The 1,145,531-nt window shown below is 45.1% G+C and overlaps 38 protein-coding genes, 3 long non-coding RNA genes, 3 other non-coding genes and 3 pseudogenes across 103 annotated transcripts in view; 20 read left to right on the forward strand and 27 right to left on the reverse strand.

Moving 5' to 3' along the window:
- Nucleotides 1-42,133: 42,133 nt before the first annotated feature.
- Nucleotides 42,134-50,542, reverse strand: LOC148109715 (uncharacterized). The gene is given in 6 exon segments (XM_087863205.1): nt 42,134-42,430; nt 43,320-43,483; nt 43,879-43,939; nt 45,343-45,408; nt 49,207-49,728; nt 50,477-50,542. Coding segments are annotated over 6 exon segments (1,176 nt in total).
- Nucleotides 50,543-50,843: 301 nt separating this feature from the next.
- BABAM2 (BRISC and BRCA1 A complex member 2) lies at nt 50,844-459,536 on the reverse strand. Of its 2 annotated transcripts, none has more exons than XM_045809160.2 (12): nt 459,190-459,536; nt 449,909-450,060; nt 414,373-414,449; nt 364,694-364,788; nt 330,248-330,442; nt 307,114-307,188; nt 229,268-229,377; nt 136,630-136,729; nt 133,539-133,609; nt 130,567-130,649; nt 85,095-85,248; nt 50,844-51,166 (listed from the first exon to the last, which is right to left on the reverse strand). In XM_045809160.2, the coding sequence occupies exons 2-12, from the start codon at nt 450,034-450,036 to the stop codon at nt 51,103-51,105; spliced, it is 1,152 nt and encodes a 383-aa protein (XP_045665116.1). In that variant the 5' UTR covers nt 450,037-450,060; nt 459,190-459,536; the 3' UTR covers nt 50,844-51,102. The 2 variants fall into 2 exon arrangements, with proteins under 2 accessions (XP_045665116.1, XP_045665117.1); XM_045809161.2 differs by lacking the exon at nt 459,190-459,536 and adding an exon at nt 453,396-453,534.
- LOC148109716 (uncharacterized) lies at nt 96,891-98,525 on the forward strand. Its single transcript, XR_015725305.1, has 3 exons — nt 96,891-97,028; nt 97,513-97,843; nt 98,362-98,525. It is a non-coding gene; the product is annotated as an uncharacterized LOC148109716 (long non-coding RNA).
- On the forward strand, nt 453,769-541,276 carry RBKS (ribokinase). 7 transcript variants are annotated; one of them, XM_045809164.2, is made up of 9 exons: nt 453,769-453,984; nt 469,097-469,229; nt 479,906-479,969; nt 480,897-480,959; nt 483,626-483,790; nt 491,397-491,488; nt 497,159-497,347; nt 539,778-539,869; nt 539,998-541,276. In XM_045809164.2, the coding sequence occupies exons 1-8, from the start codon at nt 453,896-453,898 to the stop codon at nt 539,844-539,846; spliced, it is 864 nt and encodes a 287-aa protein (XP_045665120.1). In that variant the 5' UTR covers nt 453,769-453,895; the 3' UTR covers nt 539,847-539,869; nt 539,998-541,276. The 7 variants fall into 7 exon arrangements, with proteins under 7 accessions (XP_045665120.1, XP_087719881.1, XP_045665119.1 ...); XM_087863755.1 differs by having other exon boundaries at nt 540,003-541,276; XM_045809163.2 differs by having other exon boundaries at nt 539,778-541,276.
- Nucleotides 469,470-499,927, reverse strand: LOC123799889 (uncharacterized). 3 transcript variants are annotated; one of them, XR_015725303.1, is made up of 7 exons: nt 499,336-499,927; nt 484,705-484,848; nt 478,350-478,466; nt 477,845-477,984; nt 474,814-474,875; nt 472,316-472,445; nt 469,470-472,153 (listed from the first exon to the last, which is right to left on the reverse strand). It is a non-coding gene; the product is annotated as an uncharacterized LOC123799889 (long non-coding RNA). The 3 variants fall into 3 exon arrangements; XR_015725302.1 differs by having other exon boundaries at nt 469,470-472,445; XR_015725304.1 differs by lacking the exon at nt 474,814-474,875 and having other exon boundaries at nt 469,470-472,445.
- On the forward strand, nt 472,364-472,436 carry TRNAR-CCU (transfer RNA arginine (anticodon CCU)). Its single transcript has one exon. It is a non-coding gene; the product is annotated as a tRNA-Arg (tRNA).
- MRPL33 (mitochondrial ribosomal protein L33) lies at nt 536,018-544,927 on the reverse strand. Its single transcript, XM_045809167.2, has 4 exons — nt 544,784-544,927; nt 543,908-543,926; nt 542,091-542,197; nt 536,018-536,318 (listed from the first exon to the last, which is right to left on the reverse strand). The coding sequence occupies exons 1-4, from the start codon at nt 544,803-544,805 to the stop codon at nt 536,269-536,271; spliced, it is 198 nt and encodes a 65-aa protein (XP_045665123.1). The 5' UTR covers nt 544,806-544,927; the 3' UTR covers nt 536,018-536,268.
- LOC123799887 (small ribosomal subunit protein eS4-like) lies at nt 540,005-541,276 on the forward strand (annotated as a pseudogene).
- Nucleotides 544,928-610,544: 65,617 nt separating the features above from the next.
- On the reverse strand, nt 610,545-643,004 carry SLC4A1AP (solute carrier family 4 member 1 adaptor protein). The gene is made up of 14 exons (XM_045809168.2): nt 642,140-643,004; nt 641,728-641,920; nt 640,038-640,160; nt 638,970-639,030; nt 638,509-638,648; nt 628,573-628,733; nt 627,738-627,807; nt 626,961-627,147; nt 622,395-622,506; nt 620,099-620,336; nt 618,024-618,110; nt 614,543-614,610; nt 613,061-613,130; nt 610,545-610,885 (listed from the first exon to the last, which is right to left on the reverse strand). Exons 1-14 carry the CDS (start codon nt 642,800-642,802, stop codon nt 610,836-610,838), a joined length of 2,223 nt encoding a protein of 740 aa, XP_045665124.2. The 5' UTR covers nt 642,803-643,004; the 3' UTR covers nt 610,545-610,835.
- Nucleotides 643,005-643,077: 73 nt separating this feature from the next.
- Nucleotides 643,078-655,470, forward strand: SUPT7L (SPT7 like, STAGA complex subunit gamma). 4 transcript variants are annotated; one of them, XM_045809169.2, is made up of 6 exons: nt 643,078-643,387; nt 644,161-644,261; nt 644,881-645,488; nt 649,364-649,688; nt 650,742-650,979; nt 652,202-655,470. In XM_045809169.2, the coding sequence occupies exons 3-6, from the start codon at nt 645,076-645,078 to the stop codon at nt 652,462-652,464; spliced, it is 1,239 nt and encodes a 412-aa protein (XP_045665125.2). In that variant the 5' UTR covers nt 643,078-643,387; nt 644,161-644,261; nt 644,881-645,075; the 3' UTR covers nt 652,465-655,470. The 4 variants fall into 4 exon arrangements, with proteins under 4 accessions (XP_045665125.2, XP_045665126.2, XP_045665127.2 ...); XM_045809170.2 differs by having other exon boundaries at nt 643,078-643,346; XM_045809171.2 differs by lacking the exon at nt 644,161-644,261.
- Nucleotides 655,439-675,140, reverse strand: GPN1 (GPN-loop GTPase 1). 3 transcript variants are annotated; one of them, XM_087863761.1, is made up of 14 exons: nt 675,006-675,140; nt 673,901-673,994; nt 670,954-670,993; nt 670,069-670,135; nt 669,332-669,369; nt 667,595-667,673; nt 667,285-667,379; nt 666,296-666,341; nt 665,519-665,665; nt 664,317-664,399; nt 662,803-662,842; nt 661,876-661,966; nt 657,436-657,543; nt 655,439-656,140 (listed from the first exon to the last, which is right to left on the reverse strand). In XM_087863761.1, the coding sequence occupies exons 3-14, from the start codon at nt 670,959-670,961 to the stop codon at nt 656,055-656,057; spliced, it is 888 nt and encodes a 295-aa protein (XP_087719887.1). In that variant the 5' UTR covers nt 670,962-670,993; nt 673,901-673,994; nt 675,006-675,140; the 3' UTR covers nt 655,439-656,054. The 3 variants fall into 3 exon arrangements, with proteins under 3 accessions (XP_087719887.1, XP_045665130.1, XP_045665131.1); XM_045809174.2 differs by lacking the exon at nt 675,006-675,140 and adding an exon at nt 674,673-674,823; XM_045809175.2 differs by lacking the exon at nt 675,006-675,140 and adding an exon at nt 674,646-674,797.
- CCDC121 (coiled-coil domain containing 121) lies at nt 675,054-678,161 on the forward strand. The gene is made up of 2 exons (XM_045809173.2): nt 675,054-675,400; nt 675,872-678,161. The coding sequence occupies exons 1-2, from the start codon at nt 675,054-675,056 to the stop codon at nt 676,833-676,835; spliced, it is 1,311 nt and encodes a 436-aa protein (XP_045665129.1). The 3' UTR covers nt 676,836-678,161.
- A 2,874-nt stretch (nt 678,162-681,035) lies between these two features.
- ZNF512 (zinc finger protein 512) lies at nt 681,036-711,867 on the reverse strand. Of its 6 annotated transcripts, none has more exons than XM_045809178.2 (14): nt 711,715-711,867; nt 711,133-711,191; nt 701,560-701,741; nt 700,805-700,900; nt 700,430-700,513; nt 699,650-699,774; nt 698,981-699,067; nt 698,469-698,567; nt 697,683-697,850; nt 695,133-695,327; nt 688,285-688,386; nt 687,310-687,372; nt 686,061-686,159; nt 681,036-683,051 (listed from the first exon to the last, which is right to left on the reverse strand). In XM_045809178.2, the coding sequence occupies exons 1-14, from the start codon at nt 711,742-711,744 to the stop codon at nt 682,743-682,745; spliced, it is 1,698 nt and encodes a 565-aa protein (XP_045665134.1). In that variant the 5' UTR covers nt 711,745-711,867; the 3' UTR covers nt 681,036-682,742. The 6 variants fall into 6 exon arrangements, with proteins under 6 accessions (XP_045665134.1, XP_045665133.1, XP_087719886.1 ...); XM_045809177.2 differs by having other exon boundaries at nt 701,560-701,744; XM_087863760.1 differs by lacking the exon at nt 697,683-697,850 and having other exon boundaries at nt 701,560-701,744.
- Nucleotides 711,868-712,284: 417 nt separating this feature from the next.
- SPATA31H1 (SPATA31 subfamily H member 1) lies at nt 712,285-729,263 on the reverse strand. The gene is given in 3 exon segments (XM_087863763.1): nt 712,285-712,332; nt 712,334-712,360; nt 712,362-729,263. Coding segments are annotated over 3 exon segments (16,962 nt in total). The 5' UTR covers nt 729,249-729,263.
- A 19,305-nt stretch (nt 729,264-748,568) lies between these two features.
- Nucleotides 748,569-772,753, reverse strand: GCKR (glucokinase regulator). 3 transcript variants are annotated; one of them, XM_045809182.2, is made up of 19 exons: nt 772,586-772,752; nt 772,141-772,296; nt 771,872-771,940; nt 771,175-771,243; nt 770,715-770,788; nt 770,298-770,364; nt 770,061-770,114; nt 769,006-769,100; nt 766,604-766,709; nt 765,286-765,404; nt 764,540-764,638; nt 764,196-764,293; nt 763,792-763,868; nt 763,330-763,426; nt 763,035-763,132; nt 762,853-762,936; nt 751,914-752,063; nt 749,414-749,548; nt 748,569-748,958 (listed from the first exon to the last, which is right to left on the reverse strand). In XM_045809182.2, exons 1-19 carry the CDS (start codon nt 772,643-772,645, stop codon nt 748,788-748,790), a joined length of 1,878 nt encoding a protein of 625 aa, XP_045665138.1. In that variant the 5' UTR covers nt 772,646-772,752; the 3' UTR covers nt 748,569-748,787. The 3 variants fall into 3 exon arrangements, with proteins under 3 accessions (XP_045665138.1, XP_045665140.1, XP_087719890.1); XM_045809184.2 differs by lacking the exon at nt 770,061-770,114 and having other exon boundaries at nt 772,586-772,753; XM_087863764.1 differs by lacking the exons at nt 771,872-771,940; nt 772,141-772,296 and having other exon boundaries at nt 772,586-772,749.
- Nucleotides 772,754-774,289: 1,536 nt separating this feature from the next.
- Nucleotides 774,290-777,382, forward strand: FNDC4 (fibronectin type III domain containing 4). Of its 2 annotated transcripts, XM_045809186.2 has the most exons (7): nt 774,294-774,669; nt 774,861-775,005; nt 775,085-775,200; nt 775,428-775,632; nt 776,085-776,174; nt 776,479-776,603; nt 776,769-777,382. In XM_045809186.2, the coding sequence occupies exons 2-7, from the start codon at nt 774,885-774,887 to the stop codon at nt 776,802-776,804; spliced, it is 693 nt and encodes a 230-aa protein (XP_045665142.1). In that variant the 5' UTR covers nt 774,294-774,669; nt 774,861-774,884; the 3' UTR covers nt 776,805-777,382. The 2 variants fall into 2 exon arrangements, with proteins under 2 accessions (XP_045665141.1, XP_045665142.1); XM_045809185.2 differs by lacking the exon at nt 776,479-776,603 and having other exon boundaries at nt 774,290-774,669.
- A 1,848-nt stretch (nt 777,383-779,230) lies between these two features.
- Nucleotides 779,231-811,951, forward strand: IFT172 (intraflagellar transport 172). 3 transcript variants are annotated; one of them, XM_045809187.2, is made up of 48 exons: nt 779,231-779,425; nt 781,917-782,060; nt 782,287-782,399; nt 782,838-782,877; nt 783,174-783,239; nt 783,450-783,529; nt 783,725-783,812; nt 784,715-784,929; nt 785,809-785,932; nt 786,331-786,426; nt 787,842-788,003; nt 788,366-788,419; nt 788,665-788,768; nt 788,943-789,028; nt 792,359-792,471; nt 793,304-793,471; nt 796,273-796,409; nt 796,577-796,684; nt 798,093-798,177; nt 798,483-798,575; nt 799,056-799,133; nt 799,359-799,607; nt 799,789-799,867; nt 800,082-800,202; nt 800,379-800,523; nt 801,038-801,127; nt 801,717-801,814; nt 801,990-802,125; nt 802,210-802,326; nt 802,645-802,787; nt 803,951-804,044; nt 804,157-804,221; nt 804,401-804,581; nt 804,827-804,936; nt 805,051-805,180; nt 807,415-807,513; nt 807,686-807,795; nt 807,924-807,987; nt 808,102-808,188; nt 808,486-808,602; nt 809,155-809,265; nt 809,441-809,560; nt 810,287-810,382; nt 810,638-810,697; nt 810,782-810,880; nt 811,207-811,360; nt 811,498-811,589; nt 811,798-811,951. In XM_045809187.2, exons 1-48 carry the CDS (start codon nt 779,387-779,389, stop codon nt 811,885-811,887), a joined length of 5,250 nt encoding a protein of 1,749 aa, XP_045665143.1. In that variant the 5' UTR covers nt 779,231-779,386; the 3' UTR covers nt 811,888-811,951. The 3 variants fall into 3 exon arrangements, with proteins under 3 accessions (XP_045665143.1, XP_087719892.1, XP_045665144.1); XM_087863766.1 differs by lacking the exon at nt 781,917-782,060; XM_045809188.2 differs by lacking the exons at nt 779,231-779,425; nt 781,917-782,060; nt 782,287-782,399; ... (3 more) ...; nt 783,725-783,812; nt 784,715-784,929 and having other exon boundaries at nt 784,983-785,932; nt 787,817-788,003.
- Nucleotides 811,952-812,024: 73 nt separating this feature from the next.
- Nucleotides 812,025-813,699, reverse strand: KRTCAP3 (keratinocyte associated protein 3). Its single transcript, XM_045809191.2, has 7 exons — nt 813,567-813,699; nt 813,245-813,429; nt 813,095-813,154; nt 812,715-812,921; nt 812,453-812,587; nt 812,232-812,344; nt 812,025-812,111 (listed from the first exon to the last, which is right to left on the reverse strand). The coding sequence occupies exons 1-7, from the start codon at nt 813,592-813,594 to the stop codon at nt 812,105-812,107; spliced, it is 735 nt and encodes a 244-aa protein (XP_045665147.1). The 5' UTR covers nt 813,595-813,699; the 3' UTR covers nt 812,025-812,104.
- A 326-nt stretch (nt 813,700-814,025) lies between these two features.
- On the reverse strand, nt 814,026-824,952 carry NRBP1 (nuclear receptor binding protein 1). Of its 2 annotated transcripts, none has more exons than XM_045809189.2 (18): nt 824,803-824,952; nt 821,367-821,596; nt 821,053-821,175; nt 820,509-820,610; nt 820,023-820,112; nt 819,830-819,870; nt 819,387-819,481; nt 817,824-817,907; nt 817,582-817,640; nt 817,335-817,433; nt 815,836-815,968; nt 815,558-815,663; nt 815,364-815,414; nt 815,131-815,266; nt 814,861-814,914; nt 814,712-814,775; nt 814,398-814,453; nt 814,026-814,321 (listed from the first exon to the last, which is right to left on the reverse strand). In XM_045809189.2, the coding sequence occupies exons 2-18, from the start codon at nt 821,574-821,576 to the stop codon at nt 814,217-814,219; spliced, it is 1,608 nt and encodes a 535-aa protein (XP_045665145.1). In that variant the 5' UTR covers nt 821,577-821,596; nt 824,803-824,952; the 3' UTR covers nt 814,026-814,216. The 2 variants fall into 2 exon arrangements, with proteins under 2 accessions (XP_045665145.1, XP_087719893.1); XM_087863767.1 differs by lacking the exon at nt 824,803-824,952 and adding an exon at nt 824,015-824,392.
- A 16,484-nt stretch (nt 824,953-841,436) lies between these two features.
- PPM1G (protein phosphatase, Mg2+/Mn2+ dependent 1G) lies at nt 841,437-860,198 on the forward strand. Its single transcript, XM_045809193.2, has 10 exons — nt 841,437-841,744; nt 854,743-854,812; nt 855,301-855,386; nt 855,711-855,843; nt 856,520-856,935; nt 857,639-857,773; nt 858,115-858,349; nt 858,736-858,865; nt 859,164-859,266; nt 859,587-860,198. The coding sequence occupies exons 1-10, from the start codon at nt 841,625-841,627 to the stop codon at nt 859,791-859,793; spliced, it is 1,635 nt and encodes a 544-aa protein (XP_045665149.1). The 5' UTR covers nt 841,437-841,624; the 3' UTR covers nt 859,794-860,198.
- Nucleotides 860,199-860,518: 320 nt separating this feature from the next.
- Nucleotides 860,519-864,206, forward strand: ZNF513 (zinc finger protein 513). 2 transcript variants are annotated; one of them, XM_045809195.2, is made up of 4 exons: nt 860,519-860,675; nt 861,217-861,378; nt 862,357-862,944; nt 863,036-864,206. In XM_045809195.2, the coding sequence occupies exons 2-4, from the start codon at nt 861,354-861,356 to the stop codon at nt 863,860-863,862; spliced, it is 1,440 nt and encodes a 479-aa protein (XP_045665151.1). In that variant the 5' UTR covers nt 860,519-860,675; nt 861,217-861,353; the 3' UTR covers nt 863,863-864,206. The 2 variants fall into 2 exon arrangements, with proteins under 2 accessions (XP_045665151.1, XP_045665150.1); XM_045809194.2 differs by lacking the exon at nt 860,519-860,675 and adding an exon at nt 860,776-860,966.
- Nucleotides 864,207-864,316: 110 nt separating this feature from the next.
- On the reverse strand, nt 864,317-870,030 carry SNX17 (sorting nexin 17). Of its 2 annotated transcripts, XM_045809197.2 has the most exons (15): nt 869,833-870,030; nt 869,290-869,364; nt 868,161-868,278; nt 867,563-867,627; nt 867,172-867,282; nt 866,984-867,074; nt 866,754-866,841; nt 866,445-866,514; nt 866,064-866,156; nt 865,768-865,971; nt 865,507-865,638; nt 865,267-865,344; nt 865,046-865,120; nt 864,916-864,957; nt 864,317-864,823 (listed from the first exon to the last, which is right to left on the reverse strand). In XM_045809197.2, the coding sequence occupies exons 1-15, from the start codon at nt 869,893-869,895 to the stop codon at nt 864,710-864,712; spliced, it is 1,419 nt and encodes a 472-aa protein (XP_045665153.1). In that variant the 5' UTR covers nt 869,896-870,030; the 3' UTR covers nt 864,317-864,709. The 2 variants fall into 2 exon arrangements, with proteins under 2 accessions (XP_045665153.1, XP_045665154.1); XM_045809198.2 differs by lacking the exon at nt 869,290-869,364.
- Nucleotides 870,031-870,171: 141 nt separating this feature from the next.
- On the forward strand, nt 870,172-874,983 carry EIF2B4 (eukaryotic translation initiation factor 2B subunit delta). Of its 4 annotated transcripts, none has more exons than XM_045809196.2 (13): nt 870,172-870,310; nt 870,680-870,723; nt 871,048-871,183; nt 871,583-871,789; nt 872,066-872,148; nt 872,328-872,419; nt 872,660-872,774; nt 872,984-873,060; nt 873,240-873,342; nt 873,593-873,720; nt 873,862-874,039; nt 874,434-874,614; nt 874,736-874,983. In XM_045809196.2, exons 1-13 carry the CDS (start codon nt 870,280-870,282, stop codon nt 874,933-874,935), a joined length of 1,575 nt encoding a protein of 524 aa, XP_045665152.2. In that variant the 5' UTR covers nt 870,172-870,279; the 3' UTR covers nt 874,936-874,983. The 4 variants fall into 4 exon arrangements, with proteins under 4 accessions (XP_045665152.2, XP_087719896.1, XP_087719894.1 ...); XM_087863770.1 differs by having other exon boundaries at nt 870,263-870,310; nt 871,052-871,183; XM_087863768.1 differs by lacking the exon at nt 870,172-870,310 and having other exon boundaries at nt 870,571-870,723.
- Nucleotides 874,984-879,069: 4,086 nt separating this feature from the next.
- GTF3C2 (general transcription factor IIIC subunit 2) lies at nt 879,070-901,274 on the forward strand. The gene is made up of 19 exons (XM_045809192.2): nt 879,070-879,332; nt 887,516-887,786; nt 887,967-888,288; nt 888,890-889,175; nt 891,421-891,515; nt 891,930-892,007; nt 892,129-892,227; nt 893,305-893,532; nt 893,742-893,853; nt 894,051-894,159; nt 895,235-895,260; nt 895,441-895,570; nt 897,842-897,986; nt 898,092-898,253; nt 898,450-898,537; nt 898,947-899,075; nt 899,533-899,685; nt 899,832-899,939; nt 900,228-901,274. The coding sequence occupies exons 2-19, from the start codon at nt 887,540-887,542 to the stop codon at nt 900,444-900,446; spliced, it is 2,736 nt and encodes a 911-aa protein (XP_045665148.1). The 5' UTR covers nt 879,070-879,332; nt 887,516-887,539; the 3' UTR covers nt 900,447-901,274.
- Nucleotides 901,275-903,764: 2,490 nt separating this feature from the next.
- On the forward strand, nt 903,765-913,692 carry MPV17 (mitochondrial inner membrane protein MPV17). Of its 14 annotated transcripts, none has more exons than XM_087863778.1 (8): nt 903,765-903,806; nt 904,310-904,384; nt 910,683-910,763; nt 910,989-911,081; nt 911,176-911,271; nt 911,489-911,521; nt 911,777-911,829; nt 912,751-913,692. In XM_087863778.1, exons 2-8 carry the CDS (start codon nt 904,315-904,317, stop codon nt 912,964-912,966), a joined length of 642 nt encoding a protein of 213 aa, XP_087719904.1. In that variant the 5' UTR covers nt 903,765-903,806; nt 904,310-904,314; the 3' UTR covers nt 912,967-913,692. The 14 variants fall into 14 exon arrangements, 10 of the variants coding, with proteins under 10 accessions (XP_087719904.1, XP_087719900.1, XP_045665160.1 ...); XM_045809204.2 differs by having other exon boundaries at nt 903,799-903,913; nt 910,648-910,763; nt 912,751-912,968; XM_045809202.2 differs by having other exon boundaries at nt 903,799-903,913; nt 910,648-910,763; nt 911,923-912,893.
- LOC148109717 (uncharacterized) lies at nt 906,302-910,637 on the reverse strand. The gene is made up of 2 exons (XR_015725309.1): nt 908,544-910,637; nt 906,302-907,595 (listed from the first exon to the last, which is right to left on the reverse strand). It is a non-coding gene; the product is annotated as an uncharacterized LOC148109717 (long non-coding RNA).
- Nucleotides 913,693-914,842: 1,150 nt separating the features above from the next.
- Nucleotides 914,843-915,382, forward strand: UCN (urocortin). Its single transcript, XM_045809207.2, has one exon. The coding sequence runs from the start codon at nt 914,849-914,851 to the stop codon at nt 915,227-915,229; it is 381 nt and encodes a 126-aa protein (XP_045665163.1). The 5' UTR covers nt 914,843-914,848; the 3' UTR covers nt 915,230-915,382.
- A 370-nt stretch (nt 915,383-915,752) lies between these two features.
- TRIM54 (tripartite motif containing 54) lies at nt 915,753-935,762 on the reverse strand. 2 transcript variants are annotated; one of them, XM_045809200.2, is made up of 9 exons: nt 935,265-935,759; nt 919,979-920,151; nt 919,611-919,782; nt 917,751-917,846; nt 916,885-917,118; nt 916,665-916,687; nt 916,431-916,555; nt 916,223-916,303; nt 915,753-915,904 (listed from the first exon to the last, which is right to left on the reverse strand). In XM_045809200.2, exons 1-9 carry the CDS (start codon nt 935,430-935,432, stop codon nt 915,888-915,890), a joined length of 1,089 nt encoding a protein of 362 aa, XP_045665156.1. In that variant the 5' UTR covers nt 935,433-935,759; the 3' UTR covers nt 915,753-915,887. The 2 variants fall into 2 exon arrangements, with proteins under 2 accessions (XP_045665156.1, XP_087719899.1); XM_087863773.1 differs by lacking the exon at nt 915,753-915,904 and having other exon boundaries at nt 915,986-916,303; nt 935,265-935,762.
- A 166-nt stretch (nt 935,763-935,928) lies between these two features.
- On the reverse strand, nt 935,929-939,597 carry DNAJC5G (DnaJ heat shock protein family (Hsp40) member C5 gamma). Of its 2 annotated transcripts, XM_087863783.1 has the most exons (5): nt 939,483-939,597; nt 938,970-939,183; nt 938,460-938,601; nt 937,891-937,956; nt 935,929-937,685 (listed from the first exon to the last, which is right to left on the reverse strand). In XM_087863783.1, exons 1-4 carry the CDS (start codon nt 939,593-939,595, stop codon nt 937,904-937,906), a joined length of 522 nt encoding a protein of 173 aa, XP_087719909.1. In that variant the 5' UTR covers nt 939,596-939,597; the 3' UTR covers nt 935,929-937,685; nt 937,891-937,903. The 2 variants fall into 2 exon arrangements, with proteins under 2 accessions (XP_087719909.1, XP_087719908.1); XM_087863782.1 differs by lacking the exon at nt 938,970-939,183.
- Nucleotides 939,598-951,716: 12,119 nt separating this feature from the next.
- SLC30A3 (solute carrier family 30 member 3) lies at nt 951,717-959,450 on the forward strand. Its single transcript, XM_045809199.2, has 8 exons — nt 951,717-951,966; nt 955,367-955,548; nt 956,250-956,396; nt 956,492-956,645; nt 957,230-957,428; nt 957,675-957,780; nt 958,044-958,178; nt 959,088-959,450. Exons 1-8 carry the CDS (start codon nt 951,872-951,874, stop codon nt 959,234-959,236), a joined length of 1,167 nt encoding a protein of 388 aa, XP_045665155.1. The 5' UTR covers nt 951,717-951,871; the 3' UTR covers nt 959,237-959,450.
- Nucleotides 959,451-968,768: 9,318 nt separating this feature from the next.
- CAD (carbamoyl-phosphate synthetase 2, aspartate transcarbamylase, and dihydroorotase) lies at nt 968,769-990,953 on the reverse strand. 2 transcript variants are annotated; one of them, XM_087863784.1, is made up of 45 exons: nt 990,660-990,953; nt 990,267-990,406; nt 988,266-988,395; nt 987,237-987,379; nt 986,922-987,063; nt 986,561-986,732; nt 986,170-986,355; nt 985,875-985,987; nt 985,395-985,540; nt 985,001-985,132; nt 984,628-984,861; nt 984,274-984,495; nt 983,887-984,075; nt 983,504-983,628; nt 983,199-983,329; nt 980,603-980,715; nt 979,907-980,151; nt 979,459-979,705; nt 978,967-979,065; nt 978,555-978,779; nt 978,295-978,477; nt 977,870-978,088; nt 977,397-977,564; nt 976,588-976,770; nt 976,353-976,457; nt 975,693-975,932; nt 975,366-975,447; nt 974,914-975,080; nt 974,592-974,756; nt 974,286-974,417; nt 973,898-974,099; nt 973,352-973,542; nt 973,105-973,245; nt 972,781-972,882; nt 972,220-972,316; nt 971,929-971,979; nt 971,597-971,641; nt 971,323-971,492; nt 971,137-971,211; nt 970,386-970,598; nt 970,083-970,208; nt 969,736-969,891; nt 969,548-969,649; nt 969,245-969,339; nt 968,769-969,136 (listed from the first exon to the last, which is right to left on the reverse strand). In XM_087863784.1, the coding sequence occupies exons 1-45, from the start codon at nt 990,739-990,741 to the stop codon at nt 969,034-969,036; spliced, it is 6,729 nt and encodes a 2,242-aa protein (XP_087719910.1). In that variant the 5' UTR covers nt 990,742-990,953; the 3' UTR covers nt 968,769-969,033. The 2 variants fall into 2 exon arrangements, with proteins under 2 accessions (XP_087719910.1, XP_045665164.2); XM_045809208.2 differs by lacking the exon at nt 971,929-971,979.
- A 212-nt stretch (nt 990,954-991,165) lies between these two features.
- Nucleotides 991,166-997,345, reverse strand: ATRAID (all-trans retinoic acid induced differentiation factor). Of its 2 annotated transcripts, none has more exons than XM_087863785.1 (7): nt 997,268-997,345; nt 995,601-995,722; nt 993,066-993,137; nt 992,782-992,853; nt 992,560-992,681; nt 991,733-991,830; nt 991,166-991,508 (listed from the first exon to the last, which is right to left on the reverse strand). In XM_087863785.1, exons 1-7 carry the CDS (start codon nt 997,277-997,279, stop codon nt 991,404-991,406), a joined length of 603 nt encoding a protein of 200 aa, XP_087719911.1. In that variant the 5' UTR covers nt 997,280-997,345; the 3' UTR covers nt 991,166-991,403. The 2 variants fall into 2 exon arrangements, with proteins under 2 accessions (XP_087719911.1, XP_045665171.1); XM_045809215.2 differs by lacking the exon at nt 997,268-997,345 and adding an exon at nt 996,422-996,745.
- SLC5A6 (solute carrier family 5 member 6) lies at nt 997,222-1,008,556 on the forward strand. Of its 3 annotated transcripts, none has more exons than XM_045809210.2 (16): nt 997,222-997,363; nt 1,000,964-1,001,501; nt 1,001,879-1,001,944; nt 1,002,280-1,002,331; nt 1,002,713-1,002,780; nt 1,003,078-1,003,232; nt 1,003,632-1,003,772; nt 1,003,974-1,004,103; nt 1,004,679-1,004,767; nt 1,005,195-1,005,307; nt 1,005,628-1,005,695; nt 1,006,105-1,006,191; nt 1,006,340-1,006,521; nt 1,006,709-1,006,812; nt 1,007,035-1,007,153; nt 1,007,571-1,008,556. In XM_045809210.2, the coding sequence occupies exons 2-16, from the start codon at nt 1,001,109-1,001,111 to the stop codon at nt 1,007,721-1,007,723; spliced, it is 1,920 nt and encodes a 639-aa protein (XP_045665166.1). In that variant the 5' UTR covers nt 997,222-997,363; nt 1,000,964-1,001,108; the 3' UTR covers nt 1,007,724-1,008,556. The 3 variants fall into 3 exon arrangements, with proteins under 3 accessions (XP_045665166.1, XP_045665169.1, XP_045665168.1); XM_045809213.2 differs by having other exon boundaries at nt 1,007,035-1,007,150; XM_045809212.2 differs by lacking the exon at nt 997,222-997,363 and adding an exon at nt 997,370-997,515.
- Nucleotides 1,008,557-1,037,583: 29,027 nt separating this feature from the next.
- TCF23 (transcription factor 23) lies at nt 1,037,584-1,045,876 on the reverse strand. The gene is made up of 3 exons (XM_045809216.2): nt 1,045,541-1,045,876; nt 1,044,562-1,044,804; nt 1,037,584-1,042,742 (listed from the first exon to the last, which is right to left on the reverse strand). The coding sequence occupies exons 1-3, from the start codon at nt 1,045,757-1,045,759 to the stop codon at nt 1,042,563-1,042,565; spliced, it is 642 nt and encodes a 213-aa protein (XP_045665172.2). The 5' UTR covers nt 1,045,760-1,045,876; the 3' UTR covers nt 1,037,584-1,042,562.
- Nucleotides 1,045,877-1,048,756: 2,880 nt separating this feature from the next.
- LOC123799724 (small nuclear ribonucleoprotein-associated protein B pseudogene) lies at nt 1,048,757-1,053,076 on the reverse strand (annotated as a pseudogene).
- Nucleotides 1,053,077-1,060,299: 7,223 nt separating this feature from the next.
- On the forward strand, nt 1,060,300-1,061,969 carry PRR30 (proline rich 30). The gene has a single exon (XM_045808897.2). It carries the CDS (start codon nt 1,060,644-1,060,646, stop codon nt 1,061,844-1,061,846), a length of 1,203 nt encoding a protein of 400 aa, XP_045664853.2. The 5' UTR covers nt 1,060,300-1,060,643; the 3' UTR covers nt 1,061,847-1,061,969.
- Nucleotides 1,061,970-1,064,520: 2,551 nt separating this feature from the next.
- PREB (prolactin regulatory element binding) lies at nt 1,064,521-1,068,394 on the forward strand. Its single transcript, XM_045809217.2, has 9 exons — nt 1,064,521-1,064,903; nt 1,065,497-1,065,689; nt 1,065,880-1,066,100; nt 1,066,285-1,066,365; nt 1,066,465-1,066,589; nt 1,066,791-1,066,964; nt 1,067,108-1,067,180; nt 1,067,377-1,067,536; nt 1,067,705-1,068,394. The coding sequence occupies exons 1-9, from the start codon at nt 1,064,769-1,064,771 to the stop codon at nt 1,067,797-1,067,799; spliced, it is 1,257 nt and encodes a 418-aa protein (XP_045665173.1). The 5' UTR covers nt 1,064,521-1,064,768; the 3' UTR covers nt 1,067,800-1,068,394.
- Nucleotides 1,068,395-1,068,418: 24 nt separating this feature from the next.
- On the reverse strand, nt 1,068,419-1,073,949 carry ABHD1 (abhydrolase domain containing 1). The gene is given in 10 exon segments (XM_087863787.1): nt 1,068,419-1,068,630; nt 1,068,757-1,068,879; nt 1,068,882-1,068,921; nt 1,069,019-1,069,067; nt 1,069,226-1,069,399; nt 1,069,531-1,069,643; nt 1,069,797-1,069,842; nt 1,070,041-1,070,225; nt 1,070,766-1,070,924; nt 1,073,564-1,073,949. Coding segments are annotated over 10 exon segments (1,215 nt in total). The 5' UTR covers nt 1,073,678-1,073,949.
- Nucleotides 1,073,950-1,077,383: 3,434 nt separating this feature from the next.
- CGREF1 (cell growth regulator with EF-hand domain 1) lies at nt 1,077,384-1,091,406 on the forward strand. Of its 2 annotated transcripts, none has more exons than XM_045809223.2 (6): nt 1,077,384-1,077,538; nt 1,088,947-1,089,043; nt 1,090,074-1,090,139; nt 1,090,217-1,090,287; nt 1,090,424-1,090,548; nt 1,090,764-1,091,406. In XM_045809223.2, exons 2-6 carry the CDS (start codon nt 1,088,964-1,088,966, stop codon nt 1,091,205-1,091,207), a joined length of 786 nt encoding a protein of 261 aa, XP_045665179.1. In that variant the 5' UTR covers nt 1,077,384-1,077,538; nt 1,088,947-1,088,963; the 3' UTR covers nt 1,091,208-1,091,406. The 2 variants fall into 2 exon arrangements, with proteins under 2 accessions (XP_045665179.1, XP_045665181.1); XM_045809225.2 differs by having other exon boundaries at nt 1,077,443-1,077,538; nt 1,088,953-1,089,043.
- A 1,218-nt stretch (nt 1,091,407-1,092,624) lies between these two features.
- On the reverse strand, nt 1,092,625-1,103,424 carry KHK (ketohexokinase). Of its 3 annotated transcripts, XM_087863786.1 has the most exons (9): nt 1,102,853-1,103,424; nt 1,099,537-1,099,653; nt 1,097,371-1,097,505; nt 1,097,049-1,097,183; nt 1,095,160-1,095,232; nt 1,094,418-1,094,564; nt 1,093,300-1,093,388; nt 1,093,005-1,093,162; nt 1,092,625-1,092,913 (listed from the first exon to the last, which is right to left on the reverse strand). In XM_087863786.1, the coding sequence occupies exons 1-9, from the start codon at nt 1,102,942-1,102,944 to the stop codon at nt 1,092,828-1,092,830; spliced, it is 1,032 nt and encodes a 343-aa protein (XP_087719912.1). In that variant the 5' UTR covers nt 1,102,945-1,103,424; the 3' UTR covers nt 1,092,625-1,092,827. The 3 variants fall into 3 exon arrangements, with proteins under 3 accessions (XP_087719912.1, XP_045665177.1, XP_045665175.1); XM_045809221.2 differs by lacking the exon at nt 1,097,049-1,097,183; XM_045809219.2 differs by lacking the exon at nt 1,097,371-1,097,505 and having other exon boundaries at nt 1,102,853-1,103,421.
- Nucleotides 1,103,425-1,103,797: 373 nt separating this feature from the next.
- On the reverse strand, nt 1,103,798-1,111,515 carry EMILIN1 (elastin microfibril interfacer 1). Its single transcript, XM_087863788.1, has 8 exons — nt 1,110,921-1,111,515; nt 1,109,871-1,109,996; nt 1,109,197-1,109,417; nt 1,106,177-1,108,111; nt 1,105,687-1,105,803; nt 1,105,246-1,105,263; nt 1,104,956-1,105,093; nt 1,103,798-1,104,563 (listed from the first exon to the last, which is right to left on the reverse strand). The coding sequence occupies exons 1-8, from the start codon at nt 1,111,088-1,111,090 to the stop codon at nt 1,104,226-1,104,228; spliced, it is 3,063 nt and encodes a 1,020-aa protein (XP_087719914.1). The 5' UTR covers nt 1,111,091-1,111,515; the 3' UTR covers nt 1,103,798-1,104,225.
- A 134-nt stretch (nt 1,111,516-1,111,649) lies between these two features.
- On the reverse strand, nt 1,111,650-1,116,705 carry LOC148109718 (uncharacterized; annotated as a pseudogene).
- A 471-nt stretch (nt 1,116,706-1,117,176) lies between these two features.
- Nucleotides 1,117,177-1,131,130, forward strand: OST4 (oligosaccharyltransferase complex subunit 4, non-catalytic). Of its 2 annotated transcripts, none has more exons than XM_087863792.1 (2): nt 1,117,177-1,117,313; nt 1,129,886-1,131,130. In XM_087863792.1, the coding sequence occupies exon 1, from the start codon at nt 1,117,177-1,117,179 to the stop codon at nt 1,117,288-1,117,290; it is 114 nt and encodes a 37-aa protein (XP_087719918.1). In that variant the 3' UTR covers nt 1,117,291-1,117,313; nt 1,129,886-1,131,130. The 2 variants fall into 2 exon arrangements, with proteins under 2 accessions (XP_087719918.1, XP_045665185.1); XM_045809229.1 differs by lacking the exon at nt 1,129,886-1,131,130 and adding an exon at nt 1,117,997-1,118,227.
- Nucleotides 1,117,265-1,135,857, reverse strand: AGBL5 (AGBL carboxypeptidase 5). 6 transcript variants are annotated; one of them, XM_045809226.2, is made up of 16 exons: nt 1,135,700-1,135,857; nt 1,134,277-1,134,536; nt 1,133,877-1,134,048; nt 1,133,397-1,133,560; nt 1,132,660-1,132,837; nt 1,132,222-1,132,400; nt 1,131,340-1,131,796; nt 1,130,672-1,130,841; nt 1,130,219-1,130,354; nt 1,129,365-1,129,567; nt 1,128,521-1,128,735; nt 1,121,147-1,121,302; nt 1,119,965-1,120,071; nt 1,118,999-1,119,129; nt 1,118,502-1,118,622; nt 1,117,265-1,117,375 (listed from the first exon to the last, which is right to left on the reverse strand). In XM_045809226.2, exons 2-16 carry the CDS (start codon nt 1,134,489-1,134,491, stop codon nt 1,117,265-1,117,267), a joined length of 2,715 nt encoding a protein of 904 aa, XP_045665182.2. In that variant the 5' UTR covers nt 1,134,492-1,134,536; nt 1,135,700-1,135,857. The 6 variants fall into 6 exon arrangements, 4 of the variants coding, with proteins under 4 accessions (XP_045665182.2, XP_045665183.2, XP_087719915.1 ...); XR_015725310.1 differs by lacking the exon at nt 1,117,265-1,117,375 and adding an exon at nt 1,119,619-1,119,665; XM_045809227.2 differs by lacking the exon at nt 1,121,147-1,121,302.
- Nucleotides 1,135,858-1,136,224: 367 nt separating this feature from the next.
- On the reverse strand, nt 1,136,225-1,136,297 carry TRNAA-AGC (transfer RNA alanine (anticodon AGC)). Its single transcript has one exon. It is a non-coding gene; the product is annotated as a tRNA-Ala (tRNA).
- A 337-nt stretch (nt 1,136,298-1,136,634) lies between these two features.
- Nucleotides 1,136,635-1,136,724, reverse strand: TRNAY-GUA (transfer RNA tyrosine (anticodon GUA)). The gene is given in 2 exon segments: nt 1,136,635-1,136,670; nt 1,136,688-1,136,724. It is a non-coding gene; the product is annotated as a tRNA-Tyr (tRNA).
- A 5,634-nt stretch (nt 1,136,725-1,142,358) lies between these two features.
- Nucleotides 1,142,359-1,145,531, reverse strand: part of TMEM214 (transmembrane protein 214) — an 8,201-nt gene continuing 5,028 nt past the window's right edge. Inside the window, exons 11-17 of one of the 2 annotated variants that reach the window (XM_045809231.2) lie at nt 1,145,413-1,145,461; nt 1,145,105-1,145,218; nt 1,144,821-1,144,938; nt 1,144,176-1,144,272; nt 1,143,819-1,143,987; nt 1,143,533-1,143,678; nt 1,142,359-1,143,307 (exon numbers count right to left, since the gene is read on the reverse strand). In XM_045809231.2, coding sequence (XP_045665187.1) covers nt 1,143,181-1,143,307; nt 1,143,533-1,143,678; nt 1,143,819-1,143,987; nt 1,144,176-1,144,272; nt 1,144,821-1,144,938; nt 1,145,105-1,145,218; nt 1,145,413-1,145,461 — 820 coding nt within the window. In that variant the 3' untranslated portion in view covers nt 1,142,359-1,143,180. Of the gene's footprint in view, nt 1,143,308-1,143,532; nt 1,143,679-1,143,818; nt 1,143,988-1,144,175; nt 1,144,273-1,144,820; nt 1,144,939-1,145,104; nt 1,145,219-1,145,412; nt 1,145,462-1,145,531 lie in introns of those variants that run through there. The other variant, XM_045809232.2, reaches the window with a different exon arrangement.

The following is a 1,145,531-nucleotide window of genomic DNA, read 5'->3' on the forward strand; positions in this document are numbered from 1 at the left end:
TTTTCCCTGCGTGGCTGGCTGCCCACTGCTCCCCCCCACACACACACACCCCGAACACACACACACTTTTTTCCCGGCCCTACAATTAATTTGTTAGGAGTAGCCCTGAAGAAGAAATTAACCAGTCAAGACAGTCCGGCCTCCCTCTGTACGGGACAATTCGGACGCATCTAATAGTAACCGGGCGTTAGAAGCTAGCTCGACTGTTAAGAATTAAAAAAAAATAAAAGAGCGAGGGAGGGAGGGAGGCCCGAGGAGAGGGTGTGCCCCAACGTTGTCTTCAGCTGTTTTGGAGGGAAGTTCAGCGAGCAAAGAGTCTGGACTCCTGGGTCTTCCCGCCTCGCCTGGTGGGGCGGGGCGAGGTGCGGGTTAAAGAGCACAGACCTCGGAGTACGAACGCCAGGCTGTGCTATTTATGAGCTGTGAGATTTTGGGCGAGTCCCTTAACCATTCTGGGCTTCGGTTTCTTCCTATAAAATGAAGGGGTTGGGAAAGATGACCCTCTAGGGCCCTTGCCAGCTCTGGAACTTCAGTTCTTCTGCAGAGACAATCCGGAGGAGCACTGTACTAGGAGTCAAGGAACTTGGGTTCTGGTCCAGACATTGTTTTAGTCTCGGTTTACCCAGCCCTTAAGTGGCGCCGTCTGTACCCCCACAGGGTTCTTGTGAAGACTGTGAACACTGTGAAGCGCTGTGCTTTCTAACACGTCACAGATCCGGTCCTCAGTTTCCTTATCTGTAAAGTGGGGGAGTTGCTAGGAAAGAAAAATAGAGCCGGGAACTCAAAGCTTTCCCGGGGCTCTATATAAAGCGCTGGCGTTTCCGGGACGGCTGGCGGCATCTGGCCGCCCCAATGGCCCCAAGATACGGTAATCCCAAACAATACTCGGGGTCATTGTTTACAGCTATAAAACACATTCTGTCCCGAGCTCCATCCCCAAGGACGCGCGCAGCGAGGCGAGGCTGGCCAGACTCCTCGCACCTCCGCCCGCCGCCCTCCGGGCAGAGTCCCCAACTCCGCTGGCCCGGGAGAGGTATGCGGCCGGCGGATGTGCACACCGGTCGCGGGCACTGGGGGGTTTTTGTTTTGTTTGTTGTTATTGTCGTTTCATCCCTGAGTCCTGCCTGCCTGCGTGTTTACGCGCCTCTGCCAGCAGGACTGAGTAAATGCAGTTCTTTGACGCAAAACCGATCAACCCTTTCCCCAGCGGCAGTGGCAAAACCAGAAAACTGGGGGTGGGGACGGTGTCGGGGAGAGCGCAGGAAAAGAAATCGTGACACTTTCTCACTCGCCTCTCTGTCCTCTTCTGCGCCACACGCCACCACCCCCCCCCAAGTGCCTTAGCGAGATCTTGGGGGGGCTGCAAAGCGAGGAGCGGCCAGGACCCTCCCGGGGGCAGCCGCGTGCTGAAGCGGCGCGAACAGATGCACTTTTGGTTTTCCTTTGAGCACCAGCGGCTGCCCGGCCCTCCCCCACCTCGCGCTCAAAAATCCGGGTGCTTCTGGGTCTCTCCCACACAGTCCTTCCAGTAATGCGGGGGGAAAAGAGGAGGGGGAAAGGGAGCGGGAGCTTCCTCCGCGGCCTCCGCCGTCCCGGGCGCGCCCAGGCCCCGGCCGGCGCCGCCGGGAGCGCGCGGGCGGGCGAGCGCACCCTCGCGCCCTCGCCCGCCCCCGCCCTGCGTGCTCCCCGGCCCTTTCCTTTCTTGTGGGTTCCCGTAAAGCCCAGCAGCACCGAGACGTCTGCAGAGCATCACGGAATCTGTGCTGATGCAAGTCGCTAGCCTCCCTTTGGTGAGCCCGGCCTGCCTCGGAGCGCTTTGATCCCGGTCTTCCCCAGCTCCAGAACTTGGGCTGGCTCCCTCTGGCCGCCCGGAGGCCTGCGTTCTACGGCCTGCCCTCACCTTTCAGTCCCCGAAGCGCGAGACACCAGAGCTACGCCCCGGTGCTGCGGAGACGGGCCCTATGGTCCCGTTAGTGCCTCAGCCAAACTGTGGATGCCAAACTGAGAATTCAACCTCCAAGCCCAGTTTATTGCCTCCTTCCTGAGGAATCATTTCTGATCACCCGGTTAGAAAGGGTCCTCTGGCTCCCTGGAATAACACACTAAGAATAGAGGCCATCATCCTTCACGGAGCCCTTACCAAGAGTCAGGCACCAGGCCGATTACTTTAAGGGATTGTCTCATGCAGTGCTCCCAACAAATGTTTGGCGTGGGTATGATTCTTTGGTTGCAGATCAAGAAAGTGAGATTAAGTAACTTGTCCAGGAGATTTGGTTAGTGGGTTAGTGATCTGGTTGGAAATGCAGCTGGGCCTCTGCAACACCCGGTTCTTCCTCTTACCCAGGACACGGCATGACCTGCCTCCTACTGGCATGTCCGTTTCTCTCTTCCTGGTCTCCAGAAAGCATAGACTTCACTTGGTGCATGACTTTGTCCTACACTTAGCCGTGCTCCTTAGTTCTTAGCTGAATAAATAAACAGCCTAGCATCATGGTTCAGCTTAGGGAAAGGTCATGTCGGGTGTGAGAAGCAGAGGAGAGAGAAAAGGGATAGGGAGAAGAGGATTGCTGGGGGCTCTCTTCTCACTGTCTCTCTGGGACCTCCCTGCTGGGTGGTGACCTTTCCATCTCCTCCTTTATCCCTCCAGCCCAACGTTTGGTCCCTGACTTGAATCCCAGAATGGCTGCCTTCTCTGGGCTGCACTGGCCCACACATTTGAGCACTGGACAGTTCATGAAACCTTTCACATACATGGCCTCACTTGTCCTCACACAACATCGCTGCCAGGGACGTGACAGCAATGGGGTTGACTCTGGATTGCCAAAGAGGAGGCCAAGGAACAGAATGGCAAGGCAGCCTACTCAAGATGTCCCAGGCTGTGGGTGTCAGAGCCTGAGCTCCGAGCCATCCCACCTGACTTTACACCCAGTGCTCTGCCCGTCACCTACGCTCCCAGCCTCGACGGGCCAGAAGCAAACTCCATGTCTTAATGATAAATGGTCCTCTATGCATCGTGCCTAAGCAAATCTGCCATCATTTCTCTGTAGTAAGCCATACATTTTGATGATCTTTGAACATTTCTGAAAGCTGGTGCGTCTTATATTCAATGACTATTTAATATGGAAGCATTTGAGTTCGTCCAAAGATCTCTGGATCAGTGAGGAGTCTATCAGGAAACAGACTTGGGCCCAGCTGGCTCAAAGGTAGAGGCTTTTATGGAGAATCTCCTCCGAATAGAGATGAGGGCAGGGCTAAGAGAACAAGGGACCTTGGCACCCAGAGCCTGGTAACAGCTGGAAACTGTGACCACCCCTAAGATTGAGAAGCGGAGGAAACAATGTTATTAGAGGCTGGTGTGCCCTGGTGCTGAGGAAGAGGGCCACCAAGGAGGACAGAGAGAAGCAGCCACCGCCAGAGAGTCCTGCAGGGGGTGGGGTTAGGGAGGGAGGCCAGACCCCTCTCTCTCATTCCCTTACCCCATCTCTAGCCAAAGGCAGTCCACTGAGGTCAGCCCCCCAGGACATACAGAAGGGCAAAGAAGGGTGAACAGTGGGTCGGGTGGGGGTGGGGAAGGGGGAGGCACACTCAGCAAAGTGGGGAGTAACCATATGAAGATGCTGTTAAGCCCAGGTGTATCTTCTCATGGGTGGCATTTCAGGATGGGGGCGGGACGCAAGGCCATCAATGGGTCCCACGCCTCCCCCTGAGTGGGGTTGAGCTTCAGAATAGGCTGCACAGTCTTTTCACACTGCACCTCCCCTCCCTTTAAACCTTACAGATACACTGAGCCACGAATCCTAAGGGAATGTGTCCTCTCCCTCAGGTGTGGGGGCAGAAGACAAGTGGGGAACTACGGATTGAAAAGCGATCAGCATCTGGGGGAAAGAGCCGAGTGAAGAAGCGATGCTGGCTCCCTCCCCTGTGGCCTCTTTTAAATTCCAAGGAGGACCCTCCCAGCCTGAGTGTTCTGAGAGGTGGTGGCCGTACCTGTGCCCACCACGGTTCCCATCTCGTGTGCAAGGCATGCGCTAATGAGAAGAAATGAAAGGACGTCCAGACACCCTCAGTCTAGAGGCCGGCATAAATAGTAATATCGAAACTGCAGTGTGCTGCATCGGGCTGACCGTCCCACGTTAAAAATTCAAGCCCTACCCTAAGAGGAGGGCGCTGTATTCACTGTATTTTTACCGCAATAACACATAAAAGCAAACAGCAAAAGCTTTTTGTTGCTTTAGCCCACCTGTGGAGTTATACTGAAGTTTGTGCAAGACTTTTCAGAAAGCGTATGGAAAGGAGGCCTTTCTGGCCACCTGCTTATGGCCCCGGAAAACTCTGAGTAGTCAACGCCCCAGAAAGACTGCAGCAGGAGGAGGGTACCCCCCAGTTCGTATTTTGTTAAGCCGGGTCCATTCCAGAGGTAAAGCATGCGGTGCTATTATTCAGAAATTATCTTCAGGAGTTAGAACAGAAGCTACTGTTTGTGGGGTCCGCAGAGGAGGAACAGGAGAACTTCCCTCGCTGCTCGTTCCAGGTCTCAGAGCTGCGCAAGGAGAGGCAGCTTAGGGTTGGGATCCCAGCTGGGCAACGAGGCCCAAGCATGATGATGCTGTGGCCACCTGTGTGACCTGGAGTAAGTCTCTTGACATCCCCAGACTTCTGCTTCCTCATCTGCTACCCAGAAACTGGACGGAGCATAGGGTCTGTCTTAGGGCAAAGGGGAGGTAGAGAAGTCCTAAAGGGGGAACCTCTTTGCCTGCCACTCCTCTGTCCAGAATGAGTCTCCTGCCAGGCTGCTTCGAGGTCTGCTCGGGAACATATCTTTCCACCCTCCTGTTCTAAGGACCCAGAAGTCCAGGAGAAAGGGGCTATTTGGCCCCAGCGTGAGCTCTCCTCCATCCCCTGCACTGTGCCATTCCCAGGACAGAGAGGCTCCAGGGAAGTTCCACCCACTTCTAATCTGATCTGATCGGAGCCTAGGACCCTGCCAGGCTGTAGCAGCCATCCACTGGCATGCTGGGAAAAGGAGAGCATAAGACAAGCCTGAAGCCTGGATGGGCTCTGCCCTCAGGCGGCTCCCAATCTAGCGAGAAGAAACAGGAGACACACACACAGTAGTGGGGGCCTCAAGCAGTCACAATGGGGACAGCTATAAAAACCTTTTATAGGGCTTACCTTGCACCAGACAATGTTTTAATTGAGTCATGTATATTAACTCAGTTAATATTCACAGGTACTCTATGAGGTGGTTATAATTATTATTCCCAGTTGACAAACGAGGAAAATAGAAGTCAAGAGAGGTAAACTCACCCAAATTTCCAGAGCAACACAGAAACAGAGCTGGGATTTGAACGTGTGTATCCAGGCCCCAGACTCTTGGTACAGAAGATGTTAATGAATCTTCCTGATCACATGGCACTGGGCCATTACAAACCATCTCTACACACACGGACACGTCACCCACTAGGGTTTTATCTGATCTCAGCGGTCTATGCAGCAGACAGGGCCCCCATTACCGGTCCTCTCTTCCAGATAAAGAAACTGAGGTTGAGGTAAGGTAAGTCATGGGCTCAAGGTCACACCAAGCTTGCATGTGGAGCAGGGGGTACCCAGGTCTCCTGACTCCCATGGGTCAGGCTTCCTGCTTTACTCCTCCACGTACTGGGCCCACAGGGGATATAAGTGGGGCCCAGAGAAAAGCCAGAACCAGGAGACCTAGTTACTTGTTCCAGAGCACCTGAGTTGGCGATCTGTAACTTGTAACTGAGAGAGTTACCTCACCTACCTGTGAGCACAGAGAGCACCTACTGTGTGCACTTACTCTTTGCCAGACATTTCAAGAAAAAGAAAGACAGACAAGGAAGTGGCCGTCCTCCAGGAATTTGGAAAATGATGAGGGATGAGAAAGACTCTCAAACAGCTTTACTACAAGTCATAACACAATAAGCCCCCAAGGGAGCTCCCAGGGTTCTCTAGTTAATGCAGAGGCTGAGACTGTTATCAGATGGAACACATCCAAAAAGGCCTCATGAAGGTGGTGGCCGAGACCCTGCCCACAGGTGTCTGATGGGATGCCGCCAAGGTGAAGGTTGGGGAGGGAGCAGAGCAGGAGCGTTAGAAGGGTCTGGGTTCAGGAAAGTATGTGTAGGCTGGAGCAAGAAAAAGTTGAGACCAAGGGAATGGCCTGGACTGTAGTCCGGGGGGGTGCTCCAATATCGGCAGGAATTCCCTGTGGAAAAAGAGCTGGGCTTACGGCTCTGCCCTATGGCCCCAAAGAGGAGGCTAGGGCTAAGGGCTGGTGTTGGGGGGGCAGCGTTGCCCCCAGCCTCAGGGGCAGCACTGCCTGTGATTACCACGGGAAGTCTGGGGGAGATGTTCAGAAACAGGCCGGGACCCAGTGGGTGTTGCAAAAGGGATTCAGAAACCAGATGGGAGTCTGAGTCAGCTGACCCTGATGATTCTGTGAGCTCCACGAGGACTTGGAAATGTCCCGAGGCTGGCCTTGGAGGGGTTTGGATTTCGTTCCAGAGGCGATGCTGATACACACCAGCCTGCAGAGTGAGGAAAGGAGGCAGGAGCAGGGCTGGGGTCAGAGCTTCACCTGCACCTGTGAATTTCTTTTATAAACACACAATTTAGTGTAGGAGATGGGTCGTAGAGGAGGCCTAGGATTCTTGTACAATTTTTTTAGGTTGGATAATGGCATGCATTGTGCTTCTCTAAGATAATATCCATATTTTTAAAAATCCCTATTAAAGAACATAGGGATGAATGACAATGTTTGGGTTTTGAATTAAAATATTTCAGCAAGACACTAGTGGTGAGTATATTGTAATGTATGGAGTTGTCGAATCACTCACTATGGTGTGTACCTGCAACTGGTGTAAGCTTGCACGTCACCTGTACTTCAGCTCAAAAGAATGTTCTCGGGGCACTTGGGTGGCTCAGTTGGTTGAGCGTCTGCCTCTGTCTCAGGCCATGATCTCAGGGTCTGGGATCGAGCCCCACATTATGCTCTCTGCTCGGGGGGGGGGGGGGGGGAGCCTGCTTCTCCATTTGCCTGTCACTCCTCCTGCTTGTGCTCTCTCCCTCTCTCTGTGTCAAATAAATAAATAAAATCATTTTTAAAAATGTTCTTAAATATTTCAGCAAGAAAAGGGGAATTATATATTTTTCACACACACGTATATATGTACACACACACACACACACACACACACACAGAGTCAACAAGTATCATGTTGATCAAAAGAAACCAGAGACAAAATGATACCTACTGTATGGTCCCATTATATAAATCTTTTTAAGGCAGAATGAGTCTCTGATGTGAGAAGTGAAGACAGTGGTTGCCCTCACGGGGTCAGGCAGACGGGACGGGCATGAGTGCCCTGGCGCTGGCCGGCTCCGTCTATGGGCTGGAGCAGACTGACGAAGGTGTGCTCACTTTGCAAACACTCGGTGAGCTGTGTATACCGTGTGTGCGCTTGAATGGATGTAAGTTTTCTATTTCAATAAATTTGCCCCAAAATACCACTCCCCCCCCACACGTATGAGAGGAAAAGAGATTGAATTGTGATATATACGAGACAGAGAACAATCGGGAGTGCGCATGAGTCCTGCGTGGGCAGTTCTTGGGGAGAGCGAAGATGTCCTCTAAGGTATGCCTTAAGCATGAGATTTCAAACAATTTTGAATGCTCCCCTCGGGGTAGCACTTTTCTCCCCCCACGAATCAAGGGAAACACACCATGGGCTGCAGCCCTGTGTTTGAAAAATCTAACGTAGCTCATCACCCCGGTGGCAGGGGAGAGGATGGAAGGGAGCAGGAAGGACCCAGGGTGGAGACACAGGGAGAGAGCTAGGGAGGGACCACACAGGCCAGGGGATGGGAAGATAGAGTCCAAGTTCAAGGCTTCCGGCTGAGGGGTGCCCACCACTCACTCCCGCTGTCCAGGGTGTGTTCCGACGCAGAGGGCAGACCTGCGGACTCAGCCGGACACCCCAAGGACAATACTCACAGAAGCCCTATTGAGCACTGGCCTGGGTGTCAGCACGCATGTGTCACCCGGCACCCCACGGATCAGCTGCTGTGGGTCACTGGGCACACAGGCTGCCTTGATGGACCACGCCTCTAAAGACACACAGAGCCTGTGGAGTGGAGGCTCTGTTATCGGCACAAGTGAGCACATCATGCCATTTCCTGGGGGGGGGGGGGAGGGGCATGAAAGCCCTTGAGAGGGCAGGGGATGTTCCTGGAAAGAAGGAAGCGAGGGAGTGGGGGGGGGGGGAGGAAGAGAGGGAGGGAGGGAGGGAGGGAGGAAGAAAGGGAAGGAAGGGAGAGAGGGAAGGAGGGTGGGACTCCAGTTTTTTGTTTTGAGGTTTTTGTTTCAAGGCAGCTGTGATGTTTCCAGAAACAGCCCTGGGTCTGTAGACAAAAGACAAGGTTTGATGCCGGGCTCTGCTACTCAGAGCTGCCAAACCTTGACAAAGTCACTTCATCTCCAGACACTGAGTTCATTCACCTGCAAAGTGGGGTGAAGGCGGCTGATTTGTGCATAGCTCAAGGTGACGGAAAGGGCCATGGGCTTAGATCAAAGAAACCTGGGTTCGAATCCTGCTTCTTCTGAGAGCCAAGGGACCCTGGCAGTTACTAAATCCCTCTTCCCTTGTGATGTGGTGACAGTAATAACCCCAGGGCCGTGGGGAGGGTTCTGCGTGTATGCCTTTATATAAATATCCATCCACCATCTATTTATTTACACTCTGCCTTACTCCCAAAAGGGTTTCTGAGGCTCTGGGGAAGATTCAGCAAACAACACGGGAAGGGCCCAGCACGTGGTTAATGCTGGAAGCATAGCATTCCTTTCTTCGCCAGTCTCACAGGGCTGCAGTGAAGCGCAAATGGGATAATATTTCTGAAAAGGTCTCACAAACTGGGAATTTCCATACGGGTGGGAGCTAGAGAACGTGGGAAAGAAGGGAAGGGTTTGGGGAAACTGAGGCAGGAATGGCCATCTAGCCACCACACAGAGGAAGAGCTTGAGCTCTTGGAGCCCAGAGGTCTTGTGCCCACCAGCTAGGGGCCCATACGCTTAACGCATAAAGCAATTCCATGGCTACGGGGTCCTGTACTGTCAGAGCTGGAAAGAACACGAGAGATCGGGTGTGCCCCCCACCCCTCCCCAGCAGCCATTATACAGATGTAGACACTGAGGCTCAGAGAGGGAAACAGGCTTGCTTCAGGTCACCCAGGGCGGCGGCGGCAGAGCTGGGACCAGACTTGTTTTCTGATGCCAAGGGCAAGGCATCGTGCCCACTGCCCCATGAACTCTGGAGCCTGGTGCATTTCCCTCACTCTGGTCTGCTCCCCCCCCCCCCCCCCAAAGGCCAGTCTGCAGGAGCCTCCCTTCCCAGGGTGAATTCTAGGAGCTTCAGACAGGAAGGCTTGCTCCCCTCCTCTGCTAAGTATGCCCGGGACCCCGCCCCGGATGACGTGCCGGGGGCTCCTGAGAAGTGGCTCTAGCCAATGAATATGACCCACAGCCGAGAGCAAACACAGAGCCTTATTGTTAGGGACACTGATTACTGCACTGGGTTGGGCATTTATTTATTATCACATCTATTTCTTTTCATTAACAGAAGGCAAACATTCCCCACCCCAGTACCTGGAAGACTACTACCTGTACCAGAGGAAGGATGATGTCTCTGCAGGCTGGGCTGGGAGCAGGTCCAACTCATTTCCGTGGTCCTTCCGTCAGATCCAACTCAGGCAAGGGTAGGAGAGACTCAGGTCAGACTAAAGGAAGAACTGCCCACACCATCAGGATCCAGAGGCTGTGTTACTAAATAACCACAAACGCTGTGGGGTGGGACTGGGAGCCAGACAGAGCTGGTCCTGGTCTTCACTTTGCCTCTTGACTTTCGGCAGCATACGAAACCTCCCTGGGCCTCAGTATTTACACCTGTAGACTTTTAGGGGCTGTGAGGACTAAGTGATAGACGTGTGAGAGCAGCTAGCATCGTGGCTAATTCACGGGCACTTAATAAATAGTCCCAAAGCCGTGTCTGAGAGCACAGTCCCCCTGTCAGCTGACGGGCTTTGTACAAGCTGGATCCCAGCCGGGTTGCTCCTTCTGGGGTTTTAAAAACAGGAGAGGATAGGGGCGCCTGGGTGGCACAGCGGTTAAGCGTCTGCCTTCGGCTCAGGGCGTGATCCTGGCGTTATGGGATCGAGCCCCACATCAGGCTCCTCCGCTATGAGCCTGCTTCTTCCTCTCCCACTCCCCCTGCTTGTGTTCCCTCTCTCTCTGGCTGTCTCTATCTCTGTCGAATAAATAAATAAAATCTTTATAAAAAAAAAAAACAGGAGAGGATAGAGGCCCAGGTGTATCTCACCTGGAGGCAGGGGAATAAACCTGGTGGCCTTTCAGTCCACCCTATTCCCCTTCTTTACCTTTCATTTCAACGTTTCTGTCTTTCTCTTGGGCCTGGAGTTGGAGCTCCCCGCCCCCACCCCTCCCCTCCTCAGGCTCTCTCCTTGCCCTTGGGACGCCTCCTTCAGGCTCTTCTCTTCCCTGACTAGGAGCACCCTTCCCTGGGGAGGCCCAGATTGACTTTTTGCTCCCATTTCATAAGATCCAACCTCTTTGAGATTTTCACACCAACACCCTGCCCCCCCACCCCCCGCCCCCGCACCAAGCAAAGTTAGGAGGGATACAGTTGGGACCGTCAGCAGAAGCTGCCGTGGAAAAGTTAGGTTCAGAGGTAGCGTTACCTAAACAGGGAGGGAGGGCTGAGCAGGTGGGGTCTGAGGTCGAGGTGAGGTCTGGATCCTGGGGGTGAGCAGGTCCCACGGGGCAGAGCAACAGAGATGCTCCTTCCTCCCCTGGCTTCCTCCCGCAGGCCCGGGTCTTGGTGGTGCTAGGCAGGGACCAGAGAGGCCTGGAGCCCCTGGGAGGAAGCCATGACCCACAGCCTTGGCCAGCTGTCTGCGGCTTGAGGGAGGGGCCTCTCATGTTCCAGATTCTTGCCTCTCATCCTGTAATGGATCGTTCGTTACCTCCCACAAAGTTCTTAGCAACAATTCTGGGGATGGGAACCAAAGACCATGAACTTGAACTCAACGGTTTGGTTTACCTTCCTTTGTGAAAGCTGGAAAAGACCCCCAGGCATCACAGAGACCGCAAAGCAGCCTGGAAGTTCTGCAGGGTGATAAAAGATGGTAGTCGATAAAGGGACTCTATTTTCAAATTAGTTTGGAAAACACTGGCTTGAATGGGTACCTCTACTCAAGGCTTCTTAGAGCCTTTAATATGCCAGGGCAAGTTCTGAATAGCCAGGATGCTTTTCCCAAAGGTGTCCCATGGAAAGAGTGATACAGCCAGCTCTCTGGCGTTGTGGAGAGGAAACTGAGGCACAAGGTCCTAGGGACGGAGCCCCCAGTGAGTCCAGGTCTCCTGACCCCAGAGTCTGTACACTGTCCCTGACATCAGGACTAAGCTAGCTCATACTTTGTCTGTGTTTTTATATTGCGATCAGGGGCAGGGGGTGGTAGGAATAGCAAATTTAGTTGTTTTTTATGTGCTCAAAGGCCAGAACTAGGACCAATGAGTAGAGATTCCTGCTGAGTAGAATTTCAGCTCCACCCAGTAAGAACTTTAAAATAATTAGACCTGTCTGGACGTGAATTGAGCCAACTCATGAGGTAGTGAGCTTCCCACCACTGGAGGTATCCAAGCCCTCCCCGGCTGACTGAGCACTGCAGAGGGTTGAATAGTGCCCCCCAACCCCCGCGCCCAAAAGAAATGTCCACCGCTGAATCCCTGGAACCTGTGAATGTGGTCTTATTTGGAAAAAGTGTCTTTGCAGGAATAATGAAGCTTAGGACCGCAAGATAGGGAGGTCATCCTAGGGTATCGGGGGAACAAGTATCCTCATGAGAGCGAGGCAGGGGGCGATGATACACACAGGCGGAGAAGGCGATGACGTGAAGTCACCAAAGCTAAGGAATGCCAAGCCACCTGAAGCTGGAAATGTCCGTGCTGACATTTTGATTTCGGACTTCAGATCTGTACAACTATGAGACAATAAATTGCTGTTGTTTAAGACCAGCACATGTGCGGTAATTCGGGACGGCAGCCACAAGAGAAGGGTGGAGACGAGGATGCTGTCAAGGGGAGATGAGCACAGGTGGCTAAGGGTCGCTGTGTGGAATGATCCTCAGGTTCTGTCCTGACCCTCTGCCCACCGGTCATCACCCCTCGGGACACCTGCGATTCCGTACTGGGAAGCCCGTGCCAGGCTTTCCCATCTGTCCCGGGCAGGGGGAGCCACTGGGGTGGAAGACCCAGATTAGGAACAGCACATGGAGGTGGCTTAGTGGCCACCTGTGGCTGGTTCTTCCCGTGGCCACCAGCGAAAACACCCGTGTTGGCCTCCGAAGCAGAGTGTCCCTTAATGTCAGGGAACCTGTGAGCTGCGTCCACGCCCTGGTGGGTCAGATCATCTCCGCTGAGTGAGCAGATGGCCTCACAAGCAGGGCCATGTGTCCACCAAGCTGGGTGTGCCATCCGTCCTCAGGGCCCCTGCCTCAGTGACAGATTCAGTCTATTGCGACCCCCACACACACATGCAGCCCCACGTACAGCCTGCCCCCTCGCTGGCTACACGCGTGCACTTCTCCATGCACACAGGGCCTCTGTCGCAACGGCCGGTGCCCAGGGACAAGCGAGAACACGCCCGTCTGCCCGTCTCATCTTGCCTCGGTCCCTGGCAGAGCGAGGTCAAGCCCGAGTTGCAGGGCAGGGGAGGGGGCTGCGTTCGACGGTCTCAGCAGCAAGCTGGGGAGGCCTGAGGACAGGAGAGAGAGGGGCTGAGCCAGTGCCCCCCGCAAAGCGGCCGACTGCCCAAATGCCTGTGGTCCTTCATAAAGCCAGTCTCAGCTGCTTTGTCCTCAAAGCCAAGCCCCCAGCCAGTTGGGTGCATCGGAGCGGCTACCTTCCTCCAAAGCACAGTGAGCTTTGCCCACCCGGGCGAGCCAGGCCGGGTGCTGGGCCAGAGCCCCAACCCTGGCACACCTGTGTGTGTGGTCTGACTGGCTCACCCAGAGCCCAGCTGGCCCTCACGGGCGGGAAGGGCTCCCAGCTGCCCAGCTCTGGTCACAGCAGAAGCCCTGCCAGCCCCCAACCCCCTGACGCCCCCACATACCCCAGCCCCGAGACCCTGGACAGTCTCGGCGGTGGCCCTACTTTACTTCCTGGTTCCTGTTCTCCACTCTCCAAATTCTCCAGACCCCCATATCCAAGTTCAGGGCGAAGGGAACATGGCGTTCTCCCCTTTCTAGGTCAGAAATGTTTTGTAACCAAGCCCTCAGGCTCTGTAAATGTTTGCTCGCAGGGTTGTTTTGCTCAGCTGGGGCAGGGTTGGGCTGAAGCCCCCCTGTCCTCGATTGCCTTTGCCCCCCCCCTTCACCACCCTAATTTCAGGCTCAACTGTGCACATTTAGGGCTTAATTAAACTCTTGTCTTGCTTTCAGAAGAGACATTTTCTGCCCCAGGGAGTTGCTACCGTGCTTTGCGAGGAGGGCAGGTCTGAGCAGGCTCTTGGGTAAAGATCTGCCGGGAGGGAGAAAGAACATCGCCTCCTGGAAGCGGCAGAGCAGTGGCCAAAGGGGAACCAGCAGGGCAGGAGGCACGGAGGCCCCCAGCCTCGGTGAGGCCACCTGCAGGCACAGAGGGGCCTCCCTGCCGCCACCGCCACCGCCACCCGCCACTGCCACGGCTTGCCGCTCAATTATCACAGGTCACACTGTCCAGGTCATGCTGTTCCCGGTGCCCGCCCTGCCCTGCCCAGCCAGCAGCAGCCTCCAGCACCTTCCGCCCACTGCTGGCCGCACCCTGGACTCGCCATCTGAGATTCCTCCCAGGAGGCCAGGCCCCCACCTCGAGGAGCCTCGGCTGGAGGAGGAGGTCCAACAAGTGGGCTCTGTGATCTGGGCCCTCAACCCCGAGGATGGGCCTGCCTTGCACTGATTCGAGGAGGGGCTCTGTGGTGCAGAACTTTCTAGAGAAGCATGTCTCAGAGAGATACATGGGTTGGAGGCCTGGGTCTGCCACTTCCTACCCAGCAGATGATTTCATCTTCCCTCGCCTCCGTCTCCTCATCTGTACCTTGGGAGTGCTGTATCCTCCCACAGGTGTGGAGGGGTTGAAAGAGGCCACGTGGGAGCGAAAGCTTTTCGCTACCTCAGGTAAAAGGTTACACACATCTTAGTGTTTCTGTCAAGGCTAAGCAGGCTGTGAGCAAAACCACTAATGGAGCTTTTGGCATTTTCCCCCAAAGATCGCTCCCCCCTCCTCTCCCCAAGCCCTGCACCCCAGCTGTTCTAGTCCATGAGTATATCTCTCTGCATGCTCACCCCCTCACCGTGACAGAAGCTGAGCTTGCCGGTCCCTGCATCCCTTTCCTCAGGCTCCAAAAGCCCCCTCAGGTGTTACTCCATTGGCGTTTTTACCAACAGGGGAACTGAGGCCATTGCTCAGACCATCCAGCATGTTTGGGAGGGTCAGGGGCCAGAGCCAGGTCTCTCGACACCCTGCTGTTGTCCCAAAGGTCCTGCCACTGTCACTGGAATGAAACTGCTTTCTAACGAATTCTCCGAGCTCATGCAGGGGCAATCATTAAAAACAGAAAAGATTCTGGGGAGTGTGGTGCTGAGTCAGGGGGTTGGGGACTGTCGGAACTGGAAGGGACCTCAGAAGTCTTCAAGGTAATTCCCTCGGAGAACTGGGCCCAGGAGAGAAACAGTAGCTGCCCGGTCCCATGACCTGGCCTCAAACTCCCCCTCAGCTTCACGGGCGGGGAGGTTCACTGCTCAGCCTTCTGTCCCAGGAAGCATGGTTCTTTCCAGAGAGGCCCCCAGGCAGGACATGGGAGGCTGCCCCAGAGCGCAGAGGGAAGTCCATGGGGCCACTGTCCCCAGATGATACCCAGTCATCCCAGGTGACCCTGCTGTTGCCATGCTTCTGAGAACTTCCCTATGGGATGACACGGAGCCCAGGACAGGAGGCTTTTCATCTTCCCCTGGGCTGCTGCCTCGGGCACTTCAAAGCCCTTCCTGACATGATCTCATTCAACCTCGGCCTGCCCATGGGGGGTTGGGAGGGAGTCAGGGCTGCTGGATGACCTGGACTTGGGGGTGGGGGAAGGGAGAAGTTGCTGAAGAACATGACTTGTCCAAGGTCACACCCCAAGGTCACACCCTTGAGCAAGTCAGTTTTCCTCTGTGTACCTCAGCTTCCTCGGCTCTGAAACCGTGGCCAATGATACCTAATGCTACCTGGATGGCTCGTGGCATAATTACGGGCAAAGAAGGCAAAAGCACGTCATTTGGTCCACGGTAGGTGAGAAGAAATGGTGGCTTCCTCAACCAGCCAGTTTGCTCACCTGTGAAATGGGAACAAGATGTCCTACGTCACAGGTAGGATGAGACTAAATGACAAAAGTGCCTTGTACAGGGTCTCGGCCTACGCTGGGTGCCCTAGAAATGTTGCCTCTCTTCCCCCATCTCTAGGCCAAGCCAGCAAAAGTATGCCTATGGGCCTCCTTGTATTTTCCCAAGTCTCTGCAGAGCTCAGTGGCCCAGACTCCCCTCAGCAGACAGGCAGGCTCTGCCGCTGCCCCACCAGCTTCCCCGCCAGGCGGGGTGGAAGCCCGTGCTGTCTGAGCTGCTCCCAGGGGCCGGGGGCTGTGAGTTCCAGCCCTCGTGGGGCTGCCAACTTATTGTGTGGCCTCAAGCCAATCTCCCAGCTTCTCTCAGTTTCCCCACCAGTAAAATAGGGCTAATGACCATCAGCCTCCTGCACTGGGGTGTTGTGAGAATTAATTAAGGTTTGTAAAAGGCTTTGAGATCCAGGGATGAAAGGCACTGGAGAGGGACAGAGTGTTATTATCCATTATTAGTACTGTTATATTCCATCCAAAGATCTCAAAGTCTCTTACAGACAGTAATTAGTACCTTGCAGGGGTGTTTTGAGGGTGATTAGTCCCATTTCATATATGGGAAAACCAAGACACAGAAGTTAAGTCAGAGCAGGGCAGAAGGGGTAAGAATGACCTCACTATTCCTAGAATCTGTTGCCACCATGGCCCTTGTACCCCCAGCCGTCTGGGGTACACTCGGGCATCTTCCTTGAAACCAGTCAGCCAGGGGCCACGGGGGTTGGGGGGCGTCAGAGCTGGTACCCCATCACCCGTTTCTCTGATCCTTCCCTCCCCATTGCGCTGTCCCCGGGGAGCATGCTGGGGCAGCCTGTCACCAGAAGCTGGCACTGGGGTTGGGGAGGGCTGGAAGGAGGGCAGCAGGAGGCAATGAAAGCAGAGGGCATGAAGGGACGGGGAAAGTCAAGAGCAGAGAGCAGCTCACTGTGGCAGGTCGCTAGGCACAGACTCTCCCTTCACTTCCCAAACTCCTCTTGTCACCTTGGGGGCAGGATCACATTCAGGCTTGGGTAACCGAGGCCAGCCGAGCCTTCCAAGCTATCCCTACAGGGACAGTTGAGAGGGGGAAGAAGCACAAGGCTCCAAGACTGACGAGGTGGCTGGTGCCAGATTGTCAGACCCACTGAGGGCTCCACGGACGAGAGAGCCCACAGTCCGCCTTTTCTAGAGGAGATCCATTATGCTCTCTGGGGACAATCAGGAGCCCCTGGTATGGTGGTTGGCTCCCTCCCGGGTGCTCTGCTATGTGGATACTGTGCTTATTCTTATTATTTTTTTAAAGTGCCCCAGAGCTAGTAATTTGAAGAGAGGTTGCAATTGTTTGCATCATAAGCCCTAGTTCCCAGTAAAATCAATTCATGAATGTGACGAGCCGCAGAGGTGTTCGATCGCAAACCCGGTCCCCCAGCCTGAATCCCCAGCAAGGCTGCCGGGCACTCGTCCTGCTTCACAGCCCCACTCCCTAGGACCCGTAGCAGCAGACGAGGGACACAGGTACTCAGGGGTGTGCTGGTATCTTTAATAACAAGCTCTCAAAACACAAGACAAAACCAAAAGAACCCGACAGGTAGCATTTGCCACCTTCCGTGCTGGAAATCCTTACCATGGCTGACTTCAAACTACCCATGTGGCATTGACCGGCTCACAAATTCTTAAAACTCTGACACGGCTGACTCCTTGAGCTGGTTCAAGCCAGCTCCTGCACATTGCTCTCCTCTGAGACCTGTTTCTCCAAGGAGAGAGGGGCATCTGCTACCACAGGGAGGGAGCGGGGAGGTCCCTCCATTGGTTTTTCTCAGGCACGAGAAATTCCTATGAAACCTTTGTGCGAAACAGAGCCCTGACATGGATGGAAGGAAGGAGGACCCAGGTCCCTGTTCCAAGAATTGGATTTGTAGGGGTTCTTCTCCTGGAGGTTTCCTTGAGAGGGGGTAGCAGGTTGCTAAGGAGATGGGCGTAAGCCAGGTAGGTTTTGATGAAGGGAGGGGAAAATAAGGGGTTCCGGGGAACTGCCAAAGCAAGAGGCCTTGGGACAGAGGCTCTGGCTTGAAGCCTGGCATTCTGAGCCTGCCCCTGGCTCAGACTAACAGGAGAAAAAAAACAAACAACAACAACAACAAAAAACTAGGAAGGGAGCATGAGAAATGTCTGTCAAATGACCCATCATATTCAGAAAACTGACAAAAGTTTACTACACCCACGAAATAAGAACAAGATGATATCAAAAGATGGCATTGGAAAATAGAGAAGAGCTCTTTGAAATGAATTGTGCTGGAAAAGCTTTAAAAATCCAATAGAAAAATCAGAAGGTAAAGTTGAGAAACTTTCCCAGAAAACTGAATGGAAAGGCAAAAAGTTAGAAAAAAGGAAAAATCAGAAGATTAAAAAATTAGAGAGTGAATCCCAAAGTTCCAACATCCGCCTATAATTAACTCCAGAAGAAGACAGTGGAGAAATTGTAGGGGAGAGGTAATAGAAGAAATAAATAATACAAGAAAAACTTCCCAGGACTAATGACACGGGTGACCAGTATGAAGGGACCCTCCCCCCACAGCCACCCCTCTATCAAGTGCCTAGCCACCTGCACCAGAGTGCATGACTGCGAAATTTCCAAATGGAGACAAAGAGAGGAACCTAAAAACTTCCCGAGTGGAAAGAAAATAGGCCTGTGCCAAGGATCAGGAATTAGAATGAAATCCAACTTCTCCACAGGAATGTTGAAAGCAGCAGGACAATGGAGCTATGCTTTTAAAATTAAGAAGGAAAATGATCTCCAGCCTATACTCAGGCAAACTAACAATGAAGTGTGAGGGTAGAAAAATATATACAGAATCTCGGACATGCCAGATCTCAAAAGAGATGACCTCCAGTCAATCCTTTCACTGGGAGCTGTTATGTAATGTACTTCCCCCAAAACAAGGGGAAAAGGAGGGATCTAGGAAACCAGGGAATTAAACAGGTGCATGGTAGGGGTGCCTGGGTGGCTCAATAGGTTAAGCATCTGCCTTCAGCTCAGGTTATGATCTCAAGGTCATGATCTCGAGGTCCTAGGATCGAGCCCCACATCCGGCTCCCTACTCAGTGGGGATCTGCTTCTCCCTCTCCCTCTGTTCCTGCCCCACCCTCTCCCCCTCTGTCTCAAATAAATAAATAAATAAATAATCTTTAAAAAAACCACAAACGAACAGGTGAGTGAAGAGAAGTGATAAGGGAATTGAAGAGACCCTTCGGGATGGCCTATGATCTCTCATCTGACAAAAGGGGAGGGGGAACAGACAGCCAGAGGCCCGAGCCAGTAGTGAAAGTTTGGCATTTCTGTCTCAGGAATGAAAGGGGCAGTTCACTAGAAGTCAAGAACACGTGAGCATCAGGTCTGCGAATTTGCAGGCCACCTGTTGGCAGATCTCCGTGAAAGCTATCTGACGGGTAACCAGGGGTTTTAGGTTTATTCACTGATAATTTATTTTGAAATAACTTCAAACTTATAGAAACAGTTCAAGAGCTGTTACAAAGAACTTCTATATCCCCTTCATCCAGATTCTCTGTTAATATTCTCGCATATTTACACATCTCTCTGTGTGTGTGTCACTCTCTCTATATATGTAGATACACCTTTTCCCCCCCTGAACCCTCTGAGAACAAGGTGTAGACCTAGGATGCCCCATGACCCTGAAATACCCGTTTGTATTCTCCCCAAACAATACCCTCTTGTCATTACTATCATTCAACCCTCCAAATTAGGAAATCAAAATTAGTGTAATGCCATCACTCAATCCATGGACCCCATCCACACTTCTCCAAAGGTCCCAACAATGCCTCATGTGCTTTTCTGGCCCAGGATCCAAGTCAAGATCCTGAATTGCATTAGTTGTCATGCGTCATTGGTTTCCTTCAGTCTGGAACAAGTCCTCAATCGTTCCCTGTCTTTCACGACCTTGACCGTCTTCAAGAGCACAGGCCATTCATTCTGCATGATGTCCCCCACCCTGGGTCTCTCCAGTGTATCCTCGTGCCTGGCAAGAATGCACCAGAAATGACGCTGTCCTCTTCTCAGGGCAGCACATCCGGGCATGTGTTCCCGACACATCCTACGAATAGTGATGCCAACCCTGGTGACCAGGTCAGGTTGGTGCCTGTCAGGTTTCTACACCATGAACTCACCATCTTTTCCTTTGTCTTAGATAAGTCTGTGGTGGGGAGACACTCCAAGACTACACCAATATCCTGTTCCTCGTCAAATCTCCACCCACCAGCCTTAGCGTCCTTTGACGACTCCAGCCCCATCCAGCCACAACCATGATGGCTGCCAAATGGTGAATATCTATTTCCATCACTCATCCTACATGTATTGGTTGGCATTCTACTGTAAAGAAGAGTTTTCCTTTCTCTGTCACTCATTCACTCATATCAGTATGGACTCATGGATTCCTATTTTAATCAAAGGGTTATGATCCGTTACCATAATTATTTATTGTCATCCTCACGCTGTCTCAGATCCAGCCTTCAGGCAGACTCCTGTGTTGTTTTGATATGTCCCCATTATTCTTTGGGACAAAAAAGATGTTTCATTCTCATTTTATATTTTCCCTGTTCTAGCCCTGGGATCAGCCATTTCCCTGGTTCCTTTGGGTGGAGAATGGTATTTTAAAACTAAGATCTGGAAAAAAAATAAAACTAAGATCTGTGTTTTTGTTTTTTTTTTTTTTTAAAGATCTGGGGTTTTGATGCCTTATTGCTACTGGGGCACCATTGCCTCGAGGTAATTGCCTCTAGCCCACAGCATTGATCGTCAGTTCCAGAGTAATGCTAAAAACAGTGGCGAACCTGGGCCCCCTCTTCCTGTGCCCACTTTGATAGCAATATCACTAGGTTTCTGCATCACACGTGGTTCTGGCTGTGGATTTGACATAGATATTTTAAAACCATATTAAGGAAGGATTGTTCTATTTCAATTTTGCCAAGTTTATTTTTTAATAAGCAGGTATGGATATTGAGTTTTATAAAAGACATTTTTTGGCATCCCTCTAAACAGCCAAGTTGTTTTTCCTCTTTTGATATATTGATATGACTTACGATATAAAATGTAACAGTATTAAACCATATCACTCTCCCTGAATAAACTCTGTTTGGCCAGGGTGTACTTTTTATCATATAGTGCTTGAATCAGTGTGCTAATATTTTATTTAGAAATTGTGTATCAATATTCATAAGGGGAAAGAGCCTGGCATTCCCCGTCTGTTACTATCTTGGTTGGATACTGGCGGTGTCAGTGGGCTGGAAACAGAATGCAAGGGAGTTTGTGTGTCAGAAGTGTGGGGTCCTGGAGCTCCAGGGAAGAAAGGAAAAGAAGTGGGAGACAAGGAGGTGGGGGGGGCCCCACGAGGCATATGGGAGAGGGAGATCGCAGTCTGTTGAATTTGAGGGGGGATCTTGAAGAATGGAGCCCTTCCAGGTAAGGTCAAGTCTCTGATTTTGGCCAGGGGGTGGCTTGCTGAAGAAAAGCTGAAGTCCCGGGGATTGGAGAGGTCAAGAAAGTGTGAGGCAAGGATCTGGATGGACCGCCCACCTGGGTGTTGAAATATCCCCAGGAGGAGGCTAAGAAGTGGGCAAAGAGTCAGTGCCAAGGCCACTGGGGTCATGGCCTGGAGGCTGGTGTGGCATGCTGGGGGATGGGTTGGCCAAAACCGCTGCCAGAGGGGCAAGAGGGACAGCTTTTCTAATCCTGACCTAGGACCGATTCAGTTGCATGAATTACTGGCCGAGCCTGGCACAAGGTAAGCCAAGAGAAGCACCGCTGTTATTATTTGCACCAAATAATTCGATGTTCTTCAAGTAATGCTAAAAGGCATTTGCAGTCACTGCCCAAGAGACGTGATTGACACATTTTCTGCTTACAGGCAGAACTGGGTATCTTTTCCCCCTTCCTCCCTCTCCCTTCCTCCTTTCCAGATCCTTCAGGCAGTGCCCAGGCATGGAGCCCGGAGCCCTCTGTCAAGCTGCAGGGACTTGGGCAAACTTGTCTGGAAAATGGGTAACCACACCTCCCGGAGTTGGAGAAGGGCATCCGTGCTGAAACCACAGGCCGTCGGAATCCTGCCAGTGTGATCGGCCCAGGACCGCCCAGCAGGACTGGTGGCTGCTCGAAGGCTCAGTAGATACCAGGGCAGAAAGGGGAAGAGCAAGGGGTCACCGGTCCAGGCCTGGATTCCTACAGCCCAGGCAGAGAAGCAGGAAGGAAAGGGGAGTGCAGAGCTGGATTTTCTGTCCATACGGCGGTAATCCGTCATCCAAGATCCAGAAGCACTATCCAGACACTGGGAACTTTGCGGCAGAAGAACACGGAAAGGCAGAGGCCCTTAGCCTGTGGTCAGGTGGGTGGTCTCTGCAGTTCCGCATTTAAGTTGGGAACCAGGCAACCAGCCACTACCACAGGCCTTCATCCGGCCCATTTCCGGCCATGGTCTTCCTCCCAAAGGCCCCTCCTGGAGGCTCGCGTGGTCACAGGTCCTTCCCAGGGTCCCTGCCAGGGCTGCCTCTCCCCTTGGGAAGGACCCTTACTCCTCAAGGGACAGGGCATTCAGGGAAAGCCAGGGTGAACTGGGAGCCTTGTTCCAAAAGCACCTTGTCACAGAGCTGGGGAGGGAAGGGATGGAGGACAGGAGAGGTGGGACTCCCCAGCATGAGCAGCTTCTCCTGGGGGAGGGCTTCCGTGGGGGGCTCTGGCGAGGGGCAGTGAGGACGTTATTCATACTCCTTCAGCATCAAGCATGTCCCTGCATCCAACCCGCACTTTACAGATGAGTAAACAAGCTCGGAGAGTTTGACTTACCGAAAGGGACAGAGTTGGTCCGTGTTGGAGCAGGATTTGAACCCAGATCCCTGGCGCAGCAGTGCTGGTGCCTCAGTCCCCTCCACATACAGGGCGGCCGTATCTAGTGAGCAGCTGAGGCGAGCCCAACGCTCGGCCAGGGGTGATGTCAGGCAGCTGAGCACAGAGGCCGGGCTCCATCCCAGTTTGACCGCAAACTCTTGGGGGTCTGATGTGAGCTACTTAATGTCTCTGGGCCCCGGGAGCTTCTGGTGGCAAATGGGGATAATAGTAGTTCCCACAGGGAGATGTGAAAAAAAAAAGAGCAAACCAGAAATTGTAGATGTGACCCAGAGTCAGCCGGGCCCTGCAGCATCCCCCATCCCAGGTCGATGCAGGACCGGTGTGAAAGCCCAGGCTCTGAGAAATGCAGGGCCCTCCCCAGGATTTCTGCAGACCCCCCAGAGTAGCAAGGTGAGACAGGGCCCTTCAGCCTCTGGCCCTGCCTGGCCTTTCTCTCTCCGAGCCACCCTGTAATAACCCAGGCCTGGCACCTACCCCTTCCTCTCTCGCCATCCTAACTCCTCTCCCGTTCCCAGAGGTCTGGGGCAGCAGGTGGAGGTCCTTACTGCTGAGTGGACGGGAGCACACAGGAGCTAACAGCTGCCACCTGCGGGTAGCACCCTGGGTCCTTCAAATGCCCTTCCAGTCACTTCCCTGTGGGGAGACTTGCACCTGCCCTTCCCTCTCCTGGCCCCCAAGTCCCAGGCCTCAGCTTCACAAGGCTCCTCCAGCCCCATCTCCCCTCTTCCCTTCCCTACCCGCTCCCTTCCCCTGAGCGCCCTCCCCTCTCCCCCTTCCCTGAGTGCCCTCCCTCCTCCCTCCCCCCCCTCCCTGGGTCTTCTCCCTTTCCACTCTTCTGTTAGGCAGTCCACTCAGCTTCCCCATCTCCTCCTGCCTGACTTCTCCTAGACCCTTCTCTGCACATCCAAGTCAGCCAGGTGCTCCCAGGACAAAATGCCCTTCTTCCAATGGAACCACCTTCTTCAACGGCAGTCTGGGTTCTTCTAAAAGGTGGAGGGCTGGGTCCAGGTAAAGTGATTTGCCTTTCCCAGAGCCAGCACGCTTCCTTGCTGGCACTCCGCCCTTAAGACGTTTATGGTCAAGCGGTGTAATAAAACCGATCCTTGTGTTGTTCTTTGTTAAGACCATTTGGAAATAAGATAAAATAAAATACAGTTAAAGGCTTAATGTAAACTCAGGGAGGGGAGCAATTTAGAGAACACAGGACAACCACTGGGCTCCACCCCCTCGGGCAACTCTCTCTGTGGCCTCCGCTTACCGCTTACCGCTCACCTTTGAGAGGGGGAAGGGGCGGGGCCAGTTAAAGGGGCCTCAGAAGGGCCTTCTGGCTGCTCCTCGGCTCCCTGCAGAAGCCCCGGGAGGGGCGACTGCACCAGGCCCTGTGGCACCTGCTGCCCCTGCTCTCAGGACGCCGTGCAGAGGGGGCAACCGTGCGCAGAGGCGGCTAGAGGCCGAGGGCCTGCTCGCTCCTTAGACGAGTGCTGTGAGCTGCGGTTTACGCTGCACATGAGGAAGGCCGAGGAGAGAAGTGGGTCCCGCTTCCTGGCTCAACCACTGACTGTTACTTTGAACACGAGCTTCCTCTCTCTGAGTCTTGGTTTCTCATCCTCGAAGAGGGAGGGCCTGGCTTCTCAGGTGGGGCCGGGCTGGGGGCTGGTCCAGCCAGGGTTCCAGCCAGCATAGCTCGCTGGGCCCAGGAACCTGTCGGGGCTGGGACATGGGGGGCACCACAGCTGTAGGAAGAGCTGCCTGGGGAGGCAGGAGAGAGGCAAGAAAGGAGGCTGTAAAGGCTGAGCCAGCCTCCAGACTCCACCCTACATACAAAGAAATCAACAGAAAATTTTATGGCCTCAGGAGCTTAAAGTTCTTAGGACAAACTATTGAAACAGTGGCCCCCAGCACCCTAATCAGCCACTGATTATTCCACACTGTCTTGGACCTGCTCAGTGCCAGGCATTGGGCAAGGCCACCCCACCTACCCGATCGTACCCAACCTGACTACAGCCCCTCCAGCGCCATCGTGGTGTTTCTATCATGCTCTGATCCCACCCCCAACCACCACAAGGACCCTCCTCCTGAAGGACTCCATCAACTCAGACCACCAGGCCACCTGACTGCCCCACATCAACCTTGGGTTTTGAGTGAAGGAATGTTTTCAACAATGAATAGTATGGTGGGTGCCATGATGGCCGCCCAGGTCCCCTCTGGTGAAGGACTTGTTGCCCCAGCTGCTGGCAGTGTTGGTCAGCCATCTGCCCCTCCAGGGATGGTCTCGGCCATAGAGACCCACCTCTCCCCCGGGTTCACTCTTTCCCAGGGCAGTGCAGACTCAGTGACGGATGGATCCAAGAGCTGAAAGCCCAAGTGGATGACTCCTAGAGCCCATCTGGTTCCCGAACTCCCATGGTGCTGTCTGAGGCTGCTCTCGGGCCTCCCTATGCAGCTTCCCTCTGCCCAGTCCTGCTTCTTTGTCTCCTTGTCCACGGGCTTGATCCCAAGGCCACTTCCTAAGAAACACCTGAGTACTAGCTTCCGTCTCAGAGTCTGCTTCCAGGGAGCCCAGCCTGTGACCCAGACGAGAGAGTGGGCCTTGCGCTCAAGAGTGCTCGGTCCAGTTCGGGATAGAAACAACAGCAATAATCACTACACAGAGCTTCCTATCCATCAGGCGCCATACTGCGCATTCCACACTCCTTACCCCTACGTTGGCCAGGCCTCTCTCTGTTGAACCAGACAGACACTGAGCCAAAAGGGCCTAAGTAAAATTGAGAATATACCAACTCACGTAGACCTCTTGCTTCAGCCACCGCACGATCCAAGCGTTGTCACAGGGCCAGGAGCCTGAGTCCCTGGCCCTCCCGTCCCCAGTGTGGGCTCCCATCTCAGGCACAGTCTCTCCATTTGGTGGCTGCATTCATTTCCCGGGGCTGCTGTAAGAAATCACCACAAACTAGGGCAGCTTAACACACAGAAAGTTACACTCCACAGCTGTGGAGGCCAGAAGTCTGAAGTCACGGCATTGACAGGGTCGGTTCCTTGCAGAGGCTCTGAGGCAGAAACGGTCCCGGGCTTCTCTCCCGGCTTCCGGCGGCGACTGGCAATCCTTGGTTTGCTTGTCTTGTGGATACACCACTCTCACCTCTCCCTCTGTTGTCATATGGCCTTTGCCCTGTGCGTCTCTGTGTCCAAATTTCCCTCTTTTTATAAAGATACCAGTTGTTGGATTAGGACCACCCTGATGAGGTATGACTTTGTCTTAACTTGCTTACATCTGCAAAGATCCTATTTCCAAATAAGATCCCATTCTAAGGGGCCCAGGACTCGAACATACCTTTTTGGAGGACATACGTGGCTAAAGGCTCTAGCTAGTAACTCTGAAGGAGAGAAAGTCTTAGTAACTGTAGCTGAAGTCCCAGTATGAGTCCCACTGGCCTGGTTTGACGTACATGTCCATTCCTAGGAACCTGTTTCTTTGGCCAAGGCCATGGAATATTCTCAGTGGCCAGGCCTGGGTCATGTATTCACACTGGAACCAGAAAGTAAGGCCAGCCCTATCTGGACCACATACCCAACAGCAAATCCAAATACTATCACCCAAAGAAAGACGAATGGACGCTGAGAAGACCAAAATAACAGATGGTCCTCCACCTCATATCCTCCTGGGTGTCCTGCAGGCTAGACCTTATGACCGTTTACTGAGAGGAGGATGGAAGCTCAGAAAGTTACGCGACTTGCAGCTAGTTAATGGGATTAGTACTGAGCTGGCGCTCTAACCCAGGCCTTTACGGCTCCAAAAGTGAGCTCTTTACCCAACGAATGAATGTCAAGAGTCCTCCTCTACCACAGTGGGATGGTCAGGCAGAGCCTCAGGGAGGAGGTGGGACCTGGGCAGTGCCTTGAGGAGAAGGGCGGGAGCACTGTCCGGAGGAAGGTGAGGCCTGGCACCCGAAGAGCCATGGTTCTCTCTCTGGTTGAGGTACAAGGTTCTCTTAGGGCATGGTGAGAAGGGTGGCTGGGAAGTATGGCTGAGGTCGACCACAAGGTCTTCTGTTTTCCACAGACAATGGGCAGCCATTGAAGATTTATGAGCCAGGGAGAGACTTGGCCCTTGATCAGCTCACAAGGCATGTCTAAGGGTCCTCCAGGAAGCAGGGCAGCGAGGGTGGGAGGAGGGATTAGAGGTGTGAGGCTTGGGCAGGGAGGCCCAGAGGAGGCTATAGCTACAGTCCGGGTAAGAGGTGATGAGGACCAACTAGGGCTGGAGAGGAGGGATTGGTAATCCCACCCGCCACCCTAATTAGCCCCAAGCCCAAATCCAACCCTGTCCCAACCTGGACCCCATCCCTGCCCCATTACCACCCTGCCTGGTGATACCAGCTTTAAAAGATGGGTCCAAGGACCAGCTGGGACTTCCCTCACACTCATGTCTGGCCTCTGACTTCAAAAACCCCTCTGGGCAAACTGTTTCATGACTAGTGTATGGGCAGACCTCCTCGTGGGCGAATCATATGTCCTGGCTGGTTATGATTCTGTCGCCAAAGGCATTTCCACAACCAAGAGGGAGAGCTACCAGGCCAGTGCTGCCAGGTTCCCTGCTTCCTCCAGCTGATGTGGGGAACAGGGATGGGGGGGCTGGGGGCAGCTGCACCCCAGAGCTCCAGTGGATGGTGGTCCTGGGAGGGGTGCACTTTGCTGAGAGCTCCTCAGCCGGCTCTCTGCAGTGAGGAACGTAAGCAGGGAGATTCCTCCCACGGCACAAAGGCCCACAGCTAAGGATAGAAGCCCACAGGCTGCTGGGAAAACACCCCAGAGGCCTGGACTGGGAAGGGGTACATGGGTGTCCCTCAGGTGGAATCCTGGGGTGAAGGGGTGGGTGAGAGTTGGGGCTCCACAAGTCTTTTACCAGAGAGGCAGAGGCTGATGGGACAGGACAGGAAGGAGAGTCTCCCCGTTCCAGGAAGCAAGCAGTATGCCCTTGCAGGCACGCTGTGGGGGCTCGGGAGACAGGCGAGGGGGAGCCCTCAAGGCTCCCTTTTCTGGTGCTAAATCTGTGGAGATGGTCTCAGGCCACACCTGGAAATATGTTCCCCTCAGGGGTTCTGGAGAAGATGGAAGGAGACCTTTCTCCGCCGGGTCCCCTCGTCTTCCCAGTGACTCAGTATGGGGTGAACCTTGCTCACCTTTCCCCTGGCCTGCGGGAGGAATCCTCCTGGCATTTGAGAGAAGGGGAAGTGTGTGGGCAGCCCTGGGATTTCTCAGTTACCATTCCCAGGCCCCCCTCCCCGGGGCACTTACTGCTCTGGCTGCTGGGAAGTGGCCCCTGGGAGGGGGCTCACTTGCATCAGAGGGAAGGCCCTTCGTGTCTCGGTGACCTGACTTTTTCCCAGAGTTCCCACTGGTGCCAGAAACTGCCACCTCCAGCCCCCTTTCTCCTGGGACCGCTGAGGGCTTAGCTTTGGTGCGGAGGCTCTGCTTCCCCTCTTCCCAGGCTCCTCAGGTTCTCGAGGTGGGAACGGAATCGATGAAGAGGAGATCCTGAGTTCCTCAGGGGTTCATTCAAGAACATGGACGGGGGAGGAAATGCGGCCAAAGCGTGTTTCACGTGCTTATAAAGTCTGAACCAGAAAAACCTATTCTCCTGAAAAGCTGATAGGCTCCCTTTGATCAGAAAAGGGGAGCTTGACCGCAATACCGTTACCTTGTGGACCAGCCTGCCAGGAAGTCACGTCCAGGTGTAACAGCCCCTCAGCGCAGGGTTCTGGGGCAACTCTCTCCTCCTCAAACCCTACTTTAAAGGCCTATTCTGTCTTTTCCATTGTGAGTCATCTCAAATCGTTCTCGAGACAGACAGGGTAAGTGAATGAATGATAGCATTTACTGAGTACTCACATGTCAGGCCCTGTTCCCAGCACTTTAGAGTATCGAAGACATAGTTAAGGCCCCAACATCCCTGGGAGAAGAGTTATTAGTATCCCCATTGTTACTGCCAGGGGACAAAGGCACAGCAAGAATAAGTCTTAGGCCCCCAGGGTCTCGCAGGCTGATGGCCTCCAGCATCTTCCCCACTGGCTGCCTCTGGGAACGAGTGAGTGAGAAAAGCCCACGAGCACCAAGGAAAAGGAGGAGTGCCAGCTGGTGGGTCAGAGCTGATGCTGGTGCCCGTGGGAGCGGGGGTGCCCGAGGGGGGGCGTTGAGGAGTCAGGCCTCCCTCACCTGACTGCTTCCAGCCCCCCTCCAAGAGGGTTCCTTCAGGCGCTAACGGAGGCAGCTGGTGCGAGAAGAAGGTCCTCGTCCTTGGTTTGCTTGGGGCCTGGGATAAGTGCCTTGCCCTCACTTGGCCTCACTCTGCTCACTTGGGAACCAGTCAGCGGGATTCGGGGATTTGGGTGATTCTGCTGCTGATGGAGCACAAAACAACGAGAGTTCTGAAGGTCAGGCAGCCTGGCCCCAGCGAGCCTCGGAGGGCAGGACAAGTCGGGGGGGAGGGCTCCAAACCCTGGCAGTCCTTGGGGCTAGGAGTGGGGCACAGGCCCAGTCCAACCCACCTGTCCTTCCCAAGAACAGCCAAGGCCGAACCCAACTGGGAAGAAACTCAGGTCATCTGATCGGACTTTCCATCTTACGGACCAGGAAACCGACTGATGATGGGAAGGGGAGAGAAGCCCAGGGCCTATGCAGGGCTGGGCCCCGCTTGCCCGCCCTTCTCACTGCCTACGGCTCTCCCTCCTCAGAGTTCCAGCCACCAGGCAAGAGACCCCAGAGCAGCTGGTGGAGCCGGTTAGGATCTCTAGCTGGTCCCTCAGGGCTTTGTGGCATCCCAGGCCATGAGTCAGAAAAGCTTCATTGTGATACCAACCCAGTGAACTACGACTTTTGGGGTCAAGCAATTGCTATGACTAATCCTCACGCAAAGGTGCCGAGTCGGCTCTGGGAGATGGTGAAAGAGGCCAAGTCTCTCTGGAAGCCTTCCCTGCCTCCCCGGGACACTCCCTGAGCTCCATACCCACACACCAGGGCTCCTCAACCCCAAGCTTGCCCTTTGCTTGCAGCTGGTGGCAACTGGGAGAGCATGTGCTGGGAAATTCGTAGTAGGATGGTAAGAGCAGTGCCGGGGAGGGGAAGCCCCGTTGCAGAGCTAGGGTGGCCTGGCTCCTTGCTCCACACTGCCGTCCACTAGCTATGTGGCCATCAACAAATCCTATCCCCTCTCTGGTCTCCGTGTTCTGCTCTGTACAATGGGAGGCTTGTGCTCGGTGTCTCTAGGTGTCTCTGCACCCTGAGAAGATTAGGAGGTATGGCCTCTCCTATGGGGTACTTGCATCATAAAGAAAAGAACTAGAAAGGGCAAGCCTTAGCCCAAACAGTGGTGGCTCCAGGGAAGAAACGTCAGGGTCAGGCCTCGGGAGCCCTGTGGGGGCAGGAGTTGGGCCTCCTGCCTGAGATGCAGCCTCTGCAGGCCCTCTGAGCAGGTCCGAGCCCGAGCTGTGGCCCTGGGCTGAGGGGAGGGGCCGGGGCCTGGGCCAGGCCAGCGCGCATGGACAGTCTCGGCCGTAGGATCAAGGATCTCGCCCACCCTGGTGGGCATCAGGCCTACCCTTACACTCCCACCCAGACACACAGAGAACTTCCTTCAGGTGCCCCCACCCCAACCCAACTCACGTGGCCCTTGATTCCTGAGAGAAGCAAGGCTCCTCCTGGTCTCTCCAGACAGCTATTCAAGCTGTCCTCTGGCCCCTACTATATAGAGCCCCCCCCCTCCAGTCCCACCCACCAGCCCACCTGAACCAGGGCCTGGGCCTTCTCTGGAGCCAGTTTCCTCAGAGAAAACTGCTCAAACATTGACAAAATAATGAATAATGGCATGAGCCGGAGAATGGGCTTCACCTCAGGAAACCCCTTACCGCGAGTCACGGCCTTGGGTGGACGAGGAAATGGGGCTTGCAGAGGGAAGGGGCTGCCTCCAGGTCACAGAAGGTGGGGTTGGGGCTAAAATCGGGGCCTCGGGGCAAACACCCAGCCTCTTGGCAAATAAGCTTTGTAGTTTTGAGGTTGAAAGGCCAGAGCGGAGGCCCCCCAGCCCCCTCCCCCTCATCTGCACATGGGGGTCACACCGTCCTCCCGGGGTCTCATCTCATGGGGTGCTGTCGAGGAGCTCCCAGGGTCACGGACCCACATAAATGGTACTTATCATCAGTACAGTTGTCATTGTTGTCACTTCTTACGACAACCACAGTAAACAGCACCCTCAGAACCTCAGGTGCCCAGCCCGGGACCTCCTGAGAGGTGAGCAGAGCGGCCCCACCCAGCAGGTGACCTTCCCCAGTACCCAGGAAGCCATCCTGCCTGGGCTCTGACGTTTGTCCTCTCTGGGAGCCCTCTCCTTTCTTGTGGTTCCGTGTTCGAAAATCTCCCTCTGTCTTCCCAGCCACCCTCTGACCAGAAAGGCCCAGGCTCTCTGCCCCTCTGTGCACAAGAGTGACTTTTGCTGAAAAGCAAACATCACTGGGGCACCCGGCCTCGTGGTTTCAGGCTGTGCGGTTTACCTCATGACGTCATCTTCCTTCCTCCTGATAAACCAGAAGAGACTTCACTGCTCCAAGTGTCTCTGGTCCGGGGGGAAATGAAGCCTGCCCGGACTCCTCGTCCGAAGGTTCAGAGAGCAGCTGGGCGGCGGCTCCACCACGGAAAGCAGCCACAGGCCTGGCCCACGGGCGGGGTGACCTCTGACGGCTGGAAGGGGTTTTCTAGCCCCTCTAGCAGGCCTTTGGTTAGCCTAGGCTCGGACATGGCTCTCTAAACGTGGGAATTGGGCATGGCTCAGGAGCTGGACTTCACGGGCCCCGCGTGACAGAGCACCCAACTTCAAGCCACCACCCACACAGGGCGGGGGGACAACAACAGCCCGAGCCTGGGGAGACGGCACCCCTTCCTCAGATCAGGGCAACGCCCCCTCCCCGATCTCTTTTGCTGCCGACCAGACAAGGGGAGAGGTATGCCAGGGCTAGGGGATGGGGAAGGGGCAGCTTATGTCTGTTGAATACCCGCCTTGTCCCAGGCTCTGTGCTTTGATTATTTCATTTAATGTTCCAACAAGTCTTTGAAGTAGGTAACGCACAGAGTACTCAGCTGACCGATGACAGACCCAAGGCTCAGAGACATTTGGGATTTGCCTGAGGCCCCATTTAGCAATGGGTCTGGCATGCAGTTGGTGTTCAGGAATGTCTGCTCCGTAGAAAGGAGCCAAGATGCTACCTGTCCTCAGAAAAGCAGAGGTGTCTGGGGCACAGAGGACAAGACTGTTTCCCTTCCAAATGCATGGCACCCATGGGGAAGGGGCCCTGACGGAGCCAGGGCCTCCTCAGGAATTTGGCCGTCAGGCTGGGGCTGCGGATGGCCAGAGCCACCCAGAAGCATTGCCATCCAGACCCCTCCACTCCTGCCAAATGGATCCAGTGGGGCCCATGTCCTTCTGTTTGATCCAAATTCTTATTGGGCCTCTACTCTGCCCCAATCATGCTTACTATGCAGGGCTGTTTGGGGAACAGAGAGGCTGGCCAGAGGGGAGAGAAAACAGAGACAAAAAGACAGGGTTCCTGTCCTCAGGGAACTTACACTCTTTTCAGGAGTAGTGACAGGAACAGTGGCCCCCCCTCATACCCCCCCACAGTGTTCTTAATCCCTGTATTTGCCCTATGGTGCATTCCTATGTACCAAGCCTGTCACACACGTCTCATTTAATGCCTGTTCAAAACAACCTGTAAAGTAGCCATTATTCCCATTTTATAGATGAGGCAACTGAGCTTCGGTCTCTTGCCCAAGGTAATGAGGTAGGAAGTGGCAGAGCTGGGATTCGAATCTGGGACTGTCAGATGATAGGACCGTGGTCCTGACCCCAGAGCACCAATAACTCAGACCCGAAGCAGAAGGACCCACATTCCCAAACAGTGTGCTGAGTGGCTGAGTGTGCCGAGAAAGGGATGTAGGGGGGCCGGGGCCCTGTGAAAGCCAGGCGGGACTTAGACCGGCACTTACGAGACGAGGGCACGTTCAGCGTGGGGCTCAGGGTACATGTAGACTCATGAGGAGCAGCAAACCGTTCCTTTGGGACAGAGCCCAGGGCTTTGGGAAGGGGGTGCTTTTGGAGACAGAGATCAAGGCCAGAGAAGGGTGAATTGGGTGCCGGGTGATAACTGCTGTACCGTAGTTCAAGCTCGGGCTCCTCTCGGAAGGCTGTGTCCTTGAGGTCAAAGGTCACTGCAGGCGGCAGCCTTCTCTAGCCCTGTGCCACCCTCCTCTGCTCTCCATCCACCTCGCATCCCTCCTGGGGTCCAGATGCCTCCCTGGATCAGCTGTTGGGACCGAGCCTTCTAGAGAGGAAGGCCTTGAGTGGCTCAGAGACTGCGGGGTTTGTGGGCGGAGCCTGAGACCTGGAGAGGAGTCTGGTCTGATAGAGCCCGTGTGGGTGGTCTCCCTCAGAGTCCCGGAGGGGGCCAACAGGGCCCGCTCTGTCCCTGGCCTGGACTCCTGGAGCTCAGTCCCTACTAGCCTTGGTGTCCGTGTTGCAGGCGGGGCTGGCTGCAGAGCCTCCACAGCCCCCAGACGCTCTCCCCAAAGCCACTGCTGGTCACCACGAGGCATTCTGAGGTGGCCACAGCTGCTGGCCTGCCCATTCTGCCTGTGCTCCCTGTGGGGGTGGAGAGACCTTCCCTACAGCCCTGGGGTTCATTCCACAGCCAGAGCCCTGGCAGCTCCTCTCTGCCTCTGGCCTCCCCTCCCCTCTCTCCTCATCAACCCGTCTTCTGCTCCTCCACCATCAGGAGCTGGGCCTCAGCTAAGTGGCTCCCTGGGAGCCCAGAGTGGAGGCAGGCAGCCCCCTGAGCTGGACCGCCAGGCCCGAGGGTGGCTCAGAGGTGGAGAAGGGCCAGGCCAAGGGCAATGAGCCTTAAGCAAAGGCGCTGGGGACGGTGTCTGAGCCCAGCTCCCCCTTGCTCACGCTCCTGGCAGGAGGCCCAGGCTTGGAGCCGGCCTCACAGGCTGATTCGTGACTGAGAAGCTGCCTCCTGGGCCCTGCTCTGGGTGGGAGGGGCCTGGGAAAACCGAGCTGTCGAGCTGTGGAGCTGTCGGGCCTCGAGGCCCTGTGGGGCCGCCCAGGCTGTGTGTGGCGGCTCAGGAGGCACGGGAAAGCCATTTTCTTCATTAAGCAGCTGGGTGGAGACTGCAGGGATCAGCAGGAATGCTTTTCCAATTATCCAGACTCGGGCTGGTGGCCGGCCCCAAGGGAAGCAGGTTTGCCTCCCTCAGTCCTTGAGAATGCGCCCTGCTCTCCCTCCTGGCCTGGTCATTGACTGGGGCTGCTCAGGGAGGTGGGTGGCATTTTCCATCCTGCCCTGCCTTCCACCTGCCCAGCTGCTGCCCCTGGCTCTGAACCCTGGCATGAGCAAGATCCCCAGGACATCGTGGCCATCCCTGCTCTGGGCCAGCTCACAAGCCAAGCATGGCTCGCACAGGAGCCCGAGATGTGGGCAGCCTCGTGTGCCGTGGCCACTGTGGCTGCCACGACACCCCTAGGTGGCCAGGACGGTCACCAATGAGCAGGCCCTTGACCGCTCCGAAAGCCATCCATCCCAGCGTTCTGCGTCCCGGCTGGACTGCTGCCTGATGCCTGTTCTCAAAGAGCATGACGGCCACATGCAGTGCCCTCCCTGGGCACTGCTCCCGGCCTCACTGACCCAGCTCTCAGCCTGGGAGCCCTGGAGGCAGGGCCTTGTCTGTTCACCGCATCAGCCTCCGAAGTGCCGAGCCCGCAGCCCACCTAAGAGTCCCTGTGTTGTCTTTGCGAAGTGCGGGCCCGGGGTGGGTGAGGGCGGAGTGGGCAGTGCCAGGAGCTGCCGGGCCAGGCAGGGCCAGGAACGGGGGTGGCAGAGAGGATGGGGCCAGTAGGCAGATTTAGGAAGGGGAATAAATCGGACCAGGGACTGGTGGGGATGTGGGGATGAGAGACAGTGTGGGGCTGTCTCTCGGGCCGCTTAGGGGTGCCCTCAACCTGGGCCTGTGCTCTCACCTCGCAGCTGTGGACGCTCCCCGACCCCGTCCACTTCCAAGGAGAGAGGAGGGAGGTCCTGTCTGCGTGGTCCGATCGCTCTGCAGGGTTGGAGCTCTAGAAACTCACACTGTCTCTGCGTGGAATGAAAATCATGAAAAAATTCAGACACCCGAAGAAGTTAACGCAAGAGTACCACGACCCCCCATGAGCCCACCACTCGGCCTCAACACAGCAGCAAGTTCTAATCTTTCCTAATTCCCATCCCACTTTCTTTTTTTTTTTTTTTTGTATTTTAAAACAATACCAGACATCAGATCATTTTACCCATAAATACTTCAGTTTTTTATCTTCAACACATCGTGCTTGTTTGTGTTGCATAACCACGATGCCGGGGCTTAGCAATTAATGAGGATTTCTTCACATGACAAAAAACCCAGCTCAGGCTTAGATTTCTCTGGTGGTCTCGTCCTTCTAGGAGCAGTGCCCTGATTTCTAGGGCAGGGGAGATTGTCATAACGGGCCACATCATAGCCTTCAGGTCAGCTTGGCTCAGTAGTCTCTTCCTAAAGCTCTCAGCCCTGTGCCAGGGGCCGGGCTACCTAGGTGACAGAGCCAGTCCCTGCCCCCGAGGAGCGTGACGTGGCCACTGCCAGGAGAGGAGTCTTCCCAGACCAGGCTGGCTCCAGGAAGACAAGAAAAACCTCTCCTGCCTCCCAGCATCCTCAGGACCAACTCATGGGGCCCGGAGGCCCTTTAACAGGGCCCACGCCAACCCCTGGTCCCTTTCTCACCGCTTGCCCTCTCTAAGCGCCCTGGGCACCAGCCTGCTGGAGGGACCGAGCCTGTCCCTTGGCCCAGAATGCTCCTTATACTCCCTCCCTCCAGGCTTCTCCTGCTCATTGCCTCTTCTGTGACCAGCCCGTGGTCGCTCCTGTGTTCCCAGCATCAACCCCTGTTCCTGCTGAAATGACTGTTCAGTGTGTCTGGGGTTTCCCAAAGGGCAAGACTGTGACCCTAGTGTTTCATACACAGCCAGCCCTGCATGTTGGAAGTTCTGTATGCGTGCTGGATGACCTAGGGGTGCAAGGGAAGGAGCGAATTTGAAGGAGAACGAGTCAGGAGAAGAACAGAGGAACAACCAGGAACATGTGGCAAAGAGGGGTGCTCGCCCAGAGTGCTCCATCCATCTTAAGAAACTGGAAAACAGTTGGAGCCAGCGAGGGCTGGGGCCACCTCGCTCCCAGTAGAGACGAGATCTCCTGCCCCTTCCCATCAGCGAGGCCTGGACTGCCAATGGCTCTCTGAACCCCCGGGGCCATTTCCCTCCCTGGGGCAGGCCGGGAACAGGCCTGGGGAGCTCAGCGCATGCCCAGACCCTGCGCCTGCCGGTGGGGTCTGTTTGCACATGGTCATCTGGTTTCAATCCAGTGAAATCTTTAAACTTTCCACGGGAACGTCTTCTATTTTCAACTCCTCCCGGATGGGCTGGACAGACTAACCAGAGCAGGCGGTGAGCTTCTGAGCAGCTGCTGGGGGAGTCGCTGCCCGCAGCCGGCCCCATCAGCAGGGGCAGGCCCCACCCCACCTCACACTTGCGGGGGACCCTGAGCCAGTGCCTTTCTCCTTCTGGGCCTGAATCTCCACGTCTATGCAAAGCAGGATTAATATCAGGCAGCCAGACTGCCAGCCTGCAAATCCCGACACCCCCCTTGTGACTATGGGGCTTTGGCAACGCGACAGAACCTCCCAGTTTCGGTTTCTTCATCTGTAAGATGGAAATAAGTTGAGTGGTTGGGATGATGTAAGTCCATACCGGTGAGGTGCCTAGCGTCGTGCCTGGGATACTGCGAGGCCTCCACCAAGCACCGGTTAATACCCAGCCATGATCTCTTATCTGAAACCTTCGGCCATTTCTGTTTCAGAGATTATGTTTGATCTGAAACCTTTGGCCATTTCTGTTTCAGAGATTATGTTTGTATGTTTTTGAGTGCTTAGAAAGGTAATATCACGCATATTCCAGTATCACATCCAGGGGCGCCCGGGTGGCTCAGTCCTTAAGTGTCTGCCTTCAGCTCAGGGCGTGATCCCAGAGTCCTGGGATCGAGCCCCCCATCGGGTCCCCGGATCCACTGGGAGCCTGCTTCTCCCTCTCCCACTCCCCCTGCTTGTGTTCCCTCTCTCGCTGGCTGTCTCTATCTCTGTCAAATAAATAAATAAAATCTTTAAAAAAAATATATCACATCTAATCCGGGGAGGTCTTGGCAGCACCCTATGATCAAACACATGAGTATTTCCTCATGAACAACGATGAATATTCCCAAGTGGGAAAAAGAAAGACTACAGGCAGCCTGATGTTTGCTGGGGCCACGTTTTGCTGCCAAGTTATTTAAAAAATAAGTTACTTAAAAAATTGGGGGTTTTTAGTACTTTGGGGAGTTTGGAATCATGGACAAGGAATTGGGGGACCTGTATTGTGACGACAAGGATTTGTCGAGGAGGAAGTGCAGAAATGTGTCCCATTGCTCTGGGGTGGCTCTGACGCCAGGGCAAGCCCGCTGGGGGGTGGGGGTGGGGAGCTGGGCATCTCCTCCTGCCCGGCTGGCCTGCTCACGGTAGCCTGTCCTGGAAAGTGTCCCAGGCAGACAGGGCCTCTGCTAGACACCTGGCACCTTTGCACGAACTCAAGTAAACCACGCCTCTTTGCAGGCTCAGCACCCAGAGATAAGGCTTGGCAAGGAGAGAGCAACTCTGTATGCAGAAAAGGGGTCTCTTCCTCTGGAAGGGAACACCGTACCAGCAAAGCGCCAGCCTCGCCGGGTGGCCCTGCTGCTGATGGGCCACAGTGGGTCCGATGTCCCCCTGACCTCATCTGCATGTGCTCTGAAGGTCTGCCTGGGTCTGAGAGCTCATGCGTGACATAAGGTGCCCATGGCACGGAGCAGAAGGAGCCCCTTCAGGTCAGGTTATCTATCTGGAGATACCGGAGGCTGATTTTTGGACCCATCTGCCCCTCTCCTCCCCCAGTTTTGGCCACTTGGGCCAAGAGGCACAGGCTCAGGGCTGTGTGGGGAAGAGGAAATAAATTCCTTTCATCTCAGAATCCGAGTGAGAATCCCAGGCTGACATCCCCATGGGGTCACGCAGCCCCTGTCCTAGAGGTGGGAACCCCACCCTGGACATCTGCCCAGAGTTTCAGCATTTACAGATCCCTGCCACAGACCCCGATCTGACAGTCACGGGGGTCTCATTCCCCTGCCTCACGTCTCAATAAAACCAGGCTCAGAGGTGAAGTGACTGGTCCAAATTCACGTGGCAGCAGGGGGCAGAGCCCAGATTTCCTGCCTCTGTGTTTAGTGTTCTCCGTGCCACAACTCAGTCCCTCTGGGTCCCCACCTCACAGCTGTCAGTGGCCTTCCCGGGACACCTCCCCAGCAGGCCGTCGTGGGTGCTGGGGGCAAACTCCCGGCCAAAGGCAGGTGCTGGCAAAGAGGTGGGCCCCAGCCCAGGTGGGACCCGGCCCCCAGGTCCCAGCCACGCTGGCAGGGGAGGCCTTCTCTGTCTTTCCACCTCTGGCTGGGGAATTTCCCCTCCCTGGGTGCCCGAGGCTTAAACACAACACCTCAGCTAATAATAAAATATAAAGAGCAAACAAGACAACAGCCGGGGTGGATAAAGGAGGTTAATGCTTATAAAAGTGCTTTGAGCCCCTGGAAGAAAGGAGACACCAAACACAAAGCCTCATTCCCCAGCCTTCAGTCACTGGTCACTGTCAGGCGGCCAGGGCAGCTCTGAGACTCACGGTCAAGGAGGGAGGGGAAGGGCGAGAGCAGAAGCGAGAGAGAGGAAGAGATGGAGGGGGTGTCCAGGTATACGGGCCGAAGACAATCACCTGTCACACCCACAGCCCATGGCATCCTTCGAGGAAGAAGGTGGGCACCAGCACAAGTGAAAGGTCTTGCCCAAGGTCACACAGCTGGAAAGCAGAGGGAGGCCAGCAAGGCCCCACACGCTTGGGCCAGGGCTGGAACATGAGGTACGAACAGCAAGTGGGGAGGCTAGCAGGTCCGTGGGGGCTCAGAGCCAGGCCAGAGCTCGGGGAGGTGAGCCCTGGCCCACTGCGGCTGAACAGGTGTGGCAATCCCAGGCACAGGGTAAGGGCAGCCCCCGTGGGGGGCTCTGTGTGGGCCACGGCCAAGGACCAGGTGGGAAGAGGCAGGAGCTCAAAGCTGGTGCCAAAGGCCCTTGCGGGAATGAGCAAACACGAGGGAACACTTCCGGGGGCCAGACCGGCCTCTGGAAACAAAAGCAAGAATCTCAGCTCCCAGGCCAGGCAGGAGGAAAGAGGACGTCAGGCCAGAGCAGGGCCAGCAGCCTGGGTGCCCCAGCCCCCTCCTGCCCTGCCCCAGGCAGAGGGGCTCTCTAGCAGTCTGAGTGCAGCCCCTACCCCAGCTGGCCAGTGATCCTTTCCAGAACTGGGGCGGGGGGTATGCATCCAGGTTGCAGGTGGTCCCTACAGGGCCTGTGAGCAAATTGTAAAAAGGTGCCCCCATCTGGGCAGCTGTAGCCCTGGGCACAGGCTTGCTGAGGAGATGCGAGCTGGGGGGATGCTTTAGCCCCCCCCCCCCACTGTACAGGGTGATTCTGACCTAGATGGTCCCCTGTAGATCCAGGACCCTTCTGCTGTCATGGGGCCTCTGAGGTTTTCATTCCCGCCTCATCCCCACCCTGGGCCTGATGGTGATGGGCCCTCCCGCTTGGTCCCTTCCGCAGCTGAGTCAGAGGCCGATGACGAAAACACTGATTTGGGAATCAGATCAGGTTTTAGCCTCATCCTGGATCCCTGTACCTCTCTGGGCCTCAGTTTGCCCACTGTGTCAGCCTTGGACCACATGGCCTTGGTGGCCCTTAGAAGCCAGGACATTGGGTGACCCGTTGACAAGAGCCAGAGTAAAGGTTGCCCAGGGCCCGGGTAAGGCTCTCTACCACTGGCCTTTCCCATGGGGGGGCGGGAGCAGAGCACTGGCCAGGGGAGAGGCAGGAAGGGGGGATGAGGGTGTGGGGAGTGTGGGAAGGACTGGGCTGCAGGCCAGACCCGCTGCCTGTGTCTCCTGTGTCACAGGGAGGTACCTCAGAGAGGGCTCATGCTGGGGGGGACACTGTGACTCTTCCCAAAGTGGATGACAGCCCTGGATCTTGTGGGTGTGGCTCCTCTCCTCTTGCACTCAGGCCCTGTCCCCCTCACACACCCCTAACCTGTGGCCTGGGCGAGGGAGCCTAGCATCCTACAGTTTGGGGGATGAGACCCGAGTTCTAGTCCCAGTAGTGCCTATTATGAGCCTGGGGGGGGGGTGTCACACTTTGGGGCTTCCATTTTCTTGTCTGTAAAATGGGGATAAAAACTTTTACCTCTTAGGGTCGTTGTGAGGGCAAGGATGGTGCGAGCAAGGGTCTGGCCCGGGGTAGAGCGCTCACCAGCCGGGAGTCAGCAGAGCATCCCGCCGCTGGGCCAGGCGCGGTCCTTAGCCGCTTCCCCTGCCACTGTCTCCCCCTGGGAGGCTCCTTCCTGGCTCCTGCCAGTCCGCAGCCGTGGGGTGGACAAGGGACACCTCTCCCCAGTTACCTTTTCTGATGTCCTAGCTGGAATCTGTCTCAAGAGCCCCTTTTACCTCCACCATAGACGCTCTGTCTTTCAGAACATCCTTGGAACACAGCTGCCTCTCTGTGGGTGTCAGAGATAGGCGGGCTGTGAGGCCTCTTGGACGTGATGGATGTCTCAGTGCCCAGCACAGAGCCTGGCACATAGTAGGTGTCCTACAAGAGAGGGAATACCCCAACACTGAGGCCTGTGGCCGGGCCCTTCCCAGGGGAAGCTCCGGAATCCTGGCCAAGGGGCTGGGCCTGTGGCTGGTGCCCTGGCCCCGAGTGAGCTGGCCAGTGCCGAGGTCGTAAGTCGCCCCCTGCCACCTCCCACGCTGGCCAGGTGTGGCTGGGCTAGACATGGGGTGGGCCGAGGGCTCCTTGATGACAGTGCTAATAGCAGGAGCAACTCCCATCCGCGGCTGCTCCTTATATCACAGGCATGTTCCGTCCATTACTCGTCCAATCAGCACAGCCGGCCTGTTAAATAGGTGCTATTATCATCCCATTTTACAGACAAAGAAACCGAGGTTCACAGAGGTGAAGGTCAGGCAGCCAGAGTGTAGCTTAGTGAGGATTTTTATTTCTGGCTCCAGACGTGGGCCCATGACCCCAAATGGGGGTTCTGGACTGTGTTCAGGTCAGGTCCCCTGGGTCTCCTGTCAGCCCTGGCGGGTAGGAGGCTGGCAGAGGAGGGCATCGACCCCGTTCTCTGAGGCCCCGACGCCTTCCCTTTGGTCTCGGAGCTCCTCCTACCTCTGCGCCCACACGTCTGGACAGACGCAGGTTTCAGGGCTCTCTGTGGGTGCCCCCCACCCCCCGCCAGGCCTGCCCCAATGCCACCTGCCCAGGCTGCTTCCGTTCCTGGGGCTGGAAGGCAGGCGGTGAAGGCAGAAGGACTCTGGCTCCCCGCAGCTCCCCGCTGCGGCCTGGGCATCAGCAGCCCGGCTGCTCCTGCTCTGTGCCCGCTGGTGTCAGAGCTAGAGGGGCTGTCATCAAAGGTTTTCCCACTTGCCATCTCTATTCTAGTTCCCAACTTCCCAGAACCGCCTCCTGCTCCCGTGCCCTCCCCCGCCGCACCTGGAGGTAAGATTCCTTCACAGGTTCCAGCTTAGGCTGCCTCTGCCCTTTGACCTCCGAGCACCACACTGATGAACCTTCTTGAAATACTGTTTTGAACCTATCCCTCCCCCGGTCACAAGCCTGCAAGGTCTCCCTCTTCTTCCTGCAGCAGCTAGACACCTCGGCCTTCCTGAGCTGTTTCTATGACCCCCTCACATCTCCTCGCGCCCCATCTCAGCTCAGCCTGGAGGCCCATCACCCTCCTCGTTGTCTTACCAAAGGCACCTACCTCAGTGCTTCCTCCGCTCCTGCCAGATTATTCTAGAACATTCTCCCATTTTCCACTGCTCCGACGTTTGGGGCATGAACTGGCCCATCCCCACACTCATCCCCCCCCCCCCCCCCCGTTGCTCGCTAACTGGCTGCCCTGCATTCGGTTTGCCCACGTGCCTTTCCTGGAGTAGGTTTGAGTAATTATTCACAGAATATATGCATAGGAGGGAAACTCATGAAATAGTTCAAATGGCCAAAAAGAAGGGAAGCGGTATGTGAACTACGGAGGAATAGGACATAGATATTCCCAAGATGGCAACTACTGAGGAAATCATATTTAAAAGCCAAACGGTACAAAATTGTTTTATATTGTTTTTGAACACGTTAAAAATGAATAGCTGGGATATCATTTCCCAGGTACAAACAGTAGGTACAAAATATTTGTTGCCCACTGTTAAATACACATTGAACATGGTAGAGTTAGGGGGATGGGTTGTGGGTGATTTCTGCTCTTTGCTCCTTTCTTGGTGGGAAACAGCAATAGCCACAGTTTGATGGGAGTGACAGGGGGTCTGGAAGCCTGTCGCAGGCTCTGGCGCCCGTGCAGGTCACACCCACCTCGGGAGGATCCCGATCCGAAAGGCAGAGCGCTCGGGCAGGACTCACCAGGGGCTCTTCTCAGGCACCGCAGGGGACCCCGTTCACCGACCGTGCCCGCCGGGGGTCCTAGCGCTACGGGGGAGGAGAAGGTGGCCTGTGCCCTCCCCCTCGCAGGTCAGTGCCAGGGCGGCTCGGCGGCGGGCGGCTGGCGGGGAGCGCAAGCAGGACGGGCAGCGGCACCCATTTCCTGTGCAGTTTGTGGCATTTTCACCGCGTCCTCGGGGCACCTCCCCCGGGGCCCTGCCCGGCAGCGACAGGGCCTCTGCAGCAAATGGTGGCCGCAGCAAACGGCTCACGCCGCTGTGACACGCTGCCGTTGCCAGAGCATCCCCCAGGCCGCTCGGCCTTGTCATCGCCAGCCCGCAAGGGCTCATTACGGCACCGAGGAGCGAGAGTTCGCGGCCCGCGTGACCCGAGGGCTCAGCCCTGCCTCTTGCTTCGCGGCTCTTCGCCTGTCACGTCCGCATGCTCTGGAGCCAGGGACCCACTCCACCGGGGGCCCACGGCCAGCCCTCGCTGGGGCCTGGGAACACAGCAGGTTCTGGGAGGGAAGGAGGACGACCGTGCCTTGCCCCTTTGACTCGCCTCCTTCAGCTCTTCCCCAGCCCCCCGGTGAGAGTGCACCCCCACCCCGCCTGCTTCACACTCACCGTAGCGCACACCCCACCGCGTGCCGTGTGTCTCATTCGTGCTCTCTCCCCCGCTGGGAAGGAAGCTCCACGAAAGCAAACATCCCGGTGCTTTAGTCGCTGCTGTTATTTCCGGCGCCTAGAACAGTGCCTGGCAGCAAGTAGGTGCTCAGTAAACAGCTGCACGCATGTGGGCGCCGGGGCGGCTCAGTCGGTGAGGTGTCTGCCTTCGGCTCAGGCCCTGATCCCAGGGTCCCCACATCGGGCTCCCTGCTCAGCAGGGAGTCTGCTTCTCCCTCTCCCTTTACCCCTCCCCCTCGCTCGTGCTTTCTCTCTCTTTCAAATTTAAAAATATTTTTTAAAAAGAGTAACTGAAAGCCTGCAAATGAGGCACCACGTTCTCCTCGGCCCGGCTGGAGAGCCCACCAGGAGGCCCCACTACTGCCACCAGGCAAAGGGATAAAATCACTTTGGGAGCCAAGAAGCGCAATCTGAGCCCAGCTGATCCCTCCTCTAGGAAGCCCTCCCTGATTTACCTGGGCTGGAAGTAAGCAGTGCAGATCTGCTGCTCTCCCACATGGCTTATCACTGCCCCCCATCTGCCACGAGCAGTGGGAGTGTGTACTTGCCTTATCTTTCTGGCTCTTTGGGGGCAGGGTTGGTCTTATCGTGTGCGCAGTCCCAGGGCCAGGAACAGAGGCGGTACTCAACAGATGTCTGTTGAATGCATACATGAGATTCGATCCCTGCTGCTCCCTGGAAGCAGCTCCCACCTCCAGGCACACAGAAGGTGCTCAATAACATGCGGAAGGGCCGGAGGCCTGCCTGGCTCCGTACTGCTTTTCTGCTCTATTTTACACCTGTTCCATCTCTCCTAACTGGAGTCCCGTCTCGTGGGCTCACCTGTGTCCTGTTTGCTCTCGGCCCATCTTAGTCAAGGCCTTCTGGCTTGGGATGGCTCCGCTGTTTCCTCCTCTAGCCTCTGCAGGCCTGGCCACCTTTCCGCAGGTGTGGGACACTCGATGTTTCTGGATGACGCTACACTCTCCAGCCCTAGAAACCTGCTTCCCTCTCTCCGGGCTGCCTGTCAAGACCCGGTCCGCACCTGGGAGCACGTGGAAGGGAGGCGTACCGGGGAGGGAGCTCCGCGTCTCCCGCAGCTGCGGAGGGTTAACGCTGGGTGTTCACCCTGCTCCCGGTAAACCGCGAACACTCCACGGCCCTCAGCCCAGGCTTTCCAGCCAGAGGCCTGCAAGGCACGAAAGGGGGTCCATGACTGACAGTCACGATTTTTAAGGAAGGCTAATGTTTATCATATGTTTCCCAGGGAGAAGGAACCCCTGGCTAATAAAATGTTCTAGTTTTGTCTGGAAACATGCCCATTCAGTGAGGTAATTTCCAGTCCCTAGCGCTCTTTGGAGTCCCTAGCAAGCAAGTATATGTCATTGGTTAAAAGGGGGGAAATGATTACTTAATAACTGTAGTTTAATAAACAAAACCTTTGGAAAGCAGGGGTCTTGACGGAAGTGAGGAGCTGGGGGGCAGCAGGCTGTGCTGCTTGGCGCAGGCTCACGGAGGGGCCTGGGGGGGAGGGGCGTGGGGCTGGAGGCACTGGGGGAGGTGCGACAGCTGGCAGCAGGGGTTTCGCAGACACAGAGGACGGAGTGCTGTCTACATGCCTGTCAGGCAGGGGCAGAAAAGGATTTTTTCTGTGGTCAATTGAAGCTTAAGAGCTGGGATCTGAAAGGGAAAGATGTGCTAACGAGGAGGTCAGGCTTAACCCGGGCAATACCTAAACAGTAAGACAGACAGACTTAAGACAGACTTCCTGGGCACTCACTACATGCCGGTGCTGGTCTAAGCGTTTCATGTGTCCCAAATCACGGAGAGCTTCTGCCAGGCCCGGGACGTAGGCAGGAGCCCCATTTTGCAGAGAAAGAAACTGAGGTCAAGTGGCTTGCTCAAGTTCACGCCTCTAGTAAGTGGTGGAGGCAGCCTTTGACTCAGGCCGGCTGGCTCCAGAGCCCACGGGCCTCATCTCCCACAACAAGCCAATTAGCCAAGGGCTTGGTTTCACCGAAGCGGGCTCCAGTCTGGATAGTTCTGCGATTGCCGTGTGGCTGCCGGCACTTGGAGCAGGCAAGACTGGGGGGCTGCTGGCTCTGGGGGGGCTAGGGTGACAACAGGTGGGGGTGCCCCAGGGAGGCAGTGCGGGCAGGAAGGTGGGGGAGACAGGTGGAGGCAACTGTCTGGGTTGTGCAACCCGCCAGCCCACGTAGGCCGATAGCCTGGCTGTGGGGACGACTCCTCACCCCACCTGGGCCTGGGCTAGGGTGTCAGGAGTGGGCACTGAGGCAGGATAAGGGGCATCAGAGTCATCTGAAGCCTGGGCTGTGTGTGTGAGTGAAGGAATAAGCCCCTGAGGAGTCTTCCTCTGGATCCATCTGGCCACAGGAGGCCGACCCTTGCCCCAGACCTCGTGTCCCCAGGCACAACACCAGCCCCCAGCTGGGCTATGAAGTGAGCGCAAGGTAAAAATCCCTCCATAAACCTATTGGTACTTACGCACCCAAATGACTCCAAAGTTGTACCCTGGGAAGACAGCCCTCTTATTCTGCGGGCACTGTTGTACTCAAAAGAGTTTTGGCCTACCCAGGAATGGCCCTCAGAGGCCTGCCGCCTGCCTTTGGCTCTCTGCAGTGGTGGCCTATCAGCTGTCTGAAAGGGCCAGGGGACCAAGACGGTGACGGGTGCACAGGACCCAGAGCAGGGCCTGGGATCTCATGCGTGGTGCTCAAGAGGGCTTCCGTCACTATTGACACCCACCCACCACCTTATTTCTGGGGCGCACCTGCTGCCTTCCTAGTTTTTACTCTATTGGCACCTGCCCAGACAGCCAAAGGTCATCAGGCGCTGGGGAGTCCCGTTTTGTGGCAAAAGTGTGATCATGGAGTAGAAGGGATGGATTTTCTTGGGTAGTCCCTAAATGGGCTCAAAGGGAACGTTCCAAAGAGAATCTTCAGAATGGAGAGACTTCTGTAGAGGGAGTGCTCCTTGGTGGCGTGAAGAATCGGGTGGTGGGCTCTGTTCTGGAGGAATGCGTATCTGTCACACCTTCCACACGCCGTGGCCCAGAGCAGGGAGGCTCATTCCGGTCATTTCCGGGTTGCCTGTGGGGCTACTTTGATTACCATGATTAGTCATAATTCATCAGGAGCCCAAGCATGACCTCTCAGACTTGTAAAGTGTGGCTCTTCCAAAGGGGTCAGAGATGACTGGAGGAGAAACGTAGGTGCCCCGAAGAAGCAGCACATGAGTTATGTTAGGAAATAACCCTTGGAGTTCCTTCGTATTTGCTGTGGACTCAGTTCATGGATCCTGTGCCTTTGGAAATATCCTGGTGACCTTCCTTAATAATTGCCACGACCATTTGCATCCCGTTTTCCCCAGGTATTAGGCCATTATTCCAACCAAGTGTGTTTTGGACTTTCACCTGAGAATATGGCACAGAGTTTTTGCGACTGTGGGGTTGGCCCTGGCTCACTCATCTGAAAACCAGTGGGTATTTATGTATATTTATGTAGCCACATAGATATAGGCCTATCTGCCTATACAAAGACTGCTTCAAAGCATCCTTTAATTGAGCGCACACGGACATGCAGAGCCCTCTGTGGTGAAGTCTAGCCTTGGAACCGGCAGACCTAGGCCTGACTCCTGCTTCCATCTGATCTCGGCCCAGCCCAACTGCTCCAAGCCCCTCTCCTCCTGCAGAAAACGGCAAAAACCAGGATATGAATGTCTTGTATACAGCAGATGCTCAATAAATCTCCCTACATTTGGAGAAGCTGGATGAGGGAAGTGGAGAGAAACAGAGAGCCCTGGGCTCATTGCCTTTGTGTCATAAGGAAAAGGGCAGGGAGAGGGAGGAAGGGAGGAAAGGAGGCAGGGAGGGAGAGAAAGTAGCCGGGATGGATGCGTAGGTAAATATACCAGCTTCCTGGCCTTCCATAAGTTATTTCACCTCTTTGAGGCTCAGTTTCTTTATCTATAGAATGGGGATAAGAAGCTACCTCATTTAGTTGTTTTGAGGGTTGAAAAAGACAATGTCTAAAAATAGCTAGCATGGAATTGATGACCATAGCTTGATAAGGGGGGCTACCGCCACGCCCAGCCACCCAGCACCCGTTGCTGTTTGGCATCTGGTCTACTCTCCTTTTACTCTACTGACACTGCACGTAAGCATCCCAGGTGGAAAAGCAAAAAGGTGAGGTTTCTTCTCGTTTTCATCTTAAAGAGCCCCAATGAATTGATTAGGATGCCGTGAACAGTATTAGACGCCGTGTGAGCCCGAGATGATGTTTCAAACATTGGCGCTAAGGAGAACCGTGGGTTGGGCCAGTCCCCGCGAACTAGGGCAGGTTCTGGGGCTGGCACTATTTATAGGCCCAAGCAAGAGGCAAACCGAGTGTGGTTATTTCTCTACCAAGGCTTTGCCTCCAAAACAAGAGCCTGTGGTCGTCAGGAACTGAAACTGAGAAGCAAAAGTGACCTGAGCTGCTCTGATTTTCCTGTGAGGGAGCAGGTGCTGGGGTGAATAAGCAGGTCACTGGGGTGTTTGCTCCCCGGCGTCCCCAGAGCCTGAAGTGCCACAGCCGGCATGGGGGGTGGGGGTGGCGGGAACTCCCACTAAGATTTCTCCTCTCTAATTTGCTAAAATCCAGGTGACTCATCATTTTGTCTTCCTAGTCATTCAGACAGGGTCACTCTTCCAAAGGCCACATTCATTGGCAGGACTTCTTAACAGGGACATTCTGACTTTTCAGAAAAAGGCCAAAGTCAACATCAGAAAATAATTTTTCTGGTCTGCAATAAGAATAGCCCCTATTTATCCAACTTTCCCGCGCGCCAAGCACCCTACTTGGTGCTTTATGTACAATTCTGATTTTATTCTCCCAACCCTACCTAGGTGGCAGATCTTTACTCCCATTTTACAGATGAGGAAAACAAAACGGACCCAGATTAAGTGAAGGCCCTCCCCGGAGTTGGCTCACCCCAGCGGGGGCTCCCACAACCACCCTCCCTGCTCTTGCCAGGCTTGCACCCCGTGACCTCACGCTGGTCGCTGGAAATCGGTCACAGTGGGAGTCTTTACAGCGTGGAAACTGGCCAACAGTTCGAATCGGGCCCCTCCTGTTTTTCTTGTCCTTTTTTAAACCGCCGAGGAACTGCTTGTTGAATATTCACCAGCCACTAAGTGGGCAGAGCCAGGATTCAAATATAAGTCTCTCTCCTCAAGTTCATGATCTTTCTAGTTCATTCCCAGGAGCAAAGCGGCTCTCTATCGAGGAGCCAGGTCCTCAGGGAGCCGAGCGGCTGGGAGAGGGCTCAATGCTGGCTGCCCAGGGCCCTTGCGCCTCCGCCCCGGGACCCCCAGGAGGTGCCCAGGTATCATTAGTCAACACATCGGAGTCCTTCTCCTTGTCTGTGCTGAGCTAAAGATTCACCTGAAATTACAAGGGCTGACGAAGCTGGCGACAGGATTTACGAGGTAATAATCATGCGCTCTCCCATAAGGCACTTTTCTTCTTCAAAGCATTTTATAGTCATTTACTAATTAGTCCTGGGCTGCACTCTGTATGAAGGTACGATGCTCGATGATGGGCTGAACGAGCAAGGAGTGTTTGAAAACACACAGGTGACTGTCACCCATTTACAAGCACTACTCGCTTCTGTGGCTGGCGGTGGAGGCGGGGGGGGGGGGCAGCTCAAACTTACAAGGGCTGGTTTTGAATCCGTGGCATTGGAAACACGAGGCAGCCATTGTCCACCTTCTGTTGCTTGATTTCCTTCTAAGAAAATCAGCCCCAACCCTCCTCCTGTGTGGTAAGGGGGATGAAGGTCTGTTTCAAATTCACATCGAGAAGAGTCAGTCTATTTTAGGACAGAGATGGGGACATAGCTGAGCAGCAGCGCTGGGTCTAGAGCCAGGAGCCTGGGCTGAATCCGGACTCTGGCACCGAGTGGCTGGTGGCCGTGGGTAGCTCGCTTCACCTCTCTGATCTTGTTTCCTCGGCAGTGGAACAAGGGCCGCCCCGGCCGCTTGCTTACTTCCCAGGTCGGCTGGGAGATGCTCTGAGACCAAGTGGGTGGCAGCACTTCCCGGCCACCGTGCCTGCTTTGCACCGTGCAGGGGTCTCCCCGCCGGCCCGGCCGGCCTGAGCATGTGCGCGCCGCTCGAGGTGGGCAGGGCAGGAGGGCCAGCCCCAGATCACACTGCCCGCTACTGGCTGCCGTCACGACGGCCTGACTATTCGAAATGCCGTGCAGGTCCAGGGTCCAGGCCGTGCAGACCTCACCCCGTCCCCACATCCGCCAACCACCCTCGGCTGGAACAGGCGCTGGACTCCCCTACTGGGTCTGAAACACACCCTGATGCCGTCAAGTCTCGGCTCTGTGGGCCGTGAGCCCCATCCATGCCCCTCCATGGGGGAGGTGGCCACAGCAGTCCTAAGTGACAGTGTCATGGGGCAGAGAGTGACACTTGGCACATGGCTGTGCCGAGGTAGAGCGGGCCGTCGGCTGGCCAGGGTGGTCAGCTGGCTTAGGGCTCAGAAGACTCACCTGGCGAGTGTTACCAACACCTGGATGTCCCAGCCCCAGCCGGTGAAAAACCGAGTCAGCAGAGCTGCAGGGGCGGCCCAGGCAGCAGCGCTTGAGACAGCTCCCCAGGGGAGCTGAGCCCTCGTATGACAGAGAAGGGACCCACTCGAGGTCACAGAGCCGGCTAAAGGCAGAGGTAGGGTGTGGACACAGGGCACTGGGCTTTTCTCTGTCATGGGAGTTCCCAAGCTTCCAGGGCAGGGGGCCAAGTACCCACACCGTGTAAGAACCCAGAGCTGGGCAGTCGTCCGGCTGGTAGCCAGCAGGGAGGTCTGTCCGAGCTGTTCTCCTGCCTCCTGGAAATATTCCTGGGTGCTGGAGGATACAGGAAGGAGAGGTAGCCCTCCTTGGTCCCCACAACGGCCCTGAGCTCGTTCTCTTTCAGGTTCACGTGTAAAACCGGGTTCCAAGAACGATGAGGGGAACCAAGAGAATAGTGAGAGGCCCGTTAAACCCGACAGGTGGGCTGGGACGTCAGCTCTGCCTGGGAAGGCAGGTGGACTAAGGAAGTGCATGGGCCATGCAGGCCAGGTGCTTGTTTCTCTCACCTCTGCGCGTGCATCCTACTTCCCTACGTGGGAAGCCTCCAGGATGGGACAGTGCTAAATGGAACTGTAAACCTTGTCAAGGGGTCAGGCTGGCTGTCCTCAGCTTATAAGCTAAGGGAAGCCGTGTGATGGTAATGGAGAGGCCTGGCCCCCACCTCCAGGTTTACTCCCAATTTGCCTGGAGAGTTTCTGCAGCTCTTGGGCCTTACTTCTCTCGGTACTCGTCAGGGAGCGGCAGGGGAGAGGGCCGGGGGTGCAACAAGGGGAGTTCTGAGACCCCGTCTGGCTCTGATAATCCGTAAATACAGGACAAACGGAATTTCCTCAGGGTATCTGCCCCGGCTCTGTTCCTGGATGGCAGCAGAGAAGCCTGAGCCCGGATGTCACAGATGCGCCGGTGACGGCCCACAAGACCCAACCTTAGTCTTCCAGGTGTGGTGCGGACAGGGCTACAGAAGCCCGAACAGCTGGCCCATCAGCCTAGGGAGGGGTGAGTGACGTGAGAGAGGGAGGGACGGATTCACTGGCCCATTCCGCACACCTGAATGACTGCCTCTACGCACACGGCGCATGCATACACACAGGGAGCTGGAGGGGTGGGGTGGGTGGGCGATGCTGGACCCCCGGTCCTGAGCACCAGCCATGGGCCCGGCCGGCTGGGTGGGGGAACCACACAGGGTGGTCAGATTCATTCAGGCAGTGCCTTTTCCAATGGAGAGCTGCCCCAAGTGGGAAACGCTGGGGAGACACACACACACACACACACACACACACACACACACACACACACACACGGAAAAATAAATAGGGATTTTTCAGGGAAAAATAAAAGCAAAGGGGGGGGGTTTCATTTGAAAACTTAAATGAGGTTTCAGAGACAAAGGCTTTCCTGGAATAAGGGTGTGTGCATTTGTGATGTCTTTCTTTCCCTGGAAAAGTACTGTGTCAGAATTTGCGATTTTATTTCTTCCAACTAAGAAAGATACTGAAGGAAACAAAGAGGGAGCGACCAGAGGTGGGGGCTCGAGGATCCAGGTTAGCGCCAGCCAGCTTCAGTGTGGGTTCCAGGCGGGCGTGCAAAGCTGCTGTGTGAGCAAAACACTGCCATGAAGGCATTCCAAGCAGCTTCCAGGAAGCAGCCATATGTGCTGACACGCATGTGGACAGAGCAGTCTGGCTGGCCACCTCTCAAGACTGGTGTTTCCTAGAGCTTTCCATTGGCAAACGCTGCCTCCTGGAACTGAGGGACAAAGGTTTTGAAATAAGCCCTGGTGGGAAAGAGGGGGAGAAAAAAAAAGCTGCGGTTAGCACAAACAACTTGAAAAAAAGTGCAACTCAGAGCTTTCAACCTAACTCAGAACAGTTGTTATTTATTGTTCATGCATCTTGGGTTGGATTTCCCTTCCCTGCTGATGCAAAACCCTCTGGATTTTTCCAAAGGAGGTACAAGCAGTTCACTTCTGTGTTACTGTGCACGGATCTTTCAAGGGCCTGTATGCAGACCTTCAAGGCTGCCAGGTCCTATTAGAACATCAGTACTGGGGCTCCCTCTGCCTCTCCCAGGCCAAAGACAAGGGCCCGACCCCCACGACAAGCCAGAGAGTGGCCAAGCCAGCCACCCCGTCGTTCCTGTGACCTGAAATATAAAGAGAGCTGTACTCTTCACTCAGTTCGATCTTTGGATTCATACAAAGAGGGTCTAATAAAAAGGATTTCCAAGGGTTCCATGTCTCCATTTATTTCCAAACATATGTGTTGTTTGGCCTACTGGAAAGAAAGCCAGGCTGGGTATCCAGAGAAGCTTCCTTGGCCGGTCACGGACGGGTGACACGATCTGGGGCGGACTGTAGAATGGGCTCCACATTCTACATGGGCCCGCCCTGCTGGCACGGTATGAGGGGCCAGGGCCTGCCAGCGGACCTGGATGGGGCCCCGCCAGGCAGGAGATCCCAGTTCAGAGGAGGAGAAAAACACATCAGTAACACCAATCGAGGCAGTGAGGGCACACATGGAGGTACCACGAGGCGCTGGGCTGGCCCGACCAAGGAAGGCCGAGGTGGAGCAGACATTATGGGTGTTCCAGGCAAGAAACACAGCAGGAGGGGGGACTGGGGGCAGGGGCAGCCTGTTGTGAGCTGGGAACTCGAAGCTCTGCGGGACGACAGCAGGAGAGGTAGAAAGTAGAGGGGCGGGGGGGGCACCCCTTGCCCCTGGTCACCCTGGCTTGCCACCTACTTCTCTCGGCCCTATGCCGGACTCACACAAGGCCAGAGTAGTCACACCTTACTTATCCACAGTGGCTCACTCAGAACGGTGACATGAAGCAGGAAGGGCCACCAAGAGGCCCGGTCACCACCAGTACCAGAAAGGCCCCCAACAGGGCTCCTTCGGTGCAGGGGTGAGTAGCCCCCGCACAACTCCACAGGCCCTGGGGGTCCCACAGTGCAGTTATGTGACACCTGACTGCCTGCCCGCTGCCCCAATGCCAAGTCAACTGAAACCTCTTTCACACGTCACCCCTTCCTCTGGCTTTCGCAGCCCTGGCCTCCGCCGGCTCTGGGCATTTACATGCTGGCTCCTTTCTCAGGGAGCTGTCCTCCCGGGTGACATTCCACATCCTAGGTCTACCTTCCTTCTCCTTGCCATGCCTCCCGATGAGCTCTCTCTCTGGAACCCTCCTGTCTTGCCCCCCATGACCCTCATGTGTGGCGCTCTTCTCAGGCTCAGCCCCCTTAGCACAGAACCGCCCCATCTGGCCTCCAGCCCTCCTTTCACCCCCGAACTTCCAGTCCCACATTCCAGCCACCGGTGGGACTCTGACCTGGATGTCTCTGTAGGTTAGACAAGTGTGCTCTAAATGACGGGGCTCCTCAATGTTATGTCTTTGAATGTGCTTTGGCCCAGTCGAATTTCTGTACCAGAACCCTGTTTCCACCTCTCCCTAAAGCCCTGTGGTGAATTCATCCTGAAGGTTCTTCCTCTTCCTCCACAATGTCCCTCTATCCTTTGTGACACCCCCTGGCTCCTGGCCTTGTCACCCTCCAACAAAACTGCAGAAGGCCGTTTCTCCCCCGGATAGAGGCCAACTTTGCCTTTCTGTTGCAACTAAATGCACTACCTTTGAGCGTGGGTCTCTGTCACTACCCCAGCCAAGACCCTGCATGTTCCCCAGACGTGCAACCTGGCACTCAATGATTTTTCACTATCTGGCTCCAACATGTCAAAAAATTTGCTTTTGTCCTTCCATTACATTTTTAGGCTCCTGAACCCCACCCTTGAAAAGCTAAGAAAGCTAAGAATCTTCTCCCAGAGAAAACCTGCAGGTAAGTCTCCCCCCACTGAAACTGGGGGGATGTCACAGACCCCCCGAAGCCCATGCATGGTCCAGGATGCAAGGCCCCCACTCCAATCTGGCCACCTCCTCTTTTTCACACATGCCACCACCTCATGCTCAGGCCAAATGCCCTGGCTCCTATCAAGTCTTCCCTGGTGACCAAGAGGTTCTCTCCCTGCCTCCAGACAATCTCTGCGCTTCTCCCAGAGTGTCTGTCATATACGCATGTGTGGTACTTGCCAGGCTGCATGGTGGGCTCTGGGAAGCAGGGACCCCACAGGCCAGCCCATGGACGGCACTCAGCAAGACCTAAGTGGCTGTCATGGACGGACCTACCGATGGCCGCTGGTTTGTAAAAAAGAGTTAAGGCATGTCCATGACATGCTGCTTAAGGTGAGAGAAGGTAGCCTCACAGAGCAGACAAATGTGGTATTTAGGTACTGAAGATGAAAATGCAGTCCACTCGCAAACTTCAAATTAAACCAACGGTTAGAGAGAAAGAAAGAAAAAGCACCCTCTCCCATCCACATCCTGCTTGACACAGTCCGGAGCCGCTCAACGGTCGCCATCTCTGAGCTCAAAGCCCTTTCCTGCCGACTGCATGGCTACGCTCGTCCTCACGGCCAGGAGGCACCGCGACGAGGCCCAAAGAGCCACAGCCCTAGAGCGAGGCTGCCAGGGCAAGGGAAGCCCTGAGCTGTGTTTCCCCCGGTGAGCAGGGGTGATGAGCCCACCCTGACGTGACGCTGGCACGGGACCGTGTGGGAAGGGACCCTGCCAACCGTCTGCCACCCCTCAGAAGTGTGGGCCATGCACTCCTCACCCATGTTCCATCTGCTGCTGTTTGCCCAGTGACACGCGTGTGTTCGCTGGAGGGGAGCTTGGTGGCCCATCCTCGAGGGTCAGTGACAGATAGGCCACTGCCAACGTCCACTGCATGTGCTCTGCTGCTTGAAGTATCCTGTGGAGGCGGTGTCCCCTCCCCAAGGTACAGGCTGGCCCCGAAACAGGCACCTGAGGAGGTGAGTGAGCGGGGCTGGCTGCTGCTGGGACAGGCCTGGGCCCTGGGCAGGCAGCTCTCCCCCTCCTCCTCTCTCGCTTCGGGCCCAGAGTCACATGGCTCCTGAAGCAAATCTGATCAGCTCAGTTTTTCCTTGGAAACTTCTGGGGTAGGGGCTGCAACAGTACCAGCTCCTTAGACCAAAAGGTCTTGGCAAGAGGGAGCCTGTTTTAGAGCAAGCTCTTTCCTTCTTCAGAAAGTTCTGAAGTTTCCTGTTCTGTCCTGGGCTTTCCCTGCCAGGGCGAGCTGTGTGACGCCAAGGGGAAGCAGTGTGGAGGAGGGCTGTTCAGAGGCATGAGGCCACCAGCTGCTGTCAGTGAGAGCTGCTCCACCGGGCTCTTCACGAAGTCGCTTCAGGGAGAGGGAGGAGGAGGAAGGGGAAAATGACAACAAGCTCCCACCCATTTATAGATTTTTTTTTTTTTGAGTGCTTTTTTCATTTATTTCACTCTTTATCAGAGAAAACAGAGACCTGCCCAGCGTATAGCTTGCCAAAGGCACTAGTTATCCGTCACCTTTTAAAAAACTCTTTGACCCAAAGACAAAATGGACGGCAAGCTTTAAAGTGTAAGTGGGCTGCGGGTGGGGTAGGGCCGGTCTCCTCACCTCCCGCTCACAGGCCAACAGGACTCGCAGGGAGAGAGGCCCTGAGTCAGTCAAACTCATCATTCTATCTATTCACGCTGGAAGGGAATTTATTTTTAGACCAAATTTGAGCTAAATATGCCTCAGGACAAAGTAAGGCTCTGACCCTCTTCACTGGCCTCAGTCCCTTTGCTCTAAAATCACAGCTCAGGCCACTCCCCGAGTCTCAGGTGAGAAGAATAAAACATCAAGAACTGACCCCAGGCCGAAGCGAAGCTGGGTAGGTTTTCCACGAACTCAGAGCAGGAGTGGCTCTTGGCCAGGCCTCGGCTCCCAGGCACGGCAGGGAGCGAGGCAGACAGACCCCTCCGACCAGGAGTCAGGGGACGGGGTGCTCAGCGGGGAATCTCTCCCCTGCTCCAGGCGTCGGATTCCTCGTGTACCAAGCAGGGCGCTGAGCCCGGTGGTCTCCAAGGCCCTGTCGGCTGTGGGCTGTGAAGGACAAGCTGGAGTGGGGTGTGCGCTCTGGAGCCTGCCACACCTGGGCTCCTGGCCCGGCACTGCTCCCGGCTGTATCGCCTGGGCAAGTGACTCACCTCTTTAGCTTTAATTTCTTCAACTATAAAACGGGAAAAATAACCTTCAATTGCCTTGAAGGGTAATCCTCACGAGGATTAAATGAGGTGGTCCAAGTCAGCCTTGGCCTGGTGCCTGGCTTAACAGATGATCAATAGATGTCAACTGTTTCCATGGGGACCAAGCCGGGGCTGAGGGCAGAGGCTCTGAGTCTGTGGGAACAGCCCGAGCATGTGCGGCTGCAGGAGAGGGGGCCCCTGTGTGGAAGAAGAGGGCTTTGGGTCCTGCCCTCAGTTCATCCTTTCCGCCGTGGCGTCTTGGAAACTCGTCAGGACGCCGAGCATCCCCTGAACTCCAGAGCAGAGCTGCTAGCGGCACCCCTGGGGTAGGTAAGGATGAGCCGTGCGCTGAGAGGCACCTGCAGGCTCTGCTGTCTTCCGCCCAAGCTGCCGGCTGTGCTCCTGCGCCAGGCTCCGGTCAGAGGCTTGGTCGGGGAGGAGGCGACAGCTGGGAACTAGAGGGATGTTTAAGAATCCCGGGGCTCTGGTTGCCCATGATGGGGGTATCAAAGTGGGCTGGGTCCCCCAACAGATCTTCTGTTCAGGACAGTATGTATTGTAAGAAGAAGTCAGTCGGTGGGTCAAATGAAAAGAGTATTGAACCACAAAGCAGAAGACATGGGCTCTAGTCCAGGCCTTGGCTCGTTGTGTCCTCTGGAACTGACACTCAGTTTCCTCACCTGTAACAGGAAGATTTATACTTGACGATCTCTTAGTGTCACCCACTTATGATTTTGAGATATCCATGTGACCTTGAGCAAGCCACTTAACTTCTGGGTCTTGGTTCTTCATCTGTTAAGTGAGCGCCCTCGCCAAGCCCAGGGCCCAGCACGTCGCAGTGTGGTGAGGCGGCAGTGGTGGCTGTGACTATCCTCGATGCTCTTTCACCAACAAGACAGGGTCAGCGATGAACCCTGCAGGGCTCCGAGATGTCTGGTGGCACCACAGGCAGCTCACGAGAGGGACGGAAGGCTGGTTCCTCAGCCGTCCCTCTGTCCTCCCACCAAGGGGAGGTGCCATCACCAGTTGTTAATCATCAGTGTGTGCTGCAGAAGGGGCTCTGGAGACCCTGAGAGTTATGACAGAGACCATCAGGGAAATCCTCAGAGGACTTCAGGAGAAGGCAGTTAGGAACTCTGCCCAGCAAGGGCTCATCCACAGGGGTTTTCCCTCCTGGAACTGTAGTTCCGTATTTATTCAAGGGATCTTTGCAAAAGAACAGAAATCCACGAGATCAACATCTGAACATCTGAATTGATACAGCTGTAAGAAAATAAAAGCAGGGGCGCCTGGGTGGCACAGCGGTTGAGCGCCTGCCTTCGGCTCAGGGCGTGATCCCGGTGTTATGGGATCGAGCCCCACATCAGGCTCCTCCGCTATGAGCCTGCTTCTTCCTCTCCCACTCCCCCTGCTTGTGTTCCCTCTCTCGCTGGCTGTCTCTCTCTCTGTCAAATGAATAAAATCTTTAAAAAAAAAAAAAAAGAAAAGAAAAGCAAATATAGACATAAAGCCCGAAGAGGCTGGGGACTCTGGAGAAAGGGAATGAACGACATGAAGCCGGTTAAGCATGGCAAGCGCTCCCAGTGTGGCAGGAAGCCCTCTCTCCGTTTGCAGGCAAGAAAACAGAAGCTTCGTGAATTCAGGGAAGGCACCTGCCCAGGGGTACCTGGTCCCAGTGCCAGTGGAGTGGGTCTTCCCACCCCACGGCCACACAGGAGGCCACGCAGGAGCCCCTGTGGCTTTGCTGCCTTTAGCCTCCCTTACTTGGGACTTTTTATTTTACAAAAGCCTAAACAATCATCTTCTTCTGAAACAGAACACAGTAATCTCTTTCTGGAATTCAAAAATACTTTTCTCTGGGCACTTCGTGCTGTTTGCCGGAGTCAGACCAGCGCGGCGGTGGAGTGGGGGCGGGGCGGGGCAGGAGAAGCGGTTTGGGGACACGACCCTCATTGTCAGTAAATCAAGGAAATATAAATCAAGTCAGAATTCGTTTTTGCAAATAGAGGCAAGTTCCAAAACATCTAAGGCTCATTTCTTTTTCCACTTTTCCTCTGCAGCTGTGACTTCCATTGGCACGTGTTTTTAATCAGGCCTATGAAAACCGATTGTGGTCTGAAAATCAAAGCAGTCCTGTAAATAGTGTGAGGCAAGTCCTGCTAATCATTTCTTGGGGTCTTGCCTTGTCCTCGCTGTCCCGGGCGGCCGCTGTAAATACAGACTCATTGGGGGTTACTCGGGTCGCAGGGGTCATCCCTAAAATAGGATCTCTACAAAGAGACCTGGTTCTACTCCAATGCCCTTCACCCCAAATCCTGCAAAGGCCCCTGTGAAGACTGCCCAGCCCACTCTGGGTGCCTTGGTGGGCAAGTGACTGGCACGATGGAAGCTAATTTTGTGGCTGTGCCCCAGGCGACGTCAGCCTGGCTCTCTGGTGTGGGCTTTGGGAACAAACAGGCGGCTGTGACTGGTTCCCATGGTCGCCCTAAATGTGCCAACCCCTGAGCACGCCTGGTTCATTTTTAGGGGGTCCAAACTTGCCAAACAAGAAAATCAACACGCCTGAGATGCGAAGGCTTGCTAGCTGGCTGGGCACGCTGCCTCGCACGCTCACAGCCTCACGCGGCAGCCCTCACCCTCAGCTGGGATCAGTCGCGCCTGCACTGGATTCCGTGGCACACTGGGCCTCCGGCCTCAGGCCCAGCCATGGTCTGCCTCGAGTCTGGGATGTTTAGATCGGTGTCTAGACGACACCTAGTACAGCTCGGGCTCCTCGCCTGCGGGACTGCCGACGGCTGGGACTGCCGTCCCAGTATGTGTTGAATTAAATCGAAATGCTGTTTTAGGAGGACTGCAACAACCAACCAACCGGGAACCATTTCTAGACATCAAAGTATTGGGATGAAATCTGGCTCCTTCTAAAATCACAGGGTATTTTTAAGTGCTTACTAAAATGATCAAAATTACCTAGTGGTTCTCTCTCCTTCTGAGGCTCTCCAAGGAGGCCCTCTGGAGCCTGGCCAGTTCCTCTGGGCTACGGCAGCTTGCAGCCGGCTGCTGCAACTGCAGGGGTGAGGCCTTGCTCCCAGGGGCTGCAGGTGTCTCTGCCCCCTTGACGTCCCTGAGGGCAGTGTAATGAGAAGGTGGGGGAGGACAGGAGAGGCCAGCTGGCCAAATGACAGGGAGGGACGGGTAGTCCTTGGGGCTCCTGAGCCTTCCCCATCTCTGCTCACATCTGTCATATCCCAACCATTCTCCCACACCCACCATGACGGCAGGCCCACGGTCACATTCATCCATCCTTCCGTCCCAGCTTTGCGTCTAGGGCTCAACACAAAGCACCTCAATAAATATTTCTCAAATCAATGTACACATTTGGCTTAAAGATGTACTTTAGAATTATAAAATTTTGGAACAAAAGGAAGTCCTAGAGGTCATATAGTTCAGTCATTACCGGGAAGGGAAAACTCAGGGCCAGAGAAGTTAGTGGTTCCTCTAACACAGCGTACGATAATTACAGCTGTTAGCACAGATCACCTCTGTAAGTCAAGGGCAGAATTTGGGGGTGGTTCATCCTTAGTGCCCAGTGGTGCTCACCTTCCTTCGGGCTTCACAGCAAGCGAATGCCAACTTGGTGCAGGAAGGAAGGAAGGAAGGAAGGAAGGAAGGAAGGAAGGAAGGCCGGCCCCAAGGCTGACTAGAGGCCCTGGAGCCAGGGGCAGAGTCTGGAACAGTTCTCCCTATCTCATTCCTCTCAGCCTGATGCTGTCTCCATCCTGAACCTACTTGATGAGAGGCTGGGAGAGGGTGCCCGTGTGGCCACTGTGGCTGGGCACCCATGTGGGGGGGTAGGCTGAGATGAGGGGGTGTACCTGGCTAGGCAGAAGCCAGACAGTGGGTGTGGGGGGCTAAAGAATGTGGTGCTACCTGGGACCCCAGAGCAGAGCCACAGCCCTGGGCTCTTCTTGTCTCCTGATCTGTACTTGCCCACCGCCCCTCAGATGGCAGGTGCCTCGGCAGCGGGCACCAGTCTTCTGCTTGGTCTGCCCCGGCTGTACGAACAGGAGTTGAGCCCTGGCTTCTGCGGATGCCAAGAACCCTCCATGGGCCCGGTCAGGGCAAGGGCTACTCTTGCGCTCACCTGCGCTGGGGAGAAGCTGACAGCCTGTCTGATGGCCGTGAGTCACTGCCAAGGTCACAGATTACCCTCCCCTCTTAGTCAGCGAAGGGGGAAAAACCAAAGGATAGACCTCAAAGAGGAAGTGCTCAGGGTCCCAGCTGAGCTGGCCGTGCCGAGCGCAGGTCCCAGGCCCCAAGTCACACTCCAGCGGGCATTGCCCAAGGCTCCCGCTCAGCACTGCCAGGCATCAGCCTTCACAGAAGAGGGCCAGAGCCCCAAAGGACTGGAAAAACGCTTAGGAAATCAACTCTTTGGGGCATAAAACAATCCTGTCCTCCCCAGACAATCTCCCTGGGGCTTTAAAGTGATGTCTGCCTAAATCTGGGTTCTCCCACTTATACTCTCAGCATTCAGAGGCTGCAGTTCCTGTCTTCCATGGCTGCCTGGGCCCCTGCCTGCTCTCTGGGTATTCGCCCCCCACAGCTGGGTATTCACAGACAGATCCCCCTTGCACACCTGGGGAGGGGCAGCAAAGATGGCCATGGGCCCTCTTCTTTCCATTCTCATCCCCCCTGCCTGGCAGCTGAAATACTATCCATAGACATCTGGCTCTTGGGGCTTACAGAAGGAGGTGCAGCAATTCCAAAAGAAGAAATTATTCAGTGGGAGAGGACGCCTGAGGCCTACCCTCCCTGCTGGGCTGCAGTGGCCTTCGCAGAAACTTCAGGTGGGCTATGCTGGTTCTCCAGAAGCTGGCGGGAGGCAGAACTCTAGCAGGCGGGGGGCATTATGGGTCCTCTCCGTCCTGCAGAGGTGCCGCAGAGGGCCGGGAGGAGCACAGGTGGAGGAGCTCACGTGCTCGGCAGGGCTCTTTCCCTCTGCACCAAGCCCAGGGCCCTGCCATGCTATCCCCAGCTAGCTCTAACCCCTGTGCCAGTTACAGACAGCAAGGACAGGAAGGAAGGACTGGAAGGAAAGAAGGACATACATACAATGTGGATAAATGAGACCCACACATGGTATGAAACAGGCTGGTTCCAATGACGGGTATAATGGTTGGAATGGGTTGTAAAATCCATTTAGTGGATCCCGACTGGCATTAAAATGAAACAAAATAAATTCAGAGTGTGTGGCAAGGGGAAATAGTTTTTCATGAAACTCCTGCTCGAGTTATAAAGACTGGATGAAGATATAAAATAAATGTGTTTCTGTGGACTGCGGGAACTCTGGAAGCTGCAAGTATACAGGAGGGGGTGCCTACTACCTCCTAGACAACGTGCTATTTGCTTCCATCTGTATTACTTTTCATTGACTCCTTCTCCTGGTCCTACTGCCAGGTAGGCCTTCTTATCTGTCCTTACCAATGAGAAATCTACGATTCAGAGACGCCAAGTAACTTTTCTAAGATCACACAGGTCATTGGTGGCAACGCTTATAAATCCAGAGCTGCTTGACTGTGATGTACACGTTCTTTCCCCACGCATGGTTTCCAGAGGCAAGGGAGCTGCTGATGTATGGGGGGGCCAGGGCTCCAGCTCGGGGCTGCTGCAAGGTGCTGAGTCTCTGGGACTCTTGTCTACGGTGAGGGGGTGTGCTTGGGGACTGCTCCATGCTTTGATGTGCTGACCCTCCCCTCCCAAACATCAGCTTGGCTATATTTCCATCTCCTCCATGAAAACTGGAATTGCCCACAGCCCAGTAATGAATTTAGAGAGCTACTAACTGCCAGCTCCCATTATACCTACATTTGTTCTTGCAAACCCCCCTACTTGGCCCTCCCTCTTACAGGTTTATGTGTCCAGGGGTGTTGACTGGTCACTTCAGTCCCCCTCTGGGGACCTGCCCTGGGTGGCTTTGCAGTAGAATTGTGACTGCAATAACAAGGGACAAAGGGATGAACTTGGCCTCCCTCTCGGTTGTCCCTCTGGCTCCTGGGGGTACTAAGGCTCCCTAATGAAGAATGAGGCCTACTCTGAACACCCACGAGAAGGCAAAGACAGAGCGGAGCAGGACACGTGCGATCCACCCAGGGGCACATGACAGGCATCATGAACGTTCTCTAAATAATGAGCCCCAGAAGATCAGAGGGCAGAAGGTCCTTTAAGATTAAGGTCGTCTGGCATCTTAAAACTCTTAAACATCTCCATCTTAAAACTTAAAACTTGAGAAGCACTACGTCTGTAAAGTGCTATAAAATGGGAGGTATTATTATCTTGACATGATTGAGCTGTAGACTAGGAATGGGGAGGCCTGAATTGTGATCCTGGCTCTGCCTCTAACTTGCTATGTGACTGGGGATGGGCCACCTCATCTCTCTGAGCCCCAGATGCCTTCTCTGTCAAGTGAAGGGATGGCTTCTCAGTTCACGTCCAGGTCTAACACACTATTATCCATTATTATTATTATTACTATTATTATTATTGCTCTGGTAGCAATCCAACCACTTTAGACAGAGACAGTGTCTTAAGTGGAAACAGTAATTAATAAATGAGCTCGCCCTCTGCTTTGCTAGAGGGGTTCTCTCAAAGCCTTAATAAGCATCATCGGAGACATCACACATATCTGAGGTTTCTAGATCTCTCCCTTGTGTCTCCAGATCTGACATATGACCCCGGGACTGGATGGCCGGCATCTATCCTGGCCGTCTTCCTTCCATCCTTCAGACCCACAGACAACCGAACATTCACTCCTTCGTGGCTAGCTCCTGCTCGGGTCTCGGCACTGGATCGTGCAGGGATCAAGGAATGAATCTGAGCATGGCCCCGGCCCTCGGACGCACACGGCCACTTGCCTCCTGGAGCAGAGAGCTGCATGCTAGTTCTGGTGGGGAGCCGGGTGGCTTCACTCTCAGAGTGGGGCCAAGCCCTCCCTGACCTGCTCTTTCTTACTGTGATTGCTCTGGAACAACCAGAGCAAACTTGCTGCCCGGAGTTGGCTCTCATTTCTGCTCAGAGATATAGCAGGGCATTATCCAGCAGGCCAGACATCTAGCATCTTTAATGACAATAATAATAATTTGCATTTGTACAAGGTCTTTCATCGGGGAATCTTAAAGTGTATCACAAACAGTAATTAATTCCCCTTTGCAACTCTGGGAGCCAGTTAAGTAGGCGCTCGTCTGCTTTGCAGGTAAGGGGAACTTTCCGGGACCATGCAACATGTTGGGGGCCTCCCTTCCTACCCAAATCTACCCACCTTCCCAAGGCCGGGCATAAGCACCAGGCCCTCCGCAAAGCCTGCCACCGTCACCCCCAGTCACGGCCTCTGTCCTGCCAAGTGTGGAGACACTCATTTGGGACCAACCAGAGACACAGTGGAGGAGATCTCAGGATCCGGCCCAAGGCAGGACTTGCCCTAACAGTACTTCTGAGGGGTGACCATCTAGCCCTGGCGCGAATACCTTTCACGAGGGAGAGCTCATCATTTAAAGGCGTGTCTACTAGTTGTAATGTTTTGCCTTATTCTAAACTGAAATCTGTCCCCTGGGAACCCCCGCCCATGGGTCCTACTTGGGTTTTCTAGAACAAAACATCCTACCCCAATTGCTTGGGGTTTCAGGTTGATGTCTCTTGTATACATGCGATCACCCTTGGGTGAAGCATGGTGGCTCACGTACAGCTGAGGTTTAGGGGGGCCTTGTGAATGCAACAGTCGGGGCGGCTGAGCCTCCACCATACGCTCTGGGCCCCGAGGCCAGGCTGCCTTCCCTGGTGCTGCCGACTCTGGAGCCCTGGGTCTGCCCAGCTTTGAACGCAGCTCTTCAGATTCCCTCCCACCTCTGGTGTAGCCACTGGAGACCTGTGTTCATGTCGGGGGACTGCACCTCAGCGACACGGAAATACTCTCATTTTCTGGCAAATGACTGACGAGCAATGAATGAATATCCTTTTCCCCGAAACCTAGTAAGTCTAGGCAGTAACTGCCAATTGCAGGGACTGGTGTTTGGAGACCAAGCCAGACGATAACCTTGTTCATTCTTTTTCTAAGCCTTCTTTATCAGAATAAATACTTGGTGCTAAACTTCAGAAAAGGATGCAGCAGTCGCCGAGCAGGCAACCGACACAAGGACAGGAGTTCCATGATCCCCTGACCTCTCCAAGGAGTTAGAGGCAAGAGAGGCCTCAGGATGGGGGCAAATGAAATCCTTTGCTACATTAATTTCCAAAAGCTAGCTCTCCTGGGGAAATCAACAACTCCCTCGAGTGATTTCTGGGTCCTTGCTGGAGCTCTAGGCCTGAAAAGACACCCACCCTCCCTTTGCCAAGAGTATATTGCTTGGGTGAGATTCTTCTCACCGGGCCTCACCATGGAAGGAATTTCGAGCATGCATCAAAGGCTGTTGTTTTCCTCAAACCTGCCCCTTGTGAACATGAAGTTTGGCTGGTGGTGATACCATCTCATCCCGCTTCGCTTTCACACGATTCCCACTTTCTGGCCTAGCATCAGGAGTGATCGTTGTTGGCTAGGATTTGGCCTGAGTCATTGATCTGGGGGATATTTGGAGAAGAAAAGTCCGAGAGAGCAGAGAGAGAACCTAACCTGCTAGTGTCGTTCTGTGGCAAGGGGAGCACCCGGCAACCATCCCTCCGTGTGGATTTTGGAGTCGGAGAGAACCGAATTCAAATACGGATCAGTCACTTAGCACCTGTGCGTCACTGGGGAAGCTGCTTAACCACCCTGAATCGCGGTGTGTTTCCCGTAGGACTCAGCTCATGTGGTTGTGATGAGGAACCCGTGCCAGGCACGTGGTAAGGACTCAAACCACGCTGGTTTCCTTTCCTCCCGCCCTGCACTCCCACCACATGGCTGCAGAACACACTCTGAGCACATAACTCCTGCTTCACTTGAACTCAGCAAACACGGACAGGCTCGCTTCCATCTACAAGAGGGTCTGGAACACCTGGGGGACCACCGGAATAGTGCCGGCCTTGAGGACGCGTTTAATATTTGCTGCATAAGGAAATGAGCTAACTTGCTACTTGGTATTTGATAGTTCATAACATGCTTTTAAAATACCCTCGTTTTAACCCAAGCAACAATCCAGTGTATGAAATAGACACGTTGCTCTACCCCTCCCTGGTCACTTCCTGAAGGGACCGGCGAGGAGAGCGCAGGGATCCCGCCCGAGGTCAGCTGTGCGGTGAAGGCAGAGAGCGGTCCGGGTATAGGCTAGTGCCTTGCGACAGCACAGCGCTTGCACGGGAAGGTCTCTGTGCCTTCTGCGGCCACAGGCTTGGCTCAGGAAGGGCATGACTCTGGGGCACATTCCACGACCGGGCTTTCGGGACCTACCCACGGTCCACTGGAAGGGCCTTGCTCAGAGCTGCTCCCAGCCCACGTCTGCACATGGCATCTGCTGCTCTAAGTGAGGGGTGTTATCATGAGCCTGGGGATTTGAAGTCCTAAGTTTTAAAAATCAGAAACATTTGCTAAGTGTAAGCTTTCTTTCTCTCAGACCATGGACCTCTGGTCCCAAGCTAACTATAGGGTGATTCCCCCGTGCCAGCTTCCCTGGGCTGCCATTACCCGTCCCCCGCAGGGTGCGGTAGCGAGGATGCCCACGTCCCACCCTCTTCCTCCCAATGGCATCTTTCTAGGGCACAGAGAGAAGTGCTCTCGGACACGGGACTGTTCCTCAGTGTAGTGCTCTGCACATTTTAAGGGGCTCAAAACAATAATAAACTACGTTTCCTCTTGTTCCCGGTAGCTTTTCAGATCCAAGAAAGGGGACAGGAAGTAGATATTAAGTCCTGGGCTACTGTGGGCTCCTGGCTTCTCCTTCTTCCCAATCGTCTGGCCTCGAGCTGCTGGGAACCACGCACGGCCAGATGCGAAATGAAAAGGGTAGGGTAGGAATCTTTCAAAATTTGCCCACACGGCTGGCCCAAACACAATTCCTAATGTGAGCTGAGAGCTGGAAATCATATCTGCCCACAAAGCCATCTCACCCACGGGGAGTTCAAAACCACCTCCTGAAAACCACTCTGACAACACGCCCTGCGGAGGAGGGGTGTCCCGCTGGAATGGCGTCACTGCACACACCGGGCGACGTGTAACCCAATGCCTCGGGAGTGAGGTCAGCTCCCACCACTGTGAGCTTGTCTGTCCTGGACCTCTTAACGTACTTCTTTGTGCTGCTCACATCTGACCTCTGAGACAGACCTCTGGAAAATCGTGTGCACTCCTGAAGCCGAGAGCCAGTTCCAGGTCAGAAGTGGGCAAAAAAGCGCCAGGACATGGGCTCTCCATGGCAAGCACCTAAAGTAGGTCAAGGTCTATGGTGCCTGCTGGGAGGGGACCAAGTCTTCGTGCTTCTGGCCGTGGGGCACCCCTCTTCCCACCCTGAGACGCTGGGCCACCCCCGCCACGCAGCCCTGCTGGAGGGGACAGGTAAAAACGGGCTGCCGTGGTCTCAGAAACCAAGGCCAAGCAGTGTTAACGTGGGGCCCCTGTGAGAAGGCCCCACAGACTTCCAAGATACCAGGTGTCAGCATGGCTGATACAGTTGGGAACGTAGCTTCTATTCCGCACAAGGGCATCGGCCAAGGGAGCAAGTAGGGGCCCAAGATCGCCCCCGCTCTACCCGCTAAGCTGGGTGCTCTCCCAGCCCTATGTGCCCCACAGAAACAGACAGGTTTCTTTTTTTCTTTTTCTTTTTTTTTTAATACCCAAAGCTATTAGTTGAACTCTGCTCTGCACCAACCCAAAGGGGGCACCTTTTCTAGTTAGCAAAAAAGTTCTTTATAGACCAGAGTGGCCCTGAGTAGAGGGGACCATTCATCTGTACTTTGGATTCTCTATTATGCATCTGGAACATGCACAGGGGATCCATGTCACTAGGACACAAACTTTATAAATTAGAGTCTTGTTTGGATTGCTAACGGGGGGAAGAAGATGAAAGAGATTAGTTCTTTCCTAGTCTCTGAATTTTTAAAGGCATCTTAAGGACCTGCTTCTATTTTTCTGACCGCAGCGACCAACCCACCCCAGCACTCTGGGCTACTCCTGCCCCATCCCACTGCTCAGACTCAGGGACAAACACAGACAGAACAGGGGTGTGGTGGGTGTGGACAGCCACACAGGTTCATAAGGCAGCATCTGGCCCCCTTTAACTGCCACGGCGATCGAACCAACAAATCGGTGTTCTCTTCTGTGGGGGTACAGATGGTGTCCCACCTTGAACCATGCCACTGAATGCAGTCAGACCCGCACAGCCGGGGTGTCTTTTTTCCAAAACTGGTGAACACCATGGATGCCAGAGCCAGCAGGCCAATAAACACAGACATGTAGCAAAATAAACCATAAAAACAGCAGAATAAGTCCCCATCCTCTGCAGATTTCAACCATCTCAAAGCATGCTTTGTGTCCTTACTGCTACAGGGAGGAGAAAGTTAAGCCCCTTATTAGTTACCTCGGGAACTCTTGCTATAAAAAAACTGCCTGCCACAAGTTCAAAAGTCAAAGAAAGTTGGATCTGAAAATCCTAAAGATCATCTAGTCCAGGGATCAGTGAACTCTTTCTGGAAAGGGCCAGATGATACTTAGTTTCTATCTCTACAGTTTGACTCTGCCGTTGAGTGATAGCAGCCCAGGACGATATGTGAATGAACAGGTGTGGCTGGGTTCCAATAAAACTTTATTTATAAAAACAGGCAGCTGACTGTGGTTTGCCCATTCTTATTCCAGTCCAACCCCGGTATTTTCAGAGGAGGAGTGAAGTGACTCCTTCACAGTCACGGGACCCATCCAAGACCATCCAAAACGGAGACCTGCATGGTGCGGGGGGGCGAACAGAGATGCGGCAGCAGGCTATGGAAGGCCAAACCGGCCTCTGGGGTAACTGGAAATCTGACACTCACGTTTAACTTCAGAGAGGCCCAAAATGCAAGTGGAAAATCACAGGTTCGAGTCTAATAGGACTGGGAAAGACAATCCACATATCAAGCTCGGCTGGCCGAGACGTAACCACTGGTTATACCCTCCTAAGTGTATGTTGCTAAGGTTCACCAATGAGACTCCGGCCCAGTCTTAGGTGTCTGGTGAAGGGCTGGGAAGAAAACGGAAACAAGGTCCTGTGAAGCCACTGGCACTTGTCTGTGAACCATGCGAGAAGAAAACAGCAAATTCATTTTTTCCAGTCAGCAGCTAGTCCAACATCTAACAGTACATAAATGGTCAGAGAGGACAAACCCTCTCGTCCAGGGCTTGAGAACAGGTTGTTTTGGCTGTCAGGCATTTTCAAAACAAGTTTTCTTGGTCTCATGACAGGTTGTGGCAAGAAGAAGAAAATGAAAAGAGTGGAAGATCCCATGATCGCGGCTCCGGGTCTCCACGTGGGCCAGCCCCGCCTGCAGGGCCAGGTCTGCTTGCAGAGTGTGCAGATAAAGCCGGTCTTAGGGCTAATACCACCTCACCAGTGACACCATTTAATCAAGTGATTCCTCTAAGAACTCTCTGGCAGCTGGATAATCATTCTGGTCTGGGAGGAATAGGTCAAAGTCACTCCTAAGCCCTGGGGCGTTGTGCGGCTCAAACCTACGCCCTGCGTTGTCTTAATTTTCACCTCATGTTACGTGGACAAATTATGCCTCTGAAACCGAGGTTAAAAGCCATCTGCTCTAAGGTGGATTTTTCCATCTCAACCGCAGAGCACTTGGGTCGGGTGGGGCAGAGAGATCAGCAAGGAGGCACCAACGGGGAGGGCCAAGATCAAGCTGGTCTTAGAAAGTGCATTCACTCCCTACCAGTAGTGATCTCGCTCTTAGGGGCTTAACAAACTTGGCCTCAAGGAGGGGGTGAGTCAGGCGTAAAGCTGGCTATGGCGGCACCAAAGGCCGCACAGCCAGATGGAGGTCTGGAGACCACTGTTACCAGGTAACCCAGGGAAAACGTTCAGAATCAACTAGACAAATGTGCCGGGAGTTTTCAGACCCCCTAAATTAATATGGAAGAGCCTAGGGTCGTAGACCCAGACTTCAATTCAGACTCAAATTCTGAATGGTTGTGTGACCTTGGGCTTCTTTTCTTGGGTCTCCTTTGCCTCACTTCCAAAGCGACGCGGCTGGATTGGACTTCCAGCTCCAACGCTCTGGTCCTCAGACTCCCCAGAGCAGGGAGCATTCGGTCAGTTACCATCACGCCTGCTACGGCCATCTCAAGTCACACCACAAGGGACAGCTGAGGTTCCCACTTTCAGCACTCCTCCTGAAGGAAAAACTCTGTGGAAGGGGGCTTGCATTTATTCCATGAGACAAGTTATCAGAGGCTGTCTTCATTCTGCCAACTGTGCAGGAATGGGTTTCTTTTCTGAAGAAAGAGGGTGGGGATATGGGAAGACTGGTGCAAGACAACCCATATCACCCCGACTCCCACCCCCAAACACACCCAGGGACACCCCCCAGCATTTCACATCTCTGCCCAGGAGGTGACTTGAAGGCACTGCCTAAAGCCAGCTGCACAGAGCTTCTGTTGCCCAAGAGAGAAGCCTAGCAGAGCAGGGAGTTCCCTTTCCTCCAAAAGCTGATTCTTGGGCTGTCCCTCTGTACGGGATACCCAGTGAAATTTAAATGTCAGATAAACAACAAGTAACTTGTTAGTATAAGTGTGTCCTAAATATTGCATGGGATTTACCGAAACTAAATTATTTGGTCTCTGAAAGCCCTGGGCACTGAAGGGCAAAGAAGGGGTGAAAGGACCCAAGGCAAACATTCCTTTACAGTGTTCCGCCAAAGTGACCATAGAACTTAGTTTCTACTGCCTTTGCGACTGGTTCCCAGGCTATGAAAGATCTATTAGGATTTATACATCTACTCCCAGGCAGAACACTGTATCAATATGCAATTTATGAATTTAAGAAAACCCTCATTGCCCACAGAAGAAAAGGTCAAATGTCTTAGCGCGGCAGTTAAGAACCGCGGTTACCATTAGCCGAACACCAACAGTACACCAGCAGTTTCCCATCGAACATTCACAATCCTCTGTGAAAGAAGACTGCTACCGTCACATGCAGATGAGAACACCAACGTCTACAGGGGTAACAAACTACTCCTATACAGAGGCAGAACGAGGGTGTGAATTCCGGTTGGTCTGATTTCAGAGCACACGTCCCCTCCACCCCGCAGAACTGCTATCTGCCTCCTCTACCGCGGCCCTCTTCAGGGCGTCCTGGCCTTCCCAGAACCTCCTGCTTCCTGGCCTCTGGGCGCTCTCTTCCCTGTGGCAGGAACATCCTCCCTCGATCGCATCTGGCCCATACTCCAGTGTCAGCCTTCTCGATCTCGGGTAACAGATCTCATTTCTTCTCTGACTGCGTGTCCCCTGCACATGGCGCGTGCTGCTGCCTTGGAAGACAGCTATTCATGTAGCATTTCCACCCTACCCCTCGTTCACTGAAGGCAAGGGTGGGGTCCCACACATCACTTAATCATGGTGCCTGATATCTACTCTGAATGCAGTAAACATCTGCTGGCTGGACGGATGGATGGATGGAAGGGTGCCGGTGATCTGGGGAGAGCCTAATCAAAATATCTGCAAGGCGATCTTGGGGCACTCCGAACCTGGGTGTCAACCAAGGCCAAGAGCCTGGAGACTCTGCAGTTCTAAACAGAATGCTGAGCTCAGTTCCCTGGCCAAGTTGGGAGAACTCAGGCCATCAAGGGGGAAGAGAGGCGGGGCAGTATAAGAGCAGAATGCAGTCAAAGAGCCGGGAAACCCGAGGTATATTCTCCGTTCCCATGCTGCTACCCTGTGACCTTGGACCAGTCATTTTGCTTTGTAGGGCCTCAGCTTCATAATCTGTAAAACAGGTGTAATGGCAGTATTGATCTCAGAGAGTTGTTATGAGAATTACAGGAATTGAGAATCTACGAAGCATTTGGAGCTGTGCTGGTACGGTACAAGCACTCGGTACACATTTACCATCACCATCACCATCACCATCACCAATCAGATGATCAGGAAAGACTGGGGGATCCACTGTCATTTCTGTTGAGAAAACAACAGTCGTGCCTTTACAGATAGGTTCCTGTAAATGTCACTTTTCTGGACAACTAGAATAATGACCATTTAAAGACTATCTGATCCCTAAAATGATCAATAATGAGAAATTTTGGTCTAAATTTTGATTCCGATTTTTAGAAGAGCGACAGAGCTCCCTACTTTGTAATTCTGACTCATACCCAGTGCACTAAGTAGTTAAACCACGGATGGCCCCATTGTCAGAATGGAATGTCGATCAGTGATGGACCGTCCCCAAATCCATCAGCAGGCTGTGTAGCTGGGGCTCTTCACTGGGTGGCTGTGGTCCTTAGTGCTTCGCGCATACTCTGTGTATCGTAGCAGGCTGTGTAGCTGGGGCTCTTCACTGGGTGGCTGTGGTCCCTAGTGCTTCGCGCATACTCTGTGTATCGTAGCAGGCTGTGTAGCTGGGGCTCTTCCCTGGGTGGCTGTGGTCCCTAGTGCTTCGCGCATACTCTGTGTATCGTAGCAGGCTGTGTAGCTGGGGCTCTTCCCTGGGTGGCTTGGTCCCTAGTGCTTCGCGCATACTCTGTGTATCGTAGCAGGCTGTGTAGCTGAGGCTCTTCACTGGGTGGCTGTGGTCCCTAGTGCTTCGCGTATACTCTGTGTATCGTATAGATCACCCTTAGATGTCTGCTGAATGAATTACCAGCAATAACTTAACTGCAGAAGCCACCGTTACACTTGATTCTTACCATCATGGCTGCCCTGAAGCCTGTTCTCCTGACAGCCACAGCATCTCTACCTGGCAACTTGGCCCCGACGGGCCAGGGTACACCAGGAGGCAAAGCACTTGTTCTCCTCAGAAGTGACTTTGGATCAAGGACGACCCTAGAGCACTCCAGACTCACTTCTGCTTTCTTGGCTTCCATTTTCCACTAGGCATGACTAAGTGCCAGGGGTTCTGTCTGTCTGGGAAGATAAGAGTCACTGGAATTTTTCATTCTCTACTCCATGTGCAGCCTTCCTGCTCGTTTGGAGGCTGGGAAGCAGCGGCTATCCTTTGGCCCACTCCATCAAGACACCCCCTTCTTCTTTTGCTCACTGATTCTAGTGATAAGTTCGGCCACAGGAACGTTTACTTTCCCTTCAAGGTACTCAGTGCCAGGTCTCTATACTCCCAGAAGAGCTATTTCTGCTCGAGAGTACCCTGGGCTTTCCCCCATGGCCACAGCAGCCCTCAGCCTCCCAGGTGAGCCACCAGGAAGACGGCCAGGCCACACACCGGGAAGGTGGATGGGTGTGTGCATGCAGCGAGCAAGGGAGCGGGAAACAGGCAGAGTAAAGGTGGGAGGTCAGAGGTGGCTTGGGTTGGACCCTGGACCAGTGAGCAGAGGCATAGTGTTCTAATCATGGTACTGTATGGCCTTGAACATGTTTTTCCAGGAAATGAAAATGATGAATTGAATGTCAAGTCTATGCCAATTGCTGTGCTAAGGGTCTTATGCCAATTATTTCATTTAATTCCCAGCACAATGGTTAATGCTTACTATACTCGATCTTGGCTGTACTAGATGGTTTCTAAGGCTCCTTCCAAGCTTCATGTCCCGAGACTGGTCCCCACTGTCACACCTACACTTCTGCTTGGCCACCCAACTTAGCTCTGCTATTGGCTATTTTGACGGTCTCCAAGCAGAGGTAACTGCCCCGATATCTGCTCCTTGTTTCTGCTCACCTCTATAAAGCTACATTTCAACAAGTCATGAATTTTGTTCATTTTCACAGGTGCCCCCTATGCCAAACGATCTGACAACACACAAGACAGAATCCCATTTCTGAAGAAACAAGGCCTCTGCTTGTCATTAATGATGTGCACAGAACGGACGGGCCTATTCTTCGCTGCTTCCCTTTTTCTAGAACTGATGCCTTAATGAGAAGTGATAGAGACAAGCAACTTGGCCCTCCTGCCTTGGCTGGACTCCACAGTACACGTGACAGCCCTGAGCAGCCCTGGCGGCACCTGTCAGAAACCAACACGTACATCGGAACAGTGAAGCCTAATTCCCAAGAAGCTGTTTTAACTTGACATCTGAAAATGTATTACATCTAGAAGTATTTTACTGGGTGTGTGTTCAGGGCATATGTGTGCACGTTCTGCAACTGAAGTCCTCTATAAATACCAGATATGGGTTGTACAGAAAAGCATCACGTACAGAGCGTACTTAACTCCATTTAGTAATGTTTTCAATTTGCGTCTGACCTCTGGCAACAGAGATGGAATTTTCTCAACATGAATAAAAAAGCATGCTGAGTTACCTTACACACAATTTTCACTTAAAATCTCCAAAATGTACAGGAACTTAGTGACCATCAGCTACTAGCCCAGTGCTTTTAGATGAGGGCACTAGGCCCGAGGTGAAGTTTCTTTCCCAAGATCACATGTGCATTAGTAGTCGTGCCTGGATGAGACCAAGGTCTCCTAACCCCCAGGCACTATTCTTTGCATTGTGTTCACTTACCGTTACGTTTCTTCTTCCAACAGCTCAAAGGCAACTCTGATTCCATTGATAAATGTATGTTTCTACTTTGGTGTGCTATAAAAATCCCAAACCAATTCCCCTAGCCTTTTGGCTCTATAAGACATCTGCCTATTTTTCCAAGAAAGAGAATAAATGACCCTAACTCACAAACGAGGAAGTAGCTGTATTTGGTTATCACATTTTCACAGTGGCTGGGAGGGATCATCAGAACCCTCCCCGGAGCGCTTGGCAGCTTTACAAGGGTACAACTCAGTTCATTTCCACAACAAAGATGTATTGATTTCCCAGCTACTCTTTTCATGTGTGGTTTCTTCTGGCTTACATGAGTAAAAGTAAACCCTCACCCTGTTTCCCGCTGAGAAAGCAGGAGGGCAGGTTGGATGGGGAAGGGGGCGTGAGGTTCAGTCCTTAAAGCAGACCTCGGAAAGGCCAAAGAGTGGAATCGAAAGAAGCCAGGGACACAGACGCAGCACCTATAAAGGAGGGTCTGGGGGGTCCTGCCCAAGGGGAGTGAGAAGGCTGAGTGGGGCTGTAAACGCTCTGTGCCTGGTACGGCCTGGTCGGTGTGGGCTGGAAGGATGGTAAGCAGCTCTCTCGGGATGAGGGCTGTATTAGCAGTAATGGATGGCCAGGCTTTTTAAGGGAGCTTATCGTTTCACAGCAACAGATGTCAGGTTCTAATAAATAACATGTTCTCTCTGACCTACGCAATTTGGAGAGGATGCCTGGATGGCAGCAAAGCTGGATTCCTCCCCATCTCAGTTGCTCTCTGTTCTGAAAGGAAAAACAAACCAAATCCCTTGAAGATACTTTTCAAAATGATTCTCTTGGAGAGTTCAAGGGCCCAATCGTTCCATGTTATTTATTTGCTTTACTTTTCTCTTCACAGCTTCTATAGTTCTAAACCCGGGGAGGGACAGGCGCACTTGCCCACGCAGGAACCCAGGGCATGGGGGTGAGGGGAAGGCTTGGGTGACCTTGGCCTTCCCCAGTTCCATCGTGGTTCTGTTCCCGTCCTCCTGGGGTACCCTGATCGCCCAAGTTGTGCTGGCTGGGCCAGAAAATTTCCTCTTCTCTCCAGAAGGGAGTACAGCTAATATGAGGTTGGGATTTTTTTTTTAAAGGGAATTCTTCCTAGGGAACTTAAGGTAAAATAAAATTATAAAGAAAACCCATGAATCATAGCAGCATTGGAACTGTTGGTTCTATCACTGGGGCACAGCTTCCTGGGAGCCCGAATCTGGTGGCTTTGCCTCCCTCAGTGCCTTCCCTTCTGCCAAGGACTCTTCTGGCCCAGAGTGGCTCAGTTCTGTAGCTGCCCCCTCTCGCAGAGGGGCTACCTGGGGGCGAGCAATCACAGCTGGCCACAATTCTTACCTTCCCGGACATCTCCCTAACGCTTGGGTGCAGAGGGTAGAGGGTTCCAGAAATATCACTATAAATGGGTGACTGGATGGGGGCCAGGGAGGTGGGGGGGAGAGGGGGAGGTAGTGGTCCAGAGAGAGAGAGAGAGGGTGGCAAAGTCCCTGTCAGGGGTTTCTGTAACACTGATAGGTTCACACATGTCAGGATGTCCCTCTAGCCAGCTGACCGAGCACGGGGGCCGCAGAGGGAGGCCGGACTCTGCAAGGAAATCTCAACAGGAACAGGGCACAGTGTGAGCTGCCTGAAGGAGCTACCAACGAGGCAGCAAGGAAGTGAGTGACTGAGTTCCGGAGAGACAAACACATACACAGGCTCACATTATAACCACTTACGCTCCATCAACACCTCTTCCACAGCCCTCCCCTAGTCCCAAAGAATTCTCGGCCCTCAGGGCTCCTGTGACCACACTGTGAACTACCCTTTTCGAAATGGGATTTCCACGCTGTGCTCCACAGTATCTGAGGGACCCAGAGGGGCCTCGGAGCCACAGTAAGGGTGGGGATGGGGAGCAAATCAGGGGGGGACATCTAACCCCCTTCTCTGGAATCTAGGAGAGGAGATCTATTTTAATCTGTTTTCTTCAGAGGGCTAATACATAAGCCTGGATTGAAGCATTTGGCAGCTAATGACAAATTTGGAGAAAACAGTGTCTTTGGGATACCAAGGTATTAACAATGAAAGATAATTGAAATAGTCCAGAATGCAGATAATTTTTTTAAAAAAACTCTTGAAAGAGGAAATTATTCTCCAAAGACAACTGGATGACAAACAATAAAAGCGTGCGCGGCGAAGAACATACGGGGAATTACGGACTGCTTTGGGAGCGTCTGGATAGGTTCTAAATAAGAAAATAACATCTCTCTCTGACCTTGAGGCAAGAAGGGAAACAACAAATGGTTTTAGGAGGTTCATGAATTACTCCCATGTGTTGACTGAGAAGCTATTTTTTGAAATGTTCTTCAAGTGATTCCATTTATATAATGGATTGAATTTGTGACAAACCATTGCAGGGGTGGTTTGGGGTTAAATCCTATTCTAAGAAACTACTTAGGCCTCTAGGCTCAAGCTGATGTTTCACACAATGAAACTCATGGAAAACCCACTCCATCTATTCACAGATTTATCAGACTAGGAAGGATTACAAAAAAAAATCATCTGATCCATTCATCCAGACAGATCTCAAGCTATACAAGATGCCAAGGGAGGTAACTAGTAAGTTCAGATGTTTTTCAAAGTTGGTAGCTGGCTTATGTAGATTAAACAATCGAAAGATGGATTTTTCCAACTTTCTAAGCCGGCTGGGCTGGCACCAAGAAGACACAACTCCAGGTGACAGTGGCCACGGATGGGGCAGGCCAGAACCCAAGAATCTCTGGCCAGGTCACTGAAGTTAGGGGACTGTTTAGTTGGGTGCAATGCTGACTCTGCTATCCTTTAACTCAAACTCTTTTTCCCTCCAGGGATAGTGATGATGACGGTGAACAATGACTGACTGACTGCTTGCAACATGCCAGACCCCACACTGGACAAATGACTCTGTGTGGCAAGCACAATTCTAAGATGGCCCCTGAGATTCCTCACCCAAAACCCAGGCCTGTGAAAATGGTGGATTTCATTTCTATAATTGGGATTGTTATGTTACATGGAACAGATGACTTTAAGAAAGGGAGATTAACGGTAGGCCTGACCTAATCAAGTGAGCCCTTTAAATCTGAGTCTAGAAGTCAGTGACACCAAAGTCAGAGATTAGACACAGGAGGATTTGATGTGCCACTGCTGGCTTGATGTTGGAGGGGCCACGAGGCAGGAAACAGCCCCCCCCACCCCGACATCCAGGAAGGAAACCAGTACCTCAGTCCTACAGTCACAAGGAACCAAACTCTGCCAACAACCTGAATGAGCTTAAGCGGAAGAGGCCCTGGGCTGGGCCTCAGATGAGAGAGCAACCCCAGTCAACATCTTTAGTTGTTTGGGACCCTGCACGGAGACGCAGGAAAGTTGTCCTGGACTCCCAATCTGTGCTGTTTTAAGCTGTTAAGTGTGTGGTAGTCTGTTAATTAACAATAGAAAATAACAATAGAAAACCGGGGCACCTGGGTGGGTCAGTAGGTTAAGCATCTGCCTTTGGCTCAGGTCATGATTCTGGGGTGTTGGGATCAAGTCCCACATTGGGCTCCCGACTCAGCAGGGCATCTGGTTTTCCTTCTTCCTCTGCCCCTCCCCCCATCCGTGCACATGCCCACACGCGTGCGCTCTCTCTCTCTCAAAAAGTCTTTAAAAATGACAATAGAAAGCCATACACACCATTTGATACTCATAATAACCCTCTAAAACTAGCTTCACTATTTAACAGAGAAGGGGACAGACTCAGGGAGATTATGAATTTGCCCAAAGTCACACAGCTAGTGAGTGGCAGAAACAGGTCTCAACTCAGCTGTCTTGACTTTAGGGTCAGTGCTCTGAACTACCACATGCATTTCCTCTCTGTATTTATGTTATCCAAGTGCCAGGCCTCTGAGGAGGGAGGTTCAGACAAGTGGTAAAGAGAATGGGGAACTGCATCTGCTTGCCTGCGGACAGATGTGCAGAAAGTCAGAGGCCCTGTGTTGTGCCCTGACTACTAGAAGTTATCTGTGTGCCCTTAGGAAAGTCACTTAATCACTCTGAGCCACAGTTTCTTTATCTGCATGGAGGGCAATGAGGATTTCTACACTGTACCCCACCCGGGGCTGCAGTGATGATCCCATGAAGGTGTGCGAGAGTGCACTGGAAATGGTGACATGCACAGGGCAGACGACGATGCCTGGCTATCATGCAGGCAGAGCTTTCTTCTCTTGATGACTTCAAGTCTCAATGTCTTCTGCATATAGGGTGGATATGGTTTTCTGATGGCTTGTTCCAAGGAAGACATTTAAAAATTAGTGGGGCTTTTGGGGGAGGAAATGAGTCTCCTTGTCCTTTCTTTGGGAATTACAGAATAAAGTGGAATGTGATTTTTCTCTTCTTAATTCTTTAAAAGTCAGTTCACTATTAAAAGCCAAAGTAATAACAATGTATTATGGGATTCACAAAATAGGTAGAAGTGAAACATTTGCATCTAATAGCACAAAGGACAGTAGAAAGTATAAAGAGAATTAAGAGTGTTTTAGGTTTTTACACTGTATTTGCAGTATTAAGATATTAATACATGGTAGACAATGATAAATTAAGGATGTATTTTACCATATTAATAACTCAAATATGACACAAAGAGCTGTAGCTAAAAGGACAACAGGAGAAAGAACGTTACACTAAAAAATAAAAAGGAATATTTGGAAGGGAGGAACAAAGGAATACAAAAAACAAACATAAAAATGAAATTAAATAACAAACAATAAGATGGTAGACTTAAACTCAATCAGTTCACTACTTACATAAAAATGTAAATAAACCAAATACTCTAATTAAAAGGCAGAGATTATCAGACTAGATTTAAAGAAAATCAACCTACAAAAGGTTTCCTTGAAATATAAAGACACAGGATGAAAGAAAAAGGATGAACAAAGATAAACCCTGCAAAAAATAAGTATAAGAAAGCTGGTACAACTATATTAATATCAGACAAAGCAAGACTTCAAGTCAAGGAGAGTTACCAGAAATAGAGATAATCATTTTATAATGATCAAAAGGCTAATTTACCAAGATACAATAATTCTGAATATGTATGTACCTAAGTAACAAAACTCCAAATCCGAAAAGCAAGAATGGACAGAACTAAAAGGAGAAATAAACAGATCCAAAACCACAGGTGGAAATTTTAACACTTCCTTTCAAAATCTGATATAATAAACACAAAAAAGTAACAGTAAGGATACAGAAGTTTTGCATAACAGTAAGAAATAATTTGACTTAATTAATATGTATATATAATACCACACCTTGAAAATGTAGGACACACATTCTTTTCAAGTTCACACGGACTATTTACCAAGATAGACCATACTGTGCCACAATACAAATCTCAATAGATTTCAAAGGCTTGAAATCATACCGATTATGATCTCCAACCAAAACAGAAGTAAATTAGAAATCAGTAAAATATCTAGAAAAATCCCCAAACACTTGAAATTCAAGTAGCGTAATTATAAACAATGCATGGTTCAAAAAGAATTCACAAGAGAAATTAGAAAATATTTCTAACAAAGTAACAAAAAATGTATCAAAATTTGTGGGATGCAGCTAATGTAAACCTTAGAGAGAAATTTGTAGCTTTAAAGGCTTATATTAAACAAGAAGGGATTAAAATCAATAACCTAAGCTTCCATTCTAAGAGGCTTGAAAAAGAAGAACAAATTAAACTAAAAACAAAAAGAAGGAAGGAAATAATAAAGATAAAACCATAAACTAAAAACATAAATAACTTTCTTTGGAAAGATAAGTAAAACTGATAAACCCCTAGCTAGACTGTTTTAAGGGGAGGAGGGGACAAAAAAACAGAAACTTTCACTATAAGGAATGAAAGAAGTTATATCACTATAGCCCACAGATATTAAAAGGAAAACGAGGGTATATTATAAACAATCTTGCACCAGTCAACTCAACAACTTAGACGGGATAACTTGCTTAAAAAAACACAACTTGCTAAAACTAACACAAGAAAAAATGATGAGTAGCCCTATATTTAGTAATGATTTCTTTGAATTTCTTTCCATAAATAAAACTCCACTGAACATAAAAAAAATACTGCTGAACCTACATAAACTCAGAAACAGAGGTGGAAGGAAAATTTTCCCGTATGAAGCCAGCATGGTGTGTTTATCAAAATCTGACAGGATAACACAAGAAATCTCAGACCAATATCACTCATTAAAATAAGTGTGAAAATACAAACATCTTAACACAACATCAGTAAATCAAATCTAATAATATAAAGGATACACATCATGACTGAAGAGGTTTATTTATTCCTGGAATGCAAGGTTGGTCCAATACTCAAAAACTAATTAACGTAATTCACCACTTTAATAGAATAAAGCAAAACCATAGGATCAGGCCAATAGATACAGAAAAAGCATTCTACAGAATTCGACACCCATTCATGACAGAAACTCTTAGCAAAGTGGGCATATAAGAGAACTTCTCCAATGTGATAGAGACATCTGTGTAAAACCTACTGCTAACCTCAACCTTAATGTGGACACATAAGGCAAGATGCTTCTCTTACCACCGTGTACAACATTATACTGGAGGTCCAAGCCAGTGCAAGCAGGTAAGAAAAAGAAATTTAAAAACACAAAAATAATAAAGATGGAAATAAAAAAGCCGTTAACAGATGATATGACTGTTTATGGAAAAAACGCTAAGAAAACTACAAAAAAGCTACTAGAATGGAGTAGTAATCATGAACTTAGCAATGTCAAAGGGCACCAGATCAATACAGAAAAATCATTTGTATTCCCATATACCAGCAACAAGTTGAAAATAAAATCTAAAAAACTATCATTTATAATAAAAGCAAAACCACCTTAAAAATGCACGACTTGCACACTGAAATCTCAAAACACTTCTCAGAGAAATTAAAGAAGACCTAAATAAAACGCTGTTCATTGATTCGAAGATTCAATATTGTTAAAATGTCAATTTTCCCCCTTGTTGATCTATAGATTTAATGCCAACCAAAATCTCAGTGGGCTTTTTTTTTTTTTTTTGAGGGGAAGTTGGAGTTGGAATTGACAAACTAATTCTAAAATTTATATGGAAATGCAAAACACCCAGAATAGCCAAGACAATCTTCAAAAAGAACAAAGTTGAAGAATTTACATTTCCTGATTTTAAGAAATATTGGGCTTAGCATACCAACAGAAAAATAGACCAATGAAACAGAACAGAGTATCCAGAAATAGACCCACTCATATACAGTCAATTTATTCTGACAAAAGCATGAAGGTAATTCAACAGAGAAAGAAAAACTTTTTTCAACACATGTTGCTGGCATACCTGGATATATGTAAACAATTAACTTCAGCGGCCATCTCATACCGTACACAAAAATTAATTTGAGATGGATCAGAGACCTAAAACGTCAAACCAAAATGAAAGCTCGTAAAACAAACAAACAAACTTAGAAGACTCTCTTTATGACCTTGTGGTAGGCAAATAATTATAAGGCTACAAAAAGCATTAACATAAAAAGAAAACACTAATAAAATCAATTTCATTAAAAATAAAAATTTTTTGCTCATCAAAAGACACCGTTAAGAAAATGAAAAGGCAAGTCACAGATTCAGAGAAAATACTTGTAATGCATAAATCTGACAAGTATATAAATACTTAAATCTTAAAACTCAATGATAAAAAAATCAACAACCTAATTAAAAATAGGCAAAATTTGGACAAATACTTCTTAAAAGAAGATATACCAATAAGCACATGAAAAGATGATCAACATCATTAATCATCAAGAAATTAAGATTAAAAAACACAATGAGATCTCATTTCATCCCTTCTGGAACAGCTAAAATTAAAAGACTGACAATACCAGGTGTCAGAGAGGACATGGAACAAATGAGGCCCTGTATATGGCCAGTGGAAGTGTAAGCTGGTATAAAGACTTCAGAAAAAATTTGTCAGTTTCTTATAAAGTTAATCATACACATACTCCCCCCCTTCCCAGTTATTTACTTACAGAATTGAAACTGTATGTCTATAAAAAGGCTCATATAAGAACATACTCAGCAGCTCATTTCATAAAGTCCCCAAACTGGAAACAACCTAAATATATATAAGCGGATGAATGCATTAATAAATTATGGTATATTCCTGTAATGGAAATTCCTCAGCAGTAAAAAAGGAATACTAGAACAGATAAATCTAAAATAATTATGCTGACTACAAAAGACACAAAAGCGTACAATCTGTATTATTCCATTTATAGGAAGTATCTAGAAAATGAAAAGCTAAGATGTGACAGTGTCTGTCCTGGGGATGAGGAAACTAACCAGAAAGGGTAGAAGGTAACTTTGTCAAAACTCCATCAAAAGATATACTGAAATCTGTCCACTTCATCTTTGTAAATTACACTGCGACAAATACCTTTAAAAAGATAGATATGCAAAGCCCCTGCCTTCAAAGAACTCACAATCTGATTAAGGAAATGAAATAACATAAAGATGTGAAAAAGAACAATACAAGAGATTTCAAAGCAGCACACCCGGTCCTTGGCTTACAGCGCTTCCACTTAATTTGTTGACTTTACGAGGGTGCAAAAGCAACATGCATTCGGTAGAAACCGAACTTTCGAATTTTGAATTTTGATCTCTTTCCGGGCTAGTGATACGTGGCAGGATTCCCGAGATGCTGGGACTGCAGCTCCCAGTCCACCGCGCGATCGCAAAGGTGAACAACTGGTATGCTTACAACCATTCTGTCCTCAACCATGCTTTCTTTCACTTTCAGCACACTATTCAGTAAATTATGTGAGATATTCAATACTGTGTTACGAAATAAGCTTTATGTTAAGTGATTTTGCCCAACTGTGGCTAAAGTTAGGTGTCCTGTGCACATTTAAGGCAGTGCTATGCTAAGCTATGATGTTGGGGAGGTTAGGCGTAATAAATGCATTTTCAGATTACAATTGATATTTTCAATTTATGATGGGTTTCTAGGGACATAACCCTTTCATAAGCTGAGGAAGATCTGTACGTGACAACTGTCAACTGAGACGAGGAAGAGGGGAAGAAGCTGCCTGCACGTAGGCATGGATGGAGAAAATCGGACGGAAGAACGCTGAAGGATTTGAAGGGGCAGGAAGGCGGGGGGGAAGGCATGAGCAAAGGCACTGTGGGACAAAGCAGAAGGTCCATTCACCGACCCTTCATTTCAAGCCCATGCACTAGCGAAGAGTATAGTCTTGTTTTATAGGATCGAGTTCAGAAAGGTCAATAGCCCTGCCCAAGGCCACAGAGTTTATTGGATTAGAACTTGTGATAGGAGCTGGGCATGGGCTTGCGTGACCCCAAAGCCTGTGCTCACCCAGTAGAGGGCATTTCACTTGTGAGGACAGAATTTGCTGGACAACCATGAGCAAGAAGCACATGTCATAGGAAAAGCTCTGGTCAGTGCCAGAAAGTGTCCTTCCTGAGTTCACATGTTTAGAATTTTGCTCTAGAGGAGGGAATAAACAGCTGACTCCACTCAAAGGGCTCTACTGCTGTTCATAAACCGTGAGAGTGTTTATGTCATGGGCAGAGCTCTCCAAGTGAATTATAGCCTTTTACGCACTGTGCACATACAATATTTTCACAGGACAAAGAAACAGGGCGTGTAAGGAATGCTGCAGTTGACCTTTCTCTCTTTCTGTCCTTTCTCTCCAACCTTCTCCACCAATCTCAAGCCTGCCTGCAGGACAGTTCTGATTGTGTTTATCCATTACCTGGCTTTCTGACACAGCCCAGGGAAGTTAGTTGGTTCAATTTCAGAAGAGAGCTTTTAAACTATTTCTTCTTCCTAGCCCAAGCGGCTGGCTTTCTCTTTTATTACATTTAAAATGAATCCATCTTCACTACAGTAGAAAGCAGATTTTTTTAACTTTACTTCAGATGTTTTCTTTAGACTGGTGTTAACATAAAGCAAATGTCTCTTGCAACTCTGAACCAATCTGTTAAGATAAACAGGCTTCACTTACGATATTCCTATACTGAAATCACAGGCTTGTGGTCTGCAGCTCCTTAAAGACTCAATTCATACATGCTAAAATGTCTAGTTAAGAAACACACGCACACACACGCACGCACACACACAGTTTTGCCATGGAAACCACAAGGACATGTCTGGTTCAGACTCCACAGCACATACCACAAATAACAGCCCATCTTCTAAGGGCAGATCTTGTATATACAAAGGGAAAGCCCAGAAAATTAAACAATTGCAATACCCCAAACATAAAACTTATTTTTTAATCCCTTTTTTTTTCAAGTCTGTTTCAAGATATGTAAGTCTTAATCATTGTTATTAGGTACATTTGCATATGTCTGTTGTTTTCCTTAAATAGAATTTCAGACTTGGAACTCATGGATAAAAAGGGGAAATGCAGGGAGAAAGGGCACACTGAAGTCTCAGATGCTACTTCCGGATTCTACAGATGAATGTGGAAAGGTCTGTGCTACTACAGAAGCAGCCGGTCATTACTGAACAGAGCCCCAATCCTGATTAAGTGAAGGTTTTGGACCTACAGAAAGTACAGGAGATGCCAGGAGGCCCCCTGGGAGCGAAAGAGGTCCCGGGGAGGGGGAGGCAAGAGCAAGAAATCCTACTAATCGAGAGCATTCTAGGTCTGGCAGGCCAGGTTTTGTTAGTACTTAAAACTGTCAGAAGTCTGGTATGATAAAGGCTTTGATCTCTCCTGCTGGGCTATAAATTCCAGGAAGACATGGACAACTTCCAACGTGTTTATCACTCTACCCCCAGCACAGAGCTCATTGCCTGGACCATGGGAGATGCTCAATGCACACCGAATGACTGAATGAAGAGGATTTAATAAATACCCTTCGTATCTGTGATTCTGTGGATCTCGTCATCCTTCAGCTGGGATCACAGGCGTGACCGTGGGGCGGTTCAGACTGATAAAGTAATGACCACCTGCTACTCCAACCATAACTTATTTTGGGAAACTATGATTTTGATCCACTGTTGCTTCAATCTAGGAGGCCATGGTTCATGAAGACTGGTGTTCCAGACACTAAAGTCCTACCCCTAAAACACCAACATACTTGCACATTTACCTATCCCACAGGACTTGTGAACGCCTTCCACAGATAGGTTCACGGGCAGTACTAAGCTCCAAACTCTAGCGAACTACAACCTCTATCAAATTCCCAGCCTACTTCCGTACGGGTTCCAACAGTTCCAAGCTATTTGTGTAGCCATTTATTCAGACGAGGAAGACACAGGCCCTATTTTGGGCAATGGCTGTAGAGATGCAATGAGGTATATTAATCAGTTTGTTCCTTCACAGACGTTACAGCTCCACATGAAAAACTTGGTACTGGACCCATGTATTGACCACTAAGCAGAAATTCTATTTGTTTACTGTCAGCTGAAATTCTCCATTAAAAAATACATATACATGAAGTAGCTGCCAATGTTTTCACCATCAGCACCATTTATCCACAACTCTAATTCCTCTAGTACTTTTTCTCTAATCTAAATAGACTGGTAGATTTCAGGTAACTCCTATAACCTGTTAAAAACAACAATAACAACAACAATCTACCTGATGAGTCTAGATAAGGGCTTGGCAAACTTTTTCTGTAAAGGGCCAAACAGCAAATATTTTTAGCTCTGCAGGTCGTGTGTGATCTGTTGCAATTTCTCACTCTGCCACGGTAGCATGAAAGCAGCCATACAAAATAAGTAAAGAAATGGGCGTGGCTGTGTTTCAATAAAACTTTATTTACAAAAGCAGGCACAGGATAGGATTTAGCCTGCAGGCAGCAGCTTGCCAACCCCTGGCCTAGATAAACAAAATGCTCTTACTTGTAGGAAACAGCAGTGGATTCACTTACTTTGCTCTTTTGGCCATCTCATTTCCATCCCATCTGGGGCTGTATGGATAATTTTTTTGGGCCTGGGAATAAAGCTGTCCACTGTTGGTAAAATGATAGACGGACTGGAATGTGAGAGTCGGCTGGTCTCGAGGGAAAAACAGGGGCAGGTCGACTGCAAGACAAAAGAAAAGAAACAAGTTAGGGCTTAAATGTATGGGCTAAACCTGGATGCTGCGGACAGACTATCTGAACCACAAAAACTGTTTGAGGCTTAGGTAAAAGGTATGGAGAGAGGGAACAAGAAATACCAAGGTGCCTTCCTTGACTTCAAGTAGTTTACAATCTAGGCACAGAAATGAAAACCACACATAAATAAGTTTAACCAATATGAGGCATGATGCATGGGTGCTGACCGAACGCTATGAAGTGGTCACAAAAGCCAGGCACTCCCAGCCATGTGAACTCCTCCTACGGCACTGACCTTGTCCAGGATTCCATAGAGAAGTCAGTTGATTATCTGTTTTGAGTCTCTATTAAATCAGAAAGTCTTCAAAGGTTGGGCAGTACCTTCCTCATCTAGCATTTGATGGAGGGGGTGGGACGGAGGCTGTCCTTAAGGAACGGATTAGGAACGGGGAGCAAGAGAGCAGGTGATAATCTTTCTACTTTATAGGATACAGCCACTGGACCACCAGCAAAAATAAAGTTATCACTTCACTTCCAATCAAGCAATGAATTCTGATACTCAGCAGTTTGAAGCTTCTCCAGATGTGTTACCACATATAGTTCCTAAACCAGTGGGGGCTCCTTAATGGAACGCAACAGGGGCTCATCTGAACACTGTATTATGTCTGCTGCGGGAGTGCAGCCTGATTCCAATGTTTAACGCTAACCAGTATTATGGGCTTGTATCTATTCATTTTGGGGCCCTTTAACTCAATTTTTAAAAATAAAATGACTCCTTCTTTTTTAGTTTGAGGCAAACGGACATTACAAACACAGACTGTTTCAACAGCACACTCCTCAAGGCATATAATGTTTATTTGTGTGGGTGTTATCACTTCCAGGGCAAAGAACAGGCACATTAACTTAGGAAAATACAATAATGAGAAAAAAGTGTGTACAGAATTTCCTAGCTTTACAGAGTACTTTTAAATATTTTCTCTAATTTGAGACTTACAATTCCATGAAGCAGACATTCTTTTTACCATGCGCATTTAACAGACGAACAAACTTGACACTCCAAAGAGGTTGACTAACCAGCCCCTGCCCTAGCTAGGTGGAGGCAGGGCTCAAATCTAGACCCATGGTGTAAATTCTGAGCTCCTTCTATTGAGCCCCACTGTCTCCTGCTCTTCATGATACTGGCACAACCTGCTCACAACACATTCACTGTGTCATCACCACGGTCTAGGAAGCTAAAGTCTCTACGGTGAAGAATGTACAAGATTCATCTTTCTGGCTACATGAGGCAAATATATGAAAATACACACTAGCTAGCTGTGTATGTGTCACCATGCCAGTATAGGGTGACATTTGACTTGGGCTCGGCCCTCTAACCGTCCAAAATGATTTCATGAAGGAAAAGTCAGGTTCGTAGCAAACTTTTAAAAAACCCAAGCAACAAGAAACAGAAAAACTGTCCAGTGGCAAGACCTCTTAGGCCACAGAGCCTATCTGACTCTGACTCAGTCCTGCAGGGGGTTTCTGCATATGAATCACCACAACCCCCAAAAAGTAGCAAGACTGTGAATGTCCACTCGTAAGTCACATTTTCCACGTGCCTCAACGCAGTTTCAGCACATGCTTATTTGTGCCAAAGCAGAGATTTAGTAACATGCAGGAACAATACAAAATATGAAAAACAGACTGACTCAAATTAGAAATAATCCAATTCAGAAAACCCGCTTGAGTCCCTTTACATTACAAAGCATGATTTGTAACATCTTCAGTCATCTTGAATAAATATTGCTTTCTAAAATTAAGTTTCTATCTTTCCTTTTTTTTTTTTAAAGATTTTATTTATTTATTTTACAGAGATAGAGACAGTCAGCGAGAGAGGGAACACAAGCAGGGGGAGTGGGAGAGGAAGAAGCAGGCTCATAGCGGAGGAGCCTGATGTGGGGCTCGATCCCATAACGCCAGGATCACGCCCTGAGCCGAAGGCAGACGCTTAACCGCTGTGCCACCCAGGCGCCCCAAGTTTCTATCTTTTCTGATTAGTCACTGCACCTCCTCTAATTTTAGAAAAAATGCCCATTCGCATACAGTTTAACTTGACTTCAACTGTTTATACTACATGTTAAGTTTCCAAATATAAAACAAGATTCACGTTAACCCCCAGAGCGGTCATGAACAGCGCTGGTGAAAAGTATTTAACACGTAAGCTTCCCTTCAAAAATGCAGTCATTTTGAACAATAGAATTCAATTCTAAAGTAAGTACAGTCACATTCAGTATCGAAGTAATACAGAGAATACCACAGTACTCGTGACTGTCAAGCTACCAGCTTTTTCTGGGCTTTGGAATACATGGTATTTTTTTGTTCCTGTTATTTTGTTTTGTAGAAAATGAGCCGCCGGTATTTTGACATGCTGAAAGATGATTTTCCCACCTAGTTCTGAACCATCCACTTTGACCCCCTAAATGCCCAATTCAGATCAGAAACGATTCAAAATGTGAATGTAAATTTATTTACCCAGGCAAGTGAATTGTTCTGATTAAAAGAAAAAAAAAATTGCCAGCCAGCTACATGCTGATATGTACCGTGATCCCAGAAAAACATTGATTGCATGATTATTTCTCCATGGAGCTTTTTCTAAAAAAGTAGAGTCGAAGCCAATATTAAAATTTGAGCACGGTAGCTAGAGGATCAGCAAAGCAGGAATGGTCAGAGTACCAGAGAAATAAAATCGGTAATCTGCATATGAGAAAATAAAATTAAAAAAATACAAATATCTTATTCAACTTAACTAAACTGGATCCTATCTCTCTCAGTCAGCAGTCAATAAAAGGATAGATTCTTCAAAAATGTTCTGTGTAAGAGAGAGTTAATAACTAGAATGTTTATGAGAAATACTTCGCATTTTTCTTGTAAGAATGATTTGAATGGTACAAATTAGTCAGAATTAAAACACACACACACACAAAGCCTGTTTTCCTTATCCCCAAATGTTTCTGCCACTTAACGTTTGCCTATAAAGCTAACTCGTGATTTTTTTTTTTAAGGTTTTATTTTTAAGTAATCTCCACACCCAACGTGGGGCTCAACCCAACCCTGAGATCAAGAGCCGCTTGCTCTGCTCAGCGAGCCAGCCTGGCGCCCCTCACTCATGATTTTCTGACACAAAGTAAAACAATGGCCGCAGGCCTTCAAACAGCTAACTTGCTCTGAGGTGCCCCCTGGGTTCTAAGCCTTTTGGCCTCATAGCATCAGCTACATCAAAACGGAACATTTTAACCATTGGATTCCTTCGAATACAACCCACCTACCAGCTCCAGTTTGATTCCCAGGGGAAAATCATTCCATTTGGTTCAGTTACTCATCGTCAGTACTATTTTGACAACTGCTTCCTATTTCCTTCTTCCTGTAGACAGAGGCTGAATTTTGGTCAGCTCTGCATCCACGGAAGGGATGGTCCTCACTTGTTCGGTATAATTTCAATAACCACTGCCAAAGCATTACTTTCTTCAAGAACTTGTTGAAACAAGTCCTTGCCGAACACCTGCAATTCTGCATGACCTGGGCATCGCACAGGATCCGCTCACGGGGCCCTGCTGCCCTGGCGGAGGGCCGGGATCCTGAGCTCTGCACCAGCTTGCCCCGAGCTGGACAGTCGCTGCCGGGAGGAGTCCCGTGGGTCACAGTCCCAGACCTCGTGCTGGTTTTCCAGGCAACTGGCAGCCATGCAGCTTTGACAGGGAGCCGGATATGGATCAATACACTTTGCTGCCTCTCTCTACACCACGCTGGGATTCAGACAGACAGATGAAGGTTTGCTTTCTCTAGTAAACAAGCTTAACTGTCCCCAAATGCTCATCCTTTCACCATAAGATGACTTTATTAGAGTTGTATCTAAATTCGTAAGACTCTCTAGAAATCTGTCACTTCTTCAAAGACCTCGCGATGGAAAAATGGCCCTGAGCAGCCAAAAGCAAGGCCACATCACGTAGGGGATGCGCAGGACAGCTGTCGGATGCTCACTCAGAACATTTCAGGCACAGTTCTCGCAAGTTTGACCATAGGATCTTTCCAGAAAAAAAAAAAATCTAATTATGGCAAGATTGGGGCAAGGTACATGAACAGTAAGTAATGGTAACTAGCAGTCTGGCACAGAGGAAAAAGAGAGAATAATACATAAAAGTAGACTTAGGAAATCAAAAATAATCCCAGTCTGGGGCCGTTCAGCATAGAATGAAAAGCCCAATCATCCCTCAAGCTATCACCATACCGTAAGTGAGGTTCACTCCCAATCCTGGTAACCTGGCAGACACTCTTGGTTCCCTGACAACAGCCATCCATTCTCCATCTTTTTTTTTTTTTTTTAAACAGAGAGAAGGGAGGAGGGACAGAGGGAGAGGGAGAGAGGGAAAATCTTAAGCAGGCCCCACACCCAGTGCAGAGCTCAATCCAGGGCTTGATCTCATGACCCTGAGATCATGACTGGAGCCGAAATCCAGAGTTGGACACTTAACCAACTGAGCCACCCAGGTGCCCTTCCACCCTTCTTTTTTATGGGTAGAGCCCTCCCCCCACTTCAGAGTGCAAAAGTGCTGGGTATTCAATCTCTCAGCCTTCCATAAGACCAGGGGATGGAAATGTGACTCAGTCCTGCCAATGAGACCCAAGGGGAAGTTGGCTAGGGGTCTTCTGAGAAATATTTTCCTCTCTGAGTAAAGACAAGTATAAGGAGAAGCCCCCATTTCATTCTTGCCTAGGTCTTGTCATGTGAGATCTTGAGGCTTGGAGCTGTGTACCCACCTTGTGACCATGAGGGGAAAGTCAGCCTGACATTACTGAGCTATTGAATTCATCAGCCCTGGAATGCCCAGCTCTGGATTCCTTGTTATGTGAGACCACAGCGAGTACTAACTACTTCAACCTCTTTTAATCAGGGCTCCTCAGAGTTGCAGTCAAAGGCATCTAAAGAAATGTTATTTCTTGCAGCTTTTGTTCAATAAGGCAGGATAATTGAATACCCAATTTCAGAAGTATTTCCACCAAGCATGGTTGAAAACATTCAAGGCACATAAATAGGAAAGTCTGAGTTGTCAGGAAAATGCAGTTCTGTGGGACAGTTCAATACTTGAAAATGCCAAACAAATGAGGGGTTAACCATAATTGCTTCCCTGGGAGTCACATCATCGGATATTTTCATCCTTATTCACAAGTCAGCCGTTATTTCATTTCTCCAAACCTTCCAAGTGCTATATTGCCGTGTTCCTGGGTCAGCAGGGAAGATACTCATGCCTTCGCTTTGTGTGGTTACGGTGGTGTTTCCATTTTCAGTCCTCTGTAGACTCTCCAGTTCCTCGAAGCCTCATTAGCAGAGTTTTAACCCCATGTTGACTTGCTGTAAACGCCCCTCCAACGATGACTCCATCTGAGGTCAACTCTCCCTAAAAGCAGTTTGCTCAGATCTCATCCCCAAGCTTCCCTCACAGTGGGCACACAACCACCCAGCGAAGTCTGCCGCTTATTAACTGACCACCCCTTACTGACACCATCTTAGTAACTGCACACAAAACCTTTGAGACACATGAGTCTAACCATGAGAAAGTGAAACACCACACACCCAAAGCACTCGCCTACAGGAAATATAAAAGGAAAGTTTTCCAATTCAGAAGTATCCTGACCCAAAGCATTAAAAATCAAATAGTGTCTCCTTTTACCATCTCTGTCTTACATTTAAGTGACAGGGGAGGCTAATCACCAGATTTTGTTGAGCAGGCATTCAAATTTTCATTATCTTTTGTGAGATTTGATCACATAGACAAGTTACCTGTGGGGTTTTAATATTACCAAACTAAAGCCTGGGCCTTGAATTCTGCTGTACGTTCTAAACATCTTAATATGGGAGGAGATCGTGTGGTATGGTGGGAAAAAGCACAGCCTTTGGAGTCAGATAAAAATGGGTTTAATTCCTAGCCCCACCATTTATTAGTGGTGAGGCCATAGGCAAAATATTTCATCTCTCTGAATCCTGATGTTCTCATCTACAAAATGAGGATAATTTCTTTCTCAGCATTGCTGACAAGACTGGACAAAAGCAGAGCAGGTCATAAATAAATATGCATTCCCTTCCTCTTCCCCCTCTTTCTTCTTTGTTTGGTTTTCAATCTGGCTTTATCCACTGTTCCACGTATGTGAAATTTCTAACTGTGGCACAAACACTCATAGCACGTAAGTTTTAACTATTTTGATGGCACTTTCTAAACTCTGGACAGACCTTCACATCTCAGCATATATGGTATACTGGAAATAGCTTAGCCTTTTCTTGATGACAGAAAACATGTGAAAAAAAATCATTTCTACATGATGGCCTCCAGTGTTAAGGAAGACTTAGCTTGCTCTTTCCCAATGCCTCCTACCTAAGGGCCAGACCTCTTAAACTGTGCATGGGTAAGAGGTGATGTGCCCTCAGAGTGGCACACTGAGGTCCCCAGGGCTTACCAGGGAGTGACATGCTGTCTGCCCCTGATGACAAACTTTCTCTACTTCGTTCCCTTTTTCCAGCCAGCTCCTTTTTGTTTTACCGCTTCTCATCAATGCCAACTCTCAATGTCATCTCTCTTTCTTCCCTCTTCTCTTTTGTTTACTTCATTCCACACGTGTCTCAGCTTCTGAAGAGTCGGTGTCACCGACTGTCCTTCCCGAGACCAGAACACAGCGTGAAGCCGGTGCTGCATGGATAGGAGGTGAGGTGGTGTGAGCTCCGGGGTGCCTTCCTCCAGCCCTGCTCAGTGAGCGTCTCCTCCTCCTCCTCTCTTTTCTGTTTCCTTCCAGGTTTACAGCTGTCCCGGATAGCTGGAGTTACGGGAAATCTGGTCTCGGCTTCTATTTTGTTCAGCATTCGCTTTTGAGGTACTTTATAGATACAAATGAATCATCCCAACACCCCATGAGACATTCACATAAAACTGCAAGAAGAGCCTCAAGATAAAAGCGATGCCATAGTGCCGGCCAGTGAAGAGTGAGGCTCTCTCACCCTGCCCACAGAGACGAGCCCAGACTGAAGAGAGGAGCTTCTCCTCCCACGGGACCAGAGGTTCGCAGCTGGAACTAAGCATCGGCATCATCATGGAATCAACAGGGCGATAGCTTGGGCCCTACCTCAGACCTCTGATTTTTGAAAATGCACCTTAAGTGGTTCTGATATTTCTCCCCAGGTTGGAATCACTTAGACTGTGAGCTCCTAAGGGTGAGGGTCAGGGATTAGTTATTTTAGTATTTCTACTATTTAGAAGAGTACATGACACCAGAGAGACTCTTCATAAATGCTTGCTGAACTGGAGGAAAGGAGCACGTAAGGGAACTGCAAAGTAAAACCTCAAGGCCATCCCATTTCATACCCATTAGATTGACAACAGTTTTAAAAGCCAATAATGCTCAAGTGCTGTCAAGGCAGTGGGAATTCTCGTTCACTCATGAGAATGCAAATTTCTATAACCTCTTGTACAATAAAAGTGAAGAGGTACGTACTTCATAACTCACCAATTCCACTCCTAAAATACTATCACATGTGCATAAGAAGACACATAGGAGAAAGTTTACTATAGCACTGTTTGTGATAACAGAAATGGGAAACATCTCAAGTGTCTAGCTACATGAGATGGGGTAAATGCACACTGTGGTACAGTCTCCAGCGGAACACCTTACGCTCTATATATCCAACTCAGAAAAGCATTTCCTTACGCCTGGCTCCTTGTTCAATCCCTCAACTGGCTCTTGCTTTTCTTACAGGAAGCCTTCCTTGCCTGCTCTGTTGCTCAGTGATTTCTCCATCCTCCACGGCCACACAATCCAGTTGTGGCTGGACTGCTAACAGTTCAGTGTACTTGATATTTTATATCCTGCACATGTGTAACACTGGGCTGGACGCACAGCAGCTGGTTGATATATAACCAGTGATTGACTGGCAGAGATCATAAAGTGAGGGAACGTTGATTGCACTAGACATGTAAAAAAGGAAACATGTTTTTATGAGATGCAGAAAGAAATCAAGCAACAGAGAACACCATAAATAGCATTTAATACTGTTTTAACTTCTATCTTTAAAAGAACTTAGTCACCAAAAAAAAAAAAAAACAAAACAAAAAACCAAAAAAAACAAAAACAAAACCCTTAGTCACAATAAATAAACTCCTGGCCTGGGAGGATTAAAAAAGAAATCTGGCTAAATTAGGGAAGAATGTGATGAAAAGGATCCTTAAATAAGTTAAAATACATTCAAATGCAAAGGCGTTGGCACTTAAAAACTAGGCAAAGTCTTTAAAGAGCCATAAGCTTTTAATTAAAAAGAAATTCATGGACAATGTACCAAATGTAGATGATTAGAAGGAAAAGGACACATTCAAAATAGTTAAAGGAGAGGGACTGACACTGGTCAGTTTCAATTCCAGTCTTGCAAACCTGCAACACACTGCCAGGTACAAATTTACAAATATTGTGACTACTCCAGAGTAAAGGATGACTAACAAAGCCTTAGGAAGAAAAAAAAAGTCTGAAACTAATCTTGTTTTATTAAAGGATCTAGTTATGAGCTTTATATTCTAGAGAAAACAGCCACAAGTATCCAATGTGATAAGCATTCCTGGAGCATTGACTATGAGCCGGCTCTAGGGAGGACGCATGACCAAAGCTGGGTCGTCCTCTCGACAGTGCCAGCACGCACTCGACTCTCACTGCCCTTGGGAAGGGAGACAGCAGTGAGGCTTATAGTAGAGGTAGTAACCACCATGGGGTATGGGGTAGAAAGAGAATCTGTCTAAAAGCTTCCGGAAGCCTTGGGGCGCCTGGGTGGCTCAGCTGGTTAAGTGTTCAATTCTGGATTTCAGCTCGGGTCATGATCTCAGGGTTGAGATTGAGCCTTGCGTCGGGCTCTGCACTGGAGGTGGTGCCTGCTTAAGATTCTCTCTCCCTCTCTCTTTCTAAAAAATTAAAAAACAAAAACAAAAAGAAGCCTTATTAGATGGGCAGAACCTTGAAAAACAAGGGGGATTCTGACAGGTGGGTGTAACAGAAGGATTCTGACTGGGAGGGGAGGGAGGAAGGGAGGGGATCCAGGCAGAGGGAACCGTATTGGACAGCCAGAACAGAGAAGAGTATGTCAAACTGTGCAAGGCAAAGGAATATGGACACTTTTCTATAAGCAGTGTTAGTCTGGAACATTCATAGAGGAAGTAGCCCATGCCACTCACTCCAGAGGAGAAGTTTTCCTATAACTTAAATACCCACAGCACAGTATAAATCCTCCAGAATGGAAAGGAGAATGCACAAATCACTTTATTATTAGAGGAGAGCAGCTGTGTACTCCTCAGTATGGGGATTGATTCCTCTTTATAAAACATCTCTTAAGACTTACTTGTGCGTCCCTTATAGTCATGGGAGGCTCTGAGGGAAAAGCCTGACGATAATGGGCTGTTGGCCATTTATGGGAGCCCTCCATTTTCTCTTAAATAACTCTGACTTCCTATGTGGACAATTCATACAGTAGGGCCTGAGATTTGGGACTGGATTTAAGATTGGGATGGGACATAGTTTAAGTCAAATATCTGGCAGTGCTTGGAAACCATGCCTCTCAAGAGCAACTCTGTTTCCTCATAAGACGGGGTTAGACTCCCGGGTCACCATGTCATTCTGCTCCACAGAAACCTCTACTAGCCTATTTTTTATTTGTGCGTTGCACTTTCCAAGCATTCTCCATTCTGGATTTATACTGTGCTGAGATGTTAAAATGACAGAAAAATGTCTGACCTGCTAGATTAGGGGGTATGGGGTATCTTCCCTAGAAATGTTCGAAGACGAGCCACTGCATTCTTTGGTGGCTCTAGGTGCAGTTCCCACTGGTGAGGTGGACAGGAAACAGCTGATTTAGGTGAACTTGAATGTTTTTTCAGGTGAAGAAGGCACGTGCTCTGTACGTGGCAAACTAGGCTCCAGTTAGTAGCTGTACAACTTTGGCATATTAACTGGTCCCTCCGAGGCGCTCTCCTCATCCATCAAACGAGAAAACCTCTAACCTCTGGGTTGGAAATAAAGCATGTTGATATAGTATCTGGAGCCTAAACGGAATCAAGAACAGGACGGTATACTGGAAGGAATATGATCTTTGGAATTTGACAAATCTGGGCTTGATTCCTGCTCTCCCAGTTAACTGCGTGGGTGACCTCAGGCAATTTACTAAACTCCCTGAGTCTAGGTTTTCTAATCTTTAAAATGGGATAATACCTACCTTGCAAGGCTGTTGAGTGCTTTACACGATATAATGAATATACAGAGACTACTTGGCACATAGCAGATATCCATAAATGAGACCTATGATTACTCACTTTCTCTCAGAAGCAATTAAAACAAACAAACAAACCTGAGTCTATATAATTTACTTTTCCAACCTGACTTCCAGCCGAGAAAATATAACCCATAGATTAAAAGTAGCCAAATTCTTTGAATTAAGCTTCCAACTTAGTTCTGCCCATATTTCTATTTGAGGCAAATTCAGGAGTCCTTTGGAACGCTTCACTTTGAATTCTACAATCTTCTTCCTTCAAATAAAAAAAAAAAAATCTGGAGAATCTCAGGTCAGATGGGGTTTTGTAGCAAAAGTTGACCACGGCCCAGAGAACAGCTGAAGACAGAGGAAGCCTGGTGAAAACGCGGCCAGACGGTTTCCTTTTGTGCTTGGATCCTGCATCTCTTCATTCGCATAGGTGCTTCCTGTAAGTTAGAGGCTTCTTTTTTTTCTTTTTTTGCTCAACTATTTATTCGTAAGCGGTTTTGTTCGTAAGCGGTTTTGCTCTTTGGAAAAAAAAAAAAAAAAGACCAGAAATATAATCAGTCTTCATGTATTTAAAGATTACTGTTTGGTCTGTGAATTTCCATGTTTTTGTTTAGTGGTTACCGTTTTGGGGCCAGCTCCTTGGTCATTATTTCTTCTGTGAGGATGGGTGGGGGGTGCAGGAGGGAACGGGAATTCATGTTCTTCCTTGATAGCAATTCTCATCAGAAATGTGGTTTGAGAGGAAGGTATGACTGCTGCTGAAAACGATGCTTCTAAACGGTCCTATTCTCCTATGTTACTAACTCAAGAACACCTGCGTCAGCTGAGGCGATCCCGTGCGCAGCCAAGTCCTTGAGCTAACTGAGCAGCTGGCCTGTACGTTCAAACGTGACGGAGTAAGAGCATATTCACGCCAAGGCTGGACCCAAAGGCTGGATCCGTGTGACCTGAGAAAGGCATATTCATATTCAGTCACCGAGCCTTTATTCTTCAAAGCTCCAAAACTGTTCTCTTTTTTACTGATTTTGATAGACAGCCTTCTGAAGGAGACTTCACGTTTACTTCCCTCATATCCCTTTCTAAATGTCTCAAAGTGAAAATTGTAAATATTAGCTCTCAGAGTGGGCCCCACAGTTGCGACATCAGGCATGAGCAAGCCAGCCCTGATACTGACGTCTGACACCTGCTGTCTGTCGTCTCTCGGTTCCCTCCACCTCGCTCCCAGCTGCAGCTATTTGGTCTGTACACCTGTACGCTACGGACCATCTATGGGCACTTAAGCTGCTGGAGGCTTGGCACAAGCGCGCCAGCTTGTTAGAAGGGATAAGAGCCAGGCCTGGAGGGCTCCCTGTGAGTAAAATACACAGACTTTGTGACCCCTCTTTAGCCAACTCCGTTCCTCTCGGCTGTGTTTTGACAGGTGTGCTCGCAGGGTATCGCTGAGCTGCAGATAGGTGAGATATTTACTTTAAAATCTCCATGTCTTGTCAAACAGAGGACACACTCATTAAACAACAGTACAGAAAGGGGCCTTGGGAATCATCTGTGTATTTGGTAACTGAACAGCTTGCGGGATGGGGGGTAAGCAGCCTGAGCAGCTGCCCCAGGGACTCCAGGGCTCCTGACCCCACGTCCAGGGAGCTACACTGGCCACTTGTACCCGGGGGCATCTCCCAGCAGGAGCCAAGTGGCTGCAGCTCCTTTTATAGTAAGACCCTGGGGTCTTCATTACCCCAACTCTGAAACATCTCATGCCACAGACAACATTTAGGCGTAGGCAATTTTTTGTTTTTGTGGTAGTTTTTAGTTTTGTGTTTCATTCTAATAAATACATTTTTTTAATGCTAAGAACCAGGAAGGAAATCAACATTTATCAGACACCTACGATATGCTAGGTACTTTCTGCCACATGATTCTCTCTTGCCCCTTTGTCTCTAGGGAGCAGGCTTGTCCCTGGGGCAAGCCCGAGGACTTACTTGCAGCCATGAAGAAGACGGGCTACTCCCCACCCGCCTGGGTCTGAAGTCCATGTTCTTTCCACTGCAAGTGCTACCAATTATATTTACTGCTTGTTTCTGACATTCTGGAAGGAGTTTCTCCTCGGGGGCAATTCGGCTCCTCTGCCGTCTCAGCCAGGGGCTGCTGTGGGCAAGCAAGTTCTCTGGCCATTGACGAAGAACGCGTACAGGAGAGGGAGCAGAGGGCTGGCGTGTACGGTCACAACAGATCCCGAGGAGGAAAAGGAGGAGGTGTTTGTCTTTCAGACCTTGTAAGTTATGCTCAAGGGTACAATGATCTCAGACTTTCAGGACTTTTTATTTTTGATGTTTCAATTTTCTTGTTTTCTTCCTTTTGACTGGGAAAGTCTTTTATGTTCATATCTATGGGGTTTTAATGGCATCTGACCCTGTTACTCATTTCTGTTCTTCTCCCATGGTTTCCATAACACTATCGATCTGCTACTTCCTTTCCTTTTAAAATGTTTACTGTCTTTTCTCCATCTGCTTAACAGCCCCTCATTCCCAAAGCTCAACTGAGGGACTTGTTAACCCTGAAGGCTTGGCCCTCAGCTTTCCTCTTTTAGAAAGTCCCAGAAAGTCCCAGCTATCGATACCGTCTGACGGCTTCAACATCTCCATATCCTTCCCTGACTGCCCGCCTGCACTTCAGTCTGATAATGCCAGGCGCCTGGTGAATGCCATGACATACGTTTTATGGCTTCAATATGCTTTCACATATACTATCTCATGTGTACTTTTCAAGCAGGGCATATTACTGCATTTACAGGTCAGAACGCGGACACTCAGAGACAGCAGTCTGTTTAGAACTACAGTTACGTAACAGCGCGGGACCTCAGATCCAGGCCTTGAGATTGTGAACCCGGCCCTTCTGGTGCCATTAGAATGTTCTGCTATTGACTGGGGAAGAATCCTACTGCATGTCTGAAATAAAACCACTGCTTGCTCCTCATTTGCTCACATCCAGGTTGGGTCTAATGTTCTGCCAGTATTCTGTCACCTGACACTCTTCCTTCTGTTTCCATCTCTGGACAGGGTCACTGGTGACAGCGCATCCTACAGGCACTGTCCTGTTAGGAGGGGACTGGCGGGGGCCGGGGGCCATGTCTGCTCCCACCATGGAGAAAGAGGAGTGCGGACGGATGTTTTTAAAAAACAGCACCCTACTCTACACAGCTGAATACACTCTGTATTAAGCCTCCCACGCCCGCCATTTTAGGTCTGCTGCAAATACTAATCATTCACACCTGAAGTAATTCAATATGCTCCCTCTGCCTCCAGGAATTGCTTTTCTCCCTGCCCTACACCCTGACGCCAGCTTAATGACCTTAATTGCACCACCCCCCCCCCGTTCTAGCCCACACAGACTAACCAAGGTCTGCAGGATAAAGGAAAATTTTTTTTGAATGCTAGTGAGGGCAGCTCAGATGAGGCCTATCTAGCTTTTCCTTCTAAAGAAGGTGGGGCACGGCCATCAGGCTCCGGTTAAAAGACTAAGACTCGCACACAAAAGTTGAAGTTCATATGTGCAGAACACTTGGGGACAGAAGAAAAGAATCAGACAGGAATAAAAAAGAGAGGGAAGTTCCAAAGAGCTTTAATACGAAGTACCTTAAACTGGTCACACCTCAGTGGAGACTGATACGGACTCGACGGTTAACCTTCTCATTTAGCCTGCCTGCTGCCCTTACGATAGAACAGCTAGTCTTACCTGCCGCATCTCCTTCATGACCCCTTACCAATACTCTGTGTGATGGAAAACTCTGTTTCCAGAAGCCAAATGGTTCACTTGAGATATGTCATTAATTGGTTTCGTGGAAAAACAGGTTTGATTCTTTAAATGTTCAACTTACTAAGTCAGCACTCAAACTTAGCTTATGGAAAAATTAAACAGAAATCTGCAAAGGAGTGCATGAGCAGGCGCCAGTAAGTGGAAAGAGAATCGAGGAGGAGAGGTGTGGCAATCGCAGGTCTAGAGGAATGCTTTAACAGGTGGTACCATGTCTCATGTGTGCACGTGCACACACACACGCACCCCTCTATCTAAATCTATACATGTGTGTATATGTGTATGTATTTGGTTTAAGCAGCAGGGCAGTTTAAGACTTGTAGAAAAAGAGAAGAGAGAGCTGCTTGTCTGAACCTCAAAGACGGTGACCATGAGCATTCCTGACCATGGGACTGGTCCTGGCCAGTGACAGATAAGGCATCTCTTACCATTAGTTTGACCTATGGCATTTTAATGACTTAAAAATCAGTTGCGACTTGGTATGAGAATAGGACCAAATGCATGATGATCAGTCAAATAAGAAAAGAGTTTGTGAGTTTGTACATCGATTTACCAAGACTCTGAGTTGCCCTGACTGACCCCTGTGCCAAGGGAAGGGGATTTCGAGATGAAGGAAAAATGAACTCTGCCCTAAAAAGTTCCTCACTGGGAAAGGTCAGCAAACCAAATATTCACGGTACAGTGTGAGAAGTCGGGAGTAGGAGGCTGCGTTACAGGGTCTGGGGTTCAGATGAAGAGAGACTGCCTACCTACTACTTCAGCTTTGTTTTCTGTTTGTCTCATAATGCGCCATTTTTCTTTAGCAGGTAATAAAAAGTAGATCGTGAGATCAACGGCCTTGTTTGCTGATGCGCATCCCTGCTGAACCACCCTGAGGTTTCTGGCTAAGCCGCAGGTCCAGGGACAACTCTGTTTTGTCTCCCAAGCGGCCCGTGCACCTGGCCGTGGCAGAGAAAGTCAAGGGCAAACCCCACAGTGGCTCCGAGGGGCCGCTTGCGCAGGGCAGTTTAGGGCCACCGGCTGAGTGTTTTACTCTTGTCTATGTTTTGCTCACAAGGGGCCAAACTCTGTGGCCAAGAAATATTATGTTTAGACATGCTGTGCCGGTTACTGGCTCTGCAGGACCAGAGCAGGGCAACAGGCCTCTGGGCCTCATCTGAGAAGTGGGCAGTTTCTGCACCAGGGCTCAGGCTGAGGTAGGAATGCTGGAGAGCTGTGCTTCCTAAGTTCGCTGAGGTGAAGGGCCAGTTTTGTTTTGTTTTAATTTCCAATCTGTCACGGATAAAACTGAGTAACTGAAAAAACAATTATGTGATTGGCAGTGGCAGCAAGGTCAAACTGCCATACGGGTTTCTAAGTGTTTCCCCTCCACGTCCGGGTCTCTTCAGTCAGCTCCTAAGCAGGTCTGCAGCCCACACTTGGAGCCTCCGGGGCAGGTCTCCTGACACACTCCCGCTTGTGCTACCGCCCAGCGGGCAATCTGGCCGCGGGGCTAACTGACTCCCTGAGGGTCTGTCCGAACAGTGACAGGTTGTCCACCACACCTTTCCGTGCAGCTGGGGCTGGGCCTGTGCAGACCCTGCGCACCTCTTTTCTCCTCTACCTCCTCCCTAGCTGAGCAGTCCCTCACTTCCAGTGAGGCTCACTGCTGTTAAAAAAAAAAAATTGCCCTTCTGACTCTTCCTAATGCCCTCTGTCACCTCTTAGGACACACACCCCGTCTGTACCACACCCTGGTTACCTCTGCTTCTGCTCCAGGAGTCCCCTTCTCACTTCCTCTCAGAACGTTCCTGCCACCTCCTGTCTCAAGTGAAACCTGGCTTTCTCTCGTGACCACCCCTGAGTAGAAGCTACCCGTTTTCCCAGACCTGCCTACACACTCAAGCCTCCCCTCCCATTGGAAGCTCCTACCATTTGGCCGCATCAGCTCTGTCCATCCTCTTTGCCGTCGTCTATGCGGGCTCCTGGGTATATGCTAACTATACCTCTACGCCTGCTTCAGGCCTGCTCGCCACTCTGATCTCTGTAATCATCCAGTGTCGCCTCATCATATACAAGGACAACCCACCAGCACCCACGTCCCTGGAGCCACACCCCGAACCCTCTCATCTATTCGTGCTCCAGTCCCAAAGTAATAACTTCTGGAATCCTTGTCTCTGGCCCAGTTTAACAATTCACTGATTCCGAGAATCAGAGCTGTGCACGCTGCTTACATTCCAGCACTGTCGGGGGCTAGTAATACGGAGATGCGTGAAACACCTCTTGGTTTGCTGTGCTGGCTCCGAGGACCATCCCAAAACTTCCCGTCTCCCTAAAAACCCTAATCTCACCCCTGACAGGAGACAGTCCTGCTTCCACCTACTTAGAGAAAATGGACACGCAGGGGCAAATATCTCTGTTTCTGGCCCTCCCTGCCCCCTCCCCCCACCTCTTACTGCGCCCTTTCCTCCCGTCTGAGGAGGTGAGCTCCTCTTTGTGCAAAGCTTATTCCCTGTGTCCCAGGTTCCACCCTCCTGAGCCACGCCTAGGATTTCACTCTTTCAACTCTCTTCTCTCTCTCAATTTCAGCTTCCTCCACTCGTTCTTTGTCATCATGCTGAAGAATCCCTCATCCCCCCAAGCACCCCCTTGACCACCACCCCTGCCAGCAACTTCCCATTCACTCTTCTCTATTTTTCCAAACTCTGTAAGAGGACGGGCTCAACTTCTTCACTGTTAATTCACCCCCAATCCACTGACACCAGGCTTCTGCCTATGCTAACGCGTGCATGCTTCCTTTCCTACGCTAACTCTGTGCACCGGGACGTCGGTGACCAGAGCAAATGCTCTTCAGCCTCAGCTCACCTGCTGCCCTGCCTTCCCAGGGCCCCTCTCACCCGGTTCTCACCCTCTCTCCCTACTGCGTATCGGTCTCCACCGGGTCCTCTCCCATGACACACATGGCCAGCAGCAGCCCACCACTCCCAAGCCACGTGGCTCACATGCCTGCATCTGCCAGGACAGCTCTCCAGCCTCTGGCTTTCGGCTCCTTACTGAATATCTCCATCTGCTTATCCCACAAACACCTCAAATGCAATATATTCAAACTCATTGTCCTTCCCCCATGGTCTGGTCCTCCTCTTAATTTTCTGCTCGCCACTCTGCTAGCCTCGCCAGGAATTCCATGGGCTTCTGCAATCCCTCCCTCTCCCTCCCTCCTGAAGCCTGTGTGTTCACTGAGGCCTGCTGATGCTACCTATGACGCAGTTCTCCCTCCCTTCCGCCTCGCACTGTCTCCGTACCTCACACATGACCTTGTCTGGACTAGTTACCCCAAAGGGTTTTCCTACCCCCGGCTTTCTCCCACTCGAATTCCTCCTCCCCTCTGCCAGCAGACCCACAGCCTCCCTGAGATGAGGCCGCATGCTTAAAATCCTTGAAAGGCTCTCCAGCAGTAACAGGATATACTCTGAAGGCCTCACGTGCAGAGCTCTTCGTAACCAGGCACACTTTCCCCGCCTCATCTCCTGCTACTGCCTTAACTCATACACCCTAAAGATGCAATTTTATGAATCATTCCCTGTATCCTGAACGCACCCCGTCCGTCCAGGAGCACACTGTTCTCTCAGCCTGGGACATCCCTTCCTTGTTACCTCCAAAGCCAACTCCAGGTAGCACTTCAAGACCTAGCTCTGGGACATTTCTGTAGAACCCCGCAGAAGGGGGTGGCACACATCTGAGGTACAGCGTTTCCACACAGCAGCCGCATTCATGTATTTGCATACTTGTCTCCCGGACCTGACTGCCGACTCCGCACAGCACACCCACCCGTTATGCAACTGCAGGGCCCCACCCGGGAGCTGGTCCATCGGAGATGCTCTAGTGTTTGCTGAGTCGACCTGAGTGTACCAGGGCTTTTTCTCTTTGACAACAGAACCAGGTTTTCAGCTTCTGCGTGCCCCGGTGTTCTTAGTGACGGTGCTACATACACAGCAGGTGAGGGATGAAATCGTTATGGGGCTGAAGGCCCACTGACGGAAGTAGGTCGGAAGACCGCTGTGCAGCAGGCACGGGGCAGAGTACTTTTGCTTTTCATAGATGTCTTCCTGGAATATTTGCTTTTGCCACCATGTTCATGTTTCTTTGATAAAAACAATAAATATAAAATTCTTTGCTGGTTATGAATAATCTATTGCTATGTCTACGAACCGAAAACTGCACCTTCTATATATTTCAAAGGACAGCTCATGTTCGGAGGGCTTAACTCCAATCGGGCTGCATCATCAGCGTGTGCCAATGACCGGGGGCGAACTTGGTGTGAGGGGCCACCTGCAGGGTCACTGGTCCTCAGAGCCCACAGCAGCCCTGCAGAGAGAACACATTGGCTTCGACAAGTTTGCCTCCTTATAGAGATCATTCTTATCAATGTACGTAAAAACTTTTTTTTAAACTAAGAATATACTTCAAGAAAATGTGATTTTATTTCTTCTAATTCCCTGACATGGGCACGGGAGCAAGCCTTTGAAAGCTCTTTCTGCCAGTTCATAAAATCCAGAATTTAAATACAGTAGGCTAAAGATTTTCACAAACATACATGAACGTGTGCTCACACACACACACACACACACACACACACACACACACATTCGGTTAAAGGAAGTGGACCTGAATGCCGGACATCCTAGTGCAGGAAGTGTGAAGCTGAGATTTCCACTGAGGACAGTCGTGTGCCAGAGTCGGAGACCCAAACATCAAGAAGGTGCCACAGCAGTGCATGACAACAGACTGAAGGGGCATCTTAGCCAGCGTGGATCACAGAGAGATTCTTTCAGAGGCCAGAGATAAAGGTACATCAATCCTTGCTAGAAACATCCGATGGCTCTGTGGTACAAAGACATATTTTGCTGTGGTATGTAATTTCCTCGGTACTTAACTATAAAAGTGCACCAGAACTGAATTCTAGTGCTCTTTCTAAATGGGCGCTGAGTCACAGGTACCTCGATGCTGTGTCTGCAGTCTAACGTGGGTGACTCACGTCTGTAAAATTCTGAGAGAAAGTACCAACCGACCCGTTGCTTAGTCATCTTTGCATGGATGCTGGGTTCATGAGCTCTGTAAACTATAATGAGCGATCTAGCCTTTTACCATCTCTTTATTCTTTTCTAAACAGTACAAATTACATCTCTAAAAATAACTTCATCTATGCAAGTGAGTCACTTCGACCTGACAAGCTTCCACAAGTTACCCAGCTAAATTGTAATATTTACTTGTGAAGGGACAAATCTTACTGTCATATTAGCCCCATTTTTTTCTTTTTTTCTTTTTCTTTTTTTTTTTTTTGAGATCAAAATTTGGTAGACTTAGGGAAGGGAGGAGAGTTTCATCAAATGTTTTAATGAAAATATGGTTTGCTCTTAACCTCTGACATGGGCAGGGGTTTGAGGTAGGGGCAGGAGGAATCCTTTGAAAGCCATTTCTAACAGCTTATATAAACAAAAATTTTGGGGGCGCCCAGGTGGCTCAGTCAGTTAAGCATCTAACTCTTGATTTTGGCTCAGGTCATGATCTCAGGGTTGAGATGGAGCCCTGGTCAATGCTATCCCTCTCCCTCTGCCCCTCCCCCCATCCCCACTCACACACTCTCAAATAATAATAAAAAATAAAAATGAAAAAAAAAAAACCATGTTACTATTTCAGGTTAAAGATGAATCGAAAGTCTCTGCGCTCTTCTTTTCGTGAGGGGGTGCTTACAGACTATTGAAAGAGAAATATCAGTAATCTTATTTACTTTAAAATCCTGAACTGTGAATTTATGATGTTTTTGACAAAGGAACCAGCCACGCTAGTAAATGCATAAGTATTCAACAGGAATCTTTACTGTCCCAGGGGCTGATTTCCCTCACCACGCCCTGGATTCTCTAGCTCTATAACTCAGCTTTGGTCTCCACCCACTCGCTAGGTAGCTGTCCAACCCTCGGGCCTGCCTGCTGGTCTTCGGCGAGCCTTTCTGGGCCTGGTGTTGCCAGCCTCACCAGCCCCACCCCAGGCCCGTCCCAGTTAGGCAATAAGCACAACGACTTCAACCAGTGGCAGGAGTGGGTTACCTGCATGGAGCTTATGCCTTCATAAACCAGGCAGCACTACTGAAATGTCAAAGCATTGTTGATTTGCTCTCTGGCTGAAGCCAGAGAAGACTGGAAGGGTTTCTTTTCAGTGCTGGTCAGGAACAGAATTACTGCTACCTAGAAAGTTCCCGGTGCTGTTTCAGCTTCTCCTTTAAGAGATCAAACCACGTGGCCTCAGTCCGAGGGCCCCATAAACAACAGCTCCCAGGGAACAGAGGTGCTTTAGAAGACAAAGATGAAATCACCGGTCCATTTGAAAATTCCCCAGGAAATGGCCTGCCAAGCCCACTGCCTGGCTCCGACCAGGGCAGAGGCTGAGTCACCTAAATCCTTCCTGACTCCCTGACTCCCGCTCACTTGCCTTGTCCCCAGAAGGCCAGCTGGAGTCGCCTGCACCCTGCTCTTCCCCCTGGTGAGCGGCCAGCCTGGTAGCAGTGCCCACCGCAGCCCGTCCGGCCTGCTCACTGCTGCTGGGTCTTCACTCATTCAGCCTCAGCCCCGGCCCGGCCAACACCACCAGGAGCTTCCCTTTGCTTCCACACCCACCTGCGGGCTCTGCCACACACACCTGGCTCCCCTGGAGGGCACAGGGTCTCCTTGTCTCCCTTCCCCCCCAACAAAACTGATGTTATTTCACCTAAGCCTCTCTTCTCTCATGTGAAATGGGGTGAATAACCACTGCCTTCCAGTGTAGTGATGATGAAAAGTGACCCAGGAAGTGAAAGTGTGTCATAGTCTGCAAGTGCCCTCTGACTGCCAGGCTCCCCCAGCCCAGGCCCAGCACGTGGCTGCGGAGCCCCCTGCCTCGTGCCTAACCCCATGCGGGGCACTGCACATGATCACGTCACAATGGAACGCATCGCTCAGATGTCGCCTTGGAGCTTGGCAAGCAAATGAACTAGAATAATGAAGCAAATATACATGACAATTAAAAATAATCCCAGAAAATGCGCGTTAAAGTCTCATAATTATGTGATTTGGATCAAGATGGGGTGATCAGGTTAGAGAGAAAACTGGGGAGAGGCTTTAAGAAATGGTACAAGAAAGATAGGGAGGTCAAGGAGAGACCACAAAAACAGGACAACAAAGAGGCCAAGGCCGAGTGAGAGAGAAAGTCTGATGGACAAGGCGAGCTTGTCTACTGAGAGAGGCCAGCGGGCGCTTCTGAGCAGAGAAGACAAAATGGAAGTGGTGTTTCAATACGATAATTTGGTGGCAAGGTGCGGGGGCAAGAGACAAACCAGCTGGCCGGTGAAATAGTCCTAGAGTGAAGTGCTCGGTCGTACCCTCTAGGGTGGGGGCATGGGAGTGACAAACACAGGGACAAATAACCCCTTACATTTTTACAGCAGTGATGGAGTCTAATTTGCGTCCATGTGATCTATTCCTCACAAAACCCCAGTGACATGGGCAGGAAAAGCACCGATCCCATTTCACAGATGCAGAGCAGTCTAGGGGCCAGTATGTGGTGAGTATGGAAACTCCAGCCACGTTTTCTGGGTGTGAGGCACATGCCCTCCACTGTCCGCGCAGTTGTCCAGCAAGACTAACCGTGCCTCACTTATCTAGGAAGCTGTTTTTAAAATAAAGTTCAGCAACCACCCCCCCACCCCCCAATTCTGACTCAGTAATGGAGAAAGTGATGGGAGAGGAGAAAGGCAGGGAGGTGTGGAGGCGGCAGGCCTTTCAAGGTTCTGGGGGTTTCTGACGTTGAGTTGGGGCTGGAACCACGTGCTAGACTGTGCTGTATCATGTGGGGCCCTGACGGACAAGGGGGGTAAAAGAGAAGGAGAAATCACATACCACACCATGGTTTGGAGGCTCAGATCATGGAGTCTGGTCCTGTCATTAAAAGCTGGGTGAAGAGGATGTTCAATCCAGGGAATCGGGGAAAAACTATCTCCTACGCTGGGATGTTATATCAGCTCTTATCTTTTATCTTGGCCAGCCAGAGTAAAAGAAGTTCTACGGCATTCCAGAAGATGTGTTGAGAGCAGCGGCTGGGAAGATGACTTCCTGTGCTGGGGGCCATCGCTCTCCCAGCTCAGAGTGCACATGGGTGCTGCTGGGCCCTCCTGGTCTCCCATCTCCAAAGCTCTCATTACTCCACGTGCTGCCTCAGCCATGCCAGCCCCCGCTTCGAGTGGCTTTGTGAAGCCTTCTCCAAGCTTCCTCAGAACTTTCTTCAATGTTCCACAGAACTTAGCAGTGTCTACCCCACTGTGGGCTTTCTTGGTCTCACAGACTTCAGTGCTAGACAGCGAGCAACTGGACGGCAAGCACCGTGGAGTATCATCTCAGATTTCTGACTCAGTGCCTGTTTATCCTGTGTGGTGGCCCCTGAGTCTGAACCAAACTGAATAAACCTCAGTCCAGTTCTCAGCTTTTTGCTACACCCCCAACCGGCCTCTGGAATAAAAGTAAACGTCTATCAACCACACCTGCATTTGATTGGTCCTACTTACACTGAGGGCTGAATCCTTGGGTTGAGCCTAGTTAGCCTTCCACTTTTCTTTGAGCCTTTGCCTTCGCAGTAGGGTGCCCCTTTATTATATCGGTTCACCCTCTACTCTACTTCCTTCCCCAAAGCTACAAGTTTTAAAATAGTTTGCCGTAATGACCATGTTCCCAGGAGATACCCACATTACCAAACCAAGCTGACACAATTCTAAACCAAAGCAAAAAACTTGCTATTTCATTTAGCTTGTACAACTTTATCAGGGATAAGTGTTTGATTTTTATTTTTCTATGTGCTTAATGAATGACAGCTCCAAACATAGTTTGGTCATGGACCTCCACCACTGCTTTTGTGAATAGTAAACGGGACTAATTACTAGAAAGGATCTCTTGCTCTCCTGTTCATCACACCATAATACCCTTCCTTCACTGTGAAATCTTAAAACCCCTTACATGTTTTCCCAAGAGAATTATCCCAATTCTCTAACTGGCTAACACAGTTAGCCTTTCTCCTCCCCTCTTAAAATGTATTTGTATCTATGGTTTCTGTACTCTCTCTACACACATGCCAACTGAAAGTTAATGCCCTTAACAGCAGGAATCACCTCTAACATCAACCAAGCTCTTAGAATGGGACAGGCGACCATCTAAAATTACTAAACGTTACTGATTAGCACAAATGTCATAAGCCCTGGCAATGACCAAGCTTGAGCACGCAACTGTGAAACTCGAAAAGCCATTTTAAAGCTGTCATTTTCAAACTGACACGCAGTCTTCCAATATTACATTGTATTGTTAACTTGCATGGCTGGCTGTTTCCCTTTTAACTAATGGCTCCAGAAAGGCAAGCTTTGGGGGTAACGTATGCTTTTTGTATTTATCTAAAATCTTTTCCAATACCATAGGGTTGCCTCCGTTTCAATATGTTCATGGAACTCCTGCCATAAAGAGCATGGACATTTATCATACAACCCAAAGTGATGTATAAATTCAATGCAATTCCTACCAAAATCCCAATAGCATTCCTTACAGAAATTATTAAAAATCCTAAAATTTAGGGGCACCTGGGTGGCTCAGTTGGTTAAGCATCTGCCTTCAGCTCAGGTCATGATCCCAGGGTCCTGGGATCAAGCCCTGCATCGGGCTCCCTGTGCAGTGGGAAGCCTGCTTCTCCCTCTCCCTCTTCCCCTCCCCTGCTTGTGCTCTCTCTCTTTCAAATAAATAAATAAAATCTTTTAAAAAAAATCCTAAAATGTATATGAAATTACAAAAGACCCTGCATAGTCGATTGAGCAAGAGGAGAAAAGCTGGAGGCATCACACATTCTGATTTGAAAATAAATCACAAAGCTACAGTAATTAAAATAGTATGGTACTGGCACAAAAACAGACATGTGGACCAATAGAACAGAAGAGAGAGCCCAGAAGTAAACCCATGCATTTACAGTCAACTGGTCTCTGACAAGATCACCAACAACATACAAGGGGGGAAAGGACAGTCTCTTTAATAAATGGTGCTGGGAAAACTGGACAGCCACATGGAGAAGGAAACTGGACCTTTATCCAATCATATATAAAAAATCAACTCAAAATAGATTAAAGACCTGAATGTATGACCAGAAACTGTAAAATTGCTACAAGAAAACATGAGGAAAAATCTTCTTGACATTGGTCTGGGCAATTATTTTTTTTAGATATGACACCAAAAGCACAGGTAACTAAAGAAAAAACAGACAACTAAGATTGCATCAAACTAAAAATTTAAAATAGAACTACCATATGATCCAGCAATCCCACTTCTAGATATATACCCAAAGGAAAGGAAAGCAGTATCTTGAAGCGATGTTCACTGCAGCATTATTCACAATAGCCAAGATAGAGAAACAATCTAAATGTCTGTCAATAGATGAGTGGATGGAATATTATTCAGCCTTCAAGAAGGAAATCCTGCCATTTGTGACAAAACAAATAAACCCAGAGGACATTAGGCTACAGGAAGTAAGCCAGATACAGAAAGACAAATACTGCATGATCTTACTTATATGAGGAATCTGAAATAGTCAAACTCATAGAAGCAGGGAGTAGAGAATGGTGGTTGCCAGGGACTGGGTGGGGAGGGGAAAATGGGGAAATGCTGGTCAAAAAGCACAAAGTTTCAGTTATGCAAGATAAATAAGTTCCGGAGGTTTAATGTACAGCGTGGGGATTATAGCTAACAATAGTATATTATACACTCGTGATCCGCTAAGAGGGTGGATCGTGTGTTCTCACCACCCATACAAGCATAGGAAGGAATGGTGATGGGCATGTGGCCAGTCAGCTTGCCTGGGGTCATTTCACAGTGCATACGTGTGTGTACTCATCAAGTCGTCCACCTTAACTACAGCTGACCCTTGAACAACGTGGGCTTGAACTGTGTGGATTCACTTGTATGCAGATTTTTTTCAATAAATACAGTACTGCAAATGCACTTTCTCCTTATGATTGTCTTAATAATATTTTCTTTTTCTAGCTTAACTTATTGTAAGAATACAGTGTATAATACATAAAACATACTATGCATGTTAACTGTATCAGTAAGGCTTCTGGTCAACAGTAGGCTATTCGAGTTTCGAAGGAGTCAAAAGTCATACGTGGATTTTTAACTGCGTGGGGGTCAGCTCCGCTAACTCTGCATTGTTCAAGGGTCAACTGAATATGCAACTTGAAATGTTCAATTACAGCTCAAGCAAGCGGGATAGAGGGCACGGACATAGAAGAGGCCTGTTTCCTTCGCAGTGTATCAACAGGCTGAACTCTCAAAACTTCTTGGAAAAGAAAACCAGGAACTATTTGAAGACTGAGACCAAGTCACATCACTGCAGCTGGAAGCACAGCCATCCCCGTGGGGCCCATGTCGTGAGGAGAGGAGGTCATGTTGGGTCACTGCCTGGGTGGGTGAGCCCTTGAAGGAACAATCTCCCCGATGCACCAGGAAGTGGCCCTGGTGGCAGGTGGTGGCTCTGGTCCAGCTTGAGGCCCAACCAAATCAAACACACGCAACCACCCTGCACTTAGAAAAACCTCCCCCAGTTAGATGATGGGTGGAAACTCTGAGCCCTTCGGTCTGTGTTCTTCTGAAGAATGCCATACGTGTGAAGCAGCCTCTTTTATCTGGGCACTCCACGGAGATCTAGCTGTAGATGGCCATCGTCTGTCCTTCCCATCTTTTAACTGGAAAAGCCAACAAAGATGCCCTATACCCTTTTCTGCACCCAAGGCTCCGGAATATTATATGTATATGTCAACTCTGTGTTCATGCACCCCCTGCATAACTGACTCCCAAACCCCAGGGAAACGGGGCAAGATCACATCACTGTAAGAATTAAGAGATAACAGCATTCTGTCTCTGTGAAAGATAAAGCAGGGCAGGGAAGAAAGGGCTCAGAGTTAGAACACTTGGGACCCGATTTAAATCATTCTGCATTTATCACCTGTGGGATCTTAGGCACGTTACTACACCTCTCCGCTTTCTACCTGTTCATTTGTAGAATGGCAATCATGATTTTTATCTGGCCAGGACTGTAAGGATGACATGAGATAATGCGCATGAACTATCTAGCGAAGTGACTGTCTCCTAGTGAGTGTTCCATATATGACAATGATCAGTGTGATCTGAATTGAGGGCCGAGAAACCTTCTCTTTCATAGAAACAGCAGAAGGTACCAACAAATTGAAGTGATAATGGAGCCATCTGGGTGAACAGCAGGATGACTCCTGGTTCAGGAGCAGAAGACAAAGGTGGCATCTGCTGTAGGAACAATTAAACACCTGACCAAGAGCAGCCGTGGCCCAAACCCCCTCCACAGCGGAAAGGCCGCAAAGGAGGTGCCAGACACCACCACTTAAGAACCTTGCTCCTCGATCTGGCCCTTTCTTAGAGAAAATTTCTGGAAGAGTAAGATGTATTGATGATTTTCTCATTTTAAGTTCCATGAGGGAGGGACTGTATCTTATTCACGTACCTGATACTGTGGCTGGCCTAACACAAGGGTTCAATAGTTTAACTGAATTAAAATAGGTTTAACTCAATAGTTTAATTGAATTAAAGTAGTAGGAAACCCCTGTTTTCTAGGGCAGAGTAATGGCAAATGCTATCAGTAACACCAAGGCAACATTCCTTCCAGCACTTTGTAATCTGTATGGTTAGCCAAGTACTGCTAAGTCCTGCTAGTCAAGGTTCTGTTGGAGCCTGTAACGTGCTCTTCGCTGTAACAAAGCGACAAGAACAAAACGCAAAATATCTCAAGATTACTTTTAGCGAAGAGCCTAGGTTTGTTTTTAATCTTTCCACAGCCTGTGTTCACATCTGTGGCCTCCCGTCTGGGGGCTCTGGAGCTATAAATCTAAAAGGAGACAGATAAGGTAGAAACCTTGTTCAACAAACTCCCCACCAAAACGACAAACATTCCAACAGGAGTGGCCCGCCTTTATCTCATCACCACCCAGCTTGGAGTCTGTTCGCCTTTGAGAAAGGCTTTGCTGTCTGAGAAGTGAACATTTTGCTCAGGAGACCGAAGTCACTCCCCAGCCAAGTAGTTCCCAAAGGAGCTGGACTGTATGTTCCAGTGTTCGGCTCTCGGGATTGCTAGAAAATGCCTTGATTCTGATCTAGGGTTGGACAGATTGGGTTTTTTGATAACCTCGGTCCATTTCCCTGGAAATGTAGGTATGTGTCCATAAGCTGACTCATTCCAGGTGCAGGGAGCACAGGATCCCTTCCAGAAGAGGAGAAGGCAAAGGCCAAATCTTGGGGAGAAGAGGAGAAGCGGGAGAGAAAACAACCCCCCAGAGAACTGTTCTGGATTGATTATTTACAGACAGTTTGACAGCAGCCAGATAAGGAACAGATCCTGGCTGGCAACTAGGACCGTAGTGCTTCCCTTAGGTCTTTCATTCGGAGATAAAGAAGAGGTGGCATGTTGATTAAGTAATTTGGTTGCTCTGGACGGGACTATGTACCTGTGGGGTAACTGGAGAGCCTGAGCCTCAGCTTTTGTTTCCTGAAATGCTGGATCGGGTTACATCTTTGTAGGTATGAGATACTTTTAAAGGAACAGTATTTAGTAAATTCAGATACATAAAACTTGCCTCTCATTGGGAAGGACCACACTGTAACTTTGCAGGATTTCTCTGCAGGGAATTACCTCCATGGCAGACATCATCTCACACTAACGGTATGAACACGACGGAGTCAGTGGATGAGGGTGGCTGATTTAACAGAAACTGTAGGGGAAATTCACAAAAACTGCGGGGGAACAGGAATGGACCAGGGCGCCAGGAATCCTCCTGGGGTTGGAGATGCCCTGCACCATGTAAGTGTCAGTGTGAATATCCCGGCTGTTGCCATTGTAATACAGTTGTTCAAGATGTAAGCACTGAAGGAAACTGGATAGCGGGTACACAGTACCCCTCTAGAGTCTGATTACTTCTTACACTTACGTGTGACTACACAGTTATCTCAAAATAAAAAAATTTTAAAAAACCACGAAAGACTATGCGGTAGATATGGAAAAGTATTAACAAAACTATGGAAGGCAGTTTCTTTTCTTGTTTTTGGAAAACAGGAAAAGGAGCATTGAGTACAGAGAATGGCCCTTAGACCCAGATATGTGACCCAATGCACACCCTTTACCCTTTATTTCCTCACCTTAAAAACAAGGATAATACCTGCCCTACCAACTCCATGGGGTAAGAGATTCAAATTAAATGAGATGGTAAGTGGGAAAGCACTTTGAAATATTATAAAGTCTTATACCAAATATTGAAGAGACATTTCTAATACCCACTTGAGAGTGACAGAAGCATTATATAAATCCCACCTAAACTTACAAGAGCTGGAAGGCTGCAGGTTCTGAGCCTTTATGTTAACTCAGTAACCACGACTGAGGGGAGGTTAGGAATTGCACATCCGTGGTAACAAGACATCAAAAGTACTTGTTCCAGGCGCAGATTGGGTGTGTAATATGCTTCTTTTCATGAAAGAGAGAAGAAAATTAAGCCTATATTCTTACTTTTATCTGCTGAAGAAACTCTGCAAGGCTGAATTTTAAAAAAAACTAATAAAGTGCCATGAATATGTTCTGCACCTGAAACTACTATAGCACTGTATGTCAATTATACTTCCAAAAAAAGTGACAAGAAGAGAAACAGGATGGATGGAGCAGGGGCGAAGGAAGATTCTGTCATAGTGTGTATTTTTTTTTTTTAATTAGGTGACTATACTGCCTATTCCAACAACAAAATAAAAACTTTAAAAAGGAAAATTCTTAGGGAGGGTCCCTGTATTTTGTGTGTGGGGGAGGGACAGTTACTTTTTGTTTTTCTCAAAGTCGTAGCTCCAGGAGTGTTAAGTTAGCTAAGTATCATCACTGAGGTGCGTGTGTGTGTGTGTGTGTGTGTGTGCGAGCGTGTGCGGGCACAAAAACAAGCCCACACGTGCCTGAAGATTTTGGCCAAGCCCTACCTGCTTCCTACTCTCCAAAACTGGAAATACCCAGGAGTCGTGCAAGGTGAATCACCACAGTAGCTACCCCTGCTTTTCAATTTTCTGCTCCTTAGCTCGCTTGAAGAACAACAACTGATTTAATTATATTATTACCTTACGGGGGGAGACTGCGCCGACCTAACTCACTTGACAGGACAAAACGGGATCAGAAGTAGACACTGAGGTCTTTACTCCCACTCAGCCCCATAGCCACTCATCAGTACCTCCTCGGTTCATACGTGGCTTAAAAAAACGAACATTCTCAGGGTACCAAAGTGAAATCTGGGTTTTTCAGAGGACCTTCTGGTTGTTAAAAGAATCAAATTTGGAAAGCCGACATCAAGAAACCATTCTTTTTGATTGTGTTGGGTTTCTGCAGCCCCCACAATCTCTGGAATAATGGAAACAATGGATGATGTTGGAGTAAACGGCCTTTGAACATTAGAGCAGACGGTCTCTTTTTGTTTACTCTCTGTGGAGTCCACTGAGTCTGCGATCTTGGGCTGTTCGTCTCCCAGAATAATGGGTCTTTTGAAGTATTCTGTCCTCTTGGTGAGAGGCCAACTGAGCATGTTTTCATCTTCTTGTAAATAGTGTTCAAGCGCTGTCCCCTCAACCAGGTTCTACCTTCTCATTGACTAACTGCGGCGGGACAGTCTGAACTGAAGGTTTTGGCCCACTTCATTCTCCCGACAGAAAACAAAGGCTACGCACCATTTGGAGATGCTTTGTTCAGACCACAGTTGATTTCTGAGGTCTCAATCAAACAAGAGCTTAAGGATAAACTTTGCAAATTCTTTTTAATTTGTCTGACACTGGAGACAGTTTACAATACATATGAGGTTTCCAAACTACAGCCAAATGAAAAATAAGAAATTTTAGCAAAGCCAAAGAGATCTTTCTCTTTCTTTCTTTTTCTTTCTTTCTTTCTTTCTTTCTTTCTTTCTTCCTTCCTTCCTTCCTTCCTTCCTTCCTTCCTTCCTTCCTTTCCCTTTCTTTTCTTGTCTTTTCTTTTCTTTTCTTTTCTTTTCTTTTCTTTTCTTTTCTTTTCTTTTCTTTTTTGACAATCTTCATTGGGAAAAGCCTCACAGAATCTGAGTACATGAGACTGTGAGTTTCTTTAGAAAAGGAACATGTCCCATCTGGCCCTAGGTCTTTAGTATTCAGAATGGTGCCTGGCACAAAGAATATGCTTAAATGTTCATAGAGTTAAATGCACCTGTCACCTGGGAGTACATAAAAAGGCAAACCCCAGTCCAACAAATGTTCAGGACTATAAAGCTGGATAAGACTCTGTCTCTAACCTGAAAGACTAACTGGGAAAATGCAAGGAACTAAATTTGTCTCTGTACCGGGAAACAAACCCAGTGGGAACAATGGTCTAGGTCAGAGACTGCAGAGGTTTGTTTAAAACGTGAACGTTAATTCCCTGGCCTCAATCACACTCACGGATTCCTTTTTGCAATTATCTTCACTAGGCTCACCTGTATGCAAAGTTTGCTGATCACTGGCAGGCACTATGGTTTCCCAGGAGACAGAGAATCCTAATCCACCTTTTCAACACTCTGGGGTGCTCAAAAGACTCAGAGGACAAAGAGATTCACAGCTGGGCACATCAGAAGTAACACTGGAGAACCCTGTGGGACCTTGCTTGCAGAGAGGAACTAGGAATTAGGATCTTTACCCACCACGTAGACTGGGATCGGGATTCTCCTCATTGTACACATACCTAGGGTCTTCTCCTTGTTTTAGAAAAGACAACATAGTGTTACACTGTGCTCCCCAGCTTCTTCCAAATCATGGCATCATCAGAAAAATGTGTGATTTATGGCACCTGGGAAAAATGTATGAGGCTGGCAGAGGTTGCTGACAAGGGATCCAGCTCCCACAAGAACTAAAGCGATCAGTAGCCCATCTGTAGCCTCTTCCCAAATCAGTGGTACGCCCCAGCACGTGGACTAGGAAGCGCCAGTGAACTGTTAAGAATAAGAGTTATACAATGAAAATGTCCTAGTTCTAATGCTGTTTCCTTCAACTACTAGCTATGGGACATCCGGCAAGTTACTTTATTTCTAGGTGCTCTAGTTTCCTCTACTGTAAAATGGAGATAAGGAGCTGTCTTATAGAGCTGTTGAGAGAATTATATGGAATCATGAATGTAAAGTACTTAACACAGTACTTTGCACAGAGTGAGCACTCAGCAAATAATATCATTTATATATCACAATGGCATCATCATTATTATTGCCTATCATTAGAGGTCACTTCTTATCACCAGTAACCTCTGATTGACAATGAATTAGAGAAACACACCATGTTGGCTGAGACTGAAGAAAGTTTGCCAATAAGATGTCTGCCTACTAATGAATTGTGTCTTTTTATGTTTCCATTTTTTTATCATGGTAAAATATACATTAACATAAAAATTCCTATTTTAACCATTTTTGAGTGTGCAGTTTAGCGGCATGAAGTCGCACATCCACTCTGCTGTGCAACTGTCACCACCATCCACCTCTGGAACTTGTTTCATCTTCCAAACGGAAACTTGTAAACACAGTGTTCCTTCCCCTCCGTCCCTTTTATGACTGTTCTCATTCAGGTCTAATCATCTTTTGCCTAAATCATCTTCTACATAATCTACCAAAACAGTCCCTTTTTTAAAAAAAGCAAATATATCTACCACTTCTCTACCGAGCATACTTCAGTAACTGCCTGCTCTCCTCGGGATACAGTCCATGCTCATGAGCCTGGTGGACAACACTCTGAGTTCTGGGCTCTGCCTGCCTCTAGCTCAATCTCTCACAACTCCCCAGGATCCAATACACATTTGAGAAATCCTCAACGACTCACAGTTTCTCACTCTTGTTTTCCCCCTCAGTGCCTGTTTATGCCAGCCCCTCTGCCTGAGATGCTCTTACAGCCCTCCTGTGCTATGGTTGGGTGCCCCTTCTCTGTGCTCCCAAAACATCTGGTGGATGCCTAACTTTGCATTTGAAATGATTCACTGTTGTTTTTATACATTCTTACTAGATGGAGCCATTTCAGAGCCAGTGGCATTCATCCTGGTATCCTTAGAGCCTTGACAGTGCCTGAACCAGGGCAGGTGCTCAGCACATGGTGCATGAAGGACTAAATCAACAAACAGTTAAACTATTGCACAGGTCAGGTCTGGAGGCCACAGGGAAGAAGAAAGGAAGAAAGGGAGGGAGGGAAGGAGGGAGGGAGGGAAGGAGGAAGGAGAGAAGGAAGGACAGAGGGAAGGAAGGAAGGAAGGAAGGAAGGAAGGAAGGAAGGAAGGAAGGAAGGAGAGAAGGAAGGACAGAGGGAAGGAAGGAAGGAAGGGAAGGAGGAAGGACAGAAGGAAGGAGGGAAGGAAAGAAGGAAGGAAGGAAGGAAGGGAGGAAGGAAGGGAGGGGGGAAGGAAGGATATACATGTTGGAAAGGAAAAAGTAAACCTGCCTTTATTTGCAGATGACACGATCATGTACATAAAAATTCTAAGGAATCCACTAAAGGTCAATATACAAAAATCAACTGTACTTCTATATGTTAACAATAATAATCAGAAAATGAAAAAATTTAAAAAGAACTCCATTCACAATAGCTTAAAATATACTTAGGAATTTTAACAAGAGATGTACAAGACCTGTACACTGAAAACTATTAAACATTGTTATGGGAAACTAAAAAAAGATCTAAATAAATGGAAACATATAACATGTTCATGAATTGGAGGACTCAATATTTCTAAGATGGCAATTCCTCCCAAATTGAGCCACAGAGTCAGTGCAATCCCAACCAAACTTTTAGTGAAAAAAACTGACAAGCTAATTCTAAAAGGTATATGGAAAGGCAAAGGATCTTAACAGCCTAAACAATTCTGAAGAAAGACATATAAGATTAAAGGACTTGTACTCTCTGATTTCAAGACTTGCTATGAAGTGACAACACAGCATGCAGATCAGTGGGATTGAATATAGGGTTACAGAAACAGATCTACACTTTCATGTTCAACTGATTTTTGACAAAGGTGTCAAGGTAATTCAAAGGGGAAAGGATAGTCTTTTCAACAAATGGTGCAGAAACAAATGGATATTCGTATAGAAAAAATATATAAACCATGTCCCTTACCTCACACCATAAACAAAAATTAACTTGGAATGGAAATTGAGAGAGCTAAAACTATGAACTCTGCAGAAGAAAACAATGTAGAAATTCTTTTTGAACTAGATTAGGCAAGAGTATTTTCAGCAGGACACTAAAAGCACATCCCGTAAGAATGCAAACTGTGCAGCCACTGTGGAAAACAGTATGGAGTTTCCTCAGAAAATTAAAAACAGAATTGCCGGGGCGCCTGGGTGGCTCAGTTGTTAAGCGTCTGCCTTCGGCTCAGAGCGTGATCCTGGAGTCCTGGGATCGAGCCCCACATCAGGCTCCTTTGCTGGGAGCCTGCTTCTTCCTCTCCCACTCCCCCTGCCTGTGTTCCCTCTCTCGCTGGCTGTCTCTCTCTCTCTCTGTCAAATAAATAAATAAAATCTTTTAAATAAATAAATAAATAAATAAATAAAACCAGAATTGCCATATGATCCAGTAATTCCACTACTGGGTATTTACCCAAAGAATATGAAAACACTAATTCGAAAAGATATCTGTACCCCTATGTTTATTGCAGTATTATTTACAATGGGCAAATTTTAGAAGAAGCCCAAGTGTCCATCAATAGGTGGATAAGATGTGTACACACACACACACACACTGGAATACTACTTGGCCATAAAAAGAATGAAATCTTGCCATTTGCAATGACCTGGGTGGAGCTACAGGGTTCAATGCTGAGTGAAATAAGCCAGTCAGAGAAAGACAAAAACCAAATGATGTCATTCACATGTGGAATTAAGGAAACAAAACAAACGAACAAAGGAAAAAAGAGACAAACCAAAAAACAGACTCTTAACTACAGAGAACTGATGGTTACCAGACGGGAGGTGGGAGAGGGGAATGGGTGAACTAGGTGATGGGGATTAAGAGTACACTTATCCTGATGAGCACCGAGTAACGTGTGTGGAATTGCTGAATCACTATATTGTACACCTGCAACTAATGTAACACAGTATGTTAACTATACAGGAATTAAAATTTTTTTAAAAAGCACAGCTATAAAATGAAAACATGATAAAACGAACTGCATCAAAATTAAAATTCTTGCTCTTTCAAAGATACAGTTAAGAAAATGAAAAGGCGTGCCACCGACTGGGGAAAAATGTATAGAACATATAACTGACAAAGGGCCTGCACCTAATACGTATAAAGAATTCATGACTCAGAAATAGACAACGATCCAATTAAAATAGGAAAAAGATTTGAACAGACATTTCACAAAACAACTTACTTGGCAAAAAGCACATGAAAAGGTGTTCAACATCACTAGTCATTAGGGAATTGTACTTTAAAACCACAGTGAGATACTATTACATACCTTACAATGGTTGAAATGAAAGGGATTGGTAATAGCAAGTGTTGGAGAAGATATGGAAGAACTGGGACCCTCATACACTGTTAGTGAGAATGTAGCAGGTTACAGCCCTTTGGAATATAATATAGCACTATACTACTGAGTTAAACACATATTTACTCTATGATTCAGTATTCTCACTCATAGAGTTTTACCCAAGAGAAACAAAACATTATGTCCACACAAAGACTTACGCTTAAATTATGTTCACAGGAGCACTACTCTTGATAGACAGAAACTGGAAACAAATAAAATGTCCATTAACCTAGTAAAGGGATAACCAGTGGAAGGGAAAAAGGGAATACTACTCAGCAGCAAACAGGAATGAAATATTGACACACAACATGGATGGATCTCAACAACACTGTGCTAAGTGACAACAGTCAAATGCAAAAGACCATATACTGTTTGATTCCATCTTTATGAAATTCTATACACTCTATAACAGAATACACTAGTAACAGACAATGGTCAGTAACTGAACCCTGAAGGTCAAGAGAGGGGATCCACTGCAAAAGCACACGAGAAACCGTGTAGGGTGATGAAAATGTCCCACGTCCTGACTGGTGCTAGTTCTGTGACTGTATGTGGTTGCCAACATTTATTAAAGTATTCACTTAGAATGGGTGAGTTTTACTATAAGTTACAGTAAAGTTAGAGTAAGTTATACCTCAAAAAAGATAGGGGAAAAATGCCCCATGGACTTATAAAAGCTGAACTTGTGCAATTAGGGAGCATATATTATGCAAAAGGAAGCTCATTAAACCTTAAATCTGAGCATTATTTTCTGGTATTTTCCTTACGTTGGACATTCTCAGTTCTTCAGCCTAGTGTTAAGATATCAGCAATACAATACTGACCACATACTGCTACAAAAGCATTTACCTTTCCTTTGCCTAGGAATCTCAGAATCCGGCCATTCAAACATAGGAAAAATGCATAATTGGATTGCAGGAACTTGGCTTCTGGTCCTATTCTCCCCAAATATTATGCATGGCATGGGGTTAGGTACTCAGCCACATCCTATCTCTAATCCAGGGAGTTTTCTGACATTCTCAATCTGAGATCCACACATCTCGCTTCACCTCCCACTCCTCAAGAGTCCTTGGATCAAATTTGGGCATCTGGGAACTTGCAGAGGAAAAATGTGTATCTTTATATTCACTACCTTTACCCGAAATTTACCATTGCTTCCAATTACGAACGTGGGCAACAATCTACAGCAGTATTAGCAGTACCTTGACTTTGTTATCAAAAGAAATTACAGATACTCCTGTATCACATTGGGGGTGCTGCTCATATCTTAAAATATTCTTTATGCTCATCTCTACTTCAAAGTTACAAGGGTTATTAGATCTGCCACTGGATATTGTTATTCAAGGTGTCATCAAAGAAGCCCATATCTCGTGTATCATATGTTTTTAATCATATGATTAAATCATTTTTAACGATTTGATAATAGTCTTTTAATAGAATTGGCTTCCATTGTAGTGCTATATATTTTACTTCATGCATTTTAAAATACCGTTCAAAGAATGGATCCACAGGCTTCCCAGAGGGGTCTTTGGCACAAGAACGTTAGAAGTCCCTGGGCTAGATAATCCCTAACCGTTCATTCTAGTGCTAAGAATTCTATTCAGAACTGACACAGAGACTCAATGACTCATATTTTAAATGTGGTAATTAAAAGCACTTTGAAACGAAAGTGATAAACAAATGTCAGACCTTGTCTTCTATAGGCTCATGGGTGAAGTGATGTTTTTAATAATTTCACTCTGTATTTTTCTTAACTAAATTATGGGGAAAGAAATTGGATAGTGACATCCATTATTTCGTTCCACATCTCTTCTTTTCTAAGGAAAGACTCTCAAGATTCATGGGTCCTGACTTATTTGGATTCTGATTTGAAAAAAAAAAAAAAAACCTGTTTGAGACAAATGGGGAGAGGTGAACAGAGACTGGTTACTAGATGATATTAAATAATATCATAATTTGTTATTGTATTATAATATTCTAATAGCATTGTTTTGGATACATCTTTAAAAAAAATCCTTATCTATTAGAGATACACATTGAGTATTTATAGGTGAAATGGTATTTCACATTTGCTTCAAAATATTCCAGAAGATCTTAAAAATTAATTTAAAAAGGAGGAAGGGGGGGTGCGCCTGGGTGGCTCAGCCTGTTAAGCGTCTGCCTTTGGCTCAGGTCAGGATCCCAGGGTCCTGGGATCCAGCCCCACATCAGGCTCCCTGCCTGGTGGGGAGCAGCTTCTCCATCTCCTTCCTGTTCATTCTCTCTCTCTCTCTCTCTCTCAAATAAATAAATTCTTAAAAAAATAAAATAAATAAAAAGGAGGGACTGATGAAACAAGGTAGACAAAGCTGCAACATGGGTGATGGGCACAGGATGGTTTATCATATTTTCCTCTCTACTTTTGTGTTAGTTTGACATCTTTATAATAAAAAGTGATTTTTTCCCTTTTTTCGTTTAAAAATTTTAAAAAATTTATTTAAATTTAATTAGCATATAGTATATTATTAGTTTCAGGGGTAGAATTTAGTGATTCATCAGTTGCGTATAACACCCAGTGCTCATTACATCAAGTGCCCTCCTTAATGCCCATCACCCAATTACCCCATCCCCCTCACCTTCCCTCCAGCAACCCTCAGTTTGTTCCCCATAGTTAAGTGTCTCTGACGGTTTGCCTCCCTCTCTGTTTTTATCTTATTTTATTTCCTTCCCTTCCCCTATGTTCATCTGTTTAATTTTTAAATTCCACACGGAAGTGAAATCATATGGTATTTGTCTTTCTCTGACTGACTTCGTTTGCTTAGCGTAATACCCCCTAGTTCCTTCCATCCATGTTGCTGCAAATGGCAAGATTTCATTCTTTTTGATGGCTGAGTTTTATTCCATTGCATAGATATACTGCATCTTCTTTTTTAAAAAGATTTTATTTATTTATTTGACAGAGAGAGAGTGAGAGAGAGAGGGAACACGAGCGGGGGGGGGGGGGGGAGAGGGAGAGGGAGAGGGAGAAACAGACTTCCTGCTGAGCAGGGAGCCCAACGTGGGCCTCAGTCCCAGGGCCCTGGGACCATGACCTGAGCTGAAGGCAGACGCTTAACTGACTGAGCCACCCAGGCACCCCTATACCTTATCTTCTTTATCCATTCATCTGTCGATGGACATCCGGGCTCTTTCCATAGTTTGACTACTGTGGACATTGCTGCTATAAACACTGGGGTGCAGGTGCCCCTTCAAATCACTATGTTTGTATCCTTTGGATAAATACCCAGTAGTGCAACTGCTGGGTCATAGGGTAGTTCTATTTTTAACTTTTTGAGGAACCTCCATACTGTTAAAAAGTGTTTTTTAAAAAGAGATTCATAGGTCACCAGGATAAATCCAGGGCACAGAAATGTTTGGATTATATTCCGTTTTAGGGGGGAAAAAATCAAAATCACGTAAAGGAGCATGCAGCTTGCCAAAGTTCTTACCACTCCTTCCTGTCTTAGAACCTGGGCAACTCTCACTGCTATTTGCCTCCAACTTCGTAGGTTTTGCGTTTGCAGGACTTTGTATATGACCCATTATAACTGGCCACATTCACTATGTCTAAACAGGTTAAATCTAGTTTTTGATCATCAATAGGTCGTGATGCTTTGGTGAATCCATTAGTTTCGTCTTTTTATAGCCACAGACTGAAACCCTACTCCAGCTGGTCTATTTGCGCTGCTGGGCAGGGGTTTACAGCTGGACAGCCGTCATCACTACTGAGGAGTGCCGCCAGCTTCACGCCTCACAGCCTTCAGATCAATGCCATCTTTGGTGAGATGTCCATTCATGTGCCCGAGAAAGGAGAGGGTCTACACATCTCCCAGACCTGGGTGAACACTTCCATTCCTAGAGCTTACGGCTTCCCTGGGAAGCTCCAAAGGCTTTCCAAATTCATCACATACTTGGGGATATTGCCAACCAATTATCTGAAACAGTACAGTAATGCAGTTTAGCACATGGGCTCTGGAATCAGTTCCTGGATTTTAAATCCTAGCTGTCACAGTTCTGTGTCACACTTTTATGATTTGTAAAAGGCAGTAATACTAGTAATTATCCTCAGAAGAATATTATGAGGCTTGTATAACACAATATCGTATATGCAAAATACTGAGAGCCGTGTCCAGAGCACGGTATATAGTCAACAGCTGTTAACTACTGTTACTATAACTATTATCTCCAACAACAGCAGAAGTTTTGCACCAAAATAATGAAATAATGCTCCTGTTTCACCAATGTCAATACTACTTTAAAATTAATTCTAAGAAAAGGTTATACTGAACTGGATCAATACTATAAAAGTTATTCTTTGTAAACAGCTTCCTTTCTTTCATTGAGTTAGATGCCTTCTTGGGTTACAATGTGTTAATTTCAAAGCAGCTGCATACATTTTTAAGTCAAAATCACTGCATTTTAATGCCCCCCTTTTTTTTTTTTAAGATTTTTGTTTATTTATTCGACAGAGACAGAGACAGCCAGCGAGAGAGGGAACACAAGCAGGGGGAGTGGGAGAGGAAGAAGCAGGCTCATAGCGGAGGAGCCTGATGTGGGGCTCGATCCCATAACGCCGGGACCATGCCCTGAGCCGAAGGCAGACGCTCAACCGCTGTGCCACCCAGGCGCCCCTTTAATGCCCTTTCTTTGATCAGATAAGCTCACTTTAGCAACTACTTTGATCCAATAATTACAACTGAAAGGAATCACACAATATATATGAGAGGGTGCAGGCAAAGAAATCACCACATGTTATCATGCATCAATTTACAACCTCCTTCCTTACAAGAAGTCCTTGAAGGTCATTAAAAAGGTGTCACATAAATCCAAGGTACTACAATGAAAAGAATATTCCCAAGAACATTACGAAGATTAATGAAATAAATTCTCAAACCAGTGTCAGAAGCTGCAGAAAAAGACTTTCTAGAAGTAGACTCTAAAGATGAAAGAGGAGTTTCAGTTTGAATCAAAACAGTGACAGTGGTCGCTCAAGTCCTAGAGCTGTTCGGGTTGTAAACCGTGAACAGGGCGCACTTGTGTGTGGGATCAAGAGATGAACACGCTTCACCCAGCAGAGCTAACCACTTTCAAGGAAGTCCAGGATAAAGATTAACCAAAATGTTTAAAGTATCTAAAGGACCAACAGTTCTCATAATCAAAGCAAAAAGGCATTTTAGAAAGTAGATTTTCTTTTATCTTTTTTCCACACTCTTTTATCTCTTTGAACAATAAAGAGAACTGATTAGTTTCACTTTTTATTCACAATCGATTTTAGTTCCTGCTGCTTTGATAGCTATTATTCCTACTAGAAATGACAAAATTAAGCCACAAATTTTATATATGCCTCATCTGAGGTAATCATATGAATTCTTAAATAATATTACACTTTTTATAGATTTGCTTTGAAATGAATTCTAATATATAACATTGGGCTTCCTGATTTTAATCACCTTAATGATTCTGATTTGTTCTTCAAATCTATTTATTTATATAAAAATGTGATTTGTATCCAAAATTCAGCAAGTTTTGAAAAACCACATAATTTTGGTTTCACTGAATTATCTAGTAGCCATCTTGCCTGTTGCTGCTAAATAGTCTACAAGACGTTTCTGTGGCAAGATGAGCCCACTCCCCTCCGCTCAGGAACTAGTCTTCCCTGCGACCCAACACCACCTTCCCTCACCGACCCAACACCACCTCCCCTCAGTCTCTTTTGCAGCCCCCTGCTTTGTTCCGTTATGGTATCTGTCAGCACTTGAAATTTCTATATTTGATAGTTTACTTCTTTATTGTCTGTCTCTCTCATTAGATCCATTAGGGAGGGTCTCTCTCCTTTTCTACTTCGCTCTCTTACATATAAAACGCATGCAGTTCTCTCTGCCCTATGTCTCTTTGTGCCTGGCATATAGCAGGCAAGCTCAAAAACTGCTTTAAAAAAATGCATGCCAGGGGCGCCTGGGTGGCTCAGTCATTAAGCGTCTGCCTTCGGCTCAGGGCGTGATCCCGGCGTTCTGGAATCGAGTCCCGCATCAAGCTCCTCTGCTGAGAGCCTGCTTCTTCCTCTCCCACTCTCCCTGCTTGTGTTCCCTCTCTCACTGGCTGTCTCTCTGTCAAATAAATAAAAAATCTTAAAAAAATAAAAAAATAAATAAAACATGCCTGCCACTGTGATTCACCATTATCTGATCTCCATTCTCATCAACTAGACCTGGGCCTGCACACATTTTTGTCAGAGGGTCAGAGAGTTGGTATTTTAGGCTTTACCATATCTGTTGCCTATTCTTCCTCCCGCCACTCCCAACAACCTTTTAAAAACACAGAAACCACCTTTAGCTGGAGGGCCAGCTGAAAACAGGCTGAGGGTGGGATTGGGCCCGCAGGGTGTAGTTCGCCAACTCTTAGTTAGACTCTAAGTGTCTTAAGGTCAAGCCTGAGTTATTTACTTTTATCCCCTGGGACCTTTCATAGTACTGAGCACATACAGGTTCTCAATAAACCCAGAACCCAGTTGAACTGGGTTAAAGTGACTAGGTTAGGGGTAGAGAGGATACAAAATTAAATGGAAGAGCCCCGAAGGTCAGATTTAGAATAACAGGCATTTTGCCACGGAGATACAGCCTCTGGTCCAGGCTGGATGACTCAAAGGGTCACTTACCAAGGATTTATGGGTGATGGGAAAAGACGGAATGTCATACAATGACACGCTCTCTCACTTGCCTTAGGAGTCACAGATCTCAACACCCTCCACTTTGAAGCAGCAATCCTGCTACTCAGGCGGCTGCCGCCTCTCATACCGACTTATGGTGCAACTGACCGGGACCGTGAAAGCTGATGTTTCTCCCAGTGGTTGCTTTTGTTCTGTGTTACTGTGCTTTGCTGTCTGGTTCTCTTATCACCCAGCATTCTGAAAAGGTGCTGGCTTAAAGATAACATCTCCCTCCAGAGCTTGGCAAATATGCCTCCATAGCCACTACAAACAGTTGTTCGATGATGGCCAGGAAACCTTCCTGAAAACACTCCCTGATCCTTGCATGGTTCCAAAGTCTTGCAGTATGTTGATCACGGATGAAGGAAGGAAAGAAAGAAGGAATAAATGGATGAAAAAACTCCATGGCCACGATCCCCACTCCTGAAATCGTCAGAATGTTGGAGGTTGCAGTGTCTCATGAGAGATCCCAGAATACGTACCATGTTTTCCCTGAGGGCATTCTTGCTTCCGCACACTCTAGCAAAGTGTGAGGTCAGAGCCATATGCCTCGAGAGAGGAGTGCCTCTTTCCTCTAGCATCCAAAATGCGCAGAATTATTACCAACACCTGCCCTAGTGACAGTCTTCCTCCCGTGCCTGGGAGAGGTGGGGGAAGGAAGGAGAGCAGGGATGTTATCTGGTGTCTGCTAGGTGTCCACTCTCCATGGAGCAGTGGAGCCAGCCCCAGAAGCCTGGCTCCATCTCTAGGCACTTCCTTCCTTCTTCACGTTCTTGACAACTCAGAATATTTCACTGCAATGTGCTATTGTTAAGTCTCTGTCAGCCCATATTTACTCACCCATCCTCATGGAAAGAAAAAAAGGAACAAGTGGTCCCTTGGGTGTTATAACCAAGCAAGCAGATACTTCCAAAGGAAAGTGTCAGATGCTTAACTAGTTGATAGAATAAGACATGTTATCCAACCAGGCTTCACTCTGATGCAGCAAGTCCTATATTTCAGATAGAAGAAGCAATAGGGTGGGAATAATTTATTTAAAGACAGTCTGTGTGTTAATGATGGAGCAGGAAGCAGCATCAAGCCCCCTGATTAACAGACAAGGTCATATCTGCCCAAGAGCCATGAGTGTAGACAGTGAGGCTAAGAGACAAGGGGCAAGCAGCCTGGGGAGGAAGGGACTAACAGCCTGAGGAAACATTGTGGAAGAAGTAAGTTAAACAAATCCCAAAGTCCTTGGAGTTGTTCTAAAGAGTGCCTGTGGGTTCTACATTTCTGGAGAAGGTAACCAAAACTAGGTGAAAATACGACTTTGGGTTCGCATGTTACATGTCTGACTTGGAAACGCTAGGACAGGAAGGTGGCGAAGGAGCTCTAAGAAATACTGGACACATGGCACCAGGGGAAATATTTTTTGGGGAAAAGACCTTCCAAAGAAACAAGAATTGCTGTAACGCCAAATGTACTGAGAAGGGAGGGCAGGGGCTGAGAGGGTGAGCGCTCCTTTATCCCCGTGCGTCGCTCTGGCTCGCCACCTCCAGGGAGTGACTCTGGACTTGCATGTGGAAAGCGCCGGTGAGAATGAGCGACGCCAAGAACATCTTTTTTCTCTTCTACCTGATGTGATCTGACATCAAGATTTCTGAAAACAGAATCATGGCTAGAAAACCAAAGTACTTTAGTTCCATTTAAAGAGCTGAGATTTCACGCGACTTTGGTCAAGCATTCCTCTAATTGAACGTTTGCAATTGTCCTTCTGTGTGTCCCACCTTCTGTGTCCTTCTCTCAGAGCCACGCCGGGAGGCTTCTGACTCTCACCACCACCATTCGAGGCAGGGCACAGGCCCCTCTTGCTGAGCTGGCCTGGGGGGTCACACCAACCAGATCACGCAGCCAACTGTCCAGGGTTGTGAGAGACAAAGCAAGGAAGCAATGGGGATCTGGGGACGCGTCACCGGGCTAGAGGCAGAGTCACTGGGACCAAGACGGCGTGCAAGGTGAATATGGCAAGCAGGAAATGAGGTCTCATTAAGGAATTAAGAACGAAGAAACAGAGCAGCAACACATAAGGTGACAATCAAAAGTGGTGGCTGCAAGTACCAGTAGGGCCACATGAGGCAGCAGGCAGAGAGGAGACCGGCAGGAGGCCGTGACCGTGACGCTCCTTCTTCCACCTGGCCCTGTGTTAGGGGTTAAGCTCCACATGTGAACATCTCCACGGGACTTAACCAGGTCCCCATGTACACAGGAGGAAATTCGAGTGGAGGGAAGCTTGTCCTAGTGATCTGAACAATGTCATGTAACTAGTTGGAGGAACACCCAAATTAAAATCTTCCCTCTCCAATTTTCTTTTTATCTGTGCACATCATTAATACACAGCAATATGCTTGCATTCTTCAGATGCACTTGAAGAGATGGTCCCAATGTCTGACTCGCTACAGAGCAGAAGCTCAACAGGAAGCTCTGTATGGCAAGGTGTTTCTTATTGGGAAACACCTTAAAAACACAGCCAACTCTCAGTTCTCTCTGTGCAGCTTATCCCATGGTATAGAGGCTTTCTTTCCTACTGTCTGGTGGTGTGAAACGGGGTAAGACAGATGAATTTCAGAACCATTTTTTAGCCTAAGCAAATCACAGACAAGAACGTCAGTCTGCTGGGGAAACAGAAACCCCCAAACCAATGCCTTTACACCGTCTGATGGTGTGGCTAAATAGGGCCAAAGCTCCTCTTCCAGCACTAGTTTATTAAAGGTCGAGGGTAGTTCTCTCCACTAAGTGAAGTCAGAACAGAAGGAAGGCCCACTGCTTTTCTGTAACCTGACTTGGGAGAGCTGAGACATCTGTGTCTTCGGCTTGAAGACCGGGCATTGTGCAGATCAAATTACTAAAGAATAAAGGTCTTGGTTGACTTGCAACTGGAACCTGGCACCATGGGTCAATCGTTCTTAAATAACAAAGAAATAAACAGAAGAGAAAGCTGGACCAGGGGCGCCTGGGTGGCGCAGTTGGTTAAGTGGCTGACTCTTGGTTTCAATTCAGGTCATGATCTCAGGGTCCTGAGATCGAGCCTCACATCGGGCTCCACGCTCAGTGCAGAGACTGCTTGGGACTCTCTCTCTTTGCCTCCCACCCCCTCCCTCTCTAAAATAAATAAATTAATTTAAAAAAGAGAGAGGGAACACTGGACCAAAGTTTACTGACTCACTGATTAATGTAACACAACAAGTATTTAAAAGATGCTTATCTATGGAATAAAACTGAAAAGTGATGCTGGGAATACATTTAAACTTGTCTCACCTTTTAAATATTTATTATACTATTATCAAAGTTGTAGTCTTTTTCCTTAATAAGGATGATGGCCACATGATCAAAGCAAATATGTTTTGAATAATCCTGACAGTTTTGGAACCTCATGCTGGAAAGACGCTGTGAAACAGGAATCTGGCAGCTGGGACACAGGGAGGGTTTCTTCAGCTCAGCACTACTGACATCTTGCACTCAATGATCTTGCTGTTGTTGGGGGGGGGGGCGTCCTGCAACATCCCTGCCCTCTACCCACTAAATGCCAGAAGCAACAACCCCCACTTCCGCCCTGCTCAATCATGACCATCAAAAATGTCTTCGGACACTAACAAACATCTGCCGAGGGGCTAATTATAGCTGGTTGAGAACCACTGGTCTAGAGGTATTTTCTCTCTAAGACCATGTGGTACATATACTAAAGTAAAAGGAACCCCATCGGGACACCACAGGTTTTCATAGTCATTACTCCATACGGTTGAGGACTTTGCAAATGCATGCTGCCAGGCTCACAGCACAAGTATACTCACTGTGCACAAGAAAACAGAAATCTTTCCACATCAGCAGCAGAGTGAGTTTTGTAAAGCCTTCTGCATCATACTCCACGACGCCTCTAGGTGACAAACACACACACACAAAGAAAAAACCCTCATCAAGATAAGGCATAAGAGAGATGGAACCCAGTAAAGAATATATTCATAAAACCACGGTGATTGAATCCAAGATGCGTTTACGGTTAAGTGAGTGTTACCATAGGAAGGACATGGCGTTTGGAATGACAGCATCTACATTTAAGTTACGGTTTTGCCATGTACTATAATGACCTCAAGCAAATCACTTAACCTCTGGAGCCTCAGTTTCCTCATCTGTATAACAAATATAATAATATTTTTGAGCTTCCTCACAGGATTGTGAAAAACAAATAAGATAAACCATAAAATGCTATGCAAATGCTGGTTACTAGTTATGAGTAAAAGGACAAATGAAGCCATCAGGTCAGCAATGACACTATTTTCTGTGTGGTTAAGACTCACTTTCACCTAGGCACTAAGCAGTCATGAGCAATGACAACGTTACTAAGTTTAGGAGTCTATATTATTTTCTTTCAAAGCACTTGGAATCCTTTCACTTGTGTCCCCTGTCCTCCCCACCACGCTCAAGACAAAGAAGCCACATTAGCTGGGTGAGTGCTGGTTCGGATGGGAGACACACAGGGCACGTGTCATGTGTCAAGGAGAACAGCCCTGGACCATTGAGGGGCCTGGGCAGAATTCTGATAGGCTTGCCTCCCCCATTTTCCAGAAGAGCTGAGTGCCTGGGAGACGTCACCGTAATATGACAATACTAACCACACACTGAGAACAGACATAATTATCTCTGTCATCCACCCAAGGAGGCGTCTGCAGTCTCTCTGGCTGAGTCAGGCCAATCAGACCGTCAATCCTGATGTCCTCCCAGTTTCAGTAGGAAGGGGGAACTCATTATAAAGGTAAAGGAACCAAGACACCAAAGGCTGACTGATATGCTCAAAGACTGTTGGTGTATCATTCAGATCTTCTGACCTAGGGCAATAATTTTATTCACCAGTTTACATTTCTTTTCATGAATTTGAAATCAACTCAATACGCTACAACACTGCTATCTAAACTTTTCGGATCGTGCATGCTATCAGTAAAAACAAGCACAGAATCCTTTTTATTATGCATACGGTACAGCAATATAGTAGCATCTGTATATGATTTAGTAGTTGTATACAGATACTACGACATTACTGTATTACATGCATAGTAAAACATACACAAAATGTATATTAAAAAAGAATGAGGGTTTTTTTTTTTTTAATTTTCTTTATTTATTTGAGAAAGAGAGAGAGAGGGAGAGCATGAGCTGGGGGGAGGAGCAGAGGGAGAGGGAGAAGCAGACTCCTCACTAGGCAGGGAGCCCAAGGGTGCAGAGCTTGATCCCAAGCCCTGAGATCATGATCTGAGCGGAAGGCAGACACTTATGCAACTGAGCCACCCAGGTGCCCAACAATGAGATTTTTAAAAAGATGTAAATGCAATTTTCCTATTTTTCTTGTGTGCCAATGGAATGGCGGGGGGGGGGACACACACACCCCTCAGGTGTGTGCACCTTACTTGGGAGGTTACTGTGGTAGCGCCTTCATTTTTAATTATACATATTAAAGATAATCTTCCTCAAAAACCAGAAGACCAATGGTATCATTTATTAACCATTATTTGTATCCTAAGTACTTTCTCAAAATGTTCATAAATAAAACTGAAAAAACTGTATTAAGGACTCATGTGAGAGACAGTCACACTGTTTAGATATTGACAGTTCTATTTTGGAGGCATAAAAATTTCCACTATGGATAATGAGAAAATTTCTTAAAACTGTTTTTGAGGAGTCAGAAATTCTGTCCATAATTATGCCACAGTTTATAAAATTATATCCCAGGGAATGGCCTAACTTATTCTTTATTTCACCTACTCTTTCCTAGTCCCACTTTTTTTGTCCTAATTTATTCATTTCCTTATTTAAAATTTTAATTTTGTGTTACTATATATATCTTTTGATATTTATAAACCTTCTCCAGAATAAGGTGGGATATAAGCAGACCACTAACACCCTCAGTGCTCAGTCCCCCTGAATGGGTAGAACGTTCCACCTTTTGAAAAAGACCGTGGGGAAAACACGTTTCCTCTGACACTGGGCTAAGCCCTGAGCAAAGCTCAAAGAGGCCTCTGACATCATCTAAGGAAACAGAGCTGCAGAACAGCAGGGCCACTGGCAATCTGCAGGGAAGGGCCAAGGCGGGGAGGGGGGGAGGGGGAGTGGGGGAGTGGGGGAGTGGGCAGCAGCAGGAGGAGAGGCCCCCTATACCTCCAGTCACATGCCTCCCCTCCCCTCTCTGTGCCTTCTTCCAACTCCTAATCCCAAGTGGGAGTCACTGTTTTTGGGTCTAACACTGGATTTCGGCCCCAGATCTGGGTGGCAAGTTGCGAATAGGAGTCCTGTCGGACACCTGAGTCCTGAGAACCCAGGCTTCCTCTCCCCCCTGGCTCTATCTCTGCCAGGCGGGTGACTTCCCTCGGGTTACTAGGCTTCTCAAAGTTTCACCACCTAGTCAGTGGTGCCAAGACTGCCCGCCTGGCTCACGCATGACTCCTAGGAGCAGATGGAGGTGAAAAGCGCCATGCAAACTGTAAAGAGCTCAAGAACAAGCCGGCCGTGCTGCCCCTGTTGCTGCTCGGCCTGGGGTTAGTCATGATGCTGCTCCAAGGAAGATAGTTGTTTCTGGGATTTAGCAAAGGATCCTAAAAACTATCTTCCTAGGAGCTTTAGTGTAAGCAACATACCAAAAAGAATCAAAACAGCATCGAAAAGCTAGTCTGTCTGTAGAAGCACGAACTGCCATTTTCCTAATCAAGCTCTCACGTTAGGGTCCTCAGGACATGAGGGCGTTGCTGGCATACGGTTTAAACAAGGAGGAACTTACGTGCCGAAGTGACTGAGGAAAGCAGCAATATACTCCCTTCTTTTGTGGTACCCTTGAATCACATACTGCACCTAGAAGAGGAACCCGAAGAGGAGGAGAGGGAATTCTCAAATGCTTTCTTACAAACCATTTCCAAGACTCAGAGAAGTAGAGCGGTAAAATGAATACCCGTGTGCCCATCACCTACATGCAACGACTGTATTTTGTCCAGTTGCTTCCTCCAGCCACCCACCTCCCTATCAAGCTGTCAATCTTGCTGAAACACTTCAAAGGAAATTAGAGACCCCATGGCGATTTGCCCCTAGATACGTGAGCGTGTATCTCCAAAAACCAAGACATTTTCCTATAGAGCCACAATGTCATTATCATACCCAACAAATTGAGCAATCATTTTCTGACTTCATCTAAGTATCCTGTGCATTGTCACAATCTCCAACTGTCCCCAAATATTCGTTAAAAAGGCAGGGTATAATCAGGGGTATAATCAAGGATCAGGCATTTAATCCAGGAAGTCTTTTAATGTAGAAGAAGAGTACCTCTTGGGATGTGTACCCGTGTCCGTGTGTGTGCCTGCACACACATATATGAGATTGACTTTCAGAGAGACGGGGCTCGTTGTGCATTCTAGATTCTCTGGTTGTTTCCTTCCTTTTCCCTCTACTCCCTGTATTTCCTATAAATTGGAAGTTAGACTAAAGGTGCGATTAGATTCAGATTAAATATTTTTGGCAAGAAAACTTCACAGGTGGTAGTGAGCTTGAACACTGGTTAAGGTGATGACAGCAGGACCCCCCCCAATTGTAAAGGGAGGTTTCCCCTTTGCCACCGGGAGGGACCCGTGGGCATACTTCACGAAGCATGAAGATCTAGTCCCCTCTCAACCTTTCACCTCATGGTTTTAGTATCTGCTGGAGATCCTTGTCTGAATCAATTATTTCATTAGGAGATGGAAAATGGTGACTTTTTGAATTCTCTCACCCCTTGTGCATTTATCAGCTGGAATGGTCTATAAAGAAGAGCTTCCTCTTGTCAAATGGGGGCTATTTTATTCTTAACTACAACTCTTATTGAAAAGGCAGGGCAATGCTTAACTCTTTCTTTTTAAATTCCTAATATTCAGGAAAGGAGTGTTACAATAGGGAATTTTATTTGGCCTTTTTACATTTCCTTGTTATCACCAAATGACAGTTTTTATACAAAAAAAAATTGTGAACTTATTAAGCTGGATATCTGAAAGTTAGTCACTTACCCATCAGCTACTAACACAAAAATACATTCCTTCTAATGTCCTCGTAATGGCTCAAAGAAACAGTGGAGAAAGAGCCCCCCAAATTGTTTATATTGGCTGTAGCCACAATGAGTTTCCATGGCTAACAAAAGCTCGAGATAAAGTGCTTGAAATAACCTTGACACAATTGGTAGTGATAGCCACTTTGTACCCTTTAAAAGTAAAACAATTCTATTTATATAATAGGGGTTTATGTCAATTTATAAAAACAGTGCTTACTTTGCAGGCTTAATGCAGGATCAGAAATGTTATTTTGGGAAAAGAAAAACAGATGATAAGTTTGCTTAAGTGGCTTTGTTTAAAAAGGGGATGAAAACAGTTCTGTGTACTTGATTTTAAAAACAGAAAACCATTTTAACAGAAACCCACAACAAAACTGGCTATAAAGATAGATTCCAATGTAATTATGGAAATTCATTGGAAGAGATTGTTTCTAAAAGCAGCCCATACTGTCCTCGTGTGTAGCAAGCATAAGAACATCAATTTTATAAGACAAGTAAAATTAATGAAAGGGAACCAGATAAGAAAAACAGACTGATTCTTATATTTCTGGGAAAATGGTAAGAGAATCTTTTTTTTTTTTTTGAGGCAAATGTATGACTAGAAATTAATCTCAACTGGAGAGCTTTAAAAAAAGGCTTTTCTTCTCAGTTCTGGAAGACCAAATTTGCATGTTTCTCTATAATACTGGGACACAGATTTGAAGGCAGTGCAAAGTCCCACAATGTAAATAAGATTTCTATCCTCCGATCCGTTTTGAAGGAGGGCAGAGGCTGGAGGGAATTTGGTCCAATGAGAAGCAACCACTCCACGAGAGTTAGATGCCCTGGAATCCGTGCCAAGCCCACACAGACTGCAGACTTGCCAGATTCTCGATTCTCTGACATTTAAAAAATAATACTGAAGCCTTTGAAATATTATTGTACTTTAAAAACATTTCCTGTATAGAGATGAGCTATCTTTTGAAAGAAGGAGACAAACAAAAGATTTCTTTTCCAAGCCATCTGAATAAGTCCATTGGAGCATAGAAAACAGTACTTTGGGAACTGAGCGAATAGAGTCAGTCAACGTGGGAGAAGAAAGTCAGTATTGCTTGTGGACGAACATCTCCACTTTTTGGCACACTACACTGGCTGGATATTAACAAGTATATACTTACACTTTTTAGAAAAATCTGACAATAGCCATTAATGTAAACTCAGCTACTCGCCAATGTAGTGACTCATTCATGCAGCTAAGAGAAAGCTTTAGATAACCTGATATGCCTGCCTACTGGACCAGCTGACCTGGAAATCTTGCCCCCTAGGAGCAGGACTCTGGCACGCTGCTCCTAGACAGGACACGGAGAATCAAGCACTGACCGGTGAAAAGTGAGGTACACAAAAGCAGGAAGAGGTGAAGGCAGCTCTAGTGAATTACCTTGATACTAGCTAGTGGCACACACACACCCACCCACCCACCCAGGCATGCATGTACCAGATAACTGGGAAATGCAGAGTTCAAAGGTGTAAGATCTAGCAAAAACTTAGGACAGAAAGGAAATTTAAGAAGGAGGGGGTAGAACTTTAAAAGATGAAGATTAGACTGGAACAGGAGGTCAGAATCCTTAGGAAAGGAAGAAGGAGCGCAAAGATCTAGGGAGAGAAACGAAGTAGGAAAGGCCAGGGGCAGGTGGCAGCTGAAGCTAAGATGGGGTGCAGAGGACGGGCCTGCAGGACAACAGGACAATGCGGACAATGCCAGGGCGGGGCTACGCTGGAGGGAGGAGCCTCACGAGGGGAGGGTCAGGAGACTTGCTTTTACCTTGTTGGTGAGTAGGTGGCATACTTGAGGCACATAATCAATGAGACATCCTCCTCCTGGAAAAGCTGGGATATGAAGAGCTGAGGAGCCTCCAAGTGCACTGAAAGGACAAGAGTACAAGGGACACTTCTCTTAGGGCTCCAGCAATGTAGGAAGTGATACCCCCAAACAGACTCGCCTTTTCTTATCAATGTCTGCCCACCAACTGCTTGAATTAATGAGGATGGGAACATGGGCTTCACTTTATGATTACATTTCTCTATTTTTATCTGTTTTGTTACATCAGCATGTTCAGATCACCCATGACTACCAACTAATGATTCTATCACACCATAGGACAAATTAGCACATTTTGATGCCTTACCAACATTAATGGGTTGGACCTCTGATGGAGACGCATGTTTTCATACTCTCCATTACGTGCTGGGCAAAGAGAAGTCACTTCTTAAACCCCTATACTGAACTGAACTGAATTCCTTCAGCACCGCCACGGCACACTGGAGGGGCTAGCTCTGGCCCTTACCAGCTTTGTTGCCCGGGGCAGCCTCCTGGGGCTTTAGCCTCCTCGTGTTTAGTGGGGGGCCCGTGGTCTAGGACAGGGGCTGCAGACTCCAGGCTCCATGTGGCCCAGACAGCTGATAGAAACAAGCACAGAGAACTGGAGAGTTTCTGCCCAGTGGGAAGGGCTCTGAACTGCTCAACTCCAGCTGGTCTCTGCCATGTTGGAAACACAAGCCTGGTCTTTGCAGACCCTTATTTTTCACGTGAAGTCAAAAATCCAGGCGATTTAAGGTCTCAAGTTTTAAATGGTGGCAACTAACTAAACATCTTCTGAAACACTGTGCTGCTCAGTCCTGTGTCTCTGGGTCAATATGGGTGAAGTCTGCAACGAGTCCAAGTCAATGCTGACATTCAATTCATCGAAACAAGAATCGATCCAAGCACTAAGACACAATGCTGATCCAGAAATAGTTTCCAAGACTTTTGTGGACATTCCCTTTCAGTTTAAATCAACCAGCATTAGATTACTAAAGAAACCGTTCAGAACTTTACAGAATACATTTCGTATCCCATTCTTAATCTTCATTTCATCTTCTTCCTATTCTCACTTTCCTTGTGTCCTAATTTGTTTTTCTTATTTGAATTTTATTTTAATGTATAGGCTGCTTACTGTAAAAGCCCCTTAAACCACCTCTGTAATATGATGGGGTATAAAGAGACCCCTAAGCTCCGTTAATATGATTATTCATTAACCAAATCCCCAGTTACAAGGCTGTAAATGGAAGCAAACTGCCTCACAATAACAGTCTAGAAAATCATTCCTAAATAGTTTAGAGCAGACAGACTTGGCCTAGGGTTTGTGATACAGGGAACAATACAGAGAACAAGGAAGTACTGAAAGGGTCCCAGACCAGCCTGTCTCCCTATTGACCACAGATTTCTGAAATTAGTTTTTCCAGTAGAAATGGATATTATGTTTATTTATTTATGGAATGAAAAAGCCCTAACACATGAATAAAATGCCGGGTGATGTGAGGAAGTCAACATGGGGTAGAAATATTTGCTGTTGACTTTTTCTACTCAGATGAGGCCTAAAAAGCACAACAACTTTTGACAACTGAGAAAATTATGAGACAGCATTTGACTAACTATGACATTAATGAATCATCTACAGTCTGCAACTCACAGAATCAGCAGGAACATCACTTCCGTTTGCTACTCTCAGAGTAGATATTGGAGGAGATTTAGCCTAAACTCTGAAGGAAGCTAGGAAAATTCCTATGACTTCTTGTGAACTGGAAGGTGGCTTTTTGTCCCTACTTTTGTATGCAAAAGTACACAGAGGGCACACTTCTAACCAGAAGGTTCTAACAGTTCCATTAGGATGGAAACTGATCAAGAAGAAAATTCTGTGGTACAAGGGAAAGAAATCCAACACTCTATCTTGTCATTCCTGGGGGAAAATATCTGTATAACATAGAAGTACCAAGATCCAGGCTTCTCACAGCATACTTACAGGAACAATCTTTACCATCACAAAATTCCAAAAAATAAAATAATTTGGATAGTTTCCTGGAATTGATTATAATGGGCTCTGACCTGTATATAATATTACAGGATAAGTTCTTATTCATTAAATTGAATACAAAAACATGAAAACAGTCTGTGGGTAATCCTCTAAACCTGAGACTCCCTCTGCTTCTGAAATATAGCCATTAAACAAGAATTACCTAAAATGATGGAAAGCAGCAGAGGTGTGGAGAAGTCCAAAGATTGGCTGCTTGGCCACCAGGCCCATCTCTCTGCACTTTGCTTCTGTGATTATCGGGAACTAACACTTGTTGCTAACTGCTTTCTCATTACCTCCCCACAATTTAATCCTCCCCACAATTCAGTAAAGTGAGAATTAGCACTGTAATTTTACAGGCGAAGAAACTGAGGCTCAGAGAGCGGAAGAAATTTCCTTGCGTTCACACAACTAGGAGATGGTAAAGCCGAGATGTGAACTCAGGCCTGCCTGTTGCCAGAGTCCACGCTGTTACTGCTGAATTACGTGCCTCCCTGACAGCAGGGGGATTTTACTCTTGAAAGGGCTCCAGGAATGGGAAGAAACAGAGGGTGTGGCTACTGGTGAGCTGGGTCGGGACTGCAGTGATGCGAAAGGGCTTCCAGAAGCGTCTAGACCACCACTGAAGCAGGCACTGTGATGTACAGCTCGTCTCTCTTTACAGTTTTGCACACAGCAGCAGAGCCAGCATTCCTGTCCATTTTGTGCACACCTCAGTCTCTCCCACCCCAACCATCAGACAACAACATCAGCTGGATCTCGGATGTGACGGGCCAAGCCCTCTGCCCGGTCTAATTGTGAGTGAGAATCTGAGTCGGCTGCACAGCCTGAGCCTCGACGTGTGAAGCACTTCAGACACACGAAGGATTGCTTTAAATGAGAGTTTATTTTTAAAAGGACACTTACTGCACCCCTTCTTGAACCAAGTAGTTCCTTAGCTCGTGAGGGTACTGAACCTGACTGCCAGCGTCATACACTGATAAGCGCTGCTGATTCATGTATAAATATCCGCCTCGTGGGTAAATATTTAACAGGCCTGCTATAGCCTGAATGCTGCCCTGATCGTGCTGAACAAACAAAGTCAAGTGCCATGAAATAAAAAAGCTATTATGTTTTTAAAGGGTGCAGGATGGCGCTCTGGCCTGGTGATCTCTGATTATTGAATATTCATGGCTCAGAAACGACTGGGTGGAGCACATACAGCGCACAGTTCAGCATGTACAGAGACTGCAGGGCTCCCTGAGCGCTTCCCGGGAATGCGGGGCTGGCTGCAGAGAAGGCAGGGCTGGACTGACCCCAGGGCAGCGGGGAGGGCAGGGAGGAGCAGGGAGGGGTGGGACGGGGGAGAACGGGGTGGAAGGGCCTACTGCTATGGATTCTTCTGATCTCCAGACCGGTGGGGGGGCTGGGGCAGGGTAAAAAGGGAGGAGAAGTCAACTAGAGCAGCGGGGTCTCAGGCTAAGATTGGGAAGACAAAGGGGTGAAGAGGCTGTTTTGATGAGAAAGTACCTTCTGTCTCTTTATGGACTGAAATGAGACATGAAATTAGCTGCTAATTCTCAGACCTGAAACGGAATCTGTGGATATAAATTAGAAGGACAGGGCCAGAGTCTGAGAAACCTTCCCAACAATGGAGTTAAACAGACCAAATGGAAGCCAGAAACACACATCCAAGTCCCTCTCACTGGATCTAAAAGTCAAATACAAGGATTGTCTGCGTTCACTGTATTGATGCGACTGTTTTCCGTGCAACTACAGCTAACAGAGCCCTTTGGGAAACGGGCTCTGTCTGCAAATATTCAGAGCACTTCTAATATTGAAGACTTGACTTGGCTACCGTGCAACGGCACAAGGGAAATATTTTTGAGCATTTCGACATGGAGACACGCAGGGAGTCAGCTGGTCTGAAGGCCTCACTTGGGACAATGGGGTTTGATTTTAATCCATTATGGAATGATAACTCCCTCCTCTCCATGTGGGGTTTTACCTCACTGGCCAAATAAAATGAGCAAAACATGACTTGGCATTGGAGACAACCAGAAGGGCCCGTGATTTTCAATTATAATTCTTGCTTCCGCCAAGTTTGTTCTGTTTGGTTCTACTTGATTTTCTCATCGGTGCCGTGGGATAACACTACTCTCAGAAAGACTCATCTCTCTCAAGGGATAAAGCAACAATCAGAATTACAGTAATACGGGGGCGCCTGGGTAGCACAGTCGTTAAAGCGTCTGCCTTCGGCTCAGGGCGTGATCCCGGCGTGCCGGGATCGAGTCCCACATCGGGCTCCTCCGCTGGGAGCCTGCTTCTTCCTCTCTCACTCGCCTGCTGTGTTCCCTCTCTCGCTGGCTGTCTCTATGTCACATAAATAAATAAAATCTTTAAAAAAAAAAAAAAGAATTACAGTAATACGAAGAGAGCACCCAGCACTCTAAGAGAGACTTTAATCCAAAATGTCTCCTGCTTATGTACGCTACAGTCAAGGGTTATGCCAAGGCCCCGTCGGAGACACCTGGATCAGCGTTACCATCCTGCTTTGCCTCCAAATCGGGTTCCGAGGGAGAGGAACATGACCGGGCTGCCTCCTGCACAGGGTGATTCAGGCGAGTGTTGGGGGGTGAAGCACCGACAGGGGGCACTTCCAGGATGGTAGATGGACTCGGGCTGCCATGAGCCCCCAGGCTAAGAGCCATCCCAAGGAAAGGTGAACTCTCAGTGCAACTCAACAAACACTAACTGCATGCCCAACTCTGTGTAAGGACTTGGGTTTCCCGTTCTGGATCCGTCCTAGGGCACCCCTGCTAACTGCCTTCAAGGGAGAGGAATGCCAGGGCCCTCAGGAATCTGGGGCACTCTGTAACGCCGGAGTACGTTCCTGGGAGCCTGCCAGGGGAGCCATTACAGCAAAACACAAGTCACTGTTATATATTTATTGAGCGTCTGCTTTGGCCAGGCACTCTACTAGGCATTTCATTATCTCTAAACTCCATAAGAACCCGGCCAAGGAGACCTAAGTAGTCCAATTTACAGAAAGGGACACTGAGGTTCTAAGGATCTAAGTATCTTTCCAAGGTCACCCAGCAAGTAAGCTGCAGAGATGGGCTCGAAACCCAGTCTTCTTGGTTCCAAGGTCTACGTCCCTTTTTGTCATAAATTCTTTCAATAGAAAGACAGTGTGAAAAATTTAAAATTATCCTCAAAAAAGCTTAGATCCATAAAGCTCAGCACTGTGTCATCTTATTTGTTCTTGGCTTTAGATATCATACGTCACAACAAGTTAACTTGCAGGAAAGAGAAAGAAAGTCCAATCTCGCCTCTGAAAACTCAGAAGTGAACAGACAGTAGTACATTAAGGAGAGACTCTGGTCTGTTTGTTTCCCCCAACTGGATTTTCGCTGTGCTCGTAAAGCATTTTCTAGAGCTGCTGTTAGCCCTCATCTCATTTCATAGATTCAACTCTGAGCCATCTCAAGAGCCTCTTGATACCTCAGTTAAACAAAACCAGGGTCTAATTTAAAATTGAAAAATCTCAATGAGTATAACAGGAGGAAAAAAAAATGAGAGATAACAGTGACAAGTTTACAAGTAGAAGAAAATCTGGGGAAGTCCAACTGGATGAGGGGTTCACTAAGAACCAATGGAGGCCTGGCCATATTGCATTTGTGACTAATCCAATATTCCCATTACACATGTTTCACAGTATATAGTAGGTCTCTATTAGAGTACTGTATCCCATTTCTTGTTTCCCATTTTTAGAGGGACATATGAAAATGGAAATGTTCTGAGGCCGTGATAAATATGATTAAACACTGGGGAAATGTTCCTCTGGAGCAAAGTCTAAAGAGAAGCTGAAATTGTTAAGTGAAATCACTTAGCCAGTTATGGAATTATTAAATAGAGTGACTTAAAAGTGTGAAGATATGCTCTTAAGGACCATTTGAATCAGCTGTTCCTTGCTGACGCACAGTATACATGAAGAGTTTAAAATACGATGGATTTCGTTGGTACAGTGAGTGAATCTTCCACAGGCTGGGACAGGAAAAATAGTTCCAGTTTAGAAGCACTAGGTCTCAGACACTATGCTAAGTGCCCTCCTGTATGACATCATCACTGCTTCATACGAACCTGGGACAGAAGTGTTATCCCATTTTACAGATGGGAAGGTTGGCGCTTAGAGAAGCTACAGAACCTCTCGAGGGTCACATAGGCAGTAAATGGCAGAGACGCACCTGAATCTGGGTGTCTCTGACCTAAACCTACCCCTCGCCTCAGGTCTTCAGGTACCACTTTTGTGATTTCTGATGCAAAAATCTATCTGCAGACCTGACATCTGGCTCCACATGCATCAGGTTCACAGGCTCCTTGTGGCTTGGGGAGTTCAGGCTGAGCCACGGAGGCTGTTTCCAGGAACACTTATGAAACTGATTCAGGTACCTGAACTGAAGCAATGAAGGCCTTTTTCACTCTAGGCAAATGAACCCCAGGAAACCCAGAAGAACTCTGAGGGCCAGAGGACCTGATGGGCAACCCCCAGCACACAGGAGGTGGCACGCAAGTAAGGAAACATGACATTTGAAAAAATACTAAAGATGGGAATATTGTAACTGCAAACAGAATATGTCTCAGGACATGAACACTAACCAAGTTTTTGTTCAGAAATGTGTTTTTTAAGTTGGTTAACATCTTTAAAAAGCCTTTAAGGGACAGTAATCTTAACAGATGTTCACCATCAGCATTCTGTTAGCATGTGGAAAAGCATTTAAAGTAAATCCCCCAAAACAACAATGGACTTAGCAGATGTTCTATTAAGGTTTGGGATGAACTACTTATGACGATGCCTTGGCCGCACAAGACATGAACAGGCGGAGCAAGAGGAAAGCTCTTCCCCTCTGGTTGCCTTTTGAATCCTGGCCTATTATCTGCCATTGATTCCACCACAATTTCTTTAAGAAATGGAACTATTTTCAAATATCAGGCATTGGGACTGAGTACGTTTAGTACGAGTTTGTTAGAAACGTACAACTCTGAGGCCCCGGTGAAAGGCTTTACTGCTCTATTATCCAGGTACAGGTTACTTTTCCTACGAAGCACTTTTATAACACATTTACTGGAAAAAAATCAATACAGACATATATCAAACTGTCACACTGTATGCTTTGAATATCTTACAACTTTGTCAGTTATACTCCAGTAAAGCCAGTAAAAAGTCAATGCGTACCATAGTTACCCTCAGCTAAATGCACGAGCATTTTTATAACTCCCTCCTCATTGCACATCGGTTTTAATGGTCAAAGGAAATGCAGAGAGTGAGGGAAAAAAATGCCTCTGCCTTTCTAGGGCAGAGAAGGGTATCCACCTGATTCCTGTTTACTGTTATTTACTAAAGCCTCAGGCACACAAACAGCATTAGGCAACTTCAGGGACACATTACTGGTCTCTGTGCTCCAAGAGCTAATTTGTAGGAAGCTGCAGTTGGGCTGGCACACACAGAAACAAGCAAAGATACCAGAAGATGAGATTAGCCAGGGTGCCAGTACATCACACTTTATGATTTGTTTCCAAAGTAGGTAGCAAGTCTTACTACGCCCATTGTAGAGACGAGAAGACTGAGGTCTGAGATGGATGACTTGCCCAAGGTCCCTCAGCTGGAAACAGTGAAACTGGGCTTATGATCTTTTCTCTGCACTAGTAGTTTTCATGACTGTGTGAGAATAACCCGGGGAACCTGTTAAAAACTCAAGATACCCAGGCACCACCCCAGAGAAGCTTATTTATTAGGTTTGAGATGGGACCTTGGAATCTGCATTTGAAGAGGTTCCCTAGTGGATGCAGGTGCAGATGGGCCTCACACCATTGCTCTGTTCCTCACGCTGAGGGTGCACACCTGGGACTGGGAATGGGGAGCGGTGTGGTAAAAGCAAATTTACCTCCCATCCCTGGGGCACTAGGTCACTGACAATTTGAAAGGCACTGTGGACCAGAAGGTGAAGAAAACAGATACGCTCTTATGGACTAAGGCCTAGTATGGGAGTATAAGATACTTATGGAAACATCTAGAAAAAAGGCGATTACCACTGAGTTTATTCACGGGCAAAAGGCAGTGTAGTTATATGCAGGTAACCAGAAGACAAGGCGAGGAAGTGGTCAAATCAAGACTGGGGACCGAAGTGAGGAGACCACAGATTCTACTTAAAAAAGCTAGGGACTCTGTGGGCAGCAGACCATGGATCCCGGACCACAGCGAGCAGCTTCTGCCCCCATGAGAAAAGCATCTTTCACACCTCAGCTTGCCCATTTGAGCTACCGATAAAAGGGCATCTGCCTGGAGAGGGAGTAAGAAGATACAGTGGGAGATCCTGATGCATGCCAGTGGTGACCTGGGCAGGAAAGAAAATCTGACGTTAGAAAAGAAGTTCTGGAGACACCTGGGTGGCTCAGTCGGTTAAGCATCTGCCTTCGGCTCGGGTCATGATCCTGGGGTTCTGGGATTGAGCCCCGCATCAGGCTCCCTGCTCAGTGGGGAGCCTGCTTCTCCCTCTCCCTCTGCCTGCCATTTCCCCTGCCTGTGCTCGCTCTAGCTGACAAATAAATAAAAATAAAATCTCAAAAAAAAAAAAAAAAAAAAGAAGAAGCTCTGTTTAGTCAGAGAGTGAGAGATGTCCTGGAGAGAAGGAAAAGTCTGAAGTTGGAGACTGAATCTCAGCCAATCTCAATGCTTCACATAGCTCTTTTACACTGACAACTTCCAAATTTATACTCTAGCTCAGACCTTCCCTTAACTTGGGACTCAGAGAGCCGACTGCCTGCTGGCTGCCTCCATGTCTAAAGTGAACGCCCACCTTAACCTGCTCACCAGCAAAGCTGGCCTGCAAAGCCTCGCGCTCCTGCCCTCACCCCGTGGCAGCCAACGGCAGTGCCAGCCCATTGGTTCCTCAGGCATCCCCGACTCTTCTCTCTCGCGTGCCACGTTCAGTCAGCCTTGCCCCGTCTCCTGCAACTTCTCATCTAGATTCCTGCCTTCAGGGACAGGCCGGGACTATCCCACCTCAGACAGCTGACCCAGTCCTTCTGTTCTTCTCTCGGCCTGGAACGCTCTTCCCAGCCACCCCCAGGGCTGGCAGCCCCACCTGCTTCAGGTCCCCCTCAAATATCACCATCTTAGTAAGACTTTCTGAACTAGCTATTTATAACAACCCACCTCCATCCCAGCTATCCCCTCGTCTTTGTTTTACCTTTTTTAGGGCATGTGTGTCCAGAAGACACTCGACGTGTGGTGTTTGTTTACTGTCTCCCCCCAGCACCCTTCACTAGAATGGGGACCTCTGTCTGTCTTGGTCACTGCTGTAACAACAGAAACAGGAATAACGCCAAGTTCATAGTAGGCACTCAATAAATATTTGTGGTATTAAAGTCAAATGAATGTAGGGAAACTTACGGGAGTCAAATTTCCAAAATGGACACTGAAAGTCAGTAAATGTATACATCTTTTCTGAAACAGTCATTGTGAAAGGGCCTAGGACAGGGGTCAGCAAACTTCGTCAGTAAAGGGCCAGGCAGTAAATGGTGTCGGTTCTGTGGCCACAATGTCTCTGTCGCAACTGCTCAGCTCTGACGCTGTGGCATGAAAGCAGCCACAGACAATAAGTAAACGGGTGACGCACCGGGTTCCAATGAAATTATTTATGGATGCTAAAATGTGGATTTCAAACAATTTTTACAAGTCACAAAATATTACTCTTTTAGTGTTTTTCTAGCCATTTAAGAAATGTGAAACATCACTCTTAGCTCACGACCCAAACAAAGTGGGCTAAAGTTTGCTGGCTCCTGATCTAAGATCATAGGATCATCTGACAATTCTAGGGATGCTGAGGATAGGGATGTATCCAGGAAGAAACAGAGGCAAAGAGACCTGGAGTAGGTCAGCAAAAATGAAAAGTAGCCCCTTTGGTCAAACCACTTACAAACTATATTTGACCAGCAGGGCAATCGCAAGCAAGGGTGAGGTGGGCATTAGGCACCTCGAGGCACCTCGTGGACTGTGGGAGTTCTCATTATGATACTGGATTGGAGCTGTGCAAGAGAGCTATTTATATCATCTCAAATGAAGCTTGAGGCATATTCTGGTGCTTTCTACTTCTATGCTAGGTGAAAAAGCTGCCTACAAAAGCCTTCCTCCCACCCAAAATACTAGCTGTTAGTTGGTGACTGATCCTCAGAAATATTAAGATGAATCATATATGCTCTTTTCACAGTGCAAAAAGAGATAATTTTAAAACTCAGAAAATGTCACTTTGGGTAGTCACATACCATACAATTAGAAAAGCTGCCCAGCCTGAAGATTGTAAATAAATAAAATCCTGTTCTTGCATGGAAACCTTTTTCCTCATTTAGATTCCGATGCTTGTCTTAGGACTTGCCTCCAAGATTGGCTGGTGTTAAAACGTGTTCAGTCCCATAATCTGATGATGGAAGGCGGCCTTTGTTCTCCACCCCTCTTCCCTGGGGCCCTCCCTGGCTAACCCTGCTGTTCTTGGTGACCCTCGGCACTCAGCTCTGACTTTCTCAGGCTGCTGCAATCTTCTCACCTATAGGCAGCTTGTGGCCTCCTGGTCTCCTGCTCTGGGCTGCCCTGAAAGGCGCCAGCTGACAGCAGGCTCGGTCTGGACCCAAGCACCGGGAAAGGAATCCCGTGTTTCTTTTCTTTTTCCTGCTTTGAGAAACAGGTATTTTTGTCTTTGATCCCTAAGCTCTGTTTTCTTTCTCTCGTTACTAAACAGTTCACTCCCTATCTCCTCCTGGCCCCTCCCTTGCCCTTTTCTGCAACTTCATCATTTTTCCGCACTGCACCGTCTGGCACAGGAGAAGGAGGGAACCACATCAAATAAAGGAACGCAACCACAAAAGCTGCCTTGAGAAGCAAGGCCCTGGATTTTTTTTTTTTTTTCTCAATTTACCGTTTTTGGACTTGTTCTCCCATAATCAAATCCTCCCTATCGTGTTAACAATGTGGTAGTGTGTCAATACATTGGAATTTTGCTTCAATCAGCAACCCAGAGCTTAATAGGAAAATGAAGCAACAAAATGCTGGTCTTACTGCTAACCTTAGGCCAGGCCTGTACTTAGGACGGGGATGTTGGCTTCTTGATGGTGTGCGGGCCAAACCTTCAACGTTTTGTGAGGAGCTCGGGGCTGTCAGCAGAAGCCTAAGGCAATGTCTTGGGCATTACTTAGGCATGCTTCTGCCATCAGGAGAGGGACAAGCATTCCAAGGACACTGACTGAAGCATGGAACAGCCCAAATTTTAGTAAGCCAGAGAAAGTTTAGACTGAATTCACCTGCAGAAATTTAAAAAACACATTCGGGGGAGGAACAGACTGGGTACAGAAAATGGGCAATAACTCAGCAATCAAAAGTAACAAAATATTCAATATGAATGAATGAGTCAATGAATGAATGAGTGACACGTTCAGCTTAGTGGCAGCCATTCCTGGGTGTAACTCTGTGATACTCATGATGTCTACAGTTATCACAAAAGGGCTTATGTAAAGTTAAAGTGTTGTTTTGTTGCTGTTCTTAATTAAGGAGGGCACGTACTGCATGGTGCACTGGGTGTTATATGCAAGTAATGAATCATGGGACTTTACATCAGAACCAGGGATGTACTGTATGGTGACTAACATAACATAATAAAAAATTATTATTAAAAAAAAGTGTCCAACACATAAACCATTTAGGTACAACAAGAAGGTGCTGCGATTCCAAAACTTTTGGAAGTCACTATTCCATTTCCTTGCAATGTATGTGTTAGAGTCAATGCTTCAACAGTGGTTAATAATATTCATCATAAATGAAAACATCAGTTAGAGGTTGAATACTTCTGATGTGGTGGTTTTACCTTTTGTGACTAAGTTGGTAAACTAAACTGTCCCTACCATGAAGGTAAGTACTTTTGTTGTGATCTTGGTTTGGTTCACACGGACCAGTCACATGCCACTGTGGTGAACGCTGGAAATGAGCCCATCTTGAACATCGTCTAGAGCATATGTGGGGAGTCAACAGACGGGCCACTGGGCAGTGATTCTCCACCTTTATCTGCCCCAGCACATGCACGTAACATGGCATCCCTCCAGCGATTCTCCTGGGGAGAAGGGAAGGGGGAGAAAAAGAAGTATCTTCTCTCATCGCCATTTCAGGGTAGCACACTAGAATCTCAGGGTGAAGAAATGTGTGATCTGAACCAAAACAAGACCCTGCAGCTGGTTCTGATACGGACTGATAGTACAGATTTTTCAACCACCCCCAACCCAGCATGAGAGTCACTGCCTCGAACACATAGAAGTTGGAGTCTTCTGTCCCCAGGAGCTGAAGCCCTTCACAGGTAACAGGTGACATGCTGGCCTTCCGATTTTGGCAGCGCTCAACCTGGCCTCCGCTCCACTTCAAGAGCCAAAGCGCCCACGTCATTTCCGATGCCCGTCGATCTTTTTGCGCCCTCTCCAGCCCCCCCCCCCAACACCACGGCTGCCCAAGATGACCGAGATGACCGAGAGCATGGTAAAGTGAAGGCGGTGGGTGATGCAGAGAAGCGCGGGCTGCGGGCGGGCCCTGGCTTAGAAGCAGCCCCGCTACTCTGCCTTCTGCCGCCAGCTCCCGCCCCAGGAAATGTCCTCAAACGTGCGGGCAGGATGTCACCGGTCTACCAAAGCAGGTCGCAGACAGTGGACGGAAGCACGGCTACCGTCCCCAGAGCCATGCCCCAGCTGCAGGCGGTATGCTGCGAAGTCCCCCGCCCCGCAGAGGGAGCCACGTTCTGGAGCACGCTGGGGAGAGGGAGCTGAGGAAACGATGATGATAGGGGACATCTGGGAATCTGCAGAGATGAGGGACTGAGGAGGCTATGAGCACAGTCAGAATTCTAACAGAAATAACATGCGTTCAGTAGATGCCTGCCATTTAAAAAACATTTTATCTTACTAAATAAATTGTTTACTTACTAACGGAGAAAGTGGGAGTTCAGTTCTGTTAATATCCATCTGTGCAGAACCGGGAGGCTGTTTCTGAATATCACAATTTATTTACCTGTGTCTTTTACTTAAAAAAAAAAAATACATATCCACTGGTTTAAGCACTATTTTTTATCAATTTCTCTAAAATAGATGATTCAAAACAGCCACGACAGTAACCAAGGGCCTGCGCAGGCCCAGACAAAGCCTGCAGGGCCGGCCTGAGGAGAAGCAGCGGCAGGCCCGGGAAGCATGCGCCGCTCCAGGCCGCTCAGGGGCATCTGGGCTTGCGGGGAGCTGGATTGCCCCACAAGGCAGATGTGTTTGCTTCTTTAACCCAGTGGCACAGATGCAGCAGAAGGAGAGAGGCTGAGTCAGGAAGGGAATGGGTTCTGGTAAACGTGGACAAGGATGACGCCAATCTCACCGGCCAAATAGAATCGGGTTTGGCCTAATAACTCGTTTGAAACTCACTTTCTTGATTGCTTCAGAATTTGGATTTTTCTTAAGCTTTCCAAACTACAACCCTCAAAACTTAGTAACAGAGCAATAACAGCAGAGAGGGGAATGCAGACATGACTTATTTAACTGGCTGTATGGCTGAACCACAGCCACTCGATCCTGACTCTGTCTCAGAATTGCATCGGGACACCGATGGACCCGAAGTGATTTCACCCAGACCCACATGGAGGAAGGACACGCTGACCGGACCTCTTGGTGTAAGGACGCAGGTCCAGATACTCTTAACTCTAAGGAGCCCTGATACTCTCCCAAACTAACAACCCCACCGAAGTCCTGTGGACATTTACAGTCTTCAAGGAGAAAGGCAGGGAGGGGTCCACAATGCCTGGGCCACCGGGCAAACCCTGGGCATCAAAGTCTGCAGGGCTCAGCAGAGCCTCGAGTCACTCAGGGGATCAGCACCCCTCTTTCCCAGCCAGTCAGGGAATGCTTCTCAGTACGAGCTGCGCGAACTGAGGGCAACTCACTTTCGTGGGCGCTTTCTCATTTTGCTAGGAACTACCCGGGGCTCAGGGTCACTTTAGAGCAGGGGGAGCCCTGAAGCCCCCTCACATGCCATCCTCAAATCCACACGGCAGCCACGCTCATCAGCTGAGCAGCAAACCCTCCAACTGTCCTCTAGACTCAACCCATGGATCAGGCGTATTTGTAGATGGGAGCCTCCTCAGAAGGGTGAGGACCGAGCCAGCACTCCGAGAGAATGTATGACAAGTTCACACGGGTAGAACCAAATCACAAATGGAAGCGAGTTTCAACATGAAACATCTGCCCATCGAGGAGAGGAACACTTGAGAGTGAACCTTCCAGCGGAGAACCGCATGGCCACCAGGGAAGAATGAGCGTGACCTACAGGTCATGGTTTAGAAAAATGACCATGATACATTGTTAAAGGAAAAAGCAAGTTGCAGAATAGTATGTATCATGCTATTTTTACAGCTAAATGAAAACAACAACAACAAACACCCAAAATGAGCTAAAAGGAACAACACTGTGAAAATATTACATCTACATGTTGTATGTTTTCCAGTAAGTCACATTTCCCCTCTGCCTTTTCACTGAGGTGCGGGCTCGAGGCTCACTGCACCGAGGAAGAGGGTGGCACCACGCAGGTCGGAGACACCCCCAGCATGGGGAAAGGAAGGATATAGCACTGAGGAGCACAGTCCTCAGACAGGAATGGAAAGACACAGAGGTGGAAAGGGGACAGAGTCAGAGAGAACAGGGTCTGCCTGGGTATCTCAGAGACCTTCTTTGGGCATCACAGGGGAGAGCAAAAGAGTGAGAACAAGAACCAGTGGTGATGAAAGGATAGAAGTTCTAGATTAACTGAGGGAAATCCAAATGGAGAGGGGTTTTTAACTCCACTGCCCACTTGGAGACGAGGAGATCATGTTGTTAAGTAATCTCCAGGGTAAGAGAGAGTTGCTGGAAGACAAAAAGGACATTTTACCTTACGTACTTTGTTCTTTGGTGGTATCGGAATTGGTATTGGTGGCTATAATTGGCACACATTACCTTGGTAGTAGAGAGAAAAAGAAAGAGAAAGAGAGAAAACCAAGGTATAAAATTAAGTGAACGCAAAGCATAGAAGGTCTTGAACCTGGTGAGCGAAGGTGTAATGGGAAGGGCAACGACCGACCAAATGGATGATGTCCTGAGTGGTATGCAGAGTTCTCACACAGTTTGCTTCGGGGACTGGGACCCTAAAATTCCCAAGGGCTATGGGGATTCCACATTATTGATCTCAATTCTACTACCATATAGACGAACAGCAGTGAGGGTTACCACACACTGAGCACTGAGCACTTCACATGAGCCAGGCACTGTACTGCAAGTCTCCATGTGTTAGTTTCATTCACTCCTTACCAGAGCCCTCTAAGGCTGCCGCGTTTTACAGATGGACAGTAAGGCCTGGTAGGTAAAGTAACTGACTCAGTTAACTCGTCTAGTAAATGACAGACACCGGATTGAATCCAGCCGCTCAATTCCTGAAGCCACATATCTCCCCACTGCTCCATACCTGCCTCAAACCACAGACCCTCTGGCTGTGGGGGCTTCAGTGACCACTTAGCTCTCCTGGTATTGTTTTCTTATATGCACGGTGAGGATGGGCCCAACTGACTCTCAAATCCTTTTTGGTTCTATCATTGTCCCCTGGTCTAATGCAGCAGTGTAGACAGGCAGGTAGCTTTTTGGATTCAGAAACCTAGGAGCCTATCTTATTAAAGAAAGCTTTAGAAATCCTGTAACGACAGAGATCCAATCGTAGTATATACACTTTCCTGATACAAAATTAAGAAAGAGTGAAAGCACGTGATTAAAACGCAGGAGCGCTGGGGGCTGTGAAAAGGGAGAGGCCACATTCAGGAAACAGCAGCACTGAGCCATGCCTGTCCAGCGTATGTGATCTTTCTCCCCAGCCCTGCATGCGTGGGAGCTCCTGCAGTCAACAGTACCCCAGTTTCATTCTGCAACAGGGACACTTGGACACTAAGCCCCACATGCTTCCTTGGCGCCTCCGCAGCCTGCCCAACCCTTCAGGCACTGTTGTTGAGGCCCTGCGAATACTACAAAGTCTTCTCAGCCCCTACTCCAGACTACAAGCCTCTTCCTTTTAACCAAATATGAAACAATCTCTCACTGAATAGTTTCTTTGCTTATAATCCTCTGCCTGATGTTTTCTCTGATTACATAGAAGCAAGCCCCTACCATAAGCCTGGAACAAGGGTAGGCATTGGCAATGCAGAATAATGGCTCCCGAAAGACGTCTGAGCCCCAATCTTCTGAACCTGTGAATATGTTGCCAAACACAGCAAAAAGGCCTTTGCAGAAGGTTAAGGCCCTTGACATAATTACCCTGGATTACCTGGGTGGGCTCAATCTAACCACATGAGTCCTTCAAAGTAGAAGAGGAAAACAGAAGAGTAAATAAGAGACGTGACAACAGAAGAGACAGAAAACACGGGAAGCAAGAGGGACCTGTTGCTGGCTCTGCAGACAGAGGAAGATGGTCACAAGCCAAGGGATGCAGGCAGCTTCCGGAAGCTGGGCGATGCCCTCAGCTGACCTTCAGCAAGGACATGGACCTCAGTCCTCTGACCGTAGGCAACTGGATTCTTCTAACAACCGGAGTGAACTAGGGAACAGATTCCCCACTAGAGCCTCCAGAAAGGAATAGAGCTCCCTAACACCTTCTTTCTAGCCCAGTGAAACCCGTACTGGACTTCTGACTTACAGAACTGTAAGACAACAGATCTGTGTTGTTTTAAGCTGCTGCATTTGTGGTGATCTCTTACAGAAGCCCTAGAACTTTAATACAGCACTCAAAATACAATTGTTTTTTGGAGGTGAGGTTACCTTTCTTTATACAACAAAATAATGATAGAAATGGCGTACGTCCCATTAAATACAACAGAATCAGTAAGTCTTTCTGATACAAATAGATAAATGGATAAGCAAGTAAATGAGGGAAGCCCTTCTTTACAACCAAAAGCCAACTAATAAATGTAGAAGGAAAGATGAAATCATCAGTGGATGTTAATGCTAGTGGGTCAAAGTCTGATGAGGATATTTACATAGTCTCAACATATCTCCCCATAAATTTCTTATTAATTACAAAGAGAAAATTAGTAACATTAAAAAAATCCTGGTGGACACCACCTTAACCGAGCGATCAAAGTTAACATCACCAAACCTGGGGCAAACTGGTGTCACCTGCCTCTTGGTATGAAGCACTCAGGACACACATCACGTGTGTGCGCTGCTGCCAAAGATTCATCACTTGAATCTAATCATCAGGAAGCATCAAATGGACCCAAATTGAGGAACAAAATAATTGGCCTGTACTCTTCAAAACTGTTCAAGGTCAAGAAAGATACAGACCGAGGAACTGTTCCAGACCAAAGAAAAATAAAGAAGCATAACAACTAAAGGCAATGTGTGATCCTGGCTTGGGTCCTGGACCAGGGTAAAAAATAGCTAACAGGGATATTATTGGAACAATTGACAAAATTAGAATACAGATCATGGCTCAGATAATAGTACTGTGTCAATGGTACATTTCCTGATTTGATAACTGCACCGTAGCTGTAAGAGAATGTCCATGTTCTTAGGAAATACTTTCCGAAGCAGGTAGGGTAAAGGGCGTGTGGGCCCAACTTATTCTCAACTGGCTGAGTTAAAAAATAACCATGATATATAAATATAAATACAGAGAATGACAAGGCAAATGAGGCAAAATGTAAATAACTGGTGAAGCTGGGGAAAAGACACAAAGTAGCTCACATTCTATTCTTGCAGCTTTTTTCTTCAGTTTAAATATCAACATAGAAAGTTACCCAAAAAACCCTATAAATTATCCTTTAAATTACTATGCTCATATCTGCTGTCCTATGACACACCAAGACAATTTTAGGGGAAGAAAACAGGAGTTCAATGAGTTTAATTTTCTCTAATCGAATGCAATATATAACTGGTTAGGTGATTTTTCAATTAATGTTGTTAATATGCTATATAATACCTTGTCTATAGTAGGCAAACAATGAGTACCTGTCGACTAAACACCAAGTAATTCAGTTTTAGAAAGAAAGTCAGCATCTCAAATAAAAGCATGGAGATATATAATATGATACAAAAGAAAAACTTAACAAAAATTAGCCTAAAGTGTGAATGAGCCAGAAAAATGAGGTGGTTAAGAGCTCTTGTCCTGGAATCAGACGGGCCATGAGGATCTGACATCCAATTTGGCTGCTCAGAACTTCCCTAAGCCTCAGTTTGCTCATCTATGAAATGGGGATCATAACAAAACTCCCAGGGTTATTTAGTGAATTAAAGAATCATGTAAGGTATTTAGCAAGTGCTCACACATAGTTTCAATGCTACTTCTTACTACCACTGAGTGCTAATACTTAGGTGTTTCATTGTTTCTCTTCCAAGAAAGAGAATCAACACTCAGGGCAAACTACAAAATACATTCATTTAGTGGGTATCTACTATCAAATGCTTGAAAAGTCACACTTTTCATGAACTTAAAAAACCAATTTGCCCTGGAGGAAAGTGTAGCTAAAGGGCTCTTTTTAAACTTTCTAGGTCACTGGTCTCCAGGGCCCCTCCTTCTCCCCACCCACCACTCCCGCCCCAAGACTCTACAACTTTAGACATGTTTCTTCAAATAGAGAATTGCTTCCGCATGGGAGACTTCCTGGTTTTTTGTCTACTTCAGGCCCACTGTTTATTTTCCTGAATGAAGGATGGCCCCATAGCTCTTGGGCCAAACTGAACTGCTGCCTTAGCATTCTGAATTCCATGTGCCCAGCTTCCTTCCACTTCCTCTCCCAGGGTGCCTTCACTCCAGGTCGGCTGGCCGGCCAGTCAAAGATGCTCTTATTGATTATCTGAATGATTATAGACTTCCACCCAGCACTTCTCAATACAGGTAATGCCTCACACATAAAATGCCTTCTGGCCATTACTCCGGCCCAACCACGTCCGTCACCCAAAACACTTAAATGAGTGCCAGTCCACAAAGCCTTTCTTTTCTTTCTTCTTCCTTTTTAACCACTTTATTATTTTTCTGTTTTTCAGTAATGCATTATTTGGCAGGGGGGCTTTTTAGAGAATTGTACAATAAGCAAGTGATTTGCTGTTGATCTATTAAAAATAGAGAAGGATAATTGGGGGGGAAAACTATGCTATTTCACCTGCTGAGCACCAAAGGCGATCTGGAGCCGTTCTTGACCACCATGATGTCCAATCACTCTCCTCTTCATTCACTCAACAAATATTAATAGATATGGCAGGGAACAAGACAAATACCACTCTTGCCCTCATAGAATTTCTAATAAGAGTCATCCTAATAAGAGAGAAACAAAGCAATAATAGGGGTGTCTGGGTGGCTCAGTCGTTAAGCATCTGCCTTCGGCTCAGGTCATGATTCCAGGGTCCTGGGATCAAGCCGCACGTCAGGCTCCCTGCTCACTGGGGAGTCCGCTTCTCCCTCTCCCTCTGCTTGCCACTCTGCCTGCTTGTGCTCTCTCTCTCTCTCTCTCTAATAAATAAATTAAACAAAACACTGCAATGATAAAATGATAACAAAATAACTGAAAAGAACAGAAAGCATGAAGAAGGAAACAAAATACAATGTCAAAGAGCATGACTAGGGATGTGGGAAGGGAGTAGGAGGCAAATTTACTGCAATCACGAAAATTTAAATAGAGCCAAATGATGAAGTGGAGCCAAATAAGTAAACATTTGGTGGAAAAGAGTCTTTGCGGTAGAGGGAACAGCATGTGCAAAGCCCAAAGGTGGCAATGAGCCTGGAGTGCTTGTAGTTCAGGAAGAGGTCGATGTGGTCCAAACAAAGGGCACGAGGGGCAGGTGGGAGGAGAAGGGCCAAATGTGTTGGCAGGCACTAGATTATGAAGGTGATGGTGTCTGGATTTAATTCTATCTCCATGACAGAGTTTTATGCTGTTTCTTTCTTCTTATGTAGATATTTCATGGGTTTATATAAACTCTCCACACAATTGGTGCTTAATAAATGCTTGCTAGGGGCATAAATTAGAAAAGAAGCCAGGAGGGAAACGGAGCCAATATTCCAAGATCTTGGATGGTGGTTTCTGTCACCAACATGTACATGTGCTCCATCAACCTTAACTTCAGGTCAATAGGTCTGTTATACTGCAGGAAAACAGAGTTGTCATGGCAACTCTAATTAGATGGTTTTCTTTCCAAGGAGGATGAACCAAGTACTGCACTTACAGGCTAGTTTGGTTCTCTAAAATATCTCAAAGAACTGCAATCCTCTACAAGTTGGAACATTTAGTACAGGGAGTGCCCCATTTACCAACAGAGTGGGTTCCCAAAGTTGGCTTGTTTGTGAAGTCAGGGGATGCATTTTCCTTTAGAAGGAGGTTATACTCATAGACCAATCCACTAAAGCTTTTAAAAATCCACAGAGTAGCAGAAATCCTGTAAATTTGCAATGAGAAAATAATAGAAATGAGTTCTTTTGAAATGAAGCAATTAAACAAAAATTAAGTTGGAGCTTTTAATTTATCTTAGTGCTCTTATCTGAGGAAAAGGAGGTTTAATTAGAAGAAAATGAGGAGAGAAGTGGAAAATTTAGTGCAGATTCTATTAAGGAATTCTGGGCACCATCAAGGCTTTTAGAGGTTAATGTCACTAATTTTTAAATTATTATTACTTCGGATTCAGGTGTCTCTCAGAAAGTTTAGTCATAATCATGGTCATTTTGGGCTCAGAAATAAGAGAACAAACCATGAAGAGGAGCTGCCCTGAGGTTTTCAGGCTGTCCCAAGATTCTCTAAGGAAACAGAAGAGATTAAAGAGAAAAATGGCCCAGAATTAGGGAAACTATGAAAACCTGAAAAAGTAAAATGAAGGAGAAAGAGGAAATAATCCCCACAAGAGTTGGCAAGAGTTGGGGGTTGGAAACTGGTTCACCTAGGACAGCTTGATTGTTCCTAAAAACCAGGAAAGTGTGGAAGAGAGAGGAAAAGGGGGAGAGTGAGAAAGACAGGACAGGTGCAAAGGAGCAGGGATGAGAAGCTAAGGACCAAAGACTGACTGGTCTTAGATGGGTGGAACAGAAGAAAGTTCTCATTCATTTATTCGAACATATGGGATGTTTTAAGTCGAATGGCACATTCTCCTAAGATTGAATCAGCACTTCATATAACCCTGTCTCATCCAAAATACCCAGCACAATGCTTTGGATGTTAGAGAGTTTAATAAATTATTGTTAAATATATGGACGCTGCAACAACTAGGACAGCAGCAGCGACACTATTAAATGCCTATTATGTGCTGAGCATTTTATATGTATTATCTTGTTTAATCTTCACGACAACATGAGATAGTTATTAGCCCCATTTTACAGATGAGGAAGCTGAGGCTTAGGTAAGTGGTCTGCTTAAGGTCACACACAGTTAGTAAATGATGAAGGCCACACTAGAACAAAGTTGGATTCCAAAGTGCATACTCTTAACCTCTCTGCTCTATACCGGCCTCAATAACACAGCAATGCTAGAAAAGGAAAGGACTTCAAAGGCCAGATTCTCAACCAGTATCTCATCAATTCCTCTTGATATTCATCAATGCAGAATTAACAACAACATGAATTCATATCCCAGACTGCTTTCTCTGGAATATTCCTCTTCTTTAGCTTACTTCATCTAACCACTGGCAATATGGGGCGTGCAATGAGTTGTTTGGGGAAGGCAGCAGTTCAAGACAGATTTCAATTGCCAAGCCAAATAAACATATCAATAGATGCAGAAAAAACATTTGACCAATTCCAACAAGCATTCATGATAAAAACTCTCAGCAAACTAGTATTAAAGGAGAATTTCCTCAACTTGATAAAGAACATCTAGAAAAATCCCACAGCCAACATCATACTTAATAGTAAAAGACCAAATGCTTCCCCACCTAGGATCAGGAACAAGGCAAGAATGCTGCCTCTCACCACCCTTACTCAACATAATACTGGAAGTCCTAGCCAAAGCAATAAGGTAAGAAAATAAAATAATAGGCATACATATCAGAAAAGAAAAATAAAACTGTCCTATTTGCAGATGTCATGGTTATCTACGTAGAAAATCCCAAGTAATCTACAAAAAGCCAGTAGAACCAATATACAAATTTAGCAAGATTATAGGATACAAGATCACCACACAAAAATTAATCATATTACTATTTACTAACAATGAGTATATGCAAACCAAAATAAAAAGCACAGTACCATTTAATCATTCCCTCAAAATAAATACCTACCTACCTTCCTAGGTATAATGCAAAAACAAAGAGCACAAACAAGCTCTTTTGCAGTGATACAACAGCCCTGGCTCATGACTGTGATGGTGGTTACATGAAACTACATAAGATAAAATTACACAGAGCTACACACACACATGCACAAAAACACGCAAATGAATGTAGGTTAAAAAGAAGCTGAAGAGAGGATAGATGGATGCGGGGTGTAACAAAATGTTGTTAAATATGAAGGATGACTATCTGGAGTCCATTATACTATGTTTTCTGGTTTTGTATATGCTTGAGTACCATATTTTTTTCTTTTTTCTTTTTTCTTTTTTTAAAAGAAGGCTCTACACCCAGCATGGAGCCCAATGCAAGTCTTGAACTCACAACCCTGAGATAAGACCTGAGCTGAAATCAAGAGTGGGACACTCAACCAACTGAGCCATCCAGGCACCCCTTAAAAAAATATTTTTAAGTCCCAACCTAGCTCAACATAAAAACAGCAGTTTCCAAAACCAACCCAACTATTCTCCATTTTGATGACCAACAGGAAATTCAGGAGACATGAGAATGAATTTCTGTGGTACCCTCTGAAGGTTCTGTCTACTATTTGGTGAGGAGATGCTAACTCATTTTACTATTGATCCAAAAAAAGTACCATGTGGTAAACTTGGAGCTCCAAATTATATAGACTGTATTCTGAAAACAGATTTAAAATATTTGAATTGTCTTGTATCACTGTCCTACATTTGTATAAGAAATTAAGAGTTAACACTGGGATGAAATAACTTTATGTCTTTGTTCCAAAATTTCTGTTAAGTGTTCTGCTTAAATGTTTAAAATGTTTTGTTTAGAAGAAATATAATTATTTTAAGAAATCTGCTTTGAGGAAGTTTTTTTTCCTTTCCTTTTGAAGACTCATTTCAAAGGGACTGGCCAAAATGATTTAATGACTAAGCTTTGCTACTGTACTTCAGTTTCACGGAACACCTAATCCAGGAGCTTCAATTGACACTATTATGAAGATGGAAGCTTGCTTGCCTTGCTTTTCCTTTCTCTTGCATTTTTTCTCTCTCTCTCTCTCAAGGGGAAAAAGCAAAAGAATTCCTTTTTTCATTGAAAAAAAAGTCACTGTAGTACATGCTTTTGGCATCTTTCTCTTTTCTTGAGCTATAAAGGTGAAATACTGTCTCCTGCCACCACCTTTGCCACCTGGCAAACTCCACGGCCTTCTTTAATATCTAGCTCAACCATCATCATACTTTGGTGAAACCCCTACGCCCTTTCAGGAAGTTACTAGCACTCTGTTCTATTCTTCCAGTGTACTTTGTTCATAACTCAAACACAGCACTTTCCACAGTATAATTTACCGTCTCATATGCTGTTCTCCCTCCCTAGAACGTGAGCAGCTCAAGGGTGGAAACACATCTTTCTTATTTATCTTTGTAGCTACAGGACTTGGCTCCATTCCAGGCACGTAATAGGTAGTGAATATCTTATAAATTAATAATAGACAGGAGAGCAGGAAGAACCAGAGAAAAGAGGCTTTCCCCTACCCTAGCTCCCCCTGCAGGCTTTTCTTTTTCAAGAGACTTCAGTGTTAAGGAGATGGAATGACATTATGGGAAGCTGCAGAGCCAATGAACCATGGATAAGCCCAGAGATCTCTATATTTAAGGAAGGAAGTACAAGAAAAGAACGGTGACACCATGGAAATGAAACCACAGGGTTAACAATTAGAACAGTTAAAGGTATGTGAATAAGGTACTTAAAATTATACCAAGACTTCTGCTTTCTTTTGGATTTCTCTATATCGTTTACTTTAAAATAGAGATCTCTCCCCTTAGAATTCAAGATTAATTATTTTATGAAGTACTTTAATTTCTATAAAAGAAAATCATATTGGAATCTTTATCTCAAGTAAACCATGTTTATATCTCAATCCCTAGGAATGGATTATGTAGCATGATCAAAAAAAATCACTACCTTCTAAGGGCAGGAAACCCTAACTGTAGGCCAAATATCTAAGAAAAACAACAGTCCTCAGTAGCGGCCCTGAGGAATAAAGAACCCACAGTGGCTAGACGGGTATCTGACACATGGCTGTTCAGTGAACGCATGCTGAATGAATGAATGAGTAAGGTGACAACAATAACAATACAATTAGAGCACATACATCATCTTCTACTCATCTGGCGGGCCTTCCCTCCTGTCTCTCGGTTGGCAATGCTTATAATTCAGTGTCTAGAAACTTAAAATTTTTTACTATTCCTTATCAAGGTAATCCTTTTCCTCCAGGCCACACCTTCTGCAAGGAATCTGAAGATCGGGCTGAAGTCCAAAGTTTCTATTATTGGCAAAGTCCCCACCCCCAATTTGTGGGATGCCAATCTTAGCAGATTGCTAATAGGTAATCAGAACCTTCTCCACCCAAGGCAGCTACCACAGAAAGCAACACTGCCTTGCAGATAAACAGTCGCCATTGTACCAACTCCACCTCCGCTCTGAGGAAGAGCAAGGAGAGACATGCTAACTCCTGTTCTGGTGCCCACTGTGGGCCAGAAAAGGCTCCCGAGCTGTGGGACTGGGGTGTGACGGCAACTGTGACCAACTCAACTGGCTCTGACTATCAAAACTTACTATCGCAAAGAACTTATTAGGCACCCTCAGACTCACTTTAGCCTCACTGTACATTTCAGGAATCCAAGACCAGACACATTAAAAGACTTTCCTGAGAACACAGCCGGTGAAAGCAGTTATGACTAGACCCATCTACTCCATGTTTCTGGTCTCCCGGCAAAGAAAGGGGACCAAGAAACAAAGAAAAATAAGGGGTGAAACCTATCATCAGTTCATCGGAAACCGATGCAGCTAATACACGTGGCTGGAGGTTGCTAACCCATCACCCCACTTGTGGGCTCCAGAGCCCTGGCTCACCCCGGTAGGTCCGCCAAATCCTCTGCAAGGACTGACAGGATAAAACTGGCGGCCGGATATAAATGCTTAGGAATTTAAAAAATGGTCTGAAGACTAGAAGACAAGAGTAAGCACTCGAGGAAAAAAAATCGAAATTGTAGGAAAGATACAATAAAAGAAGAATTTGTCTAGAAGGCAGTGCCTCAGGGGCCCCTTCTGGACATCAGAAAGACTAAGTAAGTAAACAGAGGTCCACCAGGCTGGATTCTGATTCTAAGTTGTACAAACTGAGGTTGGGAAAGGGGCTATTTCTGCTAACTTAAAACATTTTAAAGGTCTCAAAACCATTGTCCTACAATACTTCTAAACCAAACTCAACGAGTCCTTTTTTTTTAAAATAGCAACACCCAGTTAGGAAATGTTTCATAAATGTAAATGGCCCGCTAGGAACCCATCTTGAGCTGCGCTCCCTGTCCCACTGGGAGTCTGTCCTGATTATAGCCGGGCTCTCCCGGACTACCACAAATCCCAGGGAGCAGTATCTGGAGCTAACTCCCTGCCTACAAGTGTCTTCCTACCGTAGCTCAATCAAGTCTGCCGCTGCTGAGTGATCCCATTCTCATAGGTATGTGTGTGTATGGCCTTTAACACCTTCCCTTCCCCTCTCACAATTTTTGATAAACTGTCTCAGGAAAAATGTGTTCTCTCTCTTTGCTCCATTTGTGAAGCAAAGAAACAAAGCCAAACAGAAATGTAAACAGTAGCAGCAGAAACCAGGGACCTCAATCACAGAGGAGAAGCCTACCAGTAATACAGGTGGTGAACTAGACATATATTCATGGTATAGAAAAGGAAGTGCAATTAGATCTGATTAGAAGTCAGCCTATCCCACCAAACTTAAGCTCTCTTGGGAGTGTTCAGAAACCACTATCAGAATTTTCACAACAATTTTTATCTACTTTTACAGCGTCCTCTAATTTAACCTCCCCCTCTGCTAAGTGCCAGCATTCAAGATGGCTGCATGTACAAACCGTGTGAAACATTTGCTGAGCACCCACCATGGCCGAGTACTGGACAAATGCTAGCCCCTGCTCGTTTGTTGCTTTAGCAATCTGCTGTTGTTGTTTTATTTGATTTCTAACAATGCAGCAATTTTGTTTTCTGAGTTACTTCGTCCTTAAGTATTCAGGGGAGAGCTAATACAGTGAGTAAGTCCTCGATTTGGAGTCATAAAGATGGGCTTCAATCCCCATTCTGCCACTTCGGGAGCTAGTATCAGTACCTGCCCCACAGGGACACGACGAAGATCAGATGATCACGTATGGACACCACCGAATACCATGCCTGGCACACAACAAGCTCTCAAGGAATGTCAGATGTGATTCATTTCCTCTCCTCCCTCAAGCTAGTAGTAGTCGGGATAATAGGGGTAGCTGTTGTAATCGTAGTAAACAGCGCAAAATCTCACCGGGTTAGTAGTCAGGCAGGACTGGAGTCAAATCCTAGTGCTGCTGCCTATCCCGGCCTTCTGCAAGCACCAAAGGAATCTTTGTGCAGATTATAAAAAGACATACCCCCTCTCCCTTGAAGATGAATGACAAACAGATGCCCCTTCCTCTAAATGGAGGGATGTGCCCAAGGGCACTAGCCTGGCAGGAAGAGCAGCTGGGCAAGTGGGGCACTGGTGGGGTTTCAGGTCCCACTCACCACCTTATCGCCACCAGCAGCAGCATCACCATCACCATCACCATCAGGAACCCAGAAGAAAAATGGAGACTCAGAAGAGACATCAACAATTCTGGTGACTCTAGATCTTTCTCTCTAATATTCCTGAATTCCATCTGTCTAAGTGAGTCTTGGTCCACCGCTCCGATCAGGTCATCCTTATAAGAGACTCTTGGCTCTCTACTTCTGGCTAAGTTACATACAGATTCCTTGGGCTGGAACTCAAGGTTCTCTACAGTTCCTATCTACCTCTGAGCTGCATTTCCTCTATCGCCACCTGGAAACTTTGCAAATACTTCTTTCCTACCTTTGCTAGAATATAAGCACCACAAGGATACAGATTTTTATCTGTATTGCTCAGCTATGTATCCCAAGCACCTAGAAGAGTGGCTAGTATACAGTGAGAGCTCAATAAATACTGGAAAATGAATTCATTTGCTTACTGTAGACCCCTTCACCTGGAAACCCTTTCGGGCTTCATCATTTTTTCTTTCCCTCCATGTCTGTCCTATTTCCTGAGTCCTACCTTTTCCTTCTACGGAATAATCTGATCAAACTGCCCAATTTAAAAAGAAGTCACCAAGATAATTTTGTATCATTTTTGAAAACTGAAGTGTTGGCAAAAAAATTTATTCCTCTAGAAGTAGTCAAATTACTCTAGTGCACCTTGGGGGAATAAATGTGTATTTGTCCGTTATGGCTATCTATAAGTCAGGTATGTATACATGCCTCAGATGGTAATGTCTATTTAACTGAAACAAGCAAAGTTACTTAGCTTCACTCTGCATTCTCTACAAAAGGCTTGGGACCTAACCCAGCTTAAATTCGGGATCACATTAATTTCACAGGAAGAACTGAGCTGAAGCTAAGATGTTGAGCTTTGGAGTCAGACTTAGGACCTGAGAAATAGGGACAAGTTAATCTCTGTGCCTTCTTCACCTATAACATGAGGGATAATATTAGTACCATACTTGATTAGTTAGGATAGGTTAGGCAGTGCTGCACATATAACAATCCCCCACGTTAGTGTCTTATCATGGCAAAAGCTCATGGAAAGTTGGCTCCACGCATGAGTGACTATCCTGGGTAGCCGTCTTCAATTCAATGCTCAATGATGCACATTGGCTGAAGAAGAGAGGGCCTGGACAATTTGTTCGAAAAAAGAGTTTTGTTTTTTTTTAAAAACAAACAAATGAGTTGGTTTTTATTTTTTTAACCAACACAACCCAAAGGAGGCACTGTCAACTCTGTTCATGTGTGACTGACAAGAAGTTGTTCCATGGTTCAGGTCCAACTAACACAAGATCTTTATACTCAAAAATCTCCTATAGAGTGAAAATCCAGTCTGAGTTAGAATTTAACATGACCTCTCTGCACTTAATGACTATTTAACTGAATTAAATGGGCATGTGAAATGACCCCGTTCCCAAGCACGCTGAGGAAAGATATTCCAAAGAGCTGGGATGATCCCCACAGACGATTCAAGTGCTGGTCCACACTGTCAGTGACTGCTGAGCTTCCCCACAACCCTGTGATCAGGCTTCCTGGAAAGTTCCTCGGGAATGCATTCTGCATACTGCTTCAGTCTCAAAGATCAGGCTGGTTCTTGTGTTCTCTAAACATTGGCCTAAACACTATAATTTTCATACCATCTACTGCCAATCTCTAGTGTAATGCAAACACAAAATTATTTTTTTCTGAAAAAGCTACAAAAATTAAGAGGAAAGTTTTTTTTTTTTTTTTTAAGTAGTGGGGCTTGAACTCATGACCCTGAGATCAAGACCTGAGCTGAGGTCAAGAGTCAGACACTTAACTGACTGAGCCACCCAGATGTCCCAGAGAGGAAAGACCTTAAACACATAAAGCCTAGCGAACGTGAGAAACAGAATGAGAACCTTAGCATATCGCCTATGTAAATGACAAACATCCCGGGAGGTAAAGTCCACGAAACAACACTACACATTTTTAAGGGCATACCCAGAACAATATTAAGGGTAATGGAAACAGAACAGAGATGGGAGGTGAAGAAATAAAAAAAGAAAGCAAAAGCAGGGCCTTGCCCCGACCGGTGGTGATGATAATGTGCTGTATTAGCTAACCCGTATGACGAATTCAAGACTCCCCCAGAGGTTCCACAGATAATCACACCCTCACAAAAAGGTAGAAAATCTTTGGCAGTAATTAGTTGTTACTCATCCACAAAATTCTTCCTAAAATTTCACAATGGACATATGTAGACAAATGTAAGAAAAGAGGCTCTGGAGTGACGGGGATCTAAACGGACTTTGAGGCAAATCAAAAATACTGCTGTTGTTACTTGCTCTTTAACTGCCAGAGTAGACCAAAACTGGTTCACAGGAGCCTTTAGAAGTGAGCCCTCTTTGTGTAGAATTAATTGATAAATGTTCTGGAGAAACCCAGATCCTAAAATATAAGGCAGCCCTAGCAGAACACAGTTGCAGAGACTTAGAAGAAGTAAAATTAAGTGAATTCATTATAAAGGTCAAAGTACTACCTGTCACCTTGCCTCATTCTGACACTTCATTCTGACTTTCCCAATTTTGGTACATGTTAATTTTGGCACATCCTTACCCTATACATGAGACAGGATGTGTCCCACAATGACTCATCAAACAGAATGTATTCCCTCTGCGGGGGTGTGTAAGGACACAGGTGAGATGAGGGTACAAAATGCATGCTGATACTCTGCCACAAGCAGCTGCAATAAAAAATGGGAGTAGTTTTCTCCCATGTTTAAAGCACTAAAGGCATATATACTTGTGTTGTGTGTTTTATAGACTTTATCTTATATTACCTGTTGAAGACTTTTATTATAGTTGCTTTTTTTTCTTTTTCTTTTCTTCTCTCTTTCATCACATCTTAAGAAAGGATGGAAGTCCTGATTATTTGTACTCATACATTCAACTTTGGGGGGGATGTTGAAAGATAATGTTATGGACAAGGTAACTAACGCCATGTCCTACTCTTCCCCCAGCTGCATGTATTAAATTAACAAAAGCCCCCACTAAAATGTTCCTATCACATAAACTACAGCAATATTACCAAGTCCAGCTTTGACAAATTCAATTCACCCTGTCTTTTTGAAGTCACCAGATGCTGAAATTGAAGTAGAATTTTCTGTCCTCTGAGGAACTTCGTACTCAACCTTGTAAGAATATGAGCAGTCCTTGATAAATTTACTGGAGAGATAAGTTACTTCTTCAATCAGAGGAGTAGGGAGAGGGCACGGGGAGGGGGAAGAAAAGGGAAGGAGGGGGCACAAATGGGGATGGGAAGGAAGAAGGGAGAGGAGGCACCAGGAAGCAGGGGACAAGTGTGGAAGAGGAGGCGGGGGTGAACAGATGGGGGTCAAAGTCGAGGACGACTAATAGAGCAAGGCTAAAGTGATGAAATATTAGGAATATGGCAAGCACCCTGGTCACGAACCGTACTCCATAAAGTAGTACTTAACCAAATCTCTGTTATCTTCTCTAGGATTTATTCTCATCCTCTGACCCAGTAGTGCTTTTCCCGCTGGTCTACAATCCGTATCAGAGTGGAGGTGTGAACTGCATCCAGAGAGGGTTCTGAGACTTCTGAGTACTCTCAGTCCTAAAAGCTTTTAACATCCTCTGGCAAAGGATGTTTGGCCTTTGCCCTTGGCCTGCCGCTCCCAACGGCTCCTCTGGCCAACTGGGCATGGTGGCCCACCCTCCATGACTCCCCAAATGGCAGAACATCCCGTCTCTGCATGTGAACGGTGACCACAGTGGTCTTTCATTGTTTGGGGCTTCGGCGGCTCCATTTTGCGGCCTGGCCTCTATCAAGCCTCCATGTCTTGCCAGAGGCTTTGTCTTCATTTTGCAACCTGTTCCTGCTGATGCACTGCAGTTGCTTGCCAGCATCTTCGCAAGTCTTAAGACTTAAGAAATCCCTGGCGAGAAACTGGGGAGGATTAGTCGAGGCTACAAAATGGAGATGAAACTCCTGATAGAGCCAAATCTTAAAAGTTTGGCCACATCTGTCCTTGATTTTTTTTTTTCCCTTCCCTTCATACTGAAAATCCACAAGAGTAGAGTTTTTAAGGAAAATCAGCAACGGTCTCTTGGTGACAACTACAGCCATAAATCAAAGGGTGTTCCTTCAGCACAGAGAGACTTAGAGTGCCAGCCAACACCTAGGCCAACATCACATCCACTGCGAGTGGGCACCGCTTGCTCAAACGTATCATCTCTCTTGGCATCTTACTCAAAGCTCCATACGTTAAAAAAGAAAGAAAGAAAGAAAAAAGAAACATAAATGAAAATGTGTGCATAAGGCAGCAAACACTTGTGGAGGAGATCGGGTCCACATTAGCCATATGGTATTTTTGGGTAAAAACAATCATTATGTGATATTAGAACCAAAGAATATGAAATTCAAATTCATCTCTGAAATCTGGCATCTTGTTTATTTCTGCTACCATGTTGTATCCTAGGATTTCTCTCCTTATAGTTAAATCCTTAAACACAAAACAAAACAACAAAAAAAAAGATGACACTTTAATACAGAATAGCATGCTGGTTGGTTTGTTTGTTTTAATGGAACATAAGACCTAACTCCTTGGTTATTCCTGAAATTTATTCCCCACCCCTTAAAAAACTCACAAAACTTAGTAAATATGTAAACAGCTTGGAGGTTTTAATCATGAAAGACAAACTATGTAGTCATAGTCTATTTTTGGAAAGGTCAATGATGCTGTCTATTGTTTGAATTTGATTGGCTGTTTCAGTCAAATGAGCAAGAAGAGGAAGTTATTTAAACTATTATTTATAGATGATGAGGCTGATTAATTGCTTTAGCAAACTCCCAGCTGCCTACTAATATGCACTTGGCCCTCTTACTGACTGAGTGTGTGCACAGTGTGGTCACAAACGGGGAGCTCATGGTGCTTTCTTCCATCTGAAATGACAGAGTGCTGTTATCAACAGGAGTGAAGAAGAGGGTTAATATCTATGGATAACATTGTATTTCATTCACTTCTCAAACAAATTAACCTTGTTAGCCTTCCATTAGTAGAGGGTAATAAGGTACAAACACCCTCAACAGAGACACTTAGACTTAGCGAGAGGCCAACAGCCAATGATGATCCACGAAAAAGGAATACAGACGACTCAGCAATTGCTAATGAGGGAAAGAAATTTAGTGCAAAGATCCAATCTTTGGTCCCGCCTTCCCCTCTTAGTATTGTTCACTGTCAACGGCATAGTAGCTAGGAAAGGTTTTCGGAAAGTGGATACTGATTCAACTAGGAAGATCAACAAGAGTGAGATGTGTACTGTATTTCCCTAAAAGGCACATTTCACACGTTTAGGAGCGAAGATACCAGTGCAAACTGTGATTAGCAGCTCACTTTTATTAACACATACAGAACAAACAGGAGTTCCCTAATATTTCCTTTGCAAATTAACAGGGTGTTAGGAACTGCCCAGCTCTACCCATACTCTGCACGCATGTCAATCCTAGATAAGGAGCACTTACTTGGGTCTTACCGTCCGTGGGATTTGGCTCCATACCTGCTGACAATGGCTCTCAAATCTTGGCCAGAAACTCACCTGTCCGCAGGCTCTTCAAACTTCAGCTGCTACACACTGCTACCTCTCTACAGCTCAATCTGCCAACTGACCCAACACGCTAGTTGGCTCTCTGCCCCTCCCCTGCTTCACTGCCAACTAAAGGGACAACACAACTCCGACTCTTCGTCAACCCTGCCTTACAACACCAGCTCTTTATCTCTTTGCTAATACCTACTCTCGGTTTTATCTTCTGGACATTAATTGCAATCTGTACAAAATAATAATTCGTTCAAAAAATTTACTGAGCATTTACTATTTGCCAAACAATTCTAGGAGTTGGGTGCAGGGTAGTGACAAGGTCATTTGTGAAATTTTTAAATTTAGACGTAAAGACTGTCATCAGCTAGAAGAACCCACAGCCAACCGAACAGCAAATACAGGCTTAGGAAAAGGAAGAGCTGGGTGGCACGTGCCTGCGCCAGCCTAGCCAAAAATGTGCATATAAAACAAGCAACTTGCGACAAGCACGCAATAAAAGAGCAGAGGTTGTGTCAGCCAAGAAGCCAATTCAGCATGTAATTTAACACACGCCACCTTGCTTCTGGGATTACACCAATTGGCACAATGATTCCAAAATCAATTGTTCGCCCTCGATGCTGACCCAGCAGAGGGATTAGCACTGCATTATAAAAATGACTCCAAGAAGCACAAAAACAAGGCAGGCACTAAAAGATGTGCTGGGACAGAACCATGGAAACAGGTACACAAATTCAAGCCGACCAAACTCGCTGTTTACCTTTTCATGATCTTACCTAAGCAGTAGCATTCTTGAATCTGCATTCCCAGGGTACTTGGTGGGACAGGCCCTCGGGGGAACCCTAGGGCCCAGTTACCAACCTTCTCCTTCTTTGGCTGCCCTAGGGGTCTCACCCTGATCAGATGCTCCCTTCTCAGTCCTGCGGCCCAAATCACCACACTTTTAAACCACACCCCCTGACCTCCATCCCTAAAGCCCACAAAGGGCTTGCTTTAGGACTGCTTTTGGAGGGGAGGGTTGTTATGGTTAGGACTGATTTTTAACATAGTTAGGGCATAAAAAAGTTCTCTCTTCTCTTCCCCCCCCCTGCCCACTTGTATGCCACAGGTCAAGACCAATGACTGTGGGTGCCATAGTGGGTCTCTGCTTGCCCAAAGGCCTGAGGTAAGGCTGATGTTAACGAAGAGTATTTCAGCCGACTATAAACTCTAGTAACTGAAGGTCAAAAGAAGACCCAGTCTTGGGCTTTCCTGGTATTTAGTCACTGGGACTAAAGGAAAGGAAGGTAAGGAGGGGACAGGTGCTTTGGATATGGAGCAAAAAGGCAGCATGGGTACCCACCATCCAAAACTACCTTAAAGAAGACTCTGGCTGAAGGTTTTCAGACCCTCGGACAGTGTGAATGCAGATGGTAAACTTGCTTGAAGGCTGCCTGTGGTTGTGAATTCTTAGGAGGGAACTTTGGCTCCCTTCTAGCTAACACCAAGGTCTAGGCAGGCATGTTTCTTTGCTGTCCCCTTCCGTAGTATAGATTCCTTTCCAATTTTTCCCTATATGGAGGGTACCACACTTAAGGGTCCCAATTTTATATGAATTCCTTCTACTGGACTCTCCTTGGGCAAAACCTTGGATTTGGCTCCTATTCTCAACATCAAGTTATGAGAAGCTAACCCTAAAGACATCACAGTTAAGCAGATGTCTTTGGGTCGAAAGCTGACTTTAGCCCTAACCTACTCCTGCCTACACATTATTTCTGGCCTTTGAGGCTGTGTTACTTTCTTTCAGCTTTAATTTTCACTTAGTGTATTTCCAGAGTTTTTTGAGAGTTTTTGTTCAGGTACTTAATCGTACACACTGGGAGAAACAGAAGTTGAAACATATATTTTTCATGAGCAAGTTCCTCAAATGATTCCGACATAGAGTCGGGTTTGGTTACGGCGCTCTAAAACTAGGACTGCAGCAGACATAATTTCCTGATTCCTGCTAACAAAAACAGCAATCAGCTAATTAATCTCTTTCACCCCGTCTTCACACCCCATGTAGGTTCAAGGGTAGGGTATGCAGATAATTGTAAAGGAGAAGCGTTCTATGCCAATGCGCCATGCCGTTCTCCATCACAAGTGTTTTTGGTACTTATAAAAGGGAGAGAAGCACATTCTAAGCATTTGTAAAGCACAAAGTGCTCCGTTTTGTGATTTCCCATATACTATTTCTTCCACTTCTTTCAGCCTAGCAAACTATATATCACTAAGTTGTACTTTTATAGTAACGTTACAAGCTCAGAGAGGCTAAATAAATTGGTCAGGGACACATATGCATTGAAGTTTTGAATCAAAAGTCAGTGTGACTCAAAACAAATGTTTTCTCCTTCACCTATGATGTTGTTTCTCACAAGCATAGAATACAGTCTCATGTCCTCCTGGGGGGACATTTCCATTGGTAAACTGGTATGCCAATTCGGAGATGAAGAAAATGGGGTTAAAAAATAGTCAACGACAAGCTTACAAACACAGGTTAGGTTACGGTGGAGTAAGCAGAGTGTGCATACTTAACCTTAAAAAAGTTAAAATTTGTGTGTGAAAAAGTCTTAATTTTGGATCACTCCCTACCGTGACAGCACAATGCCCACTATGGGCATGACACTCACCGATAAAGTATGCGAGCTCCCAGCGAACCACGTTCTAACTCATTAGGCGTTAGCGACTTATCTTTGGAATACAGCATGGGGTACTGTTTTTTGCTTGCTCAAACTAATATTTTATGTGTGCGTTCGACTTGTCCAAAGCTACCTCCATACTATCCAGACTTGAATTTTCAACTGTTTTGTGTAAAAAATGTGTTATGTTCAAGGTGGCACTCCCATTTCTGCTGCTAATTTGACTAGCGGCCTGTGTCAAATATGCTTGCTGAGACCTTATGTCCAATGACAGCCACTTTTACGCAACAGGCTGTTCACGTCTGAACTGTACTAAACAATATTTTGTTCAGTAACAATCCACTAGTGTACCTGAAAACTCTGGCCTTCTTGACAGACGCCCCCTGCCCACAGGAGGGAAACGGCTCCCATGCTAATAGGGCCCTAGCCCCTTGCCCTTCGGAATTTTCATGTTTTAGAGATTTTTTTTTCAGACAGAATTCTGAATATAAAAACAAATAAACAACAAACCATCCTGGCACCTGGGGAAAATTCTGTAAAGATTATACGTTATTATTAGCTGTTAGAGACCAAGGAATCTGAAAAGTATAGTGTGAGATGTTGTCCAAAGAAACCTACAGCTATAAAATAGATAAAAGGACGATCGACGCAGGTACAAATAAGCAAAAACTGCAGACACGCTCTTAATAGTATCCCTGCGGCCTGCAAAAGCTAGCACACCTTCCCCAAGTTGTTTTAAAAATGCCATTGTGACATTTGAAGAAAAGGGAACAGAAATTAATTATCCTTCTGTTAAAAAAAAATCTTGTTGCATTTGACCTCAGAGAGTTTCCCCTGTATTCAAATCTTTCTGGTCTTTTCTGATCGAGCACAGTTTTCTCTCTGGTAGAGAATCCCCGTTTAAAATGTCTCTGTTTCAACCACACAGCAAACTGAGGGAAACACTGAAAAATATGTTTTATTAACCACTATAAGTAATAAGTCACTATTTACTTGGAAAGGTTTCTGTTTTCCTCCAAAAAACAACGTAAACAAAGTCAGTTTGGTTGCTTAAGTTCTATCCAAGAAAACCTCGCCATAAGCTTAAGTTCTATCCAAGAAAACCTCGCCTAGACGGAGGTCCATGGCCTCCCTCACCTTGAGGACCAGCAGCAGGACTTCTCGGGGAACCCGGGAGCTGGGAGCTGGGAGCGGGAAGCCTCCTGCAGAGTCAGGGAACCGGCCGATCGATCCTGCTTACCCCCCACCACGGCTCCTGCCAGCTCTTCCCACAGCTTCCCAGGCTTCAACACAATCTCAGAAAGCCCCCGACTCCACCTCTTGCCTACTCTCCTTCCCTCTAATCTCCAGTCACACTAGGCTCTCTCTACAGCCCCGCACATGCTGTTCCTTTGGAGTGGAACACTCCTTCCATTCTTCACTTGGCTAAATCCTCATTTATTCTCAGGTCTCAATTTAGACGTCCTTTCCCGACTCCCCAAATCTGGGTAAGGAGTCCTTCCAGGTGCTCCAGACCTCCTGTTTTTCCTCTCATAGCACTTATCGAACCACACCACAGCTCCTCACTGGAATGTCAGCTTCTCGAAGGCAGTGACTCATCTGTTTTCTTCCTTGTTTTATTTCTGTTGCCTGTAAGACCTGACACCTGGCAGGTGCTTAGCAAATATCTGTTGACTAAATGAAGGAAGAAGCAGAGGAGGGAAGAGAAAAAAGGCACAAGAGAAAGAACTGCTTTTGAAGGAACAGGGTGGAGTGTCCACTGCAATAGTGTCATACGTTTGAGTGACGTCATCTGTTTCTACACAGAAGTAGTATTATGACATAGTGTTCTTTTCCTTCTTGTTAATTACAAAGATTATGTAATTTGGTTCTCTTGAGCAATGACTAAGCAGACAATGAGATCCCGGGCAAGACACCAACAGAGGGAACAATAACGCCTTGCATTTTTATGCCATTTTGCAGCTTTTCAAGAGTGGTCATGTAACTCATATCAATTCTGGAAGGCAGGCAGGTCAGGTATTATTATGACGCTCATTTTATGCATGAGGAAGCTGGGACTCTGTGACACACGACTTGCCAATGTCATGCGTTTAGTAAGTGGCAAAGACACAGCCAGAGACCAGGCCTTCAGACTCCTTGTTGAGGGCTGACTTGGGTCCACTTGGCACAGGGCATCAATCCAGCACCTTGCCTAACACCTGAGGGCCAAGGGCTCAAGAGAGCATAATTATGAGCTTCCATCTTGAACAAATTAAAATCTAATCAAAAGGTAATTTTATAATGCATCTAATTTATTCTCCAGAGGTGCCATAAACAGAACTATTGCTCTAGAGCAACTTCTTTGAAACAAAGGCAAACACAAACAAAAAACAGGAGCTAGAAACCCAGTCAAGTTAATGACGACCCACAAATTGTGATTGCTTTAGCTTTCTGCCTGGCTTAATGGATAATCTCCTGCCAACAACAATGGGACGCTGACTCCTACTGGAAATATCTCCTTGACTGATGTTATCAGTCAAATGAAAATGACCATATTAAGCAATCAATACTTTTGTGTTTTACAGCTTTGAGGAATAACTGACATACAATAAACACATCTTCAAAGTGAACAGTGTTAATGACTTTTGACATATGTATATACCTGAGAAATCATCACCAAAATCAAGATAATGAACGTATCCATCATTCCCAAAAGTTTCCTCTTACACTTTGTCATCTCTCCCTCCTGCAACGATACCAATGCTCTCCCCAGGCAACCATTGATCTGCTTTCTGCTGTTAGAGATTAGTTTGCATTCTCTAGACTTTAATATAAATGGGATCATATAGTATGTACTCTGTTTAGTTTCTTTCACTCAGCATGATTATTTTGAGATTCATCCACTGTTGTATGTATCAAAGATACTTTCATTTTTATTGCTGAGCGAGTAGTGTTCCATTGTCTAGGTATAACACCCTTGATTTATCCAGTCACCTGTTGATGGACATTTGGGTTGTTTCCACCTTTGACTATTATAAAGCTGCTATGAAAATTCATCTGCAAAAATTTGTGTGGACCTATCCTTTTATTTCTTTTAACTAAGTACCTGGGAAGAGAATGACTGGGTCATATGGCAGGTGTATGTTTAACTTTGTAAGAAACTACCAAATTGCTTTCCAAAGTACATGTGCCATTTTATATCCTCATTAACATTCTAGTTCCTTTATATCCTTGTCAACACTTGGTTTGGTCAGTCTTTTTAATTTTAGTCATTATAGGGGGTGAGTAGTGTTATCTCACTGTGGTTCTAATTTGCATTTCACTAATGACTGCATATCCGTTCAAGTCTTTTTAGCCTATATTTTATTGAGTTGTTTGTCTTCTTATTCTTAAGTTGTAAGAGTTTATTGTATACTCTGGATAGAAGTTCTCTGTCATACACATTTTGAAAATGTTTTCTCGTGAGTCTGCTGGTTTACCATTTTGCTTTCATAACAGTGTCTTTGAAGAGCGAACATTCTTTTTTTTTTTTAAGATTTATTTATTAGAGAGAGAGAGTGCAGGGGGAGGGGCAGAGGGAGAGGAAAAGAGAGAATCTTAAAGCAGGCTCCACCCTTAGCCCAGTGCCCGATGAGGGGCTTGATCTCACAACCCTGAGATCATGACCTGAGCAGAAACCAGGAGTCTGATGTTTAACCAGCTGAGCCACCCAGGTGCCCTGAGAGCAAATATTCTGATGTGGTCCAATTTATTGATTTTTTATTTTCTCTTTCATGTACTTTTGTGTATCATACTTAAGAAATTTTTGTCAAACCCAAAGTCACTAAGAGTTTTTCCCTGTTTTCTTCTAGATGTTCTATGGTTTTAGCTCTTTCATTTAGGTCTATAATCTAGTTTGAGTTAATTTTGTACATGGTATAGGGAAATGATAGAGGCTCATCTTTTTGCTTATGCTATCCAGCTGCTCCAGCATCATTTTCTGAAATGATTATCTTTTCTCTGTTGAGTCACCTTAGCACCTTTGTCAAAAATCAGTTGTCCATATTTATGTGGATCTATTTTTAGGCTCAATATTCTATTCCACTGATCTATTTTTATCACTTTACATGAATGCCACCCTGCCTCAATTATAATATGACAGTAAGTCTTGAGATCAAGTAGTGTAAGTCCTTACCCCAACTATGCATTTCTTAGAAATTATTATGCTGTTCTTGATCCTTTGCATTTATATACATATTTTTAGGACTAGCTTGTCAATTCCTACCAAAAAAAAAATCTGCTGAGATTTTGACTGGGATTGCCTTCAATCAATAGACCAACTTGGGAAAAACTAACATCTTACTATTGAACCTTATAATCCATGGATAATATATTTCTCATTATTGAGGTCTTCTTTAATTACTCTTCTACAGTTTCTAGCAGACAGGTTCTATGCCTCTTTAGTCAAATATTCCTTGAATACTTCCTATTTTTGATGCTATTCATAAATGGCATTAATAAAAACAATCCTTTTTCAAAGGAAAGATATGAACTTTTCCTTCTATTCTGTCCATCTCTAATCTCCTAGCCTTCTGTTCAACCAGAATTTTCTGTGTAACTGCTGCATGCCAGGATCTGAAGACTCTGGCCCATGATGCCCTCTCCCCCCTTTGCTCTCACTGACTGTCATACTTACACAGCACATTTACCTCTGACTGTTTATCCCACAACTTCAAGTTGTCACATATGCTGCTGTGTTCTTTTATTGTTTCTTGTACATGTCTTATCTGCCCAACTACATCAAGCCCCTTGGGAGTAAAAACTATAATTTATACTTATTTGTAAATCCACAAATGCTTAGAATATTGATAAACAAACAGGAAAGAAATCCTTTTTTAATGAAGGGACTCATAAAGTTCAGCTAACAAAACCCGTTTGAAACTCTAGTCTGTCTGCATTCAATACTAAGAATTAAGCAATTAAAAAACCAATATTACATATGTGTTTGTTGTGTTCAACTGTAGCCCAGGGACTCAGGAGTTCAAGGAATGGTGGATTTGCTTCTCTGTCCTTAGAGAGCTCACCAGGAAGGAAAGCACGGCAGAGACCATGCCCTCCATGTCTAGCTGGCCCCTCTCAAAGGGCCCCGGGCCTGTTGCTGGGGGAAAGCCTAGTTCCATCATGGCTTCTGTCCACTTTCCATTTCAGTCCCTGGTATGCACGATTCTGACAAATAGCTGTTAGCATTTGATCGAGTCTGTTTACAAGATACAGGCAGCTATTTATAAGACACGGGCCAAATTCTACCTTTCCATATCCAAGAATTATTTTCAGTGATTTCAGGCCCATTACGGGATTCTGGATTCTGGCCCTAACCATTTTTTAGTATAGTTTAAGACCATAACCAACTTGTTTTCAAGCCCCTGAATGGTAGGGTTCCTCCTCCCCTCCAGAAAAAAAAAAAAAAAAAAGAATCACTCTCAAGCTTATTCACCACAAAGAACACAAACTAGTTTAAGGAAGTTGTCAACAGTGTATTTTAAGTGGCAAGCCAGTTAGACGGCTGGGATGTTCTGCTGCTGTGACAGAGACGGATGTGGAATGTGCAGGTAGAATGGAGAAAGGGATGCATGCCCAGAAATGGTCTCATGAGAAGCACGAGGAGCAGATACACGAGATGGGCACTGTGTTGTGGATCCTACATGGCGTATGTCTCAGAGTTCACAGAGTCCAGAGATTAAAACATCAAACTTGCAAATAAGGTACTTCGGATCTGGTCTATGTTTGCAATTTACCATCTTAAGCACGTTTCAACTTTTCTGAGCTTCTCCATGTCAACCATCTCAATCCACATCACAAGCTGCAGAGAACAGAGTGTATAAGTGAAGGGCTGTGGCGGTCAGACGGCTAGCTGCCCAACCTAAGCCCACTACAGAGTGCTGGGGGTATCCCATCCAGTATTCCCTGATAAGGGAAAACAGAAATATATAGTAATGACAGGTGTAAATGGGAGAAATAAACAGTGCCACCATAGCAAAGTTAATTAAGAAATATTAGTTCAACATCCACCAGGCCTCATTATAAAATCTGCTAATGTTTATGGACCCAATGACATGAACAATCAATGGTGGATTTGCATTTTATTTCTGTTACCAAGCAACCCTCAGGTTCAATCTGAAAGAATCCATACATATCTACTGCCTGGTAAAAGGATTATCCATCACGATCAAGTGGGATTCATACCTGGGATGCAAGCGTGGTTCAATATTCGCAAATCAATCAGTGTGATACATCATATCAACAAGAAAAGACTCAGGAACCATATGATCCTCTCAATCGATGCTGAAAAAGCATTTGACAAAATACAGCATCCTTTCCTGATTAAAACCCTTCAGAGTGTAGGAATAGAAGGTACATTTCTCAATCTCATAAAAGCCATCTATGAAAAGCCTACTGCAAATATTATTCTCAATGGAGAAAAGCTGGAAGCCTTTCCCTTAAGATCAGGAACTCGACAAGGATGCCCACTCTCGCCACTATTATTCAACATAGTACTAGAAGTCCTTGCAACAGCAATCAGACGACAAAAAGGGATCAAAGGTATTCAAATTGGCAAAGAAGAAGTCAAAATGTCTCTCTTTGCAGATGACATGATACTCTATATGGAAAACCCAAAAGAAGCCACTCCCAAACTATTAGAAGTTATAGAGCAATTCAGTAACGTGGCAGGATACAAAATAAATGCTCAGAAATCAGTTGCATTTCTATACACGAATAACGAGACCGAAGAAAGAGAAATTAGGGAATCCATCCCATTTACAATAGCACCAAATACCATACGTTACCTTGGAATTAACTTAACCAGAGACGTAAAGGACCTATATTCTAGAAACTATAAATCACTCTTGAAAGACATTGAGGAAGACATAAAAAGATGGAAAGATATTCCATGCTCATGGATTGGAAGAATTAACATAGTTAAAATGTCCATGCTACCCAGAGCAATCTACACTTTCAATGCTATCCCGATCAAAATACCAAGGACATTTTTCAAAGAACTGGAACAAACAGTCCTTAAATTTGTATGGAAACAGAAAAGGCCCCGAATCTCCAAGGAACTGTTGAAAAGGAAAAACAAAGCTGGGGGCATCACAATGCCGGATTTCGAGCTGTACTACAAAGCTGTGATCACAAAGACAGCATGGTACTGGCACAAAAACAGACACATAGACCAATGGAACAGAATAGAGAGCCCAGAAATGGACCCTCGGCTCTTTGGGCAACTAATATTTGATAAAGCAGGAAAAAACATCCGGTGGGAAAAAGACAGTCTCTTCAATAAATGGTGCTGGGAAAATTGGACAGCTACATGCAAAAGAATGAAACTTGACCACTATCTCACACCATACACAAAAATAAACTCCAAATGGATGAAAGACCTCAATGTGAGACAGGAATCTATCAAAATTCTAGAGGAGAACATAGGCAACAACTTCTACGACATCGGCCAAAGCAACCTTTTTCATGACACATCCCCAAAGGCAAGAGAAACAAAAGATAAAATGAATTTATGGGACTTCATCAAGATTAAAAGTTTCTGCACAGCCAAGGAAACAGTCAGAAAAACTAAGAGGCAGCCCACGGAATGGGAGAATGTATTTGCAAATGACACTACAGATAAAGGACTGGTATCCAAGATCTACAAAGAACTTCTCAAACTCAATACACGAGAAACAAATAAACAAATCAAAAAATGGGCAGAAGATATGAACAGACACTTTTCCAATGAAGACATACAAATGGCTAACAGACACATGAAAAAATGTTCAAAATCATTAGCCATCAAGGAAATTCAAATCAAAACCACACTGAGATACCACCTTACGCCAGTTAGAATGGCAAAAATAGACAAGGCAAGAAACAACAATTGTTGGAGAGGATGTGGAGAAAGGGGATCCCTCCTACATTGTTGGTGGGAATGCAAGTTGGTACAGCCACTCTGGAAAACAGTGTGGAGGTCCCTTAAAAAGTTAAAAATTGAGCTACCCTATGATCCAGCCATTGCACTACTGGGTATTTACCCCAAAGATACAGACGTAGTGAAGAGAAGGGCCATATGCACCCCAATGTTCATAGCAGCAATGTCCACAATAGCTAAATCGTGGAAGGAGCCGAGATGCCCTTCAACAGATGACTGGATTAAGAAGTTGTGGTCCATATATACAATGGAATATTACTCAGCTATCAGAAAGAACGAGTTCTCAACATTTGCTACAACATGGACAGCACTGGAGGAGATAATGCTAAGTGAAATAAGTCAAGCAGAGAAAGACAACTATCATATGATTTCTCTCATCTATGGAACATAAGAACTAGGATGATCAGTAGGGGAAGAAAGGGATAAAGAAAGGGGGGGGTAATCAGAAGGGGGAATGAAGCATGAGAGACTATGGACTATGAGAAACAAACTGAGGACTTCAGAGGGGAGGGGGGTGGGGGAATGGGATAGACCGGTGATGGGTAGTAAGGAGGGCACGTATTGCATGGTGCACTGGGTGTTATACGCAACTAATGAATCATCGAGCCTTACATCGGAAACCGGGGATGTACTGTATGGTGACTAACATAATATAATAAAAAATCATTAAAAAAAAAAACATTAAAGACTACACACACACACACAAAAATAAATGTTAAAGAAACCAGTAAAAAAAAAAAAAATATCTACTGCCTGGGCTAGGGGTGGGGTGAAAGGAAGCATGTCCTTTTAAATTACAAAGGTAGTAAGGAAGCACCTTTAAAAAATAATCCCAATGGTCCTGTTATGTAAGAATGGTTGTAACGCGTGTTTCAATTCTGTTGGTAAAAGCCAGAGGCCATTATCAAGAATCTTTTTAGATTTCAGACAGACAAATAGGATAGATAGAATTTTATACTAAAAGACTCAAAGCACAAAGAATCCCACAACCTGTTCCTGTGGGTCTGCTCTGTCTTTAAAGCACTCTGGAGGGGAACTGTATGTGGAAAGGGCTCTACAGACAGAATTCCCTCATTCAACAAATACCTGCCGGGCACTGTGGAAGTCACAATAGTGCCACGCAAATCAGACGTGGCTCCTGCCCCCAAGATGCTCAGGCTAGTGGCCATCCTCCACAGGGCGCCTAGGAGCCTCGCGTCTTGTCACCATCACTTTCCTAGGCAGGACTGGGGCTGTGACGCAGAGATACTCATGACAGAGAGGAAAACAGCCAACAATCAAGGCTCACGTACTGCAGAGCCAGCAACACGCACAAAACCTAGTTCTCCATTATGAAAATGATCAAGCGCTCATGATCCATGATGTTACCATAAATAGCAGAGAATAATGGGGCAGGCTACCACCTTTCCTCTCAACAGTTCCAATCTCACCTGCCTCTCTTCCCCTCTTCTTTCCACTCTTTCTCCTGTCTCACACCTCCCTTTTGCTCTCTCTGCGTGACAACAACGCCCTCTACAACGTCCCCCTAAAAGACACACATTCCTACCACACACTTTTGGATTTGCTTTGAAATAATCCAGTGGGGGACGGAAAGCTGGGACTGGGAAGGGAGGGGGAACAAGACTCCCACAAATAGAAGCAGCAGGGTGACGGGGGGCCTTAGGTTCATTATACTATTCCACTTCTGTATATTTCTGAAGTTGCTCATAAAAACTGAAAATAAAATAAATCACTTTTCAAACGCTTACCACATCAACCTTTTGCCCTGAAAATATGGTGGTAGGCTATGGCAGGAATTAACCATGGATTTGCACACATGACAGAAATGCCTTAATGTGCATTCATGAGTCACTCTCTTTTAAAGAAAGGAGGCCCTGTCTTCAGCTCTCCTCCTTTCGCCCTCTTTACCATTTCCCACACTTAACCCTACCTTGGGTTATGCACCTTTAAAGACAGAAATCAGTGATATTCCACATAAGAGTGACTCATTTAGTGGGCACTTAAATTGTCCCATTTTAAACTAACTTTTATGAAAAAGATATGTTTAAAAGGGCAAAAGAATGCTTCAAGTATTCAAGATCAATACTGAAAATAAAAGAAATGTGGTGAGCCAGACAATCTGCTTTAGTTTCTGAGTAGCTTGCCTACTCTTACAATCACTGGAAAGACCTCACGCACTGACCCCCGCCCAGGGGATTACCTGGGTACCGAGATGCATTCAGACAAAAGCTTCGGGCATAGGGCTGGAAGGGGAGACCCAATAAACTTTCAAAGTAACAAGTTTAATATTATGGGAGTCCGAGTCAGTTGCAAAACTGTGCTTAACGATGTTTCTGGCAGACGTGCATTCTGGATCATCCATGAAGCTATTTAAAATTGCCTGACATGTAACCACGACAGATTTTAAGGATCAAAACACAGGTGTGTGTCCGGGTTGCACCATTCTGCGGTAAGAGCAGAACATGAGATCATTCCACCTAGAAACGGACCCAAACACAAACACCCACTGGGGTTCAGGTGTATGGCTCTGTCTGCAGGCAGATGAAGCTCTCTCTGGAGTTTTGTTCTAATGTAAGCATGTTCTGGTAAGAAATGAGGTGTTGATACATTCATGTTAATTTCAACTGGGTGGGTCTTTTTAGCTGACAAGCACCTTATACACCTGCCTTTATGTTCTTTTTTTAACCTATTCAAAGACCCATTGCTCAACGTAAAGGAGTTACAGTCACCAATGAGCTAAATAGCCTTATTTATTCTTTGCGGCCTCAATAAACCTAAGAGAGTAGCACAAAAGCTTCAGGACAGTAGAGGCGTAAATCTCTCCCACCTCGTTATGAACCGTGAAAGAAAATTATCAAGATAAAGTCTCAAGAAAATAAGCGACTTAATCAAAGCCACCTCACAAAGTAGCGTGTGCAATACATCCAATGACTGATTTAATATTGAACATCTCTTGCATGGAAGACATTACACACTAATTGTTTCATGAATTTTGAAACTCCTTAGAATCGGGGTGGGGGGAACTGAATAGAAGTCTGGGTAATCCTCACGGGTCATGGCCCTGGATCTTTGGTTAAGGTTCCCAGGAACCCCGAGATTTATTTCATTTCTAAAAGAAGCCTAACAATAGAAAAGGAGTTACTGATCCAACAGAGCGAACGTACACTTACTTCCTGTGCCCAGATGCAAACCATTGCGCAACAGACGAGGAGTGAAGTTTTGTGCGAATAAGAACACAAAGGAAAGAGAGTTATGTGTGTGTCTTTGTGAGCAAAGAACTACATTGTGACTCTCTGAGATTAGGCTTTCCCAAGAAAAACAACTCGTCTCGTTAAAACACACGCGCACCCACAGCCACGGGAGACGCAGTTGGTACATACACCGTGTGGCTAACAGATGAGACGCGGTTGGTACATACACCGTGTGGCTAACAGATGACGGCGTCTACCCTCAGCGCTCACAAACAAATCAACGCACTTGATTTTTGTGTAGCATCTTCTATCCAAAAGCAACATGAAAAGCCGTGTGGCTGGGTTGCCAGTGTGTCTGCAGAATCTGTGGAAGACTTAGAACGGAGCGAACACCTGTCAGGCTTGTTGAGATGCCGTCTGAGCCGGGGACGGGCTCCGTGGTTAGGCGGCGGCCGGGCTTCTCGACCGTAACGCCGGGCACCATCCTTTGCCATCATGTGTTGCTACTGCTTGCTTGCTTCATGCCTCATCCTACGACCTTCACTTATATTGACGGAAGAAGTGTATTTTAGGAATTTTCTTGATTCGTAGGAGTGTTTTGGATTAATGGGAACCATAAATGACGTTTTTTGTTTTTTTTTAAAAACAACACCAAAACGATACTCCCTTTTGGATCCACAAGAACCAGGATCTAGTCCCTACTTCATTGCTGACAATCTCCTGATTTCAGTGTTCTAGCCCATAACGTAAGTTGGAGGGTTGGGCTAGATTTGCCTTTCCCAACCTTTTCAAGCACGAGGCACATTTTAACACCTCAAAAACCTCTCTCAGACTCATCAAATGACAGCAGTTATATTTTAAGAATCTGTGCAATTAGAAAATACACAATGATAAAAAGATACTTTTGAGGCGGTGACAGCTGAAAACAAAATTCCAATTGATTAATCACAGTGGAGACTGCATTGGTTTTTAAGGTAATGGCCTACAGATGTGAGACATTTATTTAGTCTGCAAACAACAGTTGGTGTACATATGAGTTTGCAGTCTTTGTAATAACCCCATAGCAGATCCCCTTAGCCCAACCTGGTCCTCTGTGTAAAGGCTGGGAACCCTGAACTACGATACAGATGCCCCAAATCCTTTCTCACGCTGACCCTCCATAGTCTGAGTCCTACCGCCACCATTCAGTATGCCGTGTGACTCTGAACACGGGAAGGATGTCTCCGTTCCACAGGTTCCTCACCTGTGTGGGGCTGCAGGGGTGCCCTAGCGATGTCTCGACATAGCACCATGAACCATGACTCTATGTGTGTCATGTTTTAGAAACTTAGAGACACTCAGGAGAGAAGCCCTACTAAAGTGTAATGGAATCACCCCACTCTTTCAGTGCCCTGGAATGTGCTTCTACACAGACCCTGCAGTACCCTCTAGTAGAAGGAGAACCCCTCTCCCCAACTGGGAGGTCGTCAGCTCTGACACATTCCCAAACATCCCACCCTCGCCCAGAGCAAAGAGGACAACCTCTCTGAACCTGAGACAACATCTCGGGGCCTTCTCCAGACAACCTGAAACTGTGGGTGATACAAAAAAGGCTGAATGGAGGAGTGAAGAAGTTGTTATGCAACTCAAAGCAGGTTTACAATGGTTCTTTCTTCAACAGTTCACAAGAGGTTCTGAGGTTCCCAATATCACTGAACCATGTGAGGACCTAGAATAATGAGGCCAGAAGGAGAGTCCCAGATCAACCCAGATGGCCTTCATAGTCGTTGGGAACTATATTATTAGCATCAGTATATCTAGATACTATCAATAAATCCGTATTTATTGTCTAGACAAGCAATACATAGTGACAAATTCAGTTATGTCACAGCCATCTTAATGGACTAATTTCTCAAAAATGACACAATGCTGGATAAACAGACGCTGTTTTTGCCCTGAACAAACTTTTACAACTCAACACCTATTACTATTACTCAAAGTTCTTTAGATTGTTACAGGCTCTTTTATATGTCAAGGACAATTCTTTGGAAATATACTCCTAATCCCACCCCCTTAACCAACCCACCAACCAAAACCCATCAACAGGTAATTATGCAAACAACCCAAATAAAAAAGTGGGCCAAAGACCTTAGCAGACAGATTAGAAGACCCCAAATCCAGAGCAGTGACAAGATGAAATGCAGGGGAGGATGTGGGGAAACAGGAACTCTCATTCATTGCTGGTGGGAATGCAAACAGTACAGCCACTCTGGAAAAGAGCTCGGCAGTTTCTTGCAAAGCTAAACACACTGCTACCACATTATCCAGCAATTCTCCTTGGTATTTACTTCAAAGAGTTGAAAACTTACGAACACACAAAAACCTGCACATGGCTGTCTAGACCAGCTTATTCATAACTGCCAAAACTTGGAAGCCACCAAGATGTTTTTCAGTAGGTGAAAAACTGGTATAAACTGGTATATCCAGATGATGGACTATTATTTAGCACTAAAAATAAATTATCTATTATGCCATGAAAAGACATGAAGGAACCTTTTTTTTCTTAAGATCTTATTTATCTTGAGAGAGAGAGAGAGAGAAAAGAGCAAGAGCATGAGCGAGGGGGAAGGGCCGAGGGAGAAGGAGAAGCAGGCTCTCCACTGAGCAGGGAGCCCGATGCGGGGCTCGATCCCAGGACCCTGGGATCACGACCTGAGCCGAAGGCAGACGCTTAACTGACTGAGCCACCCAGGCGCCCCGTGAAGGAACCTTAAATGCATATTACTAAGTGAACAGATATTATCAAAGGTCAAAAAGAGACCTCAGTGCCATGTATTTAATGCCTTTGTCCTTGGATTATAAAATGCACACAAGATACCCCCAAATTATAGAAAGAACCTTTAAGAAAACCCACAAATTTAAAAGAAAACTAACATCTTTGAAGGTAGTTATCCCATGAATATCCTGGGTAAAATATTTAACAACCGTGACCATCAAAACGTCATTATTTATATGCAAACCTAAATCTATCCTGCTGCAAATTGGCTTCTTTTTCTGAAGTCACCTCTGTTGATTACACGTCTTCTTATCTCCCGTAATTGTTATGTATTCTCCTCATATAACTGAGCTAAAATATAGTAAAGGACAGAACTAAAAGTAAAGTAAAATCTCGAAATTTAGGACTTCTCTGGCTGGATCAGGCCAGACCAATTTAACATATCAGGCTATATCCTGGCTCTATCACACACTATGGCCAGCTAATCAAAACAGACTGCTAGAATGAAAGACAGTCCTACAGACTAAGAAAGCAGGAAAAGTCTTGGCACAAAGATAAGATAATAAGGGTTGACAAATTAAGGCCTATGGGCCAAACCCAGCCTGCCTGTGTCTGTGAAGCTTCACCAAACACAGCCATGTTTGCTCATGAACACCTTGTCTGCGGCTGCTTTTGCACTACACGGGCAGAGCTGAACAGCTGGCCCACAAAACATAAAGTAGTGACTATATGGTCCTTTATAGTGAAGTCTGCCGGCCCCCGACTTAGACATTCACCTTCGCCCCGAGCTGGCTGCCGTAGGAGCTCCAGGGTTCGGATCCGGTCCTGCCTTCTCCATCTCGCACTTGCTTGCTACAGAGCTCATCTAGGGTCGAGACTCTAAGTGGTACCCATCTACCAACAACTCTCAACGATGCGTATCTTCAGGCCAGACCTCTCCCTCGAGCTCCAGATTCACATATCCAACTGTCTAACTGGCATGGCCACTTGGAGTGCTGACAGACATCTCAAGCTTAATGCACCTAAAACCTAACCCCTGATCTTCCCCAGCCCCACCCGACACCCTAACCTGCTTTACTCATGGTGTTTCTGATTTCGGTAAAGGACAACTCCATTCTTCTGGTTAAACATAAAAACAGGGGCACCTGGGTAGCGCAGTCGTTAAGCGTCTGCCTTCGGCTCAGGGCGTGATCCTGGCGTTCCAGGATCGAGTCCCACATCGGGCTCCTGGGCTGGGAGCCTGCTTCTTCCTCTCCCTCTCCCCTGCTGTGTTCCCTCTCTCGCTGGCTGTCTGTCACATAAATAAATAAAATCTTTAAAAAAACAAAACAAAACAAAACAAAAACATAAAAACAAACCAACCAAATGAAAACTCTGGAATTAACCCTCGTTCTACTCTCACTCCACATCCAATCTATCAGCAAATCCTCAACTGCCTCAGTATATTCAGACACCCGCCATTCATCATCACTTCCACTGCTATCATTCTGCTTAAAGCTACCACCATCTTTCACCTGGATTTTGTAGAAGCCTCGTAATTGGTCTCCTGGCTTCTACCCTTGCCCCTTTCATCTATCCACATGATGGCAGTCAGAGTCATCTTGTTAAAATGACAGATCACATCCTTCATCTTCCCCACTGCCACTCCAGCTCCATCTTCCTACCCCCAACACATATTCTACTCCAGCCATACTGGGATCCTTGCTGATCCCTGATCACTTTTAGTAAACTCCTACCCCAGCCTCCATCCTTGCTGATTCTCCTCCCCTAGATATATGCATGGCTCACTTTTGTACTTCCTTCTGCTCAAATGTCACTTTCTCAGTGAAGCTTCTCCCTGACCACCCTGTCCAAACTAGCAACTTCATCTTGCGCCCCCACCCCCACCCACGCACCATGTCCCTCTTCCCTGCTTTCTGTGCACATTCTTGTTTATTTTATTGTCTGTCTCCCCAGCTAGAGTGTAATCTCCGTGAGGACAGGAATTTTTGTCCATTCTGTTCACTGCTGCATCCCCAGTGCCTAGAGTAGTGCCTGGTACAAAGTAAGTGCCCAGTAAATCCTTGTTTAATGAAGGACTAAATGGGTCAATAGGCCTTCCCAAAGATTTAGAATACAATCCTATGGAAAACCACATTTCTGACTTTATTGTGAAGATTAATGGGAAAATTAAAACTCGTTGGTGAAATATGCTTCACAGACAAACTGGCTGGAAGATATTAATCTACTCTAAAGCAAGGGATCCTGTCCCTCAATAATTTGTTTTCCCCTGAAAATACCTGTATATAAGGGGTTTATAGTTAATCTTTCTTTTCATCCTCCTAATTCTCTTAACCTTTATAAATCCTATTTCTCAATCCTGTCCTCATTTTTTGTTTCTTCTGGATTACATCCAAGACTTGCAAACCCAAAGGTCATGTACCAACCTGTACCACAGAATGCTTTCAGCTGCCAGAAATTTTCATTGGCAATACAGAGCTGTCATTGATTTCTTGGCAGCGCATCATCAAATGATGCACTTATAAATCAAACAGAAATGACAATATCACGTCAATCCAACAACCAGACCTGAGTCAAAAATCTAAAATCAGCCAGAAAAGATCAGGGACGCTGTGGTCCCAGCATGAAGTCATGCAGTCCCAGCTGCACACATTAAAGCCACACTCGCTCCCTGCCGCACTCAACAACCTGGGAGCCAGATCACCGGAGCTGTGCTGGGTCACTGTGGCTGCTTTTCATGACTCAAGTGCACCCTCCCACTGCTCTGAACCCTAGGACAGCTCAGCTAATTTTAAAAAGTCTCACTCCTTCCTGGGGCTGTCTGGATCTGGGGGATGTGGCATCCTACCTGGTTCTTCCCTTAAGTCTTGTGAGGCCTAGGGGCTTGTGAATTGTACACACCAAAGGGGGGTAAGAGTAAACAGAGTCACATATTTATATATCATTAGTTTTTGCTCAACTAGGGCCTTGTAATATGTAAATGATAACGTGTACCAGGGCAAGCCCCACAAGGCTAACTCAGGCAGGAACCGAATGTCTGTGTCCCCCTCAAATTCATGTGTTGAAGCTCTAATTCTCAATATGCTGGTATTTGGAGATAGAGTCTTTGGGAGGTAATTAGATGAGATGAGGTCATAAGGGCAAGGCCCGGGTCCGAGGGAATTAGCGCCCTTAAAGAGAGATCTGGAGAGATTGCTCACTCTCTCTGCCATCTGAGGAAGACAGCAAGAAGGCAGCCATCTGCAAGCCAGGAGGAGTCTTACCAGAAACCAACCACACTGAACTTGTGGACTTGCCAGCCTCCAGAACTGTGAGAACTTAATTTCTGATGTTTAAGTCACCCATTCTTTGGCATTTTGTTACGGCGGCCCCAGCTAATACATGAGGTTTTAAGTTTTAAAAGTTGCTTTAAATTGTCAAGTCCCAGAAAACACACTTGGAATGCTCTGTTGATAACACTCGAAACTTGATTTCTTCTTCTACTTAATAAGAAAGTACAGGAACACTTGTCCATTGCCACACACACACACACACACAGAGTGATCTGAGAGCAGCCACACCTTGCTGAGACAAGGTTTTCTTTGCAAGGAAGTATAAGCTGATAGAAAGAACAGACCCAGGATGTCCTGGGGAAAAAAGACATGTCAAAGCAGAGCTCCACAGCCCCGGACTTCTGGCCCAGTTCTCTTCCAGTGTTCTTCCTGTCCAAAGGAGCCAATGAAGCAGAACAGGGAAGCAGACACACGTGGCGTAGGTGCGTTGGGGCTAAATGTGGGTAGAGACCACGGAATACCACTGCATCTTCCCTGGTCTGTAACCATTCAGAGGAGAGCCTCCAAATTCTTATAAAAACCTGTTCTGGTCTTTTTGATAAGAAAAACTGACACAATGAATTTCAAGCATTAGAAGTAGGGAGAACAGACCCATGCAGATTATCACAGATGTTGTTCTCCAAAGCCCTGAAGAAATGTACTCACTTGATCATACTATGAGATGCCAGGAAAAAAAGAATGGTCAATTCCATTAAGGGTAGTATGCTGGACACTGTAAACACACAACTCAAAACAAAATAAACACAGAAGAGGTAGGTAATCTTTAGCAGTGTTTCATGCCCTGAGTTTCGGTGACTTTTCCATTCCCTTTTTGATCACATCCCTGAACTAAACTCTGAAGAGCATGTAACATGTTAAGAAAGTCCTTTGTTCTAAAATTACCCACACACAAAAAATCAAGTAGCCATTGTTTCTAAGTTAACTGAAGAGACGAAAATGAAATTAACTCTAAAATCTGAAGAAAACAAGGTCCCAATTTATAGTTTTCTCTGACATGCCTCTTAAAAACTCAGTGAACACTCTGGGTACTATACACAATACCCCACGAGAGCCAGCTGCGGTATCGATGACATAATTTATTAATAAATATGGAACTGAGAAGCGCCCCAAGCAAGAGGTAAATGAAATTCTCAACCAGAGCAGTCCAATTAAAACTGAGCACAGGGCACTAACATTAAAAAACAATTAGAATACAATGAGATTTCCCTCCTCTTTCCCCTGTCTTCAGTCAGTATTGGTAAGAAAACACCAACTGCCAAAACACATATGCCTTTATTATGGGAAGACCTATGGGACAGGAAAGCACGAATGGACTGTCTCTCCTCTCTGCAACCTGGCCAGAAGGCACCCTGACAATTCTGTGAGTGACCTGGTCTCTACGGCGACCTTGCAAATGCATCTGATGCTTGATCACCTCCAACAGTGGAGAACTAGCCATTTGTGAAGGCAAACAAGGGAGGCGAATAAGGTAATACAAAAGAAAAGCCTTGAAAACTATCAAGTACTATAGGAATCTGAGAGTCCCACCACCACCTCTGATTATCTGACAGATGTGACAATTTTAACAGGACTCCTCAGTGTAAGCACAAAGACATTCCTGTTCAGTGATAGTGGCAAAAGACTGAAAACAAAAACAAAAACTTGCATGTTCATCAACAAGCATGTGGTTAAATAAATTATGTTATAACCATCCAGTGGACCTACCTGGCTTAATATGAAACAATTCCATGACAGTATTTTTAAGCTAAAAAAAAAAAAAAAAAAGGCGGCTACGGTATACTGTGTCTATTTGATACCATACAAGTGACAGGATACATTAGTATACCCTTGTATATTCCTGAAGGACACACAGACTTGTCAACTGGCTGTTTTGGGGGACAGGGGCTACAAATCTAGGGAATCTGGGGTTGTATAAATGTACTTTGCATGGTATATTCTTTTATAACTTTTATTTCACTTAAATGTCTTTTTAATTTGTATATCCTTTAATGGATATACTGTTTGATTTTCAACAATATTTTAAAATTGTGAGGGAGAAATAAATTTCTTACAAAGATAAATTCTTTTCCTTTATTGCTTCTACTCATGAATCTTTGCTCAGTTGCTTAGAACAAAAAAGCTCTCTAATCTCCCTTTTACATTTATATAATTCTGTTGAAGTTCATATGATTCTGTTGTAGTTCACAAACACCTAAAAATAACTTCTAGAAAATGTGAAACTATCAAATAGAAACATAACTTATAGCTATAGAGAGGAATATTTCTTATATTTTAATTGTTCTTTATTTTCAGCATTAATATTAGCTAAGTTAATTACTATAATGGCAATTGGTGGATGGAGTTAATGTTCCTAGCTTTTTATACACACTAGCTGTGATACTTTGGGAATCAGAGAAGTCAAGATAGTGGCTCTTCTTAAGTATTTAACGCTTTTCTGAATAGAAAGTAGTACAAGTTTGTTGTACAAAACTTGAGAAATAGAGAAAAGCATAGAAGAAAATTAAAACAATTCATTATCCCACCACTCCAGAGAAAACCACTATTAATTCTGATGTATAGCCTTCCTTTTTTATTTCCAATGCATACAAGTATCTATTTTTTTACACAACTGGAATCAAGAAAGCTGCACATACTGTTTTAAAAATCTGCTTTAAGCATTGTCCACAATAGCTAAATCGTGGAAGGAGCCGAGATGCCCTTCAACAGATGACTGGATTAAGAAGTTGTGGTCCATATATACAATGGAATATTACTCAGCTATCAGAAAGAACGATTTCTCAACATTTGCTGCAACATGGACGGCACTGGAGGAGATAATGCTAAGTGAAATAAGTCAAGCAGAGAAAGACAATTATCATATGGTTTCTCTCATCTATGGAACATAAGAACTAGGATGATCGGTAGGGGAAGAAAGGGATAAAGAAAGAGGGGGTAATCAGAAGGGGGAATGAAACATGAGAGACTATGGATTATGAGAAACAAACTGAGGGCCTCAGAGGGGAGGGGGGTGGGGGATTGGGATAGACCGGTGATGGGTAGTAAGGAGGGCACGTATTGCATGGTGCACTGGGTGTTATACACAACTAATGAATCATCGAACTTTACATCGGAAACCGGGGATGTACTGTATGGTGACTAACACAATATAATAAAAAATCACTAAAAAAATCTGCTTTAATAAATTATCACCCCTACTTATCATGTTTTATAATTTTTGTGCTTATGACTATAAAATATATATTACATATAAAATTTCAAATTTTTAATTTTAATTTTTTGTTGCAGGCTCTCTGACAAATGTTAACTGAAACCAAAAAAATAAAAACCACCCTAAATTCACAAACTGAAATGTAAAAGAAATTTTAAGAATTAAGCTTTGAAGTGATTTTTTTTAAATTTGAAGCATTTTTACTTCTGAAGTTATTACAGCTTAACACTGCACCAAGACTTCTGAATGCCCTATATTAGAAATATATCTCCAGGCCATTTATTACTTAAATGGCTGACAGCATTCTGCTATACTGATATGTCATAACACACTTATCTAACCCCTTGTTATTGGACATTCAGACTCTTTCTTTGAAGAGATCATAAAGACAGGTGAATAAATGCCTTACACCAAGAAGGCCCCACCCAGGTTAGAACTGTATTAATTCTAGAGCAAGTAGTATGAATTTTTTCAAAGTTTTTAAACATATATTGTCAAGTTATCTTTCAGAATGGTAATAAGCAACAATATCATTGATATTGGGCACACTTAGAGTAAAATAAAAATGTCTTTAAAAATAGAAGTGATTCTTTTCCCCCTCAACCAAAGACATCCGCAATGATAATTAAAGTAACAGGTTTCAGGTTTACTTTGTTACCACAGTTTGAAAGAAAATCTCATTCAATATTAGGCTCCAATGGGCCCTTAAAAAATGACCCAAAATCCTTACTGGAGTTTAAAAAAAATAAAGTTTTAAATAAACCCATAATAAAATACAGTTAGGCCAATCTTCAATATAAGTAGTAAAATAATAAGAAGTCCACACATTGGAGTTAAGCTAAATCTTTACTCAATTTCCTCAGAATCTATACTATAGTGTCGCTATAAGGTTGGTTGAATCAACGATTTGGGGAGCAGAACTGAGATTAACTATCCTGGACCACAGGGGAAGTTACCAGATCTCAGCCAAGATAAGACATGAAGGAAAAAAAAAATGTGAGGATACTAATATCTACCTGTCTCCATTTCAGGTCTGACTTGAAGCCATTCAACTTTTAAAGAGGTCTTTCAAATCCATTCAAGATACTAGCTTCAGAGATTAGAAACTTGCTCAGATTGTTTCTCATAGTCCACAAACTGAGGGCTTCAGAGGGGAGGGGGGTGGGGGAATGGGATAGACCGGTGATGGGTAGTAAGGAGGGCACGTATTGCATGGTGCACTGGGTGTTATACGCAACTAATGAATCATCGAACTTTACATCAGAAACCAGGGATGTACTGTATGGTGACTAACATAATAAAAAAACACTAAAATAAAAAAAAAAAGAAACTTGCTCAGAACTACTCTTCTTGTCCTCTGAGAAACATAAATATACTGACAACTGTCAACAACGCACTGAACAAAAAGGAAATAAGGACCTTGGGCCATAAACCATTTCATTTCCGCATGCCCCCAAACCTTTCAAAACCTCCAAAGAGGAGAGAATTAGAAATGAATGAAAGGAAAAAATTTATAGCCACTAGGAGTGATCATTACCTGTTCAAAGCAGACCAGCAAACTCCCAAGATACCACACCAAGCCACGTGCAGACTTGCAGACGTAGTAGGCCACGGCTTATAAAAGTACTAAATGCACTCTGATCACGCTTACACAGGCTGGTGAGTGATGGCCTTCCAAGGAAATCAAATTCTGGCGAAATTATTTAATTCGATACAAAGGATACAACTTTTATACTAGCCAAAGACAGAAAGGATATAGTTTATCCGTCCTATACGGGCAATTCCGGCCCTTCCTAATAAAATGGTTTAACTCCGTGTAGGACCTTCCTTAAAAGTATCTTCTGAGTCCAGACCACAGAAGCACACCTTTTAGGTGTAAGCGTGCTGCACTGGGTTCCTTGAGTTCTTCTGTAACAAAAGCCCAGGAATGGGGTCCAAGAAAGTCTTCCCATGTATTAATGAAAACTCTCATTTATTCAGATAAATAGAAGCATTTGGCTCTGACATTCACTAGCTGTGTGGTCTTGGGAAAATCAGTAACTTCTCTAAGCTTCTGTTTCAACATTGGCAACGAGGAAGATATTAATGGTACCCACCTCATGGGGTAGAAACATGGATTAAATAAGACAGTGCAGGAAAAACAGCATCTGAACATTGTTATCTTCTTGATTTTATAGGTACGACCGTTTAACTACTTCGGAATATACAGAGTAACTGAATCTCAGCCAACAAAGAGTTGTCTACCAAAGGAACTTAGCAAACTGGGTAACAAATAGATAAAAATAGCCTGTCGTTAAATAACACGGACTACTTATAAATAAATGTATTTCTGAGATCCTTAAGGATACGGTACTTAAAAATGTACTTAAAAATTGGACAACCTGTTAAGCTACCTAAATATTCTCTTTAAAATTATTTCACTAATCACTGGCTTAATGAACAGAACTTCATTTTCTCACAGTTCTGGGGGACAGGCGTCCGAGATCAAGGTGCCCGCAGGGCTGGCTTTTCTCGAAGCCTCTCTTTTTGGCTGGTAGATGGCCTCCTTCTCCCTGTGCCTTCACTTGGTCTTCCCTCTGTGTGTGTCTGTGTCCTCATCTCCTTTTTTTTTTTATTATTAATATTATATTAGTCACCATACAGTACATCCCTGGTTTCTGATGTAAAGTTCGATGATTCATTAGTTGTGTATAACACCCAGTGCACCATGCAATACGTGCCCTCCTTACTACCCATCACCAGTCTATCCCATTCCCCCACCCCCCTCCCCTCTGAAGCCCTCAGTTTGTTTCTCAGAGTCCATAGTCTTTCATGCTTCATTCCCCCTTCTTACCCCCCCCCTTTCTTTATCCCTTTCTTCCCCTACCTATCTTCTCTTTTTTATAAGGACAACAGTGACACTGGATTGGCTTATCCTAATGACCTCTTTTTAACTGAATTAACTTCTTCAAAAACCCTATTTCCAAATACAGTCACATTCTGACATATTAGGGGTTAGTTCTTCAACATATGAATTCTGGGGAAGCATAATTCAGCCCATAACATTGTGTGTGTATTTTCTCTGCTTAAAAGCCCTTCACTGCCCCCCCACCCCGATTTTCTGTAAGACAAACTCTAGATTTCTAAATGTGGCATGCCACGTTACTCTCACTACCTGGCTGCCCATCTTATTTTTCCAGCTCCGTCTTCTCTTTGCACTCTAGATACTGAGCCCACTGAACCAACTCTCATTTTCCAAACACGCTTTCATACCTCCTTGTTTCTGAATGTGCTGCTCTCTCTGTCTGGAATACTCTCACATGTCAGGTACTCTGAGAAGTTATTTTTGATGCCTGAGGCAGGGCCAATTACACTCTTCCCACTCTTCAAAGAACCTTGAGCACCCTACTTTTATTGCATGTATCTCCCTGAACTGCAATTAATTCTTTACATGTCTCCCCCCACCCCCCTCACCACCATACTGGTTATTCCCTGGAGGCAAAGGACCATGTGTGTTCTGCTCATTGCTGATTCCTCTGCACCCAGTACAGGCCTGGCACACAGTAGAAACTAAAAAAAATATTTCTTGAATAAAGGAAAAATGGAAATGCAAACAACCAATGCATGAGAAAAGAATTCCATTTCTCTTTTCATACCTAGTACAGAGCCATGGTATTCAGGTATGTGCTTAATAAAGGACTGAATAAAATACTGACTGAGCCATAGGAGAAAACCTGCAACAAGGAAGGGATCTGGAGTTACTTATGCTCAGAAAAGTTATGGAAGCTGATCATCTTTGGGGTAGAAAGGAAATGGATTCTAAAAAGCCTATAAACTGCAGGAAAGAAGCGCCAAGATCCATGTGACAAGGCAATCTGAGCTCCACTCCGATCCAAGAACAAAGGGTTCCTGGTTTAAGCTATGGAATGGCCTGTTCCAGAAAGCAGCTGGGCAGAATTTCCTCACACGAATAGTCCTTAATGTATGGGAAAAAGAAAAGAGCAAAGCAAAACAAGCAAAGGCAGCAAAAGGGAATAATTAGTGTAAACAGTTTTTTTTTTTTTTAATGCATTGGACAAACCCCAAGAAGAAAAATGTTGTGGGATAAACATCTGTTCGTTCGGAACATGACAGAGCCCTTGACAGGCTCCGCGGCCTGTGCGTGTCCTCATGTGCCCGAGGTTTATATCTGTGCTCCCAGAGCACAGGCAGCCCACAGGGCAGCCCAGAAAGAGGCCTGTTCCAGGCCGGATGTGCTACGTGAACTCCAGTCGGGGCTGTGAGAGGTAACTCTCCCTCCATTGTGTTTGCCACAACGAGAACCACAACGAAGAGAAGAGTGAATACCAACCGTCCGCCCGGGGCAGAACCGCCCTGCTCTATTTGCCACGTTTCCACCAACACTGCATTTTCACTGCTTGCGTGAAGGTGGCTAGACATGTCACATGGAGAGGGATTTACATTTGTTTTCCATCCCTGTGATCCCTGGTATCAAGATATGAGGTCCAGTAAGTTGAAAGCGTCTGTTTCCTTGTGCCAGATGTGCCCTTGCAATCAGTCACTGAGTCTAGGCCTTTCTGTTAAGAGGAGATCTCCAGGGAAAATTCTGCTCCAATCTTGGGCCTCGCTGACGGAGGAGAGGTGAGCAGCTGTGGGCCTAGAGATGAAACTAGGGGGGAATGACCTAGCAATTTTTAGAGGGAAACACCCTCAAGGGGGTGGCTGGCCTTCATTCTCCTTCTCATGGCTCCAGATCACCTCAACTTAGAGCCTCGGGCCATGTGGGTCCACTTGGGAGCCCTCTGGCCAGCTCCATCAGCCCACCCCGTCCAACCCAAGTTGCACTCTGCTCGGAGTACACTGTGTCGGGTGGAGACGGACTCTGCCTCTCCCTTCATCTTTCTTTCTGGCTGCGGTCAAAAATCCTCTTGCTCTGCCCTCCGATTCACTTCCCTTTTCCCTTGCGAAGGCCCAGCAGTGTCAGTGTTTCACTCTTCTCACAACATTAACGTCTAAACATGGCACCTGGCTAACCACCAGGCCGGGGTGACTGCCTTACGCGCCTTTCCTAGACCTCTGCTCCTAGCTCTGCGTGATCTACGCAAGGACTGTAGGTTGACAGAAGGGATGCCTTGATCATCTAAGTCATAGGTGATTATTTTCCAGATGTGCATTTTTTGTGACCTGCCTCAAGTCCAAGAAAATGCTCTTTCTTTCCCAGGGGTGTATAAGCTCTTCACATCTCTAAAGCCCCCCAGATAGCTAGCCATTGACTTACCCTATACAACACAAAAGGCCACGTTTAACACAATTATTTTGAGAGTGGCCAGTTGGGGCCGTTAAGGAAACTAATTATAAAACTTACCCTGGTCCACCTACTGAGTTGGCTGGAACAAGAACCAGGGCTCAGAGCTTCACATTCAGATGAAGGTCACTGAGAAAGCAGAGCAGCTACGGGCTGAGAAGGCATGGGGTAAGAGCAAGGATTTCACCAGGGGAAAATGCCATCAGCTGGTCAAAAACCACAACTCTGACACCTTTTCTTTGGGGCATCCCACTCTATCCGTCCAAACACGCACAAGAACAAAAATGTACGTAAGTAAAGATATTTGGTACCCGTCCTGACTCTCTACAGCACTGTGACTGAAAATGCAATTTATTCTCATGGATTGAGTGGTTGCCCCACAGTTTAATTTTATCTGAAGGAAAAAAAGAGCTGACATCTAGCAGCTAAATAAGTCTTTGTCACTAGAGGCCTGTGACACAAATCTCAATGATATTTGATGGGAACATGTATAGCTTTTCTTCATTTGTGGCTATAATTGCTGCTGGAGAAGCCCCAACATGTAAAGGTTGATGTTTCTGAAAGTGCTGAAAGATGCTGGAACCAAACCATGCAATGACAGCTATCAAAATGTCACCGATGCAGTGTCATACTCAGTCAAGATGCTTAAAAATCACGTGTTTGACTAACGCTGTTCAAGCCGTGGAAGGAAGAGGATTACCTGGCTGCGTGGTGGGGAAAACGAGCCGAGGAACGTGCGTCACAGCCCCCCGGGAGGAGCCCGGCCCCGGGTAGGCCGGCCCAGGCTGAGCTCCCTTTCCCCCCGTGCTTCCTGCGTGGAGCTGAGTCCGCCAGCTGCGACTCATGGTGCCGCACTAGGTGTAACTCACGAGTCCTCACAACTGTCCTCGGGGGACAAAACGGACACACAGAGAGCTTAAGGAACTTGTCCAGTATTGCCCAGCTAGTAAGGATCGCAGGCAGGATTCAAACCCAGTTTTGGCAGCCTCTGGAGTCCACACTTTAACCATGACGTAAGCTGCGGTTTCTCACAGGTGCCCTTCTGCAGAAAGTGAGGGGACTCCAAGGGCCCTTTATGCGTGAGTCATGCACTCGGAGCCCAAAAATGGTACTTTCTTCATCTGGGCCTGAACACCTATTAGAGGGAGCAAGAAAACAGGCAAAAGTATGACGTTTCACATTTCTAAATAATTTCTACTTAAACAACTGCAACTCCTAGGCACTTGACCGTTAAGTTCAAAAGGCTTTGGTGGGGCCGGTACTCATTTTAGGAATTAGTAATTGGCCCGAAGAAATGGCTGCAGTGGCTAAAATTTAAATTTATGCTAACTAAGGGTACAGGAAACAGTATAATCTAGGGAACTATGTCTGAAATGGAAAGCAAAGAAAGGATGTCCACATGTTTGGTCCTGGTTCTAGCAGAGTCTATCTCTGGCTTCAAATGAAATAAAGGTCTCATCCCTCAGTTTACCCCAGTACCTCACTCAACAGATGACTGGTTAAATTAGCTGCAGCTGTGCCGGCTTGACATTGAGTAACTGCTGTGCAAGATTCTCTGACCGCAAAAGAACAAACTGGAGGGGGACAAGTGCCAAAAAGGACACGCCCACTCGTGTTCCCTTTTATACTCTGAAGGCAGGGCTCAGCCCCGCTCACGGGGTTTCAGGATAGGGTCCTGGGCAGGTCTGGCATAGAGCTCTGGCTAACCCCTGCTTGAAAAGTAGGAGTGTCTGCGTTCTAAGCAGCTCCAGAATAAAAGGAAGAAGGCCCTTTGAAACACTTTGGGAGGCTGGGCCAAACCAGAGACTCCCTGAGAATGAGGAAAATAAATGGCTTAGCCTTATCTAATGTACATCTAATTTCTCTCCAACTCCCGGCCCAACTCTGGTCCGCATCCCCATGCCCAAGCTCTGGAGTCACGGCACTACGAACCTGCTCAGGCCCTGATAGGCTCGCTGGCTTCCTCCAGCACCAACCTAGATCCCGGGAGCACCACCCCCCAGCACCCGAGGAGTCACACAGAAGCCCTGGGGAATCAGGCGATTTAAAACAAGAATGTGCCAACCAGTGTCCCTCCCCAAAAAAGGACAATGGTTGGACATGTGCTCTCTGCCCCACAATGGCATTTTTCAAATGCTTTATAAGCCACTTCAAAAGGAAACTGCCTACCCATAATTCCCTGACGATGTCTCGCTGGTTGAAACAATTCCTCGGTTATGAGCCTTTCCTCTAATGGGAATCTGTTGAAAAGCTGGCTCTTCACAGATGGAAAACTTGGGATCATCAGGATTATAAACCACCATTAACAAATTCAAAGAGAACCACACTAATACTTTTAACGTTGTAGTAATCTCCAAAAACTTGACTAAGTAACATTACATTTAAAGAAAAAAAAAACCATGGATGGTAGAAATCTTTCATGTGCCCAATTTGGACACGCTTAGACCACAAGTCTCTCCACTTTCCAGACTCCCCGACTCACCACTGTCACTTTCTAACACCCACCAAATCACAGCCTTTGCTCACTTGCCCACACTGTTGCATTAGGAGGTCCCACCTACCTACTTTTCTTTTATAAAGAAAGCAATTTATGGTGCCCCTTTCTATGTTCACTTAATTCAGTTCTCTGGATAAATGTGCTTGTAACATTTGCGTGTGCTAGATGCTAGTGCTTGTGCCCCAAAAAGCCATCAAATATTTAGAAAGTGCCTTGCAGGGGCTCGACTTTTTATTAGGAATAATGGAAGGAAAGACAAAAGAGCACATTTGCGTGACTGTGTGTGGGTGGTAATCACGCGTAGGTGCATGGGTGTGGGCTCCCTTAAATCACTGCGTCTGCAGCCCAGCACGGAGGCTGAGGGAGCAGGGAAATGCTCTCAACATCACGTGTGGAGAGAACCGTGAACAGCCGGCTTGGGGGGCGGGGGCGCGGAGGGACCCGGACGGGCACCCACTACAGCCTAAATACACCGTCAGCTCTGCACAGGATCCAGCCACAAAGAACATACTAAAAACCAATGCTTTTCTGTTTTGTCTCTCTGGATGATATGAAATCCTTCTGGATCATCACCTTTTACCTAACTAAATTCCAGCCCCTGATTGAGCGGCAGCCAGCAACGCTCACGAGTAAGCATCCACATTGCTCCACTCACCACGCTAGGCACACTCTTGCCTCTGGGCCTTGTTCTGCCTGGAATGCCTGTCCTCTCCTTCACCTCCTGGAAAAATCTCATTCTTCTTTCGATACCCCTTCTGTGAGCCCTTGGACCCTCGGTAGACAGAATTCATAGCGCTCTCGGGTGGCCCCTCTGGTTCTGTGTGCAGAGCTCCGGCACAGAAGTCATCCCTGGCCCAGCTAGTAACTTCTCTGCTTGTCTCTACCAGTAGACTGCATTCTTCTTGAGGGCTGGCTGTCCTCACCCTTATTCCACGGCTCCCTACCTCCACCCCAGCAGTGTTAGGAGAGTGCCAGCCTGTGACAGGCACTCCAACGATGTTGGCTGAATGAATAAAGAACTCTACTTGGCATTTTCTTCATCACAAACTCCTGCCATGCTTTGCCACAGATCAGTTCCCTTGGAATACAGTAATTTCAGATCAAATGCTTTCTCCTCCAGCCATTCAAATGAAAAGAGAATCTTCTTGAGGATTCCAAAGCTCCACAAATTGCTTTCCATACCTGTGTAATTTCCAGGCATGAACTAAAGCAGAACTAAGGCTGCCAGACAGCTTAAGGCACAGGTGATAACTTGAAACAGAGAAAGCAATGACAAAGGTAGTAACAGGGAATGAACAAAAATGTCCTGTTCTGCCAACTTTATTATTTTTTTTCCTATTTTAAAAAACCTCCCACAATCTCTGGGTAAAAATTCAAAGCGTAGTCATGCAATAATAGCAGTAATGCCGGCGCAGGGTGCGTGGGGCCAGTCAGGCCAGGAGGGGAGGTAGGAGTCTCCAGACATGCTACCCTGCCCTTCTCTAATGTTGAAAGAGTAAGATTTCGGCTTCCAAGTAATGGAGGCCGAGAACCAAAAGGTCCGAGAAATGGGGAATACAAATACAAAGTGAAGACTGCCGGTCCTGAGAGAGGACGACTCCTGGAAGCTCTTACGGGGGTCAGAGGAGCAACACAGAGATCCAGAATGGTGACGGGGGTCCCTTCCCAGAAACCACCTTTGCTCCGGATGGCGTTAGGGCCGCTGTGAGCCGTAAAGTGGGAGCCACCTTGTCAGGAGAACAGTGTGTATACCAGCATTTTTGAACTTTCCTGCTACGGTGAGCATTCCCACAAGCAGTCACTCTGTTTTTCCTTTGGATTTCTGTCTTTTCTCCCCAACTGAGCTTCTTCATTTAGAGCTTATTTGTGTAGTTTTACTGTCCTACTGATTTAAAGCTGACGCAAGTATTGTGTCGTTTCAGTTTTGAATTTGGGGATCATTAGGTGAGGGTGAATGTTCCATATTCATTAGTTGTCTTATTTCTGCTTTGGGAAACGAAATGGCATTATTCTTTATCCTTTTACAACAGGATAAAGTGTTCTTCCGATCAATTCTTACAGGGAAAAAAAATGTCAGCTTTTGTTACATTTGTGATAGATATCTTTCTGGTTTGTTTGTTAACTGTTTTCACGGTATTTTTGACACAGACGAAAAGCTCAGTTTGAATGGTGGGTAAATTGCTCATGATTGTGTCATCAGTAGGAGGTATATGAGTCTAGAACCCGGGCCTGTCTGGTGCCACAGCCCACCTCCTTAAATAATCTGCTTAACGGAATTAATGGATTTGGGCACAAACTCTACCGATGGTGTGGAGCCACCGCTGAAGAAGTCAGTTAGCATACTGTATTTTTGGTTTTTCCTGCTTTGTATGGCCGTCTTTTTGCTGCTTTCAAAGCACATCTATCCACAGCAGCCTGCCTACCTTCTAACCTGTTGTCCCATATATGCTATGGGTATAAAAATAGCCTAACCAAGTTTCCAGGTCAGTATAAAACAAAACAGCTGAGTGCATTTTTAAAATAGGTTTTGCGGCTCCTCAGCCTCCTTTTCTCTGACTGCCAGGATCAAAGCTCTTTTCCAGGGGGCTGCTGGGAGTCTCACCTTTGGATAAGTGGGGTTTTTCCAAGGAACTGGGAATATGACCTTCCCCTAGCAGGCACTTGATAAATGTTTGCTGAAGATGATGAAATACTTTTTTCTTTAGTTTTCTAAATCGCCCTGGAGAAACTTTTCCAGTCAAGATTAGAGAAATGGAAATTTTCCTTACACAGGGAAATAAATGGGATGTTATTTTTACAAGGAAAAGTCTTACAGTTTTCTTTAAGTTAAAGAGCTATTTTCATTCTCACAGAAGTCTAAAAATTTAGACAGATATGTTTGTTTTCTAAAGAGAAATACATAGTTCACTTTAAAGAAAAGTTGGCTGTAAAACAGATTTCTATCACTTGAATTGATTGGAGTGAATCACATTTTCCCATTAAGATCCTCTTAAAAATTTATAATATAGAATCAAATTTGGCCTACTACTCAAAGATGTCCCCAGACTGACTTAAACTCGTTTAAGGAAAAGACCTATTTTTTTTTCAATTAAAGTAATAAGAAAATGCATTCCAAATAAGCCACAAAATTAAAATTCCAAATAAGTCTTAAAATTCCATACATCTGCTGCACTAGGAGCAGACCTAAAGTAAGATAAGCCTTTCATATTGCATGGTCCTTGAAGCTAATCCTCTAACCCTTTCCCTCTTAAGATAAATGCTTCTTTCTAAAAGTTTTCTAAAATCAATTATTTTGTAAGCTGACTCCTGATAGCTTATTTATAATCCTGGGGAAGACTTCTCAGTAACTATTAATAACTTAATATTCAATAGACAGCCTATAAAAACTATAGTACCCAAATATTCAAAACTTGCTTATTCTGTGTCTAATACCTGCCAGGTTTTGCACTCAGTTTTGCACTTAGCAGCGGATATAGAAATAGAAATCATATATGGTCTCAAGAATCCCCTAATTAGTGGCAGAGATAATATCATTAAAAAAAATAATTCAATGAAATAAGAACCATCATGGAGCATGAAGAGCCACGTAGGAGTACTAAAGAGGGCATTCTTCACTCTGTTTGGTAAAAGGGTGCCAAGAAAGATTTTGAAGAAGAGGGGACATTTGAGCCGAGTCTTAGAGTAATAGGAATTAACTAGAAAGTCAAGATTACAGGCAGAGAAAACAGGAAATAACTTTCCTCATACTCTCTCTTAACTCTGGATACATATGCTCAGAGAAATATATCTGTACTTGCCCCCAAACTAAATTTGTAAGTATCAGAAAAGAAAGAGCTAATAGTAAGTAGCACCATTTCATAAATCTAATCAAGTTACTCTAATTTTCTTCTCAGACAGAGGGGGTAAAAACAGTAAAGGGAATATTTTGCCTACCATACGGGTGCCTCATGTTGTGCATTACCCATATATTCAGCAATTCGTTTCACTCCTCCTCCCCCTACTATCCAACAGGAAGCCTACTGGAAGAGCAACTGAGCTGCCTATGGCTGACAGCCCCATCTGGTGGCTAGTATGGGGAACTACATGGTCAGTGTTTCCATCACCACTTTTCTTCCCCAGAGAAATGAATGAATATGCTACGTTCCCTACTGTTTCTACCTTTCTCTCTATAGCTCAGTATCTCCAGCACCTGGTCCTTAGTACACTAATACTTGTTTTCTAGATTCCCAGTATTATTTATAGAACTGAGCTGTTTTGAGTAAGAAATCACAAGGCTTTGCATGGCCCCTTCCACCTCTCCCAAGCATTTTCACATGTCCTGAGTACCTTTAGCTCAGTCATGTGACCACGAAGAGGAAGAACAGTACTGCATAAACCCCAGGCTTCTCATCAGTCTGCATTAAAATACAGTGTACTCTACAAGGAGATGATCCCTCTCTATCCATCAAATGTTTGATGAATAAATGATTAAATTTCCTATCCTTTTCTCTTCAAATTCTTCATCCGTTATCTTAGAAACTGTTCTTCATTTTATTTGTAAGACAAATAAATCACCCATAAGAGCAGTATGGTTATGCATACACTTGTGCCTGAGCAGATGGAGGCCACTAAAGATTGTGATAATAAAGAATTCTAAGTTTCTACAGCTGTTGGAGTGCTTAAAAAAACAAACTCAAATATTCCAGAAGCCTCCCAGTACTTTCTCTTTTTTCTTTATCTTTCAATTAAGTCTGCCTTTTTCCAACGTGTTGGTCTTTAGCATTTTTAAAAACTTACTCAATTTTATTTTTCTGGGATATTTAATTGCTAAGTTGCAACGGGATTCATTCACAAAAGCAAAAGAAAGAGAAAAGAGGAAGCATACAGAAAAAAGCAAATGGAGGCAAAATGAAAAGGCAGCAATAGCAAAGAAATACCATAGGATCAAAAGCTGAGGTTATAAAAAGAATATAAAAGAAAAAGAAAGAAAAACGAGAAGACAAAATGGTGATAACTAAACAGGGTCTCTGAAAGACCTGCACTGAGTCTCAACTTTAAACTGTGTTCATTTAATATATATTCCAGCTCAGTTGAGAGAAGATCCACAAGTGAACACACAAATGTACGAACTCTGGAAGCAGGGCAGAAAAGTGGTTGCCAGGGGCTGGAAGGTGGGGGAAAGAGGGAGAGGTCAGTAAAAGGGCACAAACTTATGTTCTAAAATGAACAAGGTATGAGGATCTAATGAAAAACATGGTGACCATAGTTGTTAACACCACAGTGAATAACTGAAATTTGCTAAGAGAGTAGAACTTAAATGTTCCTCTCTCTCATACCCAAACTCTGGGCCGTTTCGGGGTGTCCTTTACTTCATCTTTTTCCAGTCTCAATTATCTTGCCCTGTAAGACAAAGGGGTCTGAGGATAAGATCTTTAATGTCCCTTCTAAAAGGTTGTTTGTTTGTTTAACATTCTCTGACTCTATAAATGATTAAAAAATAAAGAGGGTCGGGGAAAAAAGGGTGGATAAAGGGGCCAGAAAGAATATGGGACTTATAAAATGCACAGAAAAGCTAATAAGGAAAATGAGGGTGTTTTCTAGCTAAACACCTCTTGTTATTAATGGCATTAATTAAAGTAACCAAAAATGGGTTCTTTTCACCCAGGATATATCCTGGAATGCCAAAATAGCTACCACCCCACCACCACCACCACCTCACCTCCCACTAAAATCATAAATGCTTCCTTTGAAATATTCCCATTTCTGCAAGTTGGACATGCCATTATCCAAGAGAAGCGTCCAAGCAGAACTCCTGTATTCAGCTGTAGGCTGTATACTGTTTAATATGGCACTTTAAGGCCTTCAGCTTAAAGGCACTTGAGAAATACAAAGTGTCATTACTTTAATTACTATTATTATAAGGCTCCAGTGCTTAGATTAGCTATAGTCTAATGTCTAAGGTACCAAGTGGTCCTCTATGACCCAGGCAAGTGATCTTCAAGCACCATGTGCAGGGGCCATTGCTCCTGGACGCCTCCAAAGCACCACACACAGTAGATCTGCGAGAGTCCAGCTGCCTTGAACTTTGACAACAGTGTTGGAACCCAGTATTCTCTGCAGCTCTGCTGAATACCAGGGAGAGCAGGACCCTACTCCTTCCTAAGACTATTCTTCACAGAATTCAAATCAAAGAGAGGTTGTACAAAAACCAAAACTCAATCGTGTATGTCCTGGAGAAATTTAGGTAATAAATCCCAAATAAGTGAGTGCTGAGCCAACTTCAAGGCAGAAGTTCTCAAACTCTGTGTGCGTACAACCACCTATAAAGTTTATAAAAATGCGGGTTTCTCAGCCATCAAGATTCTGATTCAGTAGGTCTGGGGTGCGTTCAAGGAATCCACACGATTAACAAGTTCCAAGACTGGTGAGGGTGGTCAGCTGACCACACTGTTGAGAAGCACTGCTTTGGGTTCCAGAAAGCCACCTAATATAAGAACAAAATTCTGATTCGACACATTCAACGTAGATTTAGAGGTCTCAAAGATGACAACACAAAGTGGAACGTATCAATTACTTTTCAACACAGTTTCAATGAAACAGCAACCTAAGTGTCTTTAAGATCTGGACTGCTCATTCTGAAGTCTTGAATAAAAAGAAGCTGAATTGAGGAACTGTTCCAACAACGCAGTATCAATCCACATGTAAATGAACAGAAGAAAGCAGAAGGAAAGACTTTGAGGCAGCAAAGGTGTTGTTACACACTTTGTAGTTTCAAAACCACGAACTAGCAGCTCAGGGAACAGGTGTGACAATGGACCAATGTAATGCGCATTAAAAGAAAAACTACGAGAGAAAAAAAAAAGCCATTTGTGAATAAGCCTCTGTAAGGAGGAGCACCCAAGAAACAGGATCCAAAATCCTAATGTGTCTTTACATTCTTAAATGCTAAAGTCATGGGGGAGAAAAAAAACAACTCCCAGTGAAATGTTATGAGGTGTTAATGTTTCAAAGTGTTACCCACTAAGAATAACATACAAAACTGCTCAAGTGATTCCTGGAAGCTTTTATTACAAAGACAAGTAGAGGTAGAAGAGACGTGGCTGAATGAAGCAAAGAATGGCTTTGCAGAACAACAGAACTACCTGTACACCCCACCCCCCTACTAAATTACAGACTGAACTGTCGGCAAAGATCGCATATAAACTTTACGTTTAACTCCTGGTGTAGCCACCGGCCAAATCAACTGGATCTGTAATTAGAGCTCACTAACTAGTAGCTGGTGACTGGCCTTTAAGACTCAGCTCAAATCACACCTCTTCTGTGAAGCCTTCCCTTCCTTACCCTAGCAAGAGAAATCTGATTAGTAGTGATTACCATATTGGTTTTTGGTATCTGGTATCATACTATTTGCACAAAGCAACACACCGCTGTTTCTGTCGGTGCATGAACACGACCGCAGAGTGGGGGAGCAGCTTCATTCATCCTGGGTTCTCTGCAATTGTTGCTTCTCTCCAATCGTTGCCCCGCCCCTACTCTGCCTCCCCAACCACTCACCTCAGACACCTTCACTCCTCCTTACCACCCAGCTCCTGCAACTTCCCTGCCTCTGGTCCAAAACAAAAAGGTCCAGGCTAGACATGGGGAAGGGGAAAGATCCCCTAAAGCTGAGGGAGCTCTTCCCTGGGCAGAGAGAAGTGGAAGCTGGTATCAAGGCCAATGGCTGGAGCTGAGAAGCTGCCAGTGTACAGCGGGGTTCCTGATAGCTCCTCCACTCAGAAGCATTCAAAACATGACAACAAAGTTCCAAAGCCCGACTTGGCAGTTCCAGGATGCCAGGGCAGAGGGGCTGGGGTCAAACCCCCGGGGTCCGTGGATCTTCATTCTAAACTGTTTAAAGCAAGAGTTTAAACCCTTATGGGGAGGAGGGGAATTGCTAAATCTAAGTGTGGGTCTTCCGAGCACACGGAGCAGTGATGCTGTGTGTGGTACGTTACAGCCAAAATGCCTCGGGACGCGTACCTACTCGGAAAGCTCTTATATATTCTAGCATGAGAGATTCACCTGGATTTCTTCTTCTAAAATCATTTCTTTTTAAAATAAAAACAGCACCCGGAAGGATCCGGTTTATCACTTACTCACAGTGCCGTGTAAATAATCTGGTCATCACACCACACACACCGCACACTCTCTGCTGAGGTGTTCAGTGCTCATGAAAACTGAGGACAATCTGTGTGTGAAAACCACTGATATCTAAAACGCTCTGATGTCCAAGACATAGGACCTGGAAGCTCTTCTCCCCAAGAAAAGACCTGAACTGAATATTCCACTTAGGGAAACCCAGAGGTAGATTAAGTAGCAAAGGTTTAAAATTGTAGTTTATTAAGGAAGGGACCAACCTGTATCACAGTATTTTGAACTATCTTGCTCTAAATCACAGTTTTTTCTATATTTGTTATATAAATATAAGCCTAGTCATTAGTTTTACCTCACAATTTAGGAATTATTGTAGAAAAGAATTATTGTAGAAAAGAATTAATGGAAAAGTCTGCCATTGCCTCAAAAGCAGCCGCCCCGCCTGGAGGATGCAGGCATAAAGAAGGTGTCACAGGTCATCTGGAATCGGCCAAAATGCTGCAGACACAGTGTCCAAGAGAAATTTCAAAACCTACGTATGTTTATTCTAGAACCTACGAAGTAAAACCATAAATCACAGGTTCCCTTATATACCCTCAGCACTATTCACCAATCATTTAATAATCAATAACTGTCTTACAAATCTGATTACAACACTACCTTCTGAGGTAGCCCTTTCAAAAACTGTAACTGGCGAGGGCGTCGCGTCGACGGAAGTTTGCCATCATCATTCTCACGGTCTTGTTTTCTAAGGACTCTTTTCCTACTAACATGACAAGGAATCTTCCATGGATGACGCTAAAGCTACAGATGCGGGGAGGGACATCTGCTCAGTTCCCATGTTTTACAGGTGACGGAACTGGAACCCAGAGAGGTGACGTGACCTGCTGACATAAGGTCACACAGCTAGAGTTAGAGGCAGAACGCAGGGCCGGAACACAGACCCCTGACTTCCGGCTGCTCGTCCTTCCGGGCTCTCACCACCTCTCCGGGTGACTTTCTGGCTGCTCAGCATGGGTGAGGTCTACGAAGGGGCTCCCTCAACGGCCCCTAAAACACTGAAAGAATGCTCTCAGTTTACCTCAGTTCAACTGAGTTACCAGGTCACACTTACATCAGAGCGTTTGTCAACAGATCCGTGATGTTTAGACCAAAGAGAAAGGAGTGAGTTCGCTCCTTTCTGGTGGCAGTCAGGAAAAAGAAATGACTGTAACTCCAGCTTCTCCCTCCCCGCCCTGTGTCCAAGGTGGGCTTCTGTTCGTTACTATAAGGCCCAGAAATGGTGCTCTTTGCCCAAGAGAAGATGCGTGGTCCAGCAGCTCTGATGCAAGCCTTGGGATCAGAGAAGGCCAGGTTTTAATATTCCCTCTTCTTTTTACTTGCAGTGTAAGTGACTCAGCTCGTCTGGACTATTGTTTCTTCACCTGCAAAATGTAAAACGCTACCGACTTCATAGGGTTTTTGCAAGGATAAAATGAGATCATAAATTTAAAGCACTTCGTGCAGTGTCTAGTTCACATGAGCTCCTCAAAGAAATTCGTTTCCTTCTCCCCTTTTCTGTTACTGTTAAGATTTTAGATAAGCAGCAGCACCTAGGTGGCTGAGTTGGCTAAATGTCTGACTCTTGATTTTGGCTCAGGTCATGATCTCGGGGTTGTGAGATCAAGCCCCAAGTCGGGCTTCGCGTTGGGCATGGAGCCTGCTTAAGATTCTCTCTCCCTCTCCTTCTCTCTTAAGAAAAAAAAAAATGATTTTAGACAAGCGATTTAATTAGTTAACTTCCCCTATATAATGGGAGATAATACATGCTTCTGAGGAAAAGACACTATATAAAACAAAATATGATTATTAAGCACCCAGGTGAATACCTGAAGGCATTAATTCACTTTATAAAATATGCAAAGGTACCAATTCACTAATAAATATGCTACAGCAAGAGCTTGTCCTAAGGTGCCAATTTGCTGAAGTAAGAGGTACACTAGGGCCAAAGTGCCAAGAACACTGACCAGACAGCCAGAGCGGGGAGCTTCGTTCTCTGCTAGAGATGTTTCTTTCACACCGAGGGGGAAAAAAGACTCTGAAGAGAGCTACCAGCAAGGACTACGCAGAGCTAAAGGAGGCAGCCAGGGTGCGGGTGTCATGGAAGGGGCACGGGGCGAGGGCCCCCGGAGGCCTGTGTTCCAGCTGCTAACCCGTCGGGAGGGCTGCCAGAGCTGGGCAGGTCCTTTAAGGTACCTGAGTGTTGACTTTAACCCTGGAAAACAGGAATGACATTACCAGCCCTACCTAGCTTGCAAAGGGAAGAGTGGCGAGCGTACTTCTAATGTAGGCAACGCGATAGCAGCGTCAAGTTAAATGATTGCTACTAACCAGCACACAAAGATGGGCAAGAAAAGATGCAAATAAGGATACCCCGGAAGGTTGATGACCAGACAGGAGATGGCAGCCGGCACCCTGAGCAGGAGGCCCCAAGTGAAGATTCCAAAGAAGTCACACCGAAGGGCTGAGTACCACGTACCCAGTGCCTGGCAGGCCGACGGCAACCCACCACGCCAGGGGCCGGGGCAGGTGAGAAAGTCTCGATAAACACCGAGGTTACACTCAGCTTAATTTGAACAAAGACAATAAAAACACGGCAGCAATAATGCCGCTACCATTCCTGTGTTAAGAACAGTACAATGGGCCTACTGTTCTCTCAATTCCTATCTTTACTGTAATAAGTGACATATAACAGGGAAATGCTTTGCAATTAATACTCAAGGACCTATATCATAGGGTAATAAGCTATTGTGGAAAGGCCTCCTGCCCAGTTTAAGTTGGTTGGCCTTCCCTGGGTGACCACAGGGTCCACACAGGCGACTCACGGAGACAATCGTGTATTGCCAAGGCACTTGAAAACGTAAGGAAGAAAGGATAGTACGTCATCCACTCTGTGCTCACTCTGCTCCGGTTCTCGGGCTCTGGGATGTGGGGCGGGTTTCACAAGCCATGAGGGAAAGCTGCTCAGCACTGCTCAGATTAACAAGCTGGAACCGAGTGACAGCTCAGGTGTTGTTTGCTCTGTACTCATACTTTGTAGAAAGAAGATATGCCGGGGTTCTGGGGACCCCTGGGTAGATGGACTTCTTTTGGGTGAACCAAGCTTGCCCTAACTGGCATGGCTGGATCACGGCTGGCTCCCTGCCATCCCCCAACAAGGCAAGTGATACAACCGCAGCCTCCTTAGAGAAAGAAAAAGGGTTGGGTTCTGTCCCTCCAAAGGTGAGGATATATGAGGCAGGCACTATGGCTTGAAGGACTCCTTCAGTACATCTAGTTTCCTTGGTAACCTAACTATGTACTGAATGGTTTCCATGGCAAAAACATGTCCCAGAGTCTAAATAATCAACATACACATACCGTTTGAAATGTAACCTATTAGTGGGGGCTGCCCACCCTTGAAAAAATTTATTAAGCTTAGAGAACAGCCCTGAAAACCTGACTGGTGCCAAAGCAGGTGTCTCTGTGCAGCCAGATTCCAAGGGCACTCTATCCGGGGAGGGCCAGGGGAGCCAAACCTACCGTGTGCCAGCTCAAGCCACATGACACTTCTTGCAGTAAACTACACTCTGAGGGATGAGACCCTGATCTGAAACCAAGAGGTCAGACAACTACAGAGTAAGAGTGAAGTACTTCTGGGATTCCTAGAAATCTCTTCGAAGAACAGGAGTAAGATTCTCACATAAACATATAGTAAGAAGTTCGGTTTGTAATCTGGCACTCAAAGGAAAAAGGGCAATTATTTTCTTTCTCAACTGGGGTGAAAGCGCCCCCTCAGGGGGCATATGGAAATGTATGGGGACATGTTAATGGCCCCCATTAGTGAGGGGTCATTCATGCAGCAGTTAGGGACCAAGGATGCTAAGTGTCCTGCACTGCACAGGACAGCACTACACAACAAAAGGAGTATAACATCCATGTTGGAGAAAGGGTCATATCACCAAAAGGATTTCCTAAAGGGAAAATGATCAGTTTTTAATGCATTGCCACTTGTCCTTTCTTCTTTAAAAACAAAAGATAAAAAGGGAGGGGTAAACAAAAGCCAAGCTTTGTAAAGTTCTTAATCTGTTTAATGAGGTGTTCTATCCCAAAGATGTGAACTTAAGCATGTGATGTAAAAGAAAATTTTTCAATGATTTGTTAAAATGAAAAAGAAAGCAACTTTTATTTCTAAGAAAGGACGGTGCTCCAAAAAACAGGTGGGCGAAGAGGCTCCATGCTGGCTCGGTTCCATAGGGTAAATCTGCCTGGGGCTACTGTAATATTTGAGTACGGAACCCCCTGGTCCAAAGTTGGGGTCTAAAGAGGCCCTCTTCTCACTCTGCAGCCCACTAAGACTTCCTAGTTATCTTGCAAATGAGTATGAGTGACAACGTAAAGGACAGTCATTAAGTGCAAAATCACTCCTTTCAGATATCCAGAAAGGATCCAGATGTTTAGCTCTGGGATGAGCAGACCCTCCAGATGCTGCTGCAGATCCAAGACAATCTGCTAAAATGAGAAGGCTTCCTTAGTCCCTGGACTCCGTGTGCGTGGGGGGGGGGGCGGTTCTTGAACACCTTTAAAAATGAATTTAAAAGCCTATACTGGCTTAACATTCCTCCAAATGCTGGGAATTTAATCAATATACACATTCTAAAGATTAGGTTCCAAGCCAGGATCAGAATGGCTTTACTAGGGGGCTAAAGAATTTCCAAGGCTTTAGGTCTTATCAAAAGCCCAGTTCAGTCTTAAGGTCTCAAGGGCTGAGCAAAATCCACAGTCACTCAATAGTTCCAGCTACTCAACAGTCTACAGTGGCCCACTAATATTTGTTCATATTTTATTAGTCATCCATGCTTCCTTGTCTGTGAAGTGTCTGTTCGTGCTTTTTGCCCATTTTTCTATAAGATTTTTTTTTTTGGGTGCCATTTTCCTATTAAGTTCCTTATTCTGGATATGAATCCTGTATTAGTTATTTTCGTTTTATAATTTGTATGTTTAAATGTTATAAAATGAAGAAATGGCGATTTGGATCTTCAGGGAGATAAATGATCAAATGTAGAAAAGGTTGAAAATACGCATGTGGGAAAACTATAAAATATGATTATAGTAGGAAGTAGATAAAAATACTAGCCAAAAGGAACTTTAACAAGTGGCTGACTTCAAATGATACCGACAAGAAAGTGAAAAAACAACCCACAGAATGGGAGAAAATATTTGTAAATCATATATCTGATAAAGGTCTAATATCCAGACTATATAAAGAACATTCACAATTCAATAATAAAAAGAAGAATAACCCAATTAAAAAATGGAGAAAAGATCTGCGTGAATGTTCTCAAGGGAACTGAAAACATTCATCCACACAAAAACTTGTAACATGAATGTTTGCAGCAGCATTATTTACAATAGAAAAAAAGGTGAAAACAATCCAAATGCCCATTAACTGATGGATGGATAAATAATTTGTGTCCACACAATGAGTGTTATTAATCAGTAAAAAGGGATGAAGTTCTGGTACATGATAAACACAGATGAACCTTGAAGACATGACGCTAAGTGAAGGAAATCGGTCACAAAAGACCACATATTATAGGACTCCGTTTGTATGAAATGTCCAGAACAGGCAAATGCACAGAGACAGAAAGATTAGTGGTTGCTGGGGGCTGGGGGAAAGTGGGGAGTAATTGCTAATGAGTATACAGTTTCTTTTAGGGTGATGAAGATGTTCTAAAATTGTGGTGATGGTTGCACAGCTCTGTAAATATACTCAAAAAACGCTGAATTGTCTACTTTAAATAGATGAACTGTATGGTGTATAAATTATATCTCAATAAAGCTGCTATTTTAAAAACAGCAAAGCAAAGTACAGGAAAAGAATAACAAAGCAAGGCAAGTAAGCCCAGACAGAGTAGAGGAAAAGAATGACAGAATGCCTGAAACTCAGGGTGACAATTTCAGGTTTCAGACATAGTGTATTTCTTGCGAGCCTTAGGAGGGGTAAGTATCATTAAAAAGTAGAGAGAAAACACAACTTTTAAGAAGTGATGAACGCCAGGAAGAGAAGGTAGTGTAGGAAGCCAAAACTGCAGCAAAAGAAAGGTTGGACTAAATTAATTGAAAACCACAAGGGTCCAGATTAAGACAGCCGGGATCGAGCTAAAACAAAAGCAGTATTTAAAGATAGGAGCACATGCAGGGCATACTCTTCGCTCTTTCTGTCTGCCCTTCAAATGAGTCCTTTTTTCAGTTCTGTTCAGTACTCTAAGCCACATGGTACTGGAATGACCAGGGCTCCCAAAATATTCAGTGGGCCTAAGAATCACCTGGTACTTGTTAAAAGCACAGGTTCCCGAACCCACCCCCAGACCTTAGAGTCAGAACGTGGGTGGCCTCAGGAATCCAATTTTAACCAACTCCCAAGCTCCCGTGGACGCAGCGGTTCTTCGGACCACACTCGGAAGCACAGCACTCACTGCCCTCGTCTGTGGCCCTCAAATGAAGCATTAGGTAGCAGGTAAGAGCAAAGGCTGTGGAAAATGACAGATCGGAGTGTGAGCCCTGTTGCTGCCACATACTCACTGTCGGCCTTTGACGGTTACTTAACGGTTCTGTGCCTCAAAATCCACACGAGCAATGAGAGCCAGCAACTCCGACCATGCAGATTGAATATAATACTGTTTGTAATGTGTGCGGCACAGTGTCTGTCACGGCCAGTGCTCAGAGGCTGCTGGATCGCTCTTGTCTGTGATTCCTGTCCTTAGCCAGCTTACCCACTGTGGTAGCCAGTGGCCATCTCGCTGGTTGGTATCTCAAGAAGAAACTTCAGAGAAAGGACGCTTAATTGAAGGTAGCAGATCCCTGAAGGGTCTGGGCTTGTACAGAAGGAAGTCGGCGGATCCTCTGAAGAATATGCAAAATCATCTGGAGTAGGAGGGGCTAGGGTGGTCCTCGCTGTCATGGGGTTCTCAAGTTTGGAGCTGCTCCCTTATAGAAATCCTGAGTTCATTTCTGTCTCTCATTTCAGATGTCTGTTCTCATGTTTTCTCCACTAGCTTACCCTAGATGAATCCAGGGGGAACGGTACCTTAAGGACCTAGTGCCTAGCACCTGGAATGAAATTCTCAAAAACTGGGGTCTCTGAACATTACAGGAGGAGGAGGAACATGAGGATGATGATGATGATGATGATGACGACGGCAGCTGTAATAAGAACAGCAGCTTACCGTGGATCGGGGGTTAATGGTGTGCCAGGCACTATACTGAGCACTTTATACACAAACCTTCTCTCATTCAATCCTGACAAGAACTCTGTGAGGATTACAGATGAAGAAACTGTTAGGGAGGTTAAGTAACTGACACTGGGTCACGTACCAGAGATTGGCAGGCAGACTTAATCCCAAACCTGTTTTATTGCAAAGCAGTGCTCTTGGCCAATGCCTGCCCTTGTGTGCCTCTGAATACTTCATCTTGGTGGGGGGGGGGGGGGCGGTGGGCCAGGATGTTGCAGCTGTGGAGAACAGGGGTGAAGATTCTGCTTTTGGGTTCTCTGCATTTATCTCCCGAAGGTTGGGAACTGGGGCAAAAGGCAGAATTGGGCTTTGTGCCCTGTTGATCTTTGAGATATATTAGTTCTTTGGAACTAAAATGGTGAGGGACCCTTCCAGTTAGGTTATAAAAATCAGGCCAAGAGTGTAAACGTGCAAAACTGCTCCGATCACCGAAATCTGTGAGGAAACTCAGAACTGACCGGGACACACTCATCTGTGGAATGGAAAGCAGGGAAAAAAAATCAAAGACACAAATGGAGAAACACACCTTAAATATGGTACCAGGTAGAGAGCTGTGGTCCTTCTTCCTGAGATTAAGGGAAGACAGGAGGTAGATGGTGACTTGGAGAGACCCTAAAAGCAAGTTGGCTGTACAGCACACATGACAGATGTAAATACTAGAGGCTTTGAGTTTAGGGGTAAGACAGGAATTGGGTAATAACTGAAGAGTACTGAAGGATCCATTATTTCAATTCCTAATTGTTCTGCATGGCCTTGGCATGACAACTGTTATATAAACTAAAGGAAAACAGTTTGATGGTGTGAAGGAAAGATATTTCTAAAGCTCAGCACAGGTACAGATAGACTCTTGAAGCTTCCTGCAATGATAGATGATAGACTGGTGGTTCTCAGCTGGGACTGATTTTGCCTCCCCCGCCACCTTTTGCCCAGAGGATACCATTGACATTGTTGACTGTGGTGACTGGGGGGTTGGCGGGTGCTACTGACATCTTGTGTGCAGAGATCAGGGACACTGCTAAACAACTGTGAACAGGACAGCCCCCTACAGAAAAGAACCAGCCAGCCCAAAATGTCAACAGGGCCAAGGCTGGGAGACCCTGTATTGGATGACAAGGATCACAGCATAGTACTTAAGACAATTACGAAACGTTCAGAAGCCCACTAAGAATCACACTGATTATATGCAGAACACAAGTTCCACCAGAAAGTAAGTAAGTCATCAAATACCCAGTAAATTTCTTCCAATCAGACTTTTTTGATTTTTTCAGAATTTTACCTTCGTAATTAAAATGCCTAGATACACACTGAAAAAAAATCAAAACGTTACCAGTAAGCTAAAGTTCCCTTTGATCTCTACCCTCAGTCCTGTTAGAGCCAAACTGCCTACGTGTAAATGGTAGTGCCACGACTTGCTGGGGCTGTGACTCAGGCAAGTTTCTGGCCCTCTCTGAATTCCAGCCTCTTCATCTATAAAAGAGGGACAACAGTAGTAACCCACTACGATTATAGGGTTGTTGTGAGGACTGAATGAGTTAATGGGTAGAGCGTACTTGAAACATGTGACGTAAGCGCTCACCAAGTACCAGCTATTGCTAGCATCCGGGGTACACCCCCCCACACACACACACTCCCTTGCAGAAAATACGTATGATGGTTTTGAAGGCTAGCTTTCTTTTTTAACATAAAAATGTGTAATTCTGCTCATCTTTCTGATATTTGTTTTTTCTTCAACTCAGAAACCTGCCCATATGAGTACGTAGGAATCTACCTACTTCTTTCTCACTCCATTCTATGCCAAAGTATTTTAAGTCACGGCCCTACTGAGGACCAGTTCAGTTGTTTCTACCATTTGGACTCCTAATGTTAAATTCTCCAACAACTGAGACCAAACAGGCCCAGGTTTATCTGTGTTTTTAAGAAAGAGTATGCAAAGAATAAATGAAGAGTGAATAACCCTAACAGAGTGGAAATAATAAAGTTCAGCCACCAAAACAAATAATACCCACAAATATTTTGAAGGGTTTCCTTAGTGTATGAACAGAAAATTCTACAATTTTAGAATAATTACATGCTCCATAATCTGCTTTTTTCCAAAGAATCATATATGGTATTACAGTTATGAAAACTTGAGAGCTTTCAAAATAATTTTCTACGGCTTTAATACACATATTGGATTGGTCACGTCGAACTCCCAACAAAGTCAGGAAAAAAGTAGTAGGTCAGAGGAAGAAATGAAAACATGGAAGTGTTATCACCATTTGGTCATAAACTCCTCTTCCCAGAGAAACATGGCTATAAAAATCTGTTCCAGGATGAAAACTTGGCACAAAACAATCCAATGTTACATCATCCTTTTTAAAGGTTGGGGTGGAGTAGGGAGGGGAGGGATTAAAAAGTAGGAGGGGAAAGTTCTTCATATGTAGGAAAAAAAGAAGAAGAAAAAGCCTGTCAGTAAAATAAGTTTTCCACTGGTGCATAACTTCTTCAAATTAATGGTTTGGTTTAGCTGAAATCTGGCAAGGTAGCAGATTTTAGTCTTTTTCAAGAATGGTCTCTACTTTGGTGAAGCTGTCTATAAAAGATAATGTTCACAGACAGGATGTTCATTCCCTGTTATGCTCCTATTTACAATATTATGTTAACTCATCATTTGTTTTGTTTTAAACTAAAGGCTTCTCCATTCATTAAAGTCATTAGTGAAACACAGCGTGTCTGAATTTTAATAAGTACAGAAAAACTCCAAATAATTATGAGCCTTATATTATGGGAATCAAAATCAGACATACCAGGATCAAATTATATGCTCTTTAATAAAACTTCACATAGTAAAATCTGACAACATCGCTGCTGTTAGACCTTTCCTCAAACAACAGTATAAGGGGTTCCACTTTATATATGAATTTTATACATTAAGAGCCTTAGTTAGTCATTACCTATTTACACCAAACACTTGTAATCAAGAACCATGCCAATACTTTTGGTACTAAATAATTACCCTTTGAAACCGTGTTGTGGACGTAACAAACTATATACTTTTTTAAAGACGAAAATGAGGCAAGATGACTTTTTTTTTATAATCCCACTGTCACATCCCCGACCCACATCCCCACTCCGCTCTGAAAATGAATCTGTTGTACGACTGTAATAGACCGATTCAGAGATCACTGTGTAGCTAGAAACGTACTGGTCTGAGAAAAGAGTGGAACATCTGAGAACTAGGAGCCCTAGAAAAAGAAGTGCTGTGAACCACAAGGGCTTCGTGCAGGTCAAGCCCAAGCACAAGAGGAGAGCTCCAAAGTCTTGGTTTCAATACCCTGGAGCCTTGCTCCTCCTGGAGTTCCTCTGTCCTCACCGTGAGCGACATGAAGAAACCCAGGTATTTGTGTTGGGCAGAGAGAAGCGAGAATGGCCGGGCTCTTGGTGAATCTGCCATTCCAGCAATAAGGTTAAAAACTGCTTCTGAACATAGTAATTATGTTAGCTATTTTGAGAGCAAGAAATAAGTTAAAATGTGCTTTTATTTAAACAAATATCAACACACAACAGAATTCGTGGCAAGTGGTCATTTATTAAACATGCCTTGTTACTAATGTTTCCAATCTCCTGGCTTCAGGACACTATGAGGCCTTATACTGATATAAAAGGTTTACTAATTTATTGGCTACCAAGCACCTGAAGACTGAAAAAATGTCATATGTGTAATATATCACACATACAAAAACAGACACATGAATGTGTGTATACATATGTGCATACACACACCTACAGCACATGCAAGCATATACATGTTTCCATTTCTCAAATATGTACACACGGAAGTGATTAATAAAATGCATGTTCATTTAAAAGGCATTTGGTTTATCATTTATTCACATGAAATACTAAGAAGTATTTTTTATCTGTACAGATCTGTGACACGTTTTTCAATTTATTTTTTAACCACAGTAAAATTTACTCTTTGCAGGGGCGCCTGGGTGGCACAGCGGTTGAGCGTCTGCCTTCAGCTCAGGGCGTGATCCCAGCGTTATGGGATCGAGCCCCACATCAGGCTCCTCCGCTATGAGCCTGTTTCTTCCTCTCCCACTCCCCCTGCTTGTGTTCCCTCTCTCACTGGCTGTCTCTATCTCTGTCAAATAAATAAATAAAATCTTTAAAAAAAAATTTACTCTTTGCAAATGCACAGAGTTGTATACCCACCACCACAATCATGATACAGAATGAACAATTCCATCAGCTAAAACAATCCTAAAAACCTCCTTGTGCCGTCCAGTTAGTCAAGCCCTCCTTCTATCCTCATGGAAAAGGTGTTTTTGTTTTTTGTTGTTGTTGCTGTTTTGAGAGAGAGCACGCGTGCATGGGGTGGGAGAGGGAGAATCCCAAGCAGACTCCATGCCCAGTGCAGAGCCCATCATGGGGACCGGAGCCAAAACCAAGAGTCAGAAGTTCAACCAACTGAGCAATCCAGGCACCCCCTCATGGAAGAGGTTTTGAGTAAAAACTAGTCCTCACACTTGCAAGGGATGGGACTAAATGCCACAAAGTATTGAGGACCATCTTTTTCATAATTTTATGTCCCCCTTTTTTTTTACATATTAGTCTCTACTTCTACCCAGGGTTTGACAGAAAGGATTAAAGGGGAAGGAAACTGAATTAACAGGATAGGAAGAAATAAAGACTTGAAGGAATTCAGACTTCAAGACAGTATGAAGGAAAAAAACAGTAGAACTTGATGAAAGACTACAATAGGTAGTATTTATACACACACACACCACACACACACACACACACACACACACACACACACACGTGCGCGCACCTGGGAGATACAGGAGAAAACCTTCAGTGGGATAAAGCTGGTAAGTGATCATTTGTGAACAAAAGTAATGAACCTTTTTTTTTTTTTTTTTAAGAATGATGAGATCTGATTTGTTTAGGAAGCCCACTTTGCCTGCAGTCTGGCAACTAGTTAGGAGTGGGGAAAGAGCGGGCATGGAAGACCAGTGAGAAGAGTATTTCAACAGTCCAGCTAAGAGACGACAGTAGCTCAGATTAGTTATCTCAAAGGGAGCGATTTACTAAAAGCCACAAGAAGTAAAAAGAACAGGAAAGGGCAGCAGAATATTATGGAATGTCATTCAAAGAACATCTACAATCACAGTCAATTCTTGTGGAAAACTAGAACAACCAAGACACAATGCAGCGTATCTCACAATAGGGCCTGCGGTCCTCCCGCTACAAAATACTGAACTATGTCGGATAAAAAGTGTTAGACAAAGATAACCGTACTTCTAAAAAAAGTGAGGAGAATCCCCAGAAGCGCCTATCCCCGGTTCCGTCACCTAGGGTTCAGGAGTCTGGGATCCAGGGTATGCAGGCAGCTGTGCGTGTGCTGAGCCCTGAGGCTTCTCAGACAGGACGCCAACACGCAGTTTGCTCCGCCATCTTGAAGAGAGGCACTAAGAGTGTTTCAGCAAGGGAGTGACATGGACTGAGCTCTGCTTTCAAAGGACTGATGTGGCAAACAGTAAAATACACAGGCTTGAAACCAGGCTGGGGAAGGGTGAGCAGATGAACATGAGATACCATGGAGGCAAAATCAGCCAGCAGTCATGCAGATACAGGCAGCCATGGTCAAGGGAAGGTCAAAAATAGGGTGCCGAGGTTTCATGGCTGTGGGCACGAGGCTAGTCAAGCCATTAATGAAGATAAAGAACACAGGGGAAGTGCAGATTTTGGAGGAGGGGAAATGGGTAGTGTGGACCATAATCTACTCTTTAAATATTAAATCTGAAGCCTCGGTGATTATTCTAGCATGAGAGGGTATACAAGGCATTAAAAATGCAGAACTGAAATCTAGAACAAGGATCCTCAAATGAGGTTTGTGAATTGGCTTCAGGGGCAGGTGTGTTGCTCTCAAAACTGTATTTAAAACTTTCTGCGTCTGTACATTTTTCTGGGCTCCAGTCCATGAATTCTCATCAGATTTTCAGAGGGCTGTGTCAATCTGCAGTTCCTTTAAACACAGTGTGTCTACTTTGGATACTTTTTATCTTTGGTGTTCTGCAACTTCAGATGATGTGTCTAGGTGCCCATTTCTTTTTATTTCGCCTGTTTGAGATTCACTGTATTTCCTCTACCTGAGGATTGGTATCCTCCATCAGTTCTGGAACGTTCTAAGCCATTTTCTCTTCCACTTTCTAATTTCTCTGTTCCTTCCTATAACACAGCCTAATGTTTTTGTTAACTACCACTCTACATCTCAGACCTTCCATTGAGGAATATTTTCCTACTTGTGAATAAATACAAATGAACACTGCATAAAAGAGCACAGAGTTTTGCTGTTGAAATACAGTGTAAAATTGAAAATAATAAACTCATCTTTATTACAGAAAAAAAACACTGCACAAAATCCTTGAGATGTTTAGCAGAAAGGCACTAGGCTGATTTTTTAAACGAAGACAAGTTACATCTTATAGTTTAAAGCTAATCACTATGCTGTAGACCGGAGAATAGCACTTACGAGAAACAAGGCACAGAACTGCCCACAGACACAAAATAAATATAAGACAGAGCTTCAGGGGCAAACAAGTTTAAGAAACATGTACCCGTGAGATCTGAGTTATCACAGACTTATTGTATATATCTTCCTTCTAAATGTATATTTTTCTGCCTAAAAAGAAAGCTAGATAAAAACATTGATACACCACCAACTCAGGCAGCTGGGGAGGTGGGAGTTCTACACCAGAATGTTTCCAAAAATATGCTATTTGGGGGCTGATTGATTTTCTCCCCCAACTAAATTCCATTCTGGTTCTTTTTGGTAATGTTTCAAAGTGCAGGCTGAGCTCTTGATCTTTTGGGAGGCACAGGCAAGACAAAAGGCCAAACTCACTAATGAAAAGTTGCTGAACTTACTTTTCAAAATTCCATTCGAAGTCACGAAGAACCCTTTTGGCCCTTCTCCCAGACTAGTAAAACGAACATCTCAAATCCCTAGAGGCTAAGACAGCTCGTTCCACTAAAACCAAATACACATCTTCTCTTGACAGCTGGTTGTCTTAGCATACTCAGGACTATATATTTATCAAAGAAAAAAAAAAACTCTAGGAGCACAATATTTATTATAGGATTATCTCAGTGACTCAAGTAAACATGAGTATGGCTAAATTAAACCATGTTTACTATGACGTTCTATTACTTAAATCCTGACACAAAATCACCCCAAGAGATCTGGGGTCTTATTCCTTGAGACAACTGATGTAGGTCAATAAAAAGCGGGGGGGGGGGGGCAAGAACTATGTTTTCTTTAAAATCTGTGTTTAGTTATATAATTTTTCCAATTTTTCTAAAAAAATCTTTTGAGCATCTAAAACAAAAATTTTCCTTCCCGTCAAGATGTTGAATTCAGTACTAAATTTAAATAAAATAACAAAATATTGAATTTGCTCACTGCTTTAAAAACTTACTTTATCTGATATATCCAAATTTAATATCCATAATTTCATTAAATTTCACCCATAATTCTGAGTAGTAGTATTTTAATTTTCAGCTCCTCCCAACCCTTTTCCTAGGCCCTTTAGACAAGTTTCAATTTATTCCAGCCTTTTTGGATTACAGGCTATCCAAACGTTCCAAGTGACCATGTCTGTGGCCAGGCACACTGTGGGGTAAAGGCAGGGAAAAGAGGGCTGGAGAGGCCAAAACAGGAGGAGATGACAGGTCACATAAGATCAAAAGCATATTTACCACCTTTGGGATTCAGCTGATAAGCCACTCCTAGGAAATAAAGCCACCTTAGGAAACATGACCAGGGGTCCATAATGGAAATAAGCCTGCTGGCTGGGCCACAAGACACATGCACTTTGGAGACCACTTGTCTCTGTAGCACAGGGATCCAACAGGCTCAAAGCCTTCTGATCCACCAGGGAGTCCAGTCAGTGGGAGCTGTGGCTGAGCCCAGGCAGGGCCCAAGGGCAGGGCCAACTTGGCTGAACATGGGCCATGGCTCACCAGCTCTCAACTGATGGAAACAGTGCCACCCTTAAGGAGTGTATAGTCCAGGGAAATAGTCTGACAACAGAGGCACAAACACAGGTGGGGAAAAGCGTAGTCTGGCTGGGGAGGCAGGTGGTGGTGGTCAGGAAAAGTTCCATAGCGGAGGTGGCGACTGAGAAGATCTATGAGGATAGACAGAACTTAGACAGATTCTACAAGAAAGGGAAATAAAATTCAACGTCCTCATAGAAGCAGCAGCCCAAGCAAAGGTATGGAAGTGAAAAAAGTACAAGGTGTGTTCACAGGAAATCCCAGAAAACCAGCTTTGGCTGAACAACAGGATACGCACGGAACCCAGATCGGGGTAGAAAGGTCACCTGGGATGACAACAGATAAAGCTTTGGATGTCACACTGAGAGATGCATACTGAATTCAGCGGGTGACAGGGGGGCACTGATAGTGCTGAGCAGGGAAAGAACATTATATGACCCGAACTTCCTTCAGGAAGACAGTGACAGCTCCCTGCTGGATAAACTAACACAGGAAGAAAAGTTAAAAGGCCATCAGGAGACATAGCAACTGAAGGACTAAACTAGGAAATGGCAGTAGGAATGACCAGAAGGACAGATACAATGGAGAGAGGATTTCTAGTACAAAACGGGGGTTGGCTAATACCATTCGGATGCAGCAGCTGGACGCCTAAGAAACTGAGAGTGTCCTGAATAGAAACAGGGCCGTGAGGAAGAAACCTTGGTTTCCTGGAGGAATGAGGAGTTTGGCTACAGACACTTCCAATCTCAGGTGTCAACTGAACACAAGGACAGACATATCTACCAAGTGGCTAGAAAAGCAGATCTGCAAGCAGGGAGCAAAGCTGAGATTAGAAATGGGATTAAGGGGGGCATCTACAAAGAGGGAGGGCTCTGGGGATGAAATCATGGGAAACATAATTTAGCATAATTTAATGGGTTGAAATAGGAAGAAGAGTCAGCAGAGGAGACCAGGAAGGGCCTAAGAACTCCCAGCTATAGAGGAAAAGAGACATATTCTAGAACATGTTAGGGATACGATCGTGAGGATCAGATGGGATGGTCAAGTGAAAGCAGTTTACACATTTGAAAGTACTAAACAAATACATTTTTATGATTTTCATAGCAGCGCGTTTAATCTCTAGAAAAGTCACATTGTGCTGGCAGAGCCAAGCTTCCCAAAATCTTCCACAAGGTCCCTTCTCCACTGAGCCAAATGGAAACGTGATCTCGTCCTGCCCTGAACTCGCACAGAGCTTAAGAAGTCTAATTTCGGTATTCGTATAACTCAAGAAGTGCGACCTGAGCATCGTCCGAGTGCCAACGCTGCAGGAGTGCTTTCCTGTGAGTCCCCCTTGGAGGAGACGAAACAAAGTGAGGACTGACCCACCTTTGCAGAGGATGACATGAGCGAGGCTCCAACAGGCTCAGTATCTTGAGCTGAGACTGCCGGGTAGTAAGGGGAGGAACTGGGGGCCTCTGAGGCCAAGTCTTATCTAAGTGCCTTTTCTACTGAAACACGAGTTGGGACTTGCTGTGTCTGTTCTTATTTCCCTTACAATCAAGAAACTAATAAGGGCACAGCCGTATCTCATTTATCTTGATACCCTCTGAAGCACCCAGCCAAGGGCCTGACACTTGGTCAACTCTTGCGCTTTTGTTGCCTGAAAGTATTTGCGGGCACACGGGCCTCCCTAATGGTGAGCGTTTGTGGGCTGGTAAGCTTTGAGGACTTATTTCTTAAGGCGGACTGTAACTTAACAACAAAAAGTTCTAAAAACAAATTCTGTACTTGTGAAAGATGCCACCTGGTCTGCCTCAGGGGCTGAAATCCTCTTTTTATGCACCGAGTGGGAACAGCACAGGGAGTGACAAGCTGGCTTTCTTCAAACCACTCCCACCAACGGGCTCAAGCCAAGAAATGGGCCCACACCTTTCGGGAAAGAGAACTGCCCGTTTCACCTCTGGTGTCACTGCTGGAACTGCCAACAGTCTGAGAAGGAGGGAAAGGTAGAGCAGGTTTGGTGCCAGCTCTGATGATGTAACCTTATATCCAGCTTGTCTGCCAGGAAAAAAAGGCAACTGGTTTAGAAACTAGGTTTTTTTTCCTCTCTTAATATTCAACCAAAGTCTATTTTACATAACTGACCACTAGCTGTTCTGTTTTGTTTAACGAACTGTACTTAGTGTCTCATTTACCTGGCTGGTTCGGTTCCTTGGGGAAAAATGTATGGAGAGCCTGCAATAAGTATAGTTCATAAATGTCCCACGTGGGAGAAGAACGCACAGTTCTCAGAAGCTCTATTTTGCAAGCCATCCGTGTGCACAGCGGGAAACCAGGAATACCATACATCTACACCATAAAGGCACACGGTCAGGCTCCAGTGTCACCAGAAACACCAGAAACTCTTCCAGGATCCTGGGCAAGGCAGACCTCTGAAGTGGGATTCTATTTTAGAGCTTCATTCATTATAACACACTTGGGACTTTTCAACCCCATGTCTCTGACAGATGCTCCCTTCTGTGGGGATTGTCTAATTTAGAGACATTTGGTAACCATGTCCCTAGAAATCTTTAGGGTACAGCAAATTGATCTCTCTTCCCACACGTGAAGACAAGACCCAAAGTAGCCTTTTCCTATTTCTAAGACTAGTTAGTGTAAGCATAATATTCCTGCCCACTGCATGGACAAGTTGGGGCAGAGGGACATTAGCCAGACTGAAATGAGGTACCTTCCAGGCTCGAGATACCTTTCCATGTCCATGGAGAGCAGACAGAGAGAGTGCAAGTCTTTTCTTGCCCATTTTCACCTAATGTGGATCAAGCCATTGATCTACATTATCATTGACCCACATGGATCAGGCCTGGACCCCTGCCTGTCCAATGCACTTCATGGGGCTTGGAACTTCCTAGAAAGAGCCATTGCAAGAGCCAAAAAGAGTACAAGCCTCAGCTTAGGGCAAGCGTCTGGCACTGGCTTTGGGCGGGGCCACACAGGATGCTTTCGCCATGACTCCTGAGAGCACTCCCCCAGTCTGAGTCTATAATCAATGCTTGGATGGCTCAGAGTTGACAGGATAGTATGAAACACAGAAAACAAATGAGAGCTTAACACAGTGTCAAAGACCAGTACCAACCTCTCCTCATTCAGTTCTTAAAAGCTATCCTATAACCTTGGCCTTACTGAAATGACATTACCTCCGTTCCATAGGCTGAACTCTGCACGAGTTAACCAAAGATATTAATAACCTTAGTAACTATGTAAGCCCTTGGAAAGTCATACCACAATCTGACCACTTTCCATTTTAGCCTTTTTACTGAAACCTCATTTTTAAAACTTCTACTCAAGGATGTAAGAACTTTCGGCAGTTTTCATTGGTATTACAAAGGCAGTTCTACTAAGCGAATCTGTATCAATCAGGAAAAATGTAAGACTTCTCAGTGCAGTGTTTTCCAGTTTTCTTGTAACAATTATTTATTGACCCAGAATACTGCCAACCAGGCTCCTACTCCCCCTGCACTGCATTTCTGTAAGACATTAACATGCCCTTGAGTAGCCTACAATTTAGTAAAAGACGGGAAAACAATGCATCACTAAATCTGTGATGAGCAGATTCTAATTGATACAAACTCAGTATTGTAAGAATTCACGGGATGGCTAGAGAAGGCAGCCCAACGGTGCTCAGGAGAAATGGGAGGGACAGGATTTGGAAAGGTCTATTTCAACAGGAAAAGGGTGTTAGAGAAGGCATTGCACACGGAAGTAACAGCTTTAGCAAAGGCACATGGGCAAGAGCGCACAGGTAAATTAAGAAATGTTCAAGTGATGGAGTCTGGCTGAACGACAGACTGCTGGAGGGAAAAGCATAAGAAACTGACCTGGAAAAGTAAGATGTGGCCGGTTCTTAACACACACAAAAAAGAGGGAGGACATGTAGAAAGCTAGATTTTAGAGGAAATAACTTTTCAAATATAACCTTCACTGATAATTTGTCACATCATATCTCAGATTTTAGAGGGAGAAATATTTTATTAGCAAGTTTATTTGCAAACGAGGTGCAGTAAGTTCCAAGAAAAACAATGTGGGTGCTGGGAAAATCATTTTTCCAAGCTAGCAAATTCCTGTCTGCAGCTTAACTAATAGATCCGTATTACCTACATCTTGCGATGGTTTCATTGAGATCCCTCTTTTCTCATCACCCACATACCTTCTTAATTTATTGCGTATATACCGAGTGACTACTTAGAACTAGTATCTGCTCACTTATTTACCCATCCTCTCCTTTTCTGCCCCAACTTGTCCTAACCACTCACTCCCTCACGCATTCTTCCCCTATGAACACTATCAATAATGACAACATGAATAGCTCCTACTTGCTATAGTACCAGGCACTGCAATTAATGCTTTAAGAACTGTGTTTAAATATAATCCTCCAAATATCACTATAAAATAGGTATTACTAGCCCTATTTTGAAGCAAGTTGAAAGATGTTGACGATTTTACCAACTGGTAAGTGGCAGGACCTAGGTTTAAACCAGATATGCTCGACCTGAGAGCCCTGGCCTATTTATCATCAGTTCATCATACTGCCTCCAACACTCTTTGGCGTCTTACCAATATGGGTTAGTATTTTCAATTAAAAATGAAACATTCAGTGAACACCTGCTACTGTAAAATCCTGTCGTGGGTGCTCTCAGAGGCACACAGATAAATGAGAGAACTCCTACAGATTGCTGATGTCCCTAGTCATCCATATGTGACAATGAACACCTATGTCTTGTATCAGTGTGGAAGACCGTGTGCCCATGATTCATGAAGTTGAACAACTAGGGCCAAAGGGAGCAAAAATGACTCAGTATATGAATGCTGGATGGTGACCACATCTTACAGACAGAAATCAGCCAACCCTACCTGACTGACAGAGATTTTTAATCATACATTTCAGTCAGAATCTGTAAAAACTCTCTCTGCCGATGAAAAATCTGTCCTGTCCAGAAGTTCCCAACCAAATCTGCTTACAATCTATTTTCAACGAACCTCAGCTTCCTTTGAAGTACAATAAGCTTCTGAAGCATTTCAGCCAACAATAAGCACACTGTGAGGCCAGCCCTAGTAAAGTTCATTACCACGGGTAAAGTTACCTGGTTAAAACACAAATGTGGTATCAAACTATCTGGACCCGAGAGCCTGAAAGTCGTGTAAAATTATATAGCACTATTTAGACGCGAAGAGAAATTCAAATGTGTCATCTTTTTAAGCTACCTGCTTTTAGTATCACCATTACTAACTTCAGAATAAGTTTTGCTAATATTTTCAGGAGACAAGTTACATTTTTACAAATAACTATAATACTTAACAAAAATGTAAGAAATTGGATAGGACACTGTTGAGCAGTCCTCTTTAGGCTACAACCATATGTACCCAGGGAACATTTGGAAGGAGTCGCAATTTCGGATTCCGCCTGCCTACTCATCTCTCTCTTCAAAGGTACAGTATTCATATCACAAGTTGCACAACTAAGACTCATCCAAAGATTGCAGTGGCAAATACTAACTGCATTTACTCTGCAATCTAAACTCCTGATACAACTCATTTTTAAGAAAACGAAAGTCTATAAGGAGAAATCACTTTAAGAGTTCAAGAGTGGCAAAAGAATTAGCAAGACATGTTTGGCTAACAAGGAGAAACACCAGGCTACGTAAAATTAATGACGTTGATACTCACTGTTCAATTCGGGGTGACAAGTACAGCTTGGGATACACCTGAGTGGCTTCCGTGTCCTCAAAACTGACAGAAAGGAGGGCCACATCTTCTCCAGGGTCTTCATTTACATCCTTAAGCAGGGAGTGAAAAACACAACGTCATCAGTCCCTGCTCTCACACCATCTTCCTGGTGCTGAGCTCACAGCCCACCGGCACTGAGGCTAGAGCGTGTCAGGTACCTGGATTTGAATTGAGCAGCTCTGTGCGTCCTTTGCCACATGCCAATCACTCCGCTAGAGTGATGGCTTTCAAACGTTCCGACCAGAGCCGACCACAGTGAGGAGAAGACTCCCACCTATTTCAGTTATTCCCCTATTCCAAGAGGGGAAAAGTCAATCTGGCGACAACCAAGAGTTAGTCAAAAGCATAGTTAACAAATTGCAGTAAACACATTGTTAATGATATAGGTAATGTCTTATAATTTTTTAATATATATAAATGGCTTATAATTTTCTTTTTATAGGAAGACTAGGAGTTATCAATATGATTTATATCATAAGACAACAACAAAATCTTAAAATACCCAGTAATTTTATTACATACACCTTGATAGTATGTGGTTAAGTTACTTAACAAAAATTCCCAGGAAACATATCGTTATGAACGGTGTCACCATACAAGCAAATGGCAGGGGTTACGTACACACTGACTTTGCAAAACAGTTGCACCTGATTGATATATGAACCACAAGACATACATATCTTAAAAGCCTGGTTATAAGAATATTATAAGACAAAAACACTGTTGATCTGAATACGTTCCAAAAAAACATTGAAAGGTTAACGACACATAATACACTAACCTGGTAATGATAAAGCTAAACTTCCTGTAATTTATAATTTAAAAGTAAGAATAGTGATAATCGAATGTCATAACCAACGCAAGCCAACACTGATGAAGTGTCCTGAGTCAAAACTGGGATTTATAGGTTCACGATCATTGCCAAGCACTGAATGTTTGCCAGACTTCCAAATAAAATACTGAATTAGCATAAATTCTAGTAGCATGATGGTTTTACTTTGTGAATACCAGATTTTAGTAACCCTTAATCATTTTACTTTTGGCTGGTAGTGGCTCTAAGTCAAATATAAATTTTTTGAAAACTTAATAGGACCGCACATCTTTCACCCATAAGGACTGAGAGGTAAGAACTGGCCTATATTTCTGGATTGGTTCACAGGTCCTCTGGAGGGCCCACCTGCCATCCTAGGATGGACCCAATCTAGACTTTAAGAATCACTGCCCATGAGCACTGAGAACCTCAGATATGAGGTCCTTGCTTCTGTCTAAAATTAACCTCACCCCTTCCTTTCCTGTATCGTGGGAAGCTGGTCATCACACTCATCCAGCTCAGCTCTGAAGTCATCCGCACTCTGCCTTCTATTGTGCCAACAGGATGCACGTGTGCAAGTACACAGACGTGCAAGAACCATAAGTCTCTCCCACCTTAAAAAAATAAAAACTTAAAAGGGGCGCCTGGGTGGCTCAGTCGGTTAAGCATGTCTGCCTTCGGCTCAGGTCCTGATCCCGGGGTCATGGGATCAAGTCCCATGTAGGGCTCCCTGCTGGGGAGGGGAGGGGGGGAAGTCTGCTTCTCCCTCTCCCTCTGCCTCTGCTGCTCCCCCTGCTGGTGTGCGCGCGCACACGCGCATGCTCGCTCTCTCTCCTCTCTCAAATAAAATCTTTAAAACATAAAAAATAAAATAAAAATTCTAAAAAGAAAGAAAAGAATCATGCCGGTCTCTACACGGCATTCTCTCTCATCTCTCTCCTCACCTTCACAGACTGCTTGAAAAAGCTGTCTGCACTTCCAGTCTCTACTCCCTTCCCTCCCATTATCCCTTAGCACAGGAGAACGACCTTCTGACCCCACTAGGCCATCGGGATTGCCCTCACCAAGGCATCCACAAAACACAGCAAATGCCTCTCTGCTTATCTTACTTGATCTCTGAACAGTATTTGCATGGATGATCTCTTTCCTCTGGAAATACTCTGTTTCTTGCTCCTAGGAAATTATACTCTCCTGATCTTCTGTCTCTGGGACCACTTCCCCCCTCCCTCTTCATGCTTTGTGTTTTGTATCCTTTTACTTCTCAATTATTTTTTGTTTTTACATGGCAAAATTTCGGCTTGTTGTAACAAGTCAAAGCCATACAGAAATTTATAAGAAAAAGCTCTTCTACCCCCCACTTTTAAAGGTAACCAATATTAACTGCGTATGGAGCCTCAAACAGCTTTCTCTATGCTCACAAACACATACACACCCTTGCATATAAATAGCTCTTTAACCTTCTGTTTTGTTTTCCTTAATGGAATTGTATTATACATATAATTCTACCAACTGCTTCCTAGATAGCCACATCATATTCCATGGCATGGATTTATTATTATTTTTTCTTAACCATTCCCCCTAGCAACAGACATTCAGGTTGTTTGTAGTTCTTGGCCATTTGATAGTATTACACTAAATAGGCTCATAGAAAGGATATATATGCATCCTTTACTAGTGGGACTTACATTTCCGAATGGATAACTAAAACCGAGATTGTTGGATCAAAGGTTATGAACATTTTACATTTTAATAGTTTACGATTATTTTCCTAAAAATTGTACAGCCATTCACGTTTGGACTCCTGAATTTGCATCAGCAGGACAGAGAGCCTGCTTTGTGCGCATCCCGAATAACCTGAGGACACCAGCTGTGGTCACTCTGCAGTTCAACATTGGCGGTCTGGCTGCCGAAAAGTGGTGTCTCAGCTGAGATTCAGTGACTAAAGCTGAGCAACTTTTCCCTTGGTTACTGGTCATCTCTTCTGTCACTTCTCTGATCAAATCCTTTGCCCTAAAGACTCTTGGACTTGTCTTGTTGTTTTTTGGGCTTATTAACCCTGGCTATCACATGTGTTATAGATATTTTCTCTTGGTCCAGTTTTTGGCTTTTTACTTTGTTTGGGGTCTCTTCTGACAGCACAGAAAATTTAGATTTCTACAGACTTAAATCTGATCAATCACTCTGAGGTTATTTACTTCCCTAGCATTTCATCTAACATTTTATTTTTACATGTAGACTTCTCATACCTCTGGAATGTGTTTTTAGGAAGTATGATTTAGGAAGTATAGTGCCTAGAACACAGAAACCACTCCATGTTTGCTGAATGAGTACAACAGTAAACAAATTAATGCTAATTTCTAACCCTTATTCTCCACACCTAGCACTTTTCAGGAACCTGCTTTACAAAAGTGGCTTCGGCAGTGGTACCTGGAAACTCCGTACTGACTTCATGCTCCTGTCCCCATAACACACCAAGGTCCCTAGAACTAGTGGTCTCAAAAGGAGAGTCAAGATTGGGAATCTGAGTTTATCGCTCATTTCTTGATCTTTGACAGATGATAAAGTATTCAACCTTGAATGTTCCTTTCTGCAAAATGAGGATGGAAATTGTAAAAAAAATACTTAGGTCTCAACAAACAGAAACTATGTAATTCTATAACACAACTCTAAAACTCACAAAATATCTAAAACTAAGGTTGAAGCTGAGTTTGAAAATATTCACATTCAGAGAGACAATTCCATTTTCTAATCCAAGTATAGAAGTGGTCCTCTTTAGTGCTAGATTGGTCACCTTAAAGTAAGATAATAAAAAAAAGAACTAACATTGATTTTCAGATACCTTCCTCCAGTGACTGAGTTTCCTTGTTAAAGGTCAAGGCTCTGACCACAAGGCACAAAACCTGGTTAAAAACAAAACAAAAACAAAAACAAAAAACCCTGAAAAAAACAAGAGGCCACTGAAAACCTTTTTAATTAGTAGCTTCACTCCATATACCTATGGATAATGTATAATTATTTCCTTTTCCTACTTTTTAACTTATCATTTCACTGCCATTGAAGCAAAGAACAGAAATGCTCAGAGACAGTCCTCTAAACAAATGGAATGACCCTGGTTTATATAATCAACATTTATCATCTGGCATCCTGCAAAGAGTACAAGAAACATTAGTCTGAATAGGAAAATAGTTGTTTCCAGGAGTTCCTTTTATGAACTACTTTTAATATAATTTACTTGCCTTGGTGTGACACACGAGTTTCCCCTGAATTGATATTTGATTTCTAATGGATACCTAAGTTTGACTTTGAGTGCTTAAATAAGCCCAAAGAGTTCCAAAAATACAAATCCACACAGTACTGTTTCCAGTTTCTGCAATTCTAACAGGCTTGTACATGTGTTCCTTCCCATCTGGGGAATTATAAAAGAAGCTCTTGTACTGTGGTTCTTAGAAGCTAGCATTACAGATGATTATTGTAACCACTAATGGCAACATTTGGAAAGCAGAGGGAGGTTATAGTGTAGTAGGGGACATTTAAAAATGCACAAGTATACATTTTCAAGGCTTTCTATCTGTACCATCTAAAACTGCAGCAGGCTAAAATGGGGGGAAAATGTCGAATCTGCTGAAGCAAAAGGGTACTGCCTCCCACTTTTACAAAAGTGTATCAGCGCTGACATACACATGGCAAGGCAACAATGGCCATGATATTTTGCTGAGGTTTAACAATGGATTTGGCTCAGCACTTGGCTGTAGAACAGAAAGAGGTTCCTATGGTTTATAGTGAATATTCACTAGGTGGTAAGTTCCTTGCAGGCTGGGAGCTTTTCCTGTTTGTTTTTGTATACCCAATGTCTGAAACAGCACATATATGGCAAACTGGTTGAAAAAAACAAACTGAATTCATGCTGGAAAGATTGTAAGAATGAGTAAATTATGGAGTTAAATAGAAAGTACTTTCAGTTAGAAAGATTCTCAGTATTTATCTCATTTTCCCTTTAATCTATGACTACTTACGATTTTGTTAAAGAAAACTCAAGTCTGAACCCACAAATAAGCCAAAAATGCACCTACGAATAAGAGTTAACATTCTGTGCAGGTCATAATGGCTTATTCATGTAACTATTCTCAATTGGGGCTCTTTACAAATATCAAAAGGGTGTAGGAAAAAACAACGATTAGCCTTGGAAACGAATGTAAACACAAGCACAATTTATCATTATGCTGTACCCCTTTGATATGCAAATTCCATGTGAGGCTGGCAGCCATTAAACAAGCCCCTCTATGTTGAATGTCAATACAGGTACAAACTACCAATTAACTATTGTTGATAGACATGAGCTGAACAATAAATATTACAAACTACAGGTCACATAAGAAGGCTGTAAAAAAGCCACTGTATTCCTCAATTCAAAAGGCTTAAAACAAAGCTATGACCATTACTAGCAAAACCAGTTTGTAGACATAAGGACTATAAAGAAGCCACTATACAGGATGACAAAAGTCAAGTAAGAACCATTTTGAGTTACACTTACATGGCATTAAACTAGACCCAGGATTAATCGTGATTCCCAGAGTGACTAAAAACTAGGTCTCAGTAAGCACCTCATTATACAAAAGCTATCAGTTTTTGAAAAATTGTAAGCAAATTAAAAATTTCCAAAACAGGGGCGCCGGGGTGGCACAGCGGTTAAGCGTCTGCCTTCGGCTCAGGGCGTGATCCCGGCGTTATGGGATCGAGCCCCACATCAGGCTCTTCAGCTATGAGCCTGCTTCTTCCTCTCCCACTCCCCCTGCTTGTGTTCCCTCTCTCGCTGGCTGTCTCTATCTCTGTCAAATAAATAAAAAATCTTAAAAAAAAAAAAATTCCAAAACAGCTTATCTTTAAAAATACTAAGTGAGAATCGTACTTTAGAGGCCCCAATATTTTGATACTACAGATTCAACATCAAATTACATAAATCTAGATTTTTCAAAGTCAAGTTTCTTCAAGTAAGAGAACAAGACTCTCACAGTGCTACCACTGATTCGTGCACTTAACAAAGTAAGACATATATGGAATGTTATAAATGTTATGGAGAAAAATTAAAGCGGGGAAGGGGGAAAGGAGTAAGGAGGGAATGGAAGATTAAAGAGAGTGGTGAAAGGGAGTTTATGGACTCAGCAGCGGACTGTCATTAAGACAGGAGACTCGGGATAGAAAGACCTCTTGATCTCTTGTGTTGTCTATCAGTAGAAAGCAACCTGACCAAAATTGGGATTTGGATTCTACTGGCATTAAGACATGACATTGAATATGCCAGAAATGGAACTAAATTTAAGCAAAAGAAAGACTGAAGAACAAGGAAGATGATTTATGTAAGACCTTAGTCTCTGCTAAGGGGTCTCTATCCAATAATGACACTGGTCATTTTAGAAATCAGGTCACTTCCTCTTCACCAAAGCGCTGGGAAATGTACAAGTGCCAGGGAAAGCAGTAGAGTCAGAAAGTCAAAAGAATCCAAGAGTAAGGAAGCTGAGCCAGACAGACGAGGAAGAGAAATAAGTGGGTACCATGTCTGCCTCTTTTGCCTTTGGCGTGGCTTCCAACCCTGAGCGCCCTCCATTCCATGCAGAACGGGGTGCAGCACAGAGGGAGGGGTTCCGAAAGCCTAGTTACAGTCAATCTCCACCAAATACTGAGTTCTGGGCTGAAAACTCCTTTGATATTTTGATATCTCTGATGAAGGCAGCATTCAAGAGAGTTACGTCTGATTTGGTTTCTCCAAATGGAAATGGGAGTAAAACGAATCTCCCAGCGCAGCCTAGTCAAACTGGTCCATTCCCCATATATTTTATCAGATCTTGACTAACACTTCGACACCAGCCATCCCCTTATCAAAAAGCTCTTTCTCTCCTTTTCATTGACATGGTTTTAATTTCTTTAACTCTCATTGTAAGTTCACTTGCTCCATTAAGATTCCATTCAACTGCAAGGTAATCTATGCCTGCCCTTGGCAGTTCTCATCATGTTCTTCATGAATTTCCCTGTTGTTTAAGCAGTATGTAGTTTATATTCCAAACAGATAGTGAATTTCTTGAAGGCAGGGCAGAGATCTCCTACTTCCTATTATGCCTAATAATAACAACTGATATTTATTCATTGTTTACTCAGTAGTCATTTTGCTTAGGGCTTTATATGCATTACCTCACATAATAATATAAGAACCTTAAAGGTAGGTACTATTATTATACATTGCAAATAAAGAAACTGAGGCTGAGAGAGACTAAATGTTGAAGATGAGTTCTGAAGCCATGTATCTTGACTTTGAACCTGGACTCTAAACCACAACTACCCCCTGTCGCATGCTGCTGGGCACAAGAATGGACTCAGTATCAATGCCCAGAGAAAGGTATACACAACTTGAAAACCCATATGCAGAAAAGATATACTCTACACTTACTTGGTTCTCCATTTAGTGTCCAAATCCTGTATGTTCCAAAACACCATGAGCATCCTAAGGAACCATTATTCCCTTTGTACCCAAGTAGACGAGCCGGCCTACACCAGGCACACAATGGGTATTCAAAACAAATTAAGAAGCATAGCTTTATGTGATTTAATGTTTACTTTTTATTTTTTATTATTTTTTAAAGATTTTATTTATTTGAGAGAGAGAGCACAAACAGAGGGAGAGACAGGCAGAGGGATGAGCAGACTCCCCGCTGAGCAGGGAGCCCGATGCGGGGCTCGACCCCAGGACCCCGGGATCATGACCTGAGCCGAAGTCAGACGCTTAACCCACTGAGCCACCGAGGTGCCCCTAATGCTTTCTTTTTAAAACTATGGAACAAGAAATTAAAATCCTTAAGAGCACAAAAACTAAAAACTATAAAGGTCACTAGGCCAAATAAAACGTATTCATTTGATGTCTTTACACAGACCCAGTTAAGAAGGAAGAATGGCTTCTCCGAGAACACTGAGGAGGCCTGTGGAGTTTTAAGCCATAATATCAACCTTCCTTCAATTATGTATGGGTAGGCACGTTCTATGATTAACTAACTATACTCAGTGAAAATAGGCAGAGCTGATTGTCAGGTCAGGAAAGGGAAACTGCCATGTTCTTGAAATAGCCAGCTCTCAGAGGGTGAGTCTAGGACACCAGAAAAGAGCTGTTGTCACCTACCCATGTTTTCTAAAAGTGACATCTTGAGTTCATCACTACTAGATGTCATGACACAATATGGGGTTAGGGTTGTTTTTTTTTTTTTAATTTATATCTTGCTTATTATTTTCATAAACAAAGACCATTTCATTGCTCTCGTTTATGCAGGAATCTGCTTGCGAAGCTGTACTTACCCTTAACATGTTGGTTATAGCTTCTGTTTATAAAGCTAAATTGAAACACATGTTGTACAAATAAACTTTGGGAGAAAAAAATCCTGGCTCTTTTAAAATAATAATGATCAAGATTTCACTGGTCAAATCCTGTCCCCTCAGTTATCATACCTAACAGATGTAGCCTTGCAATCCACCAGCTTTCTTTGACTAGCCACAGCATCGTCACTCTAAAAGGTGTGTGAAATGGAGCCTTTTCTCCAGAAAATGGGGGGGGGGGGAAGCGGGGAAGAGCCTCTGCAGTAGAGCCAGGGTCCTCATTAGAAGCAAAGGATATCTCCTTGCTTCTACCTCCTTCTCTACTCACCAACATTTTTAGAGGAAGAATCTGGAATGTAGGATTTCCTCTGTTGTCCTAACAATTATGTTCTTAATGAGTCCAATAAGGAGCTGAGCTTATTTAAATAAAGATCCATTTTTGCAACTGTTTTACAAATCATACTGAACCACATCTTCAGACATCCTCTGTGTTGGGATTTTGCACACACCTACTGATACAAACCTTGTGCCAGACTTTGATCCAGGAGCCCAAGAAAACAAGAGAAAACAACAGTGAGTTTTACTGAAGCACGTATGGAACAAATATGAACACCACTGACCACATCCCCTGTATGTCTCCACAACTTAAAGAAAAGGCAGATACAGCTTTTACATAAATAGTTTCCATAGCTCTTTATAAGCAATAGAAGTGCAGATGTAAAGTGGTAATGGATATAATGGACATCTGTGACAAGGCTTGCCTGGCACCTTCTCTTCTCCTGCGAAGCCCCTCTCTCCTCTAGACCCAACACTTAGTCCTCTTGACCAAGCTGCCTGTCCCTAGCCCCTGGAACAGCTGATGGGCCCAGGGAAGGGCCAGTCCTTTCCTCAAGATCTGTGAACCTGGGAGCCAAGTACAGACCAGGCCCTGTGCAGAGGCAAAGGAAACTGTCAGTAGTCACATTCCCCATACATGGAAGAGGCGAGGCTGTAGTGTAAGAGAAGAAAACCAACACGTGGGGAGAAGTGGGGACCAAGGGAAGAGAGTCCGGGCACAGGAGTCACACCCTTGGTTCCCGGGCTCTCGGTCCGGCTGTGTCCTGCTCCTACTGTATTTTGGCTACTCTACCTTCTCTGGGCTTTGGAAAGCTAATAAATTGCCCTATCTCCTTAAGCTGGTTTGAAGTGGTTTTCCTTTACTTGTAACTAACATTTTCTCTTGTAAATTATTAAACTAATACAGATGATAACCATGGCAAATCAAAACCTACAGAATTAAGTGCTGAGAAGAGACTTTCACCCCTGGGTTATGTGAATACTTTTTACATACTATGGAATACCAGGCCCTGATTGGAACCCAGGAAGGGCTTTTAGGACAAAGCTGAGTGGCATGCCTCCGCACATGCCAGAAGAAAGCTTTGCTAGAACAATCTGCTGCAGCACCGGGCTCTGGCTGCAGCCAGGCTACTTCTCTAGACTTAACTGCTTCTCATGCTGATGGACATTAGCCCATTCTGGGTTGCAGATGAAATACTTTGCACTCTGCTCTATACCCCCCAGACCTCACCGATGAACAGAAAGGCAACAGGGGTGCCAATTCTAGAGGCAGAAAATCCAGAGCAGTATGCCATTTGAATACATGAAGTGTTTTGCAACTTTGTCAGGCAACTTAAAAACTGCATAAAAAGTGGTGATTTTTTTTTTAGTGGTAGAAATAAAAATTTTTTGCAATGAGTTTACATGTTTTTGTTTTTTCCATATGATATGCTAAATGTAGATATTATGGAAAGCAACAGGTGTCCACGGCTTTGGCAAATGTATGTGAAAGTGCCAAGCACAGAAGCAGGCAGGAAGAAGGTGCTCAATAAATGTTACTTTCACTTTTCTTCCTCCTTCCACACTCTTGGCCTGATAGCATTTCCATTACCATGTTACTCTTCTACCATTAAAGCTACACCCTACCCCTTCCTCTCCAAGTTGCTTTGAGTTAACACAGTTTAGAGATTCTTCCCAGGTGGTTCCGCGTGTGGGGACAGAGGGAAAAGGCACCTAGAAGTGCATTAACACCTTGCACCCACCCACCCAGCAAGTCACTTGGCTCAAACTGCCTGGTGCCCATGGCAACTAGGCAATCGGTTACTTCCAAGTTCTTTCAGCCACCTGGCACCACACCCTCATTAACTGAAGACAATCGCAAACCACAGGTGTTAAAACAGAGAATGGAGCCTACCAGCAACTCTCTCCTTGAAGTACCCACAGATCTTCTGATTTGCATATTGGTGTTACCTACAGAACCTAAAGGGCAGAGAGGAGCTCTGAGAAACACTTGGAAAAAGCTTGGGCCCTATCCCTCTGGAACTGGCCAGAGGAAAGGCTCAGTGGAGAAGATGAGCTTTGAGAAGCAGAGAAAATACTACACCTTTCTTCCGGCCTCCAAACCCACCTGCATCTACAGTGGCCTGGCATTCAAGCCCCTCCAAGCTGTCCTCCCCCTCCCCCTGCTGACACACACTGACTGCAGCAGGTGCCCATATTCCACGCCATCTCTACTCTGCCTCTCAATTCTGAATGCCTTCCTCCAACCCCCCCATCTCCCAATTCTACGTATTCCTTCCAGTGCCATTTGGATGCCATGTCCTGCTGTGAGACTTCCTTGACCCCACTCGCTGATGTAACAGTTTCTCCTCTGAAATCCTACAGGTCTTTAGCTACATCCTTTATATGGTAACATTTCATGGTTTCTTTTGTATTTTAATTCAAATCAAAACCACACTGAGATACTACCTTACGCCAGTTAGAATGGCAAAAATAGACAAGGCAAGAAACAACAATTGTTGGAGAGGATGTGGAGAAAGGGGATCCCTCCTACATTGTTGGTGGGAATGCAAGTTGGTACAGCCACTCTGGAAAACAGTGTGGAGGTCCCTTAAAAAGTTAAAAATTGAGGGACCCTATGACCCAGCCATTGTGCTACTGGGTATTTACCCCAAAGATACAGACGTAGTGAAGAGAAGGGCCATATGTACCCCAATGTTCGTAGCAGCATTGTCCACAATAGCTAAATCGTGGAAGGAGCCGAGATGCCCTTCAACAGATGACTGGATTAAGAAGTTGTGGTCCATATATACAATGGAATATTACTCAGCTATCAAAAAGAACGATTTCTCAACATTTGCTACAACATGGACGGCACTGGAGAAGATAATGCTAAGTGAAATAAGTCAAGCAGAGAAAGACAATTATCATATGGTTTCTCTCATCTATGGAACATAAGAACTAGGAAGATGGGTAGGAGAAGAAAGGGATAAAAAAAGGGGGGTAATCAGAAGGGGGAATGAAGCATGAGAGACTATGGACTCTGAGAAACAAACTGAGGGCTTCAGAGGGGAAGGGGGTGGGGGAATGAGATAGGCTGGTGATGGGTAGTAAGGAGGGCACGTATTGCATGGTGCACTGGGTGTTATACGCAACTAATGAATCATCGAACTTTACATGAAAAACCAGGGATGTACTGTATGGTGACTAATATAATAAAAAAATATTATTATAAAAAGATTAAAAAAAATAAAGTTATTTACATATGCACTCTTATTTATCTCATTGAGTTCCTTTAAGAACAATGACTGTGTCATTCCTTTTTTTTTTTTTTAAAGATTTTATTTATTTATTTGACAGAGATAGCCAGCCAGCGAGAGAGGGAACACAAGCAGGGGGAGTGGGAGAGGAAGACGCAGGCTCACAGCAGAGGAGCCTGATGTGGGGCTCGATCCCATAACGCCGGGATCACGCCCTGAGCCGAAGGCAGACGCTCAACCGCTGTGCCACCCAGGCGCCCCTGCGTCATTTCTTTTTGTATTCCCAGTGCCTAGCATGGTGCCTACCACAAAAATAGGCACCAATAAATATTTATGAACAAATGTATGAATATACATGTGAAAGAATAACTACATGTGCTTGCCAGTAAACTACTGATCCAAACATGGGTTCCCCAAGTCGATTTCCCTAGTAGAAAAAGCCTATGTAGATTATTAACTTGACTTTCTAATATTAATCAGTGGGAGTACATTTGGGTAGAATGAGCCATTAACCCTTGGGTTCAGATCACCCCAGGAATAAGAGGAAAATTCAAGTTCGAACACTTAACAGAGAGATCAAAACCTGCAGAACAGAAAAGCAAAAAAATCTTTTTTGGCCTTTTCTAATAAACTTCCCACAATATACCACGTGCTGTCACTAAGGCAATACTCATTTATGATGTACCTAGCATGTACAGACACTTTGAGAGACACAATAAGGAAAAAAAAAAGAATCTCAAGAATCAGTCCTGCAACTCAAAGAGGCAGACAGAGGTAAACACAGGAAGGTAAGAAAACATTTTTTCTTCTCCTTCAATAAGAGATCCTGTAAGGTGGTGCATGATCAATCGTCAAAAGCCCTGTAAGGAAAGGCTGAAAACTCATCAGTTGCTTCTGTGTATTGAGAATAAATCCATCGGACTCTTTCCTGACATTAGGCTTTTAAAAGAGAGGAGATACAGAAAGTAATGGGCAGGGGCGCCTGGGTAGCGCAGTCGTTAAAGCGTCTGCCTTCGGCTCAGGGCGTGATCCCGGCATACCGGGATCGAGTCCCACATCGGGCTCCTCCGCTATGAGCCTGCTTCTTCCTCTCCCACTCCCCCTGCTGTGTTCCCTCTCTCGCTAGATGTCTCTCTGTCACATAAATAAATAAAATCTTTAAAAAAAAAAAAAAAGAAAGTAATGGGCAAATCAAGAGGGAAAATGCAGACCTTATCAAAGTGATAAAGGCAGGGAAAGAGACTTCAGCCTCCCAGCCTGCAGCTCTGGATGCTTTCCAACGAAGACAGTTCACCCTCTTCGATATCTCAGACTATCTAGTTCAAAACGCATAGGGACAGAGGGCCAGGACCAGGCTGGCAATGCAGGTGTGGCTTCACAGGTGTGACCAGCAGGCAGCTGAAGCCTGGATGAATGGAACCTTGCTACTCAGACCAAGAGCGTCAGTTTCACCTGGGGGATACTAAAATTCCTAGGTTCTTTCTTTCTTTTTCTTTCTTTCTTTCTTTCTTTCTTTCTTTCTTTCTTTCTTTCTTTCTTTCTTTCTTTTTGAATTTAAATAAAAACTTTATTTTTAAAATTTAAATTCAATTAATTAACATACAGTGTATTCGTTTCAGAGGTGGAGGTCAGTGATTCATCAGTCTTATATAACACCCAGTGCTCATCACATCACGTGCCTTCCTTAATGCCCATCACCCAGTTACCCCATCCCCCACCCTCTCCCCTCCAGCAACCCTCTGTTTGTTTCCTGTGATTAAGAGTCTCTTATGGTTTGTCTCCCTCTCCGATTTTGTCTTGTTTTATTTTTCCCTCCCTTCCCCAATGATCCTAGGTGATTTCTATGAATGTTCAAGTTTGAGAAGCACTGGCTTCAAGAACTGGCACCTAAGGAAAAGAAAAGGGGTCAGAAGGTGAAGACAGAACTAAAAAGCAATGGAGAGAGAGCCATCCTGTGATTCAACAGGAGGAGAACACCAACTGTGATGTTTCCACTGGGTGAGGAGAGTAGAAGTTCTCTTAAACAAATAAAAATAAGTATCTAAGACATCTTCCAAAAACTCAGGGTTAAATGGAGGAGAGAATGGTGGTGGGAGCTGAAAAGTACAAATATTCTTCTAACCAACCACATCTGTATCTGTGGAGGAGCAGAGGACGGAGGACAGAGCCGGCACTGCTGGGACTGGCCCCTGGAGTCCCTCATGATGGGGAAAATGTGCCGTAGGTATAATGACATGAGTGAGGGGTAAACAAAATCGGAGTACGTTAAAGGTAAAAAGCCCCTTAGAGGTCCGATCCAGTGGTTGTTACCCTGTGTTCTAGGGAAAACTAGGGGTCATGTGTACCTTAAGAGTTTATGTCTTAAGAGCAGCTACTAATTCTGTTTTTGCGTACTGGGCACTCGGAGAAAGACTGCATTTGTAAAACCGATGCCAGTATATCAAAAATAAAGCTTGTAACCATTGATTTCAACACCCACACTTCACAGATTTACAGATGGAGAAACTGAGATAAGGGAAGTGATTCGTCTAATGTGCAGAGCTAATTAGTCACAGGGCTGAAACCAAACCCCATGACTGCTGATTTCGGGCCTCAGTGCTTTTTTTTTTTCACTCCATCATTCTGCTATATCCAAATTTGCTTTGAAAACTCTTTGTCACTTACTAAATGAAGCCTGTGTGAATTAAAAAGGAACTGTAAGATCCCAAAGAGGAGGGAATTATGAAGAGTGGAAAGATTCATATGAGGAAGAATATGTTATATTAAAAGTTCCCAAAATGTAAAACTATAAATGTTAGATTTAGCATAACTATTGAGTAGGTGGCTTTGTAAGAACTTTCTAATTATAGAAGTACTGATGACCAGATTTAGAAGAACTATAAACTGAGTTAGACTTCATCACTGACTTGAGTTAGTGAGGAATATTTCTTTAATTTCTAAACTAATAACAGGTTTACAATAGACCAATTAACGAACATTTACCGCTTTGTGCTTATGAACAGAAATTGTGACATTTCACAATGCATAAATGATGACGACGGTACTGAAGCATTCCAGCAAGTTGCAATTCTCCAGGGAAGCTATTAACAGCTTACCATTTCTAGTTCACATTGGAATGTGGATTCAACTTACTGAAAAAAGTTTATACTAAATAAGCATGCAAGAAGGCAATTAAGATAGCGGACCACACTGGGCTTCTTGGGTTTCCTGGGTCTATTACTTACTGAATTAAATGTTGGTAATGTATAAGAAAACGTGTGTAACAACCCAAAATAGGTTCCCTGAACTATGTTACAAAACAACACAAGAGCAGAAAAACTTCGCAAGTCTTCAACAAACTAAACCAGGCCTTTCCCCCAAATAAACCACGGCTGGACTGCTGCTGCCCGCGCAGTGTGGACAATGTACGCAGATTTCTAAAAATGTTCTTCTGTCTTCAATTACTTCCATTCCCCTACTATACTGAGTATATCTTTGGGACTGACTGACCTTGGAACTCATTCATTCGTTCATTCTGCAAACTTGTATTAATGCCTCACTGTGTGTTAGGTACCACCTAGAAGGCACTAGGGAACACATGCCCTCAAAACTTTGACAGTCAAGTGGAAAAATAAGCAAATAAACCGACCATTACATTAAAACGGTTACAATAAAGGTGTATTATAAGAGAGGTGAGCACCTTTGGCAGGACGACAGGGGAACATAAAGAGAAGGCAGAACTGGTTGTTACATAAGACTGCTCAAGCAGGAGATGTTTTTTGTTGAAAGGAGTCCAAGTGATCGAAAGGAGAAAAGAATAAGAGCAGGTGGCACATTCAGGGCACTGTTTGGGGAGGGTGGAAGAGTGGAACTAGTGAGGAGAGGTCAAAGGTGAAGCTGGACAGGTCTGGAGGCCCGATCATCAACAATCCCGACGCATAGAAGGCAAAGAGCTTGTTTTAAGAGGAATGTGAAAAGGGCTTACAAACAGGGTGATGCCACAATCAGATTGCTTTAGAAAGAGTATTCTAATGGCCTGGGAAGGATGGATTGAAGGGGGCAAGGCTGAATGTGGGGTAGGGGGAGAGAGGTCTACAGTGGTCCAGAGTGGAGGGAGGAGGACAGTCCCACAGAAAGGCAACCTGGTGCAGGTGTCAGAGCCCAGGCAGAATGAGGAGGGTGCCCACACGGGGGAGTGGCAGCAGCAACAACAGGAGGTTGGTTACATACAGGGGGATGGATGTAATATATATAATGCGTTATGATACATGTAACATATATAATGTTTTAAGGGTTATTAAAAATGATGGGAGCTGGATCTATCACATTCAGAGAAGGAAGTTGTAAGTATGTAAAAAGAGAAAAATAATAGAATAAACCCAGTGTACTCAATTAGAATTGGAGGTACCAGTACGAACATGGTTGTGCATCAGACAGGCAGAGAAAGAATACTGAACATCAAAATAAATGATAGTAACTGACTATAATCCATTAAATAAAATGGGAAATCATGAGTCCATACTGCTATTAATACATAAATTTAAAGTTTGATGATAACGGGATATTTAAATAATTTCAAAGGACTACCCCACAAAATATGTACCAATACAAAGGGGAAAAAAGGAACTTCAGAGTGAACCTTACAGACACCACCTGAAACAAGCAGTCCACGTGAGCACATCATCAGTGATGAGTCAGACAGGGTGAGAGCCATCTGAGAGTGCGCAACGAGACAGAGACAGCATCGCTCCTGTGACATTCCTGCCACAGACACATAGTCAAATCCAATCATGACGAAGGGGCACCTGGGTGGCTCAGTCGGTTAAGCATCTGCCTTGATCTCAGGGTCGTGAGATCAAGCCCCGCTTCGGACTCCGTGCTCAGTGGGGAGTCTGCTTGAGATTTTTCTCCCTCTGCTCCTACCCCCTGCTTTCTCTCTCTAATGAATAAATAAATCGTTTTTAAAAAAATCCAATCATGATGGAACACCAGCCACACCCAAACTGGGAGCCATTTTATGAAGTAACTGGCCTATAATCTTCAAAAATGTTGTAAATGGCAAGGAAAAACTGAGGAACTCTCAGAGACTGAAGAGACATAATGACTGAACGTGACCCATGATTCCAAACGGAATTCTTCTGGATCAGGGAACCCCTGGAGCACTGGTGAAATGTCAGTGAGGTCTCAGAATTGGATGGTAGTTCTATAGCAATGTTATCTTCCTGTATTTAGGACTATAGTATAATCATGTCAAAGAATGTCCTTATAAGAAATACATGCTAAGTATTTGCAGGTGACGGGCATCACATCAACAGCTTACTCGGAAATGGTTAAGGAAAAAAAGTGTTTCGTACTGTTCTTATAGTTCTATTGTAAATTTGGTACTGTTTCAAAATTAAAAAAAAAAGAAAGAAAACAATTGGAAGATGATAAAATCCACATCTGACTATATAAAGAACCTGCTCTCTTTGGAATAAAAGGAAAGAGAGAAGCTGGAATCTGAAATCAGAAACCCATTAAACATACTTAGAAGTTCTACGGTACATATTTATACTTAATAGTATAATAAAATGTGTGTAATTCTCAAATCATAACATGAGTTTAATAATTCACCCGAAATTACTATTTTCCTCCAACATTGCTATTTTCCCCAAGTTTAAGAATCTTGCTAGGCTTGTCTATAGCTATCTACCTGGAATGGCTGGCCTCCACCTGATGCTGGTGTCAAGATCTGATGCCTAAAATAGTCAAACCTAGGTCAGCAGTGCTCCTTAACAGAAAATGGCTTACTAAGGCTTCTCTGTGCCCAGGTGCCTTATATCACAACGACACTGACATCACCCACAACCCTTTCGGGCAACCCTTTCTCCATTTTGCAGATTTAACATTTTCTAAAAGACACTAAGCAGAACGTCCACAGTCTTCAACTAGTAAACAGAGCATCAGCACACAAATTCAGTCTTTCTAGCTCAAAGCCCAGGCTCTTCCCACGGGGATCCAGCAGCTCCCTAGGCACGTGGCACCACACCATTCACTGTGGGAGCGGCAAGAAGAAGGAGACCCGTTCTCAGAGAACGGACCATTCCTGCCCGGCCCCTTTATGCTGTAGTCGGCATCTTCTGCCCCTTACCTCCTGCCATGACTCTCCCACACACCGGTTTTCATCACAACTGAATGTAACACATGATGAACTCAGGGGCACTATTTATTCTACCTTTTCCCTCAATGAAGAGACACCTTCAGCAATTCTGAAGATGTACAAATGTGTCTGCGAAAATAAAGGTAAAAAGATGCCCTCTTAATGGACTGTGCTAAATGAGCTTACTGAGTACATAATGACCCCTTCATGAGCTGAAATTGGAAAGGACAAATGACACAGAAGGAGGGTAAGGAGAATAGTATTGCTTCTGAAGAGCGTGGTGTTGGATAGGAAAGCCAAAGACCAACTCAGGAAATGGCAGGAGTTCTAGCAAGTGAACTGCTTACTCCCAAACTTTAAATGTTTCAACTTGGTGGAATAGACGGCCTGAGAAGCTCTCCGAAACCAGAGCCAGGCCCCTGACTAGAAGCAAGGGAACTGCTGCCCTCTGAAGAAGCGATGGGACCTGAAGGCTTTGGTTATCTCTGTCAAGAGCTGCTTCACTGATGGTGAAAAAGAAACGGGCTCCCAGATGAAAGCAGAGGGAAGAGAGTAAGAGGGCAGTTTACTAAGTCAATAACAACTTCCCTCGACCATGATCGTAACACAAAATATGATCTATTTAATATTTCTGTGACTCTGATTTATCCATCTGGAACACTGGATAGAAGGTCTTGGTAGAATTTTGAGAAGCTTGTATGTACTGAGTAAATTTTCCCCACACAACAAATATTCTACAATTAAAGATGTCACATAAGGAACCATGTAATTACTTTCAAAGTTTATGGAAAAGGAAAAAGGAAACCCTTTCCATAAAAAAACAAACAAAAGTATAGGCTTGTTTATAGATTACTCAAATTAATGTAACCCAGAAATGATTTTAACACAAAAACTTATAAGAAAACTGAACGCAGTTATATGTTTCTTGTTGTTAATACTACGTCAGAAAGGGCAGTGGCTTTGGTTTACCTCCAGTGGTCTCTCTTAAAAACTGACTGAGCCTATTCCTGGAATTGCTCTAACCTCCCCTAGCATTTCATTCTTTCACACACAGTGATGCACGGGGAATAGTGGTAATAGCTGAGACAAGTTCAAAGATCCCGAAGTGGAAGACATTGTTTTCCTGCATCCTACCTACTGTAACTAAAAACTGGGAATTTACTGGAATTGAGGATTTATTATGAGTCAGATGGTTGATAGCCTTTCCAACCAAAACATCTGCTCTACAAAGGCACAACTGCTACAATCCATTTCCTCTTGGATCTGGAGAATGACCAAGTTGTAGCGTGGCCCTTTCCTTAAAGACACAGGGACATGAAATGAGCGATGAAATAAAAGTAGATCTCTACACCACCTTCCAACTTCCACTACTTTCTTTGATGGTATTAAAATACAATAAGAGAATTAACATTATAATTTTTGAACATGAAACAACTGCAGTCAGTTCGGTGGACGGCCATGGACGTCATCAGAGTGTTCAAACTGACAGCTGCACAGCTGAAACTCATTCATTCTTTGGTAGTTGAGGAAAGAAGCGACATGTATAGCCCAAAAAACAGTGGGAAAAGGGTTTCACGATTCATTCATTCATTCGACAAATATTTCCTGAGCGCTCCTATGCGTCCAGCACTATTCTAGGAACAAGTGGTGAACTCCTCTTGGAGTTAACCTTTCAACAAGGGATAACAAACAATAAACAAGCCAATTCAAAGCACTTCAGATTTCCAAAAGTCTATTTATAACAACTGGCACTAAGATTTGTTCCAGCAACTACACGTATAGTTTTGAGGGACCATAATAGTGGTTCAAATTCTGGCATTTGTTAAAAATCACATTCCTGGACCCTACCCCTGGAGATTATGTTTCAGTAAGTGTGGGTGGGTCAAGGAAATCTGAGCTTTTTTTTTTTTTTTAAACATACCAGGAGACTGAGCTGCCCAGCCAGATTTGGGGTCTATTGCCCTTGAGTACTGACCTCCAAACATTTAAAATCACACCCCATCAGGGAACCGTGTTTGAGCTCCCATCAATATGTCTGCATGTATCCACCTATAAGCCACATACATGGACTGGGCGCTAATACATTGTGAACATCATGAAACATGCACCAACAGCAGAAATTCTAAGAGAGTGAGATAAAAATAAAAAATACTTTTCCCAATCTGGGTGGGCACCCGCACAGGCTATAGGATACTACATGGGGCATTCCAAGAGGCCTACAGGTTCCTTATACGGATGAGCGAGTACCCACAGGGGAGGCCCTGGGATTCACGGCCAGCCTGGAAAGGCAGACTTCGTCTCAGCCCGCACACTGCTCCATAAACTTCCAAAAATATCACTTCTAGCACAGGTGAAAGAATTAGGCAGAGAAGTAGAATTTAAATCTCAGGGACAGGAATCTGAGAGACCCTGCCTCACTCCACCTGCCAACACAGACCTGCCAGTTCTTGTCAACACGGACTGAAGAAAGTATGGAAAAACCAGACCTGGAAAACATACCACCTCCGTCCTAGGTGCAGCAGCTGTAACCCTGCTGTGTCAATCGTCTGAGTCACGTGTCAATGTGTCTGCAGGGTAGAGCCCAGGCAACGTGGTTCAGTAGAGAGATCACAGGCTTCGGAGTTAGACTAGTGAGAATCATGGCTCCACTGCTCACTTGCTATGTCAACCTGGCTGGGTAAATCATTTAAAACCTGGATGAGCTTCTGCTTCCTCAACTGTAAAATGGGAAAGGTTATAAAACTACTGGATCAGTACCAACATGCGTAAACGGCGGCTGCCACTACGGCCACCTTCATGGTCATCATAATCTCCGATCACCTTGGGATATCTGGCCCACCTCTCAATGCACACTGAGCCTGGCCCATCTCCCTGGAAATGCTACCTGTCTGTTGCCGTCTCTGTGCGTGAACTCTTTGCTGCCAAATCTTGACTTGCCTATGCAGAATCGGTTTCTCATTTGGTCCCTCTTGTGATAAACGAGTGGCACCACAACTGTCACCCCCCTTAGAACACACACCCGGCTTGGCCGGCCTACACGCAGCCCCTGGACTCTGAATTCAAAGTCACAGACCAAAAGACATCATCTGCCCTTTCATTTGGCAACTAACTTCCTGGCCGTTTTCCTGCTGGCACAAAAATCCCAACAGGTAACAGCTTTTCTCTTCCAGGCAGTCTCCTCTCCAGCCGTTCTTGGGCTTCCTATCATTACTATTCACATAGTTACATGGCATGAAATCATCGGAGTCTGAAGATCAGAAGGCAATACTGACATGATTACCCCTGACTTCACGAGTGGCCACCACACACATACCTCCAAAGGAAATGTTTTCGACTAATAGGACATTTTTTTTTTTTAGATAATTCGGCAAGCATCTTTATTTGAATGATAACTAATAGGGTTTTTTAAAGTTAGGCAGCCATCTTAAGGAAATCAGGTCTCTTACAAAAGATTTTCCAACGGTCTAGATGACTGAGGAAAGTAAAAAAACAACCAAGAATCTCTCTGAGGGGCACCCGGGTGGCTCAGTCGATTAAGCGTCCGACTCCTGATTTTGGTCCAGGTCTCGATCTCCAGGTCATGGAACTGAGCCCTGCTTCAGGCTCCGCCCCCAGTGGGGAGTCTGCTTGAGATTCTCGGTCTCTCTCCCTCTGCCCCCCTCCCTGCTCACTCTCTGTCTCTCTCAAAATAAATCTTAAAAAAAAAAATGAATCTCTCTGAAAGAATCTTTACAAAGAGCAAAGAAGCAATAGCAAACTAAAATTAGAAGAGGCAAAAAATAAAACTAAGAGCAAAAGAAACATAACAAACGAGCTAAGCACCTACGAACACCCAAAAGAGAGAAAAATCTATATTATTAAATCAGAACTATTAGTTAGAAAATAGGTTTTTCTTTTAATTAGGGCATTATAAATTTTAGTTACATGCTAATAAGCTTAGTAATTAAATGGAAACATAAAAATTCAAAATTATAAGAGAATAAAAGAGAAGTATCAGGATATAGCAAACTTAAATGAACAATTTCCAACAACAAAAAGAAATGTTTTTATTAAGAATTACTGTTTTTAAAAAATGCCTATAGGGGCGCCTGGGTGGCACAGCGGTTAAGCGCCTGCCTTTGGCTCAGGGCGTGATCCCAGCGTTATGGGATCGAGCCCCACATCAGGCTCCTCTGCTATGAGCCCGCTTCTTCCTCTCCCACTCCCCCTGCTTGTGTTCCCTCTCTCGCTGGCTGTCTCTGTCTCTGTCAAATAAATAAATAAAATCTTTAAAAAAATAAAAATAAAAAATAAAAAAAAAATGCCTATAGCCAGTGAGTTTGTTGCAGAACGTTTCTAAACTTTCCAAAAATAGGTAAGAATATTGTGATTTTCAAACTTTCATTAGGCAAATATAATTTAACACAAGACATTCACAATGGGTTTTTTTTTTTTAAGATTGTTTATTTTTAAATCATCTCCACACCCAGTATGGGGCTCGAACCCACAACCCTGAGATCAGGAGTTGCAAGCTCCACTGACCAAGCCAGCCAGGTGCCCCCACAATGGTTTTTTACATAAGTTTGGCTCTAGTAACTAAATGAAAATCTTATTAAAATACAAGACCACACTGAAATAATTTTCCAATATGAACCAGCAGAATTTATACTTGGACTGCATGACTGGCCACAGGGAAAAAAATGTAATTCATCACATAAAGAAGAGAAGTAGTAAGAATCATATTATTATTGCAATAAGTGCTCACAGAAAACTAAGATAACCATCGCATGCCCCTGGCAACACAAACAGTACCATGGGGTTGTCAGGCTCTCTCCAAGAGGCCTCAGGGGTGTAGTTTATGGTCTTTGTGAGCCTTCTGAGCTCAGAAACACTTCTGTTTGCACACCGACCGCAGAGCCACTGCCCAAGGGTAAGTGACATACAACCAGAAGGCTAACTCATTAGTTCACTATAGGAAATTGATTAGGTACTAAAATATTCTAAGTTCAAATGGTTAGTGCATTCTTTCCCACGATATCAGTCTATTACTTTGTAATTATAAATCACAGTCACAGGGAATGGAATATGCCAAGCCCCTAAGATCAGTGTGTTCATTCTCTTTCTATGAGGAAGATCTGTGTGAGCTGTTAGGTGAGCAAAGGCTCAGAAGAAGGGAAGTTAGAGGAACTGCATTTTAATAAAGCCTGATACACCAGTCTCACTCTTGGGATAACCTTGTAAGTGGGACCAATGAGGATACCAAGAGTACTTACATCTGAACTACATCCTCTTGCATCCACCTCCACTTTCAGATTATTCAAAATTACTGGTTAACCCATCCTTTATTCTGGGTAATGCTGGAATAGTTACTGCCAAACTTTAACTCTACAACATTCTTTTTTCCTATTCTTTCCCTTGCTTTGGTTTGATACACTCCTTCTTCAGACACACGAACACATTCAAACAGGCCTAGTCTTGCTCACCTGGGATCCATTTCATCTCCCAAAGAGAATATCACATGTTAATATCTTTATCCATTTATGTGCTGGCTGCAACTTTCACAGGGTAATCTGATTCCCTTTTTTCCTAGGTTTTAGCGAAGCAAGAGTAGTTCCTTCACTGAATGGGCAATCAAGTATTTGAGAAGGAAAGAACTAAAAGGTATAACCACAGAAAGGAAACAAAATATATTTTATATATGAAATAGTTCTATGTCATTAAGTTATAAAGTTATACGCTTATATAACTCCGTAACATCAATTTTAAATAGTGTTAAATGACTTCAGCAAAGTTGCAGGGTAAAAATCCATTTCAAACTACTACAAGCCTATGTACCATGGGCCACAGCTAGAAAACACAGTGGAAGAGACCCCGCTTACAATGCTGACAAAAAAATTCAATAAGTGGATATTAATTTAAATCAGAAAATTAGAGGCTTATTCAAAGATGACATTAAAGTCTGATGGCAGAAAGATGGATAAATGGAGAAATATAATTTGCTCCATGCTGGGGAAACTAAATATAGTAAAGATGACAACATTCCTAAATTATTATGTAGATTAAATAAAATACTGATTTTACAGAACTTGATGTTGGCTTCCTTTGAGAAACACAAATGATATACTTCCACATTTGAACACTGATCGGTGGATTCTGTCCAAAAGAAACCGTGAAAGAGCAATCACCACCACCACTACTACCACCACCACCACCATCATCATCACCATCAAAATAATCCTGACAACACTCTCAAAAGGTTCCTCTGAGAAGTGTGAAGGCAATGAAGAAAAACAGTAATTTCTAGTTGTCTTCAATTCTGTGCCATCAAACAATCAGCATGAAATAGAATCAATGCTGAGAATTTCAGAGCAACATTTCTAAACATGTGGGGCATTTCTAAACTGGGTGGCTCAGTAGGTTAAATGTCCGACTCTTGATTGGTCATGATCTCAGGGTCATGAGATCTAGCCCCGTGTTGGGCTCTGCACTGGGTGTGGAGCCTGCTTAAGATTCTCTCTCCCCCTCTGCCCCTCCCACCCCCTCTCTAGAAAAAAACCAAAAAACATTTCTAAGCGTGTGTGTGCAGCAATTAGGGTGCTCGAGTCAAATGGTAACTCACCCCTACCCCTTGTAATTTCCTGCTCTGATTGTGTGATAAGCAGCATTTATCCTGGTACAAGGAAATACGAAATTACTCAAACCTTTAAAAAAAAAAAAGTACTTGAAAGGTAGAAAAAATACCCAAAAGACAATGAAGTTATGATACCGGTTTCATACTATCAAATTTTAAATTGTTACAAAAGAAAAATTACTTTTTAAAAAAGATACAATATTGGTTGAAATAAAATAAACTCAAAATAGAATTCATAAATAAATACAAAGTGTTAGTACAAGATAATCCAGAAGCAATCTTACTGCAGAAGAAAAAGTGCGAGTGAGAAACTGAAGAGTGAACAGCGATGCAGAGAAGTAAGTTCGAGCTTAAGCTCGTACCGTATGTGTGCGGCTAAAGAGTGAAGATAAATGTACAAAACAACAGGACGGCATATTTATCCCAACTACGGAAGAGCCAAAAAAAAGTAGAATATCATCATAGATATTTTCAAATATAAAAACATCTATCCCCCCAAATACATCAAACAGTAAATATCTACCAATATAATATAATACAAAATATCTAAAGGACAGAGAGAGCAGAGAGAATAGGTAAATGTAATATAATGCTCCTATCCATGGAACATAAATAAAAAGAGTCAATAACCAGATTTTACTTGGAAAAGTGCTCCAAGAATATGAACCCTGGAAAAAAGCGCAACTTGACAAGGCAATAAAAAAAATCATCTTAAGGCATTATTATCATATAACTATTAACTTAGCAAAAATAAGTAAAAATGACAGACATCCAATTAGGCCAGGGCTGGAGTACACAAAAACTCTGCCTCCTATTCCCAAACCCCCAGCCATCTCCCCAGCTAGTCCCAGATCTTCTGGTTATTTTTGTGGGTATGCCTGGTTACATATGGTGAACAACATACCTTCTAGTTGTTATATATAGTAAATATATCTGATTTTTATCTTCCTGACCCTAGGTGCTTTGCTGCCAGGCATCACAGAGCTTATACAACTCTGGCCCCACCTTCCTCTTGCCCATGCTCTTAGGGACTGAAATAAAATATCCATTATTGTCATTAGTCTCTCTTTCTGCCAGCTTGAATGCCTTGAAGTTACCTGGTACTGCTACCTTCCTGGATTACCATCCTACCCAATGGATCGGTTTAGTTTCCAAGGCCAGGACCAGACCCATCCCACAGAAAACCAAATCGTAATTAATCATGGAGATAATTTTCACACTGTTGGAAATATAGTTGAACAATGCAGCAGCTGGGTGCCAAACCCTCACGTGGCTGAAAACTTATGTATAACTTTTGATTCCCCTCAAATTTAACTACTGATAACCTACTGTTGACCAGAAGTTTACTAATAATATGAATAGTCAATTAACACAAATTGTGTATGTTATATGAATTATATGCTGATTTCTTACAATGTAATAAGCTGGAGAAAAGATAATGTTACTAAGAAGATCATAAGGAAGAGAAAATACATTTAAAGCACTGTCCTGTATTTATCAGAAAAAAAAAATCTGCGTGTCAGTGGACCTGCATAGTTCAAATCCATGTTGTTCAAGGGTCAACTATACTATAAATTGGTATAATCTTTCTTGAATGCAACCTGGAAATATGTAACAAACTGTGCTTATCCTTCCTTTAACCCAATAACTTTACTTTGGGGAATTATTCCAAGGAAATAATTCAAAAGAAAATAACAAATTTAGTATAAGATGTTCAAGGCAGCACTGCTAGAAATAAGAAGAGAGAGAAAGGGACGCCTGGGTGGCTCAGTCAGTTAAGCGTCTGCCTTTGGCATAGGTCATGATCCCAAGATCCTGGGACTGAGTCCCACATTGGGCTCCCTGCTCAGCGGGGAGCCTGCTTCTCCCTCTGCCATTCTCCCTGGTTGTGCCCTCTCTCTGCCAAATAAATAAATAAATAAAATTTTTTAAAAAAGAAAAAGAAGAAGAAGAGAAAGCCAAGGAAGGAATGAAAGAAGGAAGGCTGAGTAAGACGGAGGGAGGGAGGAAGGGGAAGATGGGAAGAAGGAAAGAGAATTTAAGTATCTAATGGTATAAGAATTGCTGGTAAAACTATGAAATAGTAACATAACAGAATGTTCTAGAACTATTTTAAAATGGCAACTATGTAAACCATATATACATGGAAACAGTTGGAGGAATGGTTCAGTAATATCAGAAGTGAAAGGATTTGGAAACTAGTTGCCTGAACCCCCATACTCACCCCAAAGCCTAGACTACCTAGTATTCTTCTTATACCCTCCCCCAACCCCACCAAGGAGGAAAAGTTTTTCTTTTCTCCATCACAGTTTAATTTTTTTTTTAGATCAACGATACCTAAAAATTGTAACTTTCCTGCTTCTAAACAAGTGTCTTAACTTACGTCAATTGGGTTTCCAAGCTTTGTGTAGTTCAATTTTTAAAACAATGGCATTTTTGACAGATGTCAGACATTCAACCTCAGCTTTGCCTAAATACTTTCCTGTTAGGCCCCATTTACTCTGCTCCCCAAGCTGTGAGGACTACTACTAGGTTCAAACCCACCTAGGCCCTGAATCAATGGGAGACTGGCCTGGCATATTCGGAGGCCCTTTACTACTCAGTGAACAATGTACAGCAAGGCAATGAGTGCAGGGAGTAAGAACATAGATCTGGGTTTGAATCCAGACTCCACTATATGATACCTGACTCTAACAAGTTATTTAAGTTTCTTGATTTCACAGATTTCTTATCTATAAAAAGAGGACGCTAGTATCTACTTCTTTGGACTACCGGGAGCAAAATGCCTAGCGCACAGTAAGTGGTCAGTAAGTGATATTCTTTCTTAATTACTCCTCTTATTATTTGCATCCAGTATTCAATACAGAGTTAGCCTCTGATATCCACATGGACATCAGACTACACTTAATCTGTGCAACCTTTCACATATGTGCCAAGGGCATGACTGGTTCTCATGCTAGTTACCTCCTGAAACTAAAACCTAGCTCTGAACCTCAGGTCATTTGACAGGGGTGCTGAATTCCTCATTTGGAGAACCTGACCCTATTTCCAACATCTCTTACATTTCCTCAGAAACTCTTTTCTGACATTGCAACCCCTTGGAATGGACTTCAAAGAAATCAACACTGTGCTTCTAATAGTCTCTCCTTGGAAAAGAGATCTCTCTCTGGAGGGGTACAGTTTTTGTGTTAACTAAGCTGGTCCCCACTTTGCACAAGTTTTGACAAAGGCCAAAGCTTTTGTCACATTTCACAAGGCATTCACTTTTGGACTCAATCATATTGAGTTAAAATCTGCAAATCCATCATTTTGACTAAATAGCTCCAGTTCTCCCCTCTGAAACTACAGAGAAAAACCCTCTGTTCTTTATGAAGCCCTTCAAAATACCTAAAAACAGAACACCTTCCTTCAGCTGTCTCTTTTCTTACATGAATAGCCCTAATTCTTCAAACATACTTGGTAGAAATTCAGATCTCTCACTATCCTGTTGACCTTCCACTGTTAGTCAATTTTCCTCACCTATATACCCCCTAGAATGCAGCACCCAGAATTACGCTACTTAGCACCCCAGAGACAGCTTTTGGAACTACCACCTCCTTTGTTCTGGAAACTGCACTTCCATTAATGAAGTCTTGTATTATGTAAGGTTTTTGACAGCTGACTCCCAAGTTCTTTACATATGAATCCTAAATGCCCTAAATCTTTTTCACATGAACAGTTCTAAATATATCTCCCTTATATCCTACATCTATTTATATAGCTGATATGTTTTTTCAAGTTGATTTTAAGAATGTGAAATGGAACATAATGATCACTGTACTATGAATCAGAACACCTAACTTGTTTCCATTCATTCAGTCAACAAATATTTATTAGGAACCCACTCTGTATCAGGCCCTGTGTTAGGTACTTGGGCTATACTGATAAACACATAGCTAGGAAGACAGGTAAATAAACCAACAATTACAATGAAGGGGATAAAGGCTTTGTTGGGAGGACGTAAAGGGTATTACAGGAGCATGGAGGAAATGCATCTGATCCAAACCTGGTCTGGAAAGACCTCCTAGAGGCATGTCCTCACTTTGCCACTCATAATAAATGACTTAACAAAGCGTCAGTTTCCTCACCTACAAAATGAAAAGACTACTCTGGAGTAAACTTGGCAGTGCCCATCAAAATTACAAATGCATTTACCCTTTGACCTGGCAATTCTACTTCCGGGAATTTGTCCTACAAATATACCAGCAAACACAGAAAATAATGCATATACAAGGTTATTCAACCACAGCACTGTTTGTAACAGCCAGAGTCTGCAAACAACCCAGCGTCTATAGAGGATGATTAAACAAGCTATGGTATAATCACAAAATAGACAAGTAGGCACTGGAGGAAAAAAAATAGAAAAGAAAGAGGGAGCTACATAGTGGCATGAAAAGACTGTCAAGATACTTTTGTTAAGTAAAAAAGAAAAAAAATCAGAGTAGTGAATACAGTATATGTATAAGAGGATATATATATAATATATAATATTATATATGTATATAATATATAATAACTATATAATACATAAGAACATAATGATATATATGTTTATGTCTATATTATATAATAATATAGAATCCGTATATTATATTATACAATAATATAAGCATATAGTATTTATATTATATATTTTTATTTATATAATATAAACACACATAAGAACATAACATACACACATTTGCATATAATTATATAATCATATAAACACATATATAATGCATAAAAACATAATATATGCACATTTGCGTAAAGAAATTCTGGAAGGACGGATATATAAGAAAATACTAAAAGTAATTACCTAGAGGTGACCAGAAGGGAAATGAAGTACATGGAAATGGAATGGGAATGAGTTTTTTCCAACGTATGCCTGTTTACATATTTCAATTTTTGAATCATGTAAATGTATTAGCTACTTATTCACATTAATTTTAAGGTTGGACTAGATGATTTCTGAAGCTCTTCTACTCTCACTAGTCTATAATTAATGACTTAACCTACATTTAACTTGTAATAATATAGTCAAATATTCATTGCTTTCTTTGCTTATTTGTAAGGATGTTTACATTTGTAATTTTTAAAAACTGAATACTCAGGTCAGACTAACATGCATATCTTAAACCCTCTATTCTGTGGCCAGCACAATCTTCTCTATCTATATTTAAGTGTTTCAAATGCCTCTAAATTTATTGAAATTCAATAAAGATTTATTGAGCACCTACTCTGAGCCAGGCACAGCCATGGACAAGAACCAAAAGGTCTCTGAATCAATAAAGCATTCATTGCATTTATTCATTGCATAGAATGATTATGCAATGAATCATAAATCATCCTTATACAGATGTTCATACTAAATTTAAATAAAACTTTATCATTTCTTTCTCAACATACAGATATTTGTGTTGTTTTAATCTTTTTATAGAAAATTTTCTCAAATCTAATTTAAAACTTTTAAATTAAATTTGAGGAAGGGCCAGACGATTGTTCTGATAATCCAACCTGGGCCTATCCTGAACAGGCTAGAAAATGCTATTGGCTACAACAATGTGTCCCTCAACATGGCTCAGGAGAGATAAGAATTTGGTTATTAATTCACAAATTAGCCCCCCCACCCCCTGACTTCCTATATATTCATACTACCCATCTCTCACAACAGTACTAGTGTTTGATTCTTATACTGGGTTCAAATATTTCACAAGATAGCACGTACTTTTGTCTTAATTTTCATAATAATTGATGTCTTATCTGTTTCTCCACTAACTATAAGCACTTTGAGAGCTCAGCCCCAGTCTTATTCAATGCCTAAAATACATACTAGATGGTCAATACACATTTGCTGGAGGGATAAAATAATGAATAAGTGAACAAAGAAATGATTAAATCACCACGAAACTAAAGGATAAATTAAAAACTGAAAAGGAACCAAGAAACCAAAAAGAAATTAACGTTCTATATTTATTCCCATTGCAAGTACACATGGTAGCCAGCTCCAGGCATCAAAAGCAGGGTATGGCCACGCAGAGAACAGAGGGGGCAGAGTACCAACACTATGCTGATGACATGCTGTTTTCAAAAGAGAGGCAAATGTCTCAACCAAGAGGGCAGTGAGTGGTGTGGTGCAGTAAAGAAAACTGAGTTTGAAATAAAAAGACATGGGTTCAGGGACACCTGGGTGGCTAAACTGGTTAAGTGTCCCACTCTTGATTTCAGCTCAGGTCATGATCTCAGGGGTTGTGAGATCAAGCCCTGCAAAGGATTCTGCACAGAGTCTGCTTGAGATTCTCTCTCCCTCTCCCTCCGCCCCTCCCTCTGCTCGCACTCTCTCCCTCTCTCAATAAATAAATAAGTAAAATCTTACCAAAAAAAAAAAAAAAAAAAGACATGGGTTCAGGCCCCACCTTTACTTACAAGCTATGAAACCCTGAGCAAGCTGTTCAATATTTCTGACACAGTTTCCTCCTCTAAAAATGGGAAAAACAAACAAAAATACATGTGTGTGTATATACACACACACACACACACACACACACACACACACACGCACTGTCTACCACAGACTCCTGTCTACCACATGGAATTGTTGGGATGACCACATAAAACATTCTTCATGAGAGTCTTAGGATGGTATACAAATTTAAAGGATAAGACTGATTATTCTTCAAATCTGAATCAAAAATTTGTTAATGATTAAAACTCAGTAAGATTAAATACAATAAGGAAAAATTACATCTTAACAAAAGTGTCAGTTCCTCAAAAGCTACCTTTCGATACTTTGATGGTAACCATAAAGAATGACCTGAAGATAATACCAGCAAAAAGGCAGTGATCCTATGTAGCCTACCCCAGGCCCACATGCCAGAGACTATGCCAGATGTTGAGAATATGAACACAAAGACATGATCCTATGATCCTAACTCCTGTAAGGACTCAGTCTAGTGAGGGTGGCAGAAATAAGTACAAGTGATAAGGTGTGTGTGTGTGTGTGTGTGTGTGTGTGTGTGTGTGTGTAAAAGAAAAGGTAAGGGAAAGAGGAAGGGAGTGGGTAGGGGGAGACTGGATATCATTTGTTAGGTACAAAATACTATATGGGAGAATTAAAAACCCATTCTATCCTATTCTTTAACCAGGACCCTGTTTCAAACCATCCTGGGGGTATTTTGACAATTCCTGGGCCCTACCCCATAGTATTATTTATCCATTTACTATGTCTGTATTTTTCTTCAGTAATATATTATAGATTCCAGTGTAGAGATCTTCCACATCTTTTATTAAATGTATTCCTAAATATTTTATGTTTTTTGATGCTATTTCGAATGGTACTGTTTTTAATTATTTTCCAGGTTTTCTGTTAGTATATACAAATATAATAAATTATTCCTAATACTCACCTTGTATCCTGTGCCTATACTACATTTCCTCTTTGTTCTTATAGACTTTTTGTAGATTTCATTTGATTTTCTACATATACAATTATAATGTCTGCAAAGATATTTTTACTTCTTCCTTGCCAATCATTATGTCTTTTATTTATTTTTCTTGCCCTATTGCACTCGTTAGCTGTATACAATACAACCCTGAATACAAGTGGTAAGAGCAGACATCTTTGCCTTTGTCCTGATATTAGGGAAAAACATGGTCAACATTTCATTAGTAAATATGATGATCTTATGGGTTTACTGTAGATTCCCTTAATCGGACTGAAGACATTGACTTCTATTCATAGTTTGCTTAGAGTTTTTCTTTTCTTATACTATGAATGCGTATTGAATTTTGTCAAATGTTTTTCCTGTTTCTTCTAAGGTGGATATGATTTTTATTCTTTATTTTACTAATGTAGTTAATCATATTGACTTTTGAAAATTAAACCAACTTTGCATTCCAGAGTAAAACTCCACTTGATGTATTATTATTACCTTTTTAAATATAATATTCAATTTTATTTGCTAATATTTTATTAAAGTTTTCTACATCCATGTTCACACTTGAGGGATAATGGTTTATAAAATTTTCTATTCTTGCCGTATCCTAGATTGGTTATTTTGAGGTCAGAATGACTAATATCAAACCTGTCTATTGAACTACCCTGATGGGCTAAATTTGCAGCTGATTTTAGAAATGTGTAGACTGAAAATGCCAAATCCAGATAAAGGTTGCTAAATTTTTTGAATAAAACAATTAGAGAAGTTATTATATAAGCAATCATATGCAAAGTATTGATTGACAAAATATTATTTTCCCAAGTTAGCATGAGAAAACTAAGCCATATTTCACTTTAACTCCATATTCCAGGGTGCTAATCATTTACCTTTCAGAGACAAGGAGGTCATTTTTGGATGGTGCTAAAACATTTTTCTTTTATATCCTTATACTTCCCTGATTCTGAGAAAGAATACTACCCCAAGTTTATTATTATTTTCAGTTTGGTTACAATTACCCCACCTTCCCTTGATACTCAGTCACAGACTCAATGAAGTCTAAAGCTGAAAGGAGCTTCGGAGATCACTAATTTTAACACCTTCAAATTTCAAAAGATGGATAAATAGGCCCCAAAGGGAGAAATGACTTTTCCTACATCATCCAGCCCATACACAAGTAGAGATGGAACCTAGATCTCTACTCCTTCCCATCCTTACAAACATCCAAACACTCTTTTCTGGCTGCCCCACACACCCCTACCAGGGTAGTCACCCTGACCTTCCTATGCAATGGAAAACTGTGAAACCCTGAGCGAGTAGCACATAAGCGTCACGTAACCATTTGGATAAAAGACCCTGTATTAAAGGAGCTAGTATTTTGTTTTCCTTTTTAATCAGAGCAAGGTCCTGATTGGCATAAGGCTCCATTTTAATTGTTTTAGGGTTGGAAAACAAGAGGTTCTGACGGATGTTAAAGGTAATGGGAAAATAAACTGACTTTATATAAAATCTCAAATTGGAAAATTAAATTTATAACAGTAGTAGAAAAGAGGAAATATATTATTAAGGCTCAAGAATGAGGGGTGCCTGGGTGGTTCAGTCAGTTAAGCATCCGACTCTTGATTTCAGCTCAGGTCTTGATATCAGGGTCAAGAGTTTGAGGCCCACACTGGGCTCCACACTGGGCATGAAGCCTACTTTAAAAAAAAAAAAAGGCTCAAGAATGAGGAAAATAATATTATCATTATGGTTGATGAAAAAACAATGATATCTATTATTTATATAGCACTTGGCAGTTAAGAATATGTTTTACACATGTCTCATTTGAGTCTTCCAAAGCCCAGGAAAAGGGAAAGATAAAAAGTACTACCCTAATTTTCATGGTGAGAAAACACATTCAGAAAGCTAATGGCAAATGGCAAATCCGGACTTTATCCTTGTCCTCTACCTCCAGATAACAAAATCACTCTACTCTGCCACGGGCCCTTTGGTTGGCTATATATATATATTATATATATATAATAAGTCCAGAGGTAAACCCGAAGATAAATCGATCCTAAAGAATAGACCTTAAAGAAGTATAACCCCCTTGCAGTGACCCTGAGCTGGAAGCATACCTACCTATTTAAAGCCCCAAATTAAATATTCTGATTGGTGATACCCACAGGAAAGACAATAAAGACATGAAAATAACAGCTGGAACAGAAATTACAAGAGGTAATTTACTTTTCTCAGGGACCTACGTTCTGAGTACAGGATATAAGCAACCTGTCATTTGGCCATCTCTTGATTACTATCTTGTACTCATGCATTAGTAGTTAAGAAGTTTTAAGTACAATTCTTGTTAACAAAGACAGGTGAAAATTTTCTAAGATTATCTGAAAACTGGGGACTGAAAAACCCAGCCTAATGTGTCATATCTGTGGCTCCGCCAACTAACTCATTGAGCACACCTTCAAGGCTCCGTATCTTTCTAGAAAACAATGCTAACTCATTACACACACACACACACATACACACACACACCCAAAACAAAACAAATTTTTTAAAAATCCAGTTTAACAATGATAACTGGCAGTAATTTTAAAACAAATATTAATGGCAATGAAATTACTTTATAGTGACTAAAGTTTTTAACAGCATTTAAGTTCACTGCATGAAGTACAAAATCAACCCGGTCTGCTATTACATAACAAGTGGAATATTAACCCTTCTCACTCATAAGATCTGAAGTCAGAGGACCCAGACCAAAGTCCCAGCTGCGCTACTACTGGTTTATGAGCCCGAGCAAGTCGCTCAAAGTGATTAAAAGTGTTTCCTTGTCTGTAAAATAAGCACAATAAAAATATCCATTTTTTTTCTCATCAGGTTGTTTACTGTAAACTTCAAATGTAATTGTAGATTACATCATCTGTTATAATACCTAGAAATCTATCATTTGGCCTCTGGCCAAAAATCTAACTGTGAAAAGAATGAAAATCAGGCCCTAAAGTTGTTCTTGAAAACTACTTAGCAATATCAGAGAATGTGTGGAACTCATCTCGGGGCTTCCCGCAGTAACAAGAGGGACTGAATGACAGAGATGGGAAAGACACATGTGCGGAACGGAAAAGTGAACAAGGTGGTTTTCACTTTTGTATTGAGACGTTTGTTATTTCTCTGTAGGTTTGGCTCTCCAAGCTTTATGTCTTTCTAGGCACAACGCCTGTGCAAACCATGGATAATCACTATACACACACTACAGGAATGAAGAAGAGGTCTTTCCTCATGGGGGTGGGAGAGTTCTTAAAAATCAAGGACTGCAGAATGAGGTTTTGACCATTCAATAGTCATTGCCCATTTCCAGTAAAAAGAGCTGAATTCATTCATTTCACAAGTATCTCTGGATAATCTACTAGAACACCAGGGACTGTTCTAGACACCTGGGATACAATGATAAACAGAAGAAAAAGACTGCCTTTCCTCTTAGTGCTTAAGATGTGTCACATGAAGGCAGACGCACACACAAACACACACACCCAAGTGTGCCCTGATAGTCACAGGGCACGAAGTGTCTACAGAATCCCACAAGGTACATATTTTGATTATAGTAAGCACAGAGATTATTTTTTCAGGTTAGCCCTGAACATCCAGATGGCTACATAGGAATGAAAACGTTCAATTTGTCCTTTAGAGCAGTGACTTGCCATGCTAGCTGTAATCACTGGAGAGTTTTACAAAACTCCCTTCCCCAGAGATTCTGATTTAATTGGTATGGAATGCAACCTAAGTACTGGGAATTTTTAAAGCTCCCCAGCTACCACCAAGGTTGAGAGCAGCTCAGAATTTCCTGGGAATTCAATAACCACCTTGTCCTACAAAAGTCTCCTCACCTGGGAGAACAGAGTAAGCGCACAAGCCCAAGGGCCATCTGCACTCACACCTGCAACTCCAGAGCAGTTCAACTTAGAGCCCTAGGATGAGGCAGGGGACCCCAACAGTGAGCCTGCAGGCAGTCCCGGGGGTCCTGCTATAAAGAACGACTGCAGTCACCATACTACACATTCAAATGGCAAGTTTCACTAGAATGCTAGATGTTCACTACCCTAGACACATAGATGAAAGCTGGAAAAAAACAAACAAAAGAAAGCCTTTTAAGCAGTAGTGAATAATTGCAGGTACATATTCTGTTGGCTGCATTCTCTGACACATCTGTCTGTAGCATTAGAGAAACATTTGAAAATAGAAGAAACCCATCTCACACAGTCTATGATCTACGTGTGTGTAAGTCATGTATTTTTTAGAAAGAGAGATCTACTATATATTCTCCTTTGTCACGGGCCATTTTCAGGCAATAATATACCGCAGTGGAGACGTCCAGCTAAGACGACAGATGAAACTGCAGAGCTGATAGGGATAAGAAGTAAGTTCACATTCACTTTTTCACACAGAGAAAGCCCCCAAGGGCAAGACAGAGGTACTCAGTTCTGTGGAAGTTGAGGCCAGGGGAGGCTCTTTGTGTGTATAAGCTTCTAAAACAGTGAGAGAGTCCCCTTCTATGACTGTGGGCTCCAGAAACTTCATGTTCTCAAGAGCCCTGGCTTCCAGAAACTCACGAAAATTTCTAGTTTAATTTTCTACAAACATCCAGCGATTTTGTCTCAGGTTGGCCGACGCTTATAGCGTGGGTCTCACTGAGGGCCTCTGTCTCTTTCCGGATTTGGGGACAGCCTTTTGTTCTGTGACTTCAGTTCTTTGAGAGTTCACAAAAATCTGTCTGTCCAACTGTTTTCTTGTGGTAAGGATGGGACTCATGTTGTTCCAGCTCTTTACATCACAGAGAGGAAACTGGAAATTCACTCCTAGAGTGTAAGCAGCCAGGCCTATATATCTTATACCCCACCCTCTATCCCCAGGCTAGAGACCAAAAACTTATTTTCTGGAGAATTTTAGAATCCACCCCCAGGAAAGACCTCCCGATACTGGCAGTTGAGGATCTTCCAGTGAAAAAGACAGCTCACTGCCTAATCTTCCCATAGTTAGGCCCCCAGTTGACAAGCACTCTCTACAACCCACAAACACACAATCTCGCTCCCTCTATCACACACACAAACACACACACACAGCTTCTATCCAGACTTTTAGTATCTCACTCCTAAATATAAAAGAACCACCAGACTTTTGGGGAAAGCCTCCAACACTAAAAAGAAGAAATTCCAAGAAAACAGAGAAATATTAAATTTTTAAAAATTAACATATTAAAAATGACAGCAAAATTTTAAAATTCAATGGAAAAATTGAAGATAAAGTCAAAGAAATCTTCCAGAGAGCAGAATCAAAAATGCAAAGAGGACCAGGGGAGGTAAAAAGAAAACAAAGGCAAGAATTCAAATCCAGAGTCTAATATCAAACAAAATGGAGTTCTAAAGAAAGAGAACAGGGGCGCCTGGGTGGCACAGCGGTTAAGCGTCTGCCTTCGTCTCAGGGCGTGGTCCCGGCGTTGTGGGATCGAGCCCCACATCAGGCTCTTCTGCTATGAGCCTGCTTCTTCCTCTCCCACTCCCCCTGCTTGTGTTCCCTCTCTCGCTGGCTGTCTCTATCTCTGTCAAATAAATAAATAAAATCTTTAAAAAAAAAATAAAGAGAACAAAGAAAATGGAATGGAGCAAATTTTCAAAGGAAAAATATCATTTCCTAGAACTGAAAGACAAGAGTCTCCACCCAGAAAGGGTCCAAACCATCTATTGACAAAGTCACCTGCTGATCCACACTAAAGAAGAAAAAAGTTAATAGGCAGATAGACTATAATGAATTACATGAATAGCTGTTGTTTTTTCTTAACAGCAAGGCTGCTTCCCTGATAATTAAGATTTGCTTACATGGATATTAAAATTAACTTTGTATTCTTGAAACAAAAATGTATCAGGAGGCTGATGAAGTATGGTGGCAGAGCAGAGGAAAACCAAGTCAACATAAACATTTGTTTTATCCTAATTTAGAAGGTAGGTGATTAAGAGTTAACTCTCAGAGATATTTTGAAGACTTATGAAGCCATTAGAAACAATTCAGGAAACTACATTGGAATCAAGGAAGATGCATCTATTCGAGAGTTTCAGGAGCATGTTTGTGCTTAAGAACCTTTTTGAAATTATTAATTTGAAGAGGGAAAAGTACACCTTCAGTAAGTTCTTATATTGCTATTTTTTTCTTTTTTTTCTTTTATTTTTTTTTATTATGGTATGTTAGTCACCACACAGTATTGCTATTTCTAAGTGAAGTTTTATAGTAGAGTAGTTAAATAACAGAATCATAGTACTAGAAAAATAGAGTAGGCCCTTGAAAACGTATTTAAACATTCTCCTTTCTTTAGGCTAAAGAATACCTAACTCAGCTACAAAAGTAACTATATATTATGCTAGACTCAAAAAAAAATTTTTAAACCTGGAAACAGGTGTCCACTTGCATGACATAAGTATTTATAGATAAACTTGTCAATCTGTAAAGTGAAAACTGTAAGCTCCTCTGAGACTGAGGCATGTTTCCTTTGGGGTCTAAATAAACTCACTGTGGTTAAGAAATAATAAAATAAATTAATTAGGGGGGAAAAAAAAAACCTGTTCTATGAACTCAGAAGGGTTTTTAAGCCGGAGTCCAGTTTTTCCCCGCACTTGGGGACTGTGTCAATGTATTGGGACACCGGTGGGTCACAGACCAACCAGCCTATTCTTGGACGTGAGCTTTACACAGATTCAAAATTCTTTCTTCTACTTGTCTAGGCTCTAAAGCTTTTTTTTTTTTTTTCCCTCTGCACTTGGGCACATCCTATCCACAATTTACAGATGGACACGCTCATTTGAAAATTGACTAATTAAAATATATTGATCATAAAATATGTACTGTTATCTTTTCTCCTTAACACATCCTAAAGCTAATCTTAGTTGAAAATGTATATGTGCTTATCCTTGTACAGCACAAGACAAGAATATAATTCAATGAAACCTTTACAAAATGTCAGATTAATTACATTTTTTCAGTGCAGATGGATTTAAGGAAATCATCTCTGAAAACAGTACTTCATTTAAAGTAAAATAAAGACATAATCTTCCCTGATAAGTCAATGTGTAGGAGATGCCAAAATATTAAAACTGCCATATATTAAAGATGCTATGATATGAATTTTTAAAGCAAATACAAGTAGTTTGTGATGATGCCATGGTAATGTCCTAGAAACACTAAGGTTCTCTTTGCGAGCCCAAAAGGAAGGATTGATAACATGCTGCACAAGAAATCAAGTTTCAGTCACTGGGACTAAAAATCCCAAATTTTAGAGGAACCACTAATACATAACTCGAGTAATGTGTTAAATATTCATTTAAAAAACATTTACTGAGTATCTTCAATACCCAAGTTTTCAACTGTATCTACAACTCTTAAAGTCAAGTTGGAATGAAGTTGATCATATGGGCAAATTTTACCTCCCGCTCAGCACAGGTCAGCATGACATTTCTCTAAAATGATTTCTTCATGAGGTTTTGAAATTCAGTGCCATAAAAGTCAGATGCATAAATCTCTTCTGGAGAATACGCTTATAATGTACCATGCATTGTGCAATGATTCATGTTTTGGTGGACTTAAGAGATTTACTGTTGCTTGAGTTAAGCAGTAACAGAGACAAAATATTTATCTCTTTGCCCAATAAAGCTTAATATGCACCTTAAAACAATTTATATTTATGTATTTGTTGACACAACACAAATAATGTTCTATTCATCCCAAACTGAAATTTGGTATTTAAAACATTCCTCATGTTATGTCTGATTATAAGTGACATTTAAAAGCAGTATTCAAGTTAGGAAATGCATAAAGGAGAGGGACTGGAAAGTGTTATTCCTTGTAAAAATGCTTTCCTTTTATTGTTTCTACTACTATTATCCTTCATTCTGTAAAAGCAATCTTTTTTTTTTTTTTAAATAAAAATAAAGAAGGAATTAGTTTCACTTGCTTCTAACACTACACTACATGAAGTGACACGAGGGAGTGCCTGAATGCATATTTCGTCCTTTTAAATAAATTATATGGGACTGGTATAGCATCAAAAATAGGAATGCTTAAGGTTCCCCTAAGTTTCTGTCTTTACCATGGTATCCTAAGGATACCTACCAGGAGAAGGAAGAAGGGCTCCTCAGGTCAAGTTTTCATGGACCATGGACCATGGACCCTATTGCCCCAGACCTGTCAGAGGCCACAAATTGGCCCCCTGGATTCCTCCAATGAATCAAATCTCTAGGATTATTCTCTCTGGCAGTACACTGAAATGCTGCCAGCACGTGTATAAGGCATCAACACTATCTCTTCAGGAAACTACCCACAATAGAGACATCCAAGAACCTTCTGCATGATAAAACTCTTTCCTTCCACATACCCATTGGCCCTTTCAAGGGCCATAACTACAGAAAGGAGGAAAGGAATCATGTGAGTCATAGATCCCATCCAAGTTCTACTTTGAAATACAACTGAACACAAAAATAAAATGACGGGCAAATTCTATGTATAAGCTTCTACGATCATTGATATTTACATTTTACTCTAGAGAAATGCCCTGGGCCCTCATCTCTTATCAAGGTCAAGGCCAGCTCCCAGGCTGTTCCAGCCAAGATCACCACTTATATCCCTGAGACGTTCTTTGCACACTACCTCTTCAAATGATACTTCTCCCCTCCAAGCCCAGCTTCGATTTCCCTCTTAACGCACCCCACTGAGAGGCCTTTTCAGGCCTAATACTCTAATCAATTTCATAACTGCTACTACTCTTCTGCCTTTAGACCCCTTCCAAATCTTTCTTTAGCATGAGTATAAAAATTCTGAATGGCTGCCAGTGTGTCTCTATCACTCACATGGATAATACAGCTCTGGAATCAGAAGGAAAAGACAGCCATGCTACCCATCAGGCTGCACCCTGCTCTACCCTACACCACAAGAAAAGGCAGGACACCTTTAAGGTAACCAAATCTATGGTTAGAACCAAGTGCATAATGATTAAGTTTTACTTAAATTGGGCAGGTTTGTCTCCTTCATTATCAATTCGGAGAAAGGGAGGATGGGCTATGTGTGTTACTCTCTTTCTAACTTTCCTTACTATCTGGTAACGTAAAGACTTGATCAGACGTCAGGGACACAGTGCTGCTGTGCAACATTTTGTTCATCGACTTCCTAGGGACAATGCAAGTACATGCACAGCAGCAGAAAACATCAATGATCTCAGTAAAGTAAGAGGGAAGATCACCTCCCAAGAGGGAGGATGACCTAGTCAGGACTGGAAGTATAGGGAAAATAGAAAATATTTATTAGTTGGTAAGAAAATGTGCTAAGGAATTGATAAGAAATTACTGTTAAGCCGTACTAAGGGCCTAAAATGAAGTCAGAATCACAAATTTGTAGTGGACCAAATCAGTAGGGTTCTAGGACTTTCTTCTAAAATACTCTATCATCAGAGTGCAAAAAGAGAAAAAGCATGTTGTGACTATCACAGTGGACCAAGCACGTGGTTAGGAGGGCCCTGGAGGGGGCACCGAAGCAGCAGGTCTCTAGGACGAGCTAGGCAGGGCACCAGCAGTGTCTAGAAGTGGACGGTTCAAGGCAAAGATCCAGCTGCACAGACCTGAATGCAAGAGGCAGCAGCAGCTGAGGACTCTGCAAACCAAGGACAGTACTGAGGTCCTAGACGCAGAGCAGTGATGAGGAAGCACCAGGAACACAGAAAGGGAGAGGTGGAAAGAGCCTGGCGGGCTGCAGAACAAAGAATGCATCCTCATCTCACACACCACAACCGGTAAGGAGGAGGGCAGAGGATGGAGAAAGAACATCCCAGGTACTGAGGTTGCCTGGTAAAGCAGGTATGAGTCCTAGGATGAGAGAGCAATGATTACTTGAAGACAACGATGCAAATGGACAAATGACTAGTTCTAATACTTTCTCAGTGAATCGGAAGAAGTGGGGAAAGTGAGGCCTTCACAGAAGAGGGAGGAATCAATTTTCCCTAAGGACAAGAGAAGAAGCTTTATGAAGGAATAAAGATATGACTTAAGATTGAGGAGATATGTGGCCAGATGAAATCACAAAGAAAATAACCGACTCTGGGTTGTCTCCACAGTGTTACTATTAACCCAATACTAAAAAGCACAAAAAAAATTCTATATTATTACTTTAATTCTTATATATAGTATAGAATTGTTTAAAAATTAAACCATGCAAAAACGCTTTTCGAAGAGCATTTGATAAAACATATTCCTGTAATGTTGGCTGGATTAATCAAGCTTCGAGTCTATTAGTAAAATACTCTAAAAGCGTTTAAAGGTACCACAAAAATAGCAACTATCAAATGCCTCAGCCACTACTCTAGGAGGCCTTTATATGCACTAGGCACTAGGTGAAATGGTACACGCCTTATTTTATTTCATTCTTACAACTGGACCATGAGAAAGGTGCTGCACTCACTTTAGAGAAGAGGATTCTAAGGCATAAATGAGTTAAATACGTGGCCAAGGTCAGAGTCGGTGATAAAGCTGGGACTGGAACCTAGCCGTGATCCGACAGCCCTTGCTGCTCCTGACCACTCAGAGAATTCAGATGGTATAAACTCTTCCCGCTTCCCCTAGTCTGCTCTTCACTCCTTTATCTTTAAAACATTTCATTTCAAGCTCTGCCATACAAATCCTCAGCCACATCAGAGATCCAGTAGCATGTATTTATTTGCATTGTACTGAGAATGCAAATCTGTAGCATCTTCCCAGGGATGCAACACTTTTAACCTCAAATTGAAAGATCCATTAAGCTGCAGAACGACTGCTCCCCACTTTCACATCACGGGTATCACCGTGAATGGCTAGGGCCTTCCTTCCCTCCACAGCAATATGCCACGGCCACGTCGTGAGATTATATTATGTATTAGTACTTTAATGCTTCTACACAGTACAGAACCCTTTAAAAATGAACCTGCCATGTAAAAACATCTTTACAAGAGCATTTGATAAAAACATATTCCTGTGCTTTTTCGGTAGCAGTGTCATTTCCACACCCAGAGAATGAAACACGTATGGGGCGCAAACTAAAGAAAGGATGGGTCCCTTTTAATTTGGCTTAAAAAGTTTCTGTTTAGCAACCTAAATTGTTTTAGGGATGAAATGAGGGAGATGCTAGGAAAAGGAATGGGGGTAGGATAGTATTAAAAATGAGGGAGGGCCCAAGGGTGGGAAATGTGGGCTCTTCAGAGGTGTGAAGTGTGACAACCACTGTAGGCTGTTCTCGAATCCACAGTTCCGGCGCACCAACCTTATGTAGTGGTGATGCTCTACCATGTTCAAGTTACCACTGGAGACACTAAACGCCACATTTTCTGTACTGAGTAATTTGCCTCACAGAAAACATCTCAACACAATGGATACTTCTACGGTCTTCGCCACAGACTGGCAATTAGGGAAGTTGGCTGTAGCCTGTCTTCACCAATTATCTGTACCACAGACTTTGACAAGTTTCTCTTTTAGAAGAGAGGCAGCTCCTCCTTGGCCTCTCCCCCCCTCAGCGGGCTGTGGGAAGGAGCACGGAACGGCACCGTGGCCAGGAGAAAGTGCCCATGGGCAGACAAGAATCTGGCTGGAATCCGGCGAGGCAGGGCCAGCCCTCCAGTCTGTGTGACTGCCCTGCGCTTCCCTGCTTTCCTCTCCCACCACTATATAAGATTGTTTTTGAGGCTCATTATTGCTTCACACACTGCTAGGAAGGAAATATTTCTATGCAATAAAAATTCTTTTGGTGTTTTTTACTCCCTTCTCATCCATGCAAAACAGGAAAGCATGACACATTGCCTTTTATGGTTACAAAAGATCCAGACGAAGGTTCTTAATGTTCTTAGACAATTGTAATCACAACATCACCACAATACTTCCCTAACTTAACGCTGAGGGGGAAAAGATGCATTATATGCTCCAGGCTTAACACATCTTCAGGGAAGACCTATCCTGACAAACGTTTACTTAGGTCACTAATCAAATAAGGAGTTCAATGAAATAATAAAATTAATATGCTTATAGGGGGCTACCTAAAATGAGAATGTCAAGGTAATTTTACATGGGTTAAAAGTAATTTTTCTCTCTATTTGAATCATGCCTTGAACAATGTGGTCTATAAAGCACTGAGCACTGAAGGGTATGGGTTGCGCTCTCGTACCATGATTACTTGTTCTGTTCACTATAATCAACAACTGTCACAAAAAGTGCTGAGGAAACTGGATAGTCACATGCAAAGAAATGAAGCTGGACCCTTACCTAACACTGTACACAAAAGTTAACTCAACATGGACCAAGAACCTAAACGTAAAGACCTAAAAGAATAAAACTCTTGGAAGAAAACACAGGACAAAAAGTTCACAACGCTGGATTTGGCAATGATTTCTTGGATATGACACCAAAGGCACAAGTAACAAAAGAAAAAATAGACAAATTGGGCTTCATAAAAATTTTTAAATTTTATGCACCAAAAGATAGTATCAACTGAGTAAAAAGGTAGCCCACAGAAGGAAAGGAAATATTTGCAAATCATATGTCTGTTCAGGAATTAATGTCTCGAATATATAAAGAACTCCCAAAATGCAACAACAACAAAATGAACAACCCAACTCAAAAAGTGCAAAGGACTTGAACAGGTACTTCTCCAAAGCAGATATATGAAAGGCCAAAAGCATTAATCATTAGTGAAATGCAAATCAAAGAGATACCATCTCATACCCATTAGAAACCCTTCTACACTGTTGGTGGGAATGCAAAATGGTATAGCCACTGAGCAAAACAGTATGACAGTTCCTCAAATTACCGTCTGATCCAGCAATTACACCACTTCTGCGTATATATCGAAAAGAACTGAAAAGAGGATATATGTAAGCCTACGTTTATAGCAGCATTATTCACAATAGCTGAAATATGGAAGCAACCTAAGTGTCCATCGATAGACGAATGGATAAGCAAAATAGGATATATTCATACAATGGAATAGTATCCAGCCTCAAAAAGGAAGGAAATCTGCAACATGCTACAATATGGACAAACCTGGATAAGAGCATGCTAAGTGAAATAAGCTAATCACAAACAGACAAATATATGACTGCATGTGTATGAGGTACTAGAATAGTCAAAATCATACAGACAGAAAGTAGAATGATGGTTTCCAGGTGCTGGAGGGGGGGGATGGGAAGTTATTGTTTAATTGGTGTAGGGTTTCAGCTTAGGAAGATGAAAAGAGTTAGGAAGATGGATGGTGGTGATGGTTGCACAGCAATGTACCTGTATTTAAACCATGAAACTGTATATTTGATTAAGATGGTATATTTTATGTTATGTATTTTTTATTACAATGTTTTTAAAAAGCCATCAGCTGACAGCTCATCTAAAGCAGTGCTCTCTCCCCATTATTTCTGGAGATGTTTTTCCCCTTAGGTTGAGATAGGTGGTCTGTGGATTCCTCTGCCTTATCCAAGCAGTCTGCCCAATAGACAAATCTATGTTACTCTTTTTTCTTTTTTTAATTTTTCCCAATGTTCTAATAATACTGCTTTCATTAAAGGATACACAAGTCCTTAAGAACTTTTTTAAATGCTGTATGGTACAGTTATTTTTAAGATGAGCATTACAGAATCTCAAGGCCGAACCTCAGAGATTATCTAACCTAATTCTGGAATTAAAGATAAGAAGGCTGAAACTCAGAGAGGTTTCTTAACTTCCCTAGAGTCACATCATTAATCAAGGACAAATATGATAAAGGGTAGCCAATGTTAACTACTTTGAAAAATCTAATCTAAAAATCTGAGCTTACAAAAAGTTATTTGCTCTATAAAAGGGGTTGCCTGAACAGTTTCTTAAAAAAATGAGCTCCCATAATTTAAGAATTCACTATGCAAAATAAATGTATACTAAATCTATAGAAATATATCTATAGCGTTATGTTAACTATAAGCCTAAATTCATGATTGATTTTTAGGGAACATATTTGTAAAATAGCATGAAAAAACTTTTACTGTTTATGCCACTATCAGTAAAACAATAGAATAATTCTGCCTTCTTCAAAATGGGTCCATTTGAGAACAAAAAAGTAAACAGTTTACCTTCTAATGCCTTTGACACTGCTTCAATCAATAAAATAAAATCCGCCCACCTTTACTTCAAATTAAAGGTAATGCTTACATTTACAAAGAATTATATGGCTTAACAAGCACCATAAATCCAAATAATATAATGAGACTCTGAGTTTCCCATGAAAAGAATCATGAAGGAAAAATACCTAACCAAGGGGATACAGCTCAAAAAAAATTTTTTTTAAGATTTTATTTATCTATTTGAGAGAGAGTGAGCAAGAGACAGAGAACATTAGCAGGGGGAGGGGCAGAGGAAGGGAGATAAGCTGACTCCCTTCTGAGCAGCGAGCTCGATACAGGGCTCGATCCCAGAACTCTGGGATGATGACCTGAACTGAAGGCAGACATTTAACCGACTGAGCCACCCAGGCGCCCAAGAGCTCAAAATTTTATTTAAAAACATATACAATGCTCATATATTATCGACAGTAATATACTTATATACTATTTACCACATAGAATAAAGTTTACACAAATAATACTGTAATTCCATAATTAATCATAAAACCTTTCTGTAGTAAGCTACATTTCCTAGGAAAGGAAGCAAAGAGCTTTTATTTTTACCTCTTTCTAATTCCTGCCTTACTTGTACTATCACAAAAGGAAAATGAAGAAATATTGTGATTGGAGTTATCAAATTCTGATGACTTTCTCAAGAGATATGTGTGTTTTCTTTCATGAAATAGTCCAGACAGATATAATTAATACCAACCTATCCACAACACAGATAAAGAAAGACATTAAACACAAAGAAGTGCCTGTGGGTTCCCTACTGCATTACAACCCCTTCCCAATTATCCACCATCCTGAAATTTCTGTTCTGAGACTAATTTGGCACACTTGATGGCTTTTTGAGAAATGCTTTTTATTGTCATTTTTTTCTCTCTCCAAATGTCTCTTAGAGAAGTTGAAATCCAACTATTCCCCAAGTTATTTGAGAGTATATGTTAATCTGCATTTTCAATTGACATAAAAATGAAATGAGATATTGGTTCATGCTACCAATATGAATAACTATAAGATCTAAGTTGAGAACCACTTGTTAATGAATACTGATAAAGAACGAATGAATGAATGAAGAACAAGCAAGCTAGCCACCACACTTTCAACACTGTTTTCCTCAGTCAGTGCTCAGCAGCATTAGACACAGTTGACCATGCTCTTCTCTGGAATATCTCTCTTGGCTTCTGCAATCTACTCTCTCCGGTTTTAATACCATTTCAACAATCATCTTTGTCAGTCTCCTTTATTGACTGCTTCACCTCTATATGACCTATAAATATTCCTCAGGCCTTGGGGCTCTTCACTGTCTTCCTTCTCCTCACGTGACCTCAGGCATTCCAATGGCTATAAATAATGTCCTCATGCTACACACTTCCAAGTTTACATTTCTACCTCAATCCCCCTTCTGAACTCCAGACTTTCATATCCTATCTACTGGACATTTCCACCAAAATGTCTACTAGGCAGCTCCAAGTTAACAGGTCCAAGATGGAATTCTTGATCAACGCTTCAACCTGCTCACCCAGCCCACACTTGTAACTCTCTCCAGTTCCTATCCTTCCCATCTAAGTAAATGGCACCGCCATCTACCCAGATACTCAAGTCATCAACCTCTCTGTTAATATTTAATTTTCTTGATATAAAATGGATTTCTTGAAAACTACATTTAACATTGTCCTATCTTCCCAAGATTCTGGCACTCTAGAGAACTACAGAAAGGAAATCTGTTAACATGATATGATGCCTTTGTTGTATTTCCTGAGCCTTTGCCTTGGGGTACAGTTGAGGGAGTGAGAGGGAGGTTAAGAAAGGAATTGAAGTGATATGATCATATTGCTAGACATTCTGGGCGTTCACAACAAACCATGCTGAAAAATACTTGTTCTTCAAAACCAAAGACAGTTGTCCTTAAAACAAAAGAAAAAAGATATAAATTACCTAGAAAAGAACAGCCCTTATTTTTAGAAAGTAAGCTCTAGAATCTTATGTGAAATTTTTTTGTGAGATAAACAACTCTTCCATACACTACCTTTTCTGAAGCCTGTAATCAAGGATAATTATACTACAGAATAAAAGCTAAAAGTTACTATAATTTTAATAGCATCTTATACACTCTATAAAAATATTTTAAATTCATAAAACATACAGGAACAAAGAAAAGCAGTCTTCTCTTAAAACTTCAGTCCTTAAAGAGGAAAAACTTTACTTACACAGGCTGTAAGAAGACATTCAAATATAGAAGGTTGTGCTCTGTTGTTACAAACATTTATGTCCTTTTATAACTAACCAGTCTCTCCACCCCCATTAATTCTATTGCCAGTAAGTAGGGAAAATGCTGGATAATTTTAGTGTTTGTCTCTAAAACCTAAAGGCTAAGAGGTCTGCTTAGGCTCTTTAAAATGAAGGATGATTGTCTCTGAAAGACTATAGATTTTCTAAGTCGTTTCTCCCACTACCAATTTCCAATTAATGAAAGACTATGTCAAGTTGATGAATATTGCTGATCACCTAAATTAGGTATTGATGATACAAAGATGAATAAGACACTGAATCTCATAGTATACAAAGTAAAAAAAAAAAAAAAAAACAAAAAAACAAAAAACAAAAAACTAAGATGATAAAATTCTGTATTAAAAATGTTAAGTGGTCATCTAGAATTTAAATGACCTCAAACCTGAAATAAAATTCTGTATTAAAAAACGTTAAGCAGTCATCTAGGATTTAAATGACTTCAAACTATATGTTAAATTACTGAAGCAGGTTATTTTCACAAACATTTTTAATCTAAAATTTTACAAAAACAGGGATGAAATTTTCTACCTCAAATAAATTTAATTATATCTAATAATCTACATATACAACTTGTACAATATAAAGTAAATATACATATAAATATAAAATTTATACAGTAAAGGAGGGAAAGTACATGAGACAATATAAAATAGTTTTATGCAAATGAAGTAAAAATAATTATTCTATTATAGGAATTATAAATGCTAAAGAACATTCTATTTGAGTTAGCTGCCTATTAGCGATCTCTGAAGTATAATTAGCAAACGCTGTACACTGCATTCAAATAATTAGCTAAAATGACTATCCGTACCTGCCAAAAACTTCAGAACACAAAGACTTGTACGGTAAACGAAAGCAGGGGATAGCCCCTAAACAGATACCCTGTGTATGCACGCGCACGCACACACATACTCAGAGTCTTTGTTTGACAGTAGCTATAATCTGAAATGGCAATAGGAAGGTATAACGCTCTGTCAAATTTAACCTTACTTTTAACCTTTTTTAACTAAGTACAAATTTTCCCTGCCTAGAAGGGAATGCCATTATGAATTAGGGAGCCACCGTTCACTACAGGGTGGGGCCCCACAGTTGTACAGTTCCATCCCCAACTTGTTAGGAGCTTGAAGGCCAATTAATCTGCATTAAAAAAAAAAAAAAAAAAGCAGCCCTCTCAGCTTTCAAGCAGAGGTGTGGTCCAATCCAGACAACTCTGTGTCCCAGCAAACAGCTAGATCCAAACAGTTTCCGTTGTCATCAAGAAAAAAGCTTACTTGTTAGAACTTGTCTTCGCTGTACTGGGCGCACTTTATATTAGAAGTGGAGGCAAGCAAAGGCAACAGCTGGCTTCTTCACTCAGTGGTATGGAAAATCTTCAGGGTTCAATGCCGATGTGGTACCAACGGTCCATGAATTGAGATTTGTGACGACTACCTTAGGGATTGCCTCTGGGGGCTTCTCCAAAAATTGCTGTCCTTTTTCCTGGTCTGTGTCAAACTTCCTATTCCCAAAAAATCTTGGAAGAAGCATGGTCTCAAATATCTGTTTAGTTAAATGTGCACTAGAAGTATAAATAAAGTTTACTATTCAAGAACAATTTACATCTCGAACAAGAGCTTGATGTTCCAAATTAATCCAAATCAATGGAGAGACTCTGGGTGGTGAACAGGTACCTTCCACCGTTCTAGGTGTGACCGTGGCTTGGGTGACCATCCCCCTACTAATGTCATGGAGGGCAGTAAAGAAAACAGAGAGTGCAAAAGTCCACAGAAAGGGAAATCAGTCCACTGAAGACTTACAAATAGTATAATGGCACTGTTTCTTTGGAAGAGTTAGGGAAATCAAAATCCTGTTCTATCCGTGAACATACGCATGAATCTACAAAGGGCTAACTTTGGATTTGCTCCAGAAGCCCTGGCCCTAGCCTTTGCTCTGAGAAGTAAGGCACTCTGTATCTGTTGAATGAAGAAATATAAATGTTACCAGTGGCATCTGATATTAGAATAGAGATTAGAGAGAACTCGGTGTGCGCCAAGAGATGTTAACCTGAGCAACAACAAGTTACTTGAGTTTATACATAACTCAATAAAGAGAAAAGCAGACTTCAAAGCACAGCTGACTATCAAGTTTCTGACGGTGGAACAAGGAAGAATCTGAAGGTCAAGGGGGCTTGATCATTTGGGAACACCACACGATCAAAGGCACAGCCTTTCACCTAGCTCAAGCACTTCCCGAAGTTGGTTAGTGGCTGTTCCTTAGAAAATGTATTTGCAATCCTAAATCCCAAGTATCAACTGAGCTGAAGCAAGGGCTAGACTGCTGGAGAGGAAATCGGGGTCAGAGAAGGACTCTGCTGTCATGGCTCCTGTAGCAAAAGTACTGTTGTGTTAACAAATGATTCCTATTTCTTTACATACCATTTCAAACAGGTTTGAAAAGTACAACTGACAAAATGCAGTCTGCTCAATACAACATTTAAGATCTGGTCTCTATCAACTTCACCAGCTTGAACTCCAATGGAAACACCACATATGCAATTTTCCAAAAGCTAAAATAAAGTTTCAAGATTATGCATGTTGAATTCATTTGTGATTGGGAGGGGAGAAAAGGAGGGGGTTAAACTCTTCAGTGAAATCATGGCCAGATAAAGAACCAGCAAAGGGCCATCACAACTGGAGTAAAACGGGTCCTCAGTGCACTAAAGTGGACAAGGGGAGGACGGCAGACCCCACAGCCGGCTTCACAGAGGGGGCCACAGGCGTAACACAGCAGGGCAACGCAGCCCGGGTTAGAGAATACATTAGGTTGTCAGTGACCAAAATGGAACAAAAAAACACTGTGATTCATAAACAAGTTTTCAATATATGCTATTTCCCACAAATTGTCTTTACTGGTAAAGGAATAAGGCAAGAACACCCATAGTTTTACCAAAGGAACTGAACCCAGACTGATTTCCCCCCCTCAACCTACTGTAACAAGAAAGAGAAAATACTTCTTAACTACTTTACAGGAATTTAATTATTGGTATGCAGAGACTATGAATTAAATTTAACAAACAGATTTCCATTATAAAAACAAAATTAAGGGAAAAAATTCAGTGGTTTTTCAACCTGAAGCAATTTTGCCCTCCAGGGGACATCTGGCAATGTCTAGAGAAATTTTTGGTTGTCACAACTGGGGGGCAGGAGGAGAGTTCTACTGGCATCTAGTGGGTGGAGGTCAGGGAGGTTACTTCACACCCTACAATACGCAGGACAGCCCCTCACAAAAAAGAATGATCTGACAAAAATGTCAGTAGTGCTGGGGTTGAAGAACACTAAATGGCAATCTGTCTCCATAAATCCAGGTCTACTCTTTATGAATAATTCACCACCCAACTCCTAATGGTCCCAGCAATTTGCTCCCAAGTGTAACCAAGCCTTAGAGCACCAATTGTAAAATTAGAGGGAGAGTAAATTGATACAATCTTCTGGAAGAAAAAATGTATATAATATAAAATAGAAGTAAATACGAGTATTAAATATTAAAACTATGAATTATATATAGATTCTCTTTCTCTTCCTCGTATACTCCTTGAGCCAGCAATACCACTTTTAAGACTTTATCTGAAATTAGTAATTAGATAAATACATACGTGCTCAGAGATTTTCACTGGAGCACTAAGAGGCCCACCCTGAAAAAAATTAAAACAATCTTACTACCTAGCCCTGGGCCATTAGTTAAATTATGACTTTTTTTGAGAAGATGGAGGATTCGAGAGTCTAAGTGCCACCTGCTAAGTGGCAGAGCTAGGTTGGTAAAAGAGAGCTCAACTTCACAGAAGAGAAGGAAAGACAGAAGATGGCATAACAAACCAAACATGAACTAGAGTGTTTATAAGTAAAATTACATCAAGTATGGGATTTGCTTCCAAATAATCCAGCGTGGGGCACTGGAAAGGAGGAGAACAGAATTAAAACAGATCAGCTTTCTGTTTGTAATTACTGAAACTAGGTAATGGGTTACATGATGGTGCTATAAATACAGTGTCCTCTTACCCTTGTGTACATTTGAAATTTTTCACCACCGAAGTTTCTTAAGCATGTTGAATATCTACTTCCTAGCTCTGTACCACGAAGAGGACTAAAAACTATAGTCAACCCAGCAGCAATGAATCCCAAGAGCCTAACATGAGAGTGAAATATTTCCTGCTAAAAGAAATCAGAATTTCTTAGAAAAATGGTTGACTTCAGATGTGGGTCAGAAAATATTCAAGATGAGTCTCAAACATTTCATTCTATCAGACATCAAAGACTACTACTAAGGTCATGTCGAAGGGACTCGGGAACCAACCTGTAAAGGTTACTGCTAGCCAGAAATGGGACAATTTGAATTTCAATCCATCAAATACATTTAAAGTCATAAGTTCAAAATGAATTTGAATATAGAATGAATTAATGAGTCAACTTCTAAGAGTGACAGACCAATTCATTATCTTAAACTCTGGGCAGATAATAAGAAAGAATCAAGCATTTACCCTGCCTTTCTTGTATGAACTGTACCACTGGGATAACCAAATAGTAGATGAGAGAAATCATCTCCTTATAAAATTATTCCAGCTAATAAAAAAAAAACAGAATGATAAAATCATAGTATCACCATTTTGTAACCCTCTATGAGTTAAGGGATCTAAGCATGAAGCACCAATGCCTGCTAACATCATGGAAAGAGTGACAACCAGACATTCACCTCCCTCATGCTAAAAGAACACACCACCACCATAGTCTTGCCAAAGGCACCGAACCCAGGTCTGATTAAGCCTTCCCGTTCCGCTGCCAGTTTGCAGGAAATACACAGGAACATCTGAACTGCACAGCAAGTGTGCCATCAGCAAAATCTAAGACTAGGGGAAACTCTTCAAGTAAAGGACCTGGGTTCCTCAACAACTAATTGTAAGGAAAAGAAAAGGAAGGAAAGGAGGAACCTTAAGATGGAAAGAGACTTCAAAGACACATCTAATTTTAGAACAATAGGTAAAACTCAGGTATAGTTAAGGGATGTACACTTGGATAATGAAACTACAAACAGAATCTCGGGTTTCTTTCTAACAGTCGGGGTAGTGGGAGAAAGGCAGCTGTGATTCGGATGGGGCATGCGGAGTCAAGACAGAACCCTAACACGGTGACATCTGGGACAGAGATGACGGTTCTCATTTTATAATTAAGGAAACTGAGGCTTGGAGGGGTTGAGCAATTTGCCAATGTTACATAATAAATGGTGGGTGTGTAGTTCTGACACAAGCAATCTGACTACGAGCTTAAACTCTTGCCCAGAATTTAACTGCGATTTAACACCTCTTTTTCCTTGAGGTATAAGTTAACAAAAAGTAAAGTGCACAGACCTTGAGTGTAAGTTTGAGGGTAAAGTTCAACGAACTTTACATTTGAAATACTGTTTTGCTCTGATGGTTTTAAATGTCCACATAAAGAGAGAAATGTATAATCTCCTTAAGATAACATCTTCGTCAGTGCCAAGCCAAGGAAGGTACTTCAAGGGCTGCAGTAGTGAGCTTTTCCTGGAACTGAGGATAGGAGAGTCAGGAATGATGCTTCCTATCGTGATCTAGTGCTTTGCTTTGCTTTTATTTACCGACCAAAATAAAAACTGCCCTGGGCATTTCTGAAGAGAGCCAAGGTATGGCCACGGGAGGTGGGAGATGACCAGCAGCCTCTCTCCAAAGAAAAAGAGACCACGCCTGGGGGATTAGAATAGGAGGCCTCTCAGTAGATAAAACCTGTCAGCATGGCTAACAAAGGGGAGAGCCTGCACAGCACCCCAGAACCTACAGGAAAAGACACTAAAAGTTTTGTGCCAACTGAAAAATTTTCTTAAAGCAATAAAGAAAACCAGATCGCAAAACTAATTTGACTGTAGTTAGGCTTAAGGAAGCTATTTGAACCTGGGCCTTAAAGTAGGTCTAACTCTTTTAAGTTTATTCCATGTAACATCTAGGCTTGGATTTATTGTGTAAATCATAATAATTAGTCATAGACATTAGTATTTGTCCTGTTATTTTAAGAATTAATTCTGACACAATCACAGTAACAGGAATGATAACAGATACCATTTCCAGAATGCTCTGTGGTAGTCACTGGACTAACTGGAGACATGCATTAACTCACTCAATCTTCACAGCCACTCTCAGAAGTAGGTAGTTAATATGCTCGGGGGTTTTTTTTGTTTTTTGTTTTTTTGTTTTCAGATGAAGAAACCAAGGCACACACTAGTAAGCAGCAGAGCTGAAATACTGACATTCTGTTTGCATTTATCCACTGCTTTGCAGTTAATCTTCCTGTTCAGCCAATCCTGCTCTAAATTAGCACCACAGTTCCCAAGGCGTCGGGACAATCTTAATGGAATTTAGGAGAAACGAAGAGCTCTCTAGAGGGAGTATCAGTTCCCCTTCAGGGAAGGAAATATCAGAGGTAGACTTGACCTGTAAACCTGACCTACAAACTTAACTCGCTGTAATTCTTTGACCCATTGTATACCAAAGACATCTGGAAATATACCAGACAGGATCCAGTCTGTAAACTCTTAACGTTCCTCTAGTATAGTGCTTGGCACATAGCCGGTACGCAATATTTATCAAATGAAAGTAAAAATGAACACATGAGATAACCTCACCGAGCATTCGGACATAGTATATAACCTACTTAACACCAAGGAAGCAAACCAGACGATCCCTAGTGGCCCCTTTCTAACTAGTACTTGAAACGTTTAACTAAAGAAAGGGACAAGAAGAGGGATTCCCTGGAGAGAACAGAGGGAACGAGATGAACAAATGCAGGGACCGTATAGCTGAGAGAACCAATAATGAGGATAATAGACAGTGATGGCAACGTTCTCACTAATGCATAAATTTACTTGGATATTTGTCTTTATTTGCAGTTTGCTAGGAGCCTCTATTAACCTGAAAGGTGAAAATACATAGGAGGTACCCCTTCATCACCCCTGTACACAGACACATACACACTTACTCCATTAAAGACATCCTCAGAAATAAAAAGTGAAAAAAAAAAAATCAGAAGAATTTTTTAAATTCACACTTTTTTTTTTTTTGGTTTTTATCAACCGAGTTATTTTGGGTTGCTATTCACTAAAAACTATAAAATATGTCAGTGTCGGGGCCATATGTTGAAAGTCAACGGGATTCTTCTTCTTCTAGCATTCTCTCTTTTATTGGCAGGTTTTCTTCGTAAGATCTGTCATCTGGAAGAGCTCATTCTGAACAGTTGATGATTCTCCATAGGTTATGTTTTCAGGCTGAATCATAATCTTTTGTAGCCATAATCTGCTGAAATTCTCGGCACATTCATATAATATTTAAAACATTTTGTTTTTCTCAAAATCGAATATGAGTTTTCCCCCACCTTCACAATTAAACCAATATCAAAATGTCTTGGAAGAATTCGTTATGGGGTGGGGGGATAATTAAATTTTAAAACTTAAAACTCCAAATCTACCACAGTTATAAACTTGGTATTTTATGCATTCTTAACAAAGGTTGTCTGTATCAGCCAAGCGAGCTCACAAATGTTACATTGCGTGACTTGATTCTGATTTACTGTTAAGATTGTTAGAACTTGTATTTTGTGCCCTTGCTACATATGTACATTGTAAATATTGCATAAGAACATTGGAATGCAATAACCATAAAAATAATTGCGGGCTATTACATAATCAGAAGTCTGTTTCTATTCTTTATTGGGCTAGTCTCATCATACCAAATAAAATATAGGTTCTGAATAAAAATAGATTCACTTCTAGAATTATATTTCCTTTTATGTTTTCTTCAGATTTAGGATTACTGTAATTGTGGATTATGTTTCTTTTTTAAAAATCAGCTGAAAAAGTAGGGTTCATCTGAATGATACAAGAACTCATCTATACTATCATTCAATCATTTTTTATGTCCTATACACACAGGCATGTATCAGTTTTTACAGTGAAATCTTACTGAGCACATACTATGTTCAGGGCACTGTGCTATACAACACACAGAGCTTCAGAGGTGACTCAGACTAATTCTGCCAGCAGGAGTTTAAACTTTTACAGACATCAGCTCTTCCTTCCTATTTGCACTGCTCCCAGTCTATCACTCATTTCCAAACTACCGCAGTCTCCTTCAACCCCTGCTCCCTGCCTCCCCTGCCAGGGCCAGTGAAACCTTCATTGTGTCTTGCCTCGGTTTTCAAACTGTACGTGACGCTTTAGCGTGTACTAAGGGAAGTGCAAGCCCTCTAATCTGCAATCCCTCCTCAACAATCTGGTTTTTCCTTGAACAGGATTCAAACTTGTCTACTCTAAGCCCTTCCTCAAACACTCACCCCTCCCAGACACGACAGCAGTATAAAGCCACATATGATGGGTAAGATTTTAACAGAAATTGTAATGTAAAGTATTCCGGATTGAGGGAGACACAAAACCAAGAAAGAGTAAGAAGAGTTCTAGCTAATTTTCTAGGAAGGCTGAAACGTAAGGTTAAGGTAAGTAAGTAGAGAGATACAAGGATAATGTACTGCTTGTGAGCTTTTAGACCCTAGTAGTTATCTTTCCATCTCTCGACCTATTTACCTACTTACCACCTGTGGTGGCTTTAAAGTGTGTCTACAAACTCTTTGATACTCCTGCTTTCAAAAGGAAAGCCTAATTTTCTTTCCCTTGAGCGTGGGAAGGACTTAAGCCACTTCTAATGAAGTGAACAAAAGGAAGTGGCCTTCAGACACTAGATCTTAAAAGGCACTGCAGCTCCCTTCTCACTCACGCTCCCTGACTGCTTGCTCTGGAGGAAGTCAGGTGCCATGTTGTGAGGATACTCAAGCAGCCGACAGAGAGGCCCATGTGATGAGGAATTAAGCCCTCCTGCCAAGAGCCAAGGCATAAGCCATCTTGGATCCTCTAGCCCCCGTTAAACCTTCAGATGACTATAGTCGCTGCCAAGACCCTGACTGCAGCCACATGAGAAACTCGGGAACCTCTCAACTAAGTTATTCCCAAATTCCTCACCCAGAGAAACTATGACATAATGAATATTTATTGTTTTAAGCCACTAAAAGCTTTTGTAGTAATTTACTATGGAGCAGCAGGTAACTACTATGCTACCTATCGATAAATGTCTACAGTAAGAATGTCAATGGCTTCAGATATAAACCGTTATGACAATATTCCCAAACAGTATAATAAAGAATAAATAGTCTTTCAATTTGTGGTATCCCTGACATAATTAAAAAACACAGTGAGGACACAGATCACATCATGTTTATCATATATAAATACATATGATATATTTACACACACACATACACACACACACCCCCCATACATATCCTCAGCATCAAGTACCGTACCTGACTCACAATAACAATTCAATAAATATGTCCTGAATGGGGTAATGGACTCCTTTCTAAGGGTGGCTCTGAAGGAGATCTTCTTACACTATTACAGCTCTCACAGCCTTGGGTTTCTTAGCAAAAGACAAGACTAAGGCAGAGCAAAGAGAAAATATAATTCCCTAAAACTCTCTACAATCAATACATTGTTTTTATTTATATTATTTTACCTTTTTAGTGAAAAATACAAATATACAGAAACCTTTGCAAAAAATATCTATAGCTTAGTGAATTACTAAAAGACAAACAGCCTGGAAAGAACCCGTATTTCCCTTCCTACACCTGACATCTAAGAAGGGAATGAACCAGACTACTTAGCCCTAGAAAACAGAGAGGAGATTCAAGGAGAAGTAGTTTTGAAGGGGATTCTTGTCATGGCAGGATCTCACGAGCAGGGTTCCTAGGACACCAAGAATTGGATGCCAGCTGTAGTAACTCTAGGTGAGAAGCAAGAGAGGTACAAAAGGACCATGAATGGGGAGATTCTCAATGTGAAGCTACCATCTTTTTTTTTTTTCTTTTAGCAAATGGAATACAAGAGGTACAGATGGAATGTTTGAGTGAGAGGGGTGGTGGGGATGGTAGGTTCAGACATCAGTCTTGTAAACCAGACAGCACACTTGCTTTATAGATTTTAATGTGGGGGTAGCTTTCTGTTACACCGCCCAGGTAAGTTAAACTGCCTTGAACTGTTACTGTTTACTAATGAAACATCTGATAGTATGCTAATGAGGTAAATAAACCAACTTGAACTTTGAACTATGCACCATCAAGTACAAATTTTTTACTGCAATTACGGATTGCCTGGGTGTCCTAGCATAAAACCTCAAGCCTCATTCATGTTAATTCTAAGCATATGGGTTTATGACAATTTGCTAAAATGGATCAACTATCAACTCAACATCTGAGTATTGTAATAATTCAAAAGAATGATTCTGAAATACGGAAGAGCCTCTTGTTGATTTCCAGTTTTTTGCAACATCTTTTATAGCAACTAGAAAAGACTGAATTATTCTAAACTTATGAGAACTTGCTTAACTTTATTCAGGGTGGAAAACAGATCTTGGCCTTAACAGAGCTCATAAACCTGCTCTTTAATGATGTAATTGTTTAGAGGTGCTAATAAAGTTTCCTGGACAGGTTATAATGTATTTCAAATGAAACAAGGTTAGATTACTCCACCAATCTACAAGGTAGCATAGCACGGATGTGGCCACAAGATATGCAGGACTGAAGCTGGTTCCACTTACTGCCAAGTGACTTGCTGAAATCACTTTTTAGAAAGGGGTGGAGGTAGAATGTGTTGACAGGACTACTATGCATTCCCACCAAGAAGTTCCTGTCAAAAAAGAAGTATTTTTGTAATTCCATTATATCAGAAGCTAAAAAGAACTATGTTGGGCATTGCATGTGTAAGAGTAAAGTTCCATCCCCTTCCCCAGAGCAAAGGGCCTGCTCTATACCTCACTTCCACGGCAATCTCTTGTGGTAGAAAGTGCATGAACTTGTGAGTAAGACAAACCTGGTCTGAAACCCGTGCCCACCAGTCTACAATTAAGATAACCCTGGGTAACCCATTTAACTTCTCTCAGCTTGTTTCCGCACACGCACACACACACACACACAGAGATAAAAATGCCTTCCTACTTACACATGACAAAAACCCAAATCATACTCACTTAAGCTAAAAAGCTTATTTCTTGGAAAACTATGGGAGAAGCTCAGACTCCAAAGGACAGCTGATAGTGGGAGTTAAAACCAAGACAGCTCCTCAAAATTCAAGGACTAAAACCAAAACCTCACCACTGACAGTACCCTTTCTGTCTAAATCTCTTCTCTCTCATCTTTACCTCTTTTTCTGTGCCGGCTTTCCTCACTCCCCTGTGTAGAGCTGCACTGTCCCATATGACAGCCATTAACCAAATGTGGTGTGGAGCATAGGAAAAGTCTAAATTGCGAGGTGGTACAGAGTAAAATATTCACCAGATTTCAAAAAACTTAGTACCAAAAAATCTACCTGTCTATATACACATACATATATCTAATATCTCATTAATAATTTTAATTTTGATTACATATTGAAATATTTTGAATAGCAGTTAAATAAAACACATTATTAAAACTAATTTCACCTGTTTCTTCTTAGTTCTTTTAATGTAACTAAGAAATCACGTGTCTCTCCTGAGCAGTGCTGATCTAGAAGCTTTCCCACATGGTTAGGAACATGGCTGCCTACAGTTACGGACTCAATTCATCCCAGCTTACAAACATCACAACACAGAAAAAGGTTTTCTCTTCCTACTTCAATTTTCAAATGTTTTAGGGAAGACTCTGACTGGGCCAGATTGGATAATGTTCCTAGCCCTTGGACTAATCCCTTCCAGGCAAAAGAGGAACTGTAATGCACAGCCCTACTGGAATCGCAGGGATGGCATGGGGAAAAGAAGATGATCGGGGAATATGATTACAAGAAGAAGGGGAAGAGAGATACCAGGCAGCAACAACAGATATCCACTATGCCACCCTGTCTGGGAGCAGTGAGGATGAAATATAAACTTATGTAACATGCCCTATCAGTGGCAACATTCTGACCAAAACTCTTCTCTAAATGCTAGCTGTAACATTAAACCACATGCTCTTTGAATAAATAGGTGGCTCTGAGTCATAACAGAAAATGGCAAACATACAAAAGGGGGTAAGCTCTGGATCTCTACATTGGAGTATTCATCGAATGTACCTACACCAACCACAGTTTTTGCTAAACCTGTTTTTGCTGGCAGTCTATGAGCAGAATTGATTTTAAAGAGCAATTTGTAACAGTCTCGGGTTTACTCTACATTGGTATGAGCTGACAATACTTTTTTAGTACGATTATCATGACTGATAATGCAGAAGTTTTATGAACCATGTTTATATTATGCTATGAATCCAGTAAGAAATACAACAGGCTATAAAGCTGATATTAGCAGCAGTCCTCAAGTATTTTGGTCTCGGGACCCTCTTTTCACAAGTATCAAGAACTCCAAAGAGCTCTTGCTTATGTGGGTTATCTATTTTGATCCTTAGTATATCAGAAATTAAAACAGAGATTAAAAAAAACAGCTTTATTGCAGTTTTATCATATTTTTTTCTAGAAATTTTGTAGTTTTAGGTTTTACATTTGAGTTGATCCATTTGGAGTTAAATGTTGTATGGTTCAAAGGTATGGATTGAAGTTCCTTTTTGGTATAGATGTTCAATTGCTCTAGCACCATTTGTTGGAAAGATCATTCTTTTTCTTCTGAATTGTCTTTCCACATTTGTCAAAAATCAGTTGTCTATGCATGTGTGAGTCTATTTCTGGATACTCTACTCTGTTACATTGATCTATACTGATCTATTTGTCTTTTTAAAACCATTACCACACTGTCTTAATTACTGCAGCTTTTGCATAAGTCGAAATCAAGCAGTGTAAGTCTTCCAATTTTGTTCTTCTTTTTCAAAATTGTTTTGGCTATTCTAGGCCCTTCCTATTTCTAAATAAATTTCAGAATCAGATTGTTAAAAAAAAAAAAAAAAAAAGCTGGCTAGGTTTTGACCTGCTAGGATTGGGTCAGATCTATATATTCATTTGGGAAGAACTGGTACCTTTATAAGGTTTGAGCCTTCTAACGTATGAACGTGGCATATCTATTAGTTAAGGTCTTCTTTAGTTTCTCTCAGCAAGGCTTTATAGACTGGGTTTGTTTTTTTTTTTAAGATGGCACTTTTTTATTTCAAGTTTCTATTTAAATTCTAGTTAGTTAACATATGTGGTAAAACTGGTTTCAGGTGTAGAGTTTAGTGATACATCACTTACATACAACAACCAGTGCTCATCACAAGTGCCCTCCTTATACCCATCGCCCATTTAGCCCATCCCCCACCCACCTCCCTGCATCACCCCTCAGTTTGTTCTTTAGAGTTAAGAGTCTCTTACGGTTTGCTTCCCTTTTTCTTTTTTCCCCTTCCATTACATTCATCTGCTCTGTTTCTTAAATTCCACATATGAGTGAAATCACATGGTATTTGTCTTTCTCTAACTTATTAGCATACAGGTCTTTCATATCTTTTGTTGATTTGTCCCTAAGTATTTCCTATGTTGATGCTATTATAAATAATATTTTTTAAAATTCCAATTTCAAATTATTTGTTGTTAGCATATAAAAATACAACTGATTTTTTTATGTATCGATTTTGTATCCTGCAACATTAAAAATTCACTTATTGGGGGGCGCCTGGGTGGCACAGCGGTTAAGCGTCTGCCTTCGGCTCAGGGCGTGATCCCAGCGTTATGGGATCGAGCCCCGTGTCGGGCTCCTCTGCTGGGAGCCTGCTTCTTCCTCTCCCACTCCCCCTGCTTGTGTTCCCTCTCTCCCTGGCTGTCTCTATCTCTGTCAAATAAATAAATAAAATCTTTAAAAAAAAAAATTCACTTATTGGGACATCTGGGTGGCTCAACTGGTTAAGCGTCTGCCTTCGGCTCACATCATGATCCCAGGGCCCTGGAATTGAGCCCTGCATCGGGCTCCCTGCTCAGCGGGGAGCCTGCTTCTCCCTCTCCCTCTCTCCCTCCCCCTGTTGTGCTCTCTCCTGTGCTCGCACTCTCTCTAGAATAAATAAATATAATCTTTTTAAAAAATTCACTTATTATTCACTACAGCTTTTCTGTAGAGTCCTTGGGCTTTTCTATATAAATAATCACACCACCTGTGAATAAAAACATTTTTGCTTCTTCCTTTCTACTCTGAGTGCCTTTTCTTCCTTTTTCTTGCCTTACTGCACTGCCCAGAACCTCCAGTATTGAATAGAACTGATGAAAGTAAACATCTACTAACCTACCAGCTATTAACCTTAGGGAGAAAGCATCTGATCCCTCATCATTAAGTATGATACTGGCCATAGGATTTTTACAGATGCACTTAATCAGGCTGAGCAAGTCCCTTTCCAGGTCTAGTTTGCTAAGAGTTTTCATCAAGTGTCAAATGCCTTTCTGTGTCTATTAAGATGATCATGTGATCTTTCTTTTTAGTTTGTTAATACAGTGAATCATACTGATTTTTAATGTTCAGTCTACCTTCCATCCCTGGGATAAACCCCACTTCATCGTGATGTATCATCCTTTTAATACAATATTGTATTGAATTTGTTAAGATTTCATTTTGAATTTTACATCTATATTCATGAGAGAGAGTCATCTGTAGTATTCTTATAATTGTCTGGTTTTTGTTTAAGGCAATGCTGTCCTCATTGCATCAGTCAGAAAAGTATTCCCTCCTTTTTGATTTTCTAAAGGAATGTGTGTATAATTTGCATATTATTTCTTCCTTAAATGATTGGTAAAACTTACTAGTGAAGTCATCTGTGCCTGAAGTTTCCTTTACGGAAAGGTATTTAACTCTTTAACTATGATAGATACAAGACTATTCAAGTTATCCATTTCTTCTTGAACACACTTTGGTAAAACTGAGAAATTTCTAAAATATGAGGATGCACAAGCAAATATGCCATTGGCCATTAGAGTGATGATGACATACTAACATACCACGTAGCTTCTGCAAAACTCCACTATTCACTCTTGAAGTAAAAAATTCTCAATTTAATTTTGAAAATAGTTTTCACTTTATGGACCCTCTGAAAGGGTCTTGGAGATACCAGAGTGCCAAGACCACACTCTGTGAAGCTCTAGTCTATGGAACAGATCACCATCAGTATTCCAGGATTTTATGTGAAAGTGTATGAAGTACCCACATATTGAACAGACATTGGGGGCACTGTGGACTACTTTTAGAGTTAGCACAAAGCTTGAAAAACCTAAGTCATCATCTTATCCTGCTCCAAGAGAGCCAAAACCTTTTATAAGCAACCCTGGAACAGAGAATGACACCAACCTTATTTCTGGGTGTCACCCCTTCCAACAATATGGTCAGAATGTAAAAACAAGGCCACAGTAAATGGATTCAAGAAAGGAAATGGGTCCTCAAAAAACAGAAGAAGATGAGAATCATTGTGACATTATTTTATCACGAAACTACATCAAAATATAAGTATGCTGTTAAAATTTGTTTAAAATATATTACAAAAGAAAAAATCCCTGTCTTCCAGTTCTATGTTAAACAGCATTCTAATCAATGGCTGTAAGTTCCTTCTCCTACTCCAAATCCTGGGAATACATTTATAATGAGAAAAGGGGGAGAAGAACACCAGGTAACAGGGAATACAAAACCCAGCTCAGCAAAAAAACAAAACTGAAAACCCCAAGGATACTTAAAAGACTGTTGTGTCTCAGGATAGGGGAGGCAATGCCAGCCAGGGGCCACAGAAGACAGGCTTCTAAAACTACCTACGGTGAAAGAGCAGTTACTATTTGTTGGCTTCATACAAAACAGTAAAAATGAGTTATTAGAAAAAGAAAAAATTTTAAAACATCAAAATGCAAACCCAATATTTTTATCATTCCAAGACAACAGACATGATTATTCTGTCAAACTGCTTTAAATGTTTCTAAAGACTCTCAATTCTGTACTTATCTTATCATTAACCGAAAGAGTTACACTTCCGGTAGCACTGACTGGAAGGTTCCGTCTGCACCCTTTCGTCTCCCTCATTCTCCCAGGTTGATCGTTGAGCTAGGTGAGCAAGCACTTCAGCTACACAAGTGAGAACTTCAGCAAGTCTGAAACATGGGTCACCTGGAGCTTTAATATTCAGTTTCAAATCCTTTGAACCCTATCAGCCCCTTTTCCCAGGCATGTTATATATTGTTTCCTGGCAGATTTCTCTTCCTAAATACAATCCCAATCACAGTACTACTAAAAACAATCATTACATCAAAAACTAAGGATATACTGTATGGTGACTAACATAACATAATAAAAAATTATTATTAAAAAAAACAACTATTAAACTCCTTAGCTGAATATTTAAGGCACTATCTGTATCACTGTAGCTTTAAAATGCCTTTCCTTCCTTATCTCCCATGACTCTGGACACATGTTCTATGACTTAGACAAACTGCAGCACTGCTCTGCTTTTCCCCAAATGTGCTACTGTTGTGAGCCGAAATCATGCTCATTCTTTGTCTCTAGCTTCTATCAATACTAACAATCTTTCAGGGCCCATCCCAAACGTCACCTCCTTCCTAATCAGATGTAATCTCTCACCAACCCACTGAAAGAACTTTGTACTTCTCTTGTAGGACTTAAATCATTATGAATCGCATTACAGTTGTCTGTGAAGTCATCTTATGCCCCCAACCAGATTTTACTTTTATTTTGAAGTATAAGGCTGATGATTGATGAAAACGGATTCACGAAAACAGGAGACAGCGATAAACTGAACTCTTTCAGATGCCAAGTGGTGCCTTTATGATGTGGGTAGAGAAAAAACCATCATAGAGAAAAACAACTCCAGATTTAAAAATGGTTACCTGTCATGATCACATCCCATAATCCCTGTGCTACCTGGTTCCAATTTATACCTCCCTTTGTGATTAAAGGTGGCAATACCTCCCCCATATACAGGCAAATTCAAAAACACATCATGGAATTAGTATCTACTTTGCCTTAAAAAAAACCAACTGCATAAAACAGGATTAACAAAACAAGGAGGTCTGGGTTTTTTACAAACTCAATAAATACTAACTAATGGTGAAGAGTTCTAATGGAACATTGACCTGATCAACCCTATCTGAAGTTTTGTGCTTATCTCTGGGCACCACAGTTTAAGAGAGATGCTGGCAATCTGGAACATTTCCTGAAGAGAAGCATGAGGATAGAGAAGGATTTAAAACCTATAATATATATATTGAGAGTGTAAAGGATTAAGAATGCCTCGCCTATAAAAGAAGAGAATCTCTAGTTGAAAATACAAGTGTTTCTGTTACAATGCGATATATTCATTCCTTTAAAAAAAAAACCTGCATTCTAGCAAATTACATATTAAGAATAAGAAGTTGATGAGAACAATATGGTAAGACTAGACCTTACTTTACAGTTGCCTGTATAACTTTGTAACCAGAACATTCACAAAAACCAAAGTAACTCCAGTTAAAAATACTGACATACTTAAAATGCCATGCCATATTCCTAATGAATAAGAAATTATTACGGGGGTGCCTCGGTGGCTAAGTCGTTAAGCGTCTGCCTTAGGCTCAGGGCGTGATCCCAGAGTCCTGGGATCGAGCCCCGCATAGGGCTCCCTGCTCTGCTCTACTGGGAGCCTGCTTCCTCCTCTCCCACTCCCCCTGCTTGTGTTCCCTCTCTCACCGGCTGTGTCTCTCTCTGTCAAATAAATAAAATCTTTAAAAAAAAAAAAGAATTATTACAGTAAATAGAAGACTCCTGAAAATACAAAGATAACTTAATGAAAGGGACTACAAGGAAAGGCTGGACTGCTGAGTTATAGGAAAGAGTTGGGGGGACATCATCACAAGCTACAATGGAGAAGCAGGTTTGGGACAAAATGTAATCATGCCAGAGAGGGACAGCTGTGGCTCACTGTCTTGAGTTTGTTTCTTTTCACAAAGATCAGGGGAAACCATGCAATAAATACATAAATACAAGGTGTATGGCAAAACTGAGCCAAGTGGAGGAATATGGCGTGAAGAGACCTTGTGTGCAACCCCACAGCCCTCCACAGCTTGCTGTGTTCATCTGCATTAGCATACTTGGGGTTCAGCTGCTGTTTTTAGTGGTCAAAATATTGATGTGATAGGAAAAATCAACTATGAACCATGGCAACTTCTGTATTATACTGACATGCTTCTACTACCAATCATGTAGGAACTGAGTCATGATACTAAAGCCCTGCAGCAGAATAGACTGTACTTGAAGGATTATCGCCACATATGGGGACAGGGTAGCAAAGCAGGTCAACTGATGATCATTTGAGATACGTCAATAGTCTAAAATTCTAATTTAGAAAACACAAGCACACCATAAAAAATACAGGCAAAATAAAACTATAAAAGAACACCCAGAAAGAAAAGGAGTTCACAGAAGCCACCTGTGATTGTTCTTCATTTTTAGGAGGAAAATACACTATTGTCAGAATTACCACAAATTATATCTGGAAATCTGGGGCAAGAGTAAATTTGGATTTTGAATTCTAGATAGGGAAAATCAGGAAAGAGGAAAAGAGAAGCAACAATTATAATTTATCGTACTTTCAGTGGAATACTTTCTTCCTAGTCCACAATAAACTCAATACTTTGAAATACAAATTAAAGACTCAATAAAATCAAAACCATTTCTATTCTGCCTCTACTCCAAGCTCAGACATACATTAAGAACCATAATATTCATTGTCTCATTAATATCTCCCAAAATTTTGTGGATGTGCGTAGCTTGACCATGTTCTAGCAGGGACTCTAAGACTTGGAAGAGAGGATAGTAAATTATATGTTATGAACGGATTATTTGAAAATAAAAGAGAAGATGGAATAAAGGAAGGAAGAAAACAAGGAAGGAAAGGAAACATGGAGGAAGGAAAAGAGGGAGGGAGTCTTCAATCACGTGGAGGATACTAGTAAAATACAAACTAGGAGACCACAGTATAAAAACCACTCATCCTCACTGAACCAAATCCCTTACCTTTCCAGGCTGTCCCCAGGGCTTTGTGAAGAAACATTCCCCTCCATAGTCTAGAAAAGAGATTGGCAAACAACTGCCAACAGGCCAAATCCAGCCCAATGCCTGTTTTTGAAAATAAAGTTTTATTGGAACCCAGCCACACGCGTTCATTCACATATTGTCTGTAGCTGCCTTCATGCTGTGACAGCAGAACTGAGTAGTTGTGAAAGAGACCATATGGCCTGCACGCCTAAAATTTTACTATCTTGCCCTTTAGAGAAGACGTTTGGGGCCCCTGATTTAGAGTGTATTTTTCCCTAAGCCCTGCTTCTCTCTTGAGAGGAGGGAGGTGCAACAAGGACAATGAACTAAAGCAGCTAGGGGTCCCCTACTTCAGGAAGGAAGAAAGGGAAGTTCCCTGCAGAGTACGTTTTCAGACCATCTCACTACTTCCTTTGTGATTAAGTCTCAAATGCTAAATTTGGCTCAAGGTTCACAATGATAAATCAGACTTCTTACAAGAATACACAGCACCCTACTTTCACAGCACTTTCTTCCAGGTACACACTCCCCCTTTTATGAAAGTATGCCCACTCCTATTTGACTAGACAGAAACTATTTCCTTTGAGATAAGATGAGGGTTCCCTGTGAATTCTTTATGGTCTTTCAAGCACCAGACAACTGTTTTGCTTTAAAACCAGATTTCACAAGAATGAGTTAAAGCAATCTTTATTGCTAAAAACGCGACTCTTTTGGATCCAAAAAATTCCCTAAACTAAAAGGTCTCAAAATCTGAGGCATCATTTAATCTGTGGTTTAGAGGAAAACCTTTGTGAGGTCAGTCTTTGAATTTACAGTCATCTATCAGGATCAGAAAGCTTTTTAATGTTTGCTATCTTATGCATGCTGAGGAACAACTATAATCAATATATATCACCCTAACTAGCTGGCTGGATGTCAAATAAAGAGAATATTTTGGGGAGACTATCAGTTTCCTTCCTAGCAAATATGTAAAACTAAATGGACTTTCAAACAATTCCAAAGGGTAAGGGACAATGCAAGAATTCATAAAAAAAAAAAAAATCCCAGGGAAATTAATTAGCCTAATTCTCTTTTTCTGGGTGCACAGAATGCTAAATCTTCCCCTGTTCCTAAGGGAAGGTGAGAAGAATGAGAAATTTCAAAACTGCAAATTTACTAAAACTCGATCTTTGATGACAAGTCACAAAATGTGACTGTCTCACGCATTTTTGACACTCACGTCATTACCTATTTTCCATGACTATACGAAACAACCAGAGCACCACTTGAAATGGGTTTCCCCCGCAACATTCCCTTTAAACTTTTCAAAGACAGAACAGCAGTAAGATTATCACATATCAAGTCCATCATGAATTAAAGCTATTTCTTGAAAAGCCTTCTCTATGACTGTTTTGCCAGTATGCTATCATTTCCGTTGTTCTTAACAATTTAACTTAATCATTTCAGTCCTTCAAGTTTCCATCCTATTTCCACAATTCTTTTTGTCAAATACCCACTGAGTATACTTCCTCCTCACCTACGTTTTCATGAACACCAACAATCTGGTCTCTCCCTGACCATAACACTGAAATGTTTCCTATTCTCACCATCTCTATGGCTCCAGCCAAATCAGATGTGCCCCCCCCCGCCCCCAGGCCTATTCTTGTTCATTCAATGGCATTTGAGCATTGTCTTCTTCAATAACATTTTAAAATCTGTGGCTTACACAGATTCTGCACTCCTGAAGTCCTTCTACCTAGATGACAACTCTCTTCCATTGGGTCCTCCAAGTTCGGGCCTTTGTTCTCCCATAGTTGTATGTTACACTTACTTCCTCACTTTGGTTTCATGATGCCCTTCTTCTCCACTTTGATCACTTAGCTCCTCTCTGGTCCCAGCTGCCAATAATTAAGACTAGATATTCTGTCAACAGCTCCAAATAAATACTTAAGAGTCTTGGGCAAGTAACTGGAACTTCGTTGGGCCTCCCTATATTCTTATGTCAGTTAAGTAAATTCTCTGGGAAAAGATGAAAGAGTAGGGGTTTCAGAGCTGTGAGGGGGAACATAAGCAAACTGACAGCACTGGGAATTCTCACTGTACTGGCAGGACAGAGAAGAGAGCTGCCCATTTCAGATTACGAGCACTTGTTGGGGGACATTATAAAATAGCGGTGCATGGATGGGCAGGCTCTGGAAACAGGATCCAAGAAGAAACCATTATTTGTTTCAAGAGAAGATTAAAGGAGACTACTCTAGCAGTAATATTGCAGAGAAATTGGACAAGGGAGGGCATGAAGCCAAGGAAATGAAATAGGAAGCTATTACCACAATAATCCAGGTATAAAGAGATTAAGACTACCTGCTTAACCAAGTCTAAAATCATTCTTCAAGCACTCAAGATCTTTCTAACTCATCTTTACAGCTTTCTCTCTCATTATTCTCTGCAAGAAATTTTTCTACCAGGGGAGCCTGAGTGGCTCAGTCGTTAAGCATCTGCCTTCAGCTCAGGTCATGATCCCAGCGTTCTGGGATCAAGCCCCAAATCGGGCTCCCTGCTCAGTGGGAAGCCTGCTTCTCCCTCTCCCTCTCCCCCTGCTTGTGTTCCCTCTCTCACTGCCTCTCTCTCTGTCAAATAAATAAATAAAATCTTTAAAAAAAAAAATTTCTCTTCCATTCTAGATTGCTCCCTGTGCCCTAAATCAAGTACACCCACAGTCCCACCATGAATAACTTGATCAGCCACACCTTAGCTGTCCCTCTTCCTTTTCCAATCTTTAAAAGCTATGCCTCTTTAGGGGTCTAGTTTATGCCTAAACTTGGTCACAAAGGCTTCTCTAACCATTCCAATCCATAACAACCTGTACAATTTGAAAGACCTACAATTATCCTTATATCCCTTTCTTTTTTTTCTTTTTTTTGGGGGGGGGGCTTGTCTAATCCTCAATAGATTCCATTATCACTTTAAATCAAAATCAATACTTCAAAATCAATATTTATCTATTTAATACTTCCACACAGTACTACTGCACTGAAGAACCAAGTCAAACCAATATGGTCAGGGTCAGGGTTGGGCTCAGGGTCAGGGTTACCGTATTGATGGATGGATGGATGAATGGATGGATGGATGGATGGATGGATGGTTAGATAGATAGATACGTACATACATAGACAGACAGGAAGGATGAAAGCAAGCCTGTTCTGTACATTCTGTAGCAGTTGTAAATAGCTAAGGATACTGGGGCAGGGGGCAGGTGGGCTCTGGAGCTACCTCAGTTCAAGGTTCTCCTTCGGTCACCCACTGGGTCACTGAGATCCCCCTTAACATCACTCTACAATGTGAGTCAAAAGGAGAGAGAAGAAGGGCCTGGATCCCGTCTCTGCCTCCTCACTAACTTCTGAGCCTCTAACCGCTCCAGCGTCATCCCCATTTCCAGCCTGACCTCCTCACTTCAGTTAAAATGACTCCTGTATTAACACAATCAACTCTCCTACAGTGGCAGGGAGTTTCAGCATCCCTTCACATTTCCAGCCATCTTGACTGAGAATTACACACCACAAAAGGCTGTCTTCAGCTCCCCCACATTGCCTTCACCTCTTCGCCACTGTCACCACCTGACTCCTTTCTGACTACAGTCTCTCTCCTTTGTGCTGTCCCTGGAGTCCCTGTGCACTGCATCTCCCACTTTGATCCGATTCAGTGCCATCCACATCACCCCCCTCCTTTGTCTGACCCATTTCAGGGCTTCACAGAGCACATCAACACGTCGCCTCTGAAAAACACTCCAGACAGATCTGCCTTGGAACACAGACCACTGCAGCTCTCGCTTGAGTGTTCTTTCTCAATCTCGTTTATTCTTTCGACTTCAGGACAGATCTAAGGAGCCCTAGCTTCCCATTCTAGCTTCTAATCTAGCAATACAGAGTGTTTCTTGCTGCAGTGTGGTGTGCCAGAAAGACCACTGGCTTTAGAGCCAGGAGTCTGCATCCAAATCCCACTTCCACAAATTCTCCCCGGATCACTTACATAATGGTGCCTCCAGAGTGCTCATCTATTTAAAAACATGGAGGGAAAAAATTACCTTGCAGAGTTGTTGAGACTATTAAGGAGAGAGCGTATAGAAAGCACCTCGTCCAGTTCCTACAAACAGTGTATATTCAATATCTATAGTTCCCTTTCCTCACTCCCACCCTTCTAAGCTTCGCACTGCCAGGCCGCTAATAAATGAGGCTGGAAGTGCTACAGCGGGCTGCAGTCCTGCCATCACTATGCCAATAAATCCATTTACATCTGAGTTTATTGAGCCAAAGTAGAAATCCATAGCTTCTACTTAGAGCAGCAGTTCTTAACCCTGGGTGTACATTAGAATTACCTGGGGGACTTTTAAAATAAAAGAATATTTGGGCTTTACTGCCAAAGATTCCAGTTTCATTGACCCGAGGTAAGGCCAGGTTATCAGTGCAGCCCAGCATGAGAACCACTGATTAAAATTAACTGGCATCACCCAGAGTTAAATGGAACCCAAGGGCCCTTGGCACTCGTGGCCCACTGTTACAAGATCCCCCCAGACAAGACCATGCATAGATGCAATCTCCCCAAATTTACTTTGGTTGCATAGACTCTTAAAATAATCTCAGGGAACCAAGCCACTTCATATGGATCTCTATCACTTGATATGGCAGCAATCAAGGTGGAAAAGTATCCAATAAATATGTAAAAGAATTCAGGAGTCTCAGACATCCCAAAGGAAAACACAATACGCACCTCAGGAGATAATTTTAAAATATACTTCTATGCCCTAGAATACCTGAAAATCTAGGCCTAAACTGCTTCCTGTATGAAACTGTACATTAGTTATCTTTCAGTTAGTGGCTCCAGTCACGAATTCACCAGCCTTATGAACAGAATGTGTATGTGATGGTTAACTTTGTTTCAACTTGTCAGGGCTAAGCAATGCCCAGAGAGCTGGTAAAACATGATTTCTGGTTGTTCCTTTGAGGGTATTTAAGGAAGAGATTAGTATTTGACTCAGTAGACTGAGTAAAGAAAATCCACCCTCACCAACAGGGGTGGGCATCATCCACTCCTTGAGGGCCCAGACAGAACAAAAGGTTGAGGATGAATATTCTCTCTCTCTCTTTCTCCTTCTCCACCCCCTCCTCCTCTCCCCTTTTCCTTCTCCTCCCTTGAGCCAGGAAGTCCATTTTCTCTGCCCTTGAACAGCCCTGGTTCTCTCGCCTTCCCGCTCCATGACTTACACCAGCGCCTCCTCTCCTCCCCTGGTTCTCAGGCCTGTCCCGGCTCTCCATCCTGCGAATGGCACGTGGGGGACTTCTCGGCCTCCATAACCTTAGGAACCAACTTTGTGAGGAATCTCCTCTTATACATGTTTGATTTTTTTCTGTTTCTCTGGAGAACACTGACAAACACAGATTGGTTCCCTGGTTCAGAATCAGCGTCTGCACCTCTGAAGGCAAAATGCAGTGTCAGTCCATCCACTGCTCTCAGAGCCCAGCCATCAGGGACCGCCCTGTGCTCTGGGGAGCTGCACCGTATCTACCTGAGAAATTCTTCAGAACACCCTTCTGCAGCCCACCTGGCTACCAGACGGCCATGGCCAACACACACAGGCATTCTGTTTGGTCAGCAGTGTTTTAAAAAAATATGTATCCATTGCCATCACTTAAAAAGCAGCCATTTTTTCATATGCAAAACCCCCTGAGATTCCAGGCTCCCTTTAATAACATCTGCATACGTGGCACCATGAGGCCCCTCCCTTCACGTGGCAGCCACTGTGGAGCTGCCGAGCGGCTGCGCTCCAGCTCCAGCCCAGGCCCGCCGGCTCCCCGCAGCCCTCACCAGCTCCTAAGGTGGTTCATCCAGCCAGAGTCCCTCCTTCTCAGGACCCGCCTGGCCCCGCGAGCACCTGCGGTTGCTAACGTCCGTGTGACCGAGGAGGCAGCTCCTACGTGGGATAACCTCAGCTCGTAAGTCGTCTTAGAGGTTCTCCTCCGGGTTAATGACCTTCTTAGGGCACATGTGATTCCAATCTGGATATCTTCCTGACACTCTCCGCCTGTCCGGGCCCCTGAACCTATCCTGATAACCTGACCTTAATTCCTGCTTTCGGCCTCTGTTTGACACAGGGACCTGCATGCCACTACTGTGCCCTCGAGTGTGCCCTGCCTGATCAGTATAGCCACGGTGGCTTCTGAAGAAGGATGAGAAGGCTGAGAACCTCGTCTCCTGACACAGATGGCCCACTTCAGCTTTTCACCTTCAATTTTTCCATACTGTGTCATGATTCAGATACCACAGTGGGACTAAACTGCAGCAAGCAGTCCTTCAGACAGTGTGAAGTTAAACGATGCCAAGAAGATTCCTGTAGAAACTAGAGTCCAAGTACTTCAGTCATAGTAAACTGGTTACGGTCCCACCTCGGGACTGGGCTAGGGCACCATGGTACCAAGTAGACCACTGCTATAACATATAGCAGTATACAGACTATACAGTGTATAGACTATTGCTATAAAATGAATTTTTAGGGGTGCCTGGGTGGCTCAGTGGGTTAAGTGTCTACCTTCGCCTCAGGTCATGATCTCAGGGTCCTGGGATCGAGCCCCACATGGCGCTCCCTGATTGGCGGGGAGCCTGCGTCTCCCTCTGCCCCTTCCCCTGCCTGTGCTTGTGCTCTCTCTCTGAAATAAATAGATAAAAGCTTAAAAATAAAATAAAATAAAATAAAATAAAATAAAATGAATTTTTGTGTCCCCCCAAGATGTATATGATGATGCTTAATCCCCAAGGTGACAGTATTTGGAGGAAGGGCCTTTGGGAGGTAATCAGGTCACGTGACTGGAGCCCTCAAGATGGGACTAGCAGAGACTTATAAGAAGAGCCTTGAGAGAGAAGCTCTCTCTCTTGGCCACATGAGGATACAGCGGGGAGATGGCTGTCAACAAGCTATGAAGCAGGCCCTCACCAGACAATGGATCTGCGGGTGACTTGATCTTGGACTTCCCAGTTTCCAGAAATATGGGGAATAAATATGTGTTGTTTAAGCCACACAGTCGACGGTGTTTCTGTAGAGCAGCCTGAATGGACTAAGACAACTATATGCACAATTATGGTTTTATCTAACAAAGAAAAGTTAGCACTGATATTTTTTAAAGGTTATGTTTGTCACATCTACTATCAGCAGGAAATGATTACGATTTAGCCCGCTAGTGCAGTGAGATTCTGCCATTTTGCTAGATATTTCCATACGATGCTGCCGAGGGGGGGTCCTAACTGTAAAATTTTAACTTGACTATATTCTGAATAAACTGGCTCATTAATTTAAGAGGCTGCTTCACATAAAACTTTGTTTACAAGTAAGCTTCTCCTCTCCCTAAAACACTGTATTCCGAGCTTCTAAGTACTTCTTGCTCCGGTGATAAAAAATTTTAGTAGACAACTAGAACTTTTCCTTAGTTATCTCACTACGGAGTATACTTTTCCTGAAGAAAAAAAAAATGGTTTCCCAGCATCATATACTCAGGTTTAATAATTCTCAGAATAAGAATAAAGAAAGAATATGTATAAGTCAATTTTCACCACATCCTGAAGAAAGTCAAGGGCAGCATCTTCTAATGACATATGATTCAGCCTCATGACCAGTTCTTCAAGAAAAAACGTAATAGGTATAAAACAATCTTTCTCTGGTTTAGTAACTGTAGTGACTCTTAGACTTTTGTCATTTCAGTAATCCCCCTTTATTCTGGGGACCACAGCTTCTCAACATAAACCTACCAGTTGGGAAGTTCATGGGTGCAGACCTGGCCCAAGTGGGACAGACCCGGGAAAGCTGATCTATGCCTGTCTGTAGATTATCCAACATGGGATCCGTTTCCCGCTATATGGACTATGGAAGTGGAGGATTTGAGCTACATTTCCCATTTCATTTATAGTACTTCGTGCTGGATTTCCACCACCCGCAAATAAAGAATCCTAATTAATACAGAAGTTATTTTTTTTTTTTACTGACTGAGTTCTTATGTAAATGATTTATCTAACCCACTGACTTACCTCATCCAAGAATAAAATTTAGACACTGAAGTCCACACTCATTTTCAGAATAAATTCACTCTATTCTACATAAGAACCATATATGCCTAAAGCATAATATTAAGTAAAATCATATTGCTGAATATTTAATGGTTTTTCATTCTAACATCAAAAAATTCTATTAGTGGATAAAAGACGTATGCTTGGGAATATAAGTGGATAATGGCTTCATGATGGAATAATGAAATCTCACTGTGGCAAATCAGGATGCAGTCAAACTCCATGCTGTTCCAATATTTAAAAGGTCTAGTTCACCTTTCATTTCTTTGGGATGGCCACGTAGAACTACACTGATGCTGGTGAACAATATCCTCATCCTAGGAATCTGAAGAGTTTATTTTGGGACTGAGACTATCAGTAGCAGCCTGATCATCAGATTAGGAGCATACAAATGCTAATAATATGTAAATCAGTTCCTAATGCGAACTTAAGTTTTCAGAGTAGTATAGCCAAATGTCCCACGGTTATGATACAACAACTTCAGGAACTTAGATCTTAAAACTTTCAACAGGTATTGTGGATTCCTTCTGGGACACAGGTATTTTTTTCCTGGTTGTTTTGTGCTATACAAGAGTTTCTTTCTTTTCTTTCTTTCTTTCTTTTTCTTTTTCTTTCTTTTTTGTTTGTTTGTTTGCCTTGTTGCTTTACTCTCTTTGCACAAACTAAAGGTCCAGAAAGACATCAGTGCTTCAATGTAGGCATTTCATCTATAATAGAAATGTCATTTCATCGTACTTTGGGGGGTGTGGGGGGAACGCTTTCCATTTTCCCAAATAGGTTCCACTTTTTTCCTGTCTGACCAGCAAGGAAAGTAAGGACATAATAATATAAAGTTAGAACTCTTAGAACTACAGAAAATACGGAAATTTGATTTTGAAGAGAAAAAAAATTAGATTATAATTCCAGAAGGATTTTTTTCCTTTGACCTTCAAGAACATGAGCAGAGGCAACGTTAGGTTCAAATAAGACAACCACTCAAACCAATAAAGCCCAACGAATCAAAACAAAGATACCGTAACTGTAAATTTATGAATTAAAGAGATTATATAAATAATGTATTCTTATATACTTCTGAATTTGGTTTTAAATGAGCTGAAATCGAGTTTTAACTGGAATACATGGAGGTCAATGAGTCTGCGATCTAAGAGTTACCAAGGAGACAGCTTGCCACCCTAATAGAGCATAATAATTGCTAAAACCAAATTAATTATGCTTGGTAATCACAGATCTCATATGTATATTTTCCACAACAGGAGTGTGGAGAAACTAATATAAATTGCTGACTTCCATTCTCACTTGGACTTCATAACCCTTGGATACAGAGTGGAAAACTAGTCAACTAGAAGCTAAAAATAAAAGTTTAATGAGGCACAAAAATCCCATGTTTTACTTAGGGGAAAAGAAAATAATTTCCCCACCTTGAGCAGAATGTATTTTAAAAAGTGTTCCCTAATCTCTTCTATAGTCTATAGTGTATATTCCAGCAGACCATACTCTCTGAACAACATCAAATTAAGAAGGTAGGAATTTTTCTTATATTAGACTAAAGCTATATAACTACAGGTTGAAATATGGGGCTGAGGACAGCTAGCCATATCTTAAATCACAACCAAAATCCTCATTTGTGATGAACCTAGGCCTCGGGTTAAGGCTTTCTGTTCAGAACCTGCTCCCTGGTCCAGGTGGCTTCCCTCACACTAACCGTAGCCTAGTCACTTGGATTCTGCCTCTTCTGCGCAAAGCATGTGCGGACCCGGCCCCAAGATGGCTGCTCTCCCAGCCACACCCTGCTTGCACCATATTTAAAGGAATGCCATATACGCTGGTTTATATCGATTCTGGACACCCCAGCTGTGAAGGTGCCTGAGATCAACTGCTGACACAAATAAGGAAAATGAGATGCCCCTTAGCACAGCATAGTTAATATGTAATCCTACCTAAAGACAGAAGGCCTATTCGATAACTTCCATTAGAGTCTTTCCTCCCCATAAGACTAACAATGATTTTTCCCCCAAATTTAGTTTACTTATACTAATTGTATCTTATAAGGAAAACTCATTTTTACTTTTAGGGCTACTATTTTAGTTTTTAGATAACAAATACAGTGAATCTTCATATAATAAATAATTTAAATAAATCCACTATCTGAAAAAGATGCTGGCAAGCCAATCCTACAAATATTCAGAGTTAAATAAATTACTTTAAAAACTCATTTACATTTAAATAATTACATTTAAAAGCTCATATGTGGTATCACATATTTTTACCTTGAGAAGATATGTGGGAATATTGCTGAAATCCACTGGCAACTTCAAAAGGAAACGAGCTGAAAATTCACCAGTCTGTAGGACAAAAGGTATAATAATAAAGATTAAAATAAGAAATTGATTGTGAAGTGACAATTATAGCCAAGGCCACAAGTTCAACCTGTTCAAACTGGAGGCATTTTCAATTTGGGTTTCCTAACATTAGCAAGAAAAGAAGGTTGGAAAAGCAGGGAAAGATCAAAAAGAATTCTTAAATTATTAGCTACTAAAAGCATAATTAGAATTTTTTAAATCTGCACTTTCAATGTGCAATAAAATTATAATGTCGCATTACCTTTTTGGGTTTTTTTAAGTGTAAAAGAATACATGAATGTGTGATTCTTTTTTTTAGTCCAAGCAATAGAGACAGACCTCTCCCTTTGATTCATTTCCTTTTTATTCAAGCATTCAGACCACTAAGATTTATAACCCACAAGCGACTGACATACATCACTATCCTTTACAGTGTGTCTGGGAGTGCATACAAAGGTCAAACTTCTGCTGAGCGAAAGCAGTCTATCAGTAGGTACCCCAAATAAGATTCTAATTTCCTGAACAATGTATTAACACATTATCACCAACTAATATTTTTCAGTAATTCTATGAGCATAGTCTCCATAGGAAAGATGTACAGAGGTTTAGAGATTTAAAACACTTAACCAAGCCTAAATAATGACTTCTACTTTTTTTAAAGAAAAAAACAACTCGTGTAAAAGAAAAAAGTTTTCCTCTCAATTTATGATGATGGGAAATCATAAAGTTGTTTTTATGATGGGCATGGCTAAGGCATCATATTTTTTTAAAAAAAACTTTGTCATAGTGTGGAGAAGGGGCTTTCCAGCTGGGCTATCAGACACCTAGGGGTGCCAAGGAACCTCTGCAAAGGCCACAAGGAAGGGTGCTGAGCTGGTGGGGTCCTGGCTCTTCCAACCTCTCCCCCTGCAAGCCTGCAGTTCAGCTTGGGATTTTGACATATTGGGTTTCACTATGACATGCTGTTTGCACAAAGAACTCCAGGGATGATCTAGAACTAAAGAGTGGATCTCTCTCATCTTTTATTTTGGGAACACTGAAGAGCTCCCAATATCTCCACTGTCTTCCCCCCTTAAACACACACACACACACACACACACACACACACACACACAAAACAAGCACCTCCAACCCCTAAAACACATGCTTAAACACAGCAAGCATTTACAAATATTTTTTTATGGATCGGTGGATGAAGGCACATAAGCATACCTACACACCTCTTACAGAAGATTCCACATCAATCACCACGACTTTCTACAAATACTCTAACAACTGGCTGCTATTTTTAAACTCTGACCTAAAACCTTGAAAACACAAACAGAAATATAAACCTTGAGCTCAAAAGATAAAATTGGTAACTACCATCTGCATGGCGGATCGTCGTTTTACTGCTTACAACATCTTTTAACTCACATCGACCTCTGGTTAAGGACAGAACACTTCCTCATTGCCACAAGCCTAACCCCATGACACAAAAAGCAGAAACGAGAGAACTGAATGGACAGACTCAACGCTGAGGCAAGCCAGACAGACTCACAGAAGCCACTGTGCCACCAGAAATGCCAGTGGTGAGAAACAGGAGGCATCACGGGAGCTGAGCAGCTACAGTCACAGGGCACGCCCACCCATGCAGGCTACTTGAAAGGGTAGGTAAGAGCCGCCTAAGGATCTACAAACAGCTCACCACAGTGGGATGGGAGGAAAAGGTCTGTGAAAGAGCCTCAAAAAATTCTTCCATTCTATCACAACCCAAGATTACTAGAAGGTATGGTTTTGGCGTTTTGTTAAGCTCCTAGAGGATTCTACAACTAACACCACCTTTGAGTGTGATGCTTTCGACCTAAGTACAGGGGCTCATATATTGAAAGAGGTGAGTATAGGGACAACATAAAGCACTACAGAATTATATGTGAGATTATAAGAGGGGCATATAGCCCAGTGGGAATTTGGGGGGTGTGGGAAGAACAGAAAAGTCTTCCTTGCGTGCTGGTACAGTTCTACAGAGGAAGGAACGCTCATCAAAGAAGACAAATTCCACCATTGTCCCCATTCTTGCTCCTATATAATCAATTTTTCCCTCTTTACCCACTCACCAAAAAGTCTTCCTTAACTTTCATCAGGTCCCATCTCACTTCCCTGTTGTACTTTACAAAACAACCTCCTGTAAAGAACCAGTCTACATTTGTCCTTTCACTATTCTCTCTGAAGCCCTTTCCTGACAGCCTTCACGGCCCCCCACCCCCCCGCACCAGTCAACCCCAACCGCTCATCAAGGTCACCAATGACCTCCCCACGGCCAAATCCAACAGTCATTTCTCAGTGCTCATTTTATTACTTGTTCTCTCAGCAGCATTTTGACATAGCTGATTACTACTCCTTTCCTGGAACATTCTCCCCTTGGTTTCCAGGATCCCACTCTCTCTTGGTTTGACTTTACTTCACTAGCCCTCCCTACAGCCTCCCCAGCCTCGGAACACTGCAACACAGCACCAGGGCTCAGCCTCAAGACCTCTCTCCTTTCCTAACACTTCCCAGGTGACCTCATCTAGGCTCCAGACTCTCTCAATACCATTTATGTGCTGATGATTCCCAAATGTTCTATCTCTGCCCAGACCTTTCCCTAACTTGTTTCATTTATCCAACTATCATGAATGAAACCAAACTCCTGATTTCCTTCCTTTGATATTAGTCTTCATTTTAGTAAATGGCAATTCCATTCTTTCAATCCCTCAGGCCAAAAACCTCAGGTTTTTGCTCATCCCACGTTCAAAGTGGCAGCAAATCCTGTTGATCCTACCCTCAAAATAGATCCTTAGTCCAACCACCTCTCACCACAGGACAACCACCTGATCTGAGCCACAGCTATCTCCAGCCTAGGTCACCGCAATCAGCCCCAAGTGCTTCAGCCACTGTTCATCTGGAATTCTGTTCCCGTCTCTGTAGGCACAGCAACCCTTTCAATATATTAGCCAGATTATGATCCTCCTTTGCTCAAACCTCTCAAATGGTAGGAGTTTAGCTCCTTTACAGAATAACCTGACAAGACAGCAACTGAGCAGAGATGTGAAAGAGGTGAGGAAGAAAATCATGTGGAATGTGAAGGAGAAACATCCCAGGCAAAGAGAACACAAAGTATAAAAAGGGTTGATGCAGGGGCAGGACTAGATGTTCAAGAAAGAGCAAGGACGTCAGTGTTACTGGAGCAAACAAGCACTAATACCGATCACTAATTCCGAGGTCACCCCAAAACTCTCTTTTCCTAACCGCTGTAGGATGTGCAACAATCACTCAGTAACATTAGTAAATACCAAAATGACGACTGCATCTACATGGAACATTTGTTAAGTAATTCCAGGGGATATTGAGAGAGGTTTTCTACAAGTACCAAAGGGTTAGGAGAGGTTGCAGAAGGGAGTTGGTTGGACAGACAATAATAAATCAAACTCAACTCATCTTCATTTTCAATTTAGAGACGCAAACCATCTACAATCAATGAACAGCCATTTCTACCCACTGGTATACAATGTCAATCGGTGAGTTAAAATGGCAATCTCAAAACACTCATGTTAGACTCAATGGCTCTTCTACATTTTTTTTGGAAAACAATAAAAGGAATAAAATGTGGAATTTAAAAATTAAAACAAGCCTTGTACATATAAGGTAATGGGAAATATAATTACGTATTTAGCACTTGGACTCATGTGAACTGCTAGTTATTTTAGTCCACGTACTACATTTTAGCTCTTTTTGCCCTATTTTAGTTTGTACAATATATTTTTATTCTACCAGCTATTTTAGAAGAACATTCCTTTAAAAATGCTTAGACAATCCCTACTTTATCCCCTCTCAAAATGTTGATCCTAGAACTAATATAAATTTATGTTTATTGGCAAAAGAGTGATTTCCACAACTAAACTCATAATAAAAGGCAAGTTGATCCAAGGACTAAGGGGAGTTTGTGTTTATCAGCAAAGGACTGATTTACACAACTAAATTTCATAATATGAGAAACTTTTAAGACTATAAAAGGAATTTGGTGCTCTGGAAACCATAGAAAGTACTTTCCAATAACCAAATTTCCAGCTGACTATACATTCTTTGTTTTGCCATGAGAGAATAAAGAAAACTCAGCACTTGTTTCTAACAGTGTTGGAAATGCTGGAAACCGACTCAAGAATTCAGTTTTCAGTTCTGCCACTGATTTTCCTTGTGACCTGGAAGTAATCTCCTTCTGTGTAACTAAGTAAATGCTGACTTAAAACATGTCTTAATATAAAACTTAAGCTATAAATTACATAAGGAGCAAAACATAAGTGAAAAATCCATTCTGAGTTCTACCTCAGATGACTTTTTCTGTTTTTATATTCGAAGTTCCAACAGTTATTCAAGCAATTTACGGTCACTCTGTTGTAACGTCAAAGATTGCTTCCATAGCAATCTTTCCTGTAAGCTGAAAATGAGACATTTAGATGCAGCCAAGTGAACAGAATAATTTGATTTTTTTGTCAGTCCTTGGTCAAAGCTTCTCTTGGATAGATGTAGAAAATTATCTGACCTATGACTGTTAAAATGTCAGCCATTCTGCCAACTGCCTTAATGGCAATTTCCCCGGCTTAGCAATAAATATGTGCATCCTTTCTTTTTTCCAAGTTATAGTACACTGGCAAGTAACTTAAACTAACAAGACCCTGAGTTTTGGCAATTTATTAGGTCTGAGCTTTTCTCCTGGCAATAGCAGCTGTGTCATGTGACAGGTAGTGACAGGTAGACATCTTGTGCAGAATGGGCTCCAAACCCAGGTTGCTTGGTAAAGGGAAATTCCACTTTCTTTCTTAGAGGCTGTTCCCTTGTCAACAAACAAGCTGTCATCCAAAACTGACTGCTTCTACCGCTTGGATAGCTACAAGTGAAGAAACACTCAAGAATGACTACAAATGTAACAGGGTGACAATTGGATAAGGGTGATTCTTCGAATGGATTCTAACAACGAACAGCCCAAGTCTGCAGACTGTTCCTTGGCAAATGCATAACTACCCATTACATATGAAAAGGAAAGCCAAAGTCAGTCTAACTAGGATTTCATAACATCTCACACTTCACAAAATGTTTTCTAAGCTACATTATTTAATTATCCCAAAACTCTGTTCAATAGATATAATTCCCTTACACCTATTTCAGAAATGAGAAAACTTGGGCTTAGAACAGTCAAGAAACTGCCCACAGCCACTGAGAGAGTAATAAAGACAGCTCAACTTCAAGACTCAAGATCCATCTATCCTATTCACTACTATGAATTAAGAGCCTCAAATGTGTCTGTCAGGCCCTAGATGAGGTATTGCAAGTATAATGAGTAAAGGAGACAGCCCCTGCCCTCTTGAGGCTTATCATCTAGTGGGTGAGTCAGACATTCACCAAAATAATGCTCCTATAAATTACACCCTGTGAAAAATCTATCCAAGAAAGAGCAGAGTGCTCTGATATTTCAGGAAGACTGGACCTGTCTAGGCTTTGGGGTTCATTACTTTGTGGGAACTCTTAGAAAGCCAAGTCATAAGACCATGTGGAAAAATAAACAATTAACACCAGCCAGGAAAACTTCAAAGAAGCATAGCAATGGGGGGGGGGGGGCTAGCTATACCAGAGAGTAAAGACAAAGAAATTACAGGAGGGTAATACTGGTACTAAATCAACAAACAGAAACCTAAGTCCAGAAATAAGGCCAACTACATTTAGTGTATGATTGATGATGTGGGACAACTGCATTGTCATCTAGGAATAAAGTTAGGTCCATATTTCACATCATATATGAAGATAAAGTCCAAGTGGATTATGCATTTCAGTGTATAAAATTGAAACCATAAGGAAGAAAACACTGATGAATGCCTTTATAACCTTGCAGCAGGGAATGCCTTTCAAATAGGACTCCAAATTCAGAAGCCATAAAGGGAATGAGGGGTAAATTTGATGGCCTGAATATAAAAATTTTGTGGATGGCAAAAAACCACCATCGGCAAAGTCAAAAGACAACTGACAGAGGAAAATGTATTTGCAACCCTATCACAGTCTTACTGAAAAAAAGATTTTTAAAACCCAAGAGGAAAACAGGCAACAAATATACAGAAAAGAAATACAAATAACTCTTGGACATGAAAAAATGTTTAACCTCATTCATAACAAAAGGAATACAAATTGAAATTAAACTGAATATCATTTTTTACCAGACTGGCAGAAATCAGGACTTTAAAGATATCACTGCACTGTGTTCACCTCCACTGTTTCTGATGACAAGTCAATGTTGACTCAAATAACTGCTCACCTACAGATAAAGTGTCATTTTCCTGTGATCACTTAAGATTTTCTCTTTATGTTCAGTTTTCAGTATTCTGACATGCATTTTTCTTGGTTAGGGTTTGTTGAGATTCTTGAATCTGTAAATTTATGTCTTTCACCATATTTGGAAATATCGAGGCATTATTTCATCAAATATTTCCCTGCTCCCTCTTCTTCTCCTCTCCTCTCCTTCCAGGACTCTACTTTCACATATATTCAATGTTTTAATTTTGTCCTGTAAACTCTGCCTTCCCTTCTTTCAAGTATCAACTTCTATCCAGTACCTAATTGCTTTCAATCACTATCCAGCATCTTCAGGCACATGTCTTTATATTCTGTCCAAAGCTTAGAGTTGTTATGTATGGAAGGGTTAGTGCAGACGCTACCAGGCCATTATGCAAAGTGGAACTTGACAGAAATCTACAAATATGTCAATATACTGTTTCAACATTGTGGAGAAATAACCACTCTGATATATTGCTGCTGGGTGAATAAATTATTAGTATGAACTTTATGGAGGGCATTTTAGAGATAAAATTATAAACACACATAATCTTTGATCTAGCAATTCCTCTTCTAGTTATTTATCTTACTTGATAATAAGACGTACTTGAACACATGCAAAATGACAGGTACAAGAATGAAGGAGCTCTCTATATTTGGGGGGAAAAAATCCCTAAGCTATGTTAGGTCAAAAGCAAGATGCCAAACATGGTGTATAATATATGTTCATTTGCATTAAGAGAAAGGAATATATATATATATATGTATTTGTATTTCCCTATATGTGCATATTGAAACTCTGAAAAGCTACACTAGAAAAAAGCTATACCAGTGCTTACCTGGGGTGGAGGAGGAAAGAAAGGTGGCTCTGATTTGGGTGGACACAGGACAATGACGGGAGGGAGACTTTTCACTACATATATTTTAATAGATTTTGATTTTGGGGCGCCTGGGTGGCACAGCACAGCGGTTAAGCATCTGCCTTCGGCTCAGGGCGTGATCCCGGCGTTATGGGATCGAGCCCCACGTCAGGCTCCTCCGCTATGAGCCTGCTTCTTCCTCTCTCACTCCCCCTGCTTGTGTTCCCTCTCTCGCTGGCTGTCTCTATCTCTGTCAAATAAATAAATAAAATCTTTAAAAAAAAAAATAGATTTTGATTTTTCAGCAATATGAATATATTACCCACTCAAAAACTTTTAAAAAGGAATTTGCAGGGGCGCCTGGGTGCCTGTCGGTTGAGTGTCCAACTCCTGATTTCGGCTCCGGTCATTACTTCAAGGTTGTGAGGCTGAGCCCTGCGTCAGGCTCCGTGTTGAGTGTGGGGTCTGCTTCAGATTCTCTCTCTCTCCCTCTCCCTCTGCGCCTCTCCCTGCTCACACTCATTCTCTCTCAAATAAAGAAATAAAATCTTTTTAAAAAGGAATCTGCAAATAAAAGTGTACATAATGAGATGCTCATAATTCATGCATTTGTTCATTCATTCATCCATTCATTCATTCATTCAACAAACATTTACTGAACACCTATTGTGCCAGGTGCCAGGTTAGGTGATGATGGAGATCTTAAGACAAACAAAATACAATCTCTGTTCGCGTGGAGCTTAAAGTCTACTCTAAGTAGACGAACAAAATATTATGATGTGATGCTCTGACAGGGATAATCAGTGGATGCTTCTGGAAGTAACTGAGCTAGGACTCTGCATTTTAGGTGACAGAATTCCATTTGAAATTCACCTGAGCAAATGAAAGATAATTTCTTAAAAGGATATGAGCTATCTCATGGAATCTAAGACTAAAAACACAGCCCAGCCTCAGTTCGAAAGACTTGAATACCCTCAGCAGTTTCTCCTTATCTCTGCTCACTTTGTGCTTCATCTTACTTTCTCTCTACCTACCATTTTTCTGATTCTTTTGACTAGATAATATGAGAAAAAATTTATGTATGACACACCAGTTACTCATAAGGAAACCAACCTCACTTTCTCAGTGCTAACTCCAAATTCTCAGGCAAGAATTCTGTTTGGCTTCCGCGCCTTCTGAACTAGTCAACACTACCTCCATGCTTCTTTACAGTAAAAGTGTTAGTGGTACCATAAATTCACTGAAAATAACTGAAAAACTAGGAAACATTTTTTAGGAAGGGGGGGAAATAAAGTTGTATGTACACTCTCCCAAAGCCATAAAAGAATCTGAGGGGTTTCCCGATAGAACGCTTCAAATACAAGATTCTTCACCTTTTTCCTCTTACTACACAGAAACAAAGCATCTGGTCCTTTGCAGACCCTTGTAGCTCCCTTTCACGCTGAGAAAACTGTGTAAAGGGTGCTCCCTAGATCTAAATGGCCACCTAGGAAATGGGGCAGGGCACCCAAGGTTTCAGAACACGTGGCCTCACAAACAGAGGGGCGGGGGCAGGATTCCAGTCCTTCCTCAGACCTGCTCTCTAAGGTGCAGCCAAAGGAAGCAGAAAGGATTTCCTTTGTGTTTCATATGCCTCCATAAAACCGGGTCTTTTCCACTTGATGCACCCTGCTGCTAAAAGAAACGTGACTTTCCTACTGGTATTTCTATTATTTGAAAAAATAATAAATTTCCCTTTAAATGTCCGTAACACTGAAAAAGCTATCCTATTCACCTTTAAGGTCTTTAATTTAGGTGTACACACTTATGAATGGAGTCAAAATCTGAGATATAAACTACTGCTAGAAAGATCCTAAGTACTCCTACTGACATACGGGTCATGACATACGGGTCAAAATTCGATATTAACAAATCCATTACAAAAACAATAAAAATGTGAGCCCCTGTCGTGGGTTCATTTATTTTAAATCATGTTCAACTTATAATAGTTCCATGTGGTTAACAACAAAAACAAACAAATGTGTCCGTTCTAGAAGAGCATGTAACACAGCTGACTACCACACTACACCCTTTTCAAAGGAGCAAGCACAAGTTTATCCCTGTCCACAAGGCAAATGCCTTTAGGGCATAAGTCCTAAGCAGCGTAAACTCGACACGGATTATGAGAGAAGCCCCTCAGACTCCCTGCTACGTAAGGCTCACAGGCAATGCCAGAACACCTACTCCATCCTCACAGCGGGAGGTAAAAAGGCCACATGTGTCCAGACTCTCCAGGTATTTTGATCCCTCTCTTAGCACTCTGGCCCTCCTCTCCCACCATTCATTACAGACCAGTGCTAGACAAGAGAAAGATGATACAACACACAAATGGAAGCCACGCTTACACATGTAATTAAAGATTTTTTTAATATTTTCTAATAGCTGCATTTAAAAAGCTAAGAGAAACAAGTGAAATCACTTTTAATACTATATCCCAATATATCCAAAATACTCTCATCTCCACGTGTGATCAATATAAAAATTGTAAATGAGATCATTTTTTGTATGAATTCTTTGAATTCGGGTGTGTATTTTACATGTGCATATATCTCAATTCAGAGGAACCTTGCACGCGCTCGAGAGCCACCCGTGTGTGCCTAGCAGCTCTTGCACTGGACTGCACGGTTCCAGACATTGTTCCATTAATTCCAATCTCCACGTTCAGTTAGATACTCTCTGTCACAAATACCCCGAACCTTCCTTGAGCTACCAAACACCATGGACCTGGCACACTCCTCACAGAAGGCGGATACATGCCATCCGGTTAGTGGAGGGGTGATCATGGGACCCCACCGCTTCTTCCAGACAATACGGTTTTTCCTTCTTTCTCCCAAAACTGTCTAAACCTACTGTCTTTACTTCGTTTTCTCCACCTGCATTCCTGACACCCTGCAATCTGCTCTCCCCAGCTGAGAACTCCATCAGAACTGCTCCTGGAAAGACCAGCACCACTTTCTCCCTCTTAAAAAGTAACTTTCCCTTTCACCTTGCTTTCCATTCCTTATCTGCATTTTAGTGACATCAACTTCTACTAATCCACGTATGGTACCTTACAATTAACAGCACTTCCAGAGATAATACAGGAACAACCACTAACCTAGAATTTATGGAGCCCTTACTGTCATAATTCACTTCAACTATTTACAAGAGAAGGCTAATGATACTAATAATACTTTATATTACATAACTCCATGTTTGCTTAATTCTGTTTGCTTCCCACACACAGGATCTCATTTATCTTTGTGTCAAGGGTGGATGACAGGGGAGTTACCTCCAGGAAAGGGACACAGGGAAAACCTATAGCTACACATGCACAAAACTGATGACAGAATTGGCATCTGAAGCTCCCACTTCCCAGATCACTCTTCCTCCAATACATTTCCTATGTATCCAGGCCGCTGCTCCGAAGGACTTTACACTCTAACACAAACTACTATAAAAGTAACCAAACAAAGAGACCATCGGACTGAGGTGGCTCACATGCCTTGGTAGCTGATATAAGCAAACTGAAATCTAAGCCAATCATTTCCTATAAATGCCTCAAAATTAGGAAGAACAATCAATCACAAACAGCCAACTGGGCTTTCCTAAATAATGCAACTACTTAGGCTACAGCCAGTAAGTCCCCTGCTTTGTTTCTGTGGCTTCTCTACAAAACCCTGCCCCCTAGCTTTTGTCAGTAGAATGCTCCTAACCACTTCGAATTGATTTTGCTCAAATTCTTAAAAATTTTAATATGCCTCAGTTGTTTTTTTTTTTAACAAATCTCGTATACTTTCCCCTCAAATGTAACATCACAGCAGGATGAGATGACAGAAGGCTAGGTCATTAACTCAAACGAGGAGCTCCTCATGGAATGGCTGCTTTCTTTTCTGCACAATATTGTTAAATGCTGCCAGAGCTTAATTTATAAGCCATAGATTCCTAAAAGCTTACTGGGATTTGGGGTCAACTACAGTAACAAAAAAAGATAATTGCTTCACATTCTCCATTATATAAGTATATGTCATTATTAAGAAAATACCACAAAAGGAAAAAATATGTTGCCAAAACACTGCTTTATCTCATAGATCACCCACTGGTATTCTTTAATATGTAAAAAATGTGAAAACATGTGGTTGTGGAACATCTCAATACATTCACTTCATAGCAGGAAAGAAAAATGTCTTTGATCAAAATCTTAGGTATGATAAACTAACTTTGAGTTCTGGGAATTAAAAGCCAAAGAGAAAAATCACAAGTTTCTTTACTGTGCTTTGTTACAATTCACACACACTGGTTCTTCAGATACAACAGACCCATGCAGGAAATGCTGGCAAGGCAGCTGATATATATAATATAAAATGAGACTTAGCCTTTACCCATTGAGAAAACTTTTAATGTACCCTTATTTTGATGTAGCGTATCAAAAGAGTATATATGATTTTAATACCTGTAGCTTATATTGTGGCATTCAACAAAATTAACATTCTCATCTTAAAACTAACTCTGCTCAAAAAGGTAGCAGGAGGGAGGATCTTTGTGGTGATGGAATAATTCTGTATCTCGATTGCAGTGGTAGTTACAGGAAATGATGCATGTGGTAAATGGCATACACATACATTGTGCCAAGGTCAATTTCTTAGTTTCCATACCGTACTACCATTATGTAAAATCAACCACTGGAGGAAATTGGGTGAAGGGTATGCATGACCTCTGTACTATTTTAAAACCTCTTTGGTGGGGGCGCCTGGGTGGCACAGCGGTTAAGCGTCTGCCTTCGGCTCAGGGCGTGATCCCGGCGTTATGGGATCGAGCCCCACATCAGGCTCCTCCGCTATGAGCCTGCTTCTCCTCTCCCACTCCCCATGCTTGTGTTCCCTCTCTCGCTGGCTGTCTCTCTCTCTGTCGAATAAATAAATAAAATCTTTAAAAAAAAAATAAAACCTCTTTGGTGAATCTATAGTTATTACTAAATAAATAAATATACCTTAAAAAATAACTCTGACCATGCAGGTACATAAGAATTGTTCATTCTGAACATATAAGCTTACATTCCAATGTATCATCTGTTTTCTCCAGATTAAAAAAAAAAAGAACAGTGCTTACTAAAAATTACAAAACCACCACAGATCAAGAATATAATGTTTAAAACTAACATCTACTCATTCAAGGAGATGGGCAAAGCAATAAGACAAATGACTTCATAAAAAGATAAAGGCAAGGGGCGCCTGGGTGGCACAGTGGTTAAGCCTCTGCCTTCAGCTCAGGGCGTGATCCCGGCGTTACGGGATCGAGCCCCACATCAGGCTCCTCCACTAGGAGCCTGCTTCTTCCTCTCCCACTCCCCCTGCTTGTGTTCCCTAACTTGCTGGCTGTCTCTCTCTCTGTCGAATAAATAAATAAAATCTTTAAAAAAAAAAAAAGATAAAGGCAAAAAACAAAGGGTTTTTGCTGGTTTTCTTAAAAATGTTACTTTCAAGTGTGCATTTGCTAAAACCTTCTAGATGGGAGTTTGGGGGAAATAAGAAGAGTGACTTTGAGGTGGTATGGAGAGAACACTGATTTTCAAATTAGCAGGCTTGTCAGAAGGCAGACAGGAGATCAGTACCCTCTTCCTCTTCTCCATGGCTACTAAAATTTTCCTTTTTTATTATTATTATGATATGTTAGTCATCATACAGTACATCATTAGCTTTGGATGTAGTGTTCCACAATTCATTGTTTGCGTACGACATCCAGTGCTCCGTGCAACACGTGCCCTCCTTAATACCCTTCAATGGGCTAGCCCATCCCCCTACCCCCCTCCCCTCTAAAGCCCTGTCTGTTTCCCGGAGTCCACAGTCTCTCATGGTTCGTCTCCCCCTCTGTTATCCCCCCCTTCATTTTTCCCTTCCTCCTCCTAATGATCTCCCTGCTATTCCTTATGTTCCACAAATAAATGAAACCATATGTAATTGTCTTTCTCTGCTTCACTTATTTCACTTAGCATAATCTCCCCCAGTTCCATCCATGCTGATACAAATGATGGGTAATCATCTTTTCTGATGGCTGAGTAATATTCCATTGTATATATGGACCACAACTTCTTTATCCATTCATCTGTTGAAGGGCATCTCGGCTCCTTCCACAGTTTGGCTATTGTGGACAATGCTGCTATTAACATTGGGGTGCATATGGCCCTTCTCTTCACTACATCTGTATCTTTGGGGTAAATACCCAGTAGTGCAATTGCTGGGTCATAGGGTAGTTCTATTTTTAACTTTTTGAGGAACCTCCACATTATTTTCCAAAGTAGCTGTACCAACTTGCATTCCCACCAACAGCGTAAGACGGATCCCCTTTCTTCATATTCTCTCCAACATTTGTTTCTTGCCTTGTCAATTTTTGCCATTCTAAATGGTGAAAGGTGGTATCTCAATGTGGTTTTGATTTGAATTTCCCTGATAGCTAATGATGTTGAACATTTTTTCATGTGTCTATTAGCCATTCGTATGTCTTCATTGGAAAAGTGTCTGTTCATATCTTCTGCCCATTTTTTTTATTTGATTATATGTTTTTTGGGTGTTGAGTTTGAGAAGTTCTTTATAGATCTTGGATACCAGCCCTTTATCTGTAGTGTCATTTGCAAATATCTTCTCCCATTCCATGGGTTGCCTCTTTGTTTTGCTGACTGTTTCCTTTGCTATGCAAAACCTTGTTATCTTATTAAGTCCCAAAAGTTCATTTTGGCTTTTGTTTCCCTTGCCTTTGGAGACATGTCATGAAAGAGGTTGCTGTGGCCGATGTCTAAGAGGTTACAGCCTATGTTCTCCTCTATGATTTTGATGGATTCCTGTCTCACATCAAGGTCTTTCTTTTTTTTTTTTTTTTTAAAGATTTTATTTATTTATTTGACAGAGAGAGACAGCCAGCGAGAGAGGGAACACAAGCAGGGGGGAGTGGGAGAGGAAGAACCAGGCTCCTAGCGGAGAAGCCTGATGTGGGGCTCAATCCCAGATCGCTGGGATCACGCCCTGAGCCGAAGGCAGATGCCCAAAGACTGTGCCACCCAGGCACCCCTCACATCAAGGTCTTTCATCCATTTAGAGTTTATCTTTGTGTATAGTGTGAGAGAATGGTCAAGTTTCATTCTTCTGTATATAGCTGTCCAATTTCCCAGCACCATTTATCGAAGAGACTGTCTTTTTTCCATTGGATGTTTTTCCTTGCTTTGTCGAAGATTAGTTAACCACAGAGTTGAGGATCCATTTCCGAAGTCTCTATTCTGTTCCATTGGTCTATGTGTCTGTTTTTGTGCCAGTACCATGCTGTCTTGATGATCACAGCTTTGTAGTATAGCTTGAAATCAGGCAATGTGATGCCTCCAGCTTTGTTTTTTTTTTTTTCAACATTTCCTTGGCGATTCGGGGTCTTTTCTGGTTCCACACGAATTTTAGGATTGTTTGTTCCAGCACTTTGAAAAATGGTATTGGTATTCTGATCAGGATGGCACTGAAAGTATAGACTGCTCTGGACAGCATAGACATTTTAACTATGTTTATTCTTCTGATCCATGAGCATGGAATGTTTTTCCATCTTTTTGTGTGTTCTTCAATGTCTTTCATCAGTGTTCTGTAGTTTCTAGAGTATAGATCCTTACCTCTTTGGTTAGGTTTATTCTGAGATATCTTATGGTTTTTTGTGCTATTATAAATGGAATCGATTCCCTAACGTCTTTTTCTTCAGTCTCATTGTTAAGTGTATAGAAATGCAACTGATTTCTGTGCATTGATGTTGTATCCTGCCACATTACTGAATTGCTGTATGAGTTCTAGTAATTCGGGGGTGGAGTCTTTTGGGTATTCCCCATAAAGTATCATGTCATCTGCGAAGAAAGAGAGTTTGACTTCTTCTTTGCCAATCTGAATACGTTTTCTTTTTGTTGTCTGATTGCTGTTGCCAGGACTTCTAGTACTATGTTGAACAAAATGGCAAGAGTGGGCATCCTTGTCGTGTTCCTGATTTTAACAGAAAGGCTCTCAGCTTTTCCCCATTGAGAATGATATTTGCTGTGGGTTTTTCATAGGTGGTTTTTATGAAATTAAGGAAAGTACCCTCTATCCCTACACTCTGAAGAGTTTTAATCAGGAAAGGATGCTGAAACTATCATCAACAACTATACACCAGTAAATTAGGCAACCTGGAAGAAATGGATGCCTTCCTGGAAACCTATAAACAACCAAGACTGAAACAGGAAGAGACTGCCATCCTAAATAGGACAATACCCAGTAATGAGATTGAAGCAGTGATCAAAAACCTCCCAAAAAACAAGAGTCCAGGGCCTGATGGATTCCCTAGGGAATTCTACCAAATATTCAAAGAAGAAATAACACCTATTCTCCTGAAGCTGTTTCCAAAAGTAGAAACAGAAGGAAAACTTCCAAACTCATTCTATGAAGCCAGCATTACCTTGATCCCAAAACCAGGCAAAGACCCCATCAAAAAGGAGAATTACAGACCGATATCCCTGATGAATATGGACACCAAAATTCTCAACAAGATCCTAGCTAATAGGATCCAACAGTACATTAAAAGGATTATCCATCATGACCAAGTGGGATTTATTCCTGGGATGCAAGGTGGTTCAACATTCCCAAATCTATCATTGTGACAGAACGTATTAATAAGAGAAGAGACAAGAATCATATGGTCCTCTCAATTGACGCAGAAAAGGCACCTAAAATTTTCCTTTTGTCAGCTGACAGTAACATAGAAGAGGCATCTCAGGTTTTTAAGAGCCTCACACTTTTAGAACAGAAATGGACAGTTAAGAATATAAATATATGTGGCAGAAAGAAATATTCAGTGAAGACAAGCAGTCGCCATCCTCTCAAAAGAATATGGGATTTTGTAATCCAAAGGTACTAAATAATTACGCACAGTCTTAGATTCATCGCAGAGAGTATTTCCCAGATGGACCAGTCGGATCGGGAGAACCAAAATAAATGGATTTACATTTAGGCCAGGAATAACATACGGATCGCACGGTGTTTTATTTGGAGAGCATATTAATGTCTTAATTCATAAAGATCAATTTATTTCATATAAAAAGTCTTCATGCTTCGATATTCCAATAAGAGATAACAGATGTGGGGAGCCTGGGTGGCTCAGTCAGTTAAGCGTCCAACTCTTGATTTTGGCTCAGATCGTGATCTCGGGGGGGCCCTGAGCCCCACATCTGGCTCCGAGCTCAGCGGGGAGTCTGCCTGAGGGTTTTCTCTCTCTCTTCATCTGCCTCTGCCCCTCCCCCTGCTTGCACTGTGCACACTCGCTAAATAAACAAATAAATAAAATCTTTAAAAAGAGAGAGAGCGATAACAGATGTGACCTTACTGATAAGTAAACCAGTCATATATGTGTGCTTACAATTCTTGCTCCCCATGGATGCCATGCCCCTAAGTTATTCTCCAACTGCTACCCATGCCCTCCTCTACCTATCATGCTGTGTGCACCCTCCCTAAGGCCTCACCGGTTCTGTTCATCAGGGGCAGCAGTCACTAAATTCTACTGGCTGTACTTGCACTTGAGACAATCTACCCGGCACTGCTATTTCATTGTTTTACAAATGTGTAGGGAGTCTCTGCAACTGGATTTTAACACCTTCAACAGCAAAAGCTGTGACTGGCCTACTTTTTACCCAAAACTTTTTTGGGTTACCCTTTTTGGGGGGGGGCGGAGGTTTACCCTTTTTACCCAAGACTAGCAGAGTAGACTTTCCATAAATGGACATCAGTCCTGCACTGGCTTAACCCTATCAAACCACATCTTGGGGGTTTGCTGCAGCATTCCAGTGCATAAAAACATAAAAATAACTTTAAAGGGATTCTGTAGTCTTTCACAGTAACTACCTTTTCAAACTCCGTGTTATCAGAAAATTTGAAAAGCTTTTCGATGTCCTAATAAAAGAGTGAACAAAAACAATAGGGTCAAAAGAAAAGCCCTGTGACATTCCACAAGACACCTGTTGGCTGACAAGAGTTACATCCAATTTGTTAGGTGTAGCTCTTCCACAGATTCCAACAACCAAGAAAGGAACATACAGTCAGGAGAATCCTAAGGGAGAATGACAGAATACTTTATCGAAAATGAGATAATCTAAGTCAATGGCATCCACCTTCCTTACAAGGGTAAAATAAACTGCCTTGTCTGTTTCTGGGTTACCCAACTGTCCTTCCACCTGACTGCTGCATTCTTATTTAAATGTTTGCAAATCAAGGGACGCCTGGGTAGCTCAGTTAAGCGTCTGCCTTCAACTCAGGTCGTGATTCCAGGGTCCTGGGATTGAGCCCCACATCCATTGGGCTCCCTGCTCAGCGGGGAGCCTGCTTCTCCCTCTCCCTCTCCCTCTGCCTGCCACTCCCCCTGCTTGTGAGCACACTCTCTCTCTCTCTCCCTGTCAAACAAATAAATATTTTTTTAAATGTTTGCAAATCATCCACGTAAAGACCTGAGCATAATTTCTTTTAAAAATCTCCACATTTTTCCTTTCTACAGTCTTCTGGGATCTTTCTGCTTCTCTACAGTTTCTCAAAGATACCTCCGAGAGCACAACTGCCCGTTTCTTCAGTGCCTGACACAGTCTCCCCTGGAGCCTCCAGATGGAACACAGCCTTGCTGACACCTTGATTTTAGCCCAAGGAGACCCATTTCAGACTTCGGACCCCCAGAACTAGGACAATAAGAAATTTGTGTAGTTTTAAGCCACCAAGTTTGTGACAAATTTTTACAGCAGCAAAAGGAAACTCATAGTCCCAGATTCAAAAAATCTTGGCTCACAACTCAAAATCAAGTTCCTTGCTTTCTGCCAGGGTCCTGTGTTTATTGTCCAGATTCTTGGTCTAGTGTTGGATTCCATTCGCAGACTGCCCTTTAATGCATTCCTGAAACAGTCTGCCAATATTGAATGTGTTTCATTCCTCAAGACACCTTTATATTCTGTTCCTTGACCAGTGACTAACTCATACACCTATCTTTTCACTTCTGTAGTCTCAGCTCCCATTTCTACTAGGCCCTCACTAGCCCTACTCTGCTGGAAGCTTAACCTCTAACTGTCCACCTTGCCTTGTTACGGGACTCTCAGTTTCTTCACTTCCCCTGAATCCATACCCATTGCCCTAATCCTTACAGATTACTCAATAGTAAATCAAAATAAACTGGGTAAGTATAGCAGTAGTAGGCTTTTTAAGTAAAGAATGAAGAATCAGTTAACATAAAATACAAAGTTTTCAAAACACTATAAATTTTAACTATCTAGCTGCTTAAAATGAATTTGAACTTCAACATCTAGATGGTCTACAAGTCAAGAATTAGCTGAGCCAATGAATATAAGGTTGACCCTTGAACAACACAGGTTTGAACTGCATGGGTCCACTTATGTGGAGATTTTTTTCAATAAATACAGTTCAGGACTATAAATGTATTTTCTCTCCCTTAAGATTTTCTCAACAACATTTTCTTTTCTCTAACTCACTTTATTGTAAGAAAACAGTATATAATACATATAACATACAAAGTATGTGTTAATCGACATTTTATGTTAGCAGTGAGGGTTCCGGTCAGCAGTAGGCTATTAGTAGTTAAGTTCTGGGGAAGTCCAAAGTTATACATTGAGTTTTGACTGCATGATGGGGGTGTAAGGGGGGGAGATGGTGCCCCTAACCCTGTGTTGTTCAAGGGTCAAATGCAATTTAAAAACTTTTTAGATCAGAAAGGTGCCATAAAACTGGATATATTTAAATTCAGCCTTAATATTCAAAGGGTGAATTGGGTGGGAAGGAAAATCCTAAAAATTAAAGACCAATTAGTTTGACAGTGATTCCCATTTTCAAATGAGTCTATCAGCACTAAATGTCTAAAGCACTAAATGTCTAAAGACAACACAGGTTCACCAAGAAGTCATGCCAAATTAACCTAACAACTGTTTTTGAGAGGAGAACTAAGATGATTATTTAATAAGAAAAATGCTAGGATGAGAGGATAAACTAAGTTCAACAAAGTTTTCCTTATTATTCATATGAACAGATTCAAGATGCAAAATCATCAAGAGTTTAAAGCCTTAAGCTCTTCACTGTTGGTGGAAACTGAAAACGGTGCAGCCACTATAGAAAATAGTAAAGAGGTTTTTGAAAACTTAAAAATAGCACTGATGGGGGCGCCTGGGTGGCACAGCGGTTAAGCGCCTGCCTTCGGCTCAGGGCGTGATCCCTGCGTTATGGGATCGAGCCCCACATCAGGCTCTTCCTCTATGAGCCTGCTTCTTCCTCTCCCACTCCCCCTGCTTGTGTTCCCTCTCTCGCTGGCTGTCTCTATCTCTGTCGAATAAATAAATAAAATCTTTAAAAAAAAAAAAAAATAGCACTGATGATATGATCCAGCGATCCCACTCTTGGGGATATAATCAAAAGAATTCAAAGCATGATCTTGCAGATGTATTAGCACACCCTTATACAGTGCAGCTTTATTCACAATAGCCAAGAGGCAGAAGCAACTCGAGTGTCCATCGACGGGTAAATGGATAAACAGAATGTGTACACACTTACAACGGAGTACTCTGCAATCTTAACAAGGAATGAACCTTGTTCATTCACATACACATACTACAACCTGCGTGAACCTCAAAGGCACTATGCTAGATGAAATAAGCCAGTCACAAAAGGACAAACGTTGCATGATTCCACTTATTGGAAGACTCTAAAAGACTCAAAATGACAAACAGAAAATAGAAAGGTAGTTGCCAAGGGCTAGAAGGCAGGGGAACTGGTACTTAATGATACAGCGTTTCAAATCTGCAAGATGAAAAAGTTCTAGAGATATATTGCACAACAATGTGAAGATACTCAACACTATTGAACTGTATACTCGGAAACGGTGAAGATGGTAAATTTAATTTGATGTGGCTTTTCCCACAATAAAATAAACAAAATAGTTTTTAAAAAATTTGAACTGAACAAATAAGATGATTTGTAACAATAAATTTTAGACCTACTGATTCAAATGCATTAATCATGTATAAGACCTTGGGAAACATGTCCTTTAAGAAAAGGCTGAAGAATAAAAGGAGAGGAGGCATATTTAACTTCAGAGAAGGAAGACTAAGTGAAACCTAGAAGAGTTAAGACAGAAAAGGGAACCTAAAGTTATTCTATGGTTAACTAGGTTCATGTTTATTCATTCATTCATTCATTCATTCAATATTTACAGAAAGTAAACGATGTGGCAGGCACTGTTCTAGGTGTTTCTGATACAACAGTGAACAGGGCAGAGACACCTGCCGTCCCGAAATTTTACATTCCAGTGAGGAGACACACACAAACAATAAACATAATAAATGAGTGTGGGAGGCTGCTTCTAAGTGGCTCCCAACGGTCCCTGGTATTCACCCTCTCACGTAATTCCTCCCCTGCATAGGGACTGGACTTAACAGAACAGAGCGAATGTGATGAAATGTCACTTCCAAGATTAGATCATAAAGACTGTGACGTCGGCCTTACTCACACTCTCTCTCCTGCTTGCTTGCTCTGGTGAAGCCAGCTGCCACCTTACGAGCTACCCTGTGGAGAGGCCCTGTGAAGAGGCAAGGAGGTGAAGGCAGCCCCAGCCAACAGCCAACAGCCAGCACTGAACTAAGACCCTCAATCCAAAGGCCCACAAGGAACTAAATGGTACCAACAGCCACATGAATTAACTTAGAATGGATCCATCTCTTTTGAGCCTCGAGGAGACTGCAGCCCTGGCCAACACCTCGAGTTCAGCTTATCAGAGGGTCTATACAGATTCCTGACAAACAAAAACTATGATAATAAATGTTGTTGTTTTAAGCCACCAAATTTTGGAATGGTATTTTGTGCAGCACTATATATTAATACAACATGCTAATTATATGTATGTAAAAACAGATGCCAAAAAATATAGAGCAGAGTAAAGGTGGGGGTGTGAGAGATACGATTTTTAAAAAGGGTGTTACGCAGGGCTCCTGGGTGGCTCAGTTGGTTAAGCATCTGCCTTCAGCTCAGGTCATGATCTCAGGGTCCTGGGATCAAGTCCCCACATCGGACTCCCTGCTCAGCGGGGAGCCTACTTCTCCTTCTTCCTCTGTCCTTCCCACCTCACCCCCCACTGCTCATATTCTCTCTCTCTCTCAAATAAATAAATAAAATCTTTTTTAAAAAAAGGGGGGGCTGTTACAAAGACTTGCATATGAGTGTTTGTAGTAGCATTATTCGTAATAGTTAAAAAGTGGAAACAACCCAAATGTCCATCAACAGGTAAATGGATAAACAAAATGCAGTCTGTCTATACAATGGAATCATTCAGCCACAAAAAGAAAGCAAGCAGTGACACGTGCTACACCATGGAGGAAGCTCAGACATCTTATGCTAAAAGACTACATAATCAAATGACACCATTGTATGAAGAAAATCTATAGAGAGAAAGCAGTTTAGTAGTTCCTAACTACTTTCTCTTGGGATAGAAACGGGAAGAGGATTAACCATAAATGGGCATGAGCGAGCTTATCAGGGTGACAGAACCATTCTCAAACTGGATTGTGGTGCTGGTTGCTCAGCTTGGCAAATGTATTAAAAATCACTGAATCAGACACTTAAAACAGATAATTCATGGTATGTAAATTATACCTCAAAAAAGTTGTTTAAAAAAAATGGGGGGTGTCGGGGCGCCTGGGTGGCACAGCGGTTAAGCGTCTGCCTTCGGCTCAGGGCGTGATCCCGGCAATCTGGGATCGAGCCCCGCATCAGGCTCTTCTGCTATGAGCCTGCTTCTTCCTCTCCCACTCCCCCTGTTGTGTTCCCTCTCTCGCTGGCTGTCTCTCTCTCTGTCGAATAAATAAAATCTTAAAAAAAAAAAAAAAATGGGGGGTGTTGAGGCGCCTAGGTGGCTCATTCGGTTAAGCAACCGACTCTCGATCTCAGCTCAGGTCTTGATCTCAGGGTCGTGAGTTCCAGCCCCACCCTGGGAGCCCAGCATGGAGTCTACTTGAAAAAAAATATTGTGGGTGTTAACACAGGCATCACAGAGAATATAACACATGAGTAAAAACTAAAAAGGAAGGGTGTCAGCCATGAGAATATCTAGGGATCTATGCCAGACAAGGGAAAGCTACACAGAGCCCCGAGGGCAGGAGCAAGGGCGCTAGCAGGGTGAAGCTGGAAATTTTTAGGCAGGAAAGTAAGAGACGAAGTGAGAGAAGCAATGATGGGTGAAGGGTAGTGGTGATGGGAAGCACACAGGGCCTTTCTATGCCACTGGAGGGACTCTGGCTTTACCACGGGAGAAAAAGACAGTATCTGTAAGTTCTGGGCAGAGGAGAGATGTGATCCGACCTGCGTTTTTAAGAGATCCTACAAAGTCGAGAAATTACAAAGAGATTATACAAGGCTCCATACGAGCCAGCTACCTCCAGAGTGACTGGCCTCTCTTATCTGACTGGGAGGCATTCTACACCGAAATAGACAGGGCGCTTGTCAGTGTCTCAAATATGTGACCTGTGTGACCTGCATCAGAACCTCCAAGGGACCTTGTTATACAGGCAGGTCCCGAGGTTTCACCCCTGACTTGTGAACATCTGGGGCTGAGGACAGGAGACTCCAAATTTCACAAACTTCCCCAGGTGATCGTTATGAGGAACAAACTGAACCAGATGAACATTCAAGGCCCTTCAAGCTCTAAATTATGAGAAAGTACACAGGCAACCAAAATCATATTTGTCTAAGGAAATGGCTATAAATGAACATCTGAATTATTTTATTACAGATGAAGCGCCTTTTCTTCCCATTCTCAAAAAACCTTACCCAGTTGTTTTTCTTCCCCGCGTAAATTTCCATGTTCTCTCCATACTGTGGCTCTTCCAGTAACGTCTGGTACTCAAACATGAGGCGGGAGCTCTCCCGGAGACGGCTGCACTGGAACTGGTGATATTGCTGCACGAGTTCCTTCACCACAAGTAACAGACATTCAGGATTTGAAGGATTCCAGGAGGCAAGGTTCTGTAGAAGTCAGAAATAAAAGGCCAGTTAAAAAGGAATTTTCCTACAAATCCAGTATCACGTTAGCCCATCAACATAGAGGAAAAGAGTTATAAAAATCTAAGAGGAACAGATTACTCTTAATTAACAACAAACTCAGAACTGCAGTTAGAAGGGCCTTTTGAGCTTGGTGACTTCTCCTGCCTTCTACAAATCCTTGCAGAAAATCAAGGTGGAATTTCATCATGAGGAGACAGAAAGAGTAAAGTGTAGAGCAGGGTAGGAATAAGACAAGAAACCCAGACATCCTAGAAGACCATCATTCTAGCCCTGGAAGACTTAATTTCCTTCTTATTCTTTTACAATTTTATTTTTTTTCAATCTGCACATAAATCCAGCATTATATGCTAACATCATTCAACCCAGAACCACAGACCATCTGCACCTGTAATAGCATATATAAATAAATGCTCTGTAAACACTGGAGCCCCACAGAAATATAAGCACACCGGTGATGGTTTGGCCTGGAAATGATAGGAATGGAAGGAGTAGAGAAGAGGGGAAAATAAAGCATAAAATGCAAGGTTCAGAGAGAGGAAGGAAATGGCCATGACAGCTTATGAGCACGAAATGAGCTGGGAATGGGGCAAGATCTGGTCAATACCCAGTCATTGTGAAGCTCACATACGTTCGTTCATTCAACAATAGCTAACAAATGCCCATTATTAAGCGTCAGCCACCGTTCTAGGCAGTCAACAAAACAAGCCAAGCCCTTGCTCTCCAGGAGCTTACATTTTAGTGGGCCAAAATAAACCACAAAAATGAAACAGATCAGTAGATGGTAATAAATGCTACCGAGCACCATACAGCACGCATCCCTAGGGAAGGGAGCGGTTCAAGGAGAAAGAGGTGACCAGCTGTGTGAAATGGTGTTAACGAGGTGAGTTAAGGAAGCCTGCGAGCTGACCACGGGGCCCACTGACATGCCCGTGAAGAGCATCCTCGACAGGTGCTCTTTGGTAACGCAAGACGTGACTGTCAAGCGTTTCAGAAAGGATGCGCAGAAAGTGCACAGAGCTAGGACAAACAATTCAAACTGGTAACTAGTGGGGAGTGTGGGGTCAAGGGAAAGTTTTGCTCAGATGTTTGTAGTCTGGGGGACTGTGTCCATGTAGAGAAAGGGGGGGAAGTAAGGCGGGGGTGGGAGGCAGAATCGCAGGAGGAAAGAAAGCAAATAGGTAGATAGGGATGGGATCTCTAAGAGGGCTGGCCTTAGAATTGAGCACAGAGAGCCCATCCACTGGAACAGGAGGAAAAGCCAAATAAATGAGTGTTAAGTGCAGGCGGGTTGCTCCGTGTAGTGACAGGAGCATGTGGCAGTTCTCTCCGGAGAGCTTCTATTTTCTCCTTGAAACAGGAAGGAAGGTCATCAAATGGGAGTCAGGAAGAAGGAAGGATATTGGAAGCTGGAGAAGAAGGTATGAAATAGTCATTTAGAAGAGTCATTTAGTAGAATAAATGGACTGGAGAAATGTAGGAGGAATTCCAGATAGCACTAAAAGCCCCACTGAGGTTAGAGAGATGGTTTTTAAGTGAGACCAATTAGCATAAATTTCGTTGCCTGGGTGCAAATGTGAAGTGAGAGGAATTTGGATTTAACAAAGCTTGGGACTTTGCCAGGAAAGCACAACAGAAAGAAAGAGAGGCAAAGATCTTAGAGGGTTTGCAAAAGAATAATTATAATTATGGACAGTGGACGTTAAACCAGGAAAAAGCCAAGCAAGTTTGTGAGGGGGGGTGAGAATTTGTGAAAGGGTGGCAGGACCAAAGGTCCTGAGTTTGGGTCATTAGGTATTACTACATGGGGGAAAGGCTTACTAATAGGGAAAACACATAACCTTGAACTAGGGCTGCTGCAAATTCAAGGACAGTGAATAGAATAAGAATGACCAAGGTGATAAAAGCCTGGTGGGCTGATGCTCATTGGGGCGAGATCTGCTCCTCCAATTAGGTCAACCAGTAGGTGTCCGGCAGTAACAGGGCAGTTAATTGTAAGGTCAGTGCTACTGGATGAATAAAAAGACTAATGGATTTGATAACTAGTAACAGATAACTACTAAGAAGAATAAAACGGAAAGACGGGAGGTGTGGTCAGAGAACAGGACGGTTACAACCGAAGGAACAGAGGTGGCCTGTAACAGGGACTGACAAGGTGTGGAATACCACCAAAAGCATGCCTGGCTTGGAAGAATCATTTATATGCATGTTAAATCATATACGTAGAGAATGTTGGGGAAAAGGGAACGGCAATTTCCTTGGTAGCAGCACTGAAGAGCAAGGAGAACACCTACATACCTCCAGGCACGATGGTATAAAGGGTGTAAGAGAGAAATCAGCTCCTATTTACTGGAGAACATGGAGGGAAAGGCAGAACCTCCAGGCAGAGGCTCAGACTTCAGAGTAGTGCTTACCAGTCTTTGCAATGGCATCACCTAGAGAGCTTTAAAAATACTAACGCTTGGGCCCTACGCCCCACCTCCTGATTCTGGTTCAATTGGGTTAATCTGAGGTGCATCTTTGAGGTCTTGGGTATTGGAGTGTTTGTTTTCAATTAAAGCTCCCCAGGTGATTCACATGCACAGCAAAGGTTGAGAACCACTGACTTGGAGGAAAAAGGATTATAGAAAAGGTTGTGGATACAGGACTCTACTGATAACAGCTGACCATGTTAATGCCTCCAAACACCCAATCTCTGGAAAGTTAGAAATTCAGCATCAATAAAACAGAACGCATGTTACACTGCCAATGTTCAACAGGTGACAATTACATAGCTTGCCAAATGCTATATAAATTCTAAGAACTTTTCATATATTCAAGTTAATCCATATCACAACCTTATAAAGTATACTACTACACCACTTTATAGACGAGAAAAAGTAGTTCAATACCTTGTTCAGAGCTATTAAACAATCAAGCTGAGTTTCAAACTTCAGCAATTTGGCTCCAAGTCCCTGCTTAAGCACTACACCAAGGGTTCTTACACATTTTGGTCTTGGAAAACTTTTACACTCTTTAAAAAAAAAGTATTGAGAACACCAAAGAGCTTCTGTGTAGATGAATTATAGGGATTAAATTTACTATATTAAAAATGAAAACCGAAAAATTTTTAAAATATTTATTAATTCATTTTAAAATAACAAACCTACTACGTATTAACATAGAAACATTTTTAACAGAATCACTAGGATTTCCAAAAGAAACAGAGCACGGCATTGTTTTACATTCTTGCAAATCTCTTTAATGTCTGGCTTAATAAAAGAGCTGAATTCTCATATCTGCTTTTACGTTCAATGTTGCAATATGTTGTTTTGGCTGAAGGATATGAAAAAAATCCAGCCTCAAATATGTACTTTAAAAAGAGAGGAGTGTTTTAATAGCCTTGTCAAATAATTCTAGATATATTCTTCTTGGATACTACACCAAAACTCAACAAGTGGAAGTTTCTTAAAGGTTAGCTGCAATGTGGAATCTGAAACTATATTAATAAACATTTCATATACTCTTACATTAAATTCTACTCATCTATCCTGCACTTTAAATGTATTTTCTACTTCATGTGTGGTTTTGTGCCATCATGCATTTGGTCATTTAGAAAATACTGGGGCGCCTGGGTGGCACAGCGGTTAAGCGTCTGCCTTCGGCTCAGGGCGTGATCCCGACGTTATGGGATCGAGCCCCACATCAGGCTCCTCCGCTAGGAGCCTGCTTCTTCCTCTCCCACTCCCCCTGCTTGTGTTCCCTCTCTCGCTGGCTGTCTCTATCTCTGTCAAATAAATAAATAATTAAAAAAAAAAAAAAAGAAAATACTGATTCACGGAGTTATGCAGATCTTCCGAACGTTGACACGTTTCATTTATATAGTACCACGTAATCACATTCATTAATATCATAACTAATCTCACGAGAAAAGTCTTCTACCAAAAGAAAACAAACAAAAGGTAAAAAGAAAAAAAAAATGCATCCTTTCAAAGGACAGCAATTACTCTGATCTACTAAGTGGGTTGATTTACAGGCACCAAATGACAATGGGGAAATCATGAAATGCTCTCTTATGTACAGGACAGACAAGTCTTAAGTGATGTTCAAATAAAGATTTGATGAACAGAGGAAAAAGTAAGTAATGAAACACAGCCCTAGCTATGAAATGATTTGATAAGAAGAGTACAAAAGTCCTCACTGGCAAACCTCTTGACCTCAAGATTCTGAAAATTCCTTTTGAGCTACTCAAGGCCACAAAGTATCAATAAGATATAACAACATAGGGTGCCTCGGTGGCTCAGTCTGTTGAGCGTCTGCCTTCAGCTCAGGTCATGATCCTGGAGTCCTGGGATCGAGCCCCACGTCAGGCTCCCTGCTCACGGGGGAGTCTGCTTCTCCCTCTCCCCCTGCTCACTCTCTCTTGATTTGTCTCTCTCAAATAAATAAATAAAATCTTCTAAAAAAAGGATATAGCAACACAGTACAGAACTCAAGATGGTCATTATGTAACTTGCTATGCATTTCCTTCAGAGATCATCATTAAACATTAATAGGAAAAATATACAATCTTCCATCTCTTGGTCAAGTAGTCGAGTCCCTGTTCTAGAACAAAAAGAAAAAAGTTTAGTTGCCTCAACTTTTACTTTTTTAATTCTATCATTTCTCTTTAGCTATTTGGCAAGTTACCAGCCTATATCCCACAATAAAATATATATATAAAAGCATATAAGCTGGCAAACATCTCTTACCAATCTGAATTCAAGTAATTCAACCTAGTTGTTAAGTGCATAAAGATATGCCACCAAGTCCCTTCCCATTAAAATACAATCCCCCAGTACATGGAAATACATCTGACCTCTTTGGCCATTCAGTGCACACTTAACCGGGAAATGACTTAGCCGAAAAGCATCCCCATCAGGGGAGGTACAGACAGGCTCCACAAAATAAAAATCCCCCCACTATTGCTACATACCACTTTCACTTCCGTAATTTGTGGTCTGAGCCACTTTGTTTAGAAGGGGAGAACAGAGAAGATATTACAAGATTGTGATCGCTTCCTAAGACTAGGACATATTTTTAAAATAGTCTAACAAGGCAGATGTTGGAGCTTTCCACTCTCTTGGGTAGAGACAGAAAATGTTCAAAGTTTCTTCAGGGAAGTGTACAAGCGAAGATGGAGCAGGGGTGGAGAGGTGGGGGAGAACATAAATTAAGAGGCCTCTTTAGAAAAAAGAGAAAAATAAGTATTTCCCTCTATATTACTGTGTATATTACATAATATGTGTAATATTACAATGTATAATACATAATACGTAATAATATATTACACATGTATTATTCTATATATACTAAGTTCTATTCTACTTATTTTTTGGTCATGCAAGAAAGAAGAAATCTGAAATGAGGATGGCCACAAAGAGTAAGCACAGGACACATATTACCAAAGAAAAGAAAATAGAAAAAAGATTTTCACGGGATGTCTGGGTGGCTCAGTCAGTCAAGCGCCTCCCTTCAGCTCCGCTCATGATCCCCGGGTCCTGGAATCGAGCCCCACATCGGGCTCCTTGCTCAGCCGGAGGTTTGCTTCTCCCTCTGCCTGCTCCTCTCCCTGCTTGTGCATGCTCCCTCCCCCCCCCCAGACAAAAAAATAAATACAATCTTAAAAAAAAAAAGGGAGAGATTTCAAAAATGAGGAATGAAACACACATTAGAAGAAAGTGATAAAACCCAGTAAGAGGAAATAAACAAAAGCAGAAGATGAACAACTGCCATGAAACTTGACTCCCACTACACACTGATGAAGCAGTTCAGGGGTGTCACGTTGGTTCATTTTAAAGACTGGTTAACTAGAGCGGTTGAAGAACTCTGTTGATACGCAAATGTGGGTAAGTGACAGTATAGAATATAAATCTGCCAATCCTCTCTTCAGTTCACTGAAATGCCAGTTTCTAACCAAACAACGGGCACCCGCCTCTCTACAGCCACAACATATCTCACACCTAGCACTAATTCTGGATTCCCGACTTGGGCTCCCCTGCCAAGGCTGCCTGACTTAAGGGAAGCTCCTGCTTCTGGGACCCTCAACCCTCCCACATTTCTCTCTCATCAACACACTCCACCACACATGTGGACTCCCAAATCAACAGCCCCACAACCTTGAACATGCCCGACCAATCCTCAGTTCCTTGTCAGCTTCCTTATGTCAGAAACTTAGTGAGGGACACTGTTTTCAGAGGCCTCGCTCACCCCCAATTCACATCTCGCTTACTGCAAACATGGCTTCTGAGCCATACTGAGGCAAATGTAGACACACGCAAGGACACCAATCCAGGAAAAAAGCTGGGAAACAATGTACTAAATTCATATCTTTGGGGAGATTAAGGAGGAAAATAAGCAAATTAGCAAATGAGCCCAGGGACCCATCACTGCCTAATAATGAGGAGAAAAGTAATCTAAGGGGGATAATTTTAACAAAAACAAATCTTATAAGAAAAATTTTCCATTAATAAAAGGAATGATCTGACACTTCATACCACAAAATTTTACACTGTCTGGAATTCAGATAAAATAGAAATCAAAATGGATTAACAATATGTGAAAGGCATACAACTTTACTAATAATCAAGAAATGTAATTTCTTTGGTTTCTTCTTTTTCATAAACTAACTTTTCGTTGAAGAAATAATATATAAATGGTAAAAGAAACATCATTTTTCCAATAGCATAAAAGAGTATCAAGAGCAAAAGTAAGTCTCCCTCACAACTTATATGAGATACTCCGTTCCCCAAGAAGACTACTCTTATCCCCCAGAAAGAGCCACAATGGGACTGCGTAAGGTGCCAACGTCTGACTCATCTTGGGTATTTCTAGATCACCTCTAGCTTTGCTCACTCTGCACCTTCTCCCCCACTCTGAAGCTACATACTCTGGCTCCCATGGTTCGACTAGCCTCCCTTGAATCAGGTGTTAATTTGAACTCAGTAGCCTGACTTTTACTCCAAAATGGGGCCTTGGCCCCACAAATTGTCTCTTGCTCTCATGGGACTCATGATCTGGCCAGCTCCTCACTTTTTAAGGAAATTGCTAATGCTGGGGAAGATGCAGTTTCATGAACACTTTTACACATGAGAGTGAAAACTGATACAAGCAGTTTATGTATTCTTTTCAAGAATCACAAAAATGTTCATTCTCAAAACCCCTTAGAAGTCCTATTTCTGAGAATCTAAGAAAAAAGCAAAAAAGGAGGGGAAAAGCACCTTTGACAAAAAAATGTACAGTCATTTAAAATATCACGGAATTGCAAATAACCTAAATGCCTGATAATAAGAAATAGTTGAAAAACTGTTACAGTCACTCAACGGGATAATATGCAGCCAGTATGTTTACAAATACTGGGCAATAGCATAGAAAATACTATTAAATACTGACAAAATATTAAATGAAGACAGATATAAAACTGCATATACATTATGATCTTAACTTTGATTATTCTCATTCCTTCTAAGCTCATACACCAAAAACATCTATGCATAAAAAATTACTAGAAGAAATATCAACAACTGATGTCTACAGTTGTCTGTTTACCAGAGTTCTCTTTTCCTTCTTCCTAATATTTTAGATTTTCCACATTTTCTAATTGTATTGTTATATATATGTATGTATATATGTGCACATACGTAATAACACATGCACATATTTTCATAATAGAAAACTATAAATTTTTAAAAATAGAATAGCATACTTCAAATATTTCATTCCAAACTGTGTTTCAATCTCAAAGTTTAAGAAACTCCACTTGCCATTTACATATTTTATAAGGTCAGACTTCAATTGTCTCTTTTTATCAACTCAAAGCTACCCAGTTCCATAGCCTTCTGGAGAACAAATCTTGCATCACTTAACCCTAAATAAATATGCTTTAAGTAACCTTGAACTGTTTCTTAAATTCCAAACCTCACAGAACATTTCCAGAAAGCTACTTGCAATATGCCATCATGTAATGGCAACAGTTGTAGGAATTTATTACACTTCTCTCAACCAAAACTCTTCTGTGTTACATTTCTCTGAATGGAAGTCTTAGGAAATGACCGATGACATTTTACATTTCTAACAGAACTGTAACTGGACAGCATGAAATTTTTAAATGCCACTTCATCTAGGAAATACAAAAGATAAAAATGAATTTGCTAACTGACCTATTTGTAAGAGGACCAAGCATTATCAAAAATGAGTAACCATGCTGTACGTTATAACCCCCTAAGGCATCACCTAAAATAATTTCAACGAAATTATTTTAAACCTTTTTTATACTTTCTTAAAATACAGCAACTTCTTAAAGTAGAGTTAACATAACATAAAATGTAAGGGTAGGTGACAGGAAAGCTGAATTAAGAGAAGCTAACTTTGGGACTCCTCAGAGCAAGTCTACTCCCACTTCCATATAACTACCCTCCACACATTTATAGTCATGCCGCTAACAAAAAAGACAACACAGCACTCCCGAGCATGTCCCTTACACTTAGCTTGTAGTTAATGTTTTGGGATTTTATTTTTGAGAAACTTCAAGTGTTAAGAACAAAATGGAGTGTGTGGAAGGGGAGAGTACACCACAGTTGTGTTCCGTTCCACTAATATGTGTAGGGTACTCACAGAAATAAATATTGGTAAGGCAAAAAATTAAATAGGGTCATTTTGTAATCCTCATTGGCTTTATTTTCAAATACTCTAATAATTATCTTCATCCTTATAAGCAGGGCCTAGTGAGTCTGAGATCTGAGATCGTTGCCATGATGTCTGAAGTTGTTGTTAATTACAGTCTTTGAAAGCTCAGTGGGTTCTGGGAAGCACAGAAGCTAATTGGAAAGATACAAATCTCTGACATCGAAATGAACAGGTAAGGAGACACCCAATATAAGGCCATTTCTGGAATCAATATGGGCTAATAAAGGTATTCCTAGAAGTAGTTAGATTAGATCTTCACACCTACTTGGGAACTCTGTCTGCCAAGTAAATTGAATGTGCTCTGCTGAAATGTGGTGATTTGCTGCCTGTGTTCGATGGCTACTGAGGGAGCCAGGTGTAATCTGAGTAGAAGGCATTCCAGACCTCTTAAATCCTGCTTTCACCAGAACACCTCCGCTATTCTGTTTTTTATTTGGTTTGGTTTGGCTTTGGCTTTGGTTTTATTGAAGTTTTACCTAAGATGTCATCGGAAAAAAAAAACAAATCCACTGGAACAATGGATCTCGTCTAATACATGATGAACACTTCAGTGGAATCTTATGCTCCTCTGCCCTTCTTGTTTGTGACCATCTTCATCTTGGTACCAGAAGCCTGGATAAGAGGAATCCAAACTCATAAAATGATCTAGAGGACCTACAAGATGTGCTGAAAAAATGCATTTTCTCTAGTTTAAGACATTAGCCCCAAGTCACCAATTAGTCCACAAATACACAGCTCATACTTAGAGTAAAAGGGATTTGTCACCTTAAATCATACATATCTTGACAATAAGCAAAATGGAATTGGCATCTTCTCAAAAATCTAGTCTATTTGGGCCAGCCATGGAAGCTTCTGGCTGTGATTTCTCCCCCAGCTTGCTCTTAGAGCTCTCCAAGGTTCTGACCTGCCTCCCAACCAAAAACCAACTTCCCTGATTTTTGTTGTTGTTGTTAACTTTTTGTGACCTAGGATCTTTCTAAAAGGACCCTGTGTTGCCCTGAGGATCAAATACAGCAGTCCATTCTGTGGCTTACAATCAAAATCTCCTGGTTACTAACGGTAAAGTGACCCTGACTGTATGTCAGTACAGAACATGACAATTACCTATCCTTGAGAAGGACAAAGGTAATGTCCGAACAAAATCCACAATTAACCTTAGTAGCCGAAAGACCACTTTCCCACATGATTTTCCCAGTGATAGAATTGACAGACTCGTAATAGAAAAAAAGGCAAAACAAGGAATCTTAAATCCGAACTTTTTGAAATGCCATTCGGTAGGCAGCCTCACCCACAGTTGCTAGGTAAGCAAAACTTCCAATTAACAGAGAAGATCTGGGCAATTTTCAAATATCTACAGAGGGATGACCCACCGCTGGCACATCACACGAGAATTTTTCTATCACCCCAATTTTGTGCTAGGGTGTCAGAATCATTGGAACCGGTTTACTTTGCTTATTGAGTTTCTTCCACAGGTAAACATGCTTTTAACTTAGAATATACAAAAATATCTAAATCTGTACCTTTGGTTCCATTTAGAAAATTCAAAAAATTGTAGTCTCCCTTCTGGGCCATCAGAAGTTACTGTAACATTACCTTTCAGTTCTTCTTAAAAGGTGACCAGCACGCAGCCCCATGTCATGTCAAATAGGTCTCTAGGGCCACCCAGCGCATTTCTAAGTTCTGTCTTTTTCTTTGGAATTGGGGGTAGATAGACGATAGGACACAACGGCTGGAGGGAGTAGGGAGGGGAGGAATCTTAAGCCCCATCCCTTCCTCCAGCCTTTCTTGTTTATTAAGAGGAAGAAAGCAGAAAGCAGATTCCTTTCTATCTTGCAACCCCCCTCAGATGCAATGGGGTTGAAAAGAAGGGAAAGAGTACCCTCCACAGAACCTTTACTAGCCTTTCTTCTCTCAATGGCATAACCACTTAAAGAACAGGAATGGTAGCTTTTCTATGACAGGGATAAAAGGACTAAGACTGGGAACACCAACATCATTGAACGGAAGCACTTTGGAGGATGCGGACTTGAATAACTAAATCCATTCTAGTTCCTCTATAAGATCATGTCTATATCCACACAACTTAAAGGTGTTATCTTTTGAATATAAAATCAAATCTATTGGGGGCCAAAATGCTCAGGTTTTATACCTCCTGTTCATCAAAAAAGTATGAATAAGTAATATCAAGTTCAATTTTACATAAAATGCCAGTGTAGACTAAAATTTGATTAATAAGCCCAAAGCATTACAAATCCTTTTGTGTGGCCAACAAAGTGTTTGAAAGAACATAAATTTGAATTCCTTTAAGCTGAGTACGCATCCAGCTCACCAAGACCCCATCAATTACCACACACACACACACACACACACACACACAAATCGTTTGAGGCCCAAATTAGTTGTGCCACTGAAATGAATGTTGCTATTTATCTGAGTCACTAATGCCACGCACCTTCTCAATCTTTGCTACTCAGATTCTAAGAATAAAAGGCAACACGGCAATAGCAGAAAGAAAATTGGCAGATATGATTTCTAACTTAATTCAAATTGTTTTTCCTGGGATGTATTTAAATTGTCCAGGTTGCTCGAATATCATCCAGGGATGTGATTTTGCAGGAGACAGCTTGCTACTGGTTTTCCTGGCTGTACTACAAGAAACAACAGTGTGAGCTTATTTTAACTTAATGTGTGCTTCTGTGTTTCTTTACAAGAAATTAACTGCAATCATTTAGTTAAAGCAAACACTTTGTTAGGGTTTCGTTTTTCATTAGAAAATGTCTTCAGGAGTCTTTTCAACTTGGAGGGTTACGAATCCCAACTTCTACCCACAGATTTTGAGCTTGGAGCCAATTATTTACATCACGGTGAAAAATCATTCAAGCCTAGTGATCCTTTGTGGCACTGAGTGGTTTTTAGCCATAGGTGAGTCACAACATCTTAGGAGTCCTACCCATTCGCCTGAATCGAATGGTAATTCGTTGCCTGCCTCAGCCAGGACCAGACCTCAGGGTAAATTCTCATTTCTTTCCAACCATGTAATCACAAGGAGACCCACAGGAATGGGCAGTATGGGACAAGACAGAACAAAGAGCTTCAACCAGGTTATTTTTAACTAGAGAAACACCTGCAGGCTCTGGCACCTGGCTTCTGACCACTGCCCCAGAGGATTTCCCTGGCTAGACTTGGCCTCTGGGTCACAGTGATTGCTATCATACAGCTGCTTCTCCTGACCTTAGCTGAGCTGCTTGGACTGAATTCCGGACTTGTGGACTTGCCACATCCTCCTCCTCTTAGTCAAAACCCCAGTCTTGGGCCTTCCTGGCCAGTGGTCTCACAGTCACCTGTGTCTTAGTAACACAGTTTGTGTGTAAATGAGGAGGGGAAGCATCAGCTAAAAAGGAGGCTACCCCACACTGTTTCTGTTAGTCCAGCCACAAGCAGCTGTAAGAGAGAAAAAAAAGCAATGCAAAGTAACACCAACTAAATGAAAAGATAGCCACAGAATACAATATATGGGGTATAGAAGCTTTCAGTGTCTTTACACTTCCCCCTAAAAACTCTACCTCCTAGCCTCAGATCCATATAACGTCATTGCTCTAAATCCACGTTTAGTAGACATCTATTGTTTGATGTCCAACAGCCATTTCCCTCCTTCTGGTAACACAGATTTCCTTTGGGAAACCACTCCTCCCCATTCTCAGGGGTGGGTTTTGAGTAAGAACCTCCACTCCAAGCCCCATGGGTCCTGACTGCCTAACCCTATCGACATTTCCTGCACACCTAGCACCTACCCAGTGAGATAAATGAAGACATCAGCTGAGACTTCTGTGAAATAAAAGCATTCTTCCTCTCCACGGGAGGAGAATATAAAGTCTGAACTGGAGTAACAACTCTGTGTTCACAAGAGAAGGGACTGAGCTGCTCGGTGGATATGAAGACTAAGAATAAAATCAACACAGTGAAAGGCAGAGCAGAAAAGAAAAGAAACAGAAAGAAACTAGGTTCTTAAATTACATTATTTCAGCCACTGGACCAAGCCTTATCTAAAGCCTACCTCTGGTCTTTTAAGTCCTATAAGCTGATGAATTCTCTTTACTGTTTAAGCCAGTTTCAATCAGACATTTGTGAAAGAGGAAGAAGAGTAGGAAGAGGGAGAGGGAGAAGAGGAAGAAGGAGGCAGAATCAAAGAGTGCTGATACACCACAACACTGGATCTCCATTTTGCCTCCTCCCGAAAGAACCACAGAGAGAGAGGCGCATGAATTCTTACTGGGCCATGTAACAATTCAAGAGACCTATAATCCAAAGTATAGATTCATTGTGGGTCCTGATGCTTTCTGCAAGAGAAAAAAATTAAGAAGTTCCTTAAATTACCTGCAGAAAAATCTACATAGAGGATTAATCTATTTCCACTAACCCAATAATGATTACAATCATTTCTCTTACAGGAAAAATAAATAACAAGGAAGAAAGAAGGGAAAGATGGAAGACTCTACCCTTGTCTATTACAATTCAATGAACTTAAGATAAAATGCATCTAAGATAGAGCTCTTCAAACACCAGTATGGTTTTGGATTGGGGAGGGCGGGTGGTAATAAAGCAAGACTTCTATAAAAGCCAACAGTCCTGCTGAAGGGTGTAGAAGAGAAACACGAACAACCATTCTAGACCAGATAAAGACACTGTGGTTCCGGACATGGGTTTGGGGGCTGTATTTGACAAGCCGCGGCACAGCACCTCATCCACACTGAGCTTGGAGAGGTCTTCTCTGGCTTTATGGTCCTGTAAACAGGAGACGTGTTTACCTTCGCTAGGGTTGACTGAAGCATCACGAGCACGTACCTGCTGTCGTGTTGTGGACGGTGTGGTGGCTCACGAATGCCGGCTCCATGCCAAGCTTGAAATGCGTACCTTTGGCTCGTAAGCCTTTATGTCTTTTGCACACGTTCTCTCTCCAGAGAGACTAAAACAGGGCCCCCACCAAGCAGCCACAGGTGCCTGCCTTTGAACCATTTGTAAACTTAGCAATACACGATTACTCAGTTTTATCAATTTTCACTGCCTTAAGCTCACCGTCCCTCTCCAGCCCCCAAAGCTGTTCCTCCTCAATTCTTTCAAAGCTGTGGGGCCCCTCACAGCCAACTAAAGAAAAGCATTTGTTTCAAATGTACCATCTAAACAGCCGTCCCTGGATCTCAGTTAGGGTAAATACTCATGTGTACTCCTCCAACGAAATGCCTCAAGAACCTTAACAAAGCTCTAATATACCAAGCTACCAATTTCTATTGCTGACAACTCACTATCATCCATCCAACAGAATAGAGTTCTTTTTATCACTAAACACCAATTTTTTAAAATGCCCTTAATAGAGGGCTGTTCAATATGCAATCTTCATTGACCAAGAAAACCTGATACCTTCCAGCAAGTATATGAAAGCTTCTCCACCTACAGCTTCAGTTCCCATCCTGGCTATCATCAGAGTAACCGCGGAAGTATCTTAAAAAGGCAGATTCCCGGGTCCTACCCGCTGAGACACTGATTCGGCAGACCTGGAGCGATACATTTTCCCTGGCCCTAGAGAATCTGTTTCGTGATTTTTGGAGTTGCATTTGGGCATTCTAATGCAAGGCAGAAACCCAGAAAATCTGATCATCTTTCTGATGAATTTTCTCGGTGAGATCAAAGAACCAAGTCACATAAATTCATTAGGCCTTCATATAAGATCTACTGTCTAAATGATGGTGAAAGGCTCTATCTAACTAAAGCTTCCCATTAAAGTTGCCTCACACATTTCCCAGGTATTAACAGAATGTGTCTCCAGACCTCTGACCTACCTCTAATAATTAACACCTGGAATTCAGGGTGCTCCATATCCAGAAAAAAAAAAAAATCTTCAGCAATGGGGAGCCAACATCATTCTTCCTAATTTCTGTTTCTCCAACACTAATGATTCCCCTAACTTTGATCCCCTCCCCTGCCTAGATCAATAATATCTTCCGGGCTCCTCCTAGAATTCCATCATCCCTAATTTAATGTCACCTATGCCCCAGAAGAAGAGCACCAGATAGATTACTACGGGGTGTGATCATTCTTAAATTGGATGTATTTAACTTTAAACCACCATCTTTTCCCTCAAATGTTTTTGTGATGCTTCCATTAATATTAAGGAATTATAGAGGGGTTGCAAATTGGCAGCCTCAGACTGGAGACATGCTTTCTCTGAACCACACCAATTTTTTATTTTAACATCTTTAGACAAAGCATACACGCTTCAGTAGGTCACAATCCCCACCAGTTACAATGCCTTTATACCTATGTTTTTCACTCATTTTTATTACTTGGCTGGCTCCTTCAGGCATCTGAGTTTGCAACACCTGAATTAAGATTTTAGGGCATTTCCTAAAGATATTTTTAGTTCCCTCCATGGTTCCTTCATTTGTGGTAGATACATAAGGTGTTTATTGGTGTAAGCAAAATGCAACAGAATAAATGGCTAAAGTTTCTGAGGCACTGAAACTGAAGGATAAAAAGAAAGTTCGCCTGTTCAATGTGCCCCCTAATGTTTGTAAAATAAATGACTATCTGGGTGATACAGTTATTTCATTTTAGCCTCCCTCTATTAGACCATAAACGGTCTGAGAAGAGGGACAGTACCATTCATCTTTGTGCAAGGGCTGGGCTGGACACGGGCTATTCAACGTGGACACTTGTCAAGTGAATGATCACAACTATTCAATTCACTATAAATTAAGTTAAACGTATTAAAGGATTCAAAATTTTTCCAGGGTCAAGAAAGATACTGGCTCCTGGGAGCTAAGCTGATTAGCATTTTGAGCAGAAGCAGACAAGGGAGACTGAAGAGCAGCTCTGAAAATACAATATTGCAACGTGACTAATTATAGTCAGCAATCATGAAAAGTTTGAACAGTCTGAAAAATATTATCTTACAAGCATTTCAAGATATCATTTTGTTCCAAAGGTTAGCACACTTAAAATAAGCACGTAAAAAAAAAGAAAAGAAAAAAAACAGTTGTAAAAACAAATTATCATGGCTCAATAGACAAGGTCTAAGGGATACAAAATAGCACATTAAATCAGTTCCCAATTCAAAAAAACCTGCATGAGATGTTGATCTTCCTGTTTTTCATAAACCTTATGATTGTGTTCCAGAAAACTACCAAGCATCTGCCTCTATGTAGCTAATTCATTTAATCTTGGAGCTCTCACAAGGAAATAGAGAGTGTACGGTGCCAGGATCACTATCTTCTCTAGCCAAAATCATAATGCCTTGGAGCCAATTTCCTCTTGGTAAATTTTGATCAAATTCCTTCAATTTGCAGCTTCCTTAGTACTGGTAATGGCTGCACATGTCACAAGTTATTATATACGTGTGTGTGTGTGTGTGTTTAACAATATACATCATGAAGTTAACAGTAACATACAGACATGTGCACAGAGGTGAACATACCCGTGTATGCAGCCACGCATACGGGTTCCTATATGCCTCTTTATTTGACAGTCTGTGAATACCGCGGTCATGAAGCCCACTCAGACTTCCTTAATCCAGTAATAATTCTCTGGTAATTAACACCACTTTGGAAATCTGCATTAACCAACTTTACTATGTAGCTACAACATAATGATAATGAAGGCTAAGAATAATAATTCTGAGGGGATAAACAGTCCCTTAAAATCTTCTGAATCATCAAAGATCAGATTATGTTCTACTTTTAGTGGAAAGGGTATTTTATCAAAATACAATTATTTTAAAAGAACTGGTGATCCATTTACGACTTATCCAGTAAATTTTTAGAGTCTTTATATTTGATTCATCAGTATACCTTATTTCCCAATTATTCCTGATAGAGCAGAATTTCTATAATTTTTACCATACGGCTCCTCTAGTTCATGCACACATATTACGCGCACTCACAGGGACTGCAGATTAACCGCTACAGCACATTTTACAACTATGATCTATAATTCTTCAATCCTTGAAGGGCTGAACTGTTGACTCTCTAGTTGTGGTTGTTACTCTTTAAACCTAAGCCACATTAAATATAATTCACCTTTCCTAGTGAATCAAGGTCATTATTATGAGAATATATTATACTGCTGCCTTTTTTTAAGAGTGGTATCATTAGGGGCTTTTTAAGTAAATAGGGCTATCTTCCTTAAATAACTCTAGGATAATGCCCCTTGAGAATCTTTCTGTTATTTTTGATAGTTCTTTTCAAATTACTATCACACATTTGTCTCCTTTTGCTATATAACCCGTGTCATTGTAGATTTTAATCTTTAGTCACACATTATACACAATTATCTAAATGAAAACTAAAGATGCCTCTGTATCTCATGTATAAAATAAAGCACGTAGTCTCTGTGGTGGCAGTTACAAAATTAAGAATCTCTTTTTGGGGGGGGGGTAATTTTTCATTTGTGACTATGACCAGGTGGCTAAAGGTACATGAAATCTGAGACATGTATCTACCTACCAATTTATAGGAAATTCAGAGGAACAAAGGAGCACGTTAAGCTATGCCATGGGCATATAATCAACAAAATCCAGTCTGTGGTAATTTCATAAAACAAATGGCCCTGCTTCTTCAACCATAAACTGCAGAGGGCAAGAAAAGGAAGAAGGAGAAAGCTTATCCGCTAAAAGAAACCTAAAAGACATAACAATTAATCATAATGTATAGAGTTTGGTTCAGACAAATTGAAATTGGAACACTGACTGGTTATTGGATAATACTGGGGAATTACTGGTAATTTTTTAGGCAAGATAATAGTATTTTGGTGATGTCTTTTAAAAGATTCCTTATCACCTCACACCTGTCAGAATGGCTAAAATCAACAACACAGGAAACAACATGTGTTGGCAAGGATGTGAAGAAAAAGGAACACTCGTGCACTGTTGGTGGGAATGCAAACTGGTATTTCCACTGTGGAAAATAGTATGGAGGTTCCTCAAGAAGTTAAAAATAGAACTACCCTATGATTCAGCAATCACACTGCTAGGTATTTACCCAAAGAATACAAAAACACTAATTCAAAGAGATAGCTGCACCCCTATATTTATAGCAGCATTATTTACAATAGCCAAATTATGGAAGCAGCCCAAGGGTCCACCAATTGATGAATGGATAAAGAAGATGTGGGGGAAATATATATATCATATATGTAAATATCATGATATATATATAATATATGTATATAATGGAATATTATTCAGCCATAAAAAAGAATGAAATTTTGCCATTTGCAATGACATGGATGGAGCTAGACCGTATCATGCTAAGCAAAATAAGTCAGTCAGAGAAAGACAAATACCATATGCTTTCGCTCATATGTGGAATTTAAGAAACAACAAACAAGCAAAGGAAGAAAAGAGACAAATCAAGAAACAGACTCTTAATTATAGAGTCTAACCACAAACTGATGGTTATCAGGGGGGAGAGGTTGGGGGATGGGTTAAATAGGTGATGGGGATTAAGGAACGCACTTGTGATGAGCACAGGGTGTTGTGTGGAAGTGCTGAATCACTACACTGTGCACCTGAAACTAATAAAACACCGTATGTAATACTACTACTACTAATAATAATAACAATAATAAAAGATCCCTTATCTTTTTGAGTAAATACTGAAGTATTTACAGATGAAATGACATAACGTATGGGATTTGCTTCAAAATAATATGGTAAGGGCACCTGGGTGGCTCGGTGGGTTAAGCGTCTGACTTTGACTCAGGTCATGATCTCAGGGTCCTGGGATCTAGCCCCCACATCAAGCCACCAGTCCCTCGGGCTCCATGCTCAGCAGGGAATCTGCCTCTCCCTCTCTCTCTGCACCCCCCCCACTTTTGCACACATGGCTCTCTCTCAAATAAATAAAATCTTAAAAAAATATATTATGGTAGGAGATAAGTGAATGTGGATACAGATGAAACAAAACTGCCTGGGGATTGATAATTCTTGAAACTAGGTGACAGACCCATGAGGACTCATTATACAAAACTGTCTGCTTTTGTATGTGTTTGAAATTCTTCATAACACAAAGTCTGAGGCAATTTTATAGTTATAAAGAACATTGTTTTTGCTCTGATTACTAAAAATTGCATCTAAGAATTATGCTTTCATTTCTAAAAATGGCCAGTTATAAATTTATAGACATGAAATGATGCTTTAAAGCTGTATCATTAAACTAATCTTAACTTTTTGGTCTAGCTAAAAGAGTTTCTCAACTTTCAAATTTTTCATTAATCCTTTACCTTAAATTTTATTTAAGGCATTATTTTCTTAGAAAACAAAAATTCTCATGGGACATGTTGTAACATAACACAAAAGTTTAGATTACAACTTTAATGGCTATAAATAAAAAGGTCTAAAAAAGTACTAACAAAAGTAAGAAATGGTTCCTAGGCTCTCTTCAGGAAGTTGAAGTCATTAGGTTAATGGATAGTATTTCAACTGTTTATTTTTAGTCTTAAAAGTTTGAAAATTACCATTAGAGATTTTCTCATTCAAAAAATACTAAGGGTGGAGACGCCTAGGTGGCTCAGTCAGTTAAGCGTCTGCCTTTGGCTCAGGTCATGATCCCAGGGTCCTGGGATCAAATCCCACATGGGGCTCCGTGCTCAGGAGGGAGCCTGCTTCTCCCTCTGCCTGCCGCTCCTTTTTTTGTGCACACACACTCTCTCTCTCTCTCTGACAAATAAAAAATAAAATCTTTAAAAAATATTAAGGGAGCCATGATTTATTCGCTATGAGTTAGAAAAGATACATTTACAACATAAATGTATAGCTAATATCTAAAACTTATTTCTATTCAATTCTACTCATGTATCAATATAAACATACAAACTCAAACATTTGAAATAGTTACTTCATCTTTTCCTGACTTTACGATACTTTTAATTAATGTGAGTGGATTTAGTGAATTTGGGCTCAGGAGTAGTACCTGGGTAGGGGCTGAAAGTAAAACAAATGATTAACTTACACTTTTAATAAATTAGTTTTTAAATTAAACTCAAACTTCCTTGGGGCAGATTTTGCATTTTTAAAATAATTCCTCCAGGGGCTGACTGAGCTAAAGTTCGTGTTAACCTTGCAAACAACTCCAAATCAACAAAATAAATAAACTTTCTAAAATGTACCTTTAAACACACAAATTACATACAACTGTTATATTAATCACTATTCTTACTAATTAATTTTTTCAAATCTCCTAAAGGACCCCTTTGATTTAAAATGAGTGATGATCTCTGGTAGACTATTTTTTTAGTATTTTTTTATTATATTATGTTAGTCACCATACCGTACATCCCTGGTTTCTGATGTAAAGTTCGATGATTCATTAGTTGCGTATAACTATTTTAGATAGTAATTTAGATAGTAAAGGCAGTAATTATCTGCCTTTCTTTTAAAAAATCTATAATAGGGGCGCCTGGGTGGCACAGCGGTTAAGCGTCTGCCTTCGGCTCAGGGCCTGATCCCAGCGTTCTGGGATCGAGCCCCACATCAGGCTCTTCCGCTATGAGCCTGCTTCTTCCTCTCCCCCTCCCCCTGCTTGTGTTCCCTCTCTCGCTGGCTGTCTCTATCACTGTCGAATAAATAAATAAAATCTTTAAAAAAAAAAATCTATAATAATCCAGAGTTTTTACTTTTCAATATGGCTGCTTCATAAATATTCCTGAAATACAGTCAAGAAACTGCATTAAATGTGTTGAATGTTTTGCTCATAATAATATTGTTCTTCTATGGTATTTTCACAATCCCAACAATTTAAAAACATTTTTTTTAATGTATACAAGGTCTACTGAGTCATTGTCAGTTCAAGGCTACAAACTATTCTGTGGTTAAATGATTACATCAGACCAGCGTAAGGGTTGAGCTGGCACTTTGCAGGTTTAAATATCTTGGCTCTCCAAAGCTTGTGTGGGGGCTGCAGTTTGGCATAAAATTCTCAGCCGGATGCAGATAATTTCTCTGAAAAATGTTTTTAAATGGCTAAGAGGGTTTTTTTTTTTAAGCATTTTGAAAATGTTGGAGAAAGCATACATTAGAACCAGGTTCAAATTTATAAGGCTCTTTTCCTTTTTAATGTTCCCATTCCCATAGATAACCCAAATACAGCAAAATAATCCCAAGCCTAAAGACTTTCAATAAGTACAAAACCTCACATTTATATGAGTTTAAAATGTAAACTCAAAAATCAGAATAAGCTGCTTCAAATTATATAGGGAAATTAGAAGACTTCTTCGAAAAATACAAATATTTGCTAAGCCCTCTGGAATTATAACTATATGTTGCCTGTGGTCATTTTGGTTTCCACACCTCCAGTTTTATTTCTATTTTTTCATTCAAATGTTACTTTCTTTATTCTGCCACAGCCTTATGAGATTGATACTAATATTAACAGTTTTATCAATAAATATATGCATAGATACTAAGTACCTTGGCCAGCATAATCCACCCAGTAATCAAAAGAGCTGACCAGTACTCCTCCAAACTGTCAAGGTCATCAAAATCAAGGAATGTCTGAGAAACTACCACAACCTACAAGAAGCCTAAGCAGACATGAGGATTAAATGTAACGTGGTACCTTGGATGGGATCCTGGACAGAAAAAGAACATTAGGGAAAAAAAACTAAGGGAATCAGAATGAAGTATGGGCTTTAGTTAATAATAATGTATCAATATTGGTTCATTAATGTTCACATACAAATCACAGAAAGGTAAGATGTTAACAACAGGGGAAACCAAATGTGTGTTATAAAGGAACACTCTGTATTATCTTTGCAATAATTCTGTAGATCTAAACCTAAAAATTTGAAAACTAAAAGTTCTAAAATTAGAGTGTATCAAAGCTTATTCACTCATCAGGCCCTGTATACCAAAAGCCCACAGAGTAAGCTAGTTGTGGGACCAGCCTTTGAACCAATGGAGAATGTAAACTTACCCATTTGCAGATTGGGAAGGAATATAATCAACAATTAACTGAACATTTTTCTTTAAAAATATATAATAAAAATTTGACTCCTCTGAGAAACTAAGGTGCACACATGAAGTTCTTAACTATTTCCAGAAGTGTACCTAGCAGCAGGTGGCTAAAAAGTAAAGGTACCAAACATTTCTATAATCCTCAATACCACAGGGGAAAAAATATTATCTTCAGATCATGAACACCTCACAAAAGCTTCAGTGTCTTGGTAAACTGTACTTTAAAAAAAAAAAAAAAAAGGAAAACAAAATCTAAGGCTGCAGCAGTTCTTAAAATCAGAGCCTAAACTAGTAATGAACAATCTTTAGCTCTGCACTCCAAGCCCCTTAACAATGTCCCCTCAGTCTACTTCCGTAACTGTATTTTCTTTTTTTTTTTTTTTAAAGATTTTATTTATTTATTCGACAGAGATAGAGACAGCCAGCGAGAGAGGGAACACAACAGGGGGAGTGGGAGAGGAAGAAGCAGGCTCATAGCGGAAGAGCCTGATGTGGGGCTCGATCCCAGAATGCTGGGATAACGCCCTGAGCCGAAGGCAGACGCCTAACCGCTGTGCCACCCAGGCGCCCCTGTAACTGTATTTTCTAATATTTGCCTGTGCAAACTCCCCTCCCACAAAACCGGTTTGCTCAGTGCTTCCAATATGCTACCCTCGGTCTGTGATGCTTCTCTGTAAGCTCTGCGCCCTACCTGCAGCGCCACCCCCCTTTCACCTTCTAAGGCCCACCCCCGCTTGAAGACCCAGCTAAAACCCTCCCTCCTCCGTGAAGCCTCAGACCACCACACGCTCAATAATCACTAGCTCATCACAACTCCTGGGAATTACTGTGGTACTTAGCACATTCATTCATTTCAAAGAAAGAACGCTAGCGTGTGCTTCCGAAGTACCTACACCACAAATAAGTGCTGGGGAACGGGGAGATGACTAAGATACGGGCTCGGCTTCAAGGCGCTCTGGGAGAAGACAAACGCTGGACCGCACCATTACTACTACACAAAATAACAGTGGCTCCAGAGGCAGGAGAAGGTGCCATGACCACGTACTGCCATTTGCTACAATACTTCTCTTTTTTACATTTAAGTCCTGTTTCTCCAAATAAGCCAAGGTCCTTCTGAAAGGTAGAGTTCTTCATCTCCTACTCAACAGTGTACGGACGCCAGCCAAAAACAAGTTTGATGTTGTTCTACTAAAATTTCATGCCATCCTTGTTTTCTTAAGAGAACCATGGGTAGAATCTCTGCTCACAGACATCAGACCTACAATGATGAATTAAGACTGCTTCTAGTACGTTATTAACCATAACCAACTATTAGTTATTAAGAATTCACAAATTACCACCATTTCACTTAGTTAACAGCCTTAAATGGCACTCATGTTTGTTTGTTTGTTTTTTCATGAGAAACAAATTTAAAAATAAAGAAAAAAGGATTGGTTTGAGATACATCTTTTATTTGCCTGGGGAAGTATTAACCATCAGAGACAGGTCAAAAGTACAGAAGCCAATCTTAAAAGCTGCTTCCAGTGAATCCGTAATGTCATCAGAGACATGCTTATGATAATATAAAGTAAAAACAAATAGTGACAACTGTAGAGGACATATGTGCATATGACACAGACACAGAACACTGGGAGTAAATACATTAACAGGGTAACCATACTCATCTCTAAACTGGGTGCGATTATTGATTTAATATTTTTGGCACTTGCCTATATTTTATGTGATTAGTAATAAAAATACATTATCATAATTTTTAAACCCAACTCTTTGAGGAGACTTCAAGAGAGGATAGGAGGTGATAAAGACAGGATGACAAAGAGAGACACCCAACCAAAGACAATGCACAATCCAAAAGCGGATCATTAACTCCTCTGGATAAGCAAATTCTTGAGCTGAAATGCTTCACATGCAACTCTGTACCTCATTTTCCCAAAAGCATTTTTACAAATTCAATCAAGTAAATCAAAACTGGTAACATCTGCTAAATGTTATATTTGCCATTGGATTTCAAAAAATAACTTGGTTTGCCTTTTTTTTCATTTGTCTTATGAGAGTGAACGTTTTAAATGTCCCTTGTTTGTACTTTCAAGATGTTCTGTTTTTTTACAACTGTGCTTTTAAAGCCTTGTTTATAACACATGCCTTCAAAATTCTATGTGTGTATACACACGTGTATATATTAATACTCCTCTCCTTAATCTACAACTGGTTATAATAGCAACACCTTTGGAAAAGTAGATGATACCATAAGTCATCGTCTTTAAACCAGGGCCCTCCACTGTCTCCCCTAGGAAGTACATTTTACAAAGAATAACAACATTGACACTCTTCCTACCTCATAAAATGGTTCCATGACTGATAAGTAAAAACAGATAATGGTAGAAGTACAAATAGAGTTTTTAGTTCATCAGCACATAAACCAATTTTGCATCAATTTCCAGTACTTGGATCATACATTGATGCATCCTCTGAATCCAAGCTGCATCCAACTCAAGAGAACTAGAGATGCCACCTGTAAATAATGTTTACCCTTATTTCTAACTTAGAAAAATCTACTGGAACTTAAAAATCTAGGTTTTCATAAAAAAGGAAGAAGTACACTGTTTTCAAACATTTTATTAATGCTATTGAATATTTTTATGAACATCCAACATTTTTATTAATTAATAATTTTTATTAATTCTGTATTCTTGCCAACAAAGCAAGTAGTATTTTTTTTAAAGGTTTTATTTATTTTTGCAAGAGAGACCGAGAGAGAGAGAGAGAGAGAGCCCATGAGCAGGTGCGGCGGGGCAGAGAGAGAAGCACACTCCCCGCTGAGCATGGGCCTGATGCGGGTCTCAATCCCACGACCCTGGGATTGTGACCTGAGTCAAAGGCAGACACTTACTCAACTGAGCCACCCCAGGCACCCAAAAGCAAGTCGTATTTTATGGTCCACTGAAGTTCTTTATGTTTTTGCTATGAAAGTAAAGGGCAAAATTGTATGTTCTCAAAAATGTAAGACAACTGACTTCTGCTTTTACCCTGGGACATTTGCAAATTCCAGGCACAGGAGGGAGGCTGAGAATCCAGGCTTTGCACACTCACAAAGCAGCAGCTGGACTCAGAAAAATCATTAGAACTTTTGGCAGAGTCTCAAGAGACCTCAAACAAGTCGCCAGCTACCCTCAAGACAATCTGATGAATCCTGGGGCAGCCCATGGGCAAGAAACTAAAATTAAGCAAGTCCCTCTGAAAAGCAGAGCAGAGCTATCAGCAGTCTTACAATATAAAATTTATGATTTCGAATCTATCAGGGCAACAATCCACATTGTTTGGGCGTTTGAATATTTGGTAAGTGATGTGGAATTCTTTAGAATATTTTAGAGGTCAAGGCACTTAAACATGCTAGGAACACTGGCCACTCCAGACCTTCAGGGAAAAGCCCTGAAGAACTCTGCCTCGGAAATCGTACTAAACCACAGGTAGATGACCCTTACCAAAGACATAAGCCAGCCTCAACCCAACAAAGCCCCCGTCTGCATTAAGGTGATCGATTAACACTCTCTGGCTATGACGGAGACAATGAACCCTCTCTCTAGAAGACGACTGCATCATCTGAAGCCTCTACAGTTTTTTTAACAGGAATATCTCACATTCACTCAAAACTATGAGAAACGCCAAATACAGAACCACGTGATTGATAACCAAAGAAAAAAGCAGGCAAAATAAATAGGCCCCGGGACATTCCAGGTATTAGAACTGGCTCACAAAGACTTGAAACTAAATATGATTAGCATGTGCAATGAAATGGAGGAAACTACAGATGAAAAGACAAATTCACCAAAGAACTGTGGAATTAAAAAAACATAGGGCCTAAAGGTAAGAACTCACTAGAAAGATTTCAAAGCAGATAAGACACCACAGAAAACAATGACCTGGAAGATAAGCCCGGAGTTATCTAGTTGTGCTAGTTATTCACGGATTGCCGCTCATCTTCCAAATCTACTCTTCTGTGTCCTGTTTATGAAACCGGGACTGGACCCTGCAAACACTTGTCCTTTGCCAGCTGGTGCAACGTTTAGCTTCTCGACAGAAAGTGATGGAGGGGCAGCGGACTTTTCAAAGCTGCCCATACAATGCAACCGCCTGCGGCGTGCAGGAGACCCAGGAGTGCTCCCCCTCCAGCCCCTTTGCTGGCACGCAGCCACACTGGCGCACGAGCACCCAGTAGGCCACACCAGTTCTGCCCTGCAGCGCCCCCAAATGCAGGTCTCCAACATCCAGTGGGCTGCAGCCATCCCCGCTCCAACAAGGAGGACCTAGTCTCAACTTGGGGCCTTCCGAGTTGCTTCCCTCTTGGGTTTTTTTCTCTCAGCCACAGAGTAGCTGCTCTCTACAACCGCTATGCTTACATTCTTTAGAGTTCTCTTCTATTCCTTTAAGTAGTTCATAACTCTCGATAGCCAATTGTCCCTATTCAAGTCACTGGTACGGTTTTCTGCCTCCTAACCAGACTCCAACTGATAACCTGGTGAAGTTTCGTTTTAAGCGTATCTGGTGTGTACTTCCAAGAGGTTCTGTTTTTCTACACCTGTGCTTTTAAAGCCTAGTTTATCCCACATACCTTCAAAATTGTACGTGTGTAGGCATACGTGCAGGTACCGACCCTCTCCTTAGCCCTCGACACCATGTGGCCCAGCAGGTCCGCCCTCCAGGATACGCCCCTCCGAAACGCACACACATATTCACTGAGACACACACGAGAACGCTCACGGTAGCACTGTTCACAACAGCAAGAACCTGAGGAGAATCCAAACGTCGGTCAGTACTAGAACGGTCAAGTAAACCGTGCTCTGCTCCTGCGATGGAATGAGCGAACAACAGCAACAAACCACGGGGGGAAAGCTCACAGATCCATGTGGAGCGAAAGAGTCCGTTTGTAGACAGATCAAAACGAGGCAAAATTAACCGTGGTGATGTAAGTCAGCACAGTTTACCCTTTGGCAAGGTGGTCACAGAGATGGAAGGGGGCGTGAGTGGGGCTTCTGGAGACTGGAAATGTTCTGTTCCTCATCTAAGCGCTGGTTACATGCCGTGTTTGCTTTACGGAAATTCTCCACGTACCACACTTGTGATTCGTCTGCTCTCCTGCAGATATGCCACTCATCCGTACGGATTATAAACAATCAGATGCTACGCTTCGAAGTCTCACACGCTTACTCTCCATGGAGCTGGTAAAGCGCGCCCCCCGTGTGCCCCCACAGCACCGCGGTCATCTTCCTCCGTCCCCGCACACAGCACCTCAGGCTGCAGCTCCGTCCGCTTCTCTGTCTTGAACATTAGGTTCAGCTTCAGAGCTGAAGATGAGTCTTAAAGGTCTCAAATGAGGCATTAAATAAATACTTGAAAAATGACAGAGAATTCTTCTTTAAAATGTACTGTAGGCCGAGGCACGGGGCAGTGTCTAGAACAGGAGCACCGCACACCTGGCCAGCGTTATTCTGCAGCGGGCCGAGCAGTCAGTCCATCTCAGCGAAGTGCATTCTTCACATATACCTCATGTACGCAGGGAACGGGCACTGTTTTGCAAGGACACATTCCAAAGATGTCCTTCTGGAGGCAGCACAGTGGACAGCAGGGCAGGAGAAGTGACAAGGTGTCGGCGCGATACTTCTTCCTACACTAACATTCCATATGAGCAGAACAGAACCAGTGAAGGAACTGGTAGCATTAGACTCCTACCCTGAAGATGCTTGTCCCAAACCCAAAATCGCCCTCACCTTCTTCAAACTAGGAAGTCAGATATCAGTGGTTTCCAATTCTGCTATAATTGCAACATGTCCTTCTCATCTAAATTTATGAACCACCCTTCCTCCTTTATGCAATTTTATTTTAAATTAAAGTGAATTATCACTATTGCTTTTGGGGAAAAGAATTTCACAATGCCCTTTGAGGTAGCCAGACATACCACAGGGCATTGCAAAACCAAGGCTGAAAATCACTGCTTCGGAGATTCTGTTAACTGATTTTTATCTCCCAGTTTCTCTAAAACTGAATCTCTTCTCCTATTTTGAAATTTTCATCTAAAACATATTTTCTAGTCTTGGAAACCAGCAAGTCCCTTAAGAAATACACAACCTTAAAGGAAACCTGCTCACCTAACAAATACATATTGTGCAGCTCGACACACCAGGCACTCTTCTAGTTATTAGGACATACCGGTGAAGAAAACAAACTCACTCTCTCATGAGGCTTCCATTCCAGTGAAGAAACAAGGGTAAGGGGCGCCTGGGTGGCACAGCGGTTAAGCGTCTGCCTTCGGCTCAGGGCGTGATCCCGGCGATCTGGGATCAAGCCCCACATCAGGCTCTTCTGCTATGAGCCTGCTTCTTCCTCTCCCACTCCCCCTGCTTGTGTTCCCTCTCTCGCTGCCTGTCTCTATCTCTGTCAAATAAATAAATAAAATCTTTAAAAAAAAAAAAAAAAAAAAGAAACAAGGGTAAGCTTCCATCTCAATCTACCTGGGACTATCCAGTTTCAACACTGAAGGTACTACATCCCAGAAAACCCATCAGCCGCAGGCAAACCAGAGCCATTGGTCACCCTGGCAGAGAGATACCAAATAAGGAAGGAAAAATTTATCAAATAGTGGTAAATGAAATGAAGAAAACAACACATGATAAAAAATGAGCCAGTAATGGGGAGGGTGTTACCACTATTTTGTATAGGGACACCAGGAAAGGCCTCTCTGATACAATGCCATTTGAAGAGAAGAGGAGAGCAAGCCATTCAGATAAATGGGGGAAGAGAGTTTCAGGCAAAAGTGAATGAAAATGGTGAATAGCAAATCTCTAGCTGAAGCTACAGATTGAATGCAATTCCTATCAAATCCCAGATGGATTCTTGGCAGAAATTGGCAAGCCGATCCTAGGGAATGCAAGGGACCCACAATAGTCAAAGCAATCTTGGAAAAGAACAAAGCTGGAAAACTCGTATTTCCCAATCTCAAAACTTATTACAAAGTCAGGGCAAACAAGACAGTGTGGTATTGGTATAAGGTTAAAAGATAGATAAAAGTGATAGAATTGACAGTCCAGAAATACACCTTCACATTTATAGTCAACTGAATTTCAATAAGAATGCCAAGACAACTCAAAAGGAAAAAATAGTCTTTCTAATAAATTATGTTTAGACATCTGGATCTCCACTTATAAAACAATGAAGTGAGAGGCACCTGGGTGGCTCAACTCCTGATTTCGGTTCAGGTAATGATCTCATGGGTCATGGGACCAAGCCCCGCATCAGGCTCCAAGCTCAGTGGGGAGTCTGCCTCTCTCTTTCTCCCTCTCCCTCTTCCCCTCCACACACTCTCCTTCTCTCTCTCTCTCTCTCCCCTCCCCTAAAATAAATAAATAAGTCTTTAAAAAAAAAAATGAAGTGGGGCTCCTACCTCACACCATATACAAAAATTAACCTAAAATAGACCAAATGCCTAACAGTAAGAGCAAAAATTATAGGAGTTTTTAAGGAAAGACAGTAGGTAAGACTTCATAACCTTGGACTAGGCAATGATTTCTTAGATATGAAATCAGAAGCATATGCAACAAAATGAAATATAGGTAAGTTAGATTTAAACTTTTATCCATCAAACAATACTATCTAGAAGTGAAAAGACAATCCACGGAATGGAAGAAAATTCTGGCATATACAGAGATACGATATACAAAGAACTCTTCTTATACCTCAACAATAAAAGGCAAACAACCCCATTTAAGAAAGAGCAAAGCCTTTGAATAAACATTTCTCCAAATAAGATATAAAAACGGCCAATAAGCACATGAAAAGATGCAAAACATCATTAGCCATCAGGGAAACAGAAACCAAAAACCACAATGAGATACCACTTCATAGGCTATAATCAAAAAGACAGATAATAACAAGTGTTGGTGAGGATGTGGAGAAAATGGAACACTTGTATGTCGCCAGGGATGTAAAACGGTATAGCCACTTTGGAAAACAGTCCGAGAGTTCCTCAAGAAGCTAAATATAGTTACCATTTGACCCTGCAATTCCATTCCCAGGGATATATCTAAGAAAAATTAAAACATGCCCACACAACAACAGTATTTATAATCGCCAAAACATGAAAACAATCCAAATATCCATCAACTGACAATGGATAAATAAAATGTGGTCTATGCATACAATGTAATATTATTTAGCAATAAAAAACGAAGTAGTGATATATGACACATTGAAAACTGTAGGCTAATGAAATTGGTCAGTCACAAAGGACCACATATGGTATGATTCCATTCATATGAAATGTCCAGAACAGGCAAACATACAGAGACAGATGTAGAATAGTTCCTGCTTAGAGTGGATATGGGTAGGAGTGGGGAGGAAGGGGAAGTGACTGCTAATGTTCTAATTTGACTCTGATGATGGTAGAGGTTAACTAGACACTGCAGTGACCATTTCACAATATATACAAATGCCAAATCATTATGTTGTACACTTAAAAGTAATATAATGCTAAAATGTCAATTATGCCCCAATTTAAAAAATTTAAATTTAACTGTGGTGATGGTTGCACAACTCTGTGAATATATTAAAAACCAGTGAATTATATACTTTAAAATGGGTGGATTATATGGCATATAAACTATGCCTCAACAGAGCTGTTAATTTAAAAAAAAAAAAAAAATGGAGCTGTCCCCAAAATGGAAAATGATACTTCAATGGAAATAATGTCAAAGACAAGTGGGCCTTCTGTCGGAGATGTTACTATAAAAGATGGGTTCAATTAGTGATTCTCAATAGCAGTTCACAGACTAATACATAGAAATGGCCCGGGGCGCCTGGGTGGCTCCGTCATTAAGCATCTGCCTTCGGCTCAGGTCATGATCCCAAGGTCCTGAAATCAAGCCCCACATCACTCTCCCTGCTCAGCGGAGAGCCTGCTTCTCCCTCTCCCACTCCCCCTGCTGGTGTTCCCTTTCTCGCTGTGTCTCTGACTGTCCAATAAATAAATAATTTAAAAATTTAAAATATTAAAAATAAAATAAAAAAAGAAAGAAATGGCCCAGAGAATTTAATGACTCTTCAGCTCCCTAATGGGTCTAATTAAGATTCCAGTGGGATCCAAGAATCTGTTTGTTTGCTTTTTAAGTATTTTATTTATTTATTTGAGAGAGAGAGCAAAGAGAGAGAGGGAGAGGGAGAAACAGACTCCCTGGTGAGTAGAGAGCCCAATGCAGGGCTCCACCCCAGGACCCCGAGATCATGACCTGAGCTGAAGGCAGACGCTTAACCAACTGAGCCACGAAGGTGCCCCAAGAATCTATTTTTTTTTTTTAAAGATTTTATTTATTTATGTGACAGAGAGACAGCCAGCAAGAGAGGGAACATAGCAAGGGGAGTGGGAGAGGAAGAAGCAGGCTCATAACGGAGGAGCCTGATGTGGGACTCGATCCCGGTACGCCGGGATCACGCCCTGAGCCGAAGGCAGACGCTTTAACGACTGCGCTACCCAGGCGCCCCCCAAGAATCTATTTTTAACAGGCTTCCTAAATTATTCTGATGGTTAGTCAGAAGTGGGAACCACCAAACAACTACGATTATAACTCAGTGATTTTATGATTCTCCGGTATCTATGAGATACCCGTCTCTGGTATTTATCTCATATTTACCTGGATCTGGTATCTCCACCTAGTATTTTCCATTCATCTGAGGATTTTTAAAGTTCTAGATGAAACTCATCTCAGTGAATGAAGAGTATGAGTTGAGAAAGAGGTGGTTTCATCTGATGGATTAGAACACCTCACATATTTTTATTAAACTTACGTGTATCCTTTATTTAAGTTACTTCATATCCTTTCATAGAAAGAAGCTGATTTAAATAAATTGAATAAATAAAAGATTACATATATTCTCAAAAATTGTATTTCTCAAACTGGGACACATTTTTTTCTCAAATATGTATAACTTAATACACTTTTTATTAAAAAGCACAGGTATGTTATAGACTCAAATGCAAAATACTTTCTATTAATTTTTAAAATAAAACCCAGAAGATTCAAGGAAATTCCATATTTGCCATAGCAACTACTTTGGACTATGGACTACGCTTCCAGAATCTAAGGGGACATATTCATTCCCTCCTGCAGTTAGTACTACTTCAGGGGGAAAATCAAAAAAATCTAGACATTCTGCTCTCCACTACATGGGTGATGAAACACGGAATCCCCCCTTCATTCAGACCAAAATGGACTAATCAGGTTATTAGTGAATGTGCTCTGTGCATTTCAGGAAGGAAGGAAGGAAAAAAGTCCGAACGGAATTGAAGAACTAAACCACAGCCTGTTAACTGCTGAGTGAAAAGTCCTTCGGAGGCATGCTATCTCAGAGAAACATCGGCTGACATGTATCTTGTCCTAGTGTTTTAGCCAGATGACAATGAGCACCAAGGGCACCTCTAGGGCTGAGACGACCTCACCAGCTGATGGAGGGTGCACCCTGGTTGCTTTACTAGGCTTGCCCAAACCACTGGTCTTGGGTAGCCTGGCTGAGTGCTCAGACTGACTACAGCTAAAGAGAAAGTATTCCCCTAGACTGGTAATCTTTCTCTTAGATATAGTCCTTCGATTTTTTTTGGCTGTTCCTCTTCAGCTAATCTCAAAAACATCTGTGGAAACTTCACTCGGGGACTAAATATCAGAAGAATGGAGTTGTAATATCAAGTGTGGCACAATTATATAATTCTAGGTCAATTTTCTCAATACTAAAACAGAAAAGCAGAATACGCTGAGCCTCATGGTCCTTTTTTGGCTTTTACATTCTATGCTCTCAGAATACTCATCACCATTGAAGATGTGCCTTGCAAATTTGAAAGGCAATTCCAAAAAAAAAAAAAAGTTGTAAACACATTTCTTATCCTTTCCTTCATAGTACTCCCCTTTTATATCATCCTAGCCCAAATCCCTCTCCGGATTTTTGCAACAGTCTTCAATTCTGGTCCTCAATTTTTCTTTAATCCATGATGCTGACCACATTGCTGTAAGATGATTCTCCAATTATCATCTCCTTCTGTGGCTCTTCACCTAGAAGTCAATGTTCTTCAACATCTTAGTCCAATTTCCTTCTCTAACCTTTGCTAGACCTGCCTTGTATTAACTTACACTTCAGCAAACCTGTCAGTACCTTCTTCTATATTACACAATTCATTTGTTTATGTCACTCCCCCTACTTGAAATTCTCTCTGCCGTATTTCCCACTTGGGCTCCATTCTTCAAGAATGAGTCCAAGTCTTACCTCTACTACAGAGCCTTTTCTGACAACCTTCTCTAAACTCCTGGAGCACTCAGCCTATAACACATCTTTGGCATCTAGCAAATGCTACCCTCCACTGGCAGCTTTCACACAGAAGAGGTCTGTAGAGATACTTCCACCTCCTTTTCTCCAGGTAAGACCCTCAGCTTCAATATGGGGTGAATGTGTAACACACAGCGTCTAAAGGAACCATGCTTAAACTACAAATTTTTAAAAATCAACTAACAGTTTGAGTGTAATTATTAGAAATTTTGTAACGAACCCGTCCTACTCTTGCCAATTGCATTTTTACAGCTGTGTTCTAAAATTTAAGATCGTTCTTTAGGTTTGGGTTGATACTTCCTGTTTAACACTTCCCTTTTTAAAAAGGGAGGGGGGCAAGATTTCACAGTCAGTCATCAAAATTTTTAATTACAAACTTTGAGACAAAAAAAAATGTCCAAAAAACAAAACAAAGAACATAGATTTGAACTACAGCATAGGCATCATAGCAAAACTAAACTTGAGAAGGGAAAGAAAGAGACATTTTGTCTGGTCAGACCTTTTAAACAAAATGGCACATGATTTTCTCCACCAGCAATGTGAAACACACAATTTTTTATGTAAACCACATGTGCTCTGACAAGTACCACCACTCCTTTCCCTGCTTTAACCCCAGAAACATGTTACTTTAACTACAAAGTTTTTGGTCTTGCTTAAATAAAGAACACTTAATCTGGTCTTTACCCTTGTGATAATAATACTGAGATAATACGGATACTAGTCCACATTTGCCACTTTCACTTCTATAAAAAAAATGGCCTCTTAGAGAGCCAAGAAACACTCCCCTAACAAGCTCTGTGATGAAGTGTTAGTAAACATTAAAAAATTGATCGCAGGCATGAAATATTAAATTAAAATAAAGAAATGTCTTCAACATGTCTCTTTAAGCTGGAGTAAAAATATTTTAACCAATATGCTAGCGATTTTAATTCAAAATAGTCTGAAAGTAAAATTGCAATGAAAAAAGAAATCTTTTCTTTAAACGATTTTGGCACATGAAGAGCTATACTGATTTCAGAGGACAGAGGAAAAAAGGGGGTGGAAAAAGCCCCACATGTTTGGCAAATTTATCTGTCAAGCAATTGTCAAAAACTAATTTTATTTTTCTTCAACAAATAAAGATCATCCGAAACGAGGCTGCAGTTACTCACATGCAGAGCCGAGGGATCTGGCAGGAATTCAGCATCTTCTCCAAAGATGAAATCAGGGGGCAGCTCTGGGTATTGGGCATTGAAAATGATATCCCCTGAAAGAAAAGAAAACATGAGGCCCTGATTATTTCCTTGATAATTTACGAATGTTCTGAGGCATGCATCAGAAACACTTCTAAAAGAAGTTTATATTAGTTTAACAAAAAAAAATTTGAACAGCGCTCCCTGAATGCTTAATTCCTCAAATGAAAGAACTATATCATCTTTTAAATTAATATCTACAGGGGAACCTGGGTGGCTCAGTTGGTTAAGCGTCCGACTCTTGGTTTCGACTCAGGTCACGATCTCAGGGTTGTGAGATCGAGCTCCGACCCATAGGGCTCCACGCTCAGTATGGACTCTGCTTGGGATTCTTTGCCCCTCTCTCTCCCTCCACTTCTGCTCCTCCCCCTTCTCATATGCTCTCTCCCTCTCTCTAAAATGAATAAATAAAATCTTTAAAAATAAAATAAATATCCACAATACGCAATCAAAAAAGTTTTCTCTTCCTACCACACTATACATATAAATACCCACATAGAAATAAAGCAGCCACATCCAAAGTACGTGCAGATTTTTCTATAGGAAATGTGACTGTCCAATCACTGCCTGCTAATTAATAAACCTTTACTGGGAACTATTTCTCTAAAGATAAAGGACTTACCTTGATGAAATTAAACATACAAACCTTCGGTATAATGGAAAGAATATCTGGCTTGGAGCCAAAAATGTCGGGTTTATATCCACAATGTATCCTAATTATTTACTGGCTCAACTCATCTTGGGCAAATTTTAACTTCTTTAGACTTCAGTTTCTTTTATCAGTAAAAGGGGATCTAATAGTGCTGATATCACAGACTTGATGTGAGGATAAACAGAGCTAGCATGCCAATCACAGTGTCTGGCACACAGTAAGCACTTAGTAAGTGATATGGGAGCACCACTAGTCATTACTACCACCATCTTGAAATACAAGACAAATTACAAAGTCTCCTTAGCAAATTTATGTTTTAAGTTCTTCTACCTCTGTTCCTTTCCTGTCTCCTTCTTTAGCTTTTTTTTTTTTCCCCTCCGCTCACCCCAAGAACCACTACTCATCATTCTAATACCAACCAGCAGATTAGTATACCAACAAACACACATCTTCGGTTCTAGCATATGAGTATGTACACGTGTGTACGTGCATACACAATTCTATCAGTCCAATCATTTTTCCTGCTCAAACAATATCTTCATAATATATCCAATAATTGATACACTCAGACTTCAGTTCTCATCTGAGCCTTTCTTCCCTCAACTACATACTACGTATTTCAATGTCAAACTCAGCAAGTCTAAAAACATGTTCATGACTATCCCTTTTCCCACTCCTCTCTTCCCCTAGCTGATTTCCCTATTTCTAGGGATTCCTTAACCTCCCATGCTGTGACTTTAGTGTCCTCTTCGACCTTACCCCCACCCTTTACACTCTTAGAAAACAAGTCATCTCAGTTCTTCCTCCAAAATGTTTCTCATAAGGGAACTTCCCACTGCTAACAGCTCCATCCAGGCCCAGATGACCTAGTTCATACATTCAGGCATTTGATGAAAAAAAAAAACTGAACCCTGCTCTAGCCATGATGCTAACCACTGATGATCAAAGAAAAAATTCTGTTCTTTAAGAGTTGACAGACTAGAAGAATTCAATTATTATCGTACCCTCTTAAATGGTCTCCTGATACAAGCTTCCCTCCAGCCCATGATATATATTATCACCACATAAATGTTCTTAAAGTACAACTTTGCCCTAAAACTTTCTGGCTCAAAAAATGCCAATGATTCTCTAATGTCAAATGGAATAAGGGCAAACCTTTCAAACTGGCATTTAAGGCCTCTGAAATATGATGTTCCTATTTATTTGTTCACCTGTCTATGTACAAGCCAATACCAACCTTGTGTTCTAATCGGTATGATCCACTCACTGCCTCCAAACAATGACACCTACTTGAAATACTCTTTCCCCTGGCTCGGTTCTTACCTATCTTCTATAAGTCCACTTAATTACCTTGTCTTGCACGAAGACCTTCCTAATAAATCCAGTACACACTGATCATCATTACCTCTGACATTCAACAATACTGACTGGCTACGCCATTCACTTGAGTATTTCGTTGTAGTATTATATTGTTTTTCCTACTCTATTAATTTCAAAAATCCATAACAAACACATGGTCTACGTGAGGCACTGTGATACACACTGTGTCAGTACGAAGATGGTTCTCCTCAAGGACCTTACATTTAGTTAGGGAGACAGGAACATACGCACAGAACCACAAACGCAGAGCAGTACAAGATAAATACATATACTTGATCTTCCTAAATATCTTGCAAGCACGCAGAGAATAAACATGCTTATACTTATTTCATATTTCCAATGGGGAAAGTGTGACATACAGAATATATTCAAGAAATGGTCTAATATGTGAAAAAATTCTACTCTCTGAATTTTGGTTTTCTAAGTACTGACAAAAATCTACAATTAGGAATAAAGTTCAAAAGATTTACTTCTACCTCTTTCTGTAGAGAATAAATATGAGCAAGAAAATATACCCTTCATATTTACCCAAAGAAAACAAAAACACTACTTCAAAAAGATAATATGTACCCCTATTTTTACTGCAGCAGTATTTACAACAGCCAAGATATGGAAGCAACCCAAGTGCCCACGGATAGATGAATGGATAAAGAAGATGTGGTATATATATACTATGGATTATTACTTAGCCATAAAAAAGAATGAGATCTTGCCATTTGCAACAACATGGATGGACCTAGTGGGTATAATGCTAAGTGAAATAAGTCAGTAAGAGAAAGACAAATACCATATGATTTCACTCATGTGTGGAATTTAACAAAACAAACAAACAAACAAAAAGAGACCAAAAAACACTCTTAATTATAGAGAACAAACTGGCAGTTGCTGGAAAGGAAGGTAGGTGGGAAGATGGGGGAAACAGGTAAAGGAGATTACGAGTACCCTTATCTTGATGAGCACTAAGAAATGTAAAGAATTGCTAAATCATTATATTGTACACATGAACCTAATGTAACACTGTATGTTAATTACACTTGAATTTAAAACAGGAAAAAATATATACCTTTCAGAGGTTGGATGTAGAAATAAATTATCAAAAGTAATAATAATCACTGCCTCTCCCTTATCTTACCCACTAGCATTATCTCCGGTTTCCACTTTATCTACTACAAATTATAAACTTACTTCAAATGTGCTAACTACAAAGCATTAACCCAAACTAAGAGTAGGAAGCACTAGTAGAGACAATATAAACATCCTGATTACTCATTCTTATTCAACTATACTCAGTACACACAATTCCTTGAGAGAACATTTACATTAGAGACAGGTTGGCTTACTTTCATGAAATTTAGAAAATAAACTCATAAAGCTAACAGAGGAAAGGCATCAAAGTTTTGGAAAAAGCCAAGCTAGAATTATTGCGCATATTAATGTTCAAAAAATAAACAGCATGCTAAATTCCAATGGAAGTTTGGTTACTTTTGTTACTACAAGAGGACATAAAACTGGATTTTCAAATTCTCAAAGGACCATTGTCAGTAATGCATATTTCCAAAACACTAAACATTAAAAATATGATCCAAGGAAATCCATTCTTGCCAATTCTACTCAACATTGGACTGGAGGTTCTAGCCAGAGCAATTAGGTAAGAAAAAGAAATGAATGGCATCCAGATTGGAAAGAAAAAGCAAAATTATGTCTGTACACAGATGACATGATCTTGCATATAGAAAATCCTAAGAAATCCACACACATACACACACACAAATCAAAATAAACAAGTTCAGCAAGGTTGCAAGATACAAGATAAATGTATAAAATCAACTACATTTCTATACACTACCAACAATCCAGAAATGAATTTTTTTTAATTCCATTTATAATAGCATCAAAAAGAATAAAATACTTAGGAATAAATTTAGTGAAACGAGTGTAAAATTTGTACACTGAAAACTATAAAACATTGTTGAAAGACATGGAAGAAGGCCTACATAAATGGAAAAACATCTCATGTTCATAGACTAAAAGACTTAATATTGTCAAGATGGCAGTACTACCTAAATTAATCCACAGATTTCACGTATCCCTATCAAAATCCCTACTGGCTTTTTTTTTTTTTTTTTTTTTTTGCAGAAATTGACAAACTAATCCTAAATGTCATGCAGAAATGCAAGGGTTCCAGCATGGCCAAAAAGCAATCTTGGAAAAAAACAAATTGGAAGACACATATTCCAATTTCAAAACTTATTACAGAGCCACAGTAATCAAGACAGTGTGGCACTGACATAAGAACAATGGAATAAAATTCAGAGACTGGAAATACTTCCACATTTATAGTTAATTGAATTTTTTATTTTAATTGAAGTATTGTTGATATACAATATTAAATTAGTTTCAGGTGTACAACATGGTGATTCAACAATCACCATACATATTATATACATTACAAAATACTCACCATGATAAGTGTATTACACTATTATTGACTATATTCCCTCTTTTATGCTTTTTATCCCTGTGACTTATTTATTTTATTATAGTGAACTGATTTTTGACAAGGCTGCCAAGACAATTCAATGGGACAAAAAGAGTCTTCTCACCACCTCAAACTCATAAGTACTACTATTAAAAAAAGAGATGACTACTATTTAAAAGAGAGAGAGAGAGAGAATATAACAAATGTTTGTGAAGGTATGGAGAAATGGGAATCCCTGTGCACCACTGATACGAATGTAAAATGGTACAGCTGCTATAGAAAACAATATGGTAGTACCTCAAAATTTAAAAATCGAATTACCATACGATCGAGCAATTCCACTCTCTTGGGTATATATTTAAAAGAAGTGAAATCAGTGTTTCAAACAGATATTTGTACACCCATGTTCACAGCAGCATTATTTACAGTAGCCTAGTGGAAACAACCCTAGTGTTCACTGACAGATAAATAGATAAACAAAATGTGGTATATATACAAATGGAATTTCATTCAGCCTTTAAAAAAAACATTCTGACTCATGCTATAATACGGATGAAACTTGAGGATGCTATTGTTAGGTGAAAATAAGCCAGTCACAAAAAGACAAATACTTTATGAGTATTTGAGGTATATGAGATACCAAGAGTAGTCAAATTCATAGAGACAGAAAAAAAGAATGGTGGTTAGCAAGAGCTGGGGAGGTGGGGAGAACTGGTTGCTGTTTAACTGGTACCAAATTTCAGCTTTTATAGATGAAGAGTTATCGAGAGTAGTGGTACAACAATGTGAATGTTATTAACAGTACTGAAATATACACACAAAATTATTAAGGTGGTGAATTTTATGTTATTTTTACCACAATTTTAAAAACTGTTAAATAAGATACACAAGCCAACTCTTATCCAGAATAAAGAGACATATAAATGAAAATACATTAATAGTAGGGGACCTCAACACTCCACTCTCAGAAATAGACAGAACACCCTGGCAAAAACTAAGCAAAGAATCAAAGGCTTTGAATGCCATACTCGACGAGTTGGACCTCATAGATATATATAGAACACTACACCCCAGAACCAAAGAATACTCATTCTATTCTAATGCCCATGGAACATTCTCAAGAATAGACCATGTTCTGGGACACAAAACAGGTCTCAACCGATACCAAAAGATTGAAATTATCCCCTGCATATTCTCAGACCACAACGCTCTGAAATTGGAACTCAACCACAAGGAAAAATTTGGAAGAAACTCAAACACTTGGAGACTAAGAGCCATATTGCTCAGGAATGACTCGATAAACCAGGAAATCAAAAATCAAATTAAACAATTTATGGAGACCAATGAGAATGAAAATACAACAGTCCAAAATCTATGGGATACTGCAAAGGCAGTCCTAAGGGGGAAATACATAGCCATCCAAGCCTCACTCAAAAGAATAGAAAAATCTAAAATGCAGTTTTTATATTCTCACCTCAAGAAGCTGGAACAGCAACAGAGGGACAGGCCTAATCCACGCACGAGGAAGCAGTTGACCAAAATTAGAGCTGAAATCAATCAAGCAGAAACCAGAAGTACAGTAGAGCAGATCAACAGGACTAGAAGCTGGTTCTTTGAGAGAATCAATAAAATTGACAGACCACTGGCAAGACTTATCCAAAAGAAAAGAGAAAGGACCCAGATTATTAAAATTATGAATGAAAAAGGAGAGGTCACGACGAGCACCATTGAAATTGGAAGGATTATTAGAAATTTTTATCAACAGCTATATGCCAATAAACTAAGCAATCTGGAAGAGATGGAATCCTTCCTGGAAACCTATAAACTACCAAGATTGAAACCGGAAGAAATTGATTCCTTAAACAGGCCAATTAATTATGAAGAAATTGAGTCAGTGATAAACAACCTTCCAAATAACAAAACTCCAGGCCCGGACGGTTTTCCTGGGGAATTCTACCAAACATTCAAAGAAGAAATAATACCTATTCTCCTAAAGCTATTTCAAAAAATAGAAACAGAAGGAAAGCTACCAAACTCATTCTATGAGGCCAATATTACCTTGATCCCCAAACCAGGCAAAGACCCCCTCAAAAAGGAGAATTACAGACCGATTTCCCTAATGAATATGGACGCCAAAATCCTCAACAAGATACTTGCTAATAGAATCCAACAGTACATTAAAAGGATTATCCATCACGATCAAGTGGGATTCATACCTGGGATGCAAGCGTGGTTCAATATTCGCAAATCAATCAGCGTGATACATCATATCAACAAGAAAAGACTCAGGAACCATATGATCCTCTCAATCGATGCCGAAAAAGCATTTGACAAAATACAGCATCCTTTCCTGATTAAAACCCTTCAGAGTGTAGGAATAGAAGGTACATTTCTCAATCTCATAAAAGCCATCTATGAAAAGCCTACTGCAAATATTATTCTCAATGGGGAAAAGCTGGAAGCCTTTCCCTTAAGATCAGGAACACGACAAGGATGCCCACTCTCGCCACTATTATTCAACATAGTACTAGAAGTCCTTGCAACAGCAATCAGACAACAAAAAGGGATCAAAGGTATTCAAATCGGCAAAGAAGAAGTCAAAATGTCTCTCTTCGCAGACGACATGATACTCTATATGGAAAACCCAAAAGAAGCCACTCCCAAACTATTAGAAGTTATAGAGCAATTCAGTAACGTGGCGGGATACAAAATCAATGCTCAGAAATCAGTCGCATTTCTGTACACGAATAACGAGAACGAAGAAAGAGAAATCAGGGAATCCATCCCATTTACAATAGCACCAAAAACCATACGTTACCTTGGAATTAACTTAACCAGAGACGTAAAGGACCTTTATTCTAGAAACTATAAATCACTCTTAAAAGACATTGAGGAAGACATAAAAAGATGGAAAGATATTCCATGCTCATGGATCGGAAGAATTAACATAGTTAAAATGTCCATGCTACCCAGAGCAATCTACACTTTCAATGCTATCCCGATCAAAATACCGAGAACGTTTTTCAAAGAACTGGAACAAATAGTCCTTAAATTTGTATGGAACCAGAAAAGACCCCGAATCTCCAAGGAACTGTTGAAAAGGAAAAACAAAGCTGGGGGCATCACAATGCCGGATTTCGAGCTGTACTACAAAGCTGTGATCACAAAGACAGCATGGTACTGGCACAAAAACAGACACATAGACCAATGGAACAGAATAGAGAGCCCAGAAATGGACCCTCAGCTCTTTGGGCAACTAATATTTGATAAAGCAGGAAAAAACATCCGGTGGGAAAAAGACAGTCTCTTCAATAAATGGTGCTGGGAAAATTGGACAGCTACATGCAAAAGAATGAAACTTGATCACTATCTCACACCATACACAAAAATAAACTCCAAATGGATGAAAGACCTCGATGTGAGACAGGAATCCATCAAAATTCTAGAGGAGAACATAGGCAGCAACCTCTACGACATCGGCCAAAGCAACCTTTTTCATGACACATCCCCAAAGGCAAGAGAAACAAAAGATAAAATGAATTTATGGGACTTCATCAAGATTAAAAGTTTCTGCACATCCAAGGAAACAGTCAGAAAAACTAAGAGGCAGCCCACGGAATGGGAGAATATATTTGCAAATGACACTACAGATAAAGGACTGGTATCCAAGATCTACAAAGAACTTCTCAAACTCAATACACGAGAAACAAATAAACAAATCAAAAAATGGGCAGAAGATGTGAACAGACACTTTTCCAATGAAGACATACAAATGGCTAACAGACACATGAAAAAATGTTCAAAATCATTAGCCATCAAGGAAATTCAAATCAAAACCACACTGAGATACCACCTTACGCCAGTTAGAATGGCAAAAATAGACAAGGCAAGAAACAACAATTGTTGGAGAGGATGTGGAGAAAGGGGATCCCTCCTACATTGTTGGTGGGAATGCAAGTTGGTACAGCCACTCTGGAAGACCGTGTGGAGGTCCCTTAAAAAGTTAAAAATTGAGCTACCCTATGATCCAGCCATTGCACTACTGGGTGTTTACCCCAAAGATACAGACGTAGTGAAGAGAAGGGCCATATGCACCCCAATGTTCATAGCAGCAATGTCCACAATAGCTAAATCGTGGAAGGAGCCGAGATGCCCTGCAACAGATGACTGGATTAAGAAGTTGTGGTCCATATATACAATGGAATATTACTCAGCAATCAGAAAGAATGAGTTCTCAACATTTGCTACAACATGGACAGCACTGGAGGAGATAATGCTTAGTGAAATAAGTCAAGCAGAGAAAGACAACTATCATATGATTTCTCTCATCTATGGAACATAAGAACTAGAATGATCAGTAGGGGAAGAAAGGGATAAAGAAAGGGGGGGTAATCAGAAGGGGGAATGAAACATGAGAGACTATGGACTATGAGAAACAAACTGAGGGCTACAGAGGGGAGGGGGGTGGGGGAATGGGATAGACCGGTGATGGGTAGTAAGGAGGGCACATATTGCATGGTGCACTGGGTGTTATACACAACTAATGAATCATCGAGCCTTACATCGAAAACCGGGGATGTACTGTATGGTGACTAACATAATATAATAAAAAATCGTTATTAATAAAAAAAAAAAAACAAAAAAACAAAAAAACAAAAACAAAAAAAAAAAAAAAAAAAAAACAAGAAAAGACTCAGGAACCATATGATCCTCTCAATCGATGCCGAAAAAGCATTTGACAAAATACAGCATCCTTTCCTGATTAAAACCCTTCAGAGTGTAGGAATAGAAGGTACATTTCTCAATCTCATAAAAGCCATCTATGAAAAGCCTACTGCAAATATTATTCTCAATGGAGAAAAGCTGGAAGCCTTTCCCTTAAGATCAGGAACTCGACAAGGATGCCCACTCTCGCCACTATTATTCAACATAGTACTAGAAGTCCTTGCAACAGCAATCAGACAACAAAAAGGGATCAAAGGTATTCAAATTGGCAAAGAAGAAGTCAAAATGTCTCTCTTTGCAGATGACATGATACTCTATATGGAAAACCCAAAAGAAACCACTCCCAAATTATTAGAAGTTATAGAGCAATTCAGTAACGTGGCAGGATACAAAATAAATGCTCAGAAATCAGTTGCATTTCTATACACGAATAACGAGACCGAAGAAAGAGAAATTAGGGAACCCATCCCATTTACAATAGCACCAAAAACCATACGTTACCTTGGAATTAACTTAACCAGAGACGTAAAGGACCTATATTCTAGAAACTATAAATCACTCTTGAAAGACATTAAGGAAGACATAAAAGGATGGAAAGATATTCCATGCTCATGGATCGGAAGAATTAACATAGTTAAAATGTCCATGCTACCCAGAGCAATCTACACTTTCAATGCTATCCCGATCAAAATACCAAGGACATTTTTCAAAGAACTGGAACAAACAGTCCTTAAATTTGTATGGAACCAGAAAAGGCCCCGAATCTCCAAGGAACTGTTGAAAAGGAAAAACAAAGCTGGGGGCAGCACAATGCCGGATTTCGAGCTGTACTACAAAGCTGTGATCACAAAGACAGCATGGTACTGGCACAAAAACAGACACATAGACCAATGGAACAGAATAGAGAGCCCAGAAATGGACCCTCGGCTCTTTGGGCAACTAATATTTGATAAAGCAGGAAAAAATATCCGGTGGGAAAAAGACAGTCTCTTCAATAAATGGTGCTGGGAAAATTGGACAGCTACATGCAAAAGAATGAAACTTGACCACTATCTCACACCATACACAAAAATAAACTCCAAATGGATGAAAGACCTCAATGTGAGACAGGAATCCATCAAAATTCTAGAGGAGAACATAGGCAACAACCTCTACGACATCGGCCAAAGCAACCTTTTTCATGACACATCCCCAAAGGCAAGAGAAACAAAAGATAAAATGAATTTATGGGACTTCATCAAGATTAAAAGTTTCTGCACAGCCAAGGAAACAGTCAGAAAAACTAAGAGGCAGCCCACGGAATGGGAGAATATATTTGCAAATGACACTACAGATAAAGGACTGGTATCCAAGATCTACAAAGAACTTCTCAAACTCAATACACGAGAAACAAATAAACAAATCAAAAAATGGGCAGAAGATATGAACAGACACTTTTCCAATGAAGACATACAAATGGCTAACAGACACATGAAAAAATGTTCAAAATCATTAGCCATCAAGGAAATTCAAATCAAAACCACACTAAGATACCACCTTACGCCAGTTAGAATGGCAAAAATAGACAAGGCAAGAAACAACAATTGTTGGAGAGGATGTGGAGAAAGGGGATCCCTCCTACATTGTTGGTGGGAATGCAAGTTGGTACAGCCACTCTGGAAAACAGTGTGGAGGTCCCTTAAAAAGTTAAAAATTGAGCTACCCTATGATCCAGCCATTGCACTACTGGGTATTTACCCCAAAGATACAGACGTAGTGAAGAGAAGGGCCATATGCACCCCAATGTTCATAGCAGCAATGTCCACAATAGCTAAATCGTGGAAGGAGCCGAGATGCCCTTCAACAGATGACTGGATTAAGAAGTTGTGGTCCATATATACAATGGAATATTACTCAGCTATCAGAAAGAACGAGTTCTCAACATTTGCTACAACATGGACAGCACTGGAGGAGATAATGCTAAGTGAAATAAGTCAAGCAGAGAAAGACAACTATCATATGATTTCTCTCATCTATGGAACATAAGAACTAGGATGATCAGTAGGGGAAGAAAGGGATAAAGAAAGGGGGGGGTAATCAGAAGGGGGAATGAAACATGAGAGACTATGGACTATGAGAAACTGAGGACTTCAGAGGGGAGGGGGTGGGGGAATGGGATAGACCGGTGATGGGTAGTAAGGAGGGCACGTATTGCATGGTGCACTGGGTGTTATACACAACTAATGAATCATCGAGCCTTACATCGGAAACCGGGGATGTACTGTATGGTGACTAACATAATATAATAAAAAATCATAAAAAAAATAAAAATAAAAAAAAATTAAAAAAAAATAAAAACTGTTAAATAAAAGAGTCTGCTATAGACTGAATGTATCCCTTCAAAATTCTTATGTTGAAACCTAAACCCCAATGTGATGATATTTGGAGGTAAGGCCTTTGATAGGTGATTAGGTCATAAGGGCAGAACCCTTATGAATGGGATTAATGCCCTTATAAAAGAGACTCAAGAGAGCTCCCTTGCCGCCTTCTGCCATGTGAGGTTACAGTGAAAAAACAGACTGTCTATGAACCAGGAAGCAGACCTCACCAGACACTCAATTTGCCAGCACTTTGATCTCAGACTTCCCAGGCTCCAGAACTGTTGAGAAATAAACATTAGGTCACCCAGTGTATGGTAATTTGTTACAGCAGCCTGAACAGACTAAGACAGAGTCTTTTCAACAAATGGTGCTGGGCCAACTGGATGGCCACATGCAAAAGAATGAATCTCGGTCCCTAACTCATACCATATACAAAAAATAACTCAAAATGAATCAAAGACTAAGTGTAAGAATAAAAGCTATAAAACTCTTTGAGGAAAATATAAGAATAAATCTTCATAATTAAGCAATATTTACTTAGGTATGAAATCAAAAGCACAAACAACAAAAGAAAAACTAGGTAAACTGAATCTCAGAAAAAACTTTAAACCTTTGTCCTTCAAAGGACATTATCTAGAAAGTGAAAAGACAACCTGCAGAGAAAGAGGAAATACATGATTGGGCAAATCATGTATCTGACAAAGGACTTATATCCAGAATATATCAAGAACTCTATACCTCAGCAATAAAAAGACAAATAATCCAACTTAAAAACGGGCAAAAGCAGCATTATTTACAATAGCCAAACTATAGAAGCAACCCAAGTGCCCATCGATAGATAAGTGGATAAAGAAGATGTGGTGTAGATATACAACGGGACACTATTCAGCCACAAAAAAAGAATGACATCTTGCCATTTGCAACAACATGAATAGAGCTAGAGAGTATTAGAGAGTATAATGCTAAGTGAAATAAGTCAGTCAGAGAAAGACAAATACCGTATGATTTCACTCATGTAGAATTTAAGAAACAAAACAAATGAACAAAGGGGGAAAAAAGGAAGACAAACAAAAAACAGACTCTGAACTACAGAGAACAATCAGATGGTTCCCAGAGGGAAGGTGGGCAGGGGGATGGGTGAAATAGGTGAAGGAGATTAAGGGTACACTTACATTGACGAGCACTGAGTAACGTATGGAAGTGATGAATCACTATATTGTACACCTAAAATTAATATAACGCTGTATGTTAACTATACTGGAATTAAATTTTAAAAAAAAGAAACACTAACTTTCATAAATTAATTAATTAAAAATTAAAATGGACAAAATATTTGATTAGACATTTCTCCAAAGAAGATACAGAAATGACCAATAACCACACAAATAGATGCTCAACATCATTAGTCATTAAGGAAACCAAAATCAAAACCACAATTTAAGGGGCGCCTGGGTGGCTCAGTAGGTTAAGCATCTGCCTTCAGCTCAGGTCATGATCCCAGGGTCCTGGGATCGAGCCCCTTGTCAGGCTCCCTGCTCGACAGGGAGTCTGCTTCTCCCTCTCCCTCTGCCCCTCCCCCTGCTCATGCGCACACTCTCTCTTTTTCTCTCTCTCAAATAAATAAATTTTTTTTAAAAAACCACAATTTGATACTACTTCATACCAACTATGATTGCTACAATCCAAAAGACAATAATATGTGTTGGTGAGGATGTGGCAAAATTGGAACCCTCATATTCTGCTGCTGGGAATATAAAAGGGTGCCATCACTTTGGAAAATAGTTTGGCAGTTCCTCAAAATGTGAAATATAGAATCACCTTATGACCCACCAATTCCACAGCTAGGTACATACCTAAGAAAAATGAAAACATATGTCCACACAAAAGCTTGCATATGAATGTTTGCAGCAGCACTGTTCACCACAGCCAGAAAGTAGACCCCAAAGTCTATCAACTGATGAATGCAGAAATAAAACATCGTATATACATGCGATGGAATATCACTCAGCTACAAAGAAAGAAGTATTAACACGTTACAATATGGATGACCTTGAAAACTTTATACTAAGTGAGAACAGACACAAAAGTCCACAAATAGTGTATGATTATTGTATAATTCCACTTAAATGCAATGTCCAGAATATGTAAATCCAAAGAGATAAAAAGGAGACTAACGGTTGCCAGAGGCCAGGACAGGGGCAGCCAGGAGGGACTGCTAATGATAATGAGTACAAAGTTTCTTCTGGTGGGGATGAAAATTAATGTTGGAATTAATACTGACAGTTGGACAACTTCGTGAATATACTAAAAACCACTGAACTGTAAATTGGATGGTATGAGAATTCTATCTCAATAAAGCTGTTTTGTTAATCTGATGCAAAAATCTGTTCCACTTTAATCTTAAACACAAATGAATTAGAAAGTGTTTACTCAATGGTTATGAGTAAATTTATTTTTTATAAATAAAATCATCTTGAAAATACAGCTGGAGAGTTTCTATTTAAAGAAACTCTACAATAAGTCCTTTTTAAAAGCAAAGAATATTTTTATAAGATGAATACTAATAAAGATCTTTATTCTTCAAGAAGGTACCTGGGAGAGGCTCAGTCAGTTAGGCATCTGACTCTTGATCGCAGGGTAGTGACTTCAAGCCCCGCCTTGGGCTCCATGCTGGGCATAAAGCCTACTTAAAAAAAAAAAAATTCCTCCAAATGGTCCTTTTGTAAAGGAAAACATTGGAGAATGTTGATTTTTTTTTATTTTTGTTGATTTGTAAAAATTTTTAAAGTAGCCAAAAGTATTTGGATATACAATAATTTTTTAAAAAACAAACAATGTGTACCAGTTAGCACACCCTCAACTAAAAAGATCTCTTAGGCGAGAAAGAGGGAGATTACTATATTGCATATAGTAAAAACATTACAAGTATCTTTCAAAACAAGGAAGTAATTTAAGTATCTTTCAGAATCTCACACTCTTACATTTCAGAATTTCTCAAACACTTAACTTCAGACCTCAAAGAACTCCTGAAGCACTTTGCCTCAATACTCTATAGCCTCTTTGGAATAAAATGTGACATTGTTTTCTTGCTATGGTGAACAGTCAGTAAATCAGTCGAGAACATTTATTAAAAACCCACCATGCACAGATGCACATACTGGACACCTGGGGAGTTATACAGGAAGTAGGAAACATAGTACCTGACCTCAAGGCAGAGATGGTGGGGAAAAGACCAACACAAATCATAGAGAAGAGCAATAACATTGTACTTCCTTTATTTCACCCTGGAGAAGATGATACGAACACAGAGTACACACTACTTGGATACTGCTTACTTCAACTTTTCATAAAATGGAAGAGTAGGCAAGAGAACAAAGAAATAAAAATAGGATCAGAGGTGATATAAGGTGAGGTTAAAAAAGGAAGAAGGAAAAAGTAAAGAAACAATACACTTAGGATGGCTAGAAGTGTTATGACCGCCTGATAACAAAATGGTAGTTTCGGGTCTTATTTTTCATGACTCCCTAAAAATTGCCAGGCTACCATCATGGGACCAATGGGGCAGAAGCTCCTCCCTTTGAAAATATGTACCTACTGTGGCTCATGGTATTACATATACACAAAATCACAGAAATTCCAGGTGCAAGATAGCTTTTATTCACATGCTTATACCTTGGCAGCTGGCAATCTTTAGAAGCGATCAGCAGCATCCCCAAAAGGCCCAACCACCAGATCTACAGGGTGGACCAGATGTCCTGCCCCACAGTTACAGAAAGAACACAGCTGGTCCACAGGCTCATCTCCATATTCTTACACCAGTGAAATACTATCGTGTTAGTCTGTCGATCTTAAAGTTTAAATAAGTGCCATGAAAACAGAGTTTCAAAGAAACAACTCTAACGGTAAATAACTGGAATTTTCCCAATGATCAAAGAATTATTCCTACCAATTGTTGCATAAAATGATAATTTACTGGAACTCCAGGTATAGGAAGTAAGAGTCAGACATGCATGTTGTGGAAATGCCAGTGTGATGGAGATTGTCAATGGAAAGGTAGGTTCAAGCAGTAGTTTTACAAAAGACTTTGGAGAGGTGACTCATTTCCAAGAGTTAGCTCCAACTCTTGATAATGTTTCCTTACACTTAAATTTAATTCTCTTTCTCTCCAAAAATTCATCCACTGGATCTTAAAAATTTATGGAATGATTCTAGTTTCACTTTAATATCATAGCCCTTCAACTATTCGCAGGCAGTTTTTGTGACCTCTCTTTCAACCCCACCATGAGTCACCTCTTGACCAGGCTAAATATTCCAGTTTCTTTCACCGGTGTGGCCTCAATTTCCTTTATTGTCCTCTCCTCTCTCTTCTCTGCATGTGTACCAGTTTGTCTGTAGCCCTCTCCCAGGATAATAACCCAGAAGGAGACATAAGATTCCAGGTGTGCTCTAAAGAACACAGAATCAAGTAAACAAATCCATGCCTTCATTTTCGATGCTAAACTTCCATTAATAAATACCACTGCAAACTGAAATCGCTTTTTTTGGCAGCCACATCAGTGTTGATTTGTATTGTGCTTCCTATCAACTAAAAGGCCGAAGACTTTTATATACACACTATTGCTAAGCCACATATCTCTCCTTCTTAATTTGGAGAGCTGAATTTCGGAATCCATTTCAGGATTTTAAATTTATCCCTATTATATTTCAATCCTGTTACATTTATCTCCCTATTTACAGCCTGTTATAATATTCTTAGATTTTATTCCAATTTTGGGTTGGCACTCCCAGTTCTGAGTTACAAACAGATATAAGCATGCTTCTGGAAAACTCCCTCTCTGGCAGCCACAGTTCAATTAATCAGTACCTCTTGGGTACAATCATTTAAATAATATTTACCCAATAACACCACGAGACTAAACATTCATCACAAGGATATCATGAAGAAATTTATCAAGTGCCTCAAACATATACTCTCTTTGCCCTACAAATTCAGAGATAGTGCCAATGACTCCATTGTACAGCACACATTTTGTCTTGAGAGGTAGAATTTCTTTTCCTATATCAGGGAAAACAGACTATAAAGAATTATCACATCTGAGAGTTGGCATAATTTGCATGAAACATATCCTCAAAAACTACCTGTAGAAGAAAGGATAGAAGTGGGGGCAGATGAAACAGGTCATTTAAATTGGCCTCCTTTCTTTATGAGACTTCCTTCTGTCAGATCCCTATCTCTAGATTGAGACATCTAATCCTTCTTTGCATTCCTAAAGCTGTGCTATACAACAGAAATATAATACGAGTCATGTACCTTATTTTAAACTTATTAATAGCCACATGAAAAGAATAAAAGGGTGAAATTAAATTTTAAACTATTTTGTAAAATTTTATATATAGTACAATTCTCCTCTTTTGTGTACAAGCACATGAGTTTTATGACATGCACAGATTCTGCACATAGGTCTGTGTAAACCACCAAAACTAGAATACAGAACAATTTTATCACCCTCCCAAATTTCCTCACGCTATCCCTTTGTAGTTAAACTTTCCCACCATCCCACGGTCCCGGCAACCTCTGATCAGCTCTCTGTCCCTTCAGTTTCACATTGTCCAGAAAGTCATACAAATGGAATCATATAGTATGTAATCTTTGGAAACTGGCTTCTTTTCACTTAGCACAGGTATTTAAGAATCAGCCAAATATGCTAATATATTGAAGTGCATGTATCAACAGTTTGTTCCTTTTTATAGCTGACTAGTGTCTCATTCTATGGCCGTACAGTCTGTTTATCCGTTTACTCAATGGATGACATTTAGGTTAGTTCCAGTCATCGATGGTCATGAACGATGCTACTACAAATATCGACGTACAGGTTTTTGCGTAAACATAAAATTTCCATTTCTAGAGAAATGATTATCATTTCTGGATACCTAAGAGTGGAATCAGTAGGTCATATGAAAAAGTGTATTTTTAACCCTAACACAAACTACCAAACTGTTCTCCAGAATGGCTCTTTCATTGAACAGTCACACAAAGCATGAGAGTTTCAATTGCTACACATTCTCACCAACACTTGATGCAGTCAGTTTGTTATTGTCGCTGCCCTTGTCGTTTTTAGTCTTTCTACGAGGAGTGTCATGGCATCTCAATGGTTTTAACTCACATTTCCCTAACAAACGAAGTGGAGCATCTTTTCATGTCCTTACTTGTTATCTCTATATCTTCTTTGGTGAAATTTCTCTTCTGTCAGATACATGATTTGCAAATATTTTATCCCACTGTGTCTTATCGTTCAAAGCCTCAAAAGCATTTTCAGCAGGGGCGCCTGGGTGGCTCAGTTGGTTAAGTGACTGCCTTCGGCTCTGGTCATGATCCCAGGGTCCTGGGATTGAGCCCCACATCGGGCTCCCTGCTCTGCGGGGGAGTCTGATTCTCTCTCTCCCTCTGTCTGCTGCTCCCCCTGCTTGTGCTCTCTGTCAAATAAATAAAATCTTAAAAAAAAAAAAAGGCATTTTCAACAGAGCAAAAATTTTTAATTTTGATGAAATCTAATTTATCAACTTTTTTTGAGGACTGGGTTTTTGATGCTGTATCTAAGAAATGCATTGCCTACCTCAACTCATAAAGACTTCCTGCTATGTTTTCTTCTCAGAGTTGTATAGTTTGAAATTTGACATTTCAGGATGTGATTTGAGTTATATTTTGTACATGGTTTAAGATACAGGTCAAGATCCTTCTTTGGGGGCAGAGAGGGCATATGAATGCCTAATTGTCCAAGCAACATTTGTGAAGAAGACTAAACTTTTCCCATTGAAGTGCTATTGCATAACTGTGAAAAACCAATTGACCATATTTATGTGGTTCAATTACCAGACTTTCTTTTTTGTTTTATTGATCAGTATTTATTCTTTTGCCAATACCATACTGCCCCTGAGAATCCGTCTTAAAATTTAATAGTCTGACTCCTCCAACTTTGTTCTTCTTTTCAAAATTACTTTGGTTGTTCTAATTCCTTTGCCTTTCAAAATAAATTTTAAAATAATATTTATTTTTTTAATGATTTCATTTATTTAAGAAAGAGTGAGAGAGACAGAGAGAGAGCACAAGCAGGGGGAGGGGCAGAGGGAGAGGGAGAAGCAGACTCCCCACTGAGCAGTGAGCCTGACATAGAACTCTATCCCAGGATTCTGGAATCATGACCTGAGCCAAAGGCAGGCACTTAACCAACTGAGCCACTCAAGCACCCATATTTTTTTATTTTTTATTTAAATCCAATTTAGTTAGCATATAGTGTATTATTAGTTTCAGCGGTAGAATTTAGTGATTCATCAGTTGCATGTAACACCCAGTGCTTATTACATCAAGTGCTCTCCTTAATGTCCATCACCCAGTTACCCCATCCCCCACCCACCTCCCCTCCAGCAACCCTGTTTGTTTCCTATAGTTAAAAGTCTCTTATGATTTGCCTCGGTCTCTGTTTTTATCTTATTCTATATTTCCTTCCCTTCCACTATGTTCATCTGTTTTGTTTCTTAAATTCTACATATGAGTGAAATGATATGGTACTTATCTTTCTCTGACTGACTTATTTCGTTTAGCATAATACCCTCTAGTTCCATCCATCATTCTTTTTGATAGCTGAGTAATATTCCATTATATATATGGACAAAGAAGATGTGGTGTGTGTGTGTGTGTGTGTGTGTGTGTGTGTGTTCATCTTTGATGGACATCTGGGCTCTTTCCATGTTTTGGCTCTTGTGGACATTGCTGCTATAAACATTGGGGTGCATGTGTACCTTCAAATCACTATGTTTGTATCCTCTGGATAAATACCTAGTAGTGCAATCGCTAGATCATAGGGTAGTTCAATTTTTAACTTTTTAAGGAACTTCCATACTGTTTTCCAGAGTGGCTGTACCAGTTTGCATTCCCACAGTGTAAGAGGGTTCCCCTTTCTCCCTATCCTCGCTAACATCTGTTGTTTCCTGAGTTGTTAAACCCTGCTGGGATTTTCATGGGGATTGCACACAAAACTGCAGATCAATTCAGAGAAAATAACTTAAGTATACTGAGTCTTCCAATCCATTAATATGATATCTTTCCATTTACTGAGGTCTTCAATTCCTTTCACCTGCGTATAGATCCTGAACATACCTTATAACTAAGTATTTTTTCTTTTCTTTTCTTTTTTGTAGGGCTATTATAATGGTACTATTTTTAAATTTTTCTTTCTAACTGTTCTTGCTAGTATAAAGAAATGGGATTTTAAAAAAAGAAACAGGATTGACTTTCTTATGCTGATCTTGTATCCTACATCTCTGAAAAACTCACTTATTAGTTCTAGAAGTTTTTTAAAAATTCCTTCCGATTTTCTATGTAGACAAACATGTCATATGTGAATCACGGCAGTTTTATTCCTTCCTTTCCAATCTGTATGCCTTTTATTTCTTTTTCTTGCCATACTACACTGTCTACAACTTCTAGTATAATGTTACATAGAAATTGTAAAAGTGAACAGCCTTGCCTTGTTCTCAATCTTAGGAGGAAACCATTTAGTCTTTTACCATGTATGATGTTAGTTGTAGGTTCATTCCCAGAATAAAATCCACTTGGTCATAAATGTTATGCATTTCACATACAATTTTTTTTCTGCTAGATTCTACTTGTTAATGTTTTTTAAAGAGTTTTCCTCCTCTTCAAATGAGGGATATTGATCTACAGTTTGTTTCATTTTTCTTGTACTTTCTTTGACTGGTTTTGATATCAGAAGAATGCGGCGTTATAAAATGAATTTGGAAATTTTGTGTCCACTTCAATTTCTAAAGGGACTGTACAGAATTGGTGCTATGTCTCCCTTAAATGTTTGGCAGAATTCATCTGAGATAATCTGGGCTTGCACTTTTATTTGCGAAAGACTGTTTTTAACTAGGAACTCAATTGTTTTAACAGATATAAAACTATTCAGATTATCTATTTCTTCTTGAAAGAGTTCTGATGGAGGGGCACCTGAGTGGCTCAGTTGGTTAAGCATCTGACTTCAGCGCAAGTCAGGATCCTGGGGTCCTGGGATTGAGCCCCATGGCATGCTCCCTGCTCAGTAGGGAGTCTGCTCCTCCCTCTTCCTCTAACCCTCCCCCCTGCTCCTGCTCTCATTCACTCTCGCTCTCTCTCAAATGAATAAATTTTTAAAAACTTTAAAAAAAAGAAAGTTCTAATGGTTTGTGTCTCTCAAGGAATTTGTCTACTGCATTTAAGTTGCTGAACGAATTGGCATAAAGTTAGGTTCAAACTGAAAGTGCTAAGCCATCTTCTGCAGACTTGGTTCAAATGTCAGTGTAGTTTTCAAAGTCATTTAATGCCATTCTGGTTTTCCCCAAGTGTATGTTACCCAGAGACCACTCTGGGATCCAGGCACTGGTCTACACTACAGGTCAGTTCTCAAAGCCTTTGCTATATTGATTCTGTCCAGTTCCATTCTGTGCAGCTTGAGGATAAGCCTGAGACTTTATACTGTGTATGAAGGATTAAAGGATCCTTTTCTCCAGCTCCCTCCCCTCTAGGACTTTCCCCTACATAGTCTCTGGATCCCAGGGGTGTCTTCTCCTGATACTCTGGCTAGAAAGTGGGAGTTTCAACCTCTCCATGCTCTTGTGTACTTCCCATGACTGTGTCCACCTAGCGGTAAAGTAACAAAAGAAAAGTTTGAGAGGCTGCTGAAGGAGAAGTCCAGTTTCATCACTGGAACTTGCCTGAGTTAGGGCCAAGAGAGTTAAAAAAAAACAAAAACAAAAACAAAACTCCAGCCTGAAGGGCCCCTCCCCCTCTGGTCTTATGACCCAAGAGAAAGGGTGTTCACTGGAGCTTTTTCTGTCCGTGCCTACGAGTTCCAGGATCTAGGGTGCCCTACGGTCTAAAAGAGGAGATATGGGAGGAGGGGAAAGGGGCAGGACACAGAAAACTAACCTTTATATGGGTCATTCTTTGAGTTCTGATTTTTGCTCTTAGTATGTCTGCTATTATTTAATACTTTTAAGAGGACTCAGGTATTTGCTATAGGTATTCTTCAGGTACTCTAGGGGTTTTCATTGCAACCGCTGAGAGAGATAGGGTGTAAAGTGTTTACATCTTCTTATCTAGAACAGATCATTACTCTGAATAAATAAATATTTAAGACATAATCATATAGAAGAATAATTAAATAATTAATACATTTATTTAGTCAACAGATATAACACAGTACTGTTTCAACATGTAATCAATATCAAAGTAATTAGTGAGATATTTTACACTATTTTTAGAACTAGGAGTTCAGAACCTGATGTGTCATATAGCTCATCTCAATTCAGACTCACCATATTTCAAGTACTACATTGCCACGGGCGGCTAGCAGTGACCACGCGAGGCAGCACAGATCGAGAGGAACAAATGAAAAGAAAGAAGAGAACAAAAGGAATGAAGGAAAGGTCATGCAACCTTCCATGACTCCTTCCTGGTGAAATGTACTCACTACTGCATTAGGCAGCACTTTCTGTTGCTGGGCAATTATGAGTGGATGGAAAAAATTCTTTCATATGTTGAAAATATACATATGCCTACAAATCACTTTTACCTACTAAGAGTACTCCTACCCTAAGCATTATTCTATATGGCAGTCCCCAAATCCATCTGCAAATGATTGTTCTTTTAGTCTTCTCCAAGTTAAACATGCCCGGTTATTTCAGTGGTTTATAATAAAAGACAGTTCTCATGAAATTAAGCTACACGATTCTTAGGTATGTCAGAGGGAATTTTCTATGTTGCTGATTCTTAGAAACTTGGGCTAATTAGGAAAGGGTATAAAGCCCCATCTTCAGATGTTATGTTTTAAATGAACCTTTAACCTTGTATTTTTGTATACTCATTTCAGTCCATAAAATAACAATATTTTAAGCCAAATGCTATGAATTAGCATTACTTTATTGAATAATAAATATTCTACTGCAGAAAATTTAGTCCTAATAATTTTCTAATGCATATTCACAAACTGTTTCATTAATATAATTTATTACCAATTCCTTTTTAATGACTGTAATGCATTGACACCATAAAAAGAAAATACACTTTCTCAACCTTTCTTTTTTCTTTTTTGTAGTTTTAAAAGGTAGTTAGGAACTAAAGATACTTTTAAAACAAATCAGTAATGATGACTTGTCATGACATTGTGAGAAACTCGGAAAACAACAATAAAGGAAAACTTAGCTAATAATAATAAGCTTGATTTTCATATCTACATCATTAATTTAGGTGTAGTCTCTAGACGACCATGTATTTACATTTCACTTTCTCTGAACTGTCAGGGAGATGGACAAAAAGGCTGGCTTAAATGTACAGTGTAAGCAGTTTTGCATTTATAGAGAAGAAAAAGAGACATTGTCCTTTAGAGAACACTATGGAAAAACTCCTGAAGTGTGAAGCAATGCAAAGTCAATGCAAAATGGTAACGACTACTCCAGACTTGAGGAAGCTTAAGAAAAGGAGCACATGACTGTAAAGATTTGGGTTAAGCTGACAGGATAAAAGAAGACTTTTCTCATTTTCTAGAGAGATAATCTTCACTTACTAGTTCATTCACTACCTCAAAAAAAATATGCAAATATGCATATGCAATAATTCCATGCAGTGCCAATAACAGAGAAAGAATTAAGAGATTCTGCATCCAGTGAAGCTCGCAATCTAGAAGATACGATCTTAGAGGTAAGACATTTATAAAAATAACTATGAACACCAATAAATTATTGATTCAGGATAGGATCATCAATGGATACTAAAACGACTCAACAAAAGGTTACTGGGGAACAGAATACAGTCTCAAAGTATCACCCCACAGATTACTAATAAGTTACAATAGAAAAAAGTATCTTTACAATGGAGAAAGTTGGCAGATACCACCTTAATTTAACCACAGGGTCAAACTTGGCAACACCCATAATGAAACAAACGGACACCATGGAGCTTGTGATGACTGCACAGAAGACAGAACATCACTTATTTAGAAAGCCTGACCAAATGTTTCACGGAAATACAACCATGAAGAAATTAATCAGACCAACCAAGTTATGGGACATTCTACAAAACAGGCCTTGACTCTTCAAAATCATTGATACCATGAATGACCAAAAAAAAAAAAAAATGGGTAAGAGAACTGTTCTAGATGTTTAAAAATTCGGTACATATGAACAGGAAATACAGTGTATGATCCTTAGGGATCACAGACCAAGGGAAAAGAGCTAAAAGGACATTAACAGACAACTGTGGAAACATAAATATGAACCACTTACTAAATAATCTTATTCTAACACTGTTGAGTTTCTTGAGTGTGATAATGGCATTGAGATTCTGCAGAAGAAAAATATCCTTTTCTTGGGAAATATATACAGAAGTATTCAGGGTGAAGTATAGAAATGTTTGCAACTTACTTTAAAATGGTTCAGCAAAAATATTTTTATATGTAGATAGAAATATCTATATCCGCATACATGTGCACATACACGTGTGAGTCCAGAGAGAGAGAAATAAACTGGCAAAATGTTAACAGCTGATAAACTAGATAAAGGGTTTACAGATACTCGTTGTGCATACAATTCTTCCAAAAAATTTTATCAGAGGAATGTTATTTTTAAAAATAACAATTTGAGAGAAAAAATAGTAGAGAGTAGAAATTGATTAGTGCCGCAAGAAATGTCACAAATGACATGCAATGATAATTCTGAAAATGGGAGTGATTAGTAAAGAATGTAAGAGACCGCTTCATCAAAGAGTGGCACTTGAGCTGGATGTCAGGCAACACAAAGAATTCTAACAGAAACAAACGGTACTGATACTCTTTTATAAAAAGTGAAAGAATATAGAATATATACCCCAAACATTAAAAAGGATTTAGGAGTGAGGATATGAAGGGAAAGCCATGAGCAAAAGCAGAGTGGCAGGAGACCTAGAACAGATCCATGGAAGTAGAGCAGATGCTTTGGTGGCCCAGCCATTCTCCCTTGGTCCACCCAACCCAGTGGTCACCTGCAGCTCTGAGTTCCTATACGTCAGAGTTTCTCAAAATCAGTACCACTGACATCTGAGGCTGGATAATTCTTTGTCGCAAGCAGCTACCCTACCAACTGTAGACTGTTTAGCAGGATCCCTGGGCTCAACCCACTACATGCCAGCCAGTAACACTCTCTTCCTCCCTCGGTTGTGACAACCAAAGCTGTCTCCAGATATTGACAAATGATCTCTGGGGAACAACACCACCTCCTCACTCCGAACCCCACTCCCATTCCCCTACCTCTCCTCCTTATCCCACTACATCCTACCTCACCCCTATGCACTCTCACCCCTACCCTGGCCATAGCTATAGACCAGCGGCCACGTAGCTCAGACAACTTTATCTATCTGGCCTAAAAGGGCGCTTGGTCAGCAACAAGGGGAAAGAACAACAAAAAAGCCCCAGTGCCTGACTGTGAATGACACAAAGAACAAAAGATGAGCGTGAATATATAAACAATTTGCTTGCCTTCCTTAAGGCAATGCTGAGATGAGTTATACACAGTTGGAAAGTTGGAAATAGGATTTAACCCCTCTGACCCACTTTAATAACCCCATTAATAACCCGCTCATTTATGTACTCTTTTTTGGCTTTCTCCCTCCCTGTCTCTCTTCCCCACTCCCTCCTCATGCTTCCAGGGATCACCTCCCAAATAAGCTATTTATACCCAAATCCTTGTCTCAAGCTCTGTGTTTTAAGAATCCAAACTAAGGCAAAAATCTGGGTTCAGTAAAGAAATATATGCTGCTCCTGAAGAAATGACACATCTAATATCGAACAGTGGCTGTGTGTGATTTCCCAAAATCTCATCTCTGACAGTTCTGCTTGATCAGTGATGACCTCACAAGAAGGCAGCACTCTGTATGGGCCGCTCAAGTTCAGTGCCATGAGACAGAGCTGCCATACTTCCATTTCTATCCTACAGCCAATAAAGAAATGCAGCACCCAAAAGGCAAGAAAAGGATAAAAGATGGAACAAACAAAATTATTTCAAATAGAGAACAGTTCAAGCTATCAAAGCTGCCTGATATGCCAACTTAATCAAACCAAAGCATAGTTTGAGACCTGAGAGAAACTGGCTTAGAAACTCACTAGACAAAGGCACACAACTCTGCGAAACGCAGCAATTTCATACAAGAAATTGCTTCCCCACTTGTTCCCCAGAGGGCAAGGAAGAGTGATGAGGCTGGCCTGAGGCCCAGAATGAAAAAAGCACAAGATGAGCTTGGAACATCTGGTCATGCCAGAAAGCACAAAAGCTATCAAAGGCTTTTGGGGTCATATCAACAAGACTCAGGAACATCACGAAGAGGCTCTCACTAGCCAAAGATGGGTCACTTCAAACATCAATAACAATAATAAGTGTAATGGGGTAAAACACATCAAATTTTAAACCCATGAGTTAACAACAATACTTTAAAAAAAAACCATAGTTAGAGTTGTGTTTGGAAGATACACAGAAACATACTCAATATGTGGAAACCGAGGCGGGGGGAAGGAATCAAGGATTTATTCTCTCCTTCTAAAGAACTATACTCAGGATTACCAAACAGTTAATCAGGAAAAACTTCTCTTTATAGAATATTTCAGCTAATAAGTAAGGAAGAGATAACAGACTATCACATTTGACCACTCTTAACAAATGAATGGATCTAAGTCACGACCACTAAAGGCTATGCTACATCCAAGGACAACCAGACATTACAGGCCTCCTAGTGGAAGGACGTGCGACCCTATGAAATATTCTTGCCAAAAAATAATAAATAAAATTGAATCTGATTAAGCCTCTAGATCGAATTACCAATTCCTACAGGATATACAGAAGCAAAGGAACATATTACAATCACACCACGGGGCTAAAATCATCAAAATTCAAAGTGGGGGAAACTCTATAGGACAAACGGCCCAGTGTCTTCACAAATAAACTGAAAACAAAGAAGAAAAAGAAAAGAGGAAAAAAGAATGAAGGAGGAAGAGGAGAAAAGGAGGAAAAAGAATATAAGGAGGAAAAGGAAGAAGAGTAGGAGGAAAGGAAGAACAAAAGGGAGCACAGCGGGTTGAGGCGACTATAAATAGGAGAACTAAATAATGTATCAACTATTGCAATGTGCACACTCTGAGTATTGAAATTAACTGAAAAACGTGCGTGCACACATGCGCACACACATGTCCTACATGCATGTGTGCACAAGTGTCTGTGTGTATAAATCAACCAGGTGAATCTGAATACTGACCAGTAATGACAGATTTAAAAATTAGCACTGGCTTTTGAAGTGTGACAATGACATTAAAGTTACATTTTTAAAAAGTCATTATCTTGTAGTAATACATACTGAAATATTTATGGATGATATGACGCTTTGGATTTGCTTCAAAATTATCTGGGAAATAGTTGACAGAGGACACATTAATCATGGTTGACCATGAGCTGATAATTGTGAAGCTGGGTGACAAGTACCTAGGAAGTCATTATACCATTCTCCCTACTTTTATGTTTGAAACTTTCCATTAAAAAAAAAATTTCAAGTGACTTTCTCAGAGACTCCACATACTGCCACCAGGACTTGATCTCAGTTGGCAAACTAAGATAATTCATGTTAAAATAATTCTCATTCAGCAGACTGTATATACAGAGTTGGAAGAAACCTTCATAATGAAGCCAATCATATAATTTATCATCCAAACTAGGGTGGGCACCCTAAAGTGGGCAGGGGAACATTATTAATAATTAACCAGGACAAGAGATGTGAAGAGGAACATGGCTGATGGCTTTACACAATGTTATCCAGTTCAGTTCCTGACAGCTCAGAATTATCCCCCTTTAGGCACAGTATCTCTAATAAAGAAGTTATAGGTATCTATTTCAATCCTTCCAATAACAAAGAACTCATTTCTCATAACACAACACCAATTTTTTAACTGTAGTTTTTTTTTAATTAAGTAATCTCTACACCCAACATGGGGCTCAAACTCATGACCTTGAGATCAAGAGTCGTACACTCCACCGACTGAGACAGCCAGGTGCCCCTGACCTGGACCAATTATTAAAAACTCTCGTAGACAGTCAAAAGCTGCTTCCTAGTAACTTCTCCCTGGTAATATTGGCTGTACTTTCTGGAAAAGCAAAGTGTGGTGAGTAGAAAGAACCCTGTACTAAGAGATGAAAACTAGATATGCCATTAGCTAATACCACCTTGGACAACTGACTTAACCTCTCTGAGACTCCATTTCCAGTCCTTTCTATCTTTAAAAACTAGTACGCCTAGTATCTTCAAGCACTGTTTATGCCCCAAGCACACAGTTTGATAACGTGTCTCCTGCACCGTGGTGCACAAATGTAACACAGCACTCATGTATGGCCTGCTATGCCACAGGCACAGGACAGGAACCTCCCTCCAAGCTATCGACAGGATGTTTCTGTTAACACAGAACAAGACTGCTAGCTTTTTCTACAGTCACATCACATTAGTGGTTCATACTGTATATCCCAGATCTTTCTTCATGTAACTGCTTTCCTCTACCTAAGCAGCTAATTTTTGAAATCTAAATAAGGGACTCTACACTCTCCCTGTTCAATTTCATCCTGTTGTTTCTGATCCAATATACTAGCCTAACAGGATAAATTTAAGTTTTGTCACATACCACAGTATCAACTTCTAAACGTGTGCTCTCCCACAAGTTGAACAAATATATTCACACCATTCATAAAAATGCTGAACAGAACATAGTAAAACATATGACCCTAAATACTTTCCAATGATTAACTAATTTATCATTTTTTGGTTCAAAAACATAAAATATCCAGCAAACAACATGGAGAAATGGTCAAGATTTTCTGCCGAAATGATTTGCTATGTCAGCTGATCAACCATCAAAAGAGAAATACGGTTAGTTTGATATAACTTGCTTTTTTTTTTTAGGATTTCATTTACTTATTTGTCAGAGAGAGAGAGCGCGCGAGAGAGAGCATGAGCAGTGGGGAGAGGGAGAAGCAGGCTCCCCGCTGAGCAGGGAGCCCAATGTGGGACTCGATATGCGGCTCGATCCCAGGACCCCGACATAACTTGCTTCTAAGCAAACCTATGTTGGCTACGAAAGACATAACATGTTAAAATGCTCTCAAACCATTTGTTTAATAATCAGCTCTTGAATCTTACCCAACACCAATATAAAAATTAGACCGTAACTTTAAGAAGGTATCTCTCCTTCATTTTCTCTAAATATTGGGACCCTGTTTTTCTTCATCTGTAGTCTGCTCCCACTATCCACAATTTCTCCACCCCGATGGTTATTTGGCAATTCCAGTAATTCCATTTTTCAAAAAGATCGCCGCAAAAAGAATATGGGTATGGCTAATTGATTCATATAGAATTCTACTGAGCTCTCCTTTCAGTACCATGAAACTATCACGCAGATGAAGAGATAAACTCGTTCTGTCCCCAGGACAAAAATATTTTTTGAATGAGCACTGTAATGTTGCCTCATGAATAATACAATTCGAATTAATGACAGTAGCTATAGATCTACTTACCAAGGACACTACCGAAGAAGCTGCTCCAACAGGTAGTAAAGAAGACGGCATCAAAGGATCTTTAGCTCTAAAAATAGAGTTCTTTCGCTTCAGTTAATTATTAGGATGACATAAGTTCTGACAAATCCATGTCTCCTAAGAGAAAATGTAGCAAGACTAACAGGCTGAGGGGAGAATATTCTATTTTAATTACATTTGCCTTTGATCCTATCTAATTTCTTTCAGATCCCTTCTGTTTCATAAAATTAAACTAGGTACTTAATCAGCTAGTCACTTAGACTCTACCCTAAAGTACAGGCTAAGGTTAAAATCTTTTGATAATTTCATCTATAAATACATTTTAAGTATGTTTTAAAATGAAAACCCAATTTTTTCACACAAATGTCCCAAGAATTCAGCTATATAATCTGATCCACCTTATTATCTTGACCTTTAAGTTTTCCTCCCTCATCTTCTCCACATTAAAGAAAAATCACCCAAGTGATTTTACAAAGCGGTTGTCAAAATTGTTGTTTAATTTGGGATCTGACCGTAAATTAAACAACCGTCTTTATTATATCAAAAAGATATAATTAGGACAATTACAGATGTATCAGATGAGGTAACAGAACGGAATCATAAAGTCCTGTTACTAGGTCAGGGCCTCCAAGATAACTTAAGATCACAGGCTAACTAGTCTAAAAGACACACACAGTAAAATACAGCATTTAAGACTACTCCCTACCTCTCAAAGCTGAAACTCAGCCTTTATCTCTCATAAACCTGATGAACTTCTCACCGTTTTCACAAACTTCTTATGAATTTTGCCCTCAGCAAGAAAACCAACCCCAAGTGGCTAAGAGATATCCACAGAGAAGTGGAAGTTTGTCAGTTAATTTCTGATCAGAAGTCAACGGACCACCACGTTTCCTAGTGATGTATGGCAGACACCACTGGCATCTGATGTTGTGTTTACTTCCTACTGAGCGATGCCGTTGCTTGTTTTTACTTCCTGCCGAACTTTCTCTGCTGTGAGCCACTGATTATTCGTGTTGATTTGCTATTATCAAGCACATTGTTACCGTAAGATAATAAAACACAATATTTATTTCCCAGCATGTTATGGTGGGAAAAGCATTGAGCTTATCCTCGGAAGTCCTGGATTTGAGTTCTGGGTCCCTGACTTCCCAGTTATGTGACCTCAGGCTGCTAGTCACTTCGCCTCTACGAGCTCTCCCTTATATGGACGATTAGAATGAGATCATTTAAGTAAAAATACTTTGGAAAATACGGACTGCTATACAACTGCAAACGCTTCTTTCTAATTCCTCACTGGATCATACAAAGCAGAAATCTAAGGCTGATGTGGCACAGCTTGACACAAGACAAGCAACACTTGCCAAAAAATCAGGAGAAATAACCGCAGAATGCAAGATGGGGGGAGAGAAACCACACCAATCTTTCTTTCAGTTCTGAGATCACTGTTTAACAATGTGACTTCTGCTGACTGCATCCACAGGCACAAACCAGAGCTCCAGAAGCAGAATCAAACTAGTGCACAAAGAACGATCTCAGAGCAGACTTTGCACTCCAGCTCCCACAAGAACAGTGCTTGGAAGATGGCGCAAAAGCCCACTCATAAACTTTCAGAGACTTTGTGAAAACCAAGCTTTAGCCTGTGGAATTCATGGGGGGAAAAAAAACACTGAATAATACTTCCTACTGTCAAATAATTCTGAAATGCCCAGCAGCTGGCCCAAGAAAGATGTAAAGAAAAAAAAAAACAGTATGAAGGATCCTTTGAGTTCACACACGACAGAGCTACACAAGTCTAACAATGGACAAAAGCAAGTTCCGTAATCCACGGGAGCTGAAGTGGGGGGAAATCTGTGGGAATGAATGAAAACTTAGGATGCTGAAAAATAAGGATAAATAAACTAAAATTCTTCAAAAGTAGATAAAAGAAAATGCTTTTCAGAAGCAATGAATGAAAAATTTTTTTTACAAATACAACTACTCCCAGAGTAAAAACAGTTAAAGGTGCACAAACTCAAGCCAACATTCACTGAAAAGAGGAAAAAATCAAAAAATCAAAAATCAAGCAACAGAAAATAAGCAGGTTTGTTTGTTTAACACGCAGGGCTCGAACTCATAACCCGGAGATCGAGACCTGAGCCGAGATCAAGAGTCAGACACTAAACCAACTCAGCCACCCAGAGGTCCCTAAGCAGTTTTTTTAAAAGCAATGGTATCACAATGAGAACTTTTTCTGTTTGATCATTTAAATCTAAGTTGATGATAACAAAGGACAAAGACAGTCGTGCTCCTGCCAGGAAAATTACGCAAGTCAGAAAGAAACAAATCAAGCAGGGTCTGTAAGAGCAAGTTATCTACATGTACCGCAATTTTCAGGGAAGGGGTGGAGAAATACGCAAAACACAAGTCATAACAGCTCAGAAGTGCCAAGGTCACCCCAACACGGTAAAAGAAATTAATAAATAAAAATGAAACATTAAGAAATGGTGAAATAAAAGCATCTAACATAGACCAACTGAAATAAAGGAGAATCCCTTAGGGCACGAGGGCGAATTCTAGAATACCAGAGAATTCCACATATTCTGCCTATAATCCATGAAGTAAAGGTTTGACCCACCATGATTACCCTGTTGTGAAAGTAATGTTCTCTTATCCAGTAACAGCTGTTCAGTGAGGTTCTAGAGCAGCTCTCCTCAGTACGACATTAATTAAAACATTTCGACAACAAATCAGTCCACGACATGGTTAAAACCTAAAACTTGCAGGATTCCCAGACTCTTAAGAGGACGTGGAGACGTGGAGCATGTAATCCTTCACAGAAACAAACTGACTTGCATGTGGCTGGTGGCCAGACCCCTGCATGCTCCAGAAAACAACTCTTTTATATAAGCCATTCCACCCGTCAATTAACAACACTTGCTGGGTCCTCAACGTGGACAGAAGCCCTCTGAAGCCCCATAACCAGAACTAGAGATTTGTTCCCCTCCCCTCTCAACAGAGCTTAAAATCCAACTCCCTAGTCTCAAAGGTAGGATCCCTTCCGTTTCCCCAAACCACAAGCAGCCTGGTGATCTGAAACCCTGAAGAGTCACGCTGAGGCTCAGAACTCATAAACACAGAGCCACAGCGTCTGAGGCACTCCTCTGAAAGAATGGCTTCTACTTCTTCTGAAGGGCTCCAGGGCTTCACACTGACGGTAGAGACTACGCACAAAGCTCTCTTGAGGAAGGCAGGCCATAATAAAATGCCATGCGTCTATCTTTCCTCACAACAGTATTTGCTAAAGGCGAGGAACTGAAGGCCAATAATCTATACTGTCTTCCATATTCTCCACTAGGCAGCCGGGCCCTCTCCAGACCTTCTTTCTGCCCTTTGGTAGGTGACCTCGACCCCAACTCCATACAAAATAAATATAAATATATTCAAAGATATGTTCCTATATATACAATTTAGTAATAAGAGACCATCAGGGTCATTTCCCACCGTTTTTTCCTTAAAATTAATCCATTGCCTTTTTAATTCTTTGGTCTTTTCCTCCTCCCTCTGGAGCCTAAATCTCTGTATGTCTGCTCTTAGACCCAGCTCTTCCATCCTCCTACAGGCTCCTCTTCTGCTCCTGTTCTCCAGTGACGATGTTCTAATTCCTAATGCTACCTAACAAACGACCCCCAAACTGAGAGGTTTAAAACAACCACCATTCCGTGGGTTAGAAACACAGGCAGAGTACAGATGGGTGATTCTTTTGCCCCTTGTAGCACTGACTGAGATCACTAAGTGGTACCCAGCTGGTGGACAGGGTTCAATACAGTTTCCACTCACGTGTCCGGTACCTGGGTAACTCAAAGCCCAAAGCTGCCAACTGCATGCCTCCAACTGATGTGTCCACGCGGCGCAGCTACCTGGCAGCATGGCAACCTCACAGTAGTCAGACATAGTCTTTATTTTTTTCAGATTTTATTTATTTATTTGAGAGAGAGACAGCAAGCACAAGCAGGGGGAGGGTCAGAGGGAGAGGAAGAAGCAGACTCCCCACTGAGCAGGGAGCTGGACACGGGGCTCGATCCCAGGACCCTAGGATCAGGACCTGAGCCCAAGGCAGATGCTTAATTGACTGAGCCACCCAGGCGCCCCCAGCTCAGGGCTCCAAGCACAAGTATTCCTGCCGAGAAGTCAGAAGCTATCCAGCCTCAGGAGTCACACCACATGACCTGCATCACACTCCACTGGTCGAAACCATCACAAGCCCCCCCAGAATCGAGGGGAGGAAAACTATACTCCAATCCCTGAAGGAGGAGTGGCAAAGTCACACTCAGTACAGAAGAGCGTGTGGGACAGGAGATTGGGCTGTGGTCACCTCTGGACAAGCCACCACAGTCTCCTACTTCACGGAATACTTCGTCTAAAATCATGCGCCGTCCAATCCTTTTTAAAAACGTCCACTCTCTGTGCTGCCCACAGCAGTCTGAGGTAAGGCAACATGAGAAGGTCATTACAGGCGAGGGTAAAGGAATTAGCAAAACTGAGGGAGCAGAAAATCACGTGCCCCAGGAATGATGAGTAGATGACACTGATAGGAACAAGATGTTCTGAAGAGAGAACGGCACACAGAGTTGAAAACAAAGGTTAGGGACAGACGGTCGAAAAGTAATCTGGTTTGGGAGAAGAGAGAACGCTGGAAGGGTTATGATGGTGCCAGACAGTGGAGGCCCTCCAATCCCGTGCTTCAGAATCCAGACTGGGCAGGTAGCGCTCCACGACTGGGCAGCTCGGGTGGAGAAGTGAAAGCTGTTTTGACGTTGGTGGACTCGTTCCTCTCCTTTCTACGGGAGATGACCAACTCTACAAAAGTAGGTTAAAAAAAACTCTGGTGTTTGAGCGCAATTGCCTGGAACTTGTCTTACCCAAGTACAGTGAGATTACAGGAAGGAAAAACAGGAGGATAAGAAAAATAAAAATAAATAAATAAAATAACCAGAGAAGAAACAATTGCTCCACAGAGGCTCTACGTTAAGATGATCAAATTCTCTGATTTCGACATTAAGTAGCATTCATTCTTTAGTTATGAGACTTCGGGCATACCGTCAAGCAACCCATTTTATGTCTAACTAATCATTTCATGATCTGCTTCCTGGACCCATCTCAAAGACAGAATCAAAAGCCCTGCTACTCTCAGGATAGATTCAACTTTATTCTTTTCTTCCCAAGTTAGTACTCTACTCATCATCCTATAATAAGACATTCATGTATTAAGAGTTGTTCTTTACAAAGTAAAATTGGTTAGTCCTATTCTAGCCCAAGTGTTGGTAAACTATGTGTGTGAGTCCTTTTCTGGGTTCTTTCTAAATATGGGTATCAACCTGGTTGATGTATATAAGCTTTCATAGTTCTCTTTCCCTTTCTTCAATAAGGAAACTATGCTGCTCTTTCTCAGCTCTTCAGATACCCCCTCGTCCCACTGAAAGGTCACAAAACTTAGTTTCTTCCCAATTAAGACCTTCCATACAAAACATAATCTTTTTGTGCCCTGGTTTCACTCATTTACTAAACAAATGTTTCCTGATCAACTACTCTGTGGGTCATACAGACCTTAGAGATCAAGGGGGCTCCCACCCCTAGAGTTTAACAACGTATTATCTCAGGAACCACAGATTTGATTTGATACAATTAATCTGGATTATCAAATTCTCCCATGTCTTGAATCCAAATTTCCTCCTGGCATCATGCTCAGTACACTAGGGCTGCCTCTCTGAGATGCTGCCTAATGTCTGCAAATCTGACATCACATCCATCTTCACGGCGTTCACTTTTTTCCTGTAAAGCAGCACAATTTCTCTTTCCTTGCCGTCCATTCATCTGAAGATCCAGAACACAAAGGAAACCAAGAGCTACACTAATGATGTTGTTGAACCCCGCCGAAGATGGCATTTCTACAAAGATGAAAAAAGTATCAGAAGTAGAAATGATCTGTGCCACAACAGATTGTTAAGGGTACCATGTAAAATAGCTCACGAGTGAGTTTGCATTCTCTTTATAAAACGGGTTCTTCTCCCAGATGAACCGGGCTAAACGCAATTTTGTTCTACATAAATCAGATCAAATTGCGAGGGCACCTGGGTGGCTCAGTCGGTTAAGCTTCTGCCTTCGGCTCAGGTCATGATCCTAGGGTCCTGGGATCGAGCCCTGCATTGGGCTCCCTGCTCAGCAGGGAGCCTGCTTCTCCCTCTCTCTCTGCCTGCCGCTCCCCTGCTTGTGCTCTCACTCTCTCTCCGACAAATAAATAAATAAGATCTTTTTTTAAAAAACTGCCAAATTGTGACTGCTGAGTCATACAAAAGGAGGAAAACTGCTTACTTTCTAAATTCCACAACACAGTTCACCCTCTGGCATGGTAACTCGAAAACTCTAAACTGATACTTTTATCTTAATATTAAATAGTGAAGAAATGTGACTTAAATATCTGTGTTCCATACAGCTTGAAACTCCAACGCAAATACTCAAGTCACACCCAAAGTGATTGGTCTTAATGGATGCTGTTTACAGGAAGAGAAAAATCCCACTGTTCAGAGAAAGAAACCCAGAGAAGAAATAACTAAGCAATAGCATGGCCAAAGTAATTAGAACTACCCTTGAAAATCAAAACCCAAAACAAAACAAGACAAAACACCCTGCTGGGCCTCTGAGGACTTCAGCATGACTTCATTTGCAGTGGAGGGGCAGGGGGGGTGGAACTCGCACTCACACCCATATCTGTGTTATGGGAAAACCAGACAAGATTTACAAATGATGTCAAGGATCACTCAAGTTTTCGCCCTAGACCAATAAAATGGAAAGGGTAATTTCAAACTGCACCAAGCTCTTTCAGAATTTGCCCAAGTTTGAAGATTTTTGTTCTTTCAAAGGAAGAAAGCAGCGACGAATAACAATAGTGTACTTCCTGGCCTTAGGAAGAGGGAGACAGGACTCTCCAGCTGCACTTCCTAGAGAAATATGCCAGCTGCCTTCTGTAAACTGAGCTCAAATTGCCAAGAGTTTACAGGATAGCAGTTCTGATAAATGACCTAAAATACTGATCTGCTGCAAAGAGGATGTAGTGCAAACCACACAGGAACTGACAGGAAATCAGCCCCTGGGCTGGCACTTACACATTCGAGAAGGCTAGGAATCCTGGACCCCTGACAGCCACATTTCATCATCTTCCTTTGTAGGAAGAGTTGCCCTTCGGAGAGAACAGTCAGAAAAATCTTGGTCAAAGCTTTTCGGTGCCTCTCCCTATTTAAGAACACTGCCCCCTGCCTGAACCAGAGGTTTAACATGGCTAAAAGTCCAGCTGAGGTCCTACAGCACTACTTGACCAAAAATCACATGTTTGCTGGCACACCCCTTCACTCCCTCAGCCATGAGCCCACTGGATGCCATAAGTGATTCACAGCCTGGGATGATGGTAAGGAGAAAAACTAATATTTGGAGTTCACCAAATAATGAGTCATCCTCCTGGAAGAAAAGAAATCCTTGCAACTGGCAGCGCTATGGGATGAAATTTTAATAACCATTTTTAACATTAGTATTAATGCCATAAAAGTTGGCAAAAAGAAAACAATTTAGAAACATGTGATACTTGGTTTGCTTATGCCTTATAAAAGTCCAGTTCATGCTCCAAGAAAAAGAATGAGTAGGATATCTACTACCTATTCCTAGACTTGCCTTCTGGACTCACTGCTGCCAAGTTACTCATTCTCCCACACAACACTTTCCATATTAATTTTGACCCTTAAGAATCAAAAAGAAGTCCTGCCTTCTTTGCACCCAAATGCCAAAATGGAATCTTTTAGTATTTCACCTTTATAAAGGGAATGTTTGAAAACAGGCCCCTCTGGCTGTGACATCAGTGAGTTCCTGAGGCCTCCCAGGGCCGGAGGAAGCATTCCCAGCCCCTCGCAGCGCGGCTGTACTCCTACGGTACAATCTGGCAGTGGCCAGGGACCAAGTCTTTAAAGCTGTTTTATGGTATTTAACATATGGTCATAAATTGCTCAGTGCTCTAAAGAGGGGCTAAATTTGCCACCCCTATTGATGAGAAATGTTCTTATTTATTTAAATTTAGTGGCAAATTGGCACTTGTCCAGATGGAGAGGTTTAGGCATAAGTACAAAAGAAGAAGAAGTAACTGGAGATGAGTTGTGTGTAACTTTCCTATACCGAATACAACCACGACAACTTAGGCTCACAGAGCCACTCTCCACTGCAATGACAGCACAATGCAAAGATATTAATTTCTAAGGCCTCAGGAAGGGGGGAACATAAATTTTATTCAGACTGCATAGGAATTTTTTTTTTTAAGAATTTTCTCTCTCTCCTCAAGCTAACTCAATTACCTCCCTTAGTCCTTCATTCCCCCTCACAAATTAAATGTATCTGGTCTTCATCTGTAATCCCGAATCTACAAAACTCCCTGGAATGTCCTAAGCCTTCTAGCCACCACCTTCGTCTTTTGCCATATTTTTGGTTAAGCTGTTTGTGTTTTTTTAATGGCTCTAATTCCCCATCACTAAAGACATGATCTTACTAAAACATTTTGTTCCCTTCCTTTTACAACCTAGCCCTGTAGCCAAAGGCAGAAGAAAAACAAGGATTTTTGTTTTGTTTTGTTTTGTTCTGGTGGGGTTGTTACCAATGGTATTAATGTGAATGGTATCAAAAGAGAAATGGGAAGGGTAAAGCCACTACCGGCTTACTTGCTGTATTTTCTCAAATAAGCAATATAGAACTATATAGTCATCGTGCTATACATTACATCCCATGACTTATTTATTTTATAACTGGAAGTTTGTACCTTTTGATACTAAAGGACTACAAGAGAAGTACAGAAAGAACAGCATCGGATATAGGCATAAACGTCCTTAAAAGATATGAATGAACCAAATCCAGCAATGTAGAAGAAGGGATAATACATAACAACCAAGTGAGATTAATCCCAGGAATGCAACATGGCTCAACACCTGAAAATCAGTTTACTTATCATATTAATAGAACAAAAGAGAGAAACCATGTGGTCATCCTAATAAAGAAAAGGCATTTAGTACATTAACATTCATTTCATAATAAAAACTCTCAGCTTGTTAAAAGAGATGGCAACTTTCTCAAACTGATAAAGGGAAACTACAGCTGACAATTGTGCTTAGTGATGAAATGCGAAACACCTTCCCCTTAAGGCGGGACATAAGGCAAGGATGTCTGACTTCATCACTTCGACTCAACACTATGCTGGAGAGCCCGTTCAGTGCAGTACTGTAAGAATAAGAAATATAAATCCTACAGATTGGAAAGGAAGAAGCAAAACTGTCTTTTTCAAAAGTGATACGATCGTTTTTGAAGAAAATACGTAAGGAGCCTACAAAAAAGCTCTTAGAACTAGTAAGTGAAATATAAGGACACAGAAGCAATACAAGGTCAAGGCACTAAAATCCATGATATTTCGATAGATTAGCAACAAAGACTTAGATAAAGTTCAAAGAAACCTGGATGTGCTATAAATTAGCCTCAAAAATAGAAAATACTTTGAGGTAAATTTAAGAACATTTGTCAAGACCCATTCACGAAACTATAAGACACTGAAAAAAATTAAAGAAGACCTAATAATGAAGAAACTACCATTTTCACCTACTGAACACTTGATATTAAGATGTGAGTTCTTTACAAACTGATTTTCAGATTCAATGCAATTCCAGCAGGACTTCTACAGACATCTGACAAGCTCATTCTAAAATCTCTACGGATATACTAAGGACCTAGGATAGCCAAAACAGTTTTGAAAAAGAAATTGTAGGACATACGCTACCTAATTTAAAGACTTACTACTAAGCTATAGTAATTGAGGCAGCGTTACAGGCACATGAGGACAGATGACACATCAGTGTAATACAATGTAAAGTCCACAAACAGACTCACACTTAAGTAGTTAATTAACATATATGTGGTCAAAATTAACTCAAAATAGATCACAGACCAAAATGTCAAAGGTAAAAATATAAAACTCCTAGGAGAAAATCTTCAAGACCTTCAGATAGGCCAAGATTTCTTAAACAAAAAGCCAAAAGTATAAACTATAAAAGAAAAAGTTGTTAAACTGGACTTCATCACTATTAAAAACTTCTGCTCCTGGAAAGACATCATTAAGAAACTAAAATGGGAAGCCACAGACTGGAAGAAAATATTGACAAAATAACAAATAAGTTCTTTCTAGACTCTATAACGACTACCTATAACTCAACAAAAAGCCCAACAACCCAATCAAAGTGTTGAGCAAGAGATGTCAACAGGCATTTATTTCACAACAAATGATAGACGGATAGCCAATAGCACATAAAAATGCAAATTAAAACCACAATGAGATACCACTACACATCCACTAGAATGGATATAATTAAAAATAATAACAATACCCAATTTGGCAAAAATACAGAGTAACTAGACTGCTCATAAATTACTAGTAGGAATGTAAAACAATACAACCACTTTGGAAAACAGGTTAGCAATTACTTATAAACATACACTTAGCTTACGACACAGCAATACCACTCCTAGGAATGTACCCAAGGAAATTAAGACGTATCTCCACAAAAGACATGTACAAAAATATGACAGCAGCCTTATTCATAATAGCCAAAACCTGGAAACTCAAATGTCCTTCATTAGATGAATGAATACAAAAAACTGTGGCACATATATCCATACAATGTCATACTACGTGGCAATAAAAGAAACAAAGTACTGATACAATGAATAATATGGACAAATCTCAAAAACATTACGCTAAATAAAAGAAGACAGACACCAAAAACTTACATCGTATATGATTCATTTATATGAAGTTCTACAACAGGTAAAACTGTTCTATAGTTTCAGAAAGAAGGCTCAGGGATTGCAGGGATGGTGGTGGAGGAGACAGACTTGTAGAGGGAATGAAATGTTCTACATCTTCGGGGGATGTAAATGTTCTGTATCTTGACTATGGTTGAGTTACGCAGGTGTTTACAACTGACAAAGTGTATTGAACTGTATATATTTTAAATGAGTACGTTTTATTATATGCAAATTATGCCACAATAAAGTTAATATTTTAAAAAAGGAATATAAATTTCCACCTCAGAGGTACTGTATGATTAAATGAGATCATGTATATAAATAAGCCTCTCTACAAAATACATGCTCAATAAGTTATTTTAACAATTATATCTATCAGCTATTTTTTAATAAACTACAATCAGAAGTTTTTCTAATATTCCATGAATTCCAAGAAAATAAAATGTTCTGAAATACCAGGACAAAGGAATCCTCACAATCTAAGAGAGAGAGAATGTCTAATCCACGAAATTAGCACTTCTTACTTGCCTCTCATGAGCATTTTTTAAAACATTCACTACATCAAAGGTGACCTGCCTCCCTAATTAGCCTCTAAAAATACCCTGAATGCTAGATAATAATAATCTTTAAGTAAATGAATCTTTTAAAAAGATAAAAATAAAAGTAAAATGAACTATGCTACCAAGGAAAATTATAATGCCTCTCAGCGAGATGCAAAATACTAAGTCCCTGGACACAGTGTCCAACTTTTTACTTAGCTCAACTGTTACAATCAGAGGGAAAACGGTTAACGCCTACTCTCCCCGCAGGTGATCTTGGAGACGAGAAGCACGCCAGCCAAGGAGCCTCCAGAGAGAGCGCATCCGTTAGAGCAGCAGCTTGGTGACTGCCCATCAAGAACCAAATACGCCGCAGAAACAGGCTACTTTATGACCTCCTTGGCCCAGCCTACTAATGCCAAAACGGTGTGAACAAGAGCTGCCACTGGAAAGGCGGGCTATTGAGAAGTACAACGAGCAACTCGGTTGTGGAGGCTTTTCACTTGGACTGTTGTCAGCTGAGCTCCAAGAGGGGGGCCGGGGAGGCGGGAACCGCAGGCTGGGACAGCCGTGACTACCAGGCTGAGGGATTCAGTCACTAAAATACGGAAAGGGAGGACAGGGTTAATGCAGAAAGATAACTCAGTTAACATTTTCCAAACAGATTATTTATTTACAACGTAAGAAAGAAATCACACTGCCATCCCGACAAGAGTGCCAACAGCTGTAGCCACCGCAGCCAGCATTCGGATCTTCCGATCAAAACTCAAAATATAAGATACAGTAACAAACCGAACAAAGTGCAAAACTCTTATAGATAAGATTAAATCAACAGGACCTTAATATCTTTCTCAGCTGGGGCGACATTCACCACACCACCGCTGGGTCCTTTGGGGGCTCCCATCCTGGTGTTCGGTTTCTGTGTCAGGACCCTGAGTGTCTCTACACAGTGCTGCAGAAGAAAGATCTTAGAGGACAAAGGCCAGGAAAGAAAAAAAAAAGACGACAACATAAAAGAGCATTCCAAGTTGACAAATGCGGCTAAGACAAAGCAGCAGGTAGGTAGGTCTGAGGTGCGAGAGGCCCTGTGTGAAGGCACGGTCACGCACGGAGCAGTCAAGCCACTTCAGGAGACGCGATCAAACATAAAGCTGAGTTTCAAGATCCAGTAAAGCAGAAGTTCTGGAACACTATTTGCAACGTGTCTGTAAAAATCTTTGTACATGTTTAATAAAACATGCCACTTAAATAGCAGTTCTAAGGTTTATTTTATTGTAACCATTTTATTGTAATCGTTCCCCCAAACATACAAACTTAAATTCAGTGACATAGTGTCAAAGCCTTGGAAATGAACAGTAACTTTACAATGTTCCTCTGAGGACATGGGAGGGAATGTATTATCCAAATCATAATCTATTTTTCTTTACTTTTTCTTCTGGGAAAAAAAAGGCTTTTCCTCTGGGAAAGTCTTTCCACTTCAAAACCTTTGGAGATAATTTTTTGGCATGACTTCTTCACTCTGTTGCAAATGGCTTTGAAATGTTCATCATTCCTCTCAAATGATAAACAACCATACTGCTTCTATTGCTAAAGACAAACAGAAAATGTCTATAGTTTCATTTGGAAGCTCTTTAGAAAGAATCCCTGTCACAGTGTAATTGATACCTCTCTGGGTACCTGCCCAGCTCATGTTTACCTTGTGCTAAAACTGTCCCCCTGTAACCATAACCCAGAACTCTTGACCAAACCACTGGATCAAGAGTGGACACCCAGTCCAAGCTGCCAATTAGATCCTCTCACCCAGGAATTTAGACTCAAAGACCAGAGGCTGTCTCTGGTGGCCTTGAACTGAGTCACCACATAGGGGACTCAACCATTTCCACTCTATGTGAGGAGAAACAGAGAAATCGTGAGGGAGGGGGCAGGGGAGAGAATGAAGTGAATAAAATGACAATAGAATATATTGCAGGAGAAAGAGATAAACAAGGACACAGATGCTGACTGCTATGGGGTCTGCCATCCTGATAGTCCCAGGTTCCAGTCCCTCTGAGGCCTGGCTATACTTCCTGCCCTTGGGCACCATGGAATCCATTTAATTCCTCATGAAGACAAACAAACTCTTTATGTTTCTTTCAATGGGTTTCTTATAACCAAACAGTCCCTGATTAAGAAAAAAACTGTTAGTATGAAAAATACATATTTTAAACAAAAGATAATTTCAAATTGAAATTGAAACCAATGTTAACAAACTGCTTGATTTACTGGCCACAAACTTGCTCAATATACTTAAAATATTTCAATAATCTCTGTATATAGTTATGTAAGTACTGCCATTCAAAGAACCTATAAAATTGAGAATACTTCAAAGTTCTGTCACTTCTCCATTAAACCTCATCATTGCCAGATCCAAAGAGTGAACACGGTTAATGCATTCCACCAACATCTATTAAATGAGCCCCTCTAAAGGCCAGGCAATAAGCTAGAGATTGGAAATAAAATAGCAAAACAGTCTCACTCCCTGCCCTAGGATCTATAGGGTCCACAAAAACACACACACAATAATTTCTTCAAGAGTTAAGTGCTAGATGGAGTGACTAGCGTCGCCATATTTACAAATATGCGCTTTTATGAAGCTCACTGCTCTTTCTCTGAGTTTTGTTATAACTGGTAGATTTTCACTCATTTTAGTGGCACCATCTTAGACATTAACATGTATTTTACTTAAATCAGTCCTGATCACCGAATTTTCACTTTTCCAATCCTGTTCAAGTAAGTACCAGTTGTCTCTTATATAATCGTGAAATTCAAGGACTTCTCTTTAACTCAGACATTCTTCAATACCTTGCATGAGAATCTTACACAAACTGGCAACTCTTTCACTGCCCAACAGTTGCCTCTTCACACTGAAAGAGCTGAAGAAACAAGAACATCATTCCTAATGTACTGTATAATCTTCTGGTCTTTTTCATGTCAATGATTTAATTTTGAATGTGGGTAATTCTTGTAGGCATCAATTCACGAATTCATGGGAGAAATATGTCCTCTCCCTTGTCTTTCATTCTCATTATTATTAACTGCACAGTGTCCCTTATTCACAGAGGAAACATTTATAGTTGAACTGCTTTCTAATATATAAAATATGCTGAGATACAAATTTTAGTTACATGCTTTTTTCATTAATCTACTTTAAGGCAAAGTAAAATGTATAAAGACAAAATTGATACAGACTCCAAATCTACAATGTAGTCTATGTCCTTCCTTTTTTCTGAATTGTTAAGACCAGTGTTCCAATTACAAATTCCCTGTATAAAAAAATAACTTCTAAAGACTGAATTTCTGTTGGTGAAAGACTGATACAAGTAACAGAATTCCACATTCTTTATAACACAATACTTCAACCAACAAAAATCTGAACACTAAGCTTCATTAATTTATGCATGCATGCATTCAATACTCCATTCCTTCAACAAATATTGAATTGAGTATCTTTACTAGGCTAGGGCCTGGAGATATCATTTAACAAACAAAACGGTCTCCATCTCTAACCTCATTGAACTTAAAGTTATGAAATAAAATTACTATAAGAGTCAAATACTTTGGTTCAGCCTTGGTTAAAAGTATAGTTGAAATCACCCACCACAAGTTTTCAATAGGATTTAATGAGAAACTTAAGATAAAGAGTTGTTTATATAAATGGGCTTTGAAACTGTAAAGCCCTGGGTTAGCCATTACCCTGTGCTTAGAAAGATAAAGGTAAAAGCTGGAAAATATTTATCTAGTAGTTGCCATAGAATATTATTTAAATCGATACTTATTCAGTTTCTTGTTACCATGAAATTAAGTCTCATTCTGGGTCTGTTTCCTAAATAAGGCAAAGAGCTTTTCTGTGTGCTGTGACAGTTATTTTCCAAGGACTATACCTTTCAATTACATATGTTTGTTTTAGAAAACTACATGTGTTAAAATATTTGTTATAGAGAATAATAGTTAATTATCTAAAGATGAACATTGTGTTGGTTGTAGGAGGTGGAATTCAATCACAAATCTTGTGATAATTAACCACTATGACCTTACTGATCTTGGATATAATATATTTGAAGTTATAAAAATTGATGGAGTAAAAATATATGTAAAAAGTGTTTCGCCTTGCCAGGTTTTTTAAAAGTAAAATGAAGGAGCTTAAAAAATATATATTAAAAAAAAAAAAAAAAAAGGAATGAGTCTAACATTACTTTTAAAGCAAGATCTTAGTGTTCTCCAAGAGGGGAAGATGATTCTTTGCAAATTCACGATTTGCCCTGAATGATTTATTCGTTTACAATAAACTTGGTTGCTACAATAAATTATCTGTTTCCATGAACTTCAAACCACGCACAGAACAAACCTATACTAATTATTGAGGTTAATAAAATATCCAAGGGTTCTACGTTACCACTACTATCAACATAGGACTCAACAAACTCCTCACAGATACGTTTCTTTAAAAACCAGGAAGAGAATTATGTTGAAATAATTTTAAAATAAGTACAGCTGCAAAGAAAGAAGCCTGGAATAACTATAACCTTAGTATTACACAAGCTAAGGAAAGTAAAAGAACCTTGCTGTGTAATCACTGACGTGAACACACTGATGTGGGCAGATTCACAAAACACTAGTCCGGTAAAGATGGTTCTGCTGATCTTCACTTGAGTTTTAACTATATCAAAAGGTTTGTGTATTTGTTTTGATTTTCTTCGTGTAAATTTTTCCATTTTTATACAGTCAGAGAACAGTGACTTGTGTTCATAACTCATGTAGTTGATTTATTTTTGACAATTCTATCACATTTTCAATAGCTATTAAAAAACCATTTCCATCTGCAAATTTTGAAAGGCTGGTAGTTTGGCTTCCATCGTGAAGCACTGTGGTAACTCCAAGTATACCACTTTTAGAGTTTAACACATAATTTTTTTAAAGCAAGGGATTCTAACACTGAACTTAATGGTACGACCAATATCCTCCAGAGAGCCTTCCTAAATAATGTCAAGAATTTCAGAAGAAGAAAACAAAATACTCCTTCCTCCAATTCAATGAACTTTTAATGTATAATAGTATATAATCAATTGTTTTTTCCTTTTATTTGGCGGTGGGCTGCTTAAGGCCAGAATGCTAGAATCTTGACTCACCTTAATGTGGAAGAACCTCAATATACAAAATGCCTTTTTTATTCCATTATTACGGAGCATTCTATGGCTTAAATTAAGCCCCTAGTACATAATGATTATATAGAGTAGTAGCTTAATAGGACATAATTAACTTATATGGTGAATGCCAGTCCAAATACCATAATCATCAATGTTATAAGAGGTTTCCTGTGAAAATTTTATAGCAATGAGAAGATACAGAATATCAGTAAATGCTTTCTAACATCAACTCATACAGCGAGTAAGATCTCTGTGAAGTTACATTATTTCTGGCTCAAGACCATGGACTAACCGCACACATTTATTTCTTCTCCCTTGTAAGACCCATCCTTCCATTAAATGATAATGAAACAGAGAAAATAAGAATCCAAAACAACATTAAGTGAAGAGAAAGGGAAGAGAGTAGCAATCAGTAGATGAGCAATTTCAACAAATTCCTAGAAGGCAGGAGGCAGAATGCAGATAGAGGAGTGGTAACTGACAAGCCAGGGCAGGGAAAGCTCTGGCCGCAATAATGTGGTAAGAGGCTACTGGATGAGGGGGAAGCCATGTGTCCTGGTAAACCCATAAAAACGTGTAGCTATCCAGTGTACGGAAAGGGAAGAATGGAAAACAGGGCTAAGAGTGGGGAAATTAACAAAAAGCTCCACGGGGAAGAGTCTATGACACCCGCCCCCCAAAAATGGCATGGTGGCCAGATGTGTATGCCCCCCCAAAAAATGTAGGGGATTTTCTAAAGGAACAGAATGATTTCAGGGAGTGCCAGAACAGCTGAACTCCCTAATATGACACATAGGGGTTCCTCATACTAACAGCTAGCGCGCCATTAACCCACACACTCATTAAGCTTGGTTCACCCATACCGAAATCTTAATCAATCCTTTATTGTCTGTCGTAAATATAAATAAACAACCAAACCCATCTCTTTTTTTAAAAGATTTTATTTATTTGAGAGAGACAGCCAGGGTCTAGAGAGCACAAGCAGGGTAAGCAGCAGGCAGAGGGAGAGGGAGAAGCAGGCTCCCCACTGAGCAGGGAGCCCACCATGGAGCTCGATCCCAGGACCCTGGGATCATGACCTGAGCTGAAGGCAGATGCTTAACCGACTAAGCCACCCAAGCACCCCAACCCATCTTTTATTTAAGGAAAGACTACAGAATAACAGAGAAGGAAAAAGATGATAAACAAAAATACAATCCCTGGAGAAAATTAAAGTAATTAAGAAAACTTCTTTAAAAAAATCTACATTCTTTAAAAGCTTTCAAGACACTGTATTCATAAAATAAGAACAAGATGTTGTGAAAGAGGAACAGACAGCAATAGCAAAAAAGAGCTCACAGAAACTAAGATACCTAATTATGACTGTGGTAAATAAAAATTATCAGAAGCGCTCCAGGAAAGGGAAAAGAGTGGAGGGAGGAATGGAATCTAAGCAAGGTATCTGACTGTGTTCCAGCAATCATGCTTTAACCTACAAAACACAGAATTTCCAATACACAGACTCTACAAAACAAGACTGAACCCAAGAGAATAAAACAGGCAAACCCCACAGTGATAACGATATCAGAGCAGGCCTACAGATCATTCATTCAAGCAATTTATAAACAAAGCACAGAAGATAACTAACTCTAGCTTTAGAACAGACTATAAGTTACTAGGAAAGGAAAATAACACAGGAGTTGGAAGGTGAAAGAAGAGGGATGGAGGGAAGGGCGGGAGCTAACATCTTTGTCTCACAAAGTAGGGAGCCAAAAGACACTCTCTCTGGTTCATGGGAAACTAAATAAAAATGTACTAACCCAGAGATTGTGCTTACGTAACAACAGTGCTAACTGTGTGCCAGGCACTTACTAAGAACATTCTAGGGCTTGTTCATTTAACTATACCATACAATGCTCAAAATGATCCTTTAAAAAAGGAAAAAATGTTAAAGCTCCAGGGGAACCAACACAGGAACCAACAGTGGTGATGATAACTACATTAAAGGGGAGGAAAGAGAAAGATAAAGAGCGTGGTGAAAACAGGCTGATGCCTCATGTATCAGAGCAGGAAGTCAAAAGATAACAATATCTAAAATTGGTAAGTCAAGAAACAGAGGCCTAAACATTATTTAGACATACAGCAATCATCCCCAGAAGAACTACGTACTGAAACAACAACAACAACAACAACAAAATTTAAGTGGTTCCCTTGGGAAACAGGACTAGACTTAGGAAGAAACGTAATAGAAGATTACTGTTTTCATGTGTAAAAAATTACTGAACTTTATATTTTTAACCATGTGAATGATTTACTTTGATCATTTCTTTTACACTTAGTTAATAATCTTTTCAAAAACAGTCACAATCTAGAATGTCCTACTACCTCAGGCAGGTAAAATTCTTATGTATTTTAACAGTTTCAAGAGAATGATCTAATAATGCCAGGTTCATAAGTTAGCACGTCCTACATTGTTTACCTAATGCTGCATTTGTGATTCTACGGAATACTAAGACGTGGCCCCTGGTAACCTATAATTGTAAAACACATAGTCCACAGTCTGAAAGGCACTATTTACTCATCTGCCCCACCTTTAACATTTAGTTCTTTATTCCTCTTTTTAAGAATGGAAAGACTTCATGGGGCGCCTGGGTGGCTCAGTCGTTAAGCATCTGCCTTCGGCTCAGGTCGTGATCCCAGGGTCCTGGGATCGAGCCCCGCATCAGGCTCCCTGCTCGGCAGGAAGCCTGCTTCTCCCTCTCCCACTTGCCCGTTTGTGTTCCCTCTCTCGCTGTCTCTCTCTCTGTCAAATAAATAAATAAAATCTTTAAAAAAAAAAAAAAAAAGAACGGAAAGACTTCAACACTCTGTTTACCACAAGAATAGGTTCAAGAGAGAAAATTCCTGGTGAGATCGATACTAACTGACCAAAGCCGCCATTACTTCCACACTGGGCTAGAGCGTCAGCACTGGTCGTAACAGCGGAGAAGAGCTGATACCACCTAGGCAGGTGGTGTAGATGGTGGACTGAATCTGATGGTAGGTCTTGCCTGCTCTTCATCAAGGTCACAAACCAGTGGTCCAATAGCTCCAGCCACACCCCACACACATTTGGCTGGACCTGCATCATGTTGGCCCACACTGTGTTTTTAATTTTTGAAAAAGTAGCCAGCATCCAAAACTGATGTGGATTTCTACCTTTTCTCAATAAATCAACAGAGGCAGTCCCCTCGAGGAGGGTAGGTGTGCCCCAATTTGCCACACCTAGCCTGCTCCCCTCATTTCTGTTACCAGTCCAGCTGTGGTAGCCATTTGCATTTCTGACCCTCGCTATAAAAGAGGAAACCTGTTGACATTCCTAAACTACGCCGAGAGTCTCTGGGGTAGGACTCACGCTCAGGTGGGAATCACAAGTACATCAGCAACAACGGTTCTTGGCAACAATGGCTCCAGAAGGGAGTTAGCAGTAGGGGTGCACAACAGCCATTCCTACCTAAATGTTGTTTCTAAATAGCCAGGTATTTTAAAGCAGTGGACCCTCTCTGTTGGGGTATTACCTAAGATCTGCCAATAGAGAAAAAAAACACAAGAATTACCTCGTAGGCCTAAAAATTAAGAATTTCGGTGTATGCCTATTTGACCACGGCTAATTCCCTGCCAAGTGCCTTACTTTGAATAGAACTAGGAATGAAAGACAAACTTTTAAAAAAGTGGTAAATCTAGTGATAACACGTAATGGCCGGAAATAAAAACGGAAACACAGAGTCTGATAACTAGCACTGTAATCTACACTTTCAATAAAAGTCGTCGTTTACTTACATTTTAATGTCTCTCCAGCATATGGTATGTGCAGTTTAAATCGGTCACAGTTGGGTCCAGGAGTCAATGAGGTGCAGCTTTAAAGAGAGAAAAGATTTTTTTTTAAAGCCCACATATTTATGACATTTAATAAAGTAAATAAAAAGTGATCTTTATAGATAAGAGATTAAAACACTGGCTTATAAAGAAGATAAAAGCCCTTGATGGTCACAGAAGCCAAGACAGTAAGACTTGCCCTAAAACAAATAATCCATTTATTTCACAATAAAACTTATCTGCTTTCTAAGGACAAACACCAACAAAGCTTCAACTACTTCTCTCCAGTAAGTGTATCTTGGCTTCTAATATAGGTGTATCGTCCAAAACAGGTCTATAGTCTTTGATGTCAGGAACTATAAAAGAGGAGTAGTTTTATGGACAGATTTTAAATATAGACCCTGAACTTTCACTCATACTAAAAAGAGTCCACTTTTTTCTGATACCAGATCTTTTCTCTCTCCAAGGTAAGGTGTTTCCTCTGGATTTAGCACCCCATGACTTCCATCTACAGCAGAGCACAAGGCACGGCCCTCAGTTTCAGATAAAATGCAAATATAGAAGGAGAGTGAATTAGTCACTCGGGTCTGGGTTTGGTTTCTTTTCAATCTGTTACTTCACAAAGTTATACAATGTTCTTTGTTCTTCACGCAGATTTACTTTACAAGATCTCTTTCATGATCTCACAAGTCATAACTTCAACTGCATAACAGCAGTATTGGCTTCATAAATTAATATAATATTAATATGAAGTCAATAGAGGAAATTATAAGTCTTCATTTAGTTTTTAAAAATGAGATTTTTTTTGATTATAAAGTAAAGCAAAATGTGCTAAATTTCTTTCACAATTCCAATACTGACTATGAGGCATCTCTGAAAAGGGTATTTTAATGAATGGAAGCATTGTTAGAATAAATGTACCACTTCCCTAGGTGGCCACTTTGAAGGCAATAATCATTTGAAAATAAATTTAAGAAATGTTGAATCTAAGGGATGCCTTGGTGGGTCAGTTGGTTGAGTGTCTGACTCTCGATTTTGGCTCAGGTCTTGATCTCAGGGTTCTGAGATCCAGCTGGCATGGGGCTCCGTGCTCAGTGCAGGCTCTGCCTGCGATTACCTCTCTCCCCCTCCCTCTGCCTCTTCCCCTCTCCCCACTCACGCACCTGCACACACATGAGAGCACTCTCTCAGAAAAAAAATGTTGACTCTAAAATAATAACTGAGATCTCATATTAGATATGCCATTACTTTTCCCGAAACTATCTGAATGTGAAAGAGAAAAGAACCAGATGGAAAGTTTAACTCAGATGTATTTATTTAACAAAAATCACTAGGTTGATTACTCCTCTTATCTTTAGGGGACAATAAAAAAACACCAGTTTACAAACTAAACAACAAAGTTGCACTAGTAATCATATAGTAACCTATTTCAATTTCTCATAGGTTTTAAAAGAACACATTCATTCTCCTTTACTGTTCAATATAAAAAATTCTTTGGGGCACATTTTATTAAAGGTACTAAAGTATTTCCCTTATAGTATAATCTTTCCTAGACCACAGCATGGCAGTTATTTGAAAACACTTATGGAAAACACATAAATTAAAGCATTATAAAATATAAAGTATGATCTAATGACAGAAATGACCTACAAGCAATACTGAGAATTTTTTCTCATATATATTCAAAGAATAATGTTTTAAAATTTTTCCTAATAAAAAATAACACCATCCACAATCAAGCATCTCTTTTGGGCATGAAGATCAAATTATCTACCTATCTTATATAGCTTAGCAACTGACGTTATTAATATTACAGGAAATACTCAGGATTAATCTGATTCTAGTTTGTTTGAATTAACTTGTCCTTCTTCAATGTGCAATCAGTTGTCACATTCACTGCTTGGCCACATGCTGTATTATTTACTTTATGCTTTAACTAGGACTAAAAAGTGCTTTATGCTCTGCCCCTTCATCTTCCTCCCTTCGTACATGAACAGCTGGTTCCAGCCACCCTAGGGTGTTAAAAAAGTACATTTCTCCATCTAAGTAATTTGCTGATTTTTTTTTTCCACTTAGGTATAAAGATTTACTGAGCATCGTTCTGTTAGGAATACAGTGTGGACAAGACAGACAAGACCTACCGTCCCATGGAACTTAAATTCTGACAAGGGAAAAAGAAGCAATAAACAAGAGATGAAGACATAAAAATGGTTCGAGATTGCTAAATGTTGTGAAGAAAACAGAACAGTGTTACAGCAGAACAGGAGCGCATCGCCCAGGAAGACTGGGGCAGACCTCCCTGGAGGAGATGAAATCCGAAACTTGCCTAACTATCACCACGGGGCCTCCCAGGGCGAGTTCTGGGGCAGAGCACTCCAGGCAGAGGAACCAGCTGGTGCAAAGGCGTGAAGGCAGGAACAAGTCTGATGTATCTGGGGGAAGAAATCTTGGTGTGTCTGGGCGACACAGCTAGAGCAGAGTGAACGAGGGAGAGAACAGCAAAAGTCAGGACAAGGGGTAAGCAAGGGACAGATCTCGCAGAGCCTTGTAGGTGGTGGCAATTAATTCAGATTTTATTCCAAGTACAAAGGAGGTTTTTAAGAAGAGTAATATTATCTGATTCTATGCTTTTTACGAGCTCACCGTGTCTACTGTATGGGAAAAAGAGACTGTAAAGATGTCCAACAGGAACCAAAAGGAGTCCGTTTCAGAAAAGAAAGATGATGGATACTTGGACTAGGGGAGCAGCAGTGCCAATGGAGAGATGCGGGTTTACTCACTGGGGACGACTGGGCGGGGGGGAGCAAGTGTAGGAAGAAGAGCAATCAAGAGTATTCAGCGTGAGACAACAGCCAAATCGAACGCGGAAACAGAGCCAGAGTAACGGGTGGGCCAGCCAATCCATAAGGACCGTGAAAACATCACGGAAAAGACACAAGAAAAATTTGCCAAAACTCACCTTACGGCGAATGCTGTATACTGATGAAAAGACCACTTACTTGATCTGGGGACAAGGGCAGGAGTCATACTCCCCAAAGAGCATTCCCAAGTTAAAATGGCTAACCTCCAGTCAACTGCAGGTTTCTGTTTTGCTAAGGGGACAGGGGAAAGACGAAGCTGCCATTCACAGGTCTCTCCCTCCTAAACAGCACTCAGCTTCTCTCATGAAATGTTGAATGAATATTTAAAATATCTATTATGCTCCATCTTCCATATTCCCCAGGATAAACAGCTTTATGGGAAATAAGCCAATGTTACCTAAAGTTTTTTTAAGATTAAACTAAAAATGTTTCCCCTTCTTTAAAATTACCTCTAAGATTGGTTTTGGTCATGTATTTAATTTACTGTGAAATTTCAAATCACATTCAAGGACAGTACTGGTTTCTCTGCTACTCAAAAAAGGGCATGGGTCAAAAAAGATCGAAGAACGCACACAAATAGTATGATTTCCAGGTATGGAAAAGACAGATCTATGTGTGTGTCTGTCTATGCACATAAACAGATTTCAGAAGGAGAGTCACCAAAATGTGACAGGATTTTGGGTAATTTTTACAACTTCCTTTGATTACCTTTCTGCATTGTTTTGATTTTTATGATGATCATGGACTACTTAAAAATTACATAAATATTTTAAAATTAAGTAGATCCTTTTTATATTTGACTAGATGGCTTGACTTATCCTTTCTCTTTTCCCTCTAAAGAGCTTCACTCTCTTTTGAGAAGGAAAAACTGCAAGGGTAATCTACTGATGAAGTCTTCAAGTAAAATACATAGGGAAGTCTTTATATTGTGACATCACAAAACTTCACACTGCTGAACTTCATTAACCCTCACGGTTCCATTGTGTCGGAGTTCGGGATAGCCTGACTGAGCAGTTCTGGTGGAGGGTGTCCCAGGATATGGCAATCAGACATCATTAACAGATAACTAATATAGTGGAGAAGTTCACTCATCTAGAAAACCATTTCCTTATATAAGTATGAAAAAGCTACTAAATAACAGGCCGCTGGCTTCATTAAAATTGTATTTGTATAATGGCAACTTGTCCTAACACAGCTAGATCTAAGATTTAAAATCCAATATTCCAAAATGAGTATCTTTGAATAAGAAGATAATTTTAAATGTTCAAAAATTGCTGACAATCAAAATGTAACCTCAAATTTGTCCCTCCACTAAATTTCCCAAGTGCTTACCACTTGTCAGGCACTGTGCTAGGTACACAGAATACAGCAGTGATGAACAAAAAAATCTCGGCATTATATTGGGGGGGGTTAATAATAATTTTTTTATTATATTATGTTAGTCACCATACAGTACATTCCTAGTTTTTGATGTAAAGTTCCATGATTCATTACTTGCGTATAACACCCAGTGCACCATGCAATACGTGCCCTCCCTAATACCCATCACCAGCCTATCCCACTCCCCACCCCCCGCGAAGCCCTCAGTTTGTTTCCCAGAGTCCATAGTCTCTCATGGTTCATTCCCCCTTCCATTTACCCCCCCTTCATTCTTCCCTTTCTTCTCCTACCGATCTTCCTACTTCTTACGTTCCATAAATGAGTGAAACCATATGATAAATGTCTTTCTCTGCCTGACTTATTTCGCTTAGCATTATCTCCTCCAGTCCCATCTAGATTGCTGCAAATGTTGGGTAATCATTCTTTCTGATGGCTGAGTAATATTCCATTGTATATATGGACCACATCTTCTTAATCCAGTCATCTGTTGAAGGGCATCTCGGCTCCTTCCACGATTTAGCTATTGTGGACAATGCTGCTATGAACATTGGGGTACATACGGCCCTTCTCTTCACTACGTCTGTATCTTTGGGGTAAATACCCAGTAGTGCAATTGCTGGATCACAGGGTAGCTCAATTTTTAACTTTTTAAGGGACCTCCACACTGTTTTCCAAAGTGGCTGTACCAACTTGCATTCCCACCAACAGTGTAAGAGGGATCCCCTTTCTCTACATCCTCTCCAACATTTGTTGTTTCCTGCCTTGTCAATTTTTACCATTCTAACTGGCATTAAGGTGGTATCTCAATGTTGTTTTTGCATGAAGAACTATGCTCTAAAAATATATCTTTTACTGGGAATGCACCATTTCAAAGTTTAACACATACACTGGGAATGCACCATTTTAAAGTTTAACACATGAGAGAACAAAGGGGGTTAAACTACCACATTCTGCAGATTATGCAAGTGGGAATTATCAAGTGGGAATTCCTGATAACATCAGAACAGGCAGTTTACTGTGGTGCTTTATTACAGAAATTAGAGCCAGCCAACCACAGATACAATAAAATGCTAAGCGTAACAGTCGCCACATACTCTTGTCCCTACCATCTCTTATCTTCCATCTAATCATATGACTCCCAAGATTACTGTTTATCTATTTTCCAAATGTGATTTGTCTTCCCCACCGGGTCTTAAGATTCTTGGTGCTGGGCGTCTGGGTGGCTCAGTCAGTGAAGTGTCTGCCTTCAGCTCAGGTCACAATCTCAGGGTCCTGGGATCGAGTCCTGCACCAGGCTCCGTACTCAGTGGGCAGTCTGTTTGTCCCTCTCCCTCTCCCTCTGCCCCTACACCCCACCCCATGCTCTGTCTCTCTCTCTCTCTCTCTCAAAAAACAAATAAAATCTTTTTTAAAAAAAGAAAGATTCTTGGTACCAAAACTGTTTTAGACTTTAATGTCTTAGTGTAGCATCCAGCACAGTACGAAGCATCCAGCACTGATGACATTAACATCATAAACTAAACTCAGACACTGTCATTTTACAGACGATGACAGTGAAGGCCAGGGGTCTCACAGGTGCTCAGTGAGAACGCTGGGACTGGAAACCACTTGCAGGGCACTCCGGCCATATCTCAGTCTCCCTGACCTAGGCATCTTTCAGTTATCTGTAAATCTCCAGCACCTAGCCCTGGTGTTGGGGACGTGGGTACTCCAACGACGACGGAGATTAAAGTTTGCCAAACAAAGGCATAAACTTTGACTCCCAGTCTTACACTCTTTTCATGACAGAAACTGATGATTTAACTGGACCTGGAAAGACACTCTTATCCTCACCTCTGAGATAAAAGTGTGATTATTTGTAAGAGGTCCTCCCTATGAAGAGCTGTACTTGTGACCAAGAATTGATATTTACAGTCACTTCCTAAAATTACTCTATTTCCACGATAAATAATAACACACACTAACATGTTATGTTGAGCATTTGCTATGTGGCAGGTACCAGCCTAAATTCTTTAATTAGATTGAACTATTTAAACCGCCCAGCAACCTTCAGAGATAGATGCTATTACTACCCTCACTTTACAGATGAGGAAACCGAGGCACGGTATCTTACTAGTTAGTGACAGAGTTCGGATCCAAACCCAGGATGTCTGATCCAGGGCCCATTTTCTTAAACACCACTCTAAATCATCTCTCAATAATTAAGGGGGAAACCATCAGGATGAGTAAAAAAATGTGAATTATAAATTTGTCAATAAATGCCACTTTATTAAGTACCTAAAATAATTCAAAGTGAAGGCTGACAAAATATTGCCAAAAAGAGTGTCCTACCATGCGAGCTTTAGTGAAATGAAAATGATTTATCTAAGTTTTAGAACTATATACATGTAAATCAATGGCGCAAAAGCAGAAACAAGGTGCTCCTAATTCGATTAAATAGGCTCTGCAATGTTAACGCTACTGGTTTATTTAGCAAACCCTTTAAACAAACAGTGAAAGTAAGTGTGGATTTGAATCATCTTTAAATTATTACTGGTTCATAGTTCCTGAGATCTGACTCAAATTATTAAGGAATCGCTATAAACAGGAAAAGCTGACAATTTCACTACAGTTTATAAGGAGTTTAGTGACAGCCAAGAATTATTCTGAATTAACAAAGTTATTCAAAGGTATTCTGCAACCTTTAAGACATTAGCATTTTGAAGAGAATGCAAAATTAAAGCAAAATACATGCTTTCTAATTTAATAGTAAACCTATTATTGGATATGCTTTCTGGAAAAAAGAATGATGGAAACCATTTCTCCTCTCTGAGCCATCTGAAAAGAACAAAGCAGATGAGTCCAGGGTTCCTTCCCTGAGTCTACGTCAGTTTCCTTTATGCTATTAATTTACCATTTGGCCCGTTCTCCTACAGAGCTTCCTGTTTTCTTGATAATGACGTTTGTGCTTAACCAACAATATTCACCAGCAGCTGAGAAGGAAGTCCTCAGCTTTGGCGACCTAAAATCACAGGTAACTGTCAAACAAGATCGGCTCAAAGACCAGTAACTGGCTGCTACATGAATGTGAGGTCACAGACATTAGAGTGGATTCTTGTTAGCTCCTATTCACCACCATTTCATTTTAATAGAATTTCTTTCCTCTGATTCCACTCAGACCAAAGTAGTTTCAAAATTATCATAGCTTCTAGGCTGAAAGGCAGCAGCAAAGCAGCTCAGAGTGCCGCAGACTACCTCGACAGCTACCAAAGCATCTGCAAAATAGGCATTTGATCTGCAAAGACATCACCTTCTGATTCACAGGATCTTACACCCTCAGACTCAGAAGGGAATTATGGCCCATCGAAACCTGCCAGCTCAAGCTGAGCCTTTCTACAAGGGGAACCATGAATTAAAACAGGTAAAAGAAGGCCAAAAAAAAAAAAAAAAAAACTGCACTGAGAGAGATTTTTTTACATCATTCAGAAGAACGGCACTCCTTGCTTGATGACATATGATGTTCCCGATACACCAAACACATCCTCTACATCTCTAAAGCCTGAAATCTATTTCTAGGCCCTACTAGAAAGTGATGGATTCAATTCTTAGCATAGGATTCCAAAATGCCATTACCAAAATATGTGAGTCAACTCAGAATGTTTTAAAAATTATAAAATTAAAATATTCCAAAAAAATGTGTTTGCCAGTTCATGTGGCATCAACTGTTATTCCCAGTTTATATGCTGTATCCCCATTTATAATGACAGACTTCAACTCTAAAGTAGGGAATACTTTTAAGTGTCAGTAGGTATTCCTATAACAAAAACGTGGTTTAAATTACAGCATGGTTCCAGTAGGAATGAGGGGCTCAAAAACTATTTTTAACAGTTAACTAGGAGGGGGAAATCTTAATATTTTGAGATGGATGCTTCGCTCATTAATATTCAACCTTTCTTCTTTTCTAATATGTGCACTTAATTCACTCTGCTAGCAGAATAAAGAGAAAATTAATAGGATTATCTCAATTAGTGCAGGATAAACGTTTGATAAAATTAAATATCCATTCATGATTTTAAAGACTCCTTGCAAATAAGGATCAAAAAGGAACTTCCTTAATATAATAAGAGCCATCTATAAGAAAACCTACAATAATATCACATCTAATAAAAAATGTTAAATTTTCCCTTTGAGACAGAGAACGAGATGTTACCCACTCTTACCATTTTTTTTCAACATTGTACAGAAGTCCTAGCAAGTGCAGAGCAGCATGGGAACATAAGGGTATCAATACTGGAGAAGAAGAAATAAAACTATACTTATGTGTAGGTAAGATGACTGTGCACATGAAAAACTTTCATCTTCACAGGCATTATTGGAAATATGTGAGCTTAGCAAAGTTGCTAGACAAAGGACATACACAAAAATCAACCGTCGACTGTATACGTGTATCTACACGCCATCAACAATCAGGTAAAAAATAAAAACTTTTAGAAAGATGCCATCAAAAATAACATCAAACTATCAAATATACAGGAATGTCACAAAGGATGTGCAAGCTCTCTATGTAGAAAGCTTCTACTAAAAGAAAAAGAAAACAAATAAACGAATACAGGTATGTTCGTAGATTAAAAGACACATAAGGAAAAGATGTCAGTTCCCCTTAATTGATCTGGAACCTGAGAGGCAGATTTTAAAATTTAAATAGAATGTCAAGAACCAAGAATAGACAGATTCTCTTGAAGAAGAAACACGTGACAGGATTATACACAATAGCCAAAAACTGGAAGCAACCCAAGTGTCCATCAAGACTAATGAATGGATAAACAAAATGTGACATATATGTGTAATAGAATATTCTTTAATAGACTTAAAAAGGAAAGAAATTTCGACACGTGCTACAACACGGAAAAACCTTGAAGATATTAGGCTAAGTGCAGTAAGCCAGTCACAAAAGGACAAATACTGTATGATTCTGTTCATATGAGGTACTTGGGAGTTATCAAATTCAAAGAGATAGAAAGTAGAATGGTAGTTGCCAAGAGCTGAGGGAGGGTGCAACAGACAGTATTTAATGGGTACAGAGTTTCAATTTTATCAGAGGAAAAAGTTCTGGAAATAGATAGTGATGATAGTTGCACAAGAACGTGAATGTACTTAATGTTATGAACTGTACACTTAAAAATGTTTAAAATGATAAATTTTACACATATTTTACTGCAATAAGGAAAAAAACTAAATAGGAGAACTTGCTCTACTGGATATCAAAAATTATTATAAATCTTTATGACTAAAATATTGATACTGATACACAAAGATAGACAAAGACTGAATAGAGTCCAGAGACAGGTCCTCATATATCTGGACACTTAATTTATGATAAAGGCATCTCTGTACAGAAAGGAAAGGAAACTGTTTTCAATAAATGGTGCTGAGTCAGCCAGACATAGGGAAAAATATGAAACTTGATCCCTACCTCAGACCATTCACAAGAATCAAGTCCAAGTGAACTGAAGCTCTGACTGGGAAAAGCATTTATAGAAGACAATGGGGGGAAGGTTAATTAGGTAAACGGAAGAATACCTTCAAGAACCTGGGGTGAACAAAAATTCCCAAGAAGTACTACTATGAAGGAAAAGATGAGTTAACTGGATTATACTATTATTACATTTTCTATTCATAAAAAAAATTAGAGTGAAAAACAAACCACAGAGAGAAGATATTTATAAAATTGATATTAAAATATCTAAAGAACTCCTATAAATTGATAAGAAAAAGACAAGTTAGTAGACCTGAGAGAATACTTCATAAAAAGGGATCCAAATGGCCAATATACATGAAAAAGTGCTTAACTTAATTAGTCACAAGAGAAATGCAATTTTAATCTACAATAAGGCACCATATCACACCCATGAGGGTGGCTAAAATCAAACCAACACTACCAAGTGGGATTAACAACTGGTCTTATGGCATAGTGTATACAGCCAAGTTGCCTGTCTTTCATTAGTATCTATATATTTTTGCAGATTTCTTTCTCAGATATGACAGGTGAAAATACCATATTAAACATAATATAAATTATTTTCAATATTGCTTATTTCCTCTTATATCATTCTTTTTCATTTATATTTTATATATGTTTTATAATACATAAATATATTTCGTAATTAAATAAGTATGCATGCATTGACGGTTTATACACAAATTATTTGAGATGCATAATCAAAAAAGCTTAGAGATCATTCTACAAGAGTACAGAAAGGAGTGTCTATTCTCTAGAACCTTGAACTGTAAATCAGAAGACAAAAATCAAACCCGTGAAAGCACAATTTAAATAACAATTCAAGACAACAATAGATACAAGTCGCAAAGCAATTAACATGATTAATTGCCAAATTAGTGGTTAAAGAATATAAGCACAATTGAAGTTGCCAGAGCAGAGAAACCACTTTCAGCTGGGGTAATCAAGGAAGGTTCACTGGAATACAACTGGCCTCTAAGAATGCATCGGATCCGGTCAAGCTAGGTAGGGGAAGGAAAATATTTACTTACCATTGTCCTTAAATAAGGACAAAACCAAGGAGACAGAAACTCAACTAGATTGAAAGCTCTGTAATGAAACAGCCTATTAAAACTTGGGTCCCTTAGTGCCCAGCAGCCCACCTGCCGGCACAGAAGAGGCACCTGATACCTGCCACAGAAACAGTGCAGGTGAACGAGTGGAGCTGGAGATGACAAGCACACTCCAAGGTCATGTCAAAGTCAAAACAAATTACATAAATATCCTGGACTGATTCAACTGTGGGAATGCTGGTCATTCTTCTTTTAATAAATATTATAAGAAATCCCCAGGGGGGTGCCTGGGTGGCTCAGTCAGTTAAGCGGCTGCCTTTGGCTCAGGTCATGATCCCCGAGTCCTGGGATCGAGCCCCATCTGGGGCTCCCAGCTCAGCGGGGGTCTGGTTCTCCCTCTCCCTCTGCCCCTCCCTATGTTCATGTATGCTCGTGCTCGCTCTCTTGCTCTCTCTCTAATAAATAAATAAAATCTTAAAAAAAAAAAAAAAAAGAACGAAATCCCCAGGGAGAAAGCCAACTTAATACTATCTTTATACATTTAATGTGCAATATACTAAACTCTTTAATTTGTTCAGTAAAAATATTCCTGTAAATTTTTTAGGTCATCATTTTCTTTCCTTGACCCAAAACATGTCCTAAATGGATGTATTCCCAATTCTCTGAATTCTGGGGGATTTAGATTTTATACCATTTGTATATTATGTATCTAAATCCTAATCTCAATTCCTGCTCCTCACAGGAAGGACTGGAAAGCAGCTTGGCATGGAGCTCAGATTTTCAAGAGAAATAACTGGCAGAGCTGTCATCGTTCCCTTACTGGCTTTCCTAATGTTTGCTTCCTTTATATTTGCATCTCCACAGTGCCTCACACTAAGTGCTCGGTATATGCTTTCCGTATGAAAAATATACTTGAGTGAATATGAACAGTACAGGGTAGGGCACGAAAAGAACAGATGGAAAACCGGTAGAGGTGGGGGGAAGAACAGGGAGAAGAAGAAAAAAAAAAAAACAGAAGAATGAGCGGTATGGAAACAGAGAAGGTGGAAGGGGAAATGGAAAAAGAGAGTGGAAGAATGGAAAAGAAGGAAAGAGGGGAATTAATAGATTCTGAAGTGCCATTACAGGATTCTCCTCCCTGTTGGTGAAAGGTGCCTTCTAAAGATGGAAGAAAAGGGTTTTTTCTTTATTTTGTTTAAAAGATTTTACCTATTAGAGAGAGAGAGAGCAGAGAGAGGACAATTGGGGGGTGGGGGTGCAGGTGAAGGAGAAGCAGACTCCCCGCTGAGCAGGGAACCTATCTCAGGGCTCGATCCCAGGACCCCGGGACCATGACCTGAGCTGAAGTCCGACTGAGCCACCCAGGTGCCCCAAGGAAAGTTTTTTAAATCCTTGATCTCTTCTACTTAAGTGATTACAAAAAGACCATCTGCTATGTGAGCATATCTGGAACTGCAGGGTAATGGGATAAATGTGCATCCATGTATTTGGGGGTTTTGATGGCTTGGGAAGGATTTTTTTCTTAGATTGCTGCTTGACACACTATCATTACACACTATGAATTTTCCAGCCTTGTGCACGTTAAGTAATTTGTCTCTTCCTTGCTTTCCTCATCTGTGAAATGGGATGACAGCCCCACTCTATGGCGTTATGAGGATCCACTGACCTGGTACATACAGAGTATTTAGAACAGTGCCTGGCACACAGTAGATACTCACTATTATGAAATGCACAGACACTTTTTGTTCAATTCAGTTTTATTTCATATTTTTTAAAATTCAAATCAAGACCCACTAAAATGCTTTCCTTTAAAATGATCCACACCAGCGGATCACAATCTAGTAATGGTTTGCAACACACAGCACTATCCAACACAACCTCAAGGAACGTAGCTTCCAGAAAAATGAAGATAACAGTACTCTACTCCACACTGGTCAAAACTATTTCTTGAACACTTCACTCAGCTGTAGGTGTTACACTTAAAAACAAAAACAAAAACAAAACACGGGGCGCCTGGCTGGCTCCATTGCTAGAACATGTGACCCTTGATCTAAGGGTCGTGAGTTCAAGCCCCACCCTGGGTACAGAGATTACTTAAAAATAAAATCTTTAGAAAAAGAAAAAAAATCAGAAAAGATAACTGTTGCATATATCTTGCTAGATTTAAGATCCATGTGTCTTCTGCCCGTAGCTGATACATAAACAAAATTTTCTTTAAACCCAGGGTGGGTTCCTGACCCATAAAAGGAAAATCACTATGTATACAGGTGTATATGCATATACACTGTACACAAATAAGAAATAGCTTTTCCTTTTTTATGTCTTTTTTACTGGTCAGGATTTTTTTTAATGTATTTGAATTTATGATTTTTTGTTTTATGGCTTGTGGGCTTGTGATACTCTCTCACTCTAATATTTTTTAAACTACCATATTTCCTTCTTATAACTAAATGAGCTTTTAAAATGTGGCAGGTCAGGTAAATAATGTAATTTAATCATGAAGACTTCTAAATAAATCTCATTCTTATACATGTAAATAACCACGGCCGTTGCCAAAAACCAAAAAACTATAGTTCAGGGATTCAAAATACATTTTAAAATACTGACATTTTATGAGAAAGTACCTAATAAGTTCTTTACAAATATTCTATATTTTAAAGTCACTAGGACAATTAAAAGAATATCTTCTTGACGAGATATATATATATATATACACACACACACACACATACACACACACACACACACATACACACACACACACACACATACACACACACACACACACACACAATTCCTGACAGATTTCTGAGTTAATTCCTATGGAAGAAATAACATGCTGGTGCCATTGGCCTGGCCGGACACAAGTCATCTTTAGATATGAATCACATATTATTTCCTCTCTATTTAGCAGATCAATGTTTTGTGATAGCGAGTTGGCATAAAGCTTATTCTTTAAAATGATACTCTCAATTTAAATTGTTCTCAGGACCTTCTACAAAATATGTGAAATTCTAGATATTTTTTTTGGTATGTAATGGGAAACGTTCTTTATTCTTTTTTTTCCAGAAACTTATGTATTAGTCTGCTCTCTGCTTTTCTGATTACTAACATTTCTCCAAGTAAACCATATAGATCCTCTCCTTTTTTATTTATTTATTCTTTCTTTTCACCTCATTCAGTTCTAGATGTTACACTTTAAGAAGGACAGAGACTAACTGGATCTTACTGGGAAGAAGCTAGCAAGGATGCTGAAAGGACACAAGTCACCTAGTTATAAGCAGAGACTCCATGTCAGACTGCAGAAGAGAAAAATACAACACATGATAGCTAGCTTCGTTTATCTGAAGTGTTGTCGCATGGAAGACTGATTAAGCTTGTTCTATATTGTGCCATGGGGTATAAGTGACACAAAAAAGGGTTTCAGTCAACATAGGAAAGCCCTTTCTAACAGTATTTGGAGCCCAGCAAGCAGCCTTGGGCCTCAGGGGACTTCCCTGTGACAAGATGGTCACCTGGCAGGGAAGTCTAGAAGGGGCTCATTCAGCACATGGTGGTCATTAGAGTTTAAAACCTCTAATCCTGAAATCCTATAATTCTCAACTATATTAAGGCAATATTATACTATAATATGACTTCTAAAGCCAACACCATTTCTTTACTAAGTTTTTTTTTTCTTTTAAGATTTTATTTATTTATCTGACAGAGAGAGAGAGACCACAAGCAGGCAGAGTGGCAGGCAGAGGGAGAGGGAGAAGCAGGCTCTCCACTGAGCAGAGAGCCCGACGCAGGGCTCCATCCCAGGACCCTGGGATCATGACCTGAGCCAAACAGATGCCCAACCGACCAAGCCACCCAGGCGCCCCTCTTTACTAAGTTTTTAAAAAGAAAGAAATTCTGGGACACCTGGGTGGCTCAGTCAGTTGAGCATCTGACTTTTGATTTTGGCTCAGGTCATGATCTCGGGGTCATGAGATCAAGCCCCAAGTCGGGCTCTACCTTCAGCAGGGAGTCTGTTTGAGATTCTCTCTCTCCTCTCCCGCTGCCCCTTCCCCCATGTTCTCTTTCACTCTCTCTCTCTCAAATAAATAAATCTTTAAAAATTAAAATAAATAAAAATTTTTAAAAAGAAATTAATTCTGCCATGAACTACATAAAACCAAGTTGAAAAGGCAAATGATAATATTTTAACAAAAACAATGTAATAAAAGTTGACTTAATATGCCTAGCACACTAAATCTTCCTCAGTTCCAATTAGAAGAAAACTGAAATGCCAACCAAGTCAGTGACCTGGAGTAGGATGTGCACCAACTTAGAAATATAAATCCATATACTGCTTTAACAAGCAAATAGCAAAACACTGTCTGAGCTTTAAAACGTACAATGAATAAAGGAAGAATCTTACCCAGAAAAGACTGTACTGTAAACATTCTCCCTACTGGAGTCACGCTTCTTCGGCATACATGCAGATTACATAAACAAAGGAGTACTGCTCTCTCAGTTTTCACTGACCCAACTCACTGAAAATTGTAGTCATTTTAAGAGAAGTCTTCATTCTTACAACCCTCTATCATATTTGTTTAAAAAGGAAAAAAAAAAGCAGTATCTCAGATTATCCAATGTGTAGTTAGGAATTACTTATCCATAATGTACTAATGTACTCTCTCTATCTCAAACAGAATTCTACAAAGGCCAATTCCCGGATGTCTGAATGCAGAAACCTTTCTAGAACAGTGCTACTCCAAGTGGGCTCCATGGACCAGCGTGCTATAAACTGTTACTAGTCCGTAATAAGATAAGCAGAGAAAATGAGAGGAAGAAACTTTTACAGCAAGATGTAAGACTAGTTTTTAGTCTGATGAATCAAATATTAAAAAGCCCAGCCTTGTATCTCACATCTTTTTAATTCATTTTTCTAGTAATTCATTTCTACTATATTTTACAAAACTATCAGTTGATAACAGATCGGAAAAATTTTAAAACCATCTTTCACCAAAGACAGAGAAAACTTCTCAAAAGTTCCTTTAAATGCTGAAGGTCCCTTGGATAGGAAGATAAACTACTTTACTCTGATGTCCCCAATCTCCCTATTCACCGTGGTTTCCCCACCACAGTAACAAACCCTACTAATTTATTCAAGTGTTCTTTTGCTACCTCTGCTAAATTGTCAGTGATATCAACACACTTCACTGCTTAAAATGTATCGTCAGGTTATATCTGACTGCTCAGAATTTGCAACACTACTTCGTCTGCACCCAGATGTAGCTCCAACATATTCTTGGATTCGTTCCTTGTAAGAAGGTATTAACTAATTTGATGAGCTAGTCTGGAGGGTCACCCGATCTTGCAACATGACAGCTGGCACGAACCGTGGCCATCAGTGGTCATTTTTGAGAGAGTCTAGAGATAGCAGAGCACAGTTTTAAATGCCAGGCCTCCACTCATGCTTAAAGACTGCTTATCTTGGCAATTCTGCCAACACACCTGTACTTTCAATTCTCCATTTGAACTATTTCGGTCCCCAGAATCCTCTTCTGACTTACACGTTCTTTTATTTCTTACATAAACATGTATAAAGATGGATTTAATAAATATATTTATAAAAACCTGCCAACAAACAATTCCTAAAGATATTTTTATTACATTAAAATAGGATGAGTAATACTCTTAGGAAAAGTTAAATACACGGTGATGTGCTGTAAGAAATTATCCCACAGTGCCAATAATTGCATGCTTTTAGTTAAGATTCGCAACACCAACCAAGCTTTCAACTCTTCAGTGACTTAAATGATGTAAAAAAAAAAAAAAAAAAAAAAACACCTAGAGTCTGATTATTTAGGTCAAAGTTAATCAGCGACAGACCATAAAGTAAATACATGTGTTGAATTTCTGTCCTAGTACCAACTATGAAATTGTATTCCCTCCCCTCAATCTTTAATTCGCAGACATCTGTAAACTCTTTGTCAAATGATCTGGGATCTAGCCCATCTATAGCATAGAGAATACTGCTATTTTAGATACCTACCTTTTCTTTTTTTCTTTTTTTTTAAAGATTTTATTTATTTATTCGACAGGATAGAGACAGCCAGCGAGAGAGGGAACACAAGCAGGGGGAGTGGGAGAGGAAGAAGCAGGCTCATAGCAGAGGAGCCTGACGTGGGGCTCGATTCCGCAACGCCAGGATCACGCCCTGAGCCGAAGGCAGACGCCCAACCGCTGTGCCACCCAGGCGCCCCCCAGGCGCCCCGATAGCTACCTTTTCTGAATGAGTTCTAAAACTGAACTATTCCTGATGTTTAAGTTTTAGTCTCAATCACCTAACCAATTTTTATCTGAATTCTAACCAGTAACTAGGGGGCTTTTTCATGTTCATCGCTAAAGATAAATACAGATAAATACAGATAGCTAGAAACCCATTCCATACAATACTATATCAACAAGTGACTCTTATCTTTTCTTGGCCAATGCTTTTTTTTTTTTTCTTAGTTAAGAAGGCCCAGTGTCATTATACAGGACTTTGTATATTAAAAAATTTTAGGGTGTGCCTGATCAATCAGTACAGCGTGTGATTCTTGATCTCAGGGTCATGAGCTCAAGCCCCACGTTGGGTGAGGAGCCCACTTAAAAAAAAAAAAAAAAAGTATAATAAAAAAATGTTTAACTCAAACAGATTTAATTCCCCCCAGAGGAGCTATGAGATAAGAACAGGACTGGTAAAATACAATATACTTTCTTTAAAAAGATTTGGGAGGAAAAAACCTCAACACAGAATAGCATATGGAGGGCTAAATATCAAATGGAAACCAGATTAGAGGCCTCATTTATTCCTGGTCTTTAGGCAGATCCAGAAAATAAGAAGTTGGACTAGGTAAACCTAATACCTAGGTACACACTATGAGGCATCTGTTCCTTAATCACATGATGGCCAATGCTTTCTTGAAAAAATACAGAACACCTGGTAAAGAAGACCTGGGATCCGGTCCTGGGATCTAGTCCTGGCCTCCACCACTTATCAGCAAAGTAACATTGAATGAGATGCTTTACCTCTCTGAGACTTGCATTGTCCACAAGTGTTTAAAAAAACTTGTAAGGGGATGTTATAAAAACATTCCTCACAGATGTACTGAGGGCAAAGATAACCCATGAAAAAAAGAGCTTTATACTATTTACAAAACTTAAGTTCATTTACTGCTCGTTCCTTCGTAGAAAAAAATATATACGACAGACATTGTCTGTTTGGAGGTCTGAATCCACTGCACAGATGGAGGTAAATGGGTAGACTGGAGGCCAGAGAGCCTCTGAGAGGTGCGGATGGGGTGTACAGAGAGGTGCATTTCAGGAAGTGATAATACCTGGAAGCCCATCCTCAAGATTGGGATAGGGCAGGGTTTTTAGGACACTGCATTAAGGAGCCCCTCGCAACGGCTGTACACGTGCCTTTGCTTCTCTTCACCCTTTCTTCATATTCTTGTCCTCTTCCTTGATTTTATCTCCCCCTCACACTGCCCTTCTGTCTCCCCTCTACCTCTCTTTACCCCTTCTCTCTTCCCTCCCTAGCCTTCTCCCTTACTTAATTACAATATAGAACTGAAATAATTTTTAAATATTTATTTATCCTGTTCTTCATTTAAAATCCAGAGGGTTCAGACACGTATATATGCAGTCACCAAAAGACACGTACTAGAATAGTCACAGCAGTGCTATTCATGAGACAAAAACGCAGAGCTACCTGAATGTTCTTCAGCAGCAGAACAGAGAAACTGGTCTGTTCACAAAACGGAACCTCCCTCCTCAGCCAGGAGAACGAACAGATCTGCAACAGCACAGAATCTCACCAACATGATGCCGAACAAGAGAAGCCAGACACAAAACGCCATTTTGTGGGATACAAATTCCACTTACATTAAGTTTTTGTAAGAAGGCAAGAGCAACCTCTGCTCTTAGAAGGCAGGATGGCAGTTACTCTGTGCGTGTGATGGGAGGGGGAGAGCCCCAGGAGATGGGTGAGGTGTTGGTCATGTTCCGGTTTTCTTAGGTCCCAGTGACACACATGCGTTCAGTTTCTGGAAATCCTCGGAGTCGTACACATATGCTTAGGAGCACTTTTCTAAACGTATACCACACTTCAATAAAAAGGGGTTTTTTTCTCAAGGAGTGTCCACCTTGAATGCCCAGGGGAAGGGAGCAACAGCTAACCACTTCCTGGTTTCCCTGGTGCCCTCTAATTATTTTTTCTACCCCAGAAGACAACTGTGATCCAGCCCTGAACCTGGAACCACGAAATCTACTTTCAGTTTCCCAGCTCCACGCTGCTTGTGCTTCTCCTATGTACCTGCGTGAGGCACGGAGGATACAGCTGTGACGCCAGATGAGGCCCCTGCCTTCTTCGAGAAAACAGGTAAATACACACATACATAGATACATAAAAGCTTGAGACTGCCAAGAGGACAGAGCCTGGGATGGAGAAAAACACGGAAGACCTGCTTTTGATGGAATGGTCTAGCGAGGCAACCCTGAACAAGTCACTAAACGCACTTGAGTCTCAGCTACCTCACCTGCCTTAAGGGAATTATTATAAGGATTAAGCATGATAATATCTCTCAGAGCACTTATATTACAATAATAGCATTATGAATGATAATAGCTCTTATTATCGTCCTTACTGCTTAATGTAGAGTCGTTTGGGTTAACCAATGTCAGCATGATCCATGCACTAATACAGTAATAGTAACAATGAATAATATTTTATGGGTCACTAATTCTCAATTAAAAGGCTTCTACTCTGGGTAGAACAGGTCTATCAATTAATGGCTCTCGTCTCCTTCTAAAAGGGTGTTAATGATACAAAGGCTGGCTCAAATTCAGCACAGCCCTCTCTCACCTTTAAAGAAAATCAAGCCCAAAGAGATGGTGCTAAGAGAGGGGCTGGCCAGAGAAGTGATAATCAGCATCTGAGAGCTCAAATTAACCAACAAAAGAAACGTATATGAAGGACTGTACCTTAATTTATTATATGACCAGGACCTTCCTGGCGCTGGCCACAATGAGTCAAGGTCCATATTTAAAGGAGCTTAAGACACAGTTACAGAATTAAAATCAAACAAACAAAACAAAGACAACAAATGTAGGGGAAAGCTGCAGAGCTATGCAATCAGAGACTCGGTTTTAAACCCTGGCACTGCCACGTAACAGCTTCGGACCCTCACCTTGGGACCCTCACCTAAGGACCCTCACCTTGACTGATTCCTCCCATCACATGAGGATGCTAAAATCTATACCTCATACAGCATTGTGAGGTTTCAGCAGGTAATAGAACTAATATGGCAAGTACAGCATCTGGTCTAACAGCTATTCCTGCAACCAGTATTGTGATTATTTTCTAGGCAGAAGCCCACGAAAAGCCACTAGCACAGAGCCCAAACTGTCTACAGATGCTGGTTCCCTCTGTTCTTCCCAGCTGTTGTTCCCTCAGCCCAACACCAACCAGCATATATTCAGATACATCTACAGTGTAAGAGTGAAAATACAGTGTGGGGGCGCCTGGGTGGCACAGCGGTTAAGCGTCTGCCTTCGGCTCAGGGCGTGATCCCGGCGTTGTGGGATCAAGCCCCACATCAGGCTCCTCCACTATGGGCCTGCTTCTTCCTCTCCCACTCCCCCTGCTTGTGTTCCCTCTCTCGCCGGCTGTCTCTATCTCTGTCGAATAAATAAATAAATAAATCTTAAAAAAAAAAAAAAAGAAAGAAAGAAAATACAGTGTGAATGCAAACCTATGTCCTTACACAGACTGAAAAGGGGAAAAAAAGCCTCTTTGAGTTTTAAGACCCTCAGCTGTTTCTAAAACCAGGAGGGTGCTCCACCCATTTATTCTGGCTTAAATCTGGGGGCAGACTCCTTTACAGAAGCTATTTTCATTAAGAATTTATAGATCAAAAATAAGTTCACCGTTTCAGTACTATTTTAACTTTTCTCATGGTACTCAGTTTGCCTCCTCAGCCAAAGGCTTAAATCAAAGCATGAATTGGGGGGGAAAAAATACCCCAAATGTGAAAGATTGCTAGCCTTTTCTCTAAGGTCAGGAATAAGACAAGGATGCTTGCTTTCACCACTTCTACTCAAAATAGTACTGGAACTCCTAACCAGAGCAATTAGGCAAGAAAATGAAATAAAAGGCATACAAAAGGTAGGGGGAAAATATGTTTGCAGAGGACATGATCTTACCTGTAGAAAACCCTGAAAAGTCCATACACACACACACACACACACACAATCAGAATAAACAAATTCAGCAAAGTTGCAGGATACACGACCATACAAAAGTCAGTTGCCTTTCTATATACACTAACAATGAACAATCTGGAAAGCAAATTATAAAAACATCCCATTTACAATAGTATTAGAAAGAATAAAATGCTTAGGAATAAACTTAACCAAGGGAGCAAGGGCCGTATATAGTAGAACCCACTTATCCACAGGAAATACATTCCAAGAGCCCCAGCAGATGCCTGAACCGCAGATAGTACCAAACCTTATGTATATTGTTTTTCCCTATATACCTACTAAAGTTGAATATATAAAGAAACCACTGTAAGAGATTAATAACAAAAACTAATGAGAAAATGGAACAACTGTAACAGTATACTGTAATAGAAGTTATGTGAATGTGGTCTCTCTCTCAAAAGATCTTACTATACCGTACTCAGGCTTCTTGTGATGATGTGAGATGATAAAATGCCTGCGTGATGACATGAAGTGAGATGAACGAGGTAGGCATCATGAGGTAGCATCAGGCTACTAGAAACCTTTTTTTTTTTTTAAGATAGACTGGTGATGGGTAGTAAGGAGGGCACGTATTGCACGGTGCACTGGGTGTTATACGCAACTAATGAATCATCGAACTTTACATCAGAAACCAGGGATGTACTGTATGGTGACTAACATAATAAAAAGACATTAAAAAAAAGAGATTTTTTTATGTATTTATTTATCAGAGAAAGAGAGAGAGAGCACAAGCAGGGGGAGGGAGCAGCAGGCAGAGGGAGAGGGAAAAGCAGGCTTCCCATTGAACGAGGAGCCCAATGCGTGGCACGATCCCAGGACCTGGGATCATGACCTGAGCTGAAGGCAGACGCTTAACCGACTGAGCCACCCAGGCGCCCCTACTACTGACCTTCTGATGACGTGTCAGGAGGAGGATCACCTGCTTTTGGACCGTAGTTGACCGTGGGTAAATGAAGCCATGAAAAGCAAAACCACAGAAAAAGAGGGACTATCGTACTCAAAACTACAAAACATTGCTGAAAGAAATTAAAGAAGACACGGGTAAATGGGAAGACATCCTGTGTCCACTGATGACTTAATACTGTTCAAATGTCGATACCACCCACAGCAATCTATCAATTCACAGCAATTCCTATCAAAATCTCGACAACAATCTTTGCAGAAATAGAAAAAGCCATCCTAAAATTTACATGGAAGCTCAAGGGATCCTGAATAGCCAAAACAGTCTGGCAAAAGAAGAACAATGTTGAAGGTCCCATACTTTCCGACTTCAAAACTTACTACAGAGCTACAGTAATCAAAACACTGCAGTACTGGCATAAAGACAGACATATAGACCAACGAGGCCCTCAAGTATACGGTCAAATAATTTCAAAAAACAGTGCCAAAACCATTTAATGGAGGAAAAGACTGTCTTCTCAACAAATAGTATTGTGAAAACTAGATATCCACATGCAAAAAAAAAAAGGAAGTTGGACCCTTATACCATACACAAACTTTGAATTAACAATTCAAAGTGGATCAAAGACCTAACCATAAGAGCTAAAATGATAAAATTCTTAGAAGAAAACATAGGGGAAAAGCTTTAAAACACTGGATTTGGCAATAACTTCTTGGATAGAACACCAAAAGGATAGGCAACAAAAGCAAAATTAATAAGCCGGACTTTATCGAAAGTAAAAATGTTGTGCATCAAAAAATATTCTTATCAACAGAATAAAATGGCAACCCATGAGAAAGGGATATTTTCAAATTATATATCTGATAAGGAATTATCTAGAATACACAAAGAACTCCTACAACTCACTACCAACAACAACACAATTAAAAATGGGCAAAGGACTTGAACAGACATTTCTCCAAAGCAGATATGCAAATGGTCACTAAGCACTTGGAGACATGCTCAACGCCACTGATCATCAGGAAAATGCAAAACCACAATGATATACCACTTCACACCCACAAGGATGACTACAGTTTTTTAAAATTTAAAAAGAAAAAGTTTAAAAACCAACAAGTACTGGTGAGGATGTGGAAAATCCGGAACCCTTGTGCACTGCCGGTGGCAATATAAAATGATGCAGCCACTGCGGAAAATGATACGCGATTCCTCATAAACTTAAACAGAGAATTACCATACGATCCGGCAATTCCCCTTCTGGGTATATCCCCCAAAGAACTAAAAACGGGCTCCAACAGATCTCAGGATGCCTATGTCTACAGCAGCATTATTCACAACAGTCAAACGGTGCGAGCAAGCCAAGGATGCACCGACGGGTGAATGGATAAACAAAACGTGGTCTATACATACAATGGAATAGTATCCAGCTAAGCCTAAAAAGGAAGGAAATGTTGACATATGCTATGACACGGAAAAACCCTGGAGACATTATGCTGAGTGACATAAGCCAGTCATAAAGGAACAAATACTGCATAATTCCACTTACACGAGGCACCTAAAGTCGTCAGATTCACAGACAGGAAATAAAACTGATTTCCAGGGGTGGGCGAAGGGCAGAATTGGGAGTTATCATTTAATGGGCACAGAGTTTCCATTTTGCAAGATTAAAAAGGTTCTAGAGCTGAATGGTGGTGATGGCTGCACACAATGTGCATGTATTCAGTGCCACTGAACTGAAATGCCACTGAACTCAGTGCCACCGAACTGGACACTCGAAAACGGTGCAAACGGTAAATGGTATGTATGTTTTAGCACATTACAAGGAAAGTATGTGCTAGGCCCCAAACTGCATCTCCATGTTAATAATTTACTGAACCACACAATTTTATGATGTTTTTAGATTAAAAAGTCTAAGGACTCCATAGATGGAAAAAACCATCATCATGAGGACACTACCCACTTCACAGTGGAACTTCAAAACATTCTCCAAAACTTCCACTTGACTCAAGAGCTCTTATTAATAAATTGGCAAGAGCAAAGGTTGAGATGAAAACTGTTTCAGAAAACAAAAAGGATATATTTTTTCAAAAAGTCAAGAGAAGCAAGGTCAACGGGAAAAACAACTTTCATCACATGCCATTAGAAAGATAACCGCACTGCTCAGGAAATACGGCCCTGAAAGGAAAATTACGAAATTACTTCTCAAGAATATGGCACCAGAAGGCAAGATTATTCAAGCATGATGGAAGTTAAAAAGGGGGCTGTGTCCATGGGCATAGGGGCCCTTTACCACAGAAGTGAGAGCACAGGACTAGTTAAGTTGCGGTCTTGAAACAAACTTATTAACATGTACCTATTAACACAAACTAAAAGAGCCCCGCTCATCTCCTAATCTTAAAGAACTTGACAAATTTGTCATTCTAACAGAAATCGTCAAAAAATACCACCTTAAAATTGCACAGAAGAAAGGATACAAAAGATAACAACAGTAAGAGTGTTTTCTTGTTCCCCTAAATAGTACGAAGTAGAGCTAGGAATAGATTAAATGAATCTTCTACCTCCTTTCGTTTACACATTAGACTGGCTACTTCCCTTCACCTCTGCCCCTACCCCAACTTCCATACCAAATGAAGTCATTCTGAAACGAAGTCACAGCAGGGCATGAAAAGCCCAAGATTGATAACCATCTAAAACTCCAGAGCCAGCGTTCTCCCAGCATTCACCACTTTAGTCCCTGTGGGAAGACTCTGGAATCCCAGCACAAGTTCCTAAGGTCACGATTGCAGAGTTTACTGGGCCAAGGCCAATACCATCCCTTTGACTTTTTCCCCCAAAAAACCCTAAGTACAAAATAAGTGAAAGCCCTCTGAAATGTTAAAAGACCCATTAACTGTTTAATTAACATTATTTACATTACTATATTATACTATTATAATCAGAAGGTGGCTGGACAGGCAGCTACCCAAGTTAAAGATCTAAGAGAAGAAAACACTATGGGCTGGAGCCTGAGGAGCAGGGGAACTTGTGTTTCTGAGTTTAAAAAACTAACAAACAAGCAAACAAACCACCCCAAGAAATAATTCCTGGAGGATAACCTGGACACAGTAATACTGCTTAAAATACCAACACCACACTGTTCGCTGTGTTTCTAGACGCCCTGGTGCCAGAGAAGCACCGTGCGCCCTAGCCAAAATTCTGCCTTGTAACACCCGCCAGCCCACCCATCCACTGCCCACACTAGCTCCCCACCCTCCAACAGAGCTCCCCACTTTAGTCCCCATCTTAGGCGGTCTCGGCAGGCAGGCTTCTTCAAGCCTCTGCTGAGAACTGTGGCGTGTCTCTGCTCAAGAAAGCCAAGGTTCAATCTCTAATTTGAAAACAGGTTCTGTCTGTTAAAAAAAGAAGCTGGCATCTCCAAGCCTCATCAAATATTTCAAAGTAGACCCTCCTGGAGCGTCTCCGTTAGCCACACTGGTATTTTTCCTCCCACCACGGATCTACATAAAGCAAGGAACAAGGATAGAAAGTTACCCCAGAAACAGAAGTCTCTGGCTCTCCTGTCCTCTTCTGCTCTATGATTTCTGACTTTTGTCACACATGTGTGCCCTCTTCTATTGCTCTGCTTGCCTGAGTCTTATTTAGACAGCTCCTTTATACTGCCTGCATGGACACTCCTTAGAGTCCCTGACTCTGAAATGCCAACGTGATTCTACCACCTGCCTAACAACAATACAGTAAAATAATAATATATATAATAATGTGTGTAATATATACAACATTTCATATGATAATAGCACTGTTACTACTGTAGATAAAAATAGCTACCATTTATTGAGCAATGTGACCAAATATTCTAAGTGCTTTATATTGAGTATTTCATTTCATCCCCATAACTACTCAATAAGACAATTATTAATGCCATCCCCAATTAAGAGAAAACTGAGGCACAGAAAAGGTATGTAACTTCCCAAAGGTCATTAATAACACCACTTAATAAGGTGGCCAGATCAGGATTCAAACTCAGACCTCACTGACTAAAAAACCTACATGCTTACCACTGTATTATGCTGCCATCTGCACCTCTAAAGATGGCTCACTGGGTTCCATCCTTTGTCCAACCTGACTTCTGGCTTGTGCCAACACCAGCCCTTCCCCCAGCATTGTGTTAGCTCTTCCGGTTCTGACGATTTTTCCTTTCTTTGAACTTTCTTTGAACTCTTCTTAAATATCCTTAGGGATTTGGACAAGAGATTACTGAACTATTAAATTTTCTAATACATCTTCTCCTTCTACTTCAATCTATCTCTTATATTACCTTTCATCTACGCCAGTAAACGACTAAAAAAAATTTTTTTTTAAAGATTTTATTTATTTATTTGACAGAGAGAGAGAGAGAGACAGCCAGTGAGAGAGGGAACACAAACAGGGGGAGTGGGAGAGGAAAAAGCAGGCTCCCATCAGAGGAGCCTGATGTGGGGCTCGATCCCAGAATGCCGGGATCACGCCCTGAGCCGAAGGCAGACACTTAACAACTGAGCCACCCAGGCGCCCCTAAACCACTAAAAATTTCTACACAAAAGCAGCCAAAGAATAAATCACTTAGGAAGAAAGTGAACAGTCAATGTGCAGGAACAAAATGAAGAAAACACAAACCTTTATTTACAGACATAAAAGTGGGCATAAATGGGACAGACTGACCATACTCCTGAAGAGGTATCAATATTATAAAGCAGGTATACTCAATATTGTAAAACTACGATCCAAGGGCCACTTGCTTCTTTTTATAAATCAAGTTTCACTGGAACATAGCCACACTTAACTCATTTGTGTATTGTCATAGATTTCATGCTACAAGAGCTGAATAGTTACAACACAGACCATAAGACTCACATGCCTAAAACACTATCTGATCCCACAGAGAGTCTGCTAACCCCTGTTGTAAAAGCAGTCTATTATTTCCAAACAAAAAGGTTTTATCCAATGCCAATCAAACTCCCAGCAGGTGAGATGATGAGTATTCAAACATACTACAAAGCTATAATAATGGAAAAGCTATATAATTGTATAAAGCAAATACAGATCATTGAAAATGAAGTCAGAAATAAGTATGATAATTCAGCATGTAAGATAGCATTTCAAAATCATGAATAAGGATTTATTTTATGAATAGTGCTAGGACAACCAGATGATTACTTAGAAAAATAATATCCCATACCATACACCAAAATAAATTTCAGATTAATTTCAATAACAATGAAACTACAGAAGAAAGCATAGGTATCTCAGAAGAAGACAGGTGTCTCAGTGGAAAAGGCATTAATTTTGCAAAATGTTAAAAGAATCCATGAAGGAAATCGATTTGATGACAACATAAAAAGTAAACATTTTGGCATATCAAAGATAAATGTAAAAGGAAATTGGTCACAACCGCATGTTATAAGAAAAGACAAATACAAATGAGCATCTGTCAATGATAACTGATTAAATTACAGTGCATTCATACACTGGAATATTAGGCAGGCATTCAAAAGGAGGCAGCAGCTCTATCGTACTAATGTGGACAGTCTTCAAAATACACAAGTAACGTGAATATATAACATGTTACCATATCAATTATCTACTGCTGCATCACTAACTGCCCCAACATTAGTGGCTTAAGAAGACAATTTATTATTTCTCATCATTCTGCGTCAATGGGCTGGTCAGTTCTGCTGGCCTCTCAATGGCTCACAGTGCAGCTGCACTCAATGGCTAATAGACTGGTTGTGGGGCCGAACAGAGTTGGGGCAGCTGGAGCAGCTGGCTATGTGGGCCAGTCTCTCTCAAGGAGACCAGACCCAAGAAGAATACACCAAATACATCAGAAATCTTAAAATGTACGTACTCTGGCCCAATAGTTAGCATTTTGCTGACACATAGGAAAATGTGCATCCATGTAGACACTTCTATTTTGTATAGCCCCGGAGAGATCTCCAGGTAGTGACTCTGGCAATCACCTAATAAAGAGGCCAAGCTGCTGTGTGATCGCACTACAGTGAAACTCAGTAGTTGAGAAGTCCACCTATGCACAGAAAGCTTCAAATTCACATTTTACATTCTCCCTCCTTAATAGACATGGACAGCCAAGAATCATCAGTTTGAGGAAAGCCACCAACATTAAAGACAGAGAGCGAAACAGAGATAATGCAAGGTAAAAAAAAAAAAAAATGTTTTTTAAAACTGGAGTCAGTTGTACCTCAATTTTAAAAACGAACAATAATTAATATCCTTACAGAGAAGGGAAGACACTGCACCCATGAAACTACAGCAGTATGTGTGTTGAGGGCCCCCAATATTACAGACCAAGGCCTTCCAACTCTGAGGGGAAGATAATTTGCAACCTAGACTTCTATACCTGCCCAAATTATCAATCAAGTTTAAAGGCAGAATGAACACATTTCAGACTTTCAGGAACTCAAAGAATAAACCTCCTCTTCTCCTTCTCTTGGGATTCTACTAGAATGCATGCTCCAACAAAGCAAGAGGGAAAAACAAGAAGGTAAGACATGAGATTCCACACAGGAAAGAGGCAAAAGGAAAGCTACAATGATAACAGCATGGCAGACACAGACAACAATCCATCCAAATTAACGCCGCTCCTCCACCAAACTTCTCCATCTCAGCCAATGGCAAAACCATCTCACCCACGCGTTCAAGTTCAGAAGGAAGAAGTCATTCTTGATTCTCTCTCAAACCCCAAATTCAACATCCTCATGTTTTTACCTTCTAACTAGTTTATAATCTATTCACCACCTTCCATCTCCATCACCACCACCGTATTCTAAGACTCCATCATGTGTCACCTGGTCTAGTGTACAAATGGACAGCTAACTAGTCTACCTTATCCTGCACAAGCCTCTTTCTACATAACAACCAATGATTTTTTTTACATATAAACTAGATCATGTCAGTCTGCTTAAAATCCTTCAATAACTCCTCATTCTACCCAGAATAAAACCCAAGTTTCCTAATATAGCCCACCAAGCTCTGCGTATTCTGGCCCCTGACTATCTTTAGAATTTCCTATCATTTCCCTCTCATGCTCTCTCACTCACTACATTCCAACACTCAGTGGCCCTGCAGATCCTTGAACATGCGAAGCTTTCTTCTGCCTTTACACATCGTATTCCCTTTTTACAAACAACTTCCCCAGCTCTTCACATTGGATTATTCTCATCTTTCATGATTCAACTTAAATGTCATTTCCTCAGCTTTCCTGACCATGAATTCTCAATTAGTCCTTCACCAGGTCAGTTTCCCTTCATTTCCTTTTTCTCAGTGAGCTAAAAAGAAGAATTTTTGTTAAATGAATTTTGGGATGTCCAAAGAAAACGGTATGTGACTATTTAAATGAAGTTACCAAAAAGTATCTAAAATATACGGTTAAGCAAGACAATTTTTAAGAATTACAACAAGATAGATGAGAATTTTCCTACCAGATATTACAACATACTATAAAGTTGCAATAGTTAAGACAGTGTACAACTGGCAGAAAGACAATAAGGCTGACAGATGAGGACAGAAAGCCTAGAACCAGATCCATGTATGACATAAACTTGACATAATAAGAGAGGTAGCATTGCAGACCCACAGGCAAAGGATGACCTTTTCAATAAATGATGCTGGGATAACCAATGATCTGTATGAAGAAAAAAACTATATCCCTATCTCACAACATATCTTATAGAAAAAAACAAATTTCTATTTGAAGACCAAATAAGGAAAACTTTAAAATTCTTTTTTTTTTTTAAGATTTTATTTATTTATGTGACAGAGAGATAGCCAGCGAGAGAGGGAACACAGCAGGGGAGTGGGAGAGGAAGAAGCAGGCTCCCAGCAGAGGAGCCCGATGTGGGACTCGATCCCGGAACGCCGGGATCACACCCTGAGCCGAAGGCAGACGCTTAACGACTGTGCCACCCAGGCGCCCCAAACTTTAAAATTCTTAAAGGAAAATGTATGACTTCTGAGTATGACAGAATTTTTTGAAATGCTCCCCACCTCTCTCTCACAAACACACACACACACACACACACACACACACACACACACGCATGGCACAAATATAAAAAGGAAAATACCGATGCATTTGACTTCATTAAAATTAAAACTTTTGGACATCAGTAGCATCAAATTAATAATATAAGTCACGGACTGATGCAGATATTTGTACTACATATAACTGTTAAATGATTAGTTTCCAAAATATGTAAAGAATGATTTAAAATCTATACAAAACTACAAACAACCCACTTAAAAGATGGGCAAAGGATATTCCTAAAAGAAGAAATCTCAATTGGCAATAAAGATTTGAAACGATTCTTCACTACACTAGTAATCAGGGAAATACAAATTAAAAACATAATGAGGGGCCCCTGGGTGGCTCAGTCGTTAAGCATCTGCCTTCGGCTCAGGGAGTGATCCCAGCGTTATGGGATCGAGCCCCGCATCAGGCTCCTCTGCTGGGAGCCTGCTTCTTCCTCTCCCACTCCCCCTGCTTGTGTTCCCTCTCTCGCTGGGGGTTTCTCTCTCTCTCAAATAAATAAATAAAATCTTTAAAAAAAAATAAAAATAAAATAAAAATAAAAACATAATGAGATACCATTTCACACCCATCAACTTGGCAAAAATTGAAGTCTGACAACACAGAGTATTGTTAAGGCTAAAGAACAATGCGAACTCTCATTCATTTCTGGTGGAAGGAAATTGATATAACATGTATCTATCTATATAACAATAATAATGTAGTAATGTCTAACAAAATAGAAGATGCATGTACCTTAAGAGCCAGCAATTTTATTCCTAGGAATATATCCTAGAAGGATAGCTTTCGAACTTTTTTTTTTTTTGCTTTCAAACTTTTTTTATCGTGACACACGTATTTTACATCGTAACCCAGTACACACATACTTACTTAACTGAAAGCAAAATTCACAAAACAGTGCTTATTCTTACTATGTGTGACACATTCTGATAGTTTCCATTCTATTCTCATTCATTTTTTAAACGTTGGAGTGACTCACTCAATAGATTTTATAACCACTAATGGGTAAACACATCCAGTTCAAAAACTCATGCCCCAGAAAATATTCTCATATACGTATCTTCTTGCACAAAGGTGAGAGAATGTTCATTATGGCATTCTTTGTCAAAAGAAATTTAAAACAACATATAAGTCAATCAGTGGGAGAGTGAATAAAAAATTGGAGGCATATTCATACAATGGAATATGATACAGCAGTACAAACCAAAGAACTTGAACCATAAGTATTAACATAAGTAAATCTCAAGAACTTCCTACAAAGCAAAAGAAGCAAGACGCAGAAAAATATATATATGTATATGTATATATATGTGTGTGTGTATATATATATATATATATATACACCATTATACCATTTGTATAAACTTTTTAAACATGTAATATAATACTACATATGGTTGAGGTATATATTTTTATATAATGAATACATAAAGTATAAAGATATGCACAAGAGAAAAGGAAAAAGATCACAAGAGAATATAGAAAAGAAAGTGAAATGGAAGAGCCCAGTGAACAATTGGATGCTAAATGGTTAAAAGTTGCCCATCTTGAAAACTGAAGTACTGCCTCCTGGGCCAGCAGCTTCCTTCCAGGCACAGGGCTAATAAAGGCTCAGCCAGAGGGACCGATGCGGCAAACGGAGATTAATCTTCAAAGCTTACAGTGCTCATCTTTGAAAACTGTTCTGTTTAGTAACCAAGTACACTGAGTATCTATTTTTAATTAAGTAATGAAATTCAGAACATGAACAAAAAATGCAACAGGTAGTTGTGGGCGGCTGAGATGTCATAGCAGATGCCCCAAACACAGCCATGTGCCAGTAAGGGTGAGTCACTGTGATATGCTGAAAAAAGATAATAAGGCTTGGCTGCCACAGGTTGCAGTAAGCCCTCTGCTTTCCTCTCTTATATTTCCCAGGCACCATTCCAGAACACTGAACATGTAGACAGCTTCAAGATTAGTAAATCACTAAAAATGACAAAATATGGCATCTTACAAATAGCACATGCTTGTGATCAAATTAACACAGAGCAGAAAGCTAATAAACAGTCAGTAGCCTCATGGAATAATTTCCTAAAATAAAAATGTGGCCCCTCTACCTAGAAGAGTAAACCGAGTACTATAATACACTTCCCACTATAATTTCAAAAATGTCAATTCATTTGTCAAGGAATGACATTTTAAAGGATTATGGATAATAAAGTTTAATCAATAATCTATCAGACCAATAAACAGGTTTCCAAGCCAGAAGACCAAACCACGATGGTGCCCAAACCAGGCAACTTCTCAAGGAAAACATCTTACCTCTTCACTCACGCAACCCCAACTTGCTACACTACGTGGGAAAGGTACCATAGCAGACCTTCAGGAGGCCTAAAGATAAATTAAGTAAGAAGCCTGTCCTTAAGATTGTGACAGTCTAGCAATGGAGCTTAAAAACACACATACAAATATACTAAGTGTACGTGAGGTATAAAGATTTAGGTGCCATTAGAGAAATAAATAAAGATGAGTTGCTATTTTTAAAAAAATCTTACTTTGAATAGATTCTTACCTATCTATTCCTCCTATGAGCCAGATCTAGAATATAGATACTCACACCTCATCTCTTCAAGGGCAAGTAGCCATATATAGAAACAAGCCTAGTTCTGCGTATGCTGTGCCCTATGGGATATGCCCCTTGGAGTTCACAGAACTCATAAACGTGTCCCCCATTTCTTGTAACCCTGAGTGCCGCTAATCTAAAAGAAAGGGAAATGCCAATAAGTGACACACTAAAAAGAAGCCATTCTGTGCCCAAACCCCGTCACTGTTTTGCTGTAGAAACTTGAGGAATGCACATTTGGCCCAATGGAAGGGTTGAACAAAGAATTGTTAATGAGATTCTGAGGAACTTTCATGAATTTTTCAGACAAGCACTACATAAAGGCATCACTAATGCTCTGGATCAATAAGGCTTTTCACGTCATTTTCAGCAGAGCAACTTTGTTAACGTAGGTAGAGGTATTTGCATTCCTTTTTTAAATCTAAAGTAAATTCCATAAATACTAAATGCCACTGATGCCATTTCAAGTATTTTTCTAGCAGAGCTAGTCCAGACCGGGCCAGGTCTAGTGCATTCATTTCAAATGTATCATCAGATGTACGATTTGCACTTAAATGCTCAACCAAACATTCAGGAATTGGGGAGCACTGGAGAAGGAGTCTATGGAAGAAAAGTAAAGTGACTTCATGCTGATGAACCCAACTGTTCTCTCAGGATACTGATACAAGGAGTAAGAAGTTCGGATGACATCATCTTACATAAGCCAATCCCAGGTCCTCTGGTCATCAGTCCCCTGTCATGTCCTCACCATCTCTTAAAAAAAAAAAAAGTCTGCGACAAACTGAAGAAGAAAGATCTATTTCCATGCCCTATCCATTTGGGACAGTAAACATCCCTGGTTCACGGGTTTGTCTTCTTTTGATGACAGCTTCCCTAAGCTATAATCTGCACCCCACAAAAACCACCCTTACAGGTGCACAGGTCAGTCATCTTTCATATACTTACAGAACTGTATAACCATCACCAGGATCTACTTTTAGGACATTTTTGCCCCAAAAGAAACCCCCCACCCACTAATTAAATTGAAGATAATGCCAGATCTTTTAAAAAGCATCCTACTTTCCAATGAAGTATCCAACTGACTTAGTCTTCTTTATCTCACTACTGAAGAAAGTAAGTGTACATCCTCGTATCTAAGCCTTCAGCTTAGTCAAAAAACAGCAAGACTTATAGAAGGCAAGAGAAACTAAAAAGAAAAGCTAAAAGAGAATCAAGCATGCAACCTACTTCTAGTAAGAAAGTGCTCAAAAACTGATGGGGACATGTCAAAAAGACACAACGCCAACTCAGCGGAGCTCCGATGACAAAGCCAGAGCACCTGAGCAATCAAATAAATGAGCGCTGTGCTTGGATGATAAGCTAGAGACTAAAATAAACACCCCAAATGCCCACTCACATAAACAAGCGAATAAGTGACTGGAGGAGAAGGGATAACGCTTCTCTACGGCAGAATTCAAATTAATAAGTGGGGGGGATAGAAAATCACTTAGAACAGCACCACAGTAATGATGATTGTAGGCCAGAGCCGTCCATGGACAGTGAAATTAGTGGCCAAAAGTACGATGAGGAAGCGAACATCTGCACCGTCTCAAGGCATGGCTCCAGAAAATACTTACCAGGGACAAAGGAAAGCTCGAGCTCGCGCTATAGTGGAGAAATGTGGCGGCGAGTGGTCAAAGTTACCATACCAGTCACAGACACATAAGCATCACGTACTACCTGAACTAACACACTGAAAAGCACACGGTGTCAATTCTGTAGTATTCTTGGGGGTGGGGGGATTCTCACTGTAATAAAGGGAAAACAGTAGATGAACCCATACTGAGCAACCCTTTACAAAATAACTAACCAGTGCTATTTTCAAAAGTGTCAAAATCGGGGCACCTGGGTGGCTCAGTTGGGTAAGCATCTGCCTTCAGCTCAGGTCATGATCCCAGGATCCTGGGATTGAGCCCCGCATCAGGCTCCTTGCTCAGCAGGGAGCCTGCTTCTCCCTCTGCCTGCTGCTCCCCCTGCTTGTGCACACTCGCTCTGTCTCTCTGACAAATAAATAAGTAAATAAAATCTTTAAAAAAAAAAAAAAAGGGTCAAAATCATGAAAGACAAAGAAAGACAGAAACAGCCACAGATTAAGAAGACCAAGAAGATGCGATGGCTAAATTCAGTTTGGATTCTGGATTGGATCCTGGACCCAAAAAAGGACATGCATGAGTGGGAAAACTGGCAAAATTCAAACAAGGCTTGTAGAACAATCAACAGCATTACAGCAACATTAACTTTCTGTAGGATTTTGTAAATTTTCGGTAAATCTACATTGATTTTGAAATAAAAAGTTGGGACTTTTTAATGCAACATTTCCAGGTGTGAGATTCTACTGTTCCAACCCCATCGTGAAAAATGACTCATTCTATTCTATCGCTATTATAATTCGCCTATTGGGAGAGATTACCAAATGATATCAGATTCAGAATCCCAAAACCCAACTCTTAGAGTACATGCTGGATTGTAGCAGACGTAACAAGAAAACAAGTCAATGAATGAAAAACACACTTGCTAAAAACAACATGGCACGTTGTTAACAAAGAGACATGCCAAAAAAAAAAAAAAAAAAAGACACGAACATTGTGATCATAAAGCAATGGCCCACAACACAAATAAAACAACTTGAAACATAAAACGTCAAGATCTGGACCAAAACCAACTGTGTCAACATATGATAAGATCATGACTTGATGAATTTCTGTGGTGTTCAATCTTTATGAATCTGGTGAGAGAAGTTTATTAGTAGGTAAAGGCTGAATTGGGTCTGATACAGTAGTTGAAGCAGTTCTGGTACATACCCAGACTTCAAGTCAGTTATCCTCAAACAGTTCGTAGCATCCAGTCCCACTTTTCCATTGCGGACCACACTAGATATGAATGGGGAGAGCATTGGAGAAATTCGGTTCAAGGCCACTTCTGGGGACATTTTAGTTTGATTTGTAAATCACCACTGAAAGCAGAAGGAAAGATGGTGGTCAGAATATTCAGAGGAACTAGACAGAAGTTTCCTGAAAACTGCCACAGCACATGGACGTTTCTCTTGCATGAATAAATACTTCGTTTCCCGTCTTATGAGGGCCTCTTCCAATGACCCTCCAGAAGAAACCAACCCCCCGTTGCTCACCTCCTCAGGACAGAGGCTGCACCACTGCTTTTCAGGAACAGAAACAACCCTTCAAATCCAATTCCCCCCTCCTTTCCAAAGCTGACCGCTACACTGCCCCACACGACCTAAGGCTACCCTGCTCTATCTTACAACAGGCAGCTTCCTACTTTGAGGCCTCAAGAAGCCTTCGCTAACGATCCTCTCCCCCAACACACAAAATGTACACACCATTAAGTCAGGAACTGCGCCCTCTGTGTCCCCACAAGAAGGACTTGATTGGTAATACTGTATAACATTCAAGAATAAGTATAACCTGCTTACCGTTGTTACTTACGAGAAATTACTTACGTCTGATATACTGTGCCTCCACCGTGTGCTTTAACTACTCGCTTTGTGATCTCGCCCCTGCAGGGACTATGTCTTGAATCCCTGGTGTTTAACAAAAGTAACTGGCACACACTAAGCACCCAGTAAAAATCTTTTAATAAACAAACGAATAAAGAGATAAAAACCAGAGAAGTATTGACTTATGGAGAGAAGATAGTATGCCCTCAAAAAATTTGGTCGAGGATAATGTATCTGAGGAACATACGTAGCAAAAAGCTATTTAACAATTAAATCATGAAAATATACACTTATCCGGATATTAAGCAACATAAACTAACATGGATCTAAAAGTCTTTGTCTTTCAGGCACTAAGAAGTTCTTACCCTTGAAAATACAGACGTAAAACCAACAAAGCATATCTAAATTATTTGGAAGCCCATGGGGCTGGGGAGGGAACGCATGAATTCCTCTAAATAGATTTCTCAATGAAAACCTCTACTTTCAGAGGTGAATAAGTCCATTTAAATAATCACTTTCTTCCTCAATCTGAAAGGATAACCCCGCATCAAAAGCAAATTAATTTCTTACAAGTTACGACTACAAGGAAATGATGTTCTGGTCCTAGTTTTCATATATTATACCATAAGAGGACTTACAAGTCTCTGCTAAAATAAATATTGAAAACCAGTACCTGTTTTAATCACTTCAGATAGTAATAGAGGGAAGGACTGCGATGATCTTTCAAAAAATAACTTGGTGACCTTATATAGTGATGACACCCAGAAGCACCTTCGAGGCAGTAAAAGCTTTATACTTCAGTACTCAAATCATCCTTTCTGCAAATATAAAACAAGCTCCTCTTCCAGCCACTTAACAGATGACCTCCCTCCACCATTCCAATGTCACTACAAAGTAAGAATAAACATCTAATGCCCTGTATTATCAATCATAAAAATCACGCTGTACATTTTTATAATACTACCACTTGTAAAGAGCTTCCAAATACATTCTTACAGCTGATCTGCACAATCCTGGGCAGTAGGCAGGTATCAGAATTCCCACTCCACAGGAGATAAGGATAACTTCTGTAATTTGTCTTGAACAGCGTACTAACCCATATTATCATTTTGAAGCTTATTTTTTTCCTATTCTGCGACATTTCCATTCTTATTTCTATCCACTGATGTCACAGTTCTTGAAAGGATGCTTATCTAGATCATATGCAAAACACAGAAACACTCATCTGGAAAAAAAGCGAAGGATCTCACCTACATTACAAAATTATTCTTCCATGCTTTTTCCCATAATATCTATCATTATTTTACCTCTCATTTCTATGAAAAATGGAAAAAGAATCAACACATTCTGAAAAACCAACTGAGTATCAGGCACTGTATTACCCACCTCTACCTGTAATTTCATTTACTTCTCCCCCCGCAACAACCCTGTTCTCTATTATTGTTCCCATTTCACAGATAGGAAAACTAAAGCTCAGCAAGACTAAGTAACTTATTCAAATTCACAAACGCAGCAAGAATAAAGATCAGAATTCAAATCCAGATGTCCCTCCCAGTCCAGTATACCCATCCTCCTCTCACTTAAGCATGTATAATTGCAATCACCAAAGAGAAGGGCATCAAAGTCATCTGTTCAAGTATATACCTTATAAAATTGGAAGAGAAAAAAATTATGAATTTGAACTAATGGTTGCTCAACCACTAGAAACACATTTGACTGCAGCTGGTCTGCTGCCAAAGCTGGCCTGAGTGATCCACCAGTCAAATGCTACAGGGAAGAAACCTGTACCAAAAGTCAAACTGTACTTAAAGGTGACAACAACCCATCCCAATTCAGCAACTGTCAGGACCTTCGACTAACACCTGAAGGAATGAATTTCTTTGTTTCAGAACAGCTACAATACCATTTTTTGACAGTGCAAGACTTCCTGCAGCGTTAAAATCTGTTTCAACCGTAGGTGTAGTGACTTCTCTAAGACAGAGGGGAAATAAATGCTCCAAAACCAGAGGTCACGACATAGCCAAAGATGATGGTTCTTCGGTGTAAGCCTTTTGAGCCAGGGATATGGATAGGGGATTACCCCCAACAGTGGCTTTTACACGTCACAGTTCTATAAAGATCCCAGCTAGACACAAATTTACAGCGGCCAGCCTCCCCTGAATGCTAGCTGTGCAATTTGTATTTCCTGATTTTGACGTACTACAGAAGGAAAATGCAGAAATAAAATTTTTACGGGGTCTGCTGCTCGAAACAGGGTCACATAAGGTCCTCTGATGGGCAGCCTGGGGACTACAAAGACGTCTAAGGCATCGTCCAGTATCTCGCAATTAAGATGGGATGACAAACACGGAAACGTGTGCCCTGCTGACGTCATGGAACGGAAAGGGGTGGCGTCCTGCTGCGTCACCTCAACGTCATACAGCGCACGAGGGAAGTTAAGTGGGGAAGCAATTTCTCCAGGGGCAACATTCGAGAAAAACAAGTCGGCTCAGACCCAAAGAATGACCACCGCACTCTAGGGGCCATCTAAAAAGGGATACTCTCCCTTTTCTCAAACTGTATGGTCCCCTCATCAGGATGGCAGGAGAAAGGAGTCTGAGGTTACTGAGGGAGCAGGGGGCGAGCTAGATATGCAAAAAGAGCAGCCTCTGGCCTTGGGGGACTCGTTTTTGCGGAGACCAGCATGATGGGGATGAGCAGGGCATCTTTGGAACGGGGGCCTTCTCTATAGGAAGAGGCGGCGAGCCCTGGGCATACTTAAACCACGGTCCTGTGCACAGGCCACCTTTGCGACTCGGGATCCAACCTCCCCGCACCAGCCCCAGTCCAGGTACCTGGAACTTAGTCCGATCGGTAACCGGCGACTACGTGGGGTACAGGTTACCCGAGCGCGCCCCCGACTGACGCACCGACCTGCGCGCGCACCGCGAGCCGGATGCGTGCGCGCCCCCGGACGTCCCGCCCCGCCCCGCCCCCTCTGCGGCCCGGGAGCCGGGCGGCGTGCGCGCCCCCGGACGCACCGAGCCGGGCGCTCGGAAGGGCGTCCCCGCAGTGCCTGAAAGGTCCTTGCTCCGCGCCGGCCTCGTGGGTGGCGACCGGCGTGGAGCCTGGAACTATGAGAAGGGCTCTGTAACGAGAGGTGGTGCAGGGAGACCGTCCCGGGAAGAACAGAGGGCGGTTGGGGGCGGGGTTATTTCGGGCAGTCAGGTGGGCGACCCGCAGAGGCGTCTGGAAGGCCCGCGTCGTTAGGGAGCGTAGGAGCGGCCTTTCTGGTTACCAGGTCGGACAGAGGGCAAAGGTCAGCCTCCGGGTTGGAGAGCACCACCTTTGGGCCATGGCCGCATCTGGGGAACCCGGCCGGCAGTGGCAGGAGGAGGTGGCCGCGGTGGTAGTGGTGGGCTCCTGCATGACCGACCTGGTCAGGTTAGTCCGGCTCAGTACGCAGAGCCTGCGGTCGCGGGAGGGGGCGGACTGTGCTTGGCAGCGGGGCTTTGGCGATGGACAGTGCCCGCTTTCGGGGTGAGCTACAGGTTTCCCTAGCCAGCAGCCTGCCTCCCTGGCGTGGAGGAGGCAGAATTTGAGTTGGTAAGGTGACTGTCAGGTTAGGGAACGTAAGGGGCCAGGGTGTAGTGGAAGCTCTTAACTGTTACTAGAAGCACCTGCAAAGACCCTCTCCGGTTTTCTTGACGAGTCTCCTGAACCTGTCCCCTGACTAGCCTGAGTAACTTTGGTCAAGTCATTTTATCTCTTGAGAACGTGCCCAGCTCCCAGGGTTGTTATGAGGACTAAATGAAGGAAAGTGTTTTGTGAACAGTGACGTGAGCCAGGTTGGGTATTATTCGTCTTAACTTGAATGAGTGGAGCTGGGGTCAAAAAAGGCGATCAATCAATCACCTTTCATCATACTGACTGTTGGCATTCCTGCAATAGTTCATATTTACACCTTGTTTTCGGTATTAGTATCAGTATTTGGGCTATCTTATGGCAACCCGAGTGTGAGTCAAAATAACCCATAAACACAATGTTTACAACCATTAAAAAAAAGATCAAATAATGAAAATATGCTAAGTGATGGAGAGACTGCTCATTTGTCTTTTTTTTTAAATGAAAATGGCGGAGTGCTTAGCTGGCTCAGTACTAGAGCACGAAAGTCTTGATCTTGGAGTTGTGTGTTCATGCCGCACCTTGGGCTTAGAGCCTACTCAAAAAAAAGAAAGAAAATGGCTTTTCTGATTATAAAAATAATATATGTTCATTGTTTTAAAAAATCAGATATTGCAAGAAAATTCTACCATTCAGATTGCTTCCATTTAATATTTTTGTGAATGACTTTCCAAATATGCTGTTTTTACATTACAAAAATTAAAAATGATCAGGCATACTACAGTAAGACCTCATCTGTCCTGCAACCTTGCTTTTCCAAAGGATAGCAGAGAGCCTGGAAATAAGTAAAAGGGTCTTGGGAAAATCAAGTCACCAAATCTCTGCACCACCTGTGTTTTACTTAGAAAACAGTTCCAGGATCTGTATGTAACCAGTTTACTCTTTTATTGCTTAAAATATTTATAAGCTAGGTTATCAAATTTCCAGACCAAGAGTAGAAAGGGGGAGAGACTGCTAGTGCAGGTATAGTGATTGTCAAAAAAATTATAGGTACACTGGCAAAAGAAAGCTAAACAATTTTCCCATGCACCCTAACTGAATAAGTGTCAGGTTTAAAATTCAGAGCCACTTTCTTCTTAGTCTGAGCATTATGTGAAGATTGACCATCAACATTAAGGATAATTATACTTCATAAAATGAATACTTTTCATACTTGGGAGAGGGTGGAGTGTCAAAGGCTCATGTAGCATCTGTCGGGATTTTAAAATCTTATTTAAGAGCTAGAAGAATTTGGGGTCCCTGAATGGCTCCGTCAGTTAAGCGTCCAACTCTTGATTTCAGATCAGGTCATGATCTCAGGATCATGAGATTGAGCTCCACGTGGAGCTCCACGGAGCCTGTTAAGATTCTCTCTCTCCCTCTGCTCCCCACCCTTAAAAAATAAAAAAAGATATAGAGGAATTAAGAGATTATTTAACCCAGCCCTTCAGTTCATAAAGGAGTAAACTGAGGTCCAGAGAAATAAAAAACTCTCACGTTGTATATAACCTTTCTAATTTTTCTTCTCTCGCCATTTTCTTTCCTTCTCTCGCCATTTTCTTTCCTTTGTAAAATAACTAGGTTTCTACTTCTCATGAATCACTAGTAAAAATTTTACTCCCTTAGAGACTGTCTCATGGCTCTTCTGCAAACTTCTATGGTTGCTGATTACTCCTGCCTCTGACGATCTTTACAAAACACCTGAGTATAGAATTTTTATTTAAAACCCTGCATCTGTGATAAACTTGGGTCTAACTTTCCCAGTTGTGGTACGTACCATGATTGTGTTAGTTTCCTCTTGCTGCCAGAACAAATTGGCACAAACTTAGTGGCTTAAATAATATAAATTTAATATAGTTCTGGAGGTCAGCAGTCTGACACAGATCTCACTGAGCTAAACTCAAGGTGTCTGTAGGCTGTGTTCCTTCCTGGAGGCTCTAAGGGAAATCTGTTTTCTTGCCTTTTCCAGCTTCTAGAGGCTGCCCACATTCTTTGGCTCATGGCCCCTTCTTCCATCTTCAAAGCCAGCAGTGGTCAGTCAGGTCTTTCTCACCTGGCATCACTCTGATGCTCGCTTTTTCCCTCCCTCTTCTACATTATAAGAACCCTTGTGATTACATTGGACCCAAATGGATAATTCAGGATAATATCCTTATTTTAAGTTAGCTTATTAGCAACCTTAATTTCCCTTGCCATGTTACATAACATAAGTTCTGGGGGTTAGGAATGTAGACGTCCTTGGGGCAGGGTGGGGGAGGGGACATTATTTTGCCTACCACAGTGGTGAAGCTTATAGTCAAAAACTCTTACAATACTTAGAGCTTGGGGGATCACTGAAGCCCATCATCAGTTCAGTCTCCACATTTTACAGGTGAGATAACTAAGAGACTAGTTAGATGACTCACCCCAGATGACACAGCCAGTTAGTGGCACAGTGAAAGCTGGAAACCCATGTTTCCCAAGCTTTATCTTTGCATTATATCATTCTACCTCTGCCTCCGGCTGGTATTTATTGCCCTTTTCATCTGCAGTTCATTTGGAAGCTTACAGTGTGTGCATTCACTGTGTACTTCGTAAGCTGATAAAGAACAACTAAGGATTTATAATCTTCAGGTCTAAAGATGGTACCTTCGTGACAGTCCCTTACTTTATTTCTTGGTTGAACTGGAGCCAGCCTGGGCACCCGTGTCTATACGGGTGTATGTTAGAATGACTGCAGAAATAAAACTACTTCAGTGGCCAGGCCCTTGGATGCTCTTGGACAGCATCCAATCCAATTCACTTTCTGTATTACATTACTGTGTGCCAGACACTGCTAATTCAATCAATGAGCAACTTTTTTTTCATGTCTAATTTCAGTTTGCTATGAATAGTAAGCTCTGTGTACTAATAATTTTAAAACATCATTAGCTCATCCAACATGGCAAACAGTGAACATTATTTAATACCCACCTATGTTTATCATTACTCTCTTCTTAAACACTCATCTCTGAAGTTCCACAATGCAAACATAAGAGAAATCAAGCTTGTGGAAAATTAAGTCAGAGTTCTTCCAAAGACAGGATTCCATGAAAACTCAACAACAGATGAACTTCTTGAGAGATTAAGCTCACAGATCTTTGTTAATCATGCTTTCACTAATAATCTTTATTTCTTATGACATGTATCACCCATGTTTTATTCACTCGGCAAATATATATTGACTTTATATGTATATATGCCAGGTACTCCCCTAAGTGCAGATGATGCAGCTGTGAAAAACACAGCCAAAAATCTCTGCTTCGTGGAGCTTACATTCTAGTGGAAGAGACCATATCAGTAGAAATAAGTAAAATGTGTAGTATGTTAGATAAATGCTAAGGAGGAAAATAAGGCATGAAAGGAAGATGGGAGTAGTGATTTGCCCACAGAAAGCCTTGCTGAGAAGGTGATTTTGAGTAAAAACCTAGAGGAGGAAAGGAAGCAAGCCATACAGATACCTGGGTAAGAGCATATGCAAAGGCCCCGAGGTGGAATCATGCCTATTGTGATGGGTGAACAATAAGGAGTCCAGTGTGGCTGAAGAAGAAAAAAAGGGAGGGGGAGGGCAATTAATGATTAAAGGATGTTGGGTCATACCCTGAATAAGATGAAAAGCCATTGGAGGGCTTGAGTAGAGGGGTGACCTAATCTGATTTACATATTAATATCATCACTATGGGGGCTGTGTGAGAACAGACTGAAGGAAGGCAAAGGCAAAAAAGGGGAGACCAGTTCAGAGTCATTACAATAATCCAGGCAAGAAATGATGGTAGCTTGAAAGCAGTCCAAGTGAGGAGAAGTGGGCATGTTTTTATTATATTTTGAAGGCAAAGCTGACAGGATTTGCTGAGGACTACAGATGGGTCAGGGATTACTCCCAAGTTCTGTGGCCTCTGCACATGGAAGGGGAAGCTGACCTTTGCCGAGAAACAGAAGACTGGGAGCAGAGCAATCTGGCTTAGCGGGGGGGCAGTATCAGGAGCTCAGTGTGGACATGTGAGATTTGAGGTGCTTGTTAGACATCCAGCTGAGGCCGTCAAGAAGACAGATAAAGGAGTTTGGAGTTCAGAGGGTAGGACCAGCTGGAGATACAAATTTGAGAGTCATCAGTGTATCGAGGATATTTGAGGCCATGAGACAGGATGAGATCACTGAAGGTCTGAACTCCTAGGGCACTCCAACATCTACAGCATCCTTTCTTTACATAATTTATCTCCCATCTCCCAGTCTCTCTTACCCCTAAAACTTGCTTTGAGACAAGCTCAATACAAACCCATGTTTACATTTCCATGGCGATAGACTATGATGTCAGCTAAAACCCTGTGTTATCCCTTTACATGCTCCAATTAAAAGTGATGGCTTGAGAGATAAGGCTCATGTTCAACCAAGCATCTAAATTTAATCCTTGGCAAGTCAGGAAATGATTGCTTAATTCTCAAAAGATTTTAATTGGATGGCGGAATAAGTGAATTTAGAAGCTTTTCGATCCAAAGTGGATGAAACATAGGACCTAGATTACTTTTTTTAAAAAGCCAAAAATGTATACCATACCTAGGAAAGGTTACATGTGTCTAACGTATTACAGTAACCTCTAACCTGCATTCCGCTGGAAGCCTCTTGACTTGTCATATTTGGAACAGAAAAATCTCTTCTGCTTCGCATTTTCAGTAAAGTAAAAGCCAGAGGAATGTTGACCTGAGGAGTATCACGCATTCCCAGTGTTAGAGGAATATCCTTTATTATCCTTTCTGCTCCTAAAGTTGGTCTTGAAAGTTGCCTATCAGTTACCAACTCTTAAATTAATATTTTGTCAAATATGTTTCTGTCAACCAAATTCCCTAACATCAAAAGAGATCATTCATGGGAAATTTGCTACTTTGGTCCCTTTGAGGAAAACACATTAAAAAGCAAACTGCAAAACAAAACTAAAAAGTAAACTGCACACGACAAAGCAAGCACACCTACCGTGCGGTGTTGCGAACAAGTTCCTTTAGGGATCCGTTCCCTTGCCAGCTCTTCACACCCTAGCGTCTGCCCTGTTGGGAGAGGAAGGTTGGGTGGGCTTCGTGACGGATGTCTCTTCAGTATTTTGGTTGCTCGCGTACACTGTTGAAAGACGGGGACTGTGCTCAGTGCTAGGGATACTGCGATGAACAAAACATGGCCCTTGCTCCCGAGGAACTTCTAGTCCGAGGGAGAAGGCAGACACGAAGAGGGGTCATCGCAGTGTGATGCGGTAAGTGCCTGCAGGTTCTGTGGGAGTCCAGGGAAAAGCGCCTGGATGGGGTGCCTCCTGAGCCAAGCTTTAGAAAATAAGCAGGTGCTAACCCAGCAAAAAAGAGGAGGGAGCGCATTCTGGCCAGCTGGGATAACCCACAGGGGCAAAGTCCCGGCTGCGGGTATGCGCGGAGCGTGCTGGGACAGCCGCTACTGGGTCCGTAGAGCATCAGGGGTCAGATGTTGCGGAGAGGCCTGGTCAGCCACGCTGAGGCACTTGGGTTTTATTCCGTAGGCCCTGGGAACCAATAAAGGGTTCAAAGGACAGGAATGACATTTCCCATAGCTCCCTGGCTGCCAAAGTGAGGATAATGCCCTCTCTAACCCATCCGACAAACGTATCGTGAAGCTCCAATATGACCCGTTTGTGATTATTCGTGATGATGGGAATGTGAAAGAGGCATGAGCACCGAAAACCAAAAACTGTAGATAAGTGAAAAATTTTAATAATTGATTCCAGAATACATTATTTTTTGTACGCTGATTTATCTCATTATATTTGCTTAGGATAAAATTAATTCCATTTGTATTTCTTTAACCTACACCAGCAGATGGCAGGAAGAAGTAGCCTAGATAATTACAATGTGATGACAGAAGTCATTTTGAAATTTAAAGTTTACTATAATTAATTGGCAAAATAGAAAATAAAATACCGGTTTTGTAGTTATTTGTCACTATTCATACTTGCCTTCTTCAGTGAATTAAAATGTTTTTCATCAGGAACTTCAGTGAATGCTTTAGTCTCACTAGTTCCCCTTCTGCTCTATTTCTCTGCATCCTGATTTTCCCACATACCTTATTGCATCCCCTGGTTGTCCAGTCCCCTCTCACTGATCCCCCATACACATGTATTTCTCCTGCCCTCTCCTCCTGCACGTTCTAGCTCCGGGATTAGCTCCTTCTCAGCCTCTCTATCCAGGCTTCTCTTCCTTGTCCAGAACTTTGCTCAGCTGGGAGGCAGGAGGTCTGTGTATAATTATTCAAAAAGATTTAGTTGCCATCTGATGGCATTTTAATTTTTAAATATGTTCTAACTACTTGACCTCTGTGCCTCTCCCAGTGCCCTCTGTACCATCAGTCTTCAATCGTGTGTCAGAGGGATGAAGGAGGATGCAGCCCCTTTTTGTTTCCTTTACTCCGACCATACTGCCTTTTGATAACTGGTTTACTTCTCTCCTTGGGCCACGCTTGTACACAGCACTTCTGCACTGCTCTCACCTCACTCTGACTTCTTGCATACACAGGCATCTGTCATCCCAACTATCTCCATAAATGTCTTTTAAGGTGTAGACCATTCATTCAAAAATATTTACTTCTGGGGGCGCCTGGGTGGCTCAGTCAGTTAAGTGGCTGGCTCTTGATTTCCACTCAGGTCATGATCTCAGGGATCGAGCCATGTGTCGAGCTCCGCGATCAGTGGGGAGTCAGCTTGAGGATTCTCTCTCCCTCTCCCCCTCCGCACCATGTGCATGCTCTCCCCCTCTCTAAAATAAACAAATATTTACTTCTGACCATGATGGAGTGACTAGTACCAGACTTACCTTCCCACCAGAAACAACAAGAAAATGGGGTATATAAGGGACAAAATATATGAAGCAGCTATTTCAGATGTTAGACAATAGGCATGTTATCCAGACGAGAAAGGAAACAAACAGGTGGGTCCTAGAGGCACATTACTGACCATGGCACAGCGAGAAGAAACTCAAGGAAGTATGGCAATATCAGTGAGTCGAGAAAACTGAGTTCATAGCTTAGGGAGACTAAGGTGGCTAGAATTTGTGGGAACATGTACTGGAGAGGAAAGAGCTAATCAGCGAAAGGTCTAGAAGTCTGCATGGGAGTCCCCTTGAGTCTGTTGCTAAATAATACATGGACATACATAGAGACTCCACAAAGCTGGGCCGCTACTAGAGAGCTCTAAGCTGAACATTTCCCAGAAATTATACAGGAATGGGAGGTATTGCATTCTATTTGGCCAGAGACATTATTGAACCGTTGGAGCATTCAGTAGAGATCCCAGAAGGACCACAACTTAGTAAAAGGGGTAAACTTGCCCTAAGTAAAGGCTACTCTGAACTCTCCCTAATAAATCTCAAAAGCAATCCTCAAAAGTATCAAACAGATAAACTATTTAGCTGCCCAAAAAACCAAAGTTCAACCCTTTGGAAAAACACAACAAAATTAAGACACCCGATTGTAACATTTGCAATATTCAGCATTCACTCAAAAATCAATAGTCATGCAAAGAATCAAGAAAATATAATCCATAACCAAGGGGGGAAAGCCAATCAAAATTGATACAGAGAAATAGCCAGGATGGTGGAATTAGCAGAAATGGATTTTAAAAGAGCCATTATAAAATGCTCAGTGATTTAAAGAAAAACATGAATGTCGTGAGGAGAAAAGTGGGAGATACATAAAAGAACCAGATAGAAGTTCAAGAAATGAAAAATGCAGTTTTTGAAATGAAAAATCACTTGATGGGCTTATCAGCAGAGTAGACATTACAAAAGAAAGGATCAGTGTACTTGAAGACAGATTATCTAAATTGAAGCATAGAGGAAAAAATGACCAAAATACACAGAGTCTTTGTGATGTGAGACAAAGAGTCTGTCGTTTGTGTAATTGGAATCTCAAAAGAGTGGGTGAGGCGTGAGGCACAAAAAATATTTGAAGAAATAATGGCTGAAAAATTTTCAGATTTTATGAAAATTACAAACGTGTAGACCTAAGAATTCCAGTGAACCTCAAGCAGGATAGGCATACTGTAAACCACAAAGCACGTTGTAATCAAATTCCTGCAAACCAATTATAAACAGAAACTCTTAAAAGCATCCAGAGGGGGTGATAAACAGACATTACATATAAGGGAACAAAGATTCATTGCAGACTTGCAAGCCAGGAAAAAAAAAAAAGAAATGAAATCTTTAAAGTGCTTAAAAAATAAACTGTCAACATAGAATTTTATATCCTTCAAATAAGAAGGGGAAATGAAGACAGAAAAACAATATCTGAGAGAATTTATCACCAGAAACTCACACTACAATAAATGTTGAAGGAAGTTCTTTAGGCAGAACCGAAATGGTACTAGATGGAAGCTGAGATCTACCCAAAGGAATGAAGTGCCCCAGAAATGCTTAATATATGGACAAATACAAAGACTTCTTTCCTCCATTTCTTAATTTCTTTAAAAGGCAACTGATGGCTTAAATAAAAAATAACAGCACAGTGTTGTAAGGTTTATATCATATAGAAGTAAAATATGTAACAATACTAGCACAAAGATTAGGAAGGGAAATAGAAGAATAAATTACACTTACAAGTAAAGTGGCTTAGTAATGTTTGAAAATAAACTGTGATAAGTTCAAAGATGCTCGTTGTACACCTTAGATCAATCACTTTTTAAAATAGAAAAAAGGGAGGGGTACCTAGCTGGCTCACTCAGTGAAACACACACGACTCTTGATCTCAGGGATCTAAGTTCGAGCCCCATGTTGTGTATAGAGATTACTTAAAAATAAAATCTTCTTTTTTAAAAGATAGGAAAAAAGGAGTTAATCACATCAGTAGTGAAGATGAAATGGAATACAGTTAATCCAAAAGAAGATAGGGAGAGAGGAGAGAGATAAATGAGCATTAGAATGTCAGACAGTGATATGGATCTGAAGAAAATCGCTAGGAAGCAATGAGTGTTCTTCCCATGAACACTCTCACATTTCTGCATGATCAGGACTTTCTGAGCAAAGATCACCAGCACCAGGATTAAAGAATATTTGAATGGCAAACAAACCTTGCAAGTCAGAGACTTCTGGAGAGATTTAGGGACTTCTTCCTTGGACACATTTATTTACATTCTAGGGGTTGTAAACTTAGAGACCTCCCACTCCTTCGCTCCCTTGAGAGGATTCGTTTATATTACAAAGCAAAGGTCACCGGGCTGTCTTTTCTCCCTCTCCTTCTTCCCCACCCCGGAGGGGAGGAGAAGCAACAGCTGTGTCAGCGACTATATAAACTCCCAAGAATTCATTATTTGGAAGTTCCTCTCATGTCACCCTGGGGGAGAGTGGGACACAGAGAACTAACACAATTATGAGTAATTAAAAAGCTGTCTCTGATCCAGAAACATAGTATTCCTAGTCAGAATTAATGAACACTTAACAAAAATTAGGAATAGGGACATCTGTAAGGTGGTCTGGGAAGGCCTCTCCTAGGAGGGAACATCTGAGCAGAGATGGGAAGGAAGGCAGCCACGTTAGACCATAACATACTCCTCTTTATTGCTTCCCGTGCCTAGCACACTTTTTCACACAAGCAAAGTTTAAATAAAGAAGATTCAAGGATAGGACACTCTGAAAGGCTGGCCACTTGTGATCAATATTCTTCATATCTATTCTACAAATTCAAGAATAGCTACCTCTTCAGGCAAAACTACTTTTTAGCCCCAGACTGATTAGCTAGGAAAAAATAGGAGTTAATAATCAAAATCAGTTTAAAAAAAAAAAAACGGTTTAAAGTATAATTCAGCTTTCATTCCCTTAAATCCTATGTCTGCAGATTTAGGGTTAGGAACCACAGAATGAAGATTCGAAGCTAAGTTTTGTTTTTTGTTTTTTTGTTTTTCGTTTTTTTTGCTTTTTTTACAGAGCTAGAAAGAGAGATGACTAGGTTGTTTTGGAAATGATACTCGTTCCCGTAAATGGGACATACACAAATGCTGAGAACAGATACGGTTGAAGAGTACAGGCAGCAGGAATAGTAAATGAGTGTGATGAATTTTAATTGGGCAATAATAGTACAATCCCCTATTACAGAGGCATACAGGCTTGCAGCCAGAAGAAGAAAGGGTGGGATGCAAAAAGCCAAAAAGCAACATATTCCTCGACTTTGGGCTGGAGCCGGGATCGTGTGACCTCTTTGGTCGAAAGACTTCTCATCCCTCTTTCACCAGGTCATTCCTTCCTTTGGTATGAATCATCTCTGAGAGTCTGTAACAAGCACATCATTGTCAAGAAGCTAAAAGCAATTGATTAGTTGTTCTGATAACACCTGTCAGTGAAATAAGTCAGAGCACAAAACCCAGGCATTTAAGGAGTTGACAAGTATTATTAAACCTGTTTTGCAAGAGAAGAAGCTGGTTCAAAGAGGGGAAAGCTGTCAAAGGGAATACAATCAGTAAGTGGCTCAGGCCTGCTGCCTTGCGCAACGAGGCTCTAGCCACGTGACCTCTCAGGGCACAGAAGACTGCGGGGCCATTTATGAACATGTAGCAGTGTTTCCTCCTGCGCAAATTTAAAATGTGACATTTTTAAAGCTACGAAGTTGTTTTAAATTCAGTTATATTTCTTATGGTTGGTTTTCTCTGTCTGGGTTTTCTCCCTCATTCAGAAACTTCACTCTGTTTAATTTTTAAATGGTAGCAACAGTGTATTACTACCAGTATACTGCTCCCTTTTTATTTTCCTTGGAGCACTTTGTCCTTGGCGCCCTGCATAATGTCATGTTCGAATTGGGGCAAATCAGAGCAATGCTTTCATCCAAGGGATGGTGCTTTGTGCAGGTCCTTTCTTGAGCCAGACCTTAATTTCAAGATTTTAAGAAGGAAAGAGATAGGAAAGCCTAGGTCAAGGTAAATTAGGATTTATAATTCCCAAATGCTTCTGCCTGTCTGTAACTAACTTTCTAGTTGCTCTCAACTCTGCTTTCCACTCCAATTCGTTTACTTTTAAAAAAAGAAAAATCAATAAGCAGTAAACTCTCTTAGTCTCGGTTCAATAGAAAGGTCCAGGACAAAGGTTTAAGAGCATATAATCTGTGCGGGACTATAATCCAGGGAGCAAGAAAAGCCTTTACAAGTACACTTGACGTGTGTAACTAACTGGTTCCTCGATGCTGTGGACAGCCGGGGAACCATGACAAAGGAACAGAAACCCTGGAATGGAAAATGAGTGGCACTGGGCAAGGCTGTGTTAGGTTGAGCCTACAAGGAGCCAGCTACCAGCCCAGGTAGCTGGAAAAAGATGCTGAGAAGCCAGATGAGCCTGAAGTAGTAACAAGTGGCTTCCCATAATGCACAAATATATTCTTGTTGCATATACCTCTGTGTATAAAGTAAAATATGAACTTCTGCTCCCTCTCTCCACCCTTTTCATGGATACCTGTCATTAACGTTTCATTTTCTGTGCATTTACATATTATGAGGACATATACGTATCTTTTTATTTTTAAAAAACATGAGTTGGGGCGCTCCCCTCTACTTGTTAGATGCTGCCTAATTCACGAATCGCTTAATAAAGCCAATTTGATCTTTAAAAGAGAAAAAAAAACATGAATCAGATCATAATAATCTCATGCTCTGACATGTTTTCTTTTTTTTTTTTCCACTCATATGTTGCTTGCATCAGGGTTAGGATTTATTATGTTGTCAGCAAGTAGCTTTTGTCCCAGAGAGGTATACTAGAAAACACCGATTTAACATTTGTTGAATTAATACGTAAATGAAGAGTAATAGTCTGATTTCTAGTTACAGTTCCTACTTACACGAGTGGAGTGCTGCTAACACCAGGAACGCAGTGGGCAAGGTCTGGTAAACCGTGGAACTGTCATTGCCAGATAATTGAACATCCCCGCCAATCTCCTCCTTCCCATTCATCAACACCTCCAAACCTGCAGTTCAGAAGTAGGAGTGGAAGCTACACAGGGGAGACACAGAGAAGAAAGGTGTGTGGGGGGATAATCTTCCCTCTTCCCTTCTCAGTGCTTGGCTGAGACCCTGGTACACATGGGAGATGCCCAGGGGAAAAGGAGTAACTCCCCAAGGTGATTAAGAATTCAGGGATCCTACCAGGGAAGGGAGAAGGGGGAGGCCTCTTAGGGGAGAGTAAATGACTTAGGAAAGATGAACTGGCCCTCGGTAGAATGAAGAGGAGGTATGACGATGTTTGTGACAACGTTTGTCCGGGTGTGGTGTTGACTTCTAGTCTGTGACAGGAGTCCGTCCTTGCCGGTTGATGAAACTCCCAGGGAGGGGATTCATGGCTGTTGAGTCCTTTGGGGGGGCTGGTCTTTAGGCAGGAAAGGGGCAGTTCAGAGAAAGCCTCTCCCTCCATTTGCTACTTTTCACGTGCCTACAGTTCAATATAAGCAGTATACCAAAGGCATATTTGGCCAGCGTGTCCTGAGCTCCTCCAGTCATATTCTGCTACCCTTCAGGGAGACAAGGGAAGTCTCTTTAAAAAATTCACTCAGTCAAAAAAATATGTTAAGCCCATGCTAAGTGTCAGGCACTCTGGATAAAATGGAGAACATGACAGACTTGGTCCTTGTCCCCATACAGGGAGAGTCTACAATTGAAGGAAGAAAGAAAGAGTAGGGCAGAGATACAGAAAGAAAAGAGTGGAATTCCAAAGGAGGGAGATGTCTGTTTCAGTGATGGCTAAATGAGTACGGTGCGTGTGTTAATATAAGTTGTTTAGAAAGGAGTTTAAATCCCAGCCATCTGCTCCCACAACAAACACATAACACTGTACCCCCGATTTCACTCCTCCGTCCTATATATACACATCCCAATAATCATCTGCTGATATAGTTTTCATGATTTCCCACGGCCAATAATAAAGATATACTGGATTCAAACCAGAGTACTGTGACCCAGATCTAAGCATAAATATAGTGAAGTCATAAGTTTCTATACCGACAGTCTTACTAATTAAGTTATTTGGCCTGTTTTGAGCCACAGTGGATATTTTTTCTTTTGAAGGTTGTTATAGATGTTGTCTGTAGCAGCGTCAATAAGCCAAGAATTCACATAGTTACCCAGTCGCACAGATTACTCATCATTGCCTGTTCATAACAGAATCCTAAAATGTTTAAGATTTCTGATGCAAATCAAAATCTCATCATCACTTGTCATTGCTAAATTAAATGACAGGATAATAACATTACATTAAAACCATTTTTCTCTTGATTGAGTACCTTTTTCAGAAGTGAACCTTGTAGATGGATATTTTTTTCATCAGTACTATAAATGCATTTAGAATAGGAGGTAAAAATAGCATGAAAAGGGGAGGAGTGGAATAGAATGTTTTCAAATTATTGATGAGTCTCTTTTGAATCTCAAATAACCATATTTGACACTGCAGTGCTAGGGAATGGAGTAGTTGAGCCCAATTTACTGAGACACTTCGAACTACATAAAGGAGGTACACGGGTTGAACTTGGTCACGATCGACACCATCGTGTGTTCTTGGCATCAGTCATAGGTTATTCCATTGCAAACAGGCGGTTAGTGACCTGTAGGCATTGGCATTGTCCTGATACTCTGATATTAGGCATAAGGTACTGGTTTCAGATACGTTACAGCCTAGGTGGGAAATGATTATAATTTCAGATCTGCCAAAACAGAGTAGGTTCTCAGTGGACTTACTGTCGTGAACTTCCCCCTTGGCCTTTCTTGCCCATCTAAAGCTAATTAAGATTTTTGGTCACACCTGCCATCGCTCCATCTGGCCCCCCTCACCCCCTTCTTTGTGGCCATCCAGTCCTCATGCTACTCAGGGCCATCTTCCTCACTCACCCTTACACCCAGGACTCTCTCTGTCTTCACATATTCTGTCCTTTAAAGATGTTGTTTCTTCACATCTTCCACTTTAATGTTACGAAAATCATACCATGGAGAAAACCTTTTACTCTGACTTTTTGTCTCGTTTACTACTACCCTCGCCAAGCAGTTAACAGGTGAGTAAAAATCCTTAGCTCTTGGAGAAGTCCACGAAGGTAAAGACTGAAACAGGGTTGGCTAGGAGTCAACAATAGTTGAATCTGGGTGATGAGTGCACAGGGGTAGAGAAGTGAATATATTGTTTTCTCCAATTTTATAGGTTTGAAATTTTCTATAGTAAAAATTTTAAACTAAACTTAGCTCTCTAGACTTTTTTTTTTTTTAATAGATGCTCTTCTTGAGTCAGTACCTGTAATGGGTGGTGTACAGGATGGTCTGGGACTAACACCTGATCCTGCCATCAAAACACCCCACCTGCCAGGAAACAAATGGGATTCCTTAGTGCCTAGAATTGCAGCTTCCCTCTTCTTAGGTCCTGAGCGTGGTTACCAGAATCCTGGTACACTTCCTACTTCTTATTAAAGTGACCGGATTAACCTGTACAGAAACACACATTGATTAACTTGGTCCCATTCATCAAGTCCCACTGTGAATAAAGGTCTGTGCTGGGCACTGGGAGTCAGAAGTGACTTCCCTCCAAGAGCTCCCCATGATGGGAAACAGAGGCACTTGTGGGCACTGCGACACAGTAGACTCTAGAAACTGTCACCTGAAGTGGATCTCCAGTAGCGTGGCTGTGGGACTGTGGGAGGGAGTGGGGACGGGAAGGCTTCCTGTCAGCAGGTGCATTCTGGATAGTGAGGCCAACCACTGAACGTTATCTTAAAGGAATAGGTGATCTTCTCTGCTTCTGCTTGCATTCTGATTGCTCAGACTAGACTCTATCCAAGAACCCTGTCTCTCTCTCTTCTGAAGAACTTCAATTGATTGCAGTTACCAATGTGCCTTTTCTTCCCTTCTCTTTTTAAATTATGGCAGTCTTACTTCTCGTTTGCCAAAAACCGGAGAAACCATCCATGGACATAAGTTTTTTATTGGCTTTGGAGGGAAAGGTGCCAACCAGTGTGTCCAAGCTGCCAGGCTTGGAGCAAAGACATCCATGGTATGCAAGGTAAGTGTAAAGTACAGTAGACAGGATTCTAGAGGCAAGGGTCTGGTTTTAAGACTTGAGTTGATTGTTTTTATTTTTTAACTATTTTAAAGGGAACAATTCTGTGCCATTTAGTACAGTCACAATGTTGGACAACCACCATTCTCTTGGTTCCAGAACATTTCTGTCATTCCAAAGTAAAACTCCTTACCATGAAGCATTCCCCCCCCCATCTCCTGCCCCCACCACCTGCCCCTGGCATCCACCAATCTGCATTCCGTCTCTGTGGATTGATCTATTCTGGAGATTTCCTCTAAATGGAATCATAGGATATGTGACATTTTGTGTCTGGCTTCTTTCACTTAGCATAATACTCTCAAGGTTCATCTACCTTATAGCATGTATCTGTTTTATTCCTTTTGTGGCTGAACAATATCCCGTTGTATAGACCATAATTTGTCTATCCACTTGTCTGTTGATGGACACTTGAGCTGTTTCCACCTTTCGGCTGTTGTGAACGGTGCTGCTGTGACCATGCTTGTGCACACACTTGCTTGAGTACCTGTTTTGTATTGTTGTTAAAGACTGAAAGAGGAGCGAGCCCTTTTCCTTATCCTTCATATTCGTTTCTGCCTCACCGAGTGCTCTGGGAAGTAGCTTAATGCTACATTCCTTTAACTTCCTGAGCTGCTAAGTGAAGGCTGAGAAGTGAGACGAACTGGCCTACTCCACTGGCTTTCTCTGGTCCAGCCTCTAAGCAGCAGAAGTCATCCTGTTTTTAGCAGTTTTTGCTACAACACAGCTTTTGGAAACTTGGTCTAATAACTGGTGATTCACTTATCTCTAAGTTATTTCTTCTAATGCTAGCTCTCGGATCAGAAAGGAATCTGGGCTTTTATGAACTACCCATAACTAATCCTTAGGCATAGTTCTGTTTTCAGGTATATAAGGAGATGACATGTAAAATACAGTAGTCCCTGTTTCTAGCCATCCGACTGAAATCCTTTGAAAATCAAATTGGCTACCAAAGGTTCAACGTTTGTGTGTTTAATGGAATTTTAAGATGCTAGCTAGCATTACTGGGATAACACGAAAGATAGTTTATTTTAGGAAAGTTAGACTCGGTCTACACAGGAAAGGATAAGAAAAAACGGAGAAATTTAAAAGAATGAGCTCGCTCCTGTGAGCTGGGTCAGTTTTACCAAAATTTCTCTGCAGTGTCATTTCCCGTCGCATACAGCACTCTTCTCTCCACAGGAGTCTTTCAATGATGTACAAATCATACAATTATCATTTCATCTGCTAATGAACTGTAGTTTTCTTTCTAATTTATGAGAAACCTGATGAAATTCTCATCTAGCTGTTTGGTCAAAAAACATTCACATGAAGCACAAGATTCAAAGTAAGAAACACACATCTTCCAAAGGTTGACTCTTGATTTTAAGTGTCAGTTAATCAGCCATTAATTACTGATGACCTAATACGTGCTAGGAATTGTGGGGCTTGGAGAAGGAGCCGTAGGCCTGATCGATCCTATGCTTGATTAGAAATGAAGGGGCTGGGGAGTCATCAGATGGTGCTGACTTAACATGTCTTGGGAGCTGGAAAAAGGAGGATATTTCCTGGCTGGGAAAACGTGGACAGAGAATTGGTATTGGAAGCAAAGTACCAAAAATGGCTGCTCTGGGAAGAGAGGAGTTCCCTCGAGCTGGAGCCGTAAAAGGAGAGATTAGAGAACCCCTCTTGGAAGCTTCATAAATGCTATTCATGTAGCCATGAAAGTCAAAATTGGATGTCCCCTGGGATCTCATCCAACTCGAAGATTGAGATTGGTGTTATTTTAGGTCTGTTGAATTTGAGGCAAAGAGAAACGCAAAATAGAAAATATTTGAGTTGTGGAACTGAACTTGGGAAGTGAATCATACAACCATGAGGAGTGGATGTGAGAGGAATAGACAGCAGAGGGCTGTATACGGGGAAATGTTCCAGTCAGGAGTTTGATAAAGCCCCGGTGCTGCTGTTTTATCCTGGTCTGCGTGTGACAGCTCACGGTAGCGCCCGAGCAGCTGGACAACCTGCTCCTCACCGCGGTGTCCCGGTGCAGCCGTCGGCCGCTCAGCCCCGCGGTCGGCTTTAGCCTGGGTGTCGCTACAGACTGGAGAAGAAAGCATGGCTTCAGCCAAAACCCACACGGGGTGACTTTGCTTACACAGCCTGGAATCTTTAGACACCGGTTTCGCTAAGCTTAAACAGACTGCATCATATTCTTAGACTTCTTCAAAAGAAAATATCCTTTTTCTAATAGAAGCTATTGTTACCCATTCATCATGGTATATTTCCATGGTGAAGTATATTCTTATTAAGCAAAGTAGCCAACCTGCTGTGTAGCAGTTTTTTTAAGATGACAAATTCCAAGTAGAAACCAAAATCACGAAATGACTCAAGGTAAAAATGAACAGATGGAGCAAAAGAAAAACAGGTAGAAAATATCCTTCGGTTTTCTTAGCAACATTAACTTACCTACAACCGCCCTGCAACCAACTAAAATCCAAGCTCTGGTGAAGTAAGACTGATGGCACACGCAAAACAGCTCGTACTGAGCTCAGGGGAATTATTTGCCAAGATATTGTCACAAGGACTATTAAGCAAGAGCCCATCAATATGCATCCAGTGAAACATGTAATCATGAAACGCTTCAGATCGTTAAAGAGTTGTATGGTCAGTACTCACCTGAGTGGTGGGCCAGAGGCCACAGTCCAAGGGGAATTGGAAGTGATATTTTCAGATTACAAATCCAGGCAGATACCATAGAAAATGAAAGTCTTCTTGGCAGGGCAAAGAGTCTGTGAGAATACCTTTCATAGGACTTCACCTGATTTTCTTAAGTGCCTCCTCCTCCGTCATTCTTTTGAAGCTAAATGTTATTTCTTGATATCCAAAACTGGCTGCTCAGGAGGGCAGAGAATAAAGAAGAGTTCAAGATGCACTGGCCCAGTCTGAACCCAAAGACCCTGCTTCTTTTGCGGTGGGAAGAAACCCTGAGCAGGCATGGACCCAAAGGACCCAGCTCTGAAATCAGCCAAGTGAGAAGACCTTCAAGAAATTACCTGGTCCTCCTTTCCTCGAACATAACACTCTCGAAACTCTCTAGGGGTGCCTGGCTGGCTCAGTCGGTAGAGCACGTGACTCCTGATCTTGGGGTCCTGAGTTCAAGCCCCACACTGGGCACAGAGCTTCCTTTAAAAAGAAAAAAAAAGAAACCCACCTGTGTCATACAAGCAGCTGTGTGTTTTCTTTGCGGAATGGGCAGATATTAAGCTCTGTGACAGAGGCAATATGTTAGAGCCATGCTACTCAAAGTCTGATCCCCAGGCCAGGCTGCAAACTGTCACTAGACAGTACAGAAATTAGGAGGAAGCAATTAGCAACAGTTATAGCATTTGGCAGAATAATCTTATAGCTGATGAATATAACAGTAATAATAAATTAAGCCTGGTATTTTGTAGGACTCTTTTCTGGTTTTATTTCATTATTGTTATATTTTACAGAATTATTAGTCCACAGTGGATTGAAAATGAAAAAAAAAAAAACAGCCTTCACTACAGATGGCTTGAAAAGCAGCATATTAGAGTACTCATCATCGTAACCAAAAAAGGTTAGATTGTCTGTTTTCTTTACTGTGGGACAGTCAACTGATCGTGCATTAAGATTTAGTTTTCAAAGATCAAAAAGTAGTCACCAGCGCTTTCCAGGTTATATATAATGAAGTGAAATTTGTCCTTTCCTGAACTCTGATGAAGGATGACTGGCTAAAACTAATGTCTATATTGATTGGAATGCCTGGCCACATATCCAAATACAGGGTACCCTAGGACTCTAAGCAAAAAATATGCATCTCATACCAGAAGAATGGAAGAAAATTGGATTACCACCAACCACCTCTTACCCTCTATCCACCTCCACTCTCAGATAAGCGGGACTCAAAAATGGTGACTGTAACATTAATTTTGTATGTTAGAGGCCATTATCCCCATTTAGATAGAATTTAAACAACCAGCTAGCTGGAACAACTGGAATTTTATGTGTTCTTCTGTCCTCTTTTATGACAAAGCCACAAGTGACAAGTTAAAAGGTTAATATGAGGCGCTTAATTCAGAAAAGCAACGGCTGGGTTTTGTTATAGGACAACAGATGCATGTTAGGCTCCAAACCTGCTGTTCGTCATGACCCTCAGGCACTGGGCAGTCACAGAATGTCTCGAGTCACAAAGATTAAATTGCATTCAACTTGGTTTTAGTGTTATATTTCTGTGCATTCTAACTTTGAGAACTGGTAACCTGTTTTTAATATAAGTGATAACTTTTTTAGCAGAAGTATTCAACTTCATGAGCCTTAAGTATGATATCTTGGTCCTCTAGGTTTTCTTAACTTCAACTATATGTTGATAGATGGAATTACTAGATGCTTTCTACCATTCAAGGATGCCAAGCAGCCCATTCCTCAACCATTTTGAAACATGGACATTATATGGTAGTGCTAACTGAAGTCCCTTCCTCGGCACTAGATCACAGTTCTGGACTGTGGAAGCCACTGACTGGCTCTCCCTCAACGCAGAGAGCCTTCTCAATGGTAAAAGTGAGGGAAATACCTCAGGACCCTTAGCCAGAGGAAATGCTTTTGCTCCTGATACACCCAGCCCTGCTGTTTTGCATGATTCTAATTTACATCTTTCCATAGCTGCATTATCCAAGATGGCAGCCACTAGCCATGTGTGGCTGGCTTTAAATGTAATTAAAATAAAGTTTTAAATTAAGTTGCTCTATCATACTGGCTACATTTCAAGTGCCTGTCTGGGGTAGCACAGAGAGCATTTCATCACTACAGAAAGTTCTATTCAACTGCATGACTCTACAAGCTTCAGGGAAGAGCTGAGCCTGGGATTTCCTGAAGAACATCTGGGGTTCTAGGAGTTGTGTTGGCTTAAGTGCAAGTAGTTGTCCACAATTGCTGATGACCTGGCTTCCTTCACCCGGAACAGGCTTACACAGGCTACCTCAGACAATGTGCTTTTCCCAGAATCCTTCAGCCCAAAAGTGTGTCACTGCTGCTACTGAAAGAGTATAGGAGTGCCTTCCGTGGGGCTATCAGGAGCAAAACCTTGTATAAGACCTTTTGGCAGCCACAGTTAGGACAGTCTGCATGCCTGTAGTCCCAGTGTCCCTTTAAGAATGATAAGATAGGCCAAGGAAAATGAACAGACAGGCAACTAAGAAGACCAAAGACTTAAAGAACACATTTCATGCACAGGGCTTAAGGAGGGATAAATACATGCTAAGCTAGAGTCTCCGATAAGCTTTTAGGAAGGCTAGACTTTTAGGAAGATTGTGTAGGCAAACAACAGAAGGTGGTATTCAATTAAATATTTAATGGCATCTTTTAGGACTGCTCTAGGAGTTGAGGGAATGAGCATTAAGAAGGGCTAGGATAGGGGAGGTAGGCCTCAAGCTGCACTTGAAAAACAGGTGGGGTGTGATTAGGTGGAGAGAGGAAAGGACTTCTAAGTTCTCAGAAGGCAAGAAAATAGACACAAATATATTGCACTCACGTTGTGTTTTTAACGCAGTCAAATGATAACATCATGTTAATAGTCCCTTTCTGCTGACCACTCTGTAGAACAGAGAAATCCAACGATTTTTGCCAAATACGAGTGTTAGAGAAGCCCACAGAGCAAGGGGAGGCAAGCCTCGTGACATCGAAATGAGACCAGAGTCCTCAAACACGGACGTGGCGATGCTTGTAGCTTTACAATACCTTGATCCCCTTGTTGGACCCTGATGGGCCCCCCGCCCCGGGCAGACTCCGCAGGCCACACCCCATGGTCCCACTTAGCTGACTTCCCAACGTGGCACCAGGCGGGACTGTTCTCCCTCCTCGTTGCTTCCACACAAAGCTCCACACATACTCTCCCCGCATTCATCCTGCAGTCCAGTGGGCCTCAGCTGGGGGCACACATGGTAACCACCTGGGGCGTAGGCCACGGTCCCACCTGCCCAGGGGCCGATTTCGTTGATCTGCGGTGTAACCTGGGCACCAGGATGTCTGTAAGCTCCTCGGGAGCTACCAGTGCTCAGCGAAGGCTGAGAACTACTGGTTTCCTACCTGCCGGAGAGAACTCACCCCAGTCCCACCCTACCTGACTCAGGTGGAACAGTTTTCAGCAAAAGGTAAAGAATTTTAACTAGCTTGATAATGGCAGAACTGAAATTTGATTCCAAGTTTGCAGACTCCCATTCACACTATTTTGCTTTGTGGCCAAGATACCTTAAACTTGAAATTCTCTTATCAATTTGATAGGCAAAATGTAACCGGGAAAACAGAGAAACCTCCAAAAATACCTTTGAAGGTTCCCCTATGATATTATTATGTCAAGTCCTTTCTATTTCAAGGACCGTTTGAAATCATTCACTGTGATTTTTTTTCTTTTTTTGTTTAAATTCAATTAGCCAACATCATTAGTTTCAGACGTAGTGTTCAAGAATTCTTCACTGTGGGGGCGCCTGGGTGGCTCAGTCCTTAAGCATCTGCCTTCGGCTCAGGTCATGATCCTAGGGTCCTGGGATCGAGCCCCGCATCGGGCTCCCTGCTCCGCTGGGAGCCTGCTTCTTCCTCTCCTACTCCCCCTGCTTGTGTTCCCTCTCTCACTGGCTGTCTCTATCTCTGTCAAATAAATAAATAAAATCTTTAAAAAAAAAACAATTCTTCACTGTGATTTTCATTCGCAGTCATTACAAATCATTCCATTTGGATCATTCACTGTGATTTTCAAGATACTTTCAGCTCGCAATGGCAGGCAACACATGACAGCTTTCTTTGCCTGGGTTCTGCTCTGATTTCTGGTTATGAATTTCCAGTTCCTGGAGAAGAGGCTTACGTTTGAGTCAGAAGTAGGCAAAGGGCACTGGAAGGTGTTCGCTTCTCTCGACCTTTTTTAAAGTCAACCCAGCAGAATAAATGATTGTGTAAGAGGTTTGAGGGTGGCGAAACAGGGAAAATGGCGTTCTTTTAGTATGACATTGCCCAAAGCATCTGTACTCCTCTGTAATGCAGAAAGAAAAAAGAGGCCTCAGATCTTTGCTGCTTTTTGCCCGCATTTCGATATAATAAATACGTATGTCTGAGACACAGACGTGCTCGCCGTTGGCTCTGTTATTCTTACGGAAGTAACAGGATACATGGTTACATTAAACAGCATTAGTTTCACCATTAATGCAGATGTTATGCTTTTATTACAATAATAGTAACAGTCTTATTTTTAAAATAATTCAGTGCACCCACTGGCTTGCTTCCATGACCAGGTGCTCCTCTGTTTGAAAATAGAGAGCTACAGGAAGAACTGGAAGCATCAGGGAGAACCAGACGGGCAGGAACGTAATTTGTAAGATTGAATCCAAGCAGGAGGAGCCGTGCCCCTCTCCCCAAGGGAAGCGCCCATCGGGGCAGCAGTACTGCGCCGGTGATGATGAGGACGGGGACGATGACGGTGATAGCACCAAGCCGTTACTGAATCCTTCACAGTTGTCAACGCACTTCACGCGTGTTATTTCATCCTCGCAGCAAACTTGCTGTGACTTTCCAGATAAGGAGACTGAGGCCGAGAGGCAGTTACAGCAGCTTGCCCCAAACCACAGGGGTGGTGCGAAGGGGCTTCTGACTTCCATAACACAAATGTGAATATCGCCTTCCCATTCGTTCTCTTCAGTTCTTTTACTTTGTAATGTGTCACCACGACCCCAAGGCAAAGTTAATGGAGCTAAGGTTGACTTAGAGGTATTTTTGTTCCACGTCTCACATAGAGGTTAGAACGCCAGCTGACAGGTTTGCCAGGAAACCACTATTGGAATAAATCTGGAACCATCACCATCCCCGAGGGATGTAGCCCCATCGGGTGATTCCTGGAGCAGGAAGAAGACAGGCAGCTACTGCTCTCTCTAAAATACCCCTGCAGCATGGGGCGCCTGGGGGCTCAGGTTAAGTGTCTGACTCTTGATCTCAGCTCAGGGGTCATGAGTTCAAGCCTCATGTTGGGCTCCATGCTAGGCATAGAGCCTACTTAAAAAAAAATTAAAATAAAATACCGCAGTTATCATGAGCATGCAGTCCCTTCCTAATTATGCCTCGGATATGTGCGATATTCCACTCGGTGTGACAGGTGTCTCTGTAGGTCTGATTTTTCCTCCAGCCGTTTCTGGAGGGCAAAGCCACATGCTTTTTGGTTTTCTCTTCCCTTCCAACGATTCTTCCTAATCCCTGCACTTCTTAATGTTCATATCATCACACCACTGATCAAACATGCCTTTGAAATTCGCCTTAAACAGGTTTGCCCCCCCCCCGGGGGGGGAACAGATTTTGCCTCTATTAAACTGATAGGAAAGGGGAGAGAAGTTTCTTTGTTCTACAGTCTGTACCAGGCCCCACATGCCTAGGAATGGCCTTCCTCTAATCCCTACAATATTCTTATAATGATGCTTTCCCAACTCTACAGCATCTTGATTGCCCATGGGAGACAGCGAAATAATGTTTAAAAAAAAAAAAAAAAAGATGAGAAAAACAATTTGTTTCTGGTATGAATCACTGACCTAAGAAATGGGATGCATTGGTAGATAAATGGCCAGCCTTCCGTGAAAAAAACCTTTGATAGATGACCTCCTTCCACCGGGGAGCTCTTCACCACAGCAGTGCTTTCTAGTGGCTGCTCTTCATCGTAGAGATAGAAATTCTGCTAATAAGAAATTGTGACATATTGTTTGAGATTATTGCCTAATTGGCATTTCTGCCAGAAAAGGAGCACAGGGAAAAATGTCATTTGAGGAAGAAGTTCTCAGAGGTGGCATTTAAATCAGGGGTCAGCACACTACCACCCGTGGGGCAAACCTTGCCTACCATGTATTTTTATAAAGTTTTATTGGAACACAGCCACATCCATTTGTCTACAGATTTTCTTTGGCTGCCTTCACACTGTAACAGCAGAGTTGAATAGTTGCAAAAGAGACCATTTGGCCCACAGTGTCTAAACTATTACCTCTCTGGCCCTTTATAGAAAAAAATTTTCCACCCCCCGATCTAGACAATCCAAAATCTCACCAGGAAGTCTTCTCTTCACTCTTGACTCAAGTAAATCTCTAGGTTTCTTTCTATTGATCTATCCAGAGGGGAGCGATTTTCCCTGGAGAAGCAGATCACACCAGGAGTGGCCGAGACCTGGATAGATACACGATCCGCTGAAGTAGTACTAACCTGCAGGACAGAGAAATAGGAGTTCAGGTGCAGCCAGCCTAAAAGCCTACAGGTGCCAAGCAGGTAACATGAATTGCAGTAGGCCAGGTGGGGGCTGTGGTCTGGAGAGCACGCACTCACCTTTGGGGCAGTTCCAACTAGGTGGCCTTGCAGGAATGTGGGCCCAGTGTCACCAGAACCTCTGGATTTTCAAGACCTCCTGGAAATTTGTTTTTGTGAAGTCCCCTAATACTTAAATGGTGACCGCAGGTTAAAATTTAAAATAAAATTGGAGGAAACCAATATAACACTGTACGTTAACGACACTGAAATTAAAACAAAATAGCGCATCCGCACAAAAACCTGCACATTAATTTATCTTTACCAAAATTTAGAAGCAACTCAAGATGTCCTTCAGCGGGCGAATGGATTAACCTGGTACGTCCATACCACGGAACATTTTTCAACACTAAAAAGAAATGAGTGATTAAGCTACAAAAAGACACGGAGGAAACTTAGATGTATTTTCCAAGTGAAAGAAGCCAGTCTGAAAAGGTTACATAATGTATGATTCCAACGATATGGCATTCTGAAAAAGACAAAACTATGGTGACAGTAGAAAGATCAGTGGCTGCCAGGGGCTTGGACAGAAAGAGGGTTGAACAGGCAGAGCACAGATGTTTTTACGGCAGGGAATCCATTCTGGATAATACCGTAATGGTGGATACGTGTCTATACATGTGTCAAAACACATAGAATGTACAACCCCAGAGTGAACCCTAATGTAAACTATGGAGTTTGGGGGGTACCAATGTGTCAACATAGGATCAATGATTGTAACAAATATGCCACCTTAACCATGTTGCCTATGAATGGAAGAGGAATGGGTATCCAAGGGAAAAACTGAAATATCATTACCAGAATGCTTGCTAGGATCCAAAAACAACAGACTTCCACGATACCGAGTTACCCAAGTTAGCAAGGGCTTTTTAAATGCCCTCTTCTCTCCTCCCATCCTGTGTCGGAGAAGAAGATTCTAAACCACCAGGCAAGTCATTACAAAGATGCCCACTTATACAGTGAAGTACAAACAACTGAGATTCTTCATAAATATTGAGGACTGTTGATGGTAGACAGCTCTGTCTCAGTGGGAGTTTCCACACGAACAGATCAAAATGAGAGCAAAGTTCTAGAACTCATGACGGTCATTAAATGCTTTACGTTTTAGATAGGATGTAAGCGGAACAATTCTTTGGGCTGAAATCAAGTCTAGCATCTTACATTAAGAAGATTAATTAGCTAATGTTTATAAAGTTCTGTGCAGATATGCCCTTTTAAAATGCTAAGTATTCTAAAAACTACATTGTAGCATTTTACTAAATGTAAAAGATCTAACATTCTTTTTTTTTTTTTTTTTGGTACAGGTTGGCAAAGATTCTTTTGGCAATGATTATATAGAAAACTTAAAACAGAATGATATTTCTACAGGTAAAATTGCATCTTTTTTAAAGTTAGTTTTTATGACTTTCCTCTGGGATCTGATTACAAGAACAGTTGAGTATAGAATAGAATTCTTAGATCCTCCTCTGGTGGCCAGAGAATTTTTATGCAAAGCCTCATCTCGTCTTACTTAAATGTCGTTTGGTTAATTCTTTCATGTACATTCCTCCAGATGGGAATAAAATGATAAGAGGTTACAAACCTTCATCTCGTAGGAATGTTTCAAAAGCAGGTGACAAGAGGAAACAGGTGCTGCGTTCACAAAAGATATTTTAAGAAAAGTCATTGAATGTCATGGCTGGAAATGATCTTCGAAACCACTGAAGCTGATGCCATCGTTGCACAAAAGAGAAACCGAAGGCCAGATTGGTTCTCAATGTGTCCAAGAGCACACAGCTAGTTGGAGCCAGAGCCAGGAGTGGAATGCAGGTCTCTGGCTCCATTTCAAGGCTTTTAGCTGCTGCCAAAGGCCGCCTGATCAACATTTCCATTTACGCTCCAACCCATGATGCTTGATGAGATGCAAAGCTTATGAAGAAACGCAACCAAGTTCATTATATAGGTTTGACCTTTACTCTCTCCAATCTGTCATTTCTTTCACTGAAGAAAAGAAATGTGATGGTCTAGAAAAATGCAGATGTACACGCTATGAATAATGGGGGCAGATCGGGGGGCAGGGGGGTGGTTTGCTGGGTTGTTAACGTAGAGCAAAGATACAACTAAGCGTAAAGGCTTCTGTCTTCCTCGTTGTATAGGTGATGGGTATAAATTAGCGCTAATTGCTTATTTCTTTTATCATTCCAGATGGTTAAAGGTTAAAAGGTTTTCCAAAGCTGAGTGGTGCACTGAAATTGCTAAAAGAGATTATCCGTGCCAGGCTGCGCGTACATGATTGTAATTTCTTTTTTCTTCTAGAATTTACATATCAGACTCAAGATGCTGCTACAGGAACTGCTTCTATAATTGTCAATAACGAAGGTACGTGTTTCGCATACTGAAGTGTCATTTCACGAAGCAGTTCATGTCCAGAACTAGAGCAGAAGCACCGATTTTGACCGTAACCCTACGGATCCCTTACCATACCCACCCCTCCAAGGCCTCGGATGTGGTCTTTCCAATCGAACTATGCATGTTTCCCTTTATTTATACTTCCCAACTTGATCATTTAAATATAAAACTGTCCACCCAATACATAGGAAGTGTTACAGTTGCCTCAGAATAATATTTATATCCTGAAACATCCCGTTACCCTTCACGTGAACTCAAAAGCAGTTCTCTAAAAGCAGTTAAGTATTCACCTGTCATTTCAGTTATACTAGGTAAATAAATGTAAATAGATAGGTGCACAAGGAAGTTAATGAATCATATTTATAGAATATTTACTGAGCAAATGGCAGAAACTAATTACTTCTAACTTATCATTAGTGTTCAATTTTGTCTGCTCTTTAAACGGCAATCAAATCTCTCAAGTCTATGTATACAACTATGTCTGTCTGTCATAGAGCTCTTGCGACAGCTGAAACACTTGTCTTTAAAAACAGTAACTTCCCTTTACCCTCAAGTAAAGTCTTCATAATTTCTGCCAACTATTTTAAATATTTTTTTAAAAACCTACGTAAAATTCTTTAATTCAGAATTCATATTCAGAAGGACCGAGCATCCCATGGGGCCACCTCACACAGAACCTGGTGCATTGTGGGCAGTCGGCGTGCACTTCGTGAAATTAGGATTTGTCATAATATGTCTTTGATTTGTAATATAGTTTCATAAATTGTTTCTCACAGAAGATATGGTATTTTTAGATCTACTCTGGTGATCCCAAAGTCGCAATAACAACAATGAAAAAATGTATTCCACTTAAAGAAGATACAATTTTTCACTCTAACAACAGCCAGTCTGTGTTCATTCCTTTAAGCTACATTTTAAGTAATTATTGCTGCCAACAGCAGTTCATTCCCTGTCTGGGTGAAACCTCTTTTTTGTGTTCTGTGGATATCTTTGAGTTCCATTTCTTCCTTATGATGTAGCAAGAAACTACACTTTCCATGCAAAGATATAGTTTAATATTATGTATTGAGTGCCTGTTATGCTAGAACTTGTCTGATTTATATATCGTATATGGTAACACCCTTGAGAATATAGTTTGTTATAGAAGAGGTAACACAAATACCCAGAGAGGGGACCATCAGCTCCCTTCAGTGAAGGAATCTGAGTAGCAAGCTAAAGGAAGGAGTCAGCTCTGACGAGTTAAACTGGAGCCATGAATGATCTGGCCATATGGCCATGTCTACCAGACAGCTGTAGTCTTGGTCTTCTTGCTCCTCAGCGAAGGCCAGGCCAGAACCGTAGGTCCAGGAGTCAGAAACACAGATGCAGAGAGAATGAGGTCACCGAAGGAGAAAAGGAAGGAGATATGCTGTCTTTCAGTGTGTGGGTACTTTGAATTTTTCCAGTGCCAAGGTTGGGTTTATGCTGAACCGTCCCCACCTTATTAAGTCCTCCTTGGGGCCAACAGACACATCTGTGGTAAGATGATAGGCCAGCATGTGTTCTGTGTTCAGAGGTAATTTTAGGTCATGTCTACACAAGATCAGCACAGGCGGCCCGGAGCACAGAAAAGAAATGACTGCTACAACTCGTCCCTCTAGATCAGTGCCATCCAAAAGAAATACAATGCAAGCCACAGACATAATTTGACATTTTCCATGAGCCACATTTTAAAAAGTCAAAAGAAATAGGTAAAATTAATCTTAATATACTCACCGAAGCCGATATATCTAAAATATTCTTTTCGACACGTGATCAAAATGTTCTGAAAAACTAATGAGATGTTTTAGCTTCTTCTTTTTTTTTTTTTTTTTTTTTTGTACTCAGTCTTTAAAATCTGCTATGCGGTGTACAATGGAAGCACATCTCAATTTAGACCAGACACATTTCAAGTGCTCAGTGGCCACATGTGGCTTGAGCTCATGACTCTCATATGGGACAGCACGGCTCTTGAGAGCTCACCTCGCAGACAAAACGGCCCCCACTTCTTCCCCACTTCAGTGGGATTGTAGAGAGTGGGTCTAAGTCATGAGCATGTAAGGTTCTGGCTTCTGTTCGATCTGGCACTGCATAGGTCAGATATCCCTCTCTTGACCTTAGGTTATCTGGCACAGTTTCCCATCTGTTAGATGTTATAAAATACGTTTTGATGACCAGAACACCCTAAGGTGCACACATGAACTGACTGCATGCTACAGAGCCTTCGTTTCTACTGTTGGGCAAGTTTACTCCTGTTCATACACATCATTATGACATCTGTCGTTTCGGATTTGGAATCTTTACCACATACTTTGTATCGGTCATTTTTAACTATGTTATATAACACCTTACAGCTAGTGTTCTTTGTATATGAGAATACTGACAGGGGAATTCTTTTTTAGAATTTACTCAAATAATGTTAATCTAACAGAGCAGGGATATTGTAAACAAAGATACAGTGGGAATATAGAATTTCACCTGAATCACCTAGAAACGTCAGAATTAATACTTACAGCACATTTAACATAATGATTTTGTAAGGGTGTTTGTAACATTGCAGAATATCATCGCTTGGCCTTGCTTGGTTTTTAATATAAATATGCGGAAATTCTTTATAGGCCAGAATATCATCGTTATAGTGGCTGGAGCAAATTTACTTTTGAATACTGAAGACCTGAGGGAAGCAGCCAGGACCATTAGCAGAGCCAAAGTCATGATCTGCCAGTTAGAAATAACTCCAGAAACGTCTTTGGAAGCCCTGACGATGGCCCACAGCAATGGAGGTGATTTTACATATTTGTTATTCTTCCTAGAAAAGCTTTTATCACTGTTTTAGTGAAAGGTAGCCTTTCAAGTTGAGCAAAGCAGTCCTTTCCCTGAAGTAAAATATGCTTTCTCCCACCTGTGAGATTCATGGTCTTGTAGTTCTTGATAATGTTAGACAAGCTTAAAATAGGGCAAAAAAAATAACCTGAGTAGCACTACTGGTATCCCGCAATATAAATCCTCAATCTAGGGGCGCCTGGGTGGCACAGCGGTTAAGCGTCTGCCTTCGGCTCAGGGCGTGATCCGGCGTTATGGGATGGAGCCCCACATCAGGCTTCTCCGCTGTGAGCCTGCTTCTTCCTCTCCCACTCCCCCTGCTTGTGTTCCCTCTCTCGCTGGCTATCTCTATCCTGTCAAATAAATAAATAAAATCTTAAAAAAAAAAATCCTCAATATAGTTAGCAGAAATAATAAAGTAGCGACTAGGACCTCAGCAGCAGCCCGTGGCCCAATTCTACTGATGGCTTTTCCAAGAAGCAGAGGCCAAGCAGCCCGTCATGTATCATGACGGCCCAGGTGGGTCTATTTTGATAAATGTCTCTAGGAATTGAAGATTAGCTCTTTCTCCTTTTTGTAAAACTCCAACTCTGCTCTATAAACCACAAAAGATTATTTATATGTAGTATTTTCTATGTTGTCAATGTCCTTTAAGCAGTGAGTTGGTTTTGTCTGACCTTCTATTTTGGAAATTCTCCAACATACAAAAGCAGGCGGAATCGCATAGTGAAACCCTTCAGCCAGCATCAGCAATCACCAGCGCGTGGCTAAGGTTGATTCATCTGTCCTCCCACTCACTCCCCCCTTCCACCCCCAGCAAATCACAAACTCTTTACAAATCCAAATAGTTTCTTTGTGTTTGTTTCTTGCTCACCATTGACTCGTGGGCAAAGCATCTTCTGAGTTAGAATCCCATTTCCGTTCCTTTTTAGCTTTGTGGTCTCTCCAGAATTACCCGACGTTTCTGAGCCTTGTTTGTTAAATGCGTGTGGAAATACTCCCCTGCAGAATTCGTCTTCTAAGAATGAAACAAAATAAAATATGCAGAGCATGATGTAATAAATCTCAATAAATCCCAAATTTCTTCTCCTTTTCACTTCTCTCTTTAAATTTAAATTAGGGTAATATCCAGATCACAGTACGCATCAAAAAAAAAATCAAAATAGAAAATCGCCACTCTAAAACAATGGCTTCCTTTTGATATTGCGACCATAGTTCTATGACTTAAGAGAGAAAATCTCTTTGACTTTTCCACATAAAACTTTCTTGTCAAGATACAAAACTAAAAAGAAGAAAAAGAACAGTGTGTGTGTGTGTGTGTGTGTAAGTGATTTCTCCCAAAGTCTACAGCATTCTACACAGCAATGAAACTAAGTTACTTGAAATGATTTTGCAGAGAATTTTTAAATGTATATCCAGATTTAACAAATTTTCCTCTTGGCAAAACAACGTGCCGTGGCAAATTCTCACGGACATTTAATGTATTTTTAATGGACTCGAAGCTGTCAGAAAGAATTCAAAGCCAAAACCCTTTTGGTTACATTTTCTCAGGGTGTCACCGATAGAGTCTAATGCTTCTGGGAAGCGTTGCCTGCCCTGCGCTCATGTGAATCGAGCGATGCGAACACAACACGCCACTTCATTCACGCTCCTGTCTTGCCTTATATAGGCCGAGGCATATTCTCGTCTAACTACTTTTCCTACTCTCCCTTGCTTCTCAGAGATCACTGTTCCCTCTGTCCTAGTCTAGTTACATGGTCACTACCCAGCCTGTGGACGAGAGAAAGGTACAGCCACCACCGTTGAGGATCTAACCTTTCACAGGCGAGGCTAGAGTTCTCCAGATGGGCAGACAGCCTGACCTCGGGCTGTCACTTGGGTGTGTCCAAAAATGCTTCCTGTGTCACCTGCCGGGCAGCTCTGCCAGTTGAAGAGCTGGAGGACCTGGAACATCAGGAATTGGCAGGGGTATGGGGCGCCTGGGGGGCTCAGTCAGGGAAGCATTTGACTCTTGATCTCAGCTCAGGTCTTGATCTCAGGGTCGTGAGTTCAAGCCCTGCATTAAAAAAATGGGGGTGCAGGGAGGGAATGGGCAGGGGTAGTGATGATAGCCAAAGAGCACTAGCCGAATTCACGTTTTTACTAAGAGCCAGCATGTCTAAGTATGAATTCCATGCACTTTCATATATATTTGACCCTCAGAAAAACCTTATGACAAAGATATGGCAGGCATTATTCCCCCAAATTGAAGGTGAGAAGACAGACTTGGAGTTTAAGTAATTAGCTCAACCAAGGTCAGTGTAGAAACCCAGATTTCAGATGCCAAGACCCAAGCTGTGTTCTAGAACACACTTTATTTTTTTATTTTTTTTTAAAGATTTTATTTATTTATTCGACAGAGATAGAGACAGGCAGCGAGAGAGGGAACACAAGCAGGGGGAGTGGGAGAGGAAGAAGCAGGCTCATAGCGGAGGAGCCTGATGTGGGGCTCGATCCCATAACGCCGGGATCACGCCCTGAGCCAAAGGCAGACGCTTAACCGCTGTGCCACCCAGGTGCCCCTAGAACACACTTTAAATAAAGAAACTGCCACATCCCATTGACTCCAGGGAACTGAGCCTTTATGGAGAAAAGTAAAGTACATGAACTGTAACATTTTTCAACATGTAGCCTCAGCTTGAGTGCTTTCTGCGACGTCCCTTCCCTACTCCTGTAAAGCACACACACACATGCACACACGTGCACACGGACTCTGCTGACCAGAACTCAGCTGGTCCTCACTTGGTGGTAACCAGCCAGAGCAGCTTAGATTCTATACCATGAGTGTGTGTGTGTGTGTGTGTGTGTGTGTGCATGTGTGTGTGCATGTGTGTGCATGTGTGTGAATTTACCATGTTTTCATTCTGATGTCAGAGAAGAGTGACCCAGTGAAGGAGCACTGGTGGGAGAGTCATGAAGTCTGGTGTTGAATTCATTCCTTAGTAAATGGGGGACCACACGCACGTCAGTCCGTTCTTCGCTCTGGTTCTCTGTGAAACAAGAGAACTGGTCTGAGAGCTCTGCGAGCAGCTTCATGTCAGGACGTATGCATGGACTGATGGCAGAGCAGAGCAGGCAAAGCTTAGAGATGTGTTGACCACCGCGTGTCCTGTCCATTGCCCCGCGAGACTGCCTATGTGCTACAGCAGTATTCCATCTACAAGAGGAGTGGTAAAATCCCCCTCCTTCTCCTTCTCCTCCCCCTCTGTGCATTTATTATCATAGCTCCCTTATTTGTCCTTCTTACAAGTAGTGAATTCTGAATTAACACATGGTATGACTGGATTATATACAGTTGTTAAAATCCAGAGGAAAAAGACCCCCCCTCCATCTTGAACGTATGGTTTCAGAGCTCTCCCTTGTCTTCACCTAAAGGAAAGCATTGGTTTTAAGCGGACAGCACCTGCAACATCAGAAACGAACCAGTGGCCCTAGACGGCCCCCTCCTCTCTAGGTCATGATGCTGTGAGGCAGGCCCACGGCAGGGCTGGTGCTGCAGCTGCTCGTGATGAAATTATGCATGTCGGGTCTGGTCTTTATATCCATTTCAAAGCAAATGGAACATTACAGGAACAATTATAAATAATTGAGATTGTAAGATCGCCAAGATTAAATTCTAGGTAGGACACAAAATATCTTTTAATGACACTTTAGTCCTTTTCCATTTGGCAAACCAAACTTCTTGGCTGGCCACCTTGACTTTCACGGTGACGTTGTCCAGCACGTAGCCCAAGTTCGGAGTGTTTCTGCGGCTCCCTCAACTCACAGAAGACAACCCTTCGAGGGAGACCACCAAGCTGGCATTTTGGTTACCCCAACCTTCCCATGGTTTCTTTACTTAGGGTGACTTTCTTCCTGTTTCTCTGAACTTGTCATTAGGGCCTTCTGAAATGTCCGGCTCCTGCCCTCCGTGGTGACACCATTAAGAGCTTCCACCTCATTTTCCTGGCTTTGCACCGACACAGCTGTCCTCATAGGCCTCCCCAGTCCCTCACTGACACTCTTGCGCGGCCACTGGCGTGCTGTTAAGACAACCAGGAGCTGAGCCCGTCTGACGTTGCCATGAATAATAATTACGTTGGGTGCTATCAGTCACTCTGCAGCTCCAAGTTACTCCATAGTACAGCTTGTGTCTATTTTTACCTGGTTCCAGGATGACATCATTTTTTCCCACCGTATCTATCACAAATGTGCATTCTTTGATTGTCGACGTGTACTCATTCTTCACATTTTTTTCCCCAGGGTAAAGTGTTTATGCTTATTTATGGTGGCATGAACTGAAGAAGAGTTCTTTCTTTATGATATTTTCATTTTTCCCCTAAATTTAGTTACTAGTCAGACTCTAGACGTATTACCATCCAGCATTGGTCAGAATGCTTTCCTGTGATAAAATACAAGCAAATAAGATTTGATTGATTTTTATACAGTGTTTATGGTCAAATTAAACTGTAGGATCTCTCATTCCAGCAACTCTTTTTATTGCCTAAAATTCAGTGTAACTGTTTCTTTAAAATTTGTTTTTATTATGGAAAATGTCAAATATATATGGACATACAGAGAATAGTGGGGTAAACCCATATATACTATCGTTTAGCCTCAATAATTCTCAACACGGAGCCAATCCTGTTGCATTTACACCCCAACTCACTCCTCTCCACCCCCTCCCACTGCAGCCTTGGGTGATATTCGGAAGCACCAGCCAGATATTATATCACACGTGTTTTAAGAATGCTGTCTGCCTGGTGTACGGCAGGATCTGTGGTCAGATTTAGTCCCATCACCTTTTGAAACTAATCTCATATTGTTTAGTGAGTAACCTCGCACACTTGTTTCTCTTCAATGCGAGTGTATAAATGTAAATACACATATAATTATGCTTTGTTTTATTTTAAAAAAAGAGGGGTCTTACTGTAGATTTTATTACATAACTTCCTTTTTTCGCTTATAAATTATAGAAATCTTTCTGTGACAAAACAGAGATCTGCTTCATTCTTTCTAACAGCAGCAGAGTATTCCATTAGAGGTATTTTTTTTTTCCCTAACCAATGCTATCTGTTAAAGCTTAGGTTTCTTTTTGTTTTTTTTCCTGTTAAAAACAGAGCTGAATATCACTGGATCTCATTTTTGCATGCCTGTGTATTTCTGTAGGATAGGTTTAGAAAAGGAATTGCTAGATCAGGGATCTTTTGAGATAAAATGGAACTTTTATAAGAATGGCTCAACGCTGGGGCACCTGGGTGGCTCAGTTGGTTAAGTGGATGCCTTTGGCTCAGGTCATGATCCCAGGGTCCTGAGATCGAGTCCCACATCTGGCTCCTTGCTCAGCGGGGAGTCAGCTTTTCCTTCCCTCTGCGCCCCACATCCCTCCTTGTGCTCTCTCTCTCTTTCTCTCTCTCAAATAAATAAATAAAATCTTAAAACAAAAACAAAAACAAAAAAAGAATGGCTCAATGCTGTTGTTCCATACTGCTAGCTTTCTTGCCCTGTGCTCAAATGCTTTCGCGTGCAGCTTTGGAGATCCCAATACATGAGCCATGCTTTTTCAGTTCACCATTTGAGGAAAATAGAGAGCAATACGTTTGTCCTAGAACTGTAAAAAGTAAATGGGTGTGTTGCAGTGCTGGGCATTGAGGGCCTTTATGCATAATTGACATCTCTAAGACCTTGCAGAAGCGGGAACACCAATGAGAGAGACTGTTGCCAGGCTACGAATTCCAACAGAAGGCTAAAGAGATGGGTGGACAGACGGGGGTGTCGGGCTGTGCATGAAGGACAATATAATAACAGTAATAACCCCTTACATTTGTACAACACTCTACAGTTTACACAGGGCTTTTACACCCGTTTTCTAATTTAAGCTGCACAGTAACCTGTACAAAAATGTGAGCAGCCAAAAATATACCATAGAATTTCTGTGGGTGGACATTGTGGATTCTAAAATAATGAAACTGTGGGAATCGCGTTCGCCTGTAAACCACTGGACAAGATCCACTGACCAAACCAAAATGTGAAGACTGAGGAAGGTGTAGTGGCAAAGTAGCTAGCCTCACCAGGCAGAAGTAGTGGACAGTTGCCATCAGCCCCGTGCTGATGGGCATCTCCCCAAGAACGTGGAATGGCTCAGTGCCACGAGAGCTGTGGAAGAGCCACTTGGGGAACTCACCCATGCACGTGGTCCCCCAAGAGATTCTGATCACTGGGTTTGAGGTGGAGCCCAAAAGTCATGCACTTTATCGAGCTCTCCTAGTGCTGCTGATGTGCAGCTAAGCTTGGGAACCACTGTTCTAGAAGGGTCTCTGAGAACTGCAGCTAGAAGATTTAACTTTATGGGTCTATAGTAGATTGGGGTCACTAAACACATAAGTCAGTGGACCTGGGTAGAGGAAAAGAAGACCAGCCAGTCTAGTTGGGTCCTCTGGTGGATAGGTAAGTGTTTTGACAAAGGGGGAGCTTCCTGTGAATGGAATCTCTAAAGACTTTCAAAAAATGCATATTTACAAAGTTCCACCCCAAAGTCTGTTTTAAAAATATTATAAATCGGGATGGAGGCTTGTGCTGCCATAAACAGAGTCCTGGCCAAGAGATGACCGACCGAACACTGGACTTAAAGCTGGAGGAACCCAGATGAGGACCCAGCTTAACCATGTCCCAGCATATGACCTTAGACATCATCTCTCTGAAATTCACTTACCTCCCCTGAAAAAATGTAAAAATTCTTCTGACACTGTAATGCTGTGACATTCTCATTTTCCCTCTCTCTGCTATCCCCATCCATCCTTCTCTCGTAGGCTCCTAGTCTATACTAGCTCTCGGCCTCGGACTGAATTTCTCCTCCGTTCTCTAGCTTTCCTTTATGTTCCCAGATTGCCAAGAACATAAGCTTCTGTGAAAAGTGTATGTTTGGGGCGCCTGGCTGGTTCAGTTGGTGGAGCATGTGACTCTTGATCTCAGGATTGTGGGTTCGGGTCCCACCTTCAGTGTAGAGATTACTTAAAAATCTTTTTAAAAGTCTATGTTTGCATCAGTAATCGTGATACATTTGGAAGTCATGCACAGGTGTTCAAAACCTACCTATGTACATGAATTTTCTATGTCCTGTTCTTACCAGGAAATTTTTTACTTCTTCCTTATTTCTTTCCTAACAGGTCTTTTTTTCTTTCCTGGAAAATGGCTTTATGAACAAAAATGTTCACCAGCCTGAATGTTCACATTCATACATGTCCTTTCATGCCACAGCATTTAAAACTTTCTTTAATGTTGTTGCCCTTTGCCATAACTTCGTAATCACCTTGGTTGTAATACTGTTGCTTGCCCTTGAAGTTGAAATGTTGTAAAGTAAAAAATGGAGCAAATAGAAATAAGAAGGGGCTGGTACTAGGTCTCCATGGAGATTGAGATTTCAGACTTTTCTAAGTTGATTTTTCATCTAATGGGGAAAACGGCTTCACAAGGGGATGTCCCTTACTGACTGTAAGCGCACCATGTTAAAAATAATGAGCACTGAAGCCCCTTTCCATTCCTTTCCAGTGAAGACATTGTTCAATCCAGCTCCCGCAGTTGCTGACCTGGACCCTCGCTTCTACACACTCTCAGATGTGTTCTGCTGCAATGAAACTGAGGTAAGCGTGGAACGTTTTGCTCATTCCATGAGAAGCCAAAGACTTTCATGCCAGTGGATAAAACAAAGAGGCAGGACTAACCATATCGGTTTGATTGCATGTAAATTCTTGGCCCCAGTGAAAACAATTTTCACTCACTGGGGTGTGGATAAAAGGAAATTAGTGAGTCCCAGGGGTGGGGGGGAAGAAAAAAGGATTCTCTGAGGCATCTCCATAATCTGGCACTTCTCAAACCTCAGCTAATTTTAGTCCCCTCCCTGCCATCACACTATTGGTGGTTTGTTTTCTTTTGTAATTCTACATTCTATGGGCTAATTAATATTAGAGTTGCTAGATCTGGCAAATAAAAATATAGGATGCCCAGTTAAATTTGAATTTCAGATAAACAGCAAATAATATATTAAATGTACTTATACTATGAAATGATTTGTTATTTATCTGAAATTCAAATTCAGCTGGTCCAACAACCCTCAGTAATATACAACCCCTGGAGCACTTGCTGCCCCCTCTTGTGAAGACCCTGGACCGCAGGGGTGGACAGACATAGGCGCTCCATTGATGGCACGGGAAGGCCCTCGGGGGGCCCTCTATTAGGAATGGGCCCTCTCAGTCCATCTGAGGGTCATAATGGATAGAGCTGCATAAAACATCTACCAACACATTCGGAGCGTGCCATTCATTCTGAAGCATGTTAGGAAGAAAATTTCAGTATTTCTCCCTTTCTTGGCCAGACCGTTTTAGCCCAGCATTCTCTCTCAACATTGGGAGGCAGGACACATGATACAATGCAACAGGCAGAGAGAGAAAGTTAGTAATTAAAGAACTATCATAGTGATTGTCCGTGTGGTTCAAAGGCTGAATGAATGTTTCCAGGATTTCCTGACCTGCCTTTTTGCTAATTTGATCTCTCAGAACATGAAGTAAACAGAAAAGAAGACTGCCACAAGGAAACTAATTTTAACAACTCACAGTAGGTCATGCAATACTTCAGAGCGACCACCATGGCCAGGCCTTGTGCTAGGAGAAAGGGATTGTGGGAAATAGTAACCGTTTCCCAGTAAGAAGCTTGCTCACCCTCCACTGCCAGCTGGCTTAGATTTGCCTGCTACGTACTTGCAGAGCCCTGTATTTATTCCTCAAACACTCATCACAGCTCAAATTACTTACTACTTCAAAGTCCCACAGCATCCCTTCTGGCCCATTCTATTGACTGAGGCAGGAAAGTCTGCCCTCCTGCCCCACCCCTCGATAGAAGATTGCCCTTGTCACAGTGTGAAAAGAGCATATACGATGTCATATATATTGATAGAGTTATCTTTGGAAATTACCATCTGTTATATTGTACCTGGCATATAGTTGACACCTAGTAAATGCTCTTTGAATGAATGAACAAATGAACAAATTTTGGTCTTTAAGAAAATTGATCTCAAACACTCAATGGAGAAAAAAAAAAAACTTTAAAAGCTTAGTGTTCTTATGGATAACTTCTAATTATGATAATAATGTAAATTCATGCCTTAAGATACCCTCTCTGGGGGCACCTGGGTGGCTTAGCTGGTTAGGTATCCAAATCTTGATTTTGGCTCAGGTCATGATCTCAGGGTCATGAGAGCAAGCCCTGCATCGGGCTCCATGCTGGGTGCGGAGCCTACTTAAGATTCTCTCTCTCCCTCTCCCTGGCCCCACCTCATTGCTCTCTCTCTGAGAAAAGGAAGGGAAGGGAAGGGGGAGAGGGGAGGGGAGGGGAGGGAAGGGAAGGGAAAGGGAGAAAGAGAAGATAGGAAAAAGAAAAACAACTCTCTCTGCTCCACATACAAACCATTAATATATAAATATACAAGAGACAATGAAAAGACACTCACAAGCTCAGAAACAAGATAACTCCACAGATCAGAAAGGGAACAGAGTCCTAGAGTGTTCAGGCCTGAGTGTGCTAGAAGCAGACGTAGGTGCAAGGGACCTCCAGTGGGTCACGGGCACTAAAAATGGGGCCCCCAGGGGCGCCTGGGTGGCACAGCGGTTAAGCGTCTGCCTTCGGCTCAGGGCGTGATCCCGGCGTTGTGGGATCGAGCCCCACATCAGGCTCCTCCGCTATGAGCCTGCTTCTTCCTCTCCCACTCCCCCTGCTTGTGTTCCCTCTCTCACTGGCTGTCTCTATCTCTGTCGAATGAATAAATAAATAAAACCTTTAAAAAAAAATGGGGCCCCCAGGGGAGACTGGAGCAGTGCCCACTGCTGGAACCCAGAGATACCAGGCTGAGGCTCACCTGCTAACCAAAAACGGTAGAGGAAGTTTCTAGGCCTGCTACTGAGGCTACAGCATTATGTAAAGCTACCAAGCTGAGGAGACAGGAGGACAGAGGTACTGCCTGTGGTCAGAAAGGAATCAAGGCCACTGCTAACTTGGTGACCGGGAGTGTGACTGGATTGGCAATATCGCTGATAACAGCAGAACAGGAACTCCATAGTGCCGACATAACACCTGGCTCTGGTTTAGAGACTCTCGGGCCTGATGGATGCAGCTATGAAACCACTGGAAAGGCAGGGTAAGCGTAGTGGGAGCTGGAGTATGGGATTCCCCAACTCACAGAGAGCAACGTGAGCCTGCAAATGAAGAAACATAATGCTCGAATTATCCAACAGGATGCCTGGGTGGCTCAGTCGGTTGGGTGTCTGCCTTCAGCTCAGGCCATGATCCCAGGGTCCTGGGATCAAGCCCCGCGTCAGGTTCCCTGCTCAGCGGGGAGCCTGCTTCTCCCTCTGCCTCTCCCCCCACTCATGCTCTCTCTCTTTCTCTCAAATAAATAAAATCTTTAAAAAAAAAAGAGAGTTATCCAACAAAATCAACAGTCTAAGATGAATGAAATTCAAATAATGAAGCAATGCAAAAAAGACTTTAAATATGACTGAGATTCTCATTCATTAAAAAAGGAGAAAGTTAAGTGTGAAAGACAAACAGAATCAAAGCAACGATATGTGAATCTAAAAACCATTCAATTGGAAATCTTGAAAATGAAAAAACACCTTTGAAATTTTTCTATAAAACACTCATTAAGAAGATAAACATTAGACTGGAATGAAGAATTGGTGAATTGAAAGAGAATTCATCAATTCACAAACAAGTGAAAAACTCAATTCACCTAGAAAGTATCACAGAAAGAATTTTTTTAAATATTAAGGAGGAATCTAGAGAAATTAAATATAGCTCAAGTGGCTCTAACATACGTCTAATTGGAGCGAAAGAAGAAGAGAAAGGAGGGAACTGGAGAGAAGCAATATTAGAGGAAAAACCAGAAGGTGTTGTCTAGAACTGAAGAAGGGCATGAGTCCTCAGATCAAAAGTGTATTAAAAGTACCACCCCAGGTGCCTGGGTGGCTCAGTCAGTTGGGCATCCGACTCTTGATCTCTGCTCAGGTCATGATCTCGGGCCCCACACTCAGCACAGAATCTGCTTCTCCCTCTCCCTCTGCTCCTCCCCCTGCTCACGCTCTCTCTCACTTCCTCTCGCTCTCCCTCTCTCTCTCAAACAAATAAAATCTTTTTTTTTTTAAAGTATCACCTGAGATAAATGGATATAACTCTCTACTAACAGAATTTTAATGGAACTTCATAAAATGAGATGTAAAGACAGAAATATTTTTAGGGGCGCCTGGGTGGCACAGCGGTTAAGCGTCTGCCTTCGGCTCAGGGCGTGATCCCAGCGTTCTGGGATCGAGCCCCACATCAGGCTCCTCCGCTGGGAGCCTGCTTCTTCCTCTCCCACTCCCCCTGTTTGTGTTCCCTCTCTCGCTGGCTGTCTCTATCTCTGTCAAATAAATAAATAAAATCTTTAGAAAAGAAAAATATTTTTAAATGGCCAGAGGGAAAAAAGATAGATAACCTATAAGTGATAAGAATATCCAATACTTTGTTGCTTGTAAAAGGGGAAAATGGAAAAATTGATGTCCATGAAAAGGAGAACAGATTTTTTTTAACCTATAGTATATTTGTAATATATTTGTAGTGAATGGAATACAGTACATTTCAACAGAAATAGAGCTACACGTATTAACACAAATGAAATTATATTAAGAGAAAAAGCACATTGCTAAATAATATCTATGAAAAACATGATTTACCTTCTTTAAAGAGAAATATCTGAAGCAAATAAAGTTAACACATTAAGATTGATTAAAAGCAGGTGGTAGGTACATGGGTGTTTATTGCATTATTTGTCATGTTCAGGATCTTTTCATCAAAGAATAGTTTTTTAACAGGTTTTTAGAAACCATAAGAACTCAGTGTTTCTGAAAATAGACCATCTAACCCCACAGACATAAGTGGTCTCAGCGATGACGATCAGTGAAAAACTTACGAAAAGGAAACAGAAGGTGGCCTCAAGGCAAAGCCAACTTAGACAGAAAGGGTTTGTGGAAAAGATGGTTCAGGAAGGACACATGGTCAAGTTAATGAAACCTTTGCTGCTGGGGAAGACCAAAGCCCAGAAGGAGCAGGCACTGTGGGCGGGGTGACTTATAGGCCCCAAGAAGGGTTAATCTGGGTGTGTTCAGAGCAGGCACAGGAAGAGACAGGCCCTTTCTTAGGAAGAAGTAGGTTACAGAAAAGACAGAATTTGGTTATAAACGTTTTGAGTCCAAAAGTATCCTATAATGCATCTAGTCCAGTAATTTTGCAGCCACTAATTTCAGAACCAGAGAGGGTCCCCAGAGATGCCGGAGGGGTGCCTAGGGGATGAGGAAGCAGGGCTACAGTCCTTCACCCCTACTTCAGCCAGAGCCCTTTTTACACTCGGGGAGAGACCTGTGCTCCTGTGCAGGCCCTGACTTTACAGGTTGTACGGGACTTGGGGAAGGTCCCCGAGTCAGTCAGTAGCGGACATGTCCTGAACGTCAGCACGTTGCTCTCTCTGCCACGTATCAGCGCCCCTCCCACCCTGCTTCCATCTTCTTGAGCAAAAACAAACACAAGAAATGGGTGTTGTGCAAACGTGGAAAGCTGTAACTAGCAATAAGAGAAAGGCCTTATGGCCCAAGAGGGGCCTAGAAGAATTACGGCCTTAGGTGTGACATTTACAGCCATGATTTATATCAGAATCATTGGCAGCGGCCTCTCCCTTTCTCCTGTCTTCCCTCCCCTCTTCCTTTCTTCTGTAGAATTCTTTGTTCCCCGTAACTCTTTTTGATGAAAATTATAAAAGCTGGAAGAACGATACAATGAATAGTCCTATTCTGTCCGCCCAGACGGTTGGTAACATTTGCTATTTTGCTTCCTCTCTCCCCTGTGTGCGTTTCTTTTTGTGTTGAATCATTTCAGAGTAAGTTGCAGATAACATGATACCCAACTCCTAAAGACATCAGCGCTCCTAGGAGGGGTCACAAAACCGTGATCGCACTTAAGAAAAGTATTAATAATTCTGTACTGTCATCTAACATCCGGGCCACATTCAAATTTCCCCAGTTGTCCCAAGAATGTCCTTGAGAGCTCATTTTTGTTGTCATTGTTACTGGGTTTTTTATTCCTTTCCCTGAGCCAGTATGCATCAGAGTTCCCCACGGCGTTGGTGGTTATGCAAAAGGAGACAGACATTTTCTAGAAAAACAAATCTAATCTGGAAGTGGACCCAGGTTACTTTTCTCACTGCCATTTCCTCTCACTTGTCTGTATCGCAGGCTGAGATCCTAACTGGCCTGGCGGTCGGCAGCCCTGCGGACGCCGGGCAGGCGGCACTCGTGCTCATGGAAAGGGGCTGCCACGTGGTCATTGTCACCTTAGGTGCTGAAGGATGTGTGATGCTGTCACAGACAGAACCCATGCCAAAGCACATTCCCACTGAGAAAGTCAAGGCTGTGGATACCACGGTAGGTTTTTAAATTTCAGAATCATTTCTGCCCCCTTGAAAATCATCATTTAGTAACAAAGATCCTGCACCTGAATTTTTGGGTCATGAGGTAAGGGCCCGAGATGGTGATGTGGTAGAAGAGAAGAAAAACCAGGCAGGAGGACTAGATCTTAATCCTTCCCTAACCAGCTGGGGGACTTTATCCAAGTCACTTAATCTCTCTGAGCCTCAGTTTCTTCATCCATAAAATCAGAATATTAGGAGCATTATACCTGTATCACCTATATTGGTACCATTATGCCTGTATTACCTATGGTCATTCATTGATTCAATAAATACGTACTGAATCCCTGTTATATGCCGGTCATCTATTAGGTGCTGGGGCTATAGTGGTGAGCAAAACAAAGTCTCTGTCTCATGGGGCTTAGATTTTGGATGCTGTAGCAATCTCTGGTTCGTACAAGCCTCTCGTGTGGAACGAAAGAGCAAGGAGCACTGGCTGGCAGAACTCACTCTTTTAGCCAACAAATAATAACATTAACATTTACTATATGCTTACTGTGTCTCTTTTGGATACATCTCATATAATCTTTACGACAGTTACAAGAGGCAGGTTACTGTCCTCCTTTTACAGATTTAGAAACTTGCTTAGGACCATAATGCTAGGATGTAACAGAGCTGGGGGTTCAAAACTCAGCCCATGGACGCCAGACATTTCTTGTATAAGGTGCTGCATTAAGGACGAGCAGGTTAAGTGGACAAGTCACAGCCCAGAATGGGGTGGAAGGGAAACAAGTTAGAAAAAAAAGCTTAGGGTTCCTCTAAAACTGGGAAAATAAAAATTATTTGTTTATGGCCTAGAATTTAGAAAAGCTGGGGGCACGCCTTGGTGGCTCAGTTGGTAAAGCAGGCGACTCTTGACCTCAGCTCAGGTATCGATCTCAGGGTCATGAGTTCAAGCCCCACATTGGGCTCCACACTGGGTGCGGAGCCTACTTAAAAAAATTTTTAAAAAGAGAGAAGAGCTGCTTAGCAAAGTAAATAAATGTCAGGAACCCAAAACTAGAGTTGAGGAGGAATAAACATTTTAGGATTCTTATTTGTAAGAAATTACTATGTAATTATTTATAAAATATAATTTGGCCTTTATGCTTAAAAAAGACTTTGAAATATGGATCATTTATTAAAAAGGAGCCTAGGCGAATCTGATGAAGTTATGGGTGCACATACGCTTTGAAAAATAGATACGTACAAGGAATGCTTTTCTAACATGAAATTATACCCCGATGCCTTTCACAGGGTGCTTGATCAGGTATTTGATAAATTATACTCGGTGTTGTCATCCTCTTCATACTGAGTCACTTTGGAAACCATTTTCTATTCTGTCAAGCAGTCACCTGATGTAAGAGGTTCCTTCTTAGTTCTGAAATCGACCCTGCATTAGACTAAAGCTTGTCCGGGTCCTGAACAGAGCAGAACAGTTTACTCCTCCTTTGCTGAAAATGAAGGGTCCTGGGGGGGGGGGGGCCGCCTGGCCAGCTCAGTCAGTATAGCATGTGACTCTTGATTTCAGGGTCATGAGTTCAAGGCCCACATTGGACACAAAGCTTACTTAAAATGCATATGATGGGCAAAAACTATACCTTAAAAATGAACGTCCTCGTGAAGATGTCGGGCCTACATGGCTCCCCCATAGAGACTCAGCCTCTGCTTCCAGTGTCTGGGTGGGTCACAGCTACCAAAGCACAACTCAGACGGGTCTACACAGAACCAGGGGTTTATTTGGTGCACCTGACTGGGACGTGTGAAGGTGCGGCCAAGTGCAGAGGAGAAGCCCTGTCATTGGGCCTTGCTCTCACTCTCCCTGTTGGCTCTGTCTGCCTTGTGCTGGCCTCTGAGCTCAGGCAGGCCCCTCCTGGGAGGGGTCCCCGGCAGCTGCCTGCCCACACGGCGCCCCATGTCCCGTCCCCATCCCTGGTGTCAACTAAGAAATCAAAGAACTCTTACCAGAGGACGGGAAGTGGCTGCTGGTCAGACGGACACAAGCCCTGCCCAGCCCAGAACACCTGTGGGGCGATGCACCGCCAGGGCCGGGACCGAGTGACGAGGAAACCAGCCGTGGACGTGCTCCGACACGAATCGATAGTCATTATCCTCAGAGCCATCTTGTGTCGGCGGACTGGACGTCATAGATGATGACGGACGGCGTCTTGAGCGTCTGAGATACAGCAAGGTGCACAAGGAGGGCTCACGCTTTGTGGTTACTGTCTTGCGCCCCTTCATTTGCTTCCTCGGCACGTGCAGTTAATGCTTCGGTTTCAGGGAAGGTGAAACCCAGTGGGAGCTCAGAGGAGAAACGATTACTTAATGCTTGGAGGCAGGAGGCCGAGAACGGGATCACGAAGATCAGAGCACTGGATCGAGATCAGCGAGTGTTTTCTATCAAGGGCCAGAGAGTGAAGTTTCAGTGGCCTTACGTATACACGGTCTGTCACAACTACTCACCTGCCCCATGGTAGCGTGAAAGCAGCCATAAACAACTTCGTGCGCTATCGACATGAAGCCAGTATTAGTCTAAACTAGATTGTTCTAAGTTAAGGTGTTACCAGGAGTCACCAGTACAATTACTATGAAAAGAACTCAAAAAAAAAAAAAACCCAAAAAACAAAACCCTGAAAGAAACAAGGGAATTACAGTGGTACCCTTAAAAACATCTATTTAACACAAAACAGGCAGGAATGGAGGAATAAAGAAGCTACTGGAAGATATGCTGTTATAAACTGAAGAACAAAACTAAGACCAAGGGAGACACAGGATTCAGGAAGCAGGCGAGGCCACCAAGGAGAGAAGTCGGGACGATGAAGGGGAGTCCCAGGGCCGCCGTGACGCAGCCAGCCCCTAACCAGGCCGTCCCAGTGAGAGCAGGAGAGTGGAGAGCCCTGGAGGAATGTCTCCCCGAAACAAAAAAGAAAAGCCAGAAAGGACGAAGAAAGAAACAGTGGAATATCCTTGGGTTTGAATATGCCCAGAGATTTTTAGCTTTCTTGCAGAATTTGAGGGTGAAGTAGAAATTAATATGCAGAAAACTGTGGCAGTGAAGAAAAGAGGCAAATTCTTGCTCTACGTCGTCTGCAGTCCAAGGGTTAAAGTCTGATGAAGTAAATATAATCTTCACACACTGCATGGCTGTGAATACGTACTCCTAACAGTGTAAGTGCCAATTATCGATTTATCCCAACATGGAGATTATAATCCTGTCTTGAAGATGGAACGATTCAGTGTGTGTGTGTGTGTGTGTGTGTGTCTGCGTGCACAAGGGGGAAGAGAAGAGAGCTGAATTCCCATCCTTCAGAGGCGGAAGTCAAGAGAGAATATGGGAAACTGATTTTAAGAATCAGCAGTAGAAGCTTATTACCAGGAATTGAAGATAAATACGAGAAGAAACCGCTGAAGGAATTTCAAGTATTTGCCTCATGGAAATGGTTCTGGCATTTACTCTTTAAGACTTGTCTTTTTACACTATATACATGGATGGCTTTGATCTTTTTCTGGAACGACAAAACACAGTGAGATACCACCTGACACCAACTAGAATGGCTGGAATCAAAAAGAGATGATAACAAGGCATCAGGAGGACATGCAGACATCAGAACCCTCAAACAATGCCAGTAGGAAGGTAAAATGGAAATGGAAATGCTTTGGGAAACAGTCTGGAAGTGCTTCAGAAAGTTAAATTTAGAGTTACGATACAACCCAGCAATTCTACTTCTAGGTGTACGCCCAAGAGAAATGGAAACGTGGCCACACAAAACTTTATACACAAATGTTTATAGCAGCATTATTCCTCACGGCCCCAAATTGGAAACAACCTCACTTGCAACAACAGATGATTGGATAAACAAATTGCGGTGCATATGGTGCATACATAGAATATTATTCAGCCATAAAACAGAATAGTGATGCAGGCTGCGGCACAGATGAGCACCCAAAACATTACACTGAGTGAAAGAAGACAGACACGGGGGCACCTGGGCGGCGCTGTCGGTGAAGTGTCCCACTCTTGGTTTCAGCTCAGATCATGAGCTCTGGGTCCTGGGATCGAGCCCCATGTCACACTCCACACTCAGCATGGAGCCTGCTTGAGATTCTCTCTCTCCCTTTCCCTCTGCCCCTCCCACTCATGCTGTCTCTCTAAATAAATAAATAAATAAATAAATAAATAAATAAATAAATTTTAAAAATCTTGAAAAAAGGACAAATATAAAAGGCCACATATTATATGCTTCCGTATAGATGACATGTCCAGAATAGGTAAATCTCTAGAAACAAGGTGGAGTGATGGCTGCCAGCAGCTGGGAAGGGGGCACAGGGAGCGTGACTGCTAATGGGTACAGGATTCCTTGCTGGGGCGAGGAAAATGTTCTGGAATTAGATGGTGGTGATGGGTGCACAACCTTGTGGATATACTGAAAACCACTGAACTACACACTTTTGAAGGGTGAGTTTTATGGTATGTGAATTATATCAATTTAGAAAACAAAGGTGAAACGACAACAAAAAGATCCATCTAGGCACTTCACCGACGAGCGGATACTCTTGTGATAAAGAACCTTCCAGTTCATTGCTCCACTGAGTCTACTGAATGGGCCCTCAGCATCCCCCCAGCGGAGCGGAGGTGACACAGGAAACAAGGGTGGTTATTTTCTGGGTGTAGAATCTCCCTCAGCCTTTTTACGCTGTCTTTGTCCTCTCGTCCTGCACTGTCATTATGAAAACCCTTGCCTGTTCTGCACACCGCTGTTCAGCCTCTTCATAAGTCTAATAAAGAGGAGATAATTCACACGGTGAGGCGAGGAGCTCCCAGGGAGGCATTTTCTCCTGAACAAATGGGCGCCTTCACTCTTCTGTCAGGAGGACATTACTCACTCTCAGGCAGTTTATGACCTCACTTTTCTCCTCCTCCTAATCCCTCACGATGCACACCTTTAAAAAAAAAAAAAATCACGTCGTGCGACCTAAATGTACATCATTTTCGTGAGTCACACCTCAACAGAGCCAAACTGAGACAGAGAAATCGGGGGTGGCATGGCCGGTGGAAACCCCTTCAGTTGGTTCATCTTGTCCACCCACGACAGGCAGCCTGCTCTAGAAGGAGCCATTTCCCGCTCGACGTCGGTGCTCCTGCCGACTGCTCTATTCAGCTCACCTCTGCGTCAGTCGTTGGCTGTATCACGTCTGTTTTTACCTCTGTGTTTCCTGTTGTACTACAGTGAGATGGTGACGGGAGTGCAGATGTCCTCCGCTCAGTTTGGGAGACATGACCGATGTGTCTCTTTTCCCATCTCTCTGTCTCTCTCTTATCTGAATCTCAGCCTCAAAATGCCCCGGCCTTCCTGTCCTCTGTGCTGTCTTGCACCCCGAACGTTAGGGGGCTAGGCCTTCTTGTGCCGACTGCACTAACTAACCACTCCCTAGTCAAGAGTCGCACACATTTAAGCATGGTACTATTTTAGGTTATCGTGCTAGTGTGATACAACGTTAGTTATCCTTGGCCTACAGATTGATTTAGAAATTGCTTTTCTACATGTAAACGGTTACGTCCTAGAATCTACATTCAGACTCTTATTTTTTAAGAACTCAGCCTATAGGCTAAATCCGTCTTCCCAAGAATTGCTCACCTTATAATAAAGCATCATAATGCAGGGTATATAAGTAAGCTGACAGTAATCCAAAGACAGGGGCATGGGGATTCTCTTACCTCTTCTTTATTCCTTTTTCCTGCCCGTTATGTTTGAGTCCTGTAGTATTCACAGTTGCTGGGTGAGGCACGAGGCAGTACTGGATGCCCCCAGCAGATAACTCAGGGCTGGGAGAGTCAGCTCTGAACTAGAAATTGCACCAGCCGGAAGTGGGGGTGGTTTGTTTTCAAGTTTGCACAGAAGCACTCATGAAGATACAGTGATTGCTGCGACTGATAGGTCACCCCCAGTTTTCCTAGGTAATTTCTCTGTAGTGTATTCCCCACATCCCAGGACCCGGCCTTCAGCCATCCAGTCTGTTCTTAAGGATTGGCTCCCATTAATCTACCTCTGAGGCACCATTCAGAATGACAGCTCAGCCTTTGAAAGCCCAGATTCGAAGGGCCATTGTCCCATCTTCATATGACTTTTCCCCCCAGACTTCATCCTCTTCCCATTCCCACCCCCTAGCCAGTAGAAGACCAAGCTAATATTACCAGACGTCATTAGAACCAATGACTTTAGAGCTCTTAAGAGCTGTTCCTCAACTCAGGCAAACCGAGGTGTTTCCTACTTAGCCATAGTCTTGCTGAGAGGACTGAACACTCACCAGTTCTTACACGGGCACTGCCAGTGTTAGTCTTTGTGACATTCCTTAAAATGTGTTTCCCTAGCAAGGCACTCTCTCCTCCCACCTCTTTCTTTCTGAGGAACACACACATTCTTTGCGTTTGTCAATAATTAGTAGGGTTTCTGAGGGGTCTTTGTAGCTCCTACTCCATTTTGTCCTTGAAAAGAGCCTTTGCACAGTTCTGTCCAGAAACTTACATTATAGCCAAGATAGAGTTTGAGCTCCCCTACTGTTGATTGCCAGGACTTGGAAAAGGGGTTGGGAGAGGAAAACACTGTGGGTAAAGAGCAATCGAATCTTGGTGCTGAAGAGGTAACTATAAAACAAGAAAGCTAACTTTAACCGCCATTATCAATTTATTATCCAAGAAGTCACTGTCATTTCCTCCACATTTTGACCTCAGGAAAATTAAGTATCTACTGATATTGCCACTGCTCAAAGTATCTTGGAAAATTGTCTTTTAGAAGGGCCTTGAGAGCACCTTGACCCTACTTATCAGTCTCCTGGGGTTTTTTCTTTCTATTCATAAAATTAATACATACTTAGTTCTCAAGAGGAGAAAAAAGCAGACAACATAGAAAAGTATAAAGAAGAAAGTCAAATACCTGTGAGTCTACCACTTAGATGTAACCACGGTTATCCTTTTAAAGATTTTATTTTAAGTAGTCTCTGCCCCCAACGTGGGGCTTGAAACTACAACCTCTGAGATCAAGAGTTGCACACTCCACCGGCCCAGCCAGCCAGGCACCCCGTCCACCATTATCCTCTTAGTATAAATCCTTCCATATTTTTTTCAGACCCATTCATGCACTTTTGAATATCTGTTCATGGAAAATTTGAATATTTGCCCCAGCAGAGATTAATATGTGTAATTAGGGGAAGCCTCCACAACTCAAAAAGATCAACCATTTCTCTAGAACAATGTAAAGGGCAATTCACTGAAAAAGAAATACAGAAAATAAATGTTAATGTTCAACCTCACAAGAAATCAGGATTATACAAATGAAAATCACTGTGAGATCCCCCCCTTCATGCCCATCAGTTTGGCAAAAAATAAAGACTGATAATGTCAAAGTCCAAATAAATTGAAAGCACAGTGTTTTCAGAGGGCAGTTTGACAGTTTACCAATTTTTTAAATGTGCTTTCCCTTTGACCCAGTAAACCTTCTAAGAGTCTATCCTGCAGAAATGTTCATATATACAAATATTTCTACAAGAATATGTATTCCAGCTTTGTTTATAATAATCAAAAATTGATCGGACATAGCTACATAATCAAGGAGAAAATCAAATTATAATAGTAATAGTGCAATTTACCTAAAAATAACTCTGTCAGTAAATAAAAGCAAATTTTTAAAATCTGGGGGGGGAACCCCACCAAACTACTATGATCATTGCTCATGGGAAGGGGACAGGAGGCAGGTGTCATAAAGGAGGACTTCTACATCCCACTCCATATTCTAATGAATTGTTTTAGTATTTCCATGACCTTTTATTTGTCATGCATTACTTCAAAATTTGGAGGATATATGATTTGGGGACACAGCAAAAAACTGTTTGGAGCCATATCTAGCAAATAGGAGAGGGGATATCATTTCTCAAAGAGTATGCTGAGCAGTTTCCTCACAAAGAAGCCTGTAATTGGCCAGATTCGCTCTTGGTCTCAAGTATTCCAAAATATCTATGTAAGTAGGCTGAGTAGCCCTTTGTCTTAAGATGACTTCTAAATGGATAGACACCTGATGCCAAAAAAATAGCTCTTCATTGCCTTCAGATCCAGGCACTGGGGCCTCTTTTTAAGTCTAGATATTTCACTACACGCTTTTGACAGGATATTTTTCCTTTAATCTTTCCAAAGAAACAATTTCCCTCAAAAATATGTCATTCTATACAGTTTGCCTTGGAAATAACAGAATAAATGTCAGAGTTGCACTGTTTCTGTTCCTCACTCAAATGCATGGCAGATCTTCAGAGAAGCTTTACCCATGGTCACATTTTCTTTCTGAATGGGTCTGCCTACATGTCTTAAACTCTTTAACCCTCATTGCCACAATTAATATTATATTGAATTTGGCTTTGCCACATTTCTCGATCTCTGTTAGTTGATGATCTGAAGGAACTGTCAAAAGGGCCAGACCATAGGCAATACCTCATGTTTAAGAACTTAACAGTTCACATACTTCATCGTCCACGTACCTCCCGTTTGAAACAGACCTGAATGGAATGGCTCATGAGGGATGGAGGAACATATGTAACACCATCCTTTGGACTGAAATGTGTCCCCTACAAAATTCGTATCTTGAAGTTAGGAGGTAATTAAGGTTCAGTGAGGTCATAAGGATGGAGCCATAGGACTAATGTTCTTACAGGAAGAGACACCAGAGAGCTCACTCTCTGTGTAGGCTCAAGGAGATCAGAGCACACAGCAAGATGGCGGCCCCCTGCCAGCCAGGAGAAGAGGCCTTAGAATGAAGCACACCTTGTGAGCACCCTGATCTTGGACTTCCAGCCTCCAGAACTGTGAGAAATAAATTTCTGTTGTTTAAGCCACCCAGCCGGTGATTTTTTATATGGCAGCGCAAGCAGACTAACACTTAAGAAAGCAAATGAGCATACTTCAGAAGCGACCTAAAGCAAATACTGAAAAGTCTGCTGTTTTGTGAGGAGAAAATAATCTGAAGCGAACTAACAGGATCAGCCTAAATCACCTTTCTGGTGAACTATCTTAAGAGTATTGCTTATGGTTTAACTGCAATCCTCGGTCCCAGTAGGTAAGGCCAGATGATGTCCTAAGCTCAAACCCCGATTTAGCCATTAACCTGCAGGCTTCTTTGGACAAAGGACTCATACATTTGGGCTTGGGTTGTGCTCCAAACATGACGTGTCTGGAGTGGGTGATCTCTGAGGCATCTTCGACCTCCGTGATTCTCACAGATTCTTGGGAACATGGGGCTAATGCCCAAAAGCCAGGCATTAGGCTGTGCTAGGCTTTGTGTGCTCCGAACAACCCTGCCAGACGGGGTTAATGCCCTTTTTAGAAAGGAGGAAAGTAATGCTCCTAAAGGCAAACAGTCTGCCCAGTCAGACAGCTGGCAAGTTGGCAGAGCCAGGAATTGATTCCAGGTCTGTCTGTCCAACTCCTAAGTCCAGGTACTCTCTACCACACCCCTCTGTCTCTTGATGTTATAGCAGTCCGCCCACCCTTCAGTCCCTCCTATATGGCATTTCAGCACTGACTTTCCTTGTTACTTGTCATGATACAGGCTTCTGTAATCACTCCATTTCTCTAGATTTTCAGAAGCTTCCAGATCTTGCAAAGGCACTGCCTGCTTTGTGCCATAGATTGCAGCCTCACTTGAAGGCAGGAACCCATATAAGAACAGTGCCTGGCATGTGTAAGCACCCAGTACCTCTTAGTGCTCATTAGTAGGTCCCTGTGTGTCTTTTACGGTACCTGGATCCTGCGGAGTACCCGGAAGCATGTACCAGGAGCTCGCATCACTCTCCAGTACACGGAGTGGGCATGACCTTAGCTCTGTACATTACTGGAAAGAAACCCAGGTCCCACTGCCGTTTGATTCCAGCATCTTCCTGTACAGGACAAGGAGGTGGACTGCATAGATAGTAGTGGCAGGATCGTTCCAGTCCAGATATCAAAGTTTTGGGCACAGACCACTTCCATTCATTCTTTTCATTGAATGACCAAACCTAAAGGAGAGGTGCACCACTCCTAGAGAATATGACCAGATCATCTTTCCATGAAACCTCTTTAAATAGGGGCCTGGACTGCTAACTAGAGAGGCTAAGGAAAATATATTTCCTCTTTTTTAACATTCCCAAACTAGCTCTCCAGTTTAAGGAAAGACAAAAACACTCCCCCTTCCCTGCCTAGTAAACTCCTGTCCATCCTCAAGTCCATCTCAGAGAGTTCCTTTTTGGGCAATCCCACTGCTTACTATATGCTTGGCATATAGTGAAATCACGTGAAATTTCGTGAAATCACGAAAGAGTTCTACTTCCTTCTGGGAAAGTGACTAGTGTATGTATTAGGGTCACTTAGGCTCACTGAGTCCCCGTGTTCTCAGGGCACTGAAAGATCTATAGGATTCCTTATATTCCTTAAATTCTACCTTGAATATGCCAAGGGAAAGAATAAATCTCAGATACAAATGTGCTTTTTTTAATGTTATGAAAACAAAACACCCAGTTTCCCATTTTAAAACATATCCTTAGATTATTTTACCTGCATAGAAAGGCCAGGCCAAAATTAAGTTACAGAGGGTAAATGGCATCTCTGAAATCGGCATCACAGAATACAGATAACCCAGCTGAGGCTCTGAAATATCCATCTTAACCTTAGGAATGATATCAATAAATGGACAGGCTATCTGAGCAAACTCTGCCAACTCTGACTGCCAGAAAAGATGAAGACGACAAAAAGAAGTTCACTGAATATGAAGAAAGGACAGAGGACAAGGTGATTGCTGAAGAGACTGATGGACAAGGCACAAGACATCTGTCATGCCCGGGGGTCCGTGTTAGCTTTATTACATTACTTCCATATCAGCAGATCACCTCATTTGCTGGCTAATCAGGCAGAATTAAATATTTTACATTATCTTTCTTAATCCTGCATGTGATCAGTTGAAAACCCAGGGCTCTAAAAATCTAATTGTAACTGCTTATCAGAAATGTCATCTTCACTTTGAAGGACTGGACCAGAGCCACATACAAGGCTGTGTTTTCCGTTTTCCTAAAGTACATGTACGGCCAGACCTGGACACACACGTACATGTGCCTGGTGCCGAACGTCTCCAGGGCTCGTGAGCCGGAAGCTTGGATCCCTGATCCTGCTTCAGAACTCAAATCCAGCCAGAGATTAAAAAGAGCCATGGTAGTGGAGAAGAGGGGCATGGAGGTGGTGGTAGGATGTAGAGAAGAAAAAGAAACAACTGTCAAAACCTTAGCAAAAGTCAAGAAAGCAAAATCTAAATCTAGATTTAGAGTGTGCTGTGGGCCTCGACGCCACCTAATTGAAAGGACAGGAAATAGTCCCTGTCCCAGTAAGAGGCGATGGTTTAAGGTTCTAGGAGCTTGCTTATCCTTTCCCAGTGAAGACTTGGAGCTCCCTACCGCTACCGTCCACCTCTCCCAGCTCCCAGAGAGCAGTGTGATCACATGGCAGTGACAGCAGTCCGCTCCTTGCCCGCTTCCCAGGATGCTACCCTCGTGTTCTCTGTGGTTTCCAGTGTGTGAAGATGTTTCTTGGGCAGACCCAAAATTAAGAGGCGAAAAACCTTCTGGAGCCAAATTGTAGAGGCCAGTGAGCTGGAGCCCAGACCACTGCCCTCCGTGCCTGTCGTTGCTGACAGGTGAACAAGGCATTGAAAAAAGAGGTGTGTGGTTCATGGCTTGCCGAACTTCTGTCTGCCTTGGTGTGTTGTAGGTTAGTGGTGTGAATACTCTGTGTACGTCTGCACTGTGGGAATAATCTGTTGGTGGCATAAGTGTTGTGCATGCATGTGTGTGTGAGTAAAACGTACTGCGGTGGAACAGGGTGTAAAGGGGCGGCTGGTCACTCACACTTTCCTCTTCCTCCTTCCATTCCTTTAAACACGATTGGAGGGCTCTGTACTGTGGTACAACCCTGGAAAAGCGATCTGACTTGGGGGTTGAGGGGGTCCAGAGGTTAGGTGAATTACAACTCCCCTGAAAGGGTCTCAAAAAACAAAAGTTTTATATCCTTTTCCTTCCTTTGGTCAAAACAAATGAAAATTAGGAAAAGAAAGATCGTGGTTACATTTGCTAAGTGACTTCCCGTGACTGTCCTGTTCTCAGTTAAGAAAACCATCTTCCAGGGCACCTGGGTGGCTCAGTCGGTTAAGTGTCTGCCTTTGACTCAGGTCATGATCCTAGAGTCCTGGGATCAAGCCCCATGTCGGGTTCCCTACTCAGCGGGGAACCTGCTTCAGGATTCTCCCCTCCCTCGGTCCCTCCCCACCCCCACTCGTGCTCACGTGTTCTCGCTTTCTCTCAAATAAATAAATAAAATCTTTTAAAAAATTAAAAAAGGAAAAGAAAACCATCTCCTCTATTTAGTCTGCTCTTCTAGTTTTAGCATGTGGGAATCTAATTGTGTAGATTCAGTTCTACATGAAATATAATTTGCATCAAATACTTATATTGACTCCTTCCCTCAGCCAATCAGATTGCCTGCCGTTCTCCCTTCCTTCCTTCTTTATAAATTGTGAAATAGTTCAATGACACTGAAAAGTGTAGAGAACAAGATCATGACCACCCATGGACCCACCACCCAGCTTTGTTATTTCTTCATGTTTTGCTATTTTTGCTTCAGGTAGTTTTTAAGAAATAAAATGTCACACAAACACAATGAGACCTCTTGGCTTAGGACACTTAGTGCTGTGAAGATGCAGCCTATGTCAGAAGCTAGCTTTTAGAAACGCATTTGAACAGAACAGTAGGATTTTGTAAGAATTTCTTTTTTTTAATATTTTCTTATTATATTATGTTAGTCACCATACAGTACATCCCCAGTTTCCGATGTAAAGTTCGATGATTCATTAGTTGCGTATAACACCCAGTGCACCACGCAATACGTGCCCTCCTTACTACCCATCACCAATCTATGTAAGAATTTCTCTTGATCTTTGCCATTCTGCAGTTTTACCACAATGAGCCCACATCTGAATTTATTTTCATTTATATTGCTCATGACGCTGTTCTTCCTGAATCTCAGTATTTGTGTTTCTCCTCGATTCTGAACAATTCTTACACATTCTATGTTTTATTATTGCCTCCCCTACTTCCTCAATCGTCTCCTTCTGGAACCCCTAGAAGGTATACATTAGACTTTCTCTTTTCTCTTCTTCATGTCTTTTAAAACTGCTAGACAGAGGAGTGCCTGGGTGCCTCAGTTCGTTGAGCATCCAACTCGGTTTTGGTTCAGGTCATGATGTCAAGGTCATGAGACTGAGCCCTGGGTTGGGCTTCGTGCTCAGTGGGGAGTCTGCCTGAGATTCTCTCTCCGCCTCCCTCTGCCTCTCTCCCACCCCTCACGTGCTCTCTCCCTTTCTCTCTTCTCTCTGTCTATCTGTCTCGCTCTCTCAAATAATAAAATCTTTAAAAAAATTTTTAAAAACCACTAGAGAGAGAAGCCTGGGGTGCTGAGGCTGCGTGTCACCTTATCCTTGTTCCAGGGTCGATGAAACAGAAGTGACCTCGAGAACTGAAAACACCGTCCTTTAAACACAGAAAGTCACAGTCCTTTAAGAAACAGAAAAGACCGTTGTGGGAAGTCATGGCAAAATGGGGTGAGGAGCACCCCACTGTGCACACATTTACTCAGCACACTGTATTTTAATTTTCTGCATTGCAAACAGCAGGTGTGCACCAGTATAATAGGGCCACTGGTGTAATAAGACAGTCCCTGGCCCCGAAGAGCTTGAGTCTGGAAGAGTCTGTAGCCCACAGCTGAATGAGAAGTGCCGTGGTGGGGATACACCTGAAGTGCTATGGGGTGCGGCTGGGGAGCCCACCTGGCCTGAGGAGCCCGCTTCCCTGCTTTGAGGGGGCAAGGGAAGGTGAGCTAAAGGACGAGTCAGCTTCGGGAAGGGTAACCCGGGCAGAGGCAGCAGCTCATGAAAGGTCCAGAGCCAAGAGAATATGTCAGTGTTGGTGCCTTTTCAAGCAGCTGTGTGTGGAAAGAGCTTGCAGTACAAGGAAGGATGGAAAAGGATGAGGTGTAGCTCTTACAGGGACGGGTTGTGAGGGGCTTTGTGGGCCAGAACCAGAAATTTGCACATTCTCCAGAGGGCAGCGGGGAGCCATTGAAGAGTTTAAGCAGGGATAGGTTTTATCAGATTTGTACTCTATTAATAAAGAGTAACATGGCTGAGTATAAAGAATAAGTTGGAGGGGCACCTGGGTGACTCAGTCGATTAATCCAACTCGTGATCTCAGCTCAGGTCTCGATCTCAGGGTTGTGAGTTCAAGTCCCGCATTCACATCACGCATTGGGCTCCAATTTATTCTTTTTTTTTTTTTTTAAGTAATTGGAGATTACAATACTGGAGGCGGGGAGAACCACCCAGACTGTTGCATTGATCTGTCTAGTAACAGATTATGGCAGCCTGGACTAGGGAGGTGGCAATTGGGATGTTGAGAAGTGAGTTTGAGGGGGCGCCTGGGTGGCTCAGTCGTTAAGTGTCTGCCTTTGGCTCAGGGCGTGATCCCAGAGTCCTGGAATCAAGCCCCGCATCAGGTTTCTCTGCTGGGAGCCTGCTTCTTCCTCTCCCACTACCCCTGCCTGTGTTCCCTCTCTCGCTGGCTGTCTCTCTCTCTCTCTGTCAAATAAATAAATAAAATCTTTTTTTAAAAAAAAAGTGAGTTTGAGAAGTCTTAAGAATTCAGAGAACATAACGGTAGCTCATTTCCTTTAAAATAAAAGGGTAGGGGACCAAGTAAGGTGCTTGTTTCATGGTCAAAACCAATAGATCCTTCTACCAGTGTCAGTGGTTGTCAGCACGTTTTGAGCCTTGACTCACCTAAGGACCAAGACCTACTCCCAACAGAAACAAGTCCATATCATTGGTGATTCTCTGCAGGTGGCCCCGGAAGATGGCAGTGCAGTTTACAGAAAATAAAATGAAATGCCCAGGTGATCTCTGCATGCCCTTCCATTGGGCATGTCTGGCTGCCTGCCACCCCCATTTTGGTGAATCACTGATCTGTGCAACAGAGAAGCATTTGGAGCAGAAAGTTATCCTTCACTTAAAGTAAACAGCATGTGAAGGGAACTCGTTTGCAACACGGTGCTGGTTGAGATTATCTCCCCTACCACCTGTGCCTGAGACACTAGCTTTCTCCAGATACAAACACAACCTTCACGTAACTACACGTTCTCCCCCTGATGAAGTAACAGATCAGCAAGTATGTGACGAATTGGGGTTGTGTAGACAAAACACCAGCTATTCCAGCCAAGGCACCCGCAGTTGGTTGTGAATCATCCACACCAACTTTCAGCAGTGAGATTCTCAGAACAATTGTTCACTTCCATCCTTTGTTTCCACCATGTACAATTAGCCCAAGACCCGAGAGTGAACCAGCAACTGTAAGGAACCAGAAACATTATAAATAACCCAGAGAATCCTTTTATAACAGCAACTGCCTACTGATTTTGTGGCCTAACAGCTCAAGCAAAAAAGGATATAAATACGATATTGTGCAATGACTAATTACTCAAAATTTTGTGCATCAGCAGAAGTGGAACCTGTGGTTGGTGCTAATATTATCAGATGTCTTTACCGTTTAATAATCTGGTAGCTCTATATTATGTAGCACGCAGTTTTCACAGAGAACAATGATTTTATTTCAAGTACCTCTCACTGACATAAAAAAGCAGCTGTTGGAAGATGAACATTTGGCAGAAAATGTTTTAGCAGAATCTTTTGTGAGATACTAAATCATATTGGATTAACTGTTGTCTGTCTAGAATAGTGGAGTCCCAAAGAAAAAAAGATGGCTGACCACAGAAGGCAAGGGACGTCTTTAGAACTCAGTGAATCACTCACAGACATTTTAGCTGTAAGTGCCATTTACTCACCAATATATCAAGTTATTTATATACAAAGCTTCCATTAATGTTGCCTGAAGAATGGGCCTTTTTTTATTCCAGTTTAGCTCACACTCAGGATTCTACTTCTCTCAGTAATTCCATTCCAATAATGGGATTCTTTAAATTATAGAATAAATTAATCCACCACAGACATTTTTGGCCAGAATGGGGTTTTTAAACTAGTTTCAAGTCTCCACAGGCCATTGTCTGTGGCCAGCCAGACCGAAGAGCAGCGAGGGCTGTGACTCAGAGCAGCACCTGCTGAGCCCATGGCAGCCTGCCCCGGAACCTGAGGAGTTCCCTGGCCTCATGGCCCACCACTCCCAGGTTGACAACAGACCCTTACATGTTCTTCAGGCTGGTCAAGCACTGGTCGCTGTTCTAGCAAGGAAGTGACGTCATGCCACGGCTGCTGGGCACAGCCAATTTTAGCAAAACAATATTATGATCGAGCTGCTTTCATGTGGCCATACTGATTCAAGAACGTTTTTCACAGTAAACATGATAACTAAAGCATAAAATTCTCCTCTTTCCTAAACTATCAAGCAATGTACAAAGCAAAGACTTTTACCTTATCCCCAATTCCCACTCCTGGGGTGGAGTGTGTGATCGGTAAAGATTAAAAATGACTTCATCAAGATAAAAAGCTTCTGCACAGCCAAGGAAACAGTCAAAAAAACTAACAGGCAGCCCACGGAATGGGAGAATATATTTGCAAATGACACTACAGATAAAAGACTGGTATCCAAGATCTACAAAGAACTTCTCAAACTCAATACAAAAGAAACAAACAAATCATAAAACGGGCAGAAGATATGAACAGACACTTTTCCAATGAAGACATACAAATGGCTAACAGACACATGAAAAAATGTTCAAAATCAGTAGCCATCAGGGAAATTCAAATCAAAACCACACTAAGATACCACCTTATGCCAGTTAGAATGGTGAAAATTGACAAGGCAGGAAACAACAATTGTTGGAGAGGATGTGGAGAAAGGGGATCCCTCCTACTTTGTTGGTGGGAATGCAAGTTGGTACAGCCACTCTGGAAAAGAGTGTGGAGGTCCCTTAAAAAGTTAAAAATTGAGGGACCCTATGATCCAGCCATTGCGCTACTGGGTATTTACCCCAAAGATACAGACGTAGTGAAGAGAAGGGCCATATGCACCCCAATGTTCGTAGCAGCATTGTCCACAATAGCTAAATCGTGGAAGGAGCCGAGATGCCCTTCAACAGATGACTGGATTAAGAAGATGTGGTCCATATATACAATGGAATGTTACTCAGCTATCAAAAAAAACGAATTCTCAACATTTGCTGCAACATGGACGGCACTGGAGGAGATAATGCTAAGTGAAATAAGTCAAGCAGAGAAAGACAATTATCATATGGTTTCTCTCATCTATGGAACATAAGAACTAGGAAGATCGGTAGGAGAAGAAAGGGATAAAGAAAGGGGTGGTAATCAGAAGGGGGAATGAAGCATGAGAGACTATGGACTCTGAGAAACAAACTGAGGGCTTCAGAGGGGAGGGGGTGGGGGAATGGGATAGACTGGTGATGGGTAGTAAGGAGGGCACGTATTGCATGGTGCACTGGGTGTTATACGCAACTAATGAATCATCGAACTTTACATCAAAATCCAGGGACGTACTGTATGGTGACTAACATAATATAATTTAAAAATATATAATTATAAAAAAATAAAAATAAAAAATAAAAATGGGGGGTTTTCTGAGATGGCTGAGGATTGCTTTTAGGGCAGAGCCCAGGATTGGGCCAAGAGTGGCATGAGGTGCAGAAAACGATATGGGGATAGGGATGTCTGTTCTGTATGTTATTTGGTAATATGAGACAGCATGTCTGCATTTTCGTATGGTCATTTTGACGCAAGTGCTAACTCCAAATAGCTTCATCAGAATGCCCCATTTCGGGGCACCTGGGTGGCTCAGCTGGTTAAGCCTCTAACTCTTGGTTTTGGCTCAGGTCATGATCTCAGGGTTGTGGGATCGAGCCCCACATCAGGCTCTGCGCTCAGCGTGGAGTCTGCCTGAGATTCCTTTCCCCTCCTTTTCCCTCCCCCTCTGCTCCTCCCCTGCCCCCACTCATTTGCAAGCTCTCTCTCTCTCTCTCTCTCTCAAATAAATAAATAATCTTTTTTTTTTAATGCCCCATTTCATTACTGGCATGACTGGCCAGCCCAGAAACCTCAAAAACCAGAAACTGAGAGTGGACACTGAATCAGGCCCCATATGGAGCCAGCAAATGACCTCTGTCAATATGGGCCACTGGTTGACTTGGACCAGGAGCCATATATCACCAAAAATGGAGCCAGATCAGTCCGTGGTGCTGACCTCTGACAGTGAACACCACAACCAATGTACAGTGGAGATCAAACAGAATTGATGCAATTCTTATGATCATCTGTACTCTTACAAATGGTTACCAAATACTTGTAGGGTACCAGTAAATGAAGAATCTGGAAGTTGTGGGATGAAGGCTGACAGAGTTTTTCTTATTCTCTAGTAGTTGAATTTTAATCAATATGTTGAAAACTGAAAGACCAGTGTCATTTTTTAATACCATTTATAGTCTTTTGGGGCAGTGAGATGCTTGGACGTATATCAGCCCCACGTTGCTTTGGTTTTGCACTCAACCCCCGATTGATCCCTCTCTGTTTTCATTCATCTAAAATAAAGACGGCTTTAGCCCCCAAACCTCATTCCAGATGGAAATGCATAATTCAAGAGAAATACTGATGTCAAAGAAGAGAAGGCACACCAATTTGTGTCAGCAGTTGCTGTAAATTAAAGAGTACAAGGAGAGTTTAATGTAATGTAGAATTGAAAATAAAATTAGAACGAATATTTAGGCAGTCCTCCGCCTCTTTTTTTCCCTTCTGTGACACGAAGGATTGACTCCCAGCCTAAGTACCTAAGACAGTTCATTTTTCTTGCCTGCTGGAATTTTCTTTCCCCATAAAATGTTGCATGTTTGTCTTTGGCATCCAAAATTAGATCTTTTCACCTTTTCCATTCTAATCTCAACAGAACAGTCAGGGTAGGAAGAGTCGACGATCCCCCCCCAACCCGTCTTCCATACCCGTCATGCTTACAGCCCAGAAAGGACCCCTGCTCCACCAGTCTGACTAGTCAACTGCTGGAAATGGCGATTAGTTCTTCCCTGATACTGATTCTCCCTAATGTGGGCGTCACCTCCATGGTTTCTTTTCTCTTCCTAAAGCTGAGAAATGAAAGAGTCGATAACACACATCTCACACGTGAACTACTGCGCCAAAGAAAGATTCTCCAGCACACATCTGAAAGAGGGAAATCCCCTCTAAAGTAGTGGTACTGGGAAGATTCACATTTAGTTCAACCGAACTGCCATTATTTAGAAACTTCTTGGAGTTCCTTCTTCGAATTTCCCTCGGAACTGGTGGTGCTCTTTATAGCTGCCTACTGTCTAGGCCAATAGTGAGTTCCCTAGCTTGATCTCCCACTGTCATCACCGGACTTGGTTTTCAATGATTCCCTCTTTCCAGAAACAAATTCCTTAGAACAGTGGTTCTCAAAATGCAGTGCTGGACCAGCTACGTCAGCATCATCTGGGAACATCATCTGGGCCCCACCTCAGATTTAATGGATCAGAAACTTGGGGGTGAGCCCAGCAGTCCACATTGTAACAAGCCCTCCAGGTAATTCTGATGCTCGCTCTAGTTTGAGAACCGTGGACTTAGAAGATGAGATATTGCCTCCATTGAGGATATTCAGAGATGTGCTACAGATTTGGAAAGTATTCCAAAGAAAGATTTCTAAATCTTTTGGAGAGAAGTTGGAGTCCACGTGTGGCCTCTCCAGAGGACCGCTTCCACAGAGACCTCTCTCCACTGAGGCATCCACCTCCGCCCCCTTGCCGTTTGACCTTGAGCAAGTTCTCACACTTGGTTTCTCATCTGGAACATGAAAGACCCATCCTGCCTATGTCACAGGATTGTTATGAGACTCAAAGTGAATCACATCAGGAAACATGCTCTATAAAGCATGTCGGTATGCTATCAGTCCTGCGAGAAAGTGAAAGTCATTGGTACTCCGAAGACAGGATTCTGGTAATCTGAGCATTACATCAGGGCAAAGACTTGGAAAAAGTTATAATTTCCTTGGCCAGATCCACCTTTTTGTCTGTATAATGCCTGCTTCATCGTCTTAGTGGACGTGCCTTGGAGTCCACCTGTTTACCTGGTGCTAAGAGAGGGACACCACTGCCTAATAAACGGCTACCAGGTCTAGATAAATATATCCATTTTCGGACGTGCTGTTTTCTATGAAAAGCTCTGCGGTGACTGTAAGGACAGACTGTGTGTGTATGCGCCAAAGCTCTCACGAGCAGAGCCCGTCATGTGCTAACAGCGGAAGGGTCAGTACTGAAACCACCCATTGCAGCACTATGCAAGGGAGTCATGACCTTCAAGAGGGACGCTAAGTGTCCACTGCCACACAGTAATAATTGCAGAGGGGACCAAAAAGAAAATCATTCAAGCAAACCAAATCTATAGAAACCTAGAGTTCAAGACCAGACCAGTCAACTTGTCTGTGCTGGAGAGAATGTGGGTGGATTTTACCCTAGAGATTAGCCGTCTTGTTTTTTGCTTTTTTGGGTTTTTTAAGATTTTATTTATTTATTTGAGAGAGTGAGTGAGAGAGAGAGAACACAAGCTGGGGGAGGGACAGAGGGAGAAGCAGACTCGTCGCTGAGCAGGCAGCCTGACGTGGGGCTCAATCCCAGGACCCTGAGATCATGACCTGAGCCAAAGGCAGAGCCACCCAGGTGCCCTTAAGAGATTAGCCTTTACTAACACCTTCACCATAGGAATTCTTCAACAGCGAGATCCTGGTGCATTTATGATTTCACTTAAAAATGTTACCGACTGTTCAGTGAACATATCTGGTCAGGAAGTTAAACATGTTGCTTTAGTGCTTATTACGAATGCAGTTTTCGTAACACAGAGTAGTTCCCACTAGACCCACATCAACTTCACTTTTCACACAAAGTGCCAGCTAAAATCAAGAGATTAGGTATGAATCTAGTTGGTTAAATGTGATTAAGTTATTGGCTGATTATGCAATAATAAGCTATTGGTTAATTATGGAGTCGGAATATGAAAAGATTTTGTTCAAAAATGTGTGCCTACTTAACAAGTCTACAGAGACAGAAAGTAGATTAGTGGTTCCTAGGCATGGGGGGGATCAGGGAGGAAGGAGGTGTGATTGTTAGTTGGGACAAGGTTTCTTTTAGGGGGAATGAAAATTTCTAACATTAGACTGCAGTGATGGTTGTTCAACCCTGTGAATATATTTAAAAACATTGAATTATATACTTAAAGTGGGCAGCTTATATGGTATATTAATTATATCGCAATAAAGCTGTTTTTTGGGGGGTGCCTGGCTGGCCTAGTTGGTAGAGCATGTGACTCTTGATCCCAGGGTTGTGAGTTGGAGCCCCACATTGGGCCTAGAGCTGATATTTAAAGAAATAAAAAAGTGGTGTTTTTTTTTTAAGATGTATGTATTTGAGAGAGAGAAGAAGAGAGAGTGCAGGGGAGGGGGAGGGGAAGAGCAGGAGGAGAGGGAGAGAGAGACCGAAGCAGACTCTGCATTGAGCGTGGAGACCCATGTGGCTCATGACCCTGAGATCATGACCTGAGCCAAAACCAAGAGCTGGACACTTAACCAACCATGCCACCCAGGCACCCCAAAAGGTGTTTGTTTTTTTTTACTCAAATAGCTAATAAATTGTAGAGCTGAGAAAACACTGTGCCTATTTAAAAGACAGGAATAAAAATCATCAATACTTTGCTGCATGCAGTTTCATACTTGATTAATATGAAATAATAATCACTTGAAATATATTAAGGCAGGAAATATTTGCTCTCTCTTTTAATCACACAGTGTTTTAAAAGCTATCTCAGTCTAATAGTTGAAATGTAAGTGTAATAAACAATGGTGGCTAGTAGTTGAAGCCACAGTCATGGACATTTATGACACAATGATTTGTCCATGTTCCCTACAGGTTTATTTAGAATAAAAATCAGTAGCTCTTACACAATAGTGATAAGGAAGCTGGATTCTCACTGTCCATCTTGATGCTTCTAAACCGATCTGGTTAGGGGGCCACAAGGTTGAGGTTGGGAAGGATGTGATCTCATCCTTATGATGTCAGTATGTGCTGATAAGAGAAAATAGAGATATTCGGATCTGAGCTGTGAAACGGGGCTCTTGGGTAAGCATCATCCTATCTCATGGTATGTTCGTCAGACTCACTGTTGTCTGCCTAGGAGAGAACCTTTACACGTTCCTACCTTGGGAAGATGGGCCAGGCTCCACTAGTTCTCATCCCCTTGGGAAGTCCTCACTGCAGGGCGTGGGGCCTCACTGGTGGCCATGGAGACCTGACAAGGCAAACAGGAGACGAACTGGCTGGGAGAGGTAGGGATTTCTGACCCAGCAGAAAGCTACCAACACCTGCCTAGTGTGCCTTGCAATTTGGAGATTGCTGGTTAGGGCTTCTTTTTTTTTTTTTTTAAGATTTATTTATTTATTTATTTATTTTAGAGAAAGAGGGTGGGGGGAGGGGCAGAGGGAGAAGGAGAGAGAAACTCAAGCCAGCTCCGCGCTGAGTGTGGAGCGTGACACGGGGCTCGATCTCCTGACCCTGAGATCATGACCTGAGCTGAAATCAAGAGTCAGACGCTTAACTGACCGTGCCACGCAGGCACCCCTGGTTAGGGTTTCTTGTGCCCCAGCAGATCCTAACCGGGCCACTGGCAGGTTCTCGCGGACGTGAGGCCCTACTGCAGGGCTACTCAACCTCTCTTGCACTAATCACCACCCACCCCAAGTGAGCCTTTTAAGATTTTTCTTTTCCTATTTGTCATCTTCCCCCATGAAATTTGAGTACCACGACTCTCTCTTTCTAGGTAGATAGATAGATTTACCTACTGTGCCTTCGGAGAGCCACAGATCATTGTAATATCTAAAAAAATGTTCTACCACAACCCGCTCCCAGCACGCAAGCGTGAGTTTCCAGCCCCGGTTGAGAATGCGTGCCCTGGATGGAATGAAGGGTCTAGGCAGGGCCTCGCTCTCTCTGCTCACACCCGGAGTGAGTGGTGAGGTCCGTCCCATGGAGAAGACGGGTCAGGTGGCCCAGTGTCCATCCCTAACCAGGACGGGCCCCGACTTCAGATCCCAGCACAGCTAGAGGAGCGTCCTCCGAATCACGCGTCCCTGCGCCATCTGTTCAGCTGCCTGCCGGCCTCCAGGCTCGGCCACCACCTCCTCCCCCGGGAAGCAGCCCTCTGCCCGGCGGCGGCCTCGCTGGGACGGAAAGCGGGGTCCTCGGTCATAAGCGGCCATGCTGGTGGAGGGGCGCAGCTCTCCCTGCCAGCGACTCACCCTCCTCCCGTGCTGTCCTCCAGCCCCTCCCCGCTGTACGCCTCTCCCAGAAGCCTCCCTCATTGCTCTCCCTGTGTTCCTTCACCCTAAATGAAAGCATAACATTCACCAGCTTTCCCCAGTCTGGCACTGACGAGAGGGACCTTTATACTCTTCACTTTACAGTACTTTAGTGTCCTCTTCACAGCCTCCTAAAGTATCTCCCTGCCCCCACAGAGGAATGGATGTCCCAGGTCCCAATACCTACAGGCGGCCACTACTAGAACTCTCTGGAGCCTGGCCTTCCTCGTAATTAAGAGCCACAGGACACTGGCACACACAGGACAGTGTGTGCTCCTCACCTGATCACTCAGCACCCGTCCTCCTGACAGTCTCACTGGCTGTGAGAACATCCTGCAGCATTAAGCCACGCACAGCATACACTCCTTCCCTGGGACCCTTGGGTCAGGCCCTAGGATCACGACCCTCTTGGTCCCTTAGAACCCTTGTCTGGTCCCTTCTGACGTAGGTCATGGGCTTTCATTTCGAAAAATGTTAACAAACGAAGAGGTCCTCCGAGATGGTGCCGTCTAAGCCCATCTCACTTTTGTGGGGCACCCGCGCTGCTCCGGGCACTGTGCTAGGCCTTTCCTAGACATTATCTACTTCAGTATTTACAGCAGTCCTGTGCAGTAGGTGCCCATTTTACAGACAGTCACAGAGGAGGTTGAGTAACTTGCCAGGGTGGTAAAATCGGGACATAAACTCAGGTCCATCTGATTCCAAACCATCTACTGCATTGTCCCAGCTGAGAAAACATGTTCCCAGTTGAGAAAACCGTTTTCCCCAGCTACTTCCAGCGGGGCTCCACTGTGGGTATAAAAATACTGAATTTGCCATTCTTAAAAGATGACATATGGCTAATAAAAAGGCAGGATTTGAAACCATGTTTGCTCGTTCCCTCTGTGCTGCATTCTTGAGGGTCATGACACAAGGGCTCCCGCCAGTCCTTGATTAGTCCTTTAAGGATAAAGAACGACTTGTACATCCCCAGGCCTGCCAGATGTTCATGCCTCAACCTCCTGCAGACAGGAGCGACGCGGGAGCCCATTCTCAGAACGTGGGAGCAGGAGCACAGCAGGACTGCCCCCCACGCTAGCCCAAGGGCGAGCCATCTCAGGGTTGGTGCAGCCCTGCTGGCGTGGGGGTGGAAGGTGGCAGGGATCCTGGCAGGCTGACATGGTTCTCTCTCTCTTTCCTGAACCCCTTGCGATATTCTTTCTTGAGAAGAAACAGTGCATTGATTTGGGATTTAGTCATGTTTCATCCCATCTGCCTTTTCCCTGGCCTCTAAAACCACAAGCCTGGCTGAGGAATTCGGGTCCACAGTGTGGGCTTTGAATAGCTTTGTGTAGGGAGAGGTTTCGAAAAGAAAGGAAAGTGGTTATCTACTCCTCAGCTGGAATGTGTTAAGCCATCGAGGAAGAATGTGAGGGTTTTAGCTGTTAGGGTCCGTCAGCAGTTCGGGTGATGAGTCATCCAGTGTGGGGACGGATTCCTGAGAAATGAAGCCTCGTGATGACATCATTCTTGCAAGATTGTCTGGGGTCTGTTGTAGCCGCCTGACATGTTCTTACCTTGGGGATTTTCATCACATGGGTTTTTTCCCAACCACACTTAATACCCACCGTGCCTTCTTAACTCATCCACTTTTCTATCAACTAGAATTTGGCAACCTGGGACTTTCACAGGTCTGTCTCCTTGTCATCCTTGCTCCAGGGCATTCTTGGGACAGTGTGTGCTCCTCACCTGATCACTCAGCACCCGTCCTCCTGACAGTCCTCAAATCCGTCGGCACATGTTTCAGCGGTGAGCCTGGCGCCGTGCTAGTCTGAGGGGCTGAAGGCCCAAAAGGAGGGCCGGAGCATGCCGGAGGGTGCCTACCCAGACTCATGGGATCAGGGAAGACCGCACTTTAAATGTGGTGCCAGTCAGTAAATACGTGATGACTAAGTGAATACCTCAGTGGAGTCTTAGAAGATGAGTAGAAGTTAGTCCAGGGAAGAGTCCAAGCGAGGTATTTCCGTGAAGGAAGACCCAGGCTTCCATAGATGAACAGGAAGAAGTAAGAGATGAAACCGGGCAAGTGTCCTAGAGAGCCTCGTGTCCCATGCTGAAGAGCCAAAATTATATCCTAAGGAAGCTGAGAAACGTTCAAAGGGCTTTAGGCATGGAGGTGAGGTGGCCAGATTTACAGCAGTGTGGAGGCTGGCTTGGAAGGGGCCAGACTGGAGGCAGGGAGACCAGTCAGGGAGTTAACGCAGTCCTCTAGAGGTGACGTGAGCGTGAAGCAGGGTGACGGGAGGAGGGATGGAGATGAGAGAACAGATCTGAGCAATATTTAGGATTTAAACTTGGCAGCTGGTGACGAATTAGTTCTATGGGAGGGTGTTCTCCAGAAGACCCCCAGACTTTCCGTGTGGGAAAGATAAGGGGCCCCGTGTTCAGGCAGAGGTGCGAGTTCAGTTGGGGCACGCCGAGTTGGAGTTGCCTGCAGGGGACATGAGACTGGTCGAGCAGACTCATGGGTACTTGGATACACAAATCCGAAGACAGAAGAGAGCGTGGGCTGAAGAGACTGACTTAGGACTCATGGTGTTCACAGCAGTTGAAACCATAACTGCACAGCAGTGGAAGCACCTGGAAATTATAGGCAATGAGAAAGACACTGGGCCAAGGACAGAAGCCAAGGGAATGGCAATACTGTTAGTGCAGGAGAAGGAAAAGGGCCCCATGATAGAGACAAAGGAGAATCAGAGAGACACGGGACCCCGGAGAGTCCCTTGCTGCTCTGTGCTTCTCTCCCTCCTGAACCTTCCCCAGAGCCCGTTCGCTGCAGCTGCAGCCGCCCCTCATCCACCCTCCTGTAGAGATTCCTGCAGCTTCAAGGCTCGTTCACTTACAATGCTTGACCTCCTTTCCTCACCGTTCTGTGTATCTACATCACCATTCTTCTCTCCACCCCACTGCTGCCATCCTGTCAGACGACTAAAGTGCCACGAGGGTGAACCATCGCCAAGTCTCATAGTTCCCAGACGCCCTCACTTCCAGTGACTCTTCACCTCCCCTCCAGCCTGGACTCCCAGGAATGGTTCGTGCCGCATGGCTTCCGTTATATGCGAGTTCACCTTGCATCCTGCTCTCTGGGCACCGCCAGCTCTCTCACCTCCAGTCACACGTACCTCACTGCCCTGAGTTCCGTCTGTTTCCTTCTGACCTGTTGACTCCCTCCTGACCTCCCCTCCTTCCTTAACTGGGTTAGACTATCTGGCTGCTCATCGGAGTGCTGTTTCCTGAAACCTTAGCTTTCTTTGCACTCCCACTCTCCCCCACACCTGACGAGGGCAATGCAAGGTCACCGCCTCTTCTTGGCTCCTGCCCCAAGCACACCGAGGAAAATGGGACCCCGTACAGAGGGACATCATTAGACATTCACCGTCTCCACTCTGTCATCCCTGTCATTCTTCAGTGCTATAGAAAACCCAAGCCTTCCCGTGGGGAAATAGGAAAATTCAAGCCGTGGCCAAAAGCCCAATCTCCATCTCCCAAAATAGCTTCTCCACCCGCTCTGTTGCTGGATTTCCACACAGATGACCTTGGGACAACTCCTGGCTGCCCTTCACCACCTGTATTCTTCCCTCGGGCAAGTGACTTAACTCCCTCGAATCCTAGTTTCCTCAGCTTTAAAATCAGGACCCTCCAGTGTTGCTGCCACCCTCTGGGGCACTTTGTGCAAATGAGAAGAAGGTGCCCCTTGGGCCAGGCACACAGCGTGATGAGCTAAGCATGGCCTGCAGACCACAGTCCCCCCCACCCCGGCAACCTGGGCCCCCTGGCGCACTGCCACCTTGAATGACCATACACGGGGCCCCAACCACACCCACCTCTCCACGGGGTCTTGTGAAATAAAGGCCATAATATGCACAGCACCCAGCCAAGAGCCTGACTGCGCAGACCCTCAGGCGAAAGGGTTAACACAGCCCGCTGGGACCTGGGTCCACCTGCCGGCGGGCTCCGCTGGGACAGCGCTGGCTGCCACCTTCGGGCATATTTACTGCCAGCTCCATGAGGTCCATCCGTGTGCGCCCATTTCTCGGCAAGAGAGCGGAGCCCTGAGAGACTGGAAGTGAGCTGCTAAGTGAGGGAGCAGACCCGCGGTCCTAGGCAAGGGCTCCAGGCTGGCAAGGGGCAGTGGGCGGGAGTAGGGAGTGGGACAGTTGGGCAGAGAGGGCTGTCTGAAGGGGAGAAGGGAAATGAGTAACACCCTCCCAAGGGCGACAATGCCTCAGGCACTAGGGACAGAGGCTGCCCGCCCTAACCCCACACCCCAACTCTAGGGTGCTGCCCTCGGGAGCTCCCACCTCTCAGATGCTCCCCTGGGGGCCCCCTCACTAGCTGCTCATCAGTGCCATGCTCCCTCCCCCACCCGGCCCGCAGAGTGCCTGGGGCCCTGCACCTGCCCGCCCCCCTGGAGACGTCTTGCTGTCCTTTCACTCCACTGATAGTCCACCTGCCTCCATGGGTGCCACAGACCAGGACGTCTCCACACCCAGAGTATGAGGGCCCAGTCCATCCTGTAAGAGCGACTCTTCCTTAAGAGGGAATCACGGTGCAAAGGCAGCGAATAGTAGCCACCTGGGTATTTTTATGGAAGAAAGATGAATTATGCCATCACCCCTCCTGGCACAGAAATAATTTCAGTAAAAGGTTAAAACCATCATGCTGTATCAATGAGAACTGTTCCATTATTCCAAGAATGATTGATTGGAAAGTACTTTACTTACAGGAAAATCAAAGTGATACAATGCAGCTTCCACTTTTAAAGCACTTTCCATTAAAAAAAATCATACCAATGTATAAAAATAGTTATACCGAAGATGTGAATCAACAGCCGAGGAATTTATTGGCACTTGAAAGCCTTGTGATATAAATAGATTCAACAATGAGAATGAATCTCAAGTAACTCCGGGCTGTAGCAACCTAACCTCCATTTTCACTGACACAAAAGAAAATCACATGTAGTTCGGCGAGTCCTCTGGCCACCTTGGAAAAGAACAGAATGGAACTAGGTCCAACAGGGCAGGTCAACTCAAAGCACTGGGTGAGGCAGTGGGAGAGACGGAGGGGACAGAGATAGGGCCTCTGCCCTCACAGAGTTTTCAGACTGTGCCAGACTGTAGGCCTGTATACAACTCGGCCGCCAGTATCATGTCCTGAGGGCAGGGCGAAGGAACAGGAGATAGAAGGAGTGAGCTTCTGTTTAACTTGGGGATGTCCTTCCTTCTCCCCTCTCTCCCACCCTCCCACAAACAGTCGCTCTGTGGTGTAATGTGAACAGAACATGGAAATCAGCAGGGTCTGGATGCAAAGTGCCACTTACCAGCCGTGTGACCCTGGACAAATTACTTCATGTCTCTAGGATTCAGTCCCCACGAGTTTTGGAGGGGGCAGGGGGCTGTGGTTGTAAAGATGAAATGTCTCGTGTGTGTATGTAAGCACCGAGCTTTGCTGCTTCCTGATACAGAGCAAACAATAAACGTTCACTCCCTTCCTTACCCTTCCACTCCTCTGTGAAGGTTAAGTAGTACTTACTTTTCCACCCCTTTCATGCTTACATTTCAAAGAGCTTTTCCATCATGGGATATAATGTGATTTTCAAGGTAGTATTTGCTGGTCTTTTTGGTTTTGAATCAATAACCCCTGTCCTCCAAGGGCTTTCCGACTTCCCTGTGTTTTGGAACTCAGAGGCCCAAAGGCGGCCCTGTTTGTGAAGAAGAACATGCAACACCCACCACCACCACCCCACCTGAGACCGGGGCAGCTGAGAAGTGGCCCCTCGGCAGTCATTAACTGAGCATATATCGTAAATGAGCACATATTGTATAAGGGTTGTATAACTCTGAGGAGTCAAGGAAAGAACTAGACAGGATTGCTGACCTCTCCTAAGGCTTCAACAAATGGGTGTCACCTCAGTCGAAGTTCTTGGTTGAAAACAACAGCCCAGTTGCGGTCCTGGCACGAGGCGCTGGATGCTTTCACCACGGTGCTGCCACTACCATCTCAGACCTGTTTTTCTGCAGTCACTGTCCTGGCCAGAAAGTTCCTCCCAGTCCCCTTGACTTTCAGGTGGATGGCACTGCCTAGTCCTTCGTTGCAAGGGAAACCGCCCGGATGAGACGGGGATTCTTAATGCAGGAAGGGGCGTCTCTCATTCATTGCACCCCGACTTGGAGTAGATGCCCACTTAATTGAATTAAGAGAAAGGAAAATTATTCACAGGCTGAAATTGGCTCATTTGTAAATTCACAAAGAGTGACCGATGTTGATTTTTAAAACTTCTTTAGTAAAATTTCTTTTATTAAAACTTTAAAATGCTTGCTTCCCTAAGTCAAACTGACAGACAAGTTGTCGTAGGCCTGTACACCCTGCAGAGGTCCACCAGGAAGGAGCAGTTTGTCACATCTGTTTTATTGCTGCCTTTCAAAGTGCATAAATATACTTTTTTTGGATGAGCCATTCGAGAGTAAGTTGCAGACATCATGACTTTTCACCTCTTACGACTTGGGGAGAGACGTTCTGAGAACAAGGACATGAACAAAACTACAATATAATTATCAAATGCAGGACACTTAACACTGAAATAATCTTATATGCAGAGTCCGGTAATGTTTCAGACGTGTTTTTCATAGTTTTTTTGGTCCAGGAGGCAATCTAAGAGTATGTGTGGCATTTAATTGTCATGCTCTTTTAGGCTCCTTTAACAGGAAGCAGATCCTCAACCTTGTCTTTCATGATACTGATATTTTTTTGAAAAGCACAAGTTCATTGTTTCGTCAAATTTTTCTCCATTTAGGTTTGTCCAGTGCCTCCCCGTGATCCGAGTTAGGTAACACGTTTTAGGCAGGAATACTACACAAGTGACATTATGTCCTTGTCAGGACCCCATGTAGGGGATCGTGCGATGGCAGTTTGTCTCATTATTGGTATGTTGCTCACTTGGTCAAGGTGGTGTCCCCTATGTTTCTGCACTAGACCATTATCTGTGACGAATAGGCCATCTGTATGGAGATACTTTCAAACTTGTAAATACTGTGTCCATATCAAACCTTTATCCAGCAGTTTCAAAAGCATCCATTGATGATTCTTGCCTGAATCAGTTATTACTGTGACGGTTGCAAAGTGGTGATTTTTCCAACTTCTGTATTTATTAATTGGCATTTTACTTTAAGGAAGAGCTGTCCCTTCTACATTATTTTCTCATTTATCTATTTAAAATCAGTGTAGACTCGAGGATTCTTTTTTCTTTTTTTTTAAGATTGATTTATGTATTCAGGGGAGGGGCGGAGGGTGAAGGAGTCCCAAGTGGACTTCACACTGAGCTCAGAGCCTGACTCAGGGCTTGATCCCATGACCCCAAGATCACAACCTGTGCCAAAACCAAGAGTCGGATCCTTAACCACCTGTGCCACCCAGCTACCCCAGACTCGTGGATTCTTAATATATTTGCAAGTGATTGTTAACAATTTATCTATTATCCATCCCTTCTATAAATCACTTCTGCATTTGTGGATGGGTCAACCTCATTGCAAGCAGATTTCTTTTTTGATGTGGGCTTGAACATTTAACGTACTCCCCCACTATTTACAAAGGCAAACAGGAAACAGAAAACTGAACTTTTTATGGGGATTTTTGGTTGAACACAGGTTATCAAAGTGTTAAGTAGCTGTGGCAAAATGGGATACCCTGAGAAGACATAATGGAGCAGGCCCTTCTAAAGAGAGAAAGGAAGGGGGTTTTGCAGGAAGACATGGGAAGGTAAAGAAGAGTGGCATGATCGTACTTCATGACTGGACACAGAAAGGGGGCCATGGGGTGGGGGAAGGGCAGGGCGATGGGAATGAATAGGGGAGTAAGGTGGGAAGGTTAAGTTAAAGTAGCAACATGAGTTCTATGAAATGAATTTGTTAAGAAAACTGAGAAGCAAGGAATGACAGATTCACAAAATCCTTTTGAGATATTAATCGTTCCATTATTTATGAGAAAACTAAGTCACAGAGAATTTACGTTAGTTTTCCCAATGTCACAGTGCTAGTAAGTGGCAAGCCAAGATTCAAATACAAATCTATTCAACTTCAAAGCCACATTGCTAGAAGACAAACACCTATAGAAGAACAGAGGTGGAGTTAGGGCTCACAATATAAGGCCTGATAGGTTCCTATAGGCCAGTCATAACACTTAATTAACCTTGGCCCAAAGTAAGTCTCAAAAATTATCCAAACCATACACTTTAATCAGCAATAAGCCGAGGGCACTTAGATACTGCCAAAGTTTCCAAACCTTACATTACACTCCTGCATGACTCAGTGCCTCCATCCCCCAAACCTACCTATATAAAAATCAGCTTTATTAAATATCATTTTCATACACAATTTCACCCATTTTAAGTGTATGATTCAATGAGTTTTGACAAATGTAGAATCATTTAATCACCAATCATAATTACAGAACTTTCTGTCACTCCCGAAAGTTCCCTGTGCAGCCCCTGTGGAGTTGATATTCTCCAGCCCCTGGTCTGCTTTTTGTTGATATACTTTTGCCTTTTATAGAATTTCATATAAATGAAATCATGCAATATAGTCTATAGTCTTTTGTGTCTGGCTTCTTTCACTTAAGGTAATGCTTTTGAGATTCACCCACGTTACATACGCAATTTGTTCCTTTCTATTGCAAAGTAGTGTTCCACTCTATGGATGTACCACAGTTTACCCATTCATCCATTCAAGGATATCTGGATTGTTTCCAGTTTGGAGCAATTATAAAGCTCCTATAAACATTCACATATAAATCTTTATGTGCATTTGTTTCCATTCCTCTTACATAAATACCTAAGAGGAGAACTGCTAGGCTATATGATAAGTGTTTGCTGAATAATGTAAGAAACTGCCAAAACTATTTTCCAAAGTGTCTGTATCATTTTGCATTCCCACAACAGATAAGAATTCCAGTTGTTCCACTGGAACAAAAGTCATTATTTTCAATCTTTTTAATTTAGCCTTTCTAATGGGTACGTAGTATTACCTCATTGTGTTTTTAATCTGCACTTTCCTAATGTTTAATGATGTTGAGCATCTTTCTGTATACTTATTTGCCATCATATATCTTCTTTGATGAAGTCTCTGTTCAAATCTTTTGCACATTTTTATTGGGGTTTTTATCTTTTGGGGTTGCACTACTGAAATATAACAATGCTTTATCAGATATATGGGTTTAAGATTTTATCTATTTATGAGAGAGAGAGAGAGAGAGAGAGAGAGAGAGAGAGAACGAGCAGGGGCCAGGCAGAGGGCGAGGGCGAGGGACAAGCAGACTCCCTGCTGAGCATGGAGCCTGACACGGGACTCAATCCCAGAACTCTGAGATCATGACCTGAACCAAAATCAGACACTTAACCAACTGAGCAACCCAGGCACCCCATCAGATATATGTTTTACAACTATTTTCTCCCAGTTCACAGTTTGTCTTTTGGTATTCTTTTAAAGGACAAAAGTTTTAAATTTTGATAAAGTCAGATTTATCAGTTTTTTAAGTGCTTTGTGCTTTTGATATCCTAAGAAATCTGCCTAACACAGGGTTACAAAGATTTTCTCCTCTATTTTCTTCTAGATGTTTTGTTGTTTTAACCCTTATATGTGGGTCTATGGACCATTTGCAGTTAATTTTTGTGTATGGTGTGAAGGTTCACGTTTTTCCATATAGAGTCCATTTCTTCTAGCATCATTTGTTGAAAAAGCTATCCTTCCCTCCACTGAATTACCTGGTTAAAAATAAGCTGCTGGTCTTATTTACAGACTCTTTCTGTTCACGTGATCGACAGTGTCTGTCTTTACATCAATATCTCACTGATTACTATATCTTATGCTAAGTCTTGAAATCAGTTTACATCCTCCAACTTTGTTCTTTTTCAAAATTGTTTTATCTATCCTAGGACCTTTGTATTTCCATATAAATTTTAGAAATCAACTTACCAATTTCTAAAAATGTCTAACTGGGAATTTTTTATTGGAATTACACTGAACCTACATGTCCGTTTAGGAAGAATTGACATGTTAACAATATTGAGTTTTCCAGTTCATGAACATGGTTTATCTCTCCTTTTTTTTTTCATTAATCTCTTTTACTTTCCATAGTAAGAGTGTATCAATCTTGCACATATTCATTCATATTGCACAGACTCACTTAACCCGAAACACTTCATATTTTTAATGCTAAGGTAGTGGTATGTTTTGAAAATTTAAATTTTTTCCTGTTCATTGCTACTCTATACAGATACAATTGATTTTTTTATGTTGACTTTGTATCCTGACCTTGCTAAATCTACTATTTCTAGTAGCTTTCTTGCTGGATTTCTTGGGATTTTTTATGCCATCTGCTAAGAAAGTTTTACTTCTTCCTTTCAAATCTGCTTGCCTTTTTTTTTTTTTTTTTTCTTCTTATTGTACTGGCTGCCAATCCAGTATGATGTCAAATAGAAGTAGTGAGTACGGACATCCTTGATTTGTTTCCAATATCAGGGAAAATCATTCAATCTTCTCATTAAGTATGATGTTAACTGTGGATTTTTTATAAATGCCCTTTATCAAGATCAAGTTATACCTTCTATTTCAAATTTGCTGAATTTTTGTTATAAATGGATGTAGAATTTACTAAATTTTTTTTAAGGTTTTTGCATCTAAGCTCATGAGAAATACTGGTGAGTTTTTTTTTTCCTTGAATTGTCATTTTCTGGTTTTGGTATCACACTAACCATAGCACTACAAAATGATCTGGAAAGTGTTTCCTTGACTACTTTCAGAAAGAACTTGGGTAGAATTAGTATTATTTCTTACTTAAACATTTGCTAGAATTCTCAATGAAGCTATCAAGCTTAGAGTCTTCTTTGTGGGGGAAACTATTTTTAATACAGGAATAGTTAACCTTTGCAGTCTCTACCAACACAGGGTGTAGCACTAGGAATGAAAGGAAATCAAGTTGTGAAAATCACTGTTGCCTAAATAATGCTTCCGACACACACAGTTCTACCAAACACTGTGTTTCCCTGGCTTTGGCTATAATGGGAAGCAACTTAAATTATTTCATTAGTCTTTTCAGATGTAAGTACAATGCCTTACATACTTTCTTACAGATCTTGTGTGCGGTTAAATACCCCCCCCCCCCAGCCAACAGGAGTATATAAAACTCATTTCTGGCAGTGATGCTAGAATGTTTCCCCTCAGCCCTGTGCCTTTTGCACTGGTCAGGCTACAAGTTAAAGGTGAGAGAGGTACAGAAACATGACTTACCTATTCATGAAATATTTTTATTCTCTTAAGGTGTTTTTGGAAAAATATAAGCTTATAACAATAAGCTTAAGCAATAATATAAAAGATGCATAAAGGAAAAAATACGGCCCCTCTTCCTTGTAAACAATAAAACCAAATATTAATACTGTTGCATTGCTCTGCCATAAACTAATGGAGAGCAAGAGCCATGTCTCTTTTGTCCATTGTTTCCGTCAGGAAAGACTGATAAAAACAATGGCAAAGCATCTAGTATGGCACCTGACACATTTGGGGCACTCAGAAAACATTTATGGGAGGAAGGAAAGTGTCGAATTCACACCTGTGTTACTATGACTCCTTGGCAAGTTTAATACTGACTGCTTTATCTGTGTAAACAAGGGGAAATGTCATTCTCCTTAAAGCCATTGACTGTCTCATGAGCTCACTCTGTTCCTTCCTCCTCCTGTGTCTTTGTTCCTTGAGGCCTTTCTTCTCTATAAAACTGTCTCATCCATAAGAACTCCCTTATTCAGGGAGGCAGTCTTCAGACTCTTTCTTAGGATCCAGCAGCATTTATAAACTCTGCCACACTGCTTAGCATTTAATCCACAATGGATTCTCCCCCTTTCCTAGCACCCATCACTGTCCTGGGCATATAGCTCGCCGAATACTCCAGCAGCAACTGGAACAATCTTGCATGCGAAGGCTCTTCGTGAAGCCTGAAGTATACAGCCTCAGGATTTGTTATGAAAACCGCTAGGTGTAAGGAACAACAAACTGGGAAAAACTGGGAAATGACCCTGAACGCTATTAAATACCAGAATGATTTTTGTTAGGTGAACATATGACTAGGTATTACCCTGCCTGAGGCGGAAGTCAACAGACTTTCTTTGGTATTTTCTATTTCTATGGGTCCATATATGTGCTCTACCAATTCAGACCTTTGGAGCTTCAGAGAAAAAGGAAACTGTTTCGTCCCTATATTTAGTTTGAAAATAATATCATCTGAATAGCTTTCACCACGTTCTGCATCCATTTTAATGGAGAAATGGCTAATTCTAGGACTAAAGCAGAGAATATACAAGATGAACCTGGAGCATCTTACTATCAGAAAGTAAAGCACTCAAAAAAACAAAACAATGGGGGTCTGTCAAAGGGACGCAGGAGCCAACTGAAAGGGCTCCCTCTGGCCAAAGCTGGAACGATTTGAGCAATGAAATAACGTAGTACTGGATTATAGCCCAAAGAATAAATTTTTTTAAAAGACCCATGAGTTCATTCAGATATAATTAGGTGACTGAAGAAGTTGGGGGGGGGACAAATTTCCCATAGAGAATTCCAAATAATACTCTGTCCTACCCCTTAATTGTGGACTACACTTAGTGACTTGCTTCCAAAGAGTACTGTATGAAAAGAGGGAGGAAAGTAACTTTACAGTGGAGAAACCTGGCAAAGACTGCCTTAGCCGAGTAATCAAGATTAACATTATCAGTGACAAGTCCTGTTGACAGTATGTACCCTTGATATATGTGATGAGAGAATGACACTTCACCTCTGTGGTCTTCCTCCCAAAAACCATAACCACAGCCTGACTATGAGGAACACAGACAGATCCCAACTGAGGCACATTCTACAAAATATCTGACCAGTCCTTAAAACTATCAAGGTCACTGAAAACAAAGAATGTCCAAGAAACTGTCACAGCCCACAGGAATCTAAGGAGACATGACAACTAAATGTAATAGGGTATCCTGGAGGAGATCCCGGGACAGAAAAAGTACATTAAGCAAAACTGGAGAAATCCAAATAAAGTACGGAGTTCAGCTAGTATCAATACCATATCATTCATTATGACAAATGTACGGCCTTACCAGAGGTTACCAGATGTTACGAGAACTGGATGTAGGGTATATGGAAACCCGTGTACTATCCTTTTACCTTTTATGTAAATCTGAAGCTCTTCTAAAATAAAAGTGTACTTAAATATTTCGAAAATACAGTCTGGGCACCAGGTGACTACACGCTTATCTCCACAACTGTGCTTTTAATTACAGGGCGCTGGTGACAGTTTTGTGGGGGCTTTGGCCTTCTACCTGGCTTACTACCCAAATCTGTCCTTGGAAGAAATGCTCAAGAGATCCAATTTCATCGCGGCGGTCAGTGTCCAGGCTGCAGGAACACAGTCATCGTATCCATACAAAAAAGACCTGCCACTTGATCTGTTTTGATTGCTACTAGCCCTAAAATAAATGTACCTGGAAATAAAATGTACTGGGGGGAGGGAGGTGACCTCTCTTAGCTAGCAGCTTACTATAAAATATCCTCTTCTCCTTTCTTTGCAAATATGTTCATTTATGAAGTCATCCTCAGGCTTTCATTTACTCTTTTATAATGGTGGTTTCTTCGCTTTTCATGTATTTCCAAGAGCCAACCAAAATTAAGGATTCCACGACCAGGACCTGTACAAACATTACCACGATCAGGAATCAGCAAACTCACTTGCCAACAGATCGTGAATGCTGTATGTCCACCATAGAGCAGCGCTTGTGGACAACAGTGTCTAGAGTCCGAGTGGAGAATGTTAAGGGAAGGGGGCACATGACTGTTCAAGCAGTTCCTGAGAGACAGTTGATATTCAGCGTTAGTGTGTCAAAGCTTCTGTTTTGCAAGAGAAGCCAGAAGTTTGGATGTTTATTGAAATTTTTTCAATGGTTAAGTATCAGCAATTCATTTTTTTTAAATGTAAACACCACCTGTGGGCCACACTCAGCTCATGTACTGAACAGACAAGTCATTTGTTAAGCCAGATTTTGTTTTTTGCTTTTTTTAATGGCGATTCATGTATGTCACAGACCCTTTATAGCAGGCTTGGCTATAGGTGAAGGATTCTCCTTGTGACCCAAAATCACTATGTATAGTTTCAACCGAAAAATAGCCAAGATCTCATGTTACTGCTTTGAACCAGAGCTCTAACAAAAGAGGCCAGAAAACAGCTGACTGACTCGAATGCCCCAAGCCCCCGAGACTCAACAAGTGTCTACATCTGATTCCAGTTTCAGAAAGCTACTCTTGCATATCCTCCATAGACAGACTGGGCCACGGAGAGGAAACACCTGTTACTTTGGAATGCTGGTTTTGTCCTGCTTGAGCCCATGGTAGGCATGCCATCACTCTTCTACATAAGTGCTTTAAATGGTGTTGGATGTGAATCGGCAGAAATCAGAATAAAAGCTGATCCTTCTTACATTCAGAAATGTGCTAAGGACAAAACGGAGTATTTCTGAAAATCTGTAGGAAACAATAGCTTGAGTGAGAAAGTAGCGGATCTGGGTAGGGCTGTCTTACCTTACCTGAACATTAGGGATTATCAGTGGAATTTCCAAGTTGGTTGGCTGTGTGATACCATGCCCCAGAACCCCTAGCCATGGTTCTATGGAAATACACTATAGCTCTTCTTTAAATAAAAAATTTAAAAAAAAAAGGAACTCTAAAAGATAAAGGGAGTCCAAAGCATTCCTAGAAACTCCTAGATACTGCTTCAGTGTCCAGAGTTTGAGAATATGGACCAATACCATTTTTCCTAATTATATAAGCACAAAAGTTCTCACGGTTTCTTTTGTGTTACAAGGCTGGCCCCTTTATTCCTGTTCACCGTTACCCTCTCTGTTACTACATGGGAGTTTTTTCAAGATCACTCTGGAGAGTGACTCTGCCTTTCCTATGAAGTACAAAGAGGAGCAGACTGGAAAGTCTTGCACAAGTTTCATTATGGAAACTTTCTTTTATACGAACAATGGTTATTCTTTATTAATGTAGCTGTTTTTTATTTCAAAGAGTGGGGGAAAACATCACTAAGAGACAATAGCACAGGCTATTTTAATATTTTTTATTAAGGGCTATAAAAATATCCAGAAAGATAAATAAATGTGATGCAATGATACATGTCCTAATATGAAGAACTTTCTTTCAGTACATTGTTTTTCTTCACAATGGCCTTCAAATCACAGGAGGCAGTGATTCCGTGCCATTTCCTCTTCTTTTATTACATGCTGCAGAATTTCTGAATCAGTATCCCGCCCTCAGTCTTCTCATTTATAAATCATATTCGTTTTCGATCCATTGTTTAGAGGGAGCGTATTTTCTTCTGTTCCACAAAGAGGACTTTTGTTTTCACTGTAAGAGAAAAATGGGTTGTAGCGAAGATGGAAAGTTTCATCACCATTTTCAAATAAAAATACCTATCAGACCACAAGCACTCTCCTTTCTCTTATTTTACTATTCCTCTGACATGGGGATGGAACAGATTTGCAAACTCAGTTCCTCGGTCCCAGAGGCCACAGAAACCTAGAGAAAATGGGAAGGAAATCAAGGGAAGGCTCCCCAGCTGATCGGTGGTGTCTTTGGTACCCCACCAGGTGATTTCTCACCCAATGTGAAACAGCCAAATCAAAAAACAAAACTAGGAACAAAACATGGAAAACAATGTCTTCACCCAGTTAATGAACACTCTTGCAGATGAGCAAGACCAGACTGAGAGCTGGACTCCAGAGAAAAATGCAACAAGAACTGAGTAGACCACGGAAGAAAAAGGCAGTCTGGCTAGAGGAGTAAATAGACATCAAACCATGTACTTTCCAGAGACGGTGTAACACCCAAATATGGATTTTCTAGTATGGTAATAGAATGAAAATTATAACCAAAATCTCATTATTGAAAATATCATAACAGAGGACAGCTCTCTAAAACAAAACCAAAGCAAAAGTACTAATTGCCTGGGGCGCCTAGATGGCTCAATCAGTTGAGCATTCAACTCTTGGTTTCAGCTCAGGTCACGATCTCAGGGTCAGAGATCGAGCCCCGCTTCAGGCTCTATGCTCAGCCCAGAGTCTGCTCAAGACTCTCTCTTCCTCTCCCTTCCCCTCTACCCTCCCCCCAATACTATGTATGTGTGTGTGCGTGCATGTGTATGCACGCACACACACATGCTCTAAAATAAATAAATAAAAATAAAATCTTTAGGGGCGCCTGGGTGGCACAGCGGTTAAGCGTCTGCCTTCGGCTCAGGGCGTGATCCCGGCGTTATGGGATCGAGCCCCACATCAGGCTCCTCCGCTATGAGCCTGCTTCTTCCTCTCCCACTCCCCCTGCTTGTGTTCCCTCTCTCGCTGGCTGTCTCTATCCCTGTCAAATAAATAAATAAAATCTTTAAAAAATAAATAAATAAAATAAAATAAAATCTTTAAAGAAGTACTAATTGCCTGGATAAAAAATCAGAGACTGGATGCTGGGCAGTAAGGTTTTCACTGTTCCTATAATGCTGTACAGCACTCCCCAATTTAAAAAATAGTAACAGGAAGATGAATTTGGCTCCGTGTCATAGAAAAAATAGGGAGCATGGAGTTGAAAAGATTGGGTTTAAACCCTGGCTCTACCATTTATACCTGCTGTGAGTCCTTGGGCAAATTTCTCAAAATGTTCTGCCTTCAGTTTGCTTCCCTAGGGGTGTGGATAACTCCATCTCCCGCACAGGGTTGTTGCGAGATATAGAGTTGAATTGAAATGACACACTGCTATCCATAATCATAAACATAAATTTTCTGTCAAAATATTTGCTGCCTAATTCATAGAAGAATGAATCTGTCAAGTTCTTTCCTTACATCTAACCTAAATGTATTCTACTTCAGTTAAAGTCTATATTGTCTTGTTTAGTCATCCAAGGAATCAAAACTGACAAGTTTTCATTTTCTTCATGATAAGCCTTCATATATTTAGCAAAGTTTAATAAGCTTACGCCTCAGCCTTTAATCCTTCCTCCTTGGAAATTAGCATCTAAGTTTTATATGAGGAAAAGGAGTTTGAAAAGGCAGAGGCTGGTTCTAGCCAGAGTATACTATGAAATGCTCAAATAATTGGGAACTTTTCTGATTTCCTTTATAAAGCAGACTAACAAAACATTACCCTTAAACTAACCATTTGCTGGGAGGACTGCCAAGCTATTTGGTACCTTGGGCAAGGGGGCAGGCCCCAAGGCGAACATCATCATGCTAGCCTGCAAGGCATTCAGTAGGTGGGCAGAAAGCCAGGCAGTCCACTATCCCAGAACATTCTCTTCTTCAGAAAAGGCAAAGTTGTGCTGTCAAGGCTTAGACCATTCCTTATCAGAAAAGTTCTAACAGTCTGTTTGAAATTTACATATGAATCTTCTCTCCCACTTTCAACTTATGATCAGAACTGTTCATGGTTGTGTTCTTTCCCAGTCTCAAAACTTAAAATCAATCTGACAAATAACAAGTTCCTAACACCTCTATACTAAGGATGAAAATCCTGACACATTTTCATACTGAAGATATAAAAGGTTATTCAAGTAACATTAATGTTGTACAAGTTCCTAAAAATAAACTCTAAGGGAGCTAAATGCTAGAAAAACAATTACTGTAAAGTGCATCACTTTGAGTTTTCACCAGCTGATACAAAGAAATCAGAGGGAGAAAAGTATCACACCAACTCAGTATCGTATTGCTATGGTCTGAATATTTGGGCCCCCCTACCCCAAATTCATATGTTGAAATCCTAAACCCCAAACACACTGGTATTAGGAAGTGGGCCTCTGGGAGGGCTTTGGTCACGAGGGTGTATTCATGAATGGGATTAATGCATTATAAGAGACCCCACGATGCTTGCCCGCCCTTCCACTGTGTGAGGACACAACAAGGCACAGGCTGCAAACCAGGAAGAGGGCCCTCACCAGAAAGCAACCAGGCTGGCACCTTGATCTTAGGACTTCCCAGGGCCCAAAACTCTGAGAAATACGTCTCTGTTGTTGATAAGCCACCTAGTCTGTGGTATTTGTTACAGCAGCCCAAAAGGACTAAGACACATACCCTATCATTCTAATAATTTTTCTACCATATGAGGTATCATCCTGAAACTCGGACTCCCAATCATCAGGTACAAACCTAGAATTCCTTCTGTATTATGATAAACAATGACGAGAAATTTTAACACCATAAAAACAGCAGGGAATTTTATTCGTGTTTAAGAATGGAAATCATCCAATTTTACAACTGGGCTTCTCAGAGCCCTTTTTTATATGCCTCCTCACACTGGCAGAGACCTTTTTTTTTTTTTGAAGGTGTTATTTTTATTTTTCTTAGACATTGATGAATGCAGCATAATGAATGGTCCAGCAGTGGTTGTGAGACCTTCCGTACCAACACTGAAGGCAGCTATGAATGCAGCTGTTAGCCAGGATTTGCACTAAGAGCCTGCCCAGAAGTCAGGCACTGGTAGGTAGGTTTCAGCCTCCTGTGAAACCTCTCATGAGTACACAGAGTAGTTTAGGGCCCGGGCTTTGGAGTCCAACAGTCTTGAGTTCAAATCTTTGTAACATAGTTTAGCTGTGTGTCCTTGATTAAGATCCTTGGCATCAGATTCCTCATCTATAAAACAGAGATGCCTGGAAAGTACAGGTGCTTGTGTTCATGACATCTGAAGATACGAGGCTTGTGTAGGTAAGCAAACAAGACAGAATTTTCCATTTTGTCTGATTATTTACAAACACTCGTTTGTCTCCTTTCTTTCAGGGATCACTGTCTTTTACTGCCTATACTGTCCTTTTGTTGTTGTTTCCAGGGAGAAGGGAGATTCGGTTCCTATTATTCCATCTTGGCCAGAAGTGCGTCTATGAGTGCTTATCCTTAGTTAATAAAAAAGCTGCTTATGAGGTTAAGTATCTGTCTTTCATCATATAATGGATTAATTTTGGGAAATAAAATTCTGGTACCAATTCAATTCTGATCACCAGTTGGGTATCTTACAATGCAGCTCAATTCTGCTCTCTTTTCGTGCCTAGCATAGCCATGGCTGGTGGTCCCAAGAAGCATCTAAAGTGTGTGGTGGCTCCAAAGCATGGGATGATGATAAACTGACCGCTGTGTTTGCTCTTCATCCATCTACTGGTCCCCATAAACGGAGAGAATGTCTCCCTCTCATCATTTCCCTAAGGAACAGACTGAAGTATGCCCTACCAGGAGAGGAAGGAAAGAAGATCTGTACGCAGGGTTTTATTAAGACTGATGGCAAGGTCTGAACTGATATAATCTACCCTGTTGATTTTATGGAAGTCATCAGCATTGATAAGACTGGCGAGAATTTCCGTCTGACGCAGGACACCAAGGGTCGCTTTGCTGTACATCATATTACAGCTGAGGAGGCCAAGTAGAAGTTGTGCAAAGTGAGGAAGATCTTTGTGGGGATGAAGGGAATCCCTCACCTGGCGACCCATGATGCTCGCACCATCTGCTATCCTGATCCCCTCATCAAGGTGAAGGACACCATTCAGACTGATTTGGAGACTGGAAAGATGACTGATGTCATCAGGTTTGACAATGGTAATCTATGTATGGTGACCAGAGGTGCTAACCTGGGAAGAAGTGTGATCACAGAGATAGACACCCCGGTTCTTTTGATGTAGTTCACATCAAAGATGCCAATACAAGAGCTTTGCCACCGGCTCTCCAACATTTTTGCTTTTGGCAAAGGCAACAAACTATCATTTCTCTTCCCCATGGAAAGGGTATCTGCCTCACCACTGCTTAGGGGAGAGACAAGAGACTGGCAGCCAGAGCAGTGGGTAACATGGTCTGTAGGTGGTGTGACTGAAGTCTTTATACTTAAAGATAACACAGCATGATTTAAAAAGAAGAAGAAAAACCTTGATACCAGCTACCAGTGATTAACAACTCAGGAGCAGCCAGATGGAAGTGATGCATAGGGCAGATATGGGGAAGGGGCACACAGCCTCTACGCCCTCTCCCAGCAGGTCTCTCCCATAGTCACCACACGGTCACCAACCCAGAAGCTCCAGTACAGTTCTTATTAAGAAGCAATTATCGAGAGGCTGTTCAGAACCAAGGGCACAAAGATGAAACAAATGGCCTGGAATTTTAAAATAAATAATCTGTTTGCTAGTTTACTTTATATAAATCTGCTCACGAAATCCAAAAACAAAATTGGGCTTCTACCAATAGCAATCAGCTGCTGTCTTTTGTTTGTAAGCAGGCAATCTGGCCTTGGGAGCACTTGCCTCTTTTGGACAAATACTTCCATCTACTTTTTTTTTTTGAAGATTTTTATTTATTTATTTGACACAGAGAGAGAGCTATTGAGAGAGAGAACACAAGCAGGGGGAGTGGCAGGAAGAAGCAGAGGGAGAAGCAGGCTTCCCGCTGAGCAGGGAGCCCGATGTGGGACTCGATCCCAGGACCCTGGGATCATGACCTGAGCTGAAGGCAGACGCTTAACCGACTGAGCCACCCAGGCGCCCCTCTACTGAGACCATTTAAAGTTATCATTTATTATGGCATTTTAGCAGATGGTACAAAATGGAAAATGACATTTCTTACCTTCCTGCACTAATAATATAGATACCATACTCCTTTAATTCAAATCTGGACCTAACCGCTTGCCACTGTTAGACGATCTCAGGAGAATATTCCCTCCTCATCTGAAGACAAGACTCTTTTCTTTCTGTTTCCAGAACAGTAACACCTATTCTCTTTATATGGCTGGTTTCTTTCCAGATCTATCCTATCTAAAGGATAGGATAAAGGTGGACTCTGCCTCTCCCCACCTTTATGGTATCTCAGCATCCTGCTTGTGTCTCTCAAAGCACTGAGCAGAACATTATTTATTCTTTCTTTCTCTCCCTTCCAAACCAGATTGTAAGTACCAAGAATACAGAGACTGAGCCTGAATGTGTCCTCGTGTATCCCGGCACCTGGGACAGTAACTGGCACTACAGTAAACATTCAATACTCACTCACTGAATGCTACAGAGCTAAAGGGACCACAAAACTGCCAAGACATGTTAAGCATCAGTCTGGAAAGGGCAGCAGGCCTTGAAAGCATTTGAATTCATTGTGGAGTAATTTCTCTGAATCTTACCAATTGGATCATAATGCAAGAGAGTCAGTTTCTCCCGTAGTCGGCTTCTCTTAGTGTTGAAGGAGTAACCTGTCCCAGCTTGGCTCAGCATTTTCACCAGAATGGTTCTAAGATTTAAAAATAAGCTATTACAAGCTGAGGAAATAGACTAAAATCTGTCATGGGAGGACGGCACATTTTGAGAACTCTGTACAGTAGTATTAGTGGTGGGATATCACTTAGCCCTAAGAAGGTTCAGTTCCAAGCCTACATTTTCCATAAACCACAATTTCAATGGCTCTGATTCCCAACGTCTGTTTCATTGTAGAGTGCCTTAGTAATCAACTAACCAATCAACAAAATCAAACCACATTGTGGGAACAGACTCAGACGCCCACCACTTAGAAGGACCAGAAGTCAGGAAGGGGGAAAATACAAAAGTATTGGTAACCCCAGCCGGCCAGTTGGGAAATCATAAAGATGGCTATCTCAAAAGAGCCCTATCTTCCAGGATGTGCAATAGGAGTACAATCAGAAGGGACAAAATAGAAAGATTGGAACTTTTACACTGCTGACATGTAAAACCTTGCTCCCCTTCATATTTCGTTTAACTTACAGTCATCCAAAACATAGAGCTCATGTTTTGCCTCATTAGACCCTTTAATACCTTGTACTGTTACTTTTTCATGTGTCTGGCTTCCCCTATGTAGACCATGCTATTTTATTTCTCATCTAATTCCAAAAAGAATTTATAGCATCTACAAATACATTACACATCTTTGCCTCCCTTTCAATGTCCAGCACAGTGCCTCATACATAAGAGGCACACAATATTTGTTAATTAAGACAACATTCATTCATTCAAAAAAATTTAACAAACGCCTATTAAGTGCTTACTCTGTGGAATGCACTACAGGAAATGCAAAGCCCTCTAAGGCTGCCCCTCCCCACTGCAGGAACCAACAGTATAGTATGGAAGGTGAGTTGCGTATACAAGGGTATAAGGCAAGACATATTTGACAGATGTCACAAGAAGGATACAAAGAACATGAGAGGCAGGGAGTACCTCTAAAGAAACCAAAGGCATGGGAGAGTCCTATAGAACCTGGAGGTGCGGAATTCTAACATAAATAACTGGACTGTGGGAAAAGCAATATGAATAAAAGCTATCTGGGAGAAAACACTAACTTACATTTTTCATTAACTTTAATCCAAAAAACCTAGTTTTATGATCTGGGATGTGTCTTGGTTGTAAGCAAAGGCTGCTTTAGAATGTTCCTTTTTTTTTTCTGGAGAAGAATTTTCCTATTTTTAACACAAAATCTTCAGTTATTGTCTACAAAATTTATTTTGAGATGCCAGTTTGGTATTTATAGTCTCTCTGGTGCAGCATAGAATCTTTAATCTTTGCTATTTTTGCTTATTCCATGAATGCAAAGGATTACAAAACTCATTAAAACTGACTGTAGTTCAATCAAATCACAGCTTGTTCAGCCAAATTCCTGTAGCGGGCTCCAGACAAATGGCCCTCAGTCCTTCCTCTGAGGAAACAGAAATATGGTAGTAGTCCAAAAAGAGCATGGGAACCCTGATGGTTTGTTTAGGAACAAGACAGCAAGGGTTCTTTCAATTAGTTGAACATCACTTAAGTAAGTCAGTTGGGCAGGAGGGAAAATATTTTTTGAAAGAGTTCACAGAGCCAGAACAATTCACCAAGTAATCAATCCTCAAACCAACTTTCAGAAAATAGAGACCAAATGCTTAGTTTAACATAAGGATGTGTTGGCAGCCACTGGAAAAACAAAACAAAGTTTTAAAAAAAGAAAAACCTTACTTACTTTGACTTGCTCTTGGCAACTTTCTCGCAGAGAGGAAGGTTGAAAGAGAAAAGAAAATAGCAACTTATTATCTTTCTTATGCAAAGTTCATATGTCTGTAATAAATATGTAAATGTCGAAGTATGCCATAGGTTGTCACTCAAGTAACTACTCCCTAGCTTGTGGAGATCCCGCTAGAATTCTAGAAAGACAAAGATTCAACCAACACAATTCTGGATGTAATGCTTTGCACAATCTCTTTTCAGTTGGACCGGTTACTTTTCAAATCTCTCTAAGATCTGCTACACATGTTCCTCTTCTAAGGTGCAAAATATCTGCACTGGAACAAGCCACTGGTCTGACAAGTTAACCTATGCAAACTGCAACGACCATCACACCAGGTGGAGGAGGGAAACTAAGCTAGAGGTTGGCCTGGTGCAGGGAAGAGCGCGGCCTCGGGGAGCCAGAAACTTCTTTCCCAGCCCAGCTGTATTGACTTAGAGTAAGTCACTGCCCTTCTCAAGCCATTTCCTCACCTTCAGAGTTCGAAACCAGTGGACTAAAAATGCTAAGGTTTTTTTTCCCACTTCGGACGTGCAGGGATTGTGCTACCACATCCGTACGGAGGACGGGGGAAAGCGCCCCACTCCTGCTGACCAGACTCGACTGCCCCCGTCCCGGACCGCAACGAGACCAAGAACTAGCGCCGCAGACCCCCAAGGACCACTCGCCCCGCAAGGCGGTGCGCCGCAGGGCATGCCGGACGCTGTAGTCCTGAAGGCCTGGAGAGTCGCGGCGGCCGCTTCCCGGCCGGCGCGCGCCCCTGGCCCCGCACCGTCCCGGCGCCTTCCTTCCGCCCTCGCCGCAAGCCCTGCCGCCTCCTCCAGCCCCACTTACAGGTGACCGCGGACAGGAACATGGTGACAACACTACCACAGTCTCCTAAATGGACCCAAAGTCGCTGAACAAACAACTGCTTCCGGGGCACAGCCCTGTTCCGGAAGAGGACGTCGAGAGCAGCCTGAAGCCACGCCCCCCATATAAGCCTCTGGTCCTGACGCCGCTGGTGTGTTGTGTTCACCACAGGCCGGGAGTTTTATTTTTGTGGTACTGGAGGTTGGAGTCCCCTTCCCTAGCAGAGAGAGAGTTTCAAGCGCTGAGGTTCACGCCCCAAGCCCTGCCTCTTACTTCTGGGTCAGAGTTAGGTCGTTCCATACTTTCACTGAATAATCGCCACCACCTGCATTAAAGCTGCAGGAACTGTATGGTTCTCAGCTGCTCCAGGTTACCAGGCTCCCCCATATTTCCTTAAAATGTTGCCTTCTTTTGCGTCTCCCGATCCAACTTCATCTCTGCCTGGTTAAAAGCTGCTCTCAGTCCCTTCGGAGTTAGAACCCCCACCTGAATATCCCCCACCCCTTAATTATCTGTTGGATTTCTAGGAGGGCACCCACCACCTTGTGCATCTTGTTAACTGCAGTATCCGAGCACCTAGTGCCAGCAAGAGGAGCTGAATAACAGATTTGGGAAGCTCACATAACTTGCCTAATGTCACAAAACTAGTCAATGGCAGAGTCAGAATTTCAACCCAGGTCTTGTCTGACTGCCAAAACTCAATGCCTTTCCCACTAGACATTGGGACCTACTACTAATCTGCATCTTTAATTCTTAATGTCTCTCTGCAAGGAACCTGGGCTCTTTCAACACCAAGAACTTCATCTGTAACCTTGTTTCCCAACTAATAATCAGGACTTTCCGATTTTTTCCTAATCTATGAATTTGTCTATATATTAAATCTTACAAATGTGAAATAAAATTCAATCTCATGATTATCTTCACAAAAAGTAATTAAAAGAAAATTTAGCTCTTCAATACAATTTTTTTTTTTTTTAATTAGGACTGTCCTTGCCCTTAGTACCTTACAGTTTTTTAACCCTCTAATGATTTTCGGTCCTCTGATAACCTGACTCTAACAAATGAGCACCCCCTAAGTGCCCAAATCCTTCTTCACCTTGTGCAATTCATCTGACAAAGAGTTTTAGGTGTTCAAGAAGGTCAGGTTTCTTATCTAGGAAATTCCTTTAGAGGATATACAAGAAAAGTACAAGGGACTGGAAGCCAAGAAACATGAATTTTAGCCTTTGTTCTGTCCTTTGGAAAGTCAACTATTCACACCTCAGTTTCATGTTGAGGGAGGAATTGGATCAGTGGTTCTCATCCCTGATGGTATATCAGGGTCACCTGTGGTCTTCTAAAACTCCATTTGCCACCAGTGAGGCCCATGGTCTGTATTTTCTCCAAGTTTTCTATAAAGAAGCATTTCAAACATATCAAAAAGCTGAAAGGATAGTGTAATGAACACACCGTATACCCAATTCAACAAACGTTAACATTCTGCTATATATTCTGAATAAATATTTTTTAGATATGGCTCTTTGCTAAGCTATGTGAAATTAAATTGCAGATATCACAACCCTTCACCCCTCACATTTAAGTAGGTATCTGCCAAGACTAAGATTATACCTATAATACTATTTTCACTCCTAAAAAATTAACAATAGTTTCCTAATATCTAGTCCATATTCAAATTGTCTTCTATACCTGGTTTCTTCAAAAACAGTATCCAGTCAATGAACTAAGACAACATCTCTCCCTCTCTCTCTCTCTCTCTCTCTCTCTATCTCTATCTCTCTCCCTCTCTCTCAGAATCTGGCATCAAACTTTGCTTCCTTCCTTCCTCCTCTCCATAGAAGCCACTCTGGTGAGGACCCCAGTGACCCCCTACAGTACCAAGGCCCATGGTCAATTCTCGAGCCTTCTGTTACTCAGCATTGATCAGCATTATTTTACACAGTGTCTCACTCTTCCCTGAAAAACTTTCTTCACCTGGTGTCCAGGTCTCCACTCTCTTGGTTCTTCTCCTTCCTCATCAGCAATTCTTTCTCCGTTTTCACCTCTTTCACCCTTCAATAGAGGCGTGCCCAGGGCTCAGTCCTTGGATCTCTTCTCTGTCCACACTCATTCCCTTGATGGTCACAGCCAGTTTGGGTTTTGAAAAATCTAGAGGCTGAAGATTTCTAAATTTATATTTCCAGCCTCAACCTTTCCTCTGGATTCCAGATTGGCATATTTAACTGCCTACTTGACATCACGTGTCCAAAATCAAATCCCCAAACTTGCTCTGTATCCCTAAGGCTTCCCCCATATCAGTGTGTGACAATTCCATTTTTCCAGTTGCTCAAGTAAAAAGCCCAGGAGCCGACTTGACACCTCTTTCTCTCATGCCCTATATGCAATCAATCAGTAAATTCTAGCATTCAAATGTCACCTCATCAGTGAAGCCTGGCCACAGAAGGAAAGCAATACACACACACTCCCTATTCTCCTTACTTCACATCATATTTTCCTACACCACTTTTCACCATTTAACATTTTGTGTGTGTATTTGTTGATTTCCTTATTATCTGTCTTTGCCCACCACAATGTAAACTTCCTAATTGAGAACTTTGTCTTATTGACTCACTGCTGTATCCTGGTGCCTAGAACAATGCCTACCACATATATTGACTAGCTGCTGAATGAATAAATGAATTTGAGATGAGAGGCACCATACAAATGTTAAATTATTAAGAAATATGTTTAAATGGGAAACAATGATGAGCGTGTACTAGTCGTTCCAGGGTTCAGGAGCACTTGTAAGCTTGTGGGGAGCTTTGGGGGGCTTTTTAGAGAGTGTGTGTGTACGTTGAGCAGGGAGGGACAGAGGATGAGAGAGAATCTTAAGTAGGCTCCATGCCCAGTGTGGAGCCTGATGCAGGGCTCAATCTCACCACCCTGAAATCAGGGCCCTGAGATCATGACCTGAGCTGAAATCAAGAGTCGGACACTTAACTAAGTCACCCAGGCTCCTCTATAAGCTTGTTTTTAAAAAGAGGTAGCAGGGGGGCACTTGGCTGACTCAGTCGGAAAAGCATTCAACTCTTGATCTCGGGGTCATGAGTTCAAGCCCCACATTGGGTGCAGAGATTACTGAAATAAATTTTTAAAAAGTTAAAAAGAGCTATCAGTGCCCGGGTGGCTCAGGTGGTTGAGCATCCGACTCTTGATCTCTGCTCAGGTCTAGATCTCACAGTCACGAGTTTGAGCCCCACACTGGGCCTTGCACTAGGTGTGGATCCTACTGAAAAAAAAAAGATAAAAAAATAAATAAAAAGAGACAGCATGTGAACTATTTCCTGAAATTCCTGGATGGAGTAGAAAGGAAGCAGTGGCTTTCTAGTCTCACTACTTCAACCTGCATCCACCTGTTATTTACATCTAACACGTTGTTGGCAGTTGGTAAGTGTTAATTAAAATGTTTATTAATACGGATGCAATTCATGATTTGGGTTTTGGGGTGGGTTTTTTTCCCTGAATTTACATAATGAGCCCTCTGTGCCTTATTAAAGTGTAGAATAATTAGAGAATCCTTGCAGCCGTAGTGGAAGGGATGAAGGCCTTAGGGAAGAGGCACACAACTCTTTTGAGGGGGAGGTGCTGAGTGGGGGAAAGGTACAGCTGTTTCACCTGGATTCTCAGCCCAGGAAAGCAGATGGAGGAGGACATTTATTGAATATCTACTCTCAAAGAGCTTTAGACACAGTGTCCATGTTACATCGGTTAATACTGCATTCCCAACCTCTAGCAGTGAGATTCAAACCCAACATCCAGAAGCTATTCCCCTCCTCCTCTCCTGTTCTGAGGGGTCCCTGACTGTCCATTGTCCATCCCACTGTCATACCTATGTGTCACCTGACTTGTGGTTGGGAAGTACAGCCACTATTCTTATCTACAGGGTCAGTGACTTGTTCCAGGGGCCTGGGAACACGGGCAGGGTGGGGAGGGGGACTCTACAGGAGAAGGTGGGGGCTCCCTGCAAAAAGCTGGCACTTTCCCAAACTTAGACACCTCCAGGCAGTTGAGACAGCTTTACAATTAGGTCCTATGCCTCAAAAGCTTGGTATTACAGCAAAGACTTCCTGAGGGAGCAAGACTAAAAGCTGGCAGGACCAGCTGGGTTTGATCTGTGTGGTGGGTGTCCTCAGGTTGGCATTCAGTGCCCTCCATAATCTAGCCTCAGCCTCCTAAATCAGTCCCATCTCTCTTCACTGGGGCCTGCTGGGTCTCAGTCCCTTTCTGGATGAAGTCCACTCCCCCTCCCACCCGACATGTCCACATATTCCTCTCAGAGTGCCTACTATGCTTCCCTGTGCTCCTCACTGGTCTGCCTCCCCACACTGGTGTCTAAGTCCCTTGAAGGCCAGAGCTTCTGAATCTCTGCACATCATCCCTCTAACCCCCCAAGCAGGAGCTCCTAAGGTGGCTACCCTACTCACTTTGACAAATATGAACTAAGCACCCTCAGGGAACATTCTCCAGCCATTCTCTGTCTCGTCAATCTTCCTTCCCCCACGGTCCACCCCAAGACAGGCAGAGTGGGAGGAACCTGGGAAAGAATAGAGGCAAAGGCACAGTGTCTAAAAACTGGACAGCGAGCATCCTGTCCGAGTGTGAAGAAGTGACGGAGAGGAGCCAGAAGGGATGGCTGAAGGAACCAGGATGTTGTGGTTGGGAGTCAGGGTTTGGTTCTGTGGAGGGTGGGGAGTTAAGGGATATGACCAGACCCCTAGAGAGGCAGCATCTGAAATCACATGGTTTTCCTGGCTAATTGGGAGAGGTAGGGACTCTCCCATCCCACCAACCAGAACACTCCCGAGGTCCTCTTCACTTATGAAGCAACAATAGGCACTTTCTCTGCTCTGCTCTGCATATTAATGCCTATTTATTTAGTTTACACATGGATTTGGTGTTTCCTTAATAATTGGTAAGTTCTTCCCGCTTATTTATTATCTTAGACCAGTCCTTGAGCCTTTTCTCGGGGGGAGGGGAAGGAGAGAAAGGGGAAGGTGCCATAGACACCTTTGAGCAGCTGCTAAAACCTATGGCTTAGCTTTTCCAGGAAATGCACATATACTTACCTAGAAACAATGTCCCTGGACTTTCAGTGGCCCTCAACCTTGGTTGCACATTGGAATCAGCTGGGGAGCTTCATAAACTACTGATGTCTACTTTCCACCCTGAGTTTTTAATTTAATCGATCTAAGTGCAGTCCAGACATCAGGTTTTTTAAGCTCCCTAAGAGATTCTAATGTACACTCAAGATTGAAAAGGACTGGGCTAGGGTATGTGGACGCCGGGCTAAGACCCCTGTCTTAGACTCTAAGCTCCAAGTGCGTCCATTTAACTTCCATGGTGAACAGCACCTCCCTGAGGAGGGTGGGGAGGGGAGAAAATGGCCAATCTGAAAGAATGAGGAAGTCCTGAAGCTGTAAGAGAGGAGGTGCTCACATACATTCCAGAAGGCTGCAGAACACTTATCAGAGACGCTGAAACGGAAGACGATGAGTAGAAAGTTTAACTACCTTCTTAAAAGATGGATGGAAATCCAGAGGACAACAAACACCCTTGCCACCCACATACTTCACCTGCCCCCAAGAAGAGCCGCAAACATTATGAAAAGGCTGACAGAAACAGTCTTTGAGGAAAGTCAATCAATTAAATGTGTGGTTTGCTCGGTGGGTGATACGGGTGGGGAGAGGATGGAAATAAAGCGCTGGTGAGGGTGTGGAGGTTTAGAGGTAATGGGCTGAAACCAGTCGCTGGAGTAGGGAAAGATCTGGATCTGAGTCAAGGAGAGGCATTCCCGCGGTGGGTAGGGGGCAGGGCTGTGGTGGAAGGAGAATTCCGCGTGTGCTGGAGGCCAGACTCTACCATTCTAACCAGGGACCCTGGGCAAGAACCTGGCCTCAGTTTCTTATCTGCGACTTGTGTGAGGGTAACTCCAGAGGAGCCCACGATTTCAGATGATTATCATCAGGTGATCTCTAAGGCTTTTTCCAGTCCCATGAAACTCAGACATTGTCCTCCGAAAATGCTTTGGAAGTTTTCAAACCTGGTATCCATCAGAATCACCTGGGGGTGCTCACTGCCAGGTGATACAACTCAGTGGGGTGGGTCGGGGGGACGAGACCCACAGGGATTTTATAAATGTCACCTGTAGCTTCTGATGTTGTACATGCTTCGGGGATCACTGCTCTACATTGCTGTTTCTCAACTCCTGGGATCTTGTTAAAGGACAGATTCTGAGCCAGTAGGTCTGAAGCAAGGCCCGAAGATCTGCATTTCTGACAAATTCGTAGATGGTGCTGATACTGCTGGCTGTATATCCTTGCCACTCAAAGCGTAAGCCAAGCAGCATCCTAGCAGTATCATTTGGGAGCTTGTTAAACGTGAAGAATCTCAGGCCCCACCCCAGACCTATTGAATCAGAAGCTGCATTTTGACAAGGTCCCCCAAGTGATTTGCATGCACATTACAGTTTGAGAGATATTGTTCTAGAAGTGGCTTACTGACCAGAGAACCACCGTTGAAATTTGGGACAAAATGGCAGGACAAGACTCAGTTTCTTAAAATGAAACAGAAGTCAGAAAGGGGCAGGGATTTCCATCTGTTTTGGTTACTGCCATATTTGTGGGCCTGGCACAGAGAAGGTGCTCAATCAATATTTATGAAGTGAATGGACAAAGGAACTATCCAGTTTCTGAAGCCAGGCAAGAGGCCAGAGTGGAGCCAGGAACCACCATGACCTGGTGCTAACTACTAGGGCCAACCTCTGCCTAGCCCTCTGCCCAGGACAAGAGTGGTCCTGATGCCATCACAGAGCACATCTCTGGCCACATGAGACACAGCATGTTAAACCGTCTCATCTGTGGAGATTAAAAAGCTACAGAACAATGCAACCAGGAAAATACACCGGCCTTCTTAAGTAGTTCTGCTATAGGACTTGGGGACTGAACCAACCCGTGGCGGGGTAGGTGACCAGAGAGGCCCCAGGTCCAGCAATAACTCATCTGGGCTATAGGAGTAATTCCACGAAGCTGCCTGACACATGTTTGTCATGAGTAGAATTTAGTGCACTCAGCATCAATTCTATTACCCTCCTATTTCCTCTGCTCAAAACAGATGTCAGTAAGATACATGCTTGGGGTCAAAGGCAACCAGTGTGGCTCTGTGGGTTACAGCCAATTCCATGTGCCATATGTAGGTTGGGCAAATGTTAAGTCCTACAAAGAACAAACAGTATTTGTTATCAACTACCCTTAGAGGAATGGATCAATAACTCCTACTTGAAGTGACTATTATTCCTAGTCTTCAGGGGTGCCAGTCTAGAAAAGAAAACATTTCTGTTTGTTTTTCCTATGTGTAGCATTATCCAGACTTTCTGGATCACCTTGACAGTAGCAGTTAGGATTTCAGTAAGGTAAATTCATTCTCACTCTGCCCTAGTAACAAATTGGACTGAAGATTTCTGATAGATTCCTCAAAACCCCCCAGACCTTTTTTCCTAATGATTATTGTAAAATACTGTGAACACAAGAGAATACTTTTTAAAGCGGTGTTGTCTATCTCAGGCCACTTCGTTTGCTTGATTTCACAAGTAAACTGGGTGACTAGTCATTGTGAACCTAAGGGTTCATCTCCTTCCTCCTTGGACTGTATCTCACATTTAAGGCAAAATGAAATGACCGCATTAATGGCCATACCAGTCATGGCAAAGTTCCCATGAGTAACTGTTTTCAGAAGAAGAAGAACTTTCCATCACTGCTTCCTCCCCACTAACCTGATCCTCAACCTAATTTCTAACTGCCCTCAATGAACCCGGTTCCACAGAGGGACAGCCCTGTGAGTGTCCCTGCAACTTCTCCAAGGGCTTTGAAAGATGGTTCCCGGGTGCCTAGGTGGCTCAGTCGGTTAAGCATCTGCCTTCAGCTCAGGTCATGATGCCGGGGTCCTGGGATGGAGTCCCATATCAGTCTCCCTGCTCAGTGGGGAGTCTGCTTCTCCCTCTACCCCTCCTCCCCCTTGCTCGTGCTTGCTCTCTCTCTCTCAAATAAATAAATAAAATCTTTTTTAAAAAAGAAAAAGAAAGGGGCGCCTGGGTGGCTCAGTCGTTAAGTGTCTGCCTTCGGCTCAGGGCGTGATCCCAGCGTCCCGGGATTGAGCCCCACATTGGGCTCCCTGCTCTGCTGGGAGCCTGCTTCTTCCTCTCCCACTCCCCCTGCTTGTGTTCCCTCTCTTGCTGGCTGTCTCTCTCTCTCTCAAATAAATAAATAAAATAAGAAAGAAAGAAAGAAAGAAAGAAAGAAAGAAAGAAAGAAAGAAAGAAAGAAAGAAAGAAAGAAAGAAAGAAAGAAAGAAAGAAAGAAAGAAAGAAAGAAAGAAAGAAAGAAAGAAAGAAAGATGGTTCCTGCTCAGCACACAGTCCCCCACGTTGCCAGGTGCATGTGAGGAGGGAACAAGAAATCAGACATTGTACTCATTGGCCACCAGACAAGCAATTTAAACTCGTGTACTCAACAGTCCTGCAGTAAACTGGTGTGAGTGTACCATTGCACGTTTCTTGGCTTGTGAAAAGGACTAATTAATTCTCCTTTGCTTTGGAATAGCGCTCAATGGCAAGTCACCAAAGTCACGCAAATTCCGTCTTCTCAAGTCATTTTTGAATGGGTCTATGTTTCTTTTTGTTGACTAAGACAGCGAGTTGTCATGTTCACAAAGATGACCTAACTTGAGCTTCTGTGGTTTGGGATCCTGCCTGCCTGTGTTTCACTCTGTTTTGCCTCCAAGGCAGGAGCCTACAGTCTCATAGCCAGGAGATTGTGGTTAGTTTCCTGGCCTCCGACCGAGGTGGGGACACACCTGCACCCCTGAGGGAGGGAGAGCCTGTGGAGGGTCCATGAGGCCAGGGCTGAGTCATTCACCCAAGAGACATGTCAAACGGCATTAGAACATCAGTCATTTAAGGAGCAAGAACCCACAGAAAAATTCTTCTGTATATTAACAATCTAGTCCATTTTTAAATTAAGCCAAGAAGAGAAATTGAAGTTTGGTGTCACTCCAGTACTGAGGTTTACTCTTCAAGTGAAATCACCCTCAAAAGAAACCTCAGCTTCACCCACAAATCTAAGGGAGGTAAAGGGCCTCCACCTGATAATATACCCTCCCATGGCCCCCTCTCTATGACTCCCCACACTTCACAGTTCTGTTCTAAGCCTGTGCAAATTCAGAAACCCCCACTGTAGTCCATTGTCTTAGATTTTTCTACCCAAACCAGTTTCCTCTCTCAGAAAATTACTTGAAATGTAACTTGAATAAACCTGAGCCTTCTTCCTCCCTTATGGTGGTCCATGTTCATGTGGCATTCTATTCAAAAGAAACATAAGTTGGGGCACCGGGGTGGCTCAGCCGGTTAAGTGGCCGACTCTTGATTTCAGCTCAGGTCTTGATCTCAGGGTCATGAGGTCAAGCCCCGCAGCATGGCATCTGCTTGAGATTCTCTCTCTCTCTCTCTCTCCCTCTCTCTCTCCCCATCCCCCCACTCATGCTCTCCTTCTCTCTTTCTCTCTCCCTCCCCCTCTTTCTAAAATAAATATTTAAAAAAAAAACAAAAGTTGAACGCCAAATGCATTAAAAAAATGTAAATCTCTGCTAAGCTTCTTGAAGAAGTGGCCATTTTTCTCACTCAAGAGCTACACCCAGCCCATTCTCTCTCCAGAGAGTAGCTTCACACTTTTTCCTATGTAAATCAATATAGCCTATGTGATTCTCATCGTCCTTCCATCCTAGCCACCACCTTCATCCAGCCATAAGAATGGGAAGCCATGCAGCTCAGAAACCTCCCGCAGAAGGCTGGAAGGGAAGAAAGTCTGTAAGTACCTGTAAGAATGGGGAACAGGAGCAAAAGGACGCCAAGAGCACCATGAGAACCTGAGGGACCTTCTCCATCTTCAAGACGGCAGCCCTCCAAATGGGGCTGGGTTCTGTGCAACTGCCCTGATGCTCACCAGCACGTGGAAGGCCAGCAGTGCAATCCTCAGGACCCTCCATGGAGTCCTGGGAAAACTTTACCCAAATGGGGAGAGTCAGAGCAATCTGCATGTGTTTGCCTCTCTGCGAAGCGCTTTTGAAGGATTCAGAAGGTTTTGATGTAAAATGGTATGCAGCCAAAAGAGAAAAACAGGGTTCACATCAAGTTCGAGTTTCATTCCAGTAAGCCAGTTGAAATGAAGGAGGCAACGTCTTTCCAAAGGTGTCTTCTATGATTCAGAATAATTGGGTCCAGTTTAATTTGCACGATGGAGTTAAAGAGGAACATGGCTGCTTCGAGTGTGTTTTGCAGTTCCCAGCATCACTAATTCGCTCCATGACATACAGGTTAATGAGATAAAACATCTATAAATCAAGTTGATGGCTGATTGAAGAAGAAAGCCCCCAGCTCCTGCTACACCGTGATAACACTATAATTTCACTCTTTCAGGCTATTTATTTGATTAAATTTGATTATGTGTGAAGATATACAAATGAATAATTATAAAATTCCTACTTAAATTATAAACTACCTTGCCCAAAGGTCCTTTCTAAATTTAGTTATTCAATACCCATAAGAAAATAAGTCGATCATTAACTATTATCAGCATTAATCATACTGGAATTAACTAATTTGATGAGAGGGTTAATAGTGACCCTCCCCAAAGAGCAAAATCTGTTATATTCAAAAACTATGTTCCTTAAAATATGGAAATAAAACAAAGTCCAGAAAATAAAATTGTGGACTTTATTGACTAAAGTTACAGGGGAATTTGGGATTTAGAGAACATTCTGGTGAATCCTTTTGTAATTTGAAGGATTCTATCCCACTTAAATCCTCTATTTGTATAGGTGAGTTTTTCAGATGCTTATGAGAAGAAAAAAAAGCTCAGAGTCAGAGGAACAAGGTTAACATCTCAACTCTACACTTACTAGCTCTGTGTCCTTAAGCAAGTTACTAAAACATCTGTGCCTCAGTTTCTGCATCTGTAAAAGGGGATAATGATAGACTCTATCTCATAGGGTTTGAGGACAAAATGTGATAATTCATGTATATCACTTAGCACGGGGCCTGGCACATAGTAAATGCGAAGTAAATTATGATGATTATGAGTCATGTAGGGCCTAACTGTACTTACAGTTTATTTCTTGAGCCTAGTGCAAAGAATGTGCAGTCTTGAAGCATGGATTTAGTAAGACAAACTTCTTTGCCATTTATCGTGCAGGTATAGTTACTCGTTAATTGAGCTAGTTTGAGTGCAATATTTAGCAATTTTTCCTTTTGTTGAGGACTTAACAAAGGACTTGAGGCACCTTGTTTTTTTTTCCCCTTGCAGACTTTGTTTTAACTTTAAAGATTAAAAGAGTTATATTGTGTCCAAGGCATGCAGATCCCCAGGAGATGGGCAAGCAGCCCAGAGTCTCATTAATATTTGATACAAGGGGTCTTGAATAGAAATGGCATTCCCTAGGCCATAGTTTGAGACTTTGGCTACACAGGAAATTTCCAGATCTTCTGACACTCTGTGATCCTCCTGACTGAACCCACTTCCTCAGAAGAGCACTGGGAGCACATTCTTGGAACAGCAATCTCATTTCTGGATGCCCCCACTGGGTGTGTGTGTACATACACGTATGTGCACATTCCTAGCAGGCGACGACGTTCTCTGCAGGTTAGAGCACCACAAGTGAATGGACGTGAGGAGACTCTAACACAATAGTGTTAGAGTATTGGCTCTGACAACCCGAGAATAAACTCCATTCCAGGAGAAAGAGTCAAGGAAGAAGAGGAAGCTAAAACTGCAGAGAGCCGAGCCTTGCAGCTGCAGCCCAGGTGGGCCCGGCCCAGCTGACCTTTGCTCCGTCTTCGAAGAACCACACAGGCTTGCGTCTGTCCCTCCGCCTATTGCATCAGCTGCTGCCCATCTGCCCTTCCCCTCCCCACCCTGGGAAGTGGTGAGGAGAGTGAAGTAACAGCCTGTGAGGCAAGCACTCAGGCAGGGGGAAATCTGGGGGAGGCTGGCTCATTCCTTCCAGCCGGGCCCCACCCAACAGGCGCTCCTTAAACCTAAGTCCATGAAGGACCAGTGCTCAACTGGCCCAGAGCCCTCCCCACCATCCTGACCCTGCGTGTGCTCCCTTCTAGCCCCACTTGGGCATGGGTGGGGTCCTGGGCAGGACCTCGGAGCCTTCTGTTTTACCCAGGGTGGGTTCCAGGATCCCAGAATGTTAGAGCTGGAGAACCTCAGAAGGCATCTGAATCTGAATTTTCCTTTTACAGATGATAAAAGAGAAGCCCAGGGAAGTAACGTGATTTGCCTAGGTGGGTGGGGCGCACAGCTAGATTGCATCAGCTTATTCTGACTACGGCCCACACCTCCTCTCTACTGCACGACCTCAGGAACAGCTAAAGAAGCCCAGTGTTCAGACTTTAGACTTGGCCAATCTTCGGATGGAAGATAGCACCAGAATGAATGTTCAGAAGTCACATAAGCTGGCAAGTAGGATACTTAGAAGATTCTAAGGAGTGAGATTGACATACATTCTGAACATATGCAGAAGAGGAGGAGAGGGAGATCTCACAGGAGAACAGGCCAACATCAGGCTGAGCTGGGGCAGGAGCAGATTGTGAGGGAGAAAGAGGGACCCACTGGAGCAGTCCCAGTGAGACGACCCTATGCCTGGGTCTGCCCCAGCCCTCAAGCCCCCTGGATCCAGGGAAGCGCCAGGCCCACTGAGGCAGGCTGGCAGTTTCCAGGTTGCACTTCAACTACCAGGACCACTTTGGCGGAGTCAGAACAGGGGGAAAAAGAGCAGCCATCCACGGAAGCTGCTAACGTGGGACTCCAGGGTCCTGGGTGGAAATCAGGAACTACTGACAATGTGCTGATGTAAACAGTACATTAGAAGCTATAACTGCACACAAATTCACACACATATTCTTTAAAAAAAAACACTTCATGTAGTATGATTGATATATAAAAAGCTGAAAATACTTCATGTATACTTGATGAGTTTGGAGAACATACCTATTCTTTATTAACCTGTAATTCCACTGATGCCCAATCCAGGAGGTAGCCAGCGTCCCTGAGCTACGCAGCCAAGGAGTACAGCCTGTCCTTCCTGTTTAATAACCACCTTCTTTGGCTTTTAACCTAAGGACTGGGGCAACACCTGACATCCTGCATTTTAAGCTTTTACTGGACTCTGGAAAACTCACACTTGAGTCTGTGAGCATGATACTGATTTGAGAGACGCTCGGCCTGTTTATCTGGCACATGTGATTGTGCTGAAGGTGACATAGTATTTGACCGACTTTTAAAACTGCCCACCTTCTTTTTTTTCTTTTTTTTTTTTTTATTAATAACGATTTTTTATTATATTATGTTAGTCACCATACAGTACATCCCCGGTTTTCGATGTAAGGCTCGATGATTCATTAGTTGTGTATAACACCCAGTGCACCATGCAATATGTGCCCTCCTTACTACCCATCACCGGTCTATCCCATTCCCCCACCCCCCTCCCCTCTGTAGCCCTCAGTTTGTTTCTCATAGTCCATAGTCTCTCATGTTTCATTCCCCCTTCTGATTACCCCCCCTTTCTTTATCCCTTTCTTCCCCTACTGATCATTCTAGTTCTTATGTTCCATAGATGAGAGAAATCATATGATAGTTGTCTTTCTCTGCTTGACTTATTTCACTAAGCATTATCTCCTCCAGTGCTGTCCATGTTGTAGCAAATGTTGAGAACTCATTCTTTCTGATTGCTGAGTAATATTCCATTGTATATATGGACCACAACTTCTTAATCCAGTCATCTTAAAACTGCCCACCTTCTGATAGCCCCTCCGGACTCGAGAATTCAGCCATGTTCTCTTGCTGACTACCCACCTTTCTGATTCAGGGGATCTCCTTTTACGACACAATTACTTGTCTCAAATTTTCATAATCATCTCAAAGGGGCAAGAAACAATCTTCCTTCTTTTCAGCGTGATGTAGAAACGTCTTCCAGCTGCCAGTAAATGCTGAGCACAGTCCCGCCCCCTGTGGGGGGGCTCAGGGAGGGCCCTCAGGACCACTGGAAACCAGGAGGATAGGGCTTCCGTGTGACCGCAGCACTCCCCCATTAGGCCATCAAGCCCCTGGCACACCTAGTAAGTCACCCTGACACATCACAGCTCAACCTTCCTCAAAAAAGTGTCGGGTGAGAGCCTCTGAGTTGGGCAACCCCGTGGAGAGGAGCAGGAGAAGTACCCAGGCTCACCTGGGGGACAGGGAGATGGTCCTGTGAGCCAGAGGGTCTGGCAGTCACAGTGCGGAAGCAGGTAACAGGAGGGGGGGAGGAGCCCCAGACAGTGGAGGGGGTCCAAACCAATACCATCAGACAGGTTTCTACTTTTTCACCTAACGAAGTTTCATGAGTCGACTCAGTGTTTGCTCTGACTTTCTGCCCCTAAGGAGGAAGAAGGTAGCTAGTCCAAGGATTTGGAATTTGGGGCTGCTGATCTCCAAGTATGGGAAAAATCCACTAAAAATGAGCACTCTTATTCTGTCCTCATTCCATTCCTAGCATAGACAACATATTATTCCAAAGAAGGAGAGCTGAAGAACAGAGCATAGAGGGAAATTTGAGATGAGTTAGTCAACATCTTCATTTTACAGATGAGAAAACTGAGACCCAGAGAAGTCCTCAGAATCACTCAGCCAATAATTGCAGAACTGGTGGGACTAAACTCTGCGTCCTGAGTCCATGCCTTTTCTTCCCTTCTACCTGGCCCATCCCAGCTGCCGCGACTGCTTAGGGGTGAAAGTTAGCCTTGGAGCGCCCTCCTCTGGCTCTGGCTCTGGCTCTGGCTCTGGCTCTGGCTCTGGCTCTGGCTCTGGCTCTGGCTCTGGCTCTGGGCTGCGGGCACAGTTATGGTGTAGGCCAGGGCTCTCGAACTTGAAAAGAACCGTGCAACGGAATCACCTGCGGGGCTGTTGAAAACAATTGCTGGGCCCATCCTAGGAGTTTCGGATTCAGTAGGCCTGGGGCAGGGCCCAATAATTTGCATTTCCATGAAGATCCCAGGTGATGCTATCTGCTGATTCAAAGACCACTTACTGAGAATCTCCGGTGTAGGCGGAGATCCTGTGGCTCTTGCGGTGAGAATACCTGGGTTTATGTCCCAGCTTTGCTCTGTACGTACTGTAACCTTGAACACAATGTTACTCCATCTGCTGGCATCTCAGTCTCTTCATCTTATGATGGTAACTATAACCACCCGGAGAGTTCATGTATAAAATAAATAAGTCTGATGTAAAACCTCTTGAGGATTGCTGTACTGACGCTGTGTGAATGCACAGACTCAGAGATAAATGGCCCTTCTCCGGAGAGATGGCACTGTGGGCCAGGGGAGGCCCGTGGTGACAAAAGCGTTCTCTTAATGCCACTCAAAAATGCCACAAATCCAGCAGAAACGGTGTCCATTCTTACACAAATACTGCCTGAGGAATTATTAGGGCCCTGCACTGGATTTACAGAGGCAAAGGACATAGTCCCTGCCCTGGAGGAGCAACTAAGAGGAAGATAAACATGCAAATCCTAATAATTACCTACCGGGTGATGAGCCAGGGAAGGAACCCTATGCCTTGGAGCACAGAGCATCCAATCCTGTCTGGGGAGTCAAACAAGATTCGAAGAGGCATCTGACTTTTGAAATGGGTCTGGAAGGATGAATAGGAGTTCTTTGAGAAGTGGGAGAGGGCACTCCAGGCAGAGGAAATAGCATATGCAAAGTGGTCTCAGAGGCGTGAAAATGCATAACATCCTCCGGGGAATAACAGTAGTTCTATGTAGCTAGAGCCCAGCGGGTCTGGGTAGAGATAGCAGAAGACAGGATTGGCAAGGAAGGCTGAGGCAAGATTCTGCAGAGTCCTGGATGCCACGCTAAGAAGTTTGGATCTGATCATAGGTCTGGTGCGAAGCCACTAGAAGACACCCACCTTCTCCTTGGAGGATTCCTTGGAAAAAAATCCCTAATGTATCCCCAAGATGGAAATTTATGAGCCAAGGTACTTCACCACCCTCTGCAGCCCCAGTGCCTCTGAGCTTGCCCTGCCAGGAAGCCAAGCCCAGAAACGCCTCCCGAACTGGGTGGGGGCCCTTGGGAACGAGCTCCCCTGGAAGGCACAGGAGCAGAGGAGCAGCCTCTTACCTCTTACCTTCATCAGATAGGTGGCACTTTCCCAAGATTTCCTCATTCCCTCTCCCCTTGGGTGTGGACTCACTGGGAGAACAAAAGACTGTTATCGAAGTGTGGGGAGGGGAGGAGGGCTTTGTAGGTGCTCTGTGGGGTGGGAGGACGGCACTCTGGCAGCACTGAAGCAATCCAGGAAGAGCCCGGTGAAAACCTACACCTGGGGAGCAAGCCCCTTGCCTCCCTGACTTCACTGAGCTATGGAGACTTTTGGAGCCGGAAGAGCCTGGAGAGGTGATCTGTGCCAGGTGCCTCCTTTACACTCAGAGGGGGCTGGAGATCCGAGCTCCCTCCCCACATGTGACTACAAGATTTAAAGCCCCCGAAACTGGTGGTTTCTGTGGCCACTGGCCTGCTGCCCCTCTCCCGAGGCTCTCGCACGGTCCCCAGCCAGCCAAATCCTTGCCCGTCTTTCAGAGTCAGTCTTGTTTCCAAACAGACAGACAGAGGAGCGCGGAAAGTGGGCGCTGCTGTTTCTGGAACCAGCAATGGCAAGGAAAGGGGCCAATCTGCTAGTGGGAACTGCATGGGCTGGGGTTTTTATTACCGGCTCCTCTATCTCCTGTGAGGGGGAAGCAGATTGCTCTGGTGGGAATAATCCCTTTTGTTTTCAGGAAAATATTTTAATAGGTCTTTGGGTTCTGCAAGGATAAAATTTCAACCTATTCTGGAAAAGAGACAAAGCAACTCGGTACAATGTGAAGCTACAGGCCCTGCATTATAATTGTAGAGGGTAATTTTCCTTTGGAATGAATGGCATCTCTTCTGGGTTTAGGGGGAGTTTTGTTAAACGCGGCAGCCTGGCATTAGCTGTGCTTTGGCGAGCTGTGGGAGGGGCCCCATGGGCTGAGGAAGAGAGAATGGAGCTCCTGGCCGGCAGGGAGGGCCTCCCAGTCAGTGTGGGATTCCCAGGAGGCCTCACAAACCCTGGAGGAGGAAAGCCAGGAAAGGGCTGAGCCAGGACCTGGGCTGTTCCTCTTCCGCTGGGGGTTGTGATCTGTTCCTCTCTCTCTGGCAGGGCTACTGAGACCATCAAAGCCGGTCCAAAACCCACTGAGCTGTTTCTGAAAAGACCACAAAGTCATGTAAAACTGGCACATCCACCCCCAGACCCCTGCCGCAGCCCACCCACAGTGGAGTCAGAGCCCCTCTATGAGAGCAGAGCCTCCCCATCCTTCAGCTTTGTTCTGTTGGCAGGCCCAAGGTCTGGTGGGATATGGACAAAACCAGTAGAACCTTTCAGTTGCTAAATGTTTTACTTTTAAAATTTTCTTTTTCCTCAATACTTTAGTTTGATAAGGTAAAATACTCTATTTTGAAAAAGTTGTTCTAGGAAACTGGATCATTGTGGGATTATGGATGCATGTTCTGCCAGGCATAGGGAACAGGGTTTAAGGCAGTAACCAAAGGAAGGAATAAATGGGCATTTGGGGGTTAAAGCACTTCTGTCTTACATTAGTGTGAAAATTACATTAATCTATTATTTATATGATAATATATTGTAAAGATGAAAAATATATTACTATATATTTATATTCTTTTATAACATAAATATATTATAAATAATTTAAAACAGTAATTTATAACAGAAAAATCCATGTTGATATAAATGTAATACACTACTTTATAGGATATATAAATAATATGTAAGTTGTAAAAGCCATAAATATCACCAGTTATCTCACCACTGAAAATTAATTGACATTAACATTTTGGACTCCTTTAGAGCTTCCTCTATGCATAAAAACAAACAAATTACTAGATATACTGAACATTCACCCACACTTATTTTACAATCCCAATAAAAAGAGAACATGCTTCTTTTTCAATACTTCTAGTAATAATCCTAGGGCCAATCTCATTGGTCCAGCTCGAGTCATATGCCTATCCCTGAATCTAGAACCCACAAAAGCCAACTTAATGTATAAGATAGTTTAAGTGAACATATACTTTTTTGAGTTGTCATAATTAATGGATAAATGAGACCATGTATGTGGAAGTTCTTTGCACATGTGAGTAATTATGAAGGTCATCGATTATAAGCATTATTAATATCACCACCCTTTCCCCATCATCCTTCTTCCTCCCTTCTCCTTGCTTTATCTGTTTTTCTGCTTTCTCCTCATCCCACCAAGTCCCCGTCACATCTGGATTAACTAGGCTGTGGTGGATTGGTGAGGAGACCAAGTACAATTTACAGCAGTGTTTCCTTGGGCAATGTGGTGTGTGGGAACACACCATTAAAAGGATACTTCAATCTCTCATTGCGGCCAAAATGGCTTCTGAGAACTTGGTCTAGAGTGAGGGAAAATGTGGAGAAGAGACCCCCTCTCTCCCAACAAATGCAAGCCCTTCATTTTACACTATCAACCATTTAGGGGACAGATTTGGATGGAATAAGAGTTTGTCACTTAGGGAGTACCTGAGATGGATACATTTTTTGTCAGTGGACTTCCAGAAGGACATTTCAACCAGAGAGAAGCCAGAGAAAAACAACCACGATGACTCAAAGCCTGGAGAGGATATCAATGTGAGAACCGGCATTTTAGTTTGACAAATTAAAGCCTGGGAACAGATCAGGGACTATAAGAACAGAGTGACATAAAGTCCTTTATGGAGTTTTAGGCACTTGAAGTAAGCCGTTTGGGAACAATTAAAATGAATTCCCACTTTTAAAAATGGGTAGTTGAAAATACATGTATACTGGAATTGAATAAGTAAATGGCTGGCAGATAGTGGGAGCCAGATTTCTTATTTTTGGAGTTTATGTTTACAGATAAACATGGGGAGAAGGCTAAAATGATCCATGTGTTAATGAATTAGAGTTGAAGACATCAGTGGGAACCCATGCTTAACTTAATATAGATATAGTTATATATGGAACTATTTATAGATATGTATACACACATCTATTTCCTTGCTATGTCATCTGAGAAGACCTAGGGGGAATGACTTCTTAGTGTGCTGAGAAATAAGCACATCTAGCACCAGATCTTGGTTTCTAATACCATTCTCTAATAAAAGGACTAGGTCACCTTGGAGAAATGGTTGATTCTAGAACTGGGGCAGGAAACACGCAGGATGATCCAGAAGCATCTAATGGTGCCAGGAAGTAAGGAAGTGCCCCAAAAGTCCACAATGATGGAAAAGGTGGAAAGAGACACAAAGGGACACAGGAGCCAGTTGAAAGAGCTCCCAATGGCCAAAGCTGGAATAATTTGAGCAAGAAAATAAAGTAGCATTGTATTATAATCCAAAGTATAAAATAAATATCCATGCATCCATACTGATATGAATAAGTAAGTAAATGAGGAAGAATAGATAATATCTCACAGGCAGAAGAATTCCAAATAATTTCCGTTATTACATAGCATAACTCCCCACCCCTTAATTGTGGGCTGCCCATAGTGACTTCCTTAAAAAGAGGACAATTTGGAAAGGAGTGATGGAGGAAGTAACTCTACAGTGCAGAGACCCATTAAATACTAGATTAGCCAGGTGATCGAGGTCAACATCAATAGTAATAAGTCATGTTGATAAGTATGTACTCTTGATATGATGTGACAAGAACGGCACTTCACCTCAGTGGTCTTCCTCCCAAAAAAATCCATATCTCAAGTCTAATTATGAGAAAAGCATCAGACGAATCCCAGTTAAGGTGCATTCTACAAAATGTCTGACCAATACTCCACGAAACTGTTAAAGTCATCAACAACAAGGAAAGTCTGAGAAACTGTCACAGTCCTGAGGAGCCTAAGGAGACATGATAACTAAATAATGTAGTATCCTGGATGTGATCCCGCAATAGAAAAAAAGGACATTAAGGAAAAACTTAAAAAATCTGAAGTGTGCACTTAGTTAATAATGAGGTATCAATATTGGTTCATTTATTGTGACAAATGTATCATAATAATGCAAGATGATAGTAATAGGAGAAAGTGAGTGTGGAGTATATGAGAATTCTGTGCCATCATGGTAATTTTTCTACAAATCTAAAACTATTCTAAAATAAAGGGTTTTTTTTTTAAGTACCTGATTGTATCGTGCACCAAAATGTTCATATTGATTATTTTTGGGTGGTAGGATCATGAATGCTGCTTTATTTTTTTTTTTTAAGATTTTATTTATTTGAGAGAGAGAGAAACACAAGTGAGGGGAGGGGCAGAGGAATAAGCAGACTCCCCATCGAGTGGGCTCCAACCCAAGACCCCGACATCATGACCTGAGCCAAAGTCAGACACTTAACCTACTGAGCCACCCACGCATCTCCATGAATGCTTGATTTAATGTGCTGCTCCAATTTTCTACAATGTACTTTTTATAAAATCTGTAAACATTTTTTAAAGTAGGTATGAACTTCTAGTTAGACAACAAATTAGTCATATGCCTTTATCTCGTCTCCCTCCACACACCCCCACAACTTTTTTTTTTAAGTCTAGACCTATGAGAATACAGAGAATAGAAGTGAGGACATTAGTGGACAAGAGAGTTAGTTCAGCGATTTGGAGATGATTGAAAGTGGCTGGAGGAGAGGTAACTGAATTAGCAGAGTAAGTGAAACTAAGACTCAGAAGGGCCTGGAGAGGGAACTGATGGTAATGAGGAAGCACAATCTATCCATAGAGCCCAGAGAGATGGGGAACTCAGAAGCAGCAGGTTTTGCAAGACGTGGGTTTGAAGCATGAGCTAAACACTAGGGAATTGGTTGAAAAAGATATGTGGAGAAATAACAACTCTAGATCCCCTCTTAATCCCATACAGTCAGGGAACTGTGTCCCTACAAGAGACTAAAGGGTTCTTTTCTGTAGAGAAATTGAAACAGAGCACTTCCAAGTTCAGTGACTGCAGCAACAGTAGAGGGGCAGCTGCCTGGCTGAAAATAGGGAAATCAAGTGTAAGTTTACATGTTAATATTGGGGCCCTCTGCCAGACTCCTTCCATTACCCCATTCCCAGAAAGGGACTGTCAGGTATATGTCCCCTGGGTAGAAGACTGGAGGATTCTTCACTGGAAAACATTTACTAGCTCATCCTCTAAGTAATGACTTTTCATGATCTCCCAATGAAATGGCCTTAGAGTGAAGTCTGCCAGTCGAATCCCTCTCGTGTCCCCACACTGCACACACAGTTGCCAACCACACTGATGCCTCTCTCTTTTATAGGACTATAGCCCAGGATCACCAGAAATTTGCAGGAAGCATCCCGCATGAAAGAGAGAGACCAAAGCAAACAAACATTAAAAACAGAAAATGAATTTAGAGGAAACAGAGATGAAGAAAAGAAAATATTTTGTATATATCCATTTAATTAATTGCCTCAGATCTAAAAGAAGATGCACTTCCATGAGAAAGAGCAGGATGGTTTGAAAAAGGAATAATCAGAGGATGAGCAAGAGCAATTTGAAATTTAAAATGTGATAGCTAAAATAAAACATTCAACAAAGGGGTGGAAAAATAAAGTTGAAAAAATCTCCCACAAACTAGAATAGAAACATCAATGAAAATTAGTTTTAGACAAAAGAGTTTTCGAGGATTATTCAAGGTGTTCTGACATCTGCATTCAGTTTCAGAAAACAAAATATAGGAAATTATTATTTTTTAATAATAATAATGTAAGAAAATTTCCCGGAAAGGACATAAATCTCCAAATTAAAGTTACCCTCTAAATGTCCAGGAGAATGGAGGGAAAATACCAAGGCAATAGTTTTAAATTTCAGAATGCCAGGATAAAAGACACAACTTAATACCTTCTACAGAGAAAAATCATGTTGTGTGTAAGGGGGTAAGAAGCTGTGGAATCGGACATCTCAACAACAGTACAGGATGCTGGAGGACAATAGTGTTGGGCACCCTAAGTTCTGAGTGAAAATTATTTTTATTCTATAATTCTATACTTATCCAAATAAAGGACAAGTGTGAAATAAAGATATTTTCAGATACATAAGAACTCAAAATTTGTACCTCCCACACACCTTTTCTTAGGAAGATAGTGAAGGATATGATTCAGTGAAATGAAATACTAAGCCAAGAACTAGGAACAAGGGGATGCCAGAAAACAGAGAAACAATCCAAAGGATAAGACTGATAAAAGGAAGTCCTAAGATGACACCTGAGCCCCAGGTATAAAGAGCAACCCATCCAAACTGAAGCAAGATGAGAGAGGGCATAAAAAGGAGACTCCAGGGGTGGAGGGCAGGAAAGATAGTGATAATTATTTGATACATTTGAACATTTGGAAAGAAACATCACTAGATGTTTAACAGATACATAGATAACATTTTTTAAATATTAGCAATAGTTATTAAAAAGAAACTAAGCAAAAGAAAAACTATGGCAACTGTTAACTGCAAGAAAAACACAAAGTTGGATGGAATATAGTTTGTAATATTGTTCAGCAGTGAATAAAATTTAGAGTCATAATAAAATAGACATTGACTATTGATTTAATTTTTAAAAATCATACTTACACAGGAACACAAGAGAAAAGAAAACGTAAGAAAACCAAAACTTCAGTCACCATGAAGGAAATCGACAGATAGTATCTGTCAAGCTCATGCATGGGAGACAAGGCAAGACCAAGGCCTGATGGATACAACCAGTAAAAATATAATGGGCCACTTTTAGATTTCGACAACTTATTACTCACATAGACAACAAAAAGAAGTAGCCAAAGATGTCAGCTCCCTGTGATCCTGGTCCCGGACACCAAAAAGGATGACACTGAAGCATAAGGGGCCAAATGACTGAAACATGAGTTGTAGGATACCTGTTGTTGAGGGGCCAATTCTAGACTTTGGCTAAGCAGCTTCATGTTCTGCAATTCTAGTCTGAAGTATACTTTCGTGCTTTGAACTATAGAAGTGAGGAGTTCTCCTAGATCATAGCTAGAAAGATAAAAGACATGGGATTTAAAAAAAAGTGGTAAGATTCCTATAATGAGAATTCTGGAATAGAAATTTTTAAAAAATGGCAGGAAAAGAAAAGCCCAAGTATACCATCAATCTCAATAAATATAGATTTAATATATTAAGTACAAATTAATACTTCCAATTAATCTCTTAATCAAAATCCAGCTAGATACTGTATAAAAGAGCAACAAGCCTTGAAACAACGATATAAAACAGATTAAAAAAAGGGATAGAAAAAGAGACACCAAGCAAGTATTAACCAATAAAAAGCTGGTTTTAATTCAATGTTATTGTCAAATAAAATACAATTTTTAGCTTTCTTTTCTTTAGTCTTTTTCTTATGTGTGGTATGTTTATTACTCCAGGAAAGCAGATACAGAAATTGCTACATAGAATTGAGATGCTGCCATACCAAAGGAAAAAGGGAAAGGAAAAAGAAAACACTACAATGTGTGGTATTGGCTTTGGAGCTGGGCAGAGGGTAGTGAGGAAAGTTTTACTGGAAGCTGAAAAAAATGGTGCCCTATGTGTCGCAGTGATGCAACATTTGAAAAACTGTCATCTGTGATCATTTGGAAGGCTTAGGTCCCTAATGAACTTGTAGATTCAGGTGAACAGGCTGTGAAACAGGATGTTTGGTAGTGTATCCTGGTTATTCCTACCTGCATTTGACAATATTCTACAAGACAGAAAAAGGTTTAAAAATAATTGGCTGGTTTTCAAGAAGGGATGAAAGATTAACAGGGAATCCAGAATTCAGGGACTTGCAGGGTTGAAAGATCAGTAGAAAATAAAGCAGAGAAATGCTACATGCAACAAGGTCAATTAAGACACAGCTTTTGGGCAAAGATTTTTGTTAAAACTGCTAAATAGAACTAGACCAAGAGCCCACCCTACCAATGAGAACATGCAGTGGACCCGGCTCCTGTCCCATGCATGCTCCCCCATGAGAGGCCGCTTCCTCAAGGGAGGCCCAGAAGATCTCCAGTTGTCACAGGAGTCACCTACAGAAAGGATGCCACTGCTCCAGGAGTTTGTGTTTGGACCTATCCTCCTGCCTTCCGAGGCTCCCCATGATTTCATCCTAAGCTCAAGGCCACATCTGGGCCTGACAGGCCAAGACAGATGATGAGGAAGGTGGAGACCCCACCATACCAGTTGATGGTCTGCTCTGCCTGGTTTGCTTCCTGTTCCACAGGAAGGCATGGCCTTGCATCAGAACTGGAAGCAATGCTGGAAATTGATGCAGACCTGTAGAGAGGGCATGCATGAACACAGGCAAGGCAGTAGGAGAAGCTGCAGAGACCCAAACCACCTATCCACATAGGAAGTCTCTGCATAAACCAGCACCCAGAGAGACAAGTGGGTGGATGAAATCCTAACATGGAAGGAGGGCCAGGAGGTATCAAACTTGGAGATAGTCTTTGGGCCTGGGCGTAGAAGCCAACAGCCATGGGTTTGGATGTGACCATCATGAAGAGCTGCATGTTTTCACCTTCACTCCCTGCCATCCCCACCCATCGTATTCCACCAATTGCCACGCAAAACAAAGACTTGGGTTAAGGCTATTGCTCCCCCACCTCACTGAGTACTGAGCTAACTATAAGGGCATTTTAATTTTAAAAGTAAATTCAAAATCTAAGGGTAAAATTGGTTACCTGAGCAGGTTTTCATTTATCCGGTCATTAGTTCACCAGCATGTTTTTCCTGAGACCCTCCCATGGGCCACCACAGCACACTGAAACAAGCGATAAATACCACGACCTCCGCCCCTGAGTCATTTTGAGTTAGAAAGGGAAAAACAACACTAAAGCAACTAACTTATTTGAAAGAAAAGGTAAAAAAAAAAAAATCTACAAACCAAAAACCAATTCTAAAGAGAATAAGGTAGCCCCCAGTAAATCCTTTCAGCTGGACAAAGAACAGAGTATAAACAGGATTCCACAGAAGCTGCTTAATCAAAATACTTGCAATGAAGTCTAGAAAGAGGCGATTCTCCAAAAGAATTATGGGAACAGCTATGGACATACACAGCTCCCTAAAATCAAATAGTTAAAAAAAGAAAAAAAAAAGACAACGTTTTGGAGATAATGGCATTGTCAAAAGAGCCACCAACCTGTACTGAAAGAAACTGTGACAGTTTGAGATGTGAAATGAACTTCGAGCCACCGCCCAGCCCCTGAGAGTAAGTACCTCCCTAAATGTTAGTAACAAGATTTGGAGAATTGTCCACACAGAAAAGCTGACTACCACCTTATAGAAATTTTCTAACATAGCAAAATAGAGAAAATAGTATAATGAAACTCCATATACCCATTATTCTACCTCAATAATTAGGGAATGTTCTTTCAACTATATCCCCACCCACTCCCCCATCTTTGTCTTGGATTATTTCGAGACAAGTCCAAGATCTCTTATCATTTAAACTGTGAATATTTCAGTATGTGTCTCTAACAGCTAAGAGACTCTCTTTAAAAATAACCACAATGTCATTATCACACTTAAATTTTTTTTGCCTTGAACCTATTTTTTTAAATTGTGGTAAAAAATACATAACAAAATTTACCATCTTAACCATTTTTAAGCACACAGTTGAGTAGTGTTATGTATATTCACATTGTTATGAAACAGATCTCCAAAACTTTTTCATCTTGCAAAACTGAAACTCTATACTCATTAAACACCTCTGCTTCCTGCCCCACCCCCATCCCAGTCCCTGGTAACCATCAGTCCACTTCTGTTTCTATGAATTTGACTACTTTACATACTTCATATAAGCGGAATCATGCAGTATTTGTCTTTTTGAGACTGACATATTTGACTTAAAATAATGTCCTCAAGATTCATCTATGTAGCATGTGACAGGATTTCCTTCCTTTTTAAGGCTGAATAGTTCCATTGTATGTGTATATGGGATTTTGTTCATCCATTCGTCCAACGATGGTCATTTGTGTTGCTTCTACATCTTGGCTATGGTATCACACTTAAAAGTTCTTAACATTACTTTTTTAATAACAAATTGCATTTACTTGATATAGCCTGTCTCATTTAATTTGCAGAGTCCCTCCCTTTTTATTCTTTATATATACTTATATACTTTGTATATATTAAATATTATGCTTATATATTATTAAATATATATCTTAAAATATATTTTTATATTATATGTACATACAAAACTGTGTCGTCTTTTTTTGTAGAATTTCCCATGGTCTGGATTTTGCTGATTGACTCTTTATAGTGTTAAAAGAAAACCACAGGTCCAAGGTGGAGTAACTCACCCCCAGGACAGCAAACCAAGACTTAATTGCAGTTTCAACCTCTCCAGCAGTGGATTTTTTTTTTTTTAAGATTTTATTTATTTATTTATTTATTTATTTATTTATTTATTTGAGAGAGAGAGAGCAAGGGCAGAGGGGAGAGACAGAGGCAGATTCCTTGCAGAGCGGGAAGCCCCATGCAGGGCTCAATCCCAGGACCCTGGGACCGTGGCCAGAGTTGAAGGCAGACACTTAACTGACTGAGCCACCCAAGCACCCTCCAGCAGTGGAATTTTAAACCAATCAATCTGGAACTTTTCTGGTCAGCACCAAAGAGGTAAACTGTCACATGGGCCCTCTCCATCCTCCAAAGCAAGATGAGGTAATCTTCAAGATAAGACCCCAGCGCTTCCCTCTAAAGGAAGGTGACCTTGCGTGCAACAATCTTTTCTTTTCTTTTGCTAATAACTGCTTGCCCTATGCTCCTTCCTATAAAAACCTTCCATTTTGTACAACTCCTGGGAACGCTCCTCTGTTCGTTAAGTGGGGTACTTCCCAACTCATGAATCACTTAGTAAAGCTAATTGGATCTTCAAACTTAGGTGAATTTTTGTTGTTTAACAGTAGTGTTGCTTATACCTTTCTTTGTACTCTGCATGTCCGGTGAATTGGTAAGTACGTGGCATTTTTATCTGATTCAGGTTCAGCTTTTGGCAAGAATACTTCTAGATTGTGCTGTATACTCCCATCAGGACTCACATTATATCTGCATGTATGCTGTGATTTTATTAGGCATTGATAATGGCCATTGCTAAATCTATCATTAGTGCTTTACAAAATGATATTCTCAATCTGTTACTCCTTTTTTATTTATTGGCTGGAATACTTTACCAGCCTTTTGGTCACCCTGAGATACCATTCATATAGGAAGGAGGTTAAATGTTTAATCTTTTCCTTTAACCAGTTTTCAGAATTATAAGCTGTTTTCCTAGCATCCTCCACAGGTAACTAATTATTTTTTTTATAATATACTAACTCAGGCTTTAAAATATTTTCTGTGTTTTAATCCAGTGAAGTTATCATTGTTACTGACACTTAAACTATCCCATCTTTGGGCAGTGGGAACCTCTTCAAGTTGATGCTGCAGTTTTTTTGACAAGACCCTACTAGTAGTATCCGACAGCTTCCTTCTATCTGGTTTGAATTTCTATACTGTACATTATCCTATCCTGTAACCAGCCATTTCCCCCATGGAGCCCTGGTCTTAGTAAAATGTGGTATTTAGAAATCACAGTCTGGGAGTTAGAGATACTCATTGTTACTGGGTTGGTTATTGTTTGAAAGGACTTCTCGGTTGACCCCACTGGGAGATATTTTAAATGACTGTAAGTCCAGGGATACCTGGCTGGCTCAGCTGGTAGAGCGTATGACTCTTCATCATGGGGTTGTGAGTTTGAGCCCCACAGTGGTGTAGAGATTACTTAAAAAATAAAATATTTTTCAAAATAAATAAATAAATAAATAAATTGTAAGTCCATACTTATATTTCCAGTTCAAATTTTGAATTTTTGCTTAATTTATTTGATTTTTATATTTGTGTCTATTTTTTCTCTTACCAGAAATCTTGGATGCAAATGATGTTAACATAATTGTTTATTTGCTTCATCTTACCTACATACAGTAGTTCAGAACAATATTAATAATATTACTAACAATGGTTACCAAAATCTGTAGTCTGTAGTCACATCCTCGAATTATCGTGTTTTAAAGTCTCTTGAAACAATTCCCTGAGTTTTGCCACCAATTTGATACACGTTATCATTTCCTTTTTTAAAAATTGCTTTCTTCTGGGGCACCTGGGTGGCTCAGACGGTTAAGCGTCTGCCTTCGGCTCAGGTCATGATTCTCGGGGTCTTGGGATCAAGCCCCACATCAGGCTCCCTGCTCAGTGGGGAGCCTGCTTCTCCTCTCTCCCTCTGCCTCTCCCCTTCTCCTGCTCTCTCTCTCTGTATCTGTCTATCTCAAATACATAAATAAAATCCTTTAAAAAAATTGTTAAAAATTGCTTTCTTCTATTTTAATTGTTTTATAATTATATAAATATTTACATGGCTCCAAAGTCAAGTCCATAACATCATCTATTCAAAGAAGTCTAGCTTCAGGCACCTGGCTGGCTGTCACTAGAGCATGCAACTCTTCATCTCCAGATTGTGAGTTCAAGTCCCATGTTGGGTATAGAGATTACTTAAAAATAAAAAAATAAAAAAACTTTAAAAAACAAAACAAACAAGCAAAAAACCCCAAAGAAGTCTATATTCTATCAATGACCCCTGTGCTCAGTCTCTTCCCCCAGAGAGAACCTCATTATATTTTATTTTTTTATGTTTATGGTTTATTCTGCTTTTTAATATATAGACAAACACACAGACAAGTAATTTTTTTAGATAAACAATAGCATACAATATATATTTCCTCTACTCTACTGTTCCATCTTAACAATATAAGCTAGAAATCACTCTAGAAGCATATGGAGATGTCACTCATTCTTTTTCACAACTGCATAGTTCTCCATTATGTAGCTACACCACAAATGATTCAACTAGTCCTTTATTGATGGGCAAAATAAAACAGAATTTAAGATTAAAAAGTACTGTAAGGGTCAAAGTGACACATTTCGCACTGACAAAAGGAACATGGGAATTTGAATGTATTTCATGCAGTCTTGAAATAGATAAAGCAAAATCCAAAAGTTACAGAGAGAAGTTTACAAATCCATAAAGATATTTTGTTCATTTGTTTCATAAAAAGAGGCTGGCAATCTCTCACCCAGAGTCTTGGAATACTTTTTAGATGCAGCCATTGGATACCTGACCTTCCTACTTCTGTCTTACCTCATCCAATCAATTCTCCATACTGAAGCCAGAGTGATTTCTCTAAAATATGCATGGGACCATGCTTAAAACCCAGCAATGATTCCATAAGGTGCTAAAAGGTCTTGCTGCTCTGGCCCCACATTTGTCACCAGCCACCTTCCCCACACTTCCATTCTTACAGCCAGTCATACCAAACTGGTTTATAGATCCTTAGTGTAGACCATGGTTTCCCTTGCCTTGGGGCTTTTGCATATCCTCTACCTAGAACACTGCTCATCTTTTCCTTTCCTTCTCCTCCTCCTCTTTCTTCTTCAAGATTATTCCTTCTAATCATTTAGGATTTGGCTCCTAAATGGCTCAGGCATCACCTCCTCCAGGGAGCCTGGCTCCACCAGCCTGGGTGCTTCCTTAGAAGCCTGACATTCCCTAACACAGGGTCTATTCACCTACTGGCCTCAGGCCTTCCTTTCTCCACTTAAATTGTGAGCTGAGTTCCTGAAAGGCCAAGATTATGATGCTTTTAACCACTATACAACCCCTAGCACATGCCTAATATATTGAAAGTCTCAGTGTTTATTAAATAAATGAATAGCGGGGGCTCACTGGGTGGCTCAGTTGGTTAAGTGTCCGACTACTGATTTCGGCTCAGGTCATGAACTCATGGTTGTGGGATCCAGGCCTGCATCAGGCTCTGTGCTCAGTGGGGAGCTTACTTGAGATTCTCTCTCTCCTTTCCCTCTCCCCGCCCAAAATAAATAAATCTAAGGGAAAAAAGTTTTAATAAAATTAATGAATAGTGGGCAGAGGTAGGAATTATATTACCTTTATGTTACTGGAGAAGAACCAAGGCCCAAAGATGGTCAGGAAACAAGTCAGAATCAGAGGAGGTGAACACCTAAACTTCCAGTCTCTTAACCAAGGCTCTGGCCTCAAGGTCTCATAGACACATAATGAGCTGATTAAAATAAACATGTCTCTCACATGTAGGAAACAGATGATGTCTGGGAGTTTTATAAGCAAAGCAGTGCAAATGGGAGCTTCTTGGAGTTCCCGATCCTGGAGTGTCAGTCATACCTGGGCTGGGTGGCCAAAAGCATGTAAGATGGTGAGAGAAGTACCCCTCACATCAGCCCTTCCCTCCTGGGCTTCTACCCAAAAACTCCACACTCGGAATTTGCTCAGGTGACCCTGGAAAGTGTTCTGTGCTCCCCAGCCCTTTCTACTATACCCTACTGAGTGAAAGTCAGCTTTCTGGAGCAGAAAGCTCCATCCTGGGGTGAAAGAGGGTGTTGGGAGGAGGGGACAGTGCAGAAGGGCAGGGGGATAACAGATGAGGCTAAATTAATTTTGGAAACCATTAAATCTTTGAAAAGAGAGCATGTTTTCAGCAGGGACAGTGAATCACTGTGATTTGCAGAAACAGGCACAAAGCAATTAGCCATCTGGATGCTGTGGCTTCCAGCCCCCCAACGGAAACTTCAAGTGAGCGGAAGGCTGGTCATTACCCGGCCCAGGCCCAGCTCTCCAGGCCCCATAGATAAGTCTGTGCCTCCAGCCGGCTGGGAGCCCAGAGGCCTGGGACAAAGGGCAGCTTGGCAAGAGTCACAGAAAAATGGGCAGGAAATGCAGCACCAGCCACAGGGAGCCAGGACTACTTCCTTCTTCCTGTGAGCGCCTCTCAAACGCCATCATGACGGAGTGAGCAGTTCATGCACTTGACAAGCATTTGTTAATCACCTACTATCTCCCAGGCCCTGTGCTGCTAGTACATAAATCATGTCACTTAATCTTCACAACATGCATATGAGGAGTTCCACACCGTGAACAACTGCCAGGGAACCCATCGCTTGGTACTCAATGTGAACAGCACTCCCTAGAGTTACAAAGCAGAGTAGCCTTGTCTGGGAGAGATTATCTCTTTTAAGCAATGAGGAAATAAAAGCTAAAAAAGATGACGTGAACTTGCCCAAGATAAGTAGCAGGATTGAGAAGGTAACTCAATATTCTGTGCCTTTTCCTTAGATGATCATATTTGCCATTTCTGCTCTGTCTGGCTCATAAAATTATGAGAACGAAAACATACACATGGACGTGAAAGGGTTTTTTATAAACTGCAGAGTGCCATACACAGCTGAACTACTCTTATTAGCAGTTACCCTGCCTCCTCTGACACCCTGTGACCCAAAGGTGCTACCTCTCCATTCATTCTTAGAAACTGCTAGGGAGTACTGGCCAAGCCCATCTAAGAAAAGAGCCAGCCAGCCTTTCCAGGAGGAGAATGTACAATGCACCAGAAAGAGTGCTTTGCTTGAGGAAGCCTGACTGGACTGGACTGGGCTGTGATTTACAGACTACAGTGGCTCTGGCACTGTTGAGCCATCAGGATGCACCATGTGTGGCCGAAACGCCAAATGCAGCAAAATGCTGCCAAAGGGAGTCTGCTTCTAGAAAAGAGAAGGCAGGAAGGGCACCACTTAGACTGACCAGAGAGAGGTCAGTGCCCCCATGCCAAGGTGCCTGGGGCCTCTCGCCTGTCCATGTTTGCTGTGGGGACCATTGACCAATCACTTCCCACTCCATGCTTTGGTAAAGCATTACTCTCCAGAGCCTCAGCCAAGAGCTATTTTGCCAAGCTCAGGACTCTGCAGTGGCCTAGGAGGCCCCAGAGCTGGGTGGCCAGATTTTCATTTGTCATCTACATCTGCAGTCCATCCAACTGCTGCTGGGGGTACCAGCTCCCTGACCAGGAAAAAACTGGGTGAGACTCCCAGTTCTGTCTCTCCCTGGCTATGACCTTGAGCCATAGGCTATCGACCTCTCCCCTTGCTTTTTTCATGTACAAAATGGGGTTAATGTTCTTCACAGGGGCTCGGGGAGGTCTGAATGAGATCACAGGTGCTCTTAGGGAACAGGCAGGTAACGGAACTAGTGGTGAGAACTTCCACAAAAAGCTTTCCTGACTCAGCCATGGCTGCCACGTGGAACATAGGCTCAGGGCTGCCAGATCTTTTTATTTCTCAGAAAAATCAGAAATCTGGATTTTCATGTGAACTTTTCCAATTTTCAAAAGCCTACGAGGAAAGAATGGAGCATGTCTGCAGGCTGAGTGTCAACTCAAATGACAAGGACGTTCCTACAGGTCTCCTGACACACTACCTGCTCAAAGTATGGGTTTCCTCCCTCCTCTCCCTGTTTTACTCCTTTCTTCCTGGCTCCCTAAGGCTCTGTCTTTCCCCTAGTCTGTCACCCACATTGTAAACTGAGCTGGAGTTAGTTCAGCTCTGGCGTGGCCTGAACCCAAGGCCATAGGTGGGGCCAAGGGACAACAGATGTTCTCAAAAGAAGCAGGCCCGCCACCCAAAAGCCCCACCAAGACTCCTTCCCAAGAGGGAGAGGGAAGGATGAGGAACAGGGATCTTCAACCGTAAATGAATGAATGAGTGAATGAATGAATGAACTAAGAACAAATGAAAGAGCCAGGGCTGCCTCACGTAGAATTTTGCTCGGCGGCTGTGGGGCAAGACTGAAGAATATGCTCTTCTCAGTAACGCTGACAGAGCTCTGAGAAGGCCTTTTGCAAAGGTTGGTGGAGCCTTTGGCTGGGAGTCCTTGTGGAGCAAGTAGGCTCAGAGCCAAGTGAAGCAAACTGCCTTCCAGCTCCCAATCTCTATCTCGTGCTCTGATTAGAATCAGGCCGCAATCTCCTCCCCCAGAGACTTCCAAAGAATCAAGCTGGGACTGCCGGAAGCAGGAGTGCAGGGCGAGGCTGAGGGGGTAGGGGAGGGGGTGGGTACTTGCATCAGGGTCCTTCCCAGAAGGGGCAGGTCCTTCCTAGCACTGGGCCTGTTGGTCTCCCCCCTCTGCCCTTTCCCGGACATGCCGGTGTCCCTCACTGCAGTCTTTCCCAGGCTGGGCTCCGGCTGGTCAGCCCTCAGGAGCCCTCGGTGAAGCCATGAGGAAGCACATGGTCCAGAGACACATACCTCACTCTCTCAGCTGCTCTGGGGAAGGCTGAGGAAGAACCCCCCACAAAGCCTCTTTTCTTTCCCGTGGCACTTCCCAGCAGATCCCCCAGGGGAGGAATTTTCCATAGGGTTCCCCCTCCCTGCATCCGGGTCTGACTGGAAGGGGCAGATGTGTGCCCAGCCACATCTCCTCCCTTCTGCCGCTACACAATTTGACCTCAGTGCCTACCAAACAGATGGTGGAAACTCGTCCACCCAAACATCAGATACAACTAAACCGAGCGCTCTTTACAGTGCAACAGAAAGGTAACAGGGCCAAGGGACTGTTCGGGACTAAAGGAGACTAAAGAGAATGACCACTAAATGCAATGGGTGACCCTGGACTGCATCCAGATAGGGGGGAAAACTACCAGAAAGGACATCATCGGCAAAATGTAAATAGGGACTATATCATAGATGGTAATATTATATTGGTGTTAAATTTCCTAAATTTGATTATTGAAATTTATGGGGAAAAAATGGGGGGGAAAAGTCTTTGGTTTGTTTTCTCTGAAGTATTTAGGGATAAAGGGGCACATCTGGAACTTATTCTCATAAGATTCAGCAATAGTAATTATAGGGGCACCTGGGTGGTGCAGTTGGTTAAGTGTTGGACTCCAGGTTTTGACTCAGGTTGTGATCTCATGGGTCGTGGGATCGAGCCCTGTGTGGGGTTCTCGCTCAGCACGGAACTCAGCTTGAGTTCCTCTCTCTCTCCCTCTGCTCCTCCCCACCCCACCCCGCCCTCTCTTTCTGTGTCTCTCAAATAAGTAAATAAATCTTAAAAAAAAAAAAAAAGAACAATTACATTATTATTCCTCAAACAGTTAAGCATACAGTTAGCATATGACCCAGCAATTCCATTCCTAGGTATAAGCCCAAGAAATGAAAACATGTGTCCACACAAAAACTTGTACACCAATGTTCACAACAGTATTATTCCTAATAGCCATAATGTAGACACTGAAATGCCTATCAACTGGGAAATGGATAAATAAAATGTAGTATATATCTATATACTGGAATGTTATTTGGCTATAAAAAGAAATGAAGTACTGATGCGTGCTATAATATGGGTGAGTCTTGAAGAGATCATGCTGAGTGAAAGAAACAAGTCACAATAATGACATATATGATTCCATTTATATGCAATGTCCAGAATAGGAAAATAAATCTATAGAGACAGAGAGGAGAGTCATGATTTCTTAGGGCTGGGGTGAGTGGGGGGAGATAGATAGCTAAAGGGTACAGAGCTTCTTTTTTGAGGTGATGAAAATGTTCTAAAATTGTGGTGATGGCTGCATGTATCTGTGAATACACTAAAAGCCATTGAATTGTACAACTTAAATGGGTGAGTTGTATAGGATGTGAATTATACCTCAATAAAACTGTTACAAAAATAATAATATATAGTGGCTGGCTCAGTTAGGGCAGTGTGCAACTCTTGATCCTGGGGTTGTGAGTTCGAGCCCCAGGTTGGGTGTGGAAATTACTTAAAAATCAAATCTTAAAAAGAATAATAATAATATTATGTATATATGTAAAGAGAAAGAAAGTGAGTCAGAGCAAATGTGGCAAAACATTAACGGCTGCTGAATCTGGGAGAAGGAGATTCAGAAGTTCATGGTATTGCATCTGTTCTGACTTTGAAATTATTTCAAAATAAAGTGTTGATATTTTAAAGAGAGAAGCTTACCCATCCACCCATCTTCCATCTAGAGGCTGGGTAAAAAGAGGTTGCAGGCCAGGTTCTGGAATCCAACAAGCTGGGCTCCAAGTTCAACTTCACTGTTTAGTAATTGTGTCACTGTGACTGAGTTACTTGACCTTTCTGGATCTGTTTTATGATCTGTAAAATGGTAATCATGCCAATAGTACTTATCAAAGAGAACTGTTGTGAGGACTTGAATCAGGACACATACAGCTCTTAATCTTTGTGTATAGCTCTTAGTTTATGTGGTAAGTGCTCAATAAATATTAGCAACTATCCATTCAAAAACAATTTTCAAATAATTTATTTTTCCTTTTATATTACAAAAGTAATACATGAGCATTATGGAAATTTTGGGAAATGCAGACAGGCAAAGAAATAAAAATCACCGGGGCGCCTGAGTGGCACTGCGGTTAAGTGTCTGCCTTCGGCTCAGGGCGTGATCCTGGCGTTATGGGATCGAGCCCCACATCAGGCTCCTCCGCTATGAGCCTGCTTCTTCCTCTCCCACTCCCCCTGCTTGTGTTCCCTCTCTCGCTGGCTGTCTCTATCTCTGTCGAATAAATAAATAAAATCTTAAAAAAAAAAAAATCACCTGTAAGCCCCAAATTCTGTGAAAATCGTTGTTAACATTTTGGATTGATCTAGGTGGTGATATATTTAGAGTAAACATAATACAATATTTAGCATACTGTGCACATTGTTTTGTAACATACTTTGTTCACTGTATATAACAGATGTCTGCTGAGTATTTACCACATATAAGGTGCAGGGTTTAGTGCTGAGGATTCTGAAATGAGTAAGACAGACATCCAGCCCTTAGGAGAAATCTAGGAGCAAAAGAGACTTATTGGTAAATAATCAGAAGGCAAATTGATGGAGCCACAATAAAAAATAAATCAACAAAAAGAAAAAATAAAAAAGGAGACAGGCCCACCTAACTCAGTCTACAGATGTTGGAAGGATTTTTCAGAGGTTCTCTGTATAAAAAGAAACATTTCAGATAGAGAAATGGGAAAGTGCTGGGGCGCCTGGGTGGCTCAGTCGTTAAGCATCTGCCTTCAGCTCAGGACGTGATCCTGGCATTCTGGGATCGAGCCCTGCATCAGGCTCCTCTGCTGGGAGCCTGCTTCTTCCCCTCCCACTCCCCCTGCTTGTGTTCCCTCTCTCGCTGGCTGTCTCTCTCTCTCTCTCAAATAAATAAATAAAATCTTTAGGAAAAAAAGAAATGGGAAAGTGCTGTCTGGGTAGAGAACACACTACGTGTGGAGCAGCTGGGGCATGCTCGTGGACTATTTAGGCAGTAGATGGTAGTAGAAGGCAGGGAGGGATGGCCGTGGGGCCGAGAAGAGATCATAAGGGAACTTGAACTCCATGCCAGTACTTTCAGACTACAGCACAGCCTTCAAGGGTTAGAACAGACCTCCCACTGTCTAATTCTCCCTCTTATAACACAGTACTTAAAGTCCCAACTTAGGAGGCAGATTGGCTATTGTTCAAATTCTGGCTGTGTTGCTTACGCTTTGTGACCTTGGGCAAGTTACTTAACCTCTATGAACCTTGATTTCTCATGTGGACCACGGAAAACATAATAGAACCAAGCTCCCTGGGTTACTGTGAGGATCCCATGAATTTACACTAAGTTGCTTAAAGCAGTGTCTGGCACATAATAAGCACTAAGTATTTGTTACTATATTTCACCTAACATCACCTCAAGCCTCCCTTCTAGCAGCTGAATTTTCAGTAATTTATCTCCAAGAAAGTGTTATAAGAGCAAGGTAGATGCCCAGGGCCCTGGGGATCACAGGAGCAGGCCATTTGCCAAAGCTGGAGCCAAGATGTGCGAAGGAGGAGAAGGCAAGAAAGGAGGCCCCTTACTTCCGGGAGCCCTCACTAATGTCTGATTCCCTCCCATCAGGAAGTTGTCCCCTGGGGCTGGGCCTGGGCTTGTCCTTTGAGGGGAAAGCTGTGATGGGAACACTTCTCTCTAGGGAGGAAATGGGCAGGGAATGACATTTGTGTCCCTACCAGTATGCAAATCATCTTATGAGACAAATGATTTTGCAGGAAAACACATCCTGTTCTCTGCAGAACATTTCCCCTGACGTCTGGGAGGAACCAGTCGGGTGGTCAGAGCCAGAGCAACTGTTCAGGGAACTCCTGACCACTGGCCTACATCCCTGAGGGGGACAGTGGGGTGGTGGAGGAGGAGGCCTGTAGGTGGGGCAGCCCCAGACTTGACAGCCGAAAAGGGAAGTGGCCCAGGACCCCTCTCCAGCCAGGTTCTCCCAGCCAGCAGGGAAGGCAGCTGAAGCCTGGTGGAGCAGTGCCTGGCATCAAGAGCTGACTCGGTCCCTAACCCACTGTGTGACCATGGACAAGTAATTTCTCTCTCTAGGTTTGAGTTTCCCAATCTAGAGAATGAGAGGGTTAAATTAGATAAAGCATTTGTGACTTGGGGAACACAGATGCTTAAATCATAAATGGGCTTCCAGGGAATTCGTGCCACTTTCAACTGTATGCAAATTTCCACACATGTTGTGTTTCTCTGGGGAGGTATACAAAGCTGTCTTCAGTTCACAGAGGGGTCTTTACCCAGACAAAAGTCTGGTGATCTCTGTGATCCCCTGAGCTAGAGGCTGGTTAGATGGAAGTCTCTAAGGGACAAGGATATGTCTTGTAACATCAGCATAGCGCATAGTATTCAGCACACAGTAGATGCTCAATAAATATTTGTTGACTGAATGAATGCTACTCATCAAATGCTGGGTAATGACCGCAGCAAAGGGTGGTGCTTGTTGATGCAGAATCTCAGCTGTGAGAGGCAAGGTGGCCAGTGATGACAGGGCTGATGAGGGGACAGAGGACTGGGGACTGAAGGAAAGATGTCTGAAAATGTGTCCTGGAATCTGCTCAGGTCGTGAAATGTCTGGCTTGGGTTTCTAGTCTCCACCAGATATGCACATCTCCAGCCCCCCTTGGTTTCTTATGGAAGACTCAGCCAAGCCAAACTCCACTCAAGGTTCAAAGGTTCAGCAACTAGATCTGTTTAGTGGCAACAATTTAAATTCTCATGTTTCTCCAACCAGAAAATCCACTGAACCTGAAAAATGTGGACTCACTGCCTGGTCTCTGGGGGGTCACTGGAGCTAGTACCGGAGTGAGAGTGAAAGGAGGCACCCAGGACACCTCCAGCCCTAACTGCCCCAGTGCCCTCCCTCCTGGCCCTGGCCCTGGCCCCAACTTGGGCTCCTGGCTGACCTCTGTCACCCTGCATCTTTGAGCCTCTCTCTCCACTCACACCTCTTCCTTTTCCTTACAAATATACACTGATTTCCATGCTAGTCTCTCCTGGCCTTAATTAAAATGCCTTCACACGTTTTCTATGACCTGGAAAATGCTTCTGATTTGGTGCTATGTGAAAAAAACGGGAGGGCATACAAAATTGTATCTCTACGGTAAAGTCTCACCTCCAAATATAAAACATATAGACATATGTATTTTATGATACCATTTATAAATTATAGATTTATGTAGATGTTCGTACAATAATGTTTTCTCTGTCTTCAGACCATCCTATTTCTCCACTCAGGAAAAGCGCTCAGGTGAGAGGCATTCTGGGAACTCTGCAGCAGACGAGGCACAGGGCTTGGGGGGTACCCGCTTGGCAGGGGAGACTCAAAGAGGATAACCACGTGGTCCAATACACAGAGGTCCTGGAGCAGACACATTCTGGACCTACCTAAAGCAAGCTCATCTGCCACTGGGCCCAAGGAGGCCGGGCCTGGGAAGAAAGGTTCCATCTGGTCAGCCCCTTCCAGGCAGGATTTCAGCCCATTGGGAATAGGGGTGAGTGCAGGACCAGCAGGATCCAGTTCCCTTGCAGAGGGGGTGACAATGGCTGGGTTAGGCCTGAGGCTTGGGGCTGAGCCTTCCATGCCTTCAGACCTGGGGCAGACCAGCTCCTTCCAGGCAGAGGCCAGCACGCAGGAGGAGGATGGGAAGGGGGAAGGATTACCCAGTCTTCTTGGGAAGTGGGGAGAAGAGAACTGGAAGCCATTTTCTTCTTTCCCCTCTGCAGGTTGGCTTCCAGCCACACCCGTTTTCTGGAACCATTCTCTTGTCAGAGTCCCGTAGGACTCCTTCCAATGGCACCAGTGTTAACACCCCCCTTCCTGGAACCCTCTGCATCATTAGCTTTCCTGATCTTAAGCTCCTAGTTGTTCTTCCCCTGAGACCACCTATTCTTCCTTCACCGTGCCCTTTACAAGCCCTTCCTTCCCTGCTGGAGGCACCTCCCCGAGGCTCAATCCTTGGGACTCTGACTTCTTTCTCCATGGTGGGCTCCCTCAGAAAAATGAGCCCTCTCAGGGTTTCAGTTGATGCCTCTATGTTTACCAATGGATAATGGAGGGACATGTTCACCACTGGCTAAGGGAGAGATTCTTTAAGATATCATTCTCACTTTGCAGATAAGGAAAGAATTCAGATGACTTAAGGATTCCCCCGAGGTCACCCAACCTGGGTAACCCAGTCCAATCTGCCACCTTCTTTTCCACTGTGGCCCCATCTTCCACAGCAGAGAGGCTGTAACACAGGCTAACGGAGCATTTGCAGAGCAAATAGCCTGGAAAGGAAGCACCACCTAGTCGTGAGAAGTATGAGTGCCTGGGCTGCAGACACTCTCCCTGCCCAGCCCATTCCTCCAGCAGGCCCTGGCCAAACTGTCCCAGGTGTGTGTCCTGGTGACTCCCTGGCTTTGGGAAGAGTCCGGAGCTGGCGATTTGACTTCCTCTTCCTTTTTCCCTCTGCCCCTACTGAGACCATCTGGGAGGATTTGCCTCTGTCTGCGGGTCCATTTGTAGATTACTATTAAAATAATCATAGACGATAATAGGGGTATCTCCATTCAACTAGTATCTGCTAAGCCAAGCAACTACTACAGACCCTGAACTTTCACAGGCTCTGGAAATTCAGCAGTGAGCAGTACAAATCCTTATCCCGTACTGTAATAGAAATATACTGAACAAAGCATTTCAGCCCTCAGTGACACATACATAAACCCATACAGATGATGCTGGCCCAAATGCTTTCACTACACAGATTTACCATTTCATCTGCCCAGAACAGCACCTCCCTTCTTTGAGGGAATGTGTAATTATGGAAGGAGCTGCCAAACATGAATATTGTTCCAGTGTTCACAGGGGTGAATGTGTAACCCAGGAGGGGCCAGTTATAGAACCCTTGGCCACTGATTGTCACATGGAATAGTCACATGGCCCTAGCTGAACCAATCAGAATGCTTCCATCATTTTTTCCTCTTCGCTTTTAATTCTAAATAAATTATACACAAAAGTTATTGAAAAACGTCAAACCTGACAGTCTCCTTCAACTCCCACCCCTGATCTTAGTTTCTCATCACTTTTTTGTAAGCATTTGGATACTGTGTGAAATACATATGAAAAACATACACATAGACATATCTGTTATTATTTCGAGGTTTTGTTTTCATTTTTGTTTATGCTTGAGTGATAACCATATTGTATGCATCATCCTGCAAATTACTTTTTTCATTTACCAAGATGTCTTAGGGGTTTATGTTAGTACATATTTCATTCTTTTTTAACAGTTTCCATATTTTCAGAGTATAAAATATACCATGGTTAAATGATGGTATTCCTAATTTTGTTCTACAAATAACATGTCAAATAACATCCTTGCATTTATTTCCTAATTTATTTAAGTTATTCCTAATTTTGTTCTACAAATAACATTTCAAATAACATCCTTGCATTTATTTCTTTATGCACATGTGTGAGATTCACTAATCTGGGTTTTGAGAAATGGCACCATCAGATCAATAGTACCCACATTTAAAATCATTAATACACAGTGCCACATTTCCCTCCAAAGGGGATGGGACAACTTACGCCCCCTTCAGCAGTATCAGAGCATTAGTAAGTCCCCATTTTCCCACCCCTTCACCAATAGTTGAGATTATCGAAGTTTAACATTTTTGAACTCTGATGACTGAAAAATGGTATGTTGCCGTTTGCTGGGGCTTTCTATCTGAAGCTGGTGGGAAGATCTCTCTTCTCTCTGGCACAGCCCTGAGAGCTGTGGATGAACCAACACCCAAGAGGGGAAGGCAAGTCCCAAGGGTGTCCACTCCCGGAACCCAGTTGTTCCCTCTCTGCTCCACCATCAGCTTATGTAAGCCAACACCTTTCCCTTGGGGGCTCACGCTAATTAGAATGGTTCCTGTTACTTTCAACCAATAGACCGAATTTTTATTTTATTTTATTTTTTAGTAATCTCTACACCCAACGTGGGGCTCAAACTCACAACCCCAAGATCACACGCTCTTCTGACTGAGCCAGCCAAGGCACCCTTTAACTTCTGATTAAAATGTATAAGTGACCATTGGGTCTGTCACCCTTGTCCCTAAGCTCACAAGGCAACTGGTAAGTCTTTCGTTGCTCCTTGTCTTTTCTCTTCTTTCCTTTTCTCTTTCCTTGCTCTCCTTACTCGCACATCGCTCACCAGAGGCACCACATTCAGCCGTCCAGATCACACCGCAGACCTCTCAGGGGAGGGCAGGGCGGAGCAGTGGACTAAAACTCCCAGCAACAGCAGAAGGAAGGAGAGCATTTGCCGGGCTCCCCAGCTGGGGTCTTCACAGAGTGAACACGGCACTCTTAGAACCCAGTTTATTTGCCTTGGCCTTGTCAGAGATGGCCAAGGTCAATGTTCACAAAGGGGTCAACACCCCTGTTCTAAGGGAGAAAGAAAGAAAAGAAGAAGAAAAGGAAGAGAAAGCAGGATTGAAAAAATGCAGAAGAATCTGCCCTCCTTTTTGTTCTTAATTATCTTACTCCCCAGCAGTGAGGGAAAACTCGTTTTGTTACAAATCTACACTGCATTGGCAGCTTTAGTGACAGACACAACACAAACACGTAAACACAGACTGTCAATGTTCTTTTGATGGAAGTGTGTGTTGTTTTATTTTATTAACAAGAGTGAGAACAAGGGGCTAAACCACATCCAATCTAAAATAAAAGGGAACCTTTACTCCCATAGGGACGTCATCTCCTGAGTTTATAAAACATGAGGGCCTGGTCTTCCCCTGGCTGATCTAAGCAAGATGCCATCAAGTGTGTCTCTAGTTGACATGACCCACGGTGCTAGAGATCTGAGGAAAAGTCTTTTCAGATATGAGCTCATTTCACCCTGGAATAATTCTGAGAAGTGGAATGGAAATGGATAGAGACAACATCCCCACGTCAGAAAGCAGGGGCCTTGCAGATCGAGGCCATGTTCTTCAAGGCCAAACAGTGAGACAGAAACGAGACAAAAGCCTTCCCTCCCAAGACTGGTGTCTGTGCGAAACTGTGGGAGAAAGGCTGGCCAAGATTGTGAGCTTGGGTTGGGAAGTGGAGGGAGGGAGGTATGCCCCTAGGACAGCTGCAGGGCCAAAGGGAGCCGTGGGACAAGGATTCACACAATGAGGGGCAATGAGAAGAGCCATATTGCCTCTCGCCCTGTCCCTGGAAATCTTCAGTGAAATGAGCCCCCCACCCTATGTTTGGTAGAAAAGGATTTTTTTCTGGAAGCTGGTAAGGGAGCTAAATTTTGCATTACACTTGCTGGGGTCAAAATAGTCAATGCACGAGCAAGAGAGAACAATCTGTGAGGCACCAGTGTGTGCACATCTATTCTACTCTTTAGTATCCCCAGGATCTAGAATGGTGTCTGGCATGTAGTGGATGCTCGGCAGATATTTCTGGAATAAATACATACAACTCCTCACATGCACAATTTCAGCCACACACACCACTGTGTCCTCCTCCTTCAAAGTCTGGTCCAACATTCACTGAGACTCTGCTGTGACTGACCCACATCCTCACTTACTCAGCACCCATCCTGCTGCCCCAGGGAGGTCCTCTCTGCTGCCCACTTCGTGCCCAGGAAGGGGTACAGATAAGATGTGCCCTAAGGAAGCTCTCCAAGCTCCTTCAGTGAGAGCTGCCAGCCTGCCTTTTTTGCCTATGGCCAGGGTAGGGCTGTGGCTTTGTCCATCTAGTTCTTAAAGCATGGCCTCAGGTCTGCCCCCTACTGTGAAAATGGAGAGACTTCACCCAGAGTGCCAACTCCCATACTTTCTTGGAGCAGCAGCCTGGCTGATCACTTCGCCCTGTGCTAGTGGGGAGCCACAGCTCTTTGGGCAGACTTAACCTCTCAGCCCCAGTTTGCTCATCTATAGAGAAGGTGGCTGCAAATGCCCTCCTTGCTCACTTGACAACGACATGGTAAGGGTCAAATGAGGTCAGACATGTGACAGCCCCTGAACCTGGTAAAGCCCAGGCCAGGTGTGGTGTTGCCATTTTCTATCAATAGGCCTCTGAAACACACACCCCGCCAACCTGACCCCACTACCTACAACCCCTAGACTCAGAGCATAGCTTACCTGTCCCTTTTCCTCCAGTCCTCTAGTCCCAGGACTGCTGGGCCACCTCCTGGCCCTGGATGTAACACCCTGGCAGATGCTGCTGACCAGAGGACAGCCCTAGTACCTCATTTGTTAGGTACCCTGATCAGAAGCAGCAGACTGTCCATCCAGGCAGGGAGCCGCTAGCACAGGGAAGGCCACAGCAGCTTGTGTTAGATGCCTCCTGGGCTGAGCCAGAAGCTGGCAGCTATCAGAGACACAGCTTGTCTCCCCAGGTGACCTGAGCCCCAGGGCAGGCTGAGGGACACTGAGGTTGTTCTTAACGTGGTCTCAGACAGAGGAAAATTCCCAAGGCCCCGGTATGCAGTGGCAGTGAGGCACCCCAAGGGTTGCCAAATTTAGCAAATAAAAAAATAGGACAGACATTCAGTTAGACTTGAATTTCAGATAAGAATCAAATACTTTTAAAATAAGTGTATCCCATGGAATTTTTTTAAAAGATCTTATTTATTTACTTTGAGAGAGAGACAGAGCAGGGGGAGGGGCAGAGGGAAAGACAATATCTTGAGCAGACTCCATGCTGAGCACAGAGCCCCATGTAGGGCTTGATCTCACGACCCTGAGTTGGTGACCTGAGCCGAAATCAAGAGTCAGCGCTTAACCGACTGAGCCACCCAGGCGCCCCTCCCATGGAATGTTTGACATATACTTACCCTAAAAATTATTTGTTATTTATCTGAAATTCAAATTCAATTGGGCATCCCATATTTTATCTGGAAACCTTACCCTCTCCAACATCCCCAGGGGTAAAAGGGCTCAGGGAATCTAGCCCCTTCCCAGAGCCTGCAGCTACAGCCCACTGGCTGTTCTGGAAAACTCTTCTGAGAGGCCACTTCCTGGCTGCCTGCGAAGGCTGTGTCCTCACCTCCTGGGTGGTGACCTGAGCAGCCCAGCATTGGGTGGCAGGAGAAGGAGCACGACAGAGGAAAGAACCAGATCATTTTACCTGTGAACCTCTATGAGACGAGAGTAACCTGTCTCCTTCACAGGGTCTTGTTCACAGGGATGGAGGTCACCAGTGGACAGGTGCCCTAACATTATACCATGTGCTCCTCCTGAGAGTACTGTCGCAGGGGCTGCACCTGCCTTTGTCAGCTCTTAGGTGTTGGGGTCCCTAGTGTTCCTCCCTCTCCCCTGAGCCACCTCGTCTACTGCCCTGCTCCAGTCACCATCTATCAAGAGATCTGGGCTTTTACCGTCGAACCAGCATATACGATGGATTCAGGGGTGACACCATCCCAGGAGCTGCTGTCCACAGGCAGACCATCAGCTCTCAGCTGAACTGCAGATAGCCTCCTGGCCTGCCCTGCTCTGAGTCACTGCCACACCACACCCAGGGCCCCCTGCTTAAAAACTCTCAAGGCCTTCCCACTGATCTCAGGATAAAGTCAAAACACCTTGTCTGTCTTCTGCCCCTGTGCAGCCATATTTCTTGTTGTGTCACAAACCAGCCAGCACCGTCCCTCCTTCCCAGCCCACTGTCCACGCAAATGCCTTGCAGTTCCCTTGTCAGCTCTGCCCCTTCCTCAGCATGTCTCTGTCCACCCCAGCTCTCAATGCCCTTCACTAATCCTTTTACTATGTCCTTCGCTTCTTTGACTTTCCACGTCCTTCCCTGCACAGTGGTGATATTCGCCACTCTGCCAGGCTTCATCTCAGAGAGAATCAACTGAGAAAAGGGATGTAAAACTATCTTGTAAACTGGAAAGTTTTGTGAGAGGTAAAGAACAGAATGGCAATTGGGTGGTGTGGAGGAGCCTTCGAGCCTCCTTACAAGCTGACTTCAGATGAAATTATGGCAGTTTAAGCAGGGAGGTGTGGGTAGGTGGGTAGGCAGTGACTGGGTGGGGGCCTCAGTGAAACAGCCATATAACCTGTGCATGAGATCTGGGCTGCATGGGAACCCCTGGAGAGGCAGGGTGGTGATGGGCGTGCAGGACAGTGGGGCTTGGGCCCCTTCCTTCCAGCTCAGCAGGATGAGTCATCCGGAGGTGCCGGCCCAAATCTCGCCCTCCTCCACTCAAGGCTAGGCTGAAATGGTCCAGAGGATGTGCCCAGAGCATGGAGACGGCAATGCAGAGAGTGAGTCAGAGCTGAGTCAGAGCCCACTCAGCCCTTTTCAGGGCTCTGACGAAGGCTGTGCCAGCAGAGAGGTATTCTTCCAGCCTTGCCCCTTTCCAAACACACCACACACACACACACACACACACACACACACACACACACACACACACACTCTCTCAATACGCCAGATCCATGAACTCACAACATGCTTCCTCTGACTGCTGGCCTCACTTATTTCAAAGGTTCAGTGAAATCCTGGGTCTCCCATATAATGGGTCTTCTTCACTCTATTTCCTTCTCATTCATTCGTTCGTTCATTCATTCATTCATTCATTCATTCATCATTCATTTATAGTTCAGATACCAGGGATAAAAACCTAGTTCTCCTAGGATGATCGGTAGGGGAAGAAAGGGATAAAGAAAGGGGGGATAATCAGAAGGGGGAATGAAACATGAGAGACTATGGACTATGAGAAACAAACTGAGGGCCTCAGAGGGGAGGGGGGTGGGGGAATGGGATAGACCGGTAATGGATAGTAAGGAGGGCACATATTGCATGGTGCACTGGGTGTTATACGCAACTAATGAATCATCGAGCCTTACATCGGAAACCGGGGATGTACTGTATGGTGACTAACATAATATAATAAAAAATCATTAAAAAAAAAAAAAAAAAACCTAGTTCTTGTCTAAAAGGAGCTCCCTACCAGGCAGGAGAAACGGTTTCCATTCAGGCCCTGCACTGCAGAGGAGTGGGCCAGTATGGCCCTGGGAGAGCCATGCACACCACTGGCATCCTGGGTCATAGGAGGGGGAATGAGGGAGCTGGTCCCAGACACAGCCCCTCAGTGTTGGGATGGGCCAGGAAGTGACTGCTCAACATCCAGTCCCAGGACTGCCACGTCCAGGACCCTCTACCTCCCCATGAAAACACTGAGTCTTAAGGATGCACCTACACAGCTTTACACAACATTCTTTTTCTTGCAATGAACACGGAGACTGACATATGCAAGCACAGCCTAAGCTAACGGTTACAAAACAGGTCCTTGTCTGATCTCTCCATTTTCAGTGTGAAGACTGACTTTTGGCTTCGAACCTGTAACAAAAAAGCCACCTGCTTCTATCAGAGAATATACAATATCAGAACTGGGATGACTTAGCAGTCCTCTCCTTCTAGTCTAACTGCTTCTTACAGAAACTGAAACTCAAATCCAGAGAGGAGAAAGGAAGCAGAGTTCTTTGACAATTTCCATCCATTTTCCAGACTTTAAACAAATACAATTTTTGCTACAAAAATAAACCACATTACAGAAAGAATGAAAAAGAAAAACCACAGTAATCCCAACACTGCAATATAACCATTGATATCATTCTGCTACTATCTCTTTATGGTTTCTTTTTACACAATTATAATCATATGTGCATGTAACTGTGTGAACTACTTTTTTTCATTAGACTTTACATTCTAAACATTTCCACCATGTTACTAGAGCCTTCATAACCATCATTTTTCACAAACATATAGTATTCCCACAAAAAGACAACTGTCATTTTTTTTCCTATTTATTATTTAACCATTCCCTTGTTGAAAGACATTTAAGTTATGCCCAAAGTTTGGCTCTCATAATGCTAAAGAGTACTTTTTCATTTATTTATTTGCGTTGGTTAGACAGATTCCCACAGGTGGAATCATTCTAAGGCAGAAAGTACGAACATTTTTAAGTCTCCCGATACATGTTAACAAATTGCCTTCTCTAAGATTATACTCATTAAACTGCCATCGGCAATGCGAGAGCCTATTTACACTGCATCCTCACCTTTCACAGCATACCACGGCTTAAAATAAAACCACAGGGGCGCCTGGGTGGCACAGCGGTTAAGCGTCTGTCTTCGGCTCAGGGCGTGATCCCAGTATTACGGGATCGAGCCCCACATCAGGCTCTTCCGCTATGAGCCTGCTTCTTCCTCTCCCACTCCCCCTGCTTGTGTTCCCTCTCTCGCTGGCTGTCTCTATCTCTGTCGAATAAATAAATAAAATCTTTAAAAAAAATAAAATAAAAAAATAATAAAATAATAAAATAAAATAAAACCACAACTTGTACATTTCAATGAGTGACCAAAATATAAGTGTTCATAACTTCTGGCGCACCAATTCCCCGCTGGAACTTTGAAATGATAATCAAGTGTGGACTGCCCCCACACAAAGACGTCCGCGGAAGAGCATGATAGTGTGATACCGAGCATCTTAAAATGTAGAAGTGTGTCAAAGTCTATGCAGAGGCACACTGTGGGGAAGGACTTCTATATTTTACTTTGTACACTTCTGTTGTTTTAATTCTTCACAGTGAGCATATTACTTGTAAAATTAGCATGATGACAAAGCTATTTCCGGATATTTTTGGAGTGAAAAGCTTGCAAAAACCAGCACCTCCTTTTAATCTGCAGAGTGCTGGTTCAGTGCACGAGCCCCTCAAGCCCTAAGCCTTCCCCAACCTCGAGTTTTCTGTCAAATACTGGCGATACTACTAATGCCATAGGGTGATACTTCTAATAACATAGGCTATTGTGTCACTTCAGCGAGATCATTACTGTAAAATGCTTAGCACAACGACCTGCATTTAGTAAGCATTAATAAATGTGAACTACATCATTATTTTATTCTGACATTTCTTTTAGTCCCTTCCCACAACCTTAGCCACTATTTCTTACCACTTATTCCAATAATTCCCAGTCTCCAGGGAACAAAGCCCATGTGAAGCCACATTGGCCACATAATGTTTCCTGAGAATTCTGTTCGGCAAATCATCAGCCATTAACCCCAGAGCGACACAAAGACAGAATGCGGGAGGGAACCAGTGGCGCGTGTATGTGTGGGCAGCGCACTTGAGCGCGGATGATGCCCATTCCATTCCAGATGGTGATGAGGATGTACAGCATTTGAAAATGGCAAAAATGAGAGCACTTATTTTCAGTAGAGGAACAGCTGGGGGGAAAAACACCCAGAGAAGTAAAAATAAGAATATCGGATTTTTTTAAGAACTGAAATCTCCAAGCATCCATAACGCTTAGAATCTCAAATACCTTATACTTATTTTCAGGGGAAAAAAATTAACAAAACAAAGAGCATTTTTAGAAAGAAAAGCTGCATAGAAGGGCACTAAGCTAAGAGGCAATAGCATGTGAAATTTGGCAGAAGGGACCATGCAGTCAGACCCCTGGGGCCCAAATCCTGGCTCTTCCACCTGACTATTTCTGTGAACATGGCCAAGGTAATTCATCTTTTTGATGCCAGTTTCCTCATCTGGAAAATGGGGATAATAAAAGTACCTGCTTTTCTAGTGGGAGGTTGTTGTGAGGATGAAGTGAGTTAGTAAGTGCTGGCTGGGTACTGCTTTTGTATGTGGCTGCTGGTCACAAGCAGTACCGTAGCAATATGCCCCTTGCTTGGCAAACCTCATAGCCAGTCAGGGAACCTTTGTGAGGGTCCCCTCTGTGGACGTATCCATGGAAGGAGGGCCAGCCCTGATCTGCAGGCAGAGTTTTTGCTACTGCTCAACCCCTCTGGAGACAGTGGTCCAGGTGAAGCGACACCTGCCCTGCCAGCCTTTCTGCAGGCACCGGGCTTTGACAGTCTCGCAGAGGTGGGGAGGGTGCCTGGGTCAGGGGTGGTGGAGGGGTCATGTAGTCAGGCAGACGGAGGCTGACCTTGAAGGTTGTTGCTCCTAGAATGACCTCTGATTGGATTGCCTACGACGACAGCAAGGCCTCCAGGCAGCTTGCTGGGTAAGAGGGCAAGGTGCTTGCAACCCAGAGACCAGGAGCAAAGTACGCAGGCTCTTGGGGGAGAGGGCAGAAATGGAGGGGTGGTGTGGGAAAAACAGAGGGGAAGGGGAGGGAGAAAAGAAGGGGGGGTTAAGGGAAAGGCAGTGAGTGGAGGAGGAGACTGGAGGCAGTGGGGAAAGTGGGAGACCAAAGTCAGGGAGGGGAGACTGTGGGGGAGAGGGAAGGAAGAGGCCGATGAGAAGGAACCAGTGGGGAGACAAGCGGGGCCCCAGGCCTAAAGGGGCAGCCCCGCCTTCCCATCCCAAGAGTTACTGTTTACTGAGCAGTCCTCCTTCCTCAGCAGAAACGCAGCCTCGGCCTTTCTGGCCTTTTCTGGCCTTTTCTGGCCTGACTGCATCCACACACGCCTCCGACGCACTAGTCAGGCAGCCGCTGGGGAGGACTCGGCAGGAGCCTCAAATGCCACCTACTCCCCGGCCTCTCTCCCAGTTGATGCTTCTATTTTAGGCACCACATTATTTCCTGCTGTGATTTTTTCAGCCTTCTAATTCAGGCTCTGAGGTAAGCCGTGACATCCGCTCCGGCTCCCGCAGCCTCCCCCTCCCGCCCCCTGGAAGCAGCAAGGCGACCCTTCCCCGGGTGGCCACCCCTGCGCCCCACACTGTGCAGTACCCCGGAGACTTCGGAGTCACTCCACCACAAGGGCCCCAAAGGAGGCTTTAGGAGGAGGGCTTTACACCCCTCCTCTCCGCCCCGTGCCCGATGAAAGACTAGCTAGAATATATTTCTGGGCAAGGATTTAGAAAAAAATGACAGGGACCAGGTATAAATTATACCACTGTGTCCCTGTAGATGCTTCAGAATAGTGGTTTTCAACTCTTTTTTGGACAAAGGCCCCTTTGAAAATCTGATGAAAGCTATGCACCCTTTCCCCAGAAAGTGTCCATATGCAAACCTCCACACACAAACAGACCCCGCAATTGTGCTTATAATGTTAGGGTTGTGCCTGCAACCCTAGGAGTCCGAGGACCCCAGGTCAAAACCCCAACTCAGAGGCCCCGAGTATCCCATAGATCAGCTCCTCTTGCCAGTTTCCTCCCAAACAGACTCACTGTTCCCCTTCTTCCTTTCCTCGCCTCCCCTGTGATCTGCCTCTTTATAGTCAATGTGTATTTTTAAAAGTGGCTTTGTATGTGCAAGGATTTCACCCCCAAATGGCCATGGGGGTCAGTCTGTAAAGTGCTTACTTGGGATAATGGGCATCCCTCTGATCTCCAGTCTAGTTCATGCCCTGGGTCCTGCCTAACTACTGGTGGAAAGGACATCGCACTTAGACTTAAGACTTGGTTTGGAATTCAACACTTAGTAGCTTTGGTGCCTTGACCTCCGAGCCTCCACTTCATTTGCGCAATGGGAACTCTATTAATAAAGCTTCCCTCACAGGACTACTGTGCAAAGGGAGGCAGCTCTCAAAGGGATTTCTCTGTCAAGGGAGGAGCCAGTTTACTTCTCACTCACTCAGACCTCGTCTACTACCCCTCAGAGTAGGCAGCGGCCAATAAAGTTTTTGTTTTCTTTTTTAATGCCGATAGGAAAAATGAGTCCAAAATAAGGAAATGATGTGAGATGAGATATCTCCAGAATGAGTGAGAAGTCAAGAGCCCATCCCCAAGCAAACAGAGCAGCTACCATGGAAATCAACCTTTGAAATCTGGCTGCTTTTGATTCAGGATCTCCCCTCTTCCCACAGCTGTTAAAAGGGATCCTCAATCTATTCCTCTCCATTGAAGCCTTCCCTAACACCTACAGACACGCCTCCCTACCCCCTTCCCTGTTCCCTAAGGTGCCCTCTGCTTATGGTCTTACTTCTTCCTCCCAGCCTTGTGAGAGGTCTCTAGAGTGCCAGAGTCACCTCTACTTCCTAAACATGCATTCTCAGCGTGACACCCTCCTCATTGTCCAGTTCAGGGACCTTTTCTCAGTCCCTGCTCTCCCGACTTCTGGACATGTTTTCTGACATCTTACAGGGCTCTTCTCAAGCTTTCTTGAGCCCCTACAGCGATACCCCAACTTGGCTCTCTTCTCGCCTCTCTGCTCCTCTTTGTTGGCTCTCTTCCTCCTCTGCCCCTTTTAAAGGGTGGCTATGCCCAGGGTTCCTCAGTTGCCATCAGTTCCCCACCCTGTGCCCTCTGCCCTTTGGTGACACCGATCCTGGTGGTTTCAGCTATCTCCTCTAGGCTACCAGCTCTGACCTCTCTTTGAGTTCCAGTCCCAGTTTCATCTGCCTTTTGGGACAGTAAATGTAAGCCCTGTTGTCATCTAGAAATGAATTCTTCATCTTCCCCCAAGTTAGCTTTCCCTCCTGGCTTCCCTTTTCTGTTTGAGGCATGACATTCCCCTGGTCACCCAGGCACAAAGGTGCCATCAACTTTGACTCTTCTGCCCTCTCCACCCACCTCCGTGACAGCACCAAATCCTGTCCATCCCCTCTTGGGATCTCCCTGGCATTCACGCTTCCTTCCCTTTCTCACGTCCATTCACCTAAACCTAGCTCTCAGCTCTGATGGCTATAGTAGCTTCCTGGCTAGTTTTTCTACCCATAGTCTCTCTGTTCTTTAAACTAGTTAACTTGGGAGTCGAGACCCATCTCCATTATACCTTTCTCAACCACCTGAACTGCTTTAGCTCATCTTGCCTGTTCCAGTCACTTTGCCAGTACATCTTATCTTGCCAGGTAATATCTCTCCTATTGTTATTTGGTGTTCCACATTTTTCACCTGAACAGGAAGATCCTAGAGCTCTTTCTCAGCCCCGGATCTGAGCTTGCCCAGAACCAGCCAGGACACTTGGTGTTGCACCCTGGCATTTAACACAAGTGCTTCTGACTCCTCATTGTCTCCCTATTTGGTCTCGCTCACTTCAGCCCTCTTCTTTATTGAACAAGGAAGGCCCTTCACCATAAAGCAGAGAACCCAAATTCCAATGCCTAGAGGGGCCAGCAGGTCATGAAATGGGTAAGGTTGCCCAAGTATACAATAACAGGGTGACGGGAGATGGCATCTAGATCCCATGTTCCCAGTTAGAGGGGTTGCTGCTACTCGGTCCTCCTTCATTGCCACTGGGCCAGGTATAACTAGATTTTCCAGCTTTTCAAAAGAAACAAATTTGGATTTTTACGGAAAATTTCCCAACTTTTAAAACACTGTGCAAACCAAACAAAACACGACCGCAGGCTAAATTCAGCCTGTAGGTAACCCCGGACATAAAGGTTTCCTGCTTTGTAATTATTCTTGACATGGCAGAAACACTTTGGACTAGGGTTTCTAGTTACAGTTGTGTCAGTAACAAGCTGTGTAACCTTGGGCCTCAGTTTCTCCACCTGTACATGAAGGATCCTATTAAATGATCCCCAAAGCTTTTTCAACTTGGTAAATCTGTGGTTCCTCAGTTTTTCCTAAATGGTGAGGGAAATGCTGTTTAACTGAATCATCTGGTTAACGAAATTTACTATACAATAAAAAAAATGAGATTTACCATAAAAACACACTGAACATAGATTACCAGATTTCAAAGAACTAGAATACAATAAGGCATTGGTTAACTGAAATTCTCCAGGGTTAACTGGAAAATCCCCTTTTCATCATGTTTATTGTTGAAAGACTTTCTGAAGTACCGGAGTTTAGTTTCCTGCCTTTCTAAGCACAGGAGATGCGGCAATGCTGGGCGAGAGGAACTGATGAGTCAATGTCTGGGGATGGCTCTGCCACCTGGGCTAACGGGGGTGGCCACAGAGCAGGCCAACAGGTCCTCTTAGGCCACTTCCAGCCAAGGAGCTGCTCATGGTCTGGGACCCCAGGCTGAGACCAGAAGATAACTACACTGGGGCCTCACCAGCCTCTTTGCAAGACTCAGACCCTTGGGTTTAACATCCACGTTGGGAGCCTAACCTCACCCATAAGCTGGGAATTAGTTGAAAACTGGCCCTGCCCAGAATGTGTATTGAGGGTGAATGTCATGATACCACCCAGAGCTCCTTCCCACCAAAAAGAGTTGAGCTTTGCAGCCCAACACATCTTCGTTGGAATCTACACTCTTCCACTTTTTAGCTGTGTGACTTTAGACCAATACCCTAACCTTTCTGAGCCTTAGTTTCCTCATCCATAAATTGGAGGTAACAATGTTCTCTCTCATAGACTTGTTACAAAGACTGGTGAAACAGTGCCTGTTAAGTGGTTCTCGTGGTGTTTGGAGTTTAGTAAGCGCTCCATAAATGGAAATCATTATTCTATTAGGAAGTAACATCTTTTATTATTTAAAATCCAGTCTGATTCTTTAGTTTTTTTCTTAGTGTTAGAAAGTAAATACCAGTCATCTTCTACTTTCCACAATACAACTTGACAAACCAACTGTTTACAAAATTAGATGTCTCCAGCTCCCCTGTCCCTTCCATCCTACCTTATCATTCTGAAATAGAGACACCAGCCTTACAATCAAAACCAACATCTCCATTTTGCAACTGCCATACTAATCATTGACTCAGTCAAGAATCATCAATGGATGGAAAAGTTTGATGAGGGCAGAGTATTCACAGGCTTAAAATACTCCCCTTAAATTACTTATTAATTATAATAAGAGATTCAAAGAGTTGGGACAAATAATCCTAAAATTTGTATGAAACCAGAAAAGACTCCAAATAGCCAAAGGAATTATGAAAAAGAAAACCAAAGCTGGTGGCACCACAATTCTGGACTTTAAGCTATATTGCAAAGCTGCAATCATCAAGACAGTGTGGTACTACTGGCACAAAAACAGACATATAGAACGATGGAACAGAATAGAGAACTCAGAAATGGACCCTCAACTCTACGGTCAACTAATCTTCGACAAAGCAGGAAAGAATATCCAATAGAAAAAAGACAGTCTCTTCAACAAATGGTGTTGGGAAAATTGGACAGCCACATGCAGGAGAATGAAACTGGACCATTTTCTTACACCATACACAAAAATAAACTCAAAATGGATGAAAGACCTAAATGTGAGACAGCAATCCATCAAAATCCTAGAAGAGAACACAGGCAGCAACCTCTGTGACCTCAGCTGCAGCAACTTCTTGCTGGACACGCCTCCAAAGGCAAGAGAAACAAAGGCAAAAATGAACTATTGGGACTTCATCAAGATAAAAAGCTTTGGCACAGCAAAGAAAACAGTCAACAAAACCAAAAGACAACTGATAGAATGGGAGAAGATATTTACAAATGACATTATCAAATAAAAGGCTAGTATCCAAAATCTATAAAGAACTTATCAAACTTGGGGCGCCTGGGTGGCACGGCGGTTAAGCGTCTGCCTTCGGCTCAGGGCGTGATCCCGGCGTTATGGGATCGAGCCCCACATCAGGCTCCTCCGCTGTGAGCCTGCTTCTTCCTCTCCCACTCCCCCTGCTTGTGTTCCCTTTCTCGCTGGCTGTCTCTATCTCTGTTGAATAAATAAATAAAATCTTTAAAAAAAAAAAAAAGAACTTACCAAACTTAACACTCAAAGAACAAATAATCCAATCAAGAAATGGGCAGAAGACATGAACAGACATTTCTCCAAAGAAGACATAGAGATGGACAAAAGACACATGAAAAAATGCTCAACATCCCTTGGCATCAGGGAAATACAAATCAAAACCACAACGAGATACCACCTCACATCTGTCAGAATGGCCAAAATAACAAGTCAGGAAATGCCAGATGTTGGTAAGGATGCAGAGAAAGGGGAACCCTCCTACACTGTTGGTGGGAATGCAAGCTGGTGCAGCCACTCTGGAAAACAGTACGGAGGTTCCTAAAAAGTTGAAAGAAGAGCTACCCTATGACCCAGCAATTGCACTACTAGGGATTTACCCCAAAGATATAAATGTAGTGATCCAAAGGGTCACCTGCACCCCAGTGTTTATAGCAGCAATGTCCACAATAACCACACTATGGAAAGAGCCCAGATGTCCATCAACAGATGAATGGATAAAGAAGATGTGGTATATATATACAATGGCATATTACTCAGCCATCAAAAAAAAAAAAACATGAAATCTTGCCATTTGCAACTACATGGATGGAACTAGAGGGTATTATGCTAAGTGAAATAAGTCAATCAGAGAAAGTTACCATGATTTCACTCATGCGGAATTTAGGAAACAAAACAGAGGAGCATAGGTGAAGAGGAGGGAAAAATAAAGCAAGATGAAATCAGAGAGGGAGACAAACCATAAGAGACCTTAATCATAGGAAACAAACTGAGGGATGCTGGAGGGGAGGGGGTGGGTAGATAGGGTGACTGGGTGATGGACATTAAGGAGGGTACATGATGTAATGAGCACTGGCTGTTATATAAGACTGATGCATCACTGAACTTAACCTCTGAAACTAGGAATACACTATATGTTAATTAATTTTAATTTAAATGAATTTAAATTAAAAAATAGAAAAAAACTATAAAGGGTGAAAAACAGTAACTTTACAGTGGAGAAACCTGGAAGACACTTCCTTAGCCAAGTGTTTGAAGTTAATGTCACCAATACTGGAACAAGCAGACATCATGTGGTTCCTGATAAGATGCGCTAAGAAGGACACAGCATCACTTCTGTGAGACTCCTGTCCAGAAATGCCCAACCTGAATCTAATCATGAGCAGACATCAGACCAGACCAAGCTGAGAGACATTCTACAAAATGACTGGCTTATACTCGGGAAAAATATCAATGTCGAGAGAGAGAGAGAGAGAGAGAGAGAGAGAGAGAGAGAGAGAGAAAGAGAAAGAAAGAAAGAAAGAAAGAAAGAAAGAAAGAAAGAAAGAAAGAAAGAAAGGAGAACGGTTCTGAATTAAAAACAAAAGGGATATGATAGTTAAAAGGAATGTGTGATCCTGGGTTGGATCCTGGACTAAAAAGGTATCGTTGTAAAGAACATTATTGGAACAACTGGATAAATTTAATATGGATTGTATATTAAGTAGTGGTATCATACTGATGTAAATTCCCTGATTTTGATTTCGTATAAAAGAATATTCTTGTTCTTGAGAAATTCACACAGAAGTATTTAAGGGTAAAGATGTATAATGTCTGCAACTCAATCTAAAATCATTCAATAAAAGAAAAGCAGCATAAACATGGAAAAACACAAGCCAGGAGAAAGAGAGAATATTAAAACAAGTATAGCAAAATGCTCACATCTGGTGAACTTGAGTAAAGTGTACACAGGAGTTCTTTGTACTAGTCTTGAAGTTTTTTGGTCAGTTGAAATTATTTCAAAATGAAAAGAAAAATAAGTCAGAGTCGGGGTGCCAGGCACAGAGGCTCATGTGGTGAAGTAGAAAGAGCCCTGACTTGGAGACGAGGTTCAAACTCAGCCCTGTGAACTGCAAGATCTTAACATCCCTAGACTCTGTCCCTTCACTCCGAAATATACATAATCATAACACATTTCTCTTAGGGTTGTCAAGAGGACTAAATGAGGTAGTCGATGACAAAAATTTGGCACATGCCAACATATTATTCTCATATTCTACAAGTATATGCTGCTAAGGGTCCAGACATGATCAATACAAACGGAATTCTTGTCCTCGCGCAGCTTATACTGTTGTCAAAAAGGTGGCAACTAACTAACTAAATGAACCGGCAGACGCAGAACTACAAACTGCCATAAATCCTGAGAGTCATGGAGTGTGGCAGGAGAGCTGGGGAACCCTAGCACATACACGGTGGTCAGGGAAAGCCTTACTGAGGAAATGACATTTAAGCTGAGACTGAAGACCAAGGAGGGAGGGGTTGGCAGTCTAGGTGGTGGGAGCAGCAGGAGCAAAGGTCCTGAGACAGGCAAGAACTCAGTGCATGCAAGGAACTGTGACACTCTCTCCTCTGCTAGAGCATTTAGAACTCCTTGAATGCTCCTTGAGGGAAGGGGCAGCAGAGCACCTAGCAAAGATTGGACACTCTGTTAAGTGTTTGCTGAATGAACAAGAGAATGGGTATCCCTTGGTTTCAGTATTGTCATGGGGAGATCTCCCCGCTCCCAGCCCTTAGCTGTACCGTGTAGCAGAAAGGAAGGTTTCTTTTGAACTTGTAGCTCGGACATTTACCCCTCTGTGGGCAATTTGCTTAGATCACAGAGCTGGAAGGGACCCCAAAAATCTCATGCTCCCACCTCTCATGTTGGAAGGAAGAGGAAGAGGCCCAGGCACAGGACAGACTTACCAGAACTCACAGACCCGGTTGGGGACCCATGTCTGGTGCCTTCCCCAGCCCTGCAGCCTGCCTTGTTTATTTGTTCAACAAGTTTGTTTCAGCCATGGCACAGCCTGTTCTGACTCTGGAACATTCATGAGATGAGCCAAAAAATCACAGAAAAATGGTCTGCTACTGGAGCTAAAGGGTGGGGCAGCCAGGGTGGGAGACAGGTTTCAGGCCAGCTCTGGGGCAGAGTTTTGGCTTGTCCTTTGCTGTCTTTTTCCCTTCTGCCCTTGGGAACCAAAGGGACTCTAGTGGGATTTCCTGCCTCAGTTTCTTCAGGACCATGATGTGCACAGACTAGAACATTTGACCATAAATTTTCCAATTCTCATCTCCACCCTCATTAGCTCCATTCCAAAGCCCAGTTTCCACCCACTAAGTTCATGCCACAGCCTGATCATTCGCTCAGCCCAAGGGTGGAGGAGGTGCCGCAGCAGTGTGGGACTGTTGTGCCCCTCTGCCTGCAGCGCCCTCTTTCTCTCTGCTTATGAACTCTTGCTTATCCTGCAAAACCCAGCAGTTATGGTCACCATCTCCAAAACGGACTCCCCAGGTAGTCAGCCAGCCACTTTTCAAATTTTAAAAAGCTCAACCAGGACAAACATGATATCTAAAATGCTGATTACTTTGCTTTTGTCTAACTGGATACTTACTCGGTGTAGTAATGTTAGTTATTATCTTGTGTTGATCAAAAATTTATTTGCAGTTACATAAATCATTAATTACCAAAATCTTAGAAGTAAATAATTAATAAATGCAGTTTTTTGGGGTGACAACATAATTTATTTTCAACCTTAATTAAGGCTAGGGTGGGAGAAGGGATGAGGTAAGGATGACAAAAGGATTTCTGTGGTAAAAATGTGACTAAGTTCTATGCAGCCCTTTGATACACATGGCTGCCTCGTTTCCCCAAAGGCCTGGTACATAGTAGGCGCTCAGAAAGTATTCACTGAATGCATGAGTGTGTGAAGATGATGATCCTCCCTGGCCCCTGGGGTCATTCCTCTTCTGCCCTTCTACTCCAAGCAGCTCCCCAAGAAGCAGAGTCTAGCCAGCTATGGGAGGTGCTGTTCTCCTTCACTTCCAAGATTAGCTCAGACATTAAAAATCACAGCCCGGCGCCTGCTCCTTTCATGCCAAGGAAAACAGTAGATGTCAGAAGCCTCCTTAGGTATCTGGAAGAGAACAGCTCCTTCTGCCCCCTCCCTTCCTTGCATGAGGTCACTGAATCAGGATGACAAAGCAAACAGTGACATGTGTTGGGACTTGTTCCTGCCCTGATTCCAGGCTTCTCCAGCCCCTCCCTCCTCCCAATCTTCAGAATGGCCGACCTAGGTGTGGACAACTAACTGAACTGAACTCAGTCCTTGGGATCCTAGGAAATGGATGCTAATTAGGAGGCATCCTCTACAGCAGTAAAGAGAAAGTCCTGGGGGCACCTAGGTGGCTCATTCAGTTAAGCATCTGACTCTTGATTTCGGCTCTGGTCATGATCTAGGGGTCGTGGGATTGAGCCCAAGTGGCGGGGCTCCACACTCAGCGGGGAGTCTGCTTGAGATTCTTTCCTTCTGCTCCTCCCCCCACTCTCGCAAATAAATAAGTAAATATTTTAAAAAGAGACAGACAGAAGGTCCTGGATAAGCCTCAGTAAAAGAGGGAACTGGGATATGAGCACCACTGGACATTTGCACAGGGGTTTCCCAGGCTTCAATGTGCTCTCATTTGTTCTCATTTAAGGAGGGCAAGAATTCTTTTCCAATTTTGCGTATGAGAAAACGGAAGCTCATTTAAGGTCAGCAACTTAACCAGGGTTACGTGGCTCGAGGGTCACAGAGCCAGACTTGAAATGAATTTTGTGACTCTAGTTACATCTTCCCAACTCACAACAATTCCTTGAACTTGAGTCACTGGTACACCTGCTTCATGCTTTTTGGCTATTGCATACCACCATACTATTATTTACTTAACACTTTCTTTAAATAAAGTCACTTAAAAAATTGACTTCATTCTAAGCAACAATACATATGTATCTTCTTGCTAGACACGTCTCCACGTGTAAGTAATATGTGTGTATATTTATATGTGTAACTGCTAAAATTAAACATTTTCATCCTCACCCCTTAAACTCAACTCTCACAATACCAGGGATGCCAGTGCACTCTTTGAGAAACTGTCCAACTGTCCTACATCAAGTCTGCATTACGAAGGATGGATCTTCACAGACTGGCAGCCATTTGAAATGGGCATTCCCTCGCCAGCTCAGGGATACCACTGCTGATAAGAGAGAGATCATGGAAGCCAACTCCCACAGAGCAGGGCCTTATACAACACACACAGTCACAGTCCTAAAAATTAAAGGGGACACCATTCAGAGACACAGAGATAAATCAGATGCAGTCCTTGCTCTTAAAAACTCAGAGATGACAAACATAAGCAACTGAAAACTACAAATAAGCAAAGGATCTGGAATCAGAGAAACTCTAGACTTGGTTCCACCATGAACTTGGCATGATAACGTCTCTTCTTGTTACCTTTTAAGTCTAACAGGAGATTCAGATTTTAAAAATGGGCATAATATATCGAAACATCAAGTTGTGTATCTTAATTATATACAATTTTTGTCAATTATACCTCAATAAAGATGGGTGGAAACGGGTGTGAAAAAATTGTCTGTAAAAAACCACAAAGCTGTAATATAGTGTGTAAGTACAAAATAGGCAATTCCCAAACTCCTCCACGGAATATTTGCATTACTACTAGAGAAAGACTTTCTCAAGGTGAAACGAAGCACCAGCAACAACAGGTTGGGAAGAGATTTAAGGAGCATGATTTGGGTCTTACCAGCATCCCTGACTAACTTGCTGCTCTGGGGTCTTGGGCCCAGGAAGACACTGGTGAACCAAACCAGCCTGCTGCCTATAACTCTTTCAGAATCTTTATTTTCTTCTCTGATTTGTACTCTTTCTTCTGCTTTGAAACATTTTCTTCTTGCTTTCAGCGGAGCGTGGAAATTGACTGCATAGTAATGGGTCTCTACTGCCCTCTTGTGGCCATTCAGACACCACTGCATTGACTTTTGAAGGGGTGTGCGTGACAGCCTGAGGAAACCAGAGCCAACCCTCAAGATCAAGATTTTCCAGGGCCAGCAGAGGACTTATAGCCCAAATTAAAGCCAGCTGCTGGAATCCAGAGATCTTTGATGGGAAGGGGTAGTTCTGCCTGGTTTTGCCCCAAGTAGGACAGGAATCCAGGCCCTCTGCATTAACCCTACTCAAATGGTCAGTTCCTGGATTGTCCAGTCTGTCAGGAGCAAGATCTTGGAAATGAAGGCAAATCTGAGGTATCTCTTCTCTGCCCGGAAGACCCAAGAGTAGAAAGGGCCAGGACCAGAACTTCCAACCCCCACTCACTTAAAGCAACAATAAAACTGAGTCCTCATTTTGTGAACTGGTAGGTGCCATGGGCTAAGGGTGAGGTACAAAATAAGATATATAATTCTTATTCTCAAAAACTCATAAAGCTTACAAATGTAAATAACCCAAGCATACATATAATTAACGGACATAGGGCCATAGGAGTAAGGGCCATCACAGAGGTAAAAAACAAAATGCCACAAGACTGGTGGGGAAGGAGAGATTCATGACGACCGTGGGGATCAGGGTTTTCTGAAGGTAGTGAGATTCAAGCTGGACTTTAAAAAAATGACAGTCATAAGCATACATGAACAAGGAAGACCACAATGATACTAATAATAGCTACACTTGGGGGAGCTGATTATGCATCAAGCATAGCTAAGGGTTTTGTAGGTATCTGTTATTTAATCTCCATAATACTATGAGGCATTATTTTCTCTATTTGATAGACCAGGAAACCGAGGCTTAAGGCCATGTACAGCAAGGCTTGATAGAAAATACAGGAAGAAGTAAAAGCAAAAAGTGTGTTTGGGGCAATAATCTATTATTACTAGAGTATCAGGTACACCTGGTGAGGTGGCAGAAACGAAGGGACAAGGACATATGGGGTATATCATGATCAGAAAGTACAGGAACCCTATAATGAAGGATTTTAAAGCCTCAAATGAATTTAGACCTCACCCTTTGGATACTGAAGAACCTTTGAGATTTCAGAGCACAGGATCATGCTCAGAGATAACTCAGATGTATGGAGGAGAGCATGATGAGGCAGGGACAAGAAGGGAACCCTGTGAAGAGTCATAGGGTGAGGGGAGCTTGGGTCAGGGCAGTGGGCAAGGAAAGAGACGAATCTTAAAACCTTTACATGCAGAAATTGTTAAGACTGACTTGAGGGATGAAGAGAATGAAGCTACCTTTGGTGGAAACCACTGTCCCCTCCCATGCTGAACCCTCTAACCCACCTCATCTTACTGGGGGAAGGGAAACTTCTGGTCTCCCACAGAATGGAAGCCTCAGTCCTACCCTGGACTATGGTTGTGCCAAACCTCTAAGACCAAACAAAGCAGGGCAAAGACTGCTCTAAGACCAGAGAAGAAATCTTGAAAATTGTTCTCAATGCCCACATCAAGTGAGGAATCTCAGGATCAAAGAGCAGCCTGTCACAGAAGAGACCACACCAGTTTAATGCTGTGACCCACTTCCCAAAGGTCAGGGAGAGTTTTATGTCATTTCCCAGCAGTCTGTCAAACCTGGTTGGTCCAAACAGGGTTGGATCAAACCCTGTATGGGAACGCCGCTCCCCTGCCAAGGGCCTGGATTCCTGCTTTTGACTACCTCAGGACTGGGCTGGCTGGCTTCCCTCTGGTTCCCACTTTCAGGAAGCCGGCCACAGCTGCTGGCTACTTGTCACGCCCTATTCGGAAGGTGGCAGCATTTCAATGGTAAAGCAACAGATGCCCAGGCAGTGGCTAACAGCCTCAATGTTTGTTGGGAATTGTGTCATATTTCCCAAAAGAGCTAACTCCATCTAGTTTCAATGAAGTAGTAACCGGTAAAGGCTTGGGCTACAACGAGACAGTGAGGCTTCGTAATTCCTATCCTAGATTGGGGCAACTCCAGGGAAAATATTTCAGGCAGGCACTCAACAAACATTTAAATGTACCAGGCACTGTGCAAACTCCTTAGAAATTTCCTGAAGCAGACAAAGAGACTTGTTTTAATGTTAAATATATATCCTTGACTTTTTTTCTCCAGAATGCTGCTCGCTGTGACACTTACTTTACCTTTTTCCTCCAATAAATGAGTCCCCATACCAAGAAAAAGTGCTCCTAATACCAAAGAAAGGGCAATCAGCTGTCCAAGACTGGGGTCAGCCTGCAAACTTTCTGCCTGCCTCTTGGTCTTTAAACCTAGGAGGTTTAAAGGGGGGCTGGTGCCCCCTTACTCCTAGGCTCACCTGGTAGAAGACAGCCAACTGTTCGCCAGCCCTCTCTCCCTAGATCCAGACTGCCATATCCAACTGCTTTTCTGACGTCTTTACTTAGATGTCTCAATGGGACACCAAGCTCGACTTGTCCAAAACTGAACTTTTATTCTCCCCTGACTCCACCCCCTCCTCCCACCAATCCATCACTCAGTTTCAGCCATTTCACTTTTCAAGATATTGCTAGGACCCACGTCCCTCTTTGCATTTCGATCTCTACTTAGTGCAAGCTGCCACAATCTCTCACCCAGACTTCTCTGTAGCAGACTTCTAACCTGTCTTCCTGCATCCTCTTGTCCTCTTCCCTCCTTCCTCCACACTGTAATTTTGAGTGTTCTTTTAAAAACCCAAATCTGATCATTCACCATCACTGACACCTCAATGGCTTCCCACTGCTCTTTAAATATAAAGGCAGGGGTGATACAGAACTCCTGGGGAGACCAGGACAGCTGACCAGGGACACCTTGCTTTTAGTTAATTGTTCTTGCTGCAACAGTATTTTTCGTAATGACTAATAACCTTACTTTTCTTTCTGTGAAAAGGAGACTGGATTACCTTGATTTCTGGTAACCATCGAACTGCAACCTCCCAGTTTAGGAGGGGATAATTAGCCCTTTGAACAGAGAATTTCAAACACCCGTGAACTGGGGCACATATTACTTCTTAAAGTTCTTGTAAACACCTTGAGCCAGATGGGACCTTGAAGATGAATTAGCCTAGAGCAGGGGTTGGCCAATGATACCCTGCAAGCCAAATCAAGCCTGCCACCTGTTTTTATAAATATTTACTGGAACACAGCCACGCTCATCCATTTGTGTACTGCCTATGCTGTTTGACCTGCAATGGCAGAGTCAGGTGGCTGTGACAGGGACTGCATGGCTTGCAAAGCCTGAAGTACCCGGCCATTAACGGAAAAGTTTTGCTGACCATGCTGTGGAGGTTGGGCTGCACATTAAAATCACCTGGAGTGCTTTTTAAAAGGGATCACATCAGAGATTCTGATTAAACTGATTTAAGGTAGGATACAAGCATTAAATTGAAAAACTTAACAAATTTCCATAGGTGATTCTAATATGCAGCCACAGTTGAGAATCACTGGTTTCATCCACTCTCCTGTCTAACCAATGAGGAGCAGGCTACAGGTCAGTATTTGTCTCCTGTTTGTAGTGAGTGACACCCACTAATGCCTACAAAGCCCTATCCAGCACATCCCTCTACATTATCTCATTTGATCCTTAGAACAAATCTGAGGTTCAAAGAGCAGGAAGCATTACTGTCCCTGCTTCACACATGACAGAATTGAGGCTCAGGGGATTTAAGTCATGTCCCCAAAGTCTACTATTTGATAAAGAGAGCTAAGACTCCTGCACACATCTTTTCAATCAAGTCCACTGACCACTGAAGTTCATTGTACAAGTGACATATTTATGTTTTATTTTGGCATATGAAGTCCTATTTGCTTTCCGGGTCTCCAAAACACTTAGAAGTCTCCCTAAATAGACGCTGCTCTGTGAGCCCCGAGGATTCCTTAGGAACACCGTGAGGGGAGATGGAGAGCATGCATGTGGGGTGTACCTGTTGATCCCATTTCTGTGCCCACACTTAAGCCAGAGTAGATATATTTGTACCTGTTTAAACCTAAGGATCCCACATACAATTTTGTTTGAATTAAGAGTTCCACCTTTGAGGACCACTGACATGGCTTGGACCTTTGCTGTTTCAATCCAAGATGGCATGGTCACTCTACCCCCAAATTCCTGTCACTTCTTACATCAAGTTCTTCCCTGTTGGTCTAAATCAAGTCCAAAATATTAGTTTCTCATAATACCAATATTGATATTGTTTTTTTGAGAAATGAAGGGCATCACTTTCAGCAGACCAGACTGCCCACATCTGTCTGGGAAACTCAAGTTTCTCATTACCGCTCCCCACCTACTTCATGCATACAATATAATGAAGAAAAATACAAACATATACCGTATAAAAAAAGAAAACATCACCCTCATCCACACTCTTGCTGGGCCACAACACTTCTCCTGCCTGCTCATTGGGTCTGCCTCCAGCCTAATCCACAAGCTCTCCACCTTGCTTCCACTCTTAGGCTTTCATTCCCTGTGGAAGTGAGGCATCCGTTAATGTTTGGGGGGGAAGAGGGTGCAATGGGGGAGATGAGACATCTTCTCAAATTTCTTTGTGTTTCCAGAAAGGAAAAACTTTTATTCTCCTCTCCACAGAAGTGAGAAGCTCTACCCTGGGCAGAACACATCCAGCTTTTCATTCTATGACCCTATTTGCACCTTTCCACAGGAGGAGTGACTGATCTGACTGGTCAGAGTCTAGGACATTCAAAAGACTGAGTTTTTATCAGGACTGGTGTCTGAGTGCACAAGGTGTACTATGGTCCTGAACTTTGTCCTGATAAATCAGGGTCCGTTCTCAAACCTGGCAGGAGGATTATACTGGGAAGGAGCAGGAAGGCCCCACTCTGTATCTACTTTTAGTTCCAGGAATGACAGGGACACCTAGGGTCACCCTATGGCATGACCTCATATTCCAACACTTATTTGAGGAGGCCGTATCAGTGAAGCCTACAGTCTAACTACCAGAAGCACCCTATTCCTCAGGAGAAGCACAGTCCCTAAAGCTTCATGAAAGACATTGTGGCCTTAAGCAAACATGAGACATCTTCACCTCTTTTAATAGAGTCATGTCTATCATTTTACCAATTCTCAAAATATATGGTTTCTTTTTACATACATTCACAAATACTTTTAAACATAAATGCCAAATTCAAGAGAATCAAATGAGTAGATAAATTTAGGGAGCCATAAGAATGGAAGAAAAGGCCAGTCACCAGATTTTACAAAAGATCACCTGAACTCCTTCTCTGGACATTCAACTTGATATAGGACCCTACATATCCCATGTCACATGGTCCACAAGGTCTTCCTTTAGGATTCTGAAGCAGTCAATAGCCATACTTGTCATTCAGATGGGTCCTGCCATCTCCACTTTGGCCTAGATCAGAGTATAAAGAAAGAAACACATTCACTTTTCCAAAGTCAGGAGGGAAAAGATACCCAGACATTAGTAGGCTAAAAAGTAAAAAGAACAGACAAAAGAGGTTTCTACTATTCTAGAACGCCACCTTTTTGTATACAATATCTACCCTTATATTTCCTAGCCAATAAAAAGCAAACATTTCCAGTAACAAAATTTCTATTAACTACTAGTATATTAGAAACCTGATCCATAGAAAAAGCAACCTGTGATGAGCATATGGGGAACAAGCATCTCATACATTGCCTTAAGAATGTATGTATGAACATAGGGGCGCCTGGGTGGCGCAGTCGTTAAAAGCGTCTGCCTTCAGCTCAGGGCGTGATCCCGGCGAACCGGGATCGAGTCCCGCATCGGGCTCCTCCGCTATGAGCCTGCTTCTTCCTCTCCCACTCCCCTTGCTGTGTTCCCTCTCTCGCTGGCTGTCCCTCTGTCACATAAATAAATAAAATCTTTAAAAAAAAAAAAAAAAAAGAATGTATGTATGAACATAAGCTGTACCCTCCCTATAGAATACAATTTATAATGTCTTAAAAATGTTTATAGCCTTTGATCCAGCGTGTTAACTTTTATGATTTTTTCTACATATGCACCTCTACACTTGCAAAAGTATGTATGTGAGAGGTTACTTACTACAGAGGTTTTTTTTTAATTCAATTAATTAACGTATGATGTATTATTAGTTTCAGAAGTAGAGGTCAGTGATTCATCAATCTTATGTAACACCCAGTGCTCATTACAACACATGTTCTCCTTAATGTCTATCACCCAGTTACCCCAGCTCCCAAACCCTCCCCTCCATGCAGAGTTGTTTGAAATGGCAAAACTGGAAACACAGCAAATATTCACTGAGGGAACTGAATAAATAAGTAAAGGTATTATCTAGACCATAAAAAAGAACTATGCTACAAAGGAAGAGAAGAAGGGAGGAAGGGAGGAATCTATGAATAGCTATGGAAGGATAGCCATATAGTGTTAAGTGCAAAACAGCAAGGTATAGAATATGCTTCTATTTGTGTAAAAACAGTGGTGAAATATTATGTATTTAACTGCTCACACAAGCATTTTATGTGACATACATAAGAAGTCACAAGAAAGTGATATTTGGCTGGCTTTAGAGGAAAACACCAAAGTAGCTGAGGCAGAGCCAGTAGGTGTGTTTATATAACTTTAAAGAAAATTTAAGAGACATGCAGAAGAAAAAAATATAATGAATCTCCATGTACCCATCACCCAGCTAAAACAATTATCAATATGTGACAAGTCCTGCTTTATCTATTACCCCCTCCACGCTCCCTCATCCTCAACCTCTACAGGATTATCTTAAGGTACATCCCAGATATTCCATCTGTGAACACTTCTGTACACAGTTCTAGAAGATAAGAACTTTTTCTAAAGAACATAACATCATCTACACTTTAAAATAATTAATAATTTCCTAGTAACACTGCATATCTGGCTAGTGTTCAAAATTATCTGACTGGTATATAATTTTTTTAATAGTTGTTTGTTCAAAAAGGAGTCAAGCAGAATCCACAAATTATATTTGGTCGATATGTCTCTTTAGATCTTTCACTCTACCTGTTCCCCTAAAAGGGAGAACTTTCCCACTACTTACTTTTTTTTCTTTAAAGAATTTTTTTAAAAATAGATTATTTATTTATTTGAGAGAGAAAGAGAGCACGAGCAGGGGAAGCAGTAGAGGGAGAGGGAGAAGCAGCCTCCCCACTGAGCAGGGAGCCAGACGTGGGGCTCGATCCCAGGACCCTGAGATCATGACCTGAGCCAAAGTTAGATGCTTAGCCAACTAAGCCACCCAGGCGACCCTAATTATTTTAGAGAGAAAGAGATCGCATGAACGAATGGGAGGGAGGGGCAAAGGGAAAGAGAATCCCAAGCAGACTCTGCACTGACCAAGGAGCCCAACATGGGCCTGGATTTCATGACCCTGAGATCACAACCTGAGCCAAAATCAAGTGTTGGACACTTAACCGACTGTACTACCCAGGTGTCCCATCCCACTATATACTCTTATAAAAACTTTCTTATTTTGAACCTTAAACATACATTACCTATTCAGAAATATAAATAAATAAGTCTTAGAAGAGAAGAAAAGTAATAAAAACAATCTACCTTCAGGGGGGACCCATACACAGTAGTCTGGGTCATCTTCTGGATATTTGGAAGAAAGTGCTGCTGGAAGCTGCAAAGAAAAGATAGGTTATTTTACCCAAAAGAATTTTAACTCTAAGAATTATTGTCCCTATGCCCGTCAACAAATAAAAACTAAGAGAGAAAAGCTTCCATTAATTACCTTGACATAAGTAACCAAAAAATGGGGGAATACTCTCTTTCTGAACCTTGACTTTTTCCCGTAAAGCCTCAACAAGCTGATTTTCAGCCAGTGAGACAGAAGTGATGTTTTCTAAAAGGGATTGTTAACAGAGGTATGAGTTCTAATGGTATAAACCCCAGAGAGGGAAATTTGGCATTTGTCTTTTGATCTAGGTGCAGAAAAGAGTTAACAGGGCAAGCCTGACTGCTATCTTTTGAAAGGCCTGTTTACAAGGTTGGCCCTCACCTGGTATCTGGGGACTTGGATTTCAGGAGGGTTCCTACTACCCTGATAAAAGTGCCTCGCTGTGCCTAAACTATCTATAAAAACAATATGGTTCATGCTGAACATCTACTTTCCTTCTGGGAGAATGGATTTGAGTGCATACCAGGCAGGAGGTGGCTGTGTGAACAGTCCCCAATAAAAATCCTGGGCACTGAGTCTATAGTGAGCCTCCCTGGTTAGCAACATTTCATAAGATGTGACAACTCACTGCGAGGGGAATTAAACACATCCTGTGTGACTCCAATGAAAAAGGACTCTTGGAAACTTATGCCTGGTTTTCTTAGACTTTGCCCCATGTGCCTTTTCCCTTTGCAGACTGTACTTGGCATTCTTTTATTCCAGTACATCATAGCTGTGAATACAACCACATGCTGAGTCCTGTGAGGCCTCCTATGAATTACCTAGCCTGAGGGTCTTAAGGACCTCCTGACATAACCTAGCAATCCCACTTTTGGGAATTACTGTATCCACAAAAAATTATGTATACACGAGATTATTCATTATAACACTGTTATAATAAAAGACTAGAAACAACCCAAGTGTCCACTTATAGGGAACTGGTTAAGTAGAGTACGTCCATACAGTAGGAAGCTCTTGGTATACTGATACACAGTCATTTCCACAATAGGTTAAAAAAATAAATCCTGACATAGAGTGCATTACATTCTACCTTCTGTGTAATAAAAATAGTCAAATAAGAATGTATTATTCAAATGTCTTTGTATGGCATAAAAGGATATGAACAAAGATTCAGAAATTAATCAAAGAAGTATATGCAGAGTTATAGGGAATGGTGTGGATGGAGACAAGAATAGAGAATTCAAAACATAAAAATTCAAAAATAAGAAAGCCCAGACTTCTAGAAGAGGGAGTATTAGGTCGCTGGGAACTCTGCTAAAGACAATCCCTAAAAATTCATTCTTCTGAATGTGGTCCATGACAAGGGGATTCACTTTTACTTCTAGAGAGGTGAAGATTATGGCTAAAGTACTTACTTTGCCTAGACCAGGAGCTTTCTTTTTCTTCAATTCATCTCTGTTTTTCTCATATTCAGTCTTTGATGCTAATTTGAGAAAAAGAAAAACAAGAGGCAATAGCTATTTCAGAATAAGTAAAATAGAAAAAAAATTCCTCTTAGACCCCATCAAAAAGGAGAATTACAGACCGATTTCCCTAATGAATATGGACGCCAAAATCCTCAACAAGATCCTTGCTAATAGAATCCAACAGTACATTAAAAGGATTATCCATCATGACCAAGTGGGATTCATACCTGGGATGCGTGGTTCAACATTCGCAAATCGATCAGCGTGATACATCATATCAACAAGAAAAGACTCAGGAACCATATGATCCTCTCAATTGATGCAGAAAAAGCATTTGACAAAATACAGCATCTTTTCCTGATTAAAACCCTTCAGAGTGTAGGAATAGAGGGTACATTTCTCAATCTCATAAAAGCCATCTATGAAAAGCCTACAGCAAATATTATTCTCAATGGGGAAAAGCTGGAAGCCTTTCCCTTAAGATCAGGAACACGACAAGGATGCCCACTCTCGCCACTATTATTCAACATAGTACTAGAAGTCCTTGCAACAGCAATCAGCAAAAAAGGGATCAAAGGTATCCAAATCGGCAGAGAAGAAGTCAAAATGTCTCTCTTCGCAGATGACATGATACTCTATATGGAAAACCCAAAAGAATCCACTCCCAAACTATTAGAAGTTATAGAGCAATTCAGTAATGTGGCGGGATACAAAATCAATACTCAGAAATCAGTTGCATTTCTATACACGAATAACGAGACTGAAGAAAGAGAAATTAGGGAATCCATCCCATTTACAATAGCACCAAAAACCATACGTTACCTTGGAATTAACTTAACCAGAGACGTAAAGGACCTATATTCTAGAAACTATAAATCACTCTTGAAAGACATTGAGGAAGACATAAAAAGATGGAAAAATATTCCATGTTCATGGATCGGAAGAATTAACATAGTTAAAATGTCCATGCTACCCAGAGCAATCTACACTTTCAATGCTATCCCGATCAAAATACCGAGGACATTTTTCAAAGAACTGGAACAAATAGTCCTTAAATTTGTATGGAAACAGAAAAGGCCCCGAATCTCCAAGGAACTGTTGAAAAGGAAAAACAAAGCTGGGGACATCACAATGCCGGATTTCGAGCTGTACTACAAAGCTGTGATCACAAAGACAGCATGGTACTGGCACAAAAACAGACACATAGCCAATGGAACAGAATAGAGAACCCAGAAATGGACCCTCGGCTCTTTGGGCAACTAATATTTGATAAAGCAGGAAAAAACATCTGGTGGGAAAAAGACAGTCTCTTCAATAAATGGTGCTGGGAAAATTGGACAGCTACATGCAAAAGAATGAAACTTGACCACTCTCTCACACCATACACAAAAATAAACTCCGAATGGATGAAAGACCTCGATGTGATACAGGAATCCATCAAAATTCTAGAGGAGAACATAGGCAGCAACCTCTATGACATCGGCCAAAGCAACCTTTTTCATGACACATCCCCAAAGGCAAGAGAAACAAAAGATAAAATGAACTTATGGGACTTCATCAAGATAAAAAGCTTCTGCACAGCCAAGGAAACAGTCAAAAAAACTAAGAGGAAGCCCACGGAATGGGAGAATATATTTGCAAATGACACTACAGATAAAGGACTGGTATCCAAGATCTACAAAGAACTTCTCAAACTCAATACACGAGAAACAAATAAACAAATCAAAAAATGGGCAGAAGGTATGAACAGACACTTTTCCAATGAAGACATACAAATGGCTAACAGACACATGAAAAAATGTTCAAAATCATTAGCCATCAGGGAAATTCAAATCAAAACCACACTAAGATACCACCTTACGCCAGTTAGAATGGCAAAAATAGACAAGGCAAGAAACAACAATTGTTGGAGAGGATGTAGAGAAAGGGGATCCCTCCTACATTGTTGGTGGGAATGCAAGTTGGTACAGCCACTCTGGAAAACAGTGTGGAGGTCCCTTAAAAAGTTAAAAATTGAGCTACCCTATGACCCAGCCATTGCACTACTGGGTGTTTACCCCAAAGATACAGACGTAGTGAAGAGAAGGGCCATATGCAGCAATGTCCACAATAGCTAAATTGTGGAAGGAGCCGAGATGCTCTTCAACAGATGACTGGATTAAGAAGTTGTGGTCCACATATACAATGGAATATTACTCAGCTATCAGAAAGAACGAATTCTCAACATTTGCTGCAACATGGACGGCACTGGAGGAGATAATGCTAAGTGAAATAAGTCAAGCAGAGAAAGACAACTATCATATGATTTCTCTCATCTATGGAACATAAGAACTAGGAAGATCGGTAGGGGAAGAAAGGGATAAAGAAAGGGGGGGTAATCAGAAGGGGGAATGAAACATGAGAGACTATGGACTATGAGAAACAAACTGAGGGCCTCAGAGGGGAGGGGGGTGGGGGAATGGGATACACCAGTGATGGGTAGTAAGGAGGGCACGTATTGCATGGTGCACTGGGTGTTATACGCAACTAATGAATCATCAAGCTTTACATCGGAAACCGGGGATGTACTGTATGGTGACTAACATAATATAATAAAAAATCATTAATTAAATTAAAAAAAAAAAAAGAAAAAAATTCCTCTTAAGAGATCATTATAAAAACTGAAAACACATAACAATCAAATTCTCAAAAATTCCTTCTACTATAAAGACGATTTTAAGAGAATTTTCTCTCTGCTATAACGCAGTTTTCAAATTGTAAGGCTGTTGTACAAGCTTGAATATAATCACACCATTTAAAAAGGGAAAGGAAAATGGGGCTGATTTTACTATTCTACGGTTCAACTATTACAGTTAAAACTGTAGCAAACCAGTCCTTTTTTTTTTTCCCCAAGATTATTTATTTGAGAGACAGAGAGAGAGAATCTCCAACAGACTCTGTGCTGAACGTGGAGCCCAACAGGGGGCTTGATCCCTCAACCCATGAGATCATGACCTGAGTTGAAACCAAGAGTCATTCACTCAACCAACTAAGCCACCCAGGTGCCCCAAAACCAGTCCTTTCAATAGGTCAACCTTTCAACCAATTTATTTTAATAGTTTTGGAATTACTCCCATGATAGGCAGACTCATCTCTGGGAGATGAAAAGTTGTGGAGGGCTTTGCATGGAAGCGCAAAGGCAGCAGGAATTTTGTAGGTCAGGGAGACGGAACACCAGGAGGCAGAAAAGGAATAAAGAAAGGCAAATGGGGTGGCACCAAACATAACCTCTCAGGTATTCCAGTTCCGTCCAGGGCCCTGGCAGGAGCATCTCCCCAGTGTCTGAAAGGCCATGCTCTGTGCTGCTTCAGCTCAGCTGCCAGCCCCTCCTCTCTGACACCAGCTGGCTGCTTGTGTGCAGGGCAGCAATGGAGTCGGCGCCACTACTTGCCTGAGGGCTCCTCACGTGATGCAGCTGTTTCACTAATCTCTTGATAATCTTTACTCTGCTCCACTTGGCTGAGTTGAGACATGTTTTCTATAAAATGCAGAACCAGAACATATTGTTATTATTTAATTCATAGTGGGGAACCAAGAAAACAAAAACAAAAGCAAGAAAAGCTAAGTAAATACATAATCATCCACCTTTACTATCATTAGCTTCAATAACCTTAGATTCTCAAAAAAATGTGCCTCCATATGTTTAACAGAGAAATCAATTTTCCACTTTAAAAACTGGCCATCTCTGAGGTAAAACTTTTCAGCACTACTTGCCAAAAGCCTTAAAAATGTACATAATCCTTGGCCTAGATATTCTATTTCCAGGAACATATTCAAAGAAAATAATCAGAGATGAGTACCAAGATTTATTATATATACAGTATGTTTAGAACAGCAAAAATTAAAAATTAAGTACAGATCTAACAATAGGGAGTTGATTAAATTATGGCAGAAGCATGTGATGGATCACTATGCTTCTTTTTTTTTTTTTTTTTTTTTTTTTAAAGATTTTATTTATTTATTTGACAGAGAGAGAGACAGCCAGCGAGAGAGGGAACACAAGCAGAGGGAGTGGGAGAGGAAGAAGCAGGCTCATAGTGGAGGAGCCTGATGTGGGGCTCGATCCCATAACGCCGGGATCACGCCCTGAGCCGAAGGCAGACGCTTAACCGCTGTGCCACCCAGGCGCCCCCACTATGCTCCTTTCTGACTCCACATTTCAAAAGAATATTTTAAGATCCAGAAAAAATAGGTTATAAAATAGCATGTACAATACTTTCCTAACATTGAAAAAAAAAAAGAGGCCTAGAGTAATCCCTAATCAGCTGCAGATTTACCCATTAATGTATCTTTAACAAATTTTAAAATCTATTTTTACACACACACATTTATCCTTTGGTCCCTTACACAAAAAAATATAATACTTATTGCTCGCCCTCCTACTAACCTGTTTATATGCCACCTTCACAATGTATGGATCAAAGATTGGACTCATTAAAAAAAAGTATGTGTAAGTCCTTGTTTGAAAAGGCTAAGCATATTGCCAATAACTAAACAAACGAGAATGCAAAACCAAAAGATCTCTCGCAGATGAAAAAACAGAAACTTTTCTTTTCTCCAACAACTGAGGATGATTCAAGAGAAGGCCTCCATATCAGGCCTGGCGCTTTTTGCAGACAAGACAGGTTTGTTTTGGAAGTAGACATGCATGCATTCCCATGCATATTTAACGTCGGTTTTTGTTTTGTTTTTCCTCATGCTCCCTATTTTCTGTGAAGTCTTGACAATGCCAGATGGTTTGGTCATGCTGCAGGAAAATAACTCCTGCAGCTGACAAGGGACAAGAGGATGCTGAAAAGATAACAATGATCTCAGGGGTGAGACTGCAGGAGATTTCTCTTTTCTTCTTTGGACTTTTATGTATGATCTAAAGTTTCTAAAATGAATACATCTTCCTCTTACAGTCAGAAGAAAACATATTTAAAAACCAATCAATTCCCTCTTTTGTCATTTGTCATCGAACCTTGGCTGAGGTGTGAGAGTACTGTGTGCTGGGTTCTCTGCTAGGTACCATGGACAAAAAAATGAATAAGGCACCATGCTTCCTAAGAAGTGTGTACCGTGGGCACAATTATGCTTAGCCTCTGTTTTAGGGATGGGGAAAATAACGACTAAGGGGAGGTTTATCCTGAGACTACCTGATCAGGCCCCATCATCCACCCTCTTCTACTGCCCTCCAATCACACAATGGCAGCAGCTCAGGGCTGTTCCACAGCAGCTGTGGTTTCAGATTCCACAGCTCTCAATGTTCCATAATTCTGGAATAGACTGGAAATGCCTGCCCTTATTTTGCAATGAGGATAAATAATGACTGATGGTCAAAGAAAGACCAGGAAAGTATGTTTCCAGAGTCAGCTGTATCACATATCATAAAGTGCCACAGAGTCAAAATGCACAAACAAAGACTGGCTAAACACAATCGATGCAAATGCCCCACTGAGCAGCATGGAAAGGAGAAGAAATTACCATGGGTTTTTGTCTCTATAGAACACGTGAGGTCAGTGGGAGGCCTCGCTTCCTGCATGGCGTCTTCCAGCTCTGTCTCCTGCTGCAGCCTACTGCTTCCAGCCTCCATTTTCCCCCTTTCATCCTCCTCCTTTTCCCTCTCCTCTTCCTCGTCCTCTTCCTCCTCCTCTTCTACTTCAGGCTCATCCTTCATTCTCATTAGAGCTGGAGGGAGTTCTGGGCGCTTAGGGGGTAACTTCTACAAACGAAACAAAACAATGAACAAATAGTTCCACATAACGAAAGAGACAAATCTCTTCAAGGAGTTGAAGCTAAATGTGTAGAATGTCTCAAGTCTCTAGGCTGATGCACCCTGCAGAAGTCTGCTGGAAGTAGGACTTGCATGTGAAATTCTATCCATCTATGGACCCTTAACACATATCTTTATTAATTTCTAGGGTCAAAAGAATATTAAGTACAAAACACCTGAAACGGCTTGTAGGGAACTAGAACATTTCTTGCAGGTGCCCGAGGCAAGTACCTGCAAGCACAGCTGCAGGATTCCTGTCCTGCTACCCCTCATGGTGTTAAAGGATCTTAATTCATTACAAAATCTTCCAGGGGTCAATCAGACACACATTTCTAAGAAACAGATCATTTGTGCAGCTTTTGCATTTTAGATTTAACACAATTTCAAAGAATTGAGACATGTAAATCAGTAAAACAGATCATGAAGACTTTTTTTTTTAAGATTTATTTATTTTAGAGAGAGAGAAAGAGAGGGGGGAGGGGCAGAGAGGGAGAGAATCTCAGGCAGACTCTGTGCTGAGCACAGAGCCAGACCCGGGGCTCAATCTCATAACCCTGAGATCACAACCTAAGCTGAAACCAAGAGTTGGACACTCAACTGACTGCACCACCCAGGCGCCCCCTGAAGACATTTCTTGAAGAATAAAGCCAAATATTCTAATCAAGACCTTTTAATAAAATTATTAGAAAAAGCTGATTATGGAGCACCTGGGTGGCTCAGATGGTTAAGCATCTGCCTTCAGCTCGGGTCATGATCTCAGGGTCCTGGGATCGAGCCCCACATCGGGGTCCCTGCTTAGCGGGGAGCCTGCTTCTCCCTCTACTGTTCCCCCTGTTCCCCCTGCTTGTGCTCTCTCGTTCTGTCAAATAAATAAATAAATAAAATCTTTAAAAGAAAAAAGAAAAAGTTGATTAAAGCTTAAGGAATAGAGAGAAAGTACTAAAGTATATGTTGGGCATATCATTTTTTAAATATAAGACTGAATTCAGTAAACCTCTAAAGAGAGCTTTTTAGTAAAGTGTTTTTCCTCTAATTAAAACACAAGTTTCCCCCCATCCACACAGAAAAGCCTGCATCTCAGGTCAACCTGAGACTTCAGGCTTTTGCCACCAGAGGGCAGTCTGCCCTAATTCAAGGTGCGAGGGGCTGAATTCTGTCCCTACAAAATTCCTGTGTTGAAGCCCCAACCTCCAGTACCTCAGAACGTAACCATATTTAGAGATAAAATTTTTAAAGAGGTAAGTTAAAAGAAAGCAGTTAGGGTGGGGCCCTAATCCAAGATGACTGGAGTTCTTACAAGAGGAGTGGGAGACACGACAGGTGCAAGTGCACCAAGGGATGACCACAGGAAGACGCAGGAAGAGGGCAGCCATCTCCAAGCCAGGGAAAGGAACCTCAGGGGAAACTAATCCTGCTGGTATGCTGATCTCGGACTCCCAGCCTCCGGAATTGTGAGAAAATAAATTTCTGTCACTTAAGCCGCCCAGTCTGTGGTGTTTGGTCAGGGGAGCCCTCACACACAACTACACAAGGTTCATCTCTTTAGGTGATGAAGACCTTTTAAAAGCTGAATCTGTAAAAAGGGATGTACGCAAAGCAAAAACATTCACCAGCGAAGTGTTAGAGGACAGTAGAAAGATCACAAAACTCAAGAAACAGAGGACTTGGATTTGATTGCCAGTCTAGTCACTTACCGATGATGTGATCATATTTAATCTTTCTGACCCTGTTTCCTCACCTATGAGAGGTAGTAATTCCCACACGTCACCAAGTGTTAGAGGGATTAAATGAAGTAGGGAACACCATATGGCAGGGCCAGGTGCAGGGACTATATGACTAACAAATGTTAGCTGAGTCCAAATGTTACAATATCCACCCACCAGGAAAAGAGACACTTCTTAAATGCAACATTCATCACAAATTAATATATTGATGTTCCGTGTACAAATCAGTTACATGCAAATTGACTTGAGAGCTAAAAGTTTCACACCATGACCCACAACTTACCCCTACTGTTCCCGTTTTTAATTTGAATTTGCTTCCTCCTTTCATGGCACCAAAGAGAGGCAACATAAACTTTTTAGCTTTGTTTTCCACATCTGTAGCCTCACTTTCAGTCCTAAGAAGAAAGAACAATTATACATATCTCTTCCTGTAACCAAGATTTTATCTAAAAACACCCTGGACAATGAAAAGAAACTTTCGGCAAAACAAAAATTTCCACAAAATGAGTATCTAAGCACATACCAATAGGAAAAGGCCAAGAGAATCTGAAAGGACAATGACGCTGTGCTGACTCTCACACACAGGGCTATGAAGGGTAAGAAAGGCTCCGACTTTAGTAAGTTTCAACATGCTACATGACTTCACCTCCATAAAATGATGCTGACAGTACAAAGGTCACTGGCAAATGGGGCAAGACCCCACTCCCACCGAGTGGCAGGAGATAGACCCATGGGGTAAAGCCCTATTTTCCACCAACCTCTCAAGAGGACTCACAGTGTCTTACTTACCTGGAGTCCACACTTACATCACAACCACACACAAAGGCTCTGATCACAAAAATTTCTAAAAAGTGCGTGTGTAGGGGCTACACTGCATGGTGAGTAATGACAAAGACATAACGACAGACCTTATAACTAATGAGCCTGTCACCATTCACAGCTAGGCCCACTAGGGTAAAGCTGAGGAAGAGCAAAAAGAAGAGACTGTAGAAATTAGGAAAGAGCAGGTGAAAAAAAGAAATGAGCAAAACCAAAAAGGATGACAGATGAGTTGACCAGACACTCGGAGAGTAGGCAGAAGTGACGATGACAAGACAGCATGAGGAGACAGAGGGAAAGACAGGCCTGCATTCTGGAATACAGGGATAGCACTGGCACTCCTGACGCACAGTGACCCATATGATAAACTGACCTTGCTGCTCTATGCTAAAGCCCTATTTGCCACTGCTGCCTTCTTCGACCGAAGTCTTACCCTTGGCAGTGCTCTTGGGCCTAGTCTCAGACCCTTGCTCTCTACCACAGACAGACTATTGCCTTGCGAAGGCCACCAAAAGAATCCTTCCTGCCTGGCCTTAAAGACTCTTTGCCAAATACTATTCTTCACAGCCCCTCCCCAAAGGCCTCAGGAAGATTCTGGCATACAAAGTCAAGAGCAACACAGATATTCTTCAGCTCCATTAAATAGCTTCGCTGGTCTGGAGGACGAGAAGTCACTCCAAGGAGATGAAAAGGCAGAAGATGGGATCACAATGAAGAGCTGCTTGGGTCAGGGGGAAAGGTGTTAGGTAGAAAGTTGGGAAGTTCAACCTTCAAGTGAGAAGAGGAGGGAGAGGGTAAACACATCTAAAGGCCAGGATCTAAAGTAGGAAAGGGAGGAGAAACCATACAGACACACAGACAGCAAGAAGAGAGGCTCTGGAGGAAGCTGACATACCCTCTCCCGCAGGGATGACTTACCAAGGGAAAGGATTTTGGAGTTAGAATTAAAACTCACTGTTAATTTGCTTACCCTGAACTATGCCTCAGGAGTTTTTATCCTTTCTCTACAAATACAACGTTAAGAATAGCTGCTAGGTATACAGAATAGGACAATGATGATAACAATAATACATACACGCCAGCACTGTGTCAAGTGCTATTCATGCCATCTCTTCCTTTTTAAAGATTTTATTTTATTAGAGAAAGAGAGAGCACATAAGCAGGGGGCGGGGCAGAAGGAGAGAGAGAATCCCAAGCCGACTCCCTGCCGAGTGCAGAGCCCAACGTGGGTCTCAATCCCACAACCCCAAACCATGACCCAAGCCAAAACCAAGAGTCAGATGCCCAACCGACTAAGCCACCCAGGTACCCCTATCCGTGTCCTCTTTCAACATCACTAATACTTCTAATTTACAGATGAGGAAAGTTAAGATCAAAGAAATTACATAACTTGCCTCAAAATGCCCAAAAAGTAATTCATAGGGCTGAGAATGAAAGCCAGGGAGTCTAACTTGAGTGCTAACCCCCCTCCTCACTATCAGTAAATGAAATATCACTTGGGTCATAGCTTTTGTGGACTGACCTATGAATCACTGTATGAAATATCCAAACTACACATAAATCTTTAAACAAACCTACTAGTAATTTGGGGATTAATTTTCTGTACAGATGATCAAGGGCTACAGAAACATTTTATGTTTAAATCCCTATAAAAAAAAAAAAGATGCCTCCCAATATCTATTCATCTATGCAATGCCCCCAGCATCAAATTACAGGTTTTGTACACAGTGGTACGGGGCCACATAAATGCTTACTGGCAATCTAAAGCAGCACTGTCCTTGGGGCACCTGGTGGCTCAGTTGTTTAAGCGGCCAACTCTTGATCTCAGCTCTGGTCTTGCTCTCAAGGCTGTGAGTTCAAGCCCCGCGTTGGGCTCCACACTGAGCCTACTTAAAACAGCACCATCCAAACAGAACATTCTGCAAAATGGAAATGTTCTACATCTGTACTGTCCAATACAGAAGCCATTAGCCACATGTGGCTATTGAGGACCTGAAATGTGACTACTTGACTGAAGAACTGAGTTTTTAATTTCATTTAATTTTAATATCACAGGAGACTATTGCGTGCTGTATAGAACAGCACAGATAAAAAGAAAATAAGAAACTTTCCAGAGTTAATACCTTCGTAAGTGAGTGATCCCACCTAGGCAATACCACTTTTTGAGATGCCTACCCAAATTGTGCTCACTGGGAGTTGCTTATTTCCACCACAACCTACTCAACATTTTCAAAATTTGTTGAGACCACACAGAACAAAATTTGAAAATATTGTCAAATTGAAAGATTGCATCTTATTCTCTCTCTCACACACACATACACATACACACACACACCACATATACATTCACACACAAATACTAGCCAAATCTGGGAAAAACTATTTCTAAAATCTTGTTTACAAATTACTAAAAAAAAGGATTTAGGTTAATTTCTTCCAATAATTTTCACAAAGTTAACCAATAAAATCAACTTTAAGGGATTATGCCTTCCCCTATTTTTAAAGGAAGAAATTCCATTTTTAAAGTATTTAAATATAGGGGTCCCTGGGTGGCTCAGTCAGTTGGGCATCTGGTTCTTGATTTCAGCTCAGCTCATGATCTCAGGGTTGTGGGATCAAACCAACATCGGGCTCTGTGCTCAGCTTGGAATCTGCTTGTCCCTCTCCCTCTGCTTCTCCCCATGCTTGTGTTCTCTCTCTCAAATAAATAAATAAATAAAATCTTTTTTAAAAAGTATTTATCAAAGTTGTCAACTGATTCTTAGGAATGACAAATCAGGTGCTAAAATGACAATCTGAACTCATATCTTTTCATCTGTGGTTTTAAAATCACAGATTAAAAAGTGGTATTACATTATTATATTCATATTTCTCTTACAAGCAAGACTGCGGATTTTTTTTCATATAGTTAAGAGCTATTTGTATTTCCTTTTCGGTGGCCTATCAGTTGATATCCTTTTCCCATTTTTCTCTTTGGTAGATGGTTGTCTACTTATTCAAAGGTCTTTATATTAGGGAAATTAGCCTTTTGGCATGTTGCTCTTTAAAGAAGTTTATTCTGCATTAAAAGACGAAGTAAAAAATTCAATAAATGAAATATTTAAAAAACAAAGGGGGGCCACCTGGGTGGCTCAGTCGGTTGAGCATCTGCCTTCAACTCAGGTCATGATCCCAGGGTCCTGGGATCAAGTCCTGCATCGGGCTCCTTGCTCAGCAGGAAACCTGCTTCTCCCTCTCCCTCTGCCTCTCTCCATCTCTCTGTCTCTCTCTCTGTGTCTTTCATGAATAAATAAATAAAATCTTTAAAAAAAAAAAAGATTAAGTAAAAAATTCAGAGCCTTGGGCACCTGGGTGGCTCAGTCAGTTAAGCGTCTGCTTTCAGCTCAGGTCATGATCTCAGAGTCCTGGGAAGGATCCCAGGGTCCTCAGCAGGAAGCCTGCTTCTCCCTCTCCCTCTGCCGCTCCCCCTGCTTGTGTACTCTCGCTCTCTGTTAGATAAATAAAATCTTTAAAAAAAAAAATTCAGGGGCGCCTGGGTGGCGCAGTCGTTGAGCATCTGCCTTCAGCTCAGGGCGTGATCCCGGCGTTCTGGGATCGAGCCCCACATCAGGCTCCTCTGCTAGGAGCCTGCTTCTTCCTCTCCCACTCCCCCTGCTTGTGTTCCCTCTCTCATTGGCTGTCTCTCTCTGTCAAATAAATAAATAAAATCTTTTAAAAAAATAAAAATAAAAATAAAAAAAAATTCAGAACCTTCCAATGAAACAGGAATCAACATAGTTTTCTCTAAAAATCCTACAGCAGTCTGTATTTCACAAATGAAATGAGCCGTGTTTCCATAGTGTAGTGGTTATCACATTCGCCTCACACAAATGAAATGGTTTTGACTCTATGAAATCACTGCCTCCTGTGCTTTAAAGGGTTTCTTACATTCTATTTCTATTCTGTAAAGATTAAAAAAACAACGATATAATCCAAAATGTTATCTATGCAAACATGCTTATTTAAAATTTCAAGTATAACTAAGACTTACTTTTTCAGCTCTGGAATCTCTGCTGGCTTTACAATTTTTATCAACCCTTTAAGTCTCTGTTGTTCTTTCCTCAGTTCAAAAGTTCTCAGGTGAAGTTTTTTCCGGGACACACCATCCAATGCACTCCCTGATTTCATTTCTGACATAAATGCATCTAAAGAATCCTGAGATGGTGACTCTGACAGAGCTGTCCAAGAAAGGGATAATATATGTTCAGAAAAATGGCCTCAAATATTTTAAAATTCAGCCAAAGTTTCCACAGAAAAGTCACTAATAGGAGCACCTGGGTGGCTCAGTCAGTTGAGCCTCCAACTCTTGATTTCAACTCAGGTCATGATCTCAGGGCCGTGAGATCAAGCCCCGTGTCAGGCTCCACACTCAGCAGGGAGTCCGCTTGGGATTCTCTCTCTCCCTCTGCCCCTTTCTCCCGCTACACACTCTCTCCTTCTCAAATAAATAAATAAATCTTTTTTTTTTAAGTCACTAACATAAAGTCACTAACAAGAGGACATTACTCATGTTAGGAATAAGAGAACAGGTTATAGCTTGAAGACCTTAGGACATCATTTTGCCTCACTGAGCTTCATTTTCCTCATCTATTACACAAGGAGTTTAAACCAAATAATTTATAATGTTCTTTCTAGTTCTAAGATGCTATGTTCCTTCTTAGAAATGCTCCATGCTCTGTATATCCTGTTAACTAGCCTCAGTGCTGGCAGAGTGCACTACGTACAGTAAATGCCCAATACGTACTTGTTCAGTGGGTCATTGACTTACCTTTGCTTGAGGCTTTCAGTTTCTCAGAAATTTCAGAGAGTTCCTTTTCAGCATCATTTAACTTTGCAACCTGTAACACCCAAATTAATAGGGTTAGCAAATGTTTTTCTTCTTTCAAAATATGGTAGCTTTTCTGTCTTCCTCCTCTTATTTTCACTATTGTTACAAGGTTTAAGAGGATTCATTCAGAATTCCAAATAAATCTGCATCTTACGGAGTTAACAATTTTCATGTGTTTATTAATTTGAATTAAGTTCTGAATTAACTCAGAATTAAACAAAATGAATGTACAGAACATAGACTGGACATTACTCAAAAGAAAGAACTCAAGGCATTTGTTTTCATTGATGAATCAAAAAAATAGATGTTGGGTAATGTTGTAAAGCTCTGAATACTACTTAATATAGTGAAAACACATGCTATCTTATGATGATTTCATGAAGGATATACAGTTTAAGACTATTACCAAACTATACTCCTCAAAATTCCTTTCACAACTTGACTGCCAGAAGTCTAAAGTCGATTTCACTTCAGAACGGCCGAATTTGGGACTTTTTCCTTTCTTTTTGTAGGATTAACACCATATCCAAAGAACGCTCTTTCATGGATCAATATCCACCCGGAGGTAGACAGAGTCTCTAGCAGCAAGCCAAACGTTTTCCAAGTTGGGTAAGACTGGTTGTTACTATCAAATTTACAGATCAAGAAAGTTATACTTCAGTACCAGATTTCAATGCTACTGCTTTAAAAATTATAATTATAAAACAAATTTGAATAATACATTATCTTATTTAAAAATTAAACTACCACCACTACTTCTATAAATAAAACTTGCCAATGATTCAAAGGTCTCTGGCTTCTCATCAATCTTCCCAGCTTTCTTCATTCGGTTCAGACGCTTCTTTTCAACCAGGCCAGTCCGATCAAGAAACGTGTCATCATCACTATCATAAAAGTCTTCATCCTCCCAGTTCTTGGCTTTCCTTTTCCGAGATACTAGGAGATAAAACAAATGGTAATGAAATGAGTTAAAAAAAAAAAAAAGAAAAAGGAAAAGAAGACAAGTAGGTAAGCAGCTTAAAATATCACCATCGATTACTGCAAGACTCAACAAGCTGTCAAACCAAATATAAAAACAAAGAGTTAGACCTGGAAGACATTATGCTAAGTGAAATAATTAGAGTAGCCCAATTCAAGAGACAGAAGGTAGAATGGTAATTACCAGGGGCTGAGGGAAGGAAGAATGAAAAGTTAGCATTCAGTGGGTACAAAGTTACATATATGGGAAGATAAGAAACTTCTGAGAGAGATAGTAGTGATGGTTGCACAACAATGTGAATGTATTTAACACACTTAATGCTTACAACGGTAAATTTTATGTTATGTATATTTTACCACCATAAAATAATTAAAACAAAGGGCTAATTTATTTAATGAGCAAGAAGTTCCCAAAAATCAATGAGTAAAAAAAGGAAAAAGATAAACAAGGAAAAGGCTAATAATCCAAAAATTTTAAAAAGGATAATGAAAGCAGTTCACAGAAAAAGAAACATAAGTGGCCAAAAAAATTTTAAAAGATGTTAAACACTTTTTAATAATTAAAAAATACAAATTAAAATAATGAGATACCACTTCTTACCTATAGACTAGAAAAAAACAATGAAAAGATTAATAATGCCCAATTTGGCAAGGGTATGGGGAAATGGACTCTCAAACAGCTGGTGGGAATGTACATTGATACAATCTTCTTGATCACAACATCTGTCAATAATAAAAATAAATCCAATTGACCCAGCAATTCCACTTATAGGAATTTATCCTACAGATATCAACGCAACATTGTTTGTAACAGTGAAAAATCTGGAAAGCTCATCAAGAGGGGACTATGGTAGCTATTACATTTTTTGTCTACCCTATACCATCTTACTCCCCTTGTTCTGGTAAAAGTACCCCTTTCCTTCTAGAAAACTCCTCCCCCATTCCATCTGGATCAGGAGTAGTCAAGTGACCAAAGCCAATCAGTAAGAATCCTCATATTTAGATATAAGGAAAAAAGGGCTCTTTTTCCAATGAGGTTATGAAAGAGGGAAGATATAAATTCTGTAAGAAGCCAGCTCTTCCGCACGGGGTTAAGAATCTATCTGCAATAGATTCTGCATGAGATTCATGCTCTCATGAAACAGATCACACAGATACACACATACAGCTTTTATGGTGTCCTGGTGATACCGAGAGTTCTGGTTTGACAGGACCAGAACTTAACGTTCTGGTGCTGGTTCATGCAGTTCTTCCTTCAATCCTGTAAGCTCCTCTTCCCAGGTTCTGGAGCCAATAACTTTTCTTCCTAAGCTAGTTTGAAGTGGGTTTCTATTATTTACAACCAAAACAGTCCTTATTAATATAAACTTCATAATTTCCAAGTTAAGATGGTACATTGAACATACATATCTAATTTCACTCTTTCCCCATATCCCACTAAAGCTACAGTAAAAAGATTTTTTTAAAAACACTAATCTAAAAATAAATGAATAAAATAATAAGTAAAACAATAAACCAAACAATAAAACAATAAATAAATAAATAAAAATACTAATCTACTGGGGCAGCTGGCTGGCTCAGCTGGTAGAGCATGCAACTCTTGATCTCAGGGTTGTGAGTTTGAGTACCATGTTGGGTATAGAGCTTACTTAAAAAATAAATAAAAATTCTAAATCTACAAAGACAGGGAGAATGGGAGAAGGGATAGCAACACCAAGTTTTTGGAAATTAGAAAGTAGACAGACAAGTAGAAACTAAATTAGCAGAACTAAAAAAGATGAATCCTAAACCAACAGTAAGGAAAGCTGAGAATCAATCTGATGATACTGCAGAATCTACAAAAGGATCTGGAACTGGGGACGGATAGTAGTGCTAAAATAAGCAGAAGTGAGTAAAAAAGCTGGTTGACAAACAGATCCTCCCCCCTGCCTACTTACCTCCTTCCCATCCCCAGAAAAAACCCAGAAGTTAATCTCTAGAAAGGGTAAGACAGAAAGTGTTTGCATTGTGGACTGACCAGTTGAGTTGAGGGCATGGGTACTATATTCTAAAAAATTGTACTGTCCTGAAAATAGGTGAATATTGAGAATCTGCTCAGCCATCTTCCAGCACTTAGCTCTAGAAATTTCATGCAAGAGACTGGAAGATTATTCTCTGAGGAATCCTGCCAGCAGAAGAGGAAAAACCCGAGAATATTTACATGAGAAGTTCCCCAACAAAAGACCTGTCAACATCATTCTACATTGTTGCTCAAAGTTAATAAGTCCCACGTATATAATCCAAGTTGTCAAACACCTTTTTGGTCCCCAAATAAGAATCTACAACCAAGGACTACACAACTGAGAAACACCTCTAACATGCAGGATAGAGACCACACAAACAAAAAGAAAAGGCAACCTGGAGAGCACAGATTAGCACAGATACTTACAATCCACGAAACAACAATAGTGTATTATGTTTTAAAAATGAATATTCAAGGGCACCTGGGTGGCTCAGTTGGTTAAGCACGTGACTCTTGATTTCAGCTCAGGTCATGATCTCAGGGTCGTGAGATCAAGTCCTGTGCTGGGCTCTGCCTCCCCCTCATGGAGTCTGCTTGAGATTCTCTCTCTCTCCCTCTGTCCCTCCCCCAACTTGCACTCCCACATGCACATGCTCTAATAAATAAATTAAATCTTTAAAAAATTAAATATTCGAGGACAAAAATGAGCCCTGGAAATTAAAATCTTTTTTTTATAATCATATTTTTTTATTATATTATGTTAGTCACCATACAGTACATCCCTGGGAAATTAAAATCTTGATAGCAAAATAGAGAAAGATAAAGCTGCAGAGATCTCCCAGAAAAAACAAAAGACACAGAGATAAAAAAGCAAAGAAAAAAAAAAAGACGAGAAACTTCAGATGGTCAGTCTAAGATGTTCAATATCTAGAAAAATTCCAGAGAGAAAGAGAAAACAAAGGGATGAAATGATTAATGGCATAATTCCAGAAATGTTCCTGAACTGTCAAAGATTTCCAGAGCAGGAGTTCGTGGGTGGCTCAGTCCATTGAGCCTCTGGCTCTTCATTTGGCTCAGGTCATGATCTCATGAGTCATGGGATTGAGCCCTGAGTGGGGCTCTGGGCTCAGCACAGAGTCTGCTTTGTATTCTCTCCCTCTGCTCCTCCCCTGCCCTACTCACTCTCTGTAAAATGGATAAATAAAACCTTAAAAAAAAACAAAAAAAAACCCTCCAGACCAAAGGACCCAATAAGTACCTAGAAAAATAGATGAAAATAGACCAACAGAAGGTACATCATAGTTAAGTTTCAGAACCTTGAGAACAAAGGGAAACTGACAAACTTCTAGTGAGGGGGGGGAATGACATATAATTGATCAGGATTCTGAACAGTTTTGGACTGCGAGAGCAACACTGGATATAGATAATAATAGTAATGCCTTCAAAGTTGTGAAGGAAATTATTTTCAATTTAGAGTTCAACTCCCAGCCAAACTAATAACCAAGAGTAAAGCTAGCATAATTATATTTTCAGAATGGAGACTTTTAATAAAGTTTACTTGCTATACATCCTTTCTCAGGAATCCACTGGAGTATGTCCACCAAAACAAGAGAGTAGACCAAGAAAAATGAAAGATGTGAAATCCACTGAAGACTATCATCATCCATACCCTCTACTATTGTATCAGCTTTTTTTTTTTTAAGATTTTATTTATTTATTTTTCAGAGAAAGAGACAGTGAGCAAGCAGGAGGAGCAGCAGGCAGAAAGAGAAGCAGGCTCCCCAAGGAACAAGGAGCCCGATGTGAGACTTGATCTCAGGACCCTGGAATCACGACCTGAGCGGAAGGCAGATGCTTCACTGACTGAACCACCCAGGTGTCAGTCCTGCTGCAGGTCTAGAGAGCAGTAAGCCCTAAAAGAATAGGGCTCTTCAGGAGAAAGGTTTCCAAAAGGGTCAGAACTGATCAATTACTGGGGCGTCTGAGTGGCGCAGTCGTTAAGCGTCTGCCTTCGGCTCAGGGCGTGATCCCGGGGTCTTGGGATCGAGCCCCACATCAAGCTCCTCCGCTATGAGCCTGCTTCTTCCTCTCCCACTCCCCCTGCTTGTGTTCCCTCTCTTGCTGGCTGTCTCTCTCTGTCAAATACATAAATAAAATCTTTAAAAAAAAAAAAAAAGAACTGATCAATTACTGAATGCAATTGACCATGTGGAAAAATATACTGAAAGGCTATTGAAAGGTGAGAGAAGAGTGACCAAGAGCTATATAATCCAAACACATGAAAAACACGCACAACTATTAACTTTAGGAAAAACAAAAAGAAAAAAACTCGGTTGTGACTAATATTTGCATAAACATAATCATGTAAATACAAAATACAAAAGACAGAGGGAATCATATTGGATAAAAAGCAAGACCCATTGATATGCTGTCTGCAAGAGACCTATTTTAGACCCAAACGCACCTCCAGATTTAAAGTGAGGGGGTGGAGGGATGCTTAGGTGGCTCAGTTGATTAAGCATCTGCCTTCAGCTCAGGTCATGATCCCAGGTTCCTGGGATCAAGTCCCACATCAGGCTCCCTGCTCAGCGGAGAGCCTGCTTCTCCCTCTCCCTCTGCCTGCCGCTCCCCCTGCTCTCACTCTGACAAATAAATAAGTAAATAAATAAAATCTTCAAGATAAATAAATAAAATGAGGGGGTGGAAAAGAATTTACCAACCTAATGGACATCAAAAGAAAGCTGGGGTGGCAATCCTTATATCAGACAAATTAGATTTTAAACCAAAAACTGTAATAGGAGATGAGGAAGGACACTATATCATAATTAAAGGATCCATTCAACAAAAAGATCTAACAACTGTAAATATTTATGCCCCTAACATGGGAGCAGCCAATTATATAAACCGATTAATAATAAAATTAAAGAAACACATCAATAGGGATACAATAATACCAGGGGGCTTTAACCCCTCCTCACTGCAATGGACAGATCATCTAAGCAGAAGATCAACAAGGAAACAAGGGCTTTGAATGACACACTGGACCAGATGAACTTTACAGATATATTCAGAACATTCTATCCTAAAGTAACGGACTACACATTCTTCCCAAGTGCACATGGAACTTTCTCCAGAATAGATCCATACAGGGTCACAAATCAGGTCTCAACTGATACCAAAGGACTGGGATCAACCCCTGCATATTTTCAGACCACAATGCTTTGAAACTAGAACTCAATCACAAGAGGAAATCTGAACTTAAACACATGGAGGCTAAAGAGCATCCTACTAAAGAATGAATGGGTCAACCAGGAAATTAAAGAAGAATTTTAAAAATTTATGGAAACAAATGAAAATGAAAACACAACTCTTCAAGACCTTTGGGATGTAGCAAAGGCAGTCCTGAGAGGAAGTATATAGCAATACAAGCCTTTCTCAAGAAACAAGAAATACAACCTAACCGTACACCTAACGGAGCTGGAGAAAGAACAGCAAATAAAACCTAAACCCAGCAGGAGAAGAGAATTAATAAAGATGAGAGCAGAAATTAATGAAATAGGGGCGCCTGGGTGGCACAGCGGTTAAGCGTCTGCCTTTGGCTCAGGGCGTGATCCCGGCGATCTGGGATCGAGCCCCACATCAGGCTCTTCCGCTATGAGCCTGCTTCTTCCTCTCCCACTCCCCCTGCTTGTGTTCCCTCTCTCGCTGGCTGTCTCTATCTCTGTCAAATAAATAAATAAAATCTTTAAAAAAAAAAAAAAAAGAAAGAAATTAATGAAATAGAAACCAAAAGAACAGTAGAACAGATTAACAGATCAACCAAACTAGGAACTGGTTCTTTGAAAGAATTAATAAGATCAATAAAACCCTGGCCAGACTTACCAAAAAGAAAAGAGAAAGGACCCAAATAAATAAAACCATGAATGAAAGAAGAGAGATCATAACCAACACCAAAGAAATGTATACAATTGTAAGAACATATCATGAGCAACTATATGCCAACAAACTAGGTAATCTGGAAGAAGTGGATGCATTCCTGGAGACATATAAACTACCAAAACTGAAACAGGAAGAAATAAAAACCTGAAAAGACAAATAACCAGCAAGGAAACTGAAGCCATAATCAAAAATCTCCCAACAAACAAGAGTCCAGGACCAGAGGGCTTCCCGGAGGAATTCTACCAAACATTTAAAGAATTAATACCTATTCTTCTGAAGTGATTTCAAAAAATTGAAATGAAAGGAAAATTTCCAGACTCCTTCTATGAGGCCAGTATTACCTTGATCCCAAAACCAGACAAAGATTCCACCAAAAAAGAGAACTACAGACCAATATCCCCGATGAACATGTATGCAAAAATTCTCACCAAGATACTAGCCAATAGCATCCAACAGTACATTAAAAGGATTATTCACCACGACCAAGTGGGATTTATTCCTGGGCTGCAAAGGTGGTTCAACATCCGCAAATCAATCAATGTGATACACTACATTAATAAAAGAAAGGACAAGAACCACATGATCCTCTCAATAGATGCAGAAAAAGCATTTGACAAAGTACAGCATTCTTTCCTGATTAAAACTCTTCACAGTGTAGGGATAGAGGGAACATAACTCAATATCATAATAGCCATCTACAAAAAGCCCACAGCGAATATCATTCTCAATGGGGAAAAACTGAGCGCTTTTCCCCTAGGGTGAGGAACAAGACAGCAATGTCCACTATCACCACTGTTGTTCAATATAGTACTAGAAGTCATAGCCTCAGCAAACAGAAAACAATAAGAAATAAAAGGCATCCGAATCGGCAAAGAAGTCAAACTCTCACTCTTCGCAGATGACATGATACTCTGTCATGTGGAAAACCCAAAAGACTGCACCCCTAAATTGCAAGAACTCATACAGGAATTCAGCAATGTCACAGTATATAAAATCAATGCACAGAAATCAGTTGCAGTTCTATGGAAATCAGTTGCATTTGTATACACCAACGAGACAGAAGAAAGAGAAATTAGGGAGTTGATCCCACTTACAATTGCACCCAAAACCTAAGATACCTAGGAATAAACCTAATCAAAGAAGCAAAGGATCTGTACTCAGAAAAATATAGAATACTCATGAAAGAAATTGAGGAAGACACAAAGAAATGGAAAAGCGTTCCATGCTCATGGATTAGAAGAACAAATATTGTTAAAATGTCTATGCTACCTTGAGCAATCAATATATTCAATGCAAACCCTATCAAAATATCATCAACTTTTTTCACAGGGCTGGAATAAATAATTCTAAAATTTGTATGGGACCAGAAAAGACCCTGAATAGCCAAAGGGATGTTGAAAAAGAAAACCAATGCTGGTGGCATCATAATTCCGGACTTCAACCTCTATTACAAAGCTGTAGTCATCAAGACAGTATGGTATTGGCACAAAAACAGACACATAGAACAATGGAACAGCATAGGGAATCCAGAAATGGACCCTCAACTCTATCGTCAACTAATCTTCGGCAAAGAAGGAAAGAATATCCAGTGGAAAAAAGTCTCTTCAACAAATGGTGTTGGATAAATTGGACAGCCACATGCAGGAGAATGAAACTGGACCATTTTCTTATACCATACACAAAAATAAACTCAAAATAGATGAAAGACCTAAATGTGAGACAGGAATCCATCAAAATCCTAGAGAGCACAGGCAGCAACCTTTGTGATCTCGGCTACAGCAACTTCTTGCTAGACACATCTCCAAAGGCAAGGGAAACAAAGGCAAAAATGAACTATTGGGACTTCATCAAGATAAAAAGCTTTTGTACAGCAAAGGAAACAGTTGACAAAACCAAAAGACAACCAACAGAATGGGAAAAGATATTTGCAAATGAGTATCAGATAAACGGCTAGTATCCAAAACCTATAAAGAACTTCTCAAACGCAACACCCAAAGAACAAATAATCCAATCAAGAAATGGGCAGGAGACGTGAACAGACATTTCTCTAAAGAACTGAAATGCCTGGGTGGCTCTGTCGTTAATTGTCTGCCTTCGGTTCAGGTCATGATCCCAGGGTCCTGGGATCGAGTCCTGCATCGGGCTCCTTGCTCAGTGGGCAGCCTGCTTCTCCTTCTGCCTCCGCCCCTTCCCCTGCTTGTGTGTGCTCTCTCTCTCTGTCAAATAAATAAAATCTTAAAAAAAAGAAGACACACAAATGGCCAACAGACACATGAAAAAATGCTCAACATCACTCGGCATCAGGGAAATACAAATAAAAAAAACACAATGAGATACCACCTCACATCTGTCAGAATGGCCAAAATAATAAGTAAGGGAACGCCAGATGTTGGTGAGGATGCAGAGAAAGGGGAACCCTCTTACACTGTTGGTGGGAATGCAAACTGGTGCAGCCACTCTGGAAAACAGTATGGAGGTTCCTCAAAAGTTGAAAATAGAACTACCCTATGATCCAGCAATTGCACTACTAGGGATTTACCCCAAACAATCACATACAAACATAGTGATCTGACGGGGCACCGCTCCCCAGTGTTTATAGCAGCAATGTCTACAATGGCCAAACTATGGAAAGAGCCCAGATGTCCATCAACAGATGAATGAATAAAGAAGATGTGGTGTATATATATATATAATGGCATATTACTCAGCCATCAAAAAAATGAAATTTTGCTATTTGAAACTACATGGATGGAACTAGAGGGTATTATGCTAAGCGAAATAAGTCAATCAGAGTAAGACAATTATATGATCTCACTCATATGTGGAACTTAAGAAACAAAACGGAGGAGCATAGGGAAAGAGAGGAAAAAATAAAATGACAAAATCAGAGAGGGAGACTAGCCATAAGAGACTCTTAATCATAGGAAACAAACTGAGGGTTGCTAGAGGGGAGGGGATGGGGGATAAGGTAACTGGGTGGACATTAAGGAGGGCACGTAATGTAATGAGCACTGAGGATAAGACTGATGGATCACTGACTACCTCTGAAACTAATAATACATTATATGTTAATTAATTGAATTTAAATAAAAATAAACAAAAAATAAAATAAATGACTCAAAATAAAGTAGCACACTCTTCCTTTTGGGAAATATGGATATTTTTATAAATGTCAAAAGAAATAATTGAAAGAGTTTAAAAGACTTCCTTCTAAGGTTGAAGACTGAGGAGAGGCAGGGCAAGGAACAGGTATATTTTGTTATAAGCCTTTGGTAGTTTTAAACTATACCTAAGTTACTTTGCAATAATAAAAACTACTTTTAAAATAAACAAAAATATAGCATAAGCCTTTATTAATAAATGATGATATAACCAGACAGGTTTTTAAAATGAGATAAATTTAATGCAATCACATAGGTAATATCCATGATACATTCTTACGTGAAAAATATAAGTATGAAAGAGTATAAGTAATATAAATGTATTTGTGTATGAGTATTTGCTTTTTATTAAAGGATCTAGTTCTGAACACATGAAACTGTCTAGGAGAATATAAACAATGGCTTTCTGTGGGTACTGAGATATGGAATCTTTTGTTTTCACTTCATAGAATTCTAGACAATTTACACTTTCCCCCTAGAAGATAGTTAATCGCCTTCTGTGTTAAATTTTCCTTTCTTCTTTCTTTTTCTTTCTGTCTCTGTCAGAAGAGACATCTCTTTGTATCTCTCTTCCTACCTCCCTCCCTCCCTCTCTTTCATTCTTTCAAGGAAAAGAAGCATTCCCACATACCTGCCTCCTGCCGCAGCAATCCCAAAGTATCAAGGATTCGACAAGCTTCCAGTGAACACTGGATCATTGCTTCTTTTTTCTTTCCTGAATGAATGGCCTCAGCTACCAGCTGTTTTCCAGTTGAATCATCCACAGGTAATCTGTATTGGTTTGGAGGGAATCATAGTACAGTACTAAGCTCCAATTCTCATGGGGAAAAAAAAAAACCTAATATGCTGTGATAATAGTAATTTTTTGACATGCCTTTTTAATCTCTCCATTCATCTTGCTCTATCTTGCCAAGGTCGGACTTCAAATCTTTTCCTTATACCTCTGACCCACCCCACCCCACTGGCCAAATTATCAAGGCCCAAATTCAAGAACAGCCTAAAAATAAGGCTGAAGTTACTCTTTGGGTTTGTTGTCTATAACGTGAAATTGACCACTTTTCAGAAATGGACATTAATGAGAACAGAACATACCTCACCCTACAGAGCCAAGTGCTATGTCCCTGTTCATCAAATTCATATTCTAATTCTTCTCCTGTGGGAGGAAGAAAGACAAAACAATTTTAATAATATCTGAAAACTACTAGTTGAGAAAAATGGAAAAGAGAGGAAAGGTTAAATAAGAATATCAAGTTCCCATACCACACTGAACACTAAATTTCAAAATGTTTCACTGCTTATTCCTAGGGATTATCATCTGATAATAAAACTAGGATGAGCCTAGGGAGCATGGGTGGCTGGCTTAGTCAGTTAAGTGGCCGACTCTTGATTTTAGGTCAGGTGGTGATCTCAAGGTCCTGGGATAAAGCCCCGTGTTGGGATCTGCACTCAGCAGGGAGTCTGCTTCAGGAAATGTCTCTCTCCCTCTGACCCTCCCCCTGCTTGCTCTCTCACTTTCTAAAATATATAAATAAACCTTTTAAAAAAAATTAGGATGAACTTGAGGCATAGAAAAGCAAACTCAGATCAAAACAATCAACTCTCCAAAAATAGCTCTGTCCACTATATAGCACCTTTCACACTTATTTAAGTTGTAAATGTAAGCTGTTAACTTGTCACAATTGCCTGGTTTTTAAAAGCATAAATATTAAGTGCAGAATGCAACCAGTTCATATATATATTCATACACACACACACAGATGTTCTCTCAAAGCAGCTCTACTGAAACAATCCTCTGTGGAAACATTCATTAAATCATATAACGTGGACATCTATGTTAAGATTTACAAAAGATCAGATGAATTGGAAACAAAAAAATTTAAGAAGTTAGGTCAATCTCCCCACCACCCAAGTCTAGGATCTTTTCAGAAGACTGAGACTAGTCAAAAAAAAAAAAAAAAAAAGCAGTCCCTTTTTTCCAAGATAAGACTAACAGGACTTTTACTAGTTTTCAAAATAAACCTGAAGCAATCGACCACAAGGGCAAGAACTGATTAAGGAGAACAGCAGATAAAATACAGCATTTCTAAGTACCCTGAAGATCTACAAAACAACACTGCTATGGATACCTTTTACTGGCAGGGTCAGAATCTGTTTACATACCTTCTCGGTCAAAAAAACCTTGGAGAGCCTTTTTTGGATCCTTTATATAAAAGGCCTCCCTTTCCTGCTGAAACTCTAAGACAATGGGGTTCTCTTCAGCCTCATCTTCTACAGCATCTTCTCCTACAGGGAAAGAAAGAAAAGATAGACATAGGAAGAGACTGTCTTAATGATACCCACTTTCCACTCAGCCTGCATAAAGATATAGTTATCAATGAAAAGAAAGGTGGGGGATGGGGGGAAGGGGGCAAACACAAAATCACCAGTATAAATATCTTTAGTTTTTCTAAATTGTGTGACAAATTAAAACTTGTTTTCATGGCACCTTGTTGTTGTTTTTTTTTCTCCATCACTATATTTTAAAAACAAAATTACCTACCACATTGTCCATGGAAAAAAAAATCTAAGCTTCTTGGCCTGGCATTCCTGCTCTCTATCACCGGGGTCTAATACTCTGTCTCCAATATAACTTCTTAATATTTACAGTATCTGTCAAGTAGACTAGTCTACTCATTACTCCCTTAAAATCATCAATCCTTCCCTGAAAACCATTCTCAACACTCAGCTTCCTGGGGCCTAATTTTCCTTTCCTTCAAGTTCCAGCTCAAGACCGGTCTGTTTGTAAACTTAAAAACTTTTCCAAATTTTAAGTCAGGGTTGCCCAACAGAAATATAATAAAAGCCATACATGAAGTGTTTCATTTTCGGGGTGCCTGGGTGGCTCAGTCAGACTCCTGTCTCTCCCTCTCCTTCTGCCCCTCCCCCTGCTCACGCCCATTCTCTCTCTCAAAAAATAAATAAAATCTTTTAAAAAAGTTTTTCATTTTCTAGTAGCCACATTAAAAAGGAGAAACGGGTAAAATTACTATCATGTAATCAGTATAAAAATATTATGAATATTTTACATTATTTTTTTACACTAAGTCTTTGAAATCTAGAGTGTAGTTTGGACTAGCCATTCTGTAAGTGCCCAATACCTACATGTGGGTAATGGCTACCATACTCGACAGTGCAGGTCTAAATTCTCAGTGATTACTCCCTTCTCTGAACCCTCACTCTGGCGTACTTATGGTTTCTAGCTTTTGTTTGGCACTTACAAAAGTAATTTCACAATATTTATCCAGTCTTCCCAATGACATATTAAGGCCCTCTTCTTTTTATATTCCTAGTTCCTGAATACCCATCCTCCAAAATGCCTGACATTATGGAAAATTCAATTTATTCCTCTGGCTAAGGGACAAGCTCTCTCTGATTAGCTATTTCACATTTCAGGGAATTTACATAAAGTACAAAAAATTAGAGGGACTATCCTATACTGAACATTCCATGTTATTTGATTGAATATAGTTCCATCCCCCCAGTGATGATAATCAAGATACTATATATATCTATAGATATAGATATATAGATATATATATGCATAATATATATATGGTAAAAATAATAAATTAGTTGTGCGCTGAGGAAGAGTTTTGAACAAGGAAGTGCGCTGTAAAACGCATTAAAAGAAATTCATAGTGCCCATAATTCAATTTTTGGACATCAGACAAGCTAACAAATCTCTGTGGGTTTTGGTAATCTCGTGTCCAAATTGTATTTGTCTCACCTATCTCAAAAAGTCATGAAAAGCTGTATGACCACTAGTCATGAATTTAAAATATTAACCTCCGCAGCAATTTTAATTTCTTACCCATTCCCCAGGTGCAGCCCACTTCATCATCTTGACTACTAGTATTTCTCTTCCTTTCAGTGGTATCCTCTTCTTCCTCATCCGAGTCTTCTCCTAACATCTTCTTCTCCAACATCATTTGCTGCTGCTTGCGCAATTCCTTCAGTTGCGTTACCGTCAACTTGGATTCTGCCTCTCGGTCTTCCTCTGGTCCCTGATGAACCAAGCGAAAGAATGATTCTTTCGGAGTTCTGGATTGTTGGAGTCACTTTCAGAAACACGGCAATGCGCAGAGAGGTCTGGAGAGGGGCCAGACTCCTCCACTTTTGTCATCGCTGACCGGGAGAATCTCCTTCCTCAGTGACAGTTTAAGGAGCTCTGGAAGCCAGCCCGGTGCACTCCAGAGATTGCAATCCTCGATTTTTCTACTTACCTGAAGAAGAAAGAGCCGGGTGCTGCCTCCAAAGCGAAGAACATGCCCGACGTGGACGCGACAATAGGTGCGGGGTGGGATGCGGGTTTTGTTAAGAAAAGTGCCGTGGGTGCTTCCCAGATCGTAAAGATAGAAGCCCGGCCCGTGGCCGTCGCTTTCTTCTTCGAGGCCCGACGCCCTGTGCTGCAGCACGGCGTGGTACCGGGACACCGAAGGGTGCTCCAGGCACACGTCGCAGCTAGACAGCCTCCCGAAAAGGCAGCAACTCGTCCCTTTCAAGCTGCGGGTGCCAAGGATGGTGCCGCCCTTGAGTGTCTCTAAGCTGTAGGGGGCCGTCGCGGGGCCACCCCACGGCGGCTCTTGGTAAGGGGGAGCCCGGGCCGGGCCGCCAAGGGAAGGAGCCGCTGTGGGGGGCCGCGGCTGCTCCTTCGGTGGACTCCTGTTGCCCCCGCTGTCCGGCCGGGCTGGCGGGGCGTCAGGCTCCCCGGAATCGGGCTCTAGCGACGCCGCGGGCCTTTCCTTCTTCACCTCCTCAGGGTTTGGAGGATTGGTGGCCGGGGCCTTGCCGCGCACCACCGGGGGCACCGGCAGGGTTGGTTTCTTGAAGTCGTCACTGAGCTCTTGCAAAGCCAGAGGCTCGGACTGAGAGGGACTATCTGCCATCCTCAGTCAGATGCAGTCTCGAAATCCGTTCCGGGAAACCTCCCCCTTCGGTCTCTAAGTTCCTCTCCACGTCTTTGTTTCTCCCTCTCCTTCTCTCTTTCTCTCTGCTCCCAGAGACTTCTCTGGGCAACGATAGCGGAGTTACTCCTTCGCCACCCACAGCGTTACGAAGAAGTGAATATCACGGGAAGGAAAAACAAAAAAAACGGTCGAGGTGCTGTGAGAACGGGGACATCTTTAGAGGTTGCAACCGGATTGTAATAACTTCCTGTGGCAAACCCTGATTAAGAAGAAGCGCTTCCGGCAGCCTAGGACCACTAATCAACAAGTCAGCCTTCCGGGCCTGGTGCGACCCTCGCCTTAGGCCTTTCAGAGTCGGTCATACGGGCGTCCAGCCCAGCTCCTGCGACGCGGCAGTGAACAGTCGTGCTTCCTTGCCTCGGTCCAGATCCAGACCTCCTCGTCTCCCGGCCGCCTCCGGCATCGTGTGACTGCGGGACCCTGCGCCTGCTGTCCGTGACCAAGAAGGCCCCGAAGGATCTGAGTATTCTTTGAACTTGCTGCTTATTCTTCGTGCTCTTTTCGGTGAAATTAAGGAAATTAAATTAAATTAAATTAAATTAAATTAAATTAAATTAAAATTTGGGGGGAGTCCCTTCGTTGATCCGTTTTTTTGTTCATTGTTTTGATTGTTTTGTTTTTCCGAAACCAATTATTGAGACTGCATACTGTAGTGGTTAAGAGCACAGACTCTGGAGCCTGTCTTGATTTTCTCCCTCCGTCATTTGTGACATTGGGCAAGACAGTGGGCCTCAGCTTCCACATCTAAAAAATGGGATAGTTGGGGAAATTGAATTAAACAATAAAGTCAAAGCCTGGCGCACAGTATGTACTTGATAAATGCCAGTTACACTGTGTGCCAAACACGGTACAAATATCATGGTTGTGGGGGGTTGATGGGAGGATAAACTCGATTGAGGTAAGTCCTAGTTTAAATCCAGGTAGAAACGCTGTGGTGGAGACATGGGAAGTGCTGTGAGAATATAATGAAGGGAGATTTACTGGGGAGGTAATGGAGACTGGTGACTTAAACTATACTTAAGAGTGAATACAAGTCTGCCAGGGATGTGGTGGGTGACAGGGCATTTCTGGCAGAGATCACAACTTAAAGGGTCAACTGGAAATACATGACATTCTCAAGAAACTGAGTAGCATGATATTGTTAGAACTAGGTTGGTGATTTCCTCCAGGAAGCTCCCTCTTTGTGCTTCCACTGCACCATGTCTGTGTCTCTGGGACAGCCCTTACTGCACACTTTCATACTGAACTGTTGTTTATATTTCTCTCCCTCACATCAGGTCAGGGATCTTGCAGTGGTCTTTGTCTCCTTCCGTAATGCCTGGCATTTGATAAACATTTGTTGAACTTGAAGAGACATATGGGCAATGAATCTGGAAAGGTGGGTTGAAGCCAGATTGCAGATTTTGATGAATAGTAGGCCCAAGAAATCTGGCTGACTTTTTCCAATAGGCAACGAGAAGCCATTTGATCTGAGTTTTTAAAAGATTCAGTCTAGCGGCACTGCAGAATAGATTAGCTACAAGGAGAGACTGGAGTAAGGGATATGAATTAGGAAGCAGCAGAAATCACTCAGATTCTTCCCTATATGTGTCAGAAGTTGAATGCATAAGACTGTTTAGATTACTGGTCAATAAATCTTTCCATCAGGACCAGGGAAAAGGTTGCCTATGTTTGACACACACAAAGTAAGAACCACCACCTCTTCCTATCTTTAACTCTACTCCCCTTTCTCCTACTGATTCAGAACAGAGGTGTCAAGATACTCTGAAAAATATTCCAGGTCTCATTTAAGTATCTTGCCTTGCAAATTGTTCATGATGACAGTTCTAGTAATGAGTTAGTGGGGTGAGATGGAAAGCATGGACACTAGTGCTCCCAATACTACTGGAGCAATTAGTCTACTAATGATCCAAATTCCAGTCAGTCCAGTAGGAATGTCATTGTATGTGACTGTGATGACTGGCATCTAACAGTTGTATTTCTCTTAATTTCTTCAGGGAGAACATCTTTGGTCCTCCAATGTTGCTGACACTGACATTTTCTGAGTGGTCTTGAACAGCCTACTTTTTATGTAAATAACTGGCTAGACTTCATATTTTTCACTACAGAAGCCTATAACCTAGAGATTTAAAAGCACTGCTTTTAGGTTACTACTACATTTAGCTTGAAATTTCTGCCTTTCTTATTCCAAAATGTTGAGATACTGGGGAGAGATACCAATCTCATCAAGCCAGACCAACAGAAGTTCCTTTGATTTGCTCCCACGGGAGTTCCGTCTCGTGGAAGTGCATGACCCACCCCTGCACCAACCCTCAGCCAACAAGCCCAAGCCCCCCACAATGTTGGACATCCCTTCAGAGCCGTGCAGCCTCACCATCCATACTATCCAACTGATCCAGCACAACCGACGTCTGCGCAATCTCATTGCCACAGCTCAGGCCCAGAGTCAGCAACAGATGGAAGGTGTAAAGACTGAAGAGAGTGAACCTCTTCCCTCTTGCCCTGGGTCACCTCCTCTTCCTGATGACCTTCTGCCTTTAGACTGTAAGAATCCCAATGCACCATTCCAGATCCGGCACAGTGACCCAGAGAGTGACTTTTATCGGTAAGACAAGGCTTTGCTAGATCTTCCTTTTCTCAAAAAATCTTCACAACAGCACTGTTAAGCATGTAATAATATTTCCATGAAGAAACTGAGGATAAGGGTAATTGATATGGCCGAAGTTGCTCAGGTAATTAGTAAGAAGTCTAAGACTCGAATCCTGATCTTCCAAATCCAGAGTCTGTATCTTTTATTTTTGATGTAGCAAATATTTATTGAGTGCCTACCACATGCCAAACACTTCCCTAGGAACAGGGTACTACACTAGTATGTAAAATAAACCATGGCCTCAGTCCTCAGAGCGTAGTCTTTCTGTTTAATTTGAAATGTATATTATGGGTTTAGCTCAGTGTCCTCAAATTGAGATTCATGGACTTATTCTCATATTATTAGGAATCCATAAGTTCTATATAAGAAATTTTAAATTGTGTACAGTTGACCCTTGAATACCATGAGTTTAAATTGTGTGGGTCCACTTACATGTGGATGTTTTCACAGTACAGTGCTATAAATGTATTTTCCTTATGATTTTCTTAATAACATTTTTCCTCTAGCTTTACTGTAAGAATATAGTATATAGAACATATAACATACAAAATAAGTGTTAATTGACTGTGTATGTTATCACTAAGGCTTCCAGTCAATAGTAGGCTATTAGTCATTGGGGTGCCTGGCTGGGTTAGTCAGAAGAGCATGTGACTCTTGATCTCGGGGTTGGGAGTTCAAGCTCTATATTGGGTATGGAGATTACTAAAAAAATAAAATACACTTTTTAAAAAAAATTTTTATTTGAGTGAAAAAGAGAGAGCACGAGAAGGAGAAGGGTCAGAGGGAGAAGCAGACTCCCCACTAAGCGGAGAGGCTGACAAGGGGCTTGATCCCGGGACTCTGGGCTCATGACCTGAAGGCAGAAGCTCAACCTACTGAGCCACCCAGGCGCCCCTAAAATAAAGTGAAATTTAAAAAAAGATTAAAAAGTAGGCTATTAGTCATTAAGTTTGGGGGAGTCAAAGTTGTTTGTAGATTTTCAACTGCACAGGGGGTTGGTACCCCTAACTCCCACATTGTTCAAGGGTCCACCTATATTTTCATTTTGATAACATCACTTAAGAAATAATATAAAAATGTTCTTGATCCTTGCTACACAAAATCTGGTCTGAGACTAGCAGCATCAACATCACCTGGGAACTTACTAGGAATTCAGAGTCTCAGGCTCTACCCAGCCTGCTGAATCAGAATCTTTATTTTAACAAGATCTCCAGAAGATTCGTATGTCTGTTTAAGTTTGAGAAGCCCTGTTCCATATCTTCTGAATGGCTCCCTTATAACCTAATGCTACTATTGGGTTTCAGTATGTAAGTTTGCATTTGGTGCCAAAGAATTACTTTTTTCTTTTCATTTTGAAATTTGTCAGACCAAAGAAAAATTTAAATAAGTACAAGAAATGCCCAAATACTCTTTACCAGGATTCACCAATTGTTAACAGTTTGCCACATTTATTTTCTCTCACATATGTATAAGCATGTATACACATATACACACATAAATATATGTGTAACATAAACACATACACTTTTTTTTACCAAATATTTTAAAGTTGCACATATCCCAGTATTTCATCCCTTAATTCTCAAGCATTCCTTCACCCCTAAATTCTTCACCTTATTCTAAGAATAAGGAAAATTTCCTACATAATCCTAATACCATTATCACACCAACGTCAATGAACACTAATTAAGTAATATCATTTAATAAGTCCCCATATTCAGATTTCTCCAGTTGTCTCCAAAATATCTTTTGTAGATATATTTTTCCCTAACCCAGAACCCAACAAAGATTCATGAATTGCATTTGGTTGTTTAATATCTTTTCTTTTTTAAATTAATTTATTTGAGAGAGCGCGAGAGAGTGTGTGTGAGCAGGGGGCCAGGGCAGAGGGAGTGGGAGAGAGAGAATCCCAGAGCAGACTCCCCGTTGAGCAAGGAGCCTGACTTGGGGCTCAGTCCAGTGATCCTGAGATCATGACCGGAGCCGAAACTGAGAGTCAGATGCTCAACCGAGACACACAGGCGCCTCTGTTTAGTGTATTTTAAGCCAAAATTCTCCTTCCTCCTTTTTTAAAAAACATGATAATTAATCTTTTTTTTTTTTTTAAGATTTTATTTATTTATTTGACAGAGATAGAGACAGCCAGTGAGAGAGGGAACACAAGCAGGGGGAGTGGGAGAGGAAGAAGCAGGCTCACAGCGGAGGAGCCCGATGTGGGGCTCGATCCCACAACGCCGGGATCACGCCCTGAGCCGAAGGCAGACGCTTAACCGCTGTGCCACCCAGGCGCCCCAGATAATTAATCTTTTTTAAGAGTTCAGGTCATTTAGAATGTAGAATGTCCCACTCACTGGATTTGCTGATTATTTCCTCAAGATCAGATTCAGGTTAAACATGTTTGGGGGAAAAAAATCAATATTGTATAACACTTATTGCATCTGCTATTGATGAAAATAGTTACTATTTTAATTTTCCCAAATTAATGAGAAAAGAACAGAAATGGACTTAATCTGTAAGGGTTGCAGTTGGGCCAAATGAGACCAGATGATATCCTGGTGCACTGTATAATTGAAGGTTCTGAAGTCCTTGGAATAGTGAAAAAGGCAGGGACAGCTATCATTACATGCATGGCATATGTTCGTATAGACATGGCCAGCTTCAAAAAACTTGCTCCGTACTGATCAGTACCATATTTACATTTTGAAGACAATTTAGTTTTAACAAAATAATATTGTCCATCATATTAAAATGATACTTTTGTTTAGAATTTTATAGTTTTGCATCAAACTTCTAATTTTATCCATTTACGTCCTTTGTCAGAGGGAGGCAGAAGATAGGAATTTTCAGGAGACAGGTAAATACTTAGAAGTTTGTTATTTTTAGGAGATCAGACAGCTTTTTGAAATTTTTTCTTAGATTAAGATTTCTACAGCAGTGATTAGGAACAAAATGGTGTATTATGAAGAACATGGGATCTGAAGTCAGAAGCTCCACCTTCTGGGGTGCCTGGGTGGCTAAGATGGTTAAGTGTCTGCCTTCGGCTCAGGTCATGCTCTCCAAGTCCTGGGATCGAGCCCCAGGTAGGGCACCCAGCTCAGCAGGGAGTCTGCTTCTGCCTCTCCCCTGCTCATGCTCTATCTGTCTCAAATGAATAAATAAAATCTTTAAAAAAAAAAAAAAGAAAAGCTCTACCTTCTGATAATACCAAAACAACTTCTGGTAGTTCCACGCCTCTGAACCTCAGTTTCTCAAACCCGCCAAATGGGAATCATTAAATGGACCTACTACCCATTTCTTTGCATAGGATAGGATAAAAATGCCTTGTAAACTGTATATATTTTAAATTGCTTTCTTAAAATTGAGTTGCTTTCCCAGTTTTACAAATGGTTTTTTGTAGTTGTGTAAGAATCTCCTGATTGGGACTTTGAATTTCTGAACGCCAAGTGTCGTCCAGCATATGAGGAAACTATGTTGTGGTGAAATAGAGCTGTTACCTGAGCTACTCTGTTACATTTTATTATATCCTAAAAGTGATCAAAATTGAGCAGTTGGTAAAAGGAAACCTCCTATTGACCTGATATTCTTTTATATTGTTCACTGTCGATGTGTATTGCCTATTAAGAGTTTATGTAATTGGAGGAGCTTAGAGATGACTGACTTGCTGAGACATGCCTTGGCAGCAGCAAGATGAAACTGGGCTCTGTAACCGCAGAGAATTCCCCTAGAAAGCTGAGCCGGTGGTTCAACTGAAATTATAAAACGCGTAGGGAGACAGGACAGGTCACCCCTTGGCATGAGCACTAATAACACTGCCGTGTCTCCCCTTTCAGCGGGAAGGGGGAGCCTGTGACTGAACTTAGCTGGCACTCCTGCCGGCAGCTCCTCTACCAGGCAGTGGCCACAATCCTGGCCCACGCAGGCTTCGAGTGTGCTAATGAAAGTGTCCTGGAGACCCTCACCGATGTGGCACATGAGTATTGCCTTAAATTCACCAAGTTGCTGCGCTTTGCTGTGGATCGAGAAGCCCGGTTGGGGCAGACTCCTTTCCCTGACGTTATGGAGCAAGTATTCCACGAAGTGGGCATTGGCAGCGTGCTGTCCCTCCAGAAGTTCTGGCAGCACCGCATCAAGGACTATCACAGTTACATGCTACAGGTGAGGTCACCCTGTGAGAATTGGGTAAAGATGTGTAATCCAGGGGTGTTCAGCTGCATCCCACACTTGCCCTAGAGAGCAGAGCATGGGGTCTTGGAACAGAGTGGATTTGACCTGCTCTCCTCATGGCCCTGGTTGTGTTCCACTGGCTTCCTCACTGACCTGGCCAGCCCCTGGGGCCTCTTTTAGTCAACGAGTGGCCCCATTTATTGATAACACTTCTGCTGGAAGAAATTATAGACAGGAATATGGAGTCTGAGAGAATGTGGTTAGCATGCTTTAGTCAACAAATACTGAGTGTCTACTGTGAGTCAGGAAGACAGGAGTGGGAGACAGGAGTTAGTAAGACAAGTTCCTGGAGCTTGCATTCTTGAGCAGGAAACAAAAACAAATAAATAATGATCAAAACAATTTTGGATGGCGACAGGTGCTATGAAAAGCAAAACCAAACAGAATGAGGTGATAACTGCCCAAGGGTAGAGTAAGGGGTAGAGATACCATTTTTGGTTACAGCCAGAAATATCTAATCTCTTCAACCCTTGTGGCCTTATGCAAATCATTTGTTCATTGCTTGGTTTCCCCAAATCTAAAATATGATAAGGAATTTTTAACACCCCACAAAAAAAGTCTTGACTAAATGATCCAAATTTTCTACACCATTCATTATCTACGTTATCTACATAGGGTACCTTTGTCAACTGTTAGTTTTTACAGCCATTTAAAAATGTGATCTTTTGTCCCCATTCTGATTTATCTTTAACAAAGTCTCTTTTACCTTTATGTAACTTTTAATTAATGATACACAGACTCTCTGCTAAACAACTTTTCTTTACATGTCTCTGTCATTTACAAATGCAAACTCAACACCTTAAACAATTCCTTCTGTGTGTCTACTATGCTCAAAAAAAAAAAAAAAAGTAAAAAAACTTTTCATTGGCAGTGGGTGCTTTATGCATATCCATATTATGTTGGCTTTTCCATGGGATGCCACAAGCTGACCATCCACCTTGCTTTTAACATTCCTTTGAAAAATTGACTCTTGCTTGCCAACAGATTAGTAAGCAACTGTCTGAGGAGTATGAAAGGATTGTCAATCCTGAGAAGGCCACAGAGGACACAAAACCTGTAAAGATCAAGGAAGAACCTGTGAGCGACATCACCTTCCCTGTCAGTGAGGAACTGGAGGCTGACCTTGCTTCTGGAGACCAGTCACTGCCCATGGGGGTCCTCGGGGCTCAGAGTGAGCGCTTCCCATCTAACCTGGAGGTCGAGGCTTCGCCACAGGCGTCAAGTAAGAGAAATCAACTTACTCTGATTTTGGAAGATTTGCCAATCTCAGCACCTTTTGCATTGTGGAATCAAACTCTAGAGATGAGAGAAAAAAGTGGGGGTGGGCAAGAGAATAGAAAGTCTAAAAACATACAGCCTCACTGATCTAGATATATCAACATTCTTCTCTTTGAAATTAGTGAAGGGAGGACTAGCACAACTTTAGAGGCATTCTTTAAAATAATTCCTAGTTCGGGTCTAGATGCAATATGTATGCTCCTATTGAGTACTGAGCTAATGTAGCTGACCCAGCTGGGTGAGCAGATGTCCCCTTTGTCCCTTAGCATGCTGTATTTGTCTTTCCTGATGCTTGTAAGACTACTTCCAGATAGATGGAGGAAGGCTAATTGCTCAAGGCTGTTTGAATAGTTGGGCTTCCTTGCTAGAGTGCCCCCAACAGATTGGAGCTGAAAGGGACTAAAAGAGGGCTATCCAGTCAGAGGCAGCTGGCCTCTTCTTCCAGACAGACTCTCTGATCACCTTAGGAACCAGGATGACTCGATCCTTAAGTCAGTTAGATTGCAAATTAGTCTAGATACTTAGTTCTACTCAAATATAAATTGTCATTCCATCAATGCACAAATGATCCAAGTAACAAATCCTAAACAGAATTAGGCCACACGTTTTAAAATGTTGGGCAGAGACTCTCACCATGGAAGGAGTAACAACCACAGAGCAGCGTTGCCGGAACACAGAGACAGGAGCACCAGAGAGAAATTGTTGCAGATTTACGAGCCATGTCTCTTTCCAGCAGTCTGGGACTGCTGCCAGCATTTTGTAGTGATCATTAACTTCCCAACGTGAGAGAGGACCAGGGACCCAAACAAAAGGCAGGAAAACAGGACCTTATAGAAGGAAGGAAAGAAACTTAACACCTGAACAAGAGCCTGTGGTTGTGCCTGCCTTTGGGCCATGAGACCGTGAATCTTTCCACCTACGTAGTTGTACCGCCCTGGTTTAGGGGAAGGTGGGTGAGAGGGGGGTAAAGGAGGGTGGAGGACGTGGAAAGGAAAATATTCAGAGTTGGTAGTTTTTGGAACAGAGAATACCAACCATGTTCTCCAGCCAAGTAGAGTCAAAGTGAAGTCTGAGCTCAAAGGCTAGGAATCTGCCCTTGGTGAAATATTGGTTCTGCTGTGTTCCAGCCTTGGCTTACCACTAGTTGTATTCTCTTCCATTGCTAGGCACAGAGGTAAATGCTTCCCCTCTCTGGAATCTGGCCCATGTGAAAATGGAACCTCAAGAGAGTGAAGAAGGCAATGTCTCTGGGCATGGTGTGCTGGGCAGCGATGTCTTCGAGGAGCCCATGTCTGGGATGAGTGAAGCTGGGATCCCCCAGAGCCCGGATGACTCAGACAGCAGCTATGGTTCCCACTCCACAGACAGCCTCATGGGGTCCTCCCCTGTTTTCAACCAGTGCTGCAAAAAGAGGATGAGGAAAATATAAAAGGAAAAGAGACATTCTCTCCAGACCTACAAGACCCAACAGAAAACCTTGATGTATTCAGATTTGTTTCCATAAAAGATGATTTGACTCAGTAAACACAGTGGATTTTCCTGATTTCATTGGAGCTGGATTTAACCAGACAAGTCTGCATTTTACTTTTACAGCTAGTTTTTATACTTTTCCACAACCAAGCCACCTTTCACAGACAGTTCACAATACTTGGATGGTAATTGGGAGACCAAAGCACTGTCCCTGACTGGTGTCTTTACCTTTGCACAACAGAGAAGAATCATACTGCTTGGCTCTATATCACAGGGATGTTGTACAGATTAAGATTCTTATCAAACCTTAAAGCTGTGCTTGAAAAGACTCACAAGTGAATATAAGCCAATATTAGATGCCAGTTATTTCATTGAACTTGCTTCAGTTTGGGGTCAAATCATTGGGAACCTGGTACTAAAACCTAACAGGAAATAGCTAATCCCCTTATCCATCAGTAGTCTTTTTCAGTTTTTTGCTGCTCATGTCTCACAAAACCAGGGGTCTGTGGTCCTCCTTCAGACAGTCCTCCTCATTTTGTCCACATCATGTCTTCTTTTTTATTCAGTAAGCACTATCCCTCAAGCTCACGACGCCAACATCAAGAGTCACATACTCTACCAACTGAGCAGCCAGCCACGTCCCTCTTCTTCGTTAGACTTACTCCATCGACCCTCATCCTTTTTGTCATTTTCTTATTTCCGTTCAGATTTTTTTTTAAGATTTTATTTATTAATTTGACAGTGAGCGTGCACAAGCAGGGGGAGTGGCAGGCAGAGGGAGAATCAGGCTCCCCCCTGAGCAAGAATCCCCATGTGGGACTCAACCTCAGGACCCCGGGATCATGACCTGAGCTGAAGGCAGATGCCCAACCAACTGAACCACCCAGTCACCTCCTCCATTCAGATTTTTAAGAATATTTCACCATGTACCTGGTTTTCTTCATTTTCTCCAGTGGAAATGAGCAAACGGGACCTGTCCAAGGACAGACTTGTGCTGATTGCTTTTGTTGCATCTACTGGGCCAGAAGAGGACAGCAGTCCATTCCTGTGCCAGAATCCAGCATCTGCACTGTGCTGCTGGCTGGGCAACCTCTGAAAGGCTAACAGTATACATCTTTCTCCTTCACATCATGTCCTCAACTTTACATTGTTACCCATCACATGACAGTATCTGCCCTGCTTGGCATCTGATAGTCACAGTCAGTATTTATTAAGTGAATGATTAGCACTGGAATTATTAGGAGTAATTAGCAAATGTGTGTTCAGTGCCTTGGTAGTGGGGGTCAGCATGTTAAATACTGCTGAAGTTTGGTTTTTGGGTGCAGAATACAGTCTTTTGAAAATTTACAGCATTCTTTTAAAGAGAGCAAAATCAAGGCACCACTTTAATTAGTACATTATTGAATGCCTTAGTGTCCCAGGCACTGAGAATAAAGGTGAAAGCAGGGGTGCCTGGGAGGCTTAGGTGGTTAAGCATCTCACTTCAGCTCAGGTCATTATCTCAAGGTCCTGAGTTCAAGCCCCGTGTCTCTGTTTCTCCCTCTGCCCCAACCCCCTCTCAAGCATGTATGCTCTATCTCTAATAATAAATAAAATCTTTTTTAAAAAATGCAATAGCAGTAATATGAGATTACAACGTAAACTCTCAGATAATTTATAAATTTGCTAATTGCCAAATCCTTAGCACACTTCTCTAAACTCCCATTCCATGCTTAGCTTCATTTTGCCCTATTTGTTTATGAAAGCAGACATCAAGCAGTCAGTTTCCATAAAGTAGTCATCTAGTATTTAATTCGTTCAGTTTGCAAACATTTATCGAGCACCTATTACGTACTGGTTCTTGTGCAAGGGATACAAAGATGAGGAAGACTTAGTTCCTGTCCTTATGGAGTGGAGCTTAAGGCATAGGCCAGACAAGGGTTTTTTTTGTTGTTGTTGTTGTTTTAAAGTAGGCTCCATGCCCAGCATGGAGCCCAATGTGGGGCTTGAACTCATGACCCTTAGGCCTTCTAAGCTGAAATCAAGAGTCAGATGCTTAACTGACTGAGCCACCCAGGCGCCCCCAGATTAAAGAAGTATTCAGAGGCACTAAGGGGGGGTGGGGGGAAGAAAAAAAAAAAAGTCATGCTTTGTAAATGGTTTCCTCTTGGAGCAGGTTCAAATTTTTAAGACTAGTGGTTTCTAGGTATAGAATATTGAACTTAGTATCTATAGGTATATAATCCACAGGTACACAACACTGAAATTAACACTTAAAGACAAAACAAAATACTTTTTTAGAATATTTACATTGGAGAATAGGCACCAGATGGTCAAGTTTAGGTACTCTGATAAAGCAGGTCATTTGAAGATACCTGAGATTCTCCTGGCCTGGAACGGTCACAGCCTATTTTAGCTAAAGCAGTTCTCAAACTTAATGTACATGGGAAATCCCTGAAGGACTATTTAAAACAGATTTCTAGGTCCCACCCCCACAGTTTCTGATTCAGGTCTTAAGTGTTGTGTTTCTAACAATTTCCCAGCTCATGCTGATGCTTCTGGTCCAGTGACCACACTTCAGAACCACTGAATTGGGGTACAGATTAGGCAGGGATAAAATTCCTTAAGAGAAATGCACTTTGTTTTAAGATACTGTGAAGAATGTGGAAGGTCTGCCTTACCAAGGCTATTGTATATGGAATGTGCACCTGACCCAAATCCATGGCCTTTGAGTAAATCACAAAGGATACTTTGCCTTAAAGTATAATACAAACAGTGCCTAGCTCTGTACCTGGTTACTTGGTATGTGTACATGGGAGACTTTAGTAATATCCCCTCTTTACTGAGACAGGTTTGGACATGTGGCTTTAAACCTCTGTGTTCAATAGAAGGAACCTATTTGTAATTACATAATTTTCTTATTTGAAATTATAACAGGTAGACTTACAACAAAGTTAAAATTAAAAATACTTTATCCAAGTTATCATCCAAAGCAGGATTCTTATTCGGTAATCATATGTTTTGCTCACTTTCTTCAATGAACCTGTTGTCCTGTAATGAGTTAACCCTGTGTGAGGCACGTTTCGTACCCAACATTGATTGGTTGCCAAGGAGACTCCACTGCCACCCTGGGCAAGCTTATGTTTCCTCTCCCTTTCTGATAAAAGGAGGGGAACTCATGGTTTAGGGTCATGGGCAAGATGTTGGGAAAGTAGAGTACAGATCCAGCCTGATAGAGATTTGAAGTGAATAGTAAGTTCTCACTGTTCCATCCACCAGCAGCAAAAGTACTTGAGTTCAAATGATAAAACTTGAAGCTTTAGGCTTGAAGGGATATCAGCATCCAAGAACAGAATATCCTTCCTTGCATAAATCCAAGGGAAAGGCCAAGGGAATTGGCATTTACCTGCCAGATCTGATGATTTTCTATCCCTGGCTGCATCTGAGTCAAATTTCCATTTAAGAGAAACTCTGCTACTCTGAACAAAAATGTCCTTTATAGTAGCCCCCAATCAGAGGTTAGGATAGTTCATTCCTTCACAGAGTTCCAAAATTCTGGACTTTTAGAAACTACTTGTTGTTTCTCTTCCAATACTGTGCCATTGATTCTTGCATAAAATTCTGGAATGATGGCTCTTCACGGCTTTCCTCCGTAACTACAAGGAAAAAAAGGTTATTTTTAACTTTCCCATTAGACAGGTAGATTAGAGCTGCTGTCACCAATCCATCAGAAACAGTACTCTGCTTCTAAAAAACTAAGTTTAGTTCACTTCTCGCAATGAGGCAGTATCTCCCAGAAGCATGCTCTATTTATCATGTTGCCCAAAACAATGTTTCATCTTAAGTGGGGCAAATACCTCCCTCATAAAAACTAAACTAAATGAGTGGGGCAAATACCTCCCCCATAAAAACTAAAATGAGGTCCCACTCCTAGGTATTTTTAGCCAAGAGAAATATATACAGCAATTTATTCATAATAGCTAAAATCTGGAAACAACCCAAATGGTGATCAGCTGATGAATGACTAAACGACTTGTGGTGAAAGCCACATCATGGACTATTATTCATCAATAAAAAGAACATACTTCTGATACATGGATGGATTACAAAAACATTACACTGACTGAAAAGAGTCAAATCGAAAAAGCTAAATACTGTGATTCCAATTACACAACATTCTGGAAAAAGCAAAATTATAGGAACAGGAATTAGATTAGTGATTGCCAAAAACAAAGTGCGGGCAGGGGACCAAGTAAAAACAAGCATGAGGCACTTCTGGAGGGAGTACTCTGTATCTTGACTATGATGGCTGTTACAAGTGCACATATATTTGTTAAAACTCATCAAACTATACACTCAAAAAGGGTGGGCTTTACAGTTTGTAAATTACACCTCAATAAATCTGAGTCAATGAGGCAGTTTGGATGTTAGCATCCAGCACACTGGATGGTAAAGAGAGGTTTGCTCTTGGTCGTAGCAAGAACCAAAAAGGGTTGTTTCAAGAAACAGATTCTGTTCACAGTCCATAAAACTATGCCAGGTGGAACCCTTTTGGGTTTCCAGAGCCATACTATCCTCAGTGTTACAGTCCCTTCTAACCAGTTTTGGTCTGCTGAGGCCTCCTTATGCATTCTCTCCCCTCCCCCACCCCCGCCCCGCCTCATGTATTCTTAAAACAGTAATTACACCAAACAAAAATCCTGGATTTCTCAAACTGAGTTAGGACCTAAAGATGAGAAGACAAGAGACTAATAAAAAGCCTGTAATGAGCTCAGTATGAACCATTCAGTAGAAAGGCCAGAAACTCAATACATGGAACTCTTCCCCGCCGCTGTATCCGGTGCCATCTCTGCTGCACGTGTAAGGTTTCTCTCAACAAGAAGCTCCTGAGCAAACAACGTGGGGATAAGCAGCTACTCTCTTCTCATGAGCCACCTCAGCCACCTCTCACCTCTGTGATCAATATCATCAGTGTCACTGTCCGCTTCCTCATCTTCTTCATCCAAAGTTCCCCGAGTCAGGATCAAGTCAGAAGGGTCAAGCGCAGGAGAGAAACTGTCTACAGAGAAAACACCTGTCAGCAGCAAGTAACGAACCTCTGCCTCCTCAAAACGGTGACTTTGATTCAGTAACTATGATTATAAATTGGCAGGATGAAAGTGCTTGTGATAAATGTAAGTGCAGAATCTTACCTCTTCTAAATGTATTATTGTTAATACCACTTAACATTTTTACAGTAGTGTAGTTCACAAAATGCTTTCAGGATCCCAGTAACCCAAAAGGTGCTATTTTTAAGCTGAGGAAAATAATTCTCAAGTAGCTTGTCTTGGTAGGAACGTCATTCGTTCTTAGTAGCTCACAGCTTAGAAGACGCTATAGTTTTTCCCATGAAGACTAAAGACATCTGAGCAGATGCAGCGTGCTGGTGAGTCAGCGTGAAAGTGCGGAGCATGAAGGAAGATTCCTGGTGGAAATTTAAGTTCTGAGGGTCTGAAGAGAATAGTTGAAATGACAGACAGTAAAGCAGCCAGGATATTATTCAAGAAAAAGAGGGAGAGAAGAAAATGGGAAATTGAATATACTAATAGAGGCAAATTCCCTACTCGGGGAAGTGAACAAGGGCTAAGTGCCAATCAAAGTCAAAGCACCTCATTTCTGTGCAGGGGATTCAGCCTGAGAGGGTTGGACTCTAGGAGAACCTAAAAAGATGCCAAATACCGTGGAGCCACAGGAGGACATGACCACTCTCTTCAGGAGCCTAGTTGGAGAGAAGTCAGCTAGGGAGGAAGGAGGCCAACAGCAGCAACACCAAGAGACACAAATCTCAAGGGGCCTGTGGTGACATGACGTGCTAACAGTGCTCCAGTCCGTGCCCTGCTATACTTGTGATTTTCCCCAAATAATTTACTGCAAGTCCCCAGCCTTTAACAGGTTATCTGAGTATGGAAGACCTTTTGCAGCAGATTTAACATCTGCTACTTCACATAATCTTGAGTGATAAGGAGCACAGAAATTGATGTCGCTGAGGCGCACAAGGACAGCCAGGCGAGTTCACATAACTGGTAAACCCAGACAGTTTCTAGCGTCTCCCCCTCCAAGTGGCTTTGCCGTTGTCTAGTAAAGATATAGCAACAGCTTTTGTGAACACAACTTCATTCCTTTAAAGGCCAGTCCATCCATAAGTGCCAGTGGGTAGGGGTGCAGAGATACTGAGTATGAGCACCAACCTAGAAACCCCTAAGAATCAATGACAAAATTAATTCAAACAATAAGAAAATTCAGGGGCACCTGGTGGCTCAGTCGGTTGAGCAACTGATTCTTAGGTTTCGGCTCAGGTCATGATCTCATGGGTCATGGGATCGAGCCCCACATTGGGCTCCTTGCTCAGCACAGAGTCTGCTTCTAATTCTTTCTCTCTTCCTCACCCTCCCCTAGTGCCACTCCCATTCCATGCATGTATTCTCTCTCTCTCAAATAAATCTTCAAAAAATATTAAAAACCAAAAAAATTCAGTAAACTAGCAAAATATAAAGACTAATATATGGAAATGAAAAGCCTTCATATAGGGGCGCCTGGGTGGCTCATTCGTTAAGCATCTGCCTTCGGCTCAGGGCGTGATCCTGGTGTTCTGGGATCGAGCCCCACATCAGGCTCCTCCGCTGGGAGCCTGCTTCTTCCTCTCCCACTCCCCCTGCTTGTGTTCCCTCTCTCGCTGGCTGTCTCTCTCTGTGTCAAATAAATAAATAAATAAAATCTTAAAAAAAAAAAAAGGTTTCATATACACAAACATAACCAGTTTGAAGATATAATGGTTCAAAAAATTCCATTTTCAACACTAACAAAGAAGATAAAATACTTGGAAAATTTTAACAAGAACTATGCAAAAACCACATGAGGAAAACTCCTGAAAAATACAAAAGTACACTCGAAAATATAAACATATTCCTTGTTCTTGGATAGGGAGACTCAACATGAGTTTGCAGTTGACCCTATATTAACGTACATCATGCAATGCCAATAAAAATACCAAAGAGTTTTTTTAGCAAACAAAATAAGCTGATGCTAAAGTTCATGTGCAAAAACAAACATGCAACATGCAAGAATAGCCAGGGAAACACCAAAAAAGAAAAATATGAAAAGGGACTAGCCATGGCAGACATTAAAACATTCTATAAAGGCCCTACGTAATTGTAACAGTGTGGTACAGACACATAAATGACAGTCCAGAAGAATAAAATGGGAAGTCCAAAAATACACCCAAGTACACACGGAACGTTAGTATACCATACAGGTAGCATCTCAGATCGCTGCGGCAAAGGCAGACTTTTTGAGAAACAGGGCAGGTACAACTGCTTATGCAAAAGGTAACACAGAACTATGCTTTACACCATACCCAGGAATATACTCTAAATGGATCAGGGATCTAAATGCAGAAAATGAGAGGCACCTGGGTGGCTCAGTCGGTTAAGCCTCTGACTCTTGGTTCCAGCTCAGGTCATGATCTCAGGGTCATGAGATCAAGGCCCACTTGGCTTCCGTGCTCAGTGCAGAGCCTGCTGGAGATTCTTTCTCCTCCCTCTCCTTCCCCCTCTGCTCCTTCCCCCTGCTCACACGGGTCGTTTTCTCTCTCTCTCTCTCTCTCTCTCATAAATAAAAATCTTTAAGTATAGATAATGGGGCACCTGGGTGGCTCAGTGGGTTAAGAGTCTGCCTTCAGCTCAGGTCATAATCCCACGGTCCTGGGATCGAGTCCCGCATCGGGCTCCCTCCTCGATGGGAAGTCTGCTTCTCCTTCTCCCTTTGCCCCTTCCCCCACTCGAGCTCTCTCTCGCTCACTCGTTCTCTCTCAAATAAATATTTAAAAAATAAATACAATGAAACCATATAAGTACTACAATAAAACATTAGTGAATTCCTCTTTCACACAGTATAGGTATGGGATTCCCAATTATGACTCAAAATCCAGATGCAGTAAAAGAGAAGGCAAGTAAATCTGACTACATCAAAACAAAACAAAAACTTTCACCTGGCAAAATAACACCATGGACAAAGTCAAAAAACAAGTGACAAACAGAAAATACTTCTAACAGGCATCACAGAAAAATGGATACTATCTCTATTACATTAATGGATACTGAAATGAGTGGGTAAACATGTGAAAATTAAAAGGATATTCGTATTGTCTCAAAGCACCACCCAACAAAATACTTATTATATTATAAAGGGAAAAATAACTTTACAATGAAAACCTGGCAGACACCACTTTAAGCGAGTAATCAAAATTAACACCACCAATGATGGGACAAATCTACATCGTGGGCCTCCAGATGTCGTGCATGGAACAATCACAACTTCACTTCTGTCAAGCACAGCCAACAATGAGCCACCTGAATTGAGCCCTGAGGGAATATCAGACAAACCCAAACTGAGGAACACTCTATAAAGTATCTGTCCCATACACTTCAAAATTGTCATTGCCATGAAATACAAAGAAAAACAAAGAAGGAGAACAAGAGTCAAGACAACTAAATGCAATACAGATCCAGGATTTTCTCCTGCTACCTAGGGCAAATGGCTACATATAAATAAGGAACACATCAGACAACAGTATCAGAGTTAATTTCCTAATTTTTAGTAATGAGCTTATACAAGATATCCTTGTTTTTAGGAAATACACGCTCAAGTATTCAAAAATCATATTCAAGAGTAAATCTATTACTTAAATGATTTCAAAAAAGAATATATATAACATATGTTGTTTAAAAATACATTTATATGCTTATATATAAAGCCATACATGAGAAAAATAAAGAGAATGAAGTAAATGTGGTAGAATGTTAACAATTTGCAAAGCTGGTTGAATGTATACAGTAATTACTATACTAGCGACACAATATTTCTGTTAATCTGAAAGTAGGTAAAAATAAACAAACAAAAAAAAGGCAGGGGGATGGAGGGTAAAAAGTATTTAAGAAAACTGTGGGTGGGAGGATGGAGTAATTGGGTGATAGATGTTAAGGAGGGCACTTAATGTAATGACCACTGGGTGTTATATGCAACTAATGAATCATTAAACTCTACCCTGCACCTAACAATACACTGTATGTTAACAACTTTAATTTTTTTTTTTTAGTGTTTAAGAAAATAGAGAAGATATCGAGTATCTTGCCAAAGTAAAGCAGAAACTACCCAAAGAGGAAGAACTCAAAGTGGTATAGTTATATACAACTTTCAGGAGTTTACCTTTCCAAATCACACACAAAGTAAATGTGATATAATAAATACATCGATCAATCTCAAACACCACATTATCTTTATCCTTTCCCTCTCTTAGAAGTGGAAGTAAGCATAACCTCCTTTTAGTTCTGAACACCAGGAGATCTTCCAATACCTGTAGCAGTCCCTGCATCCAAGGCTACGGAGCCCATATCTTTCCGAAGGCGTTCCAGTTGTTCCTTCTGCTGCTGGCTCTGCGCACTGGCCTGTACACACAGAGAAAATTATCTTCATATTAAAGAAGGAGTCCTAGGGGCTCCTGGGTGGCTCAGTCAGTTAAGCATCCAACTCTTGATTTTGGCTCAGGTCATGATCTCAGGTCCGCTGAGTGTGGAGCCTGCCTAAGATTCTCTATCTCCCTCAACCCCTCCCCCTAACTAACGTACTCACTCTCTCTCTCCAAAATAAATAAAATAAAATCTTAAAAAAAAAAAAAAGCCCCGAGTTAGATGCCAGACTTCTAACAGGAGATGACTAAATATACAAATACTAGAGGCTATTTAGACACTGAGGCAGGTGAGACATGCCAGATACAGAAACACCAAGCAGTGTGGGCCCAGAGAAGCACAAGTTCAGACGGGAGGACTCTGCAGACAGAATTAGAGGTTTTAGAAATTGGACATAAGAACACATCAAAAGATCCCTCAAGCAGACACAGCAGTGGTAAGGGACCCAATGCAGCTGAAGAGGACAGGCCAAGTGATCATTTGGAATAAGCACTGTGAACCACCTCTTTTTTCTTAAAAATTTATAACCAGTCCTTAAATGAGCCTCGGGAGTAGGAGTGGGGTGGGACCTAAGAAGTGCTTAACATATGTAACAAGAAAAATCAAATTTTAAAAAATTCAAATAAAGAGAAGAAAAACAATCAGGGGGTCCTTCTGCATCTAGACAGCACACACACAAATTTACCAATTTAAATAACAAACATCTAAAAGATACACTGATAGCCAAAACAAAAGCATTTATGGCAGGAGGATTAGTGCATGGTTTGAAGTTATTTTTTAGTGGCCCAAAATACACAAATAGCCTCCTCTCTTACCAGTGACTTCTTCAGACGTTCATATTCAGGACGATATTCCCTGGAAAGAGAAAACACTTTCTAAATTCCTTTGTTTAATAATCCGTCCTGCCCGCCCCCACATCACTTCTATTTTCCTAGGTCCTTGCCAGTAACAGAAGACCTTACTTCACCGAACATTATATGTAACAAGTCCTAGTCACTGAGATTCTGTCCCTATGGAATTAAAAGTCAAGATGCTTGCCCCCACACTGAAACTAGCAAAGAGACAAAAGACTGCTGGCCAGGAATGATTAAGTCCGGAGTCCATGACTCATGAGCTCATCACTTGTTTGGATAAAACTGAGATGAATGAAAGAAAGGAGGCCTGGGGCACCTGGGTGGCTCAGTCGGTTAAGCGTCTGCCTTCGGCTCAAGTCATGATCTCAGGATCCTGGGATCGAGCCCCACATTGCGCTCCCTGTTCAGCGGGGAGCCTGCTTCTCCCTCTCCCTCGGCCCTCCCCCTGCTTGTGCGTGTGTGTGCGCGCGTGCGCGCACTCTCTCTCTCTCTGTCAAATAAATTAAGAAAAAAAAAAAAAAAGGAGGCCTGTTGGGCTCAGGAAGCCCAGTATGTAATTGTGTGGCTTATCTGGGCAATAACAAAAGGATACAGAAGGGTCTATCCTGAGACTTTGGGAACACAGAAAGACACCTTGTCTGATGAATCAAAATCAAAAGAATGTGTCTAAAAACCATGTGGTTGTTAGAATCTTGCTAAGTATGAAGCCAAAGGAACATCCTAGTAAGCAGCCAATTATCATGCCACCAGCCCGAGGAAAGTACTCTGATTACACTTTCCTGTAAGTAAACAGAATTCCAGTATTAACCATGATAATAGTAATAACCATTTATCATGAAGTGTGCTTGCTATGTGTCAGCAATCATGCTTGGTGCTTGGATATATTTTCTCAAATAATGCTCACAACAACCTTAACAATAAATGTTATTATCCGTGACCTACAAATGATGAAAACTTGCTAAGGCCACTCATTTATTCAGTGGAGAAAATAGAAATCCAACCCATGTTTGTCGGACTCCAAAGTCTCTGTTCTTAATCCAGGGTCAGCCAACGTGGCAAACAGGCCAAATCATGCCTATTTTTGTAAATAAAGTTTTACTGGAACACAGCTGTGCCCAATCATTTGCAAATTGTTTATGGATGCTTTTGCCCTAAAATGACCGTTGAGCAACTGCAACAAAGATCGTATGGCCCACAAAAGCCTAAAATATTTACTATCTGGCTTTTTACAAAAGAAGTCTGAAGACTCCTGCTCTTAATCATTCAATACAGCGAAGGTTTTATACTACTATTTTTTAAAAAGGTTAATGGGGACTTGTTACCCTTTAGTGTACACATACAGATCCAGTACACATACACGTGGCAAATATAATACCTACACTATGAAAACCAAAATGCTTTGCTGGCAAAACAGCTATCATATCAGATTGTAGGTTACTAGAAATGTCATCAACAGGATTTTCCTTTATCCTTACCTTTCATATTCTTCTGCAGCACTGGTCACTTGCACGAAGAGTTCATCTAAGCCTGTACCCAGAACAGCAGACACACCCACCACCTGCCAAAAGCATCATTGCCACTGAGGAAACCATGTATTTTTAAATGGTGTACATTACTTTGTTTAAAAATCATAAGATCTTCATAAAAGTTGTTAAGATACTTCAAGAAGTCTCTGGCAAAGAGTGAAGCCAAAACAAAACAAAACAGCACACATACTCAAAAGCCATGGAAAAAAGTCTATGGAAAAGAGAGGACTAGAAAAAAAAGAATTAGGAGAAACACAGAGCAAGACTTCTCATCTATTCCCTGTCAAATCCAACTACTGTTCTCTATAAAAATCAGTATCGCAATGCCTTTGCTTGGGCAATTACCATCCTCCTGCCACCCCGACGCACTTTTGCTTATAAAATCCGTACCTTTCCTGGGTGCCTGGGTGGCTCAGTCGGTTAAGCGTCTGCCTTCAGCTCGGGTTGTGATCCCAGGGTCCTGGGATTGGGTCCTACATTGGGCTCCCTGCTCAGCAGGGAGTCTGCTTCTCCCTCTGCCTGCCGCTCCCCGGCTCGTGCTCACGCTCTCACGCGCATGCACACACACACACGCACACGCACACACACAAACACACACAAATAAAATCTTTAAAAAAATTAAAAAATAAATCGTACCCTTCCTTCAAAGCATACCTCTAATGCTATATCCTCCAAAATTCCTCATTTCAAGAGTGATCTGCCCCTCACGAGCATCAGGCCCAACCTCCAAGGTCCTTACCACAATATATCAAGTTTCAATTCTGTATGTAGCCTTCTCTTCAAACTAAACCATAAACTCAAAAGGGAGGGCCTTTACCTTATCTTTTTTTTTTCTTTTTAAGGAATCTCAGCGCCCAACGTGGGGCTCAAACTCACGACCCCAAGATTAAGAGCCAGCCATATGCTCTATTGACTGAGCCAGCCAGGTGCCCCTACCTTATTTATCTTTTAAACCTCCAGGTTTAAAACTGGACAGCAACATGCAAAAGAATGAAAAAAACCCCACAAAACACCAATTTTTAATAAGTAATGTTTAAATGCTTTTTTTATTAAGGTAACGAACTTCTTTTCTAAGATAGGTTCAAAGCCAGCCCTACAGGTAAAGAGGTTGTCTGAAGGGACTGTCAGTATAAGCAGAGGAGAAAGTTTACCCTAAGTGAGCTGTAAAACTCATCTAACACCAGGCTCATTGAACGAGTCAGGTTACTGACGTATGTAGTCTCTTGATTCAAGGCATCTTGGAAAGCCTCAAAATCTTGCATCCATTCCACTGCAAAGCTGTGATCAATGATGTCAGTCTGTACCAGAGAGAAGTCAACTATCAGCAACCAGAGACGTGCTTAGATATCAAACATCAAAAAAATTTTAATTAAGAGGCGACAACAAAGCAATTATTCAGATATTTTTTCTCTGCTTCCCCCATTTCCTCCTCCACTACAACAAACTATAAAGGGCCAAGACTACTATAAATAATGAAATGAAGATATGTGTTCTCTTGGTTGAAGCAGACCCTTCACTATCCACTGCCAAGTGACCACAGCGAGAGTAGATGCCAGCACATTCTAGGCTCTGAAGTCATGTAGTCTCATGAATCCTACCTCTCAACCCAACAACAGTGAAGTTTCCTGTTTTGTGACAGCCGATAAGCTAGCAGTCCCTCCCCCATATACACAGTTGCAATTCTGAGGGATAACCTATACGCTCTGGTTGAGGGGCTACTCTCTCTAGTTTAAAATTACTTTGATGAGAGCCAGTGATAAATATTCATCCAATCTGACTGAATCTTTTTCATACAAGTGCTCATGACTTTCAGATAAGTTTGAATCTGTTCTCCGACATGTGAAAATCCTCACCTACCCAAACCTTCCAATAACACAAGGTTCTAATGAAAAAGAAATACTGACCCACAACAGGAAGGATCCACTTACTTTATTCATAACCACAATGAAAGGCAGCTTGGTTTTGTACAAGATGCTAAAAATCAAACATTAAGACATTATTAGTAAAAAAACACTTAAGCTCTTGCTTGCCCAGTGTCAGTGAGTTGGAACTGAGTAAAGAGAAGTGGAATGGGTTCACACTCTACACAAAGGTATCCATTCTCACACAGCCCTCACACTCTCCTCTCCCAAGAGGAAAAACCACCACTACTATCAAGCAAAAAACACACACACATTCTCTCTCCTTCTTGGAATAATAATGCTTTGATACTGACCTTGTTTTTTGTGTATAGGTTTTTGGTCTGGTTGTTGTTTTTTACCAAGTAATTGTCTTTTAAACATTTAACAAATATGGAAACAAAAAAACGCTATCAGTCATCAGATTTCTATTTAGACTAGGATTTCTTGCATCTAAGAAGAAGGGAAATCTCTAGTCATATTAGAAGGCACAAATGCTAGTAATGGCCTCTGTGTACCCCCCAAATAAATTCTCTCAGATTTAATAATAGTTCGCCTTGCTCCTATGTCTACTGCACTCACATACCTTGGTGAGGCATGTCCTTTTGTCCCTAATGACACCAAGTTGGGGCAAACTTGTGCTTTGTGGAATTATTGATAAATCTCTTTATTCATAATCTCTCATATCACAACACAGAAAGGGAGCATTTAGACCAGAGGGCACTATTCTTTTTAGACTTGTTTCATTCAACCAGGAGCAACCACCAAAAGGTTCATATTCACACACCGCCTGTTTCTGCAACAAGCAAGGCAGGAAGCTGAGAAGCTGCTCACAGAGTACGCCAACACACGTGCCTCTTTTCTCTTCTAACCTCTCCCCAGCTCACAACTACTAAACCGAGGGGCACATCTGAATGAGCACAAATCCAGGTTGGCAAGCACTCAGGACTCAAATACAGAAGAGGAAAGAGGCCGCCTCCCACCTTGATGTCATAGCGTGCCCACCAGCAATCAATTACCTGCAGGCATACAGCATATTGGACATGAAGGTCACTGGGTTGGTACTCCTTGATGTGTCCATTACATAAATGACAACTGTTGGAAATGAGGATGCCTGAAGCCACAAAATAATCACAGCCTTAGTCCAAGGGCTCATGATCTACCCCCAGTCTCTTTTCCCACCTTCCTTAGCAAGGGAGAACCACCTGAGGCAGGGTATACAGAGCTTCCACAACTCCCTCCCACATACGGTCCCATGCAATAAAAAGATGCTTACTTAACCAGTCCAGCTCTCTAGTTACTCTCAGTAACCAGTCCTACAATACTCACCAGGGCCTCAGTGATGATTGTCCCAGAAGCTGACCACGTGAACACCTCAATCTGTCCGGGTGTGTCAATCAAGACATACCTGTGTCAAGAATGACCGTTAAAGAAGTATTACACCTGTGCAATGCTGAAAGATATTCTGCACACAGAACACCGAACACCTGGTTACCCGAGACTGGAATAACCTCTCCACACTGTCAAGTCTAACTTCCTCCCACTGCCCTTAAAACGTATACCATGTTCCCCCAGGCTCTGTTCAATGTCCAATATTCATGCTACCAGGCAGGAGCAGCAGTCCACATACTGCTGCGAATGCTCACACAGGGAACTGTGATAGTTTTAGAAACACACTGCATTAAAAATGAGAGATAAACAAAACCAGAAGGCAAATCTCTTGGGAAACCATCTGGTTTCTTGGGGTGGGGGTGGGAGGGAAGGTAGGTGGAGGAAAAGGAGGAATAGAAGGATAGGGGAGTTAAGAGCTAAATAAAGGGTTTCTTCTTGAGGTGATGGAAATATTCCAAAAGTGACTACAGTTATGGTTGCACAATTCTGTGAATATACTAAAAGCGTACACTGACTGTACGCTTTAAATGGTATATAAATTACATCTAAATAAAGCTGTTTTTAAAAATGAGCAAAAATTTTTGAAGACATTTCTCCAAATACGTATCAATGGCCAGAAAGTACATAAAATGATGTTTAACATCTTTAATCACTGAGGAAATATAAATCAAATCTGATAACACAATGAGACATTTCACACTCACTGACATGGGTATAACCAAAAACAAGGACAATAACAAGTGTTGGTGAGGGTGTGGACCAGGAACCCTCACACAATGCTGGTGAGAATGTAAAATTGTGCAGCCACCAGAGCTGGGGTGGGAAGGGAGAATAACAGGAACTGCTAATGAGTATAGAGTTTCTTTTGAGGAGAAAAGAGAGTTCTGGAAATTAGATAGTGGTAATCAGTATATAACCTTATGAATATACTAAAAACCACTACACTGTATACTCAAAAATTAGAATGGACCTTTGGTATGTGAATTTATATCTCAATAAAGCTTTTTTTTTTTTAAACTACCTCTAGTAGTTTTTTATAAAAACGTTTTTGTGAAACACCTTATCCATCCATCCTTCTACGTATATATGCATGGACATATGTGGAATAATGGTCACTGATAGTAATAATGACAATAATACATATAATAATACTATTTGTTATACATTATAAAATAATATCACACAATATAATAGTAATAGTGATGATAGTTATTTCTACTGGGAATTACGGTGAAATAGTTTCATCTTTTAAATATTATGCATGGTTTTAATTCTCTATAATGAGCATATGGTCTTTTTTTCTTTTTAAGATTTATTTTTAAACAAGGGTTAGAAAGGTGTTTCAGAGATTTTAATGCCAACAAATGGAGTTTTCCCAAGAGAAGGCAGGTAGACAACTGAATTTGGACAAAGTTTCAAAAAATACCTCCTAGGAAGCCATGGGCATATATAACAGTGATTGGGGGCAGGATACTATTAAATCTAGCTCTTCACTGTATATCACCTTAATGTGGATTTTTTGTTTGTTTGTTTGGTTTTTTTGCCCACTTTTTTTTTTTCACTTCTAATGGTTTCATCTCAATCTACACCCTTTCAGAGTTTGATGGTATCCTGAAATCCTCAAGACATGTCAACTACAGAGTAATAAATTGGTGTTAAACTGAAACGACTTACTTAGACACGTTCTGAGCCTTCTCGATAAATTTCATCACCTAAAAGAAAAAGATGCCAGATACAACAGGATCCATTTTCAACACAAAAATCACCCTTTCCAGGGTAGCCTGCCTTACAGGCACTATCGACTATTCAATCTCTGTGTTCTCAATCTCAGGGCACCACCTAATAAACTCAATGAACTAAAGAAACACAGCCACACCGGCAGCACTGCAACACCCCAGAGTATACTGCAAGGTCCTGAGAAGGTAAAGACGATCTGTCACTGTCGGGATGTATCTCTTGGTGCTTCAGTAAAATGTTAACAGCCTGTCCCACGGAGTGACATCAGGGTAAAAAATTAGTGATTACAAAACACTCTTATGGAAGTAGGTGATAGAGAAAAACTTAAACAGTGACAATTATTTGTCACATGTAAAAAGCCCCATTATCTTTCCATTCTATGCCTCCTAGCCCGTCCCACTCCCCAACCCTCCACTCCATCCTCAAGGTGACACTACAAGCCAAGATCAAGAAAAGAACCTGGATTTTTGTTTTATTGGCCGTCACAAATGCTAAATGTGAAGTGTCTCACAACATTGATCATCCTATCATAACCTACTTGTCTACCAAAATGCGTACTTATTTTCTATGTATATCCAAGTTTATTGCTCTTCTCTCTCAATGTGAGCAAGCTAAGGCATTTAAAAGTCACAGGTTTTTACACAGCCATGCCTATAAAGTAAGGACAGACATACCTGATCAAATCTGGTAGCAAAGAGATTAAGTGATGTCACTATACCACCATTGGGCCCAAGCCCATACCTGGATACTAAGTTGAGGATTTAAATTACTTACAGATCAATTTAGATGATGAAATTCACACTTAGGATATCATTCACACAAACAGCATTGTAACATTAGTGTTCCATGAACGGATACTGGCAGCTAATCCTTGACATATCACATAATCTTAACCTCACAAGGAATTTTCATTATCAACATCTTCCTCATTCCTTTATCATTTTGGGGATGCCAAGGCAAAATGAAGAAATTAAGGTGACCAAAATGTAAAAGATAGATGGATCTGACAGTGACAGCTTAATAGCATTAGCCATTAAGATCATCTTAAAATATCATTAAGATCTCACACTCCTTGCTCTGATCCTCACTGATCAAGCAACCTGCTAATTAGAATTAGTCTATCCACTAGACCCATCTACACGGAAAGTACACATTTCATACAGCAATGTACTAAGAGTTGATCCTCCTAAATAAACCTACTCATTTCTGAGTCTCCCAGTCAGAGGAGGCACTGGCCTCCAAGGCGATACTACTTTGTGGAACCAGGCACAGCACCAGCTAGCCTCTCACTCTTCATGCTCTCTATTCACAACAGCCTGGTAGTCCAGGAAGATGGTAAGAGAACTGAAACCACAAGCTGAAACAGTATTTCTAATCACCTAAAAATACCTCTCCTCCTATTCATCTTTCCATCCTCCTAATTAAATTACTTTAAAGCAATTAAATGCTTTTGCTAGTATATTTCACAAAGAAATGCAAAAACACTCTCAAAGCCACAAAAAACAGACAGTAACCAGTCAGGGATGAGTCAGCACCGAAGCAGATGCTGAAAAGGATACTGTTTCATGACTTCTTTATACTTCACAGTGTCACGAATATCTGGGGGGAGAAAAAGAATTCACTGGAATTTAACACATAGAAACAATGTAGTTTGAGACCCTCCACCTACAGTATCCTCAGACAATGGGCCTCTCAAATCATCTCTGCTTCCTCTGAGGAAAAGAAATGTTTCTCTCTTGGTATATCTCAGTTACTTTTCAAATCTGTTTTCTAAATTTTTAAGCTAAGGTCATCTAACTGTGATAGGGAAAAAAAAACAAGATCATGAAGAGAAGAACAGAAAGGCAGAAGTACCTTCTCTCCCAGCAAGAAGCTGAAACCAGCCTTTCAGGCTTCCCTTGTCTGAATTCTCTTCTACTAATTCCCCCCAGCTTCACAAAGGTTTCCTTCCTTACAAAAGACAACCGGGAAGTAACCCATGAAAAATGTTAGCTAAGAGCTCAGAAGTTATGGTAGAAATGGTCTGAGACAAGGAGAAAAGTTTTGTTTGTTTGTTTTTTAAGTAATGTGGCCAAGCTGGGGGTTTGGGGGGGGGGTTGATTTTGAGATTTTTTTTTTCCTTAACTTATTTGAGAGAGAGAGCACGCAAGAGCAGGGGAAGGAGCAGAGAGGGAGGGTGATGGAAAGGGAAAGAATCTCAAGCAGACTTCCCACTGAGCTGTAGCCCAATGAGGGGCTCGATCCCATGATCCTGAGATCATGAACTGAGCTGAAACCAAGAGTTGGATGCTTAACCAACTAAGCTACCCAGGCGCCCCAGGAGAAGTTTTGTACAACTTAAATACCTTATCAGTGACCATACGCACAGAAAAACGGAGCTAAAAAAAAAATGCGGAATTGTTGAAACACTATAATGTACACTGAAACTAATATAATATTGAATGCTAACATTACTGGAATTAAAATAAAAGTAAAAATAAAAATTAAGAAAAGAAAAAGGGAGCTAAGGGGCGCCTGGGTGGCACAGCGGTTAAGCACCTGCCTTCGGCTCAGGGCGTGATCCCGGCGTTCTGGGATCGAGCCCCACATCAGGCTCCTCCACTGTGAGCCTGCTTCTTCCTCTCCCACTCCCCCTGCTTGTGTTCCCTCTCTCGCTGGCTGTCTCTATCTGTCAAATAAATAAATAAAATCTTTAAAAAAAAAAAAAAAAAGAAAAAGGGAGCTAAAATCAAGAAAAAAGTTTATTTACTAACTGCCTACTGGTAACGAAGGTAATGCAGACATGATTTTTCAAAGGGAATTAATGCATCTGGTAATATCTAACTAAACCTGTCTATCAGCCTGTAGACCCCACCAACTATTAGAATTCCATCTTTTTTTAAAACTTTAGGTATAGTTGACACATAGTATCTTACTAGTTTCAGGTTTACATCATAATGATTCAATATTTTTATATATTTCAAAATGATCTCCACAATAAGTCTGGTTACCATCTGTCACCATACAAAGTTATTATATTATTGACTATATTCCCTATGCTGTATGTCATATCCCCATGACTTACAGCATACCTGGATGTTTGTATCTCTTAATCCCCTTCACCTATTTCCCTCGCCTCCCAACTCCTCCCTGCTCTGGTAACCAACAGTTTGTTTCCTGTATCTATGAGTCTGTTTCTGCTTTGTTTTGTTGTTTAGATTCTACATATAAGTGAAATCATAAGGTATTTGTCTTTCTCTGTCTTGGTTTATTTCACTTAACATAACACCCTCTAGGTCCATCTATGTTATCCCGAATGGTAAGATTTCATTCTTTTTTATGTCTGAGTAATTTTCCATGGTATATATATATATACCACATCTTCTTTATCCAGTCATCTATCAACAGATAGAAGTCCATCCTTTAAATGAAAAGATATCAACTTTTCCCCAAACTCTTCCCAAAATGATCTCTGCTTAACAAGATTTTCCTTTATTAGTATGATTGGGGTACAAGCAGCTTAAAGGATTAAGAAGAGACAAAGAGGGAGAGGATTAGCACAGTGACACCTTGGAAATCAGGAGGCCCCTAGATCCTAACAAGAATCGTAACACTGGGGGCGCCTGAGTGACTCAGTCGTTAAGCGTCTGCCTTCGGCTCAGGGCGTGATCCCGGCGTTATGGGATTGAGCCCTACATCAGGCTCCTCCGCTATGAGCCTGCTTCTTCCTCTCCCACTCCCCCTGCTTGTGTTCCCTATCTGGCTGGCTGTCTCTATCTCTGTCAAATAAATAAATAAAATCTTAAAAAAAAAAAAATCGTAACACTGAATCATATCCACTCTTAATTTTTTTCACAGTCACAAATTCTCTGAAAGTTTGATGATAACTAGAAACCTCTCCCCAAAACAATGCATATATGCATATATATACACATTTTCCCATGTAACTTTGGGAGTGGAAGAAAGGTTCCTATAGATCAGTAAGTGAACTACCACACAAAAATCCTTTCTCTAAACTTTTGAGAAAAGAAACTAAAAAAACAGGTTTATGTATCAGAGCCTGCTGAAGGTTTTATGATCTTGAGGTGAGAGGACTGTTATTATCCCAAATAACGATAGCCTGACACCAACTGGCCAGAAAGAAGGGAGAGATAACAGTGAGAGGTAAGGAAATAAACTTACTTAGGGAAAGGAGTAAACAAAGGAAAATGTGAATAAGGGAGAAGGCTTATTTAGAGATTCTAGGAAATTCAAGGAAAATGAAAGTAGTTTAGAAGAAATGAAAATGAGGGGCACCTGGGTGGCTCAGTCAGTTAAGTGTTTGACTTCGGTTGAGGGCATGATCCCAGGGTCCTGGGATGGAGGGAGCCTTCTCCCTCTCCCTCTGCCCCTCCCCCTGCTCTCTCTCTTTCTCTCTCAATAAATAAAATCTTTTTAAAAAATGAAAATGAAAGCATTAAAGACTGGTGGGCTGGAGGCTTTCCATTTTCTGAGGGACTTCGCACAGTTCTGTTACAATTTACTCACCAATATTGGCAGGAAAGGGTACTTCATGTACAGCTGGGTCCAGATTAATCACATAAGGTGGAGAGCCTTGGCTATGCAGATGTCCAGTAAGCCTCTGCAGAGTTATGAGAAGAGGAAGGGAGTGACACAAAGAGGTAATGATAAGGGGCCAAGATTCCTTTATCAATCACACCTAAAGACTTCTGCCACTTACATTTCCCTCTACCTGAAATATTCGTCCCCAATATTCACCTCCAACATTCAACTCTCATAAATGCTATCTTTTCTTTATCACCCATCTAACAGAGTCTGCCCTATTCTCAATCACTTATTTACTTGATTTGTGTGAGGTTTTTTTTCTATCACTCCCATTAAAATATTAGCTCCAAAAAGCGGGAACCTCGTCAAATTCAATAGCTGTATCTCCAGTGCTTGAAACATAAGAACTGCGCAGGAAATAATTCTTCAGTAATCTACACCAAAAGCCTGTGTGCTAGCACTGTATTAATTGCCAGTGATATGTAAGCCTCTGCCTTCGAGGAGTTGGCAATTTTACCGGTAAGATAATTCCAGAACAACGTGGTAAGGTGTACCAAATATGAACTGCGGGTGCGAAGAAGAGTCCAAAAAGGCCAGCTTAGGAAGGAACCGGAGTTGCTGGCAAGTTCCTTAAAGCCACACGCGGGTCCCCTCCAACTCCCCTGAGAGACCTCGCTCCCGTTCTCCCTGGCCTTCCGCCCACCACTTGACAACCTCTCGCGCGCACCTACTACGCCCGCGCCGTGTACGTCACCTGCACAAAGGTGGTTTTCCCAGATCCCGCCATTCCCAACACCAACAGACAAACTGGGGGCCGAGGACCCCCCGAAGCCTGCAACTCAGCTGCCTCCGCGGGGGCCGCCATCTTTCTCCTGGCTCCGCCCACTCTACCATAGAGACGCCTCGTGCCTAGAGAGGCTTCGATGACGCTGGAGGCGGCGAGAGAGGCTAGAACCCAACTAGCGCTAAAGGGGAAGGGGAAGGCGAAGGGGCGGGCCGAGCGCCAGAGCATTCTAGCCTCCCGGCCAACTAGCGACGGTGGCGGGGAAATGGAGGGCTAGAGAGGACTAGGAAAAGGGGCACTCACCGTGGTAGGGGAGGGGCAAAGCGCTGGTCCCCAGAAGGGCGAGACGAGATGGGGTCCCCGACGCAGGGCCCCCACGGGTCGAAAATGAGGAGAGTGCGTTTCTCTTTCGGCCCCCAAGGAGCGGGAGAACCGGCTGCTGGGGCTTATTCGGCAGCCGACGAGCTTCAGCAGCTCAGGGCTAGACCGGCTGGGACTGGGGCGGAGTGCGACCCCGGGGGTTGCTGGGCAGCGTCGGGACCCGTGGAGCACGGGACGGAGAAATTACGAAAACTTTCCGCAAGGGGACGCTATTCCCAAGTGTCGCAGGCCCCTGACACCGGCGCTCCCTCCTTGGCAGTGACCGTCAGTGAACCACGCCGTGACCTTGGAGATAAACGCTTGGATTCCTGGAGCAAGTAGGTACTCAAGGGGCGCTTCCCTCCACGGAAGTGTCCTCGGATACCGGAAAGGTCGTGGAAAAGCCGGGAAATTTATGGCTACTCTCGACCACCCCGGCTGTTCCTGTGGCCCTTTGTAGCTACTGTAGTGTTCAGTAAATCTTAAAATCTAGGTTTTACACTCACACTCTACCACCTGCTGGCAGTGTAACTCGTGGCCAAGTCATTTAAATTCTCCGAACCTGTTTTCTCCTCTTTAAAATAGAGGTAATACCTCACAGGGTTGTAGTGAATGCGTACTGTAAATTGTAAACTACACTGTTTCATCTTTACCCTAGCTGTATTCCCTGGTGCCTTGCATAGTGGCAGAACAGTAATAGGTTCTCAAAAATAGTTTCTCGTATGAATTAAAGTACAATTATGCATTTTGTATTTACTAAATTTTCACTAAGAATTGATGGGGGAATGTCTCACTTGTTCTTCCCTCAGGTTTGCTAAGGACTCTAGGAGTTCCCCTCCACCGTATCTTAGTTTAATAAATGATTTTTTCAAGCCAGAGAAGCTAAGAAACTCAGAGATGAGGTTTAAAGAAAAGTCAATGATGGAAATGACGAAGCTGACCAACCAAATAAAACAAGCTCAAATCCAGCAAGAATTGCTAATGGAGGAGACCAGGCAGCTATACAATGAAAAGTTCCTTGTCCAGACTGAAAACAAATTCTTCCTGGAATACCTAACCAACAAAACTGAGGAGTATGGAAGGCAGACTGAAAAGCTGTGGAACAACTATTTACAAAAAAACGAGGAGATTGAACGAAGGAGGCAAAAATCAGCCTCCAAATACGCGAAACAAACTTCAGAGTTTAAACGGGAGCTCCTGCAGAAGGAAAAGATCCAATTCAATTTAAAGCAGCAGTTGCAGGCACTGAGGAATGTTTCACTATTAAAGGAGAAACAGGAGAGAGAAATGCAGATATTACAGGAGAAGAAAAAGAAAACCCAAGCTGAGACAGATGTAAAGAAACAGGAAGTCAGGGTCCAGTTACTCCAGGAAAAGGCATTCCTGGAGAAACAACTGAGTGAGCCAGACATGAGGCAGTTGGGAAAGAGAAAAAGAAAGGAGCTTGACAGGAAGGCCCAGGCCTTGGAGCTGGAAGCAAAGCAGTATACTTTTGAGTTCTACCGCAGCATCAGGAGAGAGAACCGGGAGTTACAGAAGAAATTACTGCAGCAAACTCAGCAATGCCAGGAGTTGCAGGCTATTAAAAGCCAGTTAAAAAATCAGAAGCAGCAGCTGCAGCAGGAACAGTGGTATGTGCAGTGCTTAATCCAGGGGAGGCAACGATTGCAAAGAAGGCATAATTGGTGCCCAAGACAGGATGCTCCAAGGACCACAATAACACCTCTTCTGAGTACCAAACCAAGGATTAATCCAAAGCAATTCCTGAAATAACACTGATTAAATAAGGACTGGAACCAGTATTCTCACGTGCTATATACCCCTGGTTAGGAAGGCTTTGTGATCTCAGACTGCTATGGTAAAACATCCATCATGATGTGTTAGGGTGAAAGATTAGGTGCGTTTTTCCAGCAGTACTGCTAGATACTTGTGCCACCAGCTTCCCTTAATTAGGTTTTTCCTTAATTAGATCTTGTTAATAAATGGGATGTTACTCAAATCTCCAGATAACCTAATACCATTTCCCAAATACCGGTACATTAAACTAGCTCAAGAAAACCACCTTGAGGTAGTGAAAGGAAAACAGTTCTGTGATTTATTTCATCTAGCTAAGCTAGATTTCTAAGAATAGCATTTCAGATTGACTTGATATAGTACCTTCTGTTCTGTAAACAACCAGTTATCCTTATGCCTCTTGGCCAGTGCACAGAAAGAAGGCAAAGTGCTTTTTAACTCTTTTCCAAGTCTGCACCAGTGACCAGGCGGCTCCTTCTATAGTTTTGTCAAGAGTGAAAAAGTAATCTAAACAGCACGTTCTATAAGAGCTAGGCTGGAGGAGGGGGGCAGAGCACTGCGCAGAACGACCTTTTGTCTGAAGCTCAGCCCCTACCGTTTTAGCTTTGAGTAGATTGAGATAAAGGGAATGTCTATTAGGTCAACTCTTACTTTTGAAAATCTTGTCTGTGAAGAAATACTTCTAGCATTAATGAGGTCACTGCTTATTTCAGGAAAATATATGAAAAAAAATTTTTAATATTGGGACTTGAAAGAGTCTTGTGCCATCTATTTCCCTAACAACATTCTAAATTCTAAGACAACAAGATTAATGTTAGATATAATAAGTACTTCAGTTTTAGGTCACTTTCTACGTTTCCTTACTATGTGCTCACTTGACAGTACATGAAATGCCTTTTGTAATTAATATATGCCTTATATTTACGTCTATTTTAAAGAGCTGGAAATAATATTTTTAATTAGTATAGACTTTTAGGGTAGTTTTTAAAAATTTTTTTGCACTTAATATACTGATGGTTGGACTAGTTATTTATTTGCACGCTGAATCCTAGTACAGGAATATAATACCATATTTTAACATCACTCCTCTATGGGAAAATAAAATCAACTTTATGCTTTCCAGAAATTGTCAGTGATGAAAAACTTCAAAATAATTTTCCTGAATTTTCAGCTTTATTCCTGTGTAAATGAATTCCTTTAAAATTGTGGAGTAAAAATTTTTTTCTCCCTCAATGCCTTTAACTTCTAGCTTTAACAATGTTTTTGTTTAATGTGTAGTTTGTTATTAAAAATAAAAACCTTAGATTATAATGTATCTGTTGGTTTTTACCATCACTCTTCTTACTGCTGCTTCTGCATGTCTTATTCATACTAGTGTGCACATAATAAAACTGCAACTTCAATACAGAAAGTAGAATTTTAGATATTATGTAGATACCTTAACCTGAATACTTCAGTTCTTGAGCTGAAAATACAGAAAGACTGAACTTGAAAAACATGGTAACCAAGACATATTTGAAGCCCTATTCTCTGTGGATGGAAAAATGCAAAAAAGCATAGGAAAATACATGCTAAGTCTGATAAGGAGTTGGAAAGTAGGAGGGATTTAAATTCTTATTACTCTGCTGTTAATTTCCCTCCTGCCTTCGCTGTCCCAATTATCTAATTGGGGAATGGATAACTTCCGTCCCATACATTTATTTTTAATTCCTATCATCCCACATAATGAATCTGGTGTATTGCTTTATGTCTGTCCCTTTCAGAGTGAGGACTCAAAGGGCTTGAAGACTTTAGAGGGTGAATCATCTGATAAAGGTACTTTGAAATCCATACCTGCAAGTGAGCAGTAGATTGCCCAACGAGTATCTCAACCTACTTTTAGTCTGCTTTGCTACAAAGAAAAATTAAACAGGGTGATGTTATAGAGAGTGCATTTAAATGGAAAAGACCTCCAAGGTAAAATTTAGGTTAAGACCTAAATGATACAATGAAGTCTACCTTGCAAAAGCCAGGGAAGAAGCCATTCCGGGCAATGGGAATAATGAAGGTAAAGGTCCTAAGATGGGAATGAGGCTTAGTAGGTTCCAGGAACTAAAAGGTCAATGTAGCTAAAGTGTAGTTGGGGAATGGTCAGAGAACAGAGGTGGAATAGAGGGAGAAGAAGCTAAATGGGATAGCAGTGGGAGCAGAAGGCCTTATGGGACAAAGAGGAAGCGAGTTTAAGTGCACTGGGAAACCAGCAGGCTTTTAGCAGGTGAATGAGGTCTGATTTACAATTTTAAAAACTCAATACAGCTGTTACGTGGCGTGTATCCAAGCCAGTAAAAATCAGAAGGAAACAATCAGGAAAGGATTATGGTCTAGCCAAGAGGTGATGATGGTTCTGACTGGAGTGGCTGAAATAGAAGTGAATAGAAAGAACAGCAGACTAAAGGGTTATGGGAAAATGAAAGGTTAAGAATGAAACACAAGTAAAATTTCTAAAGTGCTCCCTTTTAAGAAGGAGGTGAGCAGAATAATTTGTAAGAACTGATTTTTAAAAAGAAGTATTTCAGACAAACAATATAGAAGACCAGAACAAACTCACTATCCACCTTAAGAAATAACTTACAAATTCACTTGTAGTCCCTCTGAACCCCAGAAGCACTGTCCTAAATTTGGTGTTTATCATTCCTGCATATGCATAACAATCAAGCATGATTAAATTAAACTATAAATATATACTAAATACAAATACTTGTATGTAATATATAGCATAGAAATATATATTTTTACATATCCATAAACAATACAGAGCATTGTTTTTGCTTCTTTTTAAACCTTAAATGGCACACTTCATGTATACTGTAACTTGCTTTTCCCAGACATTATATTTGGGATGTCTCCATGACACAAGAAGCCCTAGTTAATTTTATAGCTGTATAGTATTCCACTGTAGGACTCTATCACAACTTACTCCCTTCTCCTAATGGATAGTTAGATTAGTATTAGAGTAGGCTAACAAAGAAATCCAAGAATGTATAATGCCTCAAATCACAGGTATTTAGTTCTCTTCAGTAGTCTCAGACAGATGTTCCTGGTTGGCAGTTAGTCCTTCGTGGTGTGATTCAGGGCATCAACTATTTTCCATTTTGTGCTCTGCCACCTCCGTAAGTCACTCTATTATCTGCATCTGGCCCGAGGAAGGAGAAAACAAGCACAGAGCTACACTCACTTGCTTAAAAGTTCTAGCCTGGATGTGACACATATCACTTCCACTCACATTCTACTGCAGAGAAGTTACTTGGCTACCCCTTCACTCTAGGGGCAGGGGTTAGATGGTGGATGTTTAACATAGTCTAACCATTCATCCTATAATCCTGTAACTCTGCAAGGTGAGAGCAGATTTTGGTGGACAGCTAGTAGTCTCTGCTACGTGTTGTAAACCATACCACAATATCATCCTTTGTCTCCTGGTACACCTGGGCAAGAGGATTTTTCTCTGTATGTACCCAGGAGTAAAACTGCTAAGTCTTAGGGCATATTTTCAGCTTGACTAGATACTGCCGAATCATTTCCAAAGTGACTGTACCAATTTACATTCCACACCATGCATGCATGCATTCCACAACCTGCCTTTATTCAATATTGTCAAATTTATATTATTCTAATGAATTTGGTTTAAAAATTTAAAAACTCAGTAGTATGATTATGATACTCTCTACTGAGTCCTCCTGAGACCTGGCCTCAGGAAGGAAAAAAAAAATTCTTAAGATTTTATTTATTACTTGAGAGAGAGAAAGAGAGCCCGAGCAGGGGGAGGGGCAGAGGGACAAGCAGACTCCCCACTGAGCAAGGAGCCAGATGTGGGACTCAATCCCAGGACCCTGAGATCACGACCTGAGCCGAAGTCAGATGCTTAACCGATTGAGACACCCAGGTGCCCCAGAAAGGAAAAATTAATTAAAGTGCCTGCAAGGGCCCTGAATGAGACTGGACAAGTTTCCTATACTAACTCACTTTAATCTGAAACAAGTTACTCATTTTAACCAGAAGATTTCAGGGGCCAAAAAACTACCAAGACCCTGCATTTGGTACTTATTTCAAACCCACTCCCATGTCTAGCCATTTTCTTACCCCCATACACTGTGTCAGCAAGGAGTCAAGCAGCAGATCGGAGTCAATGAACAACTGGAAACATCATTCTAACCGACAGTCATTTATTTCTTTTGTCATTGCCCAGCATTCCCCAAGTCTTACTCACCAGAAATTAATATAGCTTCTTCATTTCTCCTCCCTGACAATCCTCATCTACCGAAAGGGTTTTAAGGGTGCAAATGCCAATGAAAACGTAGAGTGGACACACCACGTCCTTGACTTGTTTCAAAACTGTCTATTCGGGCAATATCCAAATCTCATTTCAATGCTCCCTTGTTGGAAAGTGGTCTTCACAAAAGCCCACATTTTAAAGCTCTGTGGAGCAGCACAGAATACAGAGTTCAAGAGTAGTAACAGCCTCTCAGAATTTGAAAAGGTAGTATTTATCCATATCGGGGTTCAGGGTCCTTGCTTTTTATGTGGCATATGCCATGAAAAATGGCAAGAATATATAAGACCAGTATTTGTGGCAAAGGGGAAGAGAATCTAGAAACACAACAACAGAGCTGCCAGAGAAAGCCAGCCTCGAAGAAAAGTAGCCCACTAGACATTTTTTTATCAGGTAGGCATGAGGTACAGAAAAGGAATTTGTCTTTCCAACACCAGATAAATATCTACATCTGGTGTCAAAGTCTCAAGATATAAAGAGGATAGAACTCCACATATAAAAGAGGACAGAGGACAATATTCTCAGAAAACTCCAAGAGACAAAGAGGTTGGCTAGAGGGAGGAATAAAGACTTAGCACAGTGTAGACTAACAAGTGAGGTCAAGTCCAGGGGAGAAGGAATGTGTACCTTGGCTACCAATCTTAGTGGCATTACCAGGAACACTAGGATTCTGTGTCAAAACATCAAGTGCAATGTGGTATTTCTCAATTCTTAAAACTGGGGGAGAAAACAAGCTTCCGGAGGGCACTGATCATAGCAACTGATGAGGCCTCAAGCCCCAAGAAAGTCGAGGCAGTATTTATTGCTTCTTCTACTTCCTTCTTTCCAATCATTTTCATGTTTGGGACACGTTAATATTTGGGCTGCTTTTCATGCTTGTGGGTCTAGTCAGTCAGTCACTGTTACTTGGGACAAACAAAACATTTCCCAGTAAAACCAGTGTAGAGAGGTTCTGGCTTTTTCATCCTAAATCCATTTTCTTACTTTCAATCCTAAAACCATATTGAGAGAACAAACAGCCTCCATAAAATCTGTTTCCCAAGGAGACAGGATACGCTTAGTACATGAGTGACAACAGTTCTAGCTTCTAGGATTGTTTTATCACAAATACAAAATGATAAGTCAGTATGATTTTAAAAATTAATTTGGAATTGTTTTATAAGCGAGATGATGGAATGACTACTTAATCAGTGGAGAGTCCAAGAACATTCTATAGCCCAGGAAGGACAAGGACAACCAAACGGGTTTCTCAGTTTTGTACAGGGCAAGAGGGGCCCATAGTTGGCCTTTAAAGGGAGCTCTTTGGGCAAGATAAGAGAAAAACAAGAGGACTCCAATGAGGAACAGCAGGAAAACCTACCCAAAAGGGGACTGGGGTGGGATGGGTGGGTCGAAGTGAATAAATAGGGAGAACAGTAAAATTTACACAGGAGGAAGGAGCTGAGAAAGTCACAGCCTGACACAAACAGCTGCAAGAGTACATTTCCCCTCACTCAGCCCCTGTGACTCAGTCCTCCCAGCACAGGTCCCCGTGACAACAGCATCACGTGTGCTCTCCTAGGAGCTTTCACACTGCCTGCCTACTTCCTTCCTCGTTTATGATTCGTCTTTGGGGACTTTACTTTCTGGAACTGTGCTGGCACCGGCTCCTGCTCCGGTTCCTTACAGGAGGTCGACACTAGCAACTCCTCGGTACTCCTCCTCTGATCCTTCCCTACTCTAAGACTCAGCTCTGCCTCCGGAAGCTCGATGCCAGGCTGCTGCAGCCTTCGCAGAGACCTTCTGCTCCTGTGCTGCTGCCTCCGCTTTTCTTCTTCTTGCTGCCGCTGCTTTATCTTCATTAGCTTTTCAAAGCTTTTGGTTGTTGTTGGGTTTACAACGAACCAATCCTACAGAGGCAAAATGGAAAAATCATCCAGTCAATACACAGCAGAGAGCACAAAGAATGGGTGTGGGAAGAAATTCTTTTCTTTTTTGAAAGATTTATGTATTTATTTGAGAGAGAAAGAGAGAGAGAGAAAGAGAGCACAAGGAGGGGCAGGGCAGAGGGCAAGAGAGAATCCCAAGCAGACCCCCTGCCAAGCGTGGAGCCCAACACGGGGCTCAATCCCATGACCCCAAGATCATGACCTGAGCTGAAATCAAGAGTCCGACGCTCAACCGACTGAGGCACCCAGGCGCCCCAGGTGTGGGAAGAATTTCTAAAAGGCATGGTTAGGGCAGAACGCAGGAAGAAGGAACCATAGCTTATAACTCTGTACTTTAAACTGGAGAAATTCAATGCAGAGTAGTCACTACAAGCATTTACTGTTTAAGACATGATTTGGGATACTTCAGTAACAGATCTACGAAGTCTGTTGACTTACCATCATCCCACTCATTGATCTCCTTTATAAAAATCTCATGACCTTTAAAGCATTGGGCCATAGGAGACTTTTATTTCATGACAGTATAGTGGTTAAGGGCATGAACTTTGCAGCCAGACCATCTAGGTGCAAATCCCCACTGTTTCTAGCTCTGTGACCATGGGGAAATTACTTAACCTTTCTGAGACTCAGTTTAAAAAATTAAGAGTTGAAGAACATGGAATCCAATTGTGAAACATTCTTGCGAAAGGAAGGAAGGAAGGAAGGAAGGAGAAACAAAGAGAGAGAGAGAGAAAGAAAGAGAGAGAAAGAAAGAAAGAAAGAAAGAAAGAAAGAAAGAAAGAAAGAAAGAAAGGAAGGAAGGAAGGAAGGAAGGAAGAAAGACAGGAAGGAAAGAAATGAATTTCAATTGAAATCAAGTGATCTGATCAGTCTTCTAGGTTTAACTACCAATTTATAGGAAACACCCTGAGACAGGACCACCATCACAGAAATGCAATCAGCAAAATTCAAAATGTGTGTAAACATATATGACAAATGACTGCTTCTTCAGAGGAAAGGGAAACTTCTAGACATGAAGTGTTCAATGAGATAGTCACTAGCCACATGTGGCTAATAAGCTCTTGAAAAATGGCTAATCCAAATTGAGATATGTTTTTAATATAAAAAATTCACATAAAAAAATACACATTAAATTTCAAAGACAGTATGAAAAAATGTAAACTCATTAATAATTTTGTATTGACTACATGTTCAAAAGATTTTAGGTATACTGGATTAAATAAGATATATTATCAACATTAATTTCACCTGTTTTCTTTATATTTTTAAAATGTGGTTAACTGAAAAATCTTTAATTACATACATGACTCACATAACATTTCTATCGGACAGCACCCTAGATTAAAACATACAGTATACGGACCTTTTTTTTTTCTTGCTCCTGATTTGAACAAGCCAACACTGAAAAAAATTATGAGGCAATCAGGGAAATTTAAATAGTTTAAATAATGACTGGGTATATGACGATATTCAGGAACCATTGCTAATTTTTTAGATGTAATGATGGTTGTGGTTATACATTTTTAAAAGTCTTTATATTTTAGACACACATATCAAAAGAAGCAGTGACAGTTAACATGGTATGTGAAATTTGCTTTAAAATAAGCCTTTAAGGGACAAGAAAAGAGGGTACGATTATAAAGGAAAACAAGACTGGCCATATACTGATGTCTGTTAAGGCTATTCATTATACTATTCTGTCCACTTTCATGTATTTGAAAATGTCTGTTAAAAAAAAAAGTAGTATAAGAAAATGTGAGGCTGAGAGGGAGGAACAGAGTAAAAATGTTTTACGACCACATATAATTCATAAATACAGGCACAAATCATTGAACTAATGCTTGAGGAACAAGCCCCAAATTTTTAAGAAGAAACTGGAGAAATAGGTGAACTACATAAAGGCCAGATTTTGTCAGGAGATTAGTTATCTTTTAAATAATTCCTGAGGTATAAAAAGGTATGCTATTATTATAAAAAAGATACGACTGCCTTCCAGAAGAAATCTCAGATATGGAAAGGGATTCCCAGGCTGAAACCTGTTAAACAACAGGGACCATATCTGATGACACTAAGGACAGCCCACATTGTTAAGAATGGGAGGGCACAGAACAGCTAAAGGCACTTGCTCTCTTTCCTTATCAGGCAACAACAGTTTCTGCAGTAAGATATTCCAAGAGAATGCACACTCTACTCCTTTAGCTTTTGCAATACAGGTATTTAATTATACAGGAAACAATTTCTCTGTTCGCTGGTATTACTAAAAACTTGTCCTATGAGAAAACTCTTGACTTTCCTTAAAGCACTTTCATACAGAATTCTTTAATTCTGAAAATTTACAAACCTTAAGAAAAGTGACAAGAGTTTAATGAACCCTAGATTTACTATGGTCAACTTCTCTTCCCTGTCTTCCTTCTTTTCGTCCTTTTGCTGAACCATCCGCAAGTTATCTGCGGACTTATTTCATCCCTAAAAACTTCGGCACAGATCTGCCTAAGAACAGGGGCATGAACATTGACTCATTACTATTACTTAACAGAGTCAGTATACCAATTTCTCCAGTTGTCTCGCTAATGTCCTTTATAGTTGCTTCTTTGCAGTATTTGAAACATTAAAAACAGGTTGCTCAAAGACATTAGAATAGGAGAAAAGAGAAGGATAGAGATGGCTATACAAGAATTCCAAAGGTGTACACTCAGCCTGGTGCCCAAGTGCCTGATTTAACTGGATTTTTAAAAGAATCAGAAGGGCTCGGGGATGTTCACACTTACAGTGAGCTCAAATGCTTTCACAGAAAAATATAATTATGCATCTAATTTTACAAAGTATTTTAACTCCATCTCTGGTAACCACTTCCAAGTTACTTTCCTTGACAGTCCTAGCCCATAAAAACGCACAAAATCCACCTGTCTTAGGGCATATGTATGCGTTCCAGAGGATTACAAAAACATGGTGGGAAAGTAGGGACCTCACCTCAGCATGGACAGAGTTGATATGATACTTGACACCACTCTCTGACACAAATTCTTTTTGACACAGAAGACACTTGTATTTTCCAGCCACAAAGTTTCCCTGTTTTCAAGAGAGAAAGAAAAGGGAATTATTGGTAAATTCAGGAATACATACCTGGGTCATGTGTGGGGATCGTTAGAGATGAAAAAAGGGGATTTTACTTCAGCAAAGGTAAGAAGGAAGAAAATCCAAAACAGCAATATATTTAGGAAAACCAGATCAGGCAGGCTATCACCCCTATAAATCTATCCTAATATAATTCTATACATAATACCCCCACTCGCTTAACACAACCTGAAGTTCTCCTTATATTATAGAACACGTCACACTGTTCTATCTTCCCTTGTTTCTGTCACTTCACTTCCAGGTTCTCTTGGTTCCTCTTCCCAAATGATCAAACTCCTGAAGTTCACCAGAGGCACCAATGTAGATAATTCTTCCCACTATAATCCGCTGCTCCAAAGAGTGCCTTCGATATCCAAAATTAGAGAAGTATCATCCATAATACCTAGTTGAAGGACTCAGACACTAAGATCATGACGACAAACTCCCTAGCATTCCTGGACAGGTCTGGTTTGGATGCCTACACTCCCATGCTGCCTTGAACTGAGACTTCTCTCCCCTCCTGAAGCTCTGAGTATCCGTGGTGCTCATTTTGTGTGAAAGATATTTCTGAATGGAATTGAAAAGTGGCAGCAGTCCCCATAGCTGTGGGTTGTAGGGCACCTGGGTCAACACAGAAAAGATTCAGTGAGGTGAACAGCTGTCTGCCTGACACCCACGGATAGAGCCTACTTCTCATCCCGAGGCCAGTATAATTCACATGGGATTAGAGGGTCTTCATCAATCCAGATAAGCACATGTAAATTGATTCTAGAAAGTTTAAGGCCCAATAAGACAGGGCAGGCCCAAGGCAGGAGAGGTTCAGGTGAAAGAAGTTAAATCCTTGGTAGAGACTCAGAATTAATAAAATTGTTCTCCAAATTCTTTAATTGATAGGATTTAAGGCTATGTTGGCTTTTTCTGTATCTTGGACATAACCTGGCATCACATCCAGTAACAGACCAAGAATCCTTAGGACATAAAAAACTAAACCAGCCTCTGAAGGTAACAGCAAACAGGACAACTAGCTGTTCACCTAAACTGAATTCTCTTCCATCAGACTGTTTTAGAGGTCATGTTAAGATAAATTGTTCGGAAAGTTACAAACCAAGGTACAAGAGCCCAGGTGAGCTTTAAGGCCTGATACACTACTGTAGACAGCCTCACAACCCTGAAAAAGAGAAGAAGAAATAACATGAAGACTGTACCAAACCGCATCCTTCTCTTAGCCATCTGGCCGTTTACCAGCCCTACAGTTGAAGGAAGCAGCCCAATAAACCGCATTGCACACCAAACAGCAAAAGATTTCACACACAAGCCATAAAAGCAAAAAAAGAAAACCAAGGAAAGGTTTAAAAAAAAAAAAAAAAAGGTGAACAAGCTGTTTAGAAAAGCTTAAGATATTCTCTTCCCTGGTACTTTTTCTCTGGCACTTAGAGAAACAGCAAATTGCAGAGTTAGATTTTTTTTTTTTAATCTGCCTTTTCCAGTACAAATGTGTCTCCTATTTCTTATGTATCATCTGCTCCTTCCCCAAGTACTGCATATACAGCTGTGGTAGATTAAAGATGGCTTCCCGGTGAGAAGTGGAGTCCACTTACCCTCCCTTTGAAACTGAGTGAACCCTGTGATTCCTTTGACCAATAGAATGCCATGGAAATGATGCTGAACAAATTCTGAAGCTAGGCCTTAAGAGATCTGCAGCTTACATCTTCATGTTCTTGGGACACTCAGAAGTCGGTTGCCATGGACCCTGCTGGTAACTCACTACACCCTGATGGAGAGAGGCCGTGTGGACGGCTGAGCTCCCAGCTGAATCAGCTGCACAGAAGCCAGGCTGGACATTCAGGTCCCATCTGAGCCTGCAGCTAAATAAAACCCACGAGTGATCCTAGCTGAGGCCACGTACAACAGGAGAATGTTCTCTGACCCCTGGCAGAATTACTGATTTACAGAATTCTGAACAAATAAAATCATTGATGTTTTAAGCCACTGAGGTTCAGGTACTTTGTCATGACGGAATAAGTAACTGAAACAGCAGTTTGATAAACATTTACTGAATAAATGAATGAGAAAGAACCACCTGGTTAGGGCACTGAATGCGATGATATTTCTTGATATCTGACTTCCATTTGTGTAGGACTTCCTGGCTGAAGGTAGGTAGCCCAGGGCGAGTATATTTTAACTACAAGACAAGAAACACTTTATTGGAGGAATCCAACTTCCAACCAAAATTCCCCAAAAGTTTCACACCCAACTATTCAGGTTAGGTAATTCTGGAGTTCGACAAGCATACTTGGCAAAAATTGTAGTATGTAAGACCTTTAAATACAAATTTACCTGAAACTGGTAAGTGTAATTGTCTATTGTTTAATCTTAGGATCGTTTGATTTTTAACAGAGGGCAGGAGACTTTCAGATATAGCACTTCATTTATAGTTTGAAAAAGCTAGTGACAGAGCATGTATACAGTTAAGACATTTTTTCCAAAAAAGACAGGGCTACGAATATGTACTATATATAAAATATACTTAATATACATATACTTACAGGGTACACATATACACACACATATATAATACATTCAACAGAAACATATGTAGATGGGGAAAAGACTAGAAGGCTATAAGTGAATATGTTAACAGCAGTCATTTCTGGGTGGTGGAATTTGGAGTAGTTTTAATGTTTTTCCCTGCTCCTCTGCATTTCTCCTTTTTCTTCAAAGGTGTCATGTTAATTTTTGTTTTGTTTTTACGATTTTACTTATTCATTTGAGAGGGAGACAGAGAGAGCGACAGAGAAAGCAAGAGAGAGCACAAGCAGGGGGAGAGACAGAGGGAGAGGGAGAAGCAGGCTCCCTGGGATCACGACGTTAGCAGAAGGCAGATGCTTAACGACTGAGCCACCCAGGTGCCCCGGCCCCAATTTTTGGTATTTTAAAAATTCAAACAAAAACACTGAGGTTCAACCTGAAACAAAGATGTGAGAGAACTCTGGGGATGGAACACATGATCTTTCCTTCTACCGCCCAAGCAGAATTAACTATCCCTCACACTTGCCTTCATGTGCTTTGACACTAGTCTCTTCTTACAACCGCAACCGTAGTTTCCAGAAAAGAGACAGCTAGTACCTGGAGAGACAGTTCTTACAAAGTCCACCACCGGTAAAACCTATATTTCCAGTGAGTAAACAATCCTCCTGCTTGAAAAATGTAAGTATCTGAAACAGATACTGAGACAGAAAAACAGAACCAAAACCCATAGAGGTAAGGGGAAGTAAGGAAGGCACTCCAAAGAAATTCTGGCAAATCTATAAAAGGAACCAGAGCACAGAGCTGGCTTTATTTATAAGCACCTCCTCTCCTCCGCAGCTCGTGTATATGGGTCCATTTAAAATCCTTTTATAGTGAGAGCACAATATTACACAAACTATTCATCTGATAAACTATCATATTTATGCAGCTATAAAAAAAGAAGTGAAAATAATCTCAATGAACACATATGGAATGATTTGCAGGATATACTTTTAAATGAAATAAAGCAAATGACAAAAAATTACCTATGTAAAAAAGAAAAGAATATAAGAAAATATGCATTATCTGGTCATCCTTCCCATAAAACTATAGGAAGGATAAACCAGAAACTGAGTGTGGTTATCTTTGCAGGGAGCAGGGTGGGAATAGGATGGAAATAAAAGGGTACTAGGAACAGGACAGCTGAGAAGAGGGCAGTAGCCCTTCTCTAAGAAGACCTTTTATACAGGTCTGACTTTTAGAACTATGGTAATGTTTTACATACCCCAAAGATAAAGGACTAGTTTCAATGAAATAGGATGTAGGGGGAACCTAAAATGTATTAAGAGTAACATATGAACCTAATGATTACAAATGAGAAACCTAACGAAGGGGGGATAATATAAGTAACTGTAAAATAGTACTTTGATTATATAGTATAAAGCCAAAGATGAAAAGAACTATAACAAATGCTGTTCTCCAGGTAGTAAATCTGTTTTTACAGGGGTAGGGGTTAACAACTGTCCAACTATGCTATACTAGGACTAAGCAAATAAATATATTGTACACAATGAGAATCAGGTCCCTCACTGTTGGAGAAAGGAGTTACGAATATGCACATAGGAAGGCAAGAATGAAACTTGTAGTGTTGGATTGGAATTGAGGGTATCATGGCCTTAAAAATGTATACAGATAGACAGAGAAATGAACACAAGCGAGAGGGAGCCTGGGTGGCGCAGTCAGTTACACGTCCAACTCTTTTTTTTTTTTTTAAGATTTTATTTATTCATTTGACAGAGAGAGAGACAGCAAGAAAGCGAACACAAGCAGGGGGAGTGGGAGAGGGAGAAGCAGGCTTCCTGCTGAGCAGGGAGCCCAATGTGCGGCTCGATCCCAGCACGCTGGGATCATGTCCTAAGCCAAAGGCTGACACTTAACGACTGAGCCACCCAGGCTCCCCTAAACATCTGACTCTTTTCAGCTCAGGTCATGATCTCAGGGTCCTGGGATCAAAGCCCACGTTGGGCTCTCCACTCAGCACAGTCTGCTTGTCCCTCTCCCTCTGCTCCTCCCCTCACCCCCCCTCCACAAGCTCACTTTCTCTCTCGAATGGATAAATGAAATCTTTAAAAAAAAAAAAAAAGAAATGAACACAGAGTATCTGTATGCACCCATGAATATACATATGTGTATATATCTGTATGCACCCATGAATATACATATATATATGTATATGCATATACATATGCACCCATGGATGTGTGTGTATATACACACACACACACATACATATACGTATATATGTACACATATACATATACATACATATATCCTAGCTCTATCCACCAAGAGGGTCCAGAAGCAATGACACCCCAGCAGGAATGAGTACACTGGGCATTCAAATCTTGGTTTTTAAATATATTCTCCAATAAAAGAAATCAGGATTCCTTGGAGAAATGGTTGATTCCAGGACTAGGGCAGGGAATATATGAGATGACCCTATAGCACCTCATGGTGTCAAAAAGTAAAAAAGTACTCAAAAAAAAAGACAGAGGCATGTCAAAAAGACACGGGTCCACTTGGAAGAGCTCTGGATGGCCAACTCTGGGACAATTTGAGCCGTAAAATGAACAACAATTATAGCATTGTACTATAATGCTACAATAAAATATCCATGAGTCCATACTGATATAAACAGATTAACAGAAGAAAAGGACGTATCTTTCTCACAGAAGAATTGCAATTAATAACTGTGGAAGAAATAACGGAAACACGAACCATCATTAGGCAAACGACCATAATCATAATTGTCGCAGTGATGGATGCTACGTTAAGTGGGCAGAAGTATGATGAGATAAAGATAGTTGCACAGCGTCAATTCCCCCACAAGATATTCACTAATTACAAGGGGGAAAACCGTAATTTTGCCTTGGAGAAAACTGGACAACACACCCTCATCAAGAGATCAAAGTTGTCATCAGTAAAAAGACACATCAATATCATGTACTTCCTGATATGGTGCACCGAGAAGGGCCAGCACTGCGTCAGTGGTATTCGTGACAAAAACATAGAACGCTTAATTGAATCTCGAGAAAAGACTAGACAAATCCTTACTAGGGATATTCTACAAAATTACCAGCCCATCCTCTTCAAAAGTGTCAAGAGCACAAAGGACAAAAAAAAAAGGGGGGGGGGCGCCTGGGTGGCTCAGTCGTTAAGCGTCTGCCTTCGGCTCAGGGCATGATCCCGGCGTTATGGGATTGAGCCCCGCATCAGGCTTCTCCACTGGGAGCCTGCGTCTTCCTCTCCCACTCCCCCTGCTTGTGTTCCCTCTCTGGCTGCCTATCTCTCGCTCTCTGTCAAATAAATAAATAAAATCTTTAAAAAAAAAAAAAAAAAAGCCAGGAGAATTTTAACAGCTGAGAGGAGACTAAGGAGACACAGTAAAGAGAATTAGATGTGAGATCCTGATGGTGTCTTATGATGGAATACTATGTTATTGGTTATGTAAGATATTGGCATCAGAGGAAGCCAGGTAAAGAGTATTTGGGAACTCTGTACTAATTTTGCAATGGCTCTGCAGTCTAAAATTATTTCCAAATAAAAAGGTTTTTCAAAAAAGAATATACATTTGTGAAATAATAAAAAATATATATTGGTCTCTGCCCTCAGTTCCCGTTAGTACTTAGTCTTTGACCTTGGTTCCTGAAAGAGAGCTTCTAAAAATCCTAAGTTCCTGAGTAATACCAGTATTTGACACAGAGCTCATAATTCATTGGAACTTCCTGGGTGAGAGGTATATCTTTTGTTCAAATGAGGCAATTCTTGGTGGGCTCTTGGGTCGGGGCTAGGCACCAAAAGACCAAGCTGTGATTTGAAGCTTGGAACTTTCAGATCCATTCCCCATTCTCTGGAGAGGAAAAGGAGCTAGAAACGGAGTTAATCTATCATCCCTATGTGATGAAGCCTCCCTAAAAATCCCAAAATTATGGGGTTCAGAGAGCTTCTGGATTGATAAGCCTATATATGTGCCAAGGGGGTGATGTACCCCCAACTCAGCAGGGACAGGAGCTCCGATGCTTGGGACTCTTCCAGACCTCACTCTGTGTATTTCTTCATCTGATTGTTCATCTGTAGGTTTTATTAAATCCTTTATAACAAACCAGTAAACATGCTTTCCTGAGTTCTGTGAGCCATTCTAGCAAATTATCGAAACCAAGGACGGGGTTATGGGAACCCCGATTTAGAGCCAAATCAGTCAGAAGTACAGGTGACAACCTGAGACTTGTAACTGGCATCTGAAATCGGAGCAGTCCTGTGGGACTGAGCCCTTAACTTACAGGATCTGACACCAACTCCACGTAGATAGTGTCAGAACTGAATTATTTGTAGGACACCCAGGTAGTGTTAGAAAATTGGTCTGTGTGGGGAAAAACTCACATACCTGGTGTCAGACGTTTGTTAAGTGTGTAGTAGTGTGAGAGGAAAGGAAAACACAGGAGTTTTTCCTAGACAATATTGTTTGTATTTGCATCAATAAACACTGGAAGGGGGTGCCTGGGTGGCTCAGTCGGTTAAGCATCTGCCTTCAGCTCAGGTCATGATTCCAGGGTCCTGGGATAGAGCTCCACATTGGGCTCCCTGCTGAGAAGCCTGTTTCTCCCTCTCCTTCTGCAGCTCTCTCTGCTGTCCCCTGCTTATGCACTCACTCTCTCGGTCTCTCTCTCTCTGTCAAATAAATAAATAAAATCTTAAAAAAAAAAAAAAAAAGAAAAGAAAAGAAAAAGAAACACCGGAAGGACACACAAGAAACCAGTAAGAATGGTTAACCACAGAGACAGGATAAAACAAGGATAGGAAGAGAGTGAGACATCTCAATGTTTATCAGCATTTTGACTTTTGAATGACAAGAATGTATAATCTACTCAAATTAAATTTTTATTTTAAGGAGGGGCACAAGGAGAGGGAGAGACTCTTAAGCAGGCTCCATGCCCAGTAAGGACACAAAGCAGGGCTCGATCTCACAACCCTGAGATCATGATCTGAGCTAAAATCAAGAGTCAGACATTTAACCGAGTCACCCAGGCGCCCCTAAATTTTTTTTTAAGATTTTTATTTATTTATTTGAGAGAGAGAGAGAGAGAAAAACCAGCAGTGGAGAGGGGCAGAGGGGGAGAGAGAGAGAGAGAAGCAGACTCCCTGCTGAACAGGGAGCCCAATGTGGGGCTCAATCCCGGGACCCGGAGATCATAACCTGAGCCGAAGGCAGATGCTTAACCAAATGAGCCACCCAGGCGCCCCACCCCTAAATTTTGAGTTTTAAAAACAAAATAATAAGTCCCTTAGCCTACACAATGTCAAAATACAAAGAGATGATTTGGGGAAAGTATCTGCTAGATAAGTCTATCAGAACTTATCAATGAGCTAACAAATATTTACGTCAAATTCCCTACCACAGACCATGCACAGTGAAAGCAGCTGGACTACAATATTACAATATATACTTATCACTGTACAAAATTCACATTTAAACCGAATTTAGATAACCATATACTTTAGCCTGTGGCAGGAAGAAAACAGCAAGGACTGATTTTTAGGCCAAATAAGAGGTATCAACTTCTAGATTTGACCCATTTTCTTATAACATACGACATTCCTCTCACATGAGTCAAAGCCCTAAGCCAAATCTAACCTATTCTTGTCCATACCATGGACAGTAATAGGTCCTTAGCTGTAAACTTAATCCTTACTGTATATCCTCCCAAACCCTTCCCATGACTACTCCCATAAGTCATATACCCTTTGTCTCCTCTTGGCCAAATAACGTTCCTCTGGTTTATGATCTATTCTAAACCAAAGGCTTCCAAGCTGGGTTCTGTACCCCGCAGAAGTACACTTGGGACCATGGAGGGAATGATAAAAGTATCAAGGAGAAGGCCAAGTAGACAAGGCTTTGGGCTCACTACTTCTAGTTATTCAAAGCGACTCCATTTTCAGTTATTTTACATACTGGTGTTTTATACAAGCTTTCGTTTGGAAAACAGAAGGGGTAGGGAGGAGTTCTGTGGCTAGAAAAACAAACTGAAAACATTTATCTAAACTAAATATAAATTACTACATATGAACTAACAAAGTGGAAACAGACTGGGCAACGACTAGGCAAAAAACTAATCTGGGAATTCCGGTTCTCTCTGGAAGTAGTCCAAAATTAAGAGGGTTCCTTAAGGAAATTCTGAAACAGACTGTCTCTCTAGGACCCACATGAATCCAAACACTGAAGCTGGATCAGACATGTTTTATCTCTAAGAATAAAGAAGCAAAATATCATTTATCATGTATTCAAGTGCATTTACTTTTCCATATGTAGTAAGCACAGTATCAGACACGGTTCTAAATGAATACTTTAGGTTTCTACTTTACCTTCCGATCATCAGGTACCAAATCCTGAAGCACCTTCCTCTTGGGCCATTCCTTGGCCAGCTCAGCAGAAGCCAGCTCTTGCAGGTGGTATACAGCTATCTTGGCAGAACGCCTCTGAACTCGACCCCCACTCTTTGGCTCCAGGCTCATCTCTTTTAAGCACTCTGGCTGTCCTGACTCTGGAAAGAATGAGATCTGCAAGAATGAGACATAGCAAAACATAGGCCTGAGAAGTGGCTTCCATCAGAGCCAATGATTAAAGGCGATCCCTCCTGCTCTAAGTATCAAAAGCTATTTACTAGCTTGCTAACCATTAGTGTAAAGCTCCACCACCTTAATGCATATTTTGTTGGTTAAAAAAAAAAAAAAACAACTTCTTAGGATAAAATCTGTTGTTTTAATAAGTGAAAATGGTTAAAGGTCAAGACACAGCCATGTGCAGACATGAACCTCCACGGATATCTCATACCTCATACTACATACAAAAATTAACTGAAGGTGAATCAAATATAAACCATGTAAGTATAAAACTTCTAGAAGAAACCAAGGGAGGAAATTTCTGTAATCCTGGGTATGATGGTTTTCTGATGTGCCACCCTGGCTAGGCTATAGTCATCAGCTATTCAACCAAACACAATCTACATGCTGATGTGAAGGTACTTTGTAGATCTAATTTTTAAAGTCCAAATCAGTTGACTTTAAGTAAGAGAGGTGTGCCAGAAGGAAAGGGAGGAGAGATTCAGCATGAGAAAGACTCAATACATCTGCTGACTTGAAGATGAAGGGAACCATGAGTCAGGGAATGCAGATGGCCTTCAGAAGCTGAGAACAATTCCTGGCCTACAGCAAGCAAGGAAATGAGGTCCTACAACTGCATGGAACTCAATTCTTAATTTTAATGAGCCTCAAAACAGATTCTCCCCTTGAGCCTCCAGAAAGGAAGAGCCCTATTGACACTCTGATGCCTAGTGAGGTTCTACACAGGGGAGCCAGCTGAGCCATGCTACACCTGGACTTCCGGCCTAATACACTGAGAGAATACAGTTGTGTTGTTTAGGCCACTAATTTTTATGGCAGGAACAGAAAATTGTACCTTGGGTTGGGTAAACGTATCTTAGACACAACAAAAGCATTATCCATAGAAGGAAAAAAAGATAAATTGAACTTTATCAAAGTTAAGAACTCTACTCTTTGAAAAACACTACCCAAAAATGAAAAGACTAGCTAAGGCTGGGAGAAAATATTTACAAAACATGTATTTGATAAAGGACTTTTGTCCAAAATACATAAAAAGCTGAGAATATTTTCAAAACCTAATAGTAAGACAGTGAAACCCCAATAATAAAATAAAGGATTTCAATGGCCACTTCACTAAAGAGGACACTTCACTGAAGACCCACATTGCCAATAAGCACATGAAAGGATGGTTAATGTCATTAGTCATTAGGGAAATGCAAATTTAAACTGCAGGGAAATACCACTGCATACCTAATAGAATGGATTAAGAAAAAATGACAATGACAATAACAAGTCCTAACAATGACACAAAAAAACTGGAATTCTCATTTTGCCAGTGACAATGCAAAATGGCACAGCCACTTTGAAAAACAGTTCTTATAAAGTTAAAACTTCTTATAAAAACTTTCTTATATAAAGAAAAATTTCTTATAAAGTTAAACATACATTCATCATATGACCTAGCAATCCCACTGCTAAGTATTTACCCAAGAGAAATCAAAATTTATTTTCACACAAAAGCCTTTTATGTGAATGTTTATAGAAGCTTTATTCATAATTGCCAAAAAATGGAAACAACCCAAATGTTCTTCAACTGGTGAATGGATAAAGAAACTGTGAAACATCCATACAATGGAATCCTAGACAGAAATAAAAAGAAATAAATTAATGATACATGCAACACATGGATGAATCTCAAATGTATTACGCTGTGAAAGAAGCCAGACTCAAAACGCTACATACTGTATGACTCCATTTATATGATATTCTGAAAAAAGCAAAACTATAGGGACAGAAAACAGATCAGTGGTCAAATCCTTTGTATCTTGAATGTGGTGGTGACTACACGACTGTATGTATTTGTCAAAACACTTATAACTTTACACTAAAAAGGGTGAATATTAATTACCATATGTAAATTATACCTTGAAACTTAACTCTAAAAAAAAAACATGAGGTGGGGCAAGCCTAGAAATCAGGGGAAAAAACGTCAAGACAAAAAAACTGGGATGGAAGAACCAGCTGGACAGAGATTTCCACAAAATTCCTAGCTACGGGGGAATGCCTTAAGCTTTAAAAATATAATAATGAGTTTACTTCTGCACAGATTATACGTTGAACTTTGATTTCTCTAACCTAATTATGTTCAAAAGGCAGAAAAAAGAGAACCAAGGAAAAACAAGAGAAAACAAAAGCATTCAAAGATCAAAAGGGGATACAAATGAGGAACCAAGGATGTATGGGAAGATGTAAGGGTAAGTAGTCACCACAAAAGAAATCCCCAACAGGGTCTGGAAAGTAATCAGTACTCACAGGCCCATGCTCTGACCTCAGGTGATACGCAAGTCCAGCCTTCGATTTATATGGCTTTCCACAGTGGTGACATTTCAGGGTCATCTCCTCCAGCTCTGCAGCCCCTTTGCCACATTTTCTGACATGGTACAGATATCCCATGATGCTGGTGAAGCTACTAGAGCAACTCTGAACACAGGAGAGAGGCCTGAACTATAATCTTACATCTTTTGACATGATCTCTCAATTTCTAAACAGCCACAAAAGACTCAACCACCACATCATAGAAATAGATCCTCTGACATCGCCAGACCCTCTCCAACACTTCCCATTAGCATGACCCTTCCTTGTCCCTTCTTCCCTGCCCTAACGGCTGTCCTGTCTACCACCAAGAGTGATATTCAGTCAGTTTAGTCAGCATTCGGCAAACTAGCACTGGGCGTCTCCTCGGTCGCAAATCTACCTCTCTGGTCTGGGACTCCACTCCGCCCCGGTAGCAAACACCCAGCAATGCCAGAGCTCCTCACAGGGCGATTGCTAGGAGCCTTGTCATCACTAAAGAAGGGTGGTAAAGGAACCCCTTGGAACAAAGGAAAAGGGGAGAAAAATAAGTCTGCAGAGATGAGAAAGAAAAATAAGGAACTATTAATGAATTCAAAACACCTGGAAAAGCAGGAGCCACTCTTATGCTGCAAGGTGACACAGAACCAGGTCTACAAGAAAGGAGGAGGAGAAATGGAAGAAAGTAACAGAAAGACAGTGACTCAAGACTCCAGGCCGAAGGAGATGCTGTCCCTGGGCTCTTACCTCACGCATGCACCTGAGCTTTCCCAGTCTCTTTAGCACTGTTCGGAGCCGTTCTCTCTCACTTGGCTCGTCTATTTCATCTCCAGCCTTCAAAATGGGCTAGAAAGCAAGAGAAGCAGACAAGCAGATGATTCATGGAAAAGACAGATACAGAAAAAAAATTATATCATAGGAGAATCAAGGACTGGACTAGCACCTAAGCCGATGCCCATGAAGCTTAGTTATCTGACTCCTGACTTTCTCCGTCTCCTCCTAGACAGACAAGGAAGCAAATGCGATGCAAATAAGAGTTCAGAGCCTCTATCTTCCAGGAGACGAACCTTTGGGGCTAACCTAAACACACAAATACCCACCACAAAGGTTTCATTGTGCAGAACTTTTCTATCCAAAGGGTGTTGTTGCACACCTATCAAGCCCCAGAGCCTTAATCACCTCCACTGGGTTATTCCACACTCATCTATGTAAGACACGCAAACACCACGCAGGCTTGCACAGGAAGAAGACACTCTTACCAAGCTGTTATGATTTGCCATGACGTGATACTTCATCCCTGCCAGTGAACGGAGCTGTTTCCCACAATGATGACAAGTAAACATTTCCTACGAGGAAGAAACACTGCTCAGTGCCAGGCTGTTCAACAGAGAAATTCAATGTTAAAAAGTCCTACTCAGATGCTCTCGACTGTATCTCCTTTATTTCCCAAACTCAACAGTCAATCAGTCTCAAAATCCCACACCTCAGTGTCATGTCCTCAAGAACAAAGAAGTAAAAGCAACTCATTTTTAAAGTAGTAAGAATTACTATGCCCATGAAGCTTAGTTATCTGACTCCTGACTTTCTCGGTCTCCTCCTAGACAGACAAGGAAGAGGTGCCAATTTACTAAGTGCCAATTATTTGCCAAGTAATGGAATGGGCACTTAGCATGTATTATTTCTTTCTTATCCTCGCAGGGACTACACAAAATTATTTTCTCTCTCTTATAAGTGAGAAAACCGAGGTCTACACGTAAAAAGCCACAACCAGTAAGTGGCTGAGTGAAGGTTCAAACCCAAGACTGTCAGGCTCAAAAGCCTCTGTTTTCCTTACAACACGACGGTCATCAACACACCCGACACAGCAATAGATGTCTAAGGTATGGGAAAAGACCATAACTGTCACAAAATGCCACAAAACCTCTAACCTGTTTGCAGGTCTCCATGTGTTTCTTTAAGCCCTCTATGGTCTTTCTTCCCACTGCCTGGCAGGTAGGACAGGAGACACTGCCTTTATCCACGATTTCTAAGTACCACTGTTCCTCCAAACTGCCTACAAAGGAGAAAAAGGAACATCTCATAATCTGCAGAATTCTCTAGAAACAAAAAGAACAATCCTGAAACTCACTAAAAGTATCATAAAAATAGGTTGTTCCCTTCCTGGGGAAAAGACTCTTGCTGCATATAATTTCTAGAAATTATTTCTAGGAATAATTTTTTTCAGTCAGTGAGGAATTTCTGAAACACCTACTCAATTTCCCATGATAAAAACCCAAGTGGCTTACAGAACTGGGCAACATTTTTTTGCTAGCTTTACTGAGGTATAAGCGACAATGGCCAACAATTTCATAGCAGCATATAACAATGGGATACTAAGATATATAAAAGCCAGTTTGCTGAGTGTTTCCTGTGTGCCTGAGACTTTGTGAAATGTTTTTATCCCATTTAATCTCCATGAAAATTCTGACTTATCCCTACTTAGAGACAAGGAAACCAAAGCTTGCAGAAGTTAACTAGATGGCGGCAGGCCAGAAAACCAATTAAGAGCCAAAACTTCAACAAGGGTCTGACTGGCCTCCAAACCCATGCCCTTATTAATAGCCTCCTTAAAGAAACTCTTTGCTATATCACTCCTTAACCGCCACCAACAACAACGAAAAACTGGGTGTGAGAAATAGATACCCCAAAGTTTCCAACAGAAAACATACCTGCTGCATAAGCTGGTGGGTCCTTCCGAATACGACGAGCCTGGGATTTGGGATTAGGTTGAGTTTTAGGCCGTTGCTTCCTCCCTGACGCAAGACAGAAACTTGAAGCCCAACATGTCAATTTTGCTATCCCCTCTCTACTACCAAAATCTCTTCCCTCCTCTTCTCAGCACCCTGTGCCCCACTCCCTCAACCGACTCCCTTAAGTTGTAACAGAAAAAATGGGTAAAGTCAGGCAGGATGGAAGCCACTCCATGCCAAAAATGAAAGGGCTCAACAGTGCTTCAAGGGCCAAAACCTAAGGGCTCTCTTGTACCTCCAAAGAATAAAGCCCAGGCGCCCAAGGAAAGAGAATGAGCAAAGTTACTCCCTTACCATAAAGCTTATGCTTCTTCTGAGGAAATTCTCGATAGTCTTCATCTTCTTCCTGCCTGGGTTTCCTTTTTCCTTTGGTTGATAGTCCACCTGACCCTGAAACACCATACAAAAACAAACCAACAAAACCCTCAGTACAGCTTACAGGTGAACATCTCCACCTGCCTTCAAAACATCATTCACAACACCATCACAGAGAAAGACCATCAGTGAGCAAGGGCCGCACAGAAGTGCTCTGACATTTTTAGGGAAGTTGGTAAAACTTCACTAACTCACTCAACCTCCCCTTTTCCCTCTTTACTGTTCTCCACCCAAGTGATCAATTGTTCCCTATGAGTAATAAGAGCCTTCAGGCAATGTGCTTTCTTTGATCTTGATTCAAGGCTAACACTGAAGTAGAAGAATTGTCCCAGATAAAGGGCTACTAAGGACCCTTGAGACGATGCCCACCAAGACAATTACACCCAGAATCACCCTTCCACCAGCCCCTAAACTTCAACAGAGGATCAAACTGGAACAATGGGAAAGAAGTTCAAATCATGTGAAGAGAGAAGTCTGACACCAGTCTAACCTAGAGGAGTGAGATCAGCAGAATTTCACTCTAAAATAGAAGAGCAGTTCACCAAGTTGAATAATATGTGGTGGGCCTAACACAAATGTGAGATCCACATATGTGAGACTTAATACTTAAGAGTCATTTTCAACAGCTACCTAGAAAGTGCTCTGCCTTTGAAATAAGACAGAGATACCGATACCTTCAACACGGGAAGCAGCCGCTGGCTTGACCCTTCTCATCTTCATCCAGTATGTAGATTTTCGGAAGGACGGTGGAAAATCACTCACTGGCTCACATGAAGAGGCAGACGATGAGCCGCTTAAGGAGTCATCGTGAGGGATAGTGTACTGGAAACTATTATCCTTTATGGAGCACTGGGTCCTGCTATTAATATGACACAAATATATATACCACAAAGGAGGATCTGGAGTAAAGTTCCCATTAATCATTTTATATCATAAGAAGACAAGTTGCTTACCTATACGAAAACTAAGAAGCCTGATAATAAAAACAGAATTGAGACTGTAACCTAACAACTGCAATGGCTGATCAAATGCAACATATAAAATTATCATTATACTTCATTGTAATAAGAGAAAGCAGTCCACATTAACGATCACTCTGCAGCCCAAGCAGGCATTCTTTCCTCGACTGATCAAAGAAAAGAAAGTAGTCAAAGTAACAGAGTGTTCTATGATCCTTTAGAAGATCCCCTGGATCAGTAACCAGGTATGACCAGGCCTCCCTATTTCTCTGACAGAGGGACAGTAACTAAATAGTATCCCTGAGAACAAAGAAGGAAAAGAACAGTTTGTATGGCTCTCGTCTGATCCATCTTCCCTCTCCCTTAGCCTCCTCCCTAAACCTGGTGTCAGGGCTGTCCTGTCTTACTTAGGCAACATGATTCTTAGCTTCCATAGTTAAAGGAAGGGTGCTACCTTGTCTGAGGTAAGCTGCCCAGAGAAGTCTGGTATACAGCTGGATCCAAATTCCCCAATCTAAGACCAGTCAGTATGCACTTAACAACATTACTCAGTAACTACAAAATATCTTCTAGGTCGTTCAGAATGCGCAGAGGAGGAGCAGTTCTCAAAGCGTGGCCCGAGGACCTCGAGACATCCCTTTTCCATCTGAAGATCTGTGCGAGGCCTGTGTTAGGTTTTTGGTTATATATATATATCTGCCAAATAGAAGATGACCCATGGAGGAAGAGTGAATAAAGGGAGAAGGCTTAGCAGCTTATTGTAACAGTATGGATAAGAGATGATAAGGACTTGGGGGCGCCTGGGTAGCTCAGTCGTTAAGGCGTCTGCCTTCGGCTCAGGGCGTGATCCCGGTGTTCCGGGATCGAGCCCCACATCAGGCTCCTCTGCTGGGAGCCTGCTTCTTCCTCTCTCACTCCCCCTGCTGTGTTCCCTCTCTCGCTGACTGTCTCTCTGTCACATAAATAAATAAAATCTTTAAAAAAAAAAAAAGAGATGATAAGGACTTAAACTAAGGTTTTGTAGTAGAGATAAGTTGGCAGATTTAAGATAACACTTTAGCGGTAGAGCTGATAAGAATCATACAGAGGTTTGTGGTAAAAAGGAGATGGAAGTAACACAGGTGACCATTCTTAAGAAAATATATAAGTAAAATATGATATAGGCCTACTATGGAATACTGTGTATTTACTGGAAGCGATAAATCATTTTTACACATAGAGACATGAACATAACCAAAAAATATACTGCTGAATGAAAAAAGAAACAGGGGTGCCTGGGTTTGGCGCTCAGGTCATGATCTCAGGGCTGTGAGATCAAGCCCTGCATCAGGCTATGTGCTCAGTGCTGTGTCTGCTTGAGATTCTCTCTCCCTCTGCCCCTCCTCTGAGTGCACATGCACACTCGTGCGTGCACTCTCTCTCTCCCCAAAAATAAATAAATAAATCTTTAAAAGAAAAAAGAAACAGAGCAAGACTTAATGTCAATTTGGTAAATTAAAAACAAATATACATGTAAACAACACTAGCTATTTTACAAGGATTCATAAATATTTAAAGACAAATATCAAACTTGCTAACATGGTTGTCTCTGGAAAGGAAAGGAAATGGAAACAGGGAAAACAAAAAACAACAGGGACTGATGATGTCAGTATGCTATGAACAGGGAAGAATGATTTTCCATTTTCTGCACATGAGATCCAAAATTACAAATTTAGTACAGCAAAGTCCTGATCCTGCCATGGTGCATAAGGCCACTACAGCCCATCCCTCCTGCTGATCATAATTAAAAATCCTGGACTCTAAAAAGTAAACAAAGCAGGTGGATTGTGGAGGAGTCAAAACTAGGAGAAGTGACTCACATGGGGTGTGTTTCCCCATTTTGTTTGTTTTCCCTCACATGTGGCAATGCAGTAAGGGTGGACCCCATTTGCAGAGTAGCATGGGCAGCCTAAATTCCAAAAGAAACTCTTTCTGGCCAGAGAAGCCAGGAAAAGGGTCTCTACAGACTAAACTGTGTGAGGAAACCATGAAGAGGAGACAGGCAAAGAATGTGATCTCATAATTCTGTGAATGAATCCACACAAATCGCAGCTTAATCTGAACTACATATGTGTAGAGCATACCCAAACTAGCTTAGCAAGGGCTTCCAGATATAAAATAAGATTTGAACACACTGCAGAAGTCTCAGACTAACCCCTGAGCTGTAGTAAAAGACAGATCCAAACCAATGTATCAAAAGCTTGGAGAAATGAAACAAGACTTGAAACACCTGGGGCACCTGGGTGACTTAGTTGTTAGGCGTCTGCCTTCGGCCCAGGGCATGATCCTGGCATTCTGGGATCGAGCCCTGCATCAGGCTCCTCTGCTGGCAGCCTGCTTCTTCCTCTCCCACTCCCCCTGCTTGTGTTCCCTCTCTTGATGGCTCTCTCCCTCTCTGTCAAATAAATAAATAAAATCTTAAAAAAAAAAAAAAAAAAAGAAAGAAAGACCTGAAAAAGTCCCTGACAAACCCCTGAACTATTCAAGACAGACCTAAACCATCATAACAAAGACTCAAAGAATGGAACTAAGATTGAACCAATGCCCTCAGAAGGCAAGACAGAACTTATGGTCTGAACAGTAAACAGGTTACTTGCTAAAATAAAAACAGCAATGATCCCCCAGAAGATTCTAAAAAGACCCAAGGTCTATACAAATAACATTTATAATCTTGGGAATAAATTCCAAAGTTATGCAATGCACAAAGAACCAGGAAAATGCACATTATCCCAAAAGGAACAGATAATGAGCAAATGTCAACCCCAAGATGATCCAGATGTTAGAACTATCAAAGATTTAAAGCAGTTATTATAGGGACACCTGGGTGGCTCAGTTGGTTAAGTGTCTGCGTTTGGCTCAGCTCTGATCCCAGGGTCCTAGTATTGAGTTCCACATCGGGCTCCTTGCTCAGCAGGGAGCTTGCTTCTCCCTCTGCCTGCCTCCCCCCACCCCCCGCTTGTGCTCTCTCTGTCTCTGACAAATAAATAAATAAAATATTTTTTAAAAAGCAGCTATTATAACTATGCTCCATGAAATAAAGGAAAACACACTTGAAGTGAAGGAAAAGGTAGGAATTCTCAGCAGAAAAAAAGAAACCATAAAAAAGAACTGAAATTTTAGAACTGAAAAATACAATATCTGAAATAATAACAGAATCAGCTCAATAATAGAATGGAGATGACAAAGAAAAAGAGTCTGTGAACTGGAAGACAGAAATTATCCAATCTGAAGAACAAAGAAAAAAGACTGAAAAACAGTCAACAGAGCACCAACAATTTGTGGGTCAATATCAAAAGGTCTCACTTAAGTGTAGACTTAATGCCAGAAGGAAAGGAAAAAGAGACTGTGACACAAAAAATACATTTGAAAAAAGTAATGAAAATCGCCCAAATTTAATGAGACATAAATCTACAGATTCTAGGAGCTCAACAAATACTCTATAGGATAAACTCAAAGAAAAACACACCTAGACACATCTTACTGAAAACACTCAAAACCGAATATTAAAAGAGAAAAATCTAGAAAGCAGCTAGAAAAAAAAGACATGTTACATATAGAGAGCAACAGTTTGAATGATCACAGAATTCTCAACAGAACCCAAGGAGAACAGAAGACAGTGTAAGAAGTGTAACATCTTTAAAATCCTGAGACAAAAGATTTGTCAATCTAAAATTCTATACTCAGTGAAAATATCCTTTAAACATACTGCTTCAGATAAAAAAATTAAAAAAAAAAAAACTTGTTGACAGCAGACCTGCTCTATGAAAAACACTAATGGAAATTATTCCAGATATGATACCAGAGAGAAATCTGGGTTTTTAGGAATGAAGAAAGAGCAAAAGAAAGGGTAAATAGCTGGGTAAATATATTAACAAAGACGACAACAACAACAAAATTTTAACATTATCTGGTAAGGTTTTCAATATATGTAGATGTAATACATATGACAGCTATACCTTAACGGTCAGCAGGCAGGGGGTTAAGGACTCTACAGGGTTGTGAAGCTTCTACATTTAAAGTAGTAGGAAATTAACTCTAAGTAACCTACGGAACAATAAGTATGTATATTGTACTTTCTAGAGCAACCACTACACAAAAAAGAAAGAAAGAGAAAAATAAGAAAAAAGAGGAAGAAAGAGAGAGAGATTCAAAAATCAATAAACTAAAATAGGACACCAAATATTCAAATAATCCAAAATAAGATATAAAGCAACAAAAAATAAGGTACGAGAACCCAAAATAAAATGGCAGACCTAAATCCAACCATATCAATAATTAATTTAAATGTTTATGGTCTCAACACTACAGTTAAAAAATCTGAGACTGTTTAAGGGTGAATAAAAAAGCAATACTCTAGTACAGTTGACCCTTGAACAACACAGGTCTGAACTATATGGGTCCACTTATACATGGATTTTTTTCGATAAATACAGTACAGTATTATAAATGTCTTTTCCTGGCAATTTTAATATTTTCTTTCCTGTAGCTTACTTTATTGTAAGAACACTGTAGTATATAATATATGTAACAAACAAAATGTGTTCCAGCCAACAGTAGGCTATTAGTAGCTAAGTTTTGGGGAAGTCGGAAGTTATATGCGGATTTTCAACTGTGTTGGGGTCAGCATCTCTAACCCGTGTTGTTCAAGGGTGAACTAACTGTATGTTGTGCCTACAAGAGGGACACTTTCTTTTCTTTTCTTTTTTTTTAAGTTTTATTTATTTAAGTAATCTCTATTACCTAATGTGGGGCTTGAACTCAAGATCAAGAGTCAAATGCTCTTCTGACTGAGCCAGCAGGTGCCCCCAAACTTTCAATATAAAGACATACATTGATTGGAAATAAATGGATGAAAAAATTATACCATGCAATCAGCAAACACAAGTAGGCTGGAGTGGCTATTCTAATACCAGATAAAACAGACTTCAAGACAAGAGTGTCACCAGAGATATAAAGGGACACTTCATAATGATAAAATTAACAAATCATCACAAAGACCTAATTACTCATTGTAGGTGTCTAGTAGTAGAGGCTCAAAGTACACAAAACAAAACTGAGAGAATTAAAGCAAAGAAACAGACAATTCTACAGCCTCAGTAGAAAATTTTAAGACCTCCTCCTTTCAGGAATTGGTAGAACTAGACAAAAATTCAGTAAAGACACAAGAGGTGTGAACAACACTATTAGCTAAAGTACTCTAGATTCACTTTATAGAACACTACATCCAACAACTACCAGATCTAGTCTTTTCAAGTAGACATTGTGCATTCAACAAGATAGAGTATATGCTGGGCCATAAACTTTACACTTAAAAAGACGAAAATCATACATGTATTCTCTGACCACATCAGAATTAAATTAGAAATCAAAAACAGTAGAACTAAAATAAAAAGTAAATCTAGAAATGAAACAATCAACTTGTAAATAATTCATGGGTCAAAAAGAAATCACAAGAGAAATTCAAAAATATTCTGAAATGAATAACAACAAAAATACACACATCAAAATTTGTGGATTGCAACCAAAGCAGTACCTAGAAGGAAACTCACAGCTCTAAATACTCCTATTAGAAAACCAGATCTATAATCAATGACAAGATTTCATCTTAAGATACCTTGAAAAGGCCAAAGTAAACCCAAAGTAAACAGAAGGAAAAACACAATGAAGAGGAGAAATTCATGAATTAGAATAGACAACACAGAAAATCTGGTTCTTCGAAAAGACCAACAAAATTGACAACCCTGTGGCTAGACTAAGATAATAGCAACAAGCAACTAGAAATGAACTTATAAAAATAGTATCGTTTACAATAATATAAAGAAACACCTAAGAACAAATCTAACAAAAGATAACCAAGAATTTTATAATGAAAACTAACATCCCTAGAAGTTAGGGATCTAAATAAATGGAAAAATATAGCATGCTTGTAAGTCAGAAAACTCGGTATTGTTAAAATGGCAATTTTCCCCAAACTGATTGACTAATTCAATACATTCAGTTCAAATAATTCCTGACAAAGGTGCCAATGTAACTGAATAGGGAAAGTCTTAACAACAGGATATACAAAATGAAAAGAAATTAACATTGACTCTTATAACACACCATGCACAAAAAATTAACTCTAAATGAGTCATAGACCTAAATGTAAAACCTAGAAAACTTCTAGAAAAAAACAAAGGAGAAAATCTTTGCAATTAGGAATGGCAAAGTTTTCTCAAATAGAATACAAAAAGCATGAAACATTAAAGGAAAAGAAATAACATTTTAATCATTTTTAATGATAAATTTAAAACTGTTGGTCTCCAAGGCACCCAGGTGGCTCTGTCAGTTGAGTGGCTTCAGTTCAGGTCATGATCTCAGGGCCCTGGGATTGAGCCCCAAGCCGGGCTCGATGCTTAGCAGGGAGTCTGCTTCAGGATCTCTCACTCCCTCTGCCCTTCCCCACCCCCTAAACTAAATAAATAAATCTTAAAAAATAAATAAATAAATAAAAATAAATAAAATCGGTCTTCAAAACACACCACCAAGAAAAATGAAATGCAAATCACAGATTGGAAGAAAATATTCAAGACACATCTATCAGACAAAGGAACTGTATTCAGAATACAATTTTTAAAAATACTACAATTCCATAGTAAGATAAACAACTCAATTTTTTTAAATGGGCAAAAGATATGAACAGGCACTTCCCAGAAGAAGATACACGAATGGCTAATAAGCACATGAACAGATATTCTACATCATTATTCATCAGAAAAATGCAAATTAAAATCACAATGAAACACCATCATACACCCATAAAATTGGCTAAAATTAAAGACTTATTCCCATACACTACTGGTAGGAATATAAAAAAATACCACCAATTTGGGAAACAGGCAATTTCTTAAAAAGGTAAACATACTACTGACATAAGACCCAATCAACCTAAGATGGTAAATCTTAGTAAATAAATACCATCTTAGGTATTTATCAAGACAAAAAAAACAAACAAACAAAACATTTTTCTGCACAGAGACTTGTACATGGATGTTCACAGCTGCTTTATTTTAATTCTGTTCAGCAATAAAAACTAATTTTCACTCAAAACCATTGAGTGGAAAAAAATCATGAAAAAGAGAACATACTACATGATTTCATTTATAAAAAATCCTAGAACATGCCAACCCACTATATGGTGAAAGAAAAAAGGTCAGTGGTATCTGGGAACAGGAGTAGAGGAAGGAATGGATTGCAAAGGAACCCAAAAAATTTTTTCAGAGGGATGGAAATGTTATCTTGATTGTGGTGACACTGTTATGGTTATTTACATATATCAAAGCTGATCATACTATATACTTTAAATATGTATACTATAAATATGCAGTCTATTGGACTTCAATTATACCTCAATAAAAGTATTTAAAATTTTTTAACAGGAACTGGCAGGCCTCTAGGGCCAAAACCCACCATCCAAAACAATGGGAACAATCTCTACTAGGAAGACTTAATAGTATCAAGAGGTCATTAAGAGTTAAGTCCCATGTGACTCCTCTTGGTAAACTGTCCTCATAGGAGTTTCTTCACTGTCAGTGTAGGACTCAGATATACCCATATTTCCTCTCATGAATAAGTACAAGCACAGAAATAAATAAATAAATATCGATAGTTCATATAATTAGTATGATTAACATCTTGGAAATTAAATCAATGTTGTTAGGGAATCCCTCCCTATGGGTCTCTTTTATTTTCAAAGGACTCAACAAAAACAATTATCTAGTATTTTACAATACTTGTCAAATGAGGGTAATTGATTGCCTGTAAAAACCCAGATTAATCTCAAACTTCCCTTTCCATAAATATGGCAAGAAAAAGACTTTGGTTTAAACAATATGATGATAATTGTAGTGACTTTATAATGTTGTGGGCAGCACACCCTTTGGTCTCAGCTTCTAACCACAAGAGTGAAAAGTTTCATCGACTTTCAACTCCTTTCTGATCTACCAAGAATTTTTCAGAGACCCTAGTTCATTCTCTAGGTGCAACTACTTAGACTTCATTAGAAAATTATTTCAGTTCATTTCAGTTTCCTTTGCAGCCTCCGTTCATTCTACCCAATCCTTAAATGCTGATGTTCTCTAGGGTTTCATTCTCTAGTCTCTTCTAGTCTCACTTCTCACCAGTGGTTCTCAAACTTCACAATCTCTTACAAAGTCACTTAAAAAGAAGGATTCTTATGCCCTAACTCCAATGATTCTGATTCCGATTAATAGATGAGGACCTGTTAATCTTTATATTTTTTAACAATTAACCACTTGCTATTCCATTAAATGCTTTTACCTGTTCACATTCTGTTCTCTATGAAAAAAAAAAATACCTTTTCCTTCTGGCTAACTGCATTATTCCTTGACTTTCAAGTCTGTTTAGGAGTGACTTGATCTGGCAACTCTCCCCTTCTGAACTATCACTCACCTTCCTCCAAATGCTACATTAAATTCCTGTTTAAAAATATTTACTTACACCTTATCATGAAACAAATAATACATTATATGTTAATAAAAAATTAAAAATTAAAAAGAAATAAAAATAAAAATATTTACTTATACCTTATCATGTTGATGTACTTGTCTATCTCCCCTTCTAGACTATTCTGTGTTTTTCTTGTCTGTGTATCTAACCTACTACACAGCTGGCACATAACAGATATTCAGCAAATGTTATCTGAATGAATTAATTCCTTTCAATGAATATCTACTTAATAAGAATCTTTCGTACTAACAAATATGGAAATGGTTAGCACATTCAGTCTACGAAATAATAAACAAGTCTTAAAGCCAAATACTGTGAAAATACAAGGATTTCTTACAGCCATTTTTATCAGTCCCTCCCATGAATACATCAATGTATTCATGAGTATATACTTGACATCGGAAGACATGCAGGGCTACATTAAGTCATACATTCCATTTTTAATATAATTCGTACTTTTCTTTGCAAGTTAGGCTCTTCTTCCCTATATTAGATTTAGACCTGCACTGTCCAATCAGGTAGGCACTAGCTACAGGTGGCTATTTAAATTTAAGTTAAGATTAAACACAATTGAAAATTCAGTTCCTCAATCACACTGGCCACATTTCAAGTGCTCAAAAGCCGTATGTGGCTACGGTCTTGGACAGTGCGGATACAGAACATTTTCTCATCATCACAGGAAGTTCTACTGGACAGCGCTGGCGACACAATTATAAATGGATCCCAGAACACCTCACTTACTTCTTAGCTCCCACGATCTTCGTGCTCCTCTGCTGCTTAAAGGATGTGGGTTCCGGAGTCTAGCAAATCGCAAGCACATGAGTGAATGCTAGGGACCTCTGAACCCTGACCACAAAAAGACGAATCCCCCTGTGCCCAGAAGAAATGAAGCTCTCCCCGGGCAACTACCTCAAATGGAAAAAGGCAATACTTTTTAAGAAAAGTGTATCGTCCTGTGTTCCTACAGAGTTAAGGCAGCTGACAACACCACAGTCTTCATCTCCACCATTCCCAAAGCTCTGTCCCAGATAAAGGTTCTAAAGGGAGGCGAAAACAGAGGACAACGGATATGGGAGGTACTGGGAATATAAAAGGAATAGAAACTAATGGCAATCTGGCGAGTAACTGCGTCCAAGGAGGTGGCAACAGTCAGCGGCAAGTGAGGAGGAAAAAAGGGAGACAGGTAGATCTGACCTAGAAGGGTGGGGCCTACGATGGGCTCTGATAAAACCAACTCTGAGCATGGGACAAAAGCGAGGGACCGCGTGTTGCGGGCTCCACAGCGCTACCCCTAAAGCATAACGGTCAAACCGAGAAACTCACGGCGGGTACTGCACCGAGTCTGGAAGACATCACTCCCTCTCCACGCCTAACAAATCCACCCAAGGGCTCCGGCCAGACCAACGCCACTTCCGCTCTCCTCTCCGCTCCCGGATGTGGAGTCGGCGCCGCGGATCCCAGGTCTGAACGTCTACTTCCGCCTGGCAGCTTCCGAGGGGGCTGCGGCCGGAGTGAGTCACGTGACATGCCTCCCTCCCCTGAGACCCCGCCCCGGGAAAGCTGTAGGTGGGGTTTGGAGCCCCCAACCTGGCCTCAGAACCCCTTCTTCGCGTTCCATCCGTTTGCACACCAAAAGTCCCTCTACCCTCCATTCCCGACCCAGCACGACGAGTGGTCTTTCTAGATGGAGATCAATTATTGCCCCTTTATTTATCTTAGAGAAATTACAGACCCATTCCCGCCCTCCCTCCCCCCAGGTAGAGAGGCATAGAGGCTCTTTGATGGCTGAGGGTGCAGGTATTGGAGACAGTGGCTGAGCAGGAAAGAAGCCAGGAAAGGGGCAGCTCGGTGAAGACTTGAGCCAGTCAATGAACAATGGGGGCGAATCTCTTCTCATCTATTAGCTTCAGGCCTCTAAACTTGCCCTGCTTTGGAGTATTTTGTGTGTGGTCCCTAGGAGATGTGTTTGAGTAACTCTTGCAATCTTTAGACAGACTACGTCTGAGCCTCTCCCTAGGAGAGCTGTGCTTGAGTCTCTCCTTAGCGGGACTGTGACAGGTTCTCTCAGAGGGACTGAGACGGTTTTTCTCAGACCAACTGTGTTGGCCCCTTTCAGAGTGGCTGTGTTGGCTGTGCTCAGAATGACTGTGTCTGCTCCTCTCAGAGTGACTGTGTCCACTTCTTTCAGAGGGACTAGGATGAGTTCGCTCTGAGGAACTGCGACCCCTCCTCTCAGAGGGCCTGTGCTGTCTTCTCACAAAAGGGCTGTGTCCTCTCCCCTCTAAGGGACTGTGATGAGTTTTCTGAAAGAGACTGCAATTGTTCCTCTCAGAGGGCCTGTGACATCTTCTCTCAGAGGGACTGCGACATCTCTTCTCAGAGGGACTCTGATGGCTCCTTTTGGAGAGACTGTGATGGCTCCTCTGAGAAGGACTTCGATGGCTCCTCTCAGAGGGACTGTGACACCTCCTCTCAGAGGGACTGCGACATCTCCTCTCAGAGGGACTCTGATGGCTCCTTTCAGAGAGACTGTGATGGCTCCTCTGAGAGGGACTTCGATGGCTCCTCTCAGAGGGACTGCGATGGCTCTTCTGAGAAGGACTTCTATGGCTCCTCTCAGAGGGACTGCAATGGCTCTTTAGAGAAGCACTAAGATGGCTCCTCTCAGAGGGACTGCGATGGCTCTTTAGAGAAGCACTTCGATGGCTCCTCTCAGAGGGACTGCGATGGCTCTTTAGAGAAGCACTTCGATGGCTCCTCTCAGAGGGACTGCGATGGCTCTTTAGAGAAGCACTTCGATGGCTCCTCTCAGAGGGACTGCGATGGCTCTTTAGAGAAGCACTTCGATGGCTCCTCTCAGAGGGACTGCGATGGCTCTTCTGAGAAGGACTCCGATGGCTCCTCTCAGAAGGACTGCGATGGCTCTTTAGAGAAGCACTTCGATGGCTCCTCTCAGAAGGACTATGATGGCTCTTTAGAGAAGCACTTCGATGGCTCCTCTCAGAGGGACTACGACATCTCCTCTCAGAAGGACTGCGACATCTCCTCTCAGAAGGACTGCGACATCTCCTTTCAGAGGGACTGCGATGGCTCCTTTCAGAGGAATTATGTGGGGTTTTCTCCCTTAAGAAGCTATGGTGGTTTCGCTTCTTGGGTGTGAGTTTCTCTCTAAGGTGACTGTGTGAGGTTCTCTTAAGTGAACCATGTAGATTTCTCCCTTGGGCTTGAACTCTGGATCCTGTTTTGGAGTTCTTAGATTCTTGGCTAGAGATTTCACTTCTGCAGAAGTTTTTCTTAGCTTTGCTGCTACTGTCATTTTGAACAATACCCATAGGCTGTCCGACTGAAGTGGTTTTGAAAATGGCACTTCTTTGGGAAACTATGGGCTTGGGCAGTTGGGTACATCTGCGTTGGAAAGAACTATCCCTTTTTGGTTGTTGAGCTGATCCGAATTGCTCTATTTCTTCCCATAACATCTTCTCCTGCTTAGTGGTTATGTCTGTTGGCTTTAGCTTAACAACTGGCATCCTGTCTCTTTTGATATCTCTTGATAGGGAATAATCTCTGGCTTTTTGTTTTGGATGGTGGTTTTTGCTTGAGCGCAAATGGTCTGGCCTTGACCTGTCCTCAGGCTTCTGCCCAGCAAAAGCCATAATTCTGTGTGCTGTCTGGAATGCTTGCTTTAAGCCTTGAAAAAGCAGTTGAATGAATTTGGGTTGGGAGGATTTCTTAGATTGTCTTTTTGAAGAGGCAGTAATTGTCTGAGATGCTCCATTCCTCTTCCTTCTTAACTGGTCTGTTAATTCCCTAGAAGGACTCCGAATTGTGGTTCTACCATTTGTGTAGAACCTTGTGTTTTGTGTTCTGCCTCCCTTAGTGATTCTTTTCATTGGGTATTTTGAACTATGGGTCTTTTTGGTTCTCCTTTTAGCCCATTTTGCAACCTGATTGCTTTCAGAGTCACTCTCTGGTAGAGAATGAACTTGAGTAAAGTCATAGTACCCCAGCTCTCCAATTCCTGTCTTTCCTACTAGGTCAGGGCTGCTATACTGCCTTCGCCTGATGTGGACTTGTACAGGAGCAGGAGATTGGGAAGATCCAGACTGGAATTCTATTGTAGAAGTAGGACTCTTGGAAGCTCGAGTATAGACTTTAGCTTTCCTTAGTGATGGTGATATAGGACTCCTCGGTGTGATGGGTCTGTCTCTTCTGTGGTACTTTGGCACTTGGGGTCTTTTCCCAGTTCGCAACCTAAAGCCAAGATGCAACCTAATCTCTCCGTGGCCTTCAGGAGTGCTTACAAGGTGGAGCTGTGGATAGATAAGAAGATAAGGCCCAAAGGTGCCCTGTAATTTATGAGAGCAATTAAATCCTGCACATCGGCCACACTGTAGGCAGATAGGGTATTTTAAAACCAGACCTGAAGTTAGAGGTGGAGGTACATTTGGGGGTATTTGACTCCTTAACAGTTTTGCTGCTATTTTTAGCTGCAGATCTTGTAGCAACTGGAACTGTTCTGAGAAGTCAGTCTTGGCCTGGGGAAGATAACTTGGCTTGAGACGGTGTTGGGACTCAAAAATCCTTGTCTGTGAATTACTCTGTGAGTTCTCACTCTCTTCCACTGGAACAGAATCTTTCCTAGTGAAAACTATATTGAAGGAAGACTCTAAATTTACTGGGGCAGGAGGGTGGCCCCCTGTACATGAAACAGGCATATGCTGAATGACTTCCTGGGATATATCACTGAGCTTCGAACTTTTCTTTATTCTCGCTCTAGTCCCAGAGTATTGCTGTATTATGGAGGACATGGAGCTACGTGTCCACATCCTTAAGGCTATTCTTTGCTCAACACCATGGCATGAAGTGTGCCTCTGAATGTAGTTTTTGGACACTGAAGTCTGAGAAATAATACTTCGACTCTTCTCTAGAAGACTCTGGGAAAATTCCATCAGTTCAGCTGGAACCCCAAATAAATTCTGAATGGATTGACAGATATCTGCAGTGGCTCTTTCCATTAAAGATGTTTGAGAACAAAGCTTTCTTTCCATAGTGGTTCCCAAGACATTCCCCAGCATTAGCATACTGGAGAGATATTTTCTAGGTAGTCGCTGTCTCCAGGAGTGATTCTCCCAAACATTGTGTTGTCTGCCGAGGACAGACCAGGTAAGGCCTCTTTGAGTTCCTGATCCTGACTGGAAGGTCCTAGATAGTGATCTCCAGCTTTGCGGAGGATGTTGGGATAGGCGCTGGAGTGAATTCTCTAGCTTTTCCACCTGCTTCTTATCAGTCCTCTTATATAGGACACCCACTTTGGGGATCTCAAAATGTGGGCTTTCTACAATGTTAACTGTCTTATCAGAGGATTGATTGTTAAGGGACAAGGGAAGGGTTGAAGCTTGTATCATAGTAGGGTCTATAAAGGACTCTTCAGGCTGCAAAATATCTGTCCCAAGGTTTTTTATACCCAAGGCCCTTGATACTTCTGGCATCTCCAAATCGCAAAAGCTTCCTAATTCAGATGTTTCGACAGAGCTTAAGATGAGTGAGTTTGAAGAGTTCTGTAGAAATCTAGAGAAATAATTCCCTATTTGTAACTCCTCTCTTGGTGTAAAATCCTCAGATTCCCTATTCTGATATACCTGTGCTAGATTCAAATCCTTGCATTTCATTATTTGAGGAGGCCCTATTTTTATCCCTATTGCTTTCACAGCTTGAAGCCGTTGTTCATGAGTGAACACTGTAGGTTCGTCAAATGGAGATGCTGGCTGTGAGAGTAATTCTGCAGATTTCATTTCAGTATTTGGCCTTGGAGTTAACTCGACAGGTTCTACCATTTCTTGAAGATGATTTTTTGGGAATAAATCCAAACAATCCATTACTTCAATCGCTGATCCTAAGGCTATTCCTATTGGTTCTACAACCTGGGGAATTGGTCCTGGTGCTAATTCCTCAGATTTTACAATCTGAAGTGGTGGCCCTGGGATTAACACAGTCTTCACAATTTGAAACCCTGTCAACTTCATTATTTCCAAAATTTGGTGTGTTGGCTCTGTGGTTAATTCCTTTGATTTTACGCTTTGTAAGCATAGCCCTGAGGTAAACGCAGAAGGTCTCACATCTTGCAGTTTTGGAGTCAACTCAACACAGTCTACCATTTGAGAGGTTGGCCCTGGGGTTAATGCTACAGACTTCACAACCTGAAGTGGTGGCCCAGGAGTCACTTTCACATATTCAATAACTTTTTGGGGAGCTACTGGGGTTATTCCTATTAGTTGATCAGCTTGAAGCTGTGTCTTTGTAGATCCTGTGACTTGATCTAGTGGCTTTGGACTAATCCTCATAAATTCTATAATTTGGCCCCGTAGTCCTGGAGCTATCTGTGAATATTTCATGCTTTGATTCTGTGACTGTGTTAGTCCCATTGATCCATCCCCTTGCTGCCATGTCTCAGAGGTGAGCTCTACAGATTCTGCGTGTCCTGCAACTTGACCTGTTTGCTTTGGGGGCAAATCTAAAGATTTCTCCCTTTGAAGCCATTGCTTAGAGGTGGAACTCAAAGATTCAGGAACTTGATATCCTAGCCCTGGTGTCATCTCTGGAGATTCTGGGACATGATGTAATGACTTTGTAGTCAGTGCTTCCGATTCTTCCCTTTGCAGTCTCTTCTCAGAGATCACCTCCACAAATTCTAGTGCTTGAGAATAGGGCCTTGGAGCTCTCTCTGCATATCCAGTGGTTTTACTTATTGGCTTTGAGGTCATTCCAAGGAATTCCTTCCCTTTTGGCCTTCCCTGAGAGGTCAGCCCCATAGTTTCTGTAGCGTGATGCTTGGGCTCTGGTGTCCTCTCTTCAGATTCTACAACTTGCTTCAGTGGCCTTGTAGGTGACTCCCCCAAATCCTTAACTTGAGGCCATGACTGAGAGAGCAACTCTAGGGTTTCTGGGATTTTCTTTAGGGTTAATTCTAAGGATGTAGAGCCTTGATTCCTTAGCTCAGGAGCCAGACCGACAGATTCTGGTACTTGAAGATCTAGCCTTAGAGGCACTCCTGAAGATTCCATGGCTTTACTTGTTGGCTTTGGGGTCAACCCCACAGATTTTTCTACAGTTTCTTTGCCTTGGTGTGCCAATCTTTCTGTGATATGATAAATTGGTATTGAAATCAAATTCGCAGATTTAGAGACTTGATGCTTTGGTGTTGGGATCATCTCTGCACATTCTACAAACTGATGCCCTGGCCTAGGGATTATCTCAGAGGAGTCTGTGATTTGATAACTTCTTTTTGGAGTTAGCTCCTCAGATTTTGTTCTTTGAAGCAGTGACCCAGGTGGCAACTGTACAGATTTTATATCTTGTTGCAGAGATGCTGAAGACAATTTCACATGTTTTGTACTTTGCAACTTTGGTTCCGGAGTAAACTCCAAAGGTTTCTCACCTTGTTGCTGTGATTCTGGAGACAAACTTGAAAATTTAACGGTACTCAACATTGGTCCTGGTATGAACTTCTTAGTTGGCTCTGGTACCAACACCACTGATTTCATACCTTGCCTTCCTGAAGTCAACTCCCGGCAATTCATACCTTGCTGTTGGGACCCTGGTGTGAACTCTGCAGATTTCACATCTTGAAAACATGGCTCTGGTGCAAAGACCTCAGAATTAACACTTGGTGACCTTAGGCAGGACGACAACCCTAAAGAATTAGCGCTTTGAGGCTGTGGCAATAGGTTTGACTTCAGAGATTTCACATCTTGAGAACGTGGCTCTGATTCAAACACCACAGATTTCTGCCTGAGGCAAGAAACCAAATCCTTAGAATTCACATCTTGAGGTTGTGGCCCTGGTTTCAACTCTAGAGATTTCACATCTTGAAAACACAGCTTTGGTGCAAACACCACAGATCTCACCCTTTGCTGCCTGAGGTGTGAGGACAACTCCCCAGAATTCATACCTTGAGGATGTGGCCCTGGATTTAACTCCATAGATTTCATTTTTTTAAAACATGGCTCTAGTGCAAACATCTCATATTTCAAGTCCTGCAGCTCAGAGCCTGAAATCAGTTTCACAGAATTTGCACCACAAAGCAATGGCTCTTTGTTCATCTTCACGGACTTTACATCTTCAAGCAGTGGCTCTGGTAAAAATAACATAGATTTCACACCATTTAATGGAGAGCCTAAAGTGAACACTGACTGCACAACTTGTTGCTGTGACCGACAGTGATTCTCCAAAAACTGGATTTCTGGAAACTTTGCCCCTGGAATTAACTCAGAAGATTTTACACCTTGCAAATGTGGTCCAGGATTGAACAGAATAGATTTTGTACCTTGATATTCTGGCAGAGGGTTCAATTCAGAGGGTTTCATGCCTTGCATCTGTGGCCCTGGATTAATCTTTGTAGAAGTAATGCATTGAAGTTCTGACCCTAAATTCAAATCAGAAGGATTCACACCTTGCAGCTGTGGGCCACAGTTGAAGTCCCGTGATATTATACCTGGAAACTTAGTCCCCGGAGTCAATTCACATTTCAAATTTTGTAAATGTTGCACAGGGTTGAACATAACAGATTTTATACCTAGAACTTCTGGCCCCAGATTCAAATCAAAAGATCCCATACCTTGACATTTAACCCCTGAAGTCAACTCAGAAGATTGTATACCTTGCAAAGGTGGCCCAAGTTTGCACCCCATAGAATTTACACATTGTAATTTTGGCTCTGGATTCAACTCAGAAGAATTTACACACTTCATCTGTGGCCCAGGGCTGCATTCCACAGGTGCCACACAAAGAAATTTTGACCCTGGAATCAATTCAGATTTCAAATCTTGCAAATGTGCTTCAGGGTTGAACACCATAGATGTCTCATTTGGAATCTCTGTCCCCGAACTCAACTCAGAAGACTTCATACCTTGAAGTTTTGAAACTGAAGTTAATTCAGAAGGGTTTATACCTTGCAAGGGTGGCTCAGAGTTGCATCCAAGAGAATTTACACACTGAAGTTTTGGTTTTGAAATAAATGCAGAAGAATTCACATCTTGTAAAGGTGTCCCAAGGCAGAACACCTGGGATTTTATACCTTGAAGCTCTGACCCAGGATTCAGCTCAGGTTTTACACCTTTCAACTGTGGCCCAGTGCTGAATGCCCTAACATTTATACACTGAAGCTGTGGCCCTGGGTTCAATTCAGAGGATTTCCCACCTTGTAATTTAGGCTGATGCTTGAATTCCAGAAATTGCTCATATGGAAGCTTCATGTCTGTGCACAATTCAGATTTTATTTCTTGTAACTGTGGCCTGGGATTGAACTTGAAAGACTGCATACCTTGAAGCCTTGATCCCTGGCATAACTCAGAAGATTTCACATCTTGCAACTGTTGCTCAGGATTGAATTCCCTAGATTTCACATCTTGAAGCTTTGTCTTTTTGCATAATTCTGAAGATTTTATATGTTGCAAATGTGGTCCAGGATTGTATACCATACATTTCACACTTTGAAGCTCTGGCCATGGTTTCAACTTAAAAGATTTCTCTTCTTGCCACTGCTTCCCAGCACTGAACTCAGAAGATATCGCACTGCAGATCTTTGATTCCAAGGCTAACTCAGAGGGGTTTGCAACCTGGAATTCTAGGTCATGGTTGGCCTCTGTGGTTTTCATTATTTGAAGCTTTATGGACTCAGGAGATTTTGTACCTTGCAACTTTGCCCCAGGGTTGAGTTTCATAGATTTCATACCTTGAAGGTGTGCCCCTGGTGTCAACATAGGCAATTTCCTATTTTGTAACTGTGCGGCTGACTCAAACCCCAAAGATTTCACATCTTGGGCCTTTCCATCTAGAGTCAATTCAAGAGATTTCATATCTTGCCACATGGGTCTGGTAAGGAATTCCACAGATTCTCCACTTTGAAGCTTTGTTTTTGGTGTTAACTCAGAAGATGTTACACCTTGTAACTGCGGAACAGGTTTTAACTCAACAGATTTCAAATCTTGAAGCCTGCACTCTAGCATCAAATCAGATTTCTCACCTTGTCTCCATGGTCCAGGGTTGAACTCCACAGATTTTACACCTTGAAGCTTCCTCTTCTGAGTTAAATCAGATTTCCCACCTTGTAGCTTTGGACCATGGTTGAACTCAGAGGATTTCGCTTCTTGAAGCTTTGATCCTGGGATCACTTCAGAAGATTTCGCACCTTGAAAGTGTGATCTAGAACTGAACCCTGCAGATTTTTTATCTTGAAGCTTTATACCCATGATCAACTCAGAACATTTCACGTCTTGTAACTGTGGGCCTGACTGTACACCTGGAAACTTCCCCCCCAGGATCAAATCAGAGGATTTCTCACCTTGTAACTTTGGACTAGGTTTCAGTTCTACAGATTTCACACCTTGAAGCTTTTCCCTTGGGATCACTTGTGAAGATTTCACATCCTGCAAGTGTGGTCCAGACTTGAAATTCATAGATTTTACATCTTGAAGCTTTATACCCATGATCAACCTAGAAGACTTCATATCTTGCAACTGTGGGCCTGACTTGAAATCCACGGATTTCACTTTTTGAAGCTTTGTCCCTAGTATCAATTCAGAAGATTTCACACCTCCCAACTGTGGCCCAGGTTTGAACTTCGCAGATTCCACATCTTGAAACTTTGTTTCTGAGATTAACTTAGAACATTTCCCTTCTTGAAATTGTGGCTGTGGGTTGAACACCAATTTCACATTTTGAAACTTTGATCCCAGGATCAGGTCAGAAGATTTCACAACTTGCTCCTGGGAACTGGGGCAGCTTTCCTTATGTTTTATATTTTGAAGCTTTGTCTTTGGGGTCCTTTCAGAAGAATTCACACCTTGTAATGATGGCCCGAGGTTGAAATCTGTACATTTGGTACCTTGAATCTTTGTCCCTGTGGTCACTTTAGAAAATGTCATACCTTCCAACAGTGAACTTGGATTTAACTCAGTAAATGTCATATCTTGGGACCTTATCTCAGGCGACAACTTAGAAGATTTTAGATCTTGCCACTGTGACCCAGAGTTGAAATTCTCAGATTTCACACCTTGTACCTTTGCCTGAAGAGTCAATTCAGATGACTTCATGCTTTTCAAGTGTAGTGGGGAGTTCAACTCTATAGCGATATTACTTCGTAATTGTGACCCTTGGCTTGTTACCCCAGATTTCATGTTAGGAAGCTGTGGCTCTTCTGTAAGCACTAGAGACTTCACACCTTGAAGCTGTGCTCCTGGGGATGACTGTAAGGGTTTCACTTCTTGAAGCTTTGGTCCTGCAGTCAATTTAGTAGATTTCCTATCAGGCACACAAAGCCTAGATTTGAATGGCATAGATTTTATATCACAGAGCTTTGACCTTGAAGTCAGGTCACATGATTTCACACTTCTAACCTGTAGACAAGGTTTCAAATCGCAGTCTTGAAGCTGATGTTCCTGGAGGGATGCCAAAGATGGTGTATCTTGGAGCTTTGGCCTTGGAGTCAATGCAGATGACTTTCTATCTCTTAACTGTGTTAAAGATTTCAACCCTACAGATCTGACACCTTGAGACTGTAACCCTATGGACTTAGCACCTTGGAAATCAGGTCCTGGTATCCACTGAATACATCTCATACTTTCCAGCTGTGTCTCTTTTTTGAACTCAATAGTTTTCACATCTTGAAGCTGTGGCTCTGAGGTTGATGCCAAAGCCTTCCCTTTTTGCAGCTGTGGTCCTGGGAACACCTCAGGGGTTTTCACATTCCGCACCTTTGGCCCAAGGTTGAACTCCGTATATGTTGCACCTTGAGGTCTTGGCCCAAGAGTCAATTCCGATGACTTCACATCTCTTAACTGTATCGAAGATTTCAACCCTGCAGATTTAACACCTTGAGACTGTGACCCAAGATTTAACTCTACAGACTTCACAGCCTGGAACTTAGGTCCTGGTATCCACTGAATACATCTCATACTTTCAAGCAGTGGCTCTTGTTTTAACTCAACAGTTTTTACACAAAGTTGTGGCTCTGAAGCTGACTCTGAGGGTTTTATTTGGTGCAACTGTGGCCCTGGGGTCAACTTAGGAGACTTTATGCTTTGCAACTGTGGTTCAAGTGGTCCAAGTTTGAATTCTTTAGGTTTTAAACCTTGAATATTTGATTCTGGAGTCAATTCAAATGATTTCATACTTTCAAACTGTAACTCAAAATCGAGGTCTACTAATTTTTTATCTTCAAATTTTATCTCTGGAATTAACTCCAAAGACACCCCACCATCTGACTTAGCCCCCCTCTTCAGTTGCTCTGAATTCACACATTGCTGCTTTGGTGAGATTACAGATATCTTGCCATCCTGTTCTGGCCCAGAAGTTACAGTCACAGGTGCTGTCCCTTGAAACTGTTGCATTGGGGTTAAATCCACAGCTTTTACTCCTTGAAACTTTGGTCTTCTGGTCACTTTCACAGATTTCACTTCCTGTTTCTTTAACGTTGGGGTCAACTTCGCAGATTTCACACATTGCCGCTCTGAATCTGGAGTTTCCTCTACAGATTTTAAACTTTGATGCTTTAAACATGGGGTACTGTCGACAAATTTTGTATCTTGTGTTTGTGACTCTAAAGTCAGTTCCTCGGTTTTCCCACCTTGCAGTTCAGACCCTTGGAGCAAAGGCCCTGGTGCAAAAGGCACCAGTTTCTCACCTTGCATCTTTGGCCCAAATTTCAATTCCACAGTTTTCACATCCTGCAGTTGTGTTCTTGGGACCAACTCCACAGCTTTGGATACCTGAATTTTGGCCTGCAGAGTCAAGTCAGATTTTGCATCCTGAAGCTTGATATCTTCAGTGTTTTTCACAGGTTTGACATGTTCTATCCATGGCACTGCAGTTATCTCCACGGATTTCTCACCTTCCATTTGTGGACTGGGGGTTAGCAACATAGATTTCATACCTTTTAGACACTGTCCTGTAGTTAAGGCCACAGATTTCACATCTTTCAGCTCAGAGATCAACAATTCAGATTTTAAACCTTGAAGTTTTGAGCCTGGAGTCAGCTCCATTGGTTCCACACCTCCCACCTGTGGCCCTTGGATCAATTCAGAAGATTTTATCCCTTGTAAATGTGGTCTTCTAGTCAACTCAGAATAGTTAACACTTGGCAACTGTGACTCAGGAGTCAACTCCATAGATTTTGCATCTGGTTTCTGTGGCTGTGAGACAATTTTATAAAAAATGTTACCTTCCAAGTTTGACATTTGGTCCATCACTAAATTTTTTACACCTTGAAACAATGTCTCTGGTACTAACATTGCAGGCTTGACCACTTGCTTTTGAGGTCCTGGGGACAACCCCATAGATCTTACTCCTTGCATCTTTGGCATTGGGGTCAACTCAAAAAATTTCACATATTGCAGTTGTGGCCCTGAGTTTAACTCTGAAGACTTCACACCGTGAGGTTGAGTTCCTGATGTCAGATCACAAAATTTAACATCTTGTAGCCATGGCCCTGGGTTAAGCCCCACCTGCTTTATATCTTGAAGTCCTGGAGACATCTTTGCTAATTTAGAATCTTGAAGCCCTAACTCTGGAGTCATCTCCACAGAATTCACACCATGAAACATTGATCCTGGGGTTTGCTCCCCAAATTTGACACCTTGAAGCTTTGGCCCTGAAGTCAATTCAGAAAACTTGACATCTTGCTCCCTTGGCCCTAGGTTCAGTTCTTGAGACTTCACACCTTGAAACTGTAGTTCTGAGGTCAATTTCATAGATTCCATGCTGTGAAACTGTGATCCCTCAACAGACAGAAGAGATTTCATATTTTCACTCAACAGCCCTTGGCTTGATTCCAAAGATGATTCTGTTACAAATCCTAAGGACTGTATGTCTTGAAGCTGTGTTCCTGGTATACATTGCACATGTTTGAAACCTTGATGCTTTGGTTCTGAGGTCAAATCAGAAAATCTTACATCTTGCAACCATGGTCCTGAGTTTTGTTCCACAAATTTCATACCTTGAGTTTGTGGTTCTGGAGACAATTGTACGGACATAACACTTTGATGCTTTGGCCCTGGGATAAAATCGGACAATTTGATCTCTTGCATTGGGGAATCTGGGGTCATTTCATCAGATTTCACACTATGATGTGGGGACCTTGAGATTAAATCTACAGGTTTTTCTCCTTGAAGAAGTGACCCTAGGGATAACTTTGAAAATCTGACACTTTGCAAATGTGGCCCCGGGGTCAATTTCACACCTTGAAGCTGTGCCCCCTTAGTCAATTCCTCTGATATTATACTTTGTAGTACTGGTTCTTGTACCAGCTTCTCAGATTGCACCATTCCAGTAGTAGCTGGCTGTTGGATTAAATTAACATATTCCACATCTTGTAGTTGTGGCTCTGGATCCAGCTGCATAGACTTTACTCCCTCCAACTGTGGCTCTGGGGTCAACTCCATAACATGTCGTTTTGGTCGTGTGATAAATTGTTTAGATCCTACCACTAATGGGGATGACTCAGGGGTTAACTTCACAGATTTCAAATTTTGCATCAGTGGCTCTGATTTCTCATATTGCATCCCTGGTCCTAAAGTCAGTTCTGGAGATCCTTTTACTGAATATGGTGATACTGGCATTGTCTCCTGGGTATTTTCAACTTGAAACAATGCCAATCCAAAAGGTTCTGTGTTTTCATATTCTGACCTTAGGGGTATCTCTGAAGGCTCAATAACTTGAAGGTGTGGCTTTAGAGTCATTCCTGTAGATTCTATAACTTGACCTATTGGTTTTTGTGTTAATGCCACTTGGAGCAAAGCCTCAGAAACCAGCCTCGCAGTTTCTGTGTCTTGACAGCCTGGCCCTGGAGTCACCTCTGAAAAATTTTGAAAACATGGCCTGGGTATCATCCCAGTAGTCTCCACTACTTGCTGTGGGATTAATTTCACAGATTCCTCCTCTTGTGGCCAGGTCTGAGAAGCTAACTCTGCAAATGCTGTATCTTGATGCCTTGGTCTAGAAGTTGGACCCACAGATTTCATTGCTTGTAAATGTGGTTCCATGGTTAGTTTCCTTGATTCAACATGTAAATGTGTTTCAGGAATTAACCTCCTAGATTCTTCCAGTGGTACAGTTAAAGCCACAAATGTATTACCATGCATTAATGGACCTAGAGTCAACTCCTCAAGTTTTGCACTTTGGGGCTGCTGTTCTGGGGCCAATAGCACAGATTTCACACCTTGAAATTGTGGTTCTGAGGCCAACTCCTTATAATTCATAAATTCTGAATATGGTCCTAGATTCAGATGAACAAACTTCATACCTTGGGACTCTGGGTTCAACACTTCTGGGTTCATTCCTTGCATCTCTGATCCTGGTACCAACTCTGGAGATTCTGGAATTATGTGTTGAGACACTCGGGTCTCCAAGGCCTTTACGCCTTGGAGCATTGTCTCAAGAGCACCTTGGAAAGGCATTGAGTTCACCTGCATAGATTCTGAAGTCTGGCTCAATGGCCCTGGAGTACTTCTTAAAGATGATTGTTTCAACTCCACAGATGATTTCCTGGGGTGACAAGTGTCAGAGGTCAACTCTGCTTCTGTTCCTTGATATCCTGGCTCTGTGATCGTTCCTGAAGATTCTAAAGCTTGATGCCATGGGGTCAATCCTTCAGGTTCTGTGGCTTGATGATTTGGCTTGAGGTTCAGCTTTACAGATTTTACTGCCTGAATGTGTGTCCCTGAGATTGGCTCCTCATATTTCAAACCTTCTACCTGTGTTTCGGGAATCAACTTTCTACATTCTACCATTTGAGAAATTTTCACATCTTTAAGCAATAGTACTGGGGGTGTCTCCTTAGATCTTTCATCTTGTAACCATGGCTTTGGGGCCAACTCCACGGATTTCATATCTTCCTGTAGTGGTCTTAGGGTCAACTCCACAGCTTTTATATCTGGAAACTCTGGTGGAAGGGTCAAATGAACATATTCCAGACCTTGCAGCTGTGAACTGGAGGTCAAATCTATCAATTTCCTATTTTGCAACTGCGGTGCTGGAGCTAACTCAGCAGATTTTCCACTTTGTTGTTGTGTTCCTAGGGTTAAATGAATAGATTTCACACCTTGAAGCTGAGACCCTGGGGCTAACTGCACAGACTTCCCACGTTCCAGCTGTGGAATAGGGGTTAGCTCATTAGATTTTACAATGTGCAGTTGAAGTTCTGGGGCCAATTCTATAGGGTTCACAGTTGGGATCAGCTGTCCATATTTTACCATTTGTGGGACTGAACCTGAGGTTATGTCTATAGATTTTACATTTTGCAATCCTGGGGATAACTTCATAGAATCCACAGCCTTAAGTTGTGGCATTGGCTTACCCCCCAAATATTCTACAACTGGAAGTAGTGATGTAGTGCTCATTACTGCAGATTCTGTGACTTGATGTAGTGGCTTTTGGCTCATTCCCTTAGATGCTGTACTTTGACCTAGTGACCTTGGACCTGTCCCTAAAGGTTCCATTATTTGATGATGTGACTGTGTCGACTCAGTCAGATTTCTGATCATGGGGTCAGAGGCCAACCCCATAGTTTCTATAATTTGATGGCTTTGCCGTGGACTCATCTCTGAAGATTCTAAGATTTGATGCCATGGGGTCAACCTTGGAGATTCCATGTCTTGATGAGGTAGCCCTTGGGGTAATGCCGTAGTTTCTGAGCCTTGATGATATGGTTGTGGAGTTATCTCCACAGAGTCTAGCACTTGAATCCATGACCCAGGAGTCAACTCCAGAGGTTCCTTTACTTGAGATACTGGCCTTGAAATCAAATCCTGAGTTTCCACAACTTGTGATTGTGGTGCTATGATCATTCCCATGGGTGACCCCAGTGCTACTGGAGTTACCTTTAAAGAATGTATGGATTGATGTGATGGCGCTGGAATCATCCCTACTGATTCTGTGACTTTAAGTGGTGGCTTTGGAGGTAAACCCACAGATTCTACAACTCCAGGTGGACAAATAGTAGTAGGAGAGCTAGAAGAAGTCAAACCATCTCGCTGAGTTGCTCCTGGGGCCAAATTTGCAATTTTAGACTGTGAATCTCCAGATTCTATAACATGTGGCTGTGCTGGTGGAATTATCCCCATGAAATCCATAGCTTGTAATAGTGCCACTGGAGTTACTTTTGCATAATCCATAACTTGATGCAATGGACTGGAGATCATTTCTAATGATCTTGTGTTTTGACATATTGGCTCTGAAGGAATCTTCAGTGGTTCTATGATTTGACTTTGTGGCTTTGAGGTTATGTGCACTGATTCAGTAACTTCAGGCTGTGGCCCTACAGTAATTTCCACAGTTTCCACAACTGCATGTTGTGCCTTTGGACTCATCTTTCCTGGTGGTATGACTTCATGGTCCAACAATGTGTTTATTTCCCCTGACTCCATGGCTTGAGATTGTGTTCTTGGAGTGATTCCCACTGATTCTATGATATATGGATGTGATTTATTAATCATCCCCATAGAATCCATGACTTGAAGCAATGCTACAGGAGTTACCTTCACATTATCTGTGACTTGATGCAATGGTCTTGAGGTCATCTTTGATTCCGTAACTTGATGCTGAGGACTTGGTGTTACCTCCACTGATTCAGTGACTTGATATGATGGTTTTGTGCTTACCCTCACTTTTTTCATGGTTCCCATTGGTTTCCCAACTTCATCTGCTGGCTGTGGGAACAAACCCACAGATTCTATCACTTCTGAATGTGATTCTGGGATCATCCCCATTGAATCCATGACTTGAAGTAATGCCAAGGGAGTTACCTTTATGCTATCTGTAACTTGATATGGTAGCCTTGGGGTCAACTCCACATTAGACACGTGAGTCTTAGGCTGCTGTATCCTTTCTTCCGGAAGACCTATGACTTTCTGCTTCTGTATATTAACTTCTAGGACATGTTTTGGCTCCTTCTGCAGTAAAGTGGTTTCCTCTTGAATTATGTCAGCTCCTAAACTTTTGGTAAGTGGAGTGCCCAATGGTGGAACTAAGGGCCTGGATTCAAGGATTTGGGGGCCATCCCCAGGTTGTGACTGCTTACCTGGGATAAGTGACGGTGAAATTTTTGTTTCTGTTCTATTTAATCCAGATTCCACTCCAATATTCACATGGAGCTGAAATGATGGACAGTTTAGGGATTTATTGTTGATACTTTGTTCAGTACTTTGATGAATGGGCATAGATACCTGGATTTGAGGTTTCTCTGGTTCAGGAACTCCTCCTTGTGCCTCAATTAAATAATTCAGCATTGCCCATGATTCCCTCACAGGCAGAGGCACTGTTTGTTCCCTCAAAGTATAAACCTTCCAAGCCATATGTCCCTCTAACTCCCACCTAGCCAAAGGAGAGAGCCGGATTGGAGCCCACCCCGAGAATCGTGGTCTCGCCTTGAAAATAAAATCTGGCCCATGATCCAATGTCAAATGACCCTTGCTCTCTCTCCCATTCTTTGTTTCTTCTTGTTGGCAAAGATCTGGGGATTCGAACACAGAGTTGATAAAAGAGCTTTGAGATCTTAAGGGTGAAAGAGCCGTCAAATTCTGAAAAAGTTTTGATTTCCCAAACTCTGAGAGCTGAAAAGGGGGCAGGGATGTGCCTTGGTTCCTGAACACAGAAGACTGGTTTTTGGGTAAAATAGGTAAACTATGGCTCCGGAGTTGCCAGGTTGTTCCTTCAGAAAAGACAGGAAGTTGTGAGAGGCTGGAGTTGTTGCATAATGAGCCAGAGGAGATGCTGTGGTCAGTAGAATGTTTTGCCTTCTTACAGCCACAACAGGGTAGAGCAGGCTCTTGAGCCACAAGCACAGAGGAGGTGGAGGAAGAAATCATATCCTGCGGTTCAGGCAAACACAATTCCATAAGACTTGATCTAAGAAATAAAGAAAAGTTTCCATTTGCTTTGAAGCAGGAAAAGGGAGGAAAAGGGAAAGATAATGGCTATTTCGGATATGAAATATTTTAGCCTGAGGGAGCACAACAACAAAAGAGGTTGCTTTCCCCAGTAGCAATTACTTATGGAAAGAGTTCCCCTACCAGGAGGAAAGGGAGGCATTTGTCTCCATTCCAATAGAAATGATCCATAAAGCAGTTGTTCTTAAACCTTTGGGCCCAGAATTTACCCCACTGCCAAAACTAAGTAACCAACCAACCAACAATCTCTCTTTTCCCTCTCTCTTTCCCTCCCTCCTTCTCTCTCTACTACCTCCCTTATTCTGTCTCTTCCTCCCTCCCTCTTAAAAGTTGTACCACCTTTGGGGCACCTGGCTGGCTTAGTTGGTAGAGCATACAATTCTTGATCTCAGGGGTGTGAGTTCGAACCCCACATTGGGGGTAGAGTTTACTTAAAACAAAAACAAAAAATTCCACCACCTTCAACCTCCTCCCAGAAACTACCTTCCCTGACCTTGCACATTCCAGATGTTGGAAGATCTGTTGAAGACTTCTGTCCATTGACCAGAGTATATATTCCTGGGCCCATCCCACAGGGAGTCCTGAAAAGCTGGATACAACAGAGTGTGTCAATGTAATTGAAGTGATATTAAACACTAGTAAGGAAAGCAATAAGAAGAGTCACTTAACTTAGAAAGGAAACAACTATCATCGTGAGGGAAGTAAAACAGTACTAGGTACCTTTCCCCTAACTTTTATAGAGTTTAGCAGTAGGGTAGGCTGAAGACAGAAAGAATAGGTAGTGACGATCAACTTTACTCACTGTGTCAGGTTAGCTTCAGCGCAACCCATCCTGAGATTTTCTTCCCACTGGGAAGCTGGGAGCAGAGGTGAAGAATCTTTTAGCATCGTAATTGTTGACACCACCTTGTTCAACCCCCTTGGCTTACAAATAAGAAAACAAAGGTGAAATCATGCCCAGGATCATAAAGTTAATTAGTGGTAGAGCTCAGACTTAACAAAGGTCTCAAGTTTTTATATTTCAAACTATACTCTGCTGCCCTCACCATGTAGTAGAATAAGCCATTGGAAAGAGCAGGAACAACTGCGATAGTAGGGATTTGGAGTAGGGGAAACAACGTTCAGAATACATATTTTTTCCTGCAAAGGAGTCTATCCAGTGCCTATGACAGGGAAAAAAGGTATCGAAACTTCCTGCACCAAACGCCAATCACGCCAAATTTCCTTCCTGATACTTTGAGTTTTGCATGAAAGGAAATTAGGAAAGAAAGCATGAGGAAAAGAAGCATAGAAAGAATTGTAAATCTGTTTATATCTCTTTGAAAGTTGCTAGAAGGAATCTAGCATCTTTGGAAATGCAAGAATAAATAAGCACATTTTTTTCACTTACATAATCTTTTTCAACCTCCCTCCCTCCATCTGTTATTAAAGCCTGGAGTCTTAAAGCAGACCCACAGTTCATTTGGCACTAGCCTTGAGCTGAAGAATAAAGGATAGGATCTTTCTGACCTGTGAATTTCTGGATCTTTTTCACTTTATGCTGCTTTGAAGTCTAGAGAGGCACAAAAAGAAAAAATAAATCAGAAAATGTTCTAGGTTAGAGAATCAACAGCACATTTCCTGTTACAGACACGAATATTGATACAGTTGGTGTTCATAACCACAGCAACAACTGCCTCCCCATTCACTTATTCATAAATCATTTAATGAGTGCTTACTATTTTTCCATATTCACCTTTTACCTAAAAATCTTGCTAAATTTGCTTATCGATCATAAAAGTTTATCTGTAGATACTTTTCCAAAAGCATATTGTGATATTCTACACAATCATATTGTCTGCATATGATAACTTTATTTCTTCCTTTCTAATCCTATGACTTGTATCTCCGTTCGTTGCTCTAGTGCATGGACTAGGGTTCCCGATACAATGTTCGATAGATAGTAGGGATTTTTATCTTCTTTTTTTTTATGTAGAAGAAAGTTTTCTTTAATTCACCATTTATGTGTAATGTTTGCTGTGTGGTTTTTGTAAATATTGTCTAGCAGATGAAGAAATTCCCTTTTACTTCTGGTTTGCTAAGAATTTTAGCATGAGGGGCGCCTGGGTGGCACAGTGGTTAAGCGTCTGCCTTCAGCTCAGGGCGTGATCCCGGCGTTATGGGATCGAGCCCCACCTCAGGCTCCTCTGCTATGAGCCTGCTTCTTCCTCTCCCACTCCCCCTGCTTGTGTTCCTCTCTCGCTGGCTGTCTCTATCTCTGTCAAATAAATAAATAAAATCTTAAAAAAAAAAAAGAATTTTAGCATGAAGTTGAAGTTTTTCAAGTGCTCTTTCTGCCTCCATTAAGATGTTCACATGGTTTTTCTTGTTTATTCTATTAAAGTGCCAAATTATAATGGATTTCTAAAATATTAAACCAACTGTGAATTCCTGAAATAAACATGACATGTTTGTGATATTGTTCATGATCCTTTTCATATACTGTTGGGTCAAGTTTGCTGATATTAAGTTTAGGAATTTTGAATCTGTGTTCATGAAAGAGACTGACCTGTAATTTTCCTTTCTAATAATGTCTTTATCCAATTTTAGAAGCAAGGTTAATTCAGCCTCCTAAAGTAGAGGGAGAAGTAATGGGTTTTTTCTACCTCATTAGTATAACCAAGGCATTCCTATCACTCAGGAAATTCCAAGGGTTTTTGAAGCTCTGTGTAGGAATCTGGGACAAACACCACATATGCTCTTTATTATAACACCACACAGACACACACACACACACACACACACACACACACACACACACGAAGGGGAGAAGATTTTGAAAATTGGCTGATGTTAATATACTCGTGGGGGCTGACAAATCCAAAATTCTTGAGTCAGGCTGGAAACTTAGAAAGCGTTTCTATGTTTCAATCTTTTTTAAAAAATTAAATTAAATATTATTTTTTAATTGAAGTATAGTTGACACACAATGTTAGTTTCAGGTGTACAACATAGTGATTCAACATATGTTTCAATTTTGAGGCAGAATTCTTCCCTTTTCAGAAAACCTCACTCTGCTCTAAGGCCAGCAACTGATTGGATGATGCCTGGTTACATAATGGAGGCTGATCTGCCTTGTTTAAAGTCTACTGATTTTTTTAAATATTTTTTTCTGATGGGCAACAAATTTATTATTTTTTTAATATTTAATTTATTTGTCAGAGAGAAGGAGAGAGAGAGAGGCAGGCAGAGGGAGAAGTAGGCTCCCTACTGAACAGGAAGCCCAATGCAGGACTTGATCCCAGGACCCTGGGATCATGACCTGACCTGAAGGCAGACCCTAACCCATTTAACCAACTGAGCCACCCAGGTGTCCCTAACGTCTACTGATTTTCAATGTTAATAAATGGGGGAATTATTTAAAAATGAAATCTTTAGGGGCAACTGGGTGGCTGAGTCAGTTAAGCAACCAACTCCTGATTTCAGCTCAGGTAGTGATCTCAGGAATCATGCATTGGCCTGTGTCAGGCTCCACACTGAGTGTACAACTTGCTTGGGATTTCCTCTTGGGTTGTGATCTCAGGGTCTTAGGATTGAGCCCTGCATTGGGCTCTGCACTCAGCAGGGAGTCTACTTGAGATTCTCTCTCTCCCTCTCCCTCTGCCCCTCTCCCAGCTCACATGTGCAAGCTCTCTCTCTAAAATAAAATAAATCTTAAAAAAAGAAAGAAAGAAAGAAAGAAATGCCAATGACCTAAAGTAGTTAAGACAGTTTTGAAGAAGATCAAAGTTACACTGGAATAGTGAGGCCCTGAGCCTGGTGGGATTTACGTCCTCCTGGTGCTAGGAGCTCAGAGATAATAGACTAGGAGCCTTAACAAAGTTCTTTGTGACCAAGCTTGGTCCATAGGAGCTGAGCCACAGTTTTTGCCTTCAGATGGCAAAGATGAAAAGCAACAGTTATTCCCATGGCTTAAGGACCTGACCCTCAGGGCACCTGGGTGGCTCAGTTGGTTGAGCGTCTGACTCCTGATCTGGGCGCATGTCCTGATCTCAGGGTCATGGGATCGAGCTCTGCGTCAGGCTCCATGTTCAGTGGGGAACCTGCTTGAGGTTTCTCTCTCTCTCCCCCTCGCTGCCCCTCCCCCCTGCTTGCACACACACTCTCTGAATAAATAAAATCTTTTTTTTTTTTTTAAAGCACCTGACCTTCTGCCATTTGGGATAAATGGCAAAAACTCCAGAATTCTCATACAATACAAAGGTTGGGGAGGAAAAACTGATTCTGGACTTTTTAGCCAACCTAGGTGATAGGAGTCTTAAACTAGATTATACTTGATGTAGAAAGGAAATATATTTGCCCTTTCTTTTTTTTTTTTTTTAAGATTTTATTTATTTATTTAACACAGATAGAGACAGCCAGCAAGAGAGGGAACACAAGCAGGGGGAGTGGGAGAGGAAGAAGCAGGCTCATAGCAGAGGAGCCTGATGTGGGGCTCGATCCCATAACGCTGGGATCACGCCCTGAGCCGAAGGCAGAAGCTTAACCGCTGTGCCACCCAGGAGCCCCTATTTGCCCTTTCTTATACCTAAGTGTTGTGGAACAATTCACACCTGTTAAAGTCAATTAAATATCATGCATCACTTGTTACATGGGGAAAAGTGGACATTTGTCTTTTCTCTTTCTCTTAAAGATATTAAAATGAACTTCGTGATTTTAAAAAAAACATGCTGTTTTAAAATGAAAATATTATATACCTAAAATATTACCTGAAATATTACATACCTATCATACATTATAAAAAAGAGATAAAATGATGTTTGAATTCTGAAGGGGTTGACAAATTCTGACAAGAAAAGAAGTTTGAAGGTCAAAACAGGCCGGGAAACACTGCTGCCGGCAGTGGGATGCTGAGAGAGTTTGTTTGTTTAGTCACTTCAGGCAGAGTGACAGAGCCAGCTATGGGAAGTTCTGTGTATGTTGTTTTGTTCGTAGAGCAGGGTCTATGCTCCATGCTCTAGACTGGAAAAAGTTTATGGGAGACCAGCTAGCATACTGTAAATAGATGAAGTCCTAGTTAAGACAGTAATACTCAATCGAGATTGCTGTGTTTGAGAGATGTTTCTGAGAAAAAAAAATTGAAAGGTCTTTGTGGACAAATATATTGATAATTAGCTCTACCTCCAAGATCTAGAGTGTAGGCTAATGCTGTCCAGTAGAACTTTCTATGATGATGGAAATATTCTAGATCTGCTCTGTCCAATATTCTAGCCTCTAGCCACAGGTGGTACTTGGAATGTCCATAATGCGACTATGGAACTGAATTTTAAATTTTATGTAATTTTGATTAATTTAAAGTTGAATGGCCACATGTAGCCAGTGGATACCAGACTGGATAGCAGGGGTCTAGACCATTAATTTGAGCTGCTAGGTGAATATCTCCACATAAATTTTACAAGCACTTCAAATGTAATAGTTCCTTTTCTGCCTCCTACCACACAACTTCTGTCTAATGTTTCCTATGTTGTTCAAAATGCCATCATCTTGTCAGTCATTCAGGGTTAAAATTGAAAAGTCATTTATTCATTTCACAAACATGCAGGGAACACTTACTAAATGCCAGGCAATATACTAGGAACAGGGGATACAAAGATGAATATAATCCTTGCAGGAAAACAATGATAATATTTATAATTAATTCTTATATTTGAGGTCCAATCAGGAAAAAAAAAAGACTCAGTCCCTTCCCCCTCATTCTGCTTTACTTTTCATATCCAAACTTTTATCACAATAGCCCCCTCAGGACAAAGATTTCTGTCCCTTCCATTTACCGCTGTTTCCATAATGCTGTGCCTTGTACACAATGCTGGTGGTGGTGGATGGTAAACATGTGAGGAATGAATCCATGCCTCTCTTCTACCATCCTGCTCTAATTCTTTAATTTCCTTTTCCCTCCTTCCCACTACATCATTAACAGAGCCTCCAATTGGCTTAGCTACCCAGACAACTGCCATAGACGCTCACTGGAGTTATTTTAAAGTTTCACTTTCAAAGTGTGGTCCTGGGTCAGTAAGGTTACAGGATATAAAATCAATATACAGAAATTCATTGCATTTCTATACACTAATAATGAAGTGGCAGAAAGAAAAATTAAGAAAACAATCCCATTTACAACTGCACCAAAAACAATAAAAGACCTAGGAATAAACTTAACCAAAGAGGTGAAAGACCTGTACGCAGAAAACTATAAAAGATTGATGAAAAAAACTGAAGATGGCACAGATGGAAAGTCATTCCACGCTCCTGACTTGGAAGAACAAACATTGTTAAAATGCCCATACTACCCAAAGCAATCTACAGATTTAATGTGATCCCTTTCAAAAAATCATCAGCATTTTTCACAGAACTAGAAAAATCATAAAATTTGTATGGAATCACAAAAGACCCTGAATAGCCAAAGCAATCTTGGGAAAGAAACAACAACAACAACAACACACATCTGGAGGTATCACCATTCCAGATTTCAAGGTATACTACAAAGCTGTAGTAATCAAAACAGTATGGTACTGGCACAAAAATAGACACATAGATCAATGGAACAGAATAGAAAGTTCAAAAATAAACCCACGATTATATGGTCGATTAATCTTTGACAAAGGAGGAGAGAATATGCAATGGGAAAAAGACAGTCTCTTCAACAAATGGTGTTGGGAAAACTGGATAGCTACATGCAAAAGAATGAAATTGGACCATTTTCTTACACCATACACAAAAATAAACTCAAAATGAGTAAAGGACCTATATGTGAGACCTGAAACCATAAAATCCTAGAAAAGAGCACAGGCAGTAATTTCTCTGACTTTGGCTGCAGAAACATGTTTCTAGATATGGCTCCTGAGGCAAGGGAAATAAAAGCAAAAATGAACTATTGGGACTACATCAAAACAAAAAGCTTCTGCACAGCACAGGAAGCAACCAACAAAACCAAACAACAGCCTACTGAATGGGCGAAGATATTTGCAAGTGACATACCTGATAAAGGGTTAGTATCCAAAGTATATAGAGAACTTAGACAACTGAACACACCAAAAACCAAATAATCCAATTAAAAATGGGCAGAAGAGAGTCACCTGGGTGGCTCAGTCAGTTAAGCATCCAACTCTTCATCTCAGTTCAGGTCTTGATCTCAGGGTCGTGAGTTCAAGCCCCATGTTGGGCTCCACACCCAGTATGGAGCCCACTTAAAAAAAAATGGGCAACAGACATGAACAGACATTTCTCCAAAGAAGACATACAAATGGCCAACAGACACATGAAAAGATGCTCAACATCACTCATCATCAGAGAAATGCAAATCAAAACCACAATGAGCTACCACCTCATATTTTCAGAATGGCTAAAATCAAAAACAGAAGAAACAACAAATGTTGACAAGGATGTGGAGAAAAGGAACCCTCATGCACTGGTGGTGGGAATGCAAACTGGTGCAGCCACTGTGGAAAACAATATGAAGGTCTCTCAAAAAATTAAAAATAGAGGAGCTTCTGGGTGGCTCAGTCAGTTAAGTGTCCAACTCTTGATTTCTGCTCAGGTCATGATCTCAGGGTCATGAGATTGAGCCCAGCATTGGGCTCCGCACTCAGGGCCAAGTTTGCTTGAGATACTCTCCCTCTCCATCTGCCTCTCCGCCCACTCACGCTCTCTCTAAAATAAATAAGTAAAATCTTTTAAAAAATTGAAAATAGAATTATATTATCCAGTAATTGCATTATTGGGTATTTACCCAAAAACTATGAAAACACGAATTTGAAAGGATATATGCACCACTGTTTATAGCAGCATTATCTTTTTAAAGATTTTATTTATTCATTTGAGAGAAAGAGTGTGTACAAGTGGGGAGGAGGGGCAGAGGGAGAGGGAGAAGCAGGCTCCCCCTGAGGAGGGAGCCTGACATGGGGCTTGATCCCAGGACCTCAGATTCATGACCTGAGCTGAAGGCAGACGCTTAACCAACTGAGCCACCCAGGTGTCCCTATAGCAGCATTATTTACAATAGCCAAATTACAGAAGCAGTCCAAGTGTCCATTGATAGATGAATAAATAAAGAATATGTGGTCTGTGTGCATACATATATATATATATATATATATATATATATATATATATGATGGAATATTATTTAGCCATAAAAATAAATGAAATCTTGTCATTTGCAACAACATGGATGGACCTAGAGAATATAATGCTAGGCGAAATAAGCCAGTCAGAGAAAGACAAATTCCATGTGATTTCACTCATATGTGGAATTTAAAAAACAAAACAAATAAACAAAGGAAAAATAAAGAGACAAACCAAAAAACAGACTCTTAACTGCAGAGAACAAACTGATGTTTACCAGAGGGGAGGTGGGTGAGGGATGGGTGAAACAGGTGAAGGGGATTAAGAGTACACTTATCTTGACAAGCACTGAGTAATGTATAGAATTGTTGAATTACTATTTGTACACCTGAAACTAATATAACCCTGTATGTTAACTATATTGGAATTAAAATGTTAAAATAATAAAATAACACAAAAATTTCCTTTCTTAAAAAAAAATGTGAAAGTGGCACCTGGGTGGCTCAGTCAGTTAAGCATCTGCCTTCAGCTCAGGTCATGATCTCAGGGTCCTGGATCAAGCACCGCATTGGGCTCCCTGTTCACTGGGGAGCCTGCTTCTCCCTCTCCCTCTGCTGCTCCTTCTGCTTGTGCTCTCTCTATCGAATGAATAAATAAAATCTTTTTTAAAAGATTTTTTATTTATTTATTTGACAGAGATAGACAGCCAGTGAGAGAGGGAACACAAGCAGGGGGAGTGGGAGAGGAAGAAGCAGGCTCCCAGTGGAGGAGCCTGATGTGGGACTCGATCGCGGAACACCGGGACCACACCCTGAGCCAAGGCAGACGCCTAACGACTGTGCTACCTGAATAAATAAAATCTTAAAAAAAAAAAAAAACAAAAAAAAAAGTGAAGTCCTTGGTCCAACAGCAGCAGCATCACCTGGAAGCTTGTTAGGAAGGAGGAATCTCAATCCCTACCCCACACCTACTGAATCAGAATATACTTTTTAACAAGACCTCCAGCTGATTGATTCGTTCATATGGGTGTAACAGTTCGAGAAGCATTGCTCTGAAGCACAGATCTAAGCACATTTTCACCTGGCTTTAAGACTTTTGACTTTTTTCTTTTTAAAGATTTATTTATTTATTTTAGAGAGAAAGAGAGTAGGAGCAGGGGAAGGGGGAGGGAGAGAGGGAAAGAGAGGAGAGGGAGAGAAGCAGACTCCCTGCTGAGCGTGGGGCCTGACGCAGGGCTTGATCTCACAACCCTGAGCCAAAATCAAGAGTCACAGGGTTAACCGACTGAGCCACCCAGGCACCCTTGACTCTTTCAATTGCATATAGAATTAGTATTTATATGAACTATTCAGCCTGGCATTGAAAGCCCTCTACAATGTCACCTCTGTCAATTTTCCAAATTTTTCTCTCACTGAGCTCCCTATGCTTCTACACTCCATCCACATAGGTGTCCTCTCTTCAAACACATCCAACACTCTTCAGTTTCCCATGTTTTTCCCCACCCATTCCCTCGATCTGGAAAGTCTTCCCTACTCTCTTCCATCCACACTATCCACCTTCAAAGTCCTACCCTTCTTCTGAAGCATAATTCAAACCTGAGCTCCCCCAGAGGCATTTTATAGATCCCCCTGCTTCAAAAGACTCTTTACCTCCAACCTCTTCAGAAGTATTTATACTTCTATTAACTCATCATTTTCTCTTTCCTTGTGCTATGTATATATCCATCTAACTGTCTCCCCCGCTTCACCTTGAGCTCCTAGAATGTGAGGATGGGGTTTTATTTTTCCTCAATGTCTAGTATGCCACCATATATAATGGGTGCTCAAGGTTTGTTGAAATAAACTAAAAGGAACAGGATTGAGCATGACTTATAGGATGGCATCCATAGGCATTATCTCAACTCCCGTCTTCCCCCACCCAGTTCCTCCCCTGGCCCAAGATGTAGGAGCTTCCATGGCTTCAGAGGCAGTGACAGGGAGCAGTGAATTTCAAGGGAGGGTTGCATCACATACCTCTGAGTCTGTCTTGGCTGCCACCTGCTCCCTGCTCTCTCTCCCAGAAAAGAGCAGCCAAAACCCCCAAACAAGGAAACCAAATAATAGTAGAAGGCTGACATATGATGGAGGCGGGATGGCCAGCCCCCAAATTGGTGCCATTACTCAACCCCATGCCCCTCTCAGCCAAACAATGTTCTCCCTCAAGGTTGTGACTCCATATGACATCACAATGGACATTCCAAGGTAAACCTGACAGGGCCCAGGGAATGTGCGAGCTGCTTGAGTCTCTTCTCTGACACATGCTCATCTGCTGCCCCTTCCTGCAGCTGCTCACGGGCTCTGCCCTGACAGCCAATGCTCAGGGAAGACCTCCTGGACAACTTGGCATAGAGAGTATGGAGGCAAGATTTCAAAAGAGCAGGCCTTCTAAGTGGCCTGTCTTGCCCTATAAGCATCTTCTCTGAAACCAGTCATTCCCTAGAGGTCCAGGTATGGTGCCATATGTTCCCAATCACAAATTAGAATACAGAGTCAAGTACATTTAAGAAAGCTAGGATATCTTAAGTAGGTACTGTCAGAGAATGTGATATATATGGTTTCCTAACTCCAAAGTTTGACACATTTCTTATTTGCTATAGCATTGAAACAGAGAAGAGATGTCACATAGGGAAATTAAATGATCTTAGAGGATCACTCAAGTCCAAAATCCATGGTCTCATTTTCTAGAACATTTGTTATGTCCTTACACCCAGAGTTAACTAGATTCTCTATAGTTAATTCACTGTAAACAAAATTTACAAGGAATCAACTCATGCTAAAATAAAGATAAATAAAATTGGCCAGGGTATTTTTTTTCTTGTAGGAATGTTAATTTGGAAAATCAATTCAATTAAATAACTATTGAATAGCAGGCACTGTTTTTGAAAAAGACAATCATGGTTTCTCACCTTACAGAATTTCAGTCTTTTGGGGCAGCCAAAATAATATTCTCAGAAAGTCCATCATCAAGGAAGTGGTTAAATAACATATGGTACGTCCATATTACGAAAGACTTTGCAGTCACTATAAAGATCATAATTATAAAGAATAATTGTCAGGCTGAGCACACATTATGTGGCAGTATTAGTATATGCCCACCTGGAGTTCTAAGGTTAGGGCTAGAGATACAGCTTTGGTTCTTAGAACATGTTTGTACAGTTTGACAAGCACTTTTTTTTTTAAGGATTTTATTTATTTATTTGAGAGAGAGCGAGCACGAGCGGGGGGAGGGGCAGACGCAGAGGGAGAAGCAGGCTCCCCGCTGAGCAGGGAGCCTGATGTGGAGCTCAATCCCAGGACCCCAGGATCATGACCTGAGCCAAAGGTAAAGCAACTGAGCCACCCAGGCCCCCCACTTTCTTCTATATGTATACAAAAATGTATTCTTTATGTCTTGAATATTTACTCACCATTACGTTTGAGTCATCCATGCTATTTCGTACAGCTGGGATTTGTCTTTATTATTTTATTGCATTGTATAACCATTGCATAACTTTTTTTTTCTTTTTTAATTTAAATTCAATTAGTCAACATATAATACACATCATTAGTTTCAGAGGTAGAGTTCAATGATTCATCAGTTGTGTTATAACACCCAGTGCTCATCACATCCTGTGCCCTCCTTAATGCACCTCGCCCAGTTACCCTATCCCCCCTACCCACCGTTTTTTCTTTTTTTAACTTAAATTCAATTAGCCAACATATATTACATCATTAGTTTCAGATGTAGTGTTCAATGATTCATCAGTCATTGCATAACTCATTTATCCATGATGATATTGATGGATATTTGGCTTGTTTTCCACGTTTGGCTATTATCAACGATGCTGTTAAAAACATCCTTGTCCATGTATCTTGGTGCATATATATTCCCATGTCTCTATGGCAGTGGTTTGTAAGCTTCCACATACATCAAATCACCTGGAGGGCTTGTTAAAACACAGACTGCTGGGGCCTACCCCTAGAGTTCCTGATTAAGTTTGGAGCAGAGCTCATGAATTTGGCATATCTAAGAAGTTTCCAGGTATTGCTGATACTGTTGGACCGAGGACCACGCTTCAAGGATCCCTGCTCCATGGTATCTACCAAGGAGTAGAACTGCTAGGTTCTAGAGTATGTGTAACTTCAACTTTAGTAGACAGTGCCAAACTGTTTTCACCTGAGCGGTTGTGTCAAGATCTCCACCAGTGGTGAATGGCTGTTCTTCCTGCTTCGTTTTCACGCCAACATGGAATTGTCAGGCTGTTTCATTTTAGCCGATCCTGTATGTGTGGTAGTGGTATTCCAGCGCTTCACTTAAATTTCTCTGCTTACTAATAATTACTAACTTGTGAACACATTTTCATAAGTTAATTGGGCATTTTGTTTTTAAACATAATGCTGCATTCCAGCTGCTAATATTTTGTTTAGGATTTTTTCTTCCCGATTTTCATGAGTGAGGCCATTCTGTAATTTTTCTCTCTTGTTCTGTCTTTGTCAGGCTTTTGGTATCAAGGTCACGCTAGACTCCTGAGTTGGGGAATGTTTCCTCTTTTTTTTTTTTAATGCCTGAAAAAGTTTGCATAAGATTGAAACTATTTGATCCTTCAACATGTGGTACAACTCATCAGCAAAGCCATTCAAGCCTGGAGTTTTGTGTGAAGATTTTGGACTAAAGATTTCATTTATTTGACGGTTATAATACTATTGAGAATTTATAAAATTTTTTGAGTCATCTTTGATGAGTTATATCTTCTAGTGATTTTTTTACTTAATCTACATTTTCAAATATATTGACATAAAGTTATTCAAATGCAGTACTGTCTCCTTGTTTTTATGATATTGGTCATTTGTGTCCTCTCTCTCTCCTTTTTTTCCTATCCTTGATCTATCTTGCTAAACATTTGTCAATTTTATTTTTTAAAGATTGCATTTAGTTATTTGAGAGAGAGCACAACCACAAGCAGGGTGGAGGGGCAGAGGGAGTGAGAGAAGCAGGCTTCCCGTTGATCAGGGAACCGGATGTGGGACTCAATCTCAGGACCCCAGGATCATGACCTGAGCCTAAGGCAGTCGCTTAACCAACCGAATCACACAGGCACCCTGAGATTTGTCGATTTTAATGAATGATTTCAAAGAGCCAACTTTCTGTATGTTTGCTTTCAATTTCAGTAACTTCTTCCTTTGTCTTTATTATTTCCTTACTTCTACTTCCTTTTTTGCCCCAGTCTTCTTGAGATATAATTGACAATTCTACTTTCTTTGGATTTATTTTGTTGTTTTTTTCTAATTTCTTGAGATAAATTGCCTAGATCATTCACTTTTAACCTTTTTTCCCTAATACATGCATTCGAGAGTATAAATTTTCTCTTAAGTACTACTTTAGTTTCATTCCACACATTATGACATGTAGAATTTTTATCATTCTGTTCCAACTATTTTCTAATTTCTATGATGATTTCTTCTTTGATCCATGGGTTATTCGGTAGTTCATTTAGAGTTTCTAGACATTTGGGGATTTTCTAGTTATCTAACAAAGTTGCACTGTGGCCAGGATATATAATTTCATTCCTTTGAAATGTTCTAAGACTTTATTCCCAGTTTATTTTTTTTTTAAAGATTTTATTTATTTATTTGACAGAGATAGAGACAGCCAGCGAGAGAGGGAGCACAAGCAGGGGGAGTGGGAGAGGAAGAGGCAGGCTCATAGCGGAGGAGCCTGATGTGGGGCTCGATCCCAGAACGCTGGGATCACGCCCTGAGCCGAAGGCAGACGCTTAACCGCTGTGCCACCCAGGCGCCCCTTATTCCCAGTTTATGATCAGTTAAAAAGAATTATTTGTGTGCTTAAAAATAAGATGTATTCTGTCGGTGGAGTTAAAAATAGTCTCTTCAAGGGGCACCTGGGTGGCTCAGTCAGTTAAGCGCTGGACTTTTGATTTTGGCTCAGGTCAGGATTTCAGGGTCCTGGGATGGAGCCCAGCATTGTGCTCTGTCCTCCGTGGGAAGTCAGCTTGAGATTCCCTCTCCCTCTGCCTCTGCCCCTCCCCCTGCGCATGTGCACTCTCTCTCTCAAATAAATCTTTAAAAAAAAAAGTTTCTTCAGAGTTTACCCTCCTGCCTGGGGGCAGGGGGTGTCTCTATAACCATTTGATCAACTCAGCTCATCTCGATGTTCAAATCTATATTACTCCTAAACTTTTGTCTGCTTTTTTCCACCAGTTATTAAGGCAAGTATGTAAAATTTATCATAATGATTGTGGATTTGTTTATTTCTCCTTTGAATACTGAGGATTTTTGTTTTATGTATTTTTAAGTGTTATTTAAAATCATTATTCCTGGTGAATTAAGTTTTCTATCACTATGAAGACCCTCTTTATCTTTAACAAAACTTTTGGCCTTTAGTTCTTTTGTCTGATACTAATATTGCTATAGCAATTTTCTTTTGGTTGGTACTTGCATAGCATATCTTTTCCCATTCTTTTAACCTTTCTCTGTCTTTTTAATATTGGATAAATAAACAAAATCTAAATATATGCTATTGGCAAGAGACACCTCTAAAACAAAGAGATTTTAACTGGAGCACTGAGAAGAGTAGGCAGTTAGTTGGTGATAAATAGGTTACACATTAGCAGCCTGGGGGCAGAGTATCTTGACTTTGTGGCTTCCAAGTCCCCTGGGCTAACAGACTAAGAGCCACAGGTGCAGAACCGGCCACTCTCCTCTTCCACCTCTGCCCCAGGGTAAGCCCTAGACTCATTTTAATGCATTTGCATTGTGGTTTTAGCTCCCCCTCAGCCCCCCATGGGGGAAGGCTGCCCTGATGGTTCAGGACAAACCTTGTAGGGTCAAAAACTAACCTCTCCCAACCTGTGGGAGGAGTCCCTCAAAGGATTGGAAGCAGCCTCCATTAGAGACCATCCCCATCCATGACCCAAGACACCCCCCAACCCTCACCCCCACACACACAAGTAGAAAAGACTCCTGTAGCCTCAGGGCAGTTGCCACCTCTGGGCCTTCCCTGCTCTCCCACTTTGAGAGTGTACAGTCCTCAAGAAACTGCTTTGTGCTTGCTACTTTCTTGTCTTTATCTTTTTTTTTAATTTAAATTCAATTTAGTTAACATATAGTGTATTATTAGTTTCAGGGTAGAGTTTAGCGATTCATCATAACACCCAGTGCTCATTATATCATGTGCCCTCCTTAATGCCCATTCCCCAGTTACCCCATCCCCCCACCCCGACTGTTTTTATAAGAGCACAGATCCTCACGGAAATCTTTCGTGGGGAATCCAAGAACCGAGACCTCCATTCACACACCGACTCTCCTACCCCAAACAGCATGTGTTCTATTTCCAGTTCCATTATGCATGCCATTATATTTAATGTAGTTACTAAAGCATTAGGATCAGAATTACCCTTTTGCTTGGCACTTCTCTTTCATCCTGTTTTATATTTCTTTTTCTCTCACTTCTTGCCTTTTAGTTAGATAACTATTTTTAATTAATTATCCATTTTTCCCTTTACTAATTGGAAGTTAAATTCTGTTTTTGTTCTTTTAGTGCAAGGGTTGACAAACTATGGCCTGTGGGTCAAAGCTAGCCTGATGCCTGTTTTTGTAAATAGAGATGTATTGGAACACAGCCACGCTCATTTTACTTACTGTCTCTGTCCGCTTTCAGGCTACGACAGTAGGTAGTTACAATGGAAACCATAGGGGGTTTGCAATGACTAAAATATTTACTATCTAGCCAACCCCATTTTTAGTGCAACCCCTTTAAAATGCAATATACACATTCAACCTATCAAATTCTTAAACAAAACCTCTGTCCTCTTTATGGATGATAAATCAAGGCCCTCAGAATATTTTAATTATATTTACCCCTTCCCACATGTAGGTTACTATAGTCAGGAATTTTATTTTCTTAATAAACTCTATTTTGGAATAATTTTAGATTTACAGAAACGTTGCCAAGATAGCACGGTGAGTTCCCATATGCCCTTCACCCAGTTTCACCCAGTGTTAACACCTTATATAACTTTGGTGCCTGTGTCAAATCTATGTGATTAACATTGGTATACTACTTTTAACTGAATGCCAAACGTCATTCGGATTTCACCAGTTTTTCCACTCAAGTCCTTTTACTGTCCAGGATCCAACCTAGGGCCCATGTTGGATTTAGTTGTCATGCTTCTTTAGTCCCCTCTGGTCTGTGACAGTTTCTCTGACCCTGACAGTTTCTAGGAGTACTGGCAGGTTCTCAAGTTTGGGTTTCTCTGTTTTCCGTATGCCTAGACTAAGGCTATGTGTTTTGGGGAAAACACCACAGAGGCGACGTGCCCTTCTCATGACATCATCTCAGGCAGTACAATGTAGCAGCTGGTGTTGCATCGTCATTACCTGGCTAAGGTAGTGAGTGCCTGCCAGGTTTCTCCACAGAAGCTATCATTTTTCTCTTCCCCTACTCTATTCTTAGGACGCAAGCCCCTAAGTGGAGCCTACACTGCGGATGCAAGGAGTGAGGGGTTGTTACGCTCCATCTCTTGGAGTGGGGTATACTTACACCTATTATTTGGAAATCTTGTGTAGGGAAGATTTGTCTCCTCCTCTTATTTATTTATGCAATTATTTTGCTATATCAGTATGAACTCACACATACTTATCTTGTTCTCTGTGTTATAGTCCAACACAACATTATTTATTTTGTTGCTTAAATTGTTCCAACTGTGCCCATTGGGAGCTCTCTCAGGTTGGCTCCTGTGTCCCTTTGATATGACCCGATCCTTTTGTTTTTATGGGTGCTTCTTTACTTTCTGACATTACAAGATGTTCCTGCCTCCCCCCTCCCATGCCGGAGCACTCCAGCCACTAGTTTATAGGTAAGCCCAAATCTTCTCTCTTCCACCTAGATTCAGGGCCTAGGATTTGACCCACCGGTCCAAACCATAGCTGAATTTGGATTGGATCTTAGACATTTTGCTACACTTTAGGGGCCCATCCCTGGAGCCAGATTGGGGCCCTTTGATGTCCTACCTGGTCCCAACATCTTCCTTCCCATGTGCCTGGCCCCAGCCTGTCTAATATTCAAGACCACCTAAGTTATGAAAAGAACAGCTGATTTGGAAGAGAGATCCTGGGCTCCAGTTTTTAATATATTAAGTTTGAAGTATACGCAATATCCGAATATCTTCCACCCTCCACCTCTTACGTTTGATTGAGCAAATGAGTGTAGCAGGAAATTGTTTCCTTCACCTTCCACAACCCAACCCAATCTTCTGGGATAGATCCCTCCGTCATCACAGCAGGATTACTGCCTTGTGTTGATAATAAGTTACTCCACAGCTTTCTTACCCTCAGAAGTTTGCTTTCTCCAAAGTAATGGTAAATGTTGTCACCCTACCATTTGTCTTGGGATAATTCTGGATCAAAATCTTTGAAACTCTTTAGCTCTGCCTAGAGGTCAAGTTCCACTGACAATGACCTCATTCTCGGATATTGGAACCACACACCAGTACAAGTGTCCAAACATTCCCAGGTTTTCTTTGGATGTTCCCTCACCCCACCCCAACCTCCTTTCCTCCAAAATTTTCCTTGATTCTTGGCCTATCCTGTAATCTCCCCCAAATAATTCTGGCAGCTCTCTGTACCTAACCTGCTGTTCTAATCCACTTCAACTCTCTCTGTTTTGTATTGGAATTGTTCATATGTGCTTGTGAATTCTGGGGGCTAGGGGGGGATCAGACCTCAGCCATCTTTATCTCCTCCATAATGCCAGACTGTATCCAGCTGCTACTCTATCTAGTTCATTACACCTGAACATCAGACACAACTGAACAAGAGTTGAATTGACTTGATATCATTGTACCATCCAAGCACTTGGCAACAAAACAAAATACCCTCTGGACTTTTAGAGCCCTCCTGCATCTAGCCTTGGGGAAATCTGATCCTGCACCATACCCATTCCACATGTGGGAGTGGGGCTACTGCTCACGCTGGCATCATCAACAGGATCAAGGGGGTACTTTGCCCTCTCCAGTGCCAGAAAGCTGGGTATCTTCTCTGACTTGACCCTGCTCATGATGCCAAGAAGAGAGAGGAATTTACCCAATGAAAATACAAGTGGGAGAGTTCCAAGTAAAGAGAAGCAGAGAGCTTTTGCACGACCCTTTCCTCACTTTACCCATCTTGAGCTGTAGAGGTGGGAAGAAGCATTTGTGGAGGATGAAAACCAACGGGGTGACACTGAGAAGTCAGGCAAGTGGTGGTTGAGGAAAGTGGCCCCGGTTAAGGATCTCAGGTCCAATGTAAATGCCAATGTACAACAGGGAAAGAGTGCTCTGATAGAGGCTGGAGGCCCACAGACATTTCGAGGGCACTTGTGGCTGCCTTTACAAGGCTGGAGACTCTGTCCTCATAAAACCAAAATCTGTTTGGCTCCTCAGCGGTCACGCTACTGCCTGAAGGCTCCAGTGAGCTTCAGAGGTTTTACCTGCGTACTTCTCGGGCACAAGGGGGAGCCAGCTCTCTATTATCAGAGGCCTACGTCCTAGGCACTGAAGAGCTGGTATGGGTCTGGGATGGGCAAGGTTTGCCTTGATATGTCAACACAGTCGAAGCGGAGGTCTAAAATGGACAGACTGGGGTTTATAGTGTTTGTCACATCCCCCCACCAAAGGCCGCTCAGCACCCCCAAAGTTCCTTATGTTCCACTTACAAACTTGGCAGGGGAAGCAACTCTCACTTTAGGGTCTAATCTGTGGATGTAGCTTTCAATTCCAGTGATAAGGAACCTACTGTCCTGCCTAATTGGGATCCTTTTTCTGGGTGTGCTGTGTTGGGGACACAACTTTTCCCCTCTTCCTCTGGAATTATCTAGGTTCCCATCTCTCCTTGCTTGTGTGATTCCGTGCAGGAGTGACCTATGTGCAGGTGTGCACACACATGAACCCACATGTTGGAGATGAGGGATACAGAGATGCTAGAAGAAGGTCTGGATCAGTGGCCAATGAAATGGGTTTGGGGGGCAGGGGGGCAAGCAAAGAAACAAACTTGTTGTCGGGACCAACCCATGCCACCCATCTTGTCCCACCTCTAATGTATTGACTCTGATCTACTGAGTTTGGAAGGGTAACTTTCTGAAACAAGACATTTTGTTTTATTTCTGAATCAGAACATGCCAGTGAAAGTGAAGATCACTGGGTCAAGAGCAAGAACTCCCCCAAAGTAGAGAGACTCTTTTTCCCCCACTCTGGGCTATGGGTGGCCCCGGGGACTGGGCCTCTCCTCCCAAACGTGTGTTGCTAGCCCACCGTGACTCCACGGGCTTCACGCGCCCAGAAACAGCAGTTCACAGCACGGCGGGCTCTAAGGTTTCCAGCGGGTCCGCGACGCGCTTCCGACCCGGCCCAGTGAGGGCGCTCCTGACAGCGTCACAGACAGAGGGCGCTGCAGCCAGTTGCGCCTGCGCCTCGGGGATGGAGCACCGGGATAGGAGGCTCAGCAAGGCTATGGGGATCACCTGTGGGGAAGAGGCGGGGACAGCTGAAGCCTGAGAGAGTGAGGCCATCTGGGGAAGAGCATTCGGTGTTGGGAGTCAGAAGCCACTAGGTTGGAGGCAAGACTAGAAGACAGTTGTCAAGACCAGAAATTGTGGTGCGGTGGGTTAAGAACAGAAACAAGCCTTCACCCCGACCCGGAAAACTCCTATTCATCCTTTACAACCCAGTTCAGAGGCCCTCTTCCCCCCTCTTTCCTGACTCACCTCCTAAACAGAACTGAAGACCCCATTTCTGCACCCCTGCAGCACCTTTTCCACACCTCTGTTCCTCCTTGTCACAATCACAATTCCCCAAGAAACAGGGAGCTCCTTGGCAGAACGTCACTAACTTTGTAAACCCAGTACCAAGCAAAATTCCTGATACACTGAAAGGACTCAGTAAATGTTTGCTGAATGACTAGCAGCCGGCAGGATACCTGTTCCTTCTCATGTGCAACCTGGACGTGGAGGGAGATGGGAGCAGCCCGAATACCATCCGACAGTGGCTGGGGGAAGTGGATCACCTGGAGGAGGGTCTCGATGCATCGAGCCTTGGGCTGTCCAGAGAACCGCTGTGGAAGAAGTGCTAAGGTCAGTGTCGGGCTAGAAGGCCAGGGGAGTGGAGAAAGGAGTCCAGGAGGAAATAGAAGTGGGAGAGTGGGAGGCAGGCGCCTGGGATCCTGAAGACTGGCCATAGACGCTGTAGAGAAGTGGTCCCTATAGGCGATCCCCAACTCACAATTCCCAGGTGTGAAGAGAAAGGGTTAGTGGTGCGCTTTGATTGGCTGGGTTAAACTGGAGGATTAATGGCAAACTGGTCACACTTTCAGCCATATGCCACCAACCCACAGGTTGGTACTCTTAAACTGAATTCACTCCTTCCGGTTTCTTCCTTAACCCTATCCATCCTTTACACTCTGCCAAGACTACTTATCTGCAAAAGCTTCTCCTTTTTGCCACCACCCTTCCCTCTGCTAGCTCAGCACTGCCCAACAGAAATATAATGTGAGCCACCCATGTAATTTAAGATTTTCTAGTACTGCATTAAAAAAGAAACAGGTGGAATGAAAAAGAAACAGATAAGAAAATAAATTTTAATCATGTTTTATCTAACCCAATATAGCTAAAATATTATTTCAACATGTAAACAATATTAAAAATTATTAGGAGGATAGTCTACGAATATTTTTGTATCATGTCTTCGAAATTCAGTGTCTAGTTTATAATCCCAGCACATCTCAGTTCAGGTACTAAATTTTGATATAAAAGTAAAATGTAGTTCTACCGAAACAAAGTTGCATTTAATGAAAAAAATTACATGGCTTCGGTTTTTAAACAAAACTTAAAAAGTACAGCTCCTCAGACACACTAGCCACACTTTAAGTGCTCAGTAGCCACATGTCGATGGCGACTGCCATTTTGGACGGCCCAGGTCTAGCTGTATTTGGCAAGCCCGAATTCTGGTCTGGCTTTCCATCTTCCACGGTCTCTCCCTCTCCTGCTCCCCCATGATCCCTCACCATGTAAAACAGTTCTCCACTGTAGTCTCAGCTGTGCCCCCACATATCATGCCTGCTCCCCCTTCTGGGCCTTGGCTAATATTCTTTCTAACAAGAATGGCCGCCTGTCCTTCACCTATCCAAGCCATAACCACCAGGCCTCCCTTGAGTATCACCTCTTCCATGAAGCCTTCTATTTTGCTCTAGTTCATTTGGACCCTGCCTTCCTTGAAGTTCTGTTGGACTTCAGTAAGGATCATGCTGTCTGACACTTCATCGGTCTGTTTCAAGTGTAGGTTTTGTCTCTCCTCCATTAGACGGGCCACTCTGGGATGGCAAGGCCTGGATCAGACATATCTCTGATTTCCCCCTACCCACAACCCCAGGAACTAAAAGAGCATAAAGCACTTTTCTTTTCAGAAAAGTGGTTGGTTGGTTCTACTCATTTGAGAAGGTAGTTTTAGGGACCTGGCGTGTGCTCACTAAATGCTCATTGATTGATTCCCTTTACGTAGGGTTGTCAGATTTAGCAAATAAAAATACAGGATACCCAGGAATAGGAATTTCAAATGAATAATGAAAAAAATTGTATAAGTATGCCTCAAATATTGCATGGCACATACTTATACTAAAAAAAAATCCTTTATTTATCTGACATTCAAATTTGTCCTGTATTTTTATTTGCTAAACCTAGCAACCCTCCTTTCATGACCAGCTGTTGTTGCTCTCTGCTCAGCAGCCATTCCTCCTCCTTCCAGTACCAGCATCTTGAACTTCCTCCAGGGAACTCTTGTTCTTCCACTCTCAGGCCAGGCTGTTTGATCGAGGCTCACTTCCCACCCTTCCCTCCAGTGCCATCCCCCAGGGAGAGCACATGAGCCAGGCCTGGGCAGAGGGCTGCTTTCCCCTGGAGAACGGTGACTGGCTCAGGGATGGCATGTGGCCTAAGATAAGCCAGCGAGAGCCCTTCCTCCCAGGCATGCGTGGGAATCACAGGCACAGAGAAACTCTCCTTCCACTCAGGTTGCTAAACTGGTAGGAAGCGAGGCTGGCACTGCTGGTGGCCAATTTGCCGCCTAGGGCTGAAAAGCTGCCTGAGAAGGAGAGCGACACAGAAGAAAGTTAAGGGCACATTGTTTTGAGTGTCTGGATCTAGCTACCCTGGGACTCCAGTTACATGAGCCAGTCATTCACGCTGTTTAGCTTAAGCCCGTGTGAATTAGATGTCACGTACTTGTAACGGAAAGATTCCTGTCTGATCATTATAATCTCACAGTCACGCACCCAAGCATGCACAGACATCCCCTAGAGTGGAGGATGAGCCTGATAGGAGGAGGCGCAGGAGAAAAGTCAGCCCTTAGCCCCACACGTGTCCAGATCTCTGTGGCAGCCTAGGCAGGAGGCCAGGCCCACCCAGCCACGTCCCATCACGGCCTACCTGCAGCATGGCCAGCGCCCGCCAGAAAAGCTTGGAGTTTCGGATGCGGAGGTCCAACATGTAGTTTTGGAGGATCTTCCCAAGAAGCACATGGGCACCTGTACTCACGGTATTCAGCACCCACTTGGTGCTTAGCTCGTGCTGGAACTTCTAAACAGGGCACACACACGGGGGTAGGGGAAATTAGAGGACGGTAGAACAACCGGGTGAAGAGGGCCCTAATGTCAGACAGAAATCCAGGGATCGAAAACCAGGGACCTAAATATAAACGTAATTTGTTTGACCCGCCCAGAGTTTCGATGTTCGGACAGCCGTTGGAAACCAGGACTGTCCCAGGCAAACCTGGAGGTGTCACACATTTGTGGTTTTGACCCCTAATACACAAATATCTTCTCTGAGTTCTTGCACAGAGGGGTTTTGCACTTATCAGAACTTTCCTCTTGCTCCCCGGGTACCTGACAGGGGAGGAGTGAAAGTCCTGGGATTCCTCCCACTAAACCAAAGGCTCCTTGAGAGCAGAGATGGGGTCTTATTCTGCTCCAGAGTCCCAATTTTTTTGATAATGGTTCATACATGGTTACTGATCAATACACGTTTGTTGAAAATTAATTCAATTTAACTCTTATAACAACCCAATGAAATAGGATTTTCTATCCCCATTTCTACATATGTGGAAACTAGAGATCAAAAGTAAAGAAACTTGAGGGGCGCCTGGGTGGCTCAGTCGATTAAGCATCTGACTCTTGATTTTGGCTCAGGTCATGATCTTAGGGTCGTAAGATGGAGCCCTGCATTGGGAATCTGCTGGAGATTCTTCCTCTCCCTCTCCCTTTGCCCCTCCCACCGCTTGTACTCTCTCTCTCTCAAATAAATAAATAAATCTTAAAAAATAAAAAGAAGTAACTTGAATAAGCTTATACAATAGTGACACGTAGAATCAGGACCTAAATCCAGGTCTTCTGATTTGTGATGAAAGCATTTCCTACTTGGCCACAATCATCCCCTGGGCGAATAAGATAACGTATGTGAAAGCATACTGAAAACTAAAACACTGTACAAACACATAGTACTGTGACTATAAACACCACTTTTCCTTAGCCCTCATCTCTTGCACTTATAACCTCTATTACTGCACTTTGCATCTGTTAGCGTAACAGGAGTCCAGGAAAGGGATGGAGGGGATTCATTAATGGGTCCTTGCCAGGCTAGGGAACTAGCTACCACTACTTCTACCTCGTTATTCTGGCATTCTAGAAATAGCAGGTAACACACACCCCTTGCAGAGGGTATACTGAAAATACTTAAGTGATTGACAAGGACATGAGTGTTGTCTAAGAACATTTGCAATGTGGGGTGCCTGGGTGGCTCAGTCGTTAAGCATCTGCCTTCAGCTCAGGTCGTGATCCCAGGGTCCTGGGATCAAGCCCTGCATCGGGCTCCCTGCTCGGCGGGAAGCCTGCTTCTCCCTCTGCCACTCTCCCTGCTTGTGTTCCCTCTCTTGCTGCCTCTCTCTCTGTCAAATAAATAAATAAAATCTTAAAAAAAAAAAAAAGGAACATTAGCAATGATGTGGATGGAGCTAGAGACTATTATGCTAGGTGAAAATCAGAGAAAGACAAATACCATATGATTTCACTCATACGTGCAATTTAAGAAACAAAACAAACAAAGGGAAAAGAGAGAGAGAGGCAAGCCAAGAAACAGACTTCAGCTATAGAGAACAATGGTTACCAGAGGGAAGGTAGGTGGGGGGGGGGCGGTGAAACAGGTGATGGGGATTCTGGAGTGCACTTGTGATGAGCACCGGGTGTTGTATGGAAATGTTGAATCGCTATATTGTACAACTGAAACTAACATTACGCTATATGTTAACTAACGGAAATTTAAATAAAAACTGGAAAAAAAAAGATACTGTGGCTCATTTGGCAAAAAAAAAAAAAAAGAAAAAAGGAGCGAGAGCGCACGCAGAAATCTGACCAATCAGAATGGAGCTAGTATACGGTACACAGACTGCCATGAGGGAAAGAGATCAGTCAAATCTGGGTTATATCATTTATGTCACTGACCATTATATAACCATTTATACCATGCATTATCATTAACACAGAAATATTTTAAAGTGTACATAATTTGAATCCAGACACATTCATTTTAAAGTACACATAGAGGGGCACCTGGGTGGCTCAGTCGTTAAGCGTCTGCCTTTGGCTCAGGGCTTGATCCCAGAGTCCTGGGATCGAGCCTGGCATCGGGTTCCTTGCTCCACTGGGAGCCTGCTTCTCCCTCTCCCACTCCCCCTGCTTGTGTTCCCTCTCTCGCTGGCTGTGTCTCTCTCTGTCAAATAAATAAATAAAATCTTAAAAAAAAAAATAAAGTACACATAGAAAAAAAGGCACCAACTGTACCTAGAAAAATCCTTAAAAAGAAGAGTGCGAGAAGCACTAACCTTTCAGCTATTAAGCCCACAATAAGCCTCTATATTTAAACTGTATGGCATCATCACATCAATAGACAGACTGGTAGAACAGAACACAAAGTCCAGAAATAAACCAGTGCACATGGGAACTAAGTATCTGATCGAGAGAGCACTTAAATCACTCAGGAAAAGATGAATTTAAAAAATATGTTGAGATGGGGCGTCTGGGTGGTTCAGTCGGTGAACGTCTGCCTTTGGCTCAGGTCATGATCTCGGGGTCCAGGGATGAATCGCCGTGTGGGGCTCCCTGCTCAATGGGGAGCCTGCTTCTTCCTCTCCCCCTGCTCCTTTTCTCTCTCTTGCTCACTCTCTCTCAAAGAAATAAATAAAATCTTTAAATATATATATAAATATATATTTATACATAATAAATATATATTTATATATAGAGAGAGACAGTCAAGTAGTCACTTAGAAAAATATAAAATTGGGTTCATACCTTAACCCACACACAAGAATAAACTAATGACTTGCAGATCTAAGCGTTTTTAAAAAAAGAAAGAAAAAAGAAACCATTTTACTAGAAGAGACATATACTAGAAGAAAACACAGGTGGAGTTCCTTTACAGCCTGGTGGTAGCAGAGAGCTTTCTGTGCCTCAAGGTCCAGATTCAACAAAAAAAATGGATTAATAAGTTCTCCCCCAGAAAAATTAAAGACATTTGCATGGTTAAAACCCAAATGAAATATTTACAATATATATCAGAAAGAAAGGACTAATGCCTCTGATTTATAAAGTACTAAAAATCAGGGGCACCTGGATGGCTCAGTCAGTTAAGCGTCGCCTTCGGCTCAGGTCCTGATCCCAGGGTCCTGGCATCAAGGCCAGCGTCGTCGGGCTCCTTGCTTAGTGGGGAGCCTGCCTCTCCCTCTTCCTCTGCATGTCGCTCCCCCTGCTTGTGCTCTCCCTCTCTCTCAAATAAATAAATAATATCTTTAAATAAAAAGGAAGTACTAAAAACCAAGGGATCCTACAGATCCCAATACCATTAGAAAATGAGTATATTTCATGTGTTTACAGGAACACACAGTCCACAAAGGAAAAGATTTACTGAAGACCCTTAAGCATGTGAAAAGATGCTCAGCTAAACCCATAATAGTAAAATACGAATGAAAACCACACAGAAATAGAACTTCTCATCTATCGGATTGGCACAAATGCAAAAGCTTGAGAATGCTCTTAAAGAAGCTATAGGGAAGGGGTGCCTGGGTGGCTCAGCTGGTTAAGCATCCAACCCTTGGTTTCGGCTCAGGTCCTGATCTCAGCATCATGGCATTGAGCCCCATGTTGGGCGACACACTCAGTGAAGAGTTGCTTAAGGCTCTCTCTCCCTCTGCCCCTCCCCTCCCTCAAACTAATAAATAAATAAATCTTTTTTTCAAAAAAGGAAGCTATAGGGAAGCAGGCATTTTCATATATTGCTGGTATAAGAAGCAAAATGGGACAACCCCTATGAAGGGGAATACTGCAGTAGCTAGCTTTTTCTTATGTATGTATTTATCCTTTGACCCAGCTCTTATTCTTCTAGAAATTTATCCCAAAGATACACTTCTACATTACAAAAATACATGCATATTCATTGCATCATTATTGGTAAATAGCAAAATATTAGAAACAACCAAATGTCCTACATGAGAGACTGGCCAAATAATTCTTGCACACGTACAATCACACGAATGTAAAAAATAATGAGGAAGGGTTTTATAAACCCAAGTGGAGTTATTTTCAGGATCTCTCATTAAAGCACAAAAGAATATACACAGCACACTGCGTCTTGTATACGCAAAAATTGCAAAGCACATACAAATACACACTTTTTTTTTTGTAAAAAGAAACACAGGAATGCAAGTCAGTGACTAATAAAATTGTTTACCCACAGGGATGAGTGGAAACAGGAGGAAGGAAGAGTGAAGGGGATGGGACATCTCCTTTTTATACAGTTTGACTTTAAACCACGTTGTGTTTTACATATTCAAAGATAAAATGAGATCAAAACTGAAAAACTCTAAAATTGAAAACAAATCAAAATAAAGGAAATGAAACTATATATCATATTGATAACATAACTACGAGAGAGGGAAAAAATCTAATCCAAGTAACTTTGAACACTTTATGTATCTTTAGTGGGGTATGGTCAGGACACAAAAAGAACTGCAAAAAAATCTTGACCATTTCTTGGTAAGTTTGTTGATGATAGTGATTTCAAAACTGGTATTTACTGCAGCACTAAGCAAATGGATAAATATATTGATGATGTTGGAAATCGACATTCTCATTAAGGGAAAACAGGAAGGAGAACATATATACATTCATAAATATGTATATATATATGTACTTATGTGAAAAAAACATATACGGTTGACCCTTGAACAACAAGGGTTTGAACTGCAAATGTCCACTTATATGCAATTTTTTTCAATAAATACAGTGTGGTACTATAAATGAATTTTCTGTATGATTTTCTTAACATTTTGTTTTCTCTAGCTTATTTTATTGTAAAAATACAGCATATAATACATATAACTTTAAAAATACATGTTAATTGTGTATGTTATCAGGAAGGCTTCTGGTCAACAGTAAGCTATTAGTTAAGTTTGGGGGAGTCAAAAGTTATACGGGGATTTTCAACTGTGTGGGGTGCCAGTGCCTCTAACCCCGGTGTTTTTCAAGAGTTAACTGTATTTCCTTGTTTCTTTTTTTTTCTTTTCTTTTTTTGTTTTGAGACAGAGAGAGAGTGCACGCACAAGCAGGGAGGGGAGCAGAGGGAGAGAGAGAATCTCAAGCAGATGCCACGCTGAGCATGGAGTCGGATGGGGGGCTCAATTTCATGACCCTGAGGTCATGACCTGAACTGAAATTAAGAGTCCGACATTTAACAGACTGAGCCACCCAGGTGCCCCTGTCTTTCTACCAAAGAACTTTGCTTAGAGGCAAAGTCACTAGTAGCAGGGAGCGTACCTAGCGCCTAGGTTTCTAAATACAGCAGCCCCCACTTACCCACGGGGATAAGTTCCAGACCCCCAGTGGATGCCTGACACTGCAGATAGTATGAAGCCATAACATAGCATTTTCTTCTATACATACATACCTATGATAGAGATTAGTTCATGCATTAGGCACAGTAAGAGATTAACAACAATAAAATAGAACAATTATAACAATATATTATAATAAAAGTTATGTGAATGTGGTGTCTCAAAATATCTTATTGTACTGTATTCACCCTTCCCCTTCTTGTCATGATGCGAGATGACAAAATGGCTGCTAGATGAGATGGAGGGACGGGAATGATGTAGGCATTGTGACATAGCATTAGGCTACTACTGACCTTCTGGTGATCCGTCAGGGGGATCATCTGCTTCTGGACTACCAGTTGATTGGGGTTAATGAAACCATGGAAAGCAAAACCGTGGAGAAGGTGTGACTGCTGTACCAACCCCCACTGACAACCACCAGGGCTCCTTGAAAATTACTGATTCCAGCCAGGACTGGACCAGGGAAAGTAGAAGGTGAACCTGGGACAACATTTCTGTACTCCTACATAAATGGCTGGGGACACTATTGTACAGACACACACACACACACACACACACACACAGAGACATGTAAACAATAATTAAGAGATTAAGAAACTGAAGTGGAGTGATTTTCAAGATATCTTGTTACGAAAAAACGCAAGACACAAAAGACTATAATATGCTACCCTTTTGCATAAGAGAAATGGTGATTTTTTTTCCCCAAAAGAAACACAGCAAAGAGTGTTCAAACACTAATGTGGATATGTCACAAGGACAAAGGGGCCAGGCTGAGTAAGTGCTTGTTTTGAGTATTAAAATAAATAATGACAGGAATGGATTAAAACACATTTAACAACAAAAAATTCATGAGTCTAAACAAATGTAGATGGGGTGGGGAGAGAAGGGAGAGATTTTCTTTACAGAAGAATAGCAACTAATAAATGGAGACAGATAAAAATAGAAAATCACCATTTACAAACCACCATACTAATACACTGATTGGGCCAAGAATCACCTGTGAATGCCAAAACCACTGGGTGAAAGATCACCAAGGAATAGGACGCGAAGAAATCAGACACTACCAGGGAGCCTGGGTGGCTCAGTGGTTTAAGCTTCTGCCTTCAGCTCTGCTCATGATCTCGGGCTCCTGAGATAGAGCCCCAGCTCTGGCTCCCTGCTCAGTGGGGAGTCTGCTTGTCCCTCTCCCTCCACCCCTCCCCCATCACTCATGTTCACTCTTTGTCTCTCTTCCAAATAAACAAATAAAATCTTAAAAAAAAAAAAAAGAAAGAAAGAAAGGGGGGCGCCTGGGTGGCGCAGTCGTTAAGCGTCTGCCTTCGGCCCAGGGCGTGATCCTGGCGTTCCAGGATCGAGTCCCACATCGGGCTCCTCTGCTATGAGCCTGCTTCTTCCTCTCCCACTCCCCCTGCTTGTGTTCCCTCTCTCGCTGGCTGTCTCTCTGTCACATAAATAAATAGAAAGAAAGAAAGAAAGAAAGAAAGAAAGAAAGAAAGAAAGAAAGAAAGAAAGAAAGAAGGAAGGAAGGAAGGAAGGAAGGAAGGAAGGAAGGAAGGAAGGAAGGAAGGAAGGAAGAAAGAAAGAAAGAAAGAAAGAAAGAAAGAAAGAAAGAAAGAAAGAAAGAAAGGGAGAAGGAAGGAAGGAAGGAAGGAAGGAAGGAAGAAAGAAAGAAAGAAAGAAAGAAAGAAAGAAAGAAAGAAAGAAAGAAAGAAAGAAAGAAAGAAGAAAGAAAGAAATCTGACCCTACATTGGGTAAGTGATCAAACATAACCTCACCGATAAAGGAAGGAACTGACATCAGGCACCTCCCAATGTGACACACGGACAAAGGCACAGCCTCTATGCAGTGTACCTGCCAAAAACTTCACCTGCATATAATGAAGAAACAATCAGGCAAATCCCAGGTGAAGCACATTCTGGAAAACAATGGGTCCAGACTCCTGTACTACCAATGTCATAAAAGACACAAACTACAGCTAAAGAATGCATCTAGATTAAAGGAAACTAAAGAGACCTGATAATTAAGTACAACACATTATCTCTGATTGGATCCTGGACCTGGAAATAAAAATAATACAGGGATAATTGGGGAAATTTGAATATGGTCTGCATATTCAATAATCGTATTCACTGTCATTTTCCCTGAGTGTGATAATTATATTGTGGTTACGTGGGCAAATGTCCTTGTTCATAGGGGACACAGTAGTTTGTGTCAAGTGTCATCGTATCTTCAAGTATCTTTCAAATAATTCAGAGGAAAAGAGGGATGAAGCAGGCGTGGCAAAATGTGAAAGACTGTGAATCTAGGGAAAAGTGTATGGGTGTTCACTGTTCTATTCTTGCAATTTTTCTGCAGGGTGGAAAATTTTTCAAAATAAAAGTGTGGGAGGAGTTTACATCAACAATATTTCTGCAACTAAAGATTTACTAATGAAAGCCTCTTTATTTCAAACAATTGCAATGTATTTAGAAAGATACAAACCAGAATCAAGCAAAAGGCAGAAGTACACACACACACACACACAAAGATCAATAGATGTGACTATGTAAAAATGCAAATAAAATATCTCTACATCAAAAATGTAGAAATAAGAAATAGTAATAAACTGGAGAAAAATATAGAACAGGGGGAAAAAGGCTACTGTCCTTGCTATATACACTCCCTCTTATAAATTAGTAAGTAAAAAATAAATACTCCCAAATAATGGGTGAATATGCCCACAAGGTATGAAGAAGTAACACAATAAAGAAAAAAATGCAATGGCCAGTCTATATCTTTAAGTGGTCAATCTCCATAGTCAAAGGAATTTGAATTGGGGGCATCTGGGTGGCTCAGTCAGTTAAGTGTCTGACTTCGGCTCAGGTCCTGATCTCAGAGTCAAGCACCTACATTGGGCTCTGCACTCAGCAGGGAGTCTGCTTCTCCCTCTCCCTCTGCCCCTCCTCCCACAAATGCACCCGCGCGCGTGCTCTCTCTCTCTCAAACAAATAAAATCTTTAAAAAAAAGAATAGGAATTAAAACAACACTGAAGTGCTTTTTGTTTAGTTTTGCTTCTTTTGCTTTGCTGATTAGTAAGATCAAAAAGAACAATGCTACCCAGTATTTGAAGGATTTGGGGGTACAGCAATTTTATACTTTGTTTATAAACCTTTTAAGGTCACTTTGACAATCTGCATCAAAATGCCTTAAAATTTTACACCTTTGACCCAGTGATTCCACTTTTGGAGGTTTATCCCAGGGTTTATCCTCACAGAAGAGTCAAATACATGTAGAAGGGTGTTCAGTGCAGTATTTTGATAAAAGCCATAATTTTGAAACGATCTACAATGTCTAACAATTGAGGTGAGAGTAAACAAATTATGGTACAGCCATACAGGGGAATACTACATCAACATTAAAAATGGTGCGGCTCAGTCTTTTAAGCTCTGCCTTCAGCTCAGGTCATGATGGGGGGTGGGGAGCCTGCTTCTCCCTCGCCTTCTACCCTTCCCCCTCCCCCTATTCACGCTCTCTCTCAAATACATAAATAAAAATATTTTTTAAAAATGATGATGTGGATATATTTGTACAAAAAGGTGTTTGTAATTTTCAATGAAGAGAAGCAAGTTAAAAACAGCATGTCAGGGATCCTGGGTGGCTCAGACAGTTGGGCATCTGCCTTCAGCTCGGGTCGTGATCCTGGGGTCCTAGGATCGAGCCCCATGTCAGGCTCCCTGCTCGGAGAATCTGCTTCTCCCTCTTCCTCTGCCCCTCCCCACCACACGTGCTCTCTCTCTCTCTCTCTCAAATAAATTAAAAAAATTTAAAAAACCCAGCGTGTCAAATATAGTCCTATTTTTGTATAAATATATTTACATACGCATAAAAAAGCCTAGAGGGACATTCTCCAAAATTTGTCTAAGTGGTTTTTTTTGGAAGAAGGTTGTTATGGATACTTTTCTCCTTCTTTTGATTTCCGTATTTTCTAAAGTGTTTACAATAAAAATATAGCTATTAAAATTACAATTTTCTTTAAAAACACAGATCTTTTTCAAAAGATCACAGGTTAACATTCCCTGTTATATCCCTTATCCCTGGCATGTGGTAGGTGCATAAAAAATATTTGTTGAATGAATGAATAGAAGAATCTGGCTCAACTCATGGATATGGTTGAAATTTATATTGTGCAGTGAAATAAACCATGGATGTAGAATCATAAGGCCAGGGTTCAAGTCCTGATCCCTGCTTTAGCCATGTGGCTGTGGTTACAATCCCTTAATCTCTTAGTTTCAGCTTCCTTATCTGAGATGGGGGACAAAACCTACATCCCTTCGGAGCTTGTTATGAGAAATGATATTATACATGAAATAGTTTGTAAAGTGCAGAGGCCTATGTGTATAAGGTATGATGACTATACAGTGGAACCTGGAAGTGTGAGAAGGTATCTCACACCCAGGAGGGGTCTAGACAATGTGGGTTTCATCGGAGAAGACTTCTTAGATGTGAGATGTCAAAGGAGACAACAAATGTTGAAAGTACGCCAAAAAGTAGAGATGTGACCAATGAACACCATTTGGAAGGGAAGACAAAGATACGCATTGCAAGGAGTATGGATCCCCTGGATCGGGGGAGGGGCTTCCACTGAGTTCTGAGTGCAGGTAAGAAATCATGGCAGCTGTTGTCTGGTCGAGTCAGGAAGCTTTCTGGAGGAGGTGATCTGAATAATGGATGAGACCACATCTCTCCAGGGCAACCCTTCAGGGCCCTGGTTGTGCCCTGTGGATGGTGGACAGGTGTCAGGTGAGAAAACGGAGGACCACAGACGTAAAATCGCTTTCTTTCTTGGGCCACAAAGCACAGCTGAACTGACACTCAGATGTCCCAATGCCCACTCCAAACTCTATAAACTGCAAAGTGCACCCAAATTGATTATTACTTCTATGATTATTATCAGTACTTGTACTGATAATGCTTTGTCCAAGCATTACCTTCACTAGTAAATTATAATTAGTGAAAATTATAATTATAATAAATATTACAATAAATTATAATTAATGAAAACTAGTGAAATTATAATTTCATTTTACTACAGACAATATCAGTGTAGTATTGTCTGCAGTGAATTCAGCTTGGTGAACTTGCAAACATATGCTTTAAAGACTTTCGTATAGTGAGGATGACTGTAATATCGACAATGAACCTGTAACAAAGGACAAATCTGTCAGGTGATTGGTGGCCTGGCCTGTCTTTTTTGCATATTCCTGGAGAGATCTGAGCCATTGCCTTGGAAACTCTCACCAGTGACCTGGTAACACAAGAACTTGACCAGCTGGCTTTCTGGAAGTCCAACAAAGCTTTCTACCCTCCAGCCTTGAGTTTTCTAATTTCTAGAAGCCCTCCTCCTCTGAGTCCCTCAGCACAGGTAATACCTTCTCATTCCCCATACCTGGATGAAGTTCCCTTCATATTCAAAGAAAAGCAGGGGCCACATGATGCTGATGATGGAGGGGAAGAGCTTCTTCAGAGGGGTCTGGAGAAAGAGAGACAGAGGGGAGTAAGGGCAGCATCTCCAGGAAGGCCTTGCTGTAACTGCCACCCCAGGTTCCCTCCTCAAGGCTGGACCCTCACCGGCAGGATCTGGCCCACGGTGCTATGTGCCAAGGCCTGGATGTTGGCAGTCTTCTCTTTCACCTGCTCCACCAGCGTCTGCACCTCCATGAGGTTGTCTAGGAGAGGGGGAGGGCACCAGAGATGAAAGGCTGGCTGTTCAGCTCTTCCTCCTATTGCCCTGGGGTCCAGTCAGGACACGTGCCCCCAGCCCTCCCTCACAGCAGGTGCCTTAAGACCCAGAAGAATGACAGTTTCCTTGAGTCACTCCACTGCCTCTGTCTGCTCACCCCACCGCTCCCGTCTTCCCTCTCACCATCCAGGGTAAAAATGAAGACCACAGTGTCAATTTCCGTGAGGGATGGCAAGATGGAAGTCAGGAAGTCCTCCTGGGAGAAGGAGCACTGGGGACCCTGGGCACAAGAAGATGGGAGTCCCCCCCATGAAGACTGGGGACTGCAGAGGGCCTCACAGGACCTCTCATACAGCGTGTTTTTATACAGATGCAAGAACTGAGGTTCAAGAGGTAAAGTGTTTTGCCCAAGATGATGCAGCAAGTTGAGGGAAGAGCACTGGACTAGAGCCAGCTTTAGAGGGTGAATCAGAGCCTTCCACCCTCCCTGTGCTGCCCCAAAGCCTCCCAACCTCGAACTCATATTCCCTTCTCTGGACTGTCTACCCTGTTATACTCCCCCACCTGTCTCCACCTCCCCTGAAGTCCCACTCTCTGCACACCAGTCACCTTCACAACCTCCCCCATGTCCCGTCATCCTCCCACCTGGTTGATGAGCTCAGCCTTCTGGCTAAACATATCACTGTGATCACCAATGAGAAAGCCACGGACGTCTCGGAAGTCTGGAAGGTTTAAGGACAGGGAGAAAGGAGTGATGGGCTTTACAGGAAAGAAAGGTTCTAGGCTTGGGGGGATGTGAATGGGGCTTGGAGGAAAGTGGCAAGTGGGGTGTGGGATGAGGTGTCACACACATGGGAAGCCACAGCTAAGCAGGACTGGGAATTGAGGGATCAAGGCTTGAATAGGGGTTCAAAGGAAGGAGCGCTTGACTGAAATGCCTATTCCGATAGGACAGGATGGCCATTGAATGAAGAACCCCTATGGGTTGGGAGTAGGAAATCGGTTTGGATCAGGAGGAACCAGGAAGAAAGTCTGGACCGGGGTCCCACCAGCACCGAAGGTGTGGATGCACTCTACTCCATCCATGATGGCAATGATGCCAAGGGTCTGCCAGCCAACCAGGTACACTCGGCCTTTTTTCTCCAGGCTGAGAACGGGCCAGAGGTCAGGACACGAGAGGAGAGATCACAACGAAAAAAGACCAGGGATCAGAGAAAGATGCATACGGCAGAGCACAGGTGTAAACCAACAGGAAGGAAGCCCCTCCACCATGCAGACCTGCTCCCCTCACTCTGTTGACGTGACTTGTAGAGTCTCTGCTACTCTCGGGACATTCCTCGTCCACACCACCTCCCCCCTCCAAACACCTCCCCCCTCCCCCCTTTCCACACACCTGGTGCTGGCTTGTTTCATCAGGGCAGCAATCTTAGGGCTTTGACTATAGGTCACCTTGTGAGCCCGCTCAAACGTCCGCAGGATTTCCAGAAGGCACCTGGGAGAAAGGCCACGGGCTCCCGGGGTGGGCCCAGTGCCCCCTCAGAAAGCATGGCTACCCACCCCTGCCCAGGGGAAGGCACAATTCCCTTAAAATTAAGTTCTGCTGGTCCTTAGTGGAGGTGCAGTGAGTATTATTAGAATGCATTTCAGAGGATAGAAAGGTCTTCAGTGAGCAGAACACAAAGAGCAGACAGAGGGATAAGGACATTAAGAGAGCAGTGGGAAGAGGATGGCAACAGAGTGGATGATGAGGTAAGTGGGGATTCTGGGAGCAAGGCCAGAGACCCCGGTAAGGGAAGCAGGCCCCCAGCAGAAGGAGCTCCTCCTGCATGACCTGGACCATCCCCAAAATCAAAGACTCTCCGAAACTAGGTTAGCTTTGGATGGCCCAGCTGGGCTCAGGATTAGGTGGCCCAGGTGGACACGGAGATTAGCGGGACCCGAGGAATCCAGGGGCCACTGGAAACAATCAAGACTCTGCGTGGTAGGAACCCCAGGCTAGCTCTTTGCCCAAGGGGACGTGGTGGGGCCTCCATCTTGCTGCCATTAACCTGTCTCTGTGTCTGGACTTGCCATCCCCCAACCTGTAGCAACCCCCTCCCTGCCTGACTCTGATCTCTCTCTTGTCCAGATCCTCCCTACCTCTGAGACGCGGCGATGCCCCGGTCCACAGTCTTATGGGCTGCCAGTAGCAGGGTTTCCAGCAGGATCTTGGTCGCGCTTCCACCTTTCATCCGGGATGAGCCACTGAGGCCCTCGGGCTGAGGAGGTGATGACACCGAGGAGGAATTGGGAGAGGAAGGAGGATCCTGGAGTTCACTAAAATTAGTGGCCGCTGGGCACGCACTCTGGTTGGTGGCCCCTGGCACGGAGTCCGGTTAGTGACTCCTGGCATGGAGTCTGGTTAGAGGCCACTGGGCTTGCATTCGGCAGGACTGGTGGTGCCCAGGGCGCTATGAGCAGTGCTGGGTTGAGGGCTTCACTGAGACAAGAAGAGAGAGGGTAAGGGCCACCTCTGGTCATTTCTATGGTACATTCAGGACTCTAAGGAGGAAGCCACAGCGATTGGGTGTCCTGTTAGCAAGAGATAAGTGTTTTTTGGAGAAGGTTTTTTGTTTTGTTTTCCAAGAAGTTTCTCCCCACCCAACCCCCCATTTTTTTAATAGCAGTTTGTCAATCTGAACACCCCATTTCATGTCCTTTGGACAGACCAATGAAGCAGCCGTTGTAATGGATAGGGATGTGTAACACGACACACTGAGCATAAAGAGATTCCTGCACAAAGAATGATCAAAGCAGTGTCTGAGAAAAGGAGATTAAAAGTAAACAACTGCAGACAGGACAGATGAGCGCCTAAGAGCTGAAAAACACGGACCTCACACGGGGTGGCTGGCTTCCTACCTCACAGAGGGAAGAGCAAGGAGAGTGTCACAGATGTGCCCCCCACTGGCACAGAGGGCCAGGGGCAGGCTCTGGGCTCAGGCCCTTGGCAAGTCAAAATGAGGGTAGACCACGCTCGTGCCCCAGTGCCGCGCGTCCTCACTCCAGAGAAAAAGGCGTAGCACCAGAGGCTTGGGAGACCCACCCAGGTTTGGAGAGGATTGAAAGGCAGAAGAAGAAACCGCATCCCATTGTTTAAAGCCCGCCTTTGAAAGTAAAACATAAGAGAAACAGAAAGCAATTCTGTTTCCATTCAATACTCTACTCACAGATACAAAAGAGGTTCTTCAAACAGGAAACCTACCCTAGACGAGTTGGGTGTTTAATGATTGCAGATTTAGGAGACAGGGTCAGGATGGAAATAGGACATCTTAAGGAGAACGAGGAAATGGGAAAATAGGGTTTGCTTTAGGACTTTTTAGTTGACACACAATGCCAGGAATTCAGACAAGATGTAACAAAATCAGAGGCATCTGGGAGGTGGCAAGCGTTCCCTAGGTGGGGGTGGGGAGGCTCCTACCCCAATCGCAGGATTGAGCACAAAAGCTTCCTGTTTCTCTTGCAGTTTCTGCATCCGCTCTGCTATTTGTCGGAATGTGGAACTCCAGTCTTCAATGGGGTCATTTCTGGGGCCCACAGACAAAGAGGTGGGGAGATGGTGAGGATCTAAAGGAAGGGCCTCAGATGGGAGTCCAGATCAAAGACCACATTGGGATTGGGGTCTAACGTCAACGATCTTCTAGAGCTGTGCTTTGGGGCTCACAGAGGCAGCATGTCCCTAAACCCCAAGGACAAGGGTTAGTAAAAATTTCAGCAATTGAATCCTAGCAAAGCCAACACTCAAGTTTAAAGCTCCAGCCTGAGACCAGAACTTTCTGGTATCCTGGTCCTTGCCCATGTCCCACTGCCATGGCCATACTACCCACAAGTCTCTGTAGACCCCTGGAGGAGTACCTATCATCAGAATGTTAAAACTGCCACTTTATTTTCAGTCTTAAGGTCCATCAGAAGCCCTTCGCATTCCTGGAAATATATTCTGGCCAGCTCCCCAAATAGTGAACCCCTCCCTACCCGAGGGAGGGACAACAGTTCCTACTGAAGGAATACAACCACAAGGTATGAAGCATAGCTCCTAATAGCTGGCAAACAGCTCTTGGATACATTAATCATGAACAAAACAATGTGCTAAGGGGACAAGAGAACAACAGTCCTGTGACCTGCTTGGGTGCAACCAAGGAATCTCAAAGAGTGGGGATCTTCTGTAGTTGACCTCCCCTGGTCAACTCTGCTGGGGGACACTTAGCGAATCACCCACTGTGGCAGGAGCTCAAAGACTTACCTCTGTATAAGGCCTCCCTAACCTCCCCTTATCATCCCATCCCTGCAAAATCTCTCCCCCTTCTTGAACTATTTTTATATTTTGTAATCTGCATTTCCTCGAGGGCAAACAAGTTTCACATATTACATGCCCATCGTGTAAAGTGTTTCCTGTCATTTGTCCTCAAACTACTTCTGAAAGTCCCTAGAGACCTAAGCAGAGCGAGGAGCCAGTGTTCATTGTGTGGTTTAAAACTGAGGTTCCCAAACTTGGCTAGTCATCAAAATCACCTGGGGAGTTTTGTGTTTTTTTTTAAACTACCCATTTCTGGGTACCACGCCCACCCTGAGAGTCGGCTTCAGGAGTTCTGGATTGGAGCCCAAGAATCTGTATTTTTAAAATGCTTCCCAGACGACTCTGAAGATCAGCCAAGTTGGGGAGCCACTGATTTAAGAACAACTGGAAGATCTCCACGCCCACATTGTTTGAAATCCTTCATTTCACTTAGTCACAGTGCCCGAAATTAGCATCCCCTGCCGCAGAGACATTTTTGGTGAAGGAGAGTCCTCCATTAAAAGGAGCAGGGTTAAAAGTATCTCAGACCCATTTATATCCTCGCATGAATTACACTACAAGCCTGGAATCTGGGAGTTGAGAAAAGGAGCTCAGAAAGCACCCGGCTGCTCCTCCCCTCCAAGACCACCACTGACTGTGCAAAGCTGCTCTTGAGGAACCAGCAAGCCTTCACTGGGATACTCCAGCGACAGGAAGCCTTCAGCTTCATCAGGAGGCCCACTCCAATGGGAAGTTAGCAGAGTGCCCCAAACCTGGCTATGGACCAGCATCTCCAGGGATGTTTTCGAAAAATAGATATTTCAGGGCCTTACCCCAAAGCGACAACATCAGAGCTCTCACGCAAGGGGCTAAGAATCTAGTTTCTTATTGCTTTAACACTCCCAAGGCCACACAGCCACAGAACCACCCCTGAGCACCACTGATTTCATATGCTGACCTTCTCTGAGGTCAAAGTGGCCATCTACACAGACAATTAGGCGGAGGACATTGGGTGGCACAGAGTTTTCAGGAAAGGGGTGTTAACAGGGTGGGGGTTTGAGTAGCCAGAACGGACCAAAGGGGTGCCTGGAATGACAAAGGAGAATGGGTGCTAAAATAAGGGTGCTGGGCAAAGGGAGTCAGAGGTCAGTTATCACCTACTGCTCCTTTGAAAAGACGTTCATCTTTGTGGCATGCATTTTCCTGACCCTATTCTATCTTCTGGCCCTTGTTTTCCTTGTCTCTTCACTTCCTGTTTTAAATGTATGGTTTCTGGTATTTTACGTGGCCTTTGTAAGCTGCTTTTAATCCCTTCCGAAATAAGAGAATAAATCGACCAACCGAACAAACAAAAAAACAAAACAAAAAAACCCAAAACAAAAACTTCATAAGCTTAGGGACAATCAATATTTAATATTCTGAGATGTGGTGAATAAGACCATCTCCAGCGTGCCCTCCCCTTTGTGGTCGTACTGTAGATTTTGACAGGTTTCCTCTCCGCCTCCCCCAGGGCTGGGGCCGCTCACTGCCTTTTATTAGAGCCGGCTCACCTGGCCATGTTCACGGGGTTGAAACCAACCAGGACCGGCAAGAAGATGGCAGGGTTGTCCATGCAGTAGTCCATCTGGCCTGCCACAAAGGGAGCCTGATGGTAGGGGGAGAAGAGGGACATGATGAGAGGGGTTACTCTAGTGTGGCCCGAGGCCCAGGAGCATCAGAATCCCCCAGAATGCTTGGTAGAAATGCATATTCCCAGGCCCGGGTAAGATCTACTGGATCTGCATCTGAAGGGGAAAGCCCCAGGCCTGTATTTTTAACAAGTTCCCCCAAGGAAATCCTCCGCATGGTAAAAAACTACTGAACTAAATTGTACGATCCTTAAGGTCAGCGTCCTGCCCTCCTCGTGTGCCTCCTTCCACATCTAGCGCTGCTGGACTCGTTTCCGCTTAGTGAATTGTTAGAATCAGTGGTGAGAGAAAATTGGGGTCAGCAAGTCTGGTGCTTCTCAAACCGACGACTGGGAATCTCGTTAAAATGCAGATTCAGACTCAGTAGGTCTGGTGGGGAGCCTGAGATTCTGCATTTCTAGCAAATCTTGGGAAATACTGATGTTGCTACGTAAGGACCATGCTTAAGTAGCAAAGGACTGGTCCAGGGGTCAGCTTTTTCTGTAAAGAGCTAGAAAATAAATGTTTTAGGCTTTGGGGGCCCTATGAACTCTGTGTAATACTCAACCCTACCGTTGTAGCATGAAGTGGCCATAGCTATTATGTAAACACAAATGTCTGTGTCTCAATAAAACTTTATTTACAACAACAGGCAGTGGCAGGATTGACCTGTCAGTGTAGTTTGCTGACCCTGGGACTAGTCCATCTACCTTGGTTGCTGAATGGATTGATACCCAGGTATTCTGAAACAGGATCCTTTTCCTGCTGTTCCACATTCATACAACTAGATCTCAGTTAGCGAGAGTAAAATCAAAATTTCTTGTGCTAACCCTTTTTGTTTTCTGGCACCCACTTCATCAATCTATTTGCCATGCTATTCTGTTCCCACCCACTTCCTCCCTGCCAAATGGATCCACCCAGCCTGTCTTCACACTCACAGAGAGTCCCACCGAAATGCCAATGACAATCACCCTCTTCTTCCCAGCAGCCACCTAGGAGAGGAGGGTGGGTGAGACCGTGCCACCAGGAGGATTCTAGGTTACAAACCTATTGCGTGGGGATGTCAGGATCAGGACTGGGGGAGGGAACGGGCTTTGGCTGGATGGGGACTTTTGTGTCCTCGTGAGAAGGAACAGACAGAGGTGTCTGGTTGACTATCAGTGGAAAACACAGACCTTCTTCAGTTCCTCAATCCCGTGCAGGGCACTGTCTTCTGTCCCCTCCCTAGATGCCACCACAGACCTGAGAGGACAGACTCAAGGTTAGTGGCACTGATTTGGAAGCAGAAGCCTACGGCATACTAGGGCAGAGAAGGGGATACCTTGAGAGAAGGGAATGAAGGGAAAGCTATCACTGATTGAACACCTAGTATTTGCTAGACACCATGATAGACGCTCTATAGGGCTGAAAAACTCCAATACCTACAAGGGCCAATCAGGTAACAGGAGTGAAGTGGGCCAAGTGTAAGACAATAAGAAATGACGCGGACCAAAGCAAGCGGAACACAGTCTGCGCCTGAAAGCCTTAAAATTACATTTCCAAAAAAACACTATCCAGGCCAAACAAAATGTTCATAGGCCAACTTGGCTTACCAGTCACCCCCTGCAATGAGGTAGGTGTAAAGAGGTTTCTGTCCTAGACCTTTCATCAGCTGGTTGAAGGAGACCTGTCAGGGGGGAAGGATATGAAGTAGTGATGATAATGAAGGGAGCGATTCTCTTGGATTTTTGACACCTCAAGGGTAGAGGCTGTATAAGGGTACGTGGGCAGTGCTTAAGCCAGTACTGCTTGGAATTTGGCACTTAAAGTGCTACTTGCAGGTGACGAATCGGGGGTATATGGGATGTAGAGACACGGGCAATAGGCTGAGGCGAGCTCTGAGGGGCTCAGTGGGTTCCGAAGATACAGGGGCTCCATGGTGAGATCTAGCTCTGGGAGGAGAGGGAGGCAGGGCTAGAGGGGCCACCTAGGAGCTTAGCTATGATGAGCTTTCTGGTCCTGAGGGTCACCCTGAGAAGGCAGAGGGGGGAAATCAGGGATCAGGGTACTCACCGACATGAGAAATGCCATCCTGCCAGAGTTGCCCCCTCCACTCAGCACCACCAGTCCCCCCTCAGGCTCCTGAGAAAGAAAAACTGCCTCTGTCGCCAGGGCCTGGCTCAGGTTGGGAGAAGCATATTCTTTCTTTGTCAGTAGCAGAAGAGCAACTGGGGAGACTTCTTAACCCTCTTCTTATGACAGAAGGGAACAGAACATAGGCGGTCTGGTGTTGCAGAAAGAGCCCTGGATCTGAGAATGAAACTACCGTCTGACTCCTAACTCTGGCTTAGCTGCTTACTCAAACCCTGACCTATTCCAGAAAGGACTGAGAGCAGCTTTGTCATCAACCAATGAATCAATAAAAAACGGTGCTACCCAGCAATTATTAGCTGGATATATTTGGGCAAGCTGCTGTGATTATCCTTTGTTTTCCTATCTGACAAAAAAAAACCAAACAAACAGACAATCACACCAATTTCACAGGTTTTTGCAAAGGTAATGAGTGTGAAAGCACAATGTCAATTATAGAGTATTATGCAGATAATAGTTATTATAATTACTGTTGATTAATAAGATGACAATAAAGATCCCAGAGGGAGGACTGGGAGAAGGGAGAATGGAGATGGAGCAAAATGAGAAGTAGAGGCCAAGAAAAGCGAAAGGTGGAAGGAAGAGAAGTTCGGGAGGGGAGCAGATGGAGAGTCCGTACCTTCAGCACTTCCTGAACTTTGCCAGCCACCTGTACCATGGTGGTCAGAACAGATTCACTATATAGTCGCTGTAGGGAATAGGAAGGAATCAGAAGCCAAGAAAAGGACAGTAGATCTGGGGCGGGCGTGGGCAGGGAGGAATGAATGGTGGGGTGGAGGGACTCTCAGATCTCAAACGTTAAGGACCATGGTCTGAGAGAGCAGAGCTTAAGGTGTGGTTGGAGTTGGCATCTTTATTTTCAGTGTCCAGGGGATGGGTCTGGGTCACCTGGTATGTGGGCATGACTTGCCCCTCCTCCTGGAAGATCTCAGCATCACACTGCCCCAGCAATCGAACAATTTGCTCAGCATCCGCTTTGTCCAGGTCCTGGGTCAGTGGGTTTGACTTCTCTGTGATAGGCAGGGCTGCCTCATACCCAGACAACTAGAGGGAAGGGGGCACAAGGATACAGGCAGGAAGCCAAAGCCTCATTCATGCCTGCTGATCTGGAGGTGGGAGTGGCAGCAGGCACAAGGTTTGGACACACACACACACACACACACCCCAAGGATTTAGCCTGCACTTGGTACTCTGGGCCTCATAGGGGGAAAAGATCAGGAAGGAAGATAGGAAGGAGGGGAGGGAGAGTACAAACCCAGGGGGGAGGGAAGTACAGATGAGAAATGATTCTAGGAATCAGTGCAGAAGACCAAAATGGAGAAGGGGGTCTCACCTCCCACTTGCCAGGCTCTGGGGTCTCAATCACATGTTGAAACCGTTTTGTGCCCGGCATGGTCGCACACTGTGGACACCCTGTCGTGTCTGCCTCTTCAGCCACACAAACCCTTCTGTTGCGCTAACTCTACTTCCAGCTGGCAGGGCCTTATCTGAGCCACAGTGATGATTAACCCAAGTACCCCGGCCTGAGCACCACCCCCTCTAAGCACCTCTTCCTGCACCCTTTCCTGGTCAGTAGGTCCCCAGCCCTCTGGTCACCCCAGGGGAGCTCCTGGGGTCCCTCTGTCCTTCTTTGCACGCATGCAGACTGCCCAGCCTCTGCTTTGCCCCCAAAGGGGAAAATCTGAGGTTCATTACTCTTAACTTTTGGACACAATGACCTCTTCTCTGGAGGGCCTGGAGCCTGGAAGTGCAGAATAATACCAGGCCCAGGACAGTGAGAATCCCTGAGCAAGAGTGCTCTGGGACCAGGATGCATCAGGAGGCCAGAGATCAGGGTCCTCAGGGACAGCAGAGGTCAGAGGACCTGGGCCATGGCTTGATCACATGCCCAGAGCACACAGTCCTCCCTGCTCCTCTTGCTCCATTTCACTCTTTCATCTCAGAAGGAAGGCAACAGAAGCTTTGGAGCCCCAGGGGGGCACATGCTGAACCGAATATTACAGGAAAAAGTGCCACAGAAATAGAAATGCTGCAATGAGAATTAGAAACCAAAGTATCTGCCCTAAATACAACATGAGCCAACATTTACTTACACCGAACAATGCACTTTTCACATACAGTATCTCATTGAGTACATCAACACTAAGAAGATGATACTGACACCCTCATTTTTCAGATGGTGAAACTAAGGCTCAGAGAAGTTAGGTCATTGCTGAAAATCACACAGTTGACAGAATGGGGACTCACACCCAGGTTGTTACTCCAGATATCATGAAAATAACTTAAGGATTTATATGTTTGTTAAATGAGTGAAGTAACTAACTAACAGACTGGTGCAAATTAATGATAATCCCTCACTCACACAGCGTCATAAGATTTATAAAGACATTCCCCAACATTGTCTCATTGGATCCTGCCAGCAGCCCTATGAGGTTCCGGACGCTCTGATTTTAGGAAACCCAACACTGAGATGACCAATTTCTCCACGGCAGGCAGTAACCGGTTGGCAGAGCTAAGACAAGAACCATAGGTCGCTGCTCTTTAGATTTTCCCCTTATAAACCCAGCAGTCTTAATCGCTCTATCTCCAGCTTTTCACATCCCCAAGCACATAGGTGACGCTCAATAAATATTTGTTTAATAAATTAAAGAATGAATGAGAGCGAAGAGAATCAATATCAGATTATGAATGGGGAAGAGATTTAAAAGCTGACGCAGTCTACAAGTAGAAGATTGTTAAAACAATGATCTCCGCCACTCTGTCCCCTCCCGCAGGAAAGGTGGAATTCCTCCTCCCAACTTGGCTAATTCCACCCGGGGAGGGAGGGGCCCTCCTGGGTGCCCGAGACCCTCACACCTGCGCCTCTCCCCACACCCCCGCAGGCTCCTCGGACAGAGCCTGGATCAGAAGCTAGGGGACCCGGGAGGCCGCCAATGGGAGGGTCGTGGGAGGAGCCCCGGGAGAACGGGGTCGGGGGGGGGGGGGATGAGGGGGATGACGGCGGCGAGAACCCCAGCGGGGCGGGGCGGGCCGGCACGTCCCGGTCGGGCTGCGGCGGAGCGAGCGGGGCCAGCTCTGCAGAAGGCGGCGGCTGGCCGGGACGGTCACATCCCGCTGCAGGGGCCGGCGGAGCAGCCGCACTGCCTCCCGCGCCGGGACTCAGGCCAGCGGCCAGGCCGCGCCGGCACCGCCCCCTGCTCGGGGACAGACTACGCGGCCGGTCCGAGCTCTGGGGGCCCCCGCAGCCCCGCGGCCCGCTCCCGCTACGCCTCCGCCTGCCCTCTGCCCGCAGCCCGGTCCCGCGCTGCCCGCCGCGCCGGGATGGGGTAGGGGCAGCGCCACGGAGTCGGGCGATGGGCCGCCCTCTGGGTACCGAGCAGCCCCCGGAGGCCTGACCGACCGCGAGGACCGGCGGAGGTGGGTGTGGGCCGGGCACAGCCGCACACTGGGGACGCCCGGGTGATGCGGGGGCGGGGAAGGCGTGGGGGAGAAGGGGGGCTCCGGGGCTGCTGTGGGCGGTGGGGAGCCCGCGAGAGCTGCTGCCACCCGTGCGTTCTGGGCAGTCCTTGAAACCCCCCCCCCCCCCACACAACTCCTGCCACCTCCAGGAGCCCCGCCTGGATGTCAAGCGGATGCCCCAGTGCCTCCCAGCGGACTCGGTGGGGACCATGGCTTCGCTGATGCCCCTTTCCCCATATTTAAGCCCCACGGTCCTCCTGCTGGTCAGTTGTGACCTGGGCTTTGTGCGAGCGGGTGAGTAAAGGGGTAGTGGGGTTGACCAGAGCTAGTCCGTGGATGGAACCTGTTAACCAGTTAACTCTGGCACCCACAGACCGGCCTCCCTCTCCTGTGAATGTGACAGTCACTCACCTCAGAGCTAACTCGGCCACTGTGTCCTGGGACGTCCCAGAAGGCAACATCGTCATTGGCTACTCCATCTCCCAGCAAGTATGAATCACCCTTCTGCTCCCTCAACCTGTGTCCTTGGATCTCTGAACACTGCTTCAGTTACCCCCACCGCAGCCCTAAGCTCCCCTCCCAGTGGTGGGGGAATCTGGGAGCAGGTGTTCCCCGGCTCAAGCTGCCCTTTTCATCCTACTCCGTGGAGTGCTTGGATGTTCAAGAGTCCTGGGACTGGTGTGAGACCGCCCTCCTGTCCCATCATCTCCCTGCAGCGACAGAATGGCCCTGGGCAGCGTGTGATCCGGGAGGTGAACACCACCACACGGGCCTGTGCCCTCTGGGGCCTGGCTGAAGACAGCGACTACACAGTGCAGGTCAGGAGCATCGGCCTTCGGGGAGAGAGCCCCCCAGGGCCTCGGGTGCACTTCCGGACTCTCAAGGGTTCTGACCGGCTACCCTCAAACAGCTCAAGCCCAGGTGAGGGTCTCAGCTGCTCTCCACTCCCAAAAGCTTTGGATTCTCTGGCTTTCTACCTGGCCTTCAGCATCTTGTTTACTTCCCCCAAACAAGCCACAGTCTAGCTTAGATGAATAAAAGGATGATTTAATTCATCATACTGCCAAGAAACGAAGGAAAAAGGTTGGCGGGGGACTGGGTATAAACAGGCTGATAATGAATCGTTTGGGAGAAGGGCTTTTAAAGCCTCCTTTTACCTACCCTCAGTTCCCAGCCACCGCAGCCTGCGGAAGTACTCGCCCACAGCCTTCCTGCTTTTTGGTCTCTAACTACCTGTCCACCAACAGCTTCCTAGAGAGGGGTGACCAGGGGCAACCCTGGTCCCTGACTCTCCATCCTTACCTGTACCTGTCTGCATGGAAGAGCTCTGGTGGCCGCTCCCCGTAACCTGGAGTCTATCTCCTCCTTCTCAGGTGACATCACAGTGGAGGGTCTGGATGGGGAGCGGCCACTGCAGACGGGGGAAGTGGTCATCATTGTGGTGGTGTTGCTCATGTGGGCCGGTGAGTGAGCAGCTGGGCGGGAGACCGAGGATTGGAGGAGTGGGGCTCAGTGAAGGTGGGAGGTAGTGAAGGTTGTCGGGAGAAAAGGCAGGGAGAGAAATGGAGCAGGGAGATGCTTAGTTGAGGAGGGTGAGCAGAAGTTTGAGGAGAGGAAGGTTAAGAGGGTGGTGCTCGTACATGAGCACCAGGAATTCAAGGGTTTTCTTCTCAGATTTTCTAGAAACTGTGTGGGTATCTCACTGCCCTTCAAGGCTGTGAGTGGGGAGGTCAAGATCAAGGTGCAGATTGTATTGTTGTGTTTCAGCTGTAATTGGGCTATTCTGCCGTCAGTATGATATCATCAAGGACAACGACTCCAACAACAACCCCAAGGAGAAGGGGAAGGGGCCGGAACAGAGTCCTCAGGGAAGGCCAGTGGGGACAAGACAGGTGATGTGGGGCCAGTGAGGGAGGGAATGGTGATTTTGCTTCTAGAAGCAGCCGGGGAAAGGGAGAAGGCCAAAGAGGGGCAGGAAAAGAGGGGAAATGCATATTTGGGTTGGAGGAGGCTATTCCCTTCCTAAAATTAGAGACTCAAGCCATTTTCTTTTACAGAAAAAGTCACCATCCATCAATACCATCGATGTATGATGAGTGAAGAAACAGAACCAGACAACAGATGCACTAACAACCTGGGGATGGGGATAGGGTCAGGGAGAGCCTCAGATGGTGATCTGCCCAAGACTGAAGGATCCCACAGTCTCCTAGAGGATAATGACACTCCCACAATCTCAGGCCTGGTACCCGTCCTCTTTCCACTGTGAGCAGGGCCAGAAGGTAGGTCTCTTAGGGTCTGTGCCCCTGGACCTGGGGAATGGCTATCAGATGGGGTATGTCCTTTCATCCCCCAGGTCCAGGGGAGAGTCACTTGTTCAACTGTATCCCACTAGGTCCCAAATGGGGCCCCCATTTCACCTGCATCAGGACTCTTGGCATCCCCAGCTGCCCCCACATCTTGCCTCTGGGTCTCAGAGAGGGGTGTTGCTTTGGGTACTCCCCCTCCCCCGGCAATTAAAAGGAATTGTCTGGCTCTAGAGGCAGATGCCGCACTGCACTACTCCAATGTCTTCCATGGAGCCTCAGGTGCTCCCCCTCTCACCTGGCAGCCCCTCCAGCTGCTGGTGATCGCACCCCTTGGACATTTTTCCAATAAAGGTTCTTGGACAAACTGGAGCTGACTGTATGGTATACTGTATAGTATGCTGAAGACATTTCCCCACTGTCTCTCCCCTGACTACAAGGGCCTCTCACACCACCACCAACTGGACAGGAGCACTCTCGTTATTTTAAGGTGTTTGTTTTGATTCTCTAGCCTGGAATGGGTGGGGAGAGGCCAGAACTGGGTGTACAAAACTGGAGCCCTAGTTTCTTTTGTTTTGCTCAGTGAAAAGGGAGAGAAGGAAAAGAAGGGGGGATGTAAGTTCTCCTGCAGCAGTGGAAACAAAGGTTATACCACATGAGAGGGGCCAGTAACCTTCTTATGTTCACCACCCACATTGACACCCAAGCTCTTCACCATTTATTCCTCCGACCCCTCCATCAACCTTGAGTTAATTTCCAGAAAAGAACTGAACAGTGTCTTGGGACAAATGAAAGAGCAGCTACACTAATGGATCCTTCGGTGCCATGTGCTCCTCCTATCCTGTGCATTCCCGTACCTATTCTTCCTTGCCCTCGCTTTTCCTTTTGTCTGTCTGTCTCTGTCTCTGTTCATTCGGTCTGTCTGTCTCCGTCTCTGTTCATTCGGTCGAAGTCAATAATAATTGTAAAGTGTGAATGAGTTGATATCCACTCTCTGCCACTATATCCAGAGGAGGATTATGGAAATAAAACTGAGGGGTTGGAACTGTTGAAAAGACTTATACTTTGGGCTCTGGGGCTACTTGTTTCCTGTGATAATAGAAGCTTTCCTCTACTCCTTCTTAAATTCCAAGGGGTGGGGGGGGGGGGGTAGCACGGTGCCAGTGAGAGAAATACCTATTGACATTTGCAACCACTATGGGGAAAAGGCTTCGGAACCCAGAATCTGTCTGGACAGCATATGCTACACTTTCTGGAGAATTATAGGTCTTCTCAACTTCGAATCTTTCCAAAGGAGGTGTATGAATAACTCTTTCCTGCATCTCAGTCTCTCTGATAGGTTATAAGAATTTAGACCAATAATTCTGAAAGGGACCCCAATCCAAGAAGTCAGTATCCTTTCTGTTTAACCAAGCCTCAAGCCCAGGTATCACAAGACTTAACCTTACCCTATCAGGTGAGCCAAAGTCCTGTTTGCCCTCTGCCTTGAACCACAAAAGCATCCCAATCTGGGCAGCAGTCTTTAATCCACTGCTCCCCAGTTCTGAAGTAGTACCTCTCACTGGCCACTGGTTCAGAAACACTCATCTCTCAGACTCTGGACACCTCATTTCTTGAGATGGAAGTGGCACGGGGTATAGAAGCATGGCATGGAGATAGGGAGCTAGGAATTCAGAACCAATGTAAAGGCTGTTTAAATGCACCAGCTCTGAGTTGAATCCCAGTTACATCCTTTACTGACTGTTAGTTTGGGTAGTGACCCCTCTAATCCTGAGTCTCCTGGTATGTAAAATGGGACTAATAAATGCCATCCCCTTCAAAAGGTGGCTTTGAGAGTAAATGAGATAATGCAATACGACCCTTTGCACAGTACCTGGCAGACGCATACTGAATATTCCGTTAGCCATCATTATTAGCTTTGTGGTCCCGTGCAAATCACATAACCTATTTGGGTTCAATTCCGTCCGCTGCCAAACGTATGAAAGCAACTGCGCTGCTTTCCTCCAGGGTTGTGAGGATTCAAAGAACGCATTCAGTCACACTTACTCACATCAGGGCGCGAGAAGGACCGCGATTACGTAGGACCTCGAGTTTGCTGAGGGTTTGTGGGCGTGGCTTGAGCTTGGGTTTGCAGGCAACGAGAGGATTGGTTGAGGAGAGGATTCGAGTCCTCTCGGGGCCCCGCCCTAGACCTCACTGCGCCTGCGCACGTTCTGTTTGCTTCGCCGCGAAGCTACGTGGTGACCTTGCGAAGTCTGTTGCGCAGCGGTCGCATCTGCGTCAGCAGCAGTCGCTGCGGCTGCGTGGCGGGTTGTCCAGGTAACCACGGGAGTTGTCGCTGACTGGTGGCATTTGAGAGACAGGTGTTCGTCATGCAGTTGAAGCACCTGAGGACCCTGCTGAGCCCTCAGGTGAGGAGTTGCGTGCCTCTTCCCTCCCCCGCCCGTCTTAACGTTCCAAGAAAAGTGGGGGAACTGAAATTTCATGATGTTGAGCGCCTACTGTATGCGGAAGACTGAAGGCTCTAGCGATGATGGGACTCTGCTCGGTGGATAGTGTGCAGTAGAGACGTACAGCTAACCTCGGTAGCTTTCATTTGGTTTCATTTAACATCAGTTGTGTACGAGGCCCCGTGCTCAGCGCACTTGTAAACAATGAGCATAAGTCTGCACCCAAGTAAACAAGCGCTTTAGGTGCAAGCCCCAAAGAGCGAGTGCAGAAGACCTCACGTTCGTTCTGATGATGAAGATATCAGATTCAGAGGAGGCTGGGCACTCGGGGAGGAACCATGCTAAAGAAAGGCTGGGTTTTGGAGCTAGGAGACCAGCATTCAAGTCCTAATGCCAGCTCTATTTTAAATAAATGACCCAGTACCGCCGACTTTAGCCCTCGACACACAGTCTCTCTGAGCGCTCACCCCACTCCTCCATTTGGAAAACGAGAGTAACAATAATAGCAACCTGAGGGGGTTTGGAGGAAGAGTTAAAGGAAGTAATGTACACAAAGGCCATTGCAAACTGAAAAGCAGTGTAAAAACTGATCGACAAGAGAGGAGAACATTCAAAATTCAAAGGACAAACTCCTACAAAGCTAATGATAGTATCTAATGATAAGTGAATGTTTCATGTGTAGCAAGGCAGCGTAAGTTAAATAGTTAGGATTTGGTTTGCGGAGTCAAACATACATGGATTTAAATCTTGGTTCTACCACTCATAAACCGTGTATGTAAACTTGAGCAAATTACTTAACTTTTCGAACCTCAGGTTCCCCATTTGTAAAATATGCATAATAATGGCACCTGTCTCAGCGTTATGAGGTAAAAGGAGAATGCATACCAAGCCCTTATCAAAATGCCTAGTCTATGGCAACGTCTTGTTAAAGGTTAGCTTTTATTATTCTCTTCCCTACTTCATTTTATCCTCACGACAGTGCTGTGAGGAATCAGGAAGGCTTCACAGAGGATGTGGCATTAGGAGAATAGAGGGAAGTTAGAAAAAAGTTTACTCACTGCTCAGTAAACTGCCCCGGAAACTGTAATTGAAAAATTATATTATCCTAATGGAATAATTAGGAATGAAAACCTCCTTCAGTCTTTCAGAGTAAGATATCATGATGCAGGGAAGGGCGAACGCCCAGGGTTGGCAAAATGATGAAGGAAGATGATGAGCAAATGTTATTGAGGAGCTCTCAGCCCTTCGAATCTAATTTAATCAAGAGTTGGAGGGTGGTAAAGGTGGTGATGTGGCTATTTTTTGACTGAGGATTTTGATGAAAAAAAAGCCCCCCCCCTTTTTAACCTCTGACTTTGGAGGTAGGTGGGTTAGGAGTGAAAAGTAACAAAGTTTGAAACCAGGGCTCTAGAGCCCAAGTAATTAATCACAGAATTGGAGCAGAAGCTAAATATTTTATTTTGAGGAGGGACGTCATCCTTAGTGCAGAACCGTTGAGGACCAGGCCTCGTGGCAGACAGACGTGGAAAGAATAATTCACTGGGAGATGATCACTTCTAAATTGGGCATCTGTTCAGTGCGTAGTTTTTTTGAGGGGGGAAACCCAAAAAACTAGGTGGCATTTTCATCCTAAGTCTCAACTCTGATTGTCTTACTCCCCATTCTGGAACTTTCACTGTCTCTCCCTTTCCTACCAAATAAGCCCAAACTCCTTGGCCAAATTTCAGAGATCTTTCTTGAGCTGGCCTCACTGTTTTTCCTGCCTTACTTCCTCTGTTCTATTTGCAAGATAGTGTCAGCTAAATTAAATTACTGTTTCTTGACCAGACTTGCCTTTGCTCATGTCATTCCTTCTGCCTCAGATAATTCTCCCCATTTAACTGCATCCATTTTTCAAAGCTTGAAGTTGATCATTTAAACATAAAATTATGTCGGACTTCTCCAGACTATTGTTGTGCTTTGTAGTGCCTCTCGAATGGGATTTTTCCTGGTTTTGCACCATCTTAATAGCCTGAGGCAGGGACCATATTTTGCTCTTTGTCTCCCTCTCAGCTCCTGGCCACGTGCCTTTCTCAGTAAGGTATTCAAAAAATATTGACTGAATGGCTAAAAACAAAAACCTATTTTAAAAAAATCTTATCAGACCACTTGAATTTATTTCAGCTGCAGTCCTGGGATACGAGGGAGCAAGGCTATTGCAGGGGCACATTGGGACAGTTGATTCAGCATGTCACCTCTTAGTGTATTTGCATTATGGGTTTCAAAGCACCGTGTTCTCCTGGTCCGGGATTTTATAGCCCTGGAGACCAGGATGCATCACAAGCATCTCTTTGTTTTAAGGACTATGATGAGGAAAATTGACCAAAGTCACACTAGAAGTAAAGGAACTAGAAATGCTTTTGTCATTCTAGACGAACACCTGGGTTTATTTTTGCCTCCGCTGCCTCTGCAGGATGGAGCTGCAAAGGTGACCTGCATGGCTTGGTCCCAGAACAATGCCAAATTTGCCGTCTGCACAGTGGACCGAGTGGTGTTGCTCTATGATGAGCACGGGGAGCGGAGAGATAAATTCTCCACCAAACCAGCTGACATGAAGGTGAAGAGAGTACTCTGTGTATACTTAACCTGTTGATGGGGCCTTACGAATCTGGGAAACTTCCTAAAACTTCCCCAGCCATTGGCATAGGAAATGGCCTGCCCTTTCTTTTCTCAGGATAAATCCCTCAAGCTCATTACAGTCACACATACACCTCTTCTTCTCCTTTCTTTTTCATGTGTACTCACTACTTCTTTTTCTTTTCTTTTCTTTTTTTAACTCATAGTATGGCCGGAAGAGCTATATGGTGAAGGGCATGGCTTTTTCTCCCGATTCCACTAAAATTGCCATAGGACAGACCGACAACATCATCTATGTGTACAAGATTGGAGAAGATTGGTGAGGACAGAGACTGGCAGATGGGGTGACCTGGAAAAGAAGGGGAAGGCAGGAAGAAATGCCTCACTGGGGAAGGGGGAGTAGAGAAGATGATGGTCCGGGCTGGAACGTGGCAGGCAAAGGCCTTCCAGAGTATGTTGCTGCTTCCCTACCTTTGCCTGCCCCATGTGTTCTGAGATCCCATCCCTAGTGGAATCAGCCTAAGGTCAACATGAGGCCCTTTAAGGTTCTGGGGAGCCTTTGATACAGCATCTTTTTTACTATTCCAAAGCTGTTTAGGCTCCATTTTATGCCTCCTTTCAGGGCTCCTGTGGAATGGTAGGAAACGCTAAGGGGGCAGGGAAGGTATCTGCTCTTTCTTCCCGTTCCCCAGCATCATGTGTGGCAATTTATTTATGAAAGTGTTTTTAATATGCTTTCCCTCCTTTTATTTGGCAGGGGTGACAAGAAAGTCATCTGTAACAAATTCATCCAGACGGTAAACTTCAGACCTGTCTCTGGGAGATTAGGATGAACCAACATGTATCAATATATCTACTTATAAATGTAACCAGGAGTTGCGGTTTTTTTTAACATGTGAATCTGAGCTTTCCAGCTGCAGAGGATGGTGCCGCCTGGCTGCTCATCCTCGTCTGCTGTCCGCCTTGAGCCCAGATGTGTCCTCTCCTCCGCTATAGGCGACCGGGGTGGTGGCGTGTGGCGGGGGCTTCAGTTTGTTACAAATGTGCTAAGCTACAGGACAGGGTTATCCTTTTCATGATTTCCCTCTTCCAGAGTGCCATCACTTGTCTGCAGTGGCCAGCAGAGCACATCATTGTCTTTGGCCTGGCTGAAGGGAAGGTAAAGGAGGAAGAGAAACAGAGGAGAGGTGGTGGGTGGGGATAATGGTTCTGGAGAGAGAAATATGGCTAAACGTCTCCCTTAGGGTCAAGTTGTATGTTGGCGGAAAAAACAGAAGGACCGGTTTTTTGTTATTTCATTTGTTTCCCTTGGATCTGGGTGGGATTGAAAGTAGCCTAACCAGACTTGTATCCACCTTCCCATTTTCAGGTTCGTTTAGCAAACACTAAAACTAATAAATCATCTACCATCTATGGGACAGATTCTTACGTGGTATCACTGACGACAAAGTGAGTAAGGAAGAGCAGTATCCCAAGAGCTTGGAAATGTAGCAAGAAGCGATGGCGATGTCGGGACTGGGAGACTGTAATATGGAAGATGGGGAGGACTGGTGGCAGGGAGCCCAGGTAGGGTAATGTGTGACAGAGAAGGGGGATTTCTTGGTGAGACAGAATAATCTGTTTCCTCCTCTTCCCCTTTTTTAGTTGCTCTGGGAAAGGAATTCTGTCTGGTCATGCAGATGGCACCATCGTTAGGTATTTCTTTGATGATGAAGGCTCCGGAGAGTCACAGGTATGACTGAAGGATGCTGTGGGGTGGGGGTAAGGAAACCCAAGATCCCTCCTAGAGGAGGTTGAACATGAAGATTGAGGTGCTGGGGGAAGCGGCTGGAGGAGAGAGAGAGAGGCATTCGGATGCAGCCACAGGGAGAATTGATGTTCAGGAGAACAGAGCTTAATATTTATGGGAAAGGGAGAGTCAAATGGAAAGGATTCTGAGAGTGAGGGAAAGTGAAAATTATTCTCATCTATGTAAGTAAATTTATATGTATAAATTCACAGGGAAAAAGTCATTTACTCACAAGAGGGAAAAGGGAAAAGATGGGGGATAAAGGGAATGTTCATGTTTTACTCTATATAAATCTCTATTGCTTGAATAACTTACATTAAGAATTACTTCTGTAGGGGCACGTGGCTGGCTCAGTCGGTGGAGCATGTGACTCGATCTCAGGGTTGTGAGTTCGAGCCCCACGTTGGCTGTAGAGATTACTTAAATAACTAAAACTTAAACAAAATAATTACTCATGTAATAATTAAATTTATTTCCCCTAAAAAGAAAGAGTCGTATGCTCCCTGTGCGTCTACCCAGTTTTGGTTAATGTGTAGGATATCTCCCTTTGGGAGGGCCTTATAGGTGTTTATTAAAGAACTCCGGCATACAAGTATTTTGAGGTTTTCTCTTGAGCACAACGTCAGTAAGTGTGTCCGTATTTCATACATATGTGTATGAGAGTATAAAACAGAAAGACAATTTGTGATGTCCTCCGGTTTAGGATGTGTTGGGGTGGGAAAATATTGGGAGGAAGATTTATACAGAGTAGGATGGTCAGAGTGACTGTGGCAGGTGCTAGGAAGGAGAAATTCCCGGCTGGAGCTTTTAGTCGGAGTGATTGAAACCCTCTACTTCTGTCTTAGGGGAAGTTGGTTAGCCACCCGTGTCCACCCTATGCCTTGGCGTGGGCAACCAACAGCATTGTGGCTGCAGGCTGTGATCGGAGAATTGTAGCCTATGGAAAGGAAGGCCACGTGCTACAAACTTTTGATTACAGCCGTGACCCTCAGGAGCGGGAGTTCACCACAGCTGCCGCAAGTCCTGGGGGCCAGTCTGTTGTGTTGGGAAGTTATGACAGGTGGGTCCCTTTCCACGGGCATCTTCGGCCCACTTTCCCTGTGTACGCTCTGCTCTAGCCCAGTTATTCTCCACCAGAGTGGGAGACTGGATAAGCATCAAGTGTATGTTGAAAGAGATCCTCGGGTTTTAATTCACACACTGCCCTTTCCCTGCTGCCACCATCCGTTGGCACTCTGGCAGTTCCAGAGTGCACCAGGATTTTGTGTCTCTGTGCCTCTCTTTGGGACTCCACAGTGCAATTCATCTCCACTCTCTCTGTATTACCATTGCCTCTTTTCAGACCACTGGCTTAGTGTTTATCACATTATATTACACTTTGGTGTTTATAGCTATCTGGCTAAATGGAAATGCCCTCAAGAAAAGGGCCTATTCATTTTTTTTTTTAGATCTCCAGTGCCTAAATTAGCGTCTAGTACACAATATATGCTTAAACGTTTGGCTAACGAGTGAATGGAGGGAAGGATGAATGATGGCACAGTAAATAAACAGCTAGGGCCTGGGTCCCCACATGTCCGCTTTGTCAGCCCTGTCCTTCAGTCTCATGTGGGTCTCTTCCTTCCTTTTTCTCTGTTTCCTACCATTTCTCTTTTCTTTTTCCTTATTTCTCTATGGCTAACAGCTCACTTTTCTTACCAGCCGTGATCTCATTTTGTTTTCTCCACTTCTAACCCTCTCACCCCATTTTACTTTTGGCTTAATTTTCCCAAGTTTCTTCCTTTGAACCTTTTTGTCCTCTCCTATGAGATTCCCTAGCTCATGTGTTCTCTTTGACTTCCTTTCATCTCTAATACAGCAAGACTCATTGCCTTCAGTTACCCACCCATTTCCACTTTTGCTCAGCCTCCATCTCTTCTAAAAGCCGTCTACTTAATTTCAGACTTCGGGTGCTCAATTGGAGCCCTCGAAGAAGCATCTGGGAAGAGGCAAAGCCCAAGGAGATTGCCAACTTATACACCGTCACTGCCTTGGCCTGGAAACGGGATGGCTCACGACTCTGTGCGGTGTGTTTCACTAGTAATCCCTTTCTGCATGGGTGACTTTCGCCAAACTAGGACAAATCTGGCCTTATCCTAAAGCACTCTCTCCTGAAACTAGAGAATCTCCTCTTCCCTTTTGACTCCAACCTAAAAGTATGACATTAAAGGCAGGAAAGAGAAATTCGCACTTTATTGGAAGCCAAAAGAGACAAAGAATTCTGTAGGCAGGACTGATTTCTCCCTTTCATCCCATCACTATCCATGAGTCCTGTGATTGCCACCTCTTTCCATCTGGTACTTTCAAAAACTGCCAGCCCTTTTACTGCCAACTCTTCTCTAGATTCTAGAACCTAGGTTTTGAGGGTGTCTCTAGATATCCTCCCCATGCCTGTTATCTTTTATGTCGTCACTTCCCCTTCTAGGGCACACTCTGTGGTGGAGTGGAACAGTTTGACTGCTGCCTCCGGAGGAGCATTTATAAGAACAAGTTTGAGCTGACGTATGTGGGACCTAGCCAGGTAAGCAGCTGACAGCCTGCTGCACCGAGATCTTGTCAGTGCTCGTTCATCCTTGTGTTGCTTTCCTGCCTTCCGGACCCAGCCACAGTGTCAAATTTAACCCCTGGCAGAGCTGTTCTGGAGAACAGAATGTGTTGGGCAACTCTTTGGCAACTTTCCTGCTCTGGCACTTCCAGCTTATTGTAAGAAAAGATTGAAACACCAGACTTAAGGGGTACAGAGATTGCCACTTATATCTTTCTGGTTTAAAGCTTTACTACCTGGGGTGCCTGGGTGGCTCAGTCAGTTAAGCATTGGACTCTTGATGTCAGCTCAGGTCATGACCTCAGGCTTGTGAGATCAAGCCCACATCGGGCTCCACGCTGGGCAAGGAGTCTGCTTAAGATTCTTTCTCTCCCTTTCCCTCTGCCCCAACCCATACCCCCATCCCTCTATTCAAAACAAAACAAAACAAAAACGGAAAATACTTACTACCTCTATGCTGTCATCTGGGGAGTTTAGGATTACGCGAGTGAACGACGCTGCCTTAGGGCCTCTGAATTCACGTGTATGACATTGCAAGGTAATTTCTTAGTTCATGAGCCCACTTTTTCCTCTACCTCTGTCCTCTTTTCCTTCTGTTTATTATTCATCGGTCCCTTCGTTCTTTTTTAAAGATTTTGTTTACTTATTTGAGAGAGAGAGTGTGTACAGGAGTGGGGGAAGGGGCAAAGGCAGAGGGAGCAGCAGGCTCTCCGCTGAGCAGGGAGCCCGATGGACTCAGACGTGGGGCTCAATGGGGCTCGATCCCAAGACCTCAAGATCATGACCTGAACCGAAGGCAGATGCTTAACCAACTGAGCCACCTGGGGAGGGGTCCCCTCTTTTTTTTTTTTTTTTTTTAAGATTTTACTTTTAAGTAATCTCTACAACCAACATGGGGTTCAAACCCACAACTGAGATCAAGAGTTGCACGTTCCTCTGACTGAGCCAGTCAGGGGCTCCCATTCTTTCATTTTCTATCCATTCTTTATGCGTGAGCACTGTTAAGTATTGAGAATACAAAATTGTTATCTTTATTGTATTGTCCCTTAATCAAGAAGATCATTCTAGCAAAGGAGACAGGTATATGAAATAACAGTATGGTACACCATGGTTAAAGTCATCACAAAGATTTTCACAAGAGGTACAGGAATGTAGAGAGAGTGAACTATGTATTGTGAGCATCGAAAGAGATAATCTTTGAAAGCACTTCATAAGTAGTAAAGCGCTACGTGAATGTGAGGTGTCATTTTTACCAACAATAGCCTAGGCTAGGTGAGGAAACCAGATATTAGTTTTGTTTAACAGTGTGGAGGTGGGCAGGGGTCACAGCATGCTCACCCCTCTTTGGGGTTGGGGGAACCCTAAGGGAGCTCAGACTTGTACCTTCCGAGGTGATTGTGAAGAACCTGTCATCGGGGACCCGAGTGGTACTCAAGTCACACTATGGCTATGAGGTGGAAGAGGTGAAAATCCTGGGAAAGGAACGCTACCTGGTGGCGCACACGTCGGACACGCTGCTTCTGGGGGACCTCAACACTAATCGCCTTAGCGAGGTAGGAACCACAGATGGAAGGGCGGGAATGGAGCATCTTGGGTTGCTACTTCAGGGGAGCCAGGGTCCCTAAGGGGAAGATCTCTGAAGAAAGCTCTAACATGCTGGTGTTGGGGACCCAGTGGACCTGGGAGTGAGACCCAGGAGGTTTTAGAGTCCTGGAATGGGAACAGTCCACTGTTGGACTGTTTTTATACCATCTCTCAGAAATCTAGAAACCTAGGGCAGAATCTGACGCAGCACCTCTTTTGTGCAACATCAAGACCTTCCTAAACTCGGTCTCTCCTCCTACCTGTCCTTCTTTCAGTGTTGCCTTGGATACTTGTCCTACATTGTTCTTTATGTCTCCTCCGTCTGTTACAGGTAGCTTGGCAGGGATCTGGTGGCAATGAGAAGTATTTCTTCGAAAATGAAAATGTGAGTAGAGCTCGATTAACCGTCACCATCTCAGTAAACCTCCTCTAGCTCCTATGTCGGAAGGATGGCAAGTGGCAAGGGGTTGAGGAGACAGCAGATAAAGACAGGAGGGTGAGGTAGGCAGAGGAACAGAATAATGAGAAAAGTGGGGGTCACTTTGAACTGACAGGACACTTCCTTCTACTACCATTGGTCTCTTTCTTCATGCAAACTTCCCACCACGTGACAGTTCCACTCATCCCCAGGTGTGCATGATCTTCAACGCCGGAGAGCTAACCCTGGTGGAATATGGGAGTAATGATACCCTGGGTTCTGTACGTACCGAATTCATGAACCCCCACCTCATCAGGTAACCCCACAAGGTTCTAAATTTTTGAAACCCAAAAGAATTCCTTTTTAACTTCTAACTCCTATATCCTCAAGATTAATCTGAAAACTTCATCCCGTGTGGTACTTCAGGGCCCTTGATAAACTTCCCGATGGCCCGAGCCCATTCTGCCTAACCTCCCCCTTCGTGTTTCAGTGTCCGTATTAATGAGAGACGTCAACGAGGAATGGAAGACAATAAGAAATTGGCTTATCTTGTTGATATTAAGACTATTGCTATAGGTGAGTAAGACTCTCTCATAATTCTGATAACAAAACAGATGTTTATAGTACGCTTCCATATCACAGGATTGTGTCCAGTGGAGAATCCAGGAATCTGAGAGGGACCAGGTAAATGTGTGACCCTGCTCTTACAGAGGGTATGTGGTGTTCAAATCCTTGTTTGCAAGTCTGTATCTAGCTGTACAGATCCAGATACACAGTTACATGTATCGGCCTGTCCATAATTATTCATGTTCTCTGGGCATGTATCTTAGGGCTGGAAATTGTGAATTGTAGAGAGGAACCGTTAGTAAACTCATGAATTTTCTTGTTTAGACTTCATTAGGATAATAGACTATTTGAACCAGAAGGGGACTTATTTTCTGTAGAGTTTGTCATTAGTAGCCAGTGATGACAAACTTTATTTGAATTTCGCAAGTGTTCACATAAATAAATAAATCTTATTTTATATATTAATAGTTAACTCTCTATCATGAAATGTTTCAAGCATAGAAACATGTAGATAGAATAGCATAGCATTCCCTACGAAGTATAGAGAATAGCATATCCGTAAAGTGTTGTTAAGAGCAAGGCTCTGGAGTCAAACCTCCCCACTTCTGTAATTATACCTGTGGGATCTTAGGTAAGTTTCTTAACCTTTCTATATCTCAATTTCCTTGTCCACAAAATGGGGATAGAAATAGTACCTACCTTATATGAAAAGCACTTAGACTAACGTCTGGCACATAATAAGCACTTAATAAATGTCAGGTATTAATAATATTATTATTACTTGCGTACCCGTACCCAGTTCTGTCATGTCCTGACCTTTCATTATATTTACTTTGGATCTTTTATCTCTTTTCTTACTGAGGGACATTTAAGTTGTTGGTTTTTCACCATTTCCAGTGTTTCGGGTCTCTAAGGTTTATACCTAGAGTGGAACTGCTGAATCATAGAGGTACATCTGCAGGTTCACTAAATATTTCCAGATTGCTCTCCAAACAGATTGTACCGGTTTACATTCCCACCAGCAGTTAGAGGTCCCAGTGTTCTGCATCCTCTCCAATACTTGAAATTGCCCAATTTCATAATTTGGCTCAATCTGACGTATGTGAAGTAATATCTCATCATATTAATTTTTGTTGTCCACTTGTTTATTGGCCATTTGGATTTCTTCTGCGTGTTGCCAGTTCTTATCCCTTGCCTATTTTTAAAAATCAGGCCGTCTTTTCCTTACCGACTTGAAGGAGTTCTGTGTGTGTCTAGCCTTTGATGGGCATTTATATCACGGAATTTTGTCTCAGCCTCTTTTAGTGTTCAGACATTTTTAATTTTAATGTAGTTCATTGAATCACTTTTTAAGAAGTAGTTTGTGATTTTTGAGGCCTCATTTAAGAAGTTTCCCTGGGGCGCCTGACTGGCTCAGTCAGAGGAGCATGCAAATCTTGTTCTCAGGGTCGTGAGTTCAAGCCCCAAGTTGGGTGTAGCGATTACTTAAATAAATAAAACTTTAAAAAAGAAAAAGTTTCCAGGGGCGCCTGGGTGGCACAGCGGTTAAGCGTCTGCCTTCGGCTCAGGGCGTGATCCCGGCGTTATGGGATCGAGCCCCACATCAGGCTCCTCTGCTGGGAGCCTGCTTCTTCCTCTCCCACTCCCCCTGCTTGTGTTCCCTCTCTCGATGGCTGTCTCTAGCTCTGTCGAATAAATAAATAAAATCTTTAAAAAAAAAAAGAAAAACAAAAACAAAAAGTTTCCTACTCCCTCCTATATTTTAATATTTTGTGTTTTGCTTTCCACCTGGAGTTAATTTTTGTGCATAATGTAGATATGGATCATACTTTATTTTTTCCATATTTAACCATTTATTGGAAATCCATTCTGTACTCACTAATTTGTAATGTTACCTCTTATAAATCAAGTTTCCAAATACATATGGGTCTGTTCTTAAGATACTTTTACAGTCATGAATTCTATGTTTCATATCAGATTGTTGAGCTCAGAAAGTATCTAATGGAAATAATATAGTCTGGTGCCCCGTGTTCCAGTGGCAATAATGAGCTGTGAGACTTTGGACAAGTCACTGAACTCCATAGGGCTCATCTTCAATAGTATATAAAATGACAGAGTTCTTCTCTTAACCTTTTTGGTTACCAACCCCTTTGAGTATCTAATTAAAATCATAGATCTTTTCCCAGAAGAATATACATAAATATATAATTTTGTATATAATTTCAGGGTGTTCACAGAAATAGGGTCCCCACAGCTCTAGTATTCCATGATTCTACTTATAAATTGGGACATTAAAACATGGCTTTATCATTTTGCTTTTTAATTAAAGGAGATTTCATTTTTACGTTGGTCTTCCCAGGCGTAGACATTAGCTGGCATTTGGTCTTTCGCTTCAGCACGTATAACAAGGGCAGGACGTTGCACATTGGTAACGTATACAAATGAGAGTTTGAATGGGCTGTGTTCAGGAGACTCCCTGAAAGCATCCTAGCCAGTCCTGAGTGGTCTGCTCTAAGTGTGATCATTTCTTACGTTGTCTACAAAATTCACACCAAACTGAAATACTCATGCTCAGCACACTCAGCCTAACTTTACTCAGAGGTTTCCCCTGTTGTATCTGTGTGTCTTCTCCACCATTTGCCCCTCAGTGCTCTTACATCACAGGCACTCAAAGTGCCGGTAACTCCTGGGAGCAAATATATATGTTCATCAAGGTCATTTCATCCATCAGCTTTCTCTGACTGATGTGCTGGAATTGGGGATCTTCCTTAATGTGCTCAGTGCTGCCTTCCAGAGGATTTCGTGAGTAACAGAAGCCAGTTGCTCTGATTTGTTCTGATCTGCTGTGAGACAACTCCCAAGAATGCCAGAGAGGAGTTACATTTCTTGATGGATCTCGACCTTTTGAGTTAACTACAGAGCTAAACAAAACCTGTATAATTTTTTTTAAGATTTATCTATTTATTTTTAAGAGAGAGAGCAAGCATGAACGGTGGGGGCGGGGGGGTTGCAGAGGGAAAAACAGACTCCCTGCTGAGCAGGGAGCCCAATGTGGGACTTGATCTCAGGACCCTTCATGACCTGAGCCGAAGGCAGATGCTTAACCGACTGAGCCACCCAGGCACCCCAAAACCTTAGAATTTTAGTAGAAATCTAGTATTGGAAGCATTTTAGCAAAATTATGTTGTATTGGCCGTTTGCATTCCTCAGACTCTAGACTGATGCAACATTCTTAAAGCCCAGTGTACGAGTGAAGGCAAGACTTTTTCAGGGTGCCTTGTGCCCTGTATATGATTATGTGGAACCTGTCTTCTTAACCCTGTCTCCTTTACTTTGTAGTGGATCTGGTTGGTGGCTACAACATTGGCACCATCAGCCACGAGAGCCGTGTGGATTGGCTGGAACTTAATGAAACTGGGCACAAGCTTCTCTTCAGGGACCGGAAACTTCGTGTAAGGAGGGTTACTAAGGCCTCAGCCACGGAGTAGTCCGTAGAGGATGTGGTACTACCTACCAGCAGGGACTGGGGGGGGGGGCAGGATGGGACACAATTTCTTGGTGCGCTATGCCATTAACATAGCAAAAGTCACACAAGAATCAACATGGTGTCTGCTATCGTAGCCTGTCTTATATTTAAGGAGATGGTCTCATGATGGCACCAAAGTCAAGAGGGGAATTTGGGAGCTGGTTTGTCTTTTACTCGTCACAAGTCTGTGCCTTCGTGGAACTGCCTCACCCCCGCATGCCCACCTGACCTTTCCCCACACCTGTTGCACTGTTCCTCAGCTACGCTTACCTGACAGCATTAAAGCTGGATCCAGGACGGTCTCCCTTGAGCCCCTTATTGACTCTGATCTCACTATGGTATCACCAAAGAGCTCAGCCTCAAGGGCAAAAAAACTATCTGGTGATTTTTCGTTTCATTTTCGTTGTGATATGAAAGCCCCATCACAAATTTCCAGACCATTTAATGTGCTCGGAGGCCTTTTGTAATCCAGTCTGGCAACTCTGGCCCAGAGTTACCCTAAGAACAAAAGTCTGACCTTCACCTAACGTAAATTTCTGGGTGTAGCCCTTTGCTCACGTGGTCAGCTCTTACCGGCCAGAGTCGGGGTATACCAAGTCAACGTAAACTTCAAGCGTTGCAGGTCAGTAAGCTTTGAAATTCAGCGGCTGCCTGACTGGTGGGTCCGTTTGCCACATTTCACCGTTAGAGAAATGGGCAAGATCAGAAGACACCCCGTAGCCCCTTGTAACTGTGCTGTCTTCCTCTTCCTTCGTCAGTTACATCTATACGATATTGAAAGCTGCTCTAAGACAATGATCCTCAACTTCTGCTCCTACGTGCAGTGGGTCCCAGGAAGTGACGTGCTGGTAGCTCAGAACCGAAACAGCTTGTGCGTGTGGTACAACATTGAGGCACCTGAGAGGGTCACCATGTCCTCTATTAGGGTATGTCGGCACCAGGGCACATTAGACGTAGTGTCAGACTGAGGAAGCTCCAAAGGTTATTGGGTTTCCTCTGGCCCATCACTCATAATCTGCGATAGAGTCGGCAAGTAAAGCTTAGATCCTTCCGCACAGTGGGCTAGGTCCCAGAACCATCCTTGTTCAGATTCCTGACATTATATTAGGTCCTTGGAACGTGCCTGTCTATTACAGTGGCCTGGGAATTCACCAGGTCATCATGAGTTCTCTTAAGCTGGAAGAGCCTTCATGGGAGGGCAGTTCTGTGTCAGTTCCTATGTGCGGGCCGTCTGTTGTAAGCTGTTCAGAGCTCCTCTTTTATTAGACTGAAGATCAGACACTCTCCTATCCCGCCAGCATCACATACATTCCAGTGATCTTCCAGAATCAGGGAGGCAGCTGTGAAAACAAGAGAGGCTCCTGTGCTAGGCTAGGATGACTGGTGTGGGTATAGAGAGAGCGTGTGAGAGGCTCTTTTTGTCTTTTTTCTATATCTTCTTTTCCTCCTTTCTTGCCTCATTTTAGACTAGTTAAGTTTGGGGTTTGGGGGTTGTTTTGTCCTTTTTTAAACACCATTTTTCACGTTTTTTGCTTTGGAGGTTATACAGTTGGTTCCTATAGTGATTACCCTCAGAAGTTTACCATATCCTTAAATTAACAGTCTCAAATTTTAGCATCTGACCCCCCGGCAAATGATACAAGGACCTTAACTTTGATTACCTCCCCTTTGCATTATTGTCCAGTATTTTGTTATCCCCAAAGTTAGTATTCTTTTACACAGCCAGAATTTGGTTACGTTTACCATCATGGTGCCAGTTTCTCGGTTCACTTTTTCTTTTTGCATTGGTGATCTTCCCTCTGGAGTTCTTTTTCTTCTTGAGAGAAAGTGTTTTGAAGATAAATACTCAGTTTCTGAAAATTACTGAAATGGAATTATCTGAAAATGTTTTTATTTGGCCTGTTCTTGAAAGATATTCAGACTCCGTACCCAATTCTACACGGACAGTTTTTTCTTTGCCTTTTGCAAATACTGTCCCATTGACTGACTTCCTTAGTTCTGCAAAGTTTATTAACAGCCCCTCCTGTTGTCTTGTTGCTTTTTTTTAAAGATTAAATTATTTAAATAAATAATTTGAGAGAGAGGGAGAGAGAGAGAGCGCGCGCAAGCAAGCATCTGAGCAGGGGGAGGGGCAGAGGGAGAGGGAGACGCAGACTCCTTGCTGAGCAGGGAGCCTGATGGGGGGCTCAATGCGGGACTCGATCCAGGGCTCAATCCCAGGACTCTGAGATCATGACCTGAACCAAAGGCAGACGCTTAACCAACTGAGCCACCCAGGCGCCCCTGTCTTGTTGCTTCTCAGCATTCTGAAGCTTCACTACAATATATCTGCATATAAATGTCCTTTTACTTATCATGCTTGGTGTGGGGGGGGGGCACACATCTGCGAGGACGCCTCATTCCTCGGCCATGAGCTCTTCAAACCTTGCTTCTCTCAAGTTCTCTAGTCTCACCCTCAGAACTCTCATTAGGCACGTGTTCCGTGTCTTGTCCCGTCTTTGTGCCTCTACAACCGCTTACTCTTCCTTTGTCCTTCTCACTTCGTGCTACATTCGGGGTAATCCCTTACAAAACATCTTGCAGGTCAGGGGTTCGCTTTCACCATCATCTCATCTGCTGTTGAAACCACCCATTGAGTTTTTTTACTTCAAATATTGAATTTTTCATACGGTTTTATTTGGTTCTTTCTCCAGTCGGCCTGGTCGTTTTTTCTAGTATGTGTGCTGCCGAAGTGAGCACAACTTGGCCATTTTTGATAGTCTCTTGTCTCTTGCTTAATTTTTCACTCCATCTTTTAGGTCTTTAAACATTTTATACTTACTTTATATTCCATAACTGTTTTTTTCATAACTGTTATTTTTAATATTGGAAATCCTCCGAGGTCCAAAAATGCTGTAGTTATTGTTTACTTCTTTGTGGTGGTTAACTTACATTTTGGTACCTTTTTTTTCTTTTATTGGGAGCTCATGTTACATCAAATATAATCTTTTAGAACCGCAAGCGCCTCACATGGGCATGTTTTCCTCCAGAGATGATTAGTGTTTGCTTCTGCAGGAAACAGGCATATTAATGACTTTTGTTCCCTTTCCTAGAGAGAGGATCTCAGATTTCATGACTGACAGATTCTCAGATTTGGCCCCTCACCCTGCTGGAGGAGCCCTGGTTTATTCTCCCACTACTGTGTTTGCCATCAGGGCAACTGTACTCTTTCCACTTGCTCTCCTGTTTTTTCCTGTTCAGGTTTTAGCTTACTGATCTTTCTTTCTTTCTTTCTTTCTTTTCTTCCTTTTCTTCCCTTCCCTTCCTTCCCTCCTTTCCTTCCCTTCCTTCCCTCCTTTCCTTCCTTCCAGTGGGAGACTAGGAATCATGACTAGTGATTTCTTCAGGTGAACTCAGCAACGAATGCATTAAAAAATCTGTCCCAGGTTGAAGTTATATTTTAACAGGAGGACTCGAGCTAGTAGCAGAAGTGGAAGCACACTTTGTGAGTTTACCTCCAGGCTTTAGTGCGGGCACAGCTCTGAGTGTGCTCTAACCCGAGGGCATTAGCATAGATAAGGAATTCTTACCTGCTTGAAAGAAACTAAATGTTAGCAAACAAGGGCCACTATAATAACCCCCAGTGTGTAAACGTTAGGGTTGGGTAAGGGTGGGTCCATTCTGCAATGGAGTCCATGGAAACACTAACCTGGAATTCGGGTGGGGTCTGGGGATTGAAATTTTACAGGGCGATGTGGTAGGTCTGGAGCGGGGCGGGGGGAAGACTGAGGTGATGGTGACGGAAGGTGTGACTACAGTTGCCTACACGCTGGATGAGGGCCTGATCGAGTTTGGAACCGCCATTGATGACGGCAACTACACCCGGTGAGGGGCTGCCCTGATACCCGGTGAGGTGGTCGGAGAGTCTGGTTCTGAGGCGGGAGGACCTGGGATGGGCCGGACAGCTGGCCACATCACCCCCTGCCCCATCACCAGTATTCCTCTGCATCCTGCCGACCCTGGACTCCTGCTTCCCTTCCTTCTCTCTTCAGGGCCACAGCCTTCTTGGAGACTCTGGAAATGACCCCAGAAACAGAGGCAATGTGGAAGACCTTGAGCAAACTGGCGCTTGAGGCGCGGCAGCTGCACATCGCCGAGAGGTGAGGCAGACCAGAACTGAGGTGCCAGGCAGCTAGGAAGGATGGCCAGGGGGTATTGTGCCCGGGGGAGGGGCGCTCCTCCCAGTGCTAAGGTACCGCTCCCCTCCCCCTCATGCCAACAAATGTCTTAGAACACTTCCAGGTAGTTATTCCAAACATTCTTCCATCCCAGGTTATAGGAGTATGTCTTGTCTTTGGTTCCCCTTCTTGTAAGTAGGTGCCCCTTCAGAGTTTTAACACCCATACCCTCCAATCCATGTGTTGATGTGTATTTCCCAGTGTGGTAGTGTAGGTAGTAGGACAAACTTGGGACTCCAGACTCTGAGTTATCTTGGCTCCATTTACCAGCTTGTATAAACTTAGGTTAAGGGAACCTTTCCAAGCCTTGGTTTCTCAATGTCCTCTCTGTAAAATGGGGGTAATAATAGAATTTACCTGCTAGGGCGGTAATGAAGAACCATGTGGGGCAGTGAGGAAAGTGAGAATCTGTGCAAAGAGCAGATTCTAAGTGCTCAGTAAACATCACTGCTGCTCTTTTGTCCAGGCGTCAGTCCTCTTGGATCCCTTCTTTCCCATGTCCCCACAGCTAGACCCCCAGCCCGTCCTAGGGCCCTGACCCAGCATCTTCAGAATACATCCTGAAGCTCTTAATGTCCAGCTCTACTGTGTCCAGCCTAGAACAGACCACACCTCTCCCTGCACTGTCACAAGCCTCTTAGTCTCCTAAGTCTCCTGCTGTTCTTACACACCTAACATCCGTTCATCCCATAATAGCTGAGATCATTTTTTAAACTGTAAATTAGATTATGTCATATTTCTGCTCAGAACCTTCCAGTAGCTTACTGTTCTACTTAGTGTAAGACCCATAGTCCTTGCCATGTCCTAAGGCCCTACAGTATTTGGCGTCTGCTTCCTTCGGGTACCAAGTGACTACCTGCTATTAGTCTCCAGCCACGCTGGTGTCCTTTGGGCCCTTTGAGCATCTCAAACTCACTCCTGCCTTGGCACCTTACTCGCTGTATCCCCTCTGCGTGCAATAATTTTCCCCCATCTTGTGGGACTGACTTTTTCTCGTATTTAGGCCTTGGCTCAAATGTCAGCTCCTCAGACAAGCCTTCTCTGACGACCAGCTTCACTAACCCCTCCGTTACTGTCCACATGTACGATCACACTATTTTATTTTACCTTTCATTCTCTGAAATGTCTTTTTACTTACTAATTATTCATTTCCACTAGAAAGTAAGTTCCCCTGAAAGCAAGGCCCTCACCTGTCTTATCCCCTTGTGTCTCTAGTGGCAAAAACGGTGCCTGGCACATAACCAGTGCTCAGGGTATATCTGCTGAGTCAGTGGATTCGGGATGGTTCTGTAGTAACACTGCTGTTACTGTGATTGCTTCCACACTATAGGTGCTTTTCTGCTTTGGGCCATGTAGCAAAAGCTCGATTCCTGCATGAGACCAATGAGATTGCAGATCAAGTGTCTCGGGAATATGCAAGTATTATCCTCCTGAATTATTCAGTCTCTCAAGCTGAGATTTCTCTTCACACTCAGCGCCATGATCCTGGCTTTCCAGCCATGGCTGGCACGCTCCATTCTGCCCACCCTGCCTCCACCCTCAAGTCGGACCACTCTGGAATTGTTTGCCAGACCTCCTCCTCTAAGCCCCATGAAGTCTTCCAGCGTTCCAATCTTTGAGCTTCCTCGTCTCTGTGGCCTTCCTGTCTAAGCTCACATAGATTCACTGAATGGCTCTTGCAGCACCGACAGAATAACAAGAACCTTCTTCCTCCCCACAGGGTGGAGAAGGAACAGACTTTTACCAGGTCCGAGCACGCCTAGCCATGCTGGAGAAGAACTACAAGCTGGCTGAAGTGATCTTCTTGGAACAGGTGATGGGAGCAGAGGGACCAGATAGAAGGAGGGGAACAGGGGGTGGGGAGGGGGAGTGAGGCCGACTGAGGGGAAGAGAGCACTGGGGGAGAGCTTTTAGAAAGGTTTATGCAGTTAACTTCCCGCTTACTTCCTCCTCTGCGTTAGTCCTGACAGTCCCATCTTTCATAAACTGTCTGCTGTCTCCCCCTGTACTCCAGAGCCTGACTTGGCGGCTCTTGCTCACACAGGCAGACCCAGGTTTGTGGGGCCAGACGCTTACACAATTTGAGGAGCCCTCTTTAAGAAAAAAAATGCCTTGGAAGGGGCCTACCCAAATAGAGTGCCCTGAGGCTTAAGCTTCTTTTACTTTCATCAGAAATCCACCACTGCTTGTGCATAAGTAAAGGGTGAGACTTTCAGTCCACTGAGGACAGCCTGCTGATGCCTGATCCTCCTCTGTCTTGGTGTCCCTCTTTCCTCCGCCTGGGTTCCCCTAGAATGCTGTCGAGGAGGCCATGGACATGTACCAGGAGCTGCACCGCTGGGACGAGTGTATCGCAGTGGCTCAGGCTAAGGTACCACCAGTTCTGTCTTCTCCACGGTGCTCACAGCTCCGTTCCACCGATGTCAGAAACCTCCTCTTACCGAGGGGGCTATAGAAACTGGAACAGGGTTGGGGCTGGGAGTTAGGACGCTGGTGCCCGGGAGGATTTCCATTGTTACGGTGGGATTGGAGAAGCTTGGAAGCAGCAGGGCAGGAAGAAGGGATGTGATTTCTGTTGCCTCTGTTGTGTGTCCAGGGGCACCCAGCCCTGGAGAAGCTGCGCCGGGATTACTACCAGTGGCTGATGGACACACAGCAAGAGGAGCGAGCCGGTGAGCTACAGGAAAGCCAGGGGGATGGACTAGCGGCCATCAGCCTCTACCTCAAAGCTGGGCTCCCTGCCAAAGCTGCTCGACTGGTGCTGGCCCGGGAGGAACTGCTAGCCAACACGGAGCTGGTAGAACACATCACCGCAGCACTTATCAAGGGGGAGCTCTATGAAAGGGTATGGCTGGCTTCCCATTCCTGTCTCTCATCTCCAGGACTCAGCGCCCCCTCCTACCCCGACGAGTCCTGGAGTGCACAGCCCCCCCGGGACTGGTGGCTGAGTCTCCTCCTTTGGGGGCTGATACTTGATTCTTTGTGTAGTAGGGCTATCGTTGTAGTCATGTGGTATGTGTCAACAGGCAGGTGATCTCTTCGAGAAGATTCGAAACCCACAGCGGGCCCTGGAGTGCTACTGTAAAGGCAACGCGTTCATGAAAGGTACTACCACTGACAGCCCAGCCTCCCCAGGTAGAGTCTTGCCCGAATAGTCCCCCCCCCCCCCGCACCTATTTTGTGCATCTGTTCAGGTTGACCAGCCCAGTTCCCCATTCCCCCACTTCTCACCTATTTTCTACACCCCATTTCCCTGTCTTACTTTTCCTGAGTCCCATCCCTGGAAGTCTTAGTGGAGTGCCCTCTCGGTCTCTGGCAGCGGTGGAGCTGGCTCGATTGGCATTCCCAGTGGAAGTGGTGAAACTGGAAGAGGCGTGGGGGGATCATCTGGTGCAGCAGAGGCAGCTTGATGCAGCCATTAATCACTACATCGAAGCCAGGTAGAGGAGTGCAGAGGGGATCGGGCATGAGGTCCAAGGTGATGGGGCAAGTAAGGGCACCAAGGCCTACGAGAGAGATGGCAAGATGTAGATTGGAGTAGGCTCGAGGTGTCTCCATCCCTCCGTCTGTCTGCCTCCTGCCTCATACATACGGATGTCCTTCCGCACCCTGCCAGGTGCTCCATCAAGGCAATTGAAGCTGCCCTGGGCGCCCGCCAGTGGAAGAAGGCAATTTATATATTAGATCTCCAGGACCAAAACACCGCGTCCAAATACTATCCCCTCGTGGCCCAGCACTATGCCTCTCTGCAGGAGTATGAGGTGAGGAAAGTCCCTTCTGGAGCCAGAGGCACTGCAGTACAGGGTACCAAGAAGACAACCCAGGACAGGAAGTGAGGGCCACCTCACCAAACCCTTCTTTCTGGGTCCCGGCAGCACCAGCCACCCTGAGTGAGAAGAAAGCAGTTTATTTCCCTTATTTCATTCCAGCGTGACACAGACCCCTCTCCCAGATCTATAAAGCGAGTCTCCAGCTCTCTTCCCACGTAACTCCAGCAGAGCTCCAATATAGCATTGCCTTGTGTTGCGGAAATGCAACGTCCTTTTAAACTGCCGTTGTGTTGTCCCCATTCTGGTTTGGGCTGGTGGGTTTTTTTTCTTTTGTTTTTTTCCCAAAACAGTGGAAGATGTGAGACACCATAGCCCTCTTTTCTTCTCCGTTGCAGACTAATGGTCTCCCCTGCTCTCCTCCACCCCCACTGAGGTTTGTTCTTCCCCCTGCAGGCTGCTTTAACTCTTGCTCTCGGCCCTTTGTATCTACCTCTGTCAACCACAGATTGCTGAGACGCTGTACATGAAGGGGGAGCGGACAAAGGACGCCATAGACATGTACACTCAGGCTGGCCGCTGGGAGCAAGCCCACAAGGTAGAGAGCGGGGTGGAGTTCCTCAGAGAATTCCTCCTCTCTGGGGGCGTTGCCACTTTCCTTGGGCTTCTGATCTCCCCCCTTCACCGGGTTCCTTGAAAGCCGAGAAAGAGTACCAAGATAAAAAAGTCTGGAGAACTTTGATCCCTAGCCACAGGGCAAGGCAAGGATGAAGAGGCCCTTTGTTCCTAAATCTGTAATTCTGAAGCAAGCTGAGGGCTTGGGAGCTGGGGAGTCCTAACTACCCCTCCCCAAGCTGTAGTCACAGTGGTGCCTCCGTTCCCTGCCTGCGCCCGGAACGGTGGGTACGGTGCGAGCATGGGAGGGGGAACGGATGCCGCAGCACAGGGCATCTCTGGCCTTTCTGCCTGAGCACAATATAAGTCTGATTTTGCTCCTTACGGACTTGGAATTCCCTGGACTGACCAGGAAAGCAGCAGCACGCAAACTCCTGTGGTTGTTGGGAAGGTTCAGAGTTGCTGAGAAAACAGGTCTCCCCCGAGTCCCGCTTCCGGGCCGCCGTGCATGTCCCCCTGCTTCCCTCGGAAACTGCCTCGGGAGGCTACCCTGGCTGTGTGTGTCTGCGCAGCTGGCGATGAAGTGCATGAGACCGGAAGACGTGTCGGTGGTGTACCTCACCCAGGCTCAGGAGATGGAGAAGCAGGGCAAGTACCGTGAGGCGGAAAGGTGAGCCATGGCCCCAGAGGAGGAGTGGAGGGAGATGAGGCATCAGGGCTGCCGGGAGGGATGGATCTGAGGATATGTGTGGTCTGCCTAGAAGGCAGTGACGGCATCTCTCAGGAATGACTCTGGTGGCGGGAATCTGGGTCTAGGAGGCCCCGGATGTATCTCCCATCCCCAGGCTCTATGTGACGGTGGAAGAGCCTGATCTTGCCATCACCATGTTCAAAAAGCACAAGCTGTATGATGATATGATCCGCCTGGTAGGGAAGCACCACCCAGATCTCCTCAGTGACACACACCTACACCTGGGCAAGGTGAGCCCCTCTCCTGTCTCGGCCATCTCTTCCCCAAACAGGCTCCGTGTCCCCCTCTCTCCATCCTGACCCACCCTTCCCCAGGAGCTGGAGGCTGAAGGCCGACTGCAGGAGGCTGAGTATCACTACCTCGAGGCTCAGGAGTGGAAGGCGACAGTGAACATGTACCGGTCCAATGGGCTTTGGGAGGAGGCCTACCGGGTAAGGAGTCCAGGTCACACTGGGGGTACGTCCGTCCCTCTTTCCCACTCTCAAGTGACTCATTCTGGACTGGCTGTGGGTATCTTTGAAAAATGTCCACACCGATGGGCAAAATTTCACATACAGTATGAAGGGTTTCTGAACTACCTGAGGTCCGTCTTTGGACCCTAAGCTGGTTAACAGACCCCAACACTTAGCCCTCTCCCTGTTCTAGTAGAAGGATCTGACCCTTGTCAAAGCCGAAGTCAGGTCAGACGGGAGAAGGGAGCAGCCATGTGCCCCTTCGTGAGAGGATTGCCAAATGGCTTTGCTTCACAGGTGGCCAAGGCTCACGGGGGAGCCAACGCCCACAAACACGTGGCCTATCTGTGGGCGAAGAGCCTGGGAGGAGAGTCTGCAGTTAGACTGCTTAATAAGCTGGGACTCCTGGAAGCTGCCATTGACCACGCCGCTGACAACTGGTGAGGCCCTAAGGCTTCTCTCCACTGGCCCTGTGCCAGACAGAGCCTCTATATAGACAAGGAAAATTGCTGTATAGCTGAGAAGTGTTTCTAAAAACTGAGGCAAGAGTGAAGAAATCCTTGGAAGAACTTGATGGAGAGGCAAGAATGAATCAGTAGCTCTGCCCCTATTCCCCGGGGGCTCAGAACAGTGTTTAATGTTTAGCTGTTCTAAGGAAAAGATGGAGAGAGATCAGCTTTTTTTCTTCTTTTTTTAAAAGACCTTCTTTTTAAGTCATCTCTATACCCAGCATGGGGCTTGAACTCACAACCCTGAGATCAAGAGTCACTCACTCTACCTACTGAGCCAGCCAGGTGCCCCAGAGAGAACAGCTTTTAAAGCTAAGGTGCACTAAGCCCGCAACTTCTGAGTAATGGAAGTGTGATGCTGTTAAATGCAAGACGAGCTTTTCTTCAGCAAATGTTACAAACACCAGTAATAACCCTGCATCGAGTCAGATTGCTGAGGGTAGTCTTACTGGTTTTGAGAGACCGTTTATCTGCTAGTGTAGATGGGGCTCAGGAGGAGGTGGTGGAGAACCAGGAGCCCTTGCTCCCCAGGCCGAGTAGTGCTGTGAGGCTCAGTGCGGACCCCGGCCTCCTGCCCATCCCACTCCTTCATGTCCACTGGTCGCAGGAAGCACAGGCTTTCCCAAGTGTCCCCAATCCCCGTCTTCCTTTACATGTCTGTGTGCTTCTGTGTCACTTCATATGGATTGTCTTCTTAATTTGTCCTTTTTCCTCCCCGTCTTTGCCCTTTCTGTTTTCTCTTTTTTTTTAATTTTTATTTTTAATTTTTTTTAATTTTTTTTATTATATTATGTTAGTCACCATACAGTACATCCCCGGTTTCCGATGTAAGGCTCAATGATTCATTAGTTGCGTATAACACCCAGTGCACCATGCAATACGTGCCCTCCTTACTACCCATCACCGGTCTATCCCATTCCCCCACCCCCTCCCCTCTGAAGCCCTCAGTTTGTTTCTCATAGTCCATAGTCTCTCATGCTTCATTCCCCCTTCTGATTAACCCCCCTTCCTTTCTGTTTTCTCTTGCCCTGTTTCTCCTCGTCTTATAAGACGAAAGCACGGAGTACAGACCTTATCTACACCTTCCATTTCAGCTCATTTGAATTTGCTTTTGAACTCTCTCGGCTGGCCCTCAAGCACAAAACCCCTGAGATTCATCTCCGATACGCTATGTACCTGGAGGATGAGGTACGGATGTGATCCTTCTCCATTGCTTTTGACCTTGACCTCCTCCAGGCTCATGGCTGTCATGACGGCAGTCTGACGCTTATTGTGTGCGGCCGCCCTTCTGTCCCCATAGGGTAAATTTGAAGAGGCTGAAGCTGAATTCATCAGGGCTGGGAAACCCAAGGAAGCAGTCCTCATGTGAGTTACCGTAAACTCCTTACCCCCGTCCTCCCGAGCACAGCCCCAGCACGTGGCATGGTCACCTGCACCTGCGCCTAGTACCAATCAATCTACCTCCTCTGACATGGCTGTTTGCCCCCCACTGTTGAGGCCTCGGTCTTGTACTTAGCATCTCCTGTGTCCTCATCTGGGAGCAGGTTTGTCCATAACCAGGATTGGGAGGCAGCTCAGCGTGTGGCCGAGGCCCACGATCCTGACAGCGTTGCTGAGGTCCTCGTGGGGCAGGCCCGGGGGGCCTTGGAGGAGAAGGACTTTCAGAAAGCAGAAGGGCTGCTGCTTCGGGCCCAGAGACCGGGCCTGGCCCTCAATTATTATAAGGTAGGGCACCGGATTCAGGGCCATGAGGGGAGGGTGAGAGGGTATGAGAACCCACAGAGCACTACACTAACCCCTGCTCCTGGAAAAGATCCAGGGAGTTAGCACAGGGGAGGAGGAAGGAGGCAAGAAGCAGAAGGGAGGTCCAAGTACCTAGGGATCAGTGGCCCATAGTACATAGCACCTGCGTGGCAGTGGGAAGCTGTCATGCCTGCCTCTGCCTTCCTGATACCTGGAAATCTGAGCAGGAGGCTGGATTATGGAGTGATGCCCTGCGGATCTGCAAGGACTATATGCCGGGCCAGCTGGAGGCTCTGCAGGAAGAGTACGAGCGGGAGGCTACCAAGAAGGGGGCCAGGTACGAAGCCAGGAGGCAGCGAGTGTCGGCAGGGCTGGAGGATGGGTCACAAGTATGCACAGGATAGGCCACGCTGCCCATCCTGTTCCTGGTCACGTGTACGCTCATCTCCAGGGGCATGGAGGGGCTAGTGGACCAAGCTCGACAGTGGGAGCAGGCTGGAGAGTACAGCCGTGCAGTCGACTGCTACCTCAAGGTGCGGGACTCAGGCAGCAGCAGCCTGGTGGAAAAGTGCTGGATGAAGGTGATGCCTGCTACACCCTTCCTGGCCCCCCACTTCCCGGACAGCCCTCACACCCAGCATTCCTCCTCAGACGTTCCTTTTTCCTCCTGTGCCTCTCGTTTTCACTCAGGCAGCAGGTATCTGCTGAGTGCTTGCTAGATGCTAGAGCCAGAATCTCTGAAGGCGATAAAAGGGCATCTAAGGCAGAACCCTAACAGCCAGAAATTGGAAGTTAGGCCAATGGGGCTCAACTAATTGTGTATCTCAGTGAAAACTAAAGGATGTGATCTGAGGTGGAGTTCAGAGAAGGGTGAGATCTCTGCGGGCTGGAGGGGTCAGGGAGGCTTTGTGAAGGAGGAGGTAGACTTGGGACCAGAGCTGGATGGACAAATCCAGAGCCCAGAGCTGGGGCCACATGGAGCCCATGAAGAAAGCAGAGGCTCCTCCTCTACGCAGGAGCTCCTAAAAAGAACCATCTAGCAGATTAAGCCAAGCCAGTGTTTCATCAATTCCTTAACATATATATAATCATATTTTAGTATCTTAGAAATTGGATTGCATGTGAAGTTTTAAATGATGTATCTGGGGCACCTGGGTGATGACTCAGTCGGTTAAGCGTCTGACTCTTGATTTCGGCTCGGGTCCTGATCTCAGAATCGTGAGATCAAGTTCCGCGTTAGGCTCGGCGCTCGGCATGGAATCTGCTTGAGATTCTCTCCCCTTCTCCCTCTGCCCCTCCCAACTCGTGCTCTCTCTCTCTCTTTGAAAAAACAAATAATAAATAAATATGGCATCTTTGATTCAAAAAATACGGTATTAGGAGTTGTGAGGGGGAGGGAGATTGATCAGCTCCCTAAATAAAATGTTGGTGCAGTGATGCCCCTGCAGAATTCCCCTCGGGTTTCAGAGGCCTTGTAATTCAATAGAGCCCCTAGAAAGAAGGACTGATGGTTATGCAAATTTAATCAGCAAGTGTTTATGACGCACCTGCTGTGTTTTACTCTGGAGCATGGTTTATTGGCGTCTGTACAGGACTATACCTTCTTCAGATTAGTCAACTTCCCAGATGGGGCACTTTAAGCTGTGAAGGGTTTGACAGGTAAAGAAAGTGAGGCAAGAATAGGTGGGGGAGAGACCAAGAGGATTTAGCATAGACTGTAGCTAAAATGGACCATGTATGTGGAAATTAAAATCCAATGAGGATGTCAACATCACAGTGGAAAGAGTAAATTTATAGAATGCTCAGGTTTGTAGAATTACTGAGTTTTAGGGTTGGAAGGTGTCTCCAAGGTCATCTAGACCAGCACTGTACAATAGAAATAGACTGCAGGTCACAAAGTTAAGTCATACATGTTAAGTTTAAAAATTTCCTGGTAACTGCGTTCAAATAAGTAAAAAGAAACACAAGAAAATAATTATATTTTACCTAATCAAATATATCAAAACTCATTTCAACATGTAATCAATATTTTATTGGTTGATTTTTTAAAAGATTTTATTTGAGCAAGAGAGAGAGCACGCACATGCACTCACAAGTGGAGGGAGGGGAAGCACAGAGGGAGAGGGAGGAACAGACTCCCCACTGAGCACTGACTGGGGGAGGGGGGGCCTCAGGGCTGGATCCCAGGATCCTAGGATCAGGACCTGAGCCGAAGGCAGATGCTTAACTGAGCCACCCAGGTGCCTCTTATTGATAGGTTGTTATTGATACTACTTATTTCTCAATTTATTGAGATATTTTACATTCCTTCTTTTGTACTAAGTCTGTGAAACCCAGTGTGTATTTAAGCTGAGAGCACATCTCAGTTGGGACTAGCTGCATGTGATTGGTGGCTTCTGCTCTGGATGGTACAAATCTAGACCAAACGTCACTCTTACAGGTGAAGAAACAGGTGCAGAAACGCCCAACACAAATAGCTGCAGAATGCCTTCTCTCTCTACATCACACTACCAAGATTCTGTCTGTGACAAAGAACTTGAGTAACCAGTTTGTCCGAGGGGGGCAGGACCAAACACAGTGATCTCAGACAGCAGAGTGAGTGTCTGAAAGAAGAGCTGCGAGGAACGGACAGGTCCACCGATGGTCATTTCAAGGCTCTGAGGGACTACGTGGCAGGCCTTGCCCAGGAGGGTAGAAAGTGAAGGAGAGTGCAAGAGAGAAAGTTGGCAACTGAAGGGAAAAAACAGACCCGGCTGAGGATGTGCAGTGGTATGTGTGTCTCCTACCCATTGTCATCTTCTGTTCCGCCACTCAGGCAGCTGAACTCGCCATGAAGTTTCTGCCTCCCCAACGCAGTCTGGAAGTAGTTCGGGCTGTGGGACCCCAGCTGATTGGAATTGGAAAGCACAATGCAGTAAGTAGAGTGCTGGGACTGAAAAGAAATAGATTCCACGGAGAGGGGTGGAACAGTGCCATCCACACCCAGGAGGGCATGTGAGGTGGGCTTCCTGGCAGGTGTGACCTGGAGTTAGTTCTGTGGAAATAGGGGAGAGATGGTCTCCAGGCTCTCATTTCCCACTGTGCAGGCTGCAGAGCTCTATCTGAACCTGGATCTAGTCAAGGAAGCCATCGATGCTTTCATTGAGGGTGAGGAGTGGAACAAGGCTAAGCGTGTGGCCAAGGAATTAGATCCCCGGTAAGCTCCTGACCCCTTCTCTCCAGGAAATTCTCTTACTTCCTTCTATAAAGAGAAGGAGGAAGTTCTCATGGGAAAGGTGTGCATCCCGGGACAGTGCAGTGCTAAATCTCTGCACATCTTCACAGGTACGAAGACTACGTGGACCAGCATTATAAAGAGTTCCTCAAGAACCAGGGCAAAGTGGACTCGGTGAGACTTGCAGAGTTAGCAAGAGGCAGAACGCACGGAGCCTCAAGGGATTCTCCCTCCTCTCCCCGCTCATATCATCTCTGTCCTAACTCTGTCTTTTCCATTGACCCATAGCTAGTGGGTGTGGATGTGGTGGCTGCTTTGGACCTGTATGTGGAGCAGGGTCAGTGGGACAAGTGCATTGAAACGGCTACCAAGCAGGTACTGACTGCTCTCTTCCTCCCATCCTAGCCCCTTTGGACATTTTCCCTTGGCTCCCCTTTGCCCCAGAGCTGTATCTCTCTTACTTCCTCCAAAGCCCAACCCCAGAGATCCCTAACCAGCATAAGAGATCAGTCTTCCACCCTTTTGAAACTGGAGTCAGAGACCTAGCTGGGCCTGACTTGCATTGGCCTTTGCCTCCTAAACAAATCCATGGCCTTAAGTTACCACCCCACCCTCACTGCCTGGTCTTACTGATCCCAACCTCCCCATGCTTTTCCTCCATCCCTGGGACAGAACTACAAGATTCTGCACAAGTATGTGGCTTTGTATGCGACTCACCTGATCCGAGAGGGTGGCTACGGCCAAGCACTAGCCCTGTATGTGCAGCACGGAGCCCCTGCTAACCCACAGGTACCAGCCTGCTCCTCGGGGTGAATGTTTCCCAAGGAAATTCTTACCTTCTACTCAAGAACCACCCATCCCCTCAGCAGCTGTCTTCTCAGAAGATCCTTTTAGAGAGCATCATGCCCAGAGACCCCCACCAGCCTCTTCTGAAATGTACAGCCTCTCAAGATTTACCGTTTGAGGAAACATTCAGCAACCTCCCCATGCTCTTAGCTAACACAGGGAACGGTCTTTCAGAGATGACTCCTGCTCACACTTCTAGGGCCTTACTTTCTTCAGAGACTAAACACAATCTGAGCACCCCAGCTCCCTGGAGATCACCCATTAATGCTGTGACTGCGTTTGCATTCGCACAGCTGTCCACACGCAGACCACCAACTATAAGAAAGTTATTTTCTTCCTCTTCTTTCTCTTACTGAAAATGATCAACACTTTCTCCATCATTGTCCCCTAGCACCTCCACACGCACGCTTACAGCCTGTTTCCTCTTTGGTCCCACATACACTCTCTCTTCTAGTCACCCCTTCTCACTCAGCTCTCCTTCCCCACTACCCCTAGAACTTCAACATCTACAAAAGGATCTTCATGGACATGGTGAGCTCACCCGGGACCAACAGCGCTGAGGCCTATCACAACTGGGCTGATCTTCGGGACGTGCTCTTTAACTTGGTGAGGAAGTCGGGTCCGTGACAGAGTGACAGGGCTACCCCACCTGTCCCTGTCCTCCTCTCTTCGGGCACATAAACATTTACCTTCAGACGGGTTGCACCTTTGTGCAGATGGCCATGAGCTCTCGGGCACTCCTCCAATCCCTGACCCAGGCTGTGCTCTTTTCCTGCTCTAGTGTGAAAACCTGGTGAGGTCCAGTGAAGCAAACTCTCCAGCCCATGAGGAGTTTGAGACGATGCTGCTGATTGCTCATTACTATGCCACTCGCTCGGCCGCCCAGAGTGTCAAACAGCTGGTGAGATGTGGGGGAGGAGCATTCAGCCTTAGGACACGCCTGCCAGTGTATGAAGTTGAATGAATTCAAGTTCGATTCTCAAGCTTGATCCACTTCTCTCCTAGCCTCTCTTCTATTAGACAAATCTTTAACCCTCCCTGAGGTTGTTTTCTTCCTGGACTCCTCCACTGACCTTCTTAGGGCCCTCTGCCCACATAGCTCCAGCCTCATTATACTTAAACATTCAAATCCCACAACTTCTGTATTCATCTCTTACAATATACACACCCCTTTGGCTTATTTGTGATTGCATATTGTAACTTTATTGTGTATACTTGAATGATAGAAATAATCTAGGCCTAGTTCTCTTGTGCAGATGAAAAAGATGAACTAAGGGGTGCCTGGGTGGCACAGCGGTTAAGCGTCTGCCTTCGGCTCAGGGCGTGATCCCGGCGTTGTGGGATCGAGCCCCACATCGGGCTCCTCTGCTATGAGCCTGCTTCTTCCTCTCCCACTCCCCCTGTTGTGTTCCCTCTCTCGCTGGCTGTCTCTATCTCTGTCAAATAAATAAATAAAATCTTTAAAAAAAAAAAAAGATTAGCTAAGACCTACAGCTGCTTGAGACCCAGAGCGACGTAATACGGATTACTGGTTTTCTGGTTCTGTGGCTGCCTGAGTTATAAGATCACTGGTCTGGTAGCTCAGTCGCTACTGCCAGGATCATAATGCTTTGACTTTAATCTATAGGAAACTGTGGCTGCCAGGCTTTCTGTTTCGCTCTTACGCCACACCCAGCTCCTGCCTGCAGACAAGGCCTTCTATGAAGCAGGCATTGCTGCCAAGGTGAGCTGGGACAAGGAAGGGTGTGGCCAAGGAGATAGGGAAATCAAAAGTTGGAAGGTAGAATATCCTGTCTGCTCAGGTGGAGCAAAGCCGAGTGGGGCTGATGTTATAGATACCGTTTCCACTGTCTTCCGGGGCTGATATTATGGAGGACACCATTTTCATGTGTCTTCCTGGATTCTTCCCCCTGCATCCTGGAAAAGCAGCATCCAAGCCCAGCTGCTCACTCCCACTTGCAACTTTTCTCTGTTGCAGGCAGTTGGCTGGGAGAACATGGCATTCATCTTCCTCAACCGCTTTTTGGATCTGACTGATGTAAGTAGAGAAGTTGTGCCCAGAGGGTGGGAGTTTTGCCTGTCACGAGCCGTGTCTATCTCATGGCTGCCCACTCTGCCACAGGCAATTGAAGAAGGGACTCTGGATGCCCTTGACCACTCTGACTTTCAGGATACAGACATTCCCTTTGAGGTGCCACTCCCAGCCAAGCAGCACGTACCGGTAAGAGCACAAGATTGGAGAAGGGGGAAGGCCATACCAGTGTGAGGGCGTTGTGAATGGAGAACACTTTATCACGGTCCTCCTAACCTTTGTAATGGGCATCAGCTGGCAACATCTTTGGAAGGGCCTCAGCCCTCACTATTCCTTCAGTGAAAGTAGAAGCAGAGAAAAAAGAAAACTAAGGTGGTGACCATGAACCCCATCCAAGGAAGATCACGTATGGGTAAAAGACGATGCACAGGATGGCAGTTTAGTAAGCCTCCCAACTCACCACCTTCCACTCGCCCTGCCCTGCGTGAAGCTGCTGCTCCTTCTGTCCTTCCCAGGAGGCTCAGAGGGAAGAGGTTCGAGACTGGGTACTCACAGTCTCAATGGACCAGCGGCTGGAGCAGGTTCTGCCTCGGGATGAGCGCGGTGCCTACGAAGCTTCCCTGGTGGCAGCGAGCACTGGAGTTCGGGCACTGCCCTGCCTCATTACAGGTGCAGAACCCTACAGCAGCCCCCGTTCTGTGGTGGGCAGAAAGGAAGGGAAAACAGCAGGATCAAGGGAGTATTTTACTCTGAAATTGCTCTTGGTTTTCCCCCTCAAATGTTCATCTTTTTTTCTTCCCCCACAGGATACCCCATTCTGAGGAACAAAATTGAATTTAAGCGGCCAGGGAAAGCAGCTAATAAGGACAACTGGAATAAGTTCCTTATGGCTATCAAGGTTAGAGAGGGAGACTTGGAGGGTGGGGGCAGGGAGAGCAGCACTGAAGGGAAATAAGAAACCACTAGAAGGGTGGGTGGGGATGTCAAGAAGGCAGGTTCAGGCCCTGAACTCTGCTCTCCCTACTAGGATGGGGTTGATTTTCTTTAGAGAAGGAATGCTTTTCCTTAGCACTGAGTTCCTCTCTTGTTCTTCTGTTTGTCCACAGACTTCCCACAGTCCAGTGTGCCAGGATGTGCTGAAATTCATTAGTCAGTGGTGTGGAGGGCTACCTAGCACCAGCTTTTCCTTTCAGTAACTGGCAGGGCTCAGGAAAGAGTTATTGGATCCCCCCCCCCCATTAAAGTCTTATAGGTAATGGAGACTAGTGTTCTTTTGATCAAAGTCATCCCCAACATCAGCCTAGTGCCCTTTTCCCCCCAAAAGGAATCCTCATCAAGAAGAAAGGAATTCTTTTATTACAACTGTTTATGTCATCTTGGGTTTATGTCACCGCTGTGGACTGAGGCTCTGGATCAGCACCTGCTCCACAGAAGGGAGAACGTGGGTCAGAGGGCAAGCAGCACAGCAAACGACTTGACCCAGTCCTAAAAGTGGTTCCCTGCCTCCACCCTTTCCCAGGTCCCAGTCCTCACGGATTACCTGTCCTCAGCCCAGCTTTTCTGTGATGCGTGCATTTCTTGATTCTGATCCAGCAGCTGCTCATTTTCCTGTCTTTTACACTTAGGAAGCTCAACCTCTGTCAGTTCCTCTAGCTGTAGGGGAGGATGGAGTTAGTACTCCTGCCCTGAATTATACAGTTCAGCCCCTCTTCAACACAGCCAGACCGTGCTGAATGAGCCCTTCCTGTTCATCTTCCTTACCTGCTCCTGAAGCCCTTCCTTCCTGCAGGGCCCAACCCCACGCAGGCTGAGTGCAGCCACACAGCAGTAAGCAGACAGAGCAGCCTCCGCTGCAGACATGAGCAAGGAAGGGATCCAGAGCGCCAAGGCTGTATCCTAAAAGGTGAAGAGGGAAGGTGGGGGGATGAGAGGGAGCAGGACAGGAGTGGCAAGTAGGGGTGGTTGAAAGGGCAGGGCCAAGGCCCTGTAGACTGCAAAAAGGCCCAGAAGTGCGCGCACTCACATAGATTCTCGTGGGGTCAAACGGGCAGTCAGCCCGTCCAGGCCCTTGGTCCAGTGGTAGCAAAGGATCTAGCAGTCCTGGATGGCAGTCAGCAATAAGACGGCGGCCACCGTTGGCCACAGTGAGTGACACAGCAAGCAGGAGGCCCAGGGAGCAGGCGGCAGACAAGAGCAAGTTCACCGAAGCTACTGCCAGCAGGGCCCAGTGCTGGCGGGGACAGAAGGTCAGGGTGAGCAGCTGCGCACGGCTGTCTCTCCCACTGATGAGACACCTTGGTTTCTCTAGTTGAGGCTCCTCCTCCCACTTAAAGATGAAGCTGAGTCAGGTCCTCATTTCCCTGACTCCAGGCCTCAGTTAAAGCTCCAGAAATCCCCTCTCACCAGTCGTGGACGCAGAAGGTTCCTGGATGCCAAGAGGGCCACAAGTCCCACGGAAACACTCTGGAAGACACAAAGCCTGAAACCCGCGCCGCTTCACGTCCCACCTCCCCTCCCCCACGCCCGCGGCCCCGCCCCCCGCCGCGCGCTCACCAGCAGCCCCGAGCCCACGGAGATGACGTTGGCCGTGGTGTACTCCGGGGTGACGGCGCCGCGGGGATTGGCCACGTGTCGCAGGACTGTGCCGTGCAGCACGGCCCCCAGGAGCAGGTTCACGTGGCCCACCAGGATCAGCGCGAGGCCCACGCGCATAAGCCGCCGGGGGCCGCGGGCCGCGTCTGCAAAGCACGGGGGGAGGGGCAGGCCTGAGCCGGAAAGGAAGCCCAGGGCCCCTCGCGGCCGCCCCTGGTGAACCAGGGGCCGTGGGGCGGGTCGCCGGCGGACGCAGGGGAAGGAGCCCGGGGCCGGAAATTACCGAATCTGTAGAGGCGGCAGCACCTCATCGCGGCCGTCCGCGCCCCGCCGCAGGGCAGCTCTACCTGGCCCCGGCCCCGCCCGCGCTCTCCCTGCCGGTTCCGCCCGCCCACCCGCCACCTGAAGGCCCAGCCCCGCGCGCGTCCCGGGCGGGGCTCCGAGCCCGCGCCCCCTAGCGGGGAAGGCGCACACACACACGACGCTTTTAGCAAAAAGTAGACTTTTATTACAGCAGCAACTGAGGCGAATCGAATGGCCCCCCAGGGCCACCACTGCAGCACCACCCTTCTCTCCCGCCCCGTCCGCCCCAGCGGGATTGTAGAATTCAGCTCCCCCAGTGCCCGTGGGCCTCCTTTCCACACAGGCTGGGCGGGAGCCGGCAGATCAGCTACTAGCCCCCAACTAGAAGGCGGCTGCTGAGAAGGCCCAGGCCCACGTCTGTGCAAAACAAGTAAACAAAGTGCAGAGGGGAGGAAGAGAAGGGGAAGGGGGAGGGTGATGCTCAGAACCAGGGAGCCCCAAAGCCCTCCTGAATAATAAAGGAGAGAAGGGGCTTCACAGGGTAATACTGACTGGGGGGAGAGGGCAGGAAGGCTGTCGCGCGTCTAGTGACGGCCACAGCTCTGATTAGGGGCCTGGCCCGAGTGAGCTCTAAGAGGAAACGGTGACAGCGGCTGAGTTGAGGGTGCTGTTCCTGGCAAAATTGAACTTGTTCAGGGTCTCCTCTAGCAGAGAAGTCAGTCGGCTCTGGTCAGCCTGGGGGAGAAGAGCTGGGTGAGACAGGGCCAGAGCAGGACGGAGCGGCCAGGGCGGCTGAAGGCAGAAAGCTCACCTCGCTAATGAAGCCCAGCTGCACCAGCTCGGCTGCCAACTCGGGGATGTTCTCATCTGACAGAGAAAAGTGATGGTGAGCACGGTGTGGGAGGAAGGGGCCCAGAGCCCTTCCAACAGCCCCAGTCCAGTCGGCCCAGTTGGCCAAGAACGATACAAGCAACTGTCAGGTCTACCCTCCAGTTTTAGGAACTAAGACATTTGTTCTGTGTGTGTCAATGTGTTGACGCCTTGTAACCTTCTTCCCCGCCCCTAAGAATGTCCCTCACAGATAAGACTCAGACTCTCCTCCTCTGAGGGGAAGGAGAGACTCACTTGGCATCAGGTCACAGCTCAGGTGCCGGTTGAGTTTGTCCTCCAGCTTCAGAAGAAGCGTCAGCTGGAGAAGAGGACAGTCAGAAAATGAGGCGCCTCTTCTCCACCCCGACCACCCAGCCCTGTGCAGTCCTGGCCCCAAGCCTTACATGGTGTTTGACTCCCTCCTCCACTGACTCGATGTTGCACTGCATCAGCACCACCTAGGGAGAGGGCACGCAGAGGGTCACCACAGAGGGTCACCACAGTAGTACTGCCAGGCAACAAAAAGCCCCCGACGGCTGGAAGACTTTCCAGCCCACAGGACAAGCTTGTAGAAAGCAGAAACACATTCTTCTCTCTAAAGGACAAAGCCTTATTTGACGTGTCCTCTCCCTTCCACCATGACCACAGAGACCTCTACACGCACATAGCCCCACCTTGCGGGTCTCCACCTCAGCTGGTTCAGGTGTTGGAGTCTTGACAGAGGGGGGCACAACAGGTGACGTCACCTCCTCCTGCTGAGGCTGCTGGGGCCGAGGTAGCCCAAAGGCTGTCAAGGGGTAGATCCCATTCCTAGAGCAAGATCAAACCGGTCACATGGGCTCTGTGAATGCCTCAGGACACCCACCCCACTTCCTCAAGCAAGCCTTTCCTCTCACCCTTCTCTCACCTGACATCTTCAAGGAATTTATCCAATTCGAGAGCTGGTGACTGAGAGTACCTGCAAGAGAAAAGAAAGCAAGCAAGTGAAAGGAAGGAAATAAGCAAAACAACAGATTCAACAATTCCCAAAGAATGGACAGTTGACAGAACCCTCAGTGGTAGTGACAAATCTGTCCTTTTCAGACCCTCTCAGTTACTCACAAAGTCTGAACTGGTTCCCTTCCTGGTCCTGCAGGGATTTCAGCCAGGACAGCACTGGTATCCATGTTTTTGGTGATCTCCTCCAGAGCATTCTCTGGGATCATGTCTGGAGGACATGGTGAAATGGGAAGTTACGGAGGGATAGTCAGATTAATGTCATGGAAGGCCCAGGGGTTCTGGGGGGTAAAGAATTCCTTTGGAAGTGCAAAAGGAAAGAGAGCATTGTTAGTGACGCTCCAGAGAGGAAGATAATTCCTAGCAGGGCCAAGGGGACTCACGTTGGTGTCCCACAATGCAGTGGGCAGCAAGGAGTTTGAGCGAGGGCACTTCAAACAGTGCTGGATGGAACAGAAGTTCTCTGGCTGTTGGTCTGCGAGCAGGCTCAGAATGCAGGCACTTTTGAATGAACTCCTAGAAAAGGGAATGAGGAAGTAGAGCGGGCATCTGGCAACCAGGCCACTGTGTTCATCATGATACTTCATCACTCATTATACGTAGCACAGGCTTCGTAAATACCAGGCGGTCAGCACTGGTTGACAGAGTAAACTCTTACATGTATTTGAAAGGGCTCTCAAGACTCTCAGGTATAGAGAGAAGACTCTGAAGTATATGAAAGGTATACTTCACTGTTTTTCCGGTTTTAATTGTTTTTCTACTCACTCTTCAACCACAAGCTTTTTTTTTTTTTACTATTCAAACTTCTGAAAATTTTTTCCCAATTTTCTACTTCTGTGCTTTAACAGCCCACCTTCACTGCCTACCTTCCTCTCTGACCCTCATCAAAGTTACTTTCTCTGTTCCCAAACCTATCTGTTGTGGTCAACAGTATAAGCCATCTTTTTATTTCCCAAGCCTACTACCACAATCTCCTTTGTCTCCTACAATCATTTATGAAGTTCACTGGCTTTCCCCAAGCTTCCTCCACATACACCCCCGCCCTTTCCCACCTCCCATAGGTCCCATGACAATTAACCTGCTTTTCTTTTAAAGATTTTATTTATTTATTTGACAGAGAGAGACAGCCAGCGAGAGAGGGAACACAAGCAGGGGGAGTGGGAGAGGAAGAAGCAGGCTCATAGCGGAGGAGCCTGATGTGGGGCTCGATCCCACAACGCCGGGATCACGCCCTGAGCCGAAGGCAGACGCTTAACGACTGCGCCACCCAGGCGCCCCTAACCTGCTTTTCTTTTCCTCCTTACAAACTTGAAGGCCAAGAAGGTGATAAACCTAATCTGTCAGTTGAATGCCCCAACCTAATGGTGAACTAGAAATTTACTCCACACTAGCCTCAGGACATTGTCTAATGAGTTACAACCTATCCTTGTTGGACCTTCCTATAGTCTATTTACTATAGTCTATCTACTGATTCATAACCTTATACCCTTTAAATCCTAGCTCGTTATTTCAGGGCACTTTCCCTACTTAAAACTATATAAACATAAAACCCCAAATGACGGATTTAATTCAAACTGATCAATTTGTTAAAAATAGCAAGATGGTTGTCTGACAGCATATACCAGTTACCTGAGGTAACCATTAAATTAGTTTACGTCCAGGTAGACACACCTAAATTAACACACAACCTTTACTCCCAACCTGTGTGTGTGTATACAAAAAACAAAGTAGATGCCACCTAGGGAAATATTCAGATATTCACTGCTTTTGCCTGTCCTTTCTGTTTTCTTGCTCTTAGAAGAGAGCATATTCCAAGTAAAAAGGAAGAAAAACCCAAAGACATTTCAAAGTCTGTTGAGGGAGTGATCCAGAAGATTCTTACCCTCTGTAATGGGTCTTCTAGAAGCTGGATGGCACTGCTGATAGCTTCCTGTGGCACATATGAGGACTCTCCATTGCCCTGAATCTCCAGCACTGCCATCTGCAGGGGACCAGAAAAGACCAATAGAAACTTCAGAACTCAGTGCTCCAGAATCAACCCCTCAAGACCTTACTTGTCCTTCCTCCATTTCCCCCTTCCATCTTCTAACTTGACCCCTTTCCATCACCACAGTTTGTGGTTTCCTCACCTCCAGTGCACACATGCCAAAGGAGTAGATGTCCACTGCTGTTGTCACATTAGTGACTTCTAGGGAAAACAGAGGAGGCTTTGGTGAATCAGAGGATGGGGGCAGGGAGTGGCAGAAATGCCTTTTAAAAACTTTTTGTATGCCAGCAGAGAACTAGAAGTTTCAGTTCTATTATCTCTGGGTGTCAGGTTATAAGGTGGAAACCCGGGAACACGGAGAGGGCAGAGAAACTGGTGCCTCACCTCCATACTCTGGTGCAAAGAAGTGTAGATTCTTCTGCTCTTCCCGACAAGTCTTCACATGATTGTTGATAGTGTCAGGAGCCACTGGGAGTAGGGGAGATACCCACAATCTGACCACCATCAACAAAGCACAGTCTCACTCCAGAGAGGTCCCCAAAAGCCAAATTCTCTCCTGAAGACTCTAACCCTCAAGGCGCAAACCCGTCCTTTTCCCATCTTGAACCACAACTAAACACACCACCTACTTCTCCTTTCTTGGGTCTACTGCTTCTCATTTAAGGTCCCTAATTCAGTAGCAACAAAAACTCCACACTCAACTAATAGGTATATAAGGGTCCTTGAGCTGGCCAAGAAGCAGTGGAGGCTAAGGAAAAACTTTTGCTTGTGATCTGCTCACCTTCCCCAGAGCTCAGGAATATCTAAATGTTTGGTCTAGTTCTTTCAGCCACCCTGCAAATAGCATAAAAACTTAGGCAGCCCTTCCTAATCTGGGACAATTAAAGATCTCAGAAACTTGGATAAAAAAAGGGTAAGAAGGATTAACAGTACAACCAACTAGATAGCCTCCTTCTTACCCACCTTTGCCGACTGAAACTGAAAAACAACTCAAAGTTGAACCAATACCCTTGAATCAGTCTCACATTTAATCCATCAAAATTTTAGACTCCTGCTCTACTCCCTTATTCCTCACCATTGCTGCCACAGGCCTGAACGAGGAACCAGGGCCTGGCCCAGTTTGGACTCACTCAGATCATAAACAATGACTACAAATCACAGAGAGTCTGGGAGCACAGTATGATTTAAGGAACCAGCCTGATGATGAAGGGAAATAAGAATCCAGGACATAAATGGCCAGCCAGGCAGAATCCACAGGAAACAAGCAAGTTATGGAAGGGCAAGCAGGTGGGGCTGTTAGGGAGAAGCCAAGCAGGGATAAGTAGGCAGGGGAGGTAGGGTAACAGGGCTCGCTCCCACGACTGCATGCACTGGGCAGCCGCAAAGGGGAGCAGAGGGAGCACAAACAGAGCCCCAAGTGGGGCAACAGGGAGCTCTCACCATTAGCAAAAATCCTATGAAAGACTGTTGGGAACAGAGCAGCCCGTAAGCGGGAGGGAGGAAAACAGAGAAAAGTTGTGAGCGATGGAGCAGCCAAGCCCCAGACAAATGGACACACAAACCACACACAGACACGGCACACAGAAATGTTATACACTGCACACAGATACACGGCAAATGAAAGCACTCACAGCAGGCACAGCCTGGAACCTCCTTTGATAGGGTCTGGCCCCAGGGGCTCAAGTCAGACCTTAGACCCATCTCTTGCCCTTTCCCAACCTCCTATCAAGATCTCTGGATTAACCTGCTTCCCTCCAAAAAAGGTATAATATTAGACCCTACCCTTAGTTGACTGGCCTCTCCCTATGAATGACCGCTAGCAAAGTCCTATCTCTTACCACCAGCCCACGCCTCAGAATTTTGCTCTATTCTCCCCTCCTTTCATCTTACCCCCATGGTTCCCAAATTCCCGAGGCTCCCCTGCCCAGAACCTCTCCCTCCCCTCACCAGAGCCAATCTTGATGAGTCCGTTGTGCTGGATGAAGATGGTGTCACAGGTCAGGTTCCCATGGATGATGGGGGGGTCACAGGAGTGCAGGTAGCTGTGGGGGCACTGGGCTGTTAGAGGGGCCACTGGGAAATTAAGGGCAGGGGGAACCCAAGGGTTAAGAGGAGCAAGGGCCTGGTCTCCTGCTGGTCACCACAAAGATAATCCCCACACTCTGAATCTCCATTATGCCTGATGAGTTAAATAGCTGGATAAGCACTAGGAGAAAGAGGTGGGAGATAGTATCGTGGTTAGGGATTAGGATAGACTCTTTAAAAGACCAAAATTAGGGGCCTAATTTTGACAGTATAGGACTCAAAAAAAGTGGGCAGTGGCAGAAAAGAACAGCAGAGAAATGCTCTAAAAACCGTTTGGGGAAAAACACTAACCAGATCCTACTTACCTAAGGGCAGAGAGGATTTGTGTGCACCAGCGCTTCCAAGCCTGGAAAAGTTTGATTAAAGGGTCAGCAATAATCCCCTCTCTTAACCCTCTAACTAGTTCCCCTCCATCCCTTCCTGATTAGCTTCATGATTAATATAATCTTTTTAAAACCCCCAAACCAGCCTAAAGCCTCGTCTGTTCTCCCTCCATACCTTTTCATTCATAGTCTTGTGGTTCTTTTTGGTCTTCTTCAGAAATTGCTTAAGACTCCCAGATGACATGTATTCTGTGATAAAAATGACCTAGAGAGGCAAAGCACTCAAATAAAGCCTTAGAGTAGAAATGATCCCCTACCTGATGACATGCACACCAAATATATATTATATTTGGAAGGCTGGTGGTGATGGTTGTTTTAAGTTTCCCTCCTTTTGTTGTTAGCACCACTTCCTCAGATTTAAGAGGATGAAAAAAAAACTACCGAAGAATAAGAGCTATGGGAAGGAAACAGAAGTTTGCTCATTTCTGCCCTGTCCATCACCAGACAAGAGGCATAGGTCATGGGCAAAGCCCTACTCTCTTCTCTCCACAACAGTTGATTCCAGTTTTGTTTCAAAACTACCTTATTTTCATCTCTGAATGGAAAAAGAACAATAAATGTAGCTAGTCTGTCTGGGGTAAGCTCAAGAAAAACTTCTTACCCTGGCCTTGTTCTCTTTAATGTCAGCCCAATACTTGTGAAACTTAACAATGTTGAGATGTTCCAACTGAATCAGATTATCAAACACAGCACGGACTTTTTCCTGAGAGAGGGGAGAGAGTGGGATAACAGGGTTCAGAAATCACTGTAATCCTGAAAAGCCATTCCTTATCCCTCCCCAGAAATGATCTAATCCCAACACACTCTCCTCCTAATCAGCTTCTCAACACCAATTCCTCTTTAACACCTGCATGCTTTTATTTAATTTACATTCAATTAGTTAACATACAACGTATTATTTGTTTCAGGGGAATAGGTCTGTGATTCATCAATCTTACATAACACCCAGCGCTCACAACATATATCCTCCCCAATGTCCATCACCCAACCACCACATCCCCCAACCCCCCTCCCCTCCAGCAACCCTCAGTTTGTTTCCTAAGACTAAGAGTCTCTTATGGTCTGTCTCCTTCTCTGGTTTCACCTTGTTTCATAACACCTGCAGTCTAACACCCCACAGGCTATATCCTTTCACCATTACCTACCTCCTGCAGCTTGTAGTTCTTGCGCTCAGAGAACTGGACCTCATTCCACACAACCTCTACGCCCTCCTCTGTATCCATAGCCAGGTATGCACTGTCAATACCTGGTACATTCCGTTGATTCACCTAAGAAGAAATTCAAATGGAAAAGAATTATTAAAGCTACCTTATAAACCCTCCATTTTAATACTCCATATGATCATTCTTTCCTAGGCTCTGATCTATCTGTTAAAGTTTGGTCTGCCCCTTTGAGACCTTCCCCTTCCACTCCGCACTTAGAATTCACTCCCCCAAGAGTGACATTACCACCACCTTACCTCTTCTCGCCTCTTCTGCCACCGCCCACATGGTGACTCTTCCAAGATCTCAGACTCATCTTCACTTTCTTCCTCTTCCTCTGGGGAAGCAGCTGAGGTCGTGGAGGTCACAGGAGGTGACACTGATGTCAGGCCAGGAGCTGAGGACGAGGATTCTACCTTTGGGTCTGAGCCACTGCTGACTACTGTCTGGGACTCCCCCTCCGACATGCTGGAACGAACACTCAGGCCTGCATTGGTGGGGGAAGGATGGAGGGAGAAGGCAGAGAGGGTCAGGACAGACCTATAAAGATTTAATTCTGGGGCACCTGGGTGGCTCGTCAGTTAAACATCCAGCTCTTGATCTCACCTCAGGTCTTGATCTCAGGGTCGTAAGTTCAAGCCCCACACTGGGCTTCACCATTAATCCTAATAACCTCATCTGGGGGCACCTGGGTGGCTCAGTCGTTAAGCGTCTGCCTTCGGCTCAGGGTGTGATCCTGGCATGCTGGGATCAAGCCCCACATCAGGCTCCTCCGCTGGGAGCCTGCTTATTTCTCTCCCACTCCCCCTGATTGTGTTCCCTCTATCGCTGGCACTCTCTCTCTCCCCGTCAAATAAATAAATAAATAATCTTAAAAAAAAAAAAGCAAGAAGATATTTGATTTAAAAAAAAATTAACCTCATCTGCAGTTAAAAAGGAAAAAAAATACACCTCCCTTAATTCCTTTAAATTCAAAATCAAATTAGTCCTGTCTGAAAACTGAAACATTAACTACTTAGTCTACAGAAGGGAATTTATCTTGGTTGAAGATAACCCACCAGGAGTGGCAAGCCTCCTAAGATTTATGACAATACAACCCCCATTAGTAAGGTCCAAATGAAAAGCCAAATCAGGGACAGATATCACTCCTTCTCAGCAATACTCACCCAATAGTCTTCCCTTTGAATCCTCGCCTGCCTCTGTTTTCACTGTGCTCAAGAACTAAGCTACATGGGCCCTGTTCAGAACAGATGACTCCAGACCCCAAAATGTTCCACTGATTCAGCCCTAAGGCTGGACCTGTAGCACTCTCAGCAAATTTATCCGGCTGAAACCCTCAGCTAATTTATTCCACTAGAATTCTGGCATTCCCTAGCCAGCCCTCCTATACAGAGATCAAGTCTGTCAGCCCATGCTGAGGCTACCCTTGGGCCAGGTGACTGGCAGTGGTTAGTGACTTCATCCCTGATGACCTCACCTTCCCTGTGATGTGAGTGTGCAAGGGTATTGGTTAGCAACATTTTTTTTCATTCACTCATTCAACAAATGTTTATTAAGCACTTACTGTAGGCCAAGCACTGAGCTAGGTACTTGAGATACAATAGTGAATAAAATAAATGAGATGCCCGCATCATGGAGCCACAAATTTAAACAGATCTAGGACTTTCAGCTTCCAGCTCTCATTTCATTCACATAGCTCAAAGCTCCACCCGCTGGGATACTAGATCTGACAGAGATATTCCCTTAAGAACAAATAACTCAAGGGGCACCTGGGTGGCTCAGTCAGTTAAGCGTCTGTCTTGGATCAGGTCATGATCTTGGGGTCCTGGGATGAACCTGGAATCAGCTTCTCCCTCTGCCCCTCCTCCCCCTCATGCACACAAGCTTGCTCTCCCTCTCTCAAATAAATGGATAAAATCTTAAAAAGAAAGTTTTTTAAAAAAGAACAAATAACTCAAGACATAGCAGTTACAGGATATAGTATAATATTTTTTTCAAGGCACATGGCTACTTGGAAGAAAAAATTCTCAAAAGCTAAATGTCGCTAACTTGTCCAGTCTCAGGACAACCGCTGAATGGTATTCTAAATCTCTAAGAACAAAGGCTGTGAAGGAGTTAAAACCTGTTGTGTGCTGGGCTTGAAGGAGTGCTCCAGTATGAAACTGACATTCTGGAAAGTAGATTTCCTCCTCTAAGTTCAGAATATAGAAGCCTCTGATCAACACCAATCTTTCCAAAAGCCCTCATTTTAGAACTCTTGGATACCCCTTTCTGCCCATCTCCATCCTCAGCCCACACTGTGTTTAACCCAAATCAGGAGATTCTTACTAGATGACATTCTAGTAAATACCAGAGAACCACAACGCACTACAGAGAAAATCTGGCAAGATATTCTTCCCCTGTTTATTCAACCAGCCAAGAAAGCTACTACCTATCTTAGTAATCTACCAGAAAACGAGTTAGAGATCATTTTCCTTTTTTCTTCCCCTGAAAAGTAACTAAGAAAATGGTAAGAAAGTTCAAATGATTACTTCCTAGAACAGCTATATTTATAGAATGCATCTTGAATCTGAACAGCTAAGTAAAATTTCCAGCGAGATTACAATAGGAAATACCAGTGGAGTTCTAATACAGGAAGGCTATAACCAACCAATGGGCTCTAAGGAAACCTCTGGACTCAGGGCACAGACAATTAACCCACAAAACACTACAAAAGCAGCCAGGCCTTTTCCAGTCGCAGACACATCCTTGGAATGTGCTCGTCTTCTCCCTCCCCAACCTTTCCCCTGCAGGCAAATGAAGGTACCGCCCAAGATCCCCCAGCACTTCCCCTCCTGATGAAGAAAGCTTTGTAACGCTGGGATTTTCATCTCAGGGTCGTTCAGACGTTTAAAAGATCACATACGGAAAAGGTCATTTACGCCCCTACAAGGGATTCTCCTCGCCGCCTCCAGCAACCCCGAGAAAACTGTGTTCACTTCTGAGCACTGTAGGTAGATCGTCGCGCAAAGTTTTTCTCGGAGACTTTTATTTTTTGGGCTGCAGCCCCTCTGCATTTCAACTCCTCGGCAACAGCTCGCAGGCCCCGGGCCTCTGAGCTACCCTCACCCCGACCAGACCAAAGGGCCTCCGGGACCGACAGGACTGTCCGGTCAGACGTCAAGCAAGCGCAGGGGACCAATTCACGCTCCAACAGGTCGCCCTGCCCGCAGTCTGCAAGGGAGCGCCAGCAACCCCGCAGGCCCGAGAGCCACCGGCCGCCACCTCATCAAAGGCCGGCCCCGCGGCGCCGTCAGGGGCGCAGGCCACGCCCCCGCGCAGTCGGCGCGCTGGCCTCCGCCAGCAGGCGCGGCCCCGACGCTGCGCTTCCGCAGGCCGCGGGGCCCGCCACCACCGCCCCCGCCGCCGGCCCCGCCTCTCGTCAGCCCCAGTTCGACACGAACGCCAGGGCCTCGCGCCCCGCACCGGCAGAATTCCGGGTCGCCGCCACTCAGGGCAGGCCGGGCGGGCCCGGCAGAGACTGTGGGGCCGGGGCGGCCCCTCGGCTCCGGCGGGCCGGGCCTGAGCCGCCGAGCGAGCAGAGCCGCCACCAGACACCCGCCTGCCCGGGTCCCAGCGCCCCGGGCAGCGGAGACCGACCCTTACGTCCTCTCGCCGAACCCCTTCCTCCCGCTCATTCCCCTCGGCGCTCACCTCCCGACTCCGCTCCCCGCAGCCTGCGCTTCAACTCCAGCTCGGGTTCGGGGTCGCGGACCAGAGACTCCCTCACAGCTGCGCTTCGCAGCGCAACCGAACTGCGGGCCCCGCCCTCGCGGCGTCCCGACCAACAGATGGGCGGTGCCGCACTGCCGTTGGGTTTCCATTGGATAAGGCGGCCAAGATGGGCGGTGCCCCGGGAAGACGGTAGCTCGCTGGCATAGTCTTCAACCCGGTCTCCTCCCCTTGAGCCTGTCCGGCCGAGACCTCTCGGAGGCTTCGGTGTCTTCGATCTCAACTGCGGCTGGTCTCTCTGTCCACCCCTCCGTCCAGCCCAGGTGCTCCCGATGATTCTGCTGGGTGAAAGGAAGGCCTTCCCTCTCTCTTGAAGGCGCCATGACAGTTCTGGTCTGACTAAAAGACAAAAGGAGCGAAAGACGTAGCCTCAGTCCGGGAGGAGCGCCCACCCACTTTCATTATTGGGGGGGCGAGGGGTGAGACTGCGCAGGACACCAATTCTTCAGAAAGCTTAAAAATTTTCCTGAATATATTCTGAAAATTGCATAGCACCGATATTTGCCAAAACTTTGCAAGAGGTTTTCACAGATAACTCGTTTGATTCTCATGAGACATTGAAATTATCCTTCAATGCTAATTGGCAAATGCAAAAAACTGAATCAGAGGCGTTAAGCTATTCACCAAAAGTTGATAGGAGCCAGATCTGACATCCAAACAGTAAGATTTATCAAAGTCTTCCTTGAGAAGATGTTTGGAAAGAATTTGGATTGACTTCGAAGAAGTGGAAAGAAAGGATTCTGGGTGAGCCCATTGATCTGTGAAAACTAAACGCTGAGCCCCAGCGATATAAATTCGTTCTGCCATTAGACGTATATTATGGAGGGAGGAAGATGAATCAACTGTCACAACTTGGGAATGTCATAATCACTAAATTTCACTGTCCTTAAAGGAAATCTCTAATCCTTCTTAACTAATACAAAGAAGGATACAGTATCTGGCAAAAGCCCTCTCATTTTCTCATCTCTTCGCCTCAAAATAGTTATTTTTTGCAACCCATCTTTCATCCTTTGATTCTTGACCTTTGAAAGGGCTTACACTTTTAGAAATCTGCTGGAAGTTATGGATCTTGTTTTGAATATTTAAAAAATGGATTTGTCCACCAAATTTAGCATATAATTTCAGAAGAGTTGAGGTTAAAATTCTTTGTTCTAATCTTCAAAAAAAGGTTGTACCTCCTCCTCTCCAGGTTAACTTTTTTTCCTTGGGGGCTCCAAAGCAATTGGAGCACCAGGTCCACTATAAACATTCATTAAATATCAGTTGATATTATCATCATAGTTTCTCATTCTCTTCTGTCAGGTCCTTATCATTATCAACCTTTCCTTTTCAATTAGCTCCTTCTTTCAAATATGCATAGAGAACCCATTGGCATCCTCCAGCTCTCATTTTATTTTTAACTTTTCATGTTTAAAAATATCAAACACTGCATTTTTGCCACCTCATTATTTTTCCTGCTTTAAAAAATAATAGGGGCACCTGGGTGGCACAGTCATTCAGCTTCTGCCTTCAGCTCAGGGCGTGATCCCGGCATTCTGGGATCGAGCCCCACGTCAGGCTCCTTTGCTGGGAGCCTGCTTCTTCCTCTCCCACTCCCCCTGCTTGTGTTCCCTGTCTCACAGGCTCTCTCTCTCTGTCAAATAAATAAATAAAATCTTTAAAAAAATAAAAAATAATACATATCTGTTGTAAAAAAAATCAAAGTATTTTTAAAATATTTAACATAGTGTGACAATATTTATATAATAGCTTCCATGTGCTGTGGTCCACTGTTTTGCCTTATGACATATTAATTTATTTAATACAAGAATCCTATGGAATATTGTGAATTAACAATTGCTATTAGAATGTGAAAATCTCTTGTAATCCTACTTAACCAAAATAAGACTGATGTATGTATCTCCATTTTTTCTGTGTATATTAATATATGTGTATATAATTTAAAATGAAAGCAAGCTGATACTACATAATCTCTTTCAGTTTACTCTTTACTTTTTTCCATGGCAGCTCATATAGCATTACTTTAATTTTTAACCACTGTAGAGTATTCCGTTGTCCGTTTAATTAGTAACTACTGGGGGGCATCAGGGTTATTTCCAACATTTATTATTATAAATAAAGCTGTAATAAAATCCTGCTGCACACATCTTTGTTTGTGAAAATTATTTTTATACATTCTTAAAAATGGAATTGCTAAGTCAAGAACTAAGAGCACTTTAACTTGAATGTATATTGCCAAGTTACTCTTTAAAAGGATATCAAGGGGCGCCTGGGTGGCATAGCGGTTAAGCGGCTGCCTTCAGCTCAGGGCATGATCCCGGTGTTATGGGATCGAGCCCAACATCAGGCTCCTCTGATGTGAGCCTGCTTCTTCCTCTCCCACTCCCCCTGCTTGTGTTCGCTCTCTCGCTGGCTGTCTCTATCTCATAAATAAATTTAAAAAATCTTTAAAAAAAAATTAAAAAAATAAAAGGATATCAATATAAAGAGTATATGCTAGGGTTTAGAGGTGCTCAGGGGGCTCAGTCGGTTAAGCATCCAACTCTTGGTTCAGTTCATGATCTCAGGGTCATGGGATTGAGCTCTGTGTCAGGTTCCTTGCTAAGGACAGTATGTGCTTGAGAGTCTCTCCCTCTCCCTCTGCCCCTGCCCCCACCACTCCCCGCGCATGCACTCTCTTTCTCTCTGTCTCTCAAAAAAATAAAATCATTTAAAAAAAAAGATTAGTTTTAGGTTTACATCAAAATTAAGAAGATTCAGAGATTTCCCATGTATTTACTATACCCCAAATGCATAGCTTCTCCCCCATTATCAGCATTGCTCACCAAAATGGTATACATTTTACTGAGGATGAATTTACATTGACCTATCATAATCACCCAAAATCCATAGTTTACCCTAAGGTTCACTCTTGGTATTGTACATTCCATAGGTTTGGACAAACATATAGTGGCATATATCCATCATTATATTGTACAGAGCATTGTTACTGCCCTAAAAATCCTCTTGTGCTCTGCCTTCCCATCCCCAGCAACCACTAATATCTCCACAGTTTTGTCTTTTCCAGAACATTATGTAGTTGGAATCCTATAGTATGCAGCCTTTTCAAATTGGCGTCTTTTGCTTAATGATATGCATTTAAGGATCCTTCATGTGTTTTCATGGCTTGATAGCTCATTTCTTTTTAGCACTGAGTAATATGCAATGGTCTAGATGTACGACAGTTTATCCATTCACCTACTAAAGTACATCTTGGTTGCTTTTACCTTTTGGCAATTATGAATAAAGCTCCCATAAATATCTGTGTGTGGGTTTTTGTGCGAATATAAGTTCTCAATTCCTTTGGGTAAATACCAAGGAGTGAGATTTCTTTTTTTTTTAATAGGTGATTTATGAAGTTTATTTTTATTTAAATTCAATTAATTAAGTATAGTGTATAATTAGTTTCAGAGGTAGAGTTCAGTGATTCATCAGTTGTATATAACACCCAGTGCTTATTACATCATGTGCCCTCGTCAGTGCCCATCACCCAGTTAACCCATCCCCCCCCAGCAACCCTCAGTTTGTTTCCTATGATTAAGAGTCTCTTATAGTTTGTCTCCCTCTCTGATTTCATCTTATTTTCCCCTCCCTTCTCCTATGCTCCTCTGTTTTGTTTCTTAAATCCCACATATGAGTGAAATCATCTGATAATTGTCTTTCTCTGATTGAGTTATTTCACTTAGCATAATACCCTCTAGTTCCATCCACGTTGTTGTAAATGGCAGGATTTCATTTTTGATTGGTGAGTGATATTCCGTTGTATATATACCACATCATATATATATGTAAAATCTTATATATATTAAATATACATTTACATTCTTATAATTCTTATAATTTTATATATATATATGTATACATATATATATGTGTGTGTATATATGTATATATATATATAAAATCTTATATATATTAAATATACATTTACATTCTTATAATTCTTATAATTTTATATATATATGTATACATATATATGTGTGTGTGTGTATATATGTATATATATATATAAAATCTTATATATATTAAATATACATTTACATTCTTATAATTCTTATAATTTTATATATATATGTATACATATATATGTGTGTGTGTGTATATATGTGTGTATATATATATATATATATATAAAATCTTGAAAAAAAAACCCAAGCCACCCGGCTGTCTTTGAAATTGGTTGTACCATTTTGCGTTACCACCAGCAATGTATGAGAGTTAGTGTCGCTCCACATCCTCACCAGTATTTGGTGTTAGTGTTCTGGATTTGGGCCATTCTCATAGATGTATTATGGTATCTCTCTTTTTTTTTAAGATTTTATTTATTTATTTGAGAGAGAGTGAGAGAGCACACAAGCAAGGAGAGGGGCAGAGGGAGAAGCAAGTTCCCTGCCAAGCAGAGAACCGATGTGGGGCTGGATCCCAGGACCCTGGGATCATGACCTGAACTGAAAGCGGACGCCTAATTGATTGAGCCACCCAGGTGCCCCGGTATCTCATTTTTTAAGTTTTCTTTTCCATGATGACAAATGATGTGGAGCACCTTTTCATATGCTTATTTACCACCTGTATATGTTCTTTGGTGGTGTCTGTTGGGGTCTTTGGCCCATTTTTTAATAGGGTTGTTTTCTTCTTGCTGAGTTTTAAGCGTTCTTTGTATATTCTGGATAACAGTCTTTTACCATGTGTCTTTTGCAAGTATTTTCTCTCAGTTTGTGGCTTGTCTTCTAATTCTCTCGACATCATCTTTAGAGCATAAGTTTTTAATTTTATTCAAGTCCAGCTTATCAGTTATTTCCTTCATGGATCGTGTCTTTGGTGTTTTATCTAAAAAGGCATCAGCATACCCAAGATCATCGCAGTTTTTTCCTGTGTTCTCTTCTAGGAGTAGTAGAGGTTTGCATTTCATATTTAGGTCTATGATCCATATTGGGTTAATTTTTGTGAGGTATGTAAGGTCTATGTCTAGATTCATTTTTTTTCCGGTTGTTTCAGTACCATTGTTTTCATATGTTTATTGCTTGATTATATTTCCTCCTCAGTTTTTTGCCTGCTCATGTTCTTTGTGAATTTTTTTACTGGGTCAGTCATCTTTTTCTTATTGGCTTCTAAGAGCTCTTTGTATGTTAGAAAAAACCATTGTCTTCCTAATCTCTTCATGTGAATCCCATCCTATCTCTTTTCTCTGCTGAAGATTTCTCTCAGTTTATTATAAACTTCCACTCCCAAAGCCCTTTCTCATTCTTCGTTCTTCATGACCTCTTCAGTATTTGGGATCACTGAACAGCTCTCTTACTTTTTTATAATACTGATTTATTTCATTTTTCTTTTAACTTCTTTTTTTTTTTTAAAGATTTTATTTATTCGACAGAGATAGAGACAGCCAGTGAGAGAGGGAACACAAGCAGGGGGAGTGGGAGAGGAAGAAGCAGGCTCCCAGCAGAGGAGCCTGATGTGGGGCTCGATCCCAGAACGCCGGGATCACGCCCTGAGCCGAAGGCAGACGCTTAACCGCTGTGCCACCCAGGCGCCCCAATATTCATTTTTCTTTTAACTTCTTATCCTAATTTTTCTCTTACCTTTTTCTATCCTTCCGTCCTAACTATTAAGGTGCTTGTTAATGTGCTCAAAGTTATATTCTTTGTTCTCTCTATACCATACTTTAGAAAATATATCCATTGAGTGTATCACCTGAATAATATTTATATTTATCTCTAGGACTCTTTCTTCCCAAACTCCAACACAGTATTGGGTACTCTGTCACTTGAATGTAATTTACCTAAATATTCCCACTGAAGGTCAGTAATCCACATCAAGAATCAATTTATTGGGTATAGAAACCAGATGACTGGGTGACAGGGTGGGAGGGAAACTTCTTAAATACCCATTTATGCCTTTTGAACTTTGTGCCTTACATAAGTAGCACATGCTTTTTCTTCAAAAAAGAAATAATATTTAACAAAGAAACAATGTATTAAATAATTATAGAATAAAGAAAAGCAGGGGCTCCTGGGTGGCTTAGTCGGTTCAGCGTCTGACTCTTGATTTTGACTCAGGACATGATCTCGGGGTCATGGGAACTAGCCCTGCATTGGGCTCTGCACTGGGCGTGGTGCCTGCTTGGGATTCTTTCTCTCCTCTCTCTCTGCCTTTCCCCACATCTCATGTGTGCTCTCTATCTAAAAATAAAAAAATAAATTCAAAAAAAAGAATAAAGAAAGGCAATGCTTTGAGACTGCCCACATCTATTTGTCTAATTCTGAACTTGCCAAGTGACCTGCTGACCTCATCTTCCAGGTGCACTACAGCTTGCATTTTGACATGCTGGTTGCCCAACTCTATAAATTTACTAAAAATCTTTGAATTCACAGTGAGTGAATCTTATGATACGAAAATCATACCTCAATAAAACGGTCCAGACTCTTTCAAGATCTTGGTTTCCATAGATCAGGGCAATTGGAAAATCTACTGGATTTCTGCTCCAAGCTTTTCTTCTTCAGTGTGAGACTCACTAGTCATGCCTCCAATCTCATCATTCCTCTAGGCACAAAATGTGGATCCTTTTTTCCAAAAGAGCCTCTTTCGAACTGAAGACAATCAAAAGAACAAAAATGTTCCTTTGCCTCAAACTTGGCATTTACATTTCTTTAGGTCCTCAAATTAAGATAAGCCTAGACTTCTTAAGAATTATTAATTACCTGAGGCACTTTAAAACATACACATTTCCAGGACTTCCCAGGATTGGCGGGATCCAAATGGGGGGGGAGGACTTGGGTATCTGTATGTCTACTAATCTACCCAGGCAATACTGATGCAAGTAGCCTGGCCTGTTATTAGGCTGAAGGGTACAAACTATCACCCTAGCACACACCTTATCCCTGTCTAGGAATGATTCCTTGGGTCATTGACTCATAACTAAGGCCTCTGAGCTTCACTGTTTAATAGGAACATTTAATTCTATACCTCTATGTCATGTCATAAGAAATTGAATCACTCTAAGATAAACATAATGGATAAAAAATAGGGGCACTGGGGAATAAAAAACCAGACACCCCATGTAAATTAATAATTCACCTGAGATTATTTGATTTCCACAACTATATTCAATTATGCTTAAGTCAAATTCATCTATAATTTATTTTGCTCTATGTTTTACAGGCATAAAGTTTATTTCTGTCTTATCTCCCAAGAATGTTGTGAGTTTAAAATAATTACCAGGTCATTCCATAGCTTTTTCTGGGCCAAAACCGTGTATGTAAACCTTTTCTGTTTGTCTTCACCTTTGGTGTAATAATAAAGACAAATTTCCTAAATCTAAAATTATGTCCTGATAAAACATAGATTCAGACTATAAGGAAAGGCCTTTGGAGATTCCTTTAGCATGGGTAGTCTAAGACTCCATTATTTTACAGCTTACAGTTGTACTTCCAGAGAGGAAAATTCAATTTAATTAAACAAATATTTATTTAGTGGTTACTATGTGCCAGGCACCACACTAGGCAGTAGGGTAACAAATGAATAAGACAAAGTTTCTGTCTTCAAAGAGCTCCTATTTATTTGAGAAGATAGCAGTGTAAACAAAAAAATTACAATACTTGGGGTGCCTGGATGATTCAGTCGGTTAGGCGTCTGACTATTTCAGCTTGGGACATGATCTTGGGGTCCTGGAATCAACACTCAGAGGGGAATCGGCTTAAGGATTCTCTCTCTCTCTCCCTCTGCCCCTCTCCCCCACCCCCACCCCCCACTTGTGCACACACTCTTTCTAATGGATAAATATTTTTTAAAATTTATTTATTTGACAGAGTGAGAGAGCGCACAAGTCTGGGCAGCAGGAGAGGGAGAAGCAGGCTTCCTGCTGATCAGGGAGCCCAGTGCAGGGCTCCATCCCAGGACCCTGGGATGATGACCTGACCTGAAGGGGGACACCTAATCGACTGAGCCACCCATGCGCCCAATAGATAAATAAATCTTAAAAAGAAGAAGAAGAAGAAGAAGAAGAAGAAGAAGAAGAAGAAGAAGAAGAAGAAGAAGAAGAAGAAGAAGAAGAGGAGGAAGGAGAAGAAGAAGAGGAGGAAGGAGAAGAAGAAGTTGCAACACTTAACAGGAGCAACAACAGAAGTATGTATATAGTTCCATAGGCTGAATAAAGAAGGACATGACTGACTTCATGGAAGAAAGATACCTGGGAAGATGTGGCAGGCTGAATAATGGCCCCCAAAGGTATCCACATTCTAATCCTTGGAATTTGCGAATGTTACCTCGTAGAACAAAAGGGACTTTGCAGATATGATTATGGATTTTGAGATGGGGAGATTATCCTGGATTACCAGGATAGGCACTATCATGAGTGCTCATAAAAGAGGGAGGCAGAGGGAGTTGACTATGGAACTGAAAGAAATGAAACCACAGAAGCAAAAGGTTGGAATGATATCAAGGAATTCAGGCAGCCTCCTGAAGCTAGAAAAGGCAAGGAAATGGATTCTTCCCTAGAGTTCTCAGAAGGAACCAGGATTCCTTAACTTTATATCAGTGAAATTGATTTCAGATATCTGGTCTCCAGAACTGTAAGAAAATTAATTTGTGGTGTTTTAAGTCACCAAGTTTGCAGTAATTTGTTACAGCAGACATAGGAAACTAATACATAACATTTCCCAGAGAATAAGACTGACACCTGTCTAGCCTGGGTTTAAAAGAATGAATAGGAGTTCAACTAGCAGTTAAAGGAGGGAAGAACAGTCCAGAAAAGACTAAACTCTCCTTTTTTTTTTTTTTAAGATTTTATTTATTTGAAAGAGAGAGAGTGAGTGAGAGAGAGAGCATGAGCAGGGGGAGGGGGAGAAGCAGACTCCCTCACTGAGCAGGGAGCCTGATGCAGGGCTCGATCCCGGGACCCTGGGATCATGACCTGAGCCGAAGGCAGTCCCTTAACCAACTGAGCCACCCAGGCGCCCCTGAACTCTCCCTTTCTCTGAGTCTCCAGACTCAGAAGATACGAATTAGACCATAAAACTTACGATTGTTGACTCCAACTTTTGGGACATATGCCTCAATTTCTAGCAGTAAGAGTTGAAGATTTCAAACGTAGGCATTATTTTTTTTCCCCGTTTGCCTCACCTCTGGCTTTTCACTTTGAAATTTAACCTTTGTTGTTACAAAGTTTCTTACATCTGGGAAAGAAGAAAAACTCTCCAGGGAGAACATTCTTAAGAAAGTAAATGAGAAAACTACAGAGAGAATCTGATAAGGACACTTGTTTATTATTGGATCAAGCTTGGAACAGAGGGTGACAAAGCCCTCTCCAAAAGCAAGTAAAGGAACTCCTTGTTTTGGGGGACTGAGAGAAATAAAATAGTGAAAATAAAAAGTAAGAGCTCTAAACTAGGTATAATTGAAGAGAGAATAAGTTAATTCACTCAGAACGCCGTACCGACACACACACACACACACACACACACACACACACAGAGGGAGGCTGTATTGAAAGCCCTAACATGTATAATGAGAATTCTAGAAAAATATAGAAAGATATAAAGACAGTGATAGTGAAAGTGTCTGACAACATTAAGAATTTTAAAGACACATGCCGAGGCATATCATACGGACGTTTACAAAATATAGAGGATAAAGAAAAAATTGTAAAAGCTACCAGAGATGTGAGAAAGAAACGGATTACCTATGGAATGACAGTAAGACTGATAAAACACTTCCCTGTAAAAGTAGAATTTTATCTCCAGCCTAATTGTCATTAAAGAGTGAAGGCAAAATACATTTTGATATGCCAGAAACAATGAAAGGCTTAAAAAAACAAAAACACCCATACCCAATCTCACTGAAAGACCTATTTAAAACAAGAATTGATAAAACTGCTTGAGAAAAACCGCCACTTCTGGCCATGATTGTCTAACAGGATCCAAATTTACCCTCCTGCCTTCGCCATGTAGAACACTGGGTAAAATACATAAAGCAACAGTTTTCAGTTATTGAATAATAGGCAGCACACACAGGATAGTGGCCCCTGAGAGAAGGGAAACATGAAGTAAATCCTCTGAGCACTCCAGCTTACTGCCTTGAGTTTTCAGGCCACTTTGTGGAGAGAGGAAACCCAAACAGAGCCTGAGAATGTCACTGCATTGAGAATACAGAGTTAAGAGTTCAGGGAGACCAAAGTGGCTAACATTTCCGGGGCAGCGAGCCAGAAAGGATGGAGTGACACCAGAGAAAGAATTATGGAACTTTGTAGAAGGATCTTCTCAAGATTTTGTCTGTGAACTGAGCTAAACATACACATGAGGAAATTATCAAGGTTGAGGAAAGAACCATTTGAGAGGAGTAGACAGAACAGTGGAAAGAAAACCATTTGGGTGGACAGCAGGATTCCAGCTGGCAGGTTTCCTACTATGGCTGTTTGTCCCTAGCAAACTGTAGGATCAAGAGATTACAAATGTGAGGTCATTCATTGCCTTGTTTTATGGTTGTTGTTTTTTTTTTAAGATTTTTAAAATTTTATGTTATTTGACAGAGAGAAAGAGGACAAGCTGGGGGAGCAGCAGGCAGACACGGGGCTGGATACCAGGACTCTGGGGTCTTAACCTGAGCCGAGGGCAGACGCTTCACTGACTGAGCCACCCGGGAGCCCAGTCACTTATTACTTTGAATGTGCGCCTCAGTTAAGAACGTTTGTCCTCATGGCGACCACAAGAAGCAGCAGGGTTTTTCTAAGTAACCCTGTGGTTTTCATGGGTCAATCTGTCAGACTCAACTTGTGTGTCCTCAATCCTCAACAGCCAATAGAGCAAAGGAGTTCTCTTACTAAAGGATTTTGAGGAATCCCTAAGGAATGGGTAAGTATGCCACAGATCCTCCCTAGAAACGACCGTTGCTTTTGCCAGCGGCCCCTGCTCCCAAACACTGCTGCTCTTGAACTTTGCCATCACCTCCTTTGAGCTCTCCACAGGGTCCCACCCACTGGACCTAAATCTCTTTACTTTATTCCCCAAAGCTTTAACTATTTAACAAGACACCGAGGCACAGACATTAAAACGAAGAGGAGCCCACAGCTGCCACTAGAAGTGACTGTTCTTCGAATTCCTGATAAGGCAGAGCCGGCTCAGCGGGCCCACTTCTGCCTGTAGGAGCTCCAGGCTGGGCCACTTCTTGGTATCCTAATGCCAGCATTAGGCACGGGGCCAGAGAGCATCTTCCTTTTCCAGCTCAAGGCCTGTTTATTCCCACTCTAGAATATTTGACTGAGGAACTATCCTTTTCCTTAGGGGGAAAAACTCACCTCCACATTGGCCTGCTTATTCACACAATCCCGGGAGTCACCGACGTTTTCCAGACTTTGGACAACTTGGCTGTGTGTAGCTGGTCTGTTCTCTCATATGAGATGTGGAGGTAAGATTCACACACTCTTCAGCGGGGCTCCAGTTTTGAGATCACCTGTGAGCAAACACTCCAATAAAATCATGCATAGGTCTCCTAAGAACAAGTAAGGATTTTTTTGAGACATTCCAGTCTATATTCTTATTTGGGGGGGGGGAATCTCTTTTTCTCTGCAAGGGCACAGTCCTGCAAAACATTTTATGTTACTAATAAATAAATAAACTCCAGAGGTGTCTGGGTGGCTCAGTCGATTAAGCGGCTGCCTTCGGCTCAGGTCATGATCCCAGGGTTCTGCAGATTAAACCTGTGTCGGGCTCCCCGCTGAGCAGGGAGTCCGCTTCTCCCTCTGGCTCTCCTGCTCATGCCTGCTTACTCTCTCTCGCTCCCTCTCTCTCTCAATACATAAAATCTTAAAAAAAAAAAAAAAAAAAAAAAAAGCTCCAGCATCTCAGTGTGAAACATCTGAATTTTGGTTAATGTCATTTCAAAATTTTCTTTAGGATAAAGGTGGGATAGTTCCTTTATGTATGTATAGAGGGCTCATTCTGGTGCTTTCCAGGAGTGAAGATGGATGGCTGTAAGATGAATGTATATCTGGCCTTCTAGAAATAGAAGACTGCAACTTTAATATTTTTTCAAAGACTTATTTATTTTAGAGAAAGAGAGAGAGCACAGGGAGGGAGAGAGGCAAAGAATCCTCGAGCCAACTCTCTGCCTGAGCACAGAGCCAACCAGGGGCTTGATCGCACAACCCTGAGATCATCACCTGAGCCGAAACCAAGAATCGGACACTCACCAACTGAGACACCCAGGTGCCCCAGAAGACTGCAACTTGAAAAAATAATACTTCTTCAACATTAAAAAAAAAAGTTGCTTTTATTGGGGACCTTTTAAAACTTAGGAGTACAAAGAGGAGTATGGGTTGGCCCAGAACCTCAGAAATGGACTCTTTCCTCTCTTTTTCCTAATAACGTCAAAATATCAGCTTTCTTTCTTTCCTAGCTCTAAATCTTACCCAAGGTTTTTTTCCCTTCTCTGGATCAATCTTTCACCTTTCATCACACACAGGAAAGAATATAGTATCAAAACTACTGAGCTTCTGGGGTGGCTGACTGGCTGTCGTACAGCGTGCAACTCCTGATCTCAGGGTTTCGAGTCTCACATTGGGTGTAGAGATTACTTAAAAACAAAATCTTAAAAACACATACACAACTGCTGAGGTCCCAAAAACAATATCTTATGAATAGTATAATATCATCAGAAACAGGAAGTGAAGGAAGTCCATGAAGAGTCAAAATAGAGTTAGGAGGTCTAGGGAAAGCCTGAGGAGGGCAGGGAAGCCTGGGAGGACCGACTTCCAACTTCTCACCCTCCTCTCATTCTCTCCTTACTTAACGTCTTTCGTAAGCAGGTTGAGTTTCTCAATCCTGGCTGGCCACCCTCTGGGGGTCTTGTATTTTCAAGGCACTATGAATTTTCTATGAGCATTTTAAAACTTTGTGCTTTAAGTTTTATAAGTATGTTAGCTGGTTTTGGATCATCTATGTTAACACTTTATATTTTGAGTGATCTTGAATTGAACTGGTGTCACATTATACTCTGAAGTTAACCTTTTAATTTCAAGGCAATGTTGCCTGGCTTGGGGGGTGGTCCCTTGAATCCCTTGGGACCTGCATGTCTCAGAGGTTCACAATTTCTCATGTTTGAAAAACACTTGCTTGAACTATCTTCTGCTGTTTTCTCCTTTCTCTCATGAGTGGTAACTGGAAAAGAGGCTTGTGAGAGACTAAGAGAAACAAAACTGTTTTAAAAATGACTAGCATTTGGGGCACCTGGGTGGCTCAGTCAGTTAAGCGTCTGCCTTCTGCTCAGGTCGTGATCCAAGGTCCTGCTGGGATCAAGCCCCTCGTTGGGCTCCCCGCTGAGCAGGGAGTCTGCTTCCCCCTCTCCTTCTGCCTGAGGCTCCCCTTGTTTGTGCTCTCCCTCTATCAAATAAATAAATAAATAAATATTTTAAAAAAATGACTACTATTTGTTTATCTTCAATGCTTGACAATTTGGGAGCTAAGAAAGTTCAAGCAATCTAGTGATTTTTTTAAATAAAGCGAAGGTGATACTGGGATACAGAATTGTGAATATATGTAGGGATTGCCAAATGCTTAGAGTCATTTTCTATGTACAACAAACCAATCCCATGCCTTTACCTCTTGTTGTTGAATAAGCTTGGTACATATTTTTAAGATTCTATCTATCTATCTATCTATCTATCTATCTATCTATCTATCTATCTAGAGAGTAGGGCAAGTGCATCTGTGTGAGCAGGGGAGAGGGGCCAAGGGAGAGAGAGAATTTCAAGCAAACTTCCCACTGAGCAAGGAGCCTCACTGAGGCTCTCACGACCCTGAAATAATGACCCTGAGATCATGACCTGAGCCAAAGTCAAGAGTCAGACGCTTAACCTACTGAGCCACACAGGCACCCCAGCTTACAACATATTTTAGAGACCTTTTTATCATTGGGCCAGCCCTTAAAGCACATCTTCAGGAGCTTCTTCTGTGACTGTTTGATTAGTCACATTTTTGAAGCTCGTAGCTTAAAGACTCAGGAAAATCAGTGTACTAATATAATGTTTTGGTTTTTTTTTTTTTTTTTTTTTTTTAGTTAAAAAAAATTTTTTTTTGCTTCCTATCAAAGCATGAAGTCTTTGTGTCCTTGGAAGCATATTTTATTGGTTTGGGGGAAATGGGAATGGATAAGGAGAGGATAATCTTAATATTCTTTGTCTCTTTTCCCATGTCTTTCCATGAGCCCCCTTACAATCTCCATCTCCCCTCTCTGAGACATCACCACCTTCCCTGTACCTTGCTTTTTCTTTTTCTTTCTTTCTTTTTTTTTTTTTTTAAGATTTTAAGTATTTATTTAACTGCGAGAGAGCACACACAGGGGAGCAGCAGAGGGAGAGGCAGAAGAAGGAGGCTCCTTGATCCCAGGACCTCATTATCTGAGCCGAAGGCAGATGCTTAATTGACTGAGCCACCCAGGTGCCCCAACCTTGTTTTCTCTTGAGTCATATTTTTTCCACTTTTTTCCTTGTCTATTATTCATTTTATTCCAGATCATCTATTTTTTGTAAAAATAATTTCAAAGAATTTAATGTCATTTGCATCCCATACTTAGCATGTGTACATAGACAATAAATGGTAGTATATTGTTGAATAATACAGCATTTATGCAAACTCAGCACTTTGTATTGAGCTCCTTTTATCCTTAAAGCAATTGGAAAAAGTAGATATTGTATGTCTATTTTCCATGAGGAACTGAGCCTGAGAAAGAATAACAACTTGTGAAAGAACACATTGGTTAATATATGTCAAAACTCATGTTTTTTCCACAATGTCACATTCCATTGTTAGGGGGAAATAAAAGAGGCTGAGTTATTTCATGTTCCTGTTATTTCATGTTCCTGTTACACTGCCCTAGAGATTTCATCTAGATTCATTAAGACGTACATCTCCTACAGCCTAACATCTTCTACCATCATAGCCTAACTTCAATCCAATGTTTTCAATGTTTAGATATCTGTCACCTTAAATGGAACCCACCATTTTCTGCCCAAACTAGCAAATACACACCCACCCACGCCACACCATTGTCTGTTAATTGCTCCACCAATTTTTGTCATTCAGGGTCAAAACCTTGGTGTTATTTATTCATTAAATGAAGATATTGAGCGCATACAAGGATTGTGCTAGGGATGCTGGGGTATACAATAGTTCAGTTTGATAGAGTTTTTGCTTTGTAAAGGCTTTGGGAAAGACAAACAAATAGGGAAACCAAACTAGTATATGGATATTAGAGGAGACTTCTTGGAGGATGACGAAGGTGGGCGGGTGTGGAGGTGTGTTTCATAGGTAAAAGGCATAGGAGGAGAGACCATGGCTTTGGAGGAAACAAAGATGTACTGTTGAAGCATTGAGTTGTAGTGGAAATGGAGAAAAAGTGGGAGAGGTATGTTAGAATTAGTTCAAGCATGAAGGGTCTGGTAAACTACGTTAAGGAATTTGGATTATCTGAATAGCAGGAGGAAGCATAATTAGTTTTGACTTTTAAAAGAATCAATCTGCTCATAGTTTGATTTCTCTTTTCCATTCCCTGAATCCAATCTGTTACTAAATCCTGTTGATTTCTTATTGTCTCATTTGTTCATCTCTATTCCCACTGCCAGCACTTAGTTCCAGCCCTTCCCATCTCATGCTTAGATTAAAAGCCCTTTAACCAGTTAGTCTCCACTTTCTTCCTCCAATATACAGTGCACACAAAGACTAGACCAACAGTTCTAAAATGCTACGCCAGGATAACAGTGAAGTCCAAGTCACCCACCTAGGCGCTTATGACCATCTCAACCCTATCTAATATTACTACTTAAAATCACTTTCCAACGATGCCAGCCAGCTTCCTCAAAAATCTTCCCAAATGCAGTTTACATTCTTTTCTCACCCCTGCAACCTCGTAACATTATTCTCCTCTCCCAGGCATAATGCACTTCTAGGGCATACTGAGGACGTCCAGCAACAGCTTGTCCTTCTCTCCTTTGATTTCTTCTCACCCAGCAGAGGCTGTGCCAAACATATCTGCATTGTATTAACTCGAATGATGTTACAGATTGAGGTTTTCATTTTCTTTTGTCAGAAAAGACTCTCTCATAAGGCCAGGCCAGGGACTTCGAGCGCTCCAAACAAATGCTTGTTAACTTTAATTAAGCCGAATCCGGCGGGTTTGCGGAGCCTGAGCGCGCAGTGGGGAGAGGGGCTGATACACTGGAGGATGGATCGGGAGCGCCGGGTCCCACACAAAAGAGCTTCGACAAACACGTGAGAGGCCGGGGAGAAGACCGAAGGCAGGGCGGGCTAGCCAGGGACAGCCGGGAGACAGATACGGGAGGCTAGCCTCTCGCGGGGCCGCGGGAGGCAAGCTGCGGCCGTTTGTAGGCGTGACCGCGCCAGTCTCGCGGGAGCGGCGGTTGGGCGGGCCGTTGTCCCCGCGGGCGGGGCGAGTTGCTAAGGAAATGACTGCCCGCAGCGCCGCGCCGTGCCGCGCCGCGCCGGCCGGGCGGGGTCTGGAGCGGCGCCGTTTCCGCTTCCGCTCCCTCTCTGCTCCTGTCCCGTTACCGCCTCCTGGCCGGCCTCGCGCCTTTCACCGGCACCTTGTGTCGGCCGTGCAGCCGGGCCCGCTCCTGCCACGCGCGCGCCCCCGGGGCTCCGGCTCCGGCACGGGTCGCGCCCCGCTCGCCTACCCCTGAGGCCGCCGGCCAGCCGCCGCCATGGGTGCCTACCTCTCCCAGCCCAACACGGTGAAGTGCTCCGGGGACGGGGTCGGCGCCTCGCGCCTGCCGCTGCCGTACGGCTTCTCCGCCATGCAGGGCTGGCGCGTCTCCATGGAGGTGAGGCGGGAGAGGCCCAGAGGCGGGCCGCTGCAGGGCGGGAACCTGACGGAGAAAGGGAGCGGGGGGATGGGGTCATCCCCGGGGAAGGGTCCGTATCAGGAGCCTGCAGCTGCGGCGGCAGTTTGACGGGCGGCAGCGAGAGTGGGCCGGGACCCGAGAGGGAACTGCTGGTGGTTGGGGACCGTGTGCCGGTGGCCAGTTTGGCGGCGAGAGCTCGGCCATGTGGGGAGAGGCACCTTCCGCCCACTGACCGCCCTCTCCCCGTGCCTTCGCGCCATCCTCTCCTGCCAGCCCAGCCCTCCAGGCTCATAAACGGTGTGAGGTGTAGTGTGGGAGTGAAGATGAAAAGAGGGACTATTTATTCATTTACTTTTGCGAGGACGAGGAGAATAGATGGGCATGACTACTTTTTTTTTCCCTTAAATATGTGCTGTGAGAGGCCTCTTTTTGGACGAGGAGTTTGACAGTGAAAGGAAGCCTGGGCAAGTAGTCTGTTCAAATACTTAAACACCTAGTTGCTTGGCTCTGGGCACCGAATGTGAATTTCAGAGGCTCGACCTGACCTCCAGGAATTGTCAGTCGTTTGTATTCTCTTCAGGGCCTTTTACGACCTTTGGAAAACTTCAGTTGTGTCGATCGGTATCATTCCTTTTTTATTATGCTTGATATTTTTTCCTCGGGATTTTTCTAAAACTTAATCCCTAATTGTCATTTGCCTGTGCTTGTTGTGGTTTATAGTTTCCTTGATTTGTAGTCTATTCCATCATAACCTATAAAGAACCGATGTTTCTAGAAAATTTCTTCTGGATAAAAGGGAAAGGTGGAAAATTTCTGGATAAAAAGAAGTAGAATTGGCCAAAATGGATGTTAAACTACAAGGGAGAACGGGAAAAACCATGCAGGAAGGAAAGGGAGAAAGACGTGTGTAAGACATGTCTTTGTGAAGAGTGTTGTGAGATCTAGGCAGAAGGGCCAAGGAAGTGCTCTAATTATTTATGGGATTAAGGGTTTATCTACTTACTAGGTGGGCTTCAGGTAACATCCTAATACTGTCTCCCTTGGAAATTTCTTCAAATCCCTCACTCCTCCCTGTGGTTAGCTCTGGAATGACAGTATAAACTTAAATGGTTTGTTCTCAGACTCAAATTTTATCCCCACAGCTGATTTTAAACAGTTCTGTCATTAGGTATAACATTTCAAGAATGAGGGGAATCCTATAATTCATCTCATCTAGTTTGGTTCCTGCATTTTATAGCTGGAAAATTGAGGCCCAGAAAGGTTAGGACACTTGTGCCTAGGTGGAAAGAATCTGTGGGATGAAGTTGTTCGAGACACTTACTGAACACTATTATCATAGTGTGTCAACCTGAAGTATAGCATTCATATTTCAGTGGGGTGCTCAGTACTGAGCTTACTGGGTGCTTGGTAAATGTAATTGTCTGAGTGTTAGAAATATCTGGATTTAGCTTCAAAAGAAAAACCTTAATGTAAGGCTGGGGTTTGGGTTAGTTGCTAGTTTGGAGAGTCCATTTCTGTGGCATTTTCCATTAATATTGTAAGATTTGAGGTGACTCTTTCATCTCACAGTAAGGCTTTTCCTTCAGGTTTCTCATTCCTTATTTTCTATTTTCTTCTTGCTGTGGTTTTTCCTAGGGCGTTTTTTTGTTTTTGTTTTTGGGTTTTGTTTGTTTGTTTGTACTCTTCTTTCTAGTTTTCTTTACTAACTGAGTTGCTTGGATATTTAGTTTTCCAAGTTGTTTGCCCAGTGATTCTGTTCTGTTTGTTTCTCTGCAGGGTATTTCCCTTTATTTTTGGTTTCTCCTTTGGTAATTAGAAAATGACGTTTTTTCATCAGCAGCTGTTTAGTTTGTAGAGATCTTGTTAGACTATTCCTTAGATCCTAATCTTCCTCCTGAGAGAGTTTGGGTTTTAAAATCTTCCTGTTATGCTGTTTCTCAATTTATCTTTGTTTGAATGGTTATCTTTAATCCTCTTGAAGTCCTTCTTGGGATCCTTTTCTGCTGCATCAGTACTTTTCCTTCTGGCTTTGTTTCTTTTCTCTCCGAAGTATAACAGAGTGTCTTTGCTATGGCAAGAAAATAACTGTGACCTGTAGGCTCTTGAGTGAATCTTACCTTTTCCGAAAGTGTACTCATCTGTTCCTCTTAACCTTTAGGGCTCAATCCCATGCATTTATTAATTCTGTTGACCTTATTTGCTTGGTCCTAATGGTTCCTCTGAGGTAAGTTTATGCAAATACACATTACAGAGGTTGCTAAAATCCTAATTGATGCATTCATTGATTCAGCCTTAGAGAGTACTATTTTACCCCTTCTCTTGAGGCAAGGATGGCAACTGTCAATAGCTGGCATTTTATACTTTCTGCCTCTCTCCAGCCCCTCTTGCTGTGGAACCAGGGTGTTTTGAGGAGGGGTAAACAAAATACCACAGTTGATGTTCCCTTCCCTTCTTCCTTCTCCATGGTTTGGAGGGACCCTCAAGCTGGTTGAGGTATGTATTTTGTGGGTTAACAGGTAGGTTGTTGGAAGGGTGCCTGAGAAATATATATGGAAAGGCTCTGAGTTTTTGGTGGCTAATGAGAAGTCCAATCTGAAAGTGGTTTTTGATGTAGTCTTAAAGGGACACGGGTACTTTTAGTTTTGGGTTATGAGGTTCTCTGGAAGTGACAAAACTGCTTTCTTTGGGGAGTTAGGTTTTTGTTTTTTTTTTAATTCTATGAATTATATTTGCCTTCTTTAAAAGGCAATATCAATACCAAGAGTATACTTTTGAGTAGGCTAGCTGTGTACTGCCATATAGAAGCTGGCTTATTAGTGGTCACAGAGGGTCATCTAGAATTGAATGTAGATAATGTTAAGCACAAAATTCTTAAGCTACCTACATGACAGTTTTAATCATTATATTAATGGAGCAAAATATAAAATGGGATACTACAAGCATTGTGTGGGGTTCCACTTAAGAGAGGGTATCTGAAGGCTGAAGAGCATTTATTGTCCGATCCTCAGATTAATGCCTCATCTCTACATCTTAAAGCACTTTTTACTTACTGAACCAGATCAGAATTCCTTTGTCTAGGATGCAGTTAAGCAACTTCTATAAAAGGGCATTCTTCTCATTTGATTAGCATGCAGTACCTATTCACAATTCAAAGATAGTATGAAATGATATCAAATGTATATCCATGAATATGGAGAAGTTGTTTTCTATTATACTATTCCTTTACAAGTTCCTAAGCAACTGGAAGTTAAAATCAAAATTTATTCCTTAAGATTTCAAGACTGTTTTACATAAATTATTTCTGTTGCCCAATCCTATAGCAGATGTTACTACTACTTCTCCACCCCGACCCTCTATTGGGTTATTATCTTCGAATTGTACTTTGAGTGGTAAGGTAAGGAACTGTACTTTGAATTTGAGTATAGAAGTTGAACAGATCTTATTAGTAATTCTTGCCATTGTAAGCTGTTTTTTAAAATTATGCTGTCTGAAAGCATAAATCTTTAGAACTGATCTTAGAGAGTCACTGATAAGTAATGACATGCTTTAAACTGAGTACTAATTTCAGTGGAATTGTTTTCTGTTTCCCTCAAAGATGGAGTCTGTCAACTTCTAATCATATATAGTACCTAAAAATGTATATACAGATTTCTTATTAAACAATTTTATTGAGATATAGTTCATATACTGTATCCATTTAAAGCATACATTTCAGTGGTTAATATATTGACAGAATTGTACAACGATCACCACTATCAATTTTAGAACAGTTTTATCACTCAAGAAGAAAACTTGTAACCATTACCGGTCACTTCCTATCTCCCTTCCCCTAACCCTCTGCAACCACTAATTTATATTATATCTCTATGGATTTACCTATTTTTAACATTTCATAAAAATGGAATTATAAAAATGTCACCTTTTATGTCTGTCTTCTTTTTTTTTTTCTAAAGATTTTATTTATTTATTTGACAGCGATAGAGACAGCCAGCGAGAGAGGGAACACAAGCAGGGGGAGTGGGAGAGGAAGAAGCAGGCTCACAGCAGAGGAGCCTGATGTGGGGTTCAATCGTACAACACCGGGACCACGCCCTGAGCCAAAGGCAGACGCTTAACCGCTGTGCCACCCAGGCGCCCCTGCCTTCTTTTACTAAACAATATTTCTTTTTTTTTTTTTTAAGATTTTATTTATTTATTTGAGAGAGAGAGAGAGCAAGCATGACGGGGGGGAGGGTAGGAGGAGGAGGAGAAGCAGATTCCCTGCTGAGCAGGGAGCCTGACATGGGGTTCAATCCCAGGACCCCAAGATCATGACCTGTGCCAAAGGCAGAGGCTTAACTGACTGAGCCACCCAGGTGCCCCTCTAAACAATATTTCTAAGAGTCATTCATGTTGTATCATGAATTCTTTTTTATGGCTGAATAATATTCCGTTTTATGGATATTTTGTTTATCCAAATGGATATTTAGGTTTCCACATTTTGGCCATGATGAATAATGATGCTAAAAACATAACATTTATAAATTTTTAAGTGGAAATAAGTTTTTATTTCTCTTGACTATATCATGGGAGTGGAATTGCTGGGTCATATAGTAACTCCATGTTTAACATTTTGAGGAGCTGCCTGTTTTCCAAAGTGGTCACACCATTTTGCATTCTTACCAGCAGTATATGAGGGTGTCAGTTTCTCTACAGCCTCCCTACACTTGTTATCTTTTTATTATAGCCATTTTAGTGGGTGTGAAATGGTATCTAATTGTGGTTTTGATTGTATTTCCCTGGTAGCTTATGATGTTTGAGCATCTTTTCTTGTGTTAGTTGCCTCTTACAGATCTTTGGGGAAATGTCTGTTTAGATCTTTTGTCTGTTAGTATTGGGTTGTCTTTTTTCTTGTCTTTTTATTGAGATGTAAGAGTTCTTTATATATTTTGGCTACAAGTCCTTTATCAGATATGATTTGCAAAATTCCCCTATTCTGTGGGGTGCCTTTTTGCTTTCTTGTTAGTGTCCTTTGAAGCATAAAAAAAAATTTTTTTTTTAAGATTTTATTTATTTATTCGACAGAGATAGAGACAGCCAGCGAGAGAGGGAACACAAGCAGGGGGAGTGGGTGAGGAAGAAGCAGGCTCATAGTGGAGGAGCCTGATGTGGGGCTCGATCCCAGAATGCCGGGATCACGCCCTGAGCCTAAGGCAGACGCTTAACCGCTATGCCACCCAGGCGCCCCGAAGCACAAAAATTTTTAATTTTGATGAAGTCCAGTTTCTCTATTAAAGAGTTTTATAGTTTTAGCTCTTATATCCATTGTGGGTTAATTTTTGTGAATGGTGTAAGGAAGAGATCCAATTTCATACTTTTGCATTTGGATATCTACTAGTTCCAGCACCACTTGTTAAAAAGCCTATTCTTTTCCCTCACTGAATTATCTTGGCATCGTTGTTAAGATCATTTGACTATAAATAATGAGGGTTTATTTCTGGACTCATTCCATTCCATTGATCTATATACTTATGGCTATGCCAGTACCGCAGTGTCTTGGTTACCATTAACTTTGTGGTAAGTTTTGAAGTTAGGAAGTGTGAGTTTTCCAACTTTGTTCTTTTTCTTATTTCTTCTTTTCTGGGTCCCTTGCATTTTCATATGAATTTAGGATCAGCTTGTCAATTTCTGTGCAAAGGGCACTTGGAATTTTGATAGGGATTGTGCTGAATCTGTAGATCCAGTTGAGTGTTGTGTTGCTATCTTTAACAACATTGAATCTGTAGTTTTCTTGTGATGTCTGTGGTTTTGGTATCAGGGTAATATTGGCCTCAGAATCAGTTGGGAAGTGTTGCTTCCTCTTCTATACATTGGAAAGATTTGTGAAGAATTGGTATTATTCTTTTAAAAATATTTGATAGAATTTACTAGTGAAACCATCTGAGGCTAGGCTTTCTTTGTGGGAGGTTTTGTGTGTGTGTGTGTGTGTGTATGTTTTAATTATTTTATGTTAAGTTATGGTAAAATATATATAACATAATGTACAGTTCAGTACTGTTAAGTACATTCACACTGTTGGGCGACCAATTGCCAGAACTATTTTCATCTTGCAAAACTGAAACTCTATACCAGTTAAACAGCTCCGCATTCCGCCTGCCCCCTGCCCCCTGCCCCCGGCCCCTGGCAACCATTCTACTTCCTGTTTCTATGAATTTGTCTACCCTAGGTACCTCATAGAAAGACACATTTGTCATTTTGTGACTGGCTTCTTTCACTTAGCATAATATCTTCAAGGTTCATCCATGTTGTAGCATGTGTCAGAATTTCTTTCCTTTTTAAGGCTGAATAGTATCCATTGTATGAATATACCACATTTTGTTTACGCATTCATCTGTTGATGGACACTTAGGTTGTTCTTTTTGTGTATTGTAGATAAAGTTGCTGTGAAACTTGGCAACTATGCAACATGCATATAAAAATATATCTTCAAGACTCTACTGCTAAGGCCGAGACTAAGGTGTCTGCTGAGGTCCCACTTTCTGGTTCATAGATGTCTGCCTTCTAGCTCTATCTTCAAGGCAAGGGAGCTCTTTGGGGTCTCTTTTATAAGGGCCTAATCTCATTCACGAGGGCTCCTCCTTCATGACCTAATTACCTCCCAAACACCCACATCCAAATAATACCATGTTGGGGATTACATTTCAACATACGAATTTTGGGAGACACAAAATATTCTGTAGCATTGAAATAATATATGCATATAATTTTAGAAGTCAGATAGTAATACACGACTCTTTAAAACCAAAAATATAGTTCCTTTCCCAACCACCTTTGAACTTTTTGTCTTGGTTTGTAAAAATTTGGATAAATTTATGTATGTAAATGTAAATGGTTGATCATCCGGTAACACAGGAACATTTGTGGATGTATTTATAACCCTAGGAGATGGAGATCAGGCAGGATAACCAGGATTTTGTTAATACAGATCTACTGGTTGCCTAGAAGATCAGAAGGTTCTGTATGATACGTGATTTTATGATACATAAGGCAAGGCCTTAGGGAGGGCCCTGACTCAGGTGACTTGTGTATTCTGAGTCATCTCCTTCAGACTGTCAGCTGTTATTATGTTATGATACATCTCTAGGTTTAGGGTAGGAAATGAAGGAGGTGGCATCCATAAGGTATTTGTCCTGAGGCAGCTGGGAACTCACCATCATGAACAAACATGGAAGTCCTACTATGTTGCAGAACATAGTTGTAGGCCCCAAAGCTGTAAAGAAATTTAAGACAGTCTTGGCTTTTGAGCTGGTTTACAATGTAGTTTTGGACCTAAGACTCTATTCCCCCATGGAATGCTGGATAGCAATACAAGATAGTATATGCTGAGTAAAGTATATGCTGAGTAACCATATTGAGAGACAGTAAATATTAAAAGAGTTTAGAGAGAGGAATGGTCATAGAGTATTGGTGTGATTGAGAAAGATCTCTTGGAGGTGGTGAGACTAACTGGACGTTAAGGAGAGAGTATAAATGGGGACAAAAGGAGAGGAAGAAAGTGGAAGGAGAAGAACGAGAAGGAAAAGAAGAAGAATATTGGAGGGAGGGATAGGAGGAAAGACTCTGAGGCATGCTTACTACTTTGGGGTGGTCACTGTCAAGAGTGGAGTTGTTTCTTTTGGGGAATGATATGAAAATTAAGAGATTAGGTTATAGAGATGGGTAGGAATGACGATTGAGTGCCTGTAAATTGTGCGGAATTAATCTTATATCCAGTAGAATCCATTGAAGCTTTTAGCAATAAAGTGTTATATTGGGAAGGATAATCTGGCATCTGAATGTATGTAGACTGGATTACAGGGGCACAGAGTAGAAGCAGGAAGGAGATAAAATGCTGTTAAGAGTAAGGTAATCCAGGAACAAAGTTATCAAGGAAAATTTAGTAGGACTTGGTGATTGGATGGTGGAAGAGAGCCAGGAAGTCAAGGTGGAGTGGTATTAAGTGTTGCCTGGGAAAGTTAAGATTCCATGAACAGAAATAAGACCTACAGGGGAAGTTCTGATTTTTTGAAGACTGCTGAGTTTCTAGTTACATATTTTAAGTTTGAAGTGAAGGGACATCCTATAGAAACAGGCAATTGGAACTTCACAGAACCCAAGAGAACTTTCAAGAAAGCTGACATGGTTTTCACTATTTAATTATGTATAGTATTTGGGAAAAAAGAAGCCTGCAGAAATGGCTATTTGGGTTGCCATTTGCTTATTGCCTGCTCTGTGAAGTAAGATCTTGAAGGAAAAGGTTTTGAGATTAAAAGTTTAAGAGGAAATATAAATCTAAAAAGAGAGGAGATAATTTTAACCAGTTTCCAATAAATGGTTTAATACAGACTTTGTTGAATGAAAAGAAGAAAGGAGAAACAGTGCTTTGGAGGCAGAAGTGAAGGAGAGGTTAGGTAAAGCTGTAGAGAAATTTTGAGGTAGAATAGAGATGATGAGGTAGTTCTTGAAATCTGACCTTGATCTAAGTAAAGCAAGAGGTTAGCTCATCTGCTAAGAGTGAAAGAAGAGCATTGAGAACTTGAACAGTATGGGAAAGGTTTGTGACTGACTGTGGTTAATATATTTAAGCATCAATGCAGAACACGTGAAAAAAATGCTGAATGGAATTAGGGTGTACAGTCAACACGATTTCATGACATTTTATGACTAGCAGTGCTTATTGGCTCTGATTCAGGGGTAAAGAAAGCAGTTGGTCGGGTTATACAAGGTTGGATGAGTTTTTCTAGATTGCTAAGAGACAGTGTTGAAATACTTGGCTCTGGCTCAGAAAGGTCAGAGAGAAAGAAAAGCAAGGGTAAAGGTAGGGAGGCTCTGAACGAAGATGCAAAGGGGAAAACTAAAGTGCTTAGAGAAGGTAGAACAGTTCCAAGTGATAAAATAGATCCAGAGCCTTACCAGGAAGTGGAAGAGAAGGTATGTGGAGTAGTTCTAGGAACTGAGGCCTCGAGATGTAAGATGAATCTTTATGGTAGGCATTCCTCTTTGAGAATAAGGATAGAGAAAGAAAGTGTGAGGTAGGTGCTGAATTTCAGAACAGAATATATATTGTTAAATTCCAGCTTAAAAGGAATTTTACATTTTTTGCAACTATTGTATCACAATAGTTCTGTGATGATAAGGGTAAGTAAGGTAGCTATTCTTATTCCATGTTATAGGAGAGAAAATGGAGGCACACCAAGAGATAGCTGGCCAGAAATCCTGCAGGATATCATAGCATGGCCACTTGAGGACAGTTCATAGATTTGTTTTGTCATCATTATCGTTCAAACTGGAACAGTATGGCATATTGTACAAAAATTTTTAAAGTAAAAAAATAGAAAATAATTGTTACCCAAGTCTTAACTCTCCACCCAGTTTGATATGTGTTGTGGTCTTCCAGACTTCTAGCATATACATACAGGTGCATTTTATTTTTTTCTCCTTTTATCACTTAGTATATTGTGAACCCATTTCCAAACGAACACATTCATTTAAAAAAAAAATTTTTTTTTTTAAAGATTTTATTTATTTGACAGAGACAGCCAGCGAGAGAGGGAACACAAGCAGGGGGAGTGGGAGAGGAAGAAGCAGGCTCCTAGCACAGGAGCCTGATGTGGGGCTCGATCCCAGAACGCTGGGATCACGCCCTGAGCCAAAGGCAGACGCTTAATGACTGCGCCACCCAGGCACCCCTAAAAATATTTTTTAAAAGATTTTATTTATTTATTTGAGGGGGTGGAGTATGAACTAGGGGGAGAGGGAGAAACAAATTCCCCACTGAGCAGGGAGCCTCGATCCCAGGACCCTGAGATCATGACCTGAGCTGAAGGCAGATGCTTAACTGACTGAGCCATCCAGGCACCCCCCACATATTCATTTCTGATAGCTACATTCTATTGGAGGGATGTACCACTTGTAATCTAATTTCTTCATGGAAATGTGGATGTTCATAATTGTTTTTTATTATAAATAATGGTATAGTAAACATTCTTATACGTATCCTTGTACCCTTGTCTTATTACTTCCATAAAATAAACTTTTGAAAGTCTAATACTAGATCAGAGGGCATGCACATTTGAAATTTTGATACATATTATCAAATTGTGCTCCAGGAAGGCTATACTAATTTATATTCTTGTTGGTCAGGATATGAGAATGTGTTTTTACTTCACTCTTATTACCATTGGTTACTGTTCATCTTTTTCATTATTCTAATTTGCACAAAAGCGTATTTCCTTGTTTTTAATGTTCGTTCCTTTAATTGCTATTTTTTCATATGTTCGTATGAAGCTAGATCTGCTTCAGCTTCACATGCTTTTTGTGAGGACAGATGAGGAAGTCAAAAAAGATGATTTGAATAGAGGTATGGGTTCAAAAGAGCTGGTACAGCTGTGATTTAGAGTGGCATTGCAGGACAGAGAATGATGGTCTTGTTCCACTGGGAAGGAGCGGACAAGAAGACTGCTCTTCCCTCCCCTATCAAAAAGTGGAATTAGTTAGACCGATTTCTCAAATTTTAGTGATACATTGAGTCTTTTAAAAATATTTAATTTACTTTGGAAATAGCTAAACATTCCCATGGCTCATCTCTCTCCCATCCGTCTGAACCCTCCTGCTCCCCACACAGTTAACTGCTTTTCTTTAGTTTTCTGTGTATCCATGTAGTATTTCAGTATGAAAAGACAAATATCTATTCCTATGCTCCCTCTTCTTACACAAAAGCAGCTTACTAAATATATCATTCTGTACTTTGCTTTCCTTCTGCACTTTGCTTTCCTTATTTAACAGAATATCTTGGAGCTCTTCCATGGATTTTTTTTTTCTTTTTAAGGAAAACAATACTTGTGGAGCTCCAGAATTCACTAAAACAATTTTAATTTAATGTTACTTAAATGAGTACAAACATAGAATTGGGCATAAATTCCATGCCAACAAACCACACTACAAAATCAACAGAATTAAAGTCAACATTAATATGACACAACTGTTTTGCTGATACTAATTAGATACAGCAAGACTTAGGTAGTGACTGCTGAGGTATAGTTTCTTATGGCTTTAGCAAGCTTGTACCACACTGTATCCCAGGCCGACTCAGTTCTCCCACCACTTTTCTGTAATCCAGTTGAGTCCTCTGTTCTACCTTTCCTTTATTCCATAGCACTATCATCTTTCTATAGGAGTTATATCATCATGCTATATGATTTAACTATTTACTGTGTTTATTGTGTATATCCCTCATGAGGATGTAAGTTTTTTATGAAGCGCAGGTCTTCATTTTATTCACTGATACATCCCAAACACCCAGAACTGATCCTGGAACATAATGGATACTCAGATATTTGTTGAAGGAATAACAAATGAAATCTTAGGCACATTAGAGTCTGAGAACCACTGGTGGAGGATGCTGAGGGAATAGATAGTCATAAAGGCAGGCATTTTGGTGCAGAGAGAGGAGAGGTAGGTCCGGTAGGGTCTAACTGACCCTGGCTTAGAGGGAAGGGAGGCCAGTGTGGCTGGTGGTGGAGTGATTGGAAGAGGAAGAAGATGACCTCTGGTCTGTGGTGGTGCTCTCCAGGTCCTGGGGATGAGGCTCAGAGGCGATCGTTGACAACTTTATTACGTAGGCCATTGAGGGCTCTCCATGACAGCCCATTAGATTCTGGGACACTTTCTCCTGGAATCAACTAGAGGGAAATACAAAATAGTTATTTTTCCATTCTCTCATTTACTACCTTAAGATAGCTTTTATTTTCTAGATTGTATAATGAAGGCATAGTCTTACTACAGGGACAACAGAAGGACCCCTGCACTGATTTCCTAAGTATTGATACAGCTAGAAAAGTTTAAATGCCTGAAAGAGGAAGGAGAACCATTAACTTACACAAGGATAATCTATCAGCGTAAATAGCTGATCATATTCTTTTTGTTTGTAGAAAGTATCTGAAAGGGAGGTGGGGTTGTGTTCCAAGGTAGGGCAGAGTAAGCTGTAGCACACTCTCACCTAGGTTCAGCACCAGAATAATGGCATAGCCTGGAATATTTGTTTGGGGTGGCAAAGTTTTATTATTAGAAGAATTGGATCAAGCCCAGCCTTCCAACCACAATGTTGCTGCAGCAGGACCATTGCAGACTTCTCTTCATGTGTGCTGATGCCATGATCGATGAATGATATCTTATTTCCAGCTGGGGGTAGGAGGTGGGAAGGCTGATTACATGGGGCATTGTAAATTCCAGTTAACAAATACTAAACACAGTGTAACTTAATAACATTATTTGTTGGGAAGATTCTTTTGTAAATATATCCTCTCCCTACCTGAGGGTAACTTATTGAGTGAATTAAACTTTGAGAGAAGAGGGGAATAATTTGTTTAGATGGTGCTTTGGGGAAGTGGCGGTATAAGGGTATATAGTTCTGCAAATTTTAGTGCTTTCACTTAGGCTGTTTTAGGATTCTCCTAGAAACTTGTCAGGTTGGTAATGCCCTCAGGTCTCTTTTTGCTATCTTCCCTAACATTTTCTTCCTTGAAGTTCACTGATTTATAGAATGGGTCTGGAAGTGACTTTAAAGATCCTTTATTCTGGTTCTTCCCATAGTTGCCACAAATCCAAAAGGTCAGGTCTAGAGTTCCAACAGCCAAACATTCTGCCATCTGGACTGAGATCTCCTAGGCTGAGGCTGCTAGACTGCAGAGGTAGTGACCTGATTCATCTCTCTCCCTTCCACCCTCCCCCCCTTCCTTTCCGCCCCTACTTCCCTCCCTTGGCCCCTTTCCTTTATCCCTCCCCTGTACTTCTTTTCTTATTTTATCATCCCATTTTCCTTTCTTATTTCTAGGCCATGTAGGTCAGCCAGGGAAGGGTTAGTGAGTTTAAGGCGTGAAGGCGGTCCTCACGACCTGAGGTGCACAAGGAAGAACATCCTTTGACGTTGAGAAATGCTAATTATGCTCTCTTTTTCCTAGGATGCTCACAACTGTATTCCTGAGTTGGACAGTGAGACAGCCATGTTTTCTGTCTATGATGGACATGGAGGTAACTTTAGCAGATCATATTGGTGACATTCTTGAACTCCAGTTCCAGACTTTAGGGGGCAAGAACACGTCCTTTGTTCTTTTCCTTTCCAAGGTTCTGGTCCTAAGATATCATTTCCTTCCCGCTGCTGTTTTTCTCTATTCTGCCATTCTACCTTCCTAACAGGATATTGTATTGGTTTATAATCTCACCAGGCCTTGTTTTAATCCAAAAAGCCTCTTCCTATATTAGAATTTATTTTTTTTCCACTGGGAACTATGTATAAGGTGAGAAAAGACAAAAGGTATATTAATAAAGCCCTGAGAGAGTTGATGGTGAAATCCATTTTCTGGATCAGAACTTCCTAAACAATTATCTTTCAGATAGGTTTCGGTTGTATAAGATAGTCATTTCCTCGACCCTTGGGGTTCACTCCAGTATGGCATGTAAATGTTATATCGCTTTATATGTGGGAAGCAGTGCTCTGGATGACCTTACCTTTCTTCTAGGGGAGGAAGTTGCCTTGTACTGTGCCAAATATCTTCCTGATATCATCAAAGATCAGAAGGCTTACAAAGAAGGCAAGCTACAAAAGGTCTGTCTTTTCATAGTGCTCCTCCTCTACTTCTGTAGGCTTTCCCTTGTTTCCCAGTCCTTGGCTTTTCCTTTCTTGTTGCCAGTAAGCTGCGGCTTATCGCATTTCTTAGAGAACTCTGTTCCCACTTGGACCTTCTGAGAGCTGCTTCATTGTTCTCAGGTCTCTGAACTGTTTTTTATTTATATGTGAGCATCTCCTTGTATGGTGGGTCGCACTGTAATTTGCATGCCATCTTTGTACCCAGGTTGCATGTAGTCAATTCACTTTGTACCCACTGTACTTTTTTCTACACTTGCCTCATACTATTTGGCTTATATACAGGCATTAGAAGATGCCTTCTTGGCTATCGATGCCAAACTGACCACTGAGGAAGTCATCAAGGAGCTGGCACAGATTGCAGGGCGACCCACTGAGGATGAGGATGAAAAAGAAAAAGTAGCTGATGAAGATGATGGTGAGCGTGGCATCCCTTGTTTGAGAGGAAATCAGCATTTTAAAGAATTCTTCTTTAATATTGTGTCAATTCTTAGAGAGGATGACTTTTTAGGGACTTGGGGAGTCCTCACATTAAAGAACCCTATGTCCTCCTATACTACATTTGAGGTTATGAAAGGAGAAAGCATTAACCTTTGTACCTAATGTCCATAGTTGTAAGCATTTTTATATACATTATCTTTTGTCATTGTGATGGGGTCTCTCTGGTTCCTGTTAATGTTTATGTGACCTTTTTTTAAAGACTTGGAACTGTCATTAGCGTCAGCAGCCAGACATTAAGCCTGGGCTATAGGCCTAAAACTAGTACTGTGGGCTTCTGCAGTCCTCAGCCATAATGAGGTTTCCAACTTATCAATCAAAAATGAGAGGTGATAAAAGAACTACAGTAACTAGTGTTTCTTTGACTAAGAATAGGGTGAAAGACAAAGACCAAAGGAAGTCTATGCAGGCAAATGTTTCTTGAGAAGGAAGCAAAGGGGTGTTCTGAGACTTGATAGGAAACTTGATAGGAGCCTTCGGAGTGGGCGGTGGTGGGGAAGTTGAAACTCAGCCTGCAAGCATTGTGGAAGTGGGAATGGGGGCTGATCCCGTGAAGAGTCTGGGGTGGGGGTGCTGATTCAGCCTCTTCCCCGCAGTGGACAATGAGGAGGCTGCACTGCTGCACGAAGAGGCCACCATGACTATTGAAGAGCTGCTGACACGCTACGGGCAGAACTGTCACAAGGGTGCTCCCCACAGCAAATCTGGAGCTGGGACAGGCGAGGAACCAGGGTCCCAGGGCCTCAACGGGGAGGCAGGACCTGAGGACCCATCTAGGGAAACTTCTTCAGAGGAAAATGGCCCCACAGCCAAGGCCCACACAGGCCTTTCCTCCAACTCAGAACGTGGGACTGAGGCAGGCCAAGGTGGTGAGCCTGGCACTCCCACTGGTGAGGCTGGGCCTTCCTGCTCTTCAGCCTCTGACAAGCTGCCTCGAGTTGCTAAGTCCAAGTTCTTTGAGGACAGTGAGGATGAGTCAGATGAGGCAGAGGAGGAAGAGGAAGACAGTGAGGTAAGGGCCTGTGGGAGCAGACAGCTGCTGAATCTACAGAGGGCTTGTTTGGTCATCACGCATAGCTGTTGGCTCTTTTCCTTCTATTTTTTTTTTATTTTGAATTTTAAGTAATTTCTACACCCAACGTGGAGCTTAAACTCATGACTCTGAGATCAAGAGTCGCATGCTGTCCCGACTGAGCTGGCCAGCTACCCCACCTTCTCCTATTCTTAGATCAGCCTCCAAGACTACTACATTCCAAGATTTTCTTGAATTCATTGTTTCCACCAACATAGGAACCATTACCTTTGAACCTCTTCCTTTGTTGGTACTATAACAAATAGATCTAGTTCTGGCCTTTCAGAGTTTGTCTCCCAGAGAGAGAACAAGAAGGTGGTGGTTGTTATTTTGGATATTTGGGTATTTCCTTCCCTGGCCCACTTATTTTCTGGCTATGTTACCTGGAGGGTGCTTTTGGCTGAGAGCCCTGGCCTTTTGTAGGACTTTCTACTCATGTCTGCTGACCCCAACTCAGGATATTAGTTACACCCATCTAGCCCTCTTCCCTCTCTAGATTTTTCTATCATGATCATATAGTTGTATCTTTCATTGCTCTCAGAATCTGTGTTCAGTCAGGGCCTCTTGGTTCTGAGTATGAGTTGGGGGGAGGGGGGCAGGGGGTCATCCCAGTCTCAGCAGCCTGGGATCATCCCTCTGGCAGGAATGCAGTGAGGAAGAGGATGGCTACAGCAGCGAAGAGGCAGAGAATGAGGAAGATGAGGATGACACTGAGGAGGCTGAAGAGGATGAGGAAGAAGAAGAGATGATGGTGCCAGGCATGGAAGGCAAGGAGGAGGTATGTAGGGAAGGGGAGCAGCAAGTCTGGAAAAGCCAAGAGGCAGATGGGATTCCCTGATTGTGATTTGGGGATGGGGAATCTCCTTGCTGCCTTAGTACTAAAGTCCTGGTTATGGGGGCATTTATGCTACAAGGGGAACTAGGTCTTTAGGGTACAGTTAGCTCAGAATAGAGAGCATGCTCTAGTCTTTGGAAAGATTAAATCCATGCCCCTCTTGTTTGTTAAAGCTCTCTTGGTGGTCCCAGTGAGAGGAGAAAGCATAAGCAAATGGTCAGGGGAGCACCAGTGAGGAGCTTGTGTCCAGAAGCTCCCATGATGCTCCCTTTCTTCCTCTTAAGCCTGGCTCTGACAGTGGTACAACTGCGGTGGTGGCTCTGATACGAGGGAAGCAGTTGATTGTAGCCAATGCAGGAGACTCTCGTTGTGTGGTGTCCGAGGCTGGCAAAGCTTTGGACATGTCCTATGACCACAAACCGGAGGATGAAGTGGAGCTAGCACGCATCAAGAATGCTGGTGGCAAGGTCACCATGGATGGGCGAGTCAACGGGGGCCTCAACCTCTCCAGAGCCATTGGTAAGAGCCAGGAAAATGTGGGAAGACTTCTGGGGTCTTATCCTCTCTTCCAGACTACCTGGTAGCAGACTTTAATCTTAGTAGGGCCTTGTACCTTTTTCCAAGTCCTTTGGTATCTATGACCTTTGTTTGTAAAATGTCTCCATGAGATAGGTAAGATAGCTTTCATTTTTGGGTGATTAAAAAAGACAGGTTAGCGACCTACCTAAGGTTTAGCAACCTGAAGATAGGGCTGAAACAAGAAAAACTAGAACTCAGTTTTCCATTCACTTAGACTATGGAACTTTGTAAGGAAGGGAAATGAATGGCAAGGCTTGACCAGCCTCGAGCACAAGTCTTCGGGGAGTGCTTAAACTACTCATCAACGAACCATTCCTTTACTTCAGGAGACCACTTCTACAAGAGAAATAAGAACTTGCCACCTGAGGAACAGATGATTTCAGCCCTTCCTGACATCAAGGTGCTGACTCTCACTGACGACCACGAATTCATGGTTATTGCCTGTGATGGCATATGGTGAGCACCAGCGGAATCCCCTAAAATTCCCTCTTTTATGCAGCATTACTTTTCTTGTAGGGCTCTGAGCTGGTTTGACTGTTGCATCCCTCTAATGGCTGCATTTAGCACTTTCCTCAAACTGCTCTAGGATTAGAGCCTAGGCAGACATCTTGGAGTCAAAACCCCCAAGCCTAAGGCAGAGTGAAGGACAGTCTCCGTAGGTGTTTACGTTGGCCCTGGGGGCTATCACCTCTCTCTGCACTCCTCTGTTCTGCCTTGGTGGGACTAAAGAAGAGTGTATTGTTTTTGATCCCAGGAATGTTATGAGCAGCCAGGAAGTTATAGACTTTATTCAATCAAAAATCAGCCAGCGTGATGAAAATGGGGAGCTTCGGTTATTGTCATCCATCGTGGAAGAGGTGAGTGCCTGGGTAGAGGAGAGAGGGAGTCTGGTTTGCATAGCCAAGGTTTTGTCTTTTGACCTGAGCTAAGACCAGAGCTGGGAAGTATCATTAATTACTGACAGATGCCAAACCTGACTAGAAAGTTCCATTTTCCTTCATTTCCCTGACTTACTCTCATGCCTTATGCGTTAGCAAGTGGCCTGTTCTGTGACGTCTGTTGCCTGTTTCCCTTCTACCACCCTGGCTCAGCAGGGTCAGCCCTCTGCCGGGAGTTTAGGTTCCTAAGGAGGTGTTCAAACCCTGATGCTGAGCTACCTGCCTTGTCCCTTTTGTAGCTGCTGGATCAGTGCCTGGCACCAGACACTTCTGGGGATGGTACAGGGTGTGACAACATGACCTGCATCATCATTTGCTTCAAGCCCCGAAACACAGCAGAGCTTCAGCCAGAGAGTGGCAAGCGGAAACTGGAGGAGGTGCTCTCTTCTGAAGGGGCTGAAGAAAATGGCAACAGTGACAATAAGAAGAAGGCCAAGCGGGACTAATGGTTGTCCAGACCCCTGCTCACCTAGACTGTTTTCTGAGCCCTCTGGACCTGAGACTGAGTTTTGTCTTTTTCCTTTAGCCTTAGCAGTGGTTATGAGGTGTGCAGGGGGAGCTGGGTGGCTTTACTCAGCCCATTCCAAAGAGGGCTCTCCCTCCACACAGCAGCCTGGGAGCCTCTGCTGTCTTCCCCAGCCTCCTTGCTCCTTGGGGCTCATCACCGGTTCTGTGCCTGTGCTCTGTTGTGTTGGAGGGAAGACTGGCGGTTCTGGTTTTTACTCTGTGAACTTTATTTAAGGACATTCTTTTTTATTGGCGGCTTCATGGCCCCCAGCCGCTTGCACCCGCTCTCTGTTGTACACTTTCAATCAACACTTTTTCAGACTAAAGGCCAAAACCTAATTGTGCCAATGGTGTCCTTTTTTCAATAATGCTGTCCTGTCCAGCCCACCCAGAATTCCCCAGCCCCAGACTCCACCTCCTTGGTGGCGTCCACCAAGCCCCTCAGCGCGCTTGAGTGCCTGTGGGGGGGGGGGGGCGGGGGGGCAGTCAGAGGGGGCAGAGGTATTGCAGTTCTCTGAGCTGCTGGGCAGGCTGGCCTAGCGTCGTGGCTCATCCTCACCCCCTTCTGGAATCAGGAATAGTTTCCTAGTTCTCCAGGTAGGGTAAGGACCAGCTGGGCGGCTCTTAAGACTGAAAGTGGGGCCAGGGCTTCTCTGCCCTCTTCACCCGCCTGGTTTCTGTCTGATCTGTGATTGGCTCGCCCGCTTCCTTTCGTCATAATCACTTCCTGGTCACGCTGTGGACGTTTTCGCCGCTCTGCTTTCCACGGACTACGCGTCCCGTGTGGCTCTGCGGCAGCGGAAGCGGAAGCGAGGACGGAGGTACCAGCTGGTCTCCGTAGGGGGGAGTAGGGGGCTCCATGAATGGACGCGGCGGCGGCGGCGGGAGCGGCCTGAGCTGGGCGCCGGGGCCAGGGCCGGGGGCTGCCCGGGGCCCGCGCCGCTGCATGGAGGCGGCCCGCGGGCCCTGAGAGGAAGGGCGGGCGGGCAGGCGGGATTGGGAGGGGCGGGGCCGGGCGGCCGCAGGCCGGAGGCGCGTCGGGCTGGAGCCGGTCACGATGCCCCGAAGGAAGCAGAGCCACCCGCAGCCCGTGAAATGCGAGGGGGTCAAAGGTCAGGGGTCAGGGGCCGCGAGGGGGGAGGAGCGGGGGTGGGGTCAGAGGAGTGGGTTCAGGTCGGGGTGGAGGGGGACTCCTGAGGGATGGGGTGGGCGATCTGGACTCCTAGCTTCCTACCGAGGTACTAAGGGAACTCGAGAGGGTCTGTGAGTTCGGGAAGTACGGGCTGCGACGGCTAGCTCCCGGGGTGCGGATGATGGGTACGGTTCCTGAGGGAGAATCTACAAGCCCCCTCCCCTCTTCAGTGGATACCGAAGACTCCCTCGACGAAGGACCCGGGGCCCTGGTATTGGAGAGTGATTTGCTACTAGGCCAGGATCTGGAGTTTGAGGAGGAAGAGGAAGAGGAGGAGGAGGAAGGTGACGGCAACAGCGACCAGCTCATGGGCTTCGAGAGAGACTCTGAAGGTGGGTTTGAGGGACTTGACCTGATCAAGGATTAGTGGCCGCTGGAACCTCACCACTTCAGGAGGCGGGTTAGGATTTAGTGCCAGTGAGCAAAACACGAAACAGTGCCACAACCTGGGGATGATTAATTTAGATTTGAGCTAGATTTTTTCACTTGCCTAATGGTTCAATGAGCTCCATCACTTTGTTGAGATGAAGTTCTGGGTCCTGGTCCAGAGGTGGTATGAATAGGACAGTGGATGAATCACATGGAGCAACCGGTTAAAAGTTAATGCCCTTTCAGTAACCTTGTCCTCCTGCCTAGCATATTCCTTATGTGAAGTTTTAGGTTTGGGGAAACAACTTCTTATTCAAATTAAGTTATGCCTAATCTAACTCCTTTTAACCTGCAGCATAAACCCTTTCCTATTGAGGTTTTGGTCTCTACCCCCAGGTATTCTTGCACATTCCTTTTCCCTGTCAATCTTAACATCACCCCATTCTAATTTGCTGCACCACCTACCCACTTATGCCACCTATGCGAAGGATGCTTTTGAAAATCATTGAGGGAATTCATGTAAAAGAAAATCCATCTTTTAGGCACATTGCTTTCACTTTAGTCCAGATTTTGCCTCTCTTGACATAGTTTTTATTTTATAATCAGCTCTGTACAAAAAAGGACCTTACTAATGTAGAGCTTAGAATAAGGTCTCAGGCCTTTGCCTTGTGTATTTTTACTTTACTTTCTTATCCCAAGAATCAGCAAATTACATTATTGATTCATTTCAGCCTGTGGTCCAAAGTGAGCCTTTGATCTTTTTCTGTGCAGTGGAATTAGGTACAGCTGTCATCACTAGGTTAGTACAGTCTCAGAAGCAGGTAATTCATAATGAATTTTTTAGGATCACTGAAGTGAAGGGTGGGGCCAAACAAGGGGCGGGGAGTTTGGAGCCTGGTCCTACCCCATGCTGATGTCTCTTCTCATGTCTGTCTTACCAGGAGACTCTCTGGGGGCCAGGCCTGGGCTTCCCTACGGGCTGAGTGATGACGAGTCTGGGGGCGGCCGGCCACTAAGTGCCGAGAGTGAAGTTGAGGAACCAGCCAGGGGTCCAGGGGAGGCCAGGGGTGAGAGGCCAGGCCCAGCCTGCCAGCTGTGTGGGGGGCCGACAGGTGAGGGGCCGTGTTGTGGGGCAGGAGGGCCGGGTGGGGGGCCCCCGCTGCCCCCACGGCTACTATACTCATGCCGCCTCTGCGCCTTCGTGTCCCACTACTCGAGCCACCTGAAGCGGCACATGCAGACACACAGCGGGGAGAAGCCGTTCCGCTGTGGCCGCTGCCCCTACGCCTCAGCCCAGCTCGTCAACCTGACACGACATACCCGCACCCACACTGGCGAGAAGCCCTACCGCTGTCCCCACTGCCCCTTTGCCTGCAGCAGCCTGGGCAACCTGAGGCGGCATCAGCGCACCCACACGGGGCCCCCCACTCCTCCCTGCCCGACCTGTGGCTTCCGCTGCTGTGCTCCACGTCCCACCCGGCCTCCCAGTCCCACAGAGCAGGAGGGGGCAGTGCCCCGACGACCTGAAGGTAAAAAGCCAGAAACCAAAAGAACCTGGGACATGGGTGGGTGGCCCTAGGGATACTTGGATTCATAGCTCAGGTCTCATTGTCCCCACAGATGCTCTGCTGCTTCCAGATTTGAGCCTCCATGTGCCACCAGGTGGTGCCAGTTTCCTGCCAGACTGTGGGCAGCTTCGGGGTGAAGGGGAGGGCCTCTGTGGGACTGGATCAGAACCACTGCCAGAGCTGCTATTCCCTTGGACCTGCCGGAACTGTGGACAAGAGCTGGAGGAGGGGGAGGGTAGTCGGCTGGGAGCTGCCATGTGTGGGCGCTGCATGCGAGGAGAGGCTGGAGGGGGTGCCAGTGGGGGGCCGCAGGGCCCCAGTGACAAAGGCTTTGCCTGTAGCCTCTGCCCCTTCGCCACTCACTATCCCAACCACCTGGCCCGGCATATGAAGACGCACAGTGGCGAGAAGCCCTTTCGTTGTGCCCGCTGTCCCTATGCCTCTGCTCATCTGGATAACCTGAAACGGCACCAGCGCGTCCACACAGGAGAGAAGCCCTACAAGTGCCCCCTCTGCCCCTATGCCTGTGGCAACCTGGCCAACCTCAAGCGTCACGGTCGCATCCACTCTGGGGACAAACCTTTTCGGTGTAGCCTTTGCAACTACAGCTGCAATCAGAGCATGAACCTCAAACGCCACATGCTGCGGCACACAGGCGAGAAGCCCTTCCGCTGTGCCACCTGCGCCTACACCACAGGCCACTGGGACAACTACAAACGCCACCAGAAGGTGCATGGCCATGGTGGGGCAGGAGGGCCTGGCCTCTCTGCCTCTGAGGGCTGGGCCCCGCCTCACAGCCCCTCCTCTGTGTTGAGCTCTCGGGGTCCGACAGCTTTGAGTGCCGCTGGCAGCCGGGCTCTCCATACGGACTCGCCCTGAACTAGGTCCTCCTCCCTCAGGGCCCTATGGATTAGCCCTGCCTCTCCTGTACGTTTTATACAGATGGACCAGAAGCCACCTTCTACTTTCTCCCCCGCTGGCCAGGGGCTCCACAGACTAACCTAGGCACTATATGGACCAGCCCAAACCCCATGGGCGAGGGGCCCATATGGACTAGGGGGCCTTGCCTTGACTGATGCACTTCATGAGCTCAGTGAGAAGGGCCCTGTATTCACCTCCACTGCTCCCCGGGGCAGTAGAGAAACCGGCTGGGGGACTGCCCAGCCTCCCACCTGTTTATTTAACTTATTTCAGTGCTTTATAATAAAGGAAACACTAACAAAGCCATGTCTGTGCTGAGTTGGCAGTGGCAAGCCCAGCTCCACCTCACCCTTAGCACAGCAGGCTGTGCCATGATGGGGGGGGGGCAGCGGCAGTGAAAGGGAACCAGAGGTAGGCAGCAATCAGGCTGAGTTTAATGACGGGGAGCTGGGCCAGACCATACACAGACCTCTGCCCATCCCCTTGGCCCTGGCCCCGAAGAAGCCAGAAGCAGCCCCAGGGGAAGCTGTGGTTCCTCCCCAAGGCAGGTAGCCATGGTCCCTTGGACTTTGTGCAAAATACTAAATGCTAATTTGGCATTGAGGGCCAGCTCTGAAAAGAGAAAACAATCCTTTGTGCAGCCAGCCCAAGGGGTGGAAGGGAAGGCGGGTTAGGAAGCCCCTGGCCAAGAGAAGAAAAGGGAAGGAAGGAAAGAAAAGACCCCCCTGGCTTGGGGGATAACAGGCACAGGGCAAGTTTCTGAACATTCCTCCAGGGTAGAGGGCAGACATCTGAGCACTGGAGATCACAGATCCTCATCTCCAATGCCCTCGAAGGCAAAATTGCCGTGGACATCACTGGCACTGGCATCTGTGCTGGGACTGCCAATCCCCCGCAAGCTCACGGCACTCAGCTTGCTCTGTAACAAAGGCAGGGTTGGAGTCAGAGAGCTCGAGCCTCCCTGAGATCCCCTACCAACACCAACCTCACCAACCCTCATCGGAAACTCACTGAGAGTTTGACCATGGACTCCCGGCTGGCATCGGGTGACTCCTGGGGCAGAGGAGGCAGAGGTGTCAGCTCACTGGGGGAGATAAGGCAAGGCTGGCGGGTGGGGTACTGATCAGAAAGTGATACTTACAAGCAGGGGTGGGGACTTCACTGCTTGCTGGCTGTCTGACCGTCTCAGGGTGCCCCCCACTCGCCGGCGCAGCATCTAGGGATGGAGACATGAGGTGCTGATACGGGCAGAATCCCTCTGGAGTCCCCATCACTTCTCCCTCTTGGGAGAAGCCTCACACCTAGGACAAGAGGCACGGAGAGCACAACCACTCAGCTGCTTGGTCCAGACCTGTCACTTACCTTCCTGATGCTGCCACCAGATTTCTTCACCATCAGTTCATCTACCATGGACTGCAAGCAGATACTCATCATGATAGCCTGAGGGCAAGAAGAGAGCTCAGCCTGACTAGAGTGGTCATCCTGAGCCCAGCACCCCTAAGACAAGGGCTCCCACTCACATGGAGTCCTGGAAGCCCTAGACTTGGGTATCTAAGAGACGGTGCAATGGGCTCCAGAGGAGGCCTGAGGGTGGGCTCACACCTGAGGGCTGGTGATGGTGACCCACTGTAGCCGGTCCTTGCTCATGAGGTATTCAAAAGCCAGTTCCAGGCGCACCTCACCCCGGCCCCGGCCTGGGCCTGGGCTGCTTGTGCCTCCACTGGGCAGTGGCACCTGGGAGAGAAAGGAGAGTTAGGCTGAGATCGTTCCAGCCAATCTGCCTCCCTCCTTGGATCCACTGCAGCCCATTCCCGAAGCTCAAGGCTTGCCAGGCCACCATCCCAAAGGCCTACCCCAACTCACAGAAGAGGTGACCCGCCAGCACCGCATGCGGGTGACCCGGAAGGAGCCTTCGCGGAGTTGCTGGCCAGGCAGGCGGAGCTGGAGGCTGAGCTCACTGTTGCCTGCGCTCACCACCACGGGACAGTCCTTCTCTGGGAAGTCAGCCACACAGGCATCAAAGCGCAAGTAGCCATAGTGCCGCAGTGTCTGCGCCAGCCGCAGGAACTGAAACCCAGTCACCATGCAGGGCGGGTCAGGAGGGGAAGTGGGGTGAGTCAGAAAACAACCCTTGGAAGGAGACAGGAAAGCAGGCTCACCTCCTTCTTGGAGACCTTCTCTTGCAGAGATTTGAGCTGCCGGTGCTGCTCCTTGGTGACCAGAATCCACCCACGCTCAATGTCTGATACCGTCTACAGTAGAGACAAGGGGTGGGGGGGAGGGTGGTTTGGGGCTTCCAATCAGAGGTCCAAGGAAAGTGTCCAGTTATCTCTGTCCAGCCTGACCCTTAGCCCCACACTTGAGCGACCTCTTTGCAGTGAGTCCTTGACTATATCAGCTTACAAAGTAGGGAGAACAGACTGTGCAGGTGCCCTGATAATATTCTAGGAACTTCATGTAAAGACATGAAGAATTCCCTTGCCAGAGTGGGACACCAGTATCTATTTCAGGGGAAGGTTCTGAGGCAGCTCCAAGCTCACCTGAGCATAAAGCAGGTTCAGGCCAACCCGGTTCTCCATGACATCGTCATCATAGGCAGAGTCCCAATAACTGTGAGGCCAAGGGGTGGAAAGGGGTAATGGGGCTAAGCTGGGGTAAGGCAAGAGAGGTGGAATAGAAAATAGGAGCAATCTGGAACTACTGGACAAATATGATGGTATAGTGGGAGGAAGCTTGGGAGGCCTGGTAGAAACACCCAGCGCTACCCCCTTGTCCAGGTTATTCTGTCTCAGTACACGGCCCAGTAATCCAATCCAGCACCCTCCCCCTCCTCCAAGCCCAGCCCTGACCTCTTCCTTAGCACAATCTTATACTCTTGACTCCGAAGACTGGTAACAGACACATAAGGCAGCTCAAACTCTTGCAACTTCCGTACGACTATGGGTTAAAAAAAAAAAAAAAAAAAGGAAATGTCATGAAACTCAAGGGAAGAAACGTCAAGAGAGGAGCCCTGAGGAAATGTCAGATTTGGGGTTTCACTACTAGAAGCACAGGGAAGCAGTTAACCATAGAAACTCACAAGAAAAGGTTCCATCATCTTTCTCTCGAACCAGAAAGAGACTAAAGTATCCGATCAAGTCATCTGGAAGATCCAGCTTTGCAGCCACAGCCTGGGGATAGGGAAGCAAGTACGGCTCATCATACTGGCTGTTCTAATCACTCCCAAACCTGGGACCCTGGGGTGCAGGGGAGGTACAAGTGCCTCACCTCTAGAACATCTTCGGTCTGATCTGAAGTTAGCACATTGACCAGAACCTTCTGCCCATTGCTGAGCAGCACTTCCAAGGAAACCTCCTCAGTGGGGACCTGCTGTGTCTCCTGGTGTGAAAATACACGAGAATGGAGGCACCGCCTTGTTAACACCTGCCCAATGTCTAGCTCTAACCCATCCCCAACTCTCTTATTTCTAGGTCCTTCTAGCGTCTTTATTCTCAGTTGCTTAATCACAGACTGGGTTTCCTTGATTTCGCTGGTACAGCAGAAGGCCCCTCCCATAAAAAAGGTACCAGGATGACTCTTCTGTAGCCACTGCCTTAAAAATGACATGGCCCTACAGGAATGTCCTTCCCTTAAATCTCATTCCCACTCAGAGCCTTACCTGTTGTGCCCGACGCAGGAAGCTATTGAAGGTCTCACTGCTCCCAAGCAGCGGGTCTTGCCGAACTGTGGGGACAAGAGAACACTATTCCAGTAACTTAGGACTCCCTCTTGACGTCCCCCGCCCCCCCCGTTATTTTCTTGGTAGGTTCCCCCCCATCCCATTTCCTGGGCTGATGATGTCCTGTCATATCACCCAGCTGGCCTCACCTCACTCACTATTTGCATATATTCTTCACCTGCCCCACCCCTGGCTGCCATCTAGTTGAGTCCAGTCTATAGAACTAGGGAAATAACACTGATGTTAATCTAAACAACGTCAGATGCAAATTAAGTTCTCCCCACCAATCTAAACTGCTTTAAGACTATATAGTGGTACCTTGGTATTTCCAAACTGTTATTAGTATATTAACCAAATTGCTTTGCTAATACCTAAAGCATCCTTGCATGCTATTTACTTTTCCTAATTAAATAATAGATCAAACAAGAGGCTCCAAAGATGTAGAAATTAATTCAGGCCAGTCTATAAAACCAGCTGTTTTGAGTCTCATCCCATAGCTCTCAACACAGTTAGCCTAAAGTTCCCTCCAACCACTCACCAGCTTGCATGTACTTCTCTAACTGCTCTCTCCTCTGTTCTACCTCAGCAGGTGTCAGAGAGAAAAGCTTCTTTGGGGGAAATGCAGGAAGAACATTGGCCCCATACTCCTTCCGAAGCTGTTTGGGAGAAAGAGATACAACTCTTCACACAAAACATAGCTAATGAGAAGAGGCAATCCACACTCACAATGTTCTCTTGGGTTCCCCTTCCTTTCCCTCAGCCCACCCCCTCCACCCCCATCTACCCTGGTCATCCAAGGAATCATTCCTTTGGCAGAGGTAGCATCCCAGGGGAGCAGGTCCTCTGTCCTAAACATACATTCTTTCCTATCTTACTATGTACAAGTCAGCCCCTTCACAGTGTGGGTAGGGTTTGTATAGGGCCAGGGCCTAGGGAACCCTTTGATTATTTAGCAAGACTGTGTTCATCGAACCCTCACCAGAGGCAAAGAACTTTATAAGGAAAATGTATGTTCCCAGTTAAGTACAGCTAAATACATCCACAAAATGTGTTAAGACTTAAAGGGACTTTGCAGATCAACAAATACATTTTTTTGGTCTTAGAAACTAAGGCCCAAATAAATTAGGCAACTGCTCAGGGTTGCACAGCTAGTTGTCAGTAGAACCAGGACTCTGTACTGAGTTGGATAGAGCTTGCAATCTGCTGAGAACTTAGAAACATTGCATCGGAGATACATAAGGATAACTGAACAGGTAGGCCCACTGAAATGAGCTAAAGAGCACAGAAGGATTGGTGAATGATTTCTATGAGAAGGGAAAAGAATTTCAGTTGCATCTCAGAGGACAGAGTAATGTGTTTGGTAGCAGAGGGGGTGGTCGGTTTTTCCATGCACAGGCAAAGGCTGAAATTAAGACTGGGGACAGGGAAGCAGAAAGGCGGATGTGAGTATAAAGAGGAGCAGTTAGAGCAGCAAGACAGTAAGCTTCTTAGGGAGTTCCCCGGAAATGTCAATCTTTAAGATAAAGCGCCAGATCCTCCCCAGTGGCAGTGATTAAAGGGAAACTACACAATCTACGAGGGAGCCAAGAGGGGGAAAATGGAGACACTAATGCCCAGGTGTAGGAAAGGGCTTGAAAGCTGCCTCAAGGCAGGGGTGCTGGTCCCACCTGCTCGTGCAGCCCCAGGAGCTGGCTGTAGCGCACCCGGCAATGCAGGACTCCATTCACGTGAATGTTATAGGCCTGAAGACACAAAAGCAGGCAAGCATTTTAGGGTCGCGGTCTGGGCGACCCCCTTGAAAACCCTGGCCAGAAGTCGTCTGGCACAAGCTCCGCCTGAGTAACGCACCGAGATCGTCCGAGGGTTTATTACTCTGTTTTCCCCAGGGCCAGCTCCTAAAGCAGAAGGACCAGCCTGGGGGCAACTCGGGTGCTCTTGCCGCAGTCTCCCTCCCCAAGAGGCCAGTGACGCCCACCAGAGCGGCCGCGGCCCAGCCAGAGGGAGACGACGCGGGCGAACAAAGGACCTGCGGGAGCTTGGGCGACCTTTGGACGAATCTGAGACGGGATATAAGCTCCCAGCGAGGCCGTCGGGAGTCAGCGGCCTGGGACCAGGCCCCAAGAGTGGCGGCCAGGCCTCGGAGGCCGCTCGGAGAGGGCTCCTGCCCGTTATCCCCGCCCCTGCCCGGCCCGGCTCCGGCCGCTCCTCACCACGTAGGCGGAGCCGCCGCTGTCCCCGCTGCGGGACTCGGTTTCAGGAATGGAAAAGTGCATGTTCCCTGCGGCAGGGCCCAGCTGGGCTCCGGACTGACAGGGCCACAGCGGCTTTACACGCTCGCCTCCGCCGCTCAGCGCGTCCCCGCTGCCTCACTCGCCATTTTGGGGGGGCCTGGGATCGGAGGTGGGAAGGGTGGTGGGACGTCCGCTCTGGGCGCAGCTCCCCGGGCATGCTGGGAACTGTAGTCTAAAGGGCAAGAGCCGACTGCCACGCCTGGGAGCTCAAAGCTGAGCGGGCCCTCCTCGGTGCCCGTAGCCCGGGGCGGAGCCCCAGTGCACGTCGGAGATTGTAGTCCGCGGAGGGCTGCGCGCTGTGGGTGTCGTCCCAGGTGGCGCTGTAGGCCCAGGGACTGCGGCGGGCGGAGCTTAGGACCGAGGGTGATGGCTGCCGTGGCTGTGGCTGTTCGCGAGGGTGAGTGAAGGGCGGGGGCGCACTAACAGGTACGCGGGGCGCCAAACGGCTGTGGCCGAGCCCTGAGTCCCTCTGGGTCCTGTCGTTCCGTTCTGCCACCTCTCCGGACTCTGGGGTGCACTGCCTGGGACGCAACCCCGCGCCGCGTACCGGCTGGCTCGGGCCAGAAGGGTGGGGGCCCTGCCCGGCTGCCTCCCCCGCCTTCCTTTTGATCCTGCCGCGCATTGCGTCCCCACGCGGATCCCTGGCTTGCGCCTGGCGGCGGAGCTGTGGTCATGCCGACCCAGCAGCCAGCCGCGCCGGGTACGAGCCCCTCCAAACCCTCCCGGAGCCTCTCTGGCTCACTTTGTGACCTGTTTTCTGGTGCAGACTCGGGGTCTGGAATGAAGGCGGAGCTTTCTACTCGGCCTGGGGTAAGTGAGGGTACCCTCCCAAAACGCCTGTCAAGCTCTACGCAGGAGGTTGTGTCAGCTTCGTTCCGCCCCAGCCTCCGTCCCCGTTTCACTTTATTTCTCAGGAAAGCCAGATTTTACAGAATTCTTTCAGTCCTAACAGTATGTGACTCTGATCCTGGAGGAGAAGCTTCGATCCCTATGGGATGTAAGCTTGTAACAGCTAGCTGGTTAGTTAGAGAGCATTAGAGGCTTTACCTTATAGGAATCTTGGAAGGCACCAGTAGTGTTTTTTTCCTCTGTGGAATTGTTGGGGAAGAGCAGTATTCTATGTCTATGTCTCAGGCAGCAGGGAGGGAGATGACCCAAGAAGAGAAGCTGCAGCTTCGGAAGGAAAAGAAACAGCAGAAGAAGAAACGGAAGGAGGAAAAGGGAGCAGAACCAGAAACTGGCTCTATTGTACCTGCAGCCCAGTGTCAAGGTGTGGAGGCTTTTTTAAAGGGTTGGGGTGTGGATCTGGTAGAGGGATGTGTGGGAGAGAAGAGGAGGAGACAGGACAAACAGAGTTGGTTTGAGCAAGTGAAAAGCGAAAAAGTTTGTTTATTTTAAGATTTTATGTATTTATTTGTCAGAGAGAGAGCGTGCACAAGCAGGGAGAGCTGCAGGCAGAGGGAGAAGCAGGCTCCCTGCTGAGCAAGGAACCAGATGCGGCTCTCAATCCCAGAACCCTAGATCATGACCTGAGACGAAGTCAGGCGCTTAAGGGACTGAGCCACCTAGGCGTCCTGTGAGGAAATTTAGAAAAGCAGAGAAGCTTTGGCTGGGGCAGAGGTAGATATTACCTGCCTGGGACTTGGGCACCTCTTCCTTCTACCTTTAGTTGGCCCAGCCAAAGAACTGCCAAGACCAGGCAGTCAGCTGGCTACTGCTGGGGAGAAAGCTCCAACTGGTCGAAGTAAGGCTGAACTTCGTGCTGAACGGCGAGCTAAGCAGGAGGCAGAGCGGGCCCTGAAACAGGCAAGGAAAGGGGAACAAGGAGGGCCACCTCCTCAGCCCTGCCCCAGCACAGCTGGAGAAACCCCTACAGGTACCTTCCCTTCATTTCAAGACCTCTCTTTTGATTTTAGTTCTTGTGTTAGCTCAGGCTCCCCATAGTAAAACAGCTCTCCCTTCCCGTTCTTTGTCTTGGGACCAAGAGCTCAAAATTCTCCCCTCAGTCTCATCCTGTCTCTATTTCTTCTACTCTTTTCTCCCCTGTTTTTCCCCTCCACCTGTCCAGTTTTTCTTGATACCCCTTATGCCTTAAAAGCAGATTTCTCATTAGTATCCACAGTGTCTTGAAAACACGGTCATTATCTTTTAGGAGTGAAGCGTCTTCCTGAGCACACTCAGGTTGATGACCTCACAGTTTTGAGAAGGCTTGCTAAAAAACCGGAGCAACAACAGGTAGGAAGTGGTTTCAGTGTGTGGCCAGAAATTGCCTAAGGGAGATGGGATAGATGTGGTAGGAGTTGGGGGGAGGTGATCGAGGCAAAGTGAGATCCTGGAGTAGATTGGGTATTTGAGGCAAAGTAGCCTCACTGTTTACTTGCTTTCCATTGCTCCTCTTCCCCTGTTTTGTCAAGGTTCCTACACGAAACGATTATGGATCCAAAGTTAGTCTTTTCTCCCACCTGCCCCAGTACAGCAGACAAAACTCTCTGACTCAGTATATGAGGTAGGATCTTATGAAACTGTCATGACTTTTAATTTAAGTTCTAGGAGTTTCGGTGACTCAGTATTGAAAGTGACTGGAAATCTGAGATGGGGTCTGTAGGAAGAAGCCTGCACATAAGGCAGAACTCTAGAGGAAATGGGGGTGTCTGTGCTAGTGAAGGAAGTTCCTTTTCATCAGGGGCAGGTGGGCAGTAGGTGCTCAAGCTCCCTTGCAAAGTGTGTGACACCGCCATCCCATCAGCATCCCATCCTCTGTGATCCACCCAGCCATGGTGCGACTCGGCCTGCAGTACTCCCAGGGCCTGGTCAGTGGCTCCAACGCCCGGTGTATTGCCCTGCTTCGTGCCTTGCAGCAGGTATTCCCTGTCCTGTTCTCTCTGTGACCCAGTCCCATCTTCCCCAACACTACCCCAGCTTCCTCTCACCCAGAGTAATCTCTGGGGGACAAAGGGAATGACTACCCTCAGAACACTTTGCTCAGTAAAACTTGCCCTACCCTCCACCCCCCACCTTTCAGAGGCCTTTATTAGAGACCGTTTTGCTGATCACTGTGTGTACCCTGTAGGTGATTCAGGATTACACAACACCTCCCAATGAAGAACTTTCAAGGGACCTAGTGAATAAACTAAAGCCCTACTTCAGGTAAGGACAACCAGTGCAAAGTCCGCTCCCACCTCCCCTCGTTCTCTTCTTACACTCTTTCTCTTGCTTTTTTACCTTTTGTTTCATTTTTCTGTTCTCTATCTTCTTTTCAAAGAAACCATTTTTAAGCACGAACGTGAGTCGTAGAGTCACACAAACGCGAGGTATTGTCTTTGCAGCTTCCTGGCTCAGTGCCGTCCCCTGTCAGCAAGCATGTACAACGCCATCAAGTTCCTCAACAAGGAGATCACGGGTGTGAGCAGCTCCAAGCGGGAAGAGGAGGTGATGAATTTGAGGAGTGAGCAAGGCATGCACCTGAGGGTACAGCTGAGAAGCACATCCAGGACTCCCAGAAGAGACTGTGAGGCCGTTCTGACCTGGTCCAGGGTTAAGGAAGTGGTTGGGCTGTCTTGACTTGTGCCACCTTTGGGCCCCCACTAGGCCCCCTTTGAGCCTATCATTGTATACATACTCAAGCATTTGGCACGATAATCAGAGGAATCTTGTTCCCTAAGCATTTTAATCCATTTAGGCCAAGTCAGAACTTGGAGCAGCCATTGATCGGTATGTGCAAGAGAAGATTGTGCTCGCAGCTCAGGCAATTTCCTGCTTTGCTTGTAAGAAGATCAATGATGGCGATGTGATCCTAGTATATGGATGGTATGGTCCAGACCCTATGACTGAGAAAATGGGGGGGAGGTGAAACAATGTGAAGAAGGGACTGCCCCTTTGCCCTTTAGTAATGAGCTGCCTGGCTATCAGTGACATCTATAACTGAATCCTCCTCTCCATTCACTCCAGCTCATCTCTGGTATCACGAATTCTTCAGGAGGCTTGGGCTGAGGATCGGCGGTTTCGGGTGGTAGTGGTAGACAGCCGGCCACGGCTGGAGGGAAGGCACACACTGCGTTCTCTGGTCCGTGCTGGGGTCCCTGCCTCCTACCTGCTGATTCCTGCAGCCTCCTATGTGCTCCCAGAGGTGAGGGCAGAGGAAGGGGACTCCAGAGTTGGAGGTAAAAGGGTGTAGTGGTATAGACATAATCTCATCTTTCCAAGGGTATGATTATTTAAAAATACTAGAATTTTATAGCCTTGTTTGTATTAAATAGGAAAAAAACATCTATAGTATGTTCTAGCAGTGTCATTATTGTAAGGACAGTAAACTAGCGGCCACCAAGAGGAGACAGGACAAAAGTAACTTTGGAGTTTTATTTGTGGGAGGTGCAGCGGGTCAACAGGTGTTTTCCGAGAAGAACCATCATGAAGCTCTGTTATTGTCTTAATACTGCTATCTTGGGCAGGAGTGGGGAACCTTTTTGTGCATTAATCACATGCCACATTTTCTCCCCCTCTCCACTGTTCAAAACAAATAGGTTTCTAAGGTGCTATTGGGAGCCCATGCACTCCTGGCCAATGGGTCCGTGATGTCACGGGTAGGGACAGCACAGCTGGCCCTGGTGGCACGAGCCCATAATGTGCCGGTGCTGGTCTGCTGTGAAACATACAAGTTCTGTGAGCGTGTGCAGACTGATGCCTTTGTCTCTAATGAGCTAGGTAAGGAGTCTAGGAGGGCAGAAGAGAAGTTTCCAAAGATCTGAGATTTGGGAGGGAGTGGGGAAGTTGAACTACAACTTGTTTTCTCAAAGGACGTAAGTGGGTACATCTCCCGTCGCAGGTGACCCTGATGATCTGCTGTGTGAGCGAGGAGAACATGTGGCCCTGGCTAATTGGCAGAACCACCTGTCCCTACGGTTGTTGAATCTAGTCTATGACGTGACCCCCCCGGAACTGGTGGATCTGGTGATCACGGAGCTGGGGATGATTCCTTGCAGTTCTGTACCTGTTGTTCTACGAGTCAAGAGTAGCGACCAGTGAGTGGGGGAACACAGGGTCAATAAATGACATACTCCCTGCATTCAGCAACTCTGCTGCCTTTGTATCTCTTTCAGTATCGCCATCATGTAGGTTGCAAACACTGAGCTAGATATGAGGAGGAATATAGGGACAAATCAGATCTCTTAAATATTTTAGGATCGTTAACCTAAATATTTATATTGATACATTAAATTATTCCATATTAATAAGTAATATTTTTAGTGTTGAGTACTTATTGTGTGTCCAAAACTGCTATAATTCCTTTCTGATCTGTTTAGGAAGGTTAAGATAGCTTTATAAAAGGAAATTTTACAAATAAGAAAACAGACACTGAGGTTAAGTCACTTGCCAAAGCAACACAGCTAAGGCACAGAGAGCTGAGTTACTTGTCCAGGGTAGTACAGTAATAAAAGCAGCTTGTGATCTCAGGCATTCTGGATTGAGAGACTGTGCCCCTGACTTTTATGCCATCTGCCATTGAGGAACACTCATCATAGTGGAAGTAGACAGTATCTGCAGTATGAGAGCAGTTCCACTAGTTGTATGAACAGAGTTCTAGGAGGCAACCACAGATGATGCCGGGAAACCTAATAAGGTCGGAGAAGACTTCATAGGCAGCATGTGGCCTGGGAGGCTAGGGAGTTTCCCATTTGGAAAAGAATTGGAAGATAGATCAACAGTGGGAACAGCTTAAGTGCGAAAACAGAATGGCCAGTCCAAAGTGTCGAATGGTGTGGTGAGGCTAGACCCGAGACTTATGTGGAGAGTGAGTGATAAAGAGGCAAAAGTAGGTTGGGCTGGAGCCAGATCGTGAGTCTTAACCATGTGGTTAGCCTAAAAAAATGGGGGACTCATCTGTTCTGTGTGTATATGTGTGTGTGTGTTTTATTGAAAAATTTCATGGGGCGCTTGGGTGGCTCAGTTGTTAAGTGTCTGCTTTCTGCTCAGGTCATGATCCCTGTGTCCTGGGATCGAGCCCTGCATGGGGCTTCCCGCTCGGCAGGAAGCCTGCTTCTCCCTCTCCCACTCTCCCTGCTTGTCTTCCCTCTCTCGCTGTCTCTCTCTCTAATAAATAAGTAAAATCTTAAAAAAAAAAAAAAAGATTTTATTTATTTATTTGACAGAGAGACAGACAGCGAGAGAGGGAACACAAGCAGGGGGAGTGGGAGAGGAAGAAGCAGGCTCATAGAGGAGGAGCCTGATGTGAGGCTCGATCCCATAACGCCGGGATCACGCCCTGGGCCGAAGGCAGACGCTTAACCGCTGTGCCACCCAGGCGCCCCAAATAAATAAAATCTTAAAGAAAACTTTCAAACAGAAGTAGAGTGAACTATGCTAAGAATCCCCATCCCAGATAGAATAATTATCAAGATTGGCCACGTTTGCTTCCTTTTTATTTCCTTTTTTTTCCTTGCTGAAGTTACTTTAGATCAAATCCCAGGTATTGTATCATTTCACTTCTACAAACCTCAGTATGTGTCTCCAAAAAATACAGAAGTTTACTGTGTTGTTACACCTATTAAATTCTTAGTATTGTCCAACCCATAATCCAATTTCCTTGATTATCTCAAAAACTGGCTTTCTTGCAGTTGGTATGTTTGAATCAGGACCCAGACAAATCTGTGCATTACATTTGGTTGGTAGGTCTTCAGTTTATCAGAAGCAGTCTCCTCAACCTCCCTTCTTTTCTCAGGACACTGACTTGTTCTGGAAGTCAGGCGATCTTATAAAATGTTCCCCACTCTGGATTTGACTATGGCTTCCATGTGGTGTCATTTAACTCATTCCTCTAACCCCTCTGTTTCCATTCAACTTTTTGGGCAAGAATGCTTAGTAAGTAGTGCAGCGTTTCATATCGCCTCACATCAGGAGGCAAATAATAGCTGGTTGTCCCATGTTCAGTGATGAATGCCTCCAGTTTTAAAGTTTGAAATTTTAAAGTTTCTCAACAAGTTTTCATTTAGTGGTTTCATAACCACTGGTGGTTATTGCCTGAATTATTTCATTAGGGAATGCAAAATGATTTTTCCCCCTAATTCTGTGATTCTCTCCATATTTACTACCTGGCAATCTAAAAAGAATTCCTTCTCATTGTATATTCTGAATTAGAGTTCATACCAGAAAGACAGGATAAATGTATCTTTCCTTTTATGTGCTAGTTTCCAGGAATTGATCACTACTTACTTCCAGTGGCATACAATGAGTAGTTATGGATTAGTAGGCTTTTTCTTTTTTTTTTTAAAGGATTATCAACTCATGGGTTTTTTTATGTATTGAGCATATTACTCAATTATTAAAATTAAGCAGAGGATCCACAGGGTCAGCTCTATGTTTTAGAAAGCTAACTGGTAGAGATTAGAGGCAGGGAAACAGAGCAGTTGAAAGATTGCCTGTCAATCAAAATTACAAATGCACCAAAACTTGGTCCAGCAATTCTGCCTCTAGGAATTTATGCTACCTACTCATATAGTTGCACATGTTTCAAGTAACAAGGTTATTTATAGCAGCATTGTTTATAATTGCAAAAGACTGGAAACCACCTAAATATCCATTAAAAACAAGGGACTAATTCAAATTACAGTTGACCCTTGAACAACATGGGTTTTAACTGTGTGGGTCCATTTATATATGGATTTTTTTTGTTACAATATAGTACTGTAAATGTATTTTCTCATGATTTTCTTAGCATTTTCCTTTCTCTAGCTTACTTTATTGTAAGAATATAGTATATAATACATATTGACATACAAATTATATGTTGACAGTTTATACACTTCCAGTCAACAGCAGGCTACTTAGTACTAAGTTTTTGGGGACAAAAAGTTAACATGCAGATTTTCCACTGCACAGGGGTCGGCATCTCTAACCCTTGTGTTCAAGGGTCAACTATATCCTACATTTATATTATTACTAAGCAGTCATAATAAAGAATGAGGAAGGTTTTTATGTACCGAAATGGAATGATCTAAAGGGGAAAGATATATATGCATTTGCTTATGTGTATAAATATATAAAATATCTTGGATTTGTAACAAGGAACTGATTGTGTGGATGTGGAGACAGGTGGAAGGGAGTCTTCACTTTACACCCTATATATATCCTTTGAATTTTGAGCCATGTGAATATCTTATTCCAAAAATGAGTGCAATTAATATAAAAAATTTTTGCAGTTAAGTCAAAGATAGCCTAATCTGAGGCAACAGGAGTGGGAAGACATGTCCTCCCTACACAAGTGTTGAAGCTGAGAGCTGTCCATCACACAAGCATTTAAGATAGTACTGTTAGAGCAACTGCAGCGTGAGCTGCACCCAATTCTGCGTTCTCACAAAGTTGGTCCTAAGCTACAGCACAGCCTTACTTTTGACTTCAGGCCTCTGAGAGAGTTGGGGACAGAGTCCCTTTACTCCCGCTTTTAAGTCTTAGCTAGCTCCTCCCGCGTTTTTCTCAAATGTTTTGTGTAAACAAGGGAATTTAATAGGTGAAATTCTTTGGGCAAAGACTGGTTTACTCCACCCTTTCCTGTCCCTATTTATATACCCTGAACTCTCCCAGTTAAAATGCGGAGACCTGTAAAGTTTATATGGCTTTAAATGTCTCAGGAAAGGGCAGAAATTTGTTACGTTCTTTCTTTGTCCACCCGCATCCCATCTCCCAGGGAGGGAAGCAAGGCCTATGCCCACCAAGGCCGGGGCCAAGCCTAAGGCTCATTACAGTGTAGTGTCCCCACGCCAGGCTTTTCTACTGGTTTCTCTTCCGTGTCCTTTTCCCAACCCCCTTTGTGTTTTTGTAGCGCCCATCTCTGGGCTCATGAGTGGCTGCCCGTGGCGGAGGCCCGAGCCATCCTCTGGCAGCCGGCGGCAAGGCTTCCTCAGTCTCTCAGTCCGTTTCCTCAGCTCAGACCGCCGGAGTGCTTACTCCCACTCCAGCCTGGCCCTGCCCGCCACACGGCCGGTAGTCTTCACGGTTAGGCAGGCTCCAGGGCTCGGGAGCGGCGGCGAGGCTTGGGCGCGCCGTACACTCGAGGATCGCTTACAGGCCCCGTGGGAACCCGCGGGGCGCGACGACCGTCACCGCGCAGGCGTCAATCTTCCTTTCTTGACACTGCAATTCCCAGAAGGCCACGCAGCGTCCCTGGCGCGGCTAAAGCCCTGGAGCCCCGCCGGCTCCGAAAGGGCGCGGGGCTCTCGCCGCACTGCATTATGGAATACATAGTCTGAGAAAACGTCCTCGGGCACAAAGTCCCCACCAAGCTCACGTGTTTACCTTGTGCATTGGCGGCCGGGCGTGGGGTGGGGGGAGGGGATCAATAAAGAGTAGCTACCAGATTTCGTCATAAAACCGCGACCAGACAGGCGGCGCCATCTTCGAACTTGGACTTCCGGAAGGACTTGGTGAGGGTAAGTGTACCGCAGCGGGGTGTGCGGGGGCCCCACGATTACTCCTCCTCCTCCATTTCCCATAGCACTAAGGTATTGGGAACCAACTCCCGACTCGGCTGTTCCCTCTCTGCATAGCATCGCGACCTCCAGCCCCCGCGCTGCTACAGAAAATATCACACTCCCCACCTCCTTCCCCGTAGTACAACCGGACATCCCTCATCCCTGCTAATCACGGCTCTTGCCTTCTTCCCCGACGCGGTGCGGTAACACGACATCCTGTGTCCCGGCCGCGGCAATGCTTACATTGCATCCCGCGGACTCAGCAAACCTACAGTAGTTCTGAGCCTCAGAAAACTCAAGGCTCGCTCCCAGCGCAGGCTAGTGGTGGAAGCTGCCCCCACACCCATGACTGAGGAAGGGCAGGCGATCACTCCTCGAGTGGTCGCGGGTTAGTCTCCTCATTTCAGCTATGTCTCAGCCTCTGCCTTCACTAGGCTCTTCTAACCCCGGGGTTGTGCCCGGCGCGCTCCAACCCCATTGGCGCAGCCAAGGGCCAGTTATGTTTCCCTTCTGGTGCTTTTATCCCGCGGCAAGTAGGTTGTCTGCTGGGGAAGGCGGAGGAGGCGACTTCAGCCCCACCCGGTAACTCACTTGGTTAGAGAGGTGTAGTGTGTATGGCGAAGCCTCTTCGGCCTAGCGGCATATTGTTAAACAAACTTCAGCCATTCCTGTTCTTTGGTTACTTTTTGGCATCCCTTATCTAATGTACTATTATTTTCTTAATAGTTTTCTTTAAATTGGTTTGTTTTTCAGGTTTAAGTGCTTTCGTGTCAGTCTAAGCAAGACAGATGAAACCATGGGTTTCTTGGGCTAGAGTTTTTTTGTTTTTGTTTTTGAGAGAGAGCGCGCGGGCGGGGGGGGGGAGGGGCAGAGAGAGCAAGGAATCTTAAGCTGGCTGCAAGCCCAGCGGGGAGCTGGATTCCAGAGCTAGGTCTCACGACCCTGAGATCAGGACCTGAGCAGAAATCAAGAGTACGAGGCTTAACCGACTGAGCCACCCAGGCGCCCCCGCGGGCCGGAGTTTTTCATACAAGTTAAAATAAATATAGTTAAATAAAGTTCATTTTTGTGTGACTAAAATCATCTTGCATACCACCAGCTGCACCATAGGAACACTTTGGGAACAGTGTATTAGACTAGTGTGTTTACAGTAATTCCATACTTGAGGAACTGTGTTAACTAATTATTTTCCTTGGCTGGGAAAATCCTGGCAGCCTTGAAGCAGTATTCCAAACAAGTTGAGGTGCAAATGTAAACTTCTATAAACTCTAGCACAAATTTATTAAACATCCCTTCCTTTGCTTGTGTCTAGAAAATTTATTGTGAAATCATAAATGGAAATTAACCACCATACCCTGCTGCTGCCTTCTACAGGAGCCAATCCTTAAAGGGATTTTTTTGCAGCTTGACAAGTTAGTCATTAAATCAACAAAGTTTAATTATTGCACTTACCATGTACCAGGTTCTGGATTCAGTAGTGAGTCAGGCAAGATCCTAATGAAACTTTCAAGGGAGATAGATCTGAAGTAAATACCCATTTCCCTAATAAGAGAATTCTACATGGACTAAAGAGCTACATTTAAGGGCACCTGAGTGGCTGAGTCAGTTAAGCGTCTGTCTTGGGTTCAAGTTATGATCCCGGGATCCTGGGATCGAGTCCCACGTCGGGCTCCCTGCTCAACAGGGAGCCTGCTGCTCCCCCTGCCTGTGCTTGCTTGCTGTCTCTCAAATGAATAAAATCTTTTTTAAAAAGCTACATTTAAGATTCAAACTAGAAAAAGCATTAGAAGAAAATAAAATAGGATATGTTTATATTACCAGGGTAGGAAATGGCCTTTTTAAGACACAAAACAACTCATAAAGGAAAAGATTGAGAAATTTAACTCAGAAAATAGAACTTCAGTTTAGAAGAAATATTATAAACAGACTTTTTTAAAAAGTAGAAATAGTGGGGCACCTGGCTGGCTCAGTCAGTTAAGCATCTGACTCTTGATTTCAGCTTAGGTGATGCTCTCAGGGTATGGGATGGAGCCCCAGGTATGGCTCCAAGCTCAGTGAAGAATCAGCTTGAGATTCTTTCTCTCCCCACCCCTTTTTCTGCCCCTCTAAAATAATAAATAAATCTTTTTTAAAAAGTAGAAAGTATTTGCAACATAAATAACTCCACAGATCAATAAAAGATTGATTTGTTCTGTAGAGGTATGGGCAAATTATATGTACAGGCAATTCATTAAAAAATATAGATGTCCCCCCCCCTCTGATAAATAAATAAATAAATAAATAAATAAATAAATAAATAAATAAATAAAATATTTTTAAAAATGGGGGTCTCTGGTGGCTCAGTCGGTTAAACGTTTGCCTTCAACTCAGGTTATGATCCCAGAGTCCTGGGATCTAGTCCCACATGGGCTCCTTGCTCAGCGGGGAGCCTGCTTCTCCCTCTGCCGCTTGAGCTCTCTCTCTCTCTCTGACAAATAAAATCTTTTAAAAATATATATATAGATAGATGTTCCGGGTGCCTGGGTGGCACAGTCAGTTAAGTGACTGATGTTTGGTTTCAGCTCAGGTCCTGATCTCAGTGTTGTGAGATCGAGCCCTGTGTGGGGCTCCATCTCAGTGCTGTGAGCTTGAGTGCCATGTGGGGCTCCGCACTGATCGAGGAGTCTGCTTGAGATTCTCTCTCCCTCTCCCCCTCACGATTGTGTGCTTGCTTACACGTGCTCTCTTTCTCTTTCAAATAAACCAATCTTTAAAAAAAATGCATCTTGGGGCGCCTGGGTGGCACAGCGGTTAAGCGTCTGCCTTCGGCTCAGGGCGTGATCCTGGCATTATGGGATCGAGCCCCACATCAGGCTCCTCCACTATGAGCCTGCTTCTTCCTCTCCCACTCCCCCTGCTGTGTTCCCTCTCTCGCTGGCTGTCTCTATCTCTGTTAAATAAATAAATAAAATAAAAAATAAATAAATAAATAAAAATAAAAATAATGCATCTATATATAGATGTCCAGCAGATAAAAAGAAGTTGCTAACCTCAATCATTATCATTATCAGGACAACACAAATAAATACAATAGGGCAGAATTCCTTCATGCATCAGATTGGCAAAAATTAAAGACTGGCAAGGGCATGCTAAAATGGGTACAACTATAATTCTATGGAACACTGGATAGTAACTAAGAAGAATGAGATATATGCATGTGTGTACTGATGTGGAAAATCTTCAAGACATACATAGAAGTTCTCTTAACTGGTACCTAGATAACTAGCTCCCTGTGTTAACTGACATCCCCCGTTTCCTCTGTAAAGTACAGATGCTCATGGCACACTGAATGCTTGAAGCCTATCAGCTTTTCTCCTATAGGCCTGGTCATTCTACTTATTTGAGAGAGAAAGAGAGAGCAAGCACAAGGGGGAGTGTAGGGGCAGAGGGAGAGGGAGAAGCAGATAGCAGGGAGCCCAACATGGGGCTTGATCCTAGGACCATGGGATCAAGACCTGAATGGAAGGCAGATGCTTAGCCAGCTGAGCCACCCAGGTGCCCCAGGCCTGGTCATTCTATTCCCACTGATTGAGTTGAATGCTTGTCAAGAGTCATTGTGATGGTTCTCAACATTTTTTATGTCAGTTAATTTGTCGTTATATTTATATAATTGTGAGATATGTTTAAATTTTAAAGAAATTTGCATATAAAAGTTATTGTTGCTATTAAAACTAAGTTGAAATGTGGCAGATAAATAGGTGCTTTATTGTTATTCTTTACATTCTGCACGTATTTACCAATATTTTGTGTCAACTAAAAGTTTCATAAAAATGATTCTAAATAAGAAAAGAGAGGCGCCTGGGTGGCGCAGTCGTTAAGCGTCTGCCTTCGGCTCAGGGCGTGATCCCGGCATTATGGGATCGGGCCCCACGTCAGGCTCCTCCACTGGGAGCCTGCTTCTTCCTCTCCCACTCCCCCTGCTTGTGTTCCCTCTCTCGCTGGCTGTCTCTATCTCTGTCAAATAAATAAAATCTTAAAAAAAAAAAAGTAAACTAAGTTGAATGCTTTAGAAAGAAAAAAGAGGTACATTTGTAAAGAAACAAAAGAGGCTGCCAGATAGGTGTGAGTGAGGCAGCTGTAAAAGATTGAGGAAAATTTGTAAAAATCTGAAACTTTATTGTGCTTGAATTGCTTCTCAAGAAAAGAGAATGTTTCAAGAAAGGTGTGGTCAGTAGCATCAGTGCTGCTGAGAGATCAAGTTAAACGAGACTGAGAAGTGTCCATTGCATTAGTTGACACAGCAGTTAATGATGACTTTAGCTTCAGTGATGAGTTGGAGGGCAATATCCTAGTCAGAATGAAGCAGGGTAATTAAAACATCAAGGGCAGACAACTTCAAAGTTTGACTGTGAGGGGCACCTGGGTGGCTCAGTTGCTAAGTGTCTGCCTTTGGCTCAAGGCCTGGTCCCAGGGTCCTGGGATCGAGCCCCGCATCGGGCTCCCTGCTCTGCTGGGAGCCTGCTTCTTCCTCTCCCACTCCCCCTGCTTGTGTTCCCTCTCACTGGCTGTCTCTCTCTCTCTGTCAAATAAATAAATAAAATCTTTAAAAAAAAAAAAGTTTGTGAGAGGGAGGAGGAATATGGGTTGAAGGATTGTTATATGTGTGTGAAGATGAAAATTAGAGACACTTAAATGCAGTTGGGAAAACAGCCAGCGTAAAGGAAAAGGCTCAACCATTCCAGTGTCCTTAGGAGGTGGGGGAATAGAGCTAGAACACGAGTGGAAGTTGGGTAGATGGGTAGATGAGGGATACAGATTCAGGGAATGTTAGGCTACTTGACCAGACATTGAAATATGTCCCACATAATGGCTTTGGGTTTTGTTTTGGAAATCAGAGGCAAAATCACCTGCTGAGAACCAGGGGATCAGGTCTTGGGGGAGAGGGAATGGGGGGGCTGAGTAGAGAGAAAGTGTGATTGCTAGCACCCTGGCAGCTTAGATGTGCACGTAGAGAAAAAGGATGGTTGGTTCATCCAGGGTTTAAATTTGCCAGTCCTGTGGAAGAAAAAGACAAGAAACGACCTTTATACTATCAGCAAAAGTCTGATTAAAATAAAGGAATCTAAGCTAGATAGGATGTGGCCAGCACAGGGAGGAATTGGAGAGATCAATGATGGGGACTTGATACGGTTGAAGAATAGATACAGTGATAGTAGTTGAGCAATCTAGCTATAATGATGGGAGGTTGTGATCAGAGAGTGGGATGTCTTTGTGATTTTGGAGGTTAAAAGGTTTTGTGAGATGACAAGGTTCAGTGTATTACAGCAAGTAAGTAGCAATGGTTTAGCTGAATGTTATGAGCTTCAAAGGAACAGTTTTTACAAGACAGGGAGGACTGTTGGTCTACAAGTGGCATCAGAGAGGAACTGACAAGACACTGATCCCATTTTCTACCGTGGGGTCAGTGGGATGTGAGAGAAGGAAAAACCTCCACTTGAGAGCCTAGAAAGCTAGAAATTTCAGTTCCTGGAATTTTTTTCTATCCAAGATTCTGAATATGATTTAGGTCTTGCCAATCAAATGTGCTCTTGAAGAATTAAAATTTGGACCCGAGTTTAGAGAGAGGAGAGAGGCAGGCCGGGAGGACATACATTTTGCTGGTTCAGAGTGTGGCAGGGGTATGATTCTGGACCTGGGAGCCGAAGGAGGGTCTTCCCTGTTGAGTCAGGTCACTTTCTGATTAGTGCAGAGGCAGTTCATGGGCATCAGCTGTGGCAGGGGCTTCTTGGTCACAGGTGCCTCATTGTGGTGTAGGAGAGGTCCTGTGGTTCTTGAACCAGCAGCTGCCAGACAACTTCCCATTTTGACAAGCACTTGTCCCCTGCCCCCACCCCTCCCAATGATCCTGCATGCAGGTGGTTCTCAAGCTTGCATGTGCATCCAAATAATCTGAAGGGCTTTATGGAGACACAAAGTGCTGGCCCCATCCCAGAGTTTCTGATGCAGGAGGTCTGGGATGGGACTGGAAATTTGCATTTTAACAAATTTCCAAGTGATGCTGATGCTGCCACCACCACACTTTAGGAGCCACTGATGTGAACCCTGTAAATACCCTGTAATAAATCCCTTTTAGCTGAACTGGCTGGAGAGGATTCTGTTCTATGCAGCTGAACCTTGACCAATAGAGAGGTTAAATAATCATTTTATTCATGCCTTCTCTGTCCTTATCTACTTGATCTGTCAGTGGTTAAAAGAAGTAGTTCTTGTGGGGTGCCTGGGTGGCTCAGCTGTTAAGTGTCTGCCTGCCTTCAGTAAGTGTCTGCCTTCGGCTCAGGTCATGATTCCAGAATCCTGGGATGGAGCCCCACATTGGGCTCCCTGCTCAGAGGGAAGCCTGCTTCTCCCTCTCCCACTCCCCCTGCTGGTGTTCTCCCTCTCACTGTGTCTCTCTCTGTCCAATAAATAAATAAAATCTTAAAAAAAAAAAAAAAAGTTCTTGCATTTCCTGAAGATTGTGCTTTGTTTTGTATTTATTATAAAGTATTCCCTTTTTGTCCCATTTAATACTTTCTCTCCTGAATTCAACTTTGCTATTACCAACAAAACTCCTGTTTTCTTTGTGCCTACATTTGCCCTATATATTTTTATATCTTTTGACTTCTAGCTCTTTGGGTTCCTTTGTTTTTAGACATCTCTTTCAAAGCATATAGTTTGGCTTTTAAATCAATCCAAATCTTTATTCTTTTTTTTTTTTTTTTTTTTTTTTAGTGGGTGAATTGATCTTTGCTTATTGTTATACAGCTTTATCTTATGTCATCTTGTAGGTTTTTTCCTTTTCTTTGTGTTTATTTCCAGTCTCTTACTCTGTAGCCCTTAAAACAATTCCTTCTGGTTCCTGTGGCCTGCTAGGCATTTTGGAAGCAATATAGTATACTGCCTTGGGTTCTATTAAACATCCTTAAGGCATATGCAGACCTATGGGAGATTCCCTCCTGGGATGTGAGCTATTTCTCCTTCTTTGTCATAGATAGGCTGGTTATTTTGGCCAAAAACTGAGCCCTTGCAGAGTTCTGAGTTGCTCAGCTTTTTGGTTTGGTGGTCAGTGTTTTGTTTATGTCTGTCAGTTTACTTTTGCCCATGGTTCCCCAATTGATATTCTGGGTTTGGAAAAAAATTGAAGAGGGGCGCTTGGGTGGCTCATTCGATTAAGCAACTGACTCATGGTTTTGGCTCAGGTCATGATCTCAGGGTCATGGGATCGGGCCCTGCATCGGGCTGTGCTCTGGGCTCTGGGCTCTGCGCTCAGTGGGAGTCTGCTTGACTCTCCCTCTCCTTCTGCCCCTCCCCTGCTCTTGGGCATGTGTGAGTCCATTCTCTCTCTTTTTCTCAAAAAAAAAAAAAAAAAAAAAGATTCATGACAGTTTTTTAGTTCATTCTCCATGTGGGAAAGGTCTCTTAATGTAGTAGGATGTCCCTTTATCTCATAGCCATCTACCTCCCCTATTCAGGTAAAAGATTAGTGGCAGGGCACTAGAGAACTCTTACTTATTATTAAATAAATCTCTTCTTTGACTAGTATTCACAAAGATGAATGTTAGCTCTAGGCATCCTCCTTCAATTTGGTCTAAATTTTATGTATCTGGCGGCTGTTCTTTGTAGCCTATTCCTGAAGGTTTAGGAAGTTTGGGAAGATTTTTTCACTTTCTGTCTTTTTATTTTTTGAGAGGAAGGGGGTGATTCATTTCACTGGGTTTTAGGGAAAGAAGTTGAATAATTGTTCATTCACTGCATTATCCTTATGGGAAAACTTAAGAGCTTTAAACTGGCTGAAGAATATAATGCTTGGCACATATTAAGCATTTAATAAATAAATGGTAGCTTTCTTATTACCTGTTTATTGCTAGCTCTGCTACTGCCTAAGTTCCATGAGGGCAGGGACCTTGTCTGTTTTGCTTATTGTCATATTACCAGTTCCTAGAACAGTGCCTGACATAGAAAATGCTTAGTAATTATTATTAAATGAATGCGTGATCAGGGAGCTTGGGTTTCTGGCTGGGGGGTGGGCAGTGGGTGGGATGGGAGGAGAAAAGACAGGAAAAGAGAAAACTCTGAGCCAATGCAAATAGCTTTTGCCTTCTACTCATGTGTATGTCTCTGTGCAGGGGCAGCCATTTTAGGGGGTGCTGATGGATACCTGCGGGGTCGGCTGTGTTGCCCTGGGGGAGGCCGGCCCCGTGGGGAACATGACTGTGGTAGACTCTCCTGGACAAGAGGTGCTAAATCAGCTTGATGTCAAGGCCTCTTCAGAAACAACTAGTGCTGAGGCTTCCATAGAGATGTCTTTACCTACACCTTTGCCTGGATTTGAGGATTCTCTTGATGAGAGGAGGCTCCCTGCAGAACAAGAAAGCCTCTCCAGACTTGAACAGCAAGGTATGTACCTTGTCCTTTCCTTTTTTTTTTTTTTTTTTAATCTCCCTGTGCTTAGCTTAAGATGAAAGAGAGCAGGGTGAGCTCACAGGATCTTATCAAGCCAGGTATGGTATAATCTATTCCAAAGAGGTTTGACCTCCAAAGAGGTCCCGTCTCACAGACCCATATTCTTCTCTACAGATCTTTCTTCAGAGATGTCAAAGGTCTCAAAGCCTAGGGCCTCAAAGCCTGGCCGGAAGAGAGGTGGTAGCACACGGAAAGGCCCCCGAAAGCCCCAGCAACCTAATCCTCCATCAGCCCCTCTGGTTCCCGGTCTCTTAGATCAGTCCAACCCTCTATCCACCCCCATGCCTAAGAAACGAGGTCGAAGGTCCAAGGCAGAGCTGCTACTGCTGAAGTTGTCCAAAGACCTGGATCAGCCGGAGTCTCCACCTCCAAAGAGGCCCCCTGAGGACTTTGAGACCCCTCCTGGGGAACGACCCCGCCGAAGGGCTGCCCAAGTGTAAGGACTGTGGGGTGCAGTTTGGTGGAGGGGGATCGGGGTGAAGGGTTGGCGGGGGCAGACGTTGGAGAGCTGAGAGGCTGTGACAAGGTGTCAGGTAAGCAGGGGTAGCTTCTGGGTTCTGGGGGCTTGATCCATCTTCTAGCTCTTACGACAGCAGCTTTTTTTTTTTTTTTTTTTAAATCTGTTGCTGAGTTTGTCTAGGAGGTTGCTTTTTGTGCCTTGTATCCTGTCACATTTTTCAGTTTCCTCCAGGTCTTTGTTGCAATTTTCCCACCCAGTATATATCGGTCTCTGTGTGCCCTTCCATTCTTCTCTGGGCTCTTACTGATCTCTGACTGCGGTAGAGTGGAAGTGCCTTGGACTTGGAGTTGGCAGACCTGGGTTCAGATTCCACATACGTGATCTGAGTCCTCTCTTGGCCAAGTCCCTTAACTTCCCTAGATTTCTGGTTCTTTATCAAAGGGGGAAGGGAAATTAATAGCTGCTTCCCAGGGTCACTGGGCGGATCCAGTGAGATGAGAATCGGCCGAGTGTCTGGAAAAGCGGGCTGTCTGTGAAGTGTGTGTGAGGGTGGCCGTGACTCTGCCCTGTCCCGCAGGGCACTTCTGTACCTTCAGGAACTGGCTGAAGAGCTCTCGACGGCCCTGCCTGCTCCGGTGTCCTGTCCCGAGAGCCCCAAGGTCAGCAGCCCCGCCAAACCGAAGAAAAGCCGGCAGCAGGCAGCCTGTCAAGGTGGAGAAGAAGAGGATGACACTGCACGGGATGAAGACTTTGTGCTCCAGGTTGAGGCGGAAGATGGAGATGAAAGCGAGGCCCCAAGCGAGAGCTCATCTGACCCCGAGCCTGTGGTGCCTCAAAGCACCCCACGAGGGTCTGCCGCAGGGGTAACCTGAATGCACAAGAAAGTGAATGTGGAGCTGGGATTGTTAGCGAGGTCTGCAGGGCGCCCCAGTGGAAAGCTTTGGCCTAGTAACTGATGGCCAAAATAAGTCATCGAAGAAAGGGACACCGTCCAAAAACAGTTGAGCAGGCGGGGGCTGGGGGTGTGAGCGCATGAGGGTACTCACTCAGATATCAAGCATCTGCTCTGCACTAGGAAACACGTGACTAGGAGAGCCGCCGGCCTCACAGAGTCCACAGTGTGATAAGGGCGGGAGGGAACCAAATGCTTTTGGCGTGTTGAGGAGGGCAGTGAACTGCTGGGGCTTCACAGAGAAGCGATGGTTGGGCTAGGTCTTGAAAGGTGAATAGGAGTTTGCCAGAGAGATTGGTTTTCCCAGGAATTCCCCCGACAGGACAGCAAGCAGGCAGAGCTGTTGAGCGCTGTCAGCAGGTTCCCAAAGGTGCCCTGTAGGATCAGCAAAAGGCCGGGGGGCTGGGGGAGGGGGGAAGCAGTGGGGGGATTGAACTCGAGAGGATGGAAGGACAAAGACTGGTAGGAGCCAACACAGGTGTTTGTATGTTTATTGAATTGTGGTAAAATATACATAACATAAAATTTGCCATTTAAAAATGTAAATTATTTTGGGGGTGCCTGGGTGGCTCAGTCAGTTAAGCGTCCAACTCTTGATTTTGCCTCAGGTCGTGATCTCAGTCAAGGTTGTGAGATTGAGCGCCCTGTCAGGCTCCATGCTGGGCGTGGGAGCCTGCTTGAGATTCTCCCTCCCCTCTCCCTCTGCTCCTCCATCCCCCACCCCAAAAAAGTACAACTGAGTGGCATTAGCACATTCTAGTGTTGTGCAGCCATCGCTGCTACCCATTTCCAGAACGTTTTCATCATCCCAGAAAGTCTGTGCAACAGAGATTTTTAAGTAGAAAAATAACATGATCAGTTAGGACTATAGGTCAGTCTGCCGTGGACAGTGAGGAGACAGCTGCATTGATCCAGGTAGTGATAGGGAGGGCCTGGGTCAGGCTGTGAAGCAAGTGAAAGGGGGGGCAGGTGCAAGAGACATTTAAGAGAATTAACAGCACTTAGCAGTTGCTGGAAAGGAAGGAGTAGGAGTTTCTAGCTGAGATGGTGCTCTTAAGTGTCGGACTTCAGGACAGGAACGGTGGGAGCAGGGGAGGGGTGGGTGAGCAGGGGAGGCGATGGGCTCATTTTCCGACCTGCTGAGTTGGAGGGGCCCGTGTGCCAGGAGCCATCCTACTGGAGATGTCTGGTTGCCAGTCACATGCATGGGACCAGACTTCCTTGTCTTAAGCACAACATTTAAGGGAGCACCAAACTCCTCAGTAATCAAGATAAATATCTTGATGCAACATTTTAACAAATAAAAGTAATGCAAGGCACCTGGGTGGCTCAGTCAGTGAAGCATCTGCCTTCGGCTCAGGTCATGATCCCAGGATTTTGGGATCGAGCCCTATGTCGGGCTCCCTGCTCAGTGAGGAGCCTGCTTCTCCCTTTCCCTCTGCTCCTCCCTCCACTCTGCTGTCTTGCACACTTTATTTTTATAGTATATTTATATTTTAAGGTAAATAAAATCTTAAAAATAATGCAACAAATTTATGATGAACAAAATATCAGAGTTTTAAACAACGACAGGAACTGTATTACTGATTTTCCTTTTGCCTTAGGCTCTATAATATGGGTTGGCACCACACTGTAAAGGTCTAGAATTTGTAGAAAAGCTGAAACTGGGTAAAGTTTACATTTACTAAGATGTCAACGATGGTAGTCAAAGCCGTGGACATGGGATGAGAGGACCCGGACTACATGTATAGAGGGTCGATGAAAAGACAGAGGAACTTTGGGAAATACTGTTATCACCCAAACCTGTCAGAGGAGGGAGCGCCTGTGGGGAAATATCAGAGAGGCAGGAAGAGTAAGGAGACGCTGTCCCATGGGGACGGAGTTTCAGGAAGCAAATGTGAGTCCTCTGAACCAAATGCCATGGAGACGCCGAGGAAGGTGAACAGAAAATACATCACAGGTTTTCAGTTTTGATGGAGGAGTGGGAGCAGAAGGTGAAGAAGTCATTGTGATGGCGGAAACATCAGTCTTTTAAGATGCTGTTAAATCAGGCTAGAGAGGAAGCAGTGCCAAGAAAAGTAAAAGCTGGGAAAGATGCCGTCTGGAGACTTCTCTAATCTGTAAAATTCTCTCCCTTTTTTTCATTTGCTCCTCAGAAGCAGAAGCCACACTGCCGGGGGATGGCTCCCAATGGCTTACCAAATCACATCATGGCTCCTGTTTGGAAGTGCCTCCATCTCACCAAGGACCTGTGAGACTTGAGGAAGGGGGCTGGGGATGAGTGGGTGGTGGCGGCATGCAAAGGACCATCGAGAAGTAGGGCCGTGGGAAAGAGGGAAGGCACTCACAGGGCAGGACGCTGAAGACATCCATAACTAAAAGGCACTGCTGCAAAGGCAAGAGCTCCAGAGCTGTGCCGTCCAGCACAGTAGCCACTAGCTGTGTGGCCATTTAAATGTAATGTAAAATTAATTAAAATGAAAAGTCTGCTTTCTCAGTTACACTAGCCACATTTCAAGTGCCCAGTAGCTACTTGCAGCTAGTGGCTAGTGTATCTGTCAGACAGCGTAGATGATAGATCACTTCCATCATTGTAAAGGTTTACCAGACAGCACTGCTCTAGAATTTCTCTTCTCCTTCATTAATGCTTCTTGTGTTCCTCCAGCCGAGAAAAGAAGCATTCATACTGGGAGTTTGCAGAATGGATTCCGTTGGCCTGGAAGTGGCACTTGTTATCTGAACTGTAAGTGAAAGAGACATTCTGAAGCTGGGAGGGGGTGACACCCCTGGAGATAGGAGGGTGACAGGGAATCCTGGGATGGGTGAAACTTCCAAATTCACTCTATTCCCTCCCCCGCCCCCAGTGAAGCAGCTCCCTACCTGCCCCAGGAGGAGAAGTCTCCACTGTTCTCTGTCCAACGTGAAGGACTTCCTGAGGACGGCACACTCTACCGAATAAACAGGTGAAGATTGCATATCTGTTTCTGATTCTAGGAGATAGAAATAGGAAAAATGAGTATTGAGAGGGATGGCAGATTGGCCCTGTTCTTCCCCTGATGCTGTTCCAGGGGTCCCAAGGTAGGAGTCTTGCTGGATCCGGCCAGCCCGCTCTAATTTTGCAGTGCTCATTGCTGCTGGGCAGACTAAGGGAAGCAAGGGAGATGGCAGGCCAGTTTACCAGGTCACATCTACTCAGATAGACCCGACAGGCTGGCCCTGGAGAGAACACTGTAGTAGACCACAGTGCATAGCCTATCATCTTTGAAGGTGAACTGGAGCTAGACATGCTTTGGAAGGAAAGGAGGACGGTACAGGCGGTGGCTAAGGACTGTTTTCACCTGTAGACTCGTCTTGCTCTTCTGGCCCCTGCTTAAGCCAGTTCATACCGGCGCCAGCTGGAGCTCCCATTCTGTCCGCATTACCTTTACTTTTTTTTAAAGACTTAATTTTTTTTGGAGCAGTTTTAGGTTCACAGCAGAACTGAGAGGAAGGTGCAGAGATCCCCCGTATACCCCCTGCCCCCCTTCCACATGCACAGCTCGCCCACTGTCAACATCCCCCACCAGAGGGCAGATGCGTTACAGTTGATGGACCTACACTGACACATCATCACTCGAAGTCCATATGTTACATTAGGGTTCACTCTTGGTGTTGTACGTTCTGTAGATTTGGACAAATGTATAAGGACCTGTCTCCATCATTATGGTATCATACCGAGTAGTTTCGCTGCCCTAAAAGTCCTCTGTGCACTAACCACTCATCCTGCCCGCCCCTCTAACCCATCGCTATCATGGATCTTTTGATTGTCTTTATAGTTTTGCCTTATCCAAAATGTCCCATAGTTGGGATTATACAGTGTGTAGGCTTTTCAGGTGGGCTGCTTTCATTTAGTGATATGCCTTTTCATGGTTTGATAGCTCATTTCTTTTTAGTGCCAAATAATATTCCATTGTTTGGATGTTACTTTATCCATTCACCTCTGAAAGCCTTATTACCTTTTGTTAATTCCTTTCTTCATCCCATCTTTGACTTTTCTCTAGATTTAGCTCGATCACAGCACACCCAGAGCGCTGGGATGTGTCCTTCTTCACGGGGGGACCCCTCTGGGCTCTGGACTGGTGTCCAGTGCCAGAGGGGGCGGCAGCTTCGCAGTATGTGGCCCTTTTCTCCAGCCCTGACATGAATGAGACACACCCACTGAGCCAGCTTCATTCAGGTCCTGGGCTGCTCCAAGTCTGGGGCCTTGGGACCTTGCAGCAAGAAAGCTGGTGAGGTGGGGCTGGGACGCTGCCGTGGGAGGGTGGTTGAGGAGGAGAGAACCTGGGCAGGGGAGCTGGCGGGGAGCTGGGGAGGAGAGCTGGGAGGCCTGGATTGGGGCTGGGCCAGGGAGCAGGGGGCCTGGAATGGGTTGAGATGGGCTCTGGCGACCCTAGGCCGTTCTCCCTGCCCATTCTCCCCATATGCTTTCTCTCCTCAGTCCTGGCAACAGGGCTCACTTTGTCTATGGGATTGCTTGCGACCACGGCTGCATCTGGGACCTCAAGTTCTGCCCCAGTGGAGCATGGGAACTTCCAGGCACCCCACGGAAGGTACCTCCCTGTTGGTTGTGGGATGCCCTAGGACTCACAGAAAGAACAGAGAGGCCCTATGAATTCCCAGAGTTGACAGAGCGGAGGATGGAGTTCTCCAGCAAATCCATGTCATTTCCAGGGACCAAAACCTCAGAAGTTTTCTAAGAGGCCCTGAAAGCAGCAAGCCTCAGCACAGATCTGGTCTCCCCCTCTAGGCTCCTCTCCTGCCCAGGTTGGGCCTCTTGGCTCTTGCCTGCTCCGACGGGAAGGTGCTGCTGTTCAGTCTGCCCCATCCAGAGGCCCTGCTGGCTCAGCAGCCCCCAGGTGAGGAGCACAGGAGGCAGGGGGCATGGGGCTGCTGTAGTGGGCCCCGTCCAGCTCTCCTGAAAGTCCTCCTGGCCTGGCCTCTGGGACAGAGCCTCACTCAGCACCGCAGCCACTCTGACTTCTCACCTTTGTCCTCCCCCTCTCTCTGTAGCAGCCTGCAAGGGGTGCTCTCTCCTGCAGTCTTCTCACCGGGATCTTTCAGCCCACTCCCCTTTCCCCCCTTTCCCTGCTGTGTGCTCTCAGGCCCTCCCCTCCTGCTGCCTCAGCTAACTGGGTGTGTAAAGAGCTGCTAAGGCTGATCTGTCCTGCCACGCTCTTCTCCTTCCCCCAGTCCCGTACTTGACCTGTCCTGTTCTCACTGCCATGTACACATAAACACAGTCTCTTTGCTGGGAAGAGAGGGAGAGAACGGAGAGCTGAAGGTGAGCCAGAAGAGGAAGGGGTTAGCGAAAGGCATCTCCTGTTTGTCAAATTTGTTTTTCAACTGTACTGAGTATTTAAAGAAGAGGGCACCCAGGTTTGAGCCCCAAGAAATCCCATATTTGGTGGTCTGGCTGAGGAGCGAATAGGTGTGAGGAAGTGAAGACAGATGTGTGGACAGTTCTTTCCAGTAGACTGGCTGTGAAGGGGAACGCGAAGATGAGGGTGGTGCTGGAGGGGAATAAGGGGTAAAGGAGGGGTTTGTTTGTGTATTTGTTCCATTTAGTTAGAAGACTACAGTGCATGTTTACATCTGACTATGAGAATGACCCAGTAGGGAGAGAGAGGAAGTGGGTCATTCAGGAGAAAGAAAGATAACCAAATGCGCAAAGTTCTGAAAAAGGTGAGAGAGGGTCGAGAGAGAGCAGAGTGGAGCAGTTAGCCATTATGATAGAACGAAGGACACACTCAAGTACAACGGGGGGGAAAGAAGATGGGGGCAGGTAGAGGTAGAGGCATCGGTGTGCTGGAGGAGAGATGGCTGTCCGGGAAGGTCATTCTCAGGTCAGCGGTGCTGATCTAAGAGCAAGGCAGGCCAGGACATCAGTCCTCTGTTCCCAGAGCATCAGTTACCGCTCTTCTTCCTTCACAGATGCGATGAAGCCTGCCATCTATAAGGTGAGTGAGGGACCTGCTACCTTAGCCAAGGCTCCATCTTCTCGAGCCTCCCTTTCTAATTCCACAGTGAGTCTCCTGCCTCTCCCCCACCTCCACCCCACGGGGTTAAACACTAATTTGAGCCTTTGTTGCAAATGGTAAGTATCCCTAACCCTAGTCCCGGCTCTTCTGTCCCTGCAGGTACAGTGTGTGGCAACCCTTCAGGTGGGGTCTATGCAAGCTTCCGACCCCTCTGAGTGCGGTCAGTGCCTTAGCCTGGCCTGGATGCCCACCCGGCCTCACCACCACCTGGCTGCTGGCTACTATAATGGTAAAAAACCAAAACAGCATAAGGGGCTATTGCTCTTTAAACTTCATATATGCTTGTATTTTTGGTGGTGGTTTCCTTTTTGGTTCAGTGGTGGGCATTACGTTTAAGCAATATTAAAAAATACAAAGAAATAAAAGTCACTAGAATTTTTCTACTCAGAAAAACATAATTAAGAACAAATGATCAGGGGCGACTGGGTGACTAAGTAGGTTAAGCATCTGCCTTTGGCTCAGGTCATGATCTTGGGGTCCTAGGATCAAGCCCTGCGTCGGGCTCCCTACTCAATGAGGAGTCTGCTCCCTCTCCCTCTGCCCGTCTCCAGCTCAGCTCTCGCTTGCTCTCTCAAATAAGTGAAATCTTTAAAAAAAAGAAGAAGAAGAAGAAGAAGGGTGCCTGGGTGGCTCAGTTGGTTAAGCATCTGCCTTCAGCTCAGGTCATGATCCCAGAGTCCTGGAATTGAGCCCCGTGTTGGGCTCCCTGCTCAGCGGGGAGCCTGCTTCTCCCTCTCCCTCTGCCTGCCACACCCCGCTTGCTCTCACTCTCGCTGTCTCTCTTTCTCTCTGTCTCTGTCAAATAGATAAATAAAATCTTAAAAAAAAGATAAACATCATTTCCTGAGTTCTCTATGCATACATAAAGATAAAAAGATCATATGGCAAGAGAGAGACTTCTATAGCGATGGGATCATACTATGTAAGCTATTTTAAAGATTTTATTTTTAAGTAATTATACCCACTGTGGGCCTTGAACTCAACCCCAGGGTCAAGAGTCGCAATGCTCCACGGACTGAGCCAGCCAGGCGCCCCTACATAAGCTATTTTAAATGAAAATGTAGGAAATTTAATTATCCTTTAATTTTATTAAAGTAAAAGACTGAATTGAAACTGAGAGCTGGCTAAGCTCCCCATAAATGTTCCTTCACCACAGAGACGTTAGTTCCTTCAAGATACTCTTAAGGTTTAAAAGGGGACAGAAGAGGATCATAGATAAAGAGCCATTCCCGTAGTTGGAGTCCACAGGCGACAGTTTCACGGTTCGACCTCATCAGTGGTCTCGCCCCAGGAGGTCGGGACATTAGCACTTTCACACCTCTCTTCCTGTCCCTCTCTGTCTTTTAAGCGTCTTTCTTTTGGTGCGGCGATTCTTACATCGTCAGGGTACATCATTCTTGATGCTGTTTTGCTCTTAATTCCCCGAGTTATAATTCCGCATTGAAATGATCGCGCGTGTCCCCCGGTCCGTCCCTCTCAGTCTGCCCTTGTTGCTGCATGACATGCAGCTCAGCTGGAGTTTGCTGCCAATAAGCTTTTCCAAGATAAGCTCATAGGTGCTACATTTCCTGCATTCTTAGCTACAAATAGTTTCCCCAGCTATTGTTTATTAAATTCTTACTGTTAGGACACCTGGGTGGCTCAGTCGGTTAAGCATCTGCCTTTGGCTCGGGTCATGGTCCTAGGGTCCTGGGATCGAGCCCTATGTAGGGCTGCCTGCATCTCCCTCTCCCCCTCCCCCACTCATGCTCTTTCTCTCTCTCTTTCTCAAATAAATAAAATCTTTTAAAAAAATTCTTACTGTTCTTTAATTTGTCTTCTTTTTTATCAAAGTTATGCTTTTGATTCCGTCCTCCTCTGCCCGCCTGGTCAGGGGGCAGCTGGTTTTGGGTCATCAGAGTTAGTTTCTATTTGTTCATTTGTTTTCTGTTTCTGTGCATCTTGTTGCTTTTGGCTCCTTGCCTGTCCTCTTTGTCTTAGAGCAGAGTTGGCAGACCTTTCTCTAAAGGTCCAGATAGTGAATATTTTATGCCTTGTGGGCTGTTTGACCATTGTTGGAACTACTCAGCTCTGCCATTGAGAAATGAAGGCAGCCTTACATTAGGTAAACCAATGGGTGTGACTGTTCTAGTCAGATTTTATTTACCAAAGCAGGCAGCAGGCTGTATTTGGCCCACGGGCTGTAGTTCGCCAACCCTTGTCCTAGAGGGTTTATGCTTTTTAAAAAATCCCTTCTATTTAGTAGGGAATAGAGGCTATTGGGTATATTCAGTCAGTCTGTCAACCACAAGTCCCAGACCAAGCTATTTTTTGTTGATGAGAGTTGGAGCTAAAATATCACAGAGGGAATGTTGGCGAGCTAATCATGATCTCTATATCCTTTCATAAGGGGGTCACATCTGAGGGTAAAAGGCAAAGGTCCTTGGAGCCCAGAGAAAGGCATTAGAGCAAAGAAGAGAGAACTTGCCTTTAATACCTACACATTCTATCCCTATCTCAGGCATGGTGGTTTTCTGGAACCTTCCCACTAACTCACCCCTGCAGCGGATACGGCTCTCCGATGGCTCCTTGAAGCTCTATCCCTTCCAGTGTTTCCTGGCCCATGACCAGGCTGTGCGTACCCTTCAGTGGTGCAAAGCTAACAGGTACAGGACAGGATTGCTGTGGGCTGGGAGATGAAGCCGGGGAAGGCTGGTACTCCCAGACTCGCTCAGATTTGATCTTCTCCCTCTTCTCCCCTCTTTCCACAGTCATTTCCTCGTCTCTGCGGGGAGTGACCGCAAAATCAAATTCTGGGACCTTCGACGACCTTATGAACCCATAAACTCTATCAAGCGCTTCTTGAGTACAGAGCTGGCTTGGCTGCTCCCCTACAATGGTGTCACTGTGGCTCAGGACAACTGCTATGCCTCGTACGGCAGGACGCAGATAGGAGGAGCTCTAGGGACAGGCCCTAAGGGTTGGGGTGCAAAGTGTGCCAGATTGTTGTGGGGAGAGGAGGGTTGAAAGTTGTTTCACTGAGGTAATTTGAATTCTGGAAGGAATTGGGGAAGGGAAATGAATACAATCTTGGAAAAAGGAAAGTTTTATTTTGTGTTCCTCTTACAGTTATGGACTCTGTGGAATTCATTATATTGATGCTGGTTACCTTGGTTTCAAGGCCTATTTCACGGCTCCTCGCAAAGGCACTGTCTGGGTGAGCCCCTCTCTTCGTTGCACAGAAAAACGATTCCTTTACTCACCTACCGGTGGTCAGGAAGAGGCAGTTTTGCATAGAAGAAGATAGATGTATGGTAACTGTATCATCAGGGATAAAGGTTATGATAAACTTCTTTTAAAATTTAAATTCGATTAATTAACATATAGTGTATTAGTTTCAGAGGTAGGGTTCAGTGATTCGTCAGTCTTACATAACACCCAGTGCTCATTACACCATGTGCTCTTAATGTCATCCTGCACTTACCCCATCCCCCCACCCGATAAACTCATTTTTGTTTCTGTGTGTGTGTGTCTTCCAGTTCAGACTGTGCGGTTGTTTCCAGTTCACAGAACTGAAACAATATGAGTGAGTGAATGAATGAAAGAAATCTGTCTCTTCTTATTAGAGTCTTTCAGGGTCCGACTGGCTTGGGACAATAGCCGCGGGAGATATATCCGGGGAGCTCATTGCAGCTATACTGCCTGATATGGCACTGAACCCGATAAATGTCAAGCGACCTGTGGAGCGAAGATTCGTACGTATATGAATATTTAATGGTAGCACCATCCGTTGGGTCCTAATCCCCAAGACCTCCTAAATTAGAACTATAAAGTAGTAGGGTACAAATTTGGATGAGGTCTCCCAGACCTGATACTGTCCCTGGAAGTCTTAGCACAGAGCTGTACCTAATATTCCCTACCCTAGTGCATCTGTGCTTGTGTTTAAACATACTACCTTCTTCCATCTTTACCTCTTCTCTGCCCCAAAACCAATTTTCTTTCTCTCTCTCTCTCTCTCTTATTTTTTTAAGTAGGCTCCACGCCCAGCGTGGTGTCCAGTGCAGGGCTTGAACTCACGACCCTAAGATCAAGACCTGAGCTGAGATCAAGAGTCAGACGCTTAACTGACTGAGCCGCCCAGGCGCCCCATCAGTTTTCTCTTTTATTCTGTCTCCAGTATTATAGGATCTAATCTCATGGTCTCCTTTCTAGCCTATATATAAAGCAGATCTGATGCCGTATCAGGACAGCCCTGAAGGTCGAGACCATTCTTCTGCTTCATCTGAGGCCCCCAACCCTCCCAAAGCACGAACTTACGCTGAAACTGTCAACCATCACTACTTGCTCTTTCAAGACACGGATTTGGTAAATGGAGGCCGGGAGAATGGGCGTGGCGTTTTAAAAAGTAGAACACTTAGCTCTGGTACAGTGGGGCATTATGAGGAGTGGCAGTGCAAAGGTGCAAGACTAAGAAGCTGCTGGCTCTCTCTCTCCTCTTCTCCCCTCCCCAGGGTTCCTTCCACGATCTGCTCCACAGGGAGCCAATGCTGCGCATGCAGGAAGGAGAGGGGCATTCGCAGCTCTGCCTGGACAGGCTGCAGCTAGAGGCTATTCACAAGGTACAAACCTTGTCTCTCATCTTCTCCACCCTTCTTCACTCTCATTACCTGCCGCCTCTGGCCCTACGGTCAGTGAAATGGGGGATGAAAAGGTAGCAGAGGGAAGGAAGGAAGACAGCTCTGGGAACCTCATCCCCTAGAGTGTGACAGACATACCTCCTTCCTACCTCTCTCACCCCATGACGGTCCTGTCCTTCCAGATTATCACCCTTTATTTCCCCCTCTTCAGCTCGGACTCACACTAAAGCACCAGCTGTGAACATCTCTTGTTTTCTATTCTCTTCACAGGTCCGCTTCAGCCCAAACCTGGATTCCTATGGATGGCTGGTGTCTGGGGGACAGTCCGGGCTGGTTCGGATCCATTTTGTCCGTGGACTCACCTCACCACTGGGCCACCGTATGCAGCTTGAAAGTCGAGCCCACTTCAGTGCTATGTTCCAGCCATCCTCCCCGATTAAAGGGCCTGGCTTCCCTCCCACCAGCCATCGCCTTCTGCCCGGTCCCTAGTCGTGGTCCACACAGGACCTTTGGAATGAAGTCTGCCAGGAACAAATGGCCCCCCCATGCACAGAGCCATAGGAACGGGGGTCTTCATGGATAGTGATGCTGCCAGACCTGGACCTTTAGACCTGCCTTGCCAGGACTCCTTAGATACCTCTCCTTCCACAGACTTCTGTCATCACAGCCCCCTGCGGGCAGGGGGGCTAGCCCTCCACAAACTCTCCAGGCTCCTCAGCCTAAAACTATGGCTCCTGAGTAACACTCAGGCCTGGCCTAGGCTTGGAAGTCAATTGCTCATATTGAGCTTATTGCGAAGTGGGTAAAGCTAAGTAAAGGTACTGGGTGTTTTTGAGACCACACGTGAGTGGGTGTTTGGAGAACCGGAAAGGGTATCCGCATGAAGGCTCCTGTGTGACTATATTCCAGGATCCAGTATTACTGCCTTCTCAACTTCCTCTTTAGAGTAACCAACACACAGGCCCAGGAGGGTGACAGTAATTTATTGGACTGAAGCTGCAGATAGTACTTCTTTAACCGAGGAACACCACAGACACCCTACCAGTAGAACAGTGGCTCAGATCTTACTTGCTCCTGCTTACGAAATATTCCCGATCACTGGTCATCTGACCCTACTTGAACACTCCTAGGCAGTCATGTTTTTAAAAATCTTCCTTTATATCAAGTCAAAGAGTATACTTCTATAAATTTCACCATGGGTATTAGGAAATCTAGTCATTTTGCCCTGTGATTGCCTTTTTAAGTATATTTAAAAATAGCTATCATGTGTTTCCCAAGTCTTTTCTTCTCTAGATTAAATATCTTCAGTTACTTTAACCATTCTTTACACGTCATGATTTTTGGTCCTTCATGATACTGTCACATTGTTGACTTATTAAACATGTCTAGCTACTGTATTTCAAATCTCTATACAGGAGGTGTTTAAAACCCAAGTACAGTAATGTATTGTTATATCTCCTCTTGTTAAGAGTCCCCTTGTGGGGTGTTGCAGACTCACAGGGACTCCAATACTGCCTCCTAACCAAAGACAGACCCCAGCAATGAGAAATAGACAAACGATAGTCTTGGAGTGTATGGGAGTACAATCAAGTTTGGGGGAAGTAGTCAGATGACCTCAGAAAAGGGAGAAAAATCTCTCCACTCCAACTGAGGAGTGGAGATTAATTTAGTGCCTACCTGGAACAAAACCCTTTGGCACTGTAGACTGGTTGGCCAGATATCTGGGAACAGTTTTCTGCCTCTTGGGTGTAGGGAATTTATCCTATGTCAAGAAGAAAGGTATCAAGCAGTTCAGTTTCCTTCCCGTACAGAAGAGGAAACAAAACCTGGAGGCAACCAGACTATTAGCAGCAGAGGGATCACAACCCAAAGGAGGCAAGTATTGTACCACCCTATTGTGATCAACCTCAGGTTATGCCAGTTTCGTTTTTGAGCTAACTGATAGGGAAGTGCCTTCCATTGCAGAGAAGCTTTGCTCCTCCACGGCAGCCCCCTGACATTGCATCATGGAATTCCACTTTCAGTGGCAGAAAAGATGGGACCTGGGGACCCATGCTGTTGAGGCTGTAGGTTGGTGCTAGCAGCCCTGCTCCTGCTGCTGACTCTTAGCCTTGGTCTCTACCTCCAAAACAAAATCAGGAGAATATTTTCAGCCCTTGCTCTCTTTCTCTACCATAAACCCTTTTCTCTGAAGGCCATTCTACTTCAACCTTCCCTCCCAATATAGCCACTTTATGCCATAATCTATGGATTCCTGTACTTTTCTTCCTGTGCCTTTGCTCCTACTATTCCCTCCATCATCTCCACATAAGCCCCATTCATCCTTCAAGGTCCCAGCTCAAATTTCACCTTTTACCAAGGCACTTCCCAGATTTCTCTAGTAAAAATTCTTCCTTCCATGTATTCTCAAGAGGGAAGGAGGAAAAGAGGATAAATGAGTGTTTATTTAAACACTTGATCTATTTCAGGTATTTTGTATATGTTGCTTAATCATATGAGGTAGTTAATTGCCACCAATTTGCTTGTAAATATAAGATTGAGAGTTTGAGCAGTCTATAAGGTTACTTTACTAAGTGGTGGTGCTGAGATTTGAACGTAGACAGTCTGACTTCAGAGAACAACTTTCCAACCTACCAGATTTGGACTTCTATTAAATTTACTAGTGTAAATTCACTCCTGGCACAGTGTTTTGCGTATTGGAGCCTTAAGTGTTTGTGACATTGAATTACCTTGCTTCCTCATTGTGTTTCTCCAGTACCTGTGACAGGATTCTCCCTGTCTTAATCATAGAGGAATTGAGTAAATGGGGGCTAGAACTAGCCAGGTGAGAACCTGAAAGAGTCCGGTATGGCTGCTTCCTGAAGTGTGAGTTCCCTGGATATAGTTAAGCAAAGACTGCCAGCCTGACGGATCAGCCAGGGATCTTGTAATACTATGTTTCCACCACCCTTGAAAGAATATTGCACTATGTTCACAAAATTTTAGAATGTTAAAGCTGAAAAGAAAGAAATCACCTAATCTAGTGATTTACAAACACTCTTAGTTGTGGACCCCTTTGTTTAAAAGTGGGCTTTTCTAGGAATATTTTTTAAGCTGAGGTAAAGAAAAACCTGTAGTGAGTGATACCTCCCAAAAACCTCTTGTAAACCCCTAACATTGAGGAGCCATTTTGAAAAACATAGCCCAACAGATGAGGAACCTTAAGTACAGGTTTAGTGATGACCAAAGCTGCAGAACCCACTAGTTACAAAGCCAGTACCAGGACTCTGAGGTTCTGGAATCCTGTGCTTTCCATGGAGGAGTCCTTTTTACCAACATTTCTAAAGGCCATTGTGGACAAAGACTGAACTAGGTGCCAAGGGGATGACAAATACGAACAAGACCCAGTTTCACCCATTCGGGAGCTCACAATCCAGGCTAGTGAAGAACCCAGGGACACTGAAGAAAACACACTTAACTATGGCTTATGGTTTCCAGATTTCCGGGACTGAGAAGGGCGTCAGCACCTTTGCCAGTTCCGGGGTGCGGGAGTAGTGAGGGTCTATCCAGGTTGAGAAGCCCGGGCTTCGGGGAGAGAAGGGGCATGAGGGGGCAGAGGTCGGACCCAGGTGGGAACTGTGGCAGGCGGGGTCCTCACCAAGACCTGGTGCGGTCCACCTGGGAAAGGGGTTGCTCGCTGTCCGTCTGGACAGCTGAGCGGTTCTCCACGAGTATCACGCTCAGTCCACTTGCACTCCACCCTCGGCTTGCTGGAGGCAGAAAGCTTTGTCGGGGAGCCGGACGGAAGGGGCGGGGCTTGCGGCGGAAGTCCTTTCCCGGTCACGTGGGAGGGGCTGGATGCGAGCGCAGGTGAGTGCAGGGCGATCCTCCTTTCCCGGCTCAAATCGTCGCGTTCCTGGAGCGCCCAAAGCGCAAGTGACCGGTCCAGGCCCGGGGAATGACAGGCCCTATTTCCGGTGTGGAGTTGGACTCAGGAAGGATGAGGGCTGGTTCCAGCTAAGAGTGAATCTGGGGCCGACGAGGCTGTGGGTGAAAGCCAGAGCAGACCTGCCCTTATGAGTGTCTCAGTACGGAAGGAGGCCCCCCAGGTGGCTCTGCTTCAGAGATGGGGTGGCGGGTGGCTGCCACCGAGATTCCGCAGCCGCCTACAGCCTTCCTCTATTACCGGATTGTCTAAGGCGATCCCTGTGGCAGGAAGCTGTCCAGGAAGCATCCCTCCTGAGGCCTCCACCCCTCTAGGACATATTGGAAGCGGGACAGGGAGAGGGGATGGGCACGAGGGAAAATCAAGCGTCTCTTTAATTGCGGGGAGGGGCAGTGGGGGTGACCCCCCTCTCCTCTTGGCTTGACAGGAATCATGGCACTCTGGCGGGCATACCAGCGAGCCCTGACGATTCACCCGTGGAAAGTACAGGTCCTGACAGCTGGTGAGTGAATAGACCTGAGTGGGACCAGAGCAGACTGATTGGGGAGGCAGAAGCTCACCCCACCCCATCTCCCTCATTTTTGCTTCTATTGAGCCCCCTTGAAAAGTTGGCTGTCTCTCATCCGAAGTTGTCCCCAGTCTTTTGGAGGGTGGGTCCCCTTTGGAAGGGGTATACCCAGATGTAAAGTAGGATCTGAAAGTCCTCAGAAAGCTGAGCAGTCATCCCTTCAGGTTAAAGGCATTGCCCCAGGAGGCCTTAACTTAGAAAGCTAACAATACCAAACGCTCCTCTAACATCTTACAGTGTGCAAAACACTTTCAACACATCTCATAGGGTCCCCACAAAGATCTGTGAGCTAGGATCCCTTGAGTTCTCGTTAGATCACACACCTGATAAGTGCTGGGATCAGGACTCTTACCCCAGTTTATTTTTCTTCGTTTTTTTTATCATGAAATAATACCTTAACATAAAAAAGAATGGTTAAGACATGTATATACGGGTTAAATAGTATTAAAACTGATTACTCTTGTATTAGTACCCAGTTTGAGAACCCTTGAGCACCTATCCCTAACTCACAAACCAAGAAATAACTACTTTCCTGAGTTTTGTTTATACCGCTCTTTTGCTTTTCTTACAGTTTTAGTACCCATGTATGTATCCCCAAACGATATACTAATCAAGGATTTATGTTTACTCCAAATCCAGTGATTGGGTAGCAACGTCACAAAGGTAACCCAGTGACTTACCTGCATTTGTTACCACCTTTATTTTGCACATTAGCTAAGAAGTGCAGGGATGGCACAGAGATATGTAAGTTTTATAGAGGGGAGGACTAGAAGGTCTGTGACTCTTGGGGCAGTGCAAGAGTGATTGGGTTAAGATGGGATCTTGCCTACGTTTAGAGGAAGGGAAGAGGATTCTAGGGAGGACCATGGGCCTCTGAGAAGAGGACTGTTGGAAGAGTGGCAGGCTATGGAAGCCAGGGAGGCACAGCAGGCCTCTTACTGGAACAGCCCCACTTCAGCACTAGAAACTTCACTGGGTGACCGGCCAAGGGATGGACAATTTTGCCCCTCTCTGGGCCCCTCTCCAACCTCCGTGCCGAACCACCCCATGTCCTGTCCTCAGAGTGTCCGTCAGCCTGCATGACTCACCTGGTTGCGTGTGTGGTGACTCATGCTGGACTGTGTGGCTCTGATGGGGACCGACACGGTGGGCCCTTTGCCAGCCTCAGATTCCCTCAGGGCCCTTCACTGCCGGAAGGAAGGTTCCCCCTGGTGGTCATCAAGAACAGAGAGGGGGGGTAGTCCTCGTGTTTCCCTACCCAAGGGGTGTGCAGTCGACAGGGGGAGGAGCTGGCCTGCAGAGGGGCCCTTGCGCAGATGTGTGGCCGAGCTGGGGTGCTGGTCTGTCGGTGCCAGAGCCCACATCATCTCCGTGCAGCCCTGAAGCACTTTCTAGGTAGCACTTTTCTCAGACCTCTTCCCTGCTGCTAGTGTATTTGGATCAAACTACAAGGAAGGGGAGGAGGTGGGTTTGGCTCACCAAGCTGTTTTTAGGTCCTAGCACCTAAAGGCCCCCGGGATAGCTGCTCACGCTGGAAGGCAGAACAGAGATTTCAGACTTGGAGTTCGAAGAGCAGGATTTGAATTTCAGAGTCGTAGCCCTCAGTAGCTGCCCGAACAGAGACAAGTAAGTCAGGAAACCTCTTGGAGCCTCAGTTTCCTCGTTCAGGAGTTGAGTTTAGTTAGCTGACCTCACAGAGTCAGTGTAAGGGTTATCTCTGTGAAGAGGCTTTAGAAATAAAAAAATGCCTAATAGACATAAAGGCTCCTGGGCTTGGCCCTTTCCATGAGTGTTGTCAACCCACATAAAACAAGCTGTTCTTTTTTTTTTAGATTTATTTATTTTTTAGAGAGAGAGAGCGCAAAAGCGGGAGGGCCAGAGGGAGGAGAGAGAGTCTGAGAGTCTTAAGCAGACTCCACGCTCAGTGCAGAGTCTGATGCAGAGCTCGATCTCACGACCCTGAGATGAGGACCTGAGCAGAAACCGAGAGTTGGACGCTTAACCGACTGGGTCACCCAGGCGCCCCCAAGCTGTTCTTTTTCTAGTGGTGTTTTGGCTGAGTTCATTCCATTTGCCTTAAACTTGAACATGGGTGACTATCTCAGCCTTGGTTCTCCAAGCGGCAGAGCCTGGGGCTTTGGTGCAGGCACTTTGTGAGGGAGTGGGAAGGAATCCCGTGGGGGAGGCGGGGGAGCCAATGTAAGGAAGATAAATTGCACGCGTAGGGCACGTGGCTGCTCCATCCCTTAAAACTGAGAAGCTCTTTGAAATGCCTCTTACGACTGTAGGGGAGAATAGCCATTTCTGGAGAAAAGAAGCCTTTACCCACCAGCTCTCATCCCACATTGGTCAAAGATTCGCCACATGGGATGTCAACACCTGTGTGCAGTCCCCGGGTAAGCCATCAACGGCGCAGCCCCGAGTATGACCGACGCCTGAGGCAGGATCCGTCAGGTTGAGCTGCAGTAGTGGCCGGAGGAGGGATAAGTGAGTCAAGATCTGAAATGGTTCAAAAGAAGCGTCTGATATGCCTAGTGTTGACCTAGCTAAAGTCAGGAACAGAGCAGCCTGGGAAGAGGTCCACTGTGTGTTCTGCAGAGCCTGAGTCAGCCTTTTCCCGTCCTTTCTGGAGGGCCCTTCCAGTCTCCAGTGGGCCCCGGGCCCAGCTCCATCCATTTTTGGCCCCTTTAGTCCTGCTGCGGGGGCAGGTGAGCTTCTGCAGACACTGGTTTCCTCGGAGTCCGAATTCTGCCCGGATGGGAGAGCTCAGCAGGCCCGGGAGTGTCCAGTCCAGGCCCCGGTACCATAGAGCAGGAGACTACGGCAGGGGTGGGGGTGACGTGCGATGAGTCCCCGTGGTCGGTGGTAGAGCCGGCCTTAGAACGGAGTGCACTTCCCAGTGCCCTGCCCTGCACTCGAGACTACTGGGCCTCGGAAAGCTGAGTGTAGCCCCCGTTGGTCTGGGCTTACATACCTGACAAGCTGCAGAACTCTCCATTTTTGTCTCATTTTCTAGCAGTAGGACAGCTTTGGTCCAGGAATGGGGAGAGCATTCAGACCAGTCCCGGAGGATGCACCCTCCCCTCTCGCTGCTAGGCTTCAGTTGCCTCGGGGGTCCATCAGGGCCAGCTCCCAGCCCAGGCAGCTGCCGGGGAGGAGTGAGTCAGTCGGCAGCCCCGCTGGCCCCACGCCAGGAGCTGTACCTGTCGCCCCAGGCCTCTGATACTCAAGGACACGCTTCCTGCTCCCCATTCCACCTTTCTGCCCCTCAACCTTCTCATCTTCCATTAGCACTTGATTTTCGGCAACTAGGACCCCATACACAAAAGCCAGGAGAGGAATAAAATAGGGGAAGTAGGGAACTAGGAAGATGGTGTGGCAGTGGGGCTTCTCCACTAGTGGGCAGGGGTGGTCCCAGATAGATCGGTGCTCAGAGGCAGCCTGCCCCCCACCCCCTCACTCCGCTGAATCCGGTGGCGAGTGACGGCATGAGAACTGGCACCAACCCAAGGGCATGATGTCACACCTGCGCCAGCGTCTGCCTGCTGGGCTCCACGCCCAGCCTGGCATTGGGCATCACTGCCCGGCAGCCCCTCGCGCTGCCCCATCAGGGCTCGGGCATTACGTCTCCACGGGTCTCCGGCTCCAACCCCCTGGAAACAAGTCCGAGGCAAGGGGAGCCAGAGCACTGAAAGATCTAGACCAATCAAATATGTCGGGAGGACTCCCAGAACCTAGTTGGGGCTTGTTTGGGCTCTGGCAGTGGGGAAGATGGAATGAGGAATGTGAATGTCAGCTCTGCTTGCTCAGACTCACTTGGGCCAGAGATGCAGGCCTGCTCTGCGCTCAGACCGAAACCTTCACCCGCCCTGGAGTTGCTGCAGGCCCAGGGCCCTGCCGATCTATGGGCAGAGGAGGAATGGCTGGGTGGTTCTGTCTGAAATGGACGGGGCTGCAGGGGCTGCAGGGCTACAAGCCTGCTCCCTCTCACTGCTGCCCTTCCACTTGGCGAGCATGCTCTGGGGTCCTGGGATCCATCTTTCTCAAAGGCTGTTGGGTGACCGCTGGCAAGCCACAGAGTGAGAACACATACCTCCCTCTCTTTGTGACTGCTGTGACCTAGGAATATTGTTGCTTGTCCTCCCCGCAAGGTGACAAGGAACAGAGAGGGTCACCTCCTGGGGAGTAAAAGACAGGAAGTGCATTAGTCCAAGAAGTGTCTTTGATGTGTGGCCTTTGGGGCCCTGTTTGGGCAGGAGCCTCCTGCGAGTAGAAGCCACAGAGGCCTCTTGGCGCCACTGACCCCTGAGCCCAAGTCTCCACCCCTGCTATGATTCCCTAGCTTCCGGTTCCTCCTTGAGAGAAGGCCTGGGTTCAGCCCCAACCCTATTCCTTACCAGATAACCTCATCTCTCAAAGACATTAAATGGAGGTGTGACCTTACCTCCCAGACCTTTTGTGAAGATTAAATGTGTGAGAGCCGTTTGTAAACTGTAAACATTTTGCCAGAGTAGAACATCAAATGGTTAGGTCTCTTTATTTCAGAAGTGACTGCCTTCTGTTCCACCTTCCCCAGGTACCCTTGCCTTTATGCATGGCCACAGCAGCAAGCCCTCCCTGGGGAAGTTGAGGCAGGGGGTGGGGAGATGAGTAGTAACTGCGTGGAGCAGGGAGCAAGCCTCCACTTCCACGGATCCCCACAACTTGAGCCAGACCCGTGGGCCTGTGGGCTACTCATGCCCTTCCCAGAGTGGGCCTGTTGTTTGGGGCAGTACGTCTGACATCTTTCCTTGGTTTGTTTTCTGAGCACCTCCAGGCACTTGGTTAGGTGTGGCGGGGGATAAGAGAACAAAGATGTCTAGGATTCTCTCCTCGCCCTCTGGGAGGTCGCGGCTAGCACGTTCTGGGAAGAGCCCCCAGCACTTTGAGAGCTTCAGGGAGAGGAGAGGCAGGACTGCCTTGATGGGCGTGCGGGGGTCCTAGCAGCTGAGGCCAGCAGCCTAGCTCACCCGTGGGGGTCGCAGCCCCAGCCCTCAGCTTTCCCAGCTGCCTTGGAGGCTGCTCAGGGGCAGGGCTTTGTGGAGGGTGCGGGGAAGAGCAGTGAGTGTGCGGCCGCCATGGACGTCAGAGCCAGCTGTGTACCAAGGACTAGGGTTAAAGGATGTGTTTGCCCAGTGCTAATTGAGGGCACAGGGACAGTGGTGGCTGTGGGACTAGAGAGGGGCTCTCATTACTCAGTGAGATGGACAGGCGAGCCGGAGATCATATGGTCACTCCCGAGTGACCCTGTGTGTGTTTGCTGGAAACCATCACGCCGCCATAACTGACGGGGGGCTCTGTAAATAGTGACAGTTTCTATCTTGGTTTCTGGGTGTGGGTGTCTGACTAGGGTTGCTTGGGATGGGGTGTCTGTGTGAGCGAGGGAAGGGGAAGCAGGTACGAAGGCCTGGGGCGGCGGACGGGAAGTGACTATAATATCTGTTGTCCACTCAATCTGACGTTGTGAACGGAGGGAGTCTGGGTTTACCTGATTGTGCTAGGAGGTGACCAGGACTCTTCTTACCAGTTCAACCAGTCATCTTCCTGCTTGGGACCATGTTAGCACTCGTGTTTTAGAAAAAGAATTATTCTTGCTGTCCTCCACAAAGAGAGACCCCAAGACCAAGGTGAAGGACACTTTCCAGGGTCTTGCCTGGGACTGGGGGAAAAACCCCAGGGTTCCTTACCATTCTACACATGATCTATTCACGGTACGGGTCCTGGAAAAATCACTGTGTAGGAAATCAAGCCACCTGGCTCTTGCCTTGGTTCTGCCACTTACTGGTTATGTGAGGTCCCAGACCTTCATTTCTATACCTCGAAGATAAGGAGTTTGGATGGAATTATCTGTAAGGCTTTTCCACTTCTGACAGTCCATGGTTCTCAGCCCCAAGCACCTTAGATTCGCCTTCATCTGCAGTCTCTGTGACTTCCGTCTGTGACTCCGTGCAGAGTCTGCGGGCCCCGGCCTGATCAAGGCTGCTCATCCCAGTTTCCAACAGGACACTTCGAAGCAGCAGTAAAGGACTGGCCATTTGCCCCAGAACTAATCTCGTAGGCTCCAAGTGTCAGAGCCTCATTCAGGGACTTCCTTCCCTACCTGAAACGGCAGCCCATCTCCAGGAGGTGTCCTGACAACACCCGTGTACCCTGCACAGGGTCCCTGATGGGCCTGGGTGACATTATCTCACAGCAGCTGGTGGAGAAGCGAGGTCTGCGGGGACACCAGACTGGCCGGACCCTGACCATGGTCTCCCTGGGCTGTGGCTTTGTGGTAAGTTCCGTCCACAGCTGGGCTTCTGGAGGACTGGACGGTGGTCTTAGTTCCTGTCACTCTTTAGTTTCCCCTGGCCTCTCTCATATCTAAGCCAAGTGTCTGCTTCCACGAGGATTTGGTTTCTAATCCTCCAGAGTGGGGCTTTGTGATGCAGACGCCAAGCGCTCCCCTCACTGCACACCCTCTGTCCCCCCGTCCCCCCACCCCGGGCTTTACTTTCAGGGCCCTGTAGTAGGAGGCTGGTACAGGGTTCTGGACCGCCTCCTCCCCCGCACCACCAAGGCAGACGCGCTAAAGAAGATGCTGTTGGACCAGGTGAGCAGAAGGAAAAGGCACTCGGGAAGCAGGAGCCGTGCTGGGGGAGGTGCGGGGTTTACGTGCTCACAGAACTTGCATTTCTCTCCCCTAGGGGTGCTTCGCCCCATGTTTTCTAGGCTGTTTCCTCCCACTGGTAGGAGCACTCAATGGACTGTCCGCTCAGGACAACTGGGCCAAGCTACGGCGGGTGAGCCGGGCGGGTGGGCGACGGGCTTCAGGGCTGCGTGGGGCCGAGCCCGGTGGGATGCGGGCGGAGTCCCAGGCTCTGGAAAAGAGGAGCTGGGCCGTGTGGTCGGAGTGTGGTCTTTGAACAGAAGTCTGCGTGGGGTGCGCTCTGCAGACCGGGAGGCGGGGGCTGCGTGGAAGTAAGTGCACGAGTCAGTCTATTCCTTTTGTCTCCTCAGGACTACCCCGATGCCCTCGTCACCAACTACTACGTAAGCGCTGCCGCCACAGCCGCCTGTTCCGCTTTCTTGAGTCCAGAAGTGCCCAGGGCCGGGGGTCGTCCTGCCATAGACATCCCTCAGTTGGCATGACTCTCTCACCCCCAGTGTGGGCACCAGACTCAGGGAAGCGCTCACCCAGTCGTTCACCTTGTTGTTGTCTGCAGAAGCTGGAGTAAGACCAGGCAGTGCGTCTGGGGGCCGGGCGATGGAGGCAGCCCCCCAACCTGCACCTTCTTTCTCTCGTAGCTCTGGCCTGCTGTGCAGTTAGCCAACTTCTACCTGGTCCCCCTTCATTACAGGTAAGACACATCCTCCCCCACCCTCCAAGGAAGACACACAGCACAAACAGCTGGACACGAAGTGATGCTCCTTTCACCCTTGAATCACTCTAGACCCTCCCAGAACACTGCCCTGATCAGAGCTCCTCAGACTCTCAAGTGTTCTATTCAGAACTTCTTATCCTTCAGAGAACCTGCCCCAGAACCTGCCCACTGACCTTCTTTCATCTTCCTGAAGAGGCTCCTGCTCACAGCCCCGTCTCCACCCACCTGAGCTCTCACCTTTGACGGCAGAGCTGCAGGGATGGTGCCTGGGGGGCAACAGCCTAGGTTAGACCGGAAGGCAGACCGGAGAGCCAAGGAGGAGCCCGGGCCCGTTAGTCCGCTGCAGAGTACTAGTCTGCCTTAACCAAGGTAGTTGCTGAAACCACAGTAAAAAATGTAGTGGAACTCCAGAGGAGTAGTTAAAATTGTTGGGGGTGAAGGGGCATTGGGAACAGGGAAAAATATGGAAGTCTTCAGAGGGAACGGTCAACATTCACGTGACCAGCATAGCTTAACGGAAGATCCTCACACTAGGGTTGAAACTAGAGAAAGGTAAATTGACAATAAAGAGAAGGAGGTGCACTTTTCATGGGAGGCAGTATGTTTTCGGAAGATAAAATCTCTTCAGCTGGGACAAAATGGACAGAGACGCGTATCCGGAAGGAGCCCGGCCAGGAGTGAAAGAGGCCCACTCGGTGAGATGAGGGTGTTCCTCTCTGAGGCGCTTGTCCTGTGGTCTGAGCCACACGTCCCTTTCCTTGGCGCTGAAGGAAGGAGACCTCGTGTGGACATTCTCAGAGACAAGCCCTCCTTTCCTGGAGCACTTTTACAGCTCTCCCCCCATGCTTGCTCCTCATTCTCCATCGTCCTCACGACGACGTCACCCCTGTTCCGTAGGTTGGCCGTTGTCCAGTGTGTCGCAGTCCTCTGGAACTCCTACCTGTCCTGGAAGGCACACCGGCTCTAGGCCGGCCTCACCCCGGTGCCTGCGCGGGCGGTGCTGCAGCTCGACCCCAGAGCGGTCAGACGGCCTCCTCGACATGGGCACATCGCTTTTCCTGGGGTTCTGTGGCCACTCAGAACTTAATGGGCTTCGCACCTGACTCCTTTTGAAATCATTACAACCTTTATAACGGTCTTATCCCCACCACATGGTAGACACTCCATAAATACGTATGGTCTCGTCAGCTGTCGCTTACACCTGTGGCCCCCCCCCCGCCCTCCCCCCGCCCATGCCATCATCCCCACTCTTCACAGACACATCTGTGCTCTAACCTTCCCAGCTCAACGGGAGCTCTGGCTCTTTGGGGACCCCCAGATGGTGCCTCTGCAGATCGGTTATTAAATATGTAGTCTGAAAGCTGCAGAAGCGATGCAGAGGACACAGCAGAAACCTATGGGGCAGTCAGAATTTCTAGAGCTGGAAAGAAGTCTAGAGACAACCAGTCCCGATCTCCTACGGATGAGCACACCGAGGTCCACGGAAGTGAGGTGACCTGTCCAGACCGCCAACCAGTGGCAGAGTGGAAACGTGAACTCACATGCGATAGATGAATGTGTCCCCTCCAGAATTCATCTGTTGAAAACCCAGTGCCCACGGTGATGGCATTAGGCAGTGGGGCCTTTGGGAGGTGATGAGGTCATGAGGGATTCATGCCCTTTTGAAGCAGTCCCAGACAGATCCCCCACGCCTCCCAGCATGTGGGGACACAGTGAGAAGGTGCTCTCTATGAAAGTTAGCAGGCGGCTTCTCCCCAATACCACATCTACCAGCGCCATGGGCTTGGACCTCCCAGCCTCTAGAACTGTGAATAATAAATGTTTGCTGTTTATAAGATACTGAGTTGATAGTATTTTTGGTATAGCAGTGTGAAGAGACTAAGACTTCTTCCTACCAAATGATCTTAACTGAAGGCCAAAGGTACAGTAATACTGTTGCTGTGACTCCCAGAAGAAAAACTAACTTGGCGAAAATACCACTTTGGGGCAAACTCGGCAGCAGACGGACCCACCTTTTGTAGTCTGAAAGCACCCAGAGGCCTCAGTCAGACCGGCCTAGAATTTAGACCACGGGGCTGGAATAAGACCAAGCATCCAGGCAGTGGGGAGCTGCCTCTGGGGTTGTACCAGAGTGGGAGCTGGGAGCCAGCTGTGCCCTTGAGTGCCTTAGTTTGCCCAACTGATAGCCGGGACTAGGGACTAGGTCTGAGCAGCACAACTTTCTCCCAATGCCTCTGGCCTCTTCCAGAGGCCAACAGCAGGTGGGTGCCACCGACAGCCATGAGGTCCAGCCTCTCTTCTGTGCGCCACAGAAGACCGGCCACCTGACTGGTCTGATCTGGGGACCGGCCCTAGTCCCTGCTGGCTGTTGTAAGCACATAAGGGACTCTCTTGGTCCCAGAGCAATGGTTATGCCCCAGTGGCTTCTCTCTCTCTTAAGGCGGGGGCCACTTGCAGCGCTGGCCCCAGGACCCAGAGTCTAGGGTTCTGAGGTTGCCCCCTCCGGGTCTCGCAAGCGGCCAGGCTCAAGGCTGTGGCTGTCATTGCTTCTACAATCAGTGCATGTTCCTTGCTGACGTCAGTTGGAGCTGTCCTGGAGCTATATAAGGCTGGCGGCAGTCCCGGGACAGACCCCGTGTTCCCCGCGGCGCCAGCAGCCCGCCCGAGGGACAGAGACTGGAGCCCCATCCTGCAGCGTGCAGACACTCTCCCGCAACCTGTGAGTGGCTCCCAGCTCCTGCCCGGACTCCCTCAGCACCAGGACTTGGCGCTCAGCTCACCCACCACGACTGGCCCAAAGGGAGAGAGGGAGGACGGGGTGGCACCGGGCTGGGCAGCGGCAGGGGCTGGAGGGAAGGCTGCGGGTACCAGGCGACAGCCGCAGGGGCCGGGCAGGGGAGCTGCATGCGCGCGGGAAGGGGAGTGCTGCCACCTGCGACTGCCCCGAGCGCACCTCACCCTGCGCTGCCCCTGTGTGTCCAGGGCCGGCGGCACCATGAAGCAGGGGGGACGCGCGGCGCTGCTGGTGGCGTTGCTGCTCCTGGCACAGCTGCACCTGGGCAGCAGCCAGTGGAGCCCGGAGACGGCGGCGGCCCGGGTCCGGGACCCGAGTCTGCGCTGGAGCCCCGGCGCGCGGAACCAGGACGGCGGGGCCCGCGCGCTGCTCTTGCTGCTGGCCGAGCGCTTCCCACGCCGCGCGGGGCCCGGCCGGTGGGGTTCCCGGACCGCGGGCGAGCGGCCGAGACGGGACGACCCTCCGCTCTCCATTGATCTCACCTTCCACCTGCTGCGGACCCTGCTGGAGCTGGCGCGGACACAGAGCCAGCGGGAGCGCGCCGAGCAGAACCGCATCATATTCGAGTCGGTGGGCAAGTAATCGGCGGGATCTGCAGCCACGAGAACCTCGACCCCCGTCCCCCAACCCCGGGCCGGGACGTGCGCGACTGGAACTGACCCAGTCCCGCCGGGCTAGAGCGGCCCAGGGATGCCCTGAGCACTCTGTGCGTCACCAATTTTTAATAAAAGTGCTTAAGAGCCTTTGGCCTCGGTTGTGGGGCGCGGGGAACCACAGCAGGGTGGGAGCCCGTGGAGAAGTGCGGCCTCCCAGGCCGGCGGGAGGGAACCAGACGCTGCACGAGGGCTCCGGCAGAACGGCTTTCAGCCGGGGTCCTGTGTCCCCATCGAACCCCAGGACCTCAGAGTCCTGGTGCCGCCCCACCTCCCCGACCCTCTTCCCTTGGCACTGGGCTCGCGAACCCGTGCTTGGTATCATCAAGAAGCCCCACAGGGGTCATTCTACTTCCGCCCCTCAAATGGTCCCAGATCCGGAGAAGGGCAGGATGGTGATGGGGTCGCCTCCGAAGCCGAGGCTGACAGTGAGCAGTGAAAGGAGCTGCGGGTCTGGACGCATTAGCCCTTTATTGAGCCCCACCCCGCGGCGAGGCGCCGAGCTGGGTGGCGCGGCGGTCTCTGCGCAGGTCCTCCGCGACCCCAGCGCCAGGCCCAGGTGCGCGGGCTCCCCAACAGGGGGCGGGTCAGTGCCCCCCTGTGCCTGGGAAAGAAAGCTCGGTGGGCGGGCGCTCCAGAGGAACAAGGCGGCTCCACCCCAACTCACCCCTTTCCCCCAGCCACTTGGCTTTCTCCGCTACCTCCCGACCCAACCCGGTCTCCCAGAGCCCCAGAGGAAAGGCTGGTGGGAGAGAGAATGTACTTCTGCACGAGCGCTAGGGGGCGCGCCCCTCCTGCTGACGGCGGGGAGGCACTTCAAGAGCGGAGGCCACCGGCGATCCCTGGGGCCGCGGGAAGGCATCACCGAAGAGGGAACCGGAGCGTAGGGCCAGCCCCGCGAGGCCCCGCGGGCCGCACTCACCTTCCGGCCCATCCGGCCGCTCTTCCTCTGGCCCCGCGCTGCCCTCTTCCCCGTCCTCATCCTCTTCCTCCCCGGAAGCGCCTAGCCCCAAGGAAGGCCCCGTGAGGTGGGGTGCCTGCTTCTCTGGCCTTGACGCCCGCCCCCCGGCGCCCCCTCCGGACGCCCCGTCCCCGCGGCCCGCCGCCACCTCCCTTCCTCACTCCCTCACCCGGCTGGAAGTCGATGGTCCTCAGCATTTCGGCCACGTGCTCCACGCGCACGGTGAACTGCTCCATGCTTTCGTAGCCCGGCTCTGGCCGGCCGGCCAGCTCCACTTTTGACATTGCCCCGACCCTGCGGCGCGGCAGCCGCTCAGCGGGAAGGGCCCCGGCACCCTCAACCCCCTCCGCGTGGCGGCGGACCCGGGCAGCCCTTCCCGGCCCTTCCCGGCCCGCCTACTCACTTATTGATCAGCTCCTTGGCCTGCTGCAGGGAAGAAAGGAGGGGGAGCGTAAGCACCGTGCCAAGCGCTGGCAAAGTCCCATTTCTGGTGCCCACGGTCCCGCGGGGTTGGCTCGTTGAGGAGAAAACGGTCTCTGGCGGGGTGACTCGCGCAAGGCCGTGGGGCAAGTGGGTGCCAGAGAGGAGACCGGAGCCCAGCCCTCCCGGTGCCGAGGGCCCACCTGGAGGTACAGCGCCATCTGTGGCTCCTCCATGGACTGGATGGCCGACTCCACGAGCTTGGACGAGGCTTCCAGGTGGTCTCCATACTGGCGGATGAGGCCCCGGACGCGCTGCAGCTTCTCCTCCTGCTCGCGGGCCAGCGCCTGCAGCAGCTCAGCCTTGCGCTCCTCCAGCACCGAGCACAGGGCCTCGAACCTCTGGTTAAGCAGCTGCTTCTGCCTCCGGCTGTTGTCCTGAACGAGGGAAGCCAAGATGAGACCTCTAGCTGGGAGAGCACTCACCCGCTTGTCCCACCCCCCACTAAATGGAAGCCACAGCCAGCCAAGAAGGGAAGTACCCAGCACACAGTGGCCCAGCCACAGCTGCAGTCGAGGGCTGCTGGGTCCCAGGTCTTTTCAGTAACAACAATTCCAAGATTTTTAAAAACTGAGCTATAATTGACTTTTAACATTGCATCAGGTTCAGGTGTACAATGTAGTGATTCCATATTTGTAGATACTGTGGAATGATCACAAGTCTAGTTCCCATCTGTCCGTACATATAGTTACAAGTTTTTCTTGCGAAAACTCTTAAGATTTTCTCTCTTTAGCAAATACAATATTTTAAAGTACTTCAGGGGCATCTCTGGTCCTAGTTTTTACTTGTATTATCTGATTTAATTCTCAAAAATATCCAGTGATGTAGTCACCACATCATTCTCATTATCACCAAAGCACAGAGAAGTGAAGTAACCGGACCCAAGTCACAGAGCAAGCCGTGGGGCACAGCTGGGACTCGAACCTAGCAGCTTGGCTAAACATATCCCGCTACTTGTGATTCACCCCAGGAACCCAGAAATTTCCCCTCCCTCCCATCCCAGGCTCACCTCGATGGTCTGGCACACTTCCTCCATCTGCGTGATCACTGCTTGCACACGGTCGTTGCCCGCCACCAGCATTGCGATGCCATCACTGAGCTCGCTCTGCCACACACACAGGCCAGCCCTTAGAGCTGGAGGACCCCATCTAGAGCTGTACCCCTCCCACCCCAGCCGGGGCCGCCTAGGAGAGGACTGCCGCTCCAGCTCCCCACCAGAGCAGCCATTCCAGAGATCTAGATGGACTGGAAACATCCGAGAAGTGTGGAAGCACACTTATGGATTCTGGAAGGAGGTGGAAAGAGGAGGGTCTTCACCACCAAATGAGAAGGGAACAGACATCTGTCAAATATCCACCAAATGCCAGGCCCTGGGCTAAATGCTTCATCTGCAGATTCATGCCTTCCATTGATTCGGGAACATTCTTCATAATTATGTTAGGATGCTATGGCCTCTTCTCCATTCTCTGGGTTCTCATTCCGGGACCCTGAGGAGACGTATGTGCTCGTCCTTCTCTTCTCCTGCCTCCTAGGCTGCTTTTGCAGGCCCGCCTTCCTGCTCCCTCATTCTCTTTTCAGAGGAATCTGTCGTTTAATTCATCCTTTCAATGTTTTGTCTCAACAACCACATTTTCATTTTTAAAAGCTCTATTTGGTTCTTTGTTAAATCTGCATGTTTGGTAATCTATTATGGCTGGGGTTTTATTCCATCTTTTTAAGAAAGCATTTTATACACAGTGACTCAATTCCTTAATAATTCCAATATCTGAATTCCTCAGGGGTTTAATCTGTAATTTTTGTTTCCACCGACTTCACTCATGGGGTACACTTCTCTATCTTCACTTTTTTTTGTTTTTTTTTAAGATTTTATCTATTTATTCGACAGAGATAGAGACAGCCAGCGAGAGAGGGAACACAAGCAGGGGGAGTGGGAGAGGAAGAAGCAGGCTCATAGCGGAGGAGCCTGATGTGGGGCTCGATCCCATAACGCCGGGATCACGCCCTGAGCCGAAGGCAGATGCCCAACTGCTGTGCCACCCAGGCGCCCCCCCCATCTTCACTTTTGAATGGATATTTTGTTGCTCTCAGTCTAAGGAAAACCCAAGGGCCTAAACCGAGGTGGTTTTCCTTAGGCAGATTATGCCTTCGCTTTTGTCAAAAGCCAGGCAGCGAGCCTGACTGCCTTAGTTCCTGAGATTCCAGCCTAACCTGGGATTTGTGGGGGTCTTCAGGTCGGGTGTCCACCTTTCAGGGGCTGGAGGCATAGTCTCATCTCCCTAGCTTAGGGATACTGCCAACATTTGCCCTCCGATATAATTTTTATTTTATTTTTTAAAAACATTTATTTTCTTTGTGAGAGAAAAAGTGTGAGCAGGGGGCGGGGCGGCAGAGGGAGAGGATCTCAAGCAGACTCAGTGCTGACCGTGGACCCCACATGCGTCTCACTCTCACAACTCTGAGATCATGACCTGAGCCAAAATCAAGAGTCAGACGCTCAACCAACTGAGCCACCCAGGTGCCCCCCTGATATAATTTTTAAATTATGTTTTATGTCAAATGTAGGTGCGTAGTAGTGAGAGGGCCTGGAGAGTATCTAGGCCACCAAACTGAAGTTGCTGGTATTCATTATCTAATCGTATCCTTAAAACAACTTTGGAAGTTGGCATTTTCATCCCCATTTTACAAGTGAGGAAAGTCAGGGCCAGAGAGATCAAGTGACTTACCTAAGGTCACACTGAGTCATGCACAGAGCTGGGACTGTAGCCCTGATCTGCCAGCCTTTAAAACCAAGTGGAGTGAGAGGCTGAAGTTGGAGACCCTGTCCACTGTCCCCAGCCCCACCACGCCTGCTCCCTCTGCTGCTTGATACCTTCTGGCGTTTGTAAATGGTGGGCAGTGGGGCCACCTCACAGTCCTTGTGGGCACCGAAGACCTTACAGAGAGAGCAGGTGGGCACTTCACAACTCAGACAGTAGATATTGATCTTCTCCTCTTCATGCTCCTCGCACATGAGGTGCTGCTCAGCCTTGGAGTGCAGTGGCCTGGAGGGGAGCGGGCATGGTGGCAGAAGGGTCAGGGGCCAGGCTGAAGGGAAGTGTGGGGCCTCCCAGGGTCCAGTCCTCTAATCTCTAAACTGAAGAGGCAGGCTGATCCTTTTAGCCCTTCCCTTTCGGCTGATGGGTTCCCCGCTGTGTCCCAGGCCCTGCTCCTTACAGACAAGAGGTCCTGACAGCTCACCGGGAAGACTCCTGCTTGTAAATGTCGATGATGTTCTCCACTAGCAGGTTTCGCTGCAGGCCATAGACACCATGTCTGTCCAGGACAACCTCATGCCTGCAAGATGGGCAGCGGAAACGGCCTCCCGAAGACACCGTGGTGGAGCCCCGGGATTGCCACAGAGGGTTCGAGGCCTGTAGGGACAAGTAATGTGAGAGAACAGGCACAGTGAGAAATGAGGGACCAGGGAGGAGGCAGGGGGAAAGGTCATGAGGGCCAAGATGTAGGAGAATGGCAGAAGGGGAGGTAACAGCTCTTTCCCATGGTGGGCCCTCCTCCTCAGAGCAGCCAGGTGGGGGGCCATGAAGATCTTCTTTCCCACTTTTGCCTCATTACCCCTTAAGCATCCCTGCATCCAGAGCCTAAGTTTGGTCAAGGCCCAGTCGGGATGGGATTTCCCCAGAGGGGCCCAGCTTGCAGGTGTGGGGAGACACTGGTGTTGACAGGAAGGCTAAGGTTGGAAATGGACACTGTGTGGTGCGCCAATGTCCTCCTGGGGCTCTCATGGGCCACATCTCAGGGGAGATTCTCTGGAGCCCTTGGCAGGGAAACTGAGACAAGTGCTGAACAAGGGGGCACACCAGCCACGTCATGCTGGGTCACTCTAGGAAACCATGCTAGAGACTGGGAGTCGCAGACCTGTGTTATTGTGCTGCCCCTAACATTGTCATTATGTAAATCTGAGCGAGTGTTCAATCCCTGTAAAATTAAGGACGAGATTGGATTATTCTTTCTACAACAAATATTGAGTGTGCCAGGTAATTGCAAGGCTCTGGGGATAAGATATGAATAAATGCATCCCTGCCCTACGGACAAGCAAACCGAGCAAAGCGACGACTACATCCCACAGGCTGGGGGTTATAAGAGGAAGCTCAGAAGGCGGGTTTACAAGAGATGTTCAGCACTACACCTCTTAGAGAACTTGCTCCACCCCATCCTAAAAGGGAGAGCCCTGCCACGCCCAGGCCACAGATGACTGGCTCAGAGTCGAGGGGGTGATCACCTGACCCAAGCAGAACCAAATTTTCTCTCCAGGAATTTGGAATTGAGACACAGAGGTGGAGGTGGCTAGACAGTGTGCAGCTTTAAACCTGAAAAAACCTGTGGAGTTGGGCCAAGAGCTGACACTGGGGCCACCCTTAGTCTTGTGCAAGTGGGGGTGGAAAGCGGGAGGGGTCAGAAAGTGTGAACAGGAAGGCTGGTCTTCAGAGAAGACCGAAGAGTCAACTTGTGGACAGCAGGAGAGATAAGAGACTGGCAGAGATCACTTGTTATTCTTTGATATTCACCTTGTCTTCTTCAATAATACAGCCTCTGAATTTTTAGCAAGACACATGGAATAAAGGTTGTGTGTCCGAGCCTCCCTTCCAGTGGGGTATGACCAGGCAACTGCATTCTGGCCACTGGGGTAGACAGCAATGTTTTGTGCCATTTCTAGGAAGCATCTTTAATGGGAGAGGCATGCCCTCCTCTCTTCTCCTTCCTGCTCGCTGGAACGAAGATGGAGTGGCTCAAGTCGAAGCAGCCGTGTTGAGCCATGAGGTAGTCACATGAAGAGAATAAGCAAGATGAAAGGAGTGAGTCTCTGATGAGGCAGTCCTGGACTGCCTACCTATACTTCCACTTGAGACAAAAACCACATTTTTACCTTCCTTAAGCCATTGCTATTTTGGGTTTTCTGTCACTTACGGCAGAACTTAGTCCTAACTGGCTGGAAGACTACGGACTCGTAGTCCGTAGTAACGGGGAGAACAGTTACCTGTGACTTTGCAAATTTAGATGTATTTCCTGCAGTGGAGTTCGATGGAATTCTCCAAATCCTTATGCTGGACATCAGCTGGAGGGCCTCTTATGTGTGCAACATACAAGAGTCCAAGCCCACAGTCTTGTTTGAACCTTTAAAAGCAAGAGGTGTAGGCAAGGCAGGAAACATGGCCCTGTGAAGTGGGCAAGCCTACCTTAGTGAGAGTGACTGGCATGTCACAAATGTCACATTTTGGGGGCATTTCTTGTGAATCATAAGAAGTTAACACTGCAGGCCATCATAAAGCTGAACGGATTAGTTTGAGATTATCCAAGACTGTGTTTGTGCCTTTGTCCTTCTCAGTAGCTGGAATTGTATAAATACTGCTGAGTTTACTTTAGAGAATGGGTTAAAGCGTAACATCACTGCGCTTTTGCTTACTTAATACAATTACCTTTCATTATTTAGAATCCAAGTGAGTAAGAAGCTTTTGCGAGAACTCTAAGCCTGCAAGTTCCTGGAGGGATCTTACTTCTCTCTGATTTGCTGGTGGCCAGCATCTGAAGGTGCTCAGTGAATGTCTGAATGAGTGGAAAGGGGGCGATTTCCTAAAGTCTTAGCCCAGAGCCAAATTTCTGAAGAGCCTCTCTCCCCCTTCCTCTGCACGCCCCCCGCCTTCCTCTATACTCATTATTTAACATTCAACACATGTTTTGAGGGCCTATTCTGTGTCAAGCACCATGCTATGGGCTTCCCGGACATTACTGAATTTAACCCTCAAGAATTTCTTGTAAATATGGGGAGGGGGATGAACATTACCCCCCGCCCACTTAGACTACAGGAAATACAGGGACAGTGACTCACTGGGCACATACTTCATGCCAGGTTTTGCTCTAAGTCCTTTTATTTGTATTAACTCATAAACCTCTTACCAACCTTATGAAATAGGTACTACTATTAGCCCCATTTCAAAGATAGGAAATTGTAGCCCAGAGATGTTAAATAAATTGTTCACGGTCATCAGATAATAGGTGGCAGAACCAATATTTGAACTCAGGCACTCTGACCCCGGAGTCCATCCTAAAATCAATATACTACACATTGTCAGATGCAATAAAATTGAGGCCACCTGAAGAATGATGCCCAGAGCTAATACTCGCCTCTCTGAGTCTCAGGTAAAACACGTTTTAATAAGGCCCAGCATCAATCCTTCACAAAGGCAAGAGAAAACAATGTAAAAGTCAGCAGTGCAACTGCGGATTGCTATTTGAGCGGAGATAAACAAAATATGACCCATCAAAACCAAAACCCCATGAAGCAATGTAAGGCCCCAGCTTGCAACCAGAATGATGTGTTTGTGAAAAGGAAAGAAAGTAGCTCAAATCTTAGGGAGACTTCCTCCCATGGATCTCCACGAGCCTCCAGGAAAGATAATTCCTCAGATTCTGTGTGAAAAATATTCTGAGGCAACATAACCAAATTGAGACACTCAGTGGCCTACTAATACAGGTCATACCCCTCTAATTCACCAAAGAAGCCAAAGGACCAAACAGAGGTTACAAACCAGTGATAACATCCAGCTAGCCAGTTTACATGCAGGTGGACAGTGGAAGAAAGCCAAGGTAAACAGAGGGTTGAGTAAAGAATTCACCCTCAGCCTCAGATAGAACTACCCCTATTCAAAGAGGAGTGGTAAGCAGAAAGGATCCAACAGGAGATACAAGCCAAGGTAATTAAAAAAAGAAAAAGAAAGCATGACAAGCAAAGGACAGATGAAGAAGACGCGTTGGAAGAAGTCTTGCTCTAAGAAACAATATTTCAATCTAACCTTTTTAAAGAAATAAAGAACACATAGTCTCTTTGATTAAAGAAGAGATATAAGTAAAGGGGCACCTCAGTGGCTCAGTCGGTTAAGTGACCGACTCTTGATTTCGGCTCAGGTCATGAGCCAACCCGGGCGCCCCCCAAAAATGTTTTAAAAAAAGCAATCAGGGGCGCCTGGGTGGCACAGCGGTTAAGCGTCTGCCTTCGGCTCAGGGCGTGATCCTGGAGTCCTGGGATCGAGCCCCACATCAGGCTCCTCCTCTATGAGCCTGCTTCTTCCTCTCCCACTCCCCCTGCTTGTGTTCCCTCTCTCGCTGGCTGTCTCTGTCTCTGTCAAATAAATAAATAAAATCTTTAGAAAAAAATAATAAAAAATAAAAATAAATAAAAATAAAAAAAGCAATCAGGACTTGTTGGGATGTCTGGGCCAAGGGAGGTGGACCAGGAAGCACGCTACTTCTTCACCACTCCCCCCCGCCCCTGGAAAAACATTTTAGCAGCTCATGCCATTGGCTAACCACTGCCATTCTGTTGGAACCCATGGGTCCAAGAGGCAATCGGTATCAGGCAGTCCAACCTAAATCCTTTGTTTGAAGGGCACCTTTCTGGGGAGCTGGGGAGCTGGAGAGCTCACTGGCAGGTGGTAGGAGGGGTCTCGCCTCTGCCGTTTTTTTTTTTTTTTTTTTGCAGTTTGGCTACAGGCCCAGGGCTGCTCCCTGGAGCAGGTACCACAGCCCAGCACAGAATTCCCACCCAACCACTGGTTCCAGAGTCTCCTCCCTCTTCCAAGCTCAGTTCCTCCTGCCGTATCCTACCTGGGGTGGGCTGGCTGGCTCTCCTCTTACCCTCCAGGGCATTCGGTCCTTTCTGTGATTGCCTTGGCAATGTTTCCCCCGCCCAACCCCACACCCCACATCCTTTGCTCGTCAGTCCCTGGCATGCACATATATGTATGCGCCCTTTTGCACTAGGGCTAAACGTGACTAATAATGAAATGGTTAAGTTTATCTTTTGAATTTTCCAGGCTCTTTAACTCTTGGCACACTCCTGTTGCTTAGAGGTCCTCTCTGTGTTACCCTTGAGCTAGCTCAGTGTTTCCCCAAGCATGGTCTACTTACTGATGACAGGCATGAAGATTTTAGGTCATAGGAGAATGAACACTGAAAAATTTTATGTGTCTATTTTGTGGATATTAGAAAAAAATAACCAGCCTATATAGCTAGTGATTTTTCAAGGATTTTGTCATTTAGAATGAAAATAGGATAAACATTTAAGCTTTAAAAGTGAGTTTTTTTTTTAAATATGTTATTTATTTATTTATTTGATGAGACAGAGAGAGCACAAGCAGAGGGGAGGAGCAGAGGCAGAGGGAGAAGCAGGCTCCCTGTTGAGTAAGGCTCCTGATGCAGGACTCTATCCCAGGACCCTGGGATCATGACCTGAGTCGAAGGCAGGTGCTTAACCGACTGAGCCACCCAGGGGCCCCTAAAAGTGAGTCCTTTTAAATAGAAAAAATCAACCAGGGGCGCCTGGGTGGCACAGCGGTTAAGCGTCTGCCTTTGGCTCAGGGCGTGATCCCGGCGTTACGGGATCGAGCCTCACATCAGGCTCCTCCACTATGAGCCTGCTTCTTCCTCTCCCACTCCCCCTGCTTGTGTTCCCTCTCTCGCTGGCTGTCTCTCTCTGTCGAATAAATAAATAAAATCTTTAAAAAAAAAAAAAAGAAAGAAAGAAAGAAAGAATCAACCATAGCACAGGTGGTACATAGCTATGGCAAAAATCAGGAAGGTGAAATGAGAATGAAGTCTGGGGAGTCGCTCTAACCCTTTCCTGACTCCCTCCTCAATTGAAACTTGTCTGTCTCATGTCCCAAATTTTTTGCAAACGCTGGGTGGTTATTTTGAGAAAGTCATCTGTACTGGATATGTGGATAAAATTGTTACCCCTTCTTGGTACCATTTCTATATTTTAACAGAAGGCATTGAAGGTGGCACGATATAGGGAAAGTAGCAATGATCTGAAGATCTGGTTTTGTATTTGCCATTTATGACCTTAGGAAAACAATTTCTCTCAGGGTCTCAGTGTCCTCAGATCTGAAAACAGGGATCTGTACTTAGCACTTGCTCCTGATGTTCTGTGAGCAATGAGCCTTGACGGATAAGGTAAGGATTTCAGATACCCTGACCAGTGTTTATTGGCCTTTGAGATGGGGAAGGGAGCTGGTGGTTTTTATAATAACCTCCCCCTCTCACCCCACAGAGACCACCATCTCCCTCTCTTTAACTCCACGATCCAGGGTCTCACTTGTTTGTGTCTCCCCCAGCTGTCCCTGGAGTGCCCTCTTCCGGTCTCATAGAAGTAGTTCCTGACATCTCATCTCTGAAAGAGTCCTAGTGCGTTTAGATGGATTTATACGTTCTATCACTTGTATTATCTATGAGGTTTGAATTCTATATAATACACCTGTATTATTTTGGTAGTCATAATAAACAATATTTTTTTCATATAGGAAACAGTCTGGTTATTTGACAGTAGGGGAGCAATTAAATGAGTTACAACAGAATTATTATGCAATTATCTTTAACAGAGTTCTTTGTAACACGGGAAGATACTCATGTTATGATTTAGATGAAAAAAGCAGGATGTAAATATATATAGATTTACATCCTATATCCTATATAGTAGGATCCCAATTTAGAAATGGGTGATGGGATTCGCAGGTGATTTAAAAACTTTCTTCTTTTATTCATCTACATTTCCCAAATTTCCTTCTATAGACCCTGAATTACTTTTAAAATGCATCTTTAAAAAAGTTAAATATTTTTGCAATAATTGTCATCAAGTGATAGAATTGTGGGTTATCCCTTTTTTTCTTTTTTTCTAATTTCCAAATTTTGAACAAAGACTTTGGGGGTTGAAAAAAACTTTTACTTTTTAAAAATGTGGGGCACCTGCTGGCTCAGTTGGTGGAGGATGCGACTCTTGATCTTGGGGTTGTGAGTCTGAGCCCCATGTCAGGTGTGGAGCCTACTTAAGAAAAAATAAAATACTCGGGGCGCCTGGGTGGCTCAGTCGTTGAGCGTCTGCCTTTGGCTCAGGGCATGATCCCGGCGTTATGGGATTGAGCCCCACATCAGGCTCCTCCGCTGGGAGCCTGCTTCTTCCTCTCCCACTCCCCCTGCTTGTCTCTCTCTCACTGGCTGTCTCTGTGTCAAATAAATAAATAAAATCTTTTAAAAAAAGAAAAAAGAAAATACTTAAAATTGCAATGCTCAGGGGTGCCTGGCTCAGGGTCTTGAGATTGAGCTCCCCACCCCCACACCGCATTGGCTTGGGATTCTCTCTCACCCTCCCCCTCTCTGCTCCTCCCTCTGCTTGCACTCTCTCTCTCTCTCCCTCTCAAATAAATAAATAAAATCTTTTAAAAAAAATGCAATGGTCAGTCCTGACATGAATGGAAAGGGAGTGCTGGAGTGCCATAAAACCAAGAAGATAAACCACTAGAAGAACTGTAAACAACTATGATGGTTCAAGGGAGGGGATGTTTAAGAAGATACCATTTGAAGACAGGGTAGACAGGTGGCAGATGGTTAGGTAGGAAAAAGTTTTAGGAGACCAGAGAGACTATAGGATTTTAAGTTACAAACAGGGAGGGGAGGAGCTAGAAAGGTGGGTTTCTAAATGAAGGGCTTTTGAATTTTACTAATTAATTAATTAATTATAGAAGATTTATGTATTTATTTTAGAGAGAGAGACTGGGGCGAAGGGCAGAGGGAAAGTTTCCTCAAGCAGACTCCCCACTGAGCCCAGAGCCCAATGCAGGGCTCAATCTCATGACTCATGAGATCATGACTGGAGCTGAAAGCACAAGTTGGACGCTTAACCGACTGAGCCACCCAGGCACCCCTTTTAAATTTTATTTTATTTTTTTAATTGTGGCAAAGTCACAAAGGGCTTTGAATTCAAGGGTAAGGAACTGATCTTAATTTTGTAGACATGTTTTCTGAACTAGGAGAGAAAATAAGAGTGAATGCTAATCTAAGAGAGGTAATTTGGATAGATGGGGAGGGGAGAGAGAGGTTAAAGACACAGATAACCGTGAAGCAAATGCCATAGTCAAAGCGAGTCGCGGGCCCACTCTCAGGTAGTGGCAGCAATCTTGGAAAGACTTGAGATGCCAGGGGCATCTGCCTTCAGCTTGGGTCACGATCCCAGAGTCCTGGGATGGAGCCCTGGGTCAAGCTCTCTGCTCAGTGGGGAATCTGCTTCTCCCTCCGACCCTCCCCCGGCTTGTGGTGCGAGTGCGCTCACACGCGCACTCTCTCTCTCTCAAATAAAAAAAAAAAAAAAAAAAAGACTAGGGAGGCCAGAGGCAGAATCAGCAGGACTGACCATTCACTTGGACATGGTGGGTTGTGGGCAGAGGAGAAAGTCAAGCCTGGATACTTGGGAAGATGCTGGTGCCTGTCACGCAGGAGAATTTAACCTGGGGACCGCAGCCCCGAAAGATCCTTCACTAAAATTCTGTGAACCCAGATGAGGAAAAAAAAAATCATACCTTGATTTTCACTAACCTCTAGCAGAAATTGGGCATTTCCTTCAGTTATAAATGTAGGCAACAAACCACAATAGTTTTAGTGGTACTTTGTCCCCCACAGAAATCACAGGCATTTTCACATTATGTTGCTGTTGTTGCTCAAATATCCAAACTTAATGTATGCTTATCACTACTTCTAAACTACTTCAAGCCCACTGCTTGAGCTCGTGATTTACTGTTTTAATCCAGAAGCGCACGCATTACTCTACCCAACACGTTCTAATTACTCTGCTAATTGTATACCAGTGCTTCTCAAGGTTTTTTTCATTACCACTCCTTCAGGGAAACTTTTAAGACATTTCCCCTCCTAATATCGACCTCTCCCCCATTACTTTAGTACCAAAAATCTACAAAAGTGAAACTCCTAGCAGCAGAGAGTAGAAAGGTGGTTCCCAGGGGATGGGGGTGGGGGGAGTGAGGAGATACTGGTCAAAGGGCACGAGTCTTCCATTATGAGATGAATTAGTTCTGGGGACCTGATGGACAGCATGGGGACTGGAGTTAGTCATCCTATGTTGTATACTGACCACACACACACGGGTAACCATGTGAGGTGAAGGATGTGTTAACTCATTTGGTTGTGGTGATCATTTTGCCATCTCAAATCATGTTGCACGCCTTAAATATGTATAATTTTTGTCAATTATATCTCAATACAGCTGGGTGGGGGGGAGTTTTACCTGAAAGGAACAACTACATAAAAATTTAAAAATAAAATCACAATAAAAAATTCTAATACGGCAGACACACTTGGGGCCATATCAGCCTCGTCGAGAATGTATGAGAATGCATGCTGTGTTCTAATGGGATCCAGTTGCTTCGTAATCATACGTATTATATTTTATGCATTTAAAAACATTTTTCTTACGTAAACCACAGACATCGCCCTTAGGGTCCACAGGCTTTACAAACTGACAAAGGGGGTCCATGGTCCAAAAAGAAATTACTTCCTGCCCTGATTGTAAGTCCTACATAGTCTCACCACAGACAGGAGTTTCACACTAAGGTGTAGACGGCCACCTGCTTTCTGTATCTCAGAGCTGACCGTCTCCACATTGGACTAAAGATCTCTCAGCTGGCTAATATCCAGTTAGCAAAATCCCATCTTCTGCTTCTGTTTATCTTTCTATTTCAAGACTAAGAGGGGCGCCTGGGTGGCACAGCGGTTAAGCGTCTGCCTTCAGCTCAGGGCGTGATCCCGGCGTTATGGGATCGATCCCCACATCAGGCTCTTCTGCTGTGAGCCTGCTTCTTCCTCTCCCACTCCCCCTGCTTGTGTTCCCTCTCTCACTGGCTGTCTCTATCTCTGTCGAATGAATAAATAAAATTAAAAAAAAAAAGAAATAACACTGTATGTTAACTAAGTGGAATTAAAATAAAAACCGAAAATAAAAAACACTAAAAAAAAAAATGCAAGTGTTTGTAGACGATTGTGGAGAAGGCACAAGGAACAGACCTGCTCTTAACTCGACGAACCCACACTTATATAATGCATCTTTGGATTAGTATCTTCTTTAAGGTATAAGTTTTTATAAACAATTGTGTAGAGGCATATGGCAACAGACCTGTACTTAAAAAAAAACTAATTAAAAAATAACTGATGGGCTCTACTGTATACAGAAATATCTTTGTTCTTTCCTGAGATCTTACATTTTCACAAGAAAGCCAGCCCCATAGAACAAAATTTCATGTGCCAATGAGGTGATGCATAAAGGAAATTCCAGCACTCTAGGAAACAGAAGACCTAGATTTATGTCCCTGCTCTGTCCCTTTGTGTGTATGTCTATAGCCCGTTTCCTGTTCTCCCTGTAAAATAGAAATCATCCATCCTATCTAACTCAAATGGAATCATGCATGTGAAGGTACTCTGTAAATGAGAAAGCACTGCACGAAGGGTTGTTAACAATCCTAAGGGGCGCCTGGGTGGCTCAGTCAGTTAAGCATCTGCCTTTGGCTCAGGCCACAATCCCAGGGTCCTGGGATTAAGTCCCGCCTTGGGCTCCCTGCTCAGTGGGGAGCCCGCTTCTCCCTCTCCCGCTCCCCCTGCTTGTGCTCTCTCTCTGTCAAAAAACAAACAGACAAACAAACAAACAAACAAAACCAATCCTGAAAGTATACGACCACACAGAACCATGGAACATGAAATAACTGATCTTTGTTCCTTGTGGAGGATAAAATGGAATGGAGTAAATAAATGGAATTTAACTCTAAGCTATGTTCAAGGCTTTGTGTGGCTTACATGCCATGAGCGGTCTTTTAGGTTGTATGGTGCTTCCTTTTTTTTTTTTTTTTTTCTTTTTTCGGTAATGTTCCATAGCATCTAATAGAAATGTTCCATCTAGAAAGATGCTCTATGAGTTCAACGGGGAGATTTTGGAGGCTATCTCCCCCAAAATGATGACCTGGCCAATGATGTATAGTGGACCATGTAGGTCTTCTGAGCCAGACCTTCAGAATATACTGGAGAAACCATGGGAAAATGGTAGCAGAAGACCAGACATTTGGAGAAATGTTGAAGAGCCCTGGAAGAATTCAGATGTTGGCAAAAGCTGAATTGTGGGTGGAAGAGGGATTCTGAGTGGAGGGCTGGCTCTGCCTGACAGAATGGAGCAAAGAGCCTGGCACAAGGGGTCTGTGAGAGGAGACTGGCTGGAAGGAAGATCAAAAAGCAGAATGAGTCAAGTCAGGACACTGGTAACAGAATAGAAAATGCTTAAAAAATGGAAATCCAGGGGCACCTGGCTGGCTCAGTCGGAAGAGCATGCAACTCTTGATCTCAGGGTTGTGAGTTCGAGCCCCACACTGGGAGTAGAGATTATGAAAAAAATAACTTTTTTAAGAAAAGGAAATCCATAGTAAGGTTTCTTGAATTTGTGAAATCAGATCATTAGAATTACAAGGATATTAAAGGTCAGTTTAAAGCATCCTTTTAAACTATATATGCATAAACAGGCTTGAAGAGGTGAAACAGCCTAACTGACGTCACATGGCAAGAAAGGAAAAAGCCGGTGGGACTAGAACCCAGGAGCTAGACTCGGTCTAGGTTTTTTGTTCTCCACTAACCAAGTTTCTTCCGTCAAGTAAGCAAGATCCCTAGCCCTGCTACAAGGTAAATGTCATTCACAAACTTGCAGTGAACCAATTTCTCATAAAGGAGACCTCCATGGTTGGGCTGGGGAGGTCCGGGTGCCCTCAGGAGCAGTGGAAGTAGTGAAGGAGGCCTCTCCTGATGACTGCAGGCCCTCACAACGAACCCATGAGGAACTGGATTTCAGGAGGGACTGAAACAGAGTTCATCTCTTTCCCAGGCCACCCTTTATTAGAGAAGGTGGCCCCTTTCTTCAAAATTCCGTATCTGCAAATCTCTCCCTAGATGGACACCTTCCAGAAAAGCTCTTCCTCAACAACGTTCTTCCAAGGCCTTCTGGTTGTCTGTTAAATTACAACACGTTGCAGCTCATAAGCAAGTGCCCACAGTAAAGTGGGGGCAGGTATAAAAATAAACTGAAGGCTTGCTTAAGGGAGTTTAGGACTGAATAGAGTTTACAAATACAGAAATGCAGGGGAAGATGTTTGTATCAAATTCCCACACCAACAGCTTTCCTCTAGTCAAAGTGCTTGGTTGCTGAGTGGGTGCAAGTGTGGAGAAAGACGGAGGGAGAAATTAGAGGGGGTTAATGTGGTATTTCAGTGTCTTTTCTCTTTAAATTCAGAGTGAGAGAGAGGGATTACAGTTCTAAAGAAAACTAGTTAAATTGTGATGGCAACTATGTAAAGATATGTGTGGCCACTGGGACTTGAAAATAATTTACAAAGGTGAAAATCACTGTGTTGGGGGAGGTAGGATTCTGGATGACATTCTCCCAAACCCTTAATACTGTTAAATATTTTCAATTAAATGTTCAATTAAACATTTTCAAATTTGCTTTCTGCCTCTCTCATTAACCTGATGTTATAAAATCACAATTCTCTAAAATTCTTTCATTCGAAACAATTTTTAAAAAAAATTTTCAGTAATCTCTACACCCAACGTGGAGCTTGAACTCAACACTGAGATCAAGAGTCACATTCTCTACTGATTGAGCCAGCCAGGTGCCCCACAATTCCCTAAAATTCTTCCTTGTTGTCCATCACAGCAGTTTTTAGGACAGCAAAACACTGGACACCATCTAAATGTTTCAGAGGACTGATTTAAATAGACTGCGGTCAGGTCATAACAATGGAACACTATGCAGCCATTTTATTTATTTATTTAGAGCGAGGGTGGGGGAGGGGTGGGGAGAGGCAGAGGGAGAGGGAGAGGGAGAATCTCAAGCAGGCTCCAGGCTCAGCCCCACATGAGGTTTTGATCTCACGACCCTGAGATCATGACCGGAGCCGAAATCAAGAGTCGGACACTTCACAGACTGAGTCACCCAGGCGCCCCTATGCAGCCATTTTAAAATGAAGACGCAGATCTGAATGTGTGGAGATGGGACAACTGCCAAGAGAGAGTAAGTGAACAAAGGCAAATGTAGGACAATGAGTGTAGTTTACACACACACACACACACACACACACACACACACACGTACCTATCCATGGAAAATCTCTAGAAGGATACCCAAGAAAGCTGGAAATGGCTACCTCCATTTGGAGAAGCGAAATGAGGGCCTGAGGTGGTCACTTTTCATGATATAAACTCCTATACTATTTTTTAAAAAGTGTGTGTGTGTGTATGTGTGTGTGTGTGAGAGAGAGAGAGACACGGGTATAAGTTTTATAAGTTCTATTAACTTTCTAGGCAATGTTCTCAGGGTATTCTTCCTAAGTGGTTTTAAGATAGACTTACCAAAAGTCCTATTCTTGTTCCCATACTTAGAAAACAGACAATCTGATTATGCCTACAGTTGTCAAAATGTGGAGGCAATGTGTGAAAAAACTAAATATGCTCATCTTTCAGAGGGAGATCTACTGAGATGTATATACATAAGTGCCGCCAAAGAACTGGGTCAGCCTCCCACCAGGCTGCCCCAAATAAAGCAGAGCAAGGAAATGAGCTGTTCACTCTTCTCCTTGGGGGGGCCCAGGGGTGCTCTGCACTTTAAAAGAGACACATCAGTCCAGATCCACAGAACCATCCCAAAGCTCTGGGAATCATGTTGTTTCCTAAACATTATGCACAGGGTTCGACCCAGTCCTGGCTCTCTCTGGGTGCAATCAGTATTTCAGAGCTTCAAGGAACCAAGATGGTGTTCCTGGATACAGAGCATTGACTTGAACAAGGGAGGCCACTTAAACATCCTCTAGCTTACATACAGAAAGCCTGTCCCTGGGACCCTCTCTGCCTGAAGAGACTATGTGCCTTGTACTTTAATATTCTGGCCACATTTTTTTTTTGTAGGACAGATTACCTTCGCTTTCAAAACTTCTCTTTGCTTTCATGTATTTCAAGATCTAATGGAAGGATGCTTTGCTACAAATTCATCAGAAGGGATGGCAAAATCTTGTTGTCATTCCCTCCTGGGCCTCTCAGCCGGAAGGATGTTCAGAAAGATACTTAGTCCAAGGGGAAACTAAGATGGTGGGCAAGGTGGAGCCTCTGGCACATGACTTGTCCAGGATGCGCAGACAGGGCGGTCAGCCTTTCCCAGAAAGGGAAAATCACTGGCTCTGAGATATTCTGGAGCCAAACAATGTAATGGCCAGTTTAGACACACAGAAGAAGGGGAGATAGAGGGGCGCCTGGGTGGCTCAGTCGGTTAAGCATCTGGCTTTGGCTCAAGTCATGATCCCAGGATCTTGGGATTGAGTCCCAGGTGGGGCTTCCTGCTCAGCAGGGAGTCTGCTTCTTCCTCTCCCTCTGTTGCCCCCCCCCCGTTTGTGCTCTCTCACTTGCACTCTCACTCTCTCAAATAAATACATAAAATCTTTTTTAAAAATGTTTTAAAAAATAGGAGATAGGAATGGGCCTTAACAGGAAGATGGCAGACAGCAAAGGGAGGTCACAGAGCACAGCTATGGGATGGCCTGACTTAGCCAGTGCATTGATTTTTTCCCAAACATGCTGCCCCAAAGAACAAAAAAAAAAGAGCATTTTCTTGGTTAAGTTAAAAATCATTTGTGTTGAACACATGTCCTCCGGAATTCTGATACAGTTGAAGAGTATGTGTTCATGATGTTCCCTATCACTGCCATGCCTACTAAGCCAGCCAGCTTCGGTCTATTCAGAGGTTTTACTTCATTTGCAAGGTGTGTATGCTCCCGCACACACACAGGAACATGCTCTTTCCCCCTTACTCTCTCTGATCTTCGTTCCAGTGGCACAAGACAAGAAAGAAAACCCATTTCTAAACCATTCTCTTATATGCTGCATTTCTTTCTGAAACCAGCAGCTAAAATGGCATCTGTGAATTTGATCAGCTATGCTTTGCCCCTGACCTCAAATAAACCAAAGCTGGTTGCATTTCTGTGCATTCTCTTTACTTAAGTGACCACAATCCTTTTTAACCAGCAGGCCCCTCAATTGACCAATGTGGAGTGGGCACAGGAGCGAACTTCAGTTGGGGAGAATTTCCAATCTCCTGCCCGTCTAACTCTGCCCCCGAAGATGGACGCGCTGAGCTTTGCCTCAAATACAAATCGTTTCATCATGGACTTTTCTTATAGGGCTTATTTTGTAATGTTTATCTTATTGCTATGTTCTCCAAATCTTCCATATCATCCTCAAAATCTGAAACCCCAAACTGGAATGCCAAGTCCGGCACAGACTGCCGCACAGCCCAGTACAGCATCACCTCCCTCCCAGGTTCTAGTTTCCCTGGGGGTCTGCTTCCCTGTGCGGACACCAGCATTCCAGCTGCTATCCATGCACACATCGCTGTCCTTGCCAGCCTGCAGAGCAGCTGCTGACTCATGCTGACTGTGGGATCTCCTGGGACCCCAGATCTTCTGCTCTTCCACCAGGACAGCCACCGCCCACCTCACAGAGCACTCTGCCCATGGCCTGGAGTCTCGGCCCAGACCCGAGGGGCTGGCTCCCACAAAGGTGCGGGCTCTCCCTGGCCCCGCCCCCCCCCCGTGCCCCCACCGCCCCAGCCCACCTGGAAGACGTCGTTGGCGCACTTGCGGCACAGGTTGTGCTGGCAGGGCAGGATCACCACCGGTTTGGAGAACATCTCCAGGCAGATGGGGCAGATGAGCTGCTTCTCCAGGTTGTCCATGCTGTGTGCATCCCCTAGCAGCGGCTTGAAACCCACTGTGAAGTTCATCCCCTCAGCGATCTTGCCTGCCCTGGCCTTGGCCCTGGTCCTGGCCTTCCCTTACTGCCTCTGGACCCTTCCTCGCTTACTTTAGACAGTCCGTGGATTCTTAGGTTCCCTTCTACCGCTCACTCTTGAAATAGCTCTGCTATCTCTCCTGTCCCTTCCTCCAACAATTCACCTCGTCCTCCGATAGCTGCTTTCCAACACTTCTCTGTATTGTTTGCTCTGTACCCCAGCCAGGCACATGTAGCTAGCTTTATCTGTCCCTCCCTCCCTGAATGACTCTGTCCCTGAAAATTTTCTCCTTTTGTTCTCCAAATGACTCTTGTTCACTCTATGGGCAGCACTGTTTGTCCCTTGCTTCCCAGAGAGGAGATTAATTTTAACATGGGGGTGGGGAACAAGGGGCATCTGCATGACATTCCAAATCCCAATTTAGCTCATGTAAGGCGAGCCACAGCTGTCACCGAGTGAGTGACCCTGACTCACTTGGGAATAGCAGGGGTGAGCTTCATTGCTTATGGTGAAAGGTGGGTCTGTGAAGGTGTCAAGCTCTCAGGCTCAGAAGGCTCCTGAGAGCCCCTGACCCCCATAAGCATGCTCTGGCTTGGGCTCTTCTTCCAGGGCAGTGATGCAGAATCTAAACTGGCCAGGATGGGGGGCACCATGCATGGCTCAGGGTGGCAGGAAAGATCTCACCAGACCCAGTGCCTCCAAGGCTTAGCCATGACCCTCACCCTCTTCCACTGAACTCTGTGATTCAGAACAGGGGCACCAGAGATTAGAGGGAAAGGCTCTGGTCCAACACTTCTGGCCCATTTTTGTTCTTGCCCAGAACTTTCTTGTATCACCCTAGGAAAAGAAGCTAAGGACGCTAGAGCTGGCAATTGCACCAGGGCCTGGAACGACCTCGTGAGCATGCCTCTGAGAAAGTGTGGGAATTTGGTCCATGAACACATCACTGGAGCCACTCCAAGGACTTTAAATTTGTTAGGAAATCGAGAGAAGTTGAGCTGAGCAGAAAGGACCCGAGTGCCAGGAACCTATTTTGGGCACCAGGGGAATTGGTCTCCGGGGAAATTTTAGAGCGCTGACAAAGTCATCATCACAAGGCTCCGGGAAGCCTCTGCCTCAACTCCACAGTTGTCCTACACTCCTCCTCTCCAAGGCAGGCTGGTCTCACATGTGAGCACCAGCCCTCCGTCTTTTTCTCCCATGGACCTTTTCCTCTATCTGAGGCACAATTCGTCTTTTTGGGGCCCAACAGATGCATTGGGTTGGACAAAAGCTCTTTTATTTACTGACATTCCTTAGCCCTTCTCCGAGTTAGGAGAGAGAAGTTTGAGGAGTTATTTGGCTCTGACCTTGGGTGGATGGGAAATAAATGGTGTGGAGAGGATGAAACAGGCAGTGTGAAGAGGCACGAATGGGGAAAGGGTCTGTAAAGTATTGTCTTTTCACGCCCCTGTTTTAAGAACAAAATATATGGTGATCAGCCTGCATAAGATGTGGTAAAAAAGGAAGGAGGCAAGCAGGCATTGATATATGAACTTCAGTCAGCCCACAGGACGCATGCTAAGGGAAGCTGTGCTACGGTGCAGTCCAGAGAGAATCCAGAGGTGGGATAACTACCCCTACCCCTCCAATGCATTCATACTATGCCTGAGTTGACTCACGGTGGCATAGAATGAGGCTGACAATGTCAAGTGCATGGGCACCAGAAGAAGGTGAGACCAGCCCCAGAAAGGTATGCCGGTGTAGGAATGAAGCTGGCACTAAGTTCTTGGCGCAGCGTTGCAACAAAGGAGGGTCAGCTGGTATGGCAGTTCTGGGATAGGATCCACCCTGCTCAGTTATCAGGATCTTGGTGGAGATTATGCAAGTAGCTCAGGGCCCCTACCAGCTGAAATTGGCCCAAATCCCAAGGCACAGGAAAAAGAATGCTCGGGGGGAAAAGTCTGTCACCACTGCCTGAGACCTCATAAGGGTAGAGATGGGAGGGCTGCTGTCTAAACAGATTAAAATTGGGACTGGAGCTAAAAAGAAGAGTAGCTGGTGACCCTGTATTGCCAGGGTCAGTGATACCATCAAGGACAGAGGTGGCATCCTCACTGGGATAGATGCCATCAATGCTTCTGAAGTTGGGATTCTTATAAGAAGAGGGGCAAATCAGGGTCAATGTCAGGACAGGCTACTTGCTCCCCTCTTCAACGTGTCCAGTGTGTTGGGCAGCAGAAGGCACCCTCTCTGGGTGAGCACCTGGGGGCAAAAGAGGTTGGCATCTTATTAAGCAGAAAGAATGATGATCCAGAACGCAAAGCAAGCCCCCTGCAGGTAAGAATATAAACACCTGAAATCCATAGTATAAGATATAAACTTTCTACTAATGACTCATCGGAAGTTAGTGTATGTTCTTTTCTTATCCTTTGATTATTGGGGCATTTTAGCTTCCATATATACTCACTCCTCTTCGTCTTTTAGAAATCGTCTTCACTATCATCTTGATCTCGTCTAAAATTTCTTTTGTTTCCTATGATGGAATTTGAAAAACACATATATGAATATTTAGTAACAATTTTTAGTCTAGCAGTGAGAAAACCGTTACCTTGCAGTTACATATCAGTATCACTAGGTGGCACTATAGTGAACTTCAGTGAAGCCACACTTCTAACTGCTCGGGGTGGGGATGATCTCATCAGACACTTACCTTCTTTTCCAGTAAAGGCAGTAAACTTCATCCTCTAGCTTGTCTTCAACGACTGCCTTTTCAAGGGACTCTCCCACCCATTCTTCACCTGAACTCCCACCCCATTCCTTAGCTTAACAATCATGAGAGGCCAATATTACATTCAAACTGTCAGCTGGTGGCATAAGCCCCTCAGAAACCAACCGTATCCTCTTCTCTTTCTCTTTCTTTTCTTACTCTTTCCCTTTCTTCACTTTGCCTCAATACTGACTTGAGACTCCCATATTAAGGGTTCAGAGTTTCACCCCCAACTAGCTCTTACCTCAGGCGCTGTCTATGGCTCTCACCTGCCCTTGGAGGCTGATTCTGGACATTCTGCTGATATCTTCTGGCAACATCCTCAGACGGTGGCTTAAGTGTCCCACAGCAAAAGCAGCAGCAGCAGCAGCAACAGCAACAGGTGAGCAGAGCGCACAGGAGGACCAGTGTCTGAAAGGTAGGAAAGAATGGCCTCAACCCAGCATTTCTTCTATAGTTCTATTCCAGCTCCCCTCTCTCAATCCTCCTGGCACCCAGAAAATGAGACAACAGAAGCATCTATCCTGGCAGAGATGGGTCAGCGATCCGAGATCCCTCCTTCCTTATTTTTTTAAAGATTTTATTTATTTATTTATTTATTTGAGAGACAGCACAGAGGGAGAGGCAGTAGACTCCCCACTGAGCAGGGAGCCTGACACAGGCCTGGATCCCAGGGGCCTAAGATCAAGACCTGAGCCAAAGGCAGACGTTTAACCAACTGAGCCACCCAGGCACCCCCCTCCTTCCTTATTCTTAAGGGACCAGGAAGAATCGTATACCTTGAACCAACAACTATTCATCGTAAAATAGTATGTGACACCTTCTTCGCCAAAGTGATCATATATATATATTCCCAATGAGCCATGCCGGTCGTAGATTTTCCGCTTCTTAGGGTCGCTCAGTATGGAGTGGGCTGTGTTGATCTCTTTGAATATTTCTGCTGCTTGAGCGTCCCCTGGATTCTTGTCTGGATGATACTTTAAGGCCAGTTTCCTGCCCAGGCAATACCCGAAAGGAGGGTGGGGAGAGGATGATTGGGAAATGGCTGGGTAAGGAGGGCAGGATGAATGACAGGGATAGGTCTCTAGATGTGAGGAAGGAATGCATAAGTGCGAAGAATGGAGGCAAACAGCCCAAGTCTAAATTCCTTGCCGTCCACAATGAAAAGGATGATGGCCCCATCTAACCCAAAGTGAAGGCCTGAGGATTTAAAAATGGGTCTGAAAGCAAGGTAGAAAGAGAAGGGCTTAAGGGGGGCGAATTCCAGGTTTAATAAGAGGCTGGGTCTGAACCTGTAAGCCTTTTTGATGTCTTCAGGTGAGGCACCTTTCTTAAGCTCCAGCACGGCATAGAGGGTTGTCCCAGTTTTGGACAGCTGGCGGGCTGCTTCATCCAAATGAGCCATGATCTGGGTTAGAGGAGAAGAACCATTTTTGAGAATTTCCACAGGCAAGGCCATGGAGAAGAGAACTTCCAGTGAGGAAACTCATTGTGTTCAGGGGCTAGGCAGGTAAAACACGTACAAAGGGACAAGTATAAGACAACAGTAAGTGGGCTCTGTGACTAGCAGGAGAATGCAGGTGACCAGAAATGATATCCAAATTTTAAAGTGGAAACACCTCCTCACATTTCCCAGCATCCTTCAGCTACACAGCCCTCCAGACACCCCACCCACATCGTGGGGAGGTGTTAAGCAAGGGGAGTTCTAAACCATGGGAAGAGAATGATTTTGTCTGGAACTACTAGTATTTTAGGCAAACAGCGCTGGGCCTGTCCAAGCTCACTGCTGGGTTGGAAAGCCCAGGGCAGCCCAGTGCTTGATCAGGTTGGGTCAGAACCGGGGAGATGAACCGTTCCCAAGGGAGAAACAATTCAGACCAAAGCCTGAGCCACCCAAGAGAAGCCAAGTGTCCCAAAGCGAGGCCGGAGAGCGGTGATGCAGCTAGGCCAGAGGCGTTCTTCTCCTCCTTAGCCTCCTCTCTCAAACCTCGGAGACGGGGCAGCGAGGAGAACATCAAGGAATGACGACCAAAGCGAAAGGGGTAGCTTTGGGGGCCGACCGGCCAGGGACCACGCAGCAGGTCCCCAGACAGCAAGAGAGACCTTGCGAAGCTGTGGCCCATGAGAGCCGAGGCAACATGGTCAGAAGGAAATGCTCTGGTTCCCAGATGCCCTTTGGCTCCGTGTGGACTCCCCGCCCGGCCTGGTGCTCTACCTCTAGCTCATAGACGTCTCCTCACCTGGGGAGGCCTCACACAACCTCCATCCGGGTGTGAAATTTCACACCGCTGGGGTCCAGTGGCCAACTGCGCTTGCGTGCTGCGCCAACTCTCCGGGTCGCTTTTTGGCGCCGCCGGAAAATCTGTGCGGTGAGACTACGTGGACCCTGGGATTTATTTCGCTCCTGAGCGTAGAGATCAGCCCTGCGCCAGCGGCTGTGCTACGCGCTACTACGCGGCCAGCTCTTCCGGTGGGCGTGGCCTGGGACGGGGGCGGGGTGGGGGGGGAGGTAATCCCTTCTACTGTGGGGGAGGACCGCTGGTCTTGGTGACCCACAGGGCTCGTCCACTCACCTAAGGAAACATATTGGGCTTGCACGCCGCGGTTTTATGAGAGGTATGGCTCCTGCAAGCCTTTCTCAAGAGGTGTATTACCTTCCCTGTCTCTTTTCGCAGAGTTTAGGGGTCTCCGCTTTGTCCTTTTCCCCCCTTCCACCTGGAAACTCCTACACATCCTTAAAGACCCACCTCGAATGTCCTGGGAATCCTTCCTTCTTTCCCCCACTTGTTCCCATCTTGCTCTGCCAAAGCATTTATCCTATTATATTGTAATTGTTAGTTTGCACGTTCCCTTAAATGATAAACAATATCTCGAATTTTCCAAAAGTCACTAGTGTTTTTCAAAAACTTCATTTAGATACTATTATATTATAAGGTTGTACAGTAATGTATTTATGTAATCCAGATTAGATACTTAAGTTGTTTCTAGCCATTTGATAGTGTAATAACCTTATAATGAAAATTCTTATCTATAAATCTTCAAATAAATCTCTTCCCTGCCTCCTTGAGGTGGATTCCTGGAAGTGGAATTACTGGGTCAAAGCGAATTTTTTAGAGGCTCTTGATCCATGTTGCTAACTTTCTTCCCAGAAAGATACCAAAAGTACCAATTTACATCCCTACTTGCCAGGCTTGCGAGCACCTATCTCCACTGGCCTGTCTTCCTGTGATCTCCTGCAGGAGGCAGTGTTTGCACCACTTACAATTTACCACTTTGTAATGGTTTCCTTTTTCTTTTTTTTTTTTTAAGATTTTTTTTTTATTTATTTATTTGACAGAGATAGAGACAGCCAGAGAGAGAGGGAACACAAGCTGGGGGAGTGGGAGAGGAAGAAGCAGGCTCCCATTGGAGGAGCCTGATGTGGGGCTCGATCCCAGAACGCTGGGATCAGTGAGCCCTGAGCCGAAGGCTGATGCTTAAGGGCTGAGCCACCCAGGCGCCCCTGTAATGGTTTTCTTTACAGAGGAGCACTCAGTAGTTGTGATAGCATGTAATTGAAAGAGCTTTAATATTTCAACAATATTTCTCTGTTACACCTTATGTGGCTTTTATCACTCTCTTTCCTTTATTACAGTTATGTGTGCACATTTACATCCCCCTCTGGGTGTTAAGTGGTGAATCCATCCTCCATCCCAAGAGATGTGAGCCATCTGAGTAAACTAAGGAGTCCATGCGCAATAGGCACAATGACCAGTGAATTAACTAACTTATTTCTGTAGATCTGTGATCAGTGGTGGGGTGGGGATGAAAAGCTTTGGCATCCACCTCCCAGTTCATAAGTTCTGGGTCAGAGGAGTTTATCGGTTAGTCACCTAAAGCAGAGGAGCTGAAGCTGGTATTTTTTTCTGTGGTGGTTTGTACTATGATAAATTTCCCAGCTAACTCCCAACTCTTTCTCACCATCATGGGATGGCAAAACGAGCAGAGCAACCGAGGTTGTTTCTTTACTGGCACTGGGAAGACAGCAGAAGGCACTAGAAGTGCAGAGCACTTACAATGAATTCCTTACCTCAGTCTACAGGCCTAGCATGGTCTGGCCTCTGCCTCTCGCTCTAGCTCTGCCAAGCACCACTGTTTTCCTTGCTCTGGTCTCCGCTGCACTGGTTTTCTGTCAGTTCTTTGAAGATACCATGTTCCCTCCCATGTCAAGGGCCTTAGGCCATGCTAATTCCTCTGCCTGGAGGACTCCTCCTCAGGCTGTCTGTAGGCTGACTTCTCATCCTTCTAGGATCTCAGCTTCATGTCTTCACAGATAGGCCCTCTAAACTGAGTTCTACTTCTCTCTCTTCACCTCGTAACACCCACCACGATTTGCGAATATGTGTTTATTTGTGTGTTGATTTGTTTAAGGTCTGCCTTCTCCTGTACAAGGTGAACTCTCTGAGGGCAGGGACCTTGTAGGTTTGTTCCCCATCTTTCACCTGGGAGCACCTAGAACCATGCCTGGTTCACAGCAGGTGAACTAACGATTTGTTGAATGAGCTACAGCAGAGGGAGCTCTCTGCTGGTCCAATGGAGGCCTAGAGGTTGGGCCCTAGCAAGAATTCCCTAGAGCAGCTCTTAGCTGGGAAGTTGGAAGACTAGAGACCATTTTCCCTCCTATGGCCCCAAACAAGAAGAGACAGAAGGGGTTAAGAAAAGGCGGTAGGGGAGATAGTAATGGTGATTCGGAGCTCCTTGGTTCTTGTTTGTCTTCATCTTCCTCCAGTTCCTAACACAGTTCCTGGGATATTGTAGGTGCTCAATGAATGTTGGCCAGTTGAATGAATAAGCAAACATTGTGTGTCTTTTCAGAGGCACTGTAATCTAATAATCTCCTTTGATTCTCACAGCAGCCATGAGAGGGTGTGTGATCACATCTCTGCTTCATAGAAGTGAGGCCAGAGAAAGAGAGCAAATTAGGTTCTTCTCTGAGAAGAGTTAGTAAACATCTTCCATATCTTGCCAGAGGCTCCAGAATGTTATTACTTCTTATCATTGCCCTCTGACATTCTAATTAATTCTAATCATAGTTTGTGGCTCTTGAAATAGCCATTATCTTTAAGTCTTCTGAGCCTCTAGTCTGAATGAAAGGACACTGCAGCTGGTAGGCTGTGGACATGGAAAGAGGGCAGGCAAATCAGCCTGGCATCCTTTAGCTAGAGGCTCTCCACTTTGCCTTCACCTAGAAACAGACCCCATCTGGCTCTGTTTCTATGCACACAGTCTCTTCTGACACTCAGCACAGTACTAGGAAGAACACACAAGCCCAGAATCAGAAGCCCTAGACCCTGGTTTGGGCTCTGGCTCGAATGAGCGTGTGATCCTGAACAAGCCGCTTAATCTCTGAGGCTCTTTTTCCTTTTCTGTAAAAACCCGTGCCATTCCACAGGGTTAATGTCAAAACTAAATTGGATTTGGTTGTAAGAAAAAAAAAAAAGGAAAAAATAACTATGCTAAAGAATGATTTCAGGCCAAAACCTTTTCTAGAATCATTTGCCCTCAGGTCACTGATCTTTATAGTTTACTCTCCACAGTTTGGTCTCTCCTGGAGAAAACCAAGAAGCATCCCTTATTTACCCACAAACAACTAAAGTTTTAGTCATATAGCCAGAACACACATATACAGACAGCAGACATTGGCATATTTATACCCAAAATATCATGCTCTTGAGCATATGTAGTGGGAGAGAGAGATCATAATTTGTCATACCCAACCACTAGGTTCTAGAATTGCATAGTTTTCGAGCTGGAAAGGAACTCAGAGGTTTAACTCTCATCTAATTCCTTCGTTGTGTAATTGAGGAAAGTGTGGCCCAGAGAGAAGGAATGACCTGCTCAAAGTCAACCAGTGAGGTCCAGACCTAAGTCTTCTAAGTTAAGAGTCTATGCCGTGTCTGCTCCCTATACACACCAGCTCCCTTCTCACTTTAAAGTTGAGGTCTAGGGGTGCCTGGGTGGCTCAGTCAGTTGGGCATCTGACTCTTGGTTTTGGCTCAGGTCATGATCTCAGGGTCATGGGATCAAGCCCTGCGTCGAGCTCTGTGTTAAGTGGGGAGTCTGCTTGAAGATTCTCTCCCTCTGCCCCTCCCCCCTCATTCAAATGAATAAACAAATCTTAAAAGAAAAAAAAAAAGTTGAGGTCTAGAGACAGACCAAAGCTGTAGTTGATATCCACCTCCTTTCATGATGTCAGGTAATGTCCCTGTTTCCCTCCCTCCGCTGAACGCAGGCTCACTACCTGTGACCAAACATCACTGGCCCGGTTTGTTTGCCTGTCCTCCCCTGGGCAGACATCTCGGGGTGGGAGGTGGAGGGCTTCCAGCCAGAGAGGCTGCCACATACCCCTGTCCTCTCTGACCTGCAACCCCAGACTGCAGAGCTACGGGCAGGCTGACAGGGCACAGCTGTCTCACCTGTAAAATGGAAATAGTAGTGTGTACCTCTTAGGGTTGTTAGGAGGACTAAATACTTAATTTGAACAGTGCTTGGCACATGGTAAGTGCTATGTTATTGTCATCATCATCATCATCATCCTTTCCATGTGGTCACCTCTCAATTTTGTAAAGAGAGAAGTTGCTTTTCATTTTGTCTCTGGGAAGAAGGGAAAACTCAGGATCCTTCCTCTAGGAAGATTTGCAAATTGTCATCGGAGTTGTTCCGCCCGCTTTCTACATCCTTCTCTCAGCCTCTTAGAACCCCATTTCCTTGTTCCCCTACCCAGCAACCTCCTGCTGCTCTCTTACTATCCAGAATATCCCCGCCCATCCTCCCTAAGCAGTTAGAACTCCAGAATTACCTCTCCCACTTCTTCTCCTTTCAGTACTTTTTTTTTTTTAAGAGAGAGACCGAGCACATGCACGCTTGTGCGCGCACACAAGTGGGGGGGGGGGGTGAGGCAGGAGCAGAGGGAAAGGGAGAGAAAGACTCTCAAGCAGGTTCCATGCTCTGCGCAGAGCCCAAGCAGGGCTCGATCCCACAATCCTGAGATTATGACCTGAGCCAAAATCAAGAGTTGGATGCTTAACTGACTGAGCCACCCAGGTGTCCATCCTTTCAATATTTCTAATAAAAACCATTACCTCCATAAAATGAGCTCATCCCTAAGGATTAGGTGGAAAGCAGTCTGATTAAAACACAATAATTCAGGGGCGCCTGGCTGGCTCGGTGGGTGGAGCATGCGACTCTTGATATTGGGGTTGGAGGTTCGAGCCCCATGTTGGCTATAGACATTATTTAAAAATAAAATCTTTTGGGGCACCTGGGTGGCTCAGTCCGTTGAGCATCTGCCTTCGGCTCGAGTCATGGTCCCAGGGTCCTGGGATTGAGCCCTGCATCAGGCTCCCTGCTCGGCAGGAGAGCCTACTTCTCCCTCTCTCTCTGCTGCTCCCCCTGCTTGTGCTCTCTCTCTGTCTGTCTCTCTGTCAAATAAATAAATTTTTTAAAAAATAAAATCTTTGAAAAACAAAAAAACCCACTATAATTCAGCTTGCAGTGAGAATGACTATTAATACCTCACTCTCTCCATTCTTACTAACACAAAAGAAATAACTGGCAGAATTTCAGGCAGCATGACTGAATGAAGTAAAAAAGACCAAGCTGTGTTTTGGGGAAGACTTTGGGCCTTAAATCACTTTTCTCTTTTTCTGTTTAATTTCACGTCTTTTCATTTCTGTGGCTCTGCATTATTCTGGTTCTCCTCCTACATCTCCAGTAAGGTTTCTGCCTCCCCCTTCTGGCTCCTCTTCCTTCTTTCACCTCCTGATTGTGCATATTCCGTATGGTTTGGTCCTGAAGCTTCCGTTTGGGCTCTTTCCTCTCCACTTCAGAGATCTGGTCTACACCCACGGCTTCCAATGTCATGCGTAGGCTTGAGAGTCAGTTTAGGGTTATCCATGTGCCAGTCTACCACCACCTCCAAACCATATTCCCCGTACCGGTTGTTCCTCTTAGTCTCTCTGGTGATGTGAATGTGATGGCTATTTCCAAGCTAATGATGCTCAAAACCCAAACGTCCCTTGTCTGGGGATTCATTATTTTCCCCCAATTCAGCCCGAAAAGTCTTACTAATTTTTTTAAAAATTGCTCTTTCATGTGTCCCTTCTTTTCAGCTCCCATCATCTCGAAGCCTCCCAGTCTTGATTTCCATATCACACTGATGATTTTAGCCTCCTAACTGTTCTCCCTACCGCCAGGCTCATGCTGGGTTGGCTACCGGATCAGTGTTCGTAAAGCAATGCTTCTATCATTACCACTCCTTTGCTCATGGCCTAGAGGATGCAAAACAACCTTTTAAATCTGGCAGTAAATTCCAGCTGCATACCAACTTAGCCCTCCAAGTGCATTGTCTACTGTTGTCCTAAGGTAACCCTTCCATGGCAGACTGGTCTGCCCCCGCCCCAAATATTCCTGTTCTTTCTCACCTCTGTGCCATTGCTCTTGCACCATTTCCCCTTGTGAACTGTGCTTTTCGTTAATCAATTCACTTACTCAACAAATATCTGTTAAACATTGCCATATGCCTAGGACCTTGGATACAATGATAATCAGTCAAACTCTTCTTTGTGCTCATAGATTATAGCCTAGTGTGGAGGACAGACATTCGTTAATGTCTTTAACGAATGTTTAGTAGGTTTTATCAGGTGTCAGACACTATTCCAGATGCTGGGGATACAGCAGCTTATAAAACAGACAAAAATGTCTGCCATCATGGAGCTTACATTCTGGCGAGAGGAGATAGATAGTAAACAAAATAAGTAAAATATATAGTATTTTGGGTGGTAATAATGGCTATGGAGAAACATAAAGCAGGAAATGCAGATAGGGAATCTTTGAGGTAAGATTGCAGCTTTTAAAAGGATAGGCAGAGAGGGCTGGTGAAGGTGATATTTGAGTCAGGACCTAGAGCAGGTCCTCAGGTGAGTCATGAAGACATCTGACAGAGTGCATTGCATGTAGATGAGTAAATGCAAAGGTCCTGGGGTGGAAGCATGCCTGGTGTGTTGTAGGACCTGTACAAAGGCAAAGTGGCTGGGGATGGAGGTGGGAGTGGTATGAAGGGAGATCAGAGGGGCCTGTAGGACTTTGCAGGCCATTGGAAAACTTTTCGCTGGTACTGAGCCACATGGGGAGGTGATGGGATCTGGCCTAGTTGCCTAGTCACTGGATTGAGAATAGAATATTGCTTTAGGGCAATAAAGGCAGAAGAAGGAAGATAACCAAAGAAGCTACTGCAGTAATCAAGAAGACAGATGATGGTGGTTGGGACCAAGGTGAGAGCAGGATTTGCTGCCAGATCAGATGTGGGGTGAAAACAGAGGCATCAGGAGTGACTCCAAGGTTTCTGGCTTTAGCAAATGAAAGGATAGAGTCACCATGTTCAGCCATGGGAGGACAGCAGAAAGAAAAGTTTTGGGATGGGGTGACAATCCGGAGCTCAGTTTTAGACCAGTGAAGCTTGAGATGCCTTGTAGATGTTAAGGAGGTGAGGTCAAGCTGACATTTCGGTGTTTGAGTCTGGAGTTCAAGTGAGAGATCTGGGGATCATTGTATAGATGCCATTTATTTTTTTTTAAGTTTTTTTTTTTTTAAGTAGAAAATGTCAAACACAAAGATAGAATAGCGCAGTGATCTCCCGTCTACCCACCATTAAGTTTCAACAACCATTGCTTTCTGCAGTTTCTAGATAGTATTTTAAGCCTTGAGACTGGACAATATTTCCATGGGAGTGATTGTAGAAAGGTAAGCGAAGAGGGTGACCAAGTGCTGGACCATTCCACTATTAAAGGGTCAAGGAGATGAGGAGGAACATGCAAAGGAGACTGAGAACAAGCAGTCAGTGAAGTAGGAGGAAAACCAGATTATGGCACCCTGGAAGCCAAGTGAAGAAACAAGTAATTCCCAAATAATGATGTAATTACAGTATGATAAATGCTGAGGAAGAAAAAGAAGTGTGCATTGAGAATGTATAACATGAGAACTAACCTAGTCTGGGGATCAGGGAAGGCCGCCTGGAGGAGGTGATATTTCAGCTCCGGCCCTCACTCATCCTCTCTATCTCCAACTAAAATCCTGCTGTCTCCATCTTGCTTCCACTCTGACAACCAGCCCCTTTTTTCTGGGGTGGCTTTAACAAGGACTGTGTGTCAGCCACTAGGGGGCCTTAGGGACACCGTGATGACAAAGGTAATTCCTGCCTCCCAAGAGCTTGTATTCTAGTGAGGAGACAGAAGCAAACCATTTTGTTTCAGTGTGCTGAGTGCCACCATCACAGAAGCACAGTGGGCCTTGAGAGCATGGGAAAAGGGCACATAACTCCACCTGGTGGGGGAGTCAGGAAGGCTTCCTGGAGGAACACCTTAGCAGAGAATGGAGTGGGAATTGGACCCCCTTGTTACCTCTGCCCGTACCCTTCAGCCTGGCTTGGACCTTTCCAGTGTTAACCCGTTGCCCGCGTGCTTGGCTTCCAAATCTTGTCTGAGATCCCTAGCCCAGCCTAAATCCTGACTTCAGGGCTGGACTTGGCTCTCCCTTTCTCTCCCAGTATGAACTGGTCCAGCCTGGGTTCCCTGAAGCCCCCTTCTGACCTGCTCTGCCATCCTCTGTTCTGTCACTGACCTATCCTCCTGAGAACTTCCAGGGATTCCTGCTTCCTTCACCCCGTTGGGACTCAAAGTAGCCTAAGGACTCTCCTTAGGGAAAATTGATACCTGAGGCAGGAAAGGACAGACATTAAGAGCATGTGGGTAAATCGGTAACCAAAGACTGCAGAATAGAAATCTCTTGCAATCAAATTAAAGCCAGGAGGGGGAGGAAATGCATCTTTCTTGTTCACCAGGAATTCCCAGTTACCCTAGCAAAGTGCGTGGCAGGAAATAAGTGTTCAGAAAATGTTGAATGAATAGTTCTTACAAGATTTCAGCTCCCTACAGCCAGCTCTAAGCTGCCCTTCTAACTCCTGCCTAATTTTCCTAGCTCCTAACCAGGTGCAGAATGCCTTCCTCAGACCCGGCATTCAAGAGGACCCTTTGCAAAGATTTTCATAGGGCCACTTGATGGCTCTTTGAGAAACAGGTGCAAGCAGTCTGTTTTCGCTGCCAGGCTTTTCTTGCATAAATTTCCAAGCACGGGCAACTGTTGGTATTCTCCCCGCTGGTGCCCTCGGCTTCTGGAGGCAGCACGTTCCAAGGGCCGACAGGGAGGTTCCGAGGGTTCCGAGCGAGCCGCGGCAGAGGACAGCCCTATAATCCATCTGTTCCCACACTTTCCCCTCCCGCCTGCTCGCTCCCCGCCCTGTGGCGGGCGGGCGTGTGCCGGCGTCTGCGCCCCCTCCCGGGAACCCGGGGCTGCTGTCTGCGCACTGTGGACTGACTGCCCAGGAAGGGAAATCCCGGAGGAAGCCATTGTTGCTAAGTCCCCTGCTGTCGTCATCGGCTAAGGCGTGCCTAGAAGCCCCTTCCCCGCACAGGGCTCCGCGGTTTCTCCCCATTCTTGAGCTCGCCTGCCCCGGCCGCTTCGGGCGAGGCTACGGCATCCCAGCCCTGGAGTGCGCGGTGGCCCCTCCGCATCTTGGCTCCAGGGCTCTCAGAATTGGGGAAGCCCCAGGCCCGGTGCGGAGCTTCGAAAACCGACGGCGCCTAGCGGGGACTTGCCGGGGCCCTGACCTAGGCGGACGGGGCATGAGTTCGACCCCTCTCTAACAAGGACCTACAAGGTGACCTTGGCCGGTGGCTTCCCCTCTTGCCAACTCAGTTTGCACCCCAGCAACCCGAGGAAGGAGCTGAGGCCCCACTCCTCTAGGGGAGGTTGGAGGGAGGGAGGACCCCCACCCTCACTCCCTCGCCCTTCGCCTTGCGTGGGCTTTGGGCTGAGCCTTCTGCGGGAAGTAGGGGGGAGGGTGCCGAATAAAGGCTGGCGCTGGCCCTGGGCGCGGCGTGGGTGGAGACGCGGCGCGGGGGGCTCGCTCAGACCCTTTGGTTCTTCCGTTCCGCATCGTTCCCCAGCGCAGTACGCTCCCTTCGTGCACGCCGCCCGCAAACCTTGGCAAGGGCCTCACTCTCCCCCGCCTGAGCAGCCAGCCCGCCGCCCAGCTTGCCTAATCCGTTCAAGCCTCACCTCCTCCGCGAAGCTCTCCCGGGTTAACCCCATCTCTTCCAACCAATCTGGCACGGGCTCCTAGTGTGTGTTTGTTCGGGGTTTTTGGGGGGAAGTGTACACGCAGTCGCTATGTTTGGGGTAATAACGTTGGGGCAAGGTGTCTATACCCAGAACCCTATATGAAGGACGCCCAGTGCTTTCTTCAGGAAGGGTGCCCATGGATGGGTTTCTCTGCTAGACTCACCAGCCGCTCCCACCCTCCACGCTTCCCCATCCAAGCTCACTTTTCACCCTCCTCCTCCAGACCCCTCCTCCTCACAGAGTGTCACAGCTTGGAGGGCACAATGCAATCCCCACCCCCATTTCATTCTACAGTGGCGGCAGGTGTGAGGGCCAGAGAGCATTGAGCATTTGAAGGTGTGACTCTGGGCTCAGCCACCCACTTTGCTGTAGGTCACTCCTTCCCCTGGGCTTTAGTTAAAATGAGGCAAAATGAGGTAATGCCCAGCCAAGTGCTAGAGGTTCGGAGGTAAAGAATCAACTGCTGACAAGCTGTAGCCTCCTTCCAAGAACAGTGGGCTTGTGACCAGAGATGTGGCATCGCTCCGTCCTCCTCCGGTTGCCCCAGCCCGTGAGTGGCAAGATTGCGGGGCGCGCTGTCTTCAGTCGCCAGTGCGGTGCCCTGAACTGGAGAGGGAAAGAGGATGGGGTTCCAGTCCTAGCGTTTTATTCACCGGCTGCATGACCCTAGATGCTTCTTCCTCTGGAACTCAGTTTACTCATCCGAAAAATAGGGACAGTAATGGATTGGAGGAGAACAGGAAGGTTTTGTCACCCAAAGTCTCTATAAAAATAAATGATAATGAGCGGTACAGTGCTTGGCAGCATATTTTGCATGCAAATTCCGACCCCACATCCTCCACAGAGGGGTTTCTGGCCGGAGTCCCTGGAGTTCTCCCAGATGTGTCGCTGCTCACCCCACACTCTGGTTCTCTCGAACTGGGTAATGGACCCGCACCTGTTTCTGCCTCTGTGTGGGGGGGCTGGACGACACCCCGCCCCCGTGCAGGCTTGCAAGGGGAGGTGTTCCTTGGGGGAAGGTTGGTCGGGAGGTGCCAGCCTTGGGGAGCTTGTCTTGGAACCCGGGGGCGGGACTTGGGTGGGGGCGGGGCTATGGAGATCAGGCGTTCTCTAGAACCCTGCGGGGTCTCAGAGGGCTCCCGTCGCCCCCACCTGGCTTTGGCACTGGGAAAAGGGGCTTTGGTTATGGGGGCGGGGCTCCGGGGGCGGGGCTTAGGCTTGGGGGTGAGGCCCGGGAGCCTGGAGGCGGGGCTTGGGGAGCTCGCCCCACGCGGGGCGGGGCTCCAAAGGCCGCGGGATCTGCAGTTCGGACTCCCCGCGCCACAGTCGCTGCAGTTCCCTCTACTCTGGTGGCCCCGCGGCCCTGCGGGGAGTCCGGGGGTCGGCTGGCCGCTCGGACTTGGTGCAGGGCCGGCCCCGCCTCTCCCTTCCTTGGTGGGGCCTAGACGGTCGGGGCCGCGGTGACATGGAGCCCTCTCCTGCCACGGGGGGCTCGGAGACCACTCGCCTGGTGAGCCCCCGGGATCGCGGCGGCGCCGGCGGCGGCCTGCGCTTGAAGAGGTAGGACAGACCTGGGCCGGCCCTCAGCCCGGGGGCTCCACCCTCATGCCATCCGTCCATTTCGTTGTCTCCCTCGGCGTGGCCCCGGCTGGCCGCCTCAGCGCACCGCAAGTCCCTCGGCTTCGCGGCGCCCGGCTCTGTCGTCTCCGGCCACACCGCCAGAACCCCCCGACCCTCCCAGCAGTCCGCTCCGCCTCCTCCCGGCCACGCTCTTTTTCTCGGTCCCTCAAAACGGCTCCCCGGCCGGTACCCCAAGCCTCCGGACCCCTCTGCCGCCCTCGGCGCATCCGACTTCCCCGCGAGCAACTGCCCCTCCGTCGGGCGGGAGTCCACGCCAGGTGCCCCGAAGTCTGCATTGCTCCACTGCCCTGGCGGTGGGAGCAGCTCGCCGCCCAGGCTTCGGAGCCCCCGCTGCAGGCCCCTGGCCCTTCCCTCTGTGCGCCCCGGCTCGGGGCGCCCCCTCCAGCCACGGCCAGCTGTGCGCACCCGGGCCGAAGATGGGCCCGGGCTCTACAGCGGTTCTTCCCGGCCCCTGGGGGGCGGCGGCCTCTGGGAAGCGAGGGGGTGGCAGGAAAGGAGCAGGTGCGGTCTGGGCGGCAGGGGGTATTCCCGGCTCCGCACAGACGGGGCCGGGGGCGGCGAGGTGTGAAATGAGGCGCGCAGAGCGGCCGGGACAGCGGGCCGGGGGCGGCCGGAGAACCTCCTCCGCGTCCCGCCGGCCTCCCGCGCCGGGCGCCCGCCGCTCTGTCCGCCTTGTCCCTCGGAGCGGCCGCGCCAGGCCCATCCTGGCCACCTCCGCTGGCCATTTTGTCTGTTGGCTGACCGTCCGTTTGTCTCGGAAATTTGACAGGCTCTCTGGCTTTTTCTCTTCGGCTTTTTCTCTTCCTTCATTTCTCCCAATCGTTTTGTTTCCCTCCGACCACCTTTCCCTTTGTCTTTGATGTGGTGCCTCTGTGTGTTTCTCGCTCTTTCCCTGGGTGGGGGCCGTAAACCTGGCTGGGTGGGGGAGTGGATGAACAGAAGGGAGGACAGACTTCCCGTCTGACTCCTTCCTGCAGGGGACTGCAGACGTGGGCAGCTGTGGAGGCTCCAGCCGAGGCACTGGCGTCTCTTCACATATTCTTTTGACTCTGCTTCAGGCCCTCGTCCCCTCCTCACAGTTCCCCTCTACCCACTCAATATTACTTGTTGTGTGTTTGGGGTTTCAAAGGGCCAGGGAGAGAAAACTGCCTTTCCTTCCCTCTAAGCAGCATGTAGACCCCCACCCACATACACACCCACCCACACCAACAATGAGGCTTCTTTTTTTTTAATGTATTTTTTAAAAAGTAGGCTCCAGGCCCAACATGGAGCTTGAACTCATGACCCTGAGATTAAGAGTCGCATGCTCTACCAACTGAGCCGGCCAGGCACCCCAACAATGAGGCTTCTTTAGTGCCCAATTCATGCAGAACAAAAGGGAGCAGCCTGTTGATGGGTGGCTACCTTGATGACTGGCTACTCTGTGCCTTACAAAAAAGGCATCTTGCCCATTGCCCCAAAGCCACACAGCCTCTGCTTGCTATCCAGACCCGCATCTCCAGACTCCCAGCTCATTTTCATTCTCATATGACCATTAGTCACCAAATCCTGCAGTATTTTCTGAAAGAGGCTCTTCCCTAACCTACCTGCCCCTCCTTTAGAATTCGGTGCAGGGAATCTGTGGCCTGGTCTATTCTGGATCCTTCCATCTCCTCTCCTCTCCCCCTTCCAGACTAATATACATCAGCAAGGTCATCTCAGGGCTTGGGATAGATATGTGAAATCAATCAGTGTATCTCCCTGATGTTCCTTTGAGTCCTCGTTTTCCTCCTCAGCCCTTGCCCTGGCTCCTGAAACTTAAAACTCCTAGCCACTGATCTTGTCATTGACATCCCATGTGTGTGGAGCCCCCTTCTTCACCTAGATCTCATGTTCAACATCTCTTCCTCTGTGAAGCTGTCCCCACCCCCACCCCAGGTGGTCACTCCCTCCCTGGTGCTCCAAAGTCCTTCACTCATAATCCTCCTGGCCCTGGCCTCTCCTTGCCTAGTAAGTCATTTGTGACACATCTGTCTCTCCCACTAGACTGGGTTTCACAATGTGTGTGAACTGCTTGCCACCTGAATCCCGGGCACCCAACTATGTGTATACCTCATTGAAGAATGAGGATGGGTTTCAAAGCCACCCTCATCTCCCTATCTCCTCTGCAAACACACCCAGAATCATACACATTGAGATTCTAAATCTTGGAAGAAAATTCCAAGAAATTAATCTACCTGCTGGCACTCAAATCTTCCCTGCAAGCACCAAATGTGCGCCCACCTCCCTCACACCTCAATTCACCCACTTGGCAGAGCTTTTCTCAGCCAGAAGGCTCCAGGCCTTCCTCCTCACTTTACTGCTGTGACCATGTTTCTATCTGGAGCCTTCGATTTTCACTCATGGGTATTCCTGTCACATGTCCATGAGTATTTCTAGGACTGTATTTTCTGTTTAGGTCCTTTGTTCTATGGAAGGTTCTGGCCTTGCTGGGGTTCAGGTTGGGTAGTCGTGGGGGTGAGAATTGGGCCAGGATGAACCTAAAACTCAGCCTGCCCTCAGTCACTGGTGTCCCAGGTGAGGCTCCAGCCCCATTCATTTATCAAAGGAGGCTTATGTCACCGTACAGTTAAGGTGGCCTCCGCTGGGGGCTTAGGGTCAGACCGAGGTCCAGCTAACATGTGGCAGCCTCCAAATCCAGTGCTCCTACTACTACCACCCCAGCCACAGCAGTCTGCACTTCGTCCTCCCCAAACCCTCCCCATCCTTCACAGCCCTTCTCATGGCGCCCCCTTCAGTCTCTCTGATTTCATCCTAATTCATTGACTCTGAGCCCTGAGAGCACTTTGATGGCAACAGCTACTTTCTTGCTATATTATCACAGCACCTAGGTACACCTTTGTCTTGTTCACCAAAAGCTCCCAGAGGTCAGCAAGATCCTGCTCATTTTGTGTTCCTTATGGTGCCTATCCGTGCATTATGGTGGAGTCCGCTCCGTACCACCAACGAGCCGTGCGGCCTCCGTATGTCTCCTCCCTCTCTGAGCCTCATACTTGTAATTTCTGTAAAAAGCGTCAGACTAGACCATCTCTATGGTGCTTTCTGGCTGTGCACTTCTATGCCTGTGTGTATGAAGGGAACAGGGAGCTGGGATCTGAGCTGTTTAGCCCCCATCGGTCCTGTGGCCCTCAGTCCCCGAGGCTCCCAGGTTTGACCAGGCCTTGGGCCGACAGAGCAGAGCGAGTGTTGGGTCACAGCTGATGAAGGCCGGCTAGCGGGACTGAGGACCTGGGAGCGAGGAACAGGTCAGCCCCAGGCTGAATCGTGCTGCCCACCTCAGTCTCTTCACAGAGCCCTCGGAGCCCCTCCCCGAGGACCCCAAACCTGTGGAGATGCCCTTCCACCACTGCCACAGGGACCCGCTGCCACAGCCCGGCCTCACCCCCGAGAGGCTGCAGGCACAGAGGCAGCTGTGCGCCGCCTGTGCCGTGTGCTGCGTCTTCATGGCTGGGGAGGTGGTCGGTAAGTAGGACGGCAGCTCCGCCAGCCCCATCCTCTCCACCCCTGCCCGAACCACTTTCCACTCAGAGCCCCAGTGATGTTTGTGGGGAGGCGGGGGAGGCGGAGAAGGGGATGGCTGCAGGGGGGACTGGGTGCCCGGGACTCAGGAAGTGGGAGAGGGTGGGGGACAGCAGCAAGGGGAATTCAGGGCCAGGTCTGCGGCCGAGGGCCAGGGCTGGCTTCTCAGCACTAGCTAGTCTTAATTTTAAAAGTCCTATTTTCTTGATATTAAAAGGTGTCATTACAGAAAAACTAGAAAATGTGAATGAGTGAAAAGAAGCCAATAACCTCCCCCCCAATCCCATCACCAGAGAAAAACATATTTCACATTTGGGTGCAGGTCCCCCCAGTCTCCTTGCTTCTACACACACTGCCACAGTGCACACTTTCTTTCTTTCTTTCTTTCTTTTTTTTTTTAAGATTTTATTTATTTATTTGACAGAGAGAGAGACAGCCAGCGAGAGAGGGAACACCAGCAGGGGGAGTGGGAGAGGAAGAAGCATGCTCCCAGCAGAGCAGGGAGCCCGTTGCGGGGCTCGATCCCAGGTCCCTGGGATCAGGCCCTGAGCTGAAGGCAGACGCTTAACGACTGAGCCAACCAGGCACCCCATGCACGCTACTTTCTAACTGGACCCAGACCGTGCACTGCTTTACCCTTGCAGGTGGGTACTTGGCACACAGCCTAGCCATTATGACCGACGCAGCCCACCTGCTGGCGGACGTGGGCAGCATGATAGGCAGCCTCTTCTCCCTCTGGCTTTCCACCCGTCCAGCCACCCGCACCATGACCTTCGGCTGGCACCGCTCAGGTAAGGCCCTGCATGGCCCCATGTGCCTCTAATCTTACCAGAAGGTACCTCACAGGGTCTCGGGCAGGTCTCTGATAGCTTGTCTCCCCCTGCAGAGACTCTGGGGGCTTTGGCCTCTGTGGTCTCCCTCTGGATGGTCACTGGCATCCTCCTGTACCTGGCCTTCATCCGCCTGCTGCACAGCGACTACCACATCGAGGGGGGTGCCATGCTGCTGACCGCCAGCATCGCAGTCTGTGCCAACCTGCTGTACGTTCCAGTATGGAGCAGGCGCCATGGGGGACGCAGGGCGAGGGGCTCTCCTCCAGGGTGGGAGAGCTGGCTCTCTCCCTGCCCCGACAGACGTGCAACAGGCACACACAGTTCTCACCTGTCACCTGCCCTAGGGCTGCCTGAGGACAGACGGGAGGGAGACCTGGAATCCAGAGTCAGCAGACATTTACTGAGGGCCTACTGTGTACCAGCCACTCTTCTGGGGGCTTTCATCAGCACTGTCTCATTTGAGGCCCACACCCCCCCCCTTGAGGTAGACAGTAGCCACCCTAGTGTACAGGTAATGACACAGAACCCGAGACAGGCCAGGTGACTTGCTCAGGTGTAAGTAGCAGGGTCAGGATCTGAATCCATGTCTCCAGCACCAAGTACGGTACTTTTTCCCCCAGGCTGCGCGATTTGTGTCCCTTGGCCAATGTTTTCTTCCTCCTGGGGCTGGGAAAAGGGAGGACATAGGTGGAGAAAGTGCTCCCGGGGAGGTGAGGTGGAGAGACGTAGAAAGAGGGCAGAGGGGGCTGGAAACAGGCCGCCTGGGCTGAGCTGCTCTGCTTCCCCCTCAGAATGGCCTTTGTGCTGCACCAGGCCGGGCCCCCCCACAGCCACGGGTCTAGGGGGGCGGAGTATGCACCGCTGGAGGAGGGGCCGGGGGAGCCCCTGCCCCTGGGGAACACCAGCGTCCGGGCAGCCTTTGTGCATGTGCTGGGGGACCTCCTGCAGAGCCTTGGGGTACTGGCCGCCTCTGTCCTCATCTACTTCAAGGTACTGTGCACGCAGGCCTACCCCAGCCTTCCTCCCCCAGCTCCACACCCCGGCCCCCTCCTTGCACCCTTGGCCTCTCTCACCCCCCTCCAGCTCCCAGCTCCCCAGAACTCCCGGCTCAGGGCATGGTCCTTTCCCCTCAGCAGAGCTCTCAGGGGCCTCTCAGGTCCTGTTTGCCCAAGATACCCCTAGGTCTTCCTCTGGAGGCTTCCTGTTTCCTGGGCTTAGAGGTCTCTTTCTCTACAGCCTCAGTACAAGGCAGCTGACCCCATCAGCACCTTCCTCTTCTCTATCTGTGCCCTTGGATCCACGGCTCCCACCCTCCGAGATGTTCTTCGTGTCCTCATGGAAGGTAAATCCGATGCCACTGCTCCCCACCTAGGGCCCTCTCTGACCTCACTCCAGCTCCGACCCATCTCTCTTCTCTCAAGAGAGTGTCAGGAGAAGGCCTGGGTCCTGGGGTCTATTGCTAGAAGGAGGATTCAGGCACAGGGTGAATTGGGAGGGAGCAGTTAATGGTGAGTGGATACAGGATGGGGGAGGTAGAGTCTGGTGAGGGGCCGCCCTTGGGCAGGAGTGGCCTTGGCAGTAAGGCATGGCTGGTGCTGCTTGCAGGTTCCCCCCGAAGTGTGGGGTTTGAGCCCGTGCGGGACACACTTTTGTCAGTGCCAGGAGTCCGGGCAACTCATGAGCTGCACCTGTGGTCCCTTACGCTTACTTACCATGTTGCCTCTGCACACCTGGCCATTGGTGAGTCCACACTGGCCCTAGCCAGTTACCTCCTAGAAATATTTCCCCCCCACCCAGCCCCCACCACCGCCCTGGCCCCGTTCCCCTTCCACACCTGGAAAGATGGTCTGAGTTCCATCTCCCTTTCTTGATCTCTCTCTGACACATGTGCGTGTTGGAGACAAGGCACCCTGGACAGGGTGTTCAGGGGGGTGGGGGGTTCGCCTTCTCTGAAGTAGTGTAGAGAACCAGCAACCCTTTAAAAGATCACTAGTACCAAGAGGTTTGGCAACGGGCACAGTTAGGTAAGTGGTGACCGTGGGGTATCACTATTCAAACCGATGATGATGAACACTGTGTGGCAACTAGGAGACATGTTTATGGTATGATGGTAAGAGAAAAAAGCTGAATGTAAAATTATATCTACATTATGATTCAACTATTAAAAATATATATGGTGACTCACAAGCTGACAAAGGATTTTTGAGTTTCTTCCAGATGCAAGAAGCAATCAGAGACATGCAATTTGGATGCCAAAAATATTATACTTTGTGGGATAGTTGATGGTAACTCTAGAGGGACAATGGGAGAAAATATTTAACATCTGGATTGTCTTGGAGAGTTGGGCGCTGTGGCTGCTGAAACGTACAGCTGTAAATGGGTAGTCAAAGAGCAGAAGAGAATAGAAAAATAAGAACAGTGTGGCGTGTTAGCATGGTGGCGTGGTTGATCAGGGGGTGAGTCTCTCCAACCTCCTCTTGGGCATTTTTACGCTGTTCATACAATACAGACAGAAAATAAAGCCCCTCACTCAAGCCGGGCTTTAATGCTGTGCAAGCCATGGGGTCCCCCTGCACCCGTCCTTATCTTGGCCCCTGCCTGGTTCCCGACTCCCCTGGGAACCTGCTGCCTCTTATCATTCTCCCACAGACTCCACGGCGGACCCTGAAGCTGTCCTGGCTGAAGCCACATCCCAGCTCCACTCCCGGTTCGGATTCTCCAGCTGTACCCTGCAGGTTGAGCAGTACCAGCCTGAGATGGCCCAGTGCCTGCGCTGCCGGGAGCCCCCCCAAGCCTGAGCCAAGGCCCCGCCCTCACCCCACTGCCAGGCCCTGGCTCAGGCCCGGACTCTCAGTACCTGCCTCCCTGCTCTCGCAGAAGGGACAGAGCTGGGCCCGTACCCCTTCCTCTCTCCCTCCTTCCACCGGCCCACTCCCTAGCCCCCAGCCCCAGTGGGCAAGACCAAAGTGTGTGTGTGGGGGGGTGGGGCAGGGGTCAGGCTGAGCGGGAATCAATTGGTGGGGGTGTGTAGAAGTCCCTTGGTCCCCCCTCCCTGAGGTTTGGGGAGCACAAGCGTCCTTTCCATGCAGTTCATTTGTCTGTGTGGCAGGCTGGCTGTCTGGCTGGGGGCATCTGCCTGTCTGTGTGCTGTTGGTGTGCCTATGCCTGGGGGAGGTCAGCAGGGGCCCCCTCCCCATGTGGTCCTCGCTCTGTCTATGCAGGAGCCCCAAAGCCCGCACTTTGTCTGTGTGTTCTAGCCCTGTGGTTTTGTCTCAGTGTGTGTGTGTGTGTGTGTGTGTGTGTGTGTGTGTGTGTGTGTTTCTTGGTGCTGTAGCCTGTGTGTCTCTGTGCCTATGTGGCTGTGCTATGGTCTCTCTGAGTCTGCACCATCCATGTGTCCTTTTGGGGGTCTGTCTGTCCATCCCTCTGTTGGTGCTGTGCCCTCGGCTGTCCCAGAGAGAGGGAGGACTCCGCCGCAGCTCCACCAATAAACTTGTGTCTAAGTGCAGTTTCGGTCCCTGTACTGACTCATCAGGAGAGGCACAGAGAGTCCCGCAGCCAGAGTGACCTTCCACAGCCCTCCTACCTCCTACCCAGCCCCTCCACCCTCTCTACCCTCAAATATCCATTCCCATGTGGGCCCAAACTCACCAGTCCCTTTATTACCCTCCCCTACTCCACAGCCTGGGTCTCCGGCTCAGGGAGAGCCCGCACATGCCCTGGGCTTGGTTGCAGGAGAAAGCTGGAAGGCAAGGAGCCAAGGGATCCTGGAGAGTCAGTCCTAAAGTCTCCCGCAGGCCATCGTGGCCTCAGGCTGGTCAGAGGGAAGCTTAGTCCCGTTGGGGGCGAGTGGTTGCACCACATGCTGATGTGGGCCCGGTTCCCAAGCTGTGTAAGGCGTCAGGGGAGGGCCCCAACCCTGGCTGACAGCAGCCAACCCCAGGCCAGTTTTGGGCTGCGGACATCAAGGACCTCTTTTACCATTATTCCAAACGCTTTGCCTTAAAGAATCTCATGTTTTGACAGATTTAGTCTTTATAAGCCAAATTTAAGGGACTACTGTTACTCTTCAGGGATCCCTTAAATTTAAGGGATTGTGGATTTTCTCTTTCAAGAAATCACACTCTTTGTGCTTTTAGAGCTAGTGCTTTGGATCAGCAGGAGTTCACGGGCCTTGCCACCCTAGATGGATACACTTCCAGCCTGAAGCAAAGATCCTGAGCATTTTCATTAGCCTGTGCATACTTCTGTAAGGCTTTCCTCAGCATCATGGAAATAGTCTTTTTTTTTTTTTAAAGATTTTATTTATTTATTCGACAGAGATAGAGACAGCCAGCGAGAGAGGGAACACAAGCAGGGGGAGTGGGAGAGGAAGAAGCAGGCTCCTAGCGGAGGAGCCTGATGTGGGGCTCGATCCCATAACGCCGGGATCACGCCCTGAGCCGAAGGCAGACGCTTAACCGCTGTGCCACCCAGGCGCCCCTGGAAATAGTCTTTAACATAAGATGATCTTTTAAAAATTATTATAAAAGCAATATATGCTTGAAGAGTCCAACAAAGGAAAGGTGTATAAAGTGGAAAGTGAGTGTTTCCCCTATTCCACGATTCCCAGAGGTAACTGCTATTCACCATTTGGAGTCTCTCTGCCCGTATTTTTATGTTCGTACAAACAGTTCTTCATAACAACATAGACGGGATCACTTTATAGGTGAGCTCATGTAACCTGCTTTTATGATTCAACCACACGTCCTGGCTGCACCTTTCCATGTCAATACACATAGATCTCATTGCTCTGTGTAAGGTGAGGTTTTGGAGTCACTGAAAATAGGCCTCCCTACTCTGGTCTCCAGCTGCAGCCCCCTCCCCCCAAGGCTGGGTGAGTCTCGGCTGGCTGGCTGGCTGGCCTGAGTCAGGCGTGGGAGGCTGGGCTGAGGTGAAGGGCTGGCAGTCCATCACACTCCGTGCCGCTGAGGCTGCCCCAGCTGCTCTCCATGCTTTGCTCGTTCCTGATACTTTCTCATTTTACGACTCATTGATTAGCGGCCCCAAGCGACAGGATGGGGGTTGCGAAGAGGGAGGAAATGGAGGGTGGGGAAAATGAGGATGAGATTTTTCACCCTAAGACCAGCCTGAAGCTGCAGCCCCACTCTTTATCACAATGCTGGGTCCCTTTGCTGGGGAGGGGACACAGTGTTCAGGGCGGAATGAGACCTCACAAAGGATGCAGTCCATCTCTGCCCCACACTCTGGCAAGATGAGGAAGCAGAAGCTAAGGCTCGGAGGAGGAAAAGGACTTCCCCAAGGTCACCCAGCAAGTGACTGGGGCAGGAGCAGAGCCAGAGTTCTCACTCCCACTCAGGCCTCTAGGAAGCTCCTACCCAGTTGAATTTCTCAGTCAACCTTTGCTCAGCTTTTTCAGCAACCTGCTGCCACTGGCACGGCAGGTTCTGGGGCTCTGGACTCGGGCTTCTTGCTTCTGCCGTGGCCTTCTATTAATACACTGGTCACTTTAACCTCTCTGCCTTCCTGTTTTCCTAATTATAAAAAGAAGGATTACATAGCACTGTGGGCGTGAATGTGCCCAGTATATAGAGGGCATGTGGGAATAGGTTCTCTTGGGTGGAATCCAGGATGCAGGGGAGAGCTTTCAGAGGAACAGGGTGACCCCGCACCCTCACAGCAGGGACAGGAGCCCACATTTACTGAGCTTCCACCGGTGCAAGGCACCCTAGACGGTTTTACCTGCACTTTACAGATGGAGGAACTGAGGCATACCTGCTCAAGGTCATGCAGATAATGACTCAGTTCTGGCTTCTCTAAATCCCCAGCCCTTTTACACACCGCCCTCCCTTTCCACCCATCTCCCGGTTTCAGGCTTTGCTCAGGGATGAGGAAGGACAGAAGGATCAGGAGCATTTTCCCTCATTCATACAGTGCTCCCCCCACCCCCTGGGGAGTTCAGGAAATCCTTATCTGCAGGAGCTGCCCGCATCCCCCCATTATCTCCCCAACCCACCTCCACTTGCTTATCCAGAAGGTCCTTTCCTCTTGGTGCCCTTTCCTGATGATAAAATATGTGGTGGAGGGTGAGCTGAGGAGCAAGGGCTGGCGGGGAGGGGACGGAAGGGAAGGCCAGAGCAAGAGCAAAGCCGGGGAAGGGCCCATCCATCAGCCCAGCCCTGGCAGCTCTTTACACAGCTGGTTAACCAGGGGAGGGGACGGGAGAGGGCCGCCTGTGAGGCAGACAGGGACCCGACAAAGATGGGGTGGAGGGGGGTGCGGTGGGAGGGGCGGGCCTGTCATGCTGAGAGTGCAGTTGTCGGCAGTTGTCGGAGTGTTCGAGAGAGAGACGTGAGACCGAGGAGCAGACAGAAAAGCCAGAAGCGGGCTGTGTGGCTACGGGGAGGGGGCGTGGGAACATCCGGGCCGAAGGGCAGGCCCCGCCCCCTCGCGGTGGGGCTCACCTGGGGCCCGCTGGCCGGGGCGGGGCTGCACCCTCGGGTCCGAGAGAGACCTGAACATCCAGCGCACCAGGGGAACGGCGTGTCTGGGGCCAGGTGGAAGCACTGGGTGATAAATTGGTCTCCCTCTGGGGACCCTGCTGCCTTTTCTGGAACTTCAGTGAGCTGGGAGCCGGTCCCGGCCGCCTTTAGCCAGACCATCCGAGGGGGAGCAGCGCCCCCCTGAGGCCCACGCCATGATAGCAGCGGAGGCGGCCAGAGGCCGTGGAGGATATAACTCAGGACCGAGGCTGGGTGCGAAGAGCCCTGGCCCTGTTCCTGGCAGATTCCCCCTCCCCTGTGGAGAACTGCATTTAGGGAGTTCCCTTTGTACTCGAAGGACTCTTTGTCCCCAACTCTGGGCGTTCCCAGGGCCTCCCCGTCCCTGGTTTAAGCCCAAGGGCCATCCCGTCACCACCTGACCGACACCTTCCAAGGGGTGCTGGACAGTGGGGCAGAGTCTGAGGCGATCACAAATGGTCCTATAAAGTGGGCCCTGTTGCTAGAACCAGCCAGAGAAAGTGGGCGGCGAGATCGCGCAGCAAGGAGGGGTTCAGGGTGGCCAGAGCCTGTGTCTCTCTCCTTCAGCCCCCTACTCCCTGCCCCTCTCTCTGCCCCAGCCCTGCTCACCGCTCTCTGGCTACCACATCCTGAAGCCCCAGGAAGTAGCCCCCATTGGGCCTGGAGAAGCTCACTTAGAGAACAGGTCTTGTCCCTGTCAGGGTGACCCTCTGCACTAGGCACCAGTGTGAGGCCACTGTGGCCACCCCAGGAAGGACACCTCTCCTGGCCACTCATGGGCCATTCCCCTCCTCGACTCCTGCACCAGAACTCCCACTCCCTGCGGGAGACTTTCTGGTCAATTGCCAAGTGGATGCCTCAGGATGGAAGAGAAAGAAAGTGCAGCCATCAACACCCTCTTCCACCCTAGCTTAGTACTATGCTCCTAGGGGGAGGCTGTAGGTTCCTTGTACGAGACGGTTTCCATTCTTAAAGGGAAACAAAAGCTTCCCAGAATAGAGCAGTGTAGGGGGCCTCCAGGTGCACCCCTTTGGAGTTTTTCTCTCCAGTTTGGTGCTGTGCCCATGACACCTGGTCCCGGGGATTACTGCCTGACTTTCTCTCTGACCCGAACAGTCTGAACATTCAATCCCACTCTCTTGTTCTCCTTGGCTCAACCAAGACAGACTATAAATTTTAAAAGGACTGGAGCCAAAAACCTAAGGAGAAACAAAATGGAACCAAACCCAGGAACTAAAAGACAGTTAAAGCTCACCAAAATAAGCAGGTTTCAGGCCCTGCACTATCAAACTTGCTTTTCCTTGGCCCAGAGATTGCCTCCCTCTTCCCTTCCGTCCAGCCCACCTGCTGCACTAGGGCAGGGTTCGGGTCAGGACTCGGTCACACAGGACTTCTGGGAAGCATGGGGACAGGGTGAGATTGCTCTGCAAACCGCACAGGGCCGGACGGAAGAAGGCACTGCTTTCCCATGTTTGCCTGGCACTTAGTAGACACTTGGTAATGACTGTCAGGAATGAAGGGATGAGAAGATGGTAAATGAATGGGTGTGGGGTCATACAAAATCTATTAAGTGCCATCTTTTTTTTTTTAAGATTTTATTTTTAAGTAATCACTACACTCAACGTGGGACTCAAACTTACAACCCTGAGATCAAGAGTCACATGCTCTACTGACTGAGCCAGCCAGGTGCCCTTATAAAGGGCCATCTTAGTCCCCAGGCTCCCACCCATAGGCCAAGGGGCCAGTGCCTTGCAAGCTGACTCTCCAGCGCAAATCTGCAGCAGCACTTGGTGGTAACTAACCAGGTGCCCCTCTAGGAGGAAGTCATTGATACTGCCAGAGTCCCGCACGGTGGGTGACACGCCTATCCCCTGGTCCTGCCGTGGACATTGCTTCCCCACCCCTACCACAAGCTCACGATGTCTGTCTTCCTGTTGAGTCCCACTCCGTGACCCTTTTATTACTCTCCTGAGGATTCATCACAGCTTTCCCAGCCTTTTCAGGACTGTCTCTGGTCCTAATGCCACACCCATTTTTTCCCTTGCCTCTTGGCAATGACCTCAGCTTCTAGACTAGCTCCTCACGAAGCCCATGAAATATGGTGTCCACCTTACAGCCACAAAACATCAGAGTAACTACCATGACCAAGTCCATGCCTCAGACTTCATTCTCTTTGACCTACTGCGGGATCTGGCTGTTGACACCTTGCCCCAGACCTCACACACCAACTCTGGGACTCCTTGAGGGCTTTCTTCTGCGTTCTCCTCCCCTCCTTTCTGAGATTCTGCTCATTTCTCCTTGCTGTTATTCTCTTGGTGAACTAATACAGAGGTACATATTTAAAGAGCTTCGATTACCTTTATTTATTCAATTTGTTTATTATTTTCGAGAGAGGGAGAGCAAAAGCGCATGGGGGGGGGAAGGGCAGAGGGAGAGGGAGAAGCAGACCTCCGCTGAGCAGAGAGCCTGACGTGGGGGCTCAATCCCTGGATCCTGGGATCATGACCTGAGCTGAAGGCAGACACTTAACTGACTAAGCCACCCAGGCGCCCCCTTTGATTACCTTTATTTTATTTATTTTTTTTTAAAGATTTTATTTCTTTATTTGACAGAGATAGAGACAGCCAGCGAGAGAGAGAACACAAGCAGGGGGAGTGGGAGAGGAAGAAGCAGGCTCCTAGCGGAGGAGCCTGATGTGGGGCTCGATCCCATAACGCTGGGATCACGCCCTGAGCCGAAGGCAGACGCTTAACCGCTGTGCCACCCAGGCGCCCCTGATTACCTTTATGTTAATGATTCAGTCGACAAATGTTTACTGAGCCCCTGCTATGGGCTCAATACTTTTCTTGGTGCTTGGGATGTATTAGTGAGTAACATCCCTTATGCAATCACGCATTTATCTGTGTCGCATGTTGCCTAACTCCCTAGCTTCATTATCTACACGACATCTCCATCTATGTCCCACAGCAGCTGAAAAGTATCATGCCCAAACAGAATTCGTCCTTCCCCATCCCAAACTGGCTCTCTGATCTGTGTTAGCCCTTATTCTCCCAATCTCAACGTCCCATGCCATGGAGTCATTTTTTTCTTTCCTATCCTTAGTATTTTCACATTTCATAACACCCATCCCTGCCTCTTCGTCCAGACCCTTTTCATCCATCATCTGCATTTAGTGCAGCGGGGTCCTAATTGGCTTCCCTGACGGTGGAATGTCTCCCATCCCCCATCCCTTCCAGATGCTGCCTCCAGGTTAGTCTTCCCCTTCCCCGTGCACTCACTTCTCCTAGCACTCACTGTCAGCTCCACACCTCCACCAGCTCACATTCCCCTCCCAGCCCCCACCGTCTGTGGGTCTGTGGGATATCGTTACAGAATTACAGACACCTACCAGTGTTACCCTGGAACTCCCAGCTCCACCCTCTCAGCTAAAGCCGGAAGCTGCCCCAACTTGCCATGGTGGCAGCTCATTAATGGTAACAGGTGGCCAAGCTCCAAGGGGAATGCCTATTTCGAGATTTTCTTCTTCACAAGCGTAGACAGTGAAGAGTTGGGGAAAATGACTTTGCAATGATAATAAAGGAACACATTAGGTCAGACCTTTTTTCATGGAGGGGTATTATCTAAAGGGTTCATCCAAAAGTAAAAGTAAAAAAGAATGTTAATATTTGTAAAGTGCTGGAACAGTGCTTGGCACATACTTAGAGCCATGTTAACTTAAAAAAAATAAATCAAATTGCTTAAGTAACTCAGGAGGAAATGAGACCAGAAAAAAAATTTTTTAAACTTTTTATAGTTAATGACAACCACATGGAGCATATGAAGTTGTTTCTCAATGGATGTGGAACGACCTTAGATACGGACATTCTGTTTAAAGAGCTGTTTTTATTTCTTGCTGATAGCTTCATTTATTTCCCCAGGTACTAAGATCTCATTTCTGGTTGTAGGGGAAAGAAGTTTATTCAACTTAGAGCTGTGTTATGATTAGAAGAGCCAAAGAAAGGAACAGAGCAGGAACACCTCCCACCACCTAGCAACTGAGTCTAGAGTGTGCTGCTTGGCAGCAAACGCTGCTTCTACTTGAGGACGAGGCTCTCCGAGTTCTGTGGGAATCTGTGTGTGACAGATTCCCAGGTACTTGGGAAAATAATCCCTTGTTTGAATAACCTCAGAAGCGTAACTGAAGCTCTAGAAAGGAGAAGCATTCTATGAATGATCCTTTTCCAACCAATGAAGTTCTCTGGGCCCACGAGGGAGAACTTGTCAGGGGTTGGGGTCCAGGAAGCCCGGAAGGGTTAACATTAGCAGGGCAGGAGAGGTCTCAGCTCGCCAGGAGCAGGTGGAGTGCCACCTAGCCGCACCCTCCTTCCAGCGGTGCCTGTGGGCTGTGAACTCCTGTTTCTGTTGAACGCACACCCACACCTCTTGCTCCGGTCTGTCCCTCTCCACCCCAACAGTACAAAGCAGGAGCGGCTCTGCTGGGTCTGGGTGTGGAGCCCCTCAGTGCTGCAGACACAGGATTCCCACGCCTGTGTTCAAGCTGTGCTGGCCATAAGATTCTCTTCCCATCCAACCTGCCCGAGCCTGCCCTTTCCTCAGGCAACAGCCCAAACCCCATTCCATGGACAGGAGTCCAGGTTCGTGCTGATCTCTCTTCTGAAAACTGGCTCCCCAGGCACCTTAGACTGGTTCTCTGCTGGCTCACGTTTGTGTGGCTTTTCTCTTACCCTGGTTTTGGATGCCCCTTAAAGCCTGAAATGACGTTTTCCTTTTTGTTTTACCGGAAAGATGGATTTGCTGTCAAGGGGTCCTATACAGGAATCTTAGCTACGTGACCTTGGGTAAGCCACCCAGTAACTTTTCTCAGTTTCTGAGCCCGTTTCTGCATCTGTAAAATGGTTAGAAAGCTGATATAAGATTACATTAGAATATGTGAAAGTTTGTGCTCACATCGTTTTCAGAAAAAGAGTTCCTTCTTTCCCATCTCTGTAACACGCTAATAGCTCTGGACACGAAGTGGCTTCTTCCTGAATGACGCTGGCGCAGTCTGGACCATCATGTGCCGGCATGTGGCAGTCCAATCTGTAGAAGTCATTGGATGCCTTACCAGCTGAGGTCTCAAATGTTCTTGTTCATTCTTGCACTCCCATTACACATGGTGCTTTGTACTCAGGGGGTGGTAAGTAAAGTCTGCTGGATCAAGAAATTTCTTTAAGGCTACTAAAGTTCATGGAATGGAATGGAATAGCTCACATACTCTGTATGATCCACGGAAGCCCTGACCTGCAAAGACACATGAGCTACTCCACCCCAGTCTCCAATCCCAGGGTTTCCAAGCCAAGCGCTCTTCAGCCCTCCACGGTATCTGAAAGTCCAGTGTCAGCCACAGGCTCCCAGGGAGAGTAGGTGGGAGGAGCTCCTAACAGTGACGGCAGCTGAAATCCAAGCCAGGTTTTGAGGACACAATGGCTACCTCAGCCACTGAAGGAGAGGACTAAACACACAGAGGGGAGAAGAGTAAAGGCCTCACCAGGCAGGACCCTGTAACTCATATCAGAATTTTGAGTGCGAACTGAGGAAAGACAGCTGGACAGGGATCAGGACAGTGCAGGACCCAGAGAGCACCACGTAACAGCACATTCCCGCCCAGACCCCAAAGAGCCATGGCTCTGAAAATGCAGCCAGAGCGAGAGCCTGCCCAGCAAGGCTGCTCTTGAATTTGGGCAACTGTTCTCAAGTTCCAGAAGAAAGCCCTGCCCATGACACTTAGCATCCTATGCTGAAGCCAGGATACATGCGAGGAAGCAGGCACTTACAAGCAGCTTAGCTGTTTATTTAGTCAGTAGAAAAATGACTTTACAGGTTTGCGGTGCAGGGTTAAGGGAGACGGGGCCCCACCCCCATGCTAGAGCACTCCAGTCCAGTCCAGTGCCTGGCGCGTGGTCTGCAGGTGTGCCTAAGAGCACGTGAGCTATCTGGACGCCCCAGAGCATCTCCGAAGTGTGCTGCCCCCGTGGGGGGCACCGATTTCGTGCCCAGCAGCTGGGCCTGACAAGAAGAGTCTGAGGAGCCAAGCCCTAGAAGCGGCCCAGCACGGTGGCTAAGAGAGCCATGCGTATGTACATGCCATTCTCAGCCTGGCGGAAGTAGGCCGCTCGGGGGTCCGAGTCCACCTCCACGCTGCAAGAGAAGGAAAACGGTTGGCACACAGCCCACGATGGCCTATCGGGGACTAGGTGCCCTCCCGCAGCCAGCCCCCGGCCTAGCCTCGTTTTGAAGCCGTGCCACCTTATCTCATTGACTCGAGGCATTGGGTGCATCACCACCATCTTCTTCTTGGCCCGCGTCATGATGTGGGGAGTGAGGATGAACTGGCCAAAGCACTGTGAGGCAGACAGGGACCCCGTCAGCACCTCAGGGCTGGGGTGGCCGTGCGGCCACAAGCCTGGGATCCTCCAGGGTTCCCTCCACACCCACACTCAGTTATCACGACCCAGAGGCCCAGTCCAGCTCCTGGGGCCCCACTTCCCGGCCACTAGTCTAGATGCCCCGCAGCTCCAGCCCTGGCCTCCCCTCAGCCGGGGCACTCACAGCTTCATACTCCTGGGTAGAGTCGAAGCGCTCTTTCTGGATTCGGGTCATGTAGAGCACGTCAGTGTCGGGCAGTGCTTCCTCAATGCTCTCAAATTCCTCCTGGAGGGCGAGGCAGAGCCGGAGTGAATGGAGTGCCAGGCTCTCACTGCTCAGCCCACGTGCCCCATGGCCTCCGAGGGTCTCACCTGCTTGGTGCCACGGGCCGCCACAAAGGCCCGCACGTTGGGTGGCATGCGCAGGCTGGGAGGGGCCACATAGCGCAGGCTGACACGGTACTGGGTGAGCAGGCAGGCCAGAGAATGCACGGTGCGCCCATGCTTCAGATCCCCCACCATGGTGATCTAGGGGAGGAACCCAATCACCAAGAGGGCCCCAGATTGAGCACCTGCACCCACATTTCACAGCTGTCTCAGGACCGGGATGCAGGCCTCCTGCTGCGGCAGGCCTTGGAGCAGAGAAGGCACCTCCCAACGGCCTTCCTCTCCAGACCTCCCCCATGCAGGCCTGGTCCAGCTGTTGCCACGACCCTCACCGTCATGCCATTGACAGTCCCAAGCTCCTCCCGGATGGTGAAGATGTCCAGCAGGGCCTGGGTGGGATGCTCTCCGACCCCATCCCCAGCGTTAATCACTGGCCTTCGGCAGTGCTTGGCTGCCAGCTGGGAAAACGGGAACAAGAAAGGAGAGCCCTGGCTTCTGCATCTCAGTGGCCCCCATTCCCGGCCTGAGTCCCCCTCTTCCTGGGTCCCCTTCCCCATCTGGTCCAACCAGAGACTTGCACTCATGTCCCGGGACCCATCCTATGCGACCCTGTCCCAGTGAGCAGCTGGCCTCACCTCCACCGCTCCAGGCTGCGGGTGTCGGAGCACGACGACGTCGGCATAACAGCTCATGGTCTGCACGGAGTCAGCCAGGGATTCGCCCTTCTGGACCGAAGACGTGGCTTCCGAGAAGCTGAGCACAGCACCCCCGAGCCGGGCCATGGCTGCGGCAAAGGAGCTGCTGGTCCGCGTGCTCACCTCGTAGAACATGGAGGCCATCACCTTCCCCTGGCGGGAGGGCAAGATTCGATGTAAACGTGCGTGCTCATCTTGGGGAAAGCATGGGCTGTGGCTTGCTTCCCCCACTCCCACAGGAGGGGTACTGAGAGAACCCCTCCCCGCAAACCGCCTCGTGACCTGTCCTGACCTTGACATTTCCATTAGTGTCACAGTAAGCTAAAGGCTCCGCCTCCGAAAAAACCACTGGTAAGTATCTGAATCAGATACTTGTTCTCTGGGGGAGAAGGAAATACCCCAGTTCTACCCCATGAATCCATCTGCATAGACCAAGTGACCAGATTAACAGGCTGATACACTGGTGCTCAGGGCCTTGTAAGTCAGCTAACTACCGGTCTGAGGAGGGCAAACGTGGGGGTCGGGGGCCCAGGGCAGCGGGATCTCCCAGAGTAGAGAAGGCCGAATAACTTATAGAGGAGGGTTTAGACTCACAGGAAGGGACCTATGGCAGGAGAGGGAGATCCCTCTGATCACTGCATAGCCCTGCTGACAGGGTCCTGGACCCGCAGCCCACAGCCCTGACCCTGACCTTGAGTATGTCGAGGCTCCGCTCCTTCTGTACCATCATACGCAGCGTGTGTGCCACATTGAACAGGTGAGACATCTAAGAAAGACCCCCAAGTCAGCTGGAAAGGCAGTGGTCCCCAGAGGTCCTAGCCCCAACTTTCCAGATTCTCAAAGCTCTGGGTGTCCCCATCCTCCCTCCCCCAGGCACCTGATCCTTGGTGAACTGCTGGACAGACAGGATATGTTGACCCACTAATGAGTGCAGCAGGGGTGAGGTCTGGGGGTGCAGCAGGCCAGGGGTCCCCAGGTTCTGGGGTGACGCCTGTCTAGGTACTGGTAGTGGAGGGTAGCAGGTGCCATCGAGAGTTCCCATCAGCTCTGCAGTGAGGGACGGGGCAGAAGAGGGGGATCAGAGGGTTCCTCCTACGCAGGCCAGATGAGACAGGTCCCCGAGGTGAGTGTGTGTTCCAGGGGAGTCTCACCTGGCTCCGCTGCCTTCCGAGAGGACTTTTCCTTTGGCTCCTCAGCTACAACAGGGCAACAGGATAGATGTGAGACTGCAACTCAGGTTTGTGAAGAGCCCCCGTTTCCCCACACTCTGGATCACAGTGTCTGTGTTAAACCAACTCACACAACAGTAGCTGTAGCAGGTTAGGGGAACACAAGAAGGACCAGCAGCCCGGGGGACACAAGTGACTTCCCACGGGGCTGCTGTGTGTGAGCAGTGGTGCCCTCCCAGGGCCCCCCCAGGAGGCAAAGGGATCCTAGGCAAGGGGAACGGCCAGGCTCACACCAACCAACAACCTGGATTTACCCCACGTTCTGCTGCCCCGCGGGATCCCAGCTCCCGGGCGGAGGAACATAGCTGCCCACAACAAGAAAGGGCCGTGAGAAGCTGTGGGGGTGCCTACCTCACACTGGGCAGACTGATTTAGGCAAAGGAGGGTACAGCGGATCAGACTAGGGTGAGGGGATGGCAGGAAGGACAAGGTAAGGGGACCAAAGTGATCCCCATCAGGGACACTGTGGGCGAAGAGGAGCCTGTCCCTACGCATCTCTAAGTCCAGGCAGCCCCATCCTCCACATCACAGGACCTCCCTCTTACCTGGCAGACCTGGATCGGAAGCTCGGTGGATTCGGGGTGGCAGGTGGAAGCGGCCATCGGGAAGCCCTGGGACGACCCGGCGGGGCCTTTCCGGCGTCTGGAGAGACACGGGCCTAGCGTTTTGAGAAGTACTGACCCAACGCTTCCTCAAGTTCAATTCCTCAAGAAAAGCCAAACTGCTCACTGTCCACAGTGAGAATGGAATGGATCCCATTCTCCGTCACCTCCCCTCAGGTCCATCCTTCTGCTATGCTGTCCTTGACAGAGAGAGACAAACTAGCCTTTTAGAGGCATGTGTGAGCCCCATATGACAGGGCCCCAGATAAATCTCTGGTTGGGTTAATAAGGGACTTGTGTTTCCCCTAAGTAGGTAAGCTCCCAAATTCAGAGTTGATTCTATGTTTGGCAGTAGACAAAGAAGTAGGTGGTGGAAGTTTTAAGTGTCGAGTGCAGAGCCTTCCACCCCCTAAACCACCAATGAAAACATCTGCGCTGTTAGCCCTGTCCCTGGCTGCACCCCCGACACAGCCCAGCCCCCTGGTTCCGAAGCACTGTGGATACCGTGGTTATCTCACTGGTGGCAGGGGCTGGGGGCGCGAGCTGGGGAACAGCCCCCTGAGGCCACTTGCGTACGTCCTGTCCGTAGCCCGGGGGCACCAGGACCTGCAGACAGAAGGCAGGAGCAGGCGAGTGAGCAGGGGGCAAAAGCCGGACTGAGATCCTAAAGGAGTGGAAGCCGGCAAAGAGAAAGACCGCCTCAGGGCGCCTGTGCCCACCCCTGTCCAGGGCAGCTGGGGGAGGTCGTGGCACCAGAGACAGGCTGGGGCGGGAGGACAATGGGACAGAAGAAGTCACTACCGGGATGGGGCTCGGCCACACACATACCTGCCCGTCGATATAGGCCACCTCCCCTCGTAGGACCACACGGCGGATGGTGCCCTTCACCTTCTGCCCTTCAAAGGGCGTCCAGTGGGCCTTGGAGAAGGGCATGTGGCTGGGGATGGTCCACTCGTGCTCCAGATCCACCTGCCAGAGTCTCGGGTTATGCGCGGGCAGGGCCGCACACGGAGCAGAGCCACAGGCTGCAGAGCCCCCCGACCCCACCAGGCCCACACCACGGAGGGGTCCTCACCTCCACGTAGGTGTCCTCCTGGGGGGGCAGGTGGAAGATCCGGCGTGGGTTGTGGTGCAGCCGCTGCAGCAGGTCATCCAGACTGAGCCGGCCCTCGCTGACTGCTGTCAGCAGCAGCGGCAGCATGGTCTCCAGCCCCGGGAAGCCGGGGGGAGGCCTGGGCCCACTCTTCTCCTCCAAGGTGTGGGGGGCTGGGGGGAAAGAGAGCAGCACCGTCAGGCCGATCAGCTCCACGTCCGGGAAGTCACACGGGCCACTGGGACTGCACTGCCTCACCAGCCCCGATGCTCATCTCTTCCGGTTATGTGGAAAACGGGTAAACCGGGGCGGCTGCCATCTTTTGGGGACCACAGCTTATACCCACCTTCTCTTATTTATAACTTTACTCATTTGCCCATCAGCTCCTTCAGGGAGTATTTATCGAGCACCCGACACAGCCCCGGTGCCGTGCTACACAGATCAAGTCTCAGCCCTTGCGGAGGCCGGAGGCCCTGAGCTGGGGCGCGAGCCCTGCTGGGCAGAGAGGTACATTGTGGGGCCTCTCACCGTGGTCTGAGGCGAAGCAGTCGATGACAGCCATGTTCTCCCACAGGGCCTCCATGTCCTGGCGGGAGCCAAGCTCAGGCCGGACCTCGCCCTTCCCCGGCCCCAGGCGCTCCAGGTCATCGCGGCTCAGAAACAGATGGTGGGGTGCCACTTCACAGGTTACGGGCAGCCCCCGTGCCTTGGCGGCTTTAATCAGCAGGATCTGGGCAGGGGGAGAGCGGGGAGATCTAGAGGAGGCCTCCCTCAGGCCCTGCCCCATGAAGCCACCGTATCCAACGTCCCCTCTAGGAAAGTTACAGGGCAGACAGGCCAAGCATGGTGGCTCCACGCTCCCCACCCCCTCCTTCCCCCAGCAGGAAGGGCACCGGGACCTCTGGTGTACTCTCACCTCCTCCTTCCGGGCCACGTGACATATGTGCACCGAGCGCTGGGTCAGCTGGGCCACCATGAGGACGGCGGCCACGCTCTGCCGCTCTGCGTGGGCCACGATGGGGAGGTGGGAGGGCCATGTCTCAAAGTGCTGGGGACAAAAAGAATTTAGCAGCGAGCGTGCAGAGCCTTCCATTATTTGAGCTCGTCAGAGCCCAGAGCCTTCAGGGAGCTCTTGACACTTCACTGCGGTCAGCCCACTCTACGGGGTCCTCAAGCCAGGAGGCACCGGCTGGCTGCCTCCTCCCACTGGCCCGCTCCCTACCTCCATCCACTGGGCCACATTGTCCAGCCGAAGCTCAGAGAAGGTCTCATTGAGGTAGAGCTTTAGCCCAGCTGCAGACCCAGCGACAGCACCCAGGGTCCCTGCATTTTCCGACGAGGCTCCGAGAAATAAGGCAAAGTCACAGCGGGCGCCCGCCTCTGCCAGCTGGAGAGGGTACATGTGAGATAAGGCCTACTGGCATCCATGCCAGCCTGGCACCGGAGGCCTGGGCCCCTAGGCTTCTGGGTGGGGCAGAGGGAGGAGGGATCTGGAAGGCAGGCAGACACCTGGGTCACCATAAAGCAGGAGTGCCAGGGCTCACCTTCTGGGCCAGGGCCAGGGCCGGTGCATCAATGATGGGGGGCCGGGTATTAGGCATGGCGCACACCATGGTGACGCCCCCAGCCAGGGCAGCGGCGGTGCCCGAGGCAAAGTCCTCCTTGTGTGTCCCCCCGGGTTCCCGCAGGTGCACATGGATGTCAATCAATCCTGGGAGAACACGGACGTGGCAAGATTAGAGGACGGTGCAGAGACACGAAGGACATCAAACACGTGAACTGGGGTGGCAGGAAAAGCAGCAGCGACTGATACGAGAGAGAGGTGGCAAGCTTCCTCCATCAGGGGCACAGGGGTCGCAGGAGGAAAGAGCTCAGTGAGAAAGATTCTGACCCCCACGCTCTGTGCCGTCCAGGCGGGGTGTGGGCCCCAAAGCCAGGGCCTGTGCCAGCTGCCACCAGTGTACAGAAGCCAGGTTCTCCCAAAAGATGCACTCACCAGGGAGCCGCACAAGCTTCTGGGAAGTCATACAGTCAACGTGTACCTTCAAAGGGGGGGCTGGCCCAATCTGGCCCAGGGCCTGCAGGTGAAAACCGTAGTCAGCTGTGACTTAAGGGCATCCCAGGAGTTATAAGTAGGAACTGGGTTTTCCCATAAACCAGGCTCTACCCCTCTCTACCCACCTTTTCTCTCTCTGCAGCCACAAAGCCTGGGTATTAGCATAACTACTTCATACCGAGATTTCCCAACCCCATGACCACTCACCTCTCCCTCCTGCCCCATTAACACTGGCTGTTGCCCTCCCAGCACCCGGGCCCCAGTCACCTCCACAAACAGTTTGGTGCACTTGATATCAATGATGAGGGGCACGGAGAAGTCAGCGGCCAGGCGCCGGGTACGGTAGCCCTTGGTGACAAAGGAAGAGAGACGCCGGCCCCCAGCCCCGCGCATTGACAGGTTAATCACTAGCTCAAAGTGATTCTCGGCCAGCTGCTCCAAGATGCTTCGCTGCGGCGGGCACTCACCATCCACTGCCTCCTCAAAGTGCCAGTCCACAGCCGTTACCTGTGGCCCAGAGACAAGGCCGAGGGCTAACCTGAGCCTGGCAGGAATCAGGAAGGACAGCCTAAAGGGAGGGAAGGTGGCCCAGGAACCCATAAGGAGGAGACAGAGGACCCACAGGGTGGGGACCAGGGCTGCTCTATTTGCTACCGGCAAAGTGTATTTCTTGACGGGAAAGACATATACTCTATGGTTACCAAGGACTCTGTGCAGTATGAGCCCACACCTGTACATACAGAAATAATATTCTGGAAGAAAATATACCAAAACGTTAACAGTGATAAAGAAACTGTAAGGAACTTTTCCCTTGCTTTTCTGGATATTCTATTTGCCCTACGTGGAATATATAGGACTTGTACAATGATGAGGGAACAGAGGGAATTCTCTGGTACAGCGTGGGGTAGGCTGTGGGAGCCCCTGTACCTTGACGCCGTGCTCAGTGTAGAAGTCGGCGGTGCCCAGACTGGCGTAGAGACTGTAGCCCAGGCTCTCCAGCAGCCGCACAGTCGGGAGCAGCTCACTTTTGTTCTGAAGCAAGCAGAAGGAGGATGAGGTTGTGTCTGTCCCGTCTTCCACCTCAAGGTCAGCCCAGGCCCACAAAGCCAAGCCTCTCTGGGCCGCCTCTCTGGGCAGCCCCCCTCCCCCCCGGAGTCCGTACCTTATAGCTGCCAATGGTCAGCAAGATGTTCTTCTTGGGGATCTTAAAGCCAGTGCTTAGCATGGCCTTGAGGTAGGCCTCGCAGCGGCTCTCCCCAAAGCCAGCCACTTCCCCAGTGCTGGTCATCTCCACGCCCAGCACGACGTCGGCCCCCGCCAGGCGTGAGAACGAGAACTGAGGGACCTGAGGGAGCAGGATGCGAGCTGCCAGGGCAGAAGGGGCCCGCCTCTCCTCACCAGGAGCGGCAGCCACGGTCCCTTCTCCTTGGTCTCATCCCAGGGTTAGCCTTCCCAGCTGCGGCTCTGCCTGTCAGTCCCCTGCTTCGCAAACGTACTTCAGGTCTTCCCTCCGTTTCCGCTCAGCTGTTCCCTTCCACAAGGCCTATTCCTTGGCCTAGGAGCACTTCCTCGACAAGCTCAGCGATCAAACATCCTGACCGTCCCTCAGGACTCAGTTCAGGCACCAGCTCTCCTCCCAGGCCTTCCCAGGTCACCCTTTTGGAAGTGGCATCTCTTGTCTGTAAACTCCTTTAGCATTTTATCCTTATCTCTATATGTAGGTTTATCACAGACCGTTATAGAAGCAAGCTGCTTTTGGACCCAACCTCCCTTGCCCCCCATTATTCGAATGCGAGCTCCTAAGGGACAGAGACCATCTCATCACTGTTAAATGGCCCAGTGATGCCTTGCCCACAGCAGATGCTCGGTTTACGTGCTGACTGACCTATCACGTGTGTGTTAAGTGAACGCTCTCCCACTATTTGTCTCCTTGCTTCTGACTTCTAACCTCAAAGTTTCAGTCCTCCGTACCTTTACCCCCACGACTCCAGAGCCAGTCATGAGCCCCACAGGTTCCACTTCTTCCCCCATGATGACGCGTGTGGCCAATGCTACTAGGTCCACACCTAGCGTCTTGGAGACGAAAGGGAAGGAGCGAGAGACACGCACGTTGCATTCGATGACTTTCAGCTGGTCGTCCTGGGGCAGAGAGAGACTGGTCAGGCCTTCTGCAGGCTGGGCTTGCTGAGGCTACTCCACTGACCTTGACTCTGCCCCTGACTTACCACTCTGTGGGCAATCAATCTGGAACAGGGGTCAGGGTAACTGATGGTCACAAACCCTGACAACACTGTGGGCTCTAGCTAGGACTCCGTCCTCTAGCTTTCAGGCCTACTCTATGAGGGCAGGAGACAGTGAGCCTCACTGGCACTGTGGCCCCACAAAATGAGGAGGTGCTAAGACCGTTTAGTCCCAGTGACCTTCCTGCAGTCCCCTCTTACTACCTTGGCAATGAGCTGCAGATTGAAGGGTCCCGTGACTTGCAGCTCCTGGCCCACAGCATGCACAATGGCTTTAATCCGCTCTAGGGTTTTGGCAGTGATGTCTTGTGGTGGGGTCACCAGCGTGGCATCACCTGAATGCACACCTGCATTCTCCACGTGCTCAGAGATGGCAATGGCTGCCACCACACCATCACGGGCCACAGCATCCACGTCAATCTCCTAGTGGGGGATGTGAGGGCAATGTGATACAGGGCAGGGGGCCATTTTCTTCTCCCACTTGCCCCAGGAGGTTCCCTTCCTTTAAGAGCCTTGGTACAACCCATCCTTCCCAGTCCACTGTGCCTACAAAGTGCAGACAGGGACAGACAGGGGAATTTCCACCAAGGCTGGGGAGCCTGCCCTAAGAGACTTCTTTGGGGCCCTACCTTGGCCTCCTGGATGAACTTGGAGATGACCACGGGGTGCTCCTTGGAGACGGCTGCCGCACTGCTCAGGAAGCGTTCCAGGTCCCCGTCAGTGTAAGCCACATTCATAGCAGCACCGCTCAGCACGTAGGAGGGGCGCACCACACAGGGATACCCCACCGTCTGGCAGAACTGGCGAGCAGACTAAGGGTGCAGCTGGGTTGGTCACACTCACCCATGACCTCCTCTAGCTCCCAGCCCCCCACCAGGCCCCAGCCCACCTCTAGGTCACTGAGCTCCCTCCACTGAGGCTGGCTGATACCGATGGTGTCGAGGAGCCGGGAGAACTTGAAACGGTTCTCAGCTGAGTCGATGGCTTCAGGGGAAGTGCCCAGCACCCGGCACTGCTGCCGATGCAAAGCCATGGCCATGTTGTTGGGCAGCTGCCCGCCCATGGACAGGATCACGCCTTCAGGGCTCTCGAGCTCATAGATGTCCATCACCACCTTCGTGCAAGAGAAGGATCGAGTGGAGGGAGCAAGTGGTCAGGGATCCGAGCCTTCCTGCTCACTGCTCCTCACCCTCTACCCACTTCCCCTCAGACCCAGCAAGTTCCAAAGAATCTTAGGTCAGCCAGCCACTCCCACGTGACCCTGGCCACCCAGGCTAATGAGCGGTCTTCATTTCTCTCACCTCAAAAGAGATCTCATCAAAGTAGAGTCGGTCACACATGTCATAGTCAGTGCTGACTGTCTCTGGGTTGTAGTTCACCATAATGGTCTTATATCCCATCTGTGATAGAGAGGGAAATGAGATTTAGCTAGGAGGTGGAAGGAAGAACATTGAAAAACTAAGGCAAAACCCCTACTTCAAACAACATCTCAGCTTTTTCTGAAATGGTTGTCAGGGACACCTGTCTTGGGAGGGAAGGAGGCCCAGCACTGTAGGTATCAGAGACATAGGTACAAAGCGTTGGGAGAAAAGACACATGCCCTGTGAGGGGCACAAGCTGGCCTAAGGGCAGGGCTCCCCCCAACCCGGCTCCCCCCGACACCTCCCAAAGCCCTAACATAGATGTAAGAGGAACAATTAATACAAAGTGCCAGGATTAAGCGTGGGCGGAAGGCAATCACTAGAACTGCATGGAACAGTAAGGAAAACAGTATGAAAGACTAGCTCTCGGACCTTTCGGAGCTGCCGGATGCAGCCCACGGCACACCAGTCAAACTCAACGCTGGAGCCTATCCGGTAGACGCCAGAGCCAAGGACCAGGACGTGAGGCGTTCGAAAGGTGAGGTCATGGGTGGTGCCCCAGTATGTCAGGTACAAATAGTTTGTCTGGGCTGGCCACTCGGCTGCAACTGTGTCGATCTGTTTCACTGCTGGGCAGATCCCCCGTTCCTGACGCAGCTTGCGAACAGCCAGCTCTGTGCTAAAGGAGAAGGGTCAAAAATAGAGCCTCGGGAGTGGGCTGTGGATTAAGTAGAGGAGTGAGACCCCGGGGCAGGGATCTGAGAGGAAAATACCACGGGGACGAAGGTCAGAAGCCTCCAAAGCTCCCTTCCAAGGGCCCCTCCCTAGTACAGTCTCTGCCCCACATCCTCAGCCCCAGGCCCTCACCACCACCTCTGACCTCAGAACCGCAAGGGCAATCTGCTTGTCTGAGAAGCCAAGGCGCTTGGCCTGTTGCAGCAGGTCTGGGGGCAAAGGCTGGCCACGATGCTGTTCCAGCAGCTGGGCGTGTGCTATAATCCGCTTCATGCGGTGCAGGAACCAGCGGTCGATGCGTGTGAGTTCATACAGCCGCTCCACCGAGTAGCCAGCCCACAGAGCAGCTGCCACCACGAAGATCCGCTTGTCGGTTGGCGTCTCCAGCTCCTAATGGGGAGAGCAGACAGATGGATACGGAAGGACTGTGGAGAGGGAGATGTCCAAATGTTAAGCAAAACAGTCCCAATCTGCTTTTAGCACCTCCAAAAGCCTGAAAGCGGGAATACCACTGTTTTAGGAAAGGAAGCTGCTGAAAAAGCACCAGAGCCAAAGCTCTGGGATTGCAAAAGCCTGTATGCAAACCCTGGCTCTGCCTCTTTCTGGCTGTGCAGCTAGACAGCTAGTTCCACAAGCTCTGTAGGCCTGCTTCCTTGCCCCTGGAAACGAGCTTAAGAATATATCCTCATATAATGATAGAGGAGATGAACCACAAAATTCTCAGCAACATGAAAACACAGATGTCCAGTAACGACTGCTGCTACTAATGGTAACAAGTCCGTGGGCTGGGGGCAGCAGGGGTCCATTTCAGGGTTGTTGCCAGGGGAAGGGAGCCACTTACCATATCACTGACCGGCTTTACCGTGTGATCAAAGCCCACACAGTTCTCATCCACCATGCGAAGAGCCTTCTGGAAGGCCTCCTCAAAAGAACGCCCAATGCCCATGACTTCACCTGGAGGAATAGGATGTGAGGACTGAGGGCCTGGAGGCAGAAAGTGCTGCCCAGAATTTCTACCATTTAGTCAGGTCTCTGGGAGATTCCGGGGTCAAGTCCCACAGTGGTTTATGTATGGTGTTTCATTATTGAGGAACCTTAAACTGAAGTTCCTTTCCTTACCGTTTTCATGTCGTGTTTATTAGTGACCACGGAATTAAAATGCCTAGAACGGACATGGGGATACTAGAACATATTACAGTTTGGCACAGTGGACCCACCCCTGATGGTTATCCGGTTATTTGCTTTATTCCCATTATAATGACACCACCTGGGAGGTCTCGTCCTTTCAAACTTCTCAACAGTCTGGATAATAGGAAGATGATCCCACTACTCTTTGAATCCATCCAGAGATAATCATGTTTACCGCTCTTATTTCAAAGTATTTCTTTCTCGACTTTTTTCAAATGCATGTTTTGTACATGATTGTAGAATATGTATGATTTCTAACTTGCTTTTTCTCTCATCGTAAGCTTGCTCCCACGTTGCCGTGTGATCTTATTACCAGCCGTTTAACTCCTGTATGATTTGCCATAACTTAACTGCTCACTTGTGGAAGGACACCTAGCCTCGAAGTGTTAATCCTTCTACGTGAGGCTGTCATGTCTTTGGGGCTTTGGATTATCTCCTTACGATAAATTTTCAGAAGTGCAGGGGCAATAGATAAGGCCCTTAATAAATATTACTTGCTTCATAAAAGTCTGTGAGTTATAATACACAGTATAAGTTTAACCACCTTCTAAGAAGTATGTACAATTATTTTAAACAATTTTTGCTCATAAACAAAAATGTCACCTCATTGTAAATAGATCTCTATGTACTAATAAAAGGGAATTCCCGTCTCTACAACCCTCCAGGTTTGCTTATTGATTTCCTCTTCTATAAAGTTTTGACAATTTGCCCTAGGGTCTTCAAGTTTTCTTACCAATTATATTTTTCTTTTTGCTAATAGCAGTGTTAGGAAAGTGGATGATAAGTGATTTTGTTCAATTCCTTTGTAATATGATTATATTATAAAAGCGTTGATTTAGGGCAAAAGAGAAACCCGCCATATTCATATATGCATGCCTAGGAAGATTCTGGAATCAAATATATATATATACCCAAATCAATCTCTGTGTGACATGATTATAGGTCATTACTCTTTTTTGGTTCAACTACTTTGCTAATTTCTCAATGGTGCATGTATATACTTACATAATAAAAGTTATAAAAAATTATCAAAGATCACATTCCAAGAACACTTGAAGAGATGTAAAACATTTAAATGTCTCATCTGGAAATCAATCTTTGTCCTATTTTCAGTCCACTTCTTCTTACCAACAACTTAACTATGGCTTCATTCCCATGTTTATTATAATTTTCATATAACAGAAATTCATCTCCAGAAGGAACAACTTGGCAGTCTTGTACGATTTCTAAAAATTCCAAAATAATATCTGAGCTTACTTAGACTTGCTTGTTTATTAAAGGCTACTATTGCTCTTAATGGAAATTCGGAACACAATGAAATGTTCTTAACCTTAGCTGGAAGCACTGTGGTATGTGAAATGCTTGCTTTGGTTGAAATGTTTTAGAACAGTCTAGAGTGATTTAAAGGGACACCACAGGGAAGCCTGTTAACTCAATTCCAGCACATTTGACCACTGCTTGGATGTTGACCATTTCACCCACTCATTGTTCACTGCTACATTTCCTTGTTTTTATGAAAAAGGTCTCAGATGTCCTGCTCTCATCTTAAATGTTGTGCTTAAAAAAAAAAAATGTGGTGACTGTGGCAGAAAGCGCCTGGTGAAGGAGCTGGGCTGACGTGGCTGCCACCGCGCTGACCTGGATAGAGAAGGGTTCACAGAATAGCAGGCCTCACTTCCCTGAAGCATCACTATTTAAATTTGCACGGAGAACAAACTGTCACTGGCATTAACAGCCTAGTGATGAAGCCCTGGCAAAGTGCAACGCAAGGCTGTGGGTAGAGTTTCACGAAGCCAGTCTCACCGCCGACAGGCAACAGAGGGGGACAGAGGTGCGAGTAAGGAGTGACTGGATCTAGTTTTCCGTTCTTGGCTCTACCCTCTCCTCAGCCACGTCACTTTCCTTCTGCGGGCACCTCAGTTTACGCATTTGTAAAGCGGGAGAGATGAGCTAGTCTGATGGCTATCACCCCACCCCAGAGACTCTGACACACCTGCCATCTGGGGAGTGGAGGTGGCATGTGTACTCTGGCACAGATTTCCAGATGCATTTCATTCCCACTCTTGATGAGGACTACCGAGTTTGAAACATCCCTGTGAGTTCTGGGAACCACGTTCCCAAGCTGCTGCTAATAGAGGATCTGAAAGGCTATGCCAGGGAACTAACTCTATGACATTCTAGGTTCTTAAGACTGCTGGGACCCCAGAAGGTGACCTGGGAAAGGGTCTCTTGGGTTGTGTCTCTCTCACCAACGCTCTTCATGCAGCTCCCAATCTTTGTGCTGACACGGAGGAACTTGCTGAGGTCCCAGCGAGGGATCTTCACCACACAGTAATCCAGGCTGGGTTCAAAGGCTGCTGTTCCCCCTGTCACGGAGTTCCTGGGAGCCACCACGTGGAGGTGCCAGGACAGAGTGGGAGATGTAAAGAGTGAGCTTCCAGATAGCATGCTCCGCCCCCACACATTCGGACCAATGTCCTTTTCATAATCCCTGTCCTGTGAATGTTTTCTTCAGCTGCCCTCCCTCTCTCTGATCTTTTCCCCACCCTCGTACCTGAGCTCTGGCAGAGGGATACCCAAAGCTAGTTTGGCTGCCACGTAGGCCAGCGGATAGCCTGTGGCCTTACTGGCCAGGGCGGAGCTTCGAGAGAGCCTGGCATTCACTTCAATGATGTAATACTGCAAAGAGAGAGAGAGAGAGAGAGAGTGTCACCAGATAACTGGCCCAGAAAGCCTACCAAAGAGAGGTATCAGAAGGGCCAAAAAACAAAGCCCTCTCCGAAGGGAAAGACAGCAAAAAACACCAGCCCCACCCCAGTCCAACCCTCCCACAGACAATCCTGACTTCTACTCCAAGGTCCGTAGGGTCAAAAAGCCCCAAAATTATGGACGGGGGTCTAACAACTAGAATATCAGCTCCAGGGCCTAGAGTCTCACCTGCTCAGACTCGGGGTTCAAGGCGTACTGCACATTGCACTCCCCAACGATTCCAAGGTGCTGGGTCACCTTGATGGCAGTCTGCCGCAGTAGCTGGTATTCCCGGTCATTCAGCGTCTGGCTTGGAGCCACCACTATGGACTCACCAGTATGGATGCCCAGTGGGTCCAAATTCTCCATGTTACACACCTGTGAAAGGAAAGTCCCATGGAGGTCACTGCCAAAGGGAGTCAAGAGAGATAGGAGACTGCATCCCAGGGCCCTGCTGCTTCTGGTGAAACCCCACTGTGGGTCTCAGGGACATTGAACCCTCAAAGATCTCAGCCCTGGGCTCTGCTCTTACTAGAGCTCATACTGCCTGACATTACCCCCGCATCCATTACTCACCGTGACGCAGTTGCCATAGGCATCTCTCACCACCTCGTACTCAATCTCCTTCCATCCCTTCAGGGACTTATCGACCAGCACTTGGCTGGTGTGGGCAAAAGCTGGGGCCACAAGAGCAAAGAGCTCCTCCCTGTTAGAGGCAAAGCCAGAGCCCAAGCCACCGAGGGCAAAGGCTGCACGCACCAGCACTGGGTACCCCAGCCGCTCGGCAGCTGCCTGGGCCTGTAAGGAGCAGAAGAGATGGACAAACAGATCAGGCCTCGACTGCTTGCTGCACAGAGGGTGCCCAGCCCCAGAGGAAATAAGATACAAAGACAACGACATCATTCCACCGTCCCCCAGCCACCCTCAAACCTGTTCAAGAGAATTTGCCGCCTCACTGGGGGCCACATGCTCTCCAATCTCCGCCATCCGGGAGGCAAAGGCACGCCGGTCTTCCGTCAGTTCAATGGTCTCCACGGGTGTGCCCAGGACCCGGACCCCATACCGAGCCAACACTCCGGCCTTTGTCAGCTCCACACCACAGTTCAGAGCTGTCTGGCCCCCAAAAGTCAGTAAGATGCCATCTGGCCGCTCATTACGGATCACCTGAGGGAGGAAAGGAATAATAAGCATTAGGACCGTGGGGGACAAGGAGAGGACCAAAGACGTATAGAACCCAGAATGACCACAGGATCCCACTACCCACGTGGGTCCCCTCCTCAGTCCACCCTTACCCCAGTCATACCTGGGTTACGTAGTGAGGTGTTATGGGAAGGAAATAGACCTTGTCAGCCAGCCCCTGGGAAGTCTGCACTGTGGCAATGTTGGGGTTGATCAGCAACGTCTGGATGTTTTCCTCCTTCAGGGCCTTAATCGCCTAGGGGGACAAAAATGGCCTATCAGCGTCGCCTGCTATCAATGGTCTTAGACCACCAGTGTGTCTCTTCTTCTCTCCCTCCCTGTGTTCTCAGTCCCTAATAACCAATTCCGATTCCTCAGCACCTCACCTTTCCACACATTCCCCAGATCTCCTGGTTCGTTCCCTCCTTACAACCCATGTTCACGCCTCAGCCTTCTCCTCAAGACTATCCATTCCTGAGGGTCACACACCCAGAGGGGCAGGGATGGACATGCTTTACCTGAGAGCCAGAGTAGTCAAACTCTCCAGCTTGGCCAATGGAGAGGCCCCCAGAGCCCAGGATCAGAACCTTTCGTGGTGGTGGAAGCCCAGAGCCTGGGGTGGGAATTCCAGGCGGACAGAGGCGCTCAACCAGCCGCTCTCGAACTGTGGAGGCAAAGAAAGTCATAGAACGCTAGAGCTGAAGGAGACCTGAGAGATCATCTACATGAACCCCCTCGCTTTACAGAAGAATCCAAAACAAGTCACGCCTCCAATGAGTAGCAGAGGCAGGACGAGAACCCAGAACTCATGACGCTGGAGCTCCTTTCCACAGAAGAGGCATAAATAATCATTGTGGCTTGGTTGCTTTCCTGCCCCATCCCCTTAACCTCCCAAACATATCTCTATCTCAATTTCCTGGGGCACGTCCATTTTATGTCCATCCCAGAGCCAACCCTGTTCTTAGTTCTCCATGACCCAGGTCTACTCAGACGCTTACCTGTCTGGCCCCCAGGGTTCCCAGCTGTGGCTTCTTTCACAGTTTCCAGAAAGATATCAAAAAGAAGCTCCATATCTGAAGGACCAGCTTGGTGCTCTGGGTGAAACTGGACACTGTTGAAGAGATGGGATCATGAAACCTGCCATCATCCCTGGCTTGGAATTGGCACTCTTGGGGGTAGGTAATGGGATAGATGACTGGGGCCCACTGCTGTGCTTTACCTTCTGATCTTCAAGACCCTGGGGCTTCCAAGCTGTAGAGATTCATTCACCCTGCCAGAATCATCCAGACTCACCTGAAGAACGGCAGGCTGTCGTGTACGATGCCTTCATTGGAACGATCATTGGCGTTGGTAAAGAGAGGAAGCCAGCCTGCTGGCAGCGAGTCTGTTTCCACAGCAAACCCATGGTTCTGGGATGTCAGAAAGCAGCGCCCAGAGCCCACCAGCAAGCATGGCTGATTGTGGCCTCGGTTCCCGTATCTGGAGATGGAAGCACACTGAAGTTACTGGCCCCTTTCATCACCCCCCTTCACCACTGTACCCATCCCAGCTTCGGTTGAGCTCAGCACCCTCAACCGGCCCCTGCTCCTGTTTCAGCACTAACCAACACCAACTCTATTCCCATCCCCAAGACTCCCCACCGCTCACGTCAGTAGTGTGGGCCTCCTCTCCCCACAAGTCCCACCTCATCTTGTATGTCTTGGCCCCAATGGCTAAGGCCAACAGCTGGTGTCCCAGACAGATCCCGAAGACAGGTCGGGGATTAGGCTCAGATAAGACACGGCTCAGTGTGGATACCACACTGGGATAGGAGGCGGGGTCACCAGGGCCATTACTCAGGAAGACACCCTCATACTCTGGAGTGGGCAGAAAAGATGATGTCAAAACCAATAGTTTAACCAGAGAGACGCGCTTGCAGCCCTTACCATCAGAGCAAAACCCCTGATCTCTGTCTCCTTCCCTGCAACTTATAGCGACTAGACCAAGGGACAGATCTTCCACCCGTGTTGCCTGCCTGTAGCCCTTTACACAGCCCAGCTACTCACCCCGGCTGTCTAAGGCGTGGTCCCATGGTACCACAGTGACCTCAGCACCACGCTGACACAGGCATCGGATCTGATTATACTTGAGGCCACAATCCAAAGCAAGGATCCGAGGGGTGCCCCCTGCATTGAACACCCGTGGAGCCTGAGGAATAAAGGACAACAGTTGGCAGCTGTGATCAGTGAGGACAGATAAACACACACCAATCCCTGCCTTTGAGGCCTCTTCTGATTTGCCCTCAAGTGATAACCCCAGTTATGGACAGAATAAAACTACCAAGCTATGGCTTGCAACACTCTCCCACTCTACCTCTGTACCTTAATTGAGACCTCTGGCACCAGGGGGCGGGCATTAGGGTCCAAGAATGGCAGGGCTGAAGGCTCTGTCCCATCCTGGACCAGCTTTCCCAGCAGAGACCCTTGTTCTCGCAACTTCTTAGTCAGCTCCCGAGTATCCACTCCTGTCAAAATAGCACAGTCTCAGAGATCACACTCCCCCAACTCAGTCATGCATGAGGTTAGACTTTCAGAAGCACTGCATTCCGGAACCCTGAGTCACACACAGCTGTTCTAGGGGCATCAAAATCCTGGGCCATCCTGATGGAAGTACACTACCATGAAGTATTCTTGCTAAAAATATCACATCTGAATTGAACCATGACTTCTAGATTTGTTTACAGAAAATAATACCAGGAGACAAAGAATATGCTAAACAACACTACAGGAACGTAATCAACAAAATGCAGATTGTGGGATACGCTAAAGGAAAACTGACTTGTTTTTGTCAAATGGGTTATAAGGTCCATTGATCCAAGGGACATACCAACCAAATGTAATACATGGATCTTACTGAGATCCGGATTCAAATAAGCGGTAAAAATCAATTAGATAATAGAAAAATTGTGAACACTGCCTGGAGTTTTGTTATTAAGGAATTACTGTTACTTTTTAAAAGGTACGATAATGTTATCACGATTTTGTTTTAAAAAGGATTCCTGATTCCTTTTTCAGACAGTGAACTATTTGTGGATGAAATGAACGTTTGAGATCTGCTTCGAAAAAATGAGGGGGTTCTAGTGGTAGTGGTGAAATAAGTTTAGTCCTGAGTTAATGATCACAGAAGCTGGGGTTTTATTTCCTCCTTTTGTATGTTTGAAATTTGCCATTAGAGTGAGAGCTCAGTTCCTTCTCCAAACCCCAGACCCCAATGTAAACCTTCCACATCTGATACATTCTATCACAACCTTGGACTCAAGGCCCAACAGTGCACAAGAGACCTCTTGATTCTTTCCATCCAGGCACCTGGGCTCTGGCCAGATACGATCCTGCTCACGCATTGCGCCATACCTTGCAGGCCAGGTATGCCATGCTGTTGCAGCCACTGGTGCAGGGTGTGGGTGGCACTCCAGTGGCTGGGCGTGGGGCAGCACTCTCCCACCACCAGTCCTGCCACGTGGATCCCGGAGGATTCAAACCACTGTCGGTGGAAGGAAGAGACTGTGAGGAGCCTGGGGCCACCTATCTTCCTATCTTCTTTTCCCATCGTTCGGCAGGGGCCCTACACGTCAGCCACACTGAAAGACCCGGTTGTTCCTTTAACACACCAAGCACCTCATGCTTTTGTCCTTTACCAACAGTGCTGTTCCCCATATGAAACACTGAACACCAGGCCCTCGTTAATAACTGAGAACGAGCTTTTCCTTTCCTTCCTTTTCTTTTATCCAAAATGGAAATTACAAATCCCACTTCTGTGAAGATACTGCCTTCTCACCCATGGCAGTTTGTGCCTCCTCCTTAGGGTTCACCTAAACTCACTTTATTTCCACTGTTTTTGCTATTTACATTGTATATAAATGTGTTTGTGTGTCTCCCTGTCACAGAACGACGAACGCTTCAGGAACAAGGTGCCTGACACATAGTAGCAGTCAACAAACATTTACTGAGTGCCCACTTAGTCCCAGGCATTGTAATAGATGTTGGGGGAGGAGCAGTGAGTATGCAAAAAGACAAGGTCCCGGTCTTCACCATGTTAATTTGCTACTTAAGAAGCCTGAAAATTAACAAAGCAACATGCAAATAAACAAGATCATAATTACAGAGTATGATAAAAGCAGAATGTAAGGTCGACGCACAATACCTTATTAAATAAAAATAAAGGTTCAAGGTACGACGCTAAGCATGATTATGCCCCTCCCCCCTTAGTAGGGGATTATCATTAAAAAAAAATTTAACACAAATTTGCTACCCAGTACATAAGCATTTAATAACTAAATAGAGAACTGGGTCATTTATGTGGGAGGGGATGGCATATTGAAGTCACATATGTTTAGTAGCAGAAGGTTTAAAAGATGATGGCTGTTGAGAGTTTTAGGGATCTGCAGGGTAGTTCGGCAGAACCCTCCATGGCCGGGTAGACTCGTCCACGTATGGACTGGTGCTTTTATAGCACGTGTGCCACAAGAGCATCCGTGGGGGACTGGAGGCTCTAGGAGGCCTTACTCACCCTGGTTCTGTTAAGTGCCTCGATTTTGCAGGTTTGTAAACACTGACTTTGTCAGTGTGTCTACAGCCGACGAAGCTGAAGACTGCCATGTTAACCAGCATACTGCATTTTAAACAAGAACGCAGTCTACTTACAGATTGGTGATGAGGAATGGTCCTTTCCAGGATTAACAAAGTGTGTCCCTTACCTAGAGTGCCCTCTCCTAAGAGTCAGGGTGAATTAAAGAATTAAAGGCTCACTAAGCCTGGAAAACCAGGACAAAATGCGCTTCGAGGAATACTGTACCTAGGCTGGGGTGGTTTCCACTAATAATTTGTCCATTTTTTTCATTAGTTGAACTCTCAGTGCAACTTAGTTTCCAAATTCCAGAGGAGGAGGAATAGGTGGAACTTCACTGTGGGAGGAGACTGAGTTTTCTTATCTAGAGATAAGAACTCCATAAAATGTCAAAAACGAGTCAAGGTAAGAAAAATAGGTTTAAAAGATTATCAACTTGACTGTTTGGTAGGTGAACTGGGACCCACTCTCACACTGGGAAGGGTGTGACCCTAGCTTCCTGTCTCTTTCCCACTATGTAATCTTAAAGCATTGCCCCCATCACATCACTCTGCTGGTAAAAAAATCTTCACCGGTTCCTTACCGAAGCCCAGACTCTTTGGCTTGGCATCCCGCGCTCTGTGCCTCTCAAGGTACTTCAAGCCCTGGGTAGGATTTGTCCTATCACTTCAGTGTGTATCTTTGTTCTCTCCAGGATGCCTAACTTAATGCCAATGTCTTCACTTGACTAACAGATAACAATCATTGATTTGAAAAGGAAAGTAGAGAAAGCATTTGGGTGTGGCTACCTTACTGAGACCGAACTCATCCACTTCGTCTGTGGGGATGCCGTAGTTGCCGATCAGAGGATATGTCAGCACTAAGATTTGTGCTTTGTAGGAAGGGTCAGTGAGGGCCTCGGGGTAGCCAACCATGCCGGTTTGAAACACTGCAAGAAAAAGGCAGGGCTGGGGCTCGGGCAGGACACCCTTCACAGCACCGCCTTGCGCGATGACAGTGCCCCAGCGGAGGCTGCCTTGACCTTGAGGGATGAAAGGGGCTGGGATGGGGACAGGGGCACCAAATGGGGGTGGGAGGGAAGGTATGCAGGCGGGAAAATGGCGGGTTTGGGCAGGGCAAGCTGGGCAGAGAGGGGCAGCGGAGAGTGGGATGAGGTCGGCAGCCGGCTGGAGCTTGCTTACCCACTTCCCCGGCAGTCGACACAGTGGCCCCAAAGGGCTGGCCCCTCAGGACCGACCCATCCTCCAACATCAGGGCCGCCATGGGAACGGAGCTCAGAGGCGGGGGCGAGCACAGAGAAGCGGCAAGCGCAGCAAGCCCCAGCCGGTGCTGGAACCACGTGAGTCGGCGCGCCAGGAGTCGGTCCACGTGGCTAACCGCGCCGGTGGCTGGAGCGCGGGCCGCGCAAGGCGCCGGAGCTCCAGGCGCGCTGGGCGGAGGCTGACTGCGGCGGCGCGGGCTGCCGGCAGCGTGAGGGGCGGGGCCCAGCACGTAAGGGGCGGGGCCAAGTTAGCAACAGCGTGCCCGGCGTCTCCTCTCCCCCCAACTCCGCCCCACTACAAAGCCCCGGGAAAACTGGAAAAGAAAACCTACTACTCTAAAGCGGTCTCTCCCACTCTAACCAAGAAATACACAAAGCCAGGTCGCCTTTCTCTAAAAAATAAAACAACCAACAACAACAAAAAAAGAACGACAAGAAAAGATGTTTATTATAGTCAAGCACAAACGGGGCACCGGTCCCCGTTCACTCCTGGACTACTGTGTCCACAACACCCCAAGGTTATGCAACTCTCCACCTTCCTGCCAAAGGTGGCTTCACTCTTGAGGAGGAGCTGCTGGCCAACCACGCCTGTCTAGGAAGAAAATCTCCCCAGTTGGGCTCAGATAGATCAAGATCTTTAGATCAGCAGAAAGACCTATGTGGTTCATGGAGTCTTGGCTTTTCGGCGTTGGGTCCCCCAAAGCAGAATGGAGATGGATAATGTGGTGGATCCCAGAATACCGAAGAACATAACCAGTGAGAAGGAGCCCTGTGAATGACAGACCAAAAAAACCCTTCATACATTGTGACACCAAGGACTACATCCGAACACCTAGTTCTTTCCTGGTGTATCTATCCCCTTATCCAGGGCAATTCTCTCATAGTTTCCTTCTCTAGATGATCTGCATCAGCTCTGGTCTTAGGGCTCTTCTTTCAGAGAGGTTCTTCCTTATGCATTTCTCTTATCCCTAATTAGAAGGCCTAATTCCTCACCTGGCGCATACACTTGTAGCCATGGAAGCCATCAGCACAGACACATTCCATGAGACCTGGACCATCAGGTACACAGGATCCATTCTCAGGACACATTTCTGTGAGCCAGAGAAAAACAGAAGACATCACTGAATCTCATTACGTAAGTTTCTCAAATATCTGCTTCAACTTAGATTATCTCAATTATTTCTAGGTCAAAGGCAGAAGATGATTTCAGATAATCAGAATATAACAACAAAGTCAGAGAAAAACAATTACCCTATGGTTTCACTCATATGTGGAATATAAGAAACAGTGCAGAGGATCATAGGGGAAGGGAGGGAAAACTGAATGGGAAGTCATCAGAGAGGGAGAAAAACCGTGATAGAATCTTGCTTTATTCTTATTATGTTCAATTGGCCAGCATATAGTGCATCATTAGTTTTTGATGTAGTGTTCAACGATTCATTAGTTGCGTAGAAAGATTCTTAACTATAGGAAACAAACTGAGGGTTGCTGGAGAGGAGGTGGGTGGGGGATGGGGTAACTGGGTGATGGGCATAAGTAGGGCATGTGATGTGATGAGCACTGGGTGTTATATGCAACTGATCAATTATTGAACACTACAGCTGAAACTAATGGTGTACTATATGTTGGCTAATTGAATTTAAATAAAAAATTTTTTAAAAGAGCACAACAACAATACATCTTATGACCTTCTCTTTCAAGGGGTTAGAGGTTCAGAAACTTGAACCAGAGGCACTTAAGCCACTTTACTGTCAGATCTAAAATGGAGAATACAAGGGAGGAAAGGCAATTCCTGGAATGGTGGAGGTAAGACAGCATACCTTGGTCGCCAGTGCTGTTGCAAAGGTTCCTTTGCCCTTGGCAGGTTTGGTTGTTCTTATAAAACGTGACAGTATTCCAGGCATTAATACCTCCAGGACAGCTGACATCTTGGGGCAGTATCCTGAACACAACACAGGCAGTCATAACAAACAGCCCCAAATTGCTGAGCTCACAGCACTGTCCTTCTTTGGTTCTCTCCCCAACCCTATAGCCTTACTCACAGAGTCTGGAGCTGGGTAAAGCCACGGAAGGTCTTGGCAAAGTCATCCTTGAGGGGGTTTGCTTGCAGGTCTCTGCAAAGCACACACTGTTAGTGCTGTGCTCTAGGAAAACACTCTACTTCCATTCCCACATCTTCCTGGGCTGGTAATCCAGTTCTCATTCTGAGTTGTCCAAGTTTGGACATTAATATTCAAACATCTTCTTAGAAGCCCATCCTCAAAGACTTTCCCATCAACCCTTCACCATAGTTGCCGTTGGGGAGAGAGGATAACTAACCACTTACATGATGACAGCAGTATGTGCCTGAGGAAAGTTTGGACCAGGGTCCTTCAGAGAACAGTTCTGGAGATCCAACCTGAGGAAACACAGTAATCAGTGTAATTATATGTCTTTCTTCACCTATGGTAAGCTAATATAACCCTCTTTTCAGCTAATATTAATTGAACACAGCTGTGTTCAGGGCCACAAACTAGATGCTGTGGTAGATGTTTTAATTCTGCACTGTCCAGTTCAGTCACCAAAGTTACGTGTAGCTATTTAAATTAGGTAAAAAAAAAAAAAATTCAGTTTCTCATTTGCACTAGCCACATTTCAAGTACTCAGTAACCACTCACCATGTGATTAGTGGCTACTATATTGGAGAGTACAGATATGGAACATTTTCATCATAAAAGGAAGTGCTATCAGACAGTACTGTTCTAATCAGTGTATCTATGCATCTGTGAATATATTGGAAGAAATTTTTTCCTTGTCTATTTTAGTGAATCTCACTTTGTAGTATTATAATTCTCAGATCCACAAAGGGCCTTCAAATGGGAAAAAAAATTCAAGTCACATAAATGAAAGTTTTCTCCAAGTGCATTTTCTACTACAGACTGGAGACAAATTACTGGATACTAAAGACCATGCCAACATTATTTTTTTCTTCACTATCTATTGCTGTCTGTTCCTTTATTCTTCAAATATTTACTGAGTGCCTATTTTTTTTAAAAGATTTTATTTATTTGACAGAAAGTGAGAGAGCACAAGCAGGGGGAGCTGCAGAGGGAGAGGGAGCAGACTCCCCACTGAGCAGGGAACCCCATACCACGACCCTAAGATCATGATCTGAGCTGAAGGCAGCCACTTAACCAAATGACTGAGCCACCCAGGCACCCCTACTGAGTGCCCATTAACTGCAAAAATTGGGAGAATAAAAAGAAAACCCTCAGTATCTTAACTTTCAAATGGCTTACAATGTCGTAGAGAAAGACCATCGCCAAGTATAAAAACAGTGTAAACATTAAATTATAATCTGAAAGAAACCACAGGACACTATATGAATAAGTTTGAGTGGTGTAGACACTAAAGATTAGAATAACTAAAAAAGATATTATTCTAGCATTGAGTAAAGATTAAAATAAGTATAAAAAAAGAGATACTATTCTAGCATTGAGTAGGAAGCATTCACAGACGATGCTGGAATTAAAGGATGGGTATGTTTTAATTTGGTGGAGGAAGGACATGTCAGGTAAGGAGAGAGGTCTGAATGAACAAAGAAACAAAAAAGGGATTGCTTTTGGAAGTAGGCAAGTCTGGCTCAAGCCAGACCCTCATCAAGGGTTTTAATGGACAAGTAATTGGAAAAAAATGTTTGAAAGTTGGATTGAGACCAATCCGTAGTGGTTTATGGTTTGAACTTTATCCTGAGGGCAACAGACAATTTTAGTTTTAAAACCAGAGAAGGATGATGGGGGAAAAATTGGTTTTCAGAGAGTTTCCTATAGAGAAGTATTTAGGTAATTAGGGAGAGAGGAGAATGGAAGCAAGACAGATGACATTTAGGATTCTGAAGTGAGGGTGTACTCAAGAAGAAATGTTTAATAGGAGTACTATAGAAGTACAATAGAAGCTAGAAGTACTCATGTATACCTTCAGATTGGAGAGGGGCCCAAGGATACTAAAACAGATCTAGTTTGGGGAACACCTGCATGGTAGTTATAACTGAAGCCATAAGAAGAGTGAATCCTCAGAGTGTAAAGGGAGAAAATGGAGGGACTAAACTTCATAAGGGGACAATTTGCAGAAGAGGAATTTGTCTCAAAGACAAACACGAATTCATCAGAAGGGAAGCATACCCTATTAGCAAAGTGCTTTGGAGGCTAAGGGAGCCATTTCATGGAGACACACACTAAGTAATCCAGAGTCGAAAATAAATAAAAAAACAAAACTTCTTTTAAGAGGAAGCCATGGGAGCACCTGGGTGGCTCAGTTGGTTAAGTATCTGCCTTAGGCTCAGGTCATGATCCTGGAGTCCTGGGATTGAGCCCCGCATCGGGCTCCCTGTTCAGTGGGGGAGTCTGCTTCTCCATCTCCCTCTGCTCCCGTACTCTCTTGCTCACTCTGTCTCTCAAATAAATAAGTAAATAAATAAAATCTTAAAAAAATAATTAAAGGAAGCCATAAGGGGCTTTTTTTTAATGAGCAAAAATTATGACTTCTCTGCAGTTTCAACCAGGAAGAATCACAGGATTGTTTACCTACCTAAAAATGCTGTAACACATTTAAATGTATTAAAGTCATGGTTTGGATGACCCCAAAACAGGCACTGATATTTATCCCAAAAGCCAATCAGGCAAGCCTTTAAGATTTCCGGGCTGGAGGGGGGGGTGCCTGGATGGCTCAGAGGGTTAAGTGTTGGACTCTTGATCTCAGCCCAAGTCTTGAACTCAGGGTCCTAAGTTCAAGCCCCACATTGGGTGTGAAGCCTACTTAAAAAAAAAAAAAGAATCAGGTGTGCAATTCTTCCAGTATCCAGAGTTGTCTTTTCCTCCCTCACCCCACGATGGTGCCCTCCTGATTCAGGCAGCAGCGGGAGTGCAGCATTAGCTCTGGTGTCTGCTTACAATAAAGAGTCACTTGTGACAAATCTCGCACACTCCCTGGACACAGCATGCATATCTGCAGAACAGAGAAAACTATTAGGATTCCAGAAAGAAAAGCCAATAAAAGAACAAACAGGTAGCAAAAGTTAACTGCCAGTACGCTCTTCAGAATCCCTTTAACATTGGGCAGTAGTGCCCTATCTTTATATCAAGTTTGACTAGGGGATTGATTCATTTCTTCGCCTGGAGCCAGGAGCCAAATCAGCACACTAGAGACTTTCTAGACCAGACCTTGCCCAGGAAAGGCCCTCATCCTTGAAGATCACTGTTCGAACACATTTATTATGCCCTCTCCAGTGACTTCTCAATCTGACAGACCCGGTTTGGCCAGGTATAAAAGCACTGCAGGTACACAAAGAACTCATCAAGCTTTACACAAGGTACAGTACGGCCAGAGCGCGACATACGGCATTCGCGAGTGACGAGCTTGAAGAGCCAGGACTCGTCGGTAGCCGAAAAACTTAAAGTTATTCAAAGATTAAGGAACAAGGAGATCAAATTTTAAAGGTCTACGTCATCAGGGAAGGGCACCGGGACACCTGCGCAGCGTGAGCACTAAAGAGCCAGAGCCGGCTGGGCTACAGCTAGGTAAGCCTCAGGGACCAAATCCCAGCCACGGGCTGGCTGGAGAGAGGGGAGTGCCGAGGGCGGGAGAGCACGAAACAAGGTTGCCTAGCAGCTCTGCTTCAGCCCGACCTCTAACTTGCTTCTGTACCTCGGGTAGCGCCAGAGCCCTTTCCGCGCCCAGAGCGAGGAGCAGGGTCGCTGCCCAAGGGACCACGAACGAACGACTCCCCGGCCTGCAAGGAGCCATTTTTTGCTCCCTTCGTCCTTTTCAGCGCATCGCGATACTTGCGAGTGTGGGTCCGCCCTCCCCGGGCGTGGCCTAGTCGCCCCGCATGGGCTAGGGCTTGCCACTGTTTGAGGAGGTCAGAGCTCTTCTCTGTGCACACTAGGCCCCGTTAAGGCGGACTGGACAACCCCCTCTCCTTTCCCCGTGTTAGCGAAGGCCTCCTTGCCGCCGCTCTTTCAGCTCCGCACTCCTCGCTTCCGGACGCCGAGGTCGCGTCACCACAGTGGCTCGGGGCCCACTCCGTCCGCCCTCAGTAAACATGGCGGCGCCACGTGAGGCGGCCAGGGGGCGGGACCCCGCTATCACTCAGCCGGCATGTGGCCGGCCCGGCTTGCTGCACCCGAAGGTGGAGACCTGGCAAATGGGCCGCACCCGGGCGGGCAAGCGCTTGGGGGCCAATGCCCAGAGGCTCCGGAGAAGGGGGCGCGGGCGGAGAGGGGCGGGGCGAGCTGGTTCCCTGCGTGGAGGAACGGGAAGATCTGAGTTGAGACCGCGTGGTGTAGTGGTTAAGCTACCTCACGTGTGGAGGGAAGGCGGGAAGCCAGCAAATAAAGAGGGTAAGGGTGATAGAAGAGCGAAGAGTGAAGGGCAAACCCCGGCGGGAGGAGACGAGCCTGGGGAGGCTCCGGGCACCCTTGGCACCTCAGTCCGGAGACCGCGCGGCGGCCGGATCCTTGGTGAGGAGGGAGGGGCGGGATAGGCGCTTGCCTGCCTTCTCATGTCCTTTGCCTTCTCTGAAGAACGGAGCGATGCTGATCTCGGGAAAAACGACTGGACCTTCTTAGCCCTCGCTGAGCCACGGAGGTAAGGGAAAGGCGAGCTCTACCCCGGGTGGCCCTGGGGAGCCCCGCGCCCGGAGAGACTGCGTGTTGCCTGTGATTAGGGCCAGGCAAAAGCTCTGCAAAGCTGACTCATCTTGAGTGGCCGGCCCCGGCTTCCCTTCCACGTACCCGCAGGTATGTGGAATCTCCTGGAAAGGATTTACTTTCAGCTGGCTGGCACGTCTCTAAGGCATTGGTAGTTCTTAGCATTGTAATGAGGGTACCAAAGCTTTCAGACCTCGAAGAATTCTAGGCACAAGGGCAGATTTTGAAGGAATCTTTTTGGGGACAGTGGGTCCTGCATTAGCCCCCTTTGCCTTTTGTGGGAGTCAAGGCAATTCAGTGCAGGCGGTCGAAGGGAGGTAACGGTGGTGTAGAATGATCCTCTTCCATTTCTGTGTGTTATACTTTTAAAAAAGGGTCTCACAGTCCACTCTTTGTGCCGTGTGTGTTAGAGTTTTAGTGAAACCACTCTACTCTTTCGGCTCCCCCTCTCAGAGATGCAAGTCCATGGGGTTTAGAGCAGTGTATTAGAAAGTCACTACCTGTCCTGTTCTTAGAATCAGAGTCTGTCTGAGGAACACTTTGTTACTGGGTCAGGTTTTTCCTGTCTTGCCTGGCTCTCTCTTCAGCCATCCAGGAAGGTTCTCTACACCTCATGCAAATAGAATTCTATTCAGAAGCTCTACCAATTTACCCCAGCAGGAGAGCCTCCAGTTCTGTATGTCTGTGTTCTAGCCTACACTGAGACCGTTTTTCCTTTCTGTAACCACTGTAGGCTTTATGCTAACCCTTTAGAGCTACGCATTCTTGTTTGCACACAGCAGACACCACCTCTTACTCCCCAGTATTTTCCATCACCTCTATCATAGTAAAGAGGAGTGAGAACTAAAGATGTTGCAATGTACTAAAGATGTATCATGCCAAAGAGGAGTGAGAACTAAAGATGTTGCAATGTACAAAGACCCAGGGCATCTTTACGTTAAACCAGAGTGGCCTGCTGGGAACACTGTTCTGGGTACTAACATTTATGACTCGTAGAACATGTGATCCAAGAGTTGCCGCCTCTGATTTCTTCTCTTTGTTGGCCCCACGAGGTTCAGAGTTCAGGTTTGGTCTGTGTAAGACCGTATCATGCCAGCCGGGCGACATCTGCCCAAGAACGCAGTGTGAGTGAACCAGAAGACAGTGGGGCTGATCTTTCTCCTAGTGGGCAAGAACAGAAGACATAGGTTATATTAATGTGTGTCTAGACTAGCTGGAATCTAAACTTTGTTCTGTGAATGACTGACTCCAATTAACATTCTGCTCCCGCCCTGGTTCTGGGAATAGTAAGGATGGGCCCCTTGGCAGATCACCTGCCTTACCTGCAGATAGCACTCTTTCTTTCTCCCTTGTTTTGTATCATGCCGTAATCTTAAGGAAGTTCTTTAACTTTTCTGACTCCATTTCCTTGAGAACTAGAGAGTGTAGTTCATAAACCGAGAGGTGGTGTTTTAAAAGTGATAGCAAAGGGTACTTTTTCATTATCATTATTAAAGTTCATAAAGTTCATGGTACACTGCTGGGTTGCAAAAAGTAAGAGCTGAGTTGCTTCACTAAAAAAAAAGAAGGAAAGGGGGGTGTTCAAAAAGCGTTAACTGTCATCATTTAGGCTATCTGAAAACCTGACATGTTTTGGTAATTTTTTCTCCATATCGATGAGTATATTGTGGATATTCTCTAAAGACATTATGGTATAAATGAAGAGTGGATGGATGGGGAATCAATAGACCTGAGCTCTGATCTAGACTGACAGTAATCGGCCCTGTGGTTCTGGAAAGATCACTTGAGTCACCTGGGCCTCAGTATCTTTGTTGGTAACTGAGGGGGTGGTGATAGTGATCTCTTAATGTTCCGTTAAGTTTTGAAGTAGATAATCCTGTCCTTATTCTGAGGATAATGCTGTATTCTTTGAAGATTAGTATTTTGGGTGCAGGAGTCAGAAAAGCAACTTTCCCGTTTCCCTGGGCTCCTCTTTTCTAATTCCCTCTAGCACACGGTGCCAAGTGTGACTTACAGTGAAAGCCTAATCCAGCTAGGAATGCTGTTGAATGTGAGCTCTCTGTTCCCCACTCTGGAGCCTCTAGGACTGAGCTGGAGTTTGGGGGCCATAGGGTGATAGGGCCATTGATTGGTTCCCCGAAGGGGCCAGAGCAAATAGCTGCTGAGCTTCACTCCGCCCCTCATTCCTGATTTCACCTCAGCTACTTATAGAGCCAGACCCTCAGCTTCTGCCCAGCTCCAGACACACAAAGCTTCTCCAGGCAGCGCTGCCTCAGAACAGAGATTACTTCTATAGGTAGGTTCCTGCTCCAGGAGGAGAGGAGCACTTTCCTTGGCTCTTCCCTTGCCCCAGCTCCCTGGCTGGTTTGCTTGTCTGTAATTGTAACTCTGAACTCCTGGCTCCAGCACATTGCCCTCTTACTTTTGAATCCCAGCAGTCTACCCAGATCTGCTCTTGACAGTAGTGTTGCAGGGAGAGGAGCTGAGAGGTGGGTGGCAGGATTTATCTAGTGGTGTTGGAGAGAATGAAGTGGTTGGCCTGGGGATATGTAGAATGGAGTTTGGGGCTGCCGTGTAGGTAATCTCACTGGGGATCAGTGCTGAGAAGGGGTCCTGTTAGGAAGGTGACCCTGGGAATATGGGAGATGGGAGCTGAGGCTAGGGGAAAGAGGAAGCCATGCTGTTACTAGTCTTCCTTTCTTCTTCCCTGATGGGCTGTGGCGCCAGGCTGGGGTCTGCTGGCTTAATACGCTGTAGTGACTGGGTCTGTGCCTGCAAGTGGGGGCAGGGAAGTCTTTGAGAAGGAATGTGGGCTAGAGTTGGATTTTTCTTTTGTGTTTGGGGTGGAGACCTAAGAAGATTTGCTTTTTGTATTTGTTTTTGTTTTTTAAGATGTAATTTATTTTAGAGAGGATGGTGAGGGGCAGAGGGAGAGAGAATGTTAGGCAGACTCCAGACTGAGTGCAGAGCCTGACACAGGATTCGATCTCATGATTTGACTGCACTCCCCAGGTGCCCCAAGAAGGTTCTTTCTTTCTTTCTTTCTTTCTTTCTTTCTTTCTTTCTTTCTTTCTTTCTTTCTTTCTTTCTTTCTTTTTTTAAAGATTTTATTTATTTAGTTGACAGAGATAGAGACAGCCAGCGAGAGAGGGAACACAAGCAGGGGAAGTGGGAGAGGAAGAAGCAGGCTCCTAGCAGAGGAGCCTGATGTGGGGCTTGATCCCAGAACGCCGGGATCACGCCCTGAGCCGAAGGCAGACGCTTAACGACTGCGCCACCCAGGCGCCCCCCCCCCCAAGAAGGTTCTTATATTTCACAGCTGTGTATGCCCAAAATGATCTTGGACAAGCAGTTGTCTCCTGGCTGTCTCACTCTGCTGCTCCCTTCCTCCCCTACGAAATCCGTATTAGGTTCTCCAGACCTACAAGGGCTGTACAGAGCTGGCTGATCCAGGTTTGATGGGTGTGAGATACACAGGCCTGAGGACGGGTGCCCATGAAGGCAGGGTAAGCCTGACTAGGAGCTGATTCCTTTGCAGCTCACCTTGGATAATGTCACTTGGTGGAGAAGAACTGTGAGATCGTGGCTGGAAGCCAGGTTGACCTACCTGCCAGTGCCCGGCTGAGTGGCAGCCTAGAGCCCAGGAGCAGCAAGTGGCTGTAGGCCACAGACACAGTGAAGATATGAGTGCGGGGGTGAACACCTTTGCTCCCCTGCTCCCAACCTCGGACACAGACGTGGTCACATCTACCTTCTCCCTCGTGGACTATGTAGTGTTTGTGCTGCTGCTGGTTCTCTCCCTCGCTATTGGGCTCTACCATGCCTTTCGGGGCTGGGGCCAGCATACTGTTGGCCAGCTGCTCATGGCAGACCGAAAAATGAGCTGTCTACCTGTGGCTCTGTCTCTGCTGGCCACCTTCCAATCAGCCGTGGCCATCTTGGGTGTGCCGTCTGAGATCTATCGATTTGGGACCCAGTATTGGTTCCTGGGCTGCTGCTATTTTCTGGGCCTGCTGATCCCTGCACACGTCTTCATCCCTGTCTTCTACCGCCTGCATCTCACCAGTGCCTATGAGGTGAGCAGGGAGGAGGAGGAGCACACAGGACCATCAGGGTCAGGGGTAGAAAGAAGGAAGAGGGCGTATATGAGGGATCTCGGTTCCTGGACGTTTTCTGCCTAATGAGAGCGATGGGACACATTGTGTGTTTCCAAGTTCTTCTGGGTGCGATCAGGTGGGGAGAGAAGGAGGGTGCTGTGCTGAGAGGCCCAGAGTAGATATGAGTTGAGTATTCCTTCATGTTCCTGGGTTTCTTGAAGGAAGTGGAATTGTGGGGGTAGAGTGGGGAGGAAAACCTTTATTTATTTATTTGTTTGTTTGTTTGTTTGTTTATTTATTTATTTATTTATATGTATAGTGTGTGTGTGTGTGTGTGTGTGTGTATTCCTACCCAGTACCTGGAGCTCCGATTCAATAAAGCTGTGCGGGTCTGTGGGACCGTGACTTTTATCTTTCAGATGGTAAGTAGAAATGAGGGTAGAATTTAAGCCTGAGATATGGTAGAGGGACCCAAACTCTGGTATGTTGAAGCATTCTGAGCTTTTCCTGCTTGCAAATTGGCAAGATTGAAGGTCCCACTAGGGGTCAGTGTCCCTGAAGCCACCGGAGGCATCCTACTTCCTATTCCTTCCAGTTGCAGCACAGTCACTATGGTGGCAGCAAGCCAAGATTTGGAAGAAGGGAGAGGGAAGTGAGCCTAGACGAAGGGGGGCCATTAGGATATTGGAGCTGAGGTCCATCTTTTCTCTTTGCCCATCTTCCTTTCCCCTCCCCCTCTCTTTTCCATACGCAACAGGTGATCTACATGGGAGTTGTGCTCTATGCACCATCATTGGCCCTCAATGCAGGTGAGGAGTCACAGCCCTTGGCTCTCAGCCACAGTAGACTGGGAAAACACCTTTGGGAGGGGCAGGTAGAGGAGACTGTGCAGAAAAGAATCCGACCTTGGCCAGGGACGTACTTCACCGCGTGAGCCCTTGGCTGGTCTCTGCTGGAGGTGGAAGTACCTTGGTTCACCTCACTTGAAAGCTAATCAAACATTACCATGTCTCATCTGAACTGGTTAATCAACACCTTTTGGTGGGATTCAAACATTTTTTTTCCATTGTGGTGAATAATTTATTTCATCTGTAATGACCAAATGCTTCATGTCTTGCTGGGGTTTTTCTGGTTTCTCTGTTGGGAAACTCTCTTCCAGAGACAGGAATGTGGTTTTTATCTGTTTGCAGTGACTGGCTTTGACCTGTGGCTGTCAGTGCTGACCCTAGGCATTGTTTGTACTGTCTATACTGCTCTGGTAAGTGTGGTTTTAAGTCTTAGGCGAGGGAGGGGCGATGGGAGGAAAAAGAAAGGAAAGGGTGAGGTAAAAATGTAGGTGAGAATGGGATGGAGTTCTGGAGTGGGATGAAACAGGATGTAGGAGATGGGCTGGGACGTCGGTGGAGTAGGAGATAGGGTGGGAATGATGTCAACAGAGTCTCAGCAGTTGTGCCCCTGGTGGCAGTACCATCCCTTGCTGGTGGTAGGTATGGTGTCTTCACTTGTGGGTGGTTTTAAAGACATCTGTGGCAGGCACGCTTTCTTTGCCCTGCAGGGTGGGCTGAAGGCAGTCATCTGGACAGACGTGTTCCAGACGCTGGTCATGTTCCTAGGGCAGCTGGTGGTTATCATTGTGGGGTCAGCCAAGGTGGGCGGCTTGGGGCATGTGTGGGAAGTGGCTTCCCAGCATGGCCGCATCTCTGGGATCGTGTAAGTACACCCCCTTCCCTTGGCTGGGGTCTGTAGTGCCTGGGGGCCGAGCGCATCCTAGAGCCTGAACTCCTCTAGAGCTGCAGGAAACAGGACAAACTGGCAGCCTTAGGGGCAGCCCGGAGACGGGTGGGAAGCTGGCACTGCAGGGATGGAGGGTGATCACAGAGATCTGGCTGGTGGGTAAGGAGGGTCAAGATGTCTTTAGTACCTGGCATGAGGCTGTGTTGGAGGGATGGAACCCTTCCTCCATCTCGCTGCCCTGTTTCTTGTGTCTAGCCGGTTCTTGCCTTCAGTAGCTCCTTCACCCTGTAGCCGCTCTGCCCCCGTTGTAGGAGTGTGAGGAAGGCTGTGTCTGTCTGGGGCTATGCCACAGTGACCAGTTGGCATCTGTTGTAGGCTGGATCCAGATCCTTTTGTACGGCACACTTTCTGGACATTGGCTTTTGGGGGTGTCTTCATGATGCTGTCCTTGTATGGGGTGAACCAGGCTCAGGTGCAGCGCTACCTCAGTTCCCGCACGGAGAAGGCTGCTGTGCTGTGAGTACAGGGACAGGAAGACCAGGGAGGTGGACAGGAGAGTGGGCCCCGTTCCCCTGGGCAGTTGGGCTTGGGGCAGGATGCCAGAGCGTGCGCACACACCCGTCGGGGTCAGGATACAGGTCTGCTTTCCGGAGCTCGGCGACATGCCTGAGGGTGTCTATTACAGTCTCTGTTTCCTTGGCACGGGTCTCTTTGCAGCTCCTGCTATGCAGTCTTCCCTTGCCAGCAGCTGGTCCTCTGCATGAGCTGCCTCATTGGCCTGGTCATGTTTGTCTACTACCAGGAGTATCCCATGAGCACCCAGCAGGCTCAAGCAGCCCCTGACCAGGTGAGAAGTCCTCCCTGGCACCCTTCTCTGCCCATGAGGGCCAACCTGGCCCCCCAAGAGGAGTGTCTGGTTGGCTGCAGAAAGGATTCTCACCCTGGGTAGGAAATGGATGTAAGTCGTTTTCCACTGTGGGATTCTACAGTCTGCACGAGGGTCCCAGCCCCTGGCCGGCATCGCCTAATCATAGCGCTCACCCTGCTGGGGTGGGGACCTGCCTTTATTGTTGGCTCACCACTGTGCACTGTGCCATGTGCTTTGCCGGGAGCTGTCACCAACCTGGTCTCCTCTAATCCTTACAACAGCCTCATTTTACAGAAAAGAAAAAAGCCTCATCGAGGTGGCCGGAATGCTTATCACATTGCTAGTCAGGGGCAGGGCTGGGTGTGAACGTCATTATTCTTTATCTAGAGCCCATTTTCTCTCCACTAACTGGGTTACCCTCAGTGCTTAGCCCCCTTCTTAATCATCCACTATCCATAGACTGGTGGGGGCACTGGCAGGGGGGTTCCCACACGCCTTACCCTGGGGAAGGGCTCCTCTCTCAAGAGAGCTGTGCACTTCTGCTCTGCCTGCAGTTCGTCCTGTATTTTGTGATGGATCTCCTGAAAGGCCTGCCGGGCCTGCCTGGGCTCTTTGTCGCCTGCCTCTTCAGTGGCTCCCTCAGGTACCCTCTTTGACCGTTTCCCTCAGGCTTGATGCGCCTGATCCCTACTTGTCCCAAGGTGGCAGATGGAGGAGGGGATCTCTGTGAGTTTCTCAATGTGCCCGTCTCTCTGTGGATGACGAGGGACGGCTCATCTGTGTAGAATAGAGCATGTCCTCTCCCAGGAGGTGCCCCCTCGCTGGCAAAGGATTTTTCTTTTACAACATCAGGAATTGATTCTACTTGATCAAAACCTGTATTCCATTCAGAAAAGGACAAATGTCCTTGCCTTCTGGGCCTCTTCCTCAGCTGCCAGCTGTGAGGACGGCTTCTGGCTGCATATGTCCTCTCCTGCCTTTAGGGCGCTCTTCCCTCAGCAGGGCCCCTGTTGGTTTTGCCTCTCAGCTCCCAGACTCAGCATGACTGGTTTTTGTCTTCCTCCTTTCAGCACCATATCTTCTGCTTTTAATTCACTGGCAACTGTTACGATGGAAGATCTGATCCGACCCTGGTTCCCTCAGTTCTCTGAAGTCCAGGCCATCATGCTTTCCAGAATCCTCGGTGGGGTTATGCTTCTTCATCTTGTCAGTTGTATTCTGTCTAAGACACACCCTAAGCACTGTCATCAGTCTGCTTTTCAGCACCAGCTTTAGCCTGGGCTCAGCGCTTGCCAAACGCACGTGACCTTGTTGACATCTCAGGGCAAGGGAAGGTCTCTGAGTCACATAGGTGGGAAGACTGGGTGGGAGGGACCTGGAGCTGGGGCAGGAGGGAATATGCCATTTCTAGGGACACAGAGGTAGTTGGCTGGGGAAGGAGCTTTGCTCTACTTTCCAAAATGTGTTAACTTATCTCTGCTTGTTTCCTCCCTTTTCCCCCAGCCTTTGGCTATGGGCTACTTTGTCTGGGAATGGCCTATATTTCTTCCCAGATGGGATCTGTGCTACAGGTAAGGACTGTGCAGAGAGGAAAACAGTTTTTAAGGAAGAAAGGAATTGATTGAAACAGGAAGTTGAGGAAGACAGCTGATGTGAAAGGAAAGGTATAGGGATGAGTGTCAAAAATTCACCTTTGATGGACCACCATTAGCTAGCCTTCCCTAGAGTCATTCCCAGGATATTGTCGGTTCAGAGACATCTGGGGATCAGCCTCAGAGGACAGCCCAAAGTACATTCCCGTAACATTCCCAGGATTCGCCCTCTGGAATCCTGCATTCTGATGTTTCCAGGTAGAAGATACAGACAGATCTGACAAGTGGGGTGCTGAGACATTGGCAGGTGGCCATGCTCTACATTGGTGAGGCTGGGAGGCTCTGAGCCTGAATGTTCTCTTTTTTTCCTCAACCCTGTCCTCCACAGGCGGCGCTCAGCATCTTTGGCATGGTTGGGGGACCGCTGCTCGGACTCTTCTGCCTTGGGATGTTCTTTCCTTGTGCCAACCCTCTTGTGAGTGATCCATTTGGCTCCACAGTCGTGTACACGGGTGGACCTGAGAAATGTCTTGGCAGGGCGCTCCCAGTGAGTTCTGGGAACTGGTGTGAAGATTTATTAGGGCTGGCATCGTGACAGGAGAATGTGTTGTGTCTCTGGGCAGGGTGCCATTGTGGGCCTGTTGGCTGGACTCATCATGGCCTTCTGGATCGGCATCGGGAGCATAGTGACCAACATGGCCTCCGGTGTGGCACCCTCTCCCCCTAATATATCCAGCTTTTCCCTGCCTAGCAACCTGACCACTGTCACCATGACCACGCTGATGCCCCCAACCACCCTCTCCAAGTGAGTTGGGGCTCTCCTTGGGGAGAATAGCTCATTTTTGAGGGGTTTCCCAGGGGTCTTGCTAAGAAATGGGCCACCAGAGTCCTCAGGGAAATGTTGGGTGTTGGGTCTCAAGACCCTGGGACTGTGTCTCTGAGAAATGTCCCATCACCGAATTGCTAACTGTTCTTATTCTGGTTCTCCCCAGGCCTACAGGGCTGCAGCATCTCTACTCCTTGTCGTATTTATGGTACAGCGCTCACAACTCGACCACAGTCATTGTGGTGGGCCTGATTGTCAGTCTACTCACTGGTGAGAGCATGTGGAATGGGGACCCAGAGAAGCGAGACTGAGGGAGGCCACTAGGAATCTGGATTCTGGGGGAGAACTGAGCTTGCTCTCTGGGCTCCTTGGGCTTCTTAGCTGAGCTCTGGGAGGTGGGCAGGGGCTGGGGTCTCAGAGCCTGAGAACAGATGGCTTGCTGGGTGTGCACTGGTTTCACAGTAGGAGACTCAGAAGTGCCTTTGCCTTCAGGGGGAATGCGGGGCCGGACCCTGAATCCTCGGACCATTTACCCAGTGTTGCCAAAGCTCCTTGCCCTCCTGCCCATGTCCTGTCAGAAGCGATTTCACTGCATAAGCTACAGCCAGGTAGCAGCTAAGTTGTCCAGATTATACCCTCCCTTTCCTCTCTTACCACTGGACCTTCCAGATTGCCTTCCATCCCTTTCCTTTCTCCTCCCCAGCAACTCCGATTATTTGTCTGAACCTGGACTGTCCCCCAGTAAATGCTCTGGCTTCTACCCTCAGAGTAGGGTGGCTGGTGCTGGCTTGGTGGGCAGAAGGGTCTCAGCCTAGTGTGCTGGCCTTTCCTCTCCCTACCCCCACCCCACCCCCGCAACCACTCACCTCGTGCTTTGCTCCTCCCTTTCTCCCCCACTGCCCTTTGCTGATCTCCCTTCCAGCAGGGATCAAAGCAGGGTCTTCCACCTTTTCTGCCTGAGTTCCTTCACCCCTTTGTCTCATGTTCACCCCAACCTCTCCACTCTCTTTGCTCTCTGTGTTCTTCAGGACCTCTCGGTGGACACTGCTGCATTTCCAGAAAAGATGAGTAATGGGACGTTGAAGAACAGCAGAGACAAAGAGGCTGTGGCAGTGCCTGAGGAAGGCTCAGCCCACCAAGGGAACAGCCCCACCTTCATCCTCCAGGAGACCTCACTGTGATCCGGGCTCAGGTCTCAGTGACAGAGGCCATCCTGTAGTGTAGCGATGAGTTAGGTGATACACCATGTAGGGACAATCGAGGACTGGATTATCTAGCCCACCAAAGGACCTTGTTTTTAGGTGTTTGGGCTGCAGTAGAAGCTGTCATGTCATGGGAAGTGTGAGGGTACAATAAGGTTTTTACTTGTCCCTTGAGAGTCTATTCTCTAGAGGACCAGGCTTGCAGGGGACAGGATTTTGCTAGAAAAGGGGATCGAGGCAAATCCTGTGGGGAAATGGCTTCTGATTAACCATCATCAGGCTCCTTTGAAGTGAATAGAAACAGGAGTGCGCGTTATCACTGCTCTGGGGCCTGATTTGACAAGGTTGATCATGTTTACCAGGAAACACAAAGCCGTCTTGGCCAGCTGTTGCTTCTCTTCTGGTACTATTTTAAGCATAGATTCTGTCAGCCACAAAGGGTCTGTGACTACTTTCAATTATCTGATTCCCAGGCCCCTCTCATTCTTCCCTGTCTACCTCCATTCTTGAGGGGGAGGGTCTGGTATCCCCGAGAGACCTCAGAATAGGCCGGTACCTTCATCTCCCTTGCATAGAGTAGGGAAGCTTTCCACTTCACTGCCCCCACCCTCCACCTATGTCATGGGCACTTGGGGATGGGGCACATGTAGATCCGAGAAACCAGGGCATGACCAGGTCCACTGTGGAGTGTGCCATCCACCTGGCACAGCACCCTAGTGTCATTTTGTTGTTCATGTTCATGTTTCCTTTTTGGAGTTTGTTTCTCACAGATGTTTGTTCCAAGGGAATAAAAACTGTTATTGGACCTAGAATCTGGGCTCCTGTATTGTTCACAGCTGTTCTGGTCCACCCCTGTCCCATCCATGGCAGGGGTAAAGCTCTCCCTCCTGTCCTGCACAGTCTTTCTCTGAGGAGAGGTGAAAGTGGACTGGCACTGGCTTGTAGAGGTTTGGAGACTGGCTGGCATGTCTTCGGGGCAGCGTTGTGCTTATCTGGGTGGAAGATGCATGCTCTCCCTCTGCTGCTCTTCATCCCCTGTGGCTCATTCTGTCTCCCGTCCCGCCTCCACCTTGCCCTTGACCAGAACAATCAGTTGCTGCTCAGATTTTCACTTTTGGGGCTGGAGGAAGAATGCTGTTATTGGCTTTAAAAATAGAACATTTGAGCTGGACCCTAGTGAAGAACACTATGCTCACACCCACCCACCCCTGGGCCCTGCCCTGGCCTCATCCGGCTGCTCAGAAGGAGCTCTAACAGGTTTTCCAGGCCCCTCAGCAGAGACCTGATCCCAGGCAGATCTGTGGACAGTTTCAGAAAATGCCAAGTGGACTCTGCCTTGAGGTCTGCCCTCTTGTAGGCCTTCAACCTGGGGGCTGGGGGGCATTGCTCTTGGCTAACTACCCCACCCCACCAAGCTGCCAGAGTTCTAGACCTAACCAGGCTCCCATTTGTTCATTATTCAACATATTTATCCATCACCTACATGCCAGGGCCTTAAACTTGGCCACCATTTTGCATCTAAGGAAATGACTGCCACCGCAGGACGCTGTACAGGTACCACCACCATTTCACAGTGGCCTCATTCAGTCTCAAATCCTTGCCTGTCAGCTATATTTGCATAGAAAAGATGAAAGTCCGCAGGATTCAAAGCTCTCAAGAATTACGATGTTTAAGGGGAAATGGTAAATAAATTTGGTTCTCCGTATCCATATAAAACTCCGTAACGGAACAAAGATGTTCTGCTTCTAACAAAGTAAACTTACGTATGATGAAAGTACCACTTATGGGGCGCCTGGCTGGCTCAGTCGGAAGAGCAGGCAACTCTTGATCTTGGGGTTGTGTTTGAGCCCCCCGTTGGGTGTAGAGATTATTTAAAATCTTTCAAAGTACTGCTTCATCCCTTCAGCTCAGGTCATGATCCCAGGGTGCTGGGATCGAGTATCGCATCAGGCTCTCTACTCAGTGGGGATCCTGCTTTTCCCTTTGCCTGCCACTCCCCCTGCTTGTGCGCTCTTTCTGTCAACTAAGCAAAACGCTTAATGATTATGAGGGTGAAGTTGAATGCACAGACCTGGATTCAAATACCCTTCCCTCCGTTTAATCTCCTTAAGCTTTAGTTTCCTCATCTATTAAATGAATTTCACAGAGTTGTTTAAAGATTCAGTTACATTGCATGTAAAGGACTTAAACATTCATCAGATATGAGTTGTGATCATATTTTCTGTAGTTCTTGAAGCACTTTTCATCTACTACCTGATATTATGCCTTGGGAGGGAGGTATGTCACATATCATCTGCATTTTTAATGTATAAGGTAACCAGATTGGCTAGTGAGAAGTTGAGGGGCAGAACTAGAACCCAGGTCTGTGACTCCCAGTAGCCCACCAAAATTGTATCTCTTGCCAGGGAAGAGCCAGTTTGGATGGGGTGTTCACACAGGTGGCAGGGAATCTTGAGACAGTAGTCCAGAAAACTATCACACACTAAATGGGGAGCTACTATACTATCATTCCAAAACCTTTCTAGGTCAGTGGCTTTCAAACCTTTGACCCACAGTGAAGGATACTCATGTTATGATCCAGTACAACCATACATTGCATTATGTTACTAAAACATTTCATGAAAAAATACCTCTGGGTATAGTTAATATTTTCTGATCTCTTCCTCTTCCCTTTCCCTGTATTATTCAGTCCTAAAGCCGTTAGGTGGAGCAGTGCAAGGTAGCACTGGAGCTGGGGACATCTGGTGTGCCTATCAGAGCCCAAGTGAAATGAGGGAGACCATCCATGGGAGTAGCCTAACTCAGACGTCAGAGTCAGAGCAGGGGAGGAGGGCAACCACATGGAAGGTGGCCTGATGGGGGGTTGTCAGAGCCAGTGTGTATGTGTGTCTGTATGTGTCCCACCTGGAGAATCAGAACTCAGAATGAAGAGGGATTTGCACATGGGAGCAGCCCAGCCTGGGCTGTTAGAACCTGAGTGGAGCGAGAGTATCTGTATGGAAGAAAGACCTCTGGTTAGATGGGAGCCCAAGTAGGGTGAGGCAGTATGGGGTGTGGTGTCAGCCTAAGCAGGGTGATGGACACCCGCACAGGGGCCAGGCCAGTGCAAGGAGAGTTGGATTACAGCCAAGCAGAGCAGCGAATAAAATCTCTGGAAGATCAAATCAGCTCTCCTGTGGATTTGCTGTAAGTCCAAATTTGGAACTTTGAAAGAATAATAAAACCAACTGGCAAAAATTGTCAAGAGAAAAGAGAAGATACAAATAATTCCAGAAATAACACGGGTACATAATTACAGATATCTAGATATTAACATGGTAATCAGACTATGAACTACTTTAGGCCAACAAATTTGAAATTTTAGATAAAACTGGACAAATTACTAGAAAAATATCACTAAAACAGACTCCAGAAACAATAGGATATCTGAATAGTCCTATTTCCATTAAAGAAATAGGAACAATATTAAATAAAACTAATCATGAGGAAATCCCCAGGCCCACATGGCTTCACTGTTGCGTTCTAATCTTTGAAGGAATAAATAATTCTAAATTTAAGTAAACGATTCCAGAGTATAGATGAAGAGGGAAACTTCTTCTTTTTTTTTTTTTTTTTAAGATTTTATTTATTTATTTGACAGACAGCCAGCGAGAGAGGGAACACAAGCAGGGGGAGTGGGAGAGGAAGAAGCAGGCTCCCAGTGGAGGAGCCTGATGTGGGGCTCGATCCCATAACACCGGGATCACGCCCTGAGCCGAAGGCAGACGCTTAACCGCTGTGCCACCCAGGCGCCCCAAAGAGGGAAACTTCTTGAATGTGTTTTCTGTTTTCCAGCAATACTTGAAGCATGAAATTTTAAATGTCTTTTATCATAGCATCAATCCAATACCAAAACCAGACAGAGATGGCATAAGAAGAAAGGAAAAGTATAGATCAATATTATGAACGCAGCTGCAAAATCACAAAATATTAGTGAACTGAATTCGGCAATGTATATACAAAAGACAATATATCATCATCATTGAGTTTATCTCAGAAACGAGAGGTTGTTTTAACAATAGAAACTCAAATGATAAGGGGCGCCTGGGTGGCACAGCGGTTAAGCGTCTGCCTTCGGCTCAGGGCGTGATCCCGGCGTCCTGGGATCGAGCCCCACATCAGGCTCCTCCGCTATGAGCCTGCTTCTTCCTCTCCCACTCCCCCTGCTTGTGTTCCCTCTCTCGCTGGCTGTCTCTGTCTCTGTCGAATAAATAAATAAAATCTTAAAAAAAAAAAAAAAAGAAACTCAAATGATATGATCCCTAACGTTAACAGATTAGAGCAAAAATCTCACGACCATCTCAACAGGCAGAATCGGAGTTTCATGAAGTTCGACATTCATTTAGGAGAAAAGCTAGCGCTACAAGGACTTCCCTAACCTGATTAAGGGTATATATGAAAGCAATCTACAACAAAGCTTTTATAACTATAATAAAAATTAAAGGTGAAATAATTTAATTCTTTTAACTCTAATCAAAGTTGTTTAAAAAGGGAAACAGTGGGGGGGATTGATGCTGAGGTGTCGAGAGTTCTCGCTTAGAGATCAGGAACGAGATAAAGCTGCTATTATAATTTCATTTCACCTTTGTACTTGATATTCTAGCGAGCAGTCACGCAAAAGCTCAGAACAAAGGAAAAGTGATGAATTTGACATGTTAAAAACTTCTTTTCAGTGAAAGACATCATTAAAAGTGAAAAAGACAACGTAGTAAAAAGGGAAAATCAAGTTGTAACGCATATATCTGACAAAGAACATATGACATGAACTAAGGATCAACATAAAAAAGACAACTCAAAAATGGGGCAAAGATTTGGACTGACATTTTACAAATGAGGAAATCCGACTGATCTACAAACAGGACAAAAAGAATTCAGCTTTATTAGTAACCAGGCCGATGACAATTAAAACCAAAATAACATACAATTACATACTTAACCAAACTGGCAAAAAATGTCTCCAAATCGACTTGATTTGTGCTAAGGTGACTACAGTCACCTAGTAATTCCAACAGTAGTCCCAGAGTGAAAACGGCAAATTACATTTTAGTATTAGCATGAAAGAAAAAAGTTTTAACTTCAGCGACTCCCTGATAAGGTCCCAGAGATCCCTAGGGTTTCATGGACCACACTTGAGGAACTGTTACCCTAAGCAAGAAGAGGAACAAGAACTTTCTTAGCAACATAATAGCGCCAACCTGGAGACAACCCCAAAGTCCATAACAACGAGTATTACATCCTTACAGGAATGCTATGTAAGCAATGACAAAAATGACCGCGACCACGCACACCAACAAGTAAAGTGTTGATTAAAAGAAAGCAAGTAATGGAAGAAGACACTGTGATTGCATTTGTTAAAGTTCAAAACAGAAAAAAAAAAAACTATGCTTTATTGTTTATGGACCCATACAAAGGTGGTAAGACCATTTTTTTTTTTTAAAAAGCAAGAGAATGATTAACCTAAAGACAGGAGAGAGACGACCTCAAGTGAAGAGGGTGGGTAATGTGACCAGGGACGGGCTTTGCAGACTTCGGCCATATTCTAATTCTTCACTGAATGGGAATATCATAAAGGTTCACTTCAAACATTACGAGTATGTCTTATAGGCTCTATGTACATTTTTCAGTAAAAAATTTTAATCTACTAATACCATTCACTGACATAGCTGTCTTTCCTAACATTATTAAGAAGAAAAGCAAGATGCAGAATAATATATGTAACTGTAGTAAAAATGATGTGGAAAAGACCACAGTAATACTTGTTTGTACCCGCGCAAAGTGTCTCTGGAAGGGTACAGAAGAAACTTACAATGATGAAGAGGGGAGTCTCCCTGCCTGTGAAAGGGGATGGGATGACAAGAAGACAGAGGTGGGGGGCACCTTTTCTCTCATCTCTCTATACTTTCTTACACATTTTGATGTTGAACAGTTCATGTATTACCAATACTAAAATGTTTTTAAAGCCCTATACATCTGTAAGTTAAAAAAAATCCTTCTAAATGAACCTGTATCAAACATAATGTTGGAAATTTTAAACCATTAGAACTGGAAATTATAAATCATTTCAGAATTATATTGCAACTAGATCATTACAGAGCAATCAGACAAGCAATCTTTAAATGTTGAGCAATCTGATGGGCAAAAAAAAAAATTTAATTTACTTTTCTTGATTACTATTGTTTGAGCACTTTTCCTTTTTCTCTCTTTTTTTCTCTTCCGCTTCCTTCTCCTCCTCTCCTTGCTCCCCCACTTCTCCACCTCCTTTTTTTGCTCCTCTACCTCCTTCTTTTTTGGTTTGGATTTTTCCGTGAGTTTCCTGATCATATCCTCTGTTGATTTAAATAATCGTTGTCAGAATTCTGTCTATATTCTGGATATTAATTCCATGCAGTAATTTACCCTCACAGTTTCCCTTTTTTCTTTTTTTCCCCACTTTCCCTTTTCTTATAACTTCTGTTATAGTATTTCTTTTAACAGAAGTTTTAAATTTTGGAAACAAATCTCTTAGTTTTTTATGGCTTCTGGGTTTTGTGTCTTGTTTAGGCAGGCATTCTCCAGCCCAATATTATTTTAAAATATAGTTTAAAAACCTTTAAAATATTTTAACTTTTTCCCTCTAAATGTTTAATTATTTGTACCAGCCGTATTTGATGTGATGGGGCAGGAGGTTCAATCTAATATTATTTTTTCTTCAGTGGATAGCCAATTATCTCACATTTGTCGCAAAAGCCACCCTTCCTTCATAGATTGTAAGTGTTGTCGCTAACGAAATTAACTAACTAAATAAGCGTTGCATTTGCGCAGATACATGAATGTTTTGCACTTTACTCCACTGATCTAGTTTTATCCCTTCATCGTAGGTTGCAAAATCTGTATTATGTTTACATAGCTTTATATATTTTTATATTTATATTTTCATATACTGTAGGGCAAATTCCCACGCGGTATTCTTTTTCAGATTTTGGGGACTGTTATTGAACATTTTCTCTTCCAGAAAAGAATCAGAATTTTATTAAAAATTATTTTCCTCATTGTTTTAATTTGCATTTCCTGGACGCTCTATGTCGTAGAGCACCCTTCCAGATGTTTATTTAATGTATCTTCTTTGGTGAGGTGTCTAGCAAGGTCTTTGGCCCATTTTTTAATTGGATTATTGTCTCGTTGAGTTTTGAGAGTTCTTTGTATATTTTGGATGATACCCCTTTATCGGATGTGTCTTGCATTTTTAGGACTTTATGCTACAGAGTCACTTGTGCACAGGTACAAAGACATATATGCAAGGATAATATAAATAATGAATTAGAGGATAAAATTACAAATTCGAAGGAAACAAAACATTTGTCTCGGACTGGGCTCTTGGTCGCAAGCAGCAGAAGCGACTTTGGCTGATGAGCAGAAAGTCGTTTGTTACAAAGAACATTGTTGTGAGGACTAGAGAATAGGCTTGATGATAATCCTCAAGAATGAAAGCCACAAACCACATGTATAAATAACCTGATGTGTAAAAGGCCCAGAAGAATTCTGCTGCCACCAAAAACGAGATGCTAAATCTGCACTGCCACCAAGAGCCTGACTGCAGTTGCAACCGTCACTCACAGTAGCGCCACTAATATCTCTTCTGCATCAGGAACTTGCTTTGTAACCCACGCTGCCCCCAAGGCCATAGGGCTGCCCTGCACCCTTGCCAGCCTAATAGGTGTCCTGCCAAAAGTCCATTTCCTCCTGGGGTCCACTTCTGATTTGGAGATTGGCATGGGTACAGCTGGTTGGTGGAGTTTCAAAGGAGACTAGAGAGTGAATATTTCCACGAACACGAAAAATGTTCCAAAGGAGTTGGCCAACCCGAAAACATGACACATGTCCATTGTAGTGTCTATTTATTGGAGAGAGCTAATACGTTGTGGCACATCTGTGCATTAGAATACAATGCAGCTCTTGAACGGAGTAAAGTAGTTTAAAAAATAAGGATGTGGGAGAATCTCCAAGATATAACTGATGTGTATTATAGTCTATCATTTGTATCTTAAAAAGAGCTATACCTATTTATATATTTGTCCATGTAGACAAAAGTCTGGAAGGACACACGAGACACTGATAACAATGACTGCTTCTAGAGAAGGGAAAAAGGAGACCAGGATGGACGGGGGACTTACTGGTCTGAATTCTGTATATGCCATATGCATGTAGAATCTATTCAAAATTTGAAAAAGTAAAAATGTTTGCCACATATATAAATTGTGGCCAGTAAACATTTGATACATTTTATTCACTTCAGCATGTTTGGAAATAAAACCAATGAACAGTGGGGATTATCTGCATTGGGATTACCAGTGACAGCCCAGATGCTGCTGATGCTAATGATATCTCAGGGTCAACAACTTCAACTTCTTCTGGGCTAAAGGTTGCCCATCTCAAACCCGGAATTGTGAAACAGCATCCACCGGTCCCATAAAACCTGCGTGCCTGGCTAGCACTCCCCAAGAACCCAGTTCAGATCTCTGAAGCGGTCAGTGACATTGAGGATACAGAGAACTGTTAATAATTATTCCATCCTAAGAAGCAAGAAATGGTCTCCTGCCCACTCCAAAGTCTGTGGGAGGGTTTCTGTGATTCTTTTGTGAGAATTTGAGAAAGATCCATGCAACATTACGAGGCCAGGAGATGTTATAACGAAATAGTTTTGTTTATCTGGGTAGGAGATTGGGTCTATTAAACACAGCCATTTAACACCCACTGAGTGAGACTCAAAATACTTTCAGCTGAATCATTTAAAATGCTTCCAGCAGCATAAACAGAGTACCCAACTGAAAGAGGCTCAAACAGTGAGGACATTCATTATTTCACATAACAAGAAGTCTGGCGAAGAGAATTCCAGAGCTGCCTCATTCAGAAGTTCAACAATGACAGAGTTCTGGCTTAATCTCTCTGACTTCCTTGTGATTTTTCCTTTATGGTGACAAAATGACTGTTGCTGTTGCCAGCACATATCTTCACGTGAGATTAGTGAAGGCATGAAGTGTGAAGGACTTCCACATTGCTTGCTCTTGTGCTTTCTCTCACTTGCTTGCGTGCTGGCTCTCCTGTTTTTAATCAGGGAGGAAAATCTTTCCCAGAAGCCCCCAGGAGATTTCTCGACCACATGCAGTTGGTCGGAAGTGTGTGATACGCCCACCTCCAAACCAATCTTTAGCAAGGGGTAACGGGAGTACCACGCTTGTCTTAACCAATCACAGTTCATCCCCAGAGGAGAGTCGGGGGGTGGGGTGAATAAGGTTTCTCCTTGCTTGTTTGTCTGAAATTCAGTTTTAACTGGACGTCCTATATTTTTATTTGAGACTCTGGCAATGCTGCTGGGTGACACCCTCATCTTTCCTGAGTCTGTTGCCAGATCATACTTAACAAAAGCTGTGTTCCACTAGCAAGAATAAGACAGTAGTGCCTAAAAGTAGCAATCAACAGTCTGCCTCTTTGCTTTACAAGATTTCCTTCAACTTCTGTTCAAGAAAATCCTGGCTCCCTTTGGCTCTCTGCCCCTCCCTATTTGACAACAGCTGTGTCCCTGAGACATGATGGTGAAGGCCCAACTAAATGGCTTTGGCTATGTTGGGTGCCTGGTCACCAAGGCTGCTTTTAACTCTGGCAAAGTGAATATTGTCTCCATCAATAACACCTTCATTGACCTCAATACATGGTCTCCATGGCCCAGTATGATTCCACCCATGGAAAGTTCAAGGGCACAGTCCAGGCTGAGAATGGGAAGCCCATCTCCATCTTCCTGGAGTGAGATCTCACTAACATCAAACGGAGTAACGTCGGTGCTGAATTTATTGTGGAATCCACTGGTATCTTCGCTACCCTGAAGAAGGCTGTTGCTCCCTTGAAGGGTAGAGCCAAAAGGGTCATCATCTTTGCTTCTTCTGCTTGTGATGGCATGAAACATGAGAAAGAATTATGACAACTTTCTCAAGATTGTCAGCAATGCCTTTTGCACCAAGAACTGCTTGGCCCCCTGGCCAAAAGAAGACTGTAAAAGGCCCTTCTGAGAAGCTGTGTGGTGATGGCTGAAGAGCTGTCCAGAACATCATCCCTGCTTCTACCAGTATTGCCAAGTCTGTGGGCAAGGTCATCCCTGAGCTGAAATGGGAAGCTCACTGGCATGGCCTTCCATATCCTCACCCACAATGTGTTGGTCGTGGACATGACCTGCCATTTGGAGGAAGCTGCCAAATAGGACAACATAGAAGAAGATGGTAAAGTGGGCATCTGAGGGCCCCCTCAAGGGCATCCTGGACTGTGCTGAGGACCAGGTTGTCTCCTGCAGCTTTAATAGTGACATGTACTCTTCCACCCTTGATGCTGGGGCTGACATTGCCCTCCATGACTTTGTCAAGCTCATTTCCTGTGATGAAAATGAATTTGTCTGTAGCAGCAGAGTGACGGACCTTCATGGTCTCCCAGAAATAAGGGTCCCAGGAACTCCAGCCCCAGGGAGAGCAGGAGAGGCCCCAGCTGCTGGGGAGTCCTTGCCCCAAACGGAACTCCTGATACACTGAAAATCTGTCGTCCTCAACACAGTTTCCATCCCAGATCCCCTGAAGGAGGGGCGGCATTTAGGGAGCCCTACCTAATCATATACCATCGATAAAATACGGTGTACGCCCTCACACACAAAATAGAAAGTTCTGGTTTACATGGCCCAGGGTTTCACATAGCACAAGGTGCCCAGGTGTGTGTGTGTGTGTGTGTGTGTGTGAGAGAGAGAGAGAGAGCTGGCAAAGATGAACAGTGACAGAATTGTTAAAAGTAAGATGTGTGTAGAGCATGTTACAACCTGCAATTTACATTTGTATGAGCCAACGTTTGAAAAGCCACTACCTAGTGTTCTTCAGTTTTGCTGTGTGGCCTCTAAAGAAGAGGAAACAACTGCCCAGCTGCTTCCTGAGACCTTGGATTTTTCCTGATGTGGAGGATCTGAGTATTACTGCCTTTTCAAAGATCACTTGGGACTGACGATCACAGTGCCATAGAAATGATGAGAGAGAACAGGAATGTTTCCTATGGGAGTCAGTGTTCTTTCAACACTATTTTTATGCATTTATGTAAGGGGATGATTATGACGTAAGTAATGAGAAGGCATTTCTGGGTCCTGATTGTCAGTGTGACTGCTGGGGTGTTACTCATAGACATACACAGACCTACAACTCCTTTGCTGACTCACCAGCTTACCACTGTTCGGGGGCTGCCCCGGTTCCCACAGCCCCATGTAAAACCGTTGGTTTGTCAGACTCTCATGAACTCTGGCCCATAGCCTAGGCAGCTGTTGGAAATTCTCGCTATTAGACTGGACAACCCTTTTAAGTGTGTCCCCTCTGGGAGACAAAAATCAGATGGCTTGCATGGATATACTTACTGGGATCATGTCTGGTAAACACCTATATTTTCCAAGGTTGGCCAGTGATAAACTTTATATATATATATATGATATATATTTATATATACATATATATGAATATATATGATATATATTTATATATCATATATGTGAATATATATGATATATATGTATATATAAATAGTATCCATTTCCTAAACTATATTTATGTTGTAGACTTGATTAAAGAAGAGCTGTGTCAGTTAACATGAAAGGTTGAATAGGTATTTATCTGTTCCCTCCCAAATCCCCACTATAATAACAGTAAAAACTAAAAAAACCATAAGCCCAGAGGGTTAAAGAGAAGAGAAAAGATGACAGGAGTTAAGAAATGTCAACACAGGGCACCTGGGTGGCTCAGTCGGTTAAGCGTCTGCCTTCTGCTCAGGTCATGATCCCAGGGTCAAGCCTGCTTCTGCCTCTCCCTTGCCTGCCACTCTCCCTGCTTGTGCTCTCTCTCTCCCCCTCTGTCAAATAAATAAATAAAATCTTTAAAAAAAAAAGAAATGTCAACACAATTCTGGAAAATGAAAGCAGATGGAGGAGGACTAGAACTGATTCAGCGGAATGAGGAAGCTTAAGCCTAAGGGCGCTTGTGGGAGGGGTGTTTCGGGTAGAGGTGGGGAGTGCAGGGCACACCAATGAAGAGAAAGTTGATTGGCCCAGCGAACACAGCGAAGGGTCAGGAGCAGAAGGCGCCATGCGTCTCTGGCAACCACTGATTGGTTCTTTGTCCCTGCACTTTCGTCCTTCCCGGACGTTACATAAATGGCATGGAGCGGTGTGTAAGTCTTTTGACTCTGGCTTATTTTGTAGAGCGTAAGGCATTTGAGAGCCGTCCGTGCTGTTGTAGTATCAATACCTTTTCCCCTTTTAATGGCTAACTAGCAATCTAGCTTATAGGTGTGCCACAATTTTTTGGGTTGTTCCCAGGTTTTGGTGATTACAAACAATCCTACTGTAAAACATTTGTGTAGTGGTTTTTCAGCTATTCTGTAAACACAGGGTTTTGTTTCACTTGGGCAAATAACACGGGGTGAAATTCCTGGGTCGTGCGGTATGTGTGTGTTTAAGTTTGTAAGAAACTTCCCAACTGTTTTCCAGAGTGGCTGCACCGTTTTACACTCTGATCAGTGATATATGACAGGTCTGGTTCCTCCACATTCTTGGCAGCACTTCATATGGTCATTTGTGTTTTGTTTTATTTATTTATTTATTTTTATTTTTATTTTAAAAGATTTTGTTTATTTGACAGAAAGAGACACAGCGTGAGAGGGAACACAAGCAGGGGGCGTGGGAGAGGAAGAAGCAGGCTTCCCGCTGAGCAGGGAGCCGGATGTGGGGCTCGATCCCAGGACCCTGGGATCATGACCTGAGCTGAAGGCAGACGCTTAACCGACTGAGCCACCCAGGTGGCCCTATTTATTTTTAAACATTAGCCATTCTAGCAGATGTGTGGTGGTATCTTACTATATGTGTGTGTGTTTTAAGTATACAGTCCAGTGGTTTTTAGTATATTCACAAAGTTGTACAACCACCACCACCATCTCATTCCAGAACATTTCCATCAGTCTCTGCTTGCTCTGAATTGTCCCCCAAATGCATGTTGAACTCCTGCTCCCCAATTTGAAGGTGTTTGGAGATGGGGTCTTTGGGAGGTAATTGGAGATAGATGGCGTGATGAGTGTGGGGCCCTCATGATGGGATTAGTGCACTTACGAGAAGAAGAGGAGAGATCTCGCTCTCTCTCTACACGCACACACCAAGGCCACGTGAGTACGCAACAAGGCCTTCTGCAAGCTGAGAGAAGAGCCTCAGAATAAAACCTACTTTGCGGGGCGCCTGGGTGGCACAGCGGTTAATCATCTGCCTTCGGCTCAGGGCGTGATCCCGGCGTTATGGGATCGAGCCCCACATCAGGCTCCTCCGCTATGAGCCTGCTTCTTCCTCTCCCACTCCCCCTGCTTGTGTTCCCTCTCTCGCGGGCTGTCTCTATCTCTGTCAAATAAATAAATACAATCTTTAAAATAAATAAATAAATAAATAAAACCTACTTTGCCAGCACCTTGACCTTAGACCTCCCAGCCTCCAGAAATGTGAAAAATAAATTTGTTGTTTATTATATTTTTTTGAAGATTTTATTTATTTATTTATTTGTCAAAGAGAGAGAGAGAGGGGGAGAACACAAGCAGGAGGAGTGGCAGGCAGAGGGAGAAGCATGCTCCCCGCGGAACAGGGAGCCTAAAACGGGACTCCTGGGATCATGACCTGAGCTGAAGATAGATGCTTAACCAGCTGAGCCCCCAGGCGTCCCTAAATTTCTGTGCTTAAGCCACCCAGTCTATAGTATTTTGTTGTGGTAGCTGCAGTTGATTACGATACCCCACAAGAGAAACCCTATATCTGCTGATTCCCTCTACCCCCATCCTCCAACGATAACTAATCTACTTTTTGTCTCTGTGGATTTGCCTGTGCTGGACAGTCGTAGAAATGGGATCAAGTTATGCAACACATGGCCTTCTGTGTCTGGCTTCATTCACCTAGCGTGATGTTTTCAAGGTTTATCCTTGTTGTTCGTCCCTTTTCATAGCTGCATGATATCCCATTGTACGGATATGCAACACTTTGCTCATCCATTCATCACTCACATATTTGGGTTATTTCTGCATGTGGGCTGGTGTGAATAATGCTGCTATGAATGTTTGTGGACAAGTTTTTGTGTGAACGTGTTTTCAGTTCTCTTGGGCATATACCAAGGAGCAGAGTTGCTGGATCATATGGTATTTCTATGTTTAAGTTTTTGAGGAACTACCATACTGTTTTTCACAGCAGCTGTGCCATTTACATTCCCTCCAGTGGTGTACTGGAGTTCCAATGTTTCCACATCCTCATCAACACTTGTTGTCTGTATTTTTTATTATAGCCATCTCAGTGGGTATAAAGTGGTATACCATTATGATTTTGACTTGCAGTGTACTAATGATTTTGAGTATTTTTTCATATACTTTTTTGCCATCCAGATAGCTTCTTTGGTGAAGAATTAGTTCAAATCTTTGCCTCATTTTCAAAAAAATTTTAATTTAATTCCAGTATAGTTAACATACGGTGTTAGTTTCAGGTGTACAATATAGTGATTCAACAATTCTTTACATTGCTCAGTGCTCATAAGTGTTTCACCATTTACCCATTTTACCCATTCCATCAGTTTTACCCATTTTACCCGTCTCCCTACCACCCTCCCCTCTGGTAACCATCAATTTGTTCTCCATAATTAAGAGTCTGGTTTGTTTGATTTTTTTGGTCTCCTTTTTCCTTTGTTCATTTGTTTTCTTTCTTAAATTCTACATATGAGTGAAATCATATGGTATTTGTCTTTCTCTGATTGATTTCACTTAGCACTGTACTCTCTAGATCCATCTATGTTGTTGCAAATGGCAAGATTTCACTAATTTTTATGGCCGAGTAACATTCCATTGTATGTATATACCATATCTTCTTTTTTAAAAATTTTCTTTATTTATTCATAAGAGATGGAGAGAGAGAGGGAGGTAGAGGCAGAGGGAGAAGCATGCTCCCCACTGAGCAGGGAGCCTGATGTGGGACTTGATCCCAGGACCCTAGGACCATGACCTGAGCCGAAGGCAGACACTTGACCAACTGAGCCACCCAGGCGCCCCTATACCACATCTTCTTAATCCATTCATCTATGGATGGACACTTGGGCTGCTTCCATAATATGGCTCTTGTGAATAATGCAATAAACATAGGGGTGCATATATTTTTTCAAATTAATGTTTTTGTATTCTTTGGGTAAATACTCAGTAGTGGAATTACTGGATCATATGTAATTCTATTTTTAATTTTTTGAGGAACCTCCATACTGTTTTCCATAGTGACTGCACCCGTTCTCATTCCCACCAAGTGCACAAGGGTTCCTTTTTTTCCACATCCTCACCAAACTTGTTTCTTGTGTTTTTTATGTTAGTCATTCTGACCAGTGTGAGGTGATATCTCACTGTGGTTTTAATTTGCATTTCCCTGATGATGAATAATGTTGAGCATCTTCTCATATGTCTGTTGGCCATTTGTATGTCTTCTTTGGAGAAACGACTTCTGCCCTTTTCTTTTTTTAAGTAGGCTCCAGACCCAGCATGGAGTCCAGTGCAGGGCTTGAACTTATGACCCTGAGGTCAAGTCCTGAGCTGAGATCAAGAGTCAGATGCTTAACTGACTGTTGAGTCACCCAGGGACCCCTTCTGCCCATTTTCATTGGATTATTTGGGGTTTTTTTCATGTTGAGTTGTATAAGTTCTTTATGTATTTTGGATACTAACCCTTTATTGGATATGTCATTTGAAAATATCTTTTCCTATTCAGTAGGTTCTCTTTTAGTTTTGGTGATCATTTCCTTTGCTGTGCAGAAGCTTTTTATTTTGATGTTGTCCCAGTAGTTTATTTTTGCTTTTGCTTCCCTTGTCTCAGGAGACGTATCTAGAAAAATGTCAGAGAACTTACTGCCTGTGCTCTTTTCTAGTATTTTTATAGTTTCAAATCTTGGTGCATTTTTAAAAAATTGGTTTCCTGGGGCGCCTGGGTGGCTCAGTCATTAAGCGTCTGCCTTTGGCTCAGGCGTGATCCCGGCATTCTGGGATCGAGCCCCACACCAGGCTCCTCCGCTGGAAGCCTGCTTCTTCCTCTCCCACTCCCCCTGCTTGTGTTCCCTCTCTCACTGGCTGTGTCTCTGTCAAATAAATAAGCAAAATCTTTTTAAAAAAATAAAAAATAAATAAAAATAAAAATTGGTTTCCTTTCATTGCATTCTAAAAGTTCTTCATGTATCTTGGATCCAAGTCCTTTGTCTGATATGTGATTTGTAAATACTTTCTTCCTATCTATGAATTGTCTTTTCATTCTCTTAGGAGTATTCTTCACAGAGTCAGTTTTAAGTCTTGATGAAATCCCGTTTGTCAAGTTTTTCTTTTATAAATTGTGCTGTTGGTGTCATTTCTTAGAATCTTTGCCTAACTCCAAGTTACCAGGATTCCCTCTTGTGTTTTCTTTTAAAGTTTTTATACTTTTAGATTATATATTGAAATTTATTATCCATTTTGAGTTAAATTTGCATATAATGTGAAGTATGGTTGTGGCTCATTTTGCTTTGCAAATGGATTTCCAGTTACTCCACCACCATTTGTTAAAAGACAATCATTTCTCCATTGAATTGCCATTGCACTTTTGTGAAAAATCAATTGTGTGGGGGTGCCTGGGTGGCTTGGTCAGTTAAGTGTCTGACTCTTGATCTCAGCTCGGGTCTTGATCTCAGGGTTGTGAGTTCAAGCCCCTAGCTGAGCTCCACACTGGGCATGGAGCCTATTTAAAAAAAATCAATTGTGTGGGTCTATTTTTGGACTCTGTGCTCTGTTCCATTGACCCATGTGCCTATCCTTTAACCTAATACCACACTGGTTCTGGTTTTGATATTAAGGTAATTGCATTTGGGGCGCCTGGGTAGCGCAGTCGTTAAAGCGTCTGCCTTCGGCTCAGGGCATGATCCTGGCGTTCCGGGATCGAGTCCCACATCGGGCTCCTCCGCTGGGAGCCTGCTTCTTCCTCTCCTGCTCCCCCTGCTGTGTTCCCTCTCCCGCTGGCTGTCTCTATCTCTGTCAAATAAATAAATAAATAAATCTTAAAAAAAAAAAAAAGGTAATTGCATTTGGACTGAAAGTTTGTTTCCCCCCAAATGCATATGTTGAAATACCAACCCCCAATGTGGTGGTATTAGGAGGTAGGGCCTTTGGGAGGTAATTAGGTCATGAAGGTGAAGCCTTCTTGAATGATATTAGGGCCCTTATGAAAGGGATCCCAAAGAGCTCTCCTGCACTCTTTCTACCATATGAGGATACAATGAGAAGACAGCAGTCCGTAACCCAGAAGAGGGCCTTCACCAGAATTCTAACCGTGCTGGTACCCTAACCTTGGACTTCCAGCTTCAATAACTGTGAGAAATAAATTTCTGTTGTTTATAAGCCACCCAGTTTATGCTACCTCATTATAGCAGCCTGACCTAAGATAGAACTGTTGGTCTCATAAATGACTTGGGATGTCTATTTTCTTCTCTTCTATTTTCTGGAGGAGATTATGTCAAATTGGTATTATTTCTTACTTAAATATTTGATAGAATTTGCCAGTTAAACCATCTGAGCCTGGAGTTTTCTTTGTTGGAAGGCTTTTCACAGTGAACTCGATGTCTTTGATAGATATGGGACTATTCAGCTTATCTATTTCTTCTTGAATGGTTTTTGGTAATTTGTATCTTTTAACAATAAATCAGTCCATTTCATCTCAGTTGTCAAATTTATGGGCATAGAGGATTTTGTTTGTTTGGTTGGTTTTGCTTTTTTTTTTTTTTTTTTGTAGTATTCTCTGATACACTTAATGTCTGTAGGGTCTGTAGTGATATTTCCTTCTATTCCTACATGGGATAATTTGTGTCTTCTTTTTTTCAGTCTGGCTAGAGGTTTATCAATTTTATTATTCTTCCCAGAACTAGCTTTTAGTTTTATTGATTTTTCTCTGTTGTTTTCTTGTTTTCAATTGTATTGATTTCTGCTCTTATCTTTCTTTTCTTTTGCAGGCTTTCAGCTGAATTCGTTCCTATTTTTTAATTTTTTAAAGAAATTTCTTAAGGTGGGAGCTTAGATGATTGATTTTATTTTTTTTTATTTTTATTTTATTTTATTTTTTTTTTAAATGATTTTTTATTATATTATGTTAGTCACCATACAGTACATCCCCGGTTTCCGATGTAAGGCTCAATGATTCATTAGTTGTGTAAGATGATTGATTTTAGATCACTTTTTCTAATAAAAGCTTTTCATGCTATAAGTTTCCCTCTGAGCACTGCTTAATCTGCATTTTACAAGTTTTTATATACTCTATTTTCATTTTACTTTAGCTCAAGTATTTTCTCTAATTTCACTGAAGACTTTATTCTTGATCCATGGGTTACTTAGAAGTGTGTTGTTTAATATCCAATTATTTGGGAATTATCCAGATATCTTTCTGTTATTGTTTTTACTCTAATTCTTTTGAGGTTATAGAATATACTTTGTGTGATTTTAATTCTTAATAATTTGTTAAGATTTATTTTAAGGCCCAGAATATGGTCCACCTTATTGGATGTGAATGTTTCATGTGCACTTGAAAAGAAAGACTGCCTGCTGTTGTTGTTCTATAAATATTAATTCCATCAAATTGGTTGATGGTGTTGTTCAGAGCCTCTTTGTGCTTACTGATTTTCTGTCTACTTGTTCTATCAGTTACATAGAGGGAAGTGTGGAAATCTCCAACTATAATTGTGGATTTGTCAGTTTCTCCCTTTGTTTCTATCAGTTTTTAATTCATGTGTTTTAAAACTTTGTCATTAGGTGAATACACATTTAAGATTATTATTTCTTCCTTGTCAATTGGCCCTTTTATCATTATAAAATGTTCCTCTTTATCTCTAGTCGTTCTATTGTTCTGAAGTCTACTTTGCCTGATATTAACAAAGCCACGCTAGCTTTCTTTTTTTCCTTTTTTTTTTTAGTGTGGTAAAACACACAGAACTTAAAATTTACCATCTTAACCATTAAAAAAAAAAGATTTTATTTATTTATTTTTAAGAGAGAGAGAGTGTGTGTGAGAGCACAAGCAGGGAGAGTGGCAGGCAGAGGGAGAAGCAGGCTCCCTGCTGCACAAGGAGCCCGATGTGGGAACTGAATTCCAGACTCTGGCATCATGACCTGAGCCGAAGGCAGATACTTAACCAACTGAGCCACCCAGGCGTCCCCATCTTAACCATTTTAAAGTGTATGGTTTAGAAGTATTAAATACATTCATATTGCGCAACCATCACCACCATCCATCTCCAGAACTCTTTTCATCTTGTAAAACTGAAACTCTATACCCTTAATCAATATGTCCCCATTCCCCCCTCCATCTAGGTCCTGGAAACCACCATTCTATTTTCTGTCTCTATGGTTTCGACTACTCTAAGTACGTCATGTAAGTGGAATCATACAGTATTTGTCTTTTTGTGTCCGGCTTATTTCACTAATCTTAACATCTTCAAGTTTCATCCATGTTGTAGCATATTACAGAATTTCCCTTTTTTAAAGGCTGAATACTGTTTTATTGTATGTATATACCATATTTTGCTTATCAATTCATTTGTCAATGGACACTCAGGTTGCTTCCATGTTTTATCTTTATAAAAATTTTTTATTCAATTTATTCAAACTAAAAAAAAGAAGAAAAAATCCACCTATTGCTTCCACCCCCTACACCCTGCCTCTTGCAATCACCAATCCGGTCTCCGTATCTATGAGTTTGGTTGTTTGCTTAGACTCCACATATAAGGGAAATCATATGATATTTGTCTTTTTAAATCAATTGGTTGTGTCGCTTCTCTTGCCCAGTCAGAACATGTTTTGAATGATGGAAACGACGCCAAATTCTGATGTCATAAATGTTCGGTGACAGTATTTCACTCGACTGCCCATTTCCTGCTCTGCCTCTCAGATTATTCATAACTACCATATTGACACATTTCATATGAAATAAGCTCATTGTCATTCTGTGTTGCCAGGAGGATTCCTATTAACAGAATGTTTGGGAAATGTGTTGTAACATCCTGACCAAGGGCTGCCAAGAAGCCATTGCACCACATTATTTTTTCTGGCACTTTAGATACTCTTTAATCACCCTTTTGATGTAAAAAAAAAAAAAAAGTTCTCTGCCGATTAGTTTTCTCTGAAATAAGCAGTCATGCCAGGATCCAGACACACACACAAGAACATTTTTGCAATTGTACATACAGGAGTCATAGCCATAAGGGTACATTTCAAAACTTCTGGATACTTTTTTTTAAAACAGTATTCTGTTATCACATATAATGATTTACCTTTTAGGAAATTCCTTGGACCGTAGTTCTTTGTTTCTTTTGTTAAAAGATGTACACTTAAAAGATTGACTTTCACCTTATCCCCCATCCACTCCAGTTCCCACTATATTTCATTGTTTTGTGTGTGTGTGTGTGTGTGTGTGTGTGTGTGTGTGTGTGTGTGTCTTTATGCAAATAAAAATGGAAATCATATATGCTCTGGGAGCATAATATACAGGCTGGTTTGTCCTTTTCCTTTTACCCATTTAAAAATCTCAGAGGGGTGCTTGGGTAGCTGGGAGGTTAAGCCTCTGCCTTTGGCTCAGATCATGATCTCCAGGTCCTGGGATCAAACCCCATGTCAGGCTCCTAGCACAGCTCAGGCTCCCAGCTCGGCGGGAAGTCTGCTTCTCCCTCTGCCTATCCCCCTGTTTGGGCTCTCTCTGTCTCTCTGTCTCTCTTTCTTAAATGAATAAATAAAATCTTTTAAAAAATCTATCTCAGAGATCTTTTCATATTAATTTCACAGCAATATATGAGACTTGTTTTTCCATACGGCATGCTGTCAAACTTTCGGATTTTTGTCAGTATGATAGTTGAAAATGGTATTTTGGTGTGACTTTCATCTTTATTTCTCTTTATTATTAATGAGTTTGTCTATGTCTTTGTATCTTAAAGGGAATTTGTATCCCTTTCCTGAGATCCATCTGTTCATATTCTTTCTCCATTTTTCTGTTGGGTGATTGGTCTCTTTCTGATTGATTTCTAGGATAAAGAGAATTCTCTTGAAATACTAGGGATATTATCACTATGTCCATGACATGAACTGTAAATACTGTTATGAGATAATAGAAAATATATATGTTGGCTTCTGCCCCCAGTTCCTGGCACAGAGCTCCGAAAACCCTTGTAATTTTTCAAAAATTTTATTTGAGAGAGAGAGAGAGCAAGCATGAGTAGGCGCGGGGAGAAGGAGAAACAGACCCCCCACTGGGCAGGGAGCCTGACGTGGGGATCGATCCCAGGATTCCAGGATCGTGACCTGAGCCGAAGGTAGCCGCCCGACCAACTGAGCCACCCAGGTGCCCCAAAACCCTTATAATTTTCTAAATGGTAAGAGCACCAGGGGCATCTCTGACACAGGGCTCTCAAAACCCTCATAAGTTTCTAAGGGATGAGAGAACCAGGTGTATCTTTTGTTCTAATGAGGTGATTCTGTGTGGGCTCCTAGATGGAGGCTGGTCTCCAGAAAGACCACACTATGATGAGAAGCTTGGAATTTTCAGCCCCCCGCATCCTCCAGAGAGGGGAGGGGGCTGGAAATGGAGTTAATAATTGATCATGGCTATATGAGGAAGCTTCCATAAAATCCCAATAGTGCAGGGTTCAGGGAACTTCCAGACTGGCAAACACATCCACACCAGGAGGGTGATGTACCCCCAATTCACCCGGACAGAAACTCCTGCTCGTGGGACCTTTCCAGACCTCGCCCTGTGTGTCTCCTCATCTGGCTGTTCATTAGTATCCTTTATCATATACTTTAATAAACTGGCAAGTGTAAGTGTTTCCCTGCGTTCTGTGAGCCACGCTAGCAAATTAATTAAACCGAGGACGGGTCTATAGCCAGGAGATCAGAAGCACAGGTGATAACCCGAGCTCGAGGCTGGTGTCTGAAGTGAAGGTGGGAGTGTGGAGCAGTCTGGTGGGACTGAGCCCTCACCTACGACATCTGACTCTTTCTCAGGCAGATAATGCCAGGAGTGAGTTAAATGGTAGGACGCCCAGCTGGTGTCAGGAGAGTTGTTTATTGTTTGGGGGGAAAACCCTCATACATGGTGACCAGAAGTGTCAGAAGTGAACTATTCTCTGTAAAGGTGAAGGAGACACACAAGAGAAAAACACAGAGCAGGGAAGAACTGGGTTTTCCCCTACTTCGGAAGGGAAAAATGAAGTTTTTTCCATTACAGTTGTCCATTTTGTCATTGGCCTTTTGACTTGGCTTACAGTGATTTTTATCCTGCTAATTTTCTCCATGGTACTTTGACATTTAGGAATAGAACAGAGAAGGAGGGGCCAGGAAGAAGAAAAGGAACAGTTGGTTCGGGAACCTAAAGAAGAAAAGTGTTTCAGGAAGGGGTAGAGTTGGGGATGCCTGGGTGGCTCAGTTGGTAAAGGATCTGGCTCTTGATTTCGTCTCAGGTCATGATCTCAGGGTCCTGGGTTCCAGCCCCATGTCAGGCTCTGCTCTCAGTGGGGAGTCTGCTTGAGGATTTCTCTCCCTCTCCCTCTGCTCCTCCCCCTACTTGGGCACATGAACTCTCTTGCTCTCTAATAAATAAATCAATCTTTAAAAAAAAAAAAAAAGAAGGGACAGAGTTGGGCACATGGCTGGCCTAGCCGGTAGAGCATGCGACTCTTGATCTTGGAGTCATGGGTTCAGACCCCACATTGGATGTGTAGCCTGCTTAAAAAAAAAAAAATGTAAGGGGTGCCTGGGTGGCTCAGTTGGTTAAGGGTCTGCCTTCAGCTCAGATCACGGTCCCAGGGTCCTGGGATTGAGCCCCGTGTCAGGCTCCCTGCTCAGTGAGGAGTCTGCTTCTTCCTTATCCTCTCCTTCTGCCCCTCTCCCCCTGCTTGTGTTCTCTCTCTCTGTGTCTCAAATAAATAAATAAAATCTTTAAAAAAAAAAAGTAAAAAAAAAAAAAGGACAGGATTGTCAAAAGGGTCAAATGATGCTCGAAACAAAACACTAAGATGAGGCCATTGAAATGAACGTTGGATTTGGCAAAAGGGAGGCGATCAGTGACCTTACCAGTGCAGTTTTAGAGGTAAGATGTAGATAGACACGTGGTTGGGGTGAGTGGATGAGGAAAGACAACAGAGAGTATTTTTTAAAGTTTCACTCTACAGGGGCGCCTGGGTAGTCCAGTCCGTTAAGCGTCCGACTCGATTTTGGCTCAGGTCATGATCTCGGGGTTGTGGGATCGAGGCTTGCATCGGGCTCTGCGCTGAGTGTGGAGTCAGCTCGGGTTTCTCTCTCCCTCTCCCTCTGTTCCTGCCCCTGTTCTCTCTCTCTCTCAAATAAATAAATAACTCTTAAAAAAAGAGTTTTGCTATGCAGTGGGACAGAGAAGTGTGGTGGTAGCGAGATGGGGCTATGGGGTCAAGGAAGTTTTTACAATGGGAGACATTATACTAGGGAGTGTTCGTGTGCCGCTGTAAATGACCCAGGGGTGGAAAAAGCTGAGGATGCAGAAGGAGGCAGAGGGAATATTTTTAGAAGCGAGGCCCTTCTAAAGGGCAAGAGGGGGTGGGATCTTGCTTCACATAGAAGCCAGGCTTTGTCCATTTTGAGTGTGGGCACACAGCTGGGAAATTGGGAGGTGCGGCTGGGTATGATGACGGAGGGGTTCCTGCCTGATGACTCTTGTTTTCTCCATGAAGCGTGTGGTGAAGGCAAGCTGGGAGGTCTGAGTAGAGAAAAGGAACGGGAAATCAATGTGCTAGAATGTGGTAGGGAAACGCACCAGGGAAAGTTGCCACGGAGCGCTGAGTGCCCGTTGGGGATTCATGGGGAAAATTTCAAGGGAGGCCACCGAGCAAGTTGTGTGTTCACCTCCAGCCGTGTCAGGAAAGCCTGGAGTGGAAACTACTACAGGGTCAGGATGTTGCCAAGCATAAACAGTGGAGGGAAGGCAAGGGATAGGCGTATTTGCAAGGGAGCAATTATAATAATGAACGTGGAATCTGACATGAATAAAGAGGAAGTGAGGACATGAGGCAAGATGGTTCATAGATGAGTCACAGGTTTCAGTAAGACTGAAGAAATGCTGGAATGCATGCACTAGCCTGCGGGAGGAGGAGGATAGCAGATACGGAACAAGTCGGGATTCTTGAAATAGAGATTTTGGAGACAACGCAGTTACTGGCGATGATAAGGTAAAGGTCATGACCATAGCGGTGGGTGGCTGCAGTAAAGCAATAGGAAATTGCCTTTGAGGAGGTGAGGAACTGAGATCCCAAGGATAATGCCTCTGGACGGAACCAAAGCATTGTGCAATCTAGAATTGATACACTAGGAAAATCTTACGAGAATCTTCTGGCTTAAAGTGTCAATAAAAATAGGGTTTTTAAAATAATGGCTTGTATTCTGCCTCACTTAGACACACATTTAAATGGTTGGAGCTAGGGAGGTGTGTCCCCGAGTTAGGAAAATTATACACCATGAGGGATTTTGAAGGGGGAGGGAGGGTGGTCTGGGTTTAGAATGATTCCTAATGGTTGGTACAGCATCCTGAGGGAAGAACACTGAAAAATCATGGCCCATCAAGGTCTTAGCTCTCGTTGTTTTGCTTACAAATTGCATAACCGTCTTGTTCCTTTGCTGGGCAACCTCTGCACACATGTTTACAATCTGGTTAAAGAATCAGCCCTTACGATGACGTTATTAAACACATCCATACACAATGGTGGCCATAGCAACAGCAGAGTTAGACGTTAGACTACGCTCTCAAATTTAGTTTCCTCAACGACCTATTGAGAAGGGACACGGAGACTTTAGGAAAGGTGCCATTTTCCCGTGCGCATTCACAGGAGGAAAAGAAAGCCCAGCCAGAGAGTGTTCGTAAGGATCAGTGTGACCCTAAGTGTCCCCCTGGCAGGCAGTCACAGAGGTAGACACCCAGGATGCTCTGCTCTCTTCGGCTCCGGTTGATTTCTGTAACCAGGTCAAGACGCCATCGACAGTCAACCAAGCGAGGCCGTGAGGATCTGTGACGCTTGTCGCAGCCCTCAGGTTTCCTCTTTAAAAGGGGAGTGAGTGATGTTCAATGCACTCCTGGTCAGGCGGCAGGCCAGATGCCAAAGAATCAAACCTCAGCCGTCCTATCACGCAGAGTCCAGACAGGTACACAGACCAGTTAATTTAACAGAGGATATTTATCATAAGGACAGCAAAAGCCAAAGGGAAATGCCAAGGAAACACAGAGGAAGCTCCTGGAGAGGTAGCGGTTAACAAAGTGAAAAGGTACAAGTTTACTGGAACCCCAAGCATAGAGGAGGAGCCCGGGGGAGGCAGAACTCAGACCTCAGAGGAAGGAGTCCTGGAAAGCTGGTGCTGATCTCTTTAAGGGACACAATTAAGGCTGGTGCCAAGAAGGGGAAAAGGTGGAATCTGGTGCCTCCCCTGAGGCAGCGGGTGGGTAGGGGCGAGGGTGGAGGGGTGGTGGACTGCAGGGAGCTCTGGCTACACTCAGGTGCGGGAAGCAAGTCCCCTCCCTCTCCTCCCACTTTGCAGGCTTCCTTTAGCACCCCCTATTGGCGGAGCTTCACAAGGGGCCGGCCAGCAAAAACAACTGTGGTTGCCACAAGCCCGACCCCAGCAGCCATAGGAAAGGAATACAAAGTCCCAGCTTGGGGCTATTGCAGTTAACGCTATTGTGAGCACAGCCCCCCAAGCACTTGTGCACTCATATTTTGGGCGTATATACCTAGGAGTGTACTTGCTAGATTTAATAGATACAGATAATCACCGTTCTGGGGAATGTGAATTGTGATTTTAATTTGCATACTTCTAACCACTATTGAAGTTGGCCATCTTGACCACTGGGACGTCCTCCTTAGGAAGGTTGCTCATGTGGGCGCTTGGGGTCATGAGTTCAGGCCCCACGTTGTGTGTTGAGATTACTTAAAAATGTTTTTTTAAAAAAGGTGCCTCATTAAGTCTCTAGCCCATTTACAGTTGGATGGTCATCCTTTTTCTTATCGCTCCGTGGGGATTTTTAATATATTCTTGATATAAGCCCTTTAGATTATACGCATCCCAAATATCTTTTCCTAGCCTGTGGATTTGTCTTTTTCACTCAGTTGCTCTCTTGTGATAAATAGATGTTAATTTTATGTAGTACAGCTTATCAGATTTTTTTCCTTTAGAGTTTGTGCTGTTTTCTCTTTAAGCAGTATTTCCTTATTCCAGATTCATGAACATATTCTCCTATATTTTTCTTTTTCTATTTTTTAAAAAAGATTTTATTTATTTATTTGACAGAAGAGAGAGACAGCGAGAGAGGGAACACAAGCAGGGGGAGTGGGAGAGGGAGAAGCAGGCTTCCGGCTGAGCAGGGAGTCCCATGCAGGCTCCATCCAGGACCTGAAGGCAGATGCTTAACGATCGAGCCACCCAGGCACCCCTCTTCTTTTTCTATTTTCCCTCTCTTTTCTTTGTCCACGGGTACTGAATTCTGAATCATTTTTTCAGATTTATTTTCCAGTTTACTTGTTCTGTTTTCAGCAGTTTCTAATATATTTTTAGGGGCACCTGGGTGGCTCAGTTTTTAAGGCAGATGCTTAACGATCGAGCCACCCAGGCACCCCTCTTCTTTTTCTATTTTCCCTCTCTTTTCTTTGTCCACGGGTACTGAATTCTGAATCATTTTTTCAGATTTATTTTCCAGTTTACTTGTTCTGTTTTCAGCAGTTTCTAATATATTTTTAGGGGCACCTGGGTGGCTCAGTTTTTAAGCATCTGCCTTCTGCTCAGGCGTGATCCCAGGGTCCTGGGATCGAGCCCCGCATCGGGCCCCGCATCGGGCTCCGTGCTCCGCTGGGAGCCTGCTTCTTCCTCTCCTACTCCCCCTGCTGTGTTCTCTCTCTCGCTGTGTCTCTCTCTGTCAAATAAATAAATAAAGTCTTTTAAAAAATTATATTTTTAATTTCTAGAAATTATTATGTTTTCCCCCACTTCTCCCTGGTCATTTTTAGCCTCTTGTTCTTGCATTGTCTTTTCAAAATCCTAGTTATTTCTTTATTTTTATTTATTTATTTTTTTTAAAGATTTATTTATTTATTTAACAGAGAGAGAGACAGCCAGCGAGAGAGGGAACACAAGCAGGGGGAGTGGGAGAGGAAGAAGCAGGCTCCTAGCGGAGGAGCCTGATGTGGGGCTCGATCCCATAACACTGGGATCACGCCCTGAGCCGAAGGCAGACGCTTAACCGCTGTGCCACCCAGGCGCCCCCTAGTTATTTCTTTAAACATATGAAACATGTTTAATGTGTATCGTGTACCTGAACCTTCCCATACTGCAGTCCCTGCAAGGGTGACTCTGCAGTTCGGTGTTTCTGCGATCGCTTGTTTAGAGCGGACTATGTTTCCTTCAGATTTTTATAACTGTTTGCTCTGAGCTCAAGTTTGTTAGAATTTTATTCATGGGAATCTTTCAAAGCCTAGATTTAAAGTATATTCTTCCAGGGGCGCCTGGGTGGCGCAGTCATTAAGCGTCTGCCTTCGGCTCAGGGCGTGATCCCGGAGTTCTGGGATCGAGCCCCACATCAGGCTCCTCCGCTGGGAGCCTGCTTCTTCCTCTCCCACTCCCCCTGCTTGTGTTCCCTCTCTCGCTGGCTGTCTCCCTCTGTCAAATAAATAAATAAATAAAATCTTTAAAAATAATAATAATAAAGTATATTCTTCCAGAGAGGAATTGTACTTGATTGTGTCTAGAAACCCTACTTAATTGAGACCCATCAAAATTTTTGGCTTTTTCAGCCCCCCAGGGTTTGAGGGCTTAGAAATCTCTGGAGAACCCCCCCCATCAAGGTTTATTTGAGCAAGTGTTGCCAACTCTCTTTTACACAATGAGGGTATTGCCTTTTGGTGACCCCAGCTTTATGACAGGGTCTCTGACTCAACTTCCCATTTTGTATGGATCCCAGGCTTTGTCTCTTGTACCCAAATTTGGCCTATTAAAACCCCCCGCCTGGGTCGCCAACAATCTGCAGACGGTCCTGGCCTCAGTGCTGGCTTACCATTTTTGGTTTTATGGTTTCTTATCCCTTCTCTTACTCCTTTCCCCTACTTTTCTGCCGGCCCAACAATGCATTTAAAAATATGTTTTTTAGGGGCGCCTGGGTGGCACAGCGGTTGAGCGTCTGCCTTCGGCTCAGGGCGTGATCCCGGCGATCTGGGATCGAGCCCCACATCGGGCTCTTCCGCTATGAGCCTGCTTCTTCCTCTCCCACTCCCCCTGCTTGTGTTCCCTCTCTCGCTGACTGTCTCTGTCCCTGTCAAATAAATAAACAAAAAATCTTTAAAAAAATACATGTTTTTTAAAAAAGATTTTATTAATTTATTTGAGTTGGGGGAGGAGCAGAGGGGAAGGGAGAGAATCTCAAGCAGACTCCACACTGAGCATGGAGCCCGATGTGGGGCTTGATCCCACAACCCCGAGATCATGACCTGAGCCAAAACCAAGAGTCAGACGCTTAACCGACTAAGCCGTCCAGGCGCCCCTAAAAATATGTTTTTAATATTTTATCCATCATTTTGAGTGTTCTGTACCAAGAGGATTTCCCTGCGTATCTAGTCCACCATATTGTCAGAAATGGAAATCCAATGATTTTTCTTAGAAAACATGTCACTCAAGCGGGAGTACTACAAGGCAGGTAATTTCTACTTCGCAGTCAAGTATGTTTTACAAACCCAAGATTTCCCTTTCCTGCTCTGTTTCTTCGTGTATGTTTAGAGTGTCTCTGGAGAAACAGAGTTGCATAGTTGCCGTAACTGAGCACAAACTGAATGAAAGCCTTGTGAGGATAGCAATTATTGTACTAGATAATGAGATGATCACCCAGGACCACATCAAGTTGGGATAAAATAAAGATTATGGGAGAACTGACCAATTCCCTTAGAAACCTTTCTGGCAAGATCAGAGTCACCTTCCTCCACCATTTTGCAATTTGGGAGGAGGTAGGAGTTATTTCAAAATAAGTGATTTCCCTGGCTTGGGATGTAAATTTAACAGAAGATTCTGGTAAAGCCAGAAGAGGTATTTCAACATAGGTGCTTTGTCAATTTGGGGCTTTGCGGGAGGCTTCTTGACAGTTCTACTTCTGACCTTGTACAAAGTCATCCTTGTACTACGGTAGTGAAAAAAAAAATCCTCCAGTAAAGGGAGTGGGGCAGAAAGCCCCACCAATCTCTGTGTCATCTTGGGCTGGAAAGAACACTTCTTAAAAGGGCTTTAGGAGGACGGATGTGTAATGATGACTTAGGATTAGTACAATTTCAGGGGAGGCTACTGAAGGCTCTGGTTTCTTTTAATATGCATGAGGCCAGCCCCTTTCCGTTCTAGGTCTTATATAAGCACGGCATTAATAACACGCCCACAATTTCACCGACAGTGTTTCTAACGGCTGGTTTCTTGGAGCGATTTGCCATATCAAGATCTCTTCTACAAAGTGACACCACCTTTCAGAAAGGGCTCTCCAGTTCTTCCTCCCCTGCACCCAGAGCTCCCACAGAACAAGAGCCGCGTGAAAATCTATTAACCCTGCGTCCTGTACTCAGCCTGGGATTTCAAATATAGCCTAGGATTTCATAATTTTTTAGTAACACCATTTTCCCCCCATATAGAGTTCCACCTTTCTTTCCTTCTTTCTTTTTTTAAAATAATTAATTAATTAATTAATTAATTAATTAAGTTATTTAGTTAGTTATTTAGAGCACGAGGGTGGCGCCAGCACTCCCGAGGGGAGGGGCAGAAGGAGGGAGAAAGAGTTGGCTCTAAGCTGAACGCAGAGCCTAAGGGGCTTGAGGTGGGACTTGATCACATGATCCTGAGATCCTGACCTGTTCTGAAACCAAGAGTCTGTGGCTTATGAGACTGAACCACCCAGGCTCCCCTTGAGTTACACTTTTTTTTTTTTAAGATTTATGTATTTCTGTATTTATTTATTTATTTCAGAGAGAGAGAGAGAAGAAAGCACAAGTGTGCGCAGGGGTGAGGGGCAGAGGGAAAAGCAGACTCCCCACTGGGCAGGGAGCCCGATGAGGGCTCGATCCCGGGGCTCTAACCCCGGGACTCCAGGACCATGACCCCAGCAGAAGGCAGATGCTTAAACAACTGAGCCACCCAGTCTCCCCCAATGGCATATTTTTATGACAAAGCTTCCAAGAGCAAAACAAAGGTCTGTCCTGGTCTGCCTTTCTGTCCGTGGAAATAATGGTGGTGGTGCGCTGTTGCCAAGACCGATGAGACGGGTCGAAAGGGAGTCTCAGTTCCTTGGCCAGTTGGTGGAGTCGTCTGACTGCGTTAGCGAGGCGCCTTCAACCCGCCGGGCGTGTAAGGAGGAGTTTCGCTGATGGGCACATCCCACGTCTGGCAGCGCTCCCAGCACCGGGCAGGGAGATGTAGCCTTCCCCAGCAGGCTTGGCACATGCCCACACTTCCGCGGTTACAGCCGAGCTTTGCTTCCACTCCTGGTTTATGCCACTACACGTCTCAGAGCGTATCAGACCTTGAAAGTTATCTGTTCACCGGACATGGGTGCGTCGATGATGGCTGGCTCCCTCCCCCAAGCCCTATTTAAAATTTGTACCTTTGCAGAGGGTGTACCCGTATCTGCACCAGGAGCTCCAGGGGCTCTGCCCCCCGGCGTGCCGTTAGCTGTGGTTTCTGGGGTGTGGGACATGGAATCTATTTTCATCCAACTTGGCCCCAGCCCAGAGGTTCCAGGCCGCTGAAGCCGGGAGGTAACTGATGGGATTTCGGCCTGATGGGCGGAGCTTGTGTTTCTCCTTCCAGTATCCTTACCGTGGAGCACTGTGTTCATTCTGATTTCTGGATCACATTTTTTTCTAAGTTTTTTCAGGCTAAAAAAAAACCTCCGTCGTCTTTGCCCTTTCATTACCTCTCGGTGTATTCAGTGTACCATCAGCTTCTTCAGCTATCTTCTGTAGGTCACACATAATGCGCAGCCCCCGCCCTGGGCAGCTGAGGCGGTCCCTTGTCCTTTGTTTTGCTCCTCAACAGCTGACATCTGGCTGCTATTTAAAAATTACATTAATTAGGGGCACCTGGGTGGCTCAGTCAGTTGTGTCTGACTCTTGGTTGAAGCTCAGGTCGTGATCTCAGGGTTGTGGGGATCTGCGCTCATTGGGGAATCTGCTGTCCTTCTCCCTCCCCCTCTGCCCCCCCATGTGTATTCATGCTCTCTCTAAAGTAAATGAAAAAAATCTTTAAAAAATGACATTAATTAGCCCACTATATGTGAATATAGATAACATTTTTGTGAAAAATAATTATTTTCCATATTGAAAAATATGTAGTGAGAAGAGTGGCATTCTTTTACATTTTTGCAAATATCTTTAATGTCTGTTGCAACAGACAGCTGGATTCTCCTGTCTGCTTCTACACCCCATCTGTTGCGATATCACATGTTGTATGGCTTCTGGAACATTCCATGATGCATGAGAGAAGTGTAAGAAAAGGCAAATAGCATCTTATTTTATGAAAATGGTTTGGGCCACTTAGAAAAGGCCTCAGGGACACCCCCCCCCCCAAGAGTTCCCAGACCACACTGAATACCTGTGATCTAGAGTGGGAGTTAGTATGCTTTTCCTTAAAGGGCCATATTGTAAATACTTTAGGCTTAACCTGTCGCAGCTATTGAACTCTGATGTGGTATCAGGAAAGCCGCTCTAGTAACATATAAACAAATGGGCGTGACCATGTTGCCACAAAAACTTATTTACAAAAAACCTGCAGGGGGTGGGAGGAGGTGGGCTGGATTTGGTACAATAAGCCAACTCCTGGTCTACAGCCCCGAGCTTGCAGGGGTCCTGGGTTTAGGGCTTGTGCCACAAAAGGGAGAGGACAGTGCCCTCTGATTCATCCTAGCCAGGCCCCTTCCAGAGGAAGAGAAAAGGAATTTCTCAGAGAAGACGGGATCTTGTGTTTTAATGACCCTAGTTCCCAATTGGTAAAATCCATAGTCTCCACCTCTACTTAGACATCCCTCGGCCAGCTCTGCTTCTCCCCTGGCCCGAGCCTCTGCCCTGCAATTCTGCTGCTCATTGGGAAGCAGATGCCCCCCCAACTCTGGAGAAGCTGTCCTGGCCGTCACTGCCTCGCCCGCCCCCTCGGGTCATGGGCACCTGGGCAGGCAGTGCAAGCTAGCCAAGTGGGCCAGCCACCCCCCAACTCCTGAGCCAGGCCACCTTAGTGACATGTCATCTGTGCTTCTCTTTCCTTTGGGAGCCTCTTGCCCACACACCCCTGTTCCCAGGGGGACCAAAGCTGTCTTCCGACCTGAGTCTTAACATGCCTCTTACCACTCTTGCCCACCCCGTGCCCTTAGACCTGCTGCGAATAAAAAGGCTCCCAGTGAGCAGGTGTTTTTCTCCCTCTGCTGCAAAGGCGAAGAACTCCTGGTTCCCGTTCCTCTGTGGATCCAAGTGTCTGACCTGACATTTCCTCTGCTTATTCCCATTTGTCCCTTGGTCCTTCCTCTGACTCCGCCTCCCTCCTCGCAGCCCTTGGCAACCTGGCCTGCGCAGGGTGCTCTCTGGCTGGGAGAGCCGCCTCCGGACCCCAGACTGGCCTGGGCACGAAGGGAAACAGCTTTGCCTGGACAGAGCCTGGGGCCGCCTGAGCAACTGGTATCAAATGCACCTGCCCTTCCTCAGCCCTCCACCAGCTTCATCTTCCTTTGCTGTCCTTGTCTTCTCTACCAGGGTAATGAGGTCACCGCAGGGGGGTCTGATACTACTGGGCAAAGGCTGGAGTCTGAGTATCATAGGGTGGGGCAGGCTCCAGACTAGTCTCCTTGGCTATCAGAAGGGGACCCCCCATGCATGCCCCAAACTAGCTTGCCCAGTTTCATTCCCCAGAAGAAGATTGTGCGCCACCATCCTGGGAAGAGACTCATCTGTTCGTCTGCCTACCACTTACAGACTCAACCAGGAAGCTACTGCTCTTTGGCTTTAAAAACAGAACATTCGAGCTCGACTTTTATGGTCTTGTGAAGCACACTGCGCTCATGCCCACCCGCACCTGGTCTCTGCCCCTGCCCGGCCTCGTCCAGCTGCTCAGGAGCCGTTCTCAGGGGGCCCTCCGTGGAGACTTGGTAGATTTACGAGTTCAGCCTTGGCTGAGACCTTCTCCCCATGGCTCCCAGCCACCGTTCAGCTGCGCTCCCACGTCCCCTGCGGCCCGCGGCTGGGACGTTCTGTGTCTTTGTCTGCCTCCACCCCAACTTGCTGAGACACCCCTCAGCCCCTTTCCCCTGCTGCCCTGTCCAGCCCGGACGAGGATCAGTGACTCGTCATGCCAGAGCCTCGTTTAGTCTCACAGTGACAGTGGTGGCTCTAGGGCTACCTGTGTTGGGACTCGAGTCAGCCTGGCCCATCCCCTCCCGCTCTGAGGCACTGAAGTTTGAACAGAAAGCTGGTTCCTGCTCTGTCTGGACTTTAGGGGCCTTTGGGTTTGAACCTGAACCTGATCTGGAAAGTTACTTTTAGTGTGTGTAGACTCTATGATTAGTCCTCAAATTATTTCTTCAGAGCCAGAGAGAAATTCCACTAAAGCTTTCAGAGATCTCCGGCACCCCATGGCGAGACTTAAGGAGCGCTTGGGAGGACGGAGCCCGTGGGGAGGAGCTTCCTCTGGGGGAGCTTATCTGTAGACAGATTGTAGAAATAACTCCAGACCCAGTGAGGCCTGAGGCCAAAATCATACAAAGAACCCACTGAACCCAGGCCTGTCTTGTTTTTCCTGGAGGTTAGGTTTCTAACATAATGGAGAGAGAAGACTAATTATCATCCCTGGAAAAGATAAGTGTTCTCCTTCTAAGGTCCTTCAAGGGCGTAATCAGGCCCACCAATAGCCTTCAGATGCAAGGCCTTCAGGTGCTGTCTGTCTCGGTTCCGGTAGGCCTGCCTCTGGGATAAGATCATGTCAAAGCAGGCAGCTGGGACCATTGAAAAGTTTCTCTGGAAACTGGAATGCAAGCAATGCGAGCTTTCTGGCTTAACCCGTAAATATAAGTCATATCAAGAGAAGAGTGGAAGGGCGCAGGGCCCAGAGAGGGAGGAAATGTAGGGATGACGGGCAGCTGGAGAGACCACAGTGCAGACGAGATCCCTAAATTCTCCCCTGCCCCTTGGACATCAGGCAGGTCTCGTAGAACAATAACAAACAGGCTCCCTTCAGTTTCCGTCTGGCTATGTGACCCTGGCCCATTTCTGTTCACACTCACAGCCGCCCAGAGCCTGTCCAGCCCTTGGCTTTCCCATTGGCACCGGCGACTGCTGTCGTCCTAGGCTACCTCTGCACCTGCTCATCCAGAGGGTTTGTGGGAAGCTTAGGGGAGAAAGCAGGGGACGGCGCCCTAACTCAACGTCCAACCCAGGCACACCCCTTCCTCTCCCACGTCCCTTGCAGCTGCCACAGCACCCGCCTCCCCCAGGGCTCCTGCGTACCCTCCCGTTGCTGAAGGGCCCACTGCTTTCCCTGGTCTGCGTGCTGGAACCTGGGAGCCGAACCCGAGTCCTTCCGATGCGAGGAGTGAGAGTCAGAGGGAAGACGGGCCGGGCCAGGAGAGAACCCAGGTCCCTAAGCTCGTAGTCTAGGAGAAAAAGGCAAGTGTGATGCTCATTTGTCACTGAGAGCTGGGGAGCGTGGCCTCACGGGAGAGGGAGCGTCTGCCTCTTCAAAGACTTGGGGCCCGGCCTCTGCCTCCTTTGTTCTTTGGCTTGAGGTGGTGGCTGTGGTTGAGTCGAGGCCAGAGCTCCCCAGGCCTCCAGCATAGAGACGAGATCGCATGGGCCACTTCTGCAAGACACGGGGATGGGAAGTGAGTACTGCTCGCTACTGCGGCCCCTTGTCGTCCTTGGCACCCCAAACTTGGCCTTCCCTAGCCCCCCTCCCTGAGACCTCCCCCACCATGACTGCTGTGTTGACAGTGGTCTTGGGCTCACCCCCGCGTACGGCCCCATGCCTTCTCCTGACCCCCTGAGATAGAGAGGCTCGTGAGGAGCTGAGGAGAGCAAGGGCCCTGAAAGGAGCCCCCCCCCCACGGTGGGGAGGGAGGTGGATGGCAGAGCCACAGCAGCCAGGGGCTGGGCAGCGGGGAGGGCAGCAGAGCCGGGCCAAGGAGAGGCTCCTCCTGACACTGAATAGTCCTGACCTCTTCTCTTGCCCAGCCCCGACCCAAGTACCCCTGGCCACACTTATCGGTGCTGCCGTTCCATCTAAGGCGGGGACCTCCTTGCACATCCTTCCAGCGGGAGCGTGACAACCCCAGAAAACACCAGTTGATTCTGCTCGGAGGGGTGCCCTCCTCTCGGCAGCCCCTCTATGGGGGGAGGGGAGCACCAAAGGGCCACTGCTCCCCGCTAACTATCCCGCGGCACCACGCTGCCCGAGTTCTGGACAGAACCGCCTCTCATCTCTTCATTCTTCAGCGTGTTTATTCATCACCTCCTACATGCAAGGGCCTGACTTGGGTCGTCACTTTACGGCTAAGGAAACGACTCTGCCACTGTCGGCATTTCAGAGTTGCCCCCATTTAGTCTCAAGTTCTTGCATTTTAGCTATATTTGCATGAAAGAAAAAAAAATCTCAAGTTGCAAGACATTTCAGAACTACAGTGTTTAGGGGAGAGAGATGGTGAACATTCTCTCTGTAAAAACAAGGCTGACCCCGTTCCAGTGCTTCTAGCCTCGGAGGGCAGAGATGACTCGTCCTTTATAACAGTTACACTCTGTGACCAGCAGCAAACAGCACCCTTGGCCTGCTTGGTGGCTGTGCGCGTGGGCCCTGAGGTCAGACACCCTCGGGCTCAAACGGCATTGAGCCACTCTATCTGTCTGAGATTCAATTTCCTCATCTGTAAAGTAATCCTCATTGAGTTCTCGTGTGGACAAGAAGACGGAAAGGACTGGAGTGCTAAGCGCGGCTCCTGGCATAACTTTAGCTCCCAAATAACGTTACTGCTGTTAACTGCGATGCCAAGTGTGGCTTATTATACTTTGCGCTCATGATCTCATTTCATATCAGAGGGGATGTGAGGCTCATATTATCTTCCCTTTCATGTATGACCAAGCTGAGGCTCAGGAAAGGCAGGTCCTGGTCTAGGAGGTGGTGCATGCAGGAAGCACCCCCCCACCCCCCCTGCTGGCCCCTCCCCCACCCCAGCTTGACTGCTTCTCCCCTGAGGCTTTCGGAGACCTTGTTCTCCCAGAGGGGAATCCCTCCTATGGCCACAAGTCCAGGGGACACCGAGGCATTATATGATGCTGGGGTCATGTGCCCTGGAATCTAGGACTCAGCCGGTGTGGTTTCCTTTCCCAGGCCCCAACCCCGGAAACTGCTCCTTTTTCTCCTCTGCCATGAGGCACCCCGGAGTCTTGGGGCCTCTGTGAATTTCCCTCCTCTTGGAGGAACCGCATTTTCACGAAGTCATTTCCAATCACCACCCCCACTGCACTCAGGGTCAGCGGATTCCCAAGAGCCAGCCTTGGCTCCTCTCCCTCTGAGAGAGCAGGAAGCAGCCGGTCCCCGGTCCCCGTGTCAGCTCTGCTCGGGGCAGGGGGCCTCAGTCCAGTCCAGCCCCAACCCCATTCCCCAAGGCCCTGGGCTCGCGGCCTACCTTGAGAGGGTGTAGGTAGCGGAGTCCACGCAGGAAGGGTGGCCAGGTGGGGCCCGGCAGCTCGCGGCCAAGTGTGCGGGTGAGGTGGGCTATGTAGCTGGTGGCCAGCACCAGCACGTCCAGCTTGGAGAGCTTGGTGTCGGGCGGCACAGCGGGCAGAGCGGCCTGCAGGGCCAGGAACGCCTGGCGCAGTGTCCTCACCCGGCTCCGCTCCCGTGCAGCGTTCTTGGGACTGGCCTCGCTCTGCACAGAGGACCCCAGGTGAGTGGGTCTGACTGGACCCCCATCTGCCCCTGTTTCTAAGAGCGTTCTAGTGTGAGGTCTCCTTCCAGAGCAGTCATGCACTGAACAGCAGAGACCCGAGGACCTCATGCCCTCTTTGTCCGCTCTCAGTCCTGCCTTGCTTTACGGCTGAGGAAATGGAGAGAAGGTGTCACTCCGGGTCAGGTGGCAGCAGGGTGGCAAGGCTGAGCTCAGAAGCCGAGAGTCCTTTCCTTTCTCTAACACTCTAGCCCTGCTCCATCCACACCCAAGTCTGAATGCTGCTTATCAGGGTGCCCTGGGACCACAGGAAACGCAGAGCCTCCCCTGCTCTGTAGGGCTGACCCTTGCCCAGCCAGGTCCTGCGATGAAGACACAGCCACAGTAAAGAAGAAAGGACCCCCAAGCAGGGGCCAAACCCCACTCCTGGCCCCAGCACTGGCTGCTGCTCTGGAGCTGTGGGGAATTCACCCCATTCCTCTAGGCCTCAGTTTCCCCCAGAGAAGTGAGCTGGGCCAGCTCGCTGAGCCATGCTCTGGTTGAGACCAGCTGAATTATCCCAACCCCCCAAGCGTGAAGCCTTGGAGTCTAAGGCGCCAGTGTTCCCCTCTTGGGCAGGGACGCTAATGCTGGGTGAGGGTTTGCTGTGGGAGGTGACCCCGAAGCCCCCCAACCCCTGCCTCCCCCTGCGCCGGCCGCAGGTCCAGGGTTTCCTTACCCGGCCACGAGCCAGGCTCCTGGCCCTGACCCCGCATGGGCTGGGGGCGGCTCTGCTCCACCTTCGGTCGCTCCAGCTCGTCTCTTCCCACAGGTCCTGCCTGGTTCTGCTCAGGCGGCTCCTCTCCCTGCCAGGGCCTGCCACCAGCTGCTGGGCCAGAGCCGGCTTCCGCCCCACTCCCCGCCTGGCGGGTGCCCTTCTGACCTCCCTCTGTGACATGCCACACCCCTGGGGGGGGATGCTGCAGGCCGTAGGATGGGAACACAGGGCCCGAGGGAGCCCGTGGGCTCGAGATCACGGGCAGGCTGGTCGCCCCGCCAGCAACGCCTCTATCTGAGGGAGCTGGCGCCAAGTCAGGCCCGCTTCGCTCCTTGCTCTGGGAACACGGCCCACCCGGCACAGCCCCCGCGAGAAGCCTCCTGCCTGCCTCCCAACCAGCTCCGGGGTGGGTGTACCGATGCCGGGAGTGGCCAAGGCCCGGGGGGAGGCCGCTGCTGAAGAAGGCCGGAGGGTGGTGGGAAGGGAGCTCCCTTCCCAGAGCCCCGCCTGACTCTGACCCTAGTCCCGCGTGGCACATGCAGCCCTAGCTTTGAGGCTCAAGTCCCTGGCAGGGCCCTGCACCCCCTGCTCTGCCAGAAGCCTGCCTGCACACATCCCTCAAAGGACCTTTCGTCCCCTTGCCCATGAACGTGACCTTCCAGCCACAGGCGCTACGCCCATCCCCCAAGCAGGCCTCCTGCTCCCAACCCAGGGCTTCTCCAGCCCCAGAATACCTTCCTCCAGGTGGAAAGGCTGCCCTCGTCTGTTGGGTTATGCCCCTCATTTGTGAGGATTTCTTCAAACCCCACAGAGCCCAGAGCCCGTGTCTCCGTTTGATGGGTACCCTAATTGATGCATGACCACATCCTGGCTGCTTCCCTCACAGCTCAGTGTTCTTGGATCACTGCGTGCCGGGCACACGTATTCTCTTATTTATTTCTCAGAACAACCTTATAAGAAAAAAGAGACGCTTATGTCCTGGTTTTACAGATGGGAAACGGGGATCGGGAGGTGACACAGCTATAAGTGATGGGGGTGGGGTGAGAGCCCAGGCAGCCAGCTAGACTTGGAAGGCTGCCCCCCAGCCTATGCCGTTCTGCCGTGGGTGGGTCACTCACATGTCTGTCCCCATACTGGACGTGAGGTCTTCGAAGGCAAGGACCAGCTGCATCTCTGCCCCACACAGCTTGCCAGGAGGAGTCAGGCTGAAGGAACAGCAAATGGGCCCTAGTAGCCCCTGCCTGTCCTCAGGTTCCAACCTCTTCTTGCAGCACAATCCATCTGAGGTGTCCCTCGTCCGCCCATCTTGAACTCCAGGGGAGACAAAGTAAGGAAAGAGAAAGGACAGAAAGGACAGAAGAGTAAAAGCGTCTGTACAGAGAGTGAGAGAGAACCGCAGCCAACCAGAGGGAGAGGAAACAGGAAGACAAGGAAAATCCACCTGAAAGGCCGTCGGTAAGGAAGTGACCACACACGTTCTGGTATCTCCATGCTACGGAATGATGCGCCGTCACGAAAAGCAGACAGACCTCTGTAGAGTGACATGAAAATAACTCTCCAAGACTCATGGTTACGTGAGAAAAACCAAGCTGTCGATCGATATGCATGATAAAATCCCAGCCGGGATCAAACCCACCAAACACCAAGAGCTGTAAGCGCGAAGGTTTAAGTGTTTCTATGAATGTGTCGGAACTAGATAAAAAAGATGCACATCACGGGGTTTGTTTTGTTTGTTTTACTCTGGATGCCGAGAATCAGGCATTCGCCTGGGTCTGTGTACCCCGTGGCCTTCAGAACCGCCGGGCCTCCGGTTGGCTTCCCTCCCTCCCTCCCTTCCACCTTTTATCCCGTTCCCACTCTTCTTCCCTATCACCATTTCGAAGTATTTAATGTACACTCTTGCTAGTCTGTGTGGTCGTTTTCAGATATGTGCACCAATTCTCTGATACTTCTCTCTTCAAAAGGTGGCGCCTCATCCCCGTCCCCGTGAGTGTGGGCCAGGCTTAGCACTGGGCTCCTCACAGATAAAACGTGACAGGGGCTCCTGGGTGGCTCAGTGGGTTAAATGTTGGTTAAATGTCTTTCTCCGGCTCAGGACCCTGGAGTCCCTCGTAGGGCTCTGCACTCAGCAGGGAGCCTGCTTCTCCCTCTCCCTCTGCCCCTCCCCCCCCACGCTCTCTCTCGCTCACATTCTCTCAAATGAATAAAGGAAACCTTAAAAAAAAGTCAAAACAAAACGTGGCAGCAGTGTCAGCGTGCAGTTTCTGGAACTAGGTTGTAAAAGACTCTGTAGCTTCCTCCTGGGATCCCTTGGTCCTCTGGCTCTAGGGGAAGCCACAGCTGTCATGAAGGCGTCGGGTCCTGCTGAGGGGAGGCCCAGGTGTGAGGAAGGGAGCTTCTCACCAACAGCCCGCAATCACCTGCCACCATGGGAGTCACCACCTCAGAATGCCACCCCCCCCCGTGCCACCCCCCCTTCAGCCTTCAGAAGACTGCAGCCCTGGTCAACAGTTTGAGTGCGACTCAGGAGTGTCCCCGAGAGCCAGAGTCACCCAGCTACGCTGCCCTCAGCCATAGACCTTCTGACCCACAGAAGCTACAGGAGGCAACACATGTTTATTGTTGTTTAAGTTTGGGCTGATTTGTTAAGCAGCCGTAGAGAGCTCATGCAACATGTGTTACTCAATCCTGTGCATCATTGTATGAATAAAGTTAAAATTCATTAAAATGATAATGCATTTTATATTATCAGTATATAATACAGTATTAAGTAGGTAGTAGGTATTGTACGATAAGCTTCACTGTTACTGCTTCCATTCAATCCTATGTGGGCTTTTTGTTTGTTTCATAATATTCTCTTTTTTTTTTTAAATTTTATTTATTTATTTGACAGAGAGAGAGAGACAGCCAGCGAGAGAGGGAACACAAGCAGGGGGAGTGGGAGAGGAAGAAGCAGGCTCCTAGCGGAGAAGCCTGATGTGGGGCTCGATCCCATAACGCCGGGATCACGCCCTGAGCCGAAGACAGACGCTTAATGACTGAGCCACCCAGGCACCCCTGTTTCATAATATTCTTAAGAGCTTATTATAAACTAGTTTCACAGGCCACAAGAAAGTAAAAGGACTATGTACAGCCTTTCGGGAAATAGGCAGGGAGCTGGTAAGGGTCAAGATGAGTCTAGGGCCTTGGTGGGCGTACTCCTGGGGGAGAGGCCTTCACTTCTGGGGTGGGAGGAGGGTGCCTGCATCTCTGGAGGGGGCGTGCCCATTGGAGTTGCTCATCCAGAGGGATCCCCACCGGGGGACCCATGGGAGGCCTCAGGCCAGGTGGCGAGCCCATCATGTCTGGAGGGGGCACCCCTTAGCCCATAGATGGGGGAACACCCCCATGGCCAGATGGATACTGGGTTGGGACCCCCCTGCAGTCCTGGCTGTGGCAGCAGCTGCAGAGGCCGCAATAATGTCTCTTCCTTGTGGGGTCATCACCTGTTGGGGTGGCCCACCAACCTCCCAAGTCCTGCAGGATCCTGGGGCCCTGGAACACCAGCTGGGACTCTTGTGCCAGCAGCTCTGCTGATCTGGGGGCCCCCCACAGCTCAGCAAGTGGCCATGCCAGTATCTTTGGGAGGAGGTCCCTCTACTGTCATTGAGACCAGGTTCCCCACTGGGTTAACTGACCGAGTATTGCCAGAGTGCCATCCAGAGCGGCGGCAGAGTCTGCACGTCCAAGAGCCCTGCTCAGGGCCCTCAGCCCCACGTGCTCAACACCACCTGGTATCAACCAGATTCCCAGTTTTGTGGTAGGATAGCTATAAAGGGCTGCTTTAATTTGCCTTTATCCGGTAACTGACAAGCTCAAGCATCCTTTGTGTGTGGCACTTGGTGGGAGATTGCATTTCATTTTTCTCCATATAGGGAGACTGTTTTCCCAACATCACCTGCTGAACAGTCCATTCTGTCTCCCTGCTCAGGTGCAGCTCCCACTTTATCATATAATAAGTTCCCATATTTATTCATTGGTCAATTTCTGAGTTCTCTATTCCGTCCTGCTGATCTTTTTGTCTGTGTTTGAGCTAATAGCACACGGCTTTTATTGTTATGACTTTGTAGCATGTCTTATTATTTGGTAGGATAAAGCTCCCCTCTTTCCTCCTATTTTTCAAGGTTGGCTTCATTATTTCTGGACCCTTATTTTTCCATTTAGATTCTAGAGAAAGTTCATTGGGTTCCTAGAAAGTTCAACTGCAATTTTGATTGGGATTTTATTGAATACATGGGTTGATTTGGGGAGAATTGCCATCTTTATACTTTTGAGTCAAACATTCCAAGAACATGAAATGTCTCTCATTTTATTTTAAATATCTTTTATATCCTTTATTAATTGCAGAATTTACTCCATGAATGTCTATGTATTCTTGCCTCAGTGAAATAGTTTACAGTTTTGTTGAACTAAGTAGTTCATAGTTTTTATTGCTTTTGCAAATGCTCTTATTATATTTTCTTTCCTAGTTAATGATGGCTGCTATACAGAAATGCTAGCAAATTTTTAAAGTTTGTCTTGAGGGGTGCCTGGGTGGCGGCTCGGTCGGTTAAGTGTCTGCCTTTGGCTCAGGTCATGATCTCCGGGTCCTGGGATCGAGCCCCGCATCCTGCTTCTCCCTTTCCCTCTGTCTGCCACTCCCCCTGCTTGTGTTCCCTCTCTCTCAAACGAATAAGTAAAATCTTTTAAAAAAAGATCCTGTTTACTAAATAAATAAATAAATAAATAAATAAATTCGTTTTGAATCCAGCAACCTTGCTGAACTTTCTTAGTCTTAAAACTCTGTTGCTTTCACTGGTTTTTCTAAGTAGATTAAAAAAAAATCACAATTGTATTTCTTCCTTTCCAATTTTTATACTTGCTTCTTTTTCTTTCCTTAGAGCATTGACTTGTGCTTTTGATACTGTGTTAGCCACAAGTAATGCTAGCAGGCACCCTTTCCTCCCTGTGTAGAATGTATCTAGAATTTCTCCACTAGGTGTAATATTTGCTGTAGGCTTTTGATATATAACCTTTACCAAGTTAAGGAAGTATCCGTCTAGTCCTTGTTTGCTAAGAGGTTTTCGGTGTGTTTTTCAAATCGTAAGTAGATGCAAAACTTGATCAAATGCTTTTTCTGCATCAACTGAGATACAGTCATGATTTTCCTCCCTCAGTCTATTAATATGTTAAATTATTTTGTTGTATTTTCTGATACTAAATCTTGCTTGAGTTCCTGTGATAAATCCCATCTGCTTGTGATTAGTTTTTTTTTCTTTTTAAATACACTCTCTGATTCATATAGTTAATATGTTGTTTAGGATTTTTACAGCCATCTTGTAAGTGAAATGAGAGTCTAGTTTTCTTCTCTTTCACTGTCATTATTTGGCTTTGGGATCGAGGTTACACTAACCTCATAAAATGAGCTGGGGAGCTCTCACTCTTCTACTTTCTGGAACAACTTTTTACATAAGATAGAAATTAACCCTTCTTTGAAGTCTGGTAAAACTGACCTGTAAAACCACCGGGCCTAGTTTTCCTTTGGTGAAGAGAGGAAGAAATGTTAACTTTCACCTCAATTTCTTTGGTTTCTTATTGATGGATTGAAGTGCCTTGTTTCTTCTTATCAATACTTAATATTTTATATTTTTCTATGAATTTAGCCATTTCATTCAGGAATTTAGTGTACGAAATACTCTTAGAAATATGTCTCCAAGGAAATGAGAAGAAAACAGAAGTCCTCTTCAGCAGAAATTTTCTTTCAAAAACGTCCGCATTTCTCAGCCTTGAGAAGAACAGTGTAGAACTCTGAGAATGGCCAGGCAGTTTGCCCAGGAACAACACTTGGCCCACAAAAATGGTCATGGCCTTGGATCTCTGGTAAAACCCAAAGTTCCAGTGACTCTAAAAGGCCAACAGTTCTGTGGCTGGACTGGCAAGATTAAAATTGATTTAGGGCGCTTGGGTGGCTCAGTCAGTTAAGTGTCCAACTCTAGATTTTGGCTCAGGTCATGATCTTAAGGTTGTGAGATCAAGCCCCGAGTTGGGCTCCCTGCTGAGCATGGTACCTGCTTAAAGAGTCTCTCTCTCCCTCTCCCTCTGCCCAACCCCTGCCCCTGCTCACGCGCACTCTCTCTCTCTCTCTCAAAAAAAGAGCAAGCATGTCTATGGGAAGTACAGCCCCTTTGGGGGCAGACATTGTTCTAATCTTGCGAGAACTGCCTATCAGGACCTCAGGACAGAAGAATGGCATTTTGAAGGATAGAGCAAAAATATATTTTTCAGACATAACACAACTGTCTTTTGTCCTCCCATATATATGTTAGCTACCTGGATGGTAGTAGATGCCAACCTTTCGGTGATGAGCTAAAAGTCAGCAGGGGCTCCCATCCCAAGATCCTCAGACCAGGTTCAAAAAGCCACCCACAGAAAATTCTAGGGAGCTCATTGGACAGTCCAGAGTTTCTTGCATTCTAACCATCCGTGAGATGAGGAGTGGCCCATGGAATGAATGGTGGATATTCCTAGGCTTTTAGTTCAATATTCTTTCTTAAAAGTCATTAAGTTGTTGCTAAGACAGACGTCTCCCAGAAGCTTCCATCTGAAATTTAATCAGGTCAGTGCCAAAGTCAGACTTATAGAGGAATCCATGGAAACCCTTCCAGTTGGTAAATGTGTAGTATCTCTTTCCTTCTGTAAGAACTTACCTATCAGAGAAGAAGGGAGATCTGACTCCAACTTTTCTGAGCCTTGGCAGGACACAGAGTAGGAAGGAAGAAAGTATTGAAGCCACACTCAGAGCCATGTGGAAAGAGATCTTCTTGTGCCAAGTGCCTTTTCAGAGTTAGGTGACCTGGACACCCTTGGGGAGCTCCGCTACCTGAAGGCTCAGTCCTCAGAAGGACCACAAGGTCATGGTCAGATGAACCTGGGACTCTCAGGCTATCACCTCGGTGTTGCATCCACAGCAGGGATGTTGGTGTATAAAGGAAAACTTACACAGTGAACAACAGTGTGGTGAACCAGGAGAGAGTAAGACTGATGTACAAGGAGGGGCACTTCCCAGGCCAGAAGGTGCAGAGGCCATTTCTAGCATTCCACCATCTTCAAGCTGATCTCCAAGGCAGTGGGGTTCTGCATGGTGAAACTCGTCTCCAGGGCACAGCTCCAGTCCATGCTGTGCCTGGCTATCTCCGTGGCACGGTACTACCTGTATGAATGTGTGTGGGTGGCTCTTTGAAGCGGAACTTGGTCGCCACTTTATGCTTCCTCTTCAGCAGCTAGGCCACGGACACACCAGGGCAGGCTCTGCCACACTGTTCTGGGTGGGCTTCGTGGAACACGCAGGCAGCAGATGGGTGAAGGCCCAGCTTCTCTATCATGTATTGGCTTTTGAATTTGGTCTGGGATCTCTAGTTCTTGGGTTGAACACAAACATGGTCCCAGGAACTTGTCCAGCTCGTGGAAGTTGGGCCTCATGGCTGCTCCGTTGGCCTCTAGTGCTGATGACAGGTTCTCCTCTTCCTGGGTTTTGTTTCAGCACGGCACCATCAGCCCCCCTATCACAGGCTACTTACGGCAAGAGCCCAGGCACAGCCGCATTTGGCTGTCAAGAAGGTCTAGAGAGGAAGTGGATGTAGGGTAGGAGTATCTTCCCCTCAGAACTTGAGCCCCATCTCTCAGGAGCTGTTATTTACACTTGGAACAATGACCTCTTGGATACTGATTGAAGTCCCTTTGAAAAAGAAGTGCCTGACAAGCTCAAGATCCTTCTGCTAGGCGGTGGGGCCAATGGGAGGTGATAAGAAGAGCAGCCTTGGTGGGGCGCCTGGGTGGCACAGTCATTAAGCGTCTGCCTTTGGCTCAGGGCGTGATCCCGGCGTTCTGGGATCAAGCCCCACATCAGGCTTCTCCGCTAGGAGCCTGCTTCTTCCTCTCCCACTCCCCCTGCTTGTGTTCCCTCTCTTGCTGGCTGTCTCTCTCTGTCAAATAAATCAATAAAATCTTTAAAATAAAAAAAAAAAAAAGAAGAGCAGCCTTGGGGGCGCCTGGGTGGCTCAGTCGTTAAGCGTCTGCCTTTGGCTCAGGGCGTGATCCCCACGTCGGGCTCCTCCGCTGGGAGCCTGCTTCTTCTTCTCCCACTCCCCCTGCTTGTGTTTCCTCTCTCGCTGACTGTCCCTCTGTCAAATAAATAAAAATAAAATCTTTTTAAAAAATAAAAAAAAAAAAGAAGAGCAGCCTTCTTCCTCCCCTTCTAGAATAGTCACTCAAACTTCTCCTGGTACCTCAAGCATTATAGAAGTGCCCTACAAGTTTCACTACTACTATGGGAACCCTCTTTTCTTATTTTTAAATCAATCTCTACTATGTCTCTAGATACTTTCTCTTTTTTTTGTTGTTCTGTATTATATTTACACCCAGCTCTCTTTTTGTTCTTAATAAGTGTTACCAGAAGTATGCTTAGCTTATTTATCTTTTCAAGGACCAGACTTTCTTATTTTAATACTCTGTATGGTAAAAAAAAAATTATTTCTAAAAAATTGTGACATAACATAAAATGTACCATTTTAACCATTTTAAGTATACAGTTCAGTGGTATTAAGTACATTCACACTGTTGTGCAAACATGACTGTCATCCATTCACAGGACATTTGTTATCTTGTAAAACTGAAAACTTTTAAAAATTTACTTACTTATTTATTTATTTATTTATTTATATTAGAGAGTGTGAGAGAGAGCATGAGCCCGGGGGGCAGGGGTGGGGGGATGGGAAGGGACAGAGGGAGAGGGAGAAGCAGACTCCCCGCTGAGCAGAAAACCCAACGAGGGGCTCGATCAACGGGTCCCGGGACCATGACCTGAGCTGAAGCCAGAGGCTTAACCAACTGAGCCACCCAGGCACCCCAAAACTGAAATTCTATACTCATTAAACAATAACTTCCCATTCTCCCTACCCCTGGCTCCTGGCAACCACCATTGAACTTTCTGTCTCTATGAATCTGACTATTCTAAGAGCCTCATAGGGGTAGAATCTTACAGTATTTGTCCTTTTGTGACTGGTTGATTTCACTTTGCACATCCACGAGGTTCATCCGTGTTGCAGCCTGTGTCAGAATGTCCTTCCTCTTTAAGGCTGAATAATATTCCGTCGTATGGTTATACACATTCTGTTTATCCATTCATCGGTCAGTGGACATTTTGGGTTGTTCCTATCTTTTAGCTACTGCGAATAATGCTGCTGTGAACAAGGGTGTCCAAGTATCTCTTCGAGACCCTGCTTTCGGTTCTTTTGGGTACACACCCAGAAGTGAAACTGCTGTGTCATGTGGTAATTCTATTTTTAAGTTTTGAAGGAACTGCTCTACTGTTTTCCATCGTAGCTGCACCATTTTACATTCCCACCGGCAGTGCACAGGGGTTCCAATTTCTCCACACCCTTGCCAACGCTTGTTATTTTCTGGTCTCTGTGTTGTAATTGCCATACTGGTGAGTGTGATTCTATCGTATTTTAAGTGTCAATTTCATTAATTTTTAGCCTTCTCATTTTTTATTTTCTTCCTTCTCATTTCTTCACTTTTCCCCTAGTGTTCATTTTTCCAGCTTCTTGAAAGGAAAGCTTGGTTGGCTTATCTTAAAGGTTATTGTGTTTTGCTAAATGACAAGAGGAACAATGGAACAAGAAGAATCATTTTAAGTGTATTTTAGCACCTAATAACACAGCCTCAAAAGTATATCCAGTGACAACTGACAGAAATGAGAAACAGATGAATCAATGAAGAGCTGATCTTTACATACCCCTTTTAGTAACCGATAGACTACATAGAGATCCCTAAGCCAAGATACTGAATGATAGTTAATAAACTCAAGATATTAGCTATATCCAAAATATAGGACAAACAGTGAATATCCCTGGAGAGAGTAAAAATTGGAAGACAGTCAAGGCTAATTTTTAAATTTTATCTGTATACTTCTGTATCGTTTGGATTTTTTCATAAAGATTTTATTTATTTGAGAGAGAGCGAGCACACAAGAGAGCAAGAAAGAGCACGAGCGGGGTGGGGGTGGGGCTGTAGGGGCAGAGGGAGAGGGACAAGCAGACCCCAGCTGAGCAGGGAGCCTGATATGGGGCTTGATTCCAGGATCCCAGGATCCCAGGATCCCAGGATCATGACCCAAGTTGAAGGCAGATGCTTAACCTACAGCCACCCAGGCGCCCCTGTTTGGATTTTGTACAGTGGAATTTATTTGTGTATTATTTGTATACTTCAAATAACAATAAGAGATAAAAGGCAAAAAAAAGCAATAGTGATTCAACTGTCTGGCTCACATTTTTCCACCACCATACTTAGTCAAAACCTTGATGAAATCAAAATATGCAGGGAGGGGCACCTGGCTGGCTCAGTCAGAAAAGGCTGAAGCTCTTGATCTCCGAGTTGTGAGTTCGAGCCCCATTTTGGGTGTAGAGATTACTTATATAAATAAACTTTTATTTTTAAATTTTTAAAAGATTTTAGTTATTTATTAGAGAGAGAGCAAGCAAGGGAGGGGGGAGAGAGAGAGAGAGAGAGAGAGAGAGAGAGAGAGAGAGAATCTCCAGCAGACTTCACACTGAGCATGGAGCCAGATCCCACGACCCTGACATGAGGACCAGAGCCGAAATCAAGAGTCTGATGCTCAACTGACTGAGCCACCCAGGGACCCCAAATAAATAAACTTAAAAATATATATATAGGGATTATTACAATTCCCAAATTATAAAACTCATTTACAAAGTAGAAAATAAAAATAATGTGGGAAAATACATGTAGTAAGTACTTAAGGACTATATTTAGGTACAAGCACTTGGGGATAAGGTACATTGCATTGCTGAAAGGCAAAAGCAATTCACCTGGGGTCAAAGCACAGGTATGTAGATTTCAGTTCCCATCTAGCAAGTCTCCTTAGTAGCCGGTTTGAGAGAATGTGTCAATCCACTTTGGAAGAGTAAGAAGCGAAGGGTCATAGAGGCAAATCCAGTCATACTCACCCCAGCACTGTACAGAAAAGGTAGAACTTTGCCCAACATTATTTGAATATTTCTATTGATGCGAATGAAACCAAATCTCTTAGCTTGGTGTCATTAGGCAATGAATTCATTAATTTGCTCAACTTCCCTTCTTCTGAGACCAAGCATCAAACATCTTTCTGACTCCCAGGCAGGTCTAGCTCCATGATTTGAGAATACTGATGATATTGAAAGCAATAAGTCAGTCCCTGCAACTATGATTTCTCATGGTAGATCAATGAGGTGGATTCTGCACATTTTTTCTCCCCAAATTCCTAGACTGTAGAGAGAGAATATGTGAATTATTACCCGTTTATGTGAGCTACTTTTTAAAAATTGGCATTCTGGCACTTACTTTAGGCTGTTGTGTTTTAGTTGGCATGGTCAAGAGCACATTTCTTGTCCAGGAAAGTAAAAGTCCAGATATAATTGTTTCCCCAATGACATAGCATACACGCCACTTCCAGATGGCCCTTACTTTCCTTGAACCAAGCACCTTACAAGTTACTTTACTAGAACCAACTCTGGCCCTTGTGATCATCAGTTTCCTTTCTAAGAGCTCATATACATTCTGTTTAATAATCCGGTTAAATTTTTTCCTACCAAGCAACTAGAAACCAATTTGAGATCCTAGAATTTGTCTTTTTCCCCTTTCTTAATATATATTAATATTATATATTATGTATATATTAATATATATACTGATCTGCAGTTAACTGACATCTCTCTTATGACTTCTCCATGAATACTCAAGGTAGTTCTGCAAACAGCCCCTTCCTACTCTATCATATGTGCAACTCAAACAGAAAAGAGAAGAAAAAAGTGCCAAGGTCAAATTTATTTTCAATTTACCCATTCATTCACCTATCTTCTTAAGAAACATGTGCAGGTTTCTGGAAAGAGTATGCTATTTGGCATTTGAAAGAAATAAAACACGGTGTTCATGCCTAGGATTGGAGAAGTGAAGAGTGGGAAGAGTGTGTGGTGGATGATACCTGTAATAGGAAACAACTAGAAAACTCAAACAAGTTCATTACAATATCACATTTCCAACTTGGACGCCAAGTGCTTAGAGAACCTCTACTCAGTTGGTCAATAAAGTTTTACTAAGCATAGAGTAATTAACACAAACTAAGGGTGAGATTGGTTAGTGAAAATTGAAAGTATTATACAAATTTTTGTTTGAACAGCAATCTTCAAATTGGGATCCTCATACCCCTAGGGAAATGTGAACATTTTCCAAAAGGACTCTAGGTCCAAGAGGGTGACCAATTGTCCCAGTTTATCTAGAACTGTCTTGGTTTTAGCACTAAAAGTGTCATGTCCCAGGAAGCCCCTCAGTCCTGGAGGCCGGATCTCAACTTACCTATTTCCTCCTCCCTAACACTGATGTGCCCGAGATTTTGCCTCGTTTTCCTTTCCCACCACCCACCTTTTCATAAGTGCCCTTCTCCTTCTTTCACTTTATACAAGCCATGACTCTTACTCTTTCCTAAATCTATTATGACTTGCCCTGGACTGAAAAAACCTCCAGAGCACCTGAAAAAAAAAAAAAAAGGCAATTAGATATATATTTTTTAAATAATTTATTTATTTATTTGAGAGTGAGAGAGAGCATGAGCAGGGGGTGGGGGAGAGGCAGAGGGACAAGGAGACTCCCCGTTGAGCAGGGAGCCCGACATGGGCCTCGATCCCAGGACCCTGAGATCATGACCAGAACTGAAGGCAGATGCTTAACTGATTGAGCCACCTGGGTGCCCTGACAATTAGAAATATTGATATGGGCACAGCCTCCTTTAATATAGGCATCATAGCCTCTTGGAAGGGCATCTCATCTTTCTGTCATTGTGATGGTTAATTTCATGTGTAAACTTGACTGGGCCATGGGGTACCCATACATTTAGTTAAACATTATTTTGGGTGTGTCTGTGAGGGTGTTTCGGATGAGATTAATGTCCGAATTGGTAAACGGAGTGGGAAAGCAGCTTGCCTCCCCGATGCGGGTGAGCCTCATCCAATCATCGAAGGCCTGAATAGAACAAAAAGGCAGAATAAGGGAGAATTCACTCTCGCTGCCTGATTATCTTCAAGCTGGGGCCTCATTTTTCTTTTGCCTTTGGACTCAGATTTGGAGCCGAACTGACACCATCAGCTTTCCTCGTTCTCAGGCCTTTGGACTTGGGCCGGAACTATGCCATTAGCTCTCCTGGTATCCAGCTTGCTGACTGCAGACCTTCGGACTTCTCAGCCTCCATAGATACATGAGCCAATTTTTATAATAAATCTCTATCCATCTGTCTATCTATCTCTATACATAAATACACACAACCGTATGTCAATAAGAATAGATAACTTAAATGAAACAGATACTTTTTTGAAAAGACGCCGATAGGATATATCTATAACTACCATTGATCTGTCTGGATATAGACACCATCAAAAAGAAGAATGTGCTTAGATATAAGTGATAGTTGCACAACCTGTGAGTAAACTAGAAAACAGTGAGCTGCACACTTTAAATGTGTGGGTTGTATGGTGTGTACATTATACCTCACTAGAGCTCTTGAGAAAGTAGCTATGAAAACATAGAAGTATATCCCAAGGGTGGAAATGGTATAATGAGCCACTGCTCAGAAAGCAAAAGAAAACAGGGCTTTGAAGAGAAAGCCCAGCTGAGAGAGGCCTAGGGTTGGAGAGAACCCCGGATGTAGGAGGCAGTGGGAACTGTGAAGTATATGGGCAGAGAGGAGGGGGAAGGTTAGGTCCCAACAGGGAGACTGAGTGCCCCAAAGCATTTTGTCTGCTTTAGTTTTGTCAAGGGCCAGCCTTTGGATGGTCTCTGAGAGAATGTCCTAGAGCCCTGAGGGGGAGGAGAGTGTATTATGTCAGCACCTGACCTTTATGACATAGGCACTAGATGCCAGGGAGAGCTGCCCCCAGGGAATGGGGCTCCCAGCTCCCAAGGGGGGCGGCAACGCCGCCCCGTAGACTAAGTTCAGTCTCCCAGAAGTTTTCACCAGCTGGTCCCGCTGTTGCTGTTGCTGCTGCTGGTCCTGCTGCTGGGCGCACTGAGGGCCCGGCTGAGCCAGAGGACATCAGCATCAGGGGTGACAAGGAGTCAGGGAAACCGGAGGGGCAGGAAACCAGGATGCTCGTAGACTCCCTGACTCGGGTTTAGGGGAGCAGAAATCTGTAACAGAAGACCTCCTCCTGGCTGAAGGACCACCGAGGGTAAGGTTCAGACAGAAATCTGGGTCAGAGTGAGTTTAGGGTGACAGAGGTGGGGACAGAGGGGCTGTATCTGCCATTTTGTGACTGTTCCTCTCTCTCAGCCAGGTTCCTCATTGCTGAAGGGCCTTGTGAAACACAGCTCAGAGGAACCCTCATTGGTAAGAACTCAGAGCACCAGAACAGCCCGATTTCTAGTCCCATCTCAGGGGCCATCCTCAAGCCCCCTCCTCTGACTCCATTCTACCTCCCCACCCTCATTCTTCTCCTCCTCATCTCTCACCTTCCCTGGAGCATTTTGCCAGCTCTTCTGACCCCAAAGGTGACATGTATTCAGGGTCTTGGTAAATTGGTCTTCAGAGCCGGAAGTGGACCAATTCTCCCAATATCTTAGATTCTGTTTCTTTCTCTACAGGTCCCATGGGCTGTGTCTTCCTCCCGAGCCCAGCCAGATAATTGCTGCTGGGCCTCAGCTCCCAAGAGGCAGCTCTGATTCTCCATCCCTAGACATCCCTCATCAATGGCTGACTGCAAAGTGAGAGGCCAAGTTTAGACCCAAGCTCCCGCCCAAACGTTCAGAGAGCCTAGTGCTACGGGGCTGGGTGTCTCCTTGTCCTGCCACCAACAGCTGTACCAACACCTGACTGGAGTCACACTTGGACACAGAAGGCCCTGATTTCTCAGCCAGGTCTGGCCTCAGAGATACTGGTCCTGATTCTGCCGGGTCTCTCGTCTCTGGTCTTGAGGCTCCAGTCCCTTCTGAATTCAAGGCAATGTTGCCTCAAAACAAGAACCAGGTGCTGCTACAGAACACAGCGCCCCCTGGGCGCCCCCCTCTGGGCCCCTCACAACTTGTGGACTCCCCACCCAGCCACCTACAGCCTCTGCCTCCCCAGAGACCAACCCCTTGCACCCTTCCCCCACGGTCCCACTCTCCTGGCTCCGGTTTCTACTCTTCTGACTCAAATTCTGACTTTATCCTACACCCTTACTCTTCCTCTCTCCCAAGTTCCCCCAGTTTCTTTCATCAGAATTACCTCTCTCTTTCCCTTCCACCCTCTTCCTCTCCCTCCCACCGGCTATACCCCTCCCCTACTCATACTCATTCCTCCTCTCCCTCTCAGCTCCAGAACACCTCTCTTCCCCACTCTCATTGCCAGTCTCCTTCCCCCCCAGGAGACTGCCTTAGCTCCACTGTCACTTCCCTGACCCCCAGCCTACCTTCTGGTGGGGTCCACTCAAACAGGCAGACATGGCCCTGGCATCAGTACGGGGACACCGGGTCCCCTGGGATGGTGGGAGAATGCGTGGCAAGCGAGAGGGACCCTGCAGAGTTCAGGGACCCAGGAGCCCTGGCCCAGGCCCTGGTGGTCCACCTGGGGCACCGCCGCATTGCACACGACCTGCGGCTCCTGCTTTTGCAGCGCCTGTGGCTAGGCAGAACTGGCCAGGCCCCAGTTGTAGAATATCCTATATGCCTGGTGTGCCTCAAGCCCCGCAGCCCCTCTTGCCCCATCCCCAGGTACAGGACTGGACCCCGGCTGCTTGCCTTCCCCCAGCTGCTGCCCTGTGCACAGGGCCAGGAATCCGGACCGCTCCGCATAGGCATTGGTTTTGGCCTCCGCCTGCCTCGGGGCCAGGCCAGGGCCTTGCATCTGTTGCCAGAAAGAAGGCCAGAGGAAGCAGGGCCTCAGCGCAAGGCTGCTCAGGCCCGTGGATATCAAACCCGGGCATCCCAGGCTCCAGCCGCTCCAGCACCAGCGGCTCAGGTGCCGGCAGATCCAGCCCGGGGAACACCCTCCTCCCGGATGGCGAGTCTCAGATCTACAGGCCTTCAATCACCAAACTCTATGCGCTTTTCAGGGCCTCTACCTCAGGCACCCAAACAGGCCACTGTCTCCCCGAAACCCAGGCCTTCCTCTGCGCCCAAGAGGCCTGCCTCTCCAGAGCCCATTCTCCGAAAGTCACCACCCTAGTTCCAGAGCCGAGGAGGCTCTCTGGAGCACCTCCTCTGAACCCCACCGCCCCCACCAGGCCCCAGATCTTGGGGAGCCCCTGAGACACCCTGAAGGGCTGGCTGGCAGGAGGTCAGGTGTGTTCTCCAGCCTTGAACCCTGGGAGCCCCTTATGGAGTCTGCTGTCTCCTGGCTGAAGAGGATGAAGGGCAACTTAGATCCCATTCGGCCTGTAGCGTGTCAATAAAGCCGGACCCCGCAAAGCTTGTGTTGGTGTCTGATGTGGAAATGTTCGTGTTTGGAGTGAACAGGAAAGACTTCTTGAGATGTCTTTGGTGCAAAAAGGTGGTTTTATTAAAGCGCGGGGACGGGACCCATCGGCAGAAAGAGCTGCACTGGAGTTGTGAGGGGTGGCTGATTATATACTTTCAGGTTGGGAGGTTAGGGATAGCCTAAGTCTCCAAGGAATTTTGGAAGCAAGGTTTCCAGGACCTGGAGAGGGCTAGGTATTGTTAGGAAAAGGTCGTTTATTCCAGCCTAATAAAACGTTAGTCATGAGACTCTTCGGATGTTTATCAGTGGGCCATATGCTTGGAGGATGATTGCTAACATATATCTTGGGGGCAGAGATAAAGGAAGTTTCCAAAGGAATTTTAATATGTTAAACGAGACTTCCAGGATCCTAGAAGTTGGCATAATGTTAAACTAAGGTTGCCTTTTGCCTCTAGCAAAGTATTAACATTGAGGCATTTGAGTTTCTAGAGGACAGTCACACCCTCCCCCACCTGTCTCAAGGACTTGTCGATGGGCTGTTAAGTGGTAAGTTACAAAGAAATTTAATTTTTTCTTTTCCCTTTGTTTTCCACACTGATGGAGGAAGGCAGGCAGGGGTAAGCACACCCTCACCCCCGCCGCCGCCCCATCCATCCTGAGAGGAAACCACCCTCAAAAGGAAAAAGACCCCATTCTGTTAGTCTAGGCTTTACTCAGTCCCCCAGCTTTTAAGTCTTCCTACTGGGAGGATTTCATGTGACAGAAAGGAAGGGAATGGCCTTGGGTGTCCTAACCCAGGCCCCAGGGGTGGGGGTGGGGGTGAGGGGTGGGGTGGGCAGCTCAACAGCCAGGGGGTATTTAAACTAAGAGCGATCCAGTGGCCTGTGGCTAGCTAGCATGCCTTAAGGCAGTAGGGGCCCTGCCCTCTTGATCCCTGAGGCTACTATGAAATACTACCTGGGAAGGAGCCCTCTACCCTTTCCCACGTGAACAATTACCTGATAGGTAGATGAGTGTGTGGACAAAAAACCTGATTGGGTGACAGTCCCATGAAGAGTTAATCAGATTAAAACACCCCCCACCAAATCGCCCATAAAAACCTCTAGATTTAACCCAAATTGGCAACTTTCTAGCCCCCCCCCTTCAAGAGGTCTGTACTGTTGCTCAATAAACTTGGCTTTGCTGCCCACCACTCTTCATCTGGTCTACCTCCCCATTCTTCGAAGAGGCAAGACCAAGAACTGCAGGCATTTAAGGAAAAGAAATCCTGCTGTAACATCAGCGTCCTGCTGAGCAGACACAGCGGGTAGCTGAACCTACTGGGGACCACAGCTAAACAAGGGGAGGAGGAGAATCAAAGGAAATAGGGTGGCCAGGAGAGTAGGTGCTGTGTATCTGAGGAGGGCATGAGATCCATAAGGCCTGCACCTGACCTGTGCAGCGGGCTCTGCGAGGCCCTTCACACATTTAATTCAATTTGGTGGGACAGATAATGGCATTCCCAAAGATGAAGTCACTGGACTCCTTTGAGTGCACCTTAGGTTAACAAGGATGCTTACTTAGGCAGCCAGGGGAGCAGCAGGAGGCGTCTCCTTAAAGGAACGTACATTCCTCGGGGTTCACTTGAAGAGAAAAATTAAGAGTCTGATGTTGGAGATCAGAAACCCAAGGGGCCCCCTCAGGAAGATGGAAATGCCAGGCAGAAAATAGACCTGCCCTGCCTGGGAGCCAAGTTGCCTCCCTCTGAGGGCGTCAGCAGGGAGCAGCCCCCTCCCATACCCTTGAATGCAGGAGTACTGTGCAGATCTGCAAGAATGGCCAACTCTCACATCTGCCACAGAGGATAGGTGTTTTATTAAGATAAATAGCGGTTTCCTCAAACCAGGAAGTGGTGGACTGAGTTTTTGAAGCCAGTTTTATTTTAAAGTCCACGCTGCCTCCATTAAAAGGCAAAAGATATCATTCGTGTTCCCAAATGTTGACTTTCCAAGGTGTGTGACCTGGAACAAATCACTTCCTCTCTGGGATAAAAGGTAAAGGCTGAGCTTGTGTACCACTCCTGAAACGGGAACAGCCCTAATCAACGATTTTTTTAAAGTCATATCTATATCCAACCTGGGGCTCAAAGCTTGAATTTATAATCCCAAGATCAAGAGTCACATGCTCTACCAACTGAGTCAGCTAAGAGCCCCCCACAGATTTATTAAAGGTTTGTTAACATCACTTAACTTTTATTAGCTCCGTTTCTCCAGAACCATCAAGCCCAGCGGAGGAACGGGAGCACGCCTCCCCACCTGCACAAACATGGTGGAGGCTGACGTCACAAGGGGGACGGAATCCTGAGGCGGGCGTTGGGTCACCCGCCCGCTAGTGCTGACGCGTATTGGCGGTTCTGCGCCTGCGCAAGGAGAGCAGCGGGCTAGGTGCGCGTGCGCACTGCGCAGGAGCCAGAGCGGGTTAAGACGAGGGGCGGAGACCCGGATCCCCGAGTGCGGTTCTGGCAAATCTCTGGGTTAGAGTTTTAACAACTCGGAGGGTGTGAGAGAGGAGTCGGTAATCCTCCTGGCGGCCGCGGGACCAAGTTAAATAGCTGCCGGGACAGGGGTCGAAAGCCGGGTGCGGCATGTCCCGGGTGCCGCCGAACGTACAGTGAAGCGCGCGGCGAGCAGGATGGGCCGGCGTCGGGCGCCAGAGCTGTACCGGGCCCCGTTCCCGTTGTATGCGCTTCAAGTCGACCCCAGCACGGGGCTGCTAATCGCTGCAGGCGGAGGAGGTGCTGCCAAGACGGGCATAAAGAATGGCGTGGTGAGAGCTCAGGGCCAGTGGGGCCGGGTCACGCCAGGGGTGATGGTGGTAGGGGGTCTTGGGGATGGCCGCACCTCAAGACCTTGCCTCTCCGCGGTGGGAAGCCTGGGCTTTTCGGGCGCCCCGGCGCGAATTTCAGCTAAGAACTTATCACCAGGAACTCCTAAGGTAGAATAAAAACAATACACAGCGCCGCTTAGGCAGGAACTTGGGCTTCAACTCGACCTCAAGAGCAGCTCCAGGGGTCTTATCCTGGTCTTTTCTGAGGAGGCCGCAAAGACTTGTCCCACTGCTCTTCAGCAGCGGCAGGAGTGCTGCATTTGGCCTTCAGGCTAGGTTTCTTCACTCCTCTGAGGGTCACCCTATTATTTTGTAAACTGGAGGTATTAATCCAAACCCTGCTTGCTGTACAGATTTGTGTGGTTTGAAAGAAAGAAACAAAGGGAAAGAAGCAAGTAGGCTGGAAAAAACCTTTTAAAGTAGAAAGTGCAGTAACCAAAAGGGTCGGGCTTTAGACTATAGGATGTTAAATTTGCCCTTGACGTGCTCTGGGCACCCCTGAACTTTGCTCATCCTGGTTCTCTCTTCCACAGCACTTTCTACAGCTAGAACAGATTAATGGGCGCCTGAGTGCCTCTTTGCTACACTCCCATGACACAGAGACACGGGCTACCATGAACTTGGCGCTGGCTGGTAACATCCTTGCCGCAGGGCAGGATGCCCACTGTCAGCTCCTGCGCTTCCAGACCCATCAGCAGAAGGGCAAAACTAAGGCAGAGAAGGCAGGTGAGAAGCTCCCTCTTTAGCTTTGGGGAAAGGGTTAAATGAGTAAGATCACTTATTTTGGTTTCTAAAAAAAGTGGGGCTGGAAGTGTGGGTTATGGTAGCAGGCAAGAAGCCTGATGTTTACCACTAGGGAGGAGACCAGGCTACTTACTATAGAAGCCTGGAACCTGGCAGGCTCTTTGTTTTGCAGGTTCCAAGGAGCAGGGGCCTCGACAGAGGAAGGGGGCAGCCCCAGTGGAGAAGAAGTCTGGAGTTGAAACCCACCAGGAGGGGATAGAACTCAGTGTAGAGAATTTGCAAGCGGTGCAGACAGACTTCAGCCCTGATCCGTTTCAAAAAGTTGTATGCTTCAACCACGATAACACCCTGCTTGCCACTGGAGGGACGGATGGCTTCGTTCGTATCTGGAAGGTGTGGTTTTGGGGGTTAGGGGATCAGTATCAGTAGCAACAAGACCAGAATTGTGAGAAACTGAACGTGGGTTCTGGGAAACTTGTGAATGAAGCCGGCGCTGAATGGCAGAAAAGAAGACGGGTGGGGATCATGGTGCTCTTGCCAGGTACCTGGGGTAACCATGTTGGTGGTTTGGCCGCAGGTACCCAGCCTAGAGAAAGTTCTGGAGTTCAGAGCCCACGAAGGAGAGATTGAGGACCTGGCTTTGGGGCCTGATGGCAAGGTGAGGAAGTGAGAGGGTGGTGAAAGTAGGTGATTATGCTGCTTGTCCAGTAAGTGGATCCCCTAACTGTCCATCCTTGGAATCTTGATTCCTGACTAGTTGGTAACTGTGGGCTGGGACCTTAAGGCCTCCGTGTGGCAGAAGGATCAGCTGGTGACACAGCTGCACTGGCAAGAGAACGGACCCACCTTTTCTAACACGCCTTACCGCTACCAGGCCTGCAGGTGTGAGACCCCAGAGGGTAGCTAAAAGAGGCACAGCCTAGATGTGGTGGGGGAGTGGGACAAGACTGGGGGGAACCCGGGAGGATTGCAGCCTTGGTGGGTATTACCCCAGGCCTGACCAGGGTACAGGAGGGTACAGACCTCTGAGAAGGGCCGGGCAGGCCCCAGGAGCTGAACGGCCTCTCGCCTGGCCCCCCCCAGGTTTGGGCAGGTTCCAGACCAACCTACCAGGCTGCGACTCTTCACAGTGCAGATTCCCCACAAGCGTCTGCGCCAGCCCCCACCCTGCTACCTCACAGCCTGGGATGGCTCCACCTTCCTGCCCCTTCGGACCAAGTCCTGTGGCCACGAAGTCATCTCCTGCCTTAGTGTCAGGTGTGAGACAGTGGTGGCTTGACTGGTTGCGGGGTGCCTGGGGGAGCTCGGGAAGGTGTCCGGGCTGAGGCTCTGAAGCCCACTGTTAGTGACTGTTGCCGCACAGGCCTCCAGAACAGTGAACACTTGATTGTTTGTTTCAGTGAGTCGGGTACCTTCCTAGGCCTGGGCACAGTCACGGGCTCGGTCGCCATCTACATAGCTTTCTCTCTCCAGGTAAGGCGTCGAGGTGGGCACAGCCCTCAGGGCTCTTCGGCGGCGGGGGCGGGGATCTAGGCCTGCTTCAGTCTAAGTGTGCGGGGAAGGAGTCTGGCCCAGCCCATAGAGGAAAGGCCATCTGGGGACAGGGAGCATGTTTTCCAGAAGGAATGTTTTCAGCTGGGCCTTCCCTCACTAGTTCTTCTGTCTCCAGCGCCTCTACTATGTGAGGGAGGCTCATGGCATTGTCGTGACGGATGTGGCCTTTCTACCTGAGAAGGGTCGTGGTCCAGAGCTCCTTGGGTTCCATGAAACTGCCCTGTTCTCTGTGGCTGTGGATAGTCGTTGCCAGCTGCACCTGCTGCCCTCGCGGAGTGAGTCACTGTGGTGGGGGGTACCACCCTGCCTCTAGCTATCGCAAAACCTCGCCCCCTGGAGAATGGGCTGCTTATTTATAGCCATCGGCCCCCTTCTTGAACGGTTCTGTTCTTAGGGCTGTGAAGTCCCTCTGCCTGCTGATTTCCTTCCTTCCCCTTGTGCAGGGAGTGTTCCCGTGTGGCTGCTGCTCCTGCTGTGTGTCGGGCTTATCATTACGACCATCGTGCTGCTCCAGAGTGTCTTTCCAGGTTTTCTTTAGCCTTGCTGCTCCTGGGAAATCGGGCCTGGACAGTGCCACCTTCTAGACCAGAGTGGAGGCCTGGACCCCATTGCTCACCCCGTCTGGGTCCACATTTGGGGTTGCTTCTGATGAGACTGATGGGCATTGCCTGCCCTGCCCCGTGAAAGCTTGGCTGTGGCCCTGTGTGAGTCTGAGTCCTGGGAACCCTTCATTCTTCATCTGTGGATCCACCCAGGACAGTGGGATCTGCAGCCCACGCCACGCCACCTGCATCCTTGCCTCTGCCTAACAGAGGCTCCAGGGTTGAGCTTGTCCTCTCCAGAAATATGTGAGGATGCCCAGGAACCCGGAGGGACTGCTGTCCATCAGTTGCTCTTCACACGAGCCCCTGGTGTTTGCTGGGGCAGGCACTGGCCTGGAACTTGCAGTTAGGGAAGGAGGGGGCAAGAGGAAGACCCAAGCTGTCGTCTCGGTCCAGCTGGTGGCTCCAAGCAAGCATGGCTACACATACAGTAAGTTCCTGGATGGTCTACCCTAGCCTTGAAGAAAGGGAAAATGAACCTCAGCCCATTCTTCAGGAAAAGTTGATATTTAATAAATAAGTGAAGGCTGAGTTAAGACCCCAGTGGTTCTCCTGTCAGCTCTTGCCTTTCTCGGAAGGTGAGAGATCCCTGAGGTTGAGCAGCTCCGCTGGGTGCTGGAAGACGGCTTTGGCGTACTGATGCAAGAGGCGGGTCATGTAGCAGTGCTGCCAGGGGAACAGCCCTTCCAGGAAGCCAATGTGGCCGCCCTGGGCTGTCATGAGCAGTGCGACGTGGGGAGAGCGTTGGGCAGCCTGTAGGGGAAGGGCTTGGGGAGGGATTGGAGAGGAGGTCAGGAACCCGGGCCTTTCCTGAGAGCCCAGGTGCTCTCCACTTGTGCCTCCTGGCCCATTTTCCTTAGGGCCTCTAAAGCATCCAGATTCAGGGTGCTCACCATGGATTGGGGAGAAGGGGTCGTCAGCTGCGTTGAGGCAGAGCATGGGGGTCTGGATGGCATCTACCTTGGTTCTTGGGCTTGCTGCTTGGTAGTAGGTAACACAGTCTTGATATCAAAGGCCACAGCTGTGTAGCGCTCGTCAAACTGGCGGATTGTGCGGGCCTGCCCATGGTAGAGGGTGGGGTAGGCTAGGGTGAGGCTAGAGAGTAAGAAGATACTGAGCAACTTTGGGCGGGGGGTGGTGGTTGAAAGGCTATACCTGTAGCACAAAGTCTACGTTCACCACCTTTTCCATCACCTTTCTATTTCTGCAAAAGATTCATAGAGGTTTGCCTCTCCTGGACCTGAGCCTGTCTGTCTCATGAGTGAGCAAACCCAGATAGAGAACTGACCCGAGCTCTGGGAGAACTGGCACGTCCGCCATCCCACCCTGTCTGCTGCCTCCTCCCACTTGCCAAGACCCTACCGGTTCACACTGTGGCAGAGCTCTGCAGTGAGGCGCTGATTGAAGAGCAGGGAGTTGAGTGGGGTCTCCAGGGAGCGGGTGGTCTCAGAGGAATCCCAGCATGCAGAAAGAGCCAGTGCCGCTACCAGCCCCGAAGCCTGCCCTGTTCGTGCTAGGTGGTTCAGCACTAATATCCTGAAGGATGGACGAGGGCCCACGAAAGAAGGTTTTGCATTAGTGGCGAGGGACAGAGGAGAGGGGAAGAGGACATGGAGGAGGAAACAAAGGAAGACTGGGCTTTTGGGTCAAGCCCAGGCAACTTTTACACTCCGAGAGAGATTCCCACGGCCAGCAGTGGAGCTTGGGAGTAGCGCTGCTTTATGTGGTTCACGACGATCTCCAGATCTTCAGTATTGCTGGCATGAAAGGCCCTGTGGGTCTGAGGCAAACCAGATCATTGGCTAGGGAGGGAGGCCCTGCCAGAAGGCAGATCGAAGGGACATGGAAGGAGGATAGGTAGGTAGAGCCCCAGGGCCAAGGATCTCTTCAGGGAGTGGGGTGAAGGGCTATGAGGAGGAAGGTGGGTACTCACCAGCAGTTCTTCCCCACGGCAGCCCCGGTTATTAAATACAACAGCTCTGTGGCACACACAGGTACATCTCAGCCAGACCCTCCCTAGAAGCCCCACCCCCCTTCTGGTAGCCTTCAGAAAGACCCCAGTCAGAAGGTGCCCTTCATACAGTGCCTTCTCCCCAGAGGTATCAGGGTCTCTATTGACTTCCCTATTACAAGTTCTCAGACCCCACCCCCTTCCTCTGGACTTGGCCCATCCTTACCTATAACCATCCCGCAGAGCTTGGTTAGCCAGTTGCAAGACATAGGAGTCCTGGCTACTGCCTGTGATACCAGGAAGCAGTAATACAATGGGCTGAGTGGTAGGGTCAGGGTACTGACCGCTGCTCTGCCGGCCAGCCCAGTCTAGCAGGAACTGGCCTCCATCTGGGGTTTGGAGGACTTCACTGTGGTTTTGGAGAAAAGGGCACACAAAGATACTATTAGGGACTCCCTGTACTTTGAAAGGTTTACCTCTCTTCCCCAATGAACAACTCCCAAACCTTCCCGTTGGCATCATTTGAGGGCATACATTATGTAAGACATTAAGACCCTAACAAGGTGCGGGGCGCCTGGGTGGCTCAGTTGGTTAAGCGTCTACCTTTGGCTCAGGTCACGATCCCGGGGTCCTGCGATCAAGCCCCGAGTTGGGCTCCCTGCCCAGCAGGGAGTCTACTTCTCCCTCTGTGCCCCGGTCATGCGCCCCCGCCTTCAAATAAATAAATAAAATCTTAAAAAAAAAAAAGACCATAACAAGGTGTGATGGGACATAAAAGATGAAATATTACCTCATGGTTGAGCAGTTAAATCGCTCTTCCATATAGCCACTCTCATTGTTCTCCCCAGCGCACCGGGGTAAAGGGGCAAAGATTGCTTCAGTTTCAAGAAGATAGGCAGGGTCCCCCTGTAGCTGCAGCCTCATGTTTACCCCCTCTGTCCCTTCTTCCCTCCAGTGAGGGACTGGAGGCTGGGACCGCAGTAAGACCCGGAAGACGGTTTGTAGCCGCCCTTCAAAACACCATAGAGTCGGGTAGAAAGTCTCCAGAGTGACGGGACAGTGTTGCTCCAGGAAGGCCAGAAACCAGGACCCAGTCACCAGTTGAGGCCTCTGCAAGCACAACACAGTTTGCCTCACCCCCCTGGCATTTACAAGGCCAGCGAGGGGCCCGGCACCAGCGTGACGCTCTCCAGAGGCCGGCCTCGGGTGGTGAGAAGTCTAGCACACCTCGGTCCGGAATGGCCCAGTCACTTCTGTGAATATCGTCCAGCTAGAGCGCTCGAGAACGCCAGTCCCGGAGTGCCACCTCCCCGGCCTGACCCGACTGCCAGGGCTGGGCGCTGCCGCAGCTGACCCAGGTCCGACTCTCCCGCCCAGCCTAGCCGCGGCCCGGCCCCATTTTGGAGAGAGCGGGGAATAGGCATCGCCCAGCTGACTCCTTGTGGAAAGGGCTGGCATCCCGGTCAGAGGCTGAAGTGGTACCGCACCATTCAGTCTGTGACTTTTGCCCTGCAGTTGAATTACACACACTGACATCTTCCTAAGACCAGCTCTGGCCATGCTGGCTCCTGGCTTTAGCACCGCATTGCCACATATTCGCATTCCCTACGGCGTGTGCTCACTGCTGAAAGACTTCGACCACAGCATCTCCTTTTCTTACTCCTGGGGCCTGCTGTTAGAGCATACTCCAAAGGGGGAGCAGTCCTGAGGGGAACAGATTTTTCTCTTCTTTCATGCCAGCCAGAGGGAAGGTAACAGAGATAGAATGGCAGGGACAGACAGGGCAGTGGGGAGTTGGCCCTGACTTTCAATGTTCCTGCTGGTTCTTCTGGATGCTCACCAAGTGAATGAGAGGGCCTAGCCACGTGGAAGGCTTACGAAAGAGGGGTATGCTGTAGAAATCCAGAAGGCCTCAGGCTCAAGAAATAGAAATTGCATTTCTGTTGCAGGCCCTAAGGAAACCGATGATCGGATTTCTAGGTCTTCTGCAGGCTCAGTACTCAAAAAAAGATAAATTATGAACTAGAGAGGCCAAGTTGGCAGTGCAACTGTCGTGAGATGTGACTCCTACCCTGCTCCTTAAGTCCTGGAATGATGATGCTTGTGATTCATTGTGTGCTGTGGGCAGGTACTAGGCTAAGCCCAACCTTGGCTAGGTATCTTGTAAGTGAAGAAACTATGGCTCAGATGAAATTGTTTGCCCAGAGTCACACAGCAAGCAAGGGGCAAAGTGGAATTCACAATTCTGGTATTCCCACCAATACTAGCAGGTAAGATTTGTTGAGTGCTCATATTTCAAGCATTGTGCTAAGTGCTTTACATGATTATATCCTGTGATTTTTCACAACATTTTGGCATAGATCCTGTGATTCCCCCATGGGAACAGGTTTGAATGTTGAGTAAGTTATCAAAGGTCATGAAGCTTGCCAAATACAGCTAGAGGCGGAGCTGGGATTCAAACCTAGGTCTGAGTCTAGAGCTTGAGCTCTTAGTCATTGTACTCTTACCTCCTCATTGCCAGGATTTTGAGTTGTTATCAGTGTATGGAATCCTTGATCAAACAGCTCAGCAGTGTAGGACAAATTAGGTCACAGGTTAATTTCATTTTAGCTCTAGTGAAGAGTTTCTTGACCCATTCTTGAGAATTAGTAATATGCCATTGGTCGCTGTGGAGGAATCGACACTAGTCCATTACCATGCTGGACAATCCAAACTCCTCAGGACTTCCAGAATGTACTTTTCCTGCATTTTAACCAGTATTTGGAAGTCAAGGGAGGGTTTGGAATATAAAGAGGCAGAGGTCTCTGACTTCTTTGTGGCTGGTTGCAAGCCAAGGAAAATGGTTAGTTAAGGAGAGCTCTGGTCTGAAATGACTGACTTGAAATCAGGCAGAGAAGGTAAGATTTATAGGGGACTGTGAGGTTTGGATCTTTTATTAAGGCAGACAATACATGCAATGTAAGAAGCTCTGAAAATAGAAGTCTAGCTAGCATTTAAATTCTCTATAGCTCTTAAGGTCTTGAATCAAAAGGTTTTATATTAGACTCAGTTACCTAGAACAGTTTAATGAAGATTAAAAAGATTTAGATTTTTCTGGATATGTAAATTATGCATTTTATCTAAATTTCAGTGAGAAAAATCTCCTCTTCAGACTTTCCCATTGCACCATATATACATGGAGAGCCTAGAAGTTAAAACAGGGCAGAAAGAACGTCAGGGTTATCCATTAGTTCTGAGCTAGGCGGGGAACCTCCACCAGCCGGTAAGAGAAGCAAGGCCCTACTGAGCTGATGGGGTGGTGGGAGTTCGCCAGAGCCACACAGGCCTCCAGTTCCTTTATTCGGTGAAGCTAGCGAGAAACTCAGCTAGACTGCCCTTTTTAGAAGAGGAAAGCATTTCCCTGACACCTCGGGATGCCTTCTACCCCGCGCTTCTCCAAATGTTTGCCCACATCCTCGGAAGCAGCACCCCTCCGGTGCCTGAGAGGCCCAACTGGGACGGGGAGCATACGGGCTGCGAAGAATCTAGGCAGGCAAAGAACGGACTCTCCGCTAGGTGATCATAGCAAAGCTGAACCCCGCTGCAGCAGGCGGCAAGGCTGGTGGTGGGGTGGGGGCATCAAATTTCTACCTGTTGAGAGAGGCCCAGTCCTGCCACCTCCCACAAAGGGCTCGAGCTCCTGGCTGGAAGCGGCTCCTCAAGCCCGAGGATCCTACACCTGCCGGCTGGAGCTCTGGACCCGCACCCACGTAGGGCACGCATCTCCAGTAGTAGCCCAAGTAGAGAGTGGCGCCGAGACCTAAAAGCAGGGAGAAGGGCTCTGTCCAGGTGCCGTTCTGAGGGCTCTGGGAGGAGCTCGGCATCTTGGGTAGTTGGGTTCCGACCCCCAAGTTCTTGACTGGCTCCAGCGCCCGGCCCCGCCCGTTACACGCCGTGGGACGGCCTGTGCGGGGACAACCACCCTGGCCGGGCGCCGCTGGGGGTCCGGCCCCGCCCACTGCCGCGGGGCCCAGCGGCGGGCGTGCCGAGGGGCGGGGCCGGGACCTCGCCGGCCGCGGAGCGGAGCCGAGTCCCCTCCAAGCCGCCTCCTCGCCCCGCCGCCCGGGTCGCGCGCTCGAGCACCGCCCGCTTCCGCCTCACGGTCACCGGCAGTGCCGCCCTATGCCAGGACTAGCGGCCTCGCCCACGGCCGCCATCTTGGTGAGAGGTGCCTCCGGCGCGTTCTTCAAACCCTGCCCCGGCCACGCGAGGTAGGCAGCCTGGTCACGGCCCCCAGTCGCCGGCACACAGGACACAGCCGCTCCTGCGGTGACATCCTGTGACCTTCACACTCAGGACATGGCCACTCGCCTTGTGACAACACGCTGCAGTCCCACCGTGTTCAGCCACTCACAGGGGCCTTCCCATACTGGACACAGACATTCACACTGTGACACCCCCCAGTGTCACACGGGTTTCAGCTATTGAGTGCATGGCATTCCACAGAGTCACACACAATGTCACGCTGCACAGCCTCATATAATCCCTGTCGAGTAAGCACAGCAGATATGCACTCATCACCCACTTTGTACCAGGCACTTGGGATACCCCGGGATGCTGCTCCCTGTCATCACTGGAACGTGGAAACAAATATGTAATCTAACAGAGCAGCGGTTCTCAACGTTGACTGAAGACTGGAATCATCTGGGAGTTTTAAAAACTACCAGCGCCCAGGCCTCACCCCCTGCTGTAGTTGGTCCGGAGAGGATCCTAGGTGTCAATATAACTTAGAAGTTTTCTGGAAGATTCAAATGTGTAGTCAGGGTTGACCCCCTGCCCTAGGGCACGGGGCTAGGTATGGGAAGTACAGCAGCAGTGGGAGCACTAAGGAGGGTGTCCAAACTCCATGGGTCAGAGAAAGTGTACCCAGATGTTAAATGATGATACATTCAAGGTGAAACCAAAAAAACCAGGAGGAGTTTCCCAGGCAAAGGAGAGGTGGGGAGAGAACAGTTCCAGGAGCAGAAACAGCATAAGCAAAAGCCTGGATGTGAGAGACTTCTTAAAGGAACCAAAACAAATCCAGTGTGTCTGGGGTATATCAGACGGTCAAGAAACAGGCTGTGAGCAGCTACAGAAAGGATGTTAGAGTTCAAATGAAGGGTGGAGGTAAGCCATCAAAGAGTTTTACGAAGGGGTGGGCGACATGACCGAAATTGTGTTTTAGAAGAATCATTCAGGCAACTTGGAGGATGGATTGGAGGAGGCTGAGAAAGGAAACAGGTCTGTTAGGAATGGCAGATGGCTGCCTGGCCTGGAGGAAGCTCCAAAGAGGAGTGAAGATCTTTAAGACAGGAGGCAGAATTGATAGGACCTGGTGGGAGGGTGGAGGTTGGGGGAGGAGAAATCATGAGGGACTCCCAGGTTTCTGACTGCATGACTCAGGGATGCATGGCGGTGCCAGTCCCTGGGATAGGGATCTGGGGAGGAGGAAGGTTTGAGGAGGAGGAGGATTCGTTCGGACTTAGACACATAGAGGTTAGCATGCTGGCTGCTAAATCTGTGTTCTTAGATTCTGTATTTGGCTACTTGCCATCCCTGAATCACAGGGCCAAACTAACAGCCGAAGTTGACATCTCACCTGCAATCCAGAGCCCATACTCTGAGCTGCCTCTTTAATCTGATTCTCACTCAACAAACCAATATTTTCCCCTTCCTCAAATCAACCCAGGGTCAGGTATCAGGTAACTAGGGACAGTTCCTATGTCCCAAAGCCTGCCCGAATGACTCAAACTAGCCAATCCTAAACTGTCTGCCTTGCCTTGCCTTTCCCACTTGACAAAGGCTGTGGCCTATGCCTTTCCCCTTGCTCCTTTCCGCCCTCTACACTGGTGCTACCCCCTGCCGTCCTGTGTGGTGAGCTGTGCCTCTCATTTCTAGGGGAACTGTAACATTAAATTTTTCTTTCAATGGTATTGATCTCTCTGTGTCGTCACTTAGTCACCTTTATAAATTAAAATCTAGACACAAATTAGAGGATGTTCAGTTCCTGAAGTGGTCTGGGGCTTGGAGATCGGAATCTGAGATTCGGTAGTCATCAGCATTTAAATGATGTACGAGTTTGCAGGGCTGCCATACAGAGCCCTCCATGCTGGCTGTCTTAAACAACAGAAGTTTGTTGTCTTACAGTTCTGGAGACTAGAAGTCCAAGGTTCAGAAAGACTGGGTCCTTCTGAGAGCTGTGAGGAAGCATCTGTTCCATGTCTCTTCTCTAGCTTCCGGTGGTTTGCTGGCAATCCTTGGCATTCCTCGGCATGTAGAAGCTTCATTCCAATCTCCGCCTGCGTCTTCACATGCTGTTCTCCCTGTGTGTGTGTATGGACACCAGTCATATTGGAGTAGCGTGGGCCAACATGACCTCATTTTCCCTACTTACACCTGCAATGACCCTATTTCCCCATAAAGTTACATTCTGAGGTATTGGGGGTTAGGATGACAACATATGACTTTTTGAGGGACTCAGTTCCACCCATAACAGATAGTGATGGAAGCTACACGAACAGATGAACATATGAGCAGATGGGGAGTGAGGACACAGCCCAGGGGAACTCTGACACATAAGGAAAACGAAGAAGAGATGCCGAGAGAAAGAATGGTGTTGCTCAAGCCAGTGCATACCATAATTCCAGGAGGTAGTATCCAGCAATGTCCGCCATAGGAAGGGGGACAGGGTGACCTTGATGAGAGTCTGTTTGTCATGATAGATGCTGATGGGAAGGAGCTGGTGGAGAGGGAGAAGTCGAAGATTCCAGAGAGATAAGAAGTTATTCCTTTAAAGAACTAAGACCTTGGGCTAGTGGGTGAGGATGTAGTCTGAAGCATAGGTGGAAGTGATCATTGTGACAAAAGTAGGTGACCCACCATTTTGATGGCAAAGCTACACTCTGTGCTGGCAAACGACTGCCACCATCACCCTTAAGATGATCCTTTTCCGAGCCCCCTCCCCAACCGTGTCTCTATGGAGCCACTGCTCAGTGATGCACACGGTCCCAGCCACACAATGACACCTTCCCTGGAAACTGGCAGTCACAGCTGTCACTTGAGCATCACAGACAACTCAGGAAGAGTTCCACCAGATACCCTGACACGTGTACCATGAATGTCCTCTCCTGTCACACACCCAGACAGGCCGGCCATACCCTCTCAGGGCCATCTTGTCACTCTGGATACAGCATCCCGTAGCCCTACTGTCACAAGCGCCCCATACACACAGCCACAGCCAGCAGTCACGGTCACACTAACAGCCACCACCCTGTCTTGTCCTGCACCTGGGGGGGGGGGGGGCAGCAGGCAGTGGCACCGGCGACCCCGGCCCAGTTAGCCCTGCTTCTCCTCAAAACCAGCGTCACCGTCTGCCTCTTTGTCTCTGTCTCTGGATGTCCGTCTCTGTCTCTCACGGAGACGCGCGCACACACGCGCACGCACGTTCCCACACGCGCCGGCGCCGCGGGGAGGAAGCCCGCGGGGGGCGGCGGGGGGCGGCGGGGGGCGGCGGCCCTGCCCGCGGTCGCGGGCGCTGCGGACTCTGCCCGGGCGAGGGCGGCGGCCGGCCGGAGGGCGACGTGGAGCGGCCACGTGGAGCGGCCCGGGGGAGGGCCCGGCGGCGGCGGGGAGCCGAGGCGCGGCCGGCGCACAGCCCCGAGCCGCCGCGAAGCCGGACCCCAGCCCTCGCCGAGCCGCCGCAGGTGGGTCCGCGCTCCGCCTCAGGCGGCCGGGCACCGGGCTGGGCGGGCTGGGGGCCGCCGCCGCCGCCACCAAAGCCGGCGGGGACGCGCGGGTCGCGGGGCGGGACCGCGGGGCCGGGGCGCCCTCCCGGCCTCTGGGTCCCCAGCTGCAGGCGCAGTCCCTCTGCGGCCCCCTGCGGCGTGGACGGGGCTGGCGAGGGGGGCTCCCTCCTCGGGGCACCTCCCGGGAGGCGGTCAGGAGAGCAGGCCGAGGAAGATTCGCTGGAAAGCGAATCGTGAGCTCCCTAGGTGTGATGACGGGGTTCCCCAGTTCCCCACCAGCGTTTCCCTCCGGTGTCTCCTTTGTCGCTCTGACATCCTGGGAGGGGGGTTGGGGGCTGGCGGGAGTTTCATCCTCATCTGGCAGATGAAGAAAAGGGGGGCTGGGGAGGGGCCCCGGGTTATCACCCCGCTGGAAGTGGCAGGGTGGAGACCCGCTCTCAGGTGTGGGATTTTTTTTTTTGGCTGTAGAACTACTCTGTCTTCTTTTGGCCGGGGGGGGGGGGGGGGGGGGGGGGGGGGAGGGAGCGGCGTGTCCTGGGAGGCACAGGGGCACCAGAGGGATAAGTTAAGGGTTAGGATTCGGTTCAAAATAACTTTTGGACAGTTAGACTCAGCGAGAAACGGAATGGAAGCCCTATGAGGTGCTGGACTCCTGACCTGGAGAGTCAAGCAAGGGCTGAATGGCCATTGACAGGGATGCTGTGAAAGAAAGTTTTGCACTGGGTGGGAGGCTACCCAAGATCAAAGGCCCCTGTCACATCCTGGATTCTCTGAAAATACTCAAATGCCAGTCATTTAAGCTGCATTATCCCATTGCATTTTCCCCAGGCCCTTACAAGACACATGCTGTTATCCCAGGCTCAGAGAGGTTAAGACACCCGCCTGGATCACAGAACTGAGAGGCAGGATTTCATCAGAGGTCTGACCCCAAGGCTGGTCTCTCCTCACACGTGCTGGTGCAAAGGCTTGAAGACATTTGAGGCCTGAGAGTCATTGTGAATATGAGTGTATGAATGTGAGTGTGTGTGAAGGATGTGAATAACTACTGAATTACATCACAACTGTTAACAGAGTTGTGGTGGCTTTCAGGTGGTCATGAGGGTAAATTACATTTATGTGCTTTATAGTTGTAGGAAATGATTAGGAACACATTTATTTGACAGGCAGTGGTTCAATGATGGCTTTATTTCTGTTGCTTACAAAAGCTTTTGTAAGTGCTAAGAAATGTCTTAAGTGTGAACAAATCACATTACACCAACCTCATTACACGTCACTTGAGGTGCCTTTGTTTGACTTCCTTTAAACAATAGAGGTGGGCCCTACAGTTATTTAAGTTTGTGAAATAAGCTATACCCGGAATGCTCAGGTTGTCAGGAGGGCCCAGGGTATTCCAGGGAGAGGGTGGGGCAGCTTGGGCAAAAGCACTGAAAAGTCAAAGTAAGAAGCACTCTGGGGGACTCCAGTAACCCTTCTGTTTGAAGCCGAGTGTTAGTGTAATGGAGCACTGGAAGGTGAATATAAAATGGTAACCTGATAGCTGATTGTAGAAGGCCTTGAATGCCCAGGTGAGGTCTCTGGATTGTAATAGAAATAGAAAGCCATTGAAGGTTTTGGAGCAGTGGTGTTCTAGCTAAGGAAGATTAATGTGATGTGGGTATGGAGGGTTCTTTTTTGTTTTTTTTTGTTTGTTTGTTTGTTTTTTTAGATTTTTTATTTATTTATTTGACATAGATAGACAGCCAGCGAGAGAGGGAACACAAGCAGGGGGAGTGGGAGAGGAAGAAGCAGGCTCCCAGCGGAGGAGCCCGATGTGGGACTCGATCCCAGAACGCCGGGATCACGCCCTGAGCCGAAGGCAGACGCCTAACGACTGTGCTACCCAGGCGCCCCTCTTTTTTGTTTTTGAAGGTTGATTTATTTATTTAAGAGAGTGTGAGCTGGGGGAGGAGCAGAAAGAGAGGGAGAGAGAGAATCTCAAGCAGGCTCCCTGCACAGGACGTGGGGCTTGATCTCACCACCCTGAGATCATGACCTGAGCCAAAATCAAAAGTCAGTTGCTTAACTGACTAAGCTACCCAGGTGCCCCTGGAGGGCTCCTTAAATGGAGAAGATACCAGAGGCAAGGACAAGAGAGAGGCTACTATGTTAATTTGTGCAAGAACTAATTCATTATGCATTCACTGTCCACTGTAACCGCCTGAGGTGAGTACTGTTATTATCTCATGGTGCAGATAAGGTAACTGAAGTTCCGTGAGGATTATTAACCCACCCAAGGTCACAGGGACGGCCTGTGGCGGGGCAGGTCCCAAAGCTCTGGTCTCTGTCCACTGTACACACTGAATAGTTACATACATGGAATGGATGTGTAGGACCAAGAGGAGGCAAATCATAGTAATTCACGTGGGCAGGGTTCAGGACCAGGTACTATATTTTCAGGGCCCAGGACAAAAACAAAATTAAGAATTTCAAGATGGGGCGCCGGGCTGGCTCAGTCAATAACACATGCGACTCTTGATGTCAAGATCTTGAGTTCAAGCCCCACATTGTGCGTGGAGCCTACTTAATTAAAAAAAAGAATTTTGGGATGGTGACAGCAGAGCATCACACTAAGCCAAGGGCCCCTCTGAGAAGTGGGCCCTGTGTGACTGCTGCCCGGGTCACACGCAGTTCTGATTACTAAGACAGCTTAACAAACCACCTCACAACTTAGTGACTGAACACGATAACATTGACTTTGCTCATGAGTGTGCAAGAGTCTGGGCAGGACTATGGAAACCAGCATATTTCTGCTCATTCAGTGTGGACTGGGGCACCTTGAAAGCCGGGAGTTGGAATCACCTGAAGGTTTGGCCTCTCACCTGGATGGTCCTCGGGCTGGGGAGGTGAGAGCAGCTGAAGGCCGGAACAGCCGGGGCTCCTCTGTCCGCGGTTTCCCCACACGGTCTTTTCAGCGTGGTAGATTCGGGAACGCCAGACTTCTTCCGTGGCGGCTCAGGGCTCCAGCGCATGGGGAGACAGAGGGAGAGAGAAGCAGAGCCAGGTACAAGCGATGGCACCTTGTATGACCCAGACCTGGAAGTCATGCAGCTTTATTTCAGCTGTTCATTAGAAGCGAGTGGCTAAGTCCAGATCGTATACAAGGAAAGCAAATTAGACTTGGTCCTTTGTGGGAAACAGTGTCAAGGAACGTGTAGACCCGTTTTGCAAGCCAACACATTTGGCCTAACGAGTGAGTAGATTAGTGGGATCTGAGGGTGCTTCCCCTTTATGCCCGAATTGCTACCTCAGAGAGTCCTCTTTTAAAAGGCAACGGCTAGGGCACGAGAAGCCCGGGTAATAGGTTTTGACAGCTCTGAGGGATTTAAATTACTCCAGGGCCTCCTGTGGGCCCAGGTCCTGGCAGTAAACAGATGGGGTGGGGGTGCAGGAAGCATTCTGAGGGTGTCCAGGTGGGGAGAGCAGGATGGTGGGTGTGTGTGAAGCCATTGCAGAGCAGTCCAGGGAAACTTCTGGAGGGAAAAAGGCATTATTTACAAGCAGGTGCTGAGCAAAATGTGTAGGGTGTGCCGAATCTGGTGTCGTGGAACCTTACCACACCCCGTGAGAGGGGCTCTCGTCTGATGAACAGCCTGAAACACAGAAGTCTCACGGTTTCAGAGCCAGGATTTGGAATCAGGCAGCCTGAGGTTAGGGCCCGTACCCTTCCCCTTCAACCAGTGCGACCTCTTCCTTAGTAATTCTATGTTTCTCTGTCTTTCCCTCAGTCATGGTCTAACATTTGTATCTTTTCTTACTTATATATTTGCAAGCTTTAAGGAAAAAAAAGGATAAGTAATTCTACTTTATATTATCATCTCACTTTTTTTTTAAGATTTTATTTATTGGGGTGCCTGGGTGGCTCAGTCGGTTGGGTGTCCGTCTGCCTTCGGTCCTGCATCAGACTCCCTGCTCAGTGGGGAGTCTGCTTCTCCCTCTCGTGCAGGAGGAGTAGCAGAGGGAGAAGCAGGCTCCCCACTGAGCAGGGAGCCTGATGTGGGGGCTCGATCCCAGGACCTTGGGATTGACCTTAGCCAAAGGCAAATGCTTAAACGACTGAGCCACCCAGGCACCCCTATCATCTCACTTATAAGATAGTGCCTCACACATGGTAGGTGCTTAATAAATATTAAAGAAGTAGATACACTTTATCTTCGTTCTACAAACTTACATTTCTATTTGCCTTCCCCGCAGATGCTCACCCTCTTGGTCTTTGTCAGCAAAGGTCTTTGACATCTGGTGCGACCCACGCTATCCTCTGTGGCATCTAGTCCCAGGGTCTCTACTTTCTGCCATTCTCCTTCTGGCCTCTTCTGGCCAGCTGGCCCTCTCAGCCATTACGTGCCTCCTCTTCCACCTTAGAGACTGGAACCCTTAGCTGAACCCAGCCACACACCCCCCCCCCAAGAAACCCAGTAACACTCTGGACATAAAGAACCAGGGCCCTCTGCCCCGTTGACCTGTACCCTCCTTCAGCCATTGCTTCCAGAACGCTCAGGCATGGCAGGACCTTCTCTCTGATCCTCCTGGCTCAGGCACAGCCATCTGCAATCTTGTGTCTCCACTCAGTCCCCAGGGGCTCTCTCTCTTGAGATTTCTGTCTTTCGCCCCCTGTAAAGGCAGGCTTCGGGGAGCTCCCCCCTCCCGAGAATCCAGGTAGTTTTGAACCCTACGTGCACTCCCCTAGTCCTCTCTCACTTGTCCTGTTGTACTTGACTTATGGTGTCTTTCATGATACAGAAGTTTAAACCTTTGATATATTCATATCTATTTTTTCCTTTAAAACTTAAGAGTTTGCAATATTTATCATTTTTTAAAAAAATTATTTATTTGAGAGAGAGCGAGCAGGGGGTGGGGCAGAGGGAGAGAAGAAGACTCCCCTCCAAGCTCAGAGCCCAACACGGCGGGTGGGGGGTGGGGGGCCGATCCCAGACCCCGAAACGAAGAGTCAGGTGCACAACTGACTGAGCCACCCAGGCGCTCTGCAATATTTATCATTTTTAATTGCTCCCTCATATAATGTGTTTTGCTAAGCCATTGCCTAAATGTTAGCCATTCAGGTTGATTATGTTTCTTTCACTAATACGGATAGCACGGTTATACATGTCTTTATAACTGCTTTTCCATTTGAGTTCCTCCCTATGTAATCCTCAGGGTGGTATCGTTGGGTCAGAGTTTCAGGGGAATTACTACCTCACATTTGCAGGTTGCTTTTTAGAAACGTTTCGGGTTTGTAGTCCCTCAAACAATAGAAGTTAATCCTCACTGATTCAATTTCTTTAATGGTTCTAGGACTATGAAGATTTGCTATTTCTTTCTGCATCACTTTTCCTATTAAGTTTTTCTAGGAAATTAGCTTTAACATCTAAGTTTTCAAATTTCTGCTATTTCTGTAGTTATGTCCCCATGTTCATTGCTAATGTTCTTTATTTGTGCCTTTTCTCGTTGTTAATGAGAGTTGGCAGACGTTTGTCTGTTTTATTAAGCCTTTTAAAGAAACACCTGTGTCTGGCTTCCTTGCTCTTCTCTATCATATTCCTAATCTCTGCCATCTTTTATTTTTTCATTTCTTAAGGTTTCTTCTGTTTTACTAGCTTATTGAGTTGGAAGCTTAACTTCTGAGCTTTTAGCCCTTTCTTCTAATACATGCTTTTAAGTCAATCCACTTTCCCTCTGATACTGCTCTGGCTACCTATCTTGTTTTCATGCAAAGTTTCCCACTATTATCCGATTCTAAGTATTTAACAGTTTCCATTATGAGTTTCTTCTCTGATGCGCATGTAAGCGTGCCTTTTAAATTTCTATACACGTGAGCTCTTTTTGCATCATTTTTGTTATTGGTTTCTTTTTTTTTTTTTTAAGATTTTATTTATTTATTTGACAGAGAGAGAGAGACAGGCAGTGAGAGAGGGAACATAAGCAGGGGGAGTGGGAGAGGAAGAAGCAGGCCCACAGCAGAGGAGCCTGATGCAGAACTCGATCCCAGGACCCTGAGATCACGCCCTGAGCCGAAGGCAGAGCTTAACAACTGAGCCACCCAGGCGCCCCACTTGTCAGTTTTTAGAAATATTCCACATGCATTGAGAAGAATATGTATTTGCTAAAGGATTGAAGTGGGGGTGTTTCTCATTTGTTCATTAGCTCAGGCATATTAAATGTTTTATTCAGGGGCGCCTGGGTGGCTCAGTCATTAAGTGTCTGCCTTCAGCTCAGGATGAGATCCCGGAACCGGGATCGAGCCCAGCAGCGGGCTCCCTGCTCTGCTGGGAGCCTGCTTCTCCCTCTCCCACTCCCCCTGCTTGTGTTCCCTCTCTCGCTACCCCTCTCTCTGTCAAATAAATAAATAAAATCTTTAAAAAAAATAAATGTTTTATTCAACCTCCTACATTCTTACTCATTTTTTGTCTGCTTAATCTTTCAAATACTGAATGAGGTATGTTAAATTCTCCCACAATGATGGCAGATTACACTTTTCTCCTTGTAGTTCTGCTAGGTTTTTTTTTTTTAAGATTGCATTTATTTATTTGACCGAGAGACAGCGAGGGAGGGAACACAAGCAGGGGGAGTGGGAAAGGGAGAAGCAGGCTCCCAGTAGAGCAGGAAGCCCGATGTGGGGCTCAATCCCAGGACCCTGGGGATCATGACCTGAGCCGAAGGCAGATGCTTAACGACTGAGCCACCCAGGCGCCCAGTTATTTATTTTTTTTCAAGATTTTATTGTTTTAGAGCAGTTTTAGGTTCACAGCAAAATTGAGAGGGAGGTACAGAGATTTCCTGTATACCTTCTGTGCCCGCCCCCAGGCACTGCTCCCCCATTATCAACATCCCAGACAGAGTGTACATTCGTGACAACCGGATGAACTTACACTGACACATCATCACTCAAAGTCCATAGTTTACGGTAGGGTTCATTCTTGTACATTCCGTGGGTTTGGACAAATGTATAATGACACATCTCCACCATTTAGTATCATAAAGAGCAGTTTCACTGCCCTGAAATCTTCTGTGCCCACTCTTCATCCCTTCCTCCCCAACCCCTAGCAACCACTGATATTTTGACTGTCTCCATAGTTTTGCCTTTTCCAGAAAGTCATATCGTCGGACTCATATAGTGCATAGCCTTTTCAGATCGACTTCGTTCACTTAGTAATATTCATTTAAATTCCTCCAGGCCTTCTCATGGCTTGATAGCTCATTTCTTTTTAGCACGAATATTCCATTGTCTGGATATACCGCGGTTTATTTCTCCCTCCACTATTGAAGGACAGCTTGGATGCTTTCGAGTTTGGGCAGTTATGAATAAAGCTGCTATAAACATCTATGTGCAGGTTTTTGTGTGGACATAATCTTTCAGCTCCTTCAGTAAATGTGAAGGAGTGCAATTCCTGGATTTGCTGGATTGTACGGTGAGAATATGTTTAGCTTCATACGAAACTGTCCAAGTGTCTTCCAAAGTGGCTGCGCCATTTTGCATTTCCACCAGCCATGAATGAGAGCACCTGCTGCTTCACGTCCTCGCCAGTATTTGGTGTTGCGAGTGTCCTGGATTTTGGCCATTCTAATAGGTGTGTAGTGCTATGCCAGTTTTTATTTTAGATGTTTTGAGGCTATGTTATTAGCCATGTACAAGTTCAGAACTATGATATCTTTCCAGAGGATTAAATTTTTATGAATTTTGTAGTGACATGCTTTTATCTATGATATTGCCTTTCCTCTTAAAGTCTAGCCTAACGTCAGTAAAGCTATACTAGCTTTCTTTTGTCTATTATTGGTTTTTTTTTTATTGCTTTATATATCCTTCTTCCATCCTTTTGCTTAACAACCTGTGTCTATACCTTTTAGGTTCATCTTCTGAAAATTGCATATAACTGTATTTTGTTTTGTGTACATTTTGGTAATTTTCTACTTCTTAACTGATGGATTTAAAGAATTTATAGTTATGACCACTGATAAACTTAAATATATTCTTACTGTCTTATTGTATGCTATTTGCCTTCCTTTTTAATTTTTTTCAGTTTCTCTATTCTCTTTACTGCCTTCCTTTGAAGTGATTTTTTAAAAAAATTCCTTTCATTTTTTTTCTCTGATGGTTTGAGGTCATACATTCCATTTCTGTTTTTTTAGTGGTTATCCTTAAGACTTTTATATGCGTATTTAACAAAGTTGCTCAGTATGTCTACTCTCTTCCCAAACGACCGTCCTCACATCTTAATGTTGTCCAGTATTATAGTTCAGGCCACCTCTCTTGCCCCCTTTATTAACATAATTATCAGCCTATGTTTGTTTCTATTTTCCCAATACTTTCTGATTTTTTTTCTGCTCACTGTTTTTCCTTGCATTTCAAACCCTTCTGGGATCATTTTCCTTTTTCCTGCAATAGATTCCTTAGAATTTCCTTTAATGGAGGAATGTCAGTGGCAAATTCTCTAATTTGTTGTTTCTTAAAATTGTTTTTGTTTCATCTCATTCTTGGAAGATAATTTTGCTGAGACTAGAATTCTAGAATGGCAGTTCTCCACCCTTCCCACTCCCCCTTCTCAATGTGTTAAAATACTATACTGGTGTAATCTGGTTATCGCTGCTGCTATTGAAAAGTCAGCAGTCAGTCTAATCATCCTTTTGGGGGATTTGTGTTTTCTTTCTGACTGCTTTTAAGATCCTCTCTTTTTCTTGGTATTCTGTAGTTTCGGAACAGCTCTGGGTGTGTATTCTATTTACTTAATTTTCCTTGGATTGTTGGGTTTCCTGGATTAGAGTATTAGTTTTTTGCAATAGATTGGAAAAATCTCAGCTGTTATATCTTAGAACACTGCTTTGATCCAATTTTCTCTGTTATCTCCTCCATCTTCCATGCCGTTTAACCAGTGTTTTATATTTTCTGTCTTTGGCTCAATGAGCTACCTTCTGGATAATTTGCTCATTAATTCTCACATTGTCTGAGTCTAATGTACGCATTGCATTTTAAAACCAATCTTTTCATTATATTTGTGTAAGTTATATTTGTCTCTTCTTCATATCTTCTTGTCATTTTTATGCTCATATTCCTTTCCCATAGTTTCAAGCTTCTCTTTAATTTCTTGAAACATATTAAATATCCTTTATGTTCTCTGTATGATAATTCCCATGTCTTTACTTTTTGCAAGTCTGGTTTCACCCGCTATTGGTTGGCTGCCTCTCACTCACGGTGTCCTATTCCCTTGTATGTTTGTGACTTTCTGGCTGTGAGGTCATGCTCCTTGACGCTTTACCAGTGGAATTTCTTTGAGGCCTGGATTGGAGTTGTGTTTCTCGGACAAGATACATATTTTCCTCTTCTAGTCGACTGGAGGTACCAACTAGGTACCACTTAAAATGTAAGTGATCTGCGGTAGGGTTTTGACCCACAGAGGTAGCTTAGTTCAGCCGTTGGACCCACATTAGAGCAGGCTTGTTATAAGTTCTCGGGGAAGACTTTATCCCTTCCGCCCAGCACCAAGGGCAAGACAGGCAAGATTTCTGCTGCCCTTCCTTCTTTGTGGTGCAATTACTGTGTGTTCACTGTTCTGATTGAGCTGGGCTGTTTGAATCCCAGCTTTGGGTAGGTAGACTAATCTATTAGTCTCCTCACACTGGTGGGCCCAGGCCTTACCTCTGGGCTTCTCTATTGCACTGAGCACTCAGACCGATTGTACAAATTCACCCAGGTTCCGTCTGGCAGACACTCTTACGGCAAAAGCCAACTTCAAGCTCATTTCCCCCCAGGATTACCATTTCAGGGTGGTTTTGTACTCAGAATTGCTTACTTTCTTGCCAGTTCAATGCATTGGAAAAGATACTGTTTTTATCCAGCTTTGGAACCACTTTCGTTGGGGCATTTACTATGATACTCCCAGACACGGAGGTTTGGATATTTTTCTAGACGACCCTTTCATTGAGATGTGTCCACAGCAGCGGGACCCCTGAGGGCACCCAGTTGATGTTACGGAGATCTCAGTTCCAACGCCCTCCCTTGGATGGGCCCAAGACTTGTTTTCTTTCTTGGGTGCAACAACCGGAGCTCAAGGATCTAAATTGTCAGCCAGCGTTCGTGAACACCTTTAGGGGAACCGTGGCTTCAGCACCCGTTTGGCCGCTGCGGATTACGGACACCAGTCAACTGTGTAGACTCATGGTATCTGTCGGGGCCACGTATGCAGAGAACACTAAAGCCAGTTCCTGTGGCTCTCGGTAGCTTCACCTTCTTGTGGACTTCCATGTTTTGTTGCTTCTTCCTCAAGGCAGCCCTGCTGACACAGCGGCAGACGGCCTCCCACATGCATCTTCCCCGGGCCGGAGGCCAGCTGTCTGAGGCAGCGGCCGTCCAGCCTCACAGTGGTTCTGCCCCTTGTTAGAGCCATGGAACTCTCTGAGAATCTGAAGAAAGCTACAGACATTTCCCCAGGAGAATTCCGTGCCAGCCAGAGTGTCCAGGACCATGACAGGCGTTCCTGGTCCTCTGCACCTGAGGATTTGTCTTCCTGGGGTGGGGGTGGGGTCTCAGGCCTCAGCTGGGGTGGGGATTCATAGGATCCGTAAGCCCACCCGGGACTAGGCAGGAGGCTTCCCGCTCTGTGCTTCTGACTGATCCTTTCTCTGTTTGACTGTTTTCATACAACCAAGTGCTCGTGTCGCCGATGGGCCTACACAGCGTAGGTCTAAAGGGAAGCTTTTGTTTTTTTCCTTTCTCTTGGGATGTCCCAAGAGAAAGGAATAGGTCCTGGGGCCACTGTTGGTTTGGCTCTGATTTGTTTCAATCCTTATCTGAGTTTAGATCTGTTTCAAGGAGTCTGAGCCTTTACCGATTCGTTCTTGGGTGAGTTTTGATAAATACAGGCCAATAATCTGCCTCTGTGCAAGTCTTGGTCTTTTTGTGACCCTCTACATTTCTGATTTGGCTTTTTCCTTAACATCTCTGAGCTAGTTTCCATCTGCAAAATGAGGGACCGGACTGGAGTAGATGTACTTGAACTTCTCTGAGCACCTCTGGCGGGGGAGGGGGGGTGTGTGGGATTGGGGGTGGGCAGGGTCCCTCAGGGTGGGGAATGGGTGTGGGGAGGGGCTCCTGCCTGCAGAACTGCTTCCACCATAGCAGGTCTGCCTTCTGTGCTCACACTGGGTCCGGAGTAAGATTTGTTTTGGACAGATTCCACGGGGCGGGGGCTGATGTCTGCGTGGGGCTCCTCCCTGAGCGGGAGTCCTGTCACCTGGGCTGCAGGTGGAGGCAGGGAGAGAAGGCACTCCTGTCTAACCCTCCCATCCCCCCACTCTGTGGCAGACATCCCTTCCCCTTGACTCCCTTACTCTGCTCCTAGTTGCAGTTCTGGCAAGGATGTTGTTACCGGCGGCAATGGGAGTGTTGGTGCTGCTGCTGCCCCTGAGCCAGGCCGCTCCCAAGGACGGAACCGCGAGGTAACGGGCTTCAGAGGGCACGGCGGGGGGCTGGGATACGGAGAGTCTCCGGAGAATCTGAGGGTGTGGTGGGCCCCTCTGGGAGGCAGGAGACTGGGGTGTATGCTCCCTGAGCTCTGTATCTGCCTCCTTCCCCCAACTACGGCCACCTCCGCCCGCGTCTGTAGGAGCGCCCTTCGCAGAGCGGGCACCCAGTACATCTTTGCTGGGATCAGTTCATCTGGGATCTGGGAGCTCAGTTCCAATGGGGTGTGAAGCTTGGGCCCGGGAAGGGGCTGCCCTCCTCTTCTTGAGACCTTATGTGGGAATGCTGGAGCCTTCGAGATCATTAGCAAATCAGTTCTCTTTTGTGTGCGCATCTGTCTCAAGGGTTCCGGTGTGGGTACGCGGGGTGGGGTGGGGGGACAGATAAAGGGAGAGCTGCAAGGCTGGCAGCAGGGACAAAGGCTGCTGAGCGGCCCTGCCAGCAAGTGGGCCTCACGGGTCTGGACTGATCTGGGCAAACAGGCAGCCCTGTCCAGAACTGGGAGCAAATCTTGGGCTTTAAGGCCTGAGAAAGAGCCTGAGCAGATGGAAATCACAAAACCAACATCTGCGTCCTCAGCTTGTGTCGTGGAGCAAATCAGGTCTGTGGAAACCTGGGCCGTGCCTCTGGGCTGAGCCAGAGACCTGCCCCTTGGGCCCGGCCCCAGAGTAGAAGGGTGACCGCGATCCCCGTTGTCCGGACACCCACGCACTGTTTCCTTGTATCTACTAGGTGTGGCCTCATCTGGCCTCTGTCTAACCAGATGCTTTATTTGGGTTTTCACTTAACATCTAAGTTAGGAATCTGTAAAAACAGTCCGAGGGAGTCAGGTTCTGCTTCTGAGACCAGAAGGGCCTCCTCCCCACAAGGTTTGTGGGAATTGGAGAGAACAACGCCCTTTGGGTCTGGGGAGAGAACTCTGCCAGGAGCTTGAGGGTGGAAGGCTGGTAGGCCGGGTCCTCAGAGAGGCTCTTAGCGAGCCTGGCCCTTCTCTGCCTCCTCTAGGCTGGACCCCGATGTGCAGCAGCAGCCCCTGTCCAACCCCTTCCAGCCAGGCCAGGAGCAGCTTCGGTGAGTGGGCTGGGCTGGGGGGTCGGCCTGGGTCTGCACACTGGCCTCTCTGGGCTGACTTTCTACGTTTCTGCCAGGCTTCTGCAGAACTACCTACAGGGACTGGAGAGGATGGAAAAGGAGCCAGAACACATGACCCGGGAGCAGGGTGAGGGGCTGGGCACTGCGGCCAGCGGGCCGGGGACTCAGGGCAGCAGAGCCAGGACTGACCCTGGGCCGTCGGTTGCCCCCTGCCTCCTCCACCTGTTCCCGATGCCTCTTCTGATGCGGCTTCTCCTCCTTAGTTCTCCTCTACCTCTTTGCCCTCCACGACTATGACCAGAGTGGACAGCTGGATGGCCTGGAGCTGCTGTCCATGCTGACTGCGGCTCTGGCGCCTGGAGCCGCTGATTTTCCCGTCGCCAACCCGGTAAGCCCTGCTGGCTGGGGGGCCCCTTCTCCCACGAAGGAGACTCGGCTTCTTGGGGCGTCAGTCTTTTTCGTCATGACGGTTTTGGTGAAGCCACTGTAACAGAAGTGCTCTGAGCCTGCATGGCAGGCACGTGGAGAGGTGCTGGGAGGGTCAGGGCTCCCGGGAACATCTCTGTCCCCTGTAGACTCTGCAGCTACCGTGTGCTTCCACAGGTGATCCTCGTGGTGGACAAGGTGCTCGAGACCCAGGACCTGAATGGGGATGGGCTCATGACCCCTGCAGAGCTCATCAACTTCCCAGGAGAGGCCCCAAGGCACACAGAGCCCAAAGAGCCCCCAGAGCCCCAAGATGTTGGGAGGCAGTCCCTGTTAGTTAAAAGCCTGTCAGGACAAGAGCTGCAGGGAGCCCCGGGTCCCAGAGAAGATGGGGGACAGGTAGAGGCCAGAAGGGAGTCCTCGGAGCCTGTACAGGAGGCTGGGGGACAGGCAGAGGCTGAAAGAGAAGCCCCAAGCCCTGGAGCAGAGGCTCCGGGACAGGCCGAGGCCAGGGACACTGGAAAAGAAGCAGCAGCACTTCCAGGGGAGACACTGGAGTCTAAGGACACCCCAAATGAGTTTGAAGCTCATGTTATTCAACTGGAGAACGATGAGATATAAAGCTTGAGGATAGAGACTCGCACCCCTAGAAGTCTCAGTACCAGAACATAGGCCCCGAAGAGTGGGGTGTGACTGCGGGGACGAGGACCACCTCCCTGTCCACTTCCGGGCCCCAGTCTTTCTGTGCAGCTCACGGGGACCCGAAGGTGAGGGGGCAGCGTTAGGGCCCAGACAACCAATAAAGAACTGAATGAACTCATCTGCTTGGGCCATCTACTTATGGGTCTGGCCAGCCTGGCCTCAGGGACACAGGGGGTTGGGGACTGGACAGGCCTCTGGGAGGGGCTTTGGCTTCCCCAGTGTTCCCAGAGGGTGCTGAGACCCAGCAGAGGACAGCAGCAGGGCCCAGCCAGCTGCGGACAAGTCGGAGAAGAGAGCGCAGCCTCCCCCTGGGGCCCAAAAGCTCCTCCTCCCCCTTCCCCTCCCCTCCCCCTCCCCCTCCCCTGGGGTTCGGACACCCAGGACCCTCCTGCAGCTCCGAACTGGTCCTCCCCACCACCCTGTAGGTGCCCTCCCCCAAACAGTAAACTACATTTACTGAGAGCCTAGTACACACCAGGCACCATGCTGGGCATTTTCTATGTTGTCTGATTGTATCCTCACAACAATTCTACGACCAGGCAGAGTTAGCTCTGTTTGACAGATGAGGAAACTGAGGCAGACCGAGTCGGTAATGCACCCAAGGTGACCCCGCTAACTAAGTGGCAGATTTGAGTTCAGGTGTGTCAAACTGCAAAGCCCGTGGTCTTTGGCACATTCTGTGGCCTCACACACCCTGCCCCAACTCCCGTATGAAAATTGGCTAATTCCAGTTCACCCTCAGGTCTCCCCCGGAGCAGCGACACTGTGCCCTGGGGCACATCCGTGGCTGAGGCACCGCCCTAACTACCAGGCGGCTCCAAGGGTGGAGCTTCAGCTCCAGGCCAGTCACAGGGGAGATATTTTTGGACCGTGAAGGCGCCACCAAACCACAGAACAGGCTCCCTCCCCACTAGCCTGTTAGGCTGGCTCAGCTGTGTGGACAGTCCTGGAGCCATGAGACTGGAGTCTTGTGACAGCCCAGGGGTCCAGAGGAGATTTTCTCGTTGCCTAGTCTTTGGGAAGTTCCCTGGGGTCCAAGGAGATAAGTGCCCGCCCCAGCCAGGAAGCCTCAGGGTCTCTGCCCACCCCTGCGGCTCTGCTCCTCCTCACCAGAACCAGCTGGGGCCCCACCAAGGGCGCAGCTGGTGGCAAGTGGGGGGGGGTACTTCCCGCTGCTCTGTTGTAGCCTCCCCCCCCCCCGCTGGGCCTACTCAGGGAGGCTAATTTGAGGAATAGAGAAAAAGAGGGTGAAGGGCTGGAGCATCAAAGCCTCTGGCATCCCCAGCCAGAGCGGTTCACACATCAAGGACAGACAGACTGGCAGAAGGAAGCCGGCTCTGGGGCAGGGGATTTATTTGCTCTGGGGCTCAGCAGGACCCAGGCGGAGTCCCCCCCGCCCCCCAGCCTGCATCTGCCGAGGGAGCGGGGCAGCCCAGATGCCAGGCTGGATGGAGGGGAGAAGGCAACGGTAGCCGGTAGCCGATGGCGCCAGCCTCCAGGGAGGGTTGGTGTGAGCCAACGCCCCGAGCCACAGGGCATTCACACAATGCCGTCGTAGCCCTGCAAGCCGCACTTCTTGCCGGCCACCTGGCAGCCAAACCGCAAAGCCTCCTGCATGCCCTTCCCTGGAGGGAGAGAGCGGGATCAGCCTGGTCCTCTGGGCAGGGGCAGGCCCGGGGCGGGCCTCAGCCCGGCGCCTCCTGCCGGGGCACTCACCCTGGGACAAGCTGAATATGACCGAGGCATTGAAGGTGTCTCCGGCCCCCAAGGTGTCCACCACCCGGGGTGGAGGGAAGGCATCCGAGTGGAGCAGCCGTCCATCAGGGCCCAGGGCATCAGCGCCCTCCTCAGCCCAGGCGCAGATAAGCACAGCCCTGCAAGACCCTCCACTCAGTGGGGCTGTCAGCCCACCCTTGGCCCCCAGCCTCATCCCCCTCCCCAGGGCAGCGCTGCCCCCTCCCCGCGGCCAGACTCCAGGCCTAAGGCCTCTTCCGGGCTTCCCCCCACTCACCCTTTCCTCACACGACCGTACAAGCCTCTCAGGGCCTCCCCCGCTGACCGGAACCCCAAGTGCTTGGCCACATCTTTGCTGACAAACACCTGTGGGCAGTGGAAGAGAGGCTGACGGTCACCGTCACCTAGTCCCAGCTGCCCCCGAATTATAATGCCACTCCTCCAACGTGGCCGCCTAAATCCCCAACGTAGCATCTCACTGTCCCACAGGAATGCGTTTGCATACTTGCTCAAGATACGCTAGAATACAGCCCTGTAAATTGTGGCACAAAAGTCCTTGGTTTATTTGGTCGAAGATCAACGAATGTCCCTGCAACTGAAAAGCCAAAGCGAGCCTCGAGCGCCATCTTGCGGTGAAAACTACCACTGCCGAGGGACACCTCCGCCTCTCCAGAGCGGTTTCTTTGTTTTGTTTTCCTAATACAACTTTGCCCTCCGGGCCTCGTTTCTTCACCTTTAAAACAAAGGGGCAGGGGCTGTAGAGCTTCCTCAACACCAGCTACACGTTAGAATTGCCAGAGTTTTGTTAAAAAATACTTGAGCCGAGCTCCACCCCCACCAATCAAATAAAAACCCCGGGGCGTGGCTCAGGCATCCACACCTTTGTGCCCCCCAGTGGAGGCCCAGCCAGCTGGGGCTATGATGCTAGGATTGTCGCTCAGAATTCATTTCCATCCCACACTGCCCAAATTTACCTTACACAAGTCCCCTGCCCATCCTCCCTCACCCCTCAGTGGCTCCCACTGCCTGCCACCCACCCCAGAGCTGGAGGCCACTGGGAAGAACTGTCCTATTCCCTCATTTGACAGGGGGAAAACCTGAAGAGGCCCAGAGAGGAGATGCTCCCATGCAGGTGCTCCAGGGCTGGCTCTAGTAGCCCTCTGGCCACTCTCATGCCTATGCACCCACTGGGATGGAGAAATTCTGCTCCAGGGCCACCACTGAGGCCTGCACAGGAATCCAAAGCTGGGGGCCTGCCTCTCTGCCCCCCACCTGCCAATGACACCAAGCCATTCCAGGGGTGGTAGGCGTTCCCGGTAACCAAGGGAACGCTAGGCTCCTTTTAAGACCCAAATGAGCTGGATGTGGCAAGGGGAAGCTGCGTGGGCCACTCACCACATCTCCATAGCCAAACAGCTGGAACAGCTCCTCTCGGGGCTTCTCCACCTCCACGGACACGCGGATCTTCTGACCTGGAGGCCGCGTGGTGTTGTGCTGTTCTATCCGCTGCAGCATCTTCACCTGCTCTGATGCGTTCCGGCCCTGCAGCGGGGCGGGGCGGGCAGCTCAGGACCAGCTGGGCCGAGTGGCTGCTCTGGCTACCTCCTCCCTCCCTGCTGGAACTCTGGGGGGGGGGGGGGCGGGGAGTGGATAGGGGCAGAGGGAGGCTGGGCTGGAACTCCATCCTAGGTTTCAAAATTCTAGAGCAGTCATGGACCTTGGAGAGCTTATTGACCAGTCCCCCCGCCCCCCGCCCCATTTCACTGATGAGGAGACAAAGGAATAGAAGACTTTCTTAAGGCCCTATGGTGGATTAAATGACAAGGCTAGGATTAGCACTCAGGGCTTCCCGGAGTGTGGAGGAGGCAGGCCGCCTATAACACAGAAAGCAGGGGCCTTTGGCCGGAGCCAGCGCCCTGCTCCTAGGCCTACATCCTGCCGTGTGAACCTGAGTCAGGTGGTTTCTGGGCCTTCATGTCCTACCTGAAAACACAGAGAAAGATGGAGAGGGGCTGAGGGGGGTTGGAGTCAGTTATCTCGAAGGTACTTCATGGTTCAAAAAAACTAAGAAGGAGGCAGAATATGTGGAGGGGCTGGCAGGGTGAGCCCCTCAAAACACAGGTAGGGCAGGACTTGCCTCAATGTGGATCCACTTGAACCGGGTCAGATCAACCTTATCAAAGTCTGCAGCAGACACATCTGGCAGGTTCCTAAGTCACAGGGCAGAAAGGAGAGAGAAAAGGCTGGGTGAGGTCAGCCAGGGCCCGGATCGCTAACTGGCTGCTGGGGCCCCTGTGCCTGGTGCTGCCTGCAGCATGGCCAGAGGCTGGATGGACAGCACAGGCTTCTGAGGCTCAGCTCCACGACAGGCCCTGTTCCAGGCTAAACTCCTGACCACTCCTTGCCCTACTCAGCTCCATCCAGGCAGCGGGCTACAGGCAGTTTGCTAGGGCGCCCTTTGGGTATTAACTAAGGGAAAACTCAACTGCAGCAGGTGTTAAGAGGCCAGTTGAGTGTGCCTTGGGGACCACATCTCCCAGAATACTCTACAAGCACCAGGGACTACAATTCCCAGAATTCCCCCTGGCCAGTGGCACACACGCTCCCAGCATGCAGTGCCCCGGTGAACTACAAAGGCTATGGCTGCTCTGGGTCTGGTCCCGTTCACTTCTGGCGTCCCAGCAGGGACAGCACCACTGTTCTAAGTTTGGCAACGCCATGTTGCAACCCGAGGTCAAGGTTGGTGCTTGAGGAACAGTTTATGTTTGTCTGACTTAGGTGTGGAGCCCCGGGGAAGGGTCTGCCTTGACCAGAGACCCACACCTAACCTATGTCCTCCCCTCCACGTTCTGTAGCTGAATCCACCTAATTAACTAGCTGTGTACCTGGGCCTTTCTGAGGCTGCTTCACCATTGGTAAGTGGGTCCAATCCCACCAGCCTGTTGCAGTTGGAGGTAATGTGTGTGGATATGCTTGCACTGAGGTCGGTGGGCAACAAATGTTTCTCCTCTGGGCTCCTCTCCTCTTCCTGTGAATACCCATGTGTTGTCCTTGATGGAAGTTGCTACAGATTATTGCTTAATGGGCAGATGACTAGGACTGCCCCAGGAGAAGGTCACTGCCAGCACATATGCCCACTCACTTATTCACTGGGACACAGGGAGCCCAGAGACCGCCGGCCATAAAGCCTGTCCTAAGAGAGTTGCCCCCTCTCCCCCAGGTCCAGGAGTCATGCTGGGCAGTAGGGACTGCCTGAACCCCAGGGCTGCTGGGTGTGGACCACCTCAGTCCTGATATAGGACCTAGCATACACTAGGTTCTTAGTAAACTAAATGTCTGTGATTCTTCAGGAGGGAATCTGGGAGAGATGAGAAGGGTCTGGGTCCACAGGGCCTCTCCCTAGTAGCTTGGGACTTTAAAGGGACCCCTTCCCCCCAATTCACATGGCATCTGATGGCCCTGATCTGCTGACCCAATGTTCCTCTTCCCTCTGCTTCAGCAATGGCTGGGAATTGTGTGTGGCTTGTGGCCTGGCTTATTATGCAGGGACCTTCGTGGTGGGCTCATCTCTTCTGAACACCCAAACCCAGCTCCTTGGTGCCGTGCTGCAGGCTGGCAACTCTGGGGCTGACCCTGGAAATTCCAGTGGGTCCCCTTCAGGGCGTAAGATGGTTGGAATCACATCTCCCATCCATCCCTCTCTCCTCAGAACAATTTCCCCACACCCACTCCCGGCCTGCTGATTGACGAATTAAGGAGGAATCACATCATGAATTATGTTTTGCACAGGCTTGCCTGTCCATCCTTGGTGCTGACCAAGGCCAAGTCACCAGGCAAAGCAAAGCACATCTCTTCCCCACCTCACTTCTCCCCTAATCGAAAACAATTGAGAAATCACTGAACAGTTTGGCATGGGGACAATTTCTGGTACAAAGAGAGAGGTGGCAAAGAGCGGGCAGCTGGGATGCCCGTGGTGGCGAGCGAGGGAACTGATTGGTGTGCCAGGGCGAGGCCAGGGGGCCTTACGTGTCGTAGAGCACAATGGTGCGGGAGCCACTGGAGTTGTTGACGATGCAGCAAGAGCATGGGGTTTCCCCTCTGCTCTGCCAGGCCACCTGGGACACATCCACGCCCCGCTGCCTGAAGTCAGCCACCAGGAAGCTTGGGGTGGAGCCCGAGCCAAGGGAAGGGCAAGGAGACAACAGATTAGAGCCTACAAGTGGCCTGGACCTCCCAGGGATGGGGAGGGGTGCTGGGGCACGTGGGCCTCTGAGAGAAGAAGGGTCCTGTTCTGAGAGTTAGTGATGGTGGCGGCGGCGGCTGGCAAGGCACAGACAGGCGTACAAACCTGTAGGCATGTAGGATGGTGCGGCTACCAGTGGCCTCGCTGACGATGACCGTGGAGATGGGGACAGAGCCTGTGGTCTGAGAGACTGTGTAGCGTAGGTCCACAGAATAGCGGCGGAGGTCATCCAGGACAAAACTGCCGGGACGGAGTAACCCGGGGGGAGGTGCGGCTCGACAAAGGTTTGGGGACTGGAGGGTAGGCAGAAGGGCCACTAGAGACCCTGGTTGCAAGCAGAGGGGGCCAGGAGGGAACTGGAAACCACCATGCTGTCCCAGGCTGTGCAAGAGGGGGGCAGGAGAGGCAGGGAGGCATAGCCTGGAACTCAGAAAAACACTAAGGGACATCCTCTTAGAGCCTATAAACTCCAGCCCTGAACCTGTCCTTCAGTCTGACTCAAGCCAGAAAGGATGTGCTGAAGTTCATACAACCGGATGGGGTAGATCTGGGGCCTAGAGAATGTACACCCTGTTTGAACAAAGCAGGCGAGGGCACCGTGGCCTGTTTCATGCAAAGCCTCGGCAGAATTAATAATTACCAAGGTGGTACTTTGTCCCCAGCTGCCCTCTACACACATCCTCACGGTACTCTTCTCTCTGAAGGCCCTCGCGGTGCTAACATGATTCGACACCTGCCTCCATGATGCCCGGAAGTGGCGCTGCCTCGGTGAGGCCACTCATTGCCCTCTCCCCTCGCCGCAAGGCGTACCCTCCAGCAGTGAGCTGGCTCCCACTGCCTAATGCTCCTCAGAGTGGGCCTGGGCCAGGGCTCTTACCCCAGAATCTCCTCCAATCAGAGTGAGCAGTAGGTGGCCCCTCAGGGAGACGGCATCCACAGAACAAGGAGGCCAGCCCCACGTTTCCTGGCCCTCTCTGGAAACAGTGTCCTGTGGCCACTAGTCCAGCCACCATCCTGACCTTCCTTACTATGGCTGGACCCCACTTTTGGCAACACCAAAGCTGAACAATACGGACTTGTAAATAGGTACCAACTTGGGGCATCATTCCTCGTCTTACACCTCAAGGATCCTTTCAATAGTAACTTTCCCAAGCAGCAAACTATGGCTTGGTTTTCCAAATGCCTTTTTGCCCCACAGGGTCTGGCGCACGGTGGGTGCTCATTGAATGTTTGTTGACCACAGGGGGGATTCGGAATGGCCCACCTCCAGCCTTATTGTTCCATAAGGGTGGGTCCAGTACCCTAAGCAAGAGCCACAGTCTTGCCTCTTGCTGGGAAGGAAGACAGCCACTGAAGAAAGTTAACCAGTGACCAGCTGTTGGCTCCAGGTCCCTCGGTCCCACCTCAGGCTCTTGCCCCCTGATCTGTTTCGTGCCAGTTCACCAAGAAAAGGAATCTGGCTGCAGCTCACGGGCCTGGGCTTGGGCAGCAGCCCCCCTGACACCAGGGTTCAAAGGGCTGTGCTTCACAGGCCAGCAACCTGGCAGCCTGCCCTAGTGCCCACAGTGGGCAAAGTGTGGGCCTCACCTCCTGATAAGCATTTGCTGAACTGGCAGTGCCGGGGGTCAAAGGGCTTTTGGGTCCCTACAGCAGCTAACACAGAGAAAGCGTGTGGGCCATCATGGGCTGCAGCCTCACAGAGGGTGAGCTGGGGCCTGGGTCTGGGCCCAGCGTTAGCACGTGGCTTCAGGGTGTCCTCGGGCAGGCTGCTCTTGTGGCTTCAGTGAACAACGGGGACACAAGCACTCGCCCTGCCCCCTCAACGGGGAAAGAAACCGTGGGCCTAAACCCTGGGACCATGGATGCTGGACATCCCGGGGGGAGGATGGGTACGGCATGTCCCTGACTGCCTTCTGCCGCAAGCATAGCCAGGACCACGGGGAATGGAGAAGGGCAAAGTCATATCCACCGCAGAGTCTGTTGGAAGCAAGGAAGGAAGAGGTGGGAAACTGAGCAGGCTCCGGGGAGTGGCCAAGGAAACAGGCTGCGGAAATGAAAGCCTTAACAGGACGGCGTTAACACCTGAGCCGCAGATAAGCCACACCTGGGAGGGTCTAGGATGCTGGTACTCCACTCCGCCCCCGCCCGCTCTGGATCCAGAGCACCCCGTTTCTCATGGCCTGCCCGCCCCCCCCCCCCCGCCCCAGGGTCAAGACTTCCTTCTTTTCCGCCCACCTGTGGACAGGCCTTCCCGCTCCCTCCTCCACTCACTCGGCAACAGGGCCCGGGGCCAGCGAGCCCATGAAGGCACAGGGGGCTCCAAGCAGAGACAGAACGGTGCAGGAGTTGGACGCGTTGCCTCCGCGCTGCCATCTTTGGGACAAGCACCTGCAAAACACGCGGAGGGTCCCTGCAGCTCCAGCAGGCTGGTGCGGTTATGGATAAGCAAGGCCGGCCACAGTGCCCTGGGTAGGGCCCATGTCTTGTGAAAGCTGGCAGAGCTCCCTCAGGAAGCATCTAGATTAGCCTTCTCGTTGTCAGTCATTCAGGTCCACCACAAAGGAGGGCTCCACTGTGGGTGACCATTACAGTTACAACGACCCGCCTCTCCCAGAGGTCCAGAGCTGCTGTACCTTCAGCCCCGACTGCTGGAGAACCCCAAGTGCCTCTTCCCACAGGTGTCAAATCTGCTACCTGCTCCCGTCGCAGGGGAGCCCACTTCAATAATAACTCAGGTTAAGATAAGTAAGACAGGGAGCAAACCTGGACACTGAGGTCATTTAAGTGGGGGGCGGTGGAGGGGAAGCGAACTTACAGAATGCCAGAAGTTTAAAGGTTACTGGGTGAAGCCCAGTTCTTTTCCCCATTTTTTTTGTTTCCCTTTTCTTTCAGTTTTATTGAGCTCTAATTGGCATATAACATTCTGTAAATTTAAGATAGACAACGTGATTTGAAACGGGCCTATTGCAAAATACCTTACCACAGTAAGGTTAGTTAACACGCCATCCCATCCCACGACTACCTTTATTTTTCTTTAGTTTTTCTCTATCTTGGCTGAAAATCTAACTCAAGGTGTACGCTGAGGAGACCAACAGGAGACGCACCTGCCAGACTCCGTTGTTATCAACAACAAAAATAATGACTTATGCACATCAAAGCACTTTAATGATGTCTCATCGTGCGCGCACAAGACTGTGGGGCAAACAGTGCAGGCTGTTATTTCTATTTTTCCAGTTCCAAAAAGAATAACTGCGGCCGCTTACAATAAGAAGAACCACTAATTAAGAGAAATACGTGAAGCAGAATTTTTGGGCTAAGGTATATTGGCACACAAAACTTAACCCCGAAGTTCCCTTTAGTCTTGGGAAAAGGGGTACATGATCTCATTAGGACGGATACCAATTTGTAAAGGGACGAACATGTCTCAAGCAATGAGCTTTAGAGAAATTTTCCTGCAGATTAGAAAGGGGGAGCCTTGTGGGATTTGACTGACTCAGGATCACACCCATAGTTAGTGACAAAGCTGCCATCAGAACCCAGGTGGCCTGACCCCCAAGCCCCTGCAGTGTACCCTGTAGTTGTGAATGGAAAGTCGTTAGGCCCCAGCTTGGATGAGGTTTCCAAGAAAGGGTATACAGTTTTACTTGGCAGAAATCCTTCAAAGGCACGCTGATACCCAATGTCCTGTGTGGAAATGCTCTGCTGAGCATGAGGATGCTTTCTGGAAGGCTCTTCTAGGCCTGGACTCTGGGAGGGAGGGCCATAACTCAGGGGTCTGGCCAAGTTCCAGGTGGCGGCTCCTGAGAGTCCCCAGATGCCTGAGGAGCCCGGAGACCCTAGGACAGGTGGGGCTGAAATGCCTGGGAAGGACTGGGTCCCTACTTGGGCTTGTTCACCTGGGAGGCACAAGAGTCCAGGAGGTGGGCCGGGTGGGCTGGGCACAAGAGAGAGAGAGAGAGGCCCTATGGACGACGACACCGCTCCGCAGAGGAGCAGTCCGGGGGAGCGGGTATGTCCTGAGAGCAGGGAGCATGGAGAACATGGGGAGGGTCTCTTTAGAGAGGTGCCCGAATGCCCACCTTCAGAATGAGCCAGTCCTGGTGGGAGCTGGCAGGATCTCCTTATGCTCGCCTCTCCACGTAAGCAAACTCAAAGGGAATGGACTGCAGCTCTCATTGAAAGTGGCCCTCCGGGTCTTCCCTGGACCCTCCAGTCCTTGGAGGACCTGCGGCCTTGGAACCCACACTGTTCTCTTGAGAGGAGGTCTAACTTCTCACTGTGCCCCGCATCCTGCGGCCGGCTTGACCTGGCTAGGTCTACAAAAGAGCCTACCCTTGTGCCCTTCCCCCACTGTCCCTGCCCCCCACCCTCCGCAAGGGCTCTAACCTCTGGCAAACAAAGCAGCCCAAAGCAAAGGGTCAATTCCATGAGATGGGCAGCAGCAAAGGGAGGGGGAGCTCAGGAGACGACAGAGGGCTGGAGCACTAGATTCCTATGAATCGTAATTACTGCTCTGCCACTCATTAACTATGTGGCCTTACAATAATTATTTAATTTCTCCACAGAGGTAGCTGCTTCCTCATCTCTAAGGAGAGGATTTGACTGATCCTTACACACTTCCCAAGGGCTGCTGTAAGCAGAGTACGTGACAGTGCTGGGTGGACCCGAAGCCTCAATTAGAAGAGGGAGACCTGGGTATTCATGGCTAGCAGCCTACAGTGTCTTGTCTGAGTTAAACCTTAACTAGCCTTGTATTCAGTTCTTGGCTGAGAAAACTGCTAGGCAAGGAGCAATTCTCGGTATTCCAAGCACTAGACAGCACCAAGAGAAAGGCACGGATTCCGCCCCACAGAAATGCCCTCCTGGGATTACAGTGTAACGGTGAGGTTCTTATCAAGAGTAAATAGAAGAGCCAACGAGCGACTCTTCAACTTCTACTAGACAACCAAGAAGGATGTTGTTCACTGATTTTGTAAAAAGGACTTCTGGTGGGTAAACGCCTTTTGGAATTTAGCACCAGGGAAAGTTGGTCATGGCACATGAGCCAGCTCTATCCATAACCCACAGCATTTCCAAACTCGCCTCTAGTGCCAGCAAGCCCCGAAGCCATAGTGAAGCTCAGATACCATGGTTTTAAGGGTTCTTGCACTCTAACCGCACACCCCTGTTACTGTAAGCTACCTCACACTTTATCTAAAAAGCAGATGAGATATAGGTGGTAGGTAAATTAGAATTAAATGCTGGTGAGAGACAAGTCCATTGGTCTTTTTGTTAAAAAGAAAGAAGCTGGTCCTGCCCCTTACGAGTTGCGTGCCCTTGGATAAATCACTTCATCTGGAAGAGTCTCTAAACGCGGATAATGATTGCTGAAACGGGAACTGGCCAATACAGTGCTATCCAAAGCCTGGGTCTTACTATTAACGGCCTTAATTCTCTCCCCAGGTCTTCAGGGGCGGAGGGCACGGGATACCAGCTCCCGAGGCTGGACGCTCACTGCGGGGCCAGGGGGGTTGGGGTCTTGGCTGCCGGGCTCAAATGTGGAGCTGCAGCGGCCCCTGGGGTCTCTGAGGGGCCCGGGCGCCTCTACCTGCTGTCCGTGTCCTCCTCCGGGTACTTGTCCACTACATTGATGATGTCCAGCACCACGAGCCCCACGCACAGGATCTGCTTGTCTTCCATGAGGCGCTCGCAGAGCTTTCTGCCCGCCTGGCTGACGGGGTTCCTCCTGGGCTCTGCCTCTTATCCCAGAGGATTGTGTCCCTGCTCCTGGGGCTGACTTGGCTCCTCCTCTGCGGCCCGAGCTCCTCCCCCAGGGAGCCTCCTGCAGCCGGGAGGGAGTGGAGAAGGTCCCTTGCTCCCCACGCCCACGGATTCAAGCGGGCCTGGGAGCGCAGACCCCGAGGCCTTGGTTCCCGGCTTCCCCTTAGCAGGTGGTGTGGCCCAGCAAATGGCAAAGCCTCCCACTTCTCGGCCTCAGTTTCCTCACTTGTCAGGCTCGGAGCTAATGCAAACCTCTCTAAAGCGCAGCTAAGCAATCTCCTGAATGCAAAAAAAGTGCAGTACAAAGGCGCCCGCTGGCCCTCCCTCTCCTGCACCGGCGGCTCGCACTGCAGACCCTAGAGCCGCGCGGTTGAGCAACTCCTCGCAGCTGCGGCCTGCCCCCTTCAGCCCCAGCCGTCGCTCGCGCCGTCGCAGCGGCTGCGCCCCGCCCCCGAGGTCCAGCCAATCCCAGCTCGAGGCCCCGCCTCCGTCGCGGAGCAGCGAGGCCGCTAGGTGAGCAGCGGCGGTCACGTGATGGGAGTCGGCTCCCAGGGCCCCCTGGCGGACGGCGACGGAACGGGCATTCGGGGGAGGAGCGTGGGGCTGGGACCCTAAGCAGCCGGCGCCTCTCTCCGCAGGCGGTTGCAGAGCAAGCGCGCGGAGAGCCACCGAGCAGCGAGGTCGGGGAGACCAGGATAGGGAACCCAGGGCTCCCCCCTCACCCCGTCCCTTGTACTTCTCTCTACCCTTGAACACATACTGGAGCAGACGGTTTTTGTTTTTGTTTTTGTTTTGTTTTTTTTTTAGAAAAACCAAGTGTCTTTATTCCTGAATAGTTTAGTATGGCGGTGGGGGCCGGAGCCCTCGGGAGAGCCCTGCATCGGCCTAGAGACCAGCTGCAGGAGCAGCGAGGGTGCGAGGGTCGGCTCCTCCGCAGTCTGGGCCCTGCAGGGGACGGCGAGCAGGCCAAAAGTCTGGACGAGGAGACCCCAGAGTCCCCGACCCGGCGCGCTCAGACCATGGAGAGGAGAGAGTGCTCTGGGCGCCTGTGCCAAAGAGGGTACGGGTACGCCGGCTCGCCTAGGGCTGGAGTGCCAGGACCGAGCCCCGTCCCAGGCGGGGAGCTCGGGGAGGCTCGTCACCCCCGCTGGCTCTTTGGCCGGCGTAGACACTTCGGGCTGGTCGGGCCCAGCCTCCTGTCTACACCTGTTCTAGCTCCAGGTCCCCATAGAGCAGGGCTCCGCTGAAGATGGTGAGCGGCTCCTCCGAGTGTGCCAGCTGCCCCATGACCAGGTCGATGCAGACCGTGTCTCCTGCCTGCAGCGGCAGGATGAGGCTGAAGACGCCCAGGGCGCCAGGGCTGGGCTGGCTCTCGGCCACCGGCTTATTCTCCAGGCCCTCAGGCTCATAGCCGCCGGAGTCTATGCGGGCCACGCCCAGGTTGGAACGGGACAGCACGGCCTCCACTTTCTCATGCCGGTGCCCAGTCAGCACGGCGCTTAGCAAGTAGCGCCCGGCCAGCGGTGCTGTGAACACGCCTGGGGACAAGGATGGCAGTCAGGAGGGGAGACGGGTGGCAGGGGCCAGGGAGGTGTTGGGGAGCCCACCCAGAACTCCAGGACTAAGGAGAGACATGCTGGGTCTTGTCACGTGTCTTGCACTAGAATGTAAGTTGCACCAGGCCAGGGAATTTGGTGTTTTGTTCATTAGGCATCCCCAGGCCCCCAATAAAGGCCCCCAAACAGAAGCACTCCTTCCCCCCACCCTTAGCCCAAGCTGTGGTGAGAATGAATAAATGAAGGAAACAGTGGTCTCCCCAAACCAGAGCATGAAAATATTCCCCTCGCCCAAGGGGGCAAGAATGAGAACATACCGCTGCACAGCCTCCCCGGCCTGTCCCGTTGCCCAGCCAGTCTGCTTCCAGGCTTACCAGTCTCTGGATCATAGTAGCCGCCATCGTTGAGCAGGACTCTGTCGAAGGGCACTGTGCCCGGTTCCGACCGTGGCAAACTCAGGGCAGCTGAAAAGGCCACCCGGGGCACAGGGGCCGCTGGTGCCCCCTCCACTCCTGGGTAGGGGTAAGGTGGGGGTCAGAGTGGATGCTCAGTGCAGAGCTGCCAGGCCCCCTTCCCCTCCTGGATCTCTCCCTCCAGGGCTGCCTTGGGTCTCTAACCCCTAGTTCAGTTCCCCTCCCTCCAGCACCGAATGAGGGGAACTTACCCGGCTCTCCTTGGGGACCTGTGGGAAGAGGAGAGGGAGCAGTGAGAAGTGGGGCAGCTCTCACTAAGTCACTCAGCAAACATCTGCTGAGTCTCTTTTGCTGTGCTAGGTGTCCCACAGACTCCAAAGCAGGAATGGGGGTATCAAGAAAAGGAGGAATAGGGTCCATTCAGTTCAACTAGCCCCCAGCCTTTCACACCTCCCATAGCCCTGCGAGCCCAACCTTAGTGTTCAATACAGCACTAAGGCCACCATATCCAACTAGCCCATACAGTGACTGTCCTAGCTCCTAGTCACTGTCAGCCATGTAGGACCCCCCTCTCCCAACTCCTTGCCCCTTTCCTCCCTTCTCTGTCAAGTTCCAAAAGGAATGAATGCCAAGCCTAGGGTTGCTAGAGGTATGGGGAGCCCTGGCTGCCGTAGGGATCTCAGTCCACATACCTGGTGGCCCAATGGGCCCCCTTTGTCCATCCTTGCCTGGAAGTCCTGGAGGTCCGGCAGGGCCTGGTGGTCCCTGTATCCCAGGAGGCCCTGGGGGACCGGCCTCACCCGCGGGCCCTACAGTGACAAAATTAAGTTGAAGGAAAGCCATAAAAGGAGTTTCCAAAGGACAAGGCAGGTCATGGCTCCATGGGCAGGTTGGTGGGGCCCCTGGCTACCCATGCTGGATACTTGGCTGGCAGAGCAGCACTCCACCCCTACCCACCGGCCTGTCTGAGCTGCCAGGGGAGAGTGGGGAGCTGGGAGCTTGGATCATCTCTTGTGGACGAACCAACCCCTGGGACAGTGGTGGGTCTGTAATTCATGCTGGGCAGAGCAAGGAGAATGCATATAAGGTTAAGACTGGCTGTTGTGGAGGAAGGGAGGAGAAGGAAAGGACTTGAAGGGGGTCCCCCCACCTCCCACCGCATGCCTCCTTTTGCCCCCTCACCAGTGAGGTCCTTCAGACTGAGCTGGTGAAGCTGGTCCTCCAGTAGCAGCACAGAGCTGTTAAGGGCACCGAGCCGCCTGCCCAGGCCTGCCTGGCCCCCTAGCAGCTTCTCTAGCAAGGCTGCCTGTGTCTGGCTGGTGCTGTTGGTTTCCCGCAGTCCAGCCCAGAGCCCAGCCACGTGTCTGGAAAGGCCCTCTCGCAGGCCCTGCAGTCCCCCGGCCACTGTGTCCAACCGCTCACAGACTCCCTCAAGGCGGCCCAATCGCCCCTCTAGGCTGGGGCACTGGCCAGCCTGTGCCTGTCCCTCTTCCAGGCCTCGGAAGCGCTCCTCACTCTCCGTAGCATGCTCTGTGGCCTCCTGCTGCAGCCTGTTAATCTCCGAGATGATACGGTCCTTGGTGGCTCCTAGGTCAGCCAGATCAGCACCCTGGCCCTCCACAGTGGTCTGGAGCTCATGCAGTGAGTCGTTGAGAGAGCTGAAGGTGAGAATAACCTCAGAGAGCTCTCCTTGCAGGGCCTGGAGGGCTGAGCCTGAGCTCCCCCCAAACACACTGAAGCCATCCAGAGGCCCTCGGCTGGGTCCCCCGACACCTGGGCCAGCCCCAGGGCCCCGTGGGGGCAACAGGGGGCAGGAGCAGCGCTCCACACCATCCCGAAGGCGGCCCAGCTCCTCTTGGACACCACCACAGGCCCCGCAGCCCTCATCCCCACGGGCCTGCAGTAGTCCCTCCAGTTGGCCCAGTCGTGTGGCTGTGAGATTCAGCTGCAGTGCAAACTCAGTGATTGTCTCGTCCTGCACGTCCACGCGACCCTGGAGCTGGCCCACGACCCCTTGCAGTTCCTCCAGTGCAGCTCGCTGGGCCTCCCCAGCTGCGCCCACTTTGTGCAGGCCTGAGCCCATCAGACGCAGCTGCCCCTCGCTGTCTAGCACCCTGCGCTCCAAGGCACTGAGGATCTCGCTGACCTGGGAGTCCTGCTCCCCAGGGGCCCCAGAGCAGAGCTGCCCGCACGCTTGCACGGCTCCTGCCACCTGCTCTTCCAGCAGATCCAGCCGCCCGCCCAGCACCCCGCTCACGTTGGCCAACAGTCCCTCCAGCTTTTCGAATCGGCCCCGGGCAACGGGCAGCCAGTGGCCCAGGCCCCCAGGACGCCCAGGCCAGCCCTCCTCCTGTTCCTCTGAGGGACCCAGAGTGGAGTTGAATTGGTCCTCCAGGCGAGAGAGGCGGGACGCCAAGCTGGTATAGCCCGGGGGGTGGCCCCCCTGCCCCGCTGCTCCTCCCAGCTCGGTGCCTCGCCGCCCACTCAGCACGGTCACCGAGCCGGCCACTACATCCAGCCTCCGCTCCAGCTCGGCCAGCCGCCGGCCCAGCTCGGGAGGGCAGCACTCCTGAAGGGGCCTGCGGCCCATGGCCGGCCCGGGGAGCTGCCGTTGCCGCTCCTCCACGGAGGCCAGTAGCTTCTCCAGGGCCCGCAGCCGCTCTCTGTCCTCCTGCTGCTGCCGGCGGAAGCCCTCGAGCCCCGCCAGGCACACGGAGCAGGAGTCCTGCAGCCGCCGCTCCAGTTCCCGCAGCAGCTCCTCGCTGTGGCCGGGAGGGGCCGGGGTGGGGTCCAGGGCCCGGCCACCGCCACCACCGCCGCCACCGCCCCCGGTGTGATGGTTGTTGAGGTGGCCCAGCTCCTGGTCATGGGTGGAGACACGGTTGTCCAGGAGCTGCAGCTGCTGCTGGATCTCACTGAGGGTTTCGTGCACGCCCGGCCGGGCCGCCGCGTCTGCTGGGGGCTGCCTCCCGTTAAAGGCCGTCTCCACAGCCCTCTGCACGTCTTCCGCCAGGCGCCCACTCAGCCCCTGCAGGACGCCTCGGAGGCCCTGCAGCTCCTTCGTCAGGCTCTGCACCTGCTCCTCCAGCTGCTGCACCTTCTCGGAGTCCCCAGGACCTGGCGGGGAGGGGAAGGCATCAGGCAGAGGGGCCGGACCTCCGAGCTCAGTGCCCACCTCCTAGGCCCTGCTCTCCCCAGCTCCAACAGGAGGTCCCCGCGGATGCGGCCACCCCTCGGCTGGGGAATTTGGGCAAGAAAACACGGAAGGAAACTCCATTTACTGAATGCCTCTAGGCCAACATCGTACCATGGCTTTTTCCCCCTCACAACGTACTCCACTGGGCGAATACGGCAGGTTTTCCCATTGTGCAGACCACGAGAAAGGGACCCAGAGGAGATGAAGGAACTGGGCCACGGATTACAAGTTTAATAAGTGGCAGAGCCAAGTTTCAAACCCAGCTCCTCCCTCTGACCACCAAGTCTACTGTCCAGAGCGTCTCTCAGAAATTGCTTCCTCCTCTGTGAAATGGGAATGCAGGGGGCACTGTGGACCCCACAACAGGAGCTATTCCTGAGCAACAACTCTCCGTAACACCACAGGGATAGACAAGGCTCCACGGGAAGCCTGCGGGGGCTCTAGCTGGAAGGTGGGACAGTCAGCCAGAAGTTCCTGTTTCCATCATTACAGCATGACTATCTCCCTGGCAGGCAAACAGCACATCCGCAGTGCCCAGCGCGCGCACACGCGGCAAGGCAACGGGGACGGCTGCATTCTGGGGCCTGCCATCACCAGAGGCCCCCGAGGGGCCTGGGACCTGTAGTCAGTGCGGTGCATTCTAGGACTTGTAGTCTGAACTGTCTATCCCCTTGGTGACCAAGCTTCTGGAAGGAATGCCCCCGTCCTCCCGCAGCGGTTCCCAACTAGGAAGTATCTCGGCCACACGTGGGCGTGCGTGAGCGCATCCTCTTTCTCTGCCTTCTTTTTCTCTTGCTCTCATTCTCAGTTTCTATCTGACTCACACACACACACACACACACACACACACAGTGCACGCGCAGGCAGAGACTCTCAGGGATCTCTCTTACTTCCTCTGTCCCCTTCTTCTGACTTGGCGCGTGGAGCTTTTCCCTCGGCAGCCTGGCCCCACATTTTCCGGCCAGCACCGGCTCTCACTTCTCTCCCCAGTGCCTCCCATACTCACCTTCCCCACCTAGTCCACTCAGGTGGCTTCCCGCACTGGAGCCAGAGAGGTTGGGGCGCGCGGGCCGGGGCCGGGGGCGTGGTGTGGTGGGTGCAGGACCCAGCGCTGGGGCGGGACCCTCAGCACAGTCATCACCCCCATACCCCTGACAGCACCTCCACTCCATATCCGTCACGGTCTTGTAGGCCACTCGGTAGCGAGGGCGGAGGAAGCTGCGGTACCTGGGAGAGGCAGAGGGAGGCCTCTTTACTCCTCCCTGTACTGTCAGTGACCCTGGGCCCTGTCCTCAGAGATGGGCAGCTGCTGGGGGTGGACGAGGCCTGTTCCTCAGGCTGAGTCCCCCTTACTGTCCAGCATGTGGCTGAGCTCAGTTGACAGCTGTCAGCTTGCTGGCCGAGGGCCAAATCCCTGTTCTTCCTCCCCGTCCTATGCTGGAGCCTCGAACTCCTCATCTTGGGCGACTCAGCGCAGAGAAGGCATGTGGGGGCTGGTGGGGTGGCCCAGGTAACTTTGCCTCCAGTATCCACCCCAAACTGTCGCCTCGGGGGCTTCTGACTGAAGCCCCTGGTCCTGCCCCCGGCTGCCTGCTTTGTACAAATTCCCTGAGTTGGCTGCCCTCCTTCTGCCCGAGCCCAGCCCCCACCAAGTACCCAACCCCCAGCACGGGAGCTCACATGATGCTGCGGGGACACTGAGGCTGGCCCCAGCCACAGGGCTGGTAGTCAGGCTTGACGAAGGTCTCCACTCCATCCTCAAGGACGCAGCTCACTGTCCGGGTCACCACATAGGCACACCAGTTCCTGCAGGTACAACCCCACCTGGGCCCAAGGGCCAGAGACACAAGCCCCAGAGGAGGACCCAGGGGCTACCAGAGAGGCTGAGGGAGGGTCCAAAGATAAAGGGCCCCTGGGGACCAGTGGGAGCCAGGGCTTTGGCAGGGGCAGCTGCCCCCACGCTTTCCTGAGCAGTAGGAGTTGGTAAAGACTTTTCAAGACAGTGAGAGAAGGCACAGAATGGAAAACCATAACTACGAGAAGTTGATCCTCATTGCTGGGGGGTCCTGGGGAGCCTCTGAATTCACACATTCATTCATGTCCCTTTCTGTGTCAATCCCCAGCTTGGCGTGGCCTGTCTGAGCCAGCTGGCTGGGTCCCTCTGGTGATCCCCTGGATGCTGGCTTCCACCCACCCCTCAGGGGAGAGGACAGGGCAGGCAGGGGTCCAGCTCAGGGTTAAGTAGAGAATAAGCCATTGATGAGCCCTGCCCCCATTGGGGCTTGCGTTCTACACTCTTGGCCCCATTCAGGCTGGCCTTTGATCTGTGTCCGGCTGGAGAGCCCAAAGGAACAGAGCAGGAGCCGTGTCAGAAGGAATCACAGATTACTGGATGGGCCCGTGAAGCCCGAGGAAGGGATAAAGGTCTGCCGGAGGATACCAGGCTGGTGTGCAGCTGGCAGCTTGCAGGAAGGCCTGGCCCAGGCCCCTCGTGGTTGTTTCCCTGGGCTCCTAACTACAGGTCCCCCTGAGGTTAGAGGGGGACCTGTCTATTTAGGGGGCCCTAGAAATGCTCCGCAGGAAGGTGGGCTTGTGTGGAGCCACCTGATGACTGGGCTTCCTCTCCCCCTCCTCCCCGCATTAGGGCACACGGCCCTGGGGAGGGTAGCCAAGGCGGGGGCCAGGATACCCACCTTCTGACCCACCCTGGGCTGGGACCCAGACTCTTACCTGTGGCGGCTGGCAGGACGGGGGGCGCTCTGGGCCTGGGGTTCCCCAGGGCTGAGGGCTCCACCGCCCCCCGTGTAGAGGCTATAACCGCGAGGAGGGTAGCTAGCTGCCCCCACGGCTGTGGTCAGCAGGCAGCAGAAGCAGCAGCTCCAGAGGGTGCTGGGAGCCATGGTGGGGCGCTCCGCGGGGGCCCTCAGAGGCACATCCCGGCCTGGCCGCTGGCGCCTCTGTCTGGAGCAGGGGATGCCGCTGCTCCAAGGGACAGCGCTGGCCGGGTCCTGTGCCCAGCTTCCTGCAGCAGCCCCCAGCCACACGCCTCCTTCTTGGCCGCCTGGCCTGACCCCTCTCCCCCTCCTCTTTCCTCCTCAGGCTCCTGTCCGTCCCTCCCTCGGTTCCTTCCGCTCTCCTATTCTCCACTGCTGAGGGGAGTTTGTTCTCTGTGCCCCCCTGGCCTCCTGTGCCTGGTCCCTGCCCCTCTCAGATGCTGTTTCCTGGGCCTCCACCCCCTCGCCCCAGCTGGCCCTCCTCTGGTCTCCCTATCTGTTTTCCCCAGTGACCGGATCCTGGAGGTGACAGGGCTTTGCCCCTGTGGCTGTTGAGAGGCGCAAGAGTGGCTGTGGGGCGGGCCCTGGCCTCCCGCCTCCCTCTCTTGCACACTCCCTTCCCCCCTGTCTGGCTGGCGGTCCAGCCTCCCCCTTCCTCCCCCCACCTCTCCAACCATCGCGCGCCACATCTGCTTCTTGTTAACTCCGGGAAAGAGAGGAAAAAAAAGGAAAAACAGAGAAACGTGGAGTTGCCGCCAGGCTTGGGGCCAGCCTCTCAGACGGGCCACATGGAGCGGAGCCGGGGCCAGGGCTGGGGAGGAGGCCCAGGGCTGGTCGCTTAGACAGGGAACGGGAGCTGGAGCCACAGCTCCCCTGGGGCTAGGGCAAGCCTCCCCTGAGAGAGAAGACCCGAGAGGGGAGCCAGGAGGGAAGAGGAGGGGGGAGGAGTGTAAAAGGACATCACTCACCTTCTAGTCCAGCTGCCTCCTTTTACAGATGTGAACAATGAGGCCCAGAACAGCTAAGTATCCTGTCCGGGCAGGCCAAGCGCAGGGCTCCGATTAGAATCTACATACCTAGGTCAGTGACTTGGGACAAAGCAGGAGGAGAGGAGAGAGGGCTACTGGGCCAGGGACAAGGAGGAAAAGGACTCCACTGAGGCAGGCAGGAAATTCTGAGAAGCCAGAAGAGGAAGAAAGGAATTTGGAAGTGAGGGCACGCAGCCTTCCATCAGGCATGGAGAGGACATGGGCAAGAGAGGAGGACTCATTCTCAAAAAACCACACGAATATGGATCTCAGGCTTGTCTCGGTGAAGGTCAGGCCAGAAGTGGGGGAAGGGAAGGAGCGAGGCAGACCAGGTGGTATCTGTATCTATGGAGCCCAAAGGAAGTCCTTCCCCAGCCCGGAGGCAAGCCTCAGAGGCTCTGTGGCGGGCAAGGAACTCAGTCACACTCAACCACCAGCCTGACCTGAAAGCTCCTCTTGAGAGGAGTCCGAATCTGTCAGCTGGCCCCCATTCACCATCTGGCCTCAGCACGGTGCTCGGGCCCAGGTGTCCCTGTGTGGAGGGGTGCTTGCTTGCAAGAGCGAAGCAGAAGTACCAGACAGAAGGGAGGTGAGCGTGCTGCGTGGAGGCGCCCGGGGAGCAAAGGCCTGTGTAACACTCTGGAACGAGCACCTGGGACCGCTGGGGAATGGGCCACAGGCACCAAAACAACCTACACAAAGCAGGACAGACAGTGTGCCAAGGGGGCCAGACAAATGGATGATGTGTTCTGGGTAAGGGGAGGGGAAAGACAGCTGGATGCTCGGGGGAGTCAGACGAGAGCTGTTGGAAGAGAGAGAGAGGCTGAACAGTGTTGGGGAAAAAAGTGAAGCACAGAGATGGGGGGAGGGGAGAGACTGAAGGCTGGGGAAGGAGGCTTGCCTCAGTTTCCTCATTTCTCAACATGGGAATCGTAACAGCACCCTCCTTCCTAGGTTTGTGAGGATTAAGTTAATACACATAAAGCATTTAGAATCATGCCTGGCACGTGGTAAATGTTTAGTAAGAGCTCTTATCTGTGTCAGGAAAAAGTGGGAACAGAAAGTCAGAGAAGTCGATTGTGGAAAAATTGGGGAGAGACCTAGATGACTGGGTAAGAGCTTGGATTACAAGTTTTTGAGTAGGAGCTTGATAGGCCTTCAGAAAGAAGACGTGGTGGGCAAGAGCCATAGGCAGGGTTTTAGGCACAAGGACGTTGGTTCCAGCTCCTCCTTTAAGTAATGTGACCACTGCGAACCAATGCCATGACTCCGCTAGAGGTCTGTTGGCTACTGTCTGAGGTGCCTTCGAAATTCTACACTGCAAAGTGATGCATCCCGGAAAGAGAAGGCTGTGGTTGCTCGGGGAATGCCCGGGTAATGAGGGGCCAGAGGAAGGGAGACATCACAGAAGATTCTGGGGTTTGAGCCAGGATGGGGAAGTCAAGATGACGAATGGCTTTCGAAGAAGGATGACCTTAGTCTGGACATACTGAGTTTACGATGAGAATAACATAGCTGGATGGCAATAAGTGTCCAGGAGATGGTCAGAGATGTGGGTCTTGTTTCTGGGAACCATTTGCAGGGCAATAGTCGGAAGCCATGAGAAAGGATGCCACCAACTCTTCAATGTGACTCTGTGTGATCTGCCTCTGAGGTCCTATGGCCCAGTGTGTGATCTTGGTGGCTGGGAGAAATGTTGGCAAAAAGAAAGGATGGTGAAAGTGAATGCTCGAATCCACAGAAATGGAAATGTGTGGCTGCCCCTTAGGAGTGTGGGGACTGGTGCAAAGAGAGACTTGAAGGAAACAGTCCCAGGAGATCCTGATTGGAGAGCTGCTGTCGGTGGAAGGTTGCAGCGTTGTCCCTCGTCTCTGCATCAGGTCTAGGCCCTGGCCCTGGCCCTGGCCGGAGGCCACCGCACTTCAGGTTGCCCAGGCTGCTACTGTGAGTTTTTTCTCAGATCTTGCCCCCGCCCCCCACGCCGTCTCTCCCTTCAGGGGGCCTCTGACAACCTGAAAAGTCATCCCAGCCATCTTGTCACTGCCCGGCTGTCACTCATTCCTTAAAGTTTAAATGGGTGCCTCGCTTAAGTTTAAAAATCTGTTGTATTTTAAGTGTGTCAAGCCAAAAATGTTGGCTTTGAAATCCCATTGCAGTAGGTTGCATTTCATTCAGTCCTGTAATTAGGAGCCAAGACCTAGGGGCTGACATGAATGTTTGTGATACCTCAAATAAATCAGTGGCTCTGGGTTCCCTGGGGAGGCCTGAGGTGTTGGGCAAGCAGGCCGCAATGGAGACGGAGTTTAGAGAAAATGCACTGGTGGTGGCGGTGGTATTAGCAAGTAGCCACAGATTTCCAAAGCAATTGGCAAGAGAACTCCTGAGATCAAAAATGGCTAAGTCCTTGGAGGCACTAGGACAAGATCCATTCTATAACCTTTCCAAGATAGGAGATTTTCAAAGGTCTAGTGCCAATGGGAAATCTTGGCTATACGGGGCAACTAACACGTTCAGTCAACCATCAGTGGTTAAGCAATGAGCTCAGGTGCGGAGGCTGGGATAGCTGGGGGTGCCTGCGGTAAGGAGCATTTCATGTCCAATGCCCTTGTCAGAGGACTGAATATTGGGAAGAAGAAATGGAGAATAATAGGAAACGGGCCTTGGTTTATGCAAACGTAGATGGGAATTCAAGCTTGTGGGGACTTTAGACCAAAGTCCACTCCTGATCAAATGCATATTTTCCTTTTCCTTCCAATCCTTTCTGCAGGTACCATACTTTAAGAGCCAACCTCTCTGGACTCGGGGCCCAGGCCCCTTTCCTGGGTCTTTTTGCTTTTTCACTCCACAGACTAATCCTAAACTCATGTCTTCTCCTTGAAAATGTCACACTAATTGCAGAGATTAAGTTCCACATATGCCCCTCCCCCAGATTCTCACCCTCCTCCAATTCCCCCAAGGGTGAGGCTTTGCCTGTCTCGCTTCCCACATGTTTTTCCACCCAAGCTTTTTTCAAGCTTTGTTAGTTCTTAGCTGAGTCTAGTTTAGTCCTGGGGACCATTTTTAATTTCAGTTCCTCCAGGCAGTAGGCCAAATGACCTATTCAAGGCTGATTAAGAGTCGCTGACCTAGGCACAGCATGTTCTGGGAGGTGAAGGATATTTCTGGATGGTTCTAAAACAAATCCTTTTCCTCTTGTCCCTGACCGTAGGATAACCCATCGAGTCCATGGTTGGACATAGAGCATGGAATAGAGGAAAGCGGATCAGGTGACGGTTTCAAATCATTTGTAGAATCCTGGTCAAATCAACTACCTTCTGGGCCTCAGTTTCCTTCTTTGTAAAATGATCTTGAAGGCCCCCTTCAGCTCTGAAAGTCTATGGTCAATTGTTTCAGGACAGCCTTGGAAATCTGAAGCACTTCCAAGGCCTTCCCTCCTGTCATTTGCAGTCTAGAAAGTCGGCTTTCCAGGGTCTAGGTCTGTCTTAACAGTAGATCTAAGCGTCTGGTTGGACTTGGATCTGCTTCAAATTTCCAGGAGCCACAAAGCATAATGTGTGTAATCCTTTAAGACCTAGACCCTCACTCTCCCAGAGCAGAGCTGGGAACAGACCACTCTCTGAGGGACACATGAGGAGGAAGTACACGCCTGGGGTTTCCCTATTATGTGGAGGGGACATGGGTTTGGGATTCTAAATAGGAAACTTCTGGGAAATACTGGGTGGAGGCTGGGGGCTGAAATGGGGGCGGCCAGGGGAATTACAGACTGCTAAAGGCAGAGACTGGGCTTCGGAGTCATTGGCCTGGAGCATGAAGGACAAACTGATGGTCCCAGGCCAGGGAGGCCAGCTCTGAGCTAGTGCACCCCTGGCTCATGGTGCACACAGGCAGCAAGACGGTCCCCTGCCCCAGCTGTTCCAGTCCCATAGCAGCTCCTGTAGTTTTCCTTGGCTCAGAAAAGCAGAGGCGTCCCCTGAGCCCTGGCCCCCCTCTACCGCAAAGCAACTGGCTTCCATTACCCCTGACAGCTCCAGAGCAACAGCCCAGCCCCCGGCCCCAGGCTGGCTCCGTGCCGTTCCCTTTTATGGTGAAACCGAGGGAAAGCAAGCAGTGAGGGGGGAGTAGGATCTCCCTGGGGCAGAAGGCTGTACAGCTCCAGTGTCTCTCCCCTCACCAGAGACCCTCAGACATCTACCCACAGTTTTCTTGCTCCCCAGTCACCCACTCTGCTCAGAACCCACAACCCCCTGGCTCGTCCCAGCCCTTCCCCCCCTTCCCCCTCCCTCACATCCGGGGGGTGATTTCCCACTTGGCTCAAGTCCCACGGTTTAGGTTTTGATTCCGGGAGGGTCCGCCCTATTTCCGACGCCCACCTCCGGGGGTGGGTGGAGGCAACGAGCCCAAGTTAGGGAGGCACCGGTCAGATCACAGGCAGAACCCTTCCACTTGACGGCTGTGGGGCAAAAAGGCGGGCGCCGAGCAGAGGAGCCCCCGGCCGCCCCAGCTCTCTCCCCATTCTGTACCGCCTCTCACCCCCCTTTCCGCTGCCGGGGCCAGGGAGGGGACCCTGAGGGCAGGGCCCAAAGGAAGCACCTGGCTGGGCCGAGCCGGGAAGCGGAGGGTGGGCAGCAGCGCGGGGGGCCAGGGCAGGAAAGGGGGTCGGAATCTAGGGGTCCGGCCGAGCCTCTCACCCGGCCACGCCGCCGCACCCTCGCCCTAGCCCGCCGCCCGGCTCCCGGGAGGCCACCACAGCGCTGCTTGGTCCCCGGCCGCGCCAGCGGCGGCCAGCTGTGGCCAGCTGCGTCCCGCCGGCCCCAGGCGCGCGTCCGCGGCTCGCCCGCCCCCTACGGCTGGCCTTCCCTCCGCAGCCCCGCCCGAGACCCCGCCCCTTGCGATGCGCCGCGGGGAGCAGGCGAGACGGCGGGGCTAGAGAGCCCGTTCCGACCAAGCGGCACGGCCGGAAGTGCCTGGTTTGGGCTTGCGCTCGCGCTACCAACTTCCGGGCCGGGACTCCTACCTCCGGCTAGTACGCAGACCGCAGCACCGGGAGCCCAGCTGATCAGGTGAGAGGCACGCAAGCGCGCTCCTCGGCGCTTCGGCGGTGGCTGGTCCTGGGGGCGAGGACGGGTCCCGGCCTGGGCGAGGAGTGTGCGGGCCGCAGGCTCAGGCCCCCCTCTTCTCCGCAGGATGATCACAGACGTGCAGCTCGCCATCTTCGCCAACATGCTGGGCGTGTCGCTCTTCCTGCTTGTCGTTCTCTATCACTACGTGGCCGTCAACAATCCCAAGAAGCAGGAATGAAAGTGGCGCTTTCTCCGCCCCAGGTAACGGTCCGGGGCTTAGCGCCCAGCCCCCGGAGAGTGGAGTGGCGAGGCCGCGCCAGGCTCTGCAGGGTTCGAAACTTCAAATCAGAAAGTGTCGGGCCAACCATGGTACAGTCCAGAACTGAGCCCCTTTATCCACACACAGTAGGGAGAGCCTTGCAGTGCCCTGCCCTCTCCCCCTTAAACTGCTCCCTGCTAGAATGGGGTGAGTTTCCTAATTCTCCTCAGCCCCTGTCTTCATGGTACCCCGATGCCCAAGTTGGGGGTTTGGCTACAAGGAGGCACTGACACCGGTAGGAATAAAGGTACTGAGGATGCCATCCAAGTATGAGGATTTGGGCTCTTCACTTAAGTAGTCCTCACTTCTCTAAGGTTGTTTAGACTTTTATTTAGGCAGAATTTGTGCGTGTGCATCTTTGTGTGTGTGTGTGTGTGTGTGTGTGTGTGTGTGTGGTTGTAAAGATGTAGAATTCTATTTCCGTATTCTGGGGCAAGGGGCACTGAGTTAGCAGTTGGCTACTGTAGACCCAAGTCCTAGGGGAAGGCGGGGGTGGGGGAACCTTAAGTGTGGGTCAAAAATGTAAAGGGGGGGACAGGGTGGATGAGAGTTGATGCCTGAAGGATTTCCCCAGACGAAAGCTGCAGCATTTTCCTTACCTCGGGTCTTTCCCCCTCTTTTCTAGGGTTCCAGGACATAGTCTGAGGCAAGATGGAGGGTGTGAGGGGCCTTCACACTTCACTTCATCCCTCTACCCATCACAACATACAAATCAACTACACCTGGATTTTTCCAAACAACTTTTATTTCCTCAAAGTCTTCCTTAACCCTATGGAACAAGAAGCTGCCACTGAGTAGGGCCCAGTATAGGGGTTTCTTTTCTACTCCCTCCCCCCAATATAAAAATATAGATATATTTTTTGTGGTCCCAAAATCTTGTGCTGTGGAGGGAGGGATGGGGTAGCAGGTTCCTGCTTTGTCCTGTCTCAAGGTGGTGCTCTGGATGCCTCAGAACAGTGTGGCTGGCATTCCAAGGAGCTATGGTTGTCACATGGAATCAACAGCTGAGGGAGGGGACTAGCACATTTCTCACTGTGTTCCCATCTTGGGGCTATATACTGGGCATGAAGGTTGAGGCATCAGACCCGGGGAGAGACAGGGAGTGGGGGAGATTTAGGGACAAAACAAACCTCAGGTTGGCCCAAGGGCCCCCCGCTGTAACAAATCCGGGACTGGGAGTCAGATAGACTACAGGAAATAGGAGAAAAGGCAGGGGCAGAGCGGGGCCGTGGGGGCCCGGCCTGAGGCAGCCTGCAACAGAGAAGAGAGAGGAATCAGGGTTGTGAAAACTCTGCCCCTCTTCTGGTCTGTTCGCCAGGGGCTGGGAGATGGGAGAGGTGAGATGGGTAAGGATAGAGGGGTTGAGCGTTGCATAGTGGGCTGATGCTGGAACAAGCCAGCTCCTAGGCCTTAGGCCCTAACAAGAAGTTGTTTTCTTGTCCCTTTGGAGGGAAGACTGAGGCCATGATGGGAAAAAAATCAGGGACAAGATTCTTAATGAAAGTACCTTTAGTCTTTTGGGGTCAGAGGGAGTAGGGAAGGGAGAAAATTTCTGATCCTGAATGGCAGAAATGGGAATGAAGGGCTAGAAGTGAGGTGGGGTGAGGGACTGGACCCGGGTGCTCACCCTGGTGCAGAGTGGGGTCCCGGCTCCGGCTCACTGCTTTCCCTGGTCCGGGGTATAGGGGATGTGGGGCCGGAAGAGCCGCTCATCCCTCTGCAAGTCGGCGGTGAGCCCCGGCCCAACCTGGGCCTAGCCTGTATGGATAGGGGGTGGGCTAAGAGGCTGGATTCTTCCATAAACTGTTTTGCTTCTGGGTTTGCTTCTAGAGTTTCCATACGTAAGAATGTAGTATAGAGGTCAGCATGGGTATTGGGACCTTGAATTTCTTGGCACTGTCCCTGGCTGAGAAGGTAAGGCAGGATCATAGCTAGAGAATTCTTGTGTTCAGTCTATGACTTCAAGTCTTACTGAACCAGGGGAGGCAGAAGGATCCAGCATTTAACCTCCATGGTTATATCATGTCTAACATCTAGCTAACTAGAGAAGCAGTGTATGGAACGTGGTTGCAGAATCCGTAGCTCTCCCTCAGAGCCTTCTGTGCCTCAGCCCCTGCCAGAGCAGCTTAGGTTTCACCCATCCAGTCTCTGCCTGTACCTAGTTTCAGCCAACTTAGCATGGGGATCTGGACTGAACTGGAGTTGGTGGCACAGCTGTTCTGAGGAGCAGCAACCAGATTGTGTTACCTGGGGAATCCGGGACCCCTCCTGGCGGGAACTCTCCTCGGGCAGGTCTGGGCAGAAAGAGAGGAGAAGCTAAGGGCAGGGGCAGGCAAAGCCAAAGCTAGCAGGCTGAGGTCAGGGTATATCTGGCAGGGACATGGGTTGGAAGCAAGCAAGGACCTGGCTGAAGGGACTGGGGGCACTGGACAGACAGAGGCACTCAGGCACGAGAGGAGCTTTCCGATATGGTTGAGGGGAGAGGCTGTAAAGCAGTGCTGAGCATTTTCCCTCCCACTACCCAGATGAACAATGCCTTGCTGGGCTCTGCCAGAGTTGTTTTGCTGGGGGCTGGGGAAGACCCAAAACTTACCTGCAATCGTGTCCTGATACAGGGGATCCGAGGTCCTAGCAGCCCTTTCCCAATCACCATGACAGCCTCTGGCTTGTCCCCTGAGGACAGGAGTGAGCAGCTGCTCCCTAGGAAACAAAGGAAACATATCAGGGTAGGCGACCATGGAGAAGAAGAGGTAACTTCCTCTAGATCAGGTTTGCTCAGTATTGGCAATATTGACATTTTGGGCTGGATAATTCTTTGTTGTGGGGGGCTGTCTTGTGCACTATAGAATGTTACGCAGCATTCTTGGTCTCTACCCACTAGATAGCATTTCTTCCCCAACCCTGTCCCCACTGTAACAACCAGAAATGTCTTCAGACCTTGCCACACGTTCCCTAGTGGGCAAAATGGCCCCTGGTTGAGAAGCACGGCATGCTCTAGTCTGGTCCCAGTGCTGGAATAGCAACTTGGATCTTGAATCAGAGTCCACCAAACTGAACCACTCTGAATTTACAGACCTTAGAGCCTATCCCATCCAAATGAGTAAGTGTTTAAGAATCAAGACAGTATCCAAGACTGGTGGATTGAGGGCTGCCCATTGAAGAGAGTTGATAGGTTGGGAGTTACAAGCTCTGAGGGCGTTACACGATGTTGGACTGGAGTCTTACGACTCCTTCCCATTCAGTCCTTTACACCGCTGGGGGTATCACTTAAAAGGAGAGCAGGTGGCCTAGGTTTTATGTGGAAGACGTGGTTACACTGCATTTGCCATGACGACAGGTGAAAGACCTCTGCCTTTTTTCATTCAGTTTTGTCTAATGTTGCCCAGCTCGTGGAGTCAGGAAGCTCCAAGTAGCAGGTACTTGGGTTGTTCAACTTTAAAAATGAGGATTAAGTGAGGTAATGTGCTTAGAGCAGTGCCTGCCACACAGCAGACACTCAGGAACTGGGAACTATTATTTTATCATACAAAGACGATTTCCAGCTTCCTGTGGAGGGGCATAGGTGCTTTAGGGATTTAGGACCATCCAGGAGGGTAGCTGATGCCCCTGGTGTGTGGAGGGCTGCATTACATCCAGTCAAGAGAGAAGGCCAGGTCAGGTGGCAAGGGAGTGGGAGGGACTGCTTTAAGCCTAGTAGAGAGACTGGTCTATACCCTCCGTGGTAAGGAAGGAAGGAGGCTGGCCAACCCAGATTTCGCTGGCAGTGGGTACAGACCTGATACGCTGAGTGTGCTGGGCAGCAGACAGGGGCCCATGCTGTGTGAGGAGGCGGGGCTAGAACTAGCAGGATTTGGGGATGGGGCCAGGCTGCTTGAAGTAGGGCGATGGGTCAGTGGCTGCTGCCGCCGTCTCCTGTCCTGGCTTCGGGGCTCTGAGCGGAAGGGACATAGGAGATAAAAGGGCAAAATAAGCGAGGCCCTGGCACTGCACTGCCTTGCCGGCGCCCCCTGCTCAGAAGGTGCCGGCTCTCAAGCTTGTCATCACACCAGCACCCCCTTCAGAAGTAAATCTCACGTGGGTAGAAAGACCTCTGCCGTTTATTCCAGTAGTCCAGGCCACAGCCAGCCCTCATCCACCTGTCTGTGGCCAACCAACCTGCTCACTCCCCGGTTCATTTCTGAACAGTTCGTTCTCTTCAGGCACAGAAGTTACTGAGCTTGACTTCCGCAACACGGCTCCCCTGGGTTCTCCTACCTCTAACCGTCCCTCTTCGTTTGCTCTTCCTGCCACCAAATACCAGTGCTCACCGTGCCCCCCCCCCCAATCTATTCTTGGTCTTCTTCTGCTCTGTACCCTCTAAACTCTCAAGCTGCTTTCTGGCTCTTTCCCTGGAACTGCAGGTCAGCGGTCCACTGGCATTTCTACCTGGTAGTCTCTCATGACCCCGGCAAAACTCATCTTCTCCCATCCTGCCTTTTGTTCTCCTTATCTTGGTGAAAAATGGGCTAGAAACCTTGTTTCAGCTTGTGACTCCTCGCTTACATTTTGGTTTGTGTTTAACCAAATTGGAACACACTGCCCCTGCCTTTGCTTGGATTCGCCTCCATTCTCCCTCGCCATGGCCCCTGTCCAGATACAGGTCTTTCTCTCTCTTATCAGGCTTTTGAAAAAAAATTCCCTGCTGGTCGCCCTAGCTTGAATCTCTTCCCTTTTACAATCCATCTTTCACAGTGGTGCCGGAAATTATTCCAAAACCTAAACCTGATCAAAAATCATTTGGTTCAGGCCAGGGGGAGATAATTGAAGGTCTTTTAAAAGATAAATCTCAACTTTTTAATGTGGCCTTCGGAGCTCCACCCGCTGTGGTTCCAGTCTGCCCATCCTTGGTAGGACGCTGACTCGATCCTTCTTGCCCTCTGCCATAGCCCCTGCGGCCGCTAGCCCTGTGTTTCTCTGCAACGTCCGTTTCCTCTTCTAGTCTAACTTTCATGTCCCATCTCAGATGTCACCTTGGCGAAGCCTCTTGACCGTCACAGGTGGAACTGACTGTTCCCCTTCCCTCATTGTCCTTTGTTCACTTGGCTACTGTTTATGGGTTTTGTCTCCTTTATGAAATAAGTTAGTACAGGTAAAGTACTTACGATAGTGCCTGGCACATAATATTCAGGAAATCTTAACTAGTATTCTACTTGAAACTTGAATCTCTTGAGGATAGAGACTTTGTCTTTTCCAGTCTATATATCCCAGTGCCTACAAAATTCTGCCTAGAAAACCAGAGACTTTAGTAGAGGTTTCGTTTTCCTGGAGAGCAGACACCCACTATAGACCATGGGCTGCCTCAGTAATCTCTCTGAGCCTAAGGACATAGGCTTACACCCTGGGTGGCGGCTCGCTCTCTGGTCCACTCCTCGTGCCTAAAGCCTCACTGCTACGAGTTCTGAGAGCTGACAGTGGCTGCACTGGGTAGGGAGGCTTTCGGGTTTGGCAGGTCCTTCCTTGTCACAGAGGGACAGCAGGTGCCAACATACTCTCAGACCAAATGGGCTGTTAACCTTCATTGAGCTGAATTCAGTGGCGGTCCCAGGATGCCAGTGGCCCCTAACAAAGCAACATGTATTAGATGGAAAGCACCTCTAATTCAGGAAGTAGGTGACAATTAACTTGTCCAGCTCTACTGAGCATCAGCTAGCAGTGACAGGCTACTTTTGGAAGTCCCAAACCAGATTTTTAAAAATTGATACTTATATGAATAAGGAATAGAAAAAAGGGAGAGATTTCAGGACAGAAGGTACTTTAGCTTTGAGAAGTTTGTTGAGAGGCTGGGTACCGGCTACAGCCAAGAGTCAAAAATAACCAGACCTGTCAACTATACGTCAATAAACAACAACAACAACAACAACAACCAGACCGTAGGGACCTAGTAAGAGGTGACACAGCACTAAAAGACAACAGAAGTCAGAGACTCATGGATACAGTCAAATAACCCGAGTGTTACCCACCACGAGTGACTTAGAAATACTGTAGAACCCAGACCTGGGTAATTCTGTGGTAAAACAGTGATATCAGGATGATGGCCAAATGTCAGTGCATAATAGGCAGAAATGAACCTGAATGTGATCAAGGATGGAAATAGTTTCTAGAGGATCTGAGGAATACCTATACACAAGGGTATGCTGAAATCATGTTAAAGGATGGAACCTCACCCACCCCAGGAAAGGTAAGAAAGAGCAAGTAAGAAAGCGAATGAAAGCCTTTGGGACATTTGGAGGTTGTAGCAAGAACTGAGAAGCATTCAGGAGAGTATGAAGCAAAACAGGCATAGGATGTGGAAACTGTCAGTGTGAAGGTAGGTATTCTGGGAGAGAGACTATGGATACAACTCAAGAATCCTGCCCTGATGAGAGCTGAAGGATGGGAGACCAGTCTGGTTTAGGAGAGAGGCCTAATATGGAAAGGGTTAGGCATTTAAAGATAGCACTTTAACTCTCACTTAGACGGTTTTAAAACCTGGCCAGGCCTGCCTGTTAGCTTGGCAGGGTGAGCACACAGCCCAGCTTCTCATGTTTTGACTTCTGGCCCCTGGTATATAATCCAGGCCTACTCAGTCCCCACTGAGACGATTTAAGGGAGGAGCCCCAGCTCTGTTATTTCTTGGTTCTAAGCTATAGAGGCAGTGGCTTAAGGCTGAGTGCAGAGTGATACGTGAATCAGCTTTGCTTCCAGAAGCAGGGAGACTGTATTTTTATGGTCATCAGCTGGAGACTGCATTTGGGGAGTGGTAGGATTTCCTGGGGCGAGGGTCTGAGGTAGAGGCGGCCGGCCCGCACCAGTGCAGGAGTCAATGGATATTCTAAAGGTCTCATGACTTCAAGGAGCAGTTATCTGACTTGGGCCTGGGTCTGGCATCATCCGCCCGAGACCTCTTTCGAACTGTCCCTCCGTGCAGCACCCTAGATCTTACTGAGTCGTTGGCATGATCGCAGACCTCACTGATGCCCCCTTAAGGGTAGAAAGGTGAGACCAGCATTGATCGGGCTCCCCACTTCGTGCCTTGTATTCATTCAACAAGTATTTGCTGATGATTTAATAAGTGCTAGGTGCCAAGGGAACAAATGGATGTGTTAGGAGACCTGTCGTGCCCTCAAATAAGCTTTAATCTGCCCTTCACCACGAAACTTGTTTGCAGCAGTAAAAGTGAAAGGGTGGTGCTGGAGCCATTCTTCCTGTGTCCTCTGCCTCGCTTTCCAGAGGCGCCTCCACTTACCATGGGGCTTGAGCTGCTCGCAGCCTGTCGGCTGAGCCACAGCACGGCAGAGGCCAGGATAGAGTTCTAGGAGCCGCAGGTGGAAGGGCCAGAGCTGGGAGGGAGGACAGTGGCGGTGGAAGGATGCCGGCTGACAGGCTCCACTTTGACACAGCCTCTTGTCTTTTACCGCAGGGGCCCGCCAGATGGGCCAGGTTCCGTTATGGAGAGAGACGTGCCCGAGTCCAGGGCTGGGAGGAAGCACGTAGGGTGCACAGCGTGAGGAGGCCTCAGCCTGACCCTGAGCCCTGGGTGCCCACTGGCCTCACCTTAGCCCCTATGCCCTGCAGGACTGACAGGAGAAGCGGGTGACTTATCCACTCTCCCCCAGCAGGCCTGCCTTCAAGCTGTATTTGCACCTCCTTTTGCACGAGCATCTTGCAGGCGTTGGGCTTCCCTGACTCAGTCGTGGACTAGCTATTTCCATGAGCTCGCCCTCCTCGGCAGCAAGGGCGGCTGCTAGTGCCGTGTGCGCTTCTGCGCCTGCTGGATTGGAGCCTGACCGCAGAGCCGGGAAGGTGCTGCTCAGGACCTGTTTTGCAGCTGGGGGAACCAGGTAAAGCAGCTCCCGGCACTGCGGTGGTGGGGTCGGCTTCCTCGGACGCTCTTGCAGCCTTCTGTCCCAGGAACATTCGCCTTCACCCCTGAGTTGCTTTACACGGCCTTCTGAAATGTCACCCTCCAGTCTTGAGGACAGAACCTGCCAGACTGGTTCCCTGAACCTCTGCTTTGAGCTTCTGGCTGGCTGCCTGGATCTTTTCTCAAGTATTCTGGATAGCACAATCTCATGCTGTTTTAGCCAATAAAGGATAGTCGTGAATTAAATGTATAGTTAAGTGTGATATGATTTTTATACAGTAGTGGGAAATTTCTCATAAATTTACAAGTCAGGAGAAAATCCTTTGTCAAATCACAGTCTCGGTTTTGGGTTTGGAAAGTATAGCTGCTTTACAGTTAGGTCTCCGAGATAGGGGAGTTGTGTTCTTCCTGTCTTGGAAGACAGAGTATGCCTGGGTGTGGCAGGGGCCAAGGAGCCAGATGTGCGGAGCCAGGAAGCAGCACAAAGCTCCAGGACAGATCAACTAGGCGAAGCTGTTTTTCCGAGGGTTGGTTGAAGAAGCCCAGTCCGGATACCACAGTCTGCATTGCAGGTCCCTATCCTAAGCCAGGCCTGGTCTCCTATCCTGGAGGCCTCTCAGGGGTCTTAGGAGATGAAGTAGCAAAAATTGTAGCACCCGGAGTCAAGATTCCAGCACTCTGACCTTTTACCTCCTTAGAGTATTCCTGTTTGGTCTCATTAGTGATCCCCTTCTCAACCCTCTGACTTTAGAGACATAGTTTCTCAGCTCTTACAAATACTGACGCAAGTCCCCAGGTGTCTCTTACTTGAGCCAGCTCTTTTTTTTCTGCTTCTTAGTTCATTCCCCTGGGGGGACATCGCTTCTCACTTGTTTTACCTGCGTGTGTGGATGACGCCTAGAGACGACCTTGCTGTCGCCTTTTCTACATGCTGACTCTTTTTTTTGCCTGCAGAACATCTCCATATAGATAGCGCACGACATCCAAGCATGTCTAGAATAAACAAACTCAACATTTTTTCTTCCAATGTCTTAACATCACCATGACTCTTTCCTTTGGCTGACAGCCTTGAAGCTCTTAGTTTGCCTTTTTTCCACCATCACTGAACCCTGCCATCTCTATTGCTGATACATATATTCATCTCTCCTTTCCGGACCAGCCATTAGTCATCTCGCGTACAAACTGTGGCGAGGATTCCCCACCCCCTGCCTGCCCAGTGTGTACAGTTCACAGGCTGTTCTTCCATAAATCTTTTGTTCTCATCATTCTCTAAAGCACACAGTCGTTGCTGTATGTCTCAGTTAACTCATAATCTTTCTTTTCAAGGCATTTTAACTTCTTCCTTCTACTTCTCTTCACCTGATTTCTGTGCTGAAGGGCTTGGCCCTTTGAGCCAGCAAGATATGTCTGCTTCTTGTCCTCTCTACGCAGCAGTGCTGCTCCTGGCTACCGTTCTCATCTCTGGAATGTTTTTATCAGGCCATATGCTACCATCCATTCTTCAAAACCATTCCTCAACCAAACATTCTTTGGCTAATTACTCTTGAGTTTATCTACGACAGTGGCTCCCCAAGTCCCCTGTGTTTATAATGTGTGTGTGCTTTTATGCTCTGTTGACTGTTCTAGGCCTGTTTCCTGTAAGGAAATCCTTAGTACTGAATATGCACCTTTTCTCTTAGTTATCTGGGGCAAGTACCAGAGACAGTACATGTCCCTCACTGAAGGCGCTTCGCACAGCACTCTGCATTGGGGTGGGGATGGGCGTGACAGTAAAATACTGATTACAAACTGCCTAGAATCCTCCAGGGAGGAGCTGGACCTAGAGAGGACTCTTTCCTATTTCTCTTTTGTAGTCAGGGAAGGGGAATCTAGGACGCTGACATTCCTTCCCAGGAGCTATGAGTGAAGAGGTATGAGAGGCTGACAAAGAAAGAAAAGGGGGAAAAAAAAACCCAGAAAAAAGGAAAAGAAATTAGAGGAAGTTTGAATAGTAAGAAGCTTGAGTAATGCTGCCACTAAGAGCTGTGAAATCCTGGACAAGTCCCCCTTCCACAGCCTCCGTTTTCTCCAGAAAAATGGAAACACCATCCACCCCAGAGGTCCTTGTGAGGATCAAATGAAATATATATGTGATACTGTTTTGTTCACTGTTTAATGCTATTTAAATACACGGCGTTAGTATTACTTTAATACCGTCCTTCAAACACAGTGTACAAAAGCATCCTGTACCAGCAATGGGAGGATCTCCAAGAGTGGGGCTTGGAACATAAGCAGGGGTAACTGCGTTGCTTATCGGGGATAAACGGTCTTACTGGTCAAAGCTGCTCTCTCCCCTGTGCTGCTGTACCCAGTGCGGATTTCCATACCCATTGGCCCAGTGCGTGCTTCTGGTCTGCACCGGGGAAGTGCTAACGAGGATGAGTGCAGAACTCTGAGCTCCAGCTGACAAGCCTCCATCTCTGGCAGGATTTCTCCAGCCCAGAGGCCATGAACGATACTGATTTGGGGGTCAGTGTACTTCTAGAAGTGGCAACACGGCAGTCTCTCCCCACCAAAGTCTGAGTCACTCCCAAGGAATGGCTCCATAGGCCTTCCTCTTCTTTTTCCCTAAAAGCCCATCTGTTTCTGTTACACATTTGAACCCAGAATCTCTTATCAGGCAGGGTCTCCTCGAGCCAAGCCTAGGGGTCCCGATGCACCACCGAGCAGCTGTGGCCACTGCTGGAAGGGCCCAGACTGTTTAGTAAGTCTCAGACAAACTGTCTGTAGTTCTTCCATTTTTTGTTGGAAGAGCTGGAATCCTTCCGATGCCACTTTCTGAACAGGCTCTGAAGCCAGGAACAATTTCATCCCACAGAGACCTGGGCTGGGGGTCTCCAGCTCTACAGTGCCGCGGCTGGCGTCGTGAGGACATTTCCCTACACTGCTCCCAACGAGACAGACTGACCCTGGCCCTGCCGTGGAGGCTCCTCACTTCCGTATGGCCCTGCTTCAGCTAGTGTTTTGTCCTTGAAAAGCCCCCTGCTTCCCAGCAAGTGCCGAAGCCCAGGTGCCCAGGCCTCCCGCCCGGGCCACGCACACTCCTGCTCTGGAGCTCGTGGCGCGGGGAACACCAAGGTCGCAGGAGAGGCTGCAGAGTCTGCTATAAACTAATTTTATTGGTTGACCCCTTGGTCCCAGCCAAGTGCGTATCTTCAAGCTCTCACTTCCCCCAGCAATGCCCCAAACAACTGAACACCTGTTGCAGGGGCTCCCAGACTGGCTTACCTCTGACAGGGCCCAGCACCCGGTGGCTGACCTTTTGAGTGCTAGAGCCCAGGCCTGGCAGCCCTGTAGGCCGACTGCCATGAAAAGGAAAGCTGGGGGAGTTCTTCATCTGTGGAGAGTTTTGTTGGCTGCTGCTGCTGCCCCCGGCACTTGTGCCGGTGCTAAAACTGCGTGCCCGGCTCAGGGGATTTTCAGAGCAGGAAACAGGCAAGCCGCTGCAAAGAAGCAGAGGCCGGTTAACCGCGGGCTGGGGAGGTCATGTCCCAAGGCTTTCCCCAGGGTCTGGTGCTCAGGAAGGCACCTCTGGGGGACAGGCTCAGGGACTCATTGCAAGGGAGAAGGGAGGAATCTGTGTCCATGGATGCGGTATCTGACCCGGGCACACCAGCTGACCTCAGAATGCCTACGACCCCTTGTTCACACAGAGCTGGTCCTGCAGAAGGCATACTAAGAGCTACAGGGCTGTGTCTGGGCAGCTTTAACTCGCAGTGAATACCCGTCTTATTCCCTCGGTGCTGGCCCTGGGAACCCTGACTCATCCCCGACCACTGGAAGCCAACACCTTGCCCCCACCTTTGCTGCAATTATATTTAATTTTGTGCAGGGCTCTGAGCAGGGAATCCCCTGGCCTGGTTTTCAGATGCCTAGGGTCTGTAGCTCCAGGTAAAATGGAAGAGGATCCCATTTTCAAAAAAATGCATTAATCTTACCAATTTAAATTACTCTGAAAATATTCACCATGTGGTCCTTTTGGATAGGGAAGGAACACAAATCCCTCGGAACTCCTTGCCCTGGAGCCCTGTTCCACCTTCACACCGTCTCCTCCCTCACGCTGTGGTCTTACCTGTTGCTTTTGGGTGGCGTCCGAGCGCCTCTCTTCTTGCTGACAGCCCCGCTCACGGTGCCGCTCAGGCCTCGGCTGCCGCGCACGTGTTTTAGCATCCAGGCACGCAGGTTCGTGAGGCTGCTGTGCTCCGACAGCACGATCCGGGGCCATGGGTTGCACTCTGCCATGTCCAGAGCGGCAATGGCCATAGCTCGTCCCACCTGCGGGGTGGTCCAGGGGGCTCAGCATCTGGGCCTTCCAGCCCAGGCTGCTTGTTGGGGTGGGTCACACAGCACCGTGGAAGGGAAGGAGAGGCCAGGCCTCAAATTTTCTCAGTGGGTACCCCAAATTTTGTGCCAGGGTTGTTTATCTCGGCAGATTTAAGCTGTTCCCTAGACTGTTGCTCATTTGGGGGCCCTCATCCTTTACGGGCAAGAGGAGGTGTGCTTTCTGGCTGGCCCCAGGAAGGAATTCTAGCAGAAGGTGCTTTGATCTCTTCTATAACCTGCAGCTCTTTCTGCTTCTCTTGTGTGCCCTAGGACCCCAGGGGTCATCAAGACCAGTGTACAGGCGATGCTTTTAAGCCCAGAAGTGAACAACCCAGTAGGAGGAGGAAGACGAGCTCAGAGGCAAAGAATGTGACTCAGCTGTGCCGGGGACTGTCTGCGATATGGGGTTAGAAACAGTGCCCGCTCACCCTCTGATACCATCACAGCCACGGCCTGCCCCTTAGGTTAGCTGAGAACAGTAAGCCCGGGGTGAGATGCTGACAGCGGTGAGCCTCTCTTCAGAGGACCCGAGTCAGGCCGCAGGAGCGAAGGCCCTTCCAGACTTGGAGTTCCCCTTTCCCCATGTATCCCATGTATCCATACCTGCTCGAAGAGCTCCACAGTGTATCTGGAGGGGAAGGCCGGCGGGGGAGGGGGGCTGGCACGCCCGTTGTCATGGCAGGCGGCAGGGATGCTGTTCACGGAGCGCCCAGTGTTGTAGTTGCATTCAAGTGTGTAGCTAAGACACAGAGACCTTTATTAGTGTCCTGCCTGGACAGAATCAGGACAGAACCATGGGGAGCAGCCTTGGTGGTCTAAGAAGGCATCACTTGGAAAAAAGTGGATACGAACGAAGTGCTAAGCCCTAGCCTCGGCACAGCACGGCGTACCCAGCAGGTCCTCAAAAGACAGAGTCCCGGACCACAGACGGGCGCTAATAATGAGCCTGTCTCCTGGGAGGGCCTGGGCCGCCTCCCGCTCCTCAGACAGCCGAGACGGGGTGGTGGTTTCTTTAGGGAAGGTACCTCATCGGCTACAGCCCAGCTTCCAGCCAACCTGTGGATGATCCCTGAGGCTTTGTAGATCGCAACCCGGCCGCTGCCCTCCTTTGACTGGCCGTCTCTGCGGTCTCGGGCATACATGTTCTTCTCCGAGAAATTGCAGCCCTGGAAGTCGAAGTGTGCTGAGTTCAAGGAGATGAGCTTTGGATACAGCATGTTTTCCACCTGTTTGGGGGAAGAAAAAGGCAACTGAGGAGAGACAGAAGGGAGGAACGCACAAGGAAGCGACGGCAAGCAGGGGCCGTGTGACCAAACCCGCGGCGGATCCCATTCCAACCACGAGCAGTAGGCGGCGTTCCGGAATTCTCACTGCATGCCTGACTCACTTCCAGGTGTTGGAAAGGTACAAATCCGCCTCTTTTTAAGCTCTTAGCTTCTCTCCAATCATGCAAACTTTCCCCTTCCCCCTGGTTTCCCAAACTCTAGAATAAAGACTCTAATGCTGACAGCTTGACGTTTGTTCAAAGGTCATGATGTAATGACTGAGACACCAAGCCCCAGTGCCACCCCTTCTCGGCCCTTTGAAGCTTGTCTGGAGGTAGGATACCTCTTGCAGTCGCGGGCCTTGCCACCAAAGGCCACCTTTCCTCTCTCCGTGGCCTACGCTCTATCTCCCGACCTGCCACAGTCCCCGCACTCCCATGACACCCCGGGGGTCCCTACCTGGGTGCTCTCGTCACTAAAGCTGTTGCCATACATGAAGCAGCCCCTTTTGGAAGCGTGTCCGTGCAGGTCCACATAGTAAGCGACACCGCTCTCTTTCGGGGGGATGGTGTCGGGGGCTGGCTGCTCAGCGTCCGCACACTGCTGTGGCACAAGCCACACGCCGCTGGCCTTCTGCTCCGCTGGTCTGGTCTGTGTCCAGTCTTCAGGGCTGTCCCCGTCAGATGTGTGCCCGAGGTGAGCCTCATTTCGGAGGTGGTTGGCTTTCTCGAGGTCGGAAAGGGGCGCGTCCGGAGGGAGACGGGGACTGTGCTGGTGCTCAGAGGGACTCTGGGGGTGCAGACGGGAGTGCACGTGGTGGTAGAGAAGCACAGCTTTGGCCCCGTAGATGGCTGGGTGCAGGGCCGCGTCAGGCTTCAGGTACTGACGGTTCAGATTCACGCCACGTGAGTCTGTGCTGTAGGAGGACAGGGACTGCAGCAGGCTCGAGAGGCTAGGCTAGTGGGGGAGACGTGAGCATGGATGAAAGGGAGCCCATGGGGGACGGACTTATAAAATGGGAGACTCAGGCTGCATGAGGAAGGCAAGCATTGAGGACAGGCCCTCTCCCTGATCGGCTGTCAGCCCTACCTCAGAGACCTAAGAGGGCTCCCTGCACCCAGCAGAACCTGCGGTTATTCTAACTACTCCTTCCAGAGAGTGCCACGAGATGTGCCACCTTTCTTCTCTGGTCACTGGACAAGGAGACGGGCTTGCCCTTGTTCGGTGCAAGAGGACTGTCATATAGGAGAAGTTAAAGGAGAGGCTCTCACAGTATTTCACTGGGATGGAGGACACGAGGGGGACTGGGAACAATCCTGAGAGGCTGGGGAGGCTTCTTACCGGTAGTGGCCCCGGACCACACCATCGGGGTTCAACATGGGAATCAGCTTAAAGACAAAGAGGCGACGCAGGGTTTGGGCCCGGGGGTCATCAGGTCGAAGGATGAAGTCCAGAAAGCCATTGAAGACAAAGCTAGATGGAGTCTCCCCAGGGTGTACCCTACTGCTTAAGAAGAATATCTGAGGTGGAGAGGAGAGCGGTCATTAGGCCAGTTACTCTGTAGGTCCACTCTAACAGAACATGGGGTAGGGCGGGCAGGACTAGCCACTGGATTTCCAGCTGGCTGAGTCTGCAGGTGGAGTGGGAGTGGCCATGCTTGCCTCCCAATGCAGGCTAAGGCTGTGGCCAGGATGCCCAGAGATAACGTGCCTCAAGCTGTTAGCAAGGTCTGCGGCTAAGGAAAGGCCAAGGTACTATCTCTAGGCTATTCCCACTCACCCTCTTGCCTGTGAAACAGAATGGTCGGGGGGTGCCGGTATCAGGAAATAGCTGCTCTAGACGGGGCTCCCGATCTTCTCGAAGCCCATGGCAGGAAGTGATGGTTAGCAGATCTACACGCAGTCCATCCAGAGAATAGCAAAGGATCTCCCGGTGGTAATAGATAGTATCCAGGGGACTGTGGGGACAAAAATCATTAAGCCAGGAGAAGTCCCTAAAGCCCTAACAAGAGGGGAGCCTCATCGCCAGCCTAGGATTTGTAGGATCTGGTCTTTTACCTTAACCTTTGGGACCTTGTAGTCCCTCACGATGTTAAATGAGGCTGAAGATTTGGGTGGTCTGCACGGCTAGCATGCAGCATACAGGACAGGATAAACTTACTGTTCTCTCCCCAGTTTATGGCTCCCTAGGATAGATGACTTTGTGTGCACGGTTGCCCTCTGTTGGGACAGAAAAAAAGGTGTGCTGGGCAATGGCAGTGCTAAGCTCTGGATAACTGATGGGAGCTGGGACGTTAAGAGGCTTGAACTGGGCAGGTGGATGAGTGGAATGCAGGTGGTGGTACGGTGAGATCAAGGTCATACACATATTTATCAAAGGTACCCAAAGTCCCACATTCTGTACAGAAAAAAGAATGGTGATGTTTCTGGTTCAGGGCTCCTGGGGCAAGTTCCAGAAGCAGCCGAGGTGCTGTCTGCTCTGGGACTGTGTGGCAGGAGTAAGGGTGGGGTCGGCACCTGCTATGGGTAGGGTGGTTCTCCAGAAAGCGCTGGTCTAGCTGGTTTAGCAAATCCTGGCAGTCACTGTAGGAGAATGGGTAGCAGAAGGCGAAGAAGGTGGTGGCCCCACGGCCCTCCACGAAACGGTGAACAAAGGATAACACAAACTGCGTTTCTGTCATCTGAGGAGCAGAGGAGGAAGAGGGAGGGACCGTTGGTGTGAGAACTAAGACCCTACTAGGATCGCCAGGAACTGACCTTACCCCCTCACACAGTGACCAACTTCCCTCCCTCTGGGACTTTCCATATGACAGTCGGCTCCTTCTAGGCTTCCTAAGGCAGGGGCTTATCTTGGATTCCAGCTAGCACTGGCGGGAAAGCGGACACCAAAACCTTGTGTGCCGCCTGCCTGGTACTCCATATCGAGGCTAACTCCTTTTTTCTGGCCCTTCTACTTTTAGTACCCCTGTCTGTCTTTCCTCCTCAAGGAGAACTTGCCTCAAACGTGGGCCGATCTCGAATGCGTTCCCAGCGCGGCCGGGTGGGCAGTGTGCGCACAAAGGGGGCCATGCCCTGGGAGTACAGTTTGCTTTGCTTATTCATGTTCATAATGTTGATCTTGATGAGTTTCCCTGGCGCTCCTCCCCGGACACTGAAGTAGAACCACGACCTGCGGGCCAGAGGAGAAACAGGTCACTGGATACTGAGGGCTGGAGAGAGGGTACGTGGGACAGCTGGAGCAAGCGAAGTTGGCAAAGGCCTCTTCAGTAAGGAGGCGGCAAGGAGAGAGGGAGGAGAGTAGGGAGAGGAAGGGCAGTGATGGTGGGAACTGTAAGTCAGAGATCTGGAGACACGGACATCTCTCTTCTTCTTCCACTCTCCACTTCTTTCCTCTTACCTGTTCCCATTCTCAAATTCTGTTTCGGCACAGTCTGGTCGGGTCCACACGTTGAACTCGTAGTCAGGGGAAGAGGCAATGCTGCTGATGGGGGCTGACGCCCCAGCTGCTCCTCCTTCGCCATCGCCGGACACAGAGTCCACCTTCTCCACGTGGGCTAGGTTCCCTGAATCAAAGCGAGAACTGAACAGCAGGCCCCCACAGCGTAGCTCCATGGTGAGGCTGGGAAAGCATCCTCCTGCCCACTCTGGCCCTGAGAGCTGGGGAAAAATGGGGGCGGGGGGTGTAAGAAGGAGAGGAAGAAAAAGGAAACCAAGTTTTTTTGGGTATCTCCTGATAAATGAAAGCTATTCTTAGGGAGTGCTCTAAGAAGCAACAGACTCCACCTCAGAAAAGGTAGAAGTGGCCTTCTGCCAAAGGCTAAGAGAAAGCAGTATTCTGTCCCCACGCTAAGAGTTTATAACTGACCTAAAAGGACCTCATTTTACAACAGCTTGGCTATTCCAGAACGAAGCACTCAATGGCTTAACTGTGTTGAGAAATGCTAGATTCTAAACATTTCTGCAGCCCAAAGGTTAGAGGATAACAATAGGTCAGATTCCCCACACCTAGCCCAGATACACCCAGCACAACACATGGCCATCTTGAAGGATGGGCCTTTCTGGGTCTCTGGTTCCTAGACTGGCTCCCGCTCTCCAGCAGAGCAAAGCCGAGAGAACCAAGTTCCAAGTTTCTAAGTTTAAGTGGGCAGCTGCTTCTCTCCACTCCTCCGTCCTCACAAGTACTAACCAGGTATTCGGTCTGTTGCTCCCCTGAGCCCTGGAAGGGCTGGTTCTTTCTTTCTTTCTTTTTTTTCCTTACTACCTCATGCCTATTATGAAAGAAAACTAGAGAACTGCGGCCTTTGCCAAGACAAAAGAAACTGGGCAGAAGCCACCTGCTCACCTGGAGACTGTAGCTCAATCCCAGTTAGGACATGGGTCTGTTTCCAGCCCCCTCCCGCCCTGCAAAGCACTGGAGTCCCTGAAAGAGCTAGGCTGGCAGTAGTTGTGGGTGAGTGATGGGTATTCTGAGCACCCCTAAAAAAGTGGCTGGTAGACACCCACTTGGGGGCAAGGGGTGGCTTCTCGATCCTCGACTCCGACAGACCCTCGCCTCACACTGACCGAGCTCGCCCAGGGCAGGGTGGGGTTCGGAGGCATGGAGGGGCGAGACAGACTCACACTCGAGGCAGGGACTGGGGGTCAGAAGTGCGGCCACGGGCGTGGGGGTGGGGCCGGGGAGGCCCGGGCCGGGGGTGGGGCGGGGGTGGGACGGGCGGGGGGGGCGGGGTGGCATTCCAGAGGGGCTCCGGGCTGAAAGGGGCTGACAAGGGGGCGGGGCCGGGGCCGGCGGGGCCCGCGCTCCACGCACCGCCCCTCACCTCTCTCGGGGCCGGCGATCCCGCTCCCTCTCCCGCTAGCGAGGCGCCACCTCGGGCCCCGGCACCCGGGCCCTCCACCCAGGACCCAAACAAAACCCGAGCGCCGCGGTGCCGGGACCCCGCTCTGCCAGGAAACAAGAAGTCTCTCGCCTATTGGCCGCGGGTACAGCTGGCTACCCGCCCAGTAAGGCGCGCTGCCATTGGTCAGCACGCAGGGGTTCCCTCGCACGTTAGCGGGTACCTGAGCCAGTGGCGCTTGGGGGCTCGGCCGGCAGATCCGGCTGGAGGGTTCCACAGTCTCTTACCAGCGGACGGTTAACGGCCTGCCCGCCGGGAGGAGGAAAACACAAAGTGACCAGGAAATAAACTGGAAAAGACTCACCTGCGAAATAAAAGGACAATGTGCGAAGCAAATCATTGCTCAGCATGCTCCTCTGTGCATCACAAAACACCTTCCTCGGTCAGCGGATCTGCCGCTATTGAGGGATCCTCCGGTGCACGGGGCAAAAAAAAACAAAACCCGAGTGGAGGATGCGGGCATCGATCCCGCTACCTCTCGCATGCTAAGCGAGCGCTCTACCATTTGAGCTAATCCCCCGCTTGCTCCCGTTCTTCTTCCCTTTGCCTTACAGGCTGTTCTGGGCTGGTCGCTGACCGAGGACAGACCGTAGTAAAAGATGTTTATATAGCAGAGTACAGTGGGATCACAGGCAGGATTTTTTTTAAGCAGGCATATAATAATCACACGCAAGCCATAGTAATACATATCTTTGCATCTAACCCACAAGAGCGCCGGATTGGATCCTGACTACGAACCGCACATGCGTTTTACCGAACAGCTGCAGTGCTCCTGCAAATGCACAGCGGGCCTCTGAGTGAAACTTTCTCCCTACGGGATAATTGAATTAAGCGGAGGCTAAAAAGATTGTACGAAGTCCTTCGAGCCGGAATCGAACCAGCGACCTAAGGATTGCCGCAACACATACCACTACAGTCCTCCGCTCTACCAACTGAGCTATCGAAGGCTCCGCTGCTCCCAGCGCCTGCCAGTTCCTCCCTAATGCTTACCAAGGCCGCACTATGACAAGATCTAAGAGACTTTGGGGAAGGCTGCCCCCCCTCAACACTTTATAGAGGAGCCCGCTCCGCCGAGCCCCTCCACGTCGCACAGAACAAAGGAAGCCGGAAACAGAAGTGCGACCAAAGGACCCGCTTCCCAACTCTGGACGAAGGAAATGGGCAATACACCTCCCTTCCATTTCCCTGCTTTTTACAAAACAAACAACCCGGCCCCTCCTCACCCCCCGTGTCTTTCATAGGATCGCGGACGCTGTGAGATCCCATCCGCAACCTCTGGCTGCTGGGCAGCATTTTCCCTGCACGACGGGGACGCAGCGTGCTCCGCAGCTTCAAGGCGCAAGCCCAGTTTGCAAAGCCGAGGGTTTACTTTCGTTATTTGCTCTAATTTTCCCTTCGGTGTCTCGGGGGCGCCCATAAAATCCTACAGCTCTCCCGACGTGAAGGACATTCATTCATTCGGTCAGTTAACCACCGTTTTGTCAGGATCTCTTCCTTCTGGCTGGAGCATGAGGCAGCCGAACCACCGAGCTGCCAGCGGCGTGCAGGCGGCGCACGGTCGCGCAGCGCACAAACGCGTCGGTTCGGAACCGGCCGCCGGCGCGGAGCGGGGCCCGGAGCGAGGTCGGGTTCACCCCGCCGCCCCGGCCCCTACCCCGTCACACCTTCGCGCCTCTTTCCAGGGGCCTGGAATGCCAGCCTCCACTCCTTTGCCCACCAGAAGTTCCTGACGCTTTGAAACAAACCTAATACCCAAGTCTCCTGCGAAGCCTCGCTTCGTGGTCGGGGGGAGCGGGTGTGCGGGGAGCCCCGGGCCATTCCCAGCTCTGCGGCCTGTGCTACCTGGAGTCAAGGTCGCCCTGCGCAAATCCAGCTCGGGGGATGGTTTCTGGGCGCTCTCAGGCGGATCTTTCCGTCCGAGGTTTCTGATGTCATTGAGCACAGCGCCGCTTGCACCCTTGCGCCCACCCACCACGGCGGAGGCTGACGTCTTCCCACCAATTTCTCGGTTTAACTTCATTCTGTTGCTGCAAATGCTACCATTGTGTCCGAGAGCTTTAACTTGGGCAGCGTTCTTGGCTCTGTGTTTAGCGTGCTGGCTGGCTCTCTTTCTTCAGGGGAGGGGATGCTGGGAAACAGAACATACTCAATTATGTTGACTTTTGTGTTTTTAGGGAGAGAGTCACATAACGTACAATTAGCCGTTTTAAAGTATGAACAATTCAGTGGCACTTAGTGCATTCACAGTATGGTGCAAATGATCACTTCTCTCTAGTTTCCAAACTTTTTTTTTTTTTAATAACTCTGGAAGAACACCCTGTACGCTTTAAGCAGTCATTCCTCACCACCACTTCCCCCATACCCAGGCAACCACTAATCTGCTTTTGCTCTATCGATTTGCCTACTCTGGAGATCCCATATAAAAGAAATAATAAAATATAGGATCCTTTGTGTCTGTTTTCTTTCACTTGTCATAGTGTTTTTGAAACTCATCCCCATTGTGTCATGGGTCAGTATCTCCTCCCTTTTGATGGCTGAATAATATTCCATTGTATCATTTTGTTTATCCATTCATCTATTAATGGACATTTCAGCTGTTTCCACCTTTTGGCTTTCATGAATAAAAGTGCTATAAACAGTCATGTAGGAGTTTCTTTGTGGGTATATGTATTTATCTTGGGTGTATACCCAGGAGTGGAGTTGCTGGGGTTTATTGTAATTATATGTTTAACTCTTTGAGGAACCACCAAACTGTTTTCCACAATGGCTGAACCATTTTACATCCCCACCAGCAATGTCGGAGGGTTCCAATTTCTCCATTTCCTTGCCAAGATTCTTCTGTATTTTTTTTTTATTATAGCCAATACTTCAACAAATTGAGCTCAATTATAAGAGTTTTCCTACGCCATTAAAAATTCTTTGAAATCGTCATTTGAATAGCCATTTTCCATTTCGGTTTTACAACAGTTTTATCATAGTGTTCATCTTATTATTGGCCACCATTTATTTACATCCCAATTTCACTTGTTACTACTACTTCAATAAATATTCTTGTACATAAATCTTTGTCCACACTTCTCTAGTCTCTAGAATGTATCTTCAGGAATGGAATTACTTGGTAAAATGGAGTTACTTGGCAAAATAGTATGGAACTCTTAAACCTTTTGATAAATATTACCAAATTACTTCCCAGAAACATTACACTGAGTTCTAGCACAGCATTCACTGATTATATTATCACTTAAAAATCTTTGGCAAAAGTTAAGTGGTAACTTATTTTGAGATTTGCACTTTGCCAATGAAATGGACTTTAAGTCTATTGTTTATTTGCATTTTTAAATGAATTGTCTATCCATATTTTTATTGTTGTGTTTGGGCTTTTCTTGGTTTGTAAGTGTTCTTTAACATTAAGGATGTATATGTGATAAGCTCAATAAGGAAATGGAGGCCTTGATCAACGTACCAACTAGACGTAACAGACATGCACGGAACCTTCCACCCAACAATAGCAGAGCGCACATTCTTTTCCCACACACATGGATAGTTCTCCTAGATGGTCCACGTGTTAGGCTACAAAATAAGTCTCAATAAACTTAAAAAGACTAAAATCATACAAACTGTGTTTCATGTAAACTAGACTTTGGGTGACAGCAAAGTCAGTGTAGGTTCACCGATGTTGACAGTGGGGGGCTGAGTGAGTGCAGGGAGCGAGGCATATGCACTTTTTACTCCATTTTGATGTGAACCTAAAACTAAAAAAGTCTATTAAAAATTAATAACTGGTGTGCTAACATAATAAAAACATATATACATCCCACAATGCATCTGAATTCAACGTTTTTATTAATAGGCAGATTATTCAATATTCAACAAGTATTCACTCATACCCTGAATGGTGGAAGCTCCCTCTACTCTGTCCCCAAATTCCTTCTTATACTTCAAGTTCAGGGCAATGAAACTGCCCAGTAAAATGGAATACCACATAGGGAAAAGCGAGCCTTCATGCCCTCAAGCCCTTCAGGGAGCAGAACCATGAAGAGTATGTAGAAAAGGACAGATCACTCTAAGTGTTCACTTAAACCCAATGTCCCTTAGGAGAGAGAAGACTGAAATGCTCAGTGGCCAGACTACCATTGAAATTTCTGTGTAATTGTCAGTCAGGTCCTTCTGGAATAGGGCAGAATTCCCATCTCCGTGGGAACCCCTCCACCCCAAGGGTGATGGCTTTTGAGAATGGCCTGGCAATGCTGCAGGTGAGTCTAGCAATGCTCTCTGTCCCTAGTAAGCAGACCACCCATCAGGCTGCCTGGCTGTAAAGCCGGAGCTGTAGACTGGGTTCAAATCCAGAAACATGCTTTAAGACTTTGGGAACGAAGTGTTTCAAATGAGTCATGTGCTGTAACTTGCAGGACCATACAGGAGTTGGTAATAACTCAAGTTTGTAAGAGATAACCATACTCAAACTGCCCCTTTTCTGGCATGGTATCTGTGGGACTCCAGCTGTGTGAAAATTAAAGTCACAATGTCCAGATGTGACTCTCTGCGGTGTCAGGTTACTTCTGTTCCTCCAGGAACACCGATCGTCATAGTGGGAGAGCCCACCTGTCAGCACGAATCTACTCTACTAGTCCACACTGGCTCCACTCGGATTCCTGTGCATTGACAGGTCTGCAAAACGTGAAACATCTGGGAGTCTGGTTTAGCTTTACTGGGCAACAAGTGCAGTGTTGGGGGGAGCGCCTGGGTGGCTCAGTCGTTAAGTATCTGCCTTCGGCTCAGGGCGTGATCCCAGGGTCCTGGGATCGAGCCCCACATCGGGCTCCCTGCCCCACTGGGAGCCTGCTTCTTCCTCTCCCACTCCCCCTGCTTGTGTTCCCTCTCTTGCTGGCTGTCTCTCTGTCAAATAAATAAATAAAATCTTAAAAAAAAAAAAAAAACCCACAAACAAAAAAACAAGTCTTCTCTGACCCAGGAAAAGTTCCGGACAATTCAAGTATGGGTCCAACAATGGTGTTTATCAAATAAAGCCAATTAAGGTGTCCCTGTGAGAGGCTGTGGAAACCCCAGCTAACCTAAGTTGATTAAGTGTTGCCCCCCAGGATTCTGGGTCAGAAATGGAACGAACCCACCAAAGTAAACCTAGTACGTGCACTGGGAACCAGTGCACACTTTAGGCGACATTCTTGGAGTTGCTGGCTTATGGCAGTCCGGCAGCCTTGGTGATTCAATGTCATCGGGACAGGGTCATCATTTTACTTGTCCTGTGCTGTTGTCAACCCAGGTTCACACCAGCCCGTTCTTCAATTTGCCCTGAATACAGGCCAGTTACAAGGATTCACTTTTCTTAAGAACTAAACCTGTTTGTTTCTGATCGGGGAGGAAGTGAGGTCTTGGGAACCTTGGACAGACCTGCCTGGCAGTCCTAGACCTTAGTTGCCAGGTGGGATTTTTTTTTTTTTTTTTTCTGGGAAAAGCGGTCATGGTTACCTGCTACTAGGGGAGCAGGGCTCTGCTCGTCGTAAGCTGCTTAACTCTTAAGAGGTAACATAGTTCTGTCCTAAGGAGGAAAGGGAACACAAATATGAGACGCTATTGTACTCATGACCTTTGTGTCAAGATTTTTCTACACTTGCTACTTTATCATCTTGCCACTGAGAAGTCGAGGCAGAGTCTCCGGGGGACAAGCGAATGGGAAAGTGGTAGCTGGCCACCACTATGCTGTGCTGGCAGGTGTCTGATGGAAGCAGGAGCCAGCCTGCGGGAGCTGGAGTGGGCAGTGTGCCTTTGGTGCTGCTGAGATGGGAAACATTCAAGGAAAGCAACCTGAGGCGAGAGCGGAAAACCTGTTCAGCTCTCTGACTTCAAAGTCTCAGGTGAAACACAAAAAGGGACTTTGGTGATAGACCTTTGACTCACGTGTCTCTTGGAGTCCTAAATCTTTCACTCATTGCCTTATAAAACCAATTAATAAGTTAAGGTCCTGGCAAGGAAGAGGACACCACCGGTCACAGACCAAGAATTCCCCTGGGAGGGGGTAATCAGAAGGGGGAATGAAGCATGAGAGACTATGGACTATGAGAAACAAACTGAGGGCCTCAGAGGGGAGGGGGTGGGGGACTGGGATAGACCGGTGATGGGTAGTAAGGAGGGCACATATTGCATGGTGCACTGGGTGTTATACGCAACTACTGAATCATCGAGCCTTACATCGGAAACCGGGGATGTACTGTATGGTGACTAACATAATATAATAAAAAATCATTAAAAAAAAAAAAAAAGAATTCCCCTGGGAGACCGTCCCTGCTTTCCCCAGCTTAAAATACTCAAGCTATCAAGGCAAATCTTGGGACATGAATCACAGTGACAAGTGAGACAATACGATTAGGGGAGCAAAAGGAGGGTCTGAACAGGCCAAAGTTTAGAATGATGGGTACGAGCTTTCCCTGCCAGAAGCTCAACTGCTGCCAGTGGCTACAAGCCCCAGGAGGCAGGCGGCCAAAGGAGAAGGTGCGTGTGCCCGACATTTTGTTGTCCTGTTCACAACTATGGGAACTCCTCTGTGAGGACGCAGAGAGGAAGGCTGGAAACCAATCTGTGTCCTTTATTTCACCTGGTAGAGGTGTACTGAGGAGCCATCTGCTGAATGCTGTCTCGACAGGCTGCTGGAAGGTTCACTGGGCCTGAGGCACAAACTACTTGGCCTTTGCTCTCCAGACGGATGGTAGGGGTGGGCAACGGGGAACAGCTGAACCCTGAGGCAGAGTTCCCCAGCCCTGGAGGGGAGTGGAGGGTAAAGAAGTAGGACCACGATGGAGGGAGCAGTGAGAGGCCTCAAAGGACTGAAGCTGGGCATCCGGAGGTGAGAGGCCTTTCCGTCCAGCCCTCTTGTCCAGCGACAGGCACGCCCAGGCTGTGGGCTGAGGTGAAGCTGCCGTTGCCCACCGTGGGGCAAAATTCTTCCAGAGGGCTCTTTCCTCATTTCACTGTGGCTGAAGTCTGGGAGCAGGAAACTTCCATCACAAGAATGCAGCTGTCACTTGGTGGAATCCCACCGTTCTGGAGATGAGCTGTCTGGGCTTTAGGAAGGAGATGGAAGGAAGTGGAGAGCAGGAGAGGAGAAGGGGCGACAGAGGTTAGCAGCCCGAGGACAGAGGCTGGGAGCTCCATGCAATAGGCCAGATGAGTGTTCAGTGGGATCAGGGGTAGGAGGCTGAGAGATCTCTGGGCCCAGTCCCCACCAAAGATGGAGGAACTGGGGCAGAGGCCACCAGCCACTCCCTAGGAGACAGAACTCAGGCACCAAGTAAAAAAGACACCTATGCGGAACTGCCACCCTCTCCTCTACCCGCCAGCAGTCACAGACGGCCTGCCCCAGACAGCACCGGGGGTCAGGGAGGCAGGGCCTACTGCTGGGAGATCATGGCAAGTGCCCAGTCCAAGAAAGCCATGGTGATGTCCTGTAGGCGGAGCCAGACCCAGACGGCAGCCTCACTGAGCTGTGTCTTCACGCAGTCCCAGGTCACGTCACCTCTGCAAGGAAAGCAGAACATGTGTGGGAGTTGAGAAGCACCGCTGTGTCGGGTCACAGGGCTGCAGCTCAGACGAGTAGCCTGTATCCCAGAGAAGCCAAGGGATGTGCAAGGGGCGGGGTGGGGTGGGGCGGGGCACGGGGAGAGACTGAGCACTGAGCCTCGTCCCTGCGGAGACGGCATGGCGCTCTGGGGCTCCTGATGGAGCTCGGGAGGACGGGCTCACCTGCACGCCTCGTGGCAGTGCTCCTGGGTCCGGGCCAAGGCCTCCAGCAGTGCGTGCCACCACGGCAGCAGCACATTCTGGGAAAGAAGCAGGAGCAGCTCCCTCAGAGACTGGAGCAGCTGGGTCAGGGTATCGGGGAGCTGGATCTGTAGTCGGAGTGCAGAGAGTGGAGGGGTTAGAGCGCTGGGAGAATGCATCCTGGCCCCAAGGACCAGCTCCAGGTGGAGATGCACCTTCCAGCCCTGGGGAGACCAGCCCTTCCCTGACCTCCCTGTCTCTGGCTTACCCTCTGGAAGAGGCTGGTGAGGCTGTCACCAAACCACGCAAGGTGGGAGGCACAGTGGACAGAAAGAAAGCTGACTGTGGCATTGGTGTAGGCCCAGGCCAGCTGCAAACCGGGCCTCACCACAGTCAGCAGGTGGGAGCCCCAGGCCGGCAATGTCTCCTCTAGCCAGCTGCGGGAGAAGACGGGGAGAGAAAGGAAGGCTGAGTTTCCTCAGATGGCTCAGCTCCCCAGGAACAGCTGTGGGGCAGGAAGGCCTTAGGAAGGGAAAACTGCAATCATTTCCCACTGATGCTGTCACCACCCTGAACACCGAGCCCTCTCCCTCCCCCCTTTCTCTCCTCCCCAGGAGGTGCTCACCTGTAGCCCCGCAGGCTGTAGGAGTAGATCAGGGCACACGCTTGCTGGCCAGCGGGCAAGAACCCAGATGATCGAAGCAACCGACCAGAAAGGGAAGCTGAGTGAAGGAGAACTCTGGTGAGCTGGGGGGTGACGGGGGCAGGGAGTGGGAGACAGACACTGCAGGCCCCAGAGCGGGCCCAGTGCAGGATGGAGCAGAACTCGGAACCGGAGCAGAGCTCCAGTCTGTGCCGGAGCACGCTCGCTCCCACCGAGGGATGCGGGCCTGGGGCGCTGAGCCCATTCCTCCTGCTGAGACTGGTGAACGGGAGAGAGGCAGCCAGGTAGGAGGCAGGAAGCCTTGGGTTTGAGGGCCCTCCCGTCTACTTACCGGCTGTGTTCTTAAGCTAATTGCTAAACCTGACCCTCCATTTCCTCAGGGGTTAAAAAGGAGACAGCACTTACTCAAACAAGACCATAAATACACAGATATTTCTACACGGGAAAGCAACGGTCCAATCTGAGTTGGTGACGTCGTAGTTGTGGGCGGAGAAGCCTGTCTTCTGTAGCATCAGGGCAAAGCTACACGTTAGGGCCAGTGGGTGCTACACGTGGCTCTGGGCCCCACCCTCATGCCATCTCCCCTGCCTGCCAATTCTTGCTTACCCTGGAAAGAGCTGTGTGACCGGAAGTCGTGGCACAGGAAACCTACGACAAAGATCAGCACCAACAGGAGTAGCCGTGTCCACGGCAGCCGGTAGCCCCGTGCCTGGTGTAACAGGCCCTATGACGAGAGGGGCGGGGAGCGCCGGTCAGAGGGAGGGGGTGGGCTTTGCCTCCGAAGGAAGAGGGCTAAGCCCTCACGTGACCCCAGAGGCAGCGTGGGCTCTGGGGGTGCTGAGACAGAGGTGCCGGCCAGGTGGGGGTGCGGGAGGGCTGGGCGCTGGCACCTTGCAGGCGGTGTCGCAGGTGATGGCATCCTCCCGGCTGCAGCTGCCCTTCCTTAGCAGCTCCTGGGTGGTAAGCTTGAAGGACTGGATGGTTTCTTGCAAGGACTTCTGCGTCTGTGGGATAAGAAAGTCTGGGTTGAGAGGATAACATTTAGCCTGTAAGGGAGCTCTAAGCTCCCACCCTGCTTCACTGTCCGCACCAAATGCGCCAGTACAGTGCCTTGTCAGCAAAGGGAGGGCAGCGGTTGAGGGGTACGAACCCAGAACCCAGACGAGGCTCAGCCTGCCATGTCCTCCCAGCTCCTCACCTTCTTGGGAATCTGCTCCCAGGACCTGAGCAGGTGCTCCAGCAGCAGGCTATGGGGAAAGCACAACCCCTTCCAATCAGGGCGCCCACTTGGCCCCTCCCATCCTCCTGTCCCCCATT

The sequence above is a fragment of the Ursus americanus genome, chromosome 7 (assembly GCF_024610735.1).
Source record: "Ursus americanus isolate L20-20 chromosome 7, mUrsAme1.1.p, whole genome shotgun sequence".
Taxonomy (NCBI): domain Eukaryota; kingdom Metazoa; phylum Chordata; class Mammalia; order Carnivora; family Ursidae; genus Ursus; species Ursus americanus.

Bases quoted from the DNA above. Each gene is read 5' to 3' on its own strand.
- BABAM2 (XM_045809160.2), bottom strand. From the start codon at position 450,036: ATGTCCCCAGAAGTGGCCTTGAACCGAATTTCTCCAATGCTCTCCCCA. The intron at 307,189-330,247 runs GTAAGGTTTTTT...TTTGTCCTACAG, and splicing joins CGGGGAAGAAAAACAACTGG to ACTGGTGAATTTTCAGCTCG. The intron at 85,249-130,566 runs GTGAGTATACTT...TTTGTCTTGCAG, and splicing joins TTTCTGTTTTCTTGTGCACA to TCGACCTGCCCCTGTTTTTC.
- ZNF512 (XM_045809177.2), bottom strand. From the start codon at position 711,744: ATGTCTTCCAGACTCGGTGCAGTACCCGCC. The intron at 697,851-698,468 runs GTAAGAGCCCAG...TCCTGTGTTCAG, and splicing joins AGCTCAGGTGCATGCGTGAG to AGTTGCTCTAGTAGCTTCAC. The intron at 683,052-686,060 runs GTGAGGTCCCTA...TTGCCTCTGTAG, and splicing joins TCAACTCTGTCCATGCTGAG to GATTGGTTCGTTGTAAACCC.
- SNX17 (XM_045809197.2), bottom strand. From the start codon at position 869,895: ATGCACTTTTCCATTCCTGAAACCGAGTCCCGCAGCGGGGACAGCGGC. The intron at 869,365-869,832 runs GTGAGGAGCGGC...TTGTGTCTTCAG, and splicing joins GCGGCGGCTCCGCCTACGTG to GCCTATAACATTCACGTGAA. The intron at 864,958-865,045 runs GTAAGTATCACT...CCTCTGCCCCAG, and splicing joins TGAAGTCCCCACCCCTGCTT to GAGTCACCCGATGCCAGCCG.
- SUPT7L (XM_045809169.2), top strand. From the start codon at position 645,076: ATGTTGAGATACTGGGGAGAGATACCAATCTCATCAAGCCAGACCAAC. The intron at 649,689-650,741 runs GTGAGGTCACCC...GCTTGCCAACAG, and splicing joins ATCACAGTTACATGCTACAG to ATTAGTAAGCAACTGTCTGA. The intron at 650,980-652,201 runs GTAAGAGAAATC...TTCCATTGCTAG, and splicing joins GGCTTCGCCACAGGCGTCAA to GCACAGAGGTAAATGCTTCC.
- UCN (XM_045809207.2), top strand. From the start codon at position 914,849: ATGAAGCAGGGGGGACGCGCGGCGCTGCTGGTGGCGTTGCTGCTCCTG.
- CAD (XM_087863784.1), bottom strand. From the start codon at position 990,741: ATGGCGGCCCTGATGTTGGAGGATGGGTCGGTCCTGAGGGGCCAGCCC. The intron at 979,706-979,906 runs GTCAGAGGTGGT...CTTCTCCTTTAG, and splicing joins ATTGCCCTTGCGGTTCTGAG to CACAGAGCTGGCTGTTCGCA. The intron at 976,458-976,587 runs GTACGGACTCCG...TGCTTGCTTCAG, and splicing joins TGACCATTGGCAGCTATAAG to AACAAAAGTGAGCTGCTCCC.
- RBKS (XM_045809162.2), top strand. From the start codon at position 453,896: ATGGCCGCATCTGGGGAACCCGGCCGGCAGTGGCAGGAGGAGGTGGCC. The intron at 453,985-469,096 runs GTTAGTCCGGCT...AAATTATGGCAG, and splicing joins TGCATGACCGACCTGGTCAG to TCTTACTTCTCGTTTGCCAA. The intron at 497,348-534,199 runs GTAGGTTTTTAA...TTTTAATTACAG, and splicing joins TCAAGGCTGTGGATACCACG to GGCGCTGGTGACAGTTTTGT.
- GCKR (XM_045809182.2), bottom strand. From the start codon at position 772,645: ATGCCGGGCACAAAACGGTTTCAACATGTGATTGAGACCCCAGAGCCT. The intron at 771,941-772,140 runs GTGACCCAGACC...TATTCCCTACAG, and splicing joins AAGTCATGCCCACATACCAG to CGACTATATAGTGAATCTGT. The intron at 769,101-770,060 runs GTGAGTGTGAAG...CCCTACCATCAG, and splicing joins GCATTTCGGTGGGACTCTCT to GCTCCCTTTGTGGCAGGCCA.
- SLC5A6 (XM_045809210.2), top strand. From the start codon at position 1,001,109: ATGAGTGCGGGGGTGAACACCTTTGCTCCCCTGCTCCCAACCTCGGAC. The intron at 1,001,945-1,002,279 runs GTAAGTAGAAAT...CATACGCAACAG, and splicing joins TGACTTTTATCTTTCAGATG to GTGATCTACATGGGAGTTGT. The intron at 1,006,813-1,007,034 runs GTGAGAGCATGT...CTTTGCCTTCAG, and splicing joins GATTGTCAGTCTACTCACTG to GGGGAATGCGGGGCCGGACC.
- MPV17 (XM_087863774.1), top strand. From the start codon at position 904,315: ATGGCACTCTGGCGGGCATACCAGCGAGCCCTGACGATTCACCCGTGG. The intron at 910,764-910,988 runs GTAAGTTCCGTC...CTTTACTTTCAG, and splicing joins CCCTGGGCTGTGGCTTTGTG to GGCCCTGTAGTAGGAGGCTG. The intron at 911,522-911,776 runs GTAAGCGCTGCC...TTTCTCTCGTAG, and splicing joins CCCTCGTCACCAACTACTAC to CTCTGGCCTGCTGTGCAGTT.
- PRR30 (XM_045808897.2), top strand. From the start codon at position 1,060,644: ATGTTGCCTCAAAACAAGAACCAGGTGCTGCTACAGAACACAGCGCCC.
- GPN1 (XM_045809174.2), bottom strand. From the start codon at position 674,783: ATGGCGGCCCCCGCGGAGGCAGCTGAGTTGCAGGCTTCGGGGGGTCCT. The intron at 666,342-667,284 runs GTAATTGATTGC...TTTGATTTTTAG, and splicing joins AATATGCTGTATGCCTGCAG to CATCTTGTACAAAACCAAGC. The intron at 664,400-665,518 runs GTAAACTTTCTC...TGCTTTTGGCAG, and splicing joins AGTTTTACAGCTCACTTAGG to GTGGTGGGTGTGTCTGCTGT.
- CGREF1 (XM_045809223.2), top strand. From the start codon at position 1,088,964: ATGTTGTTACCGGCGGCAATGGGAGTGTTGGTGCTGCTGCTGCCCCTG. The intron at 1,090,140-1,090,216 runs GTGAGTGGGCTG...CGTTTCTGCCAG, and splicing joins CCAGGCCAGGAGCAGCTTCG to GCTTCTGCAGAACTACCTAC. The intron at 1,090,549-1,090,763 runs GTAAGCCCTGCT...GTGCTTCCACAG, and splicing joins ATTTTCCCGTCGCCAACCCG to GTGATCCTCGTGGTGGACAA.
- IFT172 (XM_045809187.2), top strand. From the start codon at position 779,387: ATGCAGTTGAAGCACCTGAGGACCCTGCTGAGCCCTCAG. The intron at 782,400-782,837 runs GTGAGGACAGAG...TTTATTTGGCAG, and splicing joins TACAAGATTGGAGAAGATTG to GGGTGACAAGAAAGTCATCT. The intron at 783,530-783,724 runs GTGAGTAAGGAA...CCCCTTTTTTAG, and splicing joins GTGGTATCACTGACGACAAA to TTGCTCTGGGAAAGGAATTC.
- PPM1G (XM_045809193.2), top strand. From the start codon at position 841,625: ATGGGTGCCTACCTCTCCCAGCCCAACACGGTGAAGTGCTCCGGGGAC. The intron at 858,350-858,735 runs GTAAGAGCCAGG...CCTTTACTTCAG, and splicing joins CAACCTCTCCAGAGCCATTG to GAGACCACTTCTACAAGAGA. The intron at 858,866-859,163 runs GTGAGCACCAGC...TTTTGATCCCAG, and splicing joins ATTGCCTGTGATGGCATATG to GAATGTTATGAGCAGCCAGG.
- SLC30A3 (XM_045809199.2), top strand. From the start codon at position 951,872: ATGGAGCCCTCTCCTGCCACGGGGGGCTCGGAGACCACTCGCCTGGTG. The intron at 956,397-956,491 runs GTAAGGCCCTGC...CTCCCCCTGCAG, and splicing joins CTTCGGCTGGCACCGCTCAG to AGACTCTGGGGGCTTTGGCC. The intron at 956,646-957,229 runs GTACGTTCCAGT...CTTCCCCCTCAG, and splicing joins GCAGTCTGTGCCAACCTGCT to AATGGCCTTTGTGCTGCACC.
- CCDC121 (XM_045809173.2), top strand. From the start codon at position 675,054: ATGGGGTCCCCGACGCAGGGCCCCCACGGGTCGAAAATGAGGAGAGTG. The intron at 675,401-675,871 runs GTAGGTACTCAA...TTCTTCCCTCAG, and splicing joins CGCTTGGATTCCTGGAGCAA to GTTTGCTAAGGACTCTAGGA.
- FNDC4 (XM_045809185.2), top strand. From the start codon at position 774,885: ATGCCCCAGTGCCTCCCAGCGGACTCGGTGGGGACCATGGCTTCGCTG. The intron at 775,201-775,427 runs GTATGAATCACC...ATCTCCCTGCAG, and splicing joins GCTACTCCATCTCCCAGCAA to CGACAGAATGGCCCTGGGCA. The intron at 775,633-776,084 runs GTGAGGGTCTCA...CCTCCTTCTCAG, and splicing joins CTCAAACAGCTCAAGCCCAG to GTGACATCACAGTGGAGGGT.
- KRTCAP3 (XM_045809191.2), bottom strand. From the start codon at position 813,594: ATGAGGTGCTGCCGCCTCTACAGATTCG. The intron at 813,430-813,566 runs GTAATTTCCGGC...CGTGCTTTGCAG, and splicing joins CTGCCGCCTCTACAGATTCG to ACGCGGCCCGCGGCCCCCGG. The intron at 813,155-813,244 runs GTGAGCGCGCGG...TGTGTCTTCCAG, and splicing joins CCGTGGGCTCGGGGCTGCTG to AGTGTTTCCGTGGGACTTGT.
- ATRAID (XM_045809215.2), bottom strand. From the start codon at position 996,520: ATGGCTCCTTGCAGGCCGGGGAGTCGTTCGTTCGTGGTCCCTTGGGCA. The intron at 995,723-996,421 runs GTACAGAAGCAA...TCTGTTCTGCAG, and splicing joins GGGCTCTGGCGCTACCCGAG to ATATGCATGCTGTGTCCAGG. The intron at 991,831-992,559 runs GTATGCTGTCTT...TCTGGCTCACAG, and splicing joins CAACAGCACTGGCGACCAAG to AAATGTGTCCTGAGAATGGA.
- GTF3C2 (XM_045809192.2), top strand. From the start codon at position 887,540: ATGGATACCTGCGGGGTCGGCTGTGTTGCCCTGGGGGAGGCCGGCCCC. The intron at 892,008-892,128 runs GTAAGTGAAAGA...CCCCGCCCCCAG, and splicing joins TGGCACTTGTTATCTGAACT to TGAAGCAGCTCCCTACCTGC. The intron at 895,261-895,440 runs GTGAGTGAGGGA...CTGTCCCTGCAG, and splicing joins TGAAGCCTGCCATCTATAAG to GTACAGTGTGTGGCAACCCT.
- NRBP1 (XM_087863767.1), bottom strand. From the start codon at position 824,165: ATGCAGAGGGGCTGCAGCCCAAAAAATAAAAGTCTCCGAGAAAAACTT. The intron at 820,113-820,508 runs GTAAGAAGTTTT...TTGCCTCTCTAG, and splicing joins TTAAAGAGAACAAGGCCAGG to GTCATTTTTATCACAGAATA. The intron at 814,776-814,860 runs GTAAGGCTTGGG...CCTCTTCTCCAG, and splicing joins AGGAGGGAGTCAAACACCAT to CTGACGCTTCTTCTGAAGCT.
- ZNF513 (XM_045809194.2), top strand. From the start codon at position 860,912: ATGCCCCGAAGGAAGCAGAGCCACCCGCAGCCCGTGAAATGCGAGGGG. The intron at 860,967-861,216 runs GTCAGGGGTCAG...TCCCCTCTTCAG, and splicing joins GAAATGCGAGGGGGTCAAAG to TGGATACCGAAGACTCCCTC. The intron at 862,945-863,035 runs GTAAAAAGCCAG...TTGTCCCCACAG, and splicing joins AGTGCCCCGACGACCTGAAG to ATGCTCTGCTGCTTCCAGAT.
- KHK (XM_087863786.1), bottom strand. From the start codon at position 1,102,944: ATGGAAGACAAGCAGATCCTGTGCGTGGGGCTCGTGGTGCTGGACATC. The intron at 1,097,506-1,099,536 runs GTGAGTGGAGGA...CCGTCCCGGCAG, and splicing joins GCCCCGGGCCCTGTTGCCGA to TTTTGTCCTGGATGACCTCC. The intron at 1,092,914-1,093,004 runs GTGAGTGCCCCG...CTCTCCCTCCAG, and splicing joins CATATTCAGCTTGTCCCAGG to GGAAGGGCATGCAGGAGGCT.
- TRIM54 (XM_087863773.1), bottom strand. From the start codon at position 935,432: ATGAACTTCACAGTGGGTTTCAAGCCGCTGCTAGGGGATGCACACAGC. The intron at 917,847-919,610 runs GTATCAAGCAGC...TGTGTGTGGCAG, and splicing joins CCATTTACAAACGCCAGAAG to AGCGAGCTCAGTGATGGCAT. The intron at 917,119-917,750 runs GTGAGCCTGGGA...TCCCTCGTTCAG, and splicing joins AAGTGTGCCAGACCATCGAG to GACAACAGCCGGAGGCAGAA.
- OST4 (XM_087863792.1), top strand. From the start codon at position 1,117,177: ATGATCACAGACGTGCAGCTCGCCATCTTCGCCAACATGCTGGGCGTG.
- SLC4A1AP (XM_045809168.2), bottom strand. From the start codon at position 642,802: ATGGCAGATAGTCCCTCTCAGTCCGAGCCTCTGGCTTTGCAAGAGCTC. The intron at 627,148-627,737 runs GTAAGTCAATGA...TTTCTTGGACAG, and splicing joins ACTGAAAGCCTCAAGCAAAG to CTCTGTCAGAGTCACCATCT. The intron at 620,337-622,394 runs GTAAGTTGTGGG...TTTCGTTTGTAG, and splicing joins TAAAAACGGGAACAGTAGGG to AAGTTACCCCCTAAGCGCCC.
- AGBL5 (XM_045809226.2), bottom strand. From the start codon at position 1,134,491: ATGGAGCTACGCTGTGGGGGCCTGCTGTTCAGTTCTCGCTTTGATTCA. The intron at 1,131,797-1,132,221 runs GTAAGAAGCCTC...GTCCTCCTACAG, and splicing joins GTGGTCCGGGGCCACTACCG to CACAGACTCACGTGGCGTGA. The intron at 1,118,623-1,118,998 runs GTGAGCACCCGG...TCTCTGTTGCAG, and splicing joins GGACCCCACTCTGCACCAGG to GCTGCCTCAGGCCGGGCCCC.
- DNAJC5G (XM_087863783.1), bottom strand. From the start codon at position 939,595: ATGGCTCATTTGGATGAAGCAGCCCGCCAGCTGTCCAAAACTGGGACA. The intron at 938,602-938,969 runs GTATACGATTCT...CCTACCTTTCAG, and splicing joins TGAATAGTTGTTGGTTCAAG to ACACTGGTCCTCCTGTGCGC. The intron at 937,957-938,459 runs GTGAGAGCCATA...ATTCCATCATAG, and splicing joins GAATCAGCCTCCAAGGGCAG to GAAACAAAAGAAATTTTAGA.
- TCF23 (XM_045809216.2), bottom strand. From the start codon at position 1,045,759: ATGTCACAGAGGGAGGTCAGAAGGGCACCCGCCAGGCGGGGAGTGGGG. The intron at 1,044,805-1,045,540 runs GTAAGGAAACCC...TCCTCTGTGCAG, and splicing joins GGAGCCTGGCTCGTGGCCGG to AGCGAGGCCAGTCCCAAGAA. The intron at 1,042,743-1,044,561 runs GTAGGCCGCGAG...CGTGTCTTGCAG, and splicing joins GCTACCTACACCCTCTCAAG to AAGTGGCCCATGCGATCTCG.
- EIF2B4 (XM_087863768.1), top strand. From the start codon at position 870,586: ATGCCGACCCAGCAGCCAGCCGCGCCGGGTACGAGCCCCTCCAAACCC. The intron at 872,149-872,327 runs GTAGGAAGTGGT...TGTTTTGTCAAG, and splicing joins AAAAACCGGAGCAACAACAG to GTTCCTACACGAAACGATTA. The intron at 873,721-873,861 runs GTATGGTCCAGA...CATTCACTCCAG, and splicing joins GTGATCCTAGTATATGGATG to CTCATCTCTGGTATCACGAA.
- EMILIN1 (XM_087863788.1), bottom strand. From the start codon at position 1,111,090: ATGGCTCCCAGCACCCTCTGGAGCTGCTGCTTCTGCTGCCTGCTGACC. The intron at 1,105,804-1,106,176 runs GTGAGGGGGCAA...TTGTCACTGTAG, and splicing joins CAGTCTGAAGGACCTCACTG to GGCCCGCGGGTGAGGCCGGT. The intron at 1,104,564-1,104,955 runs GTAAGCCTGGAA...CCTTGTCCCCAG, and splicing joins CTACTATGATCCAGAGACTG to GCGTGTTCACAGCACCGCTG.
- PREB (XM_045809217.2), top strand. From the start codon at position 1,064,769: ATGGGCCGGCGTCGGGCGCCAGAGCTGTACCGGGCCCCGTTCCCGTTG. The intron at 1,064,904-1,065,496 runs GTGAGAGCTCAG...TCTCTTCCACAG, and splicing joins CGGGCATAAAGAATGGCGTG to CACTTTCTACAGCTAGAACA. The intron at 1,066,366-1,066,464 runs GTGAGGAAGTGA...ATTCCTGACTAG, and splicing joins CTTTGGGGCCTGATGGCAAG to TTGGTAACTGTGGGCTGGGA.
- MRPL33 (XM_045809167.2), bottom strand. From the start codon at position 544,805: ATGTTCCTGTCCGCGGTCACCT. The intron at 536,319-542,090 runs GTAAGATTCAGA...TTTCTCTTACAG, and splicing joins CTTGCATTATGATCCAATTG to TGAAAACAAAAGTCCTCTTT.